This window comes from Heptranchias perlo, chromosome 1 (genome assembly GCF_035084215.1).
Source record: "Heptranchias perlo isolate sHepPer1 chromosome 1, sHepPer1.hap1, whole genome shotgun sequence".
Taxonomy (NCBI): Eukaryota; Metazoa; Chordata; class Chondrichthyes; order Hexanchiformes; family Hexanchidae; genus Heptranchias; species Heptranchias perlo.
The window spans coordinates 179,844,362-180,819,536 of NC_090325.1; the positions used below are offsets into that span (position 1 = coordinate 179,844,362).

At 41.8% G+C, this 975,175-nt stretch overlaps 8 protein-coding genes and 1 long non-coding RNA gene across 15 annotated transcripts; 4 read left to right on the forward strand and 5 right to left on the reverse strand.

Annotated features, from left to right (window-relative positions):
* Positions 1-87,902: 87,902 nt before the first annotated feature.
* LOC137328200 (TBC1 domain family member 14-like) lies at positions 87,903-181,177 on the reverse strand. Of its 2 annotated transcripts, XM_067994319.1 has the most exons (14): positions 180,883-181,177; positions 172,200-172,929; positions 145,820-145,943; positions 114,576-114,694; positions 108,965-109,047; positions 108,134-108,251; positions 107,000-107,106; positions 105,804-105,884; positions 101,970-102,064; positions 101,072-101,143; positions 99,217-99,345; positions 97,401-97,510; positions 94,481-94,739; positions 87,903-92,256 (listed from the first exon to the last, which is right to left on the reverse strand). In XM_067994319.1, the coding sequence occupies exons 1-14, from the start codon at positions 181,049-181,051 to the stop codon at positions 92,191-92,193; spliced, it is 2,262 nt and encodes a 753-aa protein (XP_067850420.1). In that variant the 5' UTR covers positions 181,052-181,177; the 3' UTR covers positions 87,903-92,190. The 2 variants fall into 2 exon arrangements, with proteins under 2 accessions (XP_067850420.1, XP_067850421.1); XM_067994320.1 differs by lacking the exons at positions 172,200-172,929; positions 180,883-181,177 and adding an exon at positions 160,397-160,685.
* Positions 181,178-194,090: 12,913 nt separating this feature from the next.
* Positions 194,091-316,092, reverse strand: kiaa0232 (KIAA0232 ortholog). 3 transcript variants are annotated; one of them, XM_067994323.1, is made up of 9 exons: positions 315,881-316,092; positions 258,504-259,005; positions 252,360-252,497; positions 224,479-224,548; positions 220,816-220,900; positions 217,158-220,452; positions 207,497-207,605; positions 200,422-200,516; positions 194,091-196,579 (listed from the first exon to the last, which is right to left on the reverse strand). In XM_067994323.1, exons 2-9 carry the CDS (start codon positions 258,732-258,734, stop codon positions 196,400-196,402), a joined length of 4,203 nt encoding a protein of 1,400 aa, XP_067850424.1. In that variant the 5' UTR covers positions 258,735-259,005; positions 315,881-316,092; the 3' UTR covers positions 194,091-196,399. The 3 variants fall into 3 exon arrangements, with proteins under 3 accessions (XP_067850424.1, XP_067850423.1, XP_067850426.1); XM_067994322.1 differs by having other exon boundaries at positions 194,091-196,582; XM_067994325.1 differs by lacking the exons at positions 252,360-252,497; positions 258,504-259,005; positions 315,881-316,092 and adding an exon at positions 232,058-232,114 and having other exon boundaries at positions 194,091-196,582.
* Positions 286,888-288,006, forward strand: LOC137328227 (actin, cytoplasmic-like). The gene has a single exon (XM_067994321.1). It carries the CDS (start codon positions 286,888-286,890, stop codon positions 288,004-288,006), a length of 1,119 nt encoding a protein of 372 aa, XP_067850422.1.
* A 56,444-nt stretch (positions 316,093-372,536) lies between the features above and the next one.
* On the forward strand, positions 372,537-387,493 carry LOC137328295 (uncharacterized). The gene is made up of 3 exons (XR_010964768.1): positions 372,537-372,633; positions 374,778-374,848; positions 386,285-387,493. It is a non-coding gene; the product is annotated as an uncharacterized lncRNA (long non-coding RNA).
* LOC137328279 (cytotoxic T-lymphocyte protein 4-like) lies at positions 373,897-417,429 on the reverse strand. The gene is made up of 5 exons (XM_067994326.1): positions 417,340-417,429; positions 410,870-411,208; positions 388,422-388,550; positions 387,160-387,251; positions 373,897-382,336 (listed from the first exon to the last, which is right to left on the reverse strand). Exons 1-5 carry the CDS (start codon positions 417,410-417,412, stop codon positions 382,256-382,258), a joined length of 714 nt encoding a protein of 237 aa, XP_067850427.1. The 5' UTR covers positions 417,413-417,429; the 3' UTR covers positions 373,897-382,255.
* Positions 417,430-456,381: 38,952 nt separating this feature from the next.
* Positions 456,382-526,016, reverse strand: man2b2 (mannosidase, alpha, class 2B, member 2). 2 transcript variants are annotated; one of them, XM_067994328.1, is made up of 19 exons: positions 525,690-526,000; positions 516,805-516,951; positions 514,276-514,381; positions 513,445-513,617; positions 510,012-510,127; positions 507,590-507,767; positions 506,093-506,291; positions 503,029-503,219; positions 497,850-498,036; positions 494,911-495,038; positions 492,010-492,302; positions 490,759-490,950; positions 486,716-486,974; positions 484,676-484,786; positions 480,648-480,837; positions 478,719-478,871; positions 473,688-473,800; positions 465,676-465,793; positions 456,382-458,199 (listed from the first exon to the last, which is right to left on the reverse strand). In XM_067994328.1, the coding sequence occupies exons 1-19, from the start codon at positions 525,858-525,860 to the stop codon at positions 458,105-458,107; spliced, it is 3,120 nt and encodes a 1,039-aa protein (XP_067850429.1). In that variant the 5' UTR covers positions 525,861-526,000; the 3' UTR covers positions 456,382-458,104. The 2 variants fall into 2 exon arrangements, with proteins under 2 accessions (XP_067850429.1, XP_067850428.1); XM_067994327.1 differs by lacking the exon at positions 456,382-458,199 and having other exon boundaries at positions 465,791-465,869; positions 525,690-526,016.
* Positions 526,017-537,690: 11,674 nt separating this feature from the next.
* LOC137328332 (serine/threonine-protein phosphatase 2A 55 kDa regulatory subunit B gamma isoform) lies at positions 537,691-876,083 on the forward strand. Of its 2 annotated transcripts, XM_067994329.1 has the most exons (10): positions 537,691-537,758; positions 537,891-537,968; positions 736,664-736,761; positions 739,040-739,205; positions 753,907-754,019; positions 782,242-782,419; positions 798,456-798,620; positions 851,478-851,647; positions 863,308-863,399; positions 873,926-876,083. In XM_067994329.1, exons 1-10 carry the CDS (start codon positions 537,752-537,754, stop codon positions 874,215-874,217), a joined length of 1,359 nt encoding a protein of 452 aa, XP_067850430.1. In that variant the 5' UTR covers positions 537,691-537,751; the 3' UTR covers positions 874,218-876,083. The 2 variants fall into 2 exon arrangements, with proteins under 2 accessions (XP_067850430.1, XP_067850431.1); XM_067994330.1 differs by lacking the exons at positions 537,691-537,758; positions 537,891-537,968 and adding an exon at positions 647,308-647,577.
* Positions 876,084-888,024: 11,941 nt separating this feature from the next.
* On the reverse strand, positions 888,025-915,917 carry wfs1b (Wolfram syndrome 1b (wolframin)). Its single transcript, XM_067994331.1, has 7 exons — positions 915,763-915,917; positions 908,366-908,448; positions 901,153-901,297; positions 896,391-896,561; positions 896,163-896,243; positions 894,625-894,767; positions 888,025-893,928 (listed from the first exon to the last, which is right to left on the reverse strand). The coding sequence occupies exons 1-7, from the start codon at positions 915,884-915,886 to the stop codon at positions 892,123-892,125; spliced, it is 2,553 nt and encodes an 850-aa protein (XP_067850432.1). The 5' UTR covers positions 915,887-915,917; the 3' UTR covers positions 888,025-892,122.
* Positions 915,918-916,336: 419 nt separating this feature from the next.
* On the forward strand, positions 916,337-974,690 carry LOC137303458 (high mobility group protein 20A-like). Of its 2 annotated transcripts, none has more exons than XM_067972316.1 (13): positions 916,337-916,880; positions 925,930-926,021; positions 929,391-929,563; positions 938,700-938,779; positions 940,117-940,240; positions 944,045-944,171; positions 945,956-946,014; positions 947,691-947,802; positions 957,578-957,763; positions 959,654-959,745; positions 960,265-960,394; positions 963,826-963,880; positions 973,420-974,690. In XM_067972316.1, exons 1-12 carry the CDS (start codon positions 916,600-916,602, stop codon positions 963,876-963,878), a joined length of 1,509 nt encoding a protein of 502 aa, XP_067828417.1. In that variant the 5' UTR covers positions 916,337-916,599; the 3' UTR covers positions 963,879-963,880; positions 973,420-974,690. The 2 variants fall into 2 exon arrangements, with proteins under 2 accessions (XP_067828417.1, XP_067828418.1); XM_067972317.1 differs by having other exon boundaries at positions 947,694-947,802.
* Positions 974,691-975,175: the final 485 nt, after the last annotated feature.

Sequence of the window (975,175 nt, forward strand, 5' to 3'; positions counted from 1 at the left end):
TGCTTCATCAATGACCTTCCCTCCATCATAAGGTCAGAAATGGGGATGTTCGCTGATGATCAGACAGTGTTCAGTTGAATTCGCAACCCCTCAGATAATGAAGCAGTCCGTGCCCGCATGCAGCATGACCTGGACAACATGCAGGCTTGGGCTGATAAGTGGCAAGTAACTTTCGCACCAGACAAGTGCCAGGCAGTGACCATTTCCAACAAGAGAGAGTCTAACCATCTCCCCTTGACATTCAACAGCATTACCATTGCCGAATCCCCCACCATCAACATCCTGGGGGTCACCACTGACCAGAAACTTAACTGGACCAGCCACATAAATACTGTGGCTACAAGAGCAGGTCAGAGGCTGGGTATTCTGCAGCAAGTGACTCACCTCCTGACTCCCCATAGCCTTTCCACCATCTACAAGGCACAAGTCATGAATGTAATGGAATACTCTCCACTTGCCTGGATGAGTGCAACTCCAACAACACTCAAGAAGCTCAACACCATCCAGGACAAAGCAGCCTGCTTGATTAGTACCCCATCCACCACCCTAAACATTCACTCCCTTCACCACTGGCGCACTGTGGCTGCAGTGTGTACCATCTATAGAATGCACTGCAGTAACTCGCCAAGGCTTCTTCGACAGTAGCTCCCAAATCCGCGACCTCTACCACCTAGAAGGATGAGGGCAGCAGGCACATGGGAACACCACCACCTGCATGTTCCCTCCAAGTCACACACCATCCCAACTTGGAAATATACCGCCGTTCCTTCATTGTCGCTGGGTCAAAATCCTGGAACTCCCTACCTAACAGCACTGGGGGAGAACCTTCAACACACGGACTGCAGCAGTTCAAGAAGGCGGCTCATCACCACCACCTTCTCAAGGGCAATTAGGGATGGGCAATAAATGCTGGCGTTGCCAGTGACACCCACATCCCATGAACGAATAAAAAAAGTGTACATGTGCGCGCAGCAGGTGAAGACAGAATGGGACTTGATTGTTGTGTTATTATCTAGCAGAATAGCACCACAATTAATATGTTCCTGTACTTTTTTAGGTTGTAATTAGTTTTTAACAGTACACAAGGAGGAATATAAAGGTACAGATCAATATTTTGGTAAAAGATTAATCAGGAGCTGGGAGCCTTTGAAACAAAGTTGAAGAGCATCACCTTACCTACCACCTCAGAACATTCTTGCATGAATTGTTGTTACAAATGGATGTTTACAAGGTGTCAGCAGCAAAGGCATTTAAACAAAAAATCTATATAACATATTAAAAATCTTACATTTGCATGCACTTCCTGTATAAAACCTTACTTCCTGTTGTCAAGTTTTTGTCATACTTTTGTGTCAACTGTTTTCATTATAAATTCCTATGTCCACATTTATAATGGAAATTGCCTTTTGTAAACTTGTCACACTGCAATTACATTCTTTCCCTGGTGGTAGCACTGTAGTGCCTCAGTTTTGCATCTCCCAACTCGTCCGCCTGTACTGAAAAGAACTCCAATGCTCCAACCAATATTTGCTTCCCAAATTTTGTCATTTAACCATAAATTAGTCAATCACCTATGGCATTGCACATGGAAAGTTCATAAATATGGGTACTCTTTTACCTGTCCAAGATATCTTTGTGCTGGTGATTCTTTGTGTCTCTCCTCTTCTACTTCTGTCTCTCTCCTCTTCTTTGCCGCGTCTCTCCCCTTAATGTTTTGCTTCTTTCCCATCCTCTTCTGCTGTTCTTTCTATCTTTTTCTTTTATTCTTTATTTTCAAGTGGGAAATGATGGGTGGCATGTGATGGTGTGGTGGGGAAAGGAGCTGTCAACAACTGCAGGCCACATTTGGATGGAGGCAAAATGTTGCCCTAAGCTCTCTCTTCCTATACCCTCCCCCAATCACTTGTGCTTTCCCTACCCTCTTGCTCCCATCACAAAACCTACCTATTTACCTACCCATTCATCTTCTTATCATGCACCTCACACTTACCATTACCCATACTTCTTCCCTTATGAACTACTCACTTGACCCTTGTATCCTCCCTTCCCCTTTGGTTCACTATCACGCACCTCACCTTTAACCCTCAATCCACTGTCGCTCCCTCCATCCCTCCCTCTGATTCCCTCCAAGTATGGATGCTGAGAGGCTCCTCACCCACCACTGGTTTCCTTCCTTCTCCCACCCACCTCCCCTACCTTCCTATCTATTTCCCTCAAAGTTTGCTTTCAAAATTAAACTTGTTTATTTTTTTTAAAGAAATTAAATTAGAATGAGGAAAAATTGTCTGTCCACTTTTCTAAATTTGTGTCTTTCTTTCTGCCTTTGTCAATAGATGTTAGAAATTAGAATTTCTAATTGGCATTGACCTTTTCGAATTGTCAACGAAACACACGTGAAATGATTAGTTGGCTTCAAATTGGTAGGTTTTTTTTGAAAATTGAAGTAACATTAGATGAAGAAAGGCACACATATTTTCTCTCTGACCCTAGTCTCTGTCTCATCCCCCCTCTCTGAATCTAGTCTCTCACTTTTTCTCTCGCTCACCCTCAGTTTAATTTACTTTTTAAGGTTTATAGAACTCAAAACAAAAGTTACAACAGGTAATAATCAGATTACAACAGGTTATAATCAGAAGACTGTCATTTTATTCTCTCTCACACACACACGTGCACAAAAACTTTCTGTTTATGTTACTGTTTTTAAAAACACTCAATATAAATTTTACTTCAGAAAAACTCTTGAAATTTGCCCTTTGGAGAAAAGCTACTGAGCAGAAAGTATTAGAAGTTAAATGATACATAAGACAATTTAATGAATAAATGTAATCATGTTATTGTGAAATAGGTACTTTTTTGATTTATTAAAATTTAGTTTAAACTCTTATTTTGGAAAATTAGAAATTTCAGTTACTGAGGAAAAAAATGGTAGATGTCAAAAATATTCAGGAAGTGTTTTGAGCGATTTATGGAAACCCAGTAGCAGATTGCACAATCACAGGGTAATATATTCTCATTGTAAATAGTCTGTTGTGTGTCCACAGTGTGTTCCCTTGAACATTAAAAATACCTATCAGAGCACCATCTACAAGAGTAACAGGTACTGCGGATATTTATAAAGAGTCCCACGTACCAAATGTAATATATAACATCAAATAAATGTGTTAAATAAAAATAAGGATACAATGTATACCTTTAAAATGGGGACTCACATATGTCTGCACACCATGGTCTAATTATCCCCTCTAAACTCACTTCACCTGAATACTACACATGGTCTTAATTCCTCATGTGTAATGCCATGGGAGATCGACTTGTATTTTCTAAAAACTGAAATATTTGACAAACAATCCAAGGCCAGGGATTGGATGGTACTCAGCTTTCCCTTTACAAATTACAGCATAGCACATTCTATGTACCCATATAGAGGTAATTTTAGGGTGTCCATATAATATGAGGTCCAATTGTATGTCCACTGGATTATTCTTTGTATGGAGGGGATCCTCCCTCCCCAGTGCATAATTGAAATTGGAGGATAATCAACACAGTGCTAATAAATGACCCAACCAGAGTCCTTGATCAGACCTGAGATGACATATCAGCAGCAAAAAGCACAACACATTTGGACCTGTATCCCTGACCTGATATGACATGGAGGATTTATTCTGAGTAGATTTTGTATGGACCAAACAAAAGACACAGTCTAATTGAAAGTATCTTTGGTGCATGCATTAAGGTTCAACCTCAAGTTTTATCCCAGCAGTTGAAAGACTGGGCCAGAATTTTCTGTAGCAGGGCATCGAATGGCCTCTGCCATTAATTAGACCTGCCCCTGCATCCTTCAGCTCAAAACATTTTTGCTCACAAAGTTGCTGAAAGTGCGAGCTGATAATGGCGCAGTGAGGGAAGAAGGGCATCTGGGTCCTGAGCGAACGGGGCAACCAATAGGGTATCTCCTTATCCAATGAGATTTAAGGATTAGGAAATCAACACAGGAAGGACTGAGAAGGAGGGTAAATTAAAGGGGGTGAATTTGGTGTCAAATCAGGTACAGAATGAGAAATAGAGGGAAAGAAAGAGTGGACTAAAAGAGAGAGAGGGGGAAAAAGAGACAGTAAGGAAAAGTAAGAAAAAAAATAAAACATTTGAAATTTGAAATTTTTTAAATCTCCCCGAAAAATTAAAAACCTGAAGTACACGTAATAGTTAATTTTTGGTGCCAGAGAGGTTGATTGGCAGTAATTGATACTTATCACATCGTTAAAAAGGTATTCATGCTTATAATGACCAATCTTAACTTTCTGTGGTGAGGTTAATGGACAATTAATGGGCAAATACAGATAGTTCCCAAAAAAAACAGGGAGGCTAAGGGTGAGGTGCCGTTTTTGCGAAGCTAACAGTGGAGCGGTGCAACTCGGACAGCAACTTTTGGATACTCACATTTAATCACGTATCTGCTCCTCGCCTGAAGTTGCTGTACCATTTACCTATAAATAACAGTGAACGTCATTAGTCATGCCATCATTTTGACAGCAAATGCTAGCCCACAATTCGATGTTAAATCCTCATGTTGGTCCTATCGTGGATAACTGCAAAACGGATTTTAGGACTGTAGATAATCTGGGTTCTACTGTACTTATAAGTGGTGTTATACAAGGTGTTTAAGAACATAAGAACATAAGAAATAGGAGCAGGAGTAGGCCAATCGGCCCTTCGAGCCTGCTCCGCCATTTAATAAGATCATGGCTGATCCGATCCTAACCTCAAATCTAGATAGTGATGACTAGAAATTGGTCAGTGCCTGTTTTCGGGTGCCGAATCAACGCAGCGCACGCAACCCACACCTGAACACATGAGCACCGTTAAGTAGTGAAATTGGTTTCTGTGCCTCATCAACATTGTACAGGCTGGCTCTCAACTATCCTAATATAGTCTGGGATAATAATAATATAAGGGGCAAAGAGGGGGAGGAATTTTTGAAATGAGTTCAGGATAACTGTCGTTAACGTTATTAAATGTTTCCAGACCAACAAGGAAGGAGGCATTGCTAAACTTAGTTCTAGGGAATGAGGCGGGCCAAATGGAGTAAGTGTCAGTGGGGGAGCATTTGGGGAGCAGCGATCATAGCATCACAAGGTTTAGAATAGCTATGGAAAAGAACACAGACCTCTATAAAGTAAAAAATGGAGGAGGGCCAATTTCAGTGGCATGAGAACAGATCTGGCATGGGAAAATTGGAATCAAAGATTGGCAGGCAAAACTGCAATTGAACAGTAGGTGGCCTTTAAAGAGGAGATGATTTGGGTACAGTCCAGGCACATTCCCACGAGGGAGAAAGGTAGGGCAACTAAAGCCAGAGCTCCCTGGAGGACAAAAGAGACAGAGAGTAAGATGAAACGGAAAAAAGGGGCGTGTGACAGATGTCAGGTTGATAAAACAAGTGAGAACCAGGCAGAATATAGAAAGAGGGGAAATGAAAAAGGAAATAAGCGGGGCAAAGACAGAGTATGAGAATAGACTGGCGGCCAACATAAAAGGGAATCCAAAAGTCTTCTACAGGCATATAAATAATAAATGGGTAGTAAGAGGAGGGGTCGGGCTGATTAGGGACCATACAGGAGATTTACTCATGGAGGCAGAGGACATGGCTGAGATACTAAATGAGTACTTTGCATTTATCTTTACCAAGGAAGAAGATGCTGCCAGAGTATCAATAAGGAAAATATAGTTGAGATACCAAATGGGCTAAAAATTGAAAAAGAAGAGGTACTTGAAAGGCTAGCTGAACTTAAAGTAGATAAGTCACCTGGTCTGGATGGGATGCATCCTGGGTTGCTGAGGGAAGTAAGCATGGAAATTGCGGAGATACTGGCCATAATCTTCCAAACATCCTTAGATACGGGGGTGGTGCCAGAAGACTGGAGAATTGCAAATGTTACACCCTTGTTTAAAAAAGGGTGTAAGGATAAACCCAGCAATTACAGGCCAGTCAGTTTAACATCGGTGGTGGGGAAACTTTCAGAAACAATAATCCGGGACAGAATTAACAGTCACTTGGACGAGTGTGGATTGATTAGGGAAAGCCAACACGGATTTGTTAAAGGCAAATCGTGTTTAACTAACCTGATAGAGTTTTTTGATGAGGTAACAGAGAGGGTAGATGAGGACAATGCAGTTGATGTGGTGTTTATGGACTTTCAAAAGGCATTTGATAAAGTACCGCATGGTAGGCTTATCATCAAGACTGCGGCCCATGGAATAAAGGGGGCAGTAACAACATGGATACAAAACTGGCTAAGTGACAGGAAACAGAGAGTAGTGGTGAATGGTTGTTTTTCGGACTGGAGGGAGGTGTACAGTGGTGTTCCCCGGGGTCGGTGCTGGGACGACTGCTTTCCTTGATATGTATTAATGTCTTGGACTTGGGTGAACAGGGCACAATTTCAAAATTTGCAGATGACACGAAACTTGGAAGGGTAGTGAACAGTGAGGAGGATAGTGGAAGACTTCAAGAGGATATAGACAGGCTGGTGGCATGGGCGGATATGTGGCAGATGAAATTTAACGCAGAAAAATGTGAAGTCATACATTTTGGTAGGAAAAACGAGGAGAGGCAATATAAACTAGAGGCCACAATTCTAAAAGGGGTACAGGAACAGAGAGATCTGGGGGTATAGGTGCACAAATCATTGAAGGTGGCAGGGCATGTTGAGAAAGCAGTTAAAAAAGCAGACGGGATCCTGGGCTTTATAAATGGACACAGAGTACAAAAGTAAGGAAGTTATGATGAACCTTTCTAAAGCACTGGTTCAGCCACAACAGGAGTATTGTGTCCAGTTCTGGGCACCGCACTTTAGGAAAGATGTGAAGGCCTTAGAGAGGGTGCAGAACAGATTTATTAGAATGATTCCAGGGATGAGGAAATTTAGTTACTTGGATAGACTGGAGAAGCTGGGATTGTTCTCCTTGGAACAGAGAAGGTTGCGAGGAGTTTTGATAGAGGTATTCAAAATCATGAAGGGTCAAGACACAGTAGATAGAGAGAAACTGTTCCCGTTGGCGGAAGGGTCAAGAACCAGAGGACATAGATTTAAGGTGATTGGCAAAAGAACCAAAGGTGACATGAGGAAAAACTTTTTTACGCAGCAAGTGGTTAGGATCTGCAATGCACTGACCAAGGGGGTGGTGGAAGCAGATTAAATCATGGCCTTCAAAAGGGAACTGGATAAGTACTTGAAAGTAAAAAATTTGCAGGGCTACAGGGATAGGGTGGGGGTCGGGGACTAGCTGGATTGCTCTTGCATAGAGCTAGCACGGCCTCAATGGGCCGAATGGCCTCCTTCCGCGCTGTAAGCTTTCTACGATTCTATGATTCTATGATTCATTGCTACCCATGTTGTTGATTGGCAGCTCACCTAATCGTGGCCCAGACAATGACATGTCCATGATGCTATTTAAAGGCAGCCTGCACCTCTTAAAGGAGAGGCGCACTTTGGCTGTTCATCATTGGAATCTGCCGTGGACACTTCAGACATGCCTGAAACAATTACTGTGAGGGCACCCAGACCCTCTGATGCTGTAGTTGGGGGTCCTGCTAGAGGTGGTCCACCTAAGGAATAAGCTGCTGTTCCCGCGGGGAGTGGAGTGGATAAGTGGAGTATAGCCCACGAAGAGTGTCTTGTACACTAAGTTTCACCTAGTAGACCGGGCAATGGGTGGGACTTCCATTTCATAGAATCATAGAAAGGTTACAGCATGGAAGCAGGCCATTCGGCCCATCGAGTCTGCACTGGCTCTATGTAAGAGCAATCCAGCTAGTCCCATTCCCCCGCCTAATCTCCATAGCCCTGCAATTTTTCTCCTTTCAAATACTTATCCAGTTCCCTTTTGAAGGCCATGATTGAATCTGCCTCCACCATCCCCTCGGGCAGTGCATTCCAGATCCTAACCACTTGCTGTGTAAAAAAGTTTTTCCTCATGTCACCTTTGGCTCTTTTGCCAATTACCTTAAATTGTGACACAACAGCTGCTGCCGTGAAACCACAATAAAGATTCTCAACTACAGGGGACCCAACCTTTTTAGAAGGTAAATCCAAAAACAATTGTAGATGTCATGTGATCAGCCCACCATCAATGCCTCCAAGCAAAGTGCATTCCAGATCCGAACTATTCGCTGTGTAAAAAGGTTTTTCCTCATGTCACCTTTGGTTCTTTTGCCAATCACCTTAAATCTATGTCCTCTGCTTCTTGACCCTCCGCAATTTCCACCCTTATTTCCCTCAGCAACCTAGGATGCATCCCTTCCGGACCTGGTGACTTATCTACTTGAAGTTCAGCTAGCTTTCAAATACCTCTTCTTTGTCAATTTTTAGCCCATCCAGTATTCCAACTATATCTTCCTTTACTGAGACTCTGGCAGCAACTTCTTCCTTGGTAAAGACAGTTGCAAAGTACTCATTTAGTATCTCGGCCATGTCCTCTGCCTCCATGAGTAGATCTGCTTTATGATCCCTAATCTGCCCCACCTGTCCTCTTACTACCCGTTTACTGTTAACTTGCCTTTAGAAGACTTTTGGATTTCCTTTATGTTGACTGCCAGTTATTCTCATGCTCTCTCTTTGCCCCTCTTATTTCCTTATTCACTTCCCCTCTGAACTTTCTATATTCTGCCTGGTTCTCACTCGTATTATCAACCTGACATCTGTCATACGCCCCTTTTTTCCATTTCATCTTACTCACTATCTTTTTTGTCATCCAGGGAGCTCTGGCTTTAGTTGTCCTACCTTTCTCCCTCGTGGGAATGTGCCTAGACTGTAGCTGAACCATCTCCTCTTTAAAGGCCGCCCATTGTTCAATTACAGTTTTGCCTGCCCATCTTTGATTCCAATTTACCCAGGTCAGATCTGTTCTCATCCCATTGAAATTGACCCTCCTCCAATTGAGTATTTTTACTTTAGAGTGGTCTGTGTCATTTTCCGTAGCTATTCTAAACCTTATGATACTATTTTTTAGGATTAAAATCACATCAGAGTCCTACATGCATCATAGGACCCCAATTTGCATGAGATTCATAAGGCTCCCATCTGCCTGTACCGGGAACCTCGGCTGCATGGAAAGTCCGCTTGGTTAAAATGGTGCTGGGTGGAGCCGTCTCAGAATAGTAAGTATACTTGCCTGATTTTAACCCCTCGCACAGTCCGTTCCAGCCTGGTAGGTTGGGTTAAAATTCTTCCCAATATCTTTCCCTGGTCCTGAAAATAGAAAGCCATGAAAAGGTGTGGCTCTAGATCAAAGGAGATTGAAGTAATCTGCAACTGTTCACTAAAAGTAAATAAGGACCAGACAAAATAAACTTTGCATAAATAACATCTCATTTCTGGTAGGTGTACATATAATAGTCTAGATGGTGTTTAAATGCATTCACAATGTTGATGTGAAGATTTATCTTCTCAAAGGTTTGTGAAAGGCAATGATGATTGCCTTAGTAAGAACTAAGTTGGTGCCTGTAGCCTTTGACATACATTCCTTCCAGCACGGGAATCCTTGCTATTCTCATTTGCAAGTCTGTACTGTGTTCCATCTGGCCGCCTACAATTTAGGGATACTTGTTACTAAATGAATTTTTTTCAACTTTACAATGTTTATAAGTCTCATGTTTTACTAGAAATTAAATATTCTATTGATAAAATGATAATAGTTTCAAAAAAAGTAAAATAAATTACTTTCCCTTAGATCATCTGTTACTTCATTCATTTGCTATTAATGGGACTTTGCACAAATTGAATGCTGTGGTTTCCTACATAACGAGAGTGACATTTGTTGTAAAATGTTCTGAGATGTTTTGAGGATGTGATAAGGCAGTATATAAATGCAAGTTCTTGCTTTCTTTCCCTGATGAGTTCTGCAGACTCAAAACACGATGGCTCATTCTACTGAAGTTTATACACAGCAAATGACTTTACACAGCACCAAACATAACATTAATTTTCAAATTCATCCAAGGTCTAAAATGGGACTTGATTAATAATCAGCAGCATTCTCAATTGAGCTATAAGAGGTTGTCAAGGTCAATATCATAAACAATTCAACTAATATTCAATTTTAGAGACCACACAATATAAACTTTTGACTGTAAGTTCATACATTTCACATCATGAAAAGCAGGTTAATACATTTTTTTAAAATTTTGGCATTTTATTAAGATAATGCTCCTTATCAACTTTCAGGGGACTTGATTATCAGGACATATTTTACCATACTGTATTGTAAAAGTTGCGATTTGAGTGATGTCCTTTCTTAAAAATGTCAACACTGATGTCACTGTGCTGCACAGGAAAAGTCTTTCTAGTTTCATGGATGTGCATTTACATTTAGGCAAATTAGCAATACTATCAGAAGCCATGTTTCTAAAATAACTATTAGCTTGTGCATAGAAGAGTTACGAATCCTCACAATACTACCCTTAACAATTATTAACTTAGTGATTCAAAATCTTTTATCAAAGTCCATTTTTAGGGCCCATGGAATCTTCTCATTATATTTATTAAAAAAAAGAAAGACTTGAATGCATATAGCGCCTTTCACGTCCTCAGGATGTCCCAAAGTACTTTACAGCCAATAAAGTAGTTTTGAAATGCAGTCACTGTTGTAATATAGTATGTGTTATATCAACTACTGCCTTGTATGCAGACACATTTAAGATCATCCAAATCAATGAGGCTAGCATCTGTGCCTGATACAACCTGGACTTAATAGCCTTTCCATAAGGTTCACAATATTTCAAAAAGTCAGGAACCTGCAGGATGATACCACACAAAGAACATAAGAACATAAGAAATAGGAGCAGGAGTAGATCAATCGGCCCCTCGAGCCTGCTCCGCCATTCAATAAGATCATGGCTGATCTGATCCTAACCTCAAATCTAAATTCATGTCCAATTTCCTGCCCGCTCCCCGTAACCCCTAATTCCCTTTACTTCTAGGAAACTGTCTATAAGAACATAAGATCAGTCTTATCGTAAAATTTAAGATGCATCTTATCAAAGTACACTGTTTTATAACATGCTGTAAACATTTTCCCACAGATGGTTGATAATTTCCCAGACATACTACTTTGAAAAAAAAATTCTTTAAATGTTGCTTTGATCTTGCTGTATTTATAGCAGCTACTATTGTACCAAGTACGAATTCATTGATAGCCTCGATAGAAAAAAAAAGTTATAAAAACTCATAAAGGTTGATGAGATTAAAAAATGTTAATGATGGTAAACAGACATTCACTGTCTGTTCACATTGAACCCCTTGTTAACTATAGGTAAAGACACAGTTGTTAAAAAGCATGACACAATGTGGAATAATTCAGACTTAATAATGTAGGAAATATGAAGCACTCATTGTTTTTTGTACTCACTGACTTTGGTAGCACGCAGTGGTAACACTCCTGCCTCTGAGTATGATGTTTGTGGGTTCAAGCTCCCTGCCCCCACCCCTGTTCCAGGACCTTGGCATATCATCTATCTTCAGCCAGAAGTGCCGAGTGGATGATACAATTTGGCCTCCTCCCTATATCCCCACCATCACAGAAGCCAGTCTTCAGCCAATTCGATTTACTCCACGTAATATTAAGAAACAGCTGAGTGCACTGGATACAACAAAGGCTATGGGCCCTGACAACATTCCAGCTGTAGTGCTGAAGACTTGTGCTCCAGAACTAGCCATGCCTCTAGCCAAACTGTTCTAGTATAGCTACAACACTGGCATCTACCCGACAATGTGGAAAATTGCCCAGATGTGTCCTGTCCACAAAAAGCAGGGCAAATCCAATCCGGCCAATTACCGCCCCATCAGTCTACTCTCAATCATCAGCAAAGTGATGGAAGGTGTCGTCGACAATGCTATCAAGCAGCACTCACTCACCAATAACCTGCTCACCGATGCTCAGTTTGGGTTCCGCCAGGACCACTCAGCTCCAGGCCTCATTACAGCCTTGATCCAAATATCGACAAAAGAGCTGAATTCCAAAGGTGAGGTGAGAGTGACTGCCCTTGACATCAAGGCAGTATGTGACCGAGTGTGGCACCAAGGAGCCCTAGTAAAATTGAAGTCAATGGGAATCAGAGGGAAAACTCTCCAGTGGCTGGAGTCATACCTAGCACACAAAGGAAGATGGTAGTGGTTGTTGGAGGCCAATTATCTCAGCCCCAGGGCATTGCTGCAGGAGTTCCTCAGGGCAGTGTCCTAGGCCCAACCATTTTCAGCTGCTTCATCAATGACCCTCCCTCCATCATAAGGTCAGAAATGGGGATGTTCGCTGATGATAGCACAGTGTCCAGTTGAATTCGCAACCCCTCAGATAATGAAGCAGTCCGTGCCTGCATGCAGCAAGACCTGGACAACATCCAGGCTTGGGCTCATAAGTGGCAAGTAACATTCGCGCCAGACAAGTGCCAGGCAATGACCATCTCCAACAAGAGAGAGTTTAACCACCTCCCCATGATATTCAATGGCATTACCAACGCTGAATCCCCCACCATCAACATCCTGGGGGTCACCACTGACCAGAAACTTAACTGGACCAGCCACATAAATACTGTGGATACAAGAGCATGTCAGGGGCTGGGTATTCTGCAGTGAGTGACTCACCTCCTGACTCCCCAAAGCCTTTCCTCCATCTACAAGGCACAAGTCAGGAGTGTGATGGAATACTCTCCACTTGCCTGGATGAGTGCAGCTCCAACAACACTCAAGAAGCTCGACACCATCCAGGACAAAGCAGCCCGCTTGATTGGCACCCCATCCACCACCCTAAACATTCACTCCCTCCACCACCAGCGCACAGTGGCTGCAGTGTGTACCATCCACAGGATGCACTGCAGCAACTCGCCAAGGCTTCTTCGACAGCACCTCCCAAACCCACGACCTCTACCACCTAGACGGACAAGGGCAGCAGGCACATGGGAACAACACCACCTGCACGTTCCCCTCCAAGTCACACACCATCCCGACTTGGAGGTATATCACTGTTCCTTCAATGTCGCTGGGTCAAAATCCTGGAACTCCCTACCTAACAGCACTATGGGAGAACCTTCACCACACAGACTGCAGCGGTTCAAGAAAGCGGCTCACCACCACCTTCTCAAGGACAATTAGTGATGGGCAATAAATGCTGGCTTTGCCAGCGGCGCCCACATCCCAAGAACGAATTAAAAAAAAGGCTGACACTTTAGTGTAGTACTGAGGGAGTGTTGCAGTGTTGGAGGTGTTGTCTATCAGATGAAATGTTAAACTGAGGCTCCAACTGTCCACTCAGGTGGATGTAAAAGATCCCATGGCACTATTCAAATCTGAGCAGGAGGGGTTCTTCTGGTGCCATAGCCAATGTTTATCCCTCAACCAACATCAAAAACAGATTACTCGGTCTGTTAACTCATTGCTGTTTGTGGGACATTGCGATGAGCAAATTGGCTGCCATATTTGCCCACGTAACAACAACGATTGAATTTCAAAAGATAATTCATTAGCTGTGAAGTGCTTTGGCATGTCAGGATATGAAAGGCACTACATGAATGCAAGTTCTTTCTTTTTTCTTTCTTACATTGATACATGTGACTGATTCTTTTCAGAAAGAAATAAAAATGCCATAGCTAGAAATAGGGATTCATACTTTGGGATGGAGTATATGAACTTTTGAAGCACCATAAGTATGGAATTGTCTGCATTCCCACACGGTAACATACCTGCATTGGTAACCTTAAGCCATCTATTGGTGTTGTACATAATATCCTACTGATTTACTACTTTATATTTATATGCAAGTCTTTCTTTAGCAATCAGAAATGAGCCACTTGACTTTTATTAATGAGTCTTGTTTACAGCAAACAGGTGGATGTGAGGAAATTTGTTACCAAATCCCAAATAATGTCTGCCTTGTTTAATATCAAGTAAGAAATTGGATCCTCAAACAAAATACCAACAACCTCCAGGCCCCAAAAATAAAGAATGTTGCATATTACCAGGGATGCCAAGAAATGATAAAGGTCTGAAATGGAAGATCAAGAGTGGAAATGTGTTATTCAGTGCAAAAATTGAGAGTGTTTAAAAAGAGAGTCATTTTAACCTCATAAGGGAGCAGGACATCACATCCACTAATTCTATGAATTATGTTAATTTATATATCATTCACTGATTATATTCTGTAATGTGGATGTCAATAATACAATATCACTTTCATATAATATATTGTAACACATGCGTTTCTGTTCACTGTCTGATGTATCTGCATTTCCATAAGTTTATAAAGCAACTAGGGTTCAGGATGAGGAAATAGCATGTTCACAGATCTTGTATGTCCAATATGTTAAGTCAGTATGTTGACAGAACTAGGATGATAAGGTCACATGTCAACAGGCGCAGTGTGATGAGGGAGCATGTGAATGGGTCCAGGATGAGGAAGCAGCATGTTAACAGGTCCACGATGATAAGACAGCATGTTGACAGGTCTCGCATGAGGAAGCAGTATGTTATCAGGTCTAGGATGATAAGACAGCATGTTGACAGGTGTAGGATGATGAGCTTCTAAGTCAACAGGTCCAGATGCCAAGGTTGCATGTCATCAGTTGCAAGATGATGAGGCAACATGTTGGTGAGATCAAGACGATTAGGCAGTATGTTGGCAGGTCCAGGTGCAAGGTTACAACATCAAATGTTGACAGGTCCTGGATAATTAGATTGCATGTCAACAGGTCCTGCTCATGGGCAAGTCCAGAATGATAAGACTACATGTCAGCAGGTCCAGAATAATTAGACTGTAGGTAGGCAAGTCCAGGATGATAAGGCTGCACGTTGACAGGTCCTGGATGATTAAACCACATATCGGTAGGTTCTCGATTAGATTAGATTGCTCGTGGGCAAGTTCAGAATGATAAGGCTGCATGTTGACAGGTGCAGAATGATGAGGCAGCATACTTGTAGGTCCAAGATGACAGGCCACATGTCTACAGATCCAGGATGATGAGGCCGCATGCCAACACGTCCAGGAGGATGAAGCAGAAAGTCAGCAGGTCCAGGGTAATGATGTGTCATGTCACCTGTGGCCCTGAGATTATGTAGTCTGGCAGTTGATGACAGAAGCTAAATCTTTTCAAGATCCTGTTTTGATGGATGGGTGAAAGTTATGAAGGAAAAACTTATACTTAGTTTCATTTATAATCTGTGTAATATGTTGCATTATACATATCAATGGGTTAACATATTGATATTTTTGTATATGGTATTAAATATGTATTTAATGTGACTGAGTACAGTCAGTTTGAGATGAAATAATAAAATAATATTGCACCCACTCAAGAGTTTTTTAGCTTCTGTGGTAGTGCAATTAAAAACTGTATTGCTCCTCTCATACGAATGATGAAAGGACAGATATTTCTCTTGTCATCTTATCAAGAGCATCACTTCCAAAATAAGAAATAGGTAAATAAAGAGCAAAAAGTTAAAGCCTATTGTTATAAGATTTGGGAGGATAGGACAACATGTCAGCTAAAGGAAAGGCACCAAAGGATTATCCTAAGTGCAGAGAACTGCAACTGAGACAAGGGTTAATCATTCTGAACCATTTTGTACAAGTCTGCAACTCTTTACTTACATGCAATAAAAATTGAAATGAAGGTTCACTTTTCGCACTGGATTATATTATAGTTGTGCAGTTGGTTGGTAGCTTAATATCAGATGCCATTCTGTGATGCACTGCACTTGTTATGGTTAGACTATTTGGCACTCTCTAGGTCTATGCATCTGTGTGAGTATGCTAAAATGATATAGAAGGAACTGAAACTTGACTGTTTTAATTTGATAATCCTATAATGCACAGATGGGGAGCACATAAGAACATAAGAAATAGGAGCAGTAGGCCATACGGCCCCTCGAGCTTGCTCCACAATTCAATCAGATCAATGGCTGATCTTCGACCTCAACTCCACTTTCCTGCCCGATCCCCATATCCCTTGTTTCCCCTTGAGTCCAAAAATCTATCTATCTCAGCCTTGAATATATTCAACGACTCATCACTGCCGGGTTTCCCGAGCCCTGGGAAAGCTGTGCAGCAGCAGTGAATTTTACCATGGGAGCCCGATTTAAATATGTTAATGAAGTGTCCCGCCTCTCCACGGCGAGACACCCGGACATCACAACATCCGCCGCCACAAAAAGACGGTGGACACGTGCAAGGCGTGTTGGGGTCGCATTCCGCATATGTAAGTTTTTAACCGTGCCACCCTCCCGACCATCGAGGCCAATATGTTTCCGGGGCTGTGGTATGGCAGCACACACACTTTCACCTCAACCTGCTGCATCCTAACATTAGAGGCATGTTAGTCATTTAGGAACCCTTTTAGCCTTTTTTAAACAATCACAAAGCAACCTGTATTCATGCATGACACACCTTCCAAATTCCAAGCATACCTTTCGGTGATGCTGCCAAGATATCAGAAAGACTAGGGCCACGAAAGACTCCAACTGGCTGCCATACTCTAACCTGAAGACCCTATGCCGCCTGGAGCAAGTGATCCTACTGATAGTGGACTGCCAGTCAATACAGCCCGCTGGAGAGGGTAATGCAGGTGGCTACCCCACAGCTCCAGGCTATTACCCATCATTCCTGTGTTTTCTTCCCTCTATGAATCATTTACACACTCAAGCATTCTGTCAATAGGAACCTTAGCAAGTACCAGAACATCTTGACTTGTATTTCCCACCCTTTCTCTGCCAATTTTGCAGTGGAATGAGGGTGAAACATTGCTCCTTGTCACATTTCAGGATTTTTTGACCATTTTCCACAGAAAGGACTTGAAAAAAAAGTTTTTTTTTGTGTTTTAAAAGTGGAATATATTACTGCAAGTTTAAAAAGGGCGTAAGCCTTTAGAAAGTTAAGGCACTAATGAGCTAGTTTTGATGTTGTTTCCTCATAGACTGTAAATAATAAGCAATTTGGTGGTTTATCTCCACAATTGTTAACCACTTCACAGCCATTTTGTTGGAAGGTTTTTGATCTCTTTCTGACTGAACAGTCAGGAAATAAAGCAGAATGTCAGACACCTAAAAAAAGAGTCTGGCTTTGGCAACAGAAGCTGCAGCTAAGGCAGAAATGCCCCAGAGGAGTTATTCTGTTTAACGTTAACTAAACGTAGCAAGTGCATTATTTTTATATTGTTACATGAAGATAAGTTTTACCAAGTGAACCAAGGGAATCTGATCAAACTGTTACTCTGTACGTTTACATTACTGGAATAACGCAGCTTAACAATTCAATTAAGCCTCGCCTAACCTAATGTTAACTCAGTCTGCTTTTGGAGGGATTCGAGAAGTACACATGTGAAAGACATGGGAATCTGGTTCATATTCACTGAACTCAATCAGTACAACTTATCGTCACATAATTATACAAATTTACATCACACACATCACACTTCCCACATCAGTGGGTCATTGACTTAAACAAGATGCCTTCCAACTGTTCTTCCAGCAGTTTTTGACTGAGTCTCCTTAAAGCTTTTGCCATTATCTATTTAAAAGCCCACCTGCCCCTGCAGACTTTCTGTTTTCCAAAAAAAAAACCCATCTCGGCTTTTTTATCGTCCTCTCCACAAACAGACTGAGATCACAGGGTTTCCAAAACAATGGGTATGAGATGTTTTTTTTAATTCCTAGACAAGCTAACCAATTGCTTATTGTTTAATCTCTGGAGAAAACAACTTTCATTTAACATATTGACCACCTTTTGTCTGGGTGCCCTTTTTAAAACTTGTGAGAATACACATTGCTGCTAAAAATCCAACCTTAAAAATAACTTTTTTGAACACTTTCTATGGGAAGAAATGGTTAAAAAATCCTGAAACGTGACATTGCTTCACTGCAAACCTGCTGGAGCTTCACACAGAGAGAATGCACAGCACTCTGAACAACTTCTCATCTACTTTCCAAATGAACAAGTGAGTGCATGTTTTTGCTTTGCCGCAACAATAACTTGCATTTATATAGCACCTTTAACCGAATAAAACATCCCAAGGTGCTTCACAGGAATGTTATCAAACAAAATTTGACACCAAGCCACATAAGGAGACATTAGGACAGGTGACCAAAAGCTTGGTCAAAGAGGTAGGTTTTAAGGAGCATTTAAAGGAGGAGAGAGAGGTAGAGAGGGTTAGGGAGGGAATTCCAGTGCTTAGGGCCTAGGTAGATGAAAATCAGGGATGCGCAAGAGGCCAGAATTGGAGGAGCGCACTTTGAATTCTTATCGAGTCAATGCATGTGCCCTGGGGCAAGGAACAGATAATAGGTACCTGCATGTTACATTTTCACAGATTCGCATCGGTGACTACTGGCTGGGATTCTCTTCTGTCCCTGATTGAGGCGATTTCTCTGCTTCTCCACCTGTACCACAGCAATGGGCCGGGCAAGGGTTCCATCAGGTTTTATCTTGGATATCTAGGCTGGCCAATAGTGTATGCCTCCTCTGATTCTGCCCTTCCCCCTCCAAAACCAGCAGACAGAGAAAGATGGTCAACAGGATACTCACAGGTCTTATTTAGGCAAAGTGCAATTCCTGAACTAACTCTCGTAGATGGTAGGTAGTGTGCAGCTTTAAGAAGGTTTGAACACCTGCAGCAGTGATTCTCAAGAATACCATGAAATAACAAGGGAGTTGTTGGGTCAACATTCAGCTACTCGATACAACTGGCAAGCAAACTCCTTAACATTTTTTGAGGCAGCAGGCAACAGTAATTTTAGACACTTTGGCCAGGCTGTACTACAGCACTCCCCCTATAAATCCAGGTACCCGAATCTTTGCTTCAGGATGCCAATGGTCCATTTCACCAAGACCCTGGTATCAGTGTGTATCTCATTATATTGCTTTTCACCTTGACCTTCGGTACCTCAATGGGATAAGCAGCCATGGCTGAGGTGGATAGGCTCACAAAGTCAATCGATCCAGTTTTCCTGGTCCTTGAAATAATGGTGTCATTGCAGATTGGCGTAACATAATGGAATGATGGTAAGAGCTAGGTTTGTAGACATTAATATGTATTATTCTGGAACCCCTTTCTGTTCATGAAGGGGGCAGCATTGGGGGATAGGAGCCAGTATAGTTACATGCATGCCATTAATAATGCTCTACACTTTAAAGATTCCAGCCAGATGATTAAACCATAGGACTCTTTCGGGTTTATCGCCCATTTTCCATGGGGAAATTGACGAATTTACTTGCCAGGCTAAACAAGATATCTGTATGATGCAATCATGTCCTGCAGAGACTTGGCAGATATTTTCTACTATTGCTTGGAAGAACCCAGTAGTGTAGTAATTTGAGTCAATGGTTACTGACAGAGCCATCCCTTTTCTAGAAATGATTTCCAACAGTGCGTCACAGCCTCCTTGGGGGATCGTAACATCCACAGCAAAGTTCTTTAGAAATCTCTACCACGGAAGCTTAAAAAACTCTGCGGGGGTACAATATCATTTTATTATTTCATCTCAAACTGACTGTACACAGTCACACTAAATATATATTTAATACCATAAACAAAAGTGTCAATATGTATAAGGCAACACATTGTACAGGTTATAAATGAAACGAAGTATAAATTATTCCTTCATAACTTTTAGTCATCCATCAGGATCTTGAGAAGATTTAGCTGTGTTGTCATCAACTGCCAGACTACATGATTTCAAGGCCACCAAGGACATGCTGTTAAAATTGGATAGCCATGTGGTGAAGGGTAAATACTAAAGCCTGGTATTTTGTTGCTTCCAACCTTTAATCTCAGAGATTCCCCTTACACACACAACACACTCTAGCTAAGCTCTCCTATAAAAAGGATACAAGAGCGTATCCAATTGATACCCACCACCTGAATACAATTAACACTAATTGACATAAATCATACAATGAACACATACCACCTCATTACCCTGGACCTGTTGATATTCTGGCACTGTAAATGCAAGTGGCAGCATAAAAGAAGTTCCTTTTTGATCACCTAAGGTGCAAATATACCTGTCTTGCATGCTTCCTCTGATTCTCCACCTCTTCCTCTTGAACCTGCAAATCTACAAGGATGTCCAAAGGCACAGCTATTGCTCCAAATCAGCAGCACACAAGGACAGTTCCCCATGGAAATAGACAAAGATAGCAGATAGGGTGCAGCTTCAAGAAGTTCTCAGTAAGTTTGGTTCTGGAAAAACAACTAAACAGCTAAAAAGCAGTGAAATAGGTGGAAGAAAATTGCAACAGCTATGCTCAACAAATTCAAAAAATGAGTCCACTTTAAGAACAAAAGCCCAACATGAAAGGAAATCCTCTCGTGGTGCTACATAAGAACATAAGAAATAGGAACAGGAGTAGGCCATACGGCCCCTCGAGCCTACTCCGTCATTCCATAACATCATGGCTGATCTGTGCTCTCAACTCCACTTTCCCGCCCAATCCCCATATCCCTTGATTCCATAAGTGTCCAAAAATCTAGCGATCTCAGTCTTGAATGTACTTAACGACTGAGCATCCACAGCCCTCGGGGGTAGAGAATTCCAAATATTCACAACCCTCTGAGTGAAGAAATTTTTCCTCATCTTGGTCCTAAATAGCCAACCCTTATCTTGAGACTATGACCCCCTTTTCCCTCCAGCCAGGGAAAATAGCCTCTCAGCAACTACCCTGTCAAGTCCTCTAAGAATGGTATACGTTTCAATGACATCACCTCTCATTCTTCTAAACTCCAGAGAATATAGGCCCATTCTACTCAATCTCTCCTCATAGGACTACCCTCTCATCCCAGGAATCAATTCAGTGAACCTTCGTTTGACCCCCTCTAAGGCAAGTATATCCTTCTTTAGGTAAGGAGAACAAAACTGTACACAGTACTCCAAGTGTGTCTCACCAGAGTCCTATATAATTGCAGCAAGACCTCCTTACTCTTATACTCCAACACCCTTGCAATAAAGGCTAACATACTATTTGCCTTCCTAATTGCTTGCTGTACCTGTATGTTAACTTTCTGTGATTCCCAAATCCTCCTGAATACCAACATTTCTTAGTCTCTCACTTTTTAAAAAGTATTCTGCTTTTCTATTCTTCCTAAAGTGGATAATTACACATTTCCTCACATTATACTCCATCTGCCACCTTCTTGCCCAATCACTTAACCTGTCTATATCCCTTTGCAGCCTCTTTGCATCCTACATCCTATGTTTGTATATTTTGATGTTTGAATTGTGTAATACAATGGCTCTTGAAGGTAAGGGTGGGACAAACAGAGATGTTAAGATGAAATTCAATCTTAATCTGACCAAGATTGATGCAACTCGCCCCCTGGAGGGAAGCCCAGGTATGAATGTTAGTTGAGAATGGGTACGGTAGCATGGTGGTTATGATACTGGACTAGTAATCCAATAGGCCTGAACCAATAATCCGGAGTCATGAGTTCAAATCCCGCCATGACAGCTGGGGAATTTAAATTCAATTAAATAATATCTGGAATTTTAAAAACTAGTATTAGTAATGGTGGCCATGAAACTACCAGGTTGTCGTAAAATCCCATCTGGTTCAATAATGCCCTTTAGGGAAGGAAACCTGCCGTCCTTACCCAGTCTGGCCGACATGTGACTCCAGACTCGCAGCGATGTAGTTGATTCTTAATCGCCCTCTGAAATGGCCCAGCAAACCACTTAGTTGTACAATCTCGCTACAGAAAGTCACAATAAGAATAAAACCAGACAGACCACCTGGCATCGGACATGACAAAGGCAAACCAATCCCTGTCGACCCTGCAAAGTCCTCTTCATCTGGGGACTTGTGCCAAAATTGGGAGAGCTGTCCCATAGACTAGTCAAGCAACAGCCTGACATTGCCATACTCACAGAATCATACCTTTCAGCCAACGTCCCAGATTCTTCCATCAATATCCCCGGGTATGTCCTGCCCAGGACAGACCCACCAGAGGTGGCGGTACAGTGGTATACATTCAGGAGGGAGTGGCCCTGGGAGTCCTCAACATTGACTCCGGACCTCATGAAATCTCACGGCATCAGGTCAAACATGGGCAAGGAAACCTCCTGCTGATAACCATCTACCATCCTCCCTCAGCTGATGAATCAGTCCTCCTCCATGTTGAGCACCACAACTGACTGAGCTGGCCGAGTCCTGAAGGACATAGCTGCAAGACTGGCAGGAGGTGAGCGAACCAACACGAGGGAAAAACCTACTTGACCTCATCCTCACCAATCTACCTGTCACAGATGCATCTGTCCATGACAGTATTGGTAGGAGTGACCACCGCACAGTCCTTGTGGAGACGAAGTCCTGTCTTCACACTGAGGACACTATCCAACGTGCTGTGTGGCACTACCACCATGCTAAATGGGATAGATTCAGAACAGATCTAGCAGCTCAAAACTGGGCAACCATGAGGCGCTGTGGGCCATCATCAGCAACAGAATTGTATTCCAGCACAATCTGTAACCTCGGCATATTCCTCACTCTACCATTATCAACCAGCCAGGGCATCAGCCCTGGTTCAATGAGGAGTGTAGAAGAGCATGCCAGGAGCAGCACCAGGCATACAAAAAATGAGGTGCCAACCTGGTGAAGCTACAACTCAGGACTACATGCATACTAAACAGCGGAAGCAACATGCTATAGACAGAGCTAAGGGATTCCAAAACCAACGGATCAGATCAAAGCTCTGCAGTCCTGCCACATCCAGTCGTGAATGGTGGTGGATCATTAAACAACTAACGGGAGGAGGAGGCTCCATGAACATCCCTATCCTCAATGATGGCAGAGTCCAGCACCTGAGTGCAAAAGACAAGGCTGAAGCGTTTGCAACAATCTTCAGATAGAAGTGCCGAGATGGATGATCCATCTCGGCCTCCTCCGATATCCCCACCATCACAGAAACCAGTCTTCAGCCAATTCGAATCACTCCTCGTGATATCAAGAAACGGCTGAATGCACTGGATACAGCAAAGGCTATGGGCCCCGACAACATCCCGGGTGTAGTGCTGAAGCTTTGTGCTCCAGAACTAGTTGCCCTCTAGCCAAACTGTTCCAGTACAGCTACAACACTGGAATCTACCCGACAACGTGGAAAATTGCCCAGGTATGTCCTGTCCACAAAAAGGACAAATCCAATCCGGCCAATTACCGCCCCATCAGTCTACTCTCAATCATCAGCAAAGTGATGGAAGGTGTCATCGACAGTGCTATCAAGCGGCACTTACTCACCAATAACCTGCTCACCGATGCTCAGTTTGGGTTCCAGCAGGACCACTCGGCTCCAGACCTCATTACAGCCTTGGTCCAAACATGGACAAAAGAGCTGAATTCCAGAGGTGAGATGAGAGTGACTGCCCTTGACATCAAGGCAGCATTTGACCGAGTGTGGCACCAAGGAGCCCTAGTAAAATTGAAGTCAATGGGAATCAGGGGGAAAACTCTCCAGTGGCTGGAGTCATACCTAGCACAAAGGAAGATGGTAGTGGTTGTTGGAGGCCAATCATCTCAGCACCAGGATATCGCTGCAAGAGTTCCCCAGGGCAGTGTCCTAGGCCCAACCATCTTCAGCTGCTTCATCAATGACCTTCCCTCCATCATAAGATCAGAAATGGGGATGTTCGCTGATGACTGCACAGTGTTCAGTTCCATTCGCAACCCCTCAGATAATGAAGCAGTCCGTGCCCGCATGCAGCATGGCCTGGACAACATCCAGGCTTGGGCTCATAAGTGGCAAGTAACATTCGTGCCAGGCAAGTGCCAGGCAACGACCATCTCCAACAAGAGAGAGTCTAACCACCTCCCCTTGACATTCAACGGCATTGCCATTGCCGAATCCCCCACCATCAACATCCTGAGGGTCACCACTGACCAGAAACTTAACTGGACCAGCCACATAATACTGTGGCTACAAGAGCAGGTCAGAGGCTGGGTATTCTGCAGTGAATGACTCACCTCCTGACTCCCCAAAGCCTTTCTACCATCTACAAGGCACAAGTTCGGATCGGTCAATGCCCTGTGGGTGGCGGAGAGGGCCCAGGGGCTATGTGGCCGGGTCCTGCTCCGACTTCTTGTGTTCTTTAGATTTGTGGTTGGGATCAGATCAGCCATGATCTTATTGAATGGCGGAGCAGGCTCGAGGGGCCGATTGGCCTACTCCTGCTCCAATTTCTTATGTTCTTATGTTCTTAAGTCAGGAGTGTGATGGAATACTCTCCACTTGCCTGGATGAGTGCAGCTCCAACAACATTCAAGAAGCTCGACACCATCCACGACAAAGCAGCCCGCTTGATTGGCACCCCATCCACCACCCTAAACTTTCACTCCCTTCACCACTGGCGCACTGTGGCTGCAGTGTGTACCATCCACAGAATGCACTGCAGCAACTCGCCAAGGCTTCTTCAACAGCACCTCCCAATCCCATGACCTCTACCACCTGGAAGGACAAGGGCAGCAGGTACATGGGAACAACACCACCTGCACGTTCCCCTCCATGTCACACACCATCCCGACTTGGAAATATATCGCTGCTCCTTCATCGTCGCTGGGTCAAAATCCTGGAACTCCCTACCTTACAGACCACACGGACGGCAGCGGTTCAAGAAGGCGGCTCACCACCACCTTCTCAAGGGCAATTAGGGATGGGCAATAAATACTGGCCTTGCCAGAGACGCCCACATCGCATGACTGAATAAAAAAAATTCTGACTCAGTTTTCCTTGTAAGGACTTAATCATTCAAATGTTGCAGCTAATGACCACAGCTGGATGGTTTAAATTGTTACTATGGCATGATTGTGTCTGCTTTTTTAAAAAAACTATTAAATACATGACAACCAAAGAATACTGTAATGAGTACATATGTCTCATTAATTTGGTTTCGGTGGCTGCTTAGGAAGAGAAGACTTACATTTATTTGGCGCCTTCCCCGACCTCAGGATGTCCCAAGATGCTTCACAGCCAATGAAGTGCTTTTGAAGTGTAATCACTGTTGCAATGTAGCAAACGCTGCATCCAATTTGACAACAGCAAGGTCCCGCAATCAGCAATGTGATAATGACCAGATAATCTGTTTTAGTGATGTTGGTTGAGGGATAAATATTGGCCAGGACACTGGGGAGAACTCCCCTGCTCTTCTTCAAGATAGTGCCATGGGAACTTTCACGTCCACCTGAGAGGGCAGACATGGGGCCCGATATTAGGAGGGCGGCGGGTTCGCAGCAGGGGGTCGACTGGGCGCGTGGGTAACACGCCCAGTGAAATCGGGGTGCTCCGCACGGAATCGCAGGCTAATTGGAGCCACTTACCTGTGCCTCCAGGTTTCGCGCTGGAAAGCTGCGCAGCGGGCGGACTGCGCATGCGCAGCATAGGCTGTCAGCTGGAGGAGCCCTATTTAAAGGGGCAGTCCTCCACTGACTGATGCTGCAGGAAATAGGAAAAATTACAGCATGGAGCAGCCCAGGGGGAAGGCTGCTCCCAGGTTTAATGATGCCTCAGTCCAGGTATTATTGGATGGGGTGAGGAGGAGGGGGAGGACAGAGATCTTCCCCCCGGCGGGCAGGAGGAAGTGGCCTGCCTCTGCCACCAAGAAGGCCTGGCTCGAGGTGGCAGAGGAGGTCACCTGCACCACCAACATATCGCCCACCTGCATACTGTGCAGGAGGCACTTCAATGACCTAAGTAGGTCAGCCGAAGTGAGTGCACTTACTCTTTCCCCTACACTCCATCTGCCACATCACCGCCCCCACCCCACATCTCCTTCTGCACTGCCAACACTACTCTATCACATCACTCCTCACACCCACTCAAAGCTCATCCTCATCTTACCTGCACTTACTCACCTCGCCAGTACTCATCCCGCCACTACCACTCAACCCAATCCTCATACAATCTCATGGCTCGATCTCATACTCACCCCCTCATGCATCTCTTTCACGGTCAGCCTCACTCAACCTGCCACTACCTGTGCTGCAGCCACAGGGCATGCATCACATATGTGCAGTAGGAAGCGTAAGGCAAACGTGTCGTGAGCATGAAGGGAATGCACAAGGGTGTTTGAGGGTTTGTCAAGGTTTTTACCTATATTTAATTTCTGATCAACTCACATAACATATTATATTGGCACCACTACTGCCACGTCTTCGCGAATCTTGTCTGGTTTGTGCAATAATGCCCTTTCCTGAGGATCACTATGAGGACCCACAACTGATGCCACCCATTGTGTCACTGCAGAGCGGGTGTAGGTTTATATGCAGGTCTCTTTTGTGCAGACGACTGAGAGACGTCGGCGATGTCCCCAGTGGCACCCTGGAAGGATGCGGAGGAGAAGTTGTTGAGGGCAGTGGTGACTTTGACAGCGACAGGTAAGAAGATGGTGCTCGGGCCAGTCGGGAGCAGCTCGGCATGAAGGAGGCTGCAGATGTCCACAGCTAAATGTCAAGTGACTCTGAGCCTCCGTGTGCACTGCTGCTCAGAGAGGTCTAGGAAGCTGAGCCTCGGTCTGTGGACCCTGTGGCGAGGGTAGTGCCTTCTGCGATGCATCTCTCTCTGCCATTGCCCTCCCTCCTGCTGTGCAGGTGGATGTGTCACAGCACTGTGTTGTGGGGCTCCACGTGTCAGAGCTGGACGGCGGGGCTGGTGATGCTGTTCGCCCTCCGAGGAGGTCATGACTGCAGCTACGGCGGCCCCCATCCAGAAGATGTACATTTGAGGGTGTCCGCAAGGTAGGTACATGTGTCTGGACACCGGGGTAAGTGTGCTAGTTTGTGAATTTTATTGTTAGGAGGGTGGTGGAGGCCAAACTTTGTCCAAAGTGACAGAGTGGCCTCCTGCAATGAGTGAGGGTCTCCCCCCACCCCTGTCAAATGGACCTTTGCAGCTGCCACAGGCTGATGGCTGCAACACGTCCATTTGAACTGAGAGTGTTTCCCCCAGTACGGGAAACAGTCTCAGTTCATTGCAAAATCCCACCCCTCCTAAAATATCAGGTCAATCAGGTCTGTAAACGATCTGAAGTACCTGTTTAATTGCTTCAAGTGGCTTTAAGTGCCGGCGGGAGTCCCACATGCGGGGTCTGTGCGCGCATGTCAGCGCATCACTGGGGAACCCGGAAGTGGGCAGGTTGGAGCGGGGCTCTGGACCCGCCCCGGGAATCCCCGATTTTCGCAGCCCCCCCGCCACGAACGCACCCGCTCGGGGGTGCGAAAATCGAGCCCATAGTCTCAGTTTTACGTCACATTCAAAAGGCGGCATCTCTGACTGTGCAGCACTCCCTCAGTACCGCACTGGAGTGTCAGCTTAGATTTTGTGCTTAATTCTCTGGAGTGGGACTTGAACCCACATCATTCTAACTCAGAAGAGTGTTACCATTGGGCCATGGCTGCAGGTGGTGGCTGGTTTGAGCACAGAAGGAAGTATGGCTATGATGGGCAAATCAAAGATTTTCCAAAGCTTAGTGCATGCTCCAAGTTAGTTTCACTGAAGCCAAGGCAGTTACTAAGCTACATAAGATATATTCCATACAATAACGCAACAAATTAGCTAGCACTGTCCTGGTATTTTTGATGCATTTGATTCTTTAGTATTCATGTGGGTATGTATTGTGATCAAGTGGCCCTTGGGTCAGGATGACCAGAATTGTATCGTCCCTTTGTTTCTCAACATCAATTCAACCTTCGTCAACTAAAGGCAGTTCAGCACTCCTCTGCGCACTTTTATCACTTTGGATTCACGAAGAAAAATACACTTATCATAGACCTATACCTCTCCTCTTTGAAGGTCTGCCTTTCGATCTGAAAGATTGTCCCCGATTTTAAGTGCTCCCGCCTGGGGTGGGCAGTTAAAATAAGGCAAATCACTTACCCCCCACTGATCCCACTGCCTTCCTGCTGAGTCCCGATATCAACCTGTTCTTTTCAGCAGGCGAGCAGGACACCCACAAGCAGGAAGCGGGGTTCTACTTTAAATATGCAGATCAGTCTTGCCGGGACTGTTGCCCGCTACTGGGATCTGGTGCACTCTGCTGCTACCGGGCTCCCACGTACTCTGCCCGCGACCGAGCTCCTGCGCACTCTGCCCACTACTGGGCTCCCGTGCACTCTGCCCGCTACCGGGCGCCCACGTACTCTGCCCGCGACCGGGCTCCTGCGCACTCTGCCCACTACTGGGCTCCCGTGCACTCTGCCCACTACCAGGCTCCCGTGTAGTCTTCTCCCACCCCACTCCCCCCTTCACCCCCTACCCCTCTGCCCCCTCCCCCCACTACACTCCCCTCCCCCCACTACACTCCCCTCCCCCCCTCCCCCTCACTACCCTCCTCCGCCCTCCCTTCCCCTCTCCCCCGCCTCACTACCCCCTTTCTCCTCTGCCCCTCTTTCCCCCACTATCACCTCCCCCTCTCCCCCCCTCCGCCCCCCTGTATGGCTGAGTTTGAAACCAGGTGGTGCATTTACCAATCAGCTATTAAAGGATCTGTAACAAATATTTAAAGTTTAATAAAAACATTTGTAAAATTTTGATGCAAAAATACCACACAATTCTCAAAGGGTTAAAAGAAAATTATTGAAATGAAGGATACTGTATAATAAAGAACAAAATCAAAACAAAAGATTTTTCCTTCCCTGAAAAAAACTCAGTAATGCTAAAGACTGTATTGATGGAGCAGGTTTCAGAAACCATTCCCGAGTTGACATGATATCACAGATAAAAGAACACCCACCTCCTAACCAGATGGTCATGTATTTGAGTCCTGGGGCTGCCTGTCCTCCTTGCTCATCTGCCAAGCTACTAGATGGGGCACCTCACCATGGCTGAACACTCCAAATTGAAAGGAAAGAAAGGAAGTAATTGGCACAGTTGTTTTAACCCTGGTGTTTCTTATCATTCAGTCACTGAGTGGCATTAAGAGTGATTGCAGGGATGGCAACTGTACTGACTGTATCTCAACTGAAAAAGATTGTGTGTTGGCAACAGAATCCAATGGAAAATATGGGGCAAAATGGCAAGAGGGAATGGTCAGATAGGGCTAAAAAGAAAGTTTCAAAAGGTTAAAGGAAACAAATAATTTGCAGCACAGCATAAGTATGACATGAAGAATCAAACCCATAAGCACCAATAAACCTCGGGTTGGATTCTATGGGGGTAATTTTGAATTCAATGGAAATAAAATCGGGAGAGATGTATAACAGGTTCCTGAATCGATATCGCCCATTTTACAATATTGCCCAAAGTCAAAATTACCCCGATTACTTTTGCTGTGGGCACAACCTAGCAACACCAACACAACTGGGTGGCACTTAAATCAGGCGTTGTGCGTCCTCGATGGCTCAGCTGGTTAAGGTAGTGAACAGCTAAGCCACAGGGAACTGGAAGGTTCCAGATTTGATCCAAAATCTGTGTTATTAGCTTATCGCAGCCGGAACAATTGTACAAGCACTACAGTTGGCCTCAGCATGCCTGGGTTGTGGAAGGAAAATTAGACAGGGTTCCCACTTCTGATCAATATCCGACCATCCACGCTGGAAGTCCACATTTGTGGATATCGGTGTAAGGACAGGAGCAGGCTCAGCCATGATGTCTCAGGCGGTTGAATCAATCGCTGACACTCATTGGTGAAGATCAAACAAAAGTAAAAACCACTTGGACAAGCTAATGGATTGTGATCACAGAGGCACACCCGAGCAAGGTGCCAGCAACTTGAAGAGAGGAGGCGAAGGGAGAAAATTAGGAACAAGATAATATTGTGTTTCTTTCCTCCCCTTTTGCATTAGTGCTAGCTCGAGATAATCGGGAATCCCAGATATTAGTATCTAGTCTGGCTTATGATGTTGATTGGAAGGTGCTAAAAGGGCAATAATTAATTAGCCATATCTTAAGTGTTTTCCTTCTGTGAGAGTATGTATCCCTCTCTTTTTTTAAACTTGTTTAGGATTCCCTGGGAGCTCATCTAATGTAGTTGAGAGACCTAGTGGATGATCTGGGGCTCAGGCAATGTTGCCCTTGAACCAGCACCTAGGAGGTGTGGTGGGAGTAGCCTAGCAACACCTTGCTCTCCCTCTCCTCTGTGGAGAAGTGCCTGACTTCAACTTTGAGTCTCCCCAAAGCAGTACATCTGAGATCAGCAAAGTGCCAGCTCATGGCAGCCACAAAGCCACATTTAGGGGATTTTAAAACTTTGTTTTTTCACAAAGTAGCTGCACAGATGAATACTTTGCACTGAAAATATTACCCTCTACACTTTCGTTTTCCTTTAAATTTTTTAACAGTGCGTGAAGCCATTTGTTCCTTGGCGTCATGGGCAAAATTCCCTCGCCTCAACTTGCAACCATGTATATAATACTGTACTTCTTAATTGAGGGGTATGAATCAGCATTTTGCACAACTAAATGTAACCATGGTTTCCCGTCATGAGACACCAAGCTGCACATTGCACTAGTTATCACAATAACATGCAAGAAAACAAAAAACATTCCGATCAATGGACGTAGGAAACTCTATAATAAAATATACGGGTATAGTATATGAGGGCACTTTTATTCCATTTTTGCAAATTATTATTTTTCCAACAGCATGGTCTGTGACAAATAGTGGGCTCCTGCAATTAAATCACATGAGTTGAGACAAAGAGCTATTATACTATTAATTTGAACTGTGATGATTGTGAAGATTTATTTTACTGGATGTTACAGGTAGTAGCACACATTGCTTTAGATGAGTTATAAAACTAGGGGTTATTATAAAATAAGGGGTTCAGGTGATACTCAGAGTGTGTTAAGGCTTTCCAACATATCATTCAATATTGTTTTTTTTTAAGAAAGCATCCAATTTTTGAAAATAAATAAAATTGCCATATTTATTGTGTTCTTACAGTCTGAGAAATTGCACCTTTTATATGATCTGATTGTGACAGGCCTACTGTCAATGAGCAAGAATAACATTGATCCACATTCTACAATAAAGAGAGCATTGGCTTGAAAGAACTTGCCCAGTCACGTCCTGGGGATATCCCAAAGCACTTCCCATCCAATGAATTACTTTGAAACATAGGCATTTCTTGTTAGGTAGGGAAACGCGGTAGCCAATTGCACACAACAAGATCTCAGAAACAAAAAATTGCGATGAATGACCAGTTGATTTTTTTTGGATTGTTGTTGATTGAGAGAGGAATGCTAACCAGAGCAATTCACTGCATGTCTTCAAATAGGATCTTTTATCTCCAGACACAGGGCCTTGTCCAAAGCACAGTAACTCTGACAAGGAAGGATCAACCTAGATTATATTTTTAAATCCAAGAGTGGCCCTTGAATCCACAACTTTCTGACTCAGTGATGAGAGTACTACCAACTGAATTAAGCCAACTGTAATTGATATGTGAGGTTTTTTTTATCAAGGTCCAAAGATCCATTTGCAGTAAATATGCAAAAAGCTACTAATGTAGAAGCTCCAGGTGCAAAGTTCAATCTTTTTTTCCTGTTCCTCTAAAGAAACTTCATTTGATGGTGATCACCTCACAGGTATGGGATATGAAACCTATTCCAGATACAGCTCTTTACTGGGTCCACTTCCACTAATAGGAAGTGAAGAAGTGCCCAGCGCTAGGACCCATGGGGGAAGCGAAAGGATTGATCTCACGTCGACCAATCAGATTGTAGTATTTCTGACACGCTGCGAGCGGTTACTGCAAACTGGAACGTAAAATCCAGGAAGTGAAAGGTACAACATTGAAATCATTTGTAAAAACAGTTATAGACAGCGAAAAAAGAGAGGGTAAGAAATAATCGAATTAAATAAAAGAGACAGAAGGAACAAGTTCCAGATTTCTGCGTTTGACTGCTCATGTGCGAACGCCGGAACTTGCTTCTCGATTTCGCCACTAATGACGGTGAGCGCTGTTGAACTCTCCATTCCTTATTAAGCAATTTCTGGGCCAGTGTTGATGCTGTGTCTTTATCCCAGTGTAAGTTTAAACTAAAATCTGTCCTCTTCTGAAGATGCTGACTGACCCTGAGGTATAGTTTCACAAGTGCCAGCTGTTCTCCAATATCTTGTTTAAGTGAACCATGAGGGCCATCATAGCCTCAAACATTCCTGTCCTTACCTGATGTACAAAAATACTTACTTTCCAGCAGGAGTCACCGGATAGTGATCAGCAATGGGGATGCTACTGATTTTTCCCCTCCCTTTCACTGGGGCATTGAGGTCAATCATAGCCCTCTCACCTTCCCAGTTTGTACGCCTCAGTAGTACACTACATGATGAAGTTATTAACTAAACCATCAGGGGAGCCAATACTGTAGGGGCAATTAAATTAATGGTTGGAAAATTGTACGCACTACATGCCTAAATCTCTGATATGTGGTCCTGATGAGAAAGGCTCTCCACTAGGAGCGCAAAGTTAGAAAATTACCCCCATGAGTTCTTTATTTCGAATTTGTTTCTCCTTGTTCCTGCATATTCAATCTGCAAGTGAGTATCTCTGATACAGGAGTGTTTACACTGAAATGATCTGGTTGAAAATCAGGTCTGGTGCTTTAAATAAGAAAAAAAATGCCAGGTTTTTATAACTGCCTCTCTACAAGACTGTCATGGGCTGGAATCCCTGAGCTGTCTACTGCTGTTAGGAGCCAGCTTAATCAGCTCTTGGACAGGCTGCTAGATTGAACACCTCTTTTTGACAGGATGCTATATTTTAGGGAGAGAAGGAGCGGGGCAACAGTGGGGACAGAATAACTGATGAGGTTTTCCCTATCACAGTAACACAACCAACCATGCACTCTTGACTAAGGACTGGCAAGGGTCAGTGTGCACCTGCCATGTCACCTGAACCCTTTGCAATGTACGAGAAGTGCTGACACTGCTGATATTTTACTTGCTGCAGTGGAAGATGCTTTAGCAGGCCTGCTGTTTTATAGCTAGTACAAGTACAATGCGCAGAGACGTTTCACCAACACTCTTAGCAGAAGCACAGCAAGCTAGAACATTGCGTGAATGTCATACTGTTATTAATCATGAGAGTCAGTCCTTATTTAGATCCAATCTGGCAGGTCATCAACATTCTCCATGTGTGTTGGTGTGAAAATGCGTGAAAATGTATAAATGCGTAGGCTTCAAGGAGATCTTGAAACATTTGCCTGAGGAAGGAGAAAATCTCCGAAAGCTTGTGAATTTAAAATAAAATCGCTGGACTATAACTTGGTGTTGTAAAATTGTTTACAATTGGTGTGAAAAGACAGCAATGGTCCTTCATCTATTTACCTTTTTCTTTTCTTCTTGATAATAGGAGGGGTGAAAAACAAATTGTCAATCAAAGATTAATTATAATAAGGATGTTCCATACCGACAATATATTTTTCAAATTGAATAATTCATCAGTTAATGAAAATGTTGATCAAATGTTTTACATGCTTTAAACGAAAAATGATAATATTACCATTTTGTAGTTAATTGTAGGTCCAATGTTTTTATAGTAACAGATATTACTTCCTCAGCTCATTCCAGCAGCCCATTTACTTCACAGGGTTGCTTCCAATAGCAACAGTGCCATCAGAGCTTGTAAAATAAACAAAGTGATAACAGTTCTCCCTCGAGACGTTGTGGGGGAGGTGGGGAATGTCAATTTGTATCTCCAGTGTAAATCAGACGGGCGGGGCATGTGCTGTACTCATCCATAGGAATAGGCGTTTCATGCCATTTGTGTGACCTGGACTAATTTGAATTAAAGTGATGAGCTGCCAGCATGGAGCACGCACTCTATAGGCGATGCGCAATTTGGAGGATGGGATGTCCGATGGGGCGACTGCTACTTAAAAAGAAATGGGACAGATGCCCTGTGTGCTCCTTGCCCGTATCTTCAATAGAGTCAGGGATAGTTCCCTTAGACTGGAAGCTAGCTCATTTAGTTCCTATTTTCAAAAAAGGGGCCAAATCAGAGCCAGGGAACTACAGGCTTATCAGCCTGACAACCATTATTGGGAAGATGCTGGAAGGGATCATAAGAGATGCCTTTTATGATCACTGGGAAATGGAAGGGGCCATTAGGAATACACAACACAGCTTCTGGAAAAATGGGTCGTGCCGTACAAATTTAGTAGAGTTTCTTGAGGAAGTCACTAGAGAATGAGGAAAATCCGGTAGATATTGTCTGCCTGGACTTTCAGAAAGTCTTTGATAAGGTACCTCACACTAGGTTACTTCACAAGATAGAATCTTGTGGTATCAGTAGAAATTTGAAATGCTGGATTAGGAATTGGCTCCAATACCGCAGCCAAAAAGTTATAGTTAACAGATGTGGTTCAGCCTAGAGGCATGTTACTAGCGCTGACCCCAGGTCCCGCTACTCTTCATGGTCTTTATTAATGACCTGGACAGTGGTGTTGAGAGTATGGTCAGCAAGTTTGCAGATGACACCAAAATCTGTGAAAGGGTTAAGACAATAGAGGAGTAAAATAAATGTAAAAAGATTTAGATGTGCTTGGGGATTGGGCCACACAATGACAAATGACATTTATCTTAAATAAATGTAGTGTCATGCATGTTGGTAGGGCCAACACAGAATACACGTATTATTTGCATGGAACAATACTGAAAGTGGTTGAGAGAGAAAAAGATCTAGGTCTTACTGTGCACAGATTACTGAAGATTCATGACCAATGTAGAAAAGCTGTAGCTAAAGCTAACAAGGTATTGGGTTTATTAATAGAACCATTCAGTATTAATCAAAGGACACCATTTTGACACCATACAGGTCACTGGTCAGACCATATCTGGAGTACTGTGCCCAGTTTTGGTCCCCCCACATGGTGGGTGATATAGTGGCCTCTCCAGAGGAGAGCTATGAGAATGATTCCTAGCTTAAAGAACCCCAGCTATTCAGATAGGTTTAAAAACCATCATGAGGTGTGGGGTAGGCTTGAGGAACCAATTGGTCTTTTCCTACTCCTCAATTTTATATGTTCATAAAGGCATCCTGCTGCATCTTAAAGGGGATGCGTTTTTTTCAATGGTGGATAGTGAATAGCAATTTTTTAAAAATTCATTCCCGGTCTATGGGCATCGCGAGCAAGGCCAGCATTTATTGCCTATCCTTAGTTACCCCTGAGAAGATGGTGGTGCGCTTTCTTCTTGAATCGCTGCAGTCCATGTAGTGAAGGGACTACCACTGTGATGTTAAGTAGGGAGTTCCAGGATTTTGACCCAGTGACAATGAAGGATCGGCGATATATGTCCAAGTCAGGATGGTGTGTGACTGGGAGGGGAACTTGGAAGTGATGGTGTTCTCCATGAACCTGATCTCCTTGTCCTTCTAGGTGGTGGAGGTCTCAGGCTTGGGAGGTGCTGTCGAAGAAGCCTTAGCATCTTGCTGCGGTGCAAACTGTAGATAATACACACTGTAGCCACGGTGCACCAGTGATGGAGGGAGTGAATGTTTCGGGTGGTGGATGGGCTGCCGATCAAGTGGACTGCTTTGTCCTGGATGGTGTTGAGTTTTTTGAGTGTTCTTGGAGCTGCACCCATCCAGGCAAGTGGAGAGTATTCCAATAAACTCCTGACGTGCCTTGTAGGTGGTGGGGAGGCTTTGGGGAGTCAGGAGGTGAGCCATTCACAGCAGAATACCCAGTCTCTGACCTGCTCTAGTAGCCACAGCATTTATGTGGCTGGTCCAGTTGAGTTTCTGGTCAATGGTGACCCCAGGCTGCTGATGGTGGGAGATTCGACGATGGTAATGAGGTTGAATGTCAAGGTGAGGTGGTTAAACTCTCTCTTGTTGGAGATGGCCATTGCCTGGCACTTGCGTGGCGCTAATGTTAGTTGCCACTTATCAGCTTAAGCTTGGATGTTGTCCACTCCTTGTTGCATGCGGGCATGGACTGTTTCATTATCTGAGGAATTGCGAATGGAGCTGAACACTGTACAATTATCAGTGAACAGCCTCACTTCTTACCTTATGATGGAGGGATGGTCATTGATGAAGCAGCTGAAGATAGTTGGGGCTAGGACACTGCCCTGATGAATTCCAGCAGCGGTGTCCTGAGCTGAGATGATTAGCCTCCAACAACCACAACTATCTTCCTTTGTGCCAGATATGACTAGCCATTGGAGAGTTTTCCCCCTGATCCCCATTGACTTCAGTTTTACTAGGGTTCCTTGGTGCCATGGTCGAATGTTGTCTTAATGTCAACAGCTGGCAAGATGACTTTGGCCAGGGCCCCTAGGCTCTCTGATTCATTGGTGGAGGTGCTTATCGACTGAGTAAGCAGCAAGAAGTAAGTCCTCTTCCTCTCAGATGGATAACAGGTGCTGAAACAAATTAGTCAGCAGGCATGAAGAAAGGTGGCAGAGCATATAAATGCTACTAGCATTATCCCTAGGACCTGGCTGCAGTGCAGCAAAATTTTAATGATCTGTCCAGGGCTGCCAAGGTAAGAGTTCCCTTCACATCTCTCTTACTCTCTGCACAGCCCTGCAGGACCCTACTTTTGCCTCTCTTCTTATGGCTTTACTCAAGACTGCAGGGAACACTTCACACCATCTCCTCTCTGTTTGCACTCATGATCTCAAGACCTGCTACTAACGTCAGCTACGGGGGTAAAACAGACGCAATGAGGTCCAATTTCTGTGCCACCGATTTCAGGATAGGTAGGGAGAAACAGAGAGAAAATTGAAAAACAAAGTAGCTGCAACTCATCAACAGTCTAGTTCAGCCCTTCTAACATCGGGTTAGTCAGAAATTTCAACCAACGGGTAGAAAAACGTACAATTTTCCTGCAAACAAAATCCACTCCAACAAATATAGTAAACCTTCCCTTGCAAGCAGCACAAAGGCTCATATTACAGAGGCATATGTTCAGTGCCTCATCTATAGATAACACATTTGGAGTTTTCATTACAGAACTAAAACATTGTGCTCTCAGAATACACTGTGTCACCAACAAGGATTCATTTGCTCAAACAAAACCGATGATAAGTTTTATAATAAAAATTATAAAAGATGGAACACTTGCTTCGTGGCATCCAATTACTTTTAATTGAAATTAATCAGGGATGCCAAAATAACTGATCTACATCGCAACAATATTGCAAAGGCTGCTTCATCACATTTTACGGATTGTATGGATTGTGGAGTATCTGCTTGTGATACTTCTGGAGTTTAACTAAATGAAACCCTGTTGGTAGAGGGGATGGTAATAACACCATTGATTAAGGTGCAGCAGTAGCAGACTCCTAAGAGGCATACCCAACCAGATGGTTGTAGGCTCAAGTTTAGGGGCTGTCCATTACATAAATCTAATTTGTCACTGGAAGAAGGTTTTGTTAAAATTTAGAGCAGGGTATTAGTTTGGGTGGAATAAAAGGCAACTGATGCTTCTTGATGGGGTAAATCCATCTGAACAGTTGGCTCATTATGAGTGATAGCTCAAGCTGTCCTCTGGAGTGCTTGATACTATGAAGAAAAGCTTGAGACTGTGAGGACAGTATAAAATAAGGCACCTAACAAACAAATGATGCCAAAGTATATATTTTTCATTTTCTTAATATTATTGTCCTTCTACACTTTTTCCCTTTTCATTTTAGTGTCAACATGGCTCAGTTGGTAGCACTCTTGTCAGTGGGTCAGAAAGTGATGGGTTCAGAACTCCTAGACTTACTAAGGTGCTGAATAATGGCAGTTTTTATTTCTTTTGTTTAACCCATCCTGGCTGACCAGCTCTCGGACCTCTGCCAGTGTTGCTCTGTAATTAGCCACTAGAAAGAAAAAATGAGGACTTGCATTTTTATATTACCTTATCATGTCTCTCAGAAATATCTCAAAGCATTTCTCAATACAGCAAATTACTTTGGATTGCAGCGAGTGTTGTTATGTAGGCAAACACAGTACCCTTTTGTACGCAGCAAAATCCCACAAACAGAAATAACAACTAACATTTATATAGCACCTTAAATGTAGGAATAAATGAGGTGAATGAGCAATTAAACTGCTTTTGGAGAGAAGAATGTTTGTCACTACACTGACAGATCTGCCTATTCAGTTTTGAATCGTGTCATGGAACCTTTATTGTCCACCTGAACCATTAGAACGGACGAGAGTCCTTGATTTAACATGTCACTCAAATGCAGCACTGACAATGTAGCGCTCCCTCAATCCTGCACTGAGGTGTCAGCCTAGATTATGTGCTCACATCCAGCAGTGGGATTGAACATTGGATTTTCTGGTTCAGCGATGAAAGTACTACCAATCAATGTAAGCTGATACAAGGAGGTATACATCGAGTTATATCAAGTCTACAGCACACAAACAGGCCATTTGGCCCAAATGGTCTATGCCGGCATTTATGCTCCACATGAGCATCCTCCCTCCCATCTTCATCTAACCCTATCAGCATACCCTACTATTCCTTTCTCCCTCATGTGCTTATCTAACTTTCCTTTAAATGCATCTATGCTATTTGCCTCAACTAATCCTTGTGATAGCGCATTCCACATTCTTACCACCCTTTGGGTGAAGAAATCGCTCCTGAATTCCCTATTGGATTTATTAGTGACTATCTTATATTTATGATCTCTTGTTTTGGACTCCCCCACAAGTGGAAACATTTTCTCTACGTCTACCCTATCAAACCCTTTCATTATCTTAAAGGCCTCAGGTCACCCCTCAGCCTTCTCTTTTCTAGAGAAAAGAGCACAGCCTGTTCAGCTTTTCCTGATAAGTATATCCTCTCAGTTCTGATATCATCCTTGTTAATCTTTTTTGCACCTTCTCCAATGCCTCTATACCCTTTTTATAATATCGAGACCAGAATTGTGCACAGTACTCCAAGCGTGGTCTAACCAAGGTTCTATACAAGTTTAATATAACCTGTCTGCTTTTCAATTCTACCCCTCTAGAAATGAACCCCACTGCTTGGTTTGCCGTTTTTATGGCCTTATTAACCTGCATCGCTACTTTTATTGATTTGTGTGTCTGTACCCCAAGATCCTTTGCTCCTCTGCCCCATTTAAACTCTTATTATCCAAGTAATATGTGGCCTCTTTATTCTTCCTACCAAAATGCACCACCTCACACTTATCTATATTGAAATTCATTTGCTCTATACAGCATGACAGAGGTCCAGGTTAACTCCCCTTCTAATTCTCATTGCCTCCTTGCAGAAAGAGACCTCAGCACTCTGCTTAGTATCTCATAGTGACAGCATGTGAAAGATCAGGGAATCTTACATGTGTTGAATTCAACTTATATGCTTCTACTTTCTCCTACAGCTCATTCACACAAATATGTACTATACCAACAATCTCTAAAACACTTTTTGAAAATTGCCACCAATTTAAAAGAATTATAATTCATTATTTTCCCAAGAACTCAAAATTTTACAAAGTAACATAGCCTATTTTAAAATTAATTTGATATTCACTGCAGCTTCTCCCTGGTTAACTCCATAACTGATTACTGCACACAGCAAAATGAAGAAATCATACCTGGTTAGTACATTGATTGTACATCTTAAACAGCAGCATTAATATTGAACATTTATATATGAATAAGGACAGACCAAATACCAAAACTCTGAAAAAGCAACGTCTTGGAATGAAAACTGAATTCCTGAATAGTTTTCCATATTTGGTTATTTTTAGCTTCTGTTATGGAGTGAGGATTGCATTCCTTCAAGCAAGCGCTGGAATGCCAGGCTGATGTCACCAAGTTGTGCTTGTTAACTGCTCCATTATAATTGCCTTTTTATTTTCATTTGTACCTGTCTACATATAATTATTTTATCAAGTTTCTAATCTAGAAAGCATCTTAAACATGCTGTTTCCACGAAAGAAACAAAGTACGCATAGAAACGTAATCTCCCTAAATAATAACATTGCAGTAGCTTTCATGTTGGATCTCACATCTTCTGCCAGGACGCATGATACTTATTAAATATGTCTGCAAGATATTAAATCAACCGCAGCATCAACACAGCATGACCTTCACTGATAGTTTTTATGCTTTAAATGCAGAGCTCCTTCCATTGGACGCTCAGTGGTCTTGAACAGGTAATACTCATGGCTGACTAGCTGACACCCATCTGATCTCTAATCCTGGTCCCTCCATAACCTCAACCGCCTTGTCTCGTGCTCTCCAGCTTTCTTCATTGGCAGGATACCTTAACAAAGCCAGCTGCTTCACTGCATCTCCCTTGCCAATGATAACTCTCTCAGTGTAGTCTGTTTTGTTTCGAAAATCATGCTGTTTAAAATTCTTAAAAATCTAGCTTTACATAAAGATTGTAGCAGATGCACAGTCTGTACCATCATGTACACGGACATTTGCTTCTTTTTGTTTAGAGTTGGGAGTTTCCTCCTAGAAACCCTAATCACAGCACACTTCTAAATACACTGTACGGCATGATAGCTCCAAGGGTCAGTTAAGCAGGACATTGTCACTTTAACTCACTGCAACACTACAGTCTCCTTGGTGTAACGTGCTGCAGTATCTGTCCAATCTGCTCTGCGCAACTGCAATCACATCACTATGTGCTGTCTTTGCAAGAAATAGACACTAAAAGGAGAGCAATGAATGAGTGAAACCACAACCTGTTAAAACTGCTAGGATCAAAGAACAATCCAAATCGTTCTGACACAGAATTCCTTAACCTTCCCATTCTTACTATCTGCAATTATAGTGATATCTTCAGCTATTAGGGTATAACAAGTCCTGACTGAAGCATTTTTGTCTAAGATTTAAGAGAGCAGAATTTGCACTGATATAACAAATTTCAAATCCTCAGGACATCCCAAAGGGATTCACAGCCAATAAATTATTTTATAAATCCTGATTATAACCCCTTATGCTCATGAGAACGGAGCATGCAGGGGGTTATTTTAGATATACTCGTGGTTGAACGAGTATCTGTTTCAAGTCATTACATGGCTTGTCCACGTTGCAATATCCAGCTTCACAACAGACCAAGGTGGGCTGGCCGTGAGTGAATCACAGGTACTTAAGGGAGGGAGGAGGGGTTGATCTATGATTAGGAAAATAGACATTACCACCAGGTTTTACTTGGCATGGAATCCACCACAACAGAGAGATGCAACTGAGCTAGTGTCGTTTGGTTAGCGGCCTTGCTTGCCAATTACCCATGATCATTATCTGATGGTTGCGCTCTATTACTAATTAACACACATCAGATAGCATAACATAACAACAATGGATTTAACATGTAACATATTTACAGAGAGTCGAACTAGCTCTTTTATTGACCCATCAGCTAGGTCATTTCAAAGTTCAGACTAGCGGCTCTTGTTTCGGGGACCCCCTCTTAGACATCACTGGCTGAGAACTACTTTCGCGGTCCCCTGATCTTTGGAATTGACTTACAGTCCGTTCCAGTCCAGTCTTCCATAATTTGGTTCACAGCTGGGCACTTGTAGATCTTAACTTGTTGCCTTCCTCCTTCTAGATCTACTTGATGGAGGCTTATGATGCCAGTACTGCAGGGGTCAGTCTAGTGGTGCAGCTACTGTATTTTACCCCTTTGGTTAGCTGCTACCATTCAGGCGGGGAGGTTTTTTGCCCGGTGCCAATCCCATCTGGCCGTGAGCGAACTCACATATTTTTGTTTTAGAAAGATCCCCTCCTGTGGGAGTGTGATCTCCATCAGATCACCCTTTGTGCATTCTTTGAGCAGTTGAAACAGTCACGTATTGTATGGAGACTGGCGGGAACACGACTCGCTGTGACTGAGAACACACAAGACGATCACAGCTACAGCAAGATGACGACTTCACCAAATGAGTGCTAGTTTGGTCGCAATTTAACATCAGAGCTGCATGACTTCAACTACCATCCTACTGTAACCGGACTTACTAAAACAAACATCGGCTGAGGGTAAGTTGTTACCCTCAACTTTTGGTTCCACACCTGGACAGATCAAGAGAGAAATCGCTTACCTCCACGGATCTACGCAGATCACCCTTCAGCAAGTTCTTTGAGCAGCCCATTCAGTCAATGATGTTATGTTGTTTCCAGAGGGACCACAAGGAGGCACGGCTCACTGTGACCGAGAACTTACAAGACTGTCACAGCTACAGCAACCGGAGGGCAAAACTCCGAGAGTACCTACTAAGCCTTGGAGGAGTCATAGTTACTCCCACCAGAGTACCAGGGCTAGGGACAGAGTTCTTACCTCCCCATTCACGCCGCACGGTGTCTTTTACTGTTTCTTCTGCCCATCAAAGGAGCGCTTCTGATTTTACAGGTCACCGCACAATATTTGCGTCAGAAGTCTACTGTCTGACACCTGAAATATATGGTCGACCAATGAAGCTGTGTTGCGTTTAGCGTTGCTTCAATCTGTACTGGCTCATGACAAGATTTCCGCATTGGTGATCTTGCCTTAGCGTTTGATTCACACTATTATCTAGTTACAGGAATCAGAGGTTTGTGCGTCTGCACTTAAATGCATCCACAGAATTCCACTCACCAATGCGTGACTGCCACTGGAATATCTAAGGTCAACATTTCTAATGTTAGCAACTTATATGCGGCCTAGCTGATTACAGGACTTTTAAAAAAACTTTAAGGAAAGGTTTAAGAGAGTTCACTTTGCACCAATTGCAGTGATATTGCAGCTGATGTGAAACCCAACTACCTCCTCCCGGTGATCTCATACTCAACCCAAATGCTGGACAGATGCCAGTTCAGCCACAGTTACAATCTGTTTCCTGCATCGCTGCAAATCAGAAACTGTTTTGCAGCAATACGGAACATGCAATTTAACTACAGAACTATATAATCAATGTTTTGGCCACAAGTGCCAATACCAATCAGATATATGCCAAACAAGGTGTTAGTTATTTTTACAACCCCAAATAATTTCTGGCAGGAGTTTATAGGCATGATGATTTGTTTTCTAGATTTTAGTAAAGTCTCTGAAAACCAGATTTGTACGTAGTGAGTTCCAGATTCGTATAAATTGTAAGCAGTAGTCAAAAGTTCAAAGTACAACTTTTGTTGGGGCTGATTTTTTTGTTTTCGCCAGACATCGAACAGGTAGTGGGCGGAGCGATTGGAACATCTTCCCATGGTGTCGGCGAGAGGCTCGATACCTCCTGATGGTCGGGCTTCATTTGCATTCTCTTGACGGGCTGCCCCACATTTTGAGCGCTGATGGGCAGCTCGCCGTTTGGGAGGGCAGACTATCCAACCCGCTTGCGCCCCTTAAAGGGGAGCTGCCTTTACAGGTTTGTGAGAGGTGCAATTTTTAAACATTTGCTCAGAAGAAAGTTGGCTTCAAGGGCTCCTCATTTTTCTGATGGTTTTGTAGAGGTGTTACTGGAGCAAGTGAGGGCCAGGAAGGAGGTCCTCTTTCTTTCTGATGGCAGACAGATGCCCAGGCAAACCAATGCCCCTACACCTCCATCTTCCTCCACTTCTTCCTTGAATGGAGGTCCAACCAGTCCCCATCCGCCACCACCTTCCTCCGCCTGGCTGAACTTGTTCTTAGTTGAACAACTTTTCCTTTAACTCCACTCACTTCCTCCAAATAAAAGATGTCGCTATGGGAAACCATATGGGTCCGAGCTACGCCTGCCTTTTCGTGGGATATGTGGAATATTCTTTGTTTTAGTCCATTCCGACTCTTCCCTTGTGTTCCTCGACTTCTCTATCTCCATTTCTGGGGATAGGCTGTCAACCAATACCTACAATAATCCCACCGACTCCCAAGCTACCTTGATTACACCTCCTCCCACCCCGCTTCCTGTAAGGACTCTATTCCCTTCTCCCAGTTTCACTGTGGTTCTCCCTGGTTCTCGACCCTTCCGCCAATGGGAACAGTTTCTCATTATTTACTTTATCTAAACCCTTCATGATTTTGAATACCTCTATCAAATTTCCTCTCAACCTTCTTTGCTATAAAGAGAACAACCCCAGTTTCTCCAGTCTATCCACGTAACTGAAGTCCCTCATCCCTGGAACCATTCTAGTAAATATTTTCTGCACTCTCTCTAAGACCTTCAAATCCTTCCTGAAGTGCGGTGCCCAGAATTAGACACAATACTCCAGTTGTGGCCGCACCAGTGTTTTATAAAGGTTCAACATAACTTCCTTGCTTTTGTACTCTATGCCTCTATTTATAAAGCCCAGGATCCCATATGCTTTTTTAACCATTTTCTGCCACCTTCAAAGATTTGTGCACATAGACCCCCAGGTCTCTCTGTTCCTGCGCCCCCTTTAGAATTATACCATTTAGTTTATATTGCCTTTCCTCGTTCTTCCTGCCAAAAGTATCACTTTGCACCTCTCTGCGTTAAATTTCATCTGCCATGTGTCCACCCATTCCGCCAGCCTGTCTATGTCTTCTTGAAGTCTATTACTATCCTCCTCATAAGAACAAAAAAAATAGGAGCAGGAATAGGCCATACGGCCCCTTGAGCCTGTTCGCCATTCAATATGATCATGGCTGATCTTCTACCTCAACTCCACTTTCTCGCCCGATCCCCATATCCTTTGATTGCCTTGGAATCCAAAAATCTATCAATCTCAGCTTTGAATATACTCAACGACTGAGCATCCACAGCCCTCTGGGGTGGAGAATTCCCAAGATTCACAACCCTCTGAGTGAAGAAATTTCTCCTCATCTCAGTCCTAAATGGCCGATCCCTTATCCTGAGGCTATGTCCCTAGTTCTAGACTCTCCAGCCAGGGGAAACAGCCTCTCAGCATCTACCCTGTCAAGCCCCCTCATAATCTTATATGTTTCAATGAGATCACCTTTCATGCTTCTAAACTCCAGACAGCATACGCCAATTCTACTCAATCTCTCCTCATAGGACAACCCTCTCATCCCAGGAATCAATCTACTGAACCTTCTTTGCACCTCCTCTTATGCAAGTATATCCTTCCTTAGGTAAGGAGACCAAAACTGTACTCCAGTTGTGGTCTCACCAAAATCCTGTACAATAGCAGCAAGACTTCCTTACTCTTGTACTCCAACCCCCTTGCAATAAAGGCCAACATACCATTTGTCTTCCTAATTGCTTGCTGTACTTGCATGTTAACTTTATGTTTCGTGTGCAAGGACATCCAAATCCCTCTGAACACCGACATTTAATAGTTTCTCACCATTTAAAAAATATTCTGTTTTTCTATTCTTCCTACCAAAGTGAACAACCTCATATTTCCCCACATTATACTCCATCTGCCACCTTCTTGCCCACTCACTTAACCTAACTATATCCCTTTGCAGACTCTGTGTCCTCTTCACAGCTTACTTTCCCACCTAGCTTTGTATCATCAGCAAACCTGGATACATTACACTTGGTCTTTTCAGCTAAGTCATTAATATAGATTGTATATTTACTGTTCACTACACTCCCAAGTTTTGTGTCATCTGCAAATTTTGAAATTGTGCCCTGTACACCCAACTCCAAGTCATTAAAAAAAACAGTGGTCCTTGTACCGGCCCCTGGGGAACACCACTGTATACCTTCCTCCGGTCCGAAAAACAACTGTTCACCACTACTCTCTGTTTCCTGTCACTTAGCCAATTCCGTATCCATGCTGCCGCTGCCCATTTATTCCATGGGCTTCAATTTTGCTGACAAGCCTATTATGTGGCACTTTATCACTGTAGGAATCCAATCACAACGCAACACTACACCACATTTCTTTCTGCTTACAATCACACACTCAGCTCCTGCTGCCCTCAGAATTGGGCACAAACTACATTCTGCTGCTATCCAGTTACAAAGGGAATACGTTTCACTGTGCTGTGAACTGCTTTCACACTAGAGGCACTTTCTTGCACACAGCCACCTCACCCTTCTGCTCACAACTTGCTGCTTCTCCTTCTCAGCATACACACTGTATGTTGCACATAAATCATACAAATGCACCACAAATCTGCAGAACCCTTTCAAGGGCCAAACACTAACCCACGCCCTCTCTTCCCGCAGGACAAGCTGGTGAGCAAAGGAAAGGACAGGACCAGAACTGGGGGAGGTCCAGCAACCACCCTAGCCCTTACTCCAATGGAGGATGCTTTCAACAACAATAACAACAACAACTTGCACTGATGCAGCGTCTTTAACGTGGTAAATGGCCCAAACCACTTCACAGGAGCGTAATCATACAAAGATTGAAAAATCGACAAGACTTCATTCAGAGAAAATGACAGATGAAGATAAAACTCTCACCTTGGCTGTTCTGGTTGAGTCGTTGAACCTTTTCCTACATTGTAGCCAGTCCTGTACCGTTGCTGGGACAAGGAAAGTGCAAGGCGTTGGAAATGGTAAGGTTGGAGGCCAAGTGCAGCAAGGTGTTTGGTTATTTCCATTACCTTTTCTCTTTCTTCAAACAATCACACATACTGACAGAGTAGCAACCTGGTGGTGCATTGTGCTGCCACACATCTGCTGCTTACCCTTAGCACGACATGCTGACCCTTGGCCCTTTCCCCTTTCCGAGGTCCATCCGATGTCTCAGCATCTGCAACCACAAAGGGGGAAGGGTACAACCCTTTAGAAGATGCACCAGCACTCGTGCTTACCTTCCCAAGCACCAGCACAGAAAATTGGCACACCAATTGGGATAGATAGTGAGTTAGAGGGGTCAGCACTGGGTAATTCACAGTGCACAAGTGAACAGGAGTAGGTGCCAGTGGAAAGGACAGCCAGAGGGCAAGCTCAGATCCAAGCTCTGCTAAGAGGTCAGAAATGCAGATTTCAGGGGCTCAGCCTCTAAAAAAAAGATCTTCCATGTCCACCAGCAATTTCTCACAGCATTGGACTGGCTGCCTGATAGGTGCTACATACATTGAAAGAATCCACTACCAGTTTGTTCTGGCACAAAGCATCAACTCTCTGCAATCTGCCATGGAACATGTGGTCACTTCTTTGAATGCCCGTATCTGGGCCCTCTTTCCAGGAGTGTCTGGCACCAGTGGTGGCAACTCTCAGGCATGCTCATACTGGTACCATGTAGTCTTTGGGCTCCACCATTTCCTCCGCTTGGGGCAGGATAGAAAGGGGCTGTGTCACAGATCTTCTGCAGCCTGTTCTCATGCAGATCAGTGGGACTGCTGCATCGCAGCCGATGGGCAGTGGCAGTGGCACAATGGGAGTGGCACTTGTTGCTCTCTCTTAGATAGCATGTCTGCTCCCTCGCCACCCCCTCAACTAATGCCCACCATAGTGCCAGAAAGCTAGCTGGGCCAGACTACCTCAACAGCAGTCAAGTTGCCAAGGTCCAGAGGTTGCCAAACACAAGCATCTCAAGGGCCCTTATTTGAGTATCAGCAGCCTTTACCGCCCAAGCTGAAGCCACTGGGTGAGCACCACATGTAGATCAGCAAAGAGATTACTTAAGAAAGGGACTGTGAACTAATACCTGGGTGACAATTTGTGTAATTTATTAAAATGTAGTAGAGTTTGGGATTATTAATTTTTCTGCAGAGTGTGTCTGTCGTAGTTGCTGACCCTTCAATGTCAGATGTCATGTATGTCAATGTTGGTCTGTGGTAGGAAGTACTTTGTTGCAGGGTGAAAGGACTGGGAGAGATGTTATTCAGGACATCTGGTGTTGGAGGGAGGGTGGGGGGAGATTGTGGGGGTAGGGCTAGTTCAGCTGAAGTGGTGGTCAATTAGCTGCTGTCAAAGAACTTTGGCTGCAGGCTGGTGCTGGTGCCCTCCTGCTTCTGCACATTCTTGCTGTCATGGGGGGTCATCCTCACCAGGTGGCAGAACATCTTCTTCCAGTCCTAGCAGTATTTGTTGTCTGTGTTGCAGAGCAAAGTTGTACAGAACGCAGCAGATAGCAACAATCTGGGACACTCTCTCAGCTGCTTAGCAGACAGCCACCAGACCTCTCCAGGCAGCAGAAGCGTTGTTTCAGCAGTCCAATGGTTTGCTCGATAATGACACTAGTGGACCCATGGTTCAGATTTGTATCTCAGTTCAGCTGCAAGCATGGGTTGTGGAGAGGTGTTATGAGCCAGGTGTAGAGAAGATAGCTCTTGTCCCCAAGCAGCCACTTGCTATGCTGGGTCAAAGAGTGGGGAGATGGAGGACTGACGCCATATGAAGGTGTTATGACAGTTTCCAGGAAAGTGTAATGCACTGGGATGGTGATCACTCATCAGCTAAACATTAAGGAAGTGAAAGCCTTTATGGAAGATGAAGGCAGGAGCCCTGATAGCTAAATGGGCTCTACCCAACTTATTTGATGATCTGAAGAAGTAAATGTCCCCTAAGGTAATCTCCTGCAACTCTAGGATTTCAATGGACCCATATTACAACCTACGTTATTCAACCCTTGCTCAGTTCCTTTGCACAGATGACATTTTCAGCAGCAAAGAACACCATATTCAATATGGCATTTTATCATCTCTATCTATACTTATAAGCTTCAAACACACTCTGAAGCACATATTTATCCAGTTCTTTTATAAAGAGGACAATCAACCCAGTATAATGATTTTCTTCAGTGTATATTTCATATATCTACTACCCAGTGGAGAAAAAATGTCTTCTAATCTCATTTAAGATCATTAGTTTTGTACTCATGTTCTCTAATCCTGTGATCACAGTTCAAATTAAATAACCTGCCTACATGTGCCTTTAATCATTTTACATACCTGGATCCTGCCCTCTCTTGAGCTTCTTTCCTCCAGTGAAAACTAATTTCACTTTATGAGTCTTTCTTTATAATTTACAGATCATCAAATCATCCTTGCTGCTCTTCTCTAATGCTTGTTTGCCAAGATAGAGTGCCCAATATTCTGAACATGGCATTATCAGTGAATGAGACTAGGTTAAAATAACCTCAGTGACATACCCAACCACCCTCAAGATCTATCCCAGTATGTGATTATTATACATAACAGCTTCACTTGATTGGAACTTTCAGTGAATGGTCATTAATCACACCCAAATCCAACTTATTTTCCGCCTTTGTTGATGGATGAATGATGGCCCATTTTAAAATAGGACCTATCTATCATATGTACAGATGCTCACTTTCTCTTGTGTCAAAAAGTACATTATATTATATTTATCTATTTGGGAAGGAAAGAAAGGAAAAGAAAAAATAGAACTTGCATTTATACAGCATCTTTCATGACCTCAGGACGGCCCAAAGCATGTCACAGCCAATGAAGTACTTTTTGAAGTGCAGTCACTGCTGTATTGTATTGTTCTGATTTGTCTGGATTGCGGTAAATGCTTTCAATTCCTTACAGTTGTCCACCAATGCGTTCCTTGTGGTCATTGGCAATTTTTTTTACTATATATTATACTATAAGTACCCTCCTAATATTGTTTAGAATCAAAGGGGCCAAATATCTGCAGGGCTTCCGATGCACGAGTCCGGTGGAGGAGCCACAAATTAGGCCAAGGCCTAGATACGTCAGGTCTCAGCTTTGCCTGGCAGTTTACACAAGGCCATGTTCGGGATGGAGCCTCAGCCAGCTTCAAACAAGGCCAGCAATGTAGGAGAGGGCATGTGCAGGGGAGGCGGGAACTCCCAAGCCGACAGTTCCTACGTCCCCAGACTGGCTCCGGAGATCAATTGCTGAATTGAAGTACGCCTATTAGCCTGCTGAGTGTTGGCTATGAGGCCAACCCTAGAGGTCCAGGCCTGGATCATGGCTTGGTCCTCCGAAGAAGTAAAAAATATTAAGCAAATTTTTCAGCTCCCTTATAAAAGAGAACAATGGTGCATAGGTGGACATATTTCTGTGGGATGGGGACACGGAGCTCCGGAACCTGCAGCCTGTGGCCGCCTCAGGCAGGCGGGTGCCTGAGATGCACCTCTACTGGTGTGGGCATGTGCCCACTTTATTTAAATTAAGTGACTTCTCCCTGACTGAGCAAACTTTGATGGAGTAAGCACTGGAGATCATTTATCAGGAGCATCCCAACATATACACTGGGATGCTGGGGCTGTGGATTTTTGGCCCAAGGGTAAATAGCAAGCAAGCTACTCATAGTAGACCTCTATAGAACACAAGTCGCTGCTCCCGTCCCCCTCAAGGAGTTTCTAAACTAAAATTGAGGTCTTTGCTGTGGCACCATATTCAGGTCAGTCACTTTCATCTGTTTTACCTTCTCTGGTGTACGCAAATGTTTCCATTGTTAATGCAAGATCTCTTCTGAAACAGTAACAGAAACCAACATATTAACAAACTGCTGAATATCTCATTCCTCGCCTCCAGATGGTGCTGTTTAGCGACATTGTGGTTACACCACGGAATTTAGGCAGATTTTCTTTTACAAATTCTTGATTTTTCGAGTTCTTGTATAATATATTTTGTTGTCAGTGATCTGTGTCTGTCCGATAGGTATGTCAGACACGTACGATATATAATAGGTAAACAAATAACATGTTTGTCGATATATCTCTGTCACTGTGAGCTTTTGGAATTGCACCAGAAGTACAAGATGAAAAATATGTTTTAAAAAAAAACAAGATATAAATTTGTAATTTAAAAGGGAAGAAAATAAATCATTTGTGGCGCAGTGTAAATATGACCAGAACAGAGCATACAAATATCCATGACTCATTGGACTAAATTCTGCTGTCCTTGAAACAGCGTACAATTGTGATGATGCACTGAATTCTTCCTCATTAGCAGTTGGCAGTGTGCCATTATGGAGTTGGAGGGCCAGTATTAATGGAGCACCTGAGCCACTGTCACTATATAAAAATTTTACTTCAAATTGGCAGGTCTCAGACACTGCATTACGTTGGTGCTTCAAAGTTCTGGTCCATGAAATTGTGGATTGTGGGTATCCATCCCCCTCCGGAGTTCCCAATATTGGCCTTGCTGTTAAGGGAGGTACAGAAATAGTGACATAGAAAAATACCAATAGGTTTCCAGATGTATGCCTGAAAAATGTTGCCTTCGGGGTAACTTTTTCCTAACAACGTTTGACCTGGAAAATCTCATTTATATGAGACTCCTCTGATTGTTCATCGAATGTATCCAGTTGGTATCTGAACCAAACAGAAAGGGAAGGTCCACAGTTCGATCTCCCGATCTGCTGAGTTAACTGATCTCAGTCAAGGCAGTGATATGGATGGGACAATTGGTCTCAGTGCCTCTGGACTTGGAAGGACAAAATCAAACCCTAATGTTGTCCAGCGACCCCCTACTGGACATCGCCGTCCGCTGTTCTGTTGTAAACATTTACACCTCCTCTGGATCCATCTTTTGTTTCCAGATGTCTCATTATCACCTCCTTTTGCCTTGCACCATTTTGTCATTTAATCCCTCCTTCCCTCCACCCTATCACAGACCTTTCCCTTTTGTTCTTTCCCTGCCCATCTTTTCCTAATTAATGATTAATTGACATGGTTTCCCATGTCAAATTTTGCCATCACTCTTTCTTACATGCAGATTTTTTGTTGTTGATTGGTTTCAATTTTGTATTCATAAAACAGCAACAAATCAAAACTCTTAAAAATAAGTAGTGAGTAATTCTTAAAAAGCAAAACTGGACCAATCTAATCACTCAAAAAAAATTCCTTTTGGCTGCCATTTTTTTCCTCAGTAACTGAAATTTCTAATGTTGAAAATAAGAATTGCAACGTAATAAAGACATTAGAAATGACATATTCCATAATAACATGGTTAAACTTACTGAATAAAATAGTCCTTTGTTTTCTTCATTAATGTTTATATTCACAGACCTCAGTCCCTCTGAAAGCCTAGCGTTGGAGTTGAATCTTCCCAGGTGTATCACTCTGCCAGCTGAAGGATGTTAACGACAGCAATTTTCAGGAGTCTCTGCAGAGTCAAGAATCTCTCAGCATGCATCAGCATGATTCTCTCAAAGCAATTTTTTCACTGGGTTATAACAATAATTGTGACTAGCTGCAAATGGGCCACACTGTGTACAGGAGAGGGAGCCTAGCTTTGGAAGCATGGTTATCATTTGTTTGGTAAAATCCTGGCTGAGATATTGAGGATCATCAAATTGGAACATATACCACTAAAGGAATAAAACTCAGTCAGTGATCTTCTAAAAGAAGTGGCCTTTCTTCAGTTTTATTCGACTATAGTGTTACCACAATTTCACCTATGTTTAAATAGAGAAATAACATCAGAGCACACTTTCTAAATAAAATCTGACAGTTTTTAAGAGATGCAAATTCATTTGATAGATGCATTCTTACCACAGATGATACTTGTGATGGACTTGTGATTGAAATTCATCTGTGCAAGTGATTTCATTGCTTCTGCATAGGATTGTCCTCACAAATTTACAGCATTCCCTTTCCCATCAGTACTACTTTCAAAACAATTTTCATTCACAGCTCACAGCTGGAACGATACAAGTGGTTCCAGCTTCTCAGTTTAAAGGTGCCATGGATGTTCTTGTGTTGAAATCCATCCCATTCAGTGATAATCACCAATCACCTCACAGTATTATTTAATTGTTGTTTACATTATTTCTGTTCTTCTGAGTGAGTCTGCCAAAATCTCCCATTATCTGCTATGACTGGCATGTGTCATATAATTGCACCAAGACTGCCAGATTCAGTGCTACAGTTCATGTCTCCACTAATGGTTGTACAGCTAGGCAACATTGTAAATAATCTGAGAGCTGATTTTTCTTGGGGATAGTATGTGAGTTTACCGCCTTATTAGTGCTAGATACTTCTAACGTTAATAAACCTGACTTCATTCCGCTGGGTGCTCATAGGGCTTTAAGCTCCTGTGGCCATTTTATTCACATTAGAGCTGGGTCAGCAACAATCATCATCCACCCTCAATTTTCTGCATTAAATCTCAGCCACTTTACAGCTAAGTGGAATTTTTTTTTCTGGCGGGGGAGGTAGATTTTTTGCTCATTGTGTTGAAAGGATGTCAGTGGTGGTGAATTACGCGGCAACACCAAATTTGAAGAATGCGGTGCAGTACTTACACCCAATCACTGTGAATGAGCAGTTAACAACAACAACGTGCATTTATATGGCGCCTTTAATGTAGTAAAACATTCCAAGGCGCTTTACAGGAGCGTTATTAAACAAAATTTGACACCGAGCCATCTAAGGAGATATTAGGACAGGTGAAGGAGGTAGGTTTTAAGGAGCGTCTTAAAGGAGGAGAGATAGGTAGAGAGGCGGAGAGGTTTAGTGAGGGAATTCCAGAGCTGGGGCCTAGGCAGCTGAAGGCTAGGCTGCTAACGGTGGAGCGATTAAAATCAGGGATGCACAAGAGGCAAGAATTGGAGGAGAGCAGAGATCTCGGAGGGTTGTAGGGCACTGTAGGCTTGTGTGGAATGGCAAGTATTCTGTCCCTGGTGCAGGTCAGTTTCTAGAGGGCAAGAGTACCTGCATTCATATCATTCTGGGGACAAAAGATACACCCTTGGCTGAAGTGTGGCTATATTGCCCACTCTGAATGGGTGAGGAAGAAGTGTGAGGTTTAGCATCATTGCAGTATGATGCACTGTTAGGGAATGATTTAAATGTTAATGTGCAGTAACTAGGGCCAAATTGGAGTTGGAAAATGGAGCCAAACCAATGCAGGTGGTAGCAGGGGTTACACTGGGCAGTGGTAGCAGGGGTTACACTGGGCAGTGGTAGCAGGGGTTACACTGGGCAGTGGTAGCAGGGGTTACACTGGGCAGTGGTAGCAGGGGTTACACTGGGCAGTGGTAGCAGGGGTTACACTGGGCAGTGGTAGCAGGGGTTACACTGGGCAGTGGTAGCAGGGGTTACACTGGGCAGTGGTAGCAGGGGTTACACTGGGCAGTGGTAGCAGCAGTTTCACCAACATGAACCAAGTCAGGACTCAGACTGTCTGGGGAAAGGAGACTCATTTCAATAACTTCAAGCACATAGAAACATAGAAAATAGGAGCAGAAGTAGGCCATTCAGCCCTTCGGGCCTGCTCCGCCATTCAAAATGATCGTTGCTGATTGTCTAACTCAGTACCCTGTTCCCGCTTTTTCCCCCTATCCCTTGATCCCTTTAACATTAAGAAATTTTCTATCTCTTTCTTGAATACATCTAATGACTTGGCCTCCACTGCCTGGAGAATTCCACAGGTTCACCACCCTCTGAGTGAAGAAATTTCTCCTCATCTCGGTTCTAAATGGCGTACCCCGTATCCTGAGACTGTGAGGAGGCATGTGGAATGGGAGAGAACAAGTGACCCGCAGACAGTTACTCAGTATACAGCAGTCTAGGGACATGTAGGGTGAGTGGGACTGATTGATATTCAGCATGATGACCCTACACAAAAGATCACATGGAAGTAGGCAGACCACACAGACTACAGGGTCATTTTATCCTAAAGCCATACTATCAGTTCAGCAGAGGACTTTGATATGACACAATAATGGGTCAAACCATGGCTCATCTGCAACAAGGCAGCTTTATGTGTTTTCCTGATCAAGTCACACAAATGGTGCAGTGGCTGGCAATTCCTTGGTGGGGGCAGCTGTTCTAGTTAAACAGCAATTATACAAAGACAGGAGGCTGCAGAGTCTCTGTAAAACTTATAACACTGTCCTGGGGAGGCCTGAATGTGAGAGGCAGTTTGTCCAAAGGGCAGACATATGCGATACAATGCCAGCCAAGCAATGCCCACATCCCATGCCATACAATGTACGGGACCTTGATAAGAATAAAGTGAAGAAGCAACAGGCACAATTCCAGTCCTCACAAGTGACATGTTGGTGGCACTCATGAAGAACGTCCACTGAAAAGTGGATAGGGGAGTGTTGGGACAAAACCAATTGAGTTAAAAATTGCTTGGTGGCTGAAACAACTTATTTCAAATGCTAACATAGATGGATTGACAGACAGTGGAATAGACTAATCTCACTCATTGCTGAGCTATTAAAGGAAATGTGTCAAGGGAACAGCAAGGATCCAGATATTAACACCTAGCCTCCTAAGATCTGAGCTCTGGAAACCTCTCAGCCTGTTTACATCAAGGAAAGGCTGTATTGTGAAAAATATCTCATGGCATAAATCACAGCTCCACTTGCTCAGCTTTAGTTTTGGCAGGTGATCTGAACTCTGTGGATGTGGGATTTGCGTCGTCCACATACAACATCTCATCTGGAAGGTCTCCTAATAAACCTGACAGCTTTATCCAAAAGTCCCGCTACTTATCATGAGTATTTTCTAAGAAGGGTATATTAACCCCTTGTAGATTGATTCCAGTTTTATTCATTTTAAGTATTGGTCAATTTCCTGTGGCATTGCTCGCAGGAAGTGCAGAGCAAGTGAAGCGGAAGTCAGAGGATGCAGAACAATAGGAGCGGGGCATGCAGAAGTAATTCAATCCCCATTTTAAAATCATATATTCTTTCCTTATTTTGTGTAATACTTTGATTTTATAATATTATTTATAATTACATAGTAATTTGTCAATTCGTCAATTTGAGAAGCAGAGAAATAGCGCGGGTTGGAGCATAAAAGTTTCTCTGCAGTATAGGCTGCGGCCCTACAGCCCAACAACTGGATGGAGGGCGTAATTACAAAGGAACAAATTTACATAGGCAGTTTCCATTATAAATGAGGACATAAGAATTTATAATGGAAAGACGTTACACAAAAGTGTGACAAAAACATGACAAGAAGTAAGGTTTTGTAGCCAGGAAGTGCGTGCAGATGTAAAATTTTTAATATATTGTGGATTGTGTTGATTCAGTATCTTGCTGTATTGTTTGTATTTTTAAAAAATTCATTCTCAGGCTAAGAGCATAGCTAGCAAGGCCAGCATTTATTGTCCATCCCTGGTTTCCCTTGAGAATGTGATGGTGAGCCTTCTGCTTGAATCGCTGCAGTCCATGTGGTGAAGGGACTCCCACAGTAGTGTTAGGTAGGGAGTTCCAGGATCTTGACCCACTGACGATGAAGGAACAGCCAAGTCGGAATAGTGTGTGACTTGGAGGGGAACTTGGAGGTGATGTTGTTCCCATGCACCTACTGCCCTTGTCCTTCCAGGTGGTGGAGGTTGCGGGTTTGGGAGCCGCTGTCGAAAAAGCCTTGATGAGTTTCTGCATTGCATTCTGTGGATAGTACACACTGCAGCCACGGTCCGCCAGCGGTGTAGGGAGTGGATGTTTAAGGTGCCAATCGAGCGGCATGCTTTGTGCTGGATGGTGTTGATCTTCGAGTAATGTTGCAGCTGCACCCTTCCTGGCAAATGGAGAATGTTCCATCACATTCTTGACTTGTGTCTTGTAGGTGGGGAGGCGTTGGGGAGTCAGAAGATGAGCCACTCGCCACAGACTACCCAGCCTCTGACCTGTTTTAGTAGCCACGGCATTTATGTGGCTGGTCCAGTTGAGTTTCTGGTCAATGTCCAACTTTAACAAAGGGAGGTTAGGCAATTGAAGTAATCCTCCAGCTGACACTGGTTAATTCAGCGAAGACTAGAGATCAGACCTTTCTCATCTATAAACTCACAGAGTCCTCACGAAACCCTGTTTGTTTTCTTTTTCTCATCAGCCTTCATTGAAAATTCTTCCTTTCAGATTCCTTCTTTAGTGTGTCCCATTCCTCTTCACAATAATACTAGATCCTCTTCCTTGTTATATACTATCAAGCCTTTCTTTAAAAAGTCTGGTTTATTAACGATTCAACCATGGTGGTTCATCAGCGCCCTTGTAACTTAATGCTGATCTTTCTAGTTCAATCAGCTTAATCATTTACTCAATGGTAATATAAATACCATTGGGTAAATGTGAGGTGGTGCATTTTGGTAGGAAGAATAAGGAGGCCACATACTGCTTGGATAATAATGGGGTAGAGGAACAAAGGGGTACAGATATACAAATCACTAAAGGTAGCGACGCAGGTTAAAAGACCTTAAAAAAACCAAACTAAGCACTGGGGTTCATTTCTAGAGTCATAGAATTCAAAAGCAGAGAAGTTAAATTAAACTTGTATAGAACCTTGATTAGACCACACTTGGAGTACTGTGAACAGTTCTGGTCTCCATATCATAAAAAGGATATAGAGGCATTGGAGAAGGTGCAAAAAAGATTTACTAGGATGATACCAGAACTGAGAGATTACACTTATCAGGAAAGGTTGAACAGGCTGGGGCTCTTTTCTGACTCGATCGAGGTCTTTAAGATAATGAAAGGGTTTGATAGGGTAGACATAGAGAAATGTTTCCACTTGTGGGGGAGACCAAAACTAGAGATCATAAATATAAGATAATCACTAATAAATCCAATAGGGAATTCAGGAGGAACAAGAAATACTTGCATCTATATAGCGCCTTTCACGACCTCAGGATGTTCCAAAGCGCTTTACAGCCAAGGAAGTACCTTTGAAGTGTAGTCACTGTTGTAATGTAGGAAATGCGGCAGCCAATTTGTACACAGCAAGGTCCCACAAACAGTAATGTGATAATGACCAGATAATCTGCTTTAGTGATGTTAACTGAGGGATAAATATTGGCCAGGACACCGGGGAGAATCCCCTTGCTCTTCTTTGAAATAGTGCCAATGGATTGTTTATATCCACTGAGAGGGAAGTCAGGGGCTTGGTTTAATGTCTCATCCGAAAGATGGCACCTCCGACAGTGCAGCACTCCCTCAGTATTGCACTGAAGTGTCAGCTTAGATATTGTGCTCAAATCTCTGGAGTGGGACTCGAACCCACAACCTTCTCAGGTGAGAATGCTACCAACTTCTATCCAGCCATGAATGAGTTGGGTTAAAATGTATTGGTCAGCCTCAGGCATCTCCCCAGCAAAGAAACTACCTGGGAAATAAAAATCAAAGAAATAAAGAGACTTGTGTTTATCTCGCGGTTTATCTGAACTTTCAAAACTTTTCATATATAATGAACTACTTTGAAGTGTAGCGACTGTTGTTATGTAAATAAACACAAGGAGCCATTTTGTGCACAGCAAGATCCTTCAAATATCAATGACATGGATGACCAGTTGATCTGTTTTTGGTGGGGTTGATTGAAGGAGGAATGTTGTCTCGGACCCTAGAAGAACTACTTGCTATTCTTCAAATAACGCCATGAAATTTTTAATCTGAATCGCTAGAACAGGCAGTCAGAGCCTCAGTTTAGCATCTCTTTCAAAGGATAACACCTCTGACAATGCAGCATTCCCTAAGCACTGAACTGGAGTGGTGCTGATTTTACATGCTCAAATCCCAGAGTGAGCATTATGTCTCAGAGGTCGAAGTAGAAGTTACGGAATAAATTAAATTATCTAAGATATTTTCATGGGGGAAGCAGCTCCGTGGCATACTAGTGCATTGGCTTTAGGGCCATAGAGTAATAAATATGTATTGATCCCATAATTTCATTCACAGGGAGATTTAATTCTGTGCACCTCTAAGGATATCATTCAGATTATTTAGTACAGGCCTCGTCTTTGCCCTGCCTCTATATTTTGCATACTTTTATTTTTAATTTGGCTCCCTCAGTTGCTCAGCTGGTGAATGCACAGTCCCATATGGGACGAAATAGCACAGAACAGGAAGTCCAAGTTTCAATCACTGCTTTGTGCTGAATTAGGTACAAATGAATCCTGGTCTAATTGAAAGGCAGAGCAAGCTCGAGGGGCTAAATGGCCTACTCCTATTCCTATCTGTACTTTACCTCCAGTTAAAAAATAACAAGTAGACTGCATGTAATGTTATGTCACTGTTTCTGTTCTTGATATTGCTCTACAGAGACGTGAGCTTCAACTCCCCTGATGGCTCAGGGAGTTTATCCAGTGAATTGCTGAGCACTAAAACCCTACCTTTGCTAGTGGGCAGCTCCCTTTGTGTACCAATGTTTAATGTACGCAATCTTAAATTTATCCACATTAAAAGCCATCTGCCATTCCTAAGCCCAACTACTGATAGGTGCATGTCCCTTTGAAACCCATCAGCCCTTCTATATTCATCACCTGCTCATCAGCATAGTTTATACCACGAAAATGCTCTCTTCCATTTGGGTAATGGACAGTATAAACAACAGAGCGGCCCAGATCAGAGACTAATCACTGCCGCAGCCAAAGCTTTTCCTTAGTGCTTTCTGAGTTTTATTGCCAATCTTGTGTCTACCTCAGTGAGCTACCTTGCCAGTAGTTCCATGAGCCTTTAAAGGGAAAGAAAGCACAAGAGGAGTATTTTTGTTCAGTCTACCTGAAATGATTATTTCTCTCATATATAGCATCCAGCATTTGTTTGTCACATCACAATTCCTATGTCATACTTTGGGCCTTATACTAGTATATATGCAAATTTCTTCCAGCTGATTGTCTCAAATTTCATTGTTACAAAACAGCAACATGCTAGAACTAAAAAAAAGGGAACATACAAGTCTAAAAGGAGGAAAAAGGCTAGAAAATCTACCAGTGAGCATCTACTTATGACATATGAAAACAAAAAATCAAGCTTCAGCAAAATCTACCCATAAAACAAAGAGAGGGGAGGGCAATAACATCTCTCCAAATATTTTATGAAAATCCTTTCAATGGCAATCAGGTTCGTATGATAAAGATTTTTTAAAAATTAAAATTTACAAGTAAATGATTAACACCATGCCGAAAGAATCATATTTTCTGGGTTTGAAATGTCTCTAACAACATTTCTATCTGGGGCGTGTGACGTCTGATGTTTGAGTTCGAAGGACTTCCCAGAGCTATCACTGTGAGCTCAAAACAAGCCTCAACAAGGCAGCAGACTACTGTTCCAATGTGAGCAAGCGCTTTATGGGGAAAACTCCCAGCATGCACTGCCTTCTGAGTTTAATGAACACAATTGTGATTTGCAGCTTTTAAACCCACTACTTCCTCTACTCCCAAGGACACAAGGTCGTAGGGAATCCATTTCCAGGAGAAGTGAAAGCAATCAAAATATGTGCCTCAGTCTCCCTCAAAAGCCTGGCCTTGGACATGATACTTTTGCTTAGAGCAGAGGTTCCCAAACTGTTTTTGCTGCAAACCCCCCTTCAGAGATTCATGTGCTTCCACCACCTTTTTATGTTCAAGTTTATTCAGTAGCACAGTATTACTACTAATACTACTAAATAAACTCAAACATAAAACAACACCAAACATCACACTCACAGCAGTTACATAATGTGAGAGCTAGGGAGCGCTGATGTGGCATGAGCACACTGGTCAATGTTACTTTAGTATTATGCACTGGTAATATTGGGATTTGAGGGACAAAACCCATGTGTCTTCTTTCCCCAAATAATCTCATCTCACCCCTCCAGTTTGAAAGTCTATGGCCTAGAGCTATGAATCTTAATTGCTGAAGGCGGATCCCAGAGTCTTAGAATATGTAATGTATGCTATTGAAAAGAAACCCAAAATGAATGGAATAGATTTAGCACAAACACAATTAAAAATTGGGGATAATTATAGGCTTCTCATTTTCAATAACAAGACAATATTATGAGGCCATTTAAGAAAATCTAATAAATATTGGAATAAAAAGCCAGAACACTGGAATATAAGTCTTCTGAGGCTGTATCGAGCATTGGGGAGATCAGACTTGGGAGTACAATTCCACTCATACTGCTATAAAAGGATGTGTATGCATTAAAAAGACGGAGGGAAGAACAACAAAATTAACCCAAGTGCAAGAGGATAAGCTATAAGGAAAGATTAGTAAAGCTTAATTTCTGTAGTTTCAGGAAATATGGTTAAGAAAGGTGCCTCATGGTGGAATATAAAATATTAAATGATTTACATAAACCCAAAATATTACTTCAAAGTTGGACAGGCTATTAGGGCAAGAAGACATAAGTTTAAATTAATGAAAACTACATTTAATTTGATATCAGGAAAAAAAATCTTTACACAAAGGGTAATAAATGTCTGAAATAATCTGCTAAGTAAGGTAGTACAGATGAAAATGTTAAGAGCATTCAAACATTGAGTGCTAGACCGGGTGAGTTAGGGTACCAGAGGGACAAAGTCTGGTGGGCTTAATGGTTGTTTCCCATTTTAAACCTCTCATGTTCACTACTTTTGCAGTCCACTCAAGTCTTTGATGATTATGTTAGGCTTTATACAGTCTAAGTAGGAACTGTTAATTCAGTCACAAATAAAGTATCACATGAACCATTGCACCTGTGAAGTCCTAAATTAATCTTCCTCTATTACAAATAATTATATTCACAAACCTCTTAATTGTTTATGTAGACTATTCAAATTTAGGCTATAGTTAGCTAAAGACACTAATGCTAGAAAATACTAGCAATTTTTTTTTATAATGACGGATTTTATTATCTACGATTTAGTACTTAACACCTCTGCTACAATTTTGTATCTGTTGTAGATACCTTCTGAGGTTCAGTAGCATCAGTTATTTCTGTAAGCAGTTTGAGCATCTTGCTTTTATAAAAGTTGACTCACACTATTCTATATCTACTTTTACAACAGCTTGAAGTGGAGGTATAAAAGTGGAACCCTCGTGACCTGAACCAACTGTGTCTTTTGCGCTTGTCAATCTTTCTGACAGCAGACTGAATTAACACCAGATGAGGCAAGTTTCATTCGAATTGTTAAGCTGCTTTATTCCACAGCGGGGTGATCATACAGAGCGATAGATACAATCAGATTCATTTGGTTCAATTGATACAATTTATCTCTGTGAAATAACATAAAAATAATGAACACGATATCTATCGCACTTTAGTGGGTCATCTAGCTTGACTTAAACAAACTAACTTCTCTGCCTTCTGTCTTGCAGCCCAGGGAACAACCTCCGCTCCCTGCCATCTCCTGTCTTTTACTGACCCTACCTCTTGCTGCCTCAATTCCCGTCTAGCCCCCTGCTTCAAAAGCTAGACTGACCTTTTAGGTGTCTATGTCCTGTTTCTTAACTCGCACCTCACAGACTGAGATCAAAAGGTTTTCCAACACAATGGCCGAGAGGTGTTTTGCAAATACCCTAACAAGCTAAAGAATCATTTATTGTTTAGTCATGATGTGGAGATGCCGGTGATGGACTGGGGTTGACAAATGCAAGGAATCTTACAACACCAGGTTATAGTCCAACTGTTTTATTTGAAAATCACAAGCTTTCGGAGGCTTTCTCCTTCGTCAGGTGAGTGTGGGATGTTTTCTCAAACACTAAACTTATTGTTTAGTGTTTGAGAAAAAACAACTTCTCCAGCCTTTGTCTGGGTGCCCCCTTTGTAAAAACTTGCAAGAATAAATTCCTTTTAAAAATTCAGCATTAAAAGCAACTCTTTTTCTAAATCCTTTCTGTGGAAAAATGGTCAAAAAATACAGGAACATGACAAACTCATTATACAGTTTATTGAAGGATTATAACAAATAGAACAATAGGATTTCATTTTATATAAATATTATAGGCAGGGCCAACTAATAACTATTTATACATACCAAGTCTCCAGAGTGTACGCATAGATCATGACTGATCAATGTCAGGTCATCTAATCGCTTCTGGCACTGAGACACTATTGTACTTAATGTTGGTTGGGTTCCATCAGTTAACAAAATGTGACTTGTCAAATCAAGGCAAATTATTCGTAATTTAGCATCCATTATCGTTGTTAAGATAGAAAGCAATTGCATCAATCAACACCCGGGATAAGCAAGGTTATAGGACTGACTGTGAGAATAGTCCCTCATGGAATTAAAGTCAATTTTGCAAGGTTCATACCCTGCAACATATTGTTAAAGCCTTTGGCATAATCAATGTTCATCGTGAGTCTGATGGACTCCAAGATAAAGACTGAGGTTATTCAGTACAGAAGAACTGGATACTGAGAACAGAAGAGATATTTCAGTGATGGCAGTTATCTAATACTGCAATCACAACCAAGTTTAACATTTACACGGAACAAAACACCTCTTTATTATTCGGAGAACTACAACTAGTAAATATTGTAGTAACAATTCTTGAAAAGAAATTGAGAAATTGAAGCTGTCAGAGAAAAGTATTACATTTGCACAGAATATCATCTTATCTGAGACCTTGGATGTTATTTCAAACTTACTCCTGAAACTTTAAAAAAGTATTCCTTCGACTATGGTTCCCTAGTGATGGCCTTTGATTTTGCAATGATGCAAATTTGTGTCAAGATCAAAATACCCCAGCTTGGTTTTTCAGCCTAGGTTTATGCACACGTGCATCATTTTGTCTTCTTTCTCAATCCCTTTTAGAAAGAAAAGCTCCAAAATTCCTGAGTCTTAGGAGAATAATTGCAGCACAGTGGGAGCAGAAGATTTCCGACGCTTTCTGGTAGCAATAAAATATTCTGATGGAGGGGGACACAAGTGCTTCTCTCGTGTATTCCCGTCTTCCTATCATAACTTCATATTTGGTGGCAGAAAGCCAAGCTCCTCCAAACATGTTGCCTGCATGAAGCAGACGTATTGACTGTGCAAGGGTCCTAAGTGGACCTCACAATACCGTATCCAAATGGCAATCGATCCAAGAGATTGATTACCATTAGGATATCAGCGACACATGAAGGGAGCAGCAATCACTTAAAAGTGGTACCTCTGGATGCATATGCCAGATTGCCCTGAGATCACACCTCCCCCCACAACTCCCATTGAATGGCAAGGTGCTGCACAGGAATTCTGCTGACTCCAAGAGCGAGGCCATGTCCTTTGGGAACTGGACCGACCGATCCTTTGTCCCCTTCACCATCAGGTCGGATTAACTGAAGGTGCTGGGGATCTGGTTCGGGGGGGCCGGGGTGTGCACCAAAAACTGGGAGGAGCATATTGCCAAGGTCAAGCAGAAACTGGGACTGTGGGATCGACGATCCCTCTCGATCGTGGGCAAGAACCTGGTCATCAAGTGCGAGGTGCTCTCGGTGTTGCTGTATGTGGCGCAGGTCTGGCCCATACCTCGCTCCTGTGCCGCGACAGTCACCCGAGCCGTTTTCCACTTTGTCTGGAGATCAAAAATGGACCTTGTCCGGAGGGACACGATGTACAAATCTCCGGAGAAAGGGGGGAAAGGCGTGCCCAACGTGGCCCTCATCCCAATGGCCACCTTTGTGTGCAGCTGCATCAAACTGTGCGTAGACCCTCGGTACACAAACACAAAGTGTCACTACGTGCTGAGGTTCTATCTGTCCCCAGTGTTGAAAATGATGAGCCTGGCCACGCTGCCACGGAATGCTCCGTCCAGTTGAACCGTGTAGGGGGTGGTGGTGTGTGTCAGCTTCACCTCTGACTTCTGAGCGGTCGGAATTGCTCCCACTCCCTGGGTTCTAGACCTTGGACTTTATTTGGGGGTTGTGACAAAGTGCAGCAGACAACTGGTTTTGGTACAAGAAAAGAAACTGGGTTTATTGAAGTCACAAATGAACTTATAACATTAGGATAACACTGAGATTATACAGACATACAAAGCACACTTAGTTAAGAATGGGGAACACACGGCATAACGAGGGAAAATCACCCTACTAATCCCCTTACCCTTGTCCCACCCCCAAAACCTAACTAAATTGAACTAGGAGAGGTCAGGGATCATGCTCACCAAACCAGGCTTCCTTGACAGTTCGAAATCCAGCCAGGTAAGCCGGTTGCAGTTTTGGGGTACGCTCTTTGTGTCCTTTGGGGCCTGCGGTCCCCACGTGGTCCTGGTCTGTGGAATCTGCGAAGGTTCTTCAGTTGGGTAGAGTCTGTTGGTGCGGTAAGGCGCAGTTGTGGGTGGGCGATCTTCATGGAGGGCTGCGGTTGCCTTGTTGCTGCTCCAAAACTGCTGTTTTAAACTGAACTGCTTAGAACCTGCTGCAAAACCAACCCACCTGTGCTTCGTAACTGGTGGCCCAGTTATACTGTTTTTTTCGAATTTCTTATCTGAATCCAAAACAAGCCATTGTATTGATGGGTTTGCATAATTGCATTGATTGCTACCTTCTTGTTTTTAGTAGTTAGTAGCGATAATTTATGCAAGGTTTTGATGGGCTTTAGTTTCGTGTAAGCTGAAATCTTTCTCTGGGTTGATTGTTTTAAAGGGAAGAATGCGTATTCTGTCTTCTCATTGTCTGGTTTTCAGGAACAATCCACACTGCACCCAACAAGCCCGGGCATGTCCAGTCCCAGGCCCTCATGGGCCGAATCTCCTGTCTGCAGGGATCCATATTTAACCCAGCAGTTGGGTCCTCTGCCATAAAAGTCCAAAAGTCATATCCTCGTTGATGATATGAAAAATGTGGGAATTTTGAGAACCCTTCAACCGTTCCGCCCCACCTGTCCTTCGTCGAAAGGTTTATGCAAAAAAACACCCTTGACCACAAGGCGATCAGCAAGTGGTCCACACGTAATGTCCTCGAGACCCTGCGGGAAAAGGAGATGGTGGATCCTGTCGGTTGGTTCCCCAAGCAGACTGTCAATGTCATTTGGCAGAACGCCTCATCGCCAGAGCTTTCAAACAAGCACCAAGACCTAGCTTGGCTGGTGGTGAGAAGAGCCCTTCCCGTCAGATCCCTCATGCACTCCCTGACTCTGAGCGCCACCGCGCACTGTCCCTGAGGAGGCTGTGGTGGAGACGAGACCATCATCCATCTCCTTCTGGAATATGTCTTTGCAAAGAAGGTCTGGAGAGAGATGCAGTGGTAACTGTCCAGGTGCGTCCCAAGCAGTTCCGTAACACAGGATTCTGTGCTCTATGGGCTGTTCCCTGGGACGCACATCGAGACGGACATCAACTGCTGCTGGAAGATCAACTCGGTGAAAGATGCCCTTTGGTCTGCCCGAAACTTGCTAGTCTTCCAGTGCACGGAGCTGTCCTCGACCGAGTGTTGCAGACTGGCACATTCCAAGGTCCAGGACTACGTGCTCAGGGACGCAATGAAGCTAGGTGCAACTGCCGCAAAGGCTCTGTGGGGAAAGGCAACCGTTTAGAGCCTTCCCGCCATTGTATACTGAGGGGCTGCAATCAGGGAAACCACCCCCCACCCCCGGCAGAATGTAAAATTCAAATTGATGTAATGTACCTGTAATGAATCTGTAATCAATAATCTGTATTGAGTATAATGCAATGAGACACCCCAGAGTGTCATGAACTGTAATTATATACAATGTGTTTCATTGAACTGTACTTGATGTAACCTACAAATTGTATAATCTGTTTTGTGTACATTTGGAATGTGATGATAACTGTATTGTATGTTTTGCTGCAGATTTTATGAATAAAGTATATTTTATGAAAAAAAAATTCTGCTGACTCCGCTGGATGGGCGCCACACTAGTCTTAATGGTGCAGGCACCCATCCTTAACATTCAAATAATCCCATCCCCAAGATTTGGGATGGGTTAAGGTGAGAGCAAATAGGCAGATGGAAGTCCCTCCTCATCGCCCTTCCGCCAGTAGAGCAAGGCTTCTGGAGCTTCGACCCCAAAACATCTAATTATCAAATCAATATTAATCAGGTTCTGGACTTTTCAAATTCTATGGGGATTGCCTGTTTCTTGCCTGAAAAATTTACCCTTATCTGTCCACCTAAATGACTTCCCTGGTAACTTAGACTATCCAGCTATTACTCTTTACACACTAAAAGTTTTGCCTGACTCATTTTCTTACTCCTAACTTCCTAATTTTAATTTATGTTCAGTAGTATTGAAGCCCTTTCCTGTGGTGAACTAGACGTCAACCTTAATGTAAAGGATATCAATAGTGACTTTGCATGGTCTTCAGGCAATAGCCCCAATCAGATAGCAGCCATCCTCACTCGCTTCACTGAAGTAAATTTAAACAGAACACTTTCAATAACAGGCAAGTTGGAAGAAAACAACCTGTTCTGTGCTACCCTTTCCTCTCTGTGCATGGGCCTAATGCATGGTGCCATTTGCTGATTATTATTCTTTCCATTAGAACATGGCTATCCTAACATGGTACTTGAAGTCAGGCCACCCCCTACCTCAGAAGGACTAATTATTTAAGAATCATAGAAAATTTAGGGCACAGGAGGAGGCCATTCGGTCCATCATGCCTGCACCGGCTGAAAATGAGCCACCCAGCCTGATCCCACTAACCAGCACTTGGTCTGTAGCCTTGTAGGTTATGGCACTTCAAGTGCATATGCAAGTACTTTTTCAATGTGAGTTCCAGACCCCTACCACCCTCTGGGTGAAAATTTTTTTCCTCAGTTCCCCTCTAATCCTTAATATTTCTAGTTAATATTTTCACAAGATCACAAAATACTTATGGATGAGGAAGGCCACTTGACCCATCTTAATTCATCCACCCAGAACTACCTACACTACCCCCATTGCCACAACTAATTGATTCTGAAATGGCTTTTGCCTCCACCACTCTGCCAAGTAGTTCATTTCAAGTGTTGATCATTTCAGTGTGAAGAAAATCCTCCTCATTATCCGTTACTACTTGCAACTTGTGTTCCATTGTTTATTTTATAGTGTTCAAGATTAGCCCTTTCCATACTATTTACTATATTATGTACCTTTATCAGATCACCTCTTAGCCACCTCCTAGGTTGAAAAGGCCAAGTTTCTTCAAAATTTCCTCATAACTCAGATGCCAGTAACTAGGGATCAGCCTCCTGGGTCTTCTCTGCACTGCCTCCAGTACACATCATCACTTGGTTCTCAGTGACCTAAACAGAACATAGTTCTCAAGGTGCAATCTGATCTGAGCTCTGTACCAGTTTGATCAAAATGTCCTTTAACTTGAATTCTACTCCTTTGTCTATGTAGTTCAACATTCTACTAGCTTTGTTGATTGCTGTTCTGCACTGGTTGGACATGTTGAGTGTTCAGTCTCTTTAAATCTTATTCTTAGGTATTTCAACACCATTCATGTTGCACATGTCACCCATTTTTCCTTCCTATTTGCAATACTTTACACTCGTCCACATTAAAGTTTCATCTGCCGTTGTTTGGCCCATTCAAATATTTTGTTTCACTCATTCTGTAATTTCTAGGTTGCCTCCTTCGATTCCACGACCCCAGTGAGTTTGGTATCATCTGCAAATTTGACTATTTGCATTGAGTTTCTGAATCCAAGTCATTCTTCTGAAAATAATTTCTTTGTCCTGCTGCCCGGGTTAAAGCTATACAAATACTGCTTGGAGGTAGCTGGTTGTTTCAAAGGGAGGTCACCTATCGCTTTTAATGTGACTGCCTAGAATCAGAATCTAATCAGACCAAGCTTGAATAGTACCCTCAGGTCATTGAAATGATGATGTATTGTAATTTGCCATTGTGGGGGTAGATAGAACTCATTGTGTAAGAATAGGTGCAGCTATTAAGGGAGTGTCACACCAAACAGAAATTCCAAAAGGCTTTATTTCAGGCCTGGCCAAATAAACAATTCACCAGACTGCTGTTCCATTCACCCGGGTGGTAAAAATGATTAATATTCTGATCATCCGCCTGATGAGAAGAAATCTAAGTTGTCTTTAAAGAAACATACCTACTATGAAAAGACTGTTTTGATCTGGGGTGACAAAAGCCTGCTTAAATAGTTTATTGTTGCTGCCTTTCTCCATTCTGCAGTTTCCCTCCTTCGATCATGTATTTCCATATCGCATAGTGAGATTAGAATTCATACAGCCAAGAAGTATCGACATTACACTTACCAAAGTCTCATTTAACAGATCCTGAGAAAAATACTCAAGATTTCAAACACTATTACTTTGAAAAACAATCTGTAAGTCAATCATTGCAGTGATTATTTGCTTCTGGGTAATTTAAATCTTGCAAATAAATTGTACTACTTTCAGCCTGAATGATACTGTCTGACAGTTTGGTATTTTCTGTCCATGCGGTCTCCAGTGCCAGATATCACAGTAAAAGGTTAATTATTAATGCTATGTCATGCTGCTTCCATTCACAGCATGCATAAGGGTGCAAGTTTCAGTCCAGAATGTACAACAGATAACATTGCTACAACAACTTGCATTTATTTAGCACCTTTAACGTCCCAAGGTGCTTCACAAAAGTGTTATCAGACAAAAATTGATACTGAGACAAAGGAGGAGATTTTGGGACAGGTGACCAAACGCTTGGTCAAAATGGTAGGTTTTAAGCAGCCTCAAAGAGAGAGGTGGGGAGGTGAAGAGGTTTGGGGAGGGAATTCCAGAGCTTAGGGCCTAGATGGCTGAAGGCACGGCCGTCAATGGTGGGGCAAAGGAAGTGCGGATGCACAAGAGGCCAGAGTTGGAGGAATGCGGAGTTGAAGGAGGTTACAGAGATAGAGAGGAGCAAATGGTTAATGCTGGATGAGACATTAAACTGAGGCCCCTTCTGCCCTCACAGGTGGCCGTAAAAGATCCCATGGCACTATTTGAAGAGCAGGGGAGTACTCCCCGGTGTCCTGGCCAATATCTATCCCTCAACCAAGATTACTAAGAGAGATTATCTGGTCATTTATTTCATCGCTGTTTGTGGGTCCTTGCTGTGCGCAAATTGGCTGCCGTGTTTCCTACATTACAACAGTGACTACACTTTATAAGGTACTTCATTGGCTGTAAAGGGATTTGGGATGAAAGGCGCTATATAAATGCAGGTTCTTTCAATCTTTATTCTGTGAATGGTTAAGCTGAAAGAAGAATGCTTTGATGTGACTTCACCTGAGACACAAGAATGACATTCAAGTCTCGGAGGCAGCGTGGAGAAAAACTGCAAGACAGGACCTAAGCACCACAGGACTGTGGTATGCGAAGACCTAGGCTATTCAACCTTGAAAAGAGGTGACTAATATGGGATCGCATAGAGGTATATAAGATAGTAAATGACATAGAAAAGGTAAATCCAGAATATTACTTCAGTTAAACTATGACAATAGGAAAAGTGGACATAGGCTCAAACTGGTAATAGACAAATTTAGGACCGATATCAGAAAATCCTTTGCACAAAAAGTGATCAATTGGGAACACACTTCCAAGTTGGGTAAAGGGACCAAAATTGTTGGAATCGTTTAGGAGATACGGATGCGGTGATAGGGGTGCTGTAGGTTTTTCTGGATGAATCAGTTAAGATGTGCCAAATGATCTTCCTCATCTATATTTATCTTGTGAAGTGCCAACTCACAAATGGTTCACATTTAATTTTGTAAGTGTTAAGGATGTGTACACCGCATTAATATTGCAGAAGTGTGCCATAGACATGAAAGACACACTTGCATTTATTTATCCCTTATCGTGTGGTTGACAAGTCTCAAAATGAATCACTGTGAATTAATTATTGGTGCAGTGACTGCCTTTATTTAGGCAATCATAGCAGCCATTCTGTGCCAGCAATAAGCAGAAATATTTACAACATTTTTCTTTTGTAATTTATCACCTCTTTCACTGCAGCAGTGTATAGAGCAAATGAAAATTTGACATAACTACATGCAGATGCCAAATATATCAGAACTTGTAACCATCACCTTCTGCTCCAGAGGTTTACCCACAGCAATACTAAGATCTCTATAACACAAAGCCATGTCATCAGCAGACTCTTTTGTACTCATGATACTCGAGTTTGAAACTTGCAGTTAGTTGTAAACAGCTGTCTTCATCCTTGCAAAAAATTCATTGAAACAAGTGCACAATGGCCACAGTATGACAGAGGAATGATGGGCGGAGCTCATCCATCTGGCTGCTTTACGCATCAGAGCCACTGGATGTCCCCATTCTGCAGTACAACTGCTTTATTGTCCAAGGCACATACCACTGCTTGGAAGTGCTGTCCTTTCATTCAGAAATAGTGCAGTGTACTTAAAATTACCGAATTTGGGGAATTGGGCCAACTCTGATATTGGAGCGAAACCACTATTCGTTCTGAATTAAAAACATTCAAAATGCTGTGCACACAGGTGTTAGGTCATGCAAACAGTTAATTGTACAGATGCCATTGTCTTAAAACCTTTCAAAAACATTTTTAGATAATACTTTCTGCTAATTTCCTTGAGGTCTATGTTATCCAGACTGTCAATCATTCTTCCATTAAAGCAAAGAGCTTTCAATTGGTACTCCCTGCATATTTAGTAATATAAAGAAATGAAAAGTAACAGTTAACCACTCTTTATTTTAACCTGGCCTTGCTAAACTGTAAAGATGATGAGCAACATGTTGATAATAATGTTGCTGTTGCTTAGATGCAATTGATTGGAAAAGAAAACTTCAGTATTTCAGTCACTAAATTTGTTTTAATTGCAGAGAAATTCTTACCAGCCAGAATCACACTCCAGTCTGTGCCCTGCCTTGGTAGGTGTGTTTCAGCAAAAATGTCTGAACTATAGGGAGCAGGAGACATCGGAATACATTGTTGGTTGAGAAGGTTATATAGTGGATACTTCCATTGACTGGAAGTTCAGTAAAAATAAACCACATTGGAGTGATACTAATTGCACAAGTGAGTCGACATAATTTCCGTACATCACCTTTCCTCAATGTGTATTCTATTTACATAAAACAAATGAAGTACCGTACAGATTTTTTCCTCAGATTTCTTCTTTTACTCCTCTTCCTCTCCTGAAGTCAGTAACGCATGCCAGAAATCAGCTATCACAGCATAGACTTCAGATCAAACTGGGAATCTTCCAGGTCTGTACGGCCCGGTAACCATGAGGTGTGTCTATCCACTGAGCGACTAGGAAAGTAACGACACACATTTTTAACGTAGTTTAAAATAATGTTTGTCAGCCCACTTACCATTCTGTTCGGAGAATGATTGCGAAGTCAGATAATGAAGACCCATATGAATTTTCAATGAGAGTTTGAAACTAGAGTTTGGAGGGTGAAGGGATATTTATTCCATTTCCAAAGAGTTAGCTGATGGATTGGTTTACAGACGAATCACGGCTACAATTAAATTTCAAATGGCACTGGGGATATTTTTTTTTACTTGTCAAGGCGACTAATAATATTAACATTACATGTTTGATGCATTTTGTGGCAGTGTGACTGTCTGGTGATTGCTCATGGAAAGCATAGACGATGGACCAGAAACCAGTGCTCTAAAGTCCCAGACTCACCTTCCTTCCATGGTCCAGGTACCTGGGGGGATGATCTTAACTCGGAAAAACGGGTGGGTTGGGGGCAGGGGGGAGGGTAATAAAATTGTTTGAAATCTAAAACCCGTCCCCAACCTGTCCATTTCCGGTTTTAACAGAGGCGGGACGAGGAGCGGGCAACCAATCCGCTCTCAGGGGGCGGGTTAGTCACTAAAAGCTTTCAAGGAGATTGTGGGCCTCCATTTTAACAGATTTTTTGTTTTTAAACTCTGGGGGCTGGGATTCCCAGTCCTTCTACTTCACGCCACGAGAGGCGGCGAGAAGGCCCGAAAGAGCAGGCACTTACCGGTTTCCCATCAGGAATTCCATCCCCATCCCTCCCCACCCGACCCCCGCCTGTCGACTTCCCGGCATGGAGTAAAAATTTAGGCCCTAGAGTCACTCCACTGATGCTGGGTTACATGCACTTCCCAGTTCATTCATTAAGAGCGAAGTCAGCATTTCAGACTGACCTGGATGCCAATGTGATGGCAACAAGCCAGCAGAGGTTAGCACTGCCTGAGTACACAGCTGCTCTGTGGCATACATGGGTTGCCATGAAAACCAGGTCATTGGAGCAACTTAAGATGCTAAAATAGCAAGTCCCTCTCAGTCAGAAATTATATTACTAAACTGAAGAAACCTCCTACCAGGCAAAAGATATATTGGTCAATTTCAAAAACAAAGCTTCCAAAACTACTCTCCCTAGGCATTCTTTCTCATTCAACGAACTGTTAGTCTGCAGTGCATATAGTCAGTTATGTTTTGATTGGTTTTGGTGAAACTAGAACATAGACATCACAGGTGCTCCATATTATGTTCATGGTAGTTTATTTCCTCCCACTAATTAACTGTCCATAATGAACTGAGCAATGATGAAACACTGAGCTGAAATGCAGCCTAATTATTCTATTGTTTTCTAAGTACATCACTGTCATCAGTTAAGCTTGGTCTGGTTTAATAGAGCAGTGTTGAAGCTGTAAGTGCAAAAATTTGGACTCTGGACTGTAGTTTACTTATTCAGGACTATGATTCTGTAAGATGGAAAATTTCTTACTAAACTTTAATTTAATAAGTGCTCTAGTGAAGAGGTTTGTAAAGCTAAAGCATACAATACATGTAATAATCATCCTGCTTTTGAATATCTAAAACTCAGAAAGGAAGTCAGCAAATGGTATCACTGTATAAACATGCTACAAAATCTGATACCTTAGGGTGTACCTGAGCATAGTCCATCTCTGCTGCATGCTGCGGAAGCACTGTCCATAATCAGCTTTGCCAGTCTGTGTCAGCTGTGGCTCAGTGCGTAGCACTCATCTGAGTCAGAAGGTTGTGGGTTCAAGTCCCACTCCAGAGACTTGAGCACAAAATCTAGGCTGACACTTCCATTGCAGTATTGAAGCAGTGCTGCACTGTCGGAGGTGCCGTCTTTTGGATGAGACTTTAAACCGAGGCCCCGTCTTCCCTCTCAGATGGACGTAAAAGATCCCAGTGCACTATTCAAAGAGTAAGGGCGTTCTCCTGATGTCATAGCCAATATTTATGCCTCAACCAACACCAAAAAACAGATTATTTGGTCATTATCACATTGCTGTTGTGGGACCTGTGTGCAAATTGGCTGCCATGTTTCCTAGATTGCAACAGTGACTACACTTCAAAAGAACTTCATTGGCTTTGGGATGTCCTGAGATCATGAAAGGCGCTATATAAATGCAAATTCTTTCTCCTGTTGGCTTTTTCAAATTGAAAGTATCTGCAGATAGGCTGTAACCAAAATGGGCATGACCCATTCAGTGGAAGAAATCAGAAAATACGAAGTTAGGCACAAAATACTGCTTGTATTTTATAAGCATTATAACCACTTTTTCCTTGCAACAATGAAATGTAAATAAAATGTCATAAAAGTACACAAAGTCCGATTGGCTTTAGTCAAGACTACAGTCACATCACATTACTCCCTGTTAAATAACATCTTGTACCTTCAGATACAAATATAACTGAATTTTTACACTCGAGGTACAGGTTCCATAACATGAGCGAGATTCGAGATGGTCTGAGGAAGTTTCAGCACTGAACTTACAGGACTAAGTTATGAGAAAAGACCATTAATTCAGAATTTACTCTCTGGAGAAGAGAAGAGAGTGTGTGTGTGTATACGTGTACATACGTACATTTAGTAAAGGGCTTGAAAATTTTCACAGGTTGAGGGAATTTTGATCCTGGTACAGTTCTTCACTTGGGCACAGGATTCGAGGACTAAAAGACACAGTTTAAAGTTAAAGGTGTCAAAGGAAAGTAAGAAATTTAGGCAACAATTTTAGTAAGAGGTTGATAGAATTGTGGAATAGATTACCAGCAGGGGTGGTGGAACAGAAAACCAGACGAGGTTTTAAAAAAGGATTGGATGAATTGCTGAGTAAATTGGATACAGGGGCTATTCATTCCAGAATTACAGTGAGGAACTCAATGGGAGGCTTGGAAAAGTAGACTAGACAGCGTCTTCTCCTGCACAAAACATTACTATGTTACTCGAACCCATCAACTACCCCAAGTCTCCAAGCTTTAAGGTTCATTTATCTAAATTCCATGTTAGTTTGTAAATTCTTAGCGCAGTATAGAACCGTGCTGAGTTAGCTGATCTCAGCATGTGTGGCAGTCAGGTCACTATAATTGGACAGCGTCAATGGGCTGGGAGGGGGAAGAATCAGCCAGGGTTCCCGCTCCTGATGATTATCCAGTGATTTCTGCGGAATGTATGTGTCAACAGTGCATAAGAAGAGGACGGGGATTGGGTGTGATACCCGACATCAAATAGTCTGTTGCCTCTCAATACCTGGGATCTCAGAAAAACAGTAACACCTAGGTGAAGTGGCAGAGGCTGGTTGATTCCTGTGGAACCAAACCCCGTCATGAATGAGTCATTTCAAGAAAAAAAATGTTCCAGTAGGTACAGGTGACCGGCAGGTACACTGGTATCGTTTATCAGCACCTTGTGTCACAATATGGCAGGAGGCAGCTTTGTGCCCGTTTTTTCTTATTGAGGGGGAATTTTCTCTTTTTTCATTAGTAGAGAAATAACATTTATGATTACACCACAAATAGTGAAAGGGGGAAATCTTCCCCATGGCTGGGTCATTAAAGGGGAAAGAGGCGTTTCTGCCTGGAGAAAGGAAGGAACAGATAAATAAATCTGCAAGTGAGACACCCTCACTCATCTCCTAAGAGCTAGTTACAGAACATAGACCGTGGGTCAGATTACCAGTTCACTCTCGCAGCTGCAGAATGGGTGAAATTGCAGAAAATAACTAAAAGATCGCAGGTAACATTTGTTTTACATTTTAAAAAAAAATCTCCAGTGGGCTCTATTCAAATTGATAAAACCATAAGTAACTTTAAAATAGTTGGTCCATACTGCATTAGTGCCCTCATAGAGGAAGATTTCCGCTGTTTGCTATTTGTAGTGAAATCATCAACATGTATTTTATACTCACATTTATGATTTCACAAGTAGCACAGTGATAAAATTACCCCCTGCTCTCATATGTCTCTTTGACGACTACTGCTTACTCCAAGCAAAAAGCTGGATAGATTTAAAAACCATTACGTGCCAGGCAGTATTACTACACTCTCTGAATGGTCTTCTTTCTTCTTTTGAAAAATCATTGTATTACTTTCTTACAACAACTGTAACAGCTCCAATAAACTTGCAGAGTAGAGTTTCAATTGGATTACCCTAGCATTTAAATGTTGTAATGCTGCTGCATTTTTTTCCTGTTTGTCTCTAAGCCTGTCTCCAATATCACAGGTTTCAAGTTACTGAACAACACAAGGCCATTCATCACCTCACACTGTAAATTCCTCCTTCTTAAAGCAAACACCCAAAACCTCAGTTGCTAATAGTAAAAATTGCTGTCAAGAAAAATGATCCTATATTAAAATTCTAAAGATAACAGTTTGAAAATCTTCAACTTTTATTTTACTGTCAAATTTATATTGCTGCTCAATGGAGTGTTTCACTCACGATGCCATAAGCCAAGTTTCAGGCAGATGTCCCTTCCATTAACTATTCATTTCATGGCATAATCTAGTGGTACAGTTCAAAAAAGAGGGGTGGGGGGGCGGTGGTGGGAGTGAAACATTTTTGGCAACACAGTCCAAACCCCTTACAGTGGATGTGTTTTTTCTGGACAGTCCTGCAAACTAACCATAGGTAAACACAGCAGCCAATTGTGAAGAGGAAGGTCCCACAAACAGCAAGGAGATAAATGGCCAATTAATCTGTTTTGGTGGCACTGACCAGGACACTGGGAGAACTCACCTGCTCTCCTTCGAATATCACCACAAAGAGGTGGATGGGCTTCTGTTTAACATCTCATCCAAAAGACGGCACCTCCAACAATGCACTCCCTCAGTATCACACTGAAGTGTCAGCTTAGATTATGTGTACAAGTATGTGGAGTAAGAACATAAGAAATAGGAGCAGGAGTAGGCCATACGGCCCCTCGAGCTTGCTCCGCCATTCAATAAGATCGTGGCTGATCTTCTCCTTTAACTCCACTTTCCTGCCCTATCCCCATATCCCTTGATTCCCTCAGTGTCCAAAAATCTAGCAATCTCAATTTTGAATATACTCAATGACTGAGCATTCACAGCCCTCTGGGGTAGAGAATTCCAAAGATTAACAATCCTCTGAGTGAAGAAATTTTTCCTCATATCAATCCTAAATGGCTGATCCCTTGTCTTGAGACTATGACCCCTAGTTCTAGACTCTCCAGCCAGGGGAAACAGCCTCTCAGCATCTACCTTGTCAAGCCCTCTAAAAATTTTATACGTTTCAATGAGGTCACTTCTCAATCTTCTAAATTCCAGAGAATATTGGCCCATTTCACTCAATTTCTCCTCATAGGACAACCCTCTCATCCTAGGAATCAATCTAGTGAACTTTCATTGCACACCCTCTAAGGCATATATATCCTTCCTTAGGTAAGGAGACCAAAACTGTACACAGTAGTCCAGATGCGGTCTCACCAGAGCCCTATATAATTGCAGCAAGACCTCCTTACCCTTACAACCCCCTTGCAATAAAGGCTAGCATACCACTGCTTGTTGTACCTGCATGTTAACTTTGTGATTCGTGTATAAGTACACCCAAATCCCTCTGAATACGAACATTTCTTAGTCACTCACCTTTTAAAAAATATTCTGCTTTTCTATTCTACCAAAGTAAATAAATTCACATTTCCCCATGTTATACTCCATCTGCCACCTTCTCGCCCACTCACCTAACTTGTCGATATCCCTTTGCAGCCTCTTTGCATCCTCCTCACAGCTTACTTTCCCACCTGGCTTTGGATCATCAGCAAACTTGGATACATTGCACTCGATCCCCTCATCTAATTCATTAATATAGATTGTAAACAGCTGAGGCCCAAGCACTGATTCTTACAGCACCCCACTAGTTATAAACTGCCAACCCAAAAAAGACCCGTTTATTCCTACTCTCTGTTTTCTGTCCGCTAACCAATCCTTAATCCATGCTAATATATTACCCCTAATCCTATGAGCCCTAATCTTGTGTAACAAACTCTTATGTGGCACCTGATGAAATGCCTTTTGAAAATCCAAATATACTACATCCACTGGTTCCCCCTTATTTACCCTGCTAGTTATACCCTCAAAAAACTCAGATTTCTCAAATACGATTTCCCTTATATTATAGTTCACACGAATGAGGCTTGAACCCTTCTAGGAGGTGAGAGCACTACTACAGAGTAAAGCTGACATGAAGGATCAGGATAGCATGAAAATGCTGAATCGCAGAAGTCTGGTGAGTAGAGGCTTAGCTATGCAATGTGGCAGCTGCTTTAAATATCTCAATTAATTCTGCAGCTATGGCCTCCTGTGGCAGTGCTCCAGAACTAGTCGCGCCTCTAGCCAAGCTGTTCCAGTAAATCTACAGCACTGGCATCTATCCAACAAAGTGGAAAATTGCCCAGGTATGTCCTGTCCACAAAAAGCAGGACAAGTCCAATCCGGCCAATTACCACCCTATCAGTCTACTCTCAATCATCGGCAAAGTGATGGACGGTGTCGTTGACAATGTTATCAAGCAGCACTTACCAATAACCTGTTCACAGATGCTCAGTTTGGGCTCCAGACCCCATTACAACCTTGGTCCAAACATGGACAAAACAGCTGAATTTCAGAGGTGCGGTGAGAGTGACTGTCCTTGACAACAAGGCAGCATTTGACCGAGTGTGGCACCAAGGAGCTCTAGTAAAATTGAAGTCAACGGGAATCAGGGGGAAACTCTCCAGTGGCTGGAGTCATACCTAGCACAAAGGAAGATGGTAGCGGTTGTTGGGGGCCAATCATCTCAGCCCCAGGACATTGCTGCAGGAGTTCCTCAAGGCATTGTCCAACCATCTTCAGCTGCTTCATCAATGACCTTCCCTCCATCATAAGGTCAGAGGTGGGGATGCTCGCTGATGATTGCACAGTGTTCAGTTCCATTCGCAACCCCTCAGATAATGAAGCAGTCCGTGTCCGCATGCAGCAAGACCTGGACAACTTCCAGGCTTGGGCTGATAAGTGGCAAGTAACATTCCCACCAGACAAGTGCCAGGCAATGAACAGCTCCAACAAAAGAGTGTCTTAATCACCACCCCTTGACATTCAACGGCATTACCATCGCCGAATCCCCCATCAACATCCTGGGAGTCACCATTGACCAGAAACTTAACTAGATCAGCCACATAAATACTATGGCTACAAGAGCAGGTCAGAGACTTGTGCGGTGAGCACAAGTCAGGAGCGTGTTGGAATACTCTCCACTTGCCTGGATGAGTGCAGCTCCAACAACACTCAAGAAGCTCGACACCATCTAGGACAAAGCAGCCCACTTGATTGGCACCCCATCCACCACCTTAAACATTCACTGCCTCCACCACCGGCGCACCGTGTACCGTCGACAAGATGCACTGCAGCAACTCACCAAGGCTTCTTCGACAGCATCTCCCAAACCCGCGACCTCTACCACCTTGAAGGACAAGGGCAGCAGGCGCATGGGAACACCACCACCTGCATGTTCCCCTCCAAGTCACACACCATTCCCGACTTAGAAATATATCACCGTTCCTTCATCGTCGCTGGGTCAAAATCCTGGAACTCCCTACCCAACAGCACCATGGGAGCACCTTCACCACATGGACTGCAATGGTTCAAGGCAGCAGCTCACCACCATCTTCTCAAGGGCAATTAGGGATGGGCAATAAATGCTGGCTTTGCCAGTGACGCCCACATCCCATGAATGAATAAATTATTAAAAATTCCAGATTCCTGCAAATTTATATGAAGAATTTTTTCTCTCTCTGGATCTTAATCAAGTTAGTCTGAATTCTAAGATTATGTCCATTTTTTTGGATTCCCCTATTAGAGGGAACAGCAGTTTCGTATCAATACAGTCAATTCTCTTCATTATTTTAAACATTTCAACTAGAACTCCTTCACCTCATCTCCAGGGAATATTATCCACTCTTTCATCACAGCTATACCCCTTCATCCCAGGTGACTTGTTAATGAATTTTCTCCAAAGTCAGTGTTTCCTTTCTAAGGTGCAGCACCTACAATATTTTAAGTGAGGTCTGATTAGCCCTCTGTACTACAATAGTATTTCCTTGGTTTTATATTCTACACCTCTTGTGATAAAGCTCATTATTTCATTAACCTGATTGCTTTTTGCACCTGCAAGTTAGCTTTACATAATTTATGAACCTGGATCCCTAAATCCCATTAAACATCAGATAATTAATCCAAAAATATTCAGAAATAATTTTAGAGTTTTCTAATTAGAACTATAACATAAGCAAAGACCAACAGGACAAACGTCAAAATTCAGTTTGGAAGAAACTTTAATTTCTGCTTCCATGTGACAACCTCATTTGTCTGATTTCAATGGATACCAGGTAAACAAGACAAATCAGGTAAGCTTAACAGCGTATATTAGTGTTCGCCTTGGCTCTGTGGTAATACTTTTGCCTCTGAATTAGAAGTTCATAGGTTTAAGTTCCACTCCAGGACTTAAGCACACTGCAGTGCAGTACTGGGGGAGCAAAGTGCTGTTGTAGGGGGCGGTCATTTGGATGAGATGTTAAACCCAGGCCCAGTCTGCCTTCTCAAGTGGATGGGAAAGATGTAATGGCACTATTTGAAGAAGAGGAGTAGAGTTCTCCTAGTATCCTGGCCAACTTTTATCCCTCAATCTTCACCACCAAAAACAGATTGATCATGTTACTGTTTGTGCAAATTGACTGCTGCATTTGCCTACTTAACAGTGACTGAGCTTCAAAAGTAATTCATTGACTGTGAAGTGCTTTGAGATGTCCTGAGGACACAAAAGGCACTATATAAATATAAGTTTGTTTGTATATTGTACATTTTAAAGTAGTGTAAGATTTTTATTGCGGGCTCTTTAGAAGAATGAATTCTTTAGGTAGAACCTAAGATTAAAGCTTACCCTCTCAGCTTAATTCTTTTTTTGCACAAATGGTTTTCTTGAACATCGGTATTATGCTCAAAGGTCACAAACTGCACTGGGCAGAGTGTCACTCCCTGATTAATCAGAGTTCACAACTAAAACAATTATAATAACAACTACTGTAAGATTATTTTTATAATTCAGAGCACAGACTACACTATAATAGCATACATATTTATAAAAACTGGCAACATTGAAATAACATAATTGGACTATGAAGGAAACAGTGTCTGACAGAATTTTCTTTCTTCAATTGTCTGCTCACTGTGCTACAGCATTCCATATAACTCCACTTCCAGATGACTACTTTCTGCTTATTGGCCAGTACTTTTGGAAATTGCATAATTTTTAATGAAAAAAAGTTTATTTTAAAAAACATGGGCACAAACATGATTTTCCACACTGAACATGAGTGCTAATGTGGTGTTTTGAAAAAGAAACTAATGGTGTAAAATGATCTCTGACCTGGAGATCAGACATACTCAATCAGCAATTGTGCAATGCAAAGGATGAGAGACCTCTAGCTGGAAGCTAACAAAAAGCCTCTTACAGTATGCAAACCAACTGGCTATATCCTCCCTGCTTTTTTCGTCATGTCCTATTATATGTTAAATCAAAGTTTCTTACTCATTTTGTGCTTTACTACACAATATGGTGTTCTGCATTTAATATATGATTGCAATACTGAAAATTCTGCTTGGCTCAGTGATAGTATTCTCACCTCTATCAAGGGTTTTAGGTTTAATTCCCAGTCCAGGGGTTAAGCGCATAACCTAGGCAGATATTCAGTGCAGTTTTGTCATTATTCACTAGTTGAAGGTGCTGTCGGAACAGGATAAGGCCATTCAGCCCCTCAACCCTGCTCAGTCATTCAATTAGATCATGGGTGATCCATACCTCAACTCTATTTACCTGCCTTAACTCCATATCCCTTGATGCCCTTATATAACAAAAATCTATTGATCTCAGTCTTGAAAGCTCCAATTGACCCAGCATCCACAGACTTTTGAGGGAAGAGATTTCCAGATATCTACAACCCTTTGTGTGAAAAAGTGCTTCCTGATTTCCCTCCTAAATGGATTGGCTCTAATTTTAAGATTATGTCCCCCTCATTCTTGATTTCCCCACCAGAGGAAATAGTTTTCTCTATCTACCCTATTGAATTCTTTTTAAGCACCACAATCAGTTCACCCCTCAAACTTCTATACTCAACGGAACACATGCCAAATTTATGCAACCTGTCCTCATAATTTAACCCTCTAAGTCCTGATATGAATGTCTTTCAGATGAATTAAACCAAGGTTCTGCTTACCTGTTCAGATGGACATCATGGAGCCTATGTGCCCTAACCAATCATCTTTCCTCAAGCAACACACCCAAAACAGATTAACCAGTCATTCATCTCATTGCTGTCGGTGGGACCTTGCTGTGTTCAAATGAACAACTACATTTGCCTACAAGTGACTATACTTCAACAAGAAATTCATTAGTTGCTAAGCACTTTGGGACATCTGGAGGGTGTGAAACGCGCTGTATAAATGCAAGCCTTTTTTTGAATAATCTCAGGACGGATTTATAGGCTTTGTGGACAGTAACTTTTCTACACTTTGAGTGGCCATTGAGGCCAAAGATCATCAGTGGAGGTGAATAATTCCTGAGATTGAATATTACTGTTATGCCATGTTATATCCAGCTAAGGTTGTGCTACTGTAATTCTGAACTAAATTATATTAGACAGATTATTCTTCTGGTTGTAATTATTGCATTGACAATTGTATTATCCTTACCTGTGTAGAAGTAGTAAAGTAATCATTAATAATATCAAATTGTGTTCTGTTCATTACTTAATACTATTGAAGTGATCTTAAGTTAAATGGTGCTTTAGCAATGGTGTAACGTTCCTGTGAAGAGCCTTGGGATGTTTTACTACATTAAAGGTGCTATATAAATGAAATAATGTTGTTGGTGATGGCCAATCCTTTTAATTGAGTCAATTTGTACAAAGTGATGTAAAGCCAAATTAAGCATCACAAAAACATCTCTGGGCATAAATCTAAATCCTGATCTATTCTGCTATATTGGGGGTTTGTCCAGGATTGCAAATTAAAGAGGCATAAAACTTAGTGATGCCTATATATTGCAAATCGTATGACTATGTTCAATAGTAGGACTTTTATCAGAGAAATCGCTATCTAAATTTAACTCAGATGGAGGCATCGAGGATTGATCTTCAAGAAACTTGCACAAAATTGTAGCATGTCTGATTGCATTGTATATTTATGTTTGGATTATGTCTGTTGATGAAATAGTAACTGTTTATTTGTTGAATAGTGATTGAAGAAACCAGGAACTTGTGCCATAAGATTGGCAATTTGCTGCCATTATAGTGTTGTAGACAAAGTGATTAGTTTCCAAAGTTCCTTTTCTATGTTGCTGCATGCTTAAAATGAAAGGGCTGAAATACTGTGGACGTTCAACCAATCTCTCTCTAACTCAGTTGACAGAATAGCCGAACCCTTAGGGAAATGGCTGAACATGGAGTTACAATGGGAGAGCGATAGAACCCCCATGGAATTTCAGAACTAGAAACTTTGGATATATATCACCAAGGGTGATGTTGTATCTGTTCCTACATCCGTGGGTAACCAGGCAGAAGTAATCTGCAACTCCCTAGTGGTTAATTAATTGCTCTCCATTGTCTGTCATTTAAGGGTAGAACCAGTTTAAATAGCACCATGTGCAGTGAATTAAAGGGACACTGATCTTTAGTGAATCTTTGTAAAAGGCAAAAGATTTCTAGAATATGAAGAGAACCCAGGGCTTAACCAAAGTTAATTTGACACACACACCACACGCACAGTAGTTTCTAACCATTTATTTAAAATTTGGATTGATTTACTATAGATCATAACTAACCTAATTAGGAGATTTGTTTCCTGAAATTTTTTGACTGATAAGTGGGCTAATTACTGACAGAACTTGAACAGTAACTGTGAGGAATTCATAAAAGAAAGACTTGGATTTATATAGTACCTTTCACGACCTTTACAGTCAATGAAGTACTTTTGAAGTGAAGTCACTATTGTAATGTAGGAAACGTGGCAACCAATTTGCACATAGCAAGGTCCCACAAACAGCAATGTGATAATGACCAGATAATCTGTTTTAGTTATGTTAATTGAGGGATAAATATTGGGCAGGATGCTGGGGAGAACTCCCCTACTCTTCTTCGAAATAGTTCCATGGGATCTTTTAAGTCCCCAAGAGGGGGCATCCGAAAGAAGGCATTGACAGTGCAACAATCCCTCAGTACTGCACTGAAATGCCAGCCTAGATTTTGTGCTCAAGTCTCTGGAGTGGGACTTGACCCCATGGCCTTCTGACTCAGAGGCAAAAGTGCTACCACTGAGCCAGAGCTGACACCATTCATAAATGAATTACATGATGTTCTTAAAAGGTTTGGAAGCCAAAGATAGCTATTATGCTCTCTCTCATAGTGTTAATCTATTCCAAAATTAAGATGACAGGCAAAGAACTCAACAGAAAAGATCTACAACATGAGAAGGAAAGGCAGTAGACAGAACTAAAAGTATTACTAATTAGTGCTATATAAGAGGTTAAGACAAATCCCTGCAGAAATTTCAGATGCAATACGGTAACCATTCAAATTGAAAGGAATATACATGTGATTATAAATGTAAAAATGCTTATCCCAGAGACTGGGAGATGCTGATAGCAAAGCTGAGCCATGTCTAAAAAAGAGTTGGAAGGAACTAATAAACAGCTAGAGTGTGATCTCAAAGAAGCTGAGGAAAATTAAAAGGGAGAACTTAAGAAAACAACAGAAGAAAATGAGCAAGAAAGCATAATGTAAAATAGTTAAAAGTTCAACTCCCTAAAATCAGAAAAAGGAATAATGCAAACTGAGGATTTTGAATAGAGTAAAAAAAGTTACTTGGAATAGGAATGAATACAAAGGCTAGGGGTCAAATTCACCAAATAGAACAAGGATTATCAGGGGTCGAGAAATGGAAGTGTGGAATAATCTGTGTTGTAGGCCAAATAAGCTGCCTTGTTAAGGAGGCCTAAAGGCATGGAGAAGGTTCCTCCAGGGGAGGGGTAACTCAGACAGGCCACCTGATGGTGGTCAGGTGCCAGAGTTTCCGAGAGCATGGGGCTAGTAGGTGCCCGAGATGCACCTATAGTGGTGTGGGCACCTGCTGACCCTTTGAAAACAAGGTGACCTCCCACTGCCCGCATATTCCAGCAGGGTCAGCAGTGGAGGGAAGCGGCGGGCACAATCCCAGTGTAACTGCTGGGATGGCAGGCCACAGATTTTCAGGCCCACATCACAATGTATCTTAATCTCCATCTCAGAAGCGTGGTGGGGTCCATTACATGGTGGGGGGTGGAAGCAGAAGTGTAAAATCCTTTGTTTTGAGTATTACAATTACCCCGATAAAAGGGCCAAAACTTTCAGCTGACTGCATTGTTTCTGATTTAGGGGTATCGTGACAGGTAAATTAGTTACGGCTGTTATTACACCCCTGACTCACCTGCATAGCCTCCTTGTTTTGCTGACAGTCAGGTGCTCATGTTCTGTTTATCATAAAGATGCAGCTGGTGCTCTGGGAGGTTGGGAATAGTTGCTGCCGAGAAAAATAAAGATCAGCAATGCTGCCCTAAAACAAGATTTTTGACTAGCCTAGTTGACCCTAAATTCTGTCCCGTGCAAATGGTCCTCCGTGGTAGGCAGCAAATTTCAAATTGTACAAACTTCTTCCAAATGCTGCACCTACCTGATGTCGCTCCTTCATTCCTGCATTGAACTCTGCTCTGCAGGAGGAATTCCTAATATAACTGTGACACTAGGAATTCCCACTTACAGCACAGGGTGAAGTTCCACAATGGAGCAGCAAGATCAGGTATCGGCAGCAATGGCAGAATCCATGCCAACCTAAAAAAAACGATTAACGATTTCAAACAAGGTGACATTGCCATAAAAAGTGTGTTGGCTCTCATCTCACTCTTTCCCCGCAAATCATGCTGGAATTCCCCTCCATCTCCACACTCAGTTGATTCTGGTACTCATCTCATTATGGTGTTGCATAATGTATCAGCGGGTTGTAGAAATAGTAGCTTTGGCAGTGAAGGCATATTTGTTGAGGTCATAGTGATGACGTAGCAAAAACTGTTCATGCAATAGGTTAATGGAATACTTAGAAAAACTGGTGAATGGGTCCAGCATCTAGCAAAGGTACTTCAGCAACTGCATCTTCAGCCTCCTCCTGCTCATCTGGGTTGTTGCCCTGATTGCATTAGTTCTCCAGGTGCACCACTGTTACCTACATGCTCCACAACTTGGTCTTGCTGGATGGCAAATTTGTGAAGCATGCAGTAGACAACAATGATGCAAAAGATTTTGCCGAAGCTGTACGGCCCTGTTCAGACATCCGAAGCACTGCTTCATCATGCCTATGATGACTCTGACAGATGCATGCACCCCAATATACCAGTGCTCAGCAGGTATACGCTGCAGTCAGAGGTATCACAGGCCAGGGCTGCAGCAGGTAGCCTTTATCTACTATAAAACGGGGGCATGGTAGATTGCAGTATAATAATGGCATCAAGATCAATGCCTTGGAACCAGGCATGCATCACATGCTCCTGTGCAGATGGTCACAGAGAAGCTACTTATTGATGGAGTAAACGTCATTGTGGTTCATGAATGCACACCTATTATGAGAAGCATAGGGCTGCACCACTATCATCAATGATATTCTGGACTTTGGGCAATCCCATGGAAAAAGTGATGAAGTTGCTGAGTCTGGCAAAAAAGGAATTTATCATCCACCTAAGGCTGATGTAACAAGATGCCCCTCATGGTTAATTAATTTCAGGCCCATTTGTGGGCCCCATTTGTGGGCACCAAATGGCTATTACCTCAGTTTTTATTATTGTAGCAAAGGTATAAGTAGAAACTTAGTCATATTTAATTTGAGGTTGCCCTGAAGTAACATCTTGAGAACAGACCAGCACCATCAATTGAAAGCTATATTGCAAGTTCCATCTAAAAAGATCAGTTATTCCAGCCATCACCTTTCATCGAGACCGCAGAGGATGACAGTAGGCCCAACAACGTAAAGAAATACTGGTAGAAAGAAAAATTGTAGCTGTACTGCTACACAGATTGCTGTGCATTGCAGGGAGGTAGAAAAGACACAAATTAGTGGGCCGGTTGATTGTTCTATGTAATGTTTAATTTGTTGTCAGACCTAGAAAACTCCGTGCCAATGTAGAATATAACGAGCAATCTTACCACCAATCAGACGAGTATTTAATAGGCTGCAAGCTTGAGATTTTTACATGCATTTAACAATCTCTTCAAAATTTAAGCAAGAAGTTTCCTTAAAACGTAGTATTTTCACGCAGCAATGTTTTAAATGGAAATTTTGAAGCTGTGCAACAAAAATTCAATATAAGTTCAGGATTTGTAAGTTTAAAAAAAAGTGCTGTGTATGTGTTTCACTAGTGATATGGTGTGCTCTGAAGTCCAAGTTGCCAAAATCTCTCTGAAGCCACTACCGTAACATGTTGGAAACCGCGCAACAATTGCCAGACAGGAGGGTTCCCTCCCAGTCGGGGAACACTTCAGCAGCCAAGGACATTCAGCCACCGATCTTCGGGTAAGCGTTCTCCAAGGCGGCCTTCGAGACACACGACAACGCAAAATCGTCAAGCAGAAATTGATAGCCAAGTTCTGCACCCATGAGGACGGCCTCAACCGGGATCTTGGGTTCATGTCACGCTACACGTAACCCCACCAGCGAAAAAAAGTTATCTGTTTTTAATACAACGGGTCATTCTCTGTCTTTCTTTTCCTTTCGGATGTTTCTCTCTCTCTCTCTCTCTCTCTCTCTCTGTCTGTCTTTTGTTCTGGCCGTTTGTATATTTGGTGGTCCTGTAGGTAACATCTCTCTGTCTGAACACTTTGATTGCCTTGACAACGGGCAGTTGGAAAGATTATCTGTAATCACCAGGTATTGTTCTCTGACTATAAATGCGGTAACCTTCCATGGAATCCCACACTCACCTGACGAAGGAGAAAGCCTCCGAAAGCTTGTGATTTTCAAATAAAACAGTTGGACTATAACCTGGTGTTGTAAGATTCCTTACATCTGTCAACCCCAGTCCATCACCGGCATCTCCACATCTTAACATCTGATGCCACCTTTTTGAAAGTTGGAAAGGTATAATCTGGCTTGACACATGGCCTACTGTATTGATGACCCTTTTTTAGCATATCAACTGCTCTGGTTTAAATCGGTTTCCAGAACTCCATCAGATTTTAGTAACAAGGGGTGACGGTTGTGGAGCTGTAGGACCCTATTAAAAACCCACAAGGACCAAACATTTCACTATAGGTCTGCCTTTATTCAGAGATCTTTCGTTTAGCAAAACATCTTATTTACATTTGAAGGAAAATGTTATATTCTGTATTTAGTACAGCTTCTTTTACAATCGGTTGAATAAACACTTCCCAGTTTTGCTCAGTTTAAAGCATTTACTGGCCAAGACAAAAATGGACTTTGAAGATTAATAGAGTGCATACCATTATTAAAACTGCAGGCATACTTTTTTTTAAAATGTTACTTCATAAAGTTGAAACTGTGTCAATTACATTCCAGTGATTGTACATTTAATGAAGCACATTTAAAATGTGTGAAAATCACTTCCCGTGCCAAAACAGCATAAACTTCACAAAATCCAGACAATCGGGAGTGAAAACGCCAACACTTGTCTCAAAAAATCCAATGCAAGTAAATCACACTGCAGTCAAAATGAAATGGTACTGTGCATGGTCCTCCAAAACAGATATAAACATAGTCTTTAAACATTTCATTCTGTACAACTTGAAATAATCTAATTCAGTTGAGACATATATACATAATTGCATTGTTTGTCACTAAGTACCTCAAACTAATCAAATTAAAGAAAAAGTTCTCAGATTAACTACACCCCAGATAGGGGATATTTCATGATAAATTCTCAAAAGAAACTGTGCAAATATTCAATTATTGCAGCATTTAACTCTTCACACTACCACAAAAAATATTCATCTGTATGATGACCCACTTCTACAAAAAGCATTGAATGATGACAAACAACTGGAAATAAAAAAGTAGCCTAACAAGTACTGGTCATACGGATATAATACACAAGTGCAAATAGGTCGCTCTCTGCTAATAGGCCTCCAATATTATATTATTCACAACATCTTCTACAGCAGTCAGTGGGAAAGGAGTGGCTTACATTAAGTTTATATCCTCCATTGCGATAGTGACCCTGTACATGGTACTATTAAGTTTCACCTTTGGCCACAAAATTTTGCATAACCCAGATACACAATTGTTAACTTGACTTAACTGTTAATTTTGTACATTATCCACAATAAAATATATTCCTGGCCTTTGTGGTAATGTTACATGTTTTTTGTTTCATTTAATTCAAATTGTAAATCTGGAAAATACATAATCTCTTCTTGTATTTGGTTTCAAACAGAGTTTCCAAATATAACAGCGTTGAGCATTCCTCTCAGATGGGACATTGATTCTGTAAAGGCCTAGTCTCTGCTAATTAAAGTCCTCCTACACATCAACTCACTGAGGAGTTTGCACAATGATCACACAAGCGTGGAACAGCTTACACTACTGTTGATAGTGAGGCCATCTATTTCAGCATTGCGTGCAGTCCACTCCTCAAAGGAAATTTCAGGTCACATGTACACAAACCAAAATGACAGTCTCAGAGGTCATCCCACTATTGTGTTCATAACCTGAGTTATCCTTTCTTCAGAAGTGTAAATAATGGGATGGCAAGTTTAAATACACATACCCTTGATTATACATTGCTGATAATGCATGATAAAGTTGGAACATGGGTATCAGTGTTTGAGGTTATTTGGGAATGCAATATTTTGGAAGCATTTTAGCAGAAGTTGACCCGATAACCCGGTAAACATGTTAACCTGATAGCATGGAACATAATCCAGCTTTGCAATTTGATGTTTCCAATTTAAACTTTTGGTGCTAGCTCTATCAGGTCAGGATGTTACTGGACATAGTGTTAATCAGCTACTGTCCTGACAAACATATTGCACATTGCCACCGATTCAGTAATTCTTTCCAACATGTATCAGTAGTAACAAATTTCAATATCAAACAACAACGTTTAAACTAAATAGGACTGAATTCAGAACTGGGCTGGATTCTTTTTGATGTCAAAGTATATTATTGTCAGAGGTACCTTAGTGTTTGTTTATGCTAAACAGCGTCCAAAGTTGCAGGTTCGATCACTGGTTTGTGTTGAGTCAGCTGATCTCTGCGTACTGGTGGTGGACTGCTACAGTTAGATACAGAAATCACGGGCTAACTGTCGATGAAGCAGAAAATTGGCCAGTGCTCCTGCTCGATATTGAATGACCCCTGTTGGAACATACACATTGGATGGAGGGGCCTGGACTTGGCAGTGATGTCCCACTGATGGAAAAGCCTGCCCAACCATTACTGTTTAGGCTCAAAATGAAGTGTGGCCACTTGGATGTGGTACCTGAGGGCTGCCAGCACTTATGTAAGTCTACCCACGCAAGAATTATTGCCGTCAGGAGAACAGAGAAAAACCATGTATGGGAAAGAAGGGGGATGGGAAAGATCACAAATATTAATGTGTATACAAATTGGAAATACATTTAACCACGTTCTGTACTATTTTAGATTAAATATATTTAGAACGGATAAATCATTTGAACTACAAAGTGATAATTTAATTCAACAGTTCCAACATCAACACAGTGAGTGACTTATTTATGAATATGCCCAGAACTCGAAACTGGAGTCACTGCCTTTTTTAAAGGTTTTATTTCCCCATCTCTCCTGAAGGTGTGAGCTAATAAAGGGATATGGTGTCACAGGCACTCTCTGATATTGCGCTGCCTCACAGATGAACCCAATCCTTTTCTCACCTGATGATCACACATGTGGACTTTCCAATAGGGATCATTGTATAGCAATCAGGAGCTGGGGTCCTGGCTGATTTTTTTTTAAAATCCTCTTTAGCCCAGTGGTCCTGCTATTTCTGACTATGAGCTGCTAACTAAGTACAGTCCAAGAATCAGACCAGAGAACTATTGGTCATTATGGGTTAGTTACACCAGTGTCTTTATCAAATGAGCCATTGGTGGCGTATGAGTGAATGATTTATGAATGTAACCAGTTTTCCAAAATTCACATGTTTTATGCCACATTGATATTTTCAGTAAGTCAATGCCAAAAGGGGAATATGAAGCTGCTTGTACAGGTCAGTAATGATACAAGTGAAATCACCCCCAACAATTCCAGCAGCTGTTCAAAAGAAAGTCTGCTTTTTAAATTTTCCTTTTAAATCCCTGGTGGTACAGCAAGCCACTTATCAATATCTCAATCAGAGAAAGCTGCCGAGTTGGAGATTGGCAAGCAGCACGCCACACATACATTTGAGTGCGCAAGCATGGAGCACTGTCTTTTGCCACTCCACAGCAATGGCTCCTTACTGTACTGTAAAGATAACATTAACCTCATTGACATACATATGCTAGCTTTTATTAGTTTTTTTTTGCTAATTGCAATGGTTAGATTGATTGTAACAATGGTCCCAGTCCATGTGAAAGTTTTATAAAGATGATGCTGATGTAGAAACTGCAATGTGTCAGGTTGCCTACAAAAAGTAACACTTACTTTGCTACTGAAAATCATGCTTTTGTACATTATTCATTATGTTTAAGATTACTCTGGTGTTTGTTTGCACAAGTAGCAACAAAATGACAGCAGTTCTATTTCAATGTAAAGCTTATGAAAAGATTAAGTGGTATGATTCTAAACAATTTATGCTGAATGGATGCAGCCACAGTTCTGTTGTCTCATTTAACTCAAGGTAAGATCAGATTTAGGTCAAATTACTAGGAATACATATATAGTTATATATTAAAAAAAATGTAATTTGCTGTAAATAGGGGGAGGAGGAAGTACAAACATTTTTGAAACTGGACTGAAGTTAGATGCTTCCAGCTATAAAAAGGTACAGTCAAATGGTTGGAAACAGTAATTTATGGTTTCTGTTTGACATTGCCTAGATCTCCTGACACAAGTGGCATGAAATGAGAACAGCTGAGTTGAAAGGAAAACTATACTGCCAAATTTACTGAACCCATTCCATTACCTGCTCTTTTAAAACTCAAAGTGGACATGAGCAAATTACAAATCACGTGTTGATCAAATTTGTGACCTCGCTGACATTATATTATGTGCCATCCACTTAAACTGGTTTGTGTATAGTTGATCAAAAACAGTTAAGATGCAAAGTAAATACTTCTCCTATTGTACTGTTATATTAATGGGATTTAAAATTGTTCAAATAAAGTAACATTGCATGTGATACATAGGAGATGAGGATGTTCAAGATTCTTAAGGCTGCATCCATGATTTCAATTATAAGTATATTCTTTTAAGGCTAACTCCAGTGTTAGTATCAGATAACTCGAGGATAGTTGTAAATCACAGCAAGAACCCCACCACTGCGATTTACAAAGCCTTGTTTGCATTTTTGAATCTGACAGTACTGTACAGTAATGTACTGCAACATGGCTTCAGATGTTCAAATATGCAGGTCATCGTTTCAGAGCAGGGCTTCCTTTTTCCAGCTCTCTTGTATCTTTTTGCAGTGCTGACAGTACCTGAGATTGGAAAATAAAACAAAATCTTAACTTAGCACTCTGGATTATCTACTGGGGTCAAGTCTTGATAAATAGGGTTACATCAGAGATAAGTACTTTGCAATATGAAAACAAATTAAATTGAAAACTCAATTTGGAAGCTCCCGAGTGATCCAGTGGGTAACTGCATTGTTTCGGAGTCAAACTGGGTCTACAGACCACGAAAATCCCAGGTGCAAGCAGGGTCAAATAGTCTGCTCACACTTACTGTCTATGTACATAGATGAAAAGGGGAAGGGCGGAAGAATGGGGGAAAAATGAGAACAAAAGTTTATTTCCCCTACAAATCTGAACACGACCGTTCCAGTGTGAACGGAGATATTTTCTGCAGGAAAGATAGGTGTTTCATGTGCACCTTTGCCACAGGAGTGAGGAGACCAATTGTGGTGTATTATATATTTAATGACGGGGAAGATTGGCACAGCAGAACAGAGGTCTCCATGATTTGCAAACACAGGTTAATCTGAGAAATCACTATTGGAACAAGCCTAGGTAGGGCATGTCTCCAACAGTGAAGAGAGGTTAAAGAGAGGCACTCTACCGGAGCAGATTTCTCAGTACCATGATTGCCATAATATTGAACATTGACGGACGATCTGACCATTTGGGCTATCACCACATAACGAGCCAAGTGTCTGGCAAATGGAAGCCCCCATAATGCTTAAGAGTCTCCAAATCAAGCTACGAAGACATGCCCCATTAAAAAAAGTGTACCAAGCTTCATAAACCGTACAGTGTGTTAAATCATTATTGTAAAACTAAAACAGAAAAATATGCGAGCACACAGAAAAAAAACTTCACACAAATACTCAAAATATGGCCAAAATGTTTTTGATAATTTATACTATAACACTCAAGGTGAGATACATCAGTACTGGGGATAGAGCATGTCCTCATTCCTGGCACTCAGCATCATGCACTGGCAGAGGTTTCGTCTGGTCTGCACCAACATGCTTTAACCCCAAACTCTGATGAACAGTGCCCCATTTCTCATCTTTCTCCTAATGTACACATGGATTTAATTTTTCTATTTCCAACACCACCTGTCTTTTCCTGCCCAACTAAGTGAAGTTTCCCATTTAATGAAAACGTTAGCATAAGACCAATGAATATATATGTACTTCCACATCAGTTCAATGCCAGTGTTTCTTTTGTTTAGAATTTCATTTACCCAGACTCCCTGGTGAAACTTTTTGCATATCCATTTTTGTAGCAGACAATAGGATGATCTATGACAAAGGGATTCCATTACAGCACTGAACACAGGGTTTTTGTCTTGCTCATAGTCCAATGACAGAAAATTCTTGAGCTAAAGCATAATCTCGACCCACATAATGGTACTTGGCTCGAGTCAGAAGGGTGTAAATTCAAACCCATTGCAAGCACATAAACTAGGCAGCACCAAGGAACTACACGGTATTGTCAGAACAGTCACGTGATGCAGACCCTGTCTGCCTGGCTAACATTCTTCCTTTAACCATCACCACAAACAGATTAAGTAGTAACTAATCTCACTGTTGTTTGTGGGATCTTACTATGTGCACAATGGCTGCCCATCACTAACATAACATTGAGGCAGAGACTATTGTTTAAAAGATAATTTGTTAAGTATTTGGAAAAGAATATAAAGGATAAGGGAAAAGGATTATAGCAGACAGCTCCAGTTGAAGTTATTACCAGCACTGGCATGATGGGCTGAATGGCCTCCTGTGCTGTAATTTCTGTCACTATGCGGACCACTGCAAATCAAAGTGATTCTTTGTGTACAAATCTCAGGTACGTGATAAGGAACTGCATAAATGCAAGTCTTTCAAGTCTCTTTATTCCCACCATCATTAGTATTTGTTATATTTTAGCAGGGAAAAAAACAGCATGACAGCAGAGTCTGTAAACAATCAATAGAACTGCATTCCTGGGGTCATGAAGTAAACATGTAATGGAATTTTCTCGTCTAGCATCAACATAACAGTTAAGAAGAAAAAAAATCAAACAGAACTGATTGAATCAATTAACAATATAGCTAGAATTTATACCAAATGTCACATACTGTTGAAGATGTAAATCAGTTCCATTTTTTTTGTAGTAACTCAATTTAAATATTTTCAACAGAAAAATAATCACATGGCATTAATAAATTACAATTTTTTCTCCCTTACGATAATAGCAAGCTTTACTTCACTCTTACCTGAGCCCATTTTTTATTTCTACTCTGCATCTGAATCGTTGCAATGGCTCCAAACAGATCCTCAGATGACATATCTTCAGGGAGTTTTGTCAGGAACTGTGCCATGTAGATAAAATCCATTTGGGTCAAAATATCCTCATAATGCTTTAAGATCCCCAGAGCAGTTCTGAAAAGAAACTCCTCTCCATCACGGCAGAATACATCCCAGACACGACATGCAAGGTCCAGAGTGAAAGATTTACTGTACAGAGTAAAGATCCTGAAGGGAATTAAATACAGCATTATGACTTCAATAAAATTTAAGTGTTACATGCAACATTTATAATTTAAATATTTGCTTCAAAAACTGAATAGACAGTGAGCACCTGGCCACCATGTCTTTTTTAAAAAATCGGTTACAGGAGCATTGTTTTACCAATGAAAATGTGCTGTTCAAGTCAATCAAGATAGGGCTTTTCCTATTTGTGTACCAAATTCATGCTAGTTTAAAAACATTTCTTGTGGATACAAATGCCTACTTGATGCTTGAAGGAAGCCCCATTCCTGCACAAGGACTTAGACTAACACGGCCAAATTCCAGTTCCTTATTTGTCCAGTGGAACTATCTGTAAAATTTGTAGGAACAGATCCATGATACACTGAAAAAATTTAACTTTGCTTTTTTCAAAATCAGCTGAAATGTGCTATGCATATTGCCAGGGCTCAAGTCAAAGAAGGTAAAAAAGAGAAGCAAAGAAGGCATTTGTCCTCCTTGTCAATACTTCACCCCCTCCAATATCTGTAAATCCATGATAAAATAAACCTATTGCAAATGTTCAATAACAGCACAAAATCCATGAAAGATGTGAATCAATAGGTATAATGTACTAAAAATTTTATATCTGTGTGCACTTCCTGCCAACCTTTTCCATAATTAATTCCAATGTCCATATTTATAATGGAAATTGTCTATTGTAAACTTGTCGTATTGTAATTACACCCTCCCACCAGTGGAGATGCTGCAGCACCACTGGTGGGAGGGTGTAATTATAGTCTAACAAGGTTATACAGTCCCCACCGTTTATAGCAGGTTTATTGGTGTCAACCCGGTTTGCCCACTATACGCAGTGGACGACAAAACCAAAAAAGTAACCAACCAACATATTTTTTTAAAAAGCAGAACATCTCACTTAGAAAATGCATCTCCTAATTGTTAGCAGTTACATCTGGAATCTCATCACTAAGGTAATCGCACTTTAATGAGGTGTGAACAGCTCACTGAAACGGCTTGAAGGCCCAACTTTGGCTGAAATCAACACAGCCTTTTAAATTGTTAAGTACAGAGTAAGTACTTATTGAACTGCCCGAAATAGTCGGCAGGCTTAATACGTTATAAGAGGCACCTTTGTAATTGACTCCTATGGTAATAGAAAATGGTTAGCACCATTTGCCCGATATAGGCGGCTACCCATGCTAAGCGTAGACAGTGTAAATGGTGGAGACTGTATAGGCAGTTTCCATATTAAATGTGCACATTGGAATTTATTAAGGAAATATAAAAATAAGGACAGAATGAATAATTTTAAAATGGGGCCTCTATTATGTCTGCGATCTGTAGTCTAATTATCCCCAAATCTTTAATGTCACTTCACATGAAGACTACATTTGATCTTATAGTGGGGAAAGCCAGTGTATTTACCAAGCATTCTCAACCCATGATGAAAAAAATAATTCAAAGGGTATTAAGTAATGAACCAATTATCTAAATAGATGATCAAATCACTCCTCGCTGACTAAAGAAAATTTACCTTCCCTTTAGGTTTCCACACTCACCACGAGGGAGTATTCCACCATGGAGGTTTACTTCCTCTCGGGAAGGATTCAACTATACTTCATCTTCCAACACAACACGTAAGCATACTAGTGATAATTGTCTCTAAGATTATCCTTTTGTAAATTACATGAAAGCCACAAGCTTTTTGGCACTTTGTATATGTGTGTACGAGAACCGGATTAATGAATGATTCCTGACACTAAAACATTCAACATTTCAAGGAGCTGTTTATTTTTTTTTAAAAAAACCTCATATTATGAAAGAACACCTCTAAAAACAGCTTAAACTTTAGTACAGTTAACACCCAGTCTGCCAGTTTTTGGAGTGCTTGATTATTGTCGAGATCAGAAGAGAGACCAACAGAAAGTTGCACTTATATAGCATCTTTAATGCAAGAAATGTCCCACATCATTTTGCAAACAGATGCAAGGAAAATGGATGCCAAGCCAGTAGGGAAGATTAGGAGTAGTGACCGCAAGCTTATCGAGAGGATAGTATAGAGAGCTGATTACAGTTCAACCATTGTATCTTATGGGAAGTTTACATAATTTTATTGATTTTGAAACACTGTGTGTAATTTACGGAAGCACGCTACCAGTCCAATAACAATCGGTCATGGAGGAATCTCATTCTGCAAAACAATGGCAAGAAGGTTGAGAGAGAAGCCGCAGAATGAGAAACAGCATATAAAAATCACAGAACAAATGGCTTCAAAATATATTTGGACTTCAAATTCTAGGTTTGGAACATTATAGAGAAGCATTGTTGTGAGCAGTCTAACTGCTGTGAGCACCAATTTCTGTTTTGGCAATAATCAAGAAACCAGAATGAACAAAGAATACATTTTTTTTGGCTAAACATCTAATTCAAAATAACAGCTAATGTTATTTTGAGATGAGAAAGGAGAAAAAAATTTTAATGAATAAAGAATGCAAAACAAGAATTAGATAGTATGAGGAATCCCAGCCAAAGAAGATAGAGCAGTCTGAAGGAAAAAGCAAAGGCAAGATAAGTTTTTTTTCAAGGAAGGAATGTATTCATGCAGTCTTGAATTGCAGTCAAAGTGACTAGTTAAAAGTTTCAGACAGTGAAGAAAACACTGCTTACCAGTCAATTAAATAAATATCTGGGGTAAGGTTGTTTTTCTTGAAATGTGCAAACAACCTTGGTAGGTTTTCCTCAAAGAACACCTCAAAGGCTGCAAAATATTTCAACATCTACATGGGAAAAAAGCGTGCATCAAGCTGCTGTTACAATGACAAGAAACTGTAATCCTTCAGTTCTATTAATTAGAATAAGCAATATTCAGTTAAAAGAATACTCAGCCTACCAAGATTTAATGTCACAATTCCAGATCACCATCAAGTAGTTACTGAAACTTTTTCTGACAGTAGTTAAGGCTTTTAAAATAAAACTTGCAATAAAATTCTTCATATAACTTCATATAAAAGCACTATACAGTCCCCACCACTTATAGTGGGTGGTTTGGTGCGATTTGCCCGCTATATGCGATGACTCGTATAAAAATTGTAGATCTACTACCCATTAATACTTTTGCCAAAAGTTCCTATTTACGTTCAGTGAATTTAGGTTTTCTGAATACTTTTGGCTTTCTTCAATAAAGGTTACTATCAGCACAGTCGCCATAACTTCAGTGTTGTCGCTATAAGGATCAAGGGTATAATTATTTGCACTACCATACAAGTGAACATTTTAATATTTACCAGCTGAATTTGGATGGGAAGGTTCAGTGGAGTTTTCGTTTCTTCTCAAAATTTACATGAAGCATTTTTCTACTTTACACCTGAAAACAAACTCTGCCCTCACCATATTTAGCTTACAAACCAAGTTCTTTAACATAGTGCCAGACCCTATCTTTGTAGTTACCAGATAATTTTTCTTCCTATCTTCTTCCTGTTCCTTCCCTCCGAGGTGTAAACTAGTGAGTAAGTACAGCTGTTTCTGCCCATAATAAACAGAGCACTTAACACATTGTAAGCGGCAACTTTAATGTAAATGGATAATGACTAATTTAAAAATATCAGTCTGCACTTTATATATAAAAATTCTGTTAAGCTTTGTATGAAAAATGCATAACAAAGAATACGTCTGAGTTTAATCTCCAATACATGCTAAATTAACTGATCTTGGGACATTGCTACCAACTGGCCTGAGCACTCATGGGGTTGGGAGGGAAAAACAGTCCAAGGTTCCTACGCTAAAAGCTGGTCGTGTATCACTCCTCTTCTGACTCTCCCCATCCCATTTAGTACACAAGCATTCAGGGCTGTTCTTTCGAACCTTCTAGAGACTGGCTGCAAAGATGCACTAACCGATCGATCCTCAGTTGGGAAATATGGTCTTAATGCAGCAATTCAGTACAATAAGCAGGGACTTCTCTGTGCTACAAACTATGATGTTTTAATACTCTACATTGTTAAAGCAACTTTTTTTAAAAAAACAAACCAGTTTGATGATATTAAAATTTCTCTATGCAAGATCACCATTTCTATATTGTGCCTTACTACTAAAAAGTTTCTGTAACCTGCCAATTAGGTTCTCCATCATCATGGCACAAACTATTACGAAATTGTAGAAAAAGCAATATTAAAACATATCATGCGCATGACCTCTATTCATTAATACTGCTCTGCAACACAGGCAAACTTTTACTGTGACAAAATCTTGTTTATTTGCTCTCTCATGTCCAGCTCTGCCCTTTTCCCCCACCTTCCCACCCTTAATGAAAAAGGTCGAGTTGAGAATTAGTAAAACTCATCCTTTGGGCAGGATATAATTTAAATTCAATTCCACCATTTAATTACACACTTGAAAATTACATAAGCTTTCAACATTCCTCAGGAGAACTTGTCTATACCAAGGGACTTTTGCAATGACAGGACTAAGTCGTTGAAATACTCACAAGGCCATGGTCCACACGAAAAAATGCCATTTGACATGGTTTGTTCAATAAGTTAGCAAAGGCAATGAAGGCATCTGCAGTATCCAGGTTTAGAATCAGCACAGCAGCAATGAATGACATACCCTGCACCTTTTAAGAAATAAAATTCAGAGTGAACATGTAGTGGCTATAATTTAGTCAAATGAACAACTCATATCCAGAAAAGAATGACAAGACATTGGTAATCAATCCTCTAATTTAGTTAAAGAGAGCATAGTTCAAATATTTTAAAATCAAACTTGAGATTGAATTACCGCCTTTAATTGACCCACATACCTTATTATAGGTATTTCATTATTTAATGATTGGTGTAGATAGTATAGTTTTTTCTTCAATGTCAAACATATTGTATATTGCTATCCAAGATTAGCAGAAAGCAGATTATTCTCCATTTTGATTTGGTGCAAAACTAAATTTCTTTTTCAGATGTAACTGTCTTAAAGCATTTACCACACACCTGTCTTTTCCAAACATTTCACCCCCCTCAAAAAAAAATTGCATACTTTCTTCAATTAAACACTAAGTTGCCAATTGCATGCTAAGCCCTCACACATAACCAGCTGCTGCAGAATATCTCAGTGCCCCCTGTACAGAATAATTTAAAATGTCACTCTCCAAGTGCAGAGGTCTTTACTGGTACCTTGCACTTCACTGGTAACATTGTCCAAAGATTTATTTTTTGACAGAATATTATAATATATTTCAACTTCAAACTAACAAGCAATTGTACAGTACAGTATTGAGATAGCTTTTGTTAAACCCACGGTGGGCAACATAAAACTATTCTTAAAGCCCTTGTTACATTCGGATTTTTATATTGAAACTTACAGCAATAGCAGCATGAAGATCCTATTACAGAGCAGCTAAACCACACTTTTGAACCAACTACTCAATCTTTAGCGAGACCACCTAAGTAGCTAATAATGGAGTAACACAGATCAACTCCAACATAACATGCTGGAGCTAGCATTTTGGTCCAGGTATCAATGCATGTCATGATATGCAGTTATGATATTCCTTACTGGCACAAGCCTGACCCTCTTGGGCTAGTTAACTCACACAGCAAAGTAAATACAGCTAGGTGAAGCAGGGTACATGTAATGCATACTCCAAATCCCTCTATGAAAAGTGGGAAGTGCCAACACCAATGCAGAGGTAAGTCATATATGTGTTGCTCCTTATCTCACGCATATTGGTGTTCATAATGTAACAAGGGCATAAAAATTATGACCACCACAAATAAAAGTGCCAATTTGGGTTACAAGAAAAAGATGCATTACTGTAGCATCTGTAAAGAGAAAAGATAAGATTTCCGGTGTGGGCCTTTCGTCAGATCTGACAAAGAATCCATCAAAATATTAATTTATCCTTTGTCTTATTGACAAGCCGCCTGTGAATTTTCAGCATTTTTGGTTTTACTTCAAATTTTCAGCATTTGCAGCTTTTTAAAATCTGCAACATTATGTCTCTCTCTTATCCCTTGTTTTCCTAGTTGCTTCCTTCTTCACCATTCTCCATGATCCTCCCTAACAGTGTGACCAACAAGGCAACATGTGCCCAAAAACTCTGCCAATGTCACAAGAAAGTATGAAGGAATTATATTGATTGACTGGCTCTCTAACCAATTTCCCCTGTCCTAGATTGCCCTCAAATGTGTTCGGAATTATGGGAAAGCACCCTCATCCTTCCTCAAGGTATCGTGGATATTTCTAAGCTCAATTACAGACTTAAAACCACAAGAAGAAATCTGTTAACCACTATAATTCATTTAATTTTTCAATGGTATGGCTGATTTGTATATGTGTGAGAGACTTACATATCCTACATCAGGTCTGTAACAGGTGTATGCACCTAGAATGCTGTGTAGTACATCATAATAAGGACCTCCCTGTGAAAATAAGTAGATATTAGTTTTATTCCAGTGTAACTAAAAAAGGCATTGCAAGATACTTAATGCTCATAAAGAGGGTACTACAATTATAATTTTAATTGAATGTTGCTATAACAGGACTAGCTTGTTGAAGTGGAAAGCAGTATGCTATTGCAGTGAAATTTCTAGAGCAAGCTGTTTTAGAAATGGAGCCTGCACAAATGTATTAGAAGGTGGTTCTTGTATCAACGATGGCAATCACTGTTCAATGATTTGCAAAGAACTGGACAATGGCGCTGAAATTTATCTCAGTTTATCACAGTAGGATTGGATAACTTACATATCTGGAAGCCTAAATATACTTCTATATAAGCTGCATAATAATAACAGGAAGTTTCACCTGCATTTTAAGATATTTACATTTCTATAATTCTGTGATGATAGAAAACCAGCTTTCAATCACATCTTCATTACCATAGAGATATATTTAGGGAACTGTGTTGACAGCAAATTGGGACTGTTTTTGTCTCAATCCCCACAAAGTCATCTTTCGAAATCATGAGGTGCAAGAGGGCTAAGAGATTGAGCTATGTTCTCATGTTAAATGTTCAACAAATTAAGACTTAGCTCAATTTTCATTAAACAGTATATTTTATAACTGGTCAGTAGTTTAGATACTGCACAGTGATTAGCTACAGATACTTCCAGAATCAAACCACTATATGGACACACTGAACTTTTATATGCATGTATAGGTGTTGCACGCACATTCCATTGGACTTCTAGCCTATTGCGCACAAAATACACCTCATGTTTCACAGATCAAAAGGTTGAAAACATTTACCTGCTGGAATATACAAAGGTTCGGAAATGTGCGAGAAATGTCCAACTTTATGAGCTCCAGACTAGCTTCCCTGTCTGCTGCAGATAACCCAAGGTCTGGAAAAGTAGTAATATATACATTATTCTGTACCACTTAATACATTGCTAGGTAGTTTAGTTTGTGATGCTGCAAAACGAGAACCCTCAATGAGCAAGCAAATATTTAACCATTGCAATACCAGAAAATATTTATTTTTCTACTAATCATTCACTTACTCCATGGTACCTGCTGCTATTTTAAAAGAATATCATTCTCCACTATATTTCTCTATTAGGAAAAAAAAAATGTATTTCAACTTTACAATAACCAATTTGATTTCTTTTTGTTGACTGTTCGAGGATTGAATTGGTGCATTTTCAGCAGACATTGAAGATTAAGTTAGGTTTAAAATATTGCCCAACAATGAAAGCGACTGGATATGTAATCCAATCAAACCAGAGGGACATAAATTTAGTCTTATGACGTCCTACCCACTAGAGATCGTTTCAGTAGTTGTTACGCAGGCTGCTCGGTGGAATCCTACAAAGAAGTCGGGCATGGGGGATCAGTTAGCAACTCTGACAATGGTGTTCTCGAAGGAAGAGGAAGATGTTATAGTGAGAAATTGTATAAAAAAGAACCTTAATTTAAGATAGCTAACTGACATTAAGTAAAGATTCTGAGCTTCAGATGTGACATTGGCACAAATAGAGATAAATGGGTTTGATCTAATAGCCATTACAGAGACATGGTTGCAAGGTGACCAAAGTTGGGAACTAAATATTCCAGGGTACTTGATGTTTCGAAAAGACAGGCAAAATGGAAAAGGAGCAGGGGTAGCCCTGATAATAAAGGATGACATAAGGACAGTGGTGAGAAAAGATCTTGGCTTGGAAGATCAGGAAGCAGAACCAGTATGGATGGAAATAAGAAATAACAAGGGGCAGAAAACACTGGTGGGAGTAGTTTATAGGTCCCCCCTAACAGTAGCTATACCATTGGACAGAGTATTAATCACAAAATGATAGGAGCTTGTAACAAAGGTAATGCAATAATCGTGGGGGACTTTAATCTTCTTATAGATTGAGCACATCAAATTGGCAAAGGTAGTCTGGAGGATGAGTTCATGGAATGCGTTCGAGACAGTTTCCTAGAATAATACGTCATGGAAACAACCAAGGAACAGGCTATTTAAATCTTGTATTGTGTAATGAGATAGGGTTAATTAGTAATCTCACAGTAAAGGATCCTCTGGGGAAGTGATCATAATATGATAGAATTTCACATTGAGTTTGAGAATGACATACTTAAATCAAAACTAGAGTATTAAACAAAGCCAATTACATAGGTATGAGGGGCAAGTTGGCTAAGGTAGATTAGGAAATTAGATTAAAAGGTATGACAGTAGATAAGCAATGGCAAACATTTAAAGAAATATTTGAATATTCTCAACAAATATACATTCCATTGAGAAATAAAAACACCACAGGAAAAAAAAAGATTCATCTGTGGCTAACTAAAGAAGTTAAGGATAGTATTAGATTAAAAGGAGAGGCCTATAATGTTGGGAAGAAGAGTGGTAAGCCTGAGGATTGGGAGAGTTTTAGAAACCAAAGGATGACAAAAAATTGATAAAAAGGGAGAAAATAGAATATGAAAGTAAACTAGCAAGAAATATAAAGATGGATTGTAAGATCTTCTACAAGTATGTAAAAAGGAAGAGAGTAGCAAAAGCAAATGTTGGTCCCTTAAAGGCTGAGACAGGAGAAATTATAATGGAGAATAAGGAAATGGTAGAGACGTTAGATACAAAATATTTGTTTGTCTTCACAGCAGAAGACACAAAAAGCATACCAGAAACAGTGGTGAACCAAAGGGGTAATAAGGGTGAGGAACTTAAAGTAATTAATATCAGTAGAGAAAAAGTAGTGGAGGAACTAATGGGACTAAAAGCTGACAAATCCCCTGGACCTGATGGCCTACATCCTAGGGTTCTAAAAAGGTGGTTGCAGAGATAGTGGATGCATTGGTTGTGATCTTCCAAAATTCCCTAGATTCTAGAACAGTCCCAGCAGATTGGAAGGTAGCAAATGTAACCCCGCTATTCATGAAAGGAGGGAGAGAGAACATGCCAGTTCGCCTGACATCTGTCATCAGGAAAATTCTGGAACCCATTATTAAGGAACTGGTAACAGGGCACTTCTAAAATCATAATATGATTAGGCAGAGTTAACATGGTTTTATGAAAGGGAAATCATGTTTGACAAATCTATTACTGTTTTTTGAGGATGTAACTAGCAGGGTAGATAAAGGGGAACCAGTGGATGTAGCATATTTGGATTTTCAAAAGGCATTCGATAAGATGCCATATAAAAGGTTGTTACGCAAAATAAGGGCTCATGGGGTTGGAGGCAACATATTCGCATGGATAGAGGATTGGTTAATGGACATAAAACAGAGAGTAGGGATAAACGGGTCATTGTCGGGTTGACAGGGTGTAACTTGTGGAGTGCTGCAAGGATTATTGCTTGGGCCTGAGCTATTTACAATCTATATCAATGACTTAGATGAAGGGATTGAGTGCAATGTATCCAAGTTTGCTGACGATACAATGCTAGGTGGGAAAGTAAGCTGTAAGGAGGACACAAAGAGTCTGCAAAGTGTTATAGACAGGTTAAGTGAGTGGGCAAGAAGGTGGCAGATGGGAGTATAATGTGGGGAAATGTGAGGTTATTCACTTTGGTAGGAAGAATAGAAAAACAGAATTTTTTTTAAATGGTGAGAAACTATTAAATGCTGGTGTAGAGAGATTTGGGTGTCCTCGTACAAGAAACACAAAAAGTTAGCATGCAGGTACGGTAAGCAATTAGGAAGGTAAATGGTATGTTGGCCTTTATTGCAAGGGGGTTGCAGTACAAGACTAAGGAAGTCTTACTACAATTGTACAAGGCTTTATGAAATCTCATCTGGAGTACTGTGTACAGTTTTGGTCTCTGTATCTGAGGAAGGATATACTTGCCTTAGAGGGGGTGCAACAAAGGTTCACTGGATTAATTCCTGGGATGAGAGGGTTGTTCCATGAGAAGAGATTGAGTAGAATGGGCCTATGCTCTCTGGAGTTTAGAAGAATGAGAGGTGATCTCATTGAAACGTAAGATTCTGAGGGAGCTTGACAGGGTAGATGCTGGGAGGTTGTTTCCCCTGGCTGGAGAGTCTAGAACTAGGGGGCAAAGTCTCAGGATAAGAGGTCGGCCATTTAAGACTGAGATGAGGAGGAATTTCTTCACTAAGGGTTGCGAATCTTTGGAATTCTCTACCCAGAGGGCTGTCAATGCTTAATCGTTAAGTACATTCAAGACTGAGATCGATAGATTTTTGGACTCTAGGGGAATCACAGGATATGGGGATCGGGCAGGAAAGTGAAGTCGAGGTCAAAGATCAGCCATGATCTTACTGAATGGCAGGGCAGGCTAAAGGGGCCATATGGCCTACTCCTGCTGCTATTTCTTAAGTCATCAAGCACTGGTTGTATGCTGCAGTCTGCAGGTTAACGGTCTAATTAATCATTTAAATCAAGTCTTTCCATCCCCCCCATACCCATTCAGAACGTATGCTGACCTCCAAACAAACCCAAGAGTCAATCCTTTCTTATTAACATTGGCACTGAATCTGCCCAGGCAGATGCTTAATAGATGCTAATATTAACTGCTTACAGAAATACAATACTTGTAATGTTAACAGATGCAAAAGGAAAATACACGTTAGTTCTATTCAAACCCCTCCTTGAATACCCAGCTAAACTCTCAAAATAAATACCTTCATTGTCTACATCGGAGTGTGCTGTACTGAGAGATCTACATTTGTCTTTAGCCCGTGATAAGCATATATCATACAGTTCTGAAAAACAAAATTATTTGAAGTGAATTTATAATACTTCTGAAGAAATTCAAGCATTAAAATTAATTCAATTTAAATTGAAAAACAACATTGTTTTTTTGAAGTGAAGCAGTTTGTATCATGGTAGATGATGAAAAAAGCATGTCAATTTTAGAAACAGTGCAAAAAAAGACTGAGAAATATTTATCACAATGTGCTTTAGAACCAAACTGATGCACCTCAGAGAAGCTTCCTGCCACAAAGCATGGCTCTCAACAGAATAGAAAAACATAAATTACATATATTGCAAGTACTGAAAGTCCTCTAAGAGGGAAATGAGCAATGTGAAGAACTAGCGTGGTCTGAGAGGAATGTACACATCACCAAAAAAACAATGTCAAATCCATATTAATGCTTTTCACTATCAAAAACCTGTGTTAAAGATTTAACAATTGTAATCCAAGCAGCACAAGCATAGATTTCTGTTTGCAAACTAGATTGGTACTGTAGTTTGAACAATGCAATTTCACAGGTGGGATATTTTGCGAAACCAGTGCATCAGCCTGATATAACAGAAATTTTGTATTGGGATAGGGAAGAGGAGTGAGAAACATATCACAATTAATAGAATAAAAATGGAAAAAAAAGCTACATTTAGTTATTGCAAAATAACCAGAACTGCATCATAACTGGTTAGTTGTATGGTGTCTCCTATGGTTTAAATCTGGCCTGATTGCAACATTGGAAAGTTTCTCAATAGTAGATTTCAACTTTTAACCGAAGCTAGGAGACAGAAATATTTTCCAGTGATTGAGACAGATAACCTAGGAAATGTAAGCAACAGGAAGGTGGTATGCGTATACAGGAAGGGTGTAGTGAAGAGAGAAAAGAAAGAAAGGGCAAGAGATCTCTTGGATTTGACAATAAATACCCCAGATCAGATATAAAACTATCTCCCTCTTCTCCCAACCAGCATCCTAATATTTCCTTCAACAACTTGTCCCCTTATCAGCCATATTAAACCATTGTAAAACATAAATTTCTTTAATGTTCTTGCATAAATTCTCTAGAAGTCACTGCAGGTACATTTCTAATTTATTAATACAATTACAATGAGTTAGCTATGCTACACTCACCATGAGTAATGTTTAAGTCATTGCCCACTGCCAAGCTCCACACCTTCCCTCTTACGCTTGGAGGAATCCCTTGCCACCAGAGATCACGAACTTTACGAGAATGACACCTTCAGGGTTTTTTAAAAAAATAAAAGGCAATTTCAATTATGGCTAATAAAGGTATTGTACTATAAATATACAAACAAGATACAAATTCATTGACTTCAAAAAAAATGTCCACTAAGATGAAGTTCATATCTTTAATAAATCAAAATCAATGTCACCTGGTCAAAAAAATCCCAATATTTAACTGTGATGTTTTCAATGCTGAAGAATTATTTTTACAATACCTAGTATTAAGCATTTTAGATTACCTACGGCAAACATTCTCTGAAAGAATTTCAACTTCAACAGACAAACTATTCCATTCAGGGAAATTTCCTGGGACATTGTTCCTTTCAGGAAATGTTAAGGATATTTTCCCACTGTGTTGTAATAACAAGGTCTCCATTTGGACTGTACCCCAAGCTCTTTGACCAGATGAGGTAGCGTTGAGACCAAATAATAGAAAAAGCACAGAGACATCTACAGTAAGAGATAATAGCTCCAAGCCAAGTTGGGGGAAGAAATAAAGGATAGGTTCAGAGGGAGCTATATACCTGGAGGTTGAACTTCAACAAATGATCTCCAATAATTAAAGTCTTCCAACATTCTCCTCAATCAGTCTTCTTACAAATGGTACAATACCAAATTATTGAAACAAAGTACTGGGAGCATTGGCTTAGGCATTACATATGGAAAAATTGGGGAAGGCCATCAGAACGAGCAGTTTCTAAAAGGGATCGGGAAAGATGGGGAGAAAATTCAGGAAAAAAAATCAAATACTCTGATTCATGTACTGCTGAAATCACGGTTAAGCCACCTAGGGAATGTAACCGGTCAGAGATGAAAGTGTGTGTATTACGGTTGGGTGAAATTTCAGAGCTTTATCACCTCCTGTTATAGTTATTGCAAGTTAGCGACTACTTTGAAGAAAATTTTATGGCCAGTATGTACAACATTAGTCCAATGCATCAGTAATAAGAAGCTAGCAAGTATTCACACAAATTCTCTTAATATTACAATGTAAATTAATTTTGTTTCCCCCTTACTCACATAGCCTCCCAGTTGGGTAGGATTTCATTGTTCCAGGTCACCACAGCATTACCAATGGTTTCTTCCAGTTTACACCTGTCTTCCAGCAACTTCCTTCGCCTCTGAGCATCTTTTTGCTCTGCACGGAACAAACACTACAAGCTTAATATAAACTTGTGATTTTAATCAAGATGGCTCTCTCTCCAAACAGTTCAAAAATAGTGGCATTCTGTAATAGTATCCAAAAAAAACACAAGCTTTTGGCTGAAAATTCTGCAGAAAAAGATGCTATGCCAGCACTCTTACGGATCATCTGCACAAACTTCTAGTCAACAAGATGTCCAAAATCTTGATCCATTTCTTATTCATAAACATGTCAGCTATGAATAAATCTTACATTGCATTCTCATTTTCCGCAGTTAACAATCTTGGGGATAATTTTAACCTAACCCGCCTGGGGGAATCTGACTGGATCGGATCGGCTGCCCGTTTTGCACCCATCCAATTTTGTTTTCCACTGAAATCAATGGAAAGTATAATGGAGTGGGATGTAAAACGGATCCGATCCAGTCAGTTTCCCACCGGGATTTCGGTTAAAATTACCCCCTTGATTTTTTAAGCCAGACCAAATCCCAGTGTACCTTCAAAAATGAGAGATTTATTGCATGGGACGCTTGCTGTTGAAATGTAGTGGCACAAGAGGGGGGAAAAAGACCAACTTTGAAAAGAAACCTGCATTAAGAGCTATCGACACTGCTCCATTGTGCCATGTCGAAAACTTGGCATAAAAATATCTCCCTGAAAACTACCACAAAAAAAAGTAATACAACAAATGGAAAAGAAGTGTTTAACCTCGTTTTTTTACTTGAGCCACCATTTCCTCATATTGTTGTCTGTGTTTCTGAGCTTCTTCTGCAGGTTTTGCAGGGAGATTCCTAAGGAGAAACAAAAGCAGTAGTTACTCAGTGCTTGTTAACTTACTAACTATTGGAATAGGTCAGAAATGAAAATAAAGTCAGACACAATGTAGCATTTTCAGTCCAAGATATATAATACTGTTCCAGCAAAGGTACAACTAATTCAGCAACTGACGCACATTTGAATATGTTGTAGCATACAAAATTCCTTGTTAACTGATCCTCCTATATTAACCATAAACATGAGTTTTATAGATTATGTTAGTGAATCAAAAGTATTTGGGTGGTAATAAGTCATAAAACTGCCAAGAAATTAATTTTATTAGCTTAGGAACCTCAATATCTTGACGCAGATGCAGGAGGAATGTTCAAATATGGCAACACTTAATGTTTAAAGAATGAATGAAACATTTCAGTGAGATAGGAGAGTCCTGCCATCATCCAAAGAATCATACCAAACATGAGATGTCCCCTTGACACAGGAGGAGGAGGAATCAAGGAAGGAAAAAAAAACATGCTCATGACCTCATTACTTGCTCCAACCCCTTAACTACTCACCACACTTCCCTTCACTACTGTACCCTAAGAAATAAAGAGATTCGAACAGCACCTTTCTACTCCTTGAGACGTTTGACAGTGCTTTGCAGCCAATGTCTTACTTTTGAAATGCAATCACTGTTATATAGGCAAACATTGCTCACAAGACCCACGTATAGCAATGAGCTAATGACCAATTTGGTGGTATTGGTTGACAAGGACAGCACGACAAGTCCTTTGTTCTTTGAATAGTGCTATGGGATTGTTTTAATCCACTTAAGCAGGTGGATGGGGCTTCATTTTAACATCTCGTTCAAAATCAATCCAACAATACATCACGCCCTCAGTAGTGCGCTGAAATACCAACCTAGATTATGTGCTCCACCTTTGGAATGGGGCTTCAACCCAAGACCGCCTTATTCTGAGACCAACTCTTCCCCACCATTCCACTCCCTGCCCCCCTGCCCAACAAATCCTCAATATGTTTTTTTTACCAAGAGTCACTTTCCCTACAACTCATTTCCCCACTCATTTAACTGCCACATCCTTCCCAAATTGAAACTGAAGCCATTATAAAATTAGGCTGATGCTCTTCCAGCTATAGCACTGGAGTAGAGTCAGCAGGCAATTGTTCAAGTGTCTCACATGTTAGTCATTTTCATCTGGTCTGCTCGAGATCTGAATCTACACAAGTAATTTAACAAAAGGTCTGGATTATTATCCCTTAGCTCTGCATAATCTATTTAACTATAAAACAAATCTAAGAACCTTAATCCGAACTAAATATTTGGAGGCGGGGTTTGAAAGAGAGAAACAGGTATTACATGTTTCTCAGTTCTACTGGACATTTATGTTGCAAAAACTTTCTACAGTATCTTTCAATAGCTTCCTATTCAAATGTTTAAAATGATGCTGATTCAAAATCAGTGTTTTATCCAGCTACATGAACAAGTGTTGACTTTGTCCTGATAAGGCTGGTTGCAAGAAACAATTTAAACGTTACATCAATGTAATTTTCACCCCATCTCCCTCTGTTTTCCTTCCTGCCAGCTCACTTCTTCCCAAAGGCATTACTCACACTGGGGCACGTTGCCATGGGGTAGAAGCACCACTCTTACCACATGGCACCCTTTACATCCTCCCTGCATCCAGTCTGTCTATACCAGCGGGGCATCACAGCCAAGCTCAATCTTGACCTCAACCAATGTCTGCACAAAGGAGGGAACACTAGATAATGAGGAGGAGGAGCAACCATGGTTGACATCTATTGCCTCTCATCTAAACCAAAGACATTGAGGCCAATTGTGGTGTCCCATCTGCCACCCACCAAAGATTAGCTAACTCTGCGCCCACCAGGCATCAAACTTGCATCTGAGGATGTTTCCCGTGGCTGGGGGGTCCAGAACGAGGGGTCACAGTCTCAGGATACGGGGTAGGACATTTAGAACTGAGATGAGGAGAAATTTTTTCACTCAGAGGGTGGTGAACCTGTGGAATTCTCTACTACAGAAGGCTTTGGAGGCCAAGTCACTGAATATATTTAAGGAGCTAGATAGATTTCTAGACACAAAAGGCATCAAGGGGTATAAGGAGAGAGCGGGAATATGGTATTGAGATAGAGGATCAGCCATGTTCATATTGATCGGTGGAGCAGGCTCTAAGGGCCGAATGGCCTACTCCTGCTCTTAGGTCTGTATGGCTCAGTACCACATTAAGTAGTGATTTGTCTACAAAGCTATTTGCAGAATAACATTATATCGAATTGTTTTGTCATGGTTATTAAATGAATTTTATATTGGCATCCTCTTTCAAGAGAGATGACATTTCCACAGGGAAAAGGGTACCAGTACTTTTTTGTCTATTTTCTCCTCTCTATCATCACCACTTCTTCTTCTGATGATCCTCATGGGGTACAGTTTCATAGGAAGCCAATCAGTCTCAAACAAATTGGTCATCCTTCATTAGCTTAGAACAGCGATGGCCAACCTTTTGCAAAGGAGTGCCACATTGTGAAACTAGAATGCGCATGCATGCCACTTGCAATATTGTCATGAATAATACTAATGTTTTTAAACAGGGCAATCTTAGCTGAATAAAACAAATAATAACAATTCCAACAATTGTTATAGGGCCAACATAGGCCTAAATATGTAATGGTCACTAGGCGTACAAATTAAACATGGCAATCTTACATACTTAATGTGGCTTCTGAGCCTGCTTGCTCCAGACGATATTTGGATTCAATTTTGAACATGCTAGCTGCAGAAGATTATTGAGGTGGTCATGTGTCAGTTTGGAGCAGTAGTTATTTTTGATGAAACTCATGGTAGAAAAAGTCTGCTCACAAACGTAGGTTGAGGCGAATCTACATGTATAACAGAGAGCAAATTCATGCAAACTAGGAAAGTTATTCTGTGGTACTAACTTCAAGTCTTGATGTATTGGTGAATTGCACAATTCTCTGAATTTGGCATGCAGCCTGGAATGATTTTTCATTTCTAAAATTTCCATCTACAGGTCTGGTGGATAACTTTATATCTCGATATCCAAGAGGGTGAATGGGTTGGTGAAGAGCATCACATTTTTTTTTAAAATCACTGAAATCTTCAAATCATAATTCAAATGAATCTGCTAGCGAAGAAACAGTGTTCTCATATCTCTCAAAATTAATATGGAAATCGCCATTGTTCTCAGAATTTAGCTCCAGCAGACATTTGAAATGATCAAGATTTTTTCGACTGAAAGCACTTACAGTTTCAGTTTTACCTTGAATGTTGACAGAATTGAAGAGCGTTGGGAAAAGGGAGTCCTTCCCTTGCAAACTTAAGTTGAGGTTGTTAAGGTGTTCAGTAATATCAGTGAGAAAGGCAAGGTCACTGAGCCAGTCTTATCTTCAAGTAAGCTGCACTCAACAAGTTCACCCTTTTCTGTTAAAAACATGAACACTTTCGCTTTTATTTTCCAAAATCTCATAACAGCCTGTCCCTTTGACAGTAAACGCACTTGGCAATAAAGAAGCAATTCCTTGACATCATGTAAAGCATCATCAAACAAGTTGCAGAATTCGTGACTGTATAACACACATGTGCAAATTTTGTTTATACAGCACGTCACAGAATCAAGAAAGTGTGAAAAGTTCATGTCTTTGGCAGAGGGACTCTTGGTGAATGATGCAATGATACTTGAATGATTTGCGTTCCAAAAATTTTCACGCCGAGCAACACAACCATTTCTTTTGCCAATCATACAGGGTGCCCCATCAGTGTAGACACTGTCTAATTCTGACCAGTTCAACTCCTTCTCTAACACATTTCTTCAGTTCTGTAAATATGTCCTCTCCCGTTGTAGAAATGAAAGGACGCAAAGGTAGAAGTTCTTCAATCACACTGAAGTTCTCAATTATACACCTGACAAAAATATTAAGCTGCGCCGTATCAGCACAATCACAGCTTTCATCCATTGCTAGTGAAAAATATTGACAAGCAGAAAAATAAAATTTAATTTGTTCTGTGACATCACTAGACATTTCATCAATTCTTCTCATGATGGTGTTCCAGGAAAGTGCAATTTCGTTTACCATTAATTTTATTTTGGGATCACCAGCATGTGCAGCAAAAATTTGCGAACACTCTTTGACGACCTGTTCCCCTTCAATGTAAGGTCGCTTCTCCCTGCATTGCAGTGAGAGAAATCTCATACTATACTCTCACCATAGCCACCAATTCCTCTCTTTTTCTAACAAAGAACCCCTGTTGCACAGCGAGACATGCCTTTTTCTTGGAAATAAAATCTGTGCACAGTTGAACCAACTAGATATTTTAAGTTGAATTCCCCATGCTTCTATTCGAAATACCTTTCCAAATTAAATTTTTTTTGGGACAGCCACAGCAGCATCACAAATCAAACAAATTGGCTTCGACGTTTTACCTAGTGAGAACAAAAATTGTTCTTCCTAAGCATGATTAAACACTCTCATAACTTTCATTTGGATGTGCTCGGTTTACTCAGAGACATTGTTAGGATGGAAATGAAACAAAAACTATACGCACCACGAACTAAGAAAACAGAGCAAAATTGACACCACCACACACTCAAAAGTCAACTGCCACCGCCGCGTGGCGCCGCTCACAACCCTTTCCCCAGGAGCCCGAGTCTACAGCGGCCACTCCCGTGGCGTGCCTCTCTCCGGAGCGAGGCGTGCTACTTGTGACACACGTACCTGGGGGTTGGCCATCACTGGCTTAGACTATGAATGCGTTCAAACAATTTCATCATGGGGCGTCACAGCCAAACCCATTTTTGTCCACCCCAACATCTGCACACGTGCACTTTCCAGCTGGGATCATTTGATAGAAATCAGGAGCAGGCATCCTGGCTGAATTTATCTTTCTAATTATAGCACCTTTACTGCCAACCTGGATGAGATCATCTAATTCAGCAGAGACCTGGGACCTTCTAATTTGTATGATGTGGCTATAGATTGACTACCAACTAAGACACAGGGGAACTAAAATCTACAAGTTTTGGGTTATTATAAACATTTGTTTTTTGCAAAGTGGATCTATCAACTTATGCTCAATAATCACAATGTAGGATATAGCAAATTAGAGTTAGAGCTTTGCCACTACAGTTTTGTAATGATCTGTCTCCAATATTCTATATAGTATAATAGAAAAATAATTTCACTTTCAACTTTATGGCATATTAAGGAACTTAACAGCCCTAAGAAAAAGGCTAGAAAAACCCCCCGACAAAATCAATCCTACATTGTGCCTTTAGGGACTTCACACCCATTGAAAAAGATTGGTATTATGTAAATAGGAACATATACCAACAAATCAATTTAGCAATGTTGTCAGAACAATACAAACCCATTATCTGATTTCAACTCCACCTAGTTTGATCCCATATACCGTTCTTCTCAGGATAACAAAGTACTTTAAGGCATACAATCTTCTTGCTATTGAAAAAAGTTAGGGAATAAGAAATTACAGTTATTTAGTACTTACGCAGGTCTGTCCTCAAGGATAAGTGCTGTTGTGGAGAGAGGCTCGAAGTCTAGGTTTTTCCTCACACTCTGATTAGGAGAGGGGGACTTCTGGGCTCTCCTAGATCTTTCTTCATATTCCTGTACAAAATAAAGTAACAACAATTTACTTGCATATCCAAGACTACTACTAAATAATTCTAAAGGATTATCAGCCATAAACCAAATATTACTTTCAAGTAAATACTACCAATCAATCTCTATCAATTAGTCTACAACAGACCCAGACATGACAAAGTGGTGGAGAGCTTTGGGAACCATAGGTCCAAAGTCACCTGTCCCTCCTAAGCATGCAGCACTTACCACATGCCCAGGTCCTTTAAAGCAATAGAAAGGGCAAAGTGGAATTCTGGATTTTACATTTATGCTATTGAATACACAAGTAAGGAATTTATACAAGATATTGTTTAATACACAATTGGAGCACAATGTACAGTTTTGGGGATATTACAGAAAAGTTGCAACATAGATTTGCTAGTTGATATGGGATAAGAGAATATAGTTACAAGAGACAAAGTAAAATCATACTCACTAGAGCAGAGAAGTTTAAAGGCACCTGACATAAGTGTTCAAAATTATAAAAGGGTTTGAGTAAATAATGAAAAATTATTTTCCACTGGTCAGTGGTGAATCAGTAACAAGGATGCATAAACTCATAATTAGTACTAGAAGTGTAAAGGGGGAAATTGGAAGGATTTTTTTGTGCAATGCATTATTAGGGTATCAAGCTGCAACAAGACTGCAAAAGACGATTTTGGTCCATCTAGTTGGCCAGAGTTCAAAAACAGAAGATTGTTCACTACCTATATCCCTATTCTCACCAAAATGCTTGCCTACCTCCATCTCAAAATGACCGCTATTGTCAGCCTTAATTACCTCCCTCGGCAATCCTGTCCACTCACCTTCCCTTCTATGACCCCTCGTTGTTGTCTTTGGAGAAAGGCTAAACGGTTTCTGAGGGTTCAACTTGTCGATACCCTTAAGGATCTTACTAAGATCCCCTCTCATTTTTACACAGAATTACATCTTCTCTAGTGTAAATAAACTCAGCTTCTGAAGTCTTTCCTTGTAGCGCGTGTCTGATGTCAGGTACCAGATGGGTATGTTTGGACCTTTTCTAGTGCCATGTCATCTTTCCTGTAACATGGGGGGCCAGAACTGTGCATACTACTCCAGGTGAGGATGAACTAATGCACAGTTTGGCTTTAGTTACACATCTAGTAATTTGTAGTCTATTCCATGTGCAATACAACCCAAGATTCTATTTGCCTTATTTACCAATACCACATCACAGCAGATGGTTTTAACGAGTGCCTACTAGTACCCCCAAATTCTTTTTCTGTGTTGGATCATGTAGACCTATATCATTTAGTCCATTGTTCCAATGCTTATTCTCCTTCCTTAGTCTCATCACTTGGCATGTCAACAATTTATAACTTTTGATATAGCTCCCACTCCGGATCTTTATTTGGACATCTTTGTAATATTTATAAAATCAAATATAGCAACTCAAATATAGCTCTCTAATCTGTTTGCACAGTTCAGTATTCATAGCCTCATGATGACTCAGTGACCTCTAACAGTTCCCAAAATCTAGCTTCTTCTCCTAATCTCAATCCATAACCCCTCAAACTTGTTCTGAATCTAGGTTTAATTATTTCACTTACCTTCATATCTTCTTTTACATAAAACGCACCATGACTTCCTGACCTATCCTCTTTATCCTTACCACAATTACAGAACTCCAGATCACCGAGTTTATTCTCAATGCTCCTTGCATTTGTGTACATTATTTTAAGACACTTACCTCCACTCTTCGATGCAGCGTGTACCCACTCCGCCCGATCCCTCCTCAATGCTCACTTTGCCAGATCTAAATTCCCCAGCTTCAACATACTCACAATATGGTTCAATTCTATGCTGTTGTTTCCATATCTTGAAATGTCCCTTTCTTGCCACATTAGTTTAAATCCACCCCCAGTGTTCTATTTACCCTTTCCACTAATAAACTGACACTAGTACAGTTAAGGTGAAGACCACCCTGTTCGCACAACCTCCCCTGACTGTCCCAAGAATTAAAACCCTTCTCTCCTACACTATATTTCTTGCTAGCCACACATTTAACTTATCTAATGTTATTCTGCCAATACTTCATCACAAATAACTGCTGAAGATGAGTCAATCGCAACAAGGAATTAAACACGAATAAAAATATTAAAAGGGACAGAGAAAGAACAGGGAAATGGGATTAGATAGTACTGCAGAAGCTGCAGGACCTGACTGACTGAATGGCATTCTCCTGTGCTGAAATTTCCAGGCTTCTGACTGCACTAAGACAAGACTACATGACTGGCTGGAGGTGGTGAATGGATGGAAAAATGAAGTTTGAACCATAGAAAAGCAAGAAATATAGTGTAAGTCTCGATTTTAGAGAAATAAATTTAATGGCCAAAAAATTAAGAACCTTGATAGACATACCAGTAAAACCGTGGAAAGGTTTGGAGATATGAAGTGGATCAAGATGGTGTCACTATCCCCATGCATGCATAATTATTGTGACATCACTACTAAAACATGCAATCGGAGCAGCATGTTTAGCAGCCCCAGGAAGACCAGCAATAGTCAGGGATACCCAGTTAAAAAACAGGAAGTGTTTTCTGGGCTACCCGTCTTAAAATATCTGGCAAGTTTATCTTGATGATGTTGCCAGATTTACTGGAGGAAGTTATTGGGAATGCCAAGATTCCTGGCTCATGTGGCTCTCCATAGTACATTGGTGAAGCTTGCTTGCCATTTGTGTTAGCGATGGAAAAGTATAAATGTTGCAAGGTCGGTTTGGTTACTGCAAATTATCAGACGTCGAAGGAATTGGAATGCAGAAGTAGCTAAAGATGATATTGTATCCAGTGCAAGGATCTGGGTGGTGACTGGAGCTATGAAGCATGAGAAGCAAAATTTAGGATTGAAAAGTATGGTGTGGTAGAGCAAGGTGCAGTGAGGAGACATTTAGTCTTAAAAAAAGGCAAGGGCATCAGAGTTAGCAGCCTGTGTTACAAAGATGATTAGTCTTAATATAGTGCTTAGATTAAATGAGAACAGCTACAAAGATTTTGTAGTCACAGCTGTGGATTACAAGTGCAGATAGATTGCGCTTCATAATCAAGTCAGCCTGATATTTTGTCAGCACTTGCTGACATGAAGAAGTGGGCTCTCCCTGAGTGAGGCATGCAGCATCTAAGAACTTAAGAAATAAGAGCAGGAGTAGGCCATCCGGCCCCTCGAGCCTGCTCCGCCATTCAACAAGATCATGGCTGATCAGCTACCTCTACACCATTTTCTTGCACCATCTCCTTATCCCTTGATGCCTTTAATATCTAGAAATCTATCGATCTCTGTTTAGAACGTACTCGATGACTGAACCTCCACAGCCCTCTGGGGTACAGAATTCCAAAGATTCACCACCCTCTGGAGTGCAGAATTTTCTCCTATCTCAGTCCTAAAGACCTACCCCTTATTCTGAGACTGTGACCCCTGGTTCTAGATTCCCCAGCCAGGGGAAATTTCCTCCTTGCATCTACCCTGTCGAGGCCTGTAAGAACTTTGTTTGTTGCAATGACATTACCTCTCATTCTTCTAAACTCTAGAGCATACAGGCCTAGTCTACTCAATCTCTCCTCATACAACAATTCTGCCATCCCAGGAATCAGTCTGGTGAACCTTCGTTGCACTCCCGCTATGGCAAGTATATCCTTTCTTAGGCAAGGAGACCAAAATTGTACACAATACTCCAGGTGCAGTCTCACCAAGGCCCATATAATTGCAGTATGACATCTTTACTCCTGTACTCAAATCCTCTTGTGATAAAGGCCAACATACCATTTGCCTTCCTAATTGTTTGCTGCACCTGCATGTTAGCTTTCAGTGACTCATGTACGAGGATACACAGGTCCCTTTGAACATCAACATCTCCCAATCTCTGACCATCTAAAAATACTCTGCATTTGTTTTTCCACATTATATTCCATCTGCCATATTCTTGCACACTCACTTAGCGTGCCTATATCCCCTTGAAGCCTCTTTGCATCCTCCTCACAACTCACATTCCCACCTAGTTTTGTGTCATCAGCAAACTTGGAAATATTATATTCGGTCCCCTCACCCAAATCATTGATATAGATTGTGAATAGCTGGGGCCCAAGCACCGATCCCATTAGTCATTGTCTGCCAACCTGAAAAAGACCCGTTTATTCCTAGTCTCTGTTTTCTGTCTGTTAACCAATTCTCAATCCATGCCAGTATATTACCCCCAATTCCATGTGCTCTAACTTTGTTCACCAACCTCCTGTGTGGGACCTTATCGAAAGCCTTCTGAAAATCCAAATACACATCTACTGGTTCCCCCTTATCTATTCTACTAGTTACATCCTCAAAGAACTCTAATGGGTTTGTCAAACATGATTTCCCTTTCATAAATTCATGTTGACTCTGTCAAATCCTATTATTTTTTTCTAAGTGTCCTGTTATCACATCCTTTATAATAGCTACGAGCATTTTTCCTACTACTAATGTCAGGCCAACAGGTCTGTAAGTTCCCTGTTTTCTCTCTCCCTCCTTTCCTAAATAGTGGGGTTACATTTGCTACCCTCCAATCTTCAGGAACCGTTCCAGAATCTATAGAATTTTGGAAGATGACAACCAATGCATCCACTATCTCTATAGCCACCTCTTTCAAAACCCTGGGATGTCGATCATCAGGTCATTGGGATTTATCAACTTTCAGTCCCATTAATTTCTCCAGTGCTATTTTTTTTTACTAATACTAATTTCCTTCAGTTCCTCATTCTTGCCAGACCCTTGGTTCTTTAATATTTCTGGGAGGTTTTTTGTGTCTTCTTCCGTGAAGACAAACACAAAGTATTTGTTTAATTTCTCTGCCATTTCTTTATTCCCCATTGTAAATTCTCCCGTCTCTGTAAGGGACCCACATTTCCCTTCGCCAGTCTTCTTTTTACATACCTATAGAAGCTTTTACAGGCCATTTTTATGTTTCTCGCTAGTTTACTCTCATTCTATTTTTCCTTTCTTTATCAATTTCTTGGTCCTCCTTTGCTGAAATCTAAAATGCTCCCAATCCTCAGGCTGACTGCTTTTTCTGGCAACTTTATATGCCCCTTTCTTTGATTTAATACTATCTTTAATTTCTCTTGTTAGTCACGATTGGACCACTTTTCCTGCCTTAAAGGAATATATATTTGTTGCAAATCATGTATTAATTCTTTAAATGCTAGCCATTGCCTGTCTATTGTCATACCTTTTAAAGTAGTTCCCCAATCAACCATAGACAACTTGTGCCTCATACCTTCGTAGTTTCCTTTGTTTAGATTGAAGATCCTAGTTTTGGATTGAACGATATCACTTTCAAACTTAATGAAGAATTCTATCATATTATGGTGACCCTTCCCTAAGGGCTCCTTTACAACAAGATTAATTAACCCTTTCTCATTGTACATCTGTTGGAGCATGTACTGTCAAACGGGCATGATATCCTTTAGCTAGATTAATACACATGGAAGAGAGCTACTGAAATATATGGACCGAAATATTGGGTAGCAGAATCACAGTTGGAGATGCCAGATGAACATGATCAAGATTGGTTGCACAGATTACCAGGCAAGTTCAGCAGAAGATTGCTTAAACTACAAGTTGGAAAAAGTGGCAAGTTAGGTTGGACCAAGTACAAGACATGGCATTAGGGTTGTTAGTTTGTAAAGCCGTACAGAGTGGAACTGAACCAGTGCAGAGTAGGGCATAATTTAAAATAATGCTCTGTCCTGTTGACTCCCACAGGTTGAGCATTAGCAATGGCAGGTGTCTACCACAGATCAGGTGATCGGCACTGGTGTTAGAGGATCAGCAATAACTGAAAATGGTAGTGATTTATAAATAGGCTGCATATCATAACTGGTGCCTTAGTAATAGAAATTATGTTGTCATATTTGAATTATTTGTTTTTAAATTCAAAAGTTACCCTCTCTAAAAGGGACATCAGATCTCCAATCTTGGACTCTCTCCAGTACTGCTCTCTGCTTTAAAGATCAAGTTCTTTCCCCACCTTTCTTGGGGGGAAAAAATCAAGGAGTGCTAAGAAAACCCACAATCCCTTCTCAATGGATATTGATCCAGTTACTTTTTAAACATGTTAATTGACCCTGAATCAATCACCTCCCCTAACAATCTTTTCCACTAGTATTTTGTGTGAAGGACTCAGATGAGGTGTTTTATAAATGCAAGTATATTTCCATTTCTCATACCAACCATTATGTAGCCTGAGCAAGATTGCCAATTTGTACTAAAGTTTTGTTCTGTGGGGCCATGCCTAGTAGGAACTGGATGGAGACTGACTAAACTCATTTCACTTACTGCCAGCAGACAGAGGAGACTTTCATCCCATCAGGATGGGTTGGATTTGAACCTAGATCCCAGGAGTGAAAGGCTCATGTCTAAATAATTGCAGTGCTCAATCCCAGCCAGAATCGCTGGGTGTAGTTATTAGAAAGCGATGGGATGCTAAGGTACGAAGCCCAGAAACTCTGGACTGTGCAACAAAAAGGCCGTGGTTAAATTCAGCTTTACTGTAATTGGTTGGTTGAGCAAGAAGGGGTCTTAAAAGGGTTCCTGCTTTTCATAACCTATCTCTATCACATGTTGTATGGGTTCCTCTACCTTTCTACGAAAATGGTCTTTCCCATCAAAGGGTAGTTATAATACCACTGCTGCTGCTCCAACTTCCATTGAAACAACACGAAATGCAGCCATGCTAGTCTGGTGAAAACCATTGATTTCATTTATGGATCCAGGCCAGGAAAAGCTGCTTCCTGCTGCTGTGTAGCAATCTGCATTTGGTCTTTCACCAGGAACAATTGGCTTTGCAAAAAGCCCCAATCAGTTCAAGTGAATCCCTGAATCTATGTGATATTTTGGCAAAAAAAAAATCTTGTCCACATACCTGATATCCTAAATTGATTGGACTCTTTTTAGTAAATTAGTCAGCAGAGTGCATCCATTTATTTAGATTCTCAATCAGGTGGCAGAAGGCAGAAGGCATGGTCAGGGTTCATCTTTCTAGTAGATTTTCCATGTCAGAAATGACCTGAAGCACAACTATTGAATCCAGGACTAATGTTTATGTAAAGATTCCTCAATCTTAGTGGATTCTGTACATTTATTCATTTTAGAGCATAAGATGCAGTTTGTAAATCTTTTTCATTTTTTTTGAGGGCATTTACCCTCCAATGAAAACAAAGCCACGGTCTATCATTTAGCTATTGCAAACATTATGTGGTTGCAACTGTCAGCTAAAATTATGTTATTACCGATAAAAGAAAAATACCGAAAAAAGAAATTTTAAATGGACAAGCACAAACTTTTATTGATTATATTCTCATTCTCCAGCATTTCTCCCAAAAAGCAGTTCTTTTTGAAAGAAAATGTATTCAAATACCAGTAATACATCTGCCAAACTACATGCTGTTTAGGTAACCTACTTGGGAAGATGAACTCACCCTTAGTGAATACAACGTAACCACATCAAAGAGGCCATCCCCTATGGACAGGCCCTGTGAATACACAGAATTTGCTCAGACGAGGAGGAACGCGATGGACACCTACAGACGCTGAAAGACGCCCTCGTAAGAACGGGATATGACGCTCGACTCGTCGATCGACAGTTCCGACGGGCCACAGCGAAAAATCACATAGACCTCCTCAGAAGACTAACACGGGACGCAACCAACAGAGTACCCTTCGTCGTCCAGTACTTCCCCGGAGCGGAGAAACTACGCCATGTTCTCTGCAGCCTTCAACATGTCATCGATGACGAACACCTCGCTAAGGCCATCCCCACACCTCCAATACTCTCCTTCAAACAGCCACCCAACCTCAAACAGACCATCGTTCGCAGCAAATTACCCAGCTTTCAGGAGAACAGCGTCCACGACACCACACAACCCTGTCACGGCAACCTCTGCAAGACATGCCAGATCACCACCCACCAGGTACATGGTTCACACTTCTGTGACTCGGCCAACGTTGTCTACCTCATACGTTGCAGGAAAGGATGCCCCGAAGCATGGTACATTGGCGAGACCATGCAGACACTGCGACAACGGATGAACGGACACCGCGCAACAATCACCAGACAGGAGGGTTCCCTCCCAGTCGGGGAACACTTCAGCAGTCAAGGACATTCAGCCACCGATCTTCGGGTAAACGTTCTCCAAGGTGGCCTTCGAGACACACGACAACGCAAAATCGTCGAGCAGAAATTGATAGCCAAGTTCCGCGTCCATGAGGACGGCCTCAACCGGGATCTTGGGTTCATGTCACGCTACACGTAACCCCACCAGCGAATAAAAGTTAGCTGTTTTTAATACAACGGGTCATTCTCTGTCTTTCTCTTCCTTTCGGATGTTTCTCCCTCTCTTTCTCGGTTTTGTGTTCTGGCCGTTTGTATATTCGGTGGTCCTGTAGGTAACACCTCTCTGTCTGAACACTTTGATTGCCTTGACAACGGGCAGTTGGAAAGATTATCTATAATCACCAGGTATTGTTCTCTGAATATAAATGCGAAACGTTCAAGGATTCCCACATTCAACTGACGAAGGAGAAAGCCTCCGAAAGCTTGTGATTTTCAAATAAAATTGTCGGACTATAACCTGGTGTTGTAAGATTCTTTACATTTGTCAACTCCAGTCCATCACCGGCATCTCCACATCTTAGTGAATACAATATAAATTAATTCTCTTCACAGAATTTAAAAGATGGAAAGTCAATGCCTTTTTATGTTGCAACAAAAAGTTTTCAAAAGGTCCCTTAAACTAATGTGCAATTTGGCTTCTCGAAACAAACTTGTACAATGAAACCTGCCAAATTAGACAGCTGGTTGTAAACAAGACCAGACAACACTCAGCGTCATCGATATTTACAGTGGTTGATCAGCACACTCAGGAAAGAGTAGTTCTTCCCACCCCTTTAGGAACCGTGATAAAGGGGTCAATGTCTGTTGTGCAGGGCCTTCCTAAGCTGAGAGAATGAGAGAAGATGAGATAGAAGTATTGATTAGATAATAGGTTTAAAAGCCTATAAATTGCAGGAAGAACGGAAGATCCAGTTTTGATGGCCTGGGGAAGACAGGTCAAGGAAGAAATAACGCAACAAGTCTTGATTTCAACATGGAGATGGAAAAATGTAGGGTGGCTCACTTAAAGCGGAAGATGAACGAGAGGAAAATTTGAAGCAGCAATCATGGTATAAATCAATAAAATAACAAGACAAGAAACTGCCATATCCCAAGAATTTTGTCATCAGGCACCTATATTGTGGCTACATCTGCTGATTTCATTCTAAATCAACTACAATAATCCTATCTTTTTATATAGAAAGTAACCAATACTACAACACAAAGATGTCATTTCCATAAATATAGTCAGATCATTCTAATGATTATAGTTTATGTAACACATCACTATTTTTCTTTAATTATACCTCTCAAAATGGATTTTTCAAATCATTAATTTACAATGCTTTTTCACTATTGACAGTCCAGGGAGATTTTTTCTGATAGTTCTCTGTTAATCGCCCAAGAAATAGCTGTCTCCAAAAGATTTGCTTGTGAAGCAGCTTTTTTTAAAAACTAAGTAGAAATGCAACACTTTGCAGTCAAAAAGTAATAAGCCAATAGTACTAAGAGGAGTGATAGTAATGCTACTCAGAGTTATTCTGGTAGCTTTGAAGGTACAATAGTGCAGTGGTTAGGGTACTGGCCAAACAACCCAGAGGCTGAGTGTTCAAATCTCACAATGGCAAGTTGTGGAACTAAATTCAATAAAAATGAACAAGAAAGCTGGTTCACTAATGGTATTAGGAGTCATCCACATAGTGGCTTATAACTGGCTTATAGGCCAGACCAGCTAAAGGTGGAGGATTCACTTCCTTCGAGGCGGTGGCCCACAATTACTGTTGCAAGACATCTAGGAATGGGCAATAAATGCAGCTGTGCCTACACCATGAGGAAAAAAATGACTGCAAATGTGCAATTCTCCTGACATCAACAGCACTTGTAAATGTAACTGGTGCAGCATTGGAAAGCAATTTTTTCCACAGTGTTTTGCAAGATGCTGATTAGTCACCTCTCACCTGTGCCAACTAAGCTCACAAAGCCGCTCTGAAATTCTGTGCTTGAGTCATGACAAGCATCCGAGTACACACACTGAACTGGTTCAGTGGAATTATTTCCAGGTCCGCCCACTTCCATTTCTTTTAAGCTGCCCCACATTAATACTTAACATCAGGACACCAACACAAGTGTACATATTTAAATAGGTCTCAAGTGCAGTCTGCAAAGTCCAGGTCTCATCTTGGCCTGCCCCCTTCCTTTTAACATTTTCATGCTTGAGCACCTCATTCTCAACCATTCTTCCCACTTTCTCATCAAGTTCCTCATCATCTACTAACTGACAATTTGCTTGCCGAAATCTCATCTCTGCACCAAGTGACTCATTATTCTTGGTGACCAGTCTGGACTAAAACAAACCCTGCCCATTTTCCTCTAATGTCTCTGTCCTCTTATCCCCATTCAACTCTCCAACACTCACCCATGGAAAAAAAACTACTACCAGTTCCTTCAACATGTTCTGTAACTTTCAACCTCCTCTTCTCTAGTCCACCATCCATCATAACATCAGCACTTCTGTTGACATGCTCAACACTGCTTAGCCTCCATTTTCAACATGCTTGCCCCCACCAAATCCAGACAATCTCCCATCTTCACTGCTCCCCTTTGGTACAACACGTACACAAATATTAATTCATGTGTGCACAGTTCGTGATATGCCTAATCATCCACTCTCTGATCTAGCTTGATGACTACAAGCAATATCACCACTCACTCATACGAACAACGATGGACAGAAAAGAAGATCACTCTGGTCCTGATAATTCTATGCATTACCTACCTTTTGTAAGAAGTGATCTCCGCCCCAGCCAGAAACAGGTCTAGCTCTCGCTTGAAAGAATTCAGCAAATCAGCATCCACCACAGGAGCCGGCAGCCTGTTCCAGAGGTTCACTATTTTCTGGGAAAAGAACCACTTCGGTGAGCGGCGGGAAAGAGCGAGACCAGAGCAGGGATAAAAACAGCGCGGAGAGAGCGAGAGTTCAGTCGGTGAGCGGCGGCAAAGATCGAGACCAGAGCGGGGATAAAAACAGCGCGGAGAGAGCGAGAGTTCAGTCGGTGAGCGGCGGGAGAGAGCGAGACCAGAGCGGGGATAAAAACAGCGCGGAGAGAGCGAGAGTTCAGTCGGTGAGCGGCGGCAAAGATCGAGACCAGAGCGGGGATAAAAACAGCGCAGAGAGAGAGAGAGTCCAGTCGGTGAGCGGCGGGAGAGAGCGAGACCAGAGCGGGGATATAAACAGCGCGGAGAGAGCGAGAGTCCAGTCGGTGAGCGGCGGCAAAGAGCGAGACCAGAGCGGGGATAAAAACAGCGCGGAGAGAGCGAGAGTTCAGTCGGTGAGCGGCGGCAAAGATCGAGACCAGAGCTTACTCTGAGAGCGAGACTCTGAGACCAGCGGCAGTTCGGGGTGACGTCACCAGTCAGAAAGTGACGCGGCACAGGGGAGGCAGCTGATTGGTGAGTAGGTTCAGGTGAGTATTTCTACCATTTTACTGTAAGTAAAGTAATAAGAAAGGGAAGATCTGCAGGTTTTATAGCAGATAGTGTTTTTTTTTTAGTGAACCTAGGTCCCTAGTATAGTTAACATTTTCTAATTTCAACGTAATTTAAAAGGGGTAACTCAGCTAAGGCAAGTCATGGCAGCAGACCTCGCACCAGTGATATGCTCCTCCTGCAAGATGTGGGAAGTCATGGACACTACCAGTGTCCCTGCCGACCATGTGTGCGGGAAGTGTGTCCACCTGCAGCTACTGACCGATCGTATCTCGGAGCTGGAGCTGCGGGTGGACTCACTGTGGAGCATCCGCGATGCAGAGAAACTCGTGGATAGCACGTTTAGCGAGTTGGTCACACCGCAGGTAAAGGGTATACAGGCAGGAAGTGAATGGGTGACCACCAGGAAGAGTAAGAGGTGCAGGCAGGTAGTGCAGGGGTCCCCTGTGGCCATCCCCCTCTCAAACAGATATGCCACTTTGGATGCTGTTGTGGGGGATGACTTATCAGGGGAAGGCAGCAGCAGCCAACTTCCTGGCACCACGGGTAGCTCTGCTGCACAGGCTGGGAGGAAAAAGTGAAAGAGCTATAGTGATAGGGGACTCAATTGTAAGGGGAGTAGACGGGCGTTTCTGCGGCCGCAACCGAGACTCCAGGATGGTGTGTTGCCTCCCTGGTGCAAGGATCAAGGACGTCTCGGAGCGGCTACAGAACATTTTGGAGGGGGAGGGCGAACAGCCAGCTGTCGTGGTGCACATAGGCACCAACGATATAGGTAAAAAAGGGGATGAGGTCCTAAAAGCAGAATATAGGGAGTTAGGAGGTAAATTAAAAAATAGGACCTCAAAGGTAGTAATCTCAGGATTGCTGCCAGTGCCACGTGCTAGTCAGAGTAGAAATAGGAGGATATTTCAAATGAATACGTGGCTAGAGGAATGGTGCAAGGGGGAGGGATTCAAATTCCTGGGACACTGGAAACGGTTCTGGGGGAGGTGGGACCAGTACAAACCGGACGGTCTGCACCTGGGCAGGGCCGGGACCGCTGTCCTCGGAGGAGTGTTTGCTAGTGCTGTTGGGGAGGGTTTAAACTAAAGTGGCAGGGGGTTGGGAACCTGAGCAGGGAGAGAGAGGAAAGCGTAACAGGAAGGGACAGAAGGTATGGAGTAATAGGTAAAGTGTTAAAAAAGGAAAAAGCAGGAACTAAGCGTCACAAAACAGATTTGAAAGTTCTTTATCTGAATGCACGTAGCATTCGTAACAAAATGGACGAGTTAACGGCACAAATAACTACGTATGGGTATGATCTTGTGGCCATTACAGAAACATGGCTGCAGGGTGACAACGACTGGGAATTAAATATGCCAGGGTATTTAACAATCAGGAAGGACAGGCAGGAAGGAAGGGGAGGTGGGGTGGCTATGTTAATAAAGGAAGGAATCACTGTAATACAGATAAATGATATTGGGACAAAGCATCAAGATAATGAAACAGTTTGGGTGGAGATAAGGAATAATAAGGGGAAAAAAACATTAGTGGGTGTAGTATATAGGCCTCCTAATAGTTGCAACTCTGCTGGAAGAAGTATTAATCAGGAAATAGTCGGGGCATGTAATAAGGGAACAGCTATAATTATGGGGGATTTTAATTATCATATTAACTGGACAAATCAAATTGGGCAGAGCAGCCTTGAGGACGAGTTCATTGAGTGCATCAGGGATGGATTTCTTGAGCAGTATGTAACTGATCCTACAAGGGGGCAGGCAACCTTGGACCTGGTCCTGTGTAATGAGTCAGGATTAATTAATAATGTCCTAGTTAAGGATCCCCTTGGAATGAGCGACCACAACATGGTTGAATTCCATATCCAATTAGAGGGTGAGAAGGTTGGTTCTCAAACAAGCGTACTGAGCTTGAATAAAGGAGACTATGATGGTATGAGAGCGGAATTGATTAAAGTGGACTGGGAAAATAGATTAAAGGGTAAGACGGTACATGAGCAGTGGTGTTCATTTAGGGAGTTATTTTACAACTTTCAAAATAAATATATTCCACTGAGGAAAAAAGGGTGTAAAAGAAATGACAGCCATCCGTGGCTAAGTAAAGAAATCAAGGATAGTATCCGACTAAAAACCAAGGACATATAAGGTAGCCAAACTTAGTGGGAGGATAGAAGATTGGGAATTCTTCAAAAGACAGCAAAAAGTAACTAAAGGATTGATTAAGAAGGAAGTTAGATTATGAAAAGAAATTAGCAAAAAATATAAAAACAGATAGCAAGAGTTTCTATAGTTATATAAAAAGAAAAAGGGTGGCTAAGGCAAACGTAGGTCCCTTAGAGGATGAGACCGGGAAATTAATGGTGGGAAACATGGAGATGGCAAAAATGCTGAACAAATATTTTGTTTCAGTCTTTACAGCAGAGGACACTAAGAATATCCCAACACTGGACAAACAGGGGACTCTACGGGGGGAGGAGCTAAATACGATTAAAATCACTCAGGAGATGGTACTCAGTAAAATAATGGGACTCAAAGCGGATAAATCCCCTGGACCTGATGGCTTCCATCCTAGGGTCTTGAGGGAAGTGGCAGTAGGGATTGTGGATGCTTTGGTGATAGTTTTCCAAAATTCCCTGGACTCAGGAGAGGTCCCGGCAGATTGGAAAACTGCTAATGTAACACCGTTATTTAAAAAGGGTAGTAGGCAGAAGGCTGGAAATTATAGGCCAGTTAGCTTAACATCTGTGGTGGGTAAAATTTAGGAGTCTATTATTAAGGAGACAGTAACGGAACATTTAGATAAGCATAATTTAATAGGACAAAGTCAGCATGGCTTTATGAAGGGGAAGTCATGTCTGACAAATTTGCTTGAGTTCTTCGAGGACATAACGTACAGGGTGGATAAAGGGGAACCAGTGGATGTAGTGTATTTAGACTTCCAGAAGGCATTCGACAAGGTGCCACATAAAAGATTACTTAAGATAAAAAATCACGGGATTGGGGGTAACATTCTGGCATGGGTGGAGGATTGGTTATCGAACAGGAAGCAGAGAGTTGGGATAAATGGTTCATTTTCGGACTGGCAACCAGTAACCAGTGGTGTTCCACAGCGGTCGGTGCTGGGTCCCCAACTCTTTACAATCTATATTAACGATTTGGAGGAGGGGACCGAGTGCAACATATCAAAATTTGCAGATGATACAAAGATGGGAGGGAAAGTAGAGAGTGAGGAGGACATAAAAAACCTGCAGGGGGATATAGACAGGCTGGGTGAGTGGGCGGAGATTTGGCAGATGCAATATAATATTGGAAAATGTGAGGTTATGCACTTTGGCAGGAAAAATCAGAGAGCAAGTTATTTTCTTAATGGCGAGAGACTGGAAAGTACTGCAGTACAAAGGGATCTGGGGGTCCTCGTGCAAGAAAATCAAAAAGTTGGTATGCAGGTGCAGCAGGTGATCAAGAAAGCCAACGGAATGTTGGCTTTTATTGCTAGGGGGATAGAATATAAAAACAGGGAGGTATTGCTGCAGTTATATAGGGTATTGGTGAGACCGCACCTGGAATACTGCATACAGTTTTGGTCTCCATACTTAAGAAAAGACATACTTGCTCTCGAGGCAGTACAAAGAAGGTTCACTCGGTTAATCCCGGGGATGAGGGGGCGGACATATGAGGAGAGGTTGAGTAGATTGGGACTCTACTCATTGGAGTTCAGAAGAATGAGAGGCGATCTTATTGAAACATATAAGATTGTGAAGGGGCTTGATCGGGTGGATGCAGTAAGGATGTTCCCAAAGATGGGTGAAACTAGAACTAGGGGGCATAATCTTAGAATAAGGGGCTGCTCTTTCAAAACTGAGATGAGGAGAAACTTCTTCACTCAGAGGGTGGTAGGTCTGTGGAATTTGCTGCCCCAGGAAGCTGTGGAAGCTACATCATTAGATAAATTTAAAACAGAAATAGACAGTTTCCTAGAAGTAAAGGGAATTAGGGGTTATGGGGAGCGGGCAGGAAATTGGACATGAAGCTGAGTTCGGATCGGTCAATGCCCTGTGGGTGGCGGAGAGGGCCCAGGGGCTGTGTGGCCGGGTCCTGCTCCTACTTCTTGTGTTCTTTAGATTTGTGGTTGGGATCAGATCAGCCATGATCTTATTGAATGGCGGAGCAGGCTCGAGGGGCCGATTGGCCTACTCCTGCTCCAATTTCTTATGTTCTTATGTTCTTATGACGTCAAACCTAGATCTGGTCTTACGCAACTTAAAATTGTGACCCCTGATCCTCCCTAATCTATTTAATTGGAACAAACTGTCAACTCGAACACCATCTGATCCCTTCTTCATCTTATTAACCTCGATCAGATCACCCCAAAGTCTATGCTTCTCTAAAATGTAGGGTCCCAGCTCTTTTAGCCTATATTGATAATGAAGATTCTTTAAACTGGGGATGAGTCTAGTGGCCCTCTTCTGCACCCTTTTCGAAGCCTCACTATCACCCACCATGTGAGACGGCCAAATCTGGACATGGTATTCCAACTGAGGCCTGACCAAGGTCTTGTACATGGACAAAATATTATGCTTTGTCTTACGGTCAACTGTCCTATAAGTACACCCCAACACCCTATTCGCTTTAGTTATTGCTTCACAGCATTGCTTCTGAACCTTTAGAGATCTATGCACTAGAGCGTCCAGATCTCTCTCTCTTCACCTGCTCTAATGCTTTTCCTTGAAGGGTGTATGTATGTTGAGCATTTACCCTGACCATATGCATAACACTGCATCATTTGCCAATCACAAACCCAATCCCCCAACACATCAAGATGCGCCTGAAGCAGTCGAACATCGTCTACAGTCCTAACACTTGCATTTCGATCTTGGTATCATGTGCAAATTTGCAGGTCATGCTCCAAACACCTACATCTAGATCATGAATAAAAATAGCGAAGACCAACGGTCCCAACACGTATCCCTGCGGGCTTATTACTGGTGACCGGTCTCCAAACAGATCCAGCTCCATCTATAACTACTTTCTGCCTAAGGCCTTCCAGACAGTTCTCACTCCAGCTCACTATGTTACCACTAATACCAGAGGCTTCATTCTTGTAGAGAAGCCTCTTATGCAGTACCTTGTCAAAAGCTTTTTGGAAGTCTAAGTAGACAATGTCTCCTGGGCTTCTCTCATCCACCATCTTGGTAACTTCTTCAAAAAGTATAATCAAATTTGTAAGACATGACCCTTTTTTGAAGCCATGTTGGGTGTCCCTAATATGTCCCTCTCTATCCAAGTAATCATATATTACGTCCCTAATGATTTCCTTAAGCATTTTTCCTATTACTGATGTCAAACTGATGGGCCTATAGTTACCCGGTCAGTCTTGTCTTTTTAAAAAAAAATGCAGTCAACGTTAGCCTCCTTTCAGTCTACGGGAACTGTCCCAGAGTGCATTGAGCTATTAAAAATACAGGCATGAGGCTCACACAGCACATGTACCATCTCCGAGGGCCCTCTGGTGGATATTATCTGGCTCAGTTGCTCGGTTTTCAGGTTCTTAATTCTATCTAAAATAGTATGTCCATCTATGTTAATATTGCTAGTTTTATTACTATTATTAAATTGTAACAGTGGAACATCATCTTTAAAAGCGGAGACCGACGCAAAAGTACTCATTTAATATTTCCGCCATACCACGGGTCCTTTGTAACCTGTCGAGCATCCTTCAAGAATTCTCTGACTCTCCACATAATTGATAAAACTTTTCCCATTACTTTCACAATTGTCTACAATCCCCTTTTCCATTATCCCTTTAGCTGATCTAATATCAGCCTTTGTTTTCTTTAGCTGTTCTTTGTACTTAACTGTTAAGTTGAGTATTAGATGCCTTTAGATTGTAGAAACATTTTTGTTTACACCTTATTTGTCTTTGTACACGACTAGTCAGCCGCCATGGCTTTTTCTTACCACACTCCCTTCTTTTGACTATGGGTACATATTTGTCTTCCACATTTTTAAAATCTTGTTCTTAAAAACTGTCCATTTGTATTCTACATCACTCTCACCATCACCCAGTAGGGTTAGCCAATTAACCCGTTCCAAATCACCTGCCATTTTAGTGAAGTTTGCCCTTTTGAAATCTGGTACGAGTTTTTCAGATTTTCAGTACCTTTGGTTCTACCAGCCAATTGAAACTGTATAATGTCATGGTCACTGTTGCCCAGGTGGTCCCCCCCCACCCCGTCTGCAGCCAAAGTTTTCTACAACTGCAGGATCATCCAGGAGCTCAGGTGCAACCCCCAATTCTTGTCAGCCACAAACTGCCTGCTCCTATCTCCCTCTTCTATCCTCACCTATGACACCACAACATAATACAATGAAATAGCACTAAAACGAGCCATTCAGTCCATCAAACCTGCACCAGTATTTTCCTCTCCATGACTCACCTACATTAGTCCCACTTCCCTGCTCACAATACCCTTGAATATCAGGCAGCTACCTTTTAAAAGAATTTATGTACACTGCTTAAACAAAGGCTCGTAGCTGAGAAGTCTACATTTCAATCACTGCATAAAGATTTTTTTCTAACTACCCCCCCTTAATTATTTTTGTAATTATCTTAAATTTGCACACTATCATTTTGATGACCAATCATGAAACAATCTATCACTATTTATTCTATCATAACCATTCATGAAAGCCTCAAACTGTTCAGCCATTAACCTGCTTAGCTCCAGTGAAAAAAACCCCAACTTCAAGCCTCTCTTCATAACTGTAACCTCTAATCCTTGGTAATGTCCGAGGAAACTTATGCTGCACGTTTTAAATCACTTATTTAGTTCAGATTATGGGTTGCCCAAAGCTGTGCACAATGCTCTAAACGCAGCCTAAATGCGATCTTGTACAAATTCATTACCTCCATACTTTTCTTAATTCTATTCCTCTAGATATAAAAGCAGGGATTTAGTTAACCTTTTTACAGCTTTATCTACTTGTACCTTGAATAACCTGTTCATCTCCAAACCAAGATCTCACTCTACTCAAGAGTTCCTCCACTCAATTTAAAACCCTACCATTTCTCAATTCTGAAATTGAAAATTTACTTAATTTTTTCTGCATTTAAATGTATCTGCTACCAGTCAATTATCCTCGCCCATTAGCATAAAATTTACAGCAAGGAAACAGGTCATTCGGCCCAGTTTACGTCGGCATTTACCGCCCATGCACAAATAACACTAATTACATTTACCCACCCTTTTCCCACATCTGTTCTAAATTTCTTGCATTCAATCTTGTATCTATGGCCCCTCGTTCTTGATCCTTCAACTAATGGAAACAGTCTGCTTCTATCTATCCTGTCCCACCCTTTCATAATTTAAAAAACTTGTTATATCGACCTGTAATCTGCATTGTTCTAACGAAAAAGCCCCAATTTTTCAAGTCCTTTTTCGTATTTGTATTTCGTCATGCTAGGTAGCACCCTAGCGAATCTGCATTGTACCCTCTCTAAAGCTTCAATATCCTTTTAAGAGTGTGGAGCCCAATACTGCACACAGTACTCTGAGGTCTTAAGGTTTTATATAGGCTCATTATTACCTCTTGGCTTTTATATTCTATACCCTTTGAGATATGAGATTATTTTTTTTTTACAGCCTTGTCAACCAGAGATACGGCCTTTAATATTCTGTGAACCTGTACCCCAAGTCCCTGCTCTTCCACAGCACCGAGCCTACTTCCATTCAAAATATAATTACTGCTGTTATTTCTTTTACCAAAATGGATCACCTTATACTTACTGACATTAAATTCCATCTGGTACTTTTTAGCTTATTCCCCCATCTTCTCAATATCTCTCTGCAGTTTCCTTTGGTTTTCTAAAGAATTAACTATACCTCCTATTTTGGTATCACTTGCAAATTTCAAACCACTCCCTCCAGGCCCCGAAATGAACCCTGAGGGACACCACTACCCACGTCTAACCACTCTGAAAAACTGTCCTAACTTCTACTGTTTTCTCTCTTCTAACCAATTTTAATCTAGTTTGCTAGCCTTCCCTTAATTCCACACATCTTAATCTTCTCTAATAATCTCATTCGTATGTGATACCACGTCAAAGGCTTTCGTAAAGTCCATGAACACTACATTGCCCCCATCTACCATGTCTGTGACCTCATGAAATTCTGAGGATTGTCAAGCAGGATTGTCCATTTTCCTTAAATTATCTTTGAAGTCTCTAAACATTTTCCCCATCACCAATGTTAAACTAACTGACCTGTAATTACCCAGATTAGCACTGCCTCCCTTTTTAAAAATGGGTACTACATTGGCCACTCCCCAGTCATCTGGCACATCTACACTCAAAACCATCCTGAAATACAATTTCTAGGGCCTCTGTAATTTCCTCCCTCAACTGCTTCAGGGTCCTATTATGTATATCATCAGGCCCTGGTGTCTTGCTTTCCCTTAGCTGAACTTTCAGCTGCAGAAAGTATCTAAAATTTTTCTTTTATCCATCACAATATCACACATCTCAGCTTCAACCACTTCAGGATTCTTCTCTCTGACACCCTTCTCTTTAGTAAAGACTAATGCAAAGTACTCATTAAATACCTCTGCCATTTTTTTGATTGTTCTATCTATGTCCTCCTGCATCATTAATCAATCCATTCTTTTATTTTAGAGATCAACTCAGTATCCAGAATGACTTCCTATTTACAGGATAATGAGAAACTAACCTGAAGACATTGAGAAAGGACATACTTCATTGTATCCACCTCACAGTGGAATAAAAGATTGCTTGGGATGAACACACAAACATGTCTACGGCCAAGAGTGAAACAAGAACTAACAAAGAAATGTGATGTTCGAGTAGGAACTGAAGAAAAAGATTACTCTGATCTCTCATGAAATACACAATCGGCTGCAGTCAGAAAATGGAACCAATTATTTTTAGCTGGTAATGACTATTTGACCACTGATTACTATTCAAGTTACTGGGAAATTGACTACACGGACAACATTGACAAATTTAGACAGCATGGAATGGATATCAATTTTTCAGATAATGGTCCACAATTTACATTTGAAATGTTAATTGATTCACTTTAAGCTAAAAGAGCACAGGATATTTTAGAAGGATTGGCAGCTCATGTTATGCATAAGGATTTCACCTGGTCATGCTGAACCTCTGAAGTACAATGGTTAATTTTAACAAAAAGGATGTAGCAAGGTGAACTGCTATACTGAAGTTGCTTACAAATTAGACACAAATTCCTGGAACAGTATCATCTGGTCTGCATGCTGAGCAATTACTTACATCTATTTATAAATTATAACACCAGTTATTGTGAGAGCAGTGCCAAAACCAAAAGATTGTCTAAATTAAGTATTTATGTTTGGGAATACAGCTTCTGACTTCTTGATAAGAATCAGAAAGGCAAAATAGAGCCTGATCTTTTTCCTCAAACACCCACAAACATACTTTCCAGCACAGATCATAGGGTAACAATCAGGAGCAGAAACCCAGATTGTGCCACCATTATTGCCTGGCCAAGCACAGTTAACTCAGCACAGGAATCAAACCTGGGACCTTCTGCTCCATATGCCTCATTACATGGTGCACTTACTCACTCAGCCATTTAGGGTGCTGGACTGTGAAACCTTAATGGCTGTACTAGTTGCATCTCCCCCATTACTTCAGCAAGACTGCAAGCAGAAACCTATAGACTTCATGTTATTGGAGAACTGAGATGTAAATATCCAGATGGCAGACAAACTCCCATTCTGCAGCCTTCTTATTACCTAAAGCAAAGAAACACAGATAAAAAGGAAATTGCCTGTAGTGACCACATTTCCCTCAAAACCTTCAAAACTGCACATCTCAGCAATGATAACAGTTTTTAAAAAACTCAATAGATATAGCCAACTCCTAATTTCCTGTTCTAATCTAAAGATACCTTTCTGTTCATGGCTAATCAGCTTGGGCACAACCCACTTCTCATTTATAAAATAGCTCCCAAGAGACCGACCGAGTGGCTTTGTCAAAATCTACGACCACAGCCAATCTTTTCTAAAAGCTGAAATTATCCTTGACAGGTTGCAAGACATTAAATCATTCCAAAGTTACCTACTCAGCTGAATTAAAATACACTACTGTCTCAATGAAAATCTATACAATGCATTTGAATCAGGATTGTCCAAATATTTTGTCTATCAAACTGATCAATTTGATCTCAACATTCTGCATTACAAAAAATTGATTCTTTACAAATATTAAGCCTAGTGTACTTATTCTTACGAGCTGTATAGTGTTCAATATTTTGCTTAAAGCTGAGCAGTTTCAAGATGAGATATACTTTCACTATTCGTGCAAAACCAGAATATGTAACTAAAAATAGATTTATTCACACACCTGCCACAGACATAACTGTGCTTCAATATTTACAATGGCATCTGATTAACTAATCTATTCTCCATTCTACAAATTTGGTTCTGAACTACATTTAAAAGCATACTAATTTCCAAATACTGTGTATCCTATTGTATCTTCCCTCTTTATCCTCCCACAAAATAAAAAAAATGTTTGCACATATACAAGACTGCCCCCTGTTGAAGTAAACAATCTACGTCAACACTACTATTAAATCTACCAGATTTCCCCTTTAAACACACAGCAACCTTCTTTCACCTACAGAAGCATGGGAATAAAAACTTAAATTGTTAAATGGTCGTTATACAGGTTAGCTATATACATTATAGTAAATTTTATATTTTTTTTCAGTAAAACTTGAAGTACTGAACACAGCAGTGTGGAGAAGGAAAAATGTGAATTTAATTTGAACCAAATATGCTACAAAATGACTATTTCACATGGTAAGGCAACACATGCACTTGGTCATTGGCTATCAAGTTCAATTAAAAAAAATACATATGGTACCCTGCTGAAAAGAGTATAATTCAATAATTAAAGCCATTTTATATGATAAAGTAATCCTAGAGCTAACGACTTTTTCTCCACACATTCGAGCAGTGCCATTTCTTTCAGCATCACAAAAGCTCCCTCCCCATGTAAGTCAGAAGAGCAGATCAAGATGCACGTCTATGTGAAATCAAGCTGAAAGCACAGCGCCAGCTACAGCATGATTCTTCATCATTGTTCACAATGTGTGCAGAGAACAACTACAGGAAGAAAAGCTACATCAAAAAATATGCATAGGCATCAAACGGATTAGAAATATAGACTGTAAGTAAAGCAGAACCTAAAGGAGTCTTGCATAAAGAATGAGCACTCAAATATCACAGCTTTAAGGTGTGTACTTACCATGAAAGCTGGCCTCACAACAATCCAAGGGAGTGCAAGAATGAAAAGCCTTCATTATGTGTCTTAAAGCACAAACTGCTTTTCTGCAAAGGACACTACAGCATGTCAGGCTAGCTAACTCATCTGTTGTGACCTTCTCTCTCTCTCTCCAAGTTCCCACTACTGCAAGCATAAAATCACTGAGGTCTGCAGCTAACCATCGTCAGTGAGGAAAAGGGCTGCAGCCATATTAATCATCTGCAGAGAGGAAACGTCCAATCAGTTCTCTCCGATTTCTCCTGTAATGCCTTAGCCCGATATGGCAAGGAAAGAGCTCAGGTTCATATGAATTAGACATGGCCTCCTAGGTTTATATACAATTACTGATGCACCACTGCAACACAGCAGAGGATTAACCTAAAATCCCACTGCAGTGGCATTATTAGCCTATGAGAGAGAGAAAATATTTAATCAAACGACCAGATTGAAGGGTCTCCTTGGGAAAAAAAAACTGTAGCAATTTTATTACTGATTAAAAAAATCAGAGCTCCCAAACTTTCCTAACATCAAGCAGAATTTTGAATTAGGTGCCTGTATACAGTAACTGTCTGAACAATTATAAGCCTTAACTGAGTGCATAGGTTTATAAAAGGTATTTCATAAATCAAAAAGTTAGTCGGCTCATTTTATGTTTATGTGATGTCAAGTGAACACCGAAGAATACTAGTAACCAGCTGGGGATGAAATCTCATCCCACTGGTTGGAGGTGGGGGGGGAGAGGGGGAGAGGTGGGGGGAATGGCACCTTTTGTACTTTTACCTCAAATATTTCCCCTTAGTTTCAGCACCAAATATCTGCACATTTAAGTGAGGGCTGTTCCTTTCACAGCCCCAAAAAAAGCCCACATGCACTATTGCAAAAATTGACCAATTAACAATGTGTGCAGGTTTATAATTAATGTACCACTGAAATTTACTATGCAAGGAAGCTATCTTTGCAAAATTATTTTCCTTTCTGACACAGTTGAAACTGTACCAGAATACAATTTCATTTTCAAATGTTCACTTAAAAAGAATTCAACACAATTTTAAAAAGTAGTAAAACAATTTTACAGTTTTACAAGTTGGTTTCTCTACATCTTCACCACTGGCCCTTGTTCTGAATAGAATTTAAAAAAAAACTACCAACTGTATCATTACAAGCAATTCATGTAATGTAACTGTTCATTGAATTTTTCTTCAGTTTTTTTGGGGGTGGGAAAGAGAGCAGGAACAAGTAATTATCTCAGAATCCTACAATTTATTTACAGTAGATTTGGAGATCTATAGACCACCATCCACCCTACTTTTCTGCAGAACATTTAGGTAAAATTAAAATTATATTATGGTCAATATCATTTCTATAGAATTATGATTCAAAATAGATACATTATATAGCACAGACAGAGCAGATCTGCACAATGTCATTCTATCATTGGTGCCATTCAGTAAGTAGCAATGACATCCATTGGATAGATTTTTTAATAGAAAATAGCATTTGGATTTTGCCACAACACATTTCAGAATACCTGCTAGAGAACGCCAAGTTAGAATTGAAATTTACCCTTTTTAAAAATCAGTAAAATTAAATAAATAGATTAAACAGATTTTTATCATAAAAAAAGAAAGTTTGGTAAGATACAACTGACAGATTTAACTTTTAAATTAAAAAAGCCTGCTATATAAAGTGTAGTAATTCAAAAAAATTCTGTTCATACAGTCACATCATTAAACCTTTATCAAATGCATCACAAACAGTAACATGCCTAAAGCAATCACTAAGAAACAAATTATTTTATATACATTAGTGATCGTATAGAATCATAGAAATTATAGCACAGGAGGCAGTCATTCAGCCCATTGTGTCCATGTTGGTACTAGTTCTTCAATTGGAGCTGTTTACTCTAACCTCATTCCTCTGCCCTTTTTCTGTATTCTTTTAAATGTTTCCTTTTTAAATGCAATTATAGCTTCTGCATCAAAGCCACTTATACTAAAGCAATCCATGTTCTAATAACCTTCCTGTGTAAAAAGAAAATTCTTCTCATTTATTCCATTCGTCTCATAATAATGCCCCCTTGTTACTGATTCACCACCAACCAACAGAAATGATTAATCCTCTCAATATCTTCTCCATTCCATTGAAAAAGCCCCAATTTTAGAGTTATCTTTATAACTGTAACCTCTTATTTTGAGCATCAATCTACTGAAACTTTGCTATAGCTTTACCGTGTCTCCAATAACGCTCCTACAAAGGGATACCCAGAAGTGTGTGCAGTACTCCAGTGTGACCCAATTAACATCTTGCACAAATTCAGCATCATCCCCTTGCTTTTATATTTTAAATAATCACATTTCTACCCTCTAGATTTGTTTGGCTTTTGAATTTTAGATCACTCTCACAGGCACGTCCCAACTCCTTGCACTTAAGGTGGCCAGGAAGAAACAAATCAACCATTCCATTGATCTCACAAATCACTAAAAATAGCGATGCAGGTTAATAAGGCCATAGAAGAAAACAAGCACTGGGGTTCATTTCTAGAGGGATAGAATTGAAAAGCAGAGAAGTTATGTGTAAACTTGTATAGAACCTTAGACCACACTTGGAGTACTGTGAACAGTTCTGGTCTCCATATTATAAAAAGGATATAGGGGCATTGGAGAAAGTGCAAAAAAGATTTACTAGGATGATACCAGAACTAAGAGGATATATCTAGCAGGAAAGATTGAGCAAGCTAGGGCTTTTTTCTCTAGAAAAAAGAATGAGGGGTCACCTGATAAAGGTCTAAGATTATGAAAGGGTTTGATAGGGTAGATGAAGAGAAGATGTTTACACTTGCGGGGGAGATCAGTACTAGGCACTATAAATGTAAGATAGTCACTAATAAATCCAATAGGGAATTCGGGAGAAACTTCTTTACCCAGAGAGCGGTTAGAATGTAGAACTTGCTACCACAAGGAGTCGTTGAGGCGACTAGCATAGATGCATTTAAGGGGAAGCTAGATAAACATATCAGGGAGAAAGGAACAGAAGGATATGCTGATAGGGTTAGATGAAGAAGTGAAGCATAAACACCAGCATGGACCTGTTGGGCCGAATAGCCCGTTTCTGCGCTCTACAATCTATGTAATTATATGTAATTTTAGCTACTGAAATTACCCTAAACCTCCACAGGGTTTCTCTCCTATCTTCAATAAGCAATAGACCATCATAACTTCAGACCTTGTTTTAAGTTTGCCCTTTACAAACCCATACCTGACTGTCCCCAATTAGTCCATGCCTTTCTAAGTAATCATTAATTTCATCCCATAGTATGGGCTCTGGAAGTTTACCCACAACTAGGGTAAGAATAACTAATCTATTATATTCTGACATGCCTTTCTTGAACAGGAGTGTAACATTTGGCACCCTTTAGTTCTTTGTGCAGTTCCAGTTTCTGAAGACTTTTGGAAAATTATGGCTAGTGCCTCACCCATATTCAGTATTCTGGAATGCATACCCTCTGGGCTTGGTGACTGTTACCTTTATAGTCCATCTCCATTTGTGACTTTTCCACATCCTCCTCAGGTGCTCCTACAGGCCACTTTCACCTTATTTTGTAAAAACTGAGATGAAATACATATCCCTTTCTTGAACAGGAGTGTAACATTTGGCTGAAGATGGATTTTTCCTTCAATTAACTGTTAGAAGGCTCTTGCCAAAGCTGCTGCACGTTGTGTGGGGTTGGGGAGGGGGAAGAGAATGAGGACAGCTCAAAAAAAAACCGCAAAAATAATTATTTTGTCCAAATTAGCATTTGGCATGATTTCTGCAGAGGAGCTGGAAGACACGACCAAAGATTCAAACATCAGAATGATGTTTCCAAATCAGGTGAATGAGACCAAGAAACTCCCATTTCTTTAGAGGGACTTTGAGAGATGTGTGGCTAGAGGAAGAGAAACAACAGCAGGATCAGAGGTCTGTATGACGATTGGGAGCTTTCAATATGGTGCAGAAGTTGAATTCGTCCACCTGTAAAGAATACTTGTTTCGAGTCTGAATAGGTATTCTGGTAGTGCTTTATCTGTAAATTAAATCTCAATACTTGTGACTTTGTTCAAATACACAAAACAAGCCCCATCACCAGAAATGAAAAGTGAACATTATCAGGCATTCACCACAGGAGCTTATTAGCACTTTTTAAAAAATAGGGCTATAAGAGTGCTCAATAATTTCTGGCATTAAAAACTCACTTTCCAGGAGTTATGTAAGCATTACTTTTTATTTTAACTAAGCCGGTTCTTCAGATTGCTTGGACTTCTTATTGGTGTTAAAAGGATGAGCAGACCCCTTCTACCAATTCGCACTTTAGCAGAATGCTAGGAGCTGCAAATTAACATCCAGGCTGCATGATGCTGCCCTTTTTTCCCCTTCTCAGCTGGGAAAAGTGGGAACTGAGCAGAGAACAAATCAAACTTATCAGTGCAAGCTCCTTATTGTAAGCACTATTAAAATTGATGCCCAGAATAGAGTCTAAACCTAACAAAATAACACTGAATATCGGTAGAACTATTTCAACCATTTCAAGGTGCCTGACTGCAAGTCTGTACACCACAGTCCTGCACACAATGAGCTCCAGGTTTGAGGTGCCATCCCAGGCAAGTAGAGAGGAAAAAACTGTCATGTAATGATATGTATCCTTCAATTATGGCATACCATGGAGGCTTGCAGGCAAGCTGCCTGTCCACCAAGGAATGAAGCATAGCATAAAAATACACAAGAGGAAAAAAAAACGTTTCAAAAATTGAGGTTTAACAACTGTTGCATTTGGTGCAATATAATCTCTCATAACTTTTGATGACCATGTCATCCTGTCCGACCTATGCAATTAGATTTCATTTTTGCTTAGTAATGCACTTCATTTCCACGCCTTCCAGAAGTCACTTTATTATGCATTTTTTTTAAGCATGCAGAACTAACTCCAAGCAAAAATGTATTAATAGCCCAAATTTGTCCTACACTCCCATTTGCTTCTCCTACAATGACAGAGTGTGCATGATCAAAATCCATTAAAGAGTCACAGATAAAGAGATACAGCTGAGGACTTGATTGCCCAGTATATTGGCATGGTTGGATTCTTCTTTCACCTCTTGATTCCACATTAAAATTGAGTCAATCCTAAAGGAGTAAAGTATCTTCTATTAGCTATAAAGGCCTTTTGTTGGGAGTTTGGGTCACGCAAATCCTTCTGTTCATCGCCTTCATTAAGCTTTGTATCATCTGTAAATTTAGCCATTGTGCTTTTGACTCCTAGCTCCAGATCATTTATAAAGATATTGAACAGAAGAGGTGCTAAAACCCTACTAGTAACATTCTCCCAGGATGATGACAATCCCTGTACGACTACCCTCTGGGTTCTATCGGTCAACCAATTACGTACCCATTTTAAAATATTTCCACTTTCTTTATTTTCAGTACCAGCCTTTCCAGAGGAACTGAAATCCAAATATACCACATCGACTGCCATACCCCTATCAAGCTCCTTTGTCACATCTTCAAAGAAGACCAGTAAATTAGAGAGGCAAGACCTCCCCTTCGTGAACCCATATTGGCAATCTTTAGTGATTTTATTTCTATCCAGATGCTTCATGATCTTACCTTTAATAAGGGTTTCCGTTACTTTACCCATAATGGATGTCAAACTCACTGGTCTCTAGTTTCCTGAGTCACTTTTGTTACCTTTTCACAAATAGGAGTAATATCAGTCTTCTCTAGTCTCCAGGCATCTCCCCTGTATTCAGTGATTTCTGGAAAATTTGTGCCTGAGTTCCTGCAATTTCCTCCCTTATTTCCTTACGAATCCAGATGCATCTTATCTGGCCCGAGCTTTACTCACCTCAAGTTTGCACAGCTGTTCGGCAACCATGCTGGTAGTAACGTGAATAGTGTCACAGCTCGCCTCTGCAACACTCTCTAGTTCCCTTTGCAGATCAAACGGAGGCAAAAAACTTATTTAGCACTTTTGCGCCCTGTGTAGCATCTCATGCCCTCATCCAATCCTACTTTAACTGACCCCAATACATTCCCCCTTCTTTTTCTCTTAATATAACTGCAAAACTTCTTATCCTTCACTTCTCTTGCCATATTCAATTCAACATTTTTCTTTGCCATTTTGATGCCCTTTTTAGACTCTGGGCAAGCCTTTTGGTATTGAATCCGTCTTGATGCCATGCCATTTTCCTTCATGGTCTTAAATGCTTTTTTCCCCTTCTTTAGGAGTTGCTTGGTGGTCCCATTTAACCAGACAGAAGTGCCTTTAAGCATACTACCTTTGCTTTGCATGGGTACACATCAGTCCATTGCATTCAGAATCATCTCCTTGAAGGAACTCCACAGTTCCTCCACTCTCCTAGCCGTGTTCAAACCTTCCAGCCCACGAGGACAAGACTTCTCAAGTGCTTAGAATTGGTCCTCTTAAAATTTGCATTTTAGAAACTTGTCCAATTCTTATGTGAAATGTGACCACATTATGATCACTGGTACTTAAGGCCTGACCCACCTTTTTGTTGGAGATTTGATCGTCACTATCACTCAATCAAATCTAGGATGTTTTCTCCACTTGTTGGCTCTTTTACAAACAGCCATAACACAGTCTTCCATTGACTGTAGAAATCCCTTTCCTGTCTTACCAGTAGGGGCATTATTGTCCCTGTCAACTTTTGGTAAGTTGAAATCTCCAATTACTGTAGTTGGCCCCTTATCAATAGCCATTCTTATCTCATCCCATAGTTCCAGGATCAAGGCATTCACCCTTCAGGAAGCAAAAAAAATAAATCACACTACTGCAGTAGGGGCATTGAGATTAGGTTGAGGTTGGCTGAGGTATAGTTTGTATCTGGCTATGCCATACCTCATCTGGGCAAGCTTAATGTTAAAAGATGCTCCAATTCTCAGTGCCAAAGCCCCTCACTTTGATAGCAAACTATTTTTTTTTAAAAGAGGAACTATTCTTTATGAAAGTGTGCTTTTTTAAAAAGCTTGCCAAAGATGACAACTGCTTGGCGATTCTCCTTCCCTTGGGATAAAAACCATGCTGCTTTAAAAAGTACATTCATTCAACTTCAGCATTGAACCATGGAGTGGGAGAATGCAAGTTTGCACCATTTACCCAGCTTTGTTAAAAAATATTTAAAATGCTGCTGTATAACTTTCCTTTGCACAACAGGGTGCAGCTGGTTGCATTCTACTGTGTAAATAAAATTCTGCAAAACTGAATGCTGGCTGCTCAGTGGCTGGCAACCTCAATTTCTACTAGTCTTTGAATGGTAATTTACCTAGTAATTCATCCCAATACAGTCATAGAACAACATTTCACCAAGAAACTCTGCCAACAAACATGAGAATTCTATTGGGTCAATGCAATAATCTGCACTAGAACTCTGATCCCTCCCTTCCCCAAACATAGCATTCCTCTGCAGTGTTTAAAGTTTATTTTGTTCTTAACAACAAGCTATCAACTCACCCAACAACTAAACACCAGTGACACAAAACAGAAGGTATGTGCTTACTTTGCCTTCCTCCTCACTCCTGCATAATATCTCAGGAACACTGAAGAGTGCCATCAGACGCACATTCTGAGCTCAACACAAATGCAGTTTTCAATATACAAAAATATCCAAATTTATAAACAAAGCTTTATTTAAAAAGGACTTGGGCTGGAGTCTGCAAATTTTGCAACATGTGCTACTGGCAGGAATAGCACAGTGGAATTTTTACTCCCAAGTTCCTCATCCTTACTCCCCAGAGAAAAAAAAACGTTCCCGTTTGCATGAAGGGTATGAAAAAAAAACAAAATTTCCTCCTCAGAGCCCCAGAACATTTTTTGTAAAAATCCCATTAAGTAAAATATTTAAACAAAAAAAAATAAGCACACAAAACATGCAATTATGGCCTCAAATTTGAGGCTCTACACAATTGTTTTCTTTTTAATACAATAAAAAGGTTAAAGTTTGTTAAGTACCAAAAAATGTTAAAGAACCCCTATTGAGAAACTAGCTACAATAATGATTAAGTGTTCTGTGTAAATTTAACAATTTGCACACCCTCAGCAGGGACAACAGAGATATTGACTTTACACAACATGGTTCTGTATATCACTACTAATTACAACTAAGTACCTGCTGAACCTTCTTGGAATCTTTGTGAGGGCTTTCCTTCGTAGGTATTCTCCCAAACAATTTCCAGCCTTGAGCGCTCTGGTCCAGTGGTATGGAATCTTTGAGCTTCTTAGCAAACAAACTCCTGCAAAATGGGAGCAGACAGCTATTAGCTAGAATTTACCAAGTATCTAATTAGATGGCAAGCACATGAACACAAACATTGGAAGTTCTTTTGTACAGGAAAAAATGCCTCTTTACATTACAGCTAACTTTAAAGGCAGTGCTGCAAGTTAAATGAGATAGCACTGCTACTTTTGGAGCAGTGAAAAACCACTTCAAAAAGCAATTGCCCAAGTTTCTCTGGAGACAACAAATATAAATACTGCAAATTTAAAAAAAAGCTGTAAATCTGGAGGAAAAAGAAAATCAAAATGCTAGAAATGCACAGCATCTGAAAAGGAGTAGACAGATTAAAATCACAACGTAGAGGGGAACAGAACTCCAAGGCTGGCATTCATGGAAAAGAAGTGGCAATGAATCAAACAGTATAAATGATGAGAAAAAACTTCAATTGCTGTAACTCTACGAGCTGCGCCTGGTGGTACTGGCTGTCGTTTTCTTGTTCACGTTGCGGTTAGGCAGACCGGCCCAGCTTGCCTGTACCAGCTATGTTTGTTTTCTGGCCTGTACAGACCCTTTCCAGACATCAGGAAAGTTTCAGAGTCAGAAATGACAGGTGAATTTACAACTGTCAAACAACCATTCGTACATAACTGTGCGGTCTGGAATGTACCACACAATGTAAATTCATCTTGTTATCTACTGCCATACTTATAGGTCAATCGGAGACTGCTTTCTAAAGAAAGGCTCTAGATTTTTATGGCTGTGCACGAGTGAATTGGGAGAGCTTAATGCACCAATGCCATGATCCACGCATGCTTCAATTTATTACTTGTAAACAATTTTACAACACCAAGTTATAGTCCAACAATTTTATTTTAAAATTCACAAGCTTTCGGAGGCTTCCTCCTTCCTCAGGTGAATGTCAAGAAATCCTCGAACCTCTCGCATTTATAAATCACAGAACAATAACTGGTGATTAGATAGTCTTTTCAACTGCCCGTTGCCAAGGCAACCAAAGTGTTCAGACAGATAGGTGTTACCTACAGGGCCACCGAATATACAAACGGCCAGAACAAAAAAAAGAGGCAGAAACATAGAAACATCCGGAAGGAAAAGACAGCAATTGACCTGTCATGTTAAAAACAGTTAACTTTTGTTCGCTGGTGGGGTTACGTGTAGCGTGACATGAACCCAAGATCCCGGTTGAGGCCATCCTCATGGGTGCCGAACTTGGCTATCAATTTCTGCTCGACGATTTTGTGTTGTCGTGTGTCTCGAAGGCCGCCTTGGAGTACGCTTACCCGAAGGTCGGTGGCTGAATGTCCTTGACTGCTGAAGTGTTCCCCGACTGGGAGGGAACCCTCCTGTCTGGCGATTGTTGCGCGGTGTCCGTTCATCCGTTGTCGCAGCGTCTGCATGGTCTCGCCAATGTACCATGCTTTGGGGCATCCTTTCCTGCAACGTATGAGGTAGACAACGTTGGCCGAGTCACAGGAGTATGAACCATGCACCTGGTGGGTGGTGTCCTCTCGTATGATGGTGGTATCTGTGTCGATGATCTGGCATATCTTGTAGAGGTTACCGTGGCAGGGTTGTGTGGTGTCGTGGACGCTGTTCTCCTGAAAGCTGGGTAATTTGCTGCGAACGATGGTCTGTTTGAGGTTGGGTGGCTGTTTATCTTACCACCATCACACGAGAGGACACCACCCACCAGGTGCATGGTTCATACTCCTGTGACTCGGCCAACGTTGTCTACCTCATACGTTGCAGGAAAGGATGCACCAGAGCATGGTACATTGGCGAGACCATGCAGACGCTGCGACAACGGATGAACGGACACCGCGCAACAATCGCCAGACAGGAGGGTTCCCTCCCAGTCGGGGAACACTTCAGCAGTCAAGGACATTCAGCCACCGATCTTCGGGTAAGCGTTCTCCAAGGCGGCCTTCGAGACACACGACAACGCAAAATCGTCGAGCAGAAATTGATAGCCAAGTTCCGCACCCATGAGGACGGCCTCAACCGGGATCTTGGGTTCATGTCACGCTACACGTAACCTCACCAGCGAACAAAAGTTAACTGTTTTTAATATAACGGATCAATTGCTGTCTTTTCCTTCCGGATGTTTCTGCCTCTCTCGCTCTCTTTTTTTGTTCTGGCCGTTTGTATATTCGGTGGCCCTGTAGGTAACACCTATCTGTCTGAACACTTTGGTTGCCTTGGCAACGGGCAGTTAAAAAGACTATCTGTAATCACCAGGTATTGTTCTGTGATTTATAAATGCGAGAGGTTCGAGGATTTCTTGACATTCACCTGAGGAAGGAGGAAGCCTCCGAAAGCTTGTGAATTTTAAAATAAAATTGTTGGACTATAACTTGGTGTTGTACAATTGTTTACAATTGTCAACCCCAGTCCATCACCGGCATCTCCACATCAATTTATTACAGAACTGCTTCTACTTTATAATGGGAGCATAACATGATCAATGCACTCTTTTACACAAGTTGCCACAACTTACTCCAGTCTCAAATCACATCTATTTCAGCAGGTATTGTTTGGCCGTGGAACAGAGGAGGAGAAAGAGCTGCACGTCATTTTGATTGCAATAACATTTTCACAGCTCAGTGAAATTTCATGTATTTTGTTGGAAAGCTTTGTGAACACGATTTGATGACTATTCGTGTATGCAAAGATATTTGAAAGCTGCATCTTGCCATTTAAAGAATAGCTGCAGATTGCCATTAAAAAAAACTATTCAACTGAAATGCTAAGTGGTCTGAAAAGTTGCAAACAAATCAGTTTTTCTTCTTTTGCCATTGAGCACTGTGTGTTGATCGTAGCTGCATTATAATGATAATAAAGGAACACAATAGTTAAGAAAAATTGTAAATGCACCAGCATTCTGAGTTATACTGTTTAGATCCAACGAAAGCAGTACTCAAATGGAGGCCTGCGGCTTCTATATACCATTACCCATTACAGTTGTCTACTGTCATACTTGTAGGCCAATTGGAGACTGCTTTCTAAAGAGAGGATCTAGATGTTCATGGCTGTGCATGAGTGAATTGGGAGTGCTTGATGTAAAACATATACTAAGGACAGGTTTATAAATCAACACATGTATTCTACAGATCCAGTGCCAAATATTTAACAGCAGATACAGAAACAAAGTCTTGAATTTCTATCGCGCCTTTCACAACCTCAGGGCGCCCAAAAGCACTTTACAGCCAATGAGGTACTTTTTTTTTGAAGTAATGTCGGAAATGTGGCCACCAACTTGTGCACAGAAAGGTCCCACAAAGAGCAATGTGATAATGAGCAGATAATCTGTTTTAGCGATGTTGGTTGAGGGATAAATATTGGTCAAGACACCAGGGAGAACTCCCTTGCTCTTCTTTGAATAGTATCATGGGATCTTTTACGTCCGCCTGAGAGGGCACATTTGGTTTAACATCTCATCCGAAAGACGGCACCTCTGACATTGCAGCACTCTTTCAGTACTGCACTGGATTGTCAGCCTAGATCTTGTGCTCAAGTCTCTGGAGTGGGACTTGAACCCACAACCTTCTGACTCAGGTGAGTGTGCTACCACCGAACCAAGGCTGACTCCATTCAGGAGGTATGGAATCCAACAGCAGTTTCCAGGATGCACAAAAATATGGATTCTTGATGCAAATTGAGAGCAGCAAGAGAGGGGAAGACCCAGGGGAAATCTACAATACAAATAGTACAAACAGTTGTTCAAGAACAAGTGAAAGGGAAAAGCATAGAGCAGCGGAAAGAAAGTGCACTTTAGGCACGACAGAAAAAATAAAAACTAGAGGGCGTAAGGCGATTAACCCAGCATCAAAGCTGTGGCAGGGGGTTGGGAACCTGAGCAGGGAGACAGAGGAAAGCGTGTCAGGAAGGGACAGAAGGTATGGAGTAAAAGGTAAAGTGTTAAAAAAGGAAAAAGCAGGAACTAAGTGTCACAAAACATATATGAAAGTTCTTTATCTGAATGCACGTAGCATTCGTAACAAAATGGACGAGTTAATGGCACAAATAACTACGTATGGGTATGATCTTGTGGCCATTACAGAAACATGGCTGCAGGGTGACAACGACTGGGAATTAAATATGCCAGGGTATTTAACAATCAGGAAGGACAGGCAGGAAGGAAGGGGAGGTGGGGTGGCTATGTTAATAAACGAAGGCATCACTGTAATACAGAGAAATGATATTGGGACAAAGGATCAGGATAATGAAACAGTTTGGGTAGAGATAAGGAATAATAAGGGGCAAAAAACACTCGTGGGCGTAGTATATAGGCCTCCTAATAGTTGCAACTCTGCTGGAAGAAGTATTAATCAGGAAATAGTCGGGGCATGTAATAAGGGAACAGCTATAATTATGGGGGATTTTAACTATCATATTAACTGGACAAATCAAATTGGGCAGGGCAGCCTTGAGGAAGAGTTTATTGAGTGTATTAGGGATGGATTTCTTGAGCAGTATGTAACTGATCCTACAAGGAGGCAAGCAACCTTGGACCTGGTCCTGTGTAATGAGCCAGGATTAATTAATAATGTCCTAGTTAAGGATCCCCTTGGAATGAGTGACCATAACATGGTTACATTCCATATCCAATTAGAGGGTGAGAAGGTTGGTTCTCAAACAAGCGTACTGAGCTTGAATAAAGGAGACTATGATGGTATGAGAGCGGAATTGATTAAAGTGGACTGGGAAAATAGATTAAAGGGTAAGACGGTACATGAGTAGTGGTGTTCATTCAAGGAGTTATTTTACAACTTTCAAAAAATATATATTCCACTGAGGAAAAAAAGGGTGTAAAAGAAATGACAGCCATCCGTGGCTAAGTAAAGAAATTAAGGACAGTATCCGACTAAGAACAAGGACGTATAAGGTAGCCAAACTTAGTGGGAGGATAGAAGATTGGGAAGTCTTCAAAAGACAGCAAAAAGTAACTAAAGGATTGATTAAGAAAGGGAAGATAGATTATGAAAAGAAATTAGCAAAAAATATAAAAACAGATAGCAAGAGTTTCTATAGTTATATCAAAAGAAAAAGGGTGGCTAAGGCAAACGTAGGTCCCTTAGAGGATGAGACCGGGAAGTTAATGGTGGGAAACATGAAGATGTCAAAAATGCTGAACAAATATTTTGTTTCAGTCTTTACGGTAGAGGACACTAAGAATATCCCAACACTGGACAAACTGGGGGCACTGGGGTGGGGGGGGAGGAGCTAAATACGATTAAAATCACTAAGGAATTGGTACTCAATAAAATAATGGGACTCAAGGTGGAGGGGCTTGAGGGAAGTGGCAGTAGGGATTGTGGATGCTTTGGTAATAATTTTCCAAAATTCTCTGGACTCGGCAAAGGTCCCGGCAGATTGGAAAACTGCTAATGTAACACCCTTATTTAAAAAGGGTAGTAGGCAGAAGGCTGGAAATTATAGACCAGTTAGCCTAACATCTGTGGTGGGTAAAATTTTGGAGTCTATTATTAAGGAGACAGTAGCGGAACATTTGGATAAACATAATTTAATAGGACAAAGTCAGCATGGCTTTACGAAGGGGAAGTCATGTCTGACAAATTTGCTCGAGTTCTTTGAGGATATAACGTACAGGGTGGATAAAGGGGAACCAGTGGACGTAGTGTATTTGGACTTCCAGAAGGCATTCGACAAGGTGCCACATAAAAGATTATTGCTCAAGATAAAGAATCACTGGATTGGGGGTAATATTCTGGCATGGGTGGAGGATTGGTTATCTAACAGGAAGCAGAGAGTTGGGATAAATGGTTCATTCTCGGACTGGCAACCAGTAGCCAGTGGTGTTCCGCAGGGGTCGGTGCTGGGTCCCCAACTCTTTACAATCTATATTAACGATTTGGAGGAGGGGACAGAGTGTAACGTATCAAAGTTTGCAGATGATACAAAGCTGGGAGGGAAAGTGGAGAGTGAGGAGGACATAAAAAACCTACAGGGGGATATAGACAGGCTGGGTGAATGGGCGGAGATTTGGCAGATGCAATACAATATTGGAAAATGTGAGGTTATGCACTTTGGCAGGAAAAATCAGAGAGCAAGTTATTATCTTAAAGGCGAGAAACTGGAAAGTACTGCAGTACAAAGGGATCTGGGGGTCCTAGTGCAAGAAGATCAAAATGTTAGTATGCAGGTGCAGCAGGTGATCAAGAAGGCCAACGGAATGTTGGCTTTTATTGCTCGGGGGATAGAATATAAAAACAGGGAGGTATTGCTGCAGTTATATAAGGTATTGGTGAGACCGCACCTGGAATACTGCATACAGTTTTGGTCTCCATACTTAAGAAAAGACATACTTGCTCTCGAGGCAGTACAAAGAAGGTTCACTCGGTTAATCCCAGGGATGAGGGGGCGGACATATGAGGAGAGGTTGAGTAGATTGGGATTCTACTCATTGGAGTTCAGAAGAATGAGAGGCGATCTTACTGAAACATATAAGATTGTGAAGGGGCTTGATCGGGTGGATGCGGTAAGGATGTTCCCAAGGATGGGTGAAACTAGAACTAGGGGGCATAATCTTAGAATACGGGGCTGCTCTTTCAAAACTGAGATGAGGAGAAACTTCTTCACTCAGAGGGCAGTAGGTCTGTGAAATTTGCTGCCCCAGGAAGCTGTGGAAGCGACATCATTAAATAAATTTAAAACAGAAATAGACAGTTTCCTAGAAGTAAAGGGAATTAGGGGTTACGGAGAGCGGGCAGGAAATTGGACATGAATTTAGATTTGAGATTAGGATCAGATCAGCCATGATCTTATTGCATGGCGGAGCAGGCTCGAGGGGCCGATTGGCCTACTCCTGCTCCTATTTCTTATGTTCTTATGTAGGTTGGGGTCTTTATATTAAATGTTGCTTTCAATAGCACTCAAGGTAAAAATCTCTCTTCATATCAAGAAGATGCCAGGTTCAATCTAGATTTATACTGGCCTCACTGTTGCCAGTCTATGAGGAAACCAACCATGGGCAGGGTCCCCAACTCTATCTGTGATCTTTGCTGAAAGTGCACATTTGACATTGGGAATGGTTGGAATTTCCCCCTCCCACCCTGCAATAGTCATAACCTTGCCACAACGCAGTTTATGTAAGAATGGCTACTTGAGTTTCACTGCATATATACTAAAATTTACTCTTGACTCAAACTCTTTGTAGCATCACAAGTGAATCACCAATTGGCCTATTAATCACAAGGACATATATTTCAAGACTGCAATGTTTGGCAATCATAAAAGGTAGACAATTAGCATGTTGAATGCCTTCAATTAGATTTATACAAGAGGGAAAAGTAAATACGTTTTTAAATATAGACACAAGCAAATCTCCTGTGGCATTGCGTACAAGTAATCTGAAGTTTGGAGCAGAGCAGTGATATGAAGCATTTTCCCATTCCCAGGAAGGATTGGATCACAAACGAGGGGTCAATAAGTACAGAATTTTAATATTAAAACCACTGGACCTTGAGAAATATGGATTTGTTCTGGTTTTCCTCTAAGTAACTATTTTTTTAAAAAACTTTATAACTGAGTAGTGAAAGACACTACTTTATTCAGTATAGTTCAGCACCCAGTTATGTACAATCTCCATTAGTTACTAACCAGAAAGCTCCAAATGGACTTGTTAGTAGGCAAAACAATTGGTACTTATTTCCAATCCTATCGGGGAAAAAAATATTTTGTTGTCCAATCAGACAACCCAGGTGAGTCTTTAAAGCACTAGAATGTCTATGTTTGACAGCAAGATTAACCATTCACAAAGCACATCACAACTTTATAAATACTTCTCCCGCTCCCACTTTGATCAAAGGTGGCACTTTAATTATTATACTCTTAATGACTGGAGTTTGTTAAAAATTTATTTTCAACACTATATCTCACGGTTTCAGACAAACCAAGATAGCAGCTGTAAAAGAATTGAATGATTTAATTGGTTTCCCTTCTCTGGTGTTTTTTTAAAATTTGAATTGCTGCAGATTGCACAGTAAAACAACTTTTCCATCTTTCCACAAAAACATTTATGGAGATTCCTTTACTTAAGGTGCACATTGTAAACATTATGACCAACACCACAAAATGACTTGTGAAGAGAAAACAAAAGTTTGATTACTCAAATGAGATTCTGCTGTGAACAGATCTCAATGAGTAATAAAAAAGAGCAACAGCATCCAAGACTGCACAGGTGGGCTCTGGCTGTTCTATTGATGATTGCGTAGACAGTCAAGACATTAGAGGCTCACCGTGAGAATTATCCAAATTCACAAATCACAGCATGTATTTTGCTTATGTTTTAATTGCTTCAGAATTCCTCCAATTTACTGTATAATCCCAGGTATTTTTTGTTAAACAAAGCAAAGCAACAGTTGAATCTGTAGGAGAATATATTACTAACCATGTCAAAAAAATGGATGATATATTTTGAGGCATGTGCATTCCAACTTAAATCAGCTTATACTCAAGTACACAGTCTTAACTTAAAAAATGCGATTGTCACAGGTTTTTGCTTTGATAACATAGGTAGCAAAGCTTCTGGCTACTACTTAACAAGCTGACGGTAACTAGAGTCCTCAGTTCCATATATATTATATTTCTGTGCTGGAATTATATCCTCATTTTGGTGTGCGAGAAGGATATGGACAGTACACAAGTGCACAAAAAAGCTGTGAATTAATGTGATCAATGAAAAGACATGCTGCATAATTTTGTAAGTGGCCATTCTTCATTTGTGGAAGCCATCACAGCATAGTGTGATCCAGTCTTCACCCAAAGTCCATACAGCTGTGCTAATGGAATGGGAAGTTTATTTACAATGCAGTGAAACCTAGCTTAAAGATTATGTACCCAAAATGACCAACTCTACCAGGAGACCAAGAATTCAGATTTGAACTGGTGTATAAATGCAGTCATTACTTCAGGTCAGTAGAAATCTGTGTCCATTGTATTTCCACAGAATTTGGTAGGTACATGGGTTTTCGACTTTGATAGCAGCATCAAACTAGTTTTGGAGCTATCTGGTTCAAGGAGCTTGAATGATTCCAGGGATGAGGGGCTTTAGTTACATGGATAGACTGGAGAAGCTGGGGTTGTTCTCCTTGGAACAGAGACAGTTGTGAGGAGGTTTGATAGAGGTATTCAAAATCATGAAAGGTCTAGACAGAGTAGAGAGAAACTGTTCTCATTGGCGGAAGGGTCAAGAACCAGAGGACACAGATTTAAGGCAATTGGCAAAAGAACCAAAGGTGAAATGAGGAAAAACTTTTTTTTAAAAAACACAGCAAGTGGTTAGGCTCTGGAATGCACTAGCCGAGGGGATGGTGGAGGCAGGTTCAATCACGGCCTTCAAAAGGCAACTGGATAAGTACTTGAAAGGAAAAAATTTGCAGGGCTACAGAGATAGGGCGGGGGAGTGGGACTAGCTGGATTGCTCTTGCATGGTGCCGGCGCGAACTCAACGGGCCGAATGATCTCCTTCCGTGCTGTATCCCATGATTCTAAGTGACTCTCGGAGTATGCGTTTACACTTTGCTCAAGTTAGCCTCGTTGCATGAAAAGACATGTTGCATCCTTAATAAAATTATGGCTGAGTGAAAAGATTCAGACTTGTGCTGTGAACTCTCCTGGAATTGGGATTACGGCATATTCAGACACATACTTCAAATGTTAATTTTTGGAATATATTTTGACTTTAGTTGCTTTTATGTTTTATGTTGGATTTAGTGGTGCTAGGGTTGTTTGCCCCCGATGAGCTCAACCCTACTAGTTGATGGTTTTAGCTAATCTGACAATTTTGAGACTGCCTCCGGCTCACCTGGGCACTTGGTGCCAATACAACGGCGGTTTTCGGGTTTACTGTCCTCAATAGGGTTAAAATAGCATTATTTAGTGAGGTTACAATTAACAATAGTACAGTGTGGACACTGATCGAGCAAAAGCTCAGAGTTAGCTATGACTTCTAAAATCCAATTTATGATACTGTCTAGGTTCACAGATGCAAAATGGTAATTCCATAGATGTTTAGTTAGGAGATGGCCATTCAAACCATTGTGTCTGTGCCAGTTCTTTGCTACTACAATCCACAAGTAATCCCACTTTCCAGCTCTCCCCCATAGCCTTGTATTTTCTTTGGCTTCAAACTTTTATCTACTCTTCCCTTAAAAGATACAATGGTCTCTGCCTCAACTACTTCCTGTGGAAAAGCATTCCATGCTCCAACAACACTCTGCACAAAGAAATCGTTCCTAACCCCTCTCTTCCCTCTGAAATTTTGAAGTGATGGCGCCTCATCATTGATTCCCCAACCAGAAGAAATAACAGCCTTGAATTTCTGCAGGTGTTCTGCCGCTCTCCCACTAATACTTTGATGAGAGATCACTGCAATTCCCAGAGAAATAGCGGAAATAGCTGAAAACAACTGTTTATGCTATTTCTCATGGGGGTTATGTTGATCTCGTGAAGTTACAGCAGGAGACTGGAAGAATCTCTGCAGAAATTAGGGACCAGTCTCTCCCTATTCACCTAATAAAACACTACACAATTTTAATAACTAACTTATTAAATCTCCTCTTAGCCTTCTGTGCTCCAATGGAAATAGACCCAGTATTTAACTTCTCTCAATTATAGTTTCTCAGCCCTGGTATCATCACAGAGAATCTATGGGGCTTAAATTCATTAGCGCCTCAAATCAAGCGCAATTCGTGCGGCACACAGCCAAGGCACGCCAGAAAGAAGAAGCCCAAGGGCTGTCCTAAATTGTTCCTCGGGTCTCATCATCAAAATTTCACCAAGCGGAGGACACCAATCGCCGGTTGGTGCCTGTCCAATTTCGTCTGGCTTAGACGCCAGCCATGGCCCACAGGAGAGTCCGGGGGGGGGGGGCAGCAACAATCGTGAGGAAGGTGAGCTCAGGAAGGCAGCGGATGCAGTCTTAATGGGAAAGGCAAGAGTACTACTCCTGGCTCTTCATTAAGGTAGCTTACCTGCAGGCTTCTTCCGTGGCCTCCAGCGGTCCCTTTAAGGTCCACTGACTCAGCCGCTGTACAACCTGAAAAAGTGGTCAAAGCTTGAGGCAACATTTAACCAATTTTGCCAACGGGTCCAAAAACGGGCACAGGAGACTCATTTCAATATTAAAGTAAGACCTGCGCTCATTTCAAGTGGTTGCCGTTGCTGCCTTAAAAAAAAGCCCTGCCGAATTTCGGGCGCGGCCCTTTCCACTGCTATAGTTGTCATTGTTGCGCCTGTTTTACGCCCATAAAACAGGAGCAACCATGTTGAATTTCTACCCCATGACTTCAATGCCCTTTCTATAATGGGGCACCCAAAACTGCAAATACTACTCCAGCTAGAAAGAAATTACATATATATATATATAAATATATATATATATATATATATATATATATATATAGCACCTTTCACAATCTCAGGATATCCCAAAGCTCTTCATTGCCAACAAAGTACTTTTGAAGTGTAGTTACTTTTGTAATGTTGGGAAATGCAGCAGTCAAATTGCACACAGCAATGAGAGAAACAACCAGATAATCTGCTTTTATTGGTGTTGGTAGAGGGGCACATGTTGGCCAGGACACCTACAGCAGTTACCCACTCCCCTTCAAATAACGTCATGGGATTTTTACGTACACTTGAGGGGGCCTCAGTTTAACATCTCATCCATAAGAAACAGTGCAGCATTCCCTCTCTCCATACAAAGTACCTGGAGTGGGGCTTGAACCTACACCTACGGACTCAGAAGCAAAAGTGGTACCACTGAGCTAAGGCTGACACCGATTATGGCCAAACCGTTGCCTTGTACAAGCTCATTACCTCTTTGCTCTACATCCCTATTAATAAAATCTAAAATGCTATTGGCCTTTTTTATACCTTGATCTACCTGCACTCGCACCTTTCAAGGAATTATGTACCTTTGTACCTTTACACCGTGATCCTGAGCTGAACTTCCGACCCCATATCCTCTCCAGCACCAAGACCGCCTACTTCCACCTCTAATATTGCCCGTCTCCGCCCAGCCTCAGCTCATCTGCTGCTGAAACCTTCATCCATGCCATTATTACCTCGAGACTCGACTATTCCATTGCTCACCTGGCCGGCCTCCCATTTTGCACCTCCCATAAACTTGAGCTGATTCAAAACTCTGCTGCCCGTATCCTAACTCGCACCAAGTCCCCATCGCCCACGTGCTCCCTGACCTACATTGGCTCCAGGACCCGCAACGCCTCAATTTTAAAATTCTCATCCTTGTTTTCAAATCCCTCATGGCCTCACCCCTCCCTATATCTGTAACCTCCTCTAGCCCTACACCCCTCAGATCTCTCTGCCCTCCTCCAATCTGGCCTCTTGCACATCCCCAAGTTTCATCATTCTACCATTGGTGACCATGCCTTCAGCTGCCCAGACCCTAAGTACTGGAATTCCCTACCTAAACCTCTCTGCCTCTCTCTCCTCCTTTAAGATGCTCCTTAAAACCTACCTCTTTGCCACCTGTCCTAGTATCTCCCTATGTGGCTCAGTGTCAAATTTTGTTCGATAATGATTCTGTGAAGCGCCTTGGGATGTTTTACTCCATTAAAGGCGCCATATGATTGCAAGTTGTTGTTGTAACATCTCAAGGGGTGTCAGCACTCAAGAACTGTACCCAACATGAGTCATCCTCATTGAGAGGAGGGATCATGAAAAATATGTTAACACTATTAGTTCTACAAATTAGTTTTGGGATCAGTAAAGGCTCCTGAAAAAGCCTGAACAACATTAATCTAAGGTGATTAAAAGAAATGCTACAGCTGAAGTCAAAAAGCTAAATTTGAAAAATGAATTAAAATGGGAATGAAATCAATGAAATCAGGTCTACACAAAATCTTTCTCTTTACAGATTCTGATGGACTTGTGTATTGCTAGCATTTTCTGTTTTTATTTTAAATGATGGGAGTCAGGGACAGTTTCCAGCACCAGTGATTTTTCAGTAAACCACTGCACACATTTATCCCCTATTTGATTTAACATACTGTAACGATCTGTACATTTTGAGTTCAGCATTAGGAAAATCTAAGTCATTGTGGATAAGGCTCCATAATAGCATTACTCATAGCAGGGTTAATTTATTTGATGCTTGAGAATTCTTTTAATAGCCTTTTATCTTAAAAATAAGTTCTTTCACAACATTTAAGAATCTATTAGTTAATTAAAGCTCTGCATTCTGAATCCAGAAAAATATATGGACTTCCTGAATGCAAATGTGGAGCAAGTAGAAAGAGACTTGCACTTATATAGTGCCACATCACACCTCAGAAATTTCAGTATTTCACATATATAATTACTTTGAAGTGCAGTGACTGTTATATAGAACCGTTTATATAGATTGCCAAAAGATGAAAAATCCCAAACTAAAAGCCCGTAAGTGTGAGGAGTAGTAGAAAATTCCTTAAAGTCTGGAGGCTAAATTGGCAAAATTCTAATATGTTTTAGCAGGGGAAGAGTGAAGGAAAATAGAGAAATCCTTCAATATTTTCCTGTATTCTCCTCCTCCTCTTCTAGATGTTATCTCCTTGCTGTGCTGTTTCTATAGGCTCTGGTCACACTTCAGTACCTTGCTCAAGTGACCATTGTTCATGTCTAAGCCTAAATAGCAAGTGTCAGGCTATGTGACCACTGTGGCATCTCATTGAAAGCCAACCCTGTCCTCAACAACGATCCAGACCACATACTTCTATTTGATGTCGCTGGGAAACAATCAAAGTTAGAATCCAGGACAATTTCTCCTCTTAATAATCCAGGGATGCTGGGTTATCTGTGGCACCACTGATCTGTCTGTGATCAAATAACTTAGCACAGGCTGGAAATGGAACCAGACCTTCCTAATCTGTATGCCTCAGCTGCTCACTGTCCTAACCAGCTGAGCCATCAGCAAAGCAGGAATAGAGTTTACATGCATAAACAATTTACAGCTCAAGGCCAAACTGATTACATGTTATGCCATATAATTACATAAGTACATAACTGGTCATTACTATTTTACAATTTCCACACATCGTTAAAATTTGCTCAGGCTGTACAGTACAGTGTGGAATTAGTAACTTTCAATAGTAATTGTCTTTCTGAAAAAGATTTGTATTGTTCAACCTTTTCATGACATTCAAGAGCACTTGGAGCTTTTGTGTAATCCTAATTTTGTAGTAAAACTACTTTGACCTTAATACTTGTCTCCTTTCTTCCCACCGATGCAATACCAAATACAAGAAAATCAGTTTGAGGAAACTCAACTCCAGAATATGCAAACACTAGTCCAATTATCACGTAGCTCTTTACCAACACCATACCTCCTCCCTTCATCAGGTTCAATGGCCCAATTCATGTTACGCATTACCACATACACAAACATCACCATTTACAGTGCATTATATATCCACAGAAGCTCCATACCTGTCTATCAGTAGGAGTAGAGAAGGCGCAGCCATGTTTTCGAAAAGGACAGTCAAATTCACTTTAGTAAAATCACTGAAGCCAACAATTCCTCCAAAGTTGGATGCAGTTCATAGTTCAATCATTCTTCAGAATATTTTCAAGTCAGAAACAGTAGAAGAGCACAGAATCTCAGTCCATTCCTACTTTATTATATATAAAATTATGAAATCTAGTTTAAAAAATATTAAGCTGTGTGGAAATCCAGGTCAGTGCATCGGCAGCAATCCAGTACAGTACTAACATTACAGAGAGAGGGAGGCCTGAAAATTTACACAATACCTTAGGGAGGGGCTAACTGCAATGAGAAGGCCTGCCCACTGAAATTAATTTTTAAATTAAACCAGTTCACAGGTATCAAATTACAAGCAGGGATTCTGCAGTTATTGTAAATCCTTCACCACTAACCTCAATTCGTGAATTTGTGTTCTGATACCCTATATAGGGAAGTTTGGGTTTATTACTGGCCAAAAATTAAATGCTCCCAAAAACATGGAAACAAAAGTTAGGCAAGTTAACAGCTGCCAAAACAAAACCCACATGACTGCTGAATAAGGAAGTTTCATATTAAATTATCTTCCTCTTAACTCTGAATTTTAAAACTGCAGTTATACAAATACAAAGAGTAATCAACTTCCCTAAGAAAGCAGCTGATCCAAACAAGGCACAAGTAATTTTTAATCACTTACATGTACAGTGGCCCATTCATGAACAACAAGTTTCTAACCACACCCCCACAGCAGTCCTGAAGAAAACATGCCCAAAACATACAGATCTCTGTAGATGCTGATTGACCTGCTGTGATTCCAGCTTTTTTGTTTTTGTTTCAGATTTCCAGCATCTGCAGTATATTGCTAGCCATTTTTATACATTTTTCTTCCCACCTTTGAAAGGTCTGCCTCTCCCTCCCAATGCCTGGCATGAGAAAATACAAATACGAAGAAATACTTTTTTTCTTAGAACAATGCAGATTACAGAGTAATACAATAGAAGTGTTTAAAATTATTTAAGGATGGGACAGGGTAGATAGGTAGACTGTTTTCAGGAGTTCAGGTCTAGAATGAAGGGCCATAGATACAAGATTAAATGCAAGAAATTTAGTACAGAGCAAGAAAAACTTCTTTACAGAGAGCCTTGAGGCTGTGGAACTCATTTCCAGGGTTAGTGTTTGAGGCAGAAACTATGCCAACATTCAAGATTAGATTGGCTAGGCAGATGAAGGAAAAGGGAATAAAAAGATATGGGAACAGGGCAGACAAATGTGATTAGACCTATTTGCTCAGGTGGAGGGTAAATGCCAACACGGACTGAATGTCCCGTTGCCATGTTATTTCAATGTATAATACAAATCTATCAATAATCAACCAAGAGAAGGATTAAGTGATCCCAAGCCTATGGCTGGGTGCACCTCCCCAAAAAGCCTAATTGAAATAAGAATAAACTGGCATCATAATCACGTCCTCAAGACATCTCAAAGTGCTGCACATGACTGAATAACTTTTGAATTTCAATCACAACAATACCCTACAAACAGCAAAGAAGTTGATCTGTTTTTCTCCCCCCATTATGTTGGATGAGGAATGTTGGCCAGGACACAAGAACTCCCTGCTCCTCTAGGGCAATGAAATCTTTTGTGTCCAAAAGTACAGGCGTACAGGTCAATTTCTTAGGCTGGCTTTTAATGATGGAAAGGAAAGGCGATTTTGCTCACATCATTCCAGGCATATCTCTGCGTTCTGGAAAATCATTACCAAAGCAGTTAAATTAACTTCATGGTTAATATTTTGTGCTTTGTAAGAGTTTGTACAAATCTGCTGCACTAGCATGGGCCAGGAATCTTGGAGGCTTGTAATCTGTAACCAGGAACGACAGACGAACTTGGATGTGGGAATAAGAAAGAAGAGGTGGCAGCAGTTGTCTGGGAGGAACTTATTATGTGTTCTGCTACATAAGCCTTTGTTTATCAGATACACTGATTAACATAAAAAGAATCTTGCAATGTATTTAAGATGATGCTGTATCAATGCATTGATAATTTACTGAGAGTCCAAGGTAACGGTCATTTATACTCATTTACTATGCAATAAATTGGGTATGGATTCACATGCAATTTGAAAAAATTTGCAGTGGAAACTACAATACAGCAACAAGCACTCAAAATAAAAATGTATACTGCTATGTCAAAATGACACTGGAATTGCAACAGCTTAAACAGCTACTCACTTAGCACCAAACTTATGGTTACTTAGCAAAAGACAGCAGGGGATGGAACTTGCTAGTATTTGGGGTCATAAAGCAAAACAGCCATTCCAACTAGTTGCCCTTTTATCTTACCAATATAGTAAAATCTAGTTTTGGATTGCAATGCTGTATAACCATCTCAGTCCAACTTATTTTCTCACCCAGTTCACTCTCTAAAATCCTTTGGAAATATAGATTCTGCGTATACACACAGTGTGATGACATAATTATGGTCCCTTTTAACCTTAGCATTTTCACTGGGCAGCTCTGAAGCTGACCTTATGATCATTTGGTGTAGATTTGGTGGCAGCTCAAAAGACTCAAGGAAAAAAAAGTGGGTTCCTGCTGACACTAGAAAAATATTAGGCCCTTTAGATTTCCAAGTGTAGGTGAGACAGGGAAAAATGTACTTTTCACTACTAGTTGCGCTCTAGTTACATAAAAGTCATGATCAAATGAGCTTCACCTTGGTAAAGAAAGTAAATGGATCCTTATCCCTAGCTAATGCAAATGAGATTGGTAGGTAGAGATTTAAAAATATATTTTTGCCCTTCAACCCTCTAAATAAACGGTACTCAAAATATTCCAAGGTTAATGAACAACCTTTACATTGTTAATCTTAAAACAAATAGAACACTTCCACGAGTTACAGGAAGTAGAACTAGTATTAAATATCTTCTATTTAAAGAGGAAGTATTATCTACCATCTTGTTTTGTAACCCGAGGACACAATGTGATGCTAGTACAAAGAAAAGCCCCAAGTTGTCCCATAGATCTTAGTGCCTAAAAATATCAAGTGCAAAGGTCAAATATTCAATACTTCATATTCACAAAAAAGCTGGCAAGTCTTGCCAGTTTATAAAATTAAGCTGTATCTAGATGTAAAAAATATTTTTGTCTGACAAAGTTACTAGCAAGTTAAAGTGACTGCTTTTGAGTTTGCTGCAGAACATTAGAAATGACTTTGCAAACCTTGTAAGAATAGTTTTACTTACATCACTATAGCCATTGGCAGCAGAGAAGGTAGAAGATTGAGGGGACAAACAACATTATCAAAAAAATCAGGAAGAAAATTCCAGATGCAGTATTTAAGGAATACTCCATTTTTAGTGGTAGAGCATAGGCTTTTACCTATGATTTCTTTAGCGAGTTCCAGAAACAATTTGTACAGTCAAGGGAAAGTGCTGAAAGGAGGCTCTATAGTTAGGGAAGAGGATGCAATCAAACAGCAAGTGAGCTACCTTGAAGTACTTCAGCACCCTCTTGTGGCTGGTTTTAGAGTAATTTTTAAAAAAGGAGTGGGTAACCTTTTTCTTTCATATAGAGGGATTTAATTCTCTCTGTGTGCTGTTTAACGTGTTTGTATTCAATTATCTGCATTATTTTTAACAGCTGTTAGCCATTTGAAATAAACTGCTTAACGACTGTTAAAATAGCTCAGATGTGTGATCATGCATAAAGGCAGAGAAAATTAAACTCCCAATGACATCACAATAAGCTGAGCTTCCACTAAGTACAAATGGCTCAAATTTGATTCTGATGATTTCCTGGACCAAAGATGTAAAAAAAAAATTGGACAAATATACAAATGGGAAAATCATAGATTTCCCATAGCCTTAATGCACATTTCCATGACTTATGGCATACCAAGTGATAAACTATGCATTTTAATTTCTGCAAGGGGGGGGGGGGGAAGATCCGAACAGAGTTTCAAAGGCATAAGAGATGTGCAAAGTTTTCCTGCTGGTATTCACTTCTCAATTTTTAAATTTAGGTTTTTTTTTTACACATTTATTCACTGGATTTGGGTACCTGCTGGTAAGACCATATTTACTGTCCATCCCCAATAGTCCTGAGACGACAATAGTTCAAGGGCTTTCTCCTTGAACTACTGCAGCCTTTGTGATGATAGAATTAGGAACCTTAAAATACCATCTAAAACAATATTATCTATGTTAACAGTAAAAGTTTTATTAGTAGCAACATCATTGAATTCTGACAATCAAGTATCATCTTTAAGAGTGAAGACCGCTGCAAAGTACTCATTTAATATTTCCACCATACCCAGTGAGTCCTTAGTTACCTGCCCTCGAGTTTCCTTCAATGCCCCAATACAGCCCTTTACAGTTCTCCAACTCTTCACATAACTAAAAAGGCTCCCCCATTATTTCCACAATTGTCTGTGATTTTCTTCTCCATTATCCTTTTAGCTGATCTCATCGTGGCCTTAACTTTCTTTAGCTGTTCCCCATGCCTAACTTGGTTTAGTTGAGTATTAGATGACTTTAATTTGTTGAAACATTTTATTTGTCTTTGATGAAGCAGCTGAAGAAGATTGAGAATGTTAAGGAACACAGTGAGGGCTGGCTGAAGCACTAGCAACTACGATTCTTGCCATTAACTTGTAGATGGTCAGACAGTACATACCTCTCAGATGGGGATATAAAAGTATAAAATAGTCCAACTGAAGAGATTTAAAGTGGGTAGGCACCCCAATAAGAAATGCCATATGGCACAAGTATAATGTCATATTATACTGCCATATTGTAATGCCAAGAAATGCCGTATGGCACAAGCCTGGGTACACACACACACACAACTCCCAAATCTATTTTCTAAAATTTAAATGAAAGAACGTTTGTCTAATATAAGTTACAGTGCTTGGAGGATACAATGGGAGGGGAGGAAAAACAAAGGGGGAAATAATTACTACGAACAGAGTTTGGTGACATCCAGATGACCATCCACACAACCTCAGAACTCTGTACGAATCTAACCATACTTGCATTTGGAAGTACAGAAAACACTATAGGGGATATATCATTGTGAAACAAAGCACAAGTGCTGTCCTGATTCTACAACATAGGGAACTGTGGCACAAAGATAACAAGTTCAAGACAGTTCAGCAAATATGCCAAGATTTCCAGTGCGTGGATATATATTACTTTATTAAACAGCAGACTGATAAATAACAGGCTCATTTAGTGTTGTTGCTTGAATGGAACGATTAGAATTCCAGCCTGAAATAAAGCAAATCTTCAGCCCAAGCACAATACAATGATATTCCAAGGGTATTCTTTGTAACACTGCTGCCAATTAGGATAGCACCAAAATGTGCCACTATGAAAGGATTCTTTAACAGGCCCTGTAGCTGCATTCAAGATCTTCTTTGCTCCAAGAGCAAAGTCCACAACTGACATGTATTATTTCACATAATGCATACATTGGTAAATATACTACTCGATATGTAGCAGTCTTTTTTAGGTGTGTAGTTAAGTCATGTGAATTTGGATGCATAATAAATTAAATGACCGTCAACCAGTTAGTGGGAAAAAATATAATCCTCATTCATGAAAAATTACTCTGACGGACTTGACTCGGGGGGGGGGGGGGGGGGGGGGGGGGGAAGAGTGGAGGTGGAATGTATCAATTGCAAGCCAATTGCAGCTGCCATTAGAAAGAACTTTGCATTTATATACTGCCTTATCACACCTCTTGGAAATGTCCCAAAGCGCTTCAATGCATTGTGCAGTTACTGTTCTGTGGTTAGACATGACAGACATTTTGTGCAAAGTCCCACAAACAGTAATGCAATGACTGGCCAGCTAATCCATTTTTGGATTAACTGCATGTGTTGAGACAGGAATGTTGACCAGGACACCGGGAACACTTCCAGGTGGTCTTCAAATAATGCTATGGAATTTTTAATGTCCACCTGAACCACAATATCCAGATGCTATTTCAGTTTAATGTCTTATTCAAAAGGCGGCACCACCGATAATGCAGCACTACCACAGTACGGGAGTGGGGTTTCAATCCACAACCTTAAGACTCAGGAGGAGAAAGCACTAAGAACTGAGCCAAGCAGACATTTAGAAAGCCCAAAATCACTGGTGAGCAGCACATTGGGTTAATGCTTTTCCTCTGCATTCTGGTATTTTCAGTAACAGCCAACACTGAAACAACGGCATATCTAATCCCAACTCCAAGAAGATAACCAGCCCTGCTTCTGTTGTATGTGAACTAGCCATCTGGCAAACAATTCATGCACTAAGTGTAATAAATGAAAGCTTTGCCGCAAATGGTAGGGCAAAGGAGGCATGTGGAGTGGTGGTGGTGGTGGGAGAGGGGTGGAGAAAAGAGATGCACAAGAGGCAGGTCTGGAAGGGGGCAGAGGTAGGCTGGAGGCAACCATTGAGAAATTTGAAGAAGAGGATGAGGACTTCAAATTTAATGCACTGGAAGCGTGAAGCCAACATAGATCAGAAGTTGTTTTACGAATGACACTTTAATGAACGCACAAAAAAGATACTTGGTCAACTTCCAACACACTTACATTTGAAATGAACTGTGGATTTCATGAGTGAAGTTTACCTAGAATGTTTGGAAATAGTAAGTTACTGGAGGTTTACAAATTTCAGTTAGGTGCCTGTAACAGATGATTTCTACTTGTAGTTCCATGACAATTCAGCTTTTACTTTTAATAGATTAAAAAACATCGACACAATGGTGAGCACATTGAAGTTGGCCTAAATTCAGGGAGGGGTGAGGGCAGTGTTTCCATTCTTGATTACTGTCAAGTGATCCTTGCTGGAAAGTAATGCATGAACATTGGATGAAGACTGGATTGGGCTTTCTGTCACCACATTGGAATAACCCGTTATTGTTCACTGTCTAGACTTATACAAAGAATGGATACTTGTGTTAAGGTACTGCAGGGCAGCCAGCATTTGTGGAATTGTAACCCAGCAATAGACTGTGCCTTCAGGAGGAGATAAAAATGGCACGGAAAAAAGTGAAATGTTTATTCAGTAGTGAATCATGGTGCGCTGATTCAATAGTGATTCAAGGTGCAACTGTGAATCTCAAAGGCTCAGCACAGTGAAACTTACTGAAAGTGAAAAAAGCTATTTTCTGCTGTGCGAGTGCAGCATTGTTTAGTCTAGAGGAAAGCTAATTAGGAAGTCACAAAATATTGGGCCAGAATTTATTGTAGCCAGCAAATGAATGCGGCCCAATGTTCATTAGAAATTAAACGGGCAAGGGCAAGTTTATGAGCTTTTGCACAGCAAGTTGCTGTAAGTGGGAGATGGAAACGGCCTCTACAGGGCATCTGGCACCCGAGTGAACAGGGCAAGCAACTGTCTATCTCCTTAACCAATCAAATTGAGGCTGTTTGGCAGTAATTAAGACTTATCACGCCATTAAAAAGGATACTTAGACTGGGACAAGCCCTGTGGGAAGTTTAGTTCATATCTACCATGCAAGTACAGGAACATCACGCCATTCAATGCATTTGAATGGTGAGTCTGACAGTGAGATGCCGTGGAGCGGCACAGCTCGGACAGCAACTTCCGGAATTTTGCGTTTAACCGTGCATCTGCCCTCACCTGAAGTTGCTGTACGATTTGCACATAAATAACGATGAACACTGTTAGTCTCCATTGTTTTGACAGTAAATTCTGGCCCAATGTACTGACTAAACTTCGAAAGCCAGAGGAGCAAATTTTAAGAAATATTTTTTATACCTGAATTTTCTCATTAAGATAACGTTAAATTCCCACTAAACCGTGTATATTTGTAGTCAGGTCAAAATGTTTGATAAACCAAATATTTGCCTCAGTTTTAGTTTCTTTTGGAAATTTCCACCAAGTTATTTGGAAAAATACAATGTGCTTAAATTTTTATTTACACTTAACTTAGCAAAACATAGCGAGGAGAAAAAGAATGCAACTGATAGCACGACGAACTATAATGCCAGATACTAACCTTCAACTCAATCCCATATTTCTCTGCCTTTGGAATCATATCTCAATTGCTTCTGGTTGCAACTTATATCACTGAATCCAGTTTTATAATTTACTGCACTTTAATACACTAACCAGAGAAACAAATTACATGTCTGGATGGATTCCAAAATACATTAAAAAAAACTCTATTGCTCCTTTAGTCTGAAGTGAAAATGTTCCTTCTTCTACCTCATAAAAAGATATATGTATACAGTTTAAAAAAAATCTGGAAATGAAAAGACATTGGATTGTTGCAAAAACCCAACTGGTTCATTAATGCCTTTTAGCGAAGGAAACCTGCCGTCTTTACCCAGTCTGGCCTGTGACTCCAGTTCCACACCAACGTGGTTGACTCAATCGCCCTCTGAAGTGGCCTAGCGAGCCACTGAGTTGTATCAAATCGCTACAAGGAACAGTAACGGACCACTCGGTTGCGATCTTGGCATCGGATCAGAACACAATGAAGGTATACCCATCACAGTTGACCCTGCAAAGTCCTCTTCACTAACCTCTAGGGGCTGGCACCAAAGTTGAGACTGCTGTCTCACAGACTAATCAAGCAATATCCTGACATAGTCTTACACACAGAATCAAACCTATCAGCCAATGTCCCAGACTCCTCCATCACCATTCCTAAGTATGTCCTGTCCCACTGGCAGGACAGACCTACCAGAGGTGGGGGCATAGTGGTATACAGTAGGGTGGGAGTGGCCTTGGAAGTCCTCAAAATTGACTCTGGACCCCATGAATTTTCATGGCTTCAGTTGATACATGGACAAGGAAACTTTCTGCTGATTACCACATACTGCCCACCCTCAGCTGATGAATCAGTACTCCTCCATGTTGAAAATCACTTAGAAGAAACACTGAGGATAGCAAGGGCACAGAATGCACTCTGGATGGGGGATTTCAATGTCCATCATTAAGAGTGGCTTGGTAGTACGACCACTGACTGAGCTGGCCGAGTTCTGATGACATAGCTGCCAGATTGGGCTTACAGCAGGTGGTGAGAAAACCAACATGAGGGAATAACCTACTTGACCTCATCCTTATTAATCTATCTGTCGCAAAACCATCTGCCCATGACAGTATTGGTAGGAGTGACCACCGCACAGTCCTTGTGGAGACCACGTCCTGTCTTCACGCTGAGGACACCCTACATCACGTCATTTAACACTACCACCGTGCTAAGTGGGATAGATTAAGAACAGATCTAGCAGCTCAAAACTGGGCATCCATGAGGCACTGACACTCATCGGTAGCAGCAGAATTGTATACCACCACAACCTGTAAACTCATGGCCTGGCAAATCCCTCATTCATCTATCACCATCAAGCCAAATGACCAACCCTGGTTCAATGAGTGTAGAAGAGCGCGCCAAGTGCAGCACCAGGTGCACCTGAAAACGAGGGGTCAACCTGGGGAAGATACAACAAAGGGTTACATGCATGCTAAACAACAAAAGCAGCATGCTATAGATAGAGCTAAACGATACCACAACCAACAGATCAGGTCAAAGCTCTGCAGCCCTACCATATCCAGTTGTTATTAGTGATGGACAATAAGCAACTAACAAGAAGAGGAAGTTCCATGAACATCCCAATTCTCAATAATGGAGGAGCCCAGCACTTGAGTACAAAAATGCTGACACCTTTGCAACCAAAAGTGCCGAGTGGACAATCCAATCCTTCTCTGCCTCCTCCTAAGGTACCTACCATTACCATTACAGGTGCCAGTCTTCAGCCAATTCGATTCACTCCAAGTGTCCAAGAAACTGCTGAGTGCATTGGACACAACAAAGGCTTTAGGACCCGATAACACCCCGGCTGTAGTGCTGAAGTCTTGTGCTCCAGTACAGCAAAAACACTGGCATCTACCTGAAAATGTGCAAAAATTGCTCAGGTATGTCCTGTCCACAAAAAGCAACACAAATACAACCTGATGAGTTACCATCCTATCAACCTACTCCCAATCATCAGCAAAGTGATGGAAGGAGTCAACGTACTACCAAGAGGCACTTACTCTACAATAATCTGATCACCGATACTCAGTTTAGGTTCCGCCAGGACCACTCAGCTTCAGATCTTAATGCAGTCTTGTTCCAAACATGAACACAGGAGCTGAATTCCAGAGATGAGGTGAGAATGACTGCCCTTGACATCATGTGGCACCAAGGAGCCATAACAAAACTGAAGTCAATGGATATCAGGGGGGAAAACTCTCAAGTGGCTAGAGTCTTACCTAGCACAAAGAAGGATAGTAGGGGTTGTTGGAGGCCAATCATCTCAGCCCCACAACGTTGGTGCAGGAGGTGCTCAGGGCAGTGCCCTCGGCCTAACTATCTTCAGTTGCTTCATCAATGACCTTCCCTCCAACATAAGGACAGAAGTGGGGCTGTTTCCTGATAATCGGAGCTAAGCACTGTACAATCTCAATTCCTCAGATAAGGAAACCGTCCATGCAGCAAGACCTGGACTACATCCAGGCTTGGGCTGACAAGTAACATTTATGTCACACAAGTGCCAGGCAATGATAATCTCAAACAAGAGGGAACCTAACTACCTCCCCCTGATATTCAATGGATTAACTGTTGCCGAGTCCCCACCATCAACATCCTTGGGGTCACCACTAACCAGAAACTCAACTAGACTATCCGCATAAATGCTGTAGCAACTAAAGCAGGTCAGAGGTTAGGTATTATGCAGCGAGTGACTCATCTAACTCCCCAAAGCCTCTCCAATACCTACAAGGCACAAGTCAGACGTGCAATAGAATACTCTCTATTTGGTTGGATGAGTGCAGCTGCAACAATACTCAAGAAGTACGACACCATCCGGGACAAAGCAGTCTGTGTGATTGGCACCTCATCCACTAGACTAAATGTCCAACTCCTCCACCACCGGCATACTGTAACTGCAGTGTATACTAACTACAGGATGTACTGCAGCAACTCACCAAGGTTTCTGCACCAGCACCTCTCAAACCTATGACCTCCACCACCTAGACGGACAGGTGCAACAGGTGCATGGGAACACCACCACCTCCAAGTCGCACACTATCCTGCCTTGGAAATATATCGCCGTTCCTTCATCATGGCTGGGCCAAAATCCTGGAACTCCCAACCAAACAGCATCGTGGGCACACCTTCACCACACAGACGGCAGCAGTTCAAGAAGACGGCTCACCACCAGCTTCTCGGGCAACTAAGGACAGGCAATAAATATCATTCTTGCCAGCGACAACCACACCCCAAGAATGATTTAAAAATATGAAAGATTAGGGAGGGTGAGGGAAACAAAAGGATGACTGCATAATGCAACAGAGCTATATAGCTTAAAAATTTAACACTTCTTTTTTGGAGTGGACAATGTGATTTTTTTTTACGCTCCTTGGTGCCACATAATGTCAAATGCGGCCTTGATGTCAAGGGCAGTCACACTCTCCTCATCTCTGCGCGTTATTGCCAATTGCTTATATGATGCTAATTTTTACTTGCTTAAAAATAAAAGACAAAATATTTTTGAAAGTTGTTAAATGGTATAATTTTCTGATATAATCCTTGTGAGAAAAACACATCATATTCAATTAATAATCAGGTAAAACATATTTCAATTGAGGAGTGGCAAGTTAACACTCCCAGAAGAACATTCACAGCAAACAAACCATCCCCTCCCCCTCTGCTTCTAGCAGAGTAGTGAAGGTTTACAAAAACAATTAATTGGAGTGGACTATACCTGGTAAAAAAGCTGGCAAGTGTGCCCAGTTTTTTGTATTTGGTCTCTTGTTCTGAAGGACTGTCAGCTTGATTGTAGGTGTCTCTGGAGGAATTTAGACTGATGTCAGTGAACTGTGCCTCATCAGTTTCCAGATTTACAATTGCACTTGAGTCACTGGTGACCAGACTATCTAGAATATCCTCATTGCTAACAGACATGGTTGTGGACAGTTCGGTGCTCAGGCTTGAAATACTGCTTACAGATATATCATCAGCCTTGTTTACTCCTCTGCTAGATGGACTGTAAAGCTTCATATTATCATAACCAGATCGAGGGAACGTTGAGGACTTTCGCAATGCATTGTCAGTCTCGAGACGCATAGCTGGTGAACACATGCCAGGTGGGAGACTACCTGGACCTTGTCCATGTTTGTCGTGCGAAAATCCAGTAGTCTGGGATAAATCAACATGGTTCGTTCTGACATTTAATACACCACAATGGATTGGTTCTGGATTTCCAATTTCCAGTGTGGGAATGCCCGAGTCCTCAGAATTAAGGCTGTTACTGTCTTCATACCTAGGGCAGTGCAAATTGTGCTTGTATTTTGGTACAGACAAAGACCACATTGTCTTTACTTCACAGTTTTGAAAATTCACAACTTCACAACTGTCGACACACTGTCCAGCAGGGGTCATGAAATCAGTGCAAATTCTGCTCTCCAATATCTTAGGTGGGTTGCTATATGTACCTAAAATAAAAGCAAAAAAAACATTTTTAAATAGGAAGTTGAATCTTAGGTACAACAAAAGTCAAAAGGATTAAAAGCTTCAACAAAAATTTTCACAATTAACTCAGGTAACCTTAAAAACCAAGATTCTAAAAACAGCTTTTCATACCAAAATGAAAAGTGTAACTATTGCAACAAATCTGTTTTTGAGTCATACTAGTAAACTGAGAACATGTTTCAGACATATTTCCTTCAACAGAGAATAAATTGGCTTTCTGGTTAGAACCAAACAAATTTCAACACGAATATCAAACATTACATGTATTATATTCACAGGTCAGTATGGAATTCCTATTAGTACATAGATATTTCTGAAAGCTATTAAAATGTGAGATACAGGAAGAGAAAGAAAAGGCATTTAATTTTATGAGGAGGAAAAACAAACAAGAGGGCTGAGCAACATAGTACGTTAGCACATAATGAGATAGTTCTTTCAAATCCAGCCCCAGATTGATGGGGCAAAAGTATTTTCTATGATAATATTATATGATGCAATGGGAAAGTCACAACACAGTTGTTACTAGATGTGTCCGCAGTACAAAACTGTCAAAATTTAAGTGAGGTTGATATGGACCAGTGTGGAAAACAAAAAAATTCACACAAGTATCCTAATGAATTCAGGCACATTATCAGGACAGACTAAAGGAAGCTATATTTTGCATCAGGCTGAGCCATACCAAAAGAGGGAATGCTCAATTCTGAGACTGGATGCCAAAGGTAGAAAGGTATTCCATTTCCCCGGCAATGACATCCCTCACCTTGATGAGCATGAAAATGTGCCAAAAGCATCCTTTTTTCAAGAGAGTTGATCTCAGACAGAGAATTGATTCCAAATATGATACATTTTCATTCATAAGTGGCATACAAATAACTCAGAATATTAGCTCTGACTCATCAGTATCAACATACAACAGACTAAACCATTGGAATTTTCATTTGACTTCAAACATTTTGCTAAACATACAGAAATGCTGTTGTTTTCTAAACAGATTCTTTTACTATTCTAGGCCATCTCTGTTACCCCGTACTGTAGGTCTCAACTGCAAACTACTTCCTCTATTATCATAGATATCAATGAGGAAGTTAATCTCGTGACCATTATTTCCCTTCCTTCCCCCACGCTAAACAAGAGTTGGAACTTAAATACAGGAAATTGTGCTAGCATCAGGTTTTAAATGGCTACTTTGCATCTGTCTTCACTAACTGAGACTGTGCTTAGATGCCATTAACACAATATACAGAAGAAATTAAAGTTGTAAATGTCTAAGTGGATGCAGCTATAAACTCAAAGAATAAGGGAGTCTCAAATTAGATAGGGCTGCTAGTCCTGACAGCATTCACCGTAGGGTGCTCACAGAGATGGACACTGTGCTAAGTGAGTTCCTTGCATAATTTATTAAGCTCAGTGGCGTCAGGGCTCGTTTCCATAGACTGGAGGGAAGCTTAGTGTTGTACCAATATTGAAAAATGGCAACAAGTCAGAACTGGGAAATTATAGGCCCTTAAACTTGATTTCGGTTATAAGAAAGTTGCTAGAAAGGCTCACTACAGATACTTTCTATGACCACCTGGACAAAGAAGGGTTTATTAGAGACTCTCAACATAGACTCTGGAAAAGGTTATGTCACACCAACCTGATTGAATTTTTTGAGGAGGTTACTAGGTTAGTGAATGAAGGTAGCCCAGTCAACTTAGTATACATAGATTTTCAAAAAGCTTTTAAAAGGTTCTACGCAAAAGGCTAATTTATAAGATAGAGTGTCCTGTGGGATTGGAGAGCATAAATTGGTTGCATTCTTGTAGGCAATCTGCAATTTTCAAATCTGTTTTTGAAACACAGAAATCTGATTCAAGTTGTTATCATAGAATCAATCAACACAGGAGGCCATTCAGCCCATTGTGCCTGTGCCAGCTCTCAAAGCTACCAATTAATCCCACTCCCCCACTCTTTCCCTATAGCCCTGCAAATCTTTCCTTTTCAAGTATATATCCAATTCTCTTTTGAAAGTTACTATTGAATCTGCTTCCACCACCCTTTCAGGCAATGCATTCCAGATAATCACAACTCGCTCAGTAAAAAAATTCTCATCTGGCTCGTTGCTTTTTTGCCAATTATCTTAAATCTGTCCCCTCTGATTACTGACCCTTCTGCCACTGGAAACAGTTTCTTATTTACTGTTCATGATCTTGAACACCTCAACTAAGTCTCCGCTTAACCTTCTTTGCTCTGAGGAGAACAATCCCAGCTTCCCTGGTCTCTCCACATAGCTGAATTCCCTCATCTCTGCTAAATCTTCTCTGCACCCTCTCCAAGACCTTGACAGCATTTCTAAAGTGTGGTGCCCAGAACTGGACAATATTCTAGCTGAAGTCTAACCAGTGATTTATAAAGGTGCACTATAACTTCCTTGCTTTTATACTCTATGCCTCTATTTATAAAGCTAAGGATTCCGCATGCCTTTTTTTAATAAAAAGGCAGCTTTATCAAATTGTCCTGCCACAAAGATTTGTGTATGTGAACCCCCCCAATCTCTGTTCCTGAACCCCCTTTGAAATTTTACCATTAATTTATCCTGCCTCTCCTCATTTTTCCTTCTAAAATGCATCACTTCACACCTCTGCATTAAATTCCATATGCCATCTGTCTGCCCATTTCACCAGTCTGTCTATATCCTCCTGAAGTCTGCTACTATTCTCCTCACTGTTTACATTTCCAAGCTTCGTTACATCCGCAAATTTTGAAGTTATGCCCCCCCTATACCCAAGTCCAGATCATTAATATATATCAGAAAGAGCAGTGGTCCTAATCCTGACCCCTGGGGGGTCACCACTGTATACGTCCCTCCAGTCTGAAAAATAACCATCCACCACTACTCTCTGCTTTCTGTCTCAACCAATTTCATCTCCACACAGCTACTGTCTCTTTAATCCCAAGGGCTTCAATTTTGCTAATTTTGTTATGGTCCTTTGAAATTCATTATTTGACAACAGTTTTCAGAATAATCAGCAAAAGTTTAAAAATTAACCATTTCAATGAGTAGAGCACTAAGGATTATTTTTAAAAGTTGCATTATAAAATGTTGATAACATATGCTGACTCGCTGTACTGAAGAACAGTAGGATGTGGGATCTCCCCCTGGTTTCTTGAGGTGCATTTATACTACAAGTTTCGTATCAGTGCAAAGTGGTTTTGGCTCTGCACCAACATTAAACGTGTGTGGTGTAAATTGGATGTTAAGACCTGCACTAACTCTGAAGCAGCATAAGACTCCCTCCTCCAGGGATTCTATACTAACGTGGAAATTAATTTAAGTTCTTCAGAGAAATTAGATTGTAGATTTGTCACTGCTGCTTTCATGTGTGCATCTAAATTTGCAGGGTAACAAATTCAATATCTGGGTGGCTGGGGTGAAACTGTAAAAAGAGGAAGTGAAAGTATCAAGTGAACTAGAGCCAATAAAACACTAGGTTCAGAATGACAAGGTTTATCTGTATAAATAACCACAACCTAACAGTATCATCACTCTCACATACCACAGCAGAGACACCATATCATGAGTTTACAGTTTTCTCAGTAATCAAGTACCCAAACCACCTTTCCACTAAGGATAGCCAAAACCAATTTTTTTTTAAAAAGGGTTTTATATATATCACGTTGATTCATCAGCCACATGAAAAGCCAGCGTTGTAAAAGGCTTTGTACATATATTACATGGATTCAATAGCTACATTCTGAAAAAATTTCCATCAGTTCATCAAATAACCATTTGTTCAAACACAAGGTACTTTTTTCGAACAGGGTGAAGGGAGCAGGGGTGAGGAGGTCAACATTTGGAATTGCTTGCATATCAACATTACACTTCAATGCTTCTTCTCCTTTCCTGATGCAATCTTAATTCATTGCTGGGATTTGGTTCTACAGGTGACGTGACATGCACCTTCTATTACCTCATCCTAGTCACCATTATCCACGGATGAACCTTGACAGTGATAGTCAGTTACATCAAAACTACAGCACAGAAACAGGCCATTCAGCCCAACTGGTCAATACCGGTGTTTATGCTCCACAAGAGCCTCTTCCCTCCCTACTTCATTTAACCCTATCAGAATACCCCTCTATTCCTTTCTCCTTTGTGTGCTTATCTTGTTTCCCCTTAAATGCATCTATGCTATTTGCCTCAACTACTCCTTGTGGTAGTGCATTCCACATTCTTACCGACGTTTCTCCTGAATTCCATGTGGGATTTATTAGCGACTATTTTATACTTATGACCTCTAGTTTTGGACTCCCGACAAGTGGAAACATCTTCTCTACGTCTACCCTATCAAACCCTATCGTTATCTTAAAGACCTCTATCAGGTCATCCCTCAGCCTTATCTTTTCCAGAGAAAAGAGCTCCAGCCTGTTCAGCCTTTCCTGATAAGGATATCCTCTCAGTTCTTGTATCATCCTTCTGAATCTTTTTTGCACCCTCTCCAATGCCTCTACATCCTTTCTATAATATGGAGACCAGAACTGTGCAGAATACACCAAGTATAGTCGACCCAAGGTTCTATTCAAGTTTAACATAACTTATTTACTTTTCAATTTTATACCTCTAAAAATGAACCCGAGTGTTTGATTTGCCTTTTTTATAGCCTTATTAACCTTCGTTGCTACTTTGTGATTTGTGTATCTGTACCCCTAGATCTCTTTGCTCCTCTATCCTGTTTAGACTCTTATCCAAGCAATATGTGGCCTCCTTATTCTTCCTACCAAAATGCACCACCAATCTGTTGGTATTTTCATGGCTATTTTGACAATTTCTTTCAGTTCCTTCTGAGAATGCATTAAAGCCTTGATCTCAGAAACTTCCACACACAATGAAAAAAAAGCACAGGAGACAATTGGACTAGGGGGAGAAACAAGACAATCACAGCCAAACTTCACCTTGTCCTCAATCAAAACTCACACACAAGCAATGCCAGTTAGAATTGCCAGATTGTGATCAAGAGCGAAAACCCGATCTAATTTCCCTCCCTTCCAAAACTACTGAGGTGCCTGGTTAACATCAAGTTACCCAAGGAAGACAAAAATTAAACCTGGGATCTTTTTGGTATGCATGGCTCAGCTACTCATTTAATAAAGTCACTGTTTTTAAAAAAAAACTTCTGATTTAAATTCATACTTTCAGAACGTGCAAAAATTAACTATTCAGACTCCATCATACTATTTACAATAGGGCATGCCTGAACGGGGAACTCGTCACAAAAAGCTACTTGGGCAAAACTTTGGGGGAGGAAGCAACATTTTTTTCCACAATGACATCATGCTAAAGTGATGAGATGCATTGAAATGCAGTTTATATTTTCGGATTGTGCATTTGGGAACCAAGGAGTTTGCCTACCAATTTGTTAATGCAGTGCCTCTTAAAATTTTGCTTGTTATCCCTGAAAAGACCACTTTTTGAGTTTCTCAAAAATTACTTTTTTCTCGGTAACGCTTGTCCTATCAATAAGTAAGAAAGCCGAGCATAAGTTAGGTGCGGTCTGAGCAGATCCGATTCGGGCCAAAGGCGGCACAGGAGAGGGGGGGGCCAAAGGCGGCACTGGAAAGGGGGGCAAAGGCGGCACTGGAAAGGGGGGCAAAGGCGGCACAGGAAGGGGGCAAAGGCGGCACAGGAAGGGGGCAAAGGCGGCACAGGAAGGGGGCAAAGGCGGCACAGGAAGGGGGCAAAGGCGGCACTGGAAAGGGGGCAAAGGCGGCACTGGAAAGGGGGGCAAAGGCGGCACTGGAAAGGGGGGCAAAGGCGGCACTGGAAAGGGGGGCAAAGGCGGCACTGGAAAGGGGGGCAAAGGCGGCACTGGAAAGGGGGGGCAAAGGCGGCACTGGAAAGGGGGGGCAAAGGCGGCACTGGAAAGGGGGGCAAAGGCGGCACTGGAAAGGGGGGGCAAAGGCGGCACTGGAAAGGGGGGGCAAAGGCGGCACTGGAAAGGGGGGGCAAAGGCGGCACTGGAAAGGGGGGCAAAGGCGGCACTGGAAAGGGGGGCAAAGGCGGCACTGGAAAGGGGGGCAAAGGCGGCACTGGAAAGGGGGGCAAAGGCGGCACTGGAAAGGGGGGCAAAGGCGGCACTGGAAAGGGGGGCAAAGGCGGCACTGGAAAGGGGGGCAAAGGCGGCACTGGAAAGGGGGGCAAAGGCGGCACTGGAAAGGGGGGCAAAGGCGGCACTGGAAAGGGGGCAAAGGCGGCACTGGAAAGGGGGGCAAAGGCGGCACTGGAAAGGGGGGCAAAGGCGGCACTGGAAAGGGGGGCAAAGGCGGCACTGGAAAGGGGGCAAAGGCGGCACTGGAAAGGGGGCAAAGGCGGCACTGGAAAGGGGGCAAAGGCGGCACTGGAAAGGGGGCAAAGGCGGCACTGGAAAGGGGGCAAAGGCGGCACTGGAAAGGGGGCAAAGGCGGCACTGGAAAGGGGGCAAAGGCGGCACTGGAAAGGGGGCAAAGGCGGCACTGGAAAGGGGGCAAAGGCGGCACTGGAAAGGGGGCAAAGGCGGCACTGGAAAGGGGGCAAAGGCGGCACTGGAAAGGGGGCAAAGGCGGCACTGGAAGGGGGCAAAGGCGGCACAGGAAGGGGGCAAAGGCGGCACAGGAAAGGGGGCAAAGGCGGCACTGGAAAGGGGGCAAAGGCGGCACTGGAAAGGGGGGCAAAGGCGGCACTGGAAAGGGGGCAAAGGCGGCACTGGAAAGGGGGCAAAGGCGGCACTGGAAAGGGGGGCAAAGGCGGCACTGGAAAGGGGGGCAAAGGCGGCACTGGAAAGGGGGGCAAAGGCGGCACTGGAAAGGGGGGCAAAGGCGGCACTGGAAAGGGGGGGCAAAGGCGGCACTGGAAAGGGGGGGCAAAGGCGGCACTGGAAAGGGGGGGCAAAGGCGGCACTGGAAAGGGGGGGCAAAGGCGGCACTGGAAAGGGGGGGCAAAGGCGGCACTGGAAAGGGGGGCAAAGGCGGCACTGGAAAGGGGGGGGCAAAGGCGGCACTGGAAAGGGGGGGCAAAGGCGGCACTGGAAAGGGGGGGCAAAGGCGGCACTGGAAAGGGGGGGCAAAGGCGGCACTGGAAAGGGGGGGCAAAGGCGGCACTGGAAAGGGGGGCAAAGGCAGCACAGGAAAGGGGGGGGCAAAGGCGGCACTGGAAAGGGGGGGCAAAGGCGGCACAGGAAAGGGGGGGCAAAGGCGGCACTGGAAAGGGGGGGCAAAGGCGGCACTGGAAAGGGGGGCAAAGGCGGCACTGGAAAGGGGGGCAAAGGCGGCACTGGAAAGGGGGGCAAAGGCGGCACTGGAAAGGGGGGCAAAGGCGGCACTGGAAAGGGGGGCAAAGGCGGCACTGGAAAGGGGGGCAAAGGCGGCACTGGAAAGGGGGGCAAAGGCGGCACTGGAAAGGGGGGCAAAGGCGGCACTGGAAAGGGGGGCAAAGGCGGCACTGGAAAGGGGGGCAAAGGCGGCACTGGAAAGGGGGGCAAAGGCGGCACTGGAAAGGGGGGCAAAGGCGGCACTGGAAAGGGGGGCAAAGGCGGCACTGGAAAGGGGGGCAAAGGCGGCACTGGAAAGGGGGGCAAAGGCGGCACTGGAAAGGGGGGCAAAGGCGGCACTGGAAAGGGGGGCAAAGGCGGCACTGGAAAGGGGGGCAAAGGCGGCACTGGAAAGGGGGGCAAAGGCGGCACTGGAAAGGGGGGCAAAGGCGGCACTGGAAAGGGGGGCAAAGGCGGCACAGGAAAGGGGGGCAAAGGCGGCACAGGAAAGGGGGGGCAAAGGCGGCACAGGAAAGGGGGGGCAAAGGCGGCAGAGATTGGGGGTGGGGGTGGGGAGCTCGGCCTCAGGTACACCATGAGGTGGAGCCTGGAATCATGGCGGGTGACCGATGGCGGAGGCTGGTGCTCTCTCACCTGCTCGGTGCTTCGCTTGGTCCCGGACTCTTCGGGAGGGGGACGGGCAAGCAGCGGGGCCGAGATCAGCGTTCGGGTCGCCATTAAGTTCAGTACCGAGCCGCTGTGCTCTGCCTGCGACGCCGCTTAGCTGCTCGGGTCCTAGCTCCTCCGGGGACCGACCTTCCATCGGGCTCGGAGCTTCGGTCAGGCGGCTCGTGCTCAACCCCGAGCCGCTTTCCGGAAGTTTCTTTCCTTCACTATCGTCGCCGCCGCCGCCATTTTGAAACCTACTGACGTCACGCCGGGGGGACAATTAATCGATCAATTGGAGTCCGCCGATTGATCACTTTAGACAGAAGCAATCAAGAGCAGCGGTGCTGCTCCTAGTGGGCGGAAGTGAACGGCGCATGCGCGGGGTGCAGCAGTGTGCAGTGATTGTGGAGGCTCTGTGAGAATTACATAGAATCTGCAGCACAGGAACAGGCCATTCGGCCCAACTCATCTATGTCAGTGTTTATAGTCCAGAGGAGCCTCCTCGCACTCTAATTATTTCTTTCGACTCTGCCCCCATATCCCTCCATTCCCTTCTCTCTCATGTCTGCATCAGTCCTCCCCTTAAGTGTGTCCATACCATCTGCTTCAACCACTCCATGTGGCAGTGAGTTCCACGTTCTTATCACTCTGTGCCTAAAGAAGCTCCACCTAGATTCTTTATTCGATCTGTTAGTGACTATGGTATTTATACCCCCTTTTTCTGAATGAAGGAATAGAGAGCCGTTAGGGTTGCCAACTCTGGTTGGAGGCGTTCCTGGAGGTTTGATCACGTTACATTCTGACCACGTGATGCCTCGTTATGGGACATCTGATCACATGATCAAATATTTATCCCATTCCCTTTGAAATGAAATTTCAGTCTCTCCCCCAATCAGCACACATGGCAAAGGAGCCCATGGTCTAATAGCCCTCAGTTCAAGAACCTTCCTCCTTGTTTATTCCAGTGAGAATCCTTGGTTTCCGTGCCTTAGTTCCCCATTCGCCCACCAATGGAAATAATCTTTCACTGTTTACTGTTTACCTACAGTAAGGTCCCCAGTTTTCACTTACTCCTTTACTGGCTGCTCCTGTCTCGGTGCCACTCATCACCTTGCTGCTACTGCTCCCAGCTCTAAGGGAAATGCTGGGCCCTACGCCCACCCACACCCCATTCCTCAGACTCCATCTCTCGCACTAATCCCCCATTCCCCAGTCTCCATCTCTCTCCCTGATCCCCCAATTCCCCAGTCTCCATCTCCTCTAAGTCCCCATTACCCAGTCTCCATCTCCTCTAAGTCCCCATTCCCCAGTCTCCACCTCCTCCGGGCCCCCATTCCCCAGTATCCATCTCCCCCGAGCCCCATTCCCCGGTCTCCCTCTCTTTCCCCCCAACTTGAGTCCACTGATTTCGGAGCCCCCCACCCCCCTATTCCCAACTCACTCCCACCCCCCGATTTCAGAATCTTGATTCCCGACTCCTGGTTTCCCCATCCACCCCCCCAGCCCATCGCAGCTCTCTGTCAGGTGCCGGCTGAGCAGCAGCCAGTGACGAGCTCCATGAAAAAGGCTAGGAAATGATTCTGTTTATAATGAATGTAGTTCATCCTCATTCTCACTCCCGACTCCAGGCTAGCAGTTGGTAATTATTTACAGTACCTCACATGTGTCTTGTTCATGTGGGTGCAGTGAAATTTAAATCTCCCGGGCTGCTGGAGGCAGCGCTCGGGATAGGAACCACCAATTCCGGGAAACTCCTGGTCATTTTGTGAGGGTTGGGAACCCTAAGAGATGTATGTACAAATTTGATGATGACACCAAGTTAGGTAGCACAGTAAATAGTGTAGATGGGAGCAGAAAGTTGAAAAGGGACATTGATAGATTAAGTGAGTGGTAAAACTGTGGCAGATGAAGTTCAGTGTGGGGAAGTGTGAGATCATCCACTTTGGACCTAAGAAAGACAGGTCAGAGTATTTTCTAAATGGTGAGAAGCTAGGCACTGTGAAGGAGCAGAAAGATTTAGGAGTCCAAGTACAGAAATTGCTAAATGCTAGTGGACAGATACAAAAAATAATTCAAAAGGCTAATGGAATGTTGGCCTTTATCTCAAGAGGGCTGGAATACAAAGGGGTGGAAGTTATGTTACAGTTACATAAAGCTCTGGTTAGACCCCATTTAGTTCTGGGCACTACACTTCAGGAAGGATATATTGGCCTTGGAGGGGGTGCAGCACAGATTCACTGGAATGATACCTGGACTAAAAGGGTTAAATTATGAGGCCAGGTTGCATAGGCTAGGCTGGTATTTCCCTTGAGTATAGAAGATTAAGGGATGATCTAATCGAGGTATTTAAGATGATTAAAGGAGTTGATAGGGTAGATAGAGAGAAACTATGTCCTCTGGTGGGGTGTCCAGAACAAAGGAGTATAACCTTAAAATTAGAGCCAGGCCTTTCAGCGGTGATGTCAGGAAGCACTTCTTTACACAAAGAGTAGTGCAAATCTAGAATTCTCTCCCCCAAAAAGCTGTTGAAGTTAGGTCAATTGAAAATATAAAAACTGAGAATGATAGATTTTTGTTAGGCAAAGGTATTAAGGGCTATGACACCAAGGCGGCTTGATGGACTTAAGATACAGATCAGCTATGATCTAATTCAATGGCGGAACTGGCTAGAGGGGCTGAATGGCCTACTCTTGTTCCTATGTTCCTAAGAATTTCTTTCCAACAGCAGAGGTAATCAGCCTCTATCACCTATTTCCCCAAAAAGAGGTACCTGAGAAGCAGTTAAATGGATAGGCCAGATTAGCAGCTGAACATTCTCCAGACTATACAAGAGCAACACTGCAGGAGATCAGCTAGTTTTAAGGTTTAAAATAAATAGCACAGAGGGATTGGCATAGATATAGTAAAATTAAAATTATAAAACAAACAGAGAGAATAGAAGGAAAACATGGATGATTGGGCTAGCACAGGTTTAATGATTTTATGTAAAGTTGTGTTTTAATTCATAGTTTAGGGTTAATATTACAGTAATAAAGCTATTGTTGATTTTCAAGTAGACTTATTAGCGTTCATTCTTAGCTCATGCAAAAAAATCACAGAAATAAACAAAATCGGTCAGCCTAGGGAGATTGGAATTCCCCTGAACTTGTTGCAATTCAAGGATAGAATGTTATGTCAGTGTGTGTATGTGCTATGTGTGTAAAGCAAGCCAAACATCCAACTAAAGAAAGACCTGCATTTGCTTAGCGTTGTATTACAAAGCTCAGAAATTTCCCAAAGCACTTCACATGAATTAAGAAGCCAACCACCTTATTTCTTTTTATACAGTGAAAATATTTTTAGACACTTTCGAGAAGAATAATCAAACAAATCCATTTGATATAGCTTACACTTTGGAAACTGTCCAACAATCGCAATTGTAAAATTTCCATATTCAATGCAAACTATTTTTCCAATTTTCTCCCCTTGACCCCCTTCCCCTTTCACCCTCCTCTGAAGTTGCTGAGGCCAACTGTAGGACCTGTACAGCTGCCCAGCTGAACTCAACTAACTCAGCCCAGATCAGAGATAGCATTTAGGACCTTACTGCTCCTTAAAACCTACCTCTTTGACCAAGGCTTTGGTCTCCTGTCCTAATGTCTCCTTCTTTGGCATGGTGTCAATTTTTGTATGATTACGCTCCTGTGAAGAGCTTTGGGATGTTTTATTACGTTAAAGGCGCTATATAAATGCAAGTTGTTGTTGTTATTTCACCCACACCACGAGATACATTTCTTTTATTCATTCATGGGATGTGGGCATCACTTGCAAGGCCAGCATTTATTGCCCATCTCTGATTGCCCTTGACAAGGTTGGGGTGAGCCGCCTTCTTGAACAGCTGCAGTCCGTATGGTGAAGGTTCTCCCACAGTGCTGTTAGGTAGGGAGTTCCAGGATTTTGACCCAGCGACAATGAAGGAACGGCGATATATTTCCAAGTCGGGATGGTGTGTGACTTGGAGGGGAACGTGCAGGTGGTGTTGTTCCCATGCGCCTGCTGCCCTTGTCCTTCTAGGTGGTAGAGGTCGCGGGTTTGGGAGGTGCTGTCGAAGAAGCCTTGGCGAGTTACTGCAGTGCATCCTGTGGATGGTACACATTGCAGCCACGGTGCGCTGGTGGTGAAGGGAGTGAATGTTTAGGGTGGTGGATGGGGTGCCAATCAAGCGAGCTGCTTTGTCCTGGACGGTGTCGAGCTTCTTGAGTGTCGTTGGAGTTGCACTCATCCAGGCAAGTGGAGAGTATTCCATCACACTCCTGACTTGTGCCTTGTAGATGGCGGAAAGGCTTTGGGGAGTCAGGAGGTGAGTCACTCGCCGCAGAATACCCAGCCTCTGACCTGCTCTTGTAGCCACAGTGTTTATATGGCTGGTCCAGTTAAGTTTCTGGTCAATGGTAACCCCCAGGATGTTGATGGTGGGAGATTTGGCGATGGTAATGCCGTTGAATGTCAAGGGGAAGTGGTTAGACTCTCTCTTGTTGGGGATGGTCATTGCCTGGCACTTGTCTTGCGCGAATGTTACTTGCCACTTATCAGCCAAGCCTGGGTGTTGTCCAGGTCTTGCTGCATGTGGGCATGGACTGCTTCATTATCTGAGGGGTGGTGAATGGAACTGAACACTGTGAAATCTACTCACCTTGCCATCAAGGAGGCCTGGAAACCAGAATTTCAAGGATTTAACACATTTTATGTTGATGAAAGGTTTCCAAGAGAAAAACACTCATGTGGAGGAGACCCTAATCTACAAGCATTGCTTCACCCATTTTAGAATATATCAATGGCCCCTATTGGGCCTGTTTGACATCAAATAGAATGAATGCCCACACCTTCCATTGCCTGTGATGAGCTTTCAGGCTACCTGAAAATTCAGATCCTGGATGTCATCTGAAGTATGCAGTTTGCCTCCTTTGTATTGTTGGATACTATTGATGGGTGGGAGAAACATACAGGTGGCACCAACTGCAAATAAGCAAAGTAAAACCACCCTTAGAAACCTCTCAAGTATATATGTTGCTTGAACGTCTCTCCCCTCATCCCAGCTTCAGTAGACACAAAGAAAATGACTTCACTAAATAAGGTACAATGGGATAAAGGCTTTTGTGTAATAGTCGATCAAATATTGAGTGTTAATAACTCAATATTACTAAGATAAATAAAACGCTAGGATGTAAAAGCCCACAAAGTAAAACTGTCAATCTATAAAGTGAGGTGACATTTCCATTGTTACGTCCAGTTTGGTGAATGGATGTATTAAAAAAACTTAATATTCTTGTCACTCTATCTTTGATAGTACGTCTTTACTGACAGAGTGACCGATTCATCAGCCCTGTCTTCAGTCTTGCAAAACAGTTAATTGACATACATACCACAACAACTCAAATGTACTACAACTCAATTGTGAGACTGACTGATCACAAAATCATACAAAGTTGGCTGAGTTGCTTAAGACTTTACTTCAACTAGTCAGCTCTAGATTTTACTGCCTTTTGACACTCTAAATCTGTTGGTCCTAGGTTCCTAAGTCTGAATACAATGTCGACTTTCATGGTGTCCTGCAATACACCTAGGCCCTGGGCCACCTTGGCCTTTCACCTAGTTTCTTAATAATAATGTTTTTAAATCTTGTCCCACTCACTGTCTGATGTTGACATAACATCCTGCCTGGCACATTTCTGATTCCCTCTTGCCCAAAAACTCTGCTTGAGAGTCACCTAGTTTCAGATGAAATCTGCCTAACAATCCTCTGTTATCTCAGAACTCACTTGTTTCCATGTGGTACCTGCCTAATACCATTACCTTACCTTACAACATTCCCTGGTGCTATAACATCTCTACTTAACAAGACTGATCTATCCCTAAATGTTCCCGACATGGGAATGCTCTTTTACCTACTTGATGTTTTCCCAGTAATGACACTGATCAAATTGTTCCCCTTTGCTATGCTTCACTCTTCAAACATCAGTTTTTCCAACTCTCTGATAATTTCAAATAAGAAACCCGTTGGGTAGAAATTAGGTTGAAGAAAAAAAATCTGAAGCTGCAAACCGATTTAGAAAAGGAAAATGTTGCAGTAACAATTTTCTACCACTTGATGTTGCTAACACGCAAAATATCGTCAACTCTTGCTGCAGGAGGTGGAATGAGATCTTGATAGCTACATATTTAGTACAGTAAATTCCTTCAGAGACTTGACATTAGCAAAATAGACAGCACTTTATTGTTTTACTTGTTTTGGTGCTAATTACAACTGTCATCTGCAAGGACAGATTCAAGACAATCCATTTTGGCATAATCAAGGTGTGGAAGTAGGTCAATTACTGTCCATAGATTTCTATGGAGAAGAAAAGTGAGACAATTCCTCTGATTTACACTCAAAGAAAAATCCTTCAAAATAAACTATTTTCACTTGGCTTAACAATTCACAAAATCAGCTGCAGTATTTCACCTTGGGAACAGAGTACAATTTTTCTCAATATTTGGACTTGCTCAAGAGCTTTGTTATCAGACATCGAAGAAATGCTCGAGGAAAGGAAATTTTGCTCCAAATACTCCTTCAATGTCTGTCTAAAACTATATTCACAAAATATTCTTTGTCCTTCAAAAAAAGTCATTCCTCGACACCGATTTTGGATCTTCTTTCCACACCCCACCCCACCCCACACCCACCCCATTCAAGTGATGGGGAGGAGCTGCATTAATTTTAACAGGAGTCAAAGCGACTGACCAGCTGCAGAGCTGATCTGGAGTTACCAGACTTTGGGAAAACACATCACCAGCAAAGTATTCAGCATATCTAGCCTGTAGCATTTTGGTGGACCATATTTGCAAACATTAGTTAGATTGATAGAAATGTATCAGCAATATTTATTCCTCAACCATATTCTCCAACAAACAAGGGACATCAAATTATAAAGCATTGTGCAGGCTTACAATGTGGTTTCTTCATTGGGTCCTACAGAGGAACATATTCACAGTCAGCGATCTGGCCAGGCAATGGCAACATCTTAGTGAATCTCAACAGCACCCAAGAAATTCATTATCCTTAATGGTCTCTCAACAGTTGAGTGTTCTTGCAGATACAGAGCTCTTCACCCGAGTGGAGAGTTATTGTCTTCCAAGGATCTGAAAAACACAACTGGGTTTACATGTTCCAAAGACTTTCTCGCTACCATGGCACCAGGATCTTTCACATTTCTTTCTACCGTTACCAATTAGTCAAGGGATTCTAAAGAAAATATACACGTTTTTACTAGCCTAAGTAGATTTTTTTTCAATTTCTCAACCAAAACCATCTGGTTACAGGAAAGCAACATCTTCCATATTTATTAAATCATGGGTTTCTGATACTATGATTATTGAGTGACATCAACTAACATGCAGGTTTTTCAGTCCATATTCACCAAAAAGACTTCAATTTAAAAAATCTTAAAGCCCTATATAATGCAAAATTAGAAGATTCAATTTCTATTGATTCACCTGCTCAACTGATTACTTCACAATGTCTTTTGGGGCCTTCATGAAATCTACTACAGCATCTGTCTTTTGGGATGGGATGCTTCCTAGGTTGTTGAGGGAAGCCAGGGTGGAAATTGCAGAGGTGTTGCCATAATCTTCCAATCCTCCTTAGATATGGGGGTGGTGCCTGAGGACTGGAGAGTTGCACTAGGATTGAGCAGACCAGTCTCGTTTTATTTTATTAAAAATTATCTGACGGGAATGATTCCAATCAGCTTTTTGTTGAATCAGAATTTTTAAATTGAGTCAGAAATACAAAACAGCTGTCAAGTCAGTCAGTGTGAATTTGGGGATAGCGAACAATTTAATTAAAGCTCTCCCCTCACCCCCTCCATTGACTCAGCAGGGTTTAACAAATTATTGCATTCCAATTGTACATCTTGCAGGTCTTATTAGTTTTGGCTGCCTCTATGTATGGGCCTCTCATCTGCAATTGGGTGGAGGTGCCTGGTCTCTGATTGGGTGGTTAGGTCCTGGCTCTGATTGGCCACTGACAAATGCATCGGTTTCATTTTACTTCCTGGTCTGGTTTCCATGCAGCCAATCAGCTGCTCGCTGACTGCATTTCCTGGCAACACGGTAAACAACGCGGAGGCTGGGGCTGGAGCCGCGGGATCAGACACTCGGACCGCCGGACACTCCCGAGCACCAGAGGCAGAGCAGCCTGCCTTGGGCTGGAGCACTGGAGAGCGGGGAGGCAGAGCTGGAGAAGGGCCTGGGGTCCGGACACTGGTCAGTGTGAGAAAGGGACCAAGAACACTGGTTTGGTGCGTAGATAGAATGTTTAAGTGCGCGGCCTACAATAGATTGCTGCGCAGCCGCGCACATGCACAGCTTAGAGGGAACAGTGGTGGTGAATGGTTGTTTTTCGGACTGGAGGAAGGTATACAGTGATGTTCCCCAGGTGTTGGTACTAGACCACTGCTTTTTTTGATATATGTTAATGACTTGAACTTGGGTGTATAGGTCACAATTTCAAAATTTGCAGGTGACACAAAATTTGGAAGCATAGTAAACAGTGAGGAGGATAGTAATAGACTTCAAGGGGACATAGACAGGCTGGTGGAATGGGTGGACACATAGAATCATAGAAAGGTTACAGCACGGAAGGAGGCCATTGGGCCCATCGAGTCCTTGCCAGGTCTATCCAAGAGCAATCCAACTAGTCCCACTCCCCCGCCCTATCCCTGTAGTCCTGCAATTTTTTTCCTTTCAAGTACTTATCCAGTTTCCTTTTGAAAGCCACAATTGAATCTGCCTCCACCACCCCCTCAGGCATTACATTCCAGATCCTAACCACTCGCTACGTAAAAAAAAATTTCCTCATGTCACCCTTGGTTCTTTTGCCAATCACCTTAAATCTATGTCCTCTGGTTCTTGACCTTTCCACCAATGGGATCAGTTTCTCTCTATCTAGTCTGTCTCGACCATGATTTTAAATACCTCTATCAAATCTCCCCTCAACCTTCTGTGTTCCAAGGAGAACAACCCCAGCTCATTCTAGTAAATATTTTCTGCACCCTCTCTAAGGCCTTCACATCTTTCCTAAAGTGCGGTGCCCAGAACTGGTCACAATACTCCAGTTGTGGTCGAACCAGTGTTTTATAAAGGTTCATCATAACTTCCTTGCTTTTGTACTCGATGCCTCTAGGATCCTGTATGCTTTCTTAACTGCTTTCTCAACCTGCCCTGCCACTTTCAGCGATTTGTGCACATATACCCCCAGATCTCTGTTCTTGTACCCCTTTTAGAATAGTGACCTCTATTATATTGCCTCTCCTCGTTCTTCCTACCAAAATGTATCACTTCACATTTTTCTGCGTTAAATTTCATCTGCCATGTGTCCGCCCATTTCACCAGCCTGTCTATATTGTCTTGAAGTCTATCACTATCCTCCTCACTGTTCACTACACTTCCAAGTTTTGTGTCATCTGCAAATTTGGAAATTGTGCCCTGTACACCCAAATCCAAGTCATTAATACATATCAAGAAAAGCAGTGGTCCAAGTACTGGGGAACACCACTGTACACCTCCCATCTGAAAAACAACCATTCACTACTACTCTCTGCTTCCTGTTACTGAGTCAATTTTGTATCCATGCTGCTACTGCCCCATTTATTCAATGGCAGATGAAATTTAACACAGAGAAGTGCAAAATGATACATTTTGGCAGAAAGAATGAGATGCAGCAATCTAAATTAAATGGTACAATTCTTAAGGGGGTGCAGGAATAGAGACACTTAAGGGTGTACGTGCACAAATCTTTGTAGGTGGCAGGACAGGTTGAGAAAGCCGTTAGAAAAGCATATGGGATCCTGGGCTTTATAAATAGAAGCATAGAGTACAAAAGCAAGGAAGTTAGGTTGAACCTTTACAAAACACTGGTTCGGCCACAACTGGAGTATTGTGTCCAATTCTGGGCACTGCACTTTAGGAAGGATGTGAAGGCCTTAGAAAGGGTGCAGAAAAGATTTACTAGAATGGTTCCAGGAATGAAGGATTTCAGTTACGTGGATAGATTGGAGAAGCTGGGGTTGTTCTCCTTAGCGCAGAGAAGGTTGAGAGGAGATTTGATAAAAGTGTTCAAAATCATGAGGGGTCTAGATAAAGTAAATAAAGAGAAACTGTTCCCATTGGTGGAAGGGTCAAGAACCAGAGGACACAGATTTAAGGTGATTGGCAAAAGAACTTAGAAACATAGAAAATAGGAGTAGGAGTAGGCCATTTGGTCCTTCGGGCCTGCTCCGCCATTCAAAATGATCATGGCTGATCGTCTAACTCAGTATCCAGTTTCCACTTTTTCCCCATATCCCTTGATCCATTTAGCATTAAGAAATATATCTATCTCCTTCTTGAATACATCTAATGACTTGGCCTCCACTGCCTTCTGTGGTAGAGACTTCCACAGGTTCACCACCCTCTGAGTGCAGAAATTTCTCATCTTGGTTCTAAATGACATACCCCGTATCCTGAGACTGTGACCCCTGGACTCCCCAGCCATCGGGAACATCCCCCCTGCATCTAGTCTGTCTAGTTCTGTTAGAATTTTATATGTTTCAATGAGATCACCTCTCATTCTTCTAAACGCTAGTGAATATAGGCCTAGTCGATCCAATCTCTCCTCATAAGTCAGTCCTGCCATAATCTATGGTGGGGTACTGCAGAACAATTAAACACATACATTGGTTATGTCTTCATAAAAGGAGGACACAAATAACCTCCCAGAAATGTTAGGGAACCAAGGGTCTATTGGCGACACGAGGAAAAAACTTTAACCAGCAAGTCGTTATGACTTGGAATGCGCTGTCTGAAAGGGTGGTGGAAGCAGATTCAATCGTGGCTTTCAAAAAGGAATTGGATAAATACTTGAAGGGAAAAAATTTGCAGAGTTACAGTGTAAGAGCAATCCCCCGCTCTTTCCAAGAGCCAGCATGGGCTCGATGGGCCAAATGGCCTCCTTCTGTGCTGTAACCATTCTATGATTCTATGAAAACAAAAGTTCTGATAGTGCTTTAGCAGAGACTCATCCATTTTGGTTCAAATCTCAGAAGATTACAAGAATGAAGGCTGTTCAGCCCATTTGATCTCATCCTTCCAGAACCACCTTATTGTCTTGACAGTACGGCATCTAGTTCATTTCACAAAGGATTCTTGAAACCAACCGAGAGAAACCTTCATCTCCTTAATTTGCACTGGATTTGAACCCAGGTCTCAAAAGGTGAAAGCGCAGTGCCTTGATCCACTACACCACATTGACCTCCGGTGGTAACTTTAACTCTTTTAGCAAAATTGGGAGTCTTTTGTCATTAAATCTGGATTATACATACACATAAATAAATAAATCTGGGCCTTCTTTTTATTTTTAATTATCTTTGTTTTATTTCAACAGAATACATAATGTTTATCATTTTAACAATAGCAAACAAAAACTTTCAATAAATTCTGCTCCAACTTCATTTTTCAGATTTGCTACACATTTCAGCCTGTAGTATCAAGGACTGTATCTACTAACAAGACACCATGGCCCCGATATTAACCCCCCTACCCCGACCCATGCACTCAGTGGGAAAGGTGCGTGGGAGGGGTTAAAATTTTAAAATTCTACCTTCCGGTGACTTCCTGGCCTTTTTAATTTTTACAAGCCCAAAATCGGGCCATCGATGACGCTCCCGCAAAAGGCAGGCGGGGACTTAGTTAACATTCAAAAGTTGCGGCGCAATGACATAATCGATGCCGCAACTTAAACTTAACTGTGCGTCGGGGGAGGCCTGTACTGTCAGCTGCCCAGCACCAGATCCAAGGCGGGAGGCACTGACTGCCTACAGTGAGTACTGAAGATCAGCTCCTTTTAGAATCCCCTGTGGGCCAGGTGGTGCATGAGTGCGCCCTCCAGACCTCACAAGGAAGCCTTTGGCTTCACCAGCCTCGATCATGGCCCCAATCTTTTGACTCCCTTGCCCTAGCCCCGATCTTCTGACTCTCTCTCCTCTCCACCTCTTTTCCCCCCCCCCCCCCACCCCTGATCATGGTCCCGAGCTTTTGACTCCTCCACCACCCCACCCCGCCCTGGCCCTGGTCTTTTGTCTCCCCCCACTCCTGCTCGCGGCCCGGAGCCTTTCCCCACTACTGATTGCTGGGAACTGTCCCCGTGGGTCCTCAGCTGTAGCCACCTGCCGCTAGTTTCCCAAAATTATTCAAATGAGGCCTTGCCCTTAAGATCTGCAGGGCCTCCACGTCCCCGCTGGGTTCTTCACCCGCTACCGGACTCCACCGCACCATCCCCATCAATATCGTGGCCTAAATCTTTTCAATAATTAACATTTGTTGGCAGGTATAGACAAAGAAATTGGTGCTATTTACTAAATATCGGAAGAATGTCCTACGCATCATATATGTGGGATTCAGAACAAAACTCATAGGGAAGAATGACCATGTATTTTCATTCATGAGGAAGATCCCATAATTTGTCCAATTTTTGAGGATTTAAAGTGAAATCTATGGGCCATTCAACTAATAACAAACATTATAAACATACGTTTTCTAAAATTTTTTTTTAAATTTAGAAAATAGATCGTAGTTTTAAGAGGCTTCTCAGCATAAAGGCAGTTAACAATTTAAAGAAAAACAATTCTGCAGACAGATGGTGGTCATTTTGTGTGGTGCTGGAAATGACATGTATTCGATATTAGATGAGGAATGGGACCAATGTTGGCTCTCATGCCCCACTTAAAAGGAATCACTCTGTTGACACTCACACAAAGAATAGCTACTTTTAGAGGGGTGCTGACACCCATGAAATGGTAATCCAGCATGGGTGAGTATTTTTGGGGTGGGGTGGGGTGGGGGGAAATAATGGTGGTACTCACTCACTATCCATCTGCGATTATTTGTGGCTTAACTTTAACCCTCAAAAATCTGCTGCTGCACGTGCTTGAATTCAGAGTCTGCTAATTTGGTATGTGAGAGATATTTTTAAAAAGATATTAAGTAGGCGGATTTGCTTCATGTAATTGACTGTTCAGGATTATGTCTTAACAGACAAAGTTAGTTAGTGAGTCCCCTGACTTAACAACATTGAGTATTAATTTAAATACCAATTTTTAAAAAAGAGATCAGCATAAATAAACCAAAATACTGCTCAATTGGATTTTACTTTTGAGTCTTTATTTAGGTGTAAAGTAATTCCACAATGAAACAAAATCAGTTACTCTGGTGTACATGAAATCAGAGAACAATACAACCACTTTAAGCAAAAATTAGAAAAAGGCTAACAACTGAGAAATGGGGAACTCAGGTTTCAGTGCTATGGTATACACTATTCTACAGTGTGTTCTATGTTCTCTTTTCAACCTGCTTGTAATAGATGGCAAATAAAACTCCCCTCCCCTGCAATTCCTCAATAAACCACTCAGTTGAAAACCTGACCATAAGAAACTTGAAATCACATTTCTCAAACTATCCCAATTGAATGCTGCTTTTAAGTTTTTTGAATCACGTAAATATGGAAACAAGTACAGGTGACATGTGTAAACGTTTCATTATTCCCTAACCCACTTCTCAAGCCTTTTCTTCTTTCCCAAGATGATACAACATTATATTACTTTTTTTGCCAGGCTCATGCATCTCCTGACATGAAGTCCTTCCTCATCTGTATAAGCAGCTCTAAAAAGAAATCATAACTTAAGCAAATATGATTTAGAGAAGGCTTTCAATCCTCTTGTTAACATCCATATCCATTTTTTTAAAATTCTATAACCCTACTTAAAATAATGGTTATGAATTTCTTAAAGCTGCAGCATTTGTTTTTGCTAGTTTACATAAGTTGCATTTCAAATAAAATAACCCCCAATCAAAAATTAGACTACAGAAAGGGCCCTGATAAATGTTTTGTAAAGTTTAAAATTTTAATGCTTAAAATTGCTGACTATTTCACTGCACAGAGAAATAATAGCCATCTTTGACAAACTTATATGCAAACTATTATTTCATATTTTATGCCTGGCTTATACATGCCAACAAAAAAAAATACTGCAGCTTAAAACAGTTCTGGATGCTGAATTTATCCCAAAGCTAATTCAACTCAATCCTTCTACTTTCTTATTATAATATCAATTATCACCATGATAAATTCTGTGGTTACTCTGTTCCTAATATAAATTCAAGTTCAGGAAAACCTAACTTAAATTTTTGATCTGTCGTAACCAGCGATTACTGTCATGGGATCCAGGTAGCCGGTCATGAAGTTGAAAGCACTCATGACTACTTGCGCCTGGTGCCAGAATATTGTTCCCCATGGCTTTTCATTTTGCAGATTCAAAGCACAAGGGTGTGACAGATATTCAACAATTACATTATGATGTCAAAGTCATGTTTATGACACCAGTGTTACAAAATAAGGGAAAAAAACCTCAAAGCAAGCCACATGAAGCAACAATCACTACTGCAGTCACACATGTAAATGAGATTCTTAAGTTTTAAGTCTACACTTGGTTCTTGTAGTCAGCACAAGTAAAATGCCAGAATGGTTCCTCACACCCCTCTAAAAACACAAAATGAATTCTGCTAAGATCTACAAAATCACAGCCACAACATGGACTAACTGCAATTGGCTCAGGATTTCTCACACAACTAAAATACACGGTTTTACCACCCTCCTGTTTAATACTGATGCCTAAGCTCTGTGTAAAATTAGTCTTGTTCTGTTTGATCAATCCAAATCTTCACACTGAAACCTTTCCCACAACTTGTTAAAATCCTGGGCTTTCACAGTTAGCATTTCACAAGCCATACTCACTAAAACCTATCTCAATTTTATGAAAATGCATTTAGAATCATTCAGGAAAAAAGGTATTTATACTTATTCTGGCTCTAAAGCACAACCTTGTCATTCCTACTTTGAAGTGAGATAACAGGTTTCAATTAGATGATTTAAGTCTATTCATCCATGCTGTTCTCCTGCATTCAGAAAGGCACTGATCTAGTTATGTGAAAAGTTTAGCTTGAAGTATTTATCTCCCAATTCTTTTACAACAAAGCATTATACTGTGCCATATGCTAAGAGCCTCTGAATAGCAGAAGTTGTAGTAGACATAGTAGTCCTAGTGACAATGGTAGTCCTACAGTAGTAATGAAAGCGGTAGTAATTAATCAGCAAAATAAGCATTGATGCTAGTAAGATAGGCACATGCACAATCATTCTTTGACAAACACAACCTATACTAGTTGAAAAAGCCAAGGTTTCGATAAACTATTAATTAGTTTTTCTGCCATGGGACTGCATTCAATGCCTGACAGTGAAACCTACAAGAAGAGAAAGATAAATACCTATCTAAAGCAGTTAAAAGAAAAGAAAACTAAAGTTGTTTTTTTAAAGAGCAATAAGCTCTCAACAAGAGAGTTGTGAACTTATTAAAAGGGTAGTTGCTTTCTAGCTAGAAACAGCTGAGCAGAATTAAAGATGTGTGCGAGAAAAAAGCTCTTCATCTGGAGGGTCATCCCAGTCACTTCCGCCTTCTGAAGCAGTTTCATCTGAGCTTGAGCAGTCGCTGGAGAAAAGCTTCCTGCGGATGACAGCTGACCTCCCTCTAGTGTCATGCTCTACTCTGCAGTTCACCTCACAGGCTGCAGTAGTCTGCTGAGATAGAAAAATGTTATAACTCTTAAAATTTTCACTATTTTAGAGCTACACAATTAATATTTTTACTCTTCAATGAATTACTTACTAAACTAAAATAATGTTTCCCTCCCCAAAATTAGATTTCAAAATAAAAATGTAATCATTTTATTCCAGGTTTGATTGATTATTCCTGTCCTGGTTGCATTCAAGACAACTAATCTTAATATTTAATATCCAAGTTAAAAAAAAACCCAATGAGTTTGCATTGAACAAGGCTTTCTGAGCAAAATATAAAATGTAAATCTTCCAGCTCAGCTATATTTATGCAGATACCCAGTACACTTGAGATTTCTTGAATGTTGCAATTATTTGACTGTTGAAGCCCTAAACAAAATATACATAATTTGATTTTTAAATTGCAGGTTTTAGAACACCTTTTTTCAGGAAATGATCAACAGACCTGAAAGAATATAAATTGCAGGATTTCAGAGCTTTCAAACAACTTTCTATGAGTTAACATTTTTATACAGGCACCGTATATTAAAGTATCAATTTGTTTTGCAGTAACAAAAAGTCTACGTACAAATGTTGCATTAAGTTTGACTGCAGTTTATTTATACATACATCAGAATGAAAACAAAGCTTCTTTCATTTACTAAGAGAAATAACATTAATGTAATTTTTAAATCTGCTAAAACTATTTAAATACACAGAACAAAGCGCTGTTATGAAAAAGTACAAAGTAAGAACATAACATAAAAAATAGGAGCAGGAGTAGGCCATATGGCCCCTCGAGCCTGCTCCGCCATTCAATAAGATCATGGCTGATCTTCAACCTCCACTCCACTTTCCCGCCCGATCCCCATATCCCTTGATTCCCTTAGAGTCCAAAAAACTATCGATTTAAGTCTTGAATATACTTAATGACTCAGCATCCTCAGCCCTCTGGGGTAGAAAATTCCAAATATTCAGTGAAGAAATTCCTCCTCATCTCAGTCCTAAATGCCCGACCCCTTATCCTGAGACTATGTCCTCTAGTTCTCGACTCTCCAGCCAGGGGAAACAACTTCTCAGCATCTACCATGTCAAGCCCTCTTAGAATCTTGTATGTTTCAATGAGATCACCTCTCATTCATCGAAACTCCAAAGAGTATAAGCCCATTCTACTCTATTTCCTCACCGGACAACCCTCTCATCCCAGGAATCAAGCTAGTGAACCTTCAATGCACCGCCTTGAAAGCAAGTATATCCCTCCTTAGGTAAGGAGACTAAAACTGTACACAGTACTCCAGGTGTGGTCTCACCAACGCCCTGTACAAATGCAGCAAGACTTCCTTACTCTTGTACTCCAAGCCCCTTGCAATAAAGGCCAACATACCATTTGCCTTGCTAATTGCTTGCTGTACCTGCATGTTAACTTTCTGTGTTTCGTGTACAGGGACGCCCAACTCCCTCTGAACATCAACATTTAATAGTTTCTCACCATTTAAAAAAAATTGAGTTTTCCTATTTTTCCTACCAAAGTGAATAACCTCATATTTCCCCACATTATACTCCAAGTGCCACCTTCTTGCCCACTCATTTAACCTGTCTATATCCCTTTGCAGATTCTGTGTCCTCCTCACAGCTTACTTTCTCACCTAGCTTTGTATCGTCAGCAGACTTGGATACATTTCACTCGGTCCCTTCATCGAAGTTATTAATATAGATTGTAAATAGCTGAGGCCCAAGCTGCGGCACCTCACTAGTTACCTGCCAATCCGAAAATGACCAATTTATTTCGACTCTCTGTTTTCTGTCCGTTAACCAATCCTCTATCCATGCTAATATTTTATCCCCAATCCCATGAGCCCTAATGTTGTGCAACAACCTTTTATGTTGCACCTTATTGACTGCCTTTTGAAAATCCAAATATACTACATCCACTGGTTCCCCCTTATCTACCCTGCTAGTTACACCCTCAAAAAACTCGAATAGATTTGTCAAACACCATTTTCCTTTCATAAAACTGTGTTGACTCTGTCTAATCATATTATGATTTTCTAAGTGTCTTGTTACTACATCCTTAATAATAGATTTTAGCACTTTCCCTACTACTGATGTCAGGCTAACTGGCCTATAGTTCCCTTTTTTCTCTCTCCTTCCTTTCTTGAATAGCTGGGTTAGATTTGCTACCTTCCAATCCACAGGGACCATTCTAGAATCTAGGGAATTCTGGAAGATCAAAACCAATACATCTACTATTTCTGCAGCCACCTCTTTTAAACCCCGAGGATGTAGGCCATCAGGTCCAGAGGATCTGTTGGCTTTTAGTCCCATTAATTTCTCCAGACTTTTTCCTTTACTAATCTTAATTACTTTAAGTTCCTCACTCCCATTAGACCCTGGATCCTCAATATTTTCGGTATGATTTTTGTGTCTTCTACTGTGAAAAGATATAAAATATTTGTTTAAGGTCTCGGCCATTTCCTTATTCCCCCATTGTAATTTCTCCCCTCTCTGCCTCTGAAAGGACCCATGTTTACTTTTGCTAATCTCTTCCTTTTGTAGAAGCTCTTACAATCAGTTTTTATATTTCTTGCTCGTTTACTCTCATATTCTATTTTCTCTATACAAAGTTCTCTTTAATCAGACTTCTAGTTCCTGCTTACTACAGTGCTTCATATTCATAACAGGTTAAACTAACAATACTAACATGTTACCTGGTTTTAAATTCTAGATTTAATTTGTTTGTACTCATTAAGGTGCACTGGGGGACTGGAACATGTTTCCACTTCTGGCACTCAATAGCTATGTCAAATTCTCCCGTTTAGTGTGGGTCAGACACAGAATAATGTTCCTCCTTCTTTACTCTAGCAATGTGGACCAACCACAGAAAAGTATCCCTTATTGCACCAGTTAAACTACCATTTCCCATATCCATTACCTTTCTTGTGCCCCTTCCTCTGTGTTTCTGCCAATTTAGAAACAGTTTTGCAGCCATTGGGAACTAGGTTTAGACTAGCCAAACTCACTTCACGTAGGATCCTTGCAATAATTAGAGAAGGGAGTCCTTCGTACCATCAGTCTGAGCTGGATTTAAACTTAGTACACAGCTTAAAAAACAATGCACCACCATTACCTGGTCTTTTAATTAAAAAAAGAGGTGGATAATGTTTCACATTTAAAAAGAAAACTTCTGCAACAGCATCTAACTGAATTGAATTGATGGCTGGTTCATTCAAATGATCTTTTTTTTTACATTCTAAAGCATAATCTGTCAGACCTGTGAGCAGTATGTCAGCATCCAAATCCTAATTTATACATTGCACCATTTTAGTTATACTGCCTTTCTTTATACTATGCAGCAATGATTATGGTGCAAGCAGTTAACTTAATTTATCGTGTGAGGGGAAGCATGTGGACACAAAGAGTTCCAGTGAATTTTGTGCACAAGCTTTAGACCTAATGTGCTTGCGATAGTGAAAGTAGGGAGAGCATGCACGGCTGTCAGCACAATATAAACAAGAAATACAACTAAGAGTAAACACTGGTATAGGGCGTAAAAATAACATAGAAATAGTGGTATGCTCTTAGCAGATGCGAGTCTAGATTAAGAAATGGAAGTAATTTCAGCATTGCACAATCATAGATGTGAATTATACTCAGACTTTATCTCCTCAAAATTTCAGTAAAGCAGAATAGGTCTTGTACTTCTCTCCTAAGTTAACGCTACCGGATGCTGAACATTCAGTTCTCAAGAAAAACAGCTTAAAACAAACACTGTAACTGTCATTTAATGATAAGGGATTTCTGTTTCAGTATAAAACTGAAACACTTATCTTTGGAAAGAGATCTTTAATACTTGGTTAACTTACCAGGTCTAACTGGAGAAGACAATCTCCATTGTGTGAATGTCCTCTTAAAATTGGACACTCAGTTCCATCCTTTTCCCTGGCATCAGTGTAGCATTCTAAAAAAAATTGAACACAAACATGTTAAGTAAAAGCAACTTTTTAATTTTTTTTACAAAACATACTTGCCTTAAAATAAAACTAAGTTAGAAAACTGAACCATGTATTTTCATTTGTACTCATGGTGATACAGAAATCATGCATAAATCATGCATCATGGGTAAACTAAATTGTAGAATTGGATCTTTAAAACAGATTGCATAGGAACTGAAGTGCTTTAACAATGACCTTTTAATTGGTGGCACAGAATTTTGCTTTTGTCTGGATAAACAGTGCTACACTTGCTGCCATGCAACCATAATTCCTCCTATCTATTATCAGAAGATTAAAATCTGCCTTCGTTGTTACAGACAAAGTTACAAAATTTCAGCTATTGCAGCAGGAACACAAATAGCTCTTACTCACCTACCAAAGCCTTAAAATGCTACTTATTGTCGACGAATGACTGCGGAATCATCTATCAGGTGTGTAAAGAGGCTCATTACAAAAATAAGTACAGATCGGGGAAGCCATTCTGCCCATCTAGCTCTTCCTCCCATTGAATCCCACAATTTCCCCATCACAACATCCAACTGCCTCTTGAACAATTCCCAAGTTTCTGCCTCCACTCATCTAACTCTAAGGCCAATCCATGCATTAATCACTCAGTGTGATATGGTACTTCTTGATGTCAGTCTTGAAATTGTCTTTTCTAAGTTTGTACCTTGTCCTAGTGTTGTGGTTTAAGTTTAAAGTGCATCATATTAACATTTTCTATCTTTCGTACCTCTATATGGTCCTCTCTCAATCAACTTCTTTTGAAAGTCTGAGTTTTCCCAACCTTTCTTCATAAGCAGTCTCTGATATTAGGGATTAGACTTGTGACTCTTTTCTGCATTGCTTCCAGGGCTTAGATATTTCCCCTGTGCCTCGGTGACATAAATTGAATACAATACTCAAGGTGTGCCTGACCAGACCATTATGCACAACATGACATTCTCACACTCATATTTCCAAAGTGAATGGATTTTTCTGGCCGTCTGGGAGAATTTTGTTCTGAAAAGTAAATGTGGCTGTAAAAGGACCATATAGGGCCACTAAAGGGTACTGTAGCGCAGATTCAAACTGATGCTCAGGTTATGGCAGAGCTGCTAAGTGACTATTTTGCATCAGTCTCTACTCCTGTAGATGATGCTTATGTTCCAGACGAGGGGTGCTCAGTATTGAATAGCATTATTAATATTAAAATGGATAGTAAATTCATCTTGGATAGATTAGGAAAGCTCAAAATTGATGGGGCACTCAGTCCGGACAATATCTATCCAAGGGAAATGAAAGAGATGGGACAGGTGCTCTGTGAGTCCCTTGCCCGTATCTTCAATAGTTCAACAGAGTCACGGATAGTTCCCTTGGACTGGAAGCTAGCTCATGTAGTTCCTATTTTCAAAAAAAGGGGACAAATCAGAGCCAGGGAACTACCAGCCTGACATCCATTTTTGGGAAGATGCTAAGAGGGATCGTAAGAGATGCCCTTCATGATCACTGGGAAAGGGAAGGGACCATTAGAAATACACAACACAGGTTTTGAAAAAATAGGTTGTGCCTAACAAATTTGATAAGAGTTTTTTTTTTGAGGAAGTCACTAGGGTAGTGAATGAGGGAAATCCGGTAGACATTGTTCACCTGAACTTTCAAAAAGCCTTTGATAAGGTACCTTACACTAGGTTACTTCACAAAGTAGAATCTTGTGGTATGATTGGAAATTTGAAACGGTGGATTAGGAATTGGCTCCAATCCCGCAGCCAAAATGTTGTCGTTAACGGATGTGGTTCTGCTTGGAGACATGTTGCTAGCGTTGTCGCCCAGGGATCGGTACTACTCTTCACGAGTCTTTATTGTTACCTAGGCAGCGGTGTTGGGTGTATGGTAAGTAAGTTTGCAGATGACACCAAAATCTGTGCAATCCTTTACCGTCTTAACCCTTACAATCAAATCCAAAAATATTTAGATGTGCTAGGGGGAGTGGCCACACATTGGCAAATGGCGTTTAATTTAGATAAATGTAGTGTCATGCATGTTGGTAGGGCAACACCAAATACATGCATCATTTGATGGAAACAATACTGAAAGAGGATGAGAGAGAAAAAAAATCTTAGTGTTATGGTGCACTGATCACGAAAGATTCAAGACCAACGTAGAGAATCTGTAGCTAAAGCTAACAAGGTAACAAGGTATTGGGTTGTATTAATAGAACCATTCAGTATAAATCAAAGGACACTATTTTGATACCATACAGGTCACTGGTCAGATAGCATCTGGACTACTGTGCCTAGTTTTGGTCCACCAACATGGTGGGTGATATAGTAGCCTTGGAAAAGGTCCAGAGAAGAGCTACGAGAATGATTCCGACCTTAAAGCACCTCAGCTACTCAGATAGGCTCAAGGACTGTGGTCTATTTACTTTAAAGCAGCCTAGACTTAGATGTGACCAGATAAAATAATTAAAGGGCTGGATAGCGTCCTTAATGATAGATTATTCTAGTTTAATAGATTGGGAGGACCAGGTGACGCAAGTTTAAACTATCTAAGAGTAGGAACAGACCGGATGTTCGGCGGTTCTTCTTTCCCCAAGGAATTGTGAGCCTCTGGAATACATTGCCAGTTGGTGTGGTGGGTGCTGACTCTCTTCATGCCTTCAAGAGGGAGATGGACCGGTTCCTGACTGGGGAAGAGATCGCATCATATGGAAGGAAAGTGTCTTTATAGATAACACTTGGTCCATGTGATCTCCTGGATTGGTTTCGATTGCCTGAGGAGGTCCGAGAGCAATTTTACAGAGTATTTTTTCCCATACTGGGCTTGGGTTTTTTTCCTCTTTTTTTGCATCTCCCAGGAGATTAAACGGCTGCAGGATTGGGTGGGGGGCGGGGATGAAAGAGGCAAGAAGTGTTTACCCATGATGGTCTGGTCAACATGGTGTGGGGCAGGCTTGATGGATCAGCTGGTCTTTTCCTGCCCTTCAATTTCGTATGTTGTATCCCTCACCCACCCCATCATCATCATTCCCTTCAGCTTCAAGAAGCAGCAAGCCTTCCTTCATTGTGCTGTTACATAGTGCACAGCAACTACAATGATTTTGGAAAGTCTTGCTGGGCTGTATATTTCATGGCTCTAATAGAATTATCCAGGTACCTAAAACGAGACTTCAGAAAGCCTGCTGTCTGATCTATCACATATCTTATACTCTCATAACATCCGGTGTGCCCCTGCCCCAACCTGTGGAAGCTTTATTGGAGTCATAAGCTGTGACTGCAGTGGATAAACTTGATTAAGGATGGTTGATTGGTAAACATGCCTCTGAAAATCATCACAGCTGGTAAGGTAGATTGTTGCACGATGAAAGGGTCATAGTAGCTTCCTGGGTAGTAGTCATTCACGTGCAGGATAAGGTGATTGGCATTGTGCACTAACTGCACATTAATGGAGTGAAAGCCATCACTGTTGATGAAATGAAGGGGTTATCATAAGGGCCATTCCATTAATAGCTCCTTGCACCGTGGAACCCTGCCAGTCTGTAGAATTGGATAGCTTTAGTTCTTTGTTTCCCTGGTTCTGCAGGGAATGACATGAAGTGTGCAACCCACTCCAAGAGCACCAGTGACCTTCTTTGTGTAATTGTAAGCTGCTGCCTGACTAAAGTGGTAGAAGTTACCAGATGCTGTCTGGAAGGATTCAGTAGCAAAAAAATTCAAGGTAGTGGTGACTTTGATCAGTACTCTTCTTGGACTATAAATCCTGATGAGTGGATATCTATGTGTTGGGGACAAACATCTTCTGTGATGCCTCAATATAAGAGCCTCTCGCCTAACCTCCTCCATTTCCTTCTCCTCAAAACACAGTAATAGAAGGGTTACCACAGGGAAATCCATGTCTCCAGTCTACAACTGTACTTTTTGCACAGATGACTAAACAAGACAGTAAAAGTATTCACAGAACAGCAAACAACTGAAATTGATATGCAGGCATAAGATAAACCTTCAACTCCAGCAAACAAAATAGCCTCCTCAAAGTGATATCCATTTCAAGAATATCACTCTGCTGCTCATACCACCACTTCTATGGTGGCAGAATTAATTTGGGTCAGGTTTGGGGTGGAAGTTTGGAAAATGGAGTGGGAAGGTTAACTACACCTATTTGGCTGTTCAAATGCAGCAGAATGGACTCCCAGCCAATGGGTACAGTTTTTTTTAAAAGCAGCAGATTTGAGGCAGTAGAACTTACTGCCCCATTTTACTTATTTTAGCGCTCCAAAACCACCCAAAAATAAGCAGCGATTCAAAAAAACTCCAGCCTAAGGTTTCTGGAAGATATGTCCCCTAAAGTGGTCATCCACATGGGGAAATAGTGAAGCAGAGTAAAGAGTTGGATGACCACATGCAGGGGAACAGGGGGAGGAACCAATACAAGAAAATCCTATGGGTCTGGACTAGTCCAACACATATACAGTTCTCATCAACTATGACGAGAAAATGCATAGCGCATGGGAGCACTAAATAAGAGCAATATCATGGCACCATGGAGCGAAGTAGGAGGAAAAAATGACACTAACCCAGAGAACAGGATTTTATAATTAAGGGAATAGATAGCCTGTTTTGCAGCCATGACTAGGAGTCCTGGACGATGTGTTGCCTTATGGTGCCAGGGTATGGGGCATATGGAATGGGAAAAAAAGCTTGAAAAGGAAGGAAAACAGAGTTCAGATTCCCAAGACACTCGGACAAGTTCTAGAGGCAAGAGGAAGCTGTACAGATGGGATGGACCTCACGTGAATCAGACTGGTACCAATGTCATTGCAGAGAGTGTAAATAAAGCAGTCGGGAATCTGGATCCAATAACAGTGACTTACTTTGCACCCACGGTCACCACTGCCTCTAAGAAGATACCACAGCAAGAACAGTGATAGACTTTAACTGAGGAAAACCTGAGGGGTGACCTGAAGAGGTCTTTGGGATTATGAAAGGGTTTGATAGGTAGACATAGAGTTTCCACTTGTGGGGGAGTCCAAAACTAGAGGTCATAAATATTAGATAGTCATTAATAAATCTAATAGGGAATTCGGGATAAACCTCTTTACCCAGAGTGGTGAGAATGTGGAATGTGCTACCACAGGTAGTAGTTGAGGCGAATAGCTTAGATACATTTAAGGGGAAGCTAGATAAGCACAAGAGGGAGAAAGGAATAGAGGTATGCTGATAGGGTTAGATGAAGAGGGATGGGAGGAGGCTCATGTGGATCATAAATGCCGGCACAGACCAGTTGGGCCGAATGGCCTGTTTCTGTGCTGTCGACTCGATGTAACTCTATGTAAAATAAAATGCAGTAAAAACAATTACTTTGACTTCTATAAATTTTTGATTTCAGAATGACAGCATTTCTTATTATCAGCAAGAAATCAAACTCAACAATCTGCCCAAGGAAGGCATCTTTATATACCACAGGAAGAGAACGGTCACATGAATGACATATCAAGATTAAAACATCTTAAAAGAATGTTGTAGTTTGTGATTCTTTACTGGTTCTGACCAGGATTCAATTCCTGCAGTACACGCGGAATGCGAGAACGAAAAATCAAGTATCTTAACCATCTTTGATGGTAAGTTAGTAGTCACTGGATGATTTATATAATTCAAATAGATTTATGGCCACAGAATTTACTATCAAAATAGCAGTGCGGCAAAGGCGCTAACAATTATTTATGCACAAATCGCACAGCAAGTTCAGGTGAGGACAGATGCAAGGTTTAACGCAAAAAATCGGAAGTTGCTGTCTGCGATACACCACTCCGCCGTTAGCTTCACGAAAACGGCATCTCACTGTCTGCCTCACCATTCAAATGCACTGATTGGCATGAAGTTCCTGTACTTGCATGGTAGATATGAACTAAACCCGCCACAGAAAGCTAGGGCTTGTCCAATTCAGTTTTTAATGGCGTGATAAATCTTAATTACTGCCAATCAACGTCTCTGGCACTGAAAATTAACTATTACAAGTGTGGAGTCTCATTCCTTCATGTTTTAATTGTTATTGGAGATTTTTTAAAAATATAAATTAAATTTAAAAAAAAACTTTTTCTTTCTGTCTCTTTTCCCTCTCTCTTAATCCAATCTTTCTTTCCATCTCTTTATTTCGCTTTCTGTACCTGATTTGACATTGAATTCAATATTCTAAGTTACACTTCCTGGTTCAGACTCTGCGCTGTTCATTTCATAATCGTAAACAATTTTACAACACCAAGTTATAGTCCAGCAATTTTATTTTAAATTCACAAGCTTTCGGAGGCTTCCTCCTTCGTCAGGTGAACGATGTGAAATAATCGTTCAATCCTTCAATCTGATTGGTTAAAGAGATACACAGTTGGTTGCCGTGTTCATTCTAGTCCCAGATGCCCTGTAGAGGGCGCTGCACCGTTTCCATCTCCCACTTACAGCAACTTCCAGTGCAAAGTTTCATGGAAATTAAATAGGCACGGGCAAGTCTAATAAATAGCGGGCGCTATTCGTTCCCCCGCTACAGTAAATTCTGGCCCATGATCTCTGCAACATAGGGATCATGGTTGTTGAGTGTTTAAAGAACATTTCAAAAATATTCTGAACACTATTAAGGAGGAATTAAGTAATTTTGCATGAAATGGGGTAGACTGCAAGAGATCTCTTAAATTCATTGCACATTAGTTTTGCTCCTTCTCATTTTAAGTTCCTCTGAACCAAAGACCATCTCTCAGAAGACAGGGCAGGCAGGCAGTGATCTCAGGCCTCTGAATTGCCGCTCAAGAAAAAAGGTTGTTACAGGTCTGAAAACAGTTCAGCTGCCTGTCCTTTCCAGCGAGGGAATGGTGGATTGGGTGAAAGAATCTGTTTTCTTTCCATTTGTTCCTATAATGCTTTTTCCTCTTCTTCAGTTTTTAACCTTACTTTATAACTGCATTTTATTATTGACTTGCCTGCACACTCAATCCCAGGAAATGGTTGTGGGTACAGTGTTTCTCGCCACCAGCCTGGTTCCTCCTTGCAATCACTCTTCCCTTCCTGGTTCAAGTCTGAAGAGGGAACCTGTCATGACAAAATAAATAAATCAGAACAGTGTTTTGAAATGTCATTATTTTTCACCAAATGGGAGTATAGAAGGGATTTTTGATACTTCAGAGTTTTGATTAGTCTTTAAAAAATCATTGCTCTTACATAGTGTACAATATTTTTGAGAAGTTATTAATGCCATGGAAATGGTATTGATAAAAATAAAAGGAGAATAAAGCTTCATGATAGTTACTGAAGAGTTTCATTTCTCTTACCAATTTCTACCAAAATATTGAATAACAGTATTAAGTTATGACTACCTCCACCCTGGGCATTTAATCAACACAAGCCATTTACTGCTTTGTGTATTTATGTCAAACAAATTAATTCTACCACCCCTGCACCCTTGTTGCAGTGCCAACATCAATTTGCTAATTAGATAAATGACACTAAAGCTTGTTAACAGCAGTTAGTAATTCCAGGATGCAATCGTCATCTTTTTGACATACTTTGGGCATCATTAACATACAACACACATTTTAATGTCAGGCTTAACCACTAAATTCCTTTTATAGTCATCATTTATTGCATCTTACTGTAGTAATGTAGAAGGTAATAGGTTCCTTACAGATAAGGTATTAATGCAGTATCAGCAACGACTGAACTACAAATTAGCCTAACTCAATGTTCCAGTTTAAACTGAGTCCCATTACTACTCTGTTTACATTGTGGAGCAGATTCTAGTGCAGCTGGAAGTATATGCAGTTCTTTTTAAGTTAAAATTTACAACTGTTTCTGGCCATTGCATCATTCTCAATAGCGGAGAGGATTCCCATCCTGTCAACTGATAACAATGATGATTATGTTCAGCCATTTCACAAATCAGTATTTTGATATTAGAGTACACAATCAATGAGGTTTGTGGATAGACAGACCTACCGATATGTTTTTTTCCCCAGACATGACCCAAGTTTGAAGGACAAAATTTAGAATTGTACTGTTTGGTGTTTCACAGTCCAAGTGGACAACATTTTACATGCTGAATGTTACACTTTGCTAAAATCCTCATGAGAATGCCGCTCAATGGTACTGTTTAGCACATACATGCAACATTTCACAAAGGGGAGGCAATACATTCTGAAGAAAGAAAAACGGTCTGTTTTTAAAACGATTGGTCAAGTCTTGCTTTGGCCTCCAGCAAAGATTTCTTGCAGCTAACTCTTAGGAGATGGACAGAGTCCACTGTAAACTTGACTCAACAGGTTTGCTAATTGTCTACAACCAGAGAAATGTCAGCACTGCAGCTATAGATGGGTTGCAATGAAACAAGGATCAGCCTTGGAGCCAATGTGAGGCTAACAGTAAGAATATTGTATTGGCAGTTCTTTCCTTGAACCCTGATTGCAGGCTACCAATCTCCTTGGAAAACTGCCTAAATGTAAGTGAAGCAAAGTGATCAGCTTGAACTATGAGCAGTTAGTACAAATTGCAATTCCAGCATTGGCCATGTCCATGACCTCTTGGTAATTATGAAATAAAAGAAATAAAATCCTTTCTTATTTTGACGCCTTGGAACTTGGTCAGAAGAACCCCTGAATTGGGGTTTTCCAAATGATTTAAGCAGACGAGCCTCGAAAAAGTGGTACAGTCCAACTAGAAGTGCTTTATTGTCTCCCTGACCCATGTATCTGTTACAATTCTTCCACCTCCACTGAGCTATGAATGATTGGAGGTGGAAGAATAGCATTATTGCTGGATGCATGGGGTAGAAGCAATAAACATTTCAATGTCAGAAACGTACAGTCACAAGAATGCAACAGGTCAAAAGGCTGGTGCAGAGCTTGTGAAGGACGAAAATCCAGGTCCCATATGGATACTAATGGGTCATCTGTTGGGATTACTCTTCTATGATCCCTCCATCAACAGGAGGCAACTTCTCCAATGAGTCAGTGAGTAACTGACCAAGAAGCTCTCACATTTGATCTTCGATCTAGGCTAGATTAGCTGCTCTTAGCTGTAGCGACAGTAAGGTCGATATAATTAATCTCAGCATCCTGAGTTAGGGAGAGGAGAAAAATTGGCTGGGATTCCTGCTCCTGATCACTATTCACTGACCTCTGCTGCAAGTGTATGGGTGTGGAAATGGATTGGGAGAGGATCAGGCTTGACTGTTATATTTCTTGCTGCTGAATAGCTTGCCAATAGTCACCATCATGGCTCACACGTGAATAATGATCATTAGGGTAGGGTACTGGACAAGTCAACACCTTCAGGAGAGGTGCAGAGGACATAAAGTTGGAGAGAAAAAAAGAGGAATGGATATTTTCATTAGGAACATTCCAGCAAAAGATGGAAGGCTCCTTCATGAACATGTATGGAGTTTGATTTCAAATTTAGATTTAGGAAATATCGTAGACTCTCTAAAATTGGTGATTTCTCAGGACCCAAATTTAAAGCTTTGTCCCCGACACCAAAGCACATATTTCTTCCACTTTTGTTTTTATGCCTTATTGGTGGAAATCTTTCCAATGGCAATCTCTATTACCATGGCAATAATGTGGAGATGCCGGTGATGGACTGGGGTGGACAAATGTAAGGACTTGCACAACTTGTGATTTAAAATAAAATTGTTGGGCTATAACCTGGTGTTGTGCAAGTCCTTACATGGCAATAAAGCATTTTTCTACGAACAAAAACCACAATCTTTAATAGACAGGGTGGAAGATATCTATGACAAATTGAAAAATGTGGCCCTCCAATTGGTTATAGAAAGCCTTGTTGGTGTGGCAGTGATTATTAACCCAGTGGTGCATACATATACAATGTCCAGGCGATCAAGATTTCTTTGGTTCATTAACAATATCAGGGCCAGGAAGGGAAGTTAGGTGGTCAGCAGTTTGGTGGGAATAGAGTCGAGGGAGCAGGAGGTGGGTCTTATGGACAAGATGAACTCGAAGAGGGAATTGGGGATTTTAAAACTCTATGCAATTTTGGGAACCTATCTTTACAGGGTAATTAACGCAATGGAAACAATTCCAGAAAGTGACAAGGTCATTCTATGTTTATATGAAGAGACTCAAGCTTTTCGATGGTTTATTGGGCAAAAGTACTATACATTATGAACTAGAGTTATGAAAACCAGGAAGATTTAAGGGTTGATCCTGATTTTATGCTGAGCTAACTGATTTTAGCCAGATTAGCAATGGGGACAATACAATTTCTCTGTGTCCTAGGCTTTGGGGAGGGGAAATAGAGAGAAAAAAAATCAGTCAAGGTTCCTGCTCCCAATTGTTCTCCAATGACATCTACTGGAAAGTATGTACATGGAGGATCAGACTTGTCTGTGGTAACCCCATCCTTCCAGCTCACTTTCTAGGTTTAAACATGAATGGCTTCTTGGACAATGTACTAGCATGTTGCCAGTGCCCATAGAAATGTATAACAGTATGTATATGTGGTACCAGATTCAGCAAAGGTGGGAGAACATGTGCAAGAGTTTGGGGAAGAGGAGAGACTCTCAGAACTAAACTTGTTACCACTTGTGCTTGGAAAAAAATTGATAGGGATGTGATCCAGGCCTTTAAAATGCTGAGTGGTATACACAACATAAATATATGTAAATTACTTAACTTAGACTATGAACAGTAAACTAGAGAATATAAGGACAAAATTTACAAACTTCCAGCAAAACAAGAGACTAGGAAATTTGCCACAGCGCAAAATATTTGTGTTTCTAGCAACATTAAAAAAGAGATGAATAAATATCTGGCCTGGAAAAGGATTGAGGGTCATAAGTGTAGATTGAGATGATAAAGCTCCTCTATGATGATAAAGCTCACTCCTGAGCCACTGGGATCATGTATTATGCCAATACTGGCAATAGGTAGTCCCAGCACTAATAACTAATCTAGAACACATTGTTGGAGGAAGTGGAAACAACTTCTTCACACTTGTTGATGAAATGGGACTACTGTGGTGTTGTCCATCCATCAGTTATAGAAGTACAGAACAATTAGCCCTCAGTTCTCCCCTAATTGTATGCCATTGAAACTCCAAATTCTGATCAGATGCGTTAAGACCTCCATCACTGTCTAGAGGGATGGCGACTAGGTAAGCCTTACATAGCACGTGTTAAATTGGAGGCAGCTGACTTCCTTTCAGGAGTTGCTTTCATAGGCCAGCCATTACAGATAATGATCTTTTGTGTAAACAAGAATGGAATATCTTGTTCAGTGTTTCTATTTTAAAAGAAACCGTTTATTTATCAGTTTTAAAAGTACACTCAAAATGAAAGTTACAGCCCATTGGAAATCAGCCTATCAGCATGGAGCCAGCTTGCATTGATGGCTACTATGGTAACTCTCTGAAGGGACATAGTATCTCCAACAGGCTAATATTTTAATTGAAAATTTGTGTCAAGTTGCACTAGAATACTTCCGGATTACTATTTGAATGCTTGTTATCAGCTAGACTATTAGCTCGTTACCTTGTTGGGCTGTTGTGTAATAGTGTATTTGCCTTGCAAGTCTCATCAAGATGGACTGCTCAGAAGTAAATAAAAGGAAACTGTTAGATCAGAGGGATTCCTGGACATAAATGCCACAGGATTGCTAGCTATTACTTAGTTTTATTTTATTTGTCTACAAGGCACAAAAATGGAACATGGCTATATGGGCATTGGCCTCTGTAATTCCTGCACTGTATTCCATTGAGTTGTTAAGGAATCGGACTGCAATTTTTCTATGTAAAGTAATTATTTTATCCCAAGTTCTGAAAGGAAGTTTTTAAAAAGGATCTGACTGGTTTGTCTGTTTAACCCTTTGTGCACTGGCTGCAGACGGTTGTATTAAACTGCTGCTTCTGTTAATGACTCTATCCATGAATAAACATAATGTGGAGATGCCGGTGATGGACTGGGGTTGACAACTGTAAACAATTTTACAACACCAAGTTATAGTCCAACAATTTTATTTGAAATTCACAAGCTTTCGGAGGCTTCCTCCTTCCTCAGGTGAATGTTGTGGAAATGAAATCCTCGAACCCTTCGCATTTATAAATCACAGAACAATACCTGGTGATTACAGATAGTCTTTCCAACTGCCCATTGCCAAGGCAATCACAGTGTGCAGAGAGGTGTTACCTACAAGTTCACCGAATATACAAACCACCAAAAAAAAACAGAGAGGCAGAAACATAGAAAAGACAGCAAATGACCCGTTATATTAAAAACAGATGACATTTGTTCGCTGGTGGTGTTACGTGTAGCGTGACATGAACCCAAGATCCCGGTTGAGGCCGTTCTCATGGGTGCGGAACTTGGCTATCAATTTCTGCTCGACGATTTTGCGTTGTCGTGTGTCTCGAAGGCCGCCTTGGAGTACGCTTACCCGAAGGTCGGTGGCTGAATGTCCTTGACTGCTGAAGTGTTCCCCGACTGGGAGGGAACCCTCCTGTCTGGCGATTGTTGCGCGGTGTCCGTTCATCCGTTGTCGCAGCGTCTGCATGGTCTCGCCAATGTACCATGCTCTGGTGCATCCTTTCCTGCAACGTATGAGGTAGACAACGTTGGCCGAGTCACAGGAGTATGAATCATGCACCTGGTGGGTGGTGTCCTCTCGTGTGATGGTGGTATCTGTGTCGATGATCTGGCATGGTACATTGGCGAGACCATGCAGACGCTGCGACAACGGATGAACGGACACCGTGCAACAATCGCCAGACAGGAGGGTTTCCTCCCAGTCGGGGAACACTTCAGCAGTCAAGGACATTCAGCCTCCGATCTTCGGGTAAGCGTTCTCCAAGGCGGCCTTCGAGACACACGACAACGCAAAATCGTCGAGCAGAAATTGATAGCCAAGTTCCGCACCCATGAGAACGGCCTCAACCGGGATCTTGGGTTCATGTCACGCTACACGTAACCCCACCAGCGAACAAATGTCATCTGTTTTTAATATAACGGGTCATTTGCTGTCTTTTCTATGTTTCTGCCTCTCTCTGTTTTTTTTTTGGTGGTTTGTATATTCGGTGGACTTGTAGGTAACACCTCTCTGTCTGCACACTGTGATTGCCTTGGCAACGGGCAGTTGGAAAGACTATCTGTAATCACCAGGTATTGTTCTGTGATTTATAAATGCGAAGGGTTCGAGGATTTCATTTCCACAACATTCACCTGAGGAAGGAGGAAGCCTCCGAAAGCTTGTGAATTTCAAATAAAATTGTTGGACTATAACTTGGTGTTGTAAAATTGTTTACAATCAATAAACATAGTTAACAGTTTTGTCTTTTATGAAAAGTGTCTAATGTAGTTAATATTATCTGCCTTTTGAAAATGACACGAGATGTAATGGAATTCCAACCTACTATCCGGTAACAATGGAAACAGTCACTATTTGGTAGGGGCACAGTAACACAGATTATTCATGCATAAAGCCACACTTTGGTTCATAGGGAGCCTCCCTACAGAAGCATACTTTTTATAGTGGGCACAAGGAAAAAGTATCTGAAGCAAAATTGAATCATAACGATTAATCTTTGTCTGCCTCCTCAATCAGCTGGTATACAGCATTTCAAAAGCCTGAAACATTTAGCCAATCGTGATCTGATGCAGTTAATATGTTAATGACCTGAGGTCAGTTGAGCTATTACACATATAGTAGTACTACCAACTGCTCCTAGACAGTACTGTATATTTGCTCTACCTCCAGGCCTCAGAGCAAAGTTAATCCTTCAGAGAGCAGAGAATAGTTACATTCAGTCTTCATAATATATTTGCTTAGATAAAAATTCATGAAAAAATACTGGGCTTTTATAATATGTAGCATGGCAGTGCTGTGTCTCCATCACACAAGGTTCTCACCTCAGAATGATCACTTCTTAAATATAATAATGCACCTAGAACCCTACTGAAGAATCAATTAGGAGTCTAGCCTGCAAGTTTTTGAACTGGCTCCAAGAAGTAGACTAACTGGTGATGGATAAATTATTCCCGAGTTGCAAACCACAGATTAATTAATATAGGAAATACAGAAACGGGTAGCAGCATTGGTTTTTGGAAGGTCACAAAGAACTGAATGATATTATTTAATAGGGGTCTCAAGGACAGTACTTTCAAGCCCATAGCTACCTTTATTTTGAATTGACTTCTGTGTAGGATCTGATTCAGACATGGGGTGGTCCAGAAAACCATTCTCTTCATCATCTCAGTCCTCAGGGGAGGGGTCTATCTTGATAAGAGGTAGTGTCAAAGCATAAGAAAATAAAAACTACTTGTGTTTCAGATTCCTGGAAAAAGAATTTAGGTTCCAGGGATAATACAAAAAGGTAGTTCATAACCCTGCCAGTTCTTTAGCTGCGAAGAAACCGTAGACCAGAACCACTCTCAATGGAAGAGTTTAATTTCATGCAGGTAAAATAGCTACAGGTAATAACTGAATGGACATGCAAGGATGTTGAATTCTAAATAGCATTGTTAGGTGTAGAGGAAAAGTACTTGGTGAAGAGGACAACAATGAATGTTCAAAAAAAAGTCCTGTGTGGGATGCCAAAAATTAAAAATTTGATAGTCAGGAGAAAAAAATAAATGACTATGAATGCTGCTGGATTGTCATTTAACCAATCTGGTTCATGCATGACCTTCAGGGAAGGGAAGCTGCTATTCCTTCCTATTCTAGCCTACATTTGACTCTAGTCTCACACTACATTGTTCACTTTCAACATCCTGGAAAGCTTCTTAGTTGTTTAAAGAAAGACATTTGCTAGACGGCGGTCCACCACCTAAGTGCATTAAACAATGGGTAATAAATGCAACCTTGTTGGCATTGCCCACATCTCAAAAACATTTCTTTCAGAATTGCTTTCCAATAATCGTGGAAAAAAGTTGATGCAGACACAAGAGACCCAGTTAGTTTCTGGCAGTAAATCCCAAGAATGTTAAAACTATGATTGTCTCAGTTAGCTAACAACAGTATTATTTTTGCAGTTTTATTTAAAAGCAAGTTTTTATTGTCATGATCAAATTTCTGACAGACGTCAATGATACTGTGAAAGTCCATGAATTAATAACATCTTACATAGTCACTTGTATGATACCATGCATAACAAAATTATTGATTATAGGTACGTTGTTATTTTCTGGGTCTTTTTAAATCTTCTTACCAGAGATGACTTTGGCTCTCATATCTTTGATCACTTGCATAAGTGAGTTCCAACTCTCCATGCCTTTAAGAGCGTCCATCATTGCCTTGAGATCTAAGTAAGCTTTTGATAATGTACCAGGAAAATGATACTATTTTTGGTAATTGCTATTAGGTGCTATTTTTGCCCCTGAAGTATCTGACTTCAATCTTCAAAAGCAGTAGTTCATCAAATCAGACCTTATATTTAAGTTTAAGGTATCAAGCAAATTTATTAAACAATTAATCAGTGAATAATCTACATGATATAATAGTTATATATTTGCAGCAGAAAGTCTTTTCTTTAATTTGAGTAAATGAAATAAATCATGATTTAAAACAAAAGTATTCTTTTATGTGTAACTTTTATGAAGTAGACCTTAAAAACCTAAAATCTTTTCTGACTATGGGAGTTAACTAGTCCACTTTACCCTTTCCTGTGAAGCTTCCAATCAGTTTGACTGCCTTCTGATCATTCAACTCCATGAACAGATTACTGATTGCTGTGGCTTGTTTGGAATTTTAATAATTGACAGTTGGATTCAAAATAATTGGCTGTCATGCATTTAAATGAACAAATCATATTGTCTGTGTTTGATCAAAGTTAGCCCAGTTCCTCCCTCAAGCTTAAAGTTTGAAAGCCAGTTTGAATCAAATTTGTAACATATGCATCAAAATAAGCTTGGTACAGGGATCTGAACTGCAGTCAGTTTAAAAAAAGATGCTTTTGCGCAGTGACTGAATTTAAAAGATCAGCAAATAACTAAAACTGGGCAAAAATGCATAATTTTTGTCACTATATATGTATTGCATTTTGTGCATGGCAAAGAAGAAAAAAAGATCAAATTAATTTAGTCTTTTTTTTAAAAAAAAGTGTAATATTTCTTGGCCCTCACTATAAAAATCCACACCCTTCTAGAGATGTACAGAGATTTATTCACAAGACTGTGAGGGGAACAAATTTATTTATCTATCCATATTTATCTGCACTGGATAAGGCAAACATTATTTTCCAGGAACTAATCAAAAAAATTACTTCACTATCTAAGCAGAACTCTTAGGAACTTCTTTCCAAATCCTCTCAGTGGTGATGTGCATCCTCTCCTTACTCCAACAGCCCAGTACCTCTTTTGTAATAATGTAAACTCTGACTTGCTGTGACGAATTCAACAAGAGATCCATTGGTTGTATAAAACAATGATTGTGTACTTTGATTCATTGAGTTTTAAAACACAGCATGACCAATGGGATAATTATTGTTAACAATGGCTGTTTGGAATATATTTTCCATTTAAATCACTCTCTAATAATTGATAAAGTAGCAAAAAGCAACTTCTTGCAACAGTGTTGGCAGATTATTCTCTGCAATGTAAAGGAAATCACAAATTGTAAGTGTACAAGCAACAGTGGTACTTACCTCTTGCAGTGATGCTGCTGTAACACAAGTTCCCTCAGTGAACCCAGAATAGCTCCTGCTTATTGTACGATTCTGGAACGCTTCCAATTTATCACATGGTACCTTCAGCTTGAAATCTATTTCACAACTATTCACACTGGTGCATCCCATTGATGCCTGTAAATGACATTCTGGGCACTGCTGTTCTGTCTGTAAAAGACCACCAGATCCTTCATGCGAATCCAGTGAAGTCTGAGCACTCTTTTCCATTCCAGCTTTTTTTAATCTAGGCAGGAATTTTCCTGATTCCAGCTCTGACTTTCCATAGTAATGTCCTTCTCGCTCAGCATCTTCTTCCAATGGCTTTAAATCTGCCTGTGGATCCTCAAACAAATCTGTCTGGGAGAGGACAGGTATAGTAACTTCCTCTTTTTCTGACTCAAATTCTGACTCACTTCCTCCGCCTGGTGAAAGCTCAGAGGCAGATATAGGTCGGAAATGAGTCCGTGGTGAGATTCGAATAGCCCTATACTGTGTTTTGTCAATACTATATATTTTAGGATGAAACGTTTCACTTTCTGAGTCTGAACACAGTATAGATTTCGGCTTAAAGCTTGGACTGAATGTTGCAAGCCTTTCAGGTTCAAATGAACATTCCACGTGAAGAACTTGTGAAAAAGGATTGTTCAGATCAAAGGAGGAAAATGAATACTCAACACCAGGCTCTTGACTCTGATAATTACTGCAATTCCCTAATAAATCTTCATGGAAGATGAAAGAGAACTCAGTATTTAACCTGTCCTCTCCTTTTCTCGTCTGGTCACACTGTGTGAATGAAGCACAAGATCTCCACAATGGTCTATGGCCAGGAGCAAAGTTGCTACCTGGAGTCATGAAGACATCTGTACCTGCTATGGTTACTACATCTGAAGCTGCACACTGCAATAAAGTACCTTTTGCAGGATCAGGTGGAACTACTCCCCAGTCTCCACAACTGTCGAATGTTTTCAGTTCTCCATAGACTCCACCAAGAATGAAAGCACTTTCTTTGTCAGCACCAATATCCCACGGTTTAGAGGGTGCAGTGTAATCACCTACATCTATCTCTGCAAGTTCCCCAGCTGCAACAGCTTGGGCCTCCAAGTTTTCCTTCTGGCACTCCCATAAGTGATATTCAGACCTCTGCACTGCTTTTTCATGAGGCTCTTGCAGAATGTCCTGTTTCGTTGCCATATCCAAACAACAGCAATGGCAACCATTCACCTCACCAGTAAAGAAATCCTCTTCTGATCGTTCTGCCTCTAGTGTTGTTACAGCATCGTTTTCTGCTATGGCTGTCCAAATGTCTTTTATAACTTCTGAGCCGTAGCTATCTCCACGACTGGCCATCTGTTCTGCAAAAATTTCCACAGTTGTTTCATATTCCTTATTTTCTTCTTCTTCCAACTGAATTCCACACACCGACTCCAGCTTAGATTTCTGTTTGAAAGTCATGTTTGTTATATTTCGTAAAGCTCCATCAGTTTGTGAATGAGTCTCCTCATGCAATAAATCTAGAAGGTCTTCATCAAGAAGGCTGGATGAAATGCCAGGGACTATGCAGTCAATCTCATCTGCATTAAATTTAGTGGACTCCTCAATCTGAATACCAAAGGAGGTTTCATTATCCGAACGTGTTTCTTCAGAATGTGACCATGGGCTGCAGGTTCGTGTTGAAAGATTTGAGCAGTGGTCATTTTCATCAAAGGCACTATTTTTGGTCCATATAAGCAAACGAGACTGTGTTTTCCCAGGCAAATCTGCCCAGCCTCCAATATCACTATTCTGATTTCCCAGGCTTAGTCCGTCAAAACAGAATGGTGAAGTAGAGTTATCATATTGCACTTCAAACAGAGAAAAACAAGTGGAGTTTAAACCAGACCCTTCATTTGCTTCTGAAAAGTGTTCTTCTTGATTGCCAGTACTGCTACTTGCATCACACACTGTATTATCCACAATAGGAGAAAGCGTAATGGGGGAATCCCCAGCAAAGCTTTCCCCCTCTGCTTCATCAGAGCTAGAGCACTCCCAAAATTGAGCTATATTTGCAAGATCATGTAAGAACAATCCTTCTGTACCAAGAGAAGCTTGTGAATCTGTCCATATTGCACTTTCCCTCGTCAACTGTAGTCCATCTAACACTATACAACAGTCTGCCTCAAAATCAATTTGCTCTGTACTTTTCCGTCGAATCATGCTTAAGATTCGACTCTCTCCTTGCAATGAATTTGAGGCACTAGGATCCAATATGGATTGATGAATATCCACTTCATAGAAGTGAGTAAATTCTGACAGATGCATATCATCTAAAATATCACTGTCCTTGGGATTAGAACAGCTTGAGGTCCCAGTGAGGTCATTCGCCTCATCTAATAATGCAGGCATTTCAACAAAGTGACCATCGACGAAAGCACCTGCTGCGAGGTATGTTTGGAAATTATTGTTACTAATACAAAGACCCTGCATCGTCTCCGAAAGCTCTTCCAAAGTCAAAGATTCACTATCATTAGCAGCTACACTATTCCGGTATGCAGTTTCTAGCTTACTTTTTCTACTCGGAGGGAACCAGTACTCTGTGATTGGTTCAGTGTACCACAATGGTTCTTCTTTGAATTCTTGTTCCCTTCCACTTTCATTGCCCAGATCTTTTGCACCACTGTTGCCATTTGTTTTCCTTCTCGTTTCTTTCATAAGCCTTTTTCCTTTTTTGCACAGCTGTTTGGTAGGTCCACTGCTGCTGCTCCCACAGGTGCTTCTTCGATCATCTTTGTCAACAGACTTCAAAGATAGCCTAACTTGTCCATTTCGCCCCTTTTTGTTCCTAGCAGTTTCTCTCATCTTATGTCTGATTTTGACAGCTTTTGTGGGACCTTTTAACTCATACTGGTTCCCACTTGAGCTTGAGCCTGCTTCACTGGAGCCAGAGGACCATGAACGAGGGCGCATCTTTCCTTCTGACCTGTGTCTGATCTGCTTTTTTCCTGTAGTGGGTTTCTCTTCTGGCAAGCTGTTATTGTGCCTATTTTCTTTCTCCTTTTTACTTCTTCTGAACATACGACTACTGCTTGTAGTGATGGAAACCTCATTTGTTCGCTCTCTAGTACCTTCACCTTCACTGTTGCAATCTTTTGGAGAGGACGTATCAGTGCTTGTTTGTGGAGCAGCAGATGAAGAAGAAGAACCAGAAAATGAACAAGCTTTGGCCTTATTCCACACAGTCATGATTTCTTGCAGACAGATTGGCTTCTCAGAAAGAGGTGGAAATGCTTCATAATACCTATAAAAAACATGCAAATGAGTTTAATAACCCAGATGATATGTTTAGATTTAATATAGTTGAATTATTGACAAATGTAATTTGTTTTACATTTTTATTAACTTTGAACTGAATTATCATGTGAATCATTTCTTTGTTTTAAAAAAAATTAACATTCTAGTAGTTTTTGCTGAAATAAAGATACCAATATACAAGTATCCATGATACAATATAAACACATTTATTTACTTTACAATAGAACCAAGATTGTAGGATTTAGTTTTCTTTCAATTTATTTAGTGCTTCTATCAGTAAATGGAAAGTCAGAATGTGCCTTGAAATGTCAACTGATTTCTAAGATGGAACAATATATTAAATACTTACATTTCTACCTGATCCTTGGTGGAAGGAGATCCTATAATTTCAGGAGATTGAGATCCTTCTGCTTTCTTACTACCTTGCTTCTCTTCTGAAATTTGGGAAGAGGAAAGAGAGAACAGAAAAATAAATTAAAGTTGCTCTTCATAAAGATAGATGCCTTATATTTTCTTTATTATTTTCCCTGCATTAAAGGGGAAAATATGAGGTGGGTCAGTGGAAAGAAATGGGAGCAGATGGCAGAGATGTTCAAATTTTGATTAATACTCAAAATAACTTTAAGAGGAAGAGCTATTGCATTTTCTTGAGTGCCTGTTCATTCACTCTGTAACTTATATAATAGATACCATGTGGATCCTGAACTCAAGCAATGTAAATAAATGGATCAATCCCAACACACAAGTCACAATAGTATATGTTACGTCTGGTCAAGTCCACAAGTAGTTTAAATATCATTACACCAGGGCTCCTTTGTTTTTTTTTGTAAAATGACTAACGGAAATTTTTCATAACTTTTGACAACAACGAAAGAACAAAAATATGAAGTAGCGGACCTTCTTATACTTGTGCGTGGTGCCACACAGGAATACCAAAGTTGTATACAGTGATATGTTCTCTTAGCATGTGGTGTTTCGTGAGCTACAGTACTTATTTAATGTATCTTTATATAACATTTGCATTCTTAAAGTGTTTGTGTTGCAATGGTTATATATTGTAATTCAATTCATATTTTCTCCTTTCTTTGAACAGTTCAAATTCTGAAGAGTGGTAGCAGTAAAGTGAAATCTGCCCAAACAGCACAGTGGCTCATGAACAAAATTATGTCTGGGGAAAACTAAAAAAAAACCCTTGAGGATGGGACAGAGAAAGTGCTCAACAAACTGTTATATTTAAGCATGCTGGAGTTTATTTTTAGTGATTTTTTTTTCAGTTTCATTAAACTCTGTTTTCTGGCATTTTTATTTATTTTGTGTTTTAAAATGTCAAAAATTGGTGTAACCACAAGATACTAGACAGCACCACTGGTCCAGCGATGAATGGCTAAACCAGATGTCCATCATAAATGTTCAAGTTTGTATCCCTTGGACTTAAGGGAGGAAAGATAGGGGCCATGCTGGAAACAAGGGCATCAAAGTTTGACGTGAGGGCGCGACTGAGCAGATTGGTCGCTGCAGAAGTATCGTGACGAACGGAGAGCCAAAGGCTAGACAAATGGGAGTTTGAAAGAGCTCTTGTAAGTGATGTGGGGGAGGGTTTTTTCCAGGGGCAGATGCAGAAGGAAGTGGGAAGGGAGGTTTGAGTAGTGAGGGATACAAGGAAGTGATTAGAAATAGCCTCGTCTGTGATTTAGATCAAGGAGGCAGTGAATATGGGTAGGAGAGTTTATATGAAGGGAGAAGTTAAGGGAGGACAGGAGAGCAGTGAACTTATAGGAGAGAGGGCGAGGTGAGTTGGGATGGAAGTTGAAATCACTGAGGATGAGAAGTCGTTGGTGCTGTGGGAGGAAAACAGTGAGGGTATATCAGTGAGAAACTTGGCATGGGGCTTGTGTGGGCAGTAGGCAGTAAGGGGGAAGATGACATTGCCCATGAGCCGTTTCTGTCAAGGCCATGATGTCAGTGCAATCACCCACAATAAGGTCATGGATGGCAAGGGCCTTGTTCACAAGTGAACAGACATTCTGGAGGGAGATGCTGAGAGGGGCGATGATTCCTAATGTGCTGGCAGAGTCCACGAGGTCAGCGGTGGAAGGGGTTAGTGGGACAGAAAGAAGGTTAGCAAGATCATCCCCCAGTAGGTGCAGTGGGTGGGGAGGTCGACGAGAGAGTAGGATGATTATACCCAGGTTAATTTAATAAACATGGAAAAGAGAGCAATGCTAATTACACAGCATGCATGGGTAAGAACTAAAGATCAGAGTCAGGTGATGACTTCAGGACTTAGAGGTTTTAAGTTACAAAGAGGGGCTCACAGAGCTCAACTCATTTCTGTTGTAGACAAGACAGAGGAAGCACAGTTAATATATTTGAGATGACAACAATTATGGATGGTGCAGGTAGATCACAGAACAAGAGAATGCTGGTGCAGAATTCATAAGCATCAAGTGAGCTGAGATAATTTATTTTTAATAGTGGCTACGTAGAATACATTTCCAGGAAAACCTCTGTTGATTAAAGATGAATAAACACCTGTTTTTAGGTTAAAAATATAGATAGATCAGGGAGGTATATAGCTGGGACCACAAGTGTATCATTTGGAATGTAATTGGCTAGAGTTGACACGCAATAGCAAAGTTAGGTGGAATTTTGCTTGGTTTTGGGTCTGGGGATAAATTTCAGGGTTTTACCTGCTTGGAAGTATTTATTACCTGTGGTTAGTTGCCTCCAGCAGGGGATTAAGTGGGTTGAGTAAAGATTGTGGGGCAAATTGTACAAGACTTGTGGAGGGCCAAATATGCCTGCTCTTGTTCCATACTTCCCTATGCTTCTATTGTTCTGTGAGTTTTTCATTTAAAATAAACAACCATTTTAGTCTTGCAATTCAGGCTTCTTTCTGGTTTTAAAAAGAGGAGAGTAGATAGGTTTTAAATAGAAAAACAACAAATCACCAAGAAAAAAAAGTTTCAGCATTATCCGGTACTGTTATTTTTTTAACCGTGCCTTCTGTTAGACAACTTCTATGTGCCTAAAACTGAGAATCTCTCAGAATGAGGGATTGTGCATTGAACCATGCTCCACCACTTTTGACCGTGTGTATTACATCATCACTATGCAGCTCAACGAGCATCAATGCACTACTAAAATCACCACTGAACAGCATTATTATGCCACATAGAGACATTTTAGATCATCAGATGTATTTTCTATAATTTAATTGCAGTTGCTTAAAAGGAGTGTTACAAATTCGGGTCTGCTATAGTTACCGTTTCAAGGTCAGTGGGGTCAGTTGTTTCCGGAAGCAGATCCCACGTTTCTTGTGTGTCAAGAGTTGACTCACCACTGCCTGTTACCTACCAATGCAATAGTGTAACCCAGGGGATGTAACAAATGCATCCCCCTTGACATATGAACTGGATATTGTGTCTTTTCCACGTACCCTCATATGTACTATTCCAATCTTTCAGTAGGTAAATTGTTTACATTTCAGTGAAATGAGGCCAGAATGAAACATCAAGCAGTTTTATTTCTCAGACAGCAAATAAATATGCAGAGCAACAGTTAGTCAAACTCATTTAATTTAATCAGTACAACTTTCTGTCTTTCAGTACAAATTGTCTTTCTGTAATAATACAAAATAATAAATATGCTATGCTTTCCGACATCAGTAGTTGGGCCGAATGGCCTGATTCTGTGCTGTACATGCTATGTAATTCTATGTAAAACAGGTTGATGATAACAGTGCAATAAAATGTCATTTTTTCCCTCTTTTGTGAATAAATGAACATTTGAATGTAACGAACATGGAAACAGACTCTGATGTTAGTTTTACAATGGGCTCTAATGGTTTTACAAGTATTCTGACATGCTAACAAAAGCAGGGGTTGCCATGTGACATTTTGGATTCAGACCTTTGTTGCATACCCCTTCTTGCAGTTTTTTTTCAAAACAGCTACAACTGTGAGTACTCAAAAAACACATTATGTTTACCTTAAATTTGAAACAAACATACCTTTTTGCTTATTCTGCAGTTCTTTCAATTTGGAGCAAAGCTCCTCAACTAAGGTCTCAATTCCAGAACTCTAAGGGAAAAAGAAAAATACAATAAAACCCTACTGTACATTGAAACTACTCTTAGAGATTTATGGAAGGTTAGAACAAGTACTGAGGTAGCAACTGACAGCATTTAATATACATGGTACAATAGCTGATTTTAGTCAAAAGAAATTCCCATTCTGTATGGCTTGAAACATTTGTCGTAAAAGGAATATAGATCAAAGCAGACAACTTTTTCATTCCAATCAGTGTCGACATAGATGTGGTCAAGTTTAATACATACTCCAGATGATAGCATACTTAACTACCATATAACCTGATTTTGTAGAATGTTAAGTTATCTACCATGACTGTAAATTTCCTCATTCTTCAATTTTCACAGATAAACAGGTTGAAAAAATACCCGAGGATACTATCCCTTTAAGGGATTTACACCCCATATGGTCAGGCCTTGCTCTGGACAAAACTCTTTGCTGGTTGACTAGTGAAGGCAGCAGAAACTCCCAACACAAGAGCAAAGAAACATAATGCAAAAAACAGTATAGCAGCCATGTCAAATCAGAAGGGAAATTGAATTCTTTTAAAAGAATGAAAAAATTATGTAACAACAAAGGTACATAACCAAAATGGCACAGAAAGGCTGTCAGATTGACTCGGAGGACCTATATCATCAAACCAACCAGGGGCACATGTGCGGAGTCGTACAACACCAGGTTATAGTCCAACAGCTTTATTTGAAATCACAAGCTTTCGGAGCTTTGCTCCTTCGTCAGGTGAGTGCAGGGTTCCACAAAAGCACAGCATATATAGTCAGAGAACAATGCCTGGTGATTACAGATAATCTTTCCAACTGCCCGTTATCACACCTCGGCAGAGAGATACTCACAGCAATCAAAGGAGTGGATGGTGTTCAGACAGGGAAACATTACATCCATGAACACTGAATACACAAGCAGTCAGATCACAAAGACAGACAGACAGACACAGAGAGAGAGAGAGAGAGAGAGAGAGAGAGAGAGAGAGAGAGAGAGAGACATCTGAAAGGCAGAGAGAGAGAGAGAGAGAGAGAGAGAGAGAGAATGACCAGTTGTATTAAAAACAGATAACTTTTATTTTCGCTGGTGGGGTTACATGAACCCAAGATCCCGGTTGAGGCCGTCCTCATGGGTGCAGAACTTGGCTATCAATTTCTGCTCGACGATTTTGCGTTGTCGTGTGTCTCGAAGGCCGCCTTGGAGAACGCTTACCCGAAGATCGGAGGCTGAATGTCCTTGACTGCTGAAGTGTTCCCTGACTGGGAGGGAACCCTCCTGTCTGGCGATTGTTGCGCGGTGTCCGTTCATCCGTTGTCGCAGTGTCTGCATGGTCTCGCCGATGTACCATGCTCCGGGGCATCCTTTCCTGCAACGTATGAGGTAGACAACGTTGGCCGAGTCTCAGGAGTACGAACCATGTACCTGGTGGGTGGTGTCCTCTCGTGTGATGGTGGTATCTGTGTCGATGATCTGGCATGTCTTACAGAGGTTGCCGTGGCAGGGTTATATGGTGTCGTGGACGCTGTTCTCCTGAAAGCTGGGTAATTTGCTGCGAACGATGGTCTGTTTGAGGTTAGGTGGCTGTTTGAAGGCGAGTAGTGGAGGTGTGGGGATGGCCTTAGCGAGGTGTTCGTCGTCATCAGTGACATGTTGAAGGCTGCGGAGAACATGGCGTAGTTTCTCCGCTCCGGGGAAGTACTGGACGACGAAGGGTACTCTGTTGGTTGTGTCCCGTGTTTGTCTTCTGAGGAGGTCTATGCGATTTTTCGCTGTGGCCCGTTGGAACTGTCGATCGACGAGTCGAGCGTCATATCTCGTTCTTACGAGGGCGTCTTTCAGCAGCTGTAGGTGTCCATCGCGTTCCTCCTCGTCTGAGCAGATCCTGTGTATTCGCAGGGCCTGTTCATAGGGGATGGCCTCTTCGACGTGGTTCGGGTGGAAGCTGGAAAAGTGGAGAATCGTGAGGTTGTCTGTGGGCTTGCGGTAAAGTGAGGTGTTGAGGTGCCAGTCTTTGATGGAGATTCGTGTGTCCAAGAATGAAACCGATTCTGAGGAGTAGTCCATGGTGAGTTTGATGGTGGGATGGAACTTGTTGATGTTATCGTGTAGTCTCTTCAGTGATTCTTCGCCGTGGGTCCATAGGAAGAAAATGTCGTCGATGTATCTGGTGTATAGCGTTGGTTGGAGGTCCTGTGCAGTGAAGAAGTCGTGCTCGAACTTGTGCATGAAAATGTTGGTGTATTGGGGTGCGAATTTGGTCCCCATGGCTGTTCCGTGTGTTTGGGTAAAGAACTGGTTATCGAAGGTGAAGACATTGTGATCCAGGATGAAGCGGATGAGTTGTAGGATGGCGTCTGGAGATTGGCTGTTGTTGGCGTTGAGTACTGAGGCTGTTGCAGCGATGCCGTCATCGTGGGGGATACTGGTGTAGAGTGCCGAGACGTCCATCGTGGTGAGAAGTGTTCCTGGTGCAATTGGTCCGTGGGTGCTGAGTTTTTGTAGGAAGTCTGTAGTGTCATGACAGAAGCTGGGGGTTCCCAGTACGATGGGTTTCAGGATGCCCTCGACGTATCCAGAGAGGTTCTCACACAGGGTTCCGTTGCCTGATACGATAGGACGTCCGGGTGTGTTGGCTTTGTATATCTTTGGGAGGCAGTAGAAGTCTCCCACACGGGGAGTACGTGGGATGAGAGCGCGTAGGATGCTTTGAAGGTCTGGATCGAAGGTCTTCATCAGTTTGTTGAGCTGGTGGGTGTGTTCTTTGGTCGGATCTGCGGGTAACCGTCTGTAGTGTTCCTGGTTGTCCAGTTGTCGGTATGCTTCTTTGCAATATTCCGTTCTGTTCTGTATGACGACGGCTCCTCCTTTGTCCGCTGGTTTGATGACGATGTTGCGGTTGGTCTTGAGAGCGTCGATGGCGTTGCGTTGTGCTCGGGTGACATTCTGGACTGTCTTCTGAGTGCGGCTGATGAATCTGGCGTTGACGCATCTCCTGACAGCTTGAGCATACATGTCAAGCTTAGGGCAGCGACCCTCCGGGTCGAAGGCCATCCCCACGCCTCCACTACTCGCCTTCAAACAGCCACCCAACCTCAAACAGACAATCGTTCGCAGCAAATTACCCAGCTTTCAGGAGAACAGCGTCCACGACACCACATAACCCTGCCACGGCAACCTCTGCAAGACATGCCAGATCATCGACACAGATACCACCATCACACGAGAGGACACCACCCACCAGGTGCATGGTTCATACTCCCGAGACTCGGCCAACGTTGTCTACCTCATACGTTGCAGGAAAGGATGCCCCAGAGCATGGTACATCGGCGAGACAATGCAGACACTGCGACAACGGATGAACGGACACCGCGCAACAATCGCCAGACAGGAGGGTTCCCTCCCAGTCGGGGAACACTTCAGCAGTCAAGGACATTCAGCCACCGACCTTCGGGTAAGCGTACTCCAAGGCGGCCTTCGAGACACACGACAATGCAAAATCGTCGAGCAGAAATTGATAGCCAAGTTCCGCACCCATGAGGACAGCCTCAACCGGGATCTTGGGTTCATGTCACGCTACATGTAAACGCACCAGCGAAAAAAAGTTATCTGTTTTTAATACAACTGGTCATTCTCTCTCTCTCTCTCTGCCTTTCGGATCTCTCTCTCTCTCTCTTTGTGATCTGACCGCTTGTGTATTCAGTATTCTTGGATGTAATGTTTCCCTGTCTGAACACCATCCACTCCTTTGATTGCTGTGAGTATCTCTCTGCCGAGGTGTGATAACGGGCAGTTGGAAAGATTATCTGTAATCACCAGGCATTGTTCTCTGACTATACATGCTGTGCTTTTGTGGAACCCTGCACTCACCTGACGAAGGAGCAAAGCTCCGAAAGCTTGTGATTTCAAATAAAGCTGTTGGACTATAACCTGGTGCTGTACGACTCCGTACATTTGTCCACCCCAGTCCATCATCGGCATCTCCGCATCACAACCAGGGGCACGACAGCACAGACATGCTCGTCACGCAGAGCTGAATAACCAAGAAAGTAATGCTCAGTGAAAGCATGCATACTGCTCTCGATAATGGCCTTGCATATTTCTCAAGAAGAATCCTCACCAAGAAATGGCTAATGAATGAGTACAGTCATCAGCTTGGCTCAGTTGGCAGTAATCTCCCCTCAGATTCAGAAGGTTGTGCATTCAGTTCTCACCCCAGGACTTGAGCACATAAACTAGGCTGACATTCAGTGCAGTAATGTGGGACTGCTGCATTGTCAAAGGTACCTCCCTTGAGATGAGATGTTAAACCATGGCCCAATATGTCTGTCCAAGTAGACATTAAAGATTCCATTGCACTCTTTGAAGACGACCAGAGTGTACTCCCGGTGTCCTGGATCAAATTCTTCCCTGAACCAGCACCCCAAAATCAGATTACCTGGTTAATCCTCTCAATAGTATTTGTAGAATCTCGCTATGTGTAAATTGGCTGCACAAACAGTGACTGCATTTCATATATTTGTCATGATAAGGTACTATATCAATGTAAATCTTTTAACTTTCCTGGATGAATCAAACCCCACAGGATTCAGTACAAGATACACTTCACTTAATCTTTTTAGCAATGGCTTTACCTAATGCATAAGTGTTCAAATTTCGAATCCAGAATTCTATGGTGTCCATAAAACGATTGGATTTTTCTATCTGCTCACTTGTTAGCATATTATGTCTCTTTGGGTACCTGACATTGTCTTTTGGAAGTTAGGACAGGGAATTACCATGAGGGATCTTTGCTCCAATCCAAAGGGGGGTAGATCTGAGCAAAAGTGGTGCACAACTGGTTTAGCCATCCATCACCATATCTGGCTGAACCGCATCTAGCACTATCAGGCCACATTCTCCTCTGCCAAACCACTCAATACTACACGATCATCCTGAAAAGCAATAACCTCAGGCTTGTCAAGAGTACTCAGTGGCAGGTTGACGTATGCCGAAGTTCTCTTTACCCTGCAACCGCTTCTCCTTTTTGCCAGAAATCAACCTCACGCTTGTTCTGGATTTCGCACGTGGTCCTGAGGAAGCCCTACCATTGCATGCTAAGGTGTTCAGAACCGTAAAAGAACATTGTTTGGACACATGTCTTAAAAACCACAACCTTAGCCTACATTGACTTTGCTGTCATTGAAGAGAAAGACCAAAACGCCTTTTTCCCTTCTCAGTGCAGGCCCAAAAGACTATTTCCAAGCTAAAGTTGGCATCTACCAGGATCCCCAAATACTAAACACTGAATCTTTCAATCAATATCTTTGAGAGCCACTTGGCTGTGAAAAGGCATAATACTACACCTGGGGACACCTGGCACCAGTGGCACCGTATCCCACTGGTTAGCCAAGGTGGTAAGTAAAGTGCATTAGGTCCCCAGGTAAGTCTCCCAAAAAGGAGTGCTGCAATATTTTCAGAAATGCCTGGGACAAACACTACAGGACCATCTCTTATGATGCCATCCAGTACATCACAGACGGAGACAGTGGACAACCTTGCCTCACTCATCTTTCAAGCGAGATAGGGTCAGCAAGTCTCATCTATCTTTAAACTGTCCTGGAGCTGGACTACTCATCCCAGATAAAAGCCAAGATTCAACACATTCTCTCATAACATCCAGTTATACACAGAGGGAAGCATGGGGCACAAGGTCAAAGCTTTATATAAAAACAATATAAGTGGAATTCCTGAGCCTTATAATACTTTGCAGTCACATATAAAGCCACAACCTGCCTAACACATCTCATGGGAGCCAAAGTCAGTTTCATTCTGATTACTCCAAGTGCCACCAGAGCATCTAAGATGGTTGCCGTGACAACCCAAAGAACCACCTTGCCACTGACAGTGAGATTCCTCAGTAGTTTTCAGGTTTTCTAGGATCCCTCTTCTTGTGGATTGAAGTCACAACTGTGATCTGGAGCACCAAGTATAGTTGTGTCTCAAACAAAATTCTATTTCCTAGCCCCAGAGGGCAGTCTAAGTTGATGGTCCCTAGCCCTGTTTTCCAAGTGACAGCGTTAAACCATAGAAATCAGAAGGATGCCAGGTTTAATCATATCCTGAGCTGATCTCAGCCAGGGTGTTTTATTAGGCACTAAAATTGGCTTCAAAGTTCCTGTGCTGGGAAGGAAGGTAAAGGGGAAAAAAATCCCTCTTGTTCGCAAACACCATTCTGTGAACCCTACTGGAAAATTCCTATATGCAGATGTCAACAGATGGATTGAACTTAGCCATTATGCCTCCTCTCCAGTCTACCAGTCAAATAATATGTAGGCATTCAATGTCTAAGCTTATGTGTGACAAATGGTTGGGCAAGGTACTGGAGGGCTGCTTGGAACCATATCCTGTCATGGATCATGGCCATCAGGTGACAAAAGGAGAGAAAATTGGGGTAAAGGGGAGGGAAAAATCAGACAATCAAATTTATGTCAACTACCACCTACCATTATGGCCTTTTTATATAAAATCTGCAATACATCGTAATTTTTCGTCACATCAAATTCAAGTGTGCTTTTTTTAGTTGGACAAGTATAGTCAAAATCTCTATAAACCAAACAACGCGTAAACTGAATAAGTTATTTTGTTACAAAATTTTGCTCATTTCTTGGGGGAGAAACTGCATCACATTTGAAAGCTGAATCCAACATTTTTATGCCTGGCAAATTGAAAGTAACGAGTGCAAACCATATCTGACTTCTGTAACTGATGCCTACATGTGTGCCCTCATACATATTTCACACATTTAAAAAAAAAATTGTATGGTACTTACAAATACACAAAGCACGTAATTACAGTTCCTACAAAACCATAATTACTTGACATTTCGTAATGTGGCTTGAATGTCAACACCCAAATGATGAAAACAAATAATGGAATTAAGTAGCCTCCATCTAATTGGAAGACGTACACAGACACAGTTACACACAACATGCCATTTTCTTGTCCAGCTGTTCAGATAGCAAAAGTTTTCAGCAATCCAAAATTCCTAGAATCCTAAATGAAAGGGAAAATGTTATGTAGTGTTAAATATAATTAAGTAATTGTAAGCTATACAAAGACATAAAAATTAGCATTAAAAGAATTACATTTTAACTGGCAGGCCAAACATTCACTTTCAGTACCTTTTGTAAGCATATATCCTTCTATAGAATTTCTTTTGTACCCACTCAACACATGCATGTAAAAAGTACTGAAGAAATACTGTCCTGGTTTCTATTTTAAGCAGCTGAGCTAATTGAAAAACATCTACTGTTCTTTACAGCCTTACTGTGAATATCTGTAGCATGCTTACTTTGAAGGCCTTTGACTTCAAGCCATCCAGAACTTTGTCAACATCATTTCAAGTGATTGCATTATGTACCCATTTACAACACACTAATGAAGCACGGAGAAGCTGACACACTGTTACCAATGAGAGAGAGAGAGAGAGAGAGACAGACAGACAAAATTCCAACATCTTACCATCCTGTTTTAGTAGGTAAAAGTTTTGGTGTTCTACGCACTGCATTTCCTCTTACATCACAGTATCACTATCAGCTGACAAGCTGCATACTGAGTCACAGCAATCCAGTGCAGCCAGTTGTGTCAAAAATAGACCACAGCACAGAATGCCAAGCCTCAAAGGACCAGTTATTCCACTTCTTGATAGCAGTAGGTAAAGTCTTATTGCTTAACACTTCTAATCCTCTGCATATACTGCAGTGTTGATTTGTTGTCATGTTGATTAAAATATTTTGCAGAGTCATAACCTATTGGTTTGGTTATTGTTTTCACTGCCACAGCCACCTCCCTCCACAAAGTATGTACCACATTATTGGCAGGTCACTGGCCTCCAACTTCACACAGACCATATTTTGCTCCATATCTCTGCTATGAGAGCATACAGGTCCAGCTCCCTGAAGTTTGGCTGCTCATTTATTTGATCTGGTTGCTACTTCAAGCAGCAGCAACTTTTATATCCTGCTGCACCAAGTCTCTGCCTCTCCTTTAGATATTCCACCCCTCCACCCCCCCCCCCCCCCCCCCACCCACCGTTCCTTCATTTCGGGCCTAAATACTTCCTATATTGCAATTTTATGCCCTCCAAGGATATCTGTGATGTGGAGATAGGCATTGCAGGCTGTTTTTACACAGCCTCTGAATATTTAAATTAGCTAACCCCACAGTTTAACTTGGGGTCAATGCCACAACCTGAAGGAGAGATAAAGTATCGCTCCAAGTCAGTGTTCACGGTAGAATGGCCCTAGATATCCAACTCCAACCAGTACATCTTGCATACCATCTTCCTGTGTATTCTTAATTTATAAAACTGGTAAGGGATAAATTAAATATAGAGGCAAATGAATACCTTTATAAAATACAGGCTACTTGTTTATGGTTTTCACAGAATAATGAACTGAGTTGAAGGATTTGATCGCCAAAGCAAAAGCAAAAATCCCATTTAATAAAAATGAAATTTCACTATTTCCTACATTGTTATAAATCAGAGTATCTTCTGACTTACTGTGAGCAACATCAAGGGAGATCTGTTAATTATATATTAGAAGTCCTGTATATGCCTTGCACTTCCCAGCCACATGAACCTACTTCTTGTGTCACAATTTGTGTCAGGCATTTTACATCGACATTTATAATGGGAAAACTGCATGTCAACATTTTTATAATGGGAAGCCCTAGGTCAAGGTTTGGCCATCATACTTCTTTAAAGCTGTTTTTGAAGGCTTCGAGACAGTAGGTGGTACTGTTGCACTCCTCTCCCATAACCTTTGCTTCTCCAAAGGAGAATGAATCTCCTTGGCTGCTTGAACAAAGCACTTGGGGGGAAATTTCCATGGACATTCTCCTGATTGTCCGTCATAACTTCAGCAGAAGACCCATGCAAACCCAGAAAAATAAAACAAACATTTATGTTGTTTTTCCGGTGTTTATATGACTCTTCCAAAGTTACAGTAGACAATGGGGAGAACCCCTGTAGAAATTTGCCCTCTAGAAAGCAATTATAAGCCACATTTTAATATAAAATTCTCTATTTCTGGATTGTTCCTCAATTTAAAAAAAAATGTCCAGTAAAAAAAAAACACGTTTCAGCCTCCAGCTCTGCTCCGGTCAGGGTTCAGCTCCAACTTCACTTCCCTCCACACTCCATTCCTGAAAAAAATGACTATCGCTGCGGCTCTCCAGTCTCTGTTCACTGAAAATCTCCCTGAAAAAAAATTTCACGCCCAGTTCCTCTCCTGGCTGTGGCTGTTTGGGTGAGTCCCTGGCCCTGCTCCTCTCGCTTCTCTCCCGAAGAAACCTCTGGTCCTGCTCCTCTCTCAACTCTACACTCTTCTCTGGTCTCTGCTAGCTAGAAATCTCTTTGAAGAAATGTCCGACCCTACTTCTCTCCTGGCTTGCCTCCAGCCTGTTCCTAGCTCTGCCTCAGGGCCAACTCTTCCACCAATTGTTCCCCCCCCCACCCCCACTCAGGCTCAACCTCCAGCCCTGCTCTTTCAAAAGCCTTGTTCTATCAAAAACATTTCTCTGCTCTTAGGTTCCTCTCCTGACACTGTCTCCTTGCACTGCTGCCATTCATTTTTTTTAAAAAATGTCTCCCAGGCCCAGTCCCAGTCCCCTGGCCCCACTCCGGCTTGTTGTTTGGCTGTGCCTCTGGCTGCTCATCTTGACCCTGCACCCAATACTCATTCATTACACCCATACACACTACCCTTCCCCAAAATACTAACTACTCTTTCCACATTTACTCACTTCTACCAACCAACTTCTTACTTACCCACACCATTCACCCAAATTACTCACTTATCCACAGTACTCCCTATCCCAACTGCTCACTATCCTTCCCTACTTGTATGCTACTCCAGCTACCGTTATCCTCTCAAATGTTTTCCTCCCTAAAACAGTTTCCAGAAATAACATCCCCATCAAATACCATATTTTTTCATAGGACACCACACTCACTTCCTTAAATAATGCAATATCCTGCAACCTCCTGTTAGCAACGCAATGGGAAATGCACATATAGGGCTCGATATTACCAGGGCGGCGGGGGGGGTCTATTGGGCGTGTGGGTATCGCGCCCGGTGAAATCAGTCTGCCCCGCGCGCGATCGCAGGCTAATCGGATCCACTTACCCGGTCTTCCGGGTTCCCTGCTGCTGAGCTGCGCATGCACAGTAAGGTCTTTCAGCTGGAGGAGCTCTATTTAATGGGGCAGTCCTCCACTGACTGATGCTGCAGGAAATAGGAAAAAGTATGGCATCGAGCAGCCCAGGGGGAAGGCTGCTCCCAGGTTTAACGATGCCTCACTCCAGGTATCATTGGATGGGGTGAGGAGAAAGGGGAGGACAGAGATCTTCCCCCCGGCAGGTGGGAGGAAGCGGCCTGCCTCTGCCACCAAGGCCTGGCTCGAGGTGGCAGAGGAGGTCACCTGCACCACCAACATATCACCCACCTGCATACAGTGCAGGAGGCGCTGCAATGACCTAAGTAGGTCAGCCAAAGTGAGTACACTTACTCATTCCCCTACACTCCGTCTGCCGCATCACCACCCCCACCCCACATCTCCTTCTGCACAGCCAACGCTACTCTATCACATCACTCCTCATACCCACTCAAACCTCATCCTCATCTTACCTGCACTTACTCACCTCGCCAGTACTCATCCCGCCACTACCACTCAACCCAATCCTCATATAATCTCATGGATCTATCTCATACTCACCCTCTCATGCATCTCTTTCACTGTCAGCCTCACTCAACCTGCCACTACCTGTGCTGCAGCCACAGGGCATGCATCACATATGTGCAGTAGGAAGCGTAAGGCAAACGTGTCGTGAGCATGAAGGAGATGCACAAGGGTGTTTGAGGGTTTGTCATGGTTTTTACTTATATTTAATTTCTGAGCAATTCACATCACATATTATATTGGCACCACTACTGCCACGTCTTTGCGAATCTTGTCTGGTTTGTGCAATAATGCCCTTTCCTGAGGATCACAATGAGGACCTACACCTGATGCCACCCATTGTGTCACTGCAGAGTGGGTGTAGGTGTATTTGCAGGGCTCTTTTGTGCAGACGACTGAGAGACGTCGGCGATGTCCCCGGTGGCACCCTGGAAGGATGCGGAGGAGAAGTTGTTGAGGGCAGTGGTGACTTTGACAGCGACAGGTAAGAAGATGGTGCTCGGGCCAGCCGGGAGCAGCTCGGCATGAAGGAGGCTGCAGATGTCCACAACTACATGTCGAGTGACTCTGAGCCTCCGTGTGCACTGCTGCTCAGAGAGGTCCAGGAAGCTGAGCCTCGGTCTATGGACCCTGTGGCGGGGGTTGTGCCCTCTGCGACACATCTCTCTCTGCCTTTGCCCTCCCTCCTGCTGTGCAGGTGGATGTGTCACAGCACTGTGTTGTGGAGCTCCACGTGTCAGAGGTGGACGGCGTGGCTGGTGATGCTGTTCCTCCTCCGAGGTCATGACTGCAGCTACGGTGGCCCCCATCCGGAAGATGTACATCTGAGGGGGTCTGCAAGGTAGGTACATGTGTCTGGACCCCGGGGTAAGTGTGCAAGTTGGTGAATTTTATTGTTCGGAGGAGGATGGTGGAGGCCAAACTTTGTCCAAAGTGACAGAGTGGCCTCCTGCAATGAGTGAGGGTCTCCCCCCTCCGCCCCACCTGTCAAATGGACCTTTGCAGCTGCCACAGGCTGATGGCTGCAACACGTCCATTTCAACTGGGAGTGCTTCCCCCAGTACGGGAAACAGTCCCAGTTGTTTGTAAAATCCCACCCCTCCTGAAATATCTCCTTAATCAGATCCGTTAACGACCTGAAATATCAGAATAAATACTTTTAAGTGGCACCCCGCCGGCTTTAATTGCCTGCGGGAGTCCCACATGCGAGGGCTGCGTGCGCACGTCAGTGGGGAACCCGGAAGTGGCCGGGTTGGAGCCGGGCTCCCGACCCGCTCCGGGATTCCCCGATTTTCGGAGCCCTCCCCGCCAGGAACGCACCAGATAGCGGGTGCTAATATCGAGCCCATAGTCTTTATAATATTTTTTAAACCTAGTGTACATGATCTGAACTGAATGTCACCTAACCAGCAAATTACTAGCTGTATCAACTTCAGCTGTATTTCTGTTGTATTCCTCTAGAAATATAAAAGCACTGAAAAATGAAACAAACAATCTGCCACCTTGCACTGCATTTGGGTCACACTGGCTTTAGCAAGCTTTCGACCTCAATTATTTGGGCAGCAGCATTTTTTTTTGAAAATGTAACACTGACAGTATGATTGATTGCCCACTAACCAGACATCAAAGTTGGGTAAAATAATGTAAATTACACTAAAGAGAGTAAATTAATGGAGCACCTGTATTGTAATAGCTCAGTAAGTTACAATTAACATTGATTTGGAGGGGAAGATCCTGTTCTAGAAATCTGCTCGACTTGAGAAGATTACAAATGAGATAGTGAATGCCATATAATATACTTTATTTGGACCTTCAGCAGGCTTTTGACAAAATCCCATATGACTTTGACCCAGGATGTTAATACTCATCCAGGATCTGGTTGCAGTTGGTGTAAGTCTTATTTGCAAGGATGTTTTGAAGAGTGTTGCATGATACCTGGAGAGGTTTTTGGGAGGGGGTGCCAGTTGGAGTAGATAGGAACATGGGGGAGGTTAGAGAGATGAGATCCCAAAGAGGAAGGTGAGCTGCAGTTGTGTCGAAAGAGGCACCCACAGCAATATAAGTTGATGCTTTGGGAGAATCAGCATTTGAAGAGGATGTCAAAGAGAACAGAAGGAAACAAGCCATAGATCCATCCAGGAGGAACTCAATCCTAGGGTGGTGACAAGAAAAAAGGTCAACAGAGGAGTAGCAGCGGGTAGTAGGAGTGGGTTGAAGGAGCAACAGGGCATGATGTGGTGAGACAGGGAAGTGCTGATGAAAAGAAGGGGGCAGAGTGGAACTGGAAGGTGGCTGGCAGAGAAGGAGAGAAGCTCAGGTCCACATTTTTCTGGCCATGTTACAGACTAAATGAGTTTCCTTAAATCCTCCAATAGGAGGATCAGGGGAGGCAAAAAAACAATGCATGGAACTTATATTGGCAACACTTTTTTTTTGAGTCCATAATATTCCAGTTGAGAGATAGCCAACGGCAGTGCCAATGAGTAGATAAATCTAAAGGTTGTACATGGGAACGATAATTTCTGGTGGCGGGGAAAGCACCTCCACACAAGGAATCTGGCTTCCATCTGCATTCCTGAACAAAACTATTTAGTAAAACAGAAAATGGTGTTCTGGTAGTATCGTGCTACTGTTCATCTGAAAACAACGTTAAGTTCTGCAATAAAATCAGACAATTATTTGGGAAAATGATCTGAAATTGCAATCTAAAAAGATCTCATACAATTTTGGAAATACAACCCACTAGCACCAGTTACCTTCACATCATATACTGCCCAAAATGCATGGTGAAAATTTCAAAACTTTCCTCACACACCAAAGCCTGTAAACTTTGTTATGGTTAAAGTTCCAGTTACCTGTGAAACACAAGACGGAGGATTTTTGCCTTGGGCATTCCCGGCACTTGGTTGGAGTGCACATCAGGAAACCCAGCAGTCCCAGCCCATGATTTGTGGCCAACTAAAAATTAATTTCCCAAAGCAGAGAATCAACGACATTGTCATTACCAACAACAAGCATTTAAATAACACCTTTAATGTAAGGTGCTTCACAAACGGAGAGAGGGGGAGAGGGAGGAAGAGGTGACCGAAAGCCTAGTCAAAAAGATGGGTTTTCAGAATGCTTTTAAAGAGGGAGACATAAGTGGATAGGTTATAGGGGTTTAGGGAGGGAATTCCTAAGAGTGGGGCCTAAGCAGCTGTAATTCTGGGCAAAGGGGGAGAAGTGCATCGAAGGCCAGAGACAGAGGACTGATGGTTGCAGGAAGGGGGAATATAAGGCTGAAGAAGGTTGCAGAGATAGGACGGGGCAAGGCCATGGAAGGATTTGAAACATAGCTCTGAGTCGACTACACCACCAAATCTCTTCCCATTTAACGTTGGCAGCCATTAAACTTCCTCCCAAAAGTTCTAACCACATAAATGCATCTTCTAAAAGACACCTTTTGCTTAGCAGTCCTATATAGTCATTAAGGATTATTAGAAATACAATGATCCAGTCTGGGGCTGGGAAACAATACATTAAACTTGTTATTCGCTATGCAGAGACTGCTAAATGCAAGTAAATAGTCTCTGTGAGTGGGGCATAGCCAGATCTTGGTAGCAAGTATAAAGAAAACATTCCTGCGCAAAATGCATTTAAAAATAGTAATATCTGTATGCAGAAACCTCTTGAGCTGCCATATACAATTCAGTTTACATCCATTTTAGTTGGAATAGAAATATAGGGAATCATCCCAAAAGTGCACAGGATGTCCCTTTATACCTAATATTCAGTTTCAGTAGTCAGTGACCTTCCAGGATAAACATGGAATGAAAATATATCCTCCATGGGGATTGTTAAAGTGAAGGTATGAGAATGAAGTTGCTGGGTTAATAATTGGCATTGGCTATGCTTACAACTGAAAAAAATGGACAACATAAGTCCCAGGGATGTCACAGTTACAAGAAGAACTGGAATCTAAGAGAAGGCTGGTTTTAAGATGGAATTTGGAAAGCTCACCTCTCAGTAACTTCAAAACTACTGGTTTCATCACTTCAATGCTGATGTTGGCAGTAATGTTCTCTTGAGAGGCCTTAATTCTGGTATACAGCTGCTGTCCGAAAAGAAAAAAAGCAGAGCAAAGGGAACCAGCAGGGAGTGGGCTGCAAGGGAAATACGCTGAACACGTGCTGTAAGGTAACAACTACCTTCTCAAGGGAAAGGAAAGCACAGCAAAGCTTGTGAGTCTCCAGATGAACAGCTCCTTAATGGAGGGAGTAACGCTTGACCCTTGAGAAAGAGTTCAAGACTAAAAGAATTTTTGCTTTTGGAGATTTGAAGAAGGAAATGAAGTTCCGACTAATGAGGGAAGGGATGGGAGATCTGCCCAACGGAATCTCTATCAGAGTAAATACAGGGAATTTCAAGTCCTATAGGTGCCAGAATCTAATACTTATTTACGCCCCAAATAGCAACCATGGTTTTCCTGCTAGGAATTTTAAACAGTGAAATACCCTCAGAGATGGCATTTACCCATCTAAATAAAAGCCTGCAACTCTAACATCATCTACTGTTGTGCTGCATTTTGTTTTAAAATGCAGCACATCATGGCAAACACCGATCCTAAAACAAAATGGCCATAACAATCTACTTCACTGGAGTATGGAGTAAAACTCAAACAAAAAAGAACACAGCAAAACACGGTATAACACCAAGCCAGAAAAAAAATCCATCAGACACTGAGCGGGTTGCAAATTCAGTGGTTACCACTGAAGTTAAATACAAGAATCAAAATATTTGCAAGCTAGTACATATACAATTAGGTAAACCTGGTGTGTATGTAAGTGAACTGAAGGAAAATGTCTAGTCTAACATCTATATATGGATATCTGAAAAAGAAAACTTTGTGTTTACTGTATATTAACATTCTATTAGGAAGCAAGATATTTCAGATTTCAGTTCATTAGTTTTCTGAATAAAAGATTATTGATATAATAAAACTTACCTCCTTCACCAGGCACACTGTTGGAAAAGTCTGACTCTTGTGTTTTACACTTTTGTGCTTCACTGCATGTAGTGTTGCCCTTGGTCAGAGATAGTACTCGTGCAGCATGACAGATCAGTTTCTCTAGCGTGCAGAATGTCGGAGGAGGATTAAACAGCTGTTGTAGAGATCAGCTGCCCATCCACGTGAAGTAACTTAAAGCAGTATGGTTCACTGTGACTGCTGCTTCTATTGAAACTAGAAGCCCTTAAGCTCCCAATATTTTTCTTGCAATTTTTTCTGAATAAACTTACTTATTAACACTGCTTAGATAACAGCAGAGAAATGACAAGGATACCATATGAGTGCTTGGTCATAGCAAATTCAGATACAGTAAAATTCAACACACCAACTACGCAGCCACATTTGAAATTGAAATATTCCCACATTGCAAAAACTAAATGTAGGGGAAAGACTGTAAAGTGATGTTAGTGGAACTCCAGAGTCAGACATTTTCTGTAGTTCTACCTTAATAAGACATCATGAAATTATATTAAAATTATTCCAAAGTAGTAGGCTGTGAGCAGTACTCTCTATTTTTGGTCTTAGTGGAAAGTTAGATGAATATTTCACATCGGTATTTACGGTTGAGAAAGGCATGGATGTTAGGGAACTTGGGGAAATAAATAGTGATGTCTTGAGGAGTGTACATATTACAGAGAGGGAGGTGCTGGAAGTCTTAACGCGCATCAAGGTAGATAAATCTCCGGGACCTGATGAAATGTATCCCAGGACGTTATGGGAGGTTAGGGAGGAAATTGCGGGTCCCCTAGCAGAGATATTTGAATCATCCACCGCTACAGGTGAGGTGCCTGAAGACTGGAGGGTAGCAAACGTTGTGCCTTTGTTTAAGAAGGGCGGCAGGGAAAAGCCTGGGAACTACAGACTGGTGAGCCTGACATCTGTAGTGGGTAAGTTGTTAGAGGGTATTCTGAGAGACAGGATCTACAGGCATTTGGAGAGGCAGGGACTGATTAGGAACAGTCAGCATGGTTTTGTGAGAGGAAAATCATGTCTCACGAATTTGATTGAGTTTTTTGAAGGGGTAACCAAGAAGATAGATGAGGGCTGTGCAGTAGACGTGGTCTACATGGACTTCAGCAAAGCATTTGACAAGGTACCACATGGTAGGTTGTTACATAAGGTTAAATCTCACGGGATCCAAGGTGAGGTAGCCAATTGGATACAAAATTGGATTGACGACAGAAGACAGAGGGTGTTTGTGGAGGGTTGTGTTTCAAACTGGAGGCCTGTGACCAGCGATGTGCCTCAGGGATCGGTGCTGGGTCCGCTGTTATTTGTTATTTATATTAATGATTTGGATGAGAATTTAGGAGGCATGGTTAGTAAGTTTGCAGATGACACCAAGATTGGTGGCATTGTGGACAGTGAAGAAGGTTATCTAGGATTGCAACGGGATCTTGATAAATTGGACCAGTGGGCCGATGAATGGCAGATGGAGTTTAATTTAGATAAATGTGAGGTGATGCATTTTGGGAGATCGAATCGGGCCAGGACCGACTCCGTTAATGGTAGGGGAGAGTTATAGAACAAAGAGATCTAGGAGTACAGGTTCATAGCTCCTTGAAAGTGGAGTCACAGGTGGATAGGGTGGTGAAGAAGGCATTCAGCATGCTTGGTTTCATTGGTCAGAACATTGAATACAGGAGTTGGGATGTCTTGTTGAAGTTGTACAAGACATTAGTAAGGCCACACTTGGAATACTGTGTACAGTTCTGGTCACCCTATTATAGAAAGGATATTATGAAACTAGAAAGAGTGCAGAAAAGATTTACTAGGATGCTACCGGGACTTGATGGTTTGACTTATAGGGAGAGGTTGGATAGACTGAGACTTTTTTCCCTGGAGAGTAGGAGGTTTAGGGGTGATCTTATAGAAGTCTATAAAATAATGAGGGGCATAGATAAGGTAGATAGTCAAAATCTTTTCCCAAAGGTAGGGGAGTCTATAACGAGGGGGCATAGATTTAAAGTGAGAGGGGAGAGATACAAAAGGGTCCAGACGGGCAATTTTTTCACTCAAAGGGTGGTGAGTGTCTGGAACGAGCTGCCAGAGGCAGTAGTAGAGGCGGGTACAATTTTGTCTTTTAAAAAGCATTTGGACAGTTACATGGGTAAGATGGGTATAGAGGGATATGGGCCAAGTGCAGGCAATTGGGACTAGCTTAGTGGTATAAACTGGGCGACATGGACATGTTGGGCCGAAGGGCCTGCTTCCATGTTGTAAACTTCTATGATTCTAGATTACTGTCATACGAAACACTGGGAAAGGAAGGAGAGAAAGTAAGGGAATTCCAGTCAGCAGGTGTAGGAGGAATGAGGGATGGAACAACCAGCCATCTGGAGAGGAGAAATATAGCCAATTGTGGCTGTGGATGGGAAATAAGATTGGGGGATAGTGTAAAAGGGGAACTTAAGTGGGGAAAGAATAGTATTAGGGGGCCATATGCAGCAAAGGTGGGGGTTGGTTGGGAAAGCAATTGGCAACCAGTGGGTGGATTGAAAGAGGAAATTTAGCTAGTGGGGGAAGAGGTTGAAATCTTGTTTGTGGGGGGGGGTGGCCTAAAATTTTGCTTTGAGCCCTAGAAATAGTTTTGTGAAGCCCAGGCAACTCTATTATTTGCGCTTAGCTTTTCTATTTGTTGTTCTATGCTGTTAGAATCTTGTGAGCCAGGACAACTGAAAACGGGTATTTTTTTTTAAGCACGGATGTCTAATTGGTATTAGAAGTCCTATATCAAGACAGCAAGATTTATTAGTCTCAACAACTTGACAGGAACCCCGATTTAAACTTTATATGTGGCACCCAAGCTGCCTGAGCACACCAAGATGGCAAAAATGTTGAAAAACCTGCATTCGACTGCAAACTCTAGTCTCTTTTTAATACCTGTCAGCTTGAAGTGTCAGCCTTAGCTCAGTGGTAGCACTCTTGCCTGAGTTAGAAGGTCATGGTTTCAAGCCCCACTTCACAGACTTAAGCTCATAATTCAGGCTAACATTTCAGTGCAGTACTGAGGGTGTGCAGCACTGTCTGAAGTGGAGGTGGTGGACAGGATAGGGTGGAGAATGAGGTGAATGGGGGAGATAGAAGAGGGGACAGGGAGGAGAGGGGGATGAATTAGGAGGGGGACGAGGATCCTCCTGAGGAGGAGTGGGTGGAGAATGTTTGGATGATTGGTGCTGGAGAAGGGAACAGTTTACTAGGACCGATTTAAATGCTTTCTGGAGGAGGGGGCAATGGGTCAGGGATGATTTCCCTGCTCAGTGGGGAGGATGGTATTAGAGTGCACCAAGGCTGTGCTTTTGTTCCATGGAGGAGGGTGTTAACAGCGGGCCAGCAGCAATTTTTCTGATCAGTGCGGGTGAGAGGGGTAGGGTGGATCGACTTCTTGCCTTGCTCGCTGGGAAGGGGCAAGGACCCAAAATACTGCACGTGGTGGGAGAGGGAACAAAACATTGGTGAGTGTATACAGGGGAAGCAGGGATGAAGCTCTCATATTTTGCATGGAACAAGTAGATTTTATTTTCTTGGCTAATATAAAATATTGCTTAAGGCAGAAAGCAACATAAATAACACAGTGCCAGAACTACACAACTGAATAAACAAACATAAAAGAACACTTGATGGCTCACCCTTATCTAAGTGAGTAGGATGAGCCTGTTTTCTAGCACACAATTTGGGGAATCTTGGTTTGATTTTCGAGAGTTTCAAATGCAAATCAGTCTCAACATTCAAGCTGCTTTTATACTTGTTTTTGATGTAATTAAGTGAAGAAAATCCCACTTCACACAGTTAAGCTGAGGCAAAGTGGATGTATTTCAACATCTCTCGGACAACTTAGGGAACTTTTTTTGAATTGAAAGCCAGAACTGATCAAGAGCACGACTTCAAAATTGCCTCCGAAAACGAAGTCACCAGCACTATTGATCAGATTATATTAAACTCACAGCAATCTTGGCCTTTGCTATGAAGTCCTCTGAAAATAGATTTCAAACCCAAGCAAAATCCTACAATTCATTTGCCTCCCTTCCAGGAAAGTATTTGTTGAATTTTATGCAAAGCTGAGACAAATGCTCCACAATTACATCTTTAACTTATAGGACCGACATTTTACTGTCCATAATAACAGACGACAATGTTGGGAACTTACAATGTCTTGCAACACATAGCTACTTCACTGCGAAAGGTTTTGGCAAAGTTCTGTACTTTTTCATGTATGATGAAACTGTTACCTTGTTACCAGTTCTTACCTTGCAAAACAAAAGGTTGATATCATTCAGCCTGTCAATTATGCTGGCCAAATAGTCCTGAAAAACCTGGAAGCACTGGCTGAGGAAATGATGGTGAGGTGTTGATTCAGAGTCGGTCAAAAACATGCAGCATTCCTCCCCGAGTTCGAAGATTATTGCCAAATCTTTACAAGATAGCCTTCGAACTTCTTTGGTTAACTGCATTTATCCTTTCCGTTGAAAGAGCTTTTGTTTGAAAAAAATCTCGTGATTTATCTCCGCGGGCAGGATGTTTGGTTTCTAATTGACATCCTGAGCAAGAACTTCAGTACATTGCAGACGACGATTTTTGTCAGAACCAGTGAATGTAAATCCTAAGTCCACGTATGAAGGATCGTATTTTCTATTTTCTATTGCTCGGCAACTTTAGGTTTAAAAAAATGCTCCATTCCTTTGCAATTAATCGAACATCACAGTTACGTCAGCTATATAGCACGAGAGCTAGGGGACGCTGAGATATATATAAAACACTTCAATTTGAAAGGGCAGATCAGTGCTGATATCAATTCAGGCAAGGATTATCTGGACTGGTAGCAAACTATAATACTGGATGCCTGCAGCTACCAGCCATGCAGCCTCATCACCACCTTCCTGACTTGCTATGATAGAATGGCAATCAAAAGTTTGAATTCCTTGAAATTTTAAAGAAACTGAGCAAATTTAAGTTTACATTTAAAGAAAATCGATGTAGCCTCACATCGGGAAATCTCAGCTTTAAATTCCCCCGATTTCTTTAAATGGAGGTTTGACCTATCAGAGTTGCTTCTGGTGCACGGTAACCAGTTATTATACACCAGAAGCAGCTTTGATTGGTCCAATTTCTGCTTCTAGAAATTATCAGAAATTCAAGCATCCCATGCTATGCGAAGATCACACGCTGCGAGACTGCATCTGTTAGTACTTTTTCTTTGAATTTAAACTTAAATTTGCTCTGTTTCTTTTAAATTTAAATAAATTAAATTTTTGATGCACCTCCTGTGGTTATGCGTGGTTGCATCGATGCCTCTCATCTCGTCCAGCCTGTGCTCCTCGCATCCCCCTGATATCTGTGTCACCCCCTTCCCAGTTGGGAACACCTGATCTAGGCTGACACTTAAGCGGAGTATTGAGTCAGTGCTACACTGTTGGAGGCGTCAACTTTTATATGAGACGCTGAATCGAGGTCGTCTTTTTAAAAAAAATTCGTTCATGGGATGTGGGCGTTGCTGGCAATGCCAATATTTATTGCCCATCCCTAAATGCCCTTGAGAAGGTGGTGATGAGCCACCACCTTGAACTGCTGCAGTCCGTCTGCTCTATTAGATGGGCCTAAAAGATCCTATGGCACTATTCGACCAGAGGAGTTGTGTCAGAGTCCTGGCCAACATTTATTCATTAACTAACACTAGTAAAACAGATTATCTGGTCATTTTCCTCATTGCTGTTTGTGGGAGCTTGCTGTATGCAAACTGGCTGCCGCGTTTCCTTACAACAGTGACTACATTTCAAAAGTGCTTCATTGGCTGTGAAGCTCTTTGGGACGTCCTAAAGATGTGAAAGGTGCTATATAGATACATGTTCTTTTTGTTCACTTAGAAATATCAGCTGCTAAAGGGGAGGAGGAAAATAAGTCATTTGATGTGAATTTTCACATTAATGTAACAGAGATCATGGGCTCGATTTTACCGGCGGGTTTCGTGTGCATTTCCAGCGGGGGGGGGCCCGAAAATCCCGATATCCAGGCACGTGACCGGATCGCACCGCGATCCCGCCCACTTCCGGGTTCCCCGATGACGTGCGGGGGTGCGTGCGTAGCCCCCGCTGGTGGGAATCCCGCAGGCAATTAAAGCCAGCGGGATGCCACTTGAGTGTATTTATTTTGCTTGTTCAGGTCATTAACTGACCTGATTAAGGGACTGTGTGTGATTTTGGAGAAACATGGGACTGTTTCACACACTGGGGGAAACAGTCCGAGTTGAACTGGACGTGTTGCAGCTGTCAGCCTGTGGCAGCTGCAAAGGTCCATTTGACAGGTCGGGGGGGGGGGGGGGAACCCTCACCCATTGCAGGAGGCCGCTCTGTCACTTGGGACGAAGTGTGGCCTCCACCACCCCCCTCCTGACGGTCAAAGTCACCAACCTGCACACTCACCCCGGGGTCCGGAGACATGTGCCTACCTTGCGGACCCCCTCAGATGTACATATTGCGGATGGGGGCCGTCGTAGCTGCAGTCATGACCCCCTCGGAGGGCGAACAGCATCACCAGCCTCGCCATCCACCTCTGACACGTGGAGCTCCACAACAGAGTGCTGTGACACATCCACCTGTACAGCAGGAGGGAGGGCTACCGCAGAGAGAGACGCGTCGCAGAGGGCACTACCCTCGCCACAGGGTCCACAGACCGAGGCGCAGCTCCCCGGACCTCTCAGAGCAGCAGTGCACACGGAGGCGCAGATTCACTCGACATGTAATCGTGGACATCTGCAGCCTCTTTCATGCCGAGCTGCTCCTGGCTGGCCCCAGCACCATCTGCTTACCTGTCGCTGCCAAAGTCACCACTGCCCTCCACAACTTCTCCTCCGCATCCTTCCAGGGTGCAGCCGGGTACACCGCCGATGTCTCTCAATCGTCTGCGCAGAAGAGTCCTGCAAATATACCTGCACCTACTCTGCAGTGACACAATGGGTGGCATCAGTGGTGGGTCCTCATAGTGATACCCAGGAGCGGGCATTATTGCACAAAACAGACAGGATTCGCGGAGACATGGCTATGGTGGTGCCAATATAATGTGTGATGTGAGTTGTTCTGAAATTCAATATAGGTAACACCCATGACAAACCCTCAAACACCCTTGTGCATCCCCTTCATGCTCACGACACGTTTGCCTTACGCTGCCTACTGCACATATGTGATGCATGCCCTGTGGCTGCAGCACAGGTGGTGGCAAGTTGAGTGAGGCTGGCCGTGAGGGAGATGCACGAGAGGGTGTGTATGGGATAGAGCCATGAGATTATATGAGGATTGGGTTGCGTGTTAGTGGCGGGGTGAGTACTCGCGAGGTGAGTAGGTGCAGGTAAGATGAGGATGGGGTTTGAGTGGGTATGAGGGGTGATGTGACAGAGTGGTGTTGGCGGTGCCGAAGGAGATGTGGGGTGGGGGCAGTGTTGTGGCAGACGGTGTGTAGGGGAAAGACTACGTGTTCTCACTGTGGCTGACCTACTGCGGTCATTGGAGCGCCTCCTGCACTGTATGCAGGTGGGCGATATGTTGGTGGTGCAGGTGACCTCCTCTGCCACCTCGAGCCAGGCCTTCTTGGTGGCAGAGGCAGGCCGCTTCCTCCAGCCCGCCGGGTGGAAGAGCTCTGTCCTCCCCCTCCTCCTCACCCCATCTGATGATACCTGGGGTGAGGCATCATTAAACTGGGAGCAGCCTTCCCCCTGGGCTGCTCCATGCTGTAATGTGTTCTATTGGTTGCAGCATCTGTCAGTGGAGGACTGCCCCTTTAACTAGACAGCCTCCAGCTGACAGATCGTACTGCGCATGCGCAGCCCGCCCGACGCGCAGACCAGCAGCGCGGAGCCCGGAAGAGCAGGTAAGTGGCTCCAATTAGTGGTTTGCCTGCTACGATCGCGCGGGCAACCCACTAATTTCACCGAGCGTGTTGACCACGCTCCCGAAACCCAACCCGCCGGAAACCCGCAGGCCTGGTAAAATCGGGCCCCATGAAGCTGTTGTTGGATGTGGTTTTGTATCATAGTCCAGAACATGTTCCATGGAGAAGGGGCATTTTTATTTATGCAAAGCTAAGGTGTTAAAAGGATAACGCCATTCTGATTTCAATAAACCATATACTTTAAGCACTTTGGTGAACTCTGTGCACTGCAACATATTTTCAACTGATTTAAGAATATAGTTTTGATTATTCACATGCGCAGTTCAGCTACCAGCAATAAAAACACATAGTGGACATAGGACAATCATTTTAATAATAAAACCAGCAGATTGCCCATGTCATGGATCACTGTGAGTTGAAGGATACACTGTTCTATAACAATTGGGACTTTATGTTATGTACAGTATATCATCAGGCCACTGATTTACAATCACCAAGTCAAATTTTGTTTTTATTGCAAGGTATTCTTCTTAGTGTTTTGTGGACCTGTTGTAGCATTGCTCATGGGCAGAATTAAGAAAGACATAGATTATTTAAGGATTAACAAGAGATGGGAAGAGCAAGAGAGGAGGGGAAAATGAGTGGGACGATTTATTGTTAAAGGTGCTATATAAGTGCAAGTTGTTGATTAGCTGAAGAACCACCACACGTGCAGCATCAGTAGTCTTGCCAGACGAGTGTAAGGAAGCATGGTGAATTCAAAGTTATTGAGACTAATTAAGCAGGTGGATTTTTATGTCGATAAAGGTATGGTAGTGCATTTCGGAACAGAAACATAGAAGTATAGAGGTATTCATCAGCAAAAGGAAAGGATCCAAGCATGTATTATTGGCTGGCTATTCACTGAAAACATCCAGTCAACCTGAAACCATTAACAACAAGGCTAATTAAGTGTCAGAATGCATTTTTCAGGCATTTTATAAGTTGTTCCAACCTTGTACAGACCAATCAGTGAGGCCACATTTGAAATACAGCATGCAATTTTGGGCATTACAACTTTCAAAAAGAGGGGTTTGGAGAAAAGCTACAAAGATGTTTTCATTGGAGAAAATAGGAAAACAGAGCCCTTAAAACATTTAGAAGCAATAGAAGTGGTAATTCCAAGGTTGGGCATCCCTAGCGCCTGCAGGGAATGCTGGCTGGGAAAATGCTGACAGTGTCAAATTTTCCATTTATTTTAATTAATGGATGGAAAAATCAAGCACTGCGGACCCACGATTTCCCAGCCAGCACTTCTTGAGAGCGCCATTTTGTGCTGGAGGGGGCCAAAAGACGAATGAGCCCTACCGATGTACGCAGGCTAATTAGTTTGGACTGTGGGCATAGAAGTACAGGATAAAAGAACACCATTAAAAATCACATTAAATCTAGACTTGAGATCAAATGAAAAAAAGATTTTCCCCCACCTAACAGTGGATACGTGTATCAGGATTCCAAGCAAAAGCAGTTAATGCTTTGTTAATTAACTCCTTTTGTAAAAAAAGGGCTCTGCATAATTCCTGGTTACAATCACAATAAAAGACAAGTATAGACGGAGATGATCACATCTACTGGAACATAATGGTTCGTGAACCGCTGCTATTATGAAAACAACATGGGGTGATTTTAGGAGGCAAATGCAGGTGCGTTGGGGGTTCCAAAAATCGCGCAAATCCCGTTCGAGTTCGGAAGCCGGCTCCAACCCGCTAGCTTCCGAGTTTCCCAGGGACCCACCTGTGTGCGCACGGGCGACCCAAAACCGGAAGTCCTGCTGGCAATTAAAGCCGGTGGAATGACAGTTAAAGTGCCAAATGTACCTCATTGAGGTACTTAAGGCATTTTACCTGTGACAGATGAAGTGATTAGAAAGATTTTTTAAACTTACCTGGGGGGCTTGCCCACCGCTTCTGATTCACGCCTGGTGAAACCATGCGTGAAGGGCTGGATCAGGGAGAAAGAAACTAAATAAATTAAATAAAAAAACATGCAATGAAGTGAAAACACTAAATGCACCTACCTTTGAAACCTGCTCCGATGTCCCCCGCTCCAACGTCCCCGTCTTCACCCTCCCGATGCCACCCCCCTCCCATGGTCTTCCAGTCCAGGGCCGGATGACATCTGGCTCTCTCTCTTGCCCGCACCACCCCCCCCACACTTCGCGTTGCGGCTCCTGATGGCAGCCAGCCTGTCAATCAGGCTAGCTGCTGGCCGCATAACCTGGAGAGGAGATTAACCACTATCAATCAACGTGCGATCACGTCGGAAACAGTAAGTTTGGTTCATTCAGGTTTGCCACGCGCCCAATCGCCCCCCCACCCCACCAATAATATTGGGGCACATGTCCCTGTTAAGCAACCAGTCAAACAAAAAATCAACATTGGTGGGATCACGACATGGGGACATTGCTCAAATGATCTTTCCATTCCGCACAAATCTCACTTTCATGCTTCTTCCTGTTTGCCACCTAAGCTTGCTTACCCTTGTGGTTTGCCACAGGTGATGTAATGAAAATTACCAGAGTGCTCAATATTAAAAGAACACAGAAAATTTCAAACAAAACCATGCATCAGAACCCTGCTTTTTAAATGTTCAATAAAGCTTCAATATAATTTATGTTTGTATCATCACAGATTATAAAACTGAAAAGCAGAAAACAACCAAGAACCGCAATACAACTATCCAGTTATTCAAACAAGTATGGCAATGGCAACACCAAACTCATTCTAGAAACTTCATATGTTTATGAACGTTCACGTATTACACTAATTTCCGCAATATTACACCGAATTAACATGTTTTCTATCAGTCGCCTCAAGAGCTTAATAAGGTATAAGATGAACAATATCTACATCAAACTCATTTCAGAAATAGTAAAAGTCATGAAGTAAAATTTATAGCAGTAGAATGAAAGCTTTTTGCAAGATTGCTCAATAAGTAGTAAAAAGCATAGCAAATATACAAGGAGTTATAGAACTGGACTGGCAATCCAGACAGGCATCCCATCATTGCGAGGTGCGAAAATGAACTCAATAAATCTGGTAATTTGTGGGCTAGCTGTTAGATTGTCATAAAGACCTAACTGGATTATTGATGTCTTCCAACCTGACTCCTGTAGTTGACTCTTAGTACCCAAGGAAGTGACCCCCTCCAGCATTACCAGAGAACAAAAGAAGAAAAAATTAGATACTGCTTCAGGTTAGGGTAGCAAAAGATAGAGACAAAAAACATACATCAAATCATCTCCCCATGATATTCAACGGTGTTACCATTGCCGAATCCCCCACCATCAACATCCTGGGGGTCACCATTGACCAGAAACTTAAATGGACCAGCCACATAAATACTGTGGCTACAAGAGCAAGTTAGAGGCTGGGTATTCTGCAGCGAGTGACTCAGCTCCTGACTCCCCAAAGCCTTTCCACCATCTACAAGGCACAAGTCAGGAGTGTGATGGAATACTCTCCACTTGCCTGGATGAGTGCAGTTCCAACGACACAAGAAGCTCGACACCATCCAGGCAAAGCAGCCTGCTTGATTGCCACCCCATCCACCACCCTAAACATTCACTCCCTTCACCACCGGCGCACCGTGGTTGCAGTGTGTACCATCTGCAGGATGCACTGCAGCAACTCGCCAAAGTTTCTTCGACAGCACCTCACAAACCCGCGAACTCTACCACCTAGAAGGACAAGGGCAGCAGGCACATGAGAACACCACCAACTGCACGTTCCCCTCCAAGTCACACACCATCCTGACTTGGAAATATATCGCCGTTACTTCATCGTCGCTGGATCAAAATCCTGGAACTCCCTACCTAACAGCATTGTGGGAGAACCTTCACCACATGTACTGCAGTGGTTCAAGAAGGTGGCTCACCATCACCTTCTCAACGGCAATTAGAGGTGGGTAATAAATGCGACGCCCACATCCCATGAACAAATAAAAAAAATGAGGTTATAGTTCCAGCTGTGCTGGCGTGAACTTAACAACAATAAACTTATGTTCTTATAGAAATTTACAAGCAGTGTGAAAAAAGCACACAAGGATGGAACCCCAATTAGTAGTTTCTCACACACAATTTTCATAAGCTTAATTCAGATTTGCAATGCTACTTACTTCATCAGAGGCAGAGCGCAGACATTGAACAGCAGCCTGTTTCTTCATTTCCTCAAGACTCAGATCTGAACACTTTTTTTTTCCTTTTCCCCATTTCTTGGTGGTTCCTTTCTCCCAGCCCAAGAAGATGTCATTTTCCTGTTTCATAAAATTGGAGTGGGACTATTAGTATACAGAAAACCTACCATATCACAATTCAAAATGCAGCTTAATGAATATTGGATTTAATAAAATTTTAAAAACTTTAGCCGTTAACAAAAGCTACTAAATATGGACAGGATTATGTGTTGCACAATTGGGGTTGCATAATACCACATGTAAGTTATCAGGGAAGCTACTGAAGCAGATTGTACAAATGGGCTTAAAAGACAAGAAGATGCATGTCTGAAAAAGAGGGCAGTGTTGTCATAAAAGATTTTAATGAAGCACAATGGTGGGCACCTGAAGTTATTGTATTGTGACTATTTGAACTGTGAAAAACACCCACCAGTACAATTTAGAGATTTTATATTGTGACCAATATATTTGAGCTGAGATGAAGCACTAATTATTACAGGTTTGTCATTGTAACTAATATTGGTAATGATTTATGAGTATTATAATAACATTGAGGCATATTGGCACAAGTGTCATTTATCTCATAGCGTACTGGTACCAAGTTGCTAATTAAGCCTGGTGTATAAGATTGCAGAGGATAAAGCAACATGGTTAGAAGGTGAGTTTGAGATCATAGTTTTAGTTTCATGTTTACACAGAATTTTTTTTTAAATGTTTCTATAATTAGCTCTGGCTGTCAAAATGTGGTTTTCATTTTAGGTTTATAGAAATGTTAAATTTTATTTTAGTTTCTATTAACAAAATTCTATTTAATTTTTAGTCTTAGTTTAGACCCATTGAATGCTGGTAAAACAAACAATAAAGCCAGAGTAAAGTGTCTTAATGCATATTTATGCACTATGTAATTACCTAATAGTTAATCTCAGTAACTAAATGCATAGGTCAATTACATCATTTTTAGTTTTGGCTGTTAAATTTTTTCTTTTGTATTTTTTTTTCGTTAAGGATACTTGGCTTTCATAAAAAAAAACTTTGGTTGAGATCAAAAAGGGACAGTTGTTGGCCCAAATGACGGGTTCCTAATATTTCCCGTGTTTCCTATTTAATCATGGGATTCAAATTACACGATAAGTAACATCAGCAATACTGAAACAGCATTGGCTGAATACTTTTAGATATTACGGTGCCACCACTTTACAAGATTTCGAAGACCATACAATTTACAGAATGGATAATTATGAATGATTAAAAGATAGTAATGTAATGGAGGAATTAAGTTACAAGTTACAAAAACTGTAAGAAAAAATGGCATGGTTTGGGTCATTGATTTTGTTTCCCCCATCAATGTTCGCCCAATCGTTAATAAGAGATAGGATTCAAGAAGGCCAATCTGCACAAGTTAGTTTTTCCATCCTCCAGTAATAGATACATTTACTTCTGTGTGAAGCAATAGCCAGGCTAAGGACTGGAAAAATGTGATCAATAGAGTGATTAAAAGGATGCTCTGGGATTGAAATCCACAGCCAACACAGGAACTAAAGGAATTGTACCTTGAACAAGTTGTAATTTTTAATCTGAAGCATTCGGGTACTGCAATATAATGAATATGGTACTTCACTAGCAACCCAGAGGGCAGGAGTTCAAATCCTACCATGCTGTGAAATTAAATTCAATAGATCTGGTAAATCGTAGGCTAAGGTGTATACACAGCCACCATCTGGAACAGTGGCTGTAAATAAAGAACTTACACAGATCAAATGTATTTTACTGCATCATTTAAATATTTTAATTAAACAAATATATACTTCATTAACCTTCACTTTTTCCAGTATTTGTCATGATTTGTTCAGTTTAGAAGATGCATGAACTAAAAATTTTAAAACCAAACTAGGATTGCTCATGAATCATAGATTCATACAGCACAGGAGGCCATTTGGCCCATCGTGCCTGTGGCAGCTCTTTTGAAAGAGCTATCCAATTAGTCCCACTTCCCTGCTCTTCCCCCATAGACTTGCAAATGTTTCCTTTTCAAAAATATATAAGCAATTCCCTTTTGAAAGTTATTATTGAATCGGCTTCCACCACCATTCCATGGAAGTGCATTCCAGATCATAACAGCATGCTGCGTTAAAAAATTCTCATCTCCCCTCTGGTTCTTTTGCCAACTGTCTTGAATCTGTGTCCTCTGCCAAGTGCAACTACAAAGTTCACAGTAATGAGGAATTTTAACCAACAAAATTTCAACTGGGAACACCCAAGTGGTCTAGAATCTGAGCTAGTAAATGCAACATACGACTACTTTCTGTGCCGGTGGGTTAAGGATGCCACAAGAGGCAACTCACATTTTGAGTTGATAATGACAAGTGACCGTGATAGGGTACAGGGAACAGAAGTAGTGCCTTCAGTTAGTGATAGCGACTACAACATGACTATATTTGGTAAGATTTGGCATTAACACAAACCAATATGTAGATATACAACTTTTAAAAGGCAACTTCAAAAGGAATGAGTGGACAATTTACTCCCTTAAAAACGCTTGATTTAGAACAAAGTAAATATCTTCCATTGACAACATAGGGCAATTAATACTCAGGACCAGTAATGATTAAACAAACATGATCCTAAATAGATTGAGAACAGCATACAAAGTGAAATAAGTGAAAAAACAAATTCTACAAAGTCTGTATTGAGAAAGGTAAACAGGGAACTAAAAATTAACATAGCTGTAGGATTAAACACAACATTAAAGAAATTCTTCTAGCATAAGAGGGTTATCAAAGAAGAATTGAGATCCATTAATGGTGCAAATGGGGTTGAAACCACAATCAATCAAAAACCCACCTCTTTGACCAAGCTTTTGGTCACCCCTCCTAATATATATCCTTTTTTTTGCCTTGCCATCCATTTTTTCCTTGCACCTCTGAGAAAAACTGGGATTTTTTTTTCCTACATTAAAGGCACTATATAAAATGCAAGCTGTTGTTGTTATTGTTATTAAATAATTACTTCTGGGAAGCATTCACTAGAGAAGGCAACTAGCAGCATGCCATCCATCATAGGATATTCCATTACTAAATTTTATGACTTTAATATATCATCACTTTTATGATCTCAAGGGTCAGATGGTATACAACTGAGGTGTTAACTTGAGTTAGGGATGCAACCTACAAGTGTGTCATGATGGAGGCCCTAAATATTTTGAGGAAGTGGTTTCTCAAATGGATGTTGGAAAACCCTATTACGTAGTGTACCTGGACTTCCAGAAAGCCTTTGATAAAGGTCCTGCATGAAAAGCTGCTACATAGATTTAAGGCAGTGAGCATCCTGAGTAAAAACTGAAACTGGATAAGGAATTGCACTTCACTCCTTTTAATTCAAAGTCACAATTCAAATTATCCGTTAATTTGAATTTTTTGAGCACAGAAAAGGTAAGTGTTATTTTACTTAAGTTGCTTAATTTGAATTACTGGATAATTCGAATTTTCTCTGCCAAAAAAAAAATGACTTTGAAATAACACAAGGAGACTGCAACCGAAAGAAATGTCATTAGGAGAGTAATGTTGGGCCACGGAGATGTACAGAGTGGATTGCCCCAGGGATCCATGCTTTGGCCTCTCCGCTGGTTCTAATTTATATAAATGAATTGGACTCAGAATTACAACACCAATTGGTCACATTTGCAGATCATATGAAGTTAGGAGGGCAAGAGAGTCTGGTGAAGCAACCAAGGAACTACAGAAGGACCGAGACAAAATTTTCAAGTGGACAGAACTATGGCAAATGGAATTCAATGCAGATAAATGCAAGGTGCAATGGAAGAGAAAAAGAAAACATGGGGGACATTTTTTCTCAATGAACGAGGTCAAACTGGCTAAGGAAAGGGCTGAAAGGTAGTGAGAGTGATAACAGACTCAACATTTACCCTGTCCAATCATTGCAAAGTAGCAATCAACAAAGCACATCAGTTGAATGCAAATCTGAGGGCACCATGCTGAAGCTACATCGTGCTCTGGTCTGGCCCCACCCTTCAGTACTGCATCCATTTCTGGTGACAGAAGCACAAGGGAAACATTGAAGCCCTGGAAGTGGTGCAGGAAAGGACCATGATTTTGATCCTTAACGTCAGAGAACTGAGTTCTCAGAAAAGACTCGTCAACAAAGAGGGGCAAATAAGAAGGGATTGTACAGGAGATATACTAAGTGGGATAGACAAGGTTAATTCAGAGCAGTATTTCAAGTTAAACCATTACTGTTGATACAAACTAATGAAAGGCAACTTCGGGACATTTCTTCATGCAAAGAGTGATCAATACCTGGAATGATCTTGAATAGGTTAGTGAAGACAAAAACACATATCATTCCAGAAACAGCTGGACAGTTGGCTGGGAGTAGGAGGGTGGGGGGGAAACTGCAGGTTTCAATGGAGGAATGAGCTAGATGGGCCAAATGGCCTCACTCATCTGTACTTGTGTGTTATATTTATACTTCAACTGTTTCAGAGTAATAAAGCTACCGACATGAGCCACCTCTTGTCAGTGGTGAGCTCAGACCATCACTGGTGCAAAACTGGAAGCAGGCAACCCACCTTGAATGTGCATGGCCTGGGGGAAAGAAATATATTTTCTCACAAAATATTGTTTCTTTACTGTAAAATTGAAACCCAATCATCATGGAGACATTTAAGCTTTTGAGTTTTGCATTAGATGTTCGATTTGGGTTCAGCATCTTTGATCACTTCTGTAGGTGGATCTCACACCCCATACAAATCCGTCTTTACCTGCTCAATATTTGGTAAACAAATGGCGAGATCCAGGGGTCAAATAGAGAACTCATGCCGCTATATTTTGGCTTATTGGATTGTGCCATGTGCTAAAACATGATTCTCCTATCTTCAGTAGTCGGGTTGAATATACACTCTGTTAGACTGAGGATCAAGCTATAAACCAGACAATTTATTTCCCATAGAAGGGGTAAATAAACAGTATTCAATATAAACAGTACACTATAAATTTTGTTATCCTTGATATGTCAAAATAAGAGTTATCCTTCAACATAAAACTGAACCTTGAAACATGGTCACTCATTTTTTAAATGCAAAAACATTACCCATAGAACAAAATCTCTCTTTCTTATGGACTCTTAAAGCCCATATTTGGAAGCTCGAGGCCACAGAGCTGCCCTTCAAAAGGGACTACAAATAATAATTGGCCCTGCGCATCTCCCTGCCTGACCCTTGTCTTCATCCCAGAGCTGTCACTGAAAACCATGACCCCAAGATGTTTGGAATTGAATGGAATGGTCTGATTGATTGATCTCTGCAAAGAATTTTGAATTACCTGCAATGGCTGGTAATAAACACATTATTGAGCTAACTATCAAGGATACTATTTGTCAAAGTACTACCGATAACTCTGCATTCGATCAAGATTACCATATTGAAATCCCATTTGTTTAACAGGAAACAAAATTCAGACATACATTAATGCCTTTGGCCTGCCAGATTATAAGGTATATTCCTAGACCGTAGGAACATAGGAAGAGGAGTAGGCCATTCAATTAGATCATGGCTCATCTGTATCTTAACTCTACCTATCCGCCTTGATTCCATTACCCTTAAAACCCTTGCCCAACAAAAATCTATCGATCTCAGTTTTGAAATTTTCAACTGATCTAGCCTTAATGGCTTTTTGGGAGAGAGAATTCCAGATTTCCGCTACCTTTTGTGTGAGTAAGTGTTTCCTGACATAGTAGAAACAGCCAACAGAAACCAACGTTAACCCTGTGCGTACTGTGGCCAGCAATAAAGAAACCAATCCATAAACTAACACAGGCAAATTGCTTCATTTTTGTCATAGAGATGTCACAGGAAAAATAAACCTGTGAAAAATATTTAGTTTAGAAAACAACTTCAATTTTATTAAACAAATGTAACAATACCATAGTATAGAAAACAGAATGTTAAATCATGGAAGCTTTCTTTTATTTCATGACCAAGGGAGCTCTAAACAACTCCCTTGCAATCCTAAGATAAAAGTTATAATTCAATGCTGAACATTTCGTATTTATAGATAAAATTGCTCTGCGTACCTGTTCCTGCAAGTCGTAGTCATAACTGTCATGAAGCAGAAGACTGAGGACATATCGAGTGTAGATCATGGCATCAATCCCACATTTCTCCAACTCTTGTCCTAGCCAGGTCTGCACTGGACCCAAAGCTTGAAGGAGAGACATTTCAGGAGCAGATGTGGGGCCTTGGCAAGAGCTTGGGGATCCCTCAGATGGTGGGCCTTCCACAACAACTGCACAGGTTGGATGCATGAAGCTAAGTCGTAGGCATTCTTAAATCTTGCAGCATTTTCCTGACTGGTATTGAATAATTAGCTGGAGGTGCTCACTCCAGGTGTAATGGAAGATCAACTGCTTGGACTACCATTTATACTGGTTGCAAATAGTCAATAGATGGAAGTTTCACTCTATTGGCATGACAGACGCCGAATTACGATCTCAACTAGCAAAACACTCGCCTGTGTTTGCAAACTTTCAGATGCCTTTCATGGTGTTGTTACAATAGGACTACTTGTGGTAGAGCCTGAAAAATACAATAAGGGTTTGCAAGCGTTACTTTTAAAAATCCCAAAATCTGGACGACTAATAATGTAGAAACGATGATGATGCAATCTGACAATGCACTATCTACAAGTCAGCAAAACTGATCTAAACTTTAGCTGATCTACTCTTAGGTTATGCTATTCTGACACAGACAAACCAAAACCATAGGTACCCGGATCTAATCAATGTTAAGAGATTGGCACCTTGAAGTTTTCAAGAATTTCCATCCTTTTCAAGTAGAATTCATATATTTTTGCTGCTTTTAGTAGAAAAGGATTGAAACATATTATGCTCAATTTGGTTGCTTTTTGTTTATCCCATTCACTGCAGCATGGTTCAAATATTCACACAATCCATCACCACTGGGATCTGAATTCAGATTACTAGATGATAACTCTCTCTGCTAGGTGCGACAACTCTATGCAAAATTAGTTAAGACAGTTTCAGTACATGTGTATAGAAAAAGCACAAGCTAGGTAACTGATAGAACATCGAAAATAAATAATTTATGGCAGTAGGTCTCACAAATTATTAACATTATAGATTTACAATTCATGGGTACAACAGGCAATGATTTACAATGTCAAATGCAATTTGATTTTTTACAAACTATTGCAACCCATCTCCTATATCATTGTTCTAGTAGCAATCTAACATCACTGTTTTGCGATATAGCATTAGATATTTCTTTTTAAAGTGTACCAAGGTAAAGTGCACTAGGTACAGCAGTGGTTTATTTCATCACTCTGACAAATGAGCTATATTCTAAAAACAACAATTGCAGAGTTATAACATTTAATTCCAAAAATGAAGATATGCATTTTTCCAACTTATCAGGGAAGAATATGACTAGTTCTTGGGCTGTTGAGATGACGTCAACTGTTTTACTTTATAAAAGTGTGTAAACTTTCCCTTGTAGAGAAATGTCAGACCTTCCCTAAAAAGACAGCCAACCCATCCCATGTTTAACCACTTTCTGCGACTGGACACTAGAACATTTGACATGTGCGGGCTGAACCAATGGCCCTTCTGTTGCAGCCATTATTTGATAGGGAGACCCCAGCTCCTACTGCCTACATCAGCACACCAAGTGGTCACACACTATCCAAACTGTGCTATCTTCCAATCACCCTCCTTATCTAAGCCAAGTACCCTATCCATCAAGGAAAAGTACTCGCCTTGTCAACCCTCGGTACTTAATGGTGATGAGATGTACTTTGTATTTGCAAGTACCACGTAATGCAACCTACAATGTGGCAGAAACCAAAAAGCATGTGAACTTTGCTGATTTCAATAAAAACCTTCTGGGAACTCACTTTCAATAGACGCCAAGGGGGTAATTTTAACTCCTAAGAATGGGTGGGTAGTAAAAATAGTTGAAATCTTCAGCGGCACCACATCCCGGCTCCAACGCGCACAACAGAAACCCGGAAGTCCCGTTCCCACTTAAAGCCAGCAGGTCGATACTTGAAAGGGGCAAAGTACCTCACTGTGAGGCACTTAATTTTTTGTGCATTAAAAGTGTAAAACACATTTAACTGTACATGTTCGGGTTTCCCATCGCTTCTGCTTCACGTCAGGTGAAAGCAGGCAAGAAGGGCCAGATCCATGAGGCGAGTGCCTTTATTGCACTGCTTGTGGGCCTGGATGAGCAGAAGTGGCGCAACAGGACCCCTGCAATCGGCCAACCCCCCTCCCCGATGGTGGACCACCTCCCGATCTTCTGCAAGGCCCACTCAATGTCGTTCATATGCCCCCACCCCCCATGATTTATTCCACGGCCCACAATCTCTCTCTCCCTCCCTCTTTGATTTGCGGCTCCTTCCCTCCTAACAGGCAGCCATCTAGCTGCCTGGCGTGTGGGGAACCTGGAAGCATAAATACTTACCTTCAGAATGCAACGCACTCACTTGACTTCCAGGTTCCCAACACGAATATCTACCTGTGTTCCCGGCTCCGAGCTAAAACCATGCCCCAAGAGTCTGCCAATTTCAAAGTCAGAAAATATTAGTGGCTAATTCGTACAAACAATCCAATACCACCATCCACTTAAAAGTAGTCTAAATCAGTTTATCTAATGAGGTGAAATTGAGCCAGTTATCTGGGTGGAGAAAAACATATTTTCCAACAGTTATGTAATCACTTTTTGAAAATAAGTAGTTGCATAAATGTCTTCCAATTTTTAAAATTATGAATAGAACTCGTGTTTGGGCCATGGTCCAAGAGCAGAATTCAGGTGGAGAATGCCACATGCGTCCATGGAGCAGAGTAGTTGGGCAAAAAGGAGTTAGAGTGAAGCACAAGGCCCAAGTTGAAGCAGAGACAAAGCACAGCTGGTTTCACGTTATCTGGCAACAGAGAACAGCTAAACTAGGTGGAGCCATTTTGAGGGCTGAGACCAGGCACAGAGGCTGGCGAGAGCAACAAAGTTGCAAGTTTGTGCTTTAGCTCTCATATCAGGTTTCCATCCTTGCCACAGGATTGAAATGGCCCCAACTAAAGTTGCAAATGACATCCTCTGTGACTGTGACAGTGGTGCATTATCCCTCCTCCATGTCTTTCTCGACTTCTCTGCAGCCTTTGACATTTGTAAACAATTTTACAACACCAAGTTATAGTCCAGCAATTTTATTTTAAATTCACAAGCTTTCGGAGGCTTCCTCCTTCCTCAGGTGAACGATGTCGAAAACTTTTTGTGGGAAGATGGTGTGGTCAACCTTTGACATGGTTGACCACACCATTTTCCCACAACGTTTCTCCTCCATTGTCTAGCTCAGTGAGATTGCCCTCACTAGGTTCCATTTTTACCTATCTATTCGTAGTCAGAGCATCTCCGGTAATACCTTCTCTTCCCACTCCCAAATCATTACCTCTGGAGTGCCGGAAGGAACTGTCCTTGGCTCCCTCTTCTCCGTCATCCACACGCTGCCCTTGGTGACATCATGCACAGACAGGGAGTCAGCTCTCACATGTTCACTGATCATACTCAATTCTACCTTTCCACCATCTGTCTCAAGCTGTCCACCTCCTCTATGTTAGCAGACTGCTTGTCCAACATCCAGTCCTGGATGAGCCACAATTTCCTCCGGTTAAAAATTTGGAAGGCTGATGCCATCATCTTCGGCCCCTGCCACAAACCTCATACCCATAACACTAATTTCATCCCCCATATGGCCACTGTCTCAGGCTGAACCAGACTGTTAATTGCAGCATCCTATTCGATGCCTAGCAAAGTTTCCAACCCCATATACTCTCCATCATAAAGAGCACCTAAAACTGTAACATTACCTGCTTCTGCCCATGCCTCAGCCTATTTGCTGCTGAAACTCTCATCCATGCCTTTGTCACCTCCAGATGTGGTTATTCCAATGCTTTCCTAGCCGGCCTCCCATTCTCCACCCTCCTTCAGCACATCCAAAGCTCTGCCCATATCCTATCCTGCATCAAGTCCCAATAACTCATCACCACTGTCCTTGCTGACACCTGACTCCCACAGTCTCAAATTTAAAATTCTCATCCACATTGTCTAAACCCCTTCATAGTCTTGCCTCACCTTATCTCTATAACCTCCTTCAGCTCTACACCCCACCAAATTGTGCATTTATGTCTCTGGGCTCTTGCATATCCCTCTTCCCTTCGTCCCATCACTGATGGCCGTGCCTTCAAATGTCTAGGGCCCACATTCTAGATTCCCCTCCCTAAATCCTTCTCCTCCTTTAAAGCCCTCCTTAAAACCTACCTCTCACCAAGCTTTTGGTCACCCCTCCTAATATCTCCTCCTCTGTCTCAGCGTTCTCTGTGAAGTGCCTTAGGATGTTTTTCTATGTTAAAGGTGCTATATAAAAGCAAGTTTTTGTTGGATTATATATTGTAAGCTCTTTATGTAATTAGTTATATAGTTTATCTTGCCAAAGCTAGCTCAAAAGTTCATGCTTTACTCAGTTTTGTTTTTGTACAAAAAAATGTAATTTACAGCTACCTCCAAAGTATTCACCTGCCCCAATAATGGCTTCCCTGAGTTTTAGTGACATTAGATATTTTTCAAACACCAATTCCTTGCATGTTCTTAGACTGGGTAGCCGTCCTGTCAGTCATTTAAAAAAAATCGTGTGTTACGTTTGCCCATTCCCACTGCAAAATATAATGATATTCATTGGATTCAGAAATAAGGCAAGTTGAAGCTACATTCCAGGAGTTGTCAGGCAGTGTGACACTGGTGCAATCTGGGAGTTGTACTTCGCTCTTTAGTTGAGCCCCATGTGGCAAGAAGCAGAACTTAAGCCCCAGGTGACTGAAAGAGGAACAAACCTCCATAGGAAAATGTTATTGGAGAGATTTCAAATGTAGAAAACACAACTGCGTGGGTACACTCAATGATTTTGTTCTAAATGATGTATTTTTTAATGTTAGAAACCTTATTTTTTTTGTAATTTATGTTCTCAAGTTCCTGACCAAGTAAGTTGGCACCTGAATTTAAAAAAAAATTGAAGTGATTTTTTTTGGTTCTCTTTCTCCTTACTAGTTGTTTTACTAATGCCTGTTTGCTGGCTATAATTTATAAAATTGGTAGCTTTATACCTGCTTACCAGGTTCCTCACCTGTTTGTGACTTGTTGCTGCTTTACGAGTATAATACTTAAGCTAATCAGTTGCTAGTCTGACATGCACTTTGCAGGAGCAGGACAGTCTTAATATAGGAGCAGCTCGTTAATTTTTATTTGAAATTTGAAAAAATCATCCGTGGCTGGTTTGTAAAGTAAGCTGAAGGTCATGTTATTGGAATGAATGACAAAATGAAACGGACAGCGAGAAACTGTAAATGCTCCAAAACCCCACTGAGTAGCAAGGAGTAACAAAAACTACCAAAGATCGTCAGTCAACCTGGAATGCAAAGGAAGACAGTAGGCAATATGTAGCAGATTGGAGGGTGCACAAATAACGTTTAGCAGAAGTGGAGTTGGGATTCAGAGAGCGGCTAAGGAGCTCGTCCACACCTCCCCTCTTCTAGTATCCCCTTTCCTACTCCAAGCCCATCCACTATCACCCTCCACTTCTGGGAAAGTAAAAACTACACCCCAACTTCATCACAAGAGTTCACTCATGTTCAAATTCTCCCAACTCTGCTCCTCCACTCATGATGAGATAGATGCCTGCAAAATTACCTCACCTCTTCCTTTGACACCCTTGCCTCCATTGGATCAAAGATGGTCTCTGATTCCCCACCATTCCATTCATACAACGGCCATTTCTATGACCAAAGTTCACAAGCGTAAGCTTGATTGCATTTGACAACATACCAGCCTGTGTCCATCATTCAATATGGCTCAATCGTGCTACGTTCTACAATTTCTATTGCCAAATCCACATACTTTCAAGGATGATCTATGAGCAGTAAGAATCCCAAACTGTTCGCCACAGCTACCCATCTCCTCCAACCTCTCCCCTCAACCACTAACACCACTTCACCATCTATCATCATCTCGGACACCAAATGGAAGGAGCTCATGGACTCCTTGGGTAAAAAACGAAGATAATCCATTCCACTGCTTCCTCACTTATCTTTCCGTTCTTCTTTACTCCAGAGTTTTTCTCCACAACTCTTCCTAAACTTATCTTATTTATGAAGCCCACCATCTCATCCCTCAATTCCCTCTTATCCCAGCTATTTTCTTAGCCCCATATTTACCAACCTGATGTATCCAAGATCCCCATGTTGCTCAAAACCATTATCACCCCTTCCTCAGAAAAACTTTTCCCAACCCCTCCATTCTCTCTAACTATAAACCCATCTCAAATCTTCCCTTTGTCTAAAGTCCTTGGAAAGTCATTGTATTGCAATTATGCTCCCATCATTCCCTTGAAAGACCCTCCAATCAGAGTTTTGCCCTGTTCACAGCATTGAGACCGCCCTGGTCAAAGTCACCAACAACATCCTTTCGGAGAGTGACCAAGGTTATTATTTGTTCTCCGTTGTCTTTGACACCTCCAGCCACACCATCCTCCTCAAATAACTGTCTTCCACAGTCCAGCTCTGCGGTGTGGTTTGCTCATGGTTCCAATCGTAGCTGTAACATCATGGGTCTAAAGTTGCCTTCCTCCTGTGCCCTCATGATTATCTCTACTGTAGCCCTGGGCTCCAGCCTTGGCCACTTTATTATCATTTAAATGCCATCCCTTGGTGACATTCTCTCAAAGTATGGTATAGCTTCCACTTGTAAGTACAATCTACATAATGCACTGCAACCAATTTTATTTCAACAACATCTACCTCCCCTGAGACTATGCCACCAAGTTCCGCTCCAAGTCATACACAATCCTGACTTGATGTACCATTGTTCCTTCATTGTCACTGGGTCAATAACCTGGGATTCCCTACCTAATACCATTGTGGGAGCACCATCACCACAAGGAATCAACAGTTCAAGGAGAGAACCCCCGCACCCCCCCTCCCCTCCCCTCCACCTTCTCAGGGAAACTAGGAATGGGCATTAAATACAGCCTTGCCTGGATCACCAATATTCCAATCACAAAGAAAAATCAAGCAGGCCAACAACACCCAGGTCTACTTCTTCACCTCCTCCGTGAACCCCAAAGCTATGGCCATACTCTTCTAGGTCTTAAAATCAGAAAAACAGCAGATTGGCTGAAATGTCCTCCAGCTAACTGTCAGTCATCCTCCTTGGCTCCCACAAACACCTTTGCACCACTGGCCTCAACTCAATCAACTTCCCTTGCTGCTACCTCTGGCTAAGCCCAGAGGTACGGAACTTTGGTATGCTGCTTGACTCAAATTCAGCTTCCTCACCTACATCTGATAAGTTACCAACATTGTCTTCTTTAGTTTTGTGATTAGCATGTGGGAAGCAATAGCTGCAGAAAACTGGGACTTGGGAGTGAGGCTGCTATCTGGGAACACTCATGAGGGTCTGAGAGATATTGCCATGCTCAACAAGTAGAACTATTAACTCCAAATGGCAGTGAATAATCATTTCATTACACAAAGAACTCACATATTTAAGATTGCAGCCATTTCCCCTATAAAAGAGTTGTAATGCTAAATTCAATTACTGAGAAGGGAAATTTCAGTGCAGCTAGTTAAAAAGGAAATTACTTTAACCCAACCAAAAAATCAAGCAGTTTTTTGTGCCTGTCAATGTACTTATTTGCATTAACTGTACAAATAATTTAACCCAGTGAAAACAGTATAAATTAATTTGCAGCCACTAATGTAATTGAAATTAGCATATGCATAATTTATCAAAAGGTCATTCTGTTTTCCTTTCTAGTATCACTCTAGTTAAACCTTACTAAAGTAGTTTTTAAACGGCAGGACGCATTCTTTTTGGGTCAAACAATGGACTTGATGGATTCATCGCTATGATACAAGGGTGATCTAATCTCAACATTTTTTTGTTGAAACCTGGGCAACTGTTCTAAAATCAGTCCACGTGGATTTTGAATGCGAAAGATACAAAATGGCAGAAGAATTACCTTCTGGGATAGTGATAAATAATAATAGTAGAGCATTCCTTCTTCTCAACCTCTAGAATAATGGGATTAGTGGTTTTCCAGCCAACACGTACTTCCTCTATCCTACAATTACTTAAATGAGAAGGCAAACCTAGAGAAGTACTTTTTGTTCAAAGTACACTGATTATTTCTTTTAGAAAAATATTTGTTGCAGTTTACAACAAAACCCTGCCAATTTGCTGCCCAGAGATATGGCATTTTGTGTCTCCTTCCATTCTGGCTGTTCCAGCATAACAACTGATGGAGAGGAGTCCCCTGAACCCTGGATTATTATTAAATCAATCATAATCATCTTGCATTTATATAGTACCTTTTACTTAGACAGAGGCATGAGGGAAAAAATGAATACAAGTCAAAGGAGGACAGATTAGGAGTGGTGACTAAAAAGCTTGGTCAAAGAGGTTGATTCCAAGAAGGGTTTTAAGGAGAAGGAGGTGAAGAAGCAGAGGGGTTTAGGAAAGGAACACAGATGATGAAAATACGGCCACCAACGGAGGGGTGTAAGGAGGGGAAATGCATATGAGGCTGACGTCAGAAGAACAGAGAGTTTGGGTGAGAGGGTTGATAGAGATTACAGAAATAGGGAGGATGAAGTCATGGAGTGATTTAAACATAAGGATGAGAATTTTAAAATCATAGGCTATGAGCCAATGTAGGTCAGCAAGGTCAGGGATGATAGGTGGGAGACAGGATACAGGCGAGTATTAGATAAGCCGAAGTTTATGGAGGATAGAGCTTGGGAGGCCTCCAAGAGCATTGGAGGAATCAAGTCTGGAGGTGACAAAGGCATATGTGGGTTTTAGCTGCGGATGAGCTAAAGTATGGGTGGAGTCAGGTGATGTTACGAAGGTGGAAGTAGGTGGTCTTTGTGATGGAGAAGAGGTGGGGTCGAGAGTGAGACATGGGAACATAAGTTCAAACTAGTGGAAGGCAAATTTACGATTGATATCAGGATGTTCTTTTTCACACAAAGCATGATCAATACATGGAAAGGACTTCTGGATAGAGTGGTGGAAGTGAAAATTCTGGAATTATTTAAGAAATGATTGGATGCCGTGGAGGGGATGGGGGACTGTACAGTTATTCTGGATGGATGAACTAAGATGGGCTAAATAGCCATCCTCCTCTTCAATTATCTTGTGATTTTATAACTACAATTTAAAAAAAAGTGAAACTTCTTATGTAATGATTGCAAACATACTTAAGGTCCACACTATTTTTCCACACTATTCACCTGAGGAAGGAGGAAGCCTCTGAAAGCTTGTGGAATTTAAAATAAATTTGTTGGACTATAACTTGGTGTTGTAAAATTGTTTACAATTGTCAACCCCAGTCCATCACCGGCATCTCCACATCATACTTAAGGTCAGAAGATAAATACAGACGAGGAAGACTGTTTGGCCCACCTTAGCTCATCCATCCAGGGGGAAAAAACAGCTCAAAACATGCCATCTAACTGTATCTTGAATTAATCTAAGGTGTTTACACAGACTGTACAGCACAGAAACAAGTCATTTGGTCCTACTGGTCCATGCCAGTACATGAGCCTCCTCCCACCCCTCTTCATCCAACCCTATCAGCAGAACCTTCTATTCCTTTCTCCCTCGTGTACTTTAACTAGCTTCCCCTTAAATGCATCTATCTTCTTGGCTGCAGCCATACAAAAGACCCTAAAATTGACAAAATCTATGATGCATAAACCATAACAAAATGTTAAACAATTTTTATATTTTGTCATACCAAAATTAACCATACTAACATTTAAGATCTGGTGACGATAGCTACCATTACCCTGTAAAACTGAGTAAATAGAGCAATAAGCTAGTTTGGTTGAAAAACTATGCAAAATTAACACAGCAGCCTTTTACGTTACCTTTTCACAACAGATCTGTGTAAGGAACATTACATTTTTCAAAGACTGATGTTAGCGTGACTGAACCATATAACATTTTCCATGAAAGGGGGCAGCAGGTAAACTTGCCCCCAAGTTTCTACAATGCCACTCATAAACCAGCCACTCAGAATACCAAGTGCATCTTACTCAAAAACTTTCCCTCTCTACACCCACCTGCTTTCCTCATAGTATCATAAACTCACTGATACGGGGGTCCACAAATTCCTCAGCACAGCATAACTGAATTAATTCCAATAAATTAATTCATGCAGAAATGTCTTTTCATTGTATTTCCTTCAGAATCTGTTCTTCACAAATACATATCACATTTTCATTTCAGTTTTATGTCTCAAGCTGTTCTTCTATTGTCCATTTACAATGCAAATCTTTATAATCGCAATAATTTCCAGATTCCATAAAAAATGCAACAGAGCTGGAGAAGTAATACAACTTCAGTGTTGACACTATATCTGTTTACAATATTGGTACAGTACCATTATGCTCTTTAAGAGCAATCACACTTCAGCTAATACACTTTAATCTTGTGCCAATATTCTCCTTCTACAACAGAGTTCATCACCTCAAACTGCTACCACCACAGTCGTCAACAGCGTCAATCAGACCTGTAATCACCAGGTTTCAAGCCTAGTGTTATACAACTCAAAATCTATAGTTTTACTGCTAAATGTTTCCACAGTTCAAGTTGGTGTGAAAATTTCATATACTTAGCAAATCTTAGTGACAAGAATTCATAAAAGTAAAGTAAATAGGGAAAAACCATTTTCCTTGATCACTGAGTGCATAAACTAGCAGGCATAAATTTAAGATAATCATCAAAAGAACAAAGAGGTTTTGACTGTTAGGAAATGCAATGGCCTATCAGAAACAATGATGGAAACAAAATCCATAAAAGGCATTTAAAAAAGAAATGGGTAAATACTAGAAAAGGAAAAATTTAAAAGGATATGCGGAAGGGGCAGGGGAATAGAACAAAATGAATAGCTCTTCCACAGAGCTGGCACAGGCATGATGGGCCAAATGGTCTCCTTCTATACCAATGATTATATGTGAAGGTTAAATGAATAAGGAGATAGGTTATAATACTTGTTGCTAATTTCATAATTTTGAGCACACCTGTCAGATCTCCTCTTAACCTTCTCAGCTCTAATGTAAGGAGCATCAGTTTCTATTGTTTCTCTTCATAACGATAGCCTCTCGTACCTGGTATCATCCTTAGTAAATCTCTTTTGTTCCCTCAAGTAAGGTGTGCCAAACCAGATACAATATTGTAGCTTTGGCTTAACCAATGAATTCTATAGGTTTAGCATTATCCACTTGCTCTTATACTGCATGTCCTATTCGCTGAATATTTCCTCTCCATATTCTTCCTCCCAAGATGCATCAACTCGCATTTCTCCACATTAAATATCATTTGGCATCTATCTGCCCAGTCTGCTGTCCTGTCTACATTCTCCTGAAGTTGCATACAGTCCCCTTCACAGTTAACCACGTTCCCTATTTTTGTATCGTCTATAAATTTTGATAATGCGACCCTTTACCCACGTTCAGATCATTTTGAGTAGACCACTTGTCCCAACACTGCTTTAATTTTATCAACAAGCTTCACATGTGGCACCGTATCAAATGACTTTTGAAAATTCCTTTATCAAGGACGATGCTGCCAAAGTCACAGTAAATGGGGAGGTAGCTGAGATACTAGATGGGGTCAAAATTGATAAAGAACAGGTACTAGAAAGGTTGGCCATGCTTAAATTAGATAAGTCACCCAGTCTGGAAGGGGTGCATCCTAGGTTGCGGAGGAAATTAAGGGTGGAAATTGCAGAGGTGCTGGACATAATCTTCCTTAGATACGGGGGTGACGCCAGAGGACTGGAGAATTGCAAATGTTACACCATTGTTCAAAAATGGGTGCAAGGATAAACCCGGCAACTACAGGCCAGTCAGTTTAACCTCGGTGGTGGAGAAGCTTTTAGAAACGATAATCCAGGACAAAATTAATAGTCACTTGGACGAGTGTGGATTAATAAAAGGAAAGCCAGCACGGTTTTGTTAAAAGCAAATCGTGTTTAACTAACTTGATTGAGATTTTTGATGAGGTAACAGAGAGGGTTGATGAGGGCAATGCGGTTGATGTGGTGTATATGGATTTTCAAAAAGCGTTTGATGAAGTGCCGCATAATAGGCTTGTCAGCAAAATTGAAGCCCATGGAATAAAAGATACAAAATTGGCTAAGGGACAGGGAACAAAGAGTAGCAGTGAACGATTGTTTTTCAGACAGGAGGAAGGTATACAGTGGTGTTCCCCAGAGGTCGGTACTAGGGCCACTGCTTTTTTGATATATATTAAGAGCTTGGACTTGGACGTACAGGGCACAATTTCAAAATCTGCAGACGACACGAAACTTGGAAGTGTAGTAAACAGTGAGGAGGATAGTAATAGACTTCAAGAGGACATAGACAGGCTGGTGGAATGGGTGGACACAAGGCAGATAAAATTTAATGCAGAGAAGTGCAAAGTGATACATTTTGGCAGGAAGAACAAGAAGAAGCAATATAAAGTAAAGGGTACAATTCTAAAGGAGTTGCAGGAACAGAGAGTCTTGGGGGTATATGTGCACAAATCTTTGAAGGTGGCAGGACAGGCTTTATAAATAGAGGCATAGAGTACGAAATCAAGGAAGTTATGTTGAAACTTTATAAAACACTGGTTTGGCCACAGTTGGAGTATTGTGTCCAATTCTGGACAGCACACTTTAGGAAGGATGTGAAGGCCTTCGAGAGGGTGACAAAAAGATTTACTAGAATGGTTCCAGGGATAAGGGACTTCAGTTACGTGGATAGACTGGAGAAGCTGGAGTTGTTCTCCTTAGAGCAAAGAAGGCAGAGAGGAGATTTGATAGAAGTGTTCAAAATCAAGAAGGGTTTAGATAAAGTAAATAAAGAGAAACTGTTCCCATTGGCAGAAGGGTCAAGAACCACAGGACACAGATTTAAGGTGACTGGCAAAAGAACCAAAGGCGACATGAGGAAAAACTTTTTTACGCAGCGAGTAGTTATGATCTGGAATGCCTGCCTGAAAGATGCAGATTCAATGGTCGCTTTCAAAAAGGAATTGGGTAAACATTTGAAGGGAAAAAAATTGCAGGGCTACAGGAAAAAAGGGGAATGGGACTAACTGGATTGCTCTTACAAACAGACGGCACTGGATCGATGGGCTGAATGGCTTCCTTCTGTGCTGTATCGATTCTATGATTCTAACACGTTATTTAATCTCCTCAAAGAACTCCACTAAATTTGACAGACACAACTTGTCTTTTACAAATTCAGGCTGGCTGTCCTTCAATAACCCACGTCTTTCTAAACGAGTGTTCATTTTAACCCGAATTTGGCCTCTAGAAGCTTACCCGTTACTGATGTTTGGCTGACTGGTCTATAGTTAACTGGTTTCACCCTTTCCCTCTTTTTAAATAGTGGTGTTATATTGGCTGTCCAGTCCTCTAGCACAACTTTCATATCCAGGAATGTTTGAAAGATTGTGATCAAAGTCTCTACTATATCCTCTCTGACTTTCCTCAGCATTCTAGGATGCATTCTATCAGGGTCTGGTGCCTTTTTCACTTTCTACTAAGTTATTCAGCATTACTTCCTTATCTATAGTTAACATATCTAATTGTTCTACTTCCTCCTCTTCCACCCTTTTATTCCCACTAGCCATTCATTTGTCAGAAAAGTTTCATTTTCATTTGAATTTCTCTACTCAACCAAAGAATTCCAGCTTTTGCAGCATCCCCGTACTTCTTCCAGGAATATGTCTAGTTTGTACTTTAAGCGTATCTTTTGTTATTTAGGAAATTTGAAAGTACAGTAATTTCAGTTCTGTAGAATTACTGTACTTTCTAGTGTCTAATCTTCTGGCACAAACCTCAAATCCAAAGAATTTTGGATGATCATGACTACTGCGTTCCCAATTTCCTCATCTATTTCTTTTAATACTCTTGGGTAGAAAGTATTGGGCTTGGAGATTTATCCAGATTCAGTCACACTGTTTAATTTGTTACAAATCTGAGATTAATTTCTCTTAACACTATTTTGTGCTGGTTTTATCTTTTTTTAAAATCAAATGAAACAAGCAAATGCTTGGTTTGGCAAATGTCTTTGGCTCCCTTCACCAAAAATGTTGAAGCTTTGTAATCAATAAAATTATAGTTTTCTAATGTCCTGTTTGAACATTGCCCATTGCTTGACCAATGTCTTTCTTCTTTGTCAATTTTTCTTCCAAATTTATCTGGGCTAGTTCCCTTTTTGTCTCAATGAAATTGGCTTTCTTTCCCCCCAGCCAAGTACCTTTATCTTTGACTATTCTCTCTCATTTTCAAATAACAAAGTAAATATAAAAAGTAGTACAGTTTCTATTTGCACACAACACGACCCACAAACAAGACGGCCACCCCACTTTCCAACCGAAAGCCAGCAGCCCACATACAAAAAGCCTTAGCCACTGCTGGTGCGCAGAGAGCAGATTATACCTTAAACTGCACTGAATGTTCTATGCACTGCTACCACTGCGCACAGATATGGGTGTGGGAGACCAAAGCCAGAGAGAAGGGAAAGAAATAAGCAGGAGCCAGAGAGAAATAGGGCACTACAGACTCCAAAAGCAGGCAAGCACATTCTTAAAGAATGAGCTGCAGTATCATCCATCACAATGGCTTCTGTATAAGATGATCCAAATTTCTGGTCTCACTCACAAGTATATATAGTATGCTCTGTGATCTAGCCAGTAGCCAACCCAAAAGCACTTATTGCGTTGTGTGTGAACCCAAAGTACTTGCTGGCTTGAGTTGCCAAATTAAGAGTGTGATACTGCGTAAAATCATGCAAGTTATTCACATAACTGCCTCACAAACAGTATCAACAGAAACTCTTTGTACTTTGGGACATGATGTAGCTGGATTAGAATTACTGTACTTTCAAATTTCCTAAATAACAAAAGATACGCAGTACTGTCCAGTTAACAGAACACTATTTTGTGCTGGTTTTATCTTTTTTTTAAATCAAATGAAACAAGCAAATGCTTGGTTTGGCAAATGTCTTTGGATCCCTTCACCAAAAACGTTGAAGCTTTGTAATCAATAAAATTATAGTTTTCTAACAAGGAAGCAAGTGGCTGAAGATAAAATTTTAGCATACCAATTTGTTAAGAGAAATTAATCTCAGATTTGTAACAAATTAAACAGTGTGACTGAATCTGGATAAATCTCCAAGCCCAATACTTTCTACCCAAGAGTATTAAAAGAAATAGATGAGGAAATTGGGAACGCAGTAGTCATGATCATCCATAATTCTCTGGATTTGAGGTTTGCGCCAGAAGATTAGAAACACTCTTAATCAAGTTACACTCTTAATCAAGAAGGGAGGAAGAAGCAAACCAAGTAACTACAGGCTAGTGAGTTTAACATTCATGGTGGGGGAATTAGCATAAACCATCAGAGAAAGCCAAAAAAAGCCTATAGAAAGTAAAGGGAAAGTTAGTGTGGTTTGGAGCAAAGTCCAAATAACCTAATAGAGCTCTGTGACACAGTCAGAATCAAGGGATGTCATAAACATGGATCTTCAAAAAGGCACTTAATAAGGTTCCACAGAAGATTGTCAGCTAAAAGAGGCGCACAGAATTACAGCCAATCTTGTAGTGCGAGTAGAAGCGCAAAATTGTAATACAGGGATCTCCTTGGATCAATTGGCAGTAACAAGTGGTGTCCCCAGGGATTGGTGCTGGGGTTCCAGCTTTTAATTCTATATATAAATAACCTAGATTTGCGAATAAAGGGAAAGTTATGCAAGTTTGCTAGGAGAATCAGTGAAATGTGTTGGAGTGCAGAAAATTGCACAACGGCATAGATAGGTTAAGTTAGTGGACAGAACAATGGCAGATGCAGTTTAATACTGCGTGTTGGCGAAGGCAGATTGGGAAATTAGATTAAAAGATATGGTAGATAAGTAATGGCGAACATTTAAAGAAATAATTCACAATTCTCAACAAATATACATTCCCTTGAGGAATATAAACTCCACATGAAAAGTGATCCAACCGCGGCTAACTACAGAAGTTAAGGATAGCATTAGATTAAAAGAAGAGGCATACAGTGATGCCAAAGAGTAGTAAGCCTGAGGATTGGGAGGGTTTTAGAAATCAGTAAAGGATGACCAAGAAATTAATAAAGAGGGAGAAAATTGAATATGAGAGTAAACTAGCAAAAAATATAACAGATTGTAAGAGCTCTATAAAAATGTAACAAGGAAGACATTAGCAAAAGTAAAATGTGGGTCCCTTGGAGGCAGAGACAGGAGAAATTATAATGGGGAAGAAGGAAATGGCAGAGACCACAGAGACCTTAAACAAATATTTTTTGTATCTGTCTTCACAGTAGAAGACATAAAAAACATACCAGAAATAGTGGGGAACCAAGGGTCTAATGAAAGTGAGGAACTTAAAGCAATTAAGATTAGTAAAGAAGCAGTACTGGAGAAATTAATGGGACTAAAAGCCAACAAATCCCCTGGACCTGATGGTCTATATCCTAGGGGTTTAAAGGAGGTGGCTGCAGAGATAGTGGATGTATTGGTTTTGATCTTCCAGAATTCCCTAGATTCTAGAATGGTCCCTGTGGATTGGAAGGTAGCAAATGTAACCCTGCTATTGAAGAAAGGAGGGAGAGAGAAAACAGGGAACTATAGGCCAGTTAGCCTGACATCAGTATTAGGGAAAATACTAGAATCTATTATTAAGGACGTGGTAACAGGGCACTTCGAAAATCAGAATACGATTAGGCAGTCATCACGGTTTTATGAAAGGGAAATCGTGTTTGACCAGTCTACTAGAGTTTTTTTTTTGAGGGTGTAACTAGCAGGGTAGATACGGGGAACCAGTGGATGTAGTATATTTGGATTTTCAAAAGGCATTTGATAAGGTGCCACACAAGAGGTTGTTACACAAGATTATGGCTCATTGGATTGCGGGTAATATATTAGCATGGATTGAGGATTGGTTAGCGGATAGAAAACAGAGAGTAGGAACAAACGGGTCATTTTTCGGTTGGCAAGTTGTAACTAGTGGGGTGCCGCAAGGATCAGTGCTTGGGCCTCAGCTGTTTACACATGGTCCCCTCATTTAAGTCATTGATATATTTTGTAATGTATCCAAGTTCGCTGACGATACAAAGCTAGGTGGGAAAGTAAATTGTGAGGAGGACACAAAGAAGCTGTGAAGGGATATAGACAGGTTAAATGAGTGGGTGAGAAGGTGGCAGGTGGAGTATAACGTGCGGAAATGTGAAATTATCCACTTTGGTAGGAAGAATAGAAAAGCAGGATATTTTTTTTTAAAAAGGTGAGAAACTAAGAAATGTTGGTATTCAGAGGGATTTGGGTGTCCTTGTACAGGAATCACAGCAAGCAATTAGGAAGGCAAATAGTATGTAGCCTTTATTGCAAGGGGGTTGGAGTATAAGAGTAAGGAGGTCTTGCTGCACTTATATAGGTCTCTCGTGAGACCACACCTGGAGTACTCTGTACAGCTTTGGTATCCTTAACTAATGAAGGATATATTTGCCTTAGAGGGAGTGCAATGTAGGTTCACTAGATTAATTCCTGGGATGAGAGGGTTGTCCTATGTGGGGAGATTGAGTAGAATGGGCCTATATTCTCTGGGGTTTAGAAGAATGAGAGGTGATCTCATTGAAACGTATAAAATTCTTAGAGGGCTTGACAGGGTAAATGCTGAGAGGCTGTTTCCCCTGGATGGAGAGTCTAGAATAAGGGATCATAGTCTCAAGATCAGGGGTCGGCCATTTAGGACCGAGATGAGGGAAAATTTCTTCACTCAGAGGGTTGTGAATCTTTGGAATTCTCTACCCGAGGGCCGTGGATGCTCGGTCATTGAGTATATTTAAGACTGAGATCAATAGATTTTTGGACACTAAAGGAATCAAGGGATATGGGGATAGGGTGGGAAAGTGGAGCTGAGGTGGAAGATCAGCCGTGATCTTATTGAATGGCGGAGCAGGCTCGAGGGGCCGTGTGGCCTTCTCCTGCTCTTATATCTTATGTAACATAGTGTGAGGTAGTATACTTTGGACACAAGAATGACAGATGGAGTGCAATCTAAATGGGGAAGCACATAGCGGAATAGATAAACAAAGGAATTTAAGGATCCAGGTACATAAGTCATTAAACACTAGCTAAGGTGTAAAAAGCCATCAAATTACAATATTAAATGTAAAAGATTTACAGCAAGGGGAAAGAGAAACTTCTTTACACAGAGAGTTGTGAGGCTGTGGAATTTACTTCCAGCTACAGTAGTTGAGATAGACAACATTCAAGATTGGACTGTCTTGGTGGATGAAGGCAAAGCGGTTGAATGGATACAATGACAGTACGGGTAAATGTGATTAGAACTATTTGCTTGTATGGAGGATAAGCAACGGATTGGTTGGCTGAAAGGCCTGTTTCTGTGTTGTAACTTCTATAACTTCACAAAGGTTACTGGGATCCTAGCCTTCAGCATAGGTATAGAATATAAAAGCTAGTTTCTGCAGTTATACAGAGCACTGATCAGACCTCATTTGGAATACTATGAACAGTTTTGGATACCCAGCCAAGGTAAGATATATTGCACTTGGAGAAAGTCCAGTAACAAACCACCAGAATGATACCTGCAAATGAACTGACTAAATTATAAAATAGACTGGGTAAACTTGAGTTATATTCCCTGGAGATGAGCAAACGTGTGGAACACTAACTGCCCTTCAACATTTCCCTCCAGGGAATAAACCACTCAGAACAAGCCCTGTTTAATCTGGAACAGGCTACACACCTCTGGAAATCAGGCAGTTTCAGAAGACAATGAAAATGTTTTCTCCAAGCCCAGACATTGTGTACATAAAAGTTTTAAACTGGGCTCTGGCATCAACCAAAATCAAGGTCAAATTGACCAGAAAAGCAATCAGCCAACGCAACAATATAGTTAACAGAAGTCTCGATCAACAATTCAAACATGAATATTTTGAGACTTGAAGTCAATGCTAGTAGCTTTACAGAAGTTTAAACTCAACAAAAATTTGCATTGATTCAAACTTTTAACAAAAAAAAACTATATTTAGCAACATAAAAATAAACTGAAAAAGAATGACAAAATAGTGAAGATTTTTTTCTAAAATTCTGACAGCGGAAGAAACGGCTGCTGACAAAATAAAAAAGACTGAAGTAACGTTCAGAATAAGGTTCTATGTACAGCAGGGACGGAGACTAAAATGGCTCCCATATGATGCAAATCTCTTAAAGGAACAATGCCCCAGTGGTTTACTTCCATTTTCAACACAAATACTGATTCAGGGTGTTCACACAAATGAATAAACTGAGATGGCTGTTTCAAAAATTTGCATTTCTGAGGCATTACAGGAGAATGTGACATAATTAATCTCTGCAATAGAAGCAGCAAAGAGAGATGTGTGAATGGGAAGTCTGACTTAAATATTCTTAATCTGCCTCCCACCCAATACCTACCAACTATAAAGACTAAAGCAGCTGTCAAATACCAATGCTATAATATATATAATTTTTAATTTTATCTCATGGCCATCTTCCGTACCTGTTAACCAGGGAAAGCAAATGGATTAAAGGGATCAATTTGGAGACCAAAAAAGAGGATCTACAGTCTTATTTTCTTTACGCACACCAGGAATAATTAAACATTACAACGAAATACTTCCAGACCTACCATGCCACTGCTCATAGTGAGTTGTAGGATATACCATGTTGTAATGACAGGAGTATTATACAATGAAACTCACAATGCATAATATATTTAGTCTCCTGTGGCATTGTTCACAAACAAAACAGAAATTGTATTTACATACATAGAATTTACAGCACAGGATCAGGCCATTTGGTCAAACTGGTCTATGCCGGCATTTATGGTCCACACGAGCTTCCTCCCACCCCTCGTCATCTAACCCTATCAGCATACCCTTCTATTCCTTTCTCCTTCAGGTGCTCAGCTAGCTTCCCCTTAAATGCAACTATGCTTTTCGCCTCAACTACTCCATGTGGTAGCAAGTTCCACATTCTAACCACTCTCTGAGTAAAGAAGTTTCTCCCGAATTCCCTACAGGATTTATGGTGACTATCTTATATTTATGGCCCTTAGTTTTGGTCTCCCCCAAAAGTGGAAACATCGTCTCTATGTCTACCCTATCAAACCCCTTCATAGTTTTAAAGATCTCTATTTGGTCACCCCTCAGCCTTCTCTTTTCTAGATTTCTTCTTTCGCTGTCACTTTGCTTGTTGGCCATTCTCTAATTATTTTTATGCCCCTTTCTCTGTATTTTATTGCCTTTCTATCGCTGCAGTGTCTATCTCTCTGAGTGGATGGGAAGAGGTTGCCTGGACAGTGTTGCAATATGTGCAGGTAAGACAAAAGGCAGGGCCAGGCCATATCTATACGGAAGTTGAGATCAGGAGAAAGCAGGGAGTTAAGTTGGGGGGTTGGCAAATGGGATGGAGCATGCTATCAGAAGAGGGGATGGTGAAGCATAGGGAATGCGATCAAGGGCATGAGCGTATTCACTGGGTGGGGTGTAAGCAATGGAACCATGGGGATTCAAAGGAAGTCTGGAGAGTGGGAGAACAATAGATTGAAAGTCTGGGAGGGGCAAAGGGAGCCTGTGAGCAGTCAGGGAGGTGGTTGGGCACTGAAGCAAAGAGTACTGGTGTGGCACTGGCAATGAAAACCCGCTGGACGTGAGAGTGGGATGGATAGGACTGGGAGTAGGGACTGAATGGATATTGGGAACACTGAAGGAGTCCTGAGCAATGTGGGGAGAGAAGGTGGCTGGGAGCTCATGGGATGCATAGATAGGTTCTGGAAGCACTGGGGAGGTCTTGAAGCATAGAGGGAAAAATGAGGATTGGAAGGTGCTAGGGTGTGGAACTCAAAGCTGTCCAGGACATAGACTTGGTCTTGAATACAGGTCTAGTAGCAGTTACGACTAGATATGGACCACAGGTTGGGTATCACGGATGGTTAGGAACAAGAAAGGAGCACAGAGTAGCAACAAGGAATGGCAAGAAACAGCAGGAACCAGGTGAGAAATACCATTTAAAAAGGCTATGAAAACATTTTTAAACATGGGGAGCAAGCTAGAGGTGCTGGACAGGAGTGAACACAATTCAAGTTTGGCCACTCCATTTCTTGCGAAATAGGGGAAGAAACAGTACCTCTGCAGTGGGTCAAAAATAATTTGGTGAGGGGGTGAGGGGAAGGAAGACACACATGTACAAAGCAAACTCTGGAAAACAAGCAAAATTCCAGCTCCAGCCCACTGAGACAAATTTGTCCTCTGGACCTAATCTTATTGAATGGATATCTGACAGTTCAATTTTATGGGTATCTTGAAATTTTTTTTGTAAATTATTTAAGTTTTCATATCTTATAAAATATAATTTTTTAGCCTACCATGACTACTGAAGAAGCTGGAAAAAATAGTTTGAGCCATTTTATTGGTTCATTTTGTGAGTTGCTAGTTCCTGATTGGCAGCTTAGAAAAAATGTGAGCAATTTGATTAGTACTTCACTGCATTTGAGAAATCAATATAATTAACGGGTGATGGAAATTTGAGCCAATCAGGTAAAAGTGTAATGGACAATTTTCGCATAAAGGACAAATGCGTGATACATCCAAGTCTTTTAATTTCTAGATTGATTTTTGTGTGCAATGAATGAAATGCCATCTTGGGGGAGAGAAAGTAAGTTTGATGAAATCAGGCTTGAGAGGCAGAATGGCCTACTTCTGTTCCTATGTTTTACATTTCTTTGGGGTGGCTCCAAAATGACATGCCTGACAATCCTAGTTTGAAACCACGTCACCCCTTAATACACTCAGTAACTTGATAGCTGAGTCAGGCAGGTCCATAGTTCTCCAGGGCACTGTTGATTAATTGAGAAATGAAACATGGATGGGTAAGATCTCTCATTATGGACTGAGATTCTTCCCACTCCCTCCAAATAACCCTGCAAACCAATACCCTAACAGGAAGGGTGGTCCTAGCTGCACACACTTGACAGGGACCGTAAGCCTGGGCTCTGCCAACTTGTGCTTTGCACTTGGGTAAATGTGTCCCCTTGCAGAAAGAATGTACATTCCATATTTGGTGAACAGAAACACTTTGCGTGTTTATTTCTCAGTACCTTGATTTGGAAACTCAAACACAATAATTGATTTCTGCAAATGACAGATGCCTATACATCAGAAAAGCAACCTTAGCACAGAGAAAGGGGTGGGGACAGAAAGAATCTCTTTTATAAAACGTATTAAATCCAAGCACAGATATAATTTCCATACAGGTTTACGAAGCTACCTATGTGCAATATTAAATTTTACTTGTCCGTAATACAGTTCAGGACTACAAGTTAAAAATAAACAATTCCAAATCTATATAAAAAATATTTGGGGATTGATGTCTTGAGTAAAATATTTTATTATGGAATTGTAATTTTAGCATAGAATGACACAGCAGAGAAGGAGACCATTCGGCCTATCGTGCCTGTGCCAGCTCTTTGAAAGAGCTATCCAATTAGTCCCACGCCCTTGCTCTTCCCCTATAGCCCTGCAAATTTTTCCCTTCAAATATTTATCCAATTCCCTTTTGAAAGTTATTACTGAATCTGCTTCCACCACCCTTTCTGGCAGTGCATTTGCAACGTAAAATTCTTTTTCCTCATGTTACCTCTGGTTCTTTTGCCAACTACTTTAAATGTGTCCTCTGGTTACCAACCCTCTGCTACTGGAAATAGTTTCTCCTTATTTACTCTTTCAAAGCCCATCATGGTTTTGAACACTTCTATTAAATCTCCCTTTAACCTTCTCTGCTCTAAGGAAAACAACCCCAGTTTCTTTAGTCTCTCCACATGACTGAAGTCTTTCATCCCTGGTACCATTCCAGTAAATCTCCTCTGCACCTTCTCGAAGGCCTTGACATCCCTCCTATAGTGCAGTGCCCAGAATTGGCCACAATACTCCAGCTGGGGTCTAACCAGTGTTTGATAAAGGTTTAGCGTAACTTCCTTGCTTTTGTACTCTGTGCCTCTACTTACAAAGCCATGGATCCCTTATGCCTTTAACAGCCTTCTCAAATTGTCCTGCCACCTTCAAAGGCATACATCACCAGGTCTCTCTGTTCCTGCACCCTTCTCAAATTGTCCTGCCACCTTCAAAGGCATACATCACCAGGTCTCTCTATTCCTGCACCCCCTTTAAAATTGTACCATTTAGTTTATATTGCCATGGACATAGCAAGTCCTATGTCAAAATCCAAAGAGGAAAGATCACAACCAGCAATTCTGAAAGTATATACAGACAAGTATCACCACTTTATTTTCACCGTACCTTGGCACAACTTAATAATAAGTAAAACTAACTTGACATTATCCATGGACTATTACAATGCACGAACAAATTAACATACGCAACAAAACCAAACCAGCATAACTGAAGTGTTAGAATACTAGATATCAAATGTAACAGTAGAGCATAATAGCATCTTCCTTCTGCAGTTATGTGTTACAGTTCTAGCATCTTTCAGAGGCAATGTACAAATGATCCATTCAATGTGCTGATTCCAGTATCTTTTAACCCTACTCCCAAGAGGTCTGGAGAAATTCCCACTGGACAGATCAGTTCTGATCAGCTAATGAACCATGATGATGAAAATGCTATAAATAAAGCGATGCAAACAATAGATTCCCAAATTAATTCCAAACTACTAATTTTATTTTCATTTACCTTGATGTTTCTTTCATTCCCTTCTATTCTTTGTGTTGTATTTAACAAATTTTCAGTTTACTTTTTTTCTACCTGATCTAACCAACCCTATATCTTTTTCCATGTTCGCAAACCCTTATAAAATTGAATTTTAAACCTTCTGGTTACCTATGCTCCCATCTTACATTTTGAAGGTGGAACCATGCTTAGAAATCATATTTTAATTAGCTAAACAGTAACTTGAAAAGCCAGTTTTCCAGGCAATAGAAAGCCCAGCCTCAGACAATTGACTTCTCACATCATATATGCAACTAAGTTAATCTTTTCAAACTAGTGCCCTCCCCCCAGCAACCTAGAAAAGTAGGAACATAGGAACAGGAGTAGGCCATTCAGCCCCTCGTGCCTGCTCCGCCATTTGATAAGATCATGGCTGATCTAACTCCATATACCTGCCTTTGGCCCATATCCCTTCATACCTTTGGTTGCCAAAAAGCTATCTATCTCACATTTAAATTTAGCAATTGAGCTAGTATCAATTGCCGTTTGCGGAAGAGAATTCCAAACTTCTACAACCCTTTGTGTGTAGAAATGTTTTCTAATCTCGCTCCTGAAAGGTCTGGCTCTAATTTTTAGACTGTGCCCCCCTACTCCTAAAATCCCCAACCAGCGGAAATAGTTTCTCTCTATCCACCCAATCTGTTCCCCTTAATATCTTATAAACTTCGATCAGATCACCCTTTAACCTTCGAAACTCTAGAGAAAACAACCCCAATTTGTGCAATCTCTCCTCGTAACTTAACCCTTGAAGTCCGGGTATCATTCTAGTAAACCTACGCTGCACTCCCTCCAAGGCCAATATGTCCTTCCGAAGGTGCGGCGCCCAGAACTGCTCACAGTACTCCGGGTGCGGTCTAACCAGGGTTTTGTATAGCTGCAGCATAACTTCTGCCCCCTTGTACTCTAGTCCTCTAGATATAAAGGCCAACATTCCATTTGCCTTCTTGATTATTTTCTGTACCTGTTCATGACACTTCAATGATCTATGTACCTGAACCCCTAAGTCCCTTTTGGACATCCATTGTTTTTAACTTTTTACCATTTAGAAAGTACCCTGTTCTATCCTTTTTTGATCCAAAGTGGATGACCTCACATTTGTCTACATTGAATTCCATTTGCCACAGTTTTGCCCATTCACCTAATCCATCAATATCGCTTTGTAATTTTATGTTTTCATCTACACTGCTTACAATGCCACCAATCTTTGTGTCATCGGCAAACTTAGATATGAGACTTTCTATGCCTTCATCCAAGTCGTTAATAAATATTGTAAATAATTGAGGCCCCAAGACTGATCCCTGGGGGACTCCACTAGTCACATCCTGCCAATGTGAGTACCTACCCATTATCCCTACTCTCTGTCGCCTTTCGCTCAGCCAACTTCCTAACCAAGTCCGTACTTTTCCCTCGATTCCATGGGCTTCTTTCTTAGCTAACAGTCTCTTATGTGGGACCTTATCAAATGCCTTCTGGAAGTCCATATAAATAACATCCATTGACATTCCCCTGTCCACTACTTTAGTCACCTCTTCAAAAAATTCAATCAGGCACGACCTACCTTTCACAAATCCATGCTGGCTCTCTCTGATTAACTGAAAATTCTCGAGGTGTTCAGTCACCCTATCCTTAATTATTGACTCCAGCATTTTCCCCACAACAGATGTTAGGCTAACTTAATTCCCTGGTTTCCCTCTCTCTCCTTTCTTAAAAAGCAGAGTGACATGTGCAATTTTCCAATCTAGAGGGACAATTCCTGAATCTAGAGAACTTTGAAAGATTATAGTTAGGGCATCCGCAATGTGCTCACCTACTTCCTTTAAAACCCTGGGATGGAAACCATCTGGTCCTGGGGATTTGTCACTCTTTAGTGCTATTATTTTCTTCATTACCGTTGCTTTACTTATGTTAATTTTATCGAGTCCCTGTCCCCGATTCAATGTAAGTTTTCTTGAGATTTCCGGCATGCTATCCTCTTTTTCGACTGTAAATACTGACGCAAAGTAATTGTTCAACATGTCCGCCATTTCCTCATTGTCAATGACAATATCCCCACTTTCAGTTTTTAAGGGGCCAACACTGCTCCTGACCACCCTCTTTTTACTAATATAACTATAAAAGTTCTTCGTATTGGTTTTGATATTCCTTGCAAGTTTCTTTTCATACACTCTTTTTGTAGCCCTTACTATCTGTTTTGTGACCCTTTGTTGATCTTTGTATCTTTCCCATTCGACAGGATCTGTGCTATTTTTTGCCTTTTTGTATGCCCTTTCCTTACGTCTTATACTATCCCTTACCTCTTCAGTTGTCCGTGGCTGTTTTTTTTGGAAAGTAGAGTTCTTGCCCCTCAGGGGTATAAACCGATTCTGTATCACGCTAAATGTTTCTTTAAACATTTCCCACTGATCATCAGTCGTTTTACCCATTAACAGATTTACCCAGTTTACTGTGGACAGTCTCTGTCTCATCCCATTGAAGTCGGCCTTGCCCAAGTCTAGAATCTTAGCAGCTGATTCACTTTTTACCCTTTCAAATACTACATTGAACTCGATCATGTTATGATCACTATTGGATCGATGTTCACGCACAGTTAAGCCGTTAACTAAATCTGGTTCATTACTCATTACTAAATCTAGTATGGCTTGCCCCCTTGTTGCCTCCAGGACATACTGCTGTAGAAAACTATCCTGGACACACTCAAGAAATTCACTACCTTTCTGACAGTTGCTAGTCTGCTTTTCCCAATCTATGTGAAGGTTAAAGTCCCCCATTAAGACCACTATGCCTTTCTTACATGCTTGTCTAATCTCTGCATTTATACAATCTAGCACTTCAAAGCTGCTGCCAGGGCTCCTATATACAACTCCCACTATGGTCTTAGATCCTTTCCTATTTCTCAATTCAACCCATAAGGTCTCTGTTGGCTGCTTACCTCTCGTTATATCCCCCTTTATCATTGAAGTGATTTCATCTCTAATCATTAAGGCTACTCCTCCCCCTCAACGGGTTAATAATTAACTATTTTAGCTGCAATGATACACACCAGTCTTGAATGCTGACAAGTGAAGGCTCTCACAATGGCTCAATTAGTAAAAGCATATGTAGCTCAGCCACATTACTTCTATTCTTAGTTCATGCTAAATTAGCCCTGCTATACATGTCGTTAGGGCTCCTGGGTGAAGGGAAGAAAATCAACTATAATCCCAATGACTATTGACCCCTGCTGGAAATGCACGTGAGCAAAAGGCAAGGACAGAATCAGCCTTCCCTGCGATGTCCCAGAGTCAAATAGCTGACTATTACACATGAATAAAGCCCACATGGACAAGTGACCAGTGGAATTGTATTCCAGCAAGAAGTTAATGTCTTCCTGAGGAGGGGAAAGGGCTTGCAAGAAAGGGGGAATTCTTTTTTTTAAAATTGCACATTGTATCTTATGTACCACTGTCTCTTTTTAATAGATTCCCTTGCAATTCCTTATAGAAATTGCAAAGACTAGCTGAGTTCATTCCTTAGTTTCCTTCCTACTGATATTTTTGCAGGTCGTACTTTTAGGTTCATAACAACAGTTTTCATATTTTAGCTACAGTTTATACATTCTGTACTACAGGCTTCTTTTTAGCATTTTACTTAAAAAGGTCCTAAAGGTAAGACAGTAAAATGTATAAGCTAGAAGAGAAAGGAGAAGACCATCATGTTGTAGAACCATATATCACATTCCAATTCCAAATCATTCTGCTTTTCTGCAACTTAAATTTGTTTTTACTAACTAGCATATACTTCAATCTAGAGTAACCACTTCTGAAGTACCACTTGTGAAGGATGACTGTAATACAAGTTAAATTCAAGATGAATTCTCGAGAGGATAAAATCAGTTACATCCCTTTGTTTGATTGACATATTACAATCTCCATTTGCACTACCTATACAATAGGCCTTAATCTAAAATCTCAATCTACCACATTATTGTAACAGTTTCATTTCCCTGACTATATTACAGGCTCTCTGACAAATGCTGTTTAAGTTTTATGCTGCAAACGTGCTGCATTATGAACTGAAATTAGACTGCTCATTTTGCCTCTGGGGTGGAATTCAAATCAGGGTCCCAAGTGAAAGGACAATGATCTGATCCACTAAGCCACCTAGTTTCTAACCAAGGACTGATGATTTTCAACTTAACTGGAGAACACCCTGACAATTCATGATGCTTCCTCGGCATCACACTAGGGTTTCCACCTCCATAAGAATCAGAACTTGGTAGCTTACATATATATTGTTTTCTTCTTATAATACCGAATGAAAACTGCTGATCTGTCTTGATATGTGTAGCAATGAGTCATAGGTCATTGAAAGGTCAGTTATTATGAAGTGGCTCTTTTCACTGGTCACATAGCTACCTATTGTTGGGTCATCTGATGGCAATGATCTACGCTGCTAAAGGTCCTCGGCGCTAGTTGCAATTACAGTGTGCTTGCTTGTCCAGAAGAGGCAAGTTATCCACTGTAAGACTTTTGTTGTTCAAAGTGACAAGATTCTCTGCACATCAAATGATGGACATTACCGATGTAATCATAGATAACGGATCTGGGCTTTGCAAATCCGGGTTAGTTGGTGACAGCTTTCCATCATCAGTAATACCATCCATTGTAGGTACCTTCAAAGTCAAGGGAAATATGCGTGAATCTTCCCAAACAGAAATTTATTTTGGAAAAAAGGCTCAGGCTAAAAGAGGCAGTGTCTCCTTAAAATACCCTATTGAACGTGGCATGGTAACCTCTTGGGAGCATTTGGAGAAACTCTGGAAACACATTTATGCATCTGAACTTCATATCAAATCAAAAGAAAGGCCAGTTTTGATGACAGCTGCTCCACTGACTTCTTTCATTAACAGAGAAAAGATGGCAGAAATCATGTTTGAATGTTTTAATGTGCCAGCTATGTATGTGGCTATTCCTGCAACTTTGGCACTCTATGCGTCAGGACGTACTAGGGGAATAGTCCTAGACAGTGGTTTTGGATTAACTGATGCTGTACCCATCTATGAAGGCTACTACCTGCCCGATGCTGTCAAAAGACTTAAATTGGCTGGAACTGATATCACTGAAAATGTTAGGAGACTCCTATTGGAAAGTGGACACAATATCCCAAATACAATCCATAAGGAGACCTTCGAGAATATCAAGGAAACATTGTGCTATGTTGCTCTTGATCCTAAGCTGGAGAGCAAAAATTATACGGACGACATTCAACAGGAATATACACTCCCTGATGGGAGTCTGATCACAATCCAAAAGGAACTCTTCAAAGCGCCAGAAATACTCTTCACAACAACCAACGTAGGTTTGGAGGAACTTGGAATTCATAAATTGATCTACAACAGTATTTTAAAATGTGATAGAAGCTTGCGGAAAGATCTATTTAACAACATATTACTATCTGGTGGTTCCACTCTTTTCCCAGGTCTGGAAGAAAGATTGCTGAAGGAGATTAAGCTCCAAGTTCCCAGTGGATTACCAGTTAAAGTCATTGCGCCACCAAACAGGAATTTTTCTGTTTGGATGGGGGCCTCAATTTTAACTAGCTTGACAGCATTTAAGGATATGTGGGTCACTAGTAATGATTACAGAGACTATGGGCCAGCTATCATTAACAAAAGGTGTTTTTAGGAATTAGTTATGTGACTAATTTTGACTGCGTAAGATCAAATACTTTAATAAATAGTCCAAAACCCACACCAATTTTGTTTAATGGTCAAACTTAAGGAATTGAGTTTACTTACAAACACAATCCGACTGTACTTGTAATTTACAAAGTGTCCAGGAGGTCCGACAACCCCACCCCCCAAGGAGTTTGCAAACCAGATTTGATGCCGCACTGGATTTACACTCCATGTGGTGTCAAACCGAATTAGTGTAAGACTGCCCTTTCCAGAGAGTCTTCCTCCACAACCCTCTGGAATTAGATCGGTCCTTGACTCCAGATTTCCACTGTCAGTTTACCATCAGCGTGAAGTTGAAATCATTTAACACCAATGATAAACTTGCAGTGTAAATGCATATTTAAATAAGCCAACCTACATGATCATAGTTGCCAGCATTAAAGTTACTAGTACTGCTAGAAGACTTAAATTTAATCTGAAGATTATTTATTTTGTTAATTTATTGTCGTAACCTGAATTAGATAAAATTAAAAAGGTGCCACTTTTCAGTTTTTGCCTATTTAAGAAACAACAGGTACACTTTTTTTAAAATTGTCTGTCAAGTGTAAAACGTTTCTGACCCAAATCAATAAATTCTCATTAAATATAAGAAATTCTCAAAACTTCTGGGTCAGAAAGAGTTAGGTGAAGAATCATTGCTATCTGTTTGCCTTTCTTTCTGTCAGCTATTTCAACTCCCGGATAATTTTTGGTGTTTCTGTTTCTTCCACTAAGTCCAAGCTGATTGTGGGTTCTGTAAATTTTCATAACTTCCTCACATCACTGCAATCTTGTGGCTTCACTAAACAATAAGATGGTGCTCTGAAATACACTGAAGTAAACGTCTGCCCCATCTTTGGTTGTCCAGAACATAACTGTTCAATACCTTCTTTAATAGTTGTTTCCCCTCAACCAATCTAACCATGTGCCCCAGTATTTGCTGTTTTCCTTGATACGCTGTCCAAAATATCCTCCTTCGGGGCTCAAAATGAATCACAACAACTTGCATGAATATAGTGCCTTTAAATGAAAAAAATCCCAAAGTGCTTCACAGAAGCTTAATCAGACAAAAAGCGATACTGAGCCAAAGGAGATATTACGAGGGGTGACCAAAAGCATGGTCAGAGATGGATTGAAAGAGGGTCTTAAAGGAGAACAGGGCGGTGGAGTGGTAGAGAGATTTAGGGAGGGAATTCAAGAGCTTACGGCTTAGATGGCTGAAGGCAGAAATCTTACATAGAATCTACAGGCGAATTGGCCCAACTGATCTATGCCAGTGTTTATACGCCACACGAGCATCCTCCTACTCTAATTACCTCTTCCATCCCTGCCCCCAAATTCTTCAAGCCTCCCTTGTATGTGTCAGTCTTATCTGCTTGAACAATTCCATGTGACAGCAAGTTCCACATTTTCACCACTGTGTGAAGAAATGTCTCCTAAATTCTTAATTTGATCTGGACTCATCCATGAGTGGAAACAGTTTCTCCACATCTACCCCACTAAATCCAGTCATAATTATAAAGATCGTTATCCTGTATCCTGCTATGAGAAAAGAACCCCAGCCTGTTCAATCTTTTGTAATAGTTGCATTCTTTCCTCTGCTAAAATCCTTGTAAATCTTTTCTGGTTTCATATAAATTTAACATTACCTCCCTGCTTTTGTATTCTATTCCTCTAGAACTGCAGTACTTTGTTTGCACTCTTTACGGCTTTATCAACTTGCATTGCTACTTTTAGCTATTTCTGTTACTGTATTCCCAGATGAGCAGGGATCTTGCTCATCCCTTAGTGGCCCTCTCTCTATTTTAATTCTCCTTTTGTTACTTGAATGCCTATAGAATACTTAACTATTTCTTTTATATTTGTCGATATTTTCATTTCATATTTCCTCTTTGCCTTCCTAATTATCTTTTGTACCTCTTTCCTAAGCTCATCATATTTCCTTTTGCCATCCTCTCCTTTATTGTTTACGTGCTTTGCGTATGCCTTTTTCTTCAGATTCAATTTTATCACCTCTTTATTTATCCATGGCTTCTCATTCTTGGCTAGTTTGTTCTTACTTATTAGTGGAATAAATTTCTCCTGAATTCCATTGATCTCACCTTTATTATTGTATGTTTTTGTTCTACCTCTTAATATTTTTCTCCAGTTTACCTCCGTCAGCTTCATCCTCATTCCCTCACATTTGGCTTTTTTCCCCCTAATCTATTAATTGCTCTTTGTATTATTTATATCTCTCAATAATGATCTTAAAACTTATATTGAGATTACTACTCCCTAGATGTTCTCCCACACTTACTTTCTCTCGAGCCTCTTGTCCTAGCAGACTACCGCCCTATCTCCAACCTCACTTTCCTCTCCAAAGTCCATAAATATGTTATCGCCTCCCAAATCCATGCTCATCTTTCCTGCAACTCTATGCTTGAACTTCTCCAATCAGGTTTCTGCTCCTGCCACAGCATGAAATGACCCTAATCAAAGTCACAAATGATATCCTATGTGACTATGATGGACTCTCTCTCTCTCTCTCCTCAACCTTCTCAACCTGTCTGCAGCCTTTGTTGACCACATCATCCTCCAACGCCTCGCCTCTGTTGTCCAACTGAGCGAGGCTGCCCTTGCCTGGTTCCATTCTTATCTATCCAGTGGCTTCTCTTCCCATTCTGTTACCTCTGGTGTCCCCCACGAATCTATTCTTGACCTCCTTCTATATCTCATCTACAAGCTGCCCCTTGGCAACATCATCCAAAAACACGTCAGGTTACACACGTACGCTGACAAAACCCAGCTCTACCTCACCACCACCTCTCTCGACCTCTCCATTATCTCTATGTTGTAAGGCTGCAAGTCCGACATCCAGTACTAGATGAGCAGAAATTTCCTCCACTGGGAAGACCAAAGATATTTGGGGTAATTTTAACTCCCAAGAATGGGTGGGTTGGGGCTGTTGGGAGGTTAAAATAGCAGCTTTTTTGGAGTGGGACCACATCCCAGCTCCAAAGCGCCCACTTCTGGGTTTCATCCAGGCGCGTTTGGATGTGTGCGCACAACAGACACCCGGAGGTCCCACCCCCACTGAAAGCCGGCGGGCCGATATTTAAAGGGGCAATGTACCTCATGGAAATAGTTGAACTACTTAATTTTTTTTGTGTACTACAAAAGTAAAATGAATTTAACCTTACCTGCTCGGGTTTCCCATCGCTTCACGTCAGGTGAAAGCAGGAGCAGGTGAAAGCAGGCAGGAAGGGCCGGATCCCTGAGGTGCGTACCTTTATTGCACTGACCCGGATGAGCAGGAGTGCTTCTGGTGGTGGTGGGAGTGAATGTTTAAGGTGGTGGGTGGGGTGCCAATCAAGTGGGCTGCTATGTCCTGGAAGGCGTCGAGCTTCTTGAGTGTTGTTGGAGCTGCACATCCAGGCAAGTGGAGAGTATTCCATCACACTCCTGACTTGTGCCTTGTAGATGGTGGAAAGGCTTTGGGTTGTCAGGAGGTGAGTCACTCGCCGCAGAATACCCAGCCTCTGACTTGCTCTTGTAGCCACAGTATTTATGTGGCTGGTCCAGTTAGGTTCCTGGTCAATGGTGTCCCCCAGGATGTTGATGGTGGGGGATTTGGCAATGGTATTGCCATTGAATGTCATGGGGAGGTGGTTAAGTTGGAAATGGTCATTGCTTGGCACAAATTTTACTTGCCACTTATCAGCCCAAGCCTGGATGTTGTCCAGGTCTTGCTGCATGCAGGCACGAACTGCTTCATTTTTGAGGGGTTGCGAATGGAACTGAATCATCAGCAAACATCCCCACTTCTGACCTTACGATCGAGGGACGGTCATTGATGAAGCAGCTAAAGATGGTTGGGCCTAGGACACTGCCCTGAGGAACTCCTGCAGCAATGTCCTGGGGCTAAGATGATTGGCCTCCAACAACCACTACCATCTTCCTTTGTGCTAGGTACGACTCCAGCCACTGGAGAGTTTTCCCCCTCGTACCCACTGACTTCAATTTTACTAGGGCTCCTTGATGCCACACTCGGTCAAATGCTGGCTTGATATCAAGGGCAGTTACTCTCACCTCACCTCTGGAATTCAGCTCTTTTGTCCATGTTTGGACCAAGGCTGTAATGAGTTCTGAAGCCGAGTGGTCCTGCTGGAACCCAAGCTGAGCATCAGTAAGCAGGTTACTGGTGAGTAAGTGCCGCTTGATAGCACTGTCGACGACACCTTCCATCACCTTGCTGATGATTGAGAGTAGACTGATGGGGCGGTAATTGGCCAGATTGGATTTGACCTACTTTTTGTGGACAGGACGTACCTGGGCAATTTTCCACTTTGGCGGGTAGATGCCAGTGTTGTAGCTGCACTGGAACAGCTTGGCTGGAGGCGCGGCTAGTTCTGGAGCACAAGTCTTCAGCACTACAGCCGGGATGTTGTCGGGGCCCATAGCCCCTGCTATATCCAGTGCACTCAGCTGTTTCTTGATATCACGTGGAGCGAATCAAATTGGCTGAAGACTGGCATCTGTGATGGTGGGTATCTCAGGGGGAGGCTGAGATGGATCATCCACTTGACACTTCTGGCTGAAGATGGTTGCAAACGCTTCAGCCTAGTCTTTTGCATTCACATGCTGGCCTCTGCCATTATTGAGGATGGGGATGTTCACGGTGCCTCCTCCTCCCGTTAGTTGTTTAATTGTCCTCCACCATTCACTACTGGATGTGGCAGGACTGCAGAGCTTTGATCTGGTTGTGGGATGGCTTAGCTCTGTCTCAAGCACGCTGCTTCCGCTGTTTAGCATGTATGTAGTCCTGTTAGTAGCTTCACCAGGTTGGCACCTCATTTTTAAGTATGCCTGGTGCTGCTCCTGGCATGCTCTTCTACACTCCTCATTGAACCAGGGTTGATCCCCCAGCTTGTTGGTAATGGTAGAGTGAGGGATATGCCGGGCCATGAGGTTACAGATTGTGGTGGAATACAATTCTGCTGCTGCTGATGGCCCACAGCGCCTCATGGATGCCCAGTTTTGAGCTGCTAGATCTGTTCTGAATCTATCCCATTTAGCACGGTGGTGGTGCCACACAACACGATGGACGGTGCGCTCAGTGTGAAGACGGGACTTAGTCTCCACAAGGACTGTGCGGTGGTCACTCCTACCAATACTGTCATGGACAGATGCATCTGCAACAGGTAGACTGGTGAGGATGAGGTCAAGTAGGTTTTTCCCTCGTGTTGGTTCTCTCACCACCTGCCGCTGGCCCAGTCTGGCAGTTATGTTCTTACAGGCCCAACAAGTTCAGCTGGCGCAAAAGGATCCCCGGAATTGGCCGAACCCCCGCCCCCTCCCCAATGTCGTCCGCATCCCCTGAACTCCGGCGCCTCCCCCCAATTTGTTCCACAACCCACGAGCTCCCTCTCCCTCCTGCACCCCCCCTCTCTGATTCACAGCTCCTTTCCCTTCCAACAGGCAGCCTGTCTGTCAATCTGGCTTCCTGGCACATGGGTAACCCAGAAGCACAGATACTTACCTTAAACTGAGTTGCGATTGCAGATTGCAACACACTCATTTGGCTTCAGTGTTCCCCAAGCGAATATCTATCAATCAACGAGCTGAGTTCCCGGCTCCCAGCTAAAATCATGCCCATTGTCTTCGGCCCCCGCCACAAACTCCATACCCTAGCCACCGATTCCACTTCCCTCCTTGGCCACTGGCTGAACCAGACCGTTTGCAACTTCGGCACCCTATCTGACCCTGACCTGAGCTTCCGACCCCATATACTCTCCATCACTAAGACCTCCTACTTCCAACTCTGTAGTTTCGCTGGTCTCTGTCCCTGCCTCAGCCCATCTGCTGCTAAAACCCTCGTCCGTGCTTCTGTTACCTCCAGACTCAACCATTCCAATGCTCTCCTGGCTGGCCTCCCATATTCCACCCTCCATAAATACGAGCTCATCCAAAACTCTGCTGCATGTATCCTAACTCGCACCAAGTCCTGTTCACCTATCATCCCTGGGCTTGCTGAACTACACTGGCTCCCGGTCCACCAACGCCTCAAACATCCTTGTGTTCAAATCCCTCCATGGCATCACCCTTCCCTACAATCCACCAAAGAACTCTGCGTTCCTCCAATTCTGACCACTTGTGCATCCCAGACATCCTTTGTCCCCACATTAGCGGCTGTGCTTTCAGCTGTCTTGGTCCTAAGCTCCAAAATTTCCTCCCTAAACCTCTCCGCTTCTCGCTCTTCCTTTAAGACATACTTAAAACTTACCTCTTTAACCAAGATGTGGAGATGCCGGTGATGGACTGGGGTTGACAACTGTAAACAATTTTACAACACCAAGTTATAGTCCAACAAATTTATTTTAAATTCCACAAGCTTTCGGAGGCTTCCTCCTTCCTCAGGTAGTGTGGAAATTAGGACGGGTGACCAAGCTTTTGGTCACCAGTCCTAATGTCTTCTTCTTTGGCTCGGTGTGAATTTTTTCTGTCTGGTTATGCTCTTGTGAAGCGCCCTGGGATGTTTTATTACGTTGAAGGCGTTATATAAAATGCAAGTTGCTATTGTTCAAATAATTACCTTTAATTCCCCCATTTTGATGCTTATGCTCTGTACATTGCTATACAGGCAATTTAATATGCTCTTATCTTTCATTACTCCTGTCTCAGGACAAAGAAGACGGAGGTCCTTATTGGGGAATAGAGACTTTATTTGGCAGAACTGTCCTAGCATGAAGTGTTTTTCATGGTTGTCTGGACAAAACAGTAGTGTCTGGTTAAAGTATGTGGATTACTCCATTAATTTGCTATAATGAATACCTGCTTCTGGGATGGTCAAGAACGAGCAATGGAATGAGTGGAGTGACTTTCCATTGCCCCTACAGGTTTTCTTCCAGCTAATTGGCAAAAATGCAAAATATCTTCCACAAGCTGCCTGACAAGCTGTTGTTTGTTATCATGGAATCATACAGAACAAATAACTTATGTGACAGTACTAAATCCAGTTCTGACAAAGGGTCATCGACCCTGAAACGTAAACTCTGTTTCTTTCTCCATAGATGCTGCCTAAATTGCTGAGTATTTTCCAGCATTTTCTGTTTTTACGTGTACGTGTGTGTATATATAAAGATGTGGAGATGCCGGTGATGGACTGGGGTTGACAATTGTAAACAATTTTACAACACCAAGTTATAGTCCAGCAATTTTATTTTAAATTCACAAGCTTTCGGAGGCTTCCTCCTTCGTCAGGTAAATGTTCAGGAGCTCCTTGAAGCCTACGCATTTATACATATAGAACAATACATGGTGTTTACAGACTGCCCCTGCAACTGCCCGTTGCCAGGGGCAGTTGCAGGGGCAGTCTGTAAACACCATGTATTGTTCTATATGTATAAATGCGTAGGCTTCAAGGAGCTCCTGAACATTTACCTGACGAAGGAGGAAGCCTCCGAAAGCTTGTGAATTTAAAATAAAATTGCTGGACTATAACTTGGTGTTGTAAAATTGTTTACAATTATATATAAAGAGACAGACAGGGGAGAGAAAGAGAGAGGGAGAGAGAAAATGTAAGGAATAGGTCACAATTTCTTGACTTAAATCAGTGTATCAAATCAGGCCAGGCTGCTTGATGACTAGATTAGTGCTTGGATTTCACTGTAGGTGTCAGCGGAAGTGTGGTCTTTCAGAACGTAGGTACTAAGAAACTCGAAAGGAGGGTAAATTTTATTGTGCAGCACCAAAGGATGTTCTGCTTAAGGATCATGAAAGATTTGAATGGCAACCATATAAAGATGAATGGAGCTGGGTCTCAGTTGTAGGTCAACAGATCTATATCTAGCTATAGACTATTGAAATCTTGCATGTGGTGCACACTTCCTGCTTCACAATTTTGTCACTTTTTACGTCAATGTTTAACATTAAAAATCCATAAATGAACATTTGTGATAGAAAAACTCTATCTAATTATGGAAACATTTTACCATCAGTTTTTGATTAATCAAATCACTCAAAATGCTTCCTGAAATAAATTTCCCCACTGCTTTTTCCCCCTCAATAACTAAAAACTCTTTGTCCAAATTAAGGTTTTAAAGAAAATATAAAAAAAATACATATTCCACAATAACATGGTTAAATTTATCCGTTGAATTATATTTTAATGCCATCATTAAAATTTTTATTTGACGATCTCTTACTCTCCCAGAAGCCTAGGACTTTTGTCCAGAGCAGTGACAGTCAGAAAAGGCAGAACTTCCAGTCAAATCATGTGCTGTGTGCATAATTTCCTAGACAGCATTTAAAATAGCCAAATGAGAATGTTTCTCTCAGTCTTTAACATCTATTCGGCTGTTTTTCAAAATAATTTGGAGAAAAAAAAAGCCAGAATCCAAATTCCAAGTTTTATTCAGATAAAATTTACATTGACTGTTTTTCAAAACCGAGGCTTTGTGTGTTCTGTGTGCATGTATCAAGCTAAGAAAAAAACGACAGTTGTACTGATTACACACCTGTTGCAGCTTTTGTTGGTTTCCAATGATACTCCTATAAACTGCAGGAAGCCTAGTAAGTTGAGACACACAGACAGAAAGATGCACATGGTATCCTGTTCCTCACCCTAATTTGATTTTTTTTCAAAATGAACTGAATTTTGAAAGCCTCTAATTATTACCTAAGTTTTGTTTATTAAACATTTTGATTACTGACACTTGAGAGAGACAGATTAATTGCTAATAACATCCTTATTGTTAGAATATAGTCAGTGTGACAGTGAACATGTTACAGGAAGAAAGTGCAACACTTGCATGACGTGCATATTATATGCAAGACTTTTGATACATTATAAATATATATTCATTCAAAAATAAATATTACAACCCAAGAGAAAGGACTAATACCAGCAGTGTACTACCACCAGCTGATGAGGGTTGGAACTGACTGTACATCGCAGGGCCTCACTCCAAATTGTGCTGACTAAGCTCTAGGACAGGGCTGTGGTTACAAGTCTGTGCAGAATATTATCAGAATGTTGAGGCCTTTCTTTGATGGAGATACAGGTTTTAAAAAGATGTAAGTGGAATAAGCTATAAGAAAATATTAGAGAAGTTTGTTATCTGGAGAGAAGGTGGTAAAGGTGAGGTGGAGGGGGGGTGGAAGAGAATCGCAAGGTGTATAAAGAATTAAATGTCATGGATAATGTGAACCTAGAATACTAATTCAAGATGAATGAGGCCAGTAGAACCAGAGGACATAAGTTTAAGGTAATGAAGAGTAAATAATTCTTTACTCAAGAACATGATACTAAAGTAAGGTAGTAGATTCAAAGACACTGCAACCATTTAAGATGTTGTTGGTCGAGTTGGATTACCAGAGAGATGAGCTTCAATGTGTCTAATAACTTTTTCTCATATTTGACCTTGTCTTTTCCCATCACATGAAGAATTGGGATACCAGAATGATGACCACTAGCATTCCTCTTATGAGTCTACAACTGGAACAATTAGTGCCAGGCAATGCATGCTAAAAGGAGCCTGTATGTGCCTCTGGAGTTGGTGTATTTGTTTAGGACATCAATTCAACGGACAGTCAACGGAGAAGTATCAGCACTAGATTGACCAAGGTGGCTCACCGTGGTATAGGTCAGAACTGGTTGGTGTCAGTTGCATTGGGTGGGACTGCTTAATGATCTTATCTTGAGCTCCGTGCTGTAGCTTGTGGAATCAGCTCCATCTGGTGTGAGCTGAAAAGCCCAAACAAAGGTCGTAGCTGTGGTGTCATACTTCATGAATGTTATCGGTAGTGGCCATCCAGCACAGTATTGTACATTGCAGTGTTTAAAACTGATTGAGGTGGTGGCTGTAACAGAATATTTTCAAACTGAACCGAAATGGCAGAAACCTTCAAGAAGAAGAATTTTCTTCAAAACTCAGTATAGTCAAGAATTGTTAAGGTTAGATTCATCAAATCCCTTAAGAATCTTTGGGAAGTACTTGCATTTGAGCAAACATTTACTCAAAGCTGGTAAAAATGAACTGACACTCTAGGGCCAGACCTTTTATACTGCAGAGGAATTGTGTTGGTCACAATGAGACCTCTCTGGAGCAATGATGTAACAAAATATTTCAAAAGAAAGGACATCTCATATAATTTTTCCTGATAAGAATGTGGTTTAGTGTGTCTTGAGGAAGCGATATACCCAAAAACGAAAGAATTTGTGACTTATTAGTCCTGTGAATGTACTCTGTTGATGCTAAATTTTCTTATATAGCCTACTCCTCTTAATTCAAAGTTGCTTAATTCAAATTATCTTATAATTCTTGTTAGTGCTAAATTTACACTTTGTTCTCTTATTGATGTTGCTTAATTCAAATGTTTGGATAACTACTTTTTTTGTGCAAAGAAATAACTTTGAGTTACCATTCGTCTCTGTAGCTCTGGACTTACCGTGGTCAGTGCCATGAAGTAGATCTTGACCATATGCTCATTTTCAAAACAGCTGTCTGATGATGATAGTGGCAATCACTGCGACAATGTACACCTAATTGCACTAAATATGGTACATGCACAGGAGTGATTAAACCATTTAAAACATGAATAGAACAACAGCCAACATTTAAATTATAGACATCTTTTTAAATATTAATTCTGGACAAATTATTTGGCACATTCCTTTATTTTATGAAATTTGTAGTGAATGCTGCAACATGATTTATGCAAAATAGTAACAAATGCCCAATTTCACCACGTGGCACAGCTATCTTAGTGTAACAACACATGGATGCAGAAAAGGCCATTCATCCAAGCCTGTTCCTTTCACAAATTATTTACAATCCACTATCATTGATCGCACCCAATCCCTTTCATCTCCTGAGGAAAGGGGCAGCAAAATTACTCTCCCAAAGGTAAACAATACAAAACTCCAGAATATCTATCTAATTTACAACCCACATTTTTAATCCAAGACTGGTCACTTTCATTGACATCACATTTCCATGACCATTTTCTCATTTAGAACTTACTGAAAATTCAATATAGCCATTATACACAATTTTGAAATCTGTCCTTTTAATGTTGCAATTAAAAACTTCTTTCACAGTATGACAAAGCCCATTTTAGGAATGCAAGTTTAAATATATATTAACAAACACAATGCCATCAATCAGTCCACACACTAATATTCTAGATCACAAGATAAATAAGGGAGTGGAAGGTCATTTGGCCCATTTTTGCTCATCCATCCAGAAAAACCTAGTCACCCCATCACAGCATTCAATTGTCTCAAATAATTACAAACTTTTTGCCTCCATTATGCTACCCAGTCCATTCCAAATGTTGATACCTCATAAGAAATTCCTACCATACCTAAATTTGTCATTTATTACTTTGAATTGTGCCCTTTGTCCTACTGCAACCGTTTAACTGCACTGCACAAACCCTGCGTCCCCATTCATCATTTGCAAATCTGAGCAATTTGCTCAGAGTTTCTGAAGCTAAGTCACTAATGTAAATTAGGAATTGAAGTATTATCATCCAAGTGCAACACTTAGTATAAGAATCAGATCTGTGGAAACACGTGCAAACATTTTGGTAATGTCGGGTGAGCTTTTATGGTGCAATTTTGTAATTTTTTCTTTGAGTGGTACCGATGCTAAACAAGGAGAGAAATGTCAGTATTGGGAAAGTGAAAGTTTTCCATATTTGGCACTTGATAGCAACACCAACCATGGCCTAGTCAGATTCAGGAGAACCAGATGTAGAGTAAAGTTTTTGTCACTCTACTGTAACAAGGTGCCTCAGCCTCAAGCTCTTTAGAAAACTCTTTACTGCGCCAGGATGAATCTGTTTCCATTTCCCACACCAGCATCCTCATACCTCAAACAAGATTGAGAACCTGTACACAGTTTTACGCTCTGGGTGCCACACCCACTGGAGACTGCACAAATTAATTTCACATAGACAACTGTTATGGCTGGTGCAGAGAGGAGACTTAGATTTAATCATTCCAAGCTAAATACAGAATCAGGCTCCAGAATTGAAAGCAAATTGCCCAAATCCACCATACCATCCAGTCTCATTTATTTTGTGAACTAACACAACTTTTAGGCCTTATCCTGTTAAGAAAATGGTGGCATGAAAGTGAACTAACTAATTTATTGAATAAATCATTACATTTATTCATAACAGTGAGCTCAGTACGTGGAAAAACAGGATTCTTATTGGCAATCACAATATTAATTCAACTCTGATGCGACCGTTTCAGATGATCAGGACCAGTGTCACCAGTTACATAGAATTATATAGACTGTACAGCACAGGAACAGGCTATTCGGCCCAACAGGTCCATGCCAGTATTTATGCTCCACATAAGCCTCCTCCCTCCCTACTTCATCTAACCCTATCAGCATATCCTTCTATTCCTTTCTCCCTCATGTACTTATCTAGCTTCCCTTAAATGCATCTACACTAGTCGCCTCAACTACTACTCCTGATAGCGAATTCCACATTCTAACCACTCTCTGGATAAAGAAGTTTCTCCTGAATTCCCTACTGGATTTATTAGTTAATCACAAGTAAGTTGCTTAAGCCTTGATTCAACAATAGATTACGATAGTTATTTCACATGTTTGATCAATAGGTGCAAGTGAGGTATGTTAATACCAAATTACCTACAAAATGTTACTGTAGCTAATCATCACAGCATATTTTGTTTTCAGCAAGTTCATTTTCCAATTCATTCCACACACTACAAACAGATGGACATAGTATTACTTTAGTATAAAATAAATACTCTGGACAGAGAAATTATCAACCACACCCAGAAAGTACAATACTGTGTGTTCAACTGATTTTTTTTTAAAAAAGCACCATTAGGAGTACATGCTAGACCACAGCTATCAAATTTAGCAAAAGTCAAATGATAGCAGGAGTGGTCCAATGGTGGATTATTGAATGCATTCTGGACTACTGCATGCATTCTAATGGACACACAAAACATAATTATTAAAAAAATTCAACTCCCATAGTGTTGCTCATGAACAAAGTACAGTAAAAAATTGTTTCTCTCTCATAACTGTCTCTACTCATTTCCCTTTAATTATGTCTTGCTCTTTCTCTGCATAACTCACACGTCATTATGTTTGACTGTAACTCTTACCTTTCATCAATCCCTCTCTCTAAGTCTCTTCTCTATCTCCTTTTAAGTCTTCCATGCTTGCTCTCTGTATCTTTCAAACTCTATGTACATCTCCCACACAATCAAAGCAACATAATTATTCTGCATTTACAGTTCCCTCTTAGATAATGAATTATTCTATATTCAGCACCAGGTCACAGCAACTTCAGACAAACCACAGACAGTAACTTAGAACATAAGAACATAAGAAATTGGAGCAGGAGTAGGCCAATCGGCCCCTCGAGCCTGCTCCACCATTCAATAAGATCATGGCTGATCTGATCCCAACCACAAATCTAAAGAACACAAGAAGTCGGAGCAGGACCCGGCCACATAGCCCCTGGGCCCTCTCCGCCACCCACAGGGCATTGACCGATCCGAACTCAGCTTCATGTCCAATTTCCTGCCCGCTCCCCATAACCCCTAATTCCCTTTACTTCTAGGAAACTGTCTATTTCTGTTTTAAATTTATCTAATGATGTAGCTTCCACAGCTTCCTGGGGCAGCAAATTCCACAGACCTACCACCCTCTGAGTGAAGAAGTTTCTCCTCATCTCAGTTTTGAAAGAGCAGCCCCTTATTCTAAGATTATGCCCCCTAGTTCTAGTTTCACCCATCTTTGGGAACATCCTTACTGCATCCACCCGATCAAGCCCCTTCACAATCTTATATGTTTCAATAAGATCGCCTCTCATTCTTCTGAACTCCAATGAGTAGAGTCCCAATCTACTCAACCTCTCCTCATATGTCCGCCCCCTCATCCCCGGGATTAACCGAGTGAACCTTCTTTGTACTGCCTCGAGAGTAAGTATGTCTTTTCTTAAGTATGGAGACCAAAACTGTATGCAGTATTCCAGGTGCGGTCTCACCAATACCTTATATAACTGCAGCAATACCTCCTTGTTTTTATATTCTATCCCCCTAGCAATAAAAGCCAACATTCCTTTGGCTTTCTTGATCACCTGCTGCACCTGCATACCAACTTTTTGATTTTCTTGCACTAGGACCCCCAGAAAATCCCTATTGATCTCCTGGTTCCTTAGCTGATCCGCCAACCTCACCTCACTAACTTCCAGCTACTAGATCAAAACAATGACATTCTTCTACATAGTGAGTTTCCTCAGCAGTGTTCATGGAAGAGGACGGGTAAGAGTGATCTTAACAGCCTATCCCTCCCTAGCCTAGAGCCCAGATGTGGCTCGAGCCAGTTGGCAAGCAGGCATTGGTCTCTGCTGCAGAAGTGACATTTCTACTTTCCAGCACTGGGCAAGTCTAGGTCCAGGTGGAACTAACACATTTAATTACAGATTTTCTTCTTTTTAAAAAAAAGATAAAATTCTAACATCCACTATTGCTAAACCTGCCTCCAATAAGCTCTGCTTCATATTTTGTGTCAACACAGTTGTTTTTCCATCAAAAGTTCTTAACTCTCTATAAAACTTACCATTCAAGACTTGAGTATTACTCCCATACCAGTGATCGCCCATGGAAAGTTGGACAAAGCAAATTTCCTCCGAATGCATTCATGAAGTTATACGTAAGGGGATCTGCAGCTTCTGAAGCTCTGTCTAGTGGTAGAAGTGCACAGCTGTCAGCTTGGCTGTGTCACAGAATGGTAATGTCCAAATAGGGAGTTCATGACATACATAGTACATTTAATATATTATAGATTGGGAGTGGCATTCCAGCTCCAGCATTCCTGGACAGGATACCAGAAAATACATGTCATCTAATAAGAAATCCCTCTCTTATTTACATTCTCCAGGTTCTCTCTCTCTTGCCATCGCAACCTTGCTCATCTTTATTATTAGCGGATCTCCTGTGTTGTTGCTCCTATTGAGACAGAGGATACACTATTATGATAGGAGCATTATCTCAGGTAACACAGAATCGATGTTATAATATAAGTGATCTCTCATGTAACTTAAAAAAAAGTGTATGTATTTGATTAGAAAATCCCTATTGTCAGGCCCTATGCAGAGAAAGTTGAGATTACAGATCATACAATTTGTGAAATGGAAGAATATTCATGAGTTTCAAGGAAAGCTGCCACTAAATTCAGACATCATAAAAACGTTCTTGTGGGGTGGAGGTGTAAGCCTTGATTCTTAGTATTTTACTTACTGACTCCATTAACTAGAATGCTGCATACTGTATTCCATAGTGTACAATTGAAATGATTTGAAAAGGGTGAATCTTTGCCGCACATTAGGGCCTGATAATAGGGATTTTCTAATCAAATACATACTTTTTTTTAGTAACGTGAGAGATGATCTTTATCGTAACATAGAATCTGTGTTACCTGAGATAATGCTCCTGTCTATAATAATGTATCCTCTGTCTCAATATCCCTTAGTGTCCAAGAAATCTATCGATCTGAGTCTTGAATACACTCAACGACTAAGCATCCCAGCCCTCCAGGGTAGAGAATTCCAAAGATTCACAACCCTCTGAGTGAAGAAATTCCTCCTCATCTTGGTCCTAAATGGCTGACCCCTTATCTCGAGATTATGACCCCGAGTTCGAGATTCTCCAGCCGAGGGAAACAGCTTCTCAGCATCTACCCTGTCAAGCCCTCTAAGAATCTTATACGTTTCAATTAGATCACCTCTCATTCTTCTAAACTCCAGAGAATATAGGCCCATTCTACTCAATCTCTCCTCATAGTACAACCCTTTTATCCCAGGTATCAATCTAGTGACTCTTTGTTGCACCGCCTCTAAGGCAAGAGGATCCTTTTTTAGTTAAGGAGACCAAAACTGTACACAGTACTCCAGGTGTGGTCTCACCAGAGCTCTATATTATTGCAGCAAGACCTCCTTACTCTTATACTCCAACACCCTTGCAATAAAGGCAAACATACCATTTGCCTTCCTAATTGTTTGCTGTACCTGCTTGCTAACTTTCTGTGATTTATGTACATGGTCACCCAAATCCCACCGAATACAAACATTTCTTAGTCTCTCACCTTTTAAAACATATTCTGCTTTTCTATTCTCCCTACCAAAGTGGATAATTTATTCCTAAAAACTCTAATAGACTGGTCAAACACGATTTCCCTTTCATAAAACAGTCATGTCTGCCTAATCATATTCTGATTTTCGAAGTGCCCTCTTACTACGTCTTTAATAATAGCTTCTAGCATTTTCCCTACTACTGATGTCAGGCTAACTGGCCTATAGTACCCTGTTTTCTCTCTCCCTCCTTTCTTCAATAGCAGGGTTATATTTGCTACCTTCCAATCCACAGGGACCATTCTAGAATCTAGGGAATTCTGGAAGATCAAAACCAATACATCCACTATCTCTGCAGCCACCTCCTTTAAACCCCTAGGATATAGGCCATCAGGTCCAGGGGATCTGTCGGCTTTTAGTCCCATTAATTTCTCCAGTACTTTTTCTTTACTAATCTTAATTGCTTTAAGTTCCTTCCACTCATTAGACCCTTGGTTCCCTGGTATTTATTTGTGTCTTCTACAGTGAAGACAGATACAAAATATTTGTCAATGTCTCTGCCATTTCCTTGTTCCCCACTATAATTTCTCCTGTCTCTGCCAAGGGATCCACGTTTACTTTCGCTAATCTCTTCCTTGTTACATTCTTATAGAGCTCTTACAATCTCTTTTTATATTTCTTGCTAGTTTACTCTCATTCAATTTTCTCGCTCTATCAATTTTTTGGTCATTATTTGCTGATTTCTAAAACACTCCCGATCCTCAGGCTTACTACTTTTTTTTGGCAACATTGTAAGCTTCTCCTTTCAATCTAATACTATCCTTAACTTCTCTAGTTAGCCACAGTTCGATCACTTTTCCTGTGGAATTTATATTCCTCAAAGGAATGTATATTTGTTGAGAATTATAAATTATTTCTTTAAATGTTTACCATTGCTTATTTACCATCATTTCTTTTAACCTAATTTCCCAATCTACCATAACCAACTTGCCCCTCATACCTACATAATTGGCTTTGTTTAAATTTAAGACCCTAGTTTCGGACTTAACTACATCACTCTCAAACTCAATATGAAATTCTATCATATTATGATAGAATCCTGCACCTTCCTAAAAAGAATCAGCCACTGAACAGCATCTCCAAACAAAAAAAAAACGCAAGGAGCAGACTGGGGTGTCCAGGATTAAAGAGAAGAAAATGAAAGTTGAAGTTTATGAAGAACTGAGCAGATCAGATTGCTTGTTGTCTAAGGATGGGGATTGGGTTCTCTCACCCCATTCTATGCTGTTGCTGATACTTAAGCAGTGTGAGTGGAATCTGTTAACAAGCAGTTTACACACATCTGGACAGTACAAATAACTGGCAAACAGGTTCCTAGCACCACTTTTACAATGAATTAACAGTGAAACATGCACAGGTAATATTTATTTAGAATCTGGATGGCCCATAGAAATCACTTGGCACTCAGCTTGCACACCTGCTGAATGCTGAAAAATATTAGGAAGGAAAGAAGAGTAGAAGCAAGCTAAAGAAAATTAGCAAAACTCAAGAATTAAACACAAGTCAGCAGGTTTGTGAACAAAATACACTGGACAGTTTTTAAAACGATGGCCAATTCTGAGAGTAAATTGAAAGAGTATTTGTTACAAATTATTTACATTTTTATGTTTGTTCTGGTATAAACTGTACGTTGTATAAATGCCAGGAAGCAAAATAGCTGGTCAAGAAAAAGCGGAGAAAAAAATCATTTGTGCGATTTGATCTGTTACTTTTGTGGTCGTTGCCAATTGTTGATTGGTAGCTTTAATAGCTTTTGAATAAATGCATGTGTTTACAAAGGGAGATAGTGGTTTAACTGTTGCAGTTTTAGTGCATAGGATAAACAGCGGTTTCTTGTTGGCTCAATCATTATTTTTTTTTGACCTGCAGATGTACTCCCATGTCCTGCTGATGTCTTCTGCCCTATAGGCACCCGAGTGATGAAACATTTTATCAGTGACAAGAAACTCACATTTATATAGCATCTTTCATGTCCTCCGGATAAACCAAAGTACTTCAAACCAATAAACTACTTTTGAAGTGTAGTCACTGTTGTAATGTGGGCAAATACAGCAGCCAATTTGCACACAGCAAGGTTCCACAAACAACAATGAGACAAATGACCAGATAATCTGTTTTAATGGTATTGGTTGAGGGATAAATTTTGGCCAGGATGCCAGGAAAACTGTCCTACTCTTCTTTGAATAGCACCATGGGATCTTTTACATCTACCTGAGAAAACAGACAAGGCTTTGGTTTATCTCTCATCCGGAAGATGGCACCTCTGACAATGAAGCATTCCCTCAGTATTGCATTGAAGTATCAGGCTAGATTATGCGCTTAAGCCTCTGGAGTGGGACTTGAATACACAACCTTCTGACTCAGAGACATGAAAATATCTGACAGGAAAAAAAACTGGTCCATCTAGCCTGTCCCATACCATTGATACAATACAGACACTCCCACCCGGAGCCATGTAATCTCCTATGAATGGCAAAAAAAATTAAAAACCTAGGCCAATTAGGGCAACAAAATCTGAAAAATTCCTCTCCGACTCCTTTAGCAATCAAAACTAGTCCAGGAGACCACAATGATCCTGGCAGATTACAGGGCACCTACCTCTTGTACAACGTGATCTCTGCCCCAGCCACAAACAGGTCCAGCTCTCTTTTGAAGCTATACAGCAAGTCAGCATTCACCGCATGAGCCAGCAACCTGTTCCACTGGTCTACTATTCTCTGGGAAAAGAAGAACTGCCTAACATCCAACCTAGTTCTGTCCTTATGTAACTTGTAAGAATGACCTCTAATCCTCCCTAACCTCAATAATTTGTCCATGTAAACACAATTGAATCCCTTCATTATTTTATAAACTATCAAATTACCCCAGAGTCTATGCTTCTCTAAAGTATACAGAACCAACTCTTTAAGCCTATGAGCCAAAGCTGACACTATTATGGTTAATGCTTCCCTGAACTTTCCTTTTGTTCCTTCCCGTACCCGTACACTTATTACCTTTAGCGTTCCCCCAAGGATCTATCCTTGGTCGCCCCCTCTTTCTCATCAACATGCTGCCCCTCAGCGACATCAGGTTCCACCTGAACACTTACGGCACCCAGTTCTACCGCACCACCACCTCTCTCAATCCCTCCAATGCTTGTGTTGTCAGCCTGCTTGTCCGACATCCAAACCTGGCCTCTTGTGCATACCCCACTCCCTTCACCTCACCATTGGCAGCCATTCCTTCATCCGTCTAGGCCTCAAACTCTGGAAATTCCTTCACTGATCTCTCCGTAAAACCTACCTCTTTAACCAAGCATTTAGTCACTCCTCCTAATATTTCCTTCTTTGGTTCAGTATCAATTTAATTTTTGTCTGATTATACTCCCGTGAAACACCTTGGGATGTTTTCCTGCATTAAAAGGTGCTATATAAATGCAAGTTGTTTTTGTTCAAAGCTTCAAATAAGACCACCAACCCAGACACCCTACATGCCCGTAGTGAAATCAAGAAATCGGAATTATAAAGCACAGGAGACCATTGAGTCCATCGCGACAGTGCTGGCATTCCAAAAGAGCTGTCCATGGTCTTAATTCCTTTCCCCATATTCTTAATTTTTTTTCTTTTTCAAACATTTATTCACTATCCTTAAAAAACTATTAAAAATTCTACTTACGCTGCTGCTTTAAGAAATGCCATGTCCTACAATCCTCTGCATAAGAAAAAATTCTCAATCTTTCAGTACGGAAGTTAAATTTATGCTCTTTTAGCACCAATTCACAGAGAGGTGATTTGATGGCAGTGTTCAAAATTGATGTAAATAGGGGACAATTATTAACCTTCCTTCTCTGTTCTAGTAAAAATAGGCCCAATTTCTCCTCATAACTAACACCGCTCATCCCCAGCATCATCATAGTAAATGTCTTCATAGCCCTGACATCCTTACTAAAAAATAGCGTACCCAAAATAGGACACAAGATTCTAATTGCAGCCAAACCAATGATTTACATTTGTATACCTTTGAGAAAATCTAGTGCCCAAAGTGCTTTTATCCTTTTTACATCTTTGCCAACTTGCTCTTCCACTTTTGAAGATTTGGATATCTGAACTTTTAATTCTGTCTGCTCCTCTACTGTTTTCAAAGATTTACTATTTAGTGTCTATTTCTTCTCTTTATTCTTCATCCTAAAATGTATTACCCTATAGTTCTTTGCATTAAATTGAATTCAACATCCTTCTGCCCAATCGCCTAACCTGTATGTGCAGCACTGAGGGACGCTGCACTGTCGGAGATTCAGTCTTTCAGATGGGATGGTAAACCGAAGCCCAGTGTGCCTTCTCAATGGATGTAAAAGATCCGACGGCACTATTCGAAGAGGAGCAGGGAATTCTCCCTAGTGTCCTGGCCAATATTGATCCCTCAACCAAATAGATTATCTGGACATCATTTCATTGTTGTTTGTGGGACCTTGCTATGCGTAAATTGGCTGCTGCGTTTCCTACATTACAACAGCGACTACACATCGAAAGTAGCGCATTGGCTGTAAAGCGCTTTTTGATGTCCTGAGGTCATGAAAGGCGCTATATAAATGCAAGTTATTTCTTTCTTACTTTTTCTTTCTTTCACGGGGACACTTAAGAGTCCTCTTCAAAGTTAACCAGTTTTTGTGTTGTCTGCAAAGTTTGATATTTCAGTACAGATCATTTTTATATTTTAAGACGAGCAATGGTTTGAACAATGACCACTGCGGACACACACCACTGTTCAGTCTGAAAAACATCCATTAACCACTGCACTCTCTGTTCTGACCTATAACCATCTTCCTATCATTGCTGCCACATTTCCTTTAGCAATAACAGGTAGCAGATAGAGTGGATTTAATGTGCTACTTTGACCAAGCTTTTGGTCACCTGTCCTATTATCTCCTTATATGGCTCAGTGTCAAATTACATTTGATAACGCTCCTGTGAAATACCTTGGAACGTTCTACTACATTCAAGGCACTATATAAATGCAAGTTGTTGTTACTAAAAAGTTGATACTTCACAGAGGCATAATCAAAAAAAAGGATGCTGAACTAAAGGAGGAGCCATTTGAAGGAATGACCAAAAACTTAGTCGAAGAGGTGGATTTTAAGGAGGAGAGGGAGGTGGAGAGGGGGATGGGTTTAGGAAGGGTATTGCAGAGTATCTGAACACGTGGCCGCCAACGGTGGGGCGAAAGGAGGGGAGGTGCACTAGAAGCCAGAGTCTAAGGAGCGGAGAGTTTGTGGGCTGGGGGGATGTAGTCGGAGGTGGTTACCAAGGTAGGGAGCAGTGAGGCCATGAAGGGAATTAATTATGAGCATAAGAATTTTAAATTTGAGGCATTGGGAGATCGGGAGCCAATTTAGGTCAACAAGGACAGGAGCGATGGGTGAGTGGGACTTGGTGCAGGATTGAATATGGACAAGATAGTTTTGGATAAGCTACAGGTTTGATGTGGTCCAGCCAGATCTGGTGATTGATAGCTAAACCAGTTGTGCACCAAATATGCTGAAATCTACGCTCCTTGGACATGAGCAAGCTTAGATGGGGGTCCTAACAGGGGGAAATGACCTGGATGGGAAAGAGTAAACATTTTGCAGGTGTCAAGGATATCGAAAGGTACGGGTGAGGGAGTGGTTGAGCAAATTGACAACTGCAGAAGTATCGTAGCAAATGAACTAAGCAGTTGAGAGTTTGAAAGTGCACAGAAAGAGTTGTTTTCCAGGCACGAATGAAGAAAGTGGGATGGAAGGAAATCAAGGGATGTGGAGGGTGAGAGATACAAGAAAGTGATCAGAGATGGCCTTGTCAACAATCAAGACCATGGGTATAGAGAAGCCATGGGAGATGGCAAGGTCAAGGGAGTGGACATAAATAAGAGTAAGAGAGTTTAGGGAGGAAAGGTTGGCAATGAGTGCAGAGGAGAGCAGGCAAGGGGAGATGAGATGAGATTCAAATCTGAGGATGAGGAGTCACTCAGTGCAGAAGCTGATGGAGGAAATGAGGGAGAATATCTCAGGGAGAAACTCAGATGGGCCTTGGGGAGCAATAGGCAATGAGGAGTTTAAAGGAGTCGGGAGGGGTGGAAGAAGGTGAAGTGCTCGAAGGAGGAAATGGTGCCACGAGCAGGGGGAGAAAAACAAGGTTGTATTTGGTGATAAGGGCCACACCGCCAACATAATAGTTTGTGGACACAGCCGTAGTGGAAGGTATTGCCAGGTGCCAAGGCTTCAGTAAGAGGCAAGGTGTCGCCACCCATGAGCCAAGTTTCAGTCAAAGCCACATGTCACTGCAATCTTCTACAATAAAGGTTGTGGATACCAAGATCCTTGTATGTGAGTGAATTAATATTCTGGAGGGAAATGCAGAGAGATGTGCCTTAATTTTAACAAGATACCCAAGCAGCATCTTATCAAACATCTTTTCAAAATCCATTTTCACAATATCCAATGCATTTTCTTGATCAACACACTCCTTCAAAAGAACTGTATTAAATTTGTCAGATGCAATTTGCGTTTTATAAATAAGTGCTGGTTGTCCTTAATTAATTCATGCCTTTCTAAGTAAGAATTAATTTTATCCTATATTATGGCCTCTTGAAACTTACCCGATCCATCCCTTTCCGAGCTGAGGTGTTACACTAGCAATCCTCCAATTCTTTGGCGTGACTTCTAAGAATGCTTTAAAGATAGTGGTCAAAGCCTCTGCTACTTCCTCTCTGACTTCCCTCAACCTTCTAGGATACATATTACCAAGGTTCAGTGGTTTTTCCACTTTGAGTTCCACTAACTTTTTCAGCACCATTTCCTTACTTATAGTTAACCTATCTAATTGTTCTATCTCCTCCTCTTGTACCCTTTCATTCCCAGCATCATATGCTTCTGTAAAAAAACAAAGCAATGTACTCCTAGTATCTCTAAAATTCCTTCATCATTTGAGATTTCCTTTTTCATTTCTAACTAGTCCTAACTTTTCCCTAACTATTTTTACTTCACGTGTTTATAGAATCCTTTACCATTTCCCTTTACGTTCCTTGCTGGCCTTTCTTCAGCCCCCCCACTTAGCCTTACTAATCTTTCTTACTTCCTCTATATTTTCATATACTTCACTTAAGTTTCATCAATTTTATTATCTTTAATGTCATATACCTCTTTTTTTAAGTCTCATTTCAATTTTCTCTATTCATCCAAGAAATTCCAGCTTTTGATGCACCCCTTTATCATCTGAGAATATGTGTTGCTTGTACCCTATTCATCTCCCATTTCCAAGTTTCCCATTATTGTCCAACACCTTATCAGCCAGGTTTATTTTTGTAATTTATCTAGGTTAAGTCCTTTCTTATTGCAATTTATCTAGGTTAATTCCTTTCTTATATGATTGAAATCTGTTCCCCCTCCCATTCAAGTATCTTCAGCTGTCCCATCTCCTTTTTAATTTTTATTTCAAACTTAATTACGTGTTAGTAGCTGTTTCTTCAATGTTCCCCCACTCTTACATTACCTATTTGCCCCACTTAATTTCCTAAAACTCGATAAAGCATTACCTCCTTTGTTGAACTAAAAATAAACTGGTCTAAAAAGCAATCGTAGATATCTTGCAGAAATTCCTCCCCTTCTTTGCCATTGTACACAGTCTCCTACTTTAATTTGTTCTTTCTCAGAACTTCAAAACTGTGGAATTACTTAGCTCCTTGAGTTTTACCTTCCTTCTACAATATTCAGGCCTTAAACCCAAGCCTGGCATCACATATTCACTACTTCCTGATTTAGCTCATCTCTCTTTTATTTCTTTCAACTTTGGTGTTGTCTTGCACTGTAGGCCTTCATCATTCATTTTGATTTCTCTCAGTAAGAAAATAAATGTAGCACCTGCGTGTACAATAAAATGCTGAAAAACTGAGATAGCCTAAAATTCAAATCAAAATAAGATGAAGTATCCTATACATACTGTTAAAGAATAATGTGCTGCATGGAATTTTCAGCTTCCCCTTAATTGGTTTGAGGCTAAATTTGAAAATGGAACTTTTCAAAGTAGAGATCAATTGTGCCATGTCAAACATCACGGTGACAATCAGCTCCATCCATACATCATTCCTGCATTGTAACTTCAAACTACAGTTGTTTAATCTGTTCCCTCAACCATTGACCAATTTTGTTTGGCTATTAAGGAACCAGATCATAATTGTGTAAATTAGCATTTTTTTTTGCAATAAAAATTTTGTTTTAATAGGTCTAATAAAAATATTACAAATAAATTGCAATGTACTGAAATACTCCAAGACAGGAATATATGCAATAAGTTTTTTTTAATTCTATAGTTCCCAAACACAAACTGGTACTCAACAAATGTTTCCATAATGGTAGAAAATAATCTTATCTACACCACCCCCCCCCAAAAAAAAACCGACTGATTTCCCTTCCCTCCCCTTTTTCCTCTCATGGAAATTACTATTATAAATATCCACCTTAGAATGTTTCAAAACAAAGTAAACTACCACAGGCCAAAAGTAAATGTCTTTTGCATTCTGCATCACAAGTCCAAGAATACACTAAGATTTCAGGTGTGGTCAAAGGACATCATACTTACCTCCAATTAAATAGTTTTTCTGAAGGAAACAGATGCTTTTTATATATGGGAATCACCAAGAAAATCAACTGGCAAAATAAACTGTGGGTGGCGTATTCACTTAAGATACAGTAATGGAAGTTTATGAAATTATATATCTAAATCATCACCAGTAATGTCATTTTAACATATTATCCAGAAAATTCACAAGTGTACGGTTCCAGAGCATGCTCTGCAGCATTACTGGCAACTCCCACAGACTTACCGGCAGCTGCAGTGCTGATGACAAAATGACGCTGAAGAAAATGTACTTTGGGTAACAAAGTAGCGCAATCAAAACCTAGCATTTATTACAGTACCAGCAAATTCTAAATCACAAACAAAGAAACATGCTGTGCAATATAAGGTCATTCGATAAACACAATTCCACACTGCAAGTTTTAATTTACGCTGCAATGAAACTTCTCTTCCGATACTGCAATACAGAAGCTAAATTATGCAACACTTCAAGCAGTTATGAATTCCAGGTCACTACTTTGTGTTCTTGTCCTGCATTACCGTTTTCCTCAAAAATCATACAATTATTCCCGGAAGCAAGACGAATTTAGAGCCACTCAAATCATGATGAAAAATCATGCTGGAAGGACCATTTATAATATTTTACATACTGGATTATTTCACAATTTAAGAAAATAAGGTAAGCAGTTAGAAACAAATTTCCAACCAATATTCAAATTTTATTTCAACAGAATTTAGAATTAAAAATACCAGATTCTCGCCAAGTAAGTACAAGTATTGTCGACACTCCGTTTTCTATTTTAGGTTCCCTGAATTGAGCTCGATCATTTTATAATAAAAAGTATACTAATGCCAAAGGAGAAGTGTTATCACATCGAGACAGAAAAGACATGTCACCATCATCCCTTCGAGATACGTAGCTGCAATTTACCAATAAGCCTTCTATCACTCTGCAGCGAATGGTTTTACATAGTTTCTACAATTCCGCCAACCACGCCCCATATCCCAGCACGTTTAGATATTACTGATAAGGTAGGACTTACTTTTATATGTCATTTATGGAATACCACACACATATGTAGCATATAAAACGGGCTAATTGTACAGATACTTATTTGACTGAACATTAACAATTTATTAAGATAGAGACTTCGATCTTTGGTTACGACTAAGCCTTAAAACCATGACGACATAATTTTAAATTTAGAAAAGGGGTCAAAAAAGCTAAATGGACGTTTGTGCCAAACAACCTAATCACTTTATAAACTCGTAAGAACACGAAGTAACAACACAATCTGATCGCATCGTTAAACCTAAACGTTCCATTTAAGAATCCTGATATATCAACATAAAATTAATCTGGGGACTCCCGGGATTACAGTGTAAAAATAAACACGGATCATGATCTGCATTAAATAGGATTTATGGAGGCTTAAAAAATTATAACATGACCACGGCTCTGGCTTTTTTAACCTGAATCACAAGGTTGTGTATGTAAAACCCGAAAACGCTAGATAAGGATGAGGTACTTTGTACTGGTATACATAAGGTTCACGATCACTTTTAAAGGTGGGATGTCAAAAGAACGACAGCGGCCCCATGTGAAGGTTAAAGATGGCAGAACGTACATTTCATTGCAAAAATCATAACGAACTCTCGTCACCAGTTCCTGATAGAGAAATGGTGAAAAAACTAACATCTGAATTCTGTACCTGGCAACTAGTATTATTCAGTGCTCCAAAATCTCGCTATTTTCAGAACGGCGAGAAACCTGACCAGCGGACTCTGCACCAGGTGGACACAAAACCACAGCCTCAATCCGACCCAATAGACACCACGTTAATAACCTCGCCCACCCCCTAAAGCATCCATCGGGAAAACGAAATTCCGTTTAATCGGTAATCCTTAGCCTCAAACTGGGCTGAATATGAAAAAATAATCCTGAGGAGCAGAAACAAAATTAGATATAGAATAGGAAGGGTCATTCCAACCGGTGGAATACCCTTGTGTATAGATAACGAACGTAACAAACTGGAAAACGCATTGGATTTTTTTTTAAAAACAGGTCACACAAACCAGTTTATTAAATACCGTTTAAAAACAAAAGATCGTTAAAAATGCAAGCAAATTACTGTACAAAAAATAATTCAGTCCATTTTTGAACTTGACCTTTTGCTCAACTTAGTCTACAAGCTGTAGAGAGGATTTAAAACCCCGTCCTGGCGCATTATTCATACAGCTCACACGCGCTACATTTATAGGAGGAAGAAGAGTTGGTGTCTTCTAATCGGAATTTACTTGGAATGAATTAAACCGATTGAAATCGACCTGCCTCTTCCCCTCCCCCTTCTCCCTGTGACTACTCCACCTAACCTGACCGCGAAAGCACCGCCCCTTCCGTCACGATTGGTCGGGACTCGCGATCAGCGCCCTGACGTACAAAGTCAGTGGACCCGGCCCACATTCCCACTGGTTAAAGCCCCCGTCAATCCTTCGACGTCACAATAGTTAAGAAGGCTATCAAGTCAGGTTGTAATTAGCTATTAATTCAGAGAGGCCCATCGGTTTAAGGACAAACACCGGGGGGGGGGGGGGGTGTAGAAACGTACGCACTTGCCCTTATTCAAAACCAGATCACTTTCTGACGATTTACATGTCTATAAAGAGAAGAAAACGTTGGCATTCATAAACGTTGGCCTATTAACGAAAGACAGGGGAGATGAAATCAAATGCTATGGACCTGTCACTGAATAAAACGATTGTTATTTTTTGAATTTTAAACCGTTCCCCATTCTGACGCAGGTCGAGGCCGCCGGCTGACATTTAAAAACACACACGCCCGGCACCGTGAACAAGCCGGTTACTTGTTACAACAAACACATAAAGACACAACTGACGGCCCCCGCCCCCTCTTTTCTCCTCCTCGCCCCGTCCCCAACGGCGGCAGGCGCGTCAACCATGGAGAGAGACAACGGAGAAGAGCTGCCGCCACTCCGGTAAAAGCGCAGCTTCAGGGAAAGGGTGATCACAGAGCGGCGACGCGTCCAGTTATTAAGCTTTATTACAGTAAGTGTTACTCACCCGATTCTCCCCGCAGCAGCAGCAGCAGGAGGAGGAGGAGGAGGAGGAGGCGCGGCCCCGATCGCTCTGTCCGGCGCTGGCAGCAAGATCGTCCTCCCTTCTCACTCTCGTGTGCCTGTGATTCGATTAACGTCCCCAAGCCGCAGCCACACAGCGCGAGGCCCCCGTCGCCAAGGGAAGCACGTAGTCAGGCGACAGGCCGCAGCACACCCGCCCCTCGCAACACGATCACTCCGCTGATCACGTCACACGCGCGCGCGCGCGCACGGTACACGCCAGACCACAAGGGCGCGGACAATGTAGGTCGCACGCGCCGCACCACGCCTCCCTCCGCCGGGCTGCGCAGTGGCCGGGCTAGTTAGCGGGAATGAGAAGAGGGAGTTTCCTGCAGGCCCTTTAAGGGACTGAGCTGGGGAAAGTGTTGCTGTTGCTGGACGGGGTTCAGGAATGGAGCCATCGTTGTCGTGTAACAGTGAGAATAAAATAAATCTTAACGGCCGACAAAATACGTGAGCGGGTGGTTAAAGAAATACCTTTTTTTTTTGACGGGACCTGTCATACATTTAGATGTAAGTTATTGCGAGGCTGGCTAGGAAGATGCGATAGGGCGGTTGAGAGTTGCGGAATATATAAATACGGTATATATTTTCATAACAGCACATTAAAGTTATTAATTTCTCAAGTCAATACACAATAAGCAAAGTTAGAAATAAAGATATCACATCGGAATAAATAGTCGCAAAGAGTGAGAAAAATTGCAAATCAGTTTAAATTAATGAAGCTGTGTTTATTTTTAAGAATGGCGTACATCAAAATAAATAAGTTTAAACCAAGGTGGGTGATTGCCAGTCTTAAAACGTTAAATACAGCGTGTCTGGATGAGTTATCTCTTACACGAATGTCGTGGCTATCATATTCGATAACGGTGTATTTAGTACACAACGTGTGGTGCAGGTGAGCGTGTACATTGGCTTACCTTTAGTGGTGGAGTTTTGTCCCAGTATGGCAGTCTTTTTTTTGTGTGTGCTAAGTGGGAACGATAAAATAGGTACTTATTGGGTGAGAGTTGCTATGGTTGCAACTGTGAGCTCACTGGTGCTCAGTGCCAGTGGGCACCGGGCCTGATTTTTTCAATTGCCAGTGACTTCTGGGAAATGAGTTCCTGTTCGACTTATCTCGTAGGGGGAAGTAAGTTCAGCATACGTGAGATGACAGCTGTTTATCACATGGATTAAATACATAATTATATTTTTATATACACAGCTGCAGCAGATTGTATTTTTTTTTTAAATTTAATAATGGCAGAAAAAGTTTTGATTTGCACATAAGGTTGAATTGGTAATTGTACCAGAAATAAAATAAACTACTATACCATCCATACCTGTATTGAAGTTTTCTGAGGGAAATATGTTTTTCTATATCATGAAGCCCATATCACAATAGAGCAGAGATGTTACCGAAACCACTCTGTGATTTGTGCATCATTACAATTTGTATTTAAAATTAATATATCTATTTTGCATTGTATCATTTTAATTATTTATCTAAGCAGTGGTATTAATAAGTGATTAAGAGAATGTGATGAACTATTGAACATAATCCGTATCTACTCATGGTGCTAACCATGAGTAAGTCACACTCAGACATTAAAGAGTCATCAGGTCAGCCTGTTTTTGAAATGTAAATGGTGTTACATATTTTCTCATTATGCATATTTAAAACATCACAGTTACTGTATATATAAGACATTATTTGATATTTTCCAGAAACCTCTTTTTAATATCCAGTATTATCAAGAAAACAGACCAAACAAAATTAATTACTTTTACTAAAATTACGGTAGCTATTTCCACTTGTTTTCTCATATTTTCCCTCAAAAAGACTGAAAGGGATTTTTTTATTTTTGGAAAAAACTGTTAAATAGTTTTACTAATTTTGTAGGATAACCTGAACTGAATTGATTACTGCAAATAAAAGTAAAATAGCAGTGAAAATGTCTTGTATACAAAATTTAAAATACATCATATAAAATGTAAAAATTGCTGTAATTTTTATGTTTAGATAATATTTAAAAAAGGAAAAGACTTTTTAAATAGACTTTTAATCTTCAGGATACTTTTCTTTAAATTTTTTTCACAAATGGTTGTGCAAATGTACTTCCAATTTTGTTCTAGTCTCTCCATGCTGTCATTTGTTTGAACGTAGTGACCTCTGCATCTGTAGTTGTGCCAAAGCAATTCGGTCAGACTGCAGGTGAGCAGAAATGTACACTCACAGTTTAAGTTATGGTTGTTTTAAGATGGTGGGCCTGGCAAGAGAACCAGAAATGGGTACAACGACTGTTATTCTTTTAGAAAAGTAATAATTAAAGAATCTATTAATTATATATTGTCAGTGTTTTATGTTTATGGTGGAATTATCTGGAAAAGAGTCATGTTTCACCAACCTGATTGAATTTTTTGAGGAGGTAACCAGGTTGGTGGGGGAAAGTAGCCCGGTCGACATTATTTATTTGGATTTTGGAAAGCTTTTGACAAGGTGCCACATAATCAATTACTTTATTAAGATAGAGTCCGGTGGGATAGGAAGGTAGATACTGGATTGACTAGGGAATTGGTTGCTTTCTCGCAGAGGGTTGTTTTTATGGAAGTGTTCTGCATGGAGACCAGTTAGTAGTGGAGTCCACAGGGATCCATGTTGGGACCACTGCTCTTCACGAGCTACATTAATCGTTTCTTTTTTTATTCGTTCGCGGGATGTGGGCGTCGCTGGCGAGGCCAGCATTTATTGCCCATCCCTAATTGCCCTCGAGAAAGTATTAGGGTATTGTCCGCAAGTTCACGGATGACATGAAGATCTGTGCTAGTGTTAGGACCCTAGACGAGAAAAAGACCACAATCTTATCTAGATGCAATGGACCTGCATCTGTCAGATATCGTTTAATGTAGATAAAAGCATGTGGGTTGGGTTAACGCCAACCATGTATATACCAAGCTTGATACAGAATTGAAGTCTGTTGAGTGGGGAACGGGCCTGAGAAGGCACACAACCAGTGCCGTGATGTCTGTGAAGGCAAATAGAGTACTGGGATGTATAGCGAGGACAATTTGGTATAAAACTCAAAGAACTATAGCATACTTGTACAAGACTTTAGTTAGGCCTCATCTGGAATATTGTATTCAGTTCTGGTCCCCTCACGTGGTGGGTGACATAGAGGCCTTGGAAAATGTTCAAAGAAAGGCCACTAGAATGATCCTACTTTATAAAAGCCCTTAATTATAATGATAGGCTTAGAGAGCTGGGTCTTTTTACTCTAGAAATACATAGGCTTTGGGGAGATTTAACTAAAGCATTCAAAACGATGAAGGGACAAGACTGTTTTGCTATTGTTTTAGGGACTTGACTCTTGTCTGTCTGGATAGATTATTTGAACTAGATAGATTAGGGAAAATGAAGGGTCCTGCATATAAGCTATGCAAGCATAGGAGTAGGTTAAATGTCAGAGGAGTTTTTTCTTTGCGCAAAGGGTTGTCAACACTTAGAACAAGTTATAGGCTCATGATGAGTGCAGATTCGCTGTGCCAATTCAAAAAGGAGTTGGAAGAGTTCCTTACTGTGGCTAATATCGCTGTATACGAAAGGAAGGAAAGACATTGGGTATTTCCCTCATGGTCACTGTGATGTCCTAGAACTCGTTTTGATTGCCTTTGATGTTGGAGAAAAATGACCCAGATTTTTTTCTATGAATTGGCCTAGTGTCTTTTTTAATCTTTTTTTTCCTCTTCCAGGAGATTACATCACTGCAAGTCAGGGGATACACTGGGAGTGATGCTGCTTAATGCGTCATGGCTGTTTGAACAGGCTTGATGGACCAGCCAGTCTTTTCCTGTCCTACTTTTTGTACATTCATAATATTAGTTATTTTAAGTTGCATTCTTTTAAGATGAGTGCTGAAAATGTAAATTATACAATTATAGTATTATGCAATGACATAATTTTATGCTTTATGAACATCGGAACAGGAATTAGCCCTTGGATCATGGCTGATCTGTACCTCAACTTCATTTACCCACCTTAGCTCCATATCCTTTAATACCCTTACCTAACATAACTATCTCAATCTTAGTCTTGAAAATTGCAATTGATCCAACATTCATAGCTTTTTGAGGAATAGAGTTCCAGATTTCCACTACTCTTTGTGTGAAAAATACTTCCTGATTTTACTTTTAACTTGCCTAACTCTAATTTTAAGATTATGCCCCCTTGTTCTGGCTTCCCCTACCAGCAGAAATAGTTTCTCTGTAGCTACCTTATCAAATCCCTTTATCATTTTAAACACCTTGATTAAATCACCCCTCAACCTTCTAAACTCAAGGGAATACAAACTAAGCTTTTGCAACCTGGCCTCATAATTTAACCCTTTAAGACACGGTATCATTCTGGTGACCCTGCACTGCACCCCCTCCTAGGCCAGTATGTTTTTCCTGAGATTCAGTGCCCAACACTGAACACAGTACTCCAAATGGGGTCTGACCAAGGTTGCATACAACTGAAGCATCACAAGCTCACTTTTGTATTCCAACTCCCTTGAGATAAAGGGCAACCTTCCATTAGCCTTTCTGATTGCTTTTAGTACCTGTGCACTAGCTTTTAGTGATTTGTGTACATGGACACCTAAATACCTTTGCTCTTCCATGGCTACTAGTCTCTCCCTATTAAGAAAATGTTACAATTTATCTTTCATAGATCCAAAGTCGATGACCTCATACTTCCCCACATTGAACTCCGTCTGCCATAGTTTTTCCCACTCACTTAGTCTGTCTAAATCCCTTTGTAACTTCCTGCTCCCATTTACATAACTTACTGTGCCTCCTAACTTAGTATGATCAGCAAACTTGGATATACAACACTCTATTCCTTTATCCAAGTCATTAATATATGTGGTGAAAAGCTGAGGCCCCAGTACAGATCCCTTGGCAACACCAATTGTCACATCCTGCCAATCAGAGAATGTCCCCTTTATCTCTAATCTCTGTCTCCTACCTCCCAACCAATTAACAATCCACATCACAAGGTTACCTCCAATTCTGTGTATTTTCATTTTTGATAATTTCTCATGTCGGTGAGCGGCGGGAGAGAGCGAGACCAGAGCGGAGATATAAACAGCGCGGAGAGAGCGAGACCAGAGCTTACTCTGAGAGCGAGACTCTGAGACCAGCGGCAGTTCGGGGTGACGTCACCAGTCAGAAAGTGACGCGGCACAGGGGAGGCAGCTGATTGGTGAGTAGGTTCAGGTGAGTATTTCTACCATTTTACTGTAAGTAAAGTAATAAGAAAGGGAAGATCTGCAGGTTTTATAGCAGATAGTGTTTTTTTTTAGTGAACCTAGGTCCCTAGTATAGTTAACATTTTCTAATTTCAACGTAATTTAAAAGGGGTAACTCAGCTAAGGCAAGTCATGGCAGCAGACCTCGCACCCGTGATATGCTCCTCCTGCAAGATGTGGGAAGTCATGGACACTACCAGTGTCCCTGCCGACCATGTGTGCGGGAAGTGTGTCCACCTGCAGCTACTGACCGATCGTATCTCGGAGCTGGAGCTGCGGGTGGACTCACTGTGGAGCATCCGCGATGCAGAGAAACTCGTGGATAGCACGTTTAGCGAGTTGGTCACACCGCAGGTAAAGGGTATACAGGCAGGAAGTGAATAGGTGACCACCAGGAAGAGTAAGAGATGCAGGCAGGTAGTGCAGGGGTCCCCTGTGTCCATCCCCCTCTCAAACAGATATGCCACTTTGGATGCTGTTGGGGGGGATGACTTATCAGGGGAAGGCAGCAGCAGCCAACTTCCTGGCACCACGGGTAGCTCTGCTGCACAGGCTGGGAGGAAAAAGAGTGGCAGAGCTATAGTGATAGGGGACTCAATTGTAAGGGGAATAGACAGGCGTTTCTGCGGCCGCAACCGAGACTCCAGGATGGTGTGTTGCCTCCCTGGTGCAAGGATCAAGGATGTCTCGGAGCGGCTACAGAACATTTTGGAGGGGGAGGGCGAACAGCCAGCTGTCGTGGTGCACATAGGCACCAACGATATAGGTAAAAAAGGGGATGAGGTCCTAAAAGCAGAATATAGGGAGTTAGGAGGTAAATTTAAAAAATAGGACCTCAAAGGTAGTAATCTCAGGATTGCTGCCAGTGCCACGTGCTAGTCAGAGTAGAAATAGGAGGATATTTCAAATGAATACGTGGCTAGAGGAATGGTGCAAGGGGGAGGGATTCAAATTCCTGGGACACTGGAAACGGTTCTGGGGGAGGTGGGACCAGTACAAACCAGACGGTCTGCACCTGGGCAGGGCCGGGACCGCTGTCCTAGGAGGAGTGTTTGCTAGTGCTGTTGGGGAGGGTTTAAACTAAAGTGGCAGGGGGTTGGGAACCTGAGCAGGGAGAGAGAGGAAAGCGTAACAGGAAGGGACAGAAGGTATGGAGTAATAGGTAAAGTGTTAAAAAAGGAAAAAGCAGGAACTAAGCGTCACAAAACAGATTTGAAAGTTCTTTATCTGAATGCACGTAGCATTCGTAATAAAATGGACGAGTTAACGGCACAAATAACTACGTATGGGTATGATCTTGTGGCCATTACAGAAACATGGCTGCAGGGTGACAACGACTGGGAATTAAATATGCCAGGGTATTTAACAATCAGGAAGGACAGGCAGGAAGGAAGGGGAGGTGGGGTGGCTATGTTAATAAAGGAAGGAATCACTGTAATACAGAGAAATGATATTGGGACAAAGCATCAAGATAATGAAACAGTTTGGGTGGAGATAAGGAATAATAAGGGAAAAAAAACATTAGTGGGCGTAGTATATAGGCCTCCTAATAGTTGCAACTCTGCTGGAAGAAGTATTAATCAGGAGATAGTCGGGGCATGTAATAAGGGAACAGCCATAATTATGGGGGATTTTAATTATCATATTAACTGGACAAATCAAATTGGGCAGAGCAGCCTTGAGGACGAGTTCATTGAGTGCATCAGGGATGGATTTCTTGAGCAGTATGTAACTGATCCTACAAGGGGGCAGGCAACCTTGGACCTGGTCCTGTGTAATGAGTCAGGATTAATTAATAATGTCCTAGTTAAGGATCCCCTTGGAACGAGCGACCACAACATGGTTGAATTCCATATCCAATTAGAGGGTGAGAAGGTTGATTCTCAAACAAGCGTACTGAGCTTGAATAAAGGAGACTATGATGGTATGAGAGCGGAATTGATTAAAGTGGACTGGGAAAATAGATTAAAGGGTAAGACGGTACATGAGCAGTGGTGTTCATTTCGGGAGTTATTTTACAACTTTCAAAATAAATATATTCCACTGAGGAAAAAAGGGTGTAAAAGAAATGACAGCCACCCGTGGCTAAGTAAAGAAATCAAGGATAGTATCCGACTAAAAACAAGGACATATAAGGTAGCCAAACTTAGTGGGAGGATAGAAGATTGGGAATTCTTCAAAAGACAGCAAAAAGTAACTAAAGGATTGATTAAGAAAGGGAAGTAAGATTATGAAAAGAAATTAGCAAAAAATATAAAAACAGATAGCAAGAGTTTCTATAGTTATATAAAAAGAAAAAGGGTGGCTAAGGCAAACATAGGTCCCTTAGAGGATGAGACCGGGAAATTAATGGTGGGAAACATGGAGATGGCAAAAATGCTGAACAAATATTTTGTTTCAGTCTTTACAGTAGAGGACACTAAGAATATCCCAACACTGGACAAACAGGGGACTCTCGGGGGGGAGGAGCTAAATACGATTAAAATCACTCAAGAGATGGTACTCAGTAAAATAATGGGACTCAAGGCGGATAAATCCCCTGGACCTGATGGCTTCCATCCTAGGGTCTTGAGGGAAGTGGCAGTAGGGATTGTGGATGCTTTGGTGATAGTTTTCCAAAATTCCCTGGACTCAGGAGAGGTCCCGGCAGATTGGAAAACTGCTAATGTAACACCGTTATTTAAAAAGGGTAGTAGGCAGAAGGCTGGAAATTATAGGCCAGTTAGCTTAACATCTGTGGTGGGTAAAATTTTGGAGTCTATTATTAAGGAGACAGTAACGGAACATTTAGATAAGCATAATTTAATAGGACAAAGTCAGCATGGCTTTATGAAGGGGAAGTCATGTCTGACAAATTTGCTTGAGTTCTTCGAGGATATAACGTATAGGGTGGATAAAGGGGAACCAGTGGACATAGTGTATTTAGACTTCCAGAAGGCATTCGACAAGGTGCCACATAAAAGATTATTACTTAAGATAAAAAATCACTGGATTGGGGGTAATATTCTGGCATGGGTGGAGGATTGGTTATCGAACAGGAAGCAGAGAGTTGGGATAAATGGTTCATTTTCGGACTGGCAACCAGTAACCAGTGGTGTTCCACAGGGGTCGGTGCTGGGTCCCCAACTCTTTACAATCTATATTAACGATTTGGAGGAGGGGACCGAGTGCAACATATCAAAATTTGCAGATGATACAAAGATGGGAGGGAAAGTAGAGAGTGAGGAGGACATAAAAAACCTGCAAGGGGATATAGACAGGCTGGGTGAGTGGGCGGAGATTTGGCAGATGCAATATAATATTGGAAAATGTGAGGTTATGCACTTTGGCAGGAAAAATCAGAGAGCAAGTTATTTTCTTAATGGCGAGAGACTGGAAAGTACTGCAGTACAAAGGGATCTGGGGGTCCTCGTGCAAGAAAATCAAAAAGTTGGTATGCAGGTGCAGCAGGTGATCAAGAAAGCCAACGGAATGTTGGCTTTTATTGCTAGGGGGATAGAATATAAAAACAAGGAGGTATTGCTGCAGTTATATAAGGTATTGGTGAGACCGCACCTGGAATACTGCATACAGTTTTGGTCTCCATACTTAAGAAAAGACATACTTGCTCTCGAGGCAGTACAAAGAAGGTTCACTCGGTTAATCCCGGGGATGAGGGGGCGGACATATGAGGAGAGGTTGAGTAGATTGGGACTCTACTCATTGGAGTTCAGAAGAATGAGAGGCGATCTTATTGAAACATATAAGATTGTGAAGGGTCTTGATCGGGTGGATGCAGTAAGGATGTTCCCAAAGATGGGTGAAACTAGAACTAGGGGGCATAATCTTAGAATAAGGGGCTGCTCTTTCAAAACTGAGATGAGGAGAAACTTCTTCACTCAGAGGGTGGTAGGTCTGTGGAATTTGCTGCCCCAGGAAGCTGTGGAAGCTACATCATTAGATAAATTTAAAACAGAAATAGACAGTTTCCTAGAAGTAAAGGGAATTAGGGGTTATGGGGAGCGGGCAGGAAATTAGACATGAAGCTGAGTTCGGATCGGTCAATGCCCTGTGGGTGGCGGAGAGGGCCCAGGGGCTATGTGGCCGGGTCCTGCTCCGACTTCTTGTGTTCTTTAGATTTGTGGTTGGGATCAGATCAGCCATGATCTTATTGAATGGCGGAGCAGGCTCGAGGGGCCGATTGGCCTACTCCTGCTCCAATTTCTTATGTTCTTATGTTCTTATGTTCTTATTGAATGCTTTCTGTAAATCCATATAGACAACATCCATAGACACTCCCCTATCCACCATGCCAGTTATCTCCTCAAACAATTCATTAGCCTTTCTGATTGCTTTCAGTACCTTTGCACTAGATTAATCAGAAATGATCTACCCTTCACAAATCCATGCTGACTCTCTTTGATCAGCACTTCTCCAAGTGCTCGGTCACTCTACACCTAATGATAGATTCCAGGAACTTCCCTACAACAGATGTTAAACAAACAGGTGTGTAGTTACCTGGTTTCTCCTTTCCTCCCTCCCTTCTTAAATAATGGGTTGACATTTGCAATTTTCCAATCCATTGGCATAATTCCTCCATCTAGAGAACTTTGGCAAATTATGAGTAACACATCTGCAATTTCTTCCCCTAGTTCTTTTAATACCCCGGGTAGAAACCACCAGGTCCTGCAGATTTGTCTATCTTAAGTCTCATTGTTTTCTCCATTACCATTTTCTTACTTATATTAAATCCAGTAAATTCCTCCCCTTGACTTAGTTTTAGGTTCCCTTTTACTATTGGTATTTTGTCCTCTTTCTCCACTGAGAACAGATACAAGGTACTGATCTAAGAAGTCTGCCTTTTTCTTTTGTCCATTATAGCCTCATCTGTCTTTAGTGGGTCCCACATTCCTTTTTACCACTCTCTTTCTCTTAATATAAAAATATAAAAAGTTTTGCTGTTAGATTTGATATTTTTGCAATTTTTTTTTCATTATCTCCTTTTGCACATCGTATTATTGTATTTGTATCCCTTTGTTGTTCTGTATAGCTCTCCCAGGCCACTAGATTTCCACTCTTCCTTGCATTTGTGTAAGCCTTTTCTGTTAGCTTGACACTGTCTCTTTCCTCATTTGTTGACCATGGTTGCTGAGCTGCTCATAAGAGTCTTTACCTTTTACAGGTATGTATTGGTTTTATATCATACCAACTACTTCTTTGAATACCACTGTTTGTCTGTAGGTTTACCCATTAATAGTTCAGCCCACTTTACTGTGATCAATTGATTTCTCATCTCTTTGAAGCTTGCCTCACTTAAATTTAAAACCTTGGTTTGTAACTCCCTCTTCTCTCTCTCAAACCTAATCTCAAATTCAATAATATTATGGTCACTATTTGCACAAAATTCCCTTACTGGCAGATTGTTAATTAATTCTGGCTCATTACTCATCACTAAATCTAGTATGGCTTGTTCACCTTTTTGGTTCTACAACACTGTCCCAAATACATTCTAGAAATTCATTGCTTTTACTACTTGAGTTCTGCTTCTCCCAGGCTACGTGAAAATTAAAATCACCCATTATAATCACATTGTTTTTGTTATATGCTTCCCTGGTATCCGTATTTATACATCAACCCAAGACATCACTACTATTAGGGGGTCTGGAGATAACTCCGACTGGAGTCTTGCATCCTTTACTGTCCCTTAATTCTACCCATAGTATTTATAGTGTTTGATCACCCTTACTGAAATCCCTTCTTACTACTGCTGTAATTGTGTCTTTTATCAATATTAGTACTCCTCTTCCTTTCCCAATTTCCTTGCCTTTTCTAAAGACCCTATAGCCAGGATATTTAGCTCCCAATCATGCCCAGCTTGTAGCAAGGACTCTGTAATTGCTACTACATCATACCCTTCAAGCTAAATTTGTGCTTCTAACTCACTTGTTTTATTTCTTATGCTACATGCATTCGTATATAGAACTCTTATTTGGGTAACCCTCTTTCAGCCCCCACCTAACTAGTTTAAATCTTTCCCTACTGGTCTATTAACCCTATCCGCATAGACATAAATTAGTTTAGGTGAAGGTCATCCCATCTGTGCAGCCTGCCCTGGCCCCAAAAGTGTCCCCAGTGTCCCAGGAAGCTAAAACGACCTCTTCTGAATCATCCTTCCAGTCATTCACTGACAATCCTAATCTTTCTTTCCCTGTCTCGTCCAGCACATGGCACTGAGAGTAATTCAGAGATTACTACCCTGGAGGTTCTATTCCTTAACCTAGAATTTAACTCCTTGAACTCCCTTTTCAGAACCATGAACCTATTCCTGTCTATGTCATTGGTTCCCACATGAGCCACAATATCAGGCTGCTTGCGTTTCCATTCCAGAACCTTTTGTATTTGCTCTGTGATTACCCGAACCCTGGCACCCAGGATTTTTTAATATTGCACAGTTTTAGCAATGTCAAAATAGAAACCAAGATTACACTTTATCTGCAGATACTCATGTTGCCCCCCACTCTATTCTGGATTCAGTATCTTAGAGAGGGCTGTCATGTGTAAAAAATTGAAATGGGGTTCGGTGGCTATTTCAGCAGTCCGTCCTGATATTTTAGCTCAAAGACAATTAATTCAAATATAATATTTAGGAGAGAAAGCTGTACTTCCCCTAATTTTTTAACAACTGTATGCTGATAGGGACTATGAAAATGTCAGTCAAGCACTTGTAGAGTGAAATTAAGTAATTCACATAATATCTAAAACACTGGCATCTGCAGAAAGTTCTGTAGTAGTCCCTGGGCCAGTCATTTTCACATTTCATCTGTCACTCTGTTTGGGATTTGGGAATCACTTAATATAGAGCAGTAATAAAAACAACTGAGACGTGAGGGATAGCCCAAAATATATACGTAAAAAAATAAAAATCAACACTTTTAAGAAATTACTTCTATTCCATATATTATCTCTCTCCCTTTCCTTCCTATTCTCTTTATAATCTCTCTTTTTTTTATTTTCTAATATTTTTAATAAATCTGGGCATAGTAGTGTTGCTTATGGAATTGGATTAGTAGCCCAGAGGTCTTGAGTTAAAATCCCACCTAGCAAATTGTGAAATTGAATTCAATAAATCTGGTAATTTGTTGACTGACACCAGTAAAACAAAAGATCAAGAAAGCTGCTAGATTGTCATAAAAACCCAACTGGTTTAACATCCTTCAGAGAAGGAAATTTGCCAGCCCTACCCAGTCTGGCCTACTTGTGACTCCAATCCCACACTACACCACTACACTATGTGGATGACTCTTAATGCTCTCTCAAGTGGCCTAGCAAGCCACTGAGTTGTAACAACAACTAAATTGCTCCCACGACCACCTTATCACGGCAACTCGGGATGAGCAATAAACACAGCCTTGTCAGTGTCACCCAAATCCCAAGGTTCCTTGCAAGATTGGTGCCATTGTCGTCATAAAAATAGTTGTTTTGTTATTTACATAGATCTGACCTTATGGTAGATGCATCTATCTGTTTGATGACTATATGTTTACCTTTTCTGTACATGTAAGGAGACAAAACGGCTTCTGTTACGTCCTGAGACCATTGATACCCAATCTGTGCAATGATAAGCTAATGGTAGGTAGTGTAAACCAAGAGTAAAGGTGCGTTGTCTGAGCATCATCGTGTGTGTTGTCTGAGTATCATTTCCACTAATAAATCTATAAGCGAAAGACTCTGCATCTAGAGCTCTCATTCCTCGCACAGAGACAACACCTCCAAGCTTGTCTCTAGCAGTATTTATCAAACTTTTTAACTTGTTTTTCAAATGCAACTGGGAGCTGAAAAGTGTGGGATGAAGTAACTTACCAGCTACCAAGGGAGGAGGTGGCATAAAAATGGTTTATCTCATCAGCAGCACTCATGGTGAAATAGTTCTCCATCCTAGCACAACAACTTGCGTTTCTATAGAACTCATTACATACACACATATTGGAGCACTTCACAGGGTGGTGAATAGCAAGTGGAGACTGAGGATTCGAACGGGTAGATAAGAGGGTCACGGGGGAAAGAGCAAAAGGATGGGTCTTAGATGTTTTTGAAGGCAGGGAGAGAGGTGTCAAGGTGACGATACTGAGGGAAAGAATTCCAGCGGCAAGATGGCTAAAGAAGTGTCCACCGATGATGGAAAGGAGGAGCTGGGAACAAGAAGTAGGCCAATGTTAGAGGACCAGAGGATATGCATAGGGACATAAGGCATAAGAGATCACAGAAATAGAGAGTAGTGAGGTCATGGAGGGATTGGAAAGTGAGGACCAAAATCTTGAAGTTAATTCTCGTTGACGCAGCAAACCAATGGAGCTTGGCAAGGACGAGGTGATGAGGATGTGACATGTCGTGTGGGTGAGGACATCGAACAAGTCATCCAGAATGTTGCAGTCAGTGTTCTCATTTTGGAGCAGGTGAAGACATAGGCCCAGGTATTCTGGAAGACATAGTTTGAGTGGTAGAAATGGAGCCATTGGAGAAGTTCAGCCACTGGATGATAAAAGCATATATTAGAGTTTTGGCAATGAGAAGGAGGGATGGAGATGAACAACGTTGGGGAGGCAAAATGGTGACAGAGGAATAATAATCTTCATTGCTATATTTTGTGATGTTTGTTCTAATTGTTTTAAAGCTAATACATTTGGAATTAAATAAATAAACCCCCCTGCCCAAATGTAGCTGATACTACAATTTGTATTTTGCTACGTTATCTAGACAGCCTCAGTTGCGGAGTGTATAAAATAAATGTCATGATTAGTAATGATGTATTCCCTTATTAGTTGTTAGTGGTCTTATGACACTTAATATTAAACTAATTTTCTACTAAAGCCCTGTGCTTAACTCCAGATAGCAGACACACTGATGTAGTTACTGAATATCAGTGCCATTGCCTCAGGTCCTGTGCATGTGCACAGTTGTCTCTATGCATGCGGTGTCATTTCAATGTCCTTGTTACTGATTATTCCAGACAATAGGGCTATTTATATGGCATGATTAAACATCAATGTTTTCCCTGGCAAAGTATTAGTGAAGATCATTGAAGAATCAGCTTGGTGTTATTGCCTAAATCCTTGGGGCATGAGATGGATTTCTGTTTAAAAATTCTGCATACTTTTAACTTGGAAACTGGTTGTTGCAAGGATTAAAATGCTTCTATTTTTATCTTCGGGACCTGGATTCACATCCAGCTTTAAAATATGAAAGTCTCTTCCCTATTTTGACTGTAAGAAGTGAAAAATGAAATGAGTTTTCAAAATATCATTCAAATAGTTACTCAGCAAGTAAATCTAGTTTTAAAAAAAATGCATATCTGGCAATTGTTTGCACAATACCAAAGATTATTTTATGAAAATAAAAGAAAGTCTAAATAAGTTAAGATTTTTTTTTAACTGCCATTGCATTTACTTTTTTTTGCAACAATGTTGTGGGAAAAAGCCCAATTGTGCAGTCTTCCAACATTTAACAGGATGAGATGGGGCCTTTGAAGGGGAAACATATTTAACTGCCTCTAAATCCTAAATGTCATAAAAGGAAATACTTAATGGTGTTTCTCAAGTCAACTCTTGTTCTGTTTCATGCTTCAGAACTGTTCTTTAGCAGCCTGAGAGTGGACACTTGTGTAGCATTCCCTTTCGTGTGGTGCCATCAGTGGAGAGTAATGAGGGCAATAATGTGATTGTTGGTGCCAATGTTGAGTTGGAAGAAATTAAGGGGGTTAAATTGGATAACCCCAAAAACCGGGCGCGGGTATTGCGATCTGCGATTCACCAGTGCCCGGTGCTTCCTCCGAAGGCAGGATGAGACATTTGTCCTGCCTGTGGACTTAACTGACAGGCAACTGAAAACTAAACCTAACATAACGATTCAAGTAAATGTGCACTTTCCAACAGCAGGGGGAGTCCCAATCTCTCAAAGGGAGGATGTTTTATAAAATCTTTTAAAGGTAGCCGGTACCTGTTATTTGCTAAAAATAATAGTCTGCTGTCTGCACGGAATCTGAACGGAGATCAGACATCACACACGTAAAACACAGATGCAGGTCCTGTCCCTATGTGTATAAACTCTTGAGTTTTGTTAAAACGTTGAATAAAGGTTGTGCACTACTAAATCCCACATCCTCCAATGGGCATACCAAACCTCATCATTCTGCCGATCTGAGTTGGTACCAGGCCTGCGGGAGTGCGTTCACCAAGGTTCTCTGCTGATGGACTAGAGGCCATGGTGCAAGAGATGGACAGAAGGAGGGACATCCTATATCCACGGGGGGGAGCGGGCCAAGAGGCCCTCCAGACATATGCCCAAAAGGCAGTGGGAGGCAGCGGGGGACAGAGTCAATGCCAGGCACACAGCACCACGAACATGGATGCAGTGCAGGAAGAAGTTCAATGGTTTGACATGAGTGGTCAAGGTGAGTGAGGTCAACTGTCAAGTGGCTTCTCCTACCAACTACACCACTAGCCGGATCCACTGCTCCACGCACTACACCCCCATCACGCACATACCAACAAACTCTTTCCATCAGTACTCAACAATTCCAATCAGATGCTTCCTCTCACCTTTACACATTACCACTGTTGCAAGCCGCCCACCCACAACTCACAGGCCACAGACACTGGCAGCTATTCAACCATTACAGGCACATCACCCAGACACACGTCCTGCTTTCTTGCAGGAGAAGGTGGTGCATAACAGGAGGCAGCAAGTGGCAGTGGCATTTACCCCCTTGAGCCTGTTCCACTATTCAATGAGATCATGGTGGACCTGTGACCTAACTCCATATACCCACCTTAGCCCCATATCCCTTAATCCCTTTGGTTAACAGAAATCTATCAATCTCAGATTTAGAATTCACAATTGAACTAGCACCAGCTGCCGTTTGCAGAAGAGCGTTCCAAATTTCTCCCACCCTTTGCATGTAGCAGCGTTTCCTAACTTCACTCCTGCACATCCTGGCTCTAAATGTTAGGCTATGTCCCCACGTCCTAGTATTCAAGTATAGGAGACCTCCAAAAACAGTTACAAATGCATCAGCAGCCAAAAGCAATAATCCAGCCACTAACCTGTAAATCCTCCATGGTCCCTTTAAATAGCGCTGGCACTCTAAAACACATTCAGATGGTCATGGTTATGACTGTGCATTAAGTTCCAAAACTTTAAATCAGCATTGCTCACTGATTGTATCCATTTTCTCCTTATTTTACACGCTGCCAGCATTTGGTATTTGTGCATGCGCTACTACCTATACCAAGATGGCATCCAGCGCACATCATACTAGAGAAGTGCGTGCACAGCCAAGAGGCCACCTTGGCACTTCAAGAGGCTGCAGAGCGTCAAAATAACAAATATGGTCCAATTTCTAGCCCTAAGAGTCATCCAAGACCAGATTTTGAACGAGCAATCTCACAACCCAAATGTAGTTAGGGGTTTGGGAGAGGTGGTGGAGATAGAGTTGAGTGACATCAGTGAACATGGAGCCTGTTGCATCCAGAGGCTGGGCACCCATTTCAAATGGATACTGCAAGTTAAGTCCTTACTCTAAAAGGTACATTGCTGTTTTTAGTGTACATTTTTTCAAATCATAGTTTTTCTGCTATTTGCTATTCTTGGACAAACAAAAGTAGGGAAACTTCTTTGAGTCCATCTGACAGCTTCTTAAAACTGTACTCCAATTGTCATCTGTGTTCCTTTGTTTAGTGAACATTTTTCATGTGCTGTATCCTGTGCAGTTTGCCCTACAAAGAACGCAGCCAAGAAAAGAAAGGTGGCAGCAATCAGAGGAAGAAAATTAACCTGACCATTAGACAAAGAACTTGCCTGAGCAAAGACCAGTTCAGTTAGGAAGAATCATCAGGTCAAGACCAAAGCTTCAATTAAGGCCTTCAGCTCCAATGCACAACAGTCATCTTTGCCAAATGAAGCATTGCCTTCATTGAGTACAGCTGTATATCAAGGCTGTTGAATGCTATTTCATTTCTCCTTAAGCTGCTTCATACCAAAAGAACCATCAGGACACATTCCAGTGTCAGCCAAGCCAACTTTTATTAACCCTTACAATGTGTGCTATAAGTGTATTCAGTGTGTTTTACCCTGATCCTTCTCCTTAGTGAAAGTCTAGGGTGTGTTTCTTCTATTGCCTTACTGTTTGATCCTTCTAAGCGTACACCCTCTTTCCAACCCCCGCCCCCCTCGGTGGGAGAAAGAACTAAGATGTCAGCGTGGATGTCAATGTCTGCCTCTAGGGATGGGTCAGTAGGTGGTCCTGCAATCTCAGGTGCCACAGATATTGATGCAGTAGCTGCTTGGGCCTGTACACTACCTGATGTATCTGAAATAATTTGAGTGGGGCAACTAAGTGTTATGGATATGATGGTGCTTCCAAAGACATATCTAAAATCTGTGCCATATCTTGCCAATCCCCTACTACTGTGCATATTCTCAGCATATCCAGAGATCTGTATGGGAGGAGGCTGGTGGGCAGCAATGAAGTTGGTGAAGCCAGTGTTATTGCTGTCTCAATCTGAGTACCCAATATAGTGAATCCAGAGAAAAAATACAGTAGCAGAATGGAACCCAAGAGGTTTAGAGCCCCAGTCATAGCATTTGTGATGGTAGCTACACGTGAGCTAATGACCTTGACTAGTAGAGGCTCTGCTACAGAGTGCCCTGGAATGGCCATGTTCTTCATAGTGGTTTACAGCTGACTCTGACGTGCTGAGTTTGAGCTACCAAGATTTCTAAATATAGACCGGCACTGTGAGGCCTGGATCCCTGGGCTCAGCAGCTGAAGGAGTCCTTGAGCTGGCCTTCTGGCCATCAGGTTGTGTTTCCTGCAGTTCATCCTGCACTTCCTCCTCTTCACTCATGCTTTGTGCTTCACCAATTGCTCTTTCCTGAAACTCACGAACTGAGCCCCTCACAATAGATATATCTATAATGGTGCTTGCCACTGTGCCTAAATTTTCCATACGATTTTGTATATGTGTATGTGTGTGCATGTGTCTTTCATTGAATATTGTATTGTGTAAATCTTTTTAAGAAAAGTTTTTTTGTGAGTTTTATCATTAAACTTTAGGTAATTTTTTTAAAAAAACTTTGCCTCCATATCCATTTTCAATTTTGAAAAATCATCCCATTAAAAATGAGACTGACAAAATGAAAATTTAAGGTATCCACAAAGTGATATACCTAAAGGCCGCTGGCAATGCACTGGTTTTCTGGCTTATCTCCAGCTGACATGGTCAGGAAATTCTCTTTGAGGTCGGATTTTTCCACAGAAGTGACAGAGGATGTAAAATACGCCTGCTCTAATTCTAATCACATACAAATGATGGAAATACATCATCCAACATATTCACAGGGCAGCCATTTGCATAGGTTGAAATGGATTTATGTCAACTTAAAAAAAAAAGTGTGGCCAGCTCCAGAGATGACCGGGTACACTACACTACTGCTGGTGCCCGAGGCCTGCTGCAGCTATTTTGTGGCCCTTTCAGGCAAGCTCCTGCTGAAGGCAGAAATCCCTCCAGGAACCCATGCCAATATTTAAATTGCCCTGACTCTGGAAAATCTGTCCGGCCAGGGGCGAGCCGTTAGGGCAAGCAAAATTCCTGCGCTGCTGAAGTTGGGGCAGAATTCCACCAAAGAGCAAAATCCCAGCCAAAGTCTACGTAATTACAGCTCCAAATTTTATTACATGGTGAAAATTTACATTGTGTTTTTAGTGCGTCCAGCATCTATTATGAAGGAGTCATGGGTAACATTTAATCAGAACTGTTTTTAAATGAAATTGATATGTTTTCTGGTTTTAGCTGAAGTTCATCATTCGAGTTTTAACATCAGTGCAACACATTTGAGTATCATTCTTTGCAGTTGACGACTCAGCTAAGTGTACAGGTTTCAAAACTTTGATCTAGCAGATCTACTGTCATGGTGAATCGGAGGATACTTTGTTCTATTATAATTGGAGTGATATCAACAAAGTGTGACGCTGACAGTGTTACTGGAACCAAGTGTGACACAGGAAGTGAGTAAGACTTTCATTGTATTGCCAACAGATCTCCTGTGGATTTGCTCACACTTGTGTCAGGGATCCACTGTTTTGCTCTCCACCATGACCATGCACACAGCCCTTCCACAGTGGATTTTCTTCTACCACCCATAGCAACGTTTCAAAAAAAAATCTAAAAGCCGATTTCTGAATATTGAGCTGAGAAGCAGTATGACCAAGGACAAAAAACTGGGCGGGTAGACCAAGTCCTGAAATCAGAATCAGATGATCACATGTAGGTAGGCCCAAGGTGCTAAGTTTGAGGCCTGACCACTACAACTGAGGACAGGAAACTGGGTAGACAGAGAGCGGGCAGGACCCAACCTCCCAATATTGGGTGAGGGAGAGAACAAACCCCAAAGTCTGGTGGTGGGAGCTGGTTAGAAAAGTAAAATGGTGGACAAATCTAGGTGATGTGACTGGGAGGTACGGTACTGCCACCTCGTTTTGGAAGACTTGCAAGCTTTTATATTATAGATGTGTGATAGTTGACCAATTGATTAAAATAGAAAAGCATGACATCTTATAAATGTCAACATATGAAAGAGTGACTGAAAGATTGTGATACAGGAAGTAAAGTATAGAGAAAGTGTTTGTTGTATGCAAAACTTTTATAGATGATGAAAATATTGAAAAGAAACTGAAATTCAATGACTTTCTCAATTCTCTTTTTAATTTAAATGCATTACATTATAATACTTATCCCATGCATATTTACAATTATAAAGAAAATTAGGATAAAGCATTTATTTATGTTATTTTTTCTGCCTTTCTGAACAGTGTATGGAACACACCAGCCAAGAGAATGGGGTAGAAATCTGTGCACACCAATGTAACCAGGTGTAAGATGTCCAGCTACCAGGATATATGAGAGGGTGAACCTGATTAATTGCCCCTGATTCCCCCTCTCTATAGAGAAGAAACTGGCCTCCATTCAGTGCGTCTATATGATGGCACAGCTAAGCTAACAATGTTCACCATTTAACGAATCATTGGTACAACAGAGCATCCCAAAATGCAAGGTATGGTGCATTAGAGCTGCAGTGTGCTACATTACCATATATCACGAGATCATGATGAATCAAATAATACATCATTTGTCAAATTGTTTTTCTGCTTATTCAGCTCTAAGTCTGGTTTCAAATTGAATGCCAATCACACTGTTTCAGAAGACAATGCTAATGTCATCAAGTGAACATTATATGAAGAGATTAGCACCTTCTGATTGAACATCATATATAAGCTTATCTCGAAATTATTTCTGAATTTTTCTAACCCAATCCAATGATTAGGACTCAATATATAAGGAAACATTATAGGCCAAATTGCTACTAGGAAATAACTGTAAGTTAACAGGAGTGCTATTTAAGGCATGAATTATTTGCCATTATTGTGCCATTGTACAAAAAATTGCAAATTATTATAGATTGTAAATTATTATAGAATGTTGCATGAATGTAACAACTGCAGATGCATCAGTCATTCATATTTCAAAATGCAAATGTATTGTCACGTTATGCAACTAATAATTAGGAAATGCACCTAACAGATGGCAAATTCACAGTAACTTTTTAAATCCCTTTCTTCAAGCAATTCAGCAACCCATAGGATTAAAGGGGCTGTGTCAGTGTGGATACAAAATTGGTTAAGAGACAGAAAGCAGAATGCAGAGAGTAGTGGTGAACGGTTGTTTTTCAGACTCGAGGGAAGTATAATGTGGTGTCCCCCGGTGGTCGGTATTGGGACCACTGCTCTTTTTGATATATATTAATGATCTGGACTTGGACATAATGGGCATAATTTCAAAGTTTTGCAGATGACACAAAGCTCGGAAATGTAGTAAACAGTGAGAAGGATAGTATCAATGACCATCTCCAACAAGAGAGAATCTAACCACTTCCCCTTGGCATTTAACGGCATTACCATCGCCAAATCCCCCACCATCAACATCCTGGGGGTCACCATTGACCAGAAACTTAACTGGACCAGCCACATAAATACTGTGGCTACAAGTGCAGGTCAGGGGCTGGGTATTCTGCAGTGAGTGACTCACCTCCTGACCCCCCCCCCCCCCCCCCCCAAAGCCTTTCCACCATCTACAAGGCACAAGTCAGGAGTGTGATGGAATACTCTCCACTTGCCTGAATGAGTGCAGCTCCAACAACACTCAAGAAGCTCGACACCATCCAGGACAAAGCAGCCCGTTTGATTGGCACCCCATCCAGCACCCTAAACATTCACTCCCTTCACCACCAGCGCACAGTGGCTGCAGTGTGTACCATCCACAGGATGCACTGCAGCAACTCGCCAAGGCTTCTTCGACAGCACCTCCCAAACCCACGACCTCTACCACCTAGAAGGACAAGGGCAGCAGGCACATGGGAACAACACCACCTGCACGTTGCCCTCCAAGTCACACACCATCCCAACTTGGAAATATATCGCCGCTCCTTCATCGTCACTGGGTCAAAATCCTGGAACTCCCTACCTAACAGCACTGTGGGAGAACCTTTACCACACGGACTGCAGTGGTTCAAGAAGGCGGCTCACCACCACCTTCTCAAGGGCAATTAGGGATGGACAATAAATGCTGGCCTTGCCTGCGATGCCCACATCCCATGAACGAATAAAAAAAAAGCAGACTTCAGGAGGACATACACAGGCTGGTGAAATGGGCAGACACATGGCAGATGAAATTTGATGAAAAGGTGATGCATTTTGGTAGGAAGAATGATGAGAGGCACTATAAACTAAATGGTACAATTTTAAAGGGGGTGCAGGAACAAGAGACCTAGGGGTTCACATACACAAATAAAGGTGACAGGTCAAGTTGATAAGGCTGTTGAAAAGCATACGAAATCCTGGGCTTTATAAATAGAGGCATAGAGTACAAAAGCAAGGGCAATTAGGGATGGGCAATAAATGCTGGCCTTGCCAGCAATGCTCACATCCCATGAACGAATAAAAAAAAAGCAAGGAAGTTATGCTAAACCTTTATAAATCACTGGTTAGGCCTCAGCTGGAATATTGTGTCCAGTTCTGGGCACCACACTTTAGGAAGGATGTTAAGGCCTTGGAGAGGGTGCAATGGAAATTTACTAGAATGTTGCCAAGGATTATGAACTTCAGTTATGTGGATAGACTAGAGAAGCTGCGATTGTTCTCCTTAGAACAGAGACGGTTAAAGGGAGACTTAATAGAGGTGTTCAAAATTATGGAAGGGCTTTGATAGAATAAATAAGGAGAAACTGTTTCCACAGGCAGGAGGGTCAGTAACCAGACAACCTTAAGGTCATTAGGAAAAGAACCAGAGGGGAGATGGGGAGAAATTTTTTTGCGCAGCGAGTTGTTATTATCTGGAATGCACTGCCTGATAGGATGGCGGAAGCAGATTCAATAGTGACTTTCAAAAGGGAATTGGATATATATATGAAAAGGAAAAATTTGCAGGGCTATAGGGAAAGAGCATGGGGATGGGACTAACTGGATAGCTCTTTCAAAGAACCGGCACAGACCTTCTTCTGTGCTGTATGAATCTAAGAATTAGAATGATACTTTGTGCATGTATATCTACTATGTAAGTTAGTTGAAAATAGCCATGCACTTTGGTAGAACACAATAATTAATACATCTGTATTTTATTGCACTAAAGTAATATTATAATTTGATTAGCCTCAATGGATAAACACACAGTGGAAGACTTATGGAATTTTTAGGTGGCAGATTAAATCCTTTCTGTTCTCTTGTTGATGGTAACTATATAATTTGAAAACTTGTGTATTTTCTTTTTTCTCCAGTTATTTTAAACCACCCTCCCTCCTCCCCTTTCTCTTGAAGCTGTTGGCTTACATTGGAATACACTTCTACTCGTATTATCAGTTTTCTGGAACCTTGCCCAAGCAGATGTTGTTCATGTGTAAGCCAAAGTAATGAATCTCCTCAAGCTATTGTACTGTGATGGTCACCATTCCTAATCTAGCCCTCATCTGATGACGGTGCTGGAGGACTGGAGGATTGCAAATGTCACACCCCTGTTCAAAACAGAGGAGAGGGATAAACCCGACAATTACAGGCCAGTCAGCCTAACATCGGTGGTGGGGAAACTTTTAGAGACCATAATCTGGGACAAAATTAATTGGCACTTTGAAAAGTATGGGCTGATAAATAAAGTCAGCATGGAGCTGTTAAAGAAAAATCATGTTTGACTAACTTGATTGAGTTCTTTGATGAAGTAACAGAGAGGGTTGATGAGGGTAGTGCGGTTGATGTTATCTAAATGGACTTTCAAAAGTCATTTGATAAAGTACCATATAATATATCTGTTAGCAAAATTTAACGGCCATGGGATTAAAAGGACAGTGGCATCATGGATACAAAATTGGCTAAGTGACAGAAAGCAGAGAGTAGTGGTGAACACTTGTTTTTCAGACTGGAGGGAAGTATACAAGTGGTGTTCCCCAGAAGTCAGTATTAGGACCACTGTTCTTTTTGATATACATTAATGACCTGGACTTGGGTGTAAAGGGTATAATTTCAAAGTTTGCCGATGACACAAAGCTCAGAAATGTGAAATGGGTAGACACATGGCAGATGAAATTTAACGCAGAGAAGTGTGAAGTGATACATTTTGGTAGGAAGAATGAGGAGAGGCAATATAAATTAAATGATACAATTTTAAAGGGGGTGCAGGAACAGAGAGACCTGGGGGTGCATATACACAAATCTTTGAAGGTGGCAGGACAAGTTGAGAAGGCTGTTAAAAAACATATGGGATTCTGGGCTTTATTAATAGAGGCATAGAGTACGAAAGCAAGGAAGTTATGCTAAACCTTTATAAAATGCTGGTTAGGCCTCAGCTGGAGTATTGTGTTCAATTCTGGGCATCACACTTTAGGAAGGATGTCATGGCCTTAGAGAAGGTGCAGAAGAGATTTACTAGAATGAAACCAGAGATGAGGGACTTCAGTTATACAAAGTGATTGGAGAAGCTGAGGTTGTTCTCCTTAGAACAGAGAAGGTTAAGGGGAGATTTGATAGAGGTGTTCAAAATCATGAATGGTTTTGATAGAGTAAATAAGGAGAAACTGTTTCCAGTGGCAGAAGAGTCGGTAACTAGAGGATACAGATTTAGGGTGATCGGCAAAAGAGCTAGACGTGACATGAGGAAACACTTTTTTATGCAGCAAGTTGTAATGATCTGGAATGCACTGCCTGAAAGAGTGGTGGAAACAGATTCAATAGTAACTTTCAAAAAGGAATTGGATAAATACTTGAAGGGAAAACATTTACATGGCTATAGGGAAAGAGCAGGGGAATGGGACTAATTGGATAGCTCTTTCAAAGAGCCAGCACAGGCACGATGGGCCAAATGGCCTCCTCCTGTGCTGCACCTACTATGATTAATTGAGCGAGCATCTACTGCTTTTTTGTGGGAGAGAGTTCCACACTTCTACCATCCATTACGTGAAGAAGTATTTCCTAACTTCTCTCCTGAATGGCCTGGCCCTGATTTTAAGGTTACGTCCCCTTGTCCTAGACTCCCCCACCAGTGGAAAAAGTTTCTATCCACCCTATCAATTTCTTTCAAAATCCTAAAAACTTCAATCAAATCACCCCTTAACCTTCTGTATTCCAGGGAATACAAGCCTAGTTTATGCAAGAAATTGATAAAGGGGGAGAAAATTGAATATGTGAGTAAACTAGCAAGAAATATAAAAACAGCTTCTACAAGTATATAAAAAGGAAGAAATTAGCGGAAGTAAACGTGGGTCCCTTAGAGGCAGAGACAGGATTATAAAGGCAAATAAGTAAATGGCAGAGACGTTAAACAAATATTTTATATGTCTTCAGTAGAAGACACAAAAAACATATCAGAAATAGTGGGGAACCAAGAGTCTCATGAGAGGGAGGAACTTAAAGTAATTAAGATTAGTAAAGAAAAGGTTTTAGAAAAATTAATAGGACTAAAAGCCGACAAATCCCCTGGACCTGATGGCTTACATCCTAGGGTTTTAAAAAAGGTGGCTACAGAGATAGTGGGTGCATTGGTTTTGATCTTCCAGAATTCCCTAGATTCTACAACAGTCCCCCTGGATCAGAAAGTGGCAAATATAACCTTACTGTTCAAGAAAGGAGGAAGAAAGAAAACAGGGAACTATAGGCCAGTTAGCCTGACATCAGTAGTAGGGAAAATGTGAGAATCTATTATTAAGGATGCAGTAATAGGGCACTTAGAAAGTCATAATATTATTAGGCAGAGTCAACACGGTTTTATGAAAGGGAAATCGTGTTCGACAAATCTATTAGAGATTTTTGAGGGTGTAACTAGCAGGATAGATAAGGGGGAACCAGTGGATGTAGTATATTTGGATTTTCAAAAGGCATTCGATAAGGTGCCACATAAGAGGTTGTTGCACAAGATTAGGGCTCATGGGATTTGGGGTAACATACTAACATGGACTGAGGATTGGTTTACGGACAGAAAACAGAGTAGGAATAAATTGGTCATTTTCGGGTTGGCGGGTTGTAACTAGTGGGGTGCCGCAGGGATCAGTGCTTGGGCCTCAGCTATTTACAATCTATATTAATGATGTACTCCAACCCCCTTGTAATAAAAGAGCGAGGAAGTCTTGCTGCAACTGTTCAGGGCTTTAGTGAGACCACACCTGGAGGGAGTACTGTGCGCAGTTTTGGTCTCCTTACGTAAGGAAGGATATACTTGCCTTAGAGGCAGTGCAATGAAGATTGCTAGATTGATTCCTGGGATGAGAGGGTTGTCCTATTAAGAAAGATTGAGTAGAATGGGCCTATACTCTGGAGTTTAGAAGAATGAGAGGTGATCTCATTGAAATATATAAAATTCTAAGAAAGTTTGACAGGGTAAATGTTGAGAGGATGTTTCCCCTGGCTGGAGAGTCTAGAACTTGGGGACATAGTCTCAGGGTGATGGGTCGGACATTTAGGACTGAGATGAGGAGGAATTTCTTCACTCAGAGGGTCATGAATATTTGGAATTCTCTACCCCAGAGGGCTGTGGATGTTGAGTCTTTGAGTTTACTCAAGGCTGAGATCGATAGATTTTTGGACTCTCAGAGAATCAAGGGATATGAGGATTGGGCGGGAAAGTGGAATTGAGGTCGAAGATCACCCATGATCTTATTGAATGGCAGAGCAGGCTCGAGGGGCCATATGGCCTACTCGTGCTCCTATTTCTTATGTTCTTATAATCTCTACTCATAATCTAACCATTGGAGCCCTGGCGATTCTCAAGTCCAGCTGCTCAGGGTGCCTGGCAATAAACACCAATTCCCACTGCACCATTGAGTGGGCCTAGCTCAGATCGACTAAAAAGTTTCATGACCGCAAAGGTTTCCCAAGATAGGATAGCCCATCAGAACCTTATATTAATGTAGCCTATTAAGCATGTATAGCACCGAGAGTTACCTCCCACTTACTCAATCATATAGTACTTTGAATTCTTCCCATGAGTGCCATTATGCCATAGGGTATACTTCACAGCAGCAATCTTCCCCTGTAAGTGCCACTTTCTTCACATCCCTAAATGCTTTTTCCCTTGACAAATCCTTCCACTTAATGTACCTGTATGTTCATTTAATCACATCTGTTATTGGCTGCTTGCTAATACATGTGCATCCCTGTATGACCTGGCAATTTCAATTTCTCACCTCTTCTACTTGGAGGAGAAGCCTATGCAAGAAGGAGAGGGTCACTTCTCAAGCTCTGTCCTCGCACCCACTTTGAGGGGGTCACCCAGGGAATCCTTGGTTTCTGGGAGGGAAGTTTGACTTAGCTACTTAGCTGTTCCTTAAGCAGAAATTCTAGGCTGCAAAATTGTTGGAACACTTGCAGCCACTGTTTGCCTGGCAAATAGGGCACTCACTGCAGCTTTCCATGAGGTGAACACCAGTTTACCACTGCAGTTAAGTAACCGACATATGTAGTTATCCTAACTCTGAACATTGACTAAGAAGTGCAAGCTATGTTATATTTAGGGATAATACATCCCTTGAAGAGCCTTTGGGCATTGTCCTTAGTGTTTATACCAAAAATGACAAGATTGCATGATTCTGTGTACACTAATAAAAGCAAAATGCACTGATAGTAGGTAATGTGTACCTTGTGCCTCACATGGAGTTAGATCTTCATAGAATCATAGAAAATTTACGAAATAGAAGGAGGCCATTCGGCCCATCGTGTCCGCGCCACCCAGCCTAATCCCACTTTCCTGCATTTGGTCCGTAGCCCTGCAGGTCACGGCTCTTCAGGTGCACACCCAGGTGTTTTTTAAATGAGTTGAGGGTTTCTGCCTCTACCACCCTCTCCGGCAGTGAGTTCCAGATCCCCACCACCCTCCGGGTGAAAAAACTTCTCCTCATTTCCGCTCTAATCCTTCTACCAATCATTTTAAATCTATGCCCCCTGGTTATTGACTCCTCCGCTAAGGGAAATAGGTCCTTCATATCCACTCTATCAAGGCCCCTCATAATTTTGTACACCTCAATTAAATCACCCCTCAGCCTCCTCTGTACCAAGGAAAGCAACCCCAACCTATCCAATCTGTCATCATAGCTAAAATTCTCCAGTCCTGGCAACATCCTCGTAAATCTCCTCTGCACCCTCTCTAGTGCAATTACATCCTTCCTGTAATGTGGTGACCAGAACTGTGCGCAGTACTCAAGCTGTGGCCTAACTAGTGTTTTATACAGTCACAGCGTGACATCCCTGCTTTTATATTCTATGCCTCGGCTAATAAAGGAAAGCATTCCATATGTCTTCTTAACCACCTTATCTACCTGTCCTGCTACCTTCAGGGATCTGTGGACATGCACTTCAAGGTCCCTCACTTCCTCAACATCTCTCAGTATCCTCACATTTATTGTATATTCCTTTGCCTTGTTTGCTGCCCCCAAATGTATTACCTCACACTTCTCCGGATTGAACTATTGTAAAGCATTAAGACCCAAAGGGACTCCACATTTATTATGCCTATAGGACTATGTGAATTTACGGGCCTGCCTTTCGGGATGAACATGAACCACGTTCCAAAAGATGATGAATTCTATCTGATTAGACCAGAGACATGGAAAAATCACCCCTGTCCTCACTGTCTTACATTGGCTCCTCGTGCCCCAGTGCCTCAAATTTAAGATTTTCATTCCTTCCACCACTCCAAACTCTCTGTTCCTCTGACTCTAGCTTCTTGTGCATTCCTCCTTCCCTTTGCCCCACTATTGGCAGCTGTGCCATCAGCTGCCTAGGCCCTGCGCCCTGTAATTCCCTCCCTAAACCCCTCTGCATCTTCAGCTCCCTCTCCTACTTTAAGACCCTCCTGAAAACTCACCTCTTTGACAAAGCTTTTGGCCAACTCTCCTAATATCTTATTTGGCTTGGCATCTATTTTTTTTTTGGTTACTTCTTCGTGAAGTATTTTGGAAGGTTTTTCTACATTTAAGGTGGTACATAAATGTAATTTGCAATTGTTGTAACCCATTTAGAAAAAACAGATTTATTCATCAAAGCTGAAAAATGCCAAGCTGTCATGAACGAGGTGCTGTCCCTTGATCACTGTTTTGGCAGGTGGGGGGCAGGGGGGCAGGGGAAGAGAAACAGTAGCTGGATCAGGCCAAGGTAGAGGTGATCATGCAAACAAAGAAGCAGGTGCATACTTCCTTGGGGTCTGTGAGCTATTATCAGAGATTTATGCTGAACTATAGCACAATAGCTGCTCCGCCTAGAGACCTCACACATAAATAGTTCACTTGTAACAAATCAAGTGAACTGGTCATTTTAAAGGCTGAAAAGGGCTCTTGTGTTAGGACACATTCTTGATCAGTCCTGACGACAGCCAGGAGTTTGTGGTGCAGAGGCATCGGTACCCTGTTACGTCAGGTGAATAGTCAAGTGGAGTAGCCCTCAATCTTTTACCCAAGCCAAAAGTTAGTACTGCAAGAAATGCATTACTCTGCAATAGAGGGCTGTTAGCTTTTGCAAAGATTGCAACCATATTTCCATATATTTATATGGAAGAAGTTTTACCATATAGTCTGACCACTGTACTTTGATACGGTTGAATTCAATTTGTGGCAAAAATGCTAGGTTGCTGAAGAGCATAACACCCTTAATTGTACTTCGGAAAGATTCAGCCAACTGTAATGCCAGTGGGTTGTTTCAGCTGGAATAATGTCTGGGGTCGGTCTTTGAGGGTGACAAGTGGATGACGCCCCTGAATTACTGCCTCCTGGATGGATGAGTGATGTGAAAAATTGGGCATTTGTGTTGCTGGGAAACTTCTATCTCCTCTGCTGTGTAGTTTCTTTTTTCTCTCTCCTTCTCTTGAACAATCTAGACAATGTTAAATACACTGTTGCAATGACATTACAGCCTAGGTTTTCTGATATTGGCATTATTTATGCCAGAGTTGTTGTTCATGCATTTTAGACTGACTCAAATGGAAGTATGCTCTTTGCACCCAAATTCCTGAAATCAAATCATTAGCATAGCTTTTCACATGCAGATTCAGACAGGTGTTAGAAGAACATTAGTGGCGGAATTGGAAAATTGGGTGCGTCAAATTTAAAGGGATGGGGACAATTAAAGGGGAGTGTCACAATAACAAGACAGAAATTGTCAAAAATTTTGGATATCCTCGAAAGGCGGCTCAATCAATTAGCAGCCTTTCCCAAGGCAGGCAGGTCAGCGGACAAACAGGCAGGAAAAATGAAGGGAAAAGAAACCTAAGGTGCAGGCACGAGTTTACAGACAAGTAACAGAGCAGCCCAACACCCAGACTGTTTGATGCAGGCTGAAGTGGAGGCAGTAATGCATTAGGTGGTTGGAAGGAAAGGTGCCCTCTATGCCACTTCATAGGTCAACATTGCAACAAGTCAACAAGGAGGCGCAACCAAACTTCAAGCCACAGCTGACAGTCACTGAATGAGCCAGCCGTTTGCTAAACAATAGCTGTAGGTGCCCTTGCAGAAGATGACACAGCAATGCATCTGCCTCTTTTCTGTCCTAGATGATGAGAAGACAGTTCCACTGGTTATTGCCAGGTAGATGTTCCAGGGTATGATTGGCATCTTAGCAGGCATGCTTGTGTTTGCCTTATTTCATGCAATTCCACTAAAACAACAACGACAACTTGCATTTATATAGCACTTTTAACATAGTAAACCATCCCAAGGCGCTTTACAGGAGTGTGATCAGATAAAAATTAACACCAAGCCAAAGAAGAAGACATTAGGACAGGTGACTAAATGCTTGGTCAGAAGTAGGTTTTAAGCAGCTTCTTAAAGAAGAGAGAGGTGAAGAGGCAAAGAAGTTTGGGAAGGGAATTCCAGAGCTTAGGGTCTAGACGGCTGAAGGCATGGCCACCAATGGTGGGGCAAAGAAAGTAGAGAATGCACAAGAAGCCAAAGTTGGAGGAACACAGAGTTCTCAGAGGGTTGTAGGGCTGGAGGAGGGTACAGAGATAGGGAGGGGTGAGGCCATGGAGGAACTTGAACACAAGGATGAGAATTTTAAAATTGAGGCATTGGTGGACCGGGAGCCAATGTAGGTCAGCGAGCACAGGGGTGATGGCTGAGCGAGACTTAGTGCAAGTTAGGATATGGGCAGCAGAGTTTTGAATCCCAAGTCTATGGACGGTGGAAGATGGGAGGCCGGCCTGGAGAGCATTGGAATAGTTGATTCTGGAGGTAACAAAAGCATGGATGAGGGTTTCAGCAGCAGATGAAACATGAGATGCTGTGAATGGAGTGCTTTCAAGGAAGTGCCCAACATTAGTTAGTCAGGCATTGACATATCTCGATGATGCCATTGGGTCTGCTGTCCTAGTTTCCTTTAGGAAGATGAACCTCAACCAGCACTAATCTTCTACAAAATGAGATATGTTTGCCTCTGTCTGCAGATGTGGGTATTGTTGAGTGGGCAGAAAGCATCTCTCATGCAGCCTGACCTGCCTGGTATCCTTCTGTACATCCTCCCAAATAAATCAGATAGGGAGATTCCCTTTGGGAAACTCACTGTGTCAGCAATGGCGCTGGAGGAAAAAAAATAATTTAAATAACAAAAAGAGAAAAAACTGCTAAAATACACTTACCTTTATATTACTATGTCTTCCATGATGTCCAGGATACTTACTGCCACCTAGGAACACACAGGCACCTGTTTCAAATAGGCATTCTTTAAATCCAAGGTCCTGCATGTCAGAACTGCGGAAATAGCATGCAGGACTGACATACCCTCAAATTAATATTTAAATGAATGCCCCCGAAGTGCCTGTTTGAGGCAGGCACTTCGACTGCCACTGGCCACACCCACTGGAAAATGCACGGGAAGCAGACTGAACCTCTGCCCATTTTTCAATACTGACCGCCAGAATACTAGTCGTCAGCGCGGGGGATTCCCATAGGAACACTCATTTAGGTGTGATACAATAAAAATGGGTGGCCTAAAACCTGTGCCACAACCCTGTTCAGCCACTGAGTTGGCAAAAAAACAAATAAACAGAAATAGCTGAAAATCAATTGGAAAGGATGCAGTGAGCTTCCAGGCTGCCCTTTAGGTAACTGCTAACAACAAGCCTGGCAAACAAGGGGGGTGAATTTCTGTGGGGGTTATCCTGCTTATTCGCCATAACTTCGGCAGAAGAGCCGTGGAAACTCAGAAAAATGGAGTAAACGTTGTTGACCCCATTTTTCCAGGGTTTCTCTGACTCATCTGCCGAAGTTATGGTGGATGACCGAGGGAACCTGTGCAGAAATTCACTTCCCAAATTATATGGGCAAAATTATGAGGGAGTGTACTTTATAGAATCGTACAACACAGATGAAGGCCATTCAGCCCAACATGCCTGTGCTGGCTCTTTATGCCACTTCTGGCATAAAGGCCGGAAAAGAGCATCAACATCTACAGGCCTTTACTTCCACCATATTATCATAATGAAGTTCCCGCTTGCTGTAAACTCAACTGGAAGAACACATTACGGACAGAGATCTAGTGTAAAAGATGCCTGCCCACACCTCTCAGTCCCAATTTCACTTCTTTGTAGGGTGATCGAAGCTGAAAATCTACCTTCATGTTCTCCTTTTAAATGTATATTATTTTTCCCCCTCTCAATGAATAGGTGACCTCTGCACATGTCAGCACACTCCAGCTACTCCTGGCCCCAGAAAGGAAAGTAAAAAACGTACTTGAAAGGCCTCTTTAGTTTCTTAATCCTCTTCACACTGGCCTTCACCTGGTGGGAAATCTGTGCTGGCTTCCCCGCTCAGGGTGAAGTTAAAATCGCTGTCGGACCCCGATTAGCATGTGGCTTCAGGCGGGTGGCTTAGCCGCCTGTCTAGAACCATCTGTTAAAATCAGAAATGGCAGGATCCATGCAACTTTCTGGTGGGCAAATAACCCTGGGCATTTTAACTGCCAACCAGCCTGGTTTCCACCACACAGGTTAAAATCCCGCTCCCCCGCCATATGTTATGATGGGTTACACAAAAAACATTGTTAGCTTTCAGATGTTGACCAACCTCATGTGCATTACCAGCAGTTTCTCTAGTTATTTCTTACTCTTCTTTGACAGTGTACATTGATGTACAAATGTGCTGCACCATTGCTGAAAATCACTGTGTTTGAATTTTACTTCTATTAATAGTTTTATATAACCAATAAAGCTGTAGCAGTTATTTTAATGAAATTATACATTTTTAGTACAAAAATCTTTGAGAACAAAAGTTCTATTGTAAAGAAACAGCTGATACAACAACTCGCTGAAGATTTAGGACACAGATTTATTATTGTTCCGAGCTGTGGAGCTGTGACTAAGATTATAAATCTAGTTATGGTCAGGTACAATTATGTTATTCAAATTTCATAGTTGTGCAGAATCATTCTCCACTCTGGTCAGGTTGGAGTCAGCTCAATGTAGAGGAAAATTGGAAATCGAATTTCCAGCAAAGGGCTGTTGTCAGCAAAACCAGCCTGAATAACATTTCCCACCTAAACTATTTGTCGTATCAAGGACAAGAGTCCGTTCTTTTCATCAATTATTGTGCTTTACATTGCATTAACAAAAGCTGTGGGTTGGTTTATTTGCACCATTTGGCAGAAGAATCAGGGAGGGCTGCCTTCAAACTGGTGCTGTTCCTCCCACATAAATCCTGGGTCACTGCTACCAAGGTGGTGAAAATCTAGTCATGCAATGAATGAGAGTAAACCTTTTATTTGCTGTGGCATCAGACTCAATGTATGAGCACATTGTTCTGTGTTATCATAGCAAACAGAAGCTTGCTCCATGTTGCAATACTAATCAGTTTAGTTCTTAATCTTGCTATGATGAGTTATGATTTCCAACAACGTTCACCTGAGGAAGGAGGAAGCCTCCGAAAGCTTGTGAATTTAAAATAAAATTGCTGGACTATAACTTGGTGTTGTAAAATTGTTTACAATGATGAGTTAGAGTATAGTTAACAGTAATTCAGTAATTAGGAATTTTATATAGCTATACCTGAGAACAAATTCAATTTTACCTACTTCTGGACACACAGCAATTAACTGAAAACTGGTTGAAGTATTGTCAGGATGACCAGCTAATTATTAATCTATAAGAAAAGGCTTAGGAAAAATGAAACTTTTTTGGATTGGTTTATTTTTTGTTATATATTGGTAGAAGAAGGACCCATCCACATTTTCTATTGTTCTTGATCAATCATTAAGTTTGACATTACTGAATATATGTAAAAACTTCACATAAACAGATTATTCTATGTTAAAAGTAATCTCGTACATCATATTCCCAGTAGGGTATCAAAACGTTTAGTGAGTTTACCTGTTTACAAATCCATTCTCACGTACACTGTGATGTAATGAATATGTTACAAAGATTACTGTATTAATATAAATGTTCCTAAAATTGGAAAAATGTGTCACATTGTGCAAAAAGTACATAGTACTTGTACCCACTTTGGCATGTGTAATGTATAGTTAGAAATTATATAGTGTGTCATCATCACATGGCGGATATCATGAAGGATAGGACCATATCTGAGATACTGCTTTGGTGTTTCTCTAGGTGGACAGTAGCTGATTACAAGCGGTGAATTAGCCACCATCAAATTCAAATGATCACCCAGATGTGTTTTGGTCAAAAAGAGGCTAACTGTATGCAATAAACAAATGGGATGAAGTCAGGTCCATAGGCATAGAAAATAGGGACTGAGTTGCTTCTAAACAAAATTGCTTCCATGACAACTCCTCCTCCGTACCCCGCCCGCCACCTTTAATGCTATTTGGACATATCGGCAGGGGTGGTGGGTAGATGGGCAGTTCCTGTCCCACTGAATCGATGAAGGAAAATTCCAGATTTATAAGTATACGTTAAAAATACAGTAAAAGCCAGTCCTGGCCAAATATATCACGTTAGAAAATAAAATTGGGAATAATGGAAAGTAAATTTGTGCAGCCGACACGATCCTGTCAGTTTCCCGCCAAATGGGTTAGGTTAAAATAACCCCCAAAACGTATCTTGTGCTTTTGTGTTGATTTGTGGAGTTGAAACAAAAATCATAGTACATAATCTCATGCAGTGAATGTTGTCATGAACAAGTCATTCCAGACTCTGCCTGTCATTATAATCAATTAACATTTACTTTTGTTTCACAACAGTTTACAGGGATGAATTATTCACCAATCTAATTAAATCTAGAGAAAAACATTTCACAGGAATAGATGACAACTGCTTCAAATGGGAAATGCTACAAAATAGAGGGGAAAAAAAACTTTTTCATACATGAAAAAATATTTTTAAAATCAGATCAATTAGTTACAATGGCCTCGATATTAGCGGGGAGGCAGGATGGCAGCAGGGGAGGTGATTTGGGCGCGTGGGTAACCCGTCCAATAAAATCTGTCCGTTCCCCACGTGATCGCGCATCAATTGGAGCCACTTAATGTGGCTTCCGAGTTTGCCGTCCAAAAGCTGCACAGCAGGCGGACTGCGCACCCAAATCACAGGCTGTCAGCTGGAGGAGCTGTATTTATAGGAGCAGTCCTCCAAAGGCTACTCCTGGAGCAAACACCCACACAGCACAATGGAGCAGCACAGGGGAAAGGCTGCTCCAAGATTCAGCGATGCCTCACTCCAAGTACTACTGGGTGGGGTGAGGAGGAGGAGGAACGTCTTCTACCAGGCAGACGAGAGGAAGTGGCCTGCCTCTGCCACCAAGAAGGCCTGGCTTGAGGTGGCAGAGGAGGTCTCCAGCAGCAGCAACATCTCCCGCACCTGGATCCAGTGCAAGAAGCACTTCAATGACCTAACCAGGTCAGCCAAAGTGAGTACATTTACTCATTCTCCTACATACCATCTTCCATATCACTGTCCCCACCCCTCAACTCTTTCTGCAAACCCTACTCTATCACATCACTCCTCACACCCACTGAAAGCTCATCCTTAACTTACCTGTACTTCCTCACCTCCCCATTACTCACCCCACCACTACCACTCAACCCAATCCTCAGACAATGTCATGGCTCTGTCTCATACTCACCCTCTGATGCATCTCTTTCACGGTCAGCTGCACCCAAACCAATGCATTCATCGGTTGGCCATGTCACCATCACTCACTCACGCGTCTGTACTTTCTCCCCTTATGGGAGAAGAGAGCCCAGAATGCACGGAAGAGGGTGAGTACCGGAGGGGGACTGCAACTGATCGGCGTCCTCACAGACGCGAAGCAGGAGGCGATGGAGCTGAGCCACACCCTCGAGTGCCTGTCCGTTGGGGACGCCGAGACTGGCACCCAACAAACGTCTGGTGACAGAACTTTAACATTCAACACTCACAATATGAATTGGTGTTAACATGCCTTGCCATCTTCAGCACCTCAGTATGCTCATCGCAACATGACACATCTGTGATCATGCTTAATATTGCCTTCTGTTCTTTTACAGGGCCTTCAACGACCGCTGTGATGGCAGAGGGCGATTCCTCAGAGGACTTGCCGGCCTCTGAGGGTGCACCATTACATCTGAGCAAGCCATCCACCAGCGCAGATACACACACATCGGTAGTTCCCAGTCTGCAGTTAGTTGGGGTTGTACATGGTGAGTTACACACACGTGAGCACGAGCAGACACTGGTGGCAGGGGCAGCTGTGGAGAGTCTGCGTCGGTGGGAGCACTCCTCTTCAGGCTCTGCTCAGCTAAACACAGATGCTGAACCCTGGGGGCCATCCTTTAAAAGGCGAATGATTGAGGGGCAGCAGCACATTGGCGAGGTGCTGGAATAGGTGCCACGCGCACTCTCCACAATAGCGCGGAGGATGGAAGAGTCCAACTCCTGCATGAGTGGAATGGTGGCACAGGTACAGGAGGGAATCTCTGAGATACTATCACAGAGACATGAGGACATCTTTGAGATAGTGTCGTGGCTAAGTGCGAGAATGTTTGCTATGGCGGGAAGGCTAGCCTCCATGGAGCTTCAAGCACGGCTCACCAATGAGTCCATTCAGGTCCTGACAATGGCTGTTCGGACTCAGGGTGAACCACATTCTGCCGCCTTAAACAGGCTAGCACTGGCCTTATAAGGCTTCATACATGTCCTCCAGCAGAGTGGTAGGTGTGGCGTGGGCCTGGCCCAGGGGAGGGATGATGGCGAAAGGGGACATGGAAGTGGGGACACCACTCAAAGTGCTCCCACGTCTCACCCATTGCCCCCCTCTCAGCCAGTACCCGCAATGCTGCCTCCTCTCCAGGTGGCCGAGTCTGCCCCTGCACAGGTGCAGGTGGAGCAGTCTTTGGAGGGGCCCTCACGGGCACAAAACCCAGAGGGCGTAGGCCCAAAGCATCTAATCGGTCAGGGCATGAACAAGAGTAACTTGCCACTACCTCTGCTGCAGCCACAGGGGATGCACCACGTAGAAGTAGTTGGAAGCGAAAGGCGAAGGTTTTGTAAGCACGAAGGGGGATGCACAAGGTATGACGGTCATTTTTTATTTATATTTGCTTTTTGTTAAACTCACATTAAATATTATTATTGTCACCACTACTGCCACATCTTGGCCATGCTTGACTAGCTTCTGTAATAAAGCCCTTTCATGAGGTTCACCATGAACGCCGACACTTAATGGCACCCATTGGGTCACTCTACAGTGGGTGTATGTATACTTGCAGGACTGTTTTGTGCAGGGGAGGGGGGTGGTGTTGGCGTAAATGCGGCTCTATCCAGGTGGTGTGAGGACAGGACTCTTCACACTGTCTGATGTTAGGAGAACCGTTCACATATCAGTGACTCCCTGGCCTCATGAGCAGCCAGGTGAGCTGCTTTTCTGCCATGGGTTGCTCCTCCGCCTCCTCCTCCTCCTCCTCCTCAATGTGGGTGGCAGATGTGGATGGGGCCAACTCAAGCAGCACCTCTCTCTGTTTGGCCATGTTGTGCAGGGCACAACATACAACTATAATGCATCCCACTTTGTCTGGTGCATATTGAAGCGCTCCCCCAGAATGATCAAGGCACCTGAAGCACATCTTGAGAAGCCCAATAACATGCTCAATTGTATACCTGGTAGCGATGTGGCTGTCATTATATCGACGCTGTTGCCCGTTGGTGGGGTTCCTCAGAGGCGTCATGAGCCATGTCTGCTGGGGGTATCCCTTGTCCCCGAGGAGCCAGCCCTTACGGGTGTTTGGTGAATGGAAGAGGAGCGGGATGTTGTACTCCCGGAGAATGAAGGAATCGTGGCAGCTGCCAGGGTATCTGGCGCACACGTGAAGGAATCTCTTGCGGTGGTCATAAGCGAGCTGAGTATTGATGGAGTGATAGCCCTTCCTGTTGATGAACAGTCCTGGCTCATGTGGAGATGCTCGTATTGCTATATGGGTGCAATCGATTACACCCTGCACCCGTGGGAAGCCAGCCACAGCGTGGAATCCCACTGCCCTCTCCGTCTGGCTGAGGTCATCCATGGGGAAGTTGACGTAGTGCGAGGCTCTGCGAAACAAGCTGTTGGTGACCTGCCTTATGCACTTGTGTGCAGACGACTGAGAGACCCTGGCGATGGCCCCGGTGGCACCCTGGAATGATCTGGAGGCGAAGAAGTTGAGGGCAGCGGTGACTTTGACAGCGACAGGTAAGGAGATGCTGTTCGGCCCAGCCGGGAGCAGCTCGGCATGGAGGAGGCTGCAGATGTCTGCGACTGACTCCGAGCCTCCGGCTGAGTGCACTGGATACAGCAAAGGCTATGGGCCCCAACAACATCCCAGCTGTAGTGCTGAAGACTTGTGCTCCAGAACTAGCTGCGCCCCTAGCCAAGCTGTTCCAGTACAGCTACAACACTGGCATCCACCCGACAATGTGGAAAATTGCCCAGGTATGTCCTGTCCACAAAAAGCAGGACAAATCCAATCCGGCCAATTACCGCCCCATCAGTCTACTCTCAATCATCAGCAAAGTGATGGAAGGTGTCGTCGACAGTGCTATCAAGCGGCACTTACTCACCAATAACCTGCTCACCGATGCTCAGTTTGGGTTCCGCCAGGACCACTCAGCTCCAGACCTCATTACAGCCTTGGTCCAAACATGGACAAAAGAGCTGAATTCCAGAGGTGAGGTGAGAGTGACTGCCCTTGACACCAAGGCAGCATTTGACCGAGTGTGGCACCAAGGAGCCCAAGTAAAATTGAAGTCAATGGGAATCAGGGGGAAAACTCTCCAGTGGCTGGAGTCATACCTAGCACAAAGGAAGATGGTAGTGGTTGTTGGAGGCCAATCATCTCAGCCCCAGGGCATTGCTGCAGGAGTTCCTCAGGGCAGTGTCCTAGGCCCAACCATCTTCAGCTGCTTCATCAATGACCTTCCCTCCATCATAAGGTCAGAAATGGGGATGTTCGCTGATGACTGCACAGTGTTCAGTTCCATTCGCAACCCCTCAGATAATGAAGCAGTCCGAGCCTGCATGCAGCAAGACCTGGACAACATCCAGGCTTGGGCTCATAAGTGGCAAGTAACATTCGCGCCAGATAAGTGCCAGGCAATGACCATCTCCAACAAGAGAGAGTCTAACCACCTCCCCTTGACATTCAACGGCATTACCATTGCCGAATCCCCCACCATCAACATCCTGGGGGTCACCATTGACCAGAAACTTAACTGGACCAGCCATATAAATACTGTGGCTACGAGAGCAGGTCAGAGGCTGGGTATTCTGCGGCGAGTGACTCACCTCCTGACTCCCCAAAGCCTTTCCACCATCTACAAGGCACAAGTCAGGAGTGTGATGGAATACTCTCCACTTGCCTGGATGAGTGCAGCTCCAACAACACTCAAGAAGCTCGACACCATCCAAGATAAAGCAGCCCGCTTGATTGGCACCCCATCCACCACCCTAAACATTCACTCCCTTCACCACCGGCGCACTGTGGCTGCAGTGTGTACCATCCACAGGATGCACTGCAGCAACTCGCCAAGGCTTCTTCGACAGCACCTCCCAAACCCGCGACCTCTACCACCTAGAAGGACAAGGGCAGCAGGTGCATGGGAACAACACCACCTGCATGTTCCCCTCCAAGTCACACACCATCCCGACTTGGAAATATATCGCCGTTCCTTCATTGTCGCTGGGTCAAAATCCTGGAACTCCCTTCCTAACAGCACTGTGGGAGAACCGTCACCACACAGACTGCAGCGGTTCAAGAAGGCGGCTCACCACCACCTTCTCGAGGGCAATTAGGGATGGGCAATAAATGCCGGCCTTGCCAGCGACGCCCACATCCCGTGAACGAATAAAAAATTTTTTTTTAAATGCACTGCTCCTCATCGAGATCCAGGAAGCTGAGCCTCGGTCTGTAGACCCTGTTGCGAGGGTTGTGCCTCCTGCGACGTCGCTCTCTGTTGTTGCCCTCTGTGCTCTTGTGCAGGTGCCTGTGCCGCAACACTGTGTTGTGGAGCTCCACGTGGTGGAGGTGGACGCCATGCCTGGCGAGGCTGGTGATATTGCTCGTCCTCGGATGTAGTGGTGAATGCAGCCATGGCGCCCCCATCCTGATGGTGTCAGTTTGAGGGGGTCCGGAAAGTAGTGAAATATGTTTGCACAGCAGAGTTTTGGGTGGAAAGTAAGAATTTTGAGTGAAAACACGCAGGTCTTGCAGCCAGAACTTTGTCTGAAGTGACAGAGTGCCCTGCTGCAATAGATGACATTTTCTCCCCACCTGTCAAATTAGCATTTGCATCTCCCACTGGCTGCTGGCTGAAACACATCTGTTGCAACAGGGAGTGTTTCCCACAGCACGGGAAACACGCTGAGAATCCTTCAAAATCGCACCCCTGCCAAAATGTCTCGTCAATCAAGTAGTTCAAGTACCTCAACTATCGGACAAACTATGCAAATTATCATCCCGCCAGCTTTAATTGCCGGTGGGACTCCCGCATTCGGGAGGCGTGTGCGCACCCCGCGCGTCACTGGGAAACCCAGAAGTCAGCGGGTTGGAGCCGGGCTCCGAACCCTGCTCGGCATTTCAGCGATTTTCGGAGCCCCCCTCCCTCAACACACCCACTCAGTCACCTGAAAATCAGCCCCAATGTATCTCAAATGATGTTTAGCAATTCACAGGTATAAAGTAAACCATTGCATTTGAGTATTTAAAGGTGGGGTATCACCATCAAGGCTTCCTTCAGAATATTTATAAGCTGGTTATACTGCACATTTCGCATCAACCTACCTTGAAAATTGCAGATGGATTTAGCCTGGATTCAGTTTAGAAGAAATAATGTGAGACCATCTTGAGACAGTAGTCTTGCAGTGCTTTGGCTTCCCACTACCTATAGTTCTTCTGTGGTCCTCCCTTCCTCTCTCAAATAATTATGCTGAGGTGCAGTTCCATTGGCAAGAGTTATTATCTGGTATCCTGCCCAAATACCCATTTGTCATATGTGATTTTAGGAGCTGGAATTTCCTGCACTATATTGTAATATAACAGAGGAAAATCAAGGGACATTGGATGGGGAGGCCGACAGCTGCATCCTGACCCCAACCTGGATTTTCCTCTCACTGCTTCAGCAGGAATGGCCGCCCATCCCCACCAATGCTGCATGTAAATGACAGCGGGGCCTGGAAACTCAGTCGATTTCCCTTCCTTCTGCTGACCCCAAGGACTGCCAGGAGAGGGCTGGCAGTATTCCCTGGGGCGATGCCACTGATGCTCCTTTTGGAGAGAGAGGGCCTAATAGTGGTCACCTCTCTCTCTCAATCTGAGACCTAAACAAAATTTAATTCCTCACACCTTCAGGGCTCTTCTGCCACCCTTTAAGTGCCTCCTCTCTCCTGATGTTGCACCGGCTGTTGCACTGCTCACATTTTCCTTGTTGACAGTGGCAGGCTTCCTCTTTGTGGCAGGGTTCTTAGTGGGTGCCCTTCCTGTATAGATAATGACCCCCAAGCCTCCATTACGAGGATGGATAGCCAGCCCCAGAGCTCTGGTCCTGATAATATCACCCACTTTTATCCTCGTCTTTAAATATCTCCTTAATCTCTTATTCCCAAACCACCTTTCCCTCTCCTTGGAAATTTATTTTATTGAGAAAATTGTTCCCTCATCCTAGTGCCTTTACGTTGGGTACTTTGTAAAGTTATAAAAGCTCCTGTTAACTATCAAATTATCCAAATCAACACTCACCAGTATAGTTATCAGCATGATTATTGCACTTGTGAATAGTCTTGTGCCTACGTCAGTTACCTTTTTATTGCCAATGGAACTCCACTGTTGAATATTTTGATGAATCATCTGTCATTGCCTTGGATATTTCCAAAGTCATTGGACGTGTCTGGCGCTGTGCATTTCTAAACAAACTTACTATCATGTGACTTCCTCCACAGCTTTGGTCATAGCCATCCTGTTTCCTTTCAAATCACTCCATCTGTGCTGTGGTTGATGCCTCTGGCTTTCTTTCTCTATTACGTCAGAAGTTCCTTAGGGTACTGTCCTCGCTCCAGTCTGTTCCTCCTTCAAATCAATGACTTCCTCTGTTCATCATTCAACCAAAACCACTCTCACTGATGATTCCATTCTATATTCAACTTCCTTCAAACAGCACATCCTCAGTGCTCATAGCTTCCAGACCTCTTGCAGTGCAATAACTAAAACACCACATCACTATCTTCCCTGGTGCACTTAAACCCAGCAACGAAAACCTTGTTTTTAAAAAATTCCTCAAAGACGTAGTTTCTTCATGTCTCTCAAATCCACCTAACAGCTACCGCCTTTAACTTTGATGATTACACCTTTAGTCCTTCTTTAGCTAGCTGCAATCTTGACATTATTTATCCTGACTTCAAATAGGACTTCCACATCTTCATTGCTAAAGCTTTCCCAAAGAAGCTCAGTTTCTTCTTTCGTACAAAGTACTTACTTGTACCTCAACAATTATTAATGCTGTATAATAAGACCATACAGTTCCTATATCTGATGAAGCTCTTTTAGCATTTCTCTTGCACGCCTCTTTCACCTCTATCCTCCAACCTCTGTCTCTCAATCGCAACCTTTTTTTGCTCTAAATTATCAATATTACAATGGTCTTCTGAAATTTAGTCTTCTGTTCCTTCTAAGCTCCAAATATGCTGCTGTACATCATCACCATTTTAGAATCACGACTTATTATAGTCTCCTACAGCAAATAATTCTTTCCCAGGACTTCAAAACTGGACAGAAATCACTTCCCTCAGTCTTTGCTTCCTCCTTTGTCTTCAAGATTTTAAAACCCAAACTTGGCATCACCTAATCACTCATTTTTAATTTATCTTCTCCTTTATTCTTTTCATAATGGTCTGCATTAGGGGACTTGACGCTTCAGCTTGGTTTCTCAATTAAAAAGAAACATAATGGGCTCGATTTTCAAGCTGAAGTGCGGGTACGTTGGGGGTGAGGGGGGCTGTAAAAATCTGGGAAATCCCGAGCAGGTGAATAAGCTGGTTCCAACCTGCCAACTTCCAGGTTCCCCAGAGACATATCTGTGTGCGCCTCATGAATGCGGAAGTCCCATCGGCCGTTAAAGCCTGTGGGATGATAGTTAACACAGTTATTTAGATAGTTTAAGTATTTGAAGTAGTTAATTTCATGCTGATTGAGGCAGGGGACCGGTTTTCATTCAGCTTCAGCATGTTTCCCATTCTGTGGGAAACACTCCATGTTTTAGGAGACATGTTCCAACCAGCAGCCAGTTGGACATTGAAATACTTGTCTGACACACGGGGATAAAAGGTGAGTTATTGCAGCAGGGTACTCTGTTCTTTCAGACAAACTTTTGGCTGGGAGATCTTTGTGTTAACACTAAAAATTCTTAGTTTCCACTCAAAATTGTTCAATTGACACATATTTACCAACTTTTCGGACCTCCTCAAACTGACACCATCACCATCATGGTTGCATTCACCACTACATCCGAGGACGAGCAACATCACCAGCCTCACCAGGCACGGTGTGCACTTATGCCACTTAGAGCTTCACAACACAGTGCTGCGCCACAGACACCTGCACAAGAGCACAGAGGGCAACAACAGAGGGAGCAACGTTGCAGGAGGCACTACCCTCACCACAGGGTCTTCATACCAAGGCTCAGCTTCCTGGACACCTCTGAGGAGCAGGGCATACGGAGGCTGAGAGTGAGTCGCCAGGTGGTCGCAAACATCTGCAGTCTCCTTCATGCCGAGCTGCTCCTGGCTGGGCCAAGCGGCATCTCATTGCCTGTCGCTGTCAAAGTGACCACTGCCCTCAACTTCTTCGCCTCCGGATCATTCCAGGGTGCCAATGGGGACATCACCGGGGTCTCTCAGTCATCTGCACAGACGTGCAGAGCCTCACAATATGTCAACTTCCCTATGGACGACCTCAGCCAGACAGAGAGGGCAGTGGGATTCCACTCTGTGGCTGGCTTCCCACAGGTGCAGGGTGCAATTGATTGTACCCATATAGCAATCCGAGCACCTCCACACGAGCCAGGACTGTTCATCAACAGAAAGGGCTATCACTCCATCAACACTCAGCTTGTTTCTGACCACCGCAAAGGATTCCTTCATGTGTGCACCAGATTCCACGATCTGCCACAATTCCTTCATTCTGAGGGAATCCAACATCCCGTGGCTCTTCCATGCACCAAACATCCTTAAGGGCTGGCTCCTCGGGGACAAGGGATACCCCCTGCACACATGACTCATAAGGAACCCATCACTGAGCAACAGCGTCGATGCAACGACAGCCACATCGCCACCAGGTCTACAATTGAGCATGCTATAGGGCTGCTCAAGATACGATTTAGGTGCCTTGATCATTCTGGGGGAGCACTTCAATATGCACCAGAGTGGGACGCATTATATTAGTGTGTTGTGTTCTGCACAACATGGCACGAGGGTGTTTGACAGACTGTCATGTTTTCCATTTATATTTGTTTTTCGTTATATTCACATTAAAAGTTATCATTCTCATCACTACTGCCACGTCTTGCCCATTCTTGACTGGTTTTTGTGATTGGACCCTTTCATGAGGAGTGCCGCTTGAGGAGGCACCATCCACGTTGAGGAAGAGGAGGCGGAGGAGGAGGACGAACCCATGGCCAGAGCAGCGGCTCACCTGGCTGCTTGTGAGGCCAGGGAGTCACTGATATGTGAACAGTTCTCCTAACATCAGAAAGTGTGAAGAGTCCAGTCCTCAGACCACCTGGAAAGAAAAGCGCCAACACCAGGCCCCCCGCCTCCCTCACACAAAACAGTCCTGCAACTACACATACACCCACTGTAAAGTGACCCAATGGGTGGCATCAAGTGTCGCCGTTCATGGTGAAGCTCATGAAAGGGCCCAATCACAGAAGCCAGTCAAGAATGGGCAAGACGTGGCAGCAGTGGTGAGAATGATGACATTTAATGTGAATATAATGAAAAACAAATATAATTGGAAAACTTGACAGTCTGTCAAACACCCTTGTGCATACCCTTCATGCTCACAAATTCTTAGCCTTTCTCTTCCTACCGCTTCCACGTGGTGCAACCCCTGTGGCTGCAGCAGAGGTAGTGGCAGGTTGCTCATGTTCATGCTCTGACTGCTTAGATGCTTTTGGCCTACTCCCCACGGGGTTTGGAGCCCGTGAGGGCCCCTCCAAAGACTGCTCCACCTGCACCTGTGCAGGGGCAGACTCGGCCACCTGGAGAGGAGGCAGCATTGCGGGTACTGGTTGAGAGGGGGGCAACAGGTGAGACGTGGGAGCGCTTTGAGTGGTGTCCCCACTTCCATGTCCCCTTTCGCCATCATCCCTCTTCTGGGCCAGGCCCACATCACTCCTACCACCCTGCCGGAGAACAGTTTGGAAGACATGTGTGATGTCTTGTAAGGCTACTTCCAAAGTATCTGTCTGCCTGTTTAAGGCAGCAGAATGTTGTTCACCCTGAGTCCGAATGACCGTTGTTTGGGCCTAAATGGACTCAATTGTGAGCCATGCTTGAAGCTCAACGGAGGCTGCCATTCTCTCCATCAGAGATAAGTGCAGACATTCCCGCACTTACCTGTGCTGCCATTCCACTAATGCAGGAGTTGGACTCCTCCATCCTCTGCACTATTGTTGAGAGTGTGCGTGGCACCTGTTCCAGTACCTCGCAAATGTGCTGCTGTCCCTTGATCATTCTCCTTTTAAAGGACAGCCCCCGGGGTTCAGCATCTGTGTCCAGCTGAGCAGAGCCTGAAGAGGAGTGTGCCCACCAACATGGACTCTCCGCAGATGCCCCTGCCACCGGTGTCTGCTCATGCTCACTTGTGTGTGGTGACTCACCAGGTGCCAACCCAACTAACTGACTACTAGTACCCACCAAGGTGTGGGTATCTGTGCTGGTGGATGGCTCGCTAAGATATGACGGTGCACACCTCAGATGCTGGGAGCTCCTCTGAGGAATCATCCTCTGCCGTCACTATGGTCATGGACGGGCCTGTAAGAGAACAGAAGGCAATATTAAGCATCATTACAGATGTGTCATGTTGCGATGAGCATACTGAGGTGTTCAACAGCATTGTTAACATCAATTCATGTTGTGTGTGATGACTGTTAAAGTTGTCTCACCAGATGTTTGTGGGGTGCCAGTCTCGGCGTTCCTGACGGACAGGCACTCGAGGGTGCGGCTGACCTCCAGCGCCTCCTGCTCCACGTGTGTGAGGACCACTGTTGTGGCCCCCGTCCAATCCTCGCCCTCTTGCATTTTGCGCTCTCTTCTAGAAGGGGAGAAAGTACAGATGTGTGAGTGAGTGATGGTGAAGTGGCCAGCTGATGAATGCATTGCTTTTGGTGAGGCTGACCATGAAAGAGATGCATCAGAGGGTGAGTATGAGATAGAGCCATCACATTGGATGAGGATTGGAATGAGTGGTAGTGGTGAGGTGACTAATGGGAAGGTGAGGAAGTGCTGAGGAAGTGCAGGTAAGTGAAGGATGAGCCTTAAGTGGGTGTGAGGAGTGATGTGATGGAGTAGTCTTGGCAGTGCAGAATGAGTTGCGAGGTGGGGGGTGATATGGAATAAGGAATGCAGGAAAATCAATAAGTGTATTCACTTTTGCTGACCTAGTTAGGTCATTGAAACGCTTCCCGCACTGGACCCAAGTGCGGGAACTGTTGCTGCTGCTGGTGACCTCCTCTCCCAGGCCTTCTTGGTGGCAGAGGCAGGGCACTTCCTTCCGTCCGCAGGGTAAAACACTTCCCTCTTCCCCCTCACCATGGCCAGTAGCAGCTCAAGTGAGGCATCATTAAATCTTCGAGCAGCCTTGCCCCGTGCTGCTCCATTGTGCCCTTTTGATCTTTGCTGCAGCAAAAGTCTTTGGAGCAAATAGAGCTGCTCCAGCTGACAATCTATCACGTGGGTGCGCAGTCTGCCCCCTGCGCAGCTTTCGGACGGCAAACCCAGAAGCCACATTAAGGGCCACCAATTAACTTGCGATCGCATGGGAAATGGTAAGATTTTATTTGCCGGGTTACCCGCGCGCCCATTGACCTCCCTCCTGCTGCAATCCCGCCGCCATTTGAAAATTGAACCCAATGAGTATTAGCAGACTATTTGGTCATGTCCTTACCCAATGTAACCATGCATGTACTTTCCAACAGGAGTCACTGAATAGAAATTGAGGTCAGGAGCTTTGGCTGGTTTTCCTCTCCCTAGCCCAGAAGTTGAAGCCAATTATCGTCAATAGAAGTAGCTAGAGCAAGGCTGTGAGGCAGAATGATACCTTTCCAGGATACTGTTTTGGAGATCCTACAGAAAAGAGTACACCTTTTTGGAGTGGAAGAAGATCCTACAGTGAAGAGCTGCAGCACAGCAGCCTGGTTGGAGGCTGGTGAAAGAATGAATGCCGTCTGATCTGCTCACTGACCCTGGCAGCAGGTGAGGAAAAAAAATTGCTGGGCTCCACAGGTTGCTATGACAAGTGTGCTCATACCGTGCTTCATTTTACAGTCCCATCTTACATTGCATGTTAACAGTACTTCATCCAAAGCTTGGTGGAGCATCGGAGAGGGAAATGCATAGTACTGTGGCAAGTGTTCAGCTACTTTCCAAATGGAAGTTAAAAAGAATTATCAAAAATTAGGATTTAGTAAAGCATAGGGATAATTGCTGTCAATGGGATGAAAATGAGGCAGGTTCTAGAACGAGTGCACAATTCACTCTGCCAAGTTACCGCCCAAACGGTGAAGTTGAAAATCCACCCCCCAATGATTCCCAATAAACCTGTAATGATCTTTCTACCACAGTTAGTGACAGAGCGAACATAAAAGTTTATGCTGGTTATAGGCCTTTCATCGATCCAGACTGAACCAGTCTTTCGATCAATTGAAATAATTTGGTGGTGTTGGAAGTGATGTCATCCTGTGCACACATGTATACATCTAGATGTAGCAGACATGATGAGGTTACCCCATTAAATATTTTCAGTATCTGGTGGAGGTACACATCATTGTTAGGAACAAAAGGCATTGAGGAAAAAAATAGTCCTTACCTTACTTTAATTACCATGGAGATTCTACTAATTACCATGGAGATTCTGCAGAATATTTTTATAACAGGCTAAGTAATATTTTTATCTGCTGATTGAAAAAGCTTGGTAATGGCAAACTGTCTATCTTTATATTACTCCAATTTTTATTTTTATTTCCTCTCCTTCTCAAGTCTCCTTCTGTCAACACCATTTCCTGTTTGAAATGATTGGTACAGGTAAGCAGCTTCCAAGCCTCCTACCAATGCGATTTCAAGCTGACTTCACATCATTCCCTTCACTCCTAGGGGAAAAATCCAAGCTTCAACTTGACACCCCCACTGTCATTATGGCCAAGATTTGGAACTCACTTAAATCTAGAAATTACTGTTTACAATATTAGCATCATGTTGATTTCATATTCCTTTATTCATTATTTTAACCCGTGAAATGTTTCTGTGAAATGATAGTGAAAGCATTAACCCATTTAAAATGAGGCATTAACTCATTTGAAATAAATAGGTTACTGCTTGTATTAAAATAGCAGACAGAGGAATGTCATTGCCAGAAATAACCCATTTTTTTACCACTCTGTTGTAGCACACTGATACACCAAATATTTGCACCTTCTTTCCAAAGTATCTCTTAAGGAATGTGGTTAAATTGTGTGATGCAACTGTATCTGTGATTCTCCCACACTACACTATTTTTGACAGAGGATGAATGCAATATTTACAAGCAGATAATTACTTGTAGAAATCCCAGTCCTATTTCTGGAATTCTGTCAATGAGTGCTTTAAATATTTAAGGCATTCTCATCACACAAGCGTAATTGAAATGTCATTTTAATTACAGTGTGTGCTGCCAACTACTGTCAGTCAGACAAGATATAATTAGCTACTGAAAGCCAACCCGAAGACATTGTAACTGGCTTCTTGTTACCTCCCTATGTGAAGATTGCTTTTACTTCAGGAAGTGGATTTTCTCAAATTTCAGAAAATTTAAATGCATTTACAATACTTTTGAGTTGATAAACTGGCGTGATTCCATTTTTTTGTATTCATATAATAAGTTGGCATCTTTCAAACGACAATTGACTTTAACTTTAAATATAAAAGTTTATTATGTTGTAGAAAGGAATATTTATATTTTATCTGAAGGCTATATTATATACATACTTTCAATTAGGGATAATTCTATGTTGATAATTTCTGTCTGCTGGGTGTTAGATTAAAAGTGCCAGAAATAATTTTATTTATATATATTAACAGCTTTTCATTAAAAGTGACTTCCATCACCAGGTTCTGGTACAGATTTAAAAAGGGCTCTGTCTTCATGATAAAATCTAGTCATTTTGTTTTGTTTGGAGAAGTAGAAGAACCTGAGGAGCTATGTATTGTTTGTATCTTGTACAAGTATTATGATGAATTGTTTTTTGTAAATAAAAAAAGGTTTTGCCAAACATCTTTTCATAAAGATGGTAGCCATTAAGCTGAGATCTCTACTCTTCAGGTTAAACACAGATCAGATTCCTCTGTGAAAACATCAATAAGAACTAACACCTCTATCAAATCACCTTGTATTCACCTCTGTTCAAATGAAAACAGCCCCAATATTTCAAGTCTTTCCTGCATTTGTATTTCCTCATACCAGGCAGCATCCCAGTGAATCTGCAGTGTACCCTGTCTAGTGCTTCAACATTTTTCCCATAGTGTGAACCCCAAAACTGCATATAGTACTCCAACTGTGGTCTTACTAAGGTTTTATATGGATTCACCATTACAACTCAACTTTTATATTCTATATCTGTTGCCATAACACCCAGTATTCCAATTAGCTTTTTATGGCCTTATCCATTCCAGGTGCTGCTTTTAATGTCTCCTGAACCTTAAGCTTCAAATTCCTCTGCTCTTCCACATCACCCAGCCAGTCAAAGGATAATTATTACTTAATTTTTTTTTAACCAAAATGTACCACCTCACACCTACTGACATTGGTACTTTTTTGCTCATTCCACCATATTATCAATATTCCTCTGCAACTTCCATTGGTTCTCAGAATTATTTACTGTACCTCCTATTTTAGTCTTGTCTGCAACTTTGGACAGCACACTCTCTAGCCCTATCTCCAAGTCATTGATGTACACAATGAACAGAAACAGTCCCAGAACAGATCCCTGTGGGACACCACTACCCACTTACAACCACTCTTAATTTTATTAAATTAAGTTAATTGAAAACAAATATTTTTGAACGCAAAGTAATGCACAATTCTAATGTCAGTACACCTTAGTTAGTTTTGATGGATGAGTTCTGTTTGGTCACAGTTGAGTTACTTGATGGAATGACCCATTTTGAAGCCTGATTCTTAAATGGTGAACAATGAGTCTGATGTAATTTGACCCTGGCATTGGATAACTGCAACAAGATCTAAATGGTGTTATCAAATGATCGTCAATCCTGTCTAATATAATGTTGTTTACATCAATTAATTTAGAGGACATGGAATTTAGTTATGCTGCGGAATGGAAGATCTCTTGATCTCAAAGGATAAGGCTGATTTTTTTTCTGAACTTGCAGTAAGAACCTCAAAACTCAAAAACCTTAACCTGTCTTTCTTTTTCAAATGTTCTCATTCTATTTTGGATTTCAAGCATTCGCAGTTTTCTTTTTATCTTTTAAAAAATAGTGGACGCTTTCTTACTTTTTTCTTCTGCCTGAGAGTTTTTTCCAAATTTATTCAGTGATGAATGGATGAAACACGTTATTTATATTCTTAACAATATTGTTCATCTTATGGATATTAATAAGGCTCAAGGTGCTAATCTTACATTATTAATCTTTGATCCGCTTTCAATAGGGAAATCTAATGTTTGTGGTAACATATAGTTAACATCTATGACATCATCACTTAAAAACTGTCTACAGTAAGCCATGCGATTTTTAATTAGAGGACTTCCACATCATTTTGGATTATTTGGTGACCGTTTTTGTTTTTCAAGTACTTGGAACAAAAGTACTCATTGACATTTTGATCAGCCAGCTTTAAAAAATAGGGTGCTAAAAATAACAATCAGTGTGTCTCACCTCATAGCCCTTCCATATACAGTAGCTTCTGCAATAATGGATTTATTTAAATTTCTAATGCATAATATTATAGAATTGAATTCTGAGTACACAATATTCATGGAAACATCCAGAATACTGTGATCTAGGCTCGGAATTTCGTCAGAGCTGGTGCCATAACTTCACTGGAAATGTAGCTGAAACCCTGTTTATGTGCGTGAGAGGGATTTTCACCACAGCTGTGGTGAAGTTAATGCAGCGGACAGGACCAGCTCCGAGGAAATTCCCCTGCTAGTTAGACTTTTTATTTTGATGCAGAAATGCTGCTGCAGAACTGAAAGGGTTAAAAAAATTTTACAGTATCATGGTCATAACAGAAGAAAGTTTGAAACAAGTAAAGGTTAATGTTCTGTCAAGCCTACGTTTCCCACAGCCCATATACCGTATCATGCACTCTGCCAAACTATTAGGTCTGCTTCAACTTTACAGGCGAAAGTATTGAGCCCTGAAATTCCGGGGTACACTGCTGCAGAAAAGCTGTCATTTGTGTGGGTAAGGGCAGGATTTGGGACAGGACCCAACTGGATGGTGCCCTCACCCTTTTAAGCGACCATAAAAGTTGCGCTGGAAATGAGGGCAGGCACATAATACACCCACGTTTGGACAGGCATGTTATGATGTTATGATGATGTGCAAATATACATCCTACGGTGTATTTTCCATCATTAACATCCTATCATCCTAGCAGCACTGCGTGCAAGGGACATCACTGCATCCTTGGCATCCAGCATTGCTGTGGGCTTCGAGGGATTTCAATTTTAAAATGCCAGCTTCAGCAATGCAATCGATCGAGGCACAGGCAAAGGGCAGCCTGAAGCTCCATCCCAACCCAGATTCACCCCCCCATGTGGCCTCCACAGGAATTTCTAGTATCGTTTAACAGTAAACTTTTACATGCTTCAGGGCTGTGGTTACCAGATAGACTAGAACTGACAAGGCTATTGTCTGAATGAGTTAATCTTTGTATCTGCCATACTATAAAAAAAAAGTTAGATTTTCACTGGGTTATTCAGTCATCTCATAATAGAAGAGCATCTCACGCAATGGACAGGGAATAAGGTATATAGGAACTTCACCTCTTCGTCAAATAGTTACATATCGACTACGGCTCGCTTTGATCGGCCATACTATCGCAGATGATGGAGGACATCTGCAGGGCTGTGAGTTGGAAGATGAGGAGTGGAATGGGGATACTTTCCATGGCTCAGTAAATTTAGCCGGTATAACTGAGTGTCACAGATCAGCAAGGTCCTAAGTGCAATCCCCAGTTAGTGCTGAGTTAGCTGATCTCACCCTATGAATATTACAATTAACCTCAGTGCCCCTTGGTTAAAGAGGTGACAGGTGTGCCATCCTTCCCACCCAGTTTTCCTTTCTGTGCTCCACCCAAGCGATGCTTAACGTAAAAGGAAGTAAAGATGAAATCTACCCCATATGTCCAGCAAGCTTTCTAGTCTCCTATTAAAATCTGCGCTGGAAATAATACAGGTCTTTAGTCAACTAGAGAAGTGAGGCTCCTTTACTGTTAACTTATGGAACAGCCTGTCACCTAACACAGTGAATGTAGACTTAGTTGAAGCATTAGAAAAGATAAAGGGCATGTTCTGATTCAACAGGGAGTAGAGGAACATGCAGTCTCAGACGGGATGGGACAGAATTGAAAATGTTCTATGTGGGTCCCAAATGGGGACCTAAATGATAGTGAGTGGAGTGGCCTAAACCTGCATTTTCTCATTTCCGCCTGCTTAAGTTCTTAAACTATTATCTTCCCCAGCTGTTAGTTCTGTTTTATTTCAGATATACCTCATATAATAGATGTGCTGGCAGGAGAGATAAATATTTGGCTTTTCAATTTGGGTTATCAAAGTGCCTTCAATACAGAAAAATAAATGCAAGTGTGCAGTTAGAAGTCTAATAATTACCAGTTGGTGATTTCAGTTTTGTGCCCAGATTCCAGTGCAATTCGGGCGGAATCGGCTGAACTAGCGCAAAAGATCGGGGGAATTTAAAACGTAGGTGAGTTAATTCTTAAACCACTTATGCTCATGTTTCCTGCGATCTTTTACGCTGGTTCAAGATTCAATTTGCCTGAATCAGGCCCTGCCCACAAAACTGTCCACGCCCCCAGGTCGAAATTGCGAGTTTCCACCGATTGGGCTGGTTTGGGAAGGCTCTTCAAATTGAACTCATTTTCTTAGGCGCACAGGCACTAGTAGGCACGTTTTAAAAGTTTTTTCATATCAAAAAATACTTAATTTATTAAGAAACTGACTAGTGTACGTCAATGAAACTATTAAATGGTTCAGTATAGTTTTTTTTGTCATTTTCAGTGATTTTACCGAAAACATGAGGGTAGAGTTTCCGCTTTGGGCACAATCAAGAAATTGCACAGAAAATGTACTTGAAATATCGCTGGTTAGGTTACATTTCCAGCTCCCGCTAAAATTCATTTGCATAATCACAAATGTAAAATCTTCCATGATCCAGCACAATTGGGCAGCATTATGGAACGTAAACATTTGTTTTTCTTTCCATTAAAAAGTATTCCAGTGGTAACCTGGTGCAGTTTTGTTAATACAGCTGAAGGTGGGTTTATTACCAAAAATAAGCATTTTTGATAAAGATGTCCAGTCCTCCACCTGTGAGTATCCTGATTTAAAATCAGTGAAAATGGCCCCAGCCTGGCCCCCATGGGATTGCCTCCACACCCATGTCTACACTGTTGGCCAGCTCAATGTAGGAACAGGACGATTTCCCACCCTCCCGGAGCAGTAAGCCGCCTTGAAATTAATGTGAGTTATCATTTCTATTGAATTCTCCATAAGTTTTTCAGCTGCATTTTAATTTTTCATACTCTGCAAAATAAGGCAATTATGAGAAGCAAAAAAACAGTTTATTCTCATTTTGGTGTCATTGGTATTTTCATTAACGCATCAACAAGTTTAAAATCAACATCAAAGTAAGCACTATGTGAAGGCACAACAAGTTCTATCTATAATTAGTTGATACTGAGTGAATAAACTGATTTCTGTAGTATTATATTCAGTTATCACAAATTTAAAGGAGACCATTAGTTCTCATTTTCTGTTGCTAATCTCTTGCATGGCCAAAAATAAAACCTTCAAAATATTATTAAATTCTAATATGCTATAATTCACTAGATTTTTGAAAAAAAAGTACGCAACAGGTTGTTGGGCAATTTGGGCTGTAAACATAGTGTAATCTAGACTAAATGGTTTTCACTTGACAGGAGGAAATAGGAGTGATAGAACAAGCACAGATGTTACATCTGCAGATATTACATTAAATGCATTTGTTTTCGTGTCGGTATTCTCATTTGTAACTCTCCGTTCAGAATGGCAGTCAAATCAATTCTGTTTTTGTAGCCCAGCCAGCAGAGGGCGCTCAAGTCCTGCTACTGGATATGAGTAGAAAATCTTAGATTGCTAATTTTTCTTTCTATTTTAGGATTAAAGGTCAATGTTGGATAAACCCACTCATTTCAGTTGACAGTTCACTCCAGTTTGAACCATCAGTTCAAATTCAGTAAATTACCATCACCAGCAGCAGGTTGACAAACTCAATTAGGATCTCTAATTAAAAGACTCTAATAGATCATTGTACAGTATTCTGGAAGTGAAGGTAGACCACAGGCTATCAACATATTTCGTTTCAATAAGTGGGTCAGTCTCACAGGTTTATTCCACCTAAACATGAATATATACATCATGATTTTAAACATTGTGATCTATTCAACGTTTTGCATTGACAAATAGGTGATAGAAGCTTTAGTTTATTTCTGAATTTATAAACCATATAAAACATCAACAATCCAGTGGGTATGGGTCATTCCGCCAGTGTGAATCATCCTACCTGGGCAATGAGCATGAGTTGTAGTTGCTGTTCAGAAGGAAAATAATTACAAATTTGCAAGAGGTACAGTCTTGGCACATAAGTGGGAGCATACCATTGCAAAGGGGGAGAAACATCAGGGGTACCTTAGCAATTAATGCAACCAAGTCTTTTAACAGTTTGCCCCAAAAGCAACGTACAGTGGAACAATAATTTTATGTTGCAGCTTTATTTTCTCCCCCGAGAGTATTGATAGTTTCTGTCTGCAAGCTACGTAATTACAGTTCAGCTATGTTGGCAAATGCGTGAAATAGTGCTTTCTCCTCTGGTCAGAACAACAGGAAAGCAGGTGGAGCACAGACCTATTCCTGCCCAGAGTAAGAGGCATTTTTACTGCCTTTTCGCAAGCTCATTGTTTGTCAATGGAAGCATGCACCTACCATGCTTGCCCACTGGTTCAGATACCTGGAAACTAGTCATTATTGTTGGCTAAAAATAGAACAGGACATGCTGATTAATTTTCTTTGTTACAATATTCTTTTACAACCTTCACCAGTACATTGAATAAAACAATAAGGGCACTTACACAAGATGCATGGAAAAAATGCCCCTAAATTATTTAACAGAAACTCAGATATATTTCTGTGTTGAGAGATTCAGAGCCAACATTAGACATAGTCTAGCAGAAAACTGACATTTCGATTAGACATTAGACCCAAGCTGTTAAATAGGCTGAAATCTCCATTGGCTAAGTTGGTAAATCTACCGCCCAGCGTGGAATTGAGCCACACTGATTTGATCCTTGGTCACTGCTGAGGCAGTTGATCTTGGGCAGTGCAGCATTTGAAGTGTTACAATTGGTCTTGGCACCTCTGGGCGAGGGAGGGTACTGACTCCTGATTTCCATCTAGTGGGTCGAACAGGACAGTGCATATTGTACCTGGCAACAATTATGGCCAAGGCGCACCTATATAGAATGGCTATTTGGGTGAGGTACTTATGGGTTACAAGTGCCCATAGAATCATACCCCAGAAAGAGTTAGCATTTTTAGGAATGAAAAAAATGGAAAAATAACAATAAATTGGCCAAGTATTACAAGTGCATACCATTCATATATTCTAAGGAGCACCATGGGAGACAGAGGCCCCGATACTTATGGGAAGGCAGGGAAGGTGCGGAGAAGCGCGGTAGCGTGGGGAAAACCTGGCAAGGCCGGGACGCAGACGTCCTGCCGAATTTAACGGCAGGAACTCATTATAATATTTTTCTTCCGTCTCCCACCTGGCTGCTGGCCAAATTGACAGGCAGGCCGGCTGCTGGGCGGGAAAATCAGTGGCAGGAGGCCGCAGCCCGCTGCCGGGGACGGTCCCCGGCAATCGGGAGGTACGGAGCCAGAGATCGGGGCTTGGGGCGGTGGGGGGGGATTGCGATTGCGGGAGTGAGGAGGGAGAGGCTGCGATCAGCAGAGGGGAGGCCGAAGATTTCCTTGAGGGGACGAGGGGAGCACTCCTGCTCCTCCTGGCCCACAAAGAATGCTGTAAAAAGCACTGACCTCCTTCAGCCGGCAGCTCCCGCCTCCCTTTCGCTGCCGGGTTTCCCGAGCTCTGGGAAACCTAGCCGGCATCTGTTAAATTCAAATCAGGCTGCCAATTGCATTGTGAGAGCCTGATTTAAGTATGTTAATTAAGTGTCCCACCTTGGAGAGGCACGGCTCGAAACCCGCCACCATAACAAACTGCCCACGGTGGGGGGGTTAATATCGAGGCCAGAGCCTCTGAGGCTAGAGAGACCTTATTGCTCAGCTTAGAATAGAATTATTTTTTTCCTTTTGCATTGACTTTGCTATCTCATCCCAATCCTGAGATTTTTTAAAATTCATTCATGGGATGTGGGAGTCGCTCGCAAGGCCAGCATTTATTGCCCTTCCCTAATTGCCCTGGGGAAGGTGGTGGTGAGCCGCCTTCTTGAACTGCTGCAGTCCACGTGGTGACGGTTCTCCCACAGGGCTGTTAGGTAGGGAGTTCCTGGATTTTGACCCAGCGACGATGAAGGAACGGCGATATATTTCCAAGTCAGGCTGGTGTGTGACTTGGAGGGGAACGTGCAGGTGGTGACGTTCCCATGTGCCTGCTGCCCTTGTCCTTCTAGGTGGAAGAGGTCGCGGGTTTGGGAGGTTCTGTTGAAGAAGCTTTGGGGAGTTGCTGCAGTGCATCTTGTAGATGGTACTCACTGCAGCCATGGTGCGGCGGTGGGTGAAGGGAGTGAATGTTTAAGGTGGTGAATGGGGTGCCAATCAAACGGGCTGCTTTTTACTGGATGGTGCAGAGTTTCTTGAGTGTTGTTGGAGCTGCACTCATCCAGTCAAGTGGAGAGTATTCCATCACACTTCTGACTTGTGCCTTGTAGATGGTGGAAAGACTTTGGGGTGTCAGGAGGTGAGTCTCTCGCCGCAGAATACCCAGCCTCTGACCTGCTTTTGTAGCCACAGTATTTATGTGGCTGGTCCAGTTAAGTTTCTGGTCAATGGTGACCCCCCAGGATGTTGATGGTGGGGGATTTGGCGATGGTATTGCTGTTGAATGTCAAGGGGAGGTGGTTAGACTCTCTCTTGTTGGAGATAAATGTAAGGAATCTTACAACACCAGGTTATAGTCCAACAATTTTATTTTAAAATCACAAGCTTTCGGAGATTATCCCCTTCGTCAGGTGAATGAGTGAAAGGTTCTCAAATCGCATATCTTATATTAGGCTGGGACACCATCACACCAATCAAAAGGTGTCGTTGGTGTTCAGACAGGTTAGCCACGGAGAACAGTACGTCCCAGTACACTGAATATACATTGTGTCAAAATACACAGACAGAGAGAAAGAGACCCAAATGGCAGAGAGAGGGAGAGAGAGAGAGAATATTAAAAACAGATAACTTTTTTTTCCCCTTGCTGGTGGGGTTACGTGTAGCGTGACATGAACCCAAGATCCCGGTTGAGGCCGTCCTCATGGGTGCGGAACTTGGCTATCAATTTCTGCTCGACGATTTTGCGTTGTCGTGTGTCTCGAAGGCCGCCTTGGAGAACGCTTACGCTTTACCAAGATGTCACCCGGCACACTTCATGCTGGAAACGTGCGTGCACAGCCTAGAAGCCATCTTGGCACTCTGGAAGGCCGCGTAACGCTGAAACAACGGGCACTAGAAGGCCCAATTTCTAGCTCCTGTGTTGACAATTTTTTCTGATCATTTAAAATCAGAATCATTGGAAAATCAGGTCCATCTGCTTCTCAAAATCCATGTTCCCATTTACTTTTCACAAAAGCCACTATAAAAAGTAAATGGGAAATCATTTTTTAAAACTCTCCAATTGCATAGAATCATTAACACACAATTACCTATAAAGAGTTCATAACGATCAATAGTAGGTTTTATACTCCAGTATGATGTGATGTTACCACTCTGTATTTTTGTCCCTTTATGCTGTGAACAGTTAGCTTTCTGAAAGCCTTGACATGTTGCATTTCATTTCTGCTTCTAGGCTAATGATTTATTTTTGGAGGGCGTTTGGAGAACACGTATCTTTCCATCTGGTGTGGAGAGTCACGAACAGTAAGTGTGATAGATTGTGACCGAGGTAAAATGTGTGATATTTTATGTTACAGGTCTATTTTTTAAAAAATAATGTATTACAAAAAATCACAACTAACATTTTTTGCATTCTTCTTTTCTGTCTGTTTAAATGCCAAATGCTGATACTATCACCAACAGTGCGGTCTGGGAGCATTTCCTGAGCCTGACGATTAACCCTTGGTATTTCACTGATTGGTATGTCACTGATTAAATCACTTCAGTTTGGCAATACATACATTCTTGTCTGGTTATCTGTCAGGTCTTTGCAGAAGCACAGCCATCGATAAAGAGCTATGGGCAATTTGTCACTTTGGAGCAGGCAGAATGCACACACGTTCCCCCCATCCCAATGGTCGCACCTATGTGTTGTTGCATCACCAATTCAGACTTATGGGAAAATAAAAATGAATGTTTTAAAATATCTAAAAATGTAAATGCAAAAGTTCATGTTGCAGTAAAATGACTGCGGCTATCAATCTTCCCTGTTCATGAAGCAGATTTTCGGAGTAGTGTCAGAAACTAAGTCTACCTGAAAACTCTTCAGTAAGATGATGTCCCTTGAAGTTAGCTCCTTCCCAATATCTGGCTCAGGAAATTTCTCTTAAGTCCAGTTTCCCTGATTATGCTGTCAGCACTTACCAGTTAAAAAAATCCCAGAAAAAAATTTGACTAAACCTGCTTCTTCTCATGCTCACACACTCACCATTATGACAACCTTCACTTACCCACAACTCACATTTCACACACATACTGTCAGCTATTTCACCATGACCACCACATTCTCGAAACACCTCTCAAGACTCACACTAACACACTTCCCTCTTTCTTGCAGGAGAAGGTGGCATCCAACACCCTCCATCTGTCCATCTGCACACCCTCACCCCTGAAGAGAACGTCCTGGCAATAATGGGAATGGGTAGAATGGAGACCATGGCCACTAACGATACTGCAGGAGATGCTGCCCAGAATTTTTTTCTATACCTAATCCTCTTTGCCTCTTCTGACTTCTCCCTCACCCCATATACTCTGCATGACAAGTTGCCGATGCTTTCAACATCCACTTCTCTCTCACTCTGCTCTCCCTCAGACCACAAGCTAATCCTTGTCCCTTTTTTCATTTGAGCTGCTGAGAATGTCAATGCCCTCAGCCAGTGAAGGAAGAGAAGCGCAGTGTTCCTGAAGATGCACCATCACTTGATCTGACTCTCGCAAGCACCAGTTCAGATACTGACACCATGTGGGCTTGAGGCTAGGTTAGAGGAAGGATCTGCATGTGGTGACTGACCGGGCACAAGTGCGCAGGAGCTAAGGTGGGGGATAGGACGCTACAGGTACCAGCTTGCCGGAGGAAGAGGTTGCATACTAGTTCCACTACAGAGGACTCAGATGCTGACTTCAAGGGCCCAGGCTGCCAAAGAAGGTTCATGGACATACACCGGGAAATGTTTGGTGCACTGGGCAGCCTGCCAGAGAGCTTGTGCACAATGTCATGGAACATGGAGGAGTCCAGCTCCAACTTGTCTCAAGGCTTTGCACAGAGCACGGAGACCATTCTGTCCAACACGGACCAGTAGTCATCTACATCAGCAGCACAGTGGAACCCATCATGATGGAACGTCTTATGACAACTCTTGACAGCTTCCATGGCAGCACATATTGCTGACAATGGAAGCTCAGATGGCTGCTATCTCGGTTTTGGGGGCCACTGTTGAAAGGGGCTTCCCAGGGCGCACTCTGTTCTCCAGCAAAGCCCTAGGAGTGCTCAGGTGCCGCCCCAGGAGAATGGCCATGGCTCCATGAGAGAAGCTGCTGACCTTTCTCAGGATAACAGCATGCCTGATCCTCCGCCAGATACACCACCAGTGGCCTTGCTGGTGACACTGAACCAGCCGGCCCAGACTACTGCAGCCCATGCTCTCTAGGCCCAGAGCTGCTCGAGGTCATCCTCCAAGGCCATCTCCAGTGCCCTCAGTGGAAGCTCAGCAGTTCTCAACCTCCCATGCTATAACCACTGGGGAAGCACCTCGTAGTAGCACCAGGATAGGAAAATGAGCACACAAGACAAGCACTAAGGGCCTGCACAAGAGAGATTAGCCATTATTTTGCCAAGTTGTTTGATGAATTTGCTTTTGATCTGGATTTGGTGTTGGTAGGTGTCTTTTTACTGAAGTGAGGGCAAGACCCATAAGTTTGGAGTGAAGGAAGGCAATCGGATGGTGTTTGTAAGAAGATTGTGGGACTGTTGGTGAATGGAAGGGCTGTTTTAGCCGAAGTGATCGTAGATGAGCTCAAGCAGATGGGGGCTCTGGTCGTCGTTGCCTCTGTTCCTCCTCCTCTTCCTGCTTCTCCTCCTGTATTTCTTGGTTTCCAGATGGTGGCGAGGGCTGGTCCCTCGTGATGGCAAAGTTGTGGAGCATGCAACAAACAACACCAAATCTGGATTCCTGCTCAGGGGTGTACAGCAAAACTCCTCTAACGGTCCAGGCAGCGGAAGTGTTGCTTGAGCACGGCAATTGTTTGCTCAGTGATGTTCCTTGTAGCAGCATGGCTCTCGTTGAAGGCATGCTCTGCAGCTGTGCGCGGGTTCTTGACTGGAGTCATGAGCCACGTCCAGAGGGGATATCCCTTGTCACCCAATAGCCAGCGTGTAACTTGGTGGCCTGGTTGGAATAAAGACGGCACAGACAACTGGCCAGGATGAAGGAGTCATGACTGCTGCCGGGATAATGGGCACAGACCTGCATGACACGCTGCCTGTTGTCGCAAACTAGCTCTACGCTAGAAAGGGATACAGTCAGTGGCAATATAAAAACAGAATGTAAGAGCTTCTACAAGTATGTAAAATTGAAGAGAGTAGCAAAAGTAAGCATTATTCCCTTAGAGACTGAGACAGGAGAAATTATAATGGGGAATAAGGAAATGGCAGAGGAGTTAAACAAATATTTTGTATCTGTCTTCACAAAAAGCATACCAAAAATAGTAGGGAACAAAGGGGCAAATGAGAGTGAGGAACTTAAAACAATTACTATCAGTAGAGAAAAAGTATTGGACAAAGTAATGGGACTAAAAGCTAACAAATCCCCTGGACCTGATGACTATATCCTAAGGTTCTAAAAGAGGTGGCTGCAGAGATAGTGGATGCATTGGTTGTGATCTTCCAAAATTCCCTAGATTCTAGAACGGTCCCAGAGGATTGGAAGGTAGCAAATGTAACACCGCTATTCAAGATAGGCGGGAGAGAGAAAACAGGGAACTACAGGACAATTAGCCTGATATCAGTTGTCAGGAAAATGCTGGAATCCATTATTAAGGAAGTGGTAACAGGACACTTCGAAAATCATGATTAGGCAGAGTCAACACGATTTTATGAAAGGAAATCGTGTTTAACAAATTTATTAGAGTTCTCTAATAACTAGCAGGGTAGATAAAGGGGAACCAGTGGATGCAGTATATTTGGATTTCAGTAAGGTGCCACATAAAAGTTTGCTATGCAAGGTAAGGGCTCAAGATGTTGGGGATAACATATTAGCATGGATTGGTTAATGGACAGAAAATAGAGAGTAGGGATAAGCGGGTCATTTTCAGGTTGGCAGGCTGTAACTAGTGGGGTGCCGCAAGGATCAGTGCTTGGGCCTCAGCTATTTACAATCTATATTAATGATTTAGATGAAGGGACCGAGTGAAATGTATCCAAGTTTGCTGACGATACAAAGGTAGGTGGGAAAGTAAGCTGTGCGGAGGACACAAAGAGTCTGCAAAGGGATATAGACAGGTTAGGTGAGTGGGCAAGAAGGTGGCAGATGGAGTATAATGTGGGGAAATTAGAGGTTATTCATTTTGGTAGAAGAATAGAAAAGCAGAATATTTTTTAAATGGTGAGAAACTATTAAATGTTGGTGTTCGGAGAGACTTGGGTGTCTTCGTACAAGAAACACAGAAATGCTAGCATGCTGGTGCAGCAAGCAATTAGGAAGGCAAATGGCATGTTGGCCTTTATTGCAAGGGGGTTGGAGTATAAGAGTAAGGAAGTCTTGCTACAATTGAACAGGGCTTTGTTGAGACCATACCTGGAGTACAGTGTACAGTTTTGGTCTCCTTACCTAAGGAAGGATATACTTGCCTTGGAGGTGGTGCAACGAAGGTTCACTAGATTAATTTCTGGGATGAGAGGGTTGTCTTATGAAGAGAGATTAAGTAGAAAGGGCCTATACTCTCTGGAGTTTAGAATAATGAGAGGTGATCTCATTGAAACATATAAGATTCTGAGGGGGTTTGACGGAGTAGATGCTGAGAGGCTGTTTCCCCTGGCTGACGAGTCTAGAACCAGGGGACATTCTGTTTTCATTCATTCATGGAATGTGAGTATCTCTGGCGAGGCCAGCATTTATTGCCCATCCCTAATTGCCCTTGAGAAGGTGGTGGTGAGTCACCTTCTTGAACTGCTGCAGTCCATGTGGTGAAGGTACTCCCACAATGTTGTTAGGTAGGGAGTTCCAGGATTTTGACTCAGCGACGATAAAGGAATGGCGATATATTTCCAAGTCAGGATGGTGTGTGACTTGGAGGGGAACATGCAGGTGGTGGTATTCCCATGCACTGGCTGCTCTTGTCCTTCTAGGTGGTAGAGCTCGGGAGTTTGGGAGGTGCTGTCGAAGAAGCCTTGGCGAGTTGCTGCAGCGCATCCTGTAGATGGTACACACTGCAGCCACGGTGTGCCGGTGGTGGAGGGAGTGAATGTTTAAGGTGGTGGATAGGGTGCCAATCAAGCGGGCTGCTTGGATGATGTCGAGTTTCTTGAGTGTTGTTGGAGCTGCACTGATCCAGGCAAGCGGAGAGTATTCCATCACACTCCTGACTTGTGCCTTGTAGATGGTGGAAAGGCTTTGGGGAGTCAGAAGGTGAGTCACTCGCCACAGAATATCCAGCCTCTGACCTGCTTTCATAGCCACAGTATTTATGTGGCTGGTCCAGTTAAGTTTCTGGTCAATGGTGACCCCCAGGATGTTGATGGTGGGGGATTCAGCGATGGTAATACCGTTGAATGTCAAGGGGAAATGGTTAGACTCTCTCTCATCATAGTCTCAGAATAAGGGGTTGGCCATTTAAGACTGAGATGAGGAGGACTTTCTTCACTCCGGGTTGTGAATCTTTGGACTTCTCTACCCCAGAGGACTGTGGATGCTGAGCGATTGTGTATATTCAAGGCTCGATAGATAGATTATTCGATTCTGGGGGTATCTAGGGATATGGGGATCGGGCAGGAAAGTGTAGTTGAGGCCAAAGATCACCATGATCTTATTAAATGACAGAGCAGGCTTGAGGGCCCTATGGCCTACTTCTGCTCCTATTTCTTATGTTTCTAAGGGAGTGAAGTTTATGGCGGGAGCCAAAAAATGTTCAGTTGGAGGAAATTTTGTCTCATGGATGACTTAATGATAGTTAGGGAAGTGCTGGAGAGATAGAAGTGAGTGTCATCAGCAGATATACAGAAGCTGACCCCCATGTCTGCGAATGATGTCATTAAGATGCATATGAGGAAGAGGAGGAGACCGAGGTTAGAACATTGGAGAACTTCAGAGGCAAATATGTTGGATGGAAAAGGAAGATGCTATGTTGGGACAAATACAAGTGGAACGATTTAAGTACAGTCACATGAAGCTGGAAAAGAGAGGAGGTGCATGGCATAATCACTGCAAAAGGGGTGGTGGGAATAAAGAGAACAAGAAGGGATAAATGCACAGTGATTGCAGTCACAGAAGATGTCATTTGTGCTTTTGGCCAGGATGATCTCAGTGCTGTAAGCAGGGCATAAACATGATGAAAAGACATTTGAACAGGGAGTTTTGGGAGAGATGATCCCGAAGCTGAGAGTCAAGACACATTTGAAGATCGTAGAAAGGAAAGGGAGTTTAAAGATGGGGTTGTAATTGGAGAGGATGGCAGATGAAAGATGGACTTTTTTTTTAGAAGGAGGGTGATGATGGCAGTTTTGAATGCAGAGGGATTGTTCCTAAGCAAAGGGAGTCATTTGTTGGTTATTCAAGAAAGAAAATTGAGAGATGAGAAATTGGATGGGGGATTGCGAGAGCAGGAAGTAGGTCTCATGAAAGAGATGAACTTTGAGAAAGAGGGGGAAAAGAAAGAAAAACTGGAGTGACAGAGAATTGCAGAAGGGCTGTAGGGTGGATGAGAGAGGGGAGTGGCAGATGGCAGCAGAGGCAGCTGTGTGGATGGTCTCAATTTTAGAGATGAAGACATCTAAGAGCTCTTTGCACTTGGTGGTGAACATGGAGATGGAAGGGGCAGACCAAGGGTTTTGAAGAGTCAGCTCATCATAGAGAAAAGGAGCCATGGATTGTTCTTTCCTTCTTCCAGGTTAACCCTGGAGTAATAGGAGTATTTAGCTCAGGAGAGTGACACACAGCAGAGTTTAACACAGTTGAGTTAGATCTGGCAATGAATGCCGAGTCAGTCATGCATCAAGTGTGCTTATGTTTGCAGCCCTCCGATGCAAGGGAGTGAAGATGGAAACTATTATGAGGCACATAGCACATCCAAGAAAGTAGGATAAATGGCATGCTCCAAGGTCACTTTTAATGCTGCTATTGGCAGGTTGCTAGAACATGCATAAGAACACAATGTTGAAGGTTTCTCATTAATTTTCCCTCCTCCCCATAGGGAGATTCCCAGCCTCTGCTTGGGGGCCACCCTGCAGAAACATAGTTGAGAACAGAAACTCAGGGTAACGGTAACACCCCAACTTTCCATGATGCCGCACATTACAGTTCAAACACCACTCCACTGCATCAGCTAAATTCAGTGATCATGGATAAAGAGTGTTTGATCAAAGCCCAAATTTCAACAGGCAAAAAAAAAATGGTAGGATACATTATTTTTACAAAGGCACAACCTGTTTTTTGTGAGGGTATAAAACCTCCAGTGAGAGCATGAACCTTTTTCTCCCCATCCCTTGATTTTCCCTCTTACAACATTCCCCAGTCGACTGGCCTCCCAAGCTGAAAACCTGCACCAATACTATTTATCAAACATCTCCTCGGAAGATGGTTCAGCATCACTTGGTGCCTCACTCCATAAAACAGCCGACAGCAGAAAAACAGCAGAGTTGGGGCTCAAATCTTTGTCCCTCTGATCGACGGTGTTTAATATTGGTGGTCCAGAAGACCGTACCACCTGACAACAGCATCTGTTAACACATGGCAGATTTTTTCCCCCCAACACTGTACATGACAATGGCAAAGCTTCTAGCGAGAGTGGAACCTTGACTTTCAGTCTTTCTGAAATTATGAAAAAGTGAAAACATGAACGAAGTCTGCTTGATTTTGAAAAAACTTTTCTTCTTTCATATCAATCCAAGATAAGGAAAAATTAACTGTTCAAGACTCTGCGACTGGTTTCTTCATCTTTGATTGTAAAGTAGTCAAAAGATTCATACAGCGATGAGGTCATCTGAAAAATCCAGGGTGTTACTTGTTAGTTGAATGGACTTTGCTATAATAATCATGTGACTAACCACAATATTTTTCCAATGTATTGCTCAGGCTGCTGTGAGGAAACAGGAAATTTTGGACTGCACCCTCATTCCCAATCAATGGGAGGGAATTCCACCCAAGGCCCTGTTCACAATTTCAAACCTCTGGAATCCCAAGCCCTTCTAAAGTGTATTGTAATTTTCCATGCAAGTTAGAATGTGCCACGAGCCCCTTAAATTATGATGGTAAATGGCAATCCCACTTTGCATAACACATTGAATTGTTTACCTTGCATCTACAAAGTTAAAAGTCAAGAAGTGAGTGGACTGGACAGTGCCACTACATTGCTCTTTCATTTCTTGGGACATGGTTTCAAGTCCAAGAATGATAGAATGAAAGTATTCATCCTCTTCCTATTAGATAAGTTTGGGGCAAACTCAAACCAGTTCCTAGTAGTTGCCCTTTCACAACATGAAACTACCCACAATTTAACACTAATTGCTACTAATTTATCAGTTACATTTTGAAAAGCCACAAGGATAGCTAATGTGGGAAATGCAGTAGTGCTGCTCTTCTGAGGTTAGAGTTAAAACCCTCGATTAGCTATAGTAGAAGCAGACAACTGTGATAGATCAGTGTGGGATATGCCGTGCAAGTCATAATGGATAACATCTAGCAGACCATGTCTTGGACAAATATGGGGATGGGTTCCATTATCATTACCAATCCCTAATCATAAACTGGGCAGGTGAGCATTTAAAATGCCCTGAGTGACTTGCCCATTGATTTCCCACCTGGTTCACACTGATCCCAATTTTAACCTGAGGAGGTGGCAAAGGCACCTGCCTGAAGTCGACAGGGTCCTTCTTTAAATATGCAGATTGGGTTCCGATGCCGTCGTCAGGCCCCGACTGCCATTTTAACTCTGGCCTGAGCAGGGAAGTCACTGTGGCTTTCCTGGCAGGCTTAAGCCGGTCAGAAGAGGATTGGGACATGAAGAGGCCTTGACAGGAAGTTTCCTCTACTTTTCTTTGTGGTACCTGGAAGAGCGGGAGTGCTCCTCGGGGGCCCATAAGAAGAGCTTAGACCTCCCCTACCCCAGACTCTCCCCTTTCCCTCCTGCAAGACCTACCTGGAACCCCCTTCCCCATATCTACCTGCACAGTAGCAGGCGGCCCATTATCTGCAGGCTGGCAGCTGCTTCTTGCCGGAACGGGCGGGAAGTGGACTGGTGGCATGATAATAAGGCCCGGCAGTTAAAAATCACAGTGGCCACTGGCTGCCGTGGGGCAAGCAGGAAATTAACTCACCAGTGCAATGTCCCACAGCTGGGAGGTAAAATCCACCCCAAAGCCTCAGGCTTCTATCAATGGCACTTTTGAAAAGATGACTAAAGAGTCAGATGTGAGGGATGGGGATGAATCATCGTCCACTTTTTTTTCTTTCTTATTTTGTTGCTTTTCCTAAACAATCTGGGAGAATTCAATAACTAATTGCATGGTGAAGTATGGGAGAAATGTTGCATCTTACCACTTCGTGGAATGGCAGGGCAATTTACCAAAGTGCTATGCCACCATGCCAGTCAATTTATGGATGTTTTGGCATCTTGAATCAAACATGTTATAATACTATACTTCTATTCTGTAGCACATATTCACTTACAATGAGGTATAGCAGGAAGTATTTTGATAAATGCATCTCTCAACTTAAAAAAAAAATGTCATGCAACAAATAGGTAACACAATTGTCCATATAGAACATACATTTGTAAGACCTGCTGATTCAATTTATGTTTTAAGAACTATGTACTCCATGTGATCATGGACTCCATTTATGATGGACTATAGTAAATGTGCCCTAAAAATAGAATTTTCAGCAATTGTGCTGAACACTGGGCAGAGAAACAGTTAATGCTAAAAACGATGGATACATCAAGACAGCATTGTGAAAACCAGGATTTTTCACACCCATAGTCAGTAGGCTTAGGTTGCCAGGGCGACAAACATACAGATAGCATGTTCTGGGAATGACTCAGAAAAATGCCACTTTTATCTGGCGTTGTTTGGTTTTCTTATTATTGAAAGCTGGTGAATTATATAGTCACCAGCCGCTATCATGTCTGGTCTTTGTTTTGCAATTAAAATTGGTTCATTAAAAATCCTAGACAGGTGTCTGTTGAAGATGATTAACTCCTAAAAGGGGAATCCTTGCAATAAAGTGTATCCCTCAGATTGGCTAAGCTGGTGGGGAAGGTGGGAGAAGCAGCTTACTTTGTGAAAATTAAATGTATAAATGAAGGTGTTGTAAAAAAAGAGACATTAAGGCAGTTTCCGACACTTTCAGTCTCTGAGAAAGAGAGGTTACAGGTCAGAGAAACTTTGATAGAGCTGAAGTAAAATTTAGAAGCCTAGTCAGATATAGGCAATTGTTTAAAGTGTGTCACTTGTATGTAAGTGAACATTTCCTGAGAATAAGTGAAGTGAGATTTGAACTAGCTCTTTCCCAAATATAGCAACCAACATGTAAGAACATAAGAAATAGAAGCAGCAATTGGCCATATGGCCCCTTGAGCCTGCTCCGCCATTCAAATCAGATCATGGCTGATCTTTGACCTCAACTCCACTTTCCCGCCTGATCCCCATATTCCTTGATTCCCCAAGCTTCCAAGAATCTATCCATCTCAGCCTTGAATATAGTCAATGATTCAGCATGCACAGCCCTCAGGGATAGAGAATTGCAAAGATTCACAACCCTCTGAGTAAAGAAATTCCTCCTCATCTCGGTCTTGAATGGCCGACCCCGTATCCTGTGATTATGCCCCCTAGTTCTAGACTCTCTAGCCAGGGAGAACAATCTCTCAGCATCTACCCTGTCAAGCTCCCTCATGAACTTAGGTGTTTCAATGAAATCACCTCTCATTCTTCTAAACTCCAGACAGTATTGGCCCATTCTACTCAATCTCTCTTCATAGGACAACCCTCTCATCCCAGGAATTAATCCAGTGAACCTTTGTTGCACCACCTCTAAGGCAAGTATATCCTTCCTTAGATAAGGAGACCAAAACTGTATGCAGTACTCCAGGTGAGGTCTCACCAAAGCCCTGTAAAACTATTGTAAGACTTCCTTACTCTTGTACTCCAACCCCCTTGCAATAAAGGCCAACATGCCATTTGCCTTCCTAATTGCTTGCTGTACCGCACACTAACCGCACCCAAGTCTGTCTGAACACCAACATTTAATAGTTTCTCACCATTTAAAAAATATTCTGTTTTTCTATTCTTCCGACCAAAGTGAATAACCTCACATTTCCCCACATTATACTCCATCTGTCACCTTCTTGCCCACTCACTTAACCTGTCTATATCTCTTTGCAGGCTCTTTGTGTCCTCCTCACAGCTTACTTTCCCATCTAGCTTTGTATCATCAGCAAACTTGGATATATTACACTTGGTCCCTTCATCTAAGTCATTAATATAGATTATAAATAGCTGAGGCCCAAGCACCAATCCTTGCAGCACCCCACTAGTTACAGCCTGCCAACCTGAGAACGTTTATCCCTACTTTCTGTTTTCTGTCCTTTAACCAATCCTCTATCCATGCTAATATATTACCCCCAACCCCTTACCTTGCGTAACAACCTTTTACGTGGCACCTTATCGAATGCCTTTTGAAAACCCAAATATACTACATCCACTGGTTCTTTATCTAATCTGCTAGTTACATCCTTAAAAAAACTCCAATAAATTTGTCAAACACAAACACAATTTCCCTTTCATAAAACCATGTTGACTCTGCCTAATCATATTATGTTTTTCTAAGTGCGCTATTACTACTTCCTTGATAATGGATTCCAGTATTTTCCCGACAACCGATGTCAGGCTAACTGGCCTATAGTTCCCTGTTTTCTCTCTCCCTCCTTGAATAGTGGGGTAACATACCCAGATCTACCCAGAATAGAACGATGACCCAAGAAGGAATGGATACCACAACTACAAATGGAGATTCACCATGCTGTCTCAGGAGACCAACATTAGCATCTCAAAGGGAGGCAAGACAACCAACTCTACTACGCTGACCCAGAAGGGAGAGGTTGTATATGATCTAAGAATCATTACTGAAATGCTCAGAGTTCATCAATAATAAGCTGAACTAACTATATTTTTAACATATTCAACAGACTTGTTATTCAAAGCTGTTAACTTGTCAATTGTACCAGGTGTCTAACTGCAAATTAACCTTGTCAACTTTATGTTAGTTTTGGATATTGACCTTAATGTTCATTTTGTACTAAGTAAACCCCAGCTGATGCAACCTTAAATTTATTAATTCCATCAGTTAATAACATATGATTCAACACCTTGTGTACCTTTTAATGTTTAAAACTAAATACTGCTGATGGATTATCTGAAGTGCTAATGAAGAAATGTTTATTCATGATTTTGTTGTTTGATTTCTTTGATGACTTTGGCAGGAAAAGATTAACTCATTCAATTAATAGTACACTGGTCCTCTGTAGTGTCGTTGGTTGTGTAGATATTTGTATAATTTTGACGTAAAACAGTTTAAGCAAGCAAAATCCAGGCATTGAATAATCTCCTAGACATGAACAGTAAATCTTCAGATAACACTTTGATAAGGAGTTAAGGTGAATGAGTTAAGGGTCCATTTTGTCCTTTTTTTTTAGCTAATCAACCTTGTAAGGTTTATAGGTTTACCAACCATAGCATTCTTCTTACAGGACCCACCTGACCCCAGGAAATTGGTAATGTCATTGCAATGGCTCTCAGTTCTGTAACTTACCCATTGAGATGAGTCTGTGGAAGATGGGTTTTGCTCATTTCCTTCATTCTCCTGGTTTTCCTCATGGATCACTTCTCTTACATCAACTGTTGCTTAAAAGGAGACAAAGGAAAACATAGGATATTCTATCTCTCATGCAACATTAATACACTAAACAGTTAACAAGGTAACTTGGCCCTAATTATTCAGTATTCTACTATGAGATTCCAGAGAGCCATATACAGGTCTATCTGGCACATCGTATTCTGGAAAGATCAAAGTTTTCTATTCACAGATCCATTGCAAATCATAGAGAAGATGGACGCTAATGAACACACCTGAAAAATAACCATTAGATGTGCTAAGCATTATTAAATATGTTAATTGCTAATTATAGTGCAATTTGAATTTCCACCAGCCTATGTTAATATCTTCCTGTCGATGCAAATTCTTTTCAAATTATTCAAAAATAGGAGGGGAACAAATAACAACTGAAGATGTTCTTTACCAATGAGAAATGAAATGGATGTGGAATAAATTTTATTTTTATTCATTATATTATAGTAACATAGACATAAATATCAAGATAATATTCATCAGGTGCTTGATGTGAACATTTTGGCCTTTGTTACAACAAACACAAACACAGCTCTGTTTGTTAATCCTCAGCCAGGGCACCCGCCAGATAGCTCCACCACAGCAGGACATAGTCCAGATGCAAGAGCACATCCAGCCAGCAGTTACTGAGTAGCAATGGCACTGACTTTGGGAAAGATTAGTGCCCACGTTATGTCACCTGAAGCAGACTTGGTGGCACTGAGAAACAGAGAAAAATATTTAAAAGGAAGAAAAATTGGAAACTTATATCAAATAGAGACTTTGGGGGTGAATTTCCTCATTGCTTCTCCTGCTCTCCTGCCGTAACTTCGAAGAGGAGGAGAAAATTTTTGAAATTTTAAGAAATGATCATTTATAGATTATGCAACTACTTCTCTGTAAAACATTGGGCACTAGGTATAGAATGTACATTGCATTGAAATAGCAAAGAATCATTGTCAGCACTTTCCCCACTGCAGACTCAATCTCCTTCGTTTGTGGTGCATTGCAAAAGAATGGTGCTGTGACAAATAGGGGGAAAGGGAAGATTAGATGCCCTAATCTGTGCCATGCAAATGCATTTTATTCTGTGCTACAAATCTGAATGCAATTCTGATCCATCAGTTCAGTCATTTTTCAGTTTGAAATTTATATTTCGTTTTAACAAATATTTGTCAATTACATACCTTGCATTCTTGCTATTCGCTGGTTTTTCTGTCGTTTCTGTCTTTTCTTATAAAATAAAATTGCACCAACCAATATCACCAACAGCACTAGTGTTCCCAGTTGAGGTTTGTAATTCACATTGCCATGTGCTATACAAAATTGAAGAGAAACAATGCTTTATTGGAAGCAAACACAAGTTTGAAATTTGAATTGGATGTCTGGATGGACATTTTGAATAGAATAATTAATTGACAGAATACTAAATAAGAGTTGACATTTCCTGGACATCAGTGAAGAAGAAAATGCATTAGTTTAATCAAGAAGTCCCTGGATTTGCAGCTAATGCAATACAGTATCCATCTAAACTATTGGTCCCATCTGTCAAAAGGAACAAAATGGAATTTTAATTACCAGCACTGTGAACACATCTTTTGAACATTGTGACATTTCAAGAGCTAGTATCGGTTTTTTTTTAACAGAATTGCTCCAAAGAGTTACAAGATCCTTTTGATAATTCTGACTGCTAATTTAAAATACATTAATTCTTGTTAAAATGTGAATATTGACATTATTGGAGAAACTGGCAATAGAAGTCTTGAGTCCAACAATGTGAGAGAGCTGAATTTAACATACAGCTGAAGCAAAAGTACCCGAGGTTAATGATTGTATTTCTACTGATGGTAATTTAGTTCTCCAATACTATTGAGCTCCATAACTGGTTCCATCATTTGATGTAATACAAATGAATTCGATAAGTGACACTTACTGATGTTATATAGGCGTAATAATTTTGCATTTCTTTTATTAATATATTGTAATTACTAACATGGGATAATTTTTGTTATTGCATTATATCTTTTCACATAAATAATTTTAAAAATAAAAACCTGGGAAAACTGAATACAGCTATTCAAAGCTGATATGAACTTTCATCCTGACTGACAATTTGGTCCTAAATGGACAAAACACAACCAACTGTAGCAATGGACGAAAGGGACAGTTGTGGGACCAAATTCATAATTCTGCATCATTATTACTGTACAAAGGCAATGGTGGGTTATTTTTTCTCCCCTAAAAGAACAAGATAAGATATGGGGGAAAATCCTGTTTTTTATTTGTTCATGGGATGTGGGCGTTGCTGGCAAGCCGAGCATTTATTGCCCATCTCGAATTGCCCTTGAGAAGGTGGTGGTGAGCCGCCGCCTTGAACCGCTGCAGTCCGTGTGGTGACGGTTCTCCCACAGTGCTGTTAGGAAGGTAGTTTCAGGATTGTGACCCAGCGACGATGAAGGAACGGCGATATATTTCCAAGTCAGGATGGTGTGTGACTTGGAGGGGAATGTGCAGGTGGTGTTGTTCCCATGTGCCTGCTGCCCTTGTCCTTCTAGGTGGTAGAGATCGCGGGTTTGGGAGGTGCTGTCGATGAAACCTTGGCGAGTTGCTGCAGTGCATCCTGTAGATGGTACAACTGCAGCCATGGTGTGCCGATGGTGAAGGGAGTAAATGTTTAGGGTGATGGATGGGGTGCCAATCAAACGGGCTGCTTTGTCCTGGATGGTGTCAAGCTTCTTGAGTGTTGTTGGAGCTGCACTCATCCAGGCAAGCGGAGAGTATTCCATCACACTCCTGACGTGTGCCTTGTAGATGGTGGAAAGGCTTTGGCGAGTCAGGAGGTGAGTCATTTGTTGCAGAATACCCAGCCGCTGACCAGCTCTTGTAGCCACAATATTTATGTGGCTGGTCCAGTTACGTTTCTGGTCAATGGTGACCCCCAGGATGTCGATGATGGGGGATTCGGTGATGGTAATGCTGTTGAATGTTAAGGGGAGGTGGTTAGACTCTCTCTTGTTGGAGATGGTCATTGCCTGGCACTTGTCTGGCGCAAATATTACTTGCCACTTATCAGCTCAAGCCTAGATGTTGTCCAGGTCTTGCTGCATGCGGGCACAGACTACTTCATTATCTGAGGGGATGTGAATGGAACTGAACACTATGCATTCATCAGCGAACATCCCCATTTCTGACCTTATGATGGAGGGAAGGTCATTGATGAAGCAGCTGAAGATGGTTAGGCCTAGGACACTGCCCTGAGGAACTCCTGCTGCAATGTCCTGGGGCTAAGATGATTGGCCTGCAACAACCACTGCCAGCTTCCTTTGTGCTAGGTATGACTCCAGCCACTGAACAGTTTTCCCCGATTCCCATTGACTTCAATTTTATTAGGGCTCCTTGGTGCCACACTCGGTCAAATGCTGCCTTGATGTCAAGGGCAGTCACTCTCACCTCACCTCTGGAATTCAGCTCTTTTGTCCATGTTTGGACCAAGGCTGTAATGAGATCTGGAGCCGAGTGGTCCTGGAGGAACCCAAACTGAGCATCAGTGAGCACGTTATCGGTGAGTAAGTGCTGCTTGATTGCACTGTCGACGACACCTTCCATCACTTTGCTGATGATTGAGGGTAGGCTGATGGGGCAGTAATTGGACAGATTGGATTTGTCCTGCTTTTTGTGGACAGGACATACCTGGGCAATTTTCCATATTGTCAGGTGGATGCCAGTGTTGTAGCTGTACTGGAACAGCTTGGCTAGTTCTGGAGCACAAGTCTTCAGCACTACAGCCCGGATGTTATCGGGCCCATAGCCTTTGCTGTATCCAGTGCACTCAGCCGTTTCTTGGTATCAAGTAGAGTTAATCGAATTGGCTGAAGACTGGCTTCTGTGATGGTGGGGACATCGGGAGGAGGCAGAGATGGATCATTCACTCGGCACTTCTGGCTGAAGATGGTTGCAAACGCTTCAGCCTTGTCTTTTGCACTCACGTGCTGGGCTCTGCTATCATTGAGAATGGGGATGTCCATGGAGCCTCCTCCTCCCATTAGTTGTTTAATTGTCCACCACCATTCATGACTGGATGTGGCAGGATTGCAGAGCTTTGATCTGATCTGTTGGTTGTAGAATCGCTTAGCTCTGTCTATAGCATGTTGTTTCTGCTGTTTAGCATGCATGTAAGTCCTGTGTTGTAGCTTCACCAGGTTGGTACCTCATTTTTAGGTACACCTGGTGCAGCTGCTGGCTTGATCTTCTACACTCCTCATTGAACCAGAGTTGATCCCCTGGCTTGTTGGTAATGGTAGAGTGAGGAATGTGCCAGGCCAAGAGGTTACAGATTGTGCTGGAATACAACTCTGCTGCTGCTGATGTCCCACACCGCCTCATGGATGCCCAGTTTTGAGTTACTAGATCTGTTCTGAATCTATCCCATTTAGCAAGTTGGTAGTGCCACACAACACGTTGGATGGTGTCCTCAGTGTGAAGACGGGACTTTGTCTCCACAAGGACTGTGCGGTGGTCACTCCTACCAATACTGTCATGGGCAGATGCATCTGCGACAGGTAGATTAATGAGGACAAGCTGAAGTAGGTGTTTCCCTCATGTTGGTTCACTCACCACCTGCCACAGGCCCAGTTTGACAGCTATGTCTTCAGGACTCGGCCAGCTCGGTCAGTAGTGGTGCTACCGAGCCACTCTTGGTGATCAACATTGAAGTCCCCCACCCAGAATACATTCTGTGCCCTTGCTACCCTCAGTGCTTCCTCCAAGTGGTGCTCAATATGGAGGAGGACTGATTCATCAGCAGCGGCAACATAAAGTCAGCATTGACATCAGAAATATGGCTGCAGATCACCAATGCCAATTAGCAGCCCATTTCACGCTGTCCAACCGCTTCTGGTCAAGTCTGAAGACAATGCTCAGCAGTCTCACTGAAAAACATCAGGGTAATGATTTTAATATTATACTGAGCAGTGACAACTCATCCCCGTTTTTGTCACCTCCAGATTCAATTATTTCAATGTTCTCCTGGCTAACCGCCCAACCTCCACCTTCCCTAAACTTCAGCTCATCCAAAATTCTGCTAGCCTTATCCTGTACAGCACCAAGTCTTTCTCACCCATTACCTGTCCTCGCTCACCTTGGCTCCCAGTCCCCCAAAACCTCACATCTAAAATTCTCATCCTTGTTTTTAAGCTCCTCCAATGACCTCACCTCTCCCTATGACTGTAACCTCCTCCAGCCCTACAATGCCTTCCTCAAACTCTCTGTTCCTCTGACTTCAGGCTCTTGTGCATCCCCTTTCCTATCGCCTCATCATTGGTGGCTGTGCCTTCAGCCAAATAGGCCCCACTCTCTGGAATTCCATGCCTAAACCCCTCTGCCTCTCTACCTCCCTTTCCTCCATTATGATCCTCCTTAAAACCCACCTCTTTGACCAAGCTCTTGGTCACACCTCCTAATCTCTCTTTTGATTCAATGCCACAAAAACACAGAATGCAGCCATGACACTTACTGGGTTAGAAATTCTCTTCCTGTTCATTTCTGTGCCTAACTCTGTGGGATTGATATGGCCAATTCGATTCACTCCACTTGATATCAAGGAAAGACTGAGTGCACTGAACGCAGAAAAAGCTATGGGTCCCGACAATATCCTGGCTGTAGTGCTGAAGACCTGTGCTCCAAAACTAGCCATGCCTCTAGTTAAGCTGCTCCAGCACAGCTACAACACTGGCATTTACCTGAAAGTATAGAAAATTGCCTAAGTATGTCCCATCCACAAAAACCAGGACAAATCCAACCCAGCCAATTACCGTCCAATCAGCCTACTCTCAATCATCAGCAAAGTGATGGAAGGAGTCGTCAACAGTGCTATCAACAAAAAAAATCATATTTCTCACCAGACAGAGATCCATCATTTTGAGTCTCCTTCCCTCCAGGTTGTTCCAGTGACATCACTGACAGGAGGAGCCATTTGTATCTTGGAGTTGCTGCATTCATTTTAATGGGGTTTGCAACTATGGACTGGCCTAGGACGTAACTTGGAAAACATGCCATCAGCAATGTGTGCAGAGTGGCCATCTGGTAGTATGTTTTCCAAAGTCAGATGGTTCTGGACCTACACAGGAAGGAAGGAGGTCTGAAATGTGGAAGGAAGGTTTCATTGGGGCAGAAAATTCAATTTTTAAAAAAATATCAAATTTTTGGAATCCTATTTTTTTTAACCGAGCCATTGGGAAGGTACTTTCCCATATTTTCCTTCCCTTTAATGCTTTATGTAAATCTGATCTCTGTCCATCCATAGGATATCTTAGAACTACATAAGAATATTCTTTTAATTTCTTATTTATCCCTGAAATTTTGCAGCATGAAGAGCATCTTTCTATTGAATATAGATGTAACAACAGAAAAAGAACTAAAAAATAACAAAATGCAATGACCATAGAAAGTGCAACCAAATATGTACACTCACCATATCTCCATCTCTAAATGTCTCACTCTAAAAAGGTTTCAGTTATTCCAATGTTTTAAACCCTGGAAAGCAAAGCTGTGATGATGTATTTGTAATTAAAATGAATAATACTAGCTGCTCTCCCATGTTGTTGCTTACATTTGGAGCCTGGGGCACGGAGCACAAGTTGGGGATCAATTTTAACTTGCTGAAATAACCTTAACAGGGCAGTAACAGGGTCTCAAAATGGCTCCAGCCTCTTCGCTGCCGATTCAGGCCCTCTCCGCTGGTCAGATACTCAAAAGTTAAAATTGATTTTTTAGCTGTTAACCTAATTTCTTCTTTTAAGGCCACTGCTCAAGTATGTCTTGTGAGAATCCAGGTCATTTTAGTTTCTTGTAAATTGCTGCTTTGTCAGCGGTGTCGACTTTTATACTTAGGAAATCAGAATATGATTAGGCAGAGTCAACATGGTTTTATGAAAAGGAAATCCTGTTTGACAAATCTACTGGAGTTTTTCGAGGATGTAACCTTTTTTGAGGAGGTAGATAAAGGGGAACCCGTGGATGAAGTATAGTTGGATTTTCAAAAGGAATTCGATATGGTGCCACATAAAAGGTTGTTACACAAGATAAGGGCTCATGGGATTGGGGGTAATATATTAGCATGGATAGAGAATTGGTTAACAGACAGAAAACAGAGAGTAGGAATAAACGGGTCATTCTCAGATTGGCAAGCTGTAACTAGTGGGGTGCTGCAAGGATCAGTGCTTGGGCCTCAGCTATTCACAGTCTATATTAATGACTTAGATGAAGTGACCGAGTGTAACGTATCCAAGTTTGCTGACGATACAAAGCTAGGTGGGAAAGTAAGCTGTGAGGAGAACACAAAGAGTCTGCAAAGGGATATGGACAGGTTAAGTGAATGGGCAAGAAGGTGGCAGATGGAGTAAAATGTGGGGAAATGTGAGGTTATTCACTTTGGAAAGAAGAATAGAAAAACAGAATATTTTTTAAATGGTGAGAAAATATTAAATGTCGGTGTTCAGAGAGATTTGGGTGTACAAGAAACAGCAAGCAATTAGGAAGGCAAATGGCATGTTGGCCTTTATTGCAAGGGGGTTGGAGTACAAGAATAAGGAAATCTTGCTGCGATTGTACAGGGCTTTGGTGAGACCACACTTGGAATACTATGTACAGTTTTGTTCTCCTTATCTAAGGAAGGATATACTTGCCTTAGAGGCAGTACAACGGAGGTTCATTAGATTGATTCCTGGGATGAGAGGGTTGTCCTATGAGGAGAGATTGAGTAGGATGGGCCTATACTCTCTGGAGTTTAGAAGAATGAGAGGTGATCTCATTGAAACTTAGAAGATTCGTAGAGGACTTGATAGGATAGACACTGAGATTTACCTCTCTAGGCTGGAGAGTCTAGAACAAGGAGACATAGTCTCAGGATAAGGGGTCGGATGTTTAGGACTGAGATGAGGAGGAATTTCTTCACTCAGAAGTTTGTGAATATTTGGAATTCTCTACCCTAGGGCTGTGGATGCTCAGTCGTTGATTATCTTCAAGAATGAGATTGATAGATTTTTGGACTCTAAGGGAATCAAGGGATATGGGGATCAGGCGGGAAAGTGGAGTTGAGGTCGAAGATCAGCCATGATCCAATTGAATGACGGAGCAGGCGTGAGGGGCCTATTCCTGCTCCTATTTCTTATGTTCTTTTGGATGAGACGTTAAACCGAGGCCCCATCTGCCCTCTCAGGTGGACGTAAAAGATCCCATGGCACTATTTCAAAGAGCAGGGGAGCTCTCCCCAGTGTCCTGGCCAACATTTATCCCGCAACCAACATCAGTAAAACAGATTATCTGGTCATTTATCTCATTGCTGTTTGTGGGATGTTGCTGCACGCAAATTGGCTACATTTCCTACATTACAAAAGTGCTCTTGGATGCGCTGAGGTCATAAAAGGCGCTATAGAAATGCAAACTCTTTCTTTTAAATTGGTGAGATCAATCTGCGGTCAGTAAATTGCTTGTAAATTTTAGGCTCCAGTACAAATAGCCCAAGAACTGGTTTTCAACTGTAACAAAATGTAATGCTTGTTGTGTGATGGATGCATATTTGAAACAAGATCTTTATTGGGGGGAGCATTGGCTGTTTTAAAAGCAGTGAGCAGTTGAAGGTTGTGAACAGTTGGAAGGGGGGTAGTGGGTAGTGTTGACTGAGGAGTGGGGTTAGTTTAAAAGTAGGTGGGAGTATAGTGGAGAGGCTTGCATTTAGTCATGGGTGTAGTGGAGCATTTGATTAAGGTTGTGGAATGAAGCACAAGAGGAAATGCCAGGAAGTCGGAGAGAGATGGATGAGACGCAGGAGGAGGAGAAAATGGGATGTGGAATTTAAATGTGTGGCGAGGAAGCACAGAGAGCACTCAGCAGCCAGTATTCTGAGTGTTGTTAAAATAGACTACAAACCATTGCATGATGTCAGAACTAGAGTGGAAGTGGAAGGTCTAAGTACCCAGATCATTTGAGACAAAAAAAATGTCCCAGAAGCATGGAGAAAATGGAACCAGCACTTTCAATTGTTTGCAAAAGCAATGGGCCAAGGAGTGAAATCAAATAATTGCAGGCTGGTATTTTATTGCCCATGATAGATGAGGAAGCGATAGAAGTCTATCGTATGGTGTGGTGATGGAGAGAATAATTGGAAACTAAAGATGTTAATGGACAAGGTTGAGGAATATTTCACACCACTGAAGAATATTAGGGAGTAATTTTAACCTACTCCACCCGGTGGGAAACTGACGAGATCGGATCGGCCGCCCGTTTTACACCCTGCTCGATTTTATTTGCCAGGTGGGTTAGGTTAAAGTTACCCCTTATATACAAAAGTCATGTTTAATACGAGGTTTCAAGTTCAAGGAGAAAACACTGTCCATTTGTAATAGACTTGCAAACAAAGGCCAGTCTTGTAGACAGCCTTGTTAAAGAAAGAATTACAAACATACGGACTGAATGAAAACAAAGGTCAGGAAAAGTCCAGCTTGTCCATCAAGCCTGTCCCAGACTGTCATAGTGCAACTTATGCGCACTATGACCCCCATCTGACCCTCCCACCAACTAACCAGCCACACAATGTCATAGTTGGTAAAATTCAAGATCATGCCAGAGCCAGAATACTAAAAGATAGCAGACCAGCAGAAGCCAAGTAAATATAGCTAGAACATCTATTCAATTATTGCAGTGCAGTAGATGATGTAAGAGCAACAGAGCTGCTACTTCACACAATGTAAAAAAAATCAGATCAAACTGGTCAACCACAGATCATGAATCGGAATTATTGTGGTAAATCGCATGTTAGGAAAAAGATGTGTACTAAAGCAGAATTACACAGAAATTACAACACGGAAACAGACTATTTGGACCAACCAGTCCATGAGCAGTTGTCCTAAACCAATAATACCCACCTTGTTCCCGTTTCCCTTTATCCCCCTTCACTTCAACCACCTATCTAACCTAATAGAGAGGGATCAATTTTGGCCAGGACACCAAGAGACACTCCGACTCTCCTTTGAATAGTGTCTTGAGATCTTTAATTTTCACCTAAACAAGCAGACAGCACCTGAGTTTAACATCTCATCCGAAAGGCAGCACTGAAATGTCAGCCTAAATTCTGTACTCAAGTCCTGGAGGTGGGTTTGAGATTACTAACACTGCACTACACTAATAAGACTGCAAAACTGCAAAACCTAACCAACAACATCCTCATCAGATAATCAAAGAATAAAAAAACAAGTGCATAGAGTGGAAGAGCAGTCTGAGAGTGAGAATGATAGTTTTATGGATGCAATTCAGCCATGAGATTATGCTGAATGGACAGTCAACCTCAAGACAAACGACAGAATTGTTCATATTACATTAGGCACCGGAACTCAAATCTGGTGTCAATTTAAAGAAGTTAAGTAAAAAATTGAACAAATCTTATACAAAGTTGTTGATGTGCTGTGTCTAAAATATCAATTCAATAGGAAAATGTAAGTTAGTGAGTGAATATAAAGACAAATATGAAGACAAATATCAAAGTCTAAAACTTCAATTTCTAGAACCGGCGCGGACACGATGGGCCGAATGGCCTCCTTCTGTGCCGTAAATTTTCTATGATTCTAACAGTGAGTACAGCCTGTCCTTAAACTTTGAGCACGCTAACACAGTTAGGATTGATCAAAATTATCGATACAATCACTAACAATAAATACCTAAAAGTGACCGAGAATTATGCTGATGTATTTAAAAGCTGAGGATGCGTAGCGTGAAAGCAGAGCATATGACTAAAGCTAGATGCTTAAATAGTCATATATCCACCAAGGAAAGTGCCAGTCATACTTCATGATAACGTTTGTGATGAGCTGGATAGAATGGAGAAATTTGGTGCAAGGCAGAAAGTAAAAGTACCAAGGCAGTGGGTCAATAATATGGTGACAATAGTTACGCCAAACAGTGAATAGTAAGAATATGCCTTGACCCTACAGATTTTTAAAAAGCCATAAAAAGAGAACATTTTTCAATGTAAATCATGGAGGAAGAAGTGCCACAATTATCAAGTGGCAAAACCTTTAGCATACTTGAAACAATTGGCCAGTATAATTGGATGAAGACTCATCAAAGTTGTACATTTTTAATGGTCCTTTTGGCAGATGCTTGTTTACAAGAGCGCCCTTTGCAATCACCTCAGCTTCAGGAATATTCCAACGCATAACGTCACAGATTCTAGGTAACATTGAAGAAGTGGAAGTTATTAAAGATGGTGACACTGAATTTCCAAGGGGATTGTCCCAATCTCCTGCCGTAACTTTGATAGGACATTGGAAGAACCACTGGAGAAATGGCATGAACAGCTAGTCACGCCACTTCTCAGAATATTCTGCTGATCTCATACCAAAGATTGGATAGCCCCCATGGATATTGAGGGTCGATATCTTGATTTGGGAAGAGAATGAACAGAAAGATGACCAAAGTTTGGAAAAATCCCTAACAAGTAAGAGAATACAATATCAAGCTGAAGCTGAATGTGAATAGGTACAAGTTCAAATGAGAGGCGATCTTATTGAAACATATAAGATTGTGAAAGGGCTTGATCGGGTGGATGCGGTAAGGATGTTCCCAAGGATGGGTGAAACTAGAACTAGGGGGCATAATCTTAGAATAAGGGGCTGCTCTTTCAAAACTGAGATGAGGAGAAACTTCTTCACTCAGAGGGTAGTAGGTCTGTGGAATTTGTTGCCCCAGGAAGCTGTGGAAGCTACATCATTAAATAAATTTAAAACAGAAATAGACAGTTTCCTAGAAGTAAAGGGAATTAGGGGTTACGGGGAGCGGGCAGGAAATTGGACATGAATTTAGATTTGAGGTTAGGATCAGATCAGCCATGATCTTATTGAATGGCGGAGCAGGCTCGAGGGGCCGATTGGCCTACTCCTGCTCCTATTTCTTATGTTCTTATGTAAAATACAAGGGGCTAGATTTGAACTCCAGACATGGAACAGACGGACAGCGGGCAGAATGCTCGCCCGAACCTGCTGGCGGAAGGCCCGAACCATTTCGAGGACCAGGCCTCATTAGCATGCTGCTGGAGAGCGGGATGCCCCAAGTGGGCATCTCACTGTATTACCTGCGTAATATCAAGCAGTCCAGAAGCCAAGCTGGTCATTAGGGGAAGCCGATCACGAGGTTGGGGAGGGGACCTGGGATGGCAGTGGCCCACATTATTGTTGTGGAGTCCGGAGGAGCACTTTCTGCTGCTCCTAGCCCCAGAAAAATAATTCTGTTCTTACCTTTTCAGGCCTTTTCTCTTCCACCGCCTGGTACAAGTAGGCGGATCATGCACAACACACGCTCCGCCCAGCTGTCCCTCAAAATTGCAGCGGGGTCCTATGTAGGTCATAAGACTCTGATTTGCCTGCAGTAACTAGAGTTCTGCCTGTATCAGGCAGGCCCCCCGGACCGCCCAGCAGAAGGCCCCGGGAAATATGGTGGCAGGAGGAATCCGAGCGGGAACGGGCAGTACATGCATCAGTGCTATTTTAGGATCACCTTGTTTCCACTGGGTGGGTGAGTTAAAATCGGCCTTGGGGTGTCAATTACATGGGATAGACACAACAGTAGGAACTTATGGCCAATGGAAAAAGATGGAAGCAATCAATCAAGTTTTCAAGAGCTACAACGCCTGGTGATGGAAACCCCAGGGGTAAAATACTACACTGTGACCATTCAGGAATGATATTGATAGTGTGTGCCTTACAAGCCTTTACAACAATTCAATTCTTGTATTCCCAAATACAAAAATAACTTGCAGCTATAATATTTGCATGTTGGAAGTTCCATTAAGATGTGTATGCAAGAAATTTTGTGGGGGATAAAGTTTTTAAACTGTTTGAAACAATTATGAAAAAGCTTCTACATTAAGACTACAGAACACATTACTTAAGTTGCAAAAGTACAGTTTGACAGTAGAGTACAAGAAAGTTTAAGAAAACTAGAGCATTCTGGACACATTTGTAGGAAAGCTAGTTATTGTGGCCATACTACAGGCACTCTGGCAAAACTAAAAAGGTTAATTCTTGCATTGCTAGGAAATCTGTGCCATAAAAGATTCATACACCCTTGAATCATCTAGGGTTTGAACAAAGCTATATACCAATAGACTGACTGATATGTTATGGGCTTTGTTACAAATTCAGGTCTGCCATAGATACTTTCTTGGATTCAGTAGCGTAAGTTGTTCCCATAAGTGGCCTGAGCATTTTACTTCTACAATTGAGTGACACTGCACTATATCTACTTGTATGATAGTGGGACCCTGGGGTGTAACAGTGAAACTCCTTGTGACCTAAACTGGATCTCCGTATCTTTCGCACGTGTATTTCTTCAATGCCTCCAAAGGTAGGCCCAGATGAGACAAAGCTTAGTCTGAATTGTTAAGCGACTTTATACCACAGTAAGATGAACACACAGAGAGCCAGATATGGGAATCACTTAGTTCAACTGGTAAAACCTATCTTTGCAGAAATATGTGACATTATCCCACTCCATTGTTTTTAATTAACATGAATAGAATAATCCCCCATCATTCTGTCTTACAGGCCAGGCTAAAGCCTTTTCTTCTTATAATCTCTTGTCCTTTACAGTTTTCTTTTCTGCTTGGCATCTCTATGCAGTATCCTGTTTCCAAAAAATAAACTATCTTTTTATGTCCATGGCCCCTCCCCGCCTCCCTGTAAATATCTATGAATTAAAGCTTCCGATACATGCTTGCTCAGTTGATTGACACCTTGAAAAAGGATCCAAATGATGGAAATGATCATATTGGTTGGGTTTTGATGGTTATGTCCACTTCAAAAGCTGAAAACTGCTGAGAGTGAAAGATAGAAGGCTAAAAAAGGCTAAGGGGGATAAAATTCGATAAGGGCCGTTTTTGGGCGTAGGTAGCGTGATGCACTATTACCCCGTGCCCAATGACCCCTGCACAGGCAGGACGCAAGTTTCGGCTGGCCGGAGGACTCACCTGCAATCAGCGTTCCATTCTGGGCCTTGCACATGGAATCAATGCAATTTGCACTTTCCACCACCAGGGGGAGCTCGATCTCTTAAAGGGAGGATGTTTCTTAGCAATCTCTTAAAGGTAGTTGGTACCTGTTATTTGCTGAAAATAACAGTCTACTGTCTACACGGAATCTGAACAGAGATCAGACATCGCACACGTAAAACACAGATGCAGGTCCCATCCCTATGTTCAATAAGATCATGGCTGATCTTCGACCTCAACTCCACTTTCCCACCCGATCCCCATATCCCTTGATTCCCCTAGAGTCCAAAAATCTATCTATCTCAGCCTTGAATACACTCAACGACTGAGCATCCACAGCCCTCTGGGGTAGAGAATTCCGAAGATTCACAACCCTCTGAGTGAAGAAATTCCTCGTCATCTCAGTCTTACATGGCCAACCCCTTATCCTGAGACTATGACCCCTAGTTCTAGACTCTCCAGCCAGGGGAAACAGCCTCTCAGCATTTACCCTGTCAAGCCCTTTTAGAATCTTTTACATTTCAATGAGATCACCTCTCATTCTTCTAAATTCAGAGAGTATAGGCCCATTCTACTCAATCTCTCCTCACAGGACAACCCTCTCTACCCAGGAATTAATCGAGTAAACCTTTGTTGCACCACCTCCAAGGCAAGTAGCAAGTATGTCCTTCCTTAGATAAGGAGACCAAAACTGTACACAGTACTCCAGGTGAGGTCTCACCAAAGCCCTGTACAATTGTAGCAAGACTTCCTTACTCTTGTACTCCAACCCCCTTGCAATAAAGGCCAACATGCCATTTGCCTTCCTAATTGCTTGCTGTACCTGCATGCTAACTTTTCTTATGTTAAGCTCATGTCACAGAAAGGCAACCTTGATATTGGAAATGTCAGTAATACATTAAATACAGACTGTAAACCTAACCTCGCTAAGGCATACTATAGTCCTGCACACTGACCTTTCCTCTGTTAGACTATTACAATATAAAGCAAAATCCAGCTAATGCCGAGATTGCCATGTACTTAAATTACTGTTGTACTTATGATGATTTAAACACTAGTATATATAAAAGTACTTTATACAATTTTCATGTTTAACCTTGTGATGGTTTTATCATAGATGTTGTTAAATAAAATCGTGTTAGTTAATGCATCTCTGTGTCTGACTTCATCTTGAACAACACTGGCAAGTAGGGGTTAATTATAATTCTCTCAATATTGTAACTACATCCTGTTGTGATGGTTTGGCTTGGGTAACTATTTATATAATTTGCATTGGGTTATTTGAGACAATTCACAGGTAAGCTAATTTGGCCATCTGATAAACCTTACAGATGAATGGTGGATTCCAATCCAGTTTTCCTATGTGTATGTATTAGAAAAGGGAGAAAGATTCAACTGATGTCCTTTAACTAGTATAGATTGCAAATTAGCATTTCACATGCAATGCTTTTTACATAATGGAGGGAATTTCAACCCCCAAGAAAGGGTGGGTAGGGGACGGGTGGGAAGTTAAAATATTAGAATTTCGCAGCGTGACCGCAACCCAACTCCAACACACTCACTTACAGGTTTAACGGAGGCGCATTTGGCTGCGTGCAAATAACCTACTCACCGGAGGCAGGTCGATAATTAGTAAAGGCGGATGGATACTTATCAGAGCAACTTAGCTGATTATCACATTGATCATAGAATCATAGAAAGGTCACAGCCGGCTCAATGCAAGAGCAATCCAGCGAGTCCCACTCCCCTGCCCTTTCCCTGTAGCCCTGCAAATTTTTTCCTTTCAAGTACTTATCCAGTTCCCTTTTGAAGGCCATGATTGAATCTGCCTCCACCACCCCCTCGGGCAGTGCATTCCAGATCCCAACCACTCGCTGCGTAAAAAAGTTTTTCCTCATGTCACCTATGGTTCTTTTGCCAATCACCTTAAATCTACGTCCTCTGGTTCTTGACCCTTCCACCAACGGGAACAGTTTCTCTCTATCTACTCTGCCTTGACCCTTCATGATTTTGAATACCTCTATCAAATCTCCTCGCAACCATTTCTGTTCCAAGGAGAACAACCCAGCTTCTCCAGTCTATCCACGTAACTAAAGTCCCTCATCCCTGGAATCATTCCAGTAAATCTCTTCTGTACCCTCTCTAAGGCCTTCACATCGTTCCCAAAGTGCGGTGCACAGAATTGGACACAATACTCCAGCTGTGGCTGAACAAGGTTCATCATAACTTCCGTACTTTTGTACTCTATGGCTCTATTTATAAAGCCCAGGATCCGGTAAGCTTTTTTAACCACTTTCTCAACCTGCCCTGCCACTTTCAACGATTTGTGCACATATACCTCCAGATCTCTCTGTTTCTGTTCCACTTTTAGAGTTGTGCCCTCTAGTTTATATTGCCTCTCCTTTTCCTTCCTACCCTTAATGAGGCAATTTTAAATTGAATTTAACAGGTATTTAAATTTAGTGCCCCCAGCACAGGTTTCCCCGGCTGCGGGAATGCCAGCAGGTAAAAGGAGGCAAGAAAGGCTGGTTGCATGAGGTTAGTGCCTTTATTGCACTGATTATGGGACAGGAGGAGCAGGAGTGCTTCCCCGCAGCTCACCGAGCTTACCTTTTAAACATCCTGTGATCGGCCGACCCCACTTCTCCACGAAGTCCTCCCCCTCCAAATCCCAAAGACCCCGATCTCTCCCTGGCTGTTTTCCCACCTGATAGGCAGCCAACCTGTCAACCTGGCTAGCTGTCTGGTGCAAAACCTTTCCAAAAAAATTTTATACATGTCCTACCATCAAAATCATCACAACATGTGGGAAACCCTTACTTCCAGGTTTCCCGTCTGAAAATCCTCGCCCCCCCCACCAACTCTCTTCCCGGCTCCAAGTTAATATCCAGCCCAATGTATGAAATTTAGTACTTTTCTAACTTACAAAAGGTATAGAAATGTATGTAGCAGATGCATTGAATCAAAATTCTGTTTCCCGATTTTACAAACAAGACTAGGTGAGATGATAACAGAAACTGAGAAAGACCAGTCATTACAAAACTTGATCCCACAAGGATTTCTGGACACAAAAGGGTAGATTTGAAGCTAGCCTGCCCATTAGCACCGACGGGAGGCCCCGGTCCATTTTGAGGACCGGGCCACATTAACATAAGGCCAGCTGTCGCGGACACCTATTGAGTGCCCTGCTGCAGCTCACCAGCTCCAGGCTGGTGCACTATCAGGCAAGCCAGAGATCAATTCGGCTGTCATCAAGGTAGGTCCCTTGATGGGGGTTGGGTGGGGGAGGGCGGGTTTCCGGAAGGGGGGATTCTGGTGCGGCAGTGGCCTGCATTCTTTTTGTGGAGCCCAGGAAAACTTACATTTTTGGCTCCCCTTTGGCAGGACCATCAGATGAGTCTGGCCCAATTGTGTCCCAAAATGGCAATTGGGGTCCTATGTACGTCATAGGACCCCAATCTTCATAGTAAAAGGGCTGACCAGTTGAATCAGGTGAGAACACCAACCATTCCATCGGTAGGCCCTTCCAAAGATGGTGTTGCCGAGATCTGGAATGGGGCAGTAAGCTTTTCCCCACCAGTGGGCTGTTTCCACCCAGTGGCGCCAGTGAAAATCTCCCCTAAAACGTGAAGTTGATCCTAAGCTCCAGTATTCGGACCTCCAAGACAAAGTGACTATTGAAAGGGCTGGGAAGGTGGTGGGGGTTCTTTAAAAGTTACAAAGCTCTTCTACCTACCGGCCTGAGAAAAAACATCCAAGCTAAGAAACTGAAAAATCCATGAAACTTAGCAAAAGTTGACCTGTTCTGGTCTGGTATGTTGGCACAAATTGCAGACATGGTTAGCCAATGTCTGAAATGCAAGACATACAGAAATAAAGTGTGCAAAGACACAATAAAAGCACCTGACGTTCCAGCAGACTCTCGCAGAAAGTTGGGACTGATGTATTTGACTTCATTTCAAATCAAAATTTAATAAGGGCTACTTTTGAATTTTTTTTTGAACTCAATAAATTAACCAGTACCAAGAGTTCAAATGTGACGGCACATTGCAAGCAGCAGCTTGCTAGACAGAGTATCCCTGACAAAGTAGATTCAGATAAAGGACCTCAGTTTGGAGTTCAGAAAATTAACAACATCTACCGATTTAAAACACACAACCTCATCAACAAAGTACCAACAATCCAATGAAAAATCTTAACAAGCTGTTCAAATTGCAAAAAAAAATGTTGAAGAAAGCAAAAGATGGAGATGCATGCAAAGCCTTGTTTGATTATCATTACAGGGCTGGAGATGGTAGTGTCATTCGCACAGTTGTTGAATGGACCGTCGAACAAAAACAACACTTACAATCTCAAAAGAACCGCTCAAAGCAAACATCAAAAAAGGGTTTACATTATTTTGTTTCAAATATTTATCCACTTCCCTTTCCTTTTAAGAACTACAGTGGACTCAGCTTCTATCCCCATTTCTAGCAGGGCATTCCATGCCCTAACAACCCTCTATATGAAAAAGTTTCTCCTAACCTCTCCCTTTATTATTTTATGGATGATCTCCATTTTTCTCAGGCTGGTAGGTAGAAGTAGTTTATAACTTTTAAAGAGCCCCCACCTCCCTCCCCAGCCCTTTCAATAGTCACTTTGTCTTGGACGTCCGAATACTGGAGCTCAGGATCAACTTCACGTTTTAGGGGAGATTTTCACTGGCTCCGCTGGGCAGAAACATCTCCGGATTACTCCTAGTGCCGCGCGCAAGTGAGTACAGAAATAGGGGGATAGAGCAGATGAATGCGTGGCTGGAGAGATGGTGAAGGAGGAAGAGCTTTAAATTCCTGGGGCATTGGGACCAGTTCTGGGGAAGGTAGGACCTGTACAGGCCAGACAGGTTGTATCTTAACAGAACTGGGACCAATGCCCTCGCAGGGAGGTTCACTAGTGCTGTGGGGGGGGATTAAACTAATTTGGCAGGAGGGGTGGGCACCAGGATGTAGCAACAGAAAGGAGAAACAAGCGGCACAAAGGATCGGGGGAGAAAGATAGCACTAGAGCAAGTAATAGATCAGTATTAGGTGGGATCAGACTAAGAGGGAGTACAAGAAAGTCTAAGACTGGTTTGCAGTGCATGTGTGTAAACGCACAAAAGTGTGGTTAACAAGGTTAGTGAGTTTCAGGCGCAAATAGCCACATGGGAATACAATGTTGTAGCGATAACGGAGACTTGGCTCAAAAAAGGGCAGGATTAAATATTCCTGGATACAAGGTGTTCAGGAAAGATAGGGAAGGAAAGAAAGGAGTGGGGGGGGTTGCTGGTGGTAGTATTGATTGCATTACTGGAGAGAGAGGATGTCCTGGTGGGGTCGAGTACAGAATCTATTTGGTTAGAGTTAAGAAATAAAGGAGGTGCCATGACACTACTGGGTGTATTCCATAGGCCACCAACTGGTGGGAAGGATATAGAGGAGCAAATTTGCAGGGAAATTACAGAGAGGTGCAAAAGCTGTATAGTAGTGATAACTGGGGACTTCAACTATCCTAATACAGACTGGGATAATAATAATATAAGGGGCAAAGAGGGGGAGGAATTTTTGAAATGTGTTCAGGAGAACCTTCTTAATCAATACGTTTCCAGTCCATTGAGGATGGAGGCATTGCTGGACTTGGTTCTAGGGAATGAGGTGGGCCAAGTGGAGCAAGTGTCAGTGGGGGAGCATTTAGGGAGCAGCGATCATAGTATCATAAGGTTTGGAATAGCTATGGAAAAGGACACGGACCACTCTAAAGTAAAAATACTCAATTGGAGGAGGGCCAATTTCAATTGGATGAGAACAGATCTGGCCAGGGTAAATTGGAATCAAAGATTGGCAGGCAAAACCGTAATTGATAAGCGGGCAGCCTTTAAAGAGGAGATGATTCGGGTACAGTCTAGGCACATTGCTATAAGGCAGAAAGGTAGTGCAACTAAAGCCAGAGCTCCCTGGATGACAAAAGAGATAGTGAGTAAGATGAAATGGAAAAAAAGGGGCGTATGACAGATGTCAGGTTGATAACACAAGTGAGAACCAGGCAGAATATAGAAAGTTCAGAGGGGAAGTGAAAAAGGAAATAAGAGGGGCAAAGGGAGAGTATGAGAATAGACTGGCGGCCAACATAAAAGGGAATCCAAAAGTCTTCTACAGGCATGTAAATAGTAAATGGGTAGTAAGAGGAGAGGTGGGGCCGATTAGGGACCATAAGGGAGATCTATCATAGAGGCAGACGGGATGGCCGAGATACTAAATGAGTACTTTGCATCTGTCTTTAACAAGGAAGAAGATGCTGCCAGCGTGTCAGTAAAGGAAGATATAGTTGAGATACTGGATGGGCTAAAAATTGATAAAGAGGTACACGATAGGCTAGCTGTACTTAAAGTAGATAAGTCACCCGGTCCGGATGGGATGCATCGTAGGTTGCTGAGGGAAGTAAGGGTGGAAATTGCGGAGGTACTGGCCATAATCTTCCAAACATCCATAGATATGGGGGTGGTGCCAGAGGACTGGAGAATTGGAAATGTTACACCCTTGTTCAAAAAAGGATGTAAGGATAAACCCAGCAACTACAGGCCAGTCAGTTTAACCTCAGTGGTGGGGAAACTTTTAGAAATGATAATCCGAACAGAATTAACAGTCACTTGGATGAGTGTGGATTGATTAAGGAAAGCCAGCACAGATTTGTTAAAGGCAAATCATGTTTCACTAACTTGATATAGAGTTTTTTGATGAGGTAACAGAGAGCATAGATGAGGGCAATGCAGTTGATGTGGTGTATATGGACTTTCAAAAGGCATTTGATAAAGTGCAGCACGGCAGGTTTATCATCAAGATTGCGGCCCATGGAATAAAGGGGGCAATAGCAACATGGATACAGAGTTGGCTAAGGGACAGGAAACAGAGAGTAGTGGTGAACGGTTGTTTTTCGGACTGGAGGGAGGTGTACAGTAGTGTTCCCCAGGTGTCAGTGCCGGGACCACTGCTTTTCTTGATGTATATTAATGACTTGAACTTGGGTGTACAGGGCACAATTTCAAAATTTGCAGATGACACAAAACTTGGAAGGGTAGTAAACAGTGAGGAGGATAGTGATAGACTTCAAGAGGATATAGACAGGCTGGTGGCATGATGGCAGATGAAATTTAACACAGAAAAATGCGAAGTGATACATTTCGGTAGGAAGAACGAGGAGAGGCAATATAAACTAGAGGGCACAACTCGAAAAGGGGTACACGAACAGAGAGATCTGGGGGCATATGTGCACAAATCGTTGAAGGTGGCAGGGCAGGTTGAGAAAGCAGTTAAAAAAGCATACGAGATCCTGGGCTTTATAAATAGAGGCATAGAGTACAAAAGTATGGAAGTCATGATGAACCTTCATAAAACACTGGTTCAGCCACAACTGGAGTATTGTGTCCAGTTCTGGGCACTGCACTTTAGGAAAGATGTGAAGGCCTTAGAGAGGGTACAGAAGAGATTCACTAGAATGATTCCACGGATGAGGGAATTTAGTTACGTGGATAGACTGGAGAAGCTGTGGTTGTTCTCCTTGGAACAGAGAAGGTTACAAGGAGATTTGATAGAGGTATTCAAAATCATGAAGGGTCTAGACAGAGTAGATAGAGAGAAACTGTTCCCGTTGGCGGTAGGGTCAAAAACCAGAAGACAATAGATTTAAGGTGATTGGCAAAAGAACCAAAGCTGACATGAGGAAAATCCTTTTTATACAGTGAGTGATTGGATCTGGAATGCACTGCCCGAGGGGATGGTGGAGGCAGATTCCATCATGGTCTTAAAAAGGGAACTGGATATGTACTTGAAAGGAAAAAATTTGCAGGGCTACAGGGATAAGGTGGGGGAGTGGAACTCGCTGGATTGCTCTTGCATAGAGCCAGTGTGGACTCTATGGGCCAAATTGCCTCCTTCCGTGCTGTAACCTTTCTATGATTCTATCTCAAAGTTAAGCCTATACATGACATTTAACCTAACTTATTATATCTATAAAGCACAGTCCTACTGGATGCTCATGACAGGCCAGTGATGCTGCAGTTTTCATGGGTTCAAAGCAATTTCATCTTCAGATTGAGGCAAATGATATTATAACTCAGGAATTCAGTTGGCTAATTTGAATTCTACCAAGGATTGAGTGTTTACCCTGTGCATGTAGTCTCACTCTGCTTTGGCTTTGCACTGGTTGCAGTGTAACTGTGCCTGGTGCAAAGTGAACTTCAAAATGTTTCCAGGCGATCGGTTGCGCTTTTTAAAAATTCGTTCACGGGATGTGGGCGTCGCTGGCGAGACCAGCATTTATTGCCCATCCCTAATTGCCCTCGAGAAGGGCTTTGCCTGGCCACAGTGTAACACAGAGTCACCAGTATAACTCCAATCTGCCATCTCCTTATTACTCTATGCAGGTACTAGTTTCAAACCAGAAACCTTAGTTTAACAGCACATTAAAAGTACTACCTTCAGAAGATTCTTTTTAGAACATGTGTAGACCAAATGCATACATTTATATATACACTGAATTAGATGCCACCATGTTTCCCAAATTTCTCTATAGGCAAATAAAATGCGAACAGTGATCAGATGATGCCATGTAAACATCTGATCAATATGAGCAAAGTTTAATTTAATGAACCATCTCCCTCTCAGAGAAATGTATTTGACTTTTCCTTTGAAAGTACGGTCTTCAAAACACAAACATAAAATCATAGAAATGACAGCACAGAAGGAAACCATTGGATCTTTTGTACCTGTGTCAGCCTCTTCAATTAGGGTTGTCTACTCTAATCCCATTCCCCGTCCTCTTCCCATATCCTTTTATATTTTTATTTCAGATTTCCAGCATCTGCAGTATTTTGTCAATACCTTTACCCTGAGAAGCTCCTTACTGGCTCTTCAACTGGGATATTAGATATTTCAAGTACTTTCAAGCAGGTTCCTTTGCTAATTTTTAAAATAAAGAACATTTGCAATAACTGGCATTTGTGAGATTTTTGTTTGAAGAAATTAACTGTTCTGTGTAATCGCTTAATCTATTGGTGAAATCTATTTTTACAAGTAAAAAGAGGAATTGCTGGAATTGATCAAAGGGTATTCACTCAAACTGTGTATCTTCCTTTTTATTTCAGATTTACAGTATTGGCAGTTTTTTTTTCCTTTGTATCACATCTATTATTACAAAGTGAGTCTGAGTCCTGATAAAGATGTCCTAACAATGCATCGAAGCTATAGACTTTATGCCATCTCCATCACACAATTGTGTGTGATTTCCCAAATTAAGTCATCAATCACATACAGTTGTGAAGTCGGAACTATGAATTTTATTGTTCTTGAAACTTTAACGGAGTCTCACTGCTACAATTTTTCATATTGGATAATAATATAAACAAGGTGATTGTACTGTTGATCTTATTGTTTCAAATCAATTCCTGTCAGCTCTTTCATTTTCAAAAATCAGTGTTATATTTAAATAAGAGAGGATTAAAAGTATCTTTGTGGGAAGCACTTGAAGCGTTTAATGTAAGATTACATACCAAAGTTTATAACTTTTATAATTTTAGTAGACATTTACCTTGCACAGTTAATTTTGTTCCATTTCCAAAGCCTCTTCTAACTGGCGGTGGTATTTCAATAAACACTTTACAGAGGTACAGTCCCGCATCATCCTGAATGATATTTTCAATTCTCAATGTCGCATTTGTTTTGTTAATGGCATAAGAAAGTCTGTTCATGTAAGATGGATTTAGAGTAGCACTTTTAACGGTTGCATTGAGGACCGGGGTTGAGTCTTTGGTCCAATCTACCCTGATGCTTTCAATCTTTGAGTCCTCTTCACAGGAGCACTGCATGCTGATGGACTCTCCCTCAATGGCCTTTATTTCTGGAGGGAACTGAGAGACCTCAATCCTATCTTTGACAGAGGACAAAGGGAAGAAATGATTAATTTATGGTAATCAGCTGCTTTTGTCTGAGAATGTAAAGAAGAGTTATGAAAGGTAATGATTAATTTAATGGAAACTCTAAATTCATTGCCAACAAGAATAACATTTAAAAAGTTAGTTTGAATATAAGGAAGACATTTATTACAGTACTTACCGAAACATACCTAATTTAAATAATATTCCAATTATATCCTATTAGTAGAAAAACACTTATAAATAGCAGAATGGAATTGTGGCTAGACTTATTTTGTTTCAGAAAAAGTAACGCTTACAACTTACCTGCAGTTACTTGAAACAGTATATGAGTGCACTGCAGTGTCATTATTAATTGTAAGTAATCATGATTAAAATTCATCTTGGCAGCAGCTGAGAATCTACTGCATCTGCACACAGCAAACCTCGTGCTGAGTCAATCATAAAGGCAGGCCGAGCTGCACCATTTCCGTTTCTATGTCGAAACCACGTCTGATTGGTATCTGTCATTGCTTCAAAGTTATTAACCTTTTAAAAGTTCCAAATTTTCCAACAAATCTCTACAAAGCACAAAACTGACTTAAATGTTCCAAGTTAACAAGGTCTATTCAGCAATAAGGTCGTATGTCTGAATTATATTGCAAAGCTAAGTTAGTAAACCAGGATGTTCACTGAACCGTGCTGATAAGATCACAGTTGAGAGACATTTCTGAAGTTGTTTTCCTTTCAAAAGAAAAATATCCCTTCACTTTCGATCCCTCTTTTTCTGATGATTAAAATTGGCTTTTATCAATTTGCACCATCAATTTTTTGAGGTTGGTGGATTGTTATGCACATTGCCCTAGAAATTGGTTTGGGCCTTTTCTCAGCCAGAAATAGGCTATGCACTTGGAGCGCGTGCCAGAAGCCAGAGGCCCGAAGCGTGTCCGAAGTTGGGCCTTGATCCTCATGCACAAGTTTTCAACGAGCTGCAGACAACAATCAGGTGTCCAAAGGAAGCTTGCCGATTCAGAGAGAACCAATTTCGGCCAGCTGTGACCCACGGTGCAGACAAATTTCTGAGAGGTGTCCTTAAACAGGTGCTAGGCACCTTATTAGCACATGCAAGGGGCCGAACGCCTGTTTAAGGTGGGCTCCAGGGACACCTGAATATCACCTGAAACAAAATGGCAGGATGTAACCTCACAAAATTGGACCTGTTTGCCCTTGTTTTGTGCCCAAAAGATGGGTGCAATGAGGTCCAAATTTCCCCTCCCTCCCCCATTTTCTGCCAGTTTTCCCGTTAAGAAACCTAAATTCTCCTTGATCTTCACCTGAAAGTTCAGTCCCAAGATGGGCAAACATCACATTGATAACATCTTCATGCAAAGTGTAGAGGATGTCACTAATACGATGTGAGCATGCATTGGTGCAGTTCTTGAGACGAGTTCGGCAGTGAGAGTACCTTACCTATGCAATCACCAAGTGTGAGAGACTTAGATTTTATTCAAGGCCAGTAAGTTATAAATTCCCTTGATTTAATCATCCACTTAATTCAGTTAGTGTGCAGGTAGCTGAATTGGAAATAGTAGGGTATTGCTCCCTGGAGGCAGTCAGGTTTTGTAAGATTGACTGCTTGAAATGATGTTCACTGACATTTGATATGCTGACATTTTCTTACTCAGATCCACTGACACACTAATGAAGAATATCGTCCAACTGACGCATGGAAACTCAATTAAACAGCATCTTTGAGTCACAATGTTGCTGATCTTCCATTCTAGTTGTGAGTTAGAATGATAAAATCTTGATCTTCCCTTATCACAAGTGTGCTGATTGCTCATGGCCTTGCTCTCGTTACAGATTCTCACAGCTGAACTGATGGACTCCCTGTACAGTCTGCATAAGGTACGCAAAAATATCTTGAATTACTCCCTGAAAAAGTTTTTAGAACTTTTAGAACCGGCATGGACACGATGGGCCAAATGGCCTCCTTCCATGCTGTAATCTTTCTTTGATTCTATGATTCGAACTCTGATCACACCTAGCTCTTGACAATAACTAAGTTGATAAAATCTAAAAACAATTTTGACCTCTGTCAAATTTTGATTTTAACATTTGTTACTTGTTTCTTCAGTCCTCAAAAGGAAGATTTAAATGATGAAAGCAATATCAGTGTATTCTTTATTACGGGAGAACCTTCAGTGTTGCTGGACTGTTCATCTTAAATTTTTGCAGCACTCTGTATAAATTCCTTTATACTCGCAAAGTATAAACTGATACTATTACTGGTCACATGGTCTCGCTCTCTAGTTTCTCTCTCATTTCACCTCACACCCTATCCATTGACTCCATTCCCACTAAATTGCTGACCATCCAACTTTCCTTCCTGGCCCCTATGCTAACTGACATTGTAAATGGTTCCCTCTCCTCGGGTAGTGTCCCCCTACTTTCAAAACCACCGTCATTATTGGTGACCATAACATCCTCCTGCAATGTCCCTTCTCTGTTGTCCAGCTTAGCGGGACAACCCTCGCTTGGTTCCACTCTTACCTATCTGATTGAAGCCAGAGCACTTCCAGCAATGGGTTATCTTCCGGCTCCCACACCATTACCTCCGGAGTCCCCCAAGGATCTCTCTTTGGCTCCCTTCCTTTCCTTATCTACATTCTGCCCCTTGGCGACATCATCCACAGACACAGGATCAGCTTCCATATGTTTGATGACAGCATCCAGCTCTACTTTTCCACCTATCCTGCACCAAGTGCTGTTTAACCATCACACCCTTTCTCACTGACCTACATTGGCTTCCGGTCTCCCAATGCCTCAAATTTAAAATTCTCATCCCTGTGTTTAAATCCCTTTCTGTCCTGACTCTGATCTCTGAAACCTCCTCCAGCCCCACAACCCCCATCACCAAACTCTCCGTTCCTCCAACTCACCTGATCGGCATCCGCAGCTTGCCGGTTTTATGGAAATGAGGCACGAGGCCCATTTTGGAGCAAACCTCGGGCCGACGTATTCAGGCACACATTCAAGCTGCACCGTGCAGTTCTCAGCCTCTGTGTCTCAAAACAGGAAAGGCTGGGTTACACCTATCACTGGATGTTTTACTACGTTAAAGACATTATAGAAATACAAGTTGTTGTTGTTGTAGATGCTTCAAAAATTTTGCCTGCTGCTCAAAACCGATGCCTTGTTTCACTCCTGACACTTCCATCCCTCCCCTTAAAGGTGCTGCTGTCAGCCTTTCAAAATCACCCGCTTGCCAGATTTCTATAGGAAGCGTGATTTACGCTGGTTGCTCACAGAATTTATGTGAATGAGGCCTGGCCTTGAAAATGGCATGGGCCCAGCAGGGAAAAGCATTAAAGCAGGTGGAGAAAGATAGAGATGTGGGCGTTCTAATGCACAGATCTTTAAAGGTTCATGAGCAATGCTGTGAAGCAATAGCTAGAGCGAATAGGGTGTTGGGGTGCATTAATAGGACAATTGACTATAAGACAAAGCAAACTATTTTGTCCTTGTACATGACCTTGGCCAGGCCTCAGTTGGAATTTTATGTCCAGTTTTGGTCTCCTCACATGGTTGTTGATATTGAGGCTTTGGAAAGGGTGCAGAGGAGGGCCACTAGATTAATTTCCAGTTTGAAGCGCTTCAGTTATCAAGATAGACTAAAAGGGCTGGGACTCTACACTTTAGTGAAGCACTGACTAAGGGGTGATCTGATCGAGATTTATAAGGTGATGAAGGAATAGATTGTGCTCAAGTAGACAGTTGTTCCAATTAAATAAGTTAGGGAGGTCCAGGGGTCACAATTTTAAGTTGTATAAGGCCAGGTCGAGGTTAGATGTCAGGAGGTGGTTCTTTTCCCAGAAAATAGTGAACCTCTGGAACAGGCTGCCGGCTCGTGCGGTGGACGCCGATTTGCTGTATTCCTTCAAGCGAGAGCTGGACCCGTTTCTGGCTGGGGCAGAGGTCACCTCTTACAAAAGGTAGGTAATGCATAGAATTACCAGGGCCAAAGTGATCTCCTGGACTAGGTTCAGTTGCCTAAGGGGTCGAAGGGGAATTTCCCAGTTATTTGTCCTAAATTGGCCTGGGTTTTAATCTGATTTTTCATCTCTCCCAGGAGATCACATGGTTTCGGGTGGGGTGGGGAATGCTCGCCCGATATGCACTATGTTTCAATGCTTTGATATGATTCATGCACCATAAATGTTGCTTGCAAGCAAGAAATATCATTGTGATGAAGAAAAATATATATGCAAGGAGCTTCCTGGGTGGTTAATAGATGCGAGTCCTCTGTTGGCAGTCATCAAAAGTGTTACCCAGCCTTTCCTGTTTTAAGATACATAGGCTAAGAAGTACACAGCGTTCTGCAAAAGCGCACCCGAAGGCGTCAGCCCGAGGCTTGCTCCAAATTGGGCCACGTGCCTCATTTCCATAAGACCAGTGGAAGGGTCGAGAGATGTGGTGGCGAGGTAGAGGTGGGTTCTATTTCTTCATTAAGTTTGAAAGTGATATAGTTCAATCTGAAACTAGGGTCTTAAATCTAAACAAAGGAAACTACGAAGGTATGAGGTGCAAGCTGGCTGTGGTTGATTGGGGAACTACATTAAAAGGTATGACGGTAGACAGGCAATGGCTAGCATTTAAAGAATTAATACATAATTTGCAACAAATATATATTCCTTTAAGGCACAAAAGCCCAACAGGAAAAGTGGTCCAACCGTGGCTAACAAGAGAAATTAAAGATAGTATTAAATCAAAGAAAGAGGCATAACCTCCCAAACCCACGACCTCTACCACCTAGAAGGATAAGAGCAGCAGGCACATGGGAACAACACCACCTGCACGTTCCCCTCCAAGTCACACACCATCCCGACTTGGAAATATATCGCCGTTCCTTCATCGTCGCTGGGTCAAAATCCTGGAACTCCCTTCCTAACAGCACTGTGGGAGAACTTCACCACACGGATCGCAGCGGTTCAAGAAGGCGGCTCACCACCACCTTCTCAAGGGCAATTAGGGATGGGCAATAAAATGCTGGCCTTGCCAGCGACGCCCACATCCCATGAACGAATAAAAAAAAATAAAGTTGCCAGAAAAAGCAGTAAGCCTGAGGATTGGGAGCATATTAGAATTCAGCAAAGGAGGACCAAGAAATTGATAAAGAAAGGGAAAATAGAGTAAACTAGCAAGAAACATAAAAACGGACTGTAAAAGCTTCCATAGATATGTAAAAAGGAAAAGACTGACAAAGGCAAACGTGGATCCCTTGCAAACAGAGACAGGAGAATTTATAATGGGGAATAAAGAGATGGCAGAGAAATTAAACAAATACACTGGGGCTGATTTTCGGATGGCCGAGCGGGAGTGTTGGGGGCTCCTAAAATGGTGGAATCCCGGAGTGCGCGCAGCTCCCGAATGCGGGACTCCCACCGGCAATTAAAGCCGGTGGGATGCTGCTTTAGATAGTTCGGTAGATAGTTGAGGTACTTGAGAGACCTCATTGAGTGGAGATTTTGGCAGGGGTGCAATTTTGAAGGGTCCTCAACGTGTTTCCCGTGCTGTGGAAAACACTCCCTGTTGGAGCAGACCTGTTTCAGCCAGCAGCCAGTGGGAGATGCAAAGGGTTAGTTGGTAGGTGGGGGAAAACCTCATTTATTGCAGCAGGGCACTCTGTCACTTCACACAAAGTTTTGGCTGCTTTGTCTTTCCACTCAAAATTCTTAATTTATACCCTAAACTCTGCTGTGCAAACACATTTACCTACTTTGCGGACCCACTCAAACTCACACCGTCAGGATGAGGGGCACCATAGCTGCATTCATCACTTCATCCGAGGACGAGCAACATCACCAGCCTCGCCAGGTACGGCGTCCACCTCCGTCACGTGGAGCTCCACAACACAGTGATGCGCCACAGGCACCTGCACAACAGCATGGAGGGCAACAATAGAGAAAGCGACATCGCAGGAGGCACTACCCTTGCCAGAGGGTCTACAGACCGAGGCTCAGCTTCCTGGATCTCTCTGAGGAGCAGTGCATACGGAAGCTCAGAGTCAGTCACCAGGTAGTCGCAGACATCTGCAGCCTCCTTCATGCCGAGCTGCTCCTGGCTGGCCCGAGCAGCATCTTCTTACCTGTCGCTGTCAAAGTCACCACTGCCCTCAACTTCTTCGCCTCCGGATCGTTCCAGGGTGTCGCCAGGGACATCGCCGGGGTCTCTCAGTTGTCTGCACACAAGTGCATAAGGCAGGTCACCAACGGTTTGTTTCGCAGGGCCTCGCACTATGTCAACTTCCCCATGGACGACCTCAGCCAGATGGAGAGGACAGTGGGATTCCACGCTGTGGCTGGCTTCCCACGGGTGCAGGGTATAATCGATTGCACTCATATAGCAATACAAGCACCTCCACATGAGCCAGGACTGTTCATCAACCCTCAGCCCATCTGTGACCACCGCAAGAGATTCCTTCACGTGTGCGCCAGATCCCTGGCAGCTGCCACGATTCCTTCATCCTCCGGGAGTCCAACATCCACCCTCCCCGCCTTCCACGCACCAAACACCCGCAAGGGCTGGCTCCTCGGGGACAAGGGATACCCCCTGCACACGTGGCTCATGACATCTCTGAGGAACCCCACCACTGAGCAACAGTGTTGATATAACGACAGCCATATCGCTACCAGGTCTACAATTGAGCATGCTATAGGGCAGCTCAAGGTGCGCTTCAGGTGCCTTGATCGTTCTGGGGGAGCGCTTCAATACGCACCAGCCGGAGTGGGACGCATTATAGTCGTCTGTTGTGCCCTGCACAACACGGCACAACAGAGAGGGGTGCCACTGGAGGAGGCCCCATCCACATCTGCCACCCATATTGAGAAGGAGGAGGAGGATGAGGAAGAGGACGAGGAGGAAAACGAGGAGGAGGAGCAACCCACGGGCAGAACAGCAGGTCATCTGGCTGCTCGTGAGGCCAGGGAGTCACTGATATGTGAACAGTTCTCCTAACATCAGACAGTGTGAAGAGTTCAGTCCTCGGACCACCTGGATAGAGCAACAGCCACACCAGCAGTGCCACCCCCCTCCCCTGCCCCCTGCACAAAACAGTTGTGCAACTACACATACACCCACTGTAGAGTGACCCAATGGGTGGCATCAAGTGTGGGTGTTCATGTTGAATCTCATGAAAGGGACTTATTGCACAAGCCAGTCATGAATGGCCAAGACGTGGCAGTAGTGGTGACAATAATAATATTTATTGTGCCATTAACAAAAATCAAGTATAAATAAAAAACATGATAAACCGTCAAATACCCTTGTGCATCCGCTTTGTGCTCACAAAACCTTCGCCTTACGCTTACGAGTACTCCTACGTGGTGCCTCCCCTGTGGCTGCAGTAGAGGTAGTGGCAGGTTGCTCTTGTTCGTGCCCTGGCCGATTAGATGCTTTGGACCTAGGCCCTTTGGGTTTCGGTGCCCGTGAGGGCACCTCCAAAGACTGCTCCACCTGCACCTGTACAGGGGCAGTCTTGGCCACCTGGAGAAGAGGCAGCATTGTGGGTACTGGTTGAGAGGGGGGCAACGGGTGAGACATAGGGGCGCTTTGAGTGGCGTCCCCACTTCCATGTCCCCTTTCGCCATCTTCCCTCCCCTGGGCCAGGCCGACACCACTCCTACCACTCTGCTGGATGACAGTTTGGAGGACATGTGTGAAGCCTTGTAAGGCCAGTGCCAGAGTATTTGCCTGCCTGTTTAAGGTGGCAGAATGTTGCTCACCCTGAGTCCAAAGGGCTGTTGTCAGGGCCTCAATGGACTCATTGCTTGAAGCTGCATGGAGGGAACCTTCCCTCCATCGCAGACATTCCCGCACTTACCCGCGACACTATCTCAGAGATGCCCTCACGTCCCTGTGACAGTATCTCAGAGATTCCTTCCTGTACCTGTGCCACCATTCCACTCATGCAGGTGTTGGACTCCTCCATCCTCTGCGCGATTGTGAAGAGTGCACATGGCACCTGTTCCAGCACCTCGCAAATGTACTGCTGCCCCTCGATCATTCTCCTTTTAATGGATGGCCCCCAGGGTTCAGCATCTGTGTCTAGCTAAGCAGAGCCTGGAGAAGAGTGCTCGCACTGATGAGGACTCTCCACAGCTGCCCCTGCCACCAGTGTCTGCTCGTGCTCGCTTGTGTGGGGACTCACCATGTGCGTGTATCTGCGCTGGTGGATGGCTCGCTCAGATGTGACGGTGCCCCCTCAGAGGCCGGCATGTCCTCTGAGGAATCGCCCTTCGCCGTCACGGCGGTCGCTGAAGACTCTGTAAGAAAACAGAAGATTATATTAAGCACGATGACAGATGTTGAGGTGCTGAAGATGGCAAGGCATGTTAACATCATTTGCTATTGTGAGTGCTGAATGTTAAAGTTCTGTCACCAGCCGTTTGTCGGGTGGCAGTCTCAGCATCCCCGACGGACAGGCTCTCGAGGGTGCGGCTTAGTATCAGAGCCTCCTGCTCTGCGTCTGTGAGGACAACTAGACATTGCGGCCCCCCTCCGGTCTTCGCCCTCTCCCTTGCATTCTAGGCTCTCTTCTCCTATAAGGGGAGAAAGTACAGACGTGGGAGTGAGGGATGGTGACATGGGCAACTGCTGAATGCATTGGTTTGGGTGAGGCTGACCGTGAAAGAGGTGCATCAGAGAGTGAGTATGAGACAGAGCCATGACATTGTATGCGGATTGTGTTGAGTGGTAGTGGTGGGATGAGTACTGGGGAGGTGAGGAAGTTCAGGTAAGTTGAGCATGAGCTTTGAGTGGGTGTGAGGAGTGATGTGATAGAGTAGTATTGGCAGTGCAGAAGAAGCTGTGGGCTGGGGTTGTTATGTGGAAGACGGAGTGTAGGAGAATGAGTAAGTGTACTCACTTTGGCTGACCTACTTAGGTCATTGAAGCGCTTCCTGCACTGTATCCATCTGCAGGAGACATTGCTGCTGCTGGTGACCTCCTCCACCACCTTGAGCCAGGCCTTCTTGGTGGCAGAGGCAGGCCACTTCCTCCCGTCCGCTGGGTAGAAAATATCCCTCCTCCTCCTCCTCACCCTATCCAGTAAGACCTGGAGTGAGGCATCAGTAAATCTGGGAGCAGCCTTTCCCCTGGTCTGCTCCATTGTATAATTTTGGTTGTTTGCTGCAGGAACAGCATTGGAGGACTGCCCCTTTAAATAGGGCTCCTCCAGCTGACAGCCTATGATGCGGGAGCGCAGTCCGTCCGCTGCGCAGGTTGACGACGGGAAACCCGGAAACCACGGTAAGTGGCTTCAATTTATCCGCGATCGCGTGGGGAACAGACGGATTTTACTGGGCGGATTATCCACGTGCCCAGTTGCCCCCCACTGCCATCCCGCCTCCTTGGTAATATCGGAACCTTTGTGTCTGTCTTCACGGAAGAAGACGCAAAAAACCTCCCAGAAATATGAGAGAACCAAGGGACTGGCGAGAATGAGAAACTGAAGGAAATTAGTATTAGTAAAAAAAAGTACTAGAGAAATTAATGGGACTGAAAGTCGATAAATCCCAAGGACCTGATGATCTACATCTCAGGGTTTTGAAAGAGGTGGCTATAGAGATAGTGGATGCATTGGTTGTCATCTTCCAAAATTCTATAGATTCTGGAATGGTTCCTGCAGATTGGAGGGTAGCAAATGTAAGGAGGGAGAGAGAAAACAGGGAACTACAGACCTGTTGGCCTGACATTACTAGCAGGGAAAATGCCAGAATCTATTATAAAGGATGTGATAACAGGACATTTAGAAAATAATAATAGGATTTGGCAGAATCAACATGGATTTATGAAAGGGAAATCATGTTTGACAAACCTATTGGAGTTCTTTGAGGATGTAACCAGTAGAATAGATAAGGGGAGAACCAGTGGATGTGGTGTATTTGGATTTTCAGAAGGCTTTCAATAAGGTCCTATACAGGAGGTTGGTGAACAAAGTTAGAGCACATGGAATTGGGGGTAATATACTGGCATGGATTGAGAATTGGTTAACAGACAGAAAACGGGTCTTTTTCAGGTTGGCAGACATTGACTGGTGGGGTACTGCAGGGATCGGTGCTTGGGCCCCAGCTATTCACAATCTATATCAATGATTTGGATGAGGGGACCAAATGTAATATTTCCAAGTTTGCTGATGACACAAAACTAGGTGGGAATGTGAGTTGTGAGGAGGATTGAAAGAGGCTTCAAGGGATATAGGCCCGCTAAGTGAGTGGGCAAGAACATGGCAGATGGAATATAATGTGGAAAAATGTGAACTTATCCACTTTGGTGGGAAAAACAGAAATGCAGAGTATTTTTTAAATGGTAAGAGATTGGGAAATGTTGATGTACAAAGGGACCTGGGTGTCCTTGTACATGAATCACTGAAAGCTAACATGCAGGTGTAGCAAACAATTAGGAAGGCAAAAGGTATGTTGGCCTATATTACAAGAGGATTTGAGTACAGGAGTAAAGATGTCTTACTGAAATTATATAGCGCCTTGATAAGACCTCACCTGGAGTATTGTGTACAATTTTGGTCGCCTTATCTAAGAAAGGATATACTTGCCATAGAGGAAGTGCAACGAAGATTCACCAGACTGATTCCTGGGATGGCAGAATTGTCATATGAGGAGAGATTGAGTAGGCTAGGCCTGTATTCTCTCGAGTTTAGAAGAATGAGAGGTGATCCCATTGAAACATACAAAATTCTTACAAGGCTCGACAGGGTAGATGCAGGGAGGATGTTTCCCCTGGCTGGGGAATCTAGAACCAGGGGTCACAGTCTCAGAATAAGGGGTAGGCCATTAAGGACTGAGATGAGGAGAAATTTCTTCACACAGAGGGTGGTGAATCTTTAGAATTCTCGACCCCAGAGGGCTGTGGAGGCTCAGTCACTGGGTACATTCAAAATAGAGATCGATAGATTTCTAGATATTAAAGGCATCAAGGGATATGGGGATGGTGCAGGAAAATGGTGTTGAGGTAGAACATCAGCCATGATCATGTTGAATGGCGGAGCAGGCTCGAGGGGCCGGATGGCCTCCACCTGCTCCGATTTCTTATGCTCTTATGTTCTTATTTAAATTAATGGATGAGAAATCAGGTGGGCTCCGTAACAGGCGTGTGCAATCCTCCCCATCCGATTTTCCTCTCTGCACAACACCCACACAGTAAAGATGAGACTTTGCTCCAGCAATAGAGCCTGAAATTCATCGTCATCAAAAATTACCAGTTGACAGAGAGATACTCTAGGACTTTATTACGGATGATTATGTCATAGAAATTTTTAAACAGCCATTCTCAAATTGCCGATTGTGCAGGGTTAGTTTTGTGTACGCATAGATTGAGCCAAAGGAATCAAATAAAATTGGAGCTGATATGTGCAGCTCTGCAATGGAAAAGGGACGTCAAACTGAGAAAGCATCTGTTCTTGGACTTGAATCGGGTCAGTGCTACAGATACGTGAATGAATGCATGTTCAAGCAAGGCAAATTTCCTGTTGTGACCACTGCCTGCTTAAGGTCAGACTGTTTCTCAGGTGCTGTTTTAGTAGTGCGTCAAACCTTTGTCATACCTCTGCATTATTTTCAAGTTTGCATATCTGTTGATTTTCCACTTGAAAGAACCATCAGTATGAAAAAATAGAGTGGCTTTGAATTCCTGATCTTCTGTGACTTGAGGCCATTTTTAGCTGTTTCTGTTGTTTCCCCGTGATTTCCGTTAGTGAACCCTCAAGAACGTGCCAGGAGAGTGTGAATAAAAAGAGATTATCCATTCACTGTATCAAGCGTTAAATTCTAATGATTATTTACATAATTTAATGCAGAACCACTGCTACACTTTGAATAAATTAACTGACCAGCAAGCTTTGTTAGGTATAACTCAGTTGTTTAATTATCAACTAGTGATTTTCTTATGGGGGGTGGGGGTGGGCAAAGAGGGTGATAAGTGGGGTCTCTTTGGGTCAAACTGGGCAAAGGACATAAAGCAATTGGTAATTTGATAGTTATACACTATTAACCTATTCATAGATCGGGGGTGGGGAGGGTGGGAAAACTGGTCTTGGGCGGTGCAGCAAAACAGGCAATAGCGAATCAACGACTCATTTTACACCCTGTATGATTTCCTTTTCCATTGAAATCGCTGTCTGGGATCAGCTAATTCAGCACAGGCCAGAGATCTTCTGAGTTTGTACAGCTCAGCTACTCACCAGATAAACCAGCTGTGCCATTGAGAGAACCACAATATAAATACTGGGGCAGAAATCGCTCCTGAAGTAACGGAGGAGCTCAACAGTGCTCTCCATTGTTGGTGGAGAATTGAAGGAGCAGGTTCCGGGTGTTCGCACATGCTCAGTGAAATGCGGAAATCCAGAACTTGCTCCTATTGTTTCGCCGGCAATATGACAATTGCGAATTAAAGGGCCATCGCACGCTGCAATCAGGGAAATCATTGAAAAAGCGCAACTTGCTTATCTGCCCAGTTGGAAAGTAACTAATATCACCACCAACAGGTACACTTAAAAATACCAGGTCTAAACAGCGCGGTAAATTTTAAAAATGTAGAGTCTCATGTTGCTGCTTAGTTTTTGGTCACTAAAAAATATTGTTTTTTTAAATTAAAAAATTAAAAATTTTCTTTTTTTTACTTTTCCCTTCTGTCTCTTTAATTTCAATTATTTCTTTGGCTTTTTACATTAAAAAATTTTAAATTTTTATTTACATTTAAATACAGGTTACTAACTTTAAATGAATGAAGTCTGCTTGCCTTCTTGAGCAATGCAGCCTGAATCTGTGGGCGTGACTTCTCTTCCTGACAGATTTTGTAGGCTTGACTTCTCCTCTCAGAGACTTTTCCAGCGGTGGCAACTCACGCTGCTCAGAGGCTGGGCAGATAGCGCACAATTTTTTTGAAGTTCAAATTCAAGCAATTTGACACCACAGAGCTCGCAGTAAGTATTTTTGTTAGTTTAATTTGCAGGAGTGGCGATGACCCATGCCTCGCCATTCAGAGCACTTTTTGGTCCATCATTTCTCTTGCTATACTTCTCCATATAAAGGTGGTAAAATTCTAAAACTAAATGGATTGGCATGAACTACAATTAAGTAGTCACCATTGTGAAAGAAACTGTGAAATCAGAACAGGATATTGAGCTCGCCAAGTTCTTCTAATAAACCCAAAACATACTCCCTGAGGGAAATGAATAACTACAGGTACAATTTCTAAGAAGAATTACCATCTCACAGGTCACAATTGCAGAAACCCAGAACTTTTTCAACCAGAGCATTGTGCTATATAGTTCAGCAAGTTTTTGAGGAGAGTCTTTTATTTGTAGCAAATAGTTATGAACACTGTTATGATTCACAGACAGACGGCCAGGAGCAGCCTGGCAGTGGAGAATTTCAGACCTCATTAATGACAACAGATTGAATGCATTGACCGTGCTGTTTATCCTGAAGGGACAGTAACATTCACAGCAAGCTTCTGGCAAAAGCTGTATTTAGTTTTAATGGGGCATTAGAACCACTGCACTTGACACATGGGTCTTGTGCAGCCAGCAGCAACCCCAGAGTAAGTTTGTCAGGTTTGCTAAGACTGGTGGCTGGGAAAACTGCTTTATTACTAGGCTTTTCTGGCTATACTTTGAATGAATAAACTGACTAGCGATCTTGTTAGATGTAACTCAGTTGTTTAATTATCTTAACCTTAGCAAATCTTTCAAGTTTGCTCTGGGGTTGTTATCGATCGCAGGTGATCCAGATGTTAGAAGCTGGTGGCCCTAACATCTCCCCTAAAACCAATATAAAGGGGATCTGCTATGTATTTCCAGATGTTTCTGTTCTCGTTTTTGTATTTCCAACATTTGCAGTTTTTCTTTTTATCATTTCATCAAGTTATCCTAAGATTCCGACATTGTTATTTTTAGTACACTTGCCAGCAATGACATTCTTCCAGTTTGCACTTGAATAAAAATCAATCTGAATTCTTTTCTGATGAACTGTTAAGGACTGTTTCTTGAACATTCACTTGTCTCGGTAATGCTGCAAAAAAGAATTTTGCACATTTTCAGTAAACTGTGACACGCTTGTGGCTTTTTTTATCAAAACATTAATTTGACAAAGGACTCCAGAATTGTGGTCTGTTTGAGCACAAACAGATATGTCAAATGTTCTTTGTTACATGATATTTTCTTCTTTTCTCCTCTTTTCACTGTTTACATTCTCCATTTGTGATGTATCTTTCTCATCTGAGAACATAAACCAGAGACCAGCCTCCAGAGTTCTGCCAATGGCCTTTATAATCGAGCATATAGAAGTGTGCCACAGTTGCCTGGCTCCCCATATCCTGGCCCTGAATTTCCACAGGGTCCTCTCAATTTCCCACCACAACTTCAGAGGACACCTTGGAGAAACGGCATGAATGGACATTATTGGCCACTTATGCTGTTTCTCCAGGAATTCTGCTGATCGCCCACGCCCAATTCCAGGCGCCCAGGTTTATAAGCAGGACAGCAAGGTTTACTACTAGACTTGTAATTCATTGTCTGAACACAACAGATTCACCCCCTTTCATTCAAAGGACCAGTATTGTTTTCAAAGATCTTTTAGTGATCTTCTTGTCTCCCAATTAGTGTAATTTATATTTAGTAAAAATCTTCCAGTTGATTGGAAACTGATTGGCCACCCAAGGCCAAAGTTCAATCCCTTCTATTTTAGGGATCTTTTAAAAACAATTTTTTTGTTTTAAAAATGTACATTACCATCCCCAGTAATACTATTGTACATACATCTTGAAATGGTGCCTCTGCAGCTTGCATAAGAAAAAGGCCCCAAGTGGAATCTTCAGTCTTTCTTCTCAGTCTCATTTTGTGACCCACACCCATGTCTACCTTTACCCTAAAGTTAATTAAAATTTCAAACAAGTACTTGTGTTTGTTTAAAGTCGACCACACAGTCATCATCTCATTCCCACTTTCTCAGTCCCCTTCCCCTAATCCTGAGACCCCATGGTGTGTGGTATCCTGCGTTCTTGTCCCTGGGCCCCAAGTGCTACTGGTCTTCCCTTGCTGCCTCCCTGCATCTCTATTGTGGGAATAACAGGTATCAATCCATCAAAGGTCTTTGCTTCCAGCTGTCATGTTTCCAAATAAAAATAACCATGATTTTTAAAAAATTATACAATGGTAAATAGAGAAATGAACACAGAAGACTGTTTCGATGAGGGTTTGAACTCCTTACCCTACTATTAAGTGATTTTCGTTTAAATTAAAAAATTGAAATCTGAATTCCCATGGGGTTTTCCCAATCTCCCACTGTAACCTTGGCAGAACATTGCCGGGAACTCTGGAGTTATGCGTGAACAGTCACTTGGAATCACATAAAGGTTACAGCACGGAAGGAGGCCATCTAGCCGTTTACGCTATGTCCCCAGGGGTTGCACTGATCTCCCACCAGAGAACCTCCATGGATATTCCAGGTACTCGTTTTTAAAGCTCTGGGAATTAAATCTTAAAATAGAAAGAATGAATTTACATTCACTTAACGTCATTTATGTCCTTAGCATAACCCATTTTGCTTCACAGCCAATAAATTATTTTTGAAGTGTATTTATTGTTGTTATATAGGCAAACACAACAGCCAATTTCGTGCACAGCTAGGACCCACAATGAGATAAATGATTAGTTAATCTATTTTTGGGGTCTTGGTAAATGGATAAATGTTTGCCAAGTTTGGGAGAACTCCCCTGTTTCTCTTTGAACAGTGCCATGGGATCTTTTACATCCACCTGACAGGCAGTTGGGGTCTCAGTTCAATGTATCATCTGAACGATGGCACCTCTGACAAACTCCATCACTGCTAAAGTGCCAGCCTAGATGATGTGCTCAAGTCCTAGAGGTGAGGTGCTACAACAGCAAAGCTGGCACTTAATCAAAATATTATAGTGTTACAAAAGGTTCCATTGCTAAAATCCTCAGATGTAAAAAGGAGTTTGAACTCTACTGATCAATCAAGACTAGGGTCAAATTCCCGATGTGACAATGAAGGATTTAAAGAAATAATAAATGTTTAAAAAAAACTTTAATTTGCTTTTAAATTGTACAACTTATCTCCAGGAATACACCATCTGCTGTCACGAGGGAAAAGAAGTCCTAAATAATTAGTTTAATTTAAATTTAGTAAAAATGTTCCAGTGGATTGGAACCTGATTGGCCACCTGAGGCCCAAGTTTCAAATTCCTTTATATCGGGGACTTTTAAAACAATTTTTGCTTCAAATAACATATCTGCTTTTACCAGAGAAAATAAGTTCAAAATTAAAAGTCTTTTAAGGTTTCATTTTTATTTAGAAAAGCGAATTGTCAAATGGCAAATAAAAATTGAGAGACCAACTGGACACCCAAGGCCAAGTTGGAACTTCCTATCTGATATAGCATCTACTTTAGTACCTTGGACTAATAAATATTTTTTTTGAGTTACCAGTGTCTAGGGTGATCAGTAGAGTTTAACTCTTTTTTTTCTAGTCTGAGGATTTTGACCCTAAATAGCAATGAATTTCCAGTGTTCTTATAAATATTGGTGCAGTATTAATTGAATGTCCGATATGCTTTTGGCACGTTACCTGTGGTATTAAAGAAGTATGAGAATAAAATGCAAAAGGGATGTGGAATCGAAGGCTACTTGGCAACATTTAAATTTCAAGAGCGCACAAGTACGTAGAAGTACATAGAAATTAAAACATGGAAACAGGCCGCGCTGGTGATTATCCTTCACATGAGCAGTAGTGCTAATCCCATATGCCCAATCTGTTTCGATATCCCTTTATCACCCCTTTCATTCAACCACCTATCTAACCTATTCTTAAATGTTGATTCGGTCTCTGCCTCAATCACAACCCCAGTATTACATAGAATGTACAGCACAGAAACAGGCCATTCAGCCCAAATGGTCCATGTGCGCTTCCTCCCACCCCTCTTCTCGGAATCATAGAAAGGTTACAGCATGGAAGGAGGCCATTCGGCCCATCGAGTCTGCACCGGCTCAATGCAAGAGCAGTCCAGCTAGTCCATTCCCCCGCCCTTTCCTGATAACCCTGCAAATTTTTTCCTTTCAGGTACTAATCCAGTTCCCTTTTGAAAGTCATAATTGAATCTGCCTCCACCACCCCATTGGGCAGTGCATTCCAGATCCTAACTACTCGCTGTGTAAAAAAGTTTTTCCTCATGTCAGCTTTGGTTCTTTTGCCAATCACCTTAAATCTATGTCCTCTGCTTCTTGACCATTCCGCCAACGGGAACAGTTTCTCTCTATCTACTGTGTCTTGACCCTTCATGATTTTGAATACCTCTATCAAATCTCCTCGCAACCGTCTCTGTTCCAAGGAGAACAACCCCAGCTTCTCCAGTCTATCCATGTAATTAAAATCCTTCATCCCTGGAATCATTCCAGTAAATCTCTTCTGCGCCCTCTCTAAGGCCTTCACATCCTTCCTAAAGTGCGGTGCCCAGAACTGGACACAATACTCCAGTTGTGGCCAAACCAGTGTTTTATGAAGGTTCATCATGACTTCCTTACTTTTGTACTCTATGCCTCTATTTATAAAGTCCAGGATCCCGTATGCTTTCTCAACCTGCCCTGCCACCTTCAACGATTTGTGCACGTGTACCCCCAGATCTCTCTGTTCCTGTACCCCTTTTAGAGTCGTGCCCTCTAGTTTATATTGCTTCTCCTCGTTCTTCCTATCAAAATGTAACACTTCGCATTTTTCTGCATTAAATTTCATCTGCCACATGTCTGCCCATGCCACCAGCCTGTCTATATCCTCTTGAAGTCTATCACTATCCTCCTCACTGTTCACTACCCTTCTAAGTTTTGTGTCACCTGCGAATTTTGAAATTGTGCTCTGTACACCCAAGTCCAAGTCATTAATATATATAAAAGAAAAGCAGTGGTCCCAGCACCTCCTTCCAGTCCGATAAACAACCGTCACCACTACTCTCTGTTTCCTGTCCCTTAGCCAATTCTGTATCCCTGTTGCTACTGCCCCTTTTATTTCATGGACTGCAATTTTGATAAGCCTACAGTGCGGCACTTTTTCAAATGCCTTTTGAAAGTCCATATACACCACATCAACAGCATTGCCCTCATCTACCCTCTCTGTTACCTCGTCAAAAAACTCTATCAGGTTAGTTAAACACGATTTGCCTTTAACAAATCCGTGCTGGCTTTCCCTAATCAATCCACACTCGTCCAAGTGACTGTTAATTCTGTCCCGGATTATTGTTTCTAAAAGTTTCCCCACCACTGAGGTTAAACTGACTGGCCTATAGTTGCTGGGTTTATCCTTACACCCTTTTTTGAACAAGGGTGTAAAACATTTGCAATTCTCCAGTCCTCTGGCACCACCCCCGTATCTACAGATGTTTCGAAGATTATGGCCAGTATCTAACCCTATCAGCATAAACTTCAGTAATGCATTCCACAGCCTCACAATCCTGTGCAAATAGGTTTCCTCAGCTCTCCGTCCAAATCTCTTACATTTAATTTTCTATCTATGTCTTCTCGTTCTAGACCCCTCAACCACTGGAAATAGTCTGTTTCTATCTACTCTGTCCCATCTATTCATAATTTTAAACATGCCTATCAAATCACCCTGTAATCTCCTCTGTTCTAATGAAAATGGCCCCAAGTCTACATCAGAATTTCACATTTGCCATACAACTTGCCTGCAGTTGCCAGAATGAACACCAGTAACAATGATGCAGGTGCGGTTATGTTATGTGCAGCATTCACAACGTTGCTTGTTCACTGCTACTTCCTTCCTGTTACATAATGGTCAAATGTCAAGCCAACATGTTTTAGCCATCCAAATTCTGCAGAGATGTGTGAAATGTATAGAATAGACAGGTTTAAGTGTGGGTGACACTGCTAAACAGTGGGCTGAATTTTACCCACAATGAGTTTGCTTCACATCAAATGGAAGCAGTGTGAAATTTTCAGACTATGTCTAATTTAAGTGTGGAAAACACCCAATAGTATGTTAAAATATATATATTAACCTTGGGTTGTGATGAGAGAGAACATTTTGCTCCAATTAACAAAGAGTGGAAGTACTGGTGGCATCACTGGTGGTGGCATTGGTGGGAACTGTTTGCCATAATGAGCTAATATCAAACAGGAGGTATATTGGTATCACAATAATGCTTATTGGCTTAAGTAGGAAATTTCTGAATGTGCTGGGAAGCCTAAAAGGTGAGAAGAAAAATGTAGAGGAAAAACCAGGGCAAAAATACTGATTTATTCAAGAAATTGACCAGAACTGCATGTCACCAACACTTTCTCTTGATAGAGAATTATTAGCTGTCACTGGGACTGATTAATAATAAAGCTAATTGTTGCTAAACTAGATGTTAGGCTATTACACAATGTGGCACCAGGGGGCAGCAGTGGGAGAAACCACTGTCAGCAGTCAAGCTGTGCATGTGCAGAACCCTCTTGCTTCGGCAAAAGTCTGCCCTTCGTCCAATCAGGACGAAGGGCGCCAGCGAATGACTCAGCTGTTGTTTAACCCAGGGGACCAATCACAGCATGATAACTCTGCATCAGGGGACCAATCACAGCATTGATCACCTGATGTCGGTAAGCCATGACTGATATGCACTGTTTGGAGAACACTATTCTGAAAACTTTTCTTTGTTAGTTCGTTGTTTATTGCCACCATGTCTGAAGTACTGTAAAAAAGTTCACCTGAAGTCACCACCGGACTCAGAACCTTTTTTTAATGAGGTCTTACACTCTTTTGGAAATGCATTGTGTGTCATGCATCAGCCTTCGCAATAGTTCTTGAAATGACCACATTGATTGCCCATCCCTCGTTGTGGCAGTGGGCCTCCTTGAACCTATACATCATTGTGGTGAAGGTGCTCCCATGATGGTGTTAGCTGGGGAATTCCAAGAGTTTGTCCCAGGGAGCCTCATTTTAAGATAAAAATCAATGATAATGATATCCAAAAATCATCACGGGCATATGTTTCCCCAATTTTCTTGTGGGGAATGTTCTGTACGCTCTGTTTGCCCAGGTAAATTAGGTGAACCTGGTCAGAGGTATGTTTTCTGTTGAGGATGTCAGTGCTTAAAGGGAGAGCAGCTTATTTAAAGGATTTATGAAAGTGAACTTTAACTTTGGTTCAGTATTTGTTGGTTTGTTTCTTTTTTGGCAGTTTGTTAGTTTTGGAGGTTCTTGGCCTAGATTTTTGCCAATAAGATTTATTATTGCCACAATCAAAATTCTTGAGAGAATTTCATCTGTGGGTAGTCCTCTCTTTTTATGTTATTTCAAAGAAGAGGATGAAAAGAGAGAGATGAGAGGTAGATTCGATTGTACCAGAGGCAGACTACCTTTACCCACCATGACCCACACAACCATGCCTATAGACTGAGGAGCATCTACCTGGGAACGGCCAAGGAGAACTGCCTTTACAGGCTCTACATCAACAGATGAAATGGGCAGACCAAAGGAGAAAAATTCCACTATTTATTGCTGGGTAACCCTCTCCTCCAAATAGGGCCACCCTTTGTTGTGGGACCTTCATCTGCATAACCTCTAATGCACGCTCTGGAAAGTGAACCATTCTGCCACAAGCCATTTCATTAGTAAAAACAGATGCAGCTTTAAGGACAGACAGCAGCCTTTTAACAGCTGCTAGCACCCGATAACCTGCCACCATGATCTCAACAGTTTCCCCATGTGTCATGTGCTAAGTGCTGGAAATACTATCTAAATATTTATATTAGCTCACTTTGCATTATAGGGCGAGGTTACCTTTTAGTTCCCCAGCCCTGGCATAACTGGTTAAATTTGAAGTACCTGTTTTAAATGGGCACTGAGCATCTAGAGCAATTGCACCAGGATCAATTTATCAGCCCCAATGTCTTAAATACCACAAAGTTAATTTGCATTGGGATTTTGTTGTCAGTGAAGAAAGATGGAAAAGGTACAATTGCCCTTTGCACCTTCTCAGCACTGAGTTGAGACTGAAGTTTGACATTTGTCAGCCCCCAAGATCTTATATGAATCAACAAATTGGATAGATGGGCCTTGCAACTTCCAATCAGAACCTTGAGATCCCTCATGATACCATAATACCATACATGGGAACACCAAAACCATATTCCACTGGTTAGCCTATTGTTCACGATAGTGAGTAGAGTGCACTAGATCCCCAGGTGAATCCGCCAATAGTACAATATCAACTACAAAGAGGAGAACTAGAATTGTTTCAGAAATGACAGCAACAAACAGTGCATAGCCATCTAACATGTCATTGCTGTCACAGAATCATAGAATAATTCAGCACAGAAGATGACCATTCGGCCCACTGTCAAAGAGCCGGCACAGGCAAAGGGCTATACAATTAGTCCCACTCCACTTTTCTTTCCCCATTGCCCTGCAAATTTTTCCCCTTCGAGTATTTATCCAATTCCCCTTTGAAAGTTATTATTGAATCTGCTTCCGCCACCCTTTCAAGCAGTGCACTCCAGATCATAACAACTCACTGCGTAATAATGTTTTTCCTCATGTCGCCTCTGGTTCTTTTGCCAATGACCATAAACCTGTGTTCTCTGGTTATCAACCCTTCTGCCACTGGAAACAGTTTCTCCTTATCTACTCTATTAAAACCCTTCATGATTTTGAACACCTCTATGAAATCTTCCCTTAACCTTCTCTGCTCTAAGGAGAATAACCCCAGTTTCTCTAGTCAATCCACGTAACTGAAGTCTTTCATCCCTGGTACCATTCTAGTAAATCTCCTCTGCACCCTCTTTAAGGCCTTGACATCCTTCCTAAAGTGTGGTGCCCAGAATTGGCCACAATATTCCAGCTGGGGCTAACCAGTGTTTTTTTAAAAAAGGTTTAGCATAACTTCCTTGCTTTTGTACTCTATGCCTCTATTTATAAAGCTAAGGATCTCGTATGTCTTTGTAACAGCCTTCTCAACTTGTCCTGCCACCTTCAAAGACGTGTATACATACGCCCCCCGGGTCTCTCCGTTCCTGCATTCTCTTCCTGCGAGAGCGGGAGGAGAGTCCGAGAGGTGAGCGCAGTGTAAGAGGAGAGTCCGAGAGGCGAGCGCAGTGTAAGAGGAGAGTCCCGAGAGCGGGAAGAGAGTCTGAGAGGTGAACGCAATGTAAATCTAAGGCACGTCATGGCAATGGCAGCAGAGCTCGTACCCGTGATATGCTCCTCCTGCACTATGTGGGAAGTCATGGACACTACAGGTGTCCCTGGCAACCATGTGTGCAGGAAGAGTGTCCAGCTGCAGCTACTGGCTAATTGCATTTCGGAGCTGGAGCTGCAGGTGGATTCACTGTGGAGCATCCGCGATGCTGAGATTATCGTGGATAGCACGTTCAGTGAGGTGGTCATACCGCAGGTAAAGATTACGCAGGCAGATAGGAAATGGGTGACCATCAAGCAGAGTAAAAGGACTAGGCAGGTAGAGCAGGAGTCCCCTGGGGCCATCTCCCTCTCAAACAGACATACCGCTTTGGATACTGTTGAGGGAGATGGCTTATCAGGGGAAAGCAGCAAGAGCCAAGTTTGTGGCACCACGGGTGGCTCTGCTGCACAGGAGGGGAGGAATCAGAGTGGCAGGGCTATATTGATAGGGGATTCAATAGCATGGTGAACAGATAGGTGTTTCTGCGGTCGCAAACGTAACTCCAGGATGGCATTGTGTCTTAATGCGAGGAGCATTCGCAATAAGCTAGATGAATTAACAGTGCAGATAGATATTAACAGTTATGATATAGTTGCGATTACGGAGACATGGCTGCATGGTGACCAAGGATGGGAACTGAACATCCGGGGTATTCAGTATTTAGGAAGGACAGGCAAAAAGGGAAAGGAGGTGGGGTATCGTCGTTAGTAAAGGAGGAAATCAATGCAATAGTGAGGAAGGATATTGGCTCGGAAAATCACGATGTGGAATCTGTATGGGTGGAGCTAAGAAACACCATGGGGCAGAAAACGTTGGTGGGGGTTGTCTATAGGCCCCCAAACAGTAGTGGAGATGTAGGGAAGGGCATTAAACAGGAAATTAGAGACGCATGCAAGAAGGGTACAACTATAATCATGGGTGACTTTAATCTACATCGATTGGTCAAACCAAATTAGCAATAATACTGTGGGGGAGGAATTCCTGAAGTGTGTACGTGATGGTTTTCTTGACCAATACGTTGAGGAACCAACTAGAGAACAGGCGATCCTAGACTGGATATTGTGCAATGAGAAAGGATTAATTAACAATCTTGTTGTGCGGGGTTCCTTCGGGAAGAGCGATCATAACATGATAGAATTCCTCATTAAGATGGAGAGTGAAGTAGTTGAATCTGAAACTAGGGTCCTGAATCTAAATAAAGGAAATTACGAAAGTATGAGGTGCGAGTTGGCTATGATAGATTGGGGAGCTTTACAAAAAGGGATGACAGTGGATAGGCAATGGCTAATATTTAAAGAACGTGTGCAGGAATTACAACAATTATTCATTCCTGTCTGGCGCAAAAATAAAACAGGAAAAGTGGCTCAACTGTGGCTTACAAAAGAAATTAGAGATAGTATTAGATCCAAAGAGGAGGCATATAAAATTGCCAGAAAAAGCGGCAAGCCTGAGGATGGTGTAAGGGGTTTCTTTTTTACTGTTTCTCGGGCTTATAATAGGTCAGCCAGTTATGTTTTTCCTGAGCTGCCCTGCCCGCAGTGCGGTTGCGAATCGCTTACCCCTTCCTGATTCTGAGCTGAGGACTTATCGAGTGGTAACAAAGACAGACAAACAGACCAGTGGATTGGTACAAGGAAAACCAATGTTTATTAATAAGAAAACTAAAACTACAAGGTAAACAGTATAATACAGAAGATAAAGAAATCGCTATGGATGTAATACAGTCTTACACTTATCGGGTTGAAAGAAACAGACACATCGAGGGAAAATTCTAAAATCACAAGTTTAGCAATATCCCTTAACCCCCAACCTTACACTTATGCTAGGTTGTCTTGTGGCGGCCAGAAAATTAATGCTCACCGGTGAAAACAGATGAAAAGGCCTGGCCCCTGTGCCTGCTGCTGCCGTCGACATGTGGTTGCGAGGTTTACTGGATGGCTTCCTTCTTAGTTGCTAGCAGACAGACAGGACAGGGCCAAGAGGCGAAGAGAGAGAGCAGCTACTAGCCAGAAATATACTGGGCAGCTTCAGTTATACCCTCTTGGTAACAGGTTTTTTCATACCTTATCAGCTTGCTTCATTGTTTGATTTAAGCACGAAACGTAAGACAAAGGACCCCATCTCTGGCCCATTTACATTAATGGCCATTTCCTGTATCGATCTGTTCGCTAACTGCTTTACCATTGTTCCGAATGTACCTTGATGGTTCACCTTTTGTCCTGCGATCACTTCCTGCTCGAATTTTGATGTGTTGGCCGGCCATGTTGATAGCTTGCCTCAGGGCTAGAATGCAGCTGCATTGTTTAAAGAAACCTGTCTGAGACACGAAACCTGCCAAGTTGTTAAGAATGCAATTTCAAATCTGCCGGTCCTCGGCCATGTGTCTGACTGCAGCCATTTTGAGAGACCTTGGATTTTTTAAAACAGTCACACCAGGGTTTCTTTAATAACTCCAATAAATCTTCGGGGTGGGGGGAACATGTGAAATTTTGTGAATCCCTTCAATGGGGAGCAGTTCAGAATTCAGCAAAGGAGACAAAGAGATTGATTAAGAGGGGAAAAACAGAGTATGAGAGTAAACTAGCAGGGAACATAAAAACTGACTGTAAAAGCTTCTATAAATATGTCAAGAGAAAAAAATTAGTGAAGACAAATGTAGGTCCCTTACAGTCAGAAATGGGGGAAATTATAATGGGGAACAAAGAAATGGCAGAACAATTAAACACATACTTTGGATTTGTCTTCACAAAGGAGGACACAAATAACCTCCCAGAAATGTTAGGGAACCAAGGGTCTAGTGAGAAGGAGGAACTGAAGGAAACCAGTATTAGTAAAAAAATAGTGCTCGGGAAATTAATGGGGCTAAAGGCTGACAAATCCCCAGGGCCTGATAATCTACATCCCAGAGTACTAAAGGCCCTGGAAATAGTGGATGCATTGGTGATCATCTTCCAAAATTCTATAGACTCTGGAACAGTTCCTACAGATTGGAGGGTGGCAAATGTAACCCCACTATTTAAAAAAGGAGGGAGAGAAAAAACAGGGAATTACAGACCAGATAGCCTAACATAGTGGGGAAATGCTGGAGTCTATGATAAAAGATGTGATAACAGAACACTTGGAGGGCATTAACGGGATTGGACAAAGTCAGCATGGGTTTATGAAAGGGAAATCATGCGTAACAAATCTACTGGAGTTTTTTGAGGATGTAACTAGTAGAATAGATAGGGGAGAACCAGTGGATATGGTGTATTTGAATTTTCAGAAGGCTTTTGATGAGGTTCCACACAAGAGGTTGGTGTGCATAATTAAAGCACATGGGATTGGGGGGAATATACTGGCATGGATTGAGAATAGGTTGACAGACAGGAAACAGAGAGTAGGAATAAATGGGTCTTTTTCTGGGTGGCAGGCAGTGACTAGTGGGGCACCGCAGGGATCAGTGCTTGGGCCCCAGCTATTCACAATATATATCAATGATTTGGATGAGGGAACTAAATGTAACATTTCCAAGTTTGCGGACGACACAAAGCTGGGGTGGAACGTGAGCTGTGAGGAGGATGCAAAGAGGCTCCAATGAGATTTAGACAAATTGGGTGAGTGGGCAAGAACATGGTAGATGCAGGATAACGTGGATAAATGTGAGGTTATCCACTTTGGTTGTAAAAACAGAAAGGCAGGTTATCTGAATGGCGATAGATTGGGAAAGGGGGAGGTGCAACGAGACCTGGGTGTCCTTGTACACCAGTCACTGAAAGTGAGCATTCAGGTGCAGCAACCAGTTAGGAAGGCGAATGGTATGTTGGCCTTCTTTGCGAGACGATTTGAGTACAGGAGCAGGGATGTCTTACGGCAGTTGTACAGGGCCTTGGTGAGACCACATCTGGAGTATTGTGTGCAGTTTTGGTCTCCTTATCTGAGGAAGGATGTCCTTGCCATGGAGGGAGTGCAATGAAGGTTTACCAGACTGATTCCTAGGATGGCAGGACTGACGTATGAGGAGAGATTGGATCAACTAGGCCTATATTCACTAGAGTTTAGAAGAATGAGAGGTGATCTCATCGAAACATATAAAATTCTAACAGGACTAGACAGACTAGATGCAGGGAGGATGTTCCCGATGGCTGGGGAGTCCAGAACCAGGGGTCACAGTCTAAGGATACGGGATACACCATTTAGAACCGAGATGAGGAGAAATTTCTTCACTCAGAGGGTGGTGAACCTGTGGAATTCTCTACCACAGAAGGCAGTGGAGGCCAAGTCATTAGATGTATTCAAGAAGGAGATAGATATATTTCTTAATGCTAAAGGGATCAAGGGATAGGGAGAAAAAGCGGGAACAGGGTACTGAGTTAGACGATCAGCCATGATCATTTTGAATGGTGGAGCAGGCCCGAAGGGCCGAATGGCCTACTCTTGCTCCTATTTTCTATGTTTCTATGTTTAAAATTGTACCATTTAGTTTATATTGCCTCTCCTCATTCGTCCTACCAAAACGAACCACTTCACACTTCTGTGCATTTAATTTCGTCTGCCATGTGTCTGCCCATTTCATCAGTCTGTGTCCTCCTGAAATCTGTTACTATCCCCCTCACTGTTTACTACATTTCTGAGTTTCGTTTCATCTGCAAACTTTGAAATTATGCCCTGTATACCCAAATCCAGGTCATTAATATATATCCTCTACCACTTAGAAGGACAAGGGCAGCAGGCACATGGGAACAACACCATCTGCATGTTCCGCTCCAAGTCACACACCATCCCGACTTGGAAATATATCGCCATTCCTTCATCGTCACTGGGTCAAAATCCTGGAACTCCCTACCTATGAAAGCACTGTGGGAGAACCTTCACCACATGGACTACAGCGGTTCAAGAAACCGGCTCACCACCACCTTCTCAAGGGCAATTAGGGATGGGCAATAAATGCTGGCCTTGCCAGCGACGCCCACATCCCATGAACAAATAAAAAAAATTCAAAAATATCAGTGGTCCCAACACCGACCTCTGGGGGACAACACTGCACTCTTCCCTCCAGTCTGAAAAACAACCGTTCACCACTACTCTCTGCTTCCTGTCCCTTAGCCAATTTCGTATCCATGCCACCACTGCCCCTTTAACCCCATGGGCTTAAATTTTGCCAACAAGTCTATTACATGGTACTTTATGAAACGCCTTTTGAAAGTCCATATGTACAATATCAACCGCGCTACCCTCATCAACCCTCTCCGTTACTTCATCAAAAAACCCAATCAAGCCAGTCAAACACAATTTGCCTTTAATAAATCTGTGTCGGCTTTCATTTATTAACCCATATTTTTCCAAGTGCCAATTAATTTTGTCCGGAGTTATTGTCTCTAAAAGTTTCCCCACCACTGACGTTAGGCTGACTGGCCCATAGTTGCTGGGTTTAGCCCTCTTCCCTTTTTTGACCAGAGTTGTAACATTTGCAATCCTCCAGTTCTCTGGCACCACTCCCATATCTAAGGAGGATTGGAAGATTGTGGCCAGAGCCTCTGCAATTTCTCCCCTTACTTCCCTCAGCAACCTAGGATGCATCCCATCCGGACCAGATGGCTTTTTTACTTTGAGCGCTGCCAACCTTTTAAGTACCTCCTATCTATTTTTATCCTATCCAATTTCTCTATTACCTCCTCCTTTACTGTGACACTACCTCCTCCTTTGTTTGATATCATGAACAAATAAAATGAATGGCAGTGGACAACCTTGTCTTTTTCCTCTTTTGAGAAAGATAGTTTAAGTGAGTCTCCCATACAGATTTTGGAGCTGGAGTACATATCCCAGGTAAAATCTAACATTTGGCTATTTACTCCAATACTTTTCAGCTTCTTCATGAGGATTGCACGAGACACTAGGTCAAAAGCCTTATGAAAATTAAAGAAAATAAGTTGGTTTTCCTGAGCATTACGATGCTCCACGATTTAGTATAAAGCCAAAATCTGGCCTATATATTCCTCATATTAACAAAATCCAGCCTGTTCCTTTCTGATTGCTCTCAGGTCCTCCAAAGCACCTAATATGTCTGCCATGACAATCCAGAGAACCAACTTAAGACCCACTGATATCAGCGAGATTAGTTTTTGGACTCGTTAGGATTCCCCTTCTTATGGATGGAAACCACAACTGTATTCTGGAATACAAACGGACGGATGCCTCAAACAGAATCTTACTTGCCAGCCCCAGAAGAGCCAGCTCCAAGGTAAATCAGTGACTCCTGGCACTGATCTCCAAGACCATTGCCATTCCCCATATCTACAGCAGTAGTCAAACTCTGATGGTGGGCATGTATGTATCACCTCTCTGATTGTACATTATACATCACCCTCTCCAGTAATTGTATATTTCACATCATCCTCTCCATCAATTTCTGCTGCATACTTTCCCTAATATTTTACATTATTTAGTGTCTCCAGTACAGCTTACATGATCAATCTGTGCAGTATTTCTCGCCCAAAGGACTGAAGTACTTATACACTGCCAGGTGCCATTTAATCATCGGGCAGCGTGGCGGCCACCTAATAATCTGTGGCTGTGTATTTGTAGAAGAGCTTTCTGCAGAATTCTCTGGTGACCTCAGTCAAGCAACCACGGAATGCAGGAAATCTGCATCCTGTGCTGATTTTATCAGTAAATGCTGACAAGTGGACACACTTTAAAATTGCTGACTGCCAGTGTGAAATACTGATGGTGGAGACTGTTAATGGGAATCCCAATGAATTGAAGTCACCTACTAGTTAACAGAGCTCCCGGATTGGCAGCTCCCCACTGAGTTCCTCTTCTTTGCTTTGTGGACACTTGAAATTGAATCCCCGTTGTCTACAAGTTAACTTCATCACAGGGCCTCCGACTTCAACATCGGACTGTTTAATTTTGTCAACTCCCTGTTCTCAGTTTATAACCACAACTTGTCTTGCTTAATTTAAAGTGTCAGCCACGCCTCTGAGTCAGAAGGTTATAGAGTCAAGTCCCACTCCAGAGACTTGAGCGCATAATCTAGGCTAATACCTCTGTGCAGTACTGAGGGAGTGCTACACTATCGGAGGTAATGTTTCTCGGATGAGGCCCCGTCTGCCTTCTATGATGGATGAGAAAGATCCCATGGCACTATTTCTCCCCGGTGTCCTGGCCAATATTTATCCCAGAACCAACACCTAAAAACAGAATGAGCTTTAAATTGGGCCATGTAGCGCCTGTTTTGTAGGCGCTACACGGCCTCCTACGGGCCCAAAATGGCATCCGTGACATGCGCCAGATGCCATCTTGGTAAAGGATTTTGTGCATGTGCAGGTAACGAACACCGGCAGCATGTAAAGTAGGGAGAATATGCAGTGGATCAGTGTGCAACGCTGATTTAAAGGGACAGATGCGATTTTGGAACTCAACGCTCCAGCCAATGCACGGTCTTAACTTTGCACAGCTGAACAGGTCGTAAACAGCGTGGAAGACCCCTCACCAGCGCTATTTAAAGAGATCACGCAGAAGTTACAGGTTAGTTGCTGGATCACCAGCGCTATTTAAAGAGATCACGCAGAAGTTACAGGTTAGTTGCTGGATCGACTGCCGTTTGCTCTTCTGCAAATGGCAGTTGATGCTAGCTCAATTGTTCATTTTAAATCTGAGATTGATAGATTTTTGTTAACCAAAGGCACTAAGGGATATGAGGCTAAGATGGGGATATGGATCAACCATGGTCTCACTGAATGGCGGAACAGGCTCGAGGGGCTAAATGGCCTATGCCTGTTCCTATCTTCCTATGATAAAATTTCAATACTCTACAGGGACTGGGCTGTCTAGCTGACAGGCAACAGCAAGGGCACTGGCAGAGTGGCAGGGGTGGGACACAAATGCTGTCATCCTGAGAGGACAGCAGGTTCATGTTCCATGGAGCCACTGCCACTTGCTGCCTCCTGTTATGCGCCACCTTCTCCTGCAAGAAAGCAGGACGTGTGTCAATGAGTTTCCTGCAAGATGTTTGTGTGGTGTGCCTGTCATGGTGGAATAGCTGCCAATGTGTGAGACCTGTGAGTTGTGGGTATGCGGCTTGCAACAGTGGTAATGAGCGAGGGAGAGATGAAGCATCTGACTGGAAGAGTTGAGTACTGATTGAAAGAGTTTGTTGGTCGGTGGGTGATGGGGGTGTAGTGCGTGGACCAGTGGATGCGGCTAGTGGTGCAGTTGGTAGGTGATGCCACTTGACAGTTGACCTCACTCACTTGACCACTCGTCAAAGCATTGAACTTCTTCCTGCACTGCATCCATGTTTGTGGTGCTACGCGCCTGGTATTGACTGCATCCCCTGCTGCCTCGGGAGCATATGTCTTGAGGGCCTCTTGGCCCCCCCCCCCCCCCCCCCTCCGCTGCGGATATAGGGTGCCCTTCCTTCTGTCCACCTCTTGCACCAAGGCCTCCGGTGCATCAACAGAGAACCTTGGGGTGCACACACTCTCGCAGGCCTGGTATAAACTCAGATCGGCAGATTGGGGAGGTCTGGCGTGCAGATTGGAGGATGTGGGATTTAGTGGTGCGCAACCTTCATTCAATGTTTTAACCTAACTCAACAGTTTGTAAACATAGGGACGGGACCTGCATCTGTATTTTACGTGTGCGATGTCTGATCTACTCCATGTGGACCCGTATCTTATATTTTGCAAATAAGAGGTGCAGGCTGCCTTTAATTGGTGCTAGCCACTTGTGATATCTGGGCCCCCCTGCTGCCGAGCAGCCACTCACCAGCGTAGCTAGGCCTGGCTGTTCACAGAAATCAGGTAAATCACGAGGCAGTACGAATGTTACGTGCTGCCTACATCTCAATGACCGGGCGCGGGTTAATCACGAACCACGACCCCTGTGCCCAGTTCCGGGGGTTATCCAATATAACCCCCATTATCTGGTCATTATCACATTGCTGTTTGTGGGAGCTTGCTGTGCGCAAATTGGCTGCCACGTTGCCTACATTACAATATTGACTGCACTTTAAAATTACTTTAGTGGCTGTAAAGCACTTTGGGACGTCCTGAGGGCATACAAGGCGCTATATAAATTCAAGTCTTTCTTTCTTTTTTAATCTCTGCCATGTCTATGTAATCCGAATTCCCCTTGTGTCCAACTGCGTACACATTTTTCCTACCACTCTGGATTCGAGCCGATTACTTCTATCTGTTTTTTTTCCCTCAGTCCCTCTGGGGCTTTTCTCTCCTCTCTCCACCCTTCCTGTCATCCGACTACACTACCTTTCATTTCTCCCCTTGCAGGTACTGTGCGCCCCCCTCCCCCCCAAATACGTATCCAAATCATCACTACTCCTCTGCCTTCCTACTCTCTTGCTGCCATCCCAGGCTTGAATCTCCTTTGAACAAGCCCATGACTGCCCTCTGCATCTCTCTCAGCTTAACCTCACCAATCTCCTTCCCGTTCACTCGCCCCACCTATCATTGCCCCCTTAAACTCTGCCGGTGGATCAACAAGCCCCGCCCCCTCCGAATGTCCCCCCCAAATGCCCACTCACTAATGAACAAGACCCTTGCCATCCATGACCGTATTATGGATGATTGTATTGACGCCCTGGCTTTGACTGAAACTTGACTTATGGGCGGCGACACCTTAACCCTTATTGAAGTCTCACTGCCTAACTATACTTTCCACCACCTATCCTGCCTAAACTGCTGTCGTGGCAATGTGGCCCTTATCACCATGCCACACCTTGGCTATCCCCCTACTCTTTTCGCACCCTTTGCTCCTGTTCGATTCCTCTTGCCTCTCCCTTCCAATCTTTGTTGTTCACTGCTCCTCAAACCCCACCTCAAGCTCTACTAGGCCTCACTTCCCTCTGCCAAAACCGCTGACTACTCTAGAATTATCCTGGAGAGCAAAGATAGCCCCTGGCTTCTTTTCTCCATAAACCCCTCTCCCCCTCCCGCCCTACCCTTACCTCTAACAACAAGCGAGAGGAGCTTATGGACTTCTTTGTCACCAAGAGAGAAACCATCCATTCAGCCGCCCGTGCTCCTTCCTACCCTTCCCATTGCCAACCAAACCAAACCCTCCCCCAATTCCCCCCTACCCTAGCCCGAAACCCCTACCTCTCTCTAGTTTCTCTTCCACTCCCCTCATGCCCTCTCAGAGCTCATGTCATCTATGAGACCCACCTCCTGCTCCTTTGACCCCCATTCCCACAAAACACCTTACGACCCAACTTTTCTTCCTGGATTCACACTGGTTGACAGCGTAACTGGTTCCCTCTCCTCGGCATTGTCTTCCCCCTTTCAAACCCGTCATCATAAACCCCTCTCCTCAAAAAAACACACCCTCAAAACTTCTGTCCTTGGAAACCACCGCCCCATCTCCAACCTTCATTTCTTCTCCAAAGTCCTTGAATGTGTTGTCACCTTCCAGATCTATGGCCCTCTTTTGTGGAACGACAGCATGAATCCCTCCAATCAGATTTCCATCCTCCCACAATACTGAAACCACTCTCACTAAATTCACAATTGACATCCTCTGTGGCTGTGATCATTATGCATTATCTCCCCTTATCCTCATCAACCTCTCTGCAGCCTTTGACTCATTTGACCCCATCCTCCTCCAACACCTCTCCTTTGTTGCTAGCTCAGTGAGACTGCCCCTTATCTACTCTTACCTATCTGTACTGAGCGATCAGTACTCAGTTTACGGAAATATCGGCTCTGATCTCCAATCTACACTGCAATAATACTTCAATTGATAGGTGGAAGTGTGGGTAGCACAGAATTAAAACGCATATGATTCAAAACACAATTTATATTTTAATATTTCAAAAAGGAAATTATCTTTTTTGACAATTTGACTGGAGACACTTATTTTAGTGAATATTAATGATTTAAAAAACAGGCTTAAACGTGAAGCTTTGTGAATTGCTGAGTAAAAATAATTCTTCACAATTCAGTATGTCAAAATCCAATTTAGAAAATAAGGCTTCTTTGCAATGCGATTTGTAAATAATCATTTTAAATCTATTGGCAAACTTTAAAAAACCATTACACACTTTGTAATTGTTGCACTACATAAATGCTTAAACTGTACAATGTTACAGTATGTAATAATATTGAACTGCCTCATCACTTACCTTCGATTTTGGGATCTTAACACATAATGCCTTGTAACAATGAAATTCAAGAGAATGGCTATTCCAAAAATGAGTATCTTCAAAGCTACCTGATTTCCACACCACCTGAGGAAGGGGGAAGCCTCCGAAAGCTTGTGGGATTAAAAATAAAATTGTTGGACTATAACTTGGTGTTGTAAAATTGTTTACAATTGTCAACCCCAGTCCATCACCGGCATTTCCACATCATATCTTCAAAGCAGCAGTCCAATGCCAAGGTATGCTCACCAATGCTTGAAAATTCAAATAGAACAGTAAGTTAAATGGTCAAGTATTAATGAGTTGCGATATTAGAATATTTTGAAAATATACAAAATAGAAATAGGTCCTAAAGATCAATGATAGCTAAACATACTTCATAACCTAAGAGAATAAATGTTTTCAATTTTACCAAAAGTATCACATTCTGCGGAAAAAGCCCAATATTGCAATTCTTTCTTTGTTAGCTTACAGACGTAAAATCCAATGACCATAAATCACACGGAAACATCATTGCATCACTTGGATGTAGTTCCATTGTTTTGAAAATCATACGCAGCTCTCCTTCCCTAAACACACGAAAAAAAGAATGCGTCCCTTCGAAAAGTTTATTTTTGTTTTCACAGGACAACAATTTTGTGCTGTCCCTACTTAGTCTTTTGAGTGAGGAGGAACATGTATCAATCCAAGTCTGCAAACACTGGAGACCATTCAACACAACAGTTCTTTGGTATTTGATGGTTAATGTACTCTCTATTTATTAGCTTTGGTTGCAATTTTCATGAAATGCTTCCTTTTCACTTCAAAGAAATAAAAAAGTTACATTTCACACGCACGGGAGAAAAATGAGATAACCCAAACGCAGTCTGTGGTGCATTGTATCAAAATGACCTTGTGTTCATCCTTACCCGTACTTTTAGATAAACACAAGTACAGAACACATTAGTAGTTGACTTTGAGATATTCACAATGAAAACACCATAAGTAATCAATTGTGTCCTTCATTCACTTTTTATAATTGTATACAATATCCTTACCTATTGGTCACATTCCTCAGAGATCCGTTCAGTGTTGGTATGTCAACAATTGGTTCATTATGTTGTTGTGTTGTTCTGAATTCAATTAAAAGTAATCATTTCATTTTTGTTTATTCAGGTTGCACCAGATACCATTAATGTAGGATAAACTTGGTATATATTTTGTCAGAAATATCAGCAGGCTAAAAAGGCATTGATTGTCCACAAATAAACTGGTTATAAGAATTAATTGTTGAAAAAATACAGCTTGTTCATCAAATTGTTTTAATTTGGACTAGTCATTTTTTCTCAATGTAATATATAAATACCAAGATTTATAGCTTTAATAATTTCAATGGACATTTACCTTACACAGTTAATTTTGTTCCATCTCCAAGGCTTCGTCTACATGGCGGTGGTATTTTAATAAAGATTTCAGAGGTACAGTCCCGCATCATCCTGAATGATATTTTCAATTGTCAACTTCGCATTTGTTTTGTTAATGGCATAAGAGGGTCTGTTCACGTAAAATGGATTTAGAGTAGAACTTTTCACAGTTGCACTGAGGATCAGGGTTGAGTCTTTGATCCAATCTACCTTGACGCTTTCAACATTTTGTCCTCTTCACAAGAGCACTGCATGTTGATAGACTCTCCCTCAAAGGCCTCTATTTCTGGTGGAGTCTGAGAAACTTCAATCCTACCTATGACTACTGTCAAGGGGAAAAAAAATAAGCTAGAGAGTGTTTTCAAAGGATGCAGTGATATACCAAAAGGTAGTTGAGACAGACATTTTTTTTTCTAATTGTTAAACTTATCTTTACAGCTTAATCTGATAAAATTTGAATGTTTCCAACAGGTTCCTGCCGAGAGCAGTGAATATAAACAACAGGCCAAAATGATACAGTGCAAGTGCAAAGCATCCACACTGTATCAATACAGAGTTGTGTCAAATATTCAATGTCAAATCAGGTATTGTAAGCGAAATAAAGAGAGGGAAAGAAAGACTGGATTAAGAGAGAGATATAAGAGACAATGAAAAAGTAAGAAAAAACATTTTTATTTACATTTTTTAAATTGTCTAACAATAATTAAAAGCTGAAGGAATGAGATTCCACAATTGTAAAAGTTAGTTTTCAGTGCCAGAGAGGTTGCTTGGCAGTAATTAAGACTTACCACGCTGTTAAAAGAGTAGTTAGACTGGAATGGACAAGCCCTAACTTTTCTGGCGAGTTTAGTCCGTATCTACGACGTATCTACGACGTATCTACGCCGTTCAATTCATTTGAATGGCGAGTCAGACAACGAGATGCCGCTTTCGCACAGCTTATGGAGGAGTGACGCATCTCGGACAGCAGCTTCCTGATTTCTGCTTTTAACTGCACATGTGCACTCGCCGGAGGTTGCTGTTCGATTTGCACATAAATAATGGTGAGCACTGTTAGCCTCACAGTTATTTTCACAGCAAAATCTGGCCCGTTTTTTTAAAAAGCCTCAAGTGTATTCAAAGTCATGGCACACTCAAGTGAGCGTCGTCTTCTTCATGTGTTCCATAACAAATATGTAAATTTGCACAATGACAAAGAGTTTATTTTGTAAATGACTCTTTGTGATCAGTCTATTATGTTAATAACTTGGCATCGTTGATTTGTAACATGTTGTGTAAAACATGGAGGAGTATGCTTCACCAATCATCATACTGTGTTGCCAATCACATGGGTTCAAAGAAATTATTTTAATATAAAAATTAATACAAAGCTGTTAATGCGTATCTAAAGTTCAAACTGCTACTATCCAAACTTAACATTGGCGACCATATGGCAGCTTGCAACTTAAAATTTTAGACAAGACTGTTTGAAGAACTGAGATAAAACTAATATGGGTGACTGCTTGCAAATCTGTGATAAGAACATAAAATGCTGGAAATGCACAGCACATCAGTTAGTCTCTGAAGGTAAAAGATAGGTTAACAGTTTGGATATGACTGTTTGTTCGGAATCAGATGAGGATCCTTCTTGAAATGCTAACCATATTTTCTCCCTTTCAGATACTCATTGACCTCCCTTATATTTCCAGCACTTTTTGTTTTTATTTTCTTAGAAGAAGATGAGAACATATGGAAAGGGTGAGAAAAGACCATTTGCCCAATATTCCCACCCTATCCATTAGACGGTATTAATTTGTGCACCACCATCCTAACTCGTGGGAGAGGGTTAAAAAAAGAGAAAAATAATCTGTGGCCAATTTCAGGGAAAACTTTGGGAAATTCCTCCCTGACTCCCAAACGCAATCAAGGAAGCTCTGATAGACCATGCCTACCAATGATACATCATTAGACTTATTTAAACTAACCCTGTCTCTCCCCTTCTATATGTCCTATATACTTAAGAACATAGCACTGTACAGGACTGGAAAAGACCATTTCTATCCTAAAGTCACATCCTGTCTCACCTGCTTAATCTTTCATACCCTTCAATTACCAACATTTATCCAACACCTTCTTGAAATTTATGACATCCTCCACTTCCACCATCTTCCTTCCTCGTAAGCCTTTCCACTCTCTGCATAAAGAAGTTATATCTTAACTTGTATTCATCTTCTATTATGTTGTTAATAAAATAGTCTGATCAAATCACAAATCAAATTCTTGTCATTGTGCAAAGACACATATCTAAATTTAAATCCATATCCCTTGTCCTAGATCTTGTGTTAAAACTGAACATATCTGTGGGATCCAGTTTTTCTATTCCCTTAAGATCTTAAGCAGCTTAATAAAATCACCTCTAAGCTGCCTTTTTTACAAAGTATATATCCCTAGTACCTGTATAGTCTTCCCTCATTGCACAGGTCCCTAATCCAATTCATGCCTTCTTTATATCTCTTCCAAAGTCAGCATGTTTCCTCATGGTATGGTGCTCTGAATTGTATACAATACTCAAGGTACTTTTTACAAACTAATTATCACTTCCTGGGACTTGTGCTGTACCCCTTGAGCTATATGTCCTGAGCTGTTTGCTTTTTTCATCACTGTTGCACATTACACTGATGTTTTAAAGATATTTTCCATTAAATCCTCCAGATCCCTCTCCTGTTTCGTTTCCTGTAAATGGTTTCCATTTATTTTGTATTCCCACTGTTTGTTTCCCTTCCCCAGCTTCATGAATTTACATTTCTCTACGTTAATAACATCTTTCGCATTTTGCTCTCCCAACCTGTCCAGATCCCTCTGCAACTGATCCACTTGTCACTTGCAATTTACAACCCCTTTCAGTTTAGTATTATTGGCTACCATGGAAATATTTGTTACCTTTCCTTTTTTCCATATCATAAATACACATCAAAACCAACAATAGCTCCAGAACCAATTCCTGTGGAACACCAGTTGTCATGTTTTCCATATTGATGTTACTCCTTTAACAATTACCCTTTGAATCCTCTGACTCAACCAGTTAGCTATTAATTTCAAAAACATCCCTCCTCGTCTGTGCCTTTTTTATCTTGTAAATTGTCAATTGGCCCACTGAACCTCATGCCTTCTAGTACTTAATTTTTTTCATCACCAGTAACCCTAATGTTTTTACCTTGCTTGGTAGATTACTCTAAATTTATTCTGTCAGAAGATCCTTCCTGATCTCTATTCCAAATGTTCCTTTTACAAATTTCCACTGATGCCCTCTGGTCCTACTTTCTTGATGTTCTTTGAAGGAATAATCTGCTTTACCTAAGCTATATCAGTTAATACTTTGTCTCCTCCACCAAATGCCTTCTTTCTAGACTTATTCCAGGAAGTTGAAAATCTACTCCCAAAGGGTGGCCTCCATCATTCTATATTATTAAGCAGACTGGTGATTAGTACATGCCTGCGATTTTGTCTTGCATAAGTGACGTCATCTAATCCCCTTGAATGTGCAGTTGCCTTGTAAAATACCGCCCTGCCATTGTTTATTTTCTGTATTGCGCTGCTGGTATTGCACTACCAAGGAACTGACTGTCACTGTCAAACCTAAAGCATTACTGCAAATTAGAAGATTCTTTTTCAAAACAAAAAAAACGCACACAATTTTCGCACTGATCTCAAGGGAAAGTTTATCGTTATAATTTGGGTTTGTTAAGCTACTGTTCTCTCTTTCAGAGGTTCCATAACATTTCCCATTAGTAAACCTGATGCCTGCAAATTACAAGCTGTACCTTTAGATGTTTTTGCCTTTGCCAAAAACGTGTGACAAGAATTAACGATTCACCCCATGGTAGTAGTCTGCAGACTGAAACCTCGTAGGACATTTTCAATCAGCTCACTGTGATGCAATATCAAGATACAGACCGAAGATTTCGCAGATTAAAGTAACTGAATTATTTATTTACAATTTAAGGGACATCCAAAAGGATCAGGGGTAGGCAATACCAGAGCAGCACAAAAATCTATCATTATTGCCCACAACAATGTCCCTCAGTGGATAATTATCCTTCAGAGTCTTCTGGTCAAGAAATGAAATTTGAAGTGAGTTTTGCTGCACACCGTTTCTGAAAAATACTGCACATGAAGCTCCCCTTAATCACCTCCTTGCCTGCCCAGATCTTATGTACATAAATTTCAGTCAGGATTTAGGGTGGCCCAATATTCATCCGTTTAGCAATTGAGGAATGCACATTTCCCAGGTGCGATTGAGAGAAAAAAGGGGGTGAGACCCTCATATGTTGGATCTCTGCCCACAGCATTGCTCTGGGATTTTCAGGGTTTCCACAAATAAGCGAACCAGCCCCTCCCATCTTAATTTCCTCTCAGTACCATCAAGGGGTGCCCATTTCCTGAGATGCCCCAAGAAGCTGGCACTGGGTCTTGCACCTGGGATTACCTCAGATCAGAGGGTCTGAGGGAGCTAAGCAGCAAAGTGAAGAGGACCCAAAAGGGTAAGTTTTACTTTTTCTTTTCAGGGGCCCATTGGAACTGCAAACCTTAGGGCCTTCTAGATGCTCCTCTCCCACAATTGTAGGCCTGAGATATCTGCAGCTGGGCCTGTGTTCTCAGCCCTATTTCCCGGAGAAAGGCCCTTCCAGTAGTTGGGGCACAAAATTCAAGGTCCTGTCCTGTGCAAAGGGGGTTGGGGCTGAACTATTCAACTGCAGTCAGATGACTTGGTCTTCAACTTAAATTTCATTTGATGTCAGAATTTTCAAACACTAAAAGCATCTTAATGATACAATGGGCTAGGGATGACAATTTGACCTCGAACAAAGATCCATATTTTTCCAAATATTACATTAGATGATGTAAATGTAATATCACAAAAAGACCAGTGTCTTCTTGAAAATAAATTTCAGGCTCCAAACAGCAGGAGCACCCAATTGTTTGTTCAACTGCGATCCAGGACAAACAGTCCCAGCCAACTTCATTTATCATGCACCACCATCAATACACAATATCAGCAAATAGCTTCTTAGAAACCTCGAATTAGTGTTTTTGGCATTATTTAGGAAACGATCCCTAAAATGTCAACATTTAACTCTCAATCATTTTGTGTAGGTTGTAGCCAACCACCATTTAAATCTGAACTGGATTGTTGTGAAATTGTGACTTGAACAAACTTTTAAACAGTTTCAAACACAGTGGGGGAAAATTGGATAGGGGTCGTTTTTGGGCGCCGGGAGCGTGATGTGCTATTACCCCACGCCCAATGGCCCCTGCCCCGGCAGGACGCAAGTTTTGGCCCACCCGAGGACTCACCTGAATTCAGGGTTCCATTCTAGGCCTTGTACGTGGAATCAATGCAATTCGCACTTTCCACCAGAAGGGGAGCTCAATCTCAAAGGGAGAATGTTTCTTCGAAATCTCTTAAAGGTAGCTGGTACCTGTTATTTGCTGAAAGTAACAGTCTACTGTCTGCACAAGAGATCAGACATTGCATGCATAAAACACAGATGCAGGTCCCATCCCTATGTTTACACACTGATGAGTTTTGTTAAAACATTGAATAAAGGTTGCACATTATTAAGTCCCACATCCTCCAATCTGCTGATCTGAGTTGGTACCAGGCCTGCGAGAGTGCATGCACCAAAGTTCTCTGCTGATGCACTAAAGACCTTGGTGCAAGAGGTGGACAGAAGGAGGGACATCCTATATCTGCAGCGGGGTTGGGGGGGGGGCAAGAGGCCCTACAGACGTATATCCAAAAGACAGTGGGAGACGAAGTCAATGCCAGGCGCACAACATCATGAACATGGATGCAGTGCAGAAAGAAGTTCAATGCTTTGACATACGTGGTCAAGGTGAGTAAGGTCAACTGTCAAGTGGTGTCTCCTACCAACTGCACCACGCACTACACCCCCCATCACCCACATCACAACAAACTCACTCTTTCCATCAGTACTCAACTCTTCCAACCAGATGCTTCCTCTCACCCTTACACATTATCACTGTTTCAAGCCGCCCACCCACAACTCACAGGCCACACACACTGGCAGCTATTCAACCATGACAGACACATCACCCAGGCACACGTCCCGCTTTCTTGCAGGAGAAGGTGGCGCCTATCAGAAGACAGAAAGTGGCAGTGGCATTTAGCCTCTCGAGCCTGTTCCACCATTCAATGAGATCCTGGCTGACCTGTGATCTAACTCCATATATCTGCCTCAGCCCCATATCTCTTGGTTCACAGAAATCTATCAATCACAGATTTAACATTCACAAGTGAGCTCGCATCAACTGCTGTCTGCAGAAGGGCTTTCCAAACGTCTCCCACCTTTTACGTGTAGAAGCGTTTCCTAACTTCCCTCCTGCATGTCCTGGCTCTAAATGTTAGACTATGTCCCCGCGTCCTAGTATTCAAGTATAGGAGACCTCCAAAAACAGTTACAAATGTCTCGGCAGCCACAGGCAATAATCCAGCAACTAACCTGTAAATCCTGCATGGTCCCTTTAAATAGCGCCGGTGGGGTGTCCTCCAGGCACTCTTAAGACATGCTCAGATGGTTGGGGTTAAGACTGTGCGTTGAGTTGAGCATCAAGTCCCAAAATGACGTCTATCACTTTAAATCAACGTTGCACGCTGATTGAAGCTATTTTCTCCCTACTTTACATGATTCCAGCATTCGTTATCTGCGCCTGCCCTCACTCCTATACCAAGATGGCGTCTGGTGCACGTCACGCTGGAAACGTGCATGCGCATCCAAGACGCCATCTTGGATGTCGGAGAGGCCGCATGCACCGAAACAACCGGCGCTACACGGCCCAATTTAGCGCACAGTACTTTTAGCATGGGATTAATCAATAGGTAGCTTTGTACAACTATCATCATGTACAGTTCACTAACATTCAAAAGCTGAGAAAATTCAATGATATGCAATCAAAACCAATGCAATTCTACAAATGATCTGAACAAAGGCATCTAAAATTAAACAGTGAGCTGAAGCACCACTTCTTCAAAGGTTAAGTCCTGTCCAAGTGAATACAAATCACCTATTTGTTAGGGTGGGAGGTGTGGAGTGTATATAATTTTTCTCTTTAAATTTTTGAATTTAAGCTCTACCTTTGTTGCCCTTGTCCCCAGAAAACCCTTTACCATTTTCCATTCTTGTCATTCCCGATATGGATCCCATCTTCACTCCCTCAAGTCCAAGGGGTGCAAACTACCATAATAGCCTGCTACTCCATGATTATCCTGCAGCAAAGATAACCACAGGCTCTTTTTCTCTATGACCAAATACTTCCTTAAACCCCTCTCCCCTGCTTCCTCCACCCTCACCTTTAACAAGTGTAAGGAGCTCATGGATTTCCTTGTCTCTATTCAGCTGCTTCCCTCTTCTGCTTGACCATGAAGCTATGTCTATCCCCAAACCCCTCCCCACCCTAGCCATGAACCCTCATTACTCCCCAGTTTTTCCCTTAACTTCCCCCACCCTATCCAAGCTCATTTCATCCATGACATCGACCTCCTATTCCCTTGACCCCATTCCCACTAAACTCCTGACCACCCAATTTCCTTTCTGACCCCAATTTTAATTGAGATTGTAAATGGTTCCCTCTCCTCAGGCATTGTCATCACTCCCTCCTCAAAAATCTCACCCTCAACCCCACTATGTAACATGATCTAACCTCCCAGAAGCGTCCATGTCCACCTCTCCCGCAACTCCCAGTTTGAATTCTTCCAATTAGGTTTCTGCCCTTCCCTCACCACTGAAATGCCCTTGACCAAAGTTGCAAATTACATTCTCTGTGACTGTGGTGCATTATTGCTCCTTGTTCGCTTTCAGCTCCCTTCTAGTTTTGACACAGTTGATCACATAATCTTCCTCCAACATCTCTTCTCTTGTTGTTCAGCTCCATGGGACTGCCCCTGCTCCGTTCCACTCTTACCTATCTGATTGCAGCCAGTTCAACTCTACCAATGGATTCTCTTCCCAACCCACACCATCACCTCCAGAGTCCCCTAAAAAACCATCCTTGGCCCCCATTTCTTCTCATTAACATGTTGCTCCTTGGCAAAATCATCCAGACGTGGGGTCAGCTTCCAAGTGTATGCTGATGACACCCAGTTCTATCTCTCCATCGCCTCTTGCGCTGTCAGATTGCTTGCCTGATATCCGGTGTTACGGGAGTTGCAATTTCCTTCTGCAATATTGGGAAGATCGAAATCACATCACCTTTGGCCCCTGCCAAATTCTGTACCTTTGGCATCAATTCCATCCACCTCCCTGGCCGTCCTGTGCAACCACAAGCTGAACTTCTGACCTCATATCCTCTCCATCTCAGATGACCTACTTCCACCTCTATCATCTATCTCTGTCCTTATCTCAGCCCATCTGCCACTGAAACCTTCCTTTGTGCCTTTGTCACTTCCAGACTCGACTATTCCCCCCCAATGTTCTCCTAGCCAGTTTCCCATCCTCTACCCCCCATAAACTTTAGCTCATCAAAAACTCTGCTGCCGTATCTTACTTGCACCAAGTCCCATTCGCCTATCACTCCATCATCGCTGATGTACATTGGCTCCCAGTCCCTTAACACCTCATATTTAAAATTCTCATCCTTGTGTTTAAATCACTCCAGGGCCTCACCCCTCTCCGTCTCCGTAACTTCCTCCAGTGGTAAACACGCATAGTCCCCATTCTGGCCTCTTGTGCATCCATCCCTCCCTTTACCCCACTATCGGCTTCCATTCCTACTGCTGCCTAGGTCCCACTCTGTGGGATTTCCTCCCGAAACCTTTTTGCCTTTCCACCTCCTTCTTCTCCTTTAAGACTCTCCTTAAATCCCAGCTTTTGGTCACCCTTCCTAATCTCTCATTCTTTGGTAATGTCTTATTTTCTTTCCACTTTTGAAGCATTTTGGGATTTTTTTTACGTTAAAGATGCTAAATAAATGCAAGTTGTTGTTAATCAAAAAGAAAGAGACAAAGAAAGAGAGAGGAGTGAACAGCCATACTTACATTTATATAGAGCCGTTCATGTCCTCACCACATCCCAAAGCACTTCACAGTCGATTAATTACTTTTTTTTGAAAAGCGCTTACTATTGTTATGTAGGCAAAAATGGCAGTGGATTTGCACACAGTAGGATTCCGCACACAGCGGATGAGATTAACGGCCAGTTAAAGAGTTTTGATGGTGCTGATTGAGAGATGAATATTGGCAGTGATACTGGGAGAACTCCCAGCTCTTCTTTGAATCTTTGCAATCCTAAACGTCCGCCTGATAGGGCAGACAGGGACTCAGTCTTGTTGAAAGACAGCACTTCCAATAATATGGCACTCCCTTCAGTTCTCGAATGGAGCTTGAATTCACAACCTTCAGACTTAGATGACAGTGCTACGGTTACAAATTTTGGATCCGCCTCAGATATTCTCGGGTCACTCCTGATCCTTGCATCTTAGATACAGGAGTATGCCCGTATTGCTTAATATCTAGTCAGATGATAGCCTAATCCAGGGGTGTAACAATAGCACTCCCTTGTGACCTGATCTGGACATCATGGCGTCCCAATCTGGATACAATTCTAGCTGTGCGGAGTGACAGTGTGCTGCAACAGAGGCGCCCAGGACTGAAACAAATTTGTTTTCGGGCGTCATCAGAATAAATCAGGCGTGCTTTGAGCGGCAATTATGCACCCCAATGTAATCCGCTTGTCGGGGCCGTACCAATTTTGTTACACACCGAGGCCCAGAGATAAGTCCGGGGGGTGGTGGGGGGGGGGAAGTGAAACGATCAAGAGAGGGTCGAGGGCTGGCTGGCAGCGGCCCGCAGCTGTTTTGTGAAGACCACATGTGCTCCTTCCAACTCCACAAAATCCTAAACATTTTTGGGGCTTTTTTTTTTTGAGTGGCCTCCAGAGGTCCCTGGCCTCCTAAGGACTGCAGGTCAGGCTGCTCAAGACCTGGCACATTGCAAGCTCTGACTAGAGGTTGGGATCAGATCAGCCATGATCTTATTGAATGGCGGAGCAGGCTCGAGGGGCCGATTGGCCTACTCCTGCTCCGATTTCTTATGTTCTTATGTTCTATTAGTCTGAAATGAGAGCAAGAGCCTCATATCAGGCGGCAGCCAGGGCCACCTAAAAAAAAAAGGCCCTGACAAATTTAGCAGTGGGCCAATGGCCCATGCAGATCGGGCCTCTGCTCTACCAAATTGGTTATCATCAAGCACGTTTTAGGCCCAGAAAACGGGTACAATGTTGTTAAATTTAGACCTCCATGTTTTTTGCAAGTGCCCTCACGCATCACATATGCTTTGCCAATCTTTTGAAAAGCAGATCGATTCATACTTTAATGAGATAAGGCCAAATGCAGATCCACAACTAGTTTATTTTGCAATTGTTAAGTGAACATAGAAACATTTATAATAATTCTCACTACACAATGACTTGATTCTGTAACACTCCTTGCAGCAAAAAGAAAATGAAACATGATACACTATTATTAGTGAGCTCACTTAACTTTTTCTGGTCAAACTTATTAATGAACCTGCTCTGTGCCTAGTCAGCTCTCTCAAACAAGGGAATCTGCCCACCCCTGGTCTCCCTTACCAAATCCAAACTGAACTGCCCATATGTTCCTTTTTTCTTTTTGCTGCTTCTGACCTCATGATGTTGAGGGTTGTCCGTCTGACTATTTCCTGGTTTAGTAGTCAATAAAACTGATCACCACTTCCTCCTCCACTGTGCCCCCGTCTCCCCGTCTCCCCAACCAAGAGTAGACTCCCAACAGACATTCCATGCTGGACTCAAATAAGGTTATTCCACTGCTAATAGGTGTGGATGTTTGGAGGAAATGTGAAGCAAGATAACAAATAACCTTCAGTAAATGTTCAACATATCTCCAACGCCTGGCTCATTAACATATTGACTCCTCTTTGTTTCAGCAGCTGCAACATATGGTTAAACGAAGTTCAAACCTGTGCAAACCCACCTTAATTTAAAATGCACCATTTAAATGCAACTAAATCACTTTTGTGGAAAAATGATCAAAAAAATCCCAAAAAGTAACAGCTACTGACAGAAAGGGCAAGGCTGCCAGCTTTTGGACAATTCTATCAATGTCACTCCAGTTTTCTATCTCACAGGTGACATAGCCAAGATTGAAAAGCCCTGTTTCTTTCGTGGATGCCAGAGGATGTGTGCCAATTAAAAATAGGATTCAAACTCAGATAGATGAGATGTGTGTTATAAATAGGATTGCATTAATAACGAGTTGAGTATGTACACCCAATGTCCTCAATAATACAGTAAATGTTGGTAATAGCACTAGATGCCTACACCGGCACTGAAACCAACTGAAAATAAGGGACAGTAGAGACAGGGGTATAGAGCTTGGCCAGGAACCAATGTTTTAACAAAATGTGACCAATAAGTAATAATGGATTAAATACTCCACATAACAATACGAGAAATGATGTTTAAACAATGAGTACATCCACTGATAAACAAATAAAAGATGAATCACCATCTAGAGGATTCTTCAAAAATTATTGCAACCATGATTTATAATATCAGATGATATGGGATGGGCGACTTTGAAAACTGATGAACACTTGGCGAGATTGGTGTTCCAATGCTGGCCGTGGTGCTCCAGCCTCTCCCAAAACAGGAAAATTATAGAAACTCCAGGTAAGTAAACGTTATTAATTTTCAAGGTATATGTCTAAAGACTAAATCGGTCAGTATTGAGTTTTTAAATGGTAAACTTCTGGATAAGGCCCGCAAAGTGTTTTATCTTGGTGCATTTCTTGAATACCCATTCATGAACAATAGGAGCTTTATTTTAAGGGTTGGTTTGCATATTCACATTGCCTATGCTTTGCATCGGCACTAAAAAAAAATATTTTCCACATTCTTCCTACTTAAGGAGTAACGTTATCCAATAGACTAGTTTTTCTTCTCTCAGCCAACAATGACAAACATGCCTGCTGGTGTTTTACACACAAAAAACAAGGTGCAACTTGACACAGGAACAGTGTAATATCGTGTTGGGTGAAAATTTTCGGACTTCACATTTTCTTCATAGTTTTCTTACTGTTGAAAATGTACAAAGAATGTTCTTATCTCCTTGGGCTGAATGGTGACAGTGAAGTCTTCAGTTAGCCATCTTGTGTCATTTTTAAGATCTGTGAAAGAAGACGGAATTAGGGATCGAAACATAACACTTCAATGCTTTTTGTTAGCAGTTTTAATAACACCACAAAAAAAAATTAGTAAAAATATTTTTGACTATTAGTAGATCTTTGTGGCGTTGCTCACAGTGAGGCAGAGGTTACACTGTTGCAACAAGGGTGGGGGCGAGGTGGAGGAGGGGGTACATATTTTGAGTGAAAGAATGTGTAAAGAGGTTTATAAGAGATCGCCTGATCGGTTCCTGCAAAATAAATAGTATTTTTCTTGACAACTGCAGAGATAAATATAAATGTGTTGCCTCACATGTAAACCTCTGCATGTAATACAGAGGATCCTTCATTGCTATGAAAAGCCATACCCTGAAGAGATGGGCAAAGTCCAAGAAGTATATAAAACTTTAGTCTAATGTTTTCTTATCTGCATCTTTTTTTCTTTATTAAATATTTTCCCCAATAGCACTTGTATTTAAGCAGGACCTTTAGGTAAAACATTTTGGGGGTTAAATTGGATAACCCCCGAAACCAGGCGCGGGGATTAACCCACGCCCGGTCGTTGAGATGCACTCTGAACATTCGTGCTGCCTGGTCATTTACTTAATATCCATGAGTAGTCAGGCCTAGCTGCACTGTTGAGTGGCTGCTCACCAGCAGGGGGGCCACGATATTGCGCGAGTGACTAGTATCACGTAACTGCAGCCTGCACCTCGTATTTGCAAAATATAAGATGGGGGTCCGCACGGAGTCTGAATGGAGATCAGACATCGCACACGTAAAACACAGATGCAGGTCCCGTCCCTATGTTTACAAACTGTTGAGTTATGTTAAAACATTGAATAAAGGTTGCGCACTACTAAATCCCACATCCTCCAAACTGCACGCCAGATCTCACCAAACTGACGATCTGAGTTGGTACCAGGCCTGCGAGAAAGCATGCACCGAAGTTCTCTGCTGATGCACTGGAGGCCTTGGTGCAAGAAGTAGACAGAAGGAGGGGCATCCAGACATATGCTGAAGAGGCAGCAGGGGACGAAGTCAATGCCAGGCACATAAGCACCATGAACATGGATGCAGTGCAGAAAGAAGTTCAATGCTTTGACACGAGTGATCAAGGTGAGTAAGGTCAACTGTCAAGTGGCGTCTCCTATCAACTGCACCACTAACCACATTCACTGATCCACACACTACACCTCCCATCACCCACATACCAACAAACTCTTCGAATCAGATGCATCCTCTCACCCTCACACATTGCCACTGTTGCAAGCCACACACCCACAACTCACAGGTCATGCACACTGGCAGCTACTCAACCATTACAGGCATATCAACCTTTGGCAGGCTCTAACTGGTGGGGTACCGCAAGGATCGCTGCTTGGACCTCAGCTATTTACAATCTATATTAATGACTTGGATGAAGGGACCGACTGTAATGTATCCAAGTTTGCTGATGATACAAAGCTGGAAAGTAAGCTGTGATGAAGACACAAAGGGCTCAATTTTAAACTTAAATTGCGGGTGCGTTGGGGGCTGCGAAAATTGCAGAAATGCAGAGCGGGTTCGGAAGCCGCTCCAACCCGCCGACTTCCGAGTTTCCCACAGACCCACCTGTGCGCGCGGGCATCCTGAATCTGGAAGTCCCGCCGGCTTGTTAAAGAACCAAATGTATCTCATTGAGGTACTTTAGGCACTTTACTTATGACATATTAGGTAGTTAGAATGATTTTTTAAACTTACCTGAGTGGCTTTCCCACGGCTTCTGATTCACATTCCCGCCAGAAATAGATAATGATGGTCCTTCTCATGAAAAAAAGGGTCACCGTTATGAAATACAGCATTACGGAACCAGTACTCAAGAAGCTCGACACCATCCAAGATAAAGCAGCCCGCTTGATTGGCACCCCATCCACCACCCTAAACATTCACTCCCTTCACCACCGGCGCACTGTGGCTGCAGTGTGCACCATCCACAGGATGCACTGCAGCAACTCGTCAAGGCTTCTTCGACAGCACCTCCCAAACCCGCGACCTCTACCACCTAGAAGGACAAGAGCAGCAGGCGCATGGGAACAACACCACCTGCACGTTCCCCTCCAAGTCACACACCATCCCGACTTGGAAATATATCGCCGTTCCTTCATTGTCGCTGGGTCAAAATCCTGGAACTCCCTTCCTAACAGCACTGTGGGAGAACCGTCACCACACGGACTGCAGCGGTTCAAGACGGCGGCTCACCACCACCTTCTCGAGGGCAATTAGGGATGGGCAATAAATGCCGGCCTTGCCAGCGACGCCCACATCCCGTGAACGAATAAAAAAAAAGTCACAGGGGCATTCAGGAAATCTCCCAATTTCCCATTTGGCCAGTCCACCCCTGGGTGGGCCTCACAAAAGGCATCACATTTGAGCCCAATCCAGTCTTCATCCAGCACCCACACACACGCACTTTCCAACAGGCATCACTGCAATCAGGGGCAAGAAGCCTGGCTGTTTTTTCCGTCCCTAGCCCAGGGACATTGATTATTCCCTTTTCATATTTCATCAATGTAAAAATGTTATTTTCACTTTTGGTTCTGTCCTCACCATCCCCATTTGGGGTAATAAAGACCAATCTATGCGGGAAAATAATTGCTCAAAAAGAGATAATTATGATGAAGGTGCACCCCAGATACTTTTTCTTGTGCCCAAACCAAAGGTCTGCTTGAACAGGCAAGCTCACTTTCCCTATTAAGAAAAATGTGACCGTACGCACACATCTGTGATAGCTGGCTGCAGGGCCAACAATGAATCTTTTTACAGAAGAGGTACACACTGGAAATGGTATGGATTGCCACCATAAGCTCCTGATCTTTCTGACTGATGAACAAATAACACTGACAGATCATGCATCGCAAGGACACACAGTGAATGGCCTGTCTTGCTGTCACTCGTAAGTACTTCTAGAAAATGGAGGCACAATTGCTTGCTGAAAACTGTTGGCTGCTATCTTCAATCCCTTCAGCTAACAGCCATGGTTCGGGAACCTGCATGAACTTTGGACTCGAGCTTCTCATATTAGGCACAGACGCCCGATCGAAAGCATTATTAAAAACATTTCTAACAGAAAAAATTATATTGTAGAGATAAATTCAAGCATTTTCTTGTAAATTGTAATCATTGACATGGCATTACAAACCTTGTTTTCAATAGTAGGTTCTCAGTTTGCAGGAGATCCAAGACAGTGGCTAAAAATATTTTCAAAAAATATTTTGCTTGATATGATTCATCCACCTTTTCCACTGAGCTGTGAAAGAGGCTTTTAGCTTTTTTTTAAAAAAAAAAGCATTTAAAAGGGTTTATGTACAAGCAGGTGAAGAGAGCAGGGGTGCATCGGGCGATTCAAGGCCTGATGGCCAAGGCTACGATGGTGATGGCAGGCACAGGAGGAATTTCATCAGCAAGAGGAACGACCAGAGGGTAAATGATGATGGCAACAGATGGGCAGATGCCAGATGAGCAAGACTTGAAGCCCATGATGGTGGAAGCTGGAGGTTTGGAAATTGGGATTGAGAGGTTGGGATGTGAGGCCTGAGGTGGTTGGCTCAAGACCTGACCATTACTACCACCAAGGACATAAAATTGGGGAGGGGGGGTGGGGGAAGGGCATGAGAGGCCTGAAATTCCAATTGGGCACTGCAAACAGGTCAGGTATGTTGGATCGTGTGGTATGATCAAAGCCTGACCACTACTACTGAGAAAAGGCATCCAGGTGGGCACCTAGATTCCAGAACTGTTAGCAACACTAATAGATCAGTATCCCTGATGACACTAGTTGAGCATAATAACCTCTTATAAAACTTCAATTTCACCATGGACAATGCCATGGGAGATGTGCTACTAACATATTAAGAGTCTTGTCGGCAGTGCGCATTTGCTGTAAGTGTACACTTACTTCATGCAACACTTGCCTTGTCACACTTTCCCCATCACATTCTTCTGACTCACTGTGAGCAGTGCCAAAAGAAATCCGCTATTTGTTTTGTGTACAGCATGGATCTTCTATAACAATTTCCTGTCATATCTTGCCTTTCCAGCATGAAGGAACGGTAGTGTAGTGGTTATGTTACTAGACTAGTAATCCTGGACTAATAATCTAAGCCCAATTTCAAATCCCACCATTAGAATTTGAATTTAGTTTTAAAAATCTGGAAATAAAAAGCTGGTATCAGTATAAGTGACCATGGTACCGTTGGTTTCCTAAAAACCCAACTGGTTCACTAATGTCCTTAAGGAAGTAAACCTGGTATCCTTACCCGGTCTGGCCTACATGTGACTCCAGTCTCACACCTATGTGGTTGACACTCAACTGTCCTCTGAAATGGTCTAGCAAGCCACTCAGTTTGAGGGATGGGCAATAAATGCCAGCCTTGCCAATGACACCCACATCCCGAGAATGAATTTTTAAAAAATGTTAAACCTAACAAATTTACTATATATGCTTACCCCTGAGACCTCCAAGTAAAAGGCATTACACTCCATAATGCCACCCACCTGACCTTAGCTTTTTGGCCCTCCCGTTGCTCCTTGCTTCCCTGGTCAAGATCCCCTCCACTCCCTGATGCCAGCCTGGAGCACTGGCCATATCCCACTGCCTGTCACTGCGTATAAGAAACAGAAAGAGAAGAGAAGAAAAACAGACAGAGAAAAACAGACACAAGATGGATAAAAACATAAAGCAGAGAACTGGAGAAAAGCAGTATAGCAGACAGAAAGTAAACCGAAAAAAGGGGAGAGAAATACAACAGAAAGCTAGGAGCACAAACATGGATGTACCATGCTTTTTGTAGCACAGAGACAACAGACACATGTCAGATTAAAAAAAAGACATATGGATCATGTTGAGTTGGAGAATAAGGCTACCCATGCACATAGACACGTGATGGCTGAAGTGTGACAGGACAGACAGGAAAGCCTCACAGTTGTATCGTTGATTTTTAAAAAAAGTTTCACAATCTCTAAATTAAGTGTGGAAGTTGCAGTCTGCTCATTGATATGAAACAAAACCACTTCCTAGAACATCTATGCCAGGTGTGAAAATTGCTGTTGAGAGTAGCTGATGACTTTAAAAAACAGAAAAGGCAATGACAAGAATTAGATTTGATGTGGAGATGCCGGTGATGGACTGGGGTAGACAAATGTAAGGAATCTTTCAACATCAGGTTATGGTCCAACAGTTTTATTTGAAAATCACAAGCTTTCGGAGGCTTTCTCCTTCGTCAGGTGAGTGTGTGATTCCTTGAAGGTTACCGCATATATAGTCAGAGAACAATGCCTGGTGATTACAGATAATCTTTCCAACTGTCCGTTGTCAAGGCAATCAGACAGAGAGACAGTACATACAGGACTACTGAATATACAAACAGTCCGAACCCAAAGACAGAGAGAGAGAGAGAGAGAAACATCTGAAAGGAAGAGAAAGAGAAAGAATGACCAGTTGTATTAAAAACAGATAACTCTTTTTTCGCTGGTGGGGTTACGTGTAGCGTGACATGAACCCAAGATCTCGGTTGAGGCCGTCCTCATGGGTGCGAAACTTGGCTATCAATTTCTGCTCGACGATTTTGCGTTGTCGTGTGTCTCGAACGCCGCCTTGGAGAACGCTTACTCGAAGATCGGTGGCTGAATGTCCTTGACTGCTGAAGTGTTCCCCGACTGGGAGGGAACCCTCCTGTCTGGCGATTGTTGCGCGGTGTCCGTTCATCCGTTGTCGCAGTGTCTGCATGGTCTCGCCGATGTACCATGCTCCGGGGCATCCTTTCCTGCAATGTATGTGGTAGACAACGTTGGCCGAGTCACAGGAGTATGAACCATGTACCTGGTGGGTGGTGTCCTCTCGTGTGATGGTGATATCTGTGTTAATGATCTGGCATGTCTTGCAGAGGTTGCCGTGGCAGGGTTGTGTGGTGTCGTGGACGCTGTTCTCCTGAAAGCTGGGTAATTTGCTGTGAACGATGGTCTGTTTGAGGTTGGGTGGCTGTTTAAAGGCGGGTCCTGGAGGTGTGGGGATGGCCTTAGCGATGTGTTAGTCATCGATGACATGTTGAAGGCTGCGGAGAACATGGCGTAGTTTCTCCGCTCCGGGGAAGTACTGGACGACGAAGGGTACTCTGTTGGTTGCGTCCCGTGTTTGTCTTCTGAGGAGGTCTATGCGATTTTTCGCTGTGGCCCTTCGGAACTGTCGATTGACGAGTCGAGTGCCATATCCCGTTCTTACGAGGGCGTCTTTCAGCGTCTGTAGGTGTCCATCGCGTTTCTCCTCGTCTGAGCAGATCCTGTGTATTCGCAGGGCCTGTCCATAGGGGATGGCCTCTTTGACGTGGTTAGGGTGGAAGCTGGAAAAGTGGAGCATCGTGAGGTCGTCCGTGGGCTTGCGTAAGAGTGAGGTGCTGAGGTGCCCGTCTTTGATGGAGATCCGTGTGTCCAAGAAAGAAACCGATTCTGAGGAGTAGTCCATGGTGAGTTTGATGGTGGGATGGAACTTGTTGATGTTATCGTACCCACCAGGTACATGGTTCATACTCCTGTGACTCGGCCAACGTTGTCTACCTCATACGTTGCAGGAAAGGATGCCCCGGAGCATGGTACATTGGCGAGACCATGCAGACACTGCGACAACGGATGAACGGACACAGTGCAACAATCGCCAGACAGGAGGGTTCCCTCCCAGTCGGGGAACACTTCAGCAGTCGAGGACATTCAGCCTCCGATCTTCGAGTAAGCATACTCCAAGGCGGCGTTCGAGACACACGACAACGCAAAATCGTCGAGCAGAAATTGATAGCCAAGTTCCGCACCCATGTGGATGGCCTCAACCGGGATCTTGGGTTTTGTGTCACGCTACACGTAACCCCATCAGCGAAAAAAGAGTTATCTGTTTTTAATACAACTGGTCATTCTCTCTCTTTCTCTTCCTTTTGGATGTCTCTCTCTCTCTCTCTTTCTCTCTCTCTGGGTTCGGACTGTTTGTATATTCAGTAGTCCTGTATGTACTGACTCTCTGTCTGATTGCCTTGACAACGGACAGTTGGAAAGATTATCTGTAATCACCAGGCATTGTTCTCTGACTATATATGCGGTAACCTTCAAGGAATCACACACTCACCGGACGAAGGAGAAAGCCTCCGAAAGCTTGTGATTTTCAAATAAAACTGTTGGACTATAACCTGGTGTTGTAAGATTCCTTACAAGAATTTGATTGTATTTAGAATTAAAAAGTAGTGTAAATACAGGGAGCTGGCTCATGGATACTGGCCTCCCGGAATATGACCCAAACAAGCACCAGTATACAAGCAACCATAACCGAACTGGGAGTGCTTTAATGTGGGTAATGGGCGTCAAAAGTGAAAGAAATGTTCCAATCACAGGAATATAGTGTTCCTTACTTCGATAATCACAAAAATTCATTTAAAAAAAAAGTAAACTGAAGTAACTCACCCATATTATGTTGCTGTGCTGTTCTCCACTTCCAGCGTTTGAGTGTGTTAATGTTCCAGATTCCTGTGAGTGAGCGCTCTTCAACAGACACCACTGTTCCCAAAACCTTCAGCAGGTCCTGTCATAGGTGTCATGCATAAAGAAAATTTAGACTTCATCTAATTAATGGGGGACTTGAGTCTCATGTAACTGGTCTGCAAATAAAAAGCCACTGATCAACAAAAATACGATAAATTTTAAAACTCAGTTTGGTTCCTGCATTGGAAAATGAAGAATTTTCTCAAATTTTGTGCATTATTAATTGAATGTATTTCTCCAACACAGGTTTAATTATATTCCTTCCCCATATCCATGCACTTTAGATTTGCTGCATCATTTACCACTCCCTCAGAGACCATGCAGATAGGAAGCTTGTACCCAGCCACTTGACTATTTAGTTTTGGTTCTCAGGTGAGAGTGGGAGGTAGTCAACAGGCAGACATGGACACAGAAACTCAGACATGCATTAATTAGACATCAGGAATACAGAGATATTGGGCACCAAGAAACAAATCGACAGTAAAATGTAGATACATGAATGCTATCAGTATTAGGAATAAGATATCAGAACTGGAGTCTGTTGTGGAAGTGGGGAACTATGACGTATTATAAAAATCAGAAACATGGCTGACTCCAAGGAATGGTAACAAATACAACATACAGGGTTACAGAAAGCTAAACAGTCAGGAGAGGAAGTGGTGTAGACCTACATGTCAGGGACACCTGGGAGATTAATTACATTGATTCTATGTGAGCTGGAAAGTTACAACATGGACTACTCTGGTTAGACATCTTTAATGTGAAAAAGGCAATGCTAACACAAGGGGGTAGGCTACAGACCACAAGGTCAGAAGAAAAAGGAAGATAGTTTGTTCAATGGAGGAATAAAAGGGTACATGTAAAAAAGCAACTTTGAATCAGCCAATACAAGTTGGAAATACCCACAGATTTTGGAATCTGAGTTAGTAAAACATAATGCCAGACTTTCATGGCCCAGTAGGTCTGAGAACCCACAAGAGGCAGTGCATATTGGCCTGGTAAAGGTAACTCAGAAAACATACAGGAAACGGAAGCTGTGACACCCTTGAGAGTGGCGATCAAAAAATGACTAAGTTCGCTGTGATCTGGAATTCAGAAAAACTGAGGACTAGGAGCCAGGAGTCTTGGTATAAATTTTTACACTTCAAACAAATGAGGGAAAATCTGAAGCAAATTGACTGGCAGGATTTGTTAAACAACATTTCAATGAAGGACAAGTGGAACACACGTAATACTGTACTCTGACGTAAGCAGGATAAATATATTTCTAGGATCGACAAACATGCATGATCCTAAACGTATGAGCAAAAAAGTCTGAAGTGAAATAAAGGGCAAGAATGCCCTTTACAGATTATGCAGGGAGAAAGATGAAGAGGCTCATTGGGATGAATATAGTAACTTGCAGAATCATGTTAAAAAGGGTAAAGAGAGACAGTCATGGAAGTGAGAACTTTAAAAGATGCAAATAGGCTTAAACAGAGAATAAGCTCAAGATAGTTAATATCCTGAATGATTACTTCCCCCAAGTATTCACAAGAGAAGACAATGAGCAACTAAGTAGCAATAATTCAAAGTAGAATTAATTACTTTGATATTAATGAGAAGAAAGTCCGATAACAAACAAATCGTAATAGGTGATGGGTATTTACCCCATAACAGTGGGATGCAAGGGAGAAAACAACATACATTAACCGTGATCATGAGGGAATTGATACACTGGAAACTGACTATCGTGGAGCTCATTTCCAAAAAGGGAACTACAGACCAATTAGTCTTACTTCAATTCCATGTACAATAATGGAATTATTGGGAGTAAATTTGATTAAATTTATACAATAACAACTTGGCAAACAGCAGTCATTATGGATTAAGAAGATCCTGCCTAAACAATTCCCTTGACCTTTTTGAAGAAATGACTTTCCAAGTGGACTGTGGAAAGTCCTACTGGATGGTGGTATCGAGACTTCCAAAAAAGCTTTTGACAAAAGATCCACACAAAAGTCTATCTAAGTTCATAGGGGTGGGAGTTCAGGGTAAAATCTGGTAATGGATTAAAAAAATGGCTCATCTGTAAGAATCAGTAGGTAATAGTTAAAGGAATTATGTCAAGGTGAAGGAGTGGGGAGAATGAACTGAATGGGGTATCACAGGAATCACTGTTAGGGCTCCTACTGTTTCCAATGTACATAAATTACTTTGATTCAGAAGCACAATGCAAACTGGTCAAATTGGCAGACAATGCCAAGTTCGGAGGGCAAATTGAGTCATAGCAGGCAATTTAGGAACTATAAAACGAGTCAAGACAAATATGTAAATGGATAGAACATTGGCAAATTTAATTTAAGCAGTAATACTACACCATAGGTAGAAGAAAAGGGCAACAAGAGCACAAAATGAAAAGTGCTGAAATAGCAGCTAAAGATGAAGTTTAAAGAGACCTAGGGGTTTTAGTAGACTCAACACTCAGTATGTCCAAACACTGCAGAGCAGCAATTAACAAAACAAATAGAATGTTGACCTATAAAGTCAAAACAGTAAAGTACAAGTCAGAGAAAGTCATGCTTAAACCCTATAGTGCTATAGACAATACTTAGAGTTCTGTGCACAGTTCCAATCTCCATATTATAAAAAGGATGTAGAGGCACTGGAGAAGGTGCAAAAAAGATTCACAAGGATGATACCAGAACGGAGAGGATATACTTAGCAGGAAAGGCTGATCAGGCTGGGGCTCTTTTCTCTAGAAAAGAGAAGGCTGAGGGGTGACCTGATAGAGGTCTTTAAGATTATGAAAGTGTTTGATAGGGTAGACGTAGAGAAGATGTTTCCACTTGTGGGGGAGACCAAAACTAGGGGCCATAAATATAAGATAGTCACCAATAAATCCAATAGGGAATTCAGGAGAAACTTCTTTACCCAAAGAGTGGTAAGAATGTGGAACTTGCTAACACAAGGAGTAGTTGAGGCAAATAGCACAGATGCATTTAAGGGGAAGCTAGATAAGCACATGAGGGAGAAAGGAATAGAAAGATATGCTGATACGGTTAGATGAAATGGGGTGGGAGGAGACTTGTGTGGAGCATAAACTTCGACATAGACCAGTTGGGCAGAATGGCCTGTTTCTGTGCTGTAGATTCTACGTAACAGGTCTGGTCAGATCACGGGCCCGATATTACCATGGCGGCGGGTTCGTGGCAGGGGGTAGATTGGGCGTGTGGGTAACGCGCCCGGTGAAATCAGTCTGCCCCGCATGCAATCGCAGGCTGATTGGATCCACTTACCTGTTCTTCCGGGTTCCCCGCTGCTAAGCTGCGCGGCGGGTGGACTGCGCATGCGCAGTACTGTCAGCTGGAGGAGCTCTATTTAAAGGGGCAGTTCTCCACTGACTGATGCTGCAAGAAATAGGAAAAATTACAGCATGGAGCAGCCCAGGGGGAAGGCTGCTCCGAGGTTTAATGATGTCTCACTCCAGCTCTTATTGGATGGGGTGAGGAGGAGGGGGAGGACAGAGATCTTTCCCCCGGCGGGCGGGAGGATGCGGCCTGCCTCTGCCACCAAGAAGGCCTGGCTCGAGGTGGCAGAGGAGGTCACCTGCACCACAAACATATCGCTCACCTGCATACAGTGCAGGAGGCGCTGCAATGACCTAAGTAGGTCAGCCAAAGTGAGTACACTTACCCATTCCCCTACACTCCGTCTGCCACATCACTGCCCCCACCCCACATCTCCTTCTACACAGCCAACACTACTCTGTCACATCACTCCTCACACTCACTCAAAGCTCATCCTCATCTTACCTGCACTTACTCACCTCGCCAGTACTCATCCCGCCACTACCACTCAACCCAGTCCTCATACAATCTCATGGCTCTATCTCATACTCACCCTCTCATGCATCTCTTTCACAGTCAGCCTCACTCAACCTGCCACTACCTGTGCTGCAGCCACAGGGCATGCATCACATATGTGCAGTAGGAAGCGTAAGGCAAACATGTCGTGAGCATGAACGGGATGCACAAGGGTGTTTGAGAGTTTGTCATGGTTTTTACTTACATTTAATTTCTGATTAACTCACATTACATATTATACTGGCACCACTACTGTCACGTCTTTGCGAATCTTGTCTGGTTTGTGCAATAATGCCCTTTCCTGAGGATCACAATGAAGACCCACAACCAATGCCACCCATTGTGTCACTGCAGAGTGGGTGTAGGTGTATTTTCAGGGCTCTTTTGTGCAGACGACTGAGAGACACCGGCGATGTCCCCGGTGGCACCCTGGAAGGATGCGGAGAAGTTGTTGAGGGCAGTGGCGACTTTGACAGCGACAGGTAAGAAGATGGTGCTCGGGCCAGCCGGGAGCAGCTCGGCATGAAGGAGGCTGCAGATGTCCACGACTACATGTCGAGTGACTCTGAGCCTCCGTGTGCACTGCTGCTCAGAGGTCCAAGAAGCTGAGCCTCGGTCTGTGGACCCTGTGGCGAGGGTAGTGCCCTCTGCGACGCATCTCTCTCTGCGGTTGCCCTCCCTCCTGCTGTGCAGGTGGATGTGTCACAGCACTGTGTTGTGGAGCTCCACATGTCAGAGGTGGACGGCGTGGCCAGTGTGGCTGGTGATGCTGTTCCCCCTCAGAGGAGGTCATGACTGCAGCTACGGCGGCCCCCATCCGGAAGATGTACATCTGAGGGGGTCCGCAAGGTAGGTACATGTGTCTGGACACCGGGGTAAGTGTGCAAGTTGGTGAATTTTATTGTTAGGAGGAGGGTGGTGGAGGCCAAACTTTGTCCAAAGTGACAGAGTGGCCTCCTGCAATGAGTGAGGGTCTCCCCCACCACCTGTCAAATGGACCTTTGCAGCTGCCACAGGCTGATGGCTGCAACACGTCCATTTGAACTGGGAGTGTTTCCCCCAGTACGGGAAACAGTCCCAGTCAGTTGCAAAATCCCATTCCTGCTAAAATATCAGGTCAATCAGGTCTGTAAACAACCTGAAGTACCTGTTCAATTCCTTTAAGTGGCACCCCGCCGGCTTTAATTGTCGGCGGGAGTCCCACATGCGGGGGCTGCGCGCGCATGTGAGCGCGTCAGTGGGAAACCCGGAAGTGGGCGGGTTGGAGCCAGGCTCCCAACCCACCCCGGGAATCCCCGAATTTCGCAGCCCCGCCGCCACCAACGCACCCGATCGCGGGTGCAAAAATCGAGCCCCACATCTTTAATACAGCCTCCAGTTCTGGCCACTGAGACACAGGGGAGACACTCAGGCTGTGAAGGCAGTTCAGAGCAGAGCCGTAACACTGATTCTTTGTGTAAGAGGACTGATTTTTCAGGAAAGAGTAAATAAACTTTTCAGCTTTTTAAGGCGGTGACTGAGAGGTGATCTTATAGAGGGATATAAGACAGTAAATGGTATCGAAAAGATAGACCTGGAACACAACTTCAAACTAGACCATGAGAGTAGAACAATGGGACACATATTGAAACTAGTATAAAGGCAAATTTAAGACTGATGTCAGGAAGTGTTTCTTCACACAGAGTGATCAACATGTGGAATGGATTTCTGGGTAGGGTAGTGGAGACAAAAACCTAAGAATCATTAAGAAATAGTTGGATGCTGTGAAAGGGGATGAACTGTAGGGCTTTGAAGTAGGTTGAATAGCCTTCCTAATCTGTATCTATTTTGCTATCTTGTGAAAGAGAAAAACAAACATTTAACTCCTCATCTGTAAAGAAGTTACAAGAGCTCATATTTTTGTTCTTCAACTTAGTAGTTTGGGGTAGGGGGGTGGAGAGAAGACAGCAGGAGCACCTATTAACTGAACCACAATTACCACATCACAAGCAACTTGACCTTCAATTGCGAACTGATGTGAGCATTTTTGCACACACAGCTGACCACTCTCAAATTCATATTAGTTTCTGTATTATGGGAGGTAGGGGTAGAGGAGGGGGAGGTGAATTTAATGATGTCAGTAAAACCACTCGGGAGTTTTTTAAAAAAAACTAATAAACATACAACCAAAATTTGTACTCGACATAGTTTTAGTGTCAACAATTGGTGATCTTTTCTTTTTATGGGCCTTGAATTTGTTCCGTATTTGCACCCAGACCCATGCGTAACCTGGGTGCAAACCAATTACGTGGCTTAAAAGATCGCAGAATTTTAGGCGTAAGTGAATTACGCACATAACTACAACGCACCCAAATCTCCTCTTTTATCGACCCCTCCACCAGAACGCATCTTGGCCCATAAAACTGGCCACCCACCCAAGTTACACAGCCTCAGATATGAGTTTCCTGAAATTGCACTTGCTCAGAAGCTCTCTTAAAATTACAACCAGATTATCAGATGCAGCAGGAAACAAAGTCATTTTTCTGGTGTTTTATTGCAAATGTTTGAGCGTTTTAAAATTTTTTTTTTCTGTGTCTCGAGATCGGGAGAACGGATGCATTTTCAGGTCTAACTTTCAGGATACACCCACGCAGGAAATTCAAGGCCATGCAGTCCCCACTTGCACCAATACTACAGAGTGCTTTGTGCTGGTGGTCACATGGTGTGCGCAGTTTAAAAACTATACTGTGGGACATGGCAAGAGCAGAGCAGAGCAAAGAAAAGTACCATCTCAAATGCCTTGCAGTTATTGCATTTTACAGAATCTATATATTGTCCAGAGACATCACGTGTTTAAGAGCTGCACAGGGAAGGAAAGCAATTTCAGAGAGCTTAAAATCTAGACAACTTTAATAATACATATGCTAGAGACAGCAGAGTTTATGCATATTTATTTATTCTCTTTTAATGTCAATAAAATTTGAAATCTGAGAATTAATCCCCTATAATAATTTCTAACTGTAGATCATAGCTAGTTTTCATAGTGTATTAAAATAAAACACTAAAAACACATGTTTAGTTAACTGTATGCAACATTTTGATCCAAATGATTTCACTTTCTAGGCCTCAATATCATTTACCTCAAATTGCTTCACAAAAACTAGTTTGAGATGGTTTTCCGTTTATCCTAGAATCCATTTTGCAATGTAAGCTCATTGCCCATTTTGGGTTTCATTATGGCTGGGAACTTTATCAGAGCTTCTCCTGTTCTGCCGCCTTAACTTTGGCAGTAGTTCGGTGCAAACAGGGTTTCCGCTGAACTTCCACCAAACTTACAGCAGAGCAGTGAGACAAGCCCCAAGGAAATTCCCTCCGTACGTCTCATACCATTCCCTATTTAAGATGGTGGGCAAGGTCCCAGGCCTCTACCATTGCACAACCAATCACAATGATCCAATTGTGAATAACAGGAGCTAAATCACTCTCTGGGAAAGCATCTCAACTTTGCTCACGCAGTACACTTTTATCAATTTTTGACAAATCACAGCTTTGGGTTCATTTCCCTTTCCAACATAATTGTGTTGCACGCTAAACAGCTGCCTATTGACACTGAAGAAATACAAACTATAGGTCAGATGATTTTGTATTGGTTAAAAACAAACAAATAAAATGTTATCATCTGTGTATACTTCTAAAGTTAAAATGCATCATCTGAAGATCAGAGTGATGCTCAGGAATAAAGCAAAGCATGTACATTCAAAAATATATTCAAGTCTGAACACTATCATAAATTGTTAAGGACCATAAATTATGCCTTGGGATACTAGTGTGTGAATGCTTAACACATTTGCTTGAAATTCCTCTCTCCACTACTGTAGTGGAGCGGTTTACATGGAGCAGGAGGGAGGGAGAGAGAGAGAGGAAAGAAGGAAGGAAAACAAAGAAAGAATTTCACACAAATGTGTTGTTTTCATACACTAGTATCCCACAGTGTAATTGCAGGTTTGAACTGTCTGAGGATTTACTCAACATATATGTATGCTTTATATTATGCAGGACTACTCTATATGCTTCCTATAATACTGCTAAAGAGAGGAATGACTGACAGACCTTCAGCTTGACTGTCACAGGTTGGGACAGGACGGGGTCTTCATCCACTTCATACAAATGCATAATTCTCAATAGCACCCGATGGAAGTCTGGGTCAGGCTGTTTAGATTTACCTTAAAAAGGAGAAAGCTACATTAGCCACTCTGAAGTAGATATTTAAAACAAATAGATCATTTTCAGTAAATTGCCAGCTACTCCTAGATAAGTGGAATGCCTCACAATATATACAGGATTTTATTAAGCATTAGCTACAGTGTATAAGATATTGAAACTGAAGAAGCATATCAATAGACTGCTTCTATTTTATCTCTGCACTTCCAAAAGTGCAGATAAGGGAGTCGATTTCAACCCTAACTGCATGGCAGAATCCGGGCAGGTGTACAGTTAAAGGCGAGCAGGATACTTAACTGCATGGAACTTTACCCTTTCCCGCCGTCTCCAATATTAATCTGCATGGTATAGGAACAGGAATAGGCCATTCAACTCCTTGAGCCTGCTCCATTATTCAATGAGATCATGGCTGATCTGTACCTCAACTCCATTCACCTATCTTTGCCCCATATTCCTTGATACCTTTACCTAACAAAAATCTATTGATCGCAGTCTTGATAGCTCCAAATGTCCCACGATCCACAGGCTTTTGGGGGAGACAATTCCAGATTTCTAATGCCTTTTGTGCAAAGAAGTGCTTTCTAATTTCCCTAGTAAATAGCCTCGCTCTAATTTTAAGATTATTTCCCCATGTTCTTGATTCCCCTATCAGAGGAAATAGTTTCTCTCTCTATCTACCTTATCATATCCTTTTAACATTTTAAACACCTCAATCAGATCACCCCTCAATCTTCTATACTCAAGGGAATACAAGTCAAGTTTATGCAACCTGCCCTCATAGCTTAACCCTTTTATTCTCGGAATTATTCTGGTGAATCTGCACTGCATCTCCTCCAAGGCCGATATATTCTTCCTGAGGTGCGCTGCCAAAAACTGAACGGAGTACTCCAGCTGGAGTCTGACCAAGGCTCTATACAACTGAAGCATAATTTCCTCCCCTTGTAATCCAGCCCCCTTGAGCCAACATTCCATTAGCCTTTTTGGTTGTTTTTTGTATGTAGGAACATAGGAATATAGGAACAGGAGTAGGCCATTCAGCCTCTCGTGCCTGCTTTGATAAGATCATGGCTGATCTGTGATCTAACTCCATATACCTGCCTTTGGCCCATATCCCTTAATACCTTTGGTTGCCAAAAAGCTATCTATCTCACATTTAAATTTAGCAATTGAGCTAGTATCAATTGCCGTTTGCGGAAGAGAGTTCCAAACTTCTACCACCCTTTGTGTGTAGAAATGTTTTCTAATCTCGCTCCTGAAAGGTCTGGCTCTAATTTTTAGACTGTGTCCCCTACTCCTAGAATCCCCAACCAGCGGAAATAGTTTCTCTCTTTCCACCCTATCTGTTCCCCTTAATATCTTATAAACTTCGATCAGATCACCCTTTAACCTTCGAAACTCTAGAGAAAACAACCCCAATTTGTGTAATCTCTCCTCGTAACTTAACCCTTGAAGTCCAGGTATTATTCTAGTAAACCTATGCCGCACTCCCTCCAAGGCCAATATGTCCTTCCGAAGGTGCGGTGCCCAGAACTGCTCACAGTACTCCAGGTGCGGTCTAACCAGGGTTTTGTATAGCTGCAGCATAACTTCTGCCCCCTTGTACTCTAGATATAAAGGCCAGCATTCCATTAGCCTTATTGATTATTTTCTGCATCTATTCATGACACTTCAATGATCTATGTACCTGAACCCCTAAGTCCCTTTGGACATCCACTGTTTTTAACTTTTTACCATTTAGAAAGTACCCTGTTCTGTCCTTTTTTGATCCAAAGTGGATGACCTCACATTTGCCTACGCTGAATTCCATTTGCCACAGTTTTGCCCATTCACCTAATCAATATCGCTTTGTAATTTTATGTTTTCATCTACACTGCTTACAATGCCACCAATCTTTGTGTCATCGACAAACTTAGATATGAAACTTTCTATGCCTTCATCTAAGTCATTAATAAATATTGTGAATATTTGAGGCCCCAAGACAGATCTTTGCGGGACTCCACTAGTCACATCCGGCCAATGTGAGTACCTACCCATTATCCCTACTCTCTGTCGCCTTTTGCTCAGCCAACTTCCTAACCAAGTCCGTACTTTTCCCTCGATTCCATGGGCTTCTATCTTAGCTGGCAGTCTCTTATGTGGGACCTTATCAAATGCCTTCTGGAAGTCCAACTGTCTACTAGCTTTAAATAATGTGTACTTGGACTCACAAATCTCTTTACTCCTTTACAGTTACTAGTTTCTCACCATTTAGAAAATACTCCGATTTATCTTTCTTGGGTCCAAAATGGATGACCTCAAACTTGCCCACATTAAACTCCATTTGCCATAGTTTTGGCCACTCACTTAATGACCAGGATTTCAGCCCGGAGCTGGGAAGGGGGCAGTCGAATCGTGGACGGAAAACCTGGAAGTACAGGTTTCCCGGACGTCTTTACGATTTTGACATAAGGACCTCTTATTTTTTTTGTCGGTTTCCCGTCTGACAGGCCGGCCTGCTGACAAACTGGCCTCAGTCAGACGGTAGCAGAGCAAGGAATAGGACGTCTTCGGGTAAATGTTCAGGTAAGTCAGGGGAGGGGCATTGGGGGGTGGGGGGGCACGGGGATCACCCAGTCATGGTGGGGGGGGGGTGGGGAGCAGTTATCAGGGGTGGGTGTCAGTCATCAGAGGTCAGTCATCAGGGGGGGTGCGGGGGGGAGTGGCGGGGGTGAGATCGGGTGTCAGTCACTGGGGAGTCAGCCACCAAGGCGGGGGGAGGGGGGGCAGGGATCAGGGGTCATCGTGGTGGTCCGCAATTATTTTTTTTGTCGGTTTCCGGTCCGATAGGTGGACCTGATTGGCAGGCTGGCCTCAGTCGATCGGGAGCAGAGCAAGTAAAAGGACATCATCAGGTAAATGCTCAGGTAAGTCTTAGATTGTATGGATTGGGTGGGGGGGGTGGCACGTGGTCACTGGGGGTGGGGGAGGTCAGCCATTGAGAGGGTGTCGGGATTAGGGATCATCATGGGGGTTCGCGATGGTTTTTGGGGGGGCGTCGAGATCGTTATGAGAGGGGAGTGGCAGCGATCGTTTGGGGGGGGGGGGGGAGGGAAAGAGGTGGTCAGCGATCTTTGGGGGGGGGTGGCGCTGCAGGTAAGCTTGTTGGGCCTGTGGGAAACACGCCTGCACCTCCGGGCCCACAAGCTGTGCTATAAAGGTCCTGCAGTTTCAGGTCTTCTCGCCTCCTCTCACATGGCGTGAATTAGAAGGTCCGGGAATCCCGGCCCGCAGAGGTTGAAATTGCAAAACCTTTTAAAATGGAGGCCCGCAGCCTCCTTGAAAGTTTTGAGTGACCAACCTGCCTCCTGAGAGTGGGTTGGAGGTGGGTCTGAAATTGTTGCAATTTTCAATGCTCTCCCGCCCTCAACCCACCCATTTTTCACAGTTAAATCCTGCCCAATCTGTCTATGTCCCTTTGCAACTTCCTGCTCCAGCCTGCATTACTTACTATCCCTTCTAATTCAGTGTCATCTGCAAACTTGGATATACAACTCTCTATTCCTTCATCTAAGTTAATAATAAATATGATGAAAAGTTGAGGTCCCAAAACAGATCCCTGGGAAACACCACTTGTCACATCCTGCTGATGTGAGTACATACCCTTTCCCCCCCACTTTCTGTCTCCTATCTCCAAACCAATTTCCAACTCAAGTCAACAGACTACCTCCAATTCCATATGCTCTCATTTTTGCCAATAAAACGGTGGAATTACGTCAACAGGACCCCAATGATATCTTATCCAGACCTGAACAGGGAAGCAGCCACTGGCTGAAGCAGGTCAGCAGCTGGTGTGAAAGACAAAGGGGCCCCCCAGACAAGTAAAAAAAGAAAGGTCCTTTATGGGGCCAGACAGGAGCGCTGCTCCGGGCCCCATGAAGTAAGTTGCGGCCTCCCCTCTTTTAGTGATGTTGGATGAGGGATAAACGTTGGCCCGGATAATGGGAAAACTCCCCTGCTTTCCTTCAAACAGTGCTACAGGATCTTTTATGTCCACCTAAAAGGGTAGGCAGGGCATCAGTTTAATGTCTTATTCAAAAGACGGCACCTCTGACAGTGCAGCACTGCGTTTTACTGTAAACAAATAACAGGAGATAGGAGAAGACCCAAATTGTAACAGGATGCTCTGGGAGTTGAATTTGCAATCACTTGAGCTATTATATTGAGATACAAATTGGTACAAATATAGGGGCACAGCCCCCTGTGATACAATATTCAGGGACTGTGTTTTTAAATTATATGGACACAAAATAGTTTTGATAGAGCTAATTATTTTCACATCATCCTCTTTCCCAATAGCAGGCACTTGTTGCAGTTATTGCATTATTTTCCACCATACACTCGGCAAGAGAGCTGGCAAGCAACCTGCTCCCAGGTCAAAAGCACTCTGTGACCAAGGAAGTATGCAGTAGCAGCCCAGAGTCACTCCCCGGATTACCCCTGCCTACGGATAATCACCAGGCCTCAGCTCACAGTGACTTCATGGCCAAGATCAAGGTACTCAACAAGCTGTGTTCAGTATGTTGCAATTCAGGTTGCTAATATCACACCATCTAACTGCTGCAACTTTAAAAAAAATTTCTATTCAATAAAAACAAGTGCAATAAAACTGCTCAAATAGCAGACAGTAACCCCATCAATTCTTTCCCCAGCTGTCTGTGCAGGCATCAGCTTTATTCATTACAGTTTGCAAATTCATTGCAGTGTGAAAACAACAGGTGGTGGGAAACAGAAGGAGGAGAAACTAAGTGCAGAACTTTTATAAACTCTTCAGTAAAACATTTAAACGGCCAGTGATTTCAGATTCTAATGCTCTTCATAAACTCATTAAACATGTATGGGCAAGAACACATCAATACAGTGTAAATTTGTAATGCATCTTACCTCGAATTATATTTTGCACATGCTCGGTGTGGTTTGAATTATATCGCCAACCGGGCAGGCAAAGTGTTAGGAGATGAAGGTTAGGTGGGAGAAAGATTGAATTCGCTGCAGCGTCATCATGTGAATTATATGAAGGGATAAGTGCCTCACTTCCTGTGGAATGCATCACATCATAACAATAATTGTTATCAGTATAAGATTACAGAAACATTGACCAGAGGTTTTCTGCTTGTGCACTCACTAGTCCATGATTTTTTTCCCCCATTGATTTTAATTGACAAAAAAAATCATAGGCTGGCAAGCGCACAAGTAGAAAACCTCATCCATTGTATCTTAAAAACTACAGGCTGCATGATTCAATACTTGATAATGCAAATAACGTTGCTAACCTTTTGCTAACCTAAATAAGCTTGTTTATTTTCCAAGGATTAAAATCAGAAAAATGTTCTCATTTTGCATTAATGGACATGAAATTGCTTTCACGCACTACATGTCATCAAAAGATCAGCCACTATGGCAGGTATAAGCTTGAAAATAGTTGCCACAATATTTTTTTAAAAATTAAGCTAGTTGTAGAAATAAAAACAAAAATCACAACTGGTGAAATTTAACAGGTGGCTTAATGAGACAAACAAATATATAAACATATATAAACAGTTTATAACAGCTCATTACCAAAGAGAAAAACACTACTCGCAGTGCTGCAGATCATGGCTGGCTTCACAGGCATCCGTTATAATAAAATAATAATATGTTTGAATAATTGTGCAATGTCAGATAAAGAACAAAAACAGAACTTATAAGGTTGCAGCTGGTATTTCAAATGAAAATCCCCCTCTGGTATGCGGGATATAAGATACATTACAGTGTGAGTGGTGTATAACACTTTGGCGTGTACATTATTAAAAAAAATGTCTACTTGCTTTTTAATATACAAGCGCAAGGAAACATACAAGGGTAAAAATTGCAAGGCTGCAGTTCCATTGCCTCACTTGATGAAAGCATGGATTGGAGAATCAGAAATTGTCACTGCAGATTTATAGATTGACAGTCAATATCAAAATTTCCATCAGACCAGCATGGAATACGATTATTTTGTTGCAATACACTAATTTTTTGTGTAATGTTTTTACTTCTCCCATCTCCTTCCTTTAAATTTACTTCCCTAATCTCCCTTCCACCCCTGCAGGCACTGGCATGCTGGTGTGCAGTTACATGAGTGCCAACAGGCTAGTCAAATGTAGGGGGACTGACGGCTGTGTTTGATCCTGCTTTCATTCACTATCCATCAGCAATTTCCAGCATTGATCATCAGATGGTAATCAGAAGCAGCAAGACTGAATTTTCTTTTCATTAGGATCAGAACACAAAGGCCAATTGTAGCCATGCAACTGCTACCTAACTCAAGATAGAGTGGGAATTGAATCTGGCACCTTTCTGGTCTGTATGGTTTATCACAGGCACAACTACTGCCCAACACAGTTGTGAATACCCTGAACATTTGCTGCTCGAATCAGGTGCAGGAAGGGCAGCTGCACTTGCACAGTCAGCTGTTAAAGCAAGTTTCTGTGTTAATACAGAAATGTTGTGCTGTTTTCCCTGCTCGTGGGACACTTTCACTTTATTCAAATGTATTAGTGCTGTTGCATTTCCTGGTCCCAGTTCTGGCAGGCTCCATCCCCCCTTCATCCCCCCTTCCCCGCCTCTTTCCTGTCGATTCTGGAGGTTTTCCACTGCTTCTGTAACCTAGAGTACCTGAATTTCATCCCCCTACCCCCACCACCATTCTGCTGCAGGTGGATGTGAGTTCTATATATGATGTTGCCATATCTGCTTGCAGAAATGGAGCACTGCAGTAATTCAACAACTAATTAGCCTTACCCATACACATTGACATCAAAACAAATTTTCAACCCTAGCATAACATACCTGAGACAGAGCCATACACAACAATAGGCCTGAACTCGAGCGCCATCCCACTCTGGTATAAGGATGAAGTTGTGGATTTTGACCCCAACATCAGCCAGAAAAGTGGTCGTACCACGGAGGTGTCATTCAGTGTAAGGTTATAGCCCAGATTCCACTCTTTGTTGTTCCATAATCTTCGATGAAGCATCATCTACAATAATACCATTACAGGATAAGCAGACTCTCAGGATTACACAATCATGGGGGGAGGGCGGGGAAGAGACAGATAAAAACATTATTTACCACTAAAATAAATATTCTCCATTGGAAATATTAGTGCACCTGAAGGTCTGGTTTCATCATCAAGGGGAAAAGGGTCTGTGGAAGATGGCCACGCAAATAAAAAAGATGAAAAAAAAATTCAGGTGAAGGATTACCTTGTCTTATAAATGTAACTTGCATAGAATGAGATTCGTAAACACCACTGTAGATATTTTTCATTGATCATCAATTTGTAACTTTAGTTACAAATTTTTAATCAGTTAAGTGGTATATACAAAATATTTGACAATGAGATCATAGCAACTCTAATTGTGAAAAGCTGTAGACTCAGAAGTTTGCAGCACAGAAGAATGCCACTTGGACTAGCCTGCATCAGCACTTAGCTAGAGCAATCCAAAACTAATCCCACTGCCCTGCTCTCTCCCCATACATAGCATTGTGTCTTCCTCTGCTTCAAATATTTATCCAATTTTCCCTGCAGCAACACATTGCATGCTTTAACAACCATCTGTGTAAAGAAATTTCTCCTAACTTCTCTCCTCACCAGTTTAAAGACAATTTAAATTTGATGACCTCTTGTCACTGGCTTCCCAACCAAAAGTAAGAGTCTCTCCCTATCAAGGCCCTTCATAATTTTCAAAAACCTCTTAAATCTTCTCTTAGCCTTCTCTGCTCCAGTGGAACTTGTCCCATTGTATCAAGTCTCTCCTTTAAAATATCCCTTCCCTGGCAATATTCTGGCTTTAATGTCCTTTCTATATTGCGATTCCCAAAACTGTAAACAATATTACAACTGTGACCTTAACAATGTTTTGTAGAAATTGATCATTACTTCTTTACTCTTAGTCCCCATTTGTAAAATCCAAAGTGCAGTTGGCCTTTTTTTAAAAAAATGGTTATCTACCGTACACTCGCACGTTCAGGGAATTACGTATTTAAACCTCTAGGTCTCTCTAATAATCCACACTCTTCTGTTTATTTCTACTGAGTGTGTACTTTCATTCTTTGTTTTACCTCCCAAAATGTATTACCTCACACTGATCCACATTGAATTGCATCTGCCATTTGTCTGCCCATTCCGTTGACCTATCTATGCCTTGCTGAAGTCTTTTTAACAGATCTAGCAGTGAGCCCAGGGTAAACACCTTCCAACCTTTCTCTAGTTCAAGCAATACCCATGTACCGAAACTGTTTCCTATCTGTCAATCAACTTTCTATCCATTCGGCTCCATTTTCTCTTCCACCAGATGCCTGAACTTTACCAACAGGCCTCATGTGAGATATCTTATCGAATGCCTTCTGAAAATTCATATAGGGCCAGACTTTGCTGTGGCAGGGCATCCAACAGCATCTGTCGTTAGTTAGACTTGCCCCTGCATCCTTCAGCTCAAAACATTTGCCCACAAAGTTGCTGAAAGTGCGAGCTGATAATGACACACCAAGGGAAACAGGGCATCTGGGACCAGAATGAACAGGGCAACAAACAGGGTATCTCCTTAACCAATGAGATTTACGGATTGGGAAATAAAGACAGGAAGGACTGAGAAGGAGCATGAATTAGGGAAGAGGGAATTCAATGTCAAATCAGTTACAGAAAGAGAAATAAAGAGAGGGAATGAAAGATCGGATTAAGAGAGAGAAAAATGACAGAGAGGAAAAGAAAAGTAAATTTAAAATTTAACATTTTTAAAACCTCCCCCAAAAATTCAAAACCTGGAAGAATGAGACTCCAAACTTGTAACAGTTAATTTTCGGTGCCCATGAGGTTGATTGGCAGTAATTAACACTTATGCTTGTAATGACAAGTCTTAACTTTCTGCGGTGTGTTTAATGGGCAAATACAACAAGTTCCTAAATTAAACAGGGAGGCTAAGGGCGAGATGCTGTTTCCACGGAGTGACGCAATTCGGACCACAACTTTTGGTTATTCACATTTAACCGCACATCTGGTCCTCGCCTGAAGTTGCTGTACCATTTAGCCATAAATAATGACGAGCACAATTAGCCTTGCTGTTATTTTAACAGCAAATTCTGGCCCATTCACTACATCTATTGTATTGCCTTCATCTATCCAATCAGTCACATCTTCAAAAAAAATTCTTAAATTTGTCAAACACGACTTGCCTTTAACAAATCTATGCTGGCTGTCCTTCATTAACTCATGCAATTCTTAATACTCAATAATTTTATCACAAATTATGGCCTTTGATATTAGAGTAACTTGTTTATAGTTATCCAATTTATCCTTCTATCCTTTCTTCAACAAAGTGGCTACTCTCCAGTTCCAGAATACAACTTGCATACTTAAGGAGGATTGAAGAATTGTGGTCAAACCCTTTACTGTCTCTTCTCTGACATTTTTCCAACAGTCATGGCTGCATGCCATCAGGGCCTCGTGACTTAACCACCTCCAGTCCTGCTCATTTTCTTTTTTAGTGCCAGTTGCTTTTCTACAGTTATCTCTAACAATCGCTCCATGTCCTCTTCTTGTACACATACATTCACACTTGCACCATCTAGTCTGATGACTACTATTTAATATCTCCGCTCTACCTTTATCCTCTGCAATGAGACTCCCTCCTTCATCCTTAAGCAGACCTACCCTCACAAATGACTCTTTTACTTTTTATGTGCTAATACAAGCCCTTACAATTACTTTTTATATTATCTGCCAGCCTTTTACTCATTTTCCTTTTAAGTCCTTCTAATTTCTCTTCACCGCTCATGTAATTTCCATTTTCTTTGTTTTCGTTAGTATTATAAGCCTCCCTTTTAAGTTTTAGTTTAATTTTAATTTCTCGGTTTATTCATGAAAATCTATTCTCAACTAAATTTTCTGCTTTTTTTCCCCAACAATTTTATTAATTCTGTTCTTCCTCTCTAGTCTCAAACCTACACTTTGCCTACCGCTCTGCCACATTAGTTTAAATTCTCCTCCATTGCTCTATTTACTGTCTCTGTAAGGACATTGGTGTTATGTCAGTTCAGGTGAAGGCCATCCCTTTGGCATAGCCTTCCCTTGTTCCAGAACGCACTCCAATGCTCCAAAAACATGAACCCTTCCCTCCTGCAAGACCCCTGCAGCCATGTGTTGACCTTTCTAATCCTCATCTCCTTAATGGCACAGGAAGCAACCTGATCATCACCCTCAAGGTCTTGCTTTCAATCTGGTGCCAAACTCCTTCTGCAAGACCTGAAGCCTACTTCTATTGATGCTATTTCAGCTTAGTTTGCAAGGACTAGCTAATACAATGTTCATCTGTGCCAATTTATACTGAAAACCATCCAGGGCTCCTTTTAAAAACTGAGTCGTTAGAGAATTATCAATAACCATAACACTTTATCTGTTAATTTTTGGGTGTTGTTAAACTGGCAACTCCTGATTTCAACAGCTTACAGATTTCAACAACATGAGGAGCTGAATGATAATTAACTAGTATCATTAACTTGGGGTGCTTCTACTGTATGTAAATTTAGTTCTTTCATTTCTTCAGGTTGGACTCTAACTCCTCCTAGATACTTTGCACTCAATGTTTCAACAAAGAATTTAAAACCAAAACCAAAAGCAATCTCAAAACTGATTCAATTCATTTTAATTGACTAAAAATGGGTCCTGATCACGGTGAGGCTTCCTCTTTACAGGGTCTTTCAATGATACAGTATGTTTTTAGGGAGCTACGAACACTGAATTATCACAAGTCGTTAATAAAAACAGGTAATAATAATAATGGGAAAAAAATTTGCTTTAAGCTGGAAAGGCTTCTCACCTCCACCTGGCCATCGGCTTGGCTGGAAACGCCATGTGCTCTTTCGGACAACACGACGAGCCTTGTGCCACTTTCCTCAATATAAGCGGTCCTTACAAGAGGGTAGTAGTTCTGAAAGGCACAAGGAGAAAACTTCCTGATATTTTCATACTAACCACGATGCTCCAGAGAAAGCAGCTGAATTTTATATTAAAAATTTAGGATAGCCATAGCTTACCAAAGAATCAACATCTCTTAGTTTTAAAATTGTTCACTTCTGAGCAACTTGGTTTTTCAAAATGCACTTAGATTCTATTTACATGTAAAAACTGCACATCAGATCAACAAAATACAATGCAACTTTGAACACTAATCCTATACGCACATCACATTTTCCCCTTATGGTGACATCCAGCATAGCAGGACGCAACAGTTTTCAAGTTACATTTTACTTTGGCCATTTGTATCAACACTATGGAAATATATGGCAGGTCAGTCAGCATCTGAGATAGAGGTTAATGATTTGGGTGGGGCCTTTCATTCGAAACTCATCGGTTCAGATGAAGAGCCCTGCCTTCCTCTCCCCACCCTGCCCCAGAAAACTCCTCTCTGTCCCCCTTAGGCAATCGAAACCAGTCCAGGAGATCTTTCAAAATGTTTCTTTGAGAGCTGAATTGCAATGAAGTGCTATATACAGATGACTTCCCACACTCCACACACTCCAGGGAGTCCAAAGCTAGTTCCTTGCCCATTATGGAAATCTATTAGAATCTTGAAATGCTGCTGGAAATCATGCCGCATTGAAATCCCCGAGAGTGTATATATATATTTTTTACTTGCATATTTAACAGATTAGCAGCTTCATGCCACTATCATACTCTCTCAAAATGAAATCATAAGCAAACTGATCCTTTGAGGTTGCTATTTCTATAGACTAAAAGTACACCATGGGTTCAATTTTAAAAGGGCAGCGGGAGCAGGGGGGGGGGGGGTGATTTGCGGGCACCAAACCCAGAAGGGAAGTAGGCGGGTTGCGATCACAACCCTAATGAGGCCAATTAAGGCCTCTTCCGGGTAACGCACCTGGCAGCCAGCCTGATTGACAGGCTGGCTGCCAACAGGAGCTGCACATCTGAAGGGAGTTGGGGGGCGAGGGGGGGAAGAAAGAGAGAGAGAGACCTCATCGGCCGTTGCGAGAGAGAGTGAGGGGGGAGACAAAGATCAAAGTGGGGGTGGGGGGGGAGAAGAGAAGACATCGGAGGGGGAGGTAGAGAAGACATCAGAGCAGGGGGGGTACAGGTGATATCGTTTGTAAGGTATGTTTATTTTTTTACAACAGAAAATGTAATTTTATTAAATTAATTTAATTTAATTTATTTCGTTTATTTTTGACTGATCCTGGTTTCACCAGGCGTGAATCGGAAGCCGTTTAATTGCTGGCAGGACTTCTGGGTTTGGGAACATCGCACGCACCCAGATGACTCGGGGTCTTTCATTTTAAAATTGAGCCCCATATTTCAAAGAAAGCTATACACAGTGAAATATGAGGGATTCAGGTAAAGAAGTGTTGTTGATTACAATGTTGCTAGAATATTGTCCCACTGCCTTGTTAAAGCCAAATCCTAAACTGAATCCAAGAGTAGGTGTTATCTGTTTCCAGGCAATAGAAAGATAGACTGTTAGCAATCTCAACAAATGCAACAGTCTACAGCACAAAATAAAATCAAATGTAGTGCCACTAACATCAAGAAAGCTGGTGTTTGCATGTGAGAAAGGCAAATGTCACATGGAATGGCAGTGGTGCATAAGAATCATTTAAGTATAGAATCTAAATAGTAATACTTGAGGGGGGGACCACAAGGGTAAAATAATACAATGGATCCTACACCTCTCTAAGTTCAAAGCTGAATGAAGAAATTATTTTGTCTTCAATACCTTCCCAGAGAAACAATGACCAAAATCAAAAAAGCCTTCTACTATAATTTTCTAAAAATTGAAATAATTCAGACTCTCCTTCCCCCTCACCCCGAGTACAAGTGCAACATAACATTGTGTACCTACTCGAGCCAAAGTATTGTTGGTGTGGGACTTGTACAGTCTCTTGATCATCTGGTAACCATTATTGTCAGTGTAAATGGTCCTGTCAGTTTTCAGATCTGTAGTCATCCTTAAGATCGCTTCCCTGTTCAGGTCCAGTGGTCCAACGATATACTGCTGCTCAATTCTATTGCATATCAGTGATCTGTCATACCCATCCAGTACATTATAGATCCTTGTGAATATCGCATATTGGTAATCATTTGCAACGGCAGAAACACTGCTGTTTAAAAAAAGATCACTGGTGTTTAATTATACATACAATAGCTGGAGTTCCATTCAGAGCAGATTTTTATTTGACAGTCAACCCTAACAAAGCTACTGCTGCTGCAAAGTGGGAATTTACAAATACAAAAAAGCCTGTGAGCAGCTGTACGAATGAAAAAAGGCAATCAGTTTCTCTCAGACCGAAAAGAAAGAGTTTTTTTTAGATTATGAAATTGGTGTCAGGGATGGAAAAGTGGAACAGGGGAAATACTAAATACCTAACAATCATGAAATATTGATGGATATTAAGCCATTCTGTTCACATCTTTTAAAGCCATTTATAATACAAAAGGTTAAGAATTTTTCAAAAATTAATTTGAACAGATGCGGTAAGTCATCGCTCCAAAAGGTAATATTAGAAATACTCAGACTTTTTTTTAAAAACAAAGGTTAGTTTCATCATTCATCTCTTAAAAACTACAAGGACAGAAGTTTTTTTTAAAAAAGTATTTCTTTGTGATTTCTTTGGGTATTGTCAACTATCTCACAGTTGTTCCTCACTGCTAGAAATGTTTCATGAGGCTTCTCTGATGACTAGTGGGTAAATTAACTACCTGGTGCAGTACTGAGGCATGCAGCCAGGAAGTGGCTAATTTGAATTCGCTCTCAGCCAAGGTGACAACAGAGGTTCTACAATCGGCCCCAGCACCTCTGGAGTAGGTTGAGAAAAAACAAAAATATCAGCGAGGCTTTCTGCTTCTGATAGTTATTCAGTACATCTGTGTGGAAATCAATTGAGGGCAAGTTTGGGCTCCTCGCCAGTCAAATGTTCTGCACTCACTGTCTGGATTCACATGAAGATTAGGCAAAGTACCAGAGGATGATCGATACCCATGGAACTCTGATGACATGAGTCAGTACCTTCAAATAAGGAGGGAAGAAAATTGAGGAGGTGGATTGAAATGTCTCATCAGAAGAGCATCAAGGATAAATGAAGTAACATTTATTGCCCAATTGTAAACACCTGTTAACAAATAACATTGAACATTGTGTAATGCCTCAATCTGGCGTAAAGCCAAGTTTTGGTTCAAATGAATACATTTTCTATTAATAACTTAAGTGTAAATTACACATAGCAACAAAGTCAAATTTGATTGAAGGGTTACCAAGTGTTGTAAATAATAAAAATCTCAAACCTACCCCATACACCTCCTAACCTCTTACATACTGAATTTCAAAATATATCATAATTCCCACAATATTGAATGAGATGATGCCAGACCAAGGTAAAGAATCTGTTTTCTGTTTTAATTACAGATTTCCAGCACCAGCAGTATTTTGCTTTTGTTGTAGAAAATGCTGGAGGTGAATTGCCTTTATTGGATTGATTAATGATGTGGAGATACCGGTGATGGACTGGGGTGGACAAATGTAAGGAATCTTACAACACCAGGTTATAGTCCAACAGTTTTATTTGAAAATCACAAGCTTTCGGAGATTATCTCCTTCGTCAGGTGAGTGAGTGAATGAGAGGTTCTCAAATCACATATCTTATATTAGGCTGGGAATCAAAGGTGTCGTTGGTGTTCAGACAGGTTAGCCACGGAAAACAGTACGTCCCAGTATACTGAATACACAATGGGTCAAATTGCACAGACAAAGAGAGAAAGAGACCAGAAAGGCAGAGAGAGAGAGAGAGAATGTCGAGTTGCATTAAAAACAGATAACTTTTTTTTCCCCTGCTGGTGGGGTTACGTGTAGCGTGACATGAACCCAAGATCCCGGTTGAGGCCGTCCTCATGGGTGCGGAACTTGGCTATCAATGTTCAAGAAGAAAGAAACAACATGGCATTTATATAGTTTGTTTCATGACCTTAGGATGTCCCAAAGTTTTCCACAGCCAATGAAGTACTCTTGAAGTCTAGTCACTGTTGTAGTGTAGGGAAATGTGGCAGCCAAATTGCACACAGTAAGGTCCCACAAACAGCGAAGAGATAAGTGACCAGGTAATGTGTTCAGTGATATTGATTGAGGGATAAATATTGGCAAGTCACCGGGAAAACTCCTCTGCTCTTCTTCGAATAGTCCAATGGGATCTTTTACACTCACCTGTGGGGCGGACGGGGTCTCGGTTGAAAATCTCATCTGAAAGACGGCATTTTGGACAATGTAGCACTCCCTCAGTACTGCACTGAAGCGTCAGCCCAGATTATGTGCTCATGTCTCTGGAGTGGGGCTTGAACACAATACAACCTTCAAAGGCACAAAACTATATTTACGACTGAACAAACTGCACACCAACACCACTAACCCAGAATTCTGTTTAAAAGAAAAAAATTAAAAATATAGCAGCACAGATATGACCGTTGAAATCTGGCGGTCATATGGTATAAGTTTTGGGATGACCGTGAATGTCTCTGTCCTCAGCTTTAATTAAGTCTTCCCTTCAATTGACTACCAGAACAATGATAGTCGGAATGTTTTGCGCTTATACTATCTCTAATAGCAGTTGGATACTCTTGAATATAAACTCCTCAGAAATTGAGCAAAATACTCTGTCTAAAGAGTCCAGTTTGTAGAGAGTGAACAGAAACAGCAAACTCCATGCAATTTGAAGGACTCCTAGGAGGGTCAGCCCACAAAGTCAGGTAACACTAAATCCTTGATTGAAGATATCGGGGCGAAATTTTTCATGTGCAAAATCAAACTAATCAGAGTTAAAGGAGGACCTGACGGCTATAAACAGGATTCAGGATCTGATGCATCAGAAAATTCTAACTACAAAATCACTGCTTGAAAAGGTCAGGGGAGAAGATGAAGGTATTAAAAAAAAAAGTCCTGGATTAAAAAACATCTTGAAATACCGACCTTACAGGACAGAGTTTTGGGGAAACACCCATGTGAGTTTGTAGAATTCCTGGAGTTGTGGTTTGACCTGTTACCAACTAATAAAAACAAATGATTCCTCTCTTCATTTTGTAAACTATATTTGCTTCCTATGTTACTCTATGCCATGCTCAATTCTCCAGCTGTGGTAGCAAGTCTGTGACTTAATCCCAGACCACTGACATCCCCTGTTTTTAAATTAAAAATGAAAACTGATCGCAAGAAAGTATGCAAGACTAATGCAAGGACCCACTGTGGGGGACTTGCAGGGAGATACTTTATCCTACCATCCTAGGACAGAGTATCAATGCATCAATGCACCGTGTCAATAGCCCACCTCACATAAAATAAATACTTGAATTGTGATTTTGGCTTAAGTGTCACCTTGGCTTAGTGGTAGCATTTTCGCTTCTGAATCAGAACATTGTGGGTTCAAGCCCCATTGGAGTACAGAATCCAAGGTAACACTTCAGTCTATGATGTGGAGATGCCGGTGATGGACTGGGGTGGACAAATGTAAGGAATCTTACAACACCAGGTTATAGTCCAACAATTTTATTTTAAAATAAAATTGTTGGACTATAACCTGGTGTTGTAAGATTCCTTACACTTCAGTGTAGTACTGAGGGAATGCTGTTTTATTGGAAATGTTCTCTTTTGGATGTGACGTTAAACTGGGGACCAGTCTGCCTTCCCAGGTGGATGTAAAAGATCCCATGGTACTATTTGAAGAGGAGCAATGGAGTTCTCCTGGCTAAGACTTATCCCCCAACAAACACCATTAAAAAACAGATTATTTGTATACAAAGGCAAGTTCGTTCTTTCATTTTTACTTTCCCATACTACGGCATCCCAATTTTATTGGGGATTCAGTGCACAAGGTGCTTAACATGTTACATTTTGATGTACATTACCTGTAGAAGTACTGCCTGATTTCAGTTACTAGTTTTCCTGTAACTATTTCCATACCAATTGATTTCGAAACTGGCAGCGCTGAGCCATTTGGTGTGAATATGTAATTGTCAGAGATTGGGCCCTGTCCAATATCTCCATTCGCGTGGTACTCCAAGAATTCCTGCTTTATCTTGACAGTCTTCTGGGAGGATCTGCCATTTTACAACAGGGAGCAATTATTATTTTGACAAAATTGGGTGATCAAATACAACAAGGATTTCTGAATTCCTAATGTACCCTTTCTCAAGAAGATTTCCAATCATGCATTTTACAAGAGCAAGGCACAAAATGGCAAGATCGAAATTGAACCTCAACATTCAATATGAATTAAGGACATATTTTAATGTGTTTATGTGGATTTCTCCATTGAGAAATGAACTACATTCAAACCAGGTCATAGCAGAAGTTTCAGTATAATCAGAAAGGCTCATAGTGGCAGTTTCAGTGTTAATTCCTCCTAAGCAAATAACTTATTTTCCACAAAATGCTATTTGCTAATCTAGAGAATTCATTTTAAAGACATAAATTGGTAGAGGAAAAACAAGCAAGAATATATTACTGTGACTAAGAACGTTTCTGCATGCTACCTCAATGGTTCAGCTAAAGTAGTGAGTAGATGAACCATGTAGACCAGGAAGGCAGTATGCTTAATATTTGATCTGTGCTGAATTAGCTTGTCTCAGCCAGGCCAGCAATAAAGAGCACTGAAATTGTGGAGAATGGTCACTTGAGTGAGATTCTGGAGGACACCTGCCACAGCATGGAGTCCACACCTCCACAAAAGGGAGGCAGAAAAAGGAACAAAAAAAAAGTTTTTAGAACCGGATAATGAGTCATAATTTCTGTTGAGCACTGCATTGCTTTGAAAAATGTATCATGAAAATAGGTTTTGCACCGTGTGGGTGTAATGGTGTTACCGAAGTTATTCCCTACACAGAACGTAAACTATCAATTGTACAATAGCTCTACCTTTATCAATTACATAAGTCAGGTTTACAAGTGTCCATGAAAAACCTATATTAACTGTCTTTAATATTATCCCATTTTAGAAGAATCTAGAAGAGCCCTTTAAAAAAAAAAGTTCCATTATCACTTACCAAATCGGTTTCTGAATTACATTGCTATTCTAAAGCTTACTAGAGTTTAAATGAAGCAAGCCTGTTTTTTCCTTAAGCTTGGCTTGTATTGGAACCATTTATCATGCTTCTCACCTGTCGGTGATGCTGTGCAGCAAGTTAGTGTCCTCATTCAGCATCAATAAATAGCAGTCATTCATCAACGGAAGTAGTCTATGCCCTCGATTTTTCGATTTGCTCACTAACTTTCTGTCAAAAGTAATCACTCTCCCTCTATGCGAGTTTTGATTTTTTGAGCACTGACCATCTGATTCCTTGGTGCAAGTTGATTGTTTTGTTTTTACTAGGTACCTACGGAAGCCGAGGGCATTTAGCCTTACAAGAACATATAGGTCAAAAGTGCTGTTAGAATCCGCAGAATTCTGGATCTACAACAGAAAATTAAAATTGTATTGCTTTAATATTATTTCACCATGTGCACTTAACAGAAGAATGTTCATTTTATTACAGAACTACAAAATTACTCACTGATTCACCGGAAGGTATTATTATTTTTACTGGAACTTAAAAATATATTTACTTGCCAAGAAGCTTTATCTCTTGTAATTTATCTCCTCTATTCAGATTGCCTGACCTTACCAGTTTACTGCTGAGAGGACAAGCACACGGCATGCTCCCAGGCTACCTCCATATTACCTGTACCCAGCTTCCAGGAAGCACCAGGTGTGATTCTCCTTTCTGATTTTTCCTTTCCACACACTCAGCTTGGCTCAGATCTGAATGGAGCAGAGACATACAATGGCCTAGAAATTGGGCTGCGACCATTTTCGGGCGTGCGGGGGGGCAGGGGGGGCAGTTCGCGCCACCTGCGCCTGAATGGTGAGGCCCGAGACACTCCTGAAATTGGGCCTCGAGCCTCAAGAGCACCCCAGTGAAGAGGACTCTTCAGTTTGGGTCATTACTAGCGCCACAGTAGCCCTCAGGTAAGCGTAGTCAGGGATCGGGGAATCGCAGGGCTTGGCGGCATGGATCGCAGCAGTCGGGTCGGAGGCAAAGTGGAGATCGGGGCTGAGGATCGGATCAGGAGTAGCGTCCAACGACACTGGGGGGGGGGGGGGGAAAGAGATGCCAGGAACAGCGATCAGGTCCTTTAATGTGAGGTTGGGCGGAGCTTCCGGCTCAACATTCAGGTAAGTTACTTACCTTTTCTCTTGCACTCGATCCCTAAGGCTGGTTTCCCCGAGTGCAGCCTCAGGGCAAACCAATCTTACAGAAGGGGGCCACAAACAGGCGTTAGGCCCCTTATTTGCATATGCAAAGGGCTTAACGCCTGCTTCAGGTATGGGTAACGGACGCCTCTTGTTTGTCATTACCCAATATGGCGGAGGCTGCACTTCCGGCCGGAAATGTTCTCGCGCATCCTGCCCACCATATTGGGGCCTTAGTAGTCCGAGAAGCGTCCGAAAATGCGCAGACCAATTTCTAGGCCAGTGTCCACTTACATAAAGTTATTATGGAGAAACCAGTATGTTGTTCACCAGTTTGTAAGCCAGTTACTGAATTAAGCGAAGAGATGGAAGAGTGTGGTTTAGCCAACACTTAGTTTAAACAATAAAATTGAAAGACATATCTTGGAAAACAGTTGCTAAACATTGATTGTGGGAGACATTAGTTGTTTTAATTTTCTAGACTTTAGATTTTTTAGTTTCATGTATTCATTCCACCAGAGGAATAATCCATGCTCCCAAGGGGACCCTCACCCTCTGGGAGTACATATTGGAAATTTGGGTGTGCGCAATGCATTATTTTCCAACCATTTTAATCAGCAATAGGAAAATCATAGATAGCATGCCCCTGACTCGAGAACATGATAATAATTATAAAATGTAAGGCACTATTAATATCTACATGGATGGATGACATAGCTATGAAGCAATAATGAGACACAGAAACTGTAGATATTAAAGATATAAGCCTTGATTTTAGCCCCGAAAGCCAAGGGAACCAATAACCTGTACCAAAATTTTCATTATTTTCTAAAAATAAGCAAATCCTGCAGGATCGCAGGATCATCACTATTATTCCATCCAACACTTAACTTCTTACTAGTTTGAGTTCTAAGCCAGTAAGCCACTGAATTTCAGCTCTCAACCTTTTTATGATATACTTTATGCACTGTATAATAAAACATGCTCAGATCTCAAGAACTATATTATAATGAAGGTAAAATATTAAAAGGAGCAAAGAATGAGCTTGCATTTATATAGCACTTTTCACATCCACAGGACATCCCAAAGCTCCTTACAACCAATGAATTACTTCTGTAGTGTAGTTATTGTTTTGTAGGCAAACATGGCACCCAATGTGCACACAGCAATGTCATATTGATAGCAATGAAATAAATGACCAGTTAATCTGTTTTTGACGGTGTTGGTTGAGAGCTAAATATTGGCCGGGACACCAGGAGAACTCCCTTGCTCTTCTTCAAATAGTGCGGTGGGATCTTTTATGTCTAACTAAGCATGCAGATCGCCTCAGTTTAACATCTAATCCAAAAGACGGCCCCTCCAATAATGCAGTACGCCCTCAGCCTAGATTATGTGTTAAAGCCTTGGAGTTGGGCTTGAACACACAATCTTCTGACTCAGCAGTGAGAGTGCTATCACTGTGCCAAGGCTGATACAAGAAACATTTTTGCATGACATGAATGCTAAACAAAGGTGGTGTTTTCTGGGATCATGAAGAGGAAAAAATCATCGAATTATAGAAAGGTTACAGCACGGAAGGAGGTCATTCGGCCCATCGAGTCTACACCAGCTCTGTGCAAGAGCAATCCAGCTAGTTCCGCTCCCCCGCCCTTTCCCCGTATGTAGTCTATGATACAATATTACGTAAAAAAACAATTTCTAATGCAGTTCTTTTTCAGGTTTTACACTGCAAAAATTTGCACCAATTTTATCATAGACTTTGCCTAATGAAAACATTACCTATTGGATTCATTTGTCAATATTATCAACAAAAATACAAGTCAGATACCTGTGATGGTACAGCGTTTCCTGCATCGTCATACACACTGACTACTGAATAAGCAACAGAGACGTTAATAACAGTAGTGATGTTCCATCCAAGAGGGTTGTACACAGTGATCTGTAAAGAATCATCCTCTTTCAAAGAGGAAAAAATAGAAACAGTCTGACATTCAAGACAAGTGTGAACATGCATATTTACACATGTCGTTCTATACTGATGAAATGTTATATAATTAATAATCAACAATTGATTACACAAATTTACAAAATGATCAAAAGAAAATCAAGAGAAAATCTTAAAGTAATCATGTTCACAAAAGGTCCATTCCCCAAAGTATGGAATCAGTCACCCAAAAATTATGACAAGAAAGGTGCAGTGCACTGAACCTGTCACCATAAACCCATTAGAGTAAAAATTTACAAAAATGTTTTTGCTAAGCTTTCAAATGTGTGCTCCTGAAGTAATGCTTTGCTTTGCTGAAATTAGGGTTAAATAAACAATGGCTCATCAATTCATGACCTTACTAATCATTTAAGTGAAGTCACATGATTAAGGAGGGCAATCAAAAATTTCCATAGGCTAGTTTATAAAACACAGAAATTTTTTGTAAGCAAGTAGTAAGTCTGTCAAAATCTGTGGAGAGAAAAGACAGGTTAACGTTTTGGGCACAACCTCCCCTTCTTCCAAGGTTTTGAAGGGTCCTGCTCATAAGAACATAAGAAATAGGAGCAGGAATAGGCCATGCAGCCCCTCTAGCCTGCTCCGCCATTCAATCAGATCATGTCTGATCTTCAACCTCAACTCCACTTTCCTGCCCGATCCCCATATCCCTTGATTCCAAAAATGTATCTATCTCATCCTTGAATATACTCAACGACTCAGCATCCACAGCCCTCTGGGGTAGAGAATTCCAAAAATTCACAACCCTCCGAGTGAAGAAATTCCTCATCTCAAATGGCCGTCCCCTTATCCTGCGACTATGCCCTCTAGTTCTAGACTCTCCAGCCAGGGGAAACAACCTCTCAGCCTCCACCTTGTCAAGCCCCCTCAGAATCTTGAGATCACCTCTCATTCTTCTAAACTCCAGAGAGTATAGGCCCATTCTACTCAATCTCTCCTCAAAGGACAACCCTCTCATCCCAGGAATTAATCTAGTGAACCTTTGTTGCCCCGCCTCCAAGGTAAGTATATCGTTCCTTAGATAAGGAGACCAAAACTGTACACAGTACTCCAGGTGAGGTCTTACCAAAGCCCTGTATAATTGTAGTAAAACTTCCTTACTCTTGTACTCCAACACCCTTGCAATAAAGGCCAACATGCCATTTGTCTTCCTAATTGCTTGCTGTACCTGCATGCTAACTTTTTGTGTTTCTTGTACGAGAACACCCAAGTGTCTCTGGACACCAACATTTAATAGTTTCTCACCATTTAAAAAATCTCCTGCTTTTCTATTCTTCCCACCAAAGTGAATGCTCGAAACATCAACCTCCCTTTCTCTCCAAAGATGCTGATGAACCTGCTGTATGTTTTCAAACCTTTTCTATTTTGTTTCCAGATCTCCAGCATTTGTAGTTTTTTATTTCCATAGACCAGTTTTATTACTCTCAGATAATTGTAACTCATAAAATGGATCATTTTAACATTGGGGAAAGTGTACTGAAAACGTGCAATAACTGTCTCGAAACAGGATTTCAAACCTTTTAAATACTGTCCCCATATCTTTTAAGGATAAAAACATCAACACGTGCAATTTATTTTAATGACTATTACAATGCATTTAAAATATTTCCTTTTAGTTTAAGCTTGTGTTTGTACATGCATACACAAACCATTCTTTAGTACTCAACCGAATTCAATTTTTCTTTTATTTTTGTTACATTTGTTTATTTTTTTTAAACCAATTTGGCTTCTTTCAGTCCCAAACTATTGAGTCCCTTTAAATTTTCATTCAGTCAACAAGGCAATAGGTTTCAAGGCACAGACTTCTCCACAGCCATTTTATTAGTCGAAGAGTTGACGTTTTTTTTAGGGTGGATTGATTTGATCAGGATTCAGATTAATTTTGTGGTATTGCATCAAGCTTCAGACATAAATAGACACCCAATGGAAACTTTTGTGTAATTACCACAAGATTTTAAAATCTTACCTACAATTGCTCTAATGGGCAGCTTCATGTTGTCAAGCAACTTTTTTTTGAAAAAGTGAAAACCTATATTTAGATACAGATTTGCTAATACATGTCTCTCATGTACATTCCATTAACTACTCGTTACCAGGACCATTGAAATATCACAGTTAGGTTTCAACCCAGAAAATCATGCTGCACCCTGCCAAAAATCAACATGCTTCACTCTCTGGCTCACCTCTCACCACCATTCCTACCTATGCTGCTACTACTACAGGGGATCAAACTGTGCTTCACTTTATAGGCAGGAATCTGATCTTGTCATTTAAGAGAAGAGTGCTAGTGGGTTGGGGGAAGGGAGGGGAGAGGTGGAGTGCCAACATGGACAGTGGGAAAGGGAGAAGCTGGGGGGGGGGTGTTGAAGAGCCACTATGAACTGAGAATAGAGGAAGGATAAATAAATAATTTTAAAACAATTTTAATATGCAATAAAACTATTTAACAGTCAGAATTAGCAACAGAGAGTACCAAAACGTATCCACTGAAGCCCAGAATCTCCATCGCAAAGGACGAGGAAATCGCTGCAATTTTTTGTCACAATCTTTCAGTATTTTCCAATAGCCCTGCTCGTGACCAGGTCATAAAAGATTGTTAATGTCTATTTGTCTTACTGTGTCCGTGAACTTGAATTTTTAAAAAATGACTGCTTTTATTGTCAACTTACTTGGTGTACCTGTTCATGCATTCTGCCCAGTTAACAATAAACAGTGTAAGCACCATTCAAGAAGACTTGGCAACTTGTTTAAGAAAATATCTGTACCTGTACTTCTGGTGTCTTGACTATAGGAAAGGGGAAAATTAAACTTATCCTTTCCAGTTTTCAGGGTTTCTTGAAATATGGTGGCCATTACTGATTTCACAGCCCACATTCCTCGTAATAGGTGATCCATGTACATATCTCTCACTTTGGGAGATTCCGTCCCAGTTACGGCATCATGATGTTGTACCTAGTACAAAAATGTTGACATATTCATAAAGATGAAACTGAAATACACTGGGTGCTAAATTGAGCCGTACAGCGCCCGTTGTTTCGGCGCTACACGGCCTCTCTGACATCCAAGATGGCGTCTTGGTTTAGGAGCTAGCGCATCTGCAAATACCGAACGCTGGAAGCACGTAAAGTAGGGAGAAAATGCATGCAATCGGTGTGCAACGCTGATTTAAAGTGATAGACACCATTTTGGATCTTAACGCTCAACTCAACGCACAGTCTTAACCCCGACCATCTGTGCATGTCGTATAGTGCTGGGAGGACACTCCACCATCACAATGTAAAAGGGGCCATGCAGGTGTTGCAGGTTAGTTGCTGGATTATTGCTTCTGGCTGCTGGTGGAGTAGGAAGTGTTTTTTGAAGCTCCTTAAACTTACTGAGAGTTCCTAGAATACATTTGAGAATGCTTTGACAGGTACTGCCTTACGGTTCGGAAAGTTAAAACCGTGGTTGAACAACATTCCTGGCAACCATGGGCAGTCTGCTAGGGTTCCCGCTGGGCATTGAGCATGACTGGGAGCATACAGAGAGGCCAAGCACAGCAGGTCAATCTGCGAGGAGACGGAGGACGAGGAGGCGCAGGGCACTGAGCAGGAGGCCCTACTCAATGAGGGCCTTCCAAGACCAATTCTCTTACTTCAACATGACCAAGGAGGATTGCATCAGATGCCCGAGACTCACTAAGGAAGCCGTGATCGAGATCCGTCAACTGGTGCGGCCACAACTGCAGCCTCAGAGCAGGGTGAGGACAGCATTGCCTGTGGCTGTGAAGGTCACCGTGGCACTGAATTTCTACGGTTCAGGAGCATTTCAGGCCTCTGCTGGCGACATGTGCAACATCTCGCAGTATGCAGTGCACTGCTGCATAAGGGAAGTCACAGACGGACTGTACCAGATGGGGAAAGGTTCATCACCTTCCGTCTCGACACAGACAAGCAGAACGAGCGAGCACGGGGGTTCGCCCGCATTGCTGGCTTCCCCATGGTGCAGAGTGCCATGGACTGCACACATATCGCCCTGCGTGCCCCGCATATCAACTCGGCTGTCTTCATCAACTGAAAGAGCTTCCACTCCCTCAACGTGCAGCTGGTGTGCGATCACACGCATCGAATCATGGAGGTCGATGCCCGCTACCCTGGGAGCAGTCACGACGCCTTTGTCATGCGGCAGTCCAATGTGCCAGCTATCTTTCATCCGACTCAGCAAGTCAAAGGCTGGCTACTGGGCGACAAGGGCTATCCCCTCACGCCGTGGCTCATGACACCGGTCAGAAGCCCATACACATGTGCACAGCAGGCCTGTAATGAGAGCCATGCTGCAACACGCAACATCATGGAACACACCATAGGCCTCCTCAAACAACACTTCTGCTGCCTAGACCGGTCTGGAGGAGCCCTGCAGTACTCCCCTGAGCGGGTGGGCAGATTTGTGGTGGTCTGCTGCATGCTGCACAACCTCGCCATCATGAGGGACCAGCCTTTGCCACCAATGATTGGAGAAGATCCTGAGCCAGAGGTGCAGGAGGAAGAGGCTGAGGAGGAGGTGGAGGAGCGACAAGTGTAAGTGGACGAAGACGCAAGGGTGCGCCAAGTTGGAGCTGGACTCCTCCATGCCCCTTCTCATTGTGCGCAGGCTTTCCAGTGCCCCAAGCATTTGGTGGTGTACGCCCATCAGCCATCTTCTGTAGCCTGGCCCATTGAAGTCCTCATCTGACTCCTCTGCAGCAGAATTAGTGAGCGACCTCGCCCTCCGGTGAGCTGGCACCTGTGGTATCCATTCCCCCCACCCCGTCTCCTGCACATTTGTGCTCGGTGTCTCATCACGGGAAGACCCCTCCTCTAACATAGCCTCTAAAGGACGCGCAGTGTCAGTCTCTGAGCTGATGGAAGCAAGTGTCAGATCGAGTGACGGTGTGGCTTTAGTGTCCCCCTCCCCCTCCTCCTCCTCCTCAAACAGTGCCGCCACATGTTCGTGGGTATCTGCAATGACAAAGGGAAACAGGTTCAGTTGTGGAGCGCATCTGCAGTACGTGAGGTAGAAAAGATTATGGGAGGAGGGAGATGTGGAAAAGGAGAAGGAGCATCAGATATACAGAGACCCCTTCATCAGGACCTCCTGCGTAGCATGTTGTTACAGCTGCAGCGACGGCCCATCCAACAATCCAAAGCACTGTCTCCTCTGGTGGGGGGGGGGGGGGGGGGTGAGGAACGTGTGAGCGCACCCGTCCACCCTCAAGTTCCTCCTGCTGCCGGCTGTTATACGCCATCATCTGCAAGACAGAAGACAGTGTGTCAATGAGTATCTGCAAGATGTGCGGGTGATGTGCCTGTCGTGGTCGAATAGCTGCCAGTTTGTGTGACCTGTGAGTGGTGGTTGCGTGGCCTGCAAATATGGTACTATGTGCGGGTGAGATGCAGCATGCCGAGTGCAGCATTGAGTATGGATGGGCAGTGTTTGTTGGTGGGTGGGTGATGGGGAGCAGTGGTGCAGTTGGTAGGATATGCCACTTGGCACTTGCATTCACATACCTTGACCATTCATGTCAAATCTTTGAACTTCATTCGGCACTGCACCCACGCGCGTGGTGCAATTCTCCTGGCGTTGACTTCCTGTGCCACAGCCTGCCAACACCTGCGGAGCTGCAGCCTGGAGGGTCCCCTGTCACCCTGCGGGTACATGTTGGCCCTCCTTTTGTCCACCCCTTCCACCAGGGCCTCCAGTGCATCATCGGAGAAGCGTGGTGCCCTCTTTTGTGCCGATCCTGCTATCCTCACGGCTATTTTTCCCTTCTCCAAGTGAACTGTGTACCTGCCATTTGAAATGTGCACCTGCACCTTTAAGGGGTTGCAGGCTGCTGATGACCTGCACTGTGCACACCCCATTTCCAACTTCCTCATTTTCTGTACGGGTAGCGTTGGCTGCACGGAGATATCATGGTAAGTAGCACACAGCACAAAGTTTTTTTTTATTCGTTCACGGGATGTGGGCGTCGCTGGTGAGGCCAGCATTTATTGCCCATCCCTAATTGTCCTCGAGAAGGTGGTGGTGAGCCGCCTTCTTGAACCGCTGCAGTCCGTGCGGTGAAGGTTCTCCCACAGTGCTGTTAGGAAGGGAGTTCCAGGATTTTGACCCAGCGACGATGAAGGAACGGCAATATATTTCCAAGTCGGGATGGTGTATGACTTGGAGGGGAATGTGCAGGTGGTGGTGTTCACATGTGCCTGCTGCTCTTGTCCTTCTAGGTGGTAGAGGTCGCAGTTTTGGGAGGTGCTGTCGAAGAAGCCTTGGTGAGTTGCTGCAGTGCATCCTGTGGATGGTGCACACTGCAGCCACAGTGCGCCGGTGGTGAAGGGAGTGAATGTTTAGGGTGCTGGATGGGGTATCAATCAAGCGGGCTGATTTGTCCTGGATGGTGTCGAGCTTCTTGATTGTTGTTGGAGCTGCACTCATCCAGGCAAGTGGAGAGTATTCCATCACACTCCTGACGTGTGCCTTGTAGATAGTAGAAAGGCTTTGGGGAGTCAGGAGGTGAGTCACTCGCTGCAGAATACCCAGCCTCCGACCTGCTCTTGTAGTCACAGTATTTATATAGATAGTCCAGTTAAGTTTCTGGTCAATGGTGACCCCCAGGATGTTGATGGTGGGGGATTCGGCGATGGTAATGCCGTTGAATGTCAAGGGGAGGTGGTTAGACTCTCTCTTGTTGGAGATGGTCATTGCCTGGCACTTGTCTGGCGCGAATGTTACTTTGTTCACAGTTCCATCAGGCACAGAGTACTAGCACATCACGCTACCCCGACCTGAAAACAGCCCTTATCAAAATTTTCCCCCAGGGTGTAAAGAATATAAATTGAAACTATTAAAATTTTCCATTTCATTTTATTTCATGATATTAGATCATTCAGTGGAGCTAATCCTACCATTTAGCACTCCCAGTGCAAAGCATTGCACGATGGGAGCGCATATCAGGAATTGGGGTACAGAAGTCAGCACGCCCAAATCACAACCTGCTAGATTCTCCATCCGTTGGATGACAAATATTTGCACTGCGAATCGGCACCATTACCCTCATTAAAAGCTTTCAGTGGAAATGCTAACTTTTTTAATTCTCCCAATGTTTCGTGGTTCCTATGTTTACTGAGTGATTATTTTTTCAAATGCATTATGAAATTAGTCTCCACTTGTATAACGGAGTACCCTACTGATTGATTAACTTACCATGCTCAATAAACACATATGAATTCTGTACAGCTAGGACAATAAATGCAGTGATCAGTTTTTAAAAAATTGATTATCTAGGATTATAAGAATGAGTGCTAACAAATTGTAGGATTACCCTTGCAAGCCAAATCGTGAACATTTTAACTTCACTGTTGCTTACTTGAAAAAAACACATACAAGTTAGTGCATTTTCTGGAAATTCACTCTTATTAATGATGGTAACACAGTCGTGTAAGTACACATGACACAAGTCATTTGAATCTCAATTTGATTAGCACCTGGTAATTAGCTAAGTATCCATTATCTTCTCTGTTATAATTTGACTGCATCTACACTAGATAATAACAGTAGCTCTGTGAAAACAGGCTACTGTACCAGATACATGGCATCAAAATACAATTTGCTCTGTATTATTCCATAGCTCTACTTCTTGGGAGTACAGACACAGTTCATGGAGTGTTCTGCATTCGTCATGAATTTTACAGTGTTTCTCCCCCCAAGCAATTTTCACCATCACTGAACGTCCCACATTGTTTCTATTAGCCTCTTTTTGTAAAAATGCTATGCATTTTGGTCATATTTGATATTGCTCCTTTAAAAAATATACTATTTGTCATAATTTTGACCAGCTTTTTCAAAACAGTATGAGTACAATTTGGAATATTTCTTCGCTTTATACCTTACTCGAAAATTTAGTTGATCAGCAAGGTGCCTGAAAGTCCTCACCTCCGATACTGCCCATCTCAGCTGCTGAATTTGTTTTATAGCCCAAAGTTTGTCCATAGATCCTGATGGGTATCTTAAGAGGTACAACGTGAAAAGAGATTCACAGGCATAGAGGAAAGAATTTGCTCTCCGTGCCATTCCTTTAAGTATATTCCGAGAGGCATAAAATCCAGTCCAGGCTTGAAATGGCTCTGGATATATACAGAGGTAAAATATAAATCAGCATCATCTGTTGCCAATAAAGAATTTAAATTTCCTTTCTTCTGTATAGTTGCAATTTAAAATATAAAACAGAGTTCAGCAATAAAGATATCTGTATCATTTACAATTTTTTTTGAAAGAACAAAATCGGTACTTATGAAACATGAATGGTAGAGTGTTTGAGCTCCAACACATTGTACTAGGCAAAAGGGTCCTGGTCTCAGCAATACCATGTGGCATCAGTGAGTGGAAGCCACCCAGTTGCTCACAGGAACAAAGAGAGAGAGCCGGAAAATAATATGCAATATGTTTAACTCAAGATAAAATTCACGTGTTTCACAAACTGAAGCATTGTAGTCAATCTGATTACAGTTGTCTTGTTGCCTAGTTAGTGATGGTGGTTCGACTCAAGCCAAATCTGTTGGTCTTTTCTGTTCCATAATCGCTTATAACTGGGAACAGAGGTAGCAACTCCAGTCTGGCTCCATCTTTGTTCACATGGTATACACGGTCATAGGATTAAACAAAGAGCTCTTCTTCCCAGGCCAATGCTATTTTAACCAAAAATTCAATGACCAGCGTGGCAAAGGTTTCTACATCCACCTGCTATTCTTCCATCGATCCTAGAGATTGCACATTAGTTAGATTTACTGCATTTAAAAAAAAATTGCACCACACGTGAGTGACAGTGTTACTAATGATTCTTGCTCCCTCCTTATGTGCAAGCACCTGGCTTCCACTCTGCACTGTCTGAGTAACACAGACGATAATAGTAACTCGATCAATGAACTAGAAGAGAGTAAGAACATTTACCATTTTAAAAGGGGGAATTGTTAAGGGATTCTGTAATTAAGCTGGACAATTTGACCTGGCATTGGTGAAATGGAGCACCAAAAGGTCTGAAACCATGCCTCAATTTTGGGTACTAACCTTTCTGGGCATAGAGCATGACACACTCAGACCTTCAAATACCCTGAAAGCTCATTACCGCAAGCAGATGGATATTTAAAATGTGAGCATCACCATCAATATCCTTCTAAAAGAAAACTGAAAAGCATTTTTTTTTTTGCAATTCATTACCTCAGATTAAATGTTTGAACATCGATTTCTATTGACCTCATTGAGGAAATTAGTCAGGAGGAGTTACCAAGCTGAACAATATGATCAATCAGGAATTATCAATCGTTATTAATCCAAATGAAAACTAAAACTATGCATGTTAATTCAACCTCCTCACAGTCGGAAACCCCCCACCCACCCGCAAATGTTCTGCATGCCATATACAACACAAAGATTGCAAAATAACCAGTTCTTTACACAGATGACAATAGCACTCTTCCCCCCCATTTCAGTACAATGGTTTTGCTGAGCAAAGCATTCACTCCTCCACTTCATGACATTCAGGCATACCTATAACATCTCTCTTCAAATTACTAAACAAAAACCTTCCTAATTTTGTACGGTTAGAGATTACTTCCCATTAGTTTAATAAATAAAAAATGATACTACAGCCTCTGGTTAGTTTTGCAATGTGCTTGAAGAACCTATCTATCTACAAATATCTCAAATGTACCAAGTACGGAGCAGTTAGCAGCACAATTTTTAAAATTCTGACCCTGTTATTACCAATTGTTGATGCATAAAGCACACAATGGCTCCCTCTGCAGGAACTGGCAAGGTACAGCACTGGCATCACATTCAACAGCAGAATGCCGGGAAAGTCTCACTCAAAGCAAAATAAAGCATGATGTGGAGATGCCGGTGATGGACTGGGGTTGACAATTGTAAACAATTTTACAACACCAAGTTATAGTCCAGCAATTTTATTTTAAATTCACAAGCTTTCGGAGGCTTCCCCCTTCGTCAGGTGAACGATGTGAAATATCGTTCACCTGACGAAGGGGGAAGCCTCCGAAAGCTTGTGAATTTAAAATAAAATTGCTGGACTATAACTTGGTGTTGTAAAATTGTTTACAAAATAAAGCAGAGGAGGCTCTTCGTTCCAGGTCTCCTTGCAAGTGTTTACAGACAACAGATCAGCACAGCTTTTCTGGATTGATCCACGGACACATACGCCTGAATAACAAATGATCCATATCGCTGCCTCGAGTATTTTTCCAACGTATGACCATTTAGGACAGAGATTTTGCCCAATATACAGAATATTTTGTTAGCTCTCTTAAAAAGGCCCTTTAAGTGTTTGAAATATTAGGATGGATTTAAAACAACGAAGATAATTTGCTGCTCATACTTCATTTTCTCAAGCATTTTAGAGCTCTAAATTAGTTAAAAAAGACATTTTTAAAATTGGAATGGCAGTTTTAATTTTTAAATGTGCTATTGCATACAGTGATTGCAAATGGATCCATCAGATCAATGCAGATGAATTTTGCCACCTGTAAACATAGGTACGGTATGCTAGCTGTGGAGGGAGGAGGAGGAGGGGGGAGGGGAGGCAATGGCCTCCTTGTTCACATCAGATAGTTTTTAAAAACGGTCATCATTGAGAAGTTTGAATGTTCAGAGACCAGTGGCCACTGATGCAGGAGTGAACCATATAAAATACAAAAAAGCAAACAGGACTGAGAATAGGGGCAATTGAATTGAACAGATAAAAAAATATTCAAAGTGACAAGACTTGTAAGAGGAACAACATCTCACCAAAGGCATCACCCATTTATACTACTTAAACCAGCTGCTAAGAAGCCTCTATTAGGTCATTAGTAGATTCAATATTTTTTGGACCCTCAACTATAGCAAGAGCTTTTACAAATCTGCACAAAACTGGCCTATTTCCTTCAAAATTAAAACAAAGTAATGTGTGCTCCAATAAAGATGATTTTTTTTGTTTCCCTTTCATTACCTGAGGAGTAAGGGAGAAAGTCCTGGTTGTTTCGGATGTCCCAAGTCAGGTTTGCATTGTGAACAGCCTGAATATATTCACTCAGTGTAGCGTATTGCACTGTAACTCCAAATTCATCTCTATGTTGGTTAATATATTCCATCAATGGATCCATGTTCTCAAACTGCACAGAGGCATTGAAGAACTGCTTATCACAGCCCTGCAGGCAAACAATAAAGAGGTACAAATAAAAGGGAAAAATAGGTTACACACAAACTGGCAACACCATTTTATGGAACACCTTCTGGTGCTCCTCAGACAGACAGACATCTGAGAATGCTTTACAAACCAATGAACAAAAAGAGTGGGCACTATGCATGAGGAAGAAAAGGGAAGAGGGGAATTAGTGGGGGCGAGAAGCTAAAATACAATCAAAAAGAAAGGTCTATAGGGAATATTTGAAAGTTGGGAAGTGAGTGGTAAGGCAAAGGTGTTGGTGGAGGGGCAGTTTCAGAAGTGAGGCCATAATGGTTGAAGGAACAGCTGCTGATGGCAAAGCAGAGAACAAGAAGTAAGCCAGTGTCAGAGGGCTGGGAGTGCATGCGAGGATATATAGCTGCAGGAGATTATTAAGATCGGGTGGGACAGGGCCATGGAAGGATTTGAAGGTGAGAACAATGATCTTAAAGTCAATTTACTAGGGCATGGGGAGCCAGTGGAGCTTGGCAAGATGGGTGATGGAAGTACAGTCCTCTGTGTGGGTGTGGACATGGGTCAAGGTATTCTGAACGACTTAGTTTGTAACGGATGAAACCAAGCAGGCCAGCAAGGAATGCACTGTAAAAATTGAACTTTGGGGTAATAAATGTTTTGGTTGTGAAGGAAGAGAGGCACAGGCAGGGGTGGGAAATGTTTTGGTCATGGAAGTGGTCTTGGTAAAAGATGGGATTTAGGGAAAGAATCTGAGCTTGGGCCAAGCAGTACACCAAGGTTCCACACCTCTGGGCTTTAACCGGGGGTGACAATCAGGCCGATTGAAAGGAGTCAATGCTGGAGGCATAAAGGAGTTCACAGGAATCAAAGTAGATTACTTCAGTTTTTCTGACATTTAACTAGAGGAAGTTACGACTCATCAGGTCTTAATGTCAGACACTGATTTAACAAGTCAGTGATTCAAAGTTGAAAATGTCAACATAACTTTACATGAGAATGACTGTGTCAGAAGCTGAAATCAAGAAGCAAGTAGAAAGTAAATAGGGGAAAAATAACTAGTGTGGGATGGAACCTGGAAAAAGTATATTTGGGACAAAGGATTGGCACATTTATACATGAATTATATATATGAAATGAATGCAATTGTTTTTTTTTTTGCTTGTTACAACTTGTTTAATTATACTTTAAACATTACAATGAAATTCCATGAATGACCCACAATGCACATTACTGCATATCAAATACACAAGAATCATTCAACATTTTGAAGCAACAAAAATCTGGTTTATATGTTGCAGCTCTTACCCATGGCCACAGAACCTGACTAGATCTGAACCAGGCTGCTCTCTCTTTGATGTTTGATACCATGGTCTCCGCATAAGCACGAATGGTTTCATTGGTCACTGGGAGACTCATATTAGGGTAAATTCCATCTTTTGGTGGGTCAGGAAAAACAGCAACTCCATTCCAAAAAAAGCCAGATCTAAACAATATTCAAATAGATGATTATATATCCTTGAAGCTGATCTGTAAAATGCTTTTTCCTCTCCTTTACAAGTGAGTGTCCACTGTTTGCAGACTATTTTTCCTTAAGATGCTAAAATAGCCAATGAATATTTCATCCCAGTTATATTGCATAACAATAACTTGCATTTACATAGCGCCTTTAAAGTAGCAAAATGTTACAAGGCGCTTCACAGGAGCATTATCAAACAAAATTTGACACCCAGCCACATAAGGAGATATTAGGACAGGTGACCAAAAGCTTGGTCAAAGAGGTAGGTTTTAAGGAACGTCTTAAAGGGAGAGAGAGGCGGAGAGATTTAGGGAGGGAATTCCAGAGCTTACAGCCTAGGCAGCTGAAGGCACGGCCGCCAATGGTGGAGCGATTAAAATCGGGGATGCATAAGAGGCCAGAATTGGAGGAGCGCAAAGATCTCGGAGGGTTGTATGGCTGGAGGAGGTTACAGAGATAGGCAGGGATAGCCAATGAATATTGCATCTCAGTTATGTTGTGTGCATGGTGTTGGTGTAATCTTGTTTTTCTGCACTGCATGAATGTCAAAAAAGCATTATTAGCTCCTAATTTTGCATAAACCAATAGCTTGAGACCAGTACCAAGTTCAGCCTAAAAAGGCTGTCTTGCATTGCTAGTGCAACCAATGTGCACCAGCAGAGGACATAGCAGTAGATTGGAAACAGGCCAACATGTTGCCCATGTTCAGAAATGGCAACATATCAAAAACAGGCAACATCAATACCATGTAAAATAATAGAATTAATTATTAGATGTTAACTTAAAACATAAGAACATAAGAAATAGGAGCAGGAGTTGGCCATACGGCCCCTCGAGCATGCTCCGCCATTCAATCAGGTCATGGCTGATCTTTGACCTCAACTCCATTTTCCCACCTGATCCCCATATCCCTCGATTCCCTTAGAGTCCAAAAATCTATCCATTTCAGCCTTGAATATATTCAATGACTGAGCATCCACACCCTCTGGGGTAGAGAATTCCAAAGGTTCACAACCTTCTGCATGAAGAAATTCCTCCTCATCTCAGTCTTGAATGGCCGCCCCCTAGTTCTAGACTTGGAAAAGGTAAATCTGGAAAATTACTTGAAACTAAATTGCAAGAGTAGAACAAGGGGACACAGGCTCAAATTAGTAAAAAGCAAATTTACAGGTTACATCAAGAAGTTCTTCTTCACTAAAAGTGGTCAACACTTGGAATGAACTTCCAGATAGGGAAGTGGAAGAAAATACCGTGGGATCCTTTAAGAACCAATTGGATGCTGCAGGGAGGAACTTTAGGAACATTCTGGATGGATGAACAAAGATGGGCCGAATGTTCTCCCTCATCTGTAATTATCTTGTAGTCATAAATAGGTTTTCCTCAAGGTGACAGACACCAGCCAGCAAAAGTAAACATTTTTTTATGTCAGCAGCCACAACTCCCTACTCAGGTATAACAGGGTTCAGATGTAGGGAAAAGTTCCCTCGATACTGATTTTGCTTTCTGTAGTACTGTTACTTTGATCTACAAGCATGTTGCATTATTTCATCTATCAGTGCTGATAATTTATCGTCATGCTTCTGATTTTTCTCCCCTTTCCTTTGATACCAACAGCAGTGCCTCATCCTTTACAGGGATTTAAAAATGAAAGGCCCACCGCTACTACGAACCCTCTACTCGATCTCCCTCATAAAATGATGCTATAACTCTCAGCTGAGTATTGATTTTATTCCCTCTGCAGTACGCAATTTGGATTGTATATTGTATAATTTACACTCAATGGGAAAAAATGAAGTAATAACATTTTGAAATGTATTATTTGTGGGAAATAAGTCAAAAGATCAGTTGACACCGGTCACAATTTGAATGCCCGACAGGCCCATTGTGCAGCCTCAGTGCCATTAGCTGTGCATTCTGTTTTTTAGGCACCCACGTAGACATGGCTTAGCTGTGGTATCCATCTATAACAGTACTGTTGATGCATGTTATTTGCCTAGTGCCTCCCCATAAGCACTGCGAAGAAAAACAAAAGTCAAACCTATGTTGCACTACTCTGACTTGCATGCCGATGCTCCAACGCATAGCAACACACCGCCACACAAGAAACATCATTTCATAACAGAATGCAACATTTAATTACATACTAAAAGTGTTGTGCATCCACCCAATGCTTCCTTATTTGGGTTATTAAAGTGAAAACTATATTATTACCTGTTGGAAAATGGCAGAGAAGAGGGGACACAATAACTGTATTGATCCATGGTGTGAGTGAAGATTTCCTGCTGCTGTGCCAAAGAAGATGATCCTCGCCACACAAACTGGAGCTTCTGTATTGGGGGGGGGTGGGGGGGAAGAGCAGGAAGAGAGAGAGAGAGAGAAAAAAAATCAGAGCCCATCCAGATACATGAACGCCTTCAGAAAAAGAAACAGTTCAGTTTTCTTAAGACGGTGTGTATTCGACTGACTTGCCTCATGATCCGAAATGTTACAAAAAGAGAGACAGATATCTGTGTAATTATTCAGTCTCTCACCATCATACTTTTTGTTGCGCTGCCTTGAGCTTCAGAACTGGTCAGAGACACCTGGGAGCAGATATTTGGGTCTGACGTTCCTGCCCCCTCCTGAGGCATCAAAAGGTTCTGCCCAGTAACAGAATCAACAGAGACAATGGATTGTGGGCAAAATTCCCCATTTGTGAAGTTACTGTCCATTAATAACCTACAGTGACCTGCTCCCAAGCCAGTCCCAATGCCACTCTTGAGTAGTGATTAAGAATACACAGCACTGACCCAGGATAATTCTCGCATTGATTTCCCCTCCCACTTTTGAGGCACCACAACCCCCCCCTCCCCATCATATTTCCCCACAACGCAGCTTAGATCAGTATATTAACTGGGGAAGAAGAGGAGAGATTAAACCCATGTTCTATCACTGCCATTGCATCATGTTGCTGCTGTTTTACTACACCATTTATTTACAGTAAAAATAGTAGCTCCTGGCAAGATTGCATTGTACTGCTGATATCAGCACAATAGTATACATGGAATTATAAGGACAATATATTTGACTTACAGCTACTGGTTTTCTGTTTTAACAGGAAAAATAAATGGAATTGTGGAATGTTATCACTAAACAACCAGTAAAAAAGAAAACATATTTCTTCATAATGAAAATGAATTTGAGTTATTCAGTCACTGCAAACCAATGGGGGTAACAGTCTCTTTGTATAGTATAGGGAAGCCCACTATTTTTTTTGTTGTCATGGGAAAATGGACAAACTTGCAGAATGTGATCCTGGTCAAAAAAAAAAATCCATTTTTAATCACATGGGACTGTGGAATTTGAGTTATTCAATTACTGTAAACAGTAGCCCTGATTATTGTTGCTGTAACCTTTTTGGATATTCCGAATTGTAGATCTATTGGAAACTGCCACAGAATCCTAAAAACAGCCCTACAATTCTTTTTTACCCAACAAACTTCTCTGGAGAGAGAGTCTTAAAACTTAAATAGAAGCATGCTTAAAACTCAGTGAAGATGATTAAGGGCACCATGCAGGGCTATCCAGCTGAATTCACAATTTTCCTGGTGTTTCTCGGGGAAGGGTGACAAATTCAAAGGTTCTAATACTGTAAAGCGCTAGTATCATGTGATATGAATAATTTGCATTATGTAAAAATTCAAATCAACAACAAAATAGACTTAAGATAGTCGCCTGGCTCCAGTAGGTCTAGTTATTGGAAAGTAACCTTTATTCTCAACTTCCAGCATATTTTAATATATTAATTATACCAGGAAGGCATCCTTTGAGAAGTTTGAACAACTCCCTTCTGTAGATCAGTCAGATTGGAAATGTGTCTTTCAGAGCAACTGTTGAACCATTTAGTATGTAACATCAATATTTATTATTTTATGTCTAACCAGAATTTGCTGTGAACTCCAGGAAAATCAAAGGCAAATGAATCGCTTTTGTCTGGCATGGGAGAATGAACCTTGAGAGAGTGTGGAAACAAAAGATGGTCCTGAATTGAACAGGACTAAAAGCTTACACTGGAGATAGTTATATACTGGTGGTAAAAGAAACGCTCTACATTCAATGCTGTTTGGGCACGGTGTAGATTTAAAATGTACTGCTGTCACTGTACCGAAACGTATATTGTTCTGCATGTACTTGCTTAATTTATGTAAGTAAATCCAGTTAGTCAATTCAGAACCTGAGCCTAGCTTCAGTGTGGTGTGCTGATTTTACAGTCTTTGTGAGTGAAAAGTAGCAAAGCACAGAGGGCTCCACTGAGCAAGACTTCTGTGAGTTGTAAAGGATACATGATTTCTGCAGGGGACTGAACGTCAAGAGGCTGTAACTTCTGGTGTGCAGGTGATGAGAGGTCTACTTACAGGATATACAATAAGATCCTTGAAAAAGAGAACAGCCCATTAAAAATACCTTAATCTTCACCACACTGGTGATAGAGAATTGTGCAAGATACATATCCTGTCATAGGAGGCACTTAGTGGATTCCAAAACGAGGAAAGGACAAACCTCAGGGAGCCACGTTTAACTGTTCTTGTGCACCTCCCTGTGCTACAAGTCTGGAAGATCATCCAGCAATGCCCTCCCCATCCCAGATGAGTTGCGATACGGGGATAAAAATTAGAGGGAAATTTCTCACAGCTCAATATCTGATGCTAACAATTCTTGGTGCATTTGTCACAGGATAAGGTCCAACTTAATTCTAACAATTTGTGTGATAAAAATTGCAGGGTAGATTGAGCAACTTTGAGATGCTCACAACACTATAACTGTGATTATAGCGACTGTTTAGAACACAGAATGACATATCAATCCTTCCACCACATTTGTGACAATGTTTAGTAATTCTAAACAGTATTGCTAGATAGGATACATCAGAGGCACAGCACAGTGCCTCACCTGAGGGAAACTAGAATGCAGGAGCATGAACATATTACACCATAGGAACATAGGAACAGGAGTAAGCCCTTCAGCTCCTCGTGCCTGCTCCGCCATTTGATAAGATCATGGTTGATCTGTGATCTAACTCCACATACCCGCCTTTGGCCCATATCCCTTAATACTTTTGGTTGCCAAAAAGCTATCTATCTCAGATTTAAATTTAGCAATTGAGCTAGTATCAATTGCCATTTACGGAAGAGAGTTCCAAACTTCTACTACCCTTTTTGTGTAGAAATGTTTTCTAATCTCGCTCCTGAAAGGTCTGGCTCTAGTTTTTAGACTGTGCCCCCTACTCCTAGAATCCCCAACCAGCGGAAATAGTTTCTCTCTATCCCCCCCTATCCGTTCCCCTTAATATCTTATAAACTTCGATCAGATCACCCCTTAACCTTCGAAACTCCAAAGAATACAACCCCAATTTGTGTAATCTCTCCTCATAACTTAACCCTTGAAGTCCGGGTATCATTCTAGTAAACATACGCTGCACTCCCTCCAAGGCCAATATGTCCTACCGAAAGTGCGGTGCCCAGAACTGCTCACAGCACTCCAGGTGCGGTCTAACCAGGGTTTTGTATGGCTAGAACGTACATATACAATAAGACTGACAGGATTCTAGATTTGGATGACATTAGCAGTTAGATTGTTCCTAGGTTTTTCCCTTCCTCTGTTTCACCTTATTTTTCTGCATCATGTCCTTTTCATCATAGTCAACACGGGAGATGAGATGAGCATTAAAACCGGCCAAAGCAAACACTGTGGGGGTGGTGGCCGATGCGCCAAAGGGATCCACATGCCATGAAAACTGAGGTCTTTTTCCAAATGTTTCATACAGGAAACCATGTCCTTCTGCAAAGACATACAGGTCTCATCAAGATATCTTCATAAATGCCTCAAAATCAAGATCATGAAAATAACTTCATAAAAGTTACAATTGTATATGAGACAAATATGATTGTCTAGTATCAGTGATGTTTCCAATTTAACATGGGTGGAGCACCATTTTGTTTAAAAGATCACATTTTAATAAACTTGGTACTCCTGATAGATAAGATCAGAAAAGACAAAGATACACAGTATTATCATAAGGAAATTCTGGAAATACACTGCAGGTCAATCAATCAGCATCTGTAAAGAGAAAAGACAGATTCTTGATGTTTTGGGTGCGGACAATTCATCAAAACCAAAAAGACATGCTGAAAATAGCCTTTCAACCAACGTATCGTAATGATCGGATATGAGGGTTTGACCCAAGGAGGTCAATGTCTTATTGCATTTGAAAATAGTCACCCTAAGTATTGTGCAGAAAATCAAATGCTCTTCGAGAAAGGTTCTTTGACAGAACACAATGTATATTCTGAAGGCTGGAGGTGGCATTCAGCATTCAAGGTGTTAGAAGAAAAGTCTGTATCAGACACAATCGGAAATATAAAATTACTTGTTCAGCATGCTACACTAGCTCAATATTGTCATTCGGAATATAGATTTGGAGGGGAAGGATACTAACCTGTAAGCTGTAAGATCTGGGAACTGAGTTCTGTTACTGCTTCATCATGCATCACCTGACCTCCAATGATAAACTCCAAACGTCCCTCCTCCAGCAACTGGTGCACCTGAAATTAATACTCAGTAAAACTGTACATTTCAAGCAAGAATAAATCACTTTTACAATATCAAAATTACTTAAATTAGCTCACATAGGAATGAAAACATTAACTGATGAATTACCTCTGTACCTTATTCCAGTCATTAGTGTGATGTAAAAAAAATTCTCAATGCCTTCAACCATTCCCCAGGTTTCAGTGAAACCGATGGGCACTTATAAGCCTTCCAAGTTACATGTGCATTCCTGGGTGCTGCAGGGTCATGGTTAATGCATTATCTATTGAAAACTAATTTTTAAAAATTTAAATGTCAGCAATGGGAATTCTTTTGTAAAATTATTTATGGGTCTACCATGTGTTCTTAATTAGGTATAGATAGTTTTTGTGCAGGACCTCTTTGGATTTATGTTCGTGATTGTTACCTCGTTATTCTCACAGGTTAGGGAATTGGAGAGGCTGCTTTTTCTTTAGACTGCTTATTCCCATTCTCAGGAGATATATTTTCTTCCTTTGTTTTGTGTCCCTCTACCCTAGTAACATGTAATGGGAAACTTTAAACGGTGACTGAATGAGACAATTTTATTGGAGATCTGTAGAACAGGCTTTACATTGGCTCGGTGAATTTATGCACTGAGTAGCTGAGTCATATTAATCAGGAAGGGCCCAGTTTCAATCCCTAGTCTCATTTCAGCCAAGGCAATGTGAGGGCACTAAAATTGTGTTCAGTTCTCCCGAGATTAGAACGGGATAAAAAAAATAAGCCAGGGTTCAAGCTCAGTGCAAGTTGCTGGAAGCTGAGGACACGATCAGGCTTTGCTGTAATTCCCACCATAATTGAATAGCCTACCAACACTTCAGGTCAAGGCACTTGCATGAATAAAGGTCACATAGGCAAAATACCAGAGGGCAAATACCTCAGCAATAAGTCAACACCTTTAATTAATAAAAAAAAAGAAAAACTCAAAAGAATTGAGATAATGCGTCAAAGCCGCCTGGAACAATTTGCCTTAACACTGGAAAGCAGCAGAAACAAAATTCCTGAATGCACCAAGAAACTCTTCAGCATTCGTACACACATAGAAAAAATGATTCTCACTTGAGTCAGAAGGGTTTGAAGTTCAAACCCCAATATGGATTTGAACATATGATCTAGGCTGACACTTCAGTGCAGTACTGAGGGTATGCAGCACTGCCAGAGGTGCTGTCTTTTGGACAAGATGTTAAACCAAGGCCCTATCTGCTTGTTCAGGCGAACACAGGAGTTCTTGTGGTGCTATTCAAAGAACAGCAAGGAGTTCTACCGGTATCTTGGCCAATATTCTTCCCTCAATTAACATCACAAAAAACATTATCTGGTCATTCATTCGTTTGCTGCTCATAGTAGGTACAGCACAGGAGGAAGGCATTCAGCCCATCGTGCCTGTGCCGGCTCTTTAAAGAGCTATCCAATTAGTCCCATTCCCCTCCTCTTTCCCCGTAGCCCTGTAATTTTTTTCCCTTCAAGTACTGATCGAATTCCCTTTTGAAAATTACTATTGAATCTGCTTCCACCACCCTTTCAGGCAGTTCATTCCAGATCATTACAACTAGCTGCATAAAAAAAATGCTTCCTCATGCTCGCCTCTGGCTCTTTTGGCGATCACCTTAAAAATCTGTATCTTCTATTACCGACCTTTCTGCCACTGAAAACAGTTTCTCCTTATTTACTCTATCAAAACCGTTCATGATTTTGAACACCTCTATCAAATCTCCCCTTAACCTTCTCTGTTCTAAGGAGAACAAACCCAGCTTCTCTAATCTCTCTACACAACTAAAGTCCTTGTTGTGAGCAAATTGGTCACATTTGCCTCCAAACCAACAGTGACTGCACTTCAAAAGTAATCCATCATTTGTAAAGCTCTTTGAGACATCCTGGGGACTTAATAGGGTACTATTTTTTCAGCAGCCATTTTGCACACAGCACGGTCCCACAAATAGCAGTGAGATATTTGACCATATAATGTTTTTTTTTGTGATGTTGGTTGAGGGATAAATATTGGCCACGACGCGGAGCTCCCTTTCCCATGTTCAAATAGTGTCTTGGGGTCTTTTACGTCAACATGAGAGGGCAGACGGGGCCTCAGTTTTACGTCTCATCCAAAAAGATGAATGGGTGATTAGAATGTGGAATTCTCTGCCATAAACTGTTTTTGAAACAGAGTTCACAACTTGCTTTATAAGGAAATTAGATAGTTGATTAAAAAAAGAGGAATATTAAAAGGTATGGGGAGTGTGCAGGAGAGCGAGATTGGACTAGGTGGGTCACGTGAAGAAAAACATTGGCACAGGCCTAATGGGACAAATGGCCTATTTTTGTGATTGTAACATTCTATGATTCTATGAAAAGTCCAATGGAAAATAAAAGTATGTTCATAGCAGACTGCTCCCATTACCTGTTCTTTCTGTGCATCAGTGGCCACCTTGTCCCACCAGAGCCGAAAGAACTCCTGCTCTACCACAATAAACTTGTGCTGTTTCCCCTTTACCAGTTCTTCCACAACGGTAGTGTAAACATTGGCGGCATATGCATGCATGCTCTCCTATTAAGAGATAACAAACTGGTTACTGGCTTAGAGGATGATTTAGAAGATTAATACACAGTATAGTGCACTACCAGTAACATAGACCATCTTCTTATTTCATTAGTAACACCATTCCAACAGCACCAGCAATACAAAGTAACTCAGCACAAACTAGGGATTGAACCATGGACCTTCCTGTGCTGTATGACTCAGTGCCTTTACCTCTGAGCCATTGGGATTACCCCCAGTGTCCACTATAAATGCAATCAATGAAATCCATAATTATCGAATTAGCAATAATCCAAAACTGGGAAAGGAATGGGGTGCAGGTACACACTAAAATAAACATTTCCAAAGAATTGCTGAATGGTTGAGCTGCATGGCCTAGTTGCATTGCCTGGCTGCAAAACTAATCTTTTGGCTAAACTGGGTTAGTATGGACAATGATTCAATAATCTTAAAATAAAATTGATCAAATGCAGCAAGAATTGGTGAAATTGCTAATCATTCCAATTTCAAAAATGGGCACTGCAGCTTTTATGTATTTCATCTCAAGTCTCGTCAAATCACTTGCAGGATTCTATTCACACCCATTATATAAGTATGCAATTTTGCAAGACAGAACAAAAAATATTTTTTAACTTTGTGAATTTTATGCACAAATGAAAGATGTCAGTACTAGAAAATGGAATATTTTCTATTTAGGCACCCAGTGTCAGCATCAAGCACTCCAAGGTTAGATATAGCATTAATATATGCAGAGAAAGATCTCTGTACACAGCTCTCCCTCCCTAGATAATGAAGTCTGGGACAGGCTGAAGCAAAAAAAAAAATGCAGATAAAATGAAAAGCTGAAAGCCCAGTATGTACAAAATGAAAGCAAGTGAAAACTGAATTTAAAGTCACTGTTCAACATAACTACAAGAAAAGAATCTCAGTTTTATAGATTTTAGAGAACACTGGTTTGAAATCAGCAACTTTATTTTTAAAAAGCCATTAATAACATTCTGCCAATGCAAAGCATCAAGGCACTTAGACTGTAGTTTGATTCTGATGACATGTTATGTCATCATTTTTGAAGGTACGGAGAGAAACTAATGTTTCCATTATATGCAAATGGTATAATTTAAAAATCATAAACTTAATGTTTTTAAACACTTTACTGACAGCAGTGTTTTCAGCTGACTGTGTACCAAGTGAAAGGACACTTTAATGGAAATGTTTAACTTTAAGTCCTATATGCTGCATTCGCACTTCTAGTAATGAAATAGAATGCAAAATTGTGATCCATGAAGAGATGTCAGAGAAGAATGAGGGGTGACCTGATAGAGGTCTTTCGTGCCTCTGTCACCACAAGCGCAGCTCCTTTTTTGTCCCTAATTGGTCCCATGTTTCCTTTGACTACCCTTTTACTGTTGATATGTTTACAAAAAGACTTTTGGGTTCCCTTTTACGTTAGCCGTTTATCTATTCTCATACTCTGTCTTTGCCGCGCTTACTCCCTTTTTGAGATCTCCTCTGTACTTTCTGTATTCAGCCTGGTTCTCTACTGTATTATGTACATTCATCATATGCCTCCTTTTTCTATTTCATTTTAATCTCTGTATCTTTAGTCATCCAGGGATCTCTAGCTTTGGATACCCTTCCTTTCCCCCCTCACAGGAATGTGTCTACTCTGTACCTGAACCAACTCTTCCTTGAAGGCCTCCCATTGTTCAATTACTGTTTTGCCTACCAATTTTTGATTCCAATCCACCTGGACAAGATCCCTTTTTAACTCAATGAAATTAGTCCTCCTCCAGTTAAGCATTTTCACATTTGATTATTCCTTGTCCTTTTCCATAACTATTCTAAACCTAATTATATTATGATCACTATTCCCCAAATACTCCCCCAGCCCCACTTCATTCCCCAGAACTAGATGCAGCACTGTTTCCTTCCTGATTGGGCTGGAAACACACTGTTTCAGAAAGTTCTCTTGAACACATTGCAGGAATTCCTCCCCCTCTTTGCCCTTTACACTGTTACTGTCCCAGTCTATATTGGGGTAATTGAAGTCCCCATTGTCACTACTCTATAGTTCTTGCACCTTTCTGTAATTTGCCTGCAATTGTTCTCCTCTATCTCCTTCCCACTATTTGGTGGCCTTTAGTATACGCCCAATGGCATAATAGCTCCTCTATTGTTCCTTCATTCTAACCAAATAGATTCTATCTTTGATCCCTCAAATACATCATCCCTTTCCAGTGCTATAATAGTTTCTTTGATCAATACTGCCGCCCCCTCTCCCCACCTTTCTTTCATGAATACCTTGTTGCCAGGAACATTACAGATGCAGAGAAGATTTTCCCTTGTGGGAGAGTCCAAAACTAGGGTCCATAAATATAAGATAGTCACTAATAAATATAATAAGGAATTCAGGAGAAACTGCATTACTCAGAGAGGGGTTAGAATGTGGAACTCACTACCACATGGAAAGGTTGAAGCGAATAGAAAAGATGTATTTAAGGAGAAGCCAGATAAGTACATGAGGGAGAAAGGAATAGAAGGATTTGCTGATAGGGTTAGATGAATTAAGGTGGGAGGAGGCTTGTGTGGAGCATAAACACAGGCATAGACCAGTTGGGCCGAATGGCCTGTTTCTGTGCTGTAAATTCTATGTAATTCTATGTAATATTCTTTCAAGATGAAATATAAAACTTAATTTTAATGGAGTAGCATACATAGCAATATTTACCTTTAGCTTTTCTGACTGTTAAAAGAAGTAATGTAATTTTTAAAATAACCCTGCTCTCTACAATAGCCAAGTATTATACTAATCCATATAAACCAGAAGGTTCCAGGTTTTATTGTCAGTCTGTGCTGAAATAGCTGCCTTGAGTTAGTACACAATAATTATCATTAATAGCCCTGTGATAGTAGGGAGGAAAAAATATCTCCTGGGGTTTTCATCTTTGATTATCTTCCAGTGACCCAAGCTGGGAAGTGCACATGTGTGGACTCGGATTTAGCTTGGCTGTGATGCTTTCCACAATCAGATGGCCACTTGGGCACGGTGTATCAGGACAGCAGGCTCTTATGGAACCATATGCCAGCAATTCAGCACTTACCAGAGAAGGGAGGGAAATATAGATGACATTTCAGAGCTCCATTTACATAAAGTTAGAACTACATTGAGTGTATTGTAAACTAACAGTCTCCTGGCAGTAAATGACTAATATCCTATTTGTATTGCAGAAATAAGCATATGTGCAAACCGGTAGGACTATTTGTGTTCCACTTCATGGTGCAGAGAGCAAAAGCAATACTAAAACAATCACATATTCAAGGTTTGCAGCTGTTCAAAATTCACATACAAAATTTTATACAGCATCCAAATGTCTCTTAAACAACTAAGGTTTTACCTCCACTCCCTTCCTGACATCAGTTCTAAATTTAACTGTTGCCAATTTTACCCTTTGCCTTACTGTTAACATTCACCTTGAAGCAGTGCTGAAGATTTAACTTTGTTATACTGTATAATATATTGTTTACTGCTATAAGACCACTTCAGTTGTTTCCTTTCACGGTTGAAGAGCCCAAGTTTCTCCAGTTTTGCCCCTTAACTAAATCCTTTCACAAAAGGAATCAGCCTTGTGGCTTTTCTTTGTCCAGCTTCAACATTTCCCTTTTGTCTCAGTGACCAAAATTAGATAGCATTTAATGTGCGGTCTGACCAAAACACTATACAGTTTCAGCATGATATCATCCAATTTATAATCTACCTCTTTAGTAATATAGTTCAGCATTCTATTTACTTTGTTGATTGTTGCTTCACAGTGACTGGCCAAATTAAATGCAGTCTAGCAATACCCCTAGCCCTTTTTCAACTTCACCCATAGCTAGTTCAACAGCTTTCAAAGAGTACTTATAGCTTAAACTTATATCTTTATTGAATTTCATCTGCCATTGCTATGTAGGAAAGCATTTCCCCAAGGCAACAGCACAGACTACTGCTAAGATAATTGTGAACCACGTAGTCACCAGCTGGGACTCCCAAAGTCCACTGACTCAGACCAGGGAAATCATTTTACTGGGCGGGTAATGCAAACCGCTAAGCAGCTGCTAGGAATCAAAACAAGATTCCATATTCCACATAATCCTACCTCATCAGACATAGTGGAAAGAATGAACTGAACATTAAAAACAATGCTAAAGAAACTGATAGGACAATCCTGCAAAACATGGGACCAATCGTTGCCCTTGGCATTAATAGCTATGAGATCCACTGAGTCACATACTACCAAGGTTTCACCCCATGAGTTAATGACAGGGACAGTGATGCGAACTCCTGAACATTTGATGTATCAGGATATGTCTGAGCCTCAGTATCAGGCCTTGACGCAGGAGGGAATGTTAGCCAACTACATAATCAACTGCAACAGATAATGATCTTTGCAGCCACTAATATTGGACAATCTAAAAAGGCCAACAAAATGTATTTTGACACCAAAGTCAAAGCAGTAGAATGGGACCTGGGACAAAAAGCGATGGTAAAAACAAGCAGGGCCATTCACGGCTCACTTTTCTGGACCATATCCCATTGCGGATAAAGTCAGTCTATCTGTGTACAAAGCAGCGCTGCAAAAGGAGGGGGGAAATGGTTCAGTGTCAACCAGCTAATAACAGTACAAGAGAAATATACGTGGGGTGGTCAGTACAAATTAACCCCTTCCAAGGTTAATTCACCAAACACTTCTGTTTCTATTGTAAAACCACCTAGCCTGGCCATAATTTGTTTCTGAAATTGGAATTGATAAGATAAATTGACATGAGCTGCTGTTCAAGCACTCGAGAAGGGAAAGATTTACCTGCAGTTTAAGGGGATAATTAAATTTTACTTGGAACAAAAAAAAGTGCCGTCTAAGTGGTTCTTGCCCAATGCTGTTTATCAATGAAGAAATTATCTTGGGGAAATAAAATTGTACATTGACAAGTCCTGTCAGTCCAACAATACTACTTTCTAGACGGGATAGTTTTGAAATGACATAATTATATTCAAGCATAACTGAACTTAAGAAATAAACAGTCCAAGAAGCAGTTAGGTAAAATAAACAAACAGTATAACTTGGACCAGGTTGGGAACATTTAGTCTATGTTTTAAGGGTTAATAACAATATTGTATTGAACGGTAAAGTTTCTCCAGAGCTCATGAATGAGATGAAATGGTTAATTGATAGCTTTCTCTTAGAGATGTTTGCGTCTTTTCCTGTAACGATAGCTTGGCCACCACCCGAAACATCGGGACCACGAAGGGGGAGATAAGCAAAGACCTCCAGATACCGCCAACCGCACCCCCCCCACCCTGATCTTTTGCATGACATGAAATGGTTGATGTGGCTCAAGAGAGTGAGAAAACGTTTAATCAAGCACTGACACATGCTCCACAGAGAAACCAACTAAAGTAAAGGACATTGAATTTGGATTTCCAAAATTCAGAGTTGCGTCCCTTTGCATTAACAATGAAATTGAGACAACTGAGGGCAAGGGAGAAATAATACTTAGCAAGAATTATCCACAAGATAGATAAAAGGAGAGCTGGAGGATCTTTTAAGTCCACGATTTCTTGATAATATTGTACTTTCTGTGCAATGTATTATGATTGTCTTTGTCTCTATCATGATGTGTAATATTAACCAAGTGAAACTTAAATTAAAATAGCAAATAGCTCGAGAATGGTATGTGATGCTAATAAGATGAGGACCTTAGATAAAGCCACGTGGGGTAACCGGGGGCTATTGGAGATTAAGACTGAGAAGTGGTAAAGGAAACTCTTCTTGAATTACTTCTGTCGTTTAAAAACACCTTTTGATCACCCTATTCCACCATTGTCGTTAAGTCTTGGGTCCATACTGGCACGGTCACACTACCCGGTGAAGATGGAACAAGCTAATGTGCTTATAGAATAATGAGTATGGCTTTAATATGTACGCAATGTATACTAGTGTTTATTATGATAATTTGCTTATGTGTAATGCAGCAATTAATCTGAAAACATGGCAAGGAGATATACTTGTTGCGTATGTCGTGGTAAACCTATCCTAAACGGCAGCCAATGATAAAAAAAACCTAACAACCAAGGACAATGCTGAAAGTGTACGAAGTGGATCAGTCAGAAGATCAGACAGACCCCCTTAAAGAGGGACTGTAGGGAAGGGGTTAAAACCCCATGAACAAAATCTTTTAAGACATTTGGACATTACATTTGAAGGAATGGGTTAACTTGCCCCTTTGGACATTTGGACAATATAAATTTAAAACTGCAAAAGCAGCAGCAAGATACAGACACTTCAACAAGCTTCGATTTTCAATAACAACGGATAAGAACGACTGCTGTAGAGAAGCTTTGAGAAGGTTCACACAACAATATGAAGATTCTTATAGCAACTTTGTTTCTCAAAGCAATTAGTTTGGAAAAACAGTGCTGAGATAACAAGAAATCCTTAAGATAAATGCACCTGGATTCACACGGACAGGGAGATACAGCTGGGTTCACATGGCTTCTGAGTGATCCAGCCAATCATCCATCATTAATGCAACGGTGGGTGAGTGGCCAAATTGGGACTTCTCATAACTTTGAACACACCCTAACTGCAAAAAAAACATATATAGGACATCATAGCAGCTTCAACAGTTGGCGACACAACAGTTGGAGGAGCTGCAGAAAAGCTTGACCAAGCTTCGCCTGGAAGCAGGAACTTCAACGAGAAGAAACTCCAACAAGAACCACCTTAGGACACGAGAAGCTGATCACTTCTGAACTGCCTTGATGGTGAAATCCTTGGTTTACGGTTGTATGTATTGCTTGCTTTGCTTCATGCTTGTGTGAACTTTTAAATCATTCAATAATCACTTTTGATTAACAAAACTACCACATAAGGGTGACTTTCTTTGACTGCTATTGTGCAAGTTCATGAATCACTGGAAAAGCAGGTTTTCCCTACAGTTATGGCTACTTGAAAATTTTTGTTCAGCGAGCTTTGTAAGTCCTTAGTTGCCTCATTAGTTTCAACTATCCCCGCACCCCCCACTTGACTGCTAAAACACCGCAACAAAGGCAAACTACTTCTTCAATATCAAAATTGCATATTTTTTGGTGGTGGGAAGAAGTTTACACGTCAAGCTACCCACACATTCTCAACAGAAACACTGCATACAGTTAATTACCTTCAAATGGATATTCGAAACTCCTCTCAATCAACATGATTTAATATGCCAAAACAATTTTTTCAAGACAGTAGTGAAGCTGCCTTCTGTAGAAGGGTTTCAATGCCTCAAATAGAACAAGCACAAGGCTGTTTATACTACAGGATAACCACAGATAGCAGGCTTGCCATTGGAAAGAACCCTGTAAGTTAAACCAGGGTATTTTTAGCCTGCATTGCCAGTGTCTACTATAATGAGAGTTTAACACATTTATAGAGAATAAGATTGGGTATGTGTGACTGCAACAGTTTTATTACTGTCATTCATTTGTACTTTGACCAAAGTGATTACACATTCACTGAACAAGTCAGGCTTCCCACACATATAAATATGTACACACTTCCAAGTGTTGCAATAGTTTGTTTTAAAAAGTCTCTGATACTATATATCCCCTAAATGCAGACCAAAGATGTGAATGCAATTGTGTCTAAAGCAAAATGTGCCACAGAAAATTTTAGTCACTCGTTATGGATGAGCAATGGGCAACCTGCTCTGCTAGATGCTTACTTGCTAGATACTGAAACTGCAGTTACATCATTTTGCATTGGAAGCATAACTCCAGAATCAGGTCTTGACTCCCAAATGCACTACAGCAAATTCTCCAGAAGTCCATCTCACAACACGTAGGCTTGACACTACATAGAGGGCAATTTTAGTTCAGTGTGGAGCTGGGTTTGAATGATGCTCAGCGGTCCATTAGATCTCCTGGGCATTTTATAAACTCACTGTAGAGTCTTGCTAATATGATGAGAAAGTGAATGTTTTGGCTCCAGTCTGAACATTAAAATAGTAGGGGTGGAGGTCTGCATATTTGTATAAGCACTCATGCGCTGAGCTCTCATCTGGCCATTAAAGGTACAATTCAATGCCAGTTGCAATCTGTACTATAACTCCAGCTGCACTTTGCGGCTACTAATCAGGACAGTAATTCAGCAACACTGCGGCCTCGGAACCTAATGTACGTTGTAGCATTTGATTATCTACAAACATTTGCAAGTTAGTTTTTTTTGAAACCTAACAAACATAAGTTCATAGCATCAAACATGATCTGCAACACAATTATGTAGCTGCAACATGCATTAACTATAACATTGCTTTTTGAGGCTTCGGAAAGATGTGAAGTTTATTTTAAGTGAGGTAAGGATCCTCAAGCAATTTTAATTGTTGAATCACATTGTCGAGATGGTGCTGAGCCGAATGTTCTGAACTTGCCGCCCCTTATTTGAAAATGGGGCTTAATAAAATTTAGTTGACATATATAGAAAGTGCTGAATCACATGACAAAGCTAACCAAAGTCACAAGATCAGCAACAGTTCCACATTCATCAGTTAGGATACATGTCAGCTCTCGCTCATTTTGGTTCAAAAACGTAACCTATTACGAGGAATGAGATAAATGTGGGACCAAAAAGTTACAGAACTTCACATCAGGATTCCTTTCCCGTTCTGCAGAAGGAAATAGCAACTGGTAACACCGGACAGGGGGCACTGCACCCATCTCAACCCCGTACCTCCACGGTGTAAACCCAGCCGACGTCCATATGACTGTGAGGAATGACGAAAGCCTGGATCCCATCCCCTTTGCCCGAGTTCCCGCCGATCTGCAGCTTTGCCGCTCGAACGTTGAACCACAGTAAAGCTCCAAATATCGTTACAGTAACAATCCCGCGAACGCCTTTCATTGTCGCAGTGTTCCTTCCGCCTTTCTGGGGAAGGGAACAACTGAATACGGAAAGAGTCCGAGTCCAATTGTACAGTGCAAAAGACACAACTTGCTTCACACGGGAGACATTGGTTTCCGAACAATTATCAACAGCCGGCCCGAGGCCCTCCCTTTAATGACGAGATTACAGACCCGCTACCTAACAATTAGTCTAAACATTTAATCCAGTTTGGCGCGCATATATTATATATGTAAACATATATATGCACGGTTCCATATGCTTAATTCGAAACATATATCCCCGTTGCTGGTCACAAATACCATGTCTAACATTTCTATGATGCCAGTGCTACAACTGTCAGAAGATGGAGCAGTGCACAGAATGACTAATTGACAAATGTGTTGAACGAAGTCCAAACACAGGCTACAATAAAACGTACATTCACATTTCATTTCAAAATGTTATTTAAAATGTCAACGTAAAAAGCACATTGTGGATCTCCCCAGGCAGTGCCCTTCGTGTTTTAGTGATGTTGTATAGATATGGGGATCTGCAGCTTCTGGGGGTTAAGATGCTCCATTTAGTGATGCAAGTGTGCAGGTACAGGCATGACCATGTGACAGGTTGCTTTATAATGGGAAATCCCTATCAAGAAACCATTGAGACATGACAGAATGGTAATGCCCATATAAGGAGTGAATGACACAACATTGCAAACTTAATGTCCCCCCAGTCGATCCCCTATGGTGTTGCACGTGGTAAATCAGAGAATATAATCACTTTTTCACCTGTCTCTGATGTCTTAGCATTGCTGATTATCTGCCTCTCCTCTTCTTCTGTGTCACTTTCTCTTCACTGCTGCTTCTCCCTGTCCTTTTCTGCTTCTCTTTCTCTTTGTTGGGGAAATGTCAACCTTAGCAGCTCCCTTCCTATTCCCTCCACCAACCACTCATGCTTCCCTTTGTTCCCATCATGTCTCATACACTTTCACCTTCCCACTACCCATCACTACTCCATTTCTTCCTCTCCAAGAAACCCACTCAACTCCTATCCTTCCCTCCCCTTTCTCCATTGTCATTCACCTCATCTTAACCATCCGTCCACTATCCCACACGCACCCACCAAGGATGGGTGTCAAGAGGCTAGACACTCCCTCAACCAGTTTTCCTCCTCCCCAGCCTTCCTATCTATCTGTTTCCCTCAAAGCGGCTTTATTTGCTTTCAAAATTCAACTTATTTTTGGAAAATGAAATCAATTAGAATGAGGGTTAAAAGCTGCAAAGCGACCTTTCGCTCTATTTGTCTCTTTCTCTCTGCCGCATGGGTGTTAGAAATTAGAATCTGCCTCACTGCTGTACGAGATTAACATGGACCTTTTCTAACTTTCAGGTGGCGATAATTTAAAAAATTAACTTTTTTTTTGAAAATTTAAGTAACATTAAATGAAGAAAGCACATTTTCTCTCTCACCACACTCTCTCTTTCACTTTTAAAGGTTTCTGGAACACAAAACCAAACCCACAAGATGTGTGCAATCAGAACATGGTCCTTTCTCTCCCTCACTCACCACACGCAGCCTCTCGTTAAAAAAAAAGCACACAATATTAACTTTACCTCAGCTTTTGAAAATTGTCCTCTTGTTTTTCAAAATGATTTGAAGAAAAATTACTGGGCAGAAAGTGTGAGGGGTAAAGAAAATGATTCCATCAATACACCTGACTGATGCATCCTGGGGACTTAGGTACACTCCACATGCTCAGACCACACAATCCAAATTCAACTCACATCACCACAGTTTTTCGTCAAAATGAGCGATGACTTTTGGGGGAGGCTGAGGCATTCAAGCAAAAACTTTAATAAAGGTATTCGTAGACTCAAAAGGCAATGGATAAATTTAATCATGTTATTGTGAAATATGTAATCTTTGATTTTTTTTATTTTGGATATTAGAAATTTCAGTTACTGAGCAAAAAAAGGCTGAAAAAAATTCATAAAGCATTTGAACGGTTCATGGAACCCAGTGGTTATATTGCACAATGTCAGGGTAAGATCTTCCACAGCACCTCCCAAACCTGTGCTCTCCACCACCTAGAAGGACAAGGGCAACATGTGCATGGGAACATCATCACCTCCAAGTTCCCCTCCAAGTCACACACCATCCTAACTAGTGTGGGGTTCAGAACCCCTTTTAAACAAAGACATTTGGAAACCTGCAAACACAGTAATGTAGTAAACTGTGTTCTTGCAAATCCTACTTTTCCCTCATTGATGCTGCTGGCATTGGAGAAGTATGAGTTTCAGGATCGAAGACATTGTACTGAGGATGGATATCTTGATTATTAAATAAATAAGCCAGATGGATAATATTGAGCTTAAAACATTGTGAGGCCTTTAAAACATTGGTGGGGGGGGGGGCTAGAAATTGGGCCGTGTAGCACCCATTGTTTTGGTGCTATGCGGCATCCTGAAAATCCAAGATGGCGTCTTGGATGCGCACGCACGCTTCTAGCGTGATGTGCACCGGACACCATCTTGGTAAAGGGTTTAGCATATGCGCAAATAACGAACGCTGGCATCATGTAAAATAGGGAGAATATGTGTTCGATCAGTGTGCAACACTGATTTAAAGTGATACACTCCATTTTGGGACTTAAAACTCCACTCAACGCACAGTCTTAACCACAGCCATCTGAACATGTCTTAGAGTGCCTGGGGGACACCCCCCAACCAGTGCTATTTAAAGGGACCATGCAGGATTTACAGGTCAGTTGCTTCTGGCTGCTGATGCATTTGTAACTATTTTGGAGGTCTCCAAGACTTGAATACTAGGACACAGGGACATAGCCTAACATTTAGAGCCAGGACGTGCAGGAGTGAAGTTAGGAAACGCTTCTACAGGCAAAGGGTGGAAGAAGTTTGGAATGCTCTTCTGCAGTTAATGCTAGCTCAATTGTGAATCTTAAATCTGAGATTGATAGATTTCTGTGAACCAAGGGTATTAAGGAATATGGGGCTAAGGCAGGTATATGGAGATAAGTCACAGATCAATCATGATCTCATTGAATGGCGGAACAAGCTCGAGGGGCTAAATGCCACTGCCACTTGCTGCTTCCTGTTATGCGCCACCTTCTCCCGCAAGAAAGCGAGGCGTGTGTCTGGGTGATGTGCCTGTCATGGTTGAATAGCTGCCAGTGTGTGTGGCCTGTGACTTGTGGGTGTGCGGCTTGTGACAGTGGTAACGTGTAAGGGTGCGAGGAAGCATCTGATTGGAAGAGTTGAGTACTGATTGAAAGAGTAGGTGGGAGATGGGGTGTGGTCCAAGAAGCAGTGGAAGTGGCTAGTGGTGCAGTTGGTAGGTGGTGCCACTTGACGGTTGACCTCACTCACCTTGACTACTCGTGTCAAAGCATTGAACTTCTTCCTGCACTGCATCCGTACTCATGGTGCTATGCGCCTGGCATTGACTGCATCCCCTACTGCCTCTCCCTGCCCTTTGGGCATATGTCTGGAGGGCCTCTTGACCCCACCACCGCGGATATAGGATGCCCCTCCTTCTATTCACCTCTTGCACCAATGCCTCTAGTGCAGCAGCAGAGAATCTTGGTGCTCGCTCTCTCGCAGGCCTGGTACCAACTCGGACCGGCAAATTGGTGAGGTCTGGCATGCGAATTGGAAAATGTGGGATTTAGTGGTGCGCAACCTTTATTCAATGTTTTAAAATAACTCAACAGTTTGTAAACATAGGGACGAGACTTGCATCTGTGTTTTACACGTACGATGTCTGATCTCCGTTCAGACTCCATGCAGAGAGCAGACTGTTCTTTTTAGCAAATAACAGGTACCGGCTACTTTTAAGAGATTTTGGCTGGCTTTCGGAGAGACAGCCTGCCTAGAGATTGGGGCACCCCCTGCTGGAGAAAAATGCGAATGTCCTTGAATCCTCGTGGCAACGCTTTCAGGTGGGTACTGAGGTGAACAAATGTCTCGTCCTGCCTGCAAAGAAAGCACTGGGCGCGGGTTAATTGCGGATCGGTTTCAGGCCCTATTTAAACCCCATGGGCTTTTAGAAACTCAAGCTTTTCAACACAGCAGGGGGTAATGTAAGAAAAGGCACAAGGGCATAAATCAAAGGCTTCGGATCGGGAAAGCAACGATAGATGTGAAAAAAGCATGGGCCTCTCATTCCTATCTGGTAATCTGTTTAAAGAACTGGGATTTGTAAAACATCAAATAGTATTCAGTATATGGTCAAACGGTATAAGGAATGGATTTGAAGCCATTGAAGCAATCAAAATTGGAGACGTCAAGACCATTAAGAATGTCTGTGCATAGAAATGAAAGGAGCTATCTCTACATGAAAGGCCATAAACAGAGATAGTAAAGGGGCCTTTTACATTCCATGGTTTGAGTACATGGTCTTTTCCACATCAAAAGGGCCTCCAGTCACATGATCAAAGCCCAAACTGTCAATCAATGAGGTATGCTAATGACTAAAGCTTAGCAACAGGGAGGGATTGGTCAAGAAGAACGACACTCCCCAATCCTACATCCTATTGGCAAAAACAATGTAAAAGGAAGACTTTGAGAGAAGAACAGTCTCTTCACCACATGGCGGTCATAAGGAATGCACACTGCAGTTGAACGTCACGGAAGAAGAAGAGGACCTCGACAACTGAAGAGTTGAAATACTCTCAGGCCTCAATAAGCAAAATCCTTGGTTAAAAGATTGTATATGTGTTAATGATTTGCCTGATGTGTGTATGAATTATTAAATCATTACATAATAACATTGCAAATTATTAAGTATAATGGGATTTTATTTCTGAAAGTCATATGTATGGTTTGATTTTGCTTCATGAATGCTCATAGGAATTATAACATCATTAAATCATTATTTTTGATTAAAACTACCATGAGTGAGGGTAACTTTCTTCGCTTGACTATTCGTCCAGTTCCAAGAACCACAGAAAATAAGGCATACCCTACACTTGGACATATATTGCCATTCCTTCATGGTCACTGAGTCAAAATCCTAACAACAATGCGGGAGTACCTTCACCACATGGACAGCAGTGTTTCAAGAAGAAGGCTCACCACCACCTTCTCAAAGGCAACTAGGGATAAGAAGATAAGAAATAGGAGCAGGATCTGCTCCACCATTCAATAAGATTATGGCTGATCTTCAACCTCAACTCCACTTTTCTGCCCTATCCCCATATTCCTTGATTCCCTTGGTGTCCAAAAATCTATCGATCTCAATCTTGAATATACTCAATGACTGAGCATCCACAGCCCTCTGGGGTAGAGAATTCCAAAGATTCACAGCCCTCTGAGTGAAGAAATTTTTCCTCATCACAGTCCTAAATGGCCAACCCCTTATCTTGAGACTATGACCCCTAGTTCTAGACTCTTCAGCCAGGGGAAAAAGCCTCTCAGCATCTACACAATCAAGACCTCTAAGAATTTCATACATTTCAATGAGATCACCTCTTTATTCTTCTAAACTTCAGAGAATATAGGCCCATTCTAATCAAATTCTCTTCATAGGACAACCCTCTCATCCCAGGAATCAATCTAGTGAATCCTCAGTGCACCCCCTCTCAGGCAAGTATATCCTTCCTCAGGTAAGGAGAACAAAACTGTACACAGTACTCTAGGTGTGGTCTCACCAGAGCCCTATATAATTGCAGTAAGACTTTGTTACTCTTATACTCCAACCCCTTGCAATAAAGGTAACATACCATTTGCTTTCCTAATTGCTTGCTGTACCTGCATGTTAACTTTCTGTGATTCGTGTACAAGGACACCCAAATCCATCTGACTACCAACATTTCTTAGTCTCTCACTTTTTAAAAAATATTCTGCTTTGCTATTCTTCCTGCCAAGGCAGATAAATTCACATTTCCCCATGTTATATTTCATCTGCCACCTTCTCGCCCACTCACTTAATCTGTCTATATCTCTTTGCGAACCTCCTCACAGCTTACTTCGCCACCTAGCTTTGTATCATCAGCAAACTTAGATACATTACACTCGGTCCCCTCATCTAAGTCATTGATATATATTGTAAACAGCTGAGGCCCAAGCACTGATCCTTGCGGCACCCCATTAGTTATAATCTGCCAACCCAAAATGACCAGTTTATTCCTACTATGTGTTTTCTGTCTGTTAACCAATCCTCAATCCATGCTAATATATTTCCCCCAATCCCATGAGCCCCAATCTTATGTAACAACCTCTTGTGTGGCACCTTATCAAATGCCTTTTGAAAATCCAAATATACTACTTCCACTGGTTTTCCCTTATCTACCCTGCTAGTTATACTCTGCCTAATCATATTATGATTTTCTAAGTGCCCTGTTACCATATCCTTAATAATAGATTCCAGCATTTTCCCTACTACTGATGAAAGGGTAACTGGCCTATAGTTCCCTGTTTTCTCCCTCCCTCCTTTTTTGAATAGCGGGGTTACATTTGCTACCTTCCAATCCACGGGGACTATTCTAGAATCTAGGGAACTCTGGAAGATCAAAACCAATGTATCCACTATCTCTGCAGCCACCTCTTTTAAACCCCTAGGATGTAGGCCATCAGGTCCAGGGGATTTGTCTGCTTTTAGTCCCATTAATTTCTCCAGTACTTTTTCTTTACTAATCTTAATTACTTTAAGTTCCTCACTCTCATTAGACCCTTGGGTCCCCACTATTTCTGGTATGTTTTTTCTGTCTTCCACTTTGAAGACAGATACAAAATATTTGTGTAACGTCTCTGCCATTTCCTTATTCCCCATTATAATTTCTCCTTTCTCTGCCTCTAAGGGACCCATGTTTACTTTTGCTAATTTCTTCCTTTTTACATACTTGTAGAAGCTCTTACAATATGTTACTATATTTCTTGCTGGTTTACTCTCATATTCAATTTTCTCCCTCTTTATGAATTGCTTGATCATCTTTTGCTGATTTCTAAAACCCTCCCAATCCTCAGGCTTACTATTCTTTTTGGCAACATTGTAAGCCTCTTCTTTTAATCTAATATGGACAATAAATAATGCTGGCCTTGCTAGTGGCCCCCATATCCCCAGGATAAATGTTTTAAAAAGATGTTGTGACTATAAAATACTAACTATTGTGTGTCACACTGTGTGACACCTATAACTGTATTCTTCAGGTGAAGCATGATTACAAGGTGAGGCATAACTGGACCAAGGAATGTAGATGTAATTCAGTCCCCATTTTAAAGTTAAACATTCTGTCCTTATTATAAGTTCTTAAGTCTACGTTTATGATGGAAACTGCCTATGTAAACTTGTCACCCTGTAATCACACCCCCTGCAAGTGGTGGTATTGCAGCACTTCCACTGGGAGAGTTGAATGCAATTATAGCAAGACAAGATCACACAGGCAGCTACATTATAAATAAGGAAAAAGTTGAAATGAAATGCACATGGCTGTCAAATGGGTTTACAGGAGATAACTGGAGGAAGAAGGGTGAGGAGAAGAGGGGAAGGAGGGAGGCTGAGGAAAGAGGGGGAAGGAGAGAAAAAGTGGTGGAGAGGGGAGGGAGAGCCAAGGGGGATGGGAAGAGGGAGAGGAAAGAGGGAGGAGGAGAGGTGGAGAAGGTTAGGGAGGCAGAAAGGGGAGGGAGTGTGAAATGAGTTGTGATTTGAGGGAGGAGGAGTCCAGGAAGGGCAGAGGAAAGGTACATGGGGGGAGAAGGGAAGGAAAGATTGTTGGAGGTCCATCTCCATGATTACTTACACAGTAAAGGAGGACAGGGGCTAGAATCCCAATTCTATGCTGGTGAAGGGGCAAATTCTGAATCAATGCTCAGGGAGGGAGGCTCCTATCCAGATTATATGCTTGGGGAGAGAGGTGGGCAATTTAAATGCTGAATTGAGTTTGGGGAGTTTGGATGTGAGCTTGCCAGACGAAACAAAACTACTTCAAAAGGTCTATTTTTCAAATAGGGATTTCACAATAAGGTTCAAATAGAAACCGTATTATTTCCATTAACCTAACAATTCAAATAAAGCAAATGAAGAAGAAAAATGAGTCTTGTTGGAAAAAAAGTCCAAAGCATAAAGTCTAAGCTTCGATTATGTGTTGCTAGTCTATCAATAACTTTGCTACAATTCACTGCAATATCCCGGTGAACATTTAGAAACGCAAGCCCAACTAATTGGTTTTCACTTGTCGAATTGCGGAATTGACTAGCTCTGAAAGAACATCTGTTGTTTCTGTGTTCTATCAAGTGACCTGAGGCATGTTCTTTCAAAAGAAGGAGTGCTTTGATGAAAAAAATCATCGAAATTTTGAGGTATTCTATCACCAGGGAGAAAAAATGGAGGGACATGAAGTTGGGGGAAATTGGATTCGGTAGCAACTGGGAATCTTATGAGTTGGGACTCAAGGATTATTTATTATATGACAATTGTCTAGCATTCATCTTCCTTGGTTTGGAGGAGGGTGGTTTACCAATATGTTTTGGTCAGGTAGCTGCCCCTTTAAATCAGGTACAATTCTTTAGATTTTAAAAGGTCACTCACAGCCTCACACACGATTTTCAAATATATACAGCCTTTGGTTCAGTTATAAATATGGCAGCCTGCTATTTTTGAGTGAGGATGGCAGTTCTGAATTTCTACTGAGCCTTGCTAACATGCTCAACTACACTCATAAGACTGTTCTTGATCAGTCCTTTTATCGCCCTAGATCTGTTGCCAAGGCTTTTTGGAAATTTATAACTGGCAGCCTCATTCAAAAAATAACAGGCTATCTTTATTCATAGTGAACCAATCATGAAGTCTATATATATTTGGAAATCATTTGTTCGACTTCCTTTCCAACCTGTTACCAAAAAGACGATAAGAATGAACTTTGCAACTTATGTAACAAAATAGGTTTGAGGTTGTAGGTGGCTTTTTAAAATTCCATGTATTGTGCCTGATTTCAAAGGACACCTACCAGACCAAAAGAAGACAGACTGCTTTATATATGTCAAAGATATCGCCAAAGCCTGAGATCACATTAAAAATATTTCCAGTACTCTGGTCCATATGGTAGCAGCAATCTGAACTCATTGGGAAAACTTTTGTAAAATTAGGAGTTATTGAAAGAGTTTTAAAAAATCATTTTCATTATTTTTTAAAGTTTTCACAATTTTTTCACATGTTTTTATCAGGAAATTTGAATGAAGAAAGAGTGATGGCAGTAGTGGTTATATGGTATACCTTGCAAAAACTCTCTGTAATAGGTAATATCACACAATTGCTGTCATACTGTACCTGCAGTCATTGTATAAAAGTCCACCTTGAAACACACAGAAATAAATCGAAGTAATTAACAATGCAAAACATATATAAAACATGCTATGTTTTCTGTATTTAAAATATTCCCCCTAATTATTTTAAATTGAAGTAAATTATGGCACATAAATCTACATGATTCCAGCCAAAATGTGCTTGTTTAATATTCATTTATTTTAGACTGGGGTTTCCAAGCTACAGCCTGTGGGCAAGCCAACCCACAAAGCCAACCTACTTGCGTTATATTTCTTACCTGTTGATATGTCTTGCTCAAAATGCGTGGGACTGGGAGTTTGGAAAAGGCTAATCTTAGTGCTGTTGGCTCATTTGATGTATACTTTCTAAATCAGAACACCTGTATCTGTTAGCATCAACAGTTTGAGATATATATGCAAATTAATGGGAATATTGATTCAAACTTGACATATGGCTCTGGAGGCTCCTTGGCATTCGTTGAAGATTGAAAAGCATGGCTACTCCTGTTTGAAACAGTATGTGCTTGTTTCTTTCTTCTATTGATTTGTATCTTGCTGCATATATAAATAAACACAGGCAGGCAAAGCTATTAAATTACACTCAGGGATCCCACAAACACTGCAAGTTATAAAGGAGATTCAAAGTCTACATACCACAGTAGCAATGATTATGCTTCATGTGAAGTTTTTTTCCAAGCATGGTGTAAACATTATATAAAACAACAGTCTGTTGTGGGTTCTGTTCATACTGTGATTCTGTTTGGGTTGCTGTCATAAATACACAGAAGTAATTTAACTAAAATATTAAGTATTATGTGATTGTGTATTCATAACTTTGCAAAAACTAGGTTTTCAGTATTGCTAATTGATGCCAGTTGGCAAAGTAATCTTCACTGAATAACTTCAATAGGCAAACAATGATTGTACAAATTGTGTGTTAAGATTTCCATTTAGCCTTTTGAGAAAATCAGTGATTAATCCCTGCAAATAACTATTATATTCATCACATTTTGCTACACTGTATTCAGGACTAAACATTAGAAAATACATTATGAACAGAGCAAAGGACACATGAACTAGATGTGCGTTCAGAATACACAAGGAGCAAAATACTAGTTTACTTTTTCAAAGGTTGTCATGGGGAAGGGAAGTACCCTCAACATGAAGTATATGAAAATGTAACAAAAAAAATCTACTTTGTCGGAGAAATCCTTATTTATTGCATTTATTATATGGAAGTACTCAGCCGGTAATGACTTTTTTCACTGCAAATGTTTCTAGATTCATATCCAGGCTGGTCTCAAATGCTTGTTTTTGGGTTTCTGTGTGAAGTTACTCCTTGATGCTTCTATGCCTACACCATTGGATTAGGATAGTGGTGTGAAGGAGGCCAGAATGATGAGTTTCCAGAGAGACAATGTGAGAATGAATTCTGTTAATAAGGGAGAATATTGTTAGCCAGTCTTTTATATTAAATATAAGTAGGTTGATAGGTTACACCATCTTCACTGTTCAAATAAACATAAGATCAAAAGAACAAACAAATACCAGCTGTAGTGTGGGTTAAATCAGTAAATGAATGACTATCAGATTACAAAAATGTTCTCAAGTATGCATAATGACCTCAGCCTTAATGGATAACATACCCATGTCGCCAAGGCCCTCCTAAAACCATTTGATCTGAAAGAGATTTTCAAAATCATTACAATTTTGGAGAGGGTAAATGGTGAAAGATTGTTTCTACTGGTTGACCAACAAGAGAGCATAGGTTCAAAATTATTACCAGAAGAACAAAAGGGGATTTAAACATTTTTTCCATACATTAGAACAAGGAATGATTTACCGCAAGTGGAGATTGAGGAAGAGGCTGTGATATCATTTAAAAAGGAATTGGATAAGTATTTGAAGAGGATGAATAGAAAAAGTATTTAGAAGGCAGAGAACTGGGATTGATCAGCTAGCACTAACAGTGTAATGACTTCCTTTGGGTGCTGTCATTCTACGGTCAATCGTTTACTAACCTTCCCTCTCCTTCCACTGTACTCAATAGTTGCCATATGCACATGGAAATAATGTAAAGTCAACCGATTGTGATGTAGACATATTGAGATTGTGCAAACTCTCGGGGCAGGAGGGAAAATTGCTGAAATTATACTAAAAAAAGATAATGTTTGGTACCCGCACAGGTGTTCTGCCACTCAGCAGGGTTTAACTTCCTTTTTCAGTCGAGAAAAGTACTTGAGTGACTCCAGTAGGTAGGCAGTCCAAGCGACCATTGAAATAACAATGTTAAAATAATAACTGGATTTAACGTGACAAAAATCACCACATTTCATTCAAATTTCACTTTAAATGTGGTAAATCTCCAAAAACCAAACATCCGTATCCACTTTGAGTCAACGCAACGTAAACCTACTTAGTATTTTCTGATTGGATGGTAGAAAGCTCCTCAGTCAGGTTCGCCTCGTTTGTCTTCGTGTGATTGGCCTCTGGAGCTGTCAATCAGGACAGCTCCACTCACGGCAACCAAATTAGATCCAGCCAACAGATGATTGAGCAGCCTTGGTTTGGGGTGTAACAGAGTATTGGGTCTCAGTCTCTGGGTTATAACGGCGGTGAGAACTTGCAACCATGAGAAGTAAGCAACGACATACTGGTCGTCATAGCATAATATAAGTGCAGTTTATTTGTATCGTTAAATGAAGACGGAACTTAATGTACGTTGCGTTTGCTGGTTAAATAATGCATCCGTGATGAATTTGTATTGTAGGAGTCGGAGGCTGTGGGAATGATGTTCAGTGGTGTTTTACCCAAGTGAAAGGTACCACAGATCTTGATGTTTCTGAAGGTAGGATATGGTTCTGTCAGCATCTGCTATTTGGAGGAAATGGTATGTGTATGTGTATGTATATGTGTGTGTACACACCACACACACACACACACACACACACACACTGTCCCCATTGATTTATCACTCAATATTTGAAATGAATATTTTATTTCCTAATAGCTTATTATATTTAGATTATGTTGGTAAGAAATGTGTGTGGATGTTACTTGAAATTAATTGACTTTTGAAATGGACTGTAGCTGCTCAAATGCTAATTTAGTGTGTTAGTGATGGAATTGTTGTTTATGAATTTTTAAGTAATTGTTGATGTGTTTAAAAAAAATGCTGTAGCTGGGAGCATCCATTGTTGCAATTAACTTGTTTTGGGCGTGCAGCGAGGAGTTGTACAAGAGAAACCAGGAGCATAGGCAGAAAGACAATCCAGCACTAATTCACCCTTTTTCCACGTTCTGAGCTCTGGTGTGTACCTGTGTGGCCATCAGGTATGAACATGTGGTGTTCACTGGTTCGCTCAAAGCCTGTCACAACTGGTGGGCACCAAGGCATTCACAGTACTATAAATACCTCCTACAAAATACAGGTGTAAATACCTGAAAGTGATTTCAGTTTAGGTGAATCAATCAAAACCCATCAGTAGCATTCTCCCAAGAGAAGAGTACTTGGCAAATGATTGATGATACATGGCATAAACCTATGTCACCCCTACTGGTCCATCTGAAATCGGATTCATGCATTTCCCAATGTCTTGTGCAATGGAAGTACTGTATGTATTACTATACCTAATTTTCACTATACAGGATTCTCAAATTTTTGTCTTCCCATTGCTGTTTGTATTGATCTCCCCAAAAGTGGAAACAATTTTTGTCCTGCTGAATTGTACCAACTTTTCATTTTCCTAACAGTGTTGTCCTCTCTGTGTGGAAGTTCTTCATATCAGCACAGTGCTAAGAGCAGAGTTGATTGTGAGGGAATGACAAGGTGCTAGTACTCAAATGTGCTGTCCAGGATTAGTGAACTCTGTAAAGTTGTGTAAGTTAGAGAATTCAATAGTGGCTTGTCTTTGAAGGGTCTACAGTTCATGTAACTGATAACCTGATTTTTACTCCTCATCTCCATCAAGATGTTTCTCTTTGCATTTCCATTTAAATCTGAAAATGGCTACAGACAAAGGACATTTTTGTTTGTTCATTCATAAAGTATTTGGTATTTTAAAAAATGTATTTGCAAAATTTGATGTCAATCCTGTTTTAATACATTATTGTTACTCAAATGATGTAGTGAAAATGTTTAGGCTATGTGGATGCAAATATTTGTATATGATTTTAGATAGTTGGAGTAAATCAGAAATGAAAATGACATCAGCTGGCTGTGTCTCGTGCGAGATGTGTGTGTGAAGTTTCCTTTGTTCTATGGCAAAGTTAGTGTATAGGTGAGCAATGCATATGTCTGATTGTATTGCAGTTACATTTGCCAACTTATTCAATGGGTGTGTCTGTATGAAATGGATTTTCATTGTTCCAGTCTGTCTGGCTCAGACACAACTGTTTGAATGGCTGCCTCTGGATTGCTACATATGTTAATTTTTTCTTGGTGATAACAATCTGACAACATGTGTCAAGAACTAGTTGAGTTAAGAAATTGTGAAGCCTGCCAAGAAAAAACATATTTGCTAATCATTAACTCATTATAAACTTTTGATGTCAAGCTGCACATATACTGTTTATTGAAGACAATCTTAAAACATTTTTGAAAAGGATTTCTTTATAATCCAAGAACCCTCACATGGCTTTCAGTCTTCTATTTGCCTAGCCTTGATTTTTGTGCAAAGGGTAATAGAAACTACATAATAAATAAGTCTTCATGCTTTTACAACAACAGTTTGCATTTATATAGCACCTTTTAACGTAGGAGAATGTCCCAAGGCACTTCACAGGAGCATAATCAGAAGAAAATTGACACCGAGCCAAAGAAGGAGCTATTATGAAAGGTGACTAAATGTTTGGTCAAAGAGGTAAGTTTTAAGGAGGATCTTAAAGGTGAGGAGCTAAAGGGAGGGAATTCCAGAGCTTAGGTCCTAGATGGCTGAAGGCATGGCCACCAATGGTGGAGCGAAGGAAGTGGGGAATACACAATAGGCCAGAGTTGAAGTGATGCAGAGTTCTAGGAGGCTTGTAGGGATGGAGGAGGTTACAGATATATGAGGGGACGAGGCCATGGCGGGATTTGAACACGAGAATGAGAATTTTAAAATAGAGGTCTTGGTGGACCAGGAGTCGTTGTAGACCAGTGAGTACAGGGGTGATGGTTGACGGGGACTTGGTACGAGTTAGGATATGGACAGCAGAGTTTTGTATGAGCTCAAGTTTTTGGAGGGTGGAAGATGGGAGGCTGGCTAGGAGAGCATTGGAATAGTTGAGTCTGGAGGTAACAAAAACATGGATGAGGGCTTCAGCGGCGGAGACTAGCGATGTTATATAGGTGGAAGTAGATGGTCTTTGTGATGGAGAGAATATGAGATCAGAAGTTCTGTTCAGGGTTAAATAGGATGTCGAGGTTATGAACAGTCTGGCTCAGCTTGAGACATGGTCAAGGAGGGGGAGGGACTCGGTGGCGAGGGAATGGAGTTTATACCGGTGGCCAAAGACAATGGCTTTGGTCTTCCCAATGTTTAATTGGAAGAAATTGTGGCTCACCCAGGCCTGGATGTCGGACAAGCAGTTTGACAACAAAATGCGAAATGGCAGCGGGGGGAAACGGGAATTGAGAGATGGGGTGGTGAGGTCGAGCTGGGTGTTGTCAGTGCACGTGAGGAACCTAATGTCATGTCTTCAGATGATGTCACTGAGGAGCAACATGTAGATGAAAAACAGGAGAGGGCTAAGGATCGATCCTTGGGGGACTCCAGAAGTAATGATGCGGGGATGGGAGGATATTTCAGGAGTATCTCTGCCTGTGACTGACTAGGTAAGATTGGAACTAGGTGAGGGCTGGACAAGAGAGGAGAGATGTTGAAGGATAGTGTGTTCAGCCATGTCAAAGGCTACATAGAGGTCGAGAAGGGAAGAGAGATAGATACTGCCCCATAGTCACAGACACAGAGGATCTCATTTATGACTTCAATTAGGGCTGATTCAGTGCTGTGGCAAGGGCAGAAACCTGATTGGAGATGTTCAAACATTAAGTTGATGGAGCGGTGGGTGTGGATTTGGGAGGCAACCACGTGTTCAATGACTTTACAGAGGAAAGGGAGTTTGGAGATGGGGTTGTAGTTTGCAAGGACATGGGTTAAGGATAAGGTTTTGAAGAGCAGGTGATGATGGCAGATTTGAAAAGGAGGGGGACAGTACCTGAAGGGAGGGAACCGTTTACAAAATCAGCTAACATGGGGGCCAGGAAGGGAAGTTGGGTGGTAAGCAGTTTAGTGGGAATAGGATCGAGGGAGCAGGGTCACATGGACAAGATAAGCTTGGAGAGGGCATGAGGGAGATAGAGAAACTCGAGAAAGATGCGAGTTCAGGGCTAGAGGGAAGTTTCGTTTGGTGGGCAAGGGCAGAGGTGGGGTAGATGAACAGATGGACTCCATCTTAGTGACAAAGGAGACCATGAGCTCCTTGCACTTGTTTTTGGAGGTAAGGATGAAGGGGATGGGGTGGAGGGGTTTAAAGAGATGGTTGATAGTGACGAAAAGAAGCCGGAGGTCATCTTTGCATACCAGGATGAACCTGGAGTGGTGAGCAGTTTTGGCAGAGGAGAACAGGGCTTCATGTGGTTCAGCCAGATCTGGCAATGAATGGCTAAAAGTTGTATGCCATAAATATTCAAATCTGTGTCCATTGCACTTAGGGGAGCGAAGGTGGGGACACTACCAGATGGAATGACTTGGGTGGGAAAGATTAAGGGTTTTACTGGGGACAAGGGCATCAAAGCTGGAGATGAAGCTGTGATTTAGCAGATAGGTAGTAGCAGAGGTATCGTGGCAAATGGAGAGCCAAAGGCTAAACAGTTGGAAGTTTGTAAGTGACTTGGGAGAGAGTTTTTTTTCCAGGTGCGGATGCAGAAGGAGTGGGGGGATGGTGTGAAATGAGTGGTGAGGGATAGAAGGAAGTGATCATAGACAGCCTTGTCTGTGATTTGAGATGATGGAAATAGAGAAGCCACCCGAGATGGCAAGGTGGAGGGGGTGGCCATGAATATGGGTAGGAGTTTATATGGAGGGAGTGGTTAAGGGAGGACAGAAGGGCAATTAACTCAGAGGAGAGAGGGCAAGGTGAGTTGAGATGAAGGCTGAAATCACCGAGGATGAGAAGTCGCTTGGTACGGAGGCTGAGGGAAGAAATCAGTGAGGATATCTCATTGAGAAACTTGGCGTGGGGTTTGCGTGGGTGGAAGAGAAGAAGGATTTTAAAGGAGATGAACAAGATGAGGTGCTCCAAGTAGGAGATAGTGCCAGAGCAGTAGCAGGACCGACGCAGATGAGGTTTGGTGATAAGGTGATTTGGGCCACACCTTCACCGTGACGGAGTGGGCGGGACAGGTGGTGGAAGGTATAGCCAGGCGAAGAAGCTTCAGTAAAGGACAAAGTGTCATACCCCATGAGCCAAGTTTCCGTCAAGACCATGATGTCAATGCAGTTATCCACAGCAAGGTCATTAATGGCAAGGGCCTTGTTCGCATGTGAACGAACATTCTGGAGTGAGATGCGGGGAGGGTCGGTGATTGTTGATCCACCGGCAGAGTCCACGGTGAGTGGGACGTGAAGAAGGTTGGCAAGATTAGCCCCCAGCGGACGTGCTGGGTGGGAAGGTCGGCAAGAGAGGAGGATGGGGCGGTTCGGATTGCTGTTCATGAGGAGGCAGTGACAAATGCCAAGAGAAGCACAGAGGAAAGCCATGGGCATCATCTGTGAGGCTTTGTTAGTTTTCCATTTCATTAATAACCTGGATTTGTTCCGCTGATTCGAACACAGAGAGACACTTTGGAGATGCCCACTTCCTTGCATTGGTATTTGATTTTCAGCTTCGCATAATAAGATTTTTTAAAAAATCCTTGGTTTGTGCAAACTTTTTGCTATCCCTTTCGAAGGTCAAAAAGATGAATTGCAATCAATTTGAAAACAGACTCTATCCTCCTGCCATTGAATGGAAGCTGCAATGATATCACTGGTCTCGTTAGCAGCCATCACTAGAATGAGTTCTCTGTGTTATAGCTGAGATAATATCAAACTAATGGTGCTCCAGAGATGGTGCTTCGTAAAATTATTTTATCTGGATGAAATTTTGTTAAATCCTTCCCATCTATTGACTTTTTTGTGTACGGTTAAGTTGCACCTCATGTGTTGCAGTGAAGCAGATTTTGCTTTGCAGCCATTCAGGATGATCAGTATAACTAGCTGTATAATTTTGTCTGGAAGAGGCCATGTCCCACTGCTTCACCATTTGTGAGTCACTGGCTAATGTTGAAGAATTTGTAACACTTGCTGAAAAGCTTTCAAACTTTTGTTCTAATGTGCAGAAAAATCCCTGGTAGTCCACTGGATTGCTAGTTTTTTTTTTAGAAAAAGGAGCTAACTATAATGTTGGTTCTGTTTTTAAAATTAAAATTTTTGCCACTAGACAGATATTAGTGAACAAAATTTAGTGCATGTGTATATATTTTTTTTCACGTAGTCACCAGGAGTGTCTTAATCTCTTTTCAGTTGTCTTTTTGGAGAGATCATCTGTGCAAGATGATTATAAACCTCTGACATTTTATACTTAATTAATTTTTTCTATGTGAACTGCACTGCAACATAATTGTGCATTTGATTGCTGGCTCACATATGTACAAAGATTAAAAGAATTCTCTTTTAAAACCAGTAACAGTGAGTCCATGATGGTTATTTTACAAATGTGAAAGTGGGTTTGTTTTAATCCCAGGGCTGAATCAAGTGAACATTTGTCATTCTGTATCACTGCTGAGATGTATATGGCATTGGACTGATGGTGCGTCGCTGTTGTACCTTCATATGTATTTTCAACAGATGGAACAGGCACTGTGTACAACATGGCATGAGCTGAGCGAAGCTAATTTGAACAGGATTCATTCGGGCCAACATTTCAAATCTGTGGCGTGTTCATTCAAAATCTCAAACACTTTATAAATCTCGTCTGGAGAACTGAGTTAACACTAGCCTTTCATCTCTGGGATCTGGAGTCAAATCCAGCCCAGACTGTTGGGTTTAATTCCTCTGTCTGCTGGCTATAAGGGTCCCCTGCGAACCAAGTTTGGTCAGTCCCATTCTAGCTTTGAGTTGGCATGGGCCGACAGCACAAAAATGTCCCTAAGTAGCAAATCTCACTGAGGCCAGAGGATGGCTCGTGTGGAAATGGAAAAATTGTCACACTGGTGCAATAGGGAGTGCTCTTCTGAGGTTGAGCTAGATTGCTGGGGCAGAGTAGAGGGACTGTTGCTCTGTATTTTGCTGAGCTGTATGTGGCCTGGGAGTGCTTGATGCTGACACTGGGGGCTCGATTTTAGGGTCGGGTTTCCGGCGGGTTACCAGCGGGTTGGCCCCGAAAATCCCGATCTCCGATCACGTGACCGGATCGCGACGAAATCCCGGCCACTTCCGGGTACCGCGCTGACGTGCGGGGCTGCGCGCGCAAGCCCCGCTGGTGGGAATCCCGCAGGCAATTAAAGCCAGCGGGGTTCCACTTGAGAGTACTTAACTTGCTCGTTGTGGTCAGTTAATGAGCTGAAGCAGCTGTCAAAAGAGGAAGTGTGGGATTTTAGGTTCAAGGCAGTGAGTTTCCCACACTGGGGGAATCAGACTCCCTCCAACCAGGCGTGTTGCAGCCAGCAGCCTGCGGCAGGTGCCAAGGTGCGCTCCACGGGGGAGAGCCCTCACCCACGCAGGAGGCCACCGCGTCACATAGGGCAACCCCTGCCCTCCACCACCTCCCGCCAAGCCAGAGGACAGACCGACACGAAACCGCAGCCCCAGTCCGAGGAACCACATACCTACCCTGCACAACCCCTCAGACCAACACCTGCCAGTTGGGTGGTGTGTGGACACCCTCGGAGGACGAAGAGCATGACCAGCACCAGCAGCCTCGCAGTCCACGCCGTCCGCCGCAGAGACGTGGATCCCCCCAACACGGTGTTGTTGCACGCCCACCTGCACAGCAGGAGGGAGGGCTACCGCAGAGAGAGACGCGTCGCAGAGGGCACTACCCTCGCCACAGGGTCCACAGACCGAGGCGCAGCTCCCCGGACCTCTCCGAGCAGCAGTGCACAGGGAGGCGCAGATTCGCTCGACATGTAGTCGTGGAGATCTGCAGCCTCTTTCATGCCGAGCTGCTCCTGGCTGGCCCCAGCACCAACTGCTTACCTGTCGCTGGCAAAGTCACCACTGCCCTCCACACCTTCTCCTCCGCATCCTTCCAGGGTGCAGCCGGCTACACCGCCGATGTCTCTCAGTCGTCTGTGCGGACGAGCCCTGCAAATACACCTGCACCTACTCTGCAGTAACACGATGGGTGGCATCAGTGGTGGGTCCTCATAGTGATACCCAGGAGCGGGCATTATTGGACACAACGGACAGGATTCGCGGAGACATGGCAGTGGTGGTGTCAATATAATGTGTGCTCTTTGTTGCTCTGAAATTCAATATGGGTAACACCCATGACAAACCCTCAGACACCCTTGTGCACCCCCTTCATGCTGACGAGACGTTTGCCTTACGCTGCCTACTGCACATATGTGATGCATGCCCTGTGGCTGCAGCACAGGTGGTGGCAGGTTGAGTGAGGCTGGCCGTGAGGGAGATGCACGAGAGGGTGAGTATGGGATGGAGCCATGAGATTGTATGAGGATTGGGTTGCGTGTTAGTGGCAGGATGAGTACTGGCGAAGTGAGTAGGTGGAGGTAAGATGAGGACGGGGTGTGAGTGGGTATGAAGGGTGATGTGATAGAATAGTGTGGGCGGTGCCGAAGGAGATTTGGGGTGGGGGCAGTGTTGTGGCAGACGGAGTGTAGGGGAAAGACTTCGTGTTCTCACTGTGGCGGACCTACTGCGGTCATTGCAGCGCCTCCTGCACTGTATGCAGGTGGGCCATATGTTGGTGGCGCAGGTGACCCCCTCTGCCACCTCGAGCCAGGCCTTCTTGGTGGCAGAGGCAGGCCGCTTCCTCCCGCCCGCCGGGGGGAAGATCTGTGTCCTCCCCCTCCTCCTCACCCCATCTGATGATACCTGGGGTGAGGCATCATTAAACTGGGAGCAGCCTTCCCCCTGGGCTGCTCCATGCTGCAATTTGTTCTATTGGTTGCAGCATCTGTCAGTGGAGGACTGCCCCTTTAACTAGAGAGCCTCCAGCTGACAGATCGAACTGCGCATGCGCAGCCCGACCGACGCGCAGGCCAGCGCCGTGGACCCCGGAGGAGCAGGTAATTGATTCCTATTAGTGTGTTGCCTGCTACGATCGCGTGGGCAACCCACTAATTTCGCCGTTCGCGTTTTCGACGCTCCCGGAGGACCACCCGCTGGGAACCCGCAGGCCTGCTAAATTCGAGCCCTGGGTGTCTACTGGAAAGAGTGCCATTTCTCCAACACTTCTCACAGGGCACATTGTCCTATACTCAGCTCTGCATTTCTGAACCACTCCCTGAGCTCGGACTGAATGAAGAAGAGTTTTCATAGAATGATAGAAATTACAGCAGGAGGCCATTTGGCCCCCAGTTCCTGTGACGATGCTGGCGCGCTCTCCTGCAACCCCATTCCCCCTGATCCTTTTATTCCTCCTTTTTCAATCATTTATCCCATTCCCCTTTTAAATGATGTTCTAGTCGCTACCTCAACAGCCACTTATTGTGAAACGTCCCATGGACCAATAGCTCTCAGTTCATGGACCTTCCTTCTCCCTTCCCCCTCCGCCCCCTTCGGTTCTTCCAGTGAGAATCCTTGGTCTTTCCCCTTGTACCCCATTTGCCAACTAGTGGAAACAACCTTTCACAATGTACCCACAGTAAGGTCCCCAGGTTTTACTCACCCCTTGACTAGCTGGTCCTCTCTCAGCATTGCTCCCATTCACTACGTTGTTGCTGTTGCTCCCATCTCTGTAGGAAATGCTGAGCCCCTTGCCCATCCCCATTTCCCAGTCTCCCTCTCTTTTTTCTCTTTCTTCCCCCCCCCCCCCCCCCCCCAACCCTCAGTCTCCCTCTCTCCCCATCCCCATTCCCCGTCTCACTGACTCCCAGTAACAGCGCTTTGTTTGTGTTGTGCAAACGCAGCAGAGCTGTCAATATCTGTTGATTTAAAACAAGAACTTTCAGAGTGGAAGAACAATTGAAATGTATAATCGCTAGTGTAGTTGGGGAAGAGTGAATCTGAGTTGCTGCACTTTGATTCTAAATGGTTCTTTAACAGAACTGTTGGATATTATATGCACAAAAATAGCATTACAATTTATTTACAAGATGATCTGTACACATGGTCTGTTTTGAAAAATGGTATTCCTATAAAATTGCAATTAATGTTTAAACACAGTATATTTTGCTGTAAATTTTGTACATTCTGGCCATTCTTCATTTTGTCAGCCATGCAATAAATTCTGTGCTTTTTTTTTAACGAGGAAGAAAATAGACTTTTGTATATTACTAGTCCATGTCCTGTGGCATTGCACACACTGAGCCAGGATCCAGTGCAGTATTCAGGTCAAGCAAGATTAGAGAGTGGAGCATAATTGGAACTGAGCTCATCTTCCCATTTGCAGGTCTGGAGGCGGAGAGGTTGACAGAGGTGCTGAGGGTAGCTTCCCTACAAATCTGCTGACCTGGATTTCCTTCTCAATGGGGAGGAATGTGGTGATTTTTAATTTCCAATTGCAGGGCGTGATTTTCATTTCCGTGTTTAGTGGGGGCGGGAAGATTTAAACTTCTGTTCCCATTTACATTGCTCAGATTTAATTTTCAGTCGGGGAGGGTTGTGAGTTCCCCTTCTCAACTCTAGTCTCTGTTTTGTATCAGTGGTTGAGGAAGTTTTTTTTTCCTTTTTAGGTTTGAAAGCCCTGTTATCCTCATTACGGGAAGGTGGGATAGTTCTCTGTGAGATTACAATCTACTAGGGTGAGGTTTGAAGGTCTGTGAGCTGACTGACGATGAAATGACTGTTAAGCCACCAGTAGCAAATGCTTACTGCCCTTGCCTCAGCCCATTTACTGCTGAAACCCTCATTCATGCCTTTGTTACTGCTAAACTCGACTATTCCAATGCTGTCCTGGCCGGCCTCCCACCTTGCACCCTCCGTAAACTTGAGCTCAGCCAGAATTCTGTTGTCCATATCCTAATTTGCACCAAGTCCCGTTCACTCATCACCCCTGTGCTCGCTGACCTACATTGGCTCCCGGTCCGGGAACGCCTCGATTTAAAAAAAAAATTCTCATCCTAGTTTTCAAATCCCTCCGTGGCCTCACTCCTCCTTATCTCTAATGTCCTTCAGCATTACAACCCTCCAAGATCTCGGTGCTCCTCCAATTCTGGCCTCTTGCCCACCCCTGACTTCCTTCTCCCCATCATTGGCAGCCATGCCTTCAGTTGCTTAAGCCCTAAGCTCTGGAATTCCCTCCCTGAACCTCTCTGCCTCTCAAGCTCTCTCTTCCCCCCCTTAAAACCTACCTCTTTGACCAAACTTTTGGTCACCTTTCCTAATATCTCCTTATGTGACTTGTGTCAAATTTTGTTTGATAATGTGCCTGTGTAGAGCCCTGAGACGTATTACTACATTAAAGGTGATTATATGAATGCACATTGGAGTAGAAGGAAGATCGATGAGAAGGTTGTAAACTGTGCTGCAGTCAAGAGTACAAATCAGGGGGTTGCTGGAGTGGTTCAGACTCAATAATGGGGGGAAGGGCATGGATGTTTAAACTTTCTAGATTTTGTGCTGCTCTGTCCAATGCAGTGCTAGGGAAAATTTTTTTTGTTTGTGTGTATATATAGTGTTATAGAGAGATCCTGTTGAATTGTTTTGTGTGTGTGTCATTTTTAATGGGAATTTTTGACTGCCCATCTCAAACAGCCCCTGTAGAGATTTTAATGTTCTGTTGTTTGACCATCTGCTTACCACTGTTGCAATTTAATGCTTCACCAAATGTTCTCAGGAAAGATAACTTTTCTTTTAATTGTTTCATTAATGTGGCACTGGCGTGACAGTGCATTAGCTAGCTGTAGGATAATGCAAATTAGGAGGATAAACTGAATGTAAATCAACCTGCGACACTCACTGATTTCCTCACTGCCCCCCATCGCTGAATGGAGAATCAGAAGTAGATTGCCCCCTCGTCTTACAGGTGTGCAACATGGGGATAATGGATTTTTTAAAAAGTGTTGCTGATTAGTTGTTGTACAACACTTACTTGCTTTGTTTTTCGTTTAAATGGCTCAATATTGTAAAATTATGTTTGCTTTTTACCAGAAACATTGTAACTCATTCTAATTACCATGTCTTTAAAGGAACAAAATGCATAATTGTTTAAAACCTCATTGCATTGGGCCATTTGTGTGCAAAGATTTTCCTCTGCTCAATTATTGAAAATTTTAATTTTTTTTCTGGTGGTGTTGAATCAAGATGAATTTCAACAAATTTGATCATATGGATTGAACTGAAAATATCTGTACGAACCTATAAATCATAACATTTAACATAAATATTCTATATATATTCACCCCATGCAAAAGAGAATATCTGATGTGACATCAAGCAGAAAAGGAGGCAGCTTAAGGTAAAGTAAGTTCATAAATGGACCCCAGAGCACTTTGTAAATCAGGCTTGACACCACACTGAATTTATATTGTATGCGGTGTCAAACCCAAACGGTATGAGACGAGTGGTTGCAGATCATTTTAAAACTGTAAGTCAAAATCATGTTTTGGAAGAGCTAGCGCAAATAAGCTCTCTCAACTCAAAGCAAACTCAGGAATTTTTGCTGAATTTACTTGTTGAAGTGTGAATTTTTTACGTTACTTTTCGTCACCCAAGAAAAACACAGCAGTTGTTACAACTTACCTGTTTACTGAAAAGCCTATGATTTGTATTGGTTGCAATACCCAAACTTCCATGCTCGGTTAACAGTAACCTCCTGCACCTCCCACCTGTACCTCTGCAATTACTTTCGCTCATCTAGTTATTAAGTATCTGTAGAGAATGCACTTACGCAGTGGAAGTAGGATCACTTGTGTATACTATAGCAGATAACACTTTGCACTATTTACATAGTGTCTGATTTTAACATTGAAATGTAGTTATTTTAGACTTTTTATTCAAAAGGAAAAACAAAACTAAAATGATGTGTGGGTCTTTTTATCATTCTTTCAACTACCTTCTGAGAGACATGGGATTAAAAAAATTGGATAGGGGTCGTTTTTGGGTGCAGGTAGCGTGATGTGCTATTACCCCACATCCAATGGCCCCTGCGCAGGCAGGACACAAGTTTCAGCCCACCGGAGGACTTACCTGCAATCAGCGTTCCATTCCAGGCCTTGCATGTGGAATCAATGCAATTTGCAGTCTTCACCACCAGAGGGAGCTCAATCTCTTAAAGCGAGGATGTTTCTTCGAACTTTCTTCGAGGGAGTTGGTACCTGTTATTCGCTGAAAATGACAGTCGACTGTCTGCATGGAGTCTGAACAGAGATCAGACATCGCAGACGTAAAACACAGATGCAGATCCCATTCCTATGTTTACACACTGATGAATTATGTTAAAACATTGAATAAAGGTTGCGCACTACTAAATCCCACATCCTCCAATCTGCACGCCAGATCTGAGTTGATACCAGGCCTGCGAGAGTGCATGCACCAAGGTTCTCTGCTGATGCACTAGAGACCTTGGTGCAAGAGGTTGACAGAAGGAGGGACATCCTATATCCGCAGCAGGGAGGGGTTGGGGGGGGACAAGAGGCCCTCCAGACATATATCCAAAAGGCAGTGGGAGGCAGCAGGGGACGAAGTCAATACCAGGCGCACAGCATCATGAACATGGATGCAGTGCAGGAAGAAGTTCAATGTTTTGACATGAGTGGTCAAGGTGAGTGAGGTCAACTGTCAAGCGGTGTCTCCTACCAACTGCTCCACGCACTACACCCCCCCCATCACCCACATACCAACAAACTCTTTCAATCAGTACTCAACTCTTCCAACCAGATGCTTTCTCTCACCCCTACACATTCCCACTGTTTCATGCCGCCCACCCACAACTCACAGGCCACACACACTGGCAGCTATTCAACCATGACGGGCACATTACCCAGACACACGTCCTGCTTTCTTGCAGGAGAAGGTGGCGCATAACAAGAGGCAGGAAGTGGCAGTGGCATTTAGCCCCTCAAGCCTGTTCCACCATTCAGTGAGATCATTGTTGTGGGAAAATCACCACTCGGAGTCAGACTTAAAGATTCAACATGCAGTTTATTGGACAAAGTACTTTGGGAGAAGAACTGGACACTCCGCAGTGTACGCAGCTACTCTTCTCAACTTCAAAATGGTTGTCATGCTTTTTTATACTTTTGAAATACAGATTTTCAGTAGCTATTACATCATTAGTCTTTATTAGTGTATACATTAACCAATTAAGCCCGCACAGCAACCACAGACCTCCAATCATATTAAAACAACTCTAATCACCTTAAGACAGTATGGTCTTTGTCTATTCAGTCTGGTTCTGTAGTTTTTATCAGTTCGTTGTGAAATGTCTTTTGTATTCCCAGACTGTAAGTCAGTTTTGGAATATACAAACTTAGCACTTTTAACTGTCTTTCCCACAGTCACAGAATCCATTTTGTTTAGTAGTGTCCATTTTGTTAGTAGTCAAGTGTTATGTTTAAGCTTTTAATTAAGGTTGGTCTTGTCTGCACAAAGCGCCTTTCGGTGTGGGTTTAGGGTAATGACCGCCGCCATGCACACAATAGTCACTTCATCGTTGCCTTTAACCCAACAGCCCAAATTTTACGCTAACAATCATGGACCTGTGACCTAACTCCATATACCCGCCTTAGCCCCATATCCCTTAATACCCTTGGTTCATAGAAATCTATCAATCTCAGATTTAACTTTCACAAGTGAGCTACCATCAACTGCCATCTGCAGAAGAGCGTTCCAAACATCTCCCACCCTTTGCATGTAGAAGCATTTTCTAACTTCGCTCCTGCACATCCTGGCTCTAAATGTTAGACTATGTCCCTGCGTCCCACATCTCTCTCTAAGTTTTGTGTTCGGTGTAATGCACCTATTTTATATGAACTATTGCACGTATTCCATAGCGCTGCAGGTCTATAATTATGTAATTGGTCAAATACAGTTACAAATGTCTCGGCAGCCAGAAGCAATAATCCAGCCATTAACCTGTAAATCCTGCATGGTCCCTTTTAAATAGCGCTGGTGGGGGGTCCTCCAGGCACTCTTAAGACATGTTCAGATGGCCGGGGTTAAGACTGTGTTTGAGTTGAGCGTTAGACACCATTTTGGGACTTATCACTTTAAATCAGCGTTGCACACAGATTGAAGCCATTTTCTTCCTACTTTACATGATTCCAGCGGGCTGTATCTGCGCCTGTGCTAACTCCTGTACCAAGATGGCGTCTGGTGCACGTCACGTTGGAAACCACCTTGGATGTTGGAGAGGTCATGTAGGTCCGAAACAACGGGCGCTACACGGCCCAATTTAGTGTTTGTAGAATAAAATTTACACTGCTTGGATAGGGGGTGCAGTTCTGTTATTGGGACACAGTTTTACCTGTACTATGCCTGATGTGTGAGTGCTTGACACTGGCACTGATTTTATATATGGGCTGTTAAGTTCTTTGGTATCTTTTATCCTTTTCACGCAGATATTTTTGACTTCATGTTTAACTACCCTCTTAGGTGAGCTCTAAGTCTTTACATCCCACAGAGTGTTTCACTGTGGGAGAACCTTCACCGCACTGACTGTGGCGGTTCAAGAAGGCGGCTCACCACCATCTTCTCAAGGGCATTTAGGGATGGGCAATAAATGCTGGTCTTGCCAGCGACGCCCACATCCCATGAACAAATAAAAAAACTTGTCCTGAAGTCTAGTTAAAGTTCATAGCATACCTGGAAAGCATACAGAGATCCCTTTTACAAATTGTCTCCGCTACTAGTTCTATCCTGTGACTTGGCAGGAACCTACTTGTCTTTGGAAGGTGGCAGACCAACATTAAACTAGAATTTGTCTTAGGCTTTAACTGCCAAACAGTAATGTAAGAAGTGAATACCAGCAGTAATATAACAATGTTTACAGTAGTTAAGCCTAGCTTGTAACTTACTGTAACATTAAGTCGGTAACTTCTATGCTGTAACTAATTTTCATAGTGTTTTTGTTTCCTTTTCCTCAGCAATTTAAGTAACTGTCTTTTCATTTCAAAGGGAGTTGCCAATCAAAGCGAATTTGAACAATTCATGGAGTATTTGAATTGAGTGGCTTGGCACATTCCCAGAAAATATATTTGACAAATTAACTAATTAATGCAACTAGAACATTGTTCTGTGAGTGAAGTTGATTTTATAACCCCGAATGACTGTGAACAAATTGGAGAAGCCAATACCAAGCTAATGAGTGGGCAAAAATACTTCATTTTTATCAAAGGGCATTGAATACAAAGCAAGGAGATGATGAATCTGTAAAAGACATTGGGTAGGTCTCCGATAGAGTACTTACTATTTTTTTTTAAAAAAAGAAAATTGAAGAATGGAATGGTTGCAATGTAGATTTACTGAGATGATAGCAGGAATGAGCAGATATAATTAAAATAGATTTGGAAAAACTCGGACTATATTCACTGGAACAGAGAGGGTTAAAGGTGTGTCGAACAGAAGTGCTAAAAGGTTTGAGAGAATAAATAGTGAAATAGGATTGCCACTAGTTGGTCACTTATTAACGGGAACTTAAATTTAGGAGCAGTATTAGAAGTATAAAGGGGAGTTTAGAATTTTTTTTTCGTTCAATAGGTTACTCGAATATGGAAAGCGGTATTGCAAATGGCCATTGAACCTGAGTCAGTTATGGAAATGAGATGAACACTGGAAGAGGGAAAATATTAAGGAGTATGGGGAAAGAGGTGGACAGTACTGGCACAAGCACGACGGGTCAGATGACCGCCTTGTGTGCTGAAATTTCTGAGAGATACCTGATCTGGTGTTCCATGCCTCTTGTGACATTCTTTCCACTTTTTAAAAAAACGGCACTGTACAAATATTCACATTTATTACTATAAGTGTGATGTGAAATGGAAAGTGCATAATTTTATGCTACGCAATGCTCAAACATTTTTGAGATTGCTTAATATTTTGTATTTAAATTCAGATCAATTAAATGTAATTTCTGGAAATATGCAACATTACTACTGAAAAACCCACAAATGACATGTAAATTTAGCTTTTATTTTGTGGCTTATACCCACATCTCTCTCTAAGTTTTGTGTTCGGTGTAATGCACCTATTTTATATGAACTATTGCACGTATTCCATAGCGCTGCAGGTCTATAATTATGTAATTGGTCAAATACTTGAATTTGAGAAAGCATAATAAAGATTACAATGGGATACTTCCACTCTGTCAATAGCAGATATGATTTATGTATCGTGTTTTGTGGGTTCACGAGGCATTTATTTAGTTAATTATATAGATGAGGAAGTAATACTTTTTTTTATTCATTCATGGGATATGGGTGTCGCTGGCAAGGCCAGCATTTATTGCCCATCTCTAATTGCCCTTGAGAAGGTGGTGGTGAGCCGCCTTCTTGAACCGCTGCAGTCCGTGTGGTGAAGGTTCTCCCACAGTGCTGTTAGGAAGGGAGTTCCAGGATTTTGACCCAGCGACGATGAAGGAACGGCGATATATTATTTCCAAGTCAGGATGGTGTGTGACTTGGTGGGGAACGTGCAGGTGGTGTTGTTCCCATGTGCCTGCTGCCCTTGTCCTTCTAGGTGGTAGAGGTCGCGGGTTTGGGAGGTGCTGTCGAAGAAGCCTTGGCGAGTTGCTGCAGTGCATCCTGTGGATGGTACACACTGCAGCCACAGTGCGCCGGTGGTGAAGGGAGTGAATGTTTAGGGTGGTGAATGGGGTGCCAATCATGCGGGCTGATTTGTCTTGGATGGTGTCGAGCTTCTTGAGTGTTGTTGGAGCTGTACTCATCCAGGCAAGTGGAGAGTATTCCATCACACTCCTGACTTGTGCCTTGTAGATGGTGGAAAGGCTTTGGGGAGTCAGGAGGTGAGTCATTCGCCGCAGAATACCCAGCATCTGACCTGCTCTTGTAGCCACAGTATTTATGTGGCTAGTCCAGTTAAGTTTCTGGTCAACGGTGACATCCCCCAGGATGTTGATGGCGGGGATTCGGCGATGGTAACGCCGTTGAATGTCAAGTGGAGGTGGTTAGACTCTCTCTTGTTGGAGATGGTCATTGCTTGGCTCTTGTCTGGCACAAATGTTAATTGCGTCCTCCTGTCATCCTATTTTTGTCACATCTGTTCCATTTACTTAGCATAAACACTTACCTTTTGTGAGTCCTCACAATCCCAAGGTAAGGGGGTGTTTGCCAGGTAGGTGGCAATGTGCTCACAGTCACATTTCACCCAAATTCCATTCAAATTTGGTTTCTTGGTGGTTTTGGTTTGTGTCGAGTTGCTGTAGTGAGCGGGAATGGGCTTTAAGTTTCTTAAGTGCTTAGACTTGAAGCCTGTTCCTGCTCACAGTGGGAACCTACTTTTGGTCGGAGAGGTTGGTTCTCTATCCGGGATTCTCCACATGACTTTTCCCATCTATGGAAAACGCTGTATCATTTAAATTTGGGGAAGGGAAAGGAAATATAATCCTCCACTCATTTAAACAACACATTGTATGCAAATATGCCCACAATCCTCAAGTTTGAGCCTGCTATCCCATAAATAGCATGGGATAAATAGCATTTATCCCATGCTATTTATGGGATAAATAGCATGGGATAAATATGCTATTTATCCCATGTAACGATGTATTATAAGGACCACTGTTTTCCAGTTATTAAGTCAAATGAAATTTGACTTAATAACTGGAAAACAGTGGTCCTTATAATACATCGTTACATGGGATAAATAGCATATCCTCCGACTTGATACTTCGAGCAATGCCATGAGAGAGCGACTGGAATATTGAATATAAATAATCTCAGTACCCATTCATGCAGATGACCTGGGTAGCTATTAAGGAATTTAAACCTATCCTAGCTTAGGGATGTTGAGGACACAACACATGTCGCCCTGGTTGAGATCAACTAACTCAACTCAAAGGTGGGACTTTTCTGTCTGCTGGCTCAGTGCCATACTGGAACAGTGGTGCGCCGAGCCATCAGGACACACAGGTTTGATGATATAAAAAATGCAAGAGAATTGATGAGAGGATGAATAACTGATATGTATGACATGTAAGCAACAATGTATGATGCAAATGTGCTGCTGTCAGTCTTTCAATCTTAATTTGGATGAAAAAAGAAATTGACGAATTCTGGCAAATTCTAACTTGTGCACTGAGAAATTCGAGGTATCACGATTATTTATAGTAAGAACTTGTACACAATGGAAACTTTGTATTGGAATTGTATGCTTTGAATTGGGTATGAATTCATGTATTTCCAGTCCATTGGAACTACACACTGGTACTGTGGGTCTGTGATTTTGGATTGGATGTGAATTGCTTTAATTATATGTAATTGGTTTACCTGCACATGCGTTGGTATTGTTGGTGGAGTATTATGTAAGGTTTGTGCAACAGCAACTTGCATTTGTACAGTGCCGTTCATGTACATGGAAATCTCTTCACAAAGTGGTGGACTTCGAGCAGGAGGGGAGGGGGAAATGGTATACCCCCCCACCCCGAGAGAGATTTGAAATGTTTGTAGTTATTGTAGGTTGTTCAGTAGAGTTTGATGAGGAGGGGGTTGTTGGAGGTGTGTACCTCCTGTGGATGAATGTGCAGACTATGCCATTCTGGATGAGCTGTATTTCTGAAGGGTGGAAGCATGGTGGCTGGCAAAGAGAACATTGGGGGAGTTTAGTTTTGAAGTTTAAAAAAAAGCATAGATTAGGGTTTGGGCTGTGTAGAGGTAGGCAAAGAAAGTAGCATTGGTATCTGATTGGGAAGGAAACTCAACTCTGGTCTAAAAGTGAACCAAGATTCTGCACCTTTTTAGGTTTGTATTTTGTGTTCAATTTTTGTTTTACTTTCATTTTGCAAGTAAGCATCACAAATTGTGAGTTGTGTCTGAATTTCCTCTTTTCCATCTCCCTTGCAGTTATTCAGCTTGTTCAATCAACTTGACAACCTGATGAGGCTTTGGAAAGGGTTCAGAGGAGGGCCACTAGACTAATTCCTAGTTTAAAGCATCTTCGTTATTAAGATAGGCTAAAGAGCTAAGGCTGTACAGTTTAGAGAACCGTAGACTTAGGGGTGATCTGATCTAAGATTATAAGATGATGAAGGGAATAGATTGTGTTTGTTTGTTCCAATTAAATAGGTTATGGAGGTCCGGGGGGTCACAATTTTAAGTTGTATAAGGCCAGATCTAGGTTAGATGTCAGGAGGTGGTCTTTTCCCAGAGAATAGTGGGCCTATGGAACAGGCTGCCGGCTCATGTGGTGGGCACCGATTCACTGATTCCTTCAAGCGAGAGCTGGACCTGCTTTTGGCTGGGGCGGACATCACTTCTTGCAAAAGGTAAATTTTGCATAGAATTACCAGGGCTTCAGTGTTCTCCTGGACTAGTTTCGATCGCCAAAGGGGCTGGAGAGGAATTTCCCAGGTGTTCTTTTCCCCCCAAATTAGCCTGGAATTTTATCTTTTGTTGTTTCTCCTAGGAGATCACATGGTTTGGGGTGGGGAATGTTTATATTGTGATACACGGCATCACAATTGTGTGGGACAAAAGGGTCTCTTCCTGTCCGTCATTGTTTGCATGTTCATACGGGTCAGTCAAAATGTGTTCAAAACTTTTATAAAAACTGCTATTTACCTGGATCTGTAGAACCAACATAACTCTTCCCTTGTATTATTCGTGTATAACGAAATCCATGTGACATGTTGTCTGATGGAGAGTTCAAAGGTCCAGTCCTTGATTGCTGTAAGACAGGTGTCATGTGACATTCTTCCCTGCAAAGACTAAGTCCAGTTAACATGCTGTGCAACTGCTGATATAATAATGTCAATGCTTTATTGCACAGTATGATGAAGCTCCATTTGGTGAAAATATTTTTACTAACGAGTTTCATTGGGATGACTTTTTATTAATACATTCACGGGCTATGCCAAAGATAAGTAGAAGTTAGGTAATTACACAGTAAGGTCTGAATCTCAAGACAGAAAATAATTTACAAGGGCGAGTGGACTGGTGTCATTTAAATGCACATCTTTTACCAGCCAGTAGCAGGAAAGCATTTAATAATGAGATTCTAGAGCAGGTCACTAGCTGGCCTTTTAGCTGGAAGCTAGTGTGTGAAACTTTATACTTGCAGAAAATGTCTAAAGCATAGTCTTGATTTTTTTTAAAACCTGGCATACCATTTGGAAAAGAATGCAAAAAGTATCAAAATATTTTAAATGCTAGTTGAACTCCAGGGGCAGTTCTTATCAACAAAAATGTTTAAAAAACATTTTCCTCCTATAACTGTAACTCTGCTTGACCACCACTGTTTGTCACATTCTGTTTCTGCTTGTCTTCCACTCTGTCTATCTATCTATCCATCCATCCGTCTTTTGCACACTGTCTTGTGTTGCTGGCTTCCTTTCCCCCCCGCCCCCCACCCCCATCTTTGTGTATATAATTTTATTGTTGTAGCTGCTGCGGTATACCATTTTTTAAATAAAAATGAGCAGGGATGTATACCTGAAACCAGGCATGTTCATGCAGCCTGATAGGGTTGGTTGAGCTTTGCAGGGATAAGTTGGTGGAGCACATGAAAGACAAGATGATTTGGTGGGGGGGTTTCTGCCTTTTTTCTTATCTCCACCCCCAAGATTATTGTATCTTGAAAAATGCTTTATTCATGAGGGTTTATAGTCGGACTGTGAGGAACGGTCATGGTACCTGTATCTTGCAGAAATCCTTCCAGTTGAATGTAATTGGGCAGAATTTATTTTTGGTGGAATGTGATTCGGGAGAGAATTGAAATGGGAGACGAGCAAACAGTCTTCATTTAATATCCTGAATTTTCCTGGAAAGTTTTGGCGTAAGAGTGAAGTTTTTTGCCCAAGGAAATTTACATGTAACTGATTTACGTCTGTTTTATGCCGAAAATGGCTAAGCACAAATTTCGACAGTCATTTGCGTGGCTACCGAGTTACATTCGCTGAAACCCCACTTGCCTAATTGTTCTGCCCCATGCAAAAAAACCCAGAGACTGCAACTTTCCAGCATTTATCAAATAATTTGAATTAAGTAACTTTGAATTAAGAGTAGACCGTACACCAAGTGGATACTTTAAAAGCCTGAAATATATACTATGACAAAAGAAAGAGATTTGTACAACCGTAAGAATTTACTTCATTTCCATTCCAGAAAAGTATAAGTTTATATTGAATTTAAGTTTTGTTTCTATTTTGGAATTTGTCCAGCAAAACAATTTTGAACCAAAACATAATTTTAATAGACATGGGCTGAAATGTTGGCTTTTGCTAGTTTAGTGAAAAAGTATACGTGAATATAAAGTTATATTTTTCACCACTTTAAACTCACACCTACTTTTTCAGTGAAATTTGCAAACAAATAAATTTCACCCCAATGGATTCGGTTGTTATAAGAACATAAGAACATAAGAAATTGGAGCAGGAGTAGGCCAATCGGCCCCTCGAGCCTGCTCCGCCATTCAATAAGATCATGGCTGATCTGATCCCAACCACAAATCTAAAGAACACAAGAAGTCGGAGCAGGACCCGGCCACATAGCCCCTGGGCCCTCTCCGCCACCCACAGGGCATTGACCGATCCGAACTCAGCTTCATGTCCAATTTCCTGCCCGCTCCCCATAACCCCTAATTCACTTTACTTCTAGGAAACTGTCTATTTCTGTTTTAAATTTATCTAATGATGTAGCTTCCACAGCTTCCTGGGGCAGCAAATTCCACAGACCTACCACCCTCTGAGTGAAGAAGTTTCTCCTCATCTCAGTTTTGAAAGAGCAGCCCCTTATTCTAAGATTATGCCCCCTAGTTCTAGTTTCACCCATCTTTGGGAACATCCTTACTGCATCCACCCGATCAAGCCCCTTCACAATCTTATATGTTTCAATAAGATCGCCTCTCATTCTTCTGAACTCCAATGAGTAGAGTCCCAATCTACTCAACCTCTCCTCATATGTCCGCCCCCTCATCCCCGGGATTAACCGAGTGAACCTTCTTTGTACTGCCTCGAGAGCAAGTATGTCTTTTCTTAAGTATGGAGACCAAAACTGTATGCAGTATTCTAGGTGCGGTCTCACCAATACCTTATATAACTGCAGCAATACCTCCTTGTTTTTATATTCTATCCCCCTAGCAATAAAAGCCAACATTCCGTTGGCTTTCTTGATCACCTGCTGCACCTGCATACCAACTTTTTGATTTTCTTGCACTAGGACCCCCAGATCCCTTTGTACTGCAGTACTTTCCAGTCTCTCGCCATTAAGAAAATAACTTGCTCTCTGATTTTTCCTGCCAAAGTGCATAACCTCACATTTTCCAATATTATATTGCATCTGCCAAATCTCCGCCCACTCACCCAGCCTGTCTATATCCCCTTGCAGGTTTTTTATGTCCTCCTCACTCTCTACTTTCCCTCCCATCTTTGTATCATCTGCAAATTTTGATATGTTGCACTCGGTCCCCTCCTCCAAATCGTTAATATAGATTGTAAAGAGTTGGGGACCCAGCACCGACCCCTGTGGAACACCACTGGTTACTGGTTGCCAGTCCGAAAATGAACCATTTATCCCAACTCTCTGCTTCCTGTTCGATAACCAATCCTCCACCCATGCCAGAATATTACCCCCAATCCCGTGATTTTTTATCTTAAGTAATAATCTTTTATGTGGCACCTTGTCGAATGCCTTCTGGAAGTCTAAATACACTATGTCCACTGGTTCCCCTTTATCCACCCTATACGTTATATCCTCAAAGAACTCAAGCAAATTTGTCAGACATGACTTCCCCTTCATAAAGCCATGCTGACTTTGTCCTATTAAATTATGCTTATCTAAATGTTCCGTTACTGTCTCCTTAATAATAGACTCCAAAATTTTACCCACCACAGATGTTAAGCTAACTGGCCTATAATTTCCAGCCTTCTGCCTACTACCCTTTTTAAATAACGGTGTTACATTAACTTATATGTCCTTGTTTTTAGTCGGATACTATCCTTGATTTCTTTACTTAGCCACGGATGGCTGTCATTTCTTTTACACCCTTTTTTCCTCAGTGGAATATATTTATTTTGAAAGTTGTAAAATAACTCCCGAAATGAACACCACTGCTCATGTACCGTCTTACCCTTTAATCTATTTTCCCAGTCCACTTTAATCAATTCCGCTCTCATACCATCATAGTCTCCTTTATTCAAGCTCAGTACGCTTGTTTGAGAATCAACCTTCTCACCCTCTAATTGGATATGGAATTCAACCATGTTGTGGTCGCTCGTTCCAAGGGGATCCTTAACTAGGACATTATTAATTAATCCTGACTCATTACACAGGACCAGGTCCAAGGTTGCCTGCCCCCTTGTAGGATCAGTTACATACTGCTCAAGAAATCCATCCCTGATGCACTCAATGAACTCGTCCTCAAGGCTGCTCTGCCCAATTTGATTTGTCCAGTTAATATGATAATTAAAATCCCCCATAATTATGGCTGTTCCCTTATTACATGCCCCGACTATCTCCTGATTAATACTTCTTCCAGCAGAGTTGCAACTATTAGGAGGCCTATATACTACGCCCACTAATGTTTTTTTTCCCTTATTATTCCTTATCTCCACCCAAACTGTTTCATTATCTTGATGCTTTGTCCCAATATCATTTCTCTGTATTACAGTGATTCCTTCCTTTATTAACATAGCCACCCCACCTCCCCTTCCTTCCTGCCTGTCCTTCCTGATTGTTAAATACCCTGGCATATTTAATTCCCAGTCGTTGTCACCCTGCAGCCATGTTTCTGTAATGGCCACAAGATCATACCCATACGTAGTTATTTGTGCCGTTAACTCGTCCATTTTATTACGAATGCTACGTGCATTTAGATAAAGAACTTTCAAATCTGTTTTGTGACGCTTAGTTCCTGCTTTTTCCTTTTTTAACACTTTACCTATTACTCCATACCTTCTGTCCCTTCCTGTTACGCTTTCCTCTCTCTCCCTGCTCAGGTTCCCAACCCCCTGCCACTTTAGTTTAAACCCTCCCCAACAGCACTAGCAAACACTCCTCCTAGGACAGCAGTCCCGGCCCTGCCCAGGTGCAGACCATCCGGTTTGTACTGGTCCCACCTCCCCCAGAACCGTTTCCAGTGTCCCAGGAATTTGAATCCCTCCCCCTTGCACCATTCCTCTAGCCACGTATTCATTTGAAATATCCTCCTATTTCTACTCTGACTAGCACGTGGCACTGGCAGCAATCCTGAGATTACTACCTTTGAGGTCCTATTTTTTAATTTACCTCCTAACTCCCTATATTCTGCTTTTAGGACCTCATCCCCTTTTTTACCTATATCGTTGGTGCCTATGTGCACCACGACAGCTGGCTGTTCGCCCTCCCCCTCCAAAATGTTCTGTAGCCGCTCCGAGACATCCTTGATCCTTGCACCAGGGAGGCAACACACCATCCTGGAGTCTCGGTTGCGGCCGCAGAAACGCCTGTCTATTCCCCTTACAATTGAGTCCCCTATCACTATAGCTCTGCCACTCTTTTTCCTCCCAGCCTGTGCAGCAGAGCTACCCGTGGTGCCAGGAAGTTGGCTGCTGCTGCCTTCCCCTGATAAGTCATCCCCCCCAACAGCATCCAAAGTGGCATATCTGTTTGAGAGGGGGATGGCCACAGGGGACCCCTGCACTACCTGCCTGCATCTCTTACTCTTCCTGGTGTTCACCCATTCACTTCCTGCCTGTATACCCTTTACCTGCGGTGTGACCAACTCGCTAAACGTGCTATCCACGAGTTTCTCTGCATCGCGAATGCTCCACAGTGAGTCCACCCGCAGCTCCAGCTCCGAGATACGATCGGTCAGTAGCTGCAGGTGGACACACTTCCCGCACACATGGTCGGCAGGGACACTGGTAGTGTCCATGACTTCCCACATCTTGCAGGAGGAGCATATCACGGGTGCGAGGTCTGCTGCCATGACTTGCCTTAGCTTAGTTACCCCTTTTAAATTACGTTGAAATTAGAAAATGTTAACTATACTAGGGACCTAGGTTCACTAAAAAAAAACCACTATCTGCTATAAAACCTGCAATATTTTGCAATCTTTAATTTGAAGCCTTGCTCTGTAAAACATTGCGTATTCTGTTCTTCTATTATCCATGTAACCTTGATGGTATGTAGTTGAGTAATTTATTATTTCAAGCTGTACATGTCTGCTTGGCTCTCATGTCATATAAACTAAATGACACATTTATATTAAATAGGTTGTGGCATAGATTGCTTCAGTGTTTCCAAATTTAGTGACAGTAAATCGCATTTGAAGAGGTATTTGGATTCTTGGGCTATGTATTTTCAGAGCTGGCTCTCATTTCTTTTGATTTAAGACATGTATGTGATTTAGCATCTTGATATTCAATTCCTAATTTTGTATCTCTGATACTTGGATGGAAATTATGCAGCTAAACTTTGTTGTGCAAAGTAGTGCTTTTCATCTTGCTTACACTTTATAGTGTGAAGAGCTCCTTTATTCTGCAAATGAGGCCTCTCAAAGGAGTGATTAATTGTATCCATTACAACTTGAATTTAAATAGGCCTCAGAACACACAATAGTCATTTTGTTAAATGAGCACCATGCAGTAAGGTGATAAAAGATTTTCAGAAAAGCTTTATGAATTATATGCTAAGAGGTCACATACGTAATAACAAATAAATATGGTGTCACTTTGATTTTATAATTTTAAAAGGTTCTGTACTGTTGCATCTGTGCTTATTATGTATGAATTATCCGAAATCAAAAATGTTAATTTTGAAGAGTATAAGCATTGATGCTTTTTTAAAAAAAACTTTTATTTGTGTTGTTTTCTTTTAAGAACAAAAAAACCTAATTTAAACACTGCTGGTGATATCATCAGTGCCTGGAAGAGTTACTAAAATAGATGAAATGAAAACACTGAATTAATGCACTTGTTGAAAATAATGTCATTGCAAAAACATTTCAGGCTTATGATTAGTATCTCTGCTGATAAATTATTTTTTAATCAGCATTTTCTTTTCCTATGCCCCCTTACTATGCTATCAGCAGTCAATGTAAATGATTTGAGCAAAAGGGCATGATTTTAAAGTTGATAATTCTTTATAACCTGTTTAACTTTTCTTAATTTTAAGGTGCGGTTAAAATAACTAAATGAGTACATTTTGAAGAATTCTGTTGCTGCACAATCAAGTTAAGAAGTAGTTTAGTCCTGGTCAGACTTGACACAAGTGACTTGAACAAAATGGAACATTTTTAAGTGTCGACAGAGACCTGGAAGCAGCTTATAGATCTGTTGGTCAGAAATGGGCATGGTCTGGGTGAAGAAGAGAAAGATGAAACAAAATAAAAACATTGATTGAAGCTAGTTAGCAAATTGATTGCTCTTCTATTTTACTTTACTAGAAATTTATGATGGGGGGGTTGAGGAAGGTGGTATCATCTGGGGGTGCAGAGGGCATAGGAGGTTCTGCACCAGTTGAAGAAACTACCCGAGGTAGCTGGGTCTACTGCAACTGATTTACTTTTCACTTGGAATTACATTCATTTTTGTGTCTGTATATTCCATCAATTTCACTTAAACCTTAAACATTTAGACTGCAGTTCATCCTCCCTATATAACATAGGAACAGGGGTAGGCCATTCAGCCCCTCGTGCCTGCTCTGCCATTTGATAAGATCATGGCTGATCTGTGATCTAACTCCATATTCCTGCCTTTGGCCCATATCCCTTAACACCTTTGGTTGCTAAAAAGCTATCTGTCTCAGATTTAAATTTAGCAATTGAGCTAGTATCAATTGCCGTTTGCGGAAGAGAGTTCCAAACTTCTGCCACCCTTTGTGTGTATTAATGTTTTCTAACCTCGCTCCTGAAAGGTCTGGCTCTAATTTTTAGACTGTGCCCCCTACTCCTAAAATCCCCAACCAGCGGAAATAGTTTCTCTCTATCCACCCTATCTGTTCCCCTTAATATCTTATAAACTTCGATCAGATCACCCCTTAACCTTCTAAACTCTAGAGAATACAACCCCAATTTGTATAATCTCTCCTTGTAACTTAACCCTTGAGGTCCGGGTATCATTCTAGTAAACCTATGCTGCACTCCCTCCAAGGCCAATATGTCCTACCGAAGGTGCGGTGCCCAGAACTGCTCACAGTACTCCTTTACATTCAGATTAAGATAAGATGATCTTCTTGCTTTGTTGCTCAAGCTGTAAAGCCTCTTCCAATTCTCTTCCCAAGTCCTTTTATAATGACCAATGTAGAGTTGATCGCACATTGCCACATTCTCTGTCAGCTGTGTAGTGAAATCATGCACACCCAGCATTTTGATTGTTAGTTAAGTTCTGTAAACTAATGCTGTTCACTCGTTTCAGAAAGAGGAAAATCATAATTTGGCTAATAGTTCTCACCTGGATTTGAAGCTTGTACAATTCAGAAGAAAAGCTTTCGCTGTAATAGTTTATTAGTGGGAAAGTGGAGTTGAGGCCGAAGATCAGCCATGATTTTATTGAATGGCGGAGCAGGCTCGAGGGGCCGTATGGCCTACTCCTGCTCCTATTTCTTATGTTATTAGAGAAAAGGAAAATGCTCGAAGTACCTGGTATTGGATAAAATAGGACTAAGCACTTGACCACTAGAGCATTATAATCAGTTTGGGAATTGTTAAAAAAAATTCACTGCTTGTTTTATCATCACCTTGAGGAGAAAAAAAATCAAACATTTGGCTTTCTAGGCTTAATTACGTAGCTTAGAGTTATGGAAACGTGTCGAGGGTACCGTCTGATCTGAAGAGGTTGGATATGTGATCCATTTAGAGGTTGCCAGTCTGCCCTGGTCTTGATCCTATCCCAAATCCCTGGATGGGTGCCTGTGCCAATTATGGTACTTGCTGGGCAATTGCCCAATGGGAGTGCCAGTAATTTTGGAGTGTCATCTTGCTGTTACATTGAGGTTTTAGCCATTTCAATGAGGTGGAATTAGCAGGTCACATCATCATATCAGTACCACGTAAGCTCTAAATGGAGGCAGGCAGATGCAAGAAGTGATCGACCTTTTCCCATCGGAATTTCTCCTCGTGGGAGGGGAGAGAAGAGAAGAGAGAAGGGTAGGGAAGAGAAAAAGCACATACCTGTCAGAACTGGGTTGCCTGCCTGACTTGTGTAAACTGGCCAATCTCCATTCAGATTGGGGAATGTCAATTAAATCTATTTTGGCTGCTGAGATTTAAATGAGAAATCTCCCGAGTAATACTACAACCTTGACCTGAAGAAGACAAGCAAAGTAGTCTTCGTCATCCAAATTTGCTAGGTGCTGTAAAGCAATTGGGCCCACCTGTCCACGGGGTAGCTGAAGTTGCTTTATGTTGCACCTACCCATAGTTGTTGAGATGTGACTGGCTACAGAATTGTCCCAAATTGGGAAGGACCAGTCAACCAAAAAACAGAGGACCAGTTCTCATACTGGGAGCATTCATCTAAACTCTTTTTTTTTTTCCCCCGATCCTGATTATAGCTACTGCCCTCTTAAATCTCATCTATAGTGCTTATAACATGACAGTGAAGACTTTTTTTTAAGAAGAAAAAAAGTTGCCACTGCCTTGCTTCATTAAATTATAGTCATTCTCTACAACTTTGTCTTGCTCCCCAACATTGAGAGAGACTCTTGAACAAACTGAAATTTGGCACTTAACTTTTCCAGCTTTCTCAACACTTGTAATCACCTTTCACATTTTTGCCACAATGGATTTTTAAAAGTATCCGATAAGGCAAATGGAGCAGTGAGTTTGTGACTTCCCTTGTGGAAGTCTTTGAGGATCCAAGCCATTGCTCTGACCTGTGTCCCTGTGCTGGTCCCCACTTCTGCCCTGCAAGAAAACTCTCTTACCCTGTACATCAGCCTCCAAAGTTACGCTGGGTCCATGTGAGACTGGGTTGTGAGAACTTCTGACTTAAGATGTTACAGAGCCTGCCAAGGTAAGATAAATGTAGACTACAGTAGTGAAGGAGTACTGCACTGTTGGTAGTGTCATCTTTCAAATGATTCGTTAAACCACAATCCTGTCTGCCCTCTCGGGTGGATGTCAAAAATCCCATGGCACTATTCAAAGAAGAGCAGGACAGTATTCCCGGTGTCCTGGCCAACATTTATCCCTCAACCAACACCAAAAACAGATTACCTGGTGATTTATCTCATTGCTGTTTGTAGGACTTAACTGTGTGCACATTGGCTGCCATGTTTGTTTACATTACAACAGTGACTAAACTTCAAAAGTAATTTTGCTTTGGGATGTCCTGAGGACATGAAAGGTACAATATAAGTGCAATTTCTCTCTTTCTTTCTCTTTTTGTTCTCTCTCTTTCTTTCTCTTTTTGTTCTCTCTCTTTCTTTCTCTTTTGGTCTCTCTCATCTTTCCTTCTCTCTGCCTTGGTCTGTTTCCTCTTTCCTTCTCTCTGCCTTGGTCTCTCTCCTCTTTTCCCCCATCGCTCGCTTGCTCTCTTTTTTTTCATTTTCTTCTTTGTTTTCTCTTTAGCTGTTTCTTTGAGCCCTCAGCCATGACCCTCTACACGTTATGTCATTGGCCTTGTAAGGGTGGGTGGGTGGGTGGAGGCTCATTTCCTACAAGGCCAACCAAAAAACTTTACCCCGTGGCTGATTTTGGGTTGTTGATTAAATATTTTGTGTGAAATGCAGTCTCTGTGACCTGGCTAAATACACAGCTATTCGGACAGAATCCTGCCAAAGTTAGGCTGGAACGGACGATTCTCATCCCCTATATATTTGGTGTTGATGCAGTGCAAAAGATTACCTGCAGTTACGTAATTACATCTAGAATGTGCTGGTGGGAGGAAGACAGAATGGAACTTTGTGATCTTTCATTACTAGGGACTAGTTTTGAATCCACTGATTTGACAAAAAAGTCCCCAACACTTCTATTTGTTGTAAGGTCTTATGTGAAATGAAATGGGGACAGTTTTTAAGCCCAGTTTGTGGGTGGGTGGGGGTGTGTGTGTGTCCATTGCATAGATTCAAAGTTTGGTACAAATTAGCTCTAGATTGGTGATGTTTTACAGAGAACAAGTAAATACTGCACAGTATGGGGTGCTGTTTTGATATGTAGAATCCAGTGGATTTGAAACTGAGTGCGATAGGGTTCAAATTTTCTGGAAAAATTCAAAAATAGTGATGAGACAAAGAAACAGTGCAACTTACCTGCAGACACCCATACTAAAAATAACAACCTTTGTATGACTACTTTATCTATCACTGCCTTGCACAAAATTGGAGGTTAAATTGAGTGCAGCAGACCTCATTACCATACCAAGACTCCGACTTGATTGTTAAGACATGCTGGTCTTTTTTCAATTTCATTTCACACAAAATATTCAATGAGATCTTTTTTCTTTCATTAATAAACATTTTAAATTTTTAGAAAAATGTTACATTCTGTATATTTGACTGCAACTTTTCTCGTTTATTTAACTTTTGCTGTTGGTCGGCTGTATGTCTGACATATAGAGACCTATTACCTTGTTTGAGTCTCTATACCAACGTACTGAGAAATCTGCACCTGTTGAGTTTCTATTTTCTCAATACAGCATACCCACACTCATCCAGTATGGAGATACTCCATTTACTTCAGTCTAGAGAGCTTCGTTACAGGTTTGTAGAGTTGAGGCTAGGGAACGGCTGAAAGTGCGCAGGGGTACACCTGCAGTTTACCCAGCTAAAACCACATGGCTTACCAGTACAGACCACAGTTAAGCTTCCTGCTGTTTGTCCAGCTGGGACCTGGGACCTCTACTTGTTAAGGAATTGGCTAGCAAGGCACTCTTGAGCCACATGGGAAGAATCCCAGCTTGCAGTGACTAGTCTACCCAGACAGGTTTCATCAGTGAGTCAGGCTAGTTGGTCATTGATCAGTTTCATGGACTACCACGAGTCTACCTGGTTCAGGTATTGGATTACTGTGTTTGCTACTTTATTCTGAACTTCCTTTGCTAGGCTTGTCATCTTAGAGCCAGCTCAATCCTGAAAAGACCCTGCTTAGCTTTTAAAAAAATTAATTCTCAAGATATAGGCCTCGCTGGTAAAGCCAGCATTTATTGCTCATCATTAGTTGCCCTTGAGAAGGTGGTGGAGGGCTACCTTCTTTTGCCCCCTCCCCAAAGGAATATAGTCATAGTTATGGTTTGAATGCTGATTAGCTGGACATTACCTCATTGCAGCTGCCTTTGCAAGCTATAATGCAGGTTATTGCTCTGCAATCATCTGAATTTATCAGAGTAGCCTCTTCCCTGATCCTGAGTTGGTAATTTTTCTCTCTTTCCCCCTCCCAACGACAGTGGAAAATGCTATATCAATCAAGGGTATACTGTCTAATATTGTATTAAGAGAATATTGTAATTTATCGTCTGCAATGAGGTCATTGCATCACCAAATCCCTATGTTTGAAGATGATTTTGTTTTGATAAACAAGAAGAGAATTACATTATTTCTTCACTCACATGGAGGCTTGTTTCAATTTGACATTGTTGAGCTCTCCCTTTTTGTTTGTGCCCCATTTATACCACAGTAAGTGGCGCTGTAGTATCTGCTTGCAGCACTGAATTAGGGAAAGCTCATTTTTCTTTCCCCCCTTTCTCCACCACCCCCCTCCACAACATCCACTTAAGTATGAACATAGCTGTGTGCACCAGCCTCTGACCACCATTGCAGTTTATAATCTTCAAGCTGTTGGGATAATTGGCTTGTTTCCCCTATCACTAAAAAATTGAAGTTGATGCATTGCACTAGCAGTGCAACACCATCTGTTCCAAGTGGTGTCAGTGCTTGCACCAAATTCCATTGGCAGGATTATACCATTGTCATTTATTTTGCACCATCCCGATGTCAAATATATAGTATAACGGAGGCAGAATCCTACAAGGTTATTTATTGTTCCGTATTGTGTGATTTAAAGGAATAAGATGCTATAAATTTTATGTAAATCCATGATCTTTTCAGCCAGTTATTTGAGGCTCTGACAGTAATGTACTCAGTCCAGCCGGTTTTGCTTGCCTCTGGACAAAGTATAGTAACTGAGGTGAAGGTAAGTGCAAATCTTGTCTGACCTGTATGGTTTGTTGCTATAGAAGTAGGGGAGAGGGAATGTGTAGTTGTGATTTTTTTTTTTGAAGTTAGTACAAATTTTAATATAGTAAGCCTGACTAAGATCCTGGAATGGTTTTTTAAACTGATTTTAAAAATGTTTAAATTGGAAGTTTTCCAACTTGTTATAGGACTGATACTACAACTAACTTAGTGTTATGGAGTGCATCTCCAGCAAATAATCAGTGTCATCATCATCCTGAATGATATGGGGCATCTGCAGTGGTGGAATGTCATCTTTGTAATGAAGCTTAGAACCTGAACTTGGTTACTTTTAAAAGACTGGGGCTACACTGCTATCTAGACCTTAGGGCATTACCTTAGGTACATAGAAGTTGCTGTGTGTATTCCATCCTCTCCTATGGACAAGTAACCATTGCTTGGAAAAAAACATATGAAGTGATTCAAGCAATGTCTTTCTTTTAACTTTTAAAATGGAGTGGGTGCAAGCTAGCCCAGATATGCGAGGCTGCTTAAATAGTTAAGCAGCCATTTGATTGCAAAGTACAGGAAAGGTTATCATAAATAGTAAATTAATCAGCTGGGTGTGAGTTCTACAACATCATCATTGAATGCTGATAGCTTACACATTACTCTCCCATCCAGACTTGGAACAAATGATCATTCAAGCGTTTACACTTTTATGATTGAAAATGAATCAAATGTGACTTTTTTTCCCTACTAATTCTCTCTCTCATTCTGAAGAGACTGACTTGTGCTGCAATTTAGTTTCACAGGTGTCAATTGCTTTCGATATCTTACCCAAGTGGGCCATTCTTCATGCCTAGACAGCGGGCATCGGAAGGCTATTCAGCTATGGAAGGTATCCCAGCAAAGTCCTGTCCTATCCTGATTTAATGTTCAAATATGTGCTTTCCAGCAGGGGAATTACTAAGTAACCATCAAGAGCTGGAGCCCAGCCAGTTTGTTTCCTCTCCTAGCCGAGGTGACAGATGCCAAAGCAATCAAGTTTGCTTGGACAGCAGAGGCCCATAGCATTGACCGTCCATGACCATGCTGTATGGCTTCATTCCAAGTGTCAGAATTCCACTGGATTGTTAGTAATTTGGCATATTCACGTTAACCGAGGACAACCCTGTGGCCGACTCCAATCTGGAGTAGGTTGGTGTCTCTTTCCGTCCTCGATTCTGATTTTCAGTGCCCGATTTTTGGTACTTTCTCTCCCAAGATGGATGGCATGACTAAAGAATGCCCGGTGGTGGTGATTAATAATTGCTTCCATCTTTTCAAGTCCAGTTCTCTATGTTAAGAACAAAGTCAAACCATCTAATTCCAGTAGTTGCCTCTGACGGCGCATATGAAATGATTCCAGTCTCTAGTTGTCTTGCTTGAGCAGCGTCCATGTTTCAGATCAATACAAAAGTATTGAAAGGACACAGGGCTGATAGATTTGTGCTTTCGTAGGGATTTTCACCTTTTGTCTCCAGAACGCAGGTCCATCATTACTGACTCTGCTAAGCCAGTTCTCCCCAGTATGTGCAGCTCACTACGTGAATCTGATCGTTTCCTACTTAGGTGGATAAAGTTGTCCACTGGCTCCAAGTTTTGCCCATCAACTTGAATGTCTTGTATGGGTCAATACCCTGGAATTTTGTCTTTGCCGAAGAAACCAGTAGCTCAAAGGTGGCTGCCTCACACCAAAAGCTGTCCAAAGCGTCTTTGAGATTGTTCGCATCCTGACCGAGGAGGGCGACAACATCCGCATAGTCCAGGTCAGATAGAGATTTGATTGACTATGATGCTGAGATGTGGTCAAGGAACCAGTCCATTGCACAACAGAATAGGATTGGAGCTAGGACGTGTCCCTGCCTTACTCCAGATCTAGTGTAGAACCTCTCAGACTTTTGGGTCATTATGTAGATTTTGAATTAGCCTCAGGAAAATGTCAGCGATGCCAAAGCCCTTTCATAGGGCTTTATAAGGAAGGTTCTGCACAGATGCAAAAGTAGCATCTCAAATGCTATTTTGACTGATGGGTCCGCATAGAGCAGGATTAAAAACGGATAAAAACTTTGCTAACATCAACAACTTGCATTTATATAATGCCTTTAATGTAGAAAAACATCCCAAGGCTCTTCACATTGGTGTCATCAGACAAAAATGGGATTGAGCCAAAGAAGGAGTTGTTAGGAAAGGTGACCAAACGTTTGGTCGAAGAAGTGGGTTTTATGGTGGAGAGAGAGGTGCAGAGGCTTAGGGAGGGAATTCCAGAGCGTGGGGTTTAAATATGTGAAGGCATTTGCCAATGGAGGGGTGAAGGGAGTGGGGGATGTACAAGAAATCAGTCAAAGGAAATGAGAGTTCTGGGAAGTTGCAGGGGGAGGTTACAGAGATATGGAGGGATGAGACCATGATGATTTAAACACAAGGAAGAGAATTTTAATTTGTTGTGGGTTCGAGAGCCGCTGTAGGTCAGCAAGGACAGGAGTGATCACGGCTGAGCGGGACTTGATGTTGGATATGATATTGGCTGCAGAGTTTTGGATGAACTAGAGTTCACTGACTGTGGACGATGGGAGGCTGACGAGGAGAGTATTGGAATGATCGAGTATGGAGGTGACAGAGACACAGATGAGAGTTTCAGCAGCAGATGGACTGAGGCAGAGGGCAATGTAATGGAGGTGGAAGTAGATGGTCTTTGTGATGGAGAGGATATGGGGTCGGAAGCTCAGCTCTGGGTCAAATAGGATGCAAATGTTGTGAACAGCCTGGTTCAACCTGAGACAGTGGCTAGGCAGAGGGATGGGATCGATGTCAAGGGTATGGAGTTTGTGGCAGGGGTTAATCTGGAAGAAATCGAGGCACATCCAAGAATAAATGTTGATGGATGAAGCCAATGATCGATGAAAACCTTGGTAAGGATTTTAATGCCAGCAGCATGTTAGTTGTGGCTAAGTACAAGACAGATGGCGGTTAAAACTGGCAACCTGACAGTGAATGGAAAAGTATGCTCAAATCATAGTATCACTTAAGTGCTACGTCCGTCAGTGAAAAGTGATTCCATTATGAAATGGTGCCCTCTCTTGACCAATGAAGGGTACAACAAATATTGACATCAATCCTACTACAGTCTTTATTTAAAAAGAGGATACAGTAAGTTTTAAACTCTCGTTAGAACTGGAGTGTGGGGATGTGGAGTGGTGTACAATGCTGTAACAGAAGTACAATGTACTGAAAACTACCATGGACCACAGAACATACTTAGCACATAAAAATTGGAAGTTTGCGTTACTGTAGCAGTTTTCTACATTCGTAAGCTCAGTGCAAACTGATCAGATTCACAGATGATACTAAATTGGGAAGGGATCAGTCAAATTGCAGGCAATAAAAATCATCGCAGACAAGTGCAAGGCACTATACATTGGGAGGAAAAATGGGTGTCACAAGGCTATTAAGGATGGTGTAGAAATAGTGTAAATCTACTGTCACCCAGAGATCCCTTTCAATAAGTGTCAAATCACTGTGCAGCAGCAACAACCAAAATGAACAGATGGCTAAATTAGGTCAATTGAATGCAAGTTGGAAGATGTCATGCTAAAAGTGTTCGGTTCTCAGGTCAGACTGCACCTTGAGTGCTGTGTTCACTTATAGAATGTTGGCTATGTTGGTGGGGGCAAAAGCCTTGGATTTATTTAAGAGACAAGTTTGTTGATCTGAGGGATGATGGGGGCATGGACTAGCTTTTTTTTTCTTCTGAATATATGAGGTAAGATGGGTTGAATGGCCTCGCTCATTTGTATTGTGAACAGTTTATGCCAGGCAATTTCAAGAAACATTGTATTGTAATTTAAATGTTAATGTACCAACTTGTAAAATTTAAGTTCATGAAATAAAATTGGAGATTTTTCAACTGAATTGGGATAGGTGTTGTCTGCTTTCTGGCTGTCTGTCTGTGAAAGATCATAAAATGATACGAGGTTTAAAAACAAACTCACAGCCAAGCTTGGTCTAGTCCCAACTTGGTGACCACACAATCACTTCTAGCAGAAGTCATTGGACAGGAGTTTGGGATGGAAAAAGGGCTTTTTTTTCATTCCTCTCTTGCTCAGGGGTGCTGAGGCCAACTACAGCATACCAACTACTACTCGAAGTGAACTTAGTTACTCAGCACAGAGTGGGAGATGAACCTCGGACTTCTGACCTGTTTGTCTTTAGAACCATGTAAGATGATTTATTTACCCATTGAATTATATAAATATTTTTAGTTGGTAGGGTATGAGTGACTAAATTGCAGCGTAAGCATCAAATGTGCAATAATAGTTCAAATTTAACTTTTTAAAAAGTTTCCTGCAGTGAATTGGACCGTTTACTCTTTTATAATGCCAAGAGTATTGTATTTTTTAAATCATTCTTCAGGATATGGGTGTCACTGGCAAGGCCGGCATTTATTGTCCATCCCCAGTTTAATGAATCATCTGAAAGTTGGCAACTCCAACGGTGCAGTACTTCTTCAGTATTGTAGCTGGCTGTTACCTTACCTTGGCAGACTCTCCAACATTTTAAGTCAGAGTTCTTGCAGCCGAGCCTCGTAGGGACCCGGCGTAACTTTTGGAGGCTGATACGCAGAGTAAAAGGTTTACCTTGAAGGGCAGAAATGGGGACCACCACAGGCACACAAGTTAGAGAAGTGGCCTGGACCCTCAAAGATTTCCATAAGGAAAATTTACTTTTGGTTAATGTGGCCCATGTACAAAGGGAGCAGTTAGAAAATAATTTCCCCTCTTTTCCCCTCCCCTCCCCCCCGCCCCCCCCCCACCTTCAAAAGGCCTAGCAAGATGTAACCCTAGTGGTATGGGTACTCGCCAGCTCCATGCCAATTAGATTCCATTCCTCGTCCCACATACCCCATACTGAGCACTGGAGGGGCACTGGCAGGTTTGATCCCCGTGTAAATGCATAGATCATGGAACTTCAGGACCACAGTAGGACTTTGCCAACTTCTCAGAAAATTAGCAGCTTAATGTCTGAGACCGTTTGGAAAAGCACAAGAACTGTTACGTTTTACTATTCCATTTTTAAAATCATTCTTCGGGATGTGGGTGTCGCCGGAAAAGGCCGGCATTAATTGCCTAACAAGAATCTGTTCAGGCTAAGAGGTGAGTGTATTGATGAGGAGAAAAGTACAGCTGAAATGACTGCATTCTGCAAATACTAGAATAAATTAGGTAAAGGATGAACTTGAGACTTCATTGTCACTTCTTTAGACACCTGCAACAATTATAGACTGCCTTAAATCTCTTAATTTAACAATGACTTTCAAGATTGTATCTGTGGTTAATTTTGTACAAAGTGACCGATGAAGCTATTGTTTAAGCTGCAATGAACAGACAAGGTGAGGAGTAGTTTGCAGTTCATAAATACTGCATAACTGGGCATCATTCAAAGAATACTCCTGAGAAAGCTCTCGCAAATCTATATTTGTGTGCTATCAACTGGGTTCTGGTATTTGTTTTAATTAATTAAAGGCAAGCAACCAAACTCATCGTTGGTACATCTTGTATATTGGGATGTTTATATCTGTGTTAGATGGTTCTCATTACAGTGCCTGCAAATGAGACAAAATGTCTGAAGTCTGAACACTGAATCCAGCACAGCCTCATTGCAGTGTTGAGCTGAGCATTTTATTATGACTGAACTGAAATTTTCTTGAAAAGTGTACACTGACCTCCCGTGAGCAGGTTGACTGTTCTGGAGATGTAGACAGGTAATTTCCTGGATTGCACTTGTGCAGAATTTACGCCAGTTTCTACACCGATCTTGCTGTCAGGAACTTGCGTCCAAATTTCCTGAGAATCTTAGCATATGCCAACACATAAAACTAGCAGAAATCAGCGCAAAGAATCGGGGCCCAAGCGCTGCGCAGAACATATACTATTTTCATTCTTTAAGTCCCTTTTTTTATTTTATTGATGTTGTGAAAATTAAAGATTGAAGCCATCAAACCATCACTTATGCACAGTATTTTTAAGAAAATGCAATTGTGGAAGCTTTTCTCTGTTTAATGTATCAGACTGTGATGCCATTTTAAAAAAAGCATTCATAGATACAGAAAATGCAGTGCAGGTCTCAGTAAAGAAAAAGAAAAATGAATTGCTACAAAACAGCAGAAATAGTGCCTACATTTCTGGGTGTAAATTTAAACCTGTTCAAAACTGGCATTTCAAAAAAAAATTATTTGGATGTGAGCATTGTGGACAAGCCTGCCCATCCCTAATTGCCCTGAGAAGGTGGTGGTGAGCTGCTTTCTTGAGCCACTGGTAGTGGTTTGATACAACTGAGTGCCTTGCATCGGGCATTTCAGAGGGCAGTTAAGTGTCAACCACATTGGAGTCACAAAGGCCAGATTGGGTAAGGACGGCAGGTTTCCTTCCCTAATGGACATTAGTGAACCAGTTAGATTCTTAACGAAGATCCGACAGCTCTATGGCCACTTTTACTGAGACAAGCTTTTGTTAAATTTCTAGATTTTTTTTTAATATATACTGAATTCAAATTCTGAAACTGCCATGGTGAGATTTGTACTCAAGTTCTCTAGATTATTAGTTCAGGCCTCTGAACTACTAGTCCAGTCACATGACCACTACCCTACTGCACCCGTGATAGCAGGAAACTTGCGTTCTCTGGTCTTTTGCATGGGGGGGTGCAGACCTATGTTAATGAGCCAAGTGGGGTTGTGGCGAGTGTAACTTGGGAGGGGCGCAAATGATGGAGAAAATTCATAGCCATGTTTCGGCGTAAAACTGGTGTAAATCAGTTATGTGCAAATTTCCTCGTTTTAAAAAAAAAAATGGCGCAACTCCACTTTTACGCTAGAGTTACGCCAAAACTTTGCAGGAAATTCTGGGCCAAAATGTCTGAAAAGGCTTCCTGTTTCATGGACAACATACCCTTTTTTTTGGAATTAGAACATTTTAGTTGCAATGAGAGGTGGTGTTGCTGCATCCTAGACTGCATCTTAATGATCCTGCACTATTAGAGAAACATAGGAACTACAGCATATTCTAGTTTTTTAACTGGATCTATCTACTTTAATGCCTTTCTCCATTTTACATGCTGTTGTTGGCCAGGGGCTGCAGTAACCTGAGACATCAGCTGCTGACACACAGGCAAAAGCAACTTTTGAACTGAAGTAACCTGAGTTCATTCGCTGGCCTGAGCTGGCTGGAACCGGTTTGAATTAGGTAAGTTTTGTGAAAGACAAAGGAGATGTGATCAGACACAAGTCCTTATTTAGGAAAGGAGTAATGAGGTAATGCTACCTAAGTCTTTGGGACAGAGCCAATGAGGAGAAGACACAGACTTGGCGAGCAAGCCTAAACCCAAGGGAGAGAGACAGCACAGCTTGAAGAGATAAAATTCGGAATAAGAATGAAGAATCTGGGGCGTGGAGCCAGAGCAAAGACTCCGGAGACCAACCAACGCGGAAGTGGAAGAACCTATGTCAGGGACGTAGAGACGACGTCGAGAGAGAGAGAGAACGGAACGCCTGGCCAGCGTCGGATCTCCTTTTTGGGTATTATCCTTTATATTCAGTGACCACTCGGGGAGTATCAGAGAAACCTAGTGGGTGTGCGTTTAGATCCTAGTTTGGGTATAAAACTGTATAACCTGGTGCAAACTGCATGTCTATATCTAACCAGACATATAAGCTATATGTATATGATCTAACGGCGTGAATAAAGTGAATTGAGAGTCAAGAGAGAATTGACTCTTCTGTTTGTACTAAGCCAATAACCATAACCGGTGACCTCTGGTCAACACTGTTGGACTCGGGAAATGTTTGGAGGAAGTGTCTAATGACCACATGCCCTCTTGGGTGCCCTCCAGGTGTTTGTGGAATAACCTTTTGGAAAAGAAAATCTGGAGTTCTTGGGTTTAATATTTTTTTACATATTTGAAGAAATATTGGAAACTAAGGGGAGGCCCACAATTGTAATTGAACAGCTGCACATCACTCAAGCTTCTATCTTTGTAATTTGCACTGTCTTGAGATTACTGCCATAGTAATTATCCCACCTCAGATTTCTTAGTATGTACATCATTCAATTCCAAACTGAGCTTGGAAATAGAGAGGGCAGGATGATGCTCAGCTGAGGACCAATGAAATTAATGTGGTTTGTGAAACAATGGGAAGCTTTTATGAGGGCAATGGAAAAAGAAAAGCTGACAGAGCAAATGATTTGATTATATAAAAGTTGCACCATCATGTCTTGATACCTGTGTGGTGTAATATAAGAAGAATAAATGTTTTCATTTGTAAGTGAAATTTTAGACCTCCCTAAACAGTTCAGTTTTCTATGCTTCTTTATGGTTCATTGCTTTACTCCCCACAAATCCTGAAGGTGCTGACTCTTGTTGGGGTACAGATTTTCAGGCGCAAGTAATCCTCGGTTACCAAGGACATTCTGCATATGTGAGCCTATTTTTGGAAGTCATTGAGGCTGAGCCTAATCTTGTCTATACATCCTCGGGATTTATTACATCGCAGCAGGGAGCAGGAACTCTGGCTTTTCTTCCATCCCAAATTGCTGTCTTAGTTGATATTCATGGACTCAGTATCAACATGGCACCTTCTACTCAAATGGCTTAGTATTACACCAGGCATTGAGGCACCAGGGGAACATGCCTTCTTTCCCTTTTTAGTACTGGGATTTTCCCATTGTTGCTTTTGTTCTGTGCCTTGATTTCATTAAAAAAGTTCACTGAATGCTTTTCCATGAAAACAGGTGGAGGTAAAATTCAGTTTCGGGGGAAGTGTACAATGGTCGGTAGTGGATTGACCACCTGTTGTCACACTCTGCCCGGTTCTCCTTTCAATTGATGTCTGGTGTATAACCGTCCATTTTGCACCCCCATCGAAGTTGGATTTTACTCCGTGTCTCTCAAGAACTGCAAATTCTCCACAATGATGATGATTCCTCCAGAATATGCACTTGTTACAACTGCACCTATAGATGTTTTCCTGAGATTACCCACTCCCCAAAATGTCATCTTTCCAACAGTTAAGGATCCATCCCACTTTGCCTTCAATTCAAATCCATATTTCCAGCCCCCCTCCCCCATCTTTTAAAAATGCTGAATCAACTTGTTCAAAGTAACTAGATTGAGAAAGTTCTCTGGTATTTATTAATTTGAGATCAAAAGATTGTAAGGAAAATTGTAAGGAGAGTGCTGAACTTCTTCCTCTGGTTTCATTTTGAAAATATACTACTCGGGGATTACTGATAGATTGAATTTTGAATTGCAGTAATATGACAATATACAACTGCCCCTGTTCAGAGTGGTGTTGCAATACAAAGACTTATTAAAATTGTCACTTTTTTTGAAGTTTGTCAAATTGAGTGGACCGTGCCATACATCTCTCCTTGAGCTGAGATAATAAAAACTGACATCAACAAGCAGCAGCTCATGTGCCCTTGATTGCTTTGCTTTATTGTTTCTTTTGACCTTACGTGGATGCTTATAAAAGATGTTTCTCATTTATTTTGTATCCCAGAATATAGAAATTTAGAGCACCCAGAGGAGATTTCTCATTTATATTTGGCACTGCCCTTCAACAATGCAGACAGCAGTTTTAAAAAAAAAAGTCTTGTATCCATTCCCAGGACTGAAAGCTGTCTCCTGTCGCTTCAAACAATTCAAGGCTGAGTTAGACAAATTTTTGATCAGCAAAGGAGTCGAAGTATATGGGGAAAGAGTGGGAAAGTGGAGTTGAGGTAAAAATCAGATCAGCCATGGTCTCGTTAAATGGCGGAGCAGGCTCGAGGAGCCAAATGGCCTATTCCTGCTCCTATCTCTTATGGTCAAACACAATTTTCCAAGAGCAGGAACGTTACAGGAAACACGTTATTTCACTGAGTCAGTCTGATATCTCTGCCAGTTAAATTATTACTGGGAGCATTGAAATATTGATTTTTGGTGCCAAATGTATTTGCAAGAATAACTTGGAGTATATTCTGGCATTTTACTGTCAAAGCTTCTGGAATTTAGAGATTTACCAGTGCAAATTTGAAATGTGGAATCATATACTGTATTGCCAGAAACAGTTATATAATACAACCTCTATTTAATAGCCTATATATTCCAAAGTACCAATGTTATTCACTCACATGGTACACTTAAGCGTGCATTTTCTTGACAAAATGTTGTCAGACATTAACTGTATTTGTGAATGACATGATTACCACAAAGCTGTATGTTGCCATTCATTATAATTAAATGGTTAGCTGCCTACTGTGGACATTTGTAAAAAAGAATCTCTTTCAAACTAGTATTTATCGATTCCAATCTTTAATTTACTGAAATTTTCTCACTCCATTGTTGGTACACTTTTCAATTTCATTTTGTGGGGGGTTTCTGCTAGATATTCTACTTGGGTTCACAATCACTAGTCACTCCCATAAATGTATTTCATGTCCTCTCTGATCTAGTGTGCCTGTGCTTGCCCAGTATTTATGTAAATGTAGCAAGACTCAGGGATCGAACAGAAAACTGTTGGCACTATATTCTGGATTACTGGGATATATCAGGTGCTACCACGCGATCTCCTCACCTTGGGTAGACTGATGAATACACACTCTTAACAAGACCGAGACCCAGACCATAGTAATTACAGACTTCACTATTCTCCCCCTTAATGTTAAAACAACCAAGACATTTCTGTGTTAACTCACAATGTAAAGATTAATGCTTGCAACAGTCACTCATTTCTTATACGATGAAACTCAACCACAGAGCCACTGCCATGCTCAGTACCTCTGCTGGCTTCATCTTGACGGGGGAGCCTAGTACAGACCTGAACAATGAGAAAGAAAGCAAAACTATTGTTACGAGGGCTTCCCTCATCTACGACAGAGGATGATATTCGAACTGTAAGCCCACAAGCGGAAGTTCCTGGCCACAGGAGTTGTTCATAAAATGGGCTATCAAGAATTATTGGCTCTTTCAGACTAGCTTCACGTCTTCAACCCAGACATACCTGTCAGTCAATGCTATCACCCCAAAATGAACCCCAGATGTCCATCGCATATGATGGTTGGAATTGAATGAGATAGTTGACTTGGTAAGCGGTGCCTAATGCTTTGAATGATCTGTTAGCTCCTTATCTATGTCGAATATGAACAGCTAAAGCATGCATACCAAGGACTTCCTGAACTACACATGTCTTTTCCTTGACTTGAGGTGCAAATATTAGCCAGATCACAAAGTATATTTCTGCAGCTTGCAGAAACAGCTGTTAAAAGCTGGCCATAACCTTGTATGTGTTCTGTGACCAGCCATGAAAATTCCTGTAAATAATCAATCATTGACAGAAATGCATTATTTTTTTTCTCTCCATTGAGTTTTTTTTCTTTATGGCAGGTAAAGGGTAAGGTGAATCCTTCACTTTACGAACATACGAATTAAGAGCAGGAGTAGGCCACTTGGCCCCTCGAGCCTGCTCTGCCATTTGATAAGATCACGGCTGATCTGATTGTGACCTCAGACCTACTTTCCCATCTACCTACTATAACTTTTGACTCCCTTGTTAATCAGGAATCTATCTAACTCAGCCTTAAAAATAGTCAGTGACCCTGCCTTCACCACTCTCTGGGGAAGGGAGTTCCACAGACTCACGACACTGAGAGAAAAACTTTTTTCTCTTCTCCGTCTTAAATGGGAGACCCCTTATTTTTAAACTGTGGCCCCTAATTCTAATCTCTTCCACAAAGGGAAACATCCTCTCAGCATCTACCCCTTCTAGTCCCCTCAGGATCTTATATGTTTCATTTAAGATCACCGCTCATTCTTCTAAACTCCAGTGTATACAGGCCCAACTTGTCCAACCATTCCTCATAAGATAACCCCCTCATCCCAGGAATCAGTCGAGTGAACCTTCTCTGAACTGCCTCTAAAGCAATTATGTCCTTTCTTAAATAAGGAGATCAAAACTGCACACAATATTCTAGATGTGGTCTCACCAATGCCCTTTACAACTGCAGCAAAACATCTCTACTTTTATATTCCATTCCCCTTGCAATAAATGACAACATTCCATTTGCCTTCCGAATCACTTGCTGTGCCTGCATACTAACTTTTTGTGATTCATGTACTAGGACACCCAGATCTCCCTGTATCTGAGTTCTGCATTCTCTCTTCATTTAAATAATATACTGCTTTTCTATTCCTCCTGCCAAAGTGGACAAGTTCACATTTTCCCACAGTATACTCCATCTGCCAAATTTTTGCCCACTTGCTTAACCCATCTATATCTCTTTGCAGATTCCTTATGTCCTCTTCACAACTTACTTTCCTACCTACCTTTTGTGTCATCAGCAAATTTAGCAACCATACATTCAGACCCTTCATCCAAGTCATTGATATAGATTGTAAATAGCACTGATCCCTGTGGCACTCCACTCGTTATATCTTGCCAACCTGAAAATGACTCATTTATGTCTACTCTCTTTCTTGTTAGCTAATCCATTCTTTATCCATGCTAATATGTTACTCCCTATACCATGTGCTCTTATTTTGTGTAGTAGCCTTTGATGTGGCACCTTGTCAAAAGCCTTCTGGAAATCCAAGTACACCACATTCACAGGATTCCCTTTATCCACGTTGCTTGTTACTTCCTCAAAGAACTCTAATAAATTAGTCAAACACGATTTCCCTTTTACAAAGCTGTGTTGACGCTGCCTGATTGTATTGAGATTTTCTAAGTGCCCTGCTATAACCTCCTTAATAATAGATTCTAGCATTTTCCCTATGACCGATGTTAAGCTAACTGGCCTGTAGTTTAGCAGGGAATTAATACTTTTTTTCCTCTTGTTTAATATTCATCACATTTTCCAAAATCCCTTTTTATAGTTTTTCTTTCCCAACCTGTTTGTTTTCAAACAGTATTATTGTATATTCCTTGTTGTGGAACACCAACAATACTGATTTTTCCGTAGGAGGTAGTGTTCTGAGTCAAAATGGACCATATAGTCCAAATTGAATGTCTTGCACTACCATTGGTCTGAATAAAGTGTTAGACAGTCCTGGGACTCAAACAGTTAACCATGCCTCCACTGTATGAAAGGAACTGATGAGATCCCAAATGTTGAGCAGTAACATTTTTATACTCACTATAACCATTTCTCCTTCACCTTGGGTGGAGTGCAAAACACAATATCTCACAAATCAGATTAGTTAAGATGAATGGAAACAAAATATTTAATTGATTCGCCGTTCCGAGCACTTGCTGTGCTGTCAACAATTTACACCGTGATGTATTTTCACGCTTGTCTCCCCATGGTCTACCTGGGTACCTATGGTTTACAGCATCACAACCACTTGTATCCTTGGTATATCCTTGCTTCTTACATTGATAACAAGTTTCTGATGCACAAAGTTCATTTTATTTGTGTCTAATTTGTGCAGTTCCCTAAAAAATGATCTTGTGTTCTCACATGAAACTGAGATGATACTTTACTACGCTGAGTAATTTCGATGTGAACATCTCCAACACTGCACTCTTCAACTTAAGTCACTTTAACTGATGCATTCATAATGTAATGGAATTTAGAAATTCAGTACTCTTCAGCTCTTCGGTTGGTTGTTTACAGGTCCTGACAGACTTTATCCTAGGTTCTTAAAAGAAGTGGCTGCAGAGATAGTAGATGCATTGGTGTTAATTTTCCAAAATTCCCTAGATTCTATCAGATTGGAAAATAGCGACTGTAACTCCTCTATTCAAGAAAGGAGGGAGATAGAAAGCAAGCTAACTGGCCTGTAGTTTCCTAACATCGGTCATAGGGAAAATGCTAGAATCTATTATTAAAGAGGTTATAGCAGGACACTTAGAAAATCTCAATACAATCAGGCAGAGTCAACACTGCTTTGTGAAAGGGAAATAATGTTTGACTAATTTATTAGAGTTCGTTGAGGAAGTAATAAGCAACGTGGATAAAGGGGATCCTGTGGATGTGGTGTACTTGGATTTCCAGAAGGCTTTTGACAAGGTGCCACATCAAAGGCTACTACACAAAATAAGAGCTCATGGTGTAGGGGGTAACATATTAGCATGGATAAAGGACTGGTTAGCTAACAGGAAACAAACAGTAAGCATAAATGGGTCATTTTCAGGTTGGCAAGATATTACGAGTGGAGTGCCACAGGGATCAGTGCTTGAGCCTCAACTATTTAGGAAAGTAAGTCGTGAAGAGGACATAAGGATATAGGGATATAGATGGGTTAAGTGAGTGGGCAAAAATTTGGCAGATGGATATAATGTGGGAAATGTGAACTTGTCCACTTTGGTAGGAGGAATAGCAAAGCAGTATATTTAAATGGAGAGAGATTGCAGAACTCTGAGGTACAGAGGGATCTGGGTGTCCTAGTACATGAATCACAAAAAGTTAGTATGCAGGTACAGCAAGTGATTCGGAAGGCAAATGGAATGTTGTCATTTATTGCAAGGGGAATGGAATATAAAAGTAGAGATGTTTTGCTGCAGTTGTAAAGGGCATTGGTGAGACCACGTCTAGAATACTGTGTGCAGTTTTGGTCTCCTTATTTAAGAAAGGACATAATTGCTTTAGAGGCAGTTCAGAGAAGATTCAGTCCACTGATTCCTGGGATGAGGGGGTTATCTATGAGGAAATGTTGGACAAGTTGGGCCTGGAGTTTAGAAGAATGAGGGGTGATCTTATTGAAACATATAAGGTCTTGAGGAGACTAGAAGGGGTAGATGCTGAGAGGATGTTTCCCTTTGTGGGAGAGACTAGAACCAGGGGCCACAGTTTAAAAATAAGGGGTCTCCCATTTAAGACGGAGATGAGGAGAATTTTTTTCTCTGTGGGATGTGAGTCTGTGGAATTCCCTTCCCCAGAGAGCGGTGGAGGCAGGGTCACTGAATATTTTTAAGGCTGAGTTAGATAAATTCCTAATTAACAAGGGAGTCAAAGATTATAGTAGGTAGACGGGAAAGTAGGGTTGAGGTCACGATCAGATCAGCCGTGATCTTATCAAATGGCAGAGCAGGCTTGAGGGGCCGAATGGCCTACTCCTGCTCTTAATTCGTTTGTTCGTATGTACAACTCTTGTATTTCTGACCTTGTAACCTGCAGGTACTTACCAGATATAACTGGAATATTTTAACACTTGGAAAATTGCACTTTATTTTTTTTAAATTCATCTATATTCTACATAGATCAGACTAGGCCTATGATCCAGAAGGGGAATTGTAGGGCAGGAACCCGTTTAAGAGCTTTTGTTCGCAGTAACTTCAAAAGAAATAATCACCCAGCACGCCTTTCATTTTGTAAGAATTTTGCCCTAGAATCTCTCTGCAGTTTGTACCGCTGTAGCTCACTACCAGGAAACATTCCTCAGTCAGATGTTGCTTTATTTTGTAGCTACAACTCTTGTATTTCTGACCTTGTAACCTCTGCATGCCAAATAGGTGAATTATGGCCCAGAAATTGCTTAAAGAAAGAACGTTGAGCTCAACAGCATTCACCTTTTGTTAGTGGCGAAATCGAGGAGCAAGTTCCAGTATTTGCACACGTGCAGTGAGATGCAGAAATCTGGAACTTGCTCCTCCTGGTTCAGCAGCGATATGATCGCTTCGCATTAAAGGGATATCACCAGCTGGCATCAGTGGAAACAAGGGATCAGTGCCAAATTCCTCATCTGCACAGCTGGAAAGTAACTAATAGCACCACATAACAGGTACGCTTAAAAATACATGGTCTAAACTAAGTTTTAATGACCGCCAAACAACTAAAAATTAAATTTTGAAAGTGTGGAATCTCATTACTCCTTATTTTAATAGTTTTTGGTCATTTAAAAAAAAAAAAAAATTTTTTTTTTACTTTTCCCTTCTGTCTTTTATTTAATTTGACTATTTCTTATCCTCTCTTTTTCGTTAACTATAACTGTTTGTTTTTACAAATGATTTTAGTGTTGTACCTTTCACTTCCTGGATTTTACGTTCCAAGCTTGCAGAAAATCTTCGCAGCATTTCAAAAATACAGCAATCTGATTGGTCGAGGGGAGAAATCGCTCCTCTCCTCCCATGAGTCCAAATTTCGCTGGCGCTAACTCTTCTCCGCTTCCTATTGGAGGAAGTGCAAGCAGTAAAGACCGCGGTAAGTTATTGGGTTAGTATAAATCTATGTTGGTTCGCCACTCCAGGCAATTTCTGGGCCTATGTTTTTTCACACTTGTTATTGAGAAGTGCTTTGGTTCTATTGAAGCTTGCTTTGGCCAATACTTGAATTGGGGACCACAATTTCTGACTTGCAGGGATGAAGAGTTCCAGTATCATCACCAAACTTTTTGACCTAACACAGCGTGGAATTTTGTCTTGATTCTGATGAAGGGTCTTTACCTGAAACATTATCCTTTTTCACCTTTTTCAGATGCTTTGTTTTTACAGCAATCGCCATTTTCCAGGGTTAGCAGTTTTTTTTCTTTTAATCTCCTCTGTAATAGTTTGTGCACAGCAATTGAGTAACTTTTTTTGAAGATTGGCATTGTGGTTTTGAGTACTTCTTATCTGCGTAAGAGTCCATGTTAAGGTGTTGCTGGAGATTATATACTACTAGATTTAATTGAGGACATTTCCTTGGTTGAGGCTGACTGTCCCACCAACAAAAACATAAAAGCATTGCATTTTGAAAGACTTGTCTAAATGACAGCAGTTACTAAAAGAGCGTTGTTGCCAGTAAAAATGTAAGCTTCTCAATAATATTGATATGCACATTCTGATATTTTGTATGTCACTAATCTTGTCTCTTTCAAGATTTATGTATATTTAACAAAATACGGAAATGTTGCTTTGAAAAAGTTTGTGATAAATTTTCTACCCAACAAGTATGGGCAAAATTAAGTTTTCACAGGTCAATAATTGAGCCCATGTATTTGTCCTGTGTATTAGAGATGCTCCTTACTACCTGCTGGAAAATGTAAAGGATCCACTTGCGTGGAGGTTCATGAAGGATATCTGGAAAATTTAGACCTTCCATTTGATCCTCGATACCAGTCTAGAATCTGTCTTGATCTCCAAAAAGACATTGCATCTATGTTATCAGGCACCCTTTAGATTTCTTGCTTTAAAAACATTTACTACAGTTGTCTGTAGTTCTGCATGCTGAGGGATTGAACGTCATGCTTCAATTAGAGATCTATAATATTTATCGCATGTCGGCAAAGCTGCTGAAAGGGCTGCGGGAAAATTTGCCCTCCTCCCAAATTGTTGCGGAGTTTCACGAATTCCTACATGTCTTTCTATTTCCTTGAAGGTTCAGTGCAGGTTCCACCACTTGGTCCTCTTTTGTGCCTTTGAAAATGTATATATTTGTATTTTTGTTAGTGTAATAATTTGGGAAACTTTTTTTAGATAAACTCATTTTGTAGATGAACATAATGAGATTGTCCAAGGTTTGACATTGGGCCAAATCCAATGGTGTGACTTGGGCGAGTTTGATTTTCAGTTTTCCTGCTTTTATTGTGGAGGAAAACCATGTTAACTCTTGGTATTCAAGATGAGAGCTGAGCTGAGGCATTATTGCCTGTCATTTTTGTATTTTTTTTTAAAGTCAATGGTTAACAACTCAAGCAATTTTCAATATATTTGTAAAAGTTTAAATAGATAATCCTCTCTCGTCATTGTACGTGTCTGAGGTAGAAATATTATTGCAGGTGAATTTTCTGGGCAAAATACATCCAGTTTTGTAAAGAACTGCATCTAGAGGGAGCACTTGAGCTGCTTTCCTACCCTCCGTTTGGAAAATTAAAAATGTATTTTCTGTATTTGGATGCAATCTTCTGAAGTGGATTTCTGTTGAAGATTTGAATCCTCCAAAACACAATTGGATTTAATGAATGCAATTTCATTTTTATTGTAGAATGAACTGCCAGAAAGAAATTTCAACAGTATAGACACAGGCTGGTAGAGATGTTGTCAAGATACTTCAACTATGATTGCTTTTGTTCAAACTACCTTGCATTGCTACAATTTCCAAAAGATAATTGGTGACTGTTTAATTATCAGCACACTTTGAATTCACAGTAAAACTCACTGTTTGCCAAATAAATACAGAATTAACATACTGGTCACACAGCTTTGTGAAAAGGAAGATGATGTGCTTGGTCTCTTTACTGTTTAAAAACTGATACTGATATTAACTCTTACAGATATTCAACTGAAGTTGTGCACATTGGTAATATGGCTTGTTATAATTAAATCTAACATACAAGCTGCCACTCTTTCAAATGACAAACACAGATCACAAGCTAATCGGATGATGTCAACTTACACATGGTCAGTATCAGTTTTGGATTTTTTTCCTGTTCTTTTTCCTCCTCCCCACGTCACAAACTGTCACTTTAAATACTCTGACCACAATGGGCCAGAATTTGCTGGAAATTTACGCCATAGTAATGATGCATTAATGACGAGTGTCATTATTGAAATGCAAAAGTTCCAGGAGATAACAGAGTAAGTGAGTTACGCCATTAGTTGCGTTGTCATAATTTGCTGGGACAATTGCGCCGCTTATGCTTGCATAAGCCGATGAAAGTTTGTTTTCATTGCAGTCAATGGCGATCGTAAATTTCCAGGATTCACCCTTGTTTTCGCGCAGCAGCAACTTAGACTGAACAATAATGGCACAGGTGACCTGGTATTGACGTGATTTATGGCGCTCACAGGACTCTCCGCCTGGGAGGCCAACTAAGGGATTAAAGCTATGGAGCCTCACATCTGTAGTCTGGAAATTGTCAGATTTTTTTTCTCTAATTCTCTGTCTTGGCTGTCTTTTCTTGTCAGTTTTGCTATCCAGAATCCTGTTAGAAGGCAATTACTTTCAGGGCCCTCACCTCTTTCTATGCCTCTCTCATGACTCCTTTGCCCTTTGCCATTCCACCATTCGTGACTTATTCAGCAGTGAGGGACAAGGAGATGGATAGGTTTGGTGACCCTGCAAGTGGTGAACAGGACCATCTGAGTGCGTAAAGCACGCTTCAGGTGCCTGGACAGGTCGTGGGGTGTTCTACAGTTGGTCCCTGATAAGGTGACGAACACTTTGAATGGAAAATTGTTCAACAGTATTAAATGATTTTTGAAAGAATAAAACATATCAACATAACTCCTTCTAAACAACCACAGAAACATTTTTAAATTTCCAATTATTTACAAGCAATTCTGCAGTCCAGGACTGAGGGACTGCTGAAGGTGAGAATGAGCAGGAGGATGTAGACTCTGCATGCAGGGGGTCACCCTACTCCCTCATGCACCTGTGTCTCCCCCGGGCGTGAACGAGCCCTTGTGCCTCGTTGATGGCTTTTAAGTCCCACATGTTGGTTCCCGATCCTGCTCCAAGGGAATAGAGGGGACTGGCAGCTGCCTCGTGCATTGGAGCAGCTGCTGGTTGCATCAGTAGGGGGTGGTCCTCAGCAGCCAGGTCCTGCGAGGCTTGTGCGACTGGCACACATAGCCTGGGGGTAGATGGACGCGGCCCTGTAAGGTGCTGCCGTCCTAATTGTCAGCAGCATGTCCCTCGGGGACCACGACTGTCGCCACAATGGGTGACATTGGGCAGGGACGAGGATCACAGGCGTCAGCTGCAGGATAGCTGTGGACGTCTCTGCAATTTCACGAGCACCCTGCGTAACTTCCTGGCAGAGATTGTCCAGTTTCCGCCTAATTGAAACCAACCTGCCGTAGATGAGTCTCAACTGCCGGTAGATGGACCCCAGACGTTGTAGGTACCAGCGATGCTTTTTGCATGATTCTTCACAGCGGGGATCCTTGTAGCCTTTCACCCTCTCCTCCTTAAGTTGGGCCCGATGTCGACCCTGCCTCAAGGAACTCTCCCTCCACCCACCCAATGCTCCCTAACCCCCCGATAGGTCAGACCCTGACCGCAGGCTATGTCCTTTCTGTCACACCAGGCCCTCGATGGTGGTTGGAACATTGTGGCTGCCTGTGAGAGGGGTGGTGGACGGGTCTGGTGCAGAGTTGGAGGGGCCGGGAGGCGGTGCTCCCGGTGGGGGTGCGAGGAAGGTTGCCATGGTCACACGTCCCCTGGATGTCAGCATCCCTGCGGTGCAGGGATGGGGTGGGAGTACCCACCCTTCCTCCCCCGGGGCGCTCAGCTTATATCCTGTGGCTAGTGTGGAGTTGTGGGATGGATGAATAAAAGGTTACAATGGTGTAACCTGCCCATTCCTCAGATTACATAGTCAGCTTTACTTTCAACGTACAACGTGGAAGAAGTCAATTCTGTGCCAGTGTTCGTGCCACACAAGCATGCTCCCACACTAATTTTCTCGTCCCACCTTGCAACTCCAAGTGGAAAATGTTTCCCCACATCCAGCCTACCACACCCTTGTATAATTTCACATGTCACAATCATTCCTCCTCACAGTCTCATCCTTGGGCGGATTGCTGCCCAGGAGACAAAGCAAGAAGCTGTGAAACTCACCTGGTGGCACCAACGTGGCACCAACCTCGGCCTAGCCCATAAGCGCTGCACCATGGTATCCCTGCAGCTGTAGGGCCCTCTCCTCCCTGCCGAATGAGGTCTTTGAAATAGGATGGTTCTGCCTCCAGTTCTTGTGTGCTCCCTCAAGTTTTGCGCCAATTTGCCCTGTGGGGAGAACACTGAAATAATGCGTACTTTGCAGGCATTAAAATGTTTTCTTCAGTCGAGACATGAGCCTGCTAAATTTATCCGCTGCCCACTCTCAAGCGGCTGTCTCCTATGGCAACAGATTTTTATGACTTTGTCGCCTTTGGGTTGTGCCTTGAGTAAAAGAAACACATCTCATCTTGAAAGCACCTACCCATTTCCCCCTCCCCCTTCTACAAACACTGAATGAGAAGGAGATCTTTCCAGCTCAAGCCTTTCTTTTACAAGAAAACTGTTCGGGTCAGACAACTTTTGATCATTTTTATCTATTACTTATAATAAAATTCTGAGTTCTGAATCAAAGCCCACAGAATGCTTATCTTGACTGCACTGATCAGGTCGTTGTACCATTTGCGGCACTGGTTGGCCAACCGTGGGATGACTGACGTGACGTTCGGTGCCCTAGTCACGTGCCATCTTGCGGGGAACCCTCACCGTTGGAGTACCCAGCAGCTGATCTCGCTGAAGCTCAACCTCATCTAAAAGGGCACTCAGGTTTTCGACCCCAAAGTTCTGCGAATGTTTATTTGCCTCTTCTTGCGTCACCTTTGTGGGAAAGGGGATTTGCAGACACTGGAAATTACTTCTTGCACCACTTTAAAAGTTTTTAAACTAAAATTAAGTTATTAAAATTGATGTAAGGCGATTTCAGAAGATGTAGCCTCAATCTGAGTTATGGCATCTGTGAGTGTGTTTCACCGTAGCTGGATCGACTTTCCAAAATATTCTGGCGTAAGTATAGTGCGAGATGAACAGAGAGTGCAAATTAACGGCGTATGTTGCCCATCATGCCGTTACAGCAAATTCCGGCCCCTTGTGTTTAACTCAAATCAATGTTTCAAAGCTATAGCTGAGGAAGCCTATGATCGTTTGTTGTTACTATTTCCCAGTAATTGTGGATTATCACTGCAGTGATTGCAATTGTAATTTATTTTTGATTTAAATAGCATTGTGTGTTAATTTCACCATGATGCTTGCTCCTCACTTCTTTCTTCCCCCCCCCCCCTCCAAATATCTACGATATATATCCATTATGGCATGTTATTAACTGCTTTATAATTGCCATTGAAGTTTATGACATTCCTGGCCTCTGATCACTTTCAAAGATCCATTTATTCCCATTTTCATATCTCTTTCAATAATATTTTGCAGTTATTTAAAAAAATTTGCTATCAATGTATTGAAGATATCACTAGGTCCCCATCAGGTTTATACATCACAAAACTGTGTCCTTATACATTGATGTTTCAACAAAAGAACACCAGTAGATCCTGAGGCCTCAACACCATTTGTGACACACATTCTAAATAGTTAAATGTTCTCAAATTGTGACTTATTTTGTGTACTTTTATTCACGGAATGAAATGTATTGCACTTAGATTTGTGGACCTGTGATATGTGCATGGACTATTGGTTCGGAATGTGTGTTAACACGGTAACATACTGCAGCTACATATCCTGCAGTTGTTACAACTGTAACTTTTAAAAATTGATTCTTTAAAACCATAGAAGTTTACAACACAGAAGGAGGCCTTTTTCTGTATAGAAATATAATGGCTTTTATCTCTTGTTGAGAACTATCTCTTTGCTAGAGTAATCCAAAACTAATTTCACTACCTTGTTCTGCTTCAAATGTTCATCCACTTTTTTTCTGTTAAAAGTTGCAAGGCTTTTGCCTCGGTGACTCCCTTTGGCAAAACATTCCATGCCCCAATAACTCGCTTCCTGTAGAAATTTCTCCGAACCCCTCACTTTCTTGGTGACAAATTTAAATTGATGACCACTTGACACTGACTTCCCAATCACAGGAAATAGTCTTTCCCCATTTACCCTCAAAATCCTACATAATTTTACAAACTTCTGAAATATCCTCTTGGTCTTCTGTGGTCCAGTGGAAATGGTCCCAGTATCTCAGGTCTGCCTTCATAATTATAGCTTTTCATAGTATATTTTCTCATCCCTGGTTGAATGTATGCTGAATGCTCATGGCTTTAACGTCCTTTTAAGAACATAAGAAATAGGAGCAGGGCATAGGGCCCTTCGAGCCTGCTCTGCCATTCAATAAGACCCTGGCTGACCTTCAACCTCAGCTCCACTTTCCTGCCCAATCCTCAGTTCCCTTGATTCCTCGAGATTCCAAAAATCTATCGATCACAGCCTTGAATATACTCAAGCACTCAGCATCCACAGCCCTTTGGGGTAGAGAATTCCAAAGATTCACAAACCTCTGAGTATAATGGGGTGCCTGAAACTTTATACAAAATATCTTTGGTGGCCTAACCATTGCTTTGTACAAATTCATCTCTTTGCTGTTGTAGTCTATGCTCTTGTTTATAAACCCCAAAATGTTATTGGCCTTTTTCTTGGCTTTATCTTTGCATTCCATTAATTGACATCATCCATTTGTAATGTGTAAAGTTGGTCCCAGCCTTAATTCAGCTTGGTTAGGAAATGCTGTTCACACATTTTAATTTCTGATACGTGCTTTGATTTGATTTGCGGATCTGTACCACCACACACTGTTAGTACAATTAGGACCAGTGAATCTATGCTTCACAAAACTGCTTATTTGGGGGGACATGTAATTTTGATTCATAGAAAAAAGTTTGTTGGATTGTACATGTACAGTGGACAGCAATTTGTATTACAATGCATATTTAAATATTTGAGATGATTTTCTGTATAGAAATATTATGGCTTGTTTCTCATTGAGAATTATTGGATCATCAAGTATCTTGTTTGATTTGGTATAACAGTTTATAGAAGTTTGGATAAATTTGCTGTGTGTTATCCTTCTGATTTGTTGACTAAATCTTCATGGTTTAAGTGAAGAGGAATATGCATTTGGAAAGTGTTGTGGTGCCATTGGAAATTGCTTGTTTTTGTTGCGAACTTGAAATCAAACTACTAAGCATACCTCCCTTATCAATGCCAGCCATTTGCTCAAAATCCCTGAGCAACCAAATGAACTGGTGCTGAATATACTATCCATCCATCTGGTTACGTTGTGTTTGTGTATTTAAATCTGTAAGATTTTAATTAAGAAATGACCTGAGGCCGTGCTGTTTCACCTTAATTTGAGGAAAAAATAGACTGCAGTACACTGGAAGGAAATTGAAAGACATTTATAGTGATGCTCTTGCTGCCAAAGGCAAACTATAATGTAAACCAGATGCATTCTACACTTTTTAGTGCTGCCAATCTTTCATGGGGTCTCAAGAATGGAGGTCCGTAGCAGCAATGAAAGCAAGTGCCTCTTTGTATTGGCCTTCCAATGGAGACTGGCAGCGCACAGGTACAGTAAAAAGTGAATAGTGATGCTTCCACTTTGAGAGCTGCTCTCCCAGAGAACAAGCATCAGTGTAAAAGGAATAAAGAATTATGCATGTACTAATCCTAACAATTTAAAACTTTACCTGCTGATAGTTTAATATCCTGATTGGTGCGACCATTTTCAAATTTGGAGATTGCTTTGATGTTTTGACAACCTCCCCATCCCCTGCCAAAGCCCTCCAGTATGCCTCCTCTTCCAATTGTTCCATTGACCTTTGAAGAGCATCTCTTTTGTTATTGAGGTACACGTGGTGTTCACAGCTAATTTTATCTTTTTTTAAAAATGCTGCCAGAAGAGGATATTTTTCTCTGAAATTCCCTTTATAGGTAACTATCTACTCCATGTTTTAAGATTCCAAAAGTGTAACTGCAGGGAGCTGTTAGTTAACCTAAATGCAGAAAGCTGAAATCACCTGAGTTTAAAGATGAAACTGATGAACTTGAAAAACGTTTACTGCCCTTGGCGTTGAACAAATTTCTTTTTAACCTTTTAAAAATTGAAGTAGTATTTTTACACCAGTGCTTTTAAATTGCCCAAAGAGGTCAGCTAACTCTCCACAGACCATGAAGTTAACTTGGGACCTTCTTGGTGAGAGAAAGCTAGGAGTTGAAGGATGACTCGCTGCTGTTGTGCACCTGCTGTTTCCTGAGCCTTTTTGGTCAAGCCTGGGAGCATATTGCTTTGGGCGTGGGAAGTGATGTGGTGGGATGTGGCTAGAGAGGAGGAGGAGGGGCTGTGAATATGAAGTACCAATGCAAAAACAATCCAAAAAAAGAAAAAATGCTATATCTCAAAAGTACTGAGTGCACATAGTTTTATTTTCCTTTTTTGGGCATTAACTAGAACCTAATTATTGGCATAAACTAATATTTGGAAGTGTAAAACTGGAATTGTATTTCTATAAATTGCTGATGTTTATTAAAAACCGTGATTGTGAAGCCATAATGATTAGTTGCATTTCCGGAAAGCTGCAGAACTACAACCAATTTATAAATGTTCGCTAATATGTGTAACATGCATTATTAATGTATAATAAACATTTGTTATGAAATATTTAAAAGTGCATTCTCATACTTTGTACCACCAGCTAATGCTCATCTCCTCCTCCTGAACTGCAGAGTTCTCATTCTGAAACATATTGAATAAATGTCTCGAATACCTTAGCTATGTCTTGAAATCAATGTAAGGTGCTGAGCCTTTATTTTAAATGTTAAATACATAGAGGATATTGCATGATTTGCTATAAATTGAAAGACCTTAATCAAATCGAGGTTTCCTATTAGCTGATAAACCACAAGAGCCAAAGTTGAGTGGCTTGTATTTCTAGTCTGAACCCTTAGATTGGGGAACTACTTTAAATCCACAAGGTTGCACGGGTTAACATTTATAACCCGTGCACAGGCAGAGGATTTGCTTTAATTATTTTTCTTGCCATTGTCATGTTTTGCTGTTTCAACATGCCTCAACCTATGGGTGAGTTTCAGGTGAATTTCTGATGTTGGACCTGCCATATTAATTTCCCAGTGAACTGCAGGAAATTTATTACTCAATGTATATTGAAAATAACAGGCACCTGGGGGTGATTGCAAGGTATCAATTTCATAATGGTGGGGGTTTCAGAAGAGGCCTTTGAATAGTTTTTAGCTATTTTTAAAATCCTGATTTTAAATTAGAGTCTCTTGCCCCATTATCAATATTGAGCCAGAAATCGCTCTTGAAATAACAGAGGAGCTCAATAGCGCGCTCCGTTTTTAGTGACGAATTGTAGAAGTTAGTTCCCACGTTTGCACATGTGCACTAAAATGCAGAAATCGTGAACTTGCTCCTGGTGGTTTGCTGATGATATGACGGCTTCGAATTAAAGGGCCATTGCAGGCTGCAATCAGAGAAATCATTGAAAACTCACAAATTTGCTTATCTGCCTAGCTGGAAAGTAACTAATTACACCACCAAACAGGTGCGCTTAAAAATACCAGGTCCAAACTAAGTTTTAGTCTTAATGACTGACAAGCAATTAAAAAATTAACTTTTAAAAATGTGGAGTCTCATAGCACTCCTTATTTTAATAGTTTTTGGTCATTAAATAAAAATTAAAAAATTATTTTTATTTTTTCCTTCTGCCTCTTTAATTTAATTCAATTATTTCTTTGGCTTTTTAAAAAAAAAATGTAAAATTTTTATTGACAATGACATCCAGAATACTAACTTAAAATGAATGAAGTCTGCTTGCCTGCTTGTGGGCACGGCTTCTTGACAGATTTTGTGGGCGTGTCTTCGATTCTCACAGACTGTTCCATCCGCATCAACTCACGCTGCTCAGAGGCTGGGTTGATAGCGCACAATTTTTTTTAAAGTTTAAAATCAAGCAATTCGATACCACGGTGCCGGTGGTAAGTATTTTTCTTGATTTGATTTGTACGAGCTGCGGTGAGCGTTGCCTCGCCGCTCTGTGTGATTTCTGGCCCTTTGTTTACTCTCCCACCCTGCGCCCACCACCCGTGATACAGCGCAAGTGAGAAAAGTATTTAGTGCAGTCCGTGCGTTCTGACGTCCACGTTCGAAGTTTAACAATTATGAAAAATGTAGTCACAATAAATTTATTGAGTCGAAGTTCAATTTGTTACTTTAAAAAAAGTCGGCATACATTAAAAGGGGAATAAGCATATGCTTGGAGTATGTTTGTGACTAGGGTTAAGATGACATTTTGTATTGTCATATGGATTTATATTAGGCTGCAGGAAGAGGTGATGTTATAAAATTGTTTTTATATATATACATTTGTGTGTGTGTGTGTATATATATATTATATATTTAATATATATAACAATATATGTAAATATGTGACTGTTTTATAAACATGTAAATAGTAAAAGGATAGTCAAAGGAAGGGTGGGGCTGATTAGGGACCAAAAAGGAGATCTCCTTGAGGAGGCAGAGGGCATTGCTGAGGTACTGAATGAATATTTTGCATCTGTCTTAACAAAAGAGAATGCTGCCAGTGTCATAGTAAAGGAGGAGGTAGAAGAGAAATTGGATAGAATAAAAATAGGTGAAGAGGAGATACATAAAAGGTTGGCAGCACTCAAAGTAGAAAAGTCACCCGGTCCGGACGGGATGCATTCTAGGTTTCTGAAGGAAGTAAGGGTGGAAATAGTGGAGGCTCTGGCCACAGTCTTCCAATCCTCCTTAGATAGGCGAGTGGTGCAAGAGGACTAGAGAGTTTCAAATGTTACAACCCTGAATTAAAAAAAGGGAGAGGGATAAACCAGGTAACTACAGGCTGGTCAGCCTAATGTCAATGGTGGGGAAACTTTTAGAGACAATAATCCAGGGCAAAGTTAATTGTCACTTGGAAAAACATGCGTTAATCAATGACAATCAGCATAGATGTATATATTTATGTAATTTTATCGCTCTCTCGCTGTGTGTGTGTGTGTGTGTGTGTGTATTTATCTGGATATCTGTGTGTGTATATATAATATATTTATATTATATGTATGTGTATATAGACAATGTTGCAAAACACCAGTGAATAAAAGTGTGGACTGAGAAGACCATTCACTCCATCAAACATGTTCTCTCCACAGTCTATATATAAAACTTACTGTCTTGTGGATGTTGCACAATCTGTCCTTTCTTCCTGAGGGAGGCAGGCAAACAACCAACCACAGGTAGAAACCCTAAGGAGATAAACCTCCATGAAATTACTTTCCAATTCCCAAAGGAAATTGAATTCCAAGATTTAATACAGTTTTGAACCCGTACTATTGAATTCTGAGCAGCTGCATGCACAGAATCCTTTGTGTTTTGTCGCAAATCTGATTTATGCTGCTTATACTTGTAGCCTTCAAACCTTTTTTTTTAATCAATTTCTGAGAGAGACATAATTCTATAATTTCAACTTCACTGCAAAACTATACTTAAGATAAATCAGTGTTACTTTCTATGGATGTTATTACTGTGTTCCTAAATCAGATATGCAAGGGGAGGAGCATGTTACATCCTCGTTATATTAGGTTGCTGCCATTCTCGTTCTCAAAGTGCGCTCTCCAGATGCAACCAGAGTTTAGATGGACAAAATTCTTAACGTGTGTGTGTGTGTGTGTGTGTGTGTGTGTGTTGCTGATGACGTGAATTATTTAACCCTTAAACTCAGTACAATACATTGTCCCTCTTTTCCTTTGGCTTTCATTTCGGTGCAGAAATAGTTCTGAAGTGTTAAAGGGTTAAGCTGTTATGACTCTCAATTGTGAATTTCCAGTAATTTAAGTGCCTTACTAAAAGTGGCAACCTTTCTGACTTAAGAAAGCATTGACTGCTATAATTAAAAATGTTCAGTGGTGATTGTATGTCCTGGTTTCTCAGAATACTTTAGAATGCCCCCGCACAGTTAAGAGTTTCACTCCCTTCTGCGGAGGGGAGGATTGTATGTTATTGCAGTTCCTGTGAATAAATGAGAGTTTATCACTGTACAAGGGGATTAGGGAATACTGTTATGCATTTGCCTCTAAGTCCAACTTTTTAAAAAGGTCAAAAAAAAAGTTAAATGGTGTTGCTTTGGCTGTATTGTTGGATAGTATCTGTCGTGTATCACTGAAATTCAGGGTAAGCTAATTTGTTAGAAAATAGATCATCAGCTTGAACATCCGATACGAAATATCAAAGCATAATTTTTTCAATTTAAAATCTTACTTGCATGTTGTTTTTTTACGATGTCCATGTAATGCTGAAAGGCAATCGAAAGAAGAACTTTTAACACATTTGCCTTTGCCTGTCTGCCCAACTATTTGCTACATTCTAAGTGGTAGCATTCATTGCTATATTGCTATGTTAACTCCTTTCTTCTCTTTCCCTCCCCCCACCAAGTTCAGCGAGCTGACAGGCCTGGGACAACTATGCATGAAACCATTTTTTTTAAACTATAAGAAGCACGAGTTGCTGACTCTCAGACTTTATAAAATGATGGTGTGGGTCAAAGGTCAGTTGATCAATATATGTTCCTAAAAGTGTCTACTGCAAATGGTTCATGTAGTTTATTGATGAACTGTTGCTGTATTAAGTCAAAGGAATTTCTGTGTAGAATTTATTAGATTTTTATGGAAAACACTAAAAGGTACCTGGGGATGGATTTTAAATTGAAACTTGTTTTTCTAAAATCGATCTAACTGTTGTTATGATTTTGTTAATCTATTTGGATATACCAGGACTTTGTTAGGGCAAATGTTATTGAAATTAATTTTTTGTTCACTCTGGGTCCATTATATAATGAATGCAGCAGGAATAAAGCCCAATTTGACACATAGTACAGGTCACAACCAGTAAATAAAGATTGCAGTTAGATGCAGTGTACAAAGAAACTACTTGCATTATCATAAAATCATCAGAATTTTACAGCACAAAATGAGACCATTTGGCCCACTGTATCTGTGCTGGCTTTCTGGAACAGCTATCCACTTTATCCCTTTCCCCTTACCCTTTTAAGTTTCCTTCTTCAGATATTTATTCTCTTCCCTTTTTAAAAGCTGTTGGGCCGGATTTTTGCTGTGAAAATAACAGTGAGGCTAACGGCGCTCACTGTTATTTCTGTGCAAATCGAATAGCAACTTCCAGCGACCGCACATGCGCAGCTAAACGCGGAAATCCGTAAGTTGCTGCAACAGATGCCCTGCTCCTTCGTAAGCTCTGCGAAAACGATATCTCGCTGGCTGACTCCCCGTTCAAATGAATGGAACAGCGTGAAGTTCCTGCACTGACATCGTAAATACGGGCTAATCTTGTCAGAAAAAGTTAGGGCTGGTCCATTCCGATGTAAGTACCCTTTTAACAGTGTGGTAAGCCTTAATGACTGCCAAACAACCTCTCTGGCACTGAAAATTAGCTTTAACTAGTGTGGAGTCTCATTCCTTGAAATTTTAATTGTTGTTGGACATTTAAAAAAAATGTAAATACATTTTTTCAAACTTTTTTTCTTTGTCTCTTTTTTTTCTCTGTCTCTTAATTCAATCTTTCTTTCCCTCTCTTTATTTCGCTTCCTGTACCTGATTTGACATTGAATTCACTATTCCAACTTACACTTCCGGGTTCAGTCTTTGTGTAGCTTTTTAACGTGCTTCAATCTGATTGATTAAGGGGATCGACAGTTGCTTACCCTGTTCACACAGGTCCCAGATACCCTGTAGAGGGCGCCGTTTTCTTTGGTGCTCTAATTCAGAGGAACTTTCCGTGCAAAAGCTCATAGACTTGGACTTGCCCATAGACTTTCTAACGAACGGCTGGTGCCATTTGTTCATTGCTCACAACAAAGTCCGATCCATTGCTCAGGTGATCATAAAAGATCTCATGACACTATGGAAAGAAGAGCAGGGGGTTCTCAGAGTGTCCTGACCAACATTCCTCCTTCATAAACACCAAAATCTGATTTTTTTGATCATTTATTCAATTCCTGTTTTGGGACTTTGCAATGTGAAAATTGGCTGCTGCATTTCCATATATGATAGCAACTGCACTTCAGAAGTAATCCATTAGTTTTAGAGCACTCTGGGACATCCTGAGGATCATAGAAAGTTACGGCACAGAAGGAGGCCATTTGGCCCATCATGTCCGTGCCAGCCGAGAAAGAAAGATCCAGCTTGATCCCACTTTCCAGCACTTATAGAATCATAGATGTAATAAGTGGCTACATAAACTATGCAAATTTGTTATTCGTTACTCTCACTCTGTCGTTGACAAATTTAATTTATAAGTAGATATCTGGGGCTTCAGTTCTGTGCTCTTCCACCACCCCTTTTTTCTCTAGGTCATTCTTCCAAATACACCCAGAGTTTGCATATGCAGAAAGTCTGTCTCTGAATGCCTCTCTTGAGTCTTTGCGCCTGCATAGTCTGTTAACGATTTCAAGTTCAGTGCCAATTTCTGCTTCTACCTCCATCCCTCCTGAGTTCAGTTCCAGCTTTGGCTGCTTTAGAGGCTGCAATGGTGATGCTGTTGTGTTTTGCTTTGTTCCATCTTCAGTTCAAAAGTTCTGCCATTGAAAGCTGCAATGGCCCCAGCTCATCTGCTGTTTTACGGTGGCTCCTTTCTATCGCCAAAGTTCCTTTTGTGGATTTTTTTTTGTGACATTTACTTCCATCAGCGAACAGAGAGAATATCACGTTTTCTGCAGTGGAACCAATTTGCTTAATAAACAGTCCAGGTAATAGTGTTAGCTTTGGCTACAGCCTCCTGACACTAGTTGAACTTTTAGGGAATGCTTAATGATCACTTCAGGTCTTTGTCCCTTTGTCACCTTTAATCTACACCCACTCATGCTATACTTTATATGTAAATTATGCACACCTATGTGCATAACTGCACACTTATCTATGTAAAAGACATTTGCAAGTCTAAGGCTCATTTTCTCAATTTATCCAAATCCGGTTGTAATCTTTTTTTCTTCTAAGATCCTAACTCTACCACATAATGTAGTATCCTCTGTGAATATCTATAACCTGCTCCAGATCTTTAATACGCAACAGGGGACCTTGCAGTTCGCCCTGGGACACCCAACTAGTAACCGGACCCCATTAAGAAGCGACCTCATTTAAAATCACCCTTTGCTTACAGTCCTTCAGTTAATTTGTGATTTATCTTTGAGGCACGGACTTAATCTTAATACAGTCCCTCATGAAGCACTTTATCCAAACCTTTTAGAGATGCATCTGTTTTAAATTTCATGATGTATACTCCATACAACTGTTCTATAATTCTCTTAGATTTTAGTATTTGTTGATTTGGTTGGAAGTTATCAAATTGGTGGTCAGTACTAGGCATCAGTTTTGGAAAGTACTGCTATCTCTTAGATAATAAAACTCTGGTGTAATCACTTGTGAATGAAGGCTGTCAGCACAAGTTTCTAATCTGCATAAGCAGTAATCCTCTAATTACAAAATCAATTCAGCATAAAACAATTTTAGATGCAATTACCATGCACCACAAAGTGCATTGTATGAGTATACATGTTGTCTTGCACACAAGTGCACTAAACTCACCACAGTTGGTCCACGTTTGTGCAAGCGTGGAGGAGCAGAAATTTCTGCAAGCAGATGTAGATGTGCTGGGAGAATGGGCCAAACTCTGGCAAATAGAATTTAACCTAGTTAAGTGCAGTGTTATGCATTTAGGCAGGACCGATATCAAGCATACCTAAACTTCACATGGAACAGAACTGAAATCGTTTGAGTGAAAAGAATCTTGGCATAATAGATCATAATTCTCTTGAAAGTCATGACCAATGACGAGAAGCCATAGCCAAAACAAATAGTGTTTTAGGTTGTATTAACACTACTATTGAATAGAAAACAAAGCACACCATTTTGTCCTTGTACAAGACCTTGGTTAGACCACATTAGCAAATACTGCATCCAGTTTTGGTTCCCTCGTATGCCTTCGGAAAGATTCCCAGGTTAAACAACCGTGGCTATTCAGGCTTAAAAGCTGGGTCTATTCACTTCAGAGATTTGTAGACTTTGGCGTAAATAACATAGGGAAAGTGCTAGATTGTATTCTGATTGATAGATTATTTCACTTTGACAGGGGAAGACCAGGGGTCATGTAGGTAAGATACACAAGGGTAGGGCTATGCTAGATGTTAGGCGGTTCTTCTTTTCCCGGAGGATTGCAGCTTGATTGAAAGTACTTACCTTTGCTTCCGGGTTTCGGGCTGGAAAGCTGCGCAGCGGGCAGACTGCGCATGCGCAGCAAAGGCTGTCAGCTGGAGGAGCCCTATTTAAAGGGGCAGTCCTCCACTGACTGACGCTGCAGAAAATAGGAAAAATTACAGCATGGAGCAGTCCAGGGGGAAGGCTGCTGCCAGGTTTAATGATGCCTCACTCCAGGTATCATTGGATGGGGTGAGGAGGAGGGGGAGAACAGAGATCTTCCCCCCCCCCCCCCCCCCCACCGGCAGGCGGGAGGAAGCGGCCTGCCTGTGCCACCAAGAAGGCCTGGCTCAAGGTGGCAGAGGAGGTCACCTGCACCACCAACATATCGCCCACCTGCATACAGTGCAGGAGGCGCTTCAATGACCTAAGTAGGTCAGCCGAAGTGAGTACACTTACTCATTTCCCTACACTTCATCTGCCACATCACCGCCCCCACCCCACATCTCCTTCTGCACTGCCAACACCACTCTGTTGCATCACCCCTCGCACCCACTCAAAGCTCATCCTCATCTTACCTGCACTTACTCACCTCGCCACTACTCATCCCGCCACTACCACTCAACCCAATCCTCATACAATCTCATGGATCTATCTCATACTCATCCTCTCATGCATCTCTTTCACAGGATGCCTCACTCAACCTGCCACTACCTGTGCTGCAGCCACAGGGCATGCATCACATATGTGCAGTAGGAAGCGTAAGGCAAACGTGTCGTGAGCATGAAGGGGATGCACAAGGGTGTTTGAGGGTTAGTCATGGTTTTTACTTGTATTTAATTTCTGATCAACTCACATAACATATTCAAAATGAAAAAACTCTTTTCTTCTGTTTTAGAAATCTCCCTTGTACAATTTAGAAAAAAAAATCTATAAAGCATCATTGAATAAATTTTGAGTTGCATTTCTTCTCTTCCCCACCTTTTTCTAAGGGAAGAGGGGATAAAACTGAAACATTTAAATTACTTTACATTCTAATTGAACATTTAAAAATTAAAAATCTATATCTTTATACGTTAACTTTCTGAGTACCATTTGTAACAGGTTTGCTTAGCACTGTACCTGGTCTCATACTGTCTTTGGGAGTTATATCACACCTTGTTTTCGGGGAAAAAGTTCTACATGGCTTTATACACATAACAGAGCCATAAGCAATTTGTTACTTAGAAGTCAAATTTCCAAATCTTTTAATAGTAAAGAGCTATTGAATTTTTTTTTAAATAAATTAAAAGCCAAGAGACTGTTTCCATTCACATAATCACTGAAGCAGAACTTCATGATGTCACATTAGGAAGATTCTTGCACAAAATGTCTATTCCCAATTTGCTTTTAACTGGAAATTTTATGGCAAAAACATAGTAATAAGGGACAACTGAGACACTTTGGTAAGTTTATAGATTGTAACATTTAGGATTATATGACCAGTTAATGCAATTCACTTCCATTGTAATCAGTATTTAAATTTCTGCTGATTGATTTATTTTTAAATTTGTTTGGTACAAGCCTGAAACAACTTAGTTTTGCAGGTGAGGAAAGTCAACTTGAATTTCCAGAATTCATAGGAAAGCAATATATGGTTGGCTAAACCAAAGTCTCTAATTTATTTTTCCATTCATTGTTTTACTCTTTTTTTATATATATATATATATAGTTTAACATATATTTTCAGGCCGTTCAAGATTTAAATAACATAGATAACAGTACCGTTGACATGTTACACCTCGGTCATTTTGGTGTGGATCTTGGTTAATATAGGTTACTAGGCATTTTACAGCCTTCTGATCTTATCATTGACATTAACAATTTCAGACCCTAACCACAGCTCCCATTTTCTCTCGGATAGCAGGTGCTGGTAGTGTAGGATGGATGCACAGGGCTACTAGGAATGGAGTGAGGAGGTGTGGGCTGGTGCTTGGAATGGGGATCCCATGTCGATACCCGGCCGGCATGGTGGTCCGCACCACTGGTGTCGATCTGCATTTTTCTAATGCCACATCCCTGGGTGATGGGAGCCTTCACTGCTTTATCAGATGTTCCATGCTTCCCTCGGCCTCTCCTGTTCTGTTGTAATCGTTCACCCATCCTCTGGCCACATCTTCTATTTCCTTAATTTCTCTCATTATCACCTCCTTTTGCCTTGTACCATCATTACATCTGTTGTTTAATCATCTCCAGCCTAATCTAAGACCTCCTTTTTAAAATTTTTCCTGCTCCCGGCTCTTTTCCTTCTTTTTATAAGCCGTAACATCTTTCAGTTCTGACAAAAGGCCATTGACCTGAAACATTAACCCTATCTTCCTCTCTCCAGCCTGACCTGCTGAGTGTTTTTTTCCCCGATTGGCAGCATCTGCAGTATTTTGCTTTTTGTAATATAGGTTCGTGTTTCTGAATCCCCGAGAAATTAATGTTTCTTTTATATGTGTGGTGGCAGCTTAGTCGGAATGCTGATGGATGCAAATCATACCCATTGCATTGAAACACTGAAACAGAACTTGCTTTGTCATGCATGAAGAAAAAGGTGGATGTATAAAGTAGGTCAGAAACACTGGGATACAACCAAATAATTGATGTAATGTGTCTAGGAGTAGAGTAGTTAAAGGCCAGATCCAAACAAAAGACCTAATCATTTTGGAGATGTGTTAAGCCATTATATGTATGTTTTAAAAATACATGATGCTCATCTTTCCTGTCATTCCAAAAGAAGTTAATTTGAACGACAGAAAGTGCAATAATTTGTTTACGAAATAATTCTTTGAGATTAGTGAGTGTAATTGCTCACTGTAAAACAAGAACAAACCTGACTAATAATGGAATAACTTACTGCTGGATGTTCGTAGATGAAGAAAAGTGTGTAAAGGTTATGGGAAGAGGCCTGTCTAAAGTCTTGTCTAATGCTCTGTATACAGCCTGGCTGAATTTAACATCAGTTTAAATCTGCTATTTAAGGAAATGTGGGCAGTTTTCACGTACCAAATCAATACCTAGATAAATGTGAGTTAGCTCAGGAGTAGATTTTATGCAAGTACCAAATTGGACAGTTTAATCAGCTTTGTGCCGCACAACAGCATAAATGGGATAATTTAGTTAAATATGCACTTAGAAATTTATACAACTATCTCCTTGCTGCGTGGGACTGCTTGCAAGCAAATTTAAACCTGAAATAGACAAACCAATGTGACAGACTTTAGGCCAAAACACAGCCAACATTACTCCTTTTAGATGGTTCAAATAAGTAAAGGAAATAAACTTACGGTTCTTTAGCATACTCAAGTTGCTAGATTTGCTTTTGTTCACAAGCAAAAGAGGCCAAAATCATTGGAAGGTGAAACATAGTTGTAAGGACCATCTGTTTGAAGGAGATTATGTAACAATACAGGTTAAACTTAATTTACTATGATTTTGAACTTATGACTGATTGTGATAAATGTTTGGGGTTTTATTTTGAATGAACTAAAATTGCTTGTGACACTGAGTTGCAATTGGTAGTTGAATCTGCGGTGATTTTTTTTTCTCCCATCCCCAGTTTTTAAAATATTTTGGGGGGATGGGGGGGCGGGGGTGGTGGGATTTGGGTCTCTGAGCTTGAAGGAGGCATTGGGCCAACAGAATTCCTCACTTTGTTGGAGAAACCAAGATGTAGCTGAAAGGATTTCAAAAAGGTATTTGGATCAATTTCATTAGTTCACCTTCTCCTTGAGCTGACACTGGCTACATGTTGATTTGTAACTGTTCTATAACTATGAAGTTTCAGCCAAATGAGGGCAAATTTGATACAAATTAGCATGAGTGATGTCAAAGCACAAGATAAAATGCAACTTTTATATAATGGATTTGTCCTTTGAGTTCAGAGTGTCATTTCATCAAAATGGGTTTGATTTTTACCAGTTGTTACATAATGTGCAAATTCAAAGCATCCTTATGAAATTTTCAAGAACAATTTAATATTGTAAATTTACCTCTCCTGGAAAGATATGCAAATTCAAGTATACTCTTCAAATGTGTGGACACTTTCTGCCATAAAACATTGAGGCGTATAAATATGCAGCATGTTAATATTTGAGAAACTGGGGTAGCCTTCATAATTGGCAAAAATGACACATTGAAAACCCATTTAAATGTATTATTTTCTAGAAACATATGTCAAACTAGGTCACATTTTTAAAACAAACTGAGTGGTATTTGGCAAGCTTAAAGCATGTGGGTAATTGTGCATTTCCTAGTGGCTGGATCAAGGCTGACAGAGGCTTGGGAGCAGGTTGTCTGTGCAACTCTCAGCTGGGAACTGGTGTATGGAATGGGGTGGAGAAAAACAGTGCATTGAAAAGCAGAGTGAGTTGCTAAGGAACATAGAAGCCCATCCCTTTTTACTACATAACATTCTGTGATTTGTATCAAACGATTTGTTGAGATCTAAAACCGCTATGTAGTCCAGGGGAGAACAGATTGTTAGTGATTTGTATAATGGCTGTTTTGGTAGAATGCCATTCAATAAAGCCAGTAGATTTGGACTTGGGAGTCTCTTTTTAAAAAAAAGATGTGAAAATATATTAATGGCCTAGAGCAAGCTGGAGATCAATTTGGAGTACAACTAAATAAAAATGAAAAACCTGGAAATCTGGAACAAAAACAGAAAATGTACTGCAGATCTGCATGTAAAGAGAATAGATGGGTTAACATTTCCAATTTAAGACTCTGCCTCAGAATTGAAAACTGAAACCCATTTAAATGGTGGAAGAGAGGGCCAAAAGGAGAAAGGGAGGAAAAGATAACAAATTCTGCAATTACAGAGAGGAAGTTAATGGGTTTCACAACCTGCAAACTGCTTAATAGAAAATTAGGACCTGGTTGTATGGCATAAAAGATTATCTTAGTGAGGCAATGAAAATACATTAAAAGAATGTGTAAAAAGCTATGATGATATACTTTGGAGAAGTTCACCCAACAGAAAAATCAGAAAGATGGAGGAAAAAAAATGCAAAGGGGTCTGAAATCAGGAAATGTTGGAAATGCACAGAAAATCCACCAGTCCTGAAAAAGTGGGGTGGAGGACGGAAGGCCAACAACCTGCAGAATTCTCCACTAGAGCTGTGTTATGGGAAAGGTGACTACACCAAAAACATCAACCCATAACCCCTCCCTTCGGATCCTGTTAAATCTACTTGGCAACCTTAGAATCCTGTACTAAAATTAAAATGGGGGCTATAGCTAACGGTTAAAGTTTCTAAAGTTACTGTTCACACCAGAGGACCGCAAAGTGTCCAGAAGAATATTAGTTACTGTTCCTGAAGCTTATGTTGAGCTTGGCTAGATCAATGTTGGAGGCCAAAGATAGAAATGGCAGAAGGGGAATGGGAGGAGGAGTTCAAGAAGTGAGCCACCAGGAGGTCAGGATCACACTTGTGGCGAGAACCAAAGTATTCAACAAAGTGGTCACTTAATCCATAAATGATCTCCCCAGTGGAGAGGAAACAGTACCGTGAGCAGCTAATACAGATTAGAAGCAGTACATTATAAACTACTGCCTCCTCACAGGAGGGCTGAAATAGTTGTTTGAGAAGAGGTAAATGGACAGATGTGGTGCTTGCTGCAGTTGCGTAGGAAAGTGCCAAGGGACAGGCACTGGAATTTGTGGTGGTGGATATTCCACCACCCCATCAGAGAAATGGTCCATCTGGAAAATGGGGAGGGGAAAACCTGTTTGGTAGTGGGATCATGTTGTGAGGGGCAGGAAGAGATCTACTAGATGAGTGCAGAGACGGGGAAGATTGGGAAGACCCCATCAACAACCTTGTCGACTACTGTCAAGGGGAAGCTCAGTGGAGGAGAAATGAGGTTTCGAAAGCTGTGGCGCATAAAATGGAATCATCAGAGCAAATGTGATGAGAAACTGGGAGAAAGGGATAGCCTTTTTATGGGAAGTGGGATGGGAAGAAGCTTAGTCCAAGTCAGTGTGGGATTGTGGTAGACGCCTGTGAAAAGTTAATTGCCTGAGTAGAACATTTTTGCACCAATTGTAAAACTGGCCCTTAAAATGGAGATAAATGGCCATGGAGTCAGGATTATTATTACAAGAAAGGGGCAAACTGGAAGAAATGTTTTGAGGGATTTTAAAACATGGAATGCTTTACCACAAGTAGGCATTGTGACAAAGACTATAACAACATTTAGAAAGGAATTGAATAAGTACTTGAAAGGAAAAAATCTAATAAGGATACGGGGAAAGGGGAGGAAACAGGATTAATTAGCTAGTACCAGCACAGACATGATGTGCTGAATGGCTTTGTGCTGTAATTTCCAGGTGAAAGGCCTTAAAATATGTGAGTAGAAAGTGCTAGAAACTGAAGAAAAATATTCCAGTAGTTCAGTTGTCTGGTACTAATTCATCCTGGAAAGTACCTCCAACGTGCAATATCCAGACTTTCAAAAGGCATTTGACAAAGTTCCACATGAAAGATTACACGTTAAGCTTGATGCTGTGGGGATCCAAGTTAAATCTTAAAAATTGATAAGAAATTGGCTGAAAGGTAGAATTTTCACGCATGTTCTTCAGTCTCTCACCGTAACTTCAGCAGAAGCTCAACAGAAACCCCAGAGAGCTGGCGTAAATGACAGTTTCTTTAGGGTTTCCACTGAAGTTGTGGCAGAAGATCAGGAGAGCCCCTGTGGAAATTGGTGCAGGCACTGGGTTAGAGGAGTTGTGTCAGGGTGGGTGAGGTGGAGGGAGGAGGGAAATGTACTGAGTGACTGGGTGACCCAGGGCTCTGTTTTGAGATCTTTACTGTTTCTAATTTAAATCAATGACTTGCATTGCTGGAACATTATAAGGTTGTCATTAAACTGTATAGTGCTCTGGTCAGACTGCACCTTGAGTACTGTGCTCAGATCTGGTCATCAAAGAACAAGGAAGACTTTTTAAATGCTGGAGGCACAACAGAGAGCAGCCGTGAGGCTGATCCCTAGTGTAAATGGTCTGAGTTATAAAGATTAGAGAAACTAGGGTTTTTTAATCACGTGAAGGAAGTGCTTGAGTGGTTATCTTAGAGGTGTTTAAGATGCTTAAAGGTATGGATTGAAAAGATAACTCTGGAATATTGCTTTACGTTGTAAGAATAGGGCAAGCGGACATGGGTTAAATTAGTAAAATGTAAATGTACGACTGATATCAGGAAGTTTTTCTGCATACAGAAATCGGGTAGAGTAGTGGAGCTGGAATGATTTAATAAATGAAAAGGTGCTGCAGTGGGGGTAGGGAATGTCGGGTTTTTCTGGATGGATGAACCAAGATGGGTTGTATGGCCTTCCTCATCCGTAATGATCTTGCAAAGGTCATATATTTACTGCACATCCCTAGTTGCCCTAGGCCCCTTTCTATAGCAGTTGTTTTTTAGAATAGAAAGGCTTGCTAAGCCACTTTACAGGGCATTAAAAGTAACCACATAGTATAGGACTGGAACGATGTGTAAACCAGACCACGTAGGGGTGGCAGGTTCCCTGGATATTAGCAATCCAGCAGCTTTTATTGCACCAGCCCACAAATTACCAGATTTATTGAATTCAGTTTCACTACTTGCTATGGTGGGATGTGAAGTTATGACCTCTGGGTTGTTAGTCCAGTACTGTAATTACTACACTACCTTACCCTCTGCGACTTTCTGTTTGAACATTAGTTACAGTCTTAAAAATCTTAAAGATTAATTGTTCATCAACTGAGTCTTCAGTCAGCTTCAATATGAAGAGATATCTGGCTTTAATAAGCTTTTGTATTCAATATTATTTACCTTTTTATATAACTGAAATGATAAATTACACTGTCCTCGGAGTTAGTATTGGCATAAGATTGTATAAGTCATGTGGATGAGGCAAACAATGCTGTCCTTCCAATTCCACAGGCTTTCTTTGGAAAAATGTTTTTGCTCATCTATTTTGCTAATTTTCGGTGCATTAGACTTTAGTGACAAGTTATTCACATTATTTAATACTGTGACATTTGTGAATGTTGTTTAACTTGGTGGAATTGAAATAGTTTTAAAAATCTTACTTGGGTTTACCAAATGATTCCTTTTGCTTTTTATAATTGTCTGATTCTTCAGATGCTCTAATTTTATGAAAACTAGAAAATCACCATGTATAATTTGCTAAATTATTCCTTGTATTAACCACAGCAGACAACTTCCTTTTTTCAATATAGATAGATAGACAGATACATTTTTAAATGGTGTGTTATCCTTGTTTAGCACTTAAGGGATGTTCTTCTTGAATGGAACATTTAAGTTAATTTAGGAATCATTCAACGTGAAAAATATTCTCTCAGATGTCCCAACCATATTTCAAAATTTCTATTCCCCCTTGCCAACTCCCTGCCTTGCAGAGGATAAACAAACAGTAACCATTTTGATATTGAAGAGCATACAGCCTGACTAGTAGTTCACCTACAGTATTTTATCGATTCTTTTATTTTTTTTTTAAAAAGCATAATGATTCCTTCAAGGTTCTGGGTATGTTATAATGGAATAAACAGAACTCTGGGAGTTATTACCCACCAGAGGTCTGTTTTATTGGGAAAATTAAATTGTTGCACAGTTTGGGTGACTTACTGCAATTAACATCCCATTTGACACAACAGGACTGCACATTGCCTACAGTCAGTAATATGAGCACCATTCAAATTCAGAATTGAATTGGAAATTCTAATATTTTCTGTACACAGTTGGAATTTTTATTAAAATAAGGTGACTGTTGAATAAAGCTGCGGAGGCATAATTTGAATCTTGTGTATTTCACTTTTGACCACAGGTATATTCTGGAGAGGTCAATGGCTGCTGTGTGCAAGTTAACCCACACCCCCCCGCCCCCAAATTTCCAGGCTGGGATTTCATCATTTGTTATCTTTAAGAACCAAGCTTTTGGGACCTTCTGTTCTCTGAGGGCACTAAAGGTTTTTCTCAAAATTGCACTAATTTGTCATGGTGTCAGAATATGACTTCAGCCCTTCAACCAAATTGCATCTGAAGAAACTCTGGCAGTTCACGTTTTATGTACTGTGTACTGGAACACTGTAGATTTAATACGCTTTACATATTTCTATGCTGTACTGTACCAATGAATGAATAATACCATCCATTGCGATTATAATCTTAATAGGGAGGAAGTCTGGAACCTAACCTGACCTAATTAATTAAATGACCAATAGTTCTTGCATCGTACAAGATCTAGAGGAATGTTATTTTTGGTTAAAGAATTCTAATCTTTGCTTTTGGGCTTGCTGTGAGTCGAATTCATTCTGTATGTATCTAAAGTCAACTCATTCAAATCTCAAGATAAAACTAATTGCTAATAAAATACAGTCAGATATATTGACTGATTTAGAGCTATATCACATGTTAATTATGAAAAATTATTTTAATAAAGTGCATATGATAGATGTATGTATTCTAAATTGTCTTCCCTTCCCCAAAAAGACACCAGCAATAAATGGGGGTAGGGGGTGGTGGAAGCTAAAGTTTTGTTAATCTGATTTTATGTTGTTGCACTAGCCAATACAGGCTATATATTTTTTCCCTTCTATAAAAATTTAACAGAAGCGAAACGCATCAATCCTCCACCTTGGTTGAACACCTCAGCAGACCATAATGATAATGTGCATTTTTTTATATAGCGCCTTCAATGCAGAAAAATGTCTCAAGGTGCTTCATAGAGGTGTGAGGGAAAATCTGCTGAACCAAAGAAGGAGAAATTAGGATGGATAACTTAAAAACTTGGAGATGGTTTTAAGGAAGGCTTTAAAAATGATGGAGAGGGATTTAGGGAGGGAGTTCGACAGTTAGACTTGAGTACCAATGGTTGGGCAAAGGGATGGGGGAAAGCACACATGGCCAGAGTCAGACTAACAGCTATTGGGGGAGGGTTGTAGGGTCTCTAGGAGGTTAAAGATTGGGAAGGGTGAGGCCATGGAGGACACAAGGACAAGAATTTTAAATGTGAGGCTTTGGGCGAACTGGAAGGTATAGTAGATCAAATCCCTCGATGGCTATGCCCCTCCCTATCACTGCAATGTCCTTCAGCCCGACATCCCTCCCAGAAAACTGCGTTTCTCCAATTCTGGCCACTTGTGCATCCTTCGCCCCACCATTGGCAGCCATGCCTTCAGCTGTCTCGGCCCCAAGCTCTGGAATTCCCTCCCTAAACCTCTCCACCTCTCCTGTTAAGATGTTCCTTAAAATCTACCTCTTTGACCAAGCTTTTTATCATCTGTACTAATATCTCCTTCTTTGGCTCGGTGTCACTTTTTGTCTGATTACGCTCCTGTGAAGCGCCTTGGGACATTTTACGATGTTAAAGGCGCTATATAAATGCAAGTTGTTGTTGACGTTGACCTTGTGTCCACAGATGCAGTTTCCAAAGGGCAGCATGCAGATGAGCTAATTATGAATCCTTGGGGGATTCCTGAAGTGATTGTGCAGGGGTGGGAAGAGGAGCCGTTGCTGGACATGTTCTGGCTACAATCGGATGTGTAAGAATGAAACTAAACAAATGTAGTCCCATGGAACTGGACAATGGAGGATAGGCATCGGAGGAGGATTGTGTGGGTGACCATGATAAGGCTGCAGAGAGGAATAATTCCCCAGGATTTTGGTTAGGGCTAATCTGGTGCTGTGGGACAACCAGAAACATAGGGCTCAATATTGCCAGGGCTGCGGGTTCGCGGCGGGGGGGCTATTGGGCGCGTGGGTAACGCGCCCGGTGAAATCAGTCTGTCCCGCGCGTGATCGCAGCTTAATTGGATCCACTTACCTGGTCTTCCGGGTTCCCCTCTGCTGATCTGCGCGTCGGGCGGACTGCACATGCGCAGTAAGGTCTGTCAGCTGGAGGAGCTCTATTTAAAGGGGCAGTCCTCCACTGACAGATGCTGCAACAAATAGGAAAAATTACAGCATGGAGCAGCCCAGGGGGAAGGCTGCTCCCAGTTTAATGATGCCTCACTCCAGGTATCATTAGATGGGGTGAGGAGGAGGGGGAGGACAGAGATCTTCCCCCCGGCGGGCGGGAGGAAGCAGCCTGCCTCTGCCACCAGGAGGTGGCAGAGGAGGTCCCATGCTCCACCAACATATCGCCCACCTGCATACAGTGCAGGAGGCGCTTCAATGCCCTAAGTAGGTCAGCCAAAGTGAGTACACTTACTCATTCCCCTACACTCCATCTGCCACATTACCGCCCCCACCCCACATCTCCTTCTGCACTGCCAACACTACTCTGTTGCATCACCCCTCACATCCACTCAAACCTCATCCTCATCTTACCTGCACTTACTCACCTTGCCAGTACTCATCCCGCCACTACCACTCAACCCAATCCTCATACAATCTCATGGCTCTATCTCACTCAGCCTCACTCAACCTGCCACTACCTGTGCTGGAGCCACAGGGCGTGCATCACATATGTGCAGTAGGAAGCGTAAGGCAAATGTGTCGTGAGCATGAAGGGGATGCACAAGGGTGTTTGAGGGTTTGTCATGGTTTTTACTCATTTAATTTCTGACCAACTCACATCACATATAATATTGGCACCACGACTGCCACGTATTTGTGAATCTTGTCTGGTTTGTGCAATAATGCCCTTTCCTGAGGATCACAATGAAGACCCACACCTGATGCCACCCATTGTGTCATTGCAATGTGGGTGTAGGTGTATTTGCAGGGCTTTTTTGTGCAGACGACTGAGAGAGGTCGGCGATGTCCCCAGTGGCACCCTGGAAGGATGCGGAGGAGAAGTTGTTGAGGGCAGTGGTGACTTTGACAGCGACAGGTAAGAAGATGGTGCTCGGGCCAGCCGGGAGCAGCTCGGCATGAAGGAGGCTGCAGATGTTCATGACTACATGTCGAGTGACTCTGAGCCTCCGTGTGCACTGCTGCTCAGAGTGATCCAAAAAGCTGAGCCTCAGTCTGTGAACCCTGTGGCGAGGGTAGTGCCTTCTGCAACACATCTCTCTCTGCGGTTGCCTTCCCTCCTGCTGTGCAGGTGGATGTGTCACAACACTGTGTTGTGGAGCTCCACGTGTCAGAGGTGGACGGCGTGGCCGGTGAGGCTGGTGATGCTGTTTGCCCTCCGAGGAGGTCATGACTGCAGCTACGGCGGCCCCCATCTGGAAGATGTGCATCTGAGGGGGTTCGCAAGAGAGGTACATGTCTCTGGACCCCGGGGTAAGTGTGCAAGTTGGTGAATTTGATTGTCAGGAGGAGGGTGGTGGAGGCCAAACTTTGTCCAAAGTGACAGAGTGGCCTCCTGCAATGAGTGAGGGTGTGTCCCCCCCCCCCCCCCCCCCCACCTGTCAAATGGACCTTTGCAGCTGCCACAGGCTGACAGCTGCAACACATCCATTTCAACTGGGAGTGTTTCCCCCAGTATGAGAAACAATCCTAGTTGTTTCTAAAATCCCACCCCTCCTGACATATTCCCTTAATCAGGTCTGTTAATGACCTGAAATGACAAGATAAATACTCTCAAGTGGTACCCCGCTGGCTTTAATTGCCTGCGGGAGTCCCACATGCGGGGGCTGCGCGCACACGTCGGAGCATCTGTGGGGAACCCGGAAGTGGGTGGGTTGGAGCCGGGCTCCTAACCCGCTCCGGGATTCCACGATTTTTGGAGCCCCCCCCTGCCAGGAACGCACCCGATAGCGGGTGCAAAAAATGGAGCCCATGGAGTTGTGGGAGCGCTGGGCACGGATCTGAGAAGCAGCAATGTGTTTGAGGATCTTCAAGAAGGAAAGGGAGATTGGTGATTGGGCAGTAGTTAGGAGGACAGAGGGATTAAGGTTGGGATTTATGTTTAGGGAGGTAATTGTATCTTTGAAAGGGACTGCGACATTGTCTGAAGAGTGGGAACCACATGATATCTACAATTCAGGTTGAGGTGGGGCGGGGGAGGTGGCTAGGATGTGCATTTGGGTGATCAGGAGTTTAGTGAGAATGCATCAAGGGACCAGGATTTTGGTCTCTTAGACGGAATGAGCTTTGAATCGGTGAGGGAGCACGGAGAGAGATGGGGTTTAAGGCTGGAGAGGGAGAGGGAGGGGGACTTGGGTGAGGTTTGGTTTTGTGGACAAGGGGAAAGGGGAAACAGCTCCTCATTGTGGTTAGAGGTTAAGGGGCCTTCAAGAAGGTGGTTGGTAGAGAAAGGGAACCAGGTGTTAACTTTGCCCTGCAAGATCATCCTCGAGTAATGGACGATGTTGCAGAGGAGAGCAAGACTCAATAGAGCTAGATACAATCAAGCCACAGCTGGTGATTGATAACTAAGCCAGCTGAGTGCCAGGTACACAATGTAGCTTATGCCTCTTGGACCCGAGGCAGTGAAGATCGGGCTATATCAGAGAGAAAAGAGCCAGTGAAAGTTTTGCTGGGGACTAGAACATTGGAGAGGAGAGTGGTTGAGCAAATTGACAGCTGCAGAAGAGTCATGGTCAATCAAGAACCAAAGGCTAGGCAGTTGGGAGTTAGAGAATGACATGGGGGCAAAGTTGTTTTCTGGCGGGTGGGTGCAGAGAGAAGTATTGTTGACCTAACTGCTCTTATAAAGTCAGCAATGGGTATTATGTTGGGCCTGTTGGAGAATGGCAAGAAAGGCGCAGAGAGTAGCATTGGGTTTATTGAAGGGAGATTTGAGCCTGGTACTGTGGCAGATTAGAAGGGTTACTGAGAAGAAGTGATTTATTGGGGTAGGATGGGGGTGGGGAAAATGAAAAGGTGCATGGCTGGATGAGAGGAAGGAGAGGAGAGAGGGGTTTGAGAAGAGAGATAAAAGTAAAGGGCTCTGGCCTAGAGTGGCTGACAAACTTCGCACATTACAAGGGCCTGGCGGGGATTAGGCGAGACAAGTAGCGGCTCACCACCACCTTCTCAAGGGCAATTAGGGATGGGCAATAAATGCTGGCCTCGCCAGCGACGCCCACATCCTGTGAACGAATAAAAAAAAACTGAGGGCAGGAGAAAGAGAATATGAAACTGTTCAGAGTTGGAGTCTGAGGGTCAGCAGGATGTCCTGGTTCAGAGTCAGTAGTAGAAAGAGGATTGATCCGGGAGCCATTGAAGGAGCAGGGCATCGACTGGGGTGCTGGTGGAGCTTGTACATGATTAAAGGCTATTATCTATACTTGTGAAAATTATTGGACACGTTGACACTTGTGAAGAAATTTTAAGTTCATATGATTTCTTATTTTCACTGAGCAATTTCATCATTGCAGTGATGGCACGCTCAGTAGTCTGTCGCAATCAAGGAAACTGCATTTTTAAAAATGATTTTTGATCTTCGTTTCCATTGCTGCGAGGCAAAACACTTAATGGGAATGATAAAAATTAAGAAATTGTTTGACTTCTGTGCAATTTAGAACTCGTGTGCAGTGCACCAAAAATCACTTTTATAAATGTAATGAAATTAATTTCTATACATAAAGGTTTGCTCAGGCCTTGATGTAACCCCTCACAGAATATAAAACTACTTCAGGAAGAAAATTCTATCCTCCAGAAATTCCAGCATTTTCTGCTGATTCATGGGTGGTTGCTAGGCAACCAGTGTCTAGTGCAGCTAAGGGATAAGAATGGGGAATCTGCAGGTCATATATAAACCTTCATAGAATTCCTTGGTGCTGCACGAACTTGAAATGACTTATTTTACTATAGTAACAATCTATCTGGATAAGGTCTATATTAAACCCTGATTATAAGCATACAGCTCATTGTCAGTTTTAAAGTGAATAACTATGTAGTAAATTTGGATAGCTGTAGTTTTAATATCAGAAATATATTTGTGCTGTCTGATGATGATACCCATTTAAGTTCATACTGAATCCAGCTGTGCACTTCCTTTAGAGGTGGAAGGGACATGAAAGTCATTTTGAAGGTAAACCCTGTCATATTTAGCCCCTGGATTTATTGCATATGCTTGTGCTGTGGCAAAGGACAAATATGTTTGCATTAAGCCAAAGCATTTACTCCTTTGTCCAGTAGTGTGGTCTGACAAACAAGGGTCTAGTTTCAAATCCTAAATTGTGTATTATATCTTTTTATATGAAATATTAGGTGGGCCAAAATTGGCAAATTCAAACTGATTTCTGTTAGCTGCTTCTTCAAGGGGTTTCTATTGTGAGGGAGTGAATGAATACTTAGATGTCTGATCTGAGACCTCAGCAGCCTTTGAACTCGTTATGGATCCTTTATTGGACAATAGACATATTAAGTTGTAGATTCCTATCATTAGATTCCTTTCCAGGAATGAAAGCTTTCAGATGCAGCTGTTAAAGAAGAGCCTTTTGTTTTCCATTCCTGGAGAAGGGTGGTGGGGAGCAGTAGAATCATGCTCTATCTGCCCAGAGGTATAACTGATTTAAAAATTTGTTTACCTGTTGAGAAAGGATCTGGAGCTTCTTAAAAGAAACTTGTCTAATGAAGAATATAGCTATTAAAGTTTCTTTGTTTGTGCTGAAGTGTGAGAAATTGCCTGGACCAGTTAGACCTGAGTGGCTGTGCCACATTCTTCAGTTCAAATCAAGCATTTTTCCTGTTGACTGCAGTGAAACTGAACTCTTGAGTGTGCTTATGCAAAAAGCATCAAAGATTCCATTTTATAGACTTTGAAAATGTGTAAGGATCTCAAAGCAATTTATGGTCGGCTCAAAACAGTTATGTTATACTAAAACTTAGTACTGCATCGCTATTTTGTTTAATGTTTTAACTTCTGTGTGTATTTCTTTCTTGCAATGAATAATTTGTAGTTTGGTCTGAAATGTATGGTCTGTCAGCATGATGTTTTCTCGGCCGATCCGGGAGATCAGAAGTGTATGATGGGCATCCTGTAGTATTTCTGGTATAACCTAATGATAAAAAGAATAGATTGTTAATCGTCAGGCATGCTAAATCCCATTTCCTACACACAATGATAAGTTTGAATTTCAAAAGAGTCACTGGCCTGCTTATGAAAACTACCTTTAACACGGAGGACAAGTAAGATGTGTTGGGAGACTCAATGTAGAGTGTAGAAAGACATACCATAAGCAGCATCAAGAATATCTTGGAATATAGTACCATGTTTGTGAAGCTATTACACAGGACTACCTGCATGCTAGACACTAAAGTACCAGATGACAGTCAGAGCTAAGCAATCCCATGACCAACAGACCAGAGCAAAGTCTTATAGCCCTCCCACATTCAGTTGAGATAGATGGTGGATAACCAGACAGTTAACAGGAGGAAGAGGTTCTGCGAACATCCGCATTCACCACCATGATGGAGCCCAGCATGCGAGTGCAAGCGTCTTTGGCCAAAAGTGGTGAGAAGATGATCCTACTTGGCTCCACCATCATTGTTGCTAGTGTCCGGCCAATTCTGTTCACTTCACTTGACATTAAGAAACGGCTGAGTGCACTGGACACAGCAAAAGCTTTCCTTGCTATAGTGCTGAAGACATGTGCACTAGAGCTAGCAACGCCTCTGGCCAAGCTGTTCCAGTACAGCTGTGATACTGACATCAACCTGACAACATGGAAAATTACCCAGGTATGTCCTCCCCACAAAAAAAACAGAATAAATCTAACCTGGCCAACTACTGCCCATCAGTAAAGTGATGGAAGAAGACATCAATAGTGCCAATAACCTACTCACCACTTAGTTCAGGTTCTGCCAGAACCGAACCACTCCACTCCAGACCTCCTCTTAGTCTTGATCCAGACATGGATACAAGTTCTGATTGCCAGAAGAGAGGTGAGAAGAGCTGCCCTTGACATCAAGGCAGCATTTGACTATGGCACCAAGGAGCCTCAACAAAACTAAAGTTACTGGGGCTCAAGGGGAAAATGCTCCAGTCGTTGGAGTCATCTCTGACACAAATAAAGGTGGTGGTGATTGTCAGAGGCCAATCACTGCAGCCCATGGACGTCACTGCAGGATTTCCTCGAGGATGTGTCCATGTCCCAACTGTCTTCAACTGCTTTATCAATGACTTTCCTTCTGTCATAACATCAGGAGTGGGACTGTTCGTCAAGCATTCCACTGTGATCAGCTCCATTCACAACTCCTCTGATAATAAAGAAGCCCGTATCAGCCAACAACAGGAGCTGGATAACATCCAAGCTTGGACTGACGAGCGGCAGGTGATATTTTTGCCACATTAACATCAGGTAATGACTATCTGAAACAAGAGAAAGTCCAGCTGTATCTTCTTATCCTTCAATGACACCACCATTGCCAAACCCTCACGGCCAACAACTCAGTAGCTCTGTAGGATTTCTTTGTAACTTAGAATTGTAAGTCTCACAGTGTTAATGTTTTGTGCAAGGCTGTATGCCATGTAGCTTGATGTTATAAGCCCATGTTGTATTATAAGAAATGCTCCTCCAGAATAATGTTAACAGCAAGTAGCTCAGAACAGACCTCTATGGAATTTCACTTGTTGTTATACCCCTGGTCAATTTTTTTTTTCCCGTTGAGTTCCATTTCCAAGCCAGTTCTCAATCTATTTAATTAATCATTTGAATCCATGAGCTCCAGCTTTCTTTAAAAGCCTCATGTGAAGCATTAAAAAATATCCTCTGAAAATCTAAACAGATGATGTCAAATATTCCTCACCTTCCAATTTAATTCTCAACTCAGAGAATTCCAGTATTTTTGTTTCAAAATCAGTGCTGACTAAACCTTAGCTGACTACAATGTGCTCTTCAGAACATTGATGGCAATCCATATAAACATTTTGAGCATTTCTCCCCACGATAAGTGTTCAAACTGGAAGCTGTGGTGTGGAAAGGATATGTTGGCATTTTGGCGGGGCGGGGGGGGGAGGGGGTTGGTGGGGAGAGGGAGGAAGAGGGTTGAGTTGGTGTTTGGGTTGGGGGACCCTCTGTCAGAACACTGTGCTGGTGGGACGGTATGCACTCTTTAAGTCGACCTGCTTTTTTGTCTTCTCCCAGGCTCCACGACTGCTGGAGCCTGTTTTGCTTTGCCAGTTCTTCCACCTTTTCCTTTTTCCACTTCTACCAATTGCCCCTCCACCACCTCAACTATTCACAAAAGACCACAACAGACTTACAGATGAGGAAGGCCTTTTGGCTCATCTTAATCCATTCATCCATCCATCCATCCATACAACCCTACATTCCAATCAACCTCCGCCTCCCCACCAATTGCTGCATCTAGTTGTTTCTTAAATAGTTTCAGGTTTTTTGTCTCCACCGCTCTGCCCAGATGTTTATTTCAAATGTTGATCATTCTCTGCATGAAGAAGTACCTCCTGATTTCACTAGTTCGAACTTGTGTTCCCTTGTCCTGGGTCCTGCTGTAACCTTAAAGCATTGTTCTGGATTAACCTATTCCATACCATTATGTACCTTTTTATAAGATCACCTCCATTCAAGGCGGAAAAGCCCAAGTTTCTCCAGGCTTTCCTCAAAACTCACCCTTGACATTAAAAGATCAGCCTCGTGGCTCTTCCCTACACTGCCTCCAATGCTTGACTGTCTCCCTTGTTTCTTGGCAACCATAACTGGGCTTAGTACTGAAGATGCGATCTGAGCAGAGCACTCTACAGTTTGATCATAACTTCCTGACTTATATTCAATTGTTTTAGCTATGTAGTTTACCATTCTCTTGGCTTGTTGATTGCTGCTCTGCACTGGTTGGACATGTTGAGTGAGTCCACTGAGTCTCTTTCAACTTCATCCTTGGCTATTCTAACCCCACTACTGTATTACCTCTTAATAGTCCACAAATCTTTGTTAAATCATATTCACCAAAGCATTATCCCCTTACACCTTCACATTGTGTTTTAAGTGAGTAGTAATTTATTTAAAAAATTTACATTTTGTGTCAATAGCATAGTTTCTCATTGCTGATATGCCTGTCAGAGATCCTTCCACATTAGAAAGTTCCTTCTAATCACTTTTCCAGACAGGTTTAGCAATAGTTTATAGATTTATCTCAACTGCTGGATCAAATTGAAAGTGTAAACACAGCAAGTGAATATACACAGCCCATAGAGCTGTTTTAAAAATATTGTAGCTGGTGAATTTTTATTAATAATGCAATTTTCACAATTCCTTTATACCTTGTTGATCTTCCACTCCAGATTGTTGGGACATTTTTAATTCAACTTGAAAACGACAGATGGTTTTTCAACCTCTACCTATAATAAAGTTGTGTTGTGATGCTACTCAAAGACAAGAAATTGAGATTAAAAATCAGTTTGTGAAGTGAAAGACATTGAAGTACTTTCAGAGCTCACTTTTGACTGTGTGTGCCTTCTGATCATTGTGGAAAATGCAGCAAAATAAAAATTCCACATATTTCTTGCTGTCGACTTGAAAATAGTCACCTTTTTTTCACACAGACTGCATCAACAAGATGATCTATGTAATTGGCCAGAGGGGCCCCCCCCTTCCCGGCCAGAGGGGCCCCCCCCTTCCCGGCCACGGGGCCTGTGAATCCAGAGCCATAAGAAGTTTTAAACGTTTCAACTACAGCAATAAATTCCAAATTCCTCAGGATTGAGATCAAAGACTGAGAAGGAAATCAGTCCACATTAATTCTGTAGACGTTGGATCTACTGTTTGATGCTCCTGCCACTAATATGAATTGGGTTTTGTTGGCTTTTAGAGCTAGAAGGTTTTACAGCAGTTTGCAATTGAGAGAATAGAAAAAACAAAAGAATCTGAATAATTAAGCAAAATCTTTAGTGTTTCATTTTGAAAGCACTCACTCTAGAGCTAAATACCCCATAAATGCTGATGGTGTTAAGCTGTTTTGTAGTCTTTTTTATGAGTAAACGTCATGCTTGTGAACAGCAACAGTCAGAACTTAACATGTTCTGACTGTTGCTGTTCACATCCGTAAATGTGCAAATGCAAATGCCAAGTTAAACTTTGTGCTGCAGTGCAGGGAAATGAAACCCCATGCTCCAACATGGTTGTAGGTATAGAAACAAACTTACTGAGTTGATTTAGGATAGAAAAAGTTGTATTGATGATTAACTGCAGAAAGGGACTGTTATAATTTGGGCTGGTACCAGTTTCTTGCAGCCAACGAACAAGTCAGCCTCTGTTGGCAAGCACTCTCTTATGACCCGAAGTGTGACCTCCTGGACAAAATAATCTGGGATAGCATGCATGAAGTGAGCAATAGACCCATTTATTGATTTTGGACTTGTACATCAGAGTGTGCAGATCACATGGGAGGATGATTAATATCACTTTAGCCAGACACTTTCATAAGCAGATCAAACTACCAAGCAGGTTTATTCATGGATAACCATTTTTTTCCTCAGATGCCTACATCTGTTGGTAATCAACGTTAGTTGCGATATTGGCTTCTTTTCGATGTGCTTTAAGAAACATTGAAAGAATAAAAATCAATTTTGCAGCATGCAGTTGCAAAGCTTTTTTTGGGTGGTATTTTCTTATTTTTTGGTTAACCAACACAGTACAAAGAGAATCTGTAAACTGTGGACAAAAATGCTCATCTTTGTCACAGGGGCCACCTGTCCATGTTGATGCCGTAACTTAAGAAACTGTATATACCTCAGAAAACCCGGACATTAGACTGACCTGTTCATTGAGGCTAAGGCTATTTCGCCATTCATTTTAACTGTTTATATAGGATTTGGTCATTATAGTGGTGGAATTGCATCTAGTAGGTGGCCAGAAATTGCATGTATTCATGTCATTAAAAGCTGTAGACAATAAAGGGCAATAAAGGAATAAACAAGAACCAGGATTCTAAATAATAAAACTACAATTTAATATGAAAAGCATGGTTCAGGATTTTTGAAGTGGTCGAAACATAACGGCCCTGATTTTAGAATGGAGGCAGGATGGCAGGGGGGGTGGGGGCGGTGAATGGGCGCATGGGCAACCCGACTAATAAAATATGCCCGTTTCGCACACGATCGCAAGTGAATTGGTGCCACTTAACGTGGCTTCCGGGTTTGCCGTCCGAAAGCTGAGCTGTGGGCGGACTGTGCACCCGCATCACAGGCTGTCATCTGGAGGAGCTCTATTTAAAGGGGCAGTCCTCCAATGGCTTTTGCTGGAGCAAACACCCACACACCATAATGGAGCAGCACAGGGGCAAGGCTGCTCCAAGGTTCAGCGATGCCTCACTGCAGCAGCTACTGGACGGGGTGAGGAGGAGGAGGGAAGTCTTTTATCCCACGGACGGGAGGAAGTGCCCTGCCCCTGCCCCCAAGAAGACCTGGCTTGAGGAGGCAGAGGAGGTGACCAGCAGCAGCAACATCTCCTGCACCTGGATCCAGTGCAGGAAGCGCTTCAATGACCTAACTAGGTCAGCAAAGGCGAGTACACTTATTGATTCTCCTACATTCTGTGTTCCACATCACCGCCCCCCCCTCCCCCAACTCATTCTGCACTGCCAAGACTGCTCTATCACAATACTCCTCACACCCACTTAAGGCTCATCCTCAACTGCACTTCCTCAGCATTTCCTCACCTCCCCATTAGTCACCCCACCACTACCACTCACCCCGATCCTCATCCAATGCGATGGCACTGTCTCTGATGCACGTCTTTCACGGTCAGCCGCACCCAAAGCAATGCATTCATCGGTCGGCCACATCACCATCACTCACTCACATGTCTTTTTTCTCCCCTTCTAGGAGAAGAGAGCACAAAATGCACGCGAGAGGGCAAGGACTGGAGGGGGGCCACAACAAGTAGTGGTCCTCACAGATGCGGAGCAGGAGGCATTGGAGATCAGCCGCACACTCGAGTATCTGTCAATCAGGGACCCCGAGACTGGCACCTCGCAAACGCCTGGTGACACAATTTTAACATTCATCACACACAATATGAATTGATATTAGCAATGCTTGCCGTGTTGAACACCTCAGTATGCTCATCGCAACATGACACATCTGTGATGATGCTTAATATTGCCTTCTGTTCTCTTACAGGCCCTTCAGTGACTGCAGGCAGAGGGTGATTCCTCAGAGGAGCTCCCAGCATCTGAGGGTGCACCATCACATCATAGCGAGCCATCCACCAGCACAGATACTCGCACCTCGGTGGGTCCTAGTAGTGAGTTAGTTGGGTTGGCACCTGGTGAGTCACCACACACAAGTGAGCATGAGCAGACACTGGTGGCAGGGGCAGCTGTGGAGCGTCCGCGTTGGTGGGAGCACTCCTCTCCAGGCTCTGCTCAGCTGGATGCAGATGCTGAACCCCCGGGGCCATCCTTTACAAGGAGAATGATCGAGCGACAGCAGCACATTTGCGAGGTACTGGAACAGGTGCCATGTGCACTCTCCACAATAGTGCAGAGAATGGAGGAGTCCAACTCCTGTATGAGTGGAATGGTGGCACAGGTACGGGAGGGAATCTCTGCGATACTGTCACAGGGACGTGAGCAAGTGTCTGAGATAGTGACGCAGGTAAGTTGGGCTTCAAGCACGGCTCACAAATGAGTCCATTCAGGCCCTGACAACGGTCATTCGGACTCTGGGTGAACAACATTCTCCACCTTAAACATGCAGGCAGATACTTTACAACTGGGCTTCCAAGGCCTCATGCATGTCCTCCAAACTGTTCTCCAGCAGGGTGGTAAGAATGATGTGGGCCTGGTCCAGGAAAGGGGACATGGAAGTGGGGTATTACTCAGAGCGCTCCTTCCTCTCACCCGTTGTCCCCCTCTCAACCAGTACCCGCAATGCTACCTTCTCTCCTGGTGGCCGAGTCTGCCCCTGCACAGGTGGAGCAGTCTTTGGAGGGGCCCTCACGGGCTCCAAAACCCAGAGGGCGTAGGCCTAAAGCATCTAATCAGTCTGGGCATGAACATGAGCAACCTGCCACTACCTCTGCTGCAGCCACAGGGGATCCACCACGTGGAAGCGGTAGGAAGAAGAGCCTAAGGATTTGTGAGCATGAAGGGTATGCACAAGGGTGTCTGACAGATGGTCATGTTTTTCATTTATATTTGGTTTTGGTTAAAGTCATATTAAATATTATCACTCTCACCACTACTGCCATGCCTTGTTCATTCTTGACTGGCTTTTGTGGTAGGGCCCTTTCATGAGCTTCACCATGAACAGCCACACTTGAAGCCACCCATTGGGTCACTTTACAGTGGGTATATGTGTAGTTGCAGGACTGTTTTCTGCAGGGAGGGTTGGGGGGGGTCTGGTGTTGGCGCTGCTCTTTCCAGGTGGTCTGAGGACTGGGACTGTTCACACTTTCTGATGTTAGGAGAACCGTTCACATATTAGTGACTCCTTGGCCTCACGAGCAGTCTGGTGAGCCGCTGCTCTGCCCATGGCTTCCTCCTTCTCCTCCTCCACCTCAATGTGGATGGGGCCTTCTCAAGCGGCACTCCTCTCTGTTGTGCAGGACACAGCACACTACTATGATACGTCCCACTCTGTCTAGTATGGATTGAAGTGCTCCCCCAGAATGACCAAGGCACCTAAATCGCATCTTGAGCAGCCCTAAAGCATGCTCAATTGTAGACCTGGTGGTGATGTGGCTGTCGTTATATCGATGATGTTGCTCGATGATGGGGTTCCTCAGAGGTGTCATGCGCCACATATGCAGGGGGTATCCCTTATTCCCGAGGAGCCAGCCCTTAAGGGTGTTCAGTGCGTGGAAGAGGAGCGGGATGTTGGATTCCCTCAGAATGAAGGAATCGTGGCAGCTGCCAGGGAATCTGGCGCACACATGAAGGAATCTTTTGAGGTGGTCACAAACAAGTTGAGCATTGATGGAGTGATACCCTTTCCATTGATGAACAGTCCTGGCTCGTGTGGAGGTGCTCGGATTGCTATATGCGTGCAATTGATTGCACCCTGCAACCGTGGGAAGCCAGCCACAGAGTGGAATCCCACTGCCCTCTCCGTCTGGCTGAGGTCGTCCATGGGGAAGTTGACGTACTGTGAGGCCCTGCAAAAGAAGCCATCGATGATCTGCCTTATGCATTTGTGTACAGACGACTGAGACCCCAGCAATGTCACCGGTGGCACTCTGGAATGATTCGGAGGTGAAGAAGTTGAGGGCAGTGATGACTTTAACTGCGACGGGTAATGAGATATTGCCAGGCCCAGCCGGGAGCAGCTCGGCACAAAGAGGCTGCAGATGCCTGCGAGCACCTGGCGACTCACTCTGAGCCTCCGTATGCACTGCTCCTCAGAGAGGTCCAAGAAGCTGAGCCTTGATCTATCGATCCTGTGAGGAGGCACTATCCCTAATTGCCCTTGAGAAGGTGGTAGTGAGCCGCCTTCTTGAACTGCTGCAGTCCGTGTGTTGAAGGTTCTCCCACAGTGCTGTTAGGTAGGGAGTTCCAGGATTTTGACCCAGCGTAGCAACGTCGCAGGGTAGTGCCTCCTGCGACGTTGCCCTCTGTGCTCATGTGCAGGTGCCTGTGGTGCAGCATTGTGTTGTGGAGCTGCAAGTGGGATTCGGCAATGGTAATGCCGTTGAATGTCAAGTGGAGGTGGTTAGACTCTCTCTTGTTGGAGATGGCTGCATTCACCACTACATCCGAGGACGAGCAACTTCACCATGCCCGGCGAGGCTGGTGAAGTTGCTCGTCCTCGGATGTAGTGGTGAATGCAGCCATCTCCAACAAGAGAGAGTCTAACCACCTCCACTTGACATTCAACGGCATTACCATTGCCAAATCCCCCACCATTAACATCCTGGGGGTCACCATTGACCAGAAACTTAACTGGACCAGCCATATAAATACTGTGGCTACAAGAGTAGGTCAGAGGCTGGGTATTCTGTGGCGAGTGACTCACCTCCTGACTCCCCAAAGCCTTTCCACCATCTACAAGGCACAGGTCTGGAGTGTGATGGACTACTGTCCACTTGTTGGAGCTGCACTCATCCAGACAACACTCAAGAAGCTTGACACCATCCAGGACAAAGCAGCCCGGTTGATTGGCACCCCATTCACCACCCTAAACATTCACTCCCTTCACCACCGATGCACTGTGGTTACAGTTTGTACCATCCACAGGATGCACTGCAGCAACTCGCCAAGGCTTCTTCGACAGCACTTCCCAAACCTGTGACATCTACCACTTAGAAAGACAAGGGCAGCAGGCACATGGGAACAACACCACCTGCACGTTCCCCTCCAAGTCACACACCATCCCGACTTAGAAATATATCGCCGTTCCTTCATCGTCGCTGGGTCAAAATCCTGGAACTCCCTACCTAACAGCACTGTGGGAGAACCTTCAACACACGGACTGCAGCAGTTCAAGAAGGCGGCTCACTACCACCTTCTCAAGGGCAATTAGGGATGGGCAATAAATGCTGGCCTTGCCAGTGACGCCCACATCCCATGAACGAATAAAAAGAAAAGCTCTAATTGTCGGTGGGACTTCCGCATTCGTGAGGTGCGTGCGCACCCTGACGTGTCAGTGGGGAACCCGGATGTCTGTGGGTTGGAGCCGGGTTCCAAACCCACTCGGGATTTCCCTGATTTTCGGAGTCCCAATGCACCCGCTACTTCGTTCTAAAATTGAGGCCAATGCGTGAGGGCAGTATGAAGTCATTTTAATAAAAAAAAATACCTTCCAACACTGGGTATCTGCTTTTCAGGCCTTTTTTTTTTGTACTGTTCCTTCTTTCCATATCGCATTTCTGGTGAGACAGGGAACCTGTTCGCTTTGTTACTCTGCAAATTGTTGACATCTTTCTGATGAGCCATTCACTGAGATGTGACTGAATTGATGCTAAATGCATACATTTGTGCTACATCTGGTAAGAAAATAAAATGCAGTGTGTTTGAGAGTAGGGTTTTTATTTTGGGTTAGACATTCCAGTCACATAGTAAAAGGCCGATAATTGCATGCTGCACATGATGCTGGTGAACACAATGATGCTCTGTGTTTGACAGCAATTCTCTTCAGCCTGTTCATCAAGATATTGATCTATTGACGCCACCCAAAGGTGGCTGACTTATGGATTTGTTTGACAGTCCTTATTTAAAAATGCAGAACTTTAAACATAAAATCTTACGTAGGAACTGTTACAGAAGTTTATAGCAAATGTACCATCAGGTTTAAAATATGCCTTTTCATTGAGTTATTTGATTTTAACATTGATTCAGTCACGTCTCTGTGAATAGCTGCTGGTTTGAAAGGATATTAACAGTTAACTTCGTGGTAGATTCTTTGTCTCACCAGAGGTGAGGCTGCAGAAGTAAAGATCAGTGCAGAATTCTTTTAAAAAGTGGCCCGCAAGTGACACCATGGTATACAAGGGAAGGTTTCTCTGGGACTGTGCCCAGGTACGCTGGATTGCCTCGGCATAGTGAATATCAGAAAATCGGGTGGGATAGTGTGCACGTTATAAAGGAATCCACCCCATTTTTGATGAATTTTGTGATCATTAAGGTGAGTACTTTTTGTAAAAGAACAAACTTGCATTCATGTAGTGCCTCAATACATCTCTCAAACATTTCAGCCCACTTCACATGGACTGAATTACTTAGAAATACACTGACTATTTATGAAGTGAATGTGGCAGCTATTTTTGTAGTACCCCTACAGCCAGCAAAAAGAGGACACATTCTCCTATCCAGTTTTGACCCTTGTCTCGGAGATGAAAGAAGTTTTCTAACCCATTAATGCAATCCACATATTATCTGTGGGTAAAATAGGAAATCATCCATGAAATGTTGAAGCTGTATTAGGTATACTATTGGAGATTGAAGTATAGTTGATAGAGGGGAGGGAAAGTTACCTAATCCCATTATTTATTAACAAGTAAAGCAGATATTAAATACAGAAGGAATTTGAAACAAAACCTTTCACATTAGGTCATCCCTTACATATGGGTCACATGCCAAATTTGTATTCTACTCCCAGGGCAAAAATATATTTATTAATAACTCGCAGACTTCACCCTAAGGCTGCATTTTTTAAGTGCAAAATTTGGTCTATGTTTGGGTAAATATGATACTGTTGTATCAAATCAAGAGACATAAAAATGAATAAATGTGCCTTTTTTGCCGGGGCAAACATAGACTTAATGGAGCACAGAACCTTTCACATGTGAACATACAAAAAAGACGAGCAGGAGAAGACCAGCTGGTCCATCGAGCTTGCCTCATACTCATGATGCCTGGAGCATCATGACTAGACCCTTCCTAACTCACTGCAGGTATATAGTCTCCTGAGGGAGGTTAAAAAAAATCCAGAAAATCCCAGGGATAATCAGGAAAAAATAAATTTGGAAAATTCCTCTCCGCCCCCCACCCCACCTCCCGGGCGATCAAAACCAGCCCTGGAGATCAGATTGTCCATGCATACGGTAATTGAAAATCCACTTCATTTCTATATGATGCGATCGCTGCCCTAGCCAAGAACTGGTCCAGCTCACTCTTGAAGGAATGCAGAGAGTCAGCAGACACCGTACATAGAAACATAGAAAATAGGAGCAGAAGTAGGCCATTCGGCCCTTCGAGCCTGCTGCGCCATTCAATATGATCATGGCTGATCCTCTATCTCAATACCATATTCCCGCTCTCTCCCCATACCCCTTGATGCCTTTTGTGTCTAGAAATCTATCTAGCTCCTTCTTAAATGTATTCAGCGACTTGGCCTCCACAGCCTTCTGTGGTAGAGAATTCCACAGGTTCACCACCCTCTGAGTGAAGAAATTTCTCCTCATCTCAGTCCTAAATGTCCTACCCCGTATCCTGAGACTGTGACCCCTCGTTCTGGACCCCCCAGCCAGGGGAAACATCCTCCCTGCATCCAGTCTGTCCAGCCCTTTCAGAATTTTATATGTTTCAATGAGATCCCCTCTCATTCTTCTAAACTCGAGTGAATACAGACCGAGTCAACCCAATCTCTCCTCATATGACAGTCCTCCCATCCCAGGGATCAGTCTGGTGAACCTTCGCTGCACTCCCTCTATTCTCGCTCAAGCCGGCAACGCATTCCAGAGGCTCACTACTCTCTGAGAAAAGAAGAACCGCCTAATATTTAGCCTGTTCCTACTTCTGCGTAGTTTAAATGCATGTCCCCTGGGCCGCCCCAATCTGTCAAACTGAAATAATCTATCACTAGGCATGCATTCCAGCCCTTTCATTATTTTATATAGCTTTAACAGGGCTCCTCTAAATCTACGCTGCTCTAAGGTAAATAGAGCCAGCTCTTTAAGCCTATCTGAGTGATTACAATTCTCTAAGCTAGGGATCGTTTTTGTAGCTCTCCTCTGAATCTTTTTCAAGGCCATTATATCACCCAACATGTGAGGGTACCAAAACTGGCCGCAGTACAACAACGCCTAGATCCTTTTCTCTTTCAACTGCTTTCAGTATCGTACCCTGTAAATGATGGGTATATTTCGTTTTGGTCCTACCCACATGCATCACCCTGCATTTATCTAGGTTAAATGCCACTGACCGTTATTTGGCCCGTTCCCCTAACGCATCTAAATCATTTTGCACAACACTACTCCTCACATTCTTAACCTTTCAACAAATTTTAGTGTCATCAGCAAATTTACTCACCAAATCCCCAGCACCGCTGTCCAGGTCATTAATAAAAACAGTGAACAGCAGTGAGCCTAACACCGATCCCTGAGAAACACCACTAGTAACCTGCCTCCAGGCTGATCTGCAACCACTGATTACAACTTTTTGCCTGTGAGATTGGTGCCAATTTCTAATCCAGCATATCAACTTCCCATTGATAACCACAAGGTTCTATCTTGTGAAGCAATCTATTGTGAGGTACCTTATCAAAGACTTTCTGAAAATCCAGGTAGACAATGTCAACCGGATTACTGTCATCCATTAACCTCGTAACTTCTTCAAAAAGGTCAAGCAAGATGGTAAGACAAGACCTTTTCTGGACGCTGCATTGAGTAACTCTTCTCTTTCCCAGTGAACAAAAAGAGCATTCCTTAGGATCCCTTCAAGCATCTTCCCAATGATGGATGTTAGGCTGATGGGCCTGTAATTCCCTGGCTCTAATTTGTCCCCTTTTTGAAAAACGGAACTACATGAACCACCTTCCAACCTAAGGAAATGATCACTGACTCTTTGAGCTATGAAAGGTACGGGCAAGGGGCTCACAGAGCACCTGTCCTATCTCTTCAAACATCCTTGGATGGATGCCATCTGGATCTGGATTCCTATCTATTTTAAGATTTCGTATTCCATCCAACTTGATATCTCTATCTATTTTAATATTTATAATGCAATTTAATACAGAGCATTCCACAACTGGAACATGAGCATCATCCATAGGAGTATAGATTGATGCAAAATAATCACTTAACAGCTCTGCCATAACCTGAGAATCTGTTTGAATCTGTCCTAAACTGTCTTTCAGTGGCCCTATGTAATTTTTAATGGTCTTCTGACTTCTGACATAGCTGAAAAAGCTTTTGCTATTTCTACCACAATTGTGCTCAATCTTCTTTTCCAGAGATCTCTTAGCTACTCTCAATTGCTTGTGATATTTGTTCCCGTTCTCCTGCGTGTTAAATTCTTTGGGCCAAATCTTGCTGGAGCAGGGCATCTCGCAGTGTGCACCGTTAGTTAGACTTTTCTCTGCATCCTTCAGCTCGAATATAATTTGCACCATAAATTGCTGGAAGTGCGAGCTGATAATGGCATGGCGAGGACAACAAGGCATCTAGGACCTTAGTGAACGACGGGACAAACAGTGTATCTCCTTAACCCATGAGATTTAAGGATTGAGGCAGAAACCGAGGAATGATGGAAAAGGAAATAGGGTGAATTAGAGTCAAATCAGGTATAGAAAGAAATAATGAGCGAAAAGAGGGATTGAATTGAGAAAGGAGAAAAAGAGACAGAAAGGGAAAATAAGAAAAAAGTTTAAAGATTGAAATTTTAAAAATCTCTTGCAATTTACTACGTGCGGGAATGAGACCCACAATTGTTAAAATTGTTCCCTTTCTGGCCCGGAGGGGTTGATTGGCATTGCATTAACAATTGTCCCGTCGTTAAAAGGGTACTTGCGTTGTTAAGTAGGAGCCCTTACTTTCTGCAGCGAGTTTAATGGGCAAGTTCTTAAAAATAACGGAGAGATTGATAGCAAGCTGCCGTTTGCGCGAGGCAAACGACGGAGCGGTGTAAATAGACCAGCAAGTTATGATTTGCAACTCACGGTGTATCTCTTCTTCCCCTGAACTTGCTGGCTGATTTGTGCGTTAATAATGGTGTGCGTCGTGAACTCGCCATTATTTTCCCAGGAAGATTTGGCCCCTTAAGTTTGTAGAATGCCTTCTGCTTCAATTTAACTTGTCTGTGCACTTATCTAGTCAGCCGTAATGGTTTTGTTTTGACACATGCCCTTTTAACCATATGGCTTAGGCTGAAAATTTGCAGAGCCGTACTTACCTATTTAAAATTTTCCAAGCTATTAGAGAAACCAAGGCGAAGGCCCAAAACCAATAAGGCAGAATACCACCAAAGTTAAAATAATTTTTTTTAAAAATGAAGTATATAAGAAAATGGTGACTAGGTGATGCCTAGCGTGGATTTTAATTGAAGTTTGTTGGAGGAAGGAAAGGCGACGGAAATTGAGTTAGTTAAATTCCATGAAGCAGGCTTTATTCAGGGGTTGCATTGTATGTATTTTAAGTGGCACTGTTGTAAGAAACTTGAAATTCAATTGGGAACAGAATCAGCTGCTTCTTCTCTCTAGCTGCCTCTTGCTCATGATGCCTCTGATGCCCCTTATTCTTTGCTTATCTCTAAGTTCTCTACTAACTGCTTGCTGTGCTTTTAAAAAATATGGTGCTATGGTGGTGAGTAGACCAGCTTCAGAGCACAAAGGAGAATGGGATAGGTTTGCCACCCAATAACATTTACTGTAATGAGAGAACGGGGCAATTAAGTGCCTTTTATAGATGCCAATTAAACAATTGGGATACAAAAATTGACTAATGCACATTGGGCTCCTGATTTTGGGGGTGGGAGTGCTCAAGTGCTTCATTCACTTCAGGTACTTGCCAGTGTCATCTCCCGATATGGGCATTTGCTCATATTAAGCCCTGCTTTTTTAATTTGGTAAAAACAATAATCCATGCATGGCATGTTAAAGTATAAACTCATTTTAAGAAAATATTTTATATTTTTATTTTCATTTTCCATTAGGTTTCAATTTGATATGCAAAAATACCGATAAATTAAAACTTTATTTTCATAAACTTAAGGGAGACAGAGGACAGCTTAAACTCTAATTGATAACCTGCCCATTAAGTGGTGTCAGCACATCCTAACAAACATTTGTCGCCAATGTGTATGTAACGTTATATTTGTTAATTAGTATACCCCGAGCGTGTTAGGACAGAAGTGCTGCCTGAGGGTTTTTCTCAGGAAAGCCTGATGGAAGTTGAAGTTTATCATTGAGACAGTTGGTTGCAAATATTCATAGCTAGTTTCATTTCAGCACCTGGGTACATTCAGTTTTCTGCTGTGTAAGCTAATGCATTCCATCCATGTGGGGATTTGCTTCTATGATGTAAATATGGATGCCTATGGAAACCTTGTATTTCTTTCAATACAAGTCTTTTTTGCAAAAGAAAAGCTATAGTCTAATGCTGAAAAGAAACAGAAAATACAGTACTGTATTAGAAATGCATAATGGGCCAGTCATCTGAATGGAAAAGATTTTTAAACTAACATCAGAGCGGATGATGTCTCTGCCACAATTGTGCACAGAGTGTGCATAGAACAATCCTAAATTTTGCTGTAGTAGGTTAAATACTGTAAATGTTTCTCCAACACGTACAAGTTGTTTACTGTACTAATAGTAATTTTATATCTCCAGCCAATGAACAACTTCAACCTGACGCGTGTTACAGCACAATTATGAATGAAGTCAGTGCAAATATTGACTAAATTCTCAAGCTGGCATAATCCTTTAACTTGCTAGTCCTGTAGAAGAAAAAACACTGATCCAAATAATGCTCTTTTAACACATTGCAGGTTGAGAGGTATGTCCTGACCTCCTGCATTTCATATTCTCTTCTTTCTCTCATGCTGTGGAGATGCCGGTGATGGACTGGGGTTGACAATTGTAAACAATTTTAGAACACCAAGTTATAGTCCAGCAATTTTATTTTAAATTCACAAGCTTTCGGAGGCTACCTCCTTCCTCAGGTGAACGATGTGGAAATGAAATCCTCGAAATGAAGTCGCATTTATAATTCACAGAACAATGCTTGGTGATAACAGACAGTTTTTTCAACTGCCCGTTGCCAAGGCAATCAGTGTGCAGACAGACAGGTGGTACCTGCCAGGTCTCAGAATATACAAATCACCAAAAAAAACAACAAACAAAAAAAAAACAGAGATAGAGAGGTAGAAACATAGAAAAGACAGCAACTGACCCGTTATATTAAAAACAGATAACATTTGTTCGCTGGTGGGGTAACGTGTAGCGTGACATGAACCCAAGATCCCGGTTGAGGCCGTCCTCATGGGTGCGGAACTTGGCTATCAATTTCTGCTCGACGATTTTGCGTTGTCGTGTGTCTCGAAGGCCACCTTGGAGTACGCTTACCCGAAGGTCGGTGGCTGAATGTCCTTGACTGCTGAAGTGTTCCCCGACTGGGAGGGAACCCTCCTGTTTGGCGATTGTTGCGCGGTGTCCGTTCATCCGTTGTCGCAGTGTCTGCATGGTCTCGCCAATGTACCATGCTCTGGGGCATCCTTTCCTGCAACGTATGAGGTAGACAACGTTGGCCGAGTCACAGGAGTATGAACCATGCACCTGGTGGGTGGTGTCCTCTCGTGTGATGGTGGTATCTGTGTCGATGATCTGGCATGTCTTGCAGAGGTTACCGCGGCGTTCACCTGAGGAAGGAGGTAGCCTCCGAAAGCTTGTGAATTTAAAATAAAATTGCTGGACTATAACTTGGTGTTGTAAAATTGTTTACAATTCTCTCATGCAGTAGAAGCACTTAGCTTAATGTTTTAAAAAAAGTGGTGGAAATCTGAAATAAAAATTCAGCGTGCTGGAAATGCACCGCAGAACCCTCACCGTCTGGAAGAGAACTAACAGGTTAATGTGTTTGTCGGAGGTGGTGTTGGGCAGGGTAGGGGGGGTGGGGTGAGGGGCTGCTTTGTCTCTTTTTTTTTGGATGCTGATAGACTTACTGTGCCTTTCCAGCGCTCTTTATTCTTATTTCAGCACGACTTAGCTAAGCCCTCAACCTTATTTGGTGAAAGTCAAGCAGATGCATTATAAACATAGAAACTTCCTATTGGATTTTATAAATCTTTGTAACAATATCAGCATATTCCCAAAGGAGCAAGATTTTATTATCCTTCAATTATGTTGCAACTACCGTCAGCTCTATGGCAACTGATGTCGCTGGGAAAAATCCCAATGGGACAAAAGGTGAATTTGTATGCAAACAATATTTTATTTGTGACACAGTGAAGTATTTATTTTGCAATTTACAATACTAGAGTATCTCTTTCAGCCCTTTCACTAGGGCACTTCAGGCCCTGTCTATTTCCTTATCCAGCACGCTGATTCCCTGTTGTACCACTGGCATTGGTGTGGCATCAAAAATGTTACACCCAGGCAGAAGGGAGAAAAAGATGCAGTGCCTGCACAACATGGATTTATAATAAATATTCACATAATTTCTATATTGGTTAATTTTGCAACTTTGAAACCTCTCATCAAGTAGCTACAGCCTCCAGGGCAATTGCAATTGAACAATTAGGAAGATTGAATGAACAAACTTGCATTTATATAGCATCTTTCACATTCTCAGGACACCCCAAGGCACTTCACAGCCAGTGAAGTACTTTTTAGTTGCTGGTGGCTGAATGTGACTTTTTCTACTTGAGCAGTTAAAGATGTAATTGACCACCTCAATAAAATTATTCATCTCTCTCAGTAGATAGGAAATTGGAGAGAGAAGTTCTGATGAGGGTCATAAGGCTGGAAATGTTAACTTTTGTTGCTGCTTCCACAGATGTTACCCGGCCGATTTGTTTCCAGAATTCTCTCTTTTTATTTCAAAGTTCAGGTTGTCTGATACCTGTTGATGGGCCACTTGGCCTTTTCTTGCTCCAGATATTGTTATTTCATTCGTTATCACTGCTGTGTTTGCTGAAAGTGTTTAGTGTAGACACGAAGTGGGGGAAAAATTATTGTTTTCTAGTGCTGACCACCTGTTTCCTCTTCTCCCCCTCCCTATTTTCTTCCGTGCCATACTTACAAGCAACAAACCCCAGCCTCCTCTCTTGCCAACCTTCCTGCCCAGAGCACCTGCTAGCCTCACCAACCTTGTTTCTGTGCCACTCACACTACTGCCCCTTTAGACTCTGACAGCAATCGCTGCCCCTCTCCACATTCCCCTCCAGAATATTTATTTACTTGCGATCAAGGTCCTTGCAATCTGCTGCCTTATTGTGGATCATTGCATTGACATCTAGTTTTGACTGAACCTTTATCAAGGGGCGACTCCTTGCCCTTTAACAAAGCCTCCCAACCAGGTTATACTTTCCCCCATCTGCCCTGCTCAAACCCACTGTAATGGTGGTGTGGCCTTCATCACCAAGTCACACTTCTGTCTCTCTCCTTAATCCTCTGGCACTTTGTCCTCCTTCGAGCACATTATCTTCTTCCACCCCTCTCATCTCCTTCAAAATCCTTATTGTTTACTGCCACACACCCCCGACCCGGATATATTCTCGTTCCTTTCCTCTCAGCCTCTGCACTGAATGACGCCTCATCCTTAGTGATTTCAATCTCCATCTCAGTTCCCCTAGCCCTTTCTATTCTGAATTCACTGTCCTCCAATCAGGCCTCGCTTTCCTGAGCCAAAACTACCCATCACTGAAGGATCATTCTGGAGAGCAAAGATAACACCTGGTTTCTTTTCTCACTATCAACCATCTCCTTAAATCCCTATCCCCTGCCCTCTCCACCCTCATCTCCAACAACAGCGAGGAGTTCTTTATCACTAAGATTGAGACCATCTGTTCAGTTGTCTCTGTGGCTTTCCCCCCTCCTCCAGCCCTGAACCGCATCTTTCTCTAGTTTCTCTCTATCTCCCCTCATGCCCTCGCCAAGCTCATCTTGTTCTTGAGACCCATCTCTTGCTCCCTTGACCCAATTCCCAATGAACTGCTGACCTCCGAACTTCCCTTCCTGGACCCCATGCTAGCTGACATTGTAAATGGTTCTTTCTCATCAGTTACCTCTTTTTCAAAATTGCTATCACCACCACTCTTTCAAAAACAAACTCTTGAACCCTTTGTCATTGTCAACTGCCACCCCATCTCCATCCTCTCTTTCCTCTCAAGTCCTTAAATATGTTGTTGCTTCACAAATCTATGCCCATCTTTCCTGTAACTCCATGTTTAAATCTCTTCAATCAAGTTTCCATGCCTGCCACAGCACCAAAACTGCCCTAACCAAAGTTACAAATGCTATTATCTGTGATTGTAATGGATGAAGCATCATCCCCTATCAACTGTTCTGCAGCCTTTGACATGGTTGACCGCACCATCCTCCTCCAATGTTTCTACTTTGTTGTCCATCTCGGTGGGACTGTCCTTGCTCCGCTCTTATCTATCTGATCATAGCTAGAGCATTTCCAACAATGGCTTCTATTCCTGTCCCCGCACCATTATTTTCTGAGTCGTCCCCGCCCCCCAAACAATCTATTCTTGGCCTCTCCTCTTCCTCATCTGCATATTGCCTCTTGTTGACATCATCTGCAGACATAGAGTCAGCTTCTATATGCACGCTCATGGCATCCAGTTCTACCTTTCCACCACCTCTCTCGACCTCTCCACTCCCTCTGTTGTCAGATTGCTTGTCTAACATCCAGTCTTGGATGGGCTGCAATTTCCTCCTGCTGAACACTGGGACGATCAAAGCCGTTGTCTTCGATCACTCTGCCATAAACTCCGTACTCTTGGCACCAATTCTGCCCCCCTCCCCAGCCACTCTCTCAGGCTGAACAAGACTGTTTGCAACTTCACCGTCCTATTTGACCATGATTTGAGGTTTCAATCCCATATCTTCTCAAAAAAGACCACCTACTTCCACTTCCATTACATCACCTACCTCTGCCCTGACCTTACTCCATCAGGTGCTGAAGCTCTTAGCCATGCCTTTATTACCTCCAGACTCCTGGCCAGCCTCCCATTCTCCATCACCCTCTGTAAACTTCAGCTCATCCAAAACTCTTCTGGCCGTATCCTGTCCTGACTACCCATTACCCTGATCCTGACTGAAATACATTGGCCTTCGGTTTCCCCAGTGCCTCAGATTTAAAATCCTCATGGCCTTGCCCCTCTCTATCTCTGTAACCTCCTCCTGTCTACAATCCCACTCAAAAACATTCTTCCTCTATCACCCCATCCTTCATCCTTCCATTGGCGGCCTTACCTTCAGCTGCCTCATCCCCACGCTCTGGAATTTTGTCCCTCCATCTCTCTAACTGCCTCTCCTGCTTTACGACCCTCCTGAAATCCCACCTGTTTGACCAAGGGTTTGGCTATCTTTTCTCCTTTCTTGTCCTTTGGTTCAGCATCTGTTCAAGGTGATGATCCTTGCTGAGATAAAGTTCCATAAGTGATGCAGCCTTCCGGCACCTTGTCTAAGTGAGCAGTCTTCATGTGTAAGCCCAGACAGAGAATGTTGGCAGGTTATGTGACAAAGGGAGACATTGAAGCCACCTTCAAAGGTTGTCACCCGACATCCATACAGTTGCACATTCAAGCAAGGAGTCACTGAAAAGTGTTCAGGAATACATTCTGCTCCCCCCCCCCCTTCATAGCCTGGTGCACTGAGATCCACTGGTCAAGATAACCCAACTCAAAGACCATGGGTTGAATCTGTAACACTCCTGGCTCAGTACCACAGCACAAGACGCAATTATGTACTGAGCAATGTGGGAGTGACATCTTGTATATCATTTTTAAAAAATATATATAAAATCATGATTATATATGTGTAAGACAGCATACACAAATGTTGAAAGCTGAGCTCGGCATGGAGTACACAATGAGAAAGCTAATCAATCATTTCTTCTATAGTATTTCTATAATGGAATGAGTTGGACAGGTTAATTAAAATAATTTATGTACATAAGTGGGCATATTGTAATCAAATTCTTGTTTTTAGAAGCCACAGATAAAATTGGGGAAACTGCAGCTATATTTGTGTAACCAAATAGGCTCTAAAAGTGGAACAAGTAAGCTTAGCTTTTAAATATCGCTTGAGTTTGGCATCACCTTGGTCCTGCTAAATAACAGAAACGTCATTGTACACTGGATGCTGTGATGGCTAACAATAATAAGACTTATAATTGTATTTTTTTAAATGACATGCTGATAATTATGCATCTCAGTGGCACATTTCACGGAGCAAACCTCTTCAGTTACAATCCCGGATTGCGTTGGTTTTTGCCATATCTCAGTTAAATGGTGCGACAGTTCTGTTGCTCAGGGTGGGGGTGGGATACCTTATACACAGGTAGATAATAAGGGTGCAGGAGTCATGCTTGCCCATAAGCCATGCTAGCATATGTAGCATTTCATGCAGAGTATATCCCAGTACTTCCATTCTAGAATAAAATGTTTTATATAACTGATCCCACTGTGGATTTATATTTCAGGTCTGAAAGTGATAGAAAATGCTTTGAATCTTAATTTAATTGTGGCAGAATGAGCAGCAACCTTGCAATTTCCTTTTCTCCTGAGCACTATAAAATGATATTTTATTAGAAACAATAAATGGCATTAGCTTGTATCTACCCAAGACTCAAAAGTTATGACATTAATTTTGGAATGTATAAGAAAAGGTTACAATGCAAGGTTGAAGTGCAACCAAGGGCAGTGTAAAGCAAGGAACCCTGCAGTTTTGCATGGTTCACTATTGTGGTAGCAAATCCCCAGTGGTGCGAGCAAGGAGAGACAATCCATACAGCATATTAGAGGTCATGACCCTTCACCTCCATTTTTTTTTAAACAAGGTTGACATTTAATAGCAGCTTTTGCTCTCCATTTCTCCCCTCTTTATAGCCTCACTTCCATGCCATGTGCTGAAGGTGCAGGGAGCATGCCTTCACCCATGTAACAAATCACTGGGGTAATTTGGTACGTAATTTCATTACCACATGCATGCAACCTTACCTGTAGTGGTTTACAAAGGATTGTTTCAAATTTGGGTCTGCAGTAGATATTTTCTTGGTTTCAGCATTACTGGATCTAAACAGATGTCATAACCCTTACCTAACTTTATTGCCCAATATCTAGTCCTATGATAGCTTAACGCTAGGTCGTAACAATGCCGATCCCTTGTTATCTGAACTACATACCATAATCTCTCACGTGCCATCAGGTGCGCTTTTCCAATCTTCTGAAAGGCAGTCTGATGAACACTAGTCAGATAAAGCGAGATTATGAATCAACTGGCTGAGTTATTTTTCATACACCATGTTAACGAACAGAGTGATTACAATGTATCACAGCTTAGTTTATAACATTTTTCGTAACCTAGAAAATAACAAAATATGGCACCTTGTTCCTGTTAACAGACCAAATGTAATTTCTGACCACTAAGATTAAGGAGAGTTGATCCTCTCTTTCGGTAGTGTCTCTTTTTGTTCCTCGCTGGATTGAGTGGCAAAAGGCTTGACCTCTGACCTTCTCCCAGTTGTGTTTGGGGATTGGTTCGCTAAGCTGCCAATCAAATAGATCACTATCCTCCCAGGTGAGGAGTCCTGGAAACTAACCCCGCTGAGCTCAAGTGGTTGAGCGCAACAAGTTGTGCCAATGTTTACTGGAGTCTTTTTAACGAACCTCTGTTGCCTCAAGCAATCTGGACAAGCGCTTCATCTCAATCTAATCTGCGTTTTCCAGAATCTGTATCTTGTGGATTTAACCTCTTGTGAAATAAATTTAACTTCATATCATTTTATTTTAAATTACACCAAAATACTTCCAGAGGCAAATAGTCCGAAGGACCAGTTTTTGAAAAGAGTGAACATGACTTGGGACAAGCAGACTTTAGAACTGAATTTCTGAAACTGAGTTGAAAGATTTTATATTTACTCTGCATAGAAGGTTGCTGAATTAGCATAAACTGACTCAATTGATGATGCAGCTCCGATGGAAGCAGCTCAAGAATTTAAAAAGGACATTAGAGATTTCATGAACAAAAGGATCAAGGTTGAAGCAGTCTGAGCCCCTGAGATTGTTCTTAACTTTCACTGCTACCTGATTTTAATACAAATCTAAATTGTTTAGCATCCGTTAGCTGCAAGTTCCCCACGGCTTATTGCACTACAGGCTTTCTTTGTATCTTTGTGGTGTGATGCACAGTTAAATGGATGACCTGACTTGCCTGTGCCCATTTAGGTTTTTACATTTTTTGTGTGGCAAGTTGCTGAAAGTGCGAGCTCATAACGTCACAGCGAAGCAAACAGGGCATCTGGGACCTGAGTGCACAGGGCAAGCACCTGTGTGTCTCCTTAACCAGTCAGACTGAAAGATTGTGAAATTATCAGTACAAAAAATAAGGAGGAAGTGTAAATTAGAGTGGGTGAATTTGATGTCAAACCAGGTACAGAAAGAGAAATGAAGAGTGGGAAAGAAAGATTGGATTAAGAGAGGGAGCAAAAAGAGACAGAAAGGAAAAGTAAAAAAAAATCTAAAATATAAAATTTTACATTTTTAAATCTCCAACAACAATTAAAACCTGTAGCAATGAGGCTCCATATTTGTAATAGTTCATTTTTAGTACCAGAGAGGTTGATTGGCAGAATTTAACACCTATCACGCCATTAAAATTGTACTTAGAGTTGAAATGACAAGACTTAACTTTCTGTGGCAAGTTTAGTTTATATCTACTACGCCAATACAGCAACTTCACGCCATTCAGTGCATTTCCGTGGTGAGGCAGACAGCGAGATGTCGTTTTTTGCGAAGCTAACAGCGGAGCGGTACACCTCGAACAGCAACTTGTGGATATCCACGTTTAACCGTGCATCTGCCCTCGTCTGAAGTTGCTGTACCATTTGCGCCATTAGCCTCACTGTTACTTTGACAGCAAATTCTGGCCTGTGGAGTTTTACACCTGGACAGCAAGTTGAAAATCTGCCCCACTATGTTGGGAATTGCAGGTGTGGGTTTAAGCACATGCCCTACCACTCTGAGGCACAACATGCTGCCAGAAGCATGTATTTTTTATATGTAACTTTATGTAATAAAAATATTTTAGTTGCTCTGTAATATTTTTAGGTTTTAATTGAGAGTGGTCGAGAGAGGAAGGAAAATTAAGTTAAGAAATAAAATCTAATAGAAATAAAATGATAATTAGTAAAGATGAGAATTAGAATTTTCAAAAAGTTGGGAAGTAAAAGTGTAGGATAGCTTTTTCTCTCGTTCAGAATACAAAAGACCAAAGATCACGTGAGAGGTTGATTGGCAGTATTTAATACTTATCACATAGTTAAAAGGGTATTTGGATTGGAATGGACAAGACTGTGATGAGTTTAGTTTGTATCTGCTGCGCAAATACAGCAACTTCATGCCATTCAATGCATTTCAGTGGTGAGGCAGACAGCAAGATGCAGTTTTCGGGAAGCAACCTTTGGATATTTGACTTTAACTGCGCATCTGCCCCTCGCCTGAAGTTGCTGTACCATTTGCGCAGAAATAACGGTGAGTGCCATTAGCCTCATTGTTATTTTGACAGCGAAATCTGGGCCAACAAAAAGAATTAAAGGGAAGGTTAGAAACAAGAATTCTTCACACAGTGATGGGTTGGAATATGGAATTCTCTGCTGTTGAAGCAGCAACCATAAATTATTTTAAAAGGAAATTAAATAGTTGGTAGAAAGAGAGGAATATTAAAAGGTATGAGAAGGAAGGAGGAGAGTGGGATGAACCATATGGAGAAAAATGCCTGTCTAGACATGATAGTCTGCATGGCCTGTTTCTGTGCTTTAACATTGTGATTCTATGAAATACAAATATGATATGGGTCATATGACTGCACTTTTTTAAAAGAAAAACACACGCCTATAACATATCAGTGAGCATATTGTCCTACCCAGCACCTGGGTTGGCATTAAGATGATTCAGCCTTTCCAAGTAACATGGGTTAAAATACATCAAAGGTCCTTGACTCAGTGAATTTATATACTGAATGTCTGAGCAATACATGCCAGTGTTGAGTTAGCTGATATCACTGAGCTGAGAGTCAGGGTGCCACATTTGGCCTCAGCACCCCTTGGTTAGGAGGGAGAAAATTGGCCACGGTTCCTGCTCCAGATCACTTTTTGGCGAATCCTGCTGGAAGTGCTCAAGTGAAGACATTGTGTGAGAGAGGATTGGGCTGAGCTGCGGTGCCCCTCGCAACCAAATATCCTGGTAACACTCGCTGTCCAGGCTCACACGTGAATAATTGCTGTACAGGGTTGCTTTGTATCTTTGTGTAGTGATGTCCATGAAGTCATGGTCATGTAATTGCGGACGGGATAGACCACATGATTGGCACTTCTGCTCACACCGGTCGAGATATTGGCAGCAATTTGCCCGAGTGGAATTGCAGCCCAGCAAAGAGTCCATAGCTTTGAGAGAGGTGGTTGGAGGAAACTGGCAAAACAAAAAGGAAAAGAATTTTGTCCAAGATTAACTTAAGTCAATTCTGGGATACAACCCTGTTGATCTGTAAATTTGTAGCATTTGACTGGTCAAAAACACATCTTTGGGGCCCCTTTTCAGCCAAATATAAGGTAATTATTTGAAATATTTAAAATATTTTTTCTATCTCCAAAATGGCTGCTGATGGTACCCTGGAGGCACAGAAAAAGCAAAGTAGAGAAAATGGGTTTGCATAGATAAATTGGGGTCAATTCATAGAATCATACAGCACATTATGTCTGTGCCGGTTGTTTGAAAGAGTTTTTCCAATTAGTCCTATTCCCCCCCCCCATAGCCCTGCAAATTTCTCCTTTTCAAGTATGTATCCAATTCCTTCTGAAAGTTACGAATGAATCTGCTTCCACCACTCTTTCATTCAGTGTACTCCAGATCATAACAACTGGCTGCGTAAAAAAAATAATTGCTCCTTATTTCCCCCTTGTCTTAAATCTGTGTCCTTTGGTTACTGACCCTGCCAGTAGAAACAGCTTCTCCACATCTACTCTTATCAAAACTACTCATAATTTTGAACACCTCTATCAAATCCCCTCTTAGCCTTCTCTGCTCTAAGAAGAACAATCCCAGCTTCTCTCATCTTTCCACATAACTGAAGTCCCTCATCCCTGGTACCATTCTAGTAAATCTTCTCTGTACCCTCTCCAAGGCCTTGACATGCTTCCTAAAGTGTGGTGCACAGAATTGGACATAATACTCTAGCTGAGGCTAATTTTAATTAGGTAAAAATGAAGGAAATGTGAAGTGTTAAGAGTGGAAAGAGAGAATGGAAGAGCAAAGGAAAAACTGATCAAACAGAAGTAAATTGTTCTTTTTGTTTCGTTTTAGATTTCTTGTCCAAATGGAATAGACATTGGCTTGCACAAAAGGACACGTGGCTGTCATTATGCTATTAGAATTGTGTGATCTATACCACTTTATTTTATGATTTTTTTTTTGTTGTTCCTGATGTGTTCCCTCCTATGTAACAAGCCCCAGTCCATGCATTATATATATATATATGATTGTGGAGCTACTGTTTTCTTTTGTGATGGTCAGTATTCTCCGGGACGTTTGTGAACACTGGTGCAGTATTGTAAAAGCACCAAAAATATGTAGTAAGGTGATGTTAAAAGGTAATGTTAAAATTGTATCTTGGCTTCATTGCATATGAAGTCGGGAAATATTTTGAAGTGCTACACATGTACCATTGACATCACAAGGCAATGAGTTGCAGTACTACAATCATATGAGATAACTGGAAAATAGCTTGATGGCATAAATTGCACTGATTGATTATACATTCTGCATTGTCCATTATAAAGCCACAACTTCACTTTAAAGCTATATTATTCATTTATCTCATCTATTAATTACATTAAATTCAGAATAATTCTACCTGCAATAACTGTACAGTCATGCTGATTTCAGGAGTGATTACTGCAGTAAAATTCCAGTTAATTTAGGAAATAGCTACAATAACACATGATTTTTCCCTTGCTGCTTGATGAAATTCCTTTTCGCCAACTCATGGCGAATGGCATTAACTGGCAATAACATGTACTAACATTTGGCACTAAGTAGGTTGGATTTTTTTTTTATTTGTCATTTTGTTCCCTGTTTGAGAGGGAAGAAAGAACAAAGTGGAACATAAGTAAACTGCTTCAGACAGAATCTTCTGACAAACCCTCAGTGCTGCTTAATAGTAAAGCTGCTGTTTTCAGTGCCTTTTATATTTTTCACACTCAGGCTAATAACTGAAGCATAGTGTCGTACTGATTGTGCTGCCTCTCTTCTGCTCTCGCGCTCTCTCTGCTCTCTCTCTGTCTCACATAAATTGATTTATTAATGATTTTCCAGTAGTAACTAACATGCTTGTGGCTTCTTTGCATCCACTGGCATAGAAGAGTTTTTTTGCTCTTGAAGAATTCTACCAAATTATAATGCGATGGCTGTTCTTTTAATCACCTGCAGTGCCATATTTCATCTCCAGAAATGCGGACTAACGTGGTTGGATGCTGACAGGATATCTGGGAGGGGCTTGTCCTGATGCAGCATGCACATATGACAGTAGCAGCGACCGTCACATAGCACCCCTGTTTTACTGAGTCTCCACAGGCAGCTAATGCAGCAGTGCACTTATTCTAAGTGCTGCTCAGACGTGCCACTTTCTCAGCAACCGTTTTGAGATTCTGCAGCAGCATTCGAGTAGATTCTGCTCGGGGTTTTGTTTGAGGAGTTCCTGACTGAAAGATTGATTTGCTCTTTTTACTGCAGAAGTCATCCGGTACTGTGAAAAGCCCCCTCTACAATAGACCACCTCTTGCTTGATTTTTTTTTGACACTGTCACTTTAGTGGGAGCTATTTTTCTCTTCCCGTCTCTCTCTCTCTCTCTTTTTCTCTCTCTCTCTTCCTTTTGTAAAGCTGTGCTGCATCACTAAACCACATTATGCTGTGCTCCACACCCCTCGCCTTCCTCCACCTCTGCTAGGCAGTGGGAGTATGGATGCTGCTGTTGTGACGACCTCTTCTGCTTCTTTTAGTCCACTGCGGATCGGCATGCCGAATAATCCTGCTGTCAATGGGCGAGGTCATTGATAGACGAAAAATCAACAACAGCTTTCTCCGAGACCATAACTATGTGACAGAAGGTATTGTTTGTTTTAAAAATTCCTTCTCATCTTAACTTAGTTAGTAATTTAGAATGTTTTTAAGTGCTTGGTACGGAATTACAGCATGATCCGTGAAGTCATGTCTTGAATACCTTATCAGGTCAGAAATGAAGTAATGAGTCAGCAGTTTTTCTTCAAGTATGTTCACAAGTGTGAAGGTTTACAAATGTACTGTGCTATGTAATAAAAACTGATCTTTGAAATAAACAGTGATGCGAAGGAACATTGGCTTGCTTGTGTTTCAGTTAAGGGTTTTATAAAAAAAAATCTATGTATTTTTTAAAAAAACATTTAAAATGTTGCCTCATCCTTTATCCTTTATAAATCTACCAACAGGACCTGTTCCTTTAAACTGCAAATTTGAAAATGTATATGCTAGAGATTTTTATCTTCACCATGAAATGTGCAAATGTCTAAATTCAGGTGTTTTGGCCCACCTGAAAGATCCTTCTCCACTTTCACATTTTAATTGTACCACTAGTCCTTTTGATCTGGCCCCTTACTAAGGGAGAGGCCTAGCTCAAGCACAGAACATGACAACTGTTTGTAGAGATTTTGAAGGCTGCAGTATTTCAGTGTGTGACACTTGTTTTTTGCGGCGCTTGGTGCATGTTCCACAAAATGACGTGAAATGTTGAAAGATAAAATTATTGCCTTGCAAAAGTGCCCCAGGGCTGCTGGTTCCTGGCTAAAAAGGTGTTTTTCTGATTCATTGAAAATCCGTTGCAGACATGCTATGCATCGTAATCTTCTGCTGAAATGATCCAAAAGGCAGCGTAGTGTGTGGCGGTACTGTATATTGATACTCGTTTATTTCATTGAATAGTAGACATGGTTTCACACGTGGAGAGTTTCTGATCTTAAGGGAGAGATGAAACGTGCAGGTCAGGTGCTTCTTTACGAGGAGGAGAGGGGAGATCAGAGCCCCATGTGGCTCTCACACAGCCACTAGTGGCCAGCCTCAAAGAGCAATATGGGTAGAAACTTGAGGAGAAGTCCCTTGCTTGCTCTTTTAGACAGGAAACTGTGTGGTGAAGGAAATGTAAAGAAGAAGGAAAAGGTAATATAATGAGGTGAACAGCAGGGTCCTCTTCCTCACCACCAAGAAGACATTTTAAATCTAGAATTAGCAGCGAGGGCCACAGTCTGACCACAAGTTTTGTAGAAATGGAACCTTCATTAAGAATTTGGATTCAAGATTTCTGGAAGCCAATGGTTAGTGTTTAGACAATGATTTTTGTGTTAATTTATGAGTTTTGTTTTTTTAAAAAAAATATTGCTATCACTGTGTTTTGCTCTTTTTTTAAGGAGTGCTGAGTTTTTATATTTGCTTAGAAATAGAATCCTTTGCCCATGTATTCTGAACTGTGAGCCACTGCATTGCAGAGGGAAGGGGAAAAAAACGCTTAAACGCTGCTTTATACGATGTTGGCGGACACATCATGGTCAGGTTTCCCAGTAAAAGTGGCCCCAGGTTATAAAGTTATCTAGAGCGATGGGCTCAAAATATATAGTTGTAATCCAAATATCTGAACAATATGTCTAATCTGGGATTATTTTCATTGGGGAAACTAGTTTACAACAACAAAACGTGCTTTTTAATAGCGCCTTTAACATAGAAAAATGCCCCAAGGTGCTTCTTAGAGGCATAATTTTTTAAAAAAAGATGCTGAGCCAAAGAAGGAGATATCAGGAGTGGTGACCAAAAGCTTGGCCAAGGGATGGGGTTTAAGAAGGGCCTTAAATTGGACTGAGATACTTCAATTTCCCCCTTTTTTGAGATCATGGGAAAAAAACCCACCAGCTTTGCTAACAAATAATAGCAACATAGGTCCTTGGGTACTCCTGTGCTTAATGAGGTGGTCAAGAACGACGGTGACATTGCCTCATTGTAGTAATGAAGAACATGGATGTCAATTTTGAGCAACATGTTTGGTGTTTGACTTTAACAGTAGTAAGTGAATGGGAAGTTTTAGGTTATGTTAAAGTCTGTTACTGCAAATAATATCAATTTTACAGCCGCTGCAGTGGATGGAATCACCACCCAATGCTGAATAGTATTGGAGTTATTTGTATTTTTCCCCCGTCGCCTACATATGTGAACCTTTTTTTTCAGCCTGCTTCAACTGTGATCTCTTGTACCTAATTGCCTATAGAATCATAGGAAGGTTACAACACAGAAGGAGACAATTTGGCCCATCGAGTCCATGCCAACTCTATGCAAGAGCAATCCAGCTTAGTTCCACTCCCCCACCCTATCCCCATAGCTCTGCAAACTTTTTCCTTTCAAGTACTTATCCAGTTCCCTTTTGAAGGCTACGATTGAATCTGCCTCCACCACCCCCTCGGGCAGTGCATTCCAGGTCCTAACCACTCACTGTGTAAAAAAAAAAACTTTTCCCTCATGTCACCTTTGGTTCTTTTGCCAATTACCTTAAATCTATGCCTCTGGTTCTGGCCAATGAGAACAGTTTCTCTCTATTCTGTCTAGACCCTTCATGATGTTGAATACCTCTATCAAATCTCCTCACAACCATCTCTTCCAAGGAGAACAACCCCAGCTTCTCCAGTCTACCCACGTAACTAAAGTGCCTCATCCCTGAAATCATTCCAGTAAATCTCTTCTGCATTCTCTCGAAGGCCTTCACATCTTTCCTAAAGTGCGATGCCCAGAACTGGACACATTGCTCCAGTTGTGGCCGAGCCAGGGTTTTATTAAGGTTCATCGTGACTTCCTTACGTTTATACTTTATGCCTCTATTTATAAAGCCCAGGATCTAGAATGCTTTTTTAACCGCTTTCCCAACCTGCCCTGCCACCTTCAACGATTTGTGCACATATATCCCCAGATCTCTCTGTTCCTGTATCTCTTTTAGAGTTGTGTCCTCAATTTTATATTGTGCCTCCCCGTTCTTCCTACCCAAATGTATCACTTTGCGTTTTTCTGCGTTAAATTTCATCTGACACATGTCCGCCCATGCCACCAGCCTGGCTACATCCTCTTGAAGTCTATGACTATCCTCCTCACTGTTCACTACCCTATGTAGATGTTTCAGCCACAGTGTATTTTTGAAAGCTATTTGCTATTTGTTTCTGCATTGGCTGGTAGAGCATTCGTAAAGTGGCAAAAGTAATGCTTAGTATTCAATATGTGAAGCAGAGTGTTAGTCTTTTATTGCCCTTACTGAAAGTGAGAATCTATAATTACTGCTTGTTCATTGTTGCAGTATATGGTGCCATGTGTATCCTGAGGAGTAGCATATCAAATCAAGCCATCCAAATAAATAAAGCATTACATTGAGAACAGTTGGAAATATTTTTCTGCTTTGGTGCCTGCTTCTTTGTTTGTATTTTAAAATAAAAAGCCAGCCATGCAGTTGTTGAGACAAGACATATTGGTCATTTTTATTAATACTCTCTGCAAAGCGCAATATTGGGTAATGAACAGCACTGACTGCACGAATGGTATGTTTCCAATTCAATACTAGAGTTATTGGTTTCAGGATTCAGATAGGAGTCATCTCAAATTCCAGCCTGAGATGCTGTAAATGGAGTATATTCATCTGATAAAATGGATGTCTTGGGATTAGTCTCCATAATGAATTCCTGCAGTGCACAGACCATCTTAGACCATGTCACATTGTTGACCAACTTTTCTGAATTATTAATTTGACATAGACTTTGGATTTAACTCTCTTCAAATTCTCCAGTGCCTGTACAAGTGACTACCTCAAAACACAACAATGTTGAAGAATCTCTCCTGCAATTTTAGATTTCATTAATTTGTTGCATGTTGGTTTGTGTAAAGATTTCACGCTGCATTCTATTATATTGATTTTTCTTTCTCTAAGTAGATGTGTCCTGCGTTATATCACTTGTAAATCATACTGTGGTTTTCTCAACTCTTATTTGTGCAGATACACAGTAAATTGTCTTTTTGGCACTGGCCATAGGCTGGTATGGGAGCCCAGGAACGGGAGTATTCTCAGTCATTGTTGGTCCTGACTGCAAGTAAAGCGTACTCATTGCAATAAATGACAGAGATCTCTGCAGGACTCCGCTTTAATGTTTTCCATTTCAACATAAATTTGCCACTGGAATGAAATAAAGTAAAAAGGATAACAATCACAACTTAGTGTGAAATAGTATTTATTTTATGATTAATGGATCTTATGGGGAGATAACGTGATGCTATAAAATCCAGTACATTTTAATTCAAAATCCACAACGTGAGCTCCCTCATTTCTTACTGGGCAAATACATTGGTGTGATACTGAGCCTCAATGCCTGGTCTGTGCTGTTAACTGATCTCAGTCATTGCAGCAGTTGAAATCCTACTGTTGACTTAGTGTCCCTTGGCCAGGGAAGGAAAAAGTCAACCAGTGTTCCAGCACGTTGTCACTCCATAGACACTCCTGCTGGAAAGCATGCTTGTAGGATAGAATCCAGTTTGGCTTTGGTCTCCCATGGTTGAAAAAACAAAGACATTCACCCTTTAGGCTCAAAGATAACAGCAAGCAATTAGGAAGGCAAATGGCACGTTAGTTTTTATTGCAGGGGGGTTGGAGTATAAGAGTAGGGAGGTTTTGCTGCAATTATATAGAGCTCTGGTGAGACCATTCCTAGAGTACTGTGTTACAGTTTTGATCTCCTTATTCAATGAAGGATATACTTGCCCTTGAGAGAGGGTGCAACGAAGATTCACTAGATTGATTCCTGTGATGAGAGGGTTGTCCTATGAGGAGAGATTGAGTAAAATGAGCCTATATTCTCTGGAGTTTAGAAGAATGAGAGGTGATCTCATTGAAACATATAAAATTCATAGAGGGTTGACTGGATAGATGATGAGAGGCTGTTTCCCCTGGCTGGAGAGTCTAGAACTAGGGGTCATGGTCTAAAGATAAGTGGTCAGCCATTTAGGACCGAGATGAGGAAAAATTTCTTCACTCAGAGGGTTGTGAATCTTTGGAATTCTCTACCCCAGAGAGCTGTGGATGCTCAGTCATTGAGGATATTCAAGATTGAGATCAATAGATTTTGGGACACTAAGGAAATCAAGGATATGGGGATAAGGCAGGAAAGTGGAGTTGAGGTAGAAGATCAGCCATGATCTTAATGAATGGTGGAGCAGGCTCGAGGGGCCATATGGCCCACTCATGTTCCTATTTCTTATGTTCTTATCTTATGTTCTCCCACATTGGTGAGGTACCAATTGGTTGTGGGCACCTGTGGAACTGCTCACCAGCAGCAAGTGTTGGGGCTTTCAGCAGAGAATAGGGGGAAAAAAAGGAGATACTTGTTGTGCTCAAACTCTAGCTTATTTCACTCTGATGAACTTTGAGTCCCGAAGTTTTGCAGAACATATGCAAGTGAATTTGATTTTTTTTTTACTTCAGCTTTCATTCCACACCACTTTTTTTCTGAATACGGTGATTGCTGCTGGGTTCCAGTTCCGTGGTTATTGGTTGCTGTCCTTTCATACCCTCCTCAAATAACCATTCATATGTAAGCCTGGACATTGATGGATACCCAAAATCAAATAGCCTGTCTATTCTCTCAATCCTGATCCAGTACTCATGTCCACAATTCCAAAGAGATATTGGGCTCGATTTTCCTGGGAAATTGCGGGTGCGTTGGGGGCTCCGAAAATTGGGGAAATCCCGTTCGGGTTCGGAAGCCGGCTCCAACCCGCCGACTTCCGAGTTCTCCATGGATGCACCTGTGTGCGGCAGGCATCTCGAATCTGGAAGTTCCGCTGGCAATTAAAGCCGGCGGGATGATAGTTAAAGAGCCAAATGGTGAAACCAGGTGTGAAGTGCCGGATCAGGTAAAAAGAAACGAAAAAAATTAAAAAACCATTGCACAAAGTTAAAACACATAATCAACCTACCTTTCCACCCAACTCCGATGTCCAATGTCTCCCTCTCCGATCTCCCCCTCTTCACCCATCCCGATATCCCCCCGACCTCCCTCTCTTCCGTCCCTCCGATCCTCCACTCTTTCCCCCACCCCCCACCCCCCGATCTTCCGTTCCAGTGCAGGTTGACGTCTCGCTCTCTCTCTCTTTTCCCACCCCCAAACCTCGCATTACAGCTCCCGACGGCAGCCAGACTGTCAGTCAGGCTGGCTGGGTGCAAAACCCGGAGAGCACATTAATCACCACCAATTACGATGCGATCGCCTCGTAAATGGTAAGTTTTGTTTATTCGGGTTTGCCATGTGCACCTTCACCCCCCCGCTGCCAACCTGCCACCATTTCAAAATTGAGCCTATTGAGTAGCAATCGGGAGTATAATGTGTTTGCTGATTTATTTTTTTCCCCTCCTGTTCCCTGCCCTCACTGGCGTGTGGCATGCTACCACTGGCCAGAGATTAAATCTAGAACCATCCACTGACCCATAGGGGATCCCAAATGGCACATGGGAACAGGGGTAGGCCATTCAGCCCCTCAAGCCTGCTCTGCCATTTGATAAGATCATGGCTGATCTGTGATCTAACTCCATATACCTGCCTTTGGCCCATATCCCTTAATACCTTTGGTTGCCAAAAAGCTATCTATCTCACATTTAAATTTAGCAATTGAGCTAGTATCAATTGCCGTTTGCGGAAGAGAGTTCCAAACTTCTACAACCCTTTGTGTGTAGAAATGTTTTCTAATCTCACTCCTGAAAGGTCTGGCTCTAATTTTTAGACACTGCCCCCTATTCCTAGAATCCCCAACCAGCGGAAATAGTTTCTCTCTATCCACCCTATCTGTTCCCCTTAATATCTTATAAACTTCGATCAGATCACCCCTTAACCTTCGAAGCTCCAGAGAATACAACCCCAATTTGTGTAATCTCTCCTCGTAACTTAACCCTTGAAGTCCGGGTATCATTCTAGTAAACCTACGCTGCACTCTCTCCAAGGCCAATATGTCCTTCCGAAGGTGCGGTGCCCAGAACTGCTCACAGTACTCCAGATGTGGTCTAACCAGGGTTTTGTATTGTTGCAGCATAACTTCTGCCCCCTTGTACTCTAGTCCTCTAGATATAAAGGCCAGCATTCCATTTGCCTTCTTGATTATTTTCTGCACCTGTTCCTGACACTTCAATGATCTATGTACCTGAACCCCTAAGTCCCTTTGGACATCCACTGTTTTTAACTTTTTACCATTTAGAAAGTACCCTGTTCTATCCTTTTTTGATCCAAAGTGGATGACCTCACATTTGTCTACATTGAAGTCTACATTGAATTCCATTTGCCATAGTTTTGCCCATTCACCTAATCTATCAATATCCCTTTGTAATTTTATGTTTTCATCTCCACTGCTTACAATGCCATCATTCTTTGTGTCATCGGCAAACATAGATATGAGACTTTCTATGCCTTCATCTAAGTTGTTAATAAATACTGTGAACAATTGAGGCCCCAAGACAGATCCTTGCGGGACTCCACTGGTCACATCCTGCCAATGTGAGTACCTACCCATTATCCCTACTCTCTGTCGTCTTTTGCTCAGCCAACTTCCTAACCAAGTCTGTACTTTTCCCTCAATTCCATGGGCTTCTATCTTAGCTAACAGTCTCTTATGTGGGACCTTATCAAATGCCTTCTGGAAGTCCATATAAATAACATCCATTGACATTCCCCTGTCCACTACTTTAGTCACCTCTTCATAAAATTTAATCAGATTTGTCAGGCACCTACCTTTCACAAATCCATGCTGGCTCTCTCTGATTAACTGAAAATTCTCGATGTGTTCAATCACCCTATCCTTAATTATAGACTCTAGCATTTTCCCCACAACAGATGTTCGGCTAACTGGTCTATAATTCCCTGGTTTCCCTCTCAAAAAGCGGAGGGACATGTGCAATTTTCCAATCTAGAGGGACAGTTCTTGAATCTAGAGAACTTTGCAGATGCCCTAACTATAATTCAATGTGCTCACCTACTTCCTTTAAAACCCTGGGATGAAAACCATCTGGTCCTGGGGATTTGTCACTCTTTTAATGCTATTATTTTTTTCATTACTGTTGTTCTACTTATGTTAATTTTATCGAGTCCCTGTCCCTGATTCAATGTTAGTTTTCTTGGGATTTCTGGCATGCTATCCTCTTTTTCTACTGTAAATACTGACACAAAGTAATTATTCAACATGTCCACCATTTCCCCATTGTCAATGACAATATCCCCACTTTCAATTTTTAAGGGGCTCCCTTTGTAATGTACTTTGCTCCAGTTAACATAGAAATATCTAACTGCCTGGCTTTGAGATCAACTTCATTGCATCTGTGAAATTTCTCTCAACTTTTAACTCAACCATAGATTTACAACACTAGTTCTTAATCTTACTGGTTTAATCCTTTTCATCAATATGCACAACAACTCACTGAGCATTTGCAATACTACAGTCTTAAGGACTGCAATGATTTATTGAATAGTGGACCTGGAAAGTAAACAACTTGTTAGTTCTTCAGTGCTTTTGTTTCTTGGCTCACCTTTACTTTTCATCGTTACTTATTATTCAACCACTATGAAGGTCACTACAAATCACTAATAGAAGTGGCAGCAGAATTGACCATCCCGGGTAGCTCTTTACTAACAATCCAGCTATGAAATAGATGGCTTGCTTTAAGCCAAGGTGTCAGAATACCCTTAAGTATCACCTGGCTATGCTGTCAGTTATTATTGCTTTAGTAAAGTTAAGTATGTCTGGATTGAGGTGATGAGGTATTGTCATTAGAAATGTCTGTATTTCAAGTCGAATGACATTACCTCCATCTCACGCCAACATTCCTGCTTTAGTGAAATCCTACAGCGGAAATAGCAGAATGTGCCTCACGTTCCTTGTTTTTAAGATTTTAAATTTTTAATCTTTATATACCTATAGATAATGTTTCAAACTCTTTAGCTACAGCTCTTGTAACAGTGGGCTTGCATTTTTTTCAAAAAATATATTTTATTTATAAAATTTGCAATACATACAATACAGTTGTCATATCACATTCCAAACATACACAATACAGATTATACAATTTGCAGGTTACATCAAGTACAGTTCAAATATGATTCCAACAATACAGATACACAGGCTTGCATTTCTTTACCATCTTGGACAATGCTGATTAAATGGGGTCACTGCAGTGACTGCTTGGCCTGTTATAAGCAGATGCCATAATTAATGCCCCTTTTATGTGAGACTGTGCACTTAAATTATATATTTTTTTCAGTGTTGAAGAGCGTCATAAAATGTTTTGTAAAAGCTGATGTGCAGGGTTTGTGCAGTTTGTTTGAACGCCACTGTTTCAAGCAGACAAAGATGAAGCTGAAATATCACAGTCAAATTAAGACATTACACGGTACCTCAATGACCAATCTGATCAGCAAGATGTAATGCACCAACATTTGACTTATACAGGATCCCTTCCTATAGCTTGCCACCATATAAGGTGCTACGCATGAACAAACCTGATGCTAATGTTGCTTCATGATGTTGACAGAAATAAATGAGAATTATGATACAGGCATAAGGTTTGTGTAATGTCGCTGGTATGTTCCCAGTTTATAAAGATGATGTTTCAGACAACTGCCAGATTCTGCCTGTGTGTCGTGTGCACTAACAGTCCGTATAGTCCTTTTGCTAAATGATAAATGGAAGTTAAACAAATGTCTGTAGTACAACTGACTTAATCACTTCAACTGTTTTGTGTTTGATAAGAAACCTTTTAGTTACAACAACATGAATAAGAACATAATGCCCATACTGTATTGCTCCATAGCTGTGAAGGACCTAACATTATTAAGGATTCTGTGTATTTTTAGTTCTCTATTTTCATTACCCAAAACGCATTTTAATACAAGTTTGTGGAGACTGTTATCTTGTTCTTTGGTTAGGTTTACGCCAGCGTAAAGTTTCAACGGTGGCTGCCAATCTGTTCTTTCTGCAGATATTCCCTGGTTAAATCCAATCTCAATGATTTAGGTACATTACTTCCATAACAGTAAATGCAGATGTGGCCTTTTTTCTGTTTGTTGATCCACATACACACTTACACAACCTTGAAAACACTAGCTGCAGCAATTGTTCCAAGGCATGAAAGAAATCTATGGAACGAGAGCAGGGAGGTTATGCTTAAACTGTATAAAACACTGGGCCACAGCTTGAGTACTGCGTACAGTTCTGGTCACCACATTACAGGAAAGATGTGATTACACTAGAGAGGGTGCAGAGGAGATTTATGAGGATGTTGCCAGAAATGGAGAATTTTAGCTATGAGGAAAGATTGGATAGGCTGGGGTTGTTTTCTTTGGAACAGAGGATGATGAGGGGAGATTTAATTTAGGTGTATAAAATTATGAGGGGCCTAGATAGAATGGATAGGAAGGACCTATTTCCCTTAGCAGAGGGGTCAATAACCAGGGGGCATAGATTTAAAGTAATTAGTAGAAGGATTAGAGGGGAGTTGAGGAAAAAACTTTTCACCCAGAGGGTGGTAGGGGTCTGGAACTCATTGCCTGAAAGGGTGGTAGAGGCAGAAACCCTCATTGCATTTAAAAGGTGTTTGGATGTGCACTTGAAGTGCTTCAACCCACTAGGCTACAGACCAAGAGCTGGAAAGTGGGATTAGGCTGGATAGCTCTTTTTCGACTGGCACAGACACAATGGGCCGTAAATTTCTATGATTCTACGATTTGGGAGACACAGCAGAAAGTACAGCAGTAAATTGACATTAATGCTATCAATCTTATAACCCATTTTATTTTCCTCCACTGCCACCACATAGGTACCAGAAATAAGGTAAATGTCATCTACCTTAGCTCTGTACCTTTTATAACTTTGCAATTGTATTGCATAGAAAATAAGATTCTATGAGACCTAACGGTCATCTGAAGTTTATGTACAGTGATGCAGAACTAGAAGTGAACACAGAGCCAAAGAAGGTTACATACTACACAGTAAGAGGCCATTCAGCCCATAGTGTCTGTGCTGGGTGTTTTGCTGGAGCAATCTAAAATGAATCCCACTAACCTGCTCTCTCCAATAGCCCTGTATCGTCCTCTGCTGCAAATGTTTATATATTTTGTGGTTTTATTTTGTATCATTGTAAGATGTCTAATTGAAATTTGCTAAATCAAAAGCTTTAAAATTGTAGTGGCAAGAAGCATCAAGTATTTGGCATGTGTCTGTATTTGCAGTGCTGTAGCCTAGAGTGATATACACTTACTACTTCTAATCAAGTACCCATTTTAATAACCATTTGTTTCTCTAGCCCAAATTATAATTAAGCAGAAGTGACAGCAGCTCATTAGAATATTTACTTTGCAGGAATAAGATTGAATGAGAGTTAGAAAAACAACAATTGAAGATGCTGATTTAAAAAAATATAGTGGTGATCAGTCATATGACTATTAGTGTTTCTGAAAATAGTTTGGACTCGCGCCAACAATATTGAGGTTTGTGTGATACTGCTGCAGCTTCCCTTGCTGTAGGAAGAACGTGCTGACTGCATAAGTTTAAAGCCTGTGCACAACCATCACTTATGGTTGCCAACCCTCACTGATTGTCCAGGAGTCTCCCGAAATGGGGCATGAATCTCCTGAGCCTTGCTGCTAACAGCCCAGGAGAACTTGGCCCTTTTAAATTTCTCGTAGCAACGCCCACCCCCCCACCTGCTCCATGATATCACCGGCTGCTGCTGTAGAGAGGCCTCCAGCTTGGTGACATCAACCCCACTCCACCCCCCCCCCCCCCCCCCACCCACCCTCTCCGCTGCTGCACAGAGCCGGCCCTTGCTGAAGGGTAACGGGAAAACGGACCAGCTGGTGGAGAAATAGCTGGAAGTCTGAGAGTGGGGGGGGAAGGTGCAGGGCTGAGTTTGAAGAGGGTAAACAGGGACTGGGGGTAGTGGGATTGGGCTTAAGATGGGTGGGGGACTGGGGGTTGGGGCAGGGGGGGAAGGGTGTGATAGTGGACTGAGGTTCGAGGGAGACTGATTGGGGACAGTCTCGATCCAGTTGGGCACACAGTACAAGATTTGGCACCAGTTGTCACTAAATTGGCAATCCTGGTGAGACCAGACAATGATAGTATGGAAAGTGCAAAAATGTTACATTTGGGAGTGCTCTTCTGATATTGGGCAAAATAAAGGAGACGGTACTCTGAATCTGACCGTGATATGCCTGCCTTGGGAGCGCTTGATGGCACTGGGTGCCTGAAATGAAATGAAAAACCATTCCATTCTCTTGTATTGAATACTCTCACCTTGATGAGCACAAAATCCACAGAAAAGGTTAGAATATAGCGCTATATTTTTATTATATGGTTAATTCAAACATGTTTGGCTTTCCCATACCCCATTGGTCATCCTTTTTATTGATCCAGACCATTCTACGTAGTAGAAAATCTGTTAAGCCATTTGCTCTTGGCATACAATATATTAAACTTAAACAAAAATTAAACAAATTTTGAGACATTGCACCATTGACACAGAAGCTCACCTTGGATCACTAGAGATTTGCAGCAGTCGAAGGTCACAAATTAGCTTATAGGACGAAAATTAGAATTATGTCCTGTTGCGATTATATGTTTCTAAATCTGATGTAGGCAAATGAATCCTATTCTATTTTTAGAACACAAAATGGAGGCAGGCTTCCAAATGTCTACAGCCAGCAGGTCTATGCATTGCTTAATTGTAAAAATGTTGCCTTGAAGCATCATTGTCCTTTTTAAAAGGATTGCCTACCATGTAATTTTATGATTTGTTATTAGGGGGAGTTGCACCACTGCTATCTGTCTTAGTAGTAGTGCTCTTTTTGGTATGTAGTTCTGATATAAGAGGTTTTGAGCTGAGAAATTGACCTTATTGGTTGCTGGGGGACAATTCACCTGGAGGACCTTGCTGAGTCCTAGAAGAGAACAGGTTCCATTAAGCATTTGAGCTGGAGAAATAGAAGCTAGATAAACACATGAGGGAGAAAGGAATAGAAGGTTATTCTGATGGGGTTGGATAAAGAGAGGGGGGGAGGCTCGTGTGGAGCAGAAACACCGGCATGGACCAGTTGGGCTGAATGGCCTGTTTCTGTGCTGTACTTTCTGTGTAATTCTATGTAAGACTTAGTATTATTCTACCACATTTCTGCTGGACAAAAACTTTGATTTAATCCACTGAGAGACTTTCTACATGTCATCCTCATATTATTGCGTGTTTAATTTGTAAATAACTACTCCACTTACTTTAGTGCCTGTTGACTTAAATTTTATATTTCTTCCACAAGAAACGGACTGAAGATGTAATGATAGCATACGTCATTCAGGATGCAATTTACCACAGTTTGGTTATTAAACTTGGGTAATATAATCTCTGCAATAACAGCACACATGTCCTTCCTGTTTGTGGGGGGGGGGGGATGTGGCCCATTCATGCCAACTGCTGGACAATTGTTGAAAGAGAAGGCTTGACAGAGTAGATGCTGAGAAGCTGTTTCCCCTGGCAGAAGTCCAGAACTAGCGGTCATACTCTCGAGGTAAGAGGTCGGCCATTTAGGACTGAAATAAGGAAAACTTTCTTCACTCAGGATTGTGAATCTTTGGAATTCTTTACCTCAGAGGGCTGTGGATGCTCAGTCATTGAGTATATTCAAGACTGAGATTGTTAGATTTTTGGATACTAAGGGAATGAAGGGATATGGGGATAGGGCAGGAAAGTGGAGTTGAGAAAGAAGATCAGCCATGATCTTATTGAATGGCAGAGCAGGCTCGAGGGGCCGTTTGGCGTGGTCCTGCTCCTATTTCTTATGTCCTATGTGAAATAGTACCGTAAAAGTCTCAATTGTAACTACTCATACAGGATTTTTTGTCGGAATTGGATACCACAGAAGTGAATAAAGAGAAACTCATCATTACAGTGGTCTTGTCTCAAGGTGGACTAACTTGAGGATTTTATGCAATGCACTTGTAACATCACTGAAGAGATTGGTTTTGAACAAAATGTTGTGCACGCATACTTGTTTAAGACTCTTCTCACAAACTTGATACACTGATTCCAATATAGTTTTGGGGCGGTGGTGGGGGGAGGAGTACAGCTGGATTCTTCAATAAAATATAAAGCTTTAATTAGGAGCTTAGGTCTAGTGCATACTAGAAGTTAAGCTACATTTCACTGTCCATTTCCATGCTGTGCAAATTTTACTGAAAACTAAAGTTAAAAAATTTTTTAAATCCAAATTCTACAGTATATGAGCTGATTTATTTATAGAACTTTGAAACTTTGATAGTTTTTTCCAAGATGAATAAATAAACATTGCTTGTGCATCATCGTAAAATCATTAATCATATATCATTTTCAGTGCAACAATCCTATGGAGACAATATTAGGGGTACAGGAGAATGGTGTGGAAACTTTTTTTTGTATAAATTATATTAATTATATTCAAATTTCCATTTGGTAGAGATACATCAACTACTTGCATTCATATAGTGCCTTTAATATTAAAATCCCGAAGTGCTTCACAGAGGTGTAATAAAAAAAAATGGTCTGAAAATATGGGAAGAAGGAAAGCGAGAGAAGGGAAGTTTGTCAGGGAATGCTTATAAGAACATCGGAAAGTACAGGACTGGAAAAGACTCAGCATTCCATTTGGTTGGTCTCATATAAGTAATACTCAATCACACCACTCCCAAATAACTCTCTAATTCTCCCTTAAATTTTCCATACTGTCTACCTCCATACCTCCCTGGGCAGTCCATTCCACATGTTCACCACCATCTGCATAAAGAAATTAAATCTAAACTGTTTGTGCACTTTCCCTCTTCTAACCTGAGCCAGTGTCCCTTGCCTCTAGAGATAATGGCCATTTTAGACATATCAGGATTCTGTTTATCCCTTAAGGATCTTGAACTCTTGAATAATATCTCCATTGAGCCTTGTCTTCAGAATAAACAATCCCAGCCTCTTGAACCCGTCCTCAAAGCTCAGCTTCCTTAATCCAGGTATCAGTTTGTTTGGTTGCCCTTTACCGCCTGGCCTTCAGCGCCTGGATAACCTTGCTGTAGTACAGTGACAGGAATCGTGTATAGAATGAAACTGGAGCTGTACCAGTTCCTTGTGTGATTTGTGCTCTACTCCTCTGGCTCTATACCCCAGGATCCAGTCAGCTTTCCTTCAGTGCTGCTGCACACTGTGCTGTTGGTTTTGATGCGCTTTCCACAAATACCCACAGATCCCTCTTGTGTTGTGTCCTGTAGCATATATCCATTTAGTTTATACTCCCACTGCTTATTTCCCTTCCCTTGTCTCGTTACCTTGCATTTGTCTATTAAATGCCATTTGCCATTCCTCAGCTCAACCTATCCATGCTCCTTTGTATTTGTTTTGCCTCTTCCCTATTATTGGAATCCTCCCTCCCCAATTTGCTATGATCTGCAAACTTAGCTTTGTTTCTGTTCCCAGTTCCAAATCATTCAAATTTATCGTTAGCACCAAAGGCCCCAGCACTGTATGGCAACTCCTATTGTCTCCTTTCCGTGGTGATGCAGCTCCATTCTAATTTTCAATCTGCCTCAGAAACTTGCCTCCTATTCCCAACTTTCCTATTTTGTAGACTAATGGCTTGTGTGGTACAGTATTAAAAGTCTTGCTGAAATCAAAATATACTTACATCCGCAGAATTTTTTGTTGTCAACCAGGCTGTCATTTCCTTGAAGAACTCCAGTAGGTTTGTTAGGCAAGATCTCCCTCCCATAAATCCATGCTGGCTCCCCCTCCATTTGTCTGCAAAACAACAGTGACTACACTACAAAAGCAATTTATCGGCTGTGAAGAGGTTTAGAACAACCTGAGAATGTGAAAGGCTCTATGTAAAGGCAAGTTCTTTCTTTCTACCTTACCATACCATATCTATTTAGGTGTTTCATTGTCCCTCTCTTTCAGGATGCCTTCTAATACCTTACTTGCAACAAATCTTAGGCTCACTGGCTTGGACTCTAGATAGAGCAGGTTTAATGGTCTGAATAGCCCGTTCTCGCTATGGGATTTGTTCTTGGGGATAAATGCAATCCTGTCCTTTTCAGACACATTTTGGATTCTTATCATTTGGAGACATGCGAGGTAAGAAAGAGACAGTTGAGAGCTCAAGGAAGAGACCTACAAATGCCAAGAAAAGTGGTAATCCAGTGGACTGGGAGAAGTATAGAAAACAACGAGGGACACAAAGAAGATATTAAGTGCTGTAAAAAAGAATACAAAAAAAACTTGCATGTAATATAAAGGCTAATAGTAAAAGTTTTTATAAATATGTTAAGAGTAAGAGAGTGGCTAAGGGAGATGTGGGCAGATTTATTAAACAAATATGTGTTCGCAGTAGAGGATGGGGATAAAATGCCAGTGATAGAAGGGAAACTAAAAATAAATCAAGAAAGATAAATCTGAGTATTTACTAAATAGTGAGAAACTAGAGACTGTAAAGGAGCAAAGAGGGAAATCAGGATGCACCTTTTCACACAAAGCGTGGTAGATATCTGGAATTCTGTCTCCCAAATGGCCGTGGATACTGCGACAATTGGAGCTTTCAAGACGGAGATCGATAGATTTTTATTCGCTAAGGATATCAAGGGATATGGAGTTAGCTACAGATCAGCCATGATCTGATTGAATGGTGAAACAGCCTTAAGGGGCTTAATAGCCTACTCCCATTCCTATGTTCCTAATACACCTCCCTGGAACTGGCTGCACAAATATTCCCAAGCAGAATTGAGGACAAACTGATTTTTCTTCTTCACCTGTGCCAAAGCTATATTGCTAGCAGGAAATTCATTACTTATTCAGAGTAGATAATTGCACAATTTATATTTTGTAGACTTTGCTATTACAGTCGTTTGTCAAAAATTGGTTTTGTTTATCTACAAATGACCTGATGTTAGATAGAATACTGTTGATCCATTCAGGACTCTATTAACTGCAATATCTTTATACATGTATAGTGCTTTTTTTTTAGTTTAGTAAGTGGAGTCTGCTGGTCACTATCCCCCTATTCTTATAAGATCTGATACTACCTTGACAAGTCTAACTTATTACATCTGATTTATGTACTTTTTTTGGCAGTTCTACTGTCAGACTAGTCAAACATAATGGCCCAGAATTTGTTGTAGCTGGTCAATGAATGGAGTCCGCTGTAGTCTTTATTTCCTGTGATTCTTGGAACTGGTCGAATAGTCAAGCAAAGAAAGTCATCCTCACTCACGGTAGCTTTGTTAATTATTGAACAATGTTATAATTCATATGAGCATTCATGAAGCAGAATCAAACCATGCATATGACTTTCCTCTATAAAATCCTGTTATACACTTAATTTGCAACATTATGTATTGATTTAACAATTCATACACTTATCAGGCAAATCACGTAATATATATAACCTGTAACCCAAGGACTTTGCTCATCGGGCCTGAAGGTTGATCAGCACTTCAGTCCACGAGGTCCTCTTCTTCTTGCGTGATGTTCAACTGCAGTGTGCATTCCTTGTGATTGTTGTGTGGTGAAAAGGTTTTCTTCTCTCAATGTCATCTTTTATATCGTTTTTACCAATAGGACATAGGATTGGGGAATGTCATTCTTTTTGTCCAATCGCTCCCTGTTGCTCAGCCTCAATCATTAACATACATCAATGATTGAAGGTTTAGGCTTTGATCATGTGACTGGAGACCCTTTGATGTCGAAAAGACCATGTGCTCGAACCATGGAATGTAAAAGGCCCCTTTTCTATCTCTGTTTATGGCCTTCCATGTAGAGATAGCCGCTTTCATTACTATGCACAGACATTCTTAATGGTCTTGACATCTCCAATTTTGAATGCTTCACTGGTTTCAAATCTCTTCCTGATACCATTTCACCATATGTTGGATGCAATACTATTTGATGTTTTACAAATCCCAGTTCTTTTACAGATTACCAGATAGGAATTGGCCCTTGCCTTTTCACACCTATCATTGCTTTCCCGATCCGAAGCCTTCTATGTAGGCCCTTGTTGCCTTTTTTTACATTACTCCCTTCTGTGTTGTAAAGGTTGTATTTCCAAAAGCCGATGTGTTTTAAAAACCTGACAACCCTCCAAGCTCAGTATTATCCATCTAGCTTACTTATTTAATAATCTAGATATCTATCCACAGTACAATGTCTTCGATCCTGAAACTCGTACTTCTCCAATGCCATCAGTGCCACTGAGGGAAAACAGGATTTGCGAGTACACAGTTTACTACATTACTGTGTTTGTAGGCTTTCAAATTGGGGCACAGTTAACCCTTTCCTTCAAATGTCTTTTGTTAAAGAGGTTTTAAACCCCACACCGCCGTTAGTTAGACTTGCCCTAACCCGCTTAATCTCCATGATATTTTGCACTGGAAGTGGGAGATGGAAATGGTGTGGCGCCCTCTACAGGGCATCTGGGATCTGAGTGAACAGGGTAAGCAACTGTATAACCAATCAGATTGAAGAATTGTGAAATGAACAGTGCAAGGACTGAGAAGGAAGTGTAAATTAAAATAGCGAATTCAATGTAAAATCAGGTAGAGAAAGAGAGGGAAAGAAAGATTGGATTAAGAGAGAAAGAAAAGAGACAAAGAAAAAGTAGAAACTTTTTTTTGAATTTTAAAGGATTTTGTAATAAAAACAATTAAAACCTGAGGGAATGAGACTCCACACTTGTAATAGTTCATTTTCAGTGCCCGTGAGGTTGACTGGCAGTAATTAACACTTATCACCTCATTAAAAGGATACTTAGACTGAAATGGACAAACCCTGACTTTGTGTGGTGAGTTTAGTTCGTATCTACTGCACAAATACAGGAACTTCACGCCATTCAATGCATTTCACTGGTGAAGCAGACAGCAAGATGCCGTTTCCGCAAAGCTAACGGCAGAGCGGCGCATCTCGGACAGCAACTTTTGGTTTTGCACGTTTAACGGTGCATCTGTCCTCGCCTGACGTTGCTGTACGATTTACGCATGAATAATAGTGAGCGTCATTAGCCTCCCCGTTATTTTGACAGCAAATTCTGGGCCAATGCTTTGACAGAGCTCTCCATAAACAGGAGAGTGAAAAGCTTCAAAAAATGTGGAAGCCTTCATTGCAAAAGTTTATCTATTTCAGAGTAGTAGATTATTAAATCCTGTCATATTTTGACTAAAAGATTGGATATTAATGAATTCTAAGAGCCTACATTGCTTGAACAAGCTCAGTTGCCATAGCTTGGTAGTTAAATTCTTGTCACTATAAATAGACATAATGAATTTTCCAGCTTATTTTTCCAGCTGTTTTTTAGATACAGAAGTGTTGGTGCTGCCTGACTATTGAAAAATTGCTCTAAGAAAAAAAAGAATATTTTTTCTGTTTTGTTATATTCGCTGAAATATTACATTTACAATTATTTAAATTATTAAGCTTGAACTACATTTTGATTCCATGATCTTTAGCTGATGCAACAATATTTTGTATGACTAGCCAGGAGTCACCAGTTAATGGGAAATTACCTTTTTATTTGTGTGTAGGTGCACATATGTTTAGGAGAATGTAACCTTTTCCACTTTGAGTCTCAAGGAAGTATTCTCTTGTTTAATAGTAGAGCTGGATGCTTAAAACTAGCAGAAATAAGTGAGACAAGCTGAAATTGCCATTTTTTGCACTGCCTTTCTGCCCTCCCCCTACAAAAGAAATAAAATTGGTAATGAGATTTTAAAAAAATCTGCTGTTGCTTGTTATGTTCTAATAATGAGCTTTAAGAGGAAGATATGGCCATGTTATGTTGAGGGAAATTAAAATAACCAGATAGCAATTAGTTCATCTGTTCAGCTGGATTAACAACTGAGCATTAAACTCTTAGGCTAAGTATCTTTTCAACATGAGTTTGGCTTTAATTGTAAAATTAACTGGCTTGGTGTTGTCATTCTACAAGGAGGCTGTTAGGAGTGCAGGGTGCACTCGAGACTGAGGATGCAGTCATCAACTACCATTAAGCAAGGCTCAGGGGCAGTTTAAACAAATGAGTAGTAAGCTGTTGAAAAGCTTTGATGCACTGTTGAGCTGTATTATTCAATCTCCCTCCTGGGAAATCAAAAATCTCAGGATTTGGATATTTAATTGTCCATCTATTGTGTTTTGCTTGAGGGCACGTGATTCTTAAGCCACTTACTATGGAAGAGTACCTGAGATGGATTCCTGTTGCCTGCCTCATGGTTTTTATCTTCAGAGTACCTTCTCTTGCAACCAAAGCTAAAGAGCCTCACCTACCCTTTACGATGGAAAGGTGGAAGGGGGGTGTCTGTCGCTCCTTTTGGATGAAAGTACCTCCGCGAGATGTCAAGCCAGCATTCAGAGTCGGCACTCTGATCTCTGCTTTCTGGGGCTGTCTGGAGAGGGGCCTGAACTCGACCCTTCTGACTCAGGTGGGAATCCTACCACTGAGCCAGTGGTCACTCCATCTGGAAGCAAGTCCTCTGCTGGGTATCAACCAAGTATTTAGAGACCATATTCTAGTCTCCACATGCTGGGACTGTCTGGAGCAGGGCTTGAGCCTTACACCTTTTTGACTCGGAGGTGGGAATGCTACCACTGTGGTGCTCACTTCGTATTTAATTGATACTAGTATAAAGAACACCAGAACTAAGAAATAATTAAATGTAACTATTGAATGCAATCTGCACAAGCAGACAATGCACACTTTTTTCAGCTTAAATTGTAGTTTACTGTATAGGGGGAAAACTCCAAAGTCGGTTATATACATAAGAGCCAATACTTTGTCCTAGTGCCTGGATTCTACAATCCTGTATTTGAAGGTCCAGAAGTAGCTGTGTCGGTGAATCACACTAAACAAAGTTGCTGATGTACAGTTTTGCACTCTCCTGAGCTGGAACAACATTATCGGCTGTTACTTGACCAGTTAAATGGCTGTTAAGCCACTTGAAAAGCACAAAGTAAGCATAAATGTAAATGAGTCCTGATTGGCCAGGTTTCTGCCAGTAAGACCTACAAATCCTACAGAACAAACTCACTTAATGGACAAGTGAAGTAATTGGCCCAGAACTTCCTGGATCACACTTACTAAGAAATTATATCAAAATTTATGCCTGTTTCTGCACCGATCTTGTTGATGGGAACTTGCGCTGAAATTTCCTGCCGAGGTCACTTGCCTACATCAGAATGTAAAAGCAAGCGCAAATGCAGTGCCGCCAATAATGGTATTTGCAAGTGGGCTGCTGTCTTCTGCCATGGTACTTATTCCTCTTCCATTAGTATGCAGAACTGGGGTACCTTGGTGGGGAGGCCATTCCAGCTGCTTAGTTCTTCTGAATGAATCAGGGGTGGGAGGGCATGGAAGGTCTGAAAAATTTTAGGTGCACTGAGACTGACGGCACTTTTTGGTTAAGTATAATGTAGGCTTGAGTAAGAACATTTTTTTTACAAGTGAAGAAAATCACTGACCTGGTATTTTGCCTGGAGTTGGCGGAGCTATGTAAATGAGCAGCAGAGGGTTTGCGTAGGAGTATCCCTGAAGCGGCACAAACAATGGAAGACATTCGCGGGTATTGATAGTTCAGCATAAAACTGGCGTAAATCAGTGTGCAGATTTCCTTGGAAAAAAAAATGGGGCTCAATGCCATAACTACCCAGAAATTTTCCAGCAAATTCCAGACCAATAAATTATTTTTGGTGTTGAAATAAATAATTATGTTTTAACACCTTGGTTTTTGAAAGTGGAAAATAACTGTCAGAATTAAGCATTCAAAGGTCAGGTGCACCACTGTCTGTGCAGAGCTAAAACTTCATCCAGTCTGCCTTCACAATATGCCTTAACCCTAAACTCAGAAGAGCACTCCCTATTGATCAATATGAAGGTTTCTATTACCTACAGTAGCCAGTCTGAGAATCTGTACTAAATTATATAACTGGTCGGAGTTGAATAGAATGAGATGTGAGGTGAGAATGATATTCTGCAGCTTTGTTCTATTCACCTTTGGGGGCTGGGAAGAAATTTCATACAGCTTAACCCTTCTTGGGTTAGGGCTGCCTGTGACCTTTGTGAGGTTGGTTGGAATGTGTAATAAACAAAATATAATTGTTTTGTAATTTAACCCTCAGCCAACTAAGACTTGGTTGCTGATGGTCCAAACTCATTTCACTTGGGACATTGCAGCTGTTGGAAGAGACTTCGATTCCACCAATCTGGACTGGATTCAAACTCTGGTCCACTGTGCCACCTAATCTTGGGTAAAATTGATTTGCTTTTTCTTCAATATTTGGATGTTCCAAGTTTAAATATTGTTGGCCCTGAATTTCCATAGGGGTTCTGCCAATCTCCTGCCAGTGTTACAGAGGAGGACCCCTGTGGACATTCAGGACCACTATTTAAGATGATATAGCTGTTTTGTAGAGGTGGTGAGGTTGCAAAGTTCCTGCCCACTATTCCAATAATATGTAGTTCACATAGATGGTGATACTGCAGAAGCTGTTAACCATCTGTATGTTTGCCTATATAATAATCACTGCACTCCAACAAGCAATTCATGCTAAGCACTGTGAAGTGCTTTGAGACATTTCAATGACTATGATGAGATGCAATATAAATGCAATTTTTTTTAAATGTACTGGTTTATAAAAATGACTTGGAGTCTTGTGTTCTCCAACATCTTGAAACGACTTCAGCATTTTGATGAATAAATGTGATCAAACCAAGGGGAAAGATCCTTTTGAAAGAAAAGCTGTCATTCCGCTGAGAGGTGAACAGCCATTGTGAAGACCGACCAACATCTAAGGCTTTAACGAGTTGTAAAAATGCTTTATAACATGGCAGCAGACTGGCAGTCTGCTCTGATTATTTTTCAATAACATAAGTTTTGAAGAGAGTAAATGGTGCAATCTTAGAGTTTACATGTAACGATCTTGCCATCGTACTCTTAAAGTAGTATTACTGAAGCCATCACAGCAGTCTGCTGTCATAATGTCATTATAACTGCTGGAACATTTAGGCAGATCTAAGTCATTGCCATAACGGCTCACCATGACTGAAGGATGAGGTTTTATCTTCTAAAATAGACTGTATTCCTTTTGGTTTTTCAAAACTACTCATGGTAAAGGATTTCAAATAAGTTACTACCAAGTAGGAGATTTATTGATAATCCTAGATTTTTCATTAGGAAACCAGAAACTCCTGATCACAGCACCCTTTGCATGATCTGTTGAAAAATTAAAGCAAAATGCATTATTTCCTAGGATTCCTAATTTGTCTAGTGCTTTAGGCATGTTGCAGTCTGAGGTTTAATATCCAAGCTCTTTCTTATGTAGAATTCTAATTTAAGGCATTTTTGCAAAATTGCAGAAGAATGGAAAACAAACAAAAGGCCTAATTAGCAAACACATGCATTACCTTATATGAACTCTTAAAAGGATAAATAGGAGAGATGCGCTCTGAAAACAAAGCAAGGTTTACATCAGGCATTTACTCAATCCAGTAGTCCTAAAATAGGAGGGAGATACTACTGACCACTTTGTGACTTTATAATTATTCTTTACTGTAGAAACTGAACTGTAGTATTTTAGGCTGTTGCTATTTATATGAGGTGCTCATTTTGTTGGTACAATATTCTGTGAATTTGAGTCATGGGTTTACATTCATAGAGTAAATAGCTAGCAACAATGAACATCTACAATAGCAACAAAATGGTTCATGTAAAATCTGTTGTTTGGATTTTAGCCTCATCCAAGTTTTCATCCTGTCTAAATAATGGGTTGTGTGACTTCTATGAGTTTTATCAAAATGGCAAGTATAAAATTATAGAAATTTCAGCACTGAAGGATTGAGCTGCTAAAGCCTGTGGAAGGAGTATGGCTCCCAGGTTGGCAGCTCCCAAATGAGCTCCTCCCTCACCTTTGCAACTCCATCCTTTCCCCTTCCCCGTGTCTCCTTTTCCCTGCTGTTAATAGTGGGTATATTTTCACTCGATCTACAAGTTAAAGCTACCAGTACACAGCACATTGCCTATCTCCTGACCCAAGCTCAATTCCTGTGGGGACGGACAAGATCCACATGCGAGTAGTCGGCTCTTGTTAAAGAAAAAGCTTTGAGATGCTTTTGCTAAGACAGATTTAGAAAGTCCAGAAATGTCAGAGGAACAATTAGAAGACTTGTCTAAGTCAAGGAAGACGACCTACTGATGTCAGGTCACTTTATTTTGTATCATTGCACAAATAGAAGTTGTGCCGATTGAACTAAATCCGTCTGATCCTAACTGTGGCTCTCTAAATTCACCGTACTGTGAATTAAAGCAATTTAACAATTCATATTGAGGCTTGCCTCACCTAGTCATAACTTGGTCCATCTTCCGAGACACTGAAGCAGCATTCGTGCAAAAGACAGGATTATCCGGTCCAGATCACAAGGGGATGCTATTGTTCAAGTAGATATAGGGCAGTGTGTGTCAACTTCCATAAAGTAAACTGCTCACTGAAGCAACTGAAACTGCTGAACATAAGTTATCTATGGCAGACCTGAATTTGTAACAGTACCTAATAAAGTAATACTATATAGTTCATGGCTTAGGTAATGGGAATGAAGTGGCAATGAGTAAGAGCGATAGGGTAAATAGCCAAATGTAGACTGCCACTACTAGTACTGTATCCTCCTTGCCTTTGTGCAGCAATTACAGAATGTTTCTCAGTAATTATTAGCTTTGAATCTTTAGTGTGGTCTGTTATACTGCTGCTTAATGAAATTCCTATTAACCTATGTAATGTGTCTGGGGTGTATTTGTAAAAATCATGGGTGGACCCTCATAAGGACACCTGTAGAAGTACCGGCAGAAATCTGGGGGCATTTATGAAATGGTGTGGATTTTTCACTTTTTTCATTAGTTAATAGCTGTTCAAAACTTTATTCATTTAAATGTACTGTACTTGCACAGAATTTAGTGAAGGAAAATTGGAAATTTTCCCAAAGCTTTCATCTTAACGGATCTAATATACTCTGTGGAAAGGATTGCTGTATCTTCTGAATCTCAGTTAAGCAAAATATTTTTACTGTTTTCCTTTTAGCTGTTCTTTGGCATGGTAATATGGCTACCATATCCTGTAAAATTCAATGCATAAGTTATGAATAATGCATTTTTGTTATTACGATAATGGAATCATGTGGTGCAATGTCAAGAGACTAGCCAAAGAAAGGTTTGGTTGAACAGTTACATTTGTATGAGGTATATAAAGACACTGAGCCCGGTCTTCCTGAGTAGTGTGAATTTGTAAACGCCTTTCCAATTGTGATAGTAACAAATGCTGGATTTTATGGTACATTTATATGCCGTAGAGCTTTATTTGCCTATTTACAGAAATCTACATTGGCATATTCCAAAGCTGCAAACTCCACACCTTAAACTTTATTCAATTTCATACAGTTGTAAAGCTGATTACGCTGGACAAATGATGCATCAGCCAAAGTATATTTGAATCCATTTTGCTAAGTTTGACTTCTGTTTTGAGAACCGTAATCTCCATGTTCCTTCACAGTCATATGCCTACTTAATGCTGCTGGAAGTGTTGTTATGCAAGCATAACATATGTTTGAATAAATTGGACCAAATTGATTTTGATACATAACATTGCTTCCGACAATTGTTTTGTACTTATGACTTGGGCCCCTTCTTTCTCCTTAAAGCGAAAGCTTCAGATGAAATAATTCTAAAATCTCTTATGTTTTTCAAATGCAAAGGACAGTAAGGGGATGGATGATCATCCAAACCTAGATGAGTTGAGTGCATTGATCACCTGGACCAACAAGACTCTCTGAAAGAACAGATCTGAAATAAACCCACTTACCTGCCATAGAAATGGGATATCTCTGTTTACTCGCTGGACCACCACAGAAGTAGATGCCCTAAATAGTATTTGTTTCTAATTTAAATGTAATCACTTACTTGCAACACCTTTTACCGTAATCCTGATTGTCTTCATTGCCAATACAGTGCAGTACATGTACAGATTGCACGTAAACAGTCAAAACCATGTATTTGGACAGTGCATTCATGACTTGTCTTGTGTCTTAAATCCAACTGGGCTTAAAATAAATCTTGCATTTTGAATTGACATGTTTGTGTTTTCTTCCTTGTCACTCTCTCCCAAAAAAGATTCAGGTGGTTAATCTTTTGCTGTGTGATTTACAATATTGAATAGCATAAACTGAACCGTGTAGAAACTAATTTAAGTGTAACTTTGGAAATATTTAAAATTAATCATGCTTGTCGGATGTTTGCCAATTTTTGTGCTTCTCTCACATGGCACCTCAATCATAGGCGAGATGGCAAACAAACATGTCAGAGATTCAGAGAGGTTCATTGACTGTGCCTTTCCTTATAATGTAAATAGAACATAATGAATAAGGAATCCAAAAATATTTAATAATGACTAAATACTAAGTATTTCTGAAAGGTGGAGGGGGTGGGGTGACATCAAACATCACACGTGGGCTCAGAAGATTAAAGTAAATAAATTTGCATGTTGTGTCTCGTGAATTGAATTAACACTGACACTAAATCACTGCAGAGAGATCCCATGGGTCGAGGACCAATGCCTACTTCAAACACTCTCCTGCTAAATTATTCATTATTTCTCTAACAAGTGAAAACGACCATTGTTTTAATAGGTGAAACACTAGGAATGCTTTGAGCCCCCATAAATAATATTAGGAAAATTGTTTTACGCTTTGCTTCTAGAGTTTCAAATATATTTTTCCTTCTAGTAAAACAAAAATGAGAATGTTAGCTATAGTTGTTCTAATTAACACTCAGTAAACAGACACAGAGAAGCTGTGTCTTTGAAGATTTGAATTGAACTATTTTCACTAAGCCATTGAAGGACATGGAGGAAATTAAGATGCAGTGATTCAGCCATCACACTACAAGACAACTGGCAGTTGTACGCACAGAGGACGTGCAATTGGAAGGAAGTTGATGAATGTAGAGTGGAATCATAGGCAAGAGTGGATAAGGTTGACTGATATGTAGAGGTCATTGAGCAGAAGAAGGAACAGTGTAGGAGAAAGGACAGAGCTCTGGGAACCCATGAATTAATCGAAGAACAATCAGAGGATGAATCATTAACCACAGCACAAATGGAGTGCTTTGAGAGGAAATTTTGTAGCCGTTTCGAGGCCATATGATGGTACCTTGCCAAACCCTATCACAGCTTTGGAGATGTTTAGGGTGATGATAGATGATTAACCAAAGTCTTCAAGAGCAAAATTCCAGAGGCACTTAAAGTAGGCCAAACAGATCGTTATTAGAAAGGCTGTGCCGAAAACCACATAAATGAGCGTGGATTAGTCCAAAGACTTCGGATGATGGATAATTTCAGATTTACAGCAGCTTCCATAACTTTAGGAAGTACAGATATGAGGGCAAAAAGGGAGGAATTTGAAGAGTAAGAGGAATAGGGTGAATAAGGACAAAATTTCATAGGCAAAGAAAGGAATACTGGGGTTAAGAAAGATTGGAGAGTCCGGGATATATTTTGAGGTACATTTCTTGAGGATAAGGGAGGGATGTCATAGTGACAATAGGTAGTGGTGTCCAGGAAGTAGAGAATGTAACACATCTGGCAGAGATGAAAGTCTGATGCCGATTGCAATGGTAGAATAGAATGGAGCATCAAGGCAAGTTTATGACCAATATCATTGAGATTAGAGTTGAGGAAATGATTTCACTGCCAAATCTGATATATAGGCACAGATTTTTACTCCATGGAAAAATAGACTTTTATTTTGTATGATTGCCAAACACCTCAGATGCTGTCACTTCAAAAGAAGTAATTGTTATGCAAAAATGTGATTTCTGTTACTTGTGCATGATGTATTGATCAGAATGATGTACAGTACTCCCTTCTAGTTATTCTTCCCATTTAATTTGATTCCCGTTTGAATCATTTTGTCTTCACTATTTCAAGTTGGAGATTATGTCAAACATGGAACTACTAAAAATAGATGCAAAATGTTGCTCTGCCTAACATTGTTTCCATATTGTTTTAATTTAATCAATAGCCAGGAATCTAGACAACTTCTGAAGAGCTTTGGAAAGGGCTGTACTCCTAATATAAAGTAAACACACTCCATTGTCGGACTGGGCCACATTATAATTCTTTTCCATTCTGATTGAGACAGCAGTAGTACTGCCACGTAGATGCAAGACAGTTTGGGTGTGCATCAACGTGAAAGTGATAGCATAATTCAGGAGTCGGGTCCTGAACTACGTTTTAAAAGTACACAGTCTTGGAGTTTATAAGATCAACTTTCAATGTTTTTAACATTTTAAGAATGTTGCTCACCTCATGGCTCTCTCTCTCAACATGGAAAATTAGCCACCTGAGTAGAAATCTGTACGTGTCGAGCACACACATGCAGGGCTCCTTGGCTCATGATCTCGGTGACCTTGACCATTGTATAGTTGGCAATATAATTCTGGTCTGTAAACAGTTGATTGTATCCCACAAGTAGGCTTTGTATAACTGCCGCCTAAAGAAACAGTGGCAAGGGAATTTTCAAAATAAATGACCTTTTGGCACATATTATTGGAAACATGGGAACAGAAAGTCAATTCTCAGCATCTTGTTATTAAAAATTTAGATTTGAGTGATATTAGACACACCAGCAACATATTTTAAAAATGCATTCTATTTTGAGGTGTATCAGAATATATGGAATGGTGAGTCCACTAATGTAGCTCGTGACCTGTGCAGCCTGGATCCAAATATCCTTCAAGACTTGACCCTTTTGAAAAAAAATGGAGTTGTAAGTCTTGTCCTCCAACTGTAATTGGAGGGTAGTTTGTTAATTGCAATGTAAAGTGATAAGGATTTAGTTGCAGCAGTGCAGAATCTTTCATCTGTATGCCGTTTCCTTTGCTTTAGTTTATGTGTGTAACATTTTTTTTGAGCTCTCAATACTGTTTCCAGATACAAAAGGCATCAAGGGGTATGGGGAGAGAGCGGGAATATGGTATTGAGATAGAGGATCAGCCATGATCATATTGAATGGCGGAGCAGGCTCGAAGGGCTGAATGGCCTACTCCTGATTCTATTTTCGATGTTTCTATGTTTCCAATCAAAGAATAAGGCCTTATACAAACCTAGGAAAGATCACCTGAGCAAAACAATGACGATAATTTCATGCCTGTAGGTGATTTTTACTTCCATGCAACCTCCCACCCCCATCCCCACCCATAGGATGATGGTAATATCTTATTTTTACACGGAGGTTGAATTTCTTTCACAGAATAAAGAAAACAGGAATCCTTGGGTGCAGTTGTTCTGTGTTACCATCCTGGGATGAGTAGCTATAGAATTGATTTGCAAGTGGCAACATGTGATTTATACTGTCGAGCAGGAATCTGTTCCCCAGCTGGTAAATTTTGCAGTTTTGAGAGTGCAAGTGGGTGTGTACACTAAGGAGAAAAACAATTCTGCTTTAGTGTATCAAGTGTGCAACAGGTCCCAGTGGATCCCTTGAACACTTTTTAAAATCTGGCTGGACATTGACAGATGATACTCCATGTGTTGTCAAGCTTAAAATAGTGTCCACGAGGGCTTTGCACCCTGCTGCGTTCTTGATTCAGTCCAGGACTTGAATCTGGTGTTACATGGATATATTTTGGCATCACAGCAAAGTGGCAACCACTTAACAGTGATATAAAATTGGCACTATAACTGCAACCTGACAATTCCTGTTTAGATAACTAACAGATTTACATACAGTAACCCCAGAACAAATTATGATGTCTTCTATCATGTCTAAAATCAAATCTAGTTTCATATATTTCATTAGTCCCTGTGTCAGTAAATGTCAATCCTGTTCCCATGCTGATGTGTTTGGCAGAAGGGGATTAGCACTGCTCAACTATGCACCAGCAAATAAGCAATAAACTGCTGATGCAAATATAAATGCATTGAATTAGGTTTGACTGAATTGTTGTGTGAAAAAGTTGAGCTTCCAAATGGGGTTGAATGATGTTGTAATATCATTGCATTCAAATGTTGACATTTTTAGCAGTATTCTTGAAAAATGTGACAATTGAGATTCCATGCATGGTGGTCATAAATTGTGTGACGACCTGTGACTAGTGTTTTTACAAAGTGGTCCAGACTAGCAGCAACAATAATGTTCTGGCTAGATTTGTAATCTGCTAAATCATCATCTAATAGTGACATTTGGTTCCTTGTAGGGCAGTTGAGCTTGATTAAGGAGGTCTGGCATCGTAGTGGTACAATGTCACACCAGATGTAACTAAAGATGGTTGGGGGCAGGGAGAGGAAGAATTGTATTAACAGCATAGTATTTTTGGAGCCTTTTTTTTTTCTTGTTGCTCTTCAAGATGAAGGATGTTACTGCAAGGGAATCATGCACATTTTGTGCAGCATGTCAGCATGGAGTGCTCCCATGTCTGTTATAATGTGGCCAGATGCAGAGCAGAGCTCCCTTCCAAATCAACAACATTTCTTAACCCCAACCTTCAAAGAATTTCTGTTGTGCCAGTCTGAATTCTTCCTCTTCCCAAACAAACAATTGTTGGAGCATGTTAGTGGTTTGTCAAATTACTTCCAATTTATGGGAAGTTTTATTGTATGGATCTACCTCCACTAAAGACTGTGTTGAAACTTATTCATGTAGGGTGCTTATAGCCAACATAGCCAACAATGTAGGCATTAATGTAAATTTCATGTGAATCTAGGTCCTGGAGGTGAAAGACTGTGTGCATTAACCCTGTGTATAAGCTCCGCTGTAAACTTGACCATATAATCTAGGTTCACATTTCACTGCAGTACTGAGGGAGTGCTGCATTTTTGGAAGTGCCACCTTTTAGGTGAGATATTAAATTGAGGCCCCAGCTGCCTGTTCAGGCGGACATAAAAGATTCCATGGTACAATTCAAAGAAGAGTTCTTCTAGTGTCCTGGGTAACATTTATCCCTCAACTAAGACAACCAAAATAAAAACTGATGAACAAATCATTTACCTAATTTGCTGTTTGTGGGAGCTTGCTATGGGCAAATTCACCGGCATGTTGGGCTACATAACAGTGGCTACACTTCAAAAGTAAAACATTGGATTGTGAAGTGCTATAGGATACCCTGGGAGCACAAAAGGTACTACATAAATGGAAGTCTGTCCTTCTGTCCTCTTTTTGAAATCTTGCTTGAGAACTGGTGTAATACTTTGAATGGATCCTTCTTGTACTGCCAGTTGTAATTGAAATTGTGACCTTGTCCATCAGGCACACTGCCTTTTCTGAGCAGTACCTTGCCAAATGGTATTGGTCATTAATGCTTGATTCATTCACTTACTGTGACCACTGTCTGCACTCTTGGGTAGATATGTACTCTGTCACCCCTCACCCCTGCTCGATACCATGCATTCTCCTTTGGTTAGAGGAGAGAGAAGATATGGAGTATTAATCACATTTTCCAGGGAGAGTGTAAAACATTTTGTAGCTGCCCCACAGTGAACAGAAAAGTCAAATATTCTGCTCTGGGAAAGGAGGACAAATTTGTATTTAAAAAAAAATCTTCAGCATCTAATTTATGGAAGCACGTAAGTCATTTTAACTGTTGCCTTTTATCACAGTTCATAATGTTTTTTTAATGCAGGATCATCCCATTAAAGGGATTTTTTTTGCCTGTATGCATCAAGGAGTCAAAGCTGAAAATCTTTGGTCTTTATTCTTTCTGGTTTATCTCAAAGGATGCATAAAACACAAGGTATAAACAATGGGTTTTGAAACAGAGAAGTGTACAATGGATTCAGACATACAGCAAAAAAAATTAAAATGGAGACATTTATTGTACTTCTGCCATATGTAACAACTGAATGATTGATTAGTGTACGTTACTTTTCCAAGATTTTCTAGGATGCATTGCTGCACACAAATCAGCAACCCTATTCTACAGAGAGGCTTTTCATTTTATGGTAGATGAACTTAATTCATCATCCTTTCAAGTTTGTGCTAAAAATATTAATTGGTAATTTCCTTGAAAATTCAACGTGTTGCCAAATGATGGAATTTGACAACTTTGTATCATCGGTAAAGGTGACATTACATTTCAAAAAGGCACTAGTATTCTCATCGTTTATTAAATCATCTAATTTACATGTAAATTCTTTAATATTTTTTAGAAAACTTTTCTCCTTCCTCTTCCGCTTTGCAGATGTGCTCCCTCATGAGCTACCTTTCTAATCTCTCTGTCCTGTTTGCTCCCCATACCCATTAATATTGCTCTTATTTAAAAGAAAAAATTCAATTTTCAAAGAATTTATGGGTTCGACGCAAAGTGGTTATGATGTGTAATTCTTTGCCCCAAACAACTGTTGAAGCAAAGCAATTTTTTCCATCCTCGCCTTTAATTCTTTTGGTAATCCTAAACTTGTACCCTCTTGTTACCATCTCACTGACCAGTAGAAACAATCTATCACTGTGCAATCATAACATTTCAAAACCCGAAGACCTCTATCAGGTCACTCCTTAATCTTCTCAACGTTGGTGAACAATGCCCTCAGTATTTGAGTCTCTCTTCATCCTAGCGAATTGAACCTGCACCTTTTCCCATTACTAGCCTTCCTATAATGGGGTGTCCAAAAATATCTCACCATATTCTCAACAGCAGCTTAACTAAGGTCTTGTACAAGTTCAACAATCCCTGCTTTTGTATCTTGTGCCTCCAAGTACAAAACCAAGGATTCTATTTGCCTTCTTAATGGCCTTGTCTACTTGCACTGCAACCATTTAAGGATGTGTACCTGCTTACCAAAGTCCCTTTGCTGCTCTACTCCAAATGTGACAATTCACATAGTTCTACATCGACCTTTCACCTACCTGCCAGTCAATCTATGTCCTCCTGCAGTCTCTCAATCTCGTCACATTGTACCATACCTTCCAATTTGGCATTGTCAGCAAATTTTGATTTTTTTTTTAACCTCAATTGCTAAATCCAAATCATTTATCTATATGGCAAATAAGGACATTGCCAGCATAGACCCCTGTGGAACACTCCCACCACATCTTTCCATTCTGAGAAACTTCCTTTTCTCCATCCTTTGCTTTCTGCTCTCCAACCATCTTTCTATCCATGTGACCACATCCCCCTTCATTCCAAATCAATTGGGCCAGATTTGCTCTTAAAAATAACGGTGAGCCTAACAGCGCATTTCAGTGAAAATCATACAGCGACTTCCGGCGACCGCACATGTGCAGTCAAATACAGAAATCCGGAAGTTCTGCTACCAAATGCCCTGCTCCTCCAGAAGCATCATGGGAAGGATGTCTGACTGGCTGACTCACCGTTGAAATGACTGCAACAGCACAAAGTTCCTCTACTACCTTGATAGAAACAAAATAATCTCACCAGAAAAAGGTATGTCAAGCTTTTTGTTCTAAGTGTAAGCAAACTTTTAACGGCATGGTAAGTCTTAATGACTGCCCCAAACAACCTCTCTGGCACTGAAAATTTACTTTTACGAGCGTGGAGTCTCATTTCTTCACATTTTATTTGTTGTTGGACATTTTTAAAAAATAGAATAAGATTTAAAATTTTTATTTTTTTTACTTTTTCTTTCTGTCTCTTTAATCTCTTTTTTTATGCTGTTTATTAACCATGCTTCAATCTGATTGGTTAAGGGGATACACAGCAGCTTGCACCATTTACACATCTCACATGCCCAGGAGAGGGCGCCATGTTGGATTGAGGACCCGATAAGGGGAACTTTCAGTGCAAAAGCCCATGAAAAGTCTGTGGGCAAGTTAAAGATTAACGAGCAGGTGGGTGCTATTCGTTCGCCGCTCAGAGCAAAATCAGGCCCAATATGTTTAGTCTTAGGTTGTACCTTATCAATTACATTTTGAAAATCCATGTAAACCATATCCATTGTATTTCCTTTATCTACCCTTATTTCTTCAAAGAATTTGATGTGATTTAACATTCAGAAATCCATACTGACTGGCCTGATTGAAGAATGAAAGAACTTGTATTTATACAGGACCTTTCACGATCTCAGGGTGTCCCAAAACAATTCACAGCCAATGAATTTTGGAGTGTAGTCAATGTTTTGGGGAAATGCAGCAGCTAATTCTCGCACAATGAGCTTCAACGAACAGCAGTAAGATAAATGACCAGATAACCTGTTTGTGAGGATGATTGAGGAATAAATATTGAACAGGACATCGGGAGAAGTTAGTATGTAGAATTCTGGATTTTGTGCAAGAAAAATGTAAAAAAATATATTTTTGTTATTTGCAAAACATTAAATATGAATATTTTGCATCTCAACATCACTGACTGTCATCATAAGCTCTTGCTGCATACCCAGTATGTGTTTTGACAAACATTGTTCAAGCTTCACCCTTGACCAATGCCGTTGCAGTGTCACTGAGAAACAAGCTGACATTCATTTTTGGTCATTGATTTAACTTTTTTTTAAGTGGTTTCTCCCACTGTTTATTTTTAGTTCTTACTTCAGTATTCTCTTGTTCCTTTTCATCGGATGCGCTCCTGTACAAATCACTTCCCTCCAGTATTTGTAAGGCCTTCACAGAAACTTGAAGATACAATTTGTACATTTAAATTTATGCCACTTTTGTTGCCCTTAACTTTAGTAATATATAATGCTCATGGCAGAACAGTACCTTGAGATCTGGCAATAATGGATAGAGAAAGAAAATGCACAAGTTTAAAAATTGGTCATTAATTTATCTCACAACTCTATAAAATCTACAATTATGGTCCCTCATAATTTTTCTGAATTACTTGTGCCAACAAATAAATGATGAACTTTCATCCACTTAAGCTATATTTTCATTTCAATTATCATAATAATTATTTTGAGGTTTCTGAATAAATACATTTTTTGTTTCCTTTTCATCAGCTCAGTGGATAATTAGAAGCTGAATGATTTTTTAATGTCTGATTAACCAAAAAAGCATATAATTAACTTTTTATTTTAAGGCTGCGTTCTCTAACAACCACATGTGAAAAAACAGTGCTCCAATTTTGGAGTCTAATGCAACTGCATTTGAAGTGCCTTTTGTTCTTCGTCTTCAACTAATATCTAAATTTTTCAATTGCTATTGAGGGACAGGGCTAAAACATTTCAATAGCTCCATGGTCAGTTGTCATATTTGCAGCATTGGTAGCCTGCATTACTTTTAACCTAAATGTCCCTTTTCGGACAAACTTGATACGGAAAATGGGCATTTCTGCTGAGGTGAATTCCACCTCATGAGTGTGGGAATAATAAAGCACTCAAGAGCACAAAGAAATTCTCCATGAGTATCTGTGGAATACTATTTTTATCACACTTGCAAATAAGAACAGCCCAACTCGTATGACTCTCACTGGTGGGTTACATTGACTTATTGTGCTCATGCATTAAATATGATATTGCGCAGTTACCTAGTGAGTTTCCTCTATCAATTTAATGGAACTTCAGAAGCCTTTCAAATAAATTGTCTTCGACTTATTTCAAAAGTATGCAGATGACAAGTCGAATTAAACATGAATGAAATAAGAGAGTTTTTTTTACAAACTAGCTGGCTATTTGCAGTCCATTATAAAAATAGTCAAGTAGCTGATACAAATCTTGGCCTCTGTCACAGAGAGAGTGCTGGAGGTTCTGTTGTATGTAGCGAATCATTGATGTTTCTCCCCATAGAATAACTTACTCTTTGTGTGGGTGTATGGAGGGAGAGGTGGTCATCTGTGGAAGGGCAGAAAGAAAGTCGTAGAACAAAAACATATTGCGAATCTTTCAATAGTAACCTGGATACAAATTGAAAAAGTCTAATAAAGCCATTATTGCTGCAGTGGCCCCTGATTGTTGTAGGGTTCAGCAAAAGTGAATTTTCCATTTATTCTCTTTCAATTTGTAGATCAATGCTTTCCTAACAAAGTAAGTCTGGATGCTTTTTTTCTGAGCTCCTGTGCAAAATCTATTGTTCTGTACATTTTACAACCTCAAAGTGAAGATCCAATGGTTACAAATTATTTTTCAATAATGGGTAACAGACAGTAAACTGTTTTGGGCCATCAAGTGAAGAATGCATCATTGAACATTTTCCAAAGAGATGTCAGACTCAAAAAGAAAAGAAACCGTGTAGAGATAATGTTGTTTATTATGTTCCGGTTTTTATATCATCTAAATGTTCTTTCTTGATGCGTTTATATGTTCCAGATTTCAGGGGGTTATGGCATTTTGTTGTGGCAGACGAAAGAGATTTGCCCCATATTTGTTTTTGTGGAATCTGAAGAATTCCCAGGAATTAAGTTATTGGAAATAGATCCAGGACCAGGAATAATGGTTGTAATGTGATCTACATTCTAGTGACGGTTATAACTGCAGAGAGCTTTGCCTGTGATGTCTGGACACAATCTATTTACTGCCTTATGCATTATTGGGATCAATGTAATATGCAGGAACCAGAAAAAATGCTTTTTCTTCAGTGCAAGGATAACCAGTTGAAGGCAGCCCCCTTGATAACACGCCAGAATAGAATTTTAAATTGACAGGCTTCTTTTTGGTAACACCTCATCCAGGCCAAGCTGATTAAATCTGTGGAATCTAATCCAATTGTGTTGAAGAAAACTGGATTTAAAAAAAAATACATATTATTTCTGCAAAAATAATCTAGAATATTCCCCTGGATCCACCTTTAGAAATCAAAATCAGAAATACATAAAATTGCAGTTAAAGGGTTTAGATATACTGCATGACATAGAAAACTCGACATTTCAACGGGAACAACTAATAGCGGATTTGATGAGACTGAAAACACAAATGGAACAAGTAAATTTAATCTTGGCCAATTTGCCCACTTTTACTGCACTTTGTAGCAAATGAAGATGATTGTGAGTCCGACAGAGCCAGCTCTACTTGTTTACTGTCAACCACTGGGCTGGGGAGCAGCTGTATGGAGGAGGTGGTGGCTTTACCATTCACCTTGATGTTGACGACATGATTATTAAACACCAATAATAATGTGCCAGGGAGAGGCCAAGCTCTATGGTACAGAGGAAAACAGCTGCCGTGATGGTTAAGAATGGGCAGGGGAGGCAGGCTAGAAAATCTGCTGGGCAGGCCGAGATGGTAGAGCGTGGAGCCATGATAGGCTGGGTGGGTAGAGAGCACCAGAACTTAAATTTGAAAAATTTAAATTAAATTTAAGAAAAAAAGCTTTTTTTAAAAAAAATTTAAAATGCAAAGGCCCACAGGTAAGGAGGAGAGAGTGGGTTCTGGAGAGGGAAAGCGGCTTCTAAAATGGCCTAACTTTTTGGTGGTTTTTTTATATAATAGTGTTGAAAGTGAATATGTATTTTGAACAAAAAAAAACAAAGTTTAAAAAAATAATAATTCTTACTCTGGAAGGTTAAGGGGAAAAAACATGGTAACAGAGCTGCAAGAGAAAGATCAGAAATTTCTGCCAGCTAGTGGCCAAATTGTGTGATTACAATATGTCAAGTTTGCACAGGTGGTTTCCATTATAAGTGCGGACATAGGAATTTATAATGACACAAAAGTGTGACAAAACGTGACTGGAAGTACATGCAGTATGGACATATTAATTTATAATGGAAGAAGTTGACAGCAAGCGGCACAGAACTAAGGTTTTTAAGTCATAACTAGTCAATCTCCCATGGCATTGTACATAGTCAGTCGCTGATGTCTTACTGTTGCTGTTTCTTTCTGCTTCTGTCTCCCTTTTTCTCTTCTATTTTTCTCTGCTTAAGTTTTTCTTTTCTTCTCTGTGTGTCCTCTTCTGCTTCTCTCTTTTCTTTCCTTTTAGGTAGTAGGTGGTATGGTCTTGAAAGGAACACCAAGCCTGCAGGACTGCATTTGAGGTGGGGGTTGTGGGGAAAACGTGGCATTCAGCAGCTTCCTTCCCGTCCCCTTCCACAGACACTCGTACTTCCCCCTGTCTCCTTGCTTCCATCGTGTCCCAACCCTTCCATCTTTCCACTAACCCTTCCCCTTCCTATCATTCCTCCCATTACTATTCCTACCTCTCCCTCTTTGACCAACCCATTCAATCTCTGTATTCTCCACTGTCATTCAAACTTTATCCTCCATCCACTCTTCCCCAGCCCAATTCTCATGCTGTTCAGGTGGTAAGAGGGCAGCAACCTCCCAGCCCTCAGGCAGGTTCCCTCCTCCCCTCCCCCTTCTACAATCTCTATATGTTTCCCTCAGAGGTTTTGTTTCCTTTCAAAATTCTACTTTTCTTTTTACAAAAAAAGAAATCAAATTAGAACGAGGAAAGAAGTTGCCTGTCTACCTTTCTGTTTTTTCTTAGACTCTTTCTCTTTTAAACCACCCTCTTTCTCTCTCAACCCACCTCTCTCTCTATCAAACCACCCCGTTTCGATCAAACCATAAACCCCGTGTGCACGTTCTCTCTCCACATCCCCTGCGCATGCTCTCTACCGCTATCTATCTATATTTTTCTGTCCCTCCAGCCCCTTTTCTTTCTAGCCACTCTGTCTCTACCCTCTCACCACCTTCCTTCTGCTTTCTCTACCTACCTTCTGCACTTTTTATCCTCCTCTTCTTGGCCCACTCTCATTTCCTTTCTCTGTCTGGAGCGCCTCCCCCACCCCCGAGCACCGCCTCCACCTCTAGAGTCGTCACCCCTCCCCCAGCGTCTCCCCCCCCCCCCCCCCCCCCAGCGCCTCCCCCCCCCCCTAGCGTGCGCGTCCCCCCTCTCCCTCGCTAGTACCCCTCGCTCCCTCTCACTCTCTCTCACTTACGGTTGTGATCGAGATGTTTAAAATGTTAACAGGGTTTGATAGGGTAGATAGGAAGAAACAATTTCCTCTGGTGGGGGAATCAAGAACAAGGGGACATAATCTTAAAATTAGAGCTAGGCCATTCAGGTGTGAAATCAGGAAGCACTTTTTCACAGGGTAGTAGAGATTTGGAACTCTTTTCCCCCCCTGAAAAGGCTGTGGCTGCTGGGATGGTTGGAGCTTTCGAGACGGAAATCGATAGATTTTTGTTAGCAAAGGTTCTATCAAGGGATGTGGGGTTGACGTGAAGATCAGCCATGATCTAATTGAATGGCGGAGCAGGCCTGAGGGGCTGAATGGCCTACTCCTGTTCCTATGCTCCTAACGGGTAGTGCATGCAGATATAATTCAGTCCTTATTTTAAAGTAATACATTCTGTCCTTATTTTTACACAATAAACTTCATAGTTAAATAGCAGTTTGGGCAGCAGAAGTAGAGTTTGTTAAAGTAGCATAGGTTGAGCAGCTGGGAGATAGAAAACTGAGGGGCTACACCACCACTGTTGTGAGGTTCAAGTACAACATGATAAGTTTACATAGCTATTTCCTTTCTAAAGATGGACACAATACTTCACAATGGAAGAAGTGGACTCAAGTATGAATAGATATAAGATATTTATTGTTTGTGTTTTTAGATATGTATCTACAGCTAGACTTTCTGGTAATGTTGAGTATAATTTGTGATATGTTAATTTGTCATGAGCAACTATAAAGACTAGACAGCCAGAGCTACATAATTTAATCTGAGTTGCTTCTAGGGGAAGTTCCTTTAAACGGATTTGCTGCTGTGTGAAAGGTTCCGAGAAACATGTACTCTTGGATGGCTCGTCTGTAAATATGAGGTTTTGTAAAGTGTCAGTAACTTAGCACTAAGTGGAAAAATGCTGGACTTTCATTGTTAAGCCATACTTACACTTCACGCCTGTGGATATTGCATTCCGTTCTAGTTGGGGTAAGCTAAACTGAACACAATTTTGCAATTCTCCTCAGCCTTTGTAGTCTTGGTTGCCTGAGTCAGTTTCATGTGGAGCGTAGTATTAAATTATTTGCTGACATGTGCCCAAGTTGAAATCAGCATGAGTTTTTGGTTTATCGTTTACACTTGCCTGCTGGGACTTTCTCCTTTGCTTTTAGTCACTGAGAATGCCAAGGCCATGCTGTGGGAGGTTTACTCAAATATGATTTTACAGTATATAACTACTGTTTTATATTCGTCAAGTTAACGGGAATATATGGCCACAAACTTGGCAGAAGAAAACTGGTCAATCCTTCTTGTTAATGTGATCGAGTTTGTTTCCTCTCTCTTGAGAGGGTTATCTAGTTGGGAAAAAAACGATGTGGGTTAACATTCAGCTTTAAACATTGGCCTGTGCTTCTCTCACTAGCTCCAGTTGTAAAGGGGTGAGGGTACAATGTGTAAAGGGGAGGCATTTCTGTTTTCTTCATTTACCAAGTGGATATTATTCACAGTGGAAATGAGAGCTGACTGTTGTAAGGAAGTATTTCAACAAGGGTAGTATGAGAAAAGAAAAAGTGGAGCAATTAAAATATCAGTTAAAATATCTCTGCAGTGTACTATCATACTGTTCTTTCACATCTGGCACTCGAGTTCAAATCTAACCAATAATGAGGCTATCCTATTGTGTATCGGTTATAGGCTGCAGTAACCAATGATTTTTTAAATTAAAAAAATCAATGATAATACTGAAAAAATGGATCCAGCTGCTTGAGAGACTTATGAGTAAGCATTCTAGCAGTTTCTGCAGTTAAAGAGGCCATGCTCTGCATTGAAAGTATGCAACTCCTTGAAATAATTGATAAAAGCCTCACCTAAGATCAACTTCAGTTTGCTAAAGGAAAGCAGAAATTTAACAGGAACTTGATTATAATAAAGAACAAGCTGTATTTAAGGCTCACTGTTATTCGGGCAAAATGTCATGCTAAATGCTGGATGCCTGTTCGCCTGTTTCATAGAAAACTAAGTGTTGTGAAAGAAAATTGAACTACATCAAGTAATGTGTACTAAACAATAACAACTTGCATTTATATTGTGCCTTTAACGTGGTAAAATGTCCAAAAGCACCTCACAGGAGCATTATCAAACAAAATTTGACACCGAGCCACATAAGGAGATGTTAGGACAGGTGACCAAAAGTTTGGTCAAAGAGGTACGTTTTAAGGAGCAACTTAAAGGAGGAGAGAGGCGGAGACAGTTTAGGAAAGGAATTCCAGAGCTTAGGGCCTAGGCAGCTGAAGGCATGGCCGCCAATGGTGAAGCAAAGGTAATCGGGGATGCGCAAGTGATCAGAATTGGAGGAGTGCAGAAATCTCGGAGGGTTGTAGGGCTGGAGGAGGTTACAGAGATCGGGAGGGGCGAGGCCATGGAGGGATTTGAACACAAGGATGAGAATTTTAAAATTGAAGTTCGAAGAACTGCATTGCCAAAAGGCCAAGGTGGCATGTTTGTTATTGGTTTACCAGGAATTGAAAACACCTGAATATTTTCCCAGGGTGTTAATACTATTTTTGGAATAATAGATTGGAGAATTTAATTTAAACGAAGCCACTTAAGATCAACTGCAATAAGTTCAGTGTAATCGAGGTTCATGTTATCGCTGAATCTGCAACCCTATGTACACTTTCATGTTTGGTTTTACCCCTGCAGAATAGGAATAACTATTCTAAATACAATTTATATATTTTTTTTTCTTTTTACCAGTTAACCCATTGGGATATTTCTGAACATTACTAAATGAAAATGACAAGCACATCTGAATAACCCTGGCCAAAAGATTGTGTCTTTTTGACCCAATTTGCTGTTTTCAGAGCAGGTAGCACTTGTGAAAAGTGATACATATTTTTGTTGCTTGTGTTTCTTGCTAAGAAAAGGAAGCATGGAATTATTAATGTGTCATGTGATCGGTGGAATGAACCGTGTGCGCTCAAGCAAATGTGACAGTAAACAGTATGGATTTTAATTTCCTTCCTGCAGTGAAAAGCATCGCTGTCTTGGGCCAGAAGCTGAGACTGCCAGGGATGCTGTGCTGTCATTTTGCAGCTTGTTGGAAGACATGTTTCACTCTCCCATTACCTATTGAAACAAATGCTTTCATTGCTGAGTTATGATGTGGAGATGCCGGTGATGGACTGGGGTTGACAAATGTAAGGAATCTTGCAACACCAGGTTATAGTCCAACTGTTTTATTTGAAAATCACAAGCTTTCGGAGGCTTTCTCCTTCGTCAGGTGAGCAACCTGGTGTTGTAAGATTCCTTACAATTGCTGAGTTAGACCACGCAGATTTATAAATCATCAAACTTGGATTTGCTCAGCATCTTGTGGGCCTGGCTGTACACCATTCAGTACATTAAACTTTTTTTAATAAGTATGATCTTTTCTTTACCAAAAGAATTTTTTCTTCCCAAACTGTTCCCTGTATTTTCTTGAAGGCACTGACACTTGCTGAAGTACAGTTCAGCGATGCAATCAATCTTCCCAAATGCCCAAGCTGTCATTTGTGTTTGAGCTTAAACCATGAGGTATTATTTAAACATTTGAGTAGTGTGAGGCAAGACATGAAGCACGTAGAAAAGTAGGCAGTGCTTGTTTAATATCCTCTTTTTGTCTTTTTAATTAATACTTCAAATAAGTTGAGATGAGTGTAATATTTTTTAAATGCAATCCTTTTAGACCCTGGAGACCAATGATCTATTCAATATGTTAAAGCTTGAGCAAAATCTGCCATTTTAAATATGGTAGTGAGGCATATGGGAAATTAAAGGGGTGTTGCTGTCTTAATTTCTGTGGCAGTTGATTGGCCTTTTTAAATAACTGTGATGCCAATAGGTGGTTATATCTGTGGCAAAGCAAATTATAAGTACCTTTTTAAAATATTAAACCCCCCCCACAAATCCATATTGTAATAGTCCATGGTGGTGTAGATATTTTTCTGGCAGTCAATGTAATGCTATAAAACTCAATTTTCAGAGCAAGTTGTTTCTGCATTGAATCTTCCCTGAAAATAGCCCATAACTTTGATTTTGCCTCTTGAAGAATCTTGGCAACCAAAGTGGAATCTTCAGTATCTGCCATAATGGAAGAGACCCCTCCACAGTTGATCGTGAAAATTGGCTTTAATTCTGGTGGATAATTGGAATGGTGGATAATAAGAGTGTGGATTATAGAGGTTCCACTGCACTACATCCCAATTATTTTGAATAGTGCTGTAATGGGTACCAATAAATGAAAAGAGATTCGAGCACCTTCAGGATATGAAGTTAATGGACAAATTATTTAAAATAGACAAGCACCCTAAAGAACAGATCAACTCTTTATTCCTTCTGTTTATCTGCAAATTACAGGAGTTGTATAAACTCGTTTTCATTCTCCAATCCATCTCAATGAGCAGCCACTACCTGCAGGGAGGAGAATTGATTTCCTATTTCAGCAGGTTTCCTTATTCCCCTTGTAGAGCTTAGCTAACAGCAGCACAGATTGCAGGCTGTTTGTGTTTGAACCGTGGATTTATATTAAAACAAAAATGTTAAGATTGATGTAATGGTATAACTTGGATATTTTGAAAGGTGATATATAGACTGTAGCTGAATTACTGTCCATTGTTTTTCCTTGCTTGGGTGATGAGAGCTCAAGTAATCTGTTTTTTTAAAAAAAAGATCTTTTTACATTTTCTTCCTTCCTCCTCCCTTCCTACCCCAAAAAACACCTTGTTTCTGGTCCATGATTTTATAGATCTCACGTTCGTACAAGGACCAGTGATACAGTGGTGCCATCTTCTTCAGGACACTACGTTGTTCAGGCACAAAGTATCCACCAATGTGCACCTGCAATCTAATTTATATGGCAGAAATACTTCCGCTTTAAATAGTTTGTGATATGCTGGGGTGGTGATTCTTGGGTATCGGTCCCATTTACATTGCAGCATTGGCTAATAGTTAATGGAAGCCGACAATTTGACAACTGCCTTGCTGACCAGTATGGGCAGACTTGAAAGTGGCCACTTTGCCAGGCAACCAAAAATAATGGCAGCCAAAGCCGATATCTGTGGGCATTTACATTTACCATAGGAGGATAGCTGTCTTGAGAAGCCATCTGCTGAGGTGCTTCTCTGCTCCACTAGTGACTTAAGTGCTGCCTCATTTATATTACAGTGCTGCCACCAAAGTTGGGGTTGCTAATGGGGGCAGCACTGTAACAAAAGATGGGATTAGAATTGGACTGTAGCTTTTCAAATTAAAGTCCATAGATCCTTTGAGGTCCATGAAAGAATCCCAGAGGATCTAGATGTCATCAGATCTGTTTGTTGATTTAGTAGCATGTTATTTTTCTTGTGTGTGCTCGAACGCAAACTCACTCTTCATCACGCTTTCTTTTGCTTGCTCTGTTTTTTATGTGTATTTATATAATGTATTTTCTGCAATTATCTCATTTTCTTTGGATAGCTGACACATTGGGCTCGATTTTCGCACCCGCGATCGAGTGCGTTCGTGGCGGTGGGGCTACGAAAATCGGGGATTCCAGGAGAGGGTGGGGAGCCCGGCTCCAACCCGCCCCATTTCCAGGTTCCCCACTGACGTGCTCACATGCGTGCGCAGCCCCCGCATGTGGGACCCCCGCCGGCTTTAATTGCCACTTAAAGTAATTGAACAGGTACTTCAGGTTGTTTACAGACCTGATTGACCTGATATTTTAGCAGGGATGGGATTTTGCAACTGACTGGGACTGTTTCCCGTACTGGGGGAAACACTCTCAGTTCAAATGGATGTGTTACAGCCATCAGCCTGTGGCAGCTGCAAAGGTCCATTTGACAGGTGGGGGGGGAGACCCTCACTCATTGCAGGAGGCCACTCTGTCACTTTGGACAAAGTTTGGCCTCCACCACCCTCCTCCTAACAATAAAATTCACCAACTTGCACACTTACCCCGGGGTCCAGACACATGTACCTACCTTGCGGACCCCCTCACATGTACATCTTCCGGATGGGGGCCGCCGTAGCTGCAGTCATGACCTCCTCGGAGGGCGAACAGCATCACCAGCCTCGCCGGCCACACCATCCACCTCTGACACGTGGAGCTCCACAACACAGTGCTGTGACACATCCACCTGCACAGCAGGAGGGAGGGCAAAGGCAGAGAGAGATGCGTCGCAGAGTGCACTACCCTCGGCACAGGGTCCACAGACCGAGGCACAGCTTCCTGGACCTCTCTGAGCAGCAGTGCACACGGAGGCTCAGAGTCACTCGACATGTAGTCGTGGACATCTGCAGCCTCCTTCATGCCGAGCTGCTCCCGGCTGGCCCGAGCACCATCTTCTTACCTGTCGCTGTCAAAGTCACCACTGCCCTCAACAACTTCTCCTCCGCATCCTTCCAGGGTGCCACCGGGGACATCGTCGACGTCTCTGGCGTCTGCACAAAAGAGCCCTGCAAATACACCTACACCCACTCTGCAGTGACACAATGGGTGGCATCAGTTGTGGGTCTTCATTGTGATCCTCAGGAAAGGGCATTATTGCACAAACCAGACAAGATTCGCAAAGACGTGACAGTAGTGGTGCCAATATAATATGTAATGTGAGTTGATCAGAAATTAAATATAAGTAAAAACCATGACAAACCCTCAAACACTCTTGTGCATCCCCTTCATGCTCAGGACAAGTTTGCCTTACGCTTCCCTTCCACATATGTGATGCATGCCCTGTGGCTGCAGCACAGGTAGTGGCAGGTTGAGTGAGGCATCCTGTGAAAGAGATGCATGAGAGGGTGAGGATGAGATAGAGCCGTGAGATTGTATGAGGATTGGGTTGAGTGGCAGTGGCGGGATGAGTAGTGGCCAGGTGAGTAAGTGCAGGTAAGATGAGGATGAGGTTTGAGTGGGTGTGAGGGGTGATGCGACAGAGTAGTGTTGGCAGTGCAGAAGGAGATGTGGGGTGGGGGCGGTGATGTGGCAGACGGAGTGTAGGGGAATGAGTAAGTGTACTCACTTTGGCTGACCTACTTAGGTCATTGAAGCGCCTCCTGAACTGTTTGCAGGTGGGCGATATGTTGGTGGTGCAGGTGACCTCCTCTTCCACCTCGAGCCAGGCCTTCTTGGTGGCAGAGGCAGGCCGCTTCCTCCCGCCCGCCGGGGGGAAGATCTCTGTCCTCCCCCCTCCTCCTCACCCCATCCAATAAGAGCTGGAGTGAGGCATCATTAACCTGGGAGCAACCTTTCCCCTGGGCTGCTCCATGCTGTAATTTTTCCTATTTCTTGAAGCATCAGTCAGTGGAGGACTGCCCCTTTAAATAGAGCTCCTCCAGCTGACAGACCTTACTGCACATGCGCAGTCCGCCCGCCGCGCAGCTTAGCAGTGGGGAACCTGGAAGAACAATCATCCCGCGATTGCGCGCGGAGCAGACTGATTTCACCGGGCGCGTTACCCACGCGCCCAATCGACCCCCCGCCACCATGGTAATATCGGGCCCATTGTCTTTTGTAAGTTAGAAAAGGGGGTTCCATAAGTGGAATATTTGCATAGTTTCCCAACACACATCTCTATGAAAACCTCTGCATTAGACTACTAAGGCAGTAGTGATAGTGCTAGGGGTAACATTGTGATAAAGCTCAGTCGCTTTATTCTTGGACGAAATGAAAAATCTGAAAGTTTGTACCCAGCTTTGTTCCCATTTCCACTTTTCTTTTTCTTTAGGCTGGAGAAATGGATTTTTTAGGAAAATGGAATTAGAATCATAAGTTGCAGCACGGAAGGAGGCCATTCAGCCCATCGAGTCCGCGTCGGCTCTAAGCAAGAGCAATCCAGCGAGTCCCACTCCCCACCCTATCCCCGTAGCCCTGCAAATTTTTACCTTTCAAGTTCTTATCCAGTTCCCTTTTGAAGGCCACGATTGAATTTGCCTCCACCACCCCCTCAGGAAGTGCATTCCAGATCCTAACCACTTGCTGTGTAAAAGAGTTTCTTCTCATGTCACCTTTGGTTCTTCAGCCAATTACCTTAAATCTATGTCCTCTGGTTCTTGACCCTTCCGCCAATGGGAACAGTTTCTCTTTATCTACTCTGTCTAGACCCTTCATGATTTTGAAGACCTCTATCAAATCTCCTCGCAACCATCTCTGTTCCCAGGAGAGCAACCCCAGCTTCTCCATTCTATCCACGTAACTAAAGTCCCTCATCCCTGGAATCATTCTAGTAAATCTCTTCTGCACCCTCTCTAAGGCCTTCACATCTTCCCTAAAGTGCGGTGCCCAGAACTGGACACAGTGCTCCAGTTGTGACCGAACCATTGTTTTATAAAGGTTCATCGTGACTTCCAAAATTTGTACTCCATGCCTCTATTTATAAAGCCCAGGATTCCATTTGCTTTTTTTAACCACTTTCTCAACCTGCCCTGCCACCTTCAACGATTTGTGCACATATACCCCCAGTTCTCTCTGTTCCTGAACCCCTTTTAGAGTTGTGCCCTCAAATTTATATTGCCTCTCCTCGTTCTTCCTACCAAAATGTATCACTTTGCATTTTTCGGCGTTAAATTTCATCTGCCACGTGTCTGCCCATGCCACCAGCTTGTCTATATCCTCTTGATGTTTATCACTATCCTCCTCACTGTTTACTACCCTTCCAAGTTTTCTGTCATCTGCAAATTTTGAAATTTTGCCCTGAACACCCAAGTCCAAGTCATTAATATATATCAAGAAAAGCAGTGGTCCCAGCACCGACCTCGAGGGAACACCACTGTACACCTCCCTCCAGTCCGAAAAACAACTATTCACCACTACTCTCTGTTTCCTGTCACTTAGCCAATTCTGTGTCCATGTTGCTACTACCCCCTTTATTCCATGGGCCGCAATCTTGACGATAAGCCTATCGTGCGGCACTTTATCAAACACCTTTTGAAAGTCCATTTACACCACATCAGCTGCATTGTCCTCATCCACCCTCTCTTACCTCATCAAAAAACTCTATCAGGTTAGTTAAACACGATTTGCCTTTAACAAATCCATGCTGACTTGGCCTAATCAATCCACACTCGTCCAAGTGACTGTTAATTCTGTCCCAGATTATCGTTTCTAAAAGTTTCCGCACCACTGAGGTTAAACTGACTGGCCTGTAGTTGCTGGGTTTATCCTTGCACCCTTTTTTAAACAAGGGTGTAACATTTGCAATACTCCATTCTTCTGGCACCATTCCCATAGATGTTTGGAAGATTATGGCCAGTACCTCCACAATTTCCACCTTTACTTCCCTCAGCAACCTAGGATGCATTCTATCTGGACCGGGTGACTTATCTACTTTAAGTACAGCTAGCCTTTTATGTACCTCTTCTTTATCAAATTTTAGCCCTTCCAGTATCTCAACTATATCTTCCCTTACTGAGACTCTGGCAGCATCATCTTCCTTGGTAAAGACAGATCCAAAGTACTCATTTAGTACCTCAGCCATGCCCCTATCTCCATGAGTAGATCTCCTTTATGGTCCCTAATCGGCCCCACCCTGCCTCTTACTACTCGTTTACTGTTTACATGCCTGCAGAAGACTTTTGGATTCCCTTTTATGTTGGCTGCCAGTCTATTCTCATGCTCTCTCTTTGCCCCTCTTATTTCCTTTCTCATTTCCCCTCTGAACTTTCTATATTCTGCTTGGTTCTCACTTGTGTTATCAACCTGATATCTGTCATACGCCCCTTTTTTTCATTTCATCTTACTATCTCTTTTGTCATCCAGGGAGTTCTGGCTTTAGTTGCCCTACCTTTCCCCCTGGTGGGAATGTGCCCAGACTCGACCCGAACCATCTCCTCTTTAAAGGCCGCCCACTGTTCAATTATAGTTTTGCCTGCCAATATTTGATTCCAATTTATCCGTTCTCCACATTTATTTTCTTTGACCACCATTTTGACCATTATTTCTTTTACTTCCTGTCATTGTCAAGTCGGAGATTTCTGTTAATGCCACTCTAATAAGCTGCTAAGAGATGTCCACACTTGCTCGAGTCAGTTGCTGACTTCTGCCCTACCTACTGAGGTAGCACTACACAGCTTGAACCCTTGTTACCTCTGTGTTGGTGATACCCTGGTGAGAAGCTCGATACTCCACCATTAGATTTACAGGGCTGTCCTTCTAAAGAAAAACAAATATCAGATCGTTGACCCAGGGATGAGCGAGCTGTATTAAATGGAGCACCAGCATTTCAATATGTAAATTGATCAATGCATGAATTCTGATCATAACTGAAAATTAACTTATGATATTGGGGCAAAAAGCAAAATACTGCAAATGCTGTAAATCTGAAAACAAAAATAGAAAAAGCTGAGAAGTAATTTTCTTCTTTTAAACAAACAATTCAAGGTAGCCAAGTATTTCAGAAAAACGGCATGCAAGCATGACAATTACTTGGATCCATTTGAGGTGAGTCACCTCTTGGTCATGAATGGAAATTTTTTTTATGAATAGAAGGGGAAAAAAACTACAACTTGGGGAGATAACTTGTTCTTCTGCCTTCGATTCACATTTCTTGGTTGGGTTTTGTTCAGTACTGTAAAGAATGAGAGAGCACCAATTCCCAACATAGTGTGAATTGACACCGTTGCTGATGGTGGCTCTCCAAAGGGACTGGATCACAGCCAGATTTCCAGAGTCAATGTAAATGACTCTTTCTGAAGAATGACTTTGTATCTCATGAATAAAAATAGTGGGCCAATCATTGCAATATTTCATTATTGCTACAGGCTTTGTGCTGGAATTGGTAAAAGCTCAAGGAACTTGCCAAATGGCAAATTGAGCAGATTAGGTTTGTTCCACAGCCTTGCAAGTTAGCATAAAAATAAAAAAAGTGTAAGAGAGAAAAGTATTGCTTCTCACTGTTCAAACTTTTGAGGACTGAAAGAGAATTTTGGTACCAATGTTAATAATTACATTTTATTGGTTTACTCAAAAATATTAATGAAGAAATGTATTGCCATTCTGCGCATTTCTCCATAGGCTTACTTCATAATACCCAACAATTACAAATTTTGAGCTGTTAAGTGGAACCATAGCCAAAAGTGACCTCTGGTACATTTGTGTTTCAAACCCATTGATTCATGTATGTCAGAAAATTAAAATTTATTGGTGAACTTAGAGTGTTGTTGAACAGAACGAGGCAGTGGCTCATACCTGGCTTGGATTCAACAGCAATCTGCTACTTACCGCCAAAAAAAAGTGAATTGGAGATGTGTGTATTGTGGAAAAATCAAGTATTATTAAATATGTATTGCTGAACTGAATGCTGTAAAAATATCCTAAATGGGACGAAGTGCTGAGGTGTGTTACTAACCACCAGGATTTTGGGTTTGAGTTCAGCCTAAATTGGTGGTATGAAAGTCTATTCTCTCCGCTAGCTGAAACGGAATGACAGCCGGCCGCAGAAGATGAGTGACACCTTGAAAGCTCCTGTCCATTGGCTCCATCAATCTCTCCAAGGTGGACGCCTGCTAAGTGTAATGGGAAATTATATGAAATCCGCAAGTTTGGTGGCATTATGTATGTTCGATATTGGAGAAGTATTAGAGAGTCAGAGTAACTGAGCAGTCAATTAGACCCTCTGTCACTTCTTGCTGTATACAACTATAAGCTATACCTACAAATTGAGTTGCTAATGAATAATGTACATACTGTATACAGGGCAAGGTGCTTTAATTCTTTGATATCCTGCTATACAATATATTGACCTCTAATTTCATTTACTTTATTTTTACCTTTTGCACTTTTTTGATTTATATTGAATGCCTACAGTGAGATTGATTATATTACCAACGATTGACTGAGAAGTGTCTCCTGTTTAAATCCAAACACAACTGAGCAGTGTGGATCTTTTTGAATCATGATATGAATTTTTATAAGTGTTCAGAAGCAAAACTAATCCAGTCCACCTTGAGTTGCTTCTTTTCACAGGAATATTTTTACTCCATTTCAGTTGAATACATTTGCAACACTGTAAAATATAGCCCAGAGAACCAAGTTACTTCAGATGGGGATAGTGTTTATGTTATTCAGAGAAGGACTGAATTTTATTCTGTTTCATGCAGTGCCTCTGTTACAACATTGTAACTTTATTGATTGGGAACAGGTTTCAGTGAAGCATGAGAGCTTTAATGAACAAGGCAGTTTCTAGACTGAAATAAATGGGCAAATCTTTTTTCCTCGCTTTGTCTAAGATGGCACCATGCCTTGTACTGAAGCCTCTCCTCCTGGCTGTACTTTCCACCTGCCCCACCCAAACCACCACAGTTCCAATATGGCCTTTATCACCAAATCACATTTTGGTCATTTTCCCCCTCCTTCTCTAGCATCTTCTCTGCCTTCGAGCTGCTTATTTTATTTCACCCCTCTCACCTCTCCTTTAAAATCCTCATTCTCCACTGCCCTACCCATTGCTTCTCACTGGAATATCCTCCCTCCTTTCCTCCCTCAGCCTCTGCACTGAGTGACTTCTCATCCTTGGTGAATTGAATCTCCATCTCAATTTGCCTTGCCCTCCCCTGATTTCACTGGCATCGTGTCCTCCCTCAACCTCTCCCTCTACTCCCTTGGTGTTGATCACAGACAAGGACATCTCTGACCACTTCCTTGTATCCCTCACCATTCAGATCCCCCACCCCCTTTTTTAAAATTTATTCGTTCATGGGATGTGGGCGTCGCTGGCGAGGCCGGCATTTATTTCCCATCTATGCCCACCCCTGGAAAAAGATCTCCCACAAGTCACTTACAACTGCACTTTCAAACTCCTAACTGTGTGGCTTTTGGTCCTCCATTTGCCATGGTACTTTTACAGCTGTTGATCTGCTCAGTCCCTCCCTCACCTCCTTTTGATGCCCTCATCTAGAGTAAATCCCTTACTCTCTCTCATCCTGGTTGTTCCCCTGGTATGGCCCTCATCTTTGCTCCTTGAAGTCCAAGGAGTGCAGACTTGAATGTATCTAGCGCACAGTTTATTTAGCTCTTCATTACCAGACCTGACTGGACCACATCAAGCAATATTGAGCCTCACTTCCCTCTGCCAAAACCGTTCACTACTCCAGAATCATTCTAGACAGCAAAGATAACCCCTGGCTTTTCTCCATCACCAACCATCTCCTTAAGCCCCTGTACCTTTGCCCTCTCCTCCCTCGTCTCCAATAACAAGTGCGATGAGCCCATGGACATCTTTGTCACTAAGATTGAGACCATCCGTTTAGCTGCCACTGTTGCATCACCCCTTCTCCTTGCTGACCAACCTAAACATCCCCCATGTCCTCTACCTGCATTCTTCTCTAGTTTCTCTCATGCCCTCTCCAAGCTCATCCCTCTCCGTTCAACAAGAGGGAATAGCTATTGAGAACATCATGCCTGTAGGAGGATACAAATGCATGGAAAATTGGCAAAAGTTAAAATGGGGAGGGAAAGGAACAGGTGCAGCCAGGGCAGTATATTCAGGCAGCCTCCCCCCTCCCTGGTTCAGATGCAGAGAGAAAAATAGAGCCCTCCAGAAACCCGACAGCCATTCAGTGCTTTGATTGTATTTGATATTTAACGCAATAGATGGAGATTTACTTCACTTAAAACAGCAGTGGTAATCCAAACTCAGGATCAGGTTTTGAGCATTTCTCGTTTTTCTTATTATCCCTAACATGCTTAGGAAATGGCCATCTAACAATTACTAATGATGGACAGTGTCTTGAAGAAGATTTTATTTCTTCACATTCTTTCCTGTACCTCTTTTTTATTATTCCCCTCTTCCCAATTTTGGAGAGCTGTTGTTATGCTTGTTTTCATTGGCTCACAGAAAAGAAAAGCATCCAGATCGAAAAATATATTATTGAAAGGAAATTATGAAAGGATAGTGAAACAACACAGAAAACAAGGTGACTTTTTAATGAAATCTGCGATGAGCAATCTCCTCCAAGGGAGCACAATTCTCCAGTACAAGATGCTTAGTGATGGATCAGATTCATCTTTCAGCTGAAGGTGAGGATTCTAGTAGGGTCTGCATGTATATGTAAGATATACTTCTATCTATCACAGCCACATTGATGAGCTCATCACAAAGCCCCAAAGAAACATGCTACTGATTGATAATGGAGAAACATCATTAGTTCTACTGTTGCAACCCATGAGAGTGAAGATAGCAACATCTCATTACTTGCCGTGTCGTATATTTTTAGGAGCCCAGTGACATTTTCAGAATGAGACAGATAACATTTGAAGACATTGGAGGCAGATGCAGTTTTAATTTGCCACAGTGCCTTTACTGCACTGTGGACAGCTGGCATGATTGGATGAGTTCATGTCATAGTGTACTCTAATAAGTCAATTTGCCTGGTTCTTGTGGCAAACTGACAATTTTTTCTTTGCTTTTTGTCTCACTTCTTAAACCAATGAGGATAACCTACTGCAGGACATGTTTATTTTCCTTTAAATTTCTTTTGAATTTTCTGGTGAATATCCTTCAAAGTATTTAATGTGCAAGGATAAATTCTGACCAGCACTTAACTGAAAAATAAACTGCCTGACACACTGAATTTTTCTGTCCATGAGATTGCAAATGGTTTATGTAGCATCTACAGCACTTGTTAGTGCAGTTGGTAGCCCTTTTGGTAGCTCCCAAGGGAGATAAACTACTGCTGAACTTGTTACCTGTGTGGTATAAATGTAAAATAATAGATATATCATCATAAGCAAAAGGGACAAATCTCCTGTTAATTATTGTTTGTTCCTTCCAAAACCTGTTTTGCTTACTATTTGCAAGGCCATATATTTTATTTTGTTGAAATTTATCCATTCGACTTGCTTCGCTACGAGTCAGTTGCTCTCTGGTGCATGCCGAAAGATACAAATAAAATGCTGTAATAGTTTCTAATGATCAGAGCAAATACAGAATTACACCACTGTGACCGAAACAGTCTTGCTAAGATATTTTTCAAGCTCAGTTATTGGGGGAAATTTTTACCCATTTTTTAACTGCACACAAAGCTTGCTTTTTAGGTAAATTTGAAAATATTGCTGTCGCTCATGTCACCAACAGTAGAGTCTGTGATTTTCGGCATAAATCTATTGCCTTTGATATCATTTTTCCAGTCAGTTAGAAACGGAGTGCAATCTTGTAGGGCTTTCGAGCTTTTCACTGATCTATAATGGATTATTTAATGAAAGGGCAATTAGATTTTGAGTAAATGAGCTACGGCAGGTACATGCATGTTTATTTACTATGAATGCTGTAGTAATCTACTGTATCTAAAATGCATTGGTCTTTAGGGATTTATTGTAATTATGTTAATTTACTGTCACTTTAATATGAAAATGAAGTAATTTTTGTTTAATCAAATATATACACATTTTACTACTGACTTGTGCCTTATAAATGGGAACACCACAGAACTGCCTCAGCATGATAACTAAGCTGTTTCCTTGGTAACTGTATAAGTGCCTTTGGTATGAAGTGCAAGAACATTTTTAGAAATCAAATTAGAAGGATGTAGCTGGTGTGCATGACATTCTCCAGAAATTTTTATATTTTTTAAAGTTGGTTACAAATACATGTTTGGATATTCAAGTCCAGTCCAAATTTTGTTTTAAATCCAATTGTTTCAAATTTGTAACGTGATATCTATGGAAAAATAAGGAAGGGTCTTTTGTGACTCGTGTAAAATCCTTGGGAATGCTATGTTTATTCTGATGTTAAGTAAATGAATCACAGGGCTTTTTCCTGCCACTCTAAGTCAGCTTTCAGCTCCATGAAAATAAAACTGCGCAATGGTTTATAGCTGAAGTAGCAACACTGTACTTAAAAATCATCTTTTGCAAACCAGGTTATGGTTATGTTACTGGACTAGTAATCCAGAGGCTTGGACTAATAATCCGGTGTCATGAGTTCAAATCCCGCCACGGCAGCTGGGGAATTTAAATTCAATTAATTAAATAAAATCTGGAATTAAAAAAAACTAGTATCAGTAATGGTGGCCATGAAACTACCGGATTGTCGTAAAAACCCATCTAGTTCACTAATGTCCTTTAGGGAAGGAATCCTGCCGTCCTTACCCAGTCTGGCCGATATGTGACTCCAGACCCACAGCAATGTGGTTGATTCTTAATTGCCCTATCAAGCCACTCAGTTGCACAATCTCACTACAAAAAGTCATACTAAGAATAAAACCGGACGGACCACCCGGCATCGGGCCACTAGGCACGACAAAGGCAAACCAAGCCCAGTCGACCATGCAAAGTCCTCCTCACTAAGATCTTACGACTTGTGCCAAAATTGGGAGAGCGGTCCCACAGACTAGTCAAGCAACAGCCTGACATAGCCATACTCACAGAATCATACCTATCAGCCAACGTCCCAGACTCTTCCATCACCATCCCTGGGTATGTCCTGTCCCACCGGCAGGACAGACTGACCAGAGGTGGCGGTACAGTGGTATACAGTTAGGAGGGAGTGGCCCTGGGAGTCCTCAACATTGACACCTATGAAATCTCATGGAATCAGGTCAATCGTGGGCAAGGAACCCTCCTGCTGATTACCACCTACCATCCTCCCTCAGCTGATGAATCAGTCCTCCTCCATGTTGAGTACCACTTGAAGGAAGCACTGAGGCTAGCAAGGGCTCAGAATGTATTCTGGGTGGGGGACTTCAATGTCCATCACCAAGAGTGGCTCAGTAGCACCACTACTGACCGAGCTGGCCGAGTCCTGAAGGACATAGCTGCCAGACTGGGCCTGTGGCAGGTGGTGAGCAAACCAACATGAGGAAAAAACCTACTTGACCTCATGTCCTTGCCAATCTACCTGTCGCAAATGCACCTGTCCATGACAGTATTGGTAGGAGTGACCACCGCACTGTCCTCGTGGAGATGAAGTCCCGTCTTCGCACTGAGGACACCGTCCAACGTGTTGTGTGGCACTATCACCATGCTAAATGGTATGGAATCAGAACAGATCCAGCAAGTCAAAACTGGGCATCCATGAGGCACTGTGGGCCATCAGCAGCAGCAGAATTGTATTCCAGCATAATCTGTAACCTCATGGCCAGGCATATTCCTCACTCTACCGTTACCAACAAGCCAGGGGATCAACCCTGGTTCAATGAGGAGTGTAGAAGAGCATGCCAGGAGCAGCACCAGGTGTACCTAAAAATGAAGTGCCAACCTGGTGAAGCTACAACACAGGACTACATGCATGCAAAACAGCGGAGGCAACGTTATAGACAGAACTAAGCGATTCCACAACCAACGGATCAGATCAAAGCTCTGCAGCCCTGCCACATCCAGTCGTGAATGGTGGTGGACAATGAAACAACTGACTGGAGGAGAAGGCTCTGTCAACATCCCCATCCTCAATGATGGCGGAGTCCAGCACGTGAGTGCAAAAGACAAGGCTGAAGTATTTGCAACCATCTTCAGCCAGAAGTGCTGAGTGGAAGATCCATCTCGGCCTCCTCCCGATATCCCCACCATCACAGAAGCCAGAGTTCAGCCAATTCGATTCACTGCATGTGATATCGAGAAACGGCTGAATGCATTGGATACAGCAAAGGCTATGGGCCTCGACAACATCCTGGCTGCAGTGCTGAAGACTTGTGCTCCAGAACTAGCTGCGCCTCTAGCCAAACTGTTCCAGTACAGCTACAACACTGGCATCTACCCGACAAAGTGGAAAATTGCCCAGGTATGTCCTGTCCACAAAAAGCAGGACAAATCCAATCCGGCCAATTGCCGTCCCATCGGCCTACTCTCAATCATCAGCAAAGTGATGGAAGGTGTCGTTGACAGTGCTATCAAGCGGCACTTACTCACCAATAACCTGCTCACTGATGCTCAGTCTGGGTTCCGCCAGGACCGCTCGGCTCTAGACCTCATTACAGGCTTGGTCCAAATGTGGACAAAAGAGCTGAATTCCAGAGGTGAGGTGAGAGTGACTGCCCTTGACATCCAGGCAGCATTTGACCGAGTGTGGCACCAAGGAGCCCTAGTAAAATTGAAGTCAATGGGAATTGGGGAAAACTCTCCAGTGGCTGGAGTCATACCTAGCACAAAGGAAGATGGTAGTGGTTGTTGGAGGCCAATCATCTCAGCCCCAGGACATTGCTGCAGGAGTTCCCACGTGTCCGAGGCCCAACCATCTTCAGCTGCTTCATCAATGACCTTCCCTCCATCATAAGCTCAGAAATGTGGATGTTCGCTGATGATTGCACAGTTCAGTTCCATTTGCAACCCCTCAGATAATGAAGCAGTCTGTGCTCGCATGCAGCAAGACCTGGACAACATCCAGGCTTGGGCTGATAAGTGGCAAGTAACATTCGTGCCAGACAAGTGCCAGGCAATGACCATCTCCGACAAGAGAAAGTCTAACCACTTCCCCTTGACATTCAACAACATTGCCATTGCCGAATCCCCCACCATCAACATCCTGGGGGTCACCATTGACCAGAAACTTAACTGGATACTGTGGCTACAAGAGCAGGTCAGAGGCTATGTATTCTGCAGCGAATGACTCGCCTCCTGATTCCCCAAAGCCTTTCCACCTTCAAAAAGGAACAAGTCAGGAGTGTGATGGAATACTCTCCACTTGCCTGGATGAGTGCAGCTCCAACAGCACTCAAGAAGGTCGACACCATCCAGGACAAAGCAGCCCGCCTGATTGGCACCCCATCCACCACCCTAAACATTCACTCCCTTCATTACCGGCGCAACATGGCTGCAGTGTGTACCATCCACAGGATGCACTGCAGTAACTCGCCAAGGCTTCTTTGACAGCACCTCCCAAACCGGCGATCTCTACCACCTAGAAGGACAAGGGCAGCAGGCACATGGGAACAACATCACCTGCATGTTCTCCTCCAAGTCACACACCATCCCGACTTGGAAATATATCGCCGTTCCTTCATCGTCACTGGGTCAAAATCCTGGAACTCCCTACCTAACAGCACTGTGGGAGAACTTTCACCACACGGACTGCAGCGGTTCAAGAAGGTGGCTCACCACCACCTTCTCCAGGGCAATTAGGGATGGGCAATAAATGCTGGCCTCACCAGCGACGCCCACATCCTGTGAGCGAATTTTAAAAAAAGATTAGCATTGAGCCCTCTTGGCAATAGATTAGCACTGACCATACTTGAATGTACTTTTAAACTGCGGCCTTCAAGAATAGGAGTATATAATTTTTATTTTAATTTTTGAACCAACATTCTTGTGTGTATTGGTCTGAATTATGTTGGTGTTCGACAAGAGAATCATTTTTATACTTTTCTAATGTACTATCAGGAATAAGTACTTTCAAGTCCAATTTAGTATGGTTGGATGAAAAGCTTCCTCAATTCTGCTCTCCACAATGTGCCTTGAGTCCAACCTTCAAAGAACACCTCCTATTACATCAGTGTGAATGCTTCCAATTTTAATAAAGTAATAATGTTATGTAGAATTCTTTACATTTTTGGAATGGGTCTCGATGGCACAGTGGGTGAGGAACAGCTTCCTGTGTTCAAACCTAGCCCCTCTGCCAACTTTAAGAGTCCAGTAGCAAATTAAATTGGGTAGCATCAACCCAGTTCTTAGTGGGCACAGGTTGATGGCATAAAACTGGTCAAAGCTCAACCAACTTGATACTGAATTCACAATCTCATATGTGCATGGAAAGTGAAACATTTGCACTGGTTTAGTAAAGGGAAGGGGACACTGCTATTACTCTGGAAGTATGATCGGGAGCATTTTGGAGGCGAAGTTGAAGTAGCTTTGCTTGGGAGGGTTGGAAGGGGACAATAGGCATGAAATATGTTCCACTGCTCAGAACTGAGGCCCTTCTCCTTGAACACAAAGGATGCTGATGGTAAGACTCACTTTTTCATTTCTTGAGATGAAAATGCCAGGTCATCTGGAAGGAATAACAGATAAATCTGAATTTTGAGTGATCTGATTGGAAAGTCTAAAATATCTTGATTGCTTGCCCCCAGATCAAATCCCATGCTGTTAATTTATTCATAGTTCAGAATTGCAGTGTGAAAGGAGTGGTTTTCAAATGGTATAGAAGCAATGAATATCACCTGGTTCACATTTCAAAGGCATATGGAAAACATCTGAAATGTAAAGTTGGCTTAAAAGTACTTTAAAAATTCAAATTGGTTAAAATTGTGTTATAAACCAGTTTGTAGTCTTTACTTACCATATTTCAACTACACAAATGCAAATTGTAGGTATGGGGTAGAGTTTCCGCTTTTGACGCAATTGGCAAATTGTGCCCAGAATTGCACTGGTTAGTTTACAGTTCAAGATTCCGCTAAAATGCATTTGCATAATTATAAATGTAAAATCTTCCATGAACCAGCGCAATTGGGCAGCGTAATAGAAAGTAATCGTGTTTTTTCTTTGCATTAAAAAACATTCATTGTATTTAAGAGTGGTTTCTTGGTGCAGTTTTATTAATACAGCTGAAAATGGATTTATTAAAAAAAAAGCATTTTTAATGTGTCCAGACCTCCACCTGTGAGTAACCTGATTTTAAATCACTGAAAATGACTTTTAAAAAAAAATCTATAATGAACTATTTATTAGTTTCATTAGAGTACACCAGTCAGTTTCTTCATATATTAAATATTTTTTGATATGGAAATACTTTTAAAACGTGTTTCCTCGTGCCTGTGCGCCTAAGAAAACGAGTGCAATTTGAAGAGCCTTCCCGAACCAGTGCAATCGGCGGTCGCTCGCAATTTCGACCTGGGGGCGTGGCCAGTTTTGTGGGCGGGGCCTGATCTGGCTGGTTTGAATCTTAAACCAGCGCAACATATTACGGAAAACCCTAAAGTGAATGGTTTGGGGTGTACCTTACTTAGGTTTAAAATTGCCCGCTCTTTTGCTTGGTTGGGCCGATTCAGCCCGGATTACCCTGATATTATTGGTGTAAATGAGCGGAAACTCAACCCCCATGGTTTTTTATCCAGTTCTTTTTTTCTTGTCACATTCTGTATCTTCTTGCAAGTCTTTTGAATGATATAAAATTCGTAACAATATAAAACCATACAACATTGAAACAATACTGTTCAATATGATTTATAAAAATGTGTAGTCAGAGGGATGGGGCTTGGTGCAGGATGGTGCTTGTAATGCCTTCGACCAGCCTGAATTGTTACCATAGTGATGACATCGGCTCAGTTGTTGCTGAAATTGTGGTTCTGCTGTGATATATTTGAGTAGTTCGAAGCTTTTATGCAAAGTTGCTGCTGTTGAAATACAGCAGACTGGCATTGCTATAGCTGTCATTTGTGTTTGTGGGCATAAATTTGTGGCTTGCAAGTGGACCATTTCTTTATGACCCATGGCCTTTAAACTCTTTCAACCCATTCAGTTTGGTTTGTAATAGTGTAACCAAGTGCAGCGAAGGAGGGGACTGCTCTCTTTCTTTATATTCGGTGGTGCAGCCTAATTTTGTTTTTATCACAATCTTTGCCCACCAAGTTGTCAAGTTCAGATGTGGTACAGGACACCCGAAAAAAAAAAGAAAAACCATTTATTAAACGCACGTATAGAACTTCTCATATATGGTACACCATTGTGGGCATCATCTTTACAAATTGCATTTTCAAGCTGATTTTATTTGCGTCAATTTAGTCATTGTAGTTTAATATATTACAGGGAGATGGCCCACTGGTTCAACTTTATCCCGGGAGCGATAACCAATGGAGACACTATTTGAGGGATTAGTTTTAAAAAAACATTTCCTCCTTAACATTAATGAACGTTGCCCTTTAGGATCCGAGCTGCAGAAGACCACTGAGTTCAGATTTAAAACCTCCGAGCACTGGGATTAGAAAGTCTGGTCTGGAGGTTACTTCGATCTGTCAGCGATGCTGTTTACTCAGCATCTTTAGCATCACTGTGAAGCAAGAATCACTTTGCAGTGATGCTAAAGATGGTGTGCGAGTACATCCACAAATACCTTCTTTGTACAAAGTTACTCATAGCTATGTCTGATGTTTTTTATAAGCAGTGTAGGCAGATCATTACTTATAATGCTTATTTCCTAATTTATACTACAGGTTCAACATTTTTCAGAAGCCACCCCAATAGATTCCTTCACCTCACTGTTGACAATGGAACTTTTCAAAAGCTGTTCTACGTTTTAAGTAGAAGCTTTTCAAGGATAAGCTGAGACAGTGAAAACAGTTCTCCTTGAGGCCAAAGAAGGCAGGGTCATACAGTATCCAAAAAGGGTGCCTCCATATTGTCTTTAATTACCTGCACTGAGGTGCCATTGTACAAAGAAAAAAACATTAGTCAAGGGTGGAAATTAACCTTTATTCCACCAGTTAATAGCTTATGGAAATCTCAAAATCTCCATCAGTACACAGTTGGAATTCACATTTAGCAGGGTGATCTTTCACCTGCCTTAATGGTCCAAATTTTCCTGTCAAAATAACAGCGAGGCTAATGGCGCTCGCTGTTATTTATGCTCAATGCTACAGCAAGTTCAGGCGAGGGACAGATGCATGGTTAAACTCAAATATCCAAAAGTTGCTCTCCGAGTTGCGTTGCTCTGCCGTTTGGTTTGTGTAAATGGCATCTTGCTCTCTGGCTCGCCATTCAAATGCATTGAATGGCGTGAAGTTGCTGTATTTGTGCAGTAGATACGAACTAAACGCGCCACAGAAAGTTAAGTCTTGTCCATTCCAATCTATGTACCCTTTTAACAACGTGATAAATGTTAATTACTGTCAATCAGCCTCTGGCACTGAAAATTAACTATTACAAGTGTGGAGTCTCATTCCTTCAGGTTTTAATTGTTGTTAGAGAGTTTAAAAATGTCAAATTTAAAACTTTTCTTTTACATTACCTTCCTGTCTTTTTTTTCCTCTCTCTTAATCCAATCTTTCTTTTCCTCTTTTTATTTCTCTTCCTGTACCTGATTTGACATGAATTCACCCACGCTCATTTTACACTTCCTTCTCAGTCCTTGCACTGTTAATTTCACAATCCTTCAATCTGATTGGTTAAGGAGATACCCTGGGTTGCTTGCCTTGTTCACTCAAGTCCGAGATGCCCTGTTTCCCTCGCTGTGACGTTATCAGCTCGCACTTTCAGCCACTTGCCACGCCAGAAATGTAAAACCTAAACAGGCAACGGCAAGACTAACTAACGGCAGATGCCATTAGATGGGCCATTGTCTTAAATGTCCGTGCCCTCATTACCATCTCCCGACCAGTGAAATAATCTATCGTCATTTACTTTATCATAATGCTTCATAATCTTGAAAGCTTTGATCAGGTTATCTATTTATCTGTGTGGCATCACTCCACAAAGATACAAAGAAACTCTATATAGCAATAAGCTGTTTGGGGGAGGGTGGGGGGGGGGGGCGCTCCTCCCTGCTCCTTCGTTGACAGCACAGTGAGATCTGAACTTGAGGAGAATTGCAGGCGCTAAGAGAAAAGTTTAAATGGCAGATGATTTTTTATTTGGTTGAGAAAGCCACTTGTAAAGTATTCTTTCAACAAGCACTTTCATAACTCGTACAAAGTTCATCCAGGAATGTTTATTGAAAATAAGTGTACAGCACCTGATGGTGATTGCATTCTATTTTGTTGAATCAGCTTGGTGGGAATGTTGTGTTTCAGTCAGGATGCCTTGGCCTCTGAGTTTAGTCAGTGTTTCTTTTCAGAATCTGCAGAAATGAACTTCAACAATTAAATGCTTGCATGCAACCAAATGAAGTACAAGCATTGTGGTTACAATCTGCCATTTAAAAACACAGGGTGTTATAGTCATTACACCACCCCTGTTAAAATTTAGTTTGTATAAAACTGAAGTAACTTTCTAATACAATTGGACAACTCACTCAAATTTAAAGTTCATTTCAAAAAATTGACTTCATGTTCTACATCGATGAAGTAGTTGTCCCATTTCAACCACTAAAAGCATTCCTACTGCTGTTTTATTTAATGGTACAGATGTGAAAGATGTCTCAGACAAATGGAAGTCTGAACAGAGTAGTCTGGAAGCTTATGGATAGATGCAGTGAGAGAGGAAGGAATGGGTCTCAATGGAACTTTGGTATTCTCTCAGAAGAGCTGTCAAATCATTCTAATTATTGGCTGTTAACTAATTGTTTCCATTCCCATGCACACTCCCCTCTCATGATGTACATTGGACCCCAATTGTTATTTTAGAGTAGAACTGGTCAGAGCGTGCACCGTGCATCCCCTGACCAGTTTCACTGGTGATCAAGCTGAAAAGTCCTTGGAAAAGTAAGCTTTAAATTATGTTTGTGAGGCCAGCAGAAACATGAGTGCGCCTCCACGCTGCACAAAAAAAATCTGGGCCACTGCCGCTGTGGGCTCTCTCCCTCCATGATCTCGCACCTCCCTGGACTTACCTTGTTGCTGGCCAGGTGGCCTCTGGCTGCCTGGTATTGCGCCAGCCTGAATCCAGCGAGCTGCATTGGGGTGCCTGTTCAACACCTGAGCTTCGCCAGTTCTATTTAAATGAGGCCCGGGACTCAAAATGGCTCCAGCTTCTTCTGTGCCGAAACGGACGAGCTGCCGGCATGCTCTGGCTACCCAAAAGTTAAAATCAACCCCATAGTCTGACAGCACAGAGGCAGTGAGAGGGGTCAAGAGAGGTAGAGCTGGATGTCATCAGTTCGAGATGTTGGCAAAGGGCAGCGTGGAGATGAGGAAAAGAAGGGGGCCAAGGATGGATCCTTGGGAGATTCCTGGGGCGATGGTTGGGGAAGGGGTGGGAAGGGAAGCCTTTGATGGAAATCATCTGGATATGATCTGATAGGTAAGAGTGGAAACAAGGAAGGGCAGGATGATTGAGAGGCATTGGAGGAGGTTTTAGTCAACCATCTCAAAGGCTACAGAGAGGTTGAGGGGGATGAGAAGGGATAATGCACCATGGTCACAGTTGCGGAAAATGGTGATGGAGGCGCGTTGGGGGAGGGGTGGAAATCTGATGGGAGGGATACCAACAGAGAATTGCTGGAGAAATGAGCCTGGATCTGGGAGGCAACAACACGTTCTAGGACTTCTTAGGAACTATTTGCACTAATTTCTGTCCTGCTTGATGTTAGTGTGACTGCCATTGTAATTTGAAAATTGATTGGGTATCCAATTTATTAAAATTCAAATGAAATCTTTCAGTACAAGCTCTGATGCCAATAGTGAATTCCAATGTTTGAGAATACTCAACTTCTCCTGGTTTCTCATGCATTATTCAGGCAATAAACATCAATGCGCTTAGGTCTATAAAATGTATTAACGCTGATCATCTGTAGGAGGTTTTCTGTGGTCACGTAGGAGGTTTTCTGTGGCCCAGACCTTGTACTGTGTGAGCTATTTGTGTGTTTCTGAAATCTCTGTTGGTTTTCAGACTGGTTTGCAAAAAAAGTAAGCAGAATTAAAATGAACCAGTTTTTCCTCCCAGCTATAATTTGTAAAATGGTGGAGGGAGCACACTTAATAATGAAAAGGTCATGAAATGTTTGAAACTGGTTTGTACAAAAAGTAGTAGTGTTAGTACCAAAGAATCTATTGTGTGCTTTGCTTTGTCCACGTCAGCTATTTTTGCACCGTTCTCTGGCTGAGGGGGATGGCCAGGTGACTGATGTAAGGCATCTGCCAGTGTTGCTTGTAACCAGGCATCGGAAACACATGGGAATGGCCTGAGTTCCTGTGCCATTTGATTTTAATTTCCCACCTTATCTGTTCCCACACTTCAACCTCACCTGCTTTATCACTTCTCTCTCTGGCATATTTTCTGAAGATATGGTTGAGATAATTTACAGTGTGGTAAATTCCCATCATGAAATGGCATCCTACCCTTCCATGGTAAGCTGCCAATAGAACTAGTTCCATTTATTTGATTAAATGGAAGAGGACCTAGCTTTTCAATTTGATCTACAATTTGTACAGTCTCGTCAAAATCCAGTTGACTGCTTTGGTGACCGATGCATGCGGCAGGTTTAAGAATTAATGAAATGCAAATGGCAACTATGTCTGTAAAACATAGAATGCTTCATTAGGTCCTGTGCAAATTAACACCCTCAGTCTGTTGCGAATACCCAGAATGTGTCTCAACATGGGAATGTAATTAAAGCTTATGTAAAATTTCATTAGCTCTGTGCTTTTATGCTGTAGTATATGTGTATAATAGGTCTCTGCAGTGTCACACATATGCTCAATGGTGGGTAAACAAGTGTCTTACTGCAGTGAGTTGATATTTTTGTGTGCTTTTGAAGGTTTAAAAATGTTCAGGAATACTGACTTCTGAAGTCCTTGAAAATTGGATTACAAATTTTTGTCATAAATGGCATTTTTTAGCTCTTTAAACGCTTTGAATCACTTTTAATTGAGTCCTTCAGTAAATTTAACCTGCACTGAGTACTTTATTCCGATTGATTTATAGTTATTGTAGCTCCCGTTTTTCATGAGATTTATTGATTTGTGCCTCTGTGACTTGGTGGCACATTTTGAAATGTGTACCTGTTTAAAATGTTCCCAATAGATTTATCTTTTATTTTTCAGAAATGATTATATAAACTTAATATTTTAAAACTCTAAATCTTTTTAGAGGTAATGAAGTTGATATTTATGGCTTGTACATATGAAGTTGTGTACATCATGTATCGCAAAGTTGAGGTGTAAGTAAAATTGTGCAATCTGTATTTACCCTGGTGAAAGAAACACATTTATACCACAATCGGTGTGTGTCAAGACTTGAGTATTGGATTTCTTTCTTGTAGGTCTTCGGTTGTTGTTTCTTAAAAAAAAAATCTTCTACTGGAAGAATGAAGAGAATAAGGTTTTAGATTTGAGATTTAACATTGAGGCGGCATTCAGTCATTGTATAGAATTATTTTTTAGTTAAACTTTATTGAGGTATTTCCACGCTTCACAAAATCTAATTTGTGCTAATTACATTCCAGATCCATTTGTTTGCTTTAATATACTGCGGGTTTATTTTCACATTAAATTTATCTTGACTATTGCAGTCTTAATTGAATGTACCATTTATTCAATTCTATTAATAGTGACTATGCATTTTAATTTTGTCCAGGTTGTTTCCTGTCTGCCTTTATGTCAAGTAATTGAGCTAAAACCTTATCCTAGCAATGTGACTCAGTGCTGCATTATGTCTTATCTCAGGAGAGACGCCCCCTTAGAATTGAACTAGTCAACCACATTAAGGGGATAATGATGTTTTGGAACACTAGCTACTCCTGTAGATAAGAGTGAGCCAGTTTGCATGAATTATTGAGTATTAAAATGGTAAAAGTATGTGTTTCAAAGAAAGACTCAATTTTTAAAAAAATCATCTGCATATATAAATATAATATTCTATGGAGAAATATCAGATACAAAATATTTTCACTGAGTACCCGAGCAACTGACAATGCCTTTCATTTATATCTTTCTTCCTTTGATTTGGCATCTGTTTTTCATTACACCTCTGTGAAACATCTTGGGACATTTTTCGATGTTAAAGGTGCTATATAAATGCTAATTGTTGTCATTTAGAATCTTTGACCTAAAAAAAATTCCAAAATGCATCACATGGAAAACAAACAACTTTTTCATTCGTGAGTTATTGGGTTCTTCTTCACTCATAGAAAAAAACACTATGTTCCATAGTTGCCCTGTGTAACCTTTGTATATAGTAGGTCGATCTGAGGGACCTTGACGATGGTGAGACTATCAGAGGATTTATATGACACAAAGTAACCCACGAGAGAGTAACCCTCAAATTAATTTATGGTGACCCGTTTGTAAAGCTTCCGTGGTTCTCTTATGATGTCAATGAGTGGAAGCCTTTATAATGTAAGAAAACACAAGATAGTAGCAACCATGTTATTGGCTGAAGGTTATTTTGTATGGAATAATTGGTTCTGGATTGGATTTTGGTGTAGACATCCCACTCAATTCATCAAGGGATTGGTGACAAGCCACTCAGCCTTACAATCATTGCTTGATATTGAGTTTGGGTCAGTAGAAGTACTGTACAATTGTAGGATGGAATAAATTGTACATCTGCCTGCAATAGTTGTAACTTAATTTCCTGATGAATAAACATAGAGCGACATTCATGTTGAAAGTAGTAAAGGGACTCCATGATCATCTTTCCAATCTTCTCAGATTGGATGTGGTGAGTAATTCATGAGAAAAATGTGTTGGTAGGAAAGAAATACATAGGAGAGAGGTTTTATTTGATTAGCTGGTATAAAACTAGGTGTAGCTAGAAATAGCTGCAACAGGGGTATATCTGTCTCATAAAATTGGTTGCTGGGAGTAGACAAAGTTTTGGGGTAATTTACTCAGGTTTCAATGGGCACCACACGGATTTAGAAAACTGCAGAATCAAGGGATTCAATGAATGTCATAATCACAGATGGCTTATTAATGCAACCTCTACCTCCAGATTGTGTTCCTGTCTCTTTCACCTTAAGTACCTTTTATTTTACCGAGTTTCAGTATACTCTTTAAATTAGTTTGATCAGGTAACCATATCTCTAGATACCCTCAACAGAGCAAAGCCAAAAGAGATGAAGGACTAAAGGAAGCAAAAATGATTCAACAAGAACATGGGGAAAAATACTTAATTAAATCGTTTGAATCTGTCTTCTTTCCCCTTTGTCTCTCCACCTGCTTAGTAACCAGGGAATGTTTTGTCATCCACATGTGTTTTGTAAAAGTGCTCTTGCTCTTTTTTTAAACCTTTATTGTGCTGTCTTTCTCTCTGGGCTACAGACAGCTGCACGAATGTGAAGAAAACAAATACTATCGTAAAAGTGATCAGTAAAGGAAAGGGTAGCAGTTAATGATGAATTATACTGGAACATTCACACAATAACCTTGGAAGACCCATCCCATAAACTGAAAAGCAGGTGATTTTCCACAGGGAGGATGGGAGAATCTGGTGCACAACTTCTAGCAGGCAGCCAAAAAGCTGCATTGGCATGAGACATTGGGAGCATGATGCCTGGTCCCCCTCTCCCTGGACAATGCCACATGTAAAAGAACCAAATAAAGGGTTGACCCATGTTTCACTGAAAAATTCTCAATCTATTTGTATGAACATTTAGACAGAAAGAACTAGAGCTGTCCTTTTTAGAAATATTCTCAGGGCAGATTAGGGACAAAACCTGTAGACCGTTGTGATTAAGCAACGGCTACTTTGCAAAGTCAATCATGATTAATTAACCATCGGGTTATTGTATTAGCTTATCTGAGACTGCACTACGCTGCTAGTGCGCATCCTTACAACATAAAATGAGGTACATTCTTCTCATCCTTCCCGGTAATTTTGGAATTTGCATGTAATTTTGTAGTTGAATTTTTCTCCCTGACTGATGAATGTATTCATTTGTTTAAAATGAACAGTATAAATGTAATTGGATTCCTGGTTTTCAATTTTTAAAAAAATTAAGTAAGCAATAAATAAAAGAAAAATGTATAAAGAAGTTGGCTGTCACATTAGTGGGGCCACTAAGTTGACCTCAGCGTCCCCAAGCTATGTAGGGTTCCCTCTCCTGATCATTCGCCAGTGACTCCTTCTGGAAAGTACACCTATGTGGACATTAGGTGAAGGCAGTATTCAGCTCGGCTATGTTGTTCCTCATGGTTGAAAGGCCTATCAGCAGTTGGTATCTGAGTTTTATGCTGAGGAATGATCACAAGGGTGAGGTGCCAGAGGATTGTTTGTGCCCCAGCATGAAATGCTTCTTTTAGGAAAGAATGGCAAAGGAAAAAAAAATTAGTTGAGGTGGGGGAAGAAGTAGTGGGCAGTCAAGTATAATGTGGTATGTGTATGGAGGCCAACATCTTGGATAAGATTGAATTTAACTGCTGTTTTGCAATATTGGCAGATGAGTGTCTATTTCTGATGACATTCCTGTTGGACAGTACTGCTGGAGCTATAAATAATTACCATTTGGATTGGAATTTATAGCAGCTTCACTAATGTGAATACATCAGTTCTGCATATATTATAAAAAGAGAAGTTAGTATAGGGGAACATCTAGGCAATAGCGATCATAACATTTTTTTTATTAGTTCATGGGATGTGGGCGTTGCTGGCAAGGCCAGCATTCATTGCCCATCCCTAATTGCCCTTGAGAAGGTGGTGGTGAGCTGCCTTCTTGAACCACTGCAGTCCATGTGATGAAGGTTCTCCCACAGTGCTGTTAGGAAGGGAATTCTGGGATTTTGACCCAGCGATGATGAAGGAATGGCAATACATTTCTAAGTCGGGATGGTGTGTGACTTGGAGGGGAACATGCAGGTGGTGTTGTTCCCATGTACCTGCTGCCCTTATCCTTCTAGGTGGTAGAGGTTGCAGGTTTGGGAGGTGCTGTCAAAGAAGCCTTGGCAAGTTGCTGCAGTGCATCCTGTGGATGGTACACACTGCAGCCATGGTGCGCCGGTGGTGAAGGGAGTGAGTGTTTAGGTGGTAGATGGGGTGCCAATCAAGCGGGCTGCTTTGTCCTGGATGGTATCGAGCTTCTCAAGTGTTGTTGGAGCTGCACTCATCCAGGCAAGTGGAGAGTATTCAATCACACTCCTGACTTGTGCCTTGTAGATGGTGGAAAGGCTTTGGGGTGTCAGGAGGTGAGTCACTCACTGCAGAATACCCAGCCTCTGACCTGATCTTGTAGCCACAGTATTTATGTGGCTGGTCCAGTTAAGTTTCTGGTCAATGGTGACCCCCAGGATGTTGATGGGGGATTCAGCGATGGTTCTTGTCTCCATTTTACAGAAAGAATATAGAGGCAATGGAGAGGGTGCAAAAAAGATTCACAAGGATGATACCAGAACTGAGAGGATATACTTATCAGGAAAGGCTGAACAAGCTAGGGCCCTTTTCTCTAGAAAAGAGAAGGCTGAGGGGTGACCTGTTAGAGGTCTTTACGGTAATGAAAGGGTTTGATAGGGTAGACGTAGAGAAAATGTTTCCACTTGTGGGGGAGTCCAAAACTGAAGGTTGACTAAATAGTCGCTAATAAATCCAATAGGGAATTCAGGAGAAACTTCTTTATCCAAAGAGCGGTAAGAGTGTGGAATGAGCTACCGCAAGGAGTAATTGAGGCAAGTAGCATAGATACATTTAAGGGGAAGCTAGATAAGCACATGAGGGAGAAAGGAACAAAAGGACATGCTGATACGGTTAGATGAAGTACGGAGGGAGGAGGCTAATGTGGAGCATAAACGCCAGCATAGACCAGTTGGGCTGAATGGCCTGTATCTGTGTTGTAGTTTTAATGTAAAAAGAAATGGACAGTGCCTCTTTTTTTCCATTTGTGCAATAGTGTTGTCTTTTATTCACATTCCCTAACTGTTTACCTTTTTACCCCTACCCCTTCCCTGGTTGCTAAAGCACCACTTTGGCCATTTATACATTTTTTTTTGTAATTATAATGCATGCTAATTATGGCAGTTAACACATGTGCTGTAATTGCTGAAACTTTGTTTTTTGATTTGGGACATCCTGAAGTCCTGAAAGGTGCGATATAAATGCTAGTTCATTCATTCCTTAGAAATATCCAGTTGGACTTTGAGCCCAACTGTCTAAAGTTGCAGATGTAAACTGTCAAATCAATCAGTCAGGTGATCATATTTTCACAAGCCCTGCCGCTGAGTTCTTACCCATGGTATATTCCGAGCTTTTTTTTTTCATTTGTGGTTTGCGTACCTGGGTGAAGTTCAATTGTTGAGAATAGTGACAAGAGTCTATTGGTTTGCTGTGGAGTGACAGGATGCTGTCTGGATCACCCCACCCCCTGACTTTCTCAGATAGTGAGTTTCTAATTTCATTACAGGAGAGGGAAAACATGCAGAATGGAATCAACTCCCTTAATCGCCATCCAAAGAAAGCCCTGATTAACTGGTCATTAAAATATTGAATATGTGATCTTGGTGTATAGAAAATGACACCTGCATTTCCCTGCACGAGGCATTGCACTTCAAAATAATTCATTTGTATGTGAAGTGTTTTGGGATGTTTCTGTGACGTAATAAGACACTGCACAAATTCAAACTTCTTTGTTCTGGTGGGAGGCAAGGAGGGAATGTCAGAAGATGAGTCAACCCAGTCTGCTCTTGGACACTTTTGAGAGCCCAGCCCAAGAGTGATGAAAGAGATGGACAGAATCTTGATAGATAGCAGCATGTTTCTCTGGCCTTTTATTTTTGAGGAGCAGGATGTGACTGAGTAAAGGAGACCTGAAGGGAGATAAAGCAAGTACAAGTGGGAAAATAACAAATAAAGCAAGTAGCAAATTGAGCCCCACGAGAATACAGCTCTACTAGAATGTAATGAATGAAGGACGCAGATAGTCACAGTGGCACCAGAATACACTTGTGTTTTTACCATCTTCCTACACCATGTGCCTTTAGCTTGTATGGCCTACATTGTATTGCCACCTGCTTCAATCAAAAAAATGTATCTGCCACAAAAGATGAAATGGAATTTTTTGAAACTTGGAATATTGAAGGAAGAAAGAAAGAACTTGCTTTCAGATGGTGGCTAATCACATCTCTCTGGACATCCCAAAGTGCCTCACATCTGGTTATTTTTTGAAGTGCAGTTGCTGTTGCCACATGGGCAAATATAGCAGCCAGTTTACCCACATCAAGGTCTTTCATCAGCAAATGAGATGAATGACCAGTTGATCTGTTTTGATGGTGGTTTCCCAAGGCACCAGAAATCCCTGCTGTTCTTTGAATAATGCTATGGAATGTTTTACGCCCACCTGAACCAACAGTCAGACGAGCTTCGTTTATAAGTTCTGATCCAAAGGATGGCACTTCAGAACTACACTGAAGTGTCAGCCTGGATTATGTGCTCAGATCCTGGAGTGGAATCCATAGCCTTCTGACTCCTGGGTATGATCGCTACTGACTGAGTCAAGTTTACTCTCTTTCAGTTGCACTGCAGGTTGTGGCATTGCAACTAATGGCAACGAGGTACAGTCAACATTATTATAATTCTACAGCCCTGACCTCCCGTTTTAAAGATGCCAGTCCCTTCCCCCTGTGTTCACGTGCCCTAACACCTTTAAAAATATAATTGAACAGGTACTTGCACTTTGTGAATCCTGGTTAGTAGGAACCGTAAATGTGGTCACGTTTCAACTAAAATCTACTTTTGTAAAAGAATGTATGCATGTGTGTCTTTCCAATCAAAAAATGAAATTGTTGAACTGAAGAGCTCCCCTGATGGCTCAGTATGTGTATATGGACCCCGGCTGTGGTGCAAAGCCTAATGAGAAGTTCCCAGGTTTGATTCTGGGTTCGTGCTTCTCTGGTCAAGGTAAGCGAATGCAACAATTATCTTCAGTTGGTCTCTCCTAGGAAGACAAAAAAATTGGCCCGAGTGCCTGTTCTCGATCACTACTCAGTGATGCCTGGAAAGTGCTTTTGTGTGTGGTGAAAATAGAATTAGGCTCAGCTGCGACGCACTCAAGCAGCCTGACCCATGTTCTGACTGGACTCCCATATGAGGAATGGTTACTTGGGTCAAAGAGCAGAGGGACAGTAGCCCAGCACAAGTCAGTGTCTTAAAGAGAGGAGGGAGAACAAAAAAAATACGTTGACCTGCAAAGTAAATTTTCTGGTCTGCAAAGTGGAACTCCATCAGTACCTACTGCTCCAAAAATTTATATGATGCAGATCAAAGTGTGAAAAGTTTTAAGAAAATATTAAATCTAATCTGTAGAGATTTACTTGAAAAGCAGCTTCTCTTTTCCAGCAGTAAGGTTTGCATGTATTATAAGTATCATTTTGATGTTTCTCATTCTCTATATTTTTTAAACTTCCTGGCACTGGCACGATGGGCAGAATGGCCGCCTCCTGTGCTGTATCATTCTATCATTCTAAACATGGGGATTTATTGCACCTAAAGGGGATTTGAAGAGTCAATGCAGGAAGAGGCACAGTGAGATTTTTAGCTGTGTTGCTTTTCTGACTGCACTGTCTAGAATATTGATGTTGTATAGTTTTGACAGAAGTCTGCATTCCCTGCAGTACCAGAGCTAAGCAAATGTGTCCTCCATATATTTATGATGAACAAACAAACCAATGACCCTACATGTATCAGCTAAATTAACATCCGTACATTGTTCTGTTTTAAATTTAAAATAGGATTTTTAAAGCTGTATTTCCTTTTCTGTGGATGAATGAACTGTCGATAATTCAATTCACGACTCTTGGCTTCTGGCAATGTGATTTGGGATGAGTATGAATACAAGGCAGAAATCCAAAAAAGTCTGGGTTTAGTTTTAACAAGGACAAAAGTCCTTAGTACTGCCACTTCAGTTGTGGCATTCTCTTTTTTTTAAAAAAAAGAATTCTTATTTAACTATTACTTTCCTTTTTCTTCCTTTCTTTTGAATACTGTATGACCTGAACACCTCTGACCCGAGGTAACTTTGTATTTGATAATTCGTTTCACCACTGATTTTAACAGTCTGAATTTAGTTCATGGTTTGGTGATTGAGTCAAATCAATGCAGAGAAATATATATTTTGATTTTTAAAAAAAAAACTATCCAGCGTAGGATGCCGACAGCACTGCAGAGCAAATTCATTCCTCCATTATCTGGGATTCTGTCCACACCAATATATTGAGTTGCAGTTCCCTATGCTGTTTTAATATTTGGTTTTCCTAATGTTGCTTTTACTTATACAAGCAGTGTAACAAAATTCTGATCACATCTTCTCTACGCAGTATATGGAAAGTTCACATAACCTTGTACTCTCCTTACCTGACATCACAATTTTTATTTATAGACCATTAACTTGTCAAGTTACTTGACTTATTGTAAAACACTGTTGCTGTATTGTCTTGGCAATCAAGTAATGGAAAGCTGCACATTTTTATGGATAATGGGAGACCAGCAGGACTTGGGGTTACGAGCATTTATTTCTTCATTTATTTCCTAGGCCTTGATTTTAACCCTTCCTTGCCCAGTGAGAATGGTGTGTGGGAGGGGTTAAAATTAGGCCAGATCGCCTTACTAGCCTGAGGTCGCTCCATTCCTGCCTGGCGCCATTTTATCTTCGCTGATTTCCAGTCAATCGAGGTTTCCGCTACAGGCAGGCAGGAGGCCTACTTTACATTCAAAAGCCACGGCCCGGTGACACCATCGGTGCCGGGATGTGTTCTTAACTAAAAGTCGGGGGGAGTCCCGCACTGTCAGCAGCCCGACAGCAGAGCCACGGCTGGAGGCGTCGACTGGCCAGAAGAGACCGTAGTAAGTTTTAAAAAAATTACTTGTGTCAGAACTCCTGGTAGGCCAGGAGGAGCAGTAGTGCTCCCCCCAGGCCCCGCAAAGAGTCCTTGAGCCTCCCCAACTCCAGCCACACTAGGACTCCCATTAAGATCGGCAGAGCCTCCACGTCCTGGGTCTCTCCAGATGCGCCGCCCGCTTTGGGGCTTGTGCGCACTATTCCCATCCCCTACTAAAATCGGGACCATAGGTTCTGCTCGTGCTGATAAGATCAGCTGGCACAGGAATAGTTAATCTACCATACATCCACCCCAGACTCCAGCTTCCGGTTTTGCCACAGATTTGAGCGATGTCCAAAATTAAATTCAATAAAGTGCCGCCTGTTCTCGTGTACCTGTGCAGATAAAGGGAACATCAAATGATACAGTAGCCAGCAGGTATTCCGGTCAACACTCACTCTGCCCACCAGCACAGGCATACATTCTAAACAGGGAGGCTTTGTATTCAATTTAAAGTTGGCAGCTACGTTGTGGTGATTGCAGTGGACTACAGATGGGATTGTTGGAGGTGAGTACATTCTGTTTTTCGTGCTCACCTCTGTAGCAGGGGATGGGGGAAGAGGGGCTACAGTTGGTGTAAGGGGAATGTTTTTTTATGGTTCCCTTGGCTCTGTGGCTGGAGTTGCAAATAGACATATAACTTGTAGATCGACTGATGGATCAGCTGTTCCACTGATAATTGAACGCAGTTAAGGTGTCAGCCTTGGCTCAGTGGTAGCACTCTCTCCTCTGAGTCATAAGGTTGTGGGTTCAAGCCCCACTCCAGAGACTTGAGCACTTAATCTAGGCTCACACTGCAGTGCAGTACTGAGGGAGCGCTGCACTGTTGGAAGTGCTGACTTTTGGATGAGACGTTAAACCAAGGACCCGTCTGCCCTCTCAGGTGGATGTAAAAGATCCCACGGCATTATTCAAAGAAGAGCAGAGGAGTTCTCCCCAATGTCCTGGTCAATATTTATCCCTCAACCAACAGCACTTAAAAAAAAACCAGACTATCTGTTCATTATCTCATTACTGTTTATGGGACTCTGCTGTGTGCAAATTGGCTGCCGCGTTTCCTACATTACAACAGTGACTACATTTCAAAAGTACTTAATTGACTGTAAAGGGCTTTGGGATGTCCTGAGGTTGTGAAAGGTGCTATATAAATGCAAGTTCTTTCTTACAAGTTGCTCTTGTTGACAGGAGCAGGGCAACAGTGGGGAGTGCTCCTGAAGAGGATTGTGATGAGTATGTGAGTAGCTGGGCATGTAAAATACAGAGCAGTAATCAACAATGTAATTCAGGGACTCTTAGTTATCTAGGAGAGTGATCAGGTGTTCCTTCCATTATAATGGATAATCGAAGTTCTGCTCTAACTTGATCCTGGCAGTAAAAATGTTGGTGAAATGAATTATCTTGTTCATGTGACCATACCAGCTTAAGAATTGTTTCAAAACTTATGTACATGTATATACACTTGTTTGGTGCAGTGACTTTCTTCAGTTCACATTAAAGTTTGTAACCAGACAATACTAAATTTTAAAAAATAGGAACCTGATTAGATGTTGATTCTTTACCTTCATAGTGTGATAGAGACCTCAATATACTAAAGATAACTGAAACAGATTTCTCTTAATGATATGGAGATTGTTGCAGCCTTTCACTCTAACTTGTAATTAAAATCAGTTCTGCTGCTAGTGAAATCAAGTAAATAGGCAATGTTTGTAACACACTAATTTCTTAAGTTGGCAATGTTCTCGTTATGATAAATTTAGGGAAGACAAGGGGATACAATGGGCTCACTGAAGATTGCACTACTTGGGATAGCCAATTTGGTTGGCTAGTAATGAACAGAATTTAATTTCTATCCTTTTCACTAAGTGCAGTTTGAATTGAATATATCCAGTACAAAAAATGATTTTAGCAGATATTTTGTGTGTTTTGAAAAAAAATCAATGCAATATAAATTTATGAGATAATAAAGGAACATTGACATTGGTGGTGGCAATAATTATCAATCACAAACTGTTATTAAACCAGTAATGCATCAGGTTAGTGATATTGCTGTTTGCAGTGTCGCTCAAGAAATGTGAGCAAAGGACAAGTTATTTTTTCATTAGTGGTGGACGATAAAGGTGTAACCTGATTGCATTAGTTTAGGGAGGGAGGGAGAGGCAGGTAAACATTAATATAGAAGTAACAATGCCCTTTTAACAGATGAATCTGCAGTTTGGTTAAGTCGAGGTTACTTTTTTTTTCTCTCTCCATTTTCTCCTCCTCTTGTAAGTTTGGGCTATAGCTCCATTGTTGCCCTCTCATACCTTAAAGTGCCCCTAACAATGAATGTTGACAGGCTATTTGACTGCATAAAGCTAAGCCCAATCCTCTTCAGGAGCACTCCCCACTGTTGCCCTGCTCCTGTCAACAAGAGCAACTTGTAGGAAAGAACTTGCATTTATATAGCGCCTTTCACAACCTCAGGACATCCCAAAGCCTTTTACAGTCAATTAAGTACTTTTGAAATGTAGTCACTGTTGTAATGTAGGAAACGTGGCAGCCAATTTGCACTCAGCAGAGTCCCGTAAATAGTAATGAGATAATGAACAGATAGTCTGGTTTTTTTTTAAACCCAATCCTGTCTTCATCCAGTGTCCACACACACACACTTTTCCAGCAGGGGTCACTGAATACTTTTGCGATGCTGATAACCTGGTTAATTTTCCTCTCCCAACCACGTCCCCCCTCCCCACTTCCTTAACCCAAGAGGTGAAAAAGAAGGGGCCTGTCTGCACCCCAGCTGAGATCAGCTAAGCCAACATAGATTAGGTTTTGAACCTGCAGATTTAATGATCTATATGCTTCAGCTACTCCTTCAGTAATTTTAGTGAGTCATCTGGAGAGCAAGCTTAGTTTAAAGGTTAAAAGTTATACAGATCAATATTAAAGCTATAGATGTGACTGTATCTTCACATATCTGTTCTTTTTCTGAACAAATTCAGGTATTAAAGATTAGAAGGCCTATTGGTAGGCAATACATGTTAATTGAAATAAGAATGCTTCTGAATTGGATGTGATCATGTTGTTTAATTCCTGTATTTACAAAAATAAAATTGGATAACAACTACGATGATAATGATTTGACACATTTTGTCATTATAGCAAATAGATTTCACAACATTTTATGATGATGTTGGGACTGATCATCTGTGCACATTTTACATTTAACATATCCATGATATATTAATTTGCTTTTTTAAATTAGCTTTTGATGGTACAGCATGTTGAGCATCTGGATTTAATATCTGTCATTTTGCAAACTTCTCCATCACTACATGCTTTTATAAGAGAACAATATCCCTGATCTAATTACTCACAAGGAAACCCCGCAGGACTGTGCTAATAGGTAGCAGATGCTCTAAATGATGATGAAATTTACATTATTGCAAGCAAACAACTGCTAAATGTACATGAGCGCAACTGTCAATAATGTTGGCGTTATTGAAAAATAAGTACCAAAACCCTGTAGCAGTTGGAAAGCTGATATGTAATAGATGGGCAACTATTCTAATGGCTTTATTTAACATTGCATTAAATCTCTGAAAATTTTAGTGAGAACCTTATTATTATACAGTCTGTGCTTGTCTGTTAAGATGGTGTTTTGAAAAGCTGCTCAATGTAATCCACTAGATCAACATATAATGGAAGCAGACGTACTCCATGGGTATATAGGTGGGGGCGAGAAGTGGTAGTTTGGTGGAATTACTTTCTGAACGCCATAATTGTCTCATTGCTTGTGTTGGATTTGCACTGTGTACGGAGTGCTTTTGCTGCCTCAGATTTATCAGACTCCCACCTGAGATCAGTGAAGTTGCCAGCTTTAAAATAGATACAGATTCTAAATGCAATGCTGTGTGAGTATGGTGAATCTAATACCAGCCTCTGGGGAAATGGTTGAAGCGAGAGAGAGAAAAAAAGGCTCTTTAAAATCTTTTCAGAACAACCTCATATTTTAAACAATATTAATTGTTTGGCTCCAACCATTTCTCCAGTTGCTAGGATGCTCTGTACAGATTAGTGATGCTGAGAGCACTGCGCTATCTGCATGATGGGAGCAGAAAATCTTCAATCATTCCTGTCCGTATTGGTTATTTATTCTCATCCTCTTGTTTAAATCTCTTCACAACCTCACCCCTCCCTATCTCTGGAACCTCCTCCAGCCCAACAAGCCCAAACCCCCTCCCCTGCCAAATTTTTTGTTCACCTTGCTCTGACCCCTTGTGCACCCCTTCCCTTCATTCCGCCATTGGCAGCTGTGCCTGAAGCTGCCTTGGCCCCGCACACCGGAATCCCTTTCCTAATCCGCTCCGCCTCTCCCACCTCCCTCTCCTCCTTTATGACCCTCCTCAAAACCCATCTCTTTGAACAAGTTTTTGGTCACCCCTCCTAAGCCCTGCATCCTGTTTCTGATTACGCATGTGTGAAAAACCGTGGAACATTTATCGACGTTAAAGGTGTCGTAAGTTATTACTATTATTCATTACCATTTTTGGTGGTTGAGGGAGAAATGTTGGCTCAAAGAGTAGAAATCCCTACAGTTGTTCAAATAGAACCAAGGAATCTTAAACTGAGGTCCTCTGCCAGTGGACATTAAACATCTCAACCAAAGGACAGGAACCCCAACAATGCATCAATTACCTGCAGTATCAGTCAAGATTATCTGTTCAGAGTTTGTCTGTGTGGGGCTTTCTGAGACCTGATTGAGGATTATTTTGCGCAAGGTAGAAGAATGTTTGAGTGGTTATGAACTTATAGCATACTTCGTTTAACTTGCTTTAATTTTCTTTTCGTAGCTTTTCTAATTGTCTTGAAAAGGGTGCTCCTTGTTTACTTTATAATTAAATGGCATCCCCATATTTCTTTTGAATCTTGCCCAGTAAATGGTATCTCTGTGGATTACGTGTCATTTTAGTGTTTGATTGCCGCTTGCTGCTGACAGCGATAATTGAAGTTTATGAGTTGTTGTGAAACAAATGCATATTATTTCTAATTAGTGTAACATGTTCAGTCTCTTCTGCGATGAATCACATTGTGCCCAAGTACCTCTCCTCTTCCAATTGGCTACGCCACTGATCTTGTTGGTTAATGATAAAACACAAGTATGGATTTTAATGACTTCATGTCAGCTTCAAGGCAGTTCTTTGTAACGTGAATGTGCAGGATGTTGATAGAACTGACTGACTGTTGCATCCCATATAAAAATGTGAGCTGAGCTTGGGCAAAGCTGATGATCGAATGACCACAGTTTGTAAACTCAGCATTTGCAATTGAACTGCTAAAGAGATGCAATACTATTTTTGTGCCCCAAAAAATGACTATCCATTAATTATAGTTTATTCATAGGATAATATGAATAAATAAAAACCCTTTAGTATTGTAATTGCCTCTAATTTTACTTCATAATGCACCAAATTAGAAGTGTACTGAAATAATTTTTGCAGCTGTGATTTGACACAAACTTGTCCATATTTTCCACACCGCTGGTGGCAACTCTATTCAACGGTCTTGTGTGATTGTCAAGAAGCAGGCTAATAATGAAAGGGTGCGCATTACGCATATAATTAGTCAGAGGACAGACAAAAAAGTCAAGCTGTCACTCAACTGGTTGTTCCCCAGTTTTCTCTCTATTTCTGGTCTTGCTGCACTATTCATCTCCTGCAGCTGAGTGTGCAGGTGGTCAGCACACTCATAGGCCCTTGTCGTTGTTGAGCTGGTCACGAGGAGCTTAACACTGATTCTTCCCTCTTCTCTTTATGGTGCTCTGCATTTGTGTTCTAACACACTGAACTCTACACCTGTACTCAACGCACCAATATTTCAGTGATGTAGTTTGAATTGCAATTGCAATTTTTCAAAGTGTTGTAAACTGCTGAGGTGTTGTGGAAAAATCTGCTTGTTGCATTTCAGTTGTACGTGAGCCATCATTTCTCTTATAACTTCACTAAGGATGCTGATTCTGGCTATTATATTGCTTAACTTCATTTGAAAGAAATGGCTCTGTGCATAATTTTTATTGTCAAATTTACAAGTCTTTACAAGAATTAACAAGAACAGCCAAGACTTCCTCAGTTGATCTTTCTGGTGCATCTTCTTGCCTGATTCTGGAAATTAGTGTTCTTACTGCTGAATCAGCCGACAGCTGTAATATTAAGGTTTGCAGATGGTTAATATGTCAAGCTGATGCGTGTTCTGTAACTGATGTCATGTTCAAAATCAGGGAAGAGCTCAAAGAGAATATGTGATGTAAGTTGTGTCATTTGGTATACTGGTAGTCCTGGGTGGTTGTAACAGGCCAGTATTTGTATTGGAGGAGACGCACTGGACTACTGTTAGATTCAACATTTGCCTGATGAGCAGACCTGCCCAAATGATGCACGAGACATTGTTTTATTCATTCATGGGATGTGGGCGTCGCTGGCAAGGCCAGCATTTATATTTATTGCCCATCCCTAATTGCCCTTGAGAAGGTGGTGGTGAGCCGCCTTGAACCGCTGCAGTCCGTGTGGTGAAGGTTCTCCCACAGTGCTGTTTGATAGGGAGTTCCAGGATTTTGACCCAGCGACGATGAAGGAACGGCGATATATTTCCAAGTCAGGATGGTGTGTGACTTGGAGGGGAACGTGCAGGTGGTGTTGTTCCCATATGCCTGCTGCCCTTGTCCTTCTAGGTGGTAGAGGTCGTGGGTTAAGAGGTGCTGTCGAAGAAGCCTTGGTGAGTTGCTGCAGTGCATCCTGTGGATGGTACACACTGCAGCCACGGTCCACCGGTGGTGAAGAGAGTGAATGTTTAGGGTGGTAGATGGAGTGCCAATCAAGCGGGCTGCTTTGTCCTGGATGGTGTCGAGCTTCTTGAGTGTTGTAGGAGCTGCACTCATCCAGGCAAGTGGAGAGTATTCCATCACACTCCTGACCTGTGCCTTGTCTATGGTGGAAAGGCTTTGGGGTGTTAGGAGGTGAGTCACTCGCTGCAGAATACCCAGCCTCTGACCTGCTCTTGTAGCCACAGTATTTATATGGCTGGTCCAGTTAAGTTTCTGGTCAATGGTGACCCCCAGGATGTTGATGGTGGGGGATTCGACGATGGCAATGCCGTTGAATGCCAAGCGGAGGTGGTTAGACACTCTGGTTGGAGATGGTCATTGCCTGGCACTTGTCTGGCGCGAATGTTACTTGCCACTTATGAGCCCAAGCCTGGATGTTGTCCACGTCTTGCTGCATGCAGGCTTGGACTGCTTCATTATTTGAGGGGTTGTGAATGGAACTGAACACTGTGCAATCATCAGCGAACATTCCCATTTCTGACCTTATGATGGGGAGAAGGTCATTGATGAAGCAGCTGAAGATGGTTGGGCCTAAGACACTGCCCTGAGGAACTCCTGCAGCAATGTTCTGGGGCTGAGATGATTGGCCTCCAACAACCACTACCATCTTCGTTTGTGCTCGGTAAGACTCCAGCCACTGGAGAGTTTTCCCCCTGATTCCCATGGACTTCAATTTTACTAGGGCTCCTTGGTGCCACACTCGGTCAAATGCTGCCTTGATGTCAAGGGCAGTCACGCTCACCTCACTTCTGGAATTCAGCTCTTTTGTCCATGTTTGGACCAAGGCTGTAATGAGGTCTGGAGCCGAGTGGTTCTGGCGGAACCCAAACTGAGCATCGGTGAGCAGGTTATTGATAAGTAAGTGCCGCTTGGAAGGTATCGTCGACAGTACTATTATCACTTTGCTGATGATTGAAAGTAGACTGATGGGGCAGTAATTGGCCGGATTGGATTTGTCCTGCTTTTTGTGGACAGGACATACCTGGGCAGTTTTCCATATTGTCGGGTAGATGCCAGTGCTGTAGCTGTACTGGAACAGTTTTGCTAGAGGCGCAGCTATTTCTGGACCACAAGTCTTCATCACTACAGCCGGGATGTTGTCGGGGCCCATACCCTTTGCTGTATCCAGTGCATTCAGCCGTTTCTTGATATCTCGTGGAGTGAATCGAATTGGCTGAACTCTGGCTTCTGTGATGGTGGGGATATCAGGAGGAGGCCGAGATGGATCATCCACTTGGTACTTCTGGCTGAAGATGGTTGCAAATGCTTCAGCCTTGTCCTTTGCACTCACGTGCAGGACTCCGCCATCATTGAGGATGGGGATGTTTACAGAGCCTCCTCCTCCCGTTAGTTGTTTAATTGTCCACCACCATTCACGACTGGATGTGGCAGGACTGCAGAGCTTTGATCTGATCCGTTGGTTCTGTGTTGTTGGGTATGGTATGCAATAGGTCCATTTATTTCTAGGATTGTTCTATTTATAGCATTATTATAAAAACAAGCAAAAATACTTACAACATTTTATAAAACCATGAAAGAAAGATTTAGTGTCGATGAAAATGAAGTTTGATGAATTATGATGGTATTGCTACCTTCCCTATTTGTTTAGTGGAGGTTAATCTACTGCAGCAGCAAGTTCAAGTTGTGTCTTTAGAGGAATGTCTGAGATAAAACTATCGGTAACATAAGTTCCTTTAGTAAATTTCAACACTGGTTTTAACAAATGTGAAAGGACAATAGTGGCTACAACTTATTAAACTGTTAGAGGATGCAGCAGGGAGCAGTATAGGCCATCGACCCTGCTTAATATGCAACTCCTTCAATGAATTGTTGCTGAATATTTGTACTGGATATTGTTGGCTGACTGTTTATATTATTTTTGATCCTTTCATACCTAATATGGTTGTTGCCCTTCCTAAATTCTTGCATTTTTTTTCTCTGTGGGACATGTGCATGATTCATTTTAAGACAACATCATAACTATAATCAATATCATTACACATTTTATTCTGTATATTGACCTAGTACCCTGTAATGTATTATAACTTGAAGTGATTTGCGTAAATATTGCAATGTCTTCAATTAACTAAATTATTTATAGGTTGAATGACTAATGGTTGCTCATGAATTCTCATAGATGGACCACGTTTAAAAAAAAACATGAAGGCTATTCATTGAAGAAAATTATCAATGCAGCTTAGCATGCAGTCTGTCTTCATAACCCAACCCTATCATATGGTATTTCTGTATTTTAAGTATATTGAATTATTTATATCCATTTGCCCAACAATAATTGATAGAAAATCTGTACCTAAGTAATATATTTCAGTATCCTTGTAAGTTTAAACATAGTCTGTTAACCCTGAGATCTACATGGCAGTTTTTGCATTCACCTTCGGATTCTGTGTCACTTGATGGCATTGTTGATGACTGCTTCCATCACTTTGCTGATGATTGAGAGGAGGCTGATAGGAAAGTAATTGGCCAGGTTAGATGTATCCTGTTTTTTTGTGGATAGGACATAATAATTTTCCACTTTGTTAGTAGGTACCAATGTCATGCCTGTACTGGAACAGCTTGGCCAGGCAAGGCCCTGGTTCTAGTGTGCAGGTCTTCACTACAGCTGGGATGTTGTCGGGGCCATATCCCTCACCGCATTCAGTGCACCCAGCTGCTTCGTAATGTCAGGTAGAGTGAACAAATTTCTGGACACTTGACATCTATGATCATGAGGACCTTAGGAGGAGGCTGAATAGAATCGTATACTTCAGTCTTGCCTCTTGCACCTGCATGCTGGGCTCTACTACGATTGAAGGTGGGGATGTTCATGGATCTCCTCCTTCTGTTAGTTGCCTGATTGTTCACCACTGGATGTGGTAGGGCTACAGAGTTTTCCTCTGATCCATTAGCCGTGGGACCACTTAACTCTGTAGCCTGATGCGTTTGGTGCCCTGTGTTGTAACTTCAATAGGTTTGTACTTCATTCTAAGTAATGCTTGCTACTGCCCCTGGCATACCTTTCTACACTCTCCATTGAAGCAAGGTTGGTCTAGTGGTTTGATAGTGAGGGAAGTGTAGGGCTGCGTCAGGCTATGAGGTTGTAGTTTATGGTGGGATACAATTCTGTTGCTACTGAATTCCTAGTTTAGGGATTCTAGATCTGTCCTCCGTCTTTCCCATTTAGCACTGTAGTTCTGCCACATGACATGATAGAGGGTGTCCTCAATGTGGAGATGAGACAAGGACTGTGCAATGATAACTCCTACCAGTGCTATCACCGAAAGGTGTGTCTGCGACAGGTGGATTGGTGAGGATGAGGTCCAATTTTGTTTTACTTTTTGCATTGTCTGTCCCTTTTGATGCTCTTGCCCCAGTAGACCCAGGCAATCTCCCACCTTCATCAGTCCCTCTGGTACAACAATTATTTCCCAAACTCAAATCTGATGGCTGCAGGGTCAAGTGCACACAATTCATAACCACTTCTTTGTCTATTGCCAGATCTGAATGACCATCTCAAGCAGTATCGCCTGTTCCTCCACAGCCAATATGTCTTGTAACTCCAGATCATCTTGGAGAAGTGAGCACAATCCCAAACTGTCTCCGCTAGCCTCCCTCCCTTGCCCCCATCCTCATCTGACACCCAAAAAAAGGAGCTCATAACATTTCGGTTTTGAACTCAGCTGTCTCTGCCTTCTCCAGCCTACCACTGACATCCACACACACATTTGTCATTTCTTCCCCTCTTTTCCACCCCCACTCCCCCACCAAAGCCGTCATTAGACTTTTTTGTTGGGACCTACCACCCACTTCTCATTCTTTACCACTTCACACATATAGCAACCAAACTGGCCTCGTCAAAGTTGCCAACAACATCGTATGGCTGCAAGCATAATAGGCTATCCTTGCTGACCCCCCTTGATCTCTCCACTGCAAGCCTTCATGTGGTTGTGCATCCCATCCTCCTGTGTCACTTCTCCTCTGTGGCACCATCCTCTCCTGCTTCCATTTCTACCTTTCCTATTGCATCCCGTTAATTTCCTCCAATAGCTTCTACTCCCTTGTTTACTTGGTCACGTCTGGGCTGCCCAAGGCTCCATCTTCGCCTCCTTCTGTTCCTTACTTATATGTTGCTCCTTGTCAGCAAAATTTGCAAGTGTCGGTTTAGCTTTCAAATCTGAGGCCAATTATTCTCTCCTGTTCTCCGTCCCACATGATCCCTGATTTCATGCTACTGTGATTATAGGAATGTCATATATGGAATGGAGCTGGTTACTATTGAGTAGCGAATGTCAATACCCTGATTTTGTAAGTTGATGCTCTGATTTTTCAGTTTATTATCTTGATGGTTGAAGTGACATTTTTCTAGTTCGATCATCTATATCAATGTTTATAACCCTCAATTACGTTCTTAACAGAATATTTATCCAGCTCACTTTTAAAGTGAATAATTAACACAACATTAACTGTTTTTGATAGGAGTCTTCCATATATTCATGACTATGGAGGGGGGATCCTCTGATCTTGATTTTCACTTGAGGTGTATTAGCTTGGCCTTGTAGTTCCACAATCACTGCTTAAATTAACCTGATTATATCTGTTATCATGCCTCCATCTTCTCTCCAATAAAAGTTGCATTTTTAAATTTTATTTCATTTTTTTGTGCTGATGGAAGTGAGGGATGTTTAGTGATGGGGAATGAAATTCTTTCCATTTCAGATACCCCTTATCAGCCTCGAGCACCCCAAGACAGTTATAGTATAACTGGTGCAGAGTAAAGCTCCCTCTACACTGCTCCAATGACGTGCCTGAGCCCAACCTTAGAAGAGCACTTACTACTGCATTAGTGTGACATTTCTTCTGCTTCTTGCGTTATCCATCCTGTGGCCTCTCTTGAATGAAAATGCCAGTTGGTGTTAAATTAAGGACAGTTTTGTGCTGTAGGCCAAGAATTAAACTAGATTGAAACTGGCCAAAGTCATTTCATGTGGGACTCATAGCCAGCGGACACTGGGGGTTTTCATCCCTTCAGTCCAGCATGAATTTTGAACCAAGGCCCAGAGGTGACCCCGAGGGGGTGAAACTCGACTTTGACGGTAGTGCAACATGGACGATAGCGAATCTGCAGAAAATCGGTTAGATTGCTTGGGTTGGTTGTGACACCTGTATAAATAGTTCCACTAGTGGCTCAGTTCAATATTCGCCTCATTTTAAAATCTATTCTTTTTTCACCATTTCGTTTAAAATTACTGTTCATCTTAAAACTTCAAGTTTAATGCGTGGGTTTCAAATTCCCCATCTATTTTAATGAAGGTGTTAACTACACCTCTTAAAATTGCAGAGAGGGGACGTTGATATGAGCATATTTAACCATATATAACCAGCAGTAGCTTAACTTCTTCACGTTGGGCTTAGTAATTTCACGAGGTCAGTTTTGCAAGGATGTCTTTGGAACATTTCTTTTTCAAAAGGAAAATTAAAAATTAATCCTTGCTCTCTATTTGTTTGATTTTTGCTGATGAGGACACTTGGGGTTATGGTGTATCTATTCGTTCTGAATTTATTTTTCTGTCTTTGGTTGAAGTTTTCCCTTAGCTCTGAAATCCAAAGTAGCACATTGAGCTCCAGCTGTGCAATATCTTTTTTGTGAAGCGTTTTGAAGTAGATGTTGTGATAGTTAGTGCTTGAGGCTTTGTGAAGATTCAAAATGCGATACATTTACCATAAAATAACAGGTCAACTGGCATCAACCATTTACTGCACAGCAGCTGCATGAAAATGAAATGACTCTCTTCTGCTATAGTGAATCAAAAATTTTAGAAGTGAAAGTGTGGCTCCAAGTATGAAACTACAGTGGAATAACAGCTGGACTGCTCTTGGCAGTTGTTTGTGCATTGATGGATTAACTGGGATATTCTGGAAAGAAATTATTTTAACATGCTATGGAAACCCTTGTGATGGATGACTCTGTTCCGTGATGGTGCAATTATTACATGGTTTTAGATCTGAAATGTGCAACATGATCTGTATTTTTTTCATAAAAAGAAGCTCCAGTTCTTTTCAGAATTATGAGCATGTAGTTTAAAAGAGGCAAATATCTGGCAAACCTTCATTCGAAGTAAGAATAAACAAATGACATTACAGTACTGCTTAAAAAAAAATTGGAAGTCTTATGTGGGCCTTAAATACTTAATGTCCCAAGATGTGATTATGACTTGCCATGGGATCCATTCTGGGGGCTTATATTATGAACATCGCACTGTAGGATTATAAAAGTTTGACTTTGAAGCTGCCTACACCTTTAAGATGACTGACTAGAATGAGAACCAAACAAGCCCAGCTTATTTCTACTTTGTCTGACCACGAATTTTCACTCAATCTTTTTTGCCACCTTAGCAGTGGATACTTCGTAAATGGACTAGAATAAATTGTGTGGATTGTTGCTTGCAGTTGTACTTTTGTAGTGAAGTTTTCATCGCTTGACCTTGGCAGCAAAAGCAAGAGATTTTCATCAGGCTAATGCATGCTGATGAGAATTCACTAGGCTTATGGGAGTCTATTGCCACTATCTGTGGGGAAGTAAAATTCAGCAGATTTGTAGCTGTGGTAATTTAACACTGCCGGGTGTATGAAAGTGAACCTTGGCAGCCTTAAGTATAAACCCTGAAAGGGTGTGTTCAGTTCAGATTATTGCCTTAGAAATGAACAATCTCTTTGGAGAAGGGGTGCTGAGGAAGAGGGATCTAAATGTAGCTAAGGTCTACAGCCTGTCAGGGCTGCTTAAAATTTGCTTTAAATCTGTTCATAAGATTTTCACCATTCTTGCCATTGTAGACAGTTCGGCATTTCCATATGATGATGTGAAGTGCAAGGCAGTTTCTGATTAAGTTCCATGGATAACGAATGTCCCATTAGGGTGGTTCTGGGAACATGAGGTTACATCTGAAACTCCTGTTGTACAGTATTTGGGGTGTTAATGGAATATAGTGTGAGCAAAGGCAGCTGGAAAGTGAAATTGCAGAAGTTAGCATGGTGAGAAGACAGGGAGGAGGCTGAGCTGACTGAGATGATTTTGTAGAGAAAGCTGGTGTGTATAATTGGGATTCTTTGGAGTTTTTAGTCCATGGCAGGTTTCAGTCTCACAAATAATCTTCTTGCTCTGTATAGTACAGGATTTGGAAAGGATACCACAGTCGAATGTTTTATACAATATTTATAATGGTTTGAAGGTGCCTTCATCCGCTGAGTACAGCATATTATAAATATAATAAATGAGTAAATTGCCTGTGACGTTGCCTACAGTCAGTTGATGAATAGAATTTTTTTTATATACAAATTGGTTGCTATACTTGGTAGATTTCAGAAACTTGCTCTACAGGGTCACCTAGTGGCTAGAGCCTGCAATAATATTGTGACCATTAACATAGCAAAATTGAATGGGAAATGTTGGCAGTTTACAATGATAAATGTTGATAGAAAAGTGTTACAAAAAATAGTGACAACAGGAAGTAAGGTTTGTGGACAAGAAGTGTGTACCCTATGCTAGATTTTTAACATATAGATAACATAAATTATGACCTCTTGGTCATAATTTGGACAATCCATTTAGATTGTAGGCTATACTCTCTTTGTCCTCTACAAAACTGTGGGCTACAATCTTTGTCCTATACGACACTGTGAGCTGTGTTCTCTTTGTCTTATACGACACTGTGGGCTATATTTTTCTCTCTTTGCTGTTTTTAACAAAAAAAGTAGCGTTGAAAACACCACTTTGTACTTATGTCCACATTTATGCTAAAATTAGTCAACAGAGGAAGACATACCCCTACACAGCTACACCACATTCAGTGTTAAGTTTTTTAATTGAATACCCTCAGGTTTTGTGCATGTAAAACTGGTCTATGTTTCTTGTTTCAATTGATTTAAAAGTATGATAAACCTGTAAGGGTAAGTTCACTGAAGTGCCTATTCTCTGACCTGTGTTCTCTTCAAGCACAGCGCCTCAATGGGAGCACAAGATGAGTGAATTTATCTTAAAATCCCAATTTAGTTTTATTTTTTAAACTTTTGTTTCCATCTTTCTCTTTCAGCTGATATAATTTCTACCGTAGAGTTCAACCACACTGGAGAATTGCTGGCTACAGGGGACAAGGGAGGTCGAGTTGTTATTTTTCAGAGAGAACAAGAGGTAAGTGTTGAGGAATTGTGATGTTACTTGATTAACAAGACTTTTGTAATTTTGCAATCATTACAGCACTGCATTCTTATCTCTCTGGTGTCTGATTTATTATTTGAAGTGTTTATTGAATTTATTCCCTGGCAGAAAATTTTGTTGCTGTAGCCAAGAAAGTGAGCGGAGCAGGTGACTTGTTCCCCGGTCGTTAAGTGGCTGCTCAAATGTGTGCTTTCCGTGTTGGCACAGCTGTGATTGAAAGAGTTGAAAATTTGAAGCTATGTTATACCTTTCAGTGTTGTGCTTTGGAACATCCAATACGTTGTCTATCAAAGGAATATGAAATAAGAAATAATAGTGCCTCCCCGAAAGAACAGTGGGTAAATGCACATTATGGGCTGGTACACTGACTTACTGACCAAGAATGCTGCAGGTTTCAACCTCTGTCAGATTTTTACAAGCTTTAGCTTACTTCGGGATCAGGATGATGTCCTGAATGAGAGCGAAACTCTGGTGGTTTATGAATGTCAGACTCCAAGTACAATGCTCACATTCCCGCCCTTTTTTCATGATAATACATGTTTTTTTATATTCACTGCCCCTCCTCCACTTCAGGATACTTTGCGATTCAATTTTACATTTTAAGATCAATTTTCTGTTGCTGCCGCTCTTTGCTGAACAAATTGCATCTGGATTTAGTTTTTTTTACTGCATTAAAATATTCCTGCATTATTGAAGTGTAGGAATGGTGGGAAATATAAGTCAATAACTATTGTGGCAGGTGGGCAACATAATGGTACCAATTTGCTTTCTACCACTAACATTTATTTTACAGAACTAAGATTACATTATAAGGTCAGACTTTTCCATTTTCAGAGTACCCTTGAACGGCCCATTGCATGTGTTCTGCACTTGTAATCAGCCTTATATAACCTCAGGGCATTCTCCCACTGACGATAATAAGGTGCTAGAGGACAGGAAGAATGCATTACTGCACTCTATGGCATTTTGAGCGGAATCTGATGTATGTCCTGAATTAATCACTAGAATTATGGAACTCCCTCTTTTCACCTGCTAATTCTTTTGAAGTTTAGATTTTTCAGGCTTAAAATGGATAGTAACAATGCTACCAACAATACATGAGTAAAATACATATTCACATACAGAGCTGAACAGGATTTAGTCCACAAGAAAAATACATTTTTGTCTGCCAGGATCCAAAAACAAAATAACAAATTTCGAGACAAATAGGTCTGTGTCTAAGGGTAACAAGTCATTCACAATGGACAAAGAAATTGGCTTGTATAGATTACAAGGATCTCTGCTATTTATATTGATGCTGCGAACAACAGTTTAATCTGGTCTAAGATCAGACAACACTAGCTTCTTTAACTAAAAATGAAACAAAGCAAAATTTGTGACATGACTTGATTTTTTTTTCAATGCCGAGTTCATTGTTTTGGCAACTGTAAGTCAAGATTTCAGGGTTTTTTTCCCATTGAAATTGATGGGGACACTAATGCACTTGGCTTATGGAGAAGGATATAGATTTTCTGCCTTCTCGTGTTGCTGATGTTTTCATTTAGTGCATCCATTTGAATAAGTTAAATCTTACCTTGAACAGTGTTTCATTTCTACCCTCCTCCCCACTCAACTTTCCACCCTTTTTCTCCCCTAAAGATGCTAACTCTTGTTGGAACGGAGACCCACGCCCACTTGTGCCCCTTTTGGTGTCTCATCCAAGTGTACATAGACAACGAGTGTCGGTGGGTTATTTGCCTATGCAGAGAATCGCATCCAATCCACCTGATGCACAATTTCGGCAGCAATTGAAGGATAGTGAGCAGGGCTGGGAAGATTGGCTGCTTTCTTTTTTTTGCCCATTGCCCTAACGAGGGGGTGCTGAAGCCTATTACAGTGCCCAAGCTGCTACTATAGCTAGAAATCAGAGCTGGGGATTTTTGGTTCGCATTGCTCAACTCTCGACTCAGCGGGTTACTGGGAGAATAAATGCTCCCCAATTTCATTAGAAGAAAATAAGCTGCAGGTATGAAGTACTGCCATAGCCAATTCAACCAATGTGTAGCATACACAATGTTTATAATGTATCTGTACCCTAAACAATCTAATCCACCCTTGTTCCAAAGTTTAGAAAAAGGAAAACATTTGTGTTTCTCCAAAGCTTTTAAATGTTTGTTAATCAAAGGTTACTTTTGTTTTATTAATGTTGTTTCCCCCAAAAAAGACCTTCATCTGCATATTCAGCTTCAAAATCAACCTTTTTTTTCTTAAGACAAAAAATCAGCCTCACCATCAAGGTGAGTACAATGTTTACAGCACCTTCCAGAGTCATGAGCTCGAGTTCGATTACCTAAAAAGCCTGGAAATAGAAGAAAAAATTAACAAGATCCGATGGCTGCCTCAGCAGAATGCAGCCCACTTCCTCCTCTCCACTAATGGTAAGTGAACTCAAACTCTCTTCCATAAACCATTCCACCTTGCTACTCTCCTCACTTTCAAAAGCCTCCTGAAAACCTATCTCTGACCATTCCAAGCTCCCCAACTCGTGTGCTTATTACTGCTTGGTATCTGTTACCGCTTTCCCTCTCTTTTTCTACTTTGTGAAGTGCCTTGGAATATTTACTTGGAATGCTGCTGTATTAATGCAAGTTGTAAGTGCACACGAGATTTGGAGAAGGATAAGGGTCACGGTAATTGAATTTTATATTTTAAAGTGTTGTGCAACAAACATTTTTTAAATGTGTTTTTTTTAATTGAATACATTTTGTTAAAATGTTTATATTTTGGGTATACACTGTTAACTGGTTAAAACAGTGACTTTTATTTAACGTTTGGAAAGATTCTTTCAACGCCATAAGCAGTGTAAAAAATATAAGCTGCTCACCAGGATTTTTTTTTGATGAACAGTGAAATAAGGTTCAGGATCGCAGGATATGTCTGATGGTGAGACCTCTACACAAAATCTTCTCTAAGTCAATTAACAGCCTAGATTAATTTTTCATAATATTAACAAGAATTCCGGTCTGCTGTAATAACTTCTTGGGTTAAATGGTGTCAGTCACTCCCATAAGCGGTCTGTACATCTTTCTTTTATGGGATTGACTTACACTGCTCTACATCTATTTGTATGATAGCATGACCTGTGAGCTCCTTGTGAGCTGACCTGGATATCCATGTCCTTTTGCACATTTTTTTCTTCAATCTCTCAGAAGTTAGACCAAGTTAACATTAGATGAGGCAAGGCTTTGTTTGAATTGTTGAGCTGCTTTATTCTACAGTAAGGTGAACGTGTAAAGTAATAGCTATGATAAGATTCATATAGTTTAATCGATATAATTTATCTCAGCATAACATAAAATAATGAATATGCTAAGCTGCCCCACTCCAGTGGATCATCTTGACTTAAATATGCATTCTTTCCTACCACCTAGGGCAGAACCTTCTTTCCATGCAGATTCCTGTCATTGGGAGCCTTTTGCTATCAGATTGCCAGTGCAGTAGCCTGCTTCCAAAAGCCAGACTGACTTTTTGGTCTCTTGCTCCTCTTAACCCTCACTTCACAAGCTGAAATCAAAGGGTGTTCCAACACAATGGATGAGGTGTTTTTCAATTACCCAGACAAGCTAACAAGTTGTTTATTGTTTAGTCTCTGAAGGAAAAGCAACCTTAGTTTAGCATATTAACTACCCTTCATCTGGGTGCCCCTTTTCTTAAACTGAGACTACACATTGTTTTTAAAAACTCAGCCTTAAAGGTATTTTTTCCAAATCTTTTCTGTGGACTGGAAGGTAGCAAATGTTACCCTGCTGTTCAAGAAGAGAGGGAGAGAGAAAATAGGGAACTATAGGCCAGTTAGCCTGACATCGGTCGTCGGGAAAATGTTGGAATCCATTATTAAGGAAGTGGTAACAGGGCACTTAAAAAATCATAATATGATGAGGCAGAGTCAACATAGTTTTATGAAAGGGAAATTGTCTTTGACAAATTTATTAGCGTTTTTTGAGGATGTAACTAGCAGGGTAGATAAAGGGGAACCAGTGGATGTCGTATATTTGGATTTTCAAAAGGCACTCGATAAGGTGCCACATAAAAGGTTGTTACACAAGGTAAGGGCTCATGGAGCTGGGGGTAATATATTAGCATGGATAGAGGATTGGTTAAAGGACAGAAAACACAGAGTAGGGATGAATGGGTCATTTTCAGGTTGGCAGGCTGTAGCTAGTGGGGTACCGCAAGGATCGGTGCTTGGGCCTCAACTATTTACAATCTATATTAATGACTTGGATGTAGGGACCGAGTGTAATGTATCCAAGTTTGCTGACCATACAAAGCTAGGTGGGAAAGTAAATTGTGAGGAGGACACAACGAGTCTGCAAAGGGATATAGACAGATTAAGTGAGTGGGCAAGAAGGTGGCAGATGGAGTATAACGTGGGGAAATGTGAGATTATTCACTTTGGTAGGAAGAATAGAAAAATAATTTTTAAATGGTGAGATATTATTAAATGTTGGTGTTCAGAGAGACTTGGGTGTCCTCTTAGAAGAAACACAAAAGGTTAGCATGCGGGTACAGCAGGCAATTAGGAAAGCAAATGGCATGTTGACTTTTGTTGCAAGGGGGTTGGAATACAAGAGTAAGGAAGTTTTACTACAGTTGTACAGGGCTTTACTGAGACCTCACCTGGAGTACTGCGTGCAGTTTTGGTCTCCTTAGCTGGGGAAGGAAATACTTGCTGTAGAGGTGGTGCAACGAAGGTTCACTGGATTAATTCCTGGGATGAGAGGGTTGTCTTATGAGGAGAGATTGAGTCGAATGGGCCTGTACTCTCTGGAGTTTAGAAGAATGAGAGGTGATCTCATTGAAACGTACAAGATTCTGAGGGGGCTAGACAGGGTAGATGCTGAGAGATTGTTTCCCCTGGCTAGAGAGTCTAGAACTAGGGGGCATAGTCGCAGGATAAGGGGTCGGCCATTCAAGACCAAGATGAGGAGGAATTTCTTCCCTCAGAGGGTTGTGAATCTTTGGAATTCTCTACCCCTGAGGGCAGTGGAGGCTGAGTCATTGAATATATTCAAGGCTGAGATGGATAGATTTTTGGACTCAAGGGGAAACCAGAGATATGGGGATCAGGCTGGAAAGTGGAGTTGAGGTGGAAGATCAGTCATGATCTGATTGAATGGCGGAGCAGGCTCGAGGGGCCGTGTGGCCAATTCCTGCTCCTACTTCTTATGTTCTTATTTCTTAAAATAGTCAAAAATACCCTTAAGTATGACAGTTATATTTTTTATAGATCTGATGTTGCAAGTCCAGTCAAAAAGTTTGTTGTAGTTTCATGCAAGACTATTTTACACACATGTAGATGAACATTAACTGGTGAAGGTACACGGATCCTTTTTTTTTGCCCCTTGACGATAATCGGAGATTTGTATGTAGAGACCAACATCAAAGTGAAGTTCTCATTGAAATGAATGCCAGGAAAACTAAAACTTCAACTTCCATAAGAATGGCTTTGTATTATAAGCAATTTCCATATAAGTGGTTTTGACTAACTTTTTTTTCCATGTAAAATTTATAAGAAATTTGTTTTTAATGAGTGTTTAGTGGAAAAGACAATGATGCTTCCAGCCCAAAAAGGGGAACGGATATGTTTCTTACTGGAAGGTAAATATTACCACTAAATTTGACCAGTACACACGCTGGGTGGAATTTCTGTTTGGGCAAATGGTAACTATTCACAATGTGAGCAGGCACACTGTCATTTTAACCAGTACTGACACAAATCATAGGGGTTCCTCATTCAAACATTGCAGCCAGTTTAATTTAATTTGTTCCTGCTTGTTTTGCCAGTGCTCAGTGCAGATTGAGTCATAAAAGAAGGGTGTGATGAAATTATAATTTACCTGCAGCCATTACCTGATGTCAAAATTTTCAACGTATGGAATACTTCGGTCCATTCAGATCTTAATTATGCACAGTAGTCAGAGTTGATAAATTTTGGCTTTTTTTTAAAACTACATCTCCCGCACCAGTCAGCATAGGAGACTGGCCACAGTTTTCTTGTTTTATTTTAGCAAATAAAAATAAAGCCACAACCAATCAAAAAGAAAGAGAAGGTAATGTCATGTATCCTTCCATTCTGAAGCAAAGCCATTTCTATTGTAATGATATGTAAATTAGTTCACACTTCATATACCAATAGAATATTTGCAGAAGTGAAAATTGTCCTAAAGTTTTATGCGTTTAACCTATAGCCTTTTTGTTTTAAATATTCTGGATTTTAACAAGTAGAATATAGGTGTTACAAAATATTTACTTACGGCGTAAGTGCAAATGTAGGCCAGAAATTTTGCGCTGTTTTATTAGTCCAGTCTGTGAATTAACTTTGTTCAGATAGTCATAAAATAATGAGCAGTCTCTTTTTTTAAAGCGCCCAGTAGCTACAGTACTAAAGACTCAGGTTTTCAAATTAAAAAGTGAATTGGAATCAGATTCTCAAAAGACATTCACACTGAAGCTTCTCCAGAGGCCGTTTGCCAGTGTTACCATTAGTTGTGCGAGGACAAGCGGAATAAAGTGGCCAGAGACACACAACAGCACCTTCTAGTGAGTCACCTGAGGAGCAATACTGACAGCATCTGTGGGAATGCTCATGGGCTAGAGCTGGCTTATACTATAACCAAGGCAAGTGGCCGAGGCATAGGGTGCGAATGGCATGGAGGAGGAATTGGCAGATTGTTAAAATAAAGCTTAAAAAGAGACGTTTTCAGCTGGTCAGCTTGTATTCTCAGCCCAGGTGATAAATCAGTCTTTAAAGATGTTAAGCAGGTCGTTTTAATCGTTGGTATATTGCGTTAATTGTGAAAGCTCAGGAGAATTATTTTCCAACTACTCTTGCGTTCACAGAGGTCATGTGCTAAAGGAGGATTATAAATGCTCTAACATATGAGGGACAAACAGCTACATACGGATCACCTATGAATTGTGTAGGCTTTAAGTTTTCAAAAATGTCATTTGGTTTTTCTACGAAGGTCAAATAGTACAATGTCAAAGGTCATTGAATCATTATTTCAAACCAAAATGGTGTAGCCTGGGATAGCAATAGAAATTCGGCATTTGATAAATGGTCCTGTCAAAAAAAAATGAAATCTATTCATATTTTTCCCTAGTGCATTCCTCCTGGACAATTATTAGAATATGAAGAGTGAATTATATAGTAAATCCCCTTCAAATACAGATTGCCCATTATTATTCTGAATAAAATTATTAAAATAGCCAATTTTGAATTGTCTGCTATAGTGGATTCAGAGGTTACAGTTGATTTGGAAGTGGTCTGGTGACGTAGCACATTGATGAGCCAGTGCTCTGCACAATTGAGTGCTGGGACCGAATGTAGTCAGAACATGGGATGTTAATGAGATTAGTCTTGATGCTTCCCCAAAGCAAAAATGAAGTGAATGGAAATCCAACTCAAGTCTGCAGACAAACAAATGAACAGCCTCATTCCTAATCCTCGGTTTGATGGAAGTGTTGCTTCATGAGGCAGTTGCAAGGAGGATGTTTACCACTCCAGGGCATCATCCTTATAGGTCAGCAAAGCAGCATGCCTGGAAGGAGGCAGAGGTCACTTGGAAGCTGCAGCTGATCATTACTGTCCCTGTCTGTGCCAGTCCTATGATTAGCTGCGGGCGTCCTAGCAGCAGATGGCATAGGCTGTGTCTGGCCATCTGACTCTGCTGACCTGGAGCCTGAGAAGACACTTTTTTTGCTGGATAGATGTGTCAATTGTCTGCAGACATAGTTGGTGGCGTCTTGATGAAATGTGACTGATCAGGCTACGCTGGCTGTTAATCACTCTGGAATGCCTTCTTCCGTGCAGTGCCACTTAAAATTTGACAGGTGGTGCTTCCGATGAACCATCCAGCATTATGGTTAGGTCAGGTCTTCACGTATTGTATTCATGCCATTGGGTCTGATATTCCAGCCTCCCTATGAAATTGGCACCTCCATATAATTAATATAAAGTGTACAATGGGATTTAGCCTATTGTTATGTGATAGCCTTCCATACTCTTCCCTCTCCCCCGTCACACATTTGGTCATCGTTGGGCACCACTTCTACCCTTGCCAGATGCGGGGCTGTTTCTTAGTCCCACTCCTTTTGGCCTTCTGCATCTGCTGGTCTTGTAGCTCGTTCTTGGGAGCCATTGTGGGTTGCTAACAAACCCGCTGGTTAGCCAATTTAGGACTAATTCTGCCATATTACATGTAGTCCCTGATCCCAATGGCCCTTGACATATTTTCAGCTGCTAAATTTGCCATTTACAAAACAATTTTAATGCAGCAATTACTTTACACTGCAAAGTCTGGCCATTGGATTCCCATAAATTGCTCAAAATGCTTTCTGAATATTTTTTTGACATGCCAATTTTTTTCTCTAACTGAAATTTCTAATATCCAAATTAAACAAAATATAAAATGCAAAATAAAACCTATTCTGCAACAACATGATAAATTTATCCTAGTTTTCTAACTTAAAAAAACTGCAAGTCTGTGGCAGTTAACAGCCAATCAGCTGTAAGTGGGCCCCTAATTAGATGTTAATTATTGTGGCTGGAAGTTGGCTGACCAGTTGTAACTGGTGTGTTTCTTTAGAGTATATAGTAGAGGGATATTTGCAAAAGCACAGAGCTTGATGAGAGTTGGGTGAATCTGCTAAAAAGAGTGACAGGGAATTTGGTGAGAGTGGGAATTCGGTGAGAAGGAACGGAGGTGCTAAGTAATTTAAACCAAGGGGCAACAGTAACTAAGTAGGTATATAAATAATCAGAGTATTTCATTAGATCTAAAGGGGATAAAATTAAAATTAAGTAAGTAGAGGATACCAACATTAAAGAGATCTGAATTACATTAAATAAAAATCTGATATACATAAATAATAAATAAATAGGAGTAAGGGGATACGAAAGTAAAAACATATATATAAAACGGAAGTGACATATCATTTTAACAAAATGATGGACAGCTGAGACCCGTTACCTGCAATTCCTGTGCCATGTGGGAACTCCAGGACGCTTCATGTGTCCTGGATAACCACATGTGCAGGAAGTGGCTCCAGTTGCTCGAACACAAGCTCAGGGTTTCTGAGGAGAGAGGGAAGCTGAGAATTTCCTGGAGTGCATGTTCCAGGAGGTGGTCACCCGACAGCTACAGAGAGTTCACAAGGATAGTAAGTGAGTGGCCATCCAGCAGGGTAGAAAGGGGTAGGCTGTGCAGGAATCCTCTGGGAGTGTGGCACTGTCAAACTGGTTTTCAGTACTGAGTACCGGAGAGGGTGACGACACCTCGGGAGTGCAGTCCAGAGCACATCCATGGCACAGGGCAAATGACTGCACAGGGTGCACAGCAAAGTGTGGAACTGCAATGGTCATAGGGGATTCAATAGTCGGGGGATAGACAGGCAATTCTGCAACTGCCGACATGAGTCTCACATGGTGTGTTGTCTCCTTGCTGCCAGGATGAAGGATATCGCTGAACGGGTGCAAAACATTTTGCAGGGGGGAAGGGGAACAGCCAGAAATCATGGTTTATGTTGGAACCAATGGCATAGGTAGGAAAAGGGTTGAGGTCCTACAGACAGATTTTCAGGAACTAGGGAGGAAGTTAAAGAGCAGGACCTCAAAGGTAGTAATCTCTAAATTACTCCCAGTGCCATGTGCTAGTGAGTATAGGAGTAGTAAGATAAGACAAGTTAACACGTGGCTGGAGAAATGGTGCAGGAGGGAGGGCTTCAGATTCCTGGGGCATTGGGACCAGTTCTGGGGCAGGAGGGATCTGTTCAAGATGGATGGGTTGCACCTCAACGGCTGGGACCAATATCGTCGCAGGGAGTTTAACTCGTGTTGTCGGGGAGGGTTTAAACTAATTTGGCTGGGGTTGGAGCACCAGGATGAAGCAATAGAGAGGAGATACAAGGTGCACAGAGGACTGGGAGAGACGAACAGCATTAGAATGAAGAATAGTTCAGAAATAAGAGGAATCAGACGGGGGGAAATGCAAGACAGATTAAGATGGGTTTAGAGTACATGTGCGTAAATGCACGGAACGGAAGGTTAGTGAGCTGCAGGCACAAGTAGCCATATGGGATTATGATATAGTGGCAACAACAGAGACCTGGCTCAAACAAGAGAAGGAATGGGAACTTAATATTCCTGGCTACAATGTATTCAGGAAAGATAAGGAAAGGAAAGATAAGGAAGAGAAAAAAGGAAGGGATGGCAGTATTGATCCAAGATACTGTTACAGCACTAGAAAGGGTTGATGTACTTGAGGGTTCAAAGATAGAATCTATTTGGTTGGAATTAAGGAACAATAAAGGAGCTATTAAAACACTGGATGTATACTATAGGCCACAAAATAGTGGGAAGGCAATAGAGAAGCAAATTTGCAGACAAGTTGCAGAAAGATGCAAGAAATATAGCTTCGTAATAATGGGGGATGTCAATTATCCTCATGTAGACTGGGAAAATAACACTGTAGAGGGCAAAGAAGGGGAGGAATTCCTGAAATGTTTACAAAAGAACTTTCTTTATCAGTATGTTTCCAGCCCAACAAGGAAGGAAGCAGTGCTGGCTCTAGTTCTGGGAAATGAAGTGGGGCAAGTGGAGCATGCTTCAGTGGTGGAGCATTTGGGAAACAGTGATCACAATATCATTAGGCTTAGGGTGGATATGGAACAGGACAAGGAAAAATCCAAGGTGAAAATACTTGACTGGAGGAGGGCTGATTTCAGTGAATTGAAGGAGATCCGGCTCAGGTTGAATGGAATCAAAGATTGGCAGGTAAAACAGTAAATGACCAATGGGAGGCCTTCAAAGAGGAGATAATTCGAGTACAGACTAGATGCATTCACACGAGGGGAAAAAGGAAGGGCCTCCAAATCTAGAGCTCCTCGAATGACTCAAGATATAGAGATTAAAATGGAACAGAAAAAGGAGGCTTATGATAAATGTCGGGTGCGTAATTCAGTAGAGAACCAAGCTGAATACAAAATACAAGGGAGAACTGAGAAATGAAATAAGAGGGGCAAAGAGAGTGTATGAGAATAGATTAGCGGGTAACATAAAGGGGAACTCAAGTCTTTTATAAACAAATATTAAAGGTTGTCAAAGGAAGGGTGGGGCCGATTAGGGTCCAAAAAGGAGATCGTCTTATGGAGGCAGAGAGCATGGCTGAGGTGCTAAATGAGTGCTTGCATCTGTCTTTACTAAAGAAGAGGATGGTGCCAATGTAGCAGTAAAGGAGGAGGTAGTAGAGAAATTGGACAGGATAAAATAGAAAAAGAGGAGGTACGTAAAAGGTTGGCAGCGTTCAAAGTAGAAAAGTCACCCGGTCCAGATGGGAATGCATCCTAGGTTGCCGAGGGAAGTAAGGGTGTAAGTTGCAGAGGCTCTGGCCACAATCTTCTAGTCCTCCTCTGATATGGGAGTGGTGCCAGAGGACTAGGGGATTGCAAATGTTACACCCTTGTTCACAAAAGGGGAGAGGGATAAACCCAGCAACTACAGGCCAGTCAGCCTAACGTCGACGGTGGGGAAACTTTGAGACAATAATCCGGAAAATTAATTGGCACTTAGAAAAATTGGGTTAATAAATGAAAGCCAGCATGGATTTTTTTTGAAGGCAAATCGTGTTTGACTAACTTGATTGAGTTCTTTAATGAAGTAACAGAGAGGGTTGATGAGGGTAATGCGGTTGATGTTGTCAAAAAGCATTTCATAAAGTACCACATAATAGACTTGTTAACAGAATCGAAGCCCATGGGAGTAAAGGGGCACTGTCGGTATGGATATGAAATTGGCAGGGACAGGGAGTAGAGAGTAGTGGTGAATAGTTGTTTTTCAGACTGGAGGGAAGTGTGCAGTGGCGTCCCCCAGGAGTCGGTGTTAGGACCACTGCTCTTTTTGATATATATTAATGACCTGGACTTGGGTATGCCAGGCGTAATTTCAAAGTTTGCAGATGAAATGAAACTCAGAAATGTAGTAAACAGTGAGGAGGATAGTAGCAGACTTCAGGAGGATATAGACAGACTGGTGAAATGGCCAGACACATGGCAAATGAAATTTAATGCAGAGAAGTGTGAAGTGATTCATTTTGGTATGAACAGTGAGGAGATGGCTCAAAATCCTGGAACTCCCTTCCTAACAGCATTGTGGGAGAACCGTCACCACACGGACTGCAGCGGTTCAAGAAGGCGGCTCACCACCACCTTCTCGAGGGCAATTAGGGATGGGCAATACATGCCGGCCTTGCCAGCGACGCCCACATCCCGTGAACGAATAAAAAAAAATAAAATAAAATAAACTAAATGGCATAATTTTAAAGGGGGTGCAGGAACAGAGAGACCTGGGGGCATACGTACACAAATCTTTGAAGATGGCAGGACAAGTTGAGAAGGCTGTTAAAAAGGCATGCAGGATCCTTGGTTTTATAAATAGAGGCATAGAGTATGAAAGCAAAGAAGTCATGTTAAACCTTTACAAAACACTAGTTAGGCCCCAGCTGGAATATTGTGTCCAATTCTGTGCACCACATTTTAGGAAGGATGTCAAGGCTTTAGGGAGGGTGCAGAGGAGATTGACTAGAATGGTACCAGGGATGAAAGACTTCAGTTACGTGGAGATACTAGAGAAACTGGGGCTGTTCTCCTTAGAGCAGAGAAGGTTAAGGAGAGATTTGATAGAGGTGTTCAAAATCATGAAGGGTTTTGATAGAGTAAATAAGGAGAAACTGTTTTCAGTGGGAGAAGAGTTGGTAACCAGATGGCACAAATATAAGTTAATTGGCAAAAGAACCAGAGGCGACATGAGGGGAAAAAAAATATTACGCAGCAAGTTGTAATGATCTGGAATGCACTGCCTGAAAGGGTGGTGGAAACAGATTCAATAATAACTTTCAAAAGGGAATTAGATAAATACCTGAAGTGGAAAATTTTTCAGGGCTTTTCGGAAAGAGCAGTGGAGTGGGAGTAATTGGATAGCTCTTTCAAAGAGCCGACACAGGCATGATGGGCCGAATGGCCTCATTCTATGATCCTGTGATCATTTGAACGCTCTCTTGTGTCTTCAACCTATCCCAAAAGCCCAGACTTAGCTTGATATTTTTGCCCAGATATGATTGAGAGCTGAATTTAGATTATGCAGTCTGAGCATTTGTAATGTATTTAATTTCTCAGGATGCATCAGTACTGTTCATGATATATATTTCTTTACCACTTTCTGCCAGTAGCTTATCTTCGTGTAATTTTGAAAACCAATTTAAAAACCTTTACTGCAGTGAAATTTATATTGAGTATCCTTAAAAAGAGACTGCCTGCACGTGTGTGTGTGTGTGTGTGTGTGTGTGTGTGTGTGTCAGCGCAAGTGTGTGGGGAAAATGACTTCTGATTGCACACCTGTTGTAGATTTTCTTCGTGTTCTATAAACTTGAAAAAGTTGTGACAGTGTGTGTGCTTTCTTCATTTAACGTTGCTTCAATTTTCAAAAAAACCACCAGCTTAATTTTGAAGTCATCTAATTATATCGGACAGTTAGAGTAGATTATTGTTAATCTCCGGTGAGAGACATTCTAATTTCGAACACCTATGGGATGGGGTGGAGGAAAGAGAGAGATACGCACACATGTATATGCACACGCACGCACGTAGACAGGCACAATGATGGGCCTCCAGCTTCTGGCACATGCTCCAAGCACATTGCCTATTTTGGGCCAGAAACTGGGTCCAAACCAATTTTCAGCATGCTGTTTTGTGACTGGCTGTGGTCACTTTACTTGAGAAACGATATTGTGCCAAGGAAAAGGATTCAGAGATGATTCCAGATTTTAGATTGTCCAAGTTATGAAGAGGAACTAAGAGAAGTAAATGTATTCTCCTGGGAAAACTGATGAAATGGGGTGGGGGAAGAATCATAGAAAGGTTACAGCACGGAAGGAGGCCATTGGGCCCATCAAGTCCGCACCGGCTGTATGCAAGAGCAATCCAGCGAGTCCAACTCCCCCGCCCTATCCCCGTAGCCCTGCAAATTTTTTCCTTTCAAGTACTTATTCAGTTCGCTTTTGAAAGCCAAGATTGAATCTGCCTCCACCATCCCTTTTGGCAGTGCATTCCAGATCCTAACCACTCGCTGTGTTAAAAAAGCTTTTGCTCATCTCACCTTTGGTTCTTTTGCCAATCACCTTAAATCTATGTCCTCTGGTTCTTGACCGTTTCGCCAATGGGCACAGTTTCTCTCTATCTATTCTGTCCAGACCCTTCATGATTTTAAACACCTCTATCAAATCTCCCCTCAACCTTCTCTGTTCCAAGGAGAACAACCCCAGCTTCTCCAGTCTATCCACATAACTAAAGCCCCTCATCCCTGGAATCATTCTCGTTAATCTTTTCTGCATCCTCTCCAAGGCCTTCACATCTTTCTCAAAGTGTGGTGCCCAGAACGGGACACAATACTCCAGTTGTGGTCGAACCAGTGTTTTATAAAGGTTCATCATGACTTCCTTGCTTTTGTACTCAATGCCTCTATTTATAAAGCCCAGGATCTCGTATGCTTTTTTAACCGCTTTCTCAACCTGCCCTGCCACCTTCAAAGATTTGTGCCCATATACCCCCAGATCTCTCTGTTCCTGTATCCCTTTGAGAGTTGTGCCCTCTAGTTTATATTGCTTCCCCTCGTTCTTCCTACCAAAATGTGTCACTTCATATTTTTCTGGGTTAAATTTCATTTACCATGTGTCCGCCCATTCCACCAGCTTGTCTATATCCTCTTGAAGTCTATCATTATTCTCCTCACTGTTCACGACACTTCCAAGTTTTGTGACATCTGCAGATTTGGAAATTGTGCTCTGTACACTCAAGTCTAAGTCATTAGTATATATCAAGAAAAGCAGTGGTCCTAGTACTGACCCCTGGGAACATCACTGTCTACCTCCCTCCAATCTGAAAAACAACCATTCACCGCTATTGTCTGCTTCTTTTAACTTAGCCAATTTTGTATCCATGCTGCTACTGTCCCCTTTATTCCATGGGCTTCAGTTTTGTTGACAAGCCTATTATGCGGCACTTCATCAAATGCCTTTTGAAAGTCCATATACACCACATCAACTGCATTGCGCTCATCAACCCTCTCTGGTACCTCATCAAAAAACTCTATCAAGTTAGTTAAATACAATTTGCCTTTAACAAATCTGTGCTGGCTTTCCCTAATCAATCCACACTTGTCCAAGTGACTGCTAATTCTGTCCTGGATTATCTTTTCTAAAGGCTTCCCCACCACCGAGGTTAAACTGACTGGCCCGGTAGTTGTTGGGTTTATCCATACACACTTTTTGAACAAGGGTGTAACATTTGCAATTCCCCAGTCCTCTGGCACCATCCCTGTATCAAAGGATGTTTGTAAGATTATGGCCAGTACCGCCGCAATTTCCACCCTTACTTCCCTCAGCAACCCAGGGTGCATCCCATCCGGACCGGGTGACTTATCTACTTTAAGTACAGCTAGCCTTTCTAGTACCTCCTGTTTATCAATTATTAGCCCATTCAGTATCTCAACTACATCTTCCTTTACTGAAACTCTGGCAGCATCTTCTTCCTTGGTAAATACAGATGCTAAGTACTCATTTAGTACCTGGGCCATGCTCCCTGCCTCCATGAGCAGATCTCCTTTTTGGTCCCTGATCGGCCCCACCCCTCCTGTCACGACCCATTTACTGTTTACATGCCTATAGAAGACTTTTGGATTCCCTTTTATGTTTGCTGTCTGTCTATTCTCATACTCTCTCTTTGCCCCTCTTATTTCCTTTTTCACTTCCTCTCTGAACTTTCTATCTTCAGCCTGGTTCTCATTTGTGTTACCAACCTGACATCTGTCCTATGCCCCTTCTTTCTGCTTCATCTTACTCTTTATCTCTTTTGTCATCCAGGGAGTTCTGGCTTTAATTGCCCTACCATTTTCCCTCGTGGCAATGAATAGACTGTACCTGAACCATCTCCTCCTTAAAGGCTGCCCATTGTTCAATTACAGTTTTGCCTGCAAATCTTTGATTCCAATTTACCCGGGCCAGTTCAGTTCTTATCCCACTGAAATTGGCCCTCCTCCAATTGAGTATTTTTACTTTAGAGTGGTCCGTGTCCTTTTCCATGGCTATTCTAAACCTTATGATACTATGATAACTGTTCTCTAAATTTTCCCCCACTGACTCTTGCTCCATTTGGCCCTCCTCTTCCCCAGAACCAAGTCTAGCAATGCCTCCTTTGTTGGGCCAGAAACGTACTGCTCCCTTAACTATAGAATCCCATATCACTATCGCTCTCTTGACCTTTCTCCTCCCCCTCTTGTACAGCTGAGCCACCTATGGTGCTGTGGTCTTGGCTCTGGCTGCACTCCTCAGGCGAACCCTCTCCCTCACCAGTATTCAGAATACTGGGTTAGAGGCGAGATGCCCTCAGGGGACTCTTGCACTACCTGCCTGGTCCTCCTTGTCTGGCGGTCACCCAGCCCATCTTTGCCTGCACTTTCTTAAACTGTGGGGTGACCACCTCCTGAAACGGGCTATCCACTAAAGGAAAGGAATACATAAGATGGATGTAGAGAGCTGTTTTATTATATAAAACCAGGGGAAAGTCAGCAGAGGACAAGATTGTAAATGGAAGTCACCAGCTAAACTTATTCTTTGCACTTGGAGTCATTAGTTTCTGGAATAGACTGCCATATGGTCCAGTAAATACTAACTCTGTTGATGTCTTCAAAATTGAATCAATTACCGATGCAACATAAAGTTAAAATGATGCGAAGGTATAGATCTTTTTATGTTCCTAACCTTATTATGATGGCAAGTAATCTTATCAAATTTTCTGTTAAACAACTGTTACACATTTTATGTTTATTTGGATCTCTGAATGTTTCACCCTGTAGTACATATAATTGGCATCAGTTTGGATGGGTCATTTGATCAGCAGTGTTAAAATATGACATACATGTGGATAGAAAAAATTGTAACTTTTATTTTTTCAGGTCAGTCAATATTATTTAGCTCTATCATGTATTGCTTGAAGCTGACACTGTATATTGCCCTTTGATTCTTGTAGATAAAACTATTAAACTGTGGAAAGTCAGTGAAAGGGACAAGAGGCCAGAAGGTTACAACCTCAAAGATGAAGAAGGTAGAATGAAGGATCTATCTACAGTTACAGTGCTGCAGGTGAGTGTACACTTCACAAATAGAACTTTGGCAGATTAATAAGTGGGTGCAGTGATAATACACTCACCTACATCCGTGTTACGATAATAACTTGGAGAAGGCCAGGTAGGGATCAAAGCGTCTTCCAGCATGTTCAATTATATAGAAATCGTATCATGTAGGTAGTTCCATGATGTTGAAATTAAATCAGGTGATGGCATTAATGGAAAAATTGGTGACCTTCAAATTCACCAGAAAATCCCTCCAAAATTGGAATTTTGTTCCTTTTGTCAACTCATCTGTTTTATTGTAAAGACTCTTAGTGTATGTAATTTACCCCCGTCATCTCACTGTACACATTCCTTGCACTGGATGATGAAAGCAAAAACAAAAAGGAGCTCCAGAAAACAATTCAGGAACCAAGTTCAAACATTTTGTTTTGTTATACAGAACAATTTTTGAGAATGCACAGTGTGAATGTTCAGGTAACAACTTATTATTAATGCAACTGAGAAAACAACTCAAAGTTGATATCCCAACATAAGCATAAATAAAATGCACAATATAAAGGATAATAGAAATCTGAAATTAAAAACAGTCAATGGTAGTATCTGAAAAGAGAAATAAAGGTTAATGCCTCGAGTAGAAACTCTTTGTTAAAATAGGTGTTAGGGTTAGGAATGTTAAAATTGGGATCAGCGTCATCAGTCCTTCCCATAAGCAGTTTGTGCATCGCCAGTGATCTGAAGAGTACTTTTAGTGCTTGATATCTAGTTAAATTATACCATGGCCCAGAAGCCTTAACAACAAGACCCCCATAATAATAAACCCCTCTGTGTGTACTGAATGCTATGATCTTGCGTGTGCCACCATGTGCGTTTCTCCTATTTTTCGGAAGATGGACTGAAAAGTACTTGAGTGAGATGAAGCCAATTGTAAACCAATAGGCTGGCTTCTTTTATATGAATGAACAGCAAGGTTCAATCAGTACCTTATTATTCCTTGTATCATGGAAAATAATAAATTATGCAATTTGCTGTTTGCTATAGGCCTAACTCACTTGATAAGTCAGCAACCTTTGAACTGACTGCCAATTATCTTTAAAATGTGAGACCTTGCTATCTCACTCTGACTGTTCAAGTCTCCTCTGCTGCAGAAAGAGAGACAGACAGACAGACAGCCAGCCACACACAGATACAGACAAAGATTGACCTCTGACCCCTCCCTCAACTCACTGTCAAAGTATTGCTCACTAAGCTGCCAGTCAAACTTCTCACCTTGAATGAGTAACTTCCCTCTCTTGTGTGAGAGCTAAGGCAACCACATTGTTTTGCTGGGATGTCCCTGAATGAATCGCATTCCAATATTAAAGATACAATGACTCCTGTTGTCTCAAACTAATGTGGTTTGCAGAAATAACCAATTCTGCAGCTGGTATTGCAACTAATTTGTCTTAAACAACAACCTGGATAGCTTGATTCTCTGGGAGATAACCGTGAGTGAGCCGAATTGAACTTCATAGCAACATCATAATATAAATTAAACCAAAATCCCTTTCAGAAAGATTGGGTAAAAATCTTGAAATGTTACAAGCAGGTTTTTGTTTTGAGGGGAGACTTCGTTAAAACTGTAGGAAAAAGAATTCCAAATTTTGACAAAGGATTTCAGTCTGGAATGTGAGTGGTATGTGCATTTTAAAGAACATTTTGTTTGAACCGAACTTGCTGTGGACTTTTTGTTAGTAGTTTGAAGGAAGTAATCTCTCCCCAGGCTTTTTTTTTACACAAACCCTATTTATTTTATTTCTGTTGAGACATGCAATACAGTGCAGGCTAAATATCAATACTTCATGAAGTTGTTCAGATGTAATTTTGTGTGCCCTGGATGAAGCAATTTGACTTGGTTGTTCAGGGAACTAAACGCAGTGCCTACCTTTGAAATTAAATTTGTTCCAACACATGTTGGTTGTTTGCAGAATGAGCTCAATATTTCAAAAACAAACATATCACACTTGATAAAGTGGTACAAGTCCTTCCCAATAGGAGTGGGGAAAAGATTGAAAAAATATTTTTCTTTTCTTTTGTTTATTTCTTGGTGCTTTTACACACTGGAATTACAGGTGTTTTAGCTTGAAGCTATATGGAGCAAGAAAGAATAGATAGATCATTGGTTGTAGTCAGTGGTGCACATTTTTTAAGCAGCCTTTAAAATAGGCAGTGTTAAAAACACATAGATTCTTTAGACATAAGTTGGACAGAAATATCATGGTGATCAGGAATTGTGCTTTAATTAATTGTTCACATAAATCTTCATAAATAAAGACTGGACAATTTCCAGATCATGTCAATTGTGTCAGTGTATAGCAGGTTAATTAACATCTGAAAGAGAATGTAGGTTAATGTTTTGGGAGCAACTCTTTGTTAGGGACTCCACCTTTTTAATGATGCTGATGATCCTTTTATATATTTGGAGCATTATTTTTTCTGTCTTTATTTCAGATTTCCAGTATTCAGCTCTTTTCTTTAATCTCCAACTCCAGTCAAACTTGCTCAGGAATCGTACTTAAGCATAGGTTAATAAAGCAAAGATTATAAAATACATTAAATGTCAATGGGGTCTGGGCCAGGAATAGACATTGTATCTTCAATGAAATGAGACAGGAAATGGGTATGGATCCAATTAATATTTTTAAACATCATTGGCTGTATGTGAGGAATGAAGCATAGTTTGTGAAATACTGAGATTCAAAAAATATAGATGAAGTATAATTTTTTAAAAATTCATTCATGGGATGAGGGCGTCGCTGGCAAGGCCAGCATTTATTGCCCATCCCTAATTGCCCTTGAGAAGGTGGTGGTGAGCCGCCTTGAACCGCAGCAGTCCTTGTGGTGAAGGTTCTCCCACAATGATGTTAGGTAGGGAGTTCCAGGATTTTGACCCAGCGACGATGAAGGAACGGCGATATGTTTCCAAGTCGGGATGGTGTGTGACTTGGAGGGGAACGTGCAGGTGGTGGTGTTCCCATGTGCCTGCTGCCCTTGTCCTTCTAGGTGGTAGAGGTCGCGGGTGTGGGAGGTGCTGTCGAAGAAGCCTTGGTGAGTTGCTGCAGTGCATCCTATGGATGGTACACACTGCAGCCACTGTGTGCTGGTGGTGGATGGGGTGCTAGTCAAGCGGGCTGCTTTGTCCTGGATGGTGTCGAGCTTCTTGAGTGTTGTTGGAGCTGCACTCATCCAGGCAAGTGGAGAGTATTCCAACACACTCCTGACTTGTGCCTTGTAGATGGTGGAATGGCTTTGGGGAGTCAGGAGGTGAGTCACTCTCCACAGTATACCCATCCTCTGACCTGCTCTTGTTGCCACAGTATTTATGTGGCTGGTCCAGTTAAGTTTCTGGTCAATGGTGACCCCCAGGATGTTGATGGTGGGGGATTCGGCGATGGTAATGCCGTTGAATGTCAAGGGGAGGTGGTTATTCTCTCTCTTGTTGGAGATGGTCATTGCCTGGCACTTGTCTGGCACGAATGTTATCTGCCACTTATCGGCCCAAGCCTGGATGTTGTCCAGATCTTGCTGCATGCGGGCACGGACTGCTTCATTATCTGAGGGGTTGCGAATGGAACTGAACACTGTGCAATCATCAGCGAACATCCCCATTTCTGACCTTATGATGGAGGGAAGGTCATTGATGAAGCAGCTGAAGATGGTTGGGGCTTGGACACTGCCCTGAGGAATTCCTGCAGCAATGTCCTGGGGCTGAGATGATTGGCCTCCAACAACCACTACCATCTTCCTTTGTGCTAGGTATGACTCCAGCCACTGGAGAGTTTTCCTCCTGATTCCCATTGACTTCAAATTAGGGAATTATAAACTCGTTGGCTTAATGCCAGTTTTCAGCAATGCTGAAAACCTTATTGTAAGTTGATTTTCACATTCATTTGAAGAGCGTAGTGGAAACATTTCACAGAATGTTCTCTTTGGTAGATTTTTTACCTGTGGTTCCTACCCTCCTTTGGGAGCTTAAATAAGTTGAGGAGAGCTTGTGGTGGTGCAAATTACATAAGAATTGCAGTGCTATTCCAACCTTGTAGAATTCCTGCAAAAATGCATTCAATCTTGATGACCTGGAAAATTAGATTGGTTATCATTGATTGGTTTGGGGAGTCCTGGATGAATAAAATATAGAACGAAAGAGACTGAGTCTGTTTTGAACCAAGATCATCTATATCCGATATGTTTTAAAGAGTAAATGTTCTGCCACCTTTAGAACATTATGACTTGCATTAATATTGTGAAAGTTTTTTTCCCCTTAAATTCTCATCCACAAAGACTACTGGGAAAACAACAATGGGTGCTGGAGTTTTTGAAGCCACATCCCAGTGAAGAAGAATTTTATTTCCATTCTTTCAGAAAGGTCCTGATTTTAGGGAACACTTTAGATATGACATAAAATAATTGTAGAGTTATGCAGCTCTAACATGCAGTGGTTGACATTTTTAATGCCCTTTGTATGATTAGGTGTATTTACATTAATACAAACATCTTATTTAAAAATGTTACAAAAGTTCTATTTGGAAGCATGCAGGAAACTGAGGACTGCTGACAGACTATAAGCCAAGCCCAGACTTCCCAAGAGCTGATATGGTAGAAATTTCCACTTCTTATTAGAAACAGTCATTTTTAGTATGTCTGCATGACAAAAGTCATACTTTACATTGTTTCTGTTCATGTTTAAAGTGGATGTGACATTTAACTTTGTGCACACCAAGCACCAGTACGTATATTTTGAGGTTTTTTTTTTACTATAGTTTTTTTTAAAGAACGAACAGAGAAAAAAAATCTCTACCAGCTAACCTGCTTTTGTTTGCCATTGAACGCAGACAGAACAAAGCTGTTTTATCTGTTAGTCTGCGGTGTTTTTGGGCACCTGTCTGCTGCATTTTCATTCTTTATGGCTGTCAAGAGGCAGGACAGGTTGGACAAGCTGGTGCTAATTGTGTCTGTATTGGTGTGCAGTGAGAACTGGGATAGAGTGATGTCCCTATTAATCAAGATGATTCAAAGCTGAAGTAAACCAAAGGTGGCTAGCAGCTGAATGCTGCAGGTGTTAATTGCTATCTATGACTGCTACAGGGAATATTTTTTAAAACCGTATTGAATTCCTAATTAGTCAATGCAGGCAGATTTAAAGAACCTGGCATTATATCTGCAGTCTTTTTTTTAAAACAAATTTTGGATGAGTAGAATTGCTCGGATTTGGACCTGGGTATAAGTCACTAGATTGAAACCAAATAGAATCTTTTTCAGATGTCCATTCCTACTATTATTTACAATACTCCCAAAGCAATAAAACCATAGTGATAATTGTTGCAACTCATAAAGCTGTTTATGCTTCCTCTATGATCCTTTGAGTTTAATCTTCAAAGCAAGTTAAAGGATCCTTTCTTTTCTAGATAACCTGAAGGTTGATTTTCTTTAATTGATGTGCTTGAGTCTACTCATATGCTACATAAAAACATAGCAATAGTAGTAGGCCATTCAGCCCCTCGAGCATTTTCTGCCATTCAATTAGATCATGGCTAATCTGTATCTTAACTCCATTTACCTGCCTTGTTTCCATATCACTCGCTACCCTTACCTAACAAAAACCTATTAAATCGGTTTTGAAATTTTCAATTTACCTTCCCTCAACAGCTTTTTTGGGGGAGAGAGTTCCAATTTTCCACTACCCTTTGTATGAAGAAATGCTTCCTAACATCACCCCTGAATGGCCTAGCTCTAATTTTAAAGTTATGCCCCTTTGTTCTGTACACTCTCATCAGAGGAAATAATTTTCCCTCTATCTACCCTATCAAATCCTTTATCATCTTAAATACCTCAATTAGATCACCCCTTAATCTTCTATACTAAAGGGAATACAAGCCTAGTCTATGCAACCTGTTCTCATAATTTAACCCTTTTAGCTCTTGTATCATTCTGATGAATCTGCGCTGTGCTCCCTTCAAGGCCAATATATCTTTTCTGAGGTGCAGTGCCTAGAACTGAATGCAGTTCTTCAGATGCGGTCAAACCAGAGTTTTATACAACTGTAGCATAACTTCCACCCCTTTGTATTCCAGCCCCCTTGAGATGAAGGCTAGCATTCTATTAGCCTTTTAAATTAATCTTCAAAGCAAGCTGAAGGAACCTATCTTTTCTAAATTCTTGAATTGATGTGCTTGAGTCTGCTCACATGCTGCAGGGCTTTTGGATGATGGCTTAAAGCCTCTTGGGTAAAAGTCTAACAGTTCACATAAAAAGAAAAAAAGCCTGCAATGCTGTGAATCTGAACTAAAAGCAGAAAACATTGGAAGCACAGCAGGTTCATAAACATCTAAAATAAGTCAATGTTTCATATGGAGACCCTTGGTCAGAACTGAAACAGTTCAACTGTCAAATTCTCAAACATCCCCAGAGCACCAGTCAAGCTTTTCTGTCAAACATTCAATCTTCTAAGTAATGCTCCAGATTTCCTCAGCCAGATGCTGAAAGCTTCCTAGATCACATCTGAAGACGTACCCCATTAGGTGCCTAGACTTCCAAGATGAACAATCAAGATTCCCCAATTCAGAACTTTAGCAAGTAAGGCTCCTCAGATTGACATTTACACCAACAATACATGCATTACCTTTCCAGTTGCCCCACAGTTGGACAGTGTAAGCTCCCAAGAAATCCTACCCCAATGGAAATTCCCATTCAGTTTGGCTCTGTTGATAGCATCCTCACCTCAGAAGGTTGCGGGTTCAAGCCCCACTCCAGGACTACTAGTGTACATAATCTGGGATGACACTTAGGCGCAGTACTGAGGAAGTGCTACGTTGTTGGAGGTGGTGTCTTTCGGATGGGACATTAAACTGAGGCCCTGTCTGCTTGTTCAGGTAGAAGATCCCATAGCATTGTTCAAAAAATTGTTCTCCCAGTGTCCTGTCCAACATTTTCCCTAGAGCAACAACCAAAAGTTGATTAACCGGTTATTTATCTAATTTCCTGTTTATGGGACTTTGCTCTGTGCAAATTGGCTGCAGCATTTGCACATATAACAGTTACTACCCTTCAAAAGTAATTGATTGGTGTGAAACGCTTTGGGACGTCCTAAGGATGTGAAGGAGCAATATAAATACAAAATTGTCTGTCTGTCCTTCCTTCCTTATAACCATTTTATTTCTAGTGGTATTACAGCAATGATCCCATTTTGGCAATGGTATAATCATGTAAATAAAGCCAAACGACACATTTTAATTCAACCAAATTTTTTAAAAGCAGTGTTTGGTCAAACTGTTGAGGTAGCTTTGAATTTTGGGCTAAATTTCATGTTTATTCTTTAACATTTTAAGTAGAACAAACTAAATTTAAAAATGGCAGCAGAGGGCAGGACAGTGATGTGTCATTCCTTTAAGATATGGGAGTTTTGAACAATTGGGGCTCAATTTTAGCCCCCAAGACTGGGTGGGTTGGAGGCGGGGGGACAGACAAAATCGATGTTTTTGGGAGCGGGCAGACATCCCGGCTCCAACCCGTGCATTTTTGCATTAGACTCTGTCAAATCTGTGTGCGTGTGCACAGCAGTCACCAGGAAGTCCTGCCCCCACTTAAATCTGGTGGGCTGATACTTAAAGGGGCAATGTACCTCATTGAGGTACGCAAGGTACTTTATATTTTGTGTATTGGACACTTAAAATGATTTTAACCTTAGCTGGGCAGCTTTCCCAGGATTTACGCCTGGTGAAAGCAGGTGGGAAGGGCCGAATCAATGAAAAATAAATTAAATAAAATGACATTTTGACATTTTCCATTGTAAAAAAAAAAGTTAACAAACATACCTTAAAACCGATGCTGCCTGGACGCCCCCCCCCCCCCCCCCCACACCAAGTCTGATTTCCGATGTCGCCTGGACTCCCCTCCGATCTCTGATGTCGCCTGGACCTCCCCCCACCCGCCGCCTCATCCGATCTCCAATGTCGCCCCTCTCCCCCATCTCTCTCCCAATGGTTCCCTCCCTTCTCAGATGTGTAGCTCCTCTCTGCTGAGAGGCAGCCAGCCTGTCAATCATGCTGGCTACTGGGTGCGAAACCCGGAAGAGGCATTGATTGCCTTGGGGGAGGGAGAGAAGTGAAGTGAGAATTTGAGAGGTAGGGTTTCAGGAAGTTAGATGACTATCTGAGGGATGGGGAAAGAGGGCCAGAAAAGGTTCGAACAGGAGCGCCCAGAGCAATTTGTGCTCTCAAACAGATTTGAAACTCTAGCTTCCTGTGAGGAAAATGAGGGAGGACCATCAAATAATTACCAATAGCACCAGCAAACAAGAGCTGAGCTGAGTCAAGGCGGGGAGACAAACATTCAATTTTCACACGAGAAATGTAGTAATGACTGGGGATTCAATAGCTCGAGGGACTCTCACAATGCTTTGCAAGCCAGACTGACCGTCCTGGATTATTTGTTGTCTCCCAGGTGTTAGGGTAAGGGATATATCACTTAGACTGGAAAAGATTTTGTAAGAAGATGGAGAGCAACCAGTCATCTTGGTCCACGTGGAAGCCAATGATGTAGGTGAAGAAAGGCCGGAAGCTCTGCAAGATGAATTTAGGATATTAGGAAACCAGTTTAGGAGCAGGACTTCAGAGGTGGTAATCTCAGGATTATTTCCCCAGCTATACGCTAGAACATGGAAGGACGGGAAGATTAGGGAAATCAATGCATGGCTAAAGGTATAGTTTCAGAATGCCATCAATAAACACTGATAATAAACCAATTAAAATTGAAAAAGAGAGTTCATAAGAATAATAATGTAAAAACTGAAAGAGAATAAGAGAAAATAAGAAAAGATATAAAGAATGGGATAAGGAAAGCTACAAAGGGGTATGAGGGCAACACTTCAAAAAAAAACATCAAATGGATCAGTGAAATATTTGACAAGTATATCAGTAAAAAGTTAAAAACAAGTTGGGACCCCTGAAAGGAGAGAATTGCCAATTTGTGGATGATCAAAAATTGGCAGAGTTATTTAATACGTACTTCACATTGGTCTTTACTAAAGAGCAGAATGTCTGCGAGGTGGTGAATCCTGAAGTGATTAAGTGTAAAATTAGCGATATTGGGCCAGATTTTGCTGCAGCAGGGCATCTAATAGCATCTGCCGTTAGTTAGACTTGTCCTTGCACATTTAGGTTTATAAATTTTTTGCGTGGCGAGTTGCTGAAAGTGATCGCTGATAACGGCGCAGCGAGGGCAACACGGCATCTGGGACCTGAGTGAACAGGGCAAGCAACTGTCTATTTCCTTATCCAATCAGATTGAAGGATTGAGAAATAAACAGCGCAAGGACTGAGAAGGAAGTGTAATTGAAAGGGGGTGAATTCAATGTCAAATCAGGTACAGAAAGAGAAATAAAGAGAGGGAAAGGAAGATTGGATTAAGAGAGGGGAAAAAAAAGAGCCAGAAAGGAAAAGTAAAAAAAAATTAATTTAAAGTTTGACATTTTAAAATCTCCAACAACAATTAATACCTGAAGGAATAAAACTCCACATTTGTAATAGTTTATTTTCAGTGCCAGAGAGGTGGATTGGGAGTAATTAACACTTATCACATCATTAAAAGGATACTTAGACTTGAAATGACAAGACTTAACTTTCTGTGATGTGTTTAGTTCATATCCACCGTGCAAATACAGCAATTTCACGCCATTCAATGCATTTCAATGGTGAGGCAGACAGTGAGATGCCGTTTTCATGAAGCTAACAGCGGAACAACGCAACTCGGACGGCAACTTGTGGATATTTGAATTTAACCGTGCACCTGACCCTCGCCTGAAGTTGCTGTGCCATTTGCGCATAAATAATGGCGAGGACCATTGGCCTCACCGTTATTTTGACAAGAAAATCTGGTCCATTATGATGGATAAAAGGAAAATTTTAGATAAGTTAGGCTAAAAGAAGATAAAGCACCAGCACTCGACATGATACATCCTAATCCTGAGGGTTGATGAGGGAGGAAATTGCTGAGACCCTAGGAGTTATATTCCAGAGCTCTATTGAGTGTGGATGTGTGCTGGAGGACTGGAGCGAGGCCAATGTGGTACCCATTTTTAAAAGGGAGACAGCTAATCTGGGTAATTACAGGCCAGTTAGTTTTAAAAAAAAATTCTACTACAGATGTTAGAGTCATTAGGGATGAAATTTACCATATATCTGAAAGAGAAAATAGTTCAAAGGGAACAATTGTGCTTGACAAACCTCATAGAATTCTTTCAGGAGGTAACAGATGAGGTAGAGGAGAGAAATGTAGTGTACATGGACTTTGGATAAAGTATCATACGGGAGTTGATTAGAGATGATTAAGGGGTATGGAATTTAGGGTGAGGATAGCAAACGATTAAAAATTTGTTAGAAAGACAAAAATAAAGTAGGGGTTGAGGGCAGTTTTTCAGAGTGGTTGAAAATGGGTAGTGGGTTCAGTTTTAGGGTCACTTCTGTCAATGTATATGTCAATGATTTGGATATAGGCCTAGAGGGAGTCACAACCAAACTTGATCCTGTCCTTGCACAATGTCCATACAAATGTAACTGTCAGCTGGGATTACTCATTTGGAGTGGAAACCCTGGCTGATCATTTTTCTTCCCCCATCCTTAATTCAGTGATACTGAGACCAATTGTCAATTGTAGTGCCCATGGCTGCCCCAGTTTGAGGTCAGCTAACCCATCACAGTCCAGGGATTAAACCTTTCTGACTTGTATAGCTCAGTATTACATGTTGTGGTGCATTTACATCCGGAGATATAGGGCAACATCACATTTTCATCCCACCTTACTAACATTTCCTTGAAGGAGAAAAATTTTGGGGTGAGTATTTTCTGTTCATGGTACATTCTCCAGTGTGTGTGTGTGCGTGTGTTGCATTCTAAATTCCGATGTCCAAATTTATAATGGAAACTGCCCATGTAAACTTGTCATGCGGTAATTATACCTCCCACATAAGGGCGCTGCAGTGGCATCACTGACAGGTGAAATTGCAATATGGCAAGTTTACAAAAGCAATTTCCATTATAAATGTGGACATCGGAATTTATAATGAAAATATAAAAATGAAGACAGAATGCATCTATTTAAAATATGGATGGATTTATGTCTGCACACCCTGGTCCAATTATTCTCTGGCCTCTAACCAGCTTTAACTGAAGATTACCCTTGGTCTTGACACTATGTGTGTAATGCCATGGGCAATCAACAAGTGTTATATTAAAAGTCTTGTGCCTTTGCAAATTTCCTGTCTACAAAACTTCAACTTCCTGTTGTCAATTATTTCAGTCATGAATTGCTATGTCCACATTTATAATAGAAACTACCTAAGTAAACTTGTCATGTTGTAATTAAAACCTCCTGCTAATGGTGGTACTGTTGCTTCTCACTTTTCTACCTCCCAGCTCTTCAGAGTTCTATCGTCCAACCAACTTGACTTCTCTGCTTCCCAAATTGCTGTTAGTTTTGCTATTCAGCAATAAATAACAATGTAAGATTGAAGTATAATGGAAAAATAAGGATCAAATGGATAACTTTGAAATGAGAACTGATTTGTGAAAAGAAAATAGTGTTTGACTGATTTGATTGAGTTCCTTGATGAAGTAACAGAGAGGGTTAATGAGGGTACTGTGGTTGATGTGTATATGGTCCGACTTTCAAAAGGCATTTGATAAAGTACCATATAATAGACTTGTTAGCAAAATTAAAGCCCATGGGATTAAAGGGACAGTGGCAGCATGGGTACAAAATTGGCTAGGGGACAGAAAGCAGAGAGTAGTGGTGAATGGTTGTTTTTCAGGCTGGAGGGAAATATACTGTTGTGTTCCCCAGGGGTCAGTAATGGGACCACTGCTCTTTTTGATATATGTTGATGACCTGGACTTGGGTATAGAGAGTATAATTTCCAAGTTTGCAGATGACACAAAACTCGGAAATGTTGTCAACAATGTGGAGGATGGTAACAGACTTCAGGAGAACATAGACAGACTGGTGAAATGGGCAGACACATGGCAGATGAAATTTAATGTAGAGAAGTGTGAAGAGATGCATTTTGGTATGAAGAATGAGGAGAGGCAATATAAATTAAATGGTACAATTCTAAAGGGGGTGCAGGAACAGAGAGACGTGGGGGTGCACATACACAAATCTTTGAAAGTGGCAGGACAAGTTGAGAAGGCTGTTAATAAAGCCCAGGATCCCAAGTGCTTTTTTTAATAGAGGCAGAGAGAACAAAACCAAGGAGGTTATGCTAACCCTTTATAAAACACTGATTAGGCCTCAGCTGGAGTATTGTGTTCAATTCTGGGCACCACACTTTAGGAAGTATGTCGAGGCCTTAGGGTGCAGAAGAGATTTACTAGAATGATGCCAGGGATGAGGGACTTCAGTTATGTGGAGAAACTGGAGAAGCTGGGGTTGTTCTCCTTAGAGCAGAGAAGGTTAAGGGGAGATTTGATAGAGGTGTGCAAAATCATGAATGGCTTTGACAAAGTAAACGAGGAGAAACTGTTTCCAGTGGCAGACGGATCGGTAACCAAAGGACACGGATTTAAGGTGATCAGCAAAAGAGCCAGAGATGAAATGAGGAAACTTTTTTTTTATGCGGAGAGTTGTAATGATCTGGAATGCATTGCCTGAAAGGGTGGTGAAAGCAGATTCAATAGTAACTTTCAAAGGGAATTGGTAAATACTTGAAGGGAAAAAATTTTACAGGGCTATAGGGAAAGAGCAGGGGTGTGTGACTAATTATCCCTGTCCTCTTACCCCATTTCACCTGAAAACTACATCTGGTCTTGATCTCATATGAAACACCATGGGATATTGACTTTATCACATCAATGGGGGAAGTACCTTGAACAGAAATTCCACCCCCCCCCCCCCCCCAATCCCTTTAAGATTTTCCTTCTCCTTTAAAAACTATACATAATACTTGAAACTTTGCAGCAGCCTGGGCTGATTTGCAGCTGCCTGACTCGGAAAAAAATTGCTACCCACTGAGAATGCTGCATAGAATAGCATGTCATCTCCAGACAGAGAATGTAATTTTATAATGGGAATGTGACCTGGAGATATGCCATGCTGCGTACAGCTCTGGTCACTGAGACGTAATGGGCCATTCAAGCCCTCGAGGCAGGGCAGTGTGAACAATGAGACTAATCGTGTCAGGGATAGCATTGGAAAGAAACATCTCAGATGCCTGGAAGTATTTATTCACATAGCAATCAAAAGTGGAATGGATTGACAGGAATGAGGCTAGGAATCTGGACTCATTTAAGAAACAGCTAGGTGCTGTAATGGGTAGACTTGTGTGGTTGACACTGTGGCATGATGAAATCATCCTAACCTATCTAATGCAAGGTTCAACATTTTTGATAGTTCTGGCCTCTCTTGCTTAATTGGAGTAAGTTTTAGAGATCAGGTCAGCAAGTTTATCTAATTTACTTTAATTCTCTCAGGCACTGGACATAATCATGACTGGATTCATTGGGAAGGAATTGAGGCAGAAATGAGCTGATCTTTCAGGTTTATGTGACCTTGTATTTAAATGAGTCTGACTCTACGGTTTTAGATTTGCTGTATAGACATGTGATATTTGTATAGCCAATCATGACACCCTTCCCCAAGATATAAATAGGACAGAAGGTGTGAACTATCCATCTCATCCGATGCCAGACGTTGTCTCCCTCAGAGAGTTATTTACAAATACTGCGAGAGTTATGCTTAGACTGTATTCTTTTGTTGATCGAGGAGGAAGAATTCCTCGATTTACGAGGTTGCAGTGCTCCCTCTACCTGTCTGGTCCCTTGAGACGTCTTTGTAAAGCACCGTGGGAAATGTCGTTGTGTGAAAAGTGTTAGAAAAATAACACTAGAAATGTTGTTGTAAATAAAATTGCAAATGCATTTGCGTTTTCACTAAAAATAGCAGCAAGTAGAATTGTTTCCCGCTCTTGGTTGTTTAGGCCAATGGTTTGGTGGGTATGGTTACTGTTCTTATGTAGTGTTGATGTAGGGATATTAGGGCTGATTTATTTTTCGGCTTGTGCTTTACGAATTGCACTTACTGATTTTGACCAGTTAATTTTAACTGGAACTACTGGGTGAAGTGAAGGGGATGCAGGAACAGAGAGACCTGGGGGTGTATGTACACAAATCTTTGAAGGTGGGAGGACAAGTTGAGAAGGCTGTTAAAAAAAAAGCATCCAGGATCCTTGGCTTTATAAATCGAGGCATAGAGCAAAGAAGCAAGGAAGTTATGCTAAACCTTTATAAAACACTGGTTAGGCCCCAGTTGGAGTATTGTGTCCAATTCTGGGCACCACACTTTAGAAAGGGTGTCAAGGCTTAAGAGAGGGTGCCGAGGAGATTTACCAGGGATGCGGAACTTCAGTTACGTGGATAGACTGGAGAAGCTGGGTTGTTCTCCTTAGAGCAGAGAAGATTAAGAGGAGATTTGATAGTGGTGTTCAAAATCATGAAAGGTTTTGATAGAGTAAATAAGGAGACACTGTTTCCAGTGGCAGAAGGGTTGGTAACCAGAGGACACAGATTTAAAGCAATTGGCAAAAGAACCAGAGGTGACTTGAGGAAACATTTTTTTATTCAGCGAGTTGTTATGATCTGGAATTCACTGCCTGAAAAGATGGTGGAAGCAGATTGAATACTGACTTTCAAAAGGAAATTGAATAAATACTTGAAGGGAAAATATTTGCAGGGCTATGGGGAAAGATCAGGGGTGTGGGACTAATTGGATAGCTCTTCCAAAGAGCCAGCACAGGCACAATGGGCTAAATGGCCTCCTTCTGTGCTGTATCATTCTATAAGTCTTTTTTTTGTGCTCCTCGTCCTTCATAATTTTTCCTCTTTATTATCCTTCCCAGATACCTCTCCTTTATGGGATTACTGGTGCTCATTCTCCTGTAGTGTTCTTGTGTCCCTTGTAAGGAGGTTGATTTCCAACTCTTCCCCTTGGATGGACTCCTCCTGACACCTGAGATGTCCAAGTTAATCAGGCTTTAGGGAAATTTGTGCCTATTCCATCTTGGAGAAACAATGGGAAGGGGTAGATGGTTGGGAATGTTTATATTTGTAACTGTTAGATAGTCTGCAGTTTAGGGGCATTTGGGATGAAGTGATCTACAGGGAAAATCTCTTGTGTTTTTAATCAAGTTAGAAAGCTCTTTACAGTTGCACTGGTGTATCTTTAATCTAGTGACTGGATGACATGCAGCAAGCTCCTTTTGTCAGCTCTTATACAGCTTAATACATGGTCATTTTTGTAGTTGGAGGAGGATTATTTCTGTCTGGAATCTTGGAGGATAGAGACCTTTATTTTATTAAATAGCTAGGCAGTGATGACAGCCCTCATGCAGATCACTATTTGAATCACTTCCTCGAGCGTGAAGGGAATTAATTTTGATTAAACGATCCAAGATATTAGCCAAGCTGCATGTCAAACATTCAAATGTAACATTCCACCAGGAAACTCATCTCACGGGTCATGAAGCTGCAAAATTGAAAAGAAGGTGGGGTGCCCATGCTCTGCAGTTTTTTGTATAATTAAATATGCGCGTCGCTATGTTGGTCCATTGGGTCCCAAAATGTCCATATTCTTTCATAATGACTATGTTGAAGGTAACTCTATTTATGAGAAGATAAAAATGAAAGGAAAGGTTGGGAGATTTTTAAAAAATATGTGGAAGGTTGCTGGGATATAGAATGCTCTCCCAGAAACAGCGGTGGACGCAAAATTCATAATGGAGCAGAACTTGCTCCTGAAATAACAGAGGAGCTCAACAGCGCGCTCTGTTTTTAGTGGCGAATTGAGGAGTAAGTTCCCACATTTGCACATGCACACTAAAATGCGGAAATCGTGAACTTGCTCCTATTGATTCGCCGGTGATATGACAGCTTCGGATTAAAGGGCCATCACACGCTGCAATCATTGAAATCACTGAAAAATTGCAAACTTGCTCATCTGCCCAGCTGGAAAGTAACTAATATCGCCACCAAACAGGTATGCTTAAAATTACCAGGTCTAAACTAAGTTTTAAAAACTAAACTAAGTCTTAATGACTGCCAAACAACTAAATTAAATTTTTTAAATGTCTCATATTACTCCTTATTTTAATAGCTTTTGGTCATTTAAAAAAAAATTAAAAATTAGATTTTTTAAAAAACTTTTCCCTTCTGCCTCTTTAATTTAATTCAATTATTTCTTTGGCTTTTTATTTTTAAAAAATTAAAATTTTTTACTGACAATGACTTCCAGAATACTAACTTTAAATGAATGAAGTCTGTTGGGAGTGTGACTTCTCTTCCTGGCAGATTTTGTGAGCGTGTTTTCTATTCACACAGACTGTTCCATGCGCATCAACTTACGCTGCTCAGAGGCTGAGTTGATAGCGCACTTTTTTTTTATATAAGTGCAAAATCAAGCAAGTCGACGCCACAGAGCCTGCAGTAAGTACACTCGTTACTTTAATTTGCAGGAGCTGCAGCGAGCGTTGCCAGGCCGCTCCGCGCAAGCTCTGGCCCAATAGCTTTTAGAAGGGAAGTGGATTAATAATTGAAAAAGAAAATTTTTTATAGGGCTGTGGACAGCTCTTTCAATGATAAAAACAGAAAATGCTGGAAACACTCAGCAGGTCAGGTTGCATCTGTGAAGCGAGAAACAGAGTTAACGTTTTAGGTTGATGAATGTTAACTGTTTCTCCAGGATGGTATGTTGCCTCCCTGGTGCAAGGGTCAGGGATGTCTCGGAGCGGCTGCAGGACATTCTGGAGGGGGAGGGTGAACAGCCAGTTGTCGTGGTGCATATAGGTACCAACGATATAGGTAAAAAACGGGATGAGGTCCTACAAGCTGAATTTAGGGAGTTAGGAGTTAAACTAAAAAGTAGGATCTCAAAGGTAGTAATCTCAGGATTGCTACCAGTGCCACGGGCTAGTCAGAGTAGGAATGACAGGATAGCTAGGATGAATACGTGGCTTGAGAGATGGTGCAAGAGGGAGGGATTCAAATTTCTGGGCCATTGGAACCGGTTCTGGGGGAGGTGGGACCAGTACAAATTGGACGGTCTGCATCTGGGCAGGACTGGAACCAATGTCCTGGGGGAGCATTTGCTAGTGCTGTTGGGGAGGGTTTAAACTAATGTGACAGGGGGATGGGAACCGATGCAGGAAGTCAGTGAGAAGTAAAGTGGTGACAGAAACAAAAGGCAGTAAGGGAGAGTGTACAAAACATGACCGGACAGATGGTCTGAGAAAGCAGGGCAAAGACCAAGGGAAGTCCAGATTAAACTGCATTTATTTCAATGCAAGAAGTCTGATGGGCAAGGCAGATGAACTCAGGGCATGGATGGGTACATGGGACTGGGATGTTATAGCTATTACTGAAACATGGCTAAGGGAGGGGCAGGACTGGCAGCTCAATGTTCCAGGGTACAGATGCTATAGGAAAGATAGAGCAGGAGGTAAGAGAGGAGGGGGAGTTGCGTTCTTGATTAGGGAGAACATCACGGCAGTAGTGAGAGGGGATATATCCGAGGGTTCGCCCACTGAGTCTATATGGGTAGAACTGAAAAATAAGAAGGGAGAGATCACTTTGATAGGATTGTACTACAGACCCCCAAATAGTCAACGGGAAATTGAGGAGCAAATATGTAAGGAGATTACAGACAGCTGCAAGAAAAATAGGGTGGTAATAGTAGGGGACTTTAACTTTCCCAACATTGACTGGGACAGCCATAGCATTAGGGGATTGGATGGGGGGAAATTTGTTGAGTGTATTCAGGAGGAATTTCTCATTCAGGATGTGGATGGCCCGACTAGAGAGGGGGCAAAACTTGACCTCCTCTTGGGAAATAAGGAAGGGCAGGTGACAGAAGTGTTAGTGAGGGATCACTTTGGGACCAGTGATCATAATTCCATTAGTTTTAAGATAGCTATGGAGAATGATAGGTCTGGCCCAAAAGTTAAAATTCTAAATTGGGGAAAGGCCAATTTTGATGGTATTAGACAGGAACTTTCAGAAGTTGATTGGGAGAGTCTGTTGGCAGGCAAAGGGACGTCTGGTAAGTGGGAGGCTTTCAAAAGTGTGTTAACCAGGATTCAGGGTAAGCACATTCCTTATAAAGTGAAGGGCAAGGCTGGTAGAAGTAGGGAATCTTGGATGACTCAGGAGATTGAGGCCCTAGTCAAAAAGAAGAAGGAGGCATATGACATGCATAGACAGCTGGGATCAAGTGGATCCCTTGAAGAGTATAGAGATTGCCGGAGTAGAGTTAAGAGAGAAATCAGGAGGGCAAAAAGGGGACATGAGATTGCTTTGGCAGATAAGGCAAAGGAGAATCGAAAGAGCTTCTACAAATACATAAAGGGCAAAAGAGTAACTAGGGAGAGAGTAGGGCCTCTTAAGGATCAACAAGGTCATCTATGTGCGGAACCACAAGAGATGGGTGAATATTTCACATCGGTATTTACGGTTGAGAAAGGCATGGATGTTAGGGAACTTGGGGAAATAAATAGTGATGTCTTGAGGAGTGTACATATTACAGAGAGGGAGGTGCTGGAAGTCTTAACGCGCATCAAGGTAGATAAATCTCCGGGACCTGATGAAATGTATCCCAGGACGTTATGGGAGGTCAGGGAGGAAATTGCGGGTCCCCTAGCAGAGATATTTGAATCATCGACAGCTACAGGTGAGGTGCCTGAAGATTGGAGGGTAGCAAATGTTGTGCTTTTGTTTAAGAAGGGCGGCAGGGAAAAGCCTGGGAACTACAGACCAGTGAGCCTGACATCTGTAGTGGGTAAGTTGTTAGAGGGTATTCTGAGAGACAGGATCTACGGGCATTTGGAGAGGCAGGGACTGATTAGGAACAGTCAGCATGGTTTTGTGAGAGGAAAATCATGTCTCACGAATTTGAGTTTTTTGAAGGGGTAACCAAGAAGATAGATGAGGGCTGTGCAGTAGACGTGGTCTATATGGACTTTAGCAAAGCCTTTTACAAGGTACCGCATGGTAGGTTGTTACATAAGGTTAAATCTCACGGGATCCAAGGTGAGGTAGCCAATTGGATACAAAATTGGATTGACGACAGAAGACAGAGGGTGGTTGTAGAGGGTTGTTTTTCAAACTGGAGGCCTGTGACCAGCGGTGTGCCTCAGGGATCGGTGCTGGGTCCGCTGTTATTTGTTATTTATATTAATGATTTGGATGAGAATTTAGGAGGCATGGTTAGTAAGTTTGCAGATGACACCAAGATTGGTGGCATTGTGGACAGTGAAGAAGGTTATCTAGGATTGCAACGGGATCTTGATAAATTGGGCCAGTGGGCCGATGAATGGCAGATGGAGTTTAATTTAGATAAATGTGAGGTGATGCATTTTGGTAGATCGAATTGGGCCAGGACCTACTCCGTTAGTCGTAGGGCGTTGGGGAGAGTTATAGAACAGAGAGATCTCGGAGTACAGGTTCATAGCTCCTTGAAAGTGGAGTCACAGGTGGATAGGGTGGTGAAGAAGGCATTCAGCATGCTTGGTTTCATTGGTCAGAACATTGAATACAGGAGTTGGGATGTCTTGTTGAAGTTGTACAAGACATTAGTAAGGCCACACTTGGAATACTGTGTACAGTTCTGGTCACCCTATTATAGAAAGGATATTATTAAACTAGAAAGAGTGCAGAAAAGATTTACTAGGATGCTACCGGGACTTGATGGTTTGACTTATAGGGAGAGGTTGGATAGACTGAGACTTTTTTCCCTGGAGAGTAGGAGGTTTAGGGGTGATCTTATAGAAGTCTATAAAATAATGAGGGGCATAGATAAGGTAGATAGTCAAAATCTTTTCCCAAAGGTAGAGGAGTCTATAACGAGGGGACATAGATTTAAGGTGAGAGGGGAGAGATACAAAAGGGTCCAGAGGGGCAATTTTTTCACTCAAAGGGTGGTGAGTGTCTGGAACGAGCTGCCAGAGGCAGTAGTAGAGGCGGGTACAATTTTGTCTTTTAAAAAGCATTTGGACAGTTACATGGGTAAGATGGGTATAGAGGGATATTGGCCAAGTGCAGGCAATTGGGACTAGCTTAGTGGTATAAACTGGGCGACATGGACATGTTGGGCCGAAGGGCCTGTTTCCATGTTGTAAACTTCTATGATTCTATGTTTGCACAGAAGAGGCAAATTCCAAACTGAATGGAGTGAAAGTCAGTCCCAGAAATGCTGTTTGTGGCGCCAGTACATGAATGGAGTGGGCACAGGGTGGCAGGTGAGACCACGTGACCCAGGTCTCAAAGCTTGAGTCAGCAAAAATGAGGTGATGATGGAAATGAGAAGAGGAGCCAACCAGGGAGGATTGAAGGAGGAAGATGGGGATAGTCAAAGGAGTGTACAACTGTGGGGAATAGGGAAAAGAAGAAGAGGCTAATATTCATCCCTCAACCAAAATCACTAAAAACAGATTATCTGGTCATTATCACTTTGCTATTCGTGTGGGAGCTTGCTGTGTGCAAATTGGCTGCCGTGTTTCCTACATTACAACAGTGACTACACTTCAAACGTACTTCATTGGCTGTAAAGCGCTTTGGGACGTCCTGCAGTCGTGAAAGGCACTATATAAATGCAAGTTGTTTCTTTCAAAACAAACTGAATTGTGGAATGTGATCCTGAAACTCCAAACCTATCCTGAAATTCGATATAATTCAAACTTACTCAGTCACCTTGAAGCAATGGCTGTGGTCATAGGCCTTTATTTAGGGCTATTTTTCAGTTGTCAACTTTTGTGATGGTGTCTGTCAGCTTTACTGAGTTTTGTAGGTTGACATGTATGTGTCCAGGATCCAGGATGGTGATTCTGGCAATAAACAGAATAGAGCCAGCTAATGCCTGGAGGCTGAGAGAGCCCAAGGGATGTGATTATTCTAATTTTTCACACCTCCCTCCAACAATTATTCTAGATTAATTGCAATTGTCATAGCAAAACACCACCATTATTGGATGCTTCTATTAAGATTACTAATAAATCAGATCATCTTTCTGGCTGAATTGATTTGGCATTTGATCTAATTGTACCCCTTTTATGGAGATTTAATGAATCCATGTTACAAGATCCAGATGTTGTTGAATGTTTAGATGCTGATCAGGACTCCTTAATTATATTCAGGCAAGATCCACTTACCTCAGACATTGATCTTACCAAGATCTGGATATTTTTATATGGAGTTAGTAGAAACTAAGAAATGGATGTGATTGATTTTTCTTGATTTTATTCATGCGATGACTTTTACAACAGTTATGAAGTAAATTGTTAGTGTAACTCATTTGATCCTCAAAAAAAAATTGGCATGCAAATCGTCAAATTATAATACCCGATAGAATGGAATGTGAATGTTTAGAAATCGGTGCATCACAAACCAATGCAAAACTGGAGTAAAAAGTCCAAGAGAATGGTGGAAAAACTCACTTAATAACCATTTCAATTAAGAAGAAATATTGATTTAATTAAAGCGGCAGAAAAAATTGATTGGGGGTTCCTTTTATTGGGGACAAAAAATATAAACAAACAGGAAACTCTCTCTCAGCATCGATTTAGGAATAGAAGCTGACATCCAGTTCAGCATGTAAAATGTCAACATAATGGTATGGCACAAATATTCCAGTCAACTCTTATTATACCCTTTACCCCATTCCAATTTACCTACTAAACAGAAGGAAGAAAGAAAGCATGAGAATAAAAAGAATGAAAGGAAGAGGAAAAAACAAGAGAGATGCTGTACCCCAGCATTCCCAACATAGCTTCCTCCTATTCCCTTAGATTTCAGGTCCCTGAACCTTGCAGTTCTACTTTCCCTACATTAAAAAAATATAAAGCCTTTTCAGATCCATATTTATAAGGACTGCATTCACCCATTATGAATATGTATGTAGCTTCCTTGAACACCATGCCAGAACCTGCTTCTATGGCGGGAGGTTTAGAGGGGATTTGAGAACGAACTTTTTCACCCAGAGGGTGGTTGGAGTCTGGAACTCACTGCCTGAAAGGGTTGTGGAGGCAGGAACCCTCACAACATTCAAGAAGCATTTGGATGAGCACTTGAAATGCCATAGCATACAAGGCTACGGACCAAATGCTGGAATATGGGATTAGAGTAGACAGGGCTGATGGCCGGCGCGGACACGATGGGCCGAAGGGCCTCTATCCGTGCTGTATAACTCTATGACTCTATGACTCACCAACAATGCTGTTAGAATCACCTTTAATAACACAGTGGAGCTTTCACTCTTGACATTACACCCAATAAATATATTTTAGGGTCATTATCAATAGCTGTGTCCCCTTCGGAGAGGTTTTAGGGCAATGCCAGAGTACATGAAGTTGCTCTCTATGGTACAATGCCAACACTGATGAGTAGTCCAGTGTAGCAACTCAATGCGGTGTTTAGCTGAATCTGTGCATGATCTTCAACTAAATCAACTTCATCCTCATGGTGCTAGATGCTATATGTGCATTAAACCAAATTGTTATCCAGTTGGCATGTGTGAATCTGAGCCCAGGATACTTCTCTTGAGTTTTTGGGCTCTGTACTGCTGTTGCCCATCTTGTTGAATATTCTACAAGCTATTGCCACAAGATACTGTTTGTCAGTTTCTTGCTGGATAAAATTGTCAAGCTCTAAGGATCCAACAGTGATCCTTTAACATCTGCTAAGCTGTAAGAACCTAAAAAATTGTTCACAGACTGCTTGAATTACTGACTTATCTTTTGGAATGATTTGAGAAACCATCCTTCATATACATCCCTGGTAATGTTGATTCCTGCTTTCAGCCAGCTGTTGAAAATGATTACCCAGCAACTATATTAAAATAAAGATTTCTTCATCAGGCAGCTGTCATTGAAGGTATTAAGTCAGGCTTAAACTAGTGATCATTGACGAGCAGTGTATTATTTCATTTTGAGACTTCAAACCCCTGTTAGCTGTAAAATACATTTTTAAGAGCTACAACTTTCAAGTATTGTAACCCTCTCCAGCTCAGGCTGGTCCAAATTCTTTGCCACGGAGCAAATCCACTGTGCTATGTATCAAAATTTCAACGCCCAGTCATAATATTTGCTCTGGCAGGACTAATCCACCCTTCATTTTGTCCCTCTGCATTTTGGTTAAATTTAATCGAGGAGATTTTCCCTCCCAATGAAAGTTCAGTAAGATCTGTCTGATCTCTTTGAACCACTGTGCTTGCAGCTCCAAGGAATCATATTAAAGATATAGTTCAGCCTAGTCTTTATGTCCAATTTGAGGTTGTTCATCTTATCAGGTAATAAGAAGGGGAGAACTTTCTATCGCTCTAATACCAGTAACTTTACATAGGGATTCCAACATAGAAACAGCCCATTTGGTCTGTATTGGTGTTTATATTCCATGCAAACAGTTGTTCTAATCCTCATGTGTCCACTCTGTTCCCATTTTTGTTTATTCCCCTTTCCTTCAACCATCCATCTAATCTATTCTTAAATGTTGAATAGTCTCTGCTTTAGTCACGAGTGCATTCTACAGCTTCACAACCCTCTGTGTAAAAACACAGTTTCTCCTGCTCTCACTATCACATATAATCTTGTATCTATATCCCTTCATTCTAGACCCCTCAATTACTGAAAACAGCTGTTTCTATCTACTCTGTCCCATCCCTTCTTAATTTTAAACACTTTTATCAAATCACCTCATAATCTCCTCTGTTCTAACAAAAACAGCCCAATTTTCACATCTTTCATTGTATTTCCTCACACCAGATTCTTGTAAATCTGCACTATGTCCTCTGTATTGCCTCAACATCCTTCCAATAGTGTGGAGCCCAAAACTTCTCTCAATACTCCAACTGTGGCCTAGCTAAGGTTTTATATAGATTTAAGTTCTTTGGACATGTTAACCTCTAATAATAGATAAAGGTTTGTGACAATGAATATGCCCATGTAGACCATATATACAAGTAAATCTTATATTCTTTATCCTTTAACTCTAACCTCTAGCCTGTGATAAATAGTAATTTGAAGAGTGGAAATTCTTCCCTTGTGTCCCTTGCCAAATAAGTACCGGGGAGATGATACTATTTCATGTCACTGACGCTAAAGGAATCACATATATAATTCTTATCCACCTGATGAGTCCAGGGCTGAAGTTGAATTTCTGCAGAGCTGCAGCTCCTTCCACCTATTTCAGCTGTCTAACCAGCAAATTTCCTCCTTTATCTCCCTGTTCAAAAATCTTTGCCTAACCGGAAACAATGTTCATTCTGGGGTATTGAGGGAGGAGTGGAGCAGGGTACAGAGGTTGGTTGATCACGACTCCTATGCAGTTGGAGATGCACTCCTGCTCTTCCTGGCTCCAAAGGAACTTTTTTTAAAAGAAAAAAATAATTAACTTACCTTTTGTTGGTGGCCATGGGGCCGCTGAAGAATCCTGAGTGTGGCAGGCCTGACACCTGCCTTTCTCATCGCCGACTAATTTCTGGATGGGGTCCTTCAACAGGTGTTAGGCCCCTAATATACATATTTATGGGGCTTAATGCCTGATTTAGTCTGCCCAAGACATCTAAAATCAGGGCACCATGAATTTAGCAATGGGACCAATGCCAGTGCAGATTGGGCGTAGGCCGTCCCACTACTAAATTGGTATGCCTCCCGCCCATTTTAAACCCGAAAAACTGGCACACGGCATACCAATTTCTGCCCCTCTATTTGTTCTTTTCACAAAGGTTATGTTTAATTTTTATTAGCTTTCTGATGTACCTTCTGGATGAGGGAAGCTGATGGTCTCGAGCCTGCAGCATGGAGAGCCCCTGTGCTTTCTTTTTCTTTTTGGTTGGAGCACAGTTTATAATATGTTCCCCCAGTACTACTATAAGAGCTTTCCACAAGGCAACCTCAGAGGCTACCAACCACCATTTCCAGGAGTAACTCTCCAATGTTAGAGGAGGCTACCTCCAGGAATTGTATGGACCAGTATTCAGGGCATATACATCAACCAGGATATCCCTGCCTGTGTTAATCAAAACAGACCTGTCACTACAACATACCTTCCCTCTGGGTCCTTAACACAGTCTTCCATTGTGAATGAAAATATACTAATATTTACCCCACTCTGGAATTCTTAAGTTTTGAGAACAGTTCATCCAAATGCGTATGCTGAGGCCAAGAAGCCTCGAATGTCACTTTCCTGAACTCACAGTGGCGTCGTTGGAATTCTCAAATCCAAAATGGTATTTGTTTTTGTAGACCTTCCGATTAAAGTCAGTTTTGCATGGGCTTTTATCCATCTTGGGGAGGGGAGCTTGACCAGGTTGGTGGCTGCTTAGAGGACACTCTGTTGGATTCCCCAAAGAACAAGCAGAAGTGCTACTGCTTCTTTGGGTTTTTACACTAGCTGTTTTCTCGGGTCGCCGGCCACTCCGTAAATGGACCTTACAGCGCCTACAATCCAGAGTGTGTCAACAAGGAAGCCCGTCTGTACTGGCAGGCAGACGTGTCACCCCACCCCCTTAGTAAATCTGACCCTTGGATGGTGCGTTCACCTCAGCATTTCTAATTTGTATGATAGGGTGGTCAAATTATTCCACGTTTGGTCTGTATAATGAGTTTGTATGTGGTTCAACAGGTTGAATTTATTCAAAATGTTTCTTTTCTTAGGTAACTGTTATTTTGATGTCTCAGGCTTCTGATTTATGGTTTTCTTGGAAAAATGGACAGAATTGCAGAATCTGATTCCCAAAACAATCCCAAGTAATGAAAACAGAATTTGATTTGTTTAATCAATGTAAATTAGTCATCCTCGTCATGACCCTTGTTATTTTTTTTAAATGAATTAATGTACAATTAAGCCTAATATTTTAATTATGTAAATAAGGGGAATTCAATAAACTTGTTAAAAATGTAAAGGAAATCCATGTCATGGCAGTGTTACCAAGGAGAAGAATCCAGGTTTGATTTCTCCATTCTGTGCAGTTGTCGGTTTGAGCAATTCTCCTCAGTAGGGAGAGGGAAAACTAGCAAGGGAGTGTTTACTGAGCCACTGTCATGTATGGCCATTGGGCGTAGGAAGAAATGGTGCAGGTGGTGAGGAAATGTAGACATGTTAAATTATTAAAATAAAAGTGAAGAATAATCATTACAAATGTTGCTTTAAGTAGCACCATCTTGTTCTTTGCTGCAGAATGAAATTTCACCCCCACCTCCCCTCAACCAGCATGTGGCAAAAACCATTAATTCAAGGCATCATCTCCCTGTCTGGAGAAACAAACAGCAATCACTTTTTAGAGAAAAACACTAAGATTTCTCATGTACTTGAGCCAAAAATCTGTTATGGGTAATTGTTTAATGTGAGGGTAGCATGTTTGGCTGAATACTCTTCATTTCTACAATACAGTTTGTACAGGAATGAGGCTCTAAGCCAGATGTTGGCAGGAGTGATCACTAGGGATGTAGCAAAGCCCTTGGGGATGTGTAGCTGTATAAAATAGAGTGCCTGTCAATGCATTTTGGAGAAAAGGTCATACCTGTTAACATTGACTGATAACATGTCTGCATGACATTGTAGAAAAGCTTCAGATGATGCGATTTATATCCTACTGACAACCACAGCACAATTACATTGCTAGTGATGCACACGTAAACTGTGCCAGTGAGAGAATTCTTGAGGAAAGGTGAAATGTTACCACATTTTCGCTTGTTGTATAATATTTTTAGAAAATGGTTTTAACTCATCAGTAAAAATGTCTGAGATATTTCTTCTTCCCCATGGAAATGTACAGATGTTAGGACTCTGACCTGATATGTGATAGTTAGCTAGGATGAGATAAAATATATTACTGTAAAGCAATTGAAGAAAGCTGACTTAGAAACTAAATACGGATGGGTTATATAGATTTTTTTTAATATGTACTATCTCCTGCCAGTTTATTTTTTCCTCAGTGCCATACATTTCTGTCTGGGAGAGTGGAGAGGACAGGTGACCTGCTCCCAAGTCTCTTTATGCAGCTTTGTAACTGAGTGCTGGGTAGATAGGTGGGAGCAATCCAAGGTGGCTTGCTCTCTCTTTCTCCCCAAGGAGAAGCTGACTCTTGCAACCACCACACACCCCCTTGACCAGTGGCTCAGTGGGAATCATAGATGATTTGTCAGCATATGGGTGTGCCTTTTAACTAGATTTATTAGAACAAGAGCTCTATACAGTTTTTTCCATCTGATATTATGGGGGTGAAATTGGTCTTTGGCAGTAGTGCAAAACCGGCGATAACGAATTGGCAGTCCTTTTTGCATCCTGTCCGATTTTCTTTTCCATTGACTTCAATCGAAAATAAAATCAGGCGGGGTGTAAAACAGGCTGCTGATGCACTGGAGCCTGTTTTAAGCTTCCGCCAAAGACCAATTTCACCCCCTACATCTTTTCGCAACCCTGTTACATATAGAGAATTGCAGAATGAACAGGTTTTTTTAATGTGCAGTATATTTGTATCCCCAGTGCATATTTTAAATAGCAACAACATACTGTGCTACGCTGAGCAGGTTTTTTTTCTCGTTAGGCTGGTTGTCTGACAGGTGCAGACGTCCATCAATATGTTTGATTCTCCAAACCAAACTGCTGAGAAATCCATATCAGCACAATTTCTGTCTGTCTGATATGGGGTGTGTACTCTCTCCCTGTAGGGACATAACCCCACTTACTGAAACCCAGAGAACATAAGCACAGGTTGGGATGAGACGAGGTTTAGAAGCATCCAAGTCTACATAGTGGTAGTGCTACAGTTTAACCAGCTAAAAATGTGCAGGTGGTGAACATGGAGGACTGATGAGATTCCTGGTGCTTTTTCAGCTAAGACCGGCTACCTCCGAGGGAATTGTTTTGCAGGGTTATTTGAAACTCAGTGTGAAGAATCCTCGCCCCAGTGATATGTCTGTTTCTCCAGGTCCTACCAATGAACCTGGCTGACTGACCGGTCATCAGCAGTGCCCTTGAGTAATTCAGACCTGCTGGATCAGGTATTACCTCTTCCACAGAGGATCGATTCAGTTGCAAAGTTCCAATCATCTTGGAGCCAACTCAGTCCCAAAGAAACTCTACTTATCTCCCTCAATAAGGATAGTCACTAGTTTGTCATGAACTCATGGAAACTGCTGTACAATAATAATTTGTTTGTCTCTCCAGGTGCCAGTACTGAAGCCCATGGATCTGATGGTGGAGGTGACTCCACGGAAGATCTTTGCTAACGCTCACACCTATCACATCAACTCAATTTCTGTCAACAGTGACTGTGAGACGTATATGTCAGCTGATGACCTCAGGATAAACCTCTGGCATTTAGGAATAACAGACAGGAGTTTCAGTATCCTTTGATGTAATATGCGATTTCAAAGAACAATTGTGAGTGCCACTGAAATTAAATCTACTGAGATTAATTTCTCTTCTTGTTCATTAACAAAACATGGATCTTGTACCACTGAGTGCTGGAAACTACCAAGACTTGCATAAGGTTCATATCCTACACTATCTACACATTGTTTTCTGTAAATTTTTAATACTAAATATTAAAGTTGGGCCAACGAAAAGAAACAATATTTTCTGTTAATAGTATTGTCACAGTAAACAATTAAGCTGCTTTTTTGTTTTTGGTGTCTTTGACGTTTCTGCTTCATGCCATTTTAGTGCTCTTTTAGGGTCCAGATAAAACTCTGTTTCTATTTTTCACTCCAGAAATATTGTTATCAATTGTTTGGTTCTCATCAGACCACTGATTCAAGTGAGTGAAGTATGCAAAATAATAGGGACTGCACTTCAAAAGTAATTCATTGGCTGTGAGTGCTTTGGGACATCATAAGGACATGAAAGGCACCATATAAATGCAAGTTCTTTATTCATTGTTTTTTTGGCCTCATTCTTGTTGGGATGCACTATTCTCCTGTATTGTGACTGATTTTAAAAGCCCACAGATTTAAACGTAGATCAGCAAGTGCTTAAACTAACACCAGATCCATTGTTAATGAATAGAACCAGGGCCCTGTGTTGTAGCTTTCTACTCACTGAAGAAACTCAGCTGTTGAATGTCTGCAGGTTATGGTCTCTGTTTGGTTGCTGTTTGACTTCACTCACTGTACATTAGCATCTGTTAGTGAACAAAATTTAAAAACTGTTCTCACCGGTCATGTCTCTTCAGTTTGGCTCAGTGGTAGCATTCTTACCTCTGAGTCAGCAGTTTGTGGGTTCAAGCCCCATTCCAGCATTTAAACATGTAATCCAGCTGATACCAGATTGACTGAGAGACTGCTGCGTTGTTGCGGGTGATGTATTTTGGTTGAAGTGTTACACCAAGACCCTATCTGCCTGTTCAGATGGACTTAAAAGATAGTGTGGCACTATTTGAAGAACAACAGGGGAGTTCTCTCAGGTGTCCTAGTCAACACTTATCCATCCCTCAGCCAACATCACCAAAAAGAACTGTTTAACTGAAAAGGTACCTTATTTGCTGTTTATGGGAACTTACATTGCACAAATTTACTGTTGCGTTTGCCTAAACAACAGGGAATACACTTCAAAAAGTAATTAATCGATTGTGAAGCAGTTTGAGACACCCTGAGGACATCAAAGGTGCTATATAAATGCAAGTCTTCCACTCGGCTAATCAGCTGGAATTTCAGCCGCCTACTGTTTTTTGTGTGTGTGATGCATGAGTGCATATAATATATAACCATCTGCATTTATTGTGGGAAATGTTTCGTTGTTAATTTATTTGCATGGATAATGCTAATTTGATTTACAATTGAGTTACAAGTGGGTTATGTACATGTTGCTGACTTATTTACCCAGCTATTGATGCTGACAGTTTACAGTAGAGTTACTGTGAATCAAAAGAATTTAAGTCAGGCTATGTAAGCATCTTAATTTGAAAATTAAGGAAAATTGGGGGGGTATAATTAATACTGAGGAGGACTGAGACAAAATACAAGGAGACATTAATAAACTTGCAGAATGGGCATGTAATTGGCAAATTAATTTCAATATAGATAAGTATGAGGTGGTACATTTTGGTAGGAATAATAAGGAGGCCACATACTCCTTGGGAAAAAAAAAGTCTAAATGGGGTAGAGGAGCAGAGGGATTTAGGAATACAGATCCACAAATCACTAACAGTAGCGACACAGGTTAATAAAACCATAAAAAGGGCACACCAAGCTCAGGATAATTTCTAGAGGGATAGAATTGAAAAGAGAAGTTATGCTAAACTTGTACAGAACCTTGGTTAGACCACACTTGGAGTACTATGAACAGTTCTGGTCTCCACATTATAAAAAGGATATAGAGGCACTAGATAAGATGCAAAAAAGATTTATTAGGATGGTACCAGAACTGAGAGGTTATACCTATAAGGAAAGATCAAATAGGCTGGGGCTCTTTTCTCTAGAAAAGAGAAGACTAAGGGGTGACCTGATAGAGGTCATTAAGATTATGAAAGGGTTTGATAGGGTAGACATAGAGAAGATGTTTCCAGTTGTGGGGGAGACCAGAACTAGGGGCCATAAATATAAAATAGTCACTAACAAATCCAATAGGGAATTCAGGAGAAACTTCTTCAACCAGAGAGTGATAAGAATATGGAATTTGCTACCATAAGAAGCAGTTGAGGCGACTCGCATAGATGCATTTAAGGGGAAGCTAGATAAGCACACGAGGGAGAAGGGAATAGATAGGGTTAGATGAAGAAAGATGGGAGGAGGCTCACGTGGAGCATAAACTGGACAGTTTCTGTGCTGTACATTCTTTGTAAAATCTCTCCCCACCCCCCCCCTTCCCATCTTTCATCCCCCAGGACAAAAATAGTGCTTAACTCAGAACAAACATAGGATGTCTTGCAGTTGAAGCATAAAACCATGTAAGTGCTGATAAAGATCAAGTTTATTTTAAATCAATGCAGATGACCTGCAGTTTCCTGCAGTTGCTGCGTGTGTATAAAGTGAACTTTTACAACATTTGCTATTTAAAGCAGATAAAAGAGTAACAGCATTCAGTCATCCATCTCTCACTCAGTCACGGCCTACATGCTGGTTTTATGTAGGAAGCAGCCGTTCCAGAGATGATGCTTCTCCTCATAACTACCTAAGAAACTTCAGCTATGATAATTGTTTTAATAATCAAAATGGGTGAATATTTTAAAACAAAGGAATTGCTGCCCCTGACTTGTGGCAATTTTCCAGAGTTCGTTGAAGTTTTTTTTTAAAGTAAATATTTGTGCTGATCAAGGTATGTCGCTGCTGGGGGAATGGACCACTTTTCATTTCAGGTACCCTGTATTGGCAACAAGCACTCCCAGGTCAGATACAGTAGATTTAGTGACTAAGATATCTTTGCCCAATTTCAGAAGAGCATCCCTACTGCAGTTGTGACATTTTTTCACATCGACCATCTTGCGGCCTGTGGAAATGAGATTGCCAGTTAAGAACAATTTTCGGCAGGTGACCCATATACACTAGGAACTACTAGAAACTGGATTGAGATTGGTTAGATTCATTTCATTTCCTTGTACAGCCAGCACACAGAAGCAGTTGAGGCGACTAGCATAGATGCATTTAAGGGGAAGCTAGATAAGCACACGAGGGAGAAGGGAATAGATAGGGTTAGATGAAGAAGGGTGGGAGGAGGCTCACGTGGAGCATAAACTGGACAGTTTCTGTGCTGTACATTCTTTGTAAAATCTCCCCCCCCCCCCCCCTCTCCCCATCCTTCATCCCCCAGGACAAAAATAGTGCTTAACTCAGAACAAACATAGGATGTCTTGCAGTTGAAGCATAAAACCATGTAAGTGCTGATAAAGATCAAGTTTATTTTAAATCAATGCAGATGACCTGCAGTTTCCTGCAGTTGCTGCGTGTGTACACAGAGACTTTTCATCCTATTGGTCTGGATTGATTTTGAATCCAGGTCCTAAAGGTGAAAGAACATAGTCTTTTTTTTTATTCGTTCATAGGATGTGGGCGTCGCTGGCGAGGCCGGCATTTATTCCCCATCCCTAATTTCCCTTGAGAAGGTGGTGGTGAGCCGCCGCCTTGAACCGCTGCAATCCGTGTGGTGAAGGTTCTCCCACAGTGCTGTTAGATAGGAAGTGCCAGGATTTTGACCCAGCGACGATGAAGGAACGGCGATATATTTCCAAGTCGGGATGGTGTGTGACTTGGAGGGAAATGTGCAGGTGGTGTTGTTCCTATGTGTCTGCTGCTCTTGTCCTTCTAAGTCGAAATGCACTGCCCAGGCTCTACTACAGAAATGATTACCATTCATTCTTAAGGGGCAAAATAAAGTTTTACATTCACAGATCTTAAAGTATGTTAAAAGTATGGACGTTTACTTTGGGGCTGAAGTAGATGCTCCTCTGAAGCTGAAGGATTGTAATAATGTAGCAACAGTGGATAAAAGTAGCTCAATGATCCGTTTTCTTTTTGCAGTACTTTCATTTTTGTTACTATAGATTTGACTTTGAATCAGATTTACCTTTTGATTATATCTGTCACACTTGATTCAAAATTAAACATCAAATGCTGGTCATTTGAAAATGGATGTAACAGCAAAATTGATCTCTCAGAAAACTACGTCAAGCACTGAAGTTGCACAAGCACTTCTAGCTTCTACTGCTAACTATAGTGTAAGCAACAGTATTAATGAGGCATAGTGCTGGCCTTTAAACTTTAAGGAATATAACAGATATGGAGGGGGTAAAATTTAACTTTAGCAGTAGTGCAAAACGGATGGTTGCAGCTCGGACATCCGTTGTATACCCCGCCCAATTTCCCTTCCATTGAAGTCGATTCTCCATTAGGAGACCTCAGTTTGAATATCATTCTTTGCTGATGTTTGTACTTTTTTCAGATTGCAGGCTGCTGTGGAATTGCCCAGATTTTACCCTGCTGATTGAGGTTGCGGTGGGTCAACTCAAAGAAAATTAGTACTGATGATGTTGAGTGATGTTACAGTAGATTTTTGCTTATTGTCTTGACTAGAGTCTTTCAAGCAGCTGTGTCATCCATAGATCCATACACAATGATTTCAGGAGAGGAAAAGGGTTTTTCTGGCTATATGCTACAGTACACTTTAAGCGATACCTGCAGTAATCCGGGAGGAGTTCATCTGAATATAACTTCATATTAAGGACCGTTTGTACTCCAATGTTCCATTAACCATTAAAACAAGCATGTTAATTCTATACCAAATATCTGCTCAGAACTATTTTCTTTTAAACAGAAAATGTAGTTATTAAGAGTTCACATTCTCAATTGTGCATTTTGATGAGGCTGGATGGGAAACTAGATAATTTTTCCAGATACATCTTTATTTTATGTTTATTACATTTGTTTTTATTTGCCATTATTATTGTTAGAATGAAAAGGTAAAACAAGATTTTAGAGAAAGGAAAGGAATGAGGTGGGGTCTTTCAGGTAAGGTAGATTAAACTTTAAAGGTTTATGTCTGATATCGCTTTGCCATCCAAAAACTTATAACGTGGAACCAGTTGAAATTCTAAGGGCAGTGGTATATTTTGGTTGGATATGGTGTGCAGGAGTTTATAGAGATTGAAATGCACTTGTTTAAGGTTGGTGTCCAGACAGGAATTCTGCTTCCTTTGCTGAATCATGATCATCATGTGCACGCTGTTCCATTGTACAGAGAAGGTCTTTGAAAGAAACAGCTATCTTCTCAATTACACTTTTGAGAAGCCATAGACCTAATTAGTTGCACCATTTAAAGCTTGTGTATTTTTCAGCATTAAAAGTGATTGCTGGGTCAATGCGGACGGTTACTACAGAGCAAATGGATTGATTGCCAATCTGCTGCACAATGGTCATCAATAAAAAAGTATTTAAAAGACAAGCAAGAAAGGATAAATGTCATTGAACTGTTTCCTTTTTTCAATAAAATCGATATTCATGTGTCTAGTAGCAGTATATCAATATTAATATGTTGCTATTACCAAAGATTCTGTTTCGCAAGCCTTTTTAGGCTTACCAGTAAATTAATGTTTTTATTTAGGGGTGTGGGGACTTGTCACCTGAACATGGGTGGTCCAGCTAGTTTAATTGAGTTGAACAGCATCTATATTTTTAATCAATTTATTTACATTTGTCTGCTAGTAAGAGAAGTAGAGGTAATTTTTACTTTCAAGAAATCCAAACGAGTCCTATCAAAAATAACTTGCCAGTGAGACAGACTGTCTCGTTTTCACTCCCTCCACTATTGTAGAGGTGGGAGGGAGTGAAACTCAAGTCTGAGTTTGAAGAGCTAGAGTCACCTTGGATCATATCAACTTGAAAATGTAAGTGGAGGCTGGCTTATTCCATCCAAGTACCTTTGTACTGAAAACTATATTAACTGCTAAGTACTGTGTGGCAGTGACTTTCTTGCATAATAATGCCCAGAAGAGAGCTCAGAACTGAGGTCTCATTACTGCTGTTCAATCTAAAATGGCTTGCAGCAAAGCCACAGTGTCGTAGTGTGCAGGTCATTATCAACTGAGTGTTGGAAAAATAACACTTTTGGCAATGCACTGATAAGTGCTGCTTTCAGATTACTGGCAAAAGAGGGAGAATGTACTGTGTTTCCATGACAATTATGTTACTCTTTTCACTGTGTACTCATCCGAAGCCACTGAATGTCTAAAGTGGTCATTTCATATTCTGATGGATGTGGGCCTGGCCTTGGTAGCATGCATTAATGACTAACTGGAATTTTCAGTGTCCCCGAGAGACTAATTTTGTTATGTGGAAGTGAGCCACAGTGTGCATTAAAATGAGCTGAGAGGATAACAGTTCTTTAAAGGGGAACTAAGTACCATTATGTATTTTAGGCCACCAAAATATAATTTCTATAGAACTATTATATCAAAATCTGGGATCAGGATTCTTGACGTGGGAATAAATTTGCTGCAAATAGTGAACATTATTTGAACCAATTTTAAAGCACTCATATTTTAAACGTAAACAAGCATTACAGGCCACTTTCAGTCACTTTTCTACACAAACATCAAATTTAAAGATCAAATTGCATTCTCAGTTAAATATTGACAATAAATGTTCATTGGCCAAAGATTAATTTATATAATTTTATGTAAAATTAGAAACTTTATTCTGACCATGCCAATATACAGTTTTTTTTGTGTAATTGACAAAATGTACATTACATAAAATATACTGATTCTGTGTATATCTAGACTGATCTGGATTTCTTTGACAAGTGGCCTATAGTTAAGGCAAAGATGCAAGGGAAGAATGGGTTCCCCTGCTGGGTCTCGCTGGTGAGGTTTGGCGTTTTATGGTTAGTGCGAATCTAAGGCTCAAGTGACTCGTCTGATCTCTGTTTTCCCAATACTCTGTGATGCATCCCTCAAGAAGCTTCATTCCATTTAGTTGAACATACTCTCTGAGCCCCAAAACAGCATGAGAATGTGTTCCATAGTAGGGAGGGGGACAGGGGGAAAGAATTTTAACTAATGGCAAGTGTAAAATGGGCAATATCACATAGGCTGCCCGTTAAACACCCGACTGATTTTCCTTTCCATTAACTTCAGGCGCGATGTATAACGGGTGGCAGATCCGATATCGCCTATTTTACGCTATCGCCAAAAGTGAAAATGCCCCCATGAGTGTGTTGGTGCAGGGTGTTGAAATACATTGGATGTTGTCCAGTGATCGCTAATCTTTACGCTAATCTCTGTAAGAGGACCAGGTGCTTTTGTAAAAGTACGATGCTGGTATTTTAGAGTAGTGATTCAGTGGGGAAATTGCTGTATAGCAAGTATAGTTCAATGGGTCTTTTTAACTTTCAGTAAGTGAAATGTTTTTGGTCCATCATGTGTTTGGGAAAGTTATGTGGGGGTGGGGGGATTCCTCCTTTTGCCAATTTTAGTGAAAAAGTTGGTGTGAGTACAGAATGGGAAATTGAGGCTTTATTGCTCAAATGTGCTGGTAAACTGGTTATACTCCAGCAGTTTAACTGCCCCATGTGCATTTTTGGCAATGCTGAAATCTGGGCTCTTGCCAACCAGTATCCAAGTTAACTGGGCCGAGGTAAATGGATATGTCCCAATGTCAGGGGGGGTGGAGGGCGGTGGCGGTGGAGAGGAGAGAGGGAAGTGTGCACGGTCTACATCCATCAAACAGAATCTCTACTTATGTGGATTTCCCAGTTTGGTTTGGATGCTCTTGGCATTATGAGGTTCCATATGTATCTCATACTTGCCTAACCAAAAAAGTACTAGTATGAGTCCTGTTCCTGAAAGATTGCTTTCATGTTGGTATAAGTTTAATTTGTACAATTTGGGACATTTTAAATTAGGCACAGTTAGTGGTAAATCCTAGGAGATTATTTTTAGAAGTGTCATTTTGATATATGTTTCAGGAGAATGTTGGTGCATTTTACTATGATAAGTGTTGAGAGTTGATGAAGGTTGCCATGGCTACCCATGCATTCCTGGCTTCTGAGCTGGTTCACCTCAGGAAGAGCTAAGATCACTGACTGTTACCATAGGTCTGTGTATGTATGGTGTTCTATAAAAGTACCCATAAAAGCAGAACTCTTAAGAAATTTAACTCAGAGCAGATAAGCTTCTTCACTAAATTGGGTGATGGGGGCAAATGAAGTTTTCTGTTTTGCACATCATGTGCACACTAAATCTACATTGTGATAGCTGCAACAGAAAATACTTTGCCTTAGCTAAACTGGAGAGATTAGAGGGACTTTGGGAGCTTTACACATTAATGTTAAGTTTATTTCTCTGAACGTATTAACAGGAGGCTTTTGTACTGTACACATAGAATTTTTCAGTACTTGCCTCTAAGGGAATGACGCATTATTTCTGTGTTCTATGATCAACCCGATTGAACTTTACTCTGGGGTAGACATTTACTGCATCACCAGGTTAATGTTCCAGGTGAGGAAAACTTGCATTATTCCATTCACTAACACTACATCCACCACCTAATAGTATATTAGTCTGATATAAGTCACAGCCATTGTTCTCTGGTCATTCATTGACAGGACAGCATATTCTATTCTATAGTTACCTGAATCTGAAAGGAGGGTAAAATCAGCCAAGATTGCTGCTCCTGCTCACTTTGCAGTGATCCCTTATGGAAAGTGTTGGTGTGAGTGTCGGATGACGGCAGGAATGGGCTCAGTTATAATGTTCACCCGTGGTTCAATCACCTACCGTATATCAGTACGTATGCCTGCACATGAAGAATGCCACTTGGGCACCTAACGCCCATGGAAACATACTCCAACGTCAGGCAATCCCTTCAAAAGATGGGAGAATATTGGCAAGACAAAACGTAATTACCCTCTTAAACCTTGGAATATATGTTCGTGATCAGCCCATTATCTGCTGTTCTTGGGTTTTAGTTTTGTGTGTGTGTGATTTATGCCTTGACTTTTGGGTCTGTTTTTGTGCTTCAGTAGCAGTCTGTTCTGGTGCTGAATACTGCCATTATTCTCTGTGAGATTGATGTATGATCAGGATTTAATGTGATTACTGCAGATTTTTTGAGAAGTGGTTGGTAGTTAGTCACTGAGAAATTCTATGTCCAGCATTAATGTTGTCTTAATTACTTACAGTCACAGTGAATCTGTATTACAGCTCTGATCATATCCAGTCCTACTGTTTAGCATTGCACTTTAGATCCACCTTGGATAGGCTTTGCCTCCATTATCTGGAGACTCAGGTAGCAGCAGCTTTATCCCCAGTTGACCCTTGCTGATTAGTAATCAAACACTGGATACCTTATTTATTATTTCAACCACTTGTACTTGGAACATGACAACATTTGCACCTCTAGAGGATATGTTTTCAGATGACTGGATTCTGAGCGAGTAACAAATCTGTGTCCAAATTGCCTACAATTTATTAAAGCAGAATTACTCCTACTAGCAAGCAGCACAGTAGAATCTGCACATCACATCTGAAGAAAACCCAGGGCGCTTTATAATTCAACCTCATTATCTTGTGTTGGGAGATCATAGTTGAACAAAATGATGACTGGGACATAAAAGCCTGGCTCATTTTCTTTTGATGTTAGTTGTAAAATCATTGGAATTTTCATTTCAGTAAAAAAAAACGGTGGAAATTTTATTTTTTACATGTTTTTTTTTACAATGGAAGCAGGTCCCAGTGGAAATTAGTGCATATGGCAGTAGAATTTGCAGTGCAGCAGGGTGTAGTTGCTATAGTTTCACTTCATACCCAAGATCTTGGATATTGCTGTTTCTTGGGCACTGTGTCAATATGCAAGACTGCTCATCACCCAATTCCTTGGCAGGAAGGAGATGTCTGACACAGTAAATTATAAATGGTGTGTCCTATTTTACTTTGTATCTAACCAGATATTCAATCATAAAAGCACAGTTATAGTTTGACATTTAAGTGCTGAGCCAGGGTTAAATAGTGCAGTTGACAAACATATTGCATTTTCCCACTGCCTTTAACTTCTGTATATTCAGGTCAAATCTCACTTGTAGAGAGCATACAGAGGTCTCCTACTGTTGGCTGGACATTTATCCCACAATTATAACTGTGAGTAATCTGGAAGAACATTTACTGTTGAAATAATGTTAATATTGTTTCCACAAAGAAGGGAATGCAAAGCAGCATTTGAAATCGACAGGCAAGTTAAAGGTTCAGCTATGACCCTATAATAGATGCTTCATCAGTTTTGATGAGGGCCACGACCAAAATTTGAACCTGTCTTTTTCTTTCATATGTTAATCGACTTATGCATTTCCAGCTTTTTAAAAAAAAAATTCCATCATTCATGCTTTTTTTAAAAAAAGAAAATCTCATTAATGTCCAGTTGTACAGTGTTGCTTTTTCAGAAATTGTAATTTGCAAATTTTTAAAGAAAAAACGAGGGTGTGTCCACTGGGTTTTCTAAAGCTGTGACGAGGTGATTGCGTTTAGAAATTCTTGCTTTTAAAAAAAACACTTCTACATTTATAGTTGTAATTGTGGTTGATTTTTCAACATCAGACATGAGCTGAGGTAGCTGACAGTTGACACCAATGAGCAACAAAAAGCTGCTTTGAATCAAACACAGATGTTGACCACTAAACTGTGTAGTGATGAGAGCTTGGAGCTGTGACACTGCCTGTCACATTGCTTTAGTATGAGGTATTGGCACAGATGCGTATTCTCATACATACACACACGCATGGTGTGCTGCCTACTGGCCTCCAACTGTTGTTTTCAGTTGAAAAGACCCAACTGCCAAAGATGGAAGTGTATCAACAAAGCAATTTATTTTCTTATGGTGCATTTATTCTGCAGCTACCAGTCTGAGACTAGTATCTGCAGGTTTCAGCCAGGTCGGACTTAAGCTTGTTAGAGCTACTACCTGGCTGGAATTTAAAATCTGCAGTATAGGAGAGAGCTTTGCACATGTCTGGATACATGAAGGGGCAGACCTGTGTCTGAAAAGTTAGAAATTTAAATGCTGAGTGTGAGGATAGGCTTTTCATGATACCTTCACTATGTGGCAGTCCATCGTGTCTGCATTATTTCAAGGGAAGAAACACTTGAGAGGCCATAACTCTTTTCTCCATTGAAGTCCTGCTGAGAGGGAGAAAACAAACCAGCAAATTCCCCCAGAAATTTTAATATCTAAATATGTTAACTGCCCAGTCAAAACTCCCATTTTCTATTTTCTCCTCATTCTCTGCCGTGCTCTGAGGTTGCCTAAGGGTGAAGTCAGCCTAAGATATGATTGGGTGTCAAATATCGTCAACATGGAGCTAAACTGTAATCCTAAAACAACTAACAGTAATTAAACTTTCAGTACTGAAAAATGTTCAGACCATTAATGGAATCAGTCTTCTGTTATTAATTTATGATTAATAGGAAAGTACCTTGGGATGTTTTTCTACGTTAAAGGCGCTATATAAATGCAAGCTGTTTTTGGTTCAAAAGGTTAACTGGGTCTCAAGCATTGTTCCAGATCTGTGCTATAGTTTAGACCTTTAGAAGCACCATTTCCCTTTTAGCAGTTATACCAGGCTTCTCATGAGTGAGCTACATTCCTCGTAATATGAGAGTGTATGTCTTGAGGTCTTTGGGGTAACTAAGTCGCAATCTTTGTGCCTTTATAGAATCATCATGTCAATTTTTGGCAATTAAGTCATCCTGCTCCCATAAAACTTGTCACATTGTGTATTTCATGTTTTATGACACTATGGAATTTTTGTTGATGCAAATATAAAACCATGTGGTCATAAAATTATTCCCGTTAATCTTAATTGACCGCTCCTCATTGCAGCACCAACAGTGCTGTTGGCAATACAGGTGACTTCTGTACAGAACCTGTTTTCTCACAAACCATGTTTTTGTTCTGATTTTTCAATTATCTCACTTCCTAATTGATGAAATAATTATTGTCTTCCATGGAGGTCACATCTTAATTAATTCCTATGGGGAATTGGTGATGGAGTATGGTCACTATGGATTTGTTGGTATTTGTTTGAAGAATGATGTGATTGTTTAGGAAACAGTTGTTTAATGTTTCATCTCCTAACCATTCTTCCCTCCCCCACCCCCAAAAAGATCTGCTCTCTTTCTCTCCCTCTCTCTCTTTATATATAAAAGGAAACATTTTATATATTTAAAAAAAGAGATTGGGACTGGCTGAAATATATTAGAGTGGAATAAATCCATCATGTAACCTTACAGTTTAATTGGATAGCTTAATGGAAGCTATGGGTGCCTAAGGTACACTACTTTGCAGTGAAAAGTTGCAGCCACAAATGGAAAAATGCAATATTTTTCCTATTGTGTTAGTCTTGCAGCTGTACCAGCTCTTCTTCAAGTACCGTTATGTCTTCATACATTTGCCAGTAAATCACTTCAAATAGCTACCACCTATGTGGATTGAAATATATCGGTTAGCAGCATTGTGTTTGCAGTATATTGTCAGTATAAATATCACTTGTTGAGACTGGATATGTTCATTTATTTTTTCCCCCCAAAATTTTACATTGGCTTGCAAACTGAGGGGTATGCAGTATTACAAATAGTATGTTGGTATTGCTTTATGATTGTGTTACATGCTTTTGGGTCACGGTTATTTTCAAATTTTGATCCAGAGAGCAATAAATATTTCTAAAATGGTTATATCATTGAATTCTGCTGGCATTCTAACTCCTGAGCAGTTTATAACTGTTCTTAAAACTGAGATTCAATTACTGCTTTGAAGTCACTGTCAGAAATGCGTTTTCATCATAAATATACTATTCCTTTTATGGTGACTTAATTTTGTTTTTATGGTGCAGTTTGCATCACTAGGTTCCAGCAGTGTGCTGACTGCTGTCCACATGTGAAGACGTTCACACTGCAGGATTCACAATTGCGATGTTATTGAAAATTAATTGATAAATAATTTGTAGTTATTAAGTGGGAAATTCCATGGTCAGCTTATATTGCATTATAATAATAATTCTTCAAAATTGATAATGTAGTTCTGTTGGGTTTGGAATGTCCTGAATAGATATTGATGTGGTGCTTTTTAGAGGTAAAAGAAACACAGCAAGATTCTATGTAGATCATTGGTTCCAGGAGCTTTATTAGAAAGCTTGCTTATATTAGGATGCATCCTATAATGTTGATGAGAAGTGGCTGGGCTGTCAATCTTTGGAGCAGCACGGTAATAGCTGCGAGCACTTAAGCCAGACCTCCATGTTAATGCCACGTACATAAGAACTGATACAGCTGCACTTCAGCACTGTATCAATCCAAAAAGTCCACATTGCCTGGAGCTCTCTCTCTTTTTGTGCATCATTGTTAGAAGTTTTTGGTACCCCATATATAAATTGTCTAGATCTTTTTGTACTCTCAACAATCTTGTCTGGTGGAAGCCAAAAGAATCCAAGAAATTTGTTGGGACTTGGAATTGGAAGTATTGTTTAATCATGATCCTGCCTGATTCAAAACTTATTGAATTGTACTCAGCCCACAGAGTTTTGGCACACAAATCTGACTTATTGCTAGAAGAGCTTAGACAGCTGTAAATTATTGTGAGGGGCTACGGTACTATGAATTGAGGATTTCTTGTATCCCATTTGTAATTTAGTTTCTTCCTTTTGAGGCTTTAATATCATACACCATTCCTCGCCTAGGAAGGAAGACAGTTGACCTGCTCACACATCTTTGTGGTGATGCCTTTGGTGCAGCCACTAATAAGCATCTGAAAGTAGCCTTGAGTGGTTTGCCTTCATTCCCCTTCATTTCTTTAAAGGCAAGCAGCTGCCTCCTGCTCAGAGCCCCCTACCTCCCCCACCCCCAGACGAGCACAAGCAAGGTCATGGAGTTGTCGTGCAAGCATTAGTGAATCTGTGTATTTTGTAAGTTAGAGCCACTGTCTCACCCTCAATGGTGAATGTATTTCTCAATTTTATGGGATGACTAGAAAATAATAATGGTACACTAGAGTGACAGACACTTTCAGTGGAAAGATTTGATGTATCAGCTGTAAGAGGTAAGTATTGTGCACAACAGGTAAAGTTCTAAAGCAATTTGTGATGATATGCAAACAGCTTTGTTATGAAGCAGACATCAGTAATTATAGGTAGGAAGAATAAGGGCATCATGTTGGTGGGAGGAGAGCGGCAGGGGGGATATCCCCCTGGCAGAGAGGAGCTACACATCTGGGGGGGACGGGGGGGGAAGAGAGAGAGACCTCATTAGCCGTTGGGAAAGAAATTGGGTTGGGGGGGGTGAAGACATTGGAGACCGGAGGGTGGAGGGAGGAGACATTAGAGATCAGAGGGGGTGGGGTTCAGGAGACATCGGGGGTTGGGAGGATCCAGGAGACGGCGGAGATCGGAGTGGGAGGGTTCAGGCGACATCGGGGTGGGGGGGGGCTATTCAAGCAGCATCAGAGATCGGAGGAGGTGGTGGGGGGGGGGTCCAGGCAGCATTGATTTTAAGGTATGTTAACTTTTTTTACAATTTTACATTGATTTGGCCCTCCCCACCTGCTTTCACCAGGCGTGAATCGGAAGCAATGGGAAAGCCACGTGAAAGTAAGTGTCCAATACTCAAAATATAAAGTACCTTAAGTACCTCAATGGGGTACATTGCCCCTTTAAATATCGGCCCGCCGGATTAAGTGGGGGTGGGACTTCCTGGTGACTGCTGTGCGCAGGCATACAAATTTGCCTGAGTCTAATGCAAAAATGGGCGGGTTCTAGCCGAGATGTCTGCCCGCTCCCAAAAACATCGAGTTTGTCTGCCCCCTCGCCCCCAACCCATCCGATCTTGGGGGCTGAAATTGAGCCCCAAGAATTGAATGAGTACTATGTATAGGATTTTACTTATCAAAGTCTAACATTTCTGTAGGATTCCAAATGAACAAATCAAGGAACTCTGATTACAAACTATTATGTAGTATTTCTTTTATTTGCATTTTGGCTGATATTACTCTTCCATGTGTGTGGTTTGATATCAAGGATAGAGCGTGGATTTTTATGTCACACATGCAATGCTTTCATTTGCAAATTCTGGAGAGGTTTACAGGTCTCCAGCACTGTTTTCTCTTAATCTGATGAGCCTCACTGTACTCCATCTCTCTCCAGGTCTATCCAGTCCTTTTCACAGATTTCTGTTACTCTTTTTTGGAAACTTGTCATGTATACAACAGTGAATTTTACACACTTAGCCTTCATACATAGCCTGACGGAGCTACTCTATTGCCTTAAGTGGTGAGTGTATTTTTCAATTGTATGGGATAACTAGAAAATAATAGTGGTGGAATGTTTCTGTAGTTGAATGAACGGACTGAGAATCCAATAGTCGACAGTATTCTGTTGGACCATGACAGCTAAGTGTTAAGCCAGAAACTATCCCATCTCCAGAAAAGAAGAAAAAGGACTCAACAAGCTCATGGCTCTAAATTTAGAAAAATGTAGGAATTTTCTCAAAACTGAACATGAGATATGAACAGTAAACACACTGGGAAAAATCACTTTATGATAAACCCACAACTTGTGATTCTAATGGAGCCAACGTAATTCGCTTGTGTTTTTGTGGCCCTCGTTATTTTTTTGTAGTTCACTGATACACCAAGAGAAGCTGAGGTAAACCAGGAAGAAGAGGAACCTCAGTAACTTAATTGAATGGATTTTCTTGATCAAGATTGTAGCTTGTATTATTAGCCAGTCTTTCCCTCAGAACAATTAATTCAGAAGTTCCAGTTAGGAGCTTACAGTGTCTGGAGTAACTCAAGAACATTAGATCACTGCTCATGTAATATGTTGTGTTACCTTTATGGTCCATTGTGAAATATAAATGTAACAAGTATAATTCGATGTAATTGTGTTTTTCCTTAATGAAGTTTTTAACCCAGACATTGTAGATATTAAACCTGTAGACATGGAAGAATTAACTGAAGTGATCACAGCGGCCGAGTTCCACCCCCACCACTGTAACCTCTTGGTTTACAGCAGCAGCAAAGGAACATTGCGGCTCTGCGACATGAGGGCAGCTGCACTGTGTGATAAACATGCCAAACGTAAGCATTTGTTCTCAAATTCCAGCTGCAGGTTTTCAATTGAAATGCTAGAATCACCGGTGCTGTAGCAGAATGTTAGTTTGCTATTGCTTAGCTGAAATTTTGATGCCTTACATCTGTTCGGTCTAACTTGTGGTAATTTGCTTCATGGTTCAGTCAGAGTTTGGCCAACTGTGTGATGGAGAATTCAGTGGTCCAGTTTGGAAAAATCATGTTGCCCATCAAATTGGTCTCTCAAACATCTCTTCTGCTTTTGGCAGTACACAATCTCTGACCCTGCTGCCTGAGGATGATAACCTCCTCCTGTTCTAGCTATGTCAGTTGTTCCAGTATTTCTCTTGGTTTCTCTCACTAGGGAGCCAAGGAAAACGAGAGAATCCACGGAGGTGGGTCTATGTCAGCGTCCATCATGATTGGAAATATCTTAAAACTACATGATCGTAAATATCTTAAAACCATGATTTTTTTTTTAGCTGGTTTTCAATATCTTTCTGGATGCTGGGATGAGGTGGGCATCTGCTTACTTGCAGGAAATTTTAAATTTGGGTTATGTACTCTGCCCCCATTCAATGTATGTAGGTCAACATTTTCATGGGTTGGATTTATGCACAAAAAGTACAGAGATATTCTTGTGAATATAAACAGTTCTACAGTATGTAATGGACTGCTGTTAAGCTCAGGGAATTCTAACTCAGATTAACGCATTCAAAATGGACAAATTCCTGGTTCAGTATTCAAGCAAATAAGCTGGGCGGCTTGCTCTCATTTCTACCATATGTTCTACTGTAAACAGAACCATGTAAACAATTCTCCGTGCTTATTTACTTCTGTCACTGTTCATGCGCCGGCCTGCAGTGTTTAATCGTTAAACTGAATTGAGCAATTAATGATCAGGAGTCTGTATTTTCACTGCACTGTGGTGGAAACCTGCCTTGACATCGTCTTATCACGTATTTGGGGAATGTTGCCAGATACATAAATACTGAGAGGAACTTGGTTAGTATTAAAATAAGAGACTTTGTATTTAAAGGAAGTGTGTGTGTAAAGGAAACTGTAAAATAATACTTGGAATACTGAGTTCTGGATAGAATTTGGAATCTGATGTGATCCAGATTGTCTTCATTCTGAAAAATCCAGAAATTTGTCCACTTCAACTAATTTGATTTGAGGGGACCTGCCTGTTTATTGTATAATTTTTTTTAGCATTTTAGCATGTGCATGAGAAAATGATGGTAGTAATGTGGCAAAAATGTGTGTCTTTTTGTTTTGGTTTTCTGTTGGCAATTGGTGGAATAGGTGCTTTTATTGTTGGATACTGAGACACAAGGTCAGAGCACATTAGAGCCTTGGGTCACTATTACATAGCTTCTAGCAACCAGTTTCACAGAGACATTGGCAAAGGCCTGGGATTACTATGTCACTTGCTTTCTTTTTGACCAGAGTTAGTATGTGCTAGTTATCTGCTTAAAATAATAGATATAAAACTATAGGCCAAGTTATTTTTAAAATTTTAAATGAGGCTATTCTGTTTTCCACATGGTAAAAACATGTAATATTTCAGTACTGTTTTACTATGTGAAGTTTGGAGCAAACATAATAGTGGGTACTGCATTGTCAGAGGAACCATCTTTTGGAGGAGACGTTAAGCCGAGGCCCAGTCTGTCTACTTGGGTAGATGTAAAAGATCCCATGGCACTATTCAAAGAAGAGCAGAGGAGTTCTATCCATGTCCTGGCAACATTTATCCCTCAATCAATAACACCAAAACAGATTGGTGATTTGTCACATTGTTGTTTGCGGGATCTTGGTGTGAGCAAGTTGGTTGCTGCATTTACCTACATAATGGTGACTGGTACTTCAAAGGCAATTTGTTGGCTGTTAAGTACTGTGGGCCATCCTGAGGACATGAAAGGCACTGTGTAAATGCAAGTTTGTTTGTTTATTTCTTTATATGTTCAAATTTTAATTACAGCGGTACTAAACACCCCAGAAAATTCTGTGTATTGTTAAACCAAGGCTAAGGTCATTCAGGTCAACAGTAAGATGAAAAAGAGCAGAAGAGAAATTACGTTAAACCTGGATGCCACAAAGTTTGGTTTTAAAAGCCTAAAGATTCAATGAGCAGGTGTTGACAGAGGGAGGTGAAGAATTCCACAGTCCTGAGGGTCTGGGAAAGAAAAGGGTAGAAATTACAGCTGGTGCAGAACCTCGACAGGCACAGTCTCGCTCGACTCAAGTGTGGGGCACAGAGTAAAGGCTACATGTAGTCCTATCTCTCAGCCATACTTCCATCTAGAGTGGCAATTTTAGCCCTAATGAGTTAGAATAGGAGACAATGCATTCAGTCTTGATTTCAACACAGTGCATAGAGGAAGGAGCTCAAGACGTATGTTGTATTCACAGATTAGGAAGAACAAAAGAGGAAAGTTTAGAGGAGCACTGACGATAGTAATATCAATAAGTTCAAAGTGGGAAAGTGTGAGGTCATTCGCTTTGGAACCAAAAATGACACATTGGAATATTTTCTAAATGCCAAGAGATGAGGAACTGTGGATGAGCAAAGAGATCTGGGTGTCCGTGTACACAAATCATTAAATGCTAGTGCACAGGTGCAAAAAGTAATCAAAAAGGCTAATGGAATGTTGGCCTTCATCTCAAGTGTTGACCCTATAAATAGGAGTCTTAAGCTTACATACCCCAGATTATCAACCTCACAGCAACAAATTGTCTTTAATGACTTTTATTATCAGCACTATAAAATAAAGAGCATCACTTCAAGTTACAGAGTAAAAGGTTATGGTTAGCACTTCAGGAACTTCACTGCGCAGTTGTCTCTCGAGCCTGTTCTAACAATTTGGTGGCTATGTGCATTTTATATAGGTGACTTGTTTACAAGAATCTAGCAGCTGTCCTTGCACAATAATGACCATGGGATGTCTGTGTTTTGACCCTTTGAACTCTCATGTCAAATATTGTTACCAATTTCCGTTTGTTCAGCAAGCCCACGACCTCTTGGTAATACTTCCCTTTTTTCTCCATGTAATCGGGTAAAAGAATTGCAAAGACACTTGCTGACAAAACTACACAGATATTACTCAGGATATCTGTTATTAAAAGTATACACAAGAAACATGACATAGTGGCCTAGAAATTTGTTGGAGGATGGGAGCCTGGAAGTCGGGTAGGGTTGCCAACTCTGGTTGGAGGCATTCCTGGAGGTTTGATCATGTGACATACTGATCTCATGATATCTGACCATGTGATGCCTGATTGCATAACATCTGATCACATGATCAAATATTTATACAACTCCATTTGAAATGAAGTTTCAGTCTCTACCTCAATAGCCACATGTGGTGAAGGATCCCACAGTCTAATAGTCCTCAGTTCAAGAACTTTCTTTCTCCTTTCCCTCTTGTTTCTTCCAGTGAAAATCCTTGGTTTTGGTTCCCTAGGACCCCATTCACCCACCAGTGGAAATAATCTTTCTTTGTTTACCAACAGTAAAGTCCCCAAGTTTCACTTACCCCTTTACTGGCTGCTTCCCTCTCAGTGCGGTTCCCACTCACCACTTTGCTGCTGCTGCTGCTGCTCCCGGCTCTGCGGGAAATGCTGGGCCCCATGCCCAGCCCATTCTCCAATCTCCCACTCTCCCCGAACCTCCATTCCCCAGTCTCCATCTTTCCCCCTGATTCCCCACTCTCCCCCCCCCCCCCCCCCATTCCCCACTCTCCCCCCCCCCCCCATTCCCCACTCCCCCCCCCCCATTCCCCACTCTCCCCCCCCCCCCCATTCCCCACTCTCCCCCCCCCCCCCCATTCCCCACTCTCCCCCCCCCCCCCCCATTCCCCACTCTTCCCCACTCTCCCCCCCCCATTCCCCACTCTACCCCCCCCCATTCCCCACTCTCCCCCCCCCCCATTCCCCACTCTCCCCCCCCCCCCCCCATTCCCCACTCTCCCCCCCCCCCCCGATTCCCCACTCTCCCCCCCCATTCCCCACTCTACCCCCCCCATTCCCCACTCTCCCCCCCCCCATTCCCCACTCTCCCCCCCCCCCCCCCATTCCCCACTCTCCCACCCCGCCATTCCCCACTCTCCCCCCCCGCCATTCCCCACTCTCCCACCCCCCCCGCCATTCCCCACTCTCCCACCCCCCCCGCCATTCCCCACTCTCCCACCCCCCCCCCATTCCCCACTCTCCCCCCCCCCCCCCCATTCCCCACTCTCCCCCCCCCCCCCCCATTCCCCACTCTTCCCCCCCCCCCCATTCCCCACTCTTCCCCCCCCCCCCCCATTCCCCACTCTTCCCCCCCCCCCCCCCATTCCCCACTCTCCCCCCCCCCCCCCCATTCCCCACTCTACCCCCCCATTCCCCACTCTCTACCCCCCCATTCCCCACTCTCTACCCCCCCCCCCATTCTCCACTCTCTACCCCCCCCCATTCTCCACTCTCTACCCCCCCCCATTCTCCACTCTCTACCCCCCCCATTCCCCACTCTCTACCCCCCCCCCCATTCCCCACTCTCCCCCCCCCCCATTCCCCACTCACCCCCCCCATTCCCCACTCACCCCCCCCATTCCCCACTCACCCCCCCCATTCCCCACTCACCCCCCCCATTCCCCACTCACCCCCCCCCATTCCCCACTCACCCCCCCCATTCCCCACTCACCCCCCCCCATTCCCCACTCACCCCCCCCCCCCATTCCCCACTCACCCCCCCCCCCCATTCCCCACTCTCCACCCCCCCCCATTCCCCACTCTCTACCCCCCCCCATTCCCCACTCTCTACCCCCCCCCCATTCCCCACTCTCCCCCCCCCCCCCCATTCCCCACTCTTCCCCCCCCCCCCCATTCCCCACTCTCCCCCCCCCCCCCATTCCCCACTCTCCCCCCCCCCCCCATTCCCCACTCTCCCCCCCCCCCCCATTCCCCACTCTTCCCCCCCCCCCCATTCCCCACTCTTCCCCCCCCCCCCATTCCCCACTCTCCCCCCCCCCCCCATTCCCCACTCTCCCCCCCCCCCCCCCCATTCCCCACTCTCCCCCCCCCCATTCCCCACTCTCCCCCCCCCCCCCCCCCATTCCCCACTCTCACCCCCCCCCCATTCCCCACTCTCACCCCCCCCCCCATTCCCCACTCTCCCACCCCCCCCGCCATTCCCCACTCTCCCACCCCCCCCGCCATTCCCCACTCTCCTCCCCCCCCCCCATTCCCCACTCTCCTCCCCCCCCCCATTTCCCTCTCTTCTTCCCCCCCCCCGTTCCCCACTCTTCTTCCCCCCCCCCGTTCCCCACTCTTCTTCCCCCCACCCCGTTCCCCACTCTTCTTCCCCCCACCCCGTTCCCCACTCTTCTTCCCCCCCATTCCCAACTCTTCTTCCCCCCCCCCATTCGCCACTCTTCTTCCCCCCCCCCCATTCGCCACTCTTCTTCCCCCCCCATTCCCCACTCTTCTTCCCCCCCCCCATTCCCCACTCTTCTTCCCCCCCCATTCCCCACTCTTCTCCCCCCCCATTCCCCACTCTTCTCCCCCCCCATTCCCCACTCTTCTTCCCCCCCCACATTCCCCACTCTTCTTCCCCCCCCCATTCCCCACTCTTCTTCCCCCCCCATTCCCCACTCTTCTTCCCCCCCCATTCCCCACTCTTCTTCCCCCCCCATTCCCCACTCTTCTCCCCCCCCCATTCCCCACTCTTCTCCCCCCCCCCCCATTCCCCACTCTTCTCCCCCCCCCGATTCCCCACTCTTCTTCCCCCCCCCCATTCCCCACTCTTCTTCCCCCCCCCATTCCCCACTCTTCTTCCCCCCATTCCCCACTCTTCTTCCCCCCCATTCCCCACTCTTCTTCCCCCCCATTCCCCACTCTTCTTCCCCCCCCCATTCCCCACTCTTCTTCCCCCCCCCCATTCCCCACTCTTCTTCCCCCCCCATTCCCCACTCTTCTTTCCCCCCCCCATTCCCCACTCTTATTCCCCCCCCCCATTCCCTACTCTTATTCCCCCCCCATCCCCCACTCTCCCTTTCTTCCCACCCCCCAACACTTTCGGGCCCCCGATTTCATAGCCCCCCCCCCCCCCCGGCCAGTCACGGCTCTGAGTAGCAGTCGGTGACGAACTTTGTGGAAAAGGCGGGAAATTATTCTGTCCTTTTTCACCCAAACTTGTTTTTGCATCTTGTCCTGGAGTGTGGGAGAGCAATCTTCCATTTTTATCTTTGACTGGTTTGCTCATAAGTCCACACCCCTCCATTCCTTAATAGCACTTCTATGTTTTGCTTTAGATGGTAAAGGCATATCTAACAGTTATTTGTAGGTTTTTTTTCTGGTTCGACCTTCTGCCTTCTAATCCAGGATCAAGGAGAAGTGTCCCTTTTATCTAATTTATATTTCACAGTGTTCGTAGTTCAGTAAAATGAAATCCATTTTCTTGATTTTAAAAGAAAAGTAAAATTCAATGTAAGATGAAAATGTTTCCATTTTAAGACAAACATTTTAGCTTTTCCAGTTCTGTAGTACAGCATTGATTTCACACAGACAAATAGCACAAAAATACAATAAGCAAATCATCAACATATGAATCACACACAGGCTACTGTGCTGCTTGGAATTACAATGAGATTCAACTAGCCTGACGATTTAGATGGCCATAAATACAACATCCTTTGGTATGTAGGCCCCATTTGGTGCCTAGAGGTATAATAAGGTCTTGTAGTCATTGATTAAAGTCCATTTTCCAGATCTGTGAGTTGGAAAATAGCCATTTAATGTAGCAGTGCTTCACTGAGTCAGTGCAGAGTTCATGCAGCAGAGCAATGTATACAACATGTGACTGATGCTATATGGTGACAAAAGGCAAAAACAAGCAGGAATGAGTGACAAGGTAATTATCCTTAGCACATGTGTGTCGCTGTCAATATGAGCACGAGACAAGGCTGAGAATATAAAAATAACATTTCAATTTTTAATTTTTACTGGACACAATTTAATCCTTGCATTTTCACGCCTATCTGCTGACAGTTTTACAACTGACGCTTCCATATTTGCTGTTAATTTGAGTTTATTTTTGTGCGTTATGATTAACCTAATTGACCTCCTGCCTTGAAAAAGCACCCGAATATTAGTGCAGGAGACTTGGGATGACCAGAATCATGTTGAATCAGTGGAAATGGTTTGCTGAGCAATCTGACCTTTAGACATCTTGTCAAACCTAGGTAACAGATAAAGTTTTGAAAAACTAGATTGGAAGTGGTTAATGAAAAGGGGTCAGGCTGGCAGAGACATTTAGGTGTTTGAGGCTGAATAACTCATTGCCACACTTAGGCACGTGTATAGTAGTGGCACCCAGAGGATCATCGGGTTTTATTTTAATATGTAGTTCTTTTATGAATGTATCATCCAGTTATGCTGTCAATACACTATCATTTCTCTTCATATTTCTCTGCCATTAAAACAATATATGGATCATGTTAAGAGCCTAATGATTGTCATAGTCACTTACTCTTTCCTCCTGCTTGATTTTATTGCTTCTTACAAGAACTAATAATTCCCATTACACTTCAACAAGCATGAAGATGTGGCTCTGACTCAGTAATAATCCATTGTAAGCAGAATTATACCCTGGAAACTGCTCAATTGGACTTGGTATATGTACAGCTCAGTCGTCAGATCGAGTTTATATTACAACAACAACAACTTGCATTTATATAGTGCCTTTAACGTAGTAAAACGTCCCGAGGCGCTTCACAGGAGTGTCATCAGACAGAATTGATTCAAAATGTGATTCACACAGACCAGATCTGTTCACTTTCCAGCAAATACCTTGAGTAGTGTTATCAGAGGACTTTTCTCCATGTTACCCATGCATTATCTTGACAAGAGAATAGTGTATGGCACCAGGGAGGAGGGGGGGAGTCGGGGTGGGGGGGGGGGTCATGAGGTTAAAATATATTTAAAAATGAGAGGAGAGGGAAATAATTTGGGGTAAAATTTTTAATTGTTTGCTAATTCAATTGAAAAAGTAGATTTGTGTATAAGCAGGGAGCACTACTTTATACTGGTGTTCATTTTTTCACTAAAATAGCAAATCAAGGGTTTAGCTTGACCTGTATTTCTGGTATAGACAAGACTGAAGCTCATTAGATTGTGCCACACTTCAGAAAAGTGCTTTTCAAGCTGTTCTATATAAGATATTGTCCTAGTTACCATATTTGAGGCAGAGAACCTCTTAAAGCTGATGGACCCCAATTAACCCTAACAGGAATAAAAAAGCACCTGCTTCCAGTTTGGTTTAATTAGAGAGTTGAAGTAACACAAAATGTGTTTTATTTATTGTCAATCAGTTTGGGTGAGGTTTGGTAATGTCAGATGTCATCTGGTATTTAAATTATGTCAGAAATCACACAAAAGTGCAATCTTTGTCACAACATATTTGAATATTCAAAATAGCACAAAAATCAATCCCTAATGAGATAGGACATGTGCACTGTAGAAATAGGTATGTGTTTTTTTAACCAATGTGAGTAGATTGGAACTGAAAATACAGAATTTTGTTTGATTTTACTTCTATGCACATTCAGAATACAGATTATTATTTAAGATATAAATTATTATAGGTGCAAACAAAATTCACGTGCTTAACAATCCTCCTTTAGATGCAATACAAAACAGCATGTTACAAATAAGCAAGAACATTACACACAAAATTTCCTTAAAATATTGTTTTGAGGAAAATAACAAGATAATATGTAAGGGAGGAAGAACAGATGTGTTGAGATGCTCTGGTGTTTATGATCTTGGAATTCAGAAATTGTAGATGCACAATTGTAGATCACTTTTCCGGTGATTTATTCAGGTGGGTTCATTCCTATAAAATCTAGTGAATAAGTCACCAGTGTAAAAAACCTCCATGTAAACTCTCATACTCATATTCACAGCCACCCCCTCGAACTTGGCCTCTCTGTTCCCTTCATCTGAATCACAGACAAGGCGATCTCTGATCATCCGTCTTCCAACCCCACTTCCTTCTGCATCAACCCCTGGGAAAAACTGTCCCAAGTCACTTACAACAGCACTTTCAAACTCCCAACTTGTTAGCCGTTGGCTGTCCATCTGCCACAATACTTCTGCAGCTACCAATCTGTTCAGTCACACTCTCACCTCAACCTTTGATGCCCTTGTCCCCAGTAAACCCTTACTCTCTCCAACCATGGTCGTTCCCCTTGGTACAGCCAAGGGAGACAGATTTGGCGCAGAAGTGGTTAAGCCATTCATCGCCATATCTGGCTGGACCACATCAAGCACTATCAGGCCCAGTCCTCCTCTGCCAAAATTGCCCACTACTCTAGTATCATCCTGGAAAGCAAAGATAATCCCCGGCTTCTTTTCTCCACTATCAGCTGTCTCTTTAAACCCTTCTCCCCTGCTCCACCCTCACCTCCGAGAACTAGCGTGAGGAGCTCATGGATTTCATTGCCACTAAGATTGAGACTTTCCGTTCAGCTGCCTCTGCCACATCCTTCCCTTTTCCTTGCCCACCAAGGTTCTCCCCTGCTCTAGGTCAGAATTCTCTAGTTTCTCTCCCACTTCCCCTCATGCCCTCTCCCAGCTTATCTTGTCCATGAGACCCAACTCCTGCTCTCTCGACCCTATCCCTACTAAACTGCTAACCACCCAACTTTCCTTCCTGGCCCCTATGCTAGCTAATATTGTAAACAATTCCCTCTCCTCAATAACAACAACTTGCATTTATATAGCACCTTTAACGTAGTAAAACGTCCCAAGGCACTTCACTGGAGCGATTATCAAACAAAATTTGACACTGAGCCACATAATGAGATATTAGGACAGGTGATCAAAAGTTTGGTCAAAGAGGTAGATTTTAACAAGCATCTTAAAGGAGGAGAGAGAGGTGGAGAGGCAGAGAGCTTTAAGGAGGGAATTCCAGAGCTTAGGGCCTGGGCAGCTGATGGTGCAACAACGAAAATTGGAGACAGAAACATAGAAAAATTTATGGCACAGCAGGAGGTCATTCGGCCCATTGTGTCTGTGCCAGTCGAAAAAGAGCTACCCAGCCTAATCCATTTTCCAGCACTTGGTCCATAGCCTTCTAGGTTATGACACTTCAAGTGCATATCCAAGTACTTTTTAAATGTGGTGAGGATGTGCAAGAGGCTAGAATTGAAGGAGCGCAGAGATCGCGGAAGGCTGTAGGGCTGGAGGAGGTTACAGAGATAGAGAGGCCATGGAGGGATTTGAAAACAAGGATAAGAATTTTAAAATCGAGTCGTGGCAGGACTGGGAGCCAATGTAAGTCAGCGAGCACAGGGATGATGGGTGAATGGGACTTGGCGCGAGCAGCAAGATACGGGCAGCAGAGTTTTGGATGAGCTCAAGTTTATGGAGGGTGCAAGGTGGGAGGCCAGCCAGGAGAGCATTGGAATAGTTGAGTCTAGAGGCAACAAAGGCATGGATGAGGGTTTCTTCCACAGTTGAGCTGAGGTGGGCGATGTTATGGAGTTGGAAGTAGACAGTCTTGATAATGGAGAGGATAGGTGTCAGAGGCGCAGCTCATGGGACAAATAAGACACCAAGGTTGAAAACAGTTTGGTTCAGCTTCAGACAGTAGCCAGGGAAAGGGATGAAGTTGATGGCTAGGGAACAGAGTTTGTGGTGGAAACCGAAGACAATATCTTTGGTCTTCTCAATATTTAATTGAAGGAAATTTCTACTCATCCAATATCGGAGATCGGACAAGCAGCGTGACAATTTAGAGACAAGTTCTGACCCCATCTCTTTCAAATCTGCCATCATCACACCCCTCCTCAAAAATCCCACCCTTGACCCCTCTGTTGCAAACTACCGCCCCATCTCCAACCTCCCTTTCCTCTCCAAAGTCCTTGAATGTGTTGTTGCCTCCCAAATCTGTATCATCTTTCCCACAACTCCATGTTTGAACGCCTCCAATCAGCACTGAAATGGCCCTAATCAAAGTCACAAATGACATCCTATATGACGGTGACCATGGTAAACGATCCCTCCTCATCTTTCTCAACCTGCCTGCAGCCTTTGACACAGCTGACCACACCTTCGTCCTGCAATGCCTCTCCTCCTTTGTCCAGCTGAGTAGGACTGCCCTTGCCTGGTTGCACTCATAGCTATCCAGTTGTAGCCAGAGAATCTCCTGCAGTGGCTTCTTTTGCTGCCCCGGCACCGTTACCTCTGGAGTCCTCCAAGGATCTATCCTTGGTCCCCTCCTATTTCTCATGTACATGCTGTCCCTCGGTGACATCATCTGAAAACACATCAGGTTTCACATGGACACTGAAGACATCCAGCTCTACCTCACCACCACCTCTTTCGACCCATCCGCTGTCACTGTGTAGTTAAATTGCTTGCCTGACATCCAGTCCTGGATGAGCCAAAATGTCCCCCAATTAAACATTGGGATGACTGAAGCCATTGTCTTCAGCCCCCGCCACAAACTGTGTACCCTAGCTACCAATTCCACCCCATCCCTGGCTACTGCCAGGCTGAACCAGACTGTTTGCAAACTCGGAGCTGAGCTTCCGATTCCATATCCTCTCCATCACAAAGACCACCTACTTCCACCTCCGTAATATCGCCCGTCTCTGCCTCTGTCTCAGCCCATCTGCTGATGAAACCCTCATTCATGCCTTTATTAACTCCATACTCAGCTGTTCTAATGCTCTCCAGGCCAGCCTCCATTCTTACACCCTCCATAACCTTAAGCTCATCCAAATCTCTGCTGCCCATTTTCTAATTTGCACCAAATCCCATTCACCCATCACCCCTACGCTCGCTGACCGATATCGACTACTGGTCCAGCAACATCTCGGTTTTTAAAATTCTCATTCTCGTGTTCAAATCCCTCTTGTGTCTCCCCCACTTCTTTCACCCCATCATTGGCTGCCGTGCCTTCAGTCGTCTAGGCCCTAAACTCTGGAATTCCCTCCCTAAACCTCTGCCTCTCCACCTCCCCTCCTTTAAGACGTTCCTTAAAACCTACTTCTTAGACCAAGCTTTTGGCTACCTGTCCTAATATCTCCTACTTTGACTCTGTCAAATTTTGTCTGATGACACTCCTGTGAAGTGCCTTGGGATGTTTTACTATGTTAAAGGCGCTATGTAAATATAAGTTGTTGCAATTGAGAAAATGGATAACAGCAACTTACTAGGTTCCATCTGATAGTCCATTGCAATTTTGCCACATACCCCTTGCACATTGTGTTCATGGGGTGTCGATGTTGTGAGGTGATTACACTTGCATTGATCAGTCCACATTTGTAATGCAGTCATTGACTTTTGCAACATGGCTGCTGTAATACCTCATCCAAGATGGCACATAGAAAATCAAGGACTCGTTGGACCAGATTTTCCTGCACCGTAACTCTCACCATCTAACGCACCAATCCCGCCGGTGGTAACTTTCTCCATATTGTCCTGCATTTCTATATAACGATGCTGCAGTCAGCATAGTGGCAAATCAGAAGTGGCACAGCCACTGGCCACTGTTTATCTCAGCTTTTAGCGCTTGCAAATATGATCAAACATTGGAAAATCATAAGATTCCTGACTCTGTTTGGCACCAAGTTTCCTGCTACTATAGGAAAACAATTTATCACAGTAGATTTCCTGCTCTGGTGCTGCACAAATACAAGCTCTTTCTTTGTTTTCTTTTCTTTATTGATGGCACCATGAATGAGACATTTGTGTAACATAATTATGGATTGTAAATTTGGATTTATAGTTTGGAGTTTTGCTGCATTACTTAAGAGAGTTAATAGGTTTTCCAGAGCTTTACTATCTCAGAAATGAAGGCCGTTTGCCTCCCTCAGAAGATTGGATTGAGTCGTAACCACAATGGGAAAATTAGATTTAGGTTGTGGTGAGAATGGGCTTCATGGGTCAAATGGCATTTTCTTGTTAAATATTTTATGTTCTAATGTCTGACCTTGACAGTAGGTAATTTTTTATCCAGAACAGCATTGCACTGTTGCTGTAAAGTTCTCACAAAATGATTGATGTGTTTTGCTTGCAAAATCAGGAGTTAAGGCTACTTGCAGCTAAAATTTTGATAAGTTTGTTGTGTTTGCGATGATGACATTTTCATAACCCAGAGCCAGGTTATCATGAAGTACTTGAGATTTTTTTTCTCAAAAGGGATAAAGGATGACATGCAGTATATTCTCACCCCTTAGAGCATTGCAGGTCCTTGCTTTGGGACCACTTTCTTAACACAACTTGCCTGCGGAAGCCCTGGATTTCAGCATTGGGAGAGGAGAAGAAGCTGATAAAACTGTTTCTTTCAACAACAAAAACAATCTGTGATCCTTGGTTTTATAAATAGGGTATGAAGTACAATGGCAAAGAAGCAATACTAAACCAATACAAATCGTTGGTTAGAATATTTTGTCAAGTTTTCTGCGCCTTACTTTATGAAAGATGTGAAGACTATGGAGAGTATGCGAAAGCGATTAACTAAGATAACGCCAGGCTTTACTTACCGGGAGAAACTAGATAAACTGGGGCTCTTTTCATCAGGACAAAGAAGGTTAAGAGGAAATCTGATATAGATGCTCAAAATTATGAGGAGTTTTGATGGTAAATTAGGATTTTCTTTTACTAAGGTTGGTGAGTCGGTAACTAGAGGACATAAATTTAAGATTATGTTGCCAAAGGGTCACAAGGAAAGGTCAGGGGATTTTTTTTTTTACACAGAGATAAGATATGAAATACAGTGGTAGAAACAGAATCCATAATAGCTTTTAAAAAACAAAATGGATAAATATTTGAAAAAGAAAAGTTAAAAAGACAGAGGAATAGAACTAAGCTCTTTGAGAGCTGGCACGGGTGTGACCGAATGGCCTCCTTCTCTACTGTAAAATTCTATGAGGGGAAAGTCAAAGGATCAATTGCCTCAGGTTCCCTTGAGACATTTTGTAGGAGCCAGTTATAGAACCACAATAGCCGATACCGATGAGCTCATTGCCGGTCAATTTTCTGAATATGGAGTGTGTGTTATATGAAAAAGAGAAGGGAAAAGATATTAAACATTATGGAACAGGACAGAATATACCAATATTGCAGTGGCTCTTCTCCATATATCACAAAACCTTGCCAGAAACTCCATCCTAATTCAAAGTGACATGGGTTATTTTGGTGTTGAGGAAATATCCATGGGTTAGATATAAACTGGTATTGCTTTTGAACCAGTTCCAGCATACAAGTGCTTACTTAATCATTACTTCCTACGTGCACTGTAGAGAAAGCTGGGCAGTCAGTTCTTTTGTGAAATATAATCAATTCCTTCTATAGAAAATCCTAGCAACTTAGTGTGTAAAATAATTTCTTCCTGTCACGTAACCATTTATTGTAATGCTGTTTAGGGAGGGGAGCACGGCCCTCCCTGTACAAATACTGCTTAAATTAATTAAGCATGCAAAAGAAGCCTCTGTGGCAGGGCAAAGAGCATCTTGGATGTGGCACTAAAATCGCAGAACAATGACAGTAAGTATATGGTACATATAGTATATAAAGAAGATGGACAATACTGCTGCTATAATGCACTCTCAGGTTTAAATTAACTTGTACATTTTTTTCACTTACCTAATTTTATCACATATCAAAGTGCTTGATTATATTCTAATGTTGGAGCTTTCTCAAGCTCCTGTTTTGTTATACATGTTAATGATTTTCTTTGCCCTAACATAGGATTTCCAGAAACTATGAAATCCACATTTTGACTTAATTCTCTTATCATTAAATGTTAGAACCTTATCGTCAATCACAATAGGCTTGGTTAATTACAGTATTTCTGTACAACAAATGGATTTTAGTGATACATGTATGTCAAATCTGCTAGAGGAATGTTATTAAAAAAAATGACAGTAAAGGTCGGAAGTTTCATAAGGATCACTGTGATGCTGTAAAATTGGAGTTTGCACAAGATTATTGTAAATCATACACTGCTACTGATTAGGCCTCCTGTCGAAGAAATGGCCCACTCTTGTTGCAAGTACGACATGTAACAAGAAGATTTATTTAAAGATCACTATCCACCACAAATGAAACTGGGCTTGGACCTGAATGACTTGTGTTTTCTTAAAACAACTCGAAGAAAGTGCAGAATTACCCTATGCAGAATATGTTTTACAGAAAAATTTTCATTATCTTAATTTTCTCCCCTTTTCACCTTTCCCCTCCCACAATTTCTCTGTGCTATACACGTTTTATAAAAAGAATGGGCTGGGCACTTGCTTCCTTCCTTCAGTCAATGGGTCTCTCTAGCCAGCTGATAGGTACACAGAAATGGCCCAGGATGACTCCCCTCCCTGTAGGAATGAGCACAGCCTCCACTTGGTGCCTCAGTGTCAGCTTGGCTCAGTGGTAGCGTTCTCGGCTCTGAATCAGAAGGTATGGGTTCATGTCCCATTCCTGAGCTTGAGCACACAATCCATGCTGACATTTGACATCCAACACTGGACAAACAGGGGGCTCTAGGGGGGGAGGAGCTAAATATGATTAAAATCACTAAGGAATTGGTACTCAGTAAATTAATGGGACTCAAGGCGGATAAATCCCCTGGACCTAATGGCTTACATCCTAGGGTCTTGAGGGAAGTGGCAGTGGGGATTGTGGATGCTTTGGTAATAATTTTCCAAAATTCTCTGGACTCGGCAAATGTCCCGGCAGATTGGAAAACTGCTAATGTAACACCCTTATTTAAAAAGGGTAGTAGGCAGAAGGCTGGAAATTTTAGACCAGTAAGCCTAACATCTGTGGTGGGTAAAATTTTGGAGTCTATTATTAAGGCGACAGTAGCAGAACATTTGGATAAACATAATTTAATAGGACAAAGTCAGCATGGCTTTACGAAGGGGAAGTCATGTCTGACAAATTTGCTTGAGTTCTTTGAGGACATAACGTACAGGGTGGATAAAGGGGAACCAGTGGACGTGGTGTATTTAGACTTCCAGAAGGCATTCGACAAGGTGCCACATAAAAGATTATTGCTCAAGATAAAGAATCACTGGATTGGGGGTAATATTCTGGCATGTGTGGAGGATTGGTTATCTAACAGGAAGCAGAGAGTTGGGATAAATGGTTCATTCTCGGACTGGCAACCAGTAGCCAGTGGTGTTCCGCAGGGGTCGGTGCTGGGTCCCCAACTCTTTACAATCTATATTAACAATTTGGAGGAGGGGACCGAGTGTAACATATCAAAGTTTGCAGATGATACAAAGATGGGAGGGAAAGTAGAGAGTGAGGAGGACATAATAAACCTACAAGGGGATATAGACAGGCTGGGTGAGTGGGCGGAGATTTGGCAGATGCAATACAATGTTGGAAAATGTGAGGTTATGCACTTTGGCAGGAAAAATCAGAGAGCAAGTTATTATCTTAATGGCAAGAGACTGGAAAGTACTGCAGTACAAAGGGATCTGGGGGTCCTAGTGCAAGAAAATCAAAAAGTTAGTATGCAGGTGCAGCAGGTGATCAAGAAGGCCAACGGAATGTTGGCGTTTATTGCTCGGGGGATAGAATATAAAAACAGGGAGGTATTGCTGCAGTTATATAAGGTATTGGTGAGCCCGCACCTGGAATACTGCATACAGTTTTGGTCTCCATACTTAAGAAAAGACATACTTGCTCTCGAGGCAGTACAAAGAAGGTTCACTCGGTTAATCCCGGGGATGAGGGGGCGGACATATGAGGAGAGGTTGAGTAGATTGGGACTCTACTCATTGGAGTTCAGAAGAATGAGAGGCGATCTTATTGAAACATATAAGATTGTGAAGGGGCTTGATCGGGTGGATGCTGTGAGGATGTTCCCAAGGATGGGTGAAACTAGAACTAGGGGGCATAATCTTAGAATAAGGGGCTTCTCCTTCAAAACAGAGATGAGGAGAAACTTTTTCACTCAGAGGGTGGTAGGTCTGTGGAATTTGCTGCCCCAGGAAGCCGTGGAAGCGACATCATTGAATAAATTTGAAACAGAAATAGACAGTTTCCTAGAAGTAAAGGGAATTAGGGGTTACGGGGAGCGGGCAGGAAATTGGACATGAATTTAGATTTGAGGTTAGGATCAGATCAGCCACGATCTTGTTAAATGGCGGAGCAGGCTTGAAGGGCCGATTGGCCTACTCCTGCTCCTATTTCTTATGTTCTTATTTCAGTGCAGTACTGAGGGAGCACTGCATTGTCGAGAATGTCGTCTTTCAGATGAGATATTAAGCTGTCTACCTGTTGAAGGGGACCTAAAATGTCCTATGGCACTTTTACGAAGAGGAGAAAGGAGTTCTCCCAGTCTCCAAGCCAATATTCCTTCTTCAACCAGCACCAAGCAATGGATTAACTGATCATTCATCTCACTTGTTTGCGAGATTTTGCTGTGTACAAATTGACTTCAGATTTTGCCTACAAAACAACAGCAGTTCTGCTTTAAATGTAATTCATTGGCTGTGAAGCATTTTGAGACATTCCCAGGTAATGAAAGACGCAGTGTGAATGCAAGTTTGGTTCTGCAGCAGAGAACAGGAACTCTGTGGGGTAGATTTTTGAGTTGCTGCACGGGCGTAAAACTGGTGTTGCAGATCAGCCACCCATTATAGAAACCACTTGCTTTTCATTTCTGCTGGGCCATAATTTGCTGTAGCAGGGCATCGAACGGCTTAGTGAGGGAAACAGGGCATCTGGGACCAGAGTGAATAGGGCAAGCAACTGTGTATCTCTTTAAACAATCAGATTGAAGGATTGTGAAATAAACAGTGCAAGGGCTGAGAAGGAAATATAAGTTAGAATGGTGAATTCAATATTGAATCAGGTACAGAAAGAGAAATAGAGAGGGAAAAAAAGATTGGATTAAGAGAGAGCGAGAGAAAAGAGACAGAAAGGAAAAATTTTATTTAAAATTTAACATTTTTAAAATCTCCCAACAACAATTAAAACCTGAAGGAAAAGATTCCACATTTGTAATAGTTAATTTTCAGTGCCAGAGAAGTGAATTGGCAATATTTAATACTTATCACATCGTTAAAAGGGTACTTAGACATGAAATGACAAGACTTAATTTTCTGTGGTGAGTTTAGTTTGTATCTACTGCGCAAATACAGCAACTTCATGCCATTCAATGCATTTCAGTGGTGAGGCAGACTGCGAGATGTCGTTTTCGCAAAGCTAACGGTGGAGCAGTGGAACTCGAACAGCAACTTGTGGCTATCCACGTTTAACCGTGCATCTGCCCTCATCTGAAGTTGCGCCATTGGCCTCACAGTTATTTTTACAGCAAATTCTGGCCCCTGGTGTTTTACACCTAGACAGCAAGTTGAAAATCTGCCCCACTATGTCAGGAATTGCAGGGTTTAAGCTCAGGCCCTACCACTCTGAGGCAGATTTTTTATATGTAACTTTGTGTAATAAAATCAACATTTTAGTTCCTCTGTAATATATTTTTAGGTTTTAATTAAGAGTAACTGAGAGAGGAAGGAAAATTAAGTTAGATAAAATCTAACAAATAAAATGATAATTAGTAAAGATGAGAATTAGAATTTTCAAAAAATTGAGAAGTAACAATGTAGGATTTCTTTTCACTCTTGTTAAGAATACAAAAGGCCGAAGATCAAGCAAGTTATTTTCTAACTTTAAAGAATTTAATTTGGCAAAAAGAGACGACAGTAGTAGCTTCTCATGCAATCTTTTTCCAGTGCGTACAACTCAAGACCAAGGATTGATCAAGTCCTTTGTTCTTGGCAGAATGAAGGTTCCTCTCCTATGCCATCTTGTCCTGACGTTGCATGCACTTCTCTTGAAAACCCTTGTAGAATGGGCTATTTTATGTTTTTCTCTTCAAAATCTGCTGTTTGACCATCATACCAAATATGGGTTGTTTTTGAACTCTAACACCAAAGAAGCTCTTATCAGATCTGCGGGCTTTGATTCCTTATCTCTGCAACTGTTGGCATTGTTTCTTCTTATCAGCACTCATGTCTTGTAGGCCATTCTCGTAGTATACACATCCATGATCCCATGCAGGACATGTCAATTTCCCAGAATTCTGATTTTGCTCAAGTTGACAGTTCTGTGTTCTTTTACCAAGTAATCAAGGGTTTCAAGTCCATTCTTTAAGTCTTTAAAACACGTATTAAAAGGCCATATTGAAAAGTCCAAAATCCTTCAAAGGCGATCAAATTTGAAGCAATTATTAAGTGCTACCTAGAAGTGCAGTACCTTGCATCACTGTTATATGTATTTAAACACACAGATTTGTTGGAAATGTGTACTGGCTGTTATGAAATACTTTGAATAGTTTCTATAATTATATAAAAAGAAAAAGGGTGGCTAAGGCAAACGTAGGTCCCTTAGAGGATGAGACCGGGAAATTAATGGTGGGAAACATGGAGATGGCAAAAATGCTGAACAAATATTTTGTTTCAGTCTTTACGGTAGAGGACACTAAGAATATCCCAACACTGGACAAACAGGGGGCTCTAGGGGGGGAGGAGCTCAATACGATTAAAATCACTAAGGAATTGGTACTCAGTAAATTAATGGGACTCAAGGCGGATAAATCCCCTGGACCTGATGGTTTACATCCGAGGGTCTTGAGGGAAGTGGCAGTAGGGATTGTGGATGTTTTGGTAATAATTTTCCAAAATTCTCTGGACTCGGCAAATGTCCCGGCAGATTGGAAAACTGCTAATGTAACACCCTTATTTTAAAAGGGTAGTAGGCAGAAGGCTGGAAATTATAGACCAGTTAGCCTAACATCTGTGGTGGGTAAAATTTTGGAGTCTATTATTAAGGAGATAGTAGCGGAACATTTGGATAAACATAATTTAATAGGACAAAGTCAGCATAGCTTTACGAAGGGGAAGTCATGTCTGACAAATTTGCTTGAGTTCTTTGAGAACATAACGTACAGGGTGGATAAAGGGGAACCGGTGGACGTAGTGTATTTAGACTTCCAGAAGGCATTCGACAAGGTGCCATATAAAAGATTATTGCTCAAGATAAAGAATCACTGGATTGGGGGTAATATTCTGGCATGGGTGGAGGATTGGTTATCTAACAGGAAGCAGAGAGTTGGGATAAATGGTTCATTCTCGGACTGGCAACCAGTAGCCAGTGGTGTTCCGCAGGGGTCGGTGCTGGGTCCCCAACTCTTTACAATCTATATTAACGATTTGGAGGAGGGGACCGAGTGTAACATATCAAAGTTTGCAGATGATACAAAGGTGGGAGGGAAAGTAGAGAGTGAGGAGGACATAAAAAACCTACAAGGGGATATAGACAGGCTGGATGAGTGGGCAGAGATTTTGCAGATGCAATACAATGTTGGAAAATGTGAGGTTATGCACTTTGGCAGGAAAAATCAGAGAGCAAGTTATTATCTTAATGGCGAGAAACTGGAAAGTACTGCAGTACAAAGGGATCTGGGGGTCCTAGTGCAAGAAAATCAGAAAGTTAGTATGCAGGTGCAGCAGGTGATCAAGAAGGCCAACGGAATGTTGGCTTTTATTGCTAGGGGGATAGAATATAAAAACAGGGAGGTATTGCTGCAGTGATATAAGGTATTGGTGAGCCCGCACCTGGAATACTGCATACAGTTTTGGTGTCCATACTTAAGAAAAGACATACTTGCTCTCGAGGCAGTACAAAGAAGGTTCACTCGGTTAATCCCAGGGATGAGGGGGTGGACATATGAGGAGAGGTTGAGTAGATTGGGACTCTACTCATTGGAGTTCAGAAGAATGAGAGTCGATCTTATTGAAACATATAAGATTGTGAAGGGGCTTGATCGGGTGGATGTGGTAAGGATGATCCCAAGGATGGGTGAAACTAGAACTAGGGGGCATAATCTTAGAATAAGGGGCTGCTCATTCAAAACTGAGATGAGGCGAAACTTCTTCACTCAGAGGGTAGTAGGTCTGTGGAATTGGCTGTCCCAGGAAGCTGTGGAAGCTACATCATTAAATAAATTTAAAACAGAAATAGACAGTTTCCTAGAAGTAAAGGGAATTAGGGGTTAAGGAGAGCGGGCAGGAAATTGGACATGAATTTAGATTTGAGGTTAGGATCAGATCAGCCATGATCTTATTGAATGGCGGAGCAGGCTCGAGGGGCCGATTGGCCTACTCCTGCTCCTATTTCTTATTGAGAAATAATATAATCTTATTGAGAATCATACTTCATTTCTGTAAAGATACTGCTTGGATCTTGGCCCTCTGATCAGAAACCCCATGGGAACTTTCAATCAAAATTGGCTCCTGAAACACTTTTTTTCATATGCTTCCCTTTTTTGGTCTCTGGAGTGTCCATCTGAGAGAAGCCCATGACTTACAGTCTACCTCTCCTCATCCCACCTTGAATGTCAGCTGCATTCTTCCTGTTGCATACAGAGAGCAGTCATTTTTTTCAGCAACTGCCAACTAATTAATTCTAAGTGCCAGCATAGAGAGATGAACTCCAGGGATCCTTGTGCATAGATACATTATCTTTTCTTTTGATTACAGTGTTGAAGGCTTTGTTGTGGGTAGCCCCCGGGAGACTACATGCAGGTTTCACCTACACTTAAAGCAGTGAGCTTATTCAAGTTTCCAACTTTGTGATTTAAATGCCAACCAAGTGGCAGAGAATTGGGTAGCATTTTATCTTTTTAAGTTCCTTTCGTTTTGAAAATCTGCAATTAAGTCTGCAAATGTGGACTGATGGCACCTGTACTTTTAGTGTCGAGCGAATGTTGCAATTTGTCCAATTGAATGACTGTTATTTCTGACACGCTTATGTCCTGATTGCCTTCAGTAATGGGGCTCTTTGAGATGATAATTGGTCTATGCTTATTATAGTCCCTATTGAAATGTGACGGGAAAATTACATGATAGAAGATGAAAGTTTCAGATAGGCTTTGAATGCTACGTTTTAAAGAAAAAAGGTACATTACCATTTAAGTATTGCTCCTGAGTAAAATAAAGTTAGGTTTTTGAATGTCACCTTTTGTGTTAAATAAGATTTTGATGTGGGTTCATTGTATAATTACATTTTTTTCATTTATTTTGTTTCAAGTCTCCAAGCAGCTTGTACTGAACTTCCTTTTTGTTACGTTTAAATGAGTTTTGCCTCAAACATTTTACAGTTTATACATTTAACCTTTGTGAAATAAATGTTCACTGTGATGCAAAATAATTATCACTTTTTTTTCTCCTCCCTCTCTTCCTGCTTCTTACCTGTTAATACATCATTAGTGCACATAAGCGTTCCACACCAGATAATGAAAATATGAATTGTGTAAGAGACCTGTATCATAGCACAATCCACTCTATAACTCTCCCATATTAAAGGATAGGAAAAATGCACAAAGCAACTTATACATAAGTTCTAACCATCATTCAAGTAATTTACTATAAAATCTGAAGTACAAGTTGCAATTTGCATGTTTCTTATCTTGTCATGTAGAAGAGTTACATGCCGGATCTTTTACACAATTGTAAGTATGTCCTTCTATTCTACTAAGAGAATGGTGTTATGGGTCTCTGGGGAGTAATTGGAATAGCAAGGATACCATTTAAAACCTTGTCATTGACACCACACTGGCTCCGTAACAGCTCTGGTTTCATGAATGTGGACAGTGCATTTTTAGGGTTTTATGAACTGCAGTTCAATAGCATTGCAATTTAGAAATATTTATTCCATCAATAAAATAAAACACAATGGGCAGTTGATGTATCAATAAGTAAACTGGTGGTCACAATACTGGAAAAGTCTGGTATGCACACCCCCTCACACCATTCTTTTGACATTTCAGTTGTCGACTCGGTTCACTTACTGTTCCTGCTGCTACTCGAACTAATGGTTGCTCTTAGTTTAAAGTTCACTGGGGTTCGACATTGTTCTCAATATATGAGAGAACATTGATCAATTTACAGTGATGAAAATTGTTGCATCTGTATGTAAGATGCATATGCTTCATCTTGTGTGAAAAACACTGGTATGGTAAAACCCAGGTTATGCACATGACTGAGCATTATTATTGTCTAAATAATCTTGTAGTTTCTGATCAGTAAAATTGCAATCAAATTGAGGTCTTGTGAGTACTGTTTGATGATCTGCTTTTCTTGAATAACTGTAACATTGAACAATCTGGAAATCAAAACTGCTTTACTCAAAAGTTCAACATGGTTCAGGAATACTGTACTGTAGGAATTTTAAATGCTTTGAAGTAATTTATTCGGGTAAAGTGATTAAGGAGATGTGTGTACACACTGGGCTAGGTGGTTAACTTAAAGCAACCTCAATATGTGAAGATCTTCACGTTGATTATTACTATTACATTCTGCACTGTTTATTGGGTTGGAAATAATGACTGTTTTAACATAAAACTGTAATCAATTGTTTTACTCTTAAACTATGGACTTAAAGGGTTTCCCAGCTCAGTTTAGCTTCAGTGCGATAGTTAATCATCCCAGTAGTGAGGAGAATAGCCTACAACAAAAATTGCTAAGTGATGCTGCATTTGTACAGATCCTTGGTCACTCCATGTGGAGTACTGCGTTCAGTTTTTTGCACCGAACCTCAGCAAAAATACATTGGCCTTGGAGGGGATACAGCACAGATTCACTAGAATGATACCAGGGCTTAAAGGGTTAAATTACGAAAACAGGTTGCATAAACTGGGTTTGTATTCCCTTGAGTTTAGAAGGTTGAGGGGTGATCTATTCGATGTCTTTAAAATGAAGAAGGGATTCAGAATCCAGAATAAGAGGTCACAGTCTTAAAATTAGAGCTAGGCCATTCAGGAGTGAAATCAAGAAGCACTTTTTCACACAAAAGGTAGTGGAAATCTGGAACTCTTTCCCCCAAAAATGTGGATGTTAGATCAATTTAAATTTTCAAGTCTGAGATCGATAGATTTTTGTTAGGTTAGGATATCAAGGGATATGGAGCGGAGGTGAGAGATAGATCCACCACTATCTAAGTGAATAGGCAGAACAGGCTCAAGGTGCTGAATGGCCTACTCCTGTTCCTACTCTTAAGTGAATACCTGATGTGCAAACCTATATTTTATCTTTGATAAATTTTGTGCTGATCAAGGTGGGAGATTTTAGCACGTGGAAATGGAAAACTTTCCCAGTTTGGGCATTCTGTGTCAGCATCAAGTATAGCACTGTTACATCAAGAGTAGAGCTCCCTTTGTTCTGCTCCAAACAGTGAGTTTTAGCCCCAACCACTGAAGAACATCCCTTTCTACACGTCTGAGAGATTTTCCATGCCGGCCATCCTGTGGCTTCTCCCAGTCAGATTACTAAGTTAGTGTCAAAATAGGGCCAGTTTTTTTTTTGCTGTGGATCGATGCTTACTGGGAACTGGATGGAGGTTGCCCAAACCATCATTTCACCAAGGACCTTTACAGTCAATCTGCAGGGGAGACTTTTCATTCCAACAATGGACTAGATGTAAACTCCGGTCTCGGGTGAAAGGGCAGCGCACCATAGAACAACTGTCCCACCCAACAAGCAATTTTTCTGCGGGGAAAGCAAAACCGAAAATCACACATTGTATTCAGTGTTATTAATGGAAAAACGTTAACAATATATTCTTAAGCGAATGTCCCACACCACCCCCCAAGTTAAATATTTGTTTATGGTGTATGCAATCCACAGTTGCACAATTTTGTCATTTCTACGATCTACCAAATGAGACCAAATTAATTAAAAGTCTGAAACCATTTCCATTTCAGTAAATTTTCCATTTCGATCAAAACAATGCAAGAAATTGTGCAACTAAAATTTGCTGGTATTTCGGAATGAATTATGTAAGGGATCATTGTAACAAATTGTTTTTTCTTTCTCCACCAGTTTTCTCCCCTCCTCTCTTTGTAACACTGGTTCTTTACTGGAGTACAGTCCCATGGGTGGTAGGTGCCCTTTGGTATCTCGCACATATGGCCATTATTCCTGTCCCTTGATAGTTAATGTCAATAGGTTATTTTCTACAGGGAATCACAGCACACTTCCAGCCGGGCTCAGTGGAAAGTGATCAGCCTTGCCAGCGACGCCCACAACCCATGAACGAATTTTTTTTTAAAACTCAGGAACCCTAGTTAATTTTCTCCTCTCTAACCCAGGAACACTCAGTCCAACTGCAGCACCCGTCCTAATATTGGCTAATTTGAACTGTTGGTCTTTATGGCTCAGCTACTTACTGGCTGAACATGTTGAGCTATCATGGGAACAAATATAACAAACCTGACAGTAATCTGACGGAGTTTGACAAAATTAGGAAAATAAAATATTTTGAAAATTCTGGTTAAGATTGACTTGTTCAGTAATTTTTCTGATTATAAAAGATTGGTCGTACTGGAAATATAACTATTAGTGAAAGTAATAGAAATTTGTCTTTCTTTGTTCTTCCATAGAGATTAGGAAACTTGATAGATTATTTATTAGTGTTGAGTTATAAATAGGCTACCATACTGTGGTAGCGAAGGCTTCACAAAGTACATGCATATAGTGAGTGGATGCCTGAGGGTGAATAGCATGAGTAGATTTTTTTGCCCAATATGATGTCAAGAAATCAGTCTTGTCTCTGCAGCTACTTTCAAAACTCATTTCTGTCAGTTGGAAAGATGCAGTATCATTTTAGTGGCATCACAGATAGATTATGATTAAAGCAGAAGGTAGCTCCACAGGTATTCTCATAAAGCAGTCTCTACATGCACTGCAGTAGAGTAGGACAAAGGGATTCCTTTGTAGAGCATTATCTTTGGATCATTGATGGCCAGTCTCATTAGAGTCCACTCAACGGTTATCTGCCAATTTTTTTTTCCAGTCTCTGCTGAGTGTTTGGCAAACACACACCTAGCCCATAATCTGCTTCTACCTAACTGATAGCAGTGATTCAGAGTATAGCCATTGCCAGGGTTGGAGAAAATCCTTTTGCCCTACACCGTGCATCAGGTCCAGTTTTTGTTCCCCGAAATGGATAAGTAGAGGGCACCACAGAGGTGTCTGATAAACCAGGCTAATTTCTCATCATTGATATTACCTACTTGGGGAGTTGTCTTTTCTTTAGCCAGCTAGAAATTGTACTGCACATGATTTGGATTTTATTTCATTTTCCCTGAACAGTAGTGACAGAACGTGAGAAGAAATAGGAGCAGGAGTAGGCTCTACAGCCCCTCGAGCCCGCTCCATCATTCAATCAGATTATGGCTGATCTTCAACCTCTACTCCACTTTCCTGCCTGATCCCCATATCCCTTGATTCCCCTAGAGTCCAAAAATCTATCTATCTCAGCCTTGAATATATTCAATGACTCAGCATCCACTGGGTTAGAGAATACAAAAGGTTCACAACCGTCTGAGTAAAGAAATTTCTCCTCATCTCAGTCTTAAATGGCTGACCCCTTATCCTGCGACTATAGCCCCTAGTTCTAGACTCTCCAGCCAAGGGAAACAACCTCGCAGCATCTACCCTGTCAAGCCCCCTCAGAATCTTATATGTTTCAATGAGATCACCTCTCATTCTTCTAAACTCCAGGCCCATTCTACTCAACCTCTCCTCATAGGACAACCCTCTCATCCCAGGAATTAATCTAGTGAACCTTTATTGCACCGCCTCTAAGGCAAGTATATCCTTCCTTAGGTAAGGAGACCAAAACTGTATGCAGTACTCCAGGTGAGGTCTCATGAAAGCCCTGTACAATTGTAGTAAGACTTCCTTACTCTTGTACTCCAACCCCCTTGCAATAAAGACCAACATGCCATTTGTTTTCCTAATTGCCTGCTGAACCTGCATGCTAACTTTTGTGTTTTTTGTAACAGGACACCCAAGTCTCCCTGAACACCAACATTTAATAGTTTCTCACCATTTAAAGAATATTTTGTTTTTCTATTTTTTCCTACCAAAGTGAATAACCTCACATTTCCCCACATTATAGTCCATCTGCCACCTTCTTGTCCACTCACTTAACCTGTCTATATCCCTTTGCAGACTCTTTGTATCCTCCTCACAGCTTACTTTCCCACCTAGCTTTGTATCATCAGCCAACTTGGATACATTACACTTGGTCCCTTCATCCCATGAATATAGATTGTAAATAGCTGAGGCCCAAGCACCGATCCTTGCGGTACCCCACTAGTTACAGCCTGCCAACCTGACTAGTTTATCCCGACTCTCTGTTTTCTGTCCATTAACCAATCCTCTATCCATGCTAATATGTTACCCCCAACACCATGAGCGCTTATCTTGCATAACAACCTTTTATGTGGCACCTTATTGAATGCCTTTTGAAAATCCAAATATACTACATCTACAGGTTCTCCTTTATCTACCCTGCTAGTAACATCCTCAAAAAACTCTAATAAATTTGTCAAACATGTTGACTCTGCCTAATCATATTACGATGTTCTAAGTGCCCTGTTACCACTTCCTTAATAATGGATTCCATCATTTTCCCGACGATTGATGTCAGGCTAATTTGTCCATAGTTCCCAGTTTTCTCTCTCCCTCCTTTCTTGAATAGTGGGGTTACAGTTGCTACCTTCCAATCTGCTAGGACGGTTCTAGAATCTGGGGAATTTTGTTAGATCACAACCAATGCAGCCACTATCTCTGCAGCTACCTCTTTTAGAACCCTTGGATGTAGGCCATCAGGTCCAGGGGATTTATCTGCTTTTAGTCCCATTAGTTTCTCAAGTATTTTTTCTCTACTGATAATAATTACTTTAAGTTCCTCACTCTCATAAGCCCCTTGGTTCCCCACTATTTCTGGTATGCTTTTTGTATCTTCGACTGTGAAGACAGATACAAAATATTTGTTTAATGCATATGCCACTTCCCCATTCCCCATTATAATTTCTCCTGTCTCAGCCTCTAGGGGCCAACGTTTACTTTTGCTACTCTCTTCCTTTTTACATACTTGTAGAAGCTCTTACAATCCGTTTTTATATTTCTTACTAATTTACTTTAATATTCTATTTTCCTCCTTTTTTATCAATTTTTTGCTGGTCCTTTGGTTTCTAAAACTCTCTCAATCCTCAGGCTTTACTACTCTTCTTCGCAACATTATAGGCCTCTTCTTTTAATCTAATACTATCCTTAACTTCTTTAGTTAGCCATGGGTGGATCACTTTTCCTGTGGAGTTTTTATTTCTCAATTGAATGTATATTTATTGAGAATATTTAAATATTTCTTTAAATGTTTGCCATTGCTTTTCAACCATCATACCCTTTAATTTAATTTCCCAATCTACTTTAGCCAACATGCCCCTCATACCTTTGTAATTGGCTTTATTTAAGTTTAAGACTCTAGTTTTGGACTTAAGTATGTCACTGTCAAACTCGATGTGAAACTCTATCATATTATGATCACTCTTCCCCAGAGCATCCTTTACTGTGAGATTACTAATTAACCGTGTCTCATTAGACAATACAAGATCTAAAATAGCCTGTCTCCTGGTTGGTCCCATGAAGTATTGCACTAGGAAACTGTCTTGAATGCTTTCCGTAAACTCGTCCTCCAAACTACCTATGCCAATTTGATTTGCCCAGTCTATATGAAGATTAAAGTCCTCCATGATTACTGCATTACGTTTGTTACAAGCTCCTATTATTTCATGATTAATACTCTGTCCAACGGTATAGCTATTATTAGGGGACCTATAAACTACTCCCAACAGTGTTTTCTGCCCCTTGTTATTTCTTATTTCCACCCATATTGATTCTACTTCCTGATCTTCCGAGCCAAGATCATTTCTCACCACTGTCCTTATGTCACCCCCTCCTTTTCCATTCTGCCTGTCTTTTCTAAACGTCATATACCCTAGAAAATTTAGTTCCCAATCTTGGTCACTTTGCAACCATGTCTCTGTAATGGCTATTAGATCAAACCCATTTATCTCTATTTGTGCAACTATTCATCTATCTCCATGCTTTCAGACAAAGAGCCTTTAATTTTGAAATTTTACCATTTTTTTTCCTGCTTTGACCTTACTTGTTGATGCTCTATTATTGGCAGACTCTCTGTCCCTTCCTGCCACTCTCTGCTTGTCTTTACCCAAATCACTACACTGCTCTGTTGTCTTGACTTTTCTCATTAGATTTCTAAATTTCCCCATACCTGACCCCTTCTCCCCCCTTTTTTAGTTTAAAGCCCTATTTACAGCCCTAGTTATTCAATTTGCCAGGACGCTGGTCCCAGCCCGGTTTAAATGGAGCCCGTCCCAAAGGAACAGTTCCCTCTTTCCCCAGCACTGGTGCCAGTGCCCCATGAATCGAAACCACTGTCTTCCCCCACCACTCTTTGAGCCACGCATTTAACTCTCTGATCTGTTTGTCCCGATGCCAATTTGCACGTGGATCAGGTAGTAATCCAGAGATTATTACCTTTGAGGTTCTACTTATTAATTTAGACCCTGGCTCCTCAAACTCTCTCAGCAGAACCTCATTCCTAGTTCTACCTATGTCATTGGTTCCTACGTGGACCACGACAACTGAACCCTCCCCCTTATGCTCCAAGTTCTTTTCCAGCCGTGAAGAGATGTCCTTAACCCTGTCACCGGGCAGGCAACACAGCATTCGGGACTGTCTGTCGCGGTTGCGGAGAACAGTGTCTATCCCTCTGACTATACTATCCCCTACCACTATCACATTCCTTTCACCCCCCCCCACTTGAATGGCCCCCTATACCACGGTGCTGTGGTCAGTTTGCCCCTCCTCCCTGCAGTCTTTGCTCTCATCCATACTGGTAGCAAGTAGCTCATACCTGTTGGACAAGGTCAAGGGCTGAGACAGGCTGCATTTTTTTGTTAAAGATTGCTAAAATAAAATATACTATATGGTATTTAATGGTATAAAATTTAGGTACTCTGTTTACAGCAGAAAGAAAATAACGTACAAGGTTCTAATTTTAGGGATGGTATCACAACGTAATCATTTTTATGATGTGGAGATGCCGGTGATGGACTGGGGTTGACAATTGTAAACAATTTTACAACACCAAGTTATAGTCCAGCAATTTTATTTTAAATTCACAAGCTTTCGGAGGCTTCCTCCTTCCTCAGGTGAACGTTGTTGGAAATGAAATCCTCGAAATGAAATCGCATTTATAAATCACAGAACAATGCTTGGTGATTACAGACAGTTTTTTCAACTGCCCGTTGCCAAGGCAATCAGTGTGCAGACAGACAGGTGTTACCTACAAGGTCTCCGAATATACAAATCACCAAAAAAAAACAAAAAAAAAAGAGTTAGAGAGGTAGAAACATAGAAAAGACAGCAACAGACCCGTTATATTAAAAACAGATAACATTTGTTCGCTGATGGGGTAACGTGTAGCGTGACATGAACCCAAGATCCCGGTTGAGGCCGTCCTCATGGGTGCGGAACTTGGCTATCAATTTCTGCTCGACGATTTTGCGTTGTCGTGTGTCTCGAAGGCCGCCTTGGAGTACGCTTACCCGAAGGTCGGTGGCTGAATGTCCTTGACTGCTGAAGTGTTCCCCGACTGGGAGGGAACCCTCCTGTTTGGTGATTGTTGCACGGTGTCCGTTCATCCGTTGTCGCAGCGTCTGCATGGCCTCGCCAATGTGCCATGCTCTGGGGCATCCTTTCCTGCAACGTATGAGGTAGACAACGTTGGCCGAGTCACAGGAGTATGAACCGTGCACCTGGTGGGTGGTGTCCTCTCGTGTGATGGTGGTATCTGTGTCGATGATCTGGCATGTCTTGCAGAGGTTACCGTGGCAGGGTTGTGTGGTGTCGTGGACGCTGTTCTCTTGAAAGCTAGGTAATTTGCTGCGAACGATGGTCTGTTTGAGGTTGGGTGGCTGTTTAAAGGCGAGTAGTGGAGGTGTGGGGATGGCCATAGCGAGGTGTTCGTCGTCATTGATGACATGTTGAAGGCTGCGACACCACACGACACCACACAACCCTGCCACGGTAACCTCTGCAAGACATGCCAGATCATCGACACAGATACCACCATCACACGAGAGGACACCACTCACCAGGTGCACGGTTCATACTCCTGTGACTCGGCCAACGTTGTCTACCTCATACGTTGCAGGAAAGGATGCCCCAGAGCATGGCACATTGGCGAGACCATGCAGACGCTGCGACAACGGATGAACGGACACCGCGCAACAATCACCAAACAGGAGGGTTCCCTCCCAGTCGGGGAACACTTCAGCAGTCAAGGACATTCAGCCACCGACCTTCGGGTAAGCGTACTCCAAGGCGGCCTTCGTGACACACGACAACGCAAAATCGTCGAGCAGAAATTGATAGCCAAGTTCCGCACCCATGAGGACGGCCTCAACCGAGATCTTGGGTTCATGTCACGCTACACGTTACCCCACCAGCGAACAAATGTTATCTGTTTTTAATATAACGGGTCAGTTGCTGTCTTTTCTGTTTCTACCTCTCTATCTCTTTTTTTTTGGTTTTTTTTGGTGATTTGTATATTCGGAGACCTTGTAGGTAACACCTATCTGTCTGCACACTGATTGCCTTAGCAACGGGCAGTTGAAAAAACTGTCTGTAATCACCAAGCATTGTTCTGTGATTTATAAATGCGATTTCATTTCGAGGATTTCATTTCCAACAACGTTCACCTGAGGAAGGAGGAAGCCTCCGAAAGCTTGTGAATTTAAAATAAAATTGCTGGACTATAACTTGGTGTTGTAAAATTGTTTACAATAATTATTTTTATGCAAATTTGCCACCAGGTGTAAAATGGCAGCTTAGGCATTAAGGTTACCTTGGCTGGTGTTAACCTATGTTGGAATTTTAGAACTGGTTAACGTAGCATTGTATGTCTTAATGCAAGGAGACTAAAACAACAACTCAATAAATCAGTGGGACAAATGGTATTAATGTAAGTCCTGATATAAATTTCAAGTTGTAAGTGATATACTTTACTAGTGTTGAGTAACACTCAGAGCAGGCCTCAATTACACCAGCAAATAAATAGCAGTTTTGTTGGGACTGACAACATGACAATCGTGTCATTTGCAGTTGCCATCATCCTCTTGGTGACAAATGGGAGGTTCAAATTCATGAAAGGTCAAACAAGAGGAAATTTTATAAGCAATGTCTGAATGAGAGCTTTTCACCACCATTCGTCTACTGGTGAGGGGTTCTTTGGACTTTCTGTGATAGGCCATCAGCTTTGTGACAACAGTTAAACCAGTTGGGATTGGTTGTTTGTTCAGCTGAAAATACATTTGACAATTTCTCAAACTGGTGCCATTGATCTGAGCTGGAATTTCAATTATTTCTCTCCAGTAGTCATTACCAAGCATTTTTGCACCGGACCAGAATACCCGAGCGTTAACTACATTTCCAGCACCTATGGTTTTATTGTTTTAAGTAATTTGGTACTATATTGGCCTATTTTATAATGCATGATGTACGAGCATACCCTGGGTTGAAGCCATGTTGATTGTTCATACTAAACCTGATTTTGGACCCATTTAAGTTCATAATTGCCTGCTCCTTTTTTGTCCTAGCTCTTGCCCAGGATCAATGAACTGAGTTGTCATTTCCTCACGGCCTCCTCAACACAGACCTAGGACATTCCTGGTCAATATGACTGTGATATATTTATCAAGTAAAATATGGATCAGTATTTTATTGTTTTCTATTGTGCACTTCAATCCTTCTTAGCCATCACAAAGGTATGTCTTGGAGAGAATATCGCCTGCTAACAACCATGGTAACTGCAATGTTTGTATTACATTGACATCTGCTGTCATTTTTAGCCTGTATTGGTGGGGAGGCTGTCAACAAAACCACTGCTCTAAGTGCCTTTCACCAAACGAGCAGTACTGTGTTATTTCAAAATAAATTTTAACTCTGTTAATACCACTATCTGGAGCCAATTGAAGATGTAGTCATCAAATGAAATTAACTGCATGGATGAAAGTTCTAATGCACAGACAATATTGACTTACCAGTTGGCTTCAGCAGTATAACCATATATGCCTTTTTCATTTCAAGCTGTATTACACTATCATGCCCTCCACGAGCTTTCTGCTCACTTAAACGTTGATTGTCAAACTACTACTTCTTACTTACAAATCCCTGTATAGTCTTGCCCTACCCTGCCTCTGCAATATCCTCCAACCCACATCCCAGCTCACATCTTCCACTTTTGAGTCGGGACTACTATGCGTCTTTTCCCCCCACCCCACTCCCATCAGTGGCGGAGTATTCAGCAGTCATAGGAACATAGGAGCAGGAGTAAGCCATTCAGCCCCTCGTGCCTGCTCCGCCATTTGATAAGATCATGGCTGATCTGTGATCTAGCTCCATATACCTGCCTTTGGCCCATATCCCTTAATATCTTTGGTTGGCAAAAAGCTATCTATCTCACATTTAAATTTAGCAATTGAGCTAGTTTCAACTGCTGTTTGCGGAAGAGAGTTCCAAACTCCTACCACCCTTTGTGTGTAGAAATGTTTTCTAATCTCACTCCTGAAAGGTCTGGCTCTAATTTTTAGACTGTGCCCCCTACTCCTAGAATCCCCAACCAGTGGAAATAGTTTCTCTCTATCCACCCTATCTGTTCCCCTTAATATCGCGGCTCAATATAATGGAATTATCTTCTTAAACCACTTTGCTTCATTGTATCATTCCCCATCTTCGAAAGCCATCTCAAAACTGAGTGTTTTGCCTCCAATTTTGGTTACTTTCTTTAACTCTTCTCCCGGTTTCCACACTGTCTGATGAGCACTTTTGTTGTTTTGGTATGACAGCAACATACCTTTTCAAAGCAAAGAAAAACGGTTTTAAGTTTGAGGTGTGGCCTGTGCATAGCTAAATAATATATTACAAACAGATATATCCTAACCATGTGGGCAGGATTAAAACCAAGCCACTGGTTTAAAAGAAGTGTAGTGATCTACTCTGCCACCTCTCTGCATTTATCCTTTAAGTGACATTATCATTGATGCGCTTAATTTTCCAGTCAACCAACCCTGTATCTTTTAGCATTTGGATATATTTTGGAGGTATTTAAAATCATGAATGGTCTAGACAGAATAGATAGAGAGAAACTGTTCTCATTAGCAGAAGGGTCAAGAACCAGAGGACATAGATTTAAGGTGATTGGCAAAAGAACCAAAGGTGACATGAGGAAAAAGTGGTTAGGATCTAGAATGCACTGCCTGAGAAGCTGGTTGAGACAGAATCGATTGTAACTTTCAAAAGGGAACTGGATAAGTACTTGAAAGGAAAAACTTTTACAGGGCTACAGGGATAGGGCAGGGGAGTTGGACTAGCTGGATTGCTCTTGCATAGAGCCGGTACGGACTTGATGGGCTGAATGGCCTCCTTCTGTGCTGGAACCTTTCTATGATTCTATATGGAATGACAGGCAGGAAAAGGCCAGCTGGTCCATTAAGTTTGCCCCACACTCATGATGTCTGGAGCATCATGACTAGACACTTCCTAACCCTCCACCCCTCCCTGCAGCCATGTGATGTCCTGGGAAAGGCAAAAATCCAGAAAAAAGCACGGGGACAATAAGGGAGAAAATAACTTTGGAAAATTCCTCTCCAACCCCCTCAGGCGATTGAAACCAGTCCAGGAGATTACGTTGACCCTGCATACGATTAACTGCGAATCCATTTACCTTTTTATGTAATGCGATCTCTGCCTCAACCAAGATCCAGTCTAGTTCCCTCTTGAAGGCATGCAGACAGTCAGCACACACCACACAAGCCGGCAATGCATTTTCCCTGGAGAAGGGCTCAAGTTTGGAGTGTGGCTGTCACGTTTTGAAATTTTTCGGCCATAGAAGGAGTTGGCAGTAATTTATATTAAAAAGATAAGTGAAATTTAGCTCATGGTGGGGGGTGGGGGGCGGGGGGAATGGATGGGAGCTTGAGGCGGGGGGGAAGGGGAGGTGAAGGATGTGTATTAAAACTAGACAGATAAGTTTGTGAATTGATGCTTCTCGCATAACCCTCCAGATGGAGACAGTGAAAATTGATAGTTCTTCCTGTGGACAATCCAGACTCATTGGAGGAGTGGGAATTTTAACCTTACCCACCCGGGAAAAAATTATTGGAGGTAGTTTTAACCCTACCCACCTGGCGGAAACAGGACGGGTGGGTAGTTAAAATAATCCAGGTTACTTACCCATCAGAAAGCCGTCAGGAACTCACTGTTCCAAATTTTAACCTGCTCTACTGAGCAGGCGGCAAGGACAATATCCGGCAGGGTACTTCTTTACATATGCACGTAAATGCAATTTTAACTGCTGACCTGAGTGAGGAAGACACTGTAGTTTTCCCACCAGGTGAAGACAGCAGGAAGAGAAGCCAGGGCTAGAAGAGGCTAAAGGAGTGCTCTTGCAGGCTCCACAAGGAGAGTTTAGGCCTGCCACAGACTTCACCCTTCCAAAAAGTGAAATCGCCGCGAGACGACACCCGAAGCTGATCCGGTCACCTGCCTGGTGATGGCGGGCAGCCTCTGGGCCATGTGATTTTCTGACGCTTCCCACCGACTTTCCGCTTGTTCCCAGTGAGAAGCAGGCCGGCGGGATTTAAATAAGGCCTAGGAGTTAAAATATCCTGGGCCTCGTTTCTTGATCAGCAAGTGAGTTTCCAACTTGCCTCGCTACCCGCCCAGAGTCAAATTATCTTTTTAATATAAATTACTGCCAACTCCTTCTGTGGCCGAAAAATTTCAAAACGTGACAGCCACACTCCAAACTTGAGCCCTTCTCCAGGGAAAATGGCAGGATGGTCCTATTCAGTTGGAAACAGCAGGAAATAGGTTCCATTGACCTCTCCAACCAATGGGGCAGCAGACAATTTAATTGGCAGCTCTACTGGCCAATCCCTGGACACAGAGAGAGCTGGAAGGGGGTCAGAGTTTAAGCCCTTGGTTTCTTGTCCAGCCAGAAAATGAAGGGAAGCACATGCTCCATAGGTTAGATCTATAAGGTCTGCTGAGGGACACACAAGGAGCAAGTCCTCCTTAAGATAGAGCGAGGAAGAACCATCCAGAAAAGTTACATTTAGCTTGCCAACAGGAACAGTATGGTATACTTTTTTGTGTGACAAGGAATGATGTTCGATTAAGTCGAAGATTTGTGGCTATACCACATTCAAGGACTTTGGAGAGAAAAGGGAGGTTGGAGATGAGACGGTAGTTTGTAAGAACAGAGGTCGAGGGTGGGTTTTTTGAGGGGAGTGGGTGATGGTGGTTTTGAAAGGGAGGGGGACAGTACCCGAGGAGATGCAACCAATTACATTGTCTGTTATCATGGGAGCCAAGAATGGAAGCTGGATGAACTGGAACTTGAGAATTATGTTCTGTTTGGGATAGAAAATGTTCGTTGTGGTCTTATTATATAAATGTTTAATGTGCATGTGTAAAATTTCTCTCGCTATTTTAACAGAGATGTTAACCATTTATTTTAAAATAAATCTGTCAACCCCTCCATTAAAATAGCGGACAGGAATTTAATACAAGCACATTAAGCAATGTCACCGACATTGTTTTCCACATTATCGCTTGCCTTTTGAGGTTTGTTGTACAACTTGCCCTAGTTCAAACAGTGTATGATTGGCCAATTGCATGGAATGTTCCATTATCACTGATTGGGGGGGTGGGGTGGAGGGGTATGATTAGTTAACACTTTGTTGCATGTTTGAGTGCCCGATGAAGCTATCCTCCATCTGATGCCCCTGTCCTCTCAGTCTGAAAGTACAGCAAAATACTGTACTTAAATAAAGATTAAGTCCCAACTTTCACATGTTTGGAACGGATCCTTGAGGTAGATTGTACTATGCTGCAGTATTCTAGTTAATTCTCCTGAGAATTATTGCAGTGTAAACCAGTTCACCTAAAATGATACTAATAGTCTCAGAATGCTTTCTAATATTCCATTTTTTTTACTAATATTGAACATACATGGTAGAATTAAAATGGAAGAAAAAAGCTTACTTTTTTATATTTTGTGTACATATGTTTTTAAATGACAGATGGTGATTCAAAAATGTTTGTAATATTGAGCATGGATAACAATGAGTAATATACCTTAGAAAGTAGCCTGGAGACTTGTTGAATTGCACAATTCTCGGGGCCATTTCTGATTTTCCAATTACATGTGTTGTCCATCTATGATCACCCAGCACTGCACCACTGCAACATTTTACATTTCTACTCCTGACATGCTGCTGCTGGTTCCTCTGAGCAAGTTTACTAATTCATTGCCAGTGTGAAATTGTATGCAGTTTTGTGCTGTCCTTTCACTCAACAGAGATGAAGACTTTTATCCCCCAAATTTTAATTTTTTTTTTCTTCCTCACCATTGTTTCCCTCCCCATCTTTCCTGATAGCATTAACTCTTTGATGGGCTTTCGGTCCACAGACCATATTTGTCCTCCAGTATCTTACCCAAGTGGCATTATAAGGCAGAGTTAGCAAAAATAAAGCTATTAGTGGGGACTCCAACCCATGGGGTGCACATTTCAAGATATCATGTGTGCGCTTCCTATGGCTTCTCATCCATAATGGTGAGATTGCCTGCCGATGGCACCCATTTGTAATATCGACCATTATGTATAATGCTTGATGTTGACTGCTGGGTTACCATGGGTGAGCCCCAATCTATCCTCACCGGATGCCCAAATAGGTCACTGGATAGCAAACCAAAGTGGCATGTTTTTCCTGCCTTAACCTAGGGACACAGAAGCTAACTGTTGCAAACCTGTTGACCTGGCGGACATCAGCCAGCTCAAAGATTGGAGAACTAAACATGGAACCTATTTCTGCCCTGTACGCCTTAGCTACTGACTGGATGGGACCTGGGTGGTGCAGTGGTTTAGACACTGGCCTTTCACCTCTGAAAGCAGGGTTCAAATCCAGTCCACATAGATTGGATAAATATCTGTTGGCTGCAAGAGTTCTGTGTGAAATGAGCTTGAACAGTTTTAGTCCCGTTCCTAATGGCCCTCCAATTGGCCATGTCACTCAGACAGGCCTAAGGATTGTGGGAAATGAGGGAAGAAAATGACACACTGGTGCAGTAGGGCATGTTTTTCTGTGGTTGGGGCTGATCGGAAGAACTTTGCTCTGCTATACCTAACCTGGGAGTTTTTGTTGCTAACACCAAGTGCTGCAAATGGAAAATAATCCATTCTCCAGCATCGACATCTCTCACCTTGATGTGCACAACAACCAAACATTGTGTGGTGGGGAAGCTAACTGCTGATTAGGAGTCTTCAATCAGGATTTGATTTTATCAGATATCAAAAGTATTTGTATCAGCATGTTAACTGTATAAATTGGTTATGCAGTAAGGATAAATAAATATAATGAACATTAAACCTTTGAATCACTAACCAAAGTCTTTCAACTAAATGACCCTGTGAGCATTAATGTATATGGCTATTCCTCACAGGTTAATACAATTGACTCAATATTCCTACTCTCACACATATCTATTTGTACCTTTGATTTCACTTAGCTAATTTTTGGCACCATTCTGTCACACTGGTTTAATTATCTGACACACAGTCGATGATGACCCTTCACAAATACTGACAGGAAGGATTGTGCTTATAAATTTGAAGTGATAATCTAAATTATTATTTTTAACATTACATTGATTAATAACTAGAATCTACAAAGTCTCTGCTTTGGAACGACATCCTATTGAACAAAGAGGAGCTGTGTTGTCTTCTCAGTAAATGCTGTGACAAGTGGGGTCATGCACATCAGGTTAATCCAGATCAAATTTCTGAGCTGGATTCCCTTCCCGTGTTAGTTAGGCCATGGTGCTTTCAGCTTCTCCATTTCAGATGCTATCTTTATGCTCAGTGGAACCTGTTCTCGATTGTCTCTGCATCCTCCAATACATTGCATTCAAAATCCTTATCTTCATTTACAAATCCTTACACGGTCTCGCACTACCATATCAATGCAACTTTCTCCAGCCCTACCTGCCAGTGAGCACACTGCGCTCTGGCCTCCTCAATCCTGTCCCTTACTGACTGACCAACCCTTCAGTCACATTTGCAAACTTTTCTCCTGTTATTACTCAATATCTGTTGCATTTGTGTGGGGCATATATCAAAATATACAGTAAAGCTACTATATGAATGCAATTTGTATAAAAGTGACATTTTGCTCATGCGTTTCACTCTTATTACTTTGTAACCTGTCAATGCACAAATTCAGATCATGTAACTTGTTTCATGCAAACCTAAATATGATTGTAGAACATGATTTGATATATAATTTGTATGACTGAACTATAGCGAAACAGACCTTAATTGAATTTAATATACAAAATGGCTGCATTTACAATTATTGTAATTTCAGCTTGTGTCTAGATTCATCTTTTATTCTACTCGAGCCTGCGAAGCCCTTTTCCTGTGGAGTAGTTCTTGTTCCTTTTTACATTATTGCAGATTAGCTAATTCCATGTAAACTGACTCTTCTTTTCATGTCTCATGCTCTTACCCTTCTTTCTAAACTGTAAAGCCTAAGGTTCTCTTAATTTTAATAGCTCAGCCCCTTTACACTTGGGATCAATATTGTTGCTCTTGCAAGAATATTCAAAACTAAGTACAGTGCTAGATTTTCCTCCCATTGCCGATGAATGGATGCAAAATCTACACAAGTATTTTAAGTAAGATCTAAACTGACAGCACACCAGTGTTCAAAAAAAATCTTCAATTTACTGTGTAAATTTTTTTTTGAAAAAAAAAGAGCATGTAAATATCCCATGTTGTATGAATCACCAAAATTAAAATATCAACGGCATGAATTTATACTAAAAAGTATTACACCAGAACATAGTTAGTTAAAATTAATTACTGAGCCTTTTAAAATAGAATACAGACAAAGAGACTCTGAAATTCCACAAAAGTTCTCTCGCTCTCTCACTGCAACTTTGGCTGAAAATGGCTGTTTACTTCATTTCCCTAATGGTTCCACCGATGTCCGAATGAAGTTATGATGGGGATACCTCAGAGAAGGGTTGGAAGGAAGGTTTCTATTTAAACATAGAAAATAGGAGCAAGAGTAGGCCATTCGGCCCTTCGGGCCTGCTCCACCATTCAAATTGATCATGGCTGATCGTCTAACTCAGTACCCTGTTCCCGCTTTTTCCCCATATCCCTTGATCCCTTTAGCATTAAGAAATATATCTATCTCCTTCTTGAATACATCTAATGACTTGGCCTCCACTGCCTACTGTGGTAGAGAATTCCACAGGTTCACCATCCTCTGAAGAAATTTCTCCTCATTTCATTTCTAAATGGCATACCCCGTATCCTGAGACTGTGACCCCTGGTTCTAGACTCCCCAGCCATCGGGAACATCCTTCCTGCATCCAGTCTGTCTAGTCCTGTTAGAATTTTATATGTTTCGATGAGATCACCTCTCATTCTTCTAAACTCTAGTGAATACAGGCCGAGTCAACTCAATCTCTCCTCATACGTTAGTCCTGCCATCCCAGGAATCAGTCTGTAAACCTTCGTTGCACTCCCTCCATGGCAAGGACATCCTTCCTCAGATAAGGAGACCAAAACTGCACACAATACTCCAGATGTGGTCTCACCAAGGCCCTGTATAACTGCAGTAAGACATCCCTGCTCCTGTACTCAAATCCTCTTGCAAGAAGGTCAACATACCATTCGCCTTCCTAACTGCTTGCTGCACCTGAATGCTCCCTTTCAGCGACTGGTGTACAAGAACAACCCAGGTCTCGTTGCACCTCCCCTTTTCCCAATTTATCGCCATTCAGATAATCTGCCTTTCTGTTTTTACAACCAAAGTGGATAACCTCACATTTATCCACGTTCTACTGCATCTACCATGTTCTTGCCCACTCACCCAATTTGTCTAAATCACATTGGATCCTCTTTGCATCCTCCTCACAGCTCACATTCCACCCCAGCTTTGACTCGGCCTGTATTCACTAGAGTTTAGAAGAATGAGAGGTGATCTCATCGAAACATATAAACATATAATGAGGTGCCAACCTGGTGAAGCTACAACTCAGGACTACATGCGTGCTAAACAACAGAAGCAACATGCTATAGACAGAGCTAAGCGATTCCACAACCAACGGATCAGATCAAAGCTCTGCAGTCCTGCCACATCCAGTCGTGAATGGTGGTGGACAATTAAACAACTAACGGGAGGAGGAGGCTCTGCAAACATCCTCATTCTCAATGATGGCGGAGTCCAGCACGTGAGTGCAAAAGACAAGGCTGAAGCGTTTGCAACCATCTTCAGCCAGAAGTGCCGAGTGGATAATCCATCTCAGCCTCCTCCCGATATCCCCACCATCACGGAAGCCAGTCTTCGGCCAATTCGATTCACTCCACGTGATATCAAGAAACGGCTGAGTGCACTGGATACAGCAAAGGCTATGGGCCCCGACAACATCCCAGCTGTAGTGCTGAAGACTTGTGCTCCAGAACTAGCTGCGCCTCTAGCCAAGCTGTTCCAGTACAGCTACAACACTGGCATCCACCCGACAATGTGGAAAATTGCCCAGGTATGTCCTGTCCACAAAAAGCAGGACAAATCCAATCCGGCCAATTACCGCCCCATCAGTCTACTTTCAATCATCAGCAAAGTGATGGAAGGTGTCATCGACAGTGCTATCAAGCGGCACTTACTCACCAATAACCTGCTCACCGATGCTCAGTTTGGGTTCCGCCAGGACCACTCGGCTCCAGACCTCATTACAGCCTTGGTCCAAACATGGACAAAAGAGCTGAATTCCGGAGGTGAGGTGAGAGTGACTGCCCTTGACATCAAGGCAGCATTTGACCGAGTGTGGCACCAAGGAGCCCTCGTAAAATTGAAGTCAATGGGAATCAGGGGGAAAACTCTCCAGTGGCTGGAGTCATACCTAGCACAAAGGAAGATGGTAGTGGTTGTTGGAGGCCAATCATCTCAGCCCCAGGGCATTGCTGCAGGAGTTCCTCAGGGCAGTGTCCTAGGCCCAACCATCTTCAGCTGCTTCATCAATGACCTTCCCTCCATCATAAGGTTAGAAATGGGGATGTTCGCTGATGACTGCACAGTGTTCAGTTCCATTCGCAACCCCTCAGATAATGAAGCAGTCCGAGCCTGCATGCAGCAAGACCTGGACAACATCCAGGCTTGGGCTGATAAGTGGCAAGTAACATTCGCGCCAGATAAGTGCCAGGCAATGACAATCTCCAACAAGAGAGAGTCTAACCACCTCCCCTTGACATTCAACGGCATTACCATCGCCGAATCCCCCACCATCAACATCCTGGGGGTCACCATTGACCAGAAACTTAACTGGACCAGCCATATAAATACTGTGGCTACGAGAGCAGGTCAGAGGCTGGGTATTCTGCGGCGAGTGACTCACCTCCTGACTCCCCAAAGCCTTTCCACCATCTACAAGGCACAAGTCAGGAGTGTGATGGAATACTCTCCACTTGCCTGGATGAGTGCAGCTCCAACAACACTCAAGAAGCTCGACACCATCCAAGATAAAGCAGCCCGCTTGATTGGCACCCCATCCACCACCCTAAACATTCACTCCCTTCACCACCGGCGCACTGTGGCTGCAGTGTGCACCATCCACAGGATGCACTGCAGCAACTCGCCAAGGCTTCTTCGACAGCACCTCCCAAACCCGCGACCTCTACCACCTAGAAGGACAAGGGCAGCAGGCGCGTGGGAACAACACCACCTGCACGTTCCCCTCCAAGTCACACACCATCCCGACTTGGAAATATATCGCCGTTCCTTCATTGTCGCTGGGTCAAAATCCTGGAACTCCCTTCCTAACAGCACTGTGGGAGAACCGTCACCACACGGACTGCAGCGGTTCAAGAAGGCGGCTCACCACCACCTTCTCGAGGGCAATTAGGGATGGGCAATAAATGCCGGCCTTGCCAGCGACGCCCGCATCCCGTGAACGAATAAAAAAAAAAAAAAACTTGGAAATGTTACATTTAGTTCCCTCATCCAAATCATTGATATATATATTGTGAATAGCTGGGGCCCAAGCACTGATCCCTGCAGTACTCCACTAGTCACTGCCTGCCACCCGGAAAAAGACCCATTTATTCCTACTCTCTGTTTCCTGTCTGTCAACCAATTCTCAATCCATGCCAGTATATTCCCCCCAATCCCATGTGCTTTAATTTTGCACACTAATCTCTTGTGTGGGACCTGTTGACCGGAGGTCACCGGTTACGGTTACTGGCGTAGTACAAAGAGGAGAAGAGTCAATTCTCTCTTAACTCTCAATTCACTTTATTCACGCCGTTAGATCATATACATATAGCTTATACGTCTGGTTAGATATAGGCATGCAGTTTACACCAGGTTATACAGTTTTATACCCAAACTAAGTTCTAAATGCACACCCACTAGGTTTCTCTGACACTCCCTGAGTGGTCACAGAATATAAAGGATAATACCCGAAAAGGAGAGCTGACGCTGGCCTGGCGTTCCGTTCTCTCTCTCTCTCTCTCTCGACGTCGTCTCTACGTCCCTGACGTAGGGTCTTCCACTTCCGCGATGGTTGTTCTCCGGAGTCTTCATCTGGCTCCACGCCCCAGATCCTTCATTCTTATTCCGAATCTTATCTCTTCAAGCTGTGCTGTCTCTCTCATTGGTTTAGGCTTTCTCGGTTACCCTGTGTCTTCTCCTCATTGTCTCTGTCCCAAGGACTTAGGTAGCATTACCTCATTACTCCTTTTCTAAATAAGGACTTGTGTCTTATCACATTTCCTTTGTCTTTCACAAAACTTAGTTCATTCAAACCGGTTCCAGCCAGCTGAGGCCAGTGACTGAACTCAGGTTACTTCAGTTCAAATGTTGTTCCTGCCTGTGTGTTTCAGCAGCTGACATCTCAGGTTACTTTCTGCAGCCCCTAGCCCACAGACCTTATCAAAAGCATTCTGAAAATCCAAATACACCATATCCACTGGTTCTCCCCTATCTATTCTACTAGTTACATCCTCAAAAAAATGGCAATAGATTTATTAAGCATGATTTCCCTTTCATAAACCCATGCTGACTTTGTCCAATCGCATTAATGCCCTCCAAGTGTTCTGTTATCACATCTCTTATAATAGACTCTAGCATTTTTCCCACTATTGATGTTAGGCTAACTGGTCTGTAATTCCCTGTTTTTTCTCTCCCTCCTTTTTTAAATAGTAGGGTTACAATTGCCACCCTCCAATCTGTAGGAACTGTTCCAGAGTCTATAGAATTTTGGAAGATGATCACCAATGCATCCACTATTTTCAGGGCCACTTCCTTTAGTACTCTGGGATGTAGATTATCAGGCCCTGGGGATTTGTCAGCCTTTAGCCCCATTAATTTCCCTAGCACTTTTTTTTACTAATACTGGTTCCCTTCAGTTCCTCCCTCTCACTAGACCCTTGGTTCCCTAACATTTCTGGCAGGTTATTTGTGTCCTCCTTTGTGAAGACAGAACCAAAGTATGTGTTTAATTGTTCTGCCATTTCTTTGTTCCCCATTATAATTTCCCCCATTTCTGACTGTAAGGGACCTACATTTGTCTTCACTAATCTTTTTCTCTTGACATATTTATAGAAGCTTTTACAGTCAGTTTTTATGTTCCCTGCTAGTTTACTCTCATACTCTGTTTTTCCCCTCTTAATCAATCTCTTTGTCCTCCTTTGCTGAATTCTGAACTGCTCCCCATCCTCAGGCTTGCCGCTTTTTCTGGCGATTTTATATGCCTCCTCTTTGGATCTAATACTATCACTAATTTCTTTTGTAAGCCACGGTTGAGCCACCTTTTCCTGTTTTATTTTTGCGCCAGACAGCAATGAATAATTGTTGTAATTCCTGCACATGTTCTTTAAATATTAGCCATTGCCTATCCACCATCATCCCTTTTAGTAAAGTTCCCCAATCTATCATAGCCAACTCGCACCTCATACTTTCGTAATTTCCTTTATTTAGATTCAGGACCCTAGTTTTGGATTCAGCTACTTCATTCTCCATCTTAATGAGGAATTCTATCATGTTATGGTCGCTCTTCCCTAAGGGACCCCGCACAACAAGATTGTTAATTAATCCTTTCTCATTGCACAATACCCAGTCTAGGATCGCCTGTTCCCTAGTTGGTTCCTCAACGTATTTGTCTAGAAAACCATCACGTACACACTCCAGGAATTCCTCCCCCACTGTATTATTGCTAATTTGGTTTGACCAATCTGTATGTATATTAAAGTCATCCATGATTATAGTTGTACCCTTCTTGCATGTGTCTTTAATTTCCTGTTTAATGTCTTCCCCTACATCTCCACTACTGTTTGGGGGCTTATAGACAACCCCCACCAACGTTTTCTGCCCCTTGGTGTTTCTTAGCTCCGCCCATACAGATTCCACATCGTGATTTTCCGAGCCAATATTCTTCCTCGCTATTGCATTGATTTCCTCCTTTACTAACAAGGCTACCCCACCTCCTTTCCCTTTTTGCCTGTCCTTCCTAAATATTGAATACCCCTGGATGTTCAGTTCCCATCCTTGGTCACCCTGCAGCCATGTCTCTGTAATCGCAACTCTATCATAACCATTAATATCTATCTGCGCTGTTAATTCATCTACCTTATTGCGAATGCTCCGCGTATTTAGACACAATGACTTTACACTTGTCTTTTTAAGATTGCTAATCATCTTAGTTTTATTTTGCACTATGGCCCTATTTGTTTTTCGCCCTTATTTTCTCTGCCTTCCACTATTGCTTCTTCCCTTTCTGTCTTTTGTTTCCATCCTTGTTTCCCCCTCCTCTGTCTCCCTGCTCAGGTTCCCATCCCCCTGCCATTCTAGTTTAAACCTTCCCAAACAGCACCAGCAAACACCCCCACAAGGACATCGGTCCCGGTCCTGCTCGGGTGTAACCCGTCCCGCTTGTACAGGTCCCACCTTCTCCAGAACCAGTCCCAATGTCCCAGGAATCTAAATCCCTCCCTCCTACACCATCCCTGCAGCCACGCATTCATCTGGTCTATTCTCCTGTTCCTATACTCACTGGCACTGGTAGTAATCCTGAGATCACTACCTTTGAAGTCCTGCTTTTTAAGTTATCTCCTAACTTCTTAAATTCACCTTGCAGGACCTCATCCCTTTTTTTTTACCTTTGTCGTTGGTACCGATATGGACCATGACGACTGGCTGTTCATCCTCCCCCTCCAGAATGCCCTGCAGCTGCTCTGTGACATCCTTGACCCTAGCACCAAGGAGGCAACATACCATCCTGGAGTCACGTTTGCAGCTGCAGAAATGCCTATCTGTTCCCCTTACAATTGAATCCCCTATCAATATAGCCCTGCCACTCTTCTTCCTCCCCTCCTGTGCAGCAGAGCCACCCGTGATGCCACGAACTTGGCTCTTGCTGGTTTCCCCTGATAAGCCATCTCCCCCAACAGTATCCACAGCGGTATATCTGTTTGAGAGGGAGATGGCCCCAGGGGACTCCTCCTCTACCTGCCTAGTACTTTTACTCTGCCTGTCCTTTTGGATGCAGTTAATTTGAGGTTTGAATAGTTTGAGATAATCAATTCTATACATGCAAAAGCTTCCCTTGTGATGGAAAAAGGGAGATTTGGAATTAATGTTTCTGATGATGTTACATAACTGGCCAACAATTTAGTACTTGCCTTATTGCTGTGCAGTTTAAATCAAGAGTACTACATAGAAGTTAATTTCCAAGTACTATTTTAAGTCTAAATGCATCAATCTTTGCACAATAATTTGTTGTTGATGGCTGTTAGGCGAAGATTCAGTCCAATGGGGCTGTACTTAATGGGTCACGTAGCATGACCCTCACAGAACCAGCTACAGGTGCAATACCTATGGACTGTTGAAACCACTCACCATTTTTAATATATTACTTTTCAATCTCTAGTGATGTTGAACACTGATAGTTAAGACTTGGTGCAGTCTGCAGGTCGTGGTCGGTGATGGAAGAGGGAAGTGGAGAGGGGAGGATGCGAATTGGGGGGATGAGGAGGGATGAGTGGAGTAGGATGAGGTGGGAACGGAGAAGACAGCAATCGGGTACGCCCAGGAAGGATTATGTGTGCAATGATGGGGGAGCTGGGGCAGTCACAGTAACGTTAGGACACACAATGTGACCCTCACAGGTGCAATACCATAAAATGTTACAGCCACTCAACATTTTTAATGATATATATATATATATATATCCTCTTCTCCCATCCCCCTTCCTCCACCGCCCTTGACCTGTAGTCTGCAGTTAGTCTTAGCTTTCAGTGTGCAACATCACAAGGGATTGACCAGTAATATATTAAAAATGGTGAGTGGTTGCAACAGTCCATAGGCATTGCACCTGTAGGTGGTGCTGTGGGCATCACATTATATATGTCTCCAAAATAAATGAACAAATATAGCAAATCATAAATTGAAGATGGTGTTCCAAGCACAATATGCTTTTGTGACTAACAGTCTCGTATGCATATAAAAACAATTATGCGTTCTCACCTTTACCTTTCCCCCTGTGAGGGATTGCATCTTATTTGACCCAATTTCTTATAACTAAAATGTATGCTGCTGTGGTTCCAACTTCAAACACCTGCTTTCTGCACAGTGATAACTGGGTATAGCTCCAGCAGCATGGCTGATGGAAAGGCATTAGACATGAACAAAGGTTACATGGTGCTTCTGCACATGAAGCTTTGTGGGAAATGGGGACATACATTTTCTGTCCATGTCGTGCAACCAATATTTTTTCATTCATTCAAAGTAAATCCTTCATGGTTAAATTTAGAATGATATAGTTCCCCAGATTGTTTAGGTTGCAATGGTCTGGTCTGATCTTGAACCAAATTTTTTTTTTATTCGTTCACGGGATGTGGGCGTCGCTGGCGAGGCCAGCATTTATTGCCCATCCCTAATTGCCCTCGAGAAGGTGGTGGTGAGCCGCCTTCTTGAACCGCTGCAGTCCGTGTGGTGACGGTTCTCCCACAGTGCTGTTAGGAAGGGAGTTCCAGGATTTTGACCCAGCGACAATGAAGGACCGGCGATATATTTCCAAGTCGAGATGGTGTGTGACTTGGAGGGGAACGTGCAGGTGGTGTTCACATGTGCCTGCTGCTCTTGTCCTTCTAGGTGGTAGAGGTCGCGGGTTTGGGAGGTGCTGTCGAAGAAGCCTTGGCGAGTTGCTGCATTGCATCCTGTGGATGGTACACACTGCAGCCACAGTGCACCGGTGGTGAAGGGAGTGAATGTTTAGGGTGGTGGATGGGGTGCCAATCAAGCGGGCTGCTTTATCTTGGATGGTGTTGAGCTTCTTGAGTGTTGTTGGAGCTGCACTCATCCAAATAGTTCAGGGTAGTCCGAAGCTCGAATTCTCGTCTGTGCCGAGTTAGCTGATCTGAACTGGGGCAAGAATTGGGGCACTGCAGTTGGCCTCAGCACCTTGTGCTGGAATGGGAAAATCTCAGCCAGGGTTTCTACATTTGACCGCGATCTGGTAATCACTGCTGGAAAGTGCCTGTGCAGGTACACTGGATGAGGACATGGCTTGTCCAGGTTGCGACCTTCCCCCATGAATGATTAGCCTACTGACCATCACTGTCAAGACTCTCACATAAATAATGGCCACTTGTGCAAGGTATTACCTGTGGAGCTGTACCCAGTGAAAAATCAGAGCCCTCAGAAGAGGAGAAAAAAGTGGAAATAATTGGAGGAAAAAAATAGCATCACCAACTTGCAAACCTAACAAAATGAGTTTAAGTTATTCGCTATGTGAATCCATCCATTTCATAGAAGCCCTTATTTGCATCACTACACCCAAGAGATGAAAAGTCAAAATTGTATGTAACGTGATAGAGGAGATCTTTGGGTCCTGTTTCAAGCCATAGATTATAATTTCAAAGCCTTGTCAATTTTGACATGAAAAATGATGCTATAAATCCTGTTACACCAATATAATATCAGATACATGTTCTAATACAAACTTGATGACTTTTGCTTCATAAATCTAATAGTAGCTCCTAAGTGTCAGTCTAATAGTAATGAGCTTTATTTTCTATGCTTATAGCGATGTAGCATTGCCCATAAAAAAAACCACTTGAGACTACTGCCCAGAAAAGGCAACAGTAATTTAAGATTATAGAGAATTCAAACAGATTTATGGAAGCAAGGTTGATGTACTGCTGGTAACACTGTAAACTTTAGGGAGAGAAAATCAATACAAATGTTACAGACTGGTATATGGTACTGCAATAGTCTATATTATAAAATTAAATTGATACACATTGTATAATGCAGCACTGCTACCTACAGAGTTTGTGAAGGGTTGAAATCTGTGTTGTCAGACATTACATGTTATTAGGTCAACTTCACACAGTGAGCTGAACCTTGTTAGGATGTGTGTCAGCAGTACCAATGGTGATATTCATAGACTACCATGTCATTAGGAAACTATGGGCAGGATCTGGGTGAGGCTGTAATCGGCCAAAGAACCATGCAAGGCTGGGGACGTGGGGACCTGCCGATCTCAACGGTAGGGCCTCATTTAAATAAAATGATGCAGTCTCCCGCTTGATTGGCAGCCAGATCTACAGCCTGGTGGGCTGGCAGGAACGCAAGCAAGCGGGGACGCAACCGGGGACTGTGGGGATGGTCCCTGGCAGTTAGTGGGGTTTGGGGGCTCGGGCCCATGATTGGGAGGGTGTGAGTGGTGCTGCAATTGGGGCTGGGGGAGATGGGGGGTGGGGTGGGGTGTCTGTCAGTGATCAAGGGAGCAGGAGCAGCTCGGTTCAAGGCAGGTCCAAGGTTTCCTTGTGGGGCCCAGAGGAGCACTCCTGACCCACAGGAAATCGTGAAAAATACATTTTAAACTTGTCTGCTGGGCCTCTTCTGGCCTAGGATCCAGCTCCCAGTAGGATCTGTCAGATGGGGGAGCTGACACTTTTTTTCTCCCCCCACCCCTCTCAGGCCTCTGGTTGATCTAGCAGATCAGGACATGATATCATTGGACCTGATCTGCATATTTAAAACAGTACCTGGGTGTCCTGTTCACCTGCTCAAAGAAGCAGGTTAATATGAGAACATGCCAGGAAGGAAGCAGCATCAGTGGGGGTAACTGATTATTTTAACTCCCCTGCCTCCCCAGTTTCCGCCAGGTGGGGACAGTTAAAATCAGAGCTCAAGTGTCTCTGATCAGGAGTAATGTTTGTCATTGAGATTTTCTATAATTCGCATTTTGCTGGCTCCTTGTACCCTGTTTTTTCTGGTTTCCCTTAGCTATTGGAAATAAAACTTTTGAAAACAAGGAATTTGAGTAATTTTTTTTATTAAGAAGAAATATTGTCCTCTGACAGGGTGCCTACAGATTGCTTGTAGTCCAAACTAATACAATCAACTATAACTGCAAGAAAACAGTAGCTTGATTGAGTATGATCAGACCCACTGCCTTAGAGGGATGTCAGTCAGAGCACTGATTTTCCATTCATTTAAAATTATATAGAATTCAAACAAATTTGGGGAAGAAAGATTGATGAACCACTGGTAAGAGTATAAACTTTAGAGAAGGCAAAAAAAAATCAATATTAATGTTGTCATTTCTTTCCTTGGTTGGATTCAAACTAAATTGTATTTTCGTGAAAGTTTTACTGATGCTAGATGTTCCCACCATGGATTCTAGATTATTCAGTACATTGTCGAAATCTGCCAGTGTGTTTGCTGAAAGTTTTTTTCAAAATAATCGTGATGGTAAGGAATTTCAGACCAGTCTGAGTATTTCTAGCATTTTTTAACCATTAGAAAGGTCCATTGTTTCCTTTGTAAATTATTCAGCTGATCTGTGATTCATAGAATCTTACAGCACAGAAGGAGGCCATTTGGCCCATTGAGCCTGTGTCGGCTCTTTGAAAGAGCTATCCAATAGGTCCCTCTTACCTGTTCTTTCCCCATAGCCCTGCAATTTTTTTCCTTTTCAAGTATTTATCCAATTCCCTTTTGAAAGTTATTATTGAAACTGCTTCCACCACCCTTTCAGGCAGTACATTCTAGATCATAACAACTCTCCTCATCTCCCCTCTGGTTCTTTTGCCAATTACCTTCAATCTGTGTCCTCTGGTTACCGACCCTTCTGCCAGTGAAAACAGTATCTCCCTATGTACTCTATCAAAACCCCTCAAATTTTGAACACCTCCATTAAATCTCCCCTTAACCAATATTAGCTTCTCTAATCTCTCCACATAACTGAAGTCCCTCATCCCTAATACCATTCTAGTAAATCTCCTCTGCACCCTCTCCAAGGCCTTGACATCCTTCCTAAAGTGTGGTGCCCACAATTGGACACAATACTCCATCTGAGGCCTAACCAGTGATTCATAAAGGCTTAGCACAACTTCCTTGCTTTTGTACCCAATGCTCTATTTAAAAAGCCAAGGATCACACATGCTTTGTAAACAGCCTTATCAACTTGTCCTGCCACCTTCAAAGATTTGTGTACGTAAACCCCCAGGTCTCTCAGTACCTGCACCCCCTTATTCCTGAGGACACAAATTAATTTTGTTTAAATGAAAAATGGCTGTGTAAAATTTGTAACGTAATTTTTATTCAGGAAATGAATCTGCATGAAACTTTCCTCACAAGGGACGGCAGTGTTTCTCCCAGTACAACACTAGATTTCTTTCACCTGATTTGAAATGTAGCATTTCAAACAGTGATGAGCACAGTCAGGTGAATGAATTTGTCTAAATTCAGATTTGGAATACTGTTCTTCAGATATCTGAATCTAACCATTAGATTCAATTGATAGCATTTTAGGTTTCAGGCATCTGTACTTTCGAACCCTGCCAAAACTGCAAGTAGCACTGAGTCCAAGTTGATTCGGATTTAGATCAGTCCAAATCAAGTTGAGGTGGTACAGTTTGAAACCGTTCTGATCATTTTAGTATCAGAGATAGAATTGGCTGCGTGATCGAATTTATGAAGCTTTTGAAAAGATGACGCTGAATACTTTCTCGACTTCTGTTCTTGTTCGCTATACTTGCCGTCATTTTGCAGTACTGAACACACACTGATGTGTTCAAATTGAAAACAGTCAAAATATTTATCAGAAAAGTAAAATCTGAGACTGAGACAATTCCTTCAGTGCTCAGAATGTTTTTTGTCCTCGTATTGGATTGGCACCATCCTGAGAGAAACATCCCTGGAAGGATATATACTAATAAATAACCTGAAGTAATGTCGTGATAATTAAACATGATTGCTTACTGCTTCATAGTTTCCAATGTGAAATAGTTTTGTAAATGACCTAACATGGGTGCATTGTTTAATTATACTAATAAAATCACTAACTTGCATCCACTGATGTGCAACAACTTGGGCACCTGAGTGAGTACAAGTGGGTACATGATGACCATTGAATGCTCTGTTTTATGAAAATGTATCCAGTGGTTTAGCTCATCTGATAGTCACATAGTTTTATTAAATCCACTTTTAAAAATTAACCAAGAAGTTTATTGAAAATTATATTACTGCCAAGGAGATGAGTCTGTTGTTTCCTTAGGATTCTGTGTAATGCTGCATTTATATTGCAGAACTACTTTCTAAATGGTTCTGCAGTAGTGGCTGCAGCTCCTGTTGCCATAGAAACTGGCCTGTTAATATCATGGGTAGATTCTTTAGATCCACATTGCACTGTAATGAATTGTGTCCATCAGGAAGACAATTCATAACACCACGCATTAACTGTGATTGTATGGCATTCCTTTTAATATCTCTCTTCTGTGAATTAGCGATGGTCATATATACCTGAGGGAACTACTTTTAATATTACTTTCCTTATTTTGCCCTGCAGTGTTTGAGGAACCAGAGGATCCCAATAACAGATTCTTCTTCTCAGAGATAACCTCTTCAGTTTCTGATGTGAAGTTCAGTCACAGTGGCCGGTACATGATGACACGAGATTACCTCACTGTCAAAGTCTGGGATCTGAACATGGAAACCAAGCCTATAGAAACATATCAGGTACTCTGTGTTCAAGATTAGGAAGTTCAAGGCAGTTGCATTCTTTTACCATAACAACTATTGGATGAACTGCACCTCTGTGTCCGGTGTGAGTTGTCTTTTTGTCAACTGGCCACGTGACAGAAGTTGTGGGTGTAACTTGTTTTTATGTGAGTTCTAAAATCATACAGCACAGAAGGAGGCCATTCGGCCCATCCTGCTCTTTGAAAGATCTATCCAATTAGTCCCAGTCCCCTGCTATTTCCCCATAGCACTGCATTTTTTCCCTTTTCAAGTATATATCCAATTCCCTTGTGAAAGTTACCATTGAACCTGCTTCCACCACCCTTTCAGGCAGCGCACTCCATATCATAACAACTTGCTGAATAAAAAAATTTCTCCTCATCTTGCCTCTGGTTCTTTTGCCAATTATCTTAAATCTGTGTTCTCTGGTTACCGACCCGCCTGCCAGTAGAAACAGTTTCTCCCTATGTACTCTATCAAAATCCCTCATAATTTTGAACACCTCTATTAAATCTCCCCTTAACTTTCACTGCTCTAAGGCAAACACCCCCAGCTTCTCTAGTCTCTCCACATAACTGAAGTCCCTCATCCCTGGTACCAGTCTAGTAAACCTCCTCTGCACCCTCCCCAAAAAATGTTGTCATTGTGTTGTTTAGCAGAAAGAAAACCAACAGCACAAAATGTTTAGAAAAGCTGGAAAAATTACAATCTGAATCCCCACCAAATTTTCAAAGAAAACAGTATTGTAAGGGGAGCTACTCCTCAGCCACATCAAAATTATTTTTTAAAAAAGCCTTCGACTTTTGAGGAGAAATGAAACCTGCTAAAGTACTGAGAGTTTGGGATCTAGAAAAGAGCAGCTCCATTCCTGGGGTGGATGAGTCCATCAGTTGCAGCTTGCATTCTGCTGACTGGAAGTCAGAATTCTTTCCTGATGACAGTGATTCTAGTGATCAAAAATTTCACAGCCAGGGTGCAAGACTTAAAGTCATTCTGTGAAATATAACTTGTGTTCCAATATCAGTTGCTAGGAATATGGGGAGGGGAAGAGTCTCCTGGGTTTGCGTCCAGGTGCACTGGATCACCTGGGTACTGGGTTGGAGCACATGCCTGTAAAATAGGCCACCCGATTTTTCCTATCCCAGGAAAATCTCCCCAGATAATTAAAAACAGATTGGTGCTCCTGTATGTCAGCACACTGTGCTGTCACCTCAGGGACCTGGGTGTTAATCCAGCACAAACTGATGGGACGGATATCTCTTCTCTCTGCTGATTGGAAGTGTCCTATGTGAAATGAGTGTAGGTAATGTCCGCATGGTTTGCAAATGGTGCAACCACAAAATGCAGTCAGCAGTCATTCCCAGATAGGAGACACAGACAGCTGCCACAGGAAATGGAAATATTTATAACAACCTTCTGAGGTTGGGCCCTAGATGCAGAGCAGAGAGAATTTTACTCTGCATCTAAGCATGCTGTACCTTGGTGCTGAGACAGAATACAAAGCAGAGAAATGTTCTGTTCTCGAGCACTGGCATCCCTCACCTTGTTGAGCACTAATTTAACGCAGTAAACAAAATATTAAATGTTGACATTGCATCATAAGATCTAACAATTTGGTATCATCAGTGCAGATGTGTGGTATAATGGTGACAAGCTAATAAATGGGATACTTTCCTTTTCAACATGACATTTCAGTTTTCAATTGTATGTGGAACCACAGAACACTCTCTCTTCCTCCTCCTCCTCCCCCCCGCCCCCCTCGTTTTGTAAAGTATCTCCTCTTTCTTTGGATTTTAGTTTTTATTAAAATTTTATGGGTAACAAAGGTGTTTTGCACTTAAAAGTCAGAGGTAACATATAAAATCCGCAATTAAAATGAAATTTATTTAATCATTGTCAATACACAGATATGCAATTGGAGCCCCCACTCACTGGGACAAACAATTCCACATCTTGGGCTCGATTTTCGCACCCCCGAGCGGGTGCGTTCGTGGCAGGGGGGTCTGCGAAAATCGGGATTCCCGGGGCGGGGCGGGAGCCCGGCTCCAACCCGCCCACTTCCGGGTTCCCCAGTGACGCGCAGTCCCCGCATTGGGGGGGTGCCACTGAAATTAATTATTTAGGTACTTCAGATCGTTTACAGACCTGATTAACATGATGTTTTAGGAGGGGTGGGATTTTCCAAACAACTGGGACTGTTTCCCGTACTGGGGGAAACACTCCCAGTTCAAATGGACGTGTTGCAGCCATCAGCCTGTGGCAGCTGCAAAGGTCCATTTGACAGGTGTGGGGGGGGAGACCCTCACTCATTGCAGGAGGCCACTCTGTCACTTTGGACAAAGTTTGGCCTCCACCACCCTCCTCCTAACAATAGAATTCACAAACTTTCACACTTACCCCGGTGTTCAGACACATTTACCTACCTTGCGGACCCCCTCAAATGTACATCTTCCGGATGGGGGCCGCCATAGCTGCAGTCATGACCTCCTCGGAGGGCGAACAGCATCAACAGACTCGCCGGCCACACCGTCCACCTCTGACACGTGGAGCCCCACAACACAATGACACAGCCACCTGCACAGCAGGAGGGAGGGCAACCGCAGAGAGAGATGCGTTGCAGAAGGCACTACCCTCGCCACGGGGTCAACAGACCGAGGCTCAGCTTCCTGGGCCTCTCTGAGCGGCAGTGCACACGGAGGCTCAGAGTCACTCGACATGTAGTCGTGGACAACTGCAGCCTCCTTCATGCCGAGCTGCTCCAGCTGGCCCGAGCACCATCTTCTTACCTGTCGCTGTCAAAGTCACCACTGCCCTCAACAACTTCTCCTCCGCATCCTTCCAGGGTGCAACCGGGGACATCGCCGACGTCTCTGCATAAAAGAGCCCTGCAAATACACCTACACCCACTCTGCAGTGACACAATGGGTGGCATCAGTTGTGGGTCTTCATTGTGATCCTCAGGAAAGGGCATTATTGCACAAACCAGACAAGATTCGCAAAGACGTGACAGTAGTGGTGACAATATAATATGTAATGTGAGTTGATCAGAAATTAAATGTAAGTAAAAACCATGACAAACCCTCAAACACCCTTGTGCATCCCCTTCATGCTCACGACACATTTGCCTTACGCTTCCTACTGCACATATGTGATGCATGCCCTGTGGCTGCAGCACAGGTAGTGGCAGGTTGAGTGAGGCTGACCGTGAAAGAGATGCATGAGAGGGTGAGTATGAGATAGAGCCATGAGATTATATGAGGATTGGGTTGAGTGGTAGTGGCGGGCTGAGTACTGGCGAGGTGAGTAAGTGCAGGTAAGATGAGGATGAGGTTTGAGTGGGTGTGAGGAGTGATGTGATAGAGCAGTGTTGGCAGTGCAGAAGGAGATGTGGGGTGGGGGCGGTGATGTGGCAGATGGAGTGTAGGGGAAAGAGTAAGTGTACTCACTTTGGCTGACCTACTTAGGTGATTGAAGCACCTCCTGCACTGTATGCAGGTGCGCGATATGTTGGTGGTGCAGGTGACCTCCTATGCCACCTTGAGCCAGGCCTTCTTGGTGGCAGAGGCAGGCCACTTCCTCCCGCCTGCCGGGGGGAAGATCTCTGTCCTCCCCTCCTCCTCACCCCATCCAATAATACCTGGAGTGAGGCATCATTAAACCTGGGAGCAGCCTTCCCCCCGGGCTGCTCCATGCTGTAATTTTTCCTATTTTCTGCAGCATCAGTCAATGGAGAACTGCCCCTTTAAATAGGGCTCCTCCAGCTGACAGCCTATGCTGCGCATGCGCAGTCCGCCCGCTGCGCAGCTTTCCAGCGCGAATCCCAGACGCACAGGTAAGTGGCTGCAATTAGCCTGCGATTCCATGCGGAGCACCCCGATTTCACCGGGCCCAGTCGACCCCCCGCTGCGAACCCGCCGCCCTCCTAATATCGGGCCCATTGTATTTTGTGTTGGAGTCTCCTATTTCTCTCTTTGTTTGTAAATTGTACGTTTTCCTCATTGTCTTTTATGCATCTCCCTGTGCCACCTAAGATTCCCTATTAAAAAAGGCACACAGGCAACCTACTGCAAGACAAGTGGGGTGTGCGTGAGAGCAGCCCGGCTGACTGGCTCTCCAATTTTCCCTCCTTCCCTGTGGAGGAAGCAGTTAGAAAAAGTGAACAGAATGTAGGGATATGTAGCCAGGATAGTAGAATACAAGTCTACAGGGATTATGCTGAGGTTTTATAATGAACTGGTCAGACCACATTTGGAGCACTGTGCTGTTTTCATAACGCACTTCAAAAGGTATATATTGCAAAGGGTACAGATAAGTACAAGAAGAATAAACCTAAGTGTAAAGGGAATGCACTGTGATGAAGGATTGATTAACCTCTAGTCTAGAAAGGTTAAAGGTGGTCTCGAGAATTGGGGTATATAAAGTATTAAAAGGTGGTGATAAAGTGAGCCCAGAATATTACTTCTACATGCAGTAAGCAAGATGATATGTATTTAAATTAGTCAATGAAAATACAAAATAGATCCCTGGTAACATTTCTTCAGGGTGATGAATGTTTGGAATAATCTACCAGGTAAGGAAGTGAAGTCAAAGACAGGAGAATTCGAAATGAAATTACATGAGGGAATTGGAATACTAGAGAGAGATGCTTCCATAAGACAAGTGATCTATTCTCATCCTTGATTTTTTTTTCTTCTTATGTTTTTAAGACATTGCATAGTTTGAATAAAGCCCTACTGTTCCAATACTCGAGGATTTTTTTAAAGGATTTAGTTTGATAGGATTCTGCTTTGGTCTCAGTTATAGGCAAAAGTATCTTGCATTGAATTGTGTGCTGCTTTGCTTTCAACCTTTATAATTTTAGTTCTGTATATGCAACCTTGCTTGAAATAAAGCATTGCTGAAAATGAAAATATTGAATGAAGTAAATACACAGAAGTAGAATCAATTGGAATCCATCAGCGGGCTCATCTCTCTTTCTGGAATTCTACAACACCAGGTTATAGTCCAACAATTTTATTTTAAAATCACAAGCTTTCGGAGATTATCCCCTTCGTCAGGTTAGTGAGTGAATAAGAGGTTCTCAAATCGCATATCTTATATTAGGCTGGGACACCATCACACCAATCAAAAGGTGTCGTTGGTGTTCAGACAGGTTAGCCACGGAAAACAGTAGGTCCCAGTATGCTGAATACACATTGTGTCAAATTACAGGCAGAGAGAGAGAGAGAATATTAAAAACAGATAACTTTATTTTTTAAAGTTATCTGTTTTTAATATTCTCTCTCTCTGTCTCTCTGCCTTTTGGGTCTCTTTCTCTCTGTCTGTGTAATTTGACACAATGTGTATTCAGCATACTGGGACCTACTGTTTTCCGTGGCTAACCTGTCTGAACACCAACGACACCTTTTGATTGGTGTGATGGTGTCCCAGCCTAATATAAGATATGCGATTTGAGAACCTCTTGTTCACTCACTCACCTGACGAAGGGGATAATCTCCGAAAGCTTGTGATTTTAAAATAAAATTGTTGGACTATAACCTGGTGTTGTAAGATTCCTTACATTTGTCCACCCCAGTCCATCACCGGCATCTCCACATCATTTCTGGAATTCAACGAACAACCACCGCAGAATCAATTGGAAGGTGATGTTCTGCCTACCGAAGCTTTTAGTAGGGGCAAAGGATTGGGTGAGGTAGCTGCCACACTGTCTGCCTTGTGCAAACCATGGCCTCTGCCACAATGGTCTCCAAATCAGCAGGCCTCAGTCTATGTGCTACAAACAGATAAACCAGGATATTGTCAAAATAAATTATACAGTGTACATCTCGTGGTGCCCACCAGTCATGGAAGGCCTTGAGCATACCGGCAGACACCACATGGTCACTCTCCAGGGCCACTCAGGCCCGGAGAAGACTACAGAAGAGAGGCAGGCAGGAAGAGCAACCCACCCCGCGGGTCCTATGTGTCCTGGACCTGTAGATGAACCAGGAGATCTTGTTTGAAACCACTTGATAAAGTATTTCATCTTTCTTTTGGGTTTTATTAAGAATTTATGGGTAACAAAAATTTCTTGCACTTAAAAGTCAGAATTAACATAAAATTGCACTGTAACAGTCATAACTTCTGCAGTTAAAAGCACATTTATTTAATCATTGACAAATATACAGCTATACAATGGGGACCCCCGTTCACTGGGACAAAATATGCCACATTTTGAGCTGGAGTTGCTCATTTCTCCCTTTGTTTGTTAATTGTACTTTTGCCTCTTTGTCTTTCTTACATCTCCCTGTGCCACCCAAGATTCCCTATTAAAAAAGGCACACAGGCAACCTACTGCAGGACAAGTGGTGTGTGCGGAGATCTGTTTAGATATTTTTCTCCGAAGTCAATAGCGTATTTTATCCTTTAGGGGATTTTGGTTATTCTGTCTACAAAATCAATAGTTGGCATGGGGCAAGTAAATGAACCAATAATGCTTAGACATCAATAAATGCTGGAAGGCAGATAAGCTTTTTTGTTATAATGGTAGGTTTTTGCTGGGAACGGGGTAGAATGGATTGATTTACTGGATCAGCTCAGTTATCTTCATTTCGGTCATGAAGTTGCTTTGTGTTCATGTGAGTACATGCACTATAGTGCCTGAGTAGAACTGTTCCTTACATTATGCTGTGTTTGTAGCAAGCTCTCCTAATAGGTAAACCTGTTAACAAAAAAAATCTTTGCAACACAATCTTTTTGTCGCAGCATGCTTTTTGCATTGCTCCCTAAAGACAAAATTACAATAGGAACTGTTTATAATTAACTCTGATATTGTGAAACTTATAATGTCGGGGGTCGGGGGTGGGGGGTGGAACTCCAGTGGATAGACACCAGCTGTTTGTTACAAAATTACTTCCCAATTATGACGACAAGCTGGGCTTTAACCTGGGGAGGGGGGCAAAAATTAAGATGCAGTGTTCTGAAATATGGAGCATTAGTGGTGGGGGATTAGTACGTGGACCATCACTCTAAAACTGTTCAAAGTGCTTTTAGTGCAGGGCTGCCATTCTGGAATTTGGACACTCAAACAAGCATGCATTTGTTATAGTAGCGCTGTTACCGGTTATCAGTTTTTAAAAAATCATGAATTAGCAAATTAGTTGGTTGATACAATATGCTCTGAGTAATCATTCCTAGCAAACTTGTTCAGTCAAGAAACCCTTGGGCCACATTCCTGTTATATTTGTATCCTTTAAAAAGAATTAACCAAAAATGTTAGGAATTATTCTTACCATCAGGAAATGTAACAAGAGATTGCAGACTTGCTTTAAATTATGATTGTGTTTATTTTTAAGAGTGACACGTCACTTCAAACTAGCCACACTTAGGTCTGAATTAATTCTTTTTAGCTGCAGGAGATGATTAGTGAATGATAACCATGTTTACCTTGAAGGATTCAGTCTGAACCACATAGGAATAACTCACCTGAAACTAATTTTAATTATGTTATCAGGAGAGCATGATCCTGATACTACTGCCGTCGTAACTAAATGTGAACTTGCTGCCCTCTGCATTCCTGCCCTTTTTGGTACTACACTATCGCCTTCTTCCATATCCTTTCACTGCTAGAGCATACCGCACCCCTAGTCAGTCAGCTACAAATAGAAGATCTGCCAAGTCCCACTCTATAGGAATTACAGCCATTCGTTTTGGTTTTAGAATGACTTGTTTTAATACAGGTCACTCTTAGAAAATAAACAGTTCTGGTACTGTTGCTGAATGAATGTCACTCATAATCTTTCCCTGCTGTTGACAGCTTTGGTAATAGTGAAAATGATATGTCATTCCATAGACATTCCACGGAATGCAGACAGTATACTGTATTTGGTGTCTGTAAGATGAGCTGTGTACAAACCATGGAAAGCATTATTTTTTTTATTTACAGGGCGACAGTTCTAAAACTATAGTGAAACCTGTACAAATGGACACTCCCAATAAGCAGACACTTATCAACAGTCTCAAATAACTTACATTGTAACAGATATAAGCTGCACCTTGAAACCCCGGACACTCTCAAATTACGAACTACAGGCAGCCTTCACTGCACCAAGTCCATTTCTAATGTAAAACACTGGACACGCAGGTCAGCATGAGGTGGCAGTAGGTGAAAGAAACAGATTTGTGGAATGGGGTGCATCCATAGGGGCAAAGGAATCGCTCTATCTCTGGGATTGAGTGCTTAAATGACTGTATCCCAGGGTTAGAGCAGTTTCTCTGCCGCTATGGATGCTGGGTAAAGAACTCCCCATTCAACAAAAGCCAGGAACTGAACCGGGCAGCACCACATCTCAGTCCACCAGTACGTCAGGTACAGATGAGCTGCTAACAGCCCCCGACCCACAGCCCCCGACCCACCGCCCCAGCACTTCACACATTAGCAACTGTAGCGCATGTAGCTGTAGCAGAGGGGGTCGGAGACAGGCATCTGCAGGGTATTAATCCCCCCAGTTTGGCTGAGATCTCCCAGCCACCTTGCCCTATGCAGGCTGCCAATGTAACAGATCACAGGATCAAGACATCCCTCACTCAATGGAAAAGGACCCTGGAATGGTAATGAATTGGGAAACCCAGTGAACAGAAAATTAACTGAAATCCTATCCCGCTGGCAGGGCTTCAGAATTAGGCACAATCCCAGGTGAGGGTGAAAAAAGAAGGAACGCTGCAGGAGACACAGCCAGTCCCGGGATATTTGGCTCATCTGGTTTACTGGACGTACAATGTCCATTTTGAAAGTAAGGATACCTGCAAAAAAAAAGACACCCGATGCAGGTCCCTTAGGACTCCCTAGATTTATAGGTTTCACCACATTATTAAGAATAGTCTTTTCCAGTGAGTTTGTAAGAACATTAGATGAATAGTGGGTTTGAATGGAGATGTGGTGTTGCTGAATGGAGAGAAAGAACGTCATTTGTACATGCAATGGATTTTTTTTTCTACTTCAAACAAACACACTATAAAATGACAGTCAACTGATGAAATTTGAATGAGAAGAGAACAAATTGTTTTTGTCTGTATCAGATGCAGAAGTGATATGCAGTCCCGTTCCCTACATTCCCAATATCTAATTATTTATTTATTGCTTCATCTGAAGGTTAGAATTTGTTTCCAGTTTCTGTTCCCCTCTCTTTTTCTGCTACTTTTCTTCACTCCTGTTCTCCAAAAGACCTCTATCTAACATACGTTCACTTTCATAGTCTGCCTTCTGTCTGTCGCACATTCACTGGTACAGTCTGCATTATATGTAATGCACATTCACCGGTACAGTCTGCATTATATGTAATGCACATTCACCGGTACAGTCTGCATTATATGTAATGCACATTCACCGGTACAGTCTGCATTATATGTAATGCACATTCACCGGTACAGTCTGCATTATATTTAATGCACATTCACCGGTACAGTCTGCATTATATGTAATGCACATTTACCGGTACAGTCAGCATTTTATCTGACACACATTCACCAGTACAATCTTCATTCTACCTAACACATTCACCAGTACAATCTTCATTCTACCTACGGTACAGTCTGCATTCTACCTAACACCACTCACTGGTACAGTCTGCATTCTACCTAACACCACTCACTGGTACAGTCTGCATTCTACCTAACACCACTCACTGGTACAGTCTGCATTCTACCTAACACCACTCACTGGTACAGCCTGCATTCTACCTCACACGCGTTCACGGGTACAGCCTGCATTCTACCTCACACGCGTTCACGGGTACAGTCTGCATTCTATCTCACACGCATTCACGGGTACAGTCTGTATTCTACCTAATGCACATTCACTGGTACAGTCTGCATTCTACCTAACACCACTCACTGGTACAGTCTGCATTCTACCTCACACGCATTCACGGGTACAGTCTGCATTCTACCTCACACGCATTCACGGGTACAGTCTGTATTCTACCTAACGCACATTCACTGGTACAGTCTGCATTCTACCTAACGCACACTCACTGGTACAGTCTGCATTCTACCTAACGCACATTCACTGGTACAGTCTGCATTCTACCTAACACCACTCACTGGTACAGTCTGCATTCTACCTAACGCACATTCACTGGTACAGTCTGCATTCTACCTAACGCACATTCACTGGTACAGTCTGCATTCTACCTAACGCACATTCACTGGTACAGTCTGCATTCTACCTAACGCACACTCACTGGTACAGTCTGCATTCTACCTAACGCACATTCACTGGTACAGTCTGCATTCTACCTAACGCACATTCACTGGTACAGTCTGCATTCTACCTAACGCACACTCACTGGTACAGTCTGCATTCTACCTAACGCACACTCACTGGTACAGTCTGCATTCTACCTAACGCACATTCACTGGTACAGTCTGCATTCTACCTAACGCACATTCACTGGTACAGTCTGCATTCTACCTAACGCACACTCACTGGTACAGTCTGCATTCTACCTAACGCACATTCACTGGTACAGTCTGCATTCTACCTAACGCACATTCACTGGTACAGTCTGCATTCTACCTAACGCACATTCACTGGTACAGTCTGCATTCTACCTAACGCACACTCACTGGTACAGTCTGCATTCTACCTAACGCACATTCACTGGTACAGCCTGCATTCTACCTAACGCACATTCACTGGTACAGTCTGCATTCTACCTAACGCACATTCACTGGTACAGTGTGCATTATATGTAATGCACATTCACTGGTACAGTCTGCATTATATGTAATGCACATTCACCGGTACAGTCTGCATTATATGTAATGCACATTCACCGGTACAGTCTGCATAATATGTAATGCACATTCACCGGTACAGTCAGCATTTTATCTGACACACATTCACCGGTACAGTCTGCATAATATGTAATGCACATTCACCGGTACAGTCAGCATTTTATCTGACACACATTCACTGGTACAGCCTGCATTCTACCTAACGCACATTCACTGGTACAGTCTGCATTCTACCTAACGCACATTCACTGGTACAGCCTGCATTCTACCTAACGCACATTCACTGGTACAGTCTGCATTCTACCTAACACACATTCACTGGTACAGTCTGCATTCTACCTAACGCACATTCACTGGTACAGTCTGCATTCTACCTAACGCACATTCACTGGTACAGTCTGCATTTTTCCTAACGCACATTCACTGGTTACATCTGAAGCATATTTACTGTCGGTCTGGTTTATATCTACTGTACATTTATGGTCAGTCTGACATATCTAATGCACATTCATTGTCACAATGTGGCTTATATCTGATGTACATTTACAGTCACAAAAAGCTGTTTCAATAACCTAAGAGTTTCAGGAAATTCCGCATGGGCAGAACAGTTTATGGTAATTGCATGCTTTAGCATAGAAAGGATTGCCTAAAATTGCTATGGTAGTCAATTTGAAGCATTGAAGCATTCAGATAATTGGACACTGATTTTGGCAGTGATCTATTTCTCGTGAGCAGAAATGTATTGATTATGCTTTCATTTTGTTAATTGTAATTGGTTTAAAATCTTTTGCTTCAATTATCCTGCTAATTACTAGTTATTTACTGTTGCTATGGTATTCTTTCAATTGCTTAATGTTAATGTTGCTAATTTTTTTTAACAGGTTCATGATTACCTCCGGAGTAAGCTTTGTTCTCTCTATGAGAATGACTGCATCTTTGACAAATTTGAATGTGCATGGAATGGCTCAGACAGGTCAGTAGCTCTAACTCTTCGTTTAATTCTAGAGACCATGATATAAACAGGTTGCTTTGATGTTCCAGTGCAGTGAGAGTTTTCCTCTGTTGGAAGGTAACTCCGAATTCTGTATTATCATTAGACTTCTGTAACAAATCCTAGTAGAGTCACAACATCGTATCAGGAGAATTTGTCATGATCTCCATTCTATAGATCCAGTTGTGTTTTTTTTTATTTAACTTCAAATTTGAACTCACCTTGGGGCTTTACCAGGGCCCACTGGCAAGTGGAACCCAACCAAGCCACATTAACCAGGACTGTTCAGGTGTCACAGTGGTACTGAACAGGACAGACAGGCTGCTGCCACCTGTCATATTCTACCTGTGATCAGTCTACATGTACTAGCTGAGGGATGGTAGTTCAAGCTCAGGGGTTATCTGTTCTTATATCACACATATGCAGGCCTACCAATCCTGCTGCATTCAATGGCTTGCTCACGTGTCAGCCTTGGCTGAGTGGTAGCACACTTGCCTGAGTCAGAAGGCTGTAGGTTTAAGTCCCACTGCAGGACTTGAGCAAATAATTTAGGCCAACACTTCAATGCTGTATTGAGGGACTGCTGCATTGTCGGAGGTGCCGTCATCTGGAGGAAACATGAAAACTTAAGCTCTGTCTGCCCCCTCGAGTGAAAGGTTCCATGGCACTATTTGAAGAAGGGCAAAGGAGTTCTCCTGGTGTCCTGGCCAACATTTATCCCTCAATCAACACCACCAAAAACAGATTAATGGTCATTCATCTCATTGCTGTTTGTGGAACCTTGATGTGCGCAAATTGACTGTCGTGTTTACCTACCAATCAACAGTGACCATACTTCAAAAGTCATTCATTGGTTGTAAAACGTTTTGAGTTGTCCTAAAAATGTGAACGGCACTTTATAAATGCAAGTGAATTTGTTTGTTCTTGTAAGAGATTACGATCTTATTCTCACAATTGGTATTTCTCCCTCCCCCCCTCCCCCCCCCCCAGCCAAGGGATTCTAATCTTGTAACAATTTCTTAGTGTACAGTGGCACAGAAAAAGCTCATCAACTGTATGAGTTGCTCTGCATTTGCAGAAATACTCAAACAGTTGGTGGCATCGGGGAGAAGACAGCGAATGAACATTGAAGAGGATTAAACATAATTCAGAATATCCGAGTGTACATTCCATTTTGGTTTCTCTTTATTGAAACCACAAAAGAAAAGCAATTATTTTACAAGGCAAATACTGCAATGCCAAACTTATTTCTGGATTCCTCAAGTTACTTGCTTGGCTAAAAAGGAAGAAATACATTGCCGGACCTGTGATAATGTAATTCACAGTATTGGATTGAAAAGCTGATGTATTCTTATCTTAATAGTCTTTAAACTCTCTGCTTCAAGTTGTTAAACAGTTACTGCAGTTACAGCTATTGCTAAATTATTCATTGGAAATACCATTATAGTGCCTGCAGCACAGTAGGAAACAACTAAACCCACAATAGACAGATGTGCATTATATTCAAAAATATAAAATACAGAGCTCATTTTAAAATAACATTTTTTTTTACAATGTGGGAAATGCTAATGGCTAAAAAAGCAATTTTTTTTCATAAGCTCTGTTACTTGCCATAAACATGTATTCTATTTGGAGATCTAATCACCTACATTTTGTTTAAATGCTTTTGTGTTTTTCTCCCCTTCTCTGCTTTAAATTAATTGGGATGTGAAGCATTTCCCAGCTGAAAGAGCAGACTGACAAAACTGCTGATTGGCCTCAGCCAATATCATGCGGCCCATATCATAGTCACTGTGGCCCATGTGATGAACACTGCTTACTGCTTTTAACTGTGCTTAATTATTTTTGACACGAGGCAATGCCCCAGGTAATCACAACTGAAAATTTTGTGCCAAGCATTTGTCTAATGTAGACAGCTCTGCTCATCCATAAGGACTGAACCAAGCAAATGTGATTGTGTTAAGCTCACTGGCATGGCTGGATGTTCATCTCCAGTGAAATAGCTCAAATTCTATGAATAGATAGGTTGCCTTGATATGTTACCTGAGGTGGAATAGCTAAGGTGTCCCAACAGCTTGGAGTTATTTTGAAACCCTTGTACAGTATTCTTTTTGCATTGATTTCCTGCTACACCAAGTGGCTATAGTGCTTCTGCAGGCAACCTCCAGTCTTAAAGCATGTAAGTCAGTCTGCAGTCTTTACAACTAATACTCACACATATTTTTATGGGTTCCCACAGTGCTTTGAGAATTCGAGTACAAATTTTCAGATAATTTTCAAAGGAGTAAATGAGATTTCTTTACTTTAGAATCAGCCTGGAAGATGACTCAAATTTTTTAAAAGCTCAGATGTGCACTAGTGAAGAAAGAAAAGGTTTGGGGGTTAATTAATGATAAACTGAAAGTATCAAGTCAATGTGAGGCTGCTGTAAATAATGTCAATCAAGTACTGGGATACATCTTAATAGCATTTGACTGTAAACCAAAACCAGTTATTCTAAACTCTATAAAAGAAGACTGAAAGGGATGTTTTGAAGTTGGGGCTTTAAGTTATGAAGCAGAATTAACAAATAAGCCATAAGCCATCATTCAGTGATTTTACACCAAACCCTATTCAGCCGAGTCTGACTCAGTTTTTGATTGACGACAGCCAGTCCAACAAAAATTATTGAAACTGTAGATTTGAATCCTGTAAGCATCTGTACTTTGTTTTATGCTGATTTAGGCTCACTAACTCCCAAAGATAACCACCTATAGCTACAGATAAATTTCTAAATGTCTTTTGCACAACTAAAAGTACTTAAATATTTACACAATAAATTGATTTTAATGCAACTTTCCTATTGGGTTTATTAATGACTATCTTATATTTATGGCCCCTAGTTCTGGTCTCCTCCGCAAGTGGAAACATCTTCTGTACGTCTACCCTATCAAACTCTTTCATTATCTTAAAGACCTTTATCAGGTCACCCTTCAGTCTTCTCTTTTCTAGAGAAAAGAGCCCCAGCCTGTTCAATCTTTCCTTATACATTTAACCTCTCCGTTCTGGTATCATCCTAGTAAATCTTTTTTGCAACTTTTCCAGTGCCTCTATACCCTTTTTATAATATGGAGACCAGAAATGTTCACAGTACTCCAAGTGTGGTCTAACCAAGGTTCCATACAAGTTTAACATAACTTCTTTGCTTTTCAATTCTATCCCTCTAGAAATTAATCCCACTACTTTGTTTGCTTTTTTTAATGGCCTCATTAACCTGCGTCGTTGATTTGTGTACCTGTACCCCCAGATCTCTCTGCTCCTCTACCCTGTTTAGACTCTTATTTTCCAAGGAGTATGCGGCCAGCTTATTCTTCCTACCAAAATGTACCACCTCACATTTATCTATATTGAAATTCATTTGCCAAATACATGTCCATTCCGCAAGTTTATTAATGTCTTCCTGTATTTTGTCGCAGTTCTCCTCAGTATTAACTATATCCCCCAATTTGGTGTCATCCGCAAATTTTAAAATTGTACTTCCGATTCCCGAGTCCAAATTGTTTATGTAAATGATGAACAACAGTGGTCCCAGCACGGATCCTTGTGGAACATCACAGGGCAACAGGGAGGAGGAGAGCCAAAAGAGGGGAAGAAAAATATATATTTTTTAAATGGGGATGGGAGACGAATTGGTGCAGAAATATTAGAATAACTGAGGACAAGAGTACATTGAGTGCTGCTGATAGAACTCTGCAGCAAAGGTTTCTTATTAAATATGTCCATTGCAATTGTGATTAGAATTTGATTGATGTACTCTAGCTGTAATCAACAGACTGAATACAGATCTTAAGAAGTGATTTATATTGGACACACATGGGATACATTTGTCATCTGGGCATAGATACGAGCAACTGCAACTTTAATCTTGTGCTAATGCAGTGTCGGAACATGAAACCCATCACTGCAGTATATTTATCACCAAATTAGAATTGTGGAAAATTAGGTTAGTGTTAAATATAGAAAGCAATTACAGAAAAGAAAAGTATGTTGAACCAATGTATTACATCAACTGGCAGCCAAAAGTCACATGAAGAGCAAGCATTCAGTATGATAGTTTCATCATAAATATTGGTCTTTCATGAAATGTGGGAAGGTTGTCAAATATGATATGGACAATTTTTAGCTACTGTATCGTCTTATTGTAGACTCATGCTGTCTTTCCGGATAAATTATTATTTTGTTGCACGGTACTTTAGTGTTTTCCCTCTTAAACTCTGTTCTTCATCTTACACCATCCACAATTCATTGGGAAGAGAAGACCTGCTCCGAAGCCCCTACAGGTCTTGCTGTATTACTTTCCATTAGAGGTGGCACACACTAGTCCACATCCAATCTTACAACTTTAATCTGAGAATTTTTTCCTGAAGTGAGTGCACACAATTAAGTGCACGGTGTAACCAGTGAAAATACACAGTGTGTGATAGTTTTTCTCTTTTTAAAAAAAACAAACAAAAATGTCAGCTTTGTGGATCCTAAAAATGTGTCAACCGTGATCCTGGCAATTATGCCAGGAACATGTCCGTTGGTGCCCTCCAGTACTGACCCTGCTCGAGTTTGCGGAGTCAGTAGGAGGATATCTCATTTGCACCGGGCTTCTGCACCTGTATTAGCACATCTTGGGTGCCTTGCAGCCCCATGCTACTGAGACCTCGGGCACCTGGCTGCCATCAGGGGGTACTCAGACCTCACCTCCAGAGACCCCATGCATTCTTCCCCTTGGTTCCCTGTGTAAAGTGGTTGACGCATAAAAATTTTAAAAACAATTCTCTCCATCTTCAGGAATCCAGATGATTTTATTAGCCCAGGTACCCTCTCCCCACCCCAGTGAGGCCCAAATCCACCCTTCTTGAGGACAGTATGACTCATGACACTGGGTGTGCTGGCCTCTGGGGTCGCCCTGGATCCATTATGGGTCGCTGGATGCAGGAATTCCCAACATGTGGAGTCTCTGGCCTTGTCCCCTCTGCATGTGCCCTTGAAAGGGTTGGCTGAGGCTCTATCCCTTACAAAAGCCAAGTGAGAATTCCCAAATAAGATTGGGACCTCGCATATACATGTCGCAGCCATTTTCCAAGCTGTTACAGTGGGAGTTCAGCTAAACAGCTGAGGGAATTCGCCGCCCCCCCCCCCCCCTCTACTTTTATCTAGTTCAGAAACACCTCTTAGAGGAATTTTCATTTTAGACATGAAAAATGTTAACTCAATCATATTTTATATGCCAGCTCTTTGGTCTATATTAGAGCCCAGAAAATTGCCACTTCCCAAGCGAACAGGTGGCTGTTCATTTGTGGGTATAATCGAGTGTAATTAATCAAATCAAACTACAGACACTAAAACTGATCTTTTAGCCCAGCTTCTGAGGAAGAACGGGTTCTGAAGTCAATATTTAATGGAAATGGCCACTTCTTTTTACTAAAGCAAAGTAAGATACCTTTTATGTGAAATTGGATTCTTTTTGCACATCATTCACATTCACTGGTTTTAGTGAGTAGCTGTGAGTGAGAATACTGGTTGCAATAACAGTTTCTTTATAGTGTTTTGAAATTGATAAAAGATTTACTATTGGTTAGTTGGTAGATGTGGTGAATCTAAATTGTAAATAAAATGATAGTGTACTCTGTGTCTTCCTCAGTTCTGTACTGTGGTAAAAGCACAACCAAACATGTTTGGTTCTACAATAGTTAGCTGCCCATTCTGATAGACGACATTTCTCTCATTGTAAATTCTTAGAGAAAATATGAGTGCGGTAAAGCTACTGGCATCATATTCAAAACATAACCTATAGTTGCAGAATACCAAACAGGACAGGTGTATGTACAGAAATACAGAGCTCATCTTTTTTGGTGCTTTTATCTTCACTCTGCTAATACTGGTGCAAACTTGCTTCTGGAGTGCTGATCAGGCTAATAAAAAAGACTGTATTTTTCATTGCTAAGTGACAGTATCTTTACATTATTTTTTGAGTGAAATATGTACTGATTATTTGCCTTCAGGGCCAATAGAGTTTTTATGTATTTGATTTATAACTCTCTAGAGCAATTGATGATGCTGGTTTTGTTAAATCATTTTGAATTGTTGACTTCTTTCCATCATCTGAGAGATTTCTGCCAGCAGTGATATACAATGCTGTTTTCAGCAACTTTCATATCTCTCACATGGCTACAGTTCAATGAGATTCCATCACATATTTTCACACACAACTAAGCCTGGCAATGTACTGATACAGAAAAATGCAAAAATCTGATTGATCAGCTAATGTTATAAATTATAGACAAGAGTCCTTTTAAAAGGGGGATGGGGGTTGATCAGAGCATGGGGGAAGTGCTGTTAGCTTTGGTAGTCCAATCACGGACAATGTAATATCTTAACTGAATAATAAAAGCTTAAAAAGGTCTATCATAGACAGTGATCTTTATTTTTATTATTTTTGTCCATTCTATTTCATTTTAAACTGGGTGATAATGAGGTAATTGGGGAATATGACTGTGGCCGACTGAGCCTGGCAATGTGAGGGACATGTTTCTTATTAATCATTCTGTTACTGATTTATGGGCAATTTTTTTTTAAGAAGGAAGGAATCAGTTTTCTCCATCTGTTTAGTTGCTGAGTGCTGCTTTGAATAGCAGCTTATTTTCCCATACAAGGCTATTTTATACAGGCATAGTGCTATTTCTATTAAAACTTAATGAATGTTAAAATTATTAGATATGAATAATGCTGGGGCATCATTAGATTGTCTTTTATTATCACAAGATAATTTACATTTATTTTCCTAAATATCTAAAATTAGTTTATACCTGGGGTGGGAAAGGATTATTTATGGCAATGATGCTAATTATCATAATAAATATCAAGAATGAGAAGCAGCAGGTACTGATGCTGACATGAAACATGCGGAGTGATAGAGAAATGCACAAAGGTACAGCATACCAGGATGGGGAAAGTGTCTGAAAAAAGTACGCATGGAGACATACTTAAAACAGATAATACTATTTAAAGATTAATAAGGAAAATTTGGGATGGAAAATATATCTACTTGATGATAGAGTATGTGGTTATGTTCTTGTAGTGGGCAAAGTGAAGATTTTATTTGCTGTAGTTTACAATCTTAAGATGAAAACACATGAGGTAAAAGTAGCTATGGAGTGAATGAAGTCAGTTCTGTGTTAATAGGTTCATGGTGATTCTGTTGGTGAAATGTAGTCTATGAATTGACGTTTTACTCTGGCTTCTCTTTTTTTCTTAAGGATTATGTGTGACTGACTTGTGTATTCGTTTTGCATTACTTCAGTTTTCCCTACTACATCTGTGGGGATAAAGTCAAGCTTAGCTGTAATGGCTCCTGCAGTCAGCGATGATCACTGCTCAGGATCTCTCACATTAAGAATTGCCACTTAGGTTAGGTACAGTTCCCCACCACTTACACCATCCCCACTTATCCTGGACAGCTGCCTATAACAGACAAATGGTTCTAACCATTTCCCAATTACCAGAGGCATCAATTACAAAGGCGCCGCTTAAACCATATTGAGCACGCCGACTATTTTGGGCAGTTAAAGTGCGATTTCTTTACAATTCTGGTTGTTCCCTATTCCCATCAGAAATTCCAAACAGGTTGATAACAAACCTCGAGTAAGTATTTGGACAGGGTCACTAAGTTGTGAAAGTCTCAACCTTCCAGGCTCCAAATGTAGACATTGGTGTGTTTAATTCACTTCATAGCTCAGCACTGCCTTGAAAGAAAAACAGATCTCGCATTGTCCTTGTGATGAGATACCGATAGTGACAAGTCAAGGTTACTGTTTCTCCGTTTAGAGACAAGGTTGACTTCGGTAAACCATCTGGGTAAATAAACAGAAAACACACCCATGCTGCAATAGCAAAAGTGTCTTCTTTTAACTGTTCAAATAAGTAACATACAAATTGTGGCAGTTGAGCTTTAACTATTCACATGAGCTTTTAAATCGTTCTACATCTTTAACATGCAATTTGTAACTGCTGTTACAGATTTTTTGTCTTGCACCGTGTTGCCTGCAACCTCCAGGCTGTAAGAATATTGATATGTTTTTACATTATTTTAATACAGAATGAAAGGTGGAATTGGTTTAAACTGTGTGCTGAATCAGATAGGCTTTTTATCACAGCAGGGGGGAGTTTTAAGAGAGAATTTCGATTGCCAGTGTAGATAAGAGGAAAGGTTTCCTTTGCAATGAAGATTGGAAGAGATAATTTGTTAGGGGTGTACACAAAAGGGGGTAACAACTGCAACTGAACAACAGTAGATGTATCAATAGGATATATGATGCCCACATTTGTGCTAGTAATGAAACGTATAAGAATGTAACTTGCTGCAGCTCAGCAGAAACTTTAGCTAACTTCAAGGAAAGCTGCATGAAGAGGCCTGGATTGGCATACTCACGATCCCCTGGAATTTCTTTACTTGTAAGTTTCTGGACGTAGGACTGCTCTCTCTTCAGATGAATGTTTCGAAACAATCATAAATATAGTTAATTGTCAGACAAATTACTGTCTATAGCTTTTCGAATCTGTTATTAAAAAGGATAAAGGAATTATCTTCCCAACACAGGATCTCGGCCATCAGGTTAAACCAGCCACTGCGTATAGCAGGCAAATCGTGTTTGCAAGAATACACCCGCTATAAGCGGTGCAGACTGTACTAGAGGGCCACCTGCACTTGTAGAATTGTACTGCAGCATGAATTTCTAACTTCACTGGAAAAACATGATTCCAGATGCATTTTTAAAAATGAAACAAAGTAGTTTAATGAACAGTGATGTTTATTAATATTTGTCTATATCATCAACTGAGATATTAATTTCATCATCACATGAACTTAAAAACATTGAAATAAGACCTAATTCAAAAATGCTTTAAAAATTTGCATGACAGCCGGTCCAATCGCTCAAGTTTGTGTAGTGAGTAGCTGAGGTGCGCAGAACAAGAAGGCCTCAGGCAGCTCAATTTTTGGTCTATGCTGAGATGGCGGATCTCAGCTGAGGTAGCAAAAAGGGGTGCTACAGTGAGCCTCTACACACCTCGATTAAGGAGGGAAAAACTGGCCAAGGTTTCTCCATTTACTGGTTGAGAGCAGAGGTACAGAACCATGGTGTTCTGCTTGACAACAAGCTCAACCGTCCACCCCCCCAAAACCGATTAATCGTTTAGATTTGTTTTTCATCTCCAAAATGTTGCCTGTTTCCCCTATTGCTGGTGAAACCCTAATCCATGCCTTTTTGCGCTTGCCCTCACCTTCAGATTGCTCCATGGCCTTGCCCCCACCCTATCTTCGTGATCTCCTCCAACCTAATGTCCCTGCCCATAGTCTCTGTTCCTATGGCACCTGCCTATTTCTTGTTCTCTCATCCACCATTGTGCACACTCATAGGAATAGGATTAGGCCATTCAGCCCCTCGAACCTGTTAGCACATCCAACTTGCCAGCTCCCTCTGGTATTAAAAGCCTCCATGAACCCCCTTTGACCATGTTTTTTCTACCTCCTAACCCCTCTCTTACTTCTTTCCTTCCTGCTTAGTGTTTACTCATTATCCAATGCTTGGATATGACTATCTATTTGTGGAGGAATGCTTTAAGTTTTACACGGATGTTTCTACTGCAACTTTAGTGTCACTGTGAAGCATTTCACATTGACACTAAGGTTATCATATAAATCTGGAGTTAGAACCTGACCAGGTGGTGTGAAGCCCCCTGTCGGAGGGTAGATCCTACATAGTAAATAACTGCGGTGCAGTGTCAAACCGGGTTTAAAATGTCCATTGGGTCCCCCTGGGAAATATCTTTTTAAAAACCTGTTGAGAGTTAATTTAAATTTTTAGCTCAGTTGCTGCCACCCGCACTCTCTTTTTTAAAAAAATAAATTTTAACCTCTGGGAGGGAGCTCTGCACATGTGCATTTTCTGGGGCCGGAGAATAACAGTTTGAGCTTAACTGTATAAACTGTAAATGCTTGGTGGGAATCCATGCTGCAGCTATTGCCTGAGACCAGTTGCTACAGCATAGGTGCAGTATCTGATTCCTGAAGTTTGATGTCTGTGTCTTTGCCTCTCAGAATGGAACAAATATTGCTCTACTGAAGGTAGAGTCAATTTCTATTGGTAACATTCCACAGTTTGAGCTATGATTGTTGGGGGTTCTTGACTCATGAAGGTACCATAACTATTTTGGGGTATACAGTGGTATCTGGATGTGAAATGTATGCTTTCACAATGGACGTATGTAGTTTGAAAGAAAGGACAAATACGTGCTGGTGGTTGAAAATCCGTCTGCTTTAAAATTCAACTTGCCATTGGCTTCATATTTTGAAAACATGGACGTTCATGGATATAATTCAGAATGATTTGTGGTATGCTGACACATTTATGTGACCATGATGATTAATTATCAAATACATATTTCCCTTGACTAAAGCTTCATTGTCTGTTTCTCCACAGTGTTATTATGACTGGTGCCTACAATAACTTCTTCAGGATGTTTGACCGCAACACAAAGCGAGATGTCACACTGGAAGCTTCCAGGGAGAACAGTAAGCCACGGGCTGTGCTTAAACCACGCAAAGTATGCACAGGAGGCAAGAGGAGAAAAGATGAAATTAGTGTTGACAGTTTAGACTTTAACAAGAAGATCCTGCACATGGCCTGGCACCCAACAGAGAACATAATAGCAGTGGCAGCGACAAACAATCTCTACATATTTCAGGATAAAGTGAACTCGGAGATGCACTAGGTTTATAAATACCTTGGTGTAATTATAAACCGGCCTTTTTTCTGACCTTTCTGCCAATGATCTTCACAAGGTTGTATTCATCTTAGTGGAATTGTGGAGTGTGGTTTCTCATTAGTGTGTATCACTTGTCAGTAAGAATTGATTTTTCTCTGTCACCGGGGGTGAGCTCAGCACTTCAGAGTGGAACACAGAAGGGCACACATGGCTACCATCTACACGGTTACAGCTCTTCTCCAGTCAATCAAATTTTTATAGTTCGGGCATCTTAGAAATTTTACTGGTTATTTAAAACTTTTCACCTAAGATCTCTGAATTTATACACAAGGACACAAATAGAACAGTTACTTGAGATCTGACTACCTATTCAGTCCTGATTTTATTTTCGGTCTTTATAGTGGATTCAGTTGGCCTTGCTTCTAATGACACAAAAGCATTAAGGACAGTTTAAAAACTGACACAGTACAGAGTAGAGCGCTCTTCTGAAGTTAGGGTGAAAGTGGATTGTCAGGGTAATGTTGTTTGAGCTTTTCATTGAATCTAAACAATTTTACACCTGACCTGAAACCTTTTGACACGGTCACTGGTTGCAAAGTGGGAAAATGGTCCATAACCCAGCACTGCCATTGTAAAGAACACAAACAGAAAGGTTATGCAATTTTTTTTTCAAAGAATACCTTGCAAATTGTAAAAAAAAAAGGCCTCACATCAATAATTCTCCAGAACAGATAAAATGCAGTGTCCTACCCAATTTCATATCACTGTGTCAAACAGAACCATAGTACTGAAAATTGCACAAATCAAGGAATAGGTGGATTCTTTTTTAATCTTTTAGGGAGATGAATTGTTTATGGCCTATTACAAAATTTGAGACAGCTGTTAAAAAATTAGTTGGAATGTTGAGCATAATTTTTACAGGCTGTAAAAACTTATCACTTATCGTTAATTAGAACATCCCTAATAAAACCATTGTTTTTTTGTAACAATGCTGAGGACAACTGGAAGGTAATGTTACACAGGTTTGATTTTGCTGCTACTTGAAATAAAACATCAGAAGACACACTGCCTCTTGAGAACCTGTCATGTATATGGACAATACCTGTTTATTGTGTTTTGAAGGTTAATGATTTCATGGAAATATTTAGTAATGGGATAAAAGGTTTGCTGGAACAGTCTTTACAGTCTGAACACTATTTAATTATTGCACCCTTTGTTTCTGCACTGATTAATGTCGTAAGACCTTTTGTATTTTCTCACTTTTTGCTGAATTTCCCAGTAACCCAAAATTTTGTGTCTAACCACACCTGTGTCTTTGTCCAAAACTCTGATTCATCGTGGAATTTAGGGAGCTTATTCTACCCCGATTTATACAGGAAGAGTGTTCATCTGTAAAATGAGCTCTGATTCATAAAGCACAATACAGTTTTAGTGAGTTAATCTGTGTTGTCAAAACACAATGAATGTCTGAATACTCAGTGCATCCTTAGAGTTGCTCTTCTCTAGGTTTTCCAGTTCACTGAGCAGCTTCATTGAAGGCTAGACACTGACACCTATTTTTGACTTACTGGGGAAAAGACTTAAACAAAAAAAAGTATAAATTTGAGGCAATTGTATTGAGTGTTAAAATGCAAAACTGCAGGAGGTGCCTATATATAAGAGCTATCTTCAACTTTAGCTATTTTGAGGACAAACTTTGAAATTTGCTTGGGAAAGAGGGTGTCTATTGGACCTGTTGCTTGTCTATACCTGACCAATGCTTTTTACTTCTGATGTAAAGTTGGTAAAAATGTTTGTCAAAGACAGAAAGGTTATCAGGTTTGTTAATATCAGGTTTTCAAATAAAATCTAATATCAGCCTTTGCATCCTTTAATATTGCCTAAAGGTGTACTTTGCTGTTTTGGGCTGACATTCTTTTAATACATATGTTTCATTCATAAGAGTATATTTGTTTATGTTGGCCTTAGGTACAAAAAGTACTGCAACAGTGTTCTCTTGAAGCTATTAGTAACACAGAAAATCAGATCTTTGCCTATTGATGCCATTTGCTGACAATTTGCACAAACTATTACAGCATGAAATTGTACTGTCTTGTATCCGTATTTCCATCAAACCTTCACCCAGTGCTATTGAATAGCTTCTATTTGTAAACAATATCTCACCATTAAGAGAACCTGTAAATTGTCCCACGTGCCTTGCTTCAGCTGTGTTGATGTATATGATGAATGTTGTCTGCTCCCTTATCATTCTGTACCATTTCTTCTTTGTGAATGTCAGCCCCAAATTATGAAATTTATATTTAAAATTACAAGTTGTATTTATGATTTCAATATAAGGAAATATTGACAGAAATCAGATTTAGTCATAATTTTTTTAAAATTATGTAATAAAATGTAAAAGTAAAATGTCATAGTTCAGTCTGGGATGGTTCCTGAGGACTGGAAGATAGCTCTTGTGGTCTTAATAGTGTATGCGGGGAAACTTAGAGTTTTCCGATGGGATACAGACCTTGGTGTAATTGCATAACTTGTGTGTAAAAAAAAAAGGACTTTCCCTGTCAATAAATAATCCAGGTTTATAAAGACAAACATGACATTTTAGCAACAAGGATGAGATCAAGAATATTAATGAGATTCATGGATAATTTCAGTGGAGTTGGTAACAAAGCAGCTGGCATTTATATAACCTCTTTAATGTAGAAAAACATCCCAAGATGTTTCACAAAAGTGTAATCAGACAAAATGTGATGGAGAGTCAAAGAAGGAGATCTTAATGGAGGTGGAGAGGCGGAGAAGTTTAGGGAGGGAATTCCAGAGCTCAGGGCCTAGGCGGCTGAAGGCATGGCCACCAATGGTGAGGCAAAGGGAATGGGGTTGCACAAGAGACCAGAGTTGGAGGAATGCACCGTTCTTGGAGGGTTGTAAGGCTGGAGAAGATTACAGAGATACGGAGGGGCAAGGCCACGAAGGGATTTAAACACAAGGATGAGAATTTTAAATTGGAGGTGTTTGGGGACTGGGAGCCAATGAAGGTCAGCAAGCACAGGGGTGATGGATGAGCAGGACTTGGTGCGGGATAAGATTTGTGCAGCAGAGTTTTGGATGAGCTGAACTTGGCGGAGGCTGGAGCGTGGAAGGCCAGGAGAGCATTGAGATAGTCGAGTCTGGGGATGACAAAAACACATAGATGAGGGTTTCAGCAGCAGATGGGCGAAGGCAAGTTCAATTCAGGAGCTATGACTATGGAATGAGTCAATAACTGCAGATCCAGTCTATCCCATATATCTATGTTTGTTTAAGTAACACTACAGTTCAACCAAGAATATGGTCCTGGAATGCCTCAAACCTCCATTCAACCCCCAAAAAGATTTGACTCTATTCTCTTCAGGTAAGAGAAATGGGATGACATGGTTGAGTGTGCCATTACAGATTTTGATATTACCGATACTATGCAAAAAGGGAGCTTTGCTTTTGCCTTATAGGAAGAACATTTGCAATATATATTGAACACGTTGTCTGACACTGGAAATGATGCAGACCTTGATGAGGCTAGGAAAGCCCTAACTGATCGTTTCACTCCCAAGCAAAACATAATGTATGAATCAATCATATTTTGTAAGGCTGCACAATACAAGAATGAACCTGTAGCTGCGTTTTGCAAGCGCTTATGTCAAATAGCAGGTGAAGTCCGATTAAAATTGGTAGAAATGACTTCTAGACTGGTAATTGTCCAAGCAAAGGCAAAAAATGGTCTACATGTGACAAACTAAATAATTTCCCTTAGTGCTGTCAGTCATCCAACCACAGACCTGTACAAAAATATGCATGAAACATGGTGAGCCCAGTGCATTTTCACAGAAATTCAGCCAGTCAAAACAGCACAATGTGTAGCAAGTTACTAAAACAGAACTGACTCCAGCTCTAGAGATGATGGTGCATATTTATTCACTATACGTTAACAGTGCACCATCAATTCAGGAATCGGCATCAAGCCAATGATAGTATATTTTCAAGGTGTGCCAATCCAAGTCATTGTTGTTTCCACATATCCACGGAATATTATTGATGAATCCAGTTACCAATCTAAAATTGCTGGTTCTGAATCTTGCATGAAGCTCCACCACGTACACATCCAGTTATTTCCATTTGATACAAATACATCTTCCAGTGCATGGTAAAGTTTTCCTTCACACAGAGTCTTAACAAGCAGGCAATCTCAGCGGATGTGTTTGTTCTGAAGAGAGTCTGGTTGTTTGGTCTACGTGCTCATTTGTCTACCTTTGGCAGTATGTAGCATCAGTATACCAACATTGGAGGACACGATTTAGCAGTAAATTTCCTCAAGTATTGCACAGTATGGGCAAGTTGGCCAAACTGCCAATTGCCAGGTATTTTATTTCTGTTAAATCAAAAGATGCCATTTCCAATGCAGAATAAAGTTGAGGCAAAACTTAAAAAAAAACGTTGGAGGATAGTGGAATAATTGACGATGCTGATGGTCCTACACCTTTGGGTCTTACCTTAACGATCACCACACCCAAGAATCCTATCGATATAATGCTTTGCATTTATATGCAAGCAGCAAACAACGTGATATTCCAACCATGGCTGCTGTTGCAGAGTTAAATAGTTAAAAAGCTGGACCTGAAATCTGGGTATTGCCAACTCTAGTTCGACAAAGAGCTGCTATATTACAATGGTTGCAGCATGTCGGTCTGGAGTGATGGAAAAGGCCGAAGTTCAGTATATCTTCATTAGCAGAGATTTTCCATGTACCATACAAAAAGGTATTGAAGAAATCACTTCCTAATATATATTATGAAATTAGGTAGTGATTGTATTTTTGAGTATTTTCTACCCATTTTGCTCTAGATACTTTGGCTTCTGTATTTTGTGAATCTGAAGAGGTTTGAATGGTGCATACATTAGCTAGTAACAATTACGTTAAGATCCTAATTATCAGCAAGTGTCTAAGTGGGTTCCATATCGAGGTACGTTTTAGATAATGAATGGAAAACCTTTCTGTAACTTTAGCTACTGGATCCATCTTGTACCTCATATCTTCCAAAGGAAGTAAAACATTGGACCTAATTTCAGCCTTTAAGTAACATGTGAATTTATTGAATAATAAATTAACAAATGATTATGTTACCAGTAAAGAAAGAACTTGCAATTATACAGCACCTTTCATAATCTCAGGACTTCCCAAAGCGCTTCATAGCCAATGAAGTAATAATAATTTCCCCAAAACTACTGCTACAATTAAATAATAAAAACGCTGGGGAGGAATTTTAACCCAACTTGTCCAACAGGAAACTGATTGGATTGGATTGGATCGGATCAGCTGCCCGTTTTATACCTCTGTAATATAAAGTAAAATCAGACGGGGTGTAAAATTGGACAACGTGAAAAATGGACGGCCGATTAGATTAAAATTACCCTCCCGAGTGGATTTCACAATATCAATTAAATGCACCGTTCACTGTATTTAAAAAACAAAGTGGTTTAAATTTAAATACCAGTTCGTTGTACGTTAAAAAGAAAACCTCCTCACAGCTACCTCATATCAGGTAAATACTACATAAATGAATCAATGTTACTGGTTCAATGATTAAGTTAGAGTAGGGGTTAGCATGCAACTATTCTAATATTCATAGCTTTGTACTGGGACTGAATTTCTAATATAATCTACAAAACCAGAGAACTGAATTATTTATACCTTTTTAAAAAAGTAATATTTTCACTTACGGACAATAAAAGGGAAAATAACAGCCATCAAATAAAGGTTACGTTATTGGAATAGTTAACATGCCCCAGAACAGCTAAATATCATGATGCAGCCACCAATTTACTGATGGCAACCCAGATGCCTGGAAGCAAATACAAAGAGCAATTATTAGTGCATTTTCCATTGGACTAGCAGGAATTGCAGTGATTCTAATCGAGTTTTAGAGACAGATGAGATTTTGTGAAAATTGAATACCTTGTAAATACTGCCACTTAACTAATACTTCTAAAAGATTGCTTACATCATCATCTTTCCAACTAACTGCTATCTGATACTTGCAGCCATAATTGTTGAAGGAAAACAGTCCCAAAACAGGTCAGCAATTTAATTACATTTTATTTATTTTTAATGCTACTTTTCCCTTTTTTAGATTTTTCCATTTTTATCTTTTCCTTCCTTTAGTGAGGAAAGCAGGATGTGCTGTGCCTAGAGCATCTCAGTGTACAGCGTCAATCTTATACCATGATAGAGCCAGTTGGAGGGGTCAGTTTTGAGGGGTGGGACTGGCCCAGTCAAGATAGAGTGTGCCATCTAATGGCAAAATTGAAAACTGGTGAGTGTTTGCCCCATGGGAGGTGAGCTCAAATGTCAATAGAGGGTGACAGTTGAATATATTACCTTCTGCTTGGTATACTAATGCTTTGTCGCTAGAGCTAACAGGCCACCCACTGTGATTTTGTTGTAAAATTGATACTTCACCCTGGGGGGGTTCTTATCATGCGACTACTTTGTACTAGCGCTGCAAGGATACATTGCAGTTCCTGCTTAAAAAAAAGCACAAAGAGGGTGTAATCCTTTAACACAACCCGACACCATATATATATACGTATAAGTGCATAATGAACAAAGCCCATTCAATCCATTTGAGTCGCTTCCTTCCAATGGACAATGTGTATTATTGTGGACTCAAGTTGACAAATTAGATTTCAATCTTCTTAATATCACTACAGTGACCATTGCACTGCTTGCAGTTACAGATTGTGATAATAGCCCAGATTTTGCTCTAATGGCATGCCCTGTCAGACTTGGTCGTGCATGTTTAGGTTTTAAAAAGTCTTGCCCGCAAAGTTGCTGGAAGTGCGAGCTGATAACAGCGTGGCGAGGGCAACAGGACATCTGGGACAATGAACAATGGGACAAACAGTGTATCTCCTTAATCAATGAGATTAAAGGATTGAGAAATAAACAGAGGGAGGACAGAGAAGGAGGGTGAATTAAAGTGGGTGAATTCAATGTCAAATCAGGCACAGAAAGAGAAATAAAGAGAGGGAAAGAAAGATTGGATAAGAGAGAGAGAAAAAAAAGACAGGAAAAGTAAAAACAAATTCAAAATGTAACACTTTTGAAATCTCCTAAAACAATTCACAACCTGAAGAAATGAGATGCCACACTTTTAATTGTTCACTTTCTGGGCAAGAGAGGTTGATTGGCAGTCATTAACAATTAACATGTCGTTAAGAGTACTTGTGCTGTTAATTACTAGATTTAACTTTCTGTGGTGAGTTTAATGGGCAATTAATCTGCAAATGCAGCAACTTCATGAGAATCACGGGGAAGTTAAGGGCGAGATGCCGTTTTCATGAAACTAATGGCGGAGCAGCACAAATCGGCCAGCAACTTGTGGCGATTCGCAATTCACAGGGTATCTCTTCCTCGGCACAAGTTGCTGGCCAATTTGCTCATTAATAACAGCATGTGTCGTTCAGGCACCATTATTTTAAAAGCAAAATCTGGGCCAGGGTCTTTTTGAATACGTGCGCTGCATTTTACAAATGTAAGTTTGTTTGAGTTCCCTTTCTCAGTTTTCTTCCATAAGTTTTTATCCCCTTGTCTTCTGAAGGATTTCACCCCTTCTGGGGCAAAATACTGCAATCAGTTTTTCTCTGGTCCAACTGTTCATTATTGCCTAAGACTTGACAATGTTATCAGGTATTCAACGACAGAGAGCATCACAATTGAGCCCGATCCTGCCCTACATTGACGCCCACATAATGCCCTTCCAGCGTGGGTTGCTGCATAACGTTCAGGAGCAGGAATTCTGGCTGATTTATCCCTCCCTAGGCACAGAGCTGGTAAGGCCTATTGTAGCATTCTTATCACCACCACCTTTGTGAGATCAGCTCACAGCACACACCAGTGATCGAACCTGGTCCTTCCAGGATAAATCAGCCGAACTCTATTCAGTCGCTTCAGGTTATACTGTTCCAGCCTACAGTGTCCATCTCCCACCTACTGCTGTTACCTGTTGAGCTTCAGGACTGCACTTCATTGTACTGCTGGCTGCTCAGCTGTACTGTGCTACTGGGTTGGATCCTGGGCCGAAGTCCACGTTTTCAGTGGCTTCTGGGCTTTATAATGACCATTTTTGCCACTGCTTTGTATGGAGACTGTAACCTCTGCTGCTCTGCTGGACTGCCTCTATTCTGGTACTTACTCTGCTCCTGTGCCCTCCGTTTTCTGCTGGGAATTTGTCACTCCATCTGAGTTAGCTCTGATCTGTTCCTGCGGGTTCCCATCTTGTTCTAGATTCTGTTTCATTGCTGCCAAATGACCTTTGCTTTGCTGCTTTCCACTGACTTCCTGTGACTTCTGACTCTACTCATCCTTCAATACTCCTCCATCACCTTTCCTTGGACTGGCTTCTCAAGCTACTAGTGCTGCTCCCGATCTTATGTGCTCTTTACCTCCCTATAGCGGTTCCTTGGACCAGCTCCCTCAGCTGCACTGATCCCATGGATTTACCCTTCACTGCTGTCTGACCTTGGGTTTCACTCCCACTGCACCTCTGTTGCTATACGGGATCTGCTGGTATGCATTACTAAAACCAAGATCACAACTCACCTCTGCTGCTGGACCCCTGGATCGACCTTTGCTGACCAATGGTTGACTCCATGCCTCCTCGCCTCTCTATTTTCCACTGGACAACCTCGAGCAATGTGTCCACTAATACTCTACCCCCCCCCCCCCCCCACCCCCCACTTAAAAAAAACTCCACCCCTCGAACAGCTCCAAGGTGACTCCACTTTGTCTACAAGTCAACTTCATCCTACCACAGGACCTCAAACTTTAACTTTGGACTCTCTCATATGTCTCCTCCCTATCCTCTGTTTACAATCAGGACATATCTCTCCTAATCTTTGCCAATGCCTAAGTAACCTAAATTACCTCTGTATCCGTTTGAATGCCCTTCGAAGAATGCTGAGAGAGGCAGAGAGTAGTTGTGGGCTTATCCTGGGGGGATTTAAGCTTGGGATAGAGGCAGAGGAACAGGAAGGCAGAGGGGTAGTGATGGGTTGAGGTTGAGATTAGGGGGAGCAGAGTATTCAAGAGGGGAGAAATGAAAGGTGGCATGATTGGAAGGGGTGGAGACAAGAGGGGAAAAAAAAGATAGAGGTAATAGGCTCAGGGCCAGAGTGACAACCAAAATATGCACACAAATGGACAGAGGGAATTAAGGTTACATAGGCATGGCACAGATTAGGAGAGACTTGTCCTCTGGAATATCCACAATTTCCTCTGTTTAAACGTTGGGAAGACCAAAGCCATCATCTTCGGCCCCCGCCACAACCTTTGTACTCTTACCACCGATTTGATCCCCCTCTCCGGTCACTGTCTGACTGAACCAGACTACTCGCAACCTCGGCGTCCTATCTGACCCAGAGCTGAGTTTTCAGGTCCATTACAGAGACTACCTACTTCCACCTCTGTAATATTGCTCGTCACTGCCCCTGCCTCAACCCATCTGCAGCCAAAACCCTCATCCTTGCCTTTGTTACCTCCAGACTCAACTATTATGCTACTCTCCTGGTCGGGTTCCTATCTTTCACCCTTCATAAACTTCAGCTCATCCAAAACTCTGCTGCTCCTATCCTTCCCACACCAAGTCCCGCTCACTGTCACTTCTGTGCTTGCTCACCTACAAACGCCTCCAATTTAAAATTTTTATACTCTTATCCAAACCCTTTTATGGACCTGCCCTTCCCTGTCTGTTGCTTTCTCCAGCTTTACATTCCCACCGAGAACTCTGCGTTCCTCCAACTTGGCCTCTTGTGCTTCGCCCACTCCCGTCACCTCACCATTGGTGGCCTTCCCTTTAGCCATCTGGGCCCTATGCTCTGGCCTTCCTTCTCTAAACCTCCCATCCTGTCAACCTGCTCCTTTAAGACCCTCCTTAAAACCCACCTCTTTAATCATTTTAGTCACCCCCTCTGCATTCTTCCCTTGCCGTCTATTTTTGTCAGGTTATGTTTCTGTAAAGTGTCTTTGGACGTTTTTCTGTGTTAAAAACATTATATAAATACAAGTTGTCGAGATATGGGAGAGCCCCTCTTAGTTTTCTTTAAATGAGTTGGTGCGATCTTGGAAAATGTTGTCTAATTATAAAGGTTAAAAGTGTGAAAAATCTCTGGGCCTTCCATGTTCTGAAGAAAAACCTTAGGGAAGTGCATGAGGTAGGAAACTACCAGCCCCAGAGTGCTGTTCGAGAAACTTAAAGTAATACAGCACCTTAAAAGGTAAAATGGCTGGTGGGAGGATATTTTTAAATTTACACTTTTTATTTTGAAATCTTTGAATATCTTTGTTAATATTTGTCTGCCTTTCCAATGGCTGATCTCCAATATCCCTCTTTCATCTTGTACCATGAATACCATATTTCAGCCATTTTGAAACCACTTGCATTAAGACAAATTAAAAGATTAAATATGGACAATCTGTAATTAAACATTGCACTAAAGTAGACTGTAAATATTGAAAAAGAACATTAAAAAAACAAAGCTTTTGCCACATTAAAAAATCCTGCACCGATGGAGCTTCCCTTGCTACTATGCCAGCATCATAATGCAGTGTGTGTGTTATGTGCTGTTTCACGACTTAATGACGCTTGGTCATCATTTGTGTGAAAGTCCACAGCATCACAGTCACTCCTCCACTGCTGTGCATAAGGGGAGTAAGGCTTCTGCCCCAAAAAGAGTCAGTGAGCGTGCGTCTGTAACACATCTCTGTTATTCTGAAGCAGAGGATTGCATTATTGGCCTGACTGAGCTAATGATCTCAATTGTGTGATGGAAAGCATTGGGTGATGGAAAGCATTGGGTGAGTGGAAGTTACCTGCCTATCTAGCCTTTTGATGCAAAATAAAAGGGAGAAATACTAAATATGAAACTGTCTGTATTTGTAAGTGAAAATATTGTTAATTTTTTAATCAGTACTATAAAAGCTCACAAGCTGCACCCTATGCTAGTGGTCAAACAAATTCCAGGTAGATGATCTATAGAAGTCACTGTTGGTGATCTCCGTGACTGGTGTACCAATGCACTTTATTATTGTCGCTCAAAATCTAGTTGTATTGTGACCATGTCAAGAATTACAGTGCCATCTTGTGGCATATTATGCAAAGAGCTGCAGAAGAAATCCTGACTATAAATACAATGGATAGACTGTGAGTGAATAAAAAACCTGAACATTGTTTAGTCCAACAGAAGTTTAAAGAACAGCATAGAAAAAAACTGAAGTCCACAACTGTGCCAAATATACTCCCTATTGCAGACTTTGGTCTTGCAAATCTTTGAAGATTGCTTGGATTCCTAATTTCTCAGTAATTTTTCATTTTTAATAAAAATTATTCTGAATACTAGGGAACCAAATGTTATTTTCCAGTTTTGTTTAAAAAAGAGCAGGAAAAAATTATTACAAAACACCCTTCAGAATACATATAAAATGGAAATGTTATATATTAACTATATTACTATGGATTTTACTGTAAAGTACAAAAGGGACACCAAGCTGCTTTCATGGTACTGAAGCATCTTTTATGAAATAAACTAAGGAAACAAAGCTCAAGTAGACAAACAAACAATAATCTTAAAAACCCCACTGAAAAGAGTGTATTGATGGAATTTTCTTTTTAAAAAGTTAATCAAAGACAAAAAAAAATGTGACTTAATTCTAATACTAGAAGTACAGTCTCTCATTCAACAAAAATACTTCAGATCATCACAAATAAATAGGCCACTATAAATCAAACACTGCCCTTCAAGGGTTTAATTTCAGATTGAAAAATATGTGGTATGCCCTCACCAAACCTCTCCTCCACTCCTGCACCTCTATATCTACAGACCCTGTAAAATTCATGTTCTGGGAGCATACCCTTAATTCCAAATGGCAAAAAGACTAATTTGATATAGGAAGCAATTTCCAAGTTTCTGCACATCTCAGATCTGTGTGCCAGCAATAATCAAAGCTGGAGGCGAGAGGGTAGAAATCCCTTACTGGCCAATAATGGCATCATTCTGCTGTGGCAGGGTGGGTAATAAAATAGGCTGGAATTCACAGCCACTGGATTATACTCCATTGGCCACTGGAAAGGAATCCTCAAATCCAGAGGACTGGGTACTACGACTACTTCCCCTGCTCCCCCATTGCACCTGGAGGGAGTTTAAGGGTCTGTCTGGGGGTATCCCAGCCATTCCAGGAAATCATTCCAAACCGGACTGGCTGTCCAGGAATAAGTTAGGAATAACTGGCAAACTTTTTTTCTTCAGGTCAATCCAGTTTCTGGCTTCCGTCTTGGAGCGACAGGTGAAGGTCCAAGATTCTGACATTGCTATGAAGCAGATGCCCCTGCAGCTGCAGATACCTCTTTCCCTGGGATTTGGTCACTTAAATTGTTATATTGAAGAAAGACCATAACCCTTTTTTTTGTTCCCAGTTGTCTGCTTCACCTATTCCAGTCCCAGATTGAGGCTAAACAGACATCGGCTTGAGGTATGGAAGTCGCACAAGTTGAGTTGCCTTTAGGTTTGCTGTAGGTCGGAGGAAAGTAAGAGAGCCTTGTGATCAAAAACAGATGAATGTCAGGGAGACAGAGGTCTAGCAATTCAGCCAGTCAGTGCCTGTTTTTCAGGTGCTAACTAGCCCACGAAGCTGGGCAGGAAATGCATGCATACTTCCATCTGGAGGTTTTTGTTTAAATTTCAAAATATACTTTATTTCAGAAAAATGAGTATACACACTGTTCAATGCAAAAATCACAATTCCAAGCAATATAGTTCAAAATACAATCCCATTATTACAATTCAAAACAGTACATAACTATAGTACACCATGTATTATAAAAGGTGGGATGGCCTTATATGGTGGCCTTTCCCCAATAGAGCCTTTGTGTAGGCCACACATCACTTCAGTGCATCTCACAGCACGCACTCCTGGACCTTGGAGTGTCAATTGGAAACACCATCGTGGACAGCTCCTTCAGCTGAAAGACCAGGTTTCAGGCAGACCAAAGGGCCTTCTTCATCAAGTTGATGGCCTTCCAGCAGCAGTTGACATGTCGCTCGGTATGCGTCCCAGGGAACAGCCCTTACAGCACAGCATCCTGCATTACCTAGCTGTTGGGGATGAACTGGGACAGATACCAATGCATCTCTCTCTACAACCGTGGGAAGGGGTAGTCCACCACGAGATGTCTTGTCCTCGCTGCAGCCTTGAGGGCAGCTTGCGCTTATGCTTAGATGCCGTGCGTGGAGGAAAGACTGCACAGCAATGGCCCTTCTCACCACCATTCAAGCTTCGTCCTGATGCCTGTTCGTCAGCTCATGGCACCTGCCATATTGTAGAAGGTAGATGCACTGGCAGCATGAGCGTACGGTGGAATTATTTAAAAGGGCAGAATAAGTTACCTAAATTAGGGTTTATTTATTTAAATTAGATCACAGGCCACTCCCCCTCATCTGCTACTACCACCCCAATCGCTCACCAGAGGCCCGATCACCTACCCTTTCTCACTTACCTGAGGGCTGCTGTGACCCAATCTTTAATTATGATTCACCGGCAGCTCTGTGCAGCTCGCTGGCTTCATGGAAATGAGGCCCAAGGGCCAATATCAGGGGTGCCTTAGGCCTCACTGTTCAGGCGCAGGGATTGAACTTGCCCAAATTTCTGGGCCAGAGTATGCAATTCAGAAATCATAGAATTCCTTCTACCAAACCCTTAGATGAGACAAGAATAAAACACTGGCAAAAACAATGGATGCAGCCTTTTTATTCAAAGAAAAAAGTTCATAATTGATTAAATACAGTTGAAGGCTTGTACGAGAGTGACGTCAATACAGGTATTTAATACAGAAGATAAATACCAGTTTTGGTGGAAACGTTACATTTGTGGGTGATACAGCTACCATGGAGTGTCACAATTAGGCACTTAATAAATGATGATCTTTTAATGACAATTAGCGCTCAAATAAGAATACTTATTGTGAACAAACAGCTAAGCACTGGAGTGATTTATATAAGGCAGCTAATTTCAAAAAAATAGTTTGGTTCAATGCCAACTCTACCAACCAATTTCCATTTTTCAGGATTATATCAGTGAGCTTCTACCCTTACAGAATGTACACTTCATTCAAAGTTTTACTCAGAATGCTACATTTGCTTCCTGCCCTGGTTAAAACATTTGAATACTACACCCTACAAGAGGTTATACAGCCACAGTGAAGGGTCATAGTCAGGCACTTAATAAAAGTAGAAACTTATTACCACTCAAAGAAGAATAATGCAATCAACACACACACAGGTAAACATGCTTAATTTCCAGTAAACATCTTTGGCTGATCAGATGATGTACGATATATTTTGAAAATCTGGCGCACAGTACAGAGAAGGCTTATGAATTATTTATAGCACTTCCGTCACCTTGAGAGCTGGCAAGATTGTCAGAAACATCCACTGGTTTTTAACTATGTTACCAGCGAGCGATGGAAGCTTCCTGAAGTATTGAGATTCAAGCCATCACTAACCGGATACAGTGTAATGTAGGACACATTAAATGTTGTTTATTGCAGTTGCAAACACCCCTCTCACTCTCTTCCCTTCCCCCCCCCGCCCAAAAAAAAAATTTACAAGTATTACTTTCACAGAAATGCAACTTGCATTGCAGAATTGCTTTTAAACGAAAAAAATACCATTTGATTATGGAAGAAAAATGCCACACATTAATTACAGCAGAGTTTTGCTTTATCATTATTTTGTGAATAAGCCTTCATGTCTCCTAAGATCTGTCTGCAAAGAGTTAGGATGGGATTTAAGGTGGTTCAAATCATACTGAATGTATGATTATACAAGTGCAACATACTGAAATATTAAGCCACAACTACTGTAAGATTGCTGTTTTAATATCAGTGAACCCAGTCACTTGATGAACAGCCTTAGGACAAGAGAAATAAATCTTATGATACAAATTTAAATCTGAACCACCTACTGTCAAACTGTCCTGCTGGGATGGTTAAACATCCCTGATGGACAGATACACTTAGTTCCCACTTAGTATATCTTTCTCTCTTCCCCTCCCCTCACTCAACGTATATGCTTTTTTAAACTTTGAGGTTTGATTTTCAAATCACTCGCTGGCTAAGCAAACCTCAAAAAGTTATATTCTTAGGGGGAAAAAAGTGATTCCACCACTAACATCAACTAAAGTGCTCCTTTAACATTTAATTTTATATTCAGAAACTTTACCTGTGAACCTAGGAACAGGCTCGAAGAGCTGAATGGCCTACTCCTGTTCCTATGTCGTTTCCAACTGTATTTCATTTTAATCTACAAAAAGCTTGATGAATCTTAACTTTTTTTAATTGTAGTGTTGTCCTACAAGAAAAAAAACTTCATGGCAGAAGTTTTTTTTTAAAAAGTTGATCCTTCAGAACCCCCATGCCCCCCCTCCTCTCCCCCCCCCCCCCCCCCGAATTGAAAAGGGTCAGCCCCTTTTGGATGACTGGAGCTAGCATCCTTTTTGCACTACATGGTACTATTTAGTCAGAAGCCCTTAAGGCAAGATTTCATGAACCTCTACTTACAAACTCATAAGACTCTTGAACATCTAAAGTGATTAAAAGAATATCCACACTTTTCTCCCCATTGCTTATAGTACCACAAAACTAAGCTGCTAGTAAACCAGCACTACATTTGTATTTTTAGACTGCCATGCTAAGAATTGCACATTAAATAAGGTCCAATCCTACTTATAGTCATTAGAGAATTAAAGTGCTATACCAAGAAGGAAACATAATTTCTGGTCAGTGATAACATATTACTGACCTTTAAATTGACCACCATCACAACCTAAGTAAACACTAAACTAATCACAATGAGTACACAATGGAACTTCAATATGGTAGTTAAATAATTCAACACAAGTAGTACCACTGCTGTTGATGGGAGAAAAACATGTAGTGAAATTATTAACCAAAGGATGAATGCATTACTAAGGAATTCTGGACCCTGCCTTTTCATATTTTTGTTGAAAGCTTAAGTGTAGCTATGCTATGAGATTGAAAGGGGGTTGGAGTATAAGAGTAAGGAGGTCTTGCTGCAATTATATAGGGCTCTGGTGAGGCCACATCTAGAGTATGGTGTACAGTTTTGGTCTCCTTACCCAAGAAAGGATATATTTGCCTTAGAGGGGATGCAACTAATATTCACTAGATTGATTCTTGCAATGAGAGGGTTGTCCTATGAGGAGAGATCGAGTAGAATGGGCCTATATTCTCGAGTTTAGAATGAGAAGTGATCTCATTGAAACTTACAAAATTCTAAGAGGGCTTGACAGGGTAGATGCTGAGAGGCTGTTTCCCCTGGCTGGAATGTCTAGAACTAGGGGTCATAGTCTCATAAGAGGTCAGCCATTTAGGACCGAGATGAGGAAACATTTCTTAACTCAGGGTTGTGCGTCTTTGGAATTCTCTACCCCAGAGGGCTGTGGATGTTCAGTCATTGAGTATATTCAAGATTGAGATTTATGGACACTAAGGGAATCAAGGGATATGGGGATAGGACAGAAAAGTAGAGTTGAGGTAGAAAATCAGCTATGATCTTATTGAATGGTGGAGAAGGCTTGAGGAGCCATATGGCCTATTCCTGCACCTATTTCTTATGTTCTTATCGCTATATCGTGCCCATGTATTTATACCATCACAAAAGCACTGGGTAAAAATACATTCCAGCTTGTTTACACATCCTTAATTTACTTGCACATTTTTAAACAAGCCAATCTTCATACCTCATCAATGATGAAATTATATTGTAGAATTCAAGTCTTAAAAATGTTACCTCAAATTGTTGTCATTAGATAAATTTAAAGCACTGGCTAATGCGAGTGTCTTCATTGATGCACCAATACCACAGATTAAGACCCTATCATTTTAGGCTATTCACTGGAATTAAACAATTAAATGTTTTAATCTGGGATATATTTTAAGTATTTCTTTATAGAGTCCAGTGTTAATTCAGTAGCAAGCACACACCTAAATTAAGCTGTAATTTAAAAACAAATGAAACATCGCCTCATCACTTTACTTCAACCCCACAAACAGGAATCGTAACAAGATAACAAAACAAAGTAGTAGTGACTGAATCCTTCCTCTGAACTTTACCCAGGTGGCAGCACTTTATTAACACCTAGTCTTGTCTCGTGCTCTCTCTTCTTTCATAAAGGCAAAAGCTGAACAGGCCCAAAATGCCACATTACTGAGAATGGACTTTTTATTTATAAAATATTTCTTCAGTAAATGTATGGATGCACATGTAAATTTAAGCAGATTAATCCATGGCACTGTATGGTGTACCATGTCAAAAACAGGCTTCATTTATTGTTTACCACCTGTTCAATACATACTGAATCTGTTAATACAGGTTTACTTGAATACTTGAACGGTTAATACAGTTCTAAGTATCTTTTAAATGCTAGCCACATTTGGCTAACCATCTAACGTCCCATTTACTTAGCAAGATAAGATTATTGGACTAAAACAGTTGTTGGTATCTGCACTAAGGCCATTCAGGATCAAATGAAGCATGTGCCCAGGTACTGCAAACCACAAATCCATTGGTAATTCTTGCTTCTCACTAAATGTGACCAGAATGGTTTGGTCCAGGTAACGTTTAAATTAGACTGGGTAATGCATATTTTAAATTGCCCTATAAGCATTCCCATACTTTTCAATGGGAAGTCATCCAGGGTTGTTAAATGCTGTACTGTACCTCGGAAGTACTTCTTAAGGAGCCAAAAGCTAGGAGTTTATCCAGGAAGATATCTATGTCAACAACCCCTGTGTAAAAGCAAAACTTGGGTTTATATAGCACATAAGAATGGCGCAAAGAAGAAATTGAATGCAAATTTGAAAGCTTGCTTCACTGTGCCTCTCCAGTTGTGTTCAATTTTGACATGCCTTGCTGTTGCTGGTGTTAGCTTTGCCATACAGTTGAGGCAGCTAATGGCTTTCAGTTCAAAGACTGGCCATTTACTGCCCAATTTGCCCTCCAGAATGGTACTGAATTCCACCACACTTCCTTGTCCCAAGTTTAGCAGAACATTCTTGAACTCATTACTAGCTCTTAGTACAATATCTTTGGTTGCGTCATCTTCAATAGTCTCATTCACATTTGTACCATAAGGCATTCCCACAGTTATTTCAAATTTATAGCGACAAAATCTTTTAAGATGGCAGGTGTGCTTGGTGAGGAATTTAAGCCGACAAAGGTCTTCCTCCTCCACAGTCATGTTTTTGGGATCGCACTCAGGATATATCTCACCGTACAAGCATCTCATCCAATCACTTAAAAAGTACGGAAGCATATTTACTGCAGACTCTGCGCTGTTGTCTATCTCAGTGATACGGACATATTTGAACCTTCCAGTCCACGTGACTCTATGTCCCTCAAGATGGCCACAAAGAATCTGAACCCGAGCCATGTTAGTCTCTTTCCAGGCACGAGGCCCACAAACAAAGCTGTACTGCTGCCAAGTCAGAGTGGAATTGTACACCTTCATACCTTCCGATCTATACACGTACACCCAACAGAACATCATAATAGCGGTGAGCCAAACCAGGATGAGCTTGACAATTGAGCTCCTTGTCAGGGACTTGACTAGTCCCATCAAAGTGCCAGTCGATTTTGTCCACATGTGGAGGGCGACTGGAATAGTACACAAAATGAGGGTGACCATTATCTTGATCAAATCCATGGAAATGAACCATTTTATGAATTGGATCACAGTCATTATTGCAATAACTATAACTAGGATTGGCAGGGCAAACAGCAACAAGAAATAGCCTGCGGATGCCCGAACAAGACCCAATCCTGTGGACACCTTCAGGAGTTCAATGGCCAGTTCGCACCACATAAAGCAGACAAGGTAAGGAATCAAGTAGCAATACGTACCTTTAAAGTGCCTCAAATGTGCCATTCTGAAGAACAAGTAAAACAAGAAAAAATACAAGAGACAGGGAATGCCTATATTCAACACAAAGGTATTACCTATCGAGATAGATATAAAGGCTTGCCCAAAGAACCTTAAGTAGGACCAACTATCAGGAAGAGAGTGAACGAACCCCATTACTGAACATGCAGCCTCTGTAATAAGAGCCCTTCGCGTGTATGGCTCTGCGCATGTACTCAGACTCATGTAAGATGTTATCATGAAGAAAATTGCAATGACTGCCAGCTCTGAACAAGGAATCCAATCTTTGTCTGCTATGGGAAAGGAAAGAATCACAAAAAACACAGAGAGCATGAAGTGGATGTATGGTTCCAAATGACTCCAACTAAAGTTCACCTCAGCCTGTTCTACATCAAGATCTGGCTCAAAGCGGAGCAGCAAGTCAGTCATTGTCCTGAAATGGTCCCATGCTTTGCTATCCTGAAAGACTTTCAAAGTACAGATCACCATGGAAATGAAGGAAAGGTAAAAGATGACTAGAGGGATGATGAAGGCAAAAAAGTTGATTGTCAAGTTGCTGACGATGAAAAAAAAGATGAGGGCATTTATATGGTGGAGTGGAATAATTGTCTGTAGCCAGTGCATTCCAGCTTTGGAGGCTATCTCAATTAGGTGCTCCTTTATTTCCATTAAGGTATGAAGTGGGTATTTCAGGATCTGAGGAAGACAGAAAAAATATTTGTGTTTAGTATATTAAAAAAAAAGGAAACTTTTACATGGGTCAGGAAAAAAGCATCTCAAACTATGATTGAGTTAAAACCATCAAAAAAATAATAGGTTAGCATATAGCAAAGGCTTGCAACAAGCCAAACTAGTGTTGTTGTTGACAGATAAAAAGGTAGTAAAATACATGCAGTGTAATCAAGCCAGCAAAATGAATGAGAACTCATCAATAAGCACTGGAAACCAAGAAAAAGGGGCAATAGTTAGGAAGTGGTCACTAGAATCCACTAACAGCAGCCAGCAAGAAATCTTTGGAAGGATTCAGCTGCAGCCCCATTTGATTATTTTTTTGCGACAGAAATAGTTCAAGATTTTCAACAAGTTACAACCATTAACAGCCACTTACATGCAGCAGAATCATTTATTTATGCTCAAGTTCCCCAATCTTTGCAAGAAGAATTATTGATATAATGCTGAGATAAATACTAATGAGATTTTTTTTCCCTCTATAAACCCACAATTATGATCACTTATAAACAATTTAATGTGATTACATTCTGTAGCAAAGTCCAGGGTCCAGTAATATTAAGTTAAACATGTCAAACTATGATTTTAAGTGTGACCTATATTGATAAACCGCTGTTTGCTGCACCAGTCAGTAGAATAAACTGTTCATGCTCTTAACTATACCTTCTGCCTCAATGGCAACTCTTCAGGTGGTTTCCCTTCAAGGCCATCATCCTCTCCCTGCATTAACAAGTTAGATGGGATAATGCCCTTGGCATACTTCTTTGTGATGTCAACAAAATCATCCAACATCATGTCCTTGTTACCTGAAGTAGAAGCAACAGTTTTAGTTAACAGGAACAAAGCTGCATCATTAATGCAATTAACATGCTGCATCAATGTAGCAGAAGTCCCAAATCCTGGGGCATTTTATTTTTGTGCTCAAGATGAGGATATTAGCACTGAGTGACAGAACACGTTAACATTTCAGGCACTTTGTTTGCATTGAACACTTCCAGCTAAGTACATCAAAGTGACTTTACTCTGTTTTGCTCTGACAACATACCTTAATCCAAATTTTAAGAATTATCCCACTGCATTTTCCCACATCAGCCATCCTTTGTGGTCACAGCAACGGCCACTTTATTACCAAATTATGGGCACACTCGTGAGATACAAACTCATTCCACATAAAACCCCTACAGCCAACAAAGCTTTCTATGATCAGCGAGCACCGCGGGACATAGTCTGTCCCATTAATAATCAATAATTACTATTTAACATTTGCACACATTTTTACTTGACTAGGTCATTTGCTTTGTCTTTATGATGCTCTACTCTGGGAAGTGGGAGGCATTTGTAATATCGGTTCTAGAGTCATTGGGCTCATGCCTATTGTCACCCTATGAACCCAGGCAAAATTAGAGCCCTGGGTGAGAGGACATATTCAACCTATCAGTTTGGCCTGAATTTGAACCCAGGGGTTAATAGAACAGTGTGCTAACTTACTATGCCATCCAGTCCTCTAAATGGGTAACTTTCATCAGGCACCTAAGCTGTGCTAGTCATGTTATGCTGCCTTCACACATCAGGTGCTCGAGAATCTCAAGACCACTGCAAAGCATATGCAGGGACATAAGTACAAGATTTAAACAGAATCATTGATATTGGGGAGTTTATAGGTGGACTAATTTCCGTCTGCAGCTCAAAACAACCCTATTTGAGAACTACTGACAGTTGGTGTTATTACTATAGGGTGAATAATCCCAAGCTACATTTTCCCTTGGTTTCTCTATGCTTTCTTCTTTCTTTCTCCACTTTTCCTTCTAAACTTTGCTTTTTTGGTTTCAACTGATTTTCCTACATCTGAGAAAACTTCAAAGCAGTAACTATTCATTTGAAAACAATTGGCAATCTAGATAAAACGACAGTACATGAACCTCAGATCGCAAGTATCCTTTTTCTTTAAAAAGCTATTACATGAACTGAATGGAAAATCCATCCGTGGTGTTGATTTGATTTCCCCACCCCTGGTATTCCTAAGTGCAAGACAAATTTTTCTTGAACCAATGTGGAAAATAGGGTCAGAATGAATTTGAAATACAAACTTAAAAAAACAAAAAAAAGATTACTTTTACACTGAATATTGAACTTTAAAAAACATGTCAAAGTACGTTTTTAAGAGTGACAAAACAAAAAGCTCTGGCAGGTTTTGTCCTTACTTTGAATGCTGACCAGTCGTTCAAGTACTCGTCTCTCTTTTTGCAGCATTTTAGGGACAGGGCCCGGTTCTACCCTGCTACCTGCAGAATTAATAAAACCAATGCAAGTTAATTTGCTATCAACACATGGTCTATATATATTTTAAAAACATGCAACCTCTTCTACATTGTTGGTCTTCAAAACCATCTCGGACATGGCCCAGCTGATATCATTCCCTTTTGTCCTACCTTCAGCATTGACGTGGCTGACGTTCTCCAGGAGTTCGGAGACAGCAACCTGCTTCTTTCGGTTTGGATTAAGCTTCCAGTACATGACTAAGGTAGCCTTCCGCACAACTCGCTCAAACTCAGTCTCATCTGTGAGCTGTTTCACCTCCTGCTCGTTCTCCAATGTGATGCCTTTAGGAAAAAATAGGAATCACGTTTTCAAACATTTTAGCAACGGAAACCAACTATCTTGTATGAAAACAAGAAAAGGTTTACACACCTACATATTCTATAACATTCAAGCTTTTTAAAAAAAAATTCAGTCTTTGTCAATCAATTTCAGAATTGATTCAAGACAGGCTATAAATCTAGCATCAGCTCCCTCAAGTTACATTTACCATTTTTTCACTGTTCTCCTTTTCAGGGAGATTGGATTGCAAAAAGGGGCAAAAGGCAGGTTACAGCATACAGTATTACAAGTTATCTAAGCAAAGGCAAGAGTACGAAGATTCAGACAGCCTACATGTGATCCATTTCCTAGACAGTATTGGTAGGAGTGACCACCGCACAGTCCTCGTGGAGACGAAGTCCCGTCTTCACACTGAGGACACCATCCAACGTGTTATGTGGCACTACCACTGTGTTAAATGGGATAATTGTAAACAATTTTACAACACCAATTTATAGTCCAGCAATAAATAAAATTGCTGGACTATAACTTGGTGTTGTAAAATTGTTTACAATTGTCAACCCCAGTCCATCACCGGCATCTCCACATCATGACTTAAATGGGATAGACTCAGAACAGATCTAGCAGCTCAAAACTGGGCATCCATAAGGCGCTGTGGGCCATCAGCAGCAGAATTGTGTTCCAGCACAATCTGTAACCTCATGGCCCGGCATATTCCTCACTCTACCATTACCAACAAGCCAGGGGATCAACCCTGGTTCAATGAGGAGTGTAGAAGAGCATACCAGGAGCAGCACCAGGCATACCGAAAAACGAGGTGCCAACCTGGTGAAGCTACAACTCAGGACTACATGCATGCTAAACAGCGGAAGCAACATGCTATAGACAGAGCCAAGCGATTCCACAACCAACAGATCAGATCAAAGCTCTGCAGTCCTGCCACATCCAGTAGTGAATGGTGGAGGACAATTAAACAACTAACGGGAGGAGGAGGCTCTGTAAACATCACCATCCTCAATGATAGCGGAGTCCAGCACGTGAGTGCAAAAGACAAGGCTGAAGCGTTTGCAACCATCTTCAGCCAGAAGTGCTGAGTAGATGATCCATCTCGGCCTCCTCCCGATATCCCCACCATCACAGAAGCCAGTCTTCAGCCAATTCGATTCACTCCACGTGATATCAAGAAATGGCTGAGTGCACTGGATACAGCAAAGGCTATGGGCCCCAACAACATCCCAGCTGTAGTGCTGAAGACTTGTGCTCCAGAACTAGCTGCGCCTCTAGCCAAGCTGTTCCAGTACAGCTGCAACACTGACATCTACCAGACAATGTGGAAAATTGCCCAGGTATGTCCTGTCCACAAAAAGCAGGACAAATCCAATCCAGCCAATTACCACCCCATCAGTCTACTCTCAATCATCAAAGCGATGGAAGGTGTCGTCGACAGTGCTATCAAGCGGCACTTACTCACCAATAACCTGCTCACCGATGCTCAGTTTGGGTTCCACCAGGAGCACTCGGCTCCAGACCTCATTACAGCCTTGGTCCAAACATGGACAAAAGAGCTGAATTCCAGAGGTGAGGTGAGAGCGACTGCCCTTGACATCAAGGCAGCATTTGACAGAGTGTGGCACCAAGGAGCTCTCGTAAAATTGAAGTCAATGGGAATCAGGGGGAAAACTCTCCAGTGGCTGGAGTCATACCTAGCACAAAGGAAGATGGTAGTGGTTGTTGGAGGTCAATCATCTCAGCCCCAGGACATTGCTGCAGGAGTTCCTCAGGGCAGTGTCCTAGGCCCAACCATCTTCAGCTGCTGCATCAAAGACCTTCCCTCCATCATAAGGTCAGAAATGGGGATGTTCGCTGATGATTGCACAGTGTTCAGTTCCATTTGCAATCCCACAAATAATGAAGCAGTCCGAGCCCGCATGCAGCAAGACCTGGACAGCATCCAGGCTTGGGCTCATAAGTGGCAAGTAACATTCGCACCAGACAAGTGCCAGGCAATGACCATCTCCAACAAGAGAGTGTCTAACCACCTCCCCTTGACATTCAACGGCATCACCATCGCCGAATCCCCCACCATCAACATCCTGGGGGTCACCATTGATCAGAAACTTAACTGGACCAGCCACAAATACTGTGGCTACAAGATCAGGTCAGAGGCTGGGTATTCTGCGGTGAGTGACTCACCTCCTGACTCCCCAAAGTCTTTTCACTATCTACAAGGCACAAGTCAGGAGTGTGATGGAATACTCTCCACTTGCCTGGATGAGTGCATCTCCAACAACACTCAAGAAGCTCGACACCATCCAGGACAAAGCAGCCCACTTGATTGGCACCCCATCCACCACCCTAAACATTCACTCCCTTCACCACCGGCGCACTGTTGCTGCAATGTGTACCATCCACAGGATGCACTGCAGCAACTCGCCAAGGCTTCTTCGACAGCACCTCCCTATCCCGCGACCTCTACCACCTAGAAGGACAAGAGCAGCAGGCACATGGGAACAACACCACCTGCACGTTCCCCTCCAAGTCACACACCATCCCGACTTGGAAATATATCGCTGTTCCTTCATCGTCGCTGGGTCAAAATCCTGGAACACCCTTCCTAACAGCACTGTGGGAGAACCTTCAAGAAGGCAGCTCACCACCACCTTCTCGAGGGCAATTAGAGATGGGCAATAAATGCTGGCCTCGCCAGCGACACCCACATCCCATGAACGAAAATAAAAAAAATGTCTGGATAGCAACTGATCAGACTAAGACTCATTCCTAAAAGAAGGTGAATTCTGGTACTAAGTATTTCATGGAATCCAAGTGCACTGACACTGCATTCATAGAATATTAATAGATGAGCATTTATTAAAAAGAGAGGTTTTAAAATATTTTCCAGCTTTATAAATAAAAGAGCTGAATTGTAACAGTCACCCAATGCTGATCAGAAGTGTATCTTAGCATTGCAGCCAGTCAGAGTAACAGCTCCCTGATCCCAGCCAAATCAGGCTGTCAGGAGATGTTTGAAGTCAAAGCCAGGTAGATTTCGTAGAAAAGGAACAATGGAACAGGAGTAGACCATTTGGCCCATCAAGCCTGCTCTACCATCATCTTAGCCATGGTAGCTTCCTCTTTCAATCCCAAATGCCTGTGCTCTCTCCTCATCCCTCAATACCCACATTAAGTATGTCATCCTTTTCCCCTCTTTCCTATAGGGGGGCGGGGATGGGAAACGGTTTATCTTAATTGCACATTTCTCTGCCAGTGTGCTTGCTGAGCTATATAGCAAGGCATAGTGTTTCTGGGGGTGGGGATTAGAAGAGCATAAGAAGAAAATTGTGAAAGGCAAAAGGCTTCACTGTCCATTAAAGCTCACCTCTCTATTACCCTAATTCTTTCATTTTAGCATCCAATTGAATTTTGAACTTTTTTTTTTCATCTCTACTACCCTGCCTGGGAAAACTTTACTCTGAGTAGGGTAGTTCTTCCTGACACTAGCTTTAAATCTACTTTTTGCCTCTATAACAGTGACTACACTTCAAAGCAGTTCATTGTAAGGGAAGCACTTTGGGCCATTTCTGACACGTGTTAAGTCAATATATAAATGCAAGGTCTTTATTGTCACTAATTTATCTTGCGTTCATGGCTTATACTATTCCATACCATTTAGCATTTTAGATACTTTGGTGAGATCCCTCCTTAATTGATTTCTTTCGAGAATGCAGCGCCTGAGCTGATCCGATCTTTACTCGTAGCACATCCCCATTACATAGAATCCACAGCACAGAAACAGGCCATTTGGCCCAGCTGGTGTTTATGCTCCATGAGAGCCTCCTCCCTCCCCTCTTCATCTAACCCTATCAGCATATCCCTCTCTTCCTTTCTCCCTCGTTTGCTTATCTGGCTTCCCCTTAAACACATCTATGCTAGTCGCCTCAACGACTCCTTGTGGTAGTGCGTTCCACGTTCTTACCACCCTTTGGGTAAAGAAGTTTCTCCTGAATTCCCTACTGGAATTATTAGTGACTATCTTATATTTATGACCTTTAGTTTTGGACTCTCCTACAAGTGGAAACATTTTCCCTACGTCTACCCTATCAAACCCTTTCATAATCTTAAAGACCTTTAGTAGGTCACCCCTCAGCTTTCTCTTTTATAGAGAAAAGAGCCCCAGCCTATTCAGCCTTTCCTGATAAGTATATCCTCTTGGTTCTGGTATCATCCTTGTGAATCTTTTTTTGCACCTTCTCCAGTGCTTCTTAATCCTTTAAATAATATGGAGACCAGATTACATTCAGTTTTGTTGCCGCCTTTGGACCATTTTCAATACATGCATATATTTTTTGTGGCATCACGCCCAGAATTGAACACAGTATGCAAAGTGTGGTCTGAGTAGGTAGTCAATATTTTGGTGTGCGTAGCTTTGGTAGACTTTATGCTCCTGTAGTTTTGGCCATGCATCCAATCATTCAATGAGCTTTCAATTTTTTTAAAAATCGCTGCACCACGTTATCCAGATATTGAAAATGGTAAGTTTCCATTACTCCCACATCCCATTCCAAGTCTTTCTATGCTGACTACAAAGAAACTTACCTTTCCTTTCTGCAAGGCAGCCTCTAAGAAGATTTGCTGCTTCTCTTTTGCCCTGTTTGGCAGCTTGGATCAACCAGTCTACAGCTGTACAGTTGTTCAGTTCTTCGTCCTTCTCCTCAGCTAGCTTCAGGTAATATTTACCAACCTGGTGGTAACAGGGAAATAAGCCCATTATGTTTCCTTTAAATCTGAAGTTCATAGCAATGCTGGTTTAAGAGACACGAGGGTGTACGTACACAAATCTTTGAAGGTGGCAGGACATGTTGAGAAGACTTTTAAAAAAGCTGTTAAAAAAGCATACAGGATCCTTGGCTTTATAAACAGATGTGGAGATGCCGGTGATGGACTGGGGTTGACAATTGTAAACAATTTCACAACACCAAGTTATAGTCCAACAAATTTATTTTAAATTCCACAAGCTTTCGGAGGCTTCCTCCTTCCTCAGGTGAACGGTGTGGAAATGGGCAGTAATCACCAGGCATTGTTCTGTGATTTTCAAATGCGAAGGATTCGAAGATTTCATTTCCACACCGTTCACCTGAGGAAGGAGGAAGCCTCCGAAAGCTTGTGGAATTTAAAATAAATTTGTTGGACTATAACTTGGTGTTGTGAAATTGTTTACAATTTATAAACAGAGGCAGAGTACAAAAGCAAGGAAGTTATACTAAACCTTTATAAAATCACTGGTTAGGCCCCAGCTGGAGTATTATGTCCAATTCTGGCCTCCACAGTTTAGGAAGGATGTCAAAGCCTTAGAGAGGGTGCAGAGGAGATTTACTAGAATGGTACCAAGGATGCTGGACTTCAGTTATGTGGCAAGATTAGAGAAGCTGGGGTTGTTCTCCTTAGAGCAGAGAAGGTTAAAGGGAGATTTAATAGAAGTGTTCAAAATCATGACAGGTTTTGTTGGAGTAAATAAGGAGAAACTGTTTCCAGTGGCAGAAGGTTCAATAACCAGAGGACACAGATTTGAGGTAATTGGCAAAAGAACCAGAGGCGAGATGAGGAGAATTTTTTTTATGCAGCGAGTTATGATCTGGAATGCACTGCCTTAAAAGGTGGTGGAAGCAGATTCAATAATAACTTTCAAAAGGGAATTGGACAAATGCATGAAGGGGAAAAATTTGCAGAGCTATCGGGAAAGAGCAGGGAAGTGAGACTAATTGGATAGGACTTTCAAAGAGCCGGCACAAGCACGATGGGCCAAAGGACGACCTCCTGTGCTGCATCAATCCACGATTCTACTATACAGATACATTTCTGGAGCAACGAGAGTAGGGAGCACTGACTTTACTTCCCACCTATGGCTTGTGCATGTCAAGGTATAGTAGTAGTATTCCATGCACCTGTGCTCAATCATTTACTGCATAATGCAGTCTACTTTCCACTGATTAAGAACAGTGAACAGGAGAGTCGGCATACTTCAAACATTAGAAACTGAATAGCAGTACAGTGGGCTGCCCCAATTGTAAAAAGAAAGCCAGTTAAACAGTGCAAGAACAACCCAAGACCACCAGTTGAAGACTGCCTCGGTTGAGGTGATAGAGTGCACTCAGTTTAAAGTGGATGTGATGTGTCCGAGTTGTCTGGCAGAACCTATGGCACGTTTTTAGGCTTGTTGTACCTATGGAATCAAGCCCCGTTAGGGCGAGGGAGAACTTCAATTTTATTTAGACATGTTTTCCTATAAGCCAGCCCTTGGATTATTTATTCTGAATAGTAACGCATTACTCTAATGTATCTATACAGCCATGCATGTTTTGAACTGGCATAAGACCTACCCCTCCATTCAATCCAGCAGAAAGATCTACATAGGGATAAATCTTCACTAAACCAAATATCGAAAACAGCACGGCAATCTAGAAACATCTTAGTAAGCAGGTCTGTGTATAATATGACACTGCACTGTAGTAGTCATCTGCTTCCTGCAGGGCAAGGCTCCCTAATGAGTTTTATAGCTGCTTGTTGTGTAATAGGAGGCAATGTGCAGGGCAAGGCTCCCTAAGGAGTTTTACAGCTGCTTGCTGCATAATAGTGCTATAATGCACATTGCTTGCTAAGGCTAAAATAAAGACATCAAATAGGATAATCATTCACAATCACAGCGCAGTGAATGGGGTCTTAAAACACTTTAAAAACTTGTAAGAGAAAAAAAGTCACCCCCCCCCTCCCCCCATTATTATTCTCAAAAGCAAAAAAAGGTTATATTACTTTCCAAAGTCACATCTCAAAAACAAATATCTTGGAAGTATGAAGGTATGAATGCGTCCGAAATAGACACAAGCTTGGGAAACTATCATTTTTTAAAATGACTGAAGAAGGTTTTAGCCTTGGGGAGAAGACAAGGAAAGTTTTTTTTTTAAAAAAAAGTCGACATCAGTACCCCTTTTACCTATCATTCAGAATTGAGGTCAACTTTGATGTCACTAGTTTGGAAGAGTTACTGAGCCCTGTAATACAAGGCAGATAAATTAGCATAGGCACAGGTGAAGCTGAAGCACCTTGAGCTAATATTGACTGATCTGAATTCAACTCCCTTATGCCATCAGAATCATTAAATCCTCCAAATCAAAATCCCCAATAACATCTGGATTTACTGTTAAAGCAACATTGTTTTAAAAAGTTGTCCGAGTTAATCCTATTTTTTAATAATGGTTTGATTCTAAAATGGATCCCGGTGGAAAGATGTATTTTTTTAAATTACTCATCACTAATGGAGATTTTAAAAGAGACTTGCATTAAATAGTGCCTTTTACGACCTCAGGACATTCCAAAACACTTTACAGCCAATGAAGTACTTTTGAAATGTAGGGCCCGATTTTACCAGGGGTGTGGGTTCTCGGCGGGTAGGCCTGCGGGCGCGTTCAAAACACGCCCGGTGAAATCAGTGTGTTGCCCGCGCGATCGCAGCAGGCAACACACTAATTGGAGCCACTTACCTGCTCCTCCGGGTTCCCCGCTGCTGATCTGCGCGTCGGGCGGGCTGCGCATGCGCAGTAAGATCTGTCAGCTGGAGGCGCTCTATTTAAAGGGGCAGTCCTCCACTGACAGATGCTGTCACAAACAGTAAAAATTACAGCATGGAGCAGCTCAGGGGGAAGGCTGCTCCCAGTTTAATGATGCCTCACCCCAGGTATCATTAGATGGGGTGAGGGAGGACAGAGATCTTCCCCCCAGCGGCCGGGAGGAAGCGGCCTGCCTCTGCCACCAAGGCCTGGCCCGAGGTGGCAGAGGGGGTCAGCTGCGCCACCAACATATCGCCCACCTGCATACAGTGCAGGAGGCGCACCAATGACCTCAGTAGTTCAGCCACAGTGAGAACACGTAGTCTTTCCCCTACACTCCGCCTGCCACAACACTGCCCCCACCCCACATCTCCTTCGGCACTGCCAACATTACTCTGTCACATCACCCCTCATACCCACTCAAACCTCATCCTCATCTTACCTGCACTTACTCACCTCGCGAGTACTCACCCCGTCACTACCACGCAACCCAATCCTCATACAATGTCATGGCTCTATCCCATACTCACCCTCTCGTGTATCTCTCTCACGGCCAGCCTCACTCAACCTGCCACCACCTGTGCTGCAGCCACAGGGCATGCATCACATATGTGCAGTAGGCAGCGTAAGGCAAACGTGCCGTGAGCATGAAGGGGATGCACAAGGGTGTTTGAGGGTTTGTCATGGTTCGTACTTCTATTGAATTAAATAACTCACATCACACATTATATTGGCTCCACTAGTGCCATGTCTTCGCGAATCCTGTCCGGTTTGTGCAATAATGCCCGCTCCTGGGTATCCCCATGAGGACCCACCACTGATGCCACCCAGTGTGTCACTGCAGAGTGGGTGTAGGTGTATTTGCAGGGCTTATCTGCGCAGACGACTGAGACACACCGGGGCCTCCTCCAGCGGCACCCCTCTCTGTAGTGCCATGTTGTGCAGGGCACAACAGACAACTATAATTCGTCCCACTCAGAGTGGCGTGTATTGGAGCGCTCCCCCGGAACGATCAAGGCACCTGAAGCGGATCTTGAGCAGCCCTATGGCCTGCTCAATTGTAGACCTGGTAGCAATGTGGCTGTCATTATATCGACGAGGCGGCTCGGTGATGGGGTTCCTCAGAGGTGTCATAAGCCACGTGTGCAGGGGATATCCCTTGTCGCCGAGGAGCCAGCCGTTGCCGGTGTTGGGTGCGTGGAAGAGGGGCGGGACGGTGGACTCCCTGAGGACGAAGGCATCGTGGCAGCTGCCAGGGTATCTGGCGCACACGTGTAGGAATCTCTGGCGGTGGTCACAAATGAGCTGGGCGTTCATGGAGTGATACCCCTTCCTGTTGATGAACAGCCCTGGCTCATGTGGAGGTGCCCGTATTGCTATGTGGGTGCAATCGATTACACCCTGCACCCGTGGGAAGCCAGCCACATCATGGAATCCAACCACCCTCTCCGTCTGGCTGCGCTCATCCATGGCGACGTTGATGTAGGTCGAGGCCCTGTGGAACAGCCCATCGGTGACCTGCCTTATGCACTTGTGTGCAGACGACAGAGACCCCGGTGATGTCCCCCGTGGCACCCTGGAAGGATCCGGAGACAAAGAAGTTGAGGGCAGTGGTGACTTTGACGGCGACGGGTAAGAAGATGCTGCTTGGTCCATCCGGGAGCAGCTCGTCATTGAGGAGGCTGCAGATGTCGGCGACGACCTGGCGAGTGACTCTGAGCCTACGTACGCACTGCTGCTCAGAGAGGTCCATGAAGCTGAGCCTCGGTCTGTGGACCGTGTGCGGAGGGTAGTGCCTCCTGCGACGCATCTCTCTCTGCGGTTGCCCTCCATCCTGCTGTGCAGGTGGATGTGCCACATCACCGTGTTGTGGGGATGTACGTCTCTGAGGCGGACGGCGTGGACTGCGAGGCTGCTGAGGCTGGTCATGCTGTTCGTCCTCCGAGGATGTCAACGCAGCACCCATCTGGCAGGTGTAGGTCTGCGGGGTTGTGCACGGTAGAAAAGTGTTTCCTCGCACAGGGGTTGCACTTCCACGCCGGTGAATCTTCTTGCTTGGAGGAGGGTGGTGGAGGGCAGGCGTTGCCCAATGTTACGGAGTGTCCTCCTGCGTTAGGGAAGGCTCTCCCCACCTGTGGAATGCACCTTGGCAGCTGCCACAGGCTGCGGCTGCAACACGTCCGTTTGGAGTGAGACTGTTTCCCCCAGTTGAAGGTAAAATCCCACACTTCCTAATAAGACAGCTGCATCAGGTAATTTAATGACCTGAACAAGCAAAGTAAATACACTCAAGTGGTATCCCGCTGGCTTTAATTGCCTGCGGGATTCCCACCAGCGGGGGCTGCGCACGCACCCCCGCACGTCAGCGCGGAACCCGGAAGTGGGCGGGATTGAGGCGCGATCCGGTCACGCGCCTGGATATCGGGATTTTCGAGGCCACCCCGCCGAGAACGCACCGGAAACCCGGTGCTAAAATCGGGCCTGTAGTCACTGTTGTAAAGTAAGAAATGCGGCAGCCAATTTGCACACAGCAAGGTCCCATAAACAGCAATGTGATAATGACCAGATAATCTGTTTTAGTGATGTTGGTTGAAGGATAAATATCAGTCAGGACACCAGAGACAATCCCCCTGCTCTTCTTCGAATAATGCCGTTGGATCTTTCATGTCCACCTGGCAGGGCAGGCGGGGCCTCGGTTTAACGTCTCATCTGAAAGATGGCACCTACAACAATGCAGCACTCCCTCAGTACTGCACTGAAATGTCAGCCTAGATTTTGTGCTCAAGTCTCTGGAGTGGGTCTTGAACACATAACCTTCTGACTCAGAGGCAAATAGGAGAGATTAATAAATATGATTGAGGGGTTCAGGTATCATAAACCATAACCAAAACCTGAATCTGTACTTGAACCCAAAGCTAGTTATAATCTTCAACAAATCACTCAAGGGTACTTTATATAGGACTGGAGAAAATATATTGGAAAGAACTTCATTCAAAGGATACAGACCATACCAAAAGTAGATGAATCTAATCATCTTCCTTATTCATTCATCCATGACCAGGCCTATAACTGATTTGGATCCTGCAACAGGGTTTGAAGATTTATACCGAATCCTCATTCAAGAATTTCTCAGAGCTAAGATGAAAGCTTTGTACCTTACTGTAGTCTTGCCATCCTGCAGTTTTACTCTCCAGAAAAAAAGTCAAAACCAATTTGATGTTTAAAGCCTCTAGAATAAGTAGCCACACCACAAATAGCAACCTAACTGCTTGCTAATAGTACTACTAAAGGACAGCCTAAACCCTCATGTTCGTGTCAGAAGGTGTAAGCACCAGCAGACACCCTAACAAGGATGCCAGGTGGAAGCACCCATGAAGTTGCGCAAAACTGTAGTTCCAACCTCCCCTCAGAGGACCTTAAAGATGCTTCTGTGCTGTAACCATCTTGACACCTGCTGCTTGGCCCAGAGCTTTACCATTATCAGGTGATGCATCCTCAATGTTTTCACCAATTTAACAAGAAAGTATGGATATTGATCCTTAGGTCACCTGCAATGGCCTCCCCCGCACCAATCAGGCTAACCTCTCTAGCCAGTTATCTAGTTTGTAAAATACAGTCTTTGGCATTATGCCTGCCACGTTGCATAAGAATTGAAATTACATAAACAATGGAACAGTTAGGAAAACAAATGACATGCTCCCAACATTATCTTTAGTGGTAAAGCAAAGATAGAAGTGAGTAACACGTGTGTTAAAACTTGAAGACTAGTGGAAACATTAACTGAAAAACAGGGGGAAAAAGCACTCAGCACTGGAGCTACTCCAGTATGAAATCTAAAACAGATTTTACTGGAGGACGATGCTTAAAAAAATAGGCAGTAACAGAACCAACATTCAGAGAATTTTAAAAAAGAACTTGAAGTTTTTTCTAAGAAAGGACAAAACACACCTGCCAATGATTTGAGGGGCGGGAGGGAGAAAGAGAACGAGGATCGGTCTCTGAACTGTGTATATCCGCAGAGTGGAAAATGGGTTAAGGCTTCCACAATCAAAGCTCTTAAAAAAAAATGCGTGATCCTGAGCTGTTGTTTTCTCCCAATTTCATGGTGTATGTAAAATATATGGAGGATAACTGCATGAGTAAGAATGAGTTTATATAACACATTACCGTTTGGACCATTCAATGTTTACAGCAAATTTTAATTCTACCTCAGTCTGTGCCTTTGCGTCACCATCTCTGGCTTTTTGTTTTTGTCCTTCGATTGATATTTCTTGTTCCTCATTCAACGCTTCTATTGAAAAATTAAAACATACCAAGGAAACCATTAGTTACAAAAATAATCTTTTCTTGCTTCAACATTAAGTCTTGCTTTAAAACATTAAGTCTAACATGATACAAATTTTACTAGATTGTGTTTGGCTGATGTGAGGCTCCCAAAAACAAATACAACAAAACAGTCACAGAACATATTTATGCCACGCTGCAAAGCAACACATGAATTACAGAGTTAGGAAAACAAATGACATACCCAAGAAATAACTGCCAAATAATATGGCATTTGAAAAATAGCAGATTTAATTTCTGAGATACATTTTACATTTTCTCCCCTTGCCCTTCTAAAGGCTATAGTTCAAGCTGCAATCCAGATACACACCCTCTGGAAGCACTTCACTACCTCACTCAAATGGCTTTCCTCTACGTGCAAGTCAGAACAGCGACAGTTGTCAGGCCAACTGACTTGAGGCATCATAACCTAACACATCCTGCAACTCATAATTATGCACTTCCCCAATCTGAAAATAGCATATATTTGACTTACTTATTCCTTTCTCTCACCTCTGGCTTTCAACTTCTCTCCTCTCTTTTGTCAATACTACAGCTATTGCTGTCCTGAAGTTGTTCATCTCAAACTCCAAATACACTTCCCGTGTTAAAATTAAGGCTGATTACGCCATTTTCTATTCAAACTTCTTACCTCCCTCCATTTTCCCTTTTTCCTATAATCTGCAGGCATTTCAAACAAGCTTGGCATCACCTAATTACTGCTTCTTAATTTACATCATCATCTATCCTACTCTCAACCTTGCTGACATCCTTCATCATAGGTATTGGCCTTCACCCAAATTTCTAAAATGTAATTAAATATTTCAGACCAGTACTTTAGTCTATAGCAGTTTAAACCAAACTCCCCTTCCTCTTATTTCCTCCTTCTCACGAGCAGAATGTTTCAGTACGAAACAAGTTAAATCCAAAATTATCTAGGTTGATGTATTGTAAAAAGAGTGCAATGGATTTTGATATTTTCTATTGAAAAAAACCCCAAAAACATTCCCCATGGCTAATTTCCTAAAATGGCTCAGTATTGACTAAAGTGACAGACACATTCAAGAGCAAATTTGAAAACATTTTTTTGTCATTTCCAGGGGCAGTAGTCAATGGCCCTCTTGATCTCAGCTTAGCGGCCGTAGCTGGTTTCATCAGGAGTGGTCATCTGTGACTGCTGAGAGACAGAGAAGAAGGACAAAGCTGACTGAGGCGGAACTGTTTTTTTTGCATGCAAGCAGGGGCAGTGGATATCAAAAACCACAACTTCTAGTGTTTCAACTTCTCTACCGCATATTTCATCACATCTTGGGTCTTGAAAGTACAACATAATGTTCACAAGTGAAATTTGCCAATATATTGTGGTTATTAAAGGCAACATCAATTTAATTTTAAAAATCTATCATCTTGTCTTCAATATTTAGAATTTTAGCGAAAACTAATTATTTCCTTTTGCATAAATCACTACACTTCACATAACTATGTTCCATTGACAGTCAATTGAAGACTGGCTATTCAAATTGAGCAGTATTACATTTCTCAGGCTGAAGCCAGTTTTTTCATCATTCATGTTACTTAACTTGTCAAGTGAGACATTCTTTACATTGCAATGTTTATTGTGATTATTGTATCTAAAAGCCTAAAAATTTGAACAGGATTACATTATGGAGTCGAGATAACTACAGAAAGACTGTCAAATTTTAGGGGAAAGGGAGAATTAAAAGAAACTTTCAACGAATTTTCATTCACAAATAATTGTTTAGGCCAGGAAAACATTTAAATGATGCATTCAATATTTTAAATAGGTCATTTTGAAGAAACTATATCAAAGAATGCATTAAGTTCCCATTAAATATAAAATTTTCTGGAATGGAGTTATGAGAATGACTACAAAATACTAAATACAGAAATTTCCCTACAAAATAAGGAAATATGTCACTCTCAATGTGATCCTACAAAAAAAAACTAAGTTATCTAACGCACTTTACAGTGACTAATTAATGCACATAGCCCTGTACAACATGCATCAACTTCAGGCTGTCTCCACATATTACAGTTCAACATAAACACATTTTACCATACTACATTGGTACTTGAATTAGGCGATAATCAGGCCCACTGTTGAACAGTGAGTCAAATAAATTAAATTCAGTCTTCACTACTCAGGATTCCAGAATTTTCAACAATTTGGAGATCACAATCCCATCCATTTTTCTGTGATAACTGGAAGTTAGTAGTCTTGGCAATAATAAGAGTTACGTGGGAGGTTTACATCACTGACCTGTCATGAGGCAAAGCCAGATGCTAAAACAATTACTAGTATAGTAAATATCTTAATCATGTGCCCCCCGTGCTCATTGTCACTAGGCTTTTGCATAATGATTCACACTGATCTAGCGCATTCTGAATTTCTTCATGGCTGCTTATATAAAATGTTAATGGGGCTACCAGCCCTCCTGGATTATCCTAGAGTTTCTGGGAATTAAAGTTATAATCTCCTGGATACTGCTGCCAGCAACCCAGGAGAAGTCGTAGAGGCATTAAAAACAAAATCGGTTCTGGGAAAGAAGGCTGTTTGACTGACAGTCAAGATGCATCCAATTGGGTAACTAAGAGTCTGTTCGCTTTCCAATTAGCGAGGGAAGGCGGTGTGCCACGAGAATGGACGTGACAGGCATCCAATGGTGGGAACGTGGGGGTGGAGCGGTTGGAGGCTGGAAATCATGTGATGAAACCTCCTGGAACACATGCAACCTGAGTTGGCAACCCTAGTTAATAATCACTGGTCATATAACTACAAGTTGAAACGTGGAGCACATCTAGGATTTCAATTTCAACTGAGTATGGGGGGAGGAGCTATGAGGGGTGGTTAACAACACTGTTATAGTTGATTACCGTTATTTAGTAAGTAATTTTAATCATACATATATTTTTCAGGTCCTTATCCAACGACATAATAAAAGAACATTGGCTCTATAAACAATTTACAGTGTTAAATGCAAAAGATGGGAGGTAGAAAGAAAAAGTGTCAGAGCAATTTTAAATATTTCACTAGTAATAATCTATAAATAGATTAAGAACAATCTGTACAACAAACTGGGAGTCAGACTAATAAAAGACACAAGTGAAGGTCCCATTGTTTTTGAATAGGAGAAAGTGATGACCTTTGGCAATGAAAAATTTCAGGCGATTTACTGAAACAGATGACTCAACTGCCTAACTCATCAAATGGCTCCTTCAATACCTGTTGAGCTAACGATGTCAGAAAAACACGCTGTCCATGCTTCACATCTGTCAAAGGATAGCTCTTAAAAAGCTATATATTACACCTGTCTTACAGTCTTAGTTAGACATGTGCATCACCAGCACAATTATAACTGCGAAGCAGCTTTCAAAAGATCGGTAAGTGCAATCTTTTGGCCACAGACGGCTTTGTTCGTTTGAACTGATGACTCCACGAGAACATGAATACCACCTTCAAAAATTTGTAGTAAAACAGAACCAAATTGCAGTCTCATTCTCTTGCATTAAAAACACAGTCTGTAAAGAGGCGAGCAGTCAAGCAGCTTCAGCATTCTTCATATAAGGAATAGCTCAGATTTTACTGTACAAATTGGGTATGTTTAATAGCCAGTGAGTCATGTGGCTGGAATCCCCACATAACCTGAACAGAAACAAGTGCTGTGAAACCAAGCAACAGTTTAGACTGTGCACTGACAAGAGAGAACTAGAATTGCAATCTCTCCTCTCTCTCCCCAGAACTTTGAAGAGCTTCGGGGAATTAGCGAAAAAGATCCAAACAGGCAAGATTAGAAAGCAGGTGTATACGGCGAGGATGCTAAGTGAGCAGGCTTATTAGTAGAATTGTAAGGTTTGAGTAGGATATGAGGCCAGGCCCTTAACCCCACCCTTCTTGCAAAACATCTTGTTCTGGTCAACTTTGACCCCCACTTCTTTTGCTCTGCCCCCTTCCTCTCCTACTCTAAACTGTAACTCAACAGAAAACACTACTACCATGCTGATGAGTGCATCAAACCCACTGGTATTCAAACATAGATACAAGTTGGCAATGAAGACTTTTACTTAGCTCCAACAGCCCAGGTCACTCAAAGCCAATTACAATGATGAAAAAAAATGTTCATTGCCATAGTGTCTTTCACATCTTCAGAACATCCCGAAGCTCCTCACAGCCAATTACTTTTGAAATATATTCAGTGTTGTTTTGTGGGAAAATGCGGCAGCACTATTTAGGCACAGCAAGATCCCAAAGCGAAGGGGTGTTTCTTGCTGTGCAAATTTGAAAAATTAATGGCAAGGCAGAAAAAAATTCAAGTTAACTCCAAACCTTTTCAATTTCTGTTCTTAGCCACCACGAGCAAGGCTCAAGGCTGCTCCTGGCATAGTAATAGGCACTAAATAAAAGATTTGACAATGCAGTGCCAGTCCATAATGTTATCTTCAAAGTGAGGGATGGGAATCAAAAGAACTATTACAATGTTGATGTTGCTAAGCCTTTCTGCTATTCCTCTACCCACTCCCACCTTTGGAGTAATTTGAAAGGTGTTCCAGTTTTTTTTGGTTTTGGACCATTTTATTCATGTGTCGTAGCAAAAAACAATGTTCAAGTAAAACAATGGTTCTATTAGTAATTGGGGAGGTGAGACCTATAGCAGATTTCCATAAATGGATCATTAACTGACCACAATCTACAGACTACTATTTCTACTAATTATTTTCTATTTATGCAAAGATGTATGCACTATACATACACAAAAAAGCACTACATAGATAAAGTACTAGACGTTTGTTTCATAAGCATATAAGTCCCAACATATGCAAATGCTGTAACAGGAAGTCACTATTCTGAGGTCTGCACCCTTGGTGTGGGCTTGGCTTTTCTTATTTCAGGCATGTTTCCAGCATTCACTGTTTTAATTTCAGAATACTGTATTTGCAGCATTTTTTTGCCCCTTTTGTGTGTGCCTCTCTCACAATGTCTTTGCATAGAATGTATAGCACAGAAATAGGCCATTCGGCCCAACTGGTCCACATTGGTGTTTATGCTCCACATGAGCCTCCTCCCACCCCTCTTCATCTAACCCTATCAACATAGCCTTCGATTCCTTTCGCCCTTGTGTGTTTACCTAGCCTTCCCTTAAATGCATCTATGCAATTTGCCTCAACTATTCCACATTCTAACCACACGCTGGGTAAAGAAATTTCCCTTACTGGATTTATTGGTGCCTATTTTATATTTATGTCCCCTAGTTTTGGAATCTCCAACAAGTGGAAATATTTTCTCTACGTCTACCATATCAAACCCTTTCATAGTCTGGGGGTCACCACTGACAAGAAATTTAACTGGACCAACCACATAAATACTGTGGCTACAAGAGCAGGTCAGAGGCTGGGTATTCTGCAGCGAGTGACTCACCTCTTGACTCCCCAAAGCCTTTCCACCATCTACAAGGCACAAACGAGAAATGTGATAGAATACTCTTCACTTGCCTGGATGAGTGCAGCTCCAACAACACAAGTTCAACACCATCCAGCACAAAGTAGCCTAACTGATTGGCAACCCATTCACCAGCGTAAACATTCACTCCCTCCACCACCGGTGCACTGTGGCTGCAGTATGTATCATCTACAAAATGCACTGCAGCAACTCGACAAGGCTTCTTCAACAGCACCTCCCAAACCCACGACTTCTACCACCTAGAAGGACAAGGGCAGCAGGCGCATGGGAACACCACCACCTGCACATTCCCCTCCAAGTCACACACCATCCCAACTTGGAAATATATCGCCGTTCCTTGATCGTTGCTGAGTCAAAATCCTGGAACTCCCTACCTAACAGCACTGTGGGAGAACCTTCACCACACGGACTGCAGCGGTTCAACAAGGTGGCTCACCACCACCTTCTCAAGGGCAATTAGGGATGGGCAATAAATGCTGGCCTTGCCAGCGACACCCACATCCCAAGAATGAATTTAAAAAAACAGGGCGGGAAAGTGGAGCGAGGTAGATGATCAGCCATGATCTTATTGACTGGTGGAGAGGGGCCATACAGCCTACTCCTGCTGCCTTTTTATGTCTGTAAACCTATCCGCATAACCTTCTATTCCTTTCTCCCTCATGTACATATCTCGTTGCCCCTTAAATGCATCTATGCTATTCACCTCAACTACCCCTTGTGGTAACGAGTTCCACATTCTAGGTAAAAATGTTTCTCCTGAATGCCTTATTAGTGACCATCTTATATGTACACCCCACCCAAGTAGAAACATCTTCTCTACATCTACCCTATAAAACTGTTCCATAATCTTAAAGACCTCCATCAGGTCACCCTTCAGCCATCTCAGAGTCCCCGCCCGTGATTTTCCACCTGCTAAAATATACGGACAGAAAATCGTAGCTGTCCGCCTGCAATGCCCTCCCCACTGGGAGCACATTGAATCTCTCGATTGCCTCATTATGATCTTTAATATCATCTATCAGTTCCTTTTTTCCTAATAAACGATTGGAATAACTGATGTCCCTCTATTTTTTTATGCCCAACATTAATTATGAGCTCTCTTGTCTTCCATTCGGGTAAAGAGTCCATACTTGGGATGCTAATCTGTATTTTCTCTTTACAGATGATCTATTGTGCATTTTTACTGTTTTCAATGTCTCTGTTTTCATACAGGATCATTTCTGGAACAACTCAGCTCCAGCTTGCTTTGAAAATTCTGCTGTGTTTAGTTTGCACGGTCCTTCCTTACTTTTCAATTAAGAATTCACAAATGATTAATGACAAGCTTGATCAAAACAAAGAACAATTAGATCAACGGTATCGTTACTTGTAAAACCACTTATGTAATTCATTTGTACCAGACAGAAATTATATTTAATGGCAAACGGTGCAGGTGATCTGCATAAAGCATAATTTAAAATGTATACATGCAGTACATACTGAATGCACATTGTCCTCAATAAAATAAAAAGGTAAATAATTTAACGCATCGTCCTGACAAGAAAGGGAGACAGTTCTACCTCCACAAACAATACAACAATTTGCCAAACTTCTTTTCCATGATTAAAAAGTACATCTTTAAAATAATCCGACTGTTGTGCGGTGCACAGACCATTAGCTGACATATGGTATTTGCCACACGCACGACTTTCACAGTTGCCTCTGTGACCTGGACTATTACCAACGACAGATTTGCCCTGGTGTTTTGCGGCTGCCCAACTGTTGGTTTTAGCGGTTACCGTCCGGACACACCGAGTACATACTGACCGTCCTCTGCCGCCGCATTGGTGGGGGGTGCAGCCTGCGGCTCGTCCTTGTGCGCGTCTCCACCGGCTGCAGCGTTTAACTGCGACTTGCCCGGTTGCGGGGCCGGGAGCTGCTCCGACTCCATCTCCTCCTCCGCCCGCTGCTGCAGTCTGACTGCAGCCCGTCAGCAGGGCGAACCCCCGCAGAGCACTGACCCCACCCCCAAAACCCTCTGATTGGTCGGTCCCGGGGTTCCACCGCTTCTATGACGTCGCGGCGGACGCGGAGCGAGTTTCCAGTCAGCCGTGGAAATCGATCTCCGAGTCGCACGCATGCGCGCGCGCGGCTCCTCCAAACCACCCCCCCCCCCCCCCCCGCCCCGCCTCAGTTTAAAAAAAACAAATGGCGGCGAATAGACTTTTCGTCGAAACCGACCAAACAAGCATTTTTTTTAAAAAAAAAGATGCAGCTGACGAAATAACTCCGCTTCCAGCCAGAAGGTGCGGCCCGGATTCCAGGTTGAGCGGAGCTCGATTGTTGGCACCTGCGCGCACGCGCACTGTGCGATTTGAAGTCGGTCTCGCGCGGCCCCCGGGATTGTGAATTCCGGCTCTCGAACGCCGGCGCGCTCGGAATTCCGCTTCTAGAACGCCGGCGCGCTCGGAATTCCGCTTCCAGAACGCCGGCGGGCTCGGAATTCCGCTTCTAGAACGCCGGCGGGCTCGGAATTCCGCTTCTAGAACGCCGGCGCGCTCGGAATTCCGCTTCCAGAACGCCGGCGGGCTCGGAATTCCGATTCCAGTTCCACTCGCTGCCGCTGGTCGGTCGGTCCCGGGCTCCATTCTGCTCCGCGCGGACATGGATCTGGAAGCGGAGGAGATGGACGCAAGCAGCGGCATCTCCGGGGCCGGAGGCCCGCAGGCTGTGCCTCGGGCTGAGTTCACTTTGTCTCCCTTCGCGGCTCAGCTGAGCAGGAAAGTGGCGGCTATTGTCAGGTCGGGCTCTGGCGGCAGAGGCGGTGGAGGTGGAAGCGGCGACGTGACGGCCTACAGCGGCAGCGGTGCGAGCAGGGACTCGGCCACTTACATCGAGAGTGTGCCTGTCACCGTCTCCTTGGAGAATGTGGACGGTCAGCACAGGTACGGAGGGGAGGAGGGGGGATTGGCAGCGTTGGTGAGGGTCATCCCTGGTTAACAGGGGGGTGAAGGGGGCAGTGACCAGCACACTGGACCTGTCAGTGAGAGGAGCGAACCAACAGAACTCAACCCCAGCCTGTCACTGCTTCAAACTAGAGGTGAATGAGAAAGCAGAGAGTGCAGACAGTGAGAGGTGAAGGTGCAGTACAAAAAACCACAAGCACCAGGGAATCTGTTTGTAATGGAGAGACCGATTCGGTGGCACTGTTTGTGGTAAGGGAGTCACTCCCTCTTCCTAGACACCAGCGAGTTCACCTGTTTGGATTCAACAACAATAAGCACTTGCATTTATATAGCTCCTTTTTAAAGTAGGAAGATGATCCAAGGTGCATAATCGGACAAAAATTGGCACAGTGTCACCTAAGGGGATATTGTGCCAGAATTTGCCGTAGCAGGGCATCTAGTTAGACTCGTCCCTGCACCCTTCAGCTCAAAGAAATTTTGCCCACAAAGTTGCTGAAAGTGCGAGCTGATCAAGGCGCAGTGAGGGAAAGTGGGCATCTGAGACCTGTGTATCTCCTTAACCATTCAGATTTAAGGATTGGGAAATAAACACAGGAAGGACTGAAGAGGAGGGTGAATTCAATGTCAAATCAGATACAGAAAGATAAAGAGAGGGAAAGAAAGATTGGATTGAGAGAGAAAAAAGAAACAAAGGAAAAGTAAGAAAAAAAACATTTGACATTTTTAAAATCTCCCTGAAAAATTCAAAATCTGAAGGAAAGAGACTCCATACTTGCAATAGTTAATTTTTAGTGCCAGAGATGTTGATTGGCAGTAATGAACAACTATTATATCGTTAAAAGGGTATTTCTGCTTGTAATTACTAGCTCTAAATATCTGTGGCAGGTTTAGTTTCTATCTACCGCGCAAATACAGCAACTTCATGACAATGCATTTCAGTGGCGAAGCTATCGGTGGAGCGGCGCAATTCGGACAGCACCTTTGGGCAATTCACATTTAACCGCACATCTGCTCCTCGCCTGAATTTGCTGTACAATTTACGCATAAATAACAGCGAGCGTCTTTAGCCTCACCGTTATTTTGACAGCAAATTCTGACCCGTTAGAACAGGTAACCAAAAGCTTGGCCAAAGAGGTAGGCTTTAAGGAGTGTCTTAAAGGAGGAGAGGTGGCGAGGTTTAGGGATGCTGTTAATCACCATGTTCATTCTGGCAGCTGTGGTTTGTTTTTGCTGATATTAAATAACCCCTACAATTGGGCTGGAGTTTAATATTCTGGAGATACGTCAAATAAATCAGCTTTGTTTCAAACGGGAAAAAAAATGTGCACAAACTACCATGACCTCCTCTGAGCTGGTCATAGTGCCAATTACCTTCAAATCATGAGCAGAGTCATTGGTTTACTGTGATCCAATAACCAAATTTAGTTTTTAATGAGATTCTGGGATATCTGTTTACCGGTGACTTGGGGGATTGCTTTTTGCGATTCAGTCCATTCGTAGCAATTGAATGGAAAACATAGCCCAACATTTGACCCACTGGTTTTGGAAACAGCACAAGTTAAATTCCGTTTTTAAGAGAACTTTGGTTTATGGGATTTCTACTTGTGTTTTGGGATCACATACATCCATTTCTTTCTCATGAAAGATGCAAATCAGTGACCTTGATCATGTGCAGTACCATTGCATGTGAAATTCTGTGTTCTAATCTCTGTATCTGGGTAGCAAAATCCTGCGTTTGATGCTGCATTATGACAAACCCCTGTTTACAAAATTATTGATTCTCTGTGTTATGTAGAATAACTCATAGAATATGAAAGTAAACTAGCAAGAAATATAAAAACAGATTGTAAAAGCTTCTACAAGTATGTAAAAAGGAAGAGAGTAGCAAAAATAAATGTTGGTCCCTTTGAGGCTGAGACAGGAAATGGCAGATGCGTTAAACAAATATTTTGTATCTGTCTTCACAGTAGAAGACACAAAAAGCATACCAGAAATAGTGGGGAGCCAAGGGGCTAATGAGAGTGAGGAACTTAAAGTAATTATCAGTAGAGAAAAAATACTTGAGAAACTAATGGGACTAAAAGGAGATAAACCCCTGGATCTGATGGCCTACATCCGAGGGTTCTAAAAGAGGTGGCTGCAGAGATAGTGGATGCATTGGTTGTGATCTTCCAGAGTTCCCTAGATTCTAGAACGGTCCCAGCGGATTGGAAGGTAGCAAATGTAACCCCGCTATTCAAGAAAGGAGGGAGAGAGAAAACTGGGAACTACAGGCCAGTTAGCCTGACATCAATTGTCAGGGAAAATGCTGGAATCCATTATTAAGGAAGTGGTAACAGGGCACTTAGAAAATCATAATATGATTAGGCAGAGTCTACATGGTTTTATGTAAGGGAAGTCGTGTTTGACAAATTTATCAGAGTTATTTGAGGATGTAGTAGAGTAGATAAAGGGGAACCAGTGGATGTAGTATATTTGGATTTTTCAAAAGGCATTTGATAAGGTGCCACATAAAAGCTTGTTACGCAAGATATGGGGTTGGGGGTAACATATTAGCATGGATTGAGGATTGGCCAATGGACAGAAAACAGAGTAGGGATAAATGGGTCATTTTCAGGTTGGCAGGCTGTAACTAGTGGGGTGCTGCAAGGATCGGTGCTTGGGCCTCAGCTATTTACAATCTATATTAATGACTTGGATGAAGGGATCGAGTGTAATATATCCAAGTTTGCTGACGATACAAAGCTAGGTGGGAAAGTAAGCTGTGAGGAGGACACAACGAGTCTGCAAAGGGATATAGACAGGTTAAGTGAGTGGGCAAGAAGGTGGCAGATGGAGTATAATGTGGGGAAATTTGAGGTTATTCACTTTGGTAGGAAGAATAGAAAAACAGAATATTTTTTCAATGGTGAGAAACTATTAAATGTTGGTGTTCAGACAGACTTGGGTGTCCTGGTATAAAAAACACAAAAAGTGAGCATGCAGGTACAGCAGGCAATTAGGAAAGTAAATGGCATGTTGGCCTTTATTGCAAGGGGGTTGGAGTACAAGAGTAAGGAAGTCTCACTACAGTTGTACAGGACTTTGGTGAGACCTCACCTGGAGTACTGCGTACAGCTTTAGTCTCATTATCTAAGGAAGGATATACTTGCCTTGGAGGTGGTGCAATGGAAGTTTGCTAGATTAATTCCTGGGATGAGAGGGTTGTCCTACGAGGAGACGTTGAGTAGAATGGGCCTATACTCTCTGGAGTTTAGAAGAATGAGAGTTGATCTCATTGAAACATATAAGATTTTGAGGGGGCTTGACAGGGTAGGTGCTGAAAGGTTGTTTCCCCGACTGGAGAGTCTAGAACGAGAGAGCATAGTTGCAGGATAAGGGGTCGGCCATTTAAGGCTGAGATGAGGAGGAATTTCTTCACAGAGGGTTGTGAAGCTTTGGAATTCTCTGCCCCAGAGGGCTGTGGATGCTGAGTCGTTGAGTATATCCAAGGCTGAGATAGTTAGATTTTTGGACTTTAGGGGAATCAAGGGATATGGGGATTGGGCAGGAAAGTGGAGTTGAGGTTGAAGATCAGCCATAATCTGATTGAATGGCGGAGCAGGCTCGAGGGGCCGTATGACCTACTCCTGCTTCTATCTCTTATGTTCGCCGTTTGAAATGTATCACAAGCCAGTAACACCCCAGGGTTTGAACGGTGGTAATACACCACTGAGCTTTCCTCCTGTTTTTGATATCTGAATCATTAGATGCATTAATTACATTGTAACTATAAAAAAAATCTTTCAAAGGGTGAAGTTAATGTTGCTTTTCTTTTCACAACTTGTTTGCATTTTCATCCCTATTTTTAAAGTATGTAGAAGCATCCATCTTAACTTTCTCATCAAAAAGCTTTGTCACTGGGTTCTCTGCAAGTTCTCTCAACTATGGTCATTTGACTATACAAATCTGTCAATGTCAGGAAATTTATTATGGTGTCAGTGAAGTGCCTGAAGTGATTTCTGCTGACATTGCTTCATCTAATACAGTATCTTCTTTAGGATGTATTAACAAAATCAATAGGGAGTGTTTTCAGGAATAATATATCCCTTCTTCTGTTGAAGTTTGCGAATCTGGTGCATGAATCAAACCTTCACACTTGGTGTTTAATTTATGCTTTAATGTGAGCGATATTTGGCTGCTGGGTGTAAGCCGCACCTGCTATTTTTGCATGGCTTTTTACAGTACATTTTGTGATAACTGTGGGAATGCTAAAGATGTGTTTGTTTTGATTGCTTTGGTGTAACTGAAAACATAATGGGGTAGAGTTTCTGCTTTGGGCGCAAATTGCACTGGCTTGGTTTAATTCCGAGTTGCCTCTAAAATGCGTTAACATAATCACAAAGGTAAAATCTTCCAAGAATCATCTTAACTGAGCGTAACCGTTTATTTATTTTGCAATGAAAAATATTCATTGATGTATTTAAGAGCGGTAACCTTGTGCAGTTTTATTAATACAGCTGAAAATCAGCGCAATCCAGCGGAAACTTTACACCGTTGTTTAATGTATGTTTTCATGTGAGCGATATTTGGCTGCTGAGTGTCAGCCACACCCGCTACTTTTCCATGGGTTTTTACAGTACATTTTGTAGTAACTATGGGAATGCTAATGATGAGTTTGTTTTGATTGCTTTGGTGTAACTGAAAACATAACATTTTTAGAGCTGCACGTTTTGCACAGGCTGTGTTTATTGTGTGGAGATGGGTCAAGGGGATCGTGTGAATTGGTCAGTGTTTTTCTACACCAATTTTCGGATGACTTTCTCTGGTCCTTCTGAATTTAGTTTTTAGCACAGTTCCTTCAGTATCTGTTCTTCACCTTGAATTTAAACCACACATGTTTTTTTTAAATGAACAGTTTCTCCTTGTTAAAATAGTTGTTCTTTACCTGCATGCAGTTCATGCACGTCAGTACATCTGTTCTCCACACCTGTATTATAAAAATTCGGACATTTTCTAAGCAATACAAATCACCCGTCAGAAATTTGGCCTGCAGTTGCAGTGCAAGTTGACCCAAATGACATTTGTCTCTGCATCTAAATACATACTTGTGTCTCTTTTTAACATATTTTTGCTAATAAGTAAATATTTGCACCAAATACATTGATGTACATCAAAGGTTTATAATTAGCCTAATTCTGCACATTTTCAAGTTTTTTTTAAAAAGTGATTCTGCTATTGTGCAGCAAAATCTCTTCAGTGCAGCTTTTTTGATCGAGAAAAATAAGTTTTAGAATTTATTGATGAATTCTAAAACTTTGCAATTTTTTCCCCATCAAGGGAGTCACATTGGCCAAGGATGTGAGATACAGTTTGGAAATTGTGTTCACTTCGTAGACGGTATACAATCACAAAAGGCTTCAAAACAAGAAGGTACAATCACTAACCGAAGATATGTTAATAGAATACAAAAACACCCGAAGCATTTTAAAGCTTTGTATTTTGCCAGGATGTGTGCTAAATTGGTTGCCACAGTTGCGATGCAATTTCTTTATTAGATTAAATAATATTAGATTAAATAGTTCAATATCGAGAATAATGGAGGAACAACCCCTGCCCCCCAATTTGGTGGATAAAGGAAATTGACAGATAGGGAGTCCCTGAATTCTGGTCCAACACAACTTCTCCAATCCTTTATTCCCCAGCCTGGTAAACTCCAATTCATCCAGAATTTGGTTGACCTCATCCTATACTTTACTAAGAAATAAGACAAATTAGAAAAATACATATAAATTTGCAGAATGGGTGTGTAATTGGCAAATGAATTTCAATAAGTGTGAGATGGTGCATTTTGGTAGGAAGAATAAGTAGGCCACATACTTCTTGGAACATAAGAGTCTAAATGAGGTGGAGGAGCAAAAGGATCGAGGGATACAGGTGCACAAATCACTAAAATTAGTGACATAGGTTAATAAGGCCATTTTAAAAAAAAGCAAACCAAGCACTGTGGTTCATTTCTAGAGGGATAAGAGCAGAAGAACATAAGAAATAGGAGCAGGAGTGGGTCGTATGGCCCCTCGAGCCTGCTCCGCCATTCAATAAGATCATGGCTGATCTTCGACCTCAACTCCACTTTCCCACATCCCTTGATTCCCTTAGTGTACAAAAATCTATCGGTCTCAGTCTTGAATATACACAACAACTGAGAATCCACAGCCCTCTGGGGTAGAGAATTCCAAATATTCATGACCCTCTGAGTGAAGAAATTCCTCCTCATCACATTCCTAAATATCGGACCCCTTATCCTGAGACTATGTCCCCTAGTTCTAGACTCCCCAGCCAGGGGAAACATCCTCTCAGCATCTACCCTGTCAAGCCTTCTTAGAATCTTATACCTTTCAATGAGATCACCTCTCATTCTTCTAAACTCCAGAGATCATAGGCCCATTCTACTCAATCTTTCCTCTTAGAACAACCCTTTCATCCCAGGAATCAATCTAGTGAACCTTTGTTGCACCCCTCAAAGGCAAGTATATACCTTCTTGGGTAAGGAGACCAAAATTGCACACAGTACTCCGAAAGCTTGTGATTTAAAATAAAACTGTTGGACTATAACCTGGTGTTGTGCAAGTCCTTACATTTGTCCACCCCAGTCCATCACTGGCATCTCCGCATCAATGAAGGGAAGCTTTAAGCCCCATAAATGCTGGCCCAGAAAATAAGCATGGAAGTAAATTAGGCAAAAGATCTTTATAAAATAGATTATCACGATAAAAGCTACTACTATTCTCCTGACTACAAACTGAGAACTTGCACACTGTATAGCTGTACTAAAGCCAAACTGCTGATAAAGTTTTATCTTGGATAGAGATACGGAAGAAAGGATTATCAGGATATCCAAGTTGTTGATTTCTTTCAGCGCAGACAAGTTGTGGCTGGTACTTCACTGACAATACTAAATTCAAAACAGAACGAATGCCATTTTGTCAGAAATGCCTGCAGGTTTAAAAGGATGATTATCCGCTCTCAACAGTGAATCACCAGATAACCCCCAGGGGTCGAAGCTGTATGAGCTGTGATCTGGAGAAATGGAAGGACTGCCTGGAACATGCCTGGAATTCATGTGTGGAGTATATCTTAACGTAGTCTTGATCACACATTTTTACTGAGCCAAAAGATTCTAGCAAGATTTTGCTGGTTTTAGTTAGACAGGAGTACCTTTTAATTTACAAGAACATTTACTTTCTGATCTAGTCATACTGTCTGTGCTATAGATGATGCACACAGTGTGTAGTACCAGGCTGCCTGTTCAGTTTGAGAAAGTCTGTACTGTGTCACTATCAGCATCTCTGTGGTAATGTGAAGAGGCTCCTTACAGTTTTACTGGACAGTGTAGATACCTCACCTTATTCTATGGCTGCAAACGTACTGTCACTGGTGAGATGTTTAGGTATTTTTTTCCTCCCCTCTTCAGATTTTTTTTAAAAATACGACTACTGCACTATTTCTCCACTGGACAATTAAAATATCACTTAGTCCTATATAATAAACACTGCTGTCAAATATCAAAATGAATGAGCCGTCCTACTATTTATATCAGTGCAACACTATGCTGATTTGAACATTTGCATATGGGTATTTGTGGCTTTCTATGTATATTTGCAGGTGATTTGTACTTTAGTTAAGTAAAATCTGACTGAGTGTTTATATTGTGGACCTGCTTCAGTGGAAGTAGTTTTGCAGTTTGTTCAAGTGCTGGAATTTGCTCTGTTTACATTGCTGGGCAGATTCATACCACTGGTGGCAATAGCAAAAATGCTGTGCAAGGGCAAGAATGTACATACCCAGATATTGAAATTCACAATATCATGTTTATATTTCTGGGCATGGACAGTCCAAAGATGTAAAATAATTGATGGCCTGTATAGTCTGGCTGAAGGAAGGCAGCCAGTAGCATCCAGCGGCATTGAGGACAGACGATGCTTCTGGTGGTGCTCGGCCTCCAAAGACCCCTTGGCAGCTCACCCCTTGAGGTGGGGGTCTCAGTGTCTCAAGAGGTACTAGTGCTTGTGCTAGTACTGTAATATAAATGCAGCTAAAGTGTGGCCAGTAGTTTTTAGCTCCTGAAAGAAAGGACATCAAAGAGAAACAAAAACTCAAAATTCCTATATTTTCAATAAAAAACGTAAAATAAACCATTTTAAAAAACATTATAAAGAACTGTTTACGTGTCTATCCCAACAGATTTTACATTGAAGTAATGAGTGTAGGGTTAAAGTTCCCAGCTATGACTTCATGTATTAATTCGTTCTCTCCTGTATTCCTGAGAGTGGCTTCTGTAAAGGGAGGGAAATTTGACAAAAGAGTCACTCTGGCCCATGGAACGTCCTTAAAGGGAGGAAAGATTGGTACAAGCTCACTCCCGGAGCTGTGCTTCTGTGTTTTGTAATGGATGACAGCTCCAGTGAAACTAATACTCCTGATACGTTCTCCAGCGTTCCAAGTCGCAAAAAACACAGAACCAACATTTGGTTTAAGAGAGCCAGAAAAGGGAAAGTTTACTTCAGTATTGCCCATAAAAATGAATCTAAATATTATCATAGCATATTGACATAATAGCTAAATGCTCAGCAGTACAGACTGAAAATAACTGGAGCTCCAAGCCAACAGAGAATAGCAATGTTATCCGATATTTGGGATTGTGATATTTAGATGTGAGTAATTTCAACAAGTATCAGTTGTATGTGCCAACTAAAAAAAACAACATAACGGTGGGTGGGGGGAAACACGGAGGTTATTAAGTGGAGTAAACCCATTTCTGACAAGTCAGTGCTAAAGCAAACATTGTTTTATTTGCTTTAATTGCTCTATTTTATGTCACAGCTATGACAAACCTGTCCTTTTATTCAACCATTTTCTTGTATCAAAATAGTGTTAGTGAATGAGGACAGATGACTCTTTGTTTTGAATAACAAAATAATTCGCTTGATTTTAATTTTCCTTTTCCTTGCTGAGGCTTGTTCTGATTATATTTTTAAATTAATTTCAGGATAGTGTGTGTGACTACAGATGCTAATGGAGGTACATTGTCTTACGTTGGCCAGCTGAATTCGGATGTGAATTTAGAACTGCAGGCTGCAGGTAATGGACTTGTATACTATTGCTGGAGATACACTTTACTTCAAAGTGGGTTTATTCTGTCTTGGGGGGTGTGTTTACAGTAAATGCTTTTGTTTGTTCACTTGCTAAATAGTGGATAATGCCCAGTCTGCAATTTGTCATACATCAAGGAGTTCAGTTAAACTTCAGGATATAGGAAACCACAAAGGTTGAAAAGATTAAAAGTGTTGAAGTAGATGTCAGCCTTGGCATAGTGGTAGCACTCGCGCCTCTGAATCGGAAAGTCGTGGGTTCGAGCCCCACTCCAGAGACTTGAGCACATAATCTAGACTGGTACTTCAGTGCAATGCTGAGGGAGTGCTGCACTGTCAGAGGTGCCATCTTTCGAATAAGACGCCAGTTTTCCCTCTCTGGTAGATGTAGAAGATCCCACTGCATTATTCAGTTGTTCCGGTGTCCTGGCCAACATTTATCCCTCAAACAATACCTAAAACAGATGATCCCATTTATTTCTTTGCTGTTTGTGGGAACTTGCTGTGCACAAATTGGCTGCCTCATTTTCCTATATTACAACAGTGACTATACTTCAAAAGTACTTCATTAGCTGTGAGGTGCTTTGGGACATCCTGAGGTAGCAAAAGCTGCGATAAAAATGCAAGTTCTTTATTTCCAAATCAGGAAGGAATAATTAGGCAATGTTGCATTGAGTTTGAGTTGAGTTTTAGCACCTGTAGATAGTTTTTCCTTAGTCTTACAGTCAGCCATAAGGAGTTCCACAGTTTTAATGTCCAAGGAAAGAATTATTTAGACTAGCACATTGAGTTGAATGTGGCAAAAGAAGAAGAATATGCAGGCTGGCACTTTGCAACTCAGGAGAAGAAAGTTCAGAGGAACAATAAATATAACAGAGTCAGTAATATATATGAAGTTTGCTATAATGGTAGAACTTTATTATCTGTAATTGGCATGGTTGAGATTGGAACCTAGTGTATAGGGGGACTGCTGGTACAAACCATTGTCCCAGCACATTGGTGCTTCAAAGTGCTACATTGACGTAGTCTTAAAAAGATGTGCATCGCACAGGATATTTAGTGTTTGAATTGTTGAACACTTAATATAAGACTTCAGCTTGTAACATAAAAGAAAGAAGAAAAGGTGGAGAAAGACATAAAATACACAGGTCACTATATGAAAAAGAATGGAATCAATAGAAAGAACACTCGATAAATGTCAAAAGTATAAATATAAGAATGTTGGAATATTGAATAGAAACAGTAGTGTAGTAGTGACAATGAAAACTTGTTTCCAAATATTTGTTAGTTTAGATGAGCAAATACTTAGTTTGATTTACATGATCCCAATGCTTTTGCAAAGCCTTTGAGACCTAATGTGTTGCTGATCGTTTTTGGCTAACGCAGGGTCTCTGAACCTTTTTTTATTCATTCATGGGATGTGGACATCGCTGGCAAGACCAGCATTTATTGCCCACCCCCAATTGCTCTTGAGGAGGTGGTGGTGAGCTGCCTTCTTGAACCGCTGCAGTCCATGTGGTGAAGGTTCTCCCACAGTGCTGTTAGGTAGGGACTGCCAGGATTTTGACCCAGTGACGATGAAGGAACAGCGATATATTTCCAAGTCGGGATGGTGTGTGACTTGGAGGGGAACGTACAGGTGGTGTTGTTCCCATGTGCCTGCTGCCCTTGCCCTTCTAGGTGGTAGAAGTCGAGGGTTTGGGAGGTGCTGTCGAAGAAGCCTTGGCGAGTTGCTGCAGTGCATCATGGATGAAGCACTCATGCACCTCTTGGCCCACAAGCAGCATAATAAAGGTGCTCATCTCATGGATTGGACCTTCCCACCTGCTTTCACCTGACGTGAATCAGAAGCGATGGGAAACCCGAACATGTAAGGTTAAATTTGTTTGATATTCCCAATGAGCAAATAATTAAGTGCCTCAACTATCGCAATGAGATACATTGCCCCTTTAAGTATCGGCCCGCCAACTTTAAGTGGGGACGGGATTTCCGTGTTACTATTGCGCGCGCATCCCAATGTGTCTGCGTTAAATCCGGAAGTGGGCGGTAATGATGATGTAGTGGCATATGTCACATTACTGCCTTGACAATGTTGGAAGTTAGTTACGCCAACATTTTACTGGTGACCAGAGTTACTCGGGCTGGCATGGGGCAATCGATTCAATCTCTGTTACTGTCAGATTTTGCTGGAAAATAGAGATCCCAACACTTCTGACTGCCTCCGTGGCAACTGGCTCCTTTAAACTACTGCAGACACCAGGCTCCTGAAGCAGCAAAGATTTTCCAGCATTTTAATGGGAGGAAATTTACCACAGTTAGTGGCAATACAGATGGATCGGCAGAAGTTCTGTCCCATCACACTTTCGGCAGCAGTGCTGCTAGAGTGGAAATTCTTGGTTAAGTAGTCTTTAATAAACAAATTTTCCATAAACAAACAAATTACCTCATTTACACAGTTTCCAAATTTATATACAAAGAAAATTGCTTTTAAAGCCCAAAAATGGTTTGCTGTTGGTTGGGTAAATGTAATCATGTTGTTGTAAACTATGTAATTTTTTGTTTTAATTTTGTTTAAAACCTTTTTTTAGACATTAGAAATTTCAGTTAATGAAGGGGGGGGAAAGAAAGTTGGACCAATTTTTTTTTCAAGAAGCGATTTTGATTTAATTGGTTTATCTTCTTTCCTTTATTGGTTGGTTCTCCTGACTGGTCGTTCAGGATTGGTTGTTGTTACAAGTCCTTAGTAGTTTCCTATTGGCAGTCTCTAGCCATTTTCCTCACTTTGGATTAATGTGTTACTTTTCTTTACGGTTTTGATTGGCTGAACGTAAAACAGCAGCAAATCAAGAAAATGTGACTGACTGAAAGAATGTAACAGGAATTTTCTGTAGACACAAGACTTTTGATATATGTATTTGGCAAATTTCCCATGGTATTTTACACTCTGAGTTTGAGGATACATTGTTTTATACTATAAATTCTTAGGCCTGATGGCATGCCATAAAAGGTGTAGGATCAGGCCCATTGACTTATGGTAGCTAAATAATAGTTTATTGAATAATTCAATTGGTTGACCTTTTTGTTCTTTAATTTTCTTTTATTGGTACATTCTCCTGATTGGTCTTTCAAGATTAGTTGTTTTGATAAGTCCTTAATAGTTTCAATTTGGCTGGTTTCTCTGCTTTTGCTTTTTACATTCCCTACCTATTCTGATTTGCTACTGTTTTACTTCGAGTCAGTCAAGAAAGTGTAATGGTGATAGTGTAAGTGACAAAAGTGTTACAGGAAGTGTGTGCAGATGCGAGATTTTTAATATATAGGTATTTCACAATATGTTTATTTTATAAATGTGTTTCAGTGTCTCCACAACCTTTGTTGCAACGAGATGGTGTGAGTGCTATTTCAACAGGCAATCCACTGCTTCAGATTCACCCTTTGGATGCAGGATCGCAGCAGCTGCAAAATGTTATTCTGGAGGGACAAGTAGAAGGAAGCAGTGGCACAAAAGAAATGGAGAATGATGAACCAAAGGTATTCATGTAGTAGGATCGGTGAAATTAGGTTCTTATCTGGGTATTGTGGAGTAGGATAAACTCTGCAAAGTAAAGTAATTGATTTCTATTATTTTGGCATCCTAGGTTTAAAAACAAAAGAAATAAAAGATTTGTTTCTTTGTGAACTTCTATTTTAACTCAAAATACTGACTTGAGTTAATGTGCAATTGGTGGAAGTACCAGTCCTGCCCAGGGTGATATCATGACTTTGTTGGTTCTGTGGCTTTGCAACATAGCCTCCCAGAGCTTGTTCATATCCAGATTTAGGCATGAGAAGATATTAAAGTGAATTGATAGTTTAATTTGCACAAAAGAAGTCTAAAGTTAGCAAAAAGATGCACTTAATTTGTAACATGTAAAAATTTGGGATGAATTTCTTCTTTTGAGGAGATGCTAATTCTATTTTTGATGGAAAAAATTGCCGAAAACCCCTCTCAGAACATCGTGCAGCAAACCTTCAGACCTCGTGAAGTCGTAACATCACGGAGTTCAGTTGTTTGAATGGACGAAGAAGCAAAGGAGCCTGCCCTAACAATGCAGTGCTGCAAACTGGGTTTTCTGTGCAACACAAAAAGTTAAGATTAATAGTTTTTTGCTAGGAAACGGTATTAAGGGTTGCGGAACCAAGGCTGGTAGATGGAGTTAAGGTACAGATCTTAGCCATGATCTAACTGAATGACGGAACAGGCTTAAGGGGATGAATGGCCTACTCCTGTTCCTACGTTAAGAATACTATAAAGAGCATTGTGTTTTATGAGTAAACTATTGAAATGTAAGCTCTTTTGAATGGGACTATTCCGCATTAACAAGTTGTCTGTAAGTTGGCTTGCTGTGTCTTGCATGAACACTTTAAATAAGGAAGGTTATTTGAATCTTTTTCTACAGCTTGATTACTGAATAGTAGGCAAAGAAAATAATAAATTCTTTTTAATTTTGAAAATATATACAGTGAGTCATAGAGCAACTCAGTTGCACATTGAGCTGCTTTTGTCAATCCATTAGTTCACATTTTAGGGTGTGTCAATTTTTCCAGTTATGGCTGAATCCTGAAACGTGCAAAACTGGTTTGCTGAGAAATAACGCACTTTGACCTGGATTTTTGCAAACGAAGAGTAAAAATAGCAAATGTACCATGTGCTTCATGTGATTGTACTGAAACAAAAGCAACACTTCTAAAAATAAATCCTGCAGTCTTGGTGAAATCTGGTAGTGGATTGACTAGTGCATTAATCACTGGAAAAATTGAGAATTTAGTTTTGGGTCTAGAGTTCTGCAGTGGAGGAGTGAATGATAATCAGTATGTTGGGAAATTGTAGTTGGATCACATATGCATTTATCAAGAATCTGCAGGGCCTGATCACCTTGTTTCCAGCAGTTTTTTACATATATATAATTCCAGCCATTGTTTACAATTAATTAATTTGAAGAGAAATGTAATTGAATTGAATCCAAATTGGAACCTCACCCCTTTGGTTTATTAACAAATGATCACATGGGCATTAGAGGATACTTCAATGGGAAGTAGAATTTGAGCAGCAACTTTGATTTGCACAGGCTTGGCATTCTGGAACAATGAGATCTTGTAAATATAAGTTCCAGTCTATTGATGCGACGTTTGCATGCGTTTGCATGAACAAGTGTGTTGGTAATTTTGTGTAAATGATAGAATTGTAGCTGGGGGTGAAAATGAAAATTACTCTTGGATCGGAAGGGTGGAAGAGAAATGTTATCTAATCCTTTTTTACTAACTTCATAATGTGCATTTAAGTTGAACACCTTTGTGGTAAGAGTGTTAGATTTTGTTGAATTTAAGACTCCGATTGTTTTGCAGCTATTTGCAGATTGTATTGTGTTTATTAAATGCGAACGTTGCTTTTAAAATAACATTTCTTGAAGTTATATTAAAATAGTGGAGTATGAGCAATTGTTACCTTAAGCAAACTGAATGCATAAATCACTGTGATTACTACTTTTGATATTTCTGTGGTGGTAAAATTGGGCAGTTGGATTCCTGTTTATGGCTATAATTACAGAATTTACTTTAATTATAATAAATTAAAATTCCCTTTATGGTAGGTTCAACTTTTTTTCAGATAAACCAAATGTGGAATTCTTAATACTTGTCGGCCCCACATCAGAATTCAAGGTGTGGGCAGGGGAGAAACAAGGCTACTTCTTCCCTTCTAATTAGTAGTGTCGGATTTTTCTTGTCATATTAAAACCATGCTTTTATAAGGGGAGTGACTTTTAAAAAAAAAAATCTGTGAGGGAGTCAACATTTTGGTGCAATTATGGTTCCTACATGCTGGCTCATGTGCAGATTACAAGAAAAATATTTTGACAGGCCTTTTATATAGTTTGAGCAGTTTGATTAAATCTGGTAAGGAGGAGGCTGAATTAGTTGAAGGAATTAGGTGGGATGGCAATGGTTCTATTTTCTTCTCTTTATTCCCCACCCTCCCCGCCCCAAATTTATGAAGATGACCTGCAGTATAATTGGCTAGTTTCACACACACAAGTTGGTGCCACTAAATGCTCAATAAACAAGCTATTTAACAGACTTCTAATACTTGTATTTACAGATGTGAGGATAGTAATTGTGTTGACATATACATGCACAGTTCATGTGTACGTGCAAGTTTCTTCATTTTTGCTTCGATCAACTTTTTAAACCCACATTTTTTTCTCCATTTCTCTCTCTTTTTTCTCTCTTTTGTCTCCTTTTTCGCTCCCTTTCTCCCGCGCGCTCACTCCCCTCATTGTTTCCACTAGCCCTCGTTGTCCTGAAAAATTCAAATTCGTCTTGATTACTCGTGTACAATGGTACGGGTGATTAAATAATGTATATATATAAAAAGTAAATTCACTCCCAACCAGTTCACGAAAAATTATCCATAGATTGAATGGTTATTTGTTTTAGTGCTTGGTCTTGGATTCAGTAGAAAACTAGATTTCCTCAATGTGGAAATTGCCTCTTATGCCACCTTGTGGCAATTTTGATTTCCAGCTTCCAGGAACTATTCTTGAAGTCCTTTCTGGTTAGAATGCAATGCATTATGTCACTAGCTGTTTGTTTGAGATAACTAAAATTACATTAGTCACTGAATTGCAACTAATATCTTGCTGAAACAGTGAAATTGTGGTTTTGCACCTGTTGTGACTATAAATATTATGCTTTGGAGTAATTCCAAGTACTCTTAAGTGTGAAATTCCCACCAATATGAAGAAAGAAAGCATTTATATAACGCCTTTCATGACCTCAGGAGGTTCAAAGAGCTTTACAGCCAATTAAGTACTTTTGTAGACATTGTTGTAATGTAGGAAACATGCAAAACGGCAATGTGATAATGACCAGATAATCTGAACTCAGTGATTTTGGTTGAGGGATAAATGTTGGACAGGACATCGGGGAGAACACCCCCACTCAGCTTCACAATAGTGCCATGGGATCTTTTACGTCCACCTGAGAGGGCAGAGGAGGCCTCTGGTTAACGCCTCATCCGAAAGACCGCACCTTCCCTCTGTACTGCTCTGGAGTGTCAGCCTGGATTTTGTGCTTAAGTCTCCGGTGAGGGACTTGAACCCAGAACCTTCTGACACAGAGGTGAGAGTGCTACAGCTGACAACTATAGACGTTGATTAATGCCAGTCAGTTTTCAGCAGCAAGTAAACATTGGAGCTGCCAGGAAATCTGCCTACACTCTCTTCCTCTTGTCCTGTTTTTCTTATAAAAGAGAATTACTTTCAGCTGGACTTTTTTTTCTCAGTGACACAAAATAATTAGCGATGAGGAAGGCCATTCAACCTTCCAGAATGATCCTAAAGTCCCCCCCAGTTTAGCATCCAATTGTTTCTTAGTTGATTCCATGGTTTTCACTCCAGCTGGAAGGCTATTCTGCATGTTGAATCGTGAGGAAGAGTTCAAAAGGGGACATTTTTCTTCAAGTATCGCTTTCCCCTCTCCCGTTTGAGCTCAATTTTACCGTGCCAAGAAGAGGGGTCTCAGTCTAAGTATATGTTCTTTTAAAAGGAGGGTTGTGGACAATAGGAGGAGGATATTTATGATGCATGTGTTATTCCCCCTCACCCCCCCATCCCCAATCTATTGGTGAAATTGCCCTGCAATGTAAGTGAGAGTTACTTGCAGCTCAGGAATTTTATTTTCTCTATTTTGCATTGATTGATTTCATAAAAACACATGTTCTCTATCTCTCTCAACAGATCAGATACAAAGCCGAGCTCCCCTATATCTGAAAACAGGGTTTGAAATAAATCTCAGATCTTACTGCACCATCTGATTTTTCATTCACCCTCAAACTGGCAACCTCTGTATGGATTGAATAATTGGTAACGGGTAGGTTATTGCTTTTGGATAGATCAAGTCTGTCCAAGTGTTTCATTTTAAAATCTCTAAATGCAATGGGAAAGAAAAAGAAAGTCACTTAATTTGCAAGAAAGAAAACATTACGACAAATCAACTATTTGCTGTGAAAGGAACAACAGACAGGTAGCAGTCTTACAAATTTTATATCACTTACTAAGCATTCCAATATAATAGTATCAAAGACCAATGGCAGTTAGCCTGTGGCTCTGAGCACAAACAGGGTGTCAGAGCCCATACTGCTTTAGATTTTTAGCTAACCTACTTACAGAGCTGTGCGAACATAATTGCATTGTTTTCTCAAAATATTCAACATCAGTTGAGATATAGGAGGTGAAATTGGGCAGTCTAACGCCCACTTTTTAGGCGCTATGCAGCCAACTAAGCCTCAAATGGGGTCCGAGATGTGCGCGCGCACACTTCTGACAGGAAGTGCGCAGGGCGCCGCCTTGTTAAAGGGGTTTGCGCGCGTGCACCTGACGACTGCAGGCAGCATGCAGGGTAGGGAGATTATGATGCGAATCAGTGTGCAACGTTGAATTAAAGGGACCGCTGCTGTTTTGGAACTCCACACACCATCCAAAGCCTTGTCTTAACCTTGCACAGCTGAACCTAATTTAAAGGGCATGAAGGACCCCCCCCCACCACCAGCGCTATTTAAAGGGATCATGCAGGAGTTACAGGTTAGTTACTGGATTATTTATTCTGGATGCTTGTACATTTGTATGTATTTTTGGAGGTTTCCTATACTTGGATTAAGTTTCAATACTGTACAGGGAGTGGGCTGGCTGGCTGACAGGCAACACCAAGGGCACTGGCGGAGTGGCAGGGTTGAGAGCAGAAATGCTGTAATCCTGAGAGGGGACAGCAGGTTCACGTTCCATGGCGCCACAGCCACTTGCTGCCTCCTATTATGCGCTACCTTCTCCTGTAAGAAAGAGGGACGTGTGTCGGTGAGTGTCCTGCTAGATGTTTGGGTGATTGGGCTGTCATGGTTGAATAGAACTAGTGTGTTTAAACTGTGAGTTGTGGGTGTGAGGCTTGCAACACTGCTAAGTATTGTGAGGGTGAGAGGAAGCATATGATTTGACCGGTTGAATACTGACTGAAAGAGATCGGAGGTAGGTGGGTGATGGAGGTGTGGTGAATTGAGCAGTGGATGAGGCTAGGGGTGTAGTTGGTACGATATGCCACTTGAAGCTTGAACTCACTCACCTTGACAACTCGTTTTTAAATCATTGAACTTCTTCCTGCACTGCATTCATGTTCTTGGCACTATGCTCCTGGCATTTACCTCCTCCCCGACTTCTTCCTCGACCTCTTCAGCATATGTCTGGAGGGCCTCCTGCCCCCTGCGGATACAGGATGTCCCTCCTTCTGTCCATCTCTTGCACCAAGGCCTTCAGTGCATCATCAGAGAACCGTGGTGCATGCACTCTCCCAGGCGCTGCCGTTCTTCAAAGTATCACAACCCAGATTCAGTTTTGAAACGACTCCCACCACTTCTTGCAGCCACAATGCATCTCCCTTTTAAGAGGTGCAGGCTGCCTTTAAGAAGTGCGAATGACTCATGATATTGGGGGGCCCCCTGCTGATGCATGCAGCCAATCAACAGCGCAGGTAGCGCTGGCTGCACGCAGCAATCATTTAAAACAGCAGGCGGCACGAATGTAACGTGCTGCCTGCATCGCTACGAATGGGCGCAGGTTAATCGCGCACCGCAATCCCCACACCCGTTTTCAGGGATTATCCAATTTAACCCCCATCGTATCCACTCTAATGATTATGTAGTACACGTCGTTAAGAGAAAGAGGCAAGTATTTCATCACAGCGAAATTTTGTACTTCAGGACAGAATAATTAAAAAACTTATAACCAGCAGGGATGAAAGTCTGCTCTCTGACATCTGTTTGCTTTCACTTGAGGGTGAAATTCCTCTTGTTGATTTAAGTTTGGTGAAAAGTCAGCATGAGTACACACCTGTTTTGAGGTTGTGATACCCTTTTCACAAATTTTATCAGCAGGAGAAATTCAATTTCTCCGATTTCTCCGCTTCCCCCCCCCCCCCCACCCCACCCAAGCCCAGAAACTATTTCACTTTTTTTTTCTGATTACACTTCAGTGAAATGCCTCGGGATGTTTTTCTGTATTAAAGGCGCTATATAATTGCACGTTGTTGTTGAAGGCTATCTCTGTACAGCTTCTTAGTGCTATTATGTTGGTATGCTTGGTAATAGTGATCTAAAATTGTTACAGATTGGTACTTGGCTGCTGGTATCTTCACAGCAAATAGCTGATGTGTTGAATTTTCTTCTTTCTTGTAAGTGAAATGGAAAGTTATTTTTATTGAGTTTAAAATGAAATGCATTTGGACAGACTTGATCTATCCAAAGCACCAACCTATGCTTTTCAATCCGAACAGAGGATGCCAGTTTGGTGGTGGGGAAAAAATCAATTTCCCATCACTGCTCCTAAATTGAGCGAAGTAGCAAAAATGGAGTTGCTCAATATGGCAAGAACACTGTACGACTGAATTAGGGTACCTTAGGGAAGATATTGTACAAGCACAGAATGATTTGGGCAGTTGAAAAATGAGGGTATTACAGTTTGATTACAACTGAGGGGTTCGAATGTCAAAAGCTGAACAAGAAGTTTGAGTGGATTCTACGATATTTACAAGCCTACGGTTCTGTTATTCTCATAACATCTATGTCTTGTTCTATTATAGTAAGTGCACTAGAATCAAAGAATGGTTACGGCACAGAAGGAGGCTATTCGGCCCTTCGAGTCTGTGCCAGCTCTCTGCAAGAACAATCCAGTTAGTCCCACTCCCCCGCCCTATCCCCGTAGCCTGCAAATTTTTTCCCTCCAAGTAGTTATCCAATTCCCCTTTGAAAGTCACGATTGAATCTGCCTCCACCACCCCCTCAGGCAGTGCATTCCAGATCCCAACCACTTGCCGTGTTTTTAAAAAAAAGTTTTTCCTCATGTCACCTTTGGTTATTTTGCCAATCACCTTAAATCTATATCCTCTGGTTCTTGACCCTTCCATCAATGGGAACAGTTTCTCTCTATCTACTCTGTCTAGACTCTTCATGATTTTGAATACCTCTATCAAATCTCCACTCAACCTTCTCTGCTCTAAGGAAAACAATCCCAGCTTCTCCAATCTCTTCACGTAACTGAAGCCCCTCATCCCTGGAATCATTCTAGTAAATCTCTTCTGCACCCTCTCTAAGGCCCTCACATCCTTCCTAAATACGGTGCCCAGAACTGGACACAATATTCCTTTTATAAAGGGTCATCATAACCTCCTTGCTTGTGTACTCTATGCCTCTATTTATAAAGCCCAGGATCCCGCATGCTTTCTTAACCGCTTTCTCAACTTGCCCTGCCACCTTCAATGATTTGTGCACATATACCACTCTCTGTTCCTGCACCCCTTTTAGAATTGTACCCTTTAGTTTATATTGCCTCTCCTCGTTCTTCCTACTGAAATTTATCACTTCACACTTTTTGTGTTGAATTTCATCTGCCACGTGTCTGCCCACTATCTTATATTCTGCTAGGAAAGCAAAGTGATATTGTAATGCTAGTAACAGTGCCATATCCTTTCAGCTTCTGTGGCACAGTCATTGTTACTGTTTCATCTTTATCATCAATACTTCTGACATTTAATGAATAAAGTTACATAGCTTAAAAATAGAACATATAGTACAGTAAGAAATTTCTGGCAGTGAGATTTTAGATAGTAATTTGATCTCAAAGTCTGCTGACATTCAGAAACAGCTTAAGTGTCATTCCTGTCTTGCATGATGGAAAGGAAAGTTTTGCTGAAAAATAATTGTATTTTATTCCATAGTATATGTATGCCTATATTTTTATTATTGAAAAAACAAGTTATAAAAACTTCATATTACATAAAGGATATAGAAGCACTGGAGAAAGTGCAAAAAAGATTTACAAGAGTGATACCAGAACTGAGAGGGTACAACTATCGAAGACTGAACAGGCTGAGGCTCTTTTCTCTAGAAAGACAGAGGTGACTTGATAGAGGTCTTTAAAATTATGATCGGATTCGATAGGGTAGATGTAGAGAAGATATTTCCATCTGTGGGGGATTCCAAAACTAGGGACCGTAAATATAAGTCACTAATAAATCTAATAAGGAATTCAGGAGAAACTTCTTTACCCAGAGAGTAGTGAGAATGTGGAACTCGCTACCATATGGATTGGTTGAGGAGAATAGCATAGATGCATTTAAGGGGATGCTAGAGGGAGGGAGAAAGAAATGGAAGGCTATAGGGTGAGATGAAGTAAGGTGGGAGGAGGCATGTGTGGAGCATGAACACCGGCATAGACCTGTTGGGCCGAATGGCCTGTTTCTGTGCTGTAAAATTCTATGTAAGTTAGAGTCAAGCCAGTAATGCTGAGCACCATCAAGGTTGAAAAGCGCAAGAAAACAACATAAATCAGGAAATAGTAATTAGATGACACCAAGCATGGGCTTTATTTGACTTTGGCTCTCCTGTACATACACTCTGTCACTTACTGTATCCTCAGGCATATATATATCTGGTGTAATCAATGACACGGTTACATTGAAGTCTGAATTTTCTTAAGAACAAAAATATGATTTTGCCCATTGATTGCTTCATGTTTTGAAATGTAATAATACCAGCTGAGATAACCAAAAACCTCTCCAGCCTGATGCTGACATCTTTTAAATTCAGAAAAGAAAAGGTGGTTGGCCCAAAGGCAAAAAGAGAAAACCTCCAAAAGATTTTACTGCACCACGGGCTCCTACGACAGGGTAAGAAAATGGTTTCTTATTGAATGTCAGTTGCTGGTGATGCCATCCACACACACATGTTTGAAGGACTAACTTTTAATAGGGGCTGACGCTTCAGCGGACATAGCCACTTGTAATGATGTTTGACTGTTGAGCTGCTAAGTGATATAGCGTAACATGCCACCTGCCTCACCTGATAAAATCCAGGGGCTGTGATCTTTAAAGATATTGTTTGTGTCAAATTCCCTGATGATGTATATTTCTAATTGAAAACCAACTAGATGTTCCTGAGTTTCAAATTGTCACCTAGCATTTTCAATATATTAAATAAAAGCATGGACTCACAAATTAATCTGACACCAGTGCTAATTTGCACACAATGCCCAGGAATAAAAGTTGGTAATCCAAGTCCACGCTCTCCTCACCATGTGTCACCGCTTTACCGTGTCAAAATAAAATAAAAAGTCTGCACATGCAAATCGTAACCTGCGAAGAAAATAAAATATAAGCCTTTAGAACAGCTGACTACCCCTATAAACCAAACAGCTCCACTAAATTAGCAGGTATGAATACAAACACCAATTTTAACAAATTACTGCACAAGATATGGGAAAAGGATGATATTAGAGTTTATGGTGTAGATTGAAGATAAATTGTCTTTTTAAAAAAAAACTAAAAAAAAATGCTTAAATGGAGTATTGACTAGTGGTGTAGATCAGTCTGTCTCTATAACTTAGGGCAGAGTCTTCATTGCCAAAGTAACATTTTACAAAATCACCAAAAATGCACATTTTATGTTTACGAATAATAAACCACCTTATGAATAGATAACTCAGCTTCTACATTTTAAATATAATAGATGCTTTTAGTGAATAATTTGTGCCAATAAAATCACAGATCTGTTTCATTCTCAATCCTTGTGCCTCTTCTTGAATAATGCGAAGAAAAGCTGTTTGATCTTAAGTGTAAATAAGGTTTATGGTAGTGTAGATAAATTCATAGTGGTTTATTATAAATAACCAGATGTTTAGAAATAGTACTTGTACAGTAAGTGCACCACAAGTATGTTATGTGACGTGTGCACAAGGTTCTGAAGTGCTTGGTGTAAAATAACAGTTGGGTAATTTCTATTATGTATATTTCAGGCATAATAATTGAATAACCTAGTCAGAGATTGCCTTTTGATGCACTACCACTTTCCATGGTCTTTACAAATGCCGAAATCATTGTGTGTCGTTAAAATGTATTGAGATTTATTCTTTCCATAGTTTCATTAATATGAAATTTTTAATTCAATAAGCCTGGTAACACCGTTTCTTAAGAATTTGTTCCTTTAATCCCTTGTAACTGCCTGACAGGTATGTGTTATTCCTGAATGAACAGAGAGCCAAGCTGAAAATTGAACATCCGGATCTCCCTTTTACAGAAATTACAAAGTTGCTGGGCACTCAGTGGTCACAGCTCTCTCAGGAGGGAAAACAGGTGAGAAATGCCTCATTACACTTTTATTGTGGGTACCCTCTTTTTTTCTCATCTAAATAGTTTGGGTGTTCAAAAGTTATTTTTTTTCTGGATTAAATCTTCTCTTTCTCCCCTCCCCCCACTACCAAAAAGAAACTAAGTGGATTGAGAGAGGGGAGTAGAGGGTGTGTCCAAAATTTTGTCTTTAGGGTTCACATAGGGGCATACCACGGAGCTGTGAGAGTTACATATAGGGCACAAAGGGAAAAACAGGTGGGTTGAGGGTGGAGGGCAATCAAAATCGCTGTTTTTGGGAGCGGGCAGACATCCCAGTTGGAACCTGCACGTTTTTGAATGAGACTCGAGCAAATATGTGTGTGTGTGTACAGCAGTCACCAGGAAGTCCCGCCCCCATGGCGGGCTGACAATTAAAGGAGCAAATGTACCTCACTGAGGTACTTAAAGTAGTTTATTTTTTGTGTATTGGGTAGTTAAAAAGATTTTAACGTTACCTGGGTGTCTTTCCCACAGCTTCCGATTCACGCCTGGTGAAACCAGGTGGGAAGGGCCAGATCAGTGAAAAATAAATTAAATAAAATTACATTTCCCATTGCAAACAAATTAAACTAACATACCTTAAAAAAATCAATGTTGACTGGACCCCACCCCCCAACTCTGATCCCAATGTCTGCCCTCTGATCCCGATATCCGATATCTGCCCTGTGATCTCGTCTCCACTCTGATCTTTGTTTTCTCCGCCCCCCCCCCAATCTCTATCCCTATCCTAGCTGTCGATGAGGTGTCTCTCTCTCTTTTCCACCCCGCCGGCCAGGATGTGCAGCTCCTATCAGTCTGTCACTCAGACTGGCTGCCGGGCTCAAAACCCGTAAGAGGCTTTGATAGGCCTCATTATGCCTGCTTCCCTTCTGGGTTTGGTGCCTGCTAATCACCGCGCCCGCCTCCTCCACCACCCCCGCCTCCTCCCCCCGCCCCGGACTCTTCCTGTAACAAATAAGAAATATAAGTGCAAATAGGACTGAGTTGCCTGGGCTTTAAGGACCGGATTACCAGTACTCAAGGACTGCATGTTACCCTTGGTTTGCAGGTTGGACACCTACCTATGCACTCAATGGTGCTGCTCAGGAGACAGTTTCTATTAATTGGCAATCATTGCTATGTAAAAGGACTAAGTAGATGAGGGCACAATTCTAAAAAGGGTATAGGAACAGAGAGACCTGGGGGTATATGTGCACAAATCGTTGAAAGTGGCAGGGCAAGTTGAGAAAGCGCTTAAAAAAGCATATGGGATCCTGGGCTTTATAAATAGAGTACAAAAGTAAGAAAGTTATGATGAACCTTCATAAAACACTGTTTCGGCCACAGCTGGAGTATTGTGTCCAGTTCTGGGCACCGCACTTTTGGAAAGATGTGAAGGCCTTAGAGAGGGTGCAGAAGAAATGTACTAGAATGATTCCAGGGATGAGGGACTTTAGTTACGTGGATAGACTGGAGAAGCTGGGGTTGTTCTCCTTGGAACAGAGAAGGTTGCGAAGAGATTTGATAGAGGTATTCAAAATCATGAAGGGTCTGGACAGAGTAGATAGAGAGAAACTGTTCCCATTGGCGGAAGGGTCAAGAACCAGAGGGCATAGATTTAAGGTGATTGACAAAAGAACCAAAGGTGACATGAGGAAAAACTTTTTTTTACGCAGCGAGTGGTTGGGATCTGGAATGCACTGCCTGAGGGGGTGGTGGAGGCAGATACAATCATGGCCTTCAAAAGGAAACTGGATAAGTACTTGAAAGGGCTACACGGATAGGGCGGGGGAGTGGGGGACTAGCTGGGGTGCTCTTGCATAGAGTCGGAGGGGACTTGAGGGGCTGAATAGCCTCCTTCAGTGCTGTAATCCTTCTGTGATTCTGTGAAGAGATAACTGCATTTACTAAAGGACTGCAATTCGATAAAGATGACCAGACTCATTGCTATAAAACAAAAACATCAGTTTCAAGTCCCTGCCATAACATGCTTGGGTTTATTTGGGCATATATTATTTCACTGAATACACACCAGGACAAATGATTTTCGTCATCCTCCAAGAAACATGAAAATTCAACCTTATTTTGTAACTCAGGAGTGAATTTACACATCCTGGCCTAAGTATTGGCTCAGAGGTTTGAAGTTGTGCTTTCTGAGCTTATCTAATAAATCAAACAGGGCTCGTCAAGGTATTCAAAAAAAATGGACAGTGTGATAAATTCAGAGCATTCTGGAAACTTGAGATCCTTGGCTGCCGTAAGATAGTCAATAGTTTTTGGCTCTTTTTTTTGAAAATCTTTACAAATTTGACCACTCTAAGGTAATTACAGAATTAGTTGCAATGGTTGTGTATTTCTTTTAATGGATTTTCAGCCATTAAAGCAATGGACCAGGCAAGGGTATTTACTGATCTCCTTGTACCTTTCCCTAATGACAGAGCCATTGGCTACTGAAATGCAAATTAGAATGACTACTAAGATAGGTGTTGTCCTGGCTATTCTCTCAAATACAGCTTATAAATAGACAGAGATCTAATGATCGAGGAAGAAACATCATCCACTGACTCAAATCCTAGATTACCATTCTCACTACTGCTGTAAAAGGCATCATAATCAGGGTGACTGATTTGTGATTTTCATTGAAAATTGAATGAAATTGCAAAATGCAATCCCTGGAATCCCAAGCAATAAAAACAGGATTTGACTTTTTAGTTATTGTAAACTAATGCCTCTGATTATAAAGAAGTAACAGCCTGGTATTGGTATTTTTTGCACAGCACCTCGTGGTGTAGTTGGTTATGGTTTTCTTGCATCTGGATCAACACATGCCAGGGACTACTATTTGGGATGTATGGGCTAACTATTATATAAACTTGATTGGAATAAAAATGGGATATTGGCTGCACTAAGTTTACAATGGTATCAAAGTGCCAATTTGCCAGGGTAATCTTAACTCTTGAAGTACTGGCAGTAAACAAGTACTATAGATTTCCTGAGGTGTTGCATACAGATAGTCCGGGCCCTGGAGTGAGATTTCTGATGGTAGAGGCTTGCCGTCATTTTATCAGCAATTTACTGAAATAATCTATCACATGACTGACCCAAAGCAAAATTTAAATAGCATACTGATACTGACAGATGCAGGCCTCACAGATATAATTGTGATACTATTTACTTACCACTTTACAAACCTTACTTTGTCTTTCCTTCTCCAAATCCTCTTCCACTTATGATTGTTGTAAACAATTTTACAACACCAAGTTATAGTCCAGCAATTTTATTTTAAATTCACAAGCTTTCGGAGGCTTCCTCCTTCGTCAGGTGAACGATATGAAAATGAAATCCTCGAAATGAAATCGCATTTATAATTCACAGAACAATGCTTGGTGAGTACAGACAGTTTTTTCAACTGCCCGTTGCCAATCAGTGTGCAGACAGACAGGTGTTACCTGCCAGGTCTCCTGGCATTGCATTGCATCTCCAAGCATTGTTCTGTGAATTATAAATGCGATTTCATTTCGAGGATTTCATTTTCACATCGTTCACCTAACGAAGGAGGAAGCCTCCGAAAGCTTGTGAATTTAAAATAAAATTGCTGGACTATAACTTGGTGTTGTAAAATTGTTTACAATTGTCAACCCCAGTCCATCACTGGCATCTCCACATCATGACTTATGATTGTAACAGATTATTTTCCCCCTCCCCTTTACTCCCCCATTGATGTTTATAAATTTACTTTGCAATAACAGATGTAGCTTCCACTAAGGGTTCTTTCCTTTATATGGACAGAAGTATATTAATGAAGCAGAGAAAGACAAGCGGCGATATATTGAGGAACTGAAAGCATATCAAAATTCAGAGGCTTATCAAGCTTTCCTGAAAAGAAGAGCAATCAACAAAGTAAAAAACCTGTGTGGTAAGAGTCAAAAACATTTGCCGTTTTACTGTGTTACTTTAATCATGTGCAGTTTCTTTTTTTAAATGTTGTAACAGAACCAATTTAAAGGGGAAATTCAACCCTGTTGCTAGGGAGGGAAGAGAAAAAAAATCAATAGCTCTGCTCACAAACAAAATCCTCTCCCAATTGTTTGGAACCATAGTGGAGATAAAAAGCAAAATGCAAATGTTAGAAATCTGAAATTAAATTAGAAAATGTATTTAGAAGTACATCGCAGGTATTTGGTATCTGAAAAGAAAACGGTTAAGGGTTTGGGTGGAGGCCATACCACAGACCTGAAGAAGGATTTTCAGCATTGTTTTTGTTCTGCTCTGGAGAAATCCAGTGTAATACTTTGCTTGATTAATAGGGGGCACCACGGCAGCAACTTCACCCATTGTGTCCTAGGTAACTCTCCTTGGTGATGACGTAACTATGCATAGTCTATTTGTGCTAGACATCTGTACAAAGTTTTTGGCTCTAACATGCAAAGAAGAGGAGATTTAATACACTCTGATGGGTCAATTCTCCAGTGTTTATGTATCTCCTGCTATATTGGCTCGGTTGCTAGCATTCTTGTCTCTTGAGTCAGACAGTAGTGGCTGCCGCAGTGCAGTATTGAAGAAATGCTGCACTGTCAGAGATGTTAAACTGAGTTCCTGTCAACCTAGTCCATTGGTTCAATTGTCCGTTAAAGAGGAGGAGCAGGGAGTTCTCGGTGTGTCCTGGCAATAACACTCACCACAACCAACGCCGTTAAAAATGGATTAAGCATTCATTCATCTCATTACTGTTTGTGGGATCTTGCTGTAATGCCGCATTTGCCTACATAACAACAGGCACTGCATGTCGAAGTAATTCATTCTACTTGAAGTACTTTGACTCCATTGCTTGGGTACAGTTACACCCTCCAGTACCTCACCCATTTGGTGTTTGTTGTAAAATTGTTCATTGGGAAATTGCATGTGTGATCTTAGATAGTGAAAGTTGGCAAGGTGTTTGGCCGTGGAGGTTACAACCAAGCACAGTTCATTTCCAGCCTTAACCAGCTGAGCCCATTGGAGAAACCATACAGTACCTGACATAATACAATGCCAGCAGTCGCATGGCATTGCTCATGGTAAGTTGGAAGATGCCATGTTTTACAATGATGGGAATGTTCTAGCATGTAATGCAGAATGTATTATTCTGCTGGTAAAATGGAACTATTTCTCTTTAAGGCTACAAAGTGTAATTGCTCAGTAAACAAAGCCTCAGGCTATTCAGAGATTAATCAGTGTCTGTTCAGGGAAATTTGGAAATTAGAATTGTTTGTCAGTTAAAGGCTTCAGCTCAGAAGCACATCACATTTTCAGATTGTTCAGCATTTATACAATTTGTGATGTATGTGCAAGCAGAAATACAGTTGTTACTACATTAAAATGATGTAATTTTATCACTTAATAGATTTTGACTCCATCTATTAATATGTAGAACCTATAAAAATTTATATCAGCAGTTTTTGTTTTGGATTGTTACATTTGTGGTTATGGGGGAAATTTCAATTTGAAGATATCGCAGCAAACTGGCAGAGAGTAACTATTTCACTGCTAGCAAGGCATCTGAAGCCACATATAATGTTGAGCTAATATTGAATTTATCATCGGAGATTGCAGTGTTTACTTGCCAGGGAGGAGATGTGTCCCTTGACATCCTGCTGCTGGGAAGACATCCGATTGTTCAGAATTAAAGTTGCAGTTAACATAACATTTTGTTCCAATTAGGTGTACAGTCTCTGGATACTGAATTTGAAAGTGAAGCAGTTGCACTGTCAGAAATGGGCGTAAGTAGAGTTTTTATTTTATTAAACTTAATATATAACAATAGTTAAACACAGTTTTTATGAGGAAAAGGAAGTGGAAATATATTTGTGAAATTTTTCATTTGGTAAAAGAAAGAAAGAACTTGCATATATGTAGCACTTTCCTTAACCTCAAGATGCCCTGACCACTTTTGAAGTGTGGTCACTGTTGTAATGTAGGGAAACGTGGCAGCCAAATTGTGCACAGCAAGGTCCCACAAACAGCAATGAAATAAATGACCACATAATCTATTTTTTGTAGTGTTGGTTAAGAGATCAATGTTGGCCGGGACACTGGGAGAACTCCTCTGCTCTTCTTCGAATGGTGCCATGTGATCTTTTATGACCACCTGAGAGGGCAAACGGAGCCTCGGTTTAACCGCTCATCCGAAAGACGGCACCTCAAACAGTGCAGCACTCCCTCTGTACTGCACTGAAGTGTCAGCCTGGATTATGTGCTCAAGTCTCTGGCGTAGGGCTTGAACCCACAACCTTCTGACTCAGAGGCAAGTGCGCTACCTTTAAGCCAAGGCTGATACATGCCCTCAATAGTAAGTTATCCTTTATATGGTAATGCCATATAAAAATAGTTCACTGTTGAGGGTATCCCAAGATAGTTCCTTCATGAATGGGGAAGACCTCCAACATTTAGGAGATGTGAAAATGTTTTACATAAGTTTGCTAACACCTAAAACTGTCAAGTGATAAATTCTTGGTCTATGGATGGATGTGAGGCTTCTGGGGAAATCTTAAAATGCTCCTTTAATTCTGAAACAAGATTACTTGCTTCTGAATTTTAAAATGTTATTTCACACACAAACTAATTGGTTTTGATTTTTTTTTTAAACGGGAAGCTCTACGTATCCCTCTTCCACACTCCCTTTTCTCCTTGTCCAAGTCTCGACAGGTCACATTCCTCATGTAGCCAAGAAGGAAGGTGGTTGATTTGCTTCCTGGCCTTCACAAATACAGCTCTTTGGCTGTCCACTAGGGACACAGAAAAGTAACACAGCAACTCCTCTACTTGACCACTACTACAGGAGCCTCACAAACTTTAGGGGTGGGGGATTGTACTCATGTTGCTCGATTCTGGTTTCTCCAAAATGCTTTATTTTCACACATTTACTTTTGACCCTGTAGACATTGTTCCAGTCAAACCAATAATTTCAATCTACAGTCCACCATTTTATGGCAACAGCTGATGTAGTAGTTGTGCACAAACTGGATGTTGGTAGCGAACTGTAATAATTGATTACATTCTCAATTACTGTTAAAAAAAAACTAACTTGCACATTTAGCTTTCTATTGTAGTGTACAAGCAATGTCATGATAATATTTTAGCCACTTCAACAAATTATCTCAAAATCTAGTGTACACATCAGAATGAATGTTTTACATCCTCTAAATGTAGGGCAGTCTTTGTACCTAGTCTGATTTCTTTGTTTTAAATGCTGATGATATCTATATAAATGGATGAGCAATTTATACATTGGTTCAATTTGTATTCTGGATTTTAGAGTAGAATTGTTCAGAAACCATAAATTTGAAATTCTGCTTTTGTTGTCTTAAAAATAACTTAAGTCATTAAAAGAAAATGTACACCAACCTTGTAAGTTGTTGGTAGATTGAAGAGTAAATAATTGGATATTTTTGTTAAGCAGGATGAGGACAACAATGGCCTGTACTGCAAAACATGTAATCAGTATTTTAGCTCATTACATAACAAGAAGGAACATCTTTTTGGAAGGCAGCATCTGCAGAATTTGACAGGTAAAAGATTTCCACATGTTTCCTGCTTACCTGGCCTTATACAAACAGAAAATATTTCAATAAAATCTAAATAAAATAATGGCATCAGAAAGGTTATAGGTGAATTCAACTCAGCAATAACACTTAAGATTTTTATGAACTATATGTATAGTTATGGCTTTTCGATTAGTGTGATAACTCCCATGTGATAGCCACTTTTTTTTGCATGATTATTTAACACCATTGCAAGCTACACCATGTGCTCAGAGTTCTATTGATGCTACCTAGTCAAATATCAATTTTAAAAGTATTAATTGACTACAAAACACAATCACTGCAACCTAGAGACATTCAAATGAAGTTACATTTTTCAAAGTATTATATAAAAATACCTCAAATAATAAAAACTTCAGCCTCTAAAATGTCCACGCATAATGAATACCTGACTCCAGCAACTAGCGGACTGAATCAATGCATAACTACAGTATTCTAATATGATGCAATGCATAAGTATAAGGCAGGTAATTCACTTGCATTATTTCTTCATTGACAATGTAGTTTTTCAAATTTTAATGATTAACTTTATTTAACCATTGTATATATGGAATTCCACATGCACTTTTGTGTGATACAACATTTAAACAACTTGTCTATCTGATGAGATGTAATGCACTTGCAACTTGATAACTCATGTATCATGAGATCAGGTCCAGTGATACAAATGTTTCACACTGCAAAAGGACTACGTGAACCATTTTAAATCTTTTGAACTTTGAGATGTGTTGTGGTGCTCTTTATAGAGTGTGCATTTGGAATTGATAGGGTCAATTGTATTCCATTTTTTTGTTGAGATTATGTTTTGCTGATAGTGGGTGTTATAGTGGACAATATGATCATGTCACTTGATAGAGACTGAAAGTGTTGTTTTATCCTCTGATTTGATCTGCATTGACGTTAAGTTTTACTTCATTGCGTATTAAAGGGGAATAGCATACTCTATTAGCCAAAATTACTTCTGTGCATCAGATTCACCATTACAAAATACATCTGAATTGATTGTCAAAATATTGAATTTGGCTATGGAATTCAATCTTGTTCTCAGATACTCATTTTATACCAGTAATTGTATTCATTACAGTTTCATTTGAAATACTCTATAGTAAGGAACCACATGCAATCCTGATACATCGCTATGAGCTGCCAGCCTCTTGTCACTCTGATTACCTCTTCCTACCCTGTCCCATATCCCTCTCTTCCATTTTCCCTCATGTATGTATCAAGCCTCCCCACAAATGTGTCCGTGCTATCTGCCTCAACCGTGCTATCTGCCTCAACCGTGCTATCTGCCTCAACCGTGCTATCTGCCTCAACCGTGCTATCCAGCAGCACCTTCCACATTCTCCCCACTCTGTGAACAAATTCCTCCTAAATTCTTGGTCGGCTATATTTATGCCCCCTTGTTCTGGACTCGCCCACAAGTAGAATCAGTTTCTCCATGTCCACCCTATCAACCCCCTTCATAATTTTAACAACCTCTTCTCAGGTCTCTCTTAGCAGGCCCTGCCTGCTCAGTCTTTCCTGATAGTTCCATCCTCTCAATTCCTTGTAAATCTTTTCTGCACTTTTTCCAGTTCTTCAATATCCTTTTTGCATTATGGAGATCAGAACTGCACACAGTATTCCCAAGGTTCCATATAAATTTAAGATGACCTCCCTACTTTTGTATTCTATTCCTCTAGAAATGAACTTCTACTAGTAGTTTTCACTCTTTATGGCCTTATCTATTTGCATTGCTACTCTTACAATTTAGGTATCTGAATTCCCAAATCTCTGCTCCTCTTACCCCATTTAATTTCTTATCTTCCAAGAAATAAGTGACCTCCTTATTCTTCCTACCAAAATGAACCACCTCACACGTTGCCATATTAAATTTAATTCACCTTTTATCTGCCAACTCTGCAAGCCTGTTCATGTCTTCCTGCAATTTTGTTGCAGGCTTCGACATTATTAGTTAAACCCCCAAATTGGTAACATTTGAAAATTTCATCACCGAACCCCCCCAATTCCTGAGTCCAAATCATTTATGTATATTGTAAACAACAGTGGTCCCAGCAAGGATCTCTGGGACACTACTTCGCAGTTTCTGCCAGTCTGAGAAACTTGCCTTAACTCCGACTGTCTGTTTTGTAGCCATCTTCTGAAAGTCCATGTTTACAACATCCGCTGCATTGACTTTGTCTATAATTTATTTTTTCTTCAAAGAAATCAATAAGATTGGTTAAACTTGACCTTTCTTTTAGAAATCCATGCTATTTTTAATTATATTCTTCGTCGCAAGTTGTATTATTAATCTTTTAGCAAAGATTATAGTATCTTTCCTACCACTGTTGTTAAGCTAACTGGTCTGTAGTTCCCTGAATTAGTTCTATCTCCCTTTTTGAAGATAGGAATTACATTTGCTGTTTGCCAGTCCTCAGGCACTATTCCCTTTCCAATTGAATTTTTTTTATGGATGCTCGTGCCTCTGCTATCTCCTCCTTAGTTTCATTGAGTATCTATGTGTGCAATCCATCTGGACCTGGGGTTTTATCCTAAAGTTATCCTCAAGGAAGTGTGGGGCTGATTAGAGACCAACAGGATAACTTTCCTGTGGAGGCAGAGGGCATGGCTGAGGTACTAAATGAGTATTTTGCATCTGTCTTTACTAAAGAAGAGGATGCTGCCATTGTCACAGTAAAGATGGAGAGGGTAGAGAAATTGGATAGGATAGAAATAGATAGGGAAGGTACTTAAACAGCTGACCGTGCTCAAAGTAGAAAAGACACCTGGTCCAGATGGAATGCTGCTGAGGGAAGTAAGGGTGGAAATAGCAGAGGCTTTGGCCACAATCTTTCAATCCTCCTTGGATATGGGAGTGGTGTCAGAGGACTGGACGTGTGCAAATGTTACACCGCTGTTCAAAAAAGGGGAGAGAGATAAACCAGGTAATTACAGGCCAGTCAGCCTAACATTAGCGGTGGAGAAGCTTCTAGGGCCCGATATTAGGAGGGAGGCGGGTTGGCAGCGGGGGGTTGACTGGGCGCGTGGGTAACCCGCCCAATAAAATCAGTGGGTTCCGCACGCGACCGTAAGTAAATTGAAACCACTTACTTTGGCTTCCGGGTTTCGCGTTGGAAAGCTACGCAGTGGGCGGACTGCACACCCGCACCATAGGCTGTCAGCTGGAGGAGCCCTATTTAAAGGGGCAGTCTTCCACTTACTGATGCTGCAGAAAGGAGCCAAAATTACAGCATGGAGCAGCCCAGGGGGAAGGCTGCTCCCAGATTTAATGATGCCTCACTCCAGGTCCTACTGGATGGAGTGAGGGGGAGGAGGAGGAGGGAGATCTTCTCCCCGGCAGACGGGAGGAAGTGGCCTGCTTCTGCCACCACAAAGGCCTGGCTCGAGGTGGCAGAGGAGGTCACCAGCACCACCCACATATCACGCACCTGCATACAGTGCAGGAGGCGCTTCAATGACCTAACCAGGTCAGCCGAAGTGAGTGCACTTACTCATTCCACTACACTCCGTCTGCCACATCACCGCCCCCACCCCACATCTCCTTCTGCACTGCCAACACTACTCTATCACATCACTCCTCACACCCACTCAAAGCTCATCCTCATCTTACCTGCACTTACTCACCTCCCCAGTACTCACCCCACCACTACCACTCAACCCAATCCTCATACAATCTCATGGCTCTGTCTCATTCTCTCACCCTCTCATGCATCTCTTTCACGGTCAGCCTCACCCCACCTGCCACTACCTGTGCTGCAGCCACAGGGCATGCATCACGTACGTGTAGTCGGAAGCGTAAGGCAAACGTGTCGTGAGCATGAAGGGGATGCACAAGGGTGTTTGAGGGTTTGTCATAGTTTTTACTTATATTTAATTTCTGACCAACTCACATTACATATTATATTGTCATCACTACTGCCACGTCTTGGCCATTCTTGACTGGCTTGTGCAATAATGCCCTTTCATGAGGTTCTTCATGAACACCCTTGATGCCACCCATTGGGTCACCCTACAGTGGGTGTATGTATAGTTGCACAACTACTTTGTGCAGGTGCCTGTTGCACAGCACTGTGTTGTGTAGCTCCACATGGCGGAGGTGGACGGCATGCCTGGCGAGGCTGGTGATGTTGCTCGTCCTCCAATGGAGTGATGAATGCAGAAATGGACCCCCCCCCCCCGCCATCCTGACGTGTGAGTGTGAGGGGGTCCACAAAGTAGACACATGTGTTTGGACAGCAGAGTTTAGGGTATGGTGTAATAATTTGGAGTGCGGAGACAACGGTGTGGCAGGCAAAACTTTGTCTGAGGTGACAGAGTGCCCTGCTGCAATGAATGAGGGTTTACCCCGCACCTATTAAATGGACCTTTGCCGCTGCCACTGGCTGCTGGCTGCAACACGTCTGTTTAAACAGGGAGTGTTTCCCCCCAGCATGGGAAACACGCTCCTCCTAAAATCTCCAACTAATGAGGTCTGTCAACGACCTCAAGTACCTAGATAATGATCTTAAGTGGGATCCCGCTGGCTTTGATTGCTGGTGGGAGTCCCGCATGCGGGGGCTGCGTGCACACCGATTCGCGTCATTGGGGAACCCGGAAGTGGAGCCGGGCTCCGGGAATCCCCAATTTTAGGAGCCCCCCGCCACGAGCGCACCCGCTCGGCCATCTGAAAATTGACCCTCTAGACTCCACAATCCAGGACAAAATGAATCGTCACTTGGAAAAACAAGAGCTAATAAATGACAGTCAACATGGCTTTGTTAAAGGCAAATCGAGTCTGACAAACGTGATTGAGCTCTTCAACGAAACAGAGAGGGTTGATGAAGGTTGTGCAGTTGATGTGTATGTCGATTTGAGAAGGCATTTGATAAAGTACCACGTAATAGACGTGTTAGAAAAATTGAAGCCTGTGGGATTAAAGGGGCAGTGGCAGCGTGGATACGATATTAGCTAAGACACATGAAGCAAAGAGTAGTAGTGAACAGTTGTTTATCAGACTTGAGAGAAGTATGCAGTGGTGTCCCCCAGGGGTCAGTATTAAGACCACTGCTCTTTTTGATATATATTAATGATCTGGACTTGGGGATAGGGGGCATAATTTCAAGGTTTGCAGATGACACACATCTTGGAAACATAGTAATCAGTGAAGAGGGTAGTAGCAGACTTCAGGAGGACATAGATAGGCTGGTGAAATGGGCAGTCACATGGCAGATGAAATTTAATGCAGAGAAGTGTGAAGCGATACACTTTGGGAGGAAAAATGAGGAGAAGCAATATAAACTAAATAGTATAATTTTAACTCAGGTGCAGGAACAGAAAGACCTGGGGGGTGTGTACACAAATCTTTGAAGGCGGCAGGACAAGTTGATAAGGCTTTTAAAAAAGCACATGGGACTCTTGACTTTATCAATAGAGGCATAGAGTACAAAAGCAAGGAAGTTATAGTAAACTTTTTTAAATCACTGGTCAGGCCTCAGCTAGAGTATTGTGTTCAATTCTGGGCACCACACTTTAGGAAGGATATCAAGGCCTTGGAGAGGGTGCAGAGGAGATTTACTAGAATAGTTTCAGGGATGAGGGACTTCAGTTATGTGGAGAGACTAGAGAAGCTGGGATAGTTCTCCTTAGAGCAGAGAACATTAGGGGAGATTTGATACTGTTGTTCAAAATTATGAAGGGTTTTGATGATGTAGATAGGGAGAAACTGTTTTCACTGGCAGGAGGGTTGGTAACCAGAGGACACAGATTAAAGATAATTGGCAAAAGATCTAGGAGGGGGACATGAGAATTTTTTACGCAGCGAGTTGTTATGATCTGGCATGCACTACCTGAAAGGATGGTGGAAGCTGATTCAATAGTAACTTTCAAATGGGACACTTTACGGGGCTTTGGGGAAAGAGCAAGGGAGTGGGACTAATTGGATAGATCTTTCAAAGAGCTGGCACAGGCATGATGGGCCCAATGGCCTCCTGTGCTATATGATTCTTAGTTTGTCTAGTATCTCCTTTCTTTCTGTCTTAATTGTTTTATGATTCTTGACATCTTCTACTGTTGTCATTTCCTTTTTGTTAGCCTCTTCAGTATCATCTGTGAGTTTATCTTGCTCATCCCTTAGTGGCCCTATCCCTATATTAATTCTCCTTTTGTTGTTTTGTGCCTGTAGAATACTTCGCTATTGCTATTTATATTCTTTGATATTTTCATTTCATATTTCCTCTTTGCCGTCCTAATTGTCTTCATAATCTCTTTCATAAGCTCATCATATTCCCTTTTGTCATCCTCCTTTATTGTTTATGTACTTTGGGTATGCCTTTTTCTTTAGATTCAATTTTATCCTCACCTCTTTACCTATGGCGCCTCATTCTTGGCTAGTTTGTTCTTGTGTTTTAGTGGAATATATTTCTCTTGAACTCTATCGATCTCTCCTTTAAATATGGCTGACTGTTATTCTACCTGTTTGTCAATATTTTTCTCCCGTTTACCTCCTGAACTTTATCCTCATTCCCTCATAGTAGGCTTTATTCCAGTCTATTACTTTGGTCTTTGTACTATCTATATATCTCTCAATCATTATCTCTCTCAATTATTATCTTAAATCTTATTATATTGTGATCACTACTCTTCAGATGTTCTCCCACACTTACTTCTCTTATCTGCATTATTCATTACCAGCAGTACTTCCTCCTTTATTGGGGTTTTTTACATATTGGGTCAGAAAGGAGTCTTGTGCACTGTATAAGACTCCTTTCTGACCCAGTACGTAAACAATTCCATCCCCTTCTCCCCTTTCATCCCCTCTCCTTGCCAGTTTATTTGGGAATAGTTGAAATCCCCCATGATTACGATTGTTTTCCTTACTAATTTCATAGATTTGGCTACATGTTTCTCCCTTCACTTCCTTTCCACTATTTAAGGGTGAGAGTATACCAGTAATAGTGTGACTGATCCCTTCCTATCCTTTATCTCAATGTATGTGGATTCTGTTTCTATCTCATTGTTAGTTACGTCCTTTCTTGCTACTGCTTCCCCCTTTACTAGTTTAAAGTCCTTTCTACAGTCTTATTTGTCCTTTCCACTAGGACCTTGGTTCAGGTTCAGGAGCAGCCCGTCCCAGCGGTACAGCTCTCGTCCCAGTACTGGTGCCAGTGTCCCATGAATTGAAACCCCTCCTTCTCCTAACACTCTTTCAGCTATGCATTCACTGTGCTGATCTGTTTGTGCCTATTAACGCGTAGCTGGGATCGTAATCTGGAGATTACCACCTTGAGGTCCTGCTTTTTAATTTAGCTACTAGCTCCTGATACTCCCTTAGCAGGACCTCCTCCCTGTTCTTTTCCATGTCATTGATTGTGACTTGGACCACGACAACTGGTTCTTCTCCCTTCCCTTCCAAGTTCCATTCCAGCCGCTTTGAAATATCCCTTACCCTGGCAATGCACACCCCCTTGGACTCTCAGTTGCGACTGCAGAGGATATCCTCTATGCCCCAAATTATCGAAGTCTCTAAGCTTCTAACCTTTCTATTCTGCTTCCCATTCAAAATGGTTCTATTATTTTTATTTTTCCCTTGCTAGTTGCACTTATTAAGTTTATGCATGCAATATTTGCAGTAGCAAAAAATCAGTTGCAAAGAAAAAAAAAATTGAGTACACTACAGATGTGCCCATAAAGCTGTACCTTCTGTTGAACCTGAAACATTGCTGCATTATTTCCTGGATGAACTTTATAGATGTGCAGTGAAAAATTAAGAATGAAACCACTTACAATCTGAGGTTTTTTATGTTTTCTCCGGTGTTAAGCTGTTTTGTGGCAGTCATATTAAGAACATAAAACTGTGGTATTTTTTTTTTAAAAACTACTACCTGTAAGTTGTGATGTAATTACATCTCTTCTGAGATGCAGCACGTCTTCCTTCAGTGAATGTGGTAAAGGGAACAGTCATAGGAACCATGCAGTATATTGTACAAGTGTTCTCTTTCTTCCTCCCCACCCCCCCACCCTACAAACCAAGCTATCCATGGTGAGGAAGGTGGAAGGTTAACTGTCCATTGCATTCCTTATCAGAATATACTTAAGTACTGCAAAAGGGCCCTACCGTCCCCAGACCAGCTTTCACTTTCGTGACAGCACTAACCAAATTAGTGAAACGTGGCATAAGAACTGGCAACAGTGCTCTCCAGTACCATCCAAGTGGTCATTTTTCACATGTGAACTGCATAGGATATTTGCCCATGAGGGGTAACATGGATGGCACCACAGCCAAGTGTGATCCTGTCATCACCCAATGTCCATGTGGACACTTCAGTAGTAATCACGAGTGGGAGCCCTGACTTATTTCCTCCCTCTTCTCAACCCCTTCTCACAGCCAAGGATTCTTGAGGTCAGTTGTGTAGCCCAAATGAGATTAGCTAATTGAGTCTAAACTAGGGATCATACCTGGATCCTTCCTTATCTGTTATGATTGAATAACTCACCACGTAGTGCCTTTACCCACTGAAACACCAGGATCTTCAAACATTTTTTTCTTGGGTGTTTCCATTCTCACGTTAGGACACAAGTGAGATCTTGTATCTTGGAAACAAGCCAGGCTGTTCTTGTAACAGGGCTTCAGTTTTAACATTTTCTGACAGGCTCTGCATTGCTGCAGGGAGCTTTCTGATCAGCTGAAATATTATTTCAGTGCTGTTAGTAATCCACACTACTGTGGAGATCAGTGTACTTTGGTTTCAAAGGAGAAAGAAGGAACTCAAAGAGATAATGTTGGGGGTGGGGACAGCAGCTGGGTGTAAAAGAAGTGGGAGATCTGAAAAGCACCTGGAGAAATATGAAACAAAGCTGAAAAGAATAAGATTTGGAGAGTTTGTGACGCTCATTTGTAGGAAGTGTCACAAAGACAGTAATATCCGATTTTTGTTTGGGGCTAGCAGAACATTAATATGGTAGCTGTGGTTCAAGAGCACTGTTGAATTGCCATTGGTAACATACAAATCTATTTGTATACAAACACTACAGTATTATTACTTGTTCCAGATTGTACATGCAGTGCTATCCATGCACAGAAAATGTATCCAGACAAAGCAATAATAGCTTGTTGATCTAATCCTCCTATCTCCCCCTCCTTTGCCTACCCTTGTTAGGACGGAGTAAGATTTTTAAAAATAACACTTTTCAGGTTTATGACTTGCACCAGACTCCATTTTGATTGCGATGCTGCATTTCTGCTGCACTGACAGATCGGACAGTGGTAGCTGCAGTATTGGTTCAAGTGAGGCAGTACCATATTTATACTGTCTGGCAGTTCTCCTATCAAGCATTAAAATCTAAATGTTTAGAGAGCATCCAAACACTCAAATTAACTCGGTATGAGGGGTTTCAAAAGTCCCCTGGTAGTACAAGGATCCCCTGAGCACTTTTCAAATTCTCTTCAACTTCCCTTCAATACCACACTTGATGTGTACACCATATGTGTCAAGCCCAAGCAAGTTGAGACTGCCTCCTTCAAAGGGTCTCGTGCCACATATCTCTGGATTCTTGTTTAGCTCCAACTCCAGAGTTACGCTACAACTTTAGTGTTTTTGCAAAGTGTTTAAGACATTAATGCCGTATTAGCAGAATGGTCAAACATCAAAATCATGTAGTGACCATCTTAATTTGATTAGGCAGACATATTACATGGACCCCCCCCCACCAATCCTTCACCACGCACAGGTGTAACAATTGTGACTTTGAATTCAAACAGGAGACTTTGAGAAAGAGGCAGCTGAGCTCTCTAAACAGCAGCAAGAGCAGCAGCAGGGTGATGAGGACTCAGCAGATGATGCCGACACTGCAGAGCTGTCCCAGTTATGTGGCCTGACCTCAAAGCATAATTATACATCACTGAATCTGAGTCTCCTGGAGGAATATATTTTCAAGCAGGTAAAATGTAAGTACAATTTTTATTTTATGTGTTTTTTTCAAATTTGTAGTTAAGATCAACTGATTTTCTTAGCATCTATTATTTTAAACTCCTATTAAAGGAGGACTGGTTGGCACCTCTTGAATCTGGTATGAATCTAGATATGAATATCCTCCCTCTGCTGAAAGGGTCTGCCCATCCCTAATATGAGTTTTGATAGTCTTGACTGAAGTCCTTGTAGGTGCATCAACCACATTAAACTGCCCATAGTTGGCATTAATTCGGCTGGTATGGTAATTGGCTAAATTTCACAGTGGGTGATAGGAGGTGGGGGGAGGAGGTGAGGTGAGGGTGGGGCCACCTGTATGCGCATTAATGCTGTAGCATAAAATCTAATTAGTCCCACTCCTGCTCTCTTTCCCCAAAGCCCTGCAAATTTATCCTTTTCAAAGGTATATCCAATTCCCTTTTGAAAGTTACTATTGAATCTGCTTCCACCATTCTTTCAGGCAGTGCATTCCAGGTCATTACAACTCTCTGCATAAAAAAAATTCTCTCCATCTCCCCATTAGTTCTTTTGCCAATTATCCCATATCTGTGTCCTCTGGTTATTGACCCACCCATCAGTGGAAATAGTTTCTCCTTATTTACTCTATCAAAACCCCTCATAATTTTGAAAGCCTGTATTAAATCTCCCGTTAACCTTCTCTGCCCTAAGGGGCACAATCCTAGAGTGTTGACAATACTCTAAGCTGAGGCCTAATGAGTAATTTATAAAGGTTTACCATAAACTTCCTTGCTTTTGTACTCTGTCTCTATATATAGAGCCATGGATCTGAGGATATGGATGCTGAGTCATTGAGTATATTCAAGGCTGAGGTAGATAGGTTTTTGGACTCTAGGGGAATCAAGGGATATGGGGATCGGGCAGGAAAGTGGAGTTGAGGTTGAAGATCAGCCATGATCTGATTGAATGGCAAAGTAGGCTCGAGGGGCTGTATGGCCTACTTCTGCTCCTATTTCTTATGTTCTTATCCCATAGCTTTTTTAACAGCCTTATCAACTTGTTCTGCCACCTTCAAATATTTGTATATGTGAACCTCCATGTGAATCCTCTCTGTTCCTGCACCCCCTTTAAATTGTACCATTTAGTTTATATTGTCTGTCCTCATTCTTCCTCCCATCATTTCACACTTCTCTGCATTAAATTTCATCTGCCACGTGTCTGTCCTCTTGAGGGCTGATACTATCCTCCTGACTGTTTACTACATTTCCAAGTTTTGTGTCATCCACCTACTTAGAAATTTTGTCCCCTGTACCCAAGTCCAGGTCATCAATAAAAAAAAAGAGCAGTGGTCCTAATACCCACCCACCCACCCCAGGGGACACCACTGTATGCCTCCCTCCAGTATGAAAAATGACCGTTCACCACAACTCTGCTTTTTGTCTCTTAGCTAATTTTGTACTCACGCTGCCATTGTCCCTTTAATCCCATGGGTTTCAATTTTGCTAACAAGTCTGTTATGTGATACTTTATCAGTCCTCAACACCAGCTGCACTACCTTCATCAACATTTGCAGGGCAAATTGGGAAAGAGCAGGGGGAGTAATTGGATAGCTCTTTCAAAGAGCCGGCACAGGCATAATGGGCCGAATGGTGGCCTCCTGTGTTGTGTGATTCTATGAACCTTCTCTGTTATTTCATCGAAGAACTCATCGAGTTTGTCAGACATAACTTGCCTTTAACAAATTCGTGTTGGCTATCGTTAATTAACCCATGTTTTTCCATGATCTTTGGAAAAGTATTGGCAATCATTACAGGAGTCCTAATCAGCAGCAGAGGTGGGAGTCTAGGCATGGGTAAGACATGGGATAACATCCAAAAAGAAAGTCACTGTTTGTTTTGTTTGATTCCTAGTAAGAGAGTTTGAACTTGGTGAACTTGCAAAATCTTTGGAGCATGCACAAGATGAGCAGGAAAATTTAAACAAACAGTTGGAAGGATTGAAGGTAATTTATATTGTTCCTTTAATGTTCAGGCTGTATATTTTTTAATTCCTGAAGGACTCATTCAGTGGTTCTTTCAAATGCATGTACTTTTTAAAAATGCACAAAAATTTATGGCTGTGCAGTTGTGCTGGATGTTTGATATTCCAATGTACAATTCCTGATTTTGTCTTTGGTGAGGAGGCAGTGAGAAACCACTATTTTCAAGCTGATTTTGTACAGCTAAATAGTGGTTAAAGAGATTAAAACTCTGCAACAGTAAACTGTTAATTCTGCTTCGGAGTCATTAAATTTACATGTTGCCTTGTCACTGTATCTGATATCTTTGTACTTAAAATATAGATTTTACCAAATGTTTACATTGCATCTTAAATGCAGTCAAACTATTTTATGTAACTTATTTTGTTCTTAATTATCCAGACGGGGTTCTAGCTTTGTGTCTGAATAGTGACTGTGAACTGTGGTTGTTCCATGATTTATCAGATTCATCAATTAAAACGTTACAAATGTTTTCTTTCTCAGAATCGGAAGATAAAGTTGGAAACCGACCTTGCAAACTTGAAAGCCTACGGAGCATCATTGGATGCACAACTGGAAAGTTTAAAAATGGTTCCAATGCTCTTTCAGTTCCACATTCAAATAATGGATAATGGTAAGTTATCTAGATATGTTGACAATCAGTTCTCTCCTTTATCATTCATTCTCAGGGCGTGGCTGTTTATGGCAAAGCCAGTGTTTATTATCCATCCGTAGTTGACCTGTTAAGGTACTGATGGGCTGCTTTCTTCAACCACTGAAAAGTGGTGCTGACCACATCAGAGGACAGTAAAGAGTCAACCACATTGGTGTGGGTCTGGAGTCACATATAGGCCAGACCGGGTAAAGAGGACAGGTTTTCTTTCCTAAAGGACATTACTGCACCAGTTGGGCTTTTACAACAATCCAACAGGTTCATGGTCATTTTTACTGACATCAGCTTTTTTAAAAAAATATTTAAACTGAATTCAAATTCTCAGATCACCATGCTGGGATTTTAACTCGTTCCTCATGTTCTCTGGATTATTAGTTCAGGCCTCTGGATCAGTAGTCCAGTAACATAACCCACTATGCTACCGTACCCAATTAGAACATGAACCAAATTTTGAAATTCCTGCACTAATGCAATTTATGTTTGAATTGTTTAGTAAATGTACTTTTTTTTTTACTTCCACATATCCTGTAAAAGGGGACAGTGTGACTGTAAATCATAGGGTTACGTTTCAGCCACTACACGACCTCCCATTCCTTTATCCTCTGTGAGCACCCCATGAAGGTATTGTTAGGATCGACAAAGCCTGTAGTCTTTGGGGGAAAATTGGATAAGGGTCCATTCTGGGCAGTGTTAGCGCGATGCGCTAACTCCCTGATGGACCCTGGGCAGGCAAGACGTAACTTTGGACCCACCGGAGCACTTACCTGCAATCGACGTTCCTTTCCAGGCCTTGCATGTGGAATGAATACAATTTGCATTTTCCACCACCAGAGGGAGCTCCATCTCTTAAAGGGAGGATGTTTCTTCAAACTCTCTTAAAGGTAGCTTGTACCTGTTATTTGCTGAAAATAACAGTCTGCTGCCTGCATGGAGTCTGAACAGAGATCAGACAACGCACACGTAAAACACAGATGCAGATCCCATCCCTATGTTTACACACTGATGAGTTAAATTAAAACATTGAATAAAGGTTGCGCACTATTAAATCCCACATCCTCCAATCTGCACGCCAGACCTCACCAATCTGCCGGTCTGAGTTGGTACCAGGCCTGCGAGAGTGCATGCACCAAGGTTCTCTGCTGATGCACTAGAGACCTTGGGTGCAAGATTTGGACAGAAGGAGGGACATCCTATATCCGCAGGGAGGAGGCGGGGGGGAGGTGGTGCAAGAGGTCCTCCAGACATATACTCAAAAGACAGTGGGAGGCAGCGGGGGACAAAGTCACTGCCAGGCGCACAGCATCATGAACATGGATGCAGTGCAGGAAGAAGTTCAGTACTTTGACATGAGTGGTCAAGGTGAGTGAGGTCAACTGTCAAGTGGTGTCTCCTACCAACTGCACCATGCACTACACCCCCCATCACCTACATACCAATAAACTCTTTCCATCAGTACTCAACTCTTCCAATCAGATGCTTCCTCTTGCCCTTACACATTACCACTGTTTCAAGCCTCCCACCCACAACTCACAGGCCACACACACTGGCAACTATTCAACCATGACAGGCACATCACTCAGACACACGTCCCGCTTTCTTGCAGGAGATGGTGGCGCATATCAAGTGGCAATGGCATTTAGCCCCTCGAGCCTGTTCCACCATTCAGTGAGATCATGGTGGACCTGTGACCTAACTCCATATACCCATCTTAGCCCCATATCCCTTAATACCCTTGGTTCACAGAAATCTATAAATCTCAGATTTAACATTCACAAGTAAGCTAGCATGAACTGCCATTTGCAGAAGAGTGTTCCAAACTACTCCCACCCTTTGCGTGTAGAAGCAATTCCTAACTTCACTCCTGCACGTCCTGGCTCGAAATGTTAGGCTATGTCCCCGCGTCCTAGTATTGAAGTCTAAGAGACCTCCAAAAACAGTTACAAATGTCTCGGCAGCCAGAGACAATAATCCAGCCACTAACCTGTAAATCCTGCATGGTCCCTGTAAAGAGAGCCGGTGGGGGGTCCTCCAGGCAGTCTTTAAATCAGCGTTGCACACAGATTGAAGCCATTTTCTCCCTACTTTACATGATTCCAGCGTTCGTTATTTGTGCCTGCGCTAACTCCTCTCCAAGATGGCGTCTGGCACACGTCACGCAGGAAATGTGATTGCGCATCCAAGACACCATCTTGGATGTCGGAGAGGCCATGTAGCGCCAAAACAACGGTTGCTACATGGCCCAATTTAACGCCCTTTGTCTTTATGTACCAAGAATGAGAGTCGAAGATGCCAGAGTCAACACTTGTAAGTTTATTGGAGGAAATGCCACTTGCAACATGCACAACGATGCGAAGGTTGTGGAAGACCTCGCATTACAATCACTGAGCTCAGTAGTAGGCTGATCAGCCCTCGAATTCCTGACTTCGTGTTACAGTGTCTCGCCTTTTATTCCCTAGCTGTGGACCATTAACTCGTATTCTGCATCCTGTGAACTTTACCCTCAAGTTTATATTAGCTCAGTGTTCCAGAGAATAGTCATCTCTGTTGATTCCAATTTGTAAACCTCCACATCATGATTCCAATTTGGACCAGTTAGATGAGGGAGCCCAAGGCCTTCAGCTTGTTTATCTCCGGTGGCCCTAAGATAGAACATGGGCTTCCTGCGTGATCACATATGAGAGCTCAGAGCTTTACATAACCTCACTGCATGATCAGGTTATCACGATCCTTTCAAAAGAGTTATTGCAACGCCATATTTTGCTCGCTACACTACACCAGGTTAGGTGGCTAGGCTCTGGGGAGCTGCAGGTGGGCGACATGTTATACCTGTGTACTGGTACAATGGATTGGTTGCACTGCAGTGCATTAACACTGCATCAACATTACTCCTTTTCTTTTTTCCTTGAATATTAGTTGGGAAACCAGGCCTGGACTTTAAATTATTAGTGCAGTCCCAAAAGTTTTATGCAAGTTGTCAAGTTGTTTTTTTCTGTATGCAATTTTTCCCACAGTTTTCTTCCCTCCTTTCTCTAAAGCATTTGTTCAACTAAGATTCCATAAACATTGATTAAAGAGTGCACAAAACTTCTACATGTAAACAGCATATAGTGTTGACAGAAGCTGAGCACTAATTTAGCAAGTAATAGTGTCATTGAGAGTGTGGTCTGCAGCTTTTCTTAACTGTAGTTTTGATGTCATTGATAGCCTATTCTAAACTATAAATCACAAGTCATTTTATTTTAGTTTTCATGAGTCAGGCAGTAAAATCCAAGTGTCTCTGGTACATGTTTTCACAAAGTGACCTTTCAGGATTTTTTTTCACAAGTTGTTAAGCAAAATGTTCTGGCAGTCAGGACGGATCTAACATAAAATCTTTGTTTTATAACTTTCAGGAAATTGCATTCGGCAGAAACCGTGCCTGTCTCTGGATACACTCATGAAGTAAAGGTGAATATTTTTCCAAAACAATTTAATACAATTGATAACTCATGATGCCACATTGGTTATCACTGATTTAAGTTTGTAGGCATACTGCAGCCTGTGAGTAGACAAAATGAAATGAGACTCCCTCCTTGCACTGCTTGCCTGAATTCAGTTTGGGCAACTTGCCATTGCATTAATGCTACACAGTTTGCATTAATACCAAGCCAAAACCTCTTTCCTCGATGCAAAATGAGTAGTATAACTGGCCAGTAGAAGATGATAGTTTTCACTAGGGAATAAAACCTGATAGTAATTGCACATTGCTTTAATCACAGTGTCATCCTGAGAAATAGTTGGCTTTCACTATAGTACAATGCCATGAAAGTCCTAGTTCACTGCAGTAGATTAATGCATGGACTGGAGTGTACTACAAGACAATAACATGCCAATGGATTATGATGGTGTTATAACCCTTGGGGGGTTAATTTCCTCCTCTCAAGTTTAGTGGAAATGTGCTAGGAAGTCTTATTTTGTACTTGCACAACTTTTTTTGCAAATATCATTATCAGAGGAAATTCATTGCCCTGTGAGGGAAGTCATGAGTGGTTTATCAACATTAAGATGTGCTGTAACATTTAAACACACTCCAGCCTATGTTGTTCTATATGTGCACATATCCTCCTTCATACACATGCACACCTTATTTTGGTAATTTGTTGAGTTGAGATGTTTTTGTTTTACTCGGAGATGAAGTTTCTGGTGCACAGTGGGCATTATCAAGTCATCGGGGTAAATTTTAACCCGCAAGAACGGATGGGTTGGGGGCCGGGTGGGCATTGAAAATTATGGCTTTTGGGAGCGGGACCGTGTCCCGGCTCCAACCCGCCGACTTCCGGGTTTGACTCAGACACAGCTAGGTGTGCGCATGCTTCTGAAACCCGGAAGTCAACGATATTTAAAGAGCCAATTCAGCCATTTAAACTACTTAAGGATGTTAAATTTTTGTATATTGAGTTACACAAGCCATTTTAACTGTTTCTGAACGTGTCTCCTGTGGCCTCTGAAACACGCCATGGAAACTGAGGCGAGTTGCAGCCGGCACCCATTTGGACCTTTAAACCAGTGATTGACACGTGAAGAAAAGGTGAGTTTTTGCAGCAGGGCAATCAGTTCTCTCATACAAACCTTTGGCTGGGTGCTCCTTGCGTTTAGACTGAGATTTCTTTGTTCAGACATATTTACCTACATTTTGGACCCCCTCAAACTGACACCATCAGGATGGGGCGATGCAATGGATTTATTCAGCAGCAGATCTGATGAGGAGGAACGTCACCATCCGCGGCAGGCACGGCGTGCAGTTCTGGGAGTTGCAGGTGCACAAGACAGAGGTGCGCCACAATGATCTGCAGAAGAGCAGAGAGGGGATCAACGGAGAGGCTGAGGTCACAGGAGGCACTACCCTCGTGAGAGGGTCTACAGACAGAGGCTGAGCTTCCTGGACCCCTCTGAGGAGCAGTGCCTATGAAGGCTCAGATTGAGTCATGAGGTGGTCACAGACATGCAGAACTGCTCCCGGCTGGTCCTGGTAGCCACGCGTTGTCCGTTGCAGTTAAAGTCACCACTGCCCTCAATTTCTTCGTCTCCGGCTCCTTCCAGGGCGCCACCGACGACATCACCAGGGCCCTCAATCGTCCGCACATAAGTGTATATGACAGGTTTGTTTGCCGGGGTATCCGACTACTTCAACTTCCTTATCGACAACATTAGCCAGACCAAGAGGGCAGTGGGTGTCCAACCTCATAGTCCCCAACCCCGCGTAGCCCGCTTCTACCTCCTTCGCAAGATCCACAAACAGGACTGCCCTTGGAGACCCATCGTTTCAGCCTGTTCTTGCCCCACAGAACTTATTTCCTCCTATCTTTTTTCTTTCCTTGTCCAGTCTCTTCCAACCTACATCCGCGACTCTACAGTTGCCCTCCGCCACTTTAACGGTTTCCAGTTCCCCGGCCCTAACCGTCTTCTTTTCACCATGGATGTCCTGTCCCTCTACACCTCCATCCCCCACCAGGACGGCCTGCGGGCCCTCCGCTTCTTCCTTGAACAGAGGCCCAACCTGTGCCCAACCAGCCCCCATCCATCACCACTCTCCTCTGCCTGGCTGAACAACGTTGAACAACTTCTCCTTTGTCTCCACTCACTTCCTCCAAATAAAAGGTGTCACTATGGGAACCCGTATGGGTTCCAGCTATGCCTGCCTTTTTGTGGGATACATTCCTTGTTCCAGTCCTACTCAGGCCCCCTTCCTCACCTCTTTTTCCAGTACATTGATGACTCTGTCAGTGCCGTTTCCTGCTCTTGCCCCGAACTGGAAAATTTCATCAACTTTGCTTCCAATTTCCACCCTTCCCTCGCCTTCACATGGTCCATCTCTGACTCTTCCCTTCCTTGACTTCTCTATCTCCATTTCTGGGGATAGGCTGTCAACCAATATCTATTATAAACTCACCGACTCCCACAGCTACCTTGATCACACTTCCTCCCACCCCGCTTCCTGTAAGGACTCTATTCCATTCTCCCACTTCCTCCGTCTCCATCGCATCTGTTCTGATGATACCACCTTCTGCATCAATGCTTCCGATATGTCTTCCTTTTTCCTCCAACCGAGGATTCCCCTCAACTGTAGTTGACAAGGCCCTCGACCGTGTCTGTCCTATTTCCCGCACTTCTGTCCTCATCCCTTCTCTTCCCTCCCAGAACCATGATAGGGTCGTCCTTGTCCTCACCTTCCACCCCACCAGCCTCCACGTTCAACGTATCATCGTCTGTCATTTCTGCCACCTTCAGCGCGATCCCACCACCAAACACATCTTCCCCTTCCCTCCCCTTTCAGCATTCCAAAGGGACCGCACCCTCTGCGATACCCTGGTCCACTCTTCCGTCACCCCCAACACCTGCTCTCCTCCCCACGGCAGGAGATGCAACACCTGCACCTTCACCTCCTCCCTTCCCACCGTCCAGGGCCCCAAACACTCCTTCCAGGTGAAACCATGGTTTAGTTGTACTTCTTTCAATTTAGTATACTGTATTCGCTGCACACAATGTGGTCTCCTTTACATTGAGGAGACCAAACGCAGACTTGGTGATCGCTTTGCTGAACACCTCCGCTCTGTCCGCAAGCGTGACCCTGACCTGCCGGTCGCTTGCCATTTTAATTCCCCTTCCCACTCCTACTCTGACCTCTCTGTCCTCGGCCTCTTGCACTGTTCCAATGAAGCTCAATGTAAGCTCGAGGAACAGCACCTCATCTTTTGATTAGGCACTTTACAACCTTCCGGACTCAACATTGATTTCAAAAACTTCAGATCATAACCACTGCTCCCATTTTTTCGGTCAGCGGGTGCTGGTAATGGTTCTGCTGCTGCCATTTACAGCTACTGCTGATCAATCTTTTGTTTCTTAACCTGTCCTTTTACCACCATCCTTGCCTTGCACCATCATCGTCCCTTTTGTCATTTAATCACTTTTGTCCTCTACCCTATCACAGACCTTCCCTTTTGTTCTTTCCCTCCCTCCCCCCCCCACTTCCCCTGGCTCCCTACTTGCTCAAAAACTTTAACATCTTCCAGTTTTGAAGAAAGATCTACGACCTGAAACGTTAACTCTGTTTCTTTCTCCACAGATGCTGCCTCACTTGCTGAGCTTCTCCAGCATTTTGTGTTTTTATTTCAGATTTCCAGCATCCGCAGTATTTTGCTTTTGATTTGAGTGGATTTCCACTCACTGGCTGGCTTCCCACGGGTGCAGGGCGTAATTGATTACACAGACGTAGCAATCCGAGGAGCTGCACATGAGCCAGGACCAAAAAGGATATCACTCCATCGATGTGCAGCTGGTTTGCGACCACAGGAAGAGGTTTCTGCAGGTGTGCGCCAAATTCCTGGCAGCTGCCATGATTCCTTCATTTTGCCCGAATCCAACATCCCGGCCGCCTTCCACGCACAAAACAGATTTAAGGGCTGACTCCTTGGCGACAAGACACTTCTGAGACACCCCACTGGCAAGGCACAGCAGCAGTACAACGACAGTCACGTTACCACCAGGCCTGTCGTTGAACAAGCCATTGGAATGCTCAAGATGCGCTTCGGGTGCCTGGATCGATCTGGGAGATCCCTTCAGTTCTCACTGGCGAGGGTGTGCAGAATAATAGTCGTGTGTTGCGTCCTGCACAACAACGCCAAACAGAGAGGGTTACAGGTGGATGAGGACCCATGCGCTCATGAAGCATCCGCATCTGCCATCAATATTGAAGAAGGCGAGGAGGAGGACGATGGACAAACCATTGGCAGAGCAGCGGCACACCTGGCTGCTCGTGATGCGAGGGAGTCACTCATATTTGATAAGTTCTCATAAGGAGACCTGCAAAGTGAAGATAGTCAAGTACTTAGACCACCTGGAACAACCACCAACACCAACCCCTTCCCCCCCCCCCCCCCCCCTCCGTTTGCACAAAACAGTCCTACAACCATAAATCCATTGTAAACACACCCAATGGGTGGCATCAAGTCTTGCCATTCATGATGAGGGACATGCAAGGGCGCTTTCACGAAAGGGACTCGAGAATGGACAAGACGCGGCAGTGGTGGTGACAAGTATGACATTTATTGTGAATATAAAAAAAACAAAGAAATGAAAAACATGACACTTAGTCAGACACCCTTGTGCATCCCTCGTGGCTTCAGCAGAGGTAGTGGCAGGTTGCTCAGGTCCCTGCCCTGACTGCTGAGATGCTCTACGCCTACGCCCTCTGGGTTTTGGATCCCGTGAGGGCCCAGCCAAAGACTGCTCCACCTGCACCTGTGCAGGGGCAGACTCGGCCACCTGGAGAGGAGGCAGCATTGCGGGTACTGGTTGAGGGAGGGGTCAACGGGTGAGACATGGGAGTGCTTTGAGTGGAGTCCCCACTTCCCTGTCCCCTTTTACCATCATCCTTCTCCTACGCCAGGGCCACATCACTCTTACCACTTGCTGGACAACAGTTTGGAGGACATGTGTGATGCCTTGTAAAGCCACTGCTAATGTATCTGCCTGCCTGTTTAAGGCGGCAGAATGTTGGTCACCCTGAGTCCGTACGGCCGTTGTTAGGGCCTGAATGGACTCATTTGTGAGCCGTGCTTGAAGCTCATGGAGGCTAGCCTTCCCTCCATCGCAGACATTCCCGCACTCACCTGCGCCACCATTCCACTAATGCTGAAGGTGGACTCCTCCATCCTCCGCTGTTGTGGAAAGTGAGTGTGGCACGTCTTCCAGTACATTGCAAAGGTGCATCTGTACCTCTATTCTCCTTTTCAAGGACGGCCCCCGGGGTTCAGCATCTGTGTCCAGCTGAGGAGTGCGCCCACCGACGAGGACTCTCAACAGCTGCCCCTGCCAACAGTGCCTGCTCGTGCTCACTTGTGTGTGTTGACTCACCAGATGACAACCCAATTAACTCTCTAAAGGACCCACTGAGAGGTGAGTATCTGCGCTGGTGCATGGCTCGCTAAGATGTGACGGTGCACCCTCAGAGGCATGGAGCCTCCTCTGAGGAATTACCCTTGTCCATATCGTGTGCCTCTTCAGTACTCCTTGAAGGCCCTGGAGGAGAACATACAGCAATATTAAGAATCATCGCAGAAGTGATGTTGCAATGAGCATCCTGAGGTGTGTAATCATTGATGACATCAATTCATGATGCGTGTGAAAAATATTAAAGTTCTGTCACCAGCTGTTTGCGGGTTGCCAGTCTCGCCATCTCCGACGGCCAGGCATTTAACCGCATGGCTCAGATCTAACGCTTCCTCGTCAGCACCAGGATGGATGGTGGACCCCCTCCAGTCCTACTCCTGTCGCGTGCATTTTGCGCTCTCTTCTACAAGGGGAGAAAGAACAGACATGTGAGTGAGTGAGGGTGACATGTTCACCCAGTGGATGCATTGCTTTGGGTGAGGCTGACAATGAAACAGATGCATCAGAGGGTGAGTATCAGACAGATGCAGCACATTGCATGAGGAGTGGGGTGAGTGGCAGTGATGGGTGCACAAATGGGGAGGTGAGGAATTGCATAGAAAGTGAAGGTAAGTTGATGATGAAACTTAATTGGGTGTGAGGACTGATTTTGATGGAATAGCCTTGCCAACACAGAGGGAGAGAGAAGGGGGGGGTGGATTTTCACAGGATGTGGGTAAATCAGCAAATGTACTCATTTTTCCTGACCTGATTAGGTCATTAAACCACTTTTTTTTATACATTCATGGGATGTGGGCGTCGCTGGCAAGGCCAGCATTTATTGCCCATCCCTAATTGCCCTTGAGAAGGTGGTGATGAGGTGCCTTCTTGAACCGCTGCAGTCCGTGTGGTGACTGTTCTCCCACAATGCTGTGAGGTAGGGAGTTCCAGGATTTTGACCCAGTGACGATGAAGGAACGGCGATATATTTTCAAGTCGGGATGGTGTATGACTTGGAGGGGAACGTGCAGGTGCTGTTGTTCCCATTGTGCCTGCTGCCCTTGTCCTTCTAGGTGGTAGAGGTCGTGGGTTTGCGAGGTGCTGTCAAAGAAGCCTCGGCGAGTTGCTGCAGTGCATCCTGTGGATGGTACACACTGCAGCCACGGTGCACTGGTGGTGGAGGGAGTGCCAATCAAGCGGGCAGCTTTGGCCTGGATGGTGTCGAGCTTCTTGAGTGTTGTTGGAGCTGCACTCATCCTGCATTGAACCCAGGAACAGGGCACCGTGCTGCTGAACTCCTCTGCCACTTCCAGCCACGACTTTAGTGGCAGCAGCAGGTCGCTTCCTCCTGTCAGCTGGGTGGAGGACTTCCATCCTACTTCTCATGCCAATCCGTAGAATCTCCAGAGATGCGTCGCTGAACCGGGATGCTACCTTGGCTCTGTGCTGCTCCGTTTTCGATGCTCCTCCTTTCTCCTTCAAAATCCATTTTTGCATTGGCCTTTTAAACATTCCAGTTCACACACAACATGCGGGTGCGCAGTACGCCCGCTGTGTGGCTTGGAGACATGGAACCCGGAAGTCAAATTAAGTGCCTTCAATTCAGTTGCGATCTCTCAAACTGACGCGCTAAAATTTTTTCCGGGTTTCCCATGCGACTATTTGCCCACCTGCTGAGTTCCCGCCACCATGCTCAAATCATGGCCATGGTGCTTGAACTACAACATTATACCATGGAACTTTAACCTCAAGTGGGGTTTTTTTAAATGCGGGTTACAGTGACATATCATACTCTAAATTTTAAGTGTCAAAGATCATCAGTGCTGATGCACTACAGTTCTTTTGTCCATGTGAAAGTGTCATCAGCCTTGAACATGGGTTTTTGAATCATAGTCTTTGGAAAGAGCATGGCGTCCATAGCGCAATATTCTATTTATTACATTGATGATTTTTAAATGCATTTGGAACACGTCCTGTAGTGGTATACCCTGTTAAGACAACTGAATCTCAACATGTGGCAAAAGGAGTTTGCATATTTTGATTGAATAAATAACTTGCTAGATTAGATTAAGACATCTTGAATTAAGAGAATCCTGAAAATGGTAAGAGACAAATCTTAGCCCAGTTTAAGCCCCATTTTCTTATATGGTGAGCACCTGATCTTGATCAGGGAGGAACCAACAAACAGAAGCTAAACACTTTCTGTTTGCAGGGAAGGGAGAGTGGAGAGTGAGTAGGTCTGGTCTACTCTTGCATGCTGACTGTAACTTCTACTATACTGAGTAGGTTTCTGTTTTCCTCCTTTGTCATGGTTCAGTCAGAGTGTGTTGTAGTGGGGGAGAGGAAAGAAATACATGTAGCAAGGCAAGACTGACTGCAGAGATGGGAAATGTCTGCTGGTCCCCCTCCCGGTGCTAGTCTGATAAGGGCTGAAACTACCTTGATGCCTGGCTACACCTAAAGCTGGAGAAGGCACTTTTTGTTGTTAGTGTAATGTGTATAAAATGGCAGGGAGCTCTCAGCTCATTTCCAGGCAGCTCCATTTTTGGGAGTTTTTTTGAAGTTTTTTTTAAATCAATTGTGTTTATGGTTATTATTATTAATATTATTAATCTGCAGATTAAGCACCATATCCGGTGGTGATTTGATGCACTGTGATATCTACCACAAAAATGACCAATGTGAATTGGAGGGGGGGTAGGATAATATTTTTAGCAGTTGCTTTCTCAAATCTTAAATCCTTTAAGCCCAATGAAGATGATTGTTGATAATGACCACAAGTTTAACAACCACAATAATTTTAGATGGCATAGTTTATAAATGTTATTCCTGTTGGTGATATATTTCAACAAATTCTGAAGGATGTTTACAGAAGGTAAGTCAGGCTTGACTGGACACCTGCCTTTCTGGAAAAAGGTATAATAGCCCTTGAGACATTCAGCTATGTGAGAATTGTAAATCTTTATTATTTGTAGGCAAAGCCTAAACTTTAAGAGCTGAGTGAGGCAGATTACAAATGGTTGGCAAAACTATAATGTGGCGTTGTCTTAAAATGCTGGTTGTATTCTGTGGTACCGCTGTGAGCAAGTGAGACCTGCTACTGAGGTGACAGTGTTGGAATTCTCATTCTTTTTTTGTTGTTATAGAAGAAATTCTAAACATACACTAATGATTGAAAAGTAATTTTGTTTATTTCTGAATCAGAGGTTTCTTAGCCTTTAAACATGAGCTTGTCACCTCTCCCGAGGGCTCTGCTAGTGAACAGCTGATCCACACAGATCATGAAGTCCCAGATTCAATCCCTGGCCTGTGCTGTGTTAGCTGATTTCAGTTGGGGTGACAGTAGCACCAGTACAAATGGCTACAGTACCCAGGGTTAAGGAGGGGAAAATCAGCCTGGGTTCCTGCTCCTGATTGCTACCTAGTAATCCCTGCTGGAAGCACGTGCATAGACATGGGGTGAGGAGAGGATCGAGTTCAGCTATGATTTGCTCTGCGATTGAGTAGCCTGCCAACGTTCATTGTCAACGCTTACACACAGAAAATAACCATTTGGGTGAGGTACCAAAGGGAGACCAGCATCTGGGAACTGTCCCCTAGTAAGGAGCTGGCAGCTTCGTCAGAGGAGGAGAAAAGAGAAAGCTGACGACAAATCTTTAGCTTTTATTTGTGTTTGCCTGAAACTTGGCTCGATTTCAGCCATGCAGGTGTGAGTTTGTGGCTCTTGTCGAGATTGATCTCAGATACACTGTACACAACCCAGGCACGTTATAGATGTAAGTCCATATAAATCATGCTAAAATCTGACTGGATCGGGCTTTTACATGTCACCTTGTTCATGATGTTGAGCCTGTAGTTTACAATACTTGACTCGAATTTCCTGTGTACTCCTAAGTATAACAATACTTTGTTTCACTATTTACCGAAAGTGTAAAAGCTCTCCTTTGAAGAGAAGGTGTACCTCTATGAATCAAAATCAGACAAGTTAAACAGCCCAAATTCATTTAACAGTCAAGTTATGTATAAGTAATTGGGTAAAAAGAATGTAAATTGTAACAAAAAATGTGTGATTTTTACAGAAACACTCCCATTTGCAAAAACCTTTTGTTAACAATACTGTATATGAAGAATAAAGAAGTTGAAGAATGAAGAATAGAAAAGGTTCTGAAGGAGCAGCTCAGGTCAGATGTGAACATTGAATTTCACTGGGTTTCTATCTATTTACAGAGATTTCGAGTCTGTTGAAGTTGACTTTTATAGATTGGATTCATGGGTGTTTTTTTTAAACACTGATTTTCATTGTTCATTATGTTCTTACTGTGCTGCGTATCCTGTTATAAAAGCATGTAGCAGTTGCATTTTTTAACTATATATAGTACATGCTATGTTGGCCATATGGTGCAGATTGTACTTTACAAATGCACATTGCTGATGTTGGGATCGGCAAACAAGCCATCTTCTTCACACTATTATTGCTGGCCACGGTGTGATGGGATTAGCCTTGGTACAGGGCAGAAGTGTTTGTCACGGTCATGTAATACCTAAGTATAGTGTGGATCAGTGTTTTCTGCTCTTTCCCCCTTGCCTTTTTCCTTTTGGATAGAACACTACAGTTTTATGGTTAAACATCTTTTCCTATGTTTTGAATGTTCCAAGTGTCTCAGCACATTTTACATAGAATGATATAAAGAAATATCTTTTACAACACATGTAAGGGAAAGTTGTCTCCACTTGTGGCTTGTGGTTTTTCTACAAGCTGTGAACAGTGGTTTGCCTTTCATTTTAAAAAAAATTATGTATTTTAATGGAAAAATACTTAGCCCAGTTTTTTGAAATAATAGCCAACGTGATTTTCACAGTTGTACTTGTGTCATTTGCTGCCAACTATTCAACACATTGAATGTGTTATACAAAATGTACATGTGTATCATACTAGTGTTTTTTTAAAGTGTAAATTGGCTAGTGATTTTTAAAGCATATATTGTGCTGAACTACATTAGTGATTGGTGATGAGCACTATATATTCTTGGTGCCAATCTAGAAGGCAAGATTTCCAGGACATGGCTATTGTCTTATACATCCATCAGTTGGTGCTATGGTAGTGAGACTTTTTAATTGCACTTTCATATATGAATCCTATTGTAGAATGTGTATTTTAAAATGACATTTAAGAACTCTTGTTTTATAGATATAAAAAAATCATTATGTTTTGGTGTTTTAAATGTTTACTAAATCATTGAGAACACAAAGTGTTTTCTATATAGTATTGCTACAGTTGGACAAAAAAGTACTGTATATTTATTTTTATTGTGAAAGTACTGTCGAATACAATAAACTTTTTTTTAAAACACTTATTTATATTTGCTGTTTTGGTGCAAGGGACACTGTACAAAATTGCAGTTGTACTCAGATTCTCTGTTTGGAATATGGCAGGCAGCATCACAGTGATATGCATATCTCTAATAGTATTTGCACTGCAAAAGCAGCTGGTAATAATGGGGAATACCATTGATGGCGCAAAAGGAGGAAATAAAAATCGACGTCACTGACAATTGGCCAGGAAAAAATATTTGTAGATAAATAGTGGGATGGATTAGCATGAAGGGATTTGATTTTGACCTGATGCAGAAGCATACGCCATCAGCCATTGTGATACTTAGACTTTCTCTCTTCCATTCAATTTGCACTTTTTTTTAATACTTTCTGATGAAATTTTTGCTCATCAAACTGCTGGAGAAAAGAACACTCTTCCAATTTGGGCACCTAGTACAGCACAGCCAGGTGCAGATTAAATCTCCTGATGCTCTACCTCAACATTGTGCCTTAATCCGATCC

Coding starts and splice junctions, on each gene's coding strand:
- LOC137328200 (XM_067994319.1), bottom strand. CDS start 181,051: ATGGAAGGTCGGTCCCCGGAGGAGCTAGGACCCGAGCAGCTAAGCGGC. Junction 114,695..145,819: donor ATTCCAAGAAGGTTCAGCAG/GTACTTAGTTGT, acceptor TATTTTGTACAG/GAATATGAAGAAAGATCTAG. Junction 92,257..94,480: donor GAAATAAAAAATGGGCTCAG/GTAAGAGTGAAG, acceptor TTCCAATCTCAG/GTACTGTCAGCACTGCAAAA.
- kiaa0232 (XM_067994322.1), bottom strand. CDS start 258,734: ATGCATCCAACCTGTGCAGTTGTTGTGGAAGGCCCACCATCTGAGGGA. Junction 207,606..217,157: donor CAGCAGCATCACTGCAAGAG/GTAAGTACCACT, acceptor TTGTCATGACAG/GTTCCCTCTTCAGACTTGAA. Junction 200,517..207,496: donor TCCTGGGATTGAGTGTGCAG/GCAAGTCAATAA, acceptor AATTTTTTTTAG/AATGCTACACTGATGCCAGG.
- LOC137328227 (XM_067994321.1), top strand. CDS start 286,888: ATGATGGACATTACCGATGTAATCATAGATAACGGATCTGGGCTTTGC.
- LOC137328279 (XM_067994326.1), bottom strand. CDS start 417,412: ATGTCCCTGGCGACACCCTGGAACGATCCGGAGGCGAAGAAGTTGAGG. Junction 388,551..410,869: donor AACAAAATTAACTGTGCAAG/GTAAATGTCTAC, acceptor AATTTTGTATAG/CACATGGCAATGTGAATTAC. Junction 387,252..388,421: donor GCGAATAGCAAGAATGCAAG/GTATGTAATTGA, acceptor TCTCCTTTTAAG/CAACAGTTGATGTAAGAGAA.
- man2b2 (XM_067994328.1), bottom strand. CDS start 525,860: ATGAAAGGCGTTCGCGGGATTGTTACTGTAACGATATTTGGAGCTTTA. Junction 507,768..510,011: donor TCTCTGCCATTTTCCAACAG/GTAATAATATAG, acceptor AATATTGTTTAG/ATCTGGCTTTTTTTGGAATG. Junction 490,951..492,009: donor CTGCACAGCATCACCGACAG/GTGAGAAGCATG, acceptor GTAAAATGGCAG/ATCCTCCCAGAAGACTGTCA.
- LOC137328332 (XM_067994329.1), top strand. Junction 537,969..736,663: donor AGATCTTGATGTTTCTGAAG/GTAGGATATGGT, acceptor TTTCTCTTTCAG/CTGATATAATTTCTACCGTA. Junction 739,206..753,906: donor CTTCCTCCTCTCCACTAATG/GTAAGTGAACTC, acceptor TGATTCTTGTAG/ATAAAACTATTAAACTGTGG.
- wfs1b (XM_067994331.1), bottom strand. CDS start 915,886: ATGGAGTCGGAGCAGCTCCCGGCCCCGCAACCGGGCAAGTCGCAGTTA. Junction 901,298..908,365: donor ACGCAAAGGCACAGACTGAG/GTAGAATTAAAA, acceptor TGTTACCACCAG/GTTGGTAAATATTACCTGAA. Junction 893,929..894,624: donor AGTTGCCATTGAGGCAGAAG/GTATAGTTAAGA, acceptor TGTCTTCCTCAG/ATCCTGAAATACCCACTTCA.
- LOC137303458 (XM_067972316.1), top strand. CDS start 916,600: ATGGATCTGGAAGCGGAGGAGATGGACGCAAGCAGCGGCATCTCCGGG. Junction 940,241..944,044: donor TCTCTCAGGAGGGAAAACAG/GTGAGAAATGCC, acceptor TTATATGGACAG/AAGTATATTAATGAAGCAGA. Junction 960,395..963,825: donor CATTCAAATAATGGATAATG/GTAAGTTATCTA, acceptor TATAACTTTCAG/GAAATTGCATTCGGCAGAAA.